The sequence below is a fragment of the Equus przewalskii genome, chromosome 30, assembly GCF_037783145.1.
Source record: "Equus przewalskii isolate Varuska chromosome 30, EquPr2, whole genome shotgun sequence".
NCBI lineage: Eukaryota > Metazoa > Chordata > Mammalia > Perissodactyla > Equidae > Equus > Equus przewalskii.
Genome location: NC_091860.1, coordinates 2,078,765 through 3,232,197, shown reverse-complemented (window position 1 = coordinate 3,232,197; position 1,153,433 = coordinate 2,078,765). Strand labels below are relative to the sequence as shown.

Genomic DNA, 1,153,433 nt, shown 5'->3' with positions numbered 1-1,153,433 from the left:
CTGTACAAAGAACTTATGCTTGGGGGATCCCCTCAGCTCACAGTGATTCTGCTTTCTCAGGGAAATGATTCTGAAGCCTAGACCTTTCTCCAGAGAAAGCAGGTATGTCCTTACGATCCGCCCTGGCCTCTTGGCTGTAAGTGCTCAGTGCCGGATTGGACAATCGGGCAACCAAAGCTAAAGCGGGTCAATCAGATTCTTCTCTGCAGAAAATCAGAATCTCAACAACACTTCCTGTGGAGTGGGAGTCCTTACAGCTGAGTAACACTGGTGGTGATCCTCTAGAGAAGAAGTTCCCATTGTCTTGTCACTGAAGCCAGTAGAGCTGCCCTTCTTTCTTTCCTTCTGAATTGTATTTGTTCAGTTCTTCCTGGAGCTCCATGCTATAGCCCATTATCCTTCCGATGAACTCCCCCTCTTGCTTAAGCTACTCAGAGGTGATTTCTATTACTTGCAACCAAAAGAGACTTAAATGATTCAGAACCGAGATGGACTGCTCTAAGAATTGGTGTAGCCAGAACTGAGTTGAAACTGGAAAGAAAAAAAATATGCAAAGGTGGGCATAGAAGGAACATTTTCGAAATACAATAGAGTAAGAAAAGCAACTCAAAGTGGACGAGAGGACCAAGTGACATATGTAAGGTAGCATAGAGACAATTGGAGGTAGACAACTGGGAACAGGAGAAACATGGGATCCATGCCAATATTTGAGAGATGGTCACAGTGATGGAGGAAGCTGGCCAGATATTTGTGTCAAATTTAAGGATAGAATTTTTTGGTCTTTTTTTGGTCTGGGGCTTTATGAAGTAACATTTCATTTCTATAGGTGGAGACCACAGCAACTTGGTGCTGTGGCTTGGCATATCAAAATATTATTGGTTTTGCTATAGGAAAGAACATTTGACAAGGAAAGTCTTGAATAGAACTCTAAATTTGGTAGACTTTGCGGGATGAGCGGCCCTGGTGGCTGTGACTGGGCAGCTGAATGCTGTCTGTGACATGGAACTGCGTGGTGCTCTGACAAGGCCCTGCATGCCAGGGCCCTGAATCTGCAGATCCTCCTGGAGATGGTAGCAGGGACTGCCCAAGGCCTGGATGGGGCAGTCATGGTCAAACCCAACACCTCTCTAGGCAGGAGAGGTTGCCTTGAGCCACACACCAGCAAAACTGGGAGAAATGACTTGATTTTTAGTTTTCTTTTAAAAGATGCAGACCAAGCATTTTGTTTGCTGTAGGTGATGGATGGGTCTCACTTGGTGTCAGGACAAGGGAGTGGCACACATGGGAACAGGAACTGAGACTTCACAGCCTATCAGGAATCCAGTTTCTTCACATCATCGGCTGCTGCTGCAGCTTTTATTTTTCTTAATTTTTTTTTGCTGAGGAAGATTAGCCCTGAGCTAACATCTGTGCCAATCTTCCTCCACTTTATATGTGGGTTGCTGCCACAGCACGGCTGATGAGTGGTATAGGTCTGCCCCTAAGATCCAAACCTGCGAACCTGGGCCACCGTAGTGGAGTGTGCTGAACTTAACTACTATGCCATGGGGCTGGCCCGTTTCAGCTTTTAGATTCAGCTCTCTAGTGCCGTCAGCTGAGAGAAGAGTATGAGGCTTTTATTATTTTACTTATTAAACCTCGTGGAAGCAGAGTTAGATATATTTCACTTAAGAAAAATCTAGTTCCAAGGCCCAATTTTTGTTAACCAAGTTAGCATATATCAGCAGCCCAAGAAACCGGAACATAGTGTGGTTCTTTTGCTATATCTGTTCCTATCACTTCTTCTATTCAATAAAGTCTCCAATATGCCCTTTGAACTTTTCCAGTAACTTTCGTAACCTAAGGAGTTGGAATACAGAAGGTAATTTTGAGAGTGATGGCTGAATGTATTCGACCAGTTGGATCTTATTCAATTAAAAGTGATACAGACTATCTCATATAGATATAGATATAGAATATTACTACATTAAAAGCATTTGAAAATGGTTAATGATTATTCTTGAAATGATGAGGCACTATTTTCCTTTCAGGGGCTTTCTACGAATACAATTTTCACTGGGGGCTAAGATTTTGCTCTATAAATGTAAGTGCTAAATAAATTGTATAATGCAAACTGCAGTCCTTCTCTAGTCTGGCCCAAAGGAATTTAATTAACAACTTTTCATTTGCACAAATTTCTACTTTTTATGTTTGTTGGAGTCAGAAGTGGAGTGCAGAAATATCCCCAGAAAGTCTATTCTCTTGGTATTTGCAGCCTGGCAGGAAGCTCTCAAAGTCTCCTCAAAGGGGGTTAGATAAGTTCCATGAAATTTCTGGTGTACTGAAGGGTATTTATCCCAACCCCAAATCTTATTTTTTAAAAACATTCATTTATTTTTAGTCACAAGTTTCACATTGGGCTCTTCCATCAAACACAGAAATGTAGCAATAATTTTGCCTAAGCCTATGAAGAAAATATTAGGCATCATATGAATCATCAGAATCAAGAATAATAATAACTCTTAAGAAACCAGTTCATCTTAATATGACACCTTCCTCCCCATCAGCTTTCCAAAAACATCCCAAGGTATTTGGAGCCTGTCTTCTTTTTTTCTTTATTATTTTTTGTGGCAAAGAAGATTGCCCCTGAGCTAACATCCATGCCAACCTTCCACCATTTTGTATGTGGGATGGCTCCACAAGTGGTGCTAGGTCCACACCTGGGATTTGAACCTACAAACCCCAGGCTGCCTAAGTAGAGTGTGTGAATCCAACCACCAAGCCACCAGGCAGGCCCCAAGCCTGTCTTTTAATACAGTTTATTTGAGAACCAAAATTTTTCTGCGTTTCCTTTGTAAGATTAATTAAAATAGACGTGTCTGTGGAAGCACAGACAAGACTAGAATTTCTTTAATATAAATGATTGTCATGACAACATTTTCTATAATGTCATTATGACATCTTGCTTTATTTTTTTAAATATTAAAAAATAAATAAGGGAAGTATGCTTTTATTGAACAAAATAAATTATATCAGCTCCATTTCTTACCACTAAGAGAAAAGAGTGATAGGCTAAAAATCTCTCGCCTCTTTCTGGTGGGACAAAGATAGCACTAAATAGAAATGACAAATCTGGCATTAATGAAACAGGATTATTAAGAATAATCAATACAGAAAATCAATAATCAATACAGAAAAAAATGCTTTCTGAAGACCAATGTTTGGCAAATCATCGTGAGCAACACAAAATAAGCACTTCTATCAACTCACGTGGGGAATGAGAGCTAAAAATATGAGGAGCATTAATTATGAAATAACGTGTCCATTCTTTCCGAAAATGGACTTCATTCTTCACATTATGACAATTGGAAAAGGCTTAGAGAAGGAAAGACGTAGACCTTCAAGTTTGAATTTTATGTGTCAAGTCAGGGAGAAATTGAAAGAACATTCAAGAAAAGCACAAGGCCCATTTAGTAGAGAATGGGTAAACCATATGGATTCACCTGCTGACTCAACGAGTATTTACATAACTGCCAGCTTCCTGCCAGCATCGAGCTAAGCATACGAAAATGAGGATAGCCCTAAGCCTCAACTAGCTCCCAGTCTAATGGTGGGAAACACACATGCACGGAAAATTACAAAGTAACGCAGAAAACACTAATATGACAGAGGCATAGCTAGGGCCTTAGGGGAGCACAGAGGAGGGGAAGAGTAAACAAGATTATGTTAGAAAGAGGGAACCACACTGCCAAGGTAATTCTGTCTTTCTGGAGTAAGGGGGCGGATTAGGAGAAATGAGACAGTTCGAATCATAAAGGGATTTGTATGTCACACTAAGGACATCAGACTTTATCTAGTAGGCTATGATGAAACACAGAAAGATTTTGGAAAAGAAAGGGTCTTGGTCACATCTCACCTTACAGAGATGGCACTGGCACAGGATGGAAGGATGTCAAGGTGGGCAGCCTTCCTCAAGGCAGGGAAACCAGCTGGGAGACTCTGAAAGCAGTCATATCTGTCCCAGGGTGTTGACGCTGGGGTTGAGCTCATTCTGGCAACCCAAGGATGGGATTGCTGCAGACAGGTACCATCAGTATTGAAAGGTTGAATAGAGGAAGTATTACACGAGCGACAGACAGTCACCCAAGGCCAACCACGGTCAAAAAATATTAAATGGAAAATTGCAGAACTAAACAATGCATATGTTTTAATTGTACACCATTCTGAGCAGTATGATGAAATCTTGTGCAGTCCTGCTTTGTCCCACCCAGGACGTAAATCATCCCTTTGTCCAGGGCTTCCGCTCTGTATACGCTACTGCCTTTTTAGTCACTTAGTGGTCGTCTGGGTTATTAGATTGTCTTGGTAATACAGTGCTTGCAGCCAAGCAACCCTTATTTTACTTAACAATGGCCCCAAAGTGCAAGAGTAGTGATGCTGGCAATTCAGATATGCCAAAGAGAAGCTGTAGAGGGTTTCCTTTAAGTGAAAAGGTAACAGCCAGCCCTGATGCTCTGGTGGTTAAAGTTTGGAGTTCTCACCACTTTGGCGGCCCAGGTTCGTTTTCCGGTCATGGAAACACACCACCTATCTGTCAGTTGCCATGATGCAGCAGTGCCTCACATAGAAGAACTGGGGCTTACAACTAGGATATGCAACTATGTACTGAGGCTTTGGGGAGGGAAAAAAAGAGAGAGAGACAGAGAGGAAGATTGGTGACAGATGTTAGCTCAGGGCGAATACTCCCCTGAAAAAAACAAAGTAAAAAGACATAAGTTCTTCACTTAATAAAGAAAGCAAAAATCATATGCTGAGGTTGCTGAGATCTATGATAACTTTTATTACAGTATATTGTTACAATTGTTGTATTTTATTATTAGTTATTATTAATTGCTTACTGTGCTTAATTTATAAATTAAACTTTATCATAGGTATGCCTGTATAGGAAATCATAGCATATAAAGGGTTTGATGCTATCCATTGTTTCAGGCATCCCCTGGGGGTCTTGGAATGCATCCCCCACGGATAAGAGGGAGCCACTGTAAAGTCAACAGTATAAAACACTATGGAGAAGCCAGGGCGGGATCCTAGAAATCACGTGGCCTCACTTCTTGGGAAGAAACAAAAACCAAGAGATGTTAAGCCACCTGCCAGCAATCACATAGCTAGTAGGAGAGATCCAAGACTAGAATGCAGACGCCCAGCTCCCTGCTCTGCTGTTTCCGCTCTGTGGTTTCCCCTCGGTTTCATTGAGCCCAGGTTTCACCAAGGGAAGAAGTGGGAGATGAGGCTTAGAAAGATAACTCAGGGCTATGCTGAAAAGATGTTAAATAGCGGGGGTTTAAACATTGTTCTGAGGAATGGGACTCATTAAAGAGTTTTGAGTAGGAGAGGCTTTATAATCAGAGGTATTTCAGGAAATTTTATGTGGTCGTTGTCAGGGGGATTGTCAGTATTTTGTTCAGATCACTCATAGATTAAGCAATTATGAAATAATTGCTCTTCCCAATAATTGTGAGTTTGGGTGAATAAAACTCATTAATTACATCAGAAATTAATAGCCAACAAATAAGTGAAATCTCAATTATAAATTAAATGATCTTAGGTCCACTGTACCACCTAAAAAATATCTAGAAATATAATGAAAAGTCCCGTGGTATATGGAAGCAGCCCAGACCTCAGGTCCAGCCCTGGTGTCGCCTGAGTATACTACAGCCCACCCATAACACTTCCATAACTCTATTAAGACCGATGATCAGTCCCATATGGAGATGCATTATCTTATGTGACTCCTTCCTTTCCCTTTTTTTTCTTTACATATACATCTGTTAGAAAAATGAATAAAAATTATTCCTGTACCTTAGGAAGAATGCCTTAGGAGAAACACCCTTCCCACCAGGCAGGCTGTCTCTGAGGGAGTCGCCATGGCAGGAGCTGGTTGCACTCAGGCCAGCTGCAGCCACTGGTGAGCTCTGTCAGGACCTGCTGAAAGGCACGAGAGCCCCAGCAACTTCGTCCTCTCTCTGCACAGAGCTTCACAGTTTTGACTTTCTCAAAAGCCTAGGTAATGGTCTGCCTCTAGGTGACGGTACACTGGTGGGTAGAAATTGACCTGACACTACCGAAACCCCAAGGTCCCATGGTCCCCAAAGCCTGATTAGGTGGTTCATTGCAAGACTAACATCAAGTGATGGAACACAGGAAAATGTCACAAATAGCGCTTGAAATTGATTTTAAGGTCACAGCAACCTGCACTCGTGACCCTGACTTTTAACCTCCTCACATCTCGCCTTCCAACTCTGCTGTTATTATGATTGTGCACACTCTGAGCAGAAAAGACGGCTCCACTTTACATGTGCCCAGGCAGCATACTACAGTGGGACGGTTGCTGGGCAACAGCAGCCAGAACAATTTGTTTGGGGAGCATTTTGAGAATGATTCCACTTGCAGGGTTGGGGTGGGTTGGTCGTGTGTCATTTTTTTCGTTTTTTTTTTTTCCTGTGGTACCTATTCCTGGATGTTGTAAATATTCATCTAAATTTTGCATATATGAAGGGAAAACGTTATTTAAATGAGTTTGGGAGCGTAATTTGCTTGGGTGCATCACTACACTCCTTTATGTTTTGCAGGCAGTCTGCTGCAGAAGGAGAAAAAGTGATTTTGTGACCATCATTGACAAAGATGACAATGCTCTGCTGGCTTCTTTCAGTTCCCTAGAACAATGGAGCAGACAAGGATGCAGCTTAGCAAAGGCATTTAGAAAATTGTTGGTAAATGGTGAGGAAACAAAAGCCCCAGCTAAGTCATCAGACACATTTCCTCTCTAATGTGGTTGCAGTTACTCTCCTGGCCTCCTCTAGCCCCCACTCAGAGAGGAAAACTTCCTCTTCCTCTCCTTTAGTGATATCAACACATTGAAATACATCACTTGGCTACACCCAGGAGAGCTGACTTTGAAAGGTAATGGGAAGACACATTTCCTTTCGAAAGGAATCTGGCAGCGTTTAAGGATTTGCAGCGCACCAATTTCAGATGAGTCAGTCGGGGAGGAATTACAAATACTCAAGAAAATCATCGGTGTCAATATTGCCCACACCCCTGAAAGATTAGAATGTACACACACCCACGCACCCCCCGGAGATGTGTTTATCTCACAATTCGCAAATGGTAAAAAGACCTTTTCTGAAATTTTTCTTAAGGATATGGGGAGCCAGCATTAAAACTGCGATTCTCCCAAATGCTTTCCCATATGCCTTAAATACTCCCATTAAAGTCAATTTCCTCAGTCCACACGCATTCTCTGTGTCTTAGTGACCAGCTCCCTACCATTCTAAAGACATCTCTTCCTGAGGCTGCTGTGTGCTCTCGTGACTCCGACTCGGTCAGGAGCCTCTGGCACCATATGGCAGAATTTGAGGCTCTGTTGCCAGCCAAACACAACAGTTGTTTGTAAGGCACAGTCAGTTATGGAGCATCTCTTCACCCTCAGGGAGATGTCTATGGATTTAAAATATGCCTCTGGGCCATCTGACAATATGGACCCCAAAGCTGCTGGGCTTCCAGTCCAAATTGTGTTCAAGTAGATATGCCATCTAAAGAGTACCGTCCGTGGTCCATAATCCCAGACCCTCAGGCTAATTTTGTAGGCTCTCTTGCACAAAGTCAGCCTTTAGCGAGAATCTGGTAAAACTCTTCTTATGTGCCCGTTTTCCTTAGGAACGTGAGTTAATTACGCAATTTCATGTTGGGATGAGACCTCTTAAATATCCAGGATTAAAACTGGAGTGGAAGGGGAAACAGGAAGGAGGGTGGAGAAGTATAGGACAAGGAATTCAAAAATGAACTCATTTTTTACCTTTCACGGTCAGAGCTGATGCTCGGTTCAACAGTAGGTTGCTCAAAAGTTTGTCTGGACACACACTTCAGGATGGCCCCGGAGCCTCACACCTTCCATGCTCCTGTCAAACAGCCTCGTTATTGAGAACCTGTCATGTGCGAGGCACTCTCATAGGTCTCACACAAGCTATTGAGAGCATAAAACGCAGACTCCTTCCTCAAGATTGCACCACGCAGGCCTTCTCTGGGCTTAGGGGGAGAGAAGGTTACCTCAGGCAGTGGTACCTGCGCTCACAGACACTGCGAGAGCACCACCCCCGCCTCCATGATGAGAAAAGTCCCTTCAGCCTGGAGAGAACATCTGACTACACCGAAAACATGCAGCCTTATTTGCTTTTGCTTTCCTCTGAAAAATGGCCTATGTCTCCTCCTTCAAAGTTTACATCCAGGAGCAATCCTCTTCTTCTGCTACACCTCTAAGCAAAGAACATATGTCACAAATGCCGCAGCCACATTTAGACGTTGTCTGCTGTTCAGCTTCACTGAGCCTGCCGCCAAGCTACCTTTTACATGGCAATTACTCATGAAATCTGAACACTCCTGCAAATTAGTGTTAGGTTGCTTTCATTTCCCAATTAACTGCCCACCTGCTATTATAAGATTCAAGTTAGTCATAGTCAGCCTTTTGGAAGAAAATAAAAAAAGTACCCAACTTCTTTATCCAGAGAATAATTAATGTGTGAAATGGTCCACCAAAGGCAACAATGAAACATGAAACTGTGAGTATATTCAAAGAAGAGCCAGACAAGGAAGAAAAAATTCCATGATACAAACATTAGACAGACAGGTGGATGGGTTTGGATAGACCATATGGCCTCCTTCTGTCTTGAAATGCACTGTGAGATTATATTTTGCAAAATCCCTTCAAGAACCAAGTTGATTTTTAAACAGTAAATTATGGCAAAGAAAATGCTTGTGACACCTTAGCTATGTCCATTATTTCAATGTCAATTTTGTATTTCTGGGGATATGTTTTCAACATTGAGCTAACACACTTGTCGTACAGTAAATGAGGTGGGAGAGGGTAAAATGGAAAGACAGGGAAGAAAAATTTAGTCTTATTTTCTTTTCTCAAGAGAAACAGATATGTACTTTCCAAACTCATAGCAGAGAAGAACTTTGGTACCCCACTGCAGCCTGTGGAAACAACCACGGTGAAACGAATCCAATGTATCGAGCTGAACGGCAGACATGAATTGCACCAGATAATGAAAAACAGTGTCATTTCTGGAAAACATTAGAGAATATTTCTCTCCCCCTCAGGAAGGCAGAGCATATGATTCCCATTCTCACGTTATGACAGAAACGCTGTGTGCACTGTATGTTGAGGCTTGCTGCCTGAAATTCCAAGAGACCATACATGATGGGGAGCTACAAACACGCTTCTTCAAGCCAGTCTAATTGACACCCTGGTTGACAAGATAACACAGTTTTGACAGCAATTCCACACTCACAGAGTTTCTCTTCGAATTTTCGAAAAGTAATTCTTGCCAACAAGTTGGGATACAAGAAATTCATAGCCTTTCAGAGGAACTTAGTCTAAGCCTTTGAAACACAACCCATCTTTGGTGACATCACACCAGCCTAGGAACAACAGTGTCACTCTAATTGGACAAAATGGTATTTCTCTGTCTCTACTCTCCTCTGACCACCCCCAGCTGCAGAATGGCCTGCCTCCTCAAATCCTACCGTTCCCTCCTAGGGGACTCTAGAGGTTATTTCCTGGGTGCCTCAGCCCTCTCAGGTACTATGTGGCACTGGACATTATCCTTTATTCTGGCTTTTTGCTGAGATGTCATCAGTTGCCACAATCCCAAAAGTTGCCAGTGCCACAGTGATGCCAGTGGGATTAATCCTTCCACCAGTGCCTGAGGGCACAGCTGCCACCATGATACTTCTGAGATGGTACCAAAGACTCTAATGGTCAACAGAAATGCATCTAACTGAAGGCACCTGCAACGTGCAGCTACAGTGCTAGAGCAGTCACAGCAAAGGCTCCTCTGCCAGGGCTGTTTCATGTCCCAAGAATAAGCTTACAGGGAGAAAGTGCCCTCCGTCTACACTGATGATGTGCTATCGTGTAGGCCGCAAGGCTGCACCTCCTGGCGTGTGTTACAGGGCTCCTGGGAAACAGTTATTACCTTTGTCATTCAACTCTTTATTGTAGCTTCCTCTTCCTAAGTCTGCTGTTTGAGCCCTTAGGGGTTTGGGTGAATGAAATTAGAGTGATAGATATGATAGTACCCTAGTTCTTCCATGGGCCTCAATACATACTTTCCTCAGGCTGAGAATCTGCCCAGGAGGATTCCTGCCTATCATGCCACCAGATGCCTAGCAGAGTCACATCAAGAGCTCATGGGACACAGTCACCCATAGGGCCAAATTGGCGCCCCATGTCACAGCTTTAAGACTTGAACAGAATAGTATTTTTATATTCCCTTGATTTCAGGTTTATATAAACCAATACCAAATCTGGAATGAGAAATTTTAGTAGGTGTTTAGATGGTCATTCTGCAAATAAAAATAGAATTCATGAATCTATAAAGTGGGATTATTTCACTCTTTTCTCTATTCTCATCTCGTGCATGACACTATGGGAGAGTACTGGGAGGTGACTCATTTCTCCCGAGCTTCAGAAAATCACATTGTCTTCAACAGAGACAAAACCAAGTAAAATAATACTAAAAATAAGAGAAAGAAAGGAGTTACTCAGATAGTCTTTTCAATCTTTTGTCTACTTTGCCCCCAAAGCTAGTTTGGACTATAGCTACATAACATCAGGCCAAACTATTGGCCAGCAAAAAATTACATCATTTAAGCAATCATTTTAGCTATATAAGGCCAAGCAATTGGTTGGACCTACTTTTTTCCCCACTAAAATGACTGATTCATAGATTTTCTTGGTTGGTTGGCATTTGATAAACACATACTAATGCAGACACCAGAAGGATGTCATTACCAACCTCGATTTTAAAATATCCTCTTTCTTTTCTAATGTATCAAATACAATAAAAATAATTTTGTAGGCACTGTGATATGTTTTCTTAGTTTGTTTAATCATGCATTCCATATGGCTCAAGAAATAGAAAGCATGTTTAGGAAGAATATGATATTCTTCTAAGTTTATAAAGAAAGTTCTTCTAAACTTATTAAAAAAAGTTCAAATCTGGGTAAAAGACAAGGCTTTTAAACTATTTCCCATTATGAAAATGCTAACAGTACAAACCTCCTTGTTTTATTTTATATCTTAGAGTTACTGAATCTACCCAAGATGATTGCAATCAATATTTGTTAGAACACCAACAGAAGAAAGCCATCTTTCAGAACTTGAAAACTGAAAAAGGGTGCTGTTGCCTCCCCCCAAAACACAACCTATAATGTTATGTATCTGGGTTCATCCTGAGGTTAGAAATCTGCCAGTTTCGGAGGGAGATAAGCAACTGCTCCAAAGTATTTACAGACTTTTCAACATTTCCTTGTATTACTTTACAAGACAAATACAATCAACTGATACACACCCAGAAAGAATATCAATGTATTGCTTTTTCAGTTTCTTGTGAATTCTAGGCCATTAAAGATGTAATTAAAACACTTCCATGCAAAGAAAGCCCAAACTGAGGCAGCTTCAATCCACAGCGGCCTGTCTCCTCAGAACCTGTAATTCCTCTGTTTAGCTCAGTGCATTAAACAACAGTTGCCTGTTATTTGGGGACCCTACTGTTCGTTGTATGTACAAAGCAGCACCTGTGTTCAACAATACCCGGTTTTACAGAACGGCAGCTCTTCCTGCACTACAAAAAGATGACAGATCAGCACTTCACCACCTTGGTGTCGTCTCAGGCTGGAGGATTCCAATGATTGTAACACAGAAAACTCACACGTTTTTATAAACTACCTCAAGAGATAACAATAATTTTAATTCTCTTGGCATTCTAACTCATGAGCCTAAAAGATAAGCTTTTAGAAAACAGAGAGAGTTGAGGATAGTACAATCCTGATAATAAAGTGTGGCAATTCCCAAAAGACTGGGAATCCTTGAGATAAGTCATCTATCAAAAAGTAGCAGCTTTATCTGGGAGGCCTGCACCAAATTTGAGTGGTCCCTAAAATTTTCCATCATTTCTGATTTACCCTGATATTTGGGCTACACTGGGTTAGGGAGCGTAGCTTAACAGTCTCTGCTAGGTGTCTGTTGAAGAACAGAGGTTGTGGTGAAGGATTTCACATAAAGAGATCCCTCTGCGTGCATCCTGATAGCATGAAGGGGTTGGAGGATGAGAAATTATACTGAAACACAAGCATTTGCGTTCATCCACTCCCCTGAAAACATTCAAAGCACCAACTAGCGCACTCTCTTCGTGCTAAAAACTGTGAAAGACACTTGAGATGGGAAGCCTTCAAATGTGCATTACAATCATGGGCTGGCACATATCCATTATTGGTTGAATCTTTCATTTCTCAGCTACTCTCTGATGCCTAAGTGTGAAAAAGTCAGTATGCCTGAATTGAATTTTTAGATTGCTTTACGTCAATACACATTTGTTTGTTTTCAAAATCAACAACAAATGCAACACTAAATACTTTCGGCTGCTCAGTTGTGCAGCCTTGCCTACTGCCTTGTGCTGAAACACGGTTCACTCTCCTGTGCACAGGCGGCTTCCAGATCAGCCAATGGTGCCTGTCGAACTCCAGTTCAATGAAGTGAATTAAATGATAAAACAAACCTGCCCTCCAGTTACTTACCATTTTCCCTATAGAAAATAAACATCGGTGTTTGTACGTGCGTGTGCGTGTGTGTGTGTGTGTGTGTAACCACAGAAAAATGTTTCCCCATAGCTCAGAAATAGATGCTGAGACGGTCATGAAGGGGGATGGATGCAAAGGCAGTGTACCCAGTTTTGTCCAGGGCTATCAGATCAAACTGGAACCCAACATTTAGGTCTGATTTTGAAGTGAAGTTGCAGTGTGTACTGTCCACAAGCTGGAGAAAGTTCTAATCCCTCTGAACAAGCAGGCATGTGGGAAAAGGCGGACTGGAGTGAATATCAGAAATTTTCTTTCCAATTAGTTCCACAAATCCTGTGGATATAGCCTACAGTTAAAAAACAACCCTACAAATATGCAAATGTAAAAAAAATCCATAACTTAATGAAGACAAAACCCGTCCTGATTTCTGGAAAGAATCTCTTCCTATCCAAACAGTGAAAGAAATACCAGCTGTTCTTCCCGAGTGAGGGAGAGATGGCGGAGAGCAGGGGCACCACCCGCCGGGGCCCCTCCCTCCCTGCTCTTGTGTCCTGGGAAAGAGATCAGGTTGAGAATCTTCAGCATATTAACTTGGAGTTTCAAGGATGTCCATTCACTCACTCACTTATCATTCATGTCGGTGTCCCAATCCAATGTACACATCAGGATAGATGCGGAGAGGGCTGATGGCCACTCTGAGTTTATTATAACCAGCGTTTCAATATATACATAGCTTACAGCTGTTAAACATACACAGGTGTTCTGGATGAAGTAATTAGCGAATGCCAAGAATTCTTAGTGATTTCTCAAGGAGCCCTCCCTCGGCCTCTGTTTTGATATTATCATGTTGTTGCTGTGCTCCTATATTTTTATCTCAGAGCAGGCAAGGTCTCTTAGGCAACGGTCCCTCTTGCTCCCGATATCGGTATCGTTTCTCCATCTGTGCCCCCGGGCGGCCGCCGCCTGGCTTAGGTTGCCCCCCCAGGGGGTCTTACCTGTCATTGGCTAACCGGCCTTCTCACCTCTGGGTCACAGTTTGTTGGCAAGCTTTTTCCAGTGATTATTAACCCTTCCTGTGTCAGGGGCAGCTACAATTCATTCAACTGTGGATTAGTTCTTTCTATATACGTCTAAGGATCCCTCCTAAGTGCCTCCAGCACCACAAATATGAGCGGGGAAAGACTGAAGAACTGGACAGCATTTTCTTAAACTGAAGTCAGGGAAAGTTACTGCCTATGCGTAGTCGAAGAGAGAAAAAGAAAGAAACTCAAAGCAGAAAGGGCACTGTATTCCGATTTCCTAGAATTCCTCTACAGCTGGAAAAAGCCGACCTGCAAGGTCGAAACCCTAATGTTTGACCATGGACTTGGTCACAGGACAAGTGGCAGGAAGGTGAGTAGTTACCTAATGTAAGTGTTTCCTGTGGCCTGGCTGTCATTGATTCCACTCTGAGACAACTTGACCTGACATAGGCTTCCTCTAAGGACACCCCACTTCTGGGACACCTAATCTTATCACACTCACACCTCCTGATTTCCCCTGTGTTCAGTATTGTGCACAAACATTTAAATTCTACGTGGAAAGACTATACAGATGTCATGTTAGATAATCTGCACTTATCAACTTTATTATTAGCTTCAATTTATGTTATAAATCTTTTACCTGACCAGGTAAGTCTCTCCACCTGGGAGGCAGATGCCTCTTTAGTCATAGGTCATCACAGTCTGAGAGAATCTGACCACCTTCTTTTCTGATATTACTTTCTCTGTGGTCTCTAGTCCTGGACCCTGAAGATACAAAACCTCCTGGTGAGACACAGGTAACTGAGAAGAGGCTGGTGTGCAAATGACGGTGGAGCAACCACCGGGGCAGGTTCAGGATGGGGAGGAGGTGGACGAGGGGCTTGGGTAGTGCATTAGTTTCCTATAACAAGTTACCAAAAACCGAGTAGCTTAAAACGACAGAACTTATTGTCTGACAGTTGGGAAGTCGGAAGTCCAAAGTCAAGGTGTCTTCAGGGTTGGTTCTTTCTGGAAGCTCTGAGGACCCATCTACTCCATGCTTGTCTCCTGGCTCCTGGTGGCTCCTGGTGGTCCCCGGCAATCTCTGGTGTCCCTTGGCTTCTAGCTGTATCACAGCAATCTCTGTCTCTGTAGCCACATGGCTTTCCTCTCTGAGTATCTCTGTATATCTTCTTCCCTTCTTATAAAGCCATCAGCCATGTTGAATTAAGGGCCAGCCCTGCTCTCCAGTATGATCTCATCTCAACTAATTACATCTGCAGAGACCCTATTTCCAAACAGGGTCACATTCAAGGTATCAGAAATAGGACTTGAATCTTTTTGGAACACACAATTCATCCCACAACAGGTAGCAGATTGTGGTAAAGGATCTCTGTGTACTAATATTAGGTATAATTTTAATATTAGTCAGAGGCTGCACAAGAGAACTGGGGAAAGACATAGGAGAGAGAGAAAAAGCGGAGAAGCTGGGACCCCTAGAAGGAGGCCACTGTGGCAGTCCCGGGAGAGGAGGTGTGATTGAAGCAGTGGACCAGCATGGGGATGCAGAGGAGAGGCTGTTCTGGCCACAGCTCCACTCCTGTTTGCCAGCTCTGCTGAAAGGACATTCCACACAGAGCCACTGTCGATGGTTTGGGTCTAACAGTCTGCTCATCTCACTTCCAAAGTATGAAGTTTGGATGTCCTCAGCTCTCCTCTCAGATATACAGTCCCACAGGATCACAAGGACACGTGGAACCTACACTTGGCTGCATGTTTATAAAATAGTAGCTAAAAAGATGCAGACTAAATAACGGGAATATTTCCAACCAATTTGACCTGTTAACAACCTTAGGGCCCCAAAAACCTCAGGGCAGAGGGGTCCTTCAGAGTCCTTCCCAAACCACGTGACCCTGATTGGGAAGAGGTGTGTTTGTGTCTCCTTAGGGCTACCCTGGGATGGAGGAAGGCACCGGAAGTGAGGAAGTCGATCCCATCTGGGAACCCTTCTGTGTGGACCTGAGAGAGCAGTTACAGCGGCTGATGGGTCCCAGTCCGGAGGCGGCCTTGGCTCTCACAGCAGGAAAGAGGAAAGGGGTCCAGGGAGGGCCTCGGCGGGGGGAGTTTCACTGGAGACTGGAGGAGCTACAGCGGGCGCAGAGGCGACGGGCTGCACACAGATCTAGCAGGGCTGAGGAGAAGGGCCCGGCGAGCGAGTGGGTGACTCACAGGAACTCCTGTCTCCTCTCTTATTGTCTGGTACCACATGCCATTCAGCATATGCTTTTCATCAATTTGCGTGGATAGAAACCACCAAAGAAAGACGTTTTTTAAATGTTAGGAAATTACCCAAGAAGGGAAAGCTTCTAGAACTTGTCAGTGGTGACTATCATTTTAACATCATGCTGGGGTTCAATTGGTGGGGACAGGGGTGACACTAACATCCTTATTTGATGTGGGGAGACCAACAGGGCCAAAGAGTGAGCCTAAGAACTGGGACACCTTACCTTTTCTATGAATAGTTTCCCATAGATTCATCCTGCTCCCTCCTGCCTCTTGCCACCAACCAGAGATGGAATCTTCCATTTGTCTCTCATCATAAAGCTCATCACTTTTTTTTTTTAAGTGTGTTAAATTTGACTCAGGTAATAGAATTCTGCAGGCTGCTGACTTGTGAGAAAAGTAAGACAGCTGTTTTCATGTGTTAAAAAGAACTTGGATCGACAGTTAACATAATCTACTGTGAACATTTTTCCCCACTGAGGGCAGATAAGTATGTTTGGTTTGAGCCGTTAAATCTCTACATTTGCACATATGCATTGATATGCAATGAGCTGCAGAGAGCTAATTGTCCACAGAATAGTGTGACAGCTCACGTTCAGTATGGACACTCTTTCCCGGAGTCAATCACTTTCAAAAAGAAAAATAAATCTTAATTTTTCCTCTCAGCCAACAAGGACAACTCCTGTGTTCTTTTGACAAGATGTGGACAGACTCCGTCCACGAGGGCTCATATTAAGACTGAGCAGAAGTCAACGCACATTTTCACCAGTGAGCGCAACTGTGACCCAGTAGTGTGGAGATCCAGAAGCTGAGGACTTCCTCCCACCAGGGGAGAAGGGGAAGCCGTCAGAATGTGAAGCAGGCCCGTCAGAGGGCTGGCAAAAGGCAGGAAATGCTGGGCGTGCTCTCTGAATTTTCAAAATGCCCAAGAAGAGGGAAAAGCCAGAAAAAATCAGCATAAGCTCAAGCTAAAATTGGGAAGATTTGTGCTCGACAAAGGGAAGAAGGTCTGTGATCAGGGATATAGCAAACCCTGGAACGGCACGCTGCAGGGGAATGGCTCACCCATTCCACCGTGTCCGTGACATCGGATCTGGAGCGCTTGCTGTCTACCTTGCTCTGGCGAGCTTTTCTTGTACCTTTTAAAATATATGTGATAAATAAATAAATACTATAATGATGTGCTAAAGTAAGGGCCAGTCTTCCTCAGCAAAAAGAGAAGGATTGGTGGCAGATGTTAGCTCAGGGCTAATCTTCCTCAAAAGAAAAAAAAAGTAAATTATAACTAACAAATGAATAAAATAGGTAAGTAAAACATAAATACTAATTATCCAAATTTTAAACCTTACAAAGAAAGCTGAAGGTTCCCTAGAGCACAGCCTCCCCAACTACACCCAATTTCAAAAATGCACAACACACTAGTCAATTTGCTCTGTACTTTTCCAGACCTTTTTCCTAAACACACACACACCCCACCAGTGTGTATGTATATCTGGTGGGTAGCATTCTATTCATATATGATAGATACTCTCCTACTATACATATTATTCTGTATTTATTCTTCATTCCAAAAGTATACATCTTGCTTATCTTCCCATGTCAGCATATATTGATGCACCTTTTGCAAGGTATTGCATAATATGGATCCAAAAAGTTTATTCCACTATTCCCTCATTGTAGATACTTAAGCTGTTTTTAGTTTTTTCTATTACAGACAAGGCTGAAAGTATCAACTTATAGCTGCCATGCGTTAGAGAACCCACTCCCTCCCACGCTTGCCAATACTTGATATTATCACTGGGCTCTGTAAGGACAAGGCAGACAGCCTCTCTGCCCTGGGTGATTTGGACATTCATTTATTGAAAGGAGAAGAACAGAAAAGAAGATCTCTCAAGGTCCACGCGACTCCTTGATCCAATGACATAAGATAAGAGGATTCTACGTGCCGTTTTAGAGAAACGTCACCTGGAATGGGCATATTTTTAGGAAATACGTTCTCACTTTGACTTGGATACACATACTCAGTAGAGGGGATAAAACTGGCTGTGGGATGAGAAGCCTCCTTCAAAATTTGTTGGTGAAGGTACCTCTTTCCAGGTTTTTTTCTTAGTACAAATCTGGGTGCCACGGGAAATATTGGTTATTTTAAGGCCTTTTCCCATGGACTCCCAATCACAGGGTGGGCTTGGCCAACTGCTAGGCTCTGAGGTTAGACAGAGATAAAGGAGACACTGGCTGTCCCTTCACGGTGTGCACAGACAGAATCCATTACCTTCCAACAAAAACCACAAAGACAGACGTGGGGGAGTCCATCTTGCTGTGGTGAAACAGCACTGTTTGGACAGTGTTCTGAGTGCAATTGTCACTGTTAAATTCCCGATTTTTTCTTACCACTGACATTGGCAAGTGCTTCACCCCCAAACACATCCTTTTCCTCATTCATGGTGCCTGATACACTGGATTCCACACTGGTCGCCATTTCAGAGCTGCTGTTTGAGGGCAGCCTGGGGAACCAACAGCTGCTGGAGCAGGGGGTCCCTCCAGCCCTGAGAATAATGTAATAATTGAAAACAGAGAGGCTACGTTTAGTCGTGACCCAGAGGAAAACAGATGTTTGCATAAAGTGACCAATGACCCTAGGTCATGGCCCTCCTTTAAACTTTAAACTAGCCTTAAGTAAGATATCCATTTTTTAAACTTTGAAAATCAAAAGAAAACCAACTACCCCTTGTTGTAAGGATGAATCACGGGCACTGACTTCATAAATGAGCATATTACCTAAAGTGGTACTCAGGTACCAATTCAATTAAAGTCACAAGTGGTAAAATCTGGATATGCTACAGACAGAGCAATTTATCTACAGATGTTCGCGTTTTGCCGAAAACAGAATAGAGCCCCTTCCATAGATGCTCTTCCTACTTTTCTAAAGATTAATTGCTTCATCTAGTAGGCATTCGTTATCCTTCTCCCCCATCCAGATAAGAAGGACAATCGAGGGGTGAGCAGTTCACTCGGATCTCCAGGGGCAGCTGGTGAACTGAATGAGAGACAGAGCTGTCTGCATAAAGGAGACATATCCAGCCAGCATCACAATGGCCACCATTGTTTCCTCTGCCCACTAGGAGCTCATTGTGGATGGATGGGCCTTCCTCCAGGGTCCATAATGAACTCTGGGCAGGTGGAGGTAAAATAAGCCTTGGAGGGAACCCACTGCTGCCAAACTCTCAGAGGCTTGTATCTGCCAACTGGGATGATACCCATCATAAATTGGAATTGCCCATTATGACGGTCCACCCTTGCCAAAGGAAACTGGCTACAAATCAGCAACTCCTGGCAGGGATAACTTTGAAAAATTGACCTAGGATCCAAACTTGGATTGAAAAATGCTCATAATCTTTGACCCTGTAATTCTTCTACTAGGCGTTATTCTAAGGAAATGATCTATTTCGCTACACACAAACACATACACAAACATAAAGATAAATAAATATAACAACATTCTTCATTGAGAGCTACATATACTAAGTAAAAATTGGAAACTCTAAGTGGCAAACAATGGAGTATTGGTATTATTAATTTTTGAATATCCATGAAGTATTAATCTGTTCAGTCTTCAAAAATCACATTTCTAAAACATAGTTAATGTTATGGTAAATACTCAAGATAAAAAAATAAGTGGAAAAAGGAGGGCGTATAATTGTATATTTAATATGATGTCAATGTAGTTACTTTGTGTCTATAGATGTGCATTTCTGCCAGCCCCCCAAAATATTTAAAGGTGGTAGGATTATGAATCATTCTATTAAAATGTTCTTTATATTCTTCAATACTTTCCATATCTTCAATGAACATATATTACAGTTAGAAATAAATATGCATTTAGAAAGATTTTAGTCATACAGATGAAGATTTGCTTTTATCACTCACTATCTCCTGAAGACATTTATACAACTCCTAACTATTATTTTAAAAAGTGAAAACCCTAATTATCTTGAACTAGCCTAAGCCTTTCATGACTCTATCTAAGGATACTTCTAGATCTATGGAATTTAAAATTTCAGTTTATTAATCCTTTAATGCTATCTTTGAAATATTTAGCAGTTTCAAATACCTCTCTCCGTAGAAAGCCAGCAGTTAACACAATCTGGTCCCCCAGGTTCAGATACTAAGGGCAGCAGTCTCCATGAGTCAGTTTTCAAATGTTTTACTTATGTCCACTTATTTGTATTTCTCACAAAAATGCCTGCAAAGCCAGCAAGAGGAACAGCTTAGAGCATGAGGAGTTGCTTTAATGTTACACAAAATTGGGGGGAATTAATCTGCAGATTTTTGTAAATGTACCCATGGACCATCGATTACATTTACAACTATTGCTTGCTGTTCAATTTAATGAATTAATACATATTTAAAAACTGCTTCTCTCATGTGCCACATTAAGTAATTAATTGATTGATTGATTAATTAATATGTAAATTCCAAGCCAACACAGAAAGAAAATGGTGAAAAAAATTCTTGTAATTTCTGAAGGAAAAAGCAAAGTTTCCAAATATATTACTCAAATGTTCTCTGGGTTTTTTCCTTCTAGTTTTTACCCCTCAGATATCAGCATTGAGTTCAATACTGTGCTCAGGAGAAAGCATCTCCTTTGTCGGGAACAAAGCGACACTGAGTAGAGGTGGGGAGGACGACAAGCGTTTCCTACAGGGTCCCAGTTCTCTTCCTCCTTCCGGTCATTGGTACCTCTGGCTCTGTTTACTTCAGGCTTCTACAGCCTTTACCATCTCTTTCCAAAATCCAAACACTAGCCAAACTCTGCTTTCAGAAAAAACGATAACAGACAAACAAAACCCTGAAACAAACTCACTTTAAGTGCAATAGAGGAGGCACAGTTAAAGTCAAGAATCAACCAATGAGGAGGAACAGTTTTGAGAAAAGCAGAGAAGAGTAGAGGGGGGTCAGGAGAGAAGGGTAGGTGAAGGCAGGTAGGCTTCCCAGGGGGACCCCAGAGAGTCGTGAAGATGGAGGTGCTTGGGCTTTGATGCCAGAGAGCCCTGGTTTGAATCCCTTGGGACCTTGGACAAATTAAACTGAGCCTCTGTTTACCCATCTGTAAAATGGGAAGATTGAGTAGGATTCTGGACCAAAGACAGGGCCTAACGCATAACTAAGTGCTGAAAATGGCTAATATCAGGGCTGGCCCCATGGCCTAGTGGTTAAGTTTTGCACGCTCCACTTCCATGGCCAGGGGTCAAGTTCCCAGGTACAAACATACAACACTCGGTGGTGGCCACGCCGTGGCAGTGTCCCACATACAAAATAGTGGAAGATTGGCACAGATATCAGCTCAGTGCGAATCTTCCTCAAGCAAAAAGAGGAAGATTGGCAACAGATGTTAGCTCAGGGCAAATCTTCCTCAGCAAAAACAAGGTTAATGTCATGATGACAGTAATTATGGTTATATTTGGAATAATAGAGGGGAAAAAGAGGACTTTTCTCCATTCCACTTTCCTGATGAAGACAGCGAATTCCAAACCCCAGGCTGCTACTATCAAAGTTATGAGAAAAATAAATATTTTTCTGTCTGCAAATAATCCTTTCTTGCCACAAGAAAACTACATCTATTTCAAAATTAAAAGCGTGCATATCCATTACTTTCTAAGGGAAAGGCCTGAAGAATAGCAATGCTCACAACAAGAACGCAGGATGAAAAAAGGGCCCAAGAAGAGTGTTGTGAATGTTTTTTTCTCTTTTGCCCAATATCTACCACTAACTCCCTTAGATTTTTGAGCACTTTGAGCCACTGCCTAATTTTCTGTTACCATTTTTTTTAAAGGCCACAGGATATGGCCTTATCTCTTCTGAACACCCCCAGCATCGCCCCGTGCCTAATTTAGGACAGTTCTCACATTCTGCCTCCACTTAGGGTCCCAGTCTTCGCAGCCCTGCTCTGGACTCCTACCCTGGCCACCTTTCCACCCCGCCCCGTGGACCAGACTGTCTCAGTCCCAAACAGCTTTGGGCCTCTGAGAATCGTCTGTACTTAGAAGGGACTTTGCTGCTCAAGGGAAGCGGATGAGAGGGAAGGGGGTGGGGCGAAGGAAATGATAAAGAGAAAGAAACTGAAGAGCGGGTACTTGACCTCTGTGCTCCCAGGCAGAGATCTAAAACTAAGCTTTCTGGTCGTTCGAGCCTGAAAAGACGACCGAGGTACTGACCACCCTAAATTTTATTTAGGCACCAGCTGACCCCAGGGCCGCTCTCTTCTTTATCAGACCCTCTGGAAGCAGAGGTGGGAGGCAGGAGGCGAGCGCGCCGGGAGATGCTGTGCTCGCCTGTCGTCTCTGCTCAAACCCGGCTCCCGGCTCCTGTCCACGAGCGGGTGCCTCGGGTTGATCCAGCGCTGGTGCCGACGCAGGACGTTTACGACGGGCTGGAGGCCTCCGGATAAAGCACCTTGTCATTTTTATTGCCTCTCTTTAAAGAAATATTTGCACAACAATTTTTATTTTATTAATAGATATATTTTTTCTTGTAGCGAGAAAGGATTATTTGCAGACCCTAAAGTGTTTATTTTTCCCATAACCTGCAAAGTATTGGCCTCGGGTTTGGAATTCGCTTTCCCTATCAGGAAAAAGGGATAGAGAGGATTCCTCAAACGTGACGGTGAAGACGAGCAGGCGGCTGCGAGCGGGCGTTTAGCACCGCCGGGCGTGCTGACGTCTTTGTCTTGCCAGAGCAGAAGGGCACATTCGGCCCTTGTGTACGTCACCCTCGGTTACGATGCTCCCCTTTGAAAGGGACCCAGGACGGCCACTCATGCTGAGAGTCGGGAAAGAATCAGAAAGACTGCAGCGGAGGAATCTCCGAAGTTGATGAAAAAAAAATAAAGCAAATCGAAAGGAATCAAAAAGCCAACCATATTACTGTTAAATTAGACTTTTAAATATGCTACTGATATGAGAGTGGTTTTAGTGCAATTGTCTCCTTAAATTTGGCAGGGAAATCATTAATGATATGATGTGAAATTTATACAGATTGTTGAATAAATGAGTGGCGCTAGGCGGACTCGGTAGTGAACCAGAAGGAAGCGGGAGACAGATGAGAGAGAACAAAACAAAAGGGGAAATCTCCTCTTTGTAGACCACTCAGAAAGTGAATCCAGTGGCTCTGGTTATTTCAAGCCTCAGTCTCTGGATTCTTGCCTACCTAAATGGCAAGTCGTTGTAAGAGCTTAAAAAAGCTTGCCAGGCCCAAAGATAGAACTTACTGTAGTATCAAGCAGCTTTTAATAGATTCAAGCTCAGGGCAGATATGAGGGTTGTATAACTCCAGGGCTTATGGCATCCACTTGGTGTCATTTGATGAGCTGCCAGCTTTCCTCTGTCATCACTGGCACCGGAGAGCACAGTCCAGATGCAGGCTGGTGTTCAGAAGGTACGACGGTTCTGCTTTAAGGGAACTTTGTGAGTGTGACTTTACAATCTTGAATCCACGTGGCTCCCAGGTGAGGCAGTTTCCTTCCTGCCTCCTGACACAGCCATGCCGATCCAGGTTTAAGGACACCACATTCTGCTTTCTCCTGCCGTCAGCCTAACAGTGGAGCGAGGGAAAGCCAGCAACCCAGACACGGACAGACGAGCCGAGCCAGCAAGCCAGAGAAACAGAAGTCTATCAGAGAAAAACATTCCTTGGAATGTGCTGTTTTTGCATATCTTCTGCTAACTGGCCATCTTCTATAGTTAAAATTCTCAATTGGGTAAACTTCTAATAATAAAGTCCTGAACCAGCCATCCTAGATCAGCTTTGCCTTATGATTACGTTGTTCAAATGTTCCCAGGTCACTCAGTCAGTTATCTACCAATTTTTTTTTTGAGCTTCCATGCGCTCAGGTCAAAACACTGTATAAAATACTACAGAGAGCACGGGAATGGATGAGATGTGGTCCCTGCCAAAAGACCACCTCACCAAACTTACGATTTATTCCCTGGCAGGAATTCCTAAAGCACTGCTCCCTCCAGTCAAAGGCCACCTGTATTATTTCCTTGGGCAATTTGAGCCTCTTACGGTCATGTCAGTCAGCGCGAGGACTGAGCCGTTACCAACCTTCTTTATCCACTCACCACCCGCTAGATGTGTTTCTCTTCCAGATCGCCAGGTCATCATTCCCAGTTCACACTCTCATGGCTTCAATGGCAGTGGCCTCCTCACGTGGCTCCAGACCTGGGGTTCCGTCAATCATCCCGCACAGCCCAGGCAGATTCATTTTGCAAAAATTCGACCGCCATCCTATCACCACCCCCTGAAGAACTCAGGGAAGCTCCCTGCTGCCTGCAAGATCAAATCTAGATCCCTCTGTGAGCATGCAGAGCAGGGACACTGATGTAAAATTAAGAGACGTGGCATAATAAACATCATTTAGCTGGTGCCGTTCCCAGCTAGGTCTGAATGTGTTAAGCGAGAATCGCATTTGAACTGGCCTCACCTGAGGTATTTGGGGGCTGCATTAATTTTTGTGAGTGGCAGCCCACCTTTGTGCATATAAATTGGGTAATTACAGTAGTAAATTGGAATTTTTGCATTTAGAATCAGCACCTGTAAATAACAGGAGGCCAGGGAGAGAAGGCCAATTGAAACTTCGGCCCTTAGTATTTGAAAGCAGCGCTTTGCAGACAGCTTGAAGACGGAGAGGTTTGAAGAGACCTCACGGGAAAAGAGTGGGAATAAAAAAGAGTACCTAACCATTTTGTTTGTACATTATTTTCTATTTAAAGATAATAGTGTGGTGCAGGAAAATTGAAACACGAAAATTATATATTTGGTTGTCTCATCTCAACTTCCAGCAGAGTAACAATTGTCACAGAATTACCATACTTGTGTTGGGCATAATTTGTTAGAAGTTGACGGCCTGAAGTCTCACATCTACCCCGAGACTGAGAAGAACGTGTCGTAGAGTGAATCAAGCTCTCTGTCTTTCTGGAAAGAGCAGAGATGGCAAATGGACTTTGTTGGGGATCAGCTTTGCCAATGAGCCATAATTTGTAAAATGCTGTTAACCGATATATAGAAATCTCTTTGCATTGATCTGGAGTAAATCGGTTAACCTCCCAAAGCCTGGTGTGTGGCCTGAGGAATTGACCATGTGAGAAATGACGCTAGCATTGTAGGAATGCTTGCAGGGCACCAGGCAGTTTACTTATGTCATTGCATCCCAACAACACTGCAGGTTAGCTGTTCTTGTCCCTGTTTTGCAGATTTAGGAAACTAAGGGAGCAAAAATAACCTGTCCACATCCCTCGGCTGGTGAGTGGTATAACTAGGACTCAAAACCAGTCAGTCTAGGTAGGTGATTCTTAACCAGAGATTCTTAACCAGAGCTTGAAGGAGGCCTCTTACCTCTTCAAACTCCTCTCCTAGGCTGGATGCCTGGGGGGTCAGGGAACAGAACAGCACAGCCACTGGGGCTGCTAGGAACGGGTTGCCTTCCTCAATGCTGTTAATGCACAAGACTAAAAGCCCTGGTCCAGCTTCAAAACTCCAGCACTGTGTCTTATAGCCGTCTGTAAGGTCTCTTCCAACAATAAAGCATTTAAAATTTTTTAAACAATGGTCGTGAAGCTTAGGTCAAGTAGGACCTTTGAACCTGGTGAATGAAGTATTTGATTTCTAATGTTATTTTCAAAACCAACATAATATTTGAACCACTCGTAGTGATGTCACAGGACTTGAGAGACAGTAGAAACGACTTCCTTGAACCAGTTTCCCCTACTGATCCTGACAGCGACGTTTGCTAAAATGTAGATTAAACCTGGCAGCTTAACAGGCTCAACTATTAACAACCTTCTCACCCCCTGCACTTGGGCTTCTACACGCGTGCACACACACACGCACGCCCAGTCCATGGCCACGAGATTTAGTTGATCAGATTATTCCTAGCCAAGTGCAGAGTCTGAAGGATCCAGGAGAGAAAGCAAGTCAGCTTTGATGGAAAATGAGATCAGAAGAGAGGCAGAGCCCGGGGCACTTCCTGAGGAGCAGTGAGGGTGGGGGCCACTGAGCAGCCAAGAATAAGGGCGGGAGAAGTGGAACCAGGGGTCCTGAGAGGCAAGAGCAGACCCCCCTTCCCAGCCTCTCCAGAGTCTGAGGAAGCCCTGGTCTCCAGCGCTGTGACGGCGCGGGTTCGGCCTTTAGGAGGTAGGCTTTGAGAACCCGTTCCTGCACAGCCAGCCTCTTTCCCGAGAAGGAGAGAGACGTGGGCACGGCAGCGCCTATGAAGGCTGTGCTGGGACGGGAGGATGCAGATGCGCTTTTGATGGCTTGTGATCCAGTTGCTCAAGAAGTTTACTCAGATGCTCTTCCAGCTCTTAAAAGCCGTCTTCCACATGTGAGTGGGGCTGAGAGTGTTTACGCAAATATCCAAGTTCTGACTTAGCCATTGTTTATCAGTGAAATCTTCATTAATGATATTGAAGAGTAAAATGTGGCCGTGACAGGGGACCTTGACCAGCTATTTACTGGAATACTAAATGCTACATATTAAACAACAAGCAGCTGCTTGTAGGCTTTGAAGTTATCTTTTATTTCAGTAGCAACACTTATGGTCTGCAGGACACACACTCCCAAGGAAAAAGAAGGGAGCCCTGGGCCAGTAAGGTGCTCCAGAGCTCAAGAAAACTCCCGGAAGAGATGCCGTAAATGCACATCATGGGTAGTCAAGTGAGACGCTGAGAGCGGTTAAAGGATGACAGTGATAGGGCCAACACTTGTTCGCTCTGAACTCTCCCAGCAACCGTACAAAGTGGGACTCGTCTCATCCCCATTATGGATGAAGACGCTGGGACACAGGAAGATGACGTCAGCTGTCCATGTCACACATGGAGTCAGAGATGGAATCGAGATTCAAACCCAGGCTGCTGGCTCTGTGTGCTTGCCCTCTTGAGGTCCGAGTGACACGCAGCCATTTGGGGCTCAGTCATCTCTCAGGAGTCTTCCAGCCCTGCTGCTCCACTGGAGTACCTCTATCCCAGTGGAGGTGGGACAGAGGAATAATAATAATAACAGTGCCAACGGCCCACATTTGTTATTGCATGCAAAATAAAGGTGTTGGAAACTTCTGGAAAATCAAATTTTTCACTTTTCTTCTACTTTTCGGCATTTTGCACAGGGCTCTTAAATGGTGGGCTTACAGATGACAGAAACCCTGTTTATCATAAATAGCCTAAATAAACAACAAAAAGGGACAAAAAAATAGACAAAAACTAACGAATAGCTAAAGATTTCTCTTCTGGAACTGAATTTTGATATATGCAAGATTTCTGTTATCTCTGGCATAATCAACAAGAGATCCCCTTCTCCTGAGAGATCTGAAATGAGAACTGAAAACATCAGCTCTCTTGGGAAAGGCTTTTCACTAGGGGTCTATTTTCCTAGACAAATGAGCCACTGTCACCTCAAAGAGGTAGTGTTGCCCTGAATGTCCCTGCCAGGCTGGCTGAGGTGGGTCAGGCAGGTAGTCACATGTTTCAGGTCTCAATACACGTTAATCCTATAGACGATGGATAGGGTATGGGGTGGAAAAGATGAAAGGAAGCTCTTGGAAGAGAGAGGCCTAAACAGTATCTGAAAACTAATTTCAAATAATAGACCTACTATCTTCCTTTTTAATCAGACAGTACTACTTTCTAAAGAGGTTTTGGGATAATGATATTGTCTTTAAATATATGTAAAGTTTACACTCAAAAATGACCATAACATTTAGTTACTGTGTTAGTGCTAAATTGAATCCAGTTTTGACAATAGCCATTACTGGCATAGTAGCCTTTCCATAAACCACTCACACTGCCCCAGGCTTCCGTGGTCTAAAGGCATCCTTTGTTCCTTTACATACTGGCACTTCGCCATCCTTTCTCTGACTCCACACTCACATGTCTGTCTGGCGATGGGCTTTCCCATTTTCTTCTTCTTGTTCTACCCTGACATGCCCTGTCCTATGGCAAGCTTTTTTTAATTGACTTGCAAATGATCTTTAAGGTGGCTCATAAAATGAGATCCTGGGGCCCTACGTGTGGCCCCCAACTCTTTTAGCTCTGTATGAACCTTTCAAGAATTTTGGAAAAAGTTGTGTGTATGTGTGCACGTGTGTACATGCACACGTGCCTGTGTGTATGCGTGTGTGTGTGAAAACTGGGTCAAGCATCTCCCAGAGACCTTGTATTCCACAGGCCCCAGCAGCCTCAGGGCATGTGTCCTAATAAGGATTTATTTTCCTTGAATACATGATCTTTCTGGCCCCTGAAAGAGGTTCTATTCCCATTTGATGCGTGTTAGAAGCTCCCTGAGATCAGATTGAGCAGGTGGTCTCCGAATACAGGTTTCGGTGCACATTATCCATATAGAAAACAAGATCAGGGCTGAGAAAACCCAGGGGTTTTTTTTTTCCTTTTTTTTTTTCCTTGAGGAAGATCAGCCCTGAGCTAACATCTGCTGCCAATCTTCCTCTTTTCGCTGAGGAAGACTTGCCCTGAGCTAACATCCGTGCCTGTCTTCCTCTACTTTACATGTGGGATGCCTACCACAGCATGGCTTGCCAAGCGGTGACGTGTCTACACCTGGGATCCAGATCGGCAAACCCTGGGCCACCTGAAGCAGAACGTTCGCACTTAACTGCTGCACCACTGGGCTAGCCCCAGAAAATCCAGTTTTTGAGATAGATGAGCAAGAGACAAGTTGTCATTCTTGTTTGACCTTGGGCAATTCACTTAACTTGTGTCTTCACCCTTTCGATAATACAGGGAAATAAGTCCTGCCCCCTTCCTACCCCATTAGAGAATTGTGTGGTCAAGGATATGATGCTTTTGGAGTTCCTCTGTATATTTGCCTTGGAAATGTAAAAATTATTGGTATTATCATGATTCAACACTTTCCAGTGGCCCTGTCTGAGATGGACATTTCTCTGGCTGACATGCAAATAATAAGGGATCCAATTTGTTGCAGCTGTTGATAAATAGAAATCCAGGAGTCATACACGAGCTGGCCTCAGGTAAACCATGGGCCCACCCCTATTTATAGTTAATAGAGCTCTGCTGAAATGTGTCAACAAGTGCAAATCTCTTATAAGCTTTCTCTCCCCTGGTTCAGTCTTGATCACATGCAATAGCAGTTCAGATTAAGAAGGTCACATTGAGCCATGTTAAGTCATAGAAGAGAAAGCCAGCCAAGTGCCGGATCCAATGGCCACACAAATCGAAAGTCACTGTCTCCCTCTGGGCAGCAATCTCTCCAGCTGCTCAAAGGTAACGCAATGAAGACTGAGCTCATCCTTCTCTCTGCTCAGCACCCACTTTCCCCACACGGGCATGTGCTCACTTTGAGGCAATTATTGGCAATTTCACTTTCTTCAGCAAATTGTCTCAATTTGGTTGTTTCGTCCTTCCTGCCACGGCCAAGCTCCTGCGTACTGACTCTGATGTGTCTTCACAGAATCTCATTTTCATCCCTGTCACTAGAGTCCAAATGCCAACATGCTGAGTATTCTTGCTGTGACAAAGACAGTATCTTTTCAGCAGTCTCTTCAGGTCTCCGTCTCCTGAGAAAACAGCTCCCTCCCCTCCCAGCCTTTTCACAATATTGCACACTAAGATCACCACCATCCCCTTTCAATCCGTTTGGACTGAACGTTTTTCGTATTAGTTCTGAGATGGCATCTTTTCTTTAAGTTCTGCTTCACCTGTTTCCTGCCCACCCGTATGTCTCTGGGCAGTCCCTTCATCAGCAGGACAAATCCTTCTGCTCCCGTGGCTGTCACCAGGCTTAATTTTAGCACTCCACAAATGAGAGTAAATCCCACTAATCAGATCAAAGCATTCATGCCTGCACGCTGGCCGGACTTGGGACGATTCTTCATGACATAGCAAACAACCTCGAAAATTTCTTCTGAGTCAGCTCAGGAGCTCTCAGCCATGCCAAATCAAAGGACAAGTTCACACGTTCAAGCATAACGATACAGGAGGATCATTTAGCCTGACAGGCAGGCTCCCGCTCTGGCTGCCACGCCAGCCGGCTGAAGGACAAGCTTCTGCAGAGATGCCTTTTTAGAGACTGGAACTTTAGGACATCCCAAACACTCCCACTCAAGCAAATGTGGCCTCTGTCACCTTTTGATAAAGAAGCCCAGCATCTCCAAAGACCAGCATGCCTGGTCCGTCCCTGCCACCTGTGACTACAGGAATTTCTTTCTCAAGTTTTTGGATTGAAAAGCAATCAACTGAATTTTTCTATAAATATTATAAATCTTACTTCTTTCTGTTTCATATATGTCCACTAAACTCTTAAGCAAAGAAATCATTCCTGCTTTGTATCATCTTTTTATTGGCCTGTTTTGCTATTGAAAAATGGTGGAGAAGACCTCTCCTTGCCTCTTCCCAATGGCATTTGGGAAAGTAATGTGTACACACAGTCAAGTCCTGTCTGTTCTCTCAGAGTATCTCTGGTATCCCAAGAATTTAAATGTTAGGGTTGTTGACAAGAGGGCTGACATTTCCCATCTGAAGGCTGGAAAGAGCTCAGTCCTGTGGAACAAGCAGGCTGATCTTGAAATAAAGTTCACTGGAGGATGATTAAGAGAAGGCCTCAGAGGCCAAGTGTTATCAGGTAACAGAGGCAACTGCAAGGCCCATATGGGCAGTCAAAAAATCAGAGAAGTTGTTTTTGTTCTTTTTTCACGTTCCCTTCCATCATGGAAAAATGTGGAGGAGGCAGTCATTTGCTCTTCTTCGTTCTATACTACCTCCTACATATTTTATTTATTATCTTCCTATTTATTAATTTTATTGCAAAAATATTCTAAATCTCCAAATTAATTACAACTTGATTAAAGTCATGTAAATGATGAAATACACAAGACTATGAGATCCAAGAAGGCAAGGACCACCAAGTTCCAGCACTTTGCACAGTGCCCGGCGCATCATAGGTACCCACTAGACATTTGTGTAATAAATGAATGAACAAAGGAATTGAAGAAATCCGCATCACAAGCTTGGGTTAGAAATTGAATGAGATGACCATTCCAAGCACAGAGTAGGTATTCAGTACTTTCTCTTTCCTTTCCCTCCACGAAATAGCCAGAGAAATCTGTCTTTATGCCAGACCACCAATAAACTTTTACAGATAGCAGGTCAAGAATGTTCGGTTCGTTACTCCACCAGTCCACCAAAAATACGCAGGTCAGCAAGCAAGGCCCAAAATGCCCATGATGAGAGTCTAAACTCAGATTACACAATCAGATGCTGCTCCACGTGTCCTTAGCTCGAAAGCCCCCTGAATACTCTCAACAATTACCTCCCTGCAGAAAGGGAGTGCTCAAGAGAAGTCCCCCTCCCTGAATAGTGAGTGGTCAAAGCTCAGCCCTGCTCAGTATCCTTTCCCGTGGCTGCCCTTGGCTGCTCTCGCTGCTTATTGTTCCAGAGGGAAGTCTGAAGAAGGAGTCCAGTTCTGGCTCCCTGGTCAGCAACAAAAGCTGAGTAAGAGAGGAATAGTGGATACTTCCAGATTTCACTACACTTTGTATTTTACCTATAAGCTGACATCTTCCTGAGATGGTTTCAGTATAACCCTTACCAAAGATACAGTGACAAACTTCGGACTCCTCAATTCTTTCCATCCCCAGAAATCTTTGAACAACTTTTTTAAATGTTCGCACACTGACCTAAAAGAAAAAAAATATGTCGAAGGGCCTATTCATTCCTCCACGGAGAAGATTTCTCATTTGGTAGGACACAGATTATCTTGCACGCACGGATATAGTCTGGCCAAAGGTAATCGTGGTTGAATGAACTTTCACATCAAACTCCTTAGAACACTTCCTACCAATCACTCATCATTTTCCTCAAATAAAATGGCACGATCAACTGTAAGTTTTATATAAGTAAATGCTCAGCAATTCATTAAAAAGTAAACGTGGAAGATCAGAATTTTTTAATGTAACCCTGGATCAGTATTTGCACTAAGGAATTAAAGAGAAATGAAACTATTATAAAACAATTTTATATTTTCCATTTAAAGTTTCATTGATGGATTGTACCTATAGTCCATATTTACATATATGTACATAATGCATTTTATATACATACATGTTAATGTTCAAAATTGAAACTTTGTTATCAAGTTCAAGTATCATTATCAACTATGGGTAATGTCCCTCTAAAAGAACCTATTCTGACTCCAACCACTATATTGCAATTCAGTTCTGGCACTAACAACCTGGAGTTAGCACAGACTCGCAAGTAAAAGGGAACAGTACACAAGACTGCCCTCACTTCAGGGGGTCAACCACAAATGGTATCCCCAGGCCACTTGTACTTTTGTCCAACTAGCTACAAATCCAGGGGGTCCCCACGACCCCCCTCAGGTTTGATAATTCACTAAAACAATTCACAGAACTCAGAAAAGCACTGTATTTACAATTATGATTTTATTATAAAGAATGCAAATCAGGACCAGGCAAACAAACAATAGCATGGGGCAAGATCTGAGAGGGTCTTGAACACAGAGCTTCCATGCCCGCTCCCTGTGTGATTTGGGGTGTCACCCTCAGCACATTGATGTGTTCACCAACCAGGAAGCTCCACTGAGCTTTAGTGTCTAGAGTTTTTATTGAGGTTTCATTGCAAAGGCATGGTTGATAACTCAGTCTCCAGCCTCCCTTCCCTCCCTGGAGGTCAGGTTGCCTCAAAACTTCAACCCTCTAATCATACAGCTGGTCTTTCTGGTGACCAGTCCTCATCCTGAGCCATTTTATTAGCATAAACTCAAGTGAGATCCAAGGGAGTCATGAATAATAAAGGTACTTGGGAAATTCCAGGGACTTTAGAAGCTTTGTGTCAGGAATCCAGGACAAAGAACAGAAAAAGTCTCTATTATACAACAAGTCCAATGACACAAAATCAAATTCAGTCAGGTAAAGCAATTCTGCACATATCCAGCTTCTTTTGGTCCAGGTACATGGTTTTCTTATGATCTGGCTTAAAACAAGTGTCAGTTTTAGAGCATCTAAAAGGATGAAATGACTTCCTTATCTTCCAAGCTGTCTTTCACAATTATTGACTCCCTCAGCTATATCTTTAAAATTTACATTATCTAATTAAGACCTCTAAAAAGCTGAATGTGAGGAGAAACCTTGCAGCCATCCCCATAATCAAGTAGTTCAAGTTAACATCACCAACAATGGGAGAACAGACACCATGTGCCTCCTTATATGATACACTAAGATGGATACAACACTATTTCTGTAGTATTACGACCCAAAATTTATGACTTAAATCTATTCATGGGGAAACATCAGATAAACATACTCTGAGGGATATTTTACAAAATAACTGGCCTATACTCTTAAAAAATGGCAAGGCCATAAAAAATAGACAGACCAAGGAAGGGTTCTAGAAAAAGGAGACTAAAGAAACATAACAACTAAATGGAATCCATTACTCTGAGTTGAATCCAGGACAGACAAAAAGTAGTCCTATAAAAGACATTTTCAGGTCAAATGATATAACCTGTATATGGACTGCGGGTCAAGTAACATTATTATCCCAATGTTATAGTTCTTAGTTTTGATAATTGCATTGTGTACAGAGATGTACACATGTAAGAGATTTCCTTGTTCTTAGCAAACATACACTGACATACTTAGGAGTCGCCATGCTGTGTCTGTACCTCACTCTCAAACGGTCCCCCTGAGGGATAGAAGGAGTGTGGCATATAATAAAGCAAATGGAATAAAATGTAAGGAATAAGTGACATTATTGGTAAAGAGTATACAGAAGTTCTTTGGACTGTACTTACGACTTTTCATTAAGCTTAAAATTATATTTAAAAAAAAAAAACTAAAAAAAGCCATTTGTGAAGAGGGAAGAAATGTGTAATATTGCCAAGAAAATACACACCGGGCCTAAAAGAAACACAGACAGAGGTGCTGTAATTTTGGTGCCTGCTCCTTGTTCTAACTTTGGAGATATTGATAAAAAGATGTTCTCATTGAGGCTGGCCCCAGGCTGTAGTGGTTAAGTTCAACACACTCCACTTTGGTGGCCTGGGTTCAGGGGTTCAGATCCTGGGCATGGATCTGCATCACTCATCAGCCATGCTGTGGCGGTGACCCGCATATAAAAGGGGGGAAGATTGGCATGGATGTTAGCTCAGGGCTAATCTTCCTCAAACAAAAAAAGAGGAAGAATGGCAACAGATGTCAGCTCAGGGCTAGTCTTCTTCAGTGAAAAAAAAAAAATGGGCCAGCCCGGTGGCACAGTGGTTAAGTGTGCATGTTCTGCTTTGGTGGCCTAGGGTTCACCAGTTTGGATCCTGGGTGTGGACACGGCACTGCTTGGCAAAGCCATGCTGTGACAGGCGTCCCACATATAAAGAAGAGGAAGATGGGCACGAATGTTGGCTCAGGGCCAGTCATCATCAGCAGAAAGAGGAGGATTGGCAGCAGATGTTAGCTCAGGGTTAATCTTCCTCAAAAAAAAAAGAAAAAGATGTTCTCATTTGTTATTTTCATTCTTAAGATTTTTTGAAACATTTTTCTCAACTTGAATCTCTGTTTTCCCCATTCTCACTGAATGAGGAAATTTCTTTTTTTTCTTTTCTTCTTTTTTTTTCTTGGCACTTAGCATGTGCAGAGTCCTGTCTTTGCACTGCAGGAAACACAACATTGAACAAAATGTGTTTCCTACTCAAGGAGCTTACAGTTTTGTAAGGTTGAAGGCTTTCTCGTATTTAACTGCTTACATGTGATAAGAACTGAAAAATTAAAAGTAATCCAAATGCTACGGAGCACACTAGTCTGAAGTCCTGCTGAGTTTTGAGATGAGAGGAATTGGTAAGGGGAGAAGAAGGCAGAAAGCCACCGCAAGGCATCTGGCACCGCCTGCCCCTGGGCAGTCCTGACAAACCCTGTGACTACCCTTTACTATAAAGGAATGTTCACATCACTTCCTCAATATTTTTTCAGAACCAGGTGTTGATGACTTAAGTTGAAAGGAAGTTTCGTTACCATTTCTTCTTCTATTTTTCCTCCTATGCCCTTATTTCCTCTCCGTCCCCCAGTGTGTTGGTGGGGCAGGTTCATGCCGAATTATTCAATCAACAGCCAATGGACAAGAATTGGAATTTAGCTTCAGCCTCTGATGAGCCTGGGCAGCACAAACCAAGGTTCAGTTTGGCCAGAATCGTAAGCAAAGATAGGCAAATCCTGGCTCAGGTAAGAGAAAAATTTGGTTAATGACCTTTTGATGGAATCGACAGGAGGCAATTCTTGACTCATTTGGTGGCAGAAATTTTCATGCACTAAAAGTGAACACCATCCGCTAGCTTTCCTTATACCAAAACAGAGACACTGGAAATGAACTGAGAAGTCAGAGACGGTCAGAATAATTCTTGATGTATAAGTTTTAATGCTACAAACATCTGATCCATAGAAAAGTGTTGCATTAGTTATACGAAGTTTAGAGAGGAGACTCCAAATGGATTCCTATAATATGTAGTTTACAAATCCCACCTAATCCCCACCCTTCCTCTCTTTTAGAAACTACGGAGAAGCTAGAAATGTCTGTGAGGTATCAACGGAGGCCTTGTTCCTCCTGTTTTAAGAGCTTGAAGGTCCAAATATTTTTCAATGGGAGATGTGACCATTAGAAATCATGACGCCTCTGTATGACTTTTCCACATCCATTGAGATAGCTTTGACCAACTGAGATAGATTACTTCAAAAAATATAAAAGAAAGAGAAGTAGCACCTTTATTTTGTCAATATGGATGAAAGGGGACTCCTTGCATTTGGTACTATCATGACACAAAAGAACAATTTCAGCTTCACTACACTGTAGTCAGATTTATGTCTGGAAAGCATTCTCCCCTCCTTTGGGCAAGAACATTTGGCATTATTAACAAAAATGCTGTGACCGACTATTTCTTGGCCAGAATTTTTTATAATATTTTTGGTCTGGTCCAAGCTACTGGGGAAAAAAAAGCAGTTTGGTTAATTTTATGTCTATAGATATAAACATTGATGTATATATAGAGAGAGAGAGAGACAGAGAAGATTTTTGCAGTTTATCTCATGAATTTTAGGCTTTACATGCACATTATTACATATTTTGCCATCCTATGCTTTGTAATTAAAAATGACAATTTCTCATGACAAATATTTGAAAATTTCAGTTTAATTCAGGGCACTTGGGAATTGTACCTTTACAACCATTCAAGAAAGACCTCAAAGTTAATACGAGCAGTGTGACTGTGTGTTTATTTGTGGTTAAGATGACCAGGAAAATTGAGGCAAGATACTAATCACACCGCTTTCAATGCCTGGCAAAATTCAGTTATACCTGCGTCAAACATTCAGGAGATTAGGCCGGCTACATCTCGGTCCAAATATGTTCTGTCTCATGGGGGACTTCCAGCAATATTCATTATCTGCTCTCTTAACTGGCTTGGGACTCCCTTTTGACTGTCCTCGCTTTTCCGTTCTCTATCTATAGCCAAATTGAAAAGGGAGATGAAGGAAGTTAAGCACACTAATCCGGTTTAGAGGCCCTACAAGCAGTGAAGGAAATCATTCAGCAGAAAATAAAGTTTTGGGGGCATACGAGAGGTGCTGGTTATATATATAAATTGAACCGGCCAAGAACTTGTGCTTCTGGGCTCACATCTTCACCTAAAGAAGATCCATGTTGATCATCAACTTCCTGCTGCCTCTGGCCTTGAAAGACATGGCTCCCATGTCTCAGTGGGTGCCCCGCTGTCCCACCCCAGCGCGGGGTCCCCTGCCTCCTCACATGAATCGTTCAATGAGCCTTGCTCATGATTCCAGACATTAGCCATTAATGTATTTTGACCATATTTCATCTCTGATATAAACCTTCTCTCTACCTCTCTTTTTGTTTTTCTCACCTCTTAATGCTTGAGCTTTTCAAGACTCTGTATAAAAAGACATTATCACCTCCAACATGGGAACTGAAAGCCTCAAATTTCTTCTTTTCCCTTTTTCGCTTCGCTTCAGCTGTCATTATTCATGTCAGTGTTGTCCTTCTCTGATCCTCATTTTCCATTTCCCTTTTTCTCATCTGCTGTGGCCTTTAACTCTATAACTAGGTTGAAGACCATGATGCGTTTAGACACAGGTTGTACAAAGAGTGATGCGTGAAGGAAAGCTCTCCTACGTAGGGTGAGAGCTTCCATTCTTCCCAATCGGCTGGCACGAGGGGGCGTCTCACTCTACCATTTTACCCAACTTGATTAATTTATTCTCAGCCCAAAACCACAGTTCGTAGACATACACTGGAAATTTTATGTTATTAGAATGAAAAAGAAAAGTTTGTGCTTTTTTTACACAGTAGTGAAAAATATAAGTGAGAATCTAATAAACCTTGAACAGAAGACATTAAAAAATGATTTCTCTAATTAGGCAAATTGGTAGTGCCTATTCCTGTTAAATAGCTCTTTGGGCTCCAACGGTAGTGGCGTTATGTGGGACAGCACCGGGGAGAAGAGCCGTCTCCCCTGCTCTAGCTCAGAGCAGCCAGAACACATTTTGTTAGAACTTGTTGTAAGTCACTGCCAAAGGGAGGAACTTTTTGGAAGTTTGTCATGGTAAATCAATGTATTTGTCATGGGCTAAAGAATGGCAGAAGAGACATGAAAACCCAATGCTGATCGCTTGGTTACAAATGACTTGCAGATGTTAAAATGTGTTTCTCAATAAGAAATAAGTCGAAATGCCAGGCTGCCTGGCGAGAAGGCGCCGAACACCTGCCTGAAAACAATGAGGATCAAAATAAGCAGCGACCACCTAGATCTTTCTGAAACTTCCTGCCTAAAGGTAACAATGGGTCCTTCCGTATTCTTTTTCACGTGAACCACAAACTCCTAGACTGAGCACACGTAAACGTGTACTTGTCATTTTTTTCTCAGCACATAGGAAATTACCCATTTTTGCAACTTTTTTGTGACATTGTGATTTCTAAGGAGCCTGGTTCTAATTCTCTCGTTTCTATACCAATTGCAGAACACTCCAGAGCAGCCGCACAGGGCCTGGCGTCAGGCTCCTGCTTGCTCTTTAAGTTCATTGTGGAGATTCAGGAGAATTTTCATAATGTGACAGATGGTATTGCGACAGATGCTCTGGTTCTCTAACCTGTTTGAGATAGAGATCTACTCAAGTTGGATCATATCGCAAAAACAGACTAAGCAAATTCCTAGGAGGCCTCTGGCCTGAGATTAAGGATCCACGGGTCACTCCTGCATAAAGCAAGTTTATTTCTCAGGTCAAGAGGCAAATACCCAATTACCATCTAGGATAATCAGACCTCACTGAGACCCAAGGTTCATATTTACAGGCAAGTTTAATGAATGGATTAGTCAAAGGATTTGCAGACTCCAGGAGCACACACAGGAGAGAAAATGGATTATGAAAGTCCACAAGGATTAATCAAACATTCTGAACTTCTTATTTTACCGCGAATGCTGTAAAGACATCATTGTGACATGGTTCAAGATACACTGCAGTTGCGCTGTGTGAATGTGTAATTTTGACTCAAAGACCAAAACAAGGAATTCTTTTTAAAATCCTTTTAAAATAAATTTAGGAAAATATCAATGTCAATAAACTATCTAGGGCAGGAGACTATGGCTAGGCATTACTGTTAAAAGACATATCATTTTTTCCCCTACAAATAATGGGAAATGGTATTTCTTGATTCACATGCATGTATTTCATGTGTGCTTTGGGAGGATTTTAATTTCCAGTAGCAATTGGTGTGGGGGCTTTTGGAGTTTGGGTTTATGTTTACTCTTGAAAGGTTTCTATTGGTTAAATGTGAGATAACTGTATTTAAAACTATTTAAAGCATATAATTAAAATAGTTTAGGGGCCGGCCCTGTGGCCAAGTGGTTAAGTTCGTGTGCTCCGCTTCAGCCGCCCAGGGTTTCCCTGGTTCGGGTCCTGGGCACGGACCTGGCACCGCTCATGAAGCCACGCTGAGACAGCGTCCCACACGGCACAACCACAAGGACCTACAACTAGAATATACAACTATGTACTGGGGGGCTGTGGGGAGAAGAAGAAGAAAAAAAATAAGATTGGCGACAGATGTTAGCTCAGGTGCCAATCTTTAAGAAAAATATAAATAGTTTAGATTTTGAGGCCAAACATTGTCAGAGTCTATTGCTTTGGCAGTTTAATTTTATGCAAAAAAAAAAAAAAAAGCCAAAAAACAATGAAATCCACTTAACAGAACACCTGGTCAAAGAATAGACTTGTAGAAAATATCATATCTGAAATCAAACAAATGTAAGTTAAAAATAACATGATAAAATAATACCTCACTACTCTTTGTATGCTTATAACAAAATACTGAATATTTACACAATACAATGATGAAACAATATAGATAACCACGTGGTCATTTTTAATTCCAGTCTCAAACACAATCATTCTTAGTAAAGCAATTTGAGGTAAAAATATAAACAGATATAACAACCATTGAAATGAAGATATTCATAAATTTATCCCTATTCTCATGTGGTGCACAATGCATAATAAAAATGAGCATGCAGAAATCAAACCAGCAACTGAAAATTTTTTAGAGATTTGCCTATTAAAATAGTCTTTATTTACATTTCCAAAGTTCAACTAATGGTAGGCTATCTGTTTTTTGTATGTAATTCCTATGGAATTTTGTAAATATCATTTACTTTTATAAATTCAAAAATTCAGAAAAGATATGGCTTATTTGGGATATTACTTAGACACAATTCTTTAAATCCCATTCTCTAATAGCTATTCATAACATTTTCTCTTTAAGATTACCCTATTTTGCATTATTTTTACATAACATAAGGCTGTAAGTTACATTTAAGACTCTAAGATAAGATTTCACCTTCTGCTTAACTATGACTATCAGACTGTACTCCAAACATTTCTCAAAATAGAATCAAAATTCTTCAGGCAGAGTCCATACATGAAAATTGGTTTTTATTTTATTACAGAAATATTTCCTGCTGTAGAACATGTAAGCAAAATCGCTGTTTTGTGTCACTCGACTCTATTCTGTTTTTAATTGTTAGTAAAAGATTCCTGAGCTGGCAGCTGTATCCAGCGGAAACTACGGGAGCCTTTTGACCAACATTTTCAGGAGTAGCGTTACTGGGAAATGTGCTGTTGGAACAGGTTTACCCTCTTAAGGAGCTGGCGTGACTCCTTCCTGAGGCGCTCCAAGAGTTCCTTTCCCAATCTTACAGCAGAGGAAGGCTTGATAAGATTTTGATACTAAAGGAATAAAGAGCAAAACAGGCTTCTCCTGTGATTACTACAATGGAAACATACGACAACTTTATTTGTATTTATTATATTTTGTTAATAAAGACTTTAAAAGCCTTTGTATACACTAATTCCCTTAGAAAAACTATGAGATTGATAAAAATTTCTACTAGGTTTTATAAATACTGAAATGAAAGTGGAGTGCCTAGCTTAGGGGCCCCACTCACATTTAGAGCAGTCCCGTGAACTAGGACCACAGCCCCAGAGACTTGTGCTAACCTAGTGGCCACATTTTCACCAAAACACACTAAGCAGAAGGAAGGGCAGCTTGAGAGCCACAAGCAAGGACTTCTCACATAATCCGTGCAATTCCTTGATGCCTGGAAGGAAGCAAATTTGCCTAGAGAAGGGGCTGGCTCTTGCAAAGCAGAAGAAAATGCCAGGGGAAATCCATAATTAGCAAACAAATCTCATTTTTTGGCTCCTAGTCCCACTCTGGGTTCGATTATGCATCCTCTTCTTGTTACTAATGACTAATCCTGCCTCCCGTGCAAGGCTCAAGCGCTGACCTCCCTCAAACCTTTTAACAGTGGTCTTTGTGGACCAAATTGTCATCATGGCTCAAGGCAACAAATTAGAAACAACAATAGCAATGCGTGTTGAATAGCCACCATGGGTCAGGGCTTCACAGGCTCTCTCACTTAAACGTCACAATAACCCTACTAAATAGGAATTATTCTCAAATGTTCCACATTAAGGCTTAGAGGTAAGGAATTTGTCCAAGGTCACATAGCTCGTAATGGCCAATCTGGGGTTTGGATTTGGTGGGTTTGATGCTCATTCTGCTTCACCATGCTGCTTAGGGATGACCTCTCAGAATACATGACAGGAGATGAGGGACACACTTTTTTATAAAGAGGTCCTCTTAATACACCTGTATATTCCCATCACACAAACGAGAACCTACCTACACGGCTGACTCTAAGGCCGAATTTCTTAAAAGTTTTGCTCAGCCTGTTGTCATATTGCTTTACCAAATCCAAGTGGAGTCTTCTAAACCACATGGGACCTAGATCACATCCTTGGATAAAAACAACTTTATAAATCACCACTAGATTAGGGTGGGAGTTCATGTTACTTGAGTGGTACAGGGGATTTATTTCATCTTGGGAATCCATTTGGCAATGCCGGGAATTGCTGACCCTGGCGTCCTCTCATTCCTCTGGCCTGGATTGGCTATGACCGGGGAAGCCACTCATGACTTTCCCCACACGCAATATAGAGAATGAGAGACTTCCCATAAGAGATGAACTCTGTCTCATTTTCTAGTTCCTTGCATTTAGTGCAGTGTATGAGCTTCTGTTCCCTTGATTGTCTATTCCGCCCCTCTGTCTCACCACAACCTTCATCTTCTGTATAGTACCTGCTGGATCTGTAATATTCGTGTGTTCATTAATTCATTCAGTGAATGTTTATGTTCTACTAAGTACTTGGCACCAAGGACACAGACAATGATGAAGACCTGGTCCTGCCCTGAGGGGTTCTTATGTCTTAGTCTGACTGTCATGGATGGTCCAGACCTGACATAGAGGACATTACCCATACATAACCAGCATGATGGGTCCATACCAGTCACAGGCATGGTTGTAGGTTTAGTTGTTGTACGAGTTGATAAAGGGTTAGTGGTTATTTCCAAAGCTGCAAAGTGCTATAGGAAGTAACATTCTCCCTGTTGCAAGAAGGGCCACTGTCTCTTAAAGAGTGTGGTTTCTTCTAAACATCTGGGCTTAAATGATTAAAGAAGTTTCTTAATCTTGATAAATTGCCCCTTGGTCCTGGATATTCTATACGTGGGTTTGATAACATCTTTTATCTGACAGTAGAGGGGCCTCTGATTCAGAATGGCTTCAGTTCACATGGTGGATGATTTTCTCTGGAAAACGAAGAAAGGTGATCTGGTTGGTTTCTTTGATGCTTTTGAACTAGATGGATGATTTTCCTGGGTCCAGTGATTCGCATGTGTGGGAGGCCGTCCTTTGTGGGAAGGAGTTTCTTTCTTCCAAGGTCTTCCCGAAATGATATTTTATCTTACAGTTCAATCTTCAACTTGAAATTCCTTGTAAATGAAGTGAATAAACCCATAGCTCTTGAACTATATGATCCTCTTGACTTCTTCAATATCAAAATTAATTCTTGAAAGATCTGTAGGATGACAATTCACATTAATTATGATCACATCTGAAATTCTTGTCTTGACCATTCACTAATCTAATTATCCCCATTTTTGTATTCAACCCAAAACAGAAGCAAGTGATATAGTAGATGTGAGGGTTTGCATAGGAGGTATTTAGACCAGATAAATAATTTTGCAATAGCATGCTTTTTTTTTTTTGCAGTAGAGTCCTATCTTCTAATAATGTTGTAAATTAATATATAAAACAGATAATAGAATTGCTCTTATTGAAATGAAGAACAGAGCTTTCTCCTATTTTGTCCCTACTTTCTTTTGCCCTGTCTACGTTCTTCCCTCATCGTTTGGGACACCTAGAAAGGAATGTGTAGACATCTAGAAGAAGAGTTTGAAAATGGCAAAACTAGACCATGTACGTCTACATTCACTTCTAGCTCTAAAATTAACATCAGCATTCCTAAGTCAGCCACAGCCTGTTACAATCATGTCTTTCCAATACTGCTATTTCAAGATATTTGGAATCTGAATTTTTGTGCAGATTATAATTACCATTCCCTTCACCACGTTAGTTATCTTTCACCATATCCTGGTGTCCTGTCCTCTGATCTGCCACACAACCAAGCCTAGAATGAGATATAATATACATTTTTCAGTTTATAGATGCTTGGCCCTCTACAGATGAAATACTTGTACGTCTTTGAAGGAGGGATCCATGTCTGCCTTCCTTACCTTTGTAGTCCCAATAGCACGCAGTAAGCGCTCAATAAATATCACTGACTGAATAAAATTAGTTTACATTAATTTATTAAAATATTAATTTTATCTAGTTCTTTTTCTAATTTGTGTCACTTTATCCTCTAGTATTTTCATCTGCAAAATAGTGTATCTCTAGTCAATGGAGGTATTGGAGAGATTAAATGTGAGGGATGCATAGCCTTGGCACAAAGTGGGCACTTAGTGAATATTTGTCAATAAGTGAAGAATGTTGCCTTTTTCACATAGGCTGAGTGTTTGAATCTACTGAATTAGTCATTTGCTTTATTATCTTAATGAGGCAGGGCTGTTTTGTCTTTTTTCACCTGAAAACCAGAATAGTCATAAAATAGTAATAAATTTGCCTTTTACGTAACTCCAACTGTTCTGAGGGTTTTTGTTGGGATACCTTTCATTGGCTGAGTTTTGCAGAGATTATAAAATAGAGTACTTTACAATGGAAATAGCTTTTCGATTTAATTCACCAATAACTCAGAAGCAGCTGCAGGCAATCTTTTTCTTATGTTCCAAAAAGAAAAAAAAAATTGGCCTCAAAAGAAGCAAGGAAAATTTTAACCCCAGAGGATAATGTTTTGGAAAGTTTCAATGGAGTGAAACTGGGGGTTACAATAGAAATTTCTTATAAACTTAACTACAGCTTACACTAGAGTGAATAACATAACGCATGTGGTGGTACTCGACTTAATTTACTCTGTAATTGTACCAAACAGGATGCAAACCAAAAGAACAGTGATGCCTTTTAAAATGAATAGCTGGTAAGAGAATATTGACAAAGGGTATTTGTCAGCGAAAAATAGAAATGGGACCTGCGTGTATCTAGCTCTTCCCTCTATTCCTTTACAAGGTATTCATTTAAAAGGAATTCACTGTTCTCTCATGCAGTTTGCTTGTCAGATGGTACAATTACAGTTATTTTGCAGAGTCAATTTTCTGTTACATAATCACATAGACTTGTGTCTAATGCAACAGAAAATTGCCTTGGTGGAATAACTTTCAGGTGTTGGTTTGACTCTAGGGGTTTCATGTTTGCTTTTTGGTCACAAAGTTTTATTTTTGTTCAGATCTTTCCCAAAAGTCTTAGTCCCAGCCCCACACAGGAGGAGCACTGTGTGTGTCTGTTAGGAGAGTGGGCCTTAGAGTGGGATAGAGCTGGTGTTGAATTCCAACTCCAACACGTACCCGTTGTTTATTTGTGGGTCCACCCCCTGTTGCCAGCACTGCTCCTTGATGAGACAAAGCTTATGCAGTGGAAGAGAACCCGCCTCTGCGAGCTCTGGTAGGGTCTCGGAAGGAAAAGGGCAAGACTGGATCTTACTGAGAATTTGAAGTCTGGTTTCAAGGTGAGTTTTCAAAGCAGGGGCTTGATTAGAATTGGGTAAGGATCACAATATGACAGTCCAGGACTTCTGAAAAGAGTGAGGTGAGTGTTTCAAGACCAAGGATTCAAAGAATTTTAGGGTTCATACTTTCCTTTGAAGAGGTGATAGGTCTTGTTGGTAAATTCCTGAAATGAACAATCCAACCATTTGCCTGGCAGGAGACTCTCTGGAAAAGTAAAGCAATGCTAATTTGACACTGTTATTAACCTCTTGGAAATGGGCGCCATGCCTCTGTAATGGTTCAGGCCACAGCACCAAGCAAACGGCGTGAGCTCAGGAGCAGCTGCGGATGGGAACGGGCTCCCCTCGCCAGCCCCAACACCCCTTATTCACAGACAGAGGGTAGAGCTGCAGCTTAGAAGATGCCACGTTCCCAAGGCCACGGTGGAGCTGGATCTGCTTGACATTTAAACAGTTTAGTCAAATTCAATCTAAAATCGAGCCCATCCAGATGTCTTTAATTGGAGAGACAATGCCTAAGCCTTCTGCCAAATGGCTTTAAGAAGCATGCCTTCAAGTCTGGCTTCCCTTCTTTCAGCCTTCTAAAATAACTGGACTTGGTTGGGGATGTTGACGTTAGCATTGTGCACAGGAGGCTCAGGTTTTCCCACTCAGCAACACACCTCACTATGGATCTCGGGAATTTCAGCAGGAGTTGAATTGACGGCCCGTTAGACTTCTTGCAAAAGATTTCCTGTCGTCGTGCATTCCCCCTGAAAGTCACATTCTTCACTGGGCTGTGGTGTGAGCAGGATGGAGTTGTTCTCCTCATTAGAATCTCAAATGTCCTGGGAGAAGAAAGGAACCATTGTGTCCAGCACACCTTGGCGCTATCTGGTCGCGGTTCTATTTATCTCTTGTGCTTTCTTTTTCTTTTTTTGAGGCCCCTTGGAATTATTCCAGTTCTTAATAGCCTACCTTTGGATGTTTTCCCAAACAAAGCATCCTTTGTGTCAACTGTCAAACACTTACATTTGACTTTGCTTTTTGGACAAATATGAAGAGGATCTTTCAAATTTTTTTAGTTCTCTTCATTACTTTAAGACAGCAATTAAGACACCAACCAGAACTCTCTTGTGCTCTACTGGAAACAAACTCATCATACTCAGCTTTCCCTATAACTGAATTACTGAAGCTTGATGTCATTTTGGTTTCCATGCAGTACAACCCCTTAAGAGCAATTTCATCATTTCTTAGGCCTGATAACCAGTCCTAGTGCCAATTCTCTAAGGTCCCTGAGATCGAATCTTACAAGGCCATAATTTCATTTTCCTTATCTGTATTATATCATTTCTTGCCACATAACTGCTCTTAACATGGTTTGTATTGTCTTTATTATATCTGTGAATAAAGTTAATAAAACTTATGCCATTTAAAATACTTGGAAGATTTTTAAATTATTTTTGCAAAATAATTTTAGCAGGCTAGAGGAGTTGACTTGACTCTTCCAAATGATACTGTAATCATGCCATTCCAGAGCATAATATTAATTCTTCACATTTTTCTCACTAATTAGTTTGTCTTGTGGTCAGTTTTGTTATTTGCCCTCTATATTCCTGCTAAATCTGAGACAGCCAACTGCTGCGTCCTTTACATGTTTTCTGTAGTGCTAACCCTCTGTAGTAGCCCTCAGAGTTGAAAATCAGTGTCTGTTTTCTTCTAGGTAACCAATTTTCATTATAATGGAAAAATAATAATTATTTTAATTGTACTATTCTTCTAATGGAAGCACCAATCAGTGGCTATGGAACTAGTCTGACCTCGGCTGCATGTTGAAATAACAGTCTTATTATTACAGGGAAGAACAGAATCTGGGCTATCATTTTAACTCAGTCTAAAAGGCAGAAAAATGTTCTACAAATTATTGTCACAGAATTGCAGAAGATTGTACTGCCTTGTGACTAGTTTCCAGGAAACCAAGATGCACTCTGTTCCTAAAGGCTTCCTCTTTAACTTTAGCTGAGCCCTCAGAGCCCCTGGGAAGAGGACAGGAACAGGGCCCCCTCCTCATACACAAGTGCCCCTGTTACCTGCCACTGTATTAGCGTTCAGGGGAGCTGATGAAGGGACCGCTTGAGGTATGGTGAATTACTTAATGAACTCTGTTATAGCGCCGGTTATAGACTCATAGTCACATGTTTCATAAATTCAATTCAGGCAATATGTTGTGATCTGAGTTTATGAGGGATAAGCTATATTGAATCTTCAAGCTAATTGTTTAAAAGTAGAATTAATGTCTTACAGGGCATTTAGTGCCTTGCAAATCAAAGCACAGCATGCCACCTGGATTTGGGATCTAATAAAAAATTCTATCCCTTTCTGCCAATACATTCAACTTCCAACAGTTTTCACATATTACAAATTAACCTTTTTTATTTCTGGAACAAATCTGTTTCAAATATTTTTAAGACTTGTCTCCTGACAGAAAGAAATTTTTCTGTGATTTCCAGGGGAATAGTAATATTCCAACTGAGTGGAAGTCTTTCTATTATATGCGAAGACCTTTCTTACCACTCTCTGAAGCGCAGAGTCAAGTGCAGACTCTCCAAATGTCACCAACACCCTGTTGATAAGAAAAAGCTGAACTCATTGCTGTGGAGGGAGAGCACCACCTCCACAGAGCTTTGTTAGCGTCTTGGGCTGGGAAGGACAAGGCTGGATTTTATCGAGATTTTTTAGCTTGGTTTGTTGGGAAGGAAAAACTTTCCTTATGCTCTTAGGTTCAGTATTGGATGTCTGAAAATTAAACCGACAAAAGACAGATTAGCAAGAGAAGAGACAGATTTTTATTCATGTAAGCATGTGGGAGTTCACAGAAAACGCTGACTCAAAAAGACATTTAGAATTTGGGGGTTATTTACTATCTTAATAGGGGACAAGGAGGGGAGAAAGGGCGCTTATGGGAAAATAAATAACTTGTAGGAAAGATAAATGGGCCATTAGGAGACTAGATGGGAGGCAGATATGATAGTTTTGTGACTGTCTGTTCAGGTGAGTTCTTATACCAGTGCCGATTTCTGATTTCTCACGTCCAGTGAGAGGAGTCAACCTTCCCTGGTCGCAAAGCTCCCAGGGAGGGGATTTATGACAGCTGAATTATTTGGGGAAGCTTTGCTTTTAGACAGATAAGGAGAGTTCAGAGAAAAAGACCCAGAAAACCTCTTCACAGTGGTAATTCTGGATCCCGTCAGGTTTAAGGTAGGTCTTTCTATGAGGGGGCAGCAGAGGGGGGTGCTTGGTTAGAGTGGAGTAACGATCACGATGTAACAGTTTAGGATGGGCAGAAACTCAGGGAAAGAGTTCAAACTTGGCGTGAGAACTATGCTTTCTGTAGAAGAGCTGATAGGTTCTACAACTGCCAACTGCCAACTGCTGCGTTCTTTACGTGTTTTCTGTAGTGCTAACCCTCTGTAGTAGCCCTCAGAGTTGAAAATCAGTGTCTGTTTTCTTCTAGGTAACCAATTTTCATTATAATGGAAAAATAATAATTATTTTAATTGTACTATTCTTCTAAAGGAAACACCAATCAGTGGCTCTGGCTCTGAAACTAGTCTGACCTCGGCTGCACGTTGAAATAACAGTCCAGCACACTGGACTTCTGCTATTTCTTCTTTTTTTTTGAGGAAGAATGGCCCTGAGCTAACATTTGTGCCCATCTCCCTCTACTTTATACGTGGGATGCCTGCCACAGCATGGCTTAATAAGCGGTATGTAGGTCTGCGCCCCGGATCTGAACTGGTGAACTCCAGGCGCCCAAGCAGAGCACAAGAACTCAACCGCTATGCCACTGGGCCAGCCCCTAGACTTCTGCTATTTCTTTGGCTTACATTACAGGTAATATATCCCTTATATCTGTCTTCCTTTGGCAAGAACTTTTCAATCAGAATTCATTGCTTTTGATAATAATTTCATTTATAATTTGAAAAGGTTGATCTTTCATCCTTTTATTCTAATTTTGAAATGTTCTGACATCCAGATCACTTGAGCTACTTTTTACACCAAACATTAATGATTTTACTGAGGTCCAACCCATAAAATATAAAATGTCTCAATGTGTGCAGTCTCTCACTGATATGAGGACTCTGCCATTTTTGGTTATACCTCCTGGGCCTGTCACATAGTAGTACCCCAGAAATATTTCAATAATTTCCACTTCATATATTTCTAAAGCCAAGAGCTTTTCCCTGTACAGCTGATGACACTTCTAGCCATATCAACATTCCGTTGAAAGAAGGCTAATAAAGGACAGTCCTTTGGAAAGAGTAAAGAAGAACAGGCTGGACATGGCTGACTCATAGGACCCAGGCCAAATTGGAAAAGAAGGAAGTTTGGTTCTATCAATCTAGATATATGTTCTTCTCCCCCGCTTTTACTTTCCCAGTGTAGGGGAGGAAGACATTTCCTCTACCCTCTCTGGGTTCTTCTGGCTGGAGAACAAATTAAATTCACTTGAGAGAGAATAGCAAGAGAAAATTAAACAAAGCTTTATAACATGTATACATGGGAGAGGCTCAGACAAGCTGAGCAATTCGCCAAAATGGCTGAAGCCCCCACCTTAAATATCATCTTCAGCTAACGACAAAGGAGGATGTTGGGGGTGGAGGGGGAGTCGATCATGGGAGATTACCACACAAGTACAGTAAACAAATGCAGATTTACGTCCTTGCCTTTGGCATTGATTAAGAGTTTCTAGAGATAAGGTCATCCCCCCTTCTTCCTGGTACAGAGAGGGAGACAACTTTACAGATGGAGATTTGCTTTACAATGTAAATGTCTCTTAACAAAGGGTAAGTAAATTCTGCTTTTCAGTTGCTTTCCTGTCTGCAGTTTATTAAAAGTAACTGACCCCAAATAATCCTCATGCCAAAGAGACGTATCTTGGGGTGACCAATTCCAGGCCCCCACACCAGCTCCTAGCTTGATCTCTGCTATCCCTTGTCTCCTCAAGATCTTTCAACATAGAGCCAGTTCAGTCTGCACTTCTCAGCTTGATTGTACCTTCTTCAAAAGCAAAGTTAATATGTTCCCAACTTCCATTACTCACGGACTTGCTCTAGGATAACAGTTATTTTGGTTAATAGGTTATTCCTCCAAGAAAACACATTCATATTGTATTGGGGGAAAAAAACATTTTTCCTCCTGTGTTTCTCCCTTACTCTCATACTATCACCACATTCACACTTCTGACACCGTGTGTGGGAGTTTTCCCCACACCGAGCAACTCTGCGGCACCAGCTGGGTGTCCTACGACTTAACTCAATTGTGATGCTCTCTGCCTGAAGACAGCTTCAGATTCCACAGCGTAAGGGCGCAGTCCCACCTTGGATGCCAGTCTCCAGTATTTAGGTCCGCAGGTTACCCACAACTTCTGTCCCGACCTCACTACCCACAATCCCCTCCTCAGGTTCTGCTGATTTACTAGAACAGCTCACAGAATTCAAGGAAACACTTAGTTACACTTACCAGTTTATTAAAGGATATGATAAAGGATACAGATGAACAGCCAGATGAAGAGATACAGAGGGCAAGGTCTGGGAGGGTCCTGAGCTCAGGGGCTTCTGTCCCTGTGGAGTTGGGGTGCACCACCCTCCTGGTATGTGGAGATGTTCGCCAACCTGGAAACTCCTTGATCCCCATACTGCTTGGGTGTTATGGAGGCTTCATCACATGGGCACGATCAATTACCAACTCCATTTCGAGCCTCTCTTCCTGCTCCCGAGAATGAGGATGGGGCTGAAAATGCCAAGCTTCTAACCATGGCTTGGACTTTCCGGTGACGAGCCCTCATCCAGGAGCCCACCCAGAGTCACCTCCTGAGATCGAAAGACACTCCTATCACCCAGGAAATTCCAAGGGATTTAGGAGCTCCATGTCAGAAACCAGAGTCAAAGGCCAAACATTAGAATAAAAGATGCTCCTAGTGCTCTTATCACTTAAGAAATTACAAGAGTTTTAGGAGCTCTGTGCCAGGCATGGGGACAGAGACCAATTTATACATATTTTCTATTATCTCACACATATAAAAACAAACACCTTCAATATCTTCCTCATAAAGGAGAGAATCTCAGACACTCTGAGACCTGAGCTGCAGCTAATGTCACTTTAAAAACAATGTGTTTCAAACAATATGCACTGCGATTAGGAAGGGGCAAGCGTGCCTAGCTCAGGAGGGGTTTATCAGGATTCTGTATAGGATTGGGATATGCGTACTTTCAAAAACTATACAATAATTTTATATTTGGGAGAAATGATTCTTGATAACAACCTGAAGAAAGCAAAGGTCGACAAGCTCTCCCTGGGGAGCGTGGACAGACGTGCCTCTCGGCAGGTGGGATGCCTCCCTCAGGGGGCTCACTGGAAACCCCACAGAGGAAGAGGGCAGCACTTTTTCTTTTCTTTTGTTTTAGCAAAATGGAGTATGGGTTACAAGAGAAATGCTCTGTAAACTACCACATGTAAATGAGGCTCCAGCAAGACGAGATGTCATGTCTGCGAACGTGTCAAGATTCTATCAGAGCACGGTAACAAAAGGTGGTAAAGAAAGCCGACTTGCAGAGGACTCTTGACTCTACCATTCTTTAGCTGTGTGATCTTGGACAAATTATTTAACCTCTCCCTGAGTCTCAGTTTTATCATCATATCCCAGGATTAATTAGTAGTCATTACCTCATAGGAAAATGCTATGAAAAAATAATGCACATAAAAAGCTAATCCCACAAAGTACCCACCAGGTGGTAGCTCTTATTATCTATATTATTATCCTGAACATCCTAAACCATCTTTTGATTTCATAACAGTTACCTAAACTGTTCCCATTCTTAAAGCAATCAGAGATCCCAAATTTGTCTGCATGTTTAAGTATTTTAGTTTGAAACTCAAGTGACATTTGCCCACACCCATTGTGAGAGAAGAGCTTCCAGTGGCCTAGACTGCCACCAAACTGGCCAAAGGAGACAAGGAAGGATCTGTGTGCCTGCAAAAGCCCTCATGGTCTTTGTAGACAAGAAACCAAGTTCGTGGAGAGAGATGACTGGGAGCCGTAGAGGAGAGAAAGATCACGGGGCAGAAACACCACCGAGGGGCAGAGAGGCCCACGTTGGAGGCTGCGGCTTGCAGGATGCGGCTCTGGATCACTTTCCAAAGCCTGATGAGAGGGAAAGATACTAAGCCAGCACACGCTTTGTCTCTCTGACTCTCAACGCCCACCCGTACTCAAAGACAGCCAACAGTCTGAGTGTTTTGGCACCCTATAGATAAAATACTCACTTTGCAATGGAGTATTCCACATCTCTATTTGGCTGTTTGACAGCATGTATTTATTTATTCATGTAAGCCCTACCTGCTTCTCCAAAGGGTTCGAGATGGTGACACCATAAAGACAGCCTTAGGTTATAAACTGCTCTAAAAACCTCCAGCACAATGCCTTACAAACACCATGTTTGAAGAGGAGGCGTTACGGGCTTATGTATACATAACATCGCTAATTGAAGTAGCAAACTAAATAATAAACAGTATATTAGGCATAAAACCAAATCCACAATTGTATCTTGAAGTACCAGCATGGAAACAATCATTTTAACAGATGAGCATATTCTTCATTATAATAAAATTAATCTGCAAAACCCATTTGCATCATTCTACACTTTTGACACCCACACTATTTCAGAAGCAAATTTCCTAAAACTGGGGTTATTACCACATCACGCTGGTTATATTTGAGCAGAACAAAAATTCAGCTGTTTTTTAAGTGAGAAAAGAAAGAACACATTTTATGCCACACCAGGACAAAGGTTTCATTGCTTTGTGTAATTTTTATATATAACACAGTCATAAAAGGAAATTATCAAACAATAAATAGCAACCACAACAGTGACAGCTACCATCTCCTGTGCACTTACTATGTGCCAGTTATTTCCAATACACGAACTGTAACGGCACTGAAAGGGGGCCCGCCACCTAGGTTGGGTTGGGGACTCAGTGTCAGATCTTCACCGCCATCATTAGATTTCATTAATAATAAATTTAAAATAAATTAGTTTACAAATTATACAAGCATTACATTCCAGCCTGTAGTCTAAGCAGCACTTTGCAAAGAATGCGTTTTCTCAGGCTATGTGTAAACATTCCCCTGAGAGTGCGTTTGTCCACAGTGGCGGCCTAACCGCCGTCCCTCAGCCTCCATCCAGGCTCCCATGTTTGGAGCTGCATGGACCGAACACTTCTCACGGCACGCCAGGCACGAGAGGACGTCTTTTGGTCTTCACCACAAGCCTCTGAGGAAGGTATTAGTGTGCTTGCCTTAGAGTGGGAGAAACTGAGGCCCAGAGAGCTCGGCCCACAAGCAGGGCAGCCAGAGTCCTGCCCGCTTGGCGCCAAAGACCGTTGCTCGCAATCACCACACCCTCCCTCCCTGTCCTGACATCCCCATCTGATCTCTCATTTTGTTATTTCCTCACATGACTTCTTATCCCCGATACCAAAAGTACGCAATGAAGTAAAACTCACCGTCAGATTTTATGATTTTCATTATTTTTCTTGTGAATAAAATAAAAACACTAAAATCAAGAGTCTGTCACTCAATTCTCTGGTGTACATTCCTTCCTGGGGGTGTGTTCACATCTGAAGGAGGCCTATCCAGTCAGTACTCAGACAACACAGGAAAGTCACCTGAGGGCCGCCACGCCGGCTTCTGGTGAGCAGCATGGAAGCCTGTCTTTCACGCACAGCCTGGGCTCCTTCTGCTTCCCAGAGAGGCTGTAAGTTAATCGAGGGGAAGGACGGTACCTCACACTGTAATTCTCCCCACAGATGTGAAAACACACAGCACAGCCCTGTGCTTGATATAGTGAGTGTATATCATTACATAATAAGTGTTCAACAAATATGAGCTGAACTGACTCTAACGTGATTAGGTCAGGGCTGCGGGAATCTGGCTCACAGCCTACCCCTCCACCGTGAGCCAGCTCAGTGTCTCACGGAGGGTGAGACGGAAGCCTCAGAGTTACGTGGATTTAAGCTCTACTGTACTTCAGAAGTCCACTGTCATAGCCAAACCCAGGGTTCTTAATAATCACACAGAAGTGCTTCAGTGCTAAAGCACCTCCTAATCTTCCTGTTATTTCTCTAGATTCCTCCATATTAATATAGTCAATCACTCAGCAAAACGTTAAGGATCTCCTAATGCTGGGCAAAGCGGGAGGGAGGGAGGATACAGAGAGGTAAACTTACTGTGCCCTCCCTCAGGGATCACACCATCTAGTGGGGAGAAAGACGAGAGAAACACCAACTGCAATCCAATGAGGAATGAACCAGGTGCCACGGGCCCACAGTGAGGGGTACCTTCCTGGGAAAGTTAGTGTGGCCCCTCCCCAACCCACTCCCAATCTGAGTCATCCCAAACATCTGTCTCCTCCCCTCTCCATCCTGTGTGCTGTTACCAAAACCAAGAGAACTGTTGCCCCCCACGCTTGGAGCACCTACATCCCCATCCACCCCCTCCCCCTTACCACTGGGCTCAGCCCCCTCAACGACAGAAAAGAATGGCCATCAGACACAAAGCCCTAAACTCCTTATGTCCCGCCAATCTGCTTGTCACAGTGTGCAGTCTGCTCTTGGGTACCTCCGTGGACCTCTGGGCTAGCCCTCTCTCCTGCCTCCTCAGGGTGCTGGCTGCGTTGATAATGCTCCATCACAGTTACTCAAGCCAGAAACCAGTCCTTCAAGATCCTTGCTTTCACAACCTCCCACTGAATCAATTACACTGTTTCGTCAAATTACTAATCTCTTTCAAGAGATTTGTCTCGAATACCTCTTGAAACTGCCCCTAATCACCACAGAATAACACAAGTAGTGGAAGTCAGATCATGTGACTTCTCTCCTTCACATATTTTGGTGACTCTACTGCTTTTTGATTGACATTCAAGTCTTGTCATCATTCAATTCCTGCCTACTTTCAAGGCTTCAAGGCTTTCAAAGCTGCGTACTTTCACGCAAGGCTTTTCATCACTTGACCCAGCCATCCTTCTCACCGGTTCCCTTCCCAAAGCTAAGTTCTAGAAACCCCAAACTACTTACAATTCCTTAGACACATCACGCTCTTTCATATCCTCAAGGTTTTATTCAAGTTTTTCGTCTGAATTACCCTAGACTCCTTCCTCCCTTTACTCTCAAGTCCCCCTGGTCACCAAGTCTCTCTAGTTCCATCTCTTAAATGTCTCTTTAATGTGGCGCTTCTATATCAGGCTAAGTCCTGTGTGCATGCAAAATTTCCCTTGAAGCACCCTCTCCTCTGGGAATCTCCCCTGGAAGCTTTCTTACAAAGGCTGCCTTTGGAGCCTCTTGTTGGTCCTTATTTCACAAGGGATATCCGTGGCCTGGTTTTCTTGCTTACATGTCAGGCAATGGGAACCTTGGCGGAAGTGGAGAGCTTTTCTGTAATCTCATCGCCTACTGTGGTGTCTGGAACATCATAACCATCTAAATTGTCGCAGCGCGGATGAGTGAGGTAGAATTAGGAGGAAGAATGGAATGGGGGTGATTTGGGTTTTCTTACTTTCTGTCCACTACTGAGTGACTTTGGGGTCCTTAGCTTCCGTTCTCATGGAAGAAGTATAAAAGGGAAACATTTACCCCGGGTCTCACCCAATGTCTCCCTGCCTCCTGTAGCAGTTGTTTGCATCCCACACTGACCACTGAAATACTACTTAATTCAAAGACGTGAATTAGGGGAGAGAGACAAACTGTATATGGTTGAGAGTATCTGTCGGCTCAGACCATATCTCTACCTTGCTTTCATTTTGTAATTCTTTTAACTCCAGTGTCTTTCTACCCTTTTCCATAAACATCAGGCCCTGTATATCAAATCATATCCTATTGCATTATCCCTTTTAGATCTTCAAACCATGTCTCCTTTTTAAATATAACTTACAGTGATATTGCCTTTACTTTTAAAATGTTTATGCTCTACTATTTACATTTGAATTAAGACAATTATGTTAGGGGGTTAAGGGACCACTTCTAAATTCAACCTACCTTTTAGGAATTGTTTCCATCATCCCCTCTTCACTCCATTGGTGAGGGAGGGACTCCCACCCTGGGGATATGGGGGTGACCAAACACACAACCCCTGACCCTGGGCCAATGAGCTCGACAGCAGTGTGCTAGTCTCGTATCCTCACAGCCGGCTACACGGGAGCACACAGGGGTTGTACTTGAAGACACAGTGAACAAGTGTGTCCTGGCGACTCTGGGAGGCAGGCTTTGTAGTATCAAGAGGGTGAGATGACCCTGGTTCCTGTGTGAGGATGTGATAGGCTTATTGAATATTTCCTTGGGCTGTCAGGGAACTGAAACTCGCTCCTCAGGGTAAGCAAGTACTGCACACGACCCCACGATCAGGAGATTGTTTGGCTATGGGCTTTATCCACAGGAGCAAAGTAGAGAGGGGAACTTGCCATTAGGCCACTTGAAGCCCTCCTGGTTTCCCCAGATAGCAAGGCACACATAATATTGGGCCTTGATTTTAGGCCTTATCACAGGAATAGACAGGTTACCTAAAGAGAAGGGGAGGTTTTCTTTTTCCTTATACCTAATAGAATATAATTATATATTCAGTGGGAAAAGAGAACTGAGACCATTGTTCATAATCAATAGGGGGCAGAATGTCTGGCCTGAAGAACTGAATCCAAGTGTGTGAAGACAGGGGCTCACTTTCCCAAAGTCTCTTGAAGCCTGCTATTATCAGGACATGTTCTTCCTGTCGCATATGGGGTTGGTGATATGATGGGCATCCCCATCGGACTGTCCCCTTCTGAGGGTAACAGGACAGCATGTGATGACCATGGCCTGATCACCCTCACATCTTCCTTACCTCCAAAAGGACTACAGGAACTTGACATGGGTGGATCCTCTGCTGGTGAAGCTAAAATGTCTAATTGTGGGTAGGTCCTAATATTACTCAGTTTGTACAGAGATGTTCCATATGCACTCAGGGAGGCATTTTTACCAAAATAACCAAAAGCAATGGAAACTTTGCAATATTTCACTCTCTCTGGTCCACATTTTTTCTCCAACTATTCTAGAATTTATTTTTCAGATATTTTACTGCCTGGAAAACACAAGGTCTTTAACATTGGGTGGAGCATCCTTGCAGACTTATTCCTTCTTCTTCTCATCTTTGATGTGCCAACTTTGCCATTGCAAGCAGAGTGTATAAATGTGAGCCAGAGGCTACTGTATCAACGAGGAGGGGGCAGCTGTTTCACTCAATCCAGCTGATTTGTGATATTACGGATGATGATAGGCATTTATTTTTCATTGAGGGAATATAGACTTTTTTTGAAAATTTGTCTTTTTCCATGGATTTTTCTTAGAGAATCTTGAAAAGACAATGTGAGGCTGCTGCTAAGCTGTGGGAACATGTAGATTATCCTACGCAAACATGTGCCATTTCCTTCCTACCATTATCTCTTGCTTCTAAAGAACAGCGATTTTTTTTCTTTGTTGTTTTTGAACGTGGTCTAAAGCGTTACCCTGCAGTAACATTCATGGCAGCCCTCAGTTGAAAGCTTATAGTAACCACTATTCTTACAGGTCATATCCTGCCATTGATTTTTACATAGAACTCCCCATTGATTTCAATAGGGAGTTTTTTCCTTAGATCGATGGCAGGATATAGCTAGTGACATTAAGCACAGATAAAAGACCCTTGAGTTAACTGTCAACAGAGCTAAAATTTAGATGTAAACTCATTTAACAAAAATTGGCTTTCAAAGGTTCATCAGCAAAGAAAGCATTTCAAAAACGCCTTTTTTCCCCTTAAGGTCAATGTAAATAAGATTTCTTACTCCCAAATCATTATTTCCTTAGATTTGTCTTTTTGCTTTTCATGTTTATCAAAATCACATTCTCATTAGTACTTCTAATAGATTTAAAGATTTTTTTTAAGAAATGGGATTTTTGCCCTCAAATCATATAATATCTAGTGGAGAGGAAAGGTAGGTGCACATATAATTCTAGTACGAAGTGGGAGAAACAGAGAGAACAGAAAAGGGAGAGAGTGTTTCAAATTTTTGGTGTTAAGAAATATGTATGTATAGCGTGTATACAGGATCTCAAGTAATGGAAGTAAAAAAAATAAAAAACGTAACCATCTAATTTTCTGATAGTATGTGACACCACACATTTATTGGTTCTTTTGCTATCACATGTATTTCAAGCCAAAAGCGGGAAATTACCAGCAGACAGAATGGGCTATTAATGGGGTAAACCTACCTCCTAGTGTTTTTGGAAAATCCCAGTTTGCACCTGATGTCCCCTAGTAATTATTAACAGTACCCCCTCACACTCTCAGAAGTGACTCTGTTTAGCCGATGAATGTCATGGCCACACTGTCAGCGATGCTGATGTCAAAATCTCTCTTAATTGTGGCAAGTCAATGAATGAATGAGAATGGAAAAGGGGATGTGCAGGATGTGGAAGTGCTGGGCTGGGTCCAGAGCCTTGGGGCCTGAGCTCTCAGTCCAAGGGTAGCCGGGTAGGGTCGTACTTTGCAGTGTGACACCCAAAGCCTGCTGCAGCAGTAGAGATGGGCACTCTGCCATGTTCCATGATCTTGGGTTCTTTTCATTCTTTTCTCACCTGTTCTTTTTTTCTTCTTGTCTCTTGCTCTTTTTTTCCCCCTTCTCTGTGTTTCCTTCCATCGCGGAGTCACCAGTTGCTGGTGGTTATTCCTTAATTCATCTGCTTTACAGACCTACACAAGAGCATCCAGAATCTCATCCTGATTATTGGAAAGCCATCCTTTCTGATCTGCCAGCTTGTCAGTCAACAAATGTTTACTGAACAACTGTTTTGTGCTGGGCAGAGGGCTAAGTATTAGAGATATGATGGTGAAAAAGTCAACAAGAGCTGTGATCATTTATATAGCTGGATTTTTACACGAGTTCACCATGCACGATAGGTACCATGTAAATGTGATTTCGAATTTGCCAACAAATTTCCAGTTCTCAGGCTGGCATGTAAGAAGCTTGGAAGTTGTCATTCCATCCTAAGAACGAGTAAAAAGCTGAACAAACTAACAAATCAACACTCTTTGTAGATCCATGAGAGATGTGAGGTCACAGGACAAAACACTGCCCCCCAAATTGGAGACAGGTGAACCCAGAGAATCACCCCAGTACTGGAGCAGAAAGCCACAAGCAGCTACCTCTGTGGGAACCAGAGCCAAGGTGGGAAAACCTGAGCTGTAATTGACTGGATTTGAATTGAATTGCTGGAGGCTCAGTGCGGACAAGACTGAGTTAAAAACTCCAGGGAGGCCCCATCATAGGCGTGCCCCCACACTTTTGTGGCATTACCTCCAGGTTCTACCAGGTTCTCCCAGTGAATATCAGAGCAAAGTCCCTGTGCTTCCAGCGTGGGGAAGGCAAACAGGAGCGATTCTGAAATGTACCAGAGTGCCCTGTTCTATTAACAAGGCCTGCCCTCAGGAGAAACTAGTTCACCTGCCCCTAATCTGCTGGGTTTTATCAGATCCTAGCTGACCTGGGGGAAGGGAAATCTCCAGGCCATCACCCTACCCCGTCTAAGTGGGGTGAGGCGGTGTCTGAGGAGCGGGTGCAAAGGTCACGGTCAGAGCCGCAGGCCCACCAGAAGACTGAGAGCTTATCCTAGGACCACAGGACACTTCCGCTCCCGACAGACCTCACCGCCACAGCACCTACTTCCAGCAGCTCCTTCTGCCCAGCACATCACGTCCAACCAGCAAGGAACAATTACAAATTTGCGGACAAACTTGTGAACGTAACCATATAAAATTGTCTTGAAGGTTTCATCAGTCTGAACAACTTAGGTTACAGCCAGTAACTGAAACATTTTGCTAATTAGTAGGGGATCATGTGGGGTTGATTCATGTATATTTGAAATTCACATTAATCTCATTCAAACATGTTTAATGAACAATCATTAAAATTTGATACAAGTAGACTTGACAAATCTGCTCCATTTTTAACAAAGGAATTCTGTGAGTAAAATAAAACACAATAGAGTAGCTTTCTTCCTTGGACATAATCATGACTGAATGACAGATTTAGAAGATTCCGTCAGCCTAATGTTTAGAAATTTTATTTTAGTTTTAGGTTGTTTCTTCATTTTTCCCCAGATTCGTACACCCAAGAAACGAGTCTCAGATTTTACCCAGGATAAGCTGCTTCTGTTGACATTCTGGAAGTGAAATCTTAAATTTGAGGAAATGGCTATGAACACAGGCAAGCTCATCGTTAATGTACTTCAGACATTTGGCTTCTAGAAACTTCAGTTAACAGAGAAGTTTATATAACTCTCGAAGTTATTTTACAGGAAACTGAATTGTCTATCTCATGGTTCTCACCATCTCTGCCCACCAATTCCCTCTTTCACTGCACCCAGCAATTAAGAAAGCACTGGATCTGGACATTCAGATGCAAGTGTGGCATTTGGAGTTAGCCTTATTTGTAAACAGCATGATTCACAAAAACCCATGTGAATAACAAAAGGAAGCAGACATTGCAGTGTGAAGCTTTAATTAATGTGAAGCTACCCAAGGATGTGCAAACTGTCAATTTCTTCCTGGCTGCATGGGACTTAGCGGCTGGTGTGTTAGCCCCGTTCAAGAATGGTTTTCAGTCTCAATAAAGCAATAATCATGCAAAAGATTGGTAGATGTGAGAAGAAGTACCAAAAATGATCACTCCCTTCTTAAGGATTACCCTCTGGGTGAAAAGTGAAGGAAACATTCTCATTTCCCCCAATTGCTTCTGAGCTGGATAAAATCATCACCCAAATTTAGAAACCCAGAGGGTGGCAATTGCTTCCCTACCGGGAATGCCTTTCTGTTCCTCTCTAAGCTCCACGCCTCCCACTGGTGTCCTGGCGGACAGCTGCCTCCCCGCCTTGCCTCCAAAGGAGACAGTCCATCCCTCTCTCCTCTTGGGCTCAGGGAAGCTCTTCAGTCATATCCAGGAGCTGTCCTGGCTTGTTTTCAGCTCTAACAGACAGGGGTTCTTAGAACATAAATTAAACAATTGTATTGTAGCTAAGCAACTGATGCATAAGGGGTTTATTGGGGTGATGGGGGTGGGGAGGGCGTAGATTTTTTACATTCTTAGAGTTATCTTTACTCAACCTTAGCTCTTTACTTTGTGTGTACATAATACACGCACACACACAACACACACTCACAAGAAATTAGAAAGGGCTGTCTAGAGTTGTGCCGTCAGCTCCCTTGGTGGTCCACAGCTCACCTATATGCATCACTTACAGCTGTGAAAGTCATCAGTGCCATCTAGCATATCTTTCTGGATTTTCTTCTAAGCACATGGTAGGATTGCAATTCCTTGCCCTCCAGGTCAGGTGTGGCCCTGCAATTTGCTCTGGCCATAAAGGGAATAGGAGCCACATGCCTGCCTTCCAGAGGGAAGCTCTACGACCAGTATGCAACTCGCCATTCTCTCCTATTTCCCTCGGCCACATTGATCAGCATTTTTTTAGCCAATGATGTTCTATCACACTGGATCCTAGAGATAGGACAATGTGGAAAAGAAAACAGACAAGTACGTGGACAGGAGATATGCCTTGTTTTTTCAAACTGAGATGTAGGGGTTGCTTGTCACTGTAGTTTAACCTAGCCACTGTGGCTGATGTACCAACCTCAAAAATCTCATGGACTTCTACGCATTCTCATGTTTACACGGCCTGTCTGGGAACAGAGTCCCAGAGACCAACTCTTTATCTATGTCCTTTCTTTGAACAACACTAATGGAAATATCTGTCAGGCTAGAGCCAGCATGGACTCCTGCTGGTTTCCACACGAGCAAAATGCTTTCCAAAAGCTGCCCAAAGCTCTTGACATCCAATCTGGGCTGTGCACCTCAGCAAAGGGAACAGATCACTGTAAACGTCCGTGCCTTTGTTCTTGAGACCAGCTCCTGCTCTTTATCCCTTTCCTACCTGAACTCACTCTCTCATAAATTCAAACAAGATAACTAGCCCATCAGACATTAATAAAGACATAGGGCCAGGCTATCCATTTTGGGAAATACACACTTAGTCATCCATTTCTCCACCTCACTACTCATCTGCCCCCACTTCCAGGAATTATTTCTGTTGAGAACAGCAGTTATTCACTCTCCATCCCCCAATCTTCCCTGGCTGAGCCATCTCTCAACTCATAATAGGGCAATCTGAAACCCTGACTGACTCGGGAAGCGGACCACCCCAGCACGTGCACGGCTGCTCTGGCGTCTCCTGCGTGCCCCTCCGCTGGGTTGCCCTGTCAGCAGCATGAGCTGTTGGCTCAGGATTCGCGCCTCTCATCAGCACACACCTAATAAGGATAGGCTCTCCAAATGCAGCTTTCTGCAAACTTCAGATTTATTAACTTAAAGAAAAAATTCAATTGATGATACCAGAACCTACTCTTTCCCACAAGCCTGAAAAAAAAGAAGCTTAAAAGGAAAAAGAATAGTGAAGCTGAAATATTCAAACATGGAATTTACATGATAATGGGGGAATCGGTTACATTTTCCACCATTCTACCCACAGATGATTACAGAGCTCAGCAAAGGCAAATCATATTTAGATTAAAAGCCTAGAAGTTCAAAAGATTGACGGAAATCTTTTGCTTATTTCCTAAACAAAGGCAACGAAAGGCGCCAGAATACACCCTTGATAACTTGTCTCTCTTTCCGACCTAAATAACTGGGTTTTTCTTCTCATGTCAAAGCCCTCTGCTGAGACAATCCGTACAGTGAATTAAATTATGTCATGTTCTTCTGAAGACATTTCTGGGTAGGGAAAGTGACACCTCCCTTCTGGTTCCCACCCCTTCTTCGTGCTTCCCTAAGACTCATGCCATCCGTCTCTTGTGTGCTGTTCACGCTGCTTGGGGACCGTCTGACACCCTTATCAGCTGTGCATTCCTTAAGGAAGAGACCACGTCTGATTTCATTGTTGTATCCTTGGCAAGCGAGCACCATGCCTGGCACCAAGCAGATACTCAATAAATACTGAACGTTCAGTGCTTTTTAATGATGCCACCTTTGAGCATCCCAGATTCTCTTCCTAGCCAGGACAGAAGTCGGGGGAGGCCCAGAGACTCCCCTGAGCAATCCTCACAGGGAGGAACAGGTCAGGAATGGGGAAGAAGCCTTGCCTCTGGCTCAGGCTTCTCTCCATTTGCAGGAAGTCAGGAGAATGGCCCATCTGCTAATCTTCTTAAAGTTCTATAATGATATTGAGGAGCTTTATTCCTTTGTCTTAAAGCTTGACTTCTATTTAAAAAATTATGCACACACTTGATTCGGCATTTGGCAGATTAGAATCTTAAATACACACACATACCACTTGTCAAAGGCTTCCAATCAGACTTTTAAAAATCCAAACTCAGTATTAGAACTGATAAGGCCCTTGTGATCTGAGCCTTAGGGCCCAGCTCTCTGAATTCGTCTTCTACCCTCTCCCCACTGTCTGCTCTTTCCACTCCAGTTCCATCCACTCCCGCTGCCCAGGTTTCTTTGGGTTCTAGGCTCACACCAGGCATATTCCAAGTCCAAGGCCTTGCAACATGACGTTTCCTCTGCCTAGCACGCTCTCCCGCTGGAACTCACTCCTTCCCCATATTCTTGTTGCTTGCTCAGAGAGGCTTCTCCAAATCACCAATCTTCTCTCATTCTTATACTCCTGATCCCTCTTCTGGTTTGTTTCCACTGACAATACTCCTGACACCAAATGTGTAGGTCTTCTCCTCACACCAACCAATTCTTCAGCTCTCTAGACACCAACTGGGAGTCCTACAATTCAACTCACTTCGGACACTAACGAGCCCAGGTTATCGTCAGGCTTCACGGGTTTTAGAGCTCAGTCCCACAAGACTGCCCTCACTTCAGATGCCAGTTTCTAGTTCTGGGTCCCCAGGTTACCCACACTTCTGTCCCACTTGTCTGCAACGGGTGGGGGAGGGTCCCACTATCCTCATCTTTTCAGGTTTGATAATTTGCTAGAATGGCTCACAGAACTCAGGAAGGCACTTTACTTACTATTTCCAGTTTATTGTAAAGGATACAACTCAGGAAGGGCCGAATTGAAGAGATGCGTAGGGCAAGTTTTGTGGGGTTGAGGGGAGTGTGGAGTTTCCACGCCCTCTCCAAACACATCACCCTCCCACCACCTCAAAGTGTTCCCAAAGTGTAGGAGTTCCCCTGGGGTTTTATTCTGTAAACACAGTCAATTAAATCACTGTCCATGGGTGATTAACTCAGTCATCTGCCCCTCTCCCCTCCCTGTTTGGGGATTGGGCTGAAATTCCAGCCCTCAAACCATACCTTGGTCTTCCCAGCAATCACCTCCCATCCTGAAGCTATCCAGGGGTGCCCAGGCCCTGGTCATCTCATTAGCATACAGGAGATACTCTTACTCTGGGAGATTCCAAAGGTTTTAGGAGCCACACCAGGAACCAGGGCCACAATTGTCTCCCCGACACTGACCCTATCTGCAATGACATCATTACTTATTTTTTTGACCTGTTACTCTGTTTATTGTCTGTCTTCCCTTACTAGAATGAAAGCTCATTAAAGGCTAGGACTCGATCTCAGGACTCAGACCTACTCAACAGACACTTGTCGGGTGAGGGAGGGCGTTGGTGAGTCAGTAAAGCCGGAGGCTGGAAGGGTAGCTGATTGCTCAGAGCCACAAGACCTGGAGATTTTGCTCTTACTTGCAGTCCCTGCCTCTAACACCAGGAGGAAAGCAGACAGGAGCTCCATCCAGGTTACTTCCTCTTTAGTCCAAGGAAACTGAGAACCGTTTTTGAATGCTGTTGTTAGCTTGCTAGGACTGCCATACCAAAGTACCACAACTTGGTGGTTTAAAACAACAGAAAGCTGTTCTCTCGTAGTTCTAGAGGCTAGAAGTCCACAATCAAGGTGTGAGTAGACCACGCCTCCTCTGAAAGCTGGTGCCAGCATCCTTGGGGTGCCTTGGCTTGTAGTTGCTTCACTCCAATCTCTGCCTCCATCTCCACGTGGCTTCTCCTCTGTGCATGTCTATGCGTCTGTTCTCTTCTTTTTAGAAGAACCCCAGTCCTTAGATTAGGGCCATGTCATAATCCAATATGACCAGTATGACCTCATCTTGATTACATTTGTAAATGTACTTATTTGCAAATAGGTCACATTCACAGGTACTGAGGTTAGGACTTTTTGAGGAAGACACTTCAACCCACAAGAGTTGATTAGGTCATTCACATGGAGCACATGGGAGCCACTTGACAAGGAAACCAGTCCTGGCTTGGTCTTGAATTCAGGCCACACTGGGTCTCCCAGGACACAGGCAAAGGATCCTCCGCACGGCATTGTTTTAGCAAGAAGCTCATCAACCTCAAACACATAGAATTTTGGCAGTAATTGCAAGTAGAGAGTGTCTCTGAAATCTTTATTGAGTGTCAGAGAAGGAGATAAACAGAATACAAAGTATTTAGAGGACAGAAAATTTTAAACATTAGCAAGGAGAGGGAACCACACTCCTGTTCTTAAGAAAGCTAGCATTTTAGGAAAGTGATGGGCTCAAATTTTTAACACAGAAGCAAGCAAGTTTAGTCCTAGCAGTAAAAATATATTTACTGAGTTCACAAATTTCTGGAGCACAAATGTGAGAAATGACCCCAGAAGCCCAGACAGCAAGTGGCTATTCTCTACGTGAAGCAGCTAAATCTGCACCCAGTAATTTCAAAACCACCAGACGGTGGCGTAAAAATTTAGTGAACAGATATTGGTTCTATATTGTACCAAATGTCCAACTGTCATGTTTTTGTTGCTTTCCTGCAGAACTTACAGTTTGACCTGGTGTCATGAAGAGTGCAGGAGAAATTAGGGACTCTGGGTGGTCCCATACGGCGACCAGGATCGTCTCCTCCAGTGAACCAGACTTTGAGGTTCTACCTTGACTTGGCTGTGAATGCAGAAGGCCGTCTCCCTTCCCTGCCCTGATGGCCATAGAAGGGTCGTGTGAGCATCACCAGGAGCACTGCTGAACTACCAGGAAAGCAGTGGATCTGCTGAAAAATTAAATTCAGCAGAGGGCATTAAGTTTGCGATTATCAAATGTGAACACATTCCACTCCCCAGCAAACTGATAGCTTGATTTGGGGCTTATGAGAAGTTACTGAGGGAGGACTTGCCGTCTATCTCTAAGATTCGTATAACCGGAAGACCTCATGAAGAGAAATGCACTTCAGTTGGCTTGGCGGTACACTCTCCAAAGATGAAATGCCCTTCCACAGGGGGCAGTGGGTGCCTAAGTTTGGAAAATATACAAGTAGAAACTGACTAGGATAGTATAAAATGAATCCCTGCAAAATTGTAGCAGATAATCTCCCAGGCTCCTTCCAACTCTAAAAATTGTGTAACTTCTAAGATTTATTTCAGCTCCAGAAGATTTCATACACAGAGATATTTCCAGTTCATCAAAAGAGAGATCAGAAAAGAACACAATAAATGATATAGAGGGAACTTAATCATGGATACAGCACACAAAATGAACAACTGATACTCCAAAGCAAGTGTCTGAGGAAATAAGAAGTTGTCTTCACAGTCAGAGGCTGATACGTCCCGACAGAACCAGGGGCATGGAGGAATTTCAGGAGCTGGCCATAGGACCACGTATCGGAGAAATCAAGTCATCCTCCCTCCAAAAGAGCCATAAGAAGCTGCGCTTCCCTCAAGAGTGTATATTTTATAGCACTGGTTCTAAAATTGAGAAGGAGGGGCTGGAGAGGGCGTGTTGGATTTAACGCAGGAGTCTTCTAATTGCGCGTGCCCATGCTTCGGAAGAGCAGGAGGGGAGGCAGTGATGGGGGGAGCATGATCAGGCAGGAGTGTGACTGAAAGATGCCTCAGGTGACTCGAACAGTCTTCCCTGTTTCAGAATCACTTTACATGAAGGGGAATAAAAAGAATTTTCATTCTTTTCCATCTACTGTTGTTAATCGTTTTTCCTCCAACGTTGGCTTCATTTTTCACATGGTCTGACTTTTCTCATGCATGGTAGGCTGTTATGGAAATCACTGTAACAATTTACTCAGTAAAACTGTCTTAGCCAAGTACAAAAGTCTTCTTTTCTCAATTTCAAGAACTATTAATTTGTAGTGATAAGAATCTTTCACATCTTGAGAATTTCAAGAAAAAAATTCAAAAATATACGATTGCCAAAAAGTGTGGTAAATTCCCTTTTGTGTTGCTTCACAAGTATGAATTTATCCCAACCAGACCTCCCATGTTTAGGGACTTTCCTCAAACCCTTAACTTTTTATGATTATGGAACGTGCTCTGGGTTCAACTCCCCTAAGTATCCACACCCTCCCACTCCATGAAAGAGACGGAACATCTGCTCCTCAGCTCTCTGGGAAAGTGTATTTAATTATTGGATGCTTTCCTTTTCAAAATGGTGCTGGCTCTGGTTTTTTTTAAGCCTCCAGAGCACAAACAAAATAAAATCATCCCTTCGATGGTTAAATCAGATAATAGCATCTGCATCAACAAAAATAACAGCTAATAGCATATAACCCTGTCTTCTATACTTGCTGAGAAGTATCCATATCTGGCATTGGTTCTCTCAGCATCCATGAAACGAGGTGAATTGACCTCAGGATATTGCTAGAAGCAAAGGTGTGCTGAAGATGGGACAGTGGGAGAGCAAAGGAGGACGACGGGATCTCGCAGACTTGAGGATTGCACAATGATCAGCTTTTGTTTCTCAATCCTAGCAGAATCTACCAGAATATTGTGTGTGTGTGTGTGTGTGTGTGTGTGACACAGAGAGAGAGAGAGAGAGAGAGAGAGAGGAGATAAATTGGAGGAGACAGGAAGCAAACCACACATGCGAGTCTTCCTCCTGAGAAAACTAATAATGCCTTCCACATTCTGGTATAAAAGACTGATAAAATGAGAAGCAGGGATTTGACTTCAGTAAATCTTTACCAAAAACAGAAAAAGTTTAAGCCTGTGTGGGCTTGGCATCATTCACACTTAAACAACCACCAAGGACCAATATTACCAGCTTTTGTAAGAATTTTTTTTGTACATTTGCAATTTTTCTAGTGTCTTAAGTCCTGTTTCTCTAAAAACAAACAAAAACTAGGCAAAAAGAGGTTTGCTTTTGTTTTAGCAAGAGCAAGAGAAGAAAAAGTTTAATTCAATTCAGCCAAATGAAAACTTTGTGAACCACTGTGAAGCCAGACAGAATCTCCGCCCTCGCGAAGTGGACATTTATTGGGGAGACATACAATTAAAGGCATTGTTGTCCAGTTTGGAGGGGAGCAGCCCGGAGCCGGAGGGCTCGGGTAGGGAAGCTTCCCAGAGAAGTGATGTCTACACATGGTTCCCACACTTGGCTGCTCTTCAGAAATTCCAGGAGAGCCTTTGAAACTACATACTCCGGGACCTCTCTCTCCAGATCTTTTGAATCAGAATCTCTGAGAGAGGACTGCAATGTTTACAATTTCCCCAGGTGAAACTGAAGCAGTAGTCTGACCCTGGGCTCTGGGAGGAGAAGAAAAATGAAGAATGTATAGGAGACTGGAGGTGAGAGAACAGATTGGAGGAAGAACTAAAGAGCAGTTGGGTGAGGCTGGGACTTAGCATGGCAAGGTTAGGGAGCTGAGAACGCTGGAGATGAGAAGCAGCCAAATCATGAAGAGCCTTGTGCATAATGTTAAGGAGGTTGGACCTCATCTCGAGGACAGTACAGTTGGATGGGTGGGAGGTGGCCTCTGGAAAGGAGCAGAGGGGGATCCTGAGGGTTGTGGGAATAAAGATGAGGCAGGCTGTTGGGGAGCCACACCAGAACCTTGTCCTTCTCCAGAGATTTTAAACAGCCAAGAACCAGTTCTGTTGCCCTGTTGCATTTTTTATCGCCCCCTCCTCTCCTTCCCTTTTACCCATATCCCCCCTGATCCACCACTGGGGAAAAGGGATGACGTGGAAGTAGACACGCTGTTTATGAGCAGCTGGCACACTCCAATTTTTCCATGTGCACAACAGAAAGGTACACAACTTCACCAAAGGAGAAAGTGAGGCAGCTCTGAATTCCCCCACACCTGTCAGGCTGCCCCGTGGGACTTCATACTCTACCTGAGGCTGCCTGAGATGCTCGTTTCAACTGACCTCACTTGTAAATAGACATTATGGTTTCCTTGAGCCCACTCTCTCTGACCATGATGCTAGGCCCACGTGCCTAAGACACACCATGTGATGACATGCATACTGTCCTCCCTGTCATATGACCACGTCCTCAGGTTGCAAATCTCCTCCCTGGCTTCACTGGAGAGTCATAATGTCGTAAGAATCGGAGAGGACACAACAGTAAGGAACCGTCAGATAACGGAGGAAAGGTGGGGTCTTTGGTTTTCCTGTTGCAGCCAGTCTCACCTGCCCTGAGGTCCGTCACTGCCAGCTCAACTAGAGAAGCTGGAAAGCCGGAACAGACGTCAGGAGAGGATTTAATAAAAACATTTAGTGGTAACAGGTCAAGAGATAGATTTTTGAAAACCACAAATTTCTCCCCAAGCCTCTGTTTAAGTGAATACATTGGCACAAATAAGAAGCGAGGTTTCCCCAAGCAGAGGAAGTAGATAAGAGAGAGAGAACCACTTCCTCCTTGATAAAGGCTGTTATCTTTACCTGTAACCGAGTATAAAATAAACTGTGCTGGGAGATGACTTAAAGACATCCCCCTTCATCCAACTGGCTTTTTTTTTTTTTTTTTTTTTTTGAGGAAGATTAGCCCTGAACTAACATCTGCTGCCAATCTTCATCTTTTTTGCTGAGGAAGATTTGCCCTGAGTTAACATCCATGCCCATCTTCCTCCGTCTTATATGTAGGACACTCACCACAGCCTAGCTTGATAAGCAGCATGTAGGGCCGTGCCAGGGATCCAAACCGGTGAACCCCCGGCTGCCAAAGCAGAGCACATGAACTTAACTGCTGTGCCACCAGACCAGGCCCCATCTAACTGGTTTTTAAACAGGACTGCTGTTGAAAGAATCACCCAGTGTAGAGAATCTCAATTTAAATGTAGCTATAGACGTTGGTCAGCAGCTCACTCCATTCACGCAGCTTCCTGCAGCTCTGTTTCTGGAGTCCCCAATCTTAATTAGCCTCCATACATTTCTGCAGGGAGAGTAGGGGAGCCAAGATGAAGAGGAGAGCAACCAAAGTATGACTGGCCCCCAAACTCTGTTTTCTACTCTGAATCTAACCCAAACAAACTATTTGAACCCCAAATTAAAAGATAGATAGTCCAGGAGTCTCAGTCTCCCCTACTCAGAAGAATTTTCTCTTAAAGGAATGTCAATATGTGGGAAAAGGTAGTCATAGGTTGAAAGATCATTATAAGGTTTAGAAATTCAATTTGGTGAAAGAAAGCTTTACTACAACAAATGACCCTGAGGAGTGTGTAGAAGTGTCTTTGCATTAGACTCCTTTTGGAAAAAAAAAAAAAATCCTTAAATGTGAATTGAGTTACTTTTCTAATGCTGTAGTTTAATTTGGTGCATGAAGCCGAGATTCAGATTAAAAGTAAAGCAACTTAAGGGGCCAGCCCGGTGGTGTAGTGGTTAAGTTCACGTGTTCCACTTTGGTGGCCCAGGGTTCACAGGTTTGGATCCCAGGAGCAGACCTAGCATCGCTCATTGAGCCATGCTGTGGCTGCATCCCACATAAAAAATGGAGGAAGATTGGGACAGATATTAGCTCAGCAACAGTCCTCCTCAAGCAAAAAGAGGAAGATTGGCAATGGATGTTAGCACAGGGCCAATCTTCCTCATTAAAAAAAAAAAGTAAAGCAATTTAAAATACAAATCTAAAAGATAAGCTCACAACTGAGCTCTCTAAAAAAGAGAAAACCTCACACAACAAAAGCATCACAATTTTGATCTATTCTTCCCAGGAGAAGGAAAGAAAAATGGAGCAAGAAACAGAAACAGAAATACAGAAGAGAGTAGGAAGCCAGAACATTCTGTCATTCACGGGCAGGTAGCTTGTCTGTGTCTCACACTTCAGCTGAACCCAAATTCTGAATGTATGAGTGAGATAGAATAATAACTCTTTCCTTGGGTGTTTGATATAGTCAAAAGCTTGCAAATATGGATTCAGAAACATCTGTCGTCCACATCCTCTGTTTATGGCTTGCCATAGGCTAAAGTCTTGGGTGGAACTAATAGCTCCAGTCGCGCAAGCTGGTGCCTCCAGGCAAGGAGGTGAGAACGCAGAAATGTCAATATAGTCATCAGAGAAACGACTCTAAGCCAGCAGCTGACACGGTTTAGTCTCATTGACTTACGAGGACTGGGCAGTTTTAAAAGTGAGTTATGAAAGTGGTTAAGGCCTTGCTTGAGGAAAACATTGGCAGGTATCGAAACCAGACTGCTTGTGGCCACTGCTAGGATTTCAGTTGACATGAGTTTGTGGTTGAGAAGTCAAGAGAGCTCCCCAGGAGCAAGAGTTCAGCCCTTCCTAGACTGGTGCCAAATCCAGTCGGGCATGAAAACCAATTTTTATAGAGTCAAAAACACCGACAGTATATAAAGTTTTATAACCTGATGTCTACAACACGATCCTTGCTGTTCAAATTTCCATCATGCTGAGAATGCAGAATGGAAAACACTGAATGCAGGGAGCAAGTCTAGACCTGCTCAGGGCCCAAGGGTGAAAAAGTTTATATGAGTAATTGCATAGGCTTTAAGCCTGAAAACTTCAATATCGAAATCAGGGCTGGTCCTATAGAGACAACCTAGAGCACTAGGAAGGCTGGACAGGGAAAAAGGCATGTGGCAATTGCCAGGTCTTCAATTCTTCAGTGCTGTGCGACCGTGCAAGGTTGTCCTGTAAAAATCGAAGGCAGGACACGCACATGTGGCTTGTCCCTCCACGCTCTCCTTAGAGAAATCATTCTAAACATCAAGGTGATAAACTTCATTGTTTAGCTCTGAAAGCAATTTAAGTCAATGTGGCTGAAATCAAAAGTTTCAGCTTCACTGCCACTCCCCAAAATAATTTACATGCTTAAGTAAATACACAGTGAGGTATTAATTCTGACTCTGCACTTAACACACACTTAGCCTTGGCACCACGCTTTACGTTTCTTTCATTCATAATTCTTCAAAATCATCCAGAGAAGCATGGCATGATATTGATGGTAATTTTATGACCTGACTTCAAAGAAGTTACATTATTTTCCTGGCTTTAACCAGCAGTACGGATGACAAAATCACAGAACCGCGTATTTCCAGTTGTCTGCATGGCAGGTCATGCCCCGTCTCCAGATGGGTGATTCTGTGACACTGAACACACTTCCTTTTGAATCAGGAGACCTGGCTTGGGGACCCTACTCCACCACCTCCTGGCCCAATGACATTAGACTAATTTACAGCTATCCATACTTTTGACTTGCCTTATTCCTATCCCTTTTACAACCACACGCCCATCAGTTCTGTTCTTAAGTTCTTTAACTTTTGCCATTCGAAGTTTTTATTGCTTTTATTAGAATCATGCTTTTATGAAACATTGAAACGCTGAAGAATACAATTTCAAGCTAGCAACCTTTGCATAAATATGGCCTGAGAAGCAGAATGCCATAGTGACTAAGCATAGTTTCTAGAGCCCACTGTGGAGTTCATAGCCTATTTATGACATCTACCAGCTGTGTAACCTTGAGCAAGCTTCTTAACCTCTCTCTGTCTGAAGTTTTATACCCACCTTGTAGCTTTCAATGAGGAAAGGTACCACTTCACACAATAATTACGTGGGAATTAAAAGCAATCTCGCACGTAAAGTTATTAAGAAGAGTACAGCGTGAGATGGTCTGTTTTTGTGAAATCAATATTTGTACATAATTTAAAAAGTAAAATGGTACCACAGAGTTTATCATGAGTATCAGGAGGCTTCTCCTCTCCTCTTCCTTTCTCTCAGTCCTGCTGCCAAGCGGCAACAGCTTTCAACTTTTTAGTTGATTCTCTTGATAGTTGCTTCCATTTTTCTAAATCCTATGATTAAATTCAGACCTGACTTATCAATTCCTTACTAAAACAGGTAAGAACTTAATTCTCTTATACCGATACACGCGCGCGCGCGCACACACACACACACACAATCTCTATCTTTCTGTTCCCCACGATCCTCCCAGAATGTTATATAACAACTTTGGTTCACACGCAATTATGGTTCCTAGCTGGACCACATGTCCTTCATATAATTCTTTTTAGTTAATAATTGCCTGAGTTTGCTTTGTTTGGTTAGCTTTCTAAGCCCCATCACTAAATCGTTCTTTGACAGCACTGGGGTGGGGGAGCCTGCTAACATGGCCCGATACATCAGGAATACTAGCATCCTTGTGCTGCACCTCTCCTCGTCTCCGTCTCCTACTCTGATCTCCTCCTGTCTGACTCCATGCACAGCTATAGTTTTGTGCCTTCATCTCACCATCAACCTGGGAATCTCAATTTTCTTTCTTTAGTACCAAGTGCGCGGTTTCCTGATCTCCTATCTTTCTCTTTTTTTATTCCTTTGTCTTACTAGAGCAATCCTTCAGGAGCTTCCATAAAAAAGATGCACGGAACGTCACTGTTTTGAGACTTTAGTATATCTTTAAAAATCCCCACTTTTATTTGCTGATTTGCCTTGATAAAGAATTCCAGGTTGGAAAACATTTCCTTCAGAATTTTAAAGGCATTGTTATATTGTTTTTCCAGCTTCCGCTGTTGTTACTAAAAAGTCTGCTGCAATTCAGTCCGTGTGTGTGTGTGTGTGTGTGTGCGCGCGCTAGTGTGTATGTATTTTTGGTTTTGTTTTGTTTGTTTGTTTTAATCCGTAGAAGATTCTGAGGTTTTCTCTTTATCCTTATTGCTCTGGAATTTCCTAACAATGAGCCTGGGGTATTTTGTTCGTTTGTTGTTTTTAAGCTATTACTTTGTATTCTCAGTGTCAAAACTCATGTCCTTCAGTTTTGAAAATTTTTCTTGAATTATATCTTTGATAATTTTCTCTCTTTCTTTCTCTCTTTCTGAAACTCTCATTAATTTCATATTTTACTTACTGGATTAAGCCTCTACTTTTCTTATTTTTCCTCCTTTTATAAGAAGAAAAGTTCTCTTAGCTTTTTCTTCTACTTTTTGAACAATTTTCAACATTATCTTTTCACCTCTGTATTAAATATCTTATTTTAACTATTTTATTTTTACGTTCCAGCAGCTGTTTCTAGTCTTCCCGTTGTACACTGTTCTTGTTTCATAAATGCAATGTCTTCCTTCTCTCTCTGAGGATCAGAATTATTGGGGCATTTGTTTTGTTTTGGTTTGGTTTAGTTTCCTTTTCCTCTTCACATTTGTTTTTTTCAAATTTTTCCCTTTTTTTTTGCCTTCCTTTTTGTTTGTTTTGCCTTTCATGTGGGAGACTCTCCTAAGGAACTGGTGATCCTTAGCTGTCACTCATCCTTAAGGCAGAGGAGCTAGAGACCTAATTCGAAGCTCCGTGTGCCTCAGTGGGGTTTCTGAGCATTGCATTAGAGTGCCAAACAGGGACCAGTCTTTCCACTGGATGATTCCAAATATCAATATCAACAGTCTTTTTTCTTGGGCCAATCAATTTCTTGAGAGAGAAATCCTCGAATCTCTGGTTCCTACCAGGGTGCTGGGGACCTCAGGGAGGGAGGGCGCTGTGGGGTAGGGAGCTGCATCTCTCAGTAAGACACATTTGTAGAATCTCCCTGCTCTCACTACTGCAACACCCCTTGACTTTAGCTGCCCTCGATGGGCTCCAATCCACATTCCCTGCTCTAGTTTCTATGGGGCTATGCCGGCCTCCTGCTCAGGCTGCAAGGACAGTCACCGTGCTGGGTGGGAGTAAGGGGAGACGGGGTTCTAATACTCTGCAAACGGAATTTCCAGCCTGCTGAGGTACCTTTTCTGACAATTCTTGAGCCTGTCCCAGATTCTATGAAAAATAATAAAAGGACTCCGTGGTGTTGTTTCTCTCTGAAGGCACATAGATTTCAGACAAATCTCTTTCCAATTCCTCTCCTCTTTCCATCTTCTGAAACTTCATTGATGCTTCTAGTCCCCTCTGCCTCCTCTCTGTCTCTTTGTCCATTGGTCTTAAACCTTTAAAGTTATTTGCTGATAGCTTTGAAGCACTTGGGATTGAATACGAGCAACCACATGTGTTCAGTTCACCATGGCATTTGATAATGTTAAATATTTTCCTATCATATTATTATTAATAAAAACAACATTATTAGCTAATATTACGATTACAATAACCATTGCTCATGCCCTCTGGTCACTATGAATATAAAGAAGTTAAAATAAGGAAGTGTTATTGGTGAAAAGTCAGAGCCCAGACGTTCTGTGTGTCTCAGCCTGGCTCTGAATAGTGCAGCAGTGGAAAATTCTTTCTCCTCCCTCTCATCTAAATTGAGCTTCCTTAGTGGCTTTCCCAAAACTTTCTGGGATCCTTTCCTCCAGTAACTTTTTAATAGGCCCCTGACTGCATTTTGACCTTGCAGTGACCCTCTGGGAGCAAGTCCTCCTCTCACAAATCCATCTTAGTATTTCCACATTTCCTTCGCTTCTTACTGTTTCCAATTGCCCTGATTGGCTTTCTCCTTGTCAGGTCATCAGCAGGTCTCAATAATTCGGCTTACAGATCACTGACCCAGCAAGGCACAATTGAACTTCAAATTAAGTCCTTTAATTGTGGCATGTGGTCCTGAGCTCCTCAGAGAAAAGCCTCTGTGTGGGGGTGAAATTATAAAGGAAATAAGAACAAACAATTGCTTCTCAGGACGTTTCCAACCATGACACAAACAAGCAGTGAAGGAAACATTGGTACATCAAAACCAGAGGGACGGGAGCCCAGAGTGCTGCAGGCAAAGCGTGGCAGCAGAGCTGAATGGAGATCAGCAGAGACCTCACATCTGTCTTGGGTTGTTCAAATGGAGAGAAGAAAGGATGACCTCTCCTCTTCTTAACTTGGAGTGGTTCAATGGCACAAACCAAAATCCTTTCTTTGCCTGGAATGTGAACTATTGGCAACTCCCCCATAGACCTTTGAATACATGGACTCAAGTTTCTGAAGAAATCTTCAATTTCCATTCCTGTTTCTTTCCATCTTTTCTCCTAAGTACTGCATAATCATCCTGCGGAGACAATTGGAATTCAGTTTGCTAAGGAGATCACTAGTCTTCTGAATGTCTCCCTTGACTTTGGGAGTCTCCAGGTTACTTATTTACATATAGACTAGAGAGACGAAGCCCTAAAAACGACTGCCATGCCCTGAAACCTCTGGTTTTATGCAGAGCTTTCAGCTCTAGAGGGAAAGGGCAGAGAAAAATGTAAGGAGATAACAAAGGGACAACACCCCCACGGCAGCAAAAGTGACTAGCCTTGAGGTGACACGTGCACAAGGATAACTGTTTGGTAACTTCGTCTCTCCCAAGAAACAATACTATAAGACCAAGCTAGGAAAAATATACAGTGAATCATGCCATATGTGAGTAAGGTTAAATAATGGAATAATTCAGGAGAAGATACTGTTGTTGGCTGAAAACCCCTGAATTGTAATTGTTTAATACAAAAGAAACACTGGCAAAATCTCAAGTTAGAAATCCCTGATTGATTCAACTCTCCATTCCCATCGTCCCTTAGCAAACCTCCCAGTACGTTGAGAAGGCTTGCCGGTGCCACAGAATATTTTGGTCTAAAAGAAGATTGTTTATCTTGGCTGCTAAAATTCCACATGTGATCCCCTACCTTCTCTTCAGTTGAAAAATACTGAATTCACAGAAGATATAAGAAAACTTGCCCTTTGGAACAAAGCAAAGCAAATACGTCTTGATTTATCAATACGTCATAGAAAGAGTGAAGACATGCATGTTCTTTAAATGTCCCCCACATCCTGTTGCCTTCCCCAACTTTACCTCCCCAAAACAGGGGTGAACAAGACGGAACTATGGGACATTATCCCAGGTTCAGACCATTCAGGATACGACCTATTTTTTTTTTTAATAAAACAGCTTCTCTTGTCCAATCACAACACTGAGTTAATTATAATCTCCACCATCAATACCCAATTGTGAATAAAGTAATAAAAATATCAGTAGTTTATCATAGAAGTGACTTTCAAATAATTCTTTCATCCACATTTTTTTCCTGGTAAATACAGGATCTTTGTCATTTCTGTAGGGACATTGAAGTGATTTATGTAAAAGAAATTTTGAGAGGTTTGATAGATTGGGGGAAACTATAGCCAATGGAACCAAAAAAGTATCAATTTGAGGGGAGGTACTTAACTAACTATCCCTCATTAAAAATGCCAATATGACTGAAGGTTCTATATCTTTCCGTAAGTGGTGATTGTAAAATAATATTTTAGAGCTCACACCACACCAGCAAAGATGCAGCTGCTGTGCTGTTTTTCTTGGCAAGCACCAGGATCCTTTGTGGGTGCTGAATAAACCTGAGCTTCGAAGCTGAGCCACTCTAGAACCAGACTGCTGGATGGTTCTCCTGAGAGTTCAAATATTTGAGTGAAAAGATATGTATAAAACTCACTTCTTGTTTGGATGCGAAGAAATATGGACACTTAACCAGGTGTGAAAACATGGCTGGGCTTCTGTAAATGTGGTGTTGGGTATCGCTGGTCTCAAGAGATGATGGGAAATGAGCCTTCCCAGGCCTCAGACTCTTGGCAGAAAAACTCAGCTGCTCAACTTGCACTAAAAAGTGTCCATCTCTACTTTGTTGACCCGGTTTCCTTGGGGCTTTCAATTACGAGCACATTCCTTCTCTCCCTCCACTGTTTTCAGGTTTAGTCCAGGTCAATAAGCACCTGAAGCTTTTTGGACAGCAAATAATAAGCTTAATCAGCCTCCCGATGAGTGAAAATGTTCTCTGAGTCTTACAGCACTTGAGCCTTTGGCATTTTCCTATTCAAGATAAGCCTAGATAATATCTGGGATCAGATGTAGTTGATGAGGTTTGAAAAGCCCAAATGCTTACTCCTTTTTTGTTTTTTAAAGAGAACTTAGCCCTATTACACTCGTAAAAGTAGACAATTAAGTACATGGTTTCCTCACCAAAAATCTTCCATTTTTAAAAAAGCGTTCTTTAGAGTCAAAATATATAAGAGTGGCAAGAAATTTCTGCAGCGAAATTAGTTGCACACGGGACGCTAAGAGGCCAAGGAAAAGAATGTTTCAACTTGGCAAACAGCTGAAAAACACAATCCTAATATCTGTAGAAGTCACTAAAGTCTGTAATTTGAGGAAAGCTGGTAGAAATTGAAGGAATAGGTTTATTGGAACAAACAATTCATAAGCAATGCATGGTGGTCCTTTCTGAAGAAGAGCATCTGTGGCTTTCTTTGGTAAATTAACTTAGTTCAAGTTACTATTAATAAACAAAAGAATACCTTAACCATTGTATTTGTACCTATTGTTGGTGAGATTAAATGCATATTGCTAGTGTTTTTTCCTATCCCTCCATATGTACAAATTAGTGGGTGGGCCCAGGCACTCGGGATGATTTTTCTCATGGATCACTTGCAGAAGGCAATCACTTCTCCCGATTACTAGGGCATCGTTCAGCGCACTGGAGTCATAGTAACTTCGAGATATATTTTACCTTTTTACTCACGTTAACGGCTAGATGAAAACACGCACACATCAAATATATTCCTCTCTAAAGAGCTGAGAGTCTTTCTAGACACAGTTTCTAAGCCCCTAGATGGAGCTAAAAGGGGAAGATCTGAGTCATCCCATTAAGGGAGGAACTTGTTTCAGTCAACCTGGCAACAAACCTCATCCGCCTAGAAGAAACCTTTTCTGCGGCACCTGCCTTGCATTGTCCTTGCCTAGTTCTTCCTTTGAACTTCTGCTGAAAGTCTTGCCAGCACGACTTCCTCCTGAGTCCATCTCCTTTGGCTACCTCTGATCTCCCAGACCCACAGTCTGCTCTGCACATGGCCGAGGCTGCTCTGGCAGTGTGCCAGAGAACAGTCACCTTGTAACTACTTTTTAAAGAAAGTGAGAGTGCACTGCCATAAGGCAGTGGTTAATTACGACAAAGTGAGAATCATCTCTGTGGCACAGTGCGGGAACCAAGGAATGACACATATCCTTCAAAATTCGCTGCCAGTGGACCTTGGAGGTAAGTGCCAAGTGAGTTTGGGTTTTAGACAAAGCTAGGGAGTGCTGACTTGAGAAATAATACAGTGTCATTAGGGCTCCACCAAATAAGAATGTTTCAATTCTAATAAATTCAACGTATTCAATAGTATGTGTTATAGAAACACAGTAGAAAAAAGATCACTTCAGACTGGAAGGTTGGGAAGAGCTGTATGAAGAAGGCAGCACTTGGGCAAGATTTCAAAGAAGAGGCAGAATGTGTACTTGTCACGGGGGGCGGGGTGGAGTGGAGAAGACGTGGGGCAGTGGGGTGAGAATGGGAGCTGGCAAAAGGAGGAGGGGGGGAGAGAAGCTGGAAAAGCAGCTTCGGGGTCCTACTTGGTGGATCTGACTTCTATGCCAAGATATGTAGACTCTTCTGTAGACAAAGGGGAGCCCTTGATAAGGTTTCTGAGCAGGAGATTGTCATAATCAGAGCGATATTCTTAGAAAGATGAATCTGACCACGCAACTGGATTGGATTAGAGCTAGGCAGGATGCAAAGCAGACAGCAGCTAAGAGGCTGGTGCAGTAATCCTCAGATGAAGTGCAGCTCTGAGTCATGGGTGACAGTGGGGCTGGAAGTTGGGGACAGATGGGAGAAACAGAAGCAAGGATGGGTCAGAGACTTGGATATGAGTTAGACTGGAGGGGTGTGGCAGGAGGGAATTACAAGGTCACTCTGAGGTTCCGAGCCCAAGTGAACCTCACCAAGGTTCTGTCACCAAGGACGGTTCTATCACCAAGGACGGCTCTATCACCAAGGATGGACATAGGGCACTTGTCTCAGATATGTTTTATTTGAGGAAACAACCAGGCATCCAATCTAGCCTTGAAGACAGAAGACTGCAGGAGAGGAAAGAGCTAAGAGCCAGAAATGGTGATGAGGTTGGGGGGGTGGGGGGGGGAGGAGTCTGCATAAGGTAGGAGCCCAAGAAATATCAATTAATTCACTGAATAAGAGCAGAGAAAGGGAGAAAAATATGAATATATGTTCATTAGCCCATTTATAGCAAAAGTTGAACTCAATGAAATTCGGATACAAATAAACGTTGAAAAGTATAAAAGACCTCAGGAAGCAGGTGCTCTAAAAATCTTAGTTAAATTGAAACCATCCCTGCCATCTAGAATTTACTTAATATAATAGGCATAACATGATGTAATTATATCATAGAGCGTAACTTGCATTAATGGACTATAGCAACCAGCCACAAAATCCAAGAATATTTTTTTAAAGTAGCGAGAGTGCTGCCCTGCTCAATAAATTAAGTAAGCAAAATGAACCTGTGGCATTCTTCTAAAGTAGTGGAATTTCTGAATCCGAGAATACAGGCACCCTGCTGCCAGAAGTAGCTCATTACACGGGATGGCCAATGGTTTGAATCTCTCATTGAGAACAATACCTCAGTCCATCAACTGTTGTGATGGGTTTTTTATTTAGGGTTTTTTTTTTCCTCCTGAAACTAGCAGCACATTATACCAGCTAAGTCAGAGACAATGGTTATTGCTCCAAGCCCTTGGCTTTTTATCTCTCATTTCTTAAGATGTTGGGTGCTAGTGGAAGCTAAGTGTTTGTACTTGTCCAAGAAACTGCCAGAGGCAGAAAAGAAATGAGGAACTGTAATAATACTAACAATTTGTATTTATACGGCATCCTTACTTGAAAGATCTGAGAATGGTTTTAGAACTATTTCATTACTCCAGTATACATGGAAAACATTATGGTATTCATGTTTCAGATTTTTTAGCTTCCTCAATAAAACTTTCTGTACTCTACCAATAAAGAGTATTATTAAGATGTCAACTCTTAAATCTGAGTCCTCTTTTCATGAATGGTTAGTTCTTTCTAAACCTCCATAGTGAATATATCATCTGAAATGATTTTCACTAAAGTTCCCTTGGCTGCAGAGCTAAGCAGGATTACTAATTTGAAGAATCATGGCCTTTCACTTTCAAAGAAAATAATTTTGCCACAAGAGTAATGGTGGAGGTTGGAGGTAGAAAGGAGGAAGTGAGAGGGGTAAGCAGAGATGGAAGCTACAGAGAGAAACCACCATATGCAAAATTTAGCCTTTCACTATAAATACATACATACACAAACAAGAAAAAGGGCATTCCAACTCTGTCAACAGAGTCCAGAAGTTTCTGAGCTACTCCTCACCTTTTCTCAAGTCGGCTGCCAAGGATGAGGTAAGATGAGTTTGAGTTAATGGAATTCATAAATCATTTGTAAAAGCCTGGGCATCTTTCAACTTTAGCATTCTTTTGTGTGGTTCTCAAACAAGTTGGCAGCTAAGGCATTTAAAATCCCTCTCAACCACTGTCCTTTCCTGATTGCCACAAACCCTCCAAGGAGGAAGGAGATGGGGGACGAAGGATTCTGCCTTCTGGGCCTACCAAATGATTTCCCCATGGGCAAATGGGACCAGAGAGATATCTGTTCCAGTTTCATAAATGGAGTTAGCAAAGGTTGGAAAGCACAGCTCAGATACCCTTCCATTTAGTCCTCAAATAGTCATGGAGAGCTAGTCCTGTGAGGGATTCGACAATAAATGAAACACAACTCCTGCCCTCAAGAGAACATGTCAAGGGAGAAACTTCCCACTTGTTGCTGCTGTTGGGGATGTCTCAGCTCAGGAAGCTGCACTCCGGGCCCCCTTGGGCTATTTGCAATCCTGCTGCTGCATCCTCTTCTCAGCCCAGGGAAAGCAACAAGCAAAAGCATGAATTATTTAGTTTGTCTTGGCCCCACTCTTTTCTCTCCTTCATGATGCTGCTTTCTGTTCCCCCTCACTGGCCATTTCAGAAACATTGTCATCTACCTCATACCTCCCTCTCCACTGTCAGGGAAGGGTCTGATGTCAGCCATTCAACAAAAACTGCCACGTATTTCTCTTATGATCAGAATATAGCAACGCATCTTTACCGAGAGAGAGTCACTCCAAAGTGAGGAGGCTGATTTTCTTGCGTGACTGTTGGAAAGTTGGGTTCTCCTCCACGTAACAGCCACCAACCCTCCCAAGCTTAACAAGAACTCAAGTCCTAGTCATACCTGCTCTTAAGGCTTTTGTCTTAGTCAGCTTGGGCGGCTATACAAATTACCAAAGACTGAGTTACTTCAACAACAAACATCTATTGCTCACAGTTCTGGAGGCTGGAAGTCCAAGATCAAGGTGCCAGCATGGGGGGGTTCCGGTGAGGACTCTCTTTCAGGTTTGCAGACAGTTGTCTTCCTGTGTATCCTCACATGGCAGGAAGCAGAAAGGGGAAGTAACTGCTCTCAAGTCTCTTCTTATAAGGATACTAATCTCATTCATGAGGGCTCCACCCTCATGGCCTAATCACCTCCCAAAGGCCCCACCTCCTAATACCCTCACATTGGGGGTTAGGATTTCAACATATGACTTTGAATGGGACACAAATGTTCAGGCCATAATAGTTTTGTCTCTGCTAAAGCTATTTCAAGCATGTGAGCAGGTGGGTGAGCTCACATTTTGGAGAGAGGTTAGGATTTTGGAGAGAGAGAGCCCTTCCTGATACCTCTGATATCATGGGACCACATGCCATTGGTCAAACTCTGAACCTGTGCTACTATCCAATATGGCAGCCAATAGCCACAGTGGCTCTTTAAATTTAAATTAATTAAAATTAAATGAAGTTAAAAACTCAGAGTCTGAATCACTTTAGCCATATTTCAAGGGTTCAGTAGCCACATGCAGTTAGTGACCACCATATTAAACAAGAAAGAGCATTTGCATCTTCACAGAAATTTCTACGGCACAGCACTGCTCTGAACCACTATTCAAACCATGGCTGAGCATTCCTTTCAGATGTTAAGTTCATGTGACAGCAATTTAATCGTTTCTATAAAAAATCGCCCACAATAAAAAATTCAAACTGTAATTCTGAAAGACAATTTGTCCTCCTACACATAAAAGGACAAGAGACAACATTTTTCATTATATACCAAAGAAAAAAGACAACAAAGACGTCCTAGATACAATAAGGACTGAACTGAAATGAGCTAGAAAACAAAAAAAGCAGCTTATCTTTTAAACAGTTTTAGTCTTTGGAGATCTATGTTAAAAGGTACTTGGTAATTATAATAATCCTCACACAATACTCTAAAATTCACATAAATATTTTAATCTTTATACTGTTCCTTTAGTGTCTAACAAAAACACATGGAAAGCCTGCAGTGTTAAAATTCAGTATATCTTGCTCAAAGTATAAGGCCAGTCAGATACAGGGCTGTGAAGCCCAGAGAGTAACGTTCAATATAAAGAAAGGTCTTGTGACAGCTATTCCTAGAGACCCTCCTGGGCCTCCAGCAGCTGGGGGACCTTGTCTTGCCTCTTAAAGCTCTGCTGGGTGCTCTCTTTCTGGTCAGCAGCGGAAACAGTGGCTTTTCCCAACCCTGGACTCTCTTGACACATTTCTTTCAGTGGGCCTTTCTGCAGCTTGCCTGCAGCCTTGCCAGTGTGGGCTGGTGAAGCTGTGAAGGTGACATGGCAGAATAGAGTTGTGAATTGCAAGCCAATGAGATTTTGAGAATGGCCAGCTTGGTGGCTGAATTTTATGAAAGAAACATAGTTTCATCTGTGAGAGCGCTCACCCCAAACCCAGTCTGGATTTATTTCCAACCTGACCCTTACTAGAATGGCAAAATACAGAAGGGCATAAAGGGGGAAGCAAAGCGTGAATTCTGTAGGACTCCTCTTCCTCTTTCCTGCTACACACACTCCAGCCTTCATCAGATTCCCAAAGCGAACTCCCCTTCCCCAGCATGGCCTACCCAGAGGGCAGCTCGTTACTCAAAGATACACAGAATCAAAGTCTCCATTTGAAGCATGAGCTAAAATACATCCCAAAGATCCTTGTTCTGCCCCACCTCCAGTCCAACATCGCACTAACTCTCCTGGTGGCCTATCATGAGACCTGAAGAGCAATCACGCATAATTGTAGCAATCACTCAACACACCCTTAGTGGGACCTATTACCTTCGTGAAGCTTCCACACAGAGCTCTCCTCTGTTAGAATGCAAAGATCTGAGAGAGGAGAATGACATACAGTCCCTGGGGCCCTAGCCACTGATGACTAACTATCTAAAGCATGTGAACAGTGTGTGTGCCGGGGGTGCTGAGGGGCACAGGATGCCATACTTGAGTGGAATGTCAATGGCGTTAGAGATGCGGAAAGGAGAGGCAGAAGGACCATGAAGGTCAATTCTGGCACAAAATTGGTTAAGTGCATGGCTTGGACCTCCTCCATTTCACCATCAAGAAGCTTCTAGGGGTTAGGTACAAGATTTTTCCTTCCTTTGTCTTCTCCTTAGTTTTGTTTATTGTTATCCCAAATATTTAAACATGTTTTTACTGAAAGAGTAACATTTAGAACATCCATTAATTCTCTAAAATTCACATATTAACACACAACTGCTATAGAAATATTTGCGTTCCTCCAAAATTCATATGTTAAAACCTACCCCCCAATGTCATAGTGTTAGGAGGTGGGGCCTCTAGAAGGTAGATTAGGGCAAGAGAGTGAAGTCCTCCTGAATGGGATTAGTGCCCTTATAAAGGGCTCTAATTTCTCCCTTGCCTAAGACTCCCTTACCCGCCTTCTATCATGTGAGGACACCAAGAAAAGACAAAGTCTGTGCACCAGGAAGCAGGCTCTCACCAGACACCAAGTCTGTCAGCCCCTTGATCTTGGACTTCCAGCCTCGAGAACTGTGAGAAACAACTTTCTGTTGTTTATAAGCTACCTGGTCTATGGTATTTTGTAATAACAGCTCAAACAGACTAAGACAATAACCCTAAAACAATGGGCCTTTCTCTTTATCAGGTTGTCCTCGTGAATATAGGTAGCTTATCATCTGTGGTACCCAATTTAAGATCCCTCTGCGGCTCTCAGGGAGAGGCATCAGGACAAAGTCGATTGGTTGGGAGTTACCCACAAGCACTTTCTTGTCTTCCAGCCTGGATGAGAATGCTGTACTGAAAAAGATAAACAGGGCTGAGCAGTCTTCAAAGCTTGCAAGGAAAGGTAGGTAGGATGGGCTACGGAGCTGCTCTGTGACTCCACCAAGATGACAGTTTTAATTGCACTTGGAGGATGAGCTAATCATGGCCAGAGAAAGTTAACACTGGAGTTGCAATGAATGACACATTTTTTTCTGGGAAACACAGCACACAGGTAACATTCTTACGCAATTCATGTGTTTCTTCAAGGGTTTGGATAAACCAAAAGAGTTCAAGAGAAAGGGGAGGGGCAGAAAAATTGTCTGTGTGCGACTATGAAGGTTGAGTAGTGAGCAGGAAGAGGAGTTCAAAAGATGCAGGCTAATGGCTCACAAAAGGCAACAAGAAGGGGGAAGAAACAATTAATTGGATCAGGCTGTTAAGATTCAAAACGGTCTGATAGAAAGACAACGTAATATCCTGATTCCTGAGTTAGGATCCCAAATCCTCCATATGACTAATAATTAAAGCCAGCTCTTGGAAATAAATTCTTTAATTTGTATATTCAAAAGGCGGAATGCAGTTAACCCTTTGCCCTTCCTCCAAACTTTCTTTTGGGGAGTAAATTCTTTAAGATCCTCAAAAAAAATGTTTGGAAGCATTCTACATAACCGTGACGAATCTGACGTCCTAATGAAAGGGCCAGGAAACAACCTTCACTTCCAAATGTTCAGCCACAGCCTACCCAATGCCCCACGTTTGCTTTTGAAGACTCGGCGGCTAGCCTCACCATGTGCCTCAGGGAGCCTTACTGACGATCCTATTGGTGTTTCTGTTTCTTTCTCCATTTCGTTACCCAACATTTATACCTGCAGGCACACGCATACATATACTAATGCCCAGGAATTTTGGCAGGAACAGGACAACTAGTTCCACCATAGCGAGGAGAGGTGAAAGACAGGCCAGGTGTTTGCATCTCAGAATGGAAGCAGCTCTCCCTCACTAGGCCTCCCGTGGGGAGAACCTTGGACTACCAGGGAAGAATGATGCTCATCTCTGTCAAAAGAGTTACCAGCACAATCATGCTGAGTGTTGAAAACTATTTAATTTTTCGTGCAGTTGTAAAACTGGATAATGGCCCCATGTCCACCTCTGAGGAGGTGAGTTATTCAGGTTTTGTGACTAAGAACAAAATAAGTGAGGAAAAGTTATTGAAGTGCATAGTATTGGCAGTTGGGAAATGAAAAGAAAACAGGCTTTTTTTGAAGGGAGATTTTACTCGCTGCTTCCAGGAATAGTCCAGGGTTCTTCTCTCTCCTTAGCAGAAAGAAAGGAAGTATAAAGTGGCCCTGATGTCAGGAAGAAACAATGGAGGATGCATCACATTGTTGGTGGGGTGGGAGAGAATAGGCCAGCTGGGAGGAAACAGCTGACTAGCATCACCAGGGACAGTCTGTGAATGAGGCTTCCACATCGAGGACAGCTGAGAGCAAAGCACTGGCAGAGCCAACACCAAAAGCATAAAGAACCCAGGGAGCAAAACATGGCATCTAGTCAGTGCTCAACATGCTTCAGAATCATCTGTTATCACACACACATGGGATAGTGGGGATGGAGGAGGGTCTCAAGCCCCAGAGATTCTGAGATAGTAGATCCAGGGTGGGACCAATCAATTTGCACAGCTAACAAACTCCCAGGTGGTGCCCATGCTGCTGGTACTGTAGCTAGACTCATTTCTGCAAGAGAGCTTGGTTAATACTCAAGAGAGGAATATTACGGGAAACTCAGTCTCCGTATTCCTTTAACAGGCAAGTTAATGGCATTTTCTATGAGTCCTCTTAGTAGAAGAGGAGTTGACTTGCCTGTAGGTGAGAAGTATTTGTCTGTTTGTCTGTCCATTGGTTTCCCCAGGAACCAGAGGAGAGGACTCACTGCTGAGTGTTGGCTCTTTGCAACAGAATCATCTCTGTCGGGAGGGCCATATTGGGAAAAGTTTGGTTCAAGTGTATACACAGCTTTTTGAACACTTCTCTGAATTAATGGAAATTATTCTTATCATTCTGCTTTTCCACGTCTTCACGTTGTCAGTCATTAAAACACAACTCAAGATATCCCAGAATATTATACCATGATTTTTTTCTGCCCTTCTTCACCAGCAGTGGGTTATATCTTGGCCTATTAAAGGTCCTTGGAGACTTCTGACCGCCTGTCAAGAGAACTGAGAATCACATTCGCTCTAGAAAGAGAACTGAGGCTGTTCAACACGCTGGCTTTGTTCAGTGTTGAACTTGGTTTGGTGGTGATGGGATCAGGCTCTCTCAAAGGGAGATTGCAGGGTTGGACGCAACACTTCCAAATGTAAAAGGCAACGACTCACAGACAGGTGTGTTCTGTTTGGCCACCTACAAAGTGTCCCCAAGTGATCTGAGTGAGACAGCCACTTTATCTATTGGCTAAAAACCCTCACTCCCACTGTAAAAGCATTTCATCACTTGTTCATTACATTTAAAACATCAAAGAGGATTTGCAAATCTGGAAAACATTTACGAAAAATTTAAATGGGGTGTCACTTTGGCAGGGTAAGTGGCATGAACCGTTTGATTTTCAACTATTTACAGATGTATCTGACTCCGGGATTAATGCATGTATTTTCCAGGAGAAATTCTGTATGCAAAGTTTTAACCAAATTTGCCTGGAAGAGGAAAGTTAGTTTAAACATTATAGTGTAGAGCTATTCTCCTGTATGTAGTGTGTGTCTCTCTCTTTGTGTGTATGAGAAAAGAGAAATATCTTTTTTCAGATTTGGATTATTTTATAGCTCTTGATATCAGAAATTCTGCATCAGAAAGTTTAAGAACTTACTGTTCTATCCTTATTTTTGTTTGGAATTCCTGAGTTCTGAAGTTGCCAAATCCTTTCTTTCCTGGTTCATATTTATGTTTGGGAACTTTCTTTAAATAACTATCTGGAAACTGGTCACATAAGACAATGCCAAAAGACAATGTGAACTGGGAACAAATTTGGCCCACTACAAGTCTAGAATTTTCTCAAATACGGTTTCTGTGCTGTAGATTCCAGTAAATGAATGATATTATGACTCAGAGCTTCAACCCTTGGGGGGAAAAAGAGAGAAAGTTCAAGTTTTAACCTAAAATATTTTGAAAGATTAAGTATTTTCTGTAATTTACATTTTAGGTATTATTTATGTCACTTCCTACTCCTAAAATGATTTGATGTGACTTACATAAGTATACAGAATACTTTTAAAAGCAAGCCAAGAAAATGAGGAAAAGGAAAATAAATTGCCGTAAGTACACTTCACTGGAAGTCTGCTATATATTAGAATCTGCATTTTCTAGCAGTCCACCCGGAAAAGGAAACACCATTTTTAAAAGACTAGGGAAAAACAATCAAGTGCTCAAAAGAAGTATAGTTAGCCCTGGTATTGGTACTAAGACCTGTGTGAAAATTTTTACGAGTCAGTTTAGAGAGAACCCTCTACAGTATTAACAGCTTTCCCACATGATATAATAATGACTTTCAAAAGACTTCAAGAGTTCTATATATCCCTCAGTGTAGGCTAAAGGCCCAACCCTAGAAGAGAGCTCAGTGAGGGCAGGCTGTGAGGACGCCAAACGACGCAGTTCACAAAGTCAGCCATACCCTCGCCTGGCTTAATCCAGGAAGAGAATTTTGTATATCTAGCAAAATGGGTGGACTGCACACCCTTCAGGCAATCTTCCCTAGATATTATCTCGAAAACAAGCGTCTGGAAAAGGTTAAGCAATGGCCCACAATCTTCCTCCTACATATCATTCGGGGCACTCTTTAAAAATGCAGTCCTCTTGCCTCCGGTCCCTTGGCCAAGTGGTTGAGTTCGCGTACTCTGCTTTGGCGGCCCAGGGTTTTGCAGGTTCGGATCCTGGGCGCGGACATGGCATCACTCGTCAGGTCATGTTGAGGTGGCGTCCCACATGCCACAACCAGAGGCACTCTCAACTAGAATATACAACTATGTACTGGGGGGCTTTGGGGAGAAGACAAAGAGAAAAAAAGATTGGCAACAGTTGTTAGTTTAGGTGCCAACCTTTAAGGAAAAAGAAAAAATGCAGTCCTCTGAACGGTATTTCTGAAATCCCAGTCTTTACTGTCTTCTCTCTGCTTCTGCTCTAGGTGAGGGGGCCAATGCACCTGGAATTATTGAACCCGAATCTCCTTCAGTCAAAATACTTTGGGAAAGCCTGGAATAGTCTGGATAGATTAAGTTTTAGATCCCTAAAGCACACCTCTGGCTTTACACGTCTTGTTCTCCTTTGCTCACTAGAATAAGTTGTGACATCTTTGGATCTCAACCTGCCTTCCCAAACGTCCTTATCCCACACAAATGCGGCATTTTCCCATCTCTTTGGCGATGTTCACGCTGTTTTCTCTGGTAGAAATATCTCTCTGATCCCACCTCAAATGAGGCCCTAATCCCACCTAGTGTTCAAGGCCTGTCAACTGTATCCCATACACCAATTAGAACAATGTCCTTCCCAAAGCTGGAGTTCAATTAATCTTGAACAAATGAGTGAATAAATGAATAAATAAATGTTCACCCTTGAATTTACTTGTGGCTCTCTTATGCAGAAAAGACATTTTTTTCATTATTTTTCATGTATTTAACTCAATCCTTTTGGGGGAAAGCAGTCTTTTGGGCCTGCTTTGGCACTCCTTAAAAACTAAAGAGGAAGGCTTTCACAGGTGACCCTTCACAGGAAGCAGAGAACCTTCCAAATGAGCCACATGTTGTATCCTCGTAAGGAGACCTTGTTTCACACCACGAGCCAGCGCATCTGTGAGGGGCAAGCCTAGTCACGACACAGGGAAATCCACAGGATAGAAATTTGCTCCAGACCTAGAGACCAGGCAGCTTGGCATAGAACAATAGCTCAGCTGGGAAAGACGCGTCGGTGTTAGGGAGCATCCTTTGCTTCTCACCTGCCTGCTATTACGGGTGCAATGACACCACAGGACACTGTGATTTATCAGAGGAAAATAGCCTGGTAATAGGAGTAGAACCAGACCTCATTAAGATGAAACAGAGTCTGATATCCTTGAGTCAGACAAAAGAGAATATGAAATTGATGTGGTCAGCAGTACTGCCAAGCTGCATTTGAAAAGAATCAGACGAAGTGGCAATTGACGGCACTTCAGGAGGAAAAGACCCACAAAGGAAACAGAAGCAGGTTGAATGCAAACCTCTGGTCCTAAATGTGTTAAAATATGACTTAGCATTCGATTCTCTTCCACAGCGAGATCATTCAGAACAAATCTATAAAAGGAACAAGGTGTACACATTTAACACGCTCTCATCAAAGCCTACAGCAAAGGGTGGTGGTAGGATTAATTTAATTACCAAACTCTCATCCTCTTGAAATAAGTGTGGGCATGTTTCTAGTGCTGAAAAGACAAAAAGTGCTTCATGAAACGACAGGGAGAACAGTGGTGACTCTTGACTTGGAGGATACTGCTGTCCCGGGTCACAGCCCTCAAAGATCCTTAACTATTAGGTAGAAGGAATGCTAGTTATCCAACATCATCTTGCTTTCTGCCACATCCCCAAACTGTAGGTAAGATGGAGGCCTTGTTTACATGCCCCTTCACTGGTGAGCCCTGCAGTCTCTAACTATGAAGAACGTTCTCTCAGATGAAATTCTGCATTCTCAAGTTGCTTCAAAGGGAAGATGGTCAACATGCTTTTGTCTGAGAAGTAAATGACAACTAGTGGCCTTTCACTCCGTGTCAGGTTGGGTATTGCTTGTTGTTTAGTTTGACTTATTGATTAACAAAAGAAAACTTGTTGATCATTTTTTTTCCAACAAAAATATCTTTACTCGTGTTTTCCATACAAATTCCCCCAAAGATACTACCCCTTGTCTCCCGAGCCGGGGACCATTTCCAACCTTCTACCTCCCAGTCTTTGATGTCCCTCCCCATCCTTTCCATGTTTCTAAAACAGCCAGAGAGCAGCCCTGGGCTAAGGAGGAAGCCTGTGGGCTCCGTGCAGCGCCGCAGGGGCCAGAGCTGTTCTGGAGACCCAGCCTCCACAGGCGGCACAAGGAAGAGGAGGCTGCACTGCTCCCTCCTGCCCACAAGGCTCTTCTGCCTTCTCCTGGTGGTTAATTACTTTTAAAGTGAGAAATTTATAGACGTGAAATAATTTGAGGCCATATTTTAAAAAGCATGAACACAGTCTACTTAATTTTAGAAATCTCAAGTTAAACACGTCTCTATGTGGTAGATATTACAGTTTTAAAAATAAATTGCTTGTTGTTGGACTATCCCTCTAGCACAGAATGTTTGTTGTGTAGAATAAATCTTTGGAGAGCATCATCTTATTGGACATTCAGCTCTACTTCAGCCAACTGTGACAGCAATAATCAAGGGTGGAGTTCTGTGCTGTGGGAAAAGCAAGAGTAAACACAAAAGTGCAATATGTTCCTTACAGACATTTGCTTTGAAACGTGACCCATAATAATTGCAAAAGAGGGAAATACTTTCCCATAATTCTCTAGAAACCTGCCTCATCTGAACAGTTGATTTAAAACTAAGAAACAATGGAGTTTTCAAATTTTAATCTTACTTCTTAAAATAAATACATTTTTCCAACAAGGCAAGGGGAAGATGTGGCTAAGGACAGAACAATGACCTGGCAATGCAAGAGTTTCAGTTCTGTCTCTGGGGGACCAGGACTCCACGAGTCAGTTACTGAAACCTTCAGATCCAGCTTTCTGACTTGCAAGGTGAGATTCCACAGCCGACTTCTCGTAGGCTGAGAAAAATTCAGGATAATAACAGTAATGAGAAGAAAGCTTTTGTTGAAAAATTCTGAACTTTGTGAATACTTCATTCAAATCACAGCATTTGCACTATTTTAAGGAACTTTCTTAAGGGATTCATCTTTCTAGCTTTGACTCTCCTGGTAAATATTTTCTAAGGAGAATTGCAACGAGCAACAGGGTTAAAAAAAGTTTTTTTCCAGATCCTAGAGAAAAAATAAATATGGTGTATGGGATGTATGGCAGGATGAGAGGAAAAGCAAGGAACCCCACACTGACCTGCTCCAGACCCCTTTGCCAACACATATCTATAAGGATATTTTACCAGTCAAGAGGAGACGGCAGAATTTACACCAAAAGAGATGCTGGGGTCAGAAAACAAGCAAGTACTACAAAAACTGACAACCCTTTAACTTTTACTGTGAAATGGGAATATTTCATTTTCTCTATGTTTAGCATACAGCAAAGACTTTTGTTAATGAGTTCTGTGTTTGTGAAGGAGTTTTTGTGTGTGATTTAGAAAAACACGTGAAAACCCAACAAATAGAAGGCCCACCATTTCACCATTAATATAATTCCCTTTCCTACTCATTTCTCACAATCATGTACTCTTGATATGTTTAATCTTTCGCAATGGTTCCCATAGCAACCTCTGGTAGTGGCAGAGCTGAAGGCTACTGGAGTCTTGAAACCCAGCCCTGCCCTGGGCAGGTTTTTTTCTTTTTTCCTGTCTCTCTCTATTTTCATTTATTTGTTTACACGAAATTGTGGGAGTCTTAGAACTCTCTTTGCATTGGCCATCAGACTCCTGTCAGAGACGAGAACATGAGACCCTTTTAGGGACAAAAGATGTGTTATTTTTGTTTTGTTTCCTTTTTGGTTTTCAAAGCAGAGGCCCTATTCATTTAAATCTGCCCTCCCGTCACCACTTACAAATTCCTTCGCGGCACTTACAAACATGAGGAGGTGCTCCAGAAGGGGGTTTTAATTGAAATTTATCCCTAAAGAGTGAAAACATCACCTCTGTTCTGCCCTCAGTCCTAGGGTGACCAGGAAAGCAAGATGCTGAAAACCCCGTGTAAAACTCCACGGGGTGACACAGGCAGGGTTTGCAATGGCAGCTTGGGGACTTTGTAATGCTTAAGAATCCAAATGGTAGGACATACTTCTCATTTCCTTCCTGCAATTTGTTTCTCTGCCCCCAGATAATACCGGCTCTGAGGAGTGGGCTCAGGGACTAGAAAATCAAATATTATTATTAATCACTGTAATTACTTTTCTTGGCCCAACTGTGGAGCTGGGAAGCAAACCAAATTCTCTTGAGCGCAGGCTTAACTAAAACATGTTATGGAGTCGCCATTACCTCATCCTTAGTCATCTCAAGCTAGAAAGAATAGTACTGCAAAAATTTTTTTCTAAAATACAGTTGAGCTTGTTTATTTATACACATTCACCTCATAAAAGACAAGGTTTAAAGTATTTCTCCCTAAAGATGGAGAAAGTCTTGTCTCTAACTCCCAAATGTCCAAAAGGCTTTGATGTAAACAAAATTAGTTTAAAGGTTGCTTACATCCATTGGTATGAGAATACGCTTCTGCTGGCCAGTCTAGGAAGATTACAGTTTCAGAGTTAATAATACTTACATGCTTTGACTGAAATTATAGCAGTTATATTTCTAATAACTTAGTGGTATATTCTCTTTTGTGAGAAATGTCCATTGTTACAAAACTCTGTAGGGTGCCATCCACAGTGAAAAAGTCATAGATCTGTATGTTTATTATGACCGTCCTCCAGCAGATGAAATTAAAGTCTTTTGATCTTAAACTAACCCAAAACAGCACATTATGACAGTTTTCTGAGAGTGGGAAATAAAGTATCCTGAGGAAAGTAAGCCTTTTTCTAATTTGCAAGGAAGCAAATACTAAATATATTAAATACATTCCATTTAAAGCCACCAATATGGGCTATAGAATATGCCAAAATATTTTGATTGAGATTTATGGTCAGATGAAACAATTGGTTATTTTGTGCTATACTCATCAACAATTAAAATGATTGTTTAAATTTTTCAACAGTGAATTTACTATCAGACAGTCAAGTTTGAGACCACAAGAAAGCAACATTTTGATCATTAATTAAAATGTCACCATGACTTAGTTTTATGCGTGGCAGGAAACCAAAGCTTTCATTTTTGTGAAATAGTTTAGAAACACTGCATTCTTGTATAATTTGGGGCACATCAGTTTACACCATCCAGTTTAGTTTCTTCACCTAAAAAAAAGTTATTACAGAATCCTTAAGGTCTCTTTGATTGTATATTTTATAAGATTATGCATATGACCCACCGACAGTTTCAGGAATGTATAATTGCATTGTAGTCAAAGAGACACAGCCTTAAAAAAAAAACATTAATCAGGCCAGCCCAGGGGCCTGGTGGTTGGGTTTGCACACTCCACTTCAGTGGCACAGAGTTCACTGGTTCAGATCCTGGGCACAGACTTGGCACCACTCATCAAGCCATGCTGTGGCAGGTGTCCCACATATAAAGTAGATGAAGATGGGCCAATCTTCCTCAGCAAAAAGAGGAGGACTGGTGGCAGATGTTAGCTCAAGGCTAATCTTCCTCAAAAGAAAAAGTTAGTATTGTGTAGGTCACGTGGCAGCATTTGAGACATTCAAATAAGTCAACTCCTATTTTCTTTTTTGAAAAACATACATTGTGGTATAATTGACACACACTAAACTGCACATAATGAAAGTGTACAATTTGGCCAGTTTCGATTTATGTATATAGCATCATCACCACAATCCAGATAATGAACATATCTGTCACCCAGATAAATTCCTCGTGTTCCTTTCTAATCCCTCCTTCCTGGCCCTTCCCCTCAACCCCACTCCAATTCCCAGGCAACCACTGATCTGCGGCATTTCACTATAGATTAGTGTGTATTTTCTAGAATTTTATATGACTATAAGTATATGCCATGAATTCTTTTTTGGTCTGGCTTCTTTCACTCAGTATAATTATTTTGAGATTCATTCGTGTTCTTGCAAATATTGGTAATGCATTCTTTTTCATTGCTAAGCAGTATTCGACTGTATGGAGATACCAGCGTTTGTTTATCCACTCACCTGTTGATAGTCATTGCGGTTGATTCCGGTTTGAGATTATTACAAATAAAGCTGCTGGGACCATTTGTGTATAAATCTTTGTCTGGACATATATGCTCATTTCTAGGAGTAGAGCGGCTGGATCATATAGTCGGCGTTATCTTTAACTTCTTAAGAAGCTGACAGATTATTTACACAGGGATTGTGTGCATGTGCATTCCCACCAGCAGAATAGGGGCGTTCCCGTGGCTCCACATCCTTGCCAACATTGGTATCATCTGGCTTTTTAATTTTAGACATTCTAATCGTATGTGGTGATATGTAATTGTGCTTTTAATCTGCATTTCTCTATGTGCAGCATTTTTCCATGGACTTATATGCTGCCATCTATGTATCTTCTTTGGTGAAATGTCTATTCAGATTTTTTACTCATTTTGGTTTTGGTTCTTTATCTTCTTACAACTGAGTTTTGAAACTTCTTTATGTATTCTTTATAACATATTTTAGTTGATGTGTGATTTGCAAATATTTTCTCCCTGTCAGGGGCTGTCTTTTCATTCTCCTTTCAGTGCTTCCGAAGTCCAGAGTACTTAAATTAATGAAATCTAATTTATCAAACTTCTTCCTTTTGTGGTTTGTGTTTTTGATGTTACAGGTAAGAAATCATTGCCTCATCAAATATCACAAGCTTTTCTCCCATGAAAATAAGAGTTTTCTTCTAGAAGTTTCATGGTTTTATGTTCCAGTCTATGATCCATTTAGAGTTAATTTTTGTGTACGGTGCAAGACGTGAACTGATGCTCATTTCCGCACATCTGGTTATCCAATTGTTCCAGTCAAGTTAGTTGGCAAGACTATCCTTTTTCCACTGAATTGCCTTTGCAACTTCGTCAAAAATTCATTGACCATATATGTCTGAGTCTGTTTATGGACACTTACTGAGATTTGTCTATTTATCCTTGCAGTTCTGTCAGATTTTGCTGCCTCTATTTTGAAGTTCTGTTATTCAATGCATTAACACTTACGATGGCTGTGTTCTATAATGAATTGACCCCGTTATCATTATGAAATGACCTTCTTTATCACTACTAATATCTTTTGCTCTGAAAACTGCTTTGTCTGATATTAATATAGTCACTGAAGCTTTCTTATGATTAGTGTCAGCATTATTTGTCTTTTTCCACACTTTTACTTTTAACCTAATTGTGTTTATAGTTAAACTGCATTTCTTGCAGGCAGCATATAGTGATTCTTGCTTTCTCTTTTTCCATCTGACAATTTCTGCCTTTTAATTGGAGTGTTAAGCCGTTGTGGTTTAATGTAATTATAGAAATGGTTGAGTTATATCTACCGTCTCACTATTTATTGTCATTTGTCCAGTCCATTTCTTGTTAAATGGTTGAATTATAGCTATCGTTTCATTATTTATTTATGCTTGCTCCATCTATTTCTTGCACCATTTTTCCTTTTTCTCTGCTTTCTTTTGGGTTCAGTATTTTAAAAATTCATTTATTTGGTTGAGAACTATCAATTGACGCCTACTCTCTGTCAAGCACTATTCTAGGCACTGGAAATACAACAGTGAGTAAAACAAACAAAATCCCTGCCTTCTGAGGCTTATCCTCTAGTTGGAGAGATAACAAGGCGACCAGCATGGTTGGAGCAGGATGTGCGAGGAGAGTGCAAGAAACTGAAGAGCTTCAGTCAAGAGTCAGATCACAAAAGGCCTTGTTGATCAAGGTGGGATCTTTGGATTTTACTCTCAGTGTGATGAGAAGCTACTGACAGGTTTTAAGCTTAAAAGTAACATGGTCTGGTTTACATTTTAAAAGAATCACTCTGGCTGCCATGTGGCCAAGCTAGAGTAGAAGCACAGAGTAAATTAGGTGGCTATTGCAGTTTTCTGAGAGAGAAAGAATGGTGATTTAGAGAAGGATGAAGCAGTTCAGATTGTAAGTGGCTGGATTCTGGCTATATTTTTAAGATAGAACTGACAGAATCTACTAAGCAATAGGATTCGGGAAAGGAAAAAGAGAAATCAGGGATGATTTATAGGTTTTTATCTGAGCAACTACACGAAAGCTGGTGCTGTTGGCTGCAGATTAGGTTTTGCTTTGGACATTAGATTTGAGATGTTTATTAGATATTCAAATAGAGAGACCAATTAGGAAGTTGGATAGGAGCCTAGAAGATGAGGGGAGAGGTCATGCTGGAGAGGAATATTTCAGAGTCAAGAGTGGGCTTGTGTAAACTTTTAAGAAAATATCTTAATTGCTATATCCCAAGGAAAGATGAATTAATTTCTTCTGATGCAAATATGGTATGTTTCCTTGCACTGCAAATTCAATGCACAGCCTATATTAGTGAAGTTTCTTTTGATCACATGCAAAAGAAATTGACTCTGGATAGCTAAAGCAAAAAAGGAAGAAATTAATTGAAAGAAATTTTTCAGTGCAGTCACAGAATTGAAGGAATATTGAAAACCATGACCCAGGAAGGGCAGCAACTAAGGCCAGACCAGAGATTTCCATGATAAGAGCTTGAGGAATTGCTGTTAATAAAACTCAGATCCAATGGCTTTAGGTCCTCTGAAGTCATTGCAATGCCCTAAAAAGCCAAAAGGACCATCTATTCCTTATCTATTACAGAAAGAGATCAACATAAACCCTTGCTATTCAAACTGTGGTCCTTGGATCAGCAGCCTTTTGGAATGCAGAATCTTAGGTCTCACCCCAGATCTAATTAATTGGAATTTGCATTATAACAGGATCACCAAGCGATTAAAATGTATGTCAGTGATGAGAAATGGCGAACGAATGATCTTCCAGCCATAAAATTCTCTGATTGTCTGAATTGGGCAGTTGTTTTCATACAGCAACTACATCATGAAAGGTTCTTTTGGATCCTTACCCAGATTAACTTTAGGATCCCACGTTTTTTATAGTATTTTTTAGTGCTTTATGTATAGTTTTCTTATTAGTTGCTCTGAGTATTACTATGTACATATAGATATATGACATATCTAGCTCATGCTCGTCTATTCATGCCAACATTTTACCACTTCCAGTGAAGTTTAGAAACCTTACTTCCAATTTAGGTCCCTTGACCTTTCCCACTTTTAAATATCATTAAGTGTTAGAGGGTGTTACATTTTTGTTTTATCATCAGATTTGATTTATAAAACCCATGAAGAGAAGGATGATCCAGTGTGTGTACAACTATTTCTGCTCAGCTCATTGTTCTTACTTCCTGATGCCCCAAAATTCCTTCTTCTGTCGTTTCCTTTCCGTTTGAAGAACCTCCTTTAGTTATTCCTTAGGGTTAGATCTGCCAGTGACAAATTCTGTTAGTTTTTCTTCATCTGAGAATGTTTTTATTTCTCCTTCATTCCTGAAGGATAGTTTCACCAGACACGGTATTCATGGTTGACAGCTCTCTTCTTTCAACTCTTGAAAAAAGCTGTGCCACTTCTTTCTGGCCTCCATGGTTTCAGGTTAGAAATCCACTATCGTTCAAATTGGAGTTTCTCTGTAGATATTGTGCTGTTTTTCTGATTGTTTTCAAGATTTTTTTCTTTGTCTTCAGTTTTTAGAAATTTAATTATGATATATCTTAATGTGGAGTTCTTTGAGTTTATCCTATTTGGACTTCACTTAGCTTCTTGAATCTGTAGGTTTACATCTTTCACCAAAATTTTAAATTTTTAGCCATTATTTCCTCAAATACCCTTTCAACCCACTCTCTTTTTCTTCTCCTTCTGTGACTCCACGGACACAAATGTTAGATCTTCTGTTATGGTTTCACAGGTCCCTGAGGTTCTAGTCATTTTTTCCAGTCTACTTTCTTCCTGTGGTTCAGAATGGATAAATTCTATTGACCTGTCCTCAACTTCACTGATTCTATTCTCTATGATATCCACTCTACCATTGAGCCCATCAGCTAGTTTTGTTTCTCTTATTGCATTATTTAGTTCTACAGTTTCCATTTGGTTCTTTATCACTTTAATGTCTTTGCTGAGGTTTTCTATTTTTTTTCTTTGTTTCAAAAGAATTTGTAATACCTTGGTGAAGAATTTTTATGATGACTGCTTTAAAAATCCTGGTTCTTGGTGTGCAGGTGCTTTTATTATATCCTGGACTTTTTGGCTTTTATGTTAGCAGACTCTGGGCCCTATTTACATCTTTTATGGTGGCAGGTTAAGCACACAGTTCCTGGGCTAATTTTGTAGGCTCTAGTTCTGATGTCAACTTAATTTTCAGAGTCATAGGGTATTTTGGCTTTTTTTTCTGCTTGTTTTCTTTGGTGCTACTGTGGCTCCCACTAGTCCCTGCTGGTACTGCTTACCAAGCTGGTACTAGATACAAAGCCAGGATATCTAGCACCTCTAGTTGGGGAGAGGGATTGTCTGTCCAGGAGGACAAGCAGACTTCCTGTACCAGGTCCTTTTTGTGGTGGGTCCCCTTTGTTAGTGCCACCCAGCCATTGAGTGTCTTTGGGAGGAGGAAGGGAATCTCATGTCTGGAGGGAGATAAGAGCGCTTCCTGGGCAAGTCGCTTGTGGCAGTGGGAGCTCCCTTTCCCTTCGTCTTTGGGGTCTTTGGTTTGGGAGGGGAGTCTCAGCCCCAGTAAGGAAGGACAACTCTTCCCCTGACCACTTATCCTTAGCACAGTTCTCAATCAACCCCCCTTGCTGGTGCTTCTGGGCTTACCTGTTGTTGCTGGCAGGACTCTCATTCAATCCAGGGGACAAATGAGCCTACCTGAAGCTGCCTTCTATTGAAGTTGGGGATCAGAAAATGCCAAGCCTGAGTCACCTTCTTCTGTTGAGTAAGGGGTTGGTAAGACACCCCGATGCTGTTTTTCCTCTAGTCCTGAGGTTCTTGATCAGATGCCCTTCCTCTTTTCACCAGAGCTCTCCTTTGATTGCCTCTTACATTATTTCCAGGGTTTATATTTGTACCTAACTGGGAGAAATGAGTCTACATCATTTTACTGAGACCAGAAGACTCTGGATTGAGTAATATTTTTAATGATCCCATTTACCTCCTGTGTTTTTTATTAGCTATAACTCTCTGTGGCATTATTTCAGTAATTTTAGGGTTTATAGCATAGTATACATCTTTACCTTATCAGAATCTACACTCAAATGATACTACACCACTTCACATATAGGATAAAGACCTTACAACAGGATACTTCCATTTCTCCCTCCCAGCCTTCATGCTGTTGTTGTCATACGTTTTATTTCTACATTTGATATATGCTCCACAATACATTGTTATTGTTTAAAGCAGCTGATTTTCTTTTCAAGAGATTTAAATAATAAGAAAAAAACCTCTTCATATTATCCATAAAGTTACCATTTTCTGGGTTCTTCATTCCTTTATGTAGATAAAGATCTCAGTGTGGAATCATTTTCTGCTTAAAAGACTTCCTTTAACATTTCGTGGAGTGTAGATGTGGTGCTAATAAATGTTTTTGGCTTTCTCTGTCTGAATATGTCTTTATGTGCCTTTATCTTTCAAAGACGATGTTTTCTCTGGTGAAGACTCTAAGTTGACAGATTTTGTCTTTAAGAACTTTAAAGATATTGCCTCATGGTGTTCTCACTTGTACTGTTTCTGGGGAGAAACTGCTTTTCTTTGTTCTTCTGCATTTAATGTGTCCTTTTTCTCTGGCTATTTTTAATACCTTCTCTATATCACTAGTTTTAAACAATTTTATTATGATGCAATTTGGTGCAGTTTTCTTCATGTTTCTTCCTTTTAAAACTTGTTGGATCTGTTTGTTTATAGTTTTCATCAAATTTAGAAATATGTTGGTCATTATTTCTTCAGTTAATTTTTCTCTTCTACCCAAATTACACCATATTAGACATCTTAAAGCTACCCCAGAGCTCACCGATGCTCTCCTTTTTTAATTTTTTTCACTCTGCTTTCTCTTTGTTTCATTTTGGATGATTTCTACTGCTATGTTTTCAAGCTCACTAATCTTTTATTATGCAATGTCTAATCTGCTGTTAACCACATCCCATGTATTTTTCACCTCAGACATTGTATGTGTCATCTCTAGAAATTTGGTTCTTTTTTAATATTTTCTATTTCTCTACTTAATACATTCAATCTTTTCTCTAGCTTTTTGATCATATTAAATATTTGACCATAAATAAATATTTGATTATATTAGTATCTTTGTCTACTAATTCTATCATCTGAGTCAGTTTTTGTTTTATCCTCATCGTGTATTGCACTTCCAACTTTTTTTGTATGCTTGGCAATTTTTTATTGGATACAAGACATTATAATTCTTTCCTTATTGGCTGCTGAATATTTCTGTATTTCTATAAATTTCCTTGCACTTTTTTTGTGGGATGTGGTCAGATTACTGGGAAACAGTTCAATTCTCTTGGGTCTGGCTTTTAAGCATTGCTAGTCAGAACCAGTGGAGCATTATGTCTAGGGGGACTTTTCCTCACTACTTAGACAATACTCTCTGAGTACTCTACTCAATGAACCATAAATTATGAGGTTTTCCACTCTGATTGCTGGGAATGGGCATTATTGTAGGCTCTAATTGAGCTCTGGGTGGTTTTTATTCTAATCCTTTAGATTAGTTCTTCCTCAGTCTTGGGTAGTTTCCTCACAGACACGCACTGATCATTATTCAGCTGAATACCTGAGGGAGACACCCAGCAGAACTCGAGAGTTCTCTGCCGTTGCAGCTCTCTCCTCTCTGGTACCCTGTCCTGTGAAATCTAACCACCTTGATCTCCCTGTGCTCCCAGCTCCCCTCTCCTTAACTCAGAGACACTACAAGGCCCCATGTGGCTCCCCTTCCCTGCAGAAGCCTGCTTCATGGCCTGGAAACTTTCTCCACGTAATAAGCTAGGTCATTCACGGTACTCACCTTATTTGTTTCCTTTGTCCCAGATGTCTCTGTCTTTCATTGCCTGGTGCCCTGATGTCCAATGTCCTGAGAACTTTTGTTTCACATATTTTTTTCTAGTCTTTTAGTTTTTCAGGTGAAAGGTATAATCTGGTCCATGTTAATTTATCTTGGCCTGAAATAGAAATTTTACTCTTATGTTTTTTATGCAGAAAAGTGACCTGGAATTAACTGGAGTAAAAGTAGGGATAATGTTTAGGAGGCTACATCCAGGTAAGGTCAGGATGGTGCAGTAAAGAAGGAGAGAAGTGGATAGATTTGAGAGATATTTAGGAGATAGACTCAACAGTCTTTGGTAACTGGTGGACCATGCAGGAAAGGCAGAGAAGGGAGAAGAAAGTGTCAACATGTGCCACTGGCTGCATGGTGACATAGGGAATTCTGGAGGATGAGGCGGTTTGGGGTAAGATAAGTTCAATCTGGGCTCTACCCAACTTGATTTTGATAGGCAGAGTGTTAATGGAGTGAGAAGTGACTTACTAAAAGGTAAGGCTAAGAGAAGAAATAGTAAGAAAGAAGGTAGATTATAAAGAATAGAAATAGAAGAAGAAAAGAATTATAGTCATGCCTTTCTATGATATTTTGTGGATCATTACTATGCTCATTTATAATGGAATTTATTTGACACTTAGAAACACAGAATTTCACTGACCAATACTGATAGCTTTTAACATGTCAATAAAAAATAAAAATGGTTTCAACTTCTGATTTTAGAATTAGGAATGTTAAAGATTTTTATTAATGAAGTAGATGTTTCATAATAAATTCCTTATAATTTGTTATTTTTACATAATTGAAAATTTTTGATTTGCACTATCAGATATTTGTGTTACACACTGTTACATCCTATCAAGAAAACACTGACCCCAAATGTAGATGCAGACTGATGTCCAGAGAGTCAAAGTACTGAGCCAGCCTGACAAAGAAAGGCACAAGAATTCCCCTCAGCACTCAGAGAAGAGAGTAGGCTTGGTTGTAGCACATCAAAGAGAAAAAAGAAGGCTTGTGGTGTAAATTGACATTTCCAAATACGTAAAAGTAATTACTTACAAGGAATTCATTATAAAATATTTACTTCATTAATAATAATAATAAAACTACCATTCCTAATTCTAAAATGTGAAGTTGAAGCCATTTTTATTTTTTATTGATATGTTAAAAGCAGACAGAATTGTTTCAGGCTGAGTCTGAACCATCTGATTATGAGCCAACATCAAAAGTGTAGACAGTTTTAGGCAGCAACGGCAAACACCTGCTGAACTCACCGTCATGTTTAATATTGCGCTGAATTTTGAGATATAAGATCACGTTTAAATACTTGTCTAACAGAACATGGTTAGGCTTAAGACATTGACCTTTATTTGTCTAAAATACACAGAACACTCTCTCCTGTCAATGAGCATAGCTATCAAATGCTCTGTGTGCAGCCACTGAACACTCTAGATTGCAAGTTGAGGCGTGGATGTTAAGTATACATTTAATCAACTGGGGAAGGTGAGAAGGAGCCTTGTTACACTGACTGATTTCAGTAGGGGCTGTAATGGGCTCTTAATTATATTTAGTGTCTGGTAAATTCATTTAGTTGCTGATTGCAAGACATAGCGACAAATATTGAGCAGTTTACCACTCTTTATAGACGATGCACATATAAAAAAAAGAAACCCATATTCTTAAACTGCATTATGGTGAGTGTAAATTGGGGGAACATCTTTGGAGGGCAATTTGGCAATAACTATCCAAATTGAAATGTGTTTATATCCCTTTTGACCAAGCAATTTGAATCTAATACTTTGTCCTATGGGTAGTTTCACATGTGTGCACAGACATATGGACAAGATAGGCATTGAAGAATGGAGGGAAATAGCAAAATATTGGAAACAGCCTAAAATGTTCATCAATAGGGAACTAGTTAGACAAATTATGGTATTTCCATTCAATGGAATAAAGGGTAACTATAAAATAATGAGACAGTACTTCTATAGACTGATGAGTAGTGTTTTCTGAGATATGTAGGTATGTGAGGAAAACAAAATACAGAACAGTGTGTAACACACTACTATTTGTATAAAGAGGGAGGCATGAGTGTAAATATTCCACATGCATAAGTGTACGTTTGTCTGAAAGGAGACGTGGGAAATGAGTAACCATGGTTGTCTCTGGAAATGAGAATGAGAAACAGGAGTCTGAGGGGCAAGAGCTGGGGAGAGGTTTACTTTTCATACATATCCTTTATACGCTTTGAATATTTTACCATGTAATATATAAACTCTTCAAAAATTAAAAATACATCAAATATTTAAAATTATATCAAACTCTATTATAAATTTTGACATGCCTTCAGGAAAAACATACTTGCTAGAAGACAGAGTAGAGGTACTGAAGAACGTACCAAATCTTGTTCAAATTACATATTTAAAGGAAATTAGAAGTTTCTGATAAAACTAATGATCTTTCAAAAGAAGTTGGAAATACAGAAACAAAAGAGTTAGCATGTTTTCGTTTCTGGGCCCATTAGCTTCAAACTCTGAGAGAAAAGTCCTGACAGCTTTCCTGAACGGAGACAAGCCCAGAAGTCACTGAGCTCCCCAGTCCCTCTTCCTTCTCTTGGGAGCTCAGACCTGGTGGTAACCCAGCACTTATCAGGCTTTTCTCAGTCAACAGGTTGGTCTCACCAAGTGGGGAAGGAAAACCAGGCAAAGGAGAAAAGAAACCACTTGAAACGAAATTGTACCTGAACAAAGGAGCATGTTAACTTGGATAAAATATTTTACTGGAATAAAAATACTAGAATAGAAATATCTTATTTGTCAAATTTCTGTGTAATGAACTATAAATATTTATCTATCAGAGATGACTTTCATTTGCATTACTTGTAAGTTTGTGGGAGAACTAGACTATAAACAAGTGTACTCAATAAATTAGGCTATGAGTGTAGCTACCCCCGAGCAGCCCTACAAAGCCCTACAAAGCCTAGAGAAAGAACAGCTTGGCCATGGTTAGCACTTCTTCGTAAATTTTGTTTGAAGGTATAAAATCTAAACTTATAGCCATTGTTTTGTGTTTATAAATAGCAGAAGCTTTGTTCACACCTCACTTTCTATCTTAAAAAGTATGATTTGAATGGTCCTGCTTCAAGACCATAATGCATCAAGGGAGTATTTTTTTAAATTAGACATAAAAAACTGGTGTTTTGTTTTCCCTTTCTGGTTAATTTTAACAATTATAAGCTGATGGGCTAAAAGGCCTGATGAGGACAGTAGCCATCAGGTAAAGAAGCAAATCACCAGTTTGAGGACATGCATCAAACATCAATTGGCCTGGTGATGAGTTGCCAGTGAGAAAAGTTGCTTCTTAGCTTAGCAACTGCCTTCATCACAGTCTAATCATATTCCACGAGTTGTCAGATGTCTTCTTGGGTGGATTCCTCTCTGGCAGAACTTAATTGACTCTGAACACAACTTACGAGAAGATTCAAAGTATATGCTCCCTAACACTCACAGGTGGCACATTTTAAAGAACTGAACTAGTGCCAAAGATAAACAGCAATTTCGATGGAAGAAACACAAGGAGATAAAAAAAGGAAAAGCAAGAGATAATGAAAATAGAGGATACAACAGAGGATAAAAAAGGTTAATTTTCTCTAGAGGAACAAACTCTTTTCCTTCCTTTCTGCCTCACAACTCCAACCAGAACAGCTCCTCTATGTACCCCAGACTCAAGTCTCACTACAGCTTACCAAATAAAAACCATTTTCTCCCACTTCTCTCTTCACTTGAATATGTCTCAGGCATTCTACCCTAATCCTGAGCAATGTTTGTCACCCCACCTTGTAGTCATTTATTGAACATCTCCATACACACGGGCTGTATGATGGGGAGCAACTCATGATTCATCATCAAGCTCACAGTTGAGTAAGTGTTTTATAGCTCTTGACTCTGAAGCTTGATCCCAACAAAGCAGAACAGACTTCAACATAATCTATCTTTACACAAAGGTCCTACCTGTTCTGCTAATCCAGCACTTAGATTAACTGCTGAACTGAAGTATCTCCTCCTACTTCAGCTATTACTATTTCTGTTCACAGATTTTCTGCAGCTCCAAACACGGGGTATCTGGTATTTGTATTGCTTCCTGTGATTCAACTAGGAAATGCTTTATCTGTGACTTGGGAGTTAGAAACGGTCTTGCAAAACTTTCTCAGCCCTACAGTTGTATAAATCTCTGACTCTATATGTTGAGTAACCAAAAGTCAGAGTGGAGCCTTAGTAAATTAATCACTCATTGATTCTACAACATATTTATTGAATGTTTACTACATGTCAGATGCTGTACAATGCCTTGAGGATAAAAGGGTGAATAAGACATAGATCCGGCATTAAAATTGCAAAGAACGTTGGACATGAGTGGTGTGTCAAATGGAAGTAAGGGATAGAGAAAGCAGGTCACATAAGTAAACAATTGACCAAAATAAGTGATTATCGCTACGGCAGAGATGTGCCTTCACTGGTGGAATAGCACAAAGGAAGAAAACCTAAGACTCTGGGTCAGAGATGATTTCTGGGAGCAGCTGGATCTTAAGAAAAGTCATGTAGGACATATGTGAGTCTTTATCAGAGAAAGGAGAGCAGAATAGGATTTAGAAACGTGTCTGCTCTAGAAAGAACAGAACAATGGGACCTGTTTGTCTACTGCTTTGCCCTAGTTCTAACAGAAGCCCTACTGCATCATGTACCATCAATGGGTGCTTGCTGAATGAATAAACACATGATGAATGGTGTGATGATTCCATACACCTGTAAGATAGAGTGAGAGAGAGAGGAATGTCAAAGGAGGAGGTTTTGTAGTAGGAAAGTCATAAAGAGACTTATACGTCTCTTGGAAAGGAGTTTATAATTTATTCTACAGGCAACAAGAAGCTATGAAGAATTATCTGCAGAAAAGGACGTAGAAACATTCATCATCAGTTTTCCATGAGTGTTAAATGCCACATGTGTCAGTGCCTACTCCTGCATCAGTCCCCAAGAGCACATGAGAGCACCTGGTTATAGCCCTTGAGCATGATTGTGTTGGCACATGACTTTTTGACGGAACCTTTCCAGAAGAAAGTTCCAAAGAATGAGGATCAGGTCAGATACTGAGTATGGACCTGTTCTTGATATAATCCTAACAACTTGGTAAGGGGAAGTGTTGTATCTGGGATTTTATCCCACCTGCAAGTCGTAAATTAGCTTATTACAGTGTCATGGATGTTCTCATGGATGATCACATTGATGTTCACAAGATTCCTGGGTCAGAGACAATAGACTTTGTTACTCATGGCACAGCAGCAGCATTAGCACTGCATGTCTTCATCAGTTCCCTTGCCTTCTAAGTCTCACGAGTATGAAGTTATGTGAACCCTGATGGATACGGTGCGCACTGCAGGTTTGTATCACAGCTGAGGAACACTGAGCTTGGAGAATCCTCTGCTTTTTTTGTGTGTGTGTGAGGAAAATTTGCTCTGAGCTAACATCTGTGCCCATCTTCCTCTACTTTGTTTGTGGGACACCTACCACAGCATGGCTGATGAGTGGAGCAGGCCCACACCCGGGATGTGAACCTGTGAACCCAGGCCATCAAAGCAGAGTGCATGGAACTTTAACCACTGGGCCACCGGGCCGGCCCCTGAGAACCCTCTGCTTTTAAACCATAAGCAAGCATGCTCTTTGTCTGGGGAGGGATGTGACCTTGTGTCTACACGTTGCCAGCTGGAGTACAACCCTGAGAAGTGGCCCAAGTAAAAATCCACCAGAGCCTTATGTCCAGCAGGGTGTTCAGGAGCACAAGGGACCCAAGAACAACAGTCTTTCTCGACAGAAGGCATATATTTGATACCTGGGGGGAAAAACTAAAACAATTTAATCAGTATTAATATGTTGGATTTTTGCTATGCCTTTCTGTATATGCAATTTCAGTATGCTCCTCTCTTCAGTGACAGGCTAAATGAGAGTCCCGGGCTAAACTCAAGGGAGCAGCACAGTCTGATGCTGTATGTGTACTTCTTGACTTAGCAGTGGTAATGGTGTGATGATATATTTATGGAGTGCCGTGCTTGCACATTACATGAATCATCTCATTTAATCTTCACAACCCCATAAGGTAAGTTCTACTGATTATCATTCTCATTTCACAGATGAGTTAAGTGAGGTAGAAAAAAGTTAAGTACTTGTCCAAGGTCACCTACATGGCAAAGCTGGCTTTTGTTTGTTTGTTTAAGATTTGCACCTGAGCTAACATCTGTTGCCAATGTTTTTCTTTCTTCTTCTTCTTCTCCCCAAAACCCCCAGTAATAGTTGTATATTCTAGTTGTGAGTACCTCTGGTTGTGCTATGTGGGATGCCGCCTCAGCATGGCCCAATGAGTGGTGCCACATCCATGCCCAGGATCGGAACCAGTGAAACCCCAGGAGCATAGCGCGTGAACTTAACCACTCAGCCATGGGGCCGGCCCCCAAAACTAGATTTTTAATGCAGATCCGACTGACTTCAGAGCCCATTCATTGTTGGAAAAAATGTTCTAAAATACCAAATTTTTATTTCAGGTCTTGTAAGTACACCTTTATGGCTTTATTAATTTAATGCATTTAATGCTCTAAAAAACTCATCCTTTTTAGGTAGCCAGGATAGTCCTGGGGATATTCAGGGGTCTACCACACAGGAATTACAAGTCAAGTTATCATGATGGAGAACTCTGGGAAGGTAAGCTGGATAGAGATTCTCAGAACGGAGAGGTGAGACCCAAAGGCAGATAAGAAAGCAACTAGGAGGGTTTTCCCTCGTCATCCTCTCAGTCTAAAAATGAAAGTTGTTAGAGGCTAAATTCAAGGACTTAATTGAGTATATCTCACAATATGATAACCCGGAACAGACTAGGCCCACCTGTGAGCAGGGTCTGACCTGAGTCTCTGGGAAGTTCACAGGTGAGAGTGGTTCGACCATTGTGAGACAGGAGGCATTCCTTAAATGACTGTCCATGGAATCACGAGGATGGGAATCAGATTAGCTATCAGTAGATGGGATTGGCCTGAACACAGGAAAGCTTGGTGCTCTAGTCTGAAGGGGTGAAGTGGGGATCTGATAAAAGGAGTTTGGGGAGCAACAGAGTGAGAAGGTGCAAAATGTACCTTGGAGGGGTTCAGAATCCCTGTGTCTGGTGTCTATCCAAGGGCAGTCTTGCAAGGGCTGAGCTGCTCTACTCCCAGTGTGGGTACCTAAAGACCAGAAATACAACACTTGGCAAAACAGGGAGACACCCAATGAACAGAGAGCCTGAGGGAGACGGACTTTTAAAAGACTGAGACTGCTTGCCAATGTTCTTAGTTTCTAAGCCCAACCCACAGATTGTCATTATACACATCTTTGTCTACTAAAAGTCTGTACTACTGTGTTTGCTTCAGAAGATGTATGAGGTGTGTGCTCCAGAGGGGCATGACAGACACTGTCCACGTACACAAGTACTTAAAGAGGTTATGCTCAGTGACAAGGATATGATTCCAACTAAAGACATCTTCTCGAGGAAAGGTAACTAAAACCAAGTTTACATGAGTACACATGTTATGGCTTAGGCGTTGAGACACATGAAGGTAGAAAAAAACATATATACATATATCTATTGATATGCAATCATGTGAAGTCTCTAGAAAGAACGTCCTCATCCTGGGCAGAGTCACCATGCTATCCTATCACTTCTTCACCACCCCACCATAGTTGTAGAACATTTCTTGTCTGGATGCTTGAGTCAATCTTCTTTAGAGTTCTCTGATTTCTTAGGCAAAAGACATTGACGATATTCAATTACTTTAGAGGTAGTATTTTAATATTACAGGGAGCAAAGCTAGAGTAAGAAGCCACACAGATCTTTGGGGAAATTTTTAGTTTCTCTTTTCTTTCTTTTCACATTTTATAACATGAGAAATAGATTAAGTTCTTAGTTTCAAATATTCAGGACCAAAATAGAAGATAAGTACCTTTCCCCACCTTTATTTTGACTCACTGCCATTAGTGGATAATACTTTAGCATTAACAATCAGTAAATAATATAAGTAACACCCTGGAAAAGTTCCTTAACGGTTGAGAGGCATCCTAATGTATGGAATGCCACATTTTTGAACAGTCTCACATATACACATCAACGAAGAAAACAATGACTGGGTACCACACCGCAGGACAGTTCAAGGGCCAACTGTACCCAGTAACACAGGCACAAGGATTTACAAGCAGGCACTGTCATCTTATTAGTAGTCATACACATTGCTGCCTACCATAGGATCTACTTAAAATACTTTATTCCAAATTCCAAATTATAATTGGTCAATTACTTATCAAGGATTAGGGGTAAAGAAACTTTGGAGGATGAAATAATGCCTGGATCGCCTGTCTCAAAATTTTACTCTATATTATTTTTAAAAAGAGAAAAATATCTTAAATTATCAAGGGGAGAAAACCCAGAAGATGTTCATGACTGTAGCTTCCAAGTCAAATCACTTAATTTGGTGTTCTGTGCTATGTTAATTTCTGTTTTCCTACAGAAGAGGAAAGCCAATTGAAGATTTAGCTGATGTTTCTTCTCCCGGTGCTGTGAGTTCTTCCCCTTGCCATTCCTCTCTGGCAAACTGATGCACACCATTACTTTCTGAGTACACTTGGAGGCAGCTGCTTCAGCAGAAGTCAGCTTTTGCTGAATTCCACAGATTTAACCAGCTATCCATTAGAGAAGACAGCTTTGGCCTGCGATTCGGGAGGTGGGCTTCTAGTCTCAGCTCCTCTACCAGCTTGCTGTGTGACCTTGAAGAAGTCATTGCTTCTCTGGAGCCTGATTCTTCAGATCTAACTGAAGGTGGTTGCACAGGAAGATGCAAGCGCTCCACGCCCCCAGCCCTGATGTCATAGTCTATGGTTATAGGAAAGAAACACAGCCAAACTGAGAATAGAGAACAAAGATAAGACACAGTGGCCTGAAAGGAAACTAGTTCAAGGTAAAAATTCAGGCCAGCAATTTGATCCAAAAAATGGCAGGTGCGTCAGGATTGCCAGGGCCTGTCTTTCAGTTTCCCAGTTGCCATCTCAGATCCTGGAAAGCCAGCATCTCCAGTCTTTTCTCCATTTTGGCATCTCTGACTCCAAATCAGCCTGGAGACCAACCAGCCGCTCATTGTGCCATTAGCAAGAGGCTCTCCGAGTCCACACTCCGTTTTCTCCCCACATTCCTTTTCTCTCGTATTGACATGTCAATGGCAGGAAGAGTGAAGGGGCTGAGACAAAAATGAAGAGCATTTATAGATATGCAGCTGCAAAACAGCGAAGGTGAAGGAGAGCTCACGTCACAAAAGAATCCAAAGCAGACAGAGTTTAGCAAAACCACGACTATGAAGCAGAAGTATAAGATGCCCCACATCTACCTGACTGGTAAATCTCAGAAAATACCAAGAGGAGAATGAGTGAGGGTGCTGTACGCAGAGAGCTGGCCCAGGCATTCCCAGGAATGATCAAATGAATTAAGAAATGAAAAAAATGCCGAAATCAAGAAGAGATGCATTATCAAATCCCAAGGGCAGAATCTCAAGTCCTGTTACTGGATTATTCAAATCCAGGCGAGTCAGGGCATCAGAAAGACATACCAGGGGGAGTATCCGTGGAGCTCAGATGACCAGCGTGCGTGAGCTAACAAGCCTTTCCTCGCTTGTCTGTTTTGGGGTGTGGATGGAAGCCGCAGCAAGGGCCCTAGGACTCCAAGAACAAGAAAACACTGGTGCAATTGTTTGAATTGATAGCAATTGGGCCTTGGTTTATGGGGATAGGGTAATAAATTGCTAGTTTGGGCAAATGGTATAGTGGGATGGGAGTGTGTTTTCCCTGCTGGTGCTCAAGTTCTTCATTGCCATAAAAGCAAACTGCTCCTTAACAATAAACAAATTTCACAGGAATATATGGATCCTTGTGGGAATTTCAGGCGGCTAAGGCGGGTGTGTTTGAGGAAGAGAGGCTTTTTATGTTTGAGATCTCCATCTAGCTAAACATAAGAATGTAACCAAATTTTTCTGACGTAAGGAGAATGTTCTGACAAAGACCACAGCTCTTCAGTCCAACTGGAGGTGGTGACAGTCTGTGGACAGAGCAGCTCAAGTCCCCTCCATTGTAAACAGCTCCTGCAAGTGCTCTGCGAAGAAAAGGATGCTGGTAGCTTCATTCTTGGTATCAAAGAACAGCGATGCACGCTGGAACTCATCCAAATGTATTCCTCTGTCTCCCAGAGGACAGTGCCTTGTGACAGAACAGCCTCTGCTTTTAGAGACGGGGAACTCTCAGGGCAATATAAAACATGTTTGCAAGTGAATTCCGCTCTGAAACTGAAGACCAAAGAAAATAGTTACCGAAGGAAAACAACACAGGCAGCAACCCGAAGCCTCAGGTCACCCCCTCCCCACTTCCCGGAATGGATTTTTCTGCTGCTTTTGTAAAACAAGTCAGTTCCTAGTTAACAAGAATTCCAGATTCATTTCCCCTGTAGGTTCTGACCAAGTTCCATCTTATGGAGTTCTTAAATTCTAACAAGCTTTTTCTACAAGAAGGGGGTGTCTTCCAGGATAAAACTGGGCCTCCTGAAACGGCTTGGATCCTGATGAAAGATTAGAAGAGACTATAACAGAATAAAGTGTCTCCCTAAAGATACCAACTTTTTGCCAAGCAATACAATCAAAAGAAATCAGATTGGCTATTTAAAGTTATCCCTGGGTTCATTAGAGCTTCACTATCCTACCTACTGCTGAGTTGATGACAGGTGGGGATTTTCCAGAAATCAGGGGATCCAATTAGCTCCAGGGGTCCACACGTCAAGTGCTTCCAGGCTAGGAATTATTGGTGACATTTCTAAACAGATTGACAGCCAAAGCTGGGACAGCCTTCCCTACACATTCGCAATGTTATTAGGAAGCAAATGTGCTACCCAACTTTTATAATCTACTATATACAAAAAGAGCTTAGCAAGACTCTTGCTGCCACATTGAGTTCCAGGCTTGGGAGCCTGGGATAGCCTTACTCCAACGGACCCCAAACAGGTCTGTGAGTATTGTCTACACTTTGCCCGTTAGGGAACATACATATCCAGACAACCAGACTGTGTAAAATTCATTCTTGTGATAAAATTATATAGTTGTTTGTTGATAATGGAGTCACTTCTAGACTCTTCTCTTCCAACACCAGTCTTGCAATAAAGGAGTCCATTTCTGATTTAAACCAGTCATTCTCAACCTATTTCCATAAAATAATAGTGCTCCATACGCTGGCCCAAAATATTCCACAAGTAAAATCCAATAATGTCAGACACAAACAATTCCTAGGAAGATGTTGGAATTAAAAATTGTCAAGGAGGTTTTCTCCCGCATATTTTTCTTCAACCCGGGTGCTTGCTCCCCAGATATCCATTAGAATACGTCTGCAGATGACAAAACGGATGAACACATAGCAAATAGGCAGAGGGAAATTCAGTAACTGCTGATCCTGCTGGTTCAACAGCTTGTTTCTTTTCCCATGTACATGCGTTCTCATGGTTGGGGTTTTCTGTCACAAACATATGAAATGCTCCCATTAAGCTTTTCAAGTTTCGTAAGAGGGAGGATGTCTCTACCCACAGCTCAACTGACTTTAAAAATATGTGTCTACCTTAACAGGAGGAAAAACAGCATATGCACACTCGATGTACTTGTCAGGATTACAACTTTTAACTCACTGCCTCTCTGCAGTGAGCAAAGCTCGCTAGAGGAAAACAAGACCGAAGGATATGTAGTCCATCCTTTTCTCAATAATCTAAAGCAGGAGGGAACTTTATCTGTAAAGAACCAGCTAGTAAATATTGTAGGCTTTGTGGGCCATATGGTCTCTGTCACAACTATGTAACTCTGCTGTCGCAGCGCAGGAGCAAGCACAGAAAATATGTGAATAAATGAGCATGATGTATTCCAATAAAATTTTATTTATGGACACTAAAATTTGAATTTTATATAATTTTCACATCATGAAATATTCTTCTTCTCTTTTTTCAACCACTTATAAATGCAGAAAAAATTCACATTTGACCCACGGGCCATAATTTGCCAACCCCGTCCCAAAGTCTAGTGCTTTGAAATGTATCCTTGACCATCAGAGAATGGAGTAACTGACTTCCTCGTTTTGGCCCTTGGATTACATTTACTGAGTTGGCTTTGCCACAGTTCCATCAAACTGTAACATCAAACATCAAAAGTGTAAGAAACAGCAGATGAACGTCACAATGGGGTCTATCATGAAGCTGCCACCAGAGCATCATACACAGCTATGTCACAATGGAGGAGATTTCTCTGGGGTCCTGATCATGGGAACGGTTGTACCCCTTCTGGGCAAGTGGTTTGTCACAAAGAATCACAACACTGATAACCTTCCATCTTTGCCTGAACTGCTGGAAAGTTCACAGCCAATTCACTCAGCTCTAGCAACCATATTGGATTGCACAGCATATATTTTGTGTAAATACATGCTGCCTTTATCTTATTTCTAACCAATTTTTCCCTTTATAATGCATTCCTCACTTTTAAAATATGTATGCATTTTGGTAATTAACCCAAGAAGGCAGGATGCAAATAAAATAATACAAATAAAATATATACGTTATACTCATATTTCTGTACTTAAAATTGTTGATAACTTGTTAATCAAAAATGATTTGACGGGGCCAGTTCTGTGGCCGAGTGGTTAAGTTCGCGCACTCCACTGCGGCAGCCCAGGGTTCGGATCCTGGGCGCGGACATGGCACCGCTCGTCAGGCCACGTTGAGGCGGCGTCCCACATCCCACAACTAGAAGGACCTGCAACTAGGATATGCAACTATGTACGGGGGGGTTTGGGGAGATAAAGCAGAAAAAAAAAATGATTTGTTATAATGTTCCCAAAAGAGAGCACCGTGACCTCCAGGTGTAGAACCAGAGAGACCAGGGTTTTCTGACTTGTCTTAGCTGAAGAATCCTCGCCTTGAAAGAAATATTTGGCAGAAGCCCAATAATGCAACAGACACAATGTAGAGTTGCTCTGAGTGAAATGAGACTAAGTGCCCAGGGCAAGCAGGTACAGGGGCCACCTGAAGGACAGTCAATGGGAGTGTCTATTAGAATCACGGATTTCTGAGCTCCACTTAGAACCTCTGGATCTTCCTCTCTCAAGCATGAGCATGAGAATCTGCATTTTTTTTCTTTTTTTAGAAGTTGGCACCTGAGCTAACATCTGTTGCCAATCTTCTCTTTTTTTCTTCTTCTTCTTCTCCCCAAAGCCCCTCAGTACCTAGTTGCGTATTCTAGTTGTAGGTCCTTCTGATTGTGCTATGTGGAACGCCGCCTCAGCATGACCTGATGAGCAGTGCCACATCTGCACTCAGGATCTGAACCTGAGAAACCCCAGACCACCGAAGCGGGGTGCTCGAACATAACCACTTGGCCATGGGGCCATGCCTGCAATATTTTAAGTTTATTTTTTATTGAGGTAACACTGGTTTATAACATTGTATAAACTTCGGGTGTAAATCATTATATTTTGATTTCTGTGTAGACTATATCATGTTTACTACCCAAAGACTAATTACCATCTGTCATGTCACCATACACATGTGCCCTTTTACTCCTTTCGCCTTTCCCCCCACCCCCCTTCCCCTCTGGTAACCACCAAACTAATCTCTATATCTATGTGTCTGTTGTTATTGTTTGAGAATCTGCATTTTAGGTGAGGTCCTTGGGGAATTCTTTGAAACACTAAAAGTCGAGCCACATCCCCCAAGCTCTCTATTAAAGACAATTTGAAAAAACACTGTTCCAGACAATAAGACCAACTAGTGGAGAATTTGGAGAGGATGGGGCTAGGGGAAGTTTGCTACCTGGGAAAGCTGGAGATTCTTGGTGTGAGAACAGAGGGCGCGTGATGATGAGCATGGCCTCTGGGACAAGTTCGTCTGGGTTCAAATCGTGAGCATTCAAGTTACCAGCCTGTAACCTTGGGCAAGTCACTTAACCTCCCTGTAAGTACCTTCTTCATAATATGTATCCCTCACTGTGAAATGAGGATGTTGATGAGCAGAGGTTTGTTGTGAAGATTTTGTGTCTATCACATTTTTAGAACAGTTCCCGATTCTTTCCCTTATTTCCGCCCCCCTCTTACCAGACGCTTGATGCCTTTCCTAACATCTCCTCCTATTTCTCCTTCTCTCCTCCCTTCCTCTTTCATTCCTATTCATCTGTTTTTCCCTCTTTGATATCAAAACACAACATCACAGAACTGGGGAGGAGAAGGGAAACTGCATCTTTGTGGCTGAAGGGGTCAGGAGCAAGTCGAAAGAACTAGAGGTGGATTGGAAGGGAGAAAATTTTTGTTACCTTGAAGGCCCAGAGGAAACCCCACAAAATCGAGTGCCATGTACTGACTAGGCTTAGCTGAAGGCACTTTCACTTCCAGAAGGGACTGGGCTAAATTCTGAGGATACCGCTCAGGCCAAGAGCAGTTTCCTGATATCCAGTTTGAGTCCAGCCATATCCTCACTGCCCCTGACAGCCCATCAGGGGCGATGCCAACATTACCAGGACGAGGGTGCATGTGCCATGTGTATTATCTTTTCATGCAAATATACATGGAGTGTGATTGGTACATTTCAATCAGAAGCCAATCATTTCCAAATGCGTTAGTCACATATAGCGCCTTAAGGAAACCAAACGTAATATTGACCTGGCAGTAGAGTATTGTGTGCATATTTTACTACATGTATGGGGGGGCAACATTGCCTTAAGGTGATGAAAATTGATTTTTGGAAGGCAAAAAATCTTAGCTATTACAATGATTTGTGGTCATACGGAGGGCCACAGTACATAAACAGATATACAGTATATCTGAGATACTAAAATTTCATGGGGAAGGTAGCAATTAGGAAAAAACATCTAAAAAGCCTTCAGGGTGGGGAGGATATTAATGAAAAAAGTTTGAGAGATGGAGTTTTAATGGGTTAACCTAATGCAAACTTGGTAGCAGAAAAAGCTCAGGATGCTCAGATAAAGCAGAAGTTAAGGCAGAGCCATTAAAATAATACTGGTGCCCGCTAAACACTCTGAGAGGGCCTCAGAGCTTCTGGAAGACATCATAAGTGGCAAGTTTTAAGATTAGCTGCAGGACAGAGTGAAATTAAATCAAAGCGTAGCAAAGTATATGCCACTGTGTTATCAGTTAGATCACAGCTGATTCTCCAAAGCCTTATTCTTGGAAACTGAGAGATCGTTTTTTAAAAGAGAGAAATCCACTCCGTATTCTTGAATTAAAAATTATGCCCCATGAATTCTAAACCGTAACAATAGTTACAATAAAATGATTGAGATGCGCACATTCATCTGATCACCCATTCTCTCTGGCCTATTTAAGCGCCCACAGGACACAAAATAATGAGGTGCGCCTTCCTCCTCTCTGCCACCTGTAAATAGGAAAGAATGTATGAAAGATTGTGATCAAGTTCTGTCGTAAATGCTCATATTTTCACAAAATGTAGATTCTTTCCAGAGAGATCAGCTTAAAACTTAGTTTATTAAAACAGGGTGAAAACCAGAAGTTTAAAAGAGGAATATTAATATTCTGTTCAAATCATCTCTTGATTTCTATTTTGAAGGGCATCATAAGACAGCTTGATTTTTATTACAGTGAAGAAAAATAAAACGACTCCTTTCCATTAATCAAAATGAACTATAAAAATAGGTTTTACTAAAAGCTAATACTGACAAGTCCAAATGGAAAGTTTGATTTTGTGAAAAGATAAGAATATCTGTAGAAATATTGCAATCAATTCTGAAAAACTTATTTTTTTTCTTCCATCGCTTTTCAGCTATTGTGATCTTCAATCTCAAATGCTTCTTGGAGTGATTTTATTCTAGCCCACAGAAGAAAATGAACTATTTAGCTCCACACTTAATGGCAAACTCCATTTCAGCATACGCATTAAGCCCAGACTCCAGCAGACCCTGATCAATACATTTGGTTGTGAGCCATGAGGCCCTTCCTGCAGCCCGAGATCCTCACTGGAGATACAGGACTGCGAGCTGTCACGGATTTATGCTCTCTCAGCAGTACACTGACAAGCGATGCCCCAGAAGCAGAGTAGAAAACCATATGAAGGCGATCAGCGGGTCCTTGGGGGAACACTGACCAGCACGGACCAAGAATCACACCTAAAAGTCAACACAACTAAGCCCCGCTGTGGCGCATGGTGCTCCGTGTGAACTCTGGACTCTCTACCTTGAGTCAAAGCTGTTCTGGGAACCTCGGGGGCCCGCTTGGACTCAGGCTGAGGTGCTGCTCCTGAGGGCTCACGGAGCTGCTAATCAGGTAGCCTGCTGTCCTTGTGTCTCTTCAGTCACCCAGACAGCTGTGATTGGAAGAGTAACCACAGCTCCATTCTCCCGAGGCAGCTGAAGGTACCCAGCAGATTACACACCTAGCAGGACACGTGGCAGTAAGAATTATCTATGGCAGAGTCCTTATCACAGGCGCCCTCCAATGTGACAATTCTGCTCGTTAAGACTCAGATTTATTTCACTAGAGAGCTATGGAACAATGCAGAAACTGTTCCTTCCCCTGAATGGCGAAGAGAATAGGCTTTACAAATAGGGTGCAATTTTCCTGGAGAATTTTAAAGCTCATTAGAAGTTTCAAGAGTAACAGTACCGGATCAACCGGATACACACCAAGCAACAGTACAGAATAAAGAGTACGAGAACAGTAGCAGTCAGCAACATTTTCACAGCCAGTCATGGATGACCCACACAGGTCCGCAGAGTGAAGGGATCTGAGTTCCTGGATTCATGCTTCTGTATCTTCTGAAGAGAGACCACAAATAGCTAAAAAAAAAAAAATCTGCATGTATGTGCAGTACTTCAGAGAGATTGGAACGGGTAAGTCGAACATCCAAAACCTTTAAATTAATGCTTGGCTGTTAAACAGAGAGAAAATAATTAAGGGGCAAAACATGTTTCTTGAAAAAGCTGACATGAAAAACCGACATCTGAGTTCAAAAGGCTCCATTTGGACAAACTTGCTCAGGGAGCACGTGAAGTGAAATGATTCCTCACTCTCTCTAATGCATCTGCCCATCAGTTGTTAATGAAAGCACAGAGAATCCATGTTTTCTCTCAGCAATTTAATACAGTATAAACTAGAAAAAAATTACTGCTTAAATCAGATAACCCATGCAAGAGTGTCCTGCACACAGTAGGCAACTGGTCAAAGTTAGCTTCCTTCCTAATATTTGATTTGTCAACTTGCTCTTCTCAGAGGATGTCCGCCTAACACAGACACAGGAGCTGTTGTACAGGAGAAAGATGACCAATAACACAACCCCCTTAGCTCTTCCAGGAGACCTGTATGTATTCCAACACAGTGGCCCAACATTGCCCTGCCAGTTTTGAAGTGAATTCTGATGAGAAACATTATTCATTTGTTGCTGTTCCAGGTAATCCATTTGAGATGCTATTTCTCAGAGTTTTTCTTTTTCTTTTCTTGTTTGGTTTTGGTTTTAATAACAACAGCTGTGCTCTGAATCAGCTTCTTTTTGTTCCTTGTAAAGTGACTGGAATCTGGGGGTTTTGGAAGATGCCTCTTCATAGCATTGATCAAAGATTCTTCTCCCTGAGAACTGGTTCACTCCCTAGTCGTACATTAATCAAACCCTCCCCTTTTTCTCAAGCGCCAAAAGTGTTTTCCTTCCCTCCTTCCAGCTCGAAGTCTGATTCCACATTAGGAAGGTTGATGAAGTGGCTCTGTCATGAGGAAGACGCAGAGGGGCTTTCATCTCAAACACCACAGATTCCATCATCCTCAGTCAGACTCATTTACTCAACCATAAGGCTGCGTCCTGTCTGCCCCCTTTGACCCTCCCTGGTGTGGGGTTGGAACCAACACCTGAGAATTGGCAGCAGCCAATCTTGCATGTTTGTGAAGCGATGACCTACAAGGGACAGCCTCCTGTGGGACATGACCCTTGAACACACATCCGGGATCCCTTTCCAAAGGACCGCTCTGTGCTTTCTTTACGGTCAGCCTCTTTGCCCTTTGTCTTCAGTGAGTCATTTTATCTTTGGAAATAAATTTTTATTGGTCATCTGTAATTCTCTTAGATTTGAAGCTCTAATTAGGAGTCATCTTGGTCATATAAAACTTTTCTGTGCCTGAGCAGCACTGGGTAGCCATTATTTCACCCCACACAGCAAATGCCTTATTATGCACCCACCGTGTGGCTTCCACATCCTATTCTCGTTGCCTGCATTTGAGCTCTTTCTGGCTTAGCCCATCTTATTCTGAGAACAGTCATTCTAATTCACAATGAATAAGTAAGTAAACAGCTAGTACGCACAAAACCAAAACATTGCACAAATCCTTTAAGAAATGAGGAGAACTCAGCTCAGAAATCTGTTGCCTAGAAACACGGTACCAACTTTGCTCTCCATTTTCCAAACCAGTTGGAAGCCTCCTGTTGGTTTGTCAGTAATCCAATGTAAAACTTTTCCCCCACTTTTTTAAAATTAGGAACAAGAGTTCGGTTTTTTAGTTTTCAAGGAGTTGACTTCAACCATCATCACTTTTTTCTGAATTTTACAGTCATGCTGGTTCCCTGTTCTCAGTAGGTCCCAATTTGTTTTCCTTTCTTGATAAAAACTACTTTTATCCTCCAATTAAGTACTATATCTAAGGACAATTTGCATATTTCTCATAAAGGACACAAGCCTCCAATAGAAGTTTAACTGATTTTAATTAATAATAATAACACCAAGCAATTAAATAGCACTTTATACTTTGCAAAGTCCTTTCATGTTCCCTAATTCATTTAATTAAAATTTTAGATGCTTATCCAAACTTCTTTGGTTTAGAACATCATGCTAAAAGGTTTTTTGAACTATGGTAAAGAGGTTTGTGGTGCTATCTTTTCTTGTTTTGCTTTAAATTAGGAGGCAGGAGCAGGCCACTAGGCTTTCGCATGGTAATTTTGGCATTTCAATACTCAGTCTGGTCAGAAATCTAGAAGAAAATCAAAATAACATCTTTCATCTGCTCCTTTTTTCCCCCTCCAAGACTGAGCTCCATTTTGCAGGTGCTGAGCGGTGGTCAGGGTTGGTTAACCAATGAAGAGCCCCACTTCTCTTTCTCCTTCCAGCCGCAGCCCCTGGGTCTTTCATGGGAAGCAGTGTCACAGAGGAGGTCCCTGTGCTCACACTTATCTTGATGCCTTTTTCTGGTTATTCAAGCTCTTTGAAATTTTCTCCGGACTGAAAGTAAAGAGACTCTGAAAAAGCATCTCCTCGTATTTTATGGCGCGACTGCTTTCATTGTCACTGTGAACCACGTCAGCTGTGCCTAATGGTTCATGAGTCTCAGTTTTAACTCTGGTCCTTTTGGGCAACTGTCACTTCACACTGGCTTCTATGTTGAATCCCAAATCATGGGCTAGTGTTAGGGGTCGCAGACTTCAAAAGCATGGTGATTTCTAGTGTTTGTTCATTCAGTCAGGGAGCAGTTTCCTAGGCAGCTGGCCTAGGTTAGGGAGGATAAATGACCAAGTTTATTGAAATCACCCATGTCTCATCTATTCAGTAAAAAATACTCTACAGAGCTGTGGTCTTTGCTTTTAGAGGCTGGAAACAAAGTCTCAGCATAACACGTTGTACAAACCACTCGGATAGTCAATGTAAAGATGGGAAAAAATTAAATTAGATCAGGGAATTTTCACTTCGAAGGACTGTGTTTAGACATCAACAAAATGTAAGAGAAACAAACGTGTCCTAAAATATCTAAATCCTTTGGCAGCTGTATTATTTGGTTTGCGTTTGAAGATATGTGAATGCGTATATTTTAAGGCTACAAATATGGAATGTAAAGAAGTAGAGAAGGATATACTTGAGTATTCATCCTGACTTCCCACAATGCTTTCACTGACCAAGCAGACCTCACTAGAAAGTATGTTTCTCTCATTCCCTTTTTATTCTTTCACACCAGAAAAAGGATTTCCCAAGACTTTTTCTCATCCTCCTCCCTCATTTTGCCCGCTGCAGGTAGCTGGTCTTGTCATCACCTCTGAGTGGTTCATCTCTTTGGAAAGCGGAGGAAGAAAGTGCCCACACATATATCGAGGGCAGGACTAGGCCACCGAGTGAACATTCTCTGGTCAGGATATAATTGGTGGGGTCCAAACCAAAATGAAACACCAGAGCCTATTTCAAAAGTTATTAAGAATTTCTAGGCAGCAACAGTGAAGCATGGAACCCAGCCCAGGGCTCTCCTCAGGTCACACACACGTGAAGATGGATTTGCCTCTGGCAGAGGAAGCCCCTCTATGATGGGGCTGGAATCTCAAGAAACACACAAACAAGGCAGCCAAGGAGAGGATCTTCAGTGAGAACAGGAGAGGAGAAAGCCATGCTGCCGCTCTCCCTCAGCTCCTGGCGTCCTCCTCTCTGTTAGTGGGAAAGGCAGTTTGGGCTGAGAAGAAAGAGGAAGAACATTGATCAGCATCAGACATTATACAGGATGGTGGTATAGGGGAGAAAGCACTGTTCCTCCGCCCTCTAGGTCCTTCTGACTGCTCCAAGAACTAAATTGACATGAGACAGAATAACAGGAGAAAAATCAAACAAAGCTTTATAGCATGTATACATGGGAGAAACCCAGGAAAACCGAGTAACTCCCCTGAATGGCCAAATACCTTAATACCTTAGTATTAACCTTAAATACCATCTTCAGCTAGAGACAAAGAGGATGCTAGGGGTAGGGGTCTGGGGCTTCAAAAGGGAGGAAGGTAATTTACATGGAGATGGAAAAGCAGATGTTTGGTAAACAAATATTTGGTGGGCCATCTTTAGATGGCGTGATGCTAGAGAGAGAACTTTGATAAAAATGGGCTTAGCAAGGATCCTCCTAGTCTACCATACCTAGTTTATATTGTACTATAGTTAGCTTATGGTGTTAGCTCCTTCCTGGAAGAGGCCACTCTATCTTAACTTCTTTTAGGCAGTTAGGGGGAAGGTCAAAGTTTCTTTCAGAGTCTTTTGTTCTTAAAAATAATCAAGGCAAAGAGATACAATTTGAGGTGGCAAATTCTGATCCCCCTCAGTTGTATTTAATACCTACTATTACCTTTAACTCCTGGAACAACATTCTGAGGAAGATATATCAATTAACAGATGAGGGAAATTTAAAGAATGTCAGCAATGTTCCCAAATTTTACAACTTAAAAGTGATAGAGATTGTATTTGACTCCTGGTCCGGCTTCTCCCAAAGCTTGCCCCCACCGTTGTCTTCTATAGGCTCAGGAAAGCCCATTCTCAGTGCTCTCTCTTAGCACAGGAGACAAACCTATTCAACAGAGTGAAAGAGGAAAACTCACGAGTGGAAAAGTATGCTGATTGAAACAGCGCCCCTTGCGCACACCTGGTCTTTGGCATTTGCCCCTCCCCAGGAGAGTGGTGTCCTCACTGTCCTCCAGTTCTCACACACCCTCATCTTGGTGATCCCAGCATGCCCTTCCAGACAACATCCCAAACCCTGACCCTTTCCCAAACTTTCTTTCCATCAAAATGTCCCTATCCCACATCCCACTCATGGAAGGGAACGTTGTCTGCCAAGTTAACTTATCGGATCAACATATTTGTGAGTCGATACATTAACTTGACCCCAAAAATGTGAATGACGTGTGAATTTCAAGTCTTTATAATAAGTGAGGTCATTGAGGTGAACTTTTTTCCTGAGGGATGGTGCTTTTCTGAACTCCTCAAATGATACCTCCTAGTCATTTTAGGCCTGTAGTTCAACAGCATTTTAATCCATATAAAACAAAATAAAAGATTTAGGCATGAATATCAGGCTTAGAGGTTAGGTAACAGGTTGTAGAAAACAATCTCAGTTACCACAGAGCTTTCTCCAGCAGCAGCGATAAAACATTTTACATTTGATCTGTAATATCCTGCATCCTGTTAGTGCTAGCCCTGCAGTGAATAAAATTACCCCTTCTGCTAAATTTCATGGTCAGTGATTCTGTGATATGGAGAAATGTCCAATATGGATTAAAATGAAATCATCAACGGCCTTACGCTGACAACCTGTGACAAACTTGAACCATCTCTCCCAAAGGAACACTCAGAACTCCAGCCACCTCACCATGGGGTCCACTGAAACAGCAGAAAGATACTTGAGGGAGCACACACATGAAAACATACACAGTGTACTCCAAACCTCAATTTCATCCTGATTGGATATAATGTACCACCTCAGAGTTCCCTGATTTTAATATTTAAATATTCATCTTTGACAAGAAAGAAGCTGTACTGTGTAACGAACCTGGTACATGCACAAAGTTTTCAAATTTGAAAAGAACACCATTTACATTTGGATCTGCAATGTGATTTTATCCTTAAATTTAGACATGGTCGTGTCTGATATTGAAGAAAATGACTTCTAACAAGACGATCAGGTCACACCATGGAGATCTCATCCAGGAGAATCTAGGAGGAGTTTCCTGATCTTACTCTTTCTGCTCATCCTCTGCAGAATTTGCCATTATTTGCCCTTTTTGAAACTCTCTTTTCCTGACTTCCATGACGCTGTACCATATGTAATTGATTTTTCCCTCTCTTAGTTTCTTTCTCCTTTGCAATTACTTTTCCTCTCCCCTGTCCTCCGAAGGTCATGGTTCCGTCCTCATCCCTTCTCTCTCTCTACCGTAGGGTGTTTCTCCTAGCTACTTGTCACAATGTCAGCTCATCTCCTTGGCTCCAAATCTTTATCTCCAATTCTAGTCTCTCTACTGACTTAAAATCCTGCATTTCCAATAATCTTGAACAGCCTCTCTTCACCATGAAGTCAAGGAACTTGAAGTAAAACTCCAAAAGTAGAATTCACTGTTTGAGGAGCTAGAATGTTCCCTATTATTGGAGATGTCTATCCTTACGTTGACCCTTCCCTTGGCATACGATGTAGAAGAGATCTGAACACAAGAAATGAGGCTGGACTAAATGAGCTTTACGTAAGTTTCCATCAACAGTGGGATTCTGCAATTTATTACTTTTTTCCCAAACCAGTTTCTCCTTGTGAAATTTTCCTTGTCACCCAGACTCTAAATCATTGGTTAAGCATTGTCCCTTATTTTCCTTTTCCTTCCATATCTAGTTAGTCGCCAAGTTCTATTGATTCCCCTACACAACTTTGTTGGGTCTCCCCACTTTCCATCCCATCGCCTCCAGGCCCACACAGCAGCAAATTACGCTGATGCAGTTGATCCTTGAGCTGAATCTGGGATGGCTCTGGAGCTAGAACCTCTGTAGCCATCTTTTTATCAGCAGGTAACAACTCTCAGAGGAGAGAGCTTGAATAAAACAAGCAAAGAGAAGGAGGAGAAAGAATGAGGAAGGAAAGCTAGGAGGAAGGTGGGCCCACAGCCTTTCCTCGGTCCCCAGTTGGCTGTTCTGTCTTCAGGGCTGGCTGCTGGGCCCTCCACTGCCTCTGGGTCTCTGGAGTCGCCCTCCCAGGTCTGTAGAGAGCGTGCTTTCATAAGTTCGCTCCCACTCCCCACTACCCTGAGAAAATCTTCAATCTCTGTCTTTCCTTCACTAACCTCAAACTTCTCACATACTTAACCAGACCCAATTTCCCATCTCACAAGAGAAAAAGAGATCAGGTTTTCATCATATTTGGGAGCCTCACATTAGACTCTACATCAGGTTCCATTTTCACTCATTATCTCATCAACTGTTTATCTGCTTCTTAGGATATTGCAACTGCCTTTCAGTCTCTTGAAATCCTTACCCAGTGTGTACACTGATGCTAGATTAATCTCCATAAAATATCGATTTGTTTGTGTTGATTTCCTACTCAGAATGCCCAGTGAATGAATTCCCTTTTCCCCTTGAATAGAGTCCGAAATCTTAAGCTGCAGCTAAAGCCCTCTGAAACGTCTTCAGCTGTTCTCCTACAGCAAAGCCTCTGCCCAGTCAGATCTCTCCCGTGGTCCCTGAGACCGTGATGTTTCACTCACTCTCACTTGCTGACCATCCATCGCTCTGAATTGAAGCCCTCCTGCTGTCTTCAGTTACCAAGATTCTATGCAATCTTAACGACCCAACCAAATACGTCTTTATTGGCTAAGCTTCTCCCCCAGTTTCAATCAGAAGTAGTCTCTTCCTCTTTGCTTGTCTTTTAAGATGGGCTATCAAGTATATGACGGTGTCTCACATCCAATGTATTATAATTACCATATTTGTGTTATAATTTTTGGACATATCTTAGCTTTTCCACTAATTCACTTCCTGGAGCTCTGACTAATATTTCTTTGTGTACATAACAGTATTAAATATAGTGTCTCACGTGCAGTAGGTATCGGAAAAGTTTTCGTTGGCTAACTAACACTAAATGAATAAATCTTCCCTAGCAGTAACTTTTGCTTATAATAGACTATTCTTTCTTAAACAGTTACAAATTTTGCTCTCTTGATATTCCTTAAGGTAGGCAAGTATTTTGGTTTCAAAAGATTTCTATACATAAAAAAATAGAGTTGAGATGTGATATTTACAATTATAATTAATATTAGTTACTATCAATGGTGAGTACACAGTTTTTCGGTTTTTTAAGCACAGTAATTAAGTAGGGTGGGTGAAAGCAAGGTTTTCCTCAGATAAATTAATTCACAATTATCTAGAATTACCAGATAGCTAAGTGTGTATACTCCTGTCCTGTCATTTCTAGTTGGAATTAGCGAGTTCCCCTGGAGCAAAATTGTTACATGACCACTAAGTTTAAAATGTCATCTTAAGGCCAAGACACACAAAAGACATAAAATATAAGTGAGACCAGACCTCCACAATCAACTCTAACAAATACACAGGTAAGATTTACACCAGTCTCAAAAGGTTTACTCCTTTTGCTCTAGCGTATAGATAAAGAGAGGTAGTTGCTAGCTGAGAAATTTCTTATCTTCTATCTCAAAAAAAATGGAAGTTTATCCACTGTGATAATATCAATTTGAAAGGTTTTATTAGATGTTACTTGTGCTCTATGAGTAAAGAACCCTCTATCTTGCATAAAAGCTGGTATAGTCAAAATACCAGATTGTCTCTATACACTTAAGACCCAAGTGACATAAAGACCAATGATGTTGCTTGGGTTTTTAGAAGGACAGTGTGGGCAATGCCATTTCCAGCAGTGGTCCGGCCAAGCCTGTACACTTCTAGCATCTATGGTACAATACCAATCACTCATCCAAACAGTTGACAACTTCCAGGCATTGTGTTAAGTTTTATAAATAAACTGAAGAAAAAGACAGGGCCCTGAAGCCGCTCTCATTCCAGGCTGAGAAATGGACATGTAAACGAGCAGTTAGCTATTTCGGTAGATGCTTAACACAGGCGTGCTCCAGGGGTGATGGAAAGATGCAAAGGAGGTAGCCCCAAACTCTGCTGGGGAAGCAGGGAGAGAGAGGTGAAGAGGGGAAGAGGTTAGAGATTGCTTCACCCGGGAGGGAGCAGAGGGGTGGGTCTTGAAAAATGAGTAGGATTTTGTCAAATGAAAGGAAGGCTGTCACAGGTAGAGTGACTAACATGTCTAAAGCATGGAGAACAAGAGAATGTTTTAATATGTCCCTTATCAATCGCCTCAAATTAAATTATTGAGTATGCAGTCATGTGTTGCATAACAATGTTTCGGTCAACACTGGACCGCATATATGACAGCACTGCCGTAAGATTAGTACCATAGAGCCTAGATGTGTAGCAGGCTATAGCGTCTAGGTTTGTGCAAATCACTCTGTGATGTTTGCACAACAGTGAAATCACCTAAGGATGCGTTTCTCAGAACTTCTCCCCATCACTAAGCAACACGTGACTGTACTCGTAACATTGAATGAATTGTATTTTAATTATGTAGATTTTAAAGTATCACAACTAGTGGTATTCCCAGGTAAAGGGATTGTTCTTTCATTTGTTTTATTTTGTGAACCAGAAAGCGCTAGCTGTTTTCTATGAAGACATAGATTCGCTACCGAAGCATGCCCACTTTGACCTGACCAGTCACTAGAATGACGTTTACTTATTTATATCCAGAGCAGTCCTAAGGTCGCTGGAGAAGAGGTGAACAGATGTCCGTGTATCCCAGAGAAGAGACATTGTGTGCGAGGTAACTGAAGGAGCTGTCAGTGGAGATGCCAGGAGACCACGCGCGCCTTACATGGCACACCCTGTCTGTGCTTGATCCTGGGAGGGGCAACCTCTGCGGCATTAGTCATTCTGAGCATGGCTGCAAGAACACACCTTGCGACAGCCTCTCAGGCAAGAAATCTGGGGGTGTATCAGTAAACTTAAAAGAGTGGTTCATTTCTTTTGACCCAATAATCCAAATTCTACACTCAAAATGTGGACTAAGATGTCAACAAAAGATTATTAATAAGGAATCCTTTATTACAACCGAACAATATAAAAATAATTAGAAGCAACCCTACGGTCCAACAGTTAGCTTATGATTATGTAAGTTATGAAACATCCATAAAATAAAGCATTATGCAGTCATTAAAAGTGGTGCTTATGAAGAGCTTGTTAAGACAGAAAACGTTCATGATATCATGCTGAATTAAGAAAAAATAAGTCCACAGTTGTGTATAAAGCATGATCTCATTTGGCCAGTGATGCTTCCTGCTGGCTTTGCTCTCTCTCCCTTCTCTCCCTCCACACCCAGGCCTTGACTGTACCTCCTTGCCGCAGGGTCTTGTCTGTGTGTCCACGACAAGTGACACACATGGAGTAAGCACTGCGTGAGTATTTTTTGATGAATAAATTAACTCTGTAAGCAATACATATGTATTCCCTCACTAAGCATTTAACATTTGGATGAATTAAAGGTACAACCCATTAAGAGGTAAGTCTGATTATTAGTTTCTCCAGCAGATAGTAGAGTTCAGAGAATGGTACAAACCAGCTGGTTTCTTTCCGTCACCACTTACAAGTCCCTACGAAGAATCCCCAGGGGCAGGGAGTGTGAGCACAAGCCACTCCTCCCTCCCTTCTCCCACCACACCCCCATGCTTCCGTTGTCATTAAACCCTTCACCATTCCCCAGCATCATCTGTCCAGTTGGGTTTTCCCATCCCAATGAAACCTTAGAGCGAAATGTTCATGGGGGAAAAAAACTTCTATTACGAAGTGACCCATCTTTTAGCGTAACTCCAGTATGTTTAGAGTCACTGTCTTATTTTTCTCAGCCTTACTAAAGATCTCTTTTGGTTGTGCAACTTTAACTTATATGGGCCATGGTACAGACGATTGAGTATGCAAAAGAAGGACGAAAAGGCTTCATTGTCATGAATGCGGATACCATGTGAAATGACTAGGAGATTTATATACTAAAACAGCAAGAATGCTTTTCTCTGGGCAGTAGCATTACAAATAATTTTCTATTGTATTTACGCATGCATTTTTTTTCCAGTTTCTACAACTGGCATATAAAATTTTTTAAAACATGTTATAGCTAGCTGACTACATTCACAAACAATTTTCAACATCTTTCTCTGTTAGTCCACAAGCATATTAAAAGAAACCATAATTTAGAGAAGAAAATTAAGTGGCAATTAAAACAAGTCCTACAGAGTGGTGTTTTCTTTGAAACCACACCAAATCTGAGTGGAATATCACATCACTTCTCTATATGCTTCCATCAGATCATACTTCCTGAATTATTTTGAAGCAACACACAATTTGTACACACTTTATCAAAAGTTTGCTTCCGAGGGGCCGGCCCGTGGCTGAGTGGTCAAATTCACACACTCCGCTTAGGGGCCCAGGGTTTTGCTGGTTCAGATCCCGAGCAGGGACATGGCACCGCTCATCAGGCCACTCTGAGGCAGCGTCCCACACAGCACAACCAGAGGCACTCACAACTAGAATATACAACTATGTACTGGGGGGCTTTGGAGAGAAGAAGAAGAAGAAGAAAAGAAGATTGACAACAGATGTTAGCACAGATGCCAATCTTTAAAAAAAAAAGTTGCTTCCTAAAGATTCCTCCCGATCTCCTTAGACTTCCTGCGACTCCAGTTCTCTGGAGCACTGAGTCTAGAAGCACCCTACAGCGCTGCTGATTACAATTCCAGGTTAGTACTTGTCAGGAGATCTGGATCTTGACACAAGGCAGAGAAACTGAAATCTCAGCCTCGTGATGAATGCGATCATTGCTATTCAGGCAAGGTTGGATCTTTACACCTTTTACTGGTCTTGCTAGGCATTGACTATCACCACTTTTGGAAAACAGAAAAACTTGGGGTGGTATTTACAAACTTGTTTACTTAATTTAATTATTTGTGTTAACAAATACAAGTCAGTTAAGTTGCAATCATGTTGCTAACTAACCATTATGAGAGAATCAACGAATAAATTCAGAAAGAGCAAATGTATATTTTGTCAGTGTATCATTCTTTAAATCTTAGCTGAAGCCATTGTACGTTGTCTGTCAGTCGCAACGGTCTTGCTCACCGTTACTCAGTTCCTCGGTTACTCCCACATCCTCAGATGGGCACTTCACCACAACACGCATGTTCTCTGACTCCCGAGTACAGGCTCATTGAGAGGGTGCACTGTATTAGAAAGTATGATTTGCCTAAAAAGGAGATCGCCATCTCACTCGTCAATTTTACATTACCATACTGTGCTTCTATTGATGTTATCACAGTGCTTTCTACAGCTACTTACCGCAACGGCAAAAATACGCAGATTGTTCTGTCATTAAGAAGAATAAATGATTTTTTGAGTGATGCAAAGAAAGGGATAACTTTTAAGATCATTTTCTCTGGCTATGGCAAGCTGTTCCTACGATTACAGTTCTGTGTTTACATGCAAACAGTCACGTACAATATCCATTGATACGGTAGAACTGCGTCGTTGCTCTTGTACTACTGAGCTGTTTAAAACATCTTGCTCTCCTGCAGATTGTTGGTTGAATGGCACATAAACAAAAGAGACTATTGACATTGTTATAAAGATGTGACTCCCTCTCAATTTTCCTTGTTCCTAAATCATTGAAAAGTGGGTGAGAAAGGATGGCCATGGTAAAACTATGAGTATAGTTGTTTTAACTGTAGGATTTGGTATATCTGTACATGTAAATATACAAAAAATAAAACCACCATAGGAAACACTTTGGAAACAAAAAAAGTAATTTCTGTGAAAAAGCATTGGACTTGGAATCAGAAAAAGGGTTTCGGGTCCCAATCTGTCACTTACTTGTGAAACTCTATGGGCGAGGGTAGCATGTTCATTTGTCAAGGGCCTGGGCTTGGTAATAAGACAGACTTTCCTTGGCTGGAAGCTCCACCACTTACATCTGTGTGAACTTCAGCAAATTACTCCCTGAGCCTCAGTTTTCATTTATAAAAGTGAGACAATAGAAGTATCCAGCTCATGAAGTTGCTATAAATATCGCATATAATAACACATGCAAAGCATTTAGCACGGTATCTGGTAGATAATAACATCCAGTAAATAATGGATAGCATTATTATTATTAAGACATTATTTCTGGGTGGAAAATTCTTCAGCACCACGAGACAATTGGATGAGACCACCTCTGAGGGTCCATCCAGGTATAATAGTCTATGAGTGAACCGCAGAATGACTATACTTTACAAGAGAATTCTGCACAAAAAATATTCAAATGCCAAAAATAGTCACTTCATTCACAAAAATATTAACCTATATTTTAGAAATCCTCTGTGAGGTAAAGAGCTGTTACTAGGGACAGCATGTGGGAATTCAGATCCCGTTTCTCAGTATTTATTTGTTCCTCTTTCCCAGCAGATTGTCAAGTTTTTGGAGGCAGAGATTATGTCTTTTTGTCTTTGGAATCCCAATTTTCAGCTCATTGAGTGACTTAAACAAATATGTAAATGAATGAATGATTTAATGATGGAACAAGTAGCCTAACATCTCTCCCTTTGTGGAGAATATAGTCAAGTGACAGCCACTTTAAAAAACCAGATGGAAGAGGTAAAGAAACCCTGGGCTCATCTCTGTAATTTTAGGATAGCCAAAAACAGCCTGACTGAGGACACACATGAGTGAAGAGAAGAATGCGAGGGAGTGAGCCACTTTGAGATCTGAGGGAAGAGCATTCCAGGCGGAGGGGAAGCAGGTGCCGAGCCTCTGATCTGGGAGTCTGATTAGTGTGTGAAAGGAGCAGGAAGAAACCTTGTGGTTGAAATGGAGGAAGCAGCAGCAGATGCAGTCAAAGAGGTAATAGGAGGTCCAGACCATGCAAGGCCCTACAGGGCCTTTCAAAAGCTTTGGCTTTTCCTTTGAGTGGAGAGAAAAGATTTTGGAGTTTGAGCAGAGCAGTGACACGAGTGGGTTTGTTGACTGCTTCGGCTGCTGTGCTGCGGGTGGTTGGGGTGGGGAGCCAGGAGAGGAACAAAGGATGTTGGGTAGGAGGCTATTGCTGCTTAGATAGAAAAGAGATAATAGTGGCTTGGACCATCACAGTAGAACTGATAAAATCTTGTCACATCCAGGGTAAATGGCAAAAGTAGAGCTGTAGGATTTTCTTACAGACACAATTTGGGATAAGAGAGAGGAGAGGAATCAAAGATGAGCAACTAGATTGAAGCGGTTTCCATTGGCTGGGATGTTAAGACTGTGGGGAAAACATGTTTGAGAGGAAATATTAAGAACTCAGTTTTTCACTCGTTTGGTTTGAGGTACATCCTAGAGATCTAAGAAGAATGCTAAACAGACAGCTAGACTTAGAGTCTGGAGTACAGGGTAGAGGGTAGAGCCAATGGTACCAAGTGGGGATGATCAGGGAATAGATGATATTTCAAGCCAGAATGGAGTGAGATTATAAAGGCAGTGTGGAGAGAGAGAGAAGAGAATGATCTGAGCACTGGCCTGGGCATACTTGAACATTTAGACGTGGGTACATAAAGAGAAACCAGCAGAAGAGTCCGAGAGGGATTGGCTAGAAAAGAATGAGGGAAACCAGGAAAGTGTGGACGATGGAAGTCAAGTCACAAAATACATCAAGGAAAAGAGTGTAAACTCTCTCATTGTGTCAAATGCTGCTTGTAGGTCAGGTAAAACATGATCAAGAATTGACCCCTGGGATTAGCACCATGGAGGCCATCGATGACCCTGCTAATGGAAGTTTTGGTGAAGTGGTATAGGCAAAGCCCGCTAGAGAGGATACAAGAGAGAATGAGCAGAGGGAAATTTGACAGAGTGTGTATGGGAAACTGTCAGTTTTTATTAAAAAGAAAAGGAGAGAAACAGAGTGGTACCAACAGGGGAAGTGGTCCCTAGAGAAGGGTTTCTTGTTTGTTTTGGTTTTTCTAAGATGAGAGAAATCATCACACATTTGTGTGTCGATGGGAGTAATTTACCAGGAAGGAAAAGAATGATGATGTAGGAGAGAGAGGAAAATTGTTAGAACAATTTCCCGGTTTGAGAGAGGATAAGACCCAGAGAACGAGTGGAGCAGTTCTCTTTGGCTGAAGATCAGCGACAGTTCCTCTGTAATCTTCAGTGAAGGGGAAGGAGAAATGGGCAAGTTCAATCATGTGGGTCTTTATTTTCATTCTCTTCTAATGATGACAATAGATTGACTCCTTTCTTAAATTCGCATATGATTACCAGGACAGCCCTGGAGTCATTATTCTAAATTGCAGATGTTACGGAAATAATTTTAATTCAACAAATAACACTTTCACCTGACTTTTCAAGAATGCACCTATTGCCTGAAGAAAATTACTCCTAGACGATATAGCTCACTTCTGGAACCAGTCATGGAACAGCGATTTTTGAAAATAGACTTTTAAATATAGATTTACTACATAGCTTATGCTCTCTTTATAACAGCAATCTGTAATAACATTTCATATCTGAGTTATCTTTCTACGTTAAGAAGCAATACTCATTAAAGTCCCTTTGGATTGCACTCCATTTTTTCAGAATGTTAATAGTCCCAATCATACGTCATTTATTTAACACTTTATCAGCTGGAGACTTGTACTGTTTATTTCACGTGTGTGTGTGATATATACGAGTGTGTGCACAAATATCAATTCATATATTATTATAATTAATTATAGAATATGGGCCACATTTGCTGATATTTCTGCATTACTGATGATAACTGAAGCAGTGACCTTAAAACAAGCAAAACCAGCAAATTTCTGGGGAAACGTCCATTGTGTATGGTCATGAAAACAGAAGTAAGAAATAAATATAAGCACAAGTCCAAGGAAAGATAAGTCTCCTGGACTACTAGAAACAAATGGTGAGCCTATATGCATTCTTCAAAGGAGAAGGCAACTTCCGAAAACTACTATCAGATCATTTTTAAAAATAGTATCTTTCTTTTAAAAATTGGGCAAAAACAGTTCCTGAGGAAGAGACTACCTGAAAATAAAATTGCTAGGACTATACAGCTTTCACTATGAACCCCACATAGAGATGTTGGCTGCCCTTGTATAGAGACAAGGAGAGGGTAAACGTAATCCTCGTTGGGAGCTGGCAGCCTTAGGCTTTCACAGGCATACCACAGCAGGTAAGACCTGTATCGACTCTTCTTTTCCATGAGGTTGGTCCTTCCCTGCACAGTAGGTCTTATCTCCCTGCTGTAGGTTTCTCAAGGGGAAGTCTTGTACCATCTTATACCATGGTATCAGGCACAAAAAAAGCCCTTGAAATATCCTCATTAAATTTAATTTTCACAGAGGAATCTTCCAGTGGTAACAAATATTTCTGTGGATTGCAATTCCTAATTATTGGAGAATGCACTTTAAAGCAAAATTGTGGCCAATGTTCTTTGTACAATAAATAAATAAACAATGAAGTGCAAATTACTAGGTGAAGCAACAGCTACTTAAAATGTACTAAAAGTGATACATTTTAGTAACATTTATTAGGCTTTCTTTGTTGGCAAAAGTACAATTCATTATGGAACAGTTGAGAAATACACAATAATACAAAGAAGAAATTTTGCATCATCATCCAAAGTCCATGTCCCAAATAAATTTGGTAACATTTTATTCTGTCATCACAATAAGCATTTTTCTATCTAGTTGGCATTTTATAGTACCTGTTTTATAACGCAGTTTGTTGTTGTTTTTGAGAGAGATTACCCCTGAGTCAACATCAGTGCCAATCTTCCTCCACCTTATATGTTGGTCGCCACCACTGCATGGCTAATGAGTGTTGTAGTTCCGCACCCGGGATCCAAACCCATGAACCCAGGATGCCAAAGCAGAGTGCACAAACTTAACCACTACACCACAGGGCCAGCCCCTATAACATAATTTTTTGACATAAGTAATAGTATAACTTGAGAGGTCTTCTATATCATTAAATAGTTTTCTAAAACATTATTTCTAATGGCTACATTGATATGCAGATATAGCATAATTTATTTTACAAATTCTCTGTCATTGGTCATTAAGGTTATTTCTGACTTTTCATTATTATAAATAATGCTGAAATAAACATTCATGTGAATAAATTGTCCAAATATAAAGCTATTTCCTTAGGTTAAATTCATCAAAGTGGAATTATTTAGTCAAAGAGTTTAAGCATTATTAAGACTTTGAATATATACTTTCAAATCGTTCTATAGGGAAACTGAGTAATTTACACTCTTCATAGATTATGAAAAAAATACTGTTTTCTCTGTAATCTGATATTAATGTTGGGATGTTTCCTCTTGCTATAAAAAAAAGAGTACTATCAATTTTGAAAAGTTTGACAGATTAAAAATATTGTTTTAATTTGCATTTCTTTGAATACTGGTGAGTTGAGCTTTTTTCAAATTTTCTGGCTGTTTATAGCTCATATTTTGGAAATTCTTATGTCTTTTGCCTTCTTATGGTTCTATTTCTATTGATGTAGTCTTCTTTTACTTTTCATTTGTATATTCATATATTTAGGATATCAGCCTTTTGCTCTCATACATTCATAATTTTGGTTTGTTTTCTCTTTAATTATATTTAAAAAGTATTTTTTGATGTACTGAATGTTTTTTAATGGTCACATTTGTTGGTTTTTAGGTAGTACATGTTTGTATCTTGGCTTCATAGCATCCTTTTTCTCTTCTTAACAGCACTTACTCCAATTCCATTTCTCCGCTCCCACTGGATACAGTCTAGCGGGGCTGGATTAGAAGCCCCGCGTCTCTGAGCCAGAGAGGAGATACGTGATAAAAATTAGGCTCATAGGAAATACCCTCTCTGAAAGTTAAATCTTTAGCTGAGGAAAAAGAAACTGGAAAAATTTAGGGTTCATCCAACTCCAGCTGAAGTACCCTGACCGCACTGTTTCCTGCTACAAAGTCGTTTCTATAACTTTGATCCCCTAGCCTCCAAAGCTACATGGTAACTCCCATTTCCTAAGCCTGCCTACTTCCAAGCATCCTCTTTGTGAGCTCCTAGTATTAATCCAATGACTATCTTTTTCCTTAAAAAAGAACCCAACAAAACATACCAAAGTTCATTTCTCACTCAAGTTCTGTGCTGGCAAGAAGTTCTGCTCCTCAAAGCCACTTAGGACTCCAGCTGACAGAACTTCAATAGTAATACATACTTCCATGATTATAGGGGCAGGGGAAATAGTAAGTTAAACCTCTCTGAAATTTTTTGCCCAGAGGTGGTACACCATTATTTCTGCTTACTTTTCATTGGTCAAAACAAGTCACATGGCCAAGCCAGATGTTACAAAGGCAGAAGGATAACCTTCCCCCAAGAAGACATAGCAAATATTGAGAAATAATATTAGAATCGACTATACTCAGTTAATCGGAGAGGTTTCCTGTTGCTTATAACCCAAGGACCCCTCATGATACAATTTTCCTTTTGGAGTTCTACATTTCACATTATGTTTGGAAAGCCCTTCCTAACACAAAAATGTTTCTTGGAATTATTCTTTAGTTTTTTTTAGTTTTTTTTTTTTTTTGAAGATTTCATTTTTTCCTTTTTCTCCCCAAAGCCCCCTGGTACATAGTTGTGCATTCTTCGTTGTGGGTCCTTCTAGTTGTGGCATGTGGGACGCTGCCTCAGCGTGGTCTGATGAGCAGTGCCATGTCCGCGCCCAGGATTCGAACCAACGAAACACTGGGCCGCCTGCAGCGGAGCGCGCGAACTTAACCACTCGGCCACGGGGCCAGCCCCTAGTTTTTTTTAGTTTTTAATCCAAATTTTCCAAATTGGTTTTCTACTTTGAAAATAAAAATAGTTCTACACATAATTATGCCAAATGCTGCATTATAGCGCAGCTTGTGAATTCACAATGCACATTGACATCATTTTTAGAATGTTTTGCAGTAAAGAAACCAGTTTAATTTAGCACTTCCCGAACTTGTGCACACCTAGAATAATTTTTTCATGTTAACCTTATTAACTGCCCACAGGTTAGTGTCCCTTTGAAAAAGTTTAGGAAAGGCTATTTTCTCTTATTTGGGATTTATGTTATTAGCCAGGAGGTAGAGTTCTACATTTGTAACCCAAACGGGTAACCAATTGTTCTAGCACCAGATCTTAAATAAATTTTCCTTTACGTAGTAGTATATTATCTTTATCAGACACCAAATTTATCTACGCTAGGGTTTGTTTCTGAGGTTTATACTCTGTTTCAATGATCTTTCTTTCAGTTCTGATACAAGCAATACATTGTTTTAAAGATTACTGCTTTATCATATTTGTTTATCTGTTGTTACAGGTCCTGCGCTACTCTTTAATATTTTTTTTCCATTCAGTATTCCACAAATCTAGAGTAGCTACTAACGTAAGGAATTGGATTGGCAAAAGATTGTACAGGTGAATAATATACAAGAGCATCTGCATACATGAGGCTTGTATTCTAACAGGATATACAACCATTAAACTGTTAATTACACAAATTACTAATTAGAATTTTGGTACATTATGTGAAGAGGGGATGTACTGAGGTCTTCTTTGAAATGCGTAATGTTGAACTTATTCTTAAAGGACAAGGAAGACATAAGCGGGGAAACAAAAAGAGAAGGAGATATTTAAGCAGACAGAATAGTAAAGACTTTGAGGTGAAAACATTCTAACATTTAGGAAACTAAAACCACCCTGCCTGGAACATGGAATGTGTCAGGGAAAGGAGCCAAGATGCCACTGGGAGGTCAGCGGGAGCTATGTGACACAGGACCCTTTATTTAACAGTAATAAGCAGCTATGAAAGGATTTAAGCAGTGGAGTTACAAGATGAGATATTCCCCTTATTATTATTGTTTAAGAAAAATAAAGACTGGAGGCTGCAGTGGGCAATATGTGAAAAGGGACACCAGTTACGAGGTGGTCCAAGAAATGAGAGTTGCCTGGATGGCAGAAGAGATGACGTGATGCGCACAAACACGGAAAACGTTTAGGAGGGAAAATCGATTGGACGTGATAATTTACGGGATTTTTCCCAGATGAGCTCAGAATCCAAAACCCATTGTGATTTGATTAGGATCAAGTTCAGTCTATAGATAGATTGTGGACAGCTGATATTTTGTGCCATAGTTATTCTCTCTAACCAGGAGCATGGTTTGCTTTTTCATTTATTCACACCTGCCTTGGTGCCCCCTCAGCAATATTTGCTCGTCATCTTCGTGTAAACCACGTATATTTCTTGCAAGGCTAACTTTTAGGAGTTGTGTTTTTGTGTTGCTGTTATAAATTAGGACCTTTTTTCCCAACGTATTTTTTACCTGATTGCCACTTTATCTCATATAGAAGAAAGCTTCCGGCTTTGGTCATCATTTTGTAACTCACTACCTAGTAATAGTATTCACCATTACATCTAATTTTGCTCCGACTGATTATCTTGGAGTTTCTACAGATAATGATGACTTAACTTCTCTTTTCCCCTGGGTCTACCTCTCTCTGCCAAACTCCTTCTCCAGCTTACCGCATTGGCAAGAAGTTCCACAGATGATAGCAAATATTCTTCCCTTATTCCTGGCTTCAAGTGAAATGTAACGTACATTCCTTTCTAAAGAACATTCCGTAGGATTCTAATATATGATTACACAAAAGAGATTCCAGTGTCAAATAAACTTGGAAAACAATCCTGAGAACAGTAAAACTGATTTCTTCACTGCGTTTGCTTTCTCAGAAGCTTTCACATGTTGGTGTTCATTTTGAATATCCAGAAATGAACCTAGTAGACAGTATTTCCAGACTTATTTGAACATACACACTCCTACTCCTTTTCTTTTCTCTTTAGTATCTTTTGGGCCTCATATTTCGTGGGACGAAAATTTGGAAAATGTTGCCGAACTACCTCACCACTATTTTTCTTTAGATCACTTTGGTTGTAAGCAACGACTACTCAAAGTAACTAGTTTTCCTAGTCTCAGTCCCAAATTCCTGGGATGGGAATCTATCAGCCCAGTTTAGGCCAGGGGCATTTACTTCACCTCCAAGCCTGGGAGAAGTCCTACACTCATGTCCCCTTGGGCCCACCGCAAGATTGAGAAGGGACAATTCTCAGTTCTCCAAATTCTGTGAAGTCAGTTCACCAGGAAAATCATCTCTGTCCTCCCACCCTGGATATATGAGGGTTACTCAAGAGATGCCTAGAAAAATCCCCAACTGATTGCCTGGTTTGTCCCTCGATAGCTCTAAGCCATTAGACTCACTTAAAAGCTAAGGACAGAGAAATTTACCCTCCTTCTTCCCCGGTGTATATGCCTCCTGTCATCCAACCATGTCAAGGGCTGGGTGAGGATTGCATAAGAGGAAATAATAAATATTAGTCTTTTTAGCGATGGCACAATTCCAGTGTAGTCCTTGTCTATATATGACAGTTTTCCAAAAATTTAACCTACTCTTCTGGAATTAAATAAAAACACATTATCATCCTTCACTTAGCATTGTATTTAAAAAAAAACAACTCACATTAAAGCAATCCATTCACAGGAAAACTGTAATGCAAGTTGAATGGATGTGTTAGGAGAAAAATACACATCTCCACCACTGCCTGATGAGGAAACCTACAGGTGAGTTGTCTGGACTGGCACCACAGTGCCTCAAAAACACAATCTTTATATACAAAGGGGTGTGGTGTTTAAGCCATTAACCATCTGCAGCAATGTTATAATAGCAGCACCAATCTCTTTTTCCTAGCAACTTCCCATGGTGAACACTCCTGCAATTACACAAATCATTTCACATCCAGAAAGCCACACAATATGAATACGTATATACTATATGAATAACTGAAGACATTGCTTGAATAAAGATATTTTTATTGCTACTCATTAAATTGCTATGTTTGAAATGTCTCAAACAAATGCTTTGGAACAGTGTTGTGCCAAACGTACCCACACAAACAGAAAGGCAACTCGGCTTAAAAAAAACAATGTGCGAACATCCACCATGGTCTGCTGGGAGACACACGGCACTCTGGGATGCCATGTGCTGCCTTTTCCATCCAAATTAACTTGGACCATTTCCCCATGAGCGTCCCCCCTCTCCCATTTCCTCCCACCATCTGATTTAGAACACATCACAAGAAACTTGAATGCTCTTTATGCTTTACCCAAGGACAGAGGACAACACAGAATGGTTATGATCAAATAGCAAGAGCGGATTTATTTTTCATCCCTGAAGCCATCAAGACTATCTTTTACCTGTTCAAATAAAGCCCCACCCAGCTGCCAGCCAGAATCAGTATCAAGTTAATTTTCAGGAGGATTACAGCCCTGGTGGCTGCCTGGAGCCCTGGGCTGGGGGTCGTAGCCTGCAGCGTGAATGCTCGTGCTGCACAAGGTCGTCAAGACATGAAGCCTGGGATATTTCTCACCTGCAACATGGTTTGGTATAACATAGCCCTGGCCCATGCGGAGAAGACGAAATGATGAAAACACATTTCACAAAGAAAGAAACTCAGATGTGAAGTTTATTTAGCTTGTCCAAGATCCCGTAGCTCCTGAGAGGTGGAAGAAAGAGTCAGGTTGAGGTCTGACAGACACTGAAGCCCCGGCTGTGCCCACTCCACCATTTGTGACCCTGAGGGCTGCTCCCAGCAAGGTTTCACTGCACATAGGAACATAGTATATTTCAATCACAAGACAATGAGACATTCAGTTCACTGAATGTCAAACTTGCAATATTTAGTACTATTTAGAAGCAGAATTTTACTTAAAAATCTTTGCCTTTTACTGGAACAAAGCATCAAAGTTTTTTTCATGACAGTAGTGGCTCCTAAGTGCCCCTGTGTGGACCACCACGACAGCCCTGTAAGGTATTTTCCCCACGTAATAAATGAAAAATCTATCTGAGGATAACCAGGACACCCCTGTGAATGCCCTGTGGCTTGGCAATATTTGCTGCAGATGAGCATCCGTGAGGATGGTGTCCTGCTCCTCCAGCTCGTGTGTGTAGCTCGCTCAGCCCCACGATGCGATCAGCGAGCCCCATGTACTGAGCACCCTCATAGGAAAGCAGGACGTTTGCGCCTCAGTTCTCACCATGTTGCCTCCCTGCCCCTGGGCCTCCAGTGCATGCCCGGACCCTTCCTTGTACTTCAAGGGAAGTTAGAGGCTCCTCTTCGGTTGCGAAAGAGAACTCAAGGATAGCTACTCCAAGCCAAGAAAACATATGGTCTAATTTCTGGGAAGAAAGAATGGAAGAAGAGAGTTCAAAGGGTGCTCAATTTATTTTTAGATGAGAAAGCTATTGAAGAGGGTAGTGAGTTGGCTAAGCTGTCTTAAAGAATAATTTTAAAAGACAGGTGCACTGGACCAGGTGTGATGTTTCCTGAAACCAGATTGCATTCAAAAAAAAAATTTTTTTAATGAAATACACATTAATGTGTCATTCCCTCGACATTGCTAAGGGTCACCATTCACCCAGTACGTCCTCTTCATCACCTGCCTCCATCCCCCACTCCCGCGGCCAGGCAGGATGAAGGAGGGGCCCACGAGACCCAGAGTGCCTCTCCCCATTGGTAGAACCCTGTCCACTCTGACCTGGTCAGTAATTTAATCATCCATCCAGAGGAACGAGCTTTCCAGCCCCTCCCATTACCAAAGCATAACAGACAAACACAAGAGCTGCGGGCGAAACCGTCGAGAATGCTGGGAGAGAAAGAGAAGCTGCAGCACCGGGCAAGAGGATAAAGAAGCCATTCCCAGGCCCTAATCGCTGACAGCCTGGGAGATGAGGAGTGCTTGGGAGAGGCAACGCCTCTCGAGAGTGTTTCTAAAGATTCGGTCCTGAAGGTGGACTTGGAGCAAGCGGAGGCAGAGGATGAGGATTCCTCCAGCTGGTTCTCAGGACGCTGCTGTATGAAGCACGTGTCCCAGGCCGAAGGCGGAACTGTGAGAGGCCCACAGAAAAACAGACCTGGTGGGCTCGACACAGCAGAAGCATGGCCTGGATTCTAACAGCCCCTGGTCTCATACCCATGCGAGGCTCAGCATTCTCACCAATCCCAACGAAGAAGAAAGTGGAAGGAATTTTTTTTTTTTTTGCCAAAATCCTGATAAATGGTGGCAGCAGGGCTGGAACACAGACCAATTCATTGTTGCATAGTGACACTTTATTAACTATACAGCTGCTGTGTAGAACCCACATTCCATTACTGGGCTAAGTCATTTGTTAATTGTTGTTGTTGCTGCTGTCTTCGTCGTCTAGAGTCACGATGACTACCTCACTGGGAGGGTTGAGTCACACAATCAAGATGCGACGGCTTCTTTGAGGAGACCAGGAGGGGAGCTTACTGATAAATAGCCCAAGCTGACTTCATGCATGCACTACACACGGCATTCGGACAACGGGAAATGTGCATTGTCAATAACTAGATTATGTGCTCACTGCATTCCTAAACACAGGCTTAGATCGTGCCCTTTCTGCCTTGGCAGTCACCCCACAAGGGCCTACAGCCCTTTCCTAGGACCATTCCCTCCCAAGCACAGCCCTTCTCACGGAGAAACCTCTCTGGGGGCAGGGACCATGGCTTGTTCATCTTTGTAGCTCATAACCTCCCCCCAGCCACTCCGCTAATTCCCAGAAGAGTGGCTTACCCATGACGGGCGCTCCATAAATATTTATCGAAGTCAGTCTGCTGCGACCTTCTTCATGCTAGCACTGTGACGTCACAGCCAGTCATCTTGAGAATAACACAACTGCTTTCCTAGGGAGGGGGCATAGTTCCAAATGACACTCGTGAGCTTTTTCTGATTACAAAAGTAATACATATTCATTATAGAAATTTGGAAAATTCAGAAAAGCATAATAAAAAGTAAAATTAATAATCCCATCATCTACAAAAGAACCACTGCTAACCTTCTGATGCCTAGCCTTCCAGGTTTCTGTCTATGCCTCTGTCCACATACAGTACAGACCTGGAATCATAGTCCTTACTACTTTTAATCTTTTTAACATAACTTATGAGCTTTATCATGCATGTCCTTAAATATTCTTGAAGAATATGATTTCTAATGGTTGCAATGTGTTCAACCATATGGATGTTTCAGTATTCCGTAATTTAACCAATTTCCTCATTGGGTATTTTGGTTGCTTTTAATTTTCCACTACTATGAATAAAGCTTCAGTGAACATTGTCATACATAAATCTTTGCGCCATTTTAATTATTTCCATACATGAAACCCCTACAAGTGGAATTGTTCAAAGATTAAAAAGCAAGACTATTTTGAAGATGAAAAATGATACGCAGGCCAGAATCTAACTTTGTCCATTTAGGGAGAGGAGGACCAGGTGACCACTTCTTGTCCTCAGGCACAACCCCTTGAATCCTGACTTTTTTGGTTCATGGACCTACTGTCTTCCACTCCATGAGAAGACTGTCTTCTGTTGAGAGTTGGTGCCACGTAATGAAAGGAGACTTGGTTCTGAAGCCACACAGGGCTCTGTTCTAATCCTGATGCCTCCATTTATTAGCCCTGTGACCTTGGCGAACGCACTGAGCTCTACTTTCTACCACTACAAAAGGAAGACAAGGGAATGAAGTGTCAACGAAGGCAAATTAACTACTTAATATTTGTTAACCCTTCGTCCTTACTCTCAGAACCCTGTTTTTCATTTGTGGAGGCATCGTCCCTGGTGAATTTATGATGAAGTCAGTTTCCCTTGCAGCCAGATGTGGCCTCATGTATTAGAGCCAACTTAAAAGATGTAGGGAACTCCTGGGAAGACTTCTTCTTTCCAGCTTTATGGATATATAATTGTCATACAACATTGCGTAAGTTTAATGTGTACAACATGATGATTTGATACATGTATATCACAAAATTATTATCACAATAAGATTACTTAACACATTCACCACATTATTTGTAGGAGTGGTGAGAATATTTAAGCTCTACTCTGTTAGCAACTTTCCATTATATGATACAATATTGTTAGCTAGTCACCACACTGCACATTACGTCCTCAGAACTTATCCATCTTATACCTGGAAGGTTGTACCTGTCCATCAACATCCCTTTCCCTCCACCCTCTACCCTGTGCCCTGGACAGCCACCGACCTGTCCTCCGGTTCTGTGCATTTGGCATCTTTAGATTCCACATAGGTGAGGTCATACAGTATCTGTCATTCTCTGTCTGACTCATTTCACTCAGCATCCATGTTGTTGCAAATGGCAGGATTTCCTTCTTTGTTATGGCTGAACAATATTCCAGTGTCTGTGCATGTGTGTGTTTGTGTGTGTGTATATACACACGTTTGTATAAATGTGGCCTATATTTTATATATATATATAAAATCAATATATATATATAAACTGTAGTTGCCATACTGTACATTATATCCTCATGACTTATTTATGTTATAACTGGAATTTTGTACCTTTTGACCACCTTCACCATTTCACCCAACCCTCACCCTCCAGATATCTCTTTGAGATAATGATTTCACTTCTTTCAGATATATATCGAGAAGTGGGATTGTTGGATCATATGGTAGTTGTGCGTTTAATTTCTTGAGGAAACTTCATACTGTTTTCTATAGTGGCTGTACCAATTTACATTCCAGGAAGACTTCTTAAAAGCAGACATAGTTGGGGGCTGGCCCCGTGGCCGAGTGGTTAAGTTTGCGCGCTCCGCTGCAGGCGGCCCAGTGTTTCGTTGGTTCGAATCCTGGGCGCGGACATGGCACCACTCATCGAGCCACGCTGAGGCAGCGTCCCACATGCCACAACTAGAAGGACTCATAACTAAGAATATACAACTATGTACCAGGAGGCTTTGGGGAGAAAAAGGAAAAAAATAAAATCTTGGGAAAAAAAAAAGCAGACATAGTTGGAGAAAACCCTTTATGAATTCCCCTCTCCTTGAGGCTTAAAACTCAGATGTGATGGCTGGAGCTCTAGCAGTCATCTTGGGATCTTAAAAATGAAGCCACACACTAAGAATATTGGAAAAGCAAAACTGATGCCTGAGTCCCTCGTGACACCATGAAGCTGCCACCTCTACCCTGGACTGACTTATTTACACTGCTTTAACTGAGAAAATAAATGCTGTTTGGTTAAGCCAGTGTTGTTTTGAGTTTTCTCTTATAGGCAGCCAAACTTAATTCTAATTGATGACAATACCTCTATTACATAGTCATTGTGAGGATAAAACAATTAGTTAATATGCCTTGCATACAGCAGGCTCTCAGTAAAAGTTAGGTCCTTTTTTATACAGCTGCATCCAGTTTTTATTCCCAGCACGTGCTAACCTTCTGCTGACCCTCTCTCCTTTCTCCCTTTCCCTCCCAGTACGAAACCACAAGAAGCGACCCTCTGATTTCCCGTTGAGCAGCTCTGCCTGCTGATCTCGGCAGTCTATCTTCTGACATCAATTTCTCCTTCTCTTACTGCTTTCTGTTTGCCTCCTTCAAGCCTGGGTTTCCACTGATTTCCTGGGATCTGGACTCACAGGCCTCTCTTAGGGATACAGAACCAATGCTTGTTTTCCAACAATTAACCCCGAAATTTACTTACTATTTCTCATCAAGACATTATCATTAATCACACATTGCTCCAAATAGCTATCATGTACCCAGACGTATTTGTGCCTGAAGTTCTAATTGACAGTTTGAATTACCTCGCAGATCAGATCTGGCAGATTTCCTGGTCAGAAGAAGGTCTTTCTTCTCCATTTGGAAAGCAGGAAAATACCCAATTTCCCCTTTGGAAGTACTGAGGCCCCATCTGCCTGTCCAGCTACCACCTTCTCCTAGTGGACTAGGAATCTGAACGTGTAACCAGGGCAGTGCCTAACTCTTGAAGTTGGAGGTAAATTAATTTAACCAGTCAATAAAGTGATTTTACCAAATTTGATCAGCTGTTCAATAAAAAGCAAAACAATGGTTTGAATCCAGAAATTGTCTTCAAATTCCTTTGCAAATGTATATGTAATCAGAAAAGGGACAAAGTTATATTTACCATAGTGTTAGTTTTAAAAGTGAAAAATTGCAAACAATTTAAAAGCAGCAAGGAACACGTAAGTCATGTTATAACCATGGACATAAAGTAGATAATAACAAGGAAAACATTCTAACATTAGGAGAAAGTGAAATACACAGACGGCATAAGCACCACGGGCCTTCTGTCCAGCCTGGTCACCGTTGCCTGCTGAGTTTTCAGTCTCTCAGAGCTTCGCGGCCCCTGCATCGCACATTTCTCTCCAGCCTAGCCCTCGTCAGTTTTCCTGGATGGCATAACACGCACCCACTAACCCGGTCCACGGTTCTTCCGTTTCTGAAATTCCGGTGAGCCTCTGATGGATCTACTTCCGCGATCACTCTGATTCTAAATAACCGGAATTCTTTCGTCTCACATAAATTAAAATAGAGTATTCCATTTATTGACCCAAATCTTCTATTGTTTTGGTTCTCTTATATTCTTTTGCCTCACACATGTACTCCAGTGCCCTGAGCACTCTACTCCCTGCCCCTGTGAGTCCTTTCTGTCCTCCCGTCTCCCTCCCCGGGCTGTCTAGCCTTCCTTCTCCAGCAATCCTTCAGTTTTCTGGCCCCTTGTCTGCCGTCCCTCCTGTCCTGTGAAACTCTAGCCCTGTGCCAACCCAAACAGCAGAGCTCTTAGATTCTACGCCCGGGCTGAGAAGCACCCTGGGAGGTGTGCCCGGTCACACAGACTGGTGTGGAGTCCTGGTCTCCGACCTCCCTTGAGCCCAGCATGCCTTGTGCTTTCCAAAATGCCCCACTGCTCCTTCTCTTGCCAAAGCCCCGCGGCTGGCGCTCTCCTTTTCCCTCCCTTGCTGGCTCAGTGAGGCGGGGTCCTTCCTCTATCTGGGGCTCGTCCTCCCTCTGCGCTTTCGAGCGCCTCTTGTCCACTCCTTAGAACGTCACTGTCAATTAATTACTCCTGACCCTTGTAGCTTCAGCCCTTTTTGTCGGCATCAAAATGACTCAGTCTCTTTCATCTCGAAAAGGATGTTTTTCATCTCAAGTCCATTCCAGCTGCCATCCATTACCTTTCCTTTCAGAGCCAAGGTACTTAAAAGAATGATCGACACTTGGCCCCAGTTTTTACCTTATTTTGCTTGTCAACATCTCAAGTCGGGCTTTTTTCCCCAAAACTATTCTTTCCAAGATTACCGAGTGACCACCTTGCTGCTAAACTCAATGGGAAAATTGAAGTTTTCATTTTATTGACTTATGTAGACATTGATATTATGTTTTTGGTTGGTTGTGTTTTTTGTCTTTTTGTTTTTGTTTTTGTTTCTTTTGGTAACAGCTTTACTGAGATAGAGGTCACATACCATACACTTCACCCATTTGAAGTGTACAATTCAGTGGCTTTGAGTATCCTCAGAGTTGTGCCACTCATCACCACAATCAATTTTAGAACATTCTCATCACCCCTAAAAGAAAGGCCTATTAACAGTCACCCCCGTTCCCTTCATCCCCCTCCTCAGCCCAGGGCACCCATTAATCCACATTCTGTCTTATAGATTTGCCTTTTATGGACATTTCACATATACAGAACAATAAATCATACAAAGTGTGCTTTTGTGACTGGCTACTTTCACTTAGCCCAATGTTTTCAAGGTTCATTCACGGTGTAGTATGGATCAGTATTTCTTCCCTTTTTATGGCCAAGTAATATTCCATTGTATGGATATACCACATTTTATTTATGCATTCATCAGTTGATGGACATTTGCATTTTTTCTACTTTTTGGCTGTTACGAACAATGCTGCTGTGAATATTTGGGCACAAGTTTTTGTGTGGACGTATGTTTTCTTTTATCTTGGGTGTACACCTAGGAGTGGAATTGCTGAGTCATATGATAACTCTATGTTCAGCCTTTTAAGGAACAGCCAGACTGTTTTCCAAAGTGGCTGCACCACTTTACGTTCCAACCAGCAGTGTTTGGCATTCCAGTTTCTCCACATCCTCACCATCACTCATGATTATCTTTTTTATTACAACCCTCCTAATGGTTGTGAAGTGGTATCTCATTGTGGGTTTTGATGTGCATTTCCCTGATAACTAATGATGCTGAGCATTTTTTTGTATATCTTTTTATTATTGAGTTGTAAGATTCTTTATGTATTCTAGATCCAAATCTCCTATCAAGTATACCATTTGCAAATTTTTTCTTCTATGCCGTGGGCTCTATTTTAACTTTTTTCATGGTGTCCTTTTAAGAATAAAAGCGTTTAATTTCGATGAAGTCCAGTTTGTTTTGGTTTTGTTGTTTGGCATCCCATCTACGAAACTACTACTTAATCCAAGGTCATGAAGCTTTCCCCTGTATTTCCTCTTTGGAGGTTCTAGCTCTTACACTGGGCCTTTAATGGATTCTGAGTTCATTTTTGCATGTGGTGAATGGTAAGGGTTGATTCCACACTCTCAGTGCTTGGAATTCTCTCCACTCTTGGTTTCAACATCAGCTTTACCCCAGTTTTCACCCTCTCTCACTTCTAATTCTTTCTGTTTCTGTAAAAAAGTGTTTCTTTCTTCACCATTGTCATTGGTGATCCAATTTTGACTCCCTTACTGGATTGTAACTTTGAGAACAGAAACTACCTTACTTGACTTTATATTCACCAAGAGCTCTGACAAAGCCTGGAGCTCTGTGGGTATTAATCCACGTTTATGTAGAAAACAAAGACGACATCAGGAGGAAGGCATGAAAGTAAAGTATAGAATGTGTGTGTATGTGTGTGTCTACATACACACAGAGACACACATATAGATTTCCCTTTCTTTCTATTTCTAGTGTTTTCTATAATAAAGATACATGGAAATAATAAGAAAACATCTGTATTTAAGGAAAAGAGGGAAAGGAACTGAAACTCTTGACAAATAAGAAGAATAAGTTACCGCACTGACAACCTCACTAGATGTGAGATCAAATGAAACCACGTAATTGAAAGCAATTTTTATTAAAAGCACTATACAAATATAAGGTAAAGCTATGAACAAACCTCAGATATTGATGCTCTCGTCATTATCTAGTAAACTCTGATCCGCTTAGGGCACCACCCGTTTGTGTGTATCTCCAGCTTCCAGCGCAATGCCCAGCATATGACACATCTAAGTTCTTCTGTTTATTCAGCTAATGTGTCTTGAATAGCTACAAAGTGCAGAAACTATGCATTGTGCTGGAGAATATAGAAACAGGAAAAGCATAATTTCTGCCATCATGGCCTACTACTATACCGTTGAAATCGGGAATAGATTTACATTGAGCAAAATTAAATCTGCTTATGTTCTTGACATGTTGTCTTTTAAAAAATTCAATTATCATGATATATTTCAAACAATTTTCAAGGAAGCTGAAGAAAAATTAAGGGAATATTAGCAAAACTATAACCTGCTTAGACATTTATAGAGTCCCTACTCCAGGTGAACTGCCCTAGAATCTGTGAGAAACCGAGAGACACGTGAGACCTGGCTCGTGCCCTGTGGAAGCACAGAGGCTAGTTGAGAGAGGAGCAGACAGACACACACACAGAAAACTTTAATCCAAGGCAGGCTAGAAGAAATGCTGTAGCGGAGCTTGGAGCAAAATGATGAGAGAGTTCAGAGAAGGGCAAGATTACAAGGAGAACATTATGTTATTTCAGGGAGGTTTCTGCTCATACCTGCCTGTTGGACAACTTAGGCTGGGACAGCTTTACAAACAGGTTCTTATATCTGTGCGCCCACAAAGCATTTCTGACTCCCTGCCACACGGATGGGGCCACGGCGGCCCTAGGAGTGACCAGTGAGTGCTGGGCTCCTGCGAATGTGCAGGGCAAGGCCTGGGTGTGGATGGGCTTTCCATCTCCTCTGGAATATATGAGGTCACCACCGCAGGGCAGGAAGAGAGGCTGAGGACCATCTCCTCCGACCTCCCACTCAGTGCGTCAGTATTCATTTGGTTTTTTAGTCCCCGAGCTTGTGTCCATGCTCAAGGACAAGTATCCTTCCGACTCCTCCCTCCAGGCGACCTTTGGATTTTTGAAGTTCCCCACACTTAAAGGAAACGTAGAAGAAATGAACATTCAATTAAATATAACTCAAACAATCTGTTTTATCAAAGCAAGTTGATCATAAATCAGGAGAATAGGTGCAATCTAAATTATAGAAATGAGACAGAAACTTGGCAACCGCCCCATCTTGGCAAGCTGTCATCCTAAGTCTACAGAAGGTCAATATGGTAATTCATTTCCTGAAATTACTTAATTCTGCTGTCTGTAACCAAACGGTTATTTATCTTCCAGTACAGAAGCATGACATATCAGGTAAAATTGATATCTGGAGATCCAAGTTTATGTTCGGGTGAGTTGTCACTATACCACAGAGCTGACTCCTTTCAGAGGAACACTTTTTAGACACTCTACAATAGGTGCAGAAGTCCTTTTACACCGCAACCTTTCCTGGAACATGGTAATTGCCTGGAGCTGGATAGATCTCTACAAAAAACTTCCCACTATGGTCAGCAGATAATGTTTGTGCTAAGGCAAGTTCCAAAAATTTGAGTGGTAAAAGTCTTTATGCTGCCAAGCCAGATTGCTGGAGGTCAATTTTAACTTCCTTCCAAATTATAGTAATTAATAACAGATTTTTTTTCCTGTCATTGACCAGACACAAATGCAGGCTTGAAAAATAGCCAGAACAGAGCTACATGATGCCCTAAAAGACAGTTTTCCTCTGTGCCACCAATATAAGCCTTATTCCAGATTTCTGGCAAAGCTTGTCTCGGTTGCCTTCCTCCAGCAAAGTGGGCCTACGCACACTATAAAAGAAACTCAGAGAATGTTCAGCAATCTGCTGGTGGAGGTGCTCGCTAAGTGAGCATCTTTCCCCTCCGTAAGCTGAAGTGTGATCATTTCTCTGTTCACCTCATTTGCATTATCGAGTGAAAAACGCACAACCCTGGACTATATTTGAAGCTCTGAATTTATTAGACCTCTACTACAAGAAGCCAGACCTGGTATGGATGTCTTCACTGCATAAATGTTAAACGAAGCAGTATAGCGTATACAATATTTGAAGACATTGATGAAATGTTTTATTTATCTAAAAATGTCCATGCATTTATTCAATAAACATTTAACAAACACTAAGAAGACAAGATAAGGACTTTGCACTTTGGTAGAAAGGGATAAACTCAACATAGAATGGAGGGCCGGGCGTGCTCTAAGAGATATGGATGGGCCCTCAGGAGAGAGAGGTTGATTCCACCTTGGGCCAGAGGATGGATGGGCCCTCAGTATATTTAACATAAAATGTTGGGGAGAGAATCTAACGGGATAACTCCACAAACATCATTCCTTCCTTACTCAGACGTGAAAGCTTTCAAATGGTGGTATCTGTACCACAGATACAAATCTGTTTTTTTCCCTAAAATTGTAAATGTGTTTGGAATAACCCAGGTGATGAGTTACACTGAAAATTCTTTTTCCCAAAATAAGAAAGGATATCTTATTTTATGCAGATGCATTACATCAGACAGACTTTCTTACTCTCTGCATAGTGCTCACCTTTCTAATGGAAGTGATACGCTGCAGGTGAGCTGATGGTATGTTCCCCTCTGCTCTTTTGAGGATGAAAACGACAGCTATACCGAGCACAAGGCATTGCCATCTGTATGCATTAAACTAAGCCAATTTAATTTTTAGGATAATGGGGCTTTCCAAGCCTTCAAAGCTAAAGGCAAGGAAGGAAAAAAAGACTAACTTAGGCTAGCTCAGATTCTGGAAGTGATTTTTCTCTCTTATGTAAACTATTTAGATAATGGAATCTGTCAATATCACTGCATTTACTCCATAAGATCCTGTTTTGTAATTGTATTTGAATACATGTTACAACAAAGGAATAATAAAACGTAAGGTGGGATGATTTGTCAGTGTTGGAGCTAAAGAGAACACACACTTCACTGAAGACTGGGCTTCTGTGTGGAGGGTTGTGAATGTCAGAACATATCAAGGGAATCGGGCAAAGTCAGCAAATCCAACATGTTGTGAATGTGGGAAGTTGTTCTGTGTTTCTTATGGAAAGACACAAGCAGAATCAATCAATCTGGGCTTTAATTAGGACATGAGTCAATCAGGAGACTAAATTCCAAGGCTAATTCTAGCACTGTCCAAAACAAAAACAAAAAAATCTCAATTAGACATTGTCTTCTGGTCCTCAGTTAAAACGGAAGCATCTGCCTAATTAGAAAAAGACATCATTCATCCAACACAAATTAGGAGACTCGCCCAAGGAGGTTGCATGCAAAATTACGTGAGGATGGGTAAGAATCTCTATAACTGCAAGAACGTGTTTCCAGAATTGGACAGCCTTTGACAAAATTCTCATTGCCTCCTGGTTGCAGGGCTGCGCGAAGGGAGTTATCCTTATCTTCAAATGAACAAATGCCAAGAATACCCCACCTCAATAGCCTCTCTCAGTAAAGCAAGAAAATGTGTAATTTTTTTTCACTGAAAACACATTTAGCTTCCTTTTTCTGTGTTGATTATATTTTCCAAATTCATTTTTATTGGATTGGTCCAGCTTAAAATTTAATTGGCTTCAGATAAGACAAAAATAAGCCTATAACAGTTGTACTAAATTTTAAAAATGGGAAATAGAAAAATAAAATAATGCAAGCACATTTATTCAAGGATGCCAGTTCCATCCAACATTCTATCCACATGTACATGGTTCAGTCCAAATTACACACCTATCACCTTAAGGTGCCCAGAAAATTGTCACTCATGTGACCATATTAAGCGACTTATCATTTGGTTTAGAGGAAGTAAGATTACTTCCATTACAACTTTGCATTTTACTAGAAGGAAAGCCAGTGCATACATCATGCATTAAGAGCATCTCACCTAAGAACGTCTATTAAGAATCCACCTGCACATATGGCCACATGAAGCGTTTGAGGAAACCGAAGTGTCAGAGCCTGCAAATAATATTCCGTGCGAAGATCCTATTTTGCTCACATGGAATTCAGTTTGCATGTGCAGGCTAAATTTTTAATGAAATATTTTACTTTTCTCTGCCAGAATATCATTCCCAGAGTATTCTTAAGAGGCAAAAAGGCGTATAACATTCAGACTCATCCATTTTTTTTCAGTTCAAGTTGCATGCATGTTAAGATCTTAGGGTTTTATATTAATAAAATGACTATGTGTGCAGTAATGCCTCTAGCTACCTACAATGGGCTGCTTCTTCATTATGAAGGATTTTTCCTCATGTGAGAGCAATGAAGGTAGTTAATGTAAATCATGGGCCCAACCTAGAAGAAGGCCCAAGAGGTGACAGGCTGTGGGAACGGCTCAATCCTCAACACAAAAGAAAATGGTGGAAAGGGTCCACCCACAAAAATCTCTCCTGTCTCTTTCCCAATCTCCCTTACAAAAGGCAGCCCCAAGCCGTCGAGATGCCTAGAAGGGGAAATATCCTCTCTGCGATGTGTCTGTGGAAGACTGTTAGAGGGCAAGAAACCACTTGCCTTTGTAGGAACCCAAGGAGAGGAATTTAGTAAAGACCAAACCTCCACGTGCCCTCCAAAGAGGAGGTGGAAAAATGCTGCACCCTTCTTTGCTCCTGATCCCCAAGCCTCTTTCATACTCTAAGTGCCTCAAATACCCTCCCCGGCATGACCTAAACTCCCCTTTCCCTAATCTAGAATGTGATTCAACCATTCCATCCTACTATCTTTACCTCTTCCAAAATTTGCCTCAACAGAATTTCTCACCGCTTTCATTGCAAAATTGCCGTTTTCTCCTTTGGTAAAAATACCATAACACCTGTGTTCTCTCCATTCTTTGTTTTGCATAATACGTTGCACATGCACACTGCACTGCATGGTGCTGAGGTGTCGATGGAGTCAATCCTGGCTGTATTCCACCTGCCCTCTCTGGTTGCTCGGCAGCACAGCCCTGGGCTACTCTTTGTCTACAGTACAGATGACCAGTGATGGGGCAAATGGGGGCATCCCACAGGTAGTGCATCCAGGGCCCAGCTTTGTGTCGTGAACAGCCCTGACCAACAGGGTCAATGGTAAAGAGCTAACCAGACTGGTTTCTTTTTAATGGTCAGTTGGTATTGATAGTAGAATGGAACGAAGGGAAGGAACGCAGATCTTAAGAGAACGTCTGATCTATCTCTATTTCTGTGACTTCAATGCCAGTTGACATCTATCCTGAGTGAGTCTGTTGCTTAAAATAGAAAATGCCTAATTAAATATATACGAACCCCTCCAATTTTCTCTCCACACTTTACCTCCTTCTCCCCTTCCCCCACATCCAGGAATCCCAACACTGTTGCTGATGATTCTAGAAACTTCTCCCCTCCCTCTACCCCTGCTCCTTCATCAATACAACTCCCTCACCAACCACAAAAGTTGGTAGAGACAGCTAAAGGCAACAGTCCTGTTCTATCTCTTGAACACAGAAAAAAATGTTGTAACTTGAGTTACAAAGCATTGGCTAGCCAAATGTATATGAGAGCAGTTGGGAAAGATATGTATGAAATATGGAGGGGAAGCAGTTTTGGGAGACTGTGTCTACGAACACAGTGGGGACCAGAACAAGTGGACACGTATTACCTTAACCAATTTCAGAAGGCAATTTAAGCAAATGAAAAAGACGGGGTAAGAACTAATGATTAAAATACGGTTCAACACAGTCTTAGGAGGCCTGCGGTAAATGGGAATGATAATCTGAGTACCATTTGGGAAACGTGATCCATGTGTGAGTGAAGATGCTTTTAAATGATGACAATTTTCACCTCGCTGAGTCTAATTGGCAGATTTTTTTTCCTGGAAATTTTATTTGTATGTTTATTTCTGGTTCCTGATATCTGATTAAGAGCAATGAATTCAACCAATCTTAAATTGTGCTAAGTAGTACTTAGCACGATGCCAGTCTGCAATTTATTATCTGGGCCATCTTTACCACACCAGTGACAGAAATGCAGCTTGCTTTGCTGTAACACTGGAGTTTAATTCATTTTGATAAAGGTTAGAGCCTGTAATGAACTCATAAAAGGAACGAAAGTTGTTTTTTTAGTAAAATAAAGGCCTTTTTATCTTTTTGAGTCAAAGAGACTCTTTTCCAAAATCTTTTAATTTGTTTCAACTCTGAAAAATTATCCCATTTCTTCCTCCTTATTGGAAGATGGTATTTTTTTTTTTTTTGGAGGAAGATTAGCCCTGAGCTAACTGCTGCCAATCCTACTCTTTTTGCTGAGGAAGACTGGCCCTGAGCTAACATCCATGCCCGTCTTTCTCTACTTTATATGTGGGACCCCTCCACAGCATGGCTTGCCAAGCAGTGCCGTGTCCGCACCCGGGATCTGAACCGGCGAACCCTGGGCCACCGAACCGGAACGTGGGAACTTAACTGCTGTGCCTCCAGGCCGGCCCCTTGAGATAGTACTTTTACTTAAAAACTGACATGGGCCCTTTATTTCTCAACCCAAGACTTTATATCCTATGTCCCAGCAAGCAGTACAGTCCACTTACGAAGGTTCTGAGGCATCTCTTCGTCTCTTTCCAGTTATAATATAACCCATTGCCAGCTCCTTCCAAACGACTCAGTGTCAGCAAAACCCATAGGCACCAGGAAGACCCCACAGATCCAAGTTCCATTCCCTACAGAATGCAAGTATTGGAATGGAAGGGAACCGATCAAAGTCGATTTGGCAATAAAATTCCCACAAAGGAAGAAAACCTATCTATTGATATTTACTTTGTGTAGAAAATATTCCTTAAAACCAATCAACAACAGAAACTTCTTGACGATGCATGCACTAAATGAAAACATCATTAGCTCTGCTCTAATTTTGTAATTATCTCAAATTTCTCAGGACAAAATTAATTTTAATTTGTGTATGTGTGTACATCTACGGTTTTCACAAAGCTCCTGCAGAAAAAACAGTGGTATGACAAGCATCATGAAGCCAAAGAATATTAGAAACTTAAAAAAAAAAAAAAGGGGAATCACTGGACTAGGCAATGTGCACACATTTTTGTGTTTATTAAACAAAGTGACCCTCTAGCCACATAACACCCAATTCTCTTATTTCTCTGGTTCTCACACAATCCCCTCATACTCAGCAGAGTGCAGCTTCAATGCGAAATAGAGCAAAACAAGATGCAGATCATTCTGGCTCTCTTTAAAGACTGCTGCGAGCACAGGACTTTAGGGTCAATGCCTGGCCAAGAGGGAGGGGTCTTGTCGGGCTCAGACATCAGGCCACAGCGGGAGGCCCCGCTGCCTCCCAGGCCACTCTTCAATCCCTCTGAAATAGAGTTATCCTGGAGAGTGACAGATTACCAGCCCTGGAGGCTACAGCCCACTGCTGCCTCCAACAGACAGCCAGGACCAGGCAGAGGTACGGAAAGACACAGCACCCAATCTGTGACCCGGAGAAGCCACTCCAGGGAAAAGGAACAGCCGAATTTCAATTGGGTCAATTTTGGTCTTTGTTTTCAAAGGTGCCCTCGGGCTACAACAGTTTTACTCATCTCTACTTTTGTGTGGGCTTTGGTGGAAAGACAAGCATGCCCATTTCCTACACACTGTCTTAAAACGACGGGCAGTTTCAGACCATCTCAGCGAACATCAGTTGAATAAATATTTGTCTGGCAGGAAACTTTTGTCTTCCCATTCCATACCATGAGAGGGGTTCACTTTAGAATGTAACCTCTTTTAAGGAATACATTATCTATTCTTGGCTCCATTTATCCTGACATAATAGAAAAGTGTTAATAAGAGTGTGTTGTCTTTCTTCACTCATGTTTTCGGGTCTCTTAAGTATGAAACGTTCTGATATCTAATACACTATAATAATGATTTATAAGGAGAACAGAATCTGGCCCCCAGGTACGGGGAGCATATACAGAATTAGTTGACTTTATCAGCCATTTGCATCTAGACTCAAGAGCTCTCCCAGATGGCCGCCCTCTCTGGTCTGGTTATCTGGCATGTTAATTTACAAACACTCTCAGCATTAGCGTTCCCCTGTTAACATCTTGCCTTCAACAAATAAGATGAAACAAGCTGGTATCTTCTAATGCTCACTGTTCTAAGGCAATGAGTGGACTTGTGTCTTGGCGAAAACTGTCTTCCAAAACACCCATCTATTATGTTAAAAATCAAAAAAATCAAATCTTTGCATCAACTATTTGCTTGAGTTCAGCTATGTGAATCGCTGAGGCCTGAAAGGCTTCATTATTGATCTATTGCATGCAACTCGGAAAGGGTCTAAACGACACAAAGACAAATTGGTAGTGTTCTTTAGAAGAAAAAGTGAAATGCTACCGACATATTTAAGACGTAAAAAATACTTCACAGAATGTCCCTTTGTATCCTGATTTCTGTCCTAATTTTCCTGAGTAAAGCTGCTTCATTGAGTGGAAGACAGAGCAGCTCGCCGCCCATTCCTCGCAGCAGGCTCACAAGCCTGGAGACAACTATCTCGTGGCTTTCAAGTGTTGAACATTTTGGTAAATAGATCACAGAGAAACCTTATTTATGCCATTTCATTGATATCTAATAGGATTTTTATATCCAATGGAGATTGATTTATTTTTTTCATAGCATGTATTAAATAGCAAAATAATGCTAAATTTTTCCTTTTTGATTTTAATAGATCCACATTTTTAAAAATGCTTGAGAATTTATTGGATTTTTGAGAAATAGATTATCAGATTATTCATTTCAGAAATATTAAGGGCCTACCACCTACTAGCTTTCCAAAAGTAAGAAGAAAAGAAGAAAAACTATACTCAGCTTCAGAGAGTTCTACTACGACAAATGGCTAAGGACTAGCCCTCTCCTTTTCCATGATCTAGTTAGCTAATGCTGGGTGCTTTTAGGAAAGAAGTCATAGAAAACGGGCACAGCCAGGGAGGATATTTGGCATTCTCCTATTAAATTGCATTGTACCTGAACTAGAAAGGAAAGAAACATCTTTGAATGAAATAAGCCACTTCCAATATGTCAGACAAACATAGTGCATTTTCTTCACACCTTTTCTTATAACAGGTTTCTTTCAAAGGTTAGGTATATTTTTACACTAGCAATTCCTTTTAAGACCAGTAAATGCTGAGTTTAAAAAAAAATCTGTAAAGTGCCTAATTCACATATGGACATTTTAGAAGGGGACGGAGTTGGTTGGACTCCGAAGACATTCAGCATTTTCTAAATGTATACCAGTTCATCACTTTCCTCCGGAGGAAGGGTGAAAGCTGGCTTGCATTTTCCCTTGCTGTAAACATCGGTGCATTCATTTTCTGAACATAAAATAATAATGATTTATAATAGCATCCCCTCCTGGTGTAGAATCTATTGGCTAGAATCATGTTACTAATGGAATTTAAGCTATTTTCACTTATTATTCATAGTAATACTCAGTTCAGCTCTAGGCAAAATTGTTAAATAGGTAAAACTTATCTTTCGTGCCTTCCCCTTCAGTAGAAATTTCCCCTGGTGGGGAAAGCTAGACCCATGTTTACTAAGGTGTTTATAGCTAATGCAGCAAAATATTCAGTATTACCTCTTCCAGGAATATTTGCACACTAATAAGGGATTTTTAACATTCCGTTAAAAAAGTGACTCTAAATTTTAGATTTCTGGTCCTAATGGCCAGCCAGAGAAGGAGTGTTTGATCCAGAAGAGCTCCGAGCTCCTTCATCGTCGACCATGCTTCTCCATCAACGTGGAGGCTGACTGTTGTAAAAACAGCAAAGCACTCAATTTTAAGCATAAATCCCCCTATTATTTATAAGTACATATTAGATTAAGTATTTCAATTCAACATCATAGAATAGTACTTTCAAAATGTTACACAACCTGATGACGAATGTAACGTTACTCTTCTCTACGCTTTTTCAAAATACAGAAAGCAAGACACTTAACACATATCGTTATTTGTTTATCTAAAGGTGACGGCCATGAACTAAGGAAGAGAAGAGAGCGTGTAGACCATAGGCGGTCTCACAGGTCTCCTTCTCTCCCTTATGTACAGAAGTCTTACTGACGAGAAAGAACAACTGAATTTCCATGGACCTCATTGCCGAGTCAACTCTCCATTTTCAGAATCCTTCCTGGAGAAAGAATAGAGTAGAATGGAACGAATTTTGGACTAAGAACCAAATTTCCAAGTTCAAGACAGGGACCGGCCACTGTGAGATCTTGAGCATATCTCATCCTCTGGGCTTTAGATTCTCATCTAGGTGGAGAACTAGATTTCAAAAATCCCTGCCAGCACTGAAAGGCTCTTGAATTTAAGAACACAATAGGAGACAAACATGAATAATAGTCCAACTGATACCCCAAGTTGGAGTGATGAAGTATGGTTTTAAATATTTGAATTACTTGAAATAATGAATGGCATTCTTATTTCCTCTTCCACATATTCACACTTGCACCTATTACAGGCTTCCAATTATGATTCATTAAGAAGGAAAAAAATCTTTCTTCCTGATTTAGTGAAAGGCTCATTTTAAATGTAATTCAGGTCAAAGTTTCCTTTTCTGTGCCGGGTGAAATTACGTAACTAACTCCAGAAATAGGATTACAGAATGGGCAAGATAATAGCATTTCCAATAATTAATGAGTCTGGTTGTCTTGGTTTTATGCAGTGAACATTTCATACAGATCTGTATTTATTCTGTTTTCTGTAGTCAAATATAGGCCAAAATGAGATAGATAGCTGAATACCAATTTTGGTCTGTGCGTCATGGTGGGGGGAAAGCCCTGCCAATAGCACTGCCTAGCCTTGTTTCCATGAATTGCTTAATAACACTTAAGTGGCTTTTGAGAAATTGGATTTTCCCCACTTCTCCTTGGGCAGGAACCAGAAACAGGAAAAGCTCTAAATACGATTAACAGAACCCTTTCCTCCAGACTATTTCCTGAAGCTGAATATGGATCACAGGCCAGACTGGTTCCTTTATTTTCATTTAACATCATCTTCAGATGAACACTTGTTAATAATAGACTACTCTTTGAGTCTCTGATTTAAGTAGTGACTATTGATTGACTAGTTAGAACTTCCGTGCTTTATGAATTGTTCTCTAGAGGTGATGAAATGAAGAAATCAATGCTCTTATTTGCGTTTATAGTCAGTCTACAGAGCGAATTGGATTTTCAAAGACCAGAGACAAAAGGATATTTTAGAATGCCATTAGTTAAGGAATAAAATTTTTAAAGGGCTAATCATATCAAGGCAAATGTTGCTCAGAATATCCCTAAATGTTCTGAAACGAGTGATTAATGGGAACAGAGTCGACTCTCAACGGCGAGATATGGTTTTCCTTAAAAAAGAAATTGTCATATTCATCATTATTCCCTTGTGACTTAACACGTGCAAAGCCAAGTCATTTGAGGCATAAGAGCACGGGCTCGGAGTCACATGGAACTGGTTTAGTCCTGGCTGTGTGGCCTCGAGCAGGTGGCTTAGTTTATCTAAATCTTAGATCCTTTTTCTATAAAATGGAGTTAACAGTAGCACTTCCTCCTGGGATTGTAAGGAGGATTAAATGAGGTCATGTATAACATGATGTCTGGCTTATGGAAAGCAATATAAGAAATGGTAGCGATCATATTACTATTACTATTATTATTTTTATTTTCATTATTACTGTATAGTCAATAGATACTCAATACATGTTGATGGAGTGAACTTTGGAAACAAGTTTTCAGAGGTCTGCCGCTCCCTGGCCCGCCCTGATGTCTCTCCCACATCCCATCGTCACCGCCACTACTCCAGCTTCAAGTATTTAGAACTTGGTAGTCCAAACCAAGACCCTGTCTCTTCCATTTGGACCTCTGGTGTGAGTTAACTGTATACATCCTTCCGACCAGATTCAACTTACTGAGCCCTTCTCCACACTTTTTCCATAAAACTGACACTTCTCAACTGGCCTCATTTCTGTAGTCCATAACCAGCGACCCCCTAGACATAAGCCCTACTTTGACATGAACCCCTTTTGTACTTCAGTCCTAATGGTGCTCAGCTTTAATCCTCTGCAGCTCACTCTGTCCAGATTGGCTAAGCCCTGGAATGCTCTTCTATATTTGACCTTCTGGCTCACAATCCTCCCTTCTGTTCCTCAAACACAGCAAGTGACAATTCCTCAGTTTTTCCACTTTCTTAACCCTAGCAATATTTGTTCACACTCCATTATCCAGATTAAGATCACACCAACACAGGGCTGGCCCCATGGCCGAGTGGTTAAGTTTGCACGCTCCGCTGCAAACGTGGCCCAGTGTTTCATTGGTTCGAATCCTGGGTGCGGACATGGCACTGCTCATTGGGCCACACTGAAGCAGCGTCCTACACACCACAACTAGAAGGACCCACAACGAAGAATATACAACTATGTACTGGGGGGCTTTGGGAATAAAAAGGAAAAAAATAAAATCTTTAAAAAAAAAAAAAAAAGATCACACCAACACTCTGAACTCCTCCGGTTTCTACAAGTCTCAATTATGACAGTCCTGTGCCTTCCTGTCCTTCCACACAGCTCTTCCTTTAGTTACACTGAACCCACTCTTCACTCAGGAACTGGTAACTAGACTCCTCCCTTTTCTTTCAGACCATCTGCCCCTTCTTTCCTCTCTTACCTTCCTCTACTTTTCCCACTCCCATCATTTCAATAAATTCCTTTGCAGAAACATCAACTCCCTTGTTCACTTGTCCTTCTATCTTCTCATGTTGTGAATTCCTAATCCTAGATGGATCCCATAACCCTGCCTTTTCTTTACTGCTGACTACTATTTCAGATCAGAGGAATCTACTGTGTGATTCCTTGAAAGTACGTCTAATTATCCTTTAGTTAGTACTCTGCTTTGCTCAGCAATGTTTTTATTCATCTTTATTTTACTTCTTATCACCTTTCCCAACATTGCTGTTCAAATCCCTTCTATTGGCCTCAAACCCTACCCTGGTCCTGACTTTCTTAGAAACGCTTAGGCCTCTACTTAACACACACACACACACACACACACACACACACACACACACAACTGTGCTCACTACGCCCAATATCCTCCATTTTCTACCACTGCTTTCTTCAATGCTTCTTATTTCTAAAGTATCTCTTCTTTACAAAACCAACTCCATCTCTCATGACCCTAACCAATCCTTTCTGCTTGTTTTTGGTTCTATCTAAATTCATTATTTCGTTTCCCTTTTCTATAATTTCTTCTCTTGTCAGACTCTATTTCCTTACTCTGCAAAATACGTTCAAATCTGGCCATTTATTTTATTTTTATTTGCACTTTAAAAAATTATTTCTTCATTTGGCTACTTTATTTATCTACCACCATCTCTACCTTCGCTTCCAACAAAATTCTTGAAAGAGTAGTCTACGTCTACCAACCACTCATTCTTCCACTCTTTCTAAAGCTCTCTATACCGACCACTCCAAAATCATCTCCTGTCTCAAAGATAATCAGTGATCACGAGTTCTCCAATTTCTAATTCCCATCCCCTTGACTTCTCTGCAGCATTTCAAAATATTTAGCCTTCCTCCATGAACCATTCTCTGCCTCTTACTCCCACAGTTATTCTTTTTTCTCCATGTTCTTCTCTGTCCACACTTAGGTGATTTATAATTTTTGACAGTCTCTCAAAATTTTATTCTTACTCCTCTTATCTCTCTTATTTCTCCCCTTTGGGCATCTTATTTACTTCCACCACATCTTTGAGGATAATTACTAAATATATGCCTCAAGCTCAGACCCTGATCATAAGGCTTATCCACACGGGTGTCCCCAAACCTCCTCATTCACGTGTCAAACAGCTTTATCCATTATCTATTTGTTTGAGAAAGCCTAGATAGTCCTTCTTTGGTGACAATAAGAAGTTCAAACCTCACACAAAAACCCTTTTCGTTGTCTCACTCCCTAACCACCATAAAAACTCCAAGTCAATCTCTTTTGCATGCTTTCTCATGCCAGTTTCAGATGTGCTTGGGAGCCACCCTGCTTCCCCCCAAAAGCCTCACTATGTGAGTAATGAACTTTCTCATACTCGGTGTGTATATATGTGTGGCATCATCAGTCTCAATATCAAAATCAAATTTTGGATGCAGGTCCATCTTGGTTCTGTAAAGTGATCACAGTGTTTACCTTATTAACTTTCTATATCTTATTATAAATGTCTAACTATTCTGCTCACCCCCAAATATTGCCTCACTAAACCCATGCAATAGTCTCCATGAGGCTCAGGTACATTGACTTCTCTCTTAGAAAATACCACTTTTCTCTATTGCCTCCCAAATAAAATTTTTGATCAACTATACAAAACCTTCCATGACTAAAACCCAACCAAAATTTCCATATTTATTTGATATTCTCCTTCGTGTACCTGAAATTCCACTAAATTGAGCCATCTACCTTCCATCAACAAGGTCTTCATTTCCTATAGTTGGCACTTTTGCTTTCAGTCTGTTCCCTTAGATTAAATTGTCTTCATCTTATTGCTTCCTGTCTAAACTTGACCTAAATGGATTACCTAGGATTTTTTTTGGTTGCAAGAGACATAAAATCCATCCCAGACTGGCAAGATAATAAAAGAGAATATATTGGCTCATGTAGTTAAAAACTTCAGGAGTAGTTCAAGCTTCAGGTGAGGTTTGATGCAGAAGTTCGTGCAACATCCTCAGGACCCAGTTTCTCTCTCTCCAAACTTTAAGTTCTGGAACAATTCCAGCCCTATGTCTTTGCAATATCAAAACCAGTGGAAAGGTAGAGATTCTTGCCCCCTATCTCCTGACAAACTCCTGCATTCACTCTGATTGGGTTATCCTAAGTGACACGTCACCCTGGAGTCAATAATAGCTAAGAGGACACAAAGTATTGAATGGCTCAGGCTTGGGTTCCATGATCCATCTGCGGAGCAAGAGGTGGAAGGCCACCCAGACCACAGTGACCAAGAGTGGGAAAAGGCTGGATTTCCCCAAGAATCTAGAGATGTTACAGGAGGAAAGGGAAATGGATGCTGGGAAGGAAAACAATTAATGTCCACCAGATGTGTCCAGATGTGTGGAGAAGAGAAGACCAAAGGAAATAAGTTTACATAACTGAAGGTTATCTTCCTTAATTATCGTTATAGTTAAAGGTATAAAACATGCCAAGTTAAACTGGAAAACGTCTAACAGGTCTGGGAAACCATTGGTCCATCTCCCCATCCAATGCTGCCAAAGCCACTGAATCTTTATTTTCCCCTTTAAAAAATGACATCATTACTATAGTTATCAATAGGATCTTTTAAACAGCTGGGTCAAGTTCTTGAGGTAAATATTTAACCACAAAGGTGTATTTTCCATTCCATCTTGCCTTATAATAATTTGAACAGAGTAACATCTTTCTAAAAGTGTGTTTAAATTGACTCATTTGACTCTTAACACACTCTAACACATTTCCTAGGCTTCATTACAAATCATCACAAACTTTGAATGACTTTTCCGCACAACTGAAAACTCTGTACACTCTATTTTTCAGATTCTCCCCTTACATTTACTAGCCTGGGAGCTAGCTATAAGCAGTGTGACCGATGAATAGACAAACCAAAATCTAGAAAAGTTAGCTTCAGTTAACAACCTCTGTTAACTTAGGTTACTGCTACAGATGCTATAGATCTTTGGAATGATATTTTTTATTCTTTATATTACTTGGAGAAGAAGAGAGAATTCTATTAATATTCTCTATTAACTATTTCGGTATTGAAAATTTCGAGAGTTTAAATGGCTAAATAAGTTCCAGGGAGGAGAGGAGAGAATGAGAACTTTGTGAGCAGTTTTGTGCTGTTACTTTTTAAAATTATTTACAAGGCTAGTCAAATATATGCTCAATGTTTTGATTTCAATCAGAAATAGAAGCTTCCTCTCATCACGACACATCGGGATTTCTTAGGGCAGTCTGCTTTACAGGATTCCATCCCATTTCAAATAATCTCATCTCACAAATAAGAGTGACAGCTTGCAGTGAAATAAAGACATTTTCTTGAGTAGAAACAGTCATTACTCCCATTTTTCATTAAAGTAACCCATTCAGTAATAAGGATCAGAGAAAATTTAAGCTATGAAATAAAATTGCCATTAAAGCAAAAATGAGCTAATGGAAGAAAATACATAAACAATATGAATATGAACACTTTTGAAAATTAAAAAACATGCAGTGATAAACATTAATAACAAATACTTTGCATTTCTAAAATACTCTATATCTAGAAACCTAAGAATTAAAGGCAAAAGAACAAATAATTAAAATGCAGAGGAAGAAAGGCAAAAGAAGATAGCGTTGTCTTTATTCTTTAGCAAAGGGAAATAGAATCCAAAAGAAAAACAAAAATTCAAGGAAGTTTTTTTTGCCTCACTCTTCACCTTTTAACATTCTCCTGAGAAATGAGTTTTCTTTGAAGATATTTTTCTCTCAGTGGGTTTTCTACACTCCATGAGCTCCTTTGGATAGTAGAATGAGATAGGCTTGGTGTGTTGGGGCCAAGGCAGTAACGTGTGTGTATTTTGGAAGGAATACACTCCTTTCTTCCTCTGCTTCACTTTTTCTCCTGCCATGGTGTTTCTGAGTGGAGGTCAAAGAGAGAATGGGAAGGCGGGAACTAAAATTCCTCCAATCCCACTACAAGTCTTCTGGAAACTTCCCTCGAGTGACCTAAATCCTTGCCAAGCTCATCTGAAAAAGGACAGGAGATCTGGAAACTACAGCACTTTTTCGTTGTGCCAAGTGGTAGCTCTATAATAACTCAGACTTTGCGTGGCATTTTCTCTGCATATGCCAAGACATACCTTTATTACTAGAATAAACTGTGGCTCTACTTTTTCCCCCACAAACAAGAAACTCTGGACAAATCTTAATCCCAGCTTAATTTAAAAAACAGGAATTTGGTTTTTAAAAAGTCTCAAAATCCTCATCAAGATTATAGAAATTTTATTCATTCTTCTGTGTATATACACCTTCTAGGCAAATATATATATATATACACACACACACAAATAGTATAGAACACAGTTCTCAGAACAAAAGCCAATGCCGTTTTGAGCACTCTGGCCACATATTGCACACACGGTCACCATCAAAGGCACATACGTGGTCTCTCTGCTTGTTCAGCCCCGCACGACAGCGCTGGTGCCAGGAGCCTGCGCCAGGCACTGCGTCAGACTGAATAGTCAGATTTCTCCCATCCAGGCAAGGGAGACTCACTACCCTGCTCTAGGCTTCAATTTCCTCACCCGTAAAATGGAGATTAAACTAGACCGTGCGGCCTGGCACCTATCAGTCCGCAGCAACTGTTGTATATTAATTACTAATTCCAGCCAGTAATTATTGAGGAAAATGGAGGGAAAAGGGGCATAGTAGTAATAAAGAGACAAGTAATAAAGAGACAAGACAATTTTTAGTTCACAACACATTTACATTTTATAATGAACAATTGATATCCTTCAGCTCAAAAGAGAATTAAATGTGACCATTCTACTGCAGGGTCAGGTAGAAGAGGATGTGAAGACAGGCACAGGTTAGGACTTGACCTTGCTTTCTTGACCTCACTATGAATTTACCCTAGATTCTCAAAAACCTATGAGTTCTCTAGACAGCAAAATAAACAGTCAACAAAATGAAAAGGCAATCTATGGAATGGGAAAAAAATTTTTGCAAATCACAAACCTGATAATGGGTTAATATCCAAAATATACAAAGAGTTCAGACAACTCAATAACAACAAAAAAAAATCTGATTTTAAAAATGGGCAGAGGAACTGAAAAAACATTTTTCCAAACAAGACATACAAACAGCCAACAGGTACGTGAAAAGATGCTCAACATCACTAAGCATCAGGGAAATACTATTCAAAACCACAATGAGATATCACCTCACACCTGTTAGAATGTCTATCATCAGAAAAACCAGACATAACAAGTGTTGGCAAGGATGTGGAGAAAAAAGAGCTCTAGTGCACTATTGGTGGAAATGCAAATTGGTGCAGCCACTATGGAAAACAATAAGGAGGTTCCTCAAAGAATTAAAAATAGAACTACTGTATGATCCAGCAATTCTACTCCTGAGTATATATCCAAAGAAAATGACAAGAAGATCTCAAAGAGATATCTGTACTCCCACATTCATTACAGCATTATTCACAATAGCTAAGATATGGAAACAACCCAAGTGTCTATCAGCAGATGAATCAATAAAGGAAATGTGATATACACAATGGACTATTATTCGGCCATAACAAAGAAGGAAAGATCGTCATTTGCAACAACAGGAAGGACCTTCAGGGCATTATGCTAAATGAAATAAGTCAGACAGAGAAAAACAAATACTCGATGATCTCAGTTATATGTGGAATCTAAAAACGCGAACCATATAGAAACAGAGGAGAATGGAGGTTACCAGGGCTGGGAGGGGAGAGGAAAGGAGAGATGTTAGTCAAAGGGTACACATTTCCAGTTATAAGATGAATGTGTTCAGGGGAGGTAATGTTCAGCATGGCGCTTAGAGTTAATAAACTGTACTTGAAAGTTGCTAAGAGAGTAGATCTTAAATGTTCTCACCACAAAAAAGAAAAGGCAATTATGTGCTGTGATGGAGGTGTTAGCTAATGCAGTGGTGGCGATCATTTTACGATATATGTGTTCTCAAATCGACGTGTTGTACACTTTAAAGTTATACAATGTTATATATCAATTATATCTTAATAAAGCTGGAAAACAACCCCTATGAGTCAGTCCCTCAGATGCCCCCAGTGCCCGGGGAAGGCTGTGTTTCGAAGCAACGTTGTCTCCTCCGGACAGGGAGGAGTGACACGATAAGAGAAACCTCACTGAGAAAACCGTGAGAATGCGTGCGCTCGACTCATCTCTCTCACACATCTATGCCACCTGGGGCATGTCACTTAATCTTTTAAGCCAGCCTCTGTAAAATGGTGATTTTAGCACAGTCTACTTCGTTGGTTGTTTCAAAGAGTGACATAAACTCTAATACTTGACAAATGGTGGGTTTAAAATAAATACTAGCTGTTATTTATTAATATTATTTCTTCTCTCCTAAATTAAAAAAGGTTAGATATTCTTAGAAAATATTTCCTCATGAGGTCAGGTCAAGGATGCTGCCCGTGGCCCCCTGCCTACCTTTCCTGTACCTACCAGAGCAGAAGCTCTATAGTAGAGTGGAGACATTAGCACGACTTTCAAATGAGAGAGATTAATTGCCTGCTCTGAATTCTGAACAAGGAGCGAGCTCCAGCTTTGGTTATAAACAAACCAGTTTTGGTTCGTTTTCATCCCCCTGGGACCCCCTCCTTCAGATCCTTTCCCTTTCTTGTTCACACAGTGACTAGGACGTCTTACTGGCTGGTAATATCTGGAGCCACCATTACTTCAAAGTGATGAGGGAGGGGCTGCAGCCAGAAGCCGTGTTATCTTAGCAGATGACTACAGTCCAGAGGCGACAGTCATTTCAAACCAGCCAGGATATGGAGAACGAGAGAACTGAAATAACGTTAGTCAGGTAGCCCGTTCCACCTTATCAGCCCCAGCAGATGCAAACAGGCACTGACGAATACCACACCAGAGGGTAGGATAAAAGTGGAACTAGACAATAACTACCTTCAGGAGATCCCAGGCTTCCAAATTCGATATGCAATTGTAATATAGATAACACGGGGAAAACAGATAATAAATACAGCTTCTAATTCAAACATGACCTTCACAGAGCTTTTCTCTTTGAAGCACAATGAAAGGCCCCAAACCTCTGAAAAAGCAGATCCAAACAATAAGCACCCCCTCATCCCCCACCCCCGGCGTGGGGCACACAGCAGCCCCTCCTTCTCAATAATGGCCTTACAGCAAGCTTTTATCACATATTTTGAAGTTCTTTATCCCATTGGGAAGATATGCTCCCTTTGCCACATTTTATCTCATTCCAAAGCTATCTTATCAATATTCACTGGGCGAGCGTGTGAGCGTTTCTAAATGACAGTACAGAACAGCGTATGATAAACGGGAACATCGCTGCCTCTCCGATCTGCGGCGAGATAAAGAGAATGTGGCCAGCCGGAAAAATCAGCTGGGCTTGGCTGAAGTGTCAGGATCATCTGTAACATGGCAGGGAATGAGGCAACGCTGAGCCCACGGACCCGCCTAAAGATGGAGGGGACCAAGCAGCACAAGATTGGAGTGGCCAAAGTTCCCCACAGAAGTGGCTTGTAACTGCCATCAAGTGGTGCCACCCATTGTCCTTGAGAGGAGACGGAGGGCCTGCATTAAACCATTCTCTTCTAAAGCCATATTTCATGGGTGCCAGAGCCAGAGAATTTTAATAGAGCTGAACTACGTGCGCGGGCCTCTTAAGGACCACACGGGCTCTTCCTGCCATGACATTGAAACAGCCTGTGTCTGTTCCTTAACAGTTTGTAAATCACATAAAGAATCCTGAGAGGACGGCTTCCCCTCCAGTGTCCTTGATGTCTCACTCGCTCCTTTTTCCTGCCCCATTTCTTTGGTTTCCATCCTGAAGTGGATCAGTTGTGACTTGTGTAGAAAGCTTTCCACAGGATGAGAGGGGTATGCGGGCAGCCTGCTTTCTCCAGCAAGCACTCAAATATTCGACTGCTTTGCTAATGCCCAACAGCGCTGTAGAATATAACTTTTAAACAAAATTATATGAATGGTTTGGTTAAGACTGTTATACAAAGGAGTTAAATCCCACTGAATATAACAAGAAACACACATTCTCATTTCTGATGTTAAGACCCAAACAGCATTCTCCAATTAATAAAATAAAATGGTGTAAACTCAATCTGTAAAAAGTAATAGGAATTTGATCCTAATAATAAATATATTAATTGATCCAAAGGCAGATGACACAATATTGTTCAGAAAAATTCCTGATCTTATCAGAGAAGTGCGTGCAACCAGGTGCAAAAGCAGCCAAAATGTTGTACTGTTATAGATGACCTGGGAGGCAGGTCAGTGACCCCAGGAGACAGCATGGTCCCTTTTGCTGGACAGAGGAGTCGCAATTCACAAGCAATTGAGTGGAAATTATTTCCTCTCTGGGGCAGTTGAACCAGCATAACAAAACCACGAATGCTGTGACTGGGTTAACTTAGTTGTTTCAAAAACAATGCTAATGATGTCAGGGTTGCAGGGTCAAACCCCATATGGGCTCATTGTCTTTGAAGAGGGGAGAAACAGTGACCAAGGCCAGCATGGCTTCAGGAGCAAAAGTCTCTGGTTGAATGGGGACCCATCACCAAGACTTCACCAAAATCCACCAGTACTTCTGGAAAAGCAGTTAAAGGACAACTTCTCTCTACCTAATGGTGCCCAATAAGTACGATCCCCGAAAGGAAGACACAGGTTCTGATAGAATCTTGTCAGGCAAAATTACAAAAGGGAACAGAGCTGATATTGTCAAAGAGATGAGATAAATGAAAGGTTGGATATCAGGGCCAGAAGCATGATTGCTTTAGGAAGGGAAGGTGGTCTCTCAAAAATAAAGATCTGATAGAACAATCACAAATGATCCCAAAGGGGAGAACAAGAAGAACAATCTAGAAGGGCCAATGTGACAGCACAAGAAGCTCCAGAAAAAAAGAGAATCTCTCACAGCTGTTCTCAGCTGTCAGTTCAACACTCACCCTAAGGAGCCTTCTCCCAACCCCCAAACCTTGCCAAAGTCTCTCCATCCCACCATTGAACTGCACCGCCACTTTGCAGGGTAAAACGGTTTTGAGAGACATAGCTCTTTCCTTTTTGACATGATGCATTTGAAGTATAAAGCACAACTGCTGTTCAACATACAAGTGGACACTTCTGAATTAACACTGAAATCTAAAGTAACGTTTACTGTATTTTTCATAGTTTTTGTTTTTGCATCACTACTAATTAAAGATTAACTACTACTTCTAAATAGGATTTTGGTGAGTCAGCTCCTGGAAAACAAATTATTTCAACAGCAGCAGCATCAAAGAGCTGACAGATAAGAATCACCACCAGTTCAGACTTCAACCCTTTTCTATAAATACGTTTAGCTCCTGCCTTCCGGCCAGGCTGCTGGATGTGCCAAAAACAACCCTCAATTCCATTTAAAAAATGAGAAGGTGGAAAGGGACAAGTTGGCTGGTCAATCATTAAAAATAGGTGGGTTGGATCCTGAGTGCTAGCATTTCCCCAACACAACACTTAGCCAGCAGAAGTCCATTCTTAAAAACAAAGCTACAACTGGTGGGGAAGTTCAAAAACTAGCAATGGATATAAGGACACAGGATTGAGGTTTTATAACTGAGCATGAGAAATCTGTTAATTATGTCTATGAAAAGTCAATTATTCAAGCCTCAATTTCCCTAAAGGATTACCACTCTCTTCAGACCTACAAATAAACTCTCTGATATTTTTCATAGCTTTCATGATCAAGATGTATGACTATGGGAAACAACACAAGCGCTTCTCTCCATCCTGGGCCGTTTAATGGTATCACCATCAGAAAAGGGCTGGGGGAACACTAGTTCCAAATTATATGGACCTGAAGGATGATGTCCTAGATAGGAAAACCAACAGAAAAGTCCAGACACGTACCCTTATAAATTGAAACTATGATCTGATGAAGATTCTTCCAATTGTTTTCATTGAGAATATATTTCTCGCTCTAACTGAGGAGAAAGTAGGAGAGAAAAGGTCAACAGCTGAAAAGGTAGTGCTGAGATGTTGGAGGATCTAAATAATCAACTTAAAAAAAAAGCCTGAGTTTAATGAGGAAAGTAAGAAATGTAATTAAGCTTTTTCTATTCTATTATAAACAGAAGAATGATTTACTCTCTCAGCATCTTATAATGACTGCCTGCTGCAGACCTCGACAGAATGAAGTCCTCCACAGAGGACTCAACCTGGGACGGCTCATTCTGTGCATATTGAACCATCTTGTCCATCAAGCCCTTCTTTTTTGTGTGAGGAAGATTGGCCCTGAGCTAACATTTGTTGCCAATCTTCCTCTTTTTTTTTTTCGCTTGAAGAAGATTGTCACTGAGCTAAGATCTGTGCCAATCTTCCTCTATTTTATGTGGGATGCTGCCACGGCATGGCTTGACAAGCAGTACTAGGTCTGTGCCAGGGATTTGGGCCTGTGAGCCCTGGGCTGCCCAAGCGGAGCATGTGAACTTAACCACCACACCACCAGGCCGGCCCCCATCAAGTCCTTCGTCTCACTGGTTGTCACATCTGCATTCTACCTCAGCATCACTCTAGTCCCTCCTGGGAATATGTGATTGTTTTCTGGATGCTCGGAGATAACAGATAAGGAGCAGACGGCTTGATTCTGGGGCTGGCACTCTGTACAATGAAGTCTCCTAATAATTTTCAAGCTTTTTCCTGACCAGCCCAGCCCAAAGTCACTGCTGCCTGCCTTCCTTCCCACAAGCTCTTATCTCTAACACTCACTTGGTTCTTACCCTAACTGGGAGAGTTTGTTGTCTGTTTATGTAAACTTATCAAGCTTTCAGGGTAGACAGTAAACTAATTGACACAGGAGCCGTTAAAATGAGATAGCGTAAGTGATTCATGTCGTATATTTCTGTAACTCCTCCAACTCCATGTAGTACAATACCTTGTATAGTAAGTAATCAATAAATGTCTGTTGATTAAATATACATACGTAAGGTGTTTTGTTAAACAGCCGAAACTTCATTACCCAACTACAAAGTCAGGGATTTAAATTAGATCATCTTTAAATCCCTTTTGAGGCTTAAAGCCTATGATTCTTATTCATTCATTTGTACTAAGGTTTATTTTTGCACAGCCTATTAGAAAAAAAGTGTGGACAAACTAATAGAGTGACAAACTCAGGGAAAATGATTGAGTGAAAGCTTTCTTTTTTTGTAATTCAGGTGCACCTATTTGGTTCAAATTGATAAGTTAATTATAAGTCCTTGTTATCCATTTTGATAACTCTGTTTCCTTTGTTGCTTTAAAACAATACAACTGTATTTCTTTAAAATGTAATCTGTGATTCTGTGTCTTAATTACTGAAATGGAATTCTCTCTGCCTAATTGGTGGCAAAGTCAGGGTTCGGTCACTGATTCATTTCCCCAAGACCTGCAACCGTTTAAAAATCTTACAAGGTGGAAAATATCCAAGCCATCCTACTGAACTGGCTATTCAAGTCACAATCTATCTTCTATCTGCCAAAGCTAATAGCTCATTCATAGCCAATTCAGCAAATATTTACTAAGAGGTTATTATATTTCAGGCAATGTACTACACACAAGATTCAAGAAAAACTATATGGTAGGTTACAATTAGGAGAGGTGGGCAGAATTATACAAGCAACTGTGACTCAATGGTCATGTGATAGAGAAGAGCGGAATGCTCTCCTGGACTCAGGAAAATTTCCCAAAAGAACAGCCATCCCAGCTGAAATATGAAGTAGTAGCATCTAGCAAGAAATTATAGTTTTGTCAAGAGAAACTTTCCAGGCAGAGGGCATATAAAACTGAGGAGGGAAGAAAGAGCATGCTATTAGAGGAATAATTTTAAGCTGAATTGGAGTACAAGGGTATAGAGTAGGGAGGGATGGAAGGAAGGCAGGAAGAAAGGATGGAAGGAAGGGAGTGAAGGAGGGAGGGAAATGAGCAGTGGCAAGATCACGCTAAGATCTTGTGAGCCATATTAAGAAGTTTGGACTTTATCTTCTGCATGATGGGAAAGCCCGTTGAAGTGTCTTAAGATACATACAAATGGTTTGAACCTGTAATGTAGAGAATAAGTGGAAGATGGTTAAGATTTGGCATAAGGAGAGCAGTTAGAGCGTAAGAAGATGGTGACCTGGACCAAGGCAGTTGCTATGGAGATAGAGAGAAGTTGTCAGGCTTAGACATTGAGGAAACATCCATAGGAGTCAGTGATTGGTTGAATACGGGGTAAGCAGGTGAGAAAGTCAAGGATGATGGCCAGTGTTCTGCCTTGGGTAACTGGGTAAATAGCATCAATCACTGAGATTGAGAACAAAGGAGGTGGTAATTCTGCGGGGGCATGAAGAGGAGTGGAGAAGGAAAAGATAAAAACTTGAGTTTTCGTAGTGTTGAGTTTGATATATTTGTGAAACATCCAACTGGAGATGTTTGATTGGCAATTGACTATGTGAGTCTGCAGATCAGACAAGAGCTCTGACCTGGATCAGACATGAGCTCTGACTTGGAGATAGCATCCGGAAGTCATTAACATATAAATGGTGGTTGAAGTCGTTGGAGGACAGAAACAGGAAATTAAGAAGCAAAGAGAACAGGGACAAAACCTAATTAACAGTAATATTTAACAGTGATTGGGGGAAGAGGAAGTCAAAAATGGGACTGAGTTTGAAGAGCGTGAGAAGAAGAAAAACTGTATGCTCTCATAAAAGTAAAGAAGGAGAATGTTTCAAGAAGGAAAAAAAGATTGAGTACCAAGTGCTGCTGACAAACGAAGATTAAAATACAGCCATTGGGTTAAGGAGAAAGAGATCATTGGAGGCCCACGTGAGAACAGTTTGGTAGAGCGGTGATTAAAAACCAATAGTAGAGCTTACCCTCCAGACCTTGCCACAGTACTAGAAAGAGCCAACCACTGTCTCTCCCACCAGTTTCCATTGGCATCTGTGTTCTGGCGTTCTACTAGATTCCTTCCTCCACCCTAGATGGAATCATTCCTGGATCGTTTTCCTCCTGCTCACATCCACTGAGCATGAGCACCCTCCAAGGTCTAGCCTCCAGACTGCTCTGCTCCACTGCCCACTCTCCTTCTCCTCGCCCCAACCCCTGTCAACAACTCCATCCTCACACCTTCATCACTTCTAGGGTCAAAGCTTATCTCCTACAGCCGCTTCCCCAAACCTCTGGTTCCCTCTGGCTCCCTCTGCCTGTCTCTCGATTTCTCTCTCTCTCTTCCTCCTCCCTCCCTCTCTGTCTCTGACAGTGACTTCTGTGCCTCATGCCAGAATCACACTGTTACATCTGTACTTTGCTTCTGTAACTTCACCGACTGAAAACATCTTAAACTCAAGGTAACCCAACTGAACTCTTCACTGGCCCCCACCTTCCCCACCTCGCAATATTCTGTTTTTCCATCTCCCCATTTCAAAACGGGGATAATTTTTCACTTCTTTTCTGGTCCCTGCATCCAATCTGTTGAGAAATCACATCTACCTTATCTCCCCAGTTTTGCTCACATCTTTCCCTGCCTTCCATTACACACCTGCCATTCTAGCTTAGGCCATTCTTACTCTTTCCCAACGCTAAAACAGAATGTCTTTTTACATTCTGCCTCTCGAACACGCTGGACATTTTGACCTGAGGTCCAGCTCCAATTACGTTTCTCCTGCCTAGAAGCTTTAATGCCTCCTCATTGACTGTTGAATTAAGCACACACTTCTGCGATGTGCCTTCAGAGCCCTCCATAACTGGACATAGATTGTCCCTGTCTCTGCTCTAAGTCCCAAGCAAACCAGACTGCTCACCCTTCAACAAATTAAACCCACATTTCTCACCTGGCTTTTGTCTATCATGTTCCCTCTCTGGAAATCCCTGCATTCCATGAGGACCATCTCCAGTGCTATGCTCGCCCACTACCAACTCCTCTCCACCGACACGCTCCCCACCCCGAAAATAATTCCTCATAGGATTGTTACTGCACGTCTCTTGTGGCACTCGCTGTTTCTATCTTAATTACAATCATTTGCGTCTTGAAATTATCACCCTCTGCTGCAATCCCGGATTCCTATAGGTCAAATCCATGTCTGCTAACCTGGAGCTTTTGGTGAACAGTAATTGTCTGTTGGCCCAGATTAATAAGATTCCATTGAACATGCGTAAGCATTTGTTAATGAGTTAATTTTTCCTTTTCTAGTGGCATCTAGAACAGAGGTCCCAAATTGGCAGCTGGAGACTGAATCTGTCCCACAGATGTACTTTGTCGAATCCACAGTTATTTTTTTAATTGAGTCAACATTTTTAAATGGAATCTTTTATGTAAAATGTCAGATTTTCAGCTTCTCTAAAAGTAGAGTGTTCTGGCAACAGTGAACCCACATTCACTTCTGACAGTAAACGACTGACACTGGGGCCTGCGTGCTCCTTTTCAATGGAGCAGGTACTCCCCACTTCAGCCCACTCTCCAGCTTCCGTACAGCCTCCCTGGTCCACCTCCACACTGATGTTACCAATACATCTCCTGTAGGCATTAGATTTTGCAGCCCTAGTCTAAAGTCCTTGCAAGGGTAGTCTGTAGAGCTTACGTCAACACATGTTCCTAACGGCTGCTAGGACTAGCCTAGGACTGCTCCTAGAATCACGTTTGAGAGGTAAATGAGTTGGATCATGGACCATGGCCTTCCAGTCCCTCCTTTCAGGGACGGCCCTCACCCTCACCTCTACCCCACAATGCCCTGGGGTTCCAGCTAGAAAACCCTTCTGTGTAGTATGCTGTGCTCCTTTCTCATCAAAATGTACCTGCCTTCTAAGGCAAGTTGGATGATTAATATGGGTTCAAATATTAACAAATTAATAATGATAGTATTTCCTGCATGGGTATAAGTATGACAAATCTGTGTCAGGAAAAATGTACTGCGTGTGTACGTATACACACACACACACACACACCATGGCAGAGGTCACAAATCCATCACAGTTCTCGTTCCAGCAGAGTCCAGATAGGTCCTCAGAAGTCATCTCAATACAGCACTTCAGGAAGCCACCACCAATGGCTTGGAGCTGGCCCTAAAGCAGGCACCTTGCAGCCTTCACATTTATCACCTCTCTGCTTGCACAGCAGGAAGGAGGGGTGGACAGAAGAGGTACCATCATTATCATTTTGGACATGAGAAAATTGATTCTGAAAAATCTGCCAGTTGTTCAACGTTAGCCAAGATAAAAGTATTTGAGATAAATTTAAAATCCTACCCTTGGCGTCAAGATCTGCTCCCCACCTGGAAGGGGAAGGAGAGGCTTGACAGCTCACCAGGAAAAGACTTAGAGGCTTTTGTTGATTTTAACTAAAAAGGAATGAAAATACCATGTGGCTCCCCAAAAGTTAATAAAAATTGGGCTTTCATATGTCAAGAGTGGCATGGGGCTGGCCTGGTGGCACAGCAGTTAAGTTCACACATTCTGCTTCAGTGGCTCAGCGTTCGCCAGTTCAGATCCCAGGTGTGGCCCTACACACCACTTGGCAAGCCATGCTGTGGCAGGCATCCCACATATAAAGTAGAGGAAGATGGGCATGGATGTTAGCTCAGGGCCAGTCTTCCTCAGCAAAAAGGGGAGGATTGGTGGCAAATGTTAGCTCACAGCTAATCTTCCTCAAAAAAAAAAAAAAAAAAAAGAGCAACAATGTCCCTGCCTTCTCTATGCTGCTTAGTGTACCTATGACACACACTGTGAACATCATGGTGGCTTCCAGTTCACAGAAATAAACATGTCTGGACCGACAGCAGGGGAGAAGAAAAGTTGAAGGGATCGAGGGTGTCTCAGCCAGAAAAGAGAAGAGGCGGCAATCACACGAAAGATAGCAGGAGGCTCACTTGCACTCAAGAAAGGAAGGACATGTAAATGAATAATGTTGCTCACGTTGTGATCCCTGGCATTGGAAACCTTCAAGGACGGTTTAGGGGAGTTTCATACACGGGGTAGAAAGAGACTCTGAGACGCCTCTTTGCCCGTGTTCTGTGCTTCCACAGAAAGGTCACTTAGCTGGGGAGTGCTGAAGCCAATTTGCTGATACTCGGCCTGGCACACTTTCCTCCGTAGTATAAGCCTTCTCAGATAATGCATTTGCATTTTAACGTCAATGCCTCAGAGCAAAGGACTGTGTAAGGTGGTGAATTTGAACAGCATGGTGTGCCGGAGCCGCTTGATTTCTGTTTCTTTCTGTTTTCTTTCTGACCCTGTACAGGGTCAGTTATCAGTAGTCTTCAGATCATGCCTCAGAGCATTGCCTTCTTGACCTACACACAAGCTCAACCTGCCATCACACCTCTGGAAAATGCCCAGGGATATTTGCCTTGCACAAGAATCCCAAAGTATCAGGGCAAATCTAGCAAATAATCTGCATGAACTGCAAATCTGGGGCTTGGTCCTGAGTTTTGTGTCAACAAATAACCCACCTTGGGAGCTCTGCTCCCCTTCATGGTGTCTGGGATTTGGAGGAGTGGAGTCCGGGGACCAGATGAGCTGTGCAGGGGGCGAGGGTGAACCAGACAGCGGCCAGCAACTGCAGAGAACGGCACTGGGGCACAGCGGGTAAGGCAGGACCTCTCCCCACGTGGACAGGCCTGGACCTGAGAGCCGCTGAGCCAGAGGGCGAGCAAAAGAGCAGGTCACCAGAAGGACCACTGTGACCGCGGAGGTTTTGCTTGTTTGTTTCACTATCATTTTTCCAGTTGGCCATTTTATTAAGAAATAATTGACATGTAACATTATATTAGTTTAAGATATACAACATAACAACTGATACATGCATCTTTTGCAAAAAGATCACCACAATAAGTTTAGATAACATCCCTCACCTCACATACTTACAAATTATTTTTCTTGTGACCAGAACTTTTAAGATTGCTCTCTCAGCAACTTTCAAATATGTAACACAGTGTTGTTAACCATAGCGGCTATGCTGTACGGTGCATCCCTGGGACTTCATCTCATAATTAGAAGTTTTTGCCTTTGACTCCTTCACCCATTTCCCCCATTCCACCTCCTACCTCTGGCAGCCAGCAATCTGTTCTGTGTTTCTATGAGGTCGGGTGTTTTAGATTTCACATCTTAGTGAGATCACGTAGTATTAGTCTTTCTCTGTCTGACTTATGTCACTTAGCATAATACCTTCAAGGTCCATCCACACTGTCACAAACGGCAAGATTTCCTTCTTTTTTATGACTGAATAAAATATTCCATTGTGTGTGTGTGTGTGTGTGCATGCACGTGCATGAGTGTGTGCATATCACATCCTCTTTATCCATGCATCTGTCAGTGGATACTTAAGTTGTTTCCAAGTTTTGGCTATAGTAAATAATGCTGCAAAGAACTTGGGGGTGCAGGTACCTCTTCAAGGTAGTGATTTCATTTCCTTCAGATATATACCCAGAAGTGGAATTGCTGGATCATATGGTAGTTTGATTTTTAATTTTTTGAGCAACCTCCACACTGTTTTCCACAGTGGCTGCACCAGTGTACATTCCCACTAACAGTGTAGGTTCCTTTTTCTCCACATCCTCACCAACACTTGCTAACTTTTGCCTTTTTGATGAGAGCGATTCTAACAGGTGTGAGGTGGTATCTCATTGTGGCTTTGATTTGCACCTCCCTGACGATTAACGACATTGAGCATCTTTTCATGTACCTGCTGTATACATTTGTATGTCTTCTTTGGAAAAAGTCTGCTCAAGTTCTCTGCCCATTTTTTAATCTGATTTTTTTTTTTGCTATTAAGTTTTTATCAGTTCTTCATATATTTTGGATATTAAACTCCTATCAGATATGCAAATTGCAAATATTTCCTCCCATTCTGTAGATTGCCTTTTCATTTTGTTAATGATTTCCTTTGCATGCAGAAGTTTTTTAGGTTAATGTAGCCCCACTTGTTTATTTTTGCTTTTGTTGACTTTGCTTTTGGTGTCAAATGCAAAAACTGGGGCTGGCCCCGTGGCCGAGTGGTTAAGTTCGCGCGCTCCGCTGCAGGCGGCCCAGTGTTTCGTTGGTTCGAATCCTGGGCGCGGACATGGCACTGCTCATCAGACCACGCTGAGGCAGCGTCCCACATGCCACAACTAGAAGGACCCACAACGAAGAATACACAACTATGTACCGGGGGGGCTTTGGGGAGAAAAAGGAAAAAATAAAATCTTTAAAAAAAAAAAAAAATGCAAAAACTGATTGCCAAGACCAATGTCAAGGAGCTCACCCCTATGATTTCTCCTAGAAGTTTTATGGTTTCAGGTCTTACATTCAGTTCTTTAATCCATTTTGAGTTCATCTTTGTATATGGTATAAGATAAAAGATTCATTCTTTTGTATGTGGCTGTCCAGTTTTCCCAGCACCATTTGTTGAAGAGACTATCCTTTCCCCACTGTATGTTCTTGGCTCCTGTGTTGTAAATTAATTGACCATAGATATGTGGGCTCATCTCCGGGCTCTCTATTGTTAAATAATCTTCTTGGTTAAATTTTTTCCCAGGGATTTTATTCTTCTTGATACTGTCGTTAATGGGATTGTTTTCTGAATTTCTCTTTCTGATAATTTCTTGTTAGCATATAGAAATGCAACTGATTTTTGTATGTTGACTTTGTATCCTTCAACTTCACTGAATTTATTAGTTCTAACAGTTTTTTGGTGGAAGTTTCAGTTTTCTATTTATAAAACCACGTCATCTGCAAACAGAGAAGTTTTACTTCTTCCTTTGCAATTTGGATGCCTATTATTTCTTTTTATTGTCTAAATGCTCTGGCCAGGACTTCCAGTACCATATCAAATAAAAATGGTGAGAGTGGGCATCCTTGTCTTGTTCCTGATCTTAGAAAAAAGTTTTCAATTTTTCGCCATTGAGTATGATATCAGTTGTGGTGTTGACACATATGGCCTTTATTATGTTGAGGTATGTTCCCTCTATACCCACTTTGTTTAGAGTTTTTATCATGAAAGGATGCTGAATTTTGTCAAATGCTTTTTATGCATCTATTAAGATTATCATATGATTTTTTCCTTCATTTTGCTAATGTGCTGTATCACAATGATTGATTTGTGAATGTTGAACCATTCTTGCATCCCTCACATAAATCCCACTCGATCGTGGTTCATGATCCTTTTAACATAACGTATTGTTGAATTCATTTTGTTAATATTCTGTTGAAGATTTTTGCGTCTATGTTCATCAGGGATATTGTCCTGTAATTTTTTTTTCTTGTAGTTTCCTTTTCTGGTTTTGGGATCAGGGTAGTGCTGGCCTCTTAAAATGAGTTTGGAAGTTGCTCCCTCCTCTTCTGTTTTTTGGAAAAGTTCGAGAAAGACTGTTATTAATTCTTTAAATGTTTGGTATCTGGTCCTGGACTTTTCTTGTTGGGAGATTTTTATTACTGATTCAACCTCCTTACTAGTAACTGATCTTTTCAGATTTTCTCTGTCTTCATGATTCTGTTTCGGTAGGGTGTATGTTTCTAGGATTTTATCCATTTCTTCCAGGTTGTCCAATTTGGGGCATATAATTGTTCATATGATCTCTTATTATCTTTTGTATTTGTGTGATGTTAGATGTAATGTCTCCTCCTTCATTCCTAATTTTGTCTATTTGAGTCATCTCTCTGTTTGCTTGGTAAGTCTTGCCAAGGTTTGTATACTTTGCGTATTTTTTCAAAATATCAGCTCTTAGTTTCATTGATCTTTTCTGTCATCTTTTTTGTCTCTCATTTATTTCCACTGTGATCTTTGTTATTTCCTTCCTTCCACTAACTTTGGGCTTTGTTTGTTCCTCTTTTTCTGATTCCTTGAGGGGTATAGTTAAGTTGTTCATTTGAGCTCTTTCTTTTTTCAAATGTAGGCATTTATTGCTATGAACTTCTCTTTAAGAACTGCTTTTGCTGTATCCCATAAGTTTTGGTTGTATTTTCATCTTCATTCGTCTCATGGTATTTTTCGATTTCTCATTTGACTCATCGGTTGTTCAGTTGCATGTTATTTAATCTCCACATATTTGTGAATTTTCCAGTTTTCTTCTTGTAATTGATTTCTAGTGTTATACCACTGTGGTCAGAAAAGATGGTTGATATGATTTTAATCTTCTTAAGTTTATTGTCTTGTTTTGTGGCCTAACAAATGATCTGCTCTGGAGAATGTTACATGTGTGCCTGAGAAGAATGTGTATTCTGATGCTGTTGGGTGGAATGTCTGTAAATGTCTATTAAGTCTACCTGGCCTAATGTGTCATTTAAGTCCAATGTTTCTTCATTGATTTTCTGCCTGGATGATCCATCCATTGTTGAAAGTGGGGTATTAAAGTCCCCTACTATTATTGTATTGCTGTCTGTTTCTCCTTTCAGGTTTGTTAATATTTGCTTTATATATTTAGGTGTTCCTGTGTTGGGTGCATAATTATTTACAAATGTTACATCCTCTTGTTGGATCAATACTTTTATCATTATTTTAATTATCCTTTTTTGTCTCGTATTACAATCTTTGTCTTAAAGGTTTTGTTTGTCTGATATAAGTATAACTAACCCTGCTTTCTTTTGTTTTCTATTTGCATGAAATATATTTTGCATCTCTTCACTTTCAGTCTGCATGTGTCCTTACATCTGAAGTGAGTCTCTTGTAGGCAGCATATAGTTGGGTCTCATTTTTTATTCATTCAGTCACTCTGTGTCTTTTGATTGGAGAATTTAGGCCATTTACATTTAAAGTAATTATTGATAGGTATGGGCTTACCATTGTCATGTTATTAATTGTTTCCTAGCTGTTTTATAATTCCTTTGTTCCTTTCTTCTTTACTTTGTCTCTTCCTTCATGATTTGATGATTTTCTGTAGTGGTGTGCTTAGATTCCTTTCTCTTTATCTTTTGTTTATCTACTGTCAGCTTTGTGGTTACCATGAGGGTTATATATAACGTCTTACATTTATAACAGTCTTTTTAAGCTGATCACAACTTAGGTTTGTACGTATACTAAAGATCTACATTTTACTCTCCCCCTCTTATATTTTATGTTTTTGATGTCACAATGTACATCTTTTTATCTTGTGTATCTATTAACAAATTATTGTAGTTATAGTATTTTTACTAATTTGTCTTTTAATCTTCATACTAGATCTATACGTGATTTACTCCCCACCGTTAAAACATTAAAGTATTCTGAATTTAACTATACGTTTACCTTTACCAGTGATATTTATACTTTTATGTGTTTTCTTGTTACTAATTTGTGTCCTTAGTTAAAGCTTGAAGAAGTCCCTTTAACTTTCCTTGTAAGGTCACTCTAGTGGTAATGAACTCTTTCAGCTTTTGTTTGTCTGGAAAACTCTTTATCTCTTCTTCAGTTATGAAGAACAGCTTTTCTGGGTAGAGTAATCTTGGTTGGTGGTTTTTTTCTTTCAGCACCTTGAATATGTTATGCCAGTCCCTTCTAGCCTACAAAATTTCTGCTGAAAAATATGCTGATAGTTTTGGGGGTTCCCTTAAAAAAATAAGTTTTCTTTTTCTCTTGCTGTTTTTAGCATCTCTTGTCTTTAACTTTTGACAATTTAATTATAATGTGCCTCAGTTTGTGTCTCTGGATTCATCTTATTTGGAACTCTCTGGGCTTCCTGGATCTGGATGCCTGCTTCTTTCCCTAGGTTAGGAAAATTTTCAGCCATTATTTCTTTGAGTAAGCTTTCTGCCCCCCTCTCTCTCTCTCTTCTCCTTCTGGGACCCCTGTAATGCAAATATTTGTCCACTTAGTGGTGTAAGTCCCTTAAGATACTTTCATTCTTTTTCATTCTTCTTTCGTTTTACTTCTCTGGTTGGATGAATTCCACTGCCCTGTCTTTGAGTTCACTGATCCTTACTTCTTGTTGAGCTAGTCTGTTATTGAAGCTTCTACTGATTTTTTTCAGTTCAGTTTCTGTATTTTTCAGCTCTGTTATTTCTGTTTGATCCTTTCGTATATTTTCTATCTTTTTGTTGAAATTTTCACTTTGTTCATGTGTTGTTCTCCTGACTGTGGTGAATATCTTTATGGCCATTATTTTGAGTTCTTTATTAGGTAAAGACCTAGCTCCATTTCACTAAGGTCTGGAGTTTTATCTTATTCTTTTGTTTGGAACATGTTCCTTTGTTTATTCACTTTCCTTGACTCTCTGTGTTGGTTTCTGTGCAGTAGATAAAATAGTCACCCCCTCCAGTCTTTTTTGTTGTTTTAGTGAGGAAGATTGGCCCTGAGCTAACATCTGTTGCCAATCTTCCTCTTTTTGCTTGAGGAAGATTGTCCCTGCAGTAACATCTGTGCCAGTCTTCCTCTATTTTATGTGGCACGCTGCTACAGTATGGCCTGATGAGTGGTGCTAGGTCCTAGCCTGGGATCCAAACCTGCGAACCCTGGGCTGCCAAAGCAGAGCACACAAACTTAACCACTACGCCACCAGGCCCACCCCACACCTTCCAGTCTTGACAGAGTGGTCTCCTGGAAGAAATGAATGTTATTGTTCAGTCTGGGCCTAGCTTTTGGTTTTTTCTCACATCTTTGCGATTGTCCGAGCTCCATTCTTCATGGATTCCAGTAGCTAAGGGTATGCCAAGACCTGTCAGTGTTCCAAAAGGGAGGATCTCAGTCAGCACCCAGATGCAGGCTGGTTAGAAACCAGACCCCCAGGCAGTGGCATGTGAAGTATGCAAACATGTCTCTTTCAAGCGAAGCCTGGGAGATGGGCAGTCTGTCTGTTCCCTCTGCACTGAGCCCTGGGGGGGGGGGGGGCGGAGGGGGGGGTGCTAGCTGCTTAAGAACTGTTTTTTTGTTTACTTCAGTCCTATGGGCCCAAGCCTCACTGACCACCAGAGCCAGAAAATCAAGGGATGTGTCTGCTGGATGGCAGCCACAAAAGCCAGGGCACTAGATGTGTGCACAAGCTCCTTTCTAAGACATACCCGCTACCAGGAGCAGACAGAGGGAGAACATGGAGATGGCTCCCTCTGTCCTCCCTGTTCTCCTAGGAGGATCACTGTTGGCCTCTAGATGCATGCTAAAATAGGAGACTGCCACTCAGGCTGCACTTTTTAAGATCTGCAAATAGGCCTTTTTCAGGGAAAGATTGGGAGATGGATGTTTCTTTCTACTCCCTCTGCAGTGACTTCTGGGAGGATAGCCATAGTAAGATCTTGCAAGCCCATTAAGAACTGTTTCTTTGTTTGCTATAGTCTAGTGGGTCTCTTGGGTACAAGCCCTGCTGGCTTTCAGAGGTAGGTGTGTTAGGGGCCCATTCTTCAGGTGGAAGTCTTATATTGGGTCCAAACACTTCACTCCTCAAAGAGAAGCTAGGAGTTGTGAGTTCCCTCCCAAATGCATGTCACTGTGCCAGGGGTGGGGTTTATGGTGAGAGTGTGTCAGCCTTTCCTACCCAATTCAATGTGGGTTTTTTCTCATTTACTCAACGTGTAGGAATCACTCAGCTGGTTTCTGGATTTCCTTCAGAGGCAATTGTTCCATGTGTGTCTATAGATTCAGTGTGTTCATGGGAGGAGGGGAGTTCATTCAGGAGCCACCTAGGTTGCCATCTTGGACCAGAACCCATGGCCAAGTTTTGGAAACCATGGTCCTGAAGTCATTTTGATACCTCAGAGGAAGAGAATTATTCTCTTAAAAACATGTCATTTGAGTTACCCTTGATAGTTGTATGCTGCCCTTGTGTTGCTTGACCCTTCCTTGCAGCCAAGGTATATGATGGTACATAGATGAGGAACCTGGGGCCTTGAAAGGATAAAAGGGCCTCAGAAATGGACTATCACTCAGCTTGCACCTACAGCCTTGCCTGACGCATCAAGTCATCAGACACTAAATAATGGACATGCCACCCAGGAAGGCCCCATAGCAATAGATACTCCATAAGAACAAGATAATTGTAGTCCAAAAAGGAGCACAACCAGGGCACTGGAGAAAGGAAGGTGCTGTGAAGTAAGGCTATCACCACATATTACAGCCTCTCTATTAACATTAGGGGTGGGGTGAGGGGTTGGTTGAGAGTACAGAGTTGTCTGAACTTAAGACATGACAGTGAGCCTGGACAGCAAGCAGATCTGACCATCATCCTTAGGCTCCAACTCCCAGAGGACTCCGAGGTGATCTGCAGACAGAGGCAAAGCTGAGTCAGCCAGGAGCTCCAGGTGTGCTTCCTGGGAGGTCAGGAGCCACGCCCACAGCAACTGTATCTCGAAGTTTAAAGGGGGCAGTAAGTAAATATGTCTGTCACGAAAAGAGAAAATGCGACAGCTCAAGGACATTTCTGCCCCACTGTAATGGAAACCATCCCTCAGATTCAGGGATCTTCTTTGCAGATTCCTAGTCCTACAATGTGTTGTCCAAGATCTCTAGATGTAAATGAGAAGAATGGCTATTATTTCTACCTTTCCAGAGCTGAGAATTAGCAAGTACATTACGGCCAGTGTACATGTACACATTCATGGGGGTCCCCATGCATACACACACACACTTACACACACACTTTTACACATTTTTACTTCCTGGCATTCTGAGCCAAAATATAGCTTGTCTATGTAGTCTGACAAGAACACAAATGTGGAAAAATGGAAACAGAATTTTCCTGTCCGTCACGATCTAGCTGATCTCACTCCAGACTACCTTCCTGGCAGAGTATAAGCCTCACCTGCTGTTAGATCTCCAGAGTGGGGAACAAAGCATGCATTCCCAGAGAGCGGGCCCTTCTCTGCTTCCTCTGTGGCCATGTCATACAAAGCACCACATGCAGGTGGCTGCTAAGTGCCTTTTAATGAGTCTAATGAGAGGCCAAGAATCATTCAATCACTGAGGAGAGGACAGGTTTTCTAGATCGTGTGCTAAGATATACTACTGAATTCCTCTAGCGCTCTAGACTAAATCCAAGGGAGAGAAAGAGTTAACGATATCCACTTTTACTTAAATAGTTAACCAGATAGCTTTGTTCAAAGGCAAACTATGACTAAAAAATAAAAAAAATTTGCTTATAAAAAATTCTAAAAATAGTGATTAATGGATATACTTAACCGGGTATTGCTTACATCCATCTCTGTCATAAGTTGCCTTGATAGCTTTTGGAGACCTTTATCTGTGTTAATTTGGAAAGAGATTATCACGAGAAGTGTGTTTCGAGACGTCACCCTTCATTTTTAGGACTGGGTGGGAGGCTGTCTAGGAGTGCAGCCTGGAGCTTAATGACGGTGCCACCTCTGCGCCACGAAGGCACAGACTACTGGAAAACGCTGCCTGCTCTTCTCTGAACAGAAAACGCCACTGTTTCTTCCAGGGCCACGTTCAGGGGCAGGATCAATGTCTATTTCTAAGAGTCAGGCTTGGGTAATATCTCAATATTAAATGCTTGATTGAGTGGGGTTCTTTCTAAACAGCCATAGTATATAATTTAAATCCCCTTTCTAGGAATACAGAGGCAGAAAAAATGATCAGGGTCCCAAACAATCCGTGCACTGTGTGAGGAAGGGATGTGAAGTCTGCTGTTAATAATGTGGCTGGATTAATTCGGCCTGACCCTACAGGCCTATAGCTCGAATGAAGCTTTGTCATAATCTGGGGAAACTGCTACTGGGTTGACAGGGAACTCAGTTTCAGAAGTTGGAAATCTCGATTTTCTTTCTGGATGTCTCCTAAAGTAAAGGAGATTTTGGTATACCACAATTCAACTTCTCTTATAAAAGTAATCTTATTGAATAAAATGTTCAATTGAGATTCATTGGCCCACTTCCAAACTATAAGGAAGTTACAGGAAACAAGATACAATCGAAAGAAAGAACTAAAAAGGAGAAGAAAAGCCAAGCAGATCTGACACTTTCCTGACGCTTGGCGTTAGCGTCCGCTTCCATTGTGCTCTGTGGCTCCGGGACGAGCTTGCAGTAGGCCTGTCCACACACGTCCGTCACTACTGACGGTCATCATGCTGCTCAATCCAAATTCCTAGGTCATAGGCCAAGGCTGGCTTTGTAGAAACAGAGACAGATGCTTTCCCTGAATGAGATGTTTAGGCAATGATGGCATTTTCAATCCAAACAGCAAATGGCTATTATACGGATCTTGATTTAATCTGGATAACCTCACAGTTATCTTTTCACCATTGGTTCACAGATTCAGGCCTGTTATAATATTTTATCAGTTACTGACCCAGTTCCCTGATGCAGAGGCACGGTCTTATATTGCTGACCACATGCAAAGGGCACCTGTGAGCACCATGACAGAGCTGTGGTTTTCATGACTTGATATATGAAAGATCCAGGACTCAAAGGGGTTAAGTGACTTACCTGGTGCCTCAGGGCAAGTAAGTTGCTGAGCTAGGATTCAAATTCAGGTCTGCAAGCTTACAAAGCTCACGCTCTTTCCACACAATACTCACTGCCTTCAACTGGTTCGCTCTGACTTGCTCTCTCTGAATGAGGAAAGAGCTGGGAAAGAGAATGGAGACACGGAAGGAGAATCGGGCAGCAGTGTATTCAGAGACCAAACAAGCCAAAAACGTTCAAGATGGCAGTTAGGAGATTCAAGTCAAGAGAAGAAATGCAAAGAGTCCAAACAAAGATTGTCAGGGGCTGCAGCAACAGGGCAGGACAGGTCATGGGGAAATAGACAATGTGTCAGCAGCCGGTGTGCTTACAAAGAAGAGCAGGGCAGGATCAGCTGAAAACTGGATGCACAGCACGAGAGAGACAGGACCCTGCTGCCGAGACAATGGACTGCCCCTAGACCAGATGCTTTTTCTCTTCTCACCTTGGTGGCACCAATCCTCAGAATTGCTGGCCTAAAGCCCTCCAGGTGAGGAAAATGGGAAACAGCTGATGGGCTGGTGCATGTGGGAACAGGGAGCAGACCCTCCTCTCTGGCAAAGGCATTCCCCTGACAGGTGGCAAGAGGAGAGCCTGTTCCCAATCAAACGGAGTTGGATGAAAATAGCGAAGATGAAAAACAAACTCTATGCCATCCCTTCAGAATCTCCACATGCCGTGGGAAGCGGCTGCTGAGCTGGACCTTGGTGGGGAGAAGGCAGCCGTCCCAGCCGAGAACTGACACATAAGTGCCTGTGGCCAGCTCCCTGCAGGCAGCAGAGTCCTGGACCCAGATGAAATCCTGACTCCTGGTAACAGTCGTGATAACAATAACAGCAGCAGCACACATGCAGAACTCCTCATCACCACACACTTGGCATACATTTCCTTATTTTATCACCCCAACGATCCTGGGGTTTTCCCATTTCCCAGGTGAGGACCCAGTGGTCCCCATGGGTTAAGTGATTCACCCACTGTGAGCAGGAGCACACATTTCTGTAGGAGCATGTCCCAAAGCCTGAACAGAATGTTGGATTCCAGAGCCTGTGTCCCTTTCCTGCAGCCTGCGAAGGTATCGGTCCCCAACCTACCCATCAGAATGAGGGTATGAGGGGGAATGGACTCGGAGTGTCGTCTGCCTGTTCACTGGGAAGGGCCCCCCCCCAACACACACACACTTCTTGTATCGAACTGTGCAGGTTTCAAAGGTATTTCCAAATATTTTCATTTTTAAAATGACCATACACATCCATTTTTCTCCCAGAAGATGCATCTTAACATGTGTTTAAATGGAAACACAATTTTTAAACAGGAGCATAAAGTAGCTTCTTCCCATCCCTCCGATGCTTGATGGATCATCAATTTGCTTGATGATCTTCTCCCAGAATTTAACTTTTTCAAAGTAGATAGCTTTTTTTACTTCAAAAGAATTATATGTCCATTTTTTTAAATTTTAGACAGTATTATTTAAATTTCCTAGATCCAATTTCCTTGATCCAATATTTTTTAATTATTCTAGCTGAACTCTATAATAGTTAAGGGACCTGAGTGAATTTCACAGAAATATTCCCAGCAAGCATATTTAATCCTCTGCTTTTAGACTAGAAATTACGGGATCTACCAGTCAAAATATGTTACCTCTACACCAGGAAAAATTTTAAAAGACATTTTCCCATACCATTAACTAAAATAGACTATTTAGCACTTTTGAGGGGCAAGAGGTAGAGAGCTCCACATGAAAAAATAAATGTGTTTCCCAAGTTGATCTGAAAGTCTGTTTTTAGTTTTAAACACAACACATCTTAGAAAATCAGTTATGGGCATTGGCTTAAGGACACACGCACGTTAGTAGTCGGATGTCCTCATCTGTAATTGTACTACCAGCAAGACCCTTCAGAGAAACTCCCAGAGACCATCGTGCCTCAAAGAGCTTGGTTTACTCAACTGCACTGTCCTTGTTCCCCAATAGGCTCTTCCTAACAAGCACAGAGGCTGAAAACAACACCGGAAAAATATCCTGAGAATGGTTCCCAACATTCTAATGGGTTACAGATGGGCTGGGAGCCTTCCTGCCATTTTTTATTGTTTGTTCGCTTCCTTTCTTCTGTCTGGAGTTTTATTGCTCGTTTTCCTTGTTAGCTTCTTGGATGCTTGAATTAACCCACTGAATCTTTCCACGCCACCGGACACGGCCCACAGCCCTTTGCCTCCAGCTGACTGAGAAGGTCCCCAGGCTTTATATGGTGTTTCCACACACACAGTCTGTAACAGAATATGCTCATATTAGGCCCAGTAAGGTGGTTGGAAAGTATATTTCTGTAAAGATATTAAACTTACTCTAACCAAAAAATTTTTCTTCAATCCCCACAGCTAAGATAATGTCCTTGGAGACCAGGGAAGCTTATCCAGATTGGCTTTATTAGGTAGAATAGCAATGAGCAAAGCTGGGGCTGCCAGAGGATTATTATGTTAGGAAAGTAAGTCAGCATGTTAATGGCTCTGCCTGTTAGCAGTGTTAACTGGTTCACAAGACTGAGAAGGATTACGACCTGACACTTGCGTATCCTTGCTGAACTTGGAATGCGACAGCTGGGATCCAACCAAAATTAACTATGTCAGACATGACTGATGTGGAAATAAAAATTGACTAAGCCAAACAACAGAAGAAAAGATGGGACTTTAGAAGTGTCCTGGATCAGGAATCAGAAGATTTGAAGTGAGTGGGCCCCAGGTCTGTAGGAGGCATCTACGTTGTGTTTGCTGCCTTCTCCCTGTTTCTTCTGGGCAATGCTCTTCCTTCCCACTCCACCAAGAGCTTCCACTGGGGCTGTCAATCACAGCGTTCACTGCATGTGACCCAAGCCAGCCCCGCCCTGCCCTAGGAATTTCTGACTTTGAACTAAGAGAAGATGGACCCCTGTGCTCTGAAATGGAATCTGGGAGCCACCAGTGGCTGTGTTTCCTGCAACATTGAAGTAGCAGGTTTGCAGAAGGAAAATTAGGATACTGACACATCAAGAACAGAAGAGACAAGAGAATCAGAAATCCAGTGACTGTCCAGCTCCAATGCCATCATTCTGATGCCTAGATCTAGCTTTGCCCTTCCCACAGTCTGGGTCGTGAGCCACTAAATTCCGCTCACACCTGAGCTTACTTGACTCAGGTTTCTCTAACTTGAAATAAAAAGTCCTGATGGACAAGAATGCTATAAATGAATCTGGCTGGGCCTCAGTGTCTTTGAAAAAACTTAAAAGCACTGTATTACTTGGGATGTGGGTTTCTCTGCTGTCAAAGGGACCTGAAATAACAGTTTTTTACTCGCAGGTAAAATTTCAAAGCTGATTTGCTGCTCTGCTCTGTGACTTTGTCAGGGGCTCCATCCTCTTCTCACCAGGGAATACCAGAGGTGCTTACCAAGGAAATTACTACACAGCCAGGGTGGGATTTTGTTGCTATTTCTGCCTGATGGGATTTGATCATTGTTAGGGACCGATGATCATTGCGTGTTTCCCATTCTTTCCTTTCCTGAATGGGAGTTGTTACTGTCATTAACCTAACCCTGCATGATCATTGAAGGCTGAGTGTAAGGAGGGAGGAGATGACTTGCTTTTACTATGTAGGGGAACCTCATCTAGATGTGACAGACATGACTGTACATCATCCAGGGAGCCTAGAAACTGTAATAAATGCTGGAGACAAGAATTTAAGGTGATTAAGATGGGTAATGATGCCTTTGTCAGGCCCTCCTTCCCCAGTTCCTCAGGGCAGCCATGTGCTTGCCTTGCTCCTGGAAGCACATCCCTGCCCAGGGTCTTTGCCTGAACCCTCTGTCTTGCCAGGAGATGAAAACCTCTCTCTCTTTGGTCTCACTGAGGTTGGGCAGAATTCAAAGTGAGCTTTCTCCCATAGAGCTGGTATTATTTAGGACATAGGCGTAGCTGCTGGGACAAAGCAAAATGAGGAGGAAAAAAATGGAGGAAGAGAGCCTGCGGCAGTCCTTGGAGCAGGACCTACCTTCATGCCTCGACACCCCCAATCTTGCCCCATTGTCCAGCAACTAAAGGGCCAGCATCTTACTCACCCCAGTCAGCAAGTCTCACCAGGATCTTGCTTCAAGACGAAGTCTAATGTCCACTCTGATTAATTAAATACTTTGAATCATCCTTGCTCGTAGGAACCAGGCTACATTTTTCCATCCCCCTGCATTCAGATGAGTTTCCACAATGGGTGTCCACTTAGTTCCCCTGCCTATATTCCTTATTCCCATTGGAACTGGAGCCCTGTCTTCAAACCCGTGTCCTGATACGCTCCCATGTTCTTGAAAATTCCCTACTTCCTCTTTGGGACTAGCTGGGTCCTGCCGTGAATGAAAGCGAACCTTCTCTGCCTGCCATCTTGACTCTGAGGGCCATGTATACCCATCATGTGACACCCACCTAACCACTCTCGAGGGAGTGGTCTGGATTGTAGTTACAGCACTGGACTCAGAAGACTTGGGTTCAGATCCTAGTTTCATCACTGACAGTAATGAAGTGGCCCTGGGGAAATTAACCTTTCTAAGCTTCAGTAGCTTCACCTTCAAAATGAAGAGTCTAATGCTTACCTCATAGTCTCATTGTTAGGAGAATTGAATGGTACGTGGTAAATAGTCATGAAACTGTAGCTGATCTGTGTGGTTATAGCTGAGCCTGCCCACCTAGCCATAGCTCTTCAGCCGTCAAGCTGCCTCTCAGGAGTCAGCCTCGATCCTTCTGGTCCTGGCTTCTGTCCCTGTTCTGCCTGATGGTGTGGCCAACCCACTACATGAGTGTGCTTAATCCCACCCAAAGCTTGATGACCTGTTCATAGTAGGCACCAAGTACGTGTTAATAGAATCCATGAATGAATGAACACGTGAATTAAATATGGTGCCGATATCCACTGCTTTCTAAATATGCACCAATTATCTCCTCAAAGCAAAGACCTGTTCCAGTTGCTGTGGGGAGTGCACAAAGTTGATAAGTATGCTGGCCTTCCACAAGGGTTCACCATCCTCTGTCCCTCAGTGGCACTGTCAGAAAGGACAAGGACAGTATGAGTCAGTTGACACATCACCTCTTCATCTCCACACTTCCAATAACATCCTAGAACTAACTTCTATGAAGAGAGCTACTGTGAAGGAAGTTCATGCTTGCTTCTGCGTTCCTGGGACTAACCCAGCTCTAACGCTTCCGTGGCCTCTGTGGTAGACACCAGTCAGTCGAAACAATCTGTGCTCCTTCTGCTGTGGGGCAGCTTCACTGCAGACACCTGTGGAGGCCTGCCCCACCACGGGCCCATCAGCAGGAGAGAAAGGAGGTCACAAGGATGTGAGTACCGCCATATGTCCCCTGCGAGGAGGGAATTTCCAGTCCCTGGCACAGAATCCAGGAGCAGCTGCTCCCATCCTGGGAACAGCGCTGGCCCCTGATAGCGATAAAACAGAAAAAATGTCAGAAGGGGGAACTTCCATATGTAACAGACTTACAAATATGCCACCTGTTCTATGAGCCAGGACAGGTCCCCACTCCATCACCTCAGAGCCTCACCCCTCAGCACAGACCTAGGGTTTATAACAAAGAAAAATGCTTATGTGGCTTTGCTCCAATGATCTCCTCCCCCTTGCCTTGGGGACCTGTACACGCAGGTGAAAACCACCTCCTTTCTCTTTGTTGTTCTCCATTCTCAAGTGTAAGTATCAAGGACCAAAATATATCTCTAGCATTTTAGAAAGGGATGGGAACAAAAATGATGTTAGAAAGGGCTGGAGTAACAAAGGAGGAGGAGGAAGCAGTTTGATGACAGAAGAGTAAAGATCAAGGTAGATGGAAGAAAGGGAAGAATTAACCCTGAAAAAAACAGTTGGTGGTTTTACATATCCAGGAACACACAGGCTGAGCACACCCTGCTCTGCTAGGCTGAGGGTTGCAAGAACCCATCCACCTGTAGACCTGCAAGAGACACAGATGATTGAACCCGGAGTTTGAGTAGCTCATGGCAGAGTCAGAAGCATTATGAAAATATATCAGTATTAAAACGATTTTCCTCTTGTTGTCCATCCTATCACATCAGTGGCTACAAGGACAAGCTGTGTCCATGGAGAGCTTCCAACACATCAGACATGTGGCTACTGAGCTGCACTCTCCCCATGGACTCCCTCTCTTCTCTTCCCTCTCTCACAACCTCCATCCACTGGATGTTGCTCCAGGCAGAGCCGATGTTCCCAAAGAAACGTGTCCAACGACATGGCCCTGGCGCTCCGGCCTAGAGGGCAGGCATAGCTGGTGAGCAGATAGGAGATTAGTTGTGGCTAAGGAATCAAGGCCTCCCTTGGGCTCTGCTCACCTTAGGTCCAGGCCTATTTCAGAATATTTCACAAGCCAAGTGAGTGATAGGATGGAAGGGACAGCCATTTATTTTGGCACTTAATTTTATGCATTTATAGATGATTAATTGTTGGTGCATAGTAGCCTTTTTCTCCACGTCACTTATATAGACTCTTTGAGAATAAGGACCGTGTCCTAGTTAGGGTGACTTGCCACACAGTGTTGAGCAGGGTGCCAGCTACGTATTCACATATAGAGAGTTTGAAGGTGGACATACAGACTTCGAGACTCTGTTTTTCAGGCTAATTCACCATCCTAACCGTCCTCTATCTACGGAAATATGACTTCCATCTGTGGCAAAGGAGCATGAAAGTTTGCCAAACTTTTCCCTGCTGCAGAGCTTCTCTCTGGCCAAAAATGACTCAATTGGGTCTTAAGCAAGACCTGGAACGTCTGTCACTTCTAGAGGCCTCACGCCAAGCGCAGGATGTAAAAGCTCTCTTCTTACTCTTGCTGCCCACTTCTTATTCTGTGGCCTATAAATCTCCTCTCCACTCTCCGACGACCTTCCTTCAGACGCACAAAGGCACTAGCTCACTTTGGGCTCAGCTTTGCCAGCAGTCACAGATTTGTGCGCCATGGTGTCTCCTCTCTTTCCCTGGAGAGCATCCCAAACTTCCTCTCACCTTGGAATATTTTGGGCACTGGAAACTGGATAGGAATGGCAAAAAGAAAGACTCAGAGTAGCTTAGCTGCCGACATTCCCTTCTCCACTTCCTTGCTATCACCGACCCTTTCCTTGGCACAGTGGAAGTAGAACAGAGGGTAATCGGGGCAATATCGAGCACAAAGAAGACTCTCTATAAATGGCTATTGAAATATTTGGCACAAAACCACAAACTATGATGGATTTTCAAGCATCACTGAAAGACTCCATTCCCTACAGAATACCTCCTAGAATCTTTTAATTAGGTTACTCTTGAACCATGTAAAAGAATACAGTAAATATCTCGTTTGTGACCTATATCCATATAGGTCAGTAACCATGAAAGAATTATTTTCCTATCATTTCAATTTAACTCAACAAATATCAATGGAGTGACTACTATATGCAACCCTCTGTGCCAGACCAGACTGAGAAGGACACAGAGTCTGCTCTCAGGGAGCACAACTCTCTTGCAAGAAGGATGGGTTTACAGTTCATAAACATGTGTTGAGACCCAAATACTGTAACACCCACTAGCATGATTCTCCCTGGAGATGAGGTTGGTGGATGGAGGAGCGTCAAGGTTGATTTAGAAAGGGATGTTTTCCTGGGCTTTTAGTGAGGGCTAAGGTTTTCCTAACTACTGAGTGTGTTAGTGATGTAGTTGGGGGTTGGGAGGTGCTTGTTGGAGCTGAGTAGAATAAAAGAGGGTAAGGAAAAACCAGAGTTCCTGCCAGAGGAAGAACACGAGCCAAGGTGTGGAAGGGTGGCGGCACACGAGCTCTTAGGGAGCAGTGGCTAATCTAACGTGCCTTCAGTGGAGGGCGTGTAGACAGTGAGGAGAGGCCAAGAGGGCTGGAAAGATGTGATGAGTCCGATTGGAAAGGGCACTGCGCCCCTTGCCGGAGAGACATCCTGGAGGCCCTTAACTGCCTTTACATTGGAAAGCACCTGATCACATCTGTGTTTTAGAAAGGCTAACCCTAGCAGAGGGATTTCTTTCACCTGTTCAGGACCTCCATGAGATTGAGTATCAATTCTCTCACCTCTGATACCAAAGTAGTGATACAAAAAATGGCACCATGACAAGGAAAATTAAGGTGCCATTTATGTGCCTATGTAAAGGGGCGTGTTTTACATTGTCCTGGCTCAGCGGAGCCTTCAGCTTGTAACCGAGCCCAGCCAAGTACAGGTGTGAGGAGTGGCCCTCTTTCACTGCCCGGCTAGGTGTCCAGAGCCACACATCTTTCTCAAAAACATTTTCAGGGACACTCTCAAGCTGGGCTTAGTCAGACTGGAAGGCGTTGATGGGGGCACAGATAGTCGCCATCGGCTGAGCAGCTGCAGGGGTGCTGGCTGTGGCTCGCCCCAGGGGAGGCTGGGCAACGTGCGCACCAGTTCCGTTCCTTTCTGCCTGGTCTCTTCTCCTCATTCTCCCTCCAGCCCCTCACTCCATCCGCCCCTTCGCTTGGAGCCTGGACACCTGTCCTTGCACAGGAGACTGAGGGAAATGGTGGATGAGGTGGGGAGCCTCACGTTTCCTCATGAGGTTCTCTCACAATCTTGCCTAGGTTGAATCCTTGCCTTTCCTGCTAAAAGAAAAAACATCCAGACAGAGATTTCTTTTTCTCTGCTTTCTACTTTCATTTCCCCTTAAAGAGCCAACAGTCACAGAATAGTCCAACAGCTTGAATGGGGGACAAGACAAAATAGGAAAAGACAAGACTGAGCGAAAGTTGTTTCATGTCTCAAAAATATTACCCTACGGCAAAGGGATTCTTTTAATGTCATTGGGTTTATTAATATATTTATTATATGCATGAAATGCAAAATTCTTGAAATTCATCAAATACTTTCCCATAGGCTTTTAAACTTCTCCAAGTCACCAGAGCACAAGTATTTATAGACCAGTAGATACCAGTAAATCCACTGAATCTTAATTAATACAGTTATATTTCCACACAGACAAAATTGCAGAGTGCTTATTACAATCGTTCAACCAGCTGGAAGTCTCCTCTCCAATGGCATCACGGCTCTGAGTAGTTGTGCATAGAAAATATTTTAGCAAATCATTTTCAAAAAAAAGGAACTCAAGATATAGAGATAATTCACTTCATCCATCACCTGTAAATCCTAATCCAGTCTAAGTATATTCATATAGCTTTTAAATAGTCTCTTTAGGCTCCTTAAGCTTTCTAATCTCTTCTTTCAAAAAAGTGCTCAGTTCTGAAAAATGTCTCTCCTGGCATAATGTCTGGTCCCGTGCATCCTGCCCTGGACTCCTGCCAACTCTGGAGGCCCCAGCACCAGAAACCCCATCCCCGACATGCCAGGTCCGTTGGTAACATCTCTGGGATGCCGTGATACGGTTCTTGCGCCATATTTCGCCTGCTAAGAAAGCGCCAGAAGATTTTATTTCTGCTCTGCTAAATGACGTGGTCCAAAATGTTTGAACAGGGTCATCCTGAGTGTGGTCTACCCAGGAAGCACCCAATGACACAAAAGCTGTTCTGTTTCAAGACGTACTCACAGCATGACAGGGTACGTTTTTTCGTCTTTAGATAGATCATGTTTAGTTGGCCCTTGGATTCTCACTCGGTCTGCAGGAAATTTCTCCAAGCGTCCACGGGAGCCACTGAAGTTGTCTGTTGTAGATTTTTGCTCCTGGCTTTAATTCTCTAGACCTAACGCACGTATGTCAGGCTGGTCATCCAATCCAGGCTTTTTTCTGGTGATCAGAAGAGAGCGGTCTGGAAAAGATCCTCTTAACTTGGGTTCCTTTCATTCTTCTTTCATTAACTGAAATTAAAGAATGCTGTATTTCTTGCTATTTTTAGTATGCTTGATTTTCATCTTACAGTGGTCTTTCCAAAATTATGTGTAAATTCTAATTCCCAGAATTTGTGACTATTACTTTATATGGGAAAAAAGACATATACTTTATAAATCACATTTGAAGACGTGATAAATTAAGGATCTTGAGAAGAGCAGTTGATCCCAGATTATCTAAGTGGGCCCTAAATGCAATCACAAAGGTCGCTGTAGGAGAGAGGTGAAAGGTCAAAAGAGAGACAAGGCCACGTGAGGAGGGAAGTGCAGCGTGGAGTGTTGCAGCCACAAGCTAAGGCCCAGGAATGCTGGCAGCCTCCAGAGGCTGGAAGTGACAAGGAACAGATTCTCCCCGGAGCTTCCAGAAGGAACCAGCCCGGCTCACACCTTGATTTTCGACTTCTGACCTCCAGAACTGTAAGAGAATAGATTTGTGCTGTTTCAAGGCATTAAACTTGTGGCAGTTCCTTACGCTGGCAACAGAGAACTAGTATGTCAATCATACAAGTGGAGACTGTGTACGGCTGTGCTCGAGTTAGCTAAGTAGCAAACTGCAGCTCTCATTTCACAGCGTAGTTTCCGTATTTCTCATTAACTCCAATTTTTGTTGTATCTTCATAAAATTTTGCTTTAACAATTCTATCAAGAATCGATGTTGACAATAGAGAGATATCTGGAGGGTGTAAAACCTACCCACTGTAGCAATCGAGGCAGACTGCTGGCAAGAAGAGAGAAGCATGCTGTCAGAGCTCTCTTCTGGAGCGGCTACCATCATGACAGCAGAGCCCTCTTCTGGGTGACCACACCACTCAGGACATCATAGGATACTGGAACTGGGGGGGGACTTAGAAGTCATTTAACAACAGACTCCCAAAGGGCCAGTGGGAGGTAGTTTGATGGAACAGGAATGTAACAGACATGTCTACATTTGAATCCTAGCTCCGCAATGACCAGCTATAAATTCTGAGCTTCTATTTCACCTGAAAATTAGAAATAATAACACTGCTAGCTTTCTCGTGTGGATGAAATCAGATTATGGAAACAAAGGCCTTAGCATGGAAGCTATTATGATTGTTGTTATTAATAACAGGAAACAACTCTCCCAAGCCCATATGGAGTGTTACTGTCAGGAGGAGGATTGTCTCCCATGTCCCTCAATGGTGCCACTGCAGACACGACACCATTTCAGGAGTACCAGGCTGCCTGGGACGCCCTTGGAGCACCTACGCACATCACTTTCTGTCAGTTTTTCTGGCCACCCACGACTGCTGCCTGGACAGCCCTCCACTCTTTGAGTCAACATTTGCACGACACCAGCTGCATGACACATGGGGGATGATTCGGGCCAGTCCAGGTGAGGGAGGCACTTGGCTGAGCCAAACAACACCCCGTACTCAAAGAAATTATATTTTCGTGTGTCTAGACAAGAACAGAAATGATGTTTATGGTGGCGCGTGAGTGGAGAGCCCTAGGAGGGACGAAGCGAGGCATCCTGAGCAGTTCACCGGCACATGAAAGGCTTCAGAATGGTTCCCCAGGGCGGCTGTGATCTACGTGACCCCAGAGACGGGCAGGCCCTCGACAGATGGCAGAGGGATGGGGAAGAGTGGAAACATCTGGGGCCTGCTTAGACAAGGGCAAGCAGTCTGCCATGGGTAGAGATTAGGAACACAGTGGGCATGCTTATATCCACTCCACTCCAAATGCAAACGCCATTCCTCGGTCAGGAGAGTTCCGCTTTATTCTCTATGGTCCAAACAGGGTACTGAGAAGGGCAGAGAGTCTAAACCGACACTTAGCCACTTCTCTTTCCCGGAGTGTAGCCAACAAGCAACATTGGAGCTGACTTTCACTGTGATGAGAGTAATAATTCAGCTGCTTCTCTTAGTTAAGCAATCGTAGAGCCGGCAGGTGCCCACTGGCATGAGGAAATCCAGAAGAGACGCTCCCGTGGCTGGAGGAAGGGATCTCCAGGAACCTCTTGGTGCAGAGGAGGCATGCCGATTTCCAGGACCTTGCTTGGAAGGCCCGAGACAGCTGACAGTCAGAGAAGTCAGCTGACATGGGCTAGGGGACTAACTGCTTTGTGACCAGCAAACTAGCCAAGGACCCCAACAGGCAGTTTACAAGAGGGAGGTGAATCTGAGCTGGTGGCCTGAGCTCAGCCAAGAGCCTGCCAGTCGGTCCCGGCAAATTAGAGGCTTAATATTCAAGACCTCTCCAGACCCACCGGCCTAGCACCACGCAGCATGCAGGAACAAACGCTTGGGAATGTGAGCATGAATGAAAGGGGCAGGAATCCGGGAGCCCAATCCATATAGGATGTGCCACTGAGGCATAATCAGGGGTCCAGGCTGGGAAGGCCACCCCCCCCGCCCCAGAGGAGAGGCATCCACCAGACAATGGAGGCCCCCTCTTCCCAGTGACAACTACTTCTTTCTGAGCACGCAGGCAGCTGTGCTGAGCACTTGGAGAGAGAAAAGAGTGTTTATCACATTAGTACCAGCTGGCCAAATAGGTCCCGCCATTTCCACAGGTGTCTGTTGTTCTGTTACAGAGTTCAGCATGCCAATATTTACATGCATACCTGTATCAGTGTCATCACTTTCACACGGTAAATTCCCAGCAAGGTCTCTGGCTGTTAAGCATGAATTTTCAGCACAGAGGGTGGCCGCCACCTAGACTCCGGAATGCTTTTTGATGAGGACATTGATGAGCAAGTACTTGTTAAACATCTTAAAAATCTGTCCTATAACAGGTTCTATGTAGGTTATATTAAATTCATAAGTAAAACCCTTGTCAATTTGTCTCATTTATATTCGATTCCAGATAAAGATCCCCTTTCTCCACAGCTTCCTGTCACACATTATTTTTTTATCAGATAATTTAACTTGGAACTGCAGTGGTGTGGAAGAAAGCAGTGACTTAAGGGAGACCGGGCTGATTTCAGTTGGTCTTCTGAAGTTCAAATCTGGGTGCAGGATGGAGCATCTGGTTACATTCGTTGGAGTCTCAAATTCACTGAGATCGATAACTACACTTTCTCACCAGCCCTCCTTATCCCCAATTTGTCCCCAACTGCACCACTTAGAGTGATCAGAGTGAAGGATGGCTTCCCGGACCCTTGGCATAAGGTCCTTGTGGGACTTCTCCCTCGAATGTCACTGTCAGAAGGAACTGCGGAGGGACTGCAGAGGGAGGCGTGACAACAGCCCCAGGCTGCTGACCTAGGGGCCCTGTCTCCCGTTTTGCTGGGGAGACACAAGGAGAGACAGCTGCTCCGGGCATGTTTGTGTATATGTAAATATCCATACACTCACTCTGAACTCAGAGCATCCTGGCCATCTGCCACAAATTCAGTGTGTGTCTCAGCCGCAGCGTCAGCATCGCTGATGGAGACAGGGTGAGCACCAGGCATCTCCAGCCTAGTCTAGACTCAAGTGTAGACAATCCCAGAGCTGAACTGCTGAGCCTTTGAGGTTTGCCCACTGCATTATTACAATAAATAGCACAATTCAAATGAAATCTTGTCTTATTGTTCCATTGTTCTAAACGGGGCAGGACAACGCCAAAGCATTATTAAGAAGACAAGGTTGAAAACGCCCACACAGGACATCCAGACACTCTTTCCCTCTCTTGTCCAAAGCTGTTGTCTGAACACAACCAATAACTCTCCCTCTCAGATCAAAATCAACAACCCAATGAAAAAGCTCCGACTTCAGATCCCAGAGACAAGAGGGAAGAGCCAAGTATAGTCCCAAATAAATCCTCTGATGCCTCCTCCTGCTCTCCTTGCCTCCCCAACCCTCCGCAGCTTCGCTGTCTTAGCCGTTCTATCTTTCACTGGATTCTCAGCACCGCTGTCTTGTTGCCATAGAATCAAAAAAGTCAAAGCTAAAAGAGACTGCGTGATTATTCCCTTCACACAAACCCCCAAGGGCAAAATGTTACCAAACTTCTCCTCTTAGATCCACAACAGACTTTCCTGCTGGGAGTTGGGCCTGAGCACAGAGAGTCACACACGATTGTCATTCACACCGGAGAAAGGCAGTGGACTCAGCAGGTGTGGGATGGCTTCGGTAACGTTGTCTCCTTCCAAAAGAGCTTTCATCCCTCTGCTCAGCTCTCATTTCCTGCTCAGGATTAGAAATGTCAAGTTCATGTATATTTCTAAGCACTCTCGTGATGTACTCTTGCTGTCACTAATATGCAAACCTCAAGCCAAGAAGCTCTCAGAGAGATGGATGGGGCAGAAGACAGGGAAGCAGGTACACCCCATGCACCTCTGTCCTGTCTGTGCCACCATGTGGCCTTGGGAGGGGGCTGTAGCTGTGGTGCACAGGCCCATGGGGCGAGCCACCAGGAAGCCAACCCTTCAAGAGATGACAATACTTCAGAGCCTCTGCCTTGTGACCCAGTTACAGGCCTTCCCCTTCCTTTCCCCAAGACCAAAAAGTGGCCCCCCCATACCATTCTTTAGGGGTCTACCTTGGCTGGCTGAAGTGATAAAATGGCCTATAAAACAGTGTTAGTAAAGTCTCAAGATTTGGTTATATGACCCATGTTGCATTTCAACACCTTCAATATCCTAACACTAGAAGTGTTGCCTGATGACAGACGTGTAGGTCAGAGAGCTAGCTAGTGCAAGAAATATTGAAGAACCCAAAATAGCAATGAAGGCAACCATCAACTGCGTGGTGGGTTCTTCTGTTTATTCTTAAACAACAGAATCAGCAATATTACATTGATTTTCCACAGGTTTTCCCAGTGCATTATTTTCCCATCACAGATGGGAATGACAAGGCTCTAGGAGGTGCATCAAATGGGTAGACAATGGGGACAAAAAAACGTCCCCAGACCTTCAGTCTATCAGTCTGGTTATATAGATATGTCACATAGCCAAGAACAAGGCCTTCCTGCTGGACAAGCCACTAAGGCAGTTTGGTCCACCGACCCTGCCTACCAACACGGAGCAGGTTTACACGCAAAAAATGGACACTATCATGAGCTGTCCAATTTCAAGCTGTAGGAGGCTCTCCACGCTAGTCTAAGAGTCAGCCCTATTAAGAATCATGATCAGACCATAGTGGTCACTTCTCCAAGTGTCTCTTCAAGGGATTCTCTAGACACACTTGACTGAGCCGGATTTAATTTAAGCACTTTGCTATCTACAGATTCTATCAGTTTAGCTTTGTGAAAATTATGACCTTAAGGACTCAGCTTCCCTCAGGAGCTCTGAGCGCTTATGCTCTCAATGTCCTGCATTTCCCCTGCTTGAGGAATGGTTCGGGTAAGTCTGCTCCTCCTCCCAGGTGATCCCTGCATTACCAGCACCTTCCTCACACCGTCAGCCTTGCTGTCTTGCCACCCAGATTTCTCTCCCTGACAAACAATGGCTTACAATGTGACGCCTAAGACCACACACCCAGCACAAACACATTCCACCCAACTCTGAGAAGCAACTTTCCTGTCTACGGAGAGAGAGGAATGAGGCAATTTGAAGGAGCCGCATCCTCTTTCTACCACGTTGTTTAAAAATCATCTTTGACATCTCTGGAGAAGGTCATTCCAGCCGAGGTCTGCTGGCCTGATTCTTTGATTCCTCGACAGTGGGGCAGAGTGGGAATTACAGGTGTGCAGAGGAGATAGGTTTTCAACCCTTTATTTTCTTGAAACTATTTCCTCTCATCGTGTGAATGGAATTTTAAAAATGATATCTAAAACACAGCAGGAAAATGATGTAAATCTAGTGCTGGGAAATTCTCCCCTCCAGGCGCCGTTCAGAAGCCAAACTCATTTGAGAGAAGTTCCTGGGCTTCGGAACAGCTGAGGGGGCGCTTGCTTTGCCTGGCCCGGTTTCATCAAGGAAAGAGAGGAGAGCGTGTGGGGAATGGGCACCAAGACCCTGAGCGCAGAGCGTGGAGCGTGAGTCAGCCCTGGAGACACCTACTGAAAACAAGCATTCAGGCTTGTCGAGATGGTACTGGAGGCGGGTGTAGGTGGATCTTGTGTTTCAGATGCTTTCAGAGTACTCTGTCGTGTCATTTGTTCCATTAAGATTTGTTCAAAAGAAAATAATCCAGGAAGCTAATGTCAACAGCTAGGAGGATTTTGTAAATACCATTCCTCCCACTTTTAGCAGCACTGCCTACATCAACACTTACCCATAAGCAGTAATGCTTTGGAAAGAAATTACGTGACAACAACAGTCAAAAGTTTCCTATTATTTCAGGAAGCTTTTATCAAACATTACTTTGATTTCTCGCTTTGGAACATAAGTAGCCATGAGCATACTTTTAAGTGGAAGCCCTGTTCTGAAATGGATGAGTAATATTGCCTTGAAACAAGAAGCTGGTGAGCAACAAAGCAGGGTGACCTGGGCCAGTGGCTTCTGTCAGAGGCTGTCCTCGCTCTAAAATAACATGTGATTCAGGCCAAGCCTGGATGCTTATATAACCCACCCAAAAGGGGTGTAAGACTCTGAACTAGCAGTAAGGGCTGGGCCAGAAGTTCCCTTAGGGATGGGATGGTTGTAGTAACACACAAAAAACAACCAGAGATGAAAATGAGGGTGAGTGAAATGGTAGTCTTTTGGGTAAGAGATTGAAAAGGACTTTTGTTTATTTCTCACCTAAAACCGAAGTGTTATAATGCTTTCCCACGGCATCAGCAGAAGGCACTGAAGGCTGTGAAAGTTTTGTTTGTTTGTTGGATTTGGGAAGCAGAGGCAAAGACAAAAACAGTAACAGGAGCAGTAGAAATACAACTGATAAACAGTGTAGCTGGGGAAGGAAACCTTTGTTCCTGATGGTCAACTAAGACAAAATGCAGAGGGTGCTCATCCACTAATACCATGGCAAGAGCATCCTAGTGTAGTGCTGGGGTTTCTTCTCATCCTAGGGCTGGGGTCAAAGCCAGCTCAAGCTTGGAGCTGATTCAAACTAACTGGGACAATCTATCCAACTAAGGAAAGGCTTGTACTCCAAATCATAGAAACCTGCTATGGTCCTTCCTATTCTTCCCCTTTCCTAAACTACCCAGTTTTAGAGCTGTTAGGTGAGCCAGAGCAAGGGATGGAGGGACATCTGCATAGAAGGGCCACCAGCAAGGGATGTCAGAGGTCTTGGAGGGCAGGGAGCTCATCCACACACTGGGACAGCAGCGGTCGTCCAGCCCAGGGGATTGGAGCCCTAGTAGGGTATAGGGGTTTCCAGATGGGGATGGCTTCGGTGCAGACTGGATACATACAGAGGGATTGATCAAATAGCAAATGTGCTAAGGATAATGGGATTCAGGCTTTTCCATGGCCTGAGAAGGGAGTTACAAATCAGGAAAAAGAGGAAACTGCAATGAACCCCATGGTATTGGATTGGAATTGGAGGCACTGATATGATTCCTAAGGGGTTTTCAAAACAGATGGATAGCTAAATAGACTTAAAGACGTAAATGTAGATATGGAAATAAATATAGAGGTAAATGTGTGTATACATACATATGTGTGCGTATATACATACATATATGTTCCCTACACACATACATATCCCATCTCTGAGAAGGCAATATGCCAAGGAAAGTGAGTCCACCTGGAACCCAGACACTGGCCTCTAAATACCCCCTCTCCACTGAAGGGAACCAGGGCTCCTTGGAGAAATGGATGAATCCACGGCTAGTGCCAGAAAAGTAATAATGTGTCGGGAACGTTGAATTACGCTAGAAAAGCAGGAAGTGTTGAAATAATCATTAGGGTCATGTCCAAGTGTTCCAGAAACCAGTGTGAAGGGGATTCTCCTGGCCAACTCTAGGACAATTAAAGCATCAAAGTAAATATTTTAGTAATGGATCATAACTCAATAAATAACAAAAAACCATGAGTCCATATTGATACGAACATGCATAAATTGTAAGTTTATAGAGCAACAAGATATTTACACAGTTTCAAATTACTCCCTTCAAAATGTTTATTAATTCCAAAGGGTAAAGGAATAAATTTAGTGTGGAGAAGACTGGCGGACACCATAATCAGGAATCTAAGTGAATCTCACCATTAATGGGACAAATTGAAGTTGTGTACCTCCTGGGAGGATGCACTGAGAAGAACCTCTGGGATTTCTGTCAAAAACACATGACCAAGGGGCCAGCCTGATGGCATAATGGCTAAGTTTGTGCACTCTGCTTCGGCAGCCTGAGGTTCACGGGTTTGGATCCCAGGTGCGGACCTACACACTGCTCATCAAGCCATGTTGTGGTGGCATCCCATATACAAAATAGAGGAAGATTGCCACAGATGTTAGCTCAGGGCGACTCTTCCTCAAGCAAAAAGAGGAAGATTGGTAATAGATGTTAGCTCAGGGTCAATCTTCCTCACCAAAAAAACAAAACAAAACAAAACCCATGACCAAAATCTAATCATGAGGATACATCAGACAAACTCAAATTGAGGGACATTTTACATTCTACTAGGCTGTAATCTTCAAAAACGTAAAAATCCTGAACATCAAGCAAAGACTGAGAAACTGTTCCAGACTGAGAGGCAAACGTGGCTTGACAACTAAACGTGACGCATGATTTTGGATTGGGTTCTTACGCTCCATAGGCCATTACTGGGACAGCTGATGAAACTGGAATGAGGTCAGAGGATCAGCTTCTAGGAATGTATCATTGTTAATCTCCTAATTTCGATGGTTGCATTGTGGTTACACAGGAGAATGTCCCTGTTTGTAGGAAATACACACTAAAGTATTCAGAAATGATGGAGCACTAGGTTGGCAACTTAATCTCAAATAGTTTCACAAAAAAAAATGTATTTGCGACTTTTCTCCAAGTTTGAGATTCTTTCAAAAGGTTTTTGAAAGAATCTTGAAGGGAAAGTAAATTCTAAAAGGATTTTGAACAAATTAATACAGCAGTGGGGCTTTTTGAATAGTGATCCTAAGCCAACAATCATAACAGAATTATCTAGGGCATTTTTCAAAATACATACACACACACACACACACACACACACACGTGCTTCTAGAGAATCATCCAAATTTAGCCGCTGACCCTAGCTGAGTGAGCTCCAGCAAGGAGATGTGGATGCTGATGCACAGAACCAACCTGTGGTTATTGGTGCCCGCTATTACACCACACGTGGAGGTTCAAAAGAAAGCTGGCTTAGAGCAGAGAAGCGTTTGCTGTCTCTCCTCCTATTGACGTGCTGCTCAGACCAGCAAATAAGGACAAGAACTCCCTTTGTAAGCTATATGGTTAGTTCTCAAAGTTTGGGTCAGAATAATAGCAGGTGCTCAATAAATGGCAGCCATGACTGTATACCAGAAATTGTTGTCCCAAATCTTTACAACAACCCAGCAAGGCACATCTCAAGGGAAATATGATTACCCCCTAAATGATAATAACCTGCCTGCCTGAGGCTCAGAGAGGCTAAGGTTCTTGCTCAAGGTCACACAGCTAAGAACGTGTTTAGTACTTTCTCTTCTTGACCCTGGATGGAGGCCAGATCATCCTCTCTCCCAGGCACCCTTCACTAAAGTTGGACAAGCCTCTTTCCCGTGGTAGAAAAGATCTAGAGGAAAAATATAGAGGGATTGCCAGTGTCTCAAGAGTCAAAAAGAAATCCTTTCTCTCATCAGAAATCCTCTGAATTGAGCAAAGTCACTTCAATGTCAAGACACATCGTCACTGTCCTAACCTGGGAAGGAGATTGAGGGTACAACTCTTCCCTTCCCTTCCCTTCCCTTTCCTTCCCTTCCCTGCTGATGGAACCACGCCGCTGCACTGGGTGGAGATCTGAGTCCTCCCTGCTTCCCAGCCTGTGAGCAGTGGGGAGAGACACTTGTCCCCACTGCCTGTGCTGGATACGCTCTACCTTCTCTCTGCCTCCCACAGTCGGCCCCAGCCACTGCCTCAGCTTCGGAGTAAACGTGCTTGGGCAGAAATTGAGGACCTCATCTTCACATGGCTTCTTGATCCAAGTCATTCTGAAGCCTCCACACACTGGGTCTTTGTACAGCGCTTGGACCATGATGAATAGCTAAATTGTTTGCAATTTTGTGAGATCGTACTTATACTTACATTAGCTCTTAGCAAATTTCCAAAGGAAAGTCCCCATAGCTGTTGTTTAAAAGAAGTCTGTAAACTGGATACAACTGGATTTCAGCCCCTATCTTCACGTCCTGATTTGATAGACAAGCGATTACCCTTAACACAAGGATTCACTCGGAAGACTCTATCAATCAAGCAGAGGAAAGAAGTCTAGGGACTTCGTAGTGTAACGTGGGCAGAAACGCAAAAGGTTGAGTGATGCAAAATGGACTCCATCTCAACAGTTTGCCCCCAGAAGTGAAGAGGCCAATCCAGTCATACATTCAACAAATATTTATGGAGAATCTGCTACATATCAAGCACTGATCTAGCCTCTGAGCCTACAGAGATGAGCATGACAAATAAAATCTCTCTCCTTGTGAAGAATCAATTGCTCAGTCACTCACTCAACAAACAGTTATTTGCTCAGACGATATTTAAAGTACTAGGCTGATATAGCCTGCTCGCTCCTGGCTCTTCCAGCCTCAGCTCCATCCAGCTACTTAGTTTTTAGGATGTGTTGGCTGCCCACAATCACCTCCTTCGGTGTATTAAAAGAAAAAAGTGGACACTCCTATCTTCCTTTCTCTCAAGCAACAACACAGGAGTCAGGAGCTGACAATCATGATTTCTTTCTCAAGGAGGAGCTTGGTGATGCCAGGCCCAGACACGGAAAACTCTGGAGAATATTTTCATGAAGAGCAGTTACAGAGGAGTTGTACACGATCATTAAGGAAAATCAGGCAGTCTCCTTCACTGTGTGTGAATATTAACATCACCTAAATGTAAAGCTTTAAATGCTCTGGAAAGCCAAGCTAAGGTTGGCCGCCCTTCTGCAGTTTGAACAGAGAGAAACCCACGACTGGCTGGTTCCCAGGACTGATTAGCTGGCCGGCCTGTATCCTGTCTGCACGCAGGAGGCCGCTCTCAATGGATTCCACTATTTTTATGGCAAATGCAAACTTCTAGAGTTGTCTAGGATTTATTTCAGGCCCTCTTTATGATGGGAAAGTAAAGCTTCCCTATTTGTACAAGCCACTGCGTGTTTACAGAGGGATTCTAAACAGGCTGCCAACTGGATAGCATGGGGCTGGCCTAGTTTTTGAAGAGAATCTTAATTAGTAACACCAGCAAAAATCCCATTTGGACCAAAATTTCATGTTCCAAAAGTTTTCATCTCAACTCCCCTAAGGCTTATGGATGACTAATTCTGGAACAGTCTAGTGAAAAGGGAGTAAGAGAATCCAACACTATGTATTTATCTCATTATATCAAAGTAAAAAACTCAGGCGACTCGAGACTCACAAGTTGGAGCATGGGAATGAGCCCATATAAACACTGTTGACCCAGGGCCATGGGTTTCCGTGAGAGGTCCTCTGTCTCAGGAAAGAGTGTACCAAGAGCCCTCGTCCACCTTCCTGACCAGGCCACAGGGTCAGTTCTCCAAACTTGGCTAGGAAAGACCACCTTCAGCTAAAACAACTCATCTGCTTTCTAGGTCAGCATTTCTCAAACATTAATGTGCGTATGAATCACCAGGGGATCTTGTTAAATTCAGATTTTGAATCAGGAGGTTCCGGGTGAGGTCTGAAAAGCTACATTCCTTAGAAGCCCCCAGATGATGCTGATGCTGCGGTCTGCAGGCCGCACTTTGAGCAGCAAGGCTCTAGGTGATGACTGAGTGTGAAAACGTGGCACCGCCTCACTCACAAGTGGCCCCCAAACAACTGAGATGGAGGGTGCAGTGCTGGAGAGCAGAGTGGTTAGACTGAGCAGCCTGGACAAAGAACGTACTCTGGGCCTGGAAGACTTAGCCCAAGTGTGGCCTCTCACAGCCTCTCATGCGAGATGTCTCCCAGCAACAAGCCACCCAATCCCCAGTGGCACTATTTCAAAGTCTTTTCCCCACGCCCACCAAGGGGTGCTCAAATCTCATGCTGCTGGAGGATGGAGAATCCCATTTGTGGCTTAGCCTTTCTATATAGAGTCTTAATTTGGGGACTTTCTTCACCAATACAAACTGGATGACCTGTCTTACTCCCCACGTGAGCTGATCTTAGAGGAAGGGACCCCATCTGTCCCCAGTTTAGCAGGGCCTGTTATCAAGAATCCTCACCTATGACTTGGGGTTGGTTCTGACATTTCCAGTATCTTTTCTGGTCCCCAAATGTCACTGACTTGCAGGTTGCTGCTTGGTCAGCCCTGCAAATGGCAGATCTGACTTTATATAGGAAGGAACTGCTCTTCAACCCCATCCCACATTCTCCATCCCATCTGACTATTGACCTAACTAAAAGATGAAGCTTTTCAAACAACTATGTCTTCTTAGAGCAAGTAAGGATTAAGATAGAGATGGTTGATTAAAATAAAAACAAAATTATTGATTTGGAGGGGAAAAAACAAGAAAAATAAATAAAACAACCATTCATTAATGTTCAATGAAAATAAAAGGTAAAACTGCTGACTGATTTTCCTTTGGGGTTCTGCTTCCATGGAGGATCATAATGCCATCTGCTTTGCATTTCTGGGACCCAAGGAGATAATCCCCGGTGTGAGGAGACAGGTTGTGCTGCTGTAAACACTTAATTGCATCATTGATTGAGATGGCACCTCTCTTGACAGTCCAGTTCTTATTAAATTCAAAAAACGTTTCCACGTGTGGGAAAGCCTGGTATGGGGAAAGAACACAGATCCAGGTTCACTGTGAAATGTTCTCAGCTATGGACCTTGTTACTCAAAGAGTGGTTTGGGGACCAGCACCACCACAATCACCTGGGGGCTTGTTCAAAAAGCAGAATCTCAAGCCCCACCCCAGACCTAGTGAATCAGAATCTGCATTTTAACAAGATCTCCATGTGATTTGCAAGTGCATTCGTCTTCGAGAAACACCACTGTAGAATTCTACCGTTTATGTAATGTAACATTTTGACAACTCTCATTTGACGCGAATTTGTTTGTTCAAGGAACCAATCCTGGAATTATAAGGAACAGCCACAGAACTTGCAATTCCAGCCCATAATCTCTAGTGTGGTAAATAAGACCCAGGTACCCCTCTTTCAGATAGATCCTTCTAAAGAAAACGAGGGTTTTATTTTAATGGGCATGAAAATTCTAAATTGTCTTTAAAAATATTGTTTAGGACAGACTGAAAATTTTCCATGAATTCTACTAGATGGACCCTAGCTGATGGATTGAACGTTACGCCACCCTGTGTTACATTTGTGGCATTATGTCCAAGTCAAAGATTCCAAGCATGGACTTTGTTCTGTGTTGTGGAGCAACAAAGGTAAGTAAACTCCCTCTTCCTCATGACTGCTTCTGGTCTTATGCTCCGTCAGTCTTTCTCTCCTGCTGACATTTCCTGAAGCACTTCTTACATTAGTTATTTCCCTGCTCTAAGTTACGAATAGAAGTGCATTCGTATTTTGAGGAATGGAAAGGTGGGTTATTTAAATTAATTATCCTGCTGAAAAAACAACCAAAAATTGCTGACTAAAATAAAGAAATGCCTTCTTAAAAATGTGATAGTATAGAAAGGAATCTGCAGCCCCGAGAAGTGAGCAGGCCCAGAAGCACTTTTTCCCTGAGAGCATTTGCCAATCCAGGCAAATATAAATTTTCCTTCATGCTAGATGTCAAATGACTCCCCACAATAATTTTCAAATGCAATGACTAGCACTCAGTCAAAGATAACCAGGCAAACAGGGAAGCAAGATACCATGAGTGAGGATCAAGAGAAGCAAGAATCATCAGAAAGAGACTTCAGATTATTGAAATTACCAGACAATAATTATCAAAATAGTGTTCATTACATTAAAAATCAGAAAACATTATCCAGAATGCAGCACAGAGAAACAAAAAGACGGGAAATACAGAAGTAAGGTTAAGAGGTGTGGAGAACAAACTAATAATATCTAATATACATTTTATTTGATATTTCAAAAGGGGAAGAGAAAGAGAAGAGGGAAGAACTAATATTAGAAGAAGTAGTAACTGAAAAGTTTCCAGAATAATGAAAGTTGTCACATTATGGATTTCAGGATTACAGTAAATTCCAAGAAGAGTAAATAAAAAGACTAACACCTCCCTACATCACAGTGAAATTGCAGAAAACTAAACACAAAGAGAACACCTAAAAACAATAAGAAAATAGAAAGAGTACAGTTAGACTGACAGCTGACTTCTCAAAAGTAACACTAAAAACTGAAAGTCAGTGGAAAATCTCTCTCACGTACTGAATAAAATTTCCATCAACGTAGAATTCTATAGCCAGTGCGACAATCTTCCAAATAAGCAGGCAAAATAAAAATGAAGAGCCTGTCACCGTTCTACCTTCATTAAAGGAAATTCTAAAGCAGTACTTCTCAAATTGTCTGTGGTAAAGCACCAGGTTTCTGACTTTGTATTTTTAAAAAATTTCAGCCTTTTCTGGACTTGGACCTTTGGTCTATACCTAGCTCAACAAGTCAAGTACACTGATTATGCACTTGGACATTGCAGCCATGTCAAATTGCTACAGAAGTTTTAGATTCCCACTTTCTGTACTTATCTTGGGGTCGACTGGTAACTAACAGTTTGCAGACTGACAGCCATTCTGTGGACCACACTTCCAACAGCACAATTTTAAAGAATGCACTTTAGGGAGAAAAAAAGTGAGCCCATATGGGTTGTCTGAGACACAAGAAAGAATAAAGAGCCAAGAAAGTGACTGATCTTGTTGAGGACACACTAGTAAGGAATCTGAATGTCAAGTTTTGCATAGGAAGAATTTTACGTTGCCTTTTAAATTAAGTGAAGCTGAGTTAGCTAGGGCGGCTCGTTAAACCAGTTTTGCCACCCAGCTTTTCCTACGTGGCAGGAAAGAGGGAATCTCATTGCAGAGAATCAGAGACAAGAAGAGACAGAATTTTCCTCCTCTTTTTGAAATCAAATACATTGTATAATGATGCACAGTCTTTTAAGGATTATTACATTTTCCTGAGGATATAGGTAATTGTGAAAAACCACTTGAGAAAATTGCCCCAGAAAAAACCTACTAAAACAAATTTAAAAATCAGCTGTATTTTCTCCCTCACATGATCACAAATAGCAAGCTAAAACAAACTGATGTACGTCATGGAGTCCTCAGGCGGAGCTCTGGTTGGGACATGGCCCCGTCAGGAACCATGTTTCTGTTTTGATTGCTTTAATAAATAATAATGTCACCATATAGAAGAAACATTTACAACCCAAGTCTAGCATTCTTCAAAATAATGAGAGCTTAAAAATAAGATTCCTGCTGCTGACAAGCGATGAGTTTACTCTACCAACTAAATCAGAAACCAGCATTCCACTGTCTCATGTCTTTTATATGAGTACCAAAAAATGTGTATTTGGATCTCATCTTTTTCTTTCCTCATCTCAACTAATTAATTTATCTCTTCTTTTTTATGCTCCTACACCACTCCTAGCTCCCTACTCCCCACTGAAAGCCATTCAATTGTGGTTAATGTGTACATCCTCTTACAAAACGTATTCTTACAAAATGCATTTGTTTTGCACACAGGTATTTTTAATACATTCAAACAGTGTTGGGTTATATGTTTTAAGAATCTGAATGGCTCCTTATTTCATGAACTAATAGAATCTCAGAAGTTAAACTGACCTTTGAAGTCAACTCTATCCTTCCTTCCAGGATGGCTCTGCCCTTCCATCGTCCATATGACTCACAGGCTGGAGGTCCAGGCAGGTTTAAACACTGAGGGACGGGACTCTCAGCCTTCCAAGGGGGCCACTTCCAGTGACTGTCAAATCTATGAGAGGTCTCTTCCTTCTCCTGGGCTAACGTGCCACCCTGAATGACCCCAACCTTATTAACTCTGCACCAGGACCCACTGCAGTACTGTGACACAGTGGACGTTTTGCCAGGTATCATTCTGCCACCTCGTTCTCCAGGCTGAGACTTAGGAATCGAGTTTTTCCAGATTTACTGTCTGACTTACGTTTATTAGCTTTGCTTCCCTCAGGTCATTCCCTTATTCAGAGATCTTCTGTGGCTTCTCTGGTTCTGCTGCACCGTAACGCCAATTTCTATCCTGGTGCCTTGCACACCCATCCCTCTTTTCATGCCTCCCCCTTGCGCACCTGCTGCTAGAATCAGGCACTTTCTCCACCTTCTTGCATGAGCACTTTGCTTGTTCCTGCCATGGCAGGTTTGTTCACACTGCTTTTTTCTCCTGACATCTTTTCCTCTCTCTCCTCCCAGACCTGGGGCAACTTTCACTTCCTCTGAGAAGTGTCAGAGACACACTCTTAGGGAGGAAAAAAGTTCGTGGTGAAAAGCAGCTGAAGAAAAAGCGTACCGTTAGAAGCAGCCTAATGTAATACATGCCCATGACTGTTCTTCATGGCAAGGCACAGATTCCGACCTGGGTTAACTGAAGCGATAAAGGAGTTTAATGAGGCCATCAAGAAGCTCACAGAACCTACAATCAAAACTAGAGAACAAAGTTTGGCAAATGGACTAGAAGTTAGTGAGGAACAAAGCAAGGTGTCACAAAATCATCTCATTGGACACGCCGTCGACAGCACCGTTCCAGGCTCCCGTGAGGCTGGAGCCCCTGGACTCCTGTCTCCATAGATATTTTTCAGCTCTCCCTTCGTCTTTGACTGACTTCTTCAAAGTTCAGAGTCCAGGCAAGAGCAGCTGATTCCCAGCGTAGGTCCTTTACCTACACCCCATTTGCCAGGAAGTAGGGAGAGGGGATAAACAGGCCCTGAAACTTTCTTATTTGGAAGTGAGGCCCTACCTCCCATTGAATCTCACACAATTGGGACTCTAGATAGCCAGGAACAAACATTCACTACAGGTAGTTAGAAAAATAACTCATCTTTCTGAAATAGGTCCACATCTCCCAGCCCAATGATGTAATACACTTTTGGAAAAGTCGTGAAAATAATGTCAATCAGGCTTCTTGGTCGTAAAGGGAAAGTTAAAGATCTAAAGCTTGTCAAAAAAATCTTAATTCCCTCAAAAGGAACTTAAAATATTATTAATATTTGGTGATTAATAAACAAGAAGTATCAGTAGCTGTGTGAGAAAAGGGACTGTGTCTCGTCTTCTCCTGTGTTTGCCGATGCCAGATCAGAGTGAAGCACACAGAAGGAGTCAGTAACGTGGAAGCCTTCCTTGCAAAGATCATTCCTTGTGTCAAGTTTACTTGTCCAGCTTCACCCACGTGAAGACCTATTGTCATTCCAGACCTCAAGTCCTCTCCAGGAGCCTAGATAGACCCACTACCTAGTCAGACCCACTTGCTGTTTCTAGTGAGGTCAAGTCTCAAGGCCATCCTTGAGCAGAGTTAAAGGTTACTTGAGGGCAGACCCAGAAATACCTCCTGCTGCTGTCCACATGTCAGGTGCTGTTAAGGTGAGAGATGCTCAGAGCTTTGGTCAAACAGCTGGGGGTAGTCCAATGAGCTGTTACTGGAGAGGTCATATAGGAGAGGACTGGGCCCTGGTCTTCCCACCACAGTGTGACAGGCTCAGGGGGGCCACGTTATCAGCTGGAAGGGTGGAGGAGGAAGGAAAGCAGACTGGCACAGGGTCCACAGGGTGCAGCCAGAGGGCACAGGTAGCCCTCCATCCAGTGGCCAGCATCAGTCTCAACAGGTGAGAAGAGTAAGATGGCACAGAGAGTGCGGGTATTTAACCTGCACCCAATCTCCCCTCTTCCTTGGTAACAGTACACCAACTGTAGTCAGCGTGGTGCTGTGCCCAGGTGACAGTCCATACTGTTCCACCACTCTTGCAGTTAGGAGCGGGCAAAGGAGACGTAAGTGGAAACCTTTGAAGGGGATCTCTGGACCTCTCCTTTCTTGTTTAGAATATACACATGATGGCTGGCATTCCTGCAGCCATCTTACGAAGCTGGAGATCTAGAATCATCCTAAAGTAAGCCAAACAGAAAGATAGAAGGAGCTCGAGTCCTCGACGACTCCGTGAAATCCCTGCAGTGGCCCGGGACCACTTACCTCCAAGCTCTTCGTTATGTGAGTGAATGAACCCTTAATTCTTTCATGCCATGTGTTTGGATCTCTCTTAGCCCAATAATCCTCACTCATACTGTGGACCAAAAAAAGCAGAGGGACAAGAGGAATTAGGAAGCCAAGCAGGGAAGCAGTTGCAAATGTCAGAGACGAAGGCAGTGAGCAGCAAGGCATCAGGCAGCGCCCTGCATGGGATACAGGGCTCTCACCCGGCTCCCAGGGAGCTGGGCCGCGAGTCATGTTGTCCAGATGGAACTTCATCTAGGAAGCTAGACGACATCCAGTTTCCAGAATTTGTATACAAACCAGAACTGAGTTCCAGGAACGAATAAAAGCACAGTTACCAGGACCAGATGTGGTCAAAAGTCAAAGTGCGTGAGTAGCAATAGGGATTCAATTCCAAGTTCTTAAACACTCCTGGTCTTTAGTCAGGACTGGTTCAGAGACCAGGGTGAGGATCAGCTTGAGGGCAGATAACAAGCAGCTTCAGCCGTGGTGAGAGGCGAGGCAAGAAGTAGAGGCTGAGGAATAGGCGAGGCCAAAGCATGGTCTTCCTCCCACCCCCCTGGGACAGTGAGGAGCCGGGTCCACACAAGGGGGTCAACCCACAACATCGCCTCCCATAGAAGGCTCCCTCAACCTCCATCCGCAGCTGATCCCTCACCTCAAGGAGGGCTGGGACAGAGGAGGGAAGCAGCAAGTTGCTGCCAAGTGCCCAGGGAGGAAGAGCCAGAGAGAGGATCCTGGGGGAAGGAGAGGATGTTGACTACGCCTGGCCCTGCTCCTGGGGGATCATGGAGGAATCTCCATCTGGGCATCTGTGTGGTCCTTGTCCTGTACTTGACTCAGCTGAGCATTTTCCCAACATGTGAATTAGGATGCTTCAGCTGCACGTAATGCTATACCCTATTAAAATGGCTTAACTGTGAAGGGCATTTATTATCTTAGCAAGAGACCTGGAGACAGTTTGTTTCAAGTTTGGTTAACTGAGCAGGGCAGTCAGTCACCAAGAACTGAGATCTGCCGTGCTCAGCTCATGGACTCTCCACCTTGGCCTTGTCTCAATGGTCCCCAAACGGCTGCCACCGTTTGCAGGATCATATGTGTATTAAAGTCTTTCTCAGATTTCCCTTGCATTTAATTGGCCAAAATTAGGTCATATGACTTGGCTGCAGGAGAGAATGCCAAAATAAATATTTGTCATTTTTTCGAGTCTTTTGTGAGAAGAGGCTTCTGTCAGCAAAGAAGGGAGTTAGAAATGGAAGTTGAGTAGACAACCAACAGTATTGCCATGGGGATAACAGACACTGCTCTAGAAAGAAGGAGCAGCTGCAATTGGAGGCCCTAGAAACTATCTAGAGGTCTAAGATATAAGAACTCACCAACATGCTTTAAAAAGGTGGGATAGAAAGAATTTGTTGTTTTCCTTTTCCTAATCTTGAAGGAATTGTCAGTCAAGGTGCATTTGCTATCATTGGCCAAGGGGTGAACATGTAGTCTTGGCACTGAGAAGTGACCTCAAGTGTTACAAGTCACTCAAAAAGCTTCCATCCATCCCCTCGCACCGCCTTCCACAAAATCACCGTAAGCAATGTGCTTTCTGTAGAACAACATTCTGACCAAATCACCCCCACCAGTCGTTTTACATAGAAATTCTAGAGCTGTCACTTACAGCAATTGAACAAATTACTTTCTCCTGATATCTGAATTTCAAACAAAGTAATAAAAATCCTGGAAATGGTTGAACCTACTGTATTCAGATTTAGGTGTCCTTTAGTACCCTACCTGGTACATGTTCTGCTGGATCCCTGGTTGTTCAAACACTTTTTTAGATATATGAGCAGCTCGATATTTTAATAAACTCCTTTTCAGATCAAGGTCAGCAGAGTTGCTGTTGCTTGCAATCAAAGAACCTTGGCTGTCACAGATGGAATACCGCCTGTGAGAGCAGAGAGGGGACAACCCCCACTTTTTAAAAACAACTCGAGTTCTATCCACTAAAAGATTTTTATAAGCCCATTTGAACTACTTTCAAGTTATTCAGGCCACATTTTTAACACTAAAATCAGCGCATGAAGGTGAGAAACAAAAAATCTACTTGAGATCTTGTACTAACCGACATCCTCAGGCTCAACCCGTGCTTGTATCCGCTTCTCAGCGAGTAGATGTGAAGGGAACCTTGCAGCCCACTGGGTCCATGTGCTAGAAAATTGCCTGGTAAACAATGCGTGACCCTCCTTCTGCCTCTGAAGTAAGGGAACACGGTAGTTGTGTGGGAGCGTTCAGAGCTGGGATGATTTTGCCCGTTTCTCTCCCCTCCCCCTAGAGATTCAGCCGAACAATGTCTCTCAGTTGTGAAAAACAAAATAGAAGGCAATTATTACTAGGAATACTAGGCTTAATCTTAGCTTTTTAAATGACACTAAAGCCCTTTCTCATTCAGGTACTGGCTCATCACTACAACAGGAACCAAGGGCACCTCTGTTAAGCAGGGCTTATGAGGTAAGGCCCGTGGTAGACAGCCAGTCCTATTGAGGTAATGATATTTCATTACCTTGCGTCAAACCAATACACCATTATAATGATCTGAGCACTAGAATAGTGGTAGATTCAAACTAATAGCCCACAAAATCTCAGCCTATAAAACAAAGCTGAGTTTGGTTGTAGGCACAGAGAGCACGCCGTGGGGCCACGGACAGACCTGGGAGGGAGTCTTGCATTTGCAATCGCATATTGATGCCTCTGCACCCTGCGAGGAAAATCTGGAAAGGCACTTGTGTATTATGACACGCCCATTGTGAGAAATGGCCTGACTGTCACTTGGGCACTGTGCTGTTCTCCCGACATCTGCATGGTATATTATCGTACTGTAGCCACTCAACCCAGTGTTCAATTAAAAGAGGGTTTCTTAGCAACCAAAACAATATTATTGTGCACCCGGGGGAAAGCATCAGATTAGCAGAAAACCCAGATTCCAAGTTCTGAATCAGGACTTCCCACCAAACACATGGCCTGTCCTTGACGTGAAGAGGTCTCTGAGGCCAATGCTGCACGCGGGGCTTTCCTCCCAGGCCACAGCACGGCTGGCACCCTGCAGCGGGTGGGTGCCAGGTGGAGCACCAGCACCAAGGCTGGAAACAAGAGCAAGGCCTGTAAGTGACTGGGTGATGGGAGGTGGTGTAGGTGGCCCAGAAGGCACCATCCCCGAAGGACCGGCAACATACTGTCACACAGCAATCTGCCAGGCACAGATCGTCCCAGCACAGTCCCAGGCCTCCTTCTACTTTCTCTGTTTCTGGATCCACCTCCCTCTTGTGCTTCTTAACACCATTTTAGTGGGTGTAACACGATGTCCTCAGAGCTCTGCTCTTTCCACAGTTTGAGTCCCTCCCCCAGGAGCTGGCAGGCGCCCTTGTCCTGAGGGAAATTTGCTGGGGCTGAGTTTGGAAACGGCTCTGTCTGGGAGGAGGCACAGAGCGGACTGGGGTTCTTCTGCACTGGGGCCTGTGGAGCTCCGGGTATGGGAGAGAGACGGAAAGGGCTCCTCATTTCCCTCCCTCCATCTGCCGTTCTAGACTCTGGGAGGCACACTAGGATCAAGGCGCTTGCTCTCAGATCCTTCCCTGAGCCCCAAGTTCGATAAAACCTTCCTCCCATGTGTTCCCAGAACAACCTGGACTTATTTTTGCTATTTCTTACTGTGGCAGCACCAACCACATCTCCGTGTATTGAAAATGCCCAGAATCTCTGCTTTGTGGAGATGAGAACTTGTCTTAGTCACAGCTTGTGCCCTCTGTGTAACACAATGCCTGGCAGGGAAAAAAAGGAGGTGAAAGAAATTCAACTCCCTCACACACAGCGCAGTGAAGCTGTGCTGCAGGGGACACGATAGTGTCCTTGCCTCTCACAGCCTGCAGCCTAGGAGAAAATGGGTTGTGGCTGAGGATGGAGGTGGGGGTTCAGGCACCCACCCTGGGTGCCAGTGATGCTGTGGCCAGGGAGGAAAGCAGCTGGAAGGGACATTCAGTGTTGTTGGCGTGTGCTTACAAGCTGGAGAAAGGAATCGAAGCCTCTAAAAGAGGGAGAAGCAGAGTGCACCCATCTTCCCTCCAGAGGAGCCTGATCGACGCGATTGCTCGGATGTTCACTCCTGACCTTTGCTGTCTCTCCCCTAGGACGCCTTTGAAACCCCACTCAAGCTGGATTAACAAATGAGGAGACTTGGCAGTCCCCTTGGCAGAGGCAGAACAGTGTAGGCGCCTCAGGCCTCTAGCTCTCTGACTCTGCTCTTCTCCCACTTGACTCCTGTCGTGTGCTGCATTGCCCTTGTCCTTGGGTGCTGCAAGATGGCTGTAATGGTTCCAGGCATCACGTCAGACATGGCGCAGGGGCTGAACTGTGTCCTCCAAAATTCATATGTTGAAGTCCTAATACCTCGTACCTCAGAATGTGACTGCATTTGGAGGTAGGGTCTTTAAAGAGGTGGTTAAGGCAAAACAAGGTCATTAGAGTTGGCCTAGTCGGTCTCATGTCCTTATAAGAAGAGAGTGGGACACAGACACTGAGGGAAGACCATGTGAAGACATGGGAGAAGACAACCGTCTGCCAGCCAGGAGACAGGTCTCAGAAGGAACCAGCCCTGCCGACACCTTATCTCGGACTTCTGGCCTCCAGACTGCGAGACAACAAGTTTCTACTGCTTATGCAACTCAGGCTGGGACTTTGTCACGGCAGTCCTAGCAAACCTACACGTGGTCACAGCCAGAAACACAAAGGGCACACTCCTTCTCCCTTGTGGTTCTGCCCCCAACAGACTTTGCTTCGTGTCTCGCTGGAATCAGGTCTCAGACCCCTTCCTGGTCAGCCTGGCAAGATGGATGGGATTGCCGTGGTCCAATGAAACTCCTCATGGAGAGGAAATAGGTATGGGGAAGGAAGCCCACACGTTCAGCGCACAGCCCCAGGAAGAATAACTCTCTGTTTCTCTGTCATTTGCCACTCAAATTCAGGCAATAGCAAGATAGGAAGACCACATATGTGGAAAATGGGCCACGAAATTCATTATTACGGCCGACTGTGTTTCTGTTAAAGTATGTAGGTCTATTTGATTTGTGTGGCAACCAACAACCATTTACCTTTGAAATCAAATCTTATTTGCAAAAAAAGATGCAGTTTCTACAAAAAAGCATCACCCAATCTTTGTCTTTTGAGGTCACGTGGCAAAATGTTCTTTGTCGTCTCTCAGGGCTGTCTGGGCGGTGGACACTGCTCACACAGACTTGATGCTCAGCTGCTGAATGGAGAGTCCTGGTTACTTTAAGAAACTTTGTTTGATGAGAAAAAGGAAAAATTGAGTGAAATTCTGGGCAATGTTTGGGAACCAGATAGAACCAACCAAAGCTAAACAACAGATTGAGACATCAGGTTTTATTCCTCAGCAGTGACTACATTCAGGCTTTGATTGGTCCCTCTGCCCAGAGGTGACTATACGCCTTCTGTGCAAAGAGGTGGGCATTTTGCAAATTTGGAGGAAGGCGTTAGATATGCCGTCCTGCCGTGCCCAATATCAGGAGTGTTGCTGGAGTTCTTCCTGCCCCAGAGCCTGCCTGCGCCGCCCGCAGCGCCTGCTGAAGGGGAGCCCGCAAGCAGCCACGTGCTAAGTAACACAGCCTCTCTCTGCAGCCACATCATATTGATTATCAGTAGATGACTGATCCATAGGCAAGCCGGTGTCTCTGCTGGTCAATGACATCTGCCTCAAAAAATACGGATGTGCTAATCAGATTCTTTGTGCGAGAAACCTGAACAGTGAAACTGAATCAAGTTAGCAGCAAGAATAGTATCTGAAAGGATGCAAAGAGAATGCTCCCAGAACAGCGGGAGCTCCATGCATGTACTGAAAGGATGAAAAGAGCTCAGAGTTCATGTTGATCACGGCCAGCTAAGTTCTAAAACAGCAGGAACTAAAAGGTACAGAGCAGGTGGACAACATGGCTGCCCCATTCCAAAGTCAGCTCCAAACACCAGACTCATATGGAAACGCTGCTGCCACTGCTCAGACTATTGGGGAATCTTCAGGGCCTTTCTTTAGGGCCGTGTGTCTTGTCTTTCCTTGATGGTGGATTTTCTTTTCTCCTAGGGTTGTGTATGGCCAAGTCTTATGCACACAGTGTGTGAATCAACCAGCTAAAGAAACTGACTGAGCCTGTCATTGGGCTTCAGTTTTCAGATCTGTGGATCAGGGTTTTGGACAAGGGTCACTGAGGTCTGTTCAAGTGCTAACATTCTGTCACCATGATTTTCACCAACACTTTCTCTTCCTCACTGTAACATGAAGAAATACAGGAAAACCTCCCAGGAGTATGTGACCCTTTTTTTTTTTTTTTGAGGAAGATTAGCCCTGAGCCAACGTCTGCCACCAATCCTCCTCTTTTTGCTGAGGAAGACTGGCCCTGAGCTCACATCCATGTCCATCTTCCTCTACTTTATATGTGGGACACCTACCACAGCATGGCTTGCCAAGCGGTGCCGTGTCTGCACCCAGGATCCAAACCAGCGAACCCCGGACTGCCAAAACGGAACACGCGAACTGAACTGCAGCGACCACCAGGCTGGCCCCGGATGTGACCCTTTAAAAGGCAGATCTTGGCAAACTTGATAAAAAACATGAAATTTAGAAATCACAGCTACTCCCGGCAATACCAGCAGACTATTTTGTCCCTTGGCCCTGCCCCAGCTCTGAGCTTCTGGTCTTGATCCGGGATGGCAGGCCGCCCTTCTCTTGTATCCTGGCTCCCTTCTAGGCAAAGAATGGATAGAGTTAGCTTCTGCAACATCTCCAACATGGACTGGGGGACCAACATACCAAATTTCAGAAGGAGACCTCACCACGGGAATGTGTGATTGCAAACAGCAACTTTCAATTTTCTGATTTCCCCTGTTAGCATATTTCCCATAAACCTAATCCCGGGAGACCTGTGGGTAAAAATGCAAAAACAAAAGTTGAACCAAAATTCCCCAGAAGAGGGAAGCCAGGGAACTGTGGAGAGAATGCCAAAGACGGTGATACGGTTGTTCTGGGCGATTGTGAAAAGAGGAAGCAGGACACTGCTCCTGCGCCGGTGCTCGCAGACTCGTGCCCAGTTAGCTGGCCAGTCAGACCACGGCATTTCTGGACAGACACGTCCAGCATTCCAGGGTTTTCTTCTTAATCTTCTTCGGTGCTGGGTGCTCCTGCTGCTCGGGTCTGAGGCTGAGGGTGGGGATTAGATATAATACCTTCCCTGATTTGGAGGCATACTGTGGAGTTCACGTCTGCTCTCTCAATCACCACATTTTCAAATCTCTATAGAAAATGTCAGGAAAAATTACGTTATAAAGGTTTCTGAAGTGAAGGCTGGGCAAGGGGAAATAGCGAGAGTCCTTTACTTGCCTGTCCGCTCCTCTGCGCCACTGGAGTACGATTATGCAGGCGGATTCAGGACAAAGCAAGGTGGGTGGCTGGCCAGCTTGAAGGGAAAATGTATGCAAGGCAGGCTTTGGGACATTATGTGAGCTGTTTTCTGTAATCCTCCTTACTGACAGACGCACACATTTGGGAAGGATTTAGCTCCTGCGAGGTAGATAGAACTGAAACCTCTCATGAGGAAAAACGATAAAGAAGCAGTGTCTGTAGTTCACCAGCTTTTCTAGGAAGAGCTGTTTCCAAAAGCACCCCACTGGGCTCCACGTCATGTGACTGCGTCGCCGCCAGTGGGCTCAGCAAGGCCTCCCAGCACCGACCGCCAAGGCTGCTCTTGTTCTAAGCATGCCCAGGCCGAGGGGAGAGGAAAGTCGGGTGACCTGTGGCCAGGCAGAGGAGGATGGGCAGGGGCTTCTGTGACTGACTGCTTAGCTCTCGGAACCTCGAATTCCTTCAGACTCAGTGGCAGACAAAAACCACCTGCTTTTTATAAAGATGTAGAACCGGGACTCCCGTCCATCGCCAGTGGGATGTAGAATGCTTACAACAACTTTGGAAACAGCTTGGCAGTTTCTGCAAAGGTTAAACACATACCTACCATAAGGTCCAGCCATTCTGCTCCTAGAGATTCACCCAGAGAAAAGAAAGCTACTTCCATGCAAGGACTTGTACGTGAATGTTCATAGCAGCTTTGGTTATAACAGCCCAAACCTGGAAACTTCCCAAATGTCCATCGACAGGTGAGTAAAGAAATGGTGGGAAATCCAGACAATGGAATAGTACCCAGCCCAAAAGAGGAATGAACCATTCACACGTTCAGTGATGTGGGTGCACCTCAAATACTTATGCTGAGTGAAAGAAGCCAGATTAAAAAAAGAGCACATACTCTGTAATCTCACTGAGACAAAATTCCAGGAACTGCAGACTAGTCTATATGACAGAGAGCGTGTCTGGTGGCCTGGGGATGGAGTGGACAGCAGGAAGGGACTCCCACGGGGCCAGAGGAGGCTTCTGGGGTGATGCATGTGCTTGTACCTTTATTGTGATGATGGTTTCACAGATGTGTGCACCTGACAAAACTTATCAGTTCTATCCTTTCAATATGTGCAGCTTACCAAGGTCAATAAACCTCTGCCCCTTCTCTCTCCCACACATACACTGTGTCAGGCCCACGCTGTGCTCCCCGTCTCTCTGTACAAACACTCAGTAGGGTGTTTTGTAAGGATTGATTGGTTTGTGTGGACTGAAGGCCAGAGCTCCGTCTTTCATATTTGTGTCCTTGGCACCTACTGTGGTACCAGGCACACAGTAAATGAGTGTTGAATGAATAAATAAAGAATTTAAAATACTCAGTCTGCCTCTTCTAAAACACTAGATACCAAAGTAGGGACAAGATATATGCTTAACATTCAATAAAGAACGGATGAATGGATAGATGGATGGATGAATAGAGGGAGGGATGCGTGGGTGGATGAATGGAGGGAGGGATGGATGGATGGGTGGAGATCCATGGGCCTGACCACACCAGAGCCTGTAGCATCTGAAGCTATATTTCTCGATGACCCAGAGTTAGCTTCAGAAATCTCCCTTTGAGCTCGTCCTGGTAGCCACGGTGCCCAAGGCCAGCAGTCCAGACGCCCTGCTTCCTCCACCTCAGGTGCCACCAGGTCCACTCCACCCCAGGATCCTGGTTGAATCCCCTTTGTAACATCAGGACTTTTTCCGGGCCTTTCCAAATCAATACTTCACCTAGAGAATATTCTACTTTGTCAGGGTGCTGAGTGGGAAAAAAATGGAATAAATTATTCCAGTCTGATGCCTTCTTTTCTTTCTAATAAACCCCAATTTCCCAAATTATAATTAAAAAGAAAATATTGGAGCACAAACAGCATTATAACATTGAATTGCTGTATTTGGTGGAGTTTCCTCTCTAAATCCACATCAATAGGCAATTTAACAATAGGAGAAATCTCAATGGGAGTTCAACAGATGAAATTAACACAGCACACAGCTCTGGACTAAAATATTTCTTTGCCCATGTAATTGCTTGCAGCCATCCTTGTGTAAAAGCCCCCATCAGATTACAGGATTTGTTGTATGTAAATTGAAGACTAAATGGTTGGTAGCACCTTTCAGCTCTGCAATGCTGGAAATGAGTTTTTTAATAGGAAATTAGATTAGTAATATTTTAGTCAACAAAAATGTGGAAAAATTCTGCATAAAGATGAGAAAATCATTCATGCAAAGAGACTTTTAGAATCAAGACTGAACAATTGTTGAAATTTGTGATGGTTATTCACGAAAGAATTTCTCTACATTTCTCCTGGGCCAGAGTCCAGGGCAGAAAAAATGATTTTCTTCATACCTTTATCACAAGATTCCGCCACAATTATTGTTCTAGATAATGATAGCATAGTCCCTTCCTGCAGAGCTCCCTACAGTTTGTGGTGATCTGGAAGTTTAAATCAGCTGCAGGGCAGGTATATATCGTAATGCATGGGCAAGGACACAGCCTAAGAACACTTGCATGTGGCCCCTGGAAGGCCGGGGTGGGGGACACGGTTGGGGGGGTGGGAGGAGGCAAGATCTTGGTGTCTGACCTCCTTGCTCCAGCAACCGACCTGCCTGGGTTCTAGCAACCAGGGCTAGGCAGGCCTTACCTGTTGTTCCTGGCCAGAATAAAGGCAATTTGATCCCCGGGTCTCTCTCATCCCAGGAAAAGTGGGCTTGGGCATCCAATTACAAGCAGGCAGTGCCAGCGGAGAGGACAGCCAGGGCAGAGAGAATGGTTCTCTAGGGCTGGTCACAGAGGCCCCAGGTGCCGTGCTGAGGAGGAGGACCAGAGGTTTCCTTTTCGGAGACAATGCTTGGAAGGAGCCCTTGAGCAGGGGCAAAGCTAGGTTTTGTGGAATATGAAACTCATACAATGAGGGGAGCTCTCTTTATGAAAAGAATAGAAAATTATGAATATCCCACTGGGCACAAGGTCTCCGAAGGGGCCTCACAACGGAGGGGCCCTGCAACTTAAGCTGAGAGAGCTGCCCTGTGAATCTGCCACTGCCCACAAGACACACAAGAGGGGGAACTGTTCATGAGCCTGCGACCCAGGGCTGGGGAGAAAATGCCACCAAGAGACGGGTTGTTTTCTTCACCAAGGTTGAGGGACAGGGACGGAGTGGGCAGAGCCGTGGCATCTGAGGCTGGTCCCACACAAGACCTGTCAGCCCTCCTCCAGCAGAGAGTGTGCTCCAGCAGCTGGCACAGGCCTGCGGAAGCTGCGACGCCCCCTCCAAGGCGGCCATTCAGAGAGCTGCCCCGAGGCAGCAGGACAACAGAGGACCGACAATCAAGGGCAGAGGAGCCTGAGAAGGGGCCTGTGTCCTCCCCTGCTCAGGCTCCTCATGCAACTCTTTAAGCGCTGTTCTTCCCTGTGTCGGAGGCTGACAGGGCTGAGAGGGAGCGAGCAGTGCCCAGTGGGGCAGCCACAGGCTAGGTGGTTTCGGCAGCCAGAGCTGCTTCACTCAGCCGGTTTCACACTGTCCTGGTTCAGTATCCAACTTTGTCGTGGTTCAGAGCATTGAGTCTACTCAGAACCACACTGCCTGGGTCTGAGTCCTGGTTCTACCTTCTCACCAGCTGTGTAACCTTAGTTTTCATGTCTGTAAAATACTATAATAGCATCTACCTCATAGGGTTATGGTGCATTGATGTACATAAAGCACTTAGAACCATGTATAATAAATATAAGCTACTATTATTGTCTGTTCCCTTTAAATAACAATTATCCAGCCTGATGGATCTCAAACATGGTGTACTTTGTCATCAACTGGTGATACTTTTTAAGTAAACCTTTTATTGAAATACAACGTTGCATATAGAAATGCACAGAAATCGTAACTGCACAGCTTAATCCATTTTCATGAAGTAACTAGCAACCAGACCAAAATGGTGTATTGCTGCATGTGACATGCTTTCATAAGTGCAGATTCTCCATGGTCTTTCCAGAACTTCTGATAATGGAGAACAGTCTTAGAATGCCCAGCCTCACTAACAAGCACCCATCGGGGACCAGGTGTGGGGAGAAAAGCACGACAAACGTATGGATTGGCACATCATTCAGACAATATTTGCTTAACAATTTAATTCAACTGAGGGGAATAACGCTTGAGATCAATGACAGGTCAGGTTTCAGCCATAGGAGAGACCACATGGGAAAAGGGCCTTATTCAACTTAGATAATGTTGCTCCATAACAAATTCCTCCCAAATAGCATCCGCTACCTCTGAGCATCCATGCAGGGATTGGGTGAGACGTGGTGGGGTCGTCTATCTCAGGGTCTCTCACAGGTGGCACTAGTGATGCCAGCTGAGGCTGCAGCGTCCTCCCAGGGCTCGGCTGGGGAGGAGTCTGCACTCCCCCGTGGCTGCTGGCAGCACTCCTCATGGGCTGGACTGACGAGGCCTCGGCCCCTGCCGCATGGGCCTCTCTACAGGGCAGCTTGTTGTATCAGAGGGAACATGCAAGGAGAGCCCCGGAGAAAGTACCACCAAGACGGAAGTCACAGGCTATGATAACCTAATCATGGAACAGACATCCCATCACTTGCTGTAATTTATTCACTAGAAACAGGTCACTAGGTGCAGCCTGCTGACGAGAGGGGCAGGTGACACACGGGAGTGACTAGCAGGAGGTGGGGATCATGGGGAGCCATCAGGCAGCAGCTTAGAGCAGGTCTCTTTCATAAGCTGAGCACTTTTTCCCTTCTAAACTGCACCTTAGGAGAAGAGAAGAGTGGGTCCTGGATGCGTGGGGGCCGCTCCAGCATGGCCTTCTCTCCCACAGCTCAGCCCTCACACTCAGCGGCGGCTGGCGTGGTGATGGACAGCGTGTGGGCTGGGCTTGGAACCCAGGCCACCAGGTGCTGCCTGTGTGTTGGGCAAGTTACTTAAGCTCTTAGGGAGCCTTCCTTTGCGATGGGAAGTCCCTGCTTCCTTGCAGGGACTGTGAGCAATAAATGAGTTGGCATCTACATAACACCTGATCAGTAACTGGCACTCTATGATTTTATTTCCCTGACCCCATGATTTAACGTATTCGTTGTCCTTCTGTTGCCTATCCTGTTCTCTTCCCTACAACTTCTCAGGGCCCCCCATCAGCTCCTGAAGCTTTCTTCTGTGGCTTCCTTCTCTGATCTCCCCTCATCTTAGAACCCACACCACTCCCCACCTACTCTACGCGTCTCCACTTTAGAGTTCAGTAACTTAGCACTTTAATGGATATGCTCTTTTATTTTTGGCTAATTGTTTTCTAATTCTTTGCTGTTGAAATGGCATCTCCTCCTAAACAGTTCACTGTTTGAAGGTAGGAGTGTGGCCAAGAGATATATATTTTTTAAATATCTGGCATAGTATTCAGCCATACTACCTTCTCAATACTTGCTGGGTTGATTTGAACTAGTTCTTATCCCTTGGTCGGAATGAAATTGATTCTAACATGTTGCCTTTCTCCACTGCTGCCAGGCACGGAGTTACGGGACTGACAAGCTGACGGGTTCTAGAATCTGGACTTGCTTTAAATTAATCAATGAGTCAAGAACACTTCAGGGAAGCCACCATGAGGAAAGTACCATGAGAGATACAAGGAAACACAAAGCATGGTCTTTGCCCCCAGGAAGCTGACAGACCAGTGAGACCAATAAGACGTGAGCATACAAAAGAATCGCCCACAATAAAAAAAAACCACACACTGAGAGGCGCTCAGTGGAGCTTGGTGTGGAGAGAAATTATGAGGCTGGAGTGGCTGGGAAGAGTTCTATAGCAAGGAGATAGAAATTGAGCTGGACTTTGAGAGGTGAGTGGATTCAGGCAGGCAGGAAAGGCTGATGGTGACGGGAGGGGCCAGGGAGTCCTTCCAGTCCAGAGTAACGCCACGGACCCAAGAATCAGATTGGAATGCAGGATGTGACCTCAAACATTTTGCCATAAACCGTGAGGATCTATGAGACTCTTGAGCTGCAGAATGACTTGATACGGTTAGCTCTGAGGAAGGCAGGTTTGGCTTCAGAGTACAGCCCGAACTGGAAACTGCAAGTGTAGCCGGGAGCGAATAGTCTAGAAAGTCAGCCCTGGTCCTGACCACCAGGGACGATGTGGGGGTCAGATTCGCTGTGCTCCTTAGGCCTCACGCATCCACCTGCACCGCTCACGCACAGCTGGATGTTACTCCTACACGCCGGCCTGTTTTCACGGAGGGGGCTCTTTCTGTTGCGAGACAAACAGAACCAAAACTACAGCAAGAAGGAGTCATTTGAGAATTCTTGCAACATCTGCGCAAGCTGGGTAATGGACAAATATTCTCTTACCTGAGACTGTGTCCTCACTGGGCTGCGGAATCAGGAAAATTAAAGAATGAACAGAGTTAATAGGTTTTTTTAGTGCATCCCCCCAGATAGTACCCAACTGTTCCCCACAGTATCGAATTAAATTACTCTAAAACACAACCAACTCCCAAGAAACCAGATAATCTTAATAATTTAAGGAACTTAAGGAGAATAATAAGCTTCAAAAACAAATTATGATTTTGAAGTTATTTAAGCAACTGCCATATAAACATGTTGGGGAATTCCCTCAGCAGCATAACAAACCTAAAAAGGAGTCAGAGTAAACATCCTGAATGCCCTCGCCTAATCCTCAGGAAGCAGCGGTGCTGTCAGTCATCCGCAGGCCTGGCAAGGTGAGCGGGCTCTTTTGGGAACAGGAGTGGTGGTCTCTGCTCATGGGGTGAGTCAAATCCATAATACCGGAAAGACTGTTGGGTCTGGGGTCCCAGCCGGGGTGCAGGAGCTCTGAGCATGAGACACACTGGAGAACAAAGCCCCCAACATTTAGTTTACATAAAAGGCTCAGCTGGGGGAGAGGGAGGGAACAGGAAAGCGGGAGCCGTGGACAGGGGCTGAAGAGCACAGTGGCTGTCTGTGTAGGATACAGTTTCCTAACATCCCTGGAACTCCCTTCTGAGCCCCATAGACAGAAGGGGGTGGCCAGGAAAAACTTAAGGAGATACTTTCACAAACGAATCAGTGAAGGATAACAGTTAACATTTGCGGGCCATTTATTATGTTCTAAGCATGGAACTAAGTAGTTGCATTATCAGTTAATCCTTTTAACACACTATGAGGTAGGTATTATTACTGTCCTCATTTCACAGATGAGGATCCTTAGGCCAGTGAGTAAGTGGTAAAGTGGGGATTCAAACCCAGGTCAGCTGACTCAAGCCCATGCCTCTTGACGCTGCACTCAACGGTGTCACAAGCAAGGCTGAGAACAATCCTACCCAGAACAGGGGAAAAGGTGAGGCAAAGAGTGAGCCCAGGGGGCATTGAGAATTCTGGAAACTGGGGCCTCAGGCACAGGCAGGAATTCACGGAGGGCACCAGCAGCAGAAGCTGTGGTTCGCTGGGCCGCAGACAGGAGCGAGACAGGCTGGAGTGAAGACCAAGGGAGAAATCAGGGTCCCAGAGACATTGGGGCTGGGAGTCTTCAACACAGACATGGCAGTGGAAGAGGCTGTGTAGGAATGGGACAGAGGGAGACAAGAGGACAGGGCACAGGACAGATCCTGGAGGAATGCCACACTCCTGAGATGAACAAAGTGATATCAAAACCAAAACTGAGAAGGAGGGGTCCGTATTCCATCAATCCAATTTTATTAGAGAGTGTCAAATTTCTTTTGGTATAACTTCCATATGAAGTCATTCACGAGGCTAGGAGTACTTGCCTTTTAAGTATTTCTACTTCAGACTCACACCAACATCTCTTTTCTTATAACTTGCTCTCTCTTGCTCCCTCTCATTGTTTATAGAAACACTACATGTTTGCTTTAAGAGCAAAAAGGAAAATTAGAAAGCTACAACAGCAAGAAGAAATTTCAATTCCTTTAAATAAAGTTTCATGCAATGCATTCACTCAACAAACATTTTTTGAGTGCCTACTATGAGAAAAAAGGAAGGAAGAGCCAGGTCAATTTCATAGTCAGTTAATTTTGCAAGGGTAACCTATCAGAAGTGATGGATGTAGTGTCCCTGGGTGCCATCTGGGGACAGCAGAAAGCCTGGAGTACATTTAGAAAGATGCAGCTGAGCTGTTTGGTTCCACCAAAGGCGAGTGGAGCTTAGGTCACCAAGGAAGGACTGGCTTGAGGGGAGGTAAATAATGCCAGAAATAAGCCTGCAACACACACTGGGATTGGACAAACCCTGAGGTTAATCAAGCGAAAAGATCAACATAGAGATTTAAGCATCAGAATCATGCCTTAGAGCTAGCCCAAGATGGAGAACACAGGGTGCACTAATGGGGTACCGAACGACTCCAACTATTTTTATGACAACAGCCCGAAGGGTCATCTGGATTTAAATGGACCTGAGTCCTGTGGCATCTGGATGAATCACTTTGTAAGGTGTTGCAGTATCTCTCTGGGAATCTCACCTGCAGATTCACCAAAATGGGATTTAACATGTCTGTCCCTAAAAATCCTAGTATTCATGGTTTTTTTCCCAGCTGATGATCTATTTTCACAGGAAAATCATAGATCTTAGCTAAGAAAAGTTCACAAAGAAAATGGGCAAGGAGAAGATTCATGACGATGGAACCAGACTAAAGAAGGATACAGCGTCTGAAAGGAAAAAAAGAACAATAACAGATCCATTAAGGTTACATTGTGGCAACAAGTGGAATGTACATTCTAGCAACAGATGCTCCTTAACGCAGAGATTTCTTTAATGTAGGTTATTAACCATGGTGACCACCTTAGGCCTTTGTTGTCCTTTGTAAGAAACTTTTAATCAGAGAGGGAGTAGCATTTCCTATCCTTCAAGGGTGATCAATACTACCACCTGTGCCAAGATGCTGTCTGCCAGAGCCAGCATTTTTGCCAGTCTCTCTAAGAACCGAAAGCAACGTTGGCACTTTTGAGCAGGACGTGAATCTTTGACGGTCTCCTAATGGCCAACATTATTAAATAGTAATAACATGGCTCTAGTCTCCTCAGCTTCTTGTCATCTCAGGAGTCAAAGGACTGCATGAGTGCCAGGCACCTGTTCCTTGTCCCATCTCTCTTCTTCTTCCAAGGATGAGCTGGAAGATGTGTATCCCAAATTCCCAGTGTGTTACATGAGTTTTCTGTGTCTCTGGCTCGCCCTCAATTTGAGCTCTAGTGAAAAATAGTCATCTTGTGGACACATTCTGGAAAAGTCATGCTTTGGGCCATAAATAATAGGAGACAGATGCTAGTGTGTCTCTCCCTTATAGAGAACAACTATATTCCACAGAAAGCATCAGTGCTCTTCTAGAGTCCAACTCTCCGTATTGGAGCTCAATCAGCAGTCAAATGAGGGCTCTTGTTTCTGGTATTTGTAACAGCTGAGCTTTTAAACAATTCTTTTTTTGATTAAACTTTAAAAGCTTTCCATACAGTCCAGTCAGAAAAGATCAGGCCAAGAGTGGTCACTGTAAGAGAACTTTCACTGGCTCTAGCTACTCTATCGATTAAGAAAAGGAGAGAATAGGAGGTAAGGCTTTTGCCTCTGAACCAACCTGAGCTTGGAAGACTTCCTGGGCTCCTCTTTATTGCACCTAGCTTTTTTTTTAAAAAGGAAAAAAATAAAACTCTCCCAAACCTCTTACACAAGCTCAATGGCAGCTAGTTTCTCTATTACCTTCTCTAGCGTAAGTCACTGGTCAATACAAACAAATTCCACTGAGCGAGAAGATTTGGAGAGTAGTCAAAATAATTCCGATCCATTATACTTACCCATAGAACATGGAATGGTTACTAGTTAGGAAAAGGTAGTTATTCCTAGGCAGGAGCCAATCTAAACATTCAAGGGTCTTAAATTGGCCATAACTTGAGGGTCAGTGAGGCAGTGTTTCAGGTACAGAGTAGGTGAGACTATCTACTCCTCCCTGTCTATGAGTAAGAAAACTCCACTTTTTGTCAAAGGTCACCCAGTTGGAGATAATATTAGAACTCAGCTTCTTTCTCTGGGGCTTCTTGTAACATATAATGGCAGTAAGATCCTTATGAAAAGGGACTTATTACAATGTGGCACTTTTGATCATTCTACATCAATGATACTTCCCACTTTGGTTATTACTCAATATTAAGTGACATATTAAAGTGTATCAGACAAAAAATCTTCACTTGTTAGAACTTCCATGATCTGTATGGCATGATTTATTGAGAAAAAATTAATCTCCTGTACACATTACATTTAAAGTTCGTTTATTGGATTGTTGAGGTATTGTTATATTGTAAAATCTAGGTATTTCAAGAAAAAAAAAGATAAAACTGAAGTCACATATGGTAAGACCATATCCCTGTGCTCTGCCACCGAGTCCCAACTATGTGCTAAGATGTGTGAACCGGGTGGGAAGGCATCCCAGGCGAGAGGGAGTGGTTTGATCAGCATCAAATCTAGCAGGTGATAGGTGGAATGCAGGTGGTTCAGGGCATCATCAGGAATGGAGAGTTAACCCAAGACGTGGGGACCATGAAGGCAAACGTCTAGGATCTTCCACTATTGTGAGTGTCGTTGACTGAGGGTCCCGGCTGCCACTCTCTGAAATCCATCCCTGTCTCTATATCAAGGCCATTCCTTCCATGAGCTTCTCCCAGCCAGCAGTGCAGCAGGGGTACTAAGGCGGACTTGTTCCAGGGCTCCTCTGAGGGGTGGCTTGGCTCGCAGACTCCCTGTGGGCCTCATCAAACTTCCTAGACCTTCTCTGTGGTCTATGGCCTTTCTTCCTTCCCCCGCTTCTTCACAGCACTTGGAATTGCTTCATGGTCTGATGGCTCTCCCAGCACTCCTCCAAATTAATCTAGCATACGTCCAATTTCACCTAGGTGTGCGCTTCTCAGAGACCTAGACTAATACACACATTATTCCACTGAGAGAGGATCATGTTGAGCCACCCAAGATCAAGTGCACAAATATCATCACTGACACCAAGTAGTCGAGATAGGTAATTCATTAAATCTCAAGATAAACCAAGCTGCCCTCCAAGAAATTCAGTTGCATTTCTTTGGGTTTCTGCAATTACTGAGACTGCGTGGCCTCCTGTCTTTTAACTCATCTTCCTGTCCGTTCTACCTGCATCTGTTGCACAGCTAATTTTCCTGAAATGTTGCTCTTATCCCATGTCTCCCTTGCTTGCTTCTCAGGATGGCTTCCCCAGACATCCTCAAGTCAATCCACTGGGGGCATGAGGGAGTCCTGGGCTCTCCTTACAACACGAGTCAAAAGTGAGGCAGGTGTCCTGGCATGAAGACCATGCCTCCTGGGCCTTCTCTCCTTCCATGAGAGTCAAGCCGGAGTCTAGGCTTAGAGTATGAAGCAGATTCCCAGACCTCTTCACTTCCATTAGTGGAGGTTAAGAGGAAATCACAGACACCGTCCCCTCCCCACTCCCTTATACTCACGGTCTTGCCACCATTATGCTCATTTTCTCTGCTTATGGCGCTCAGCACAAGAAGCCCCAGATTCCTAGAGCACCCCTCATCCCTCACACTCTGATCCCTATAAAGCTCTGCGCCTCCCCTATTTTATTCTCCATTGCTGCCATTCCCCAGTTTCAGAAATCCTCCCCTAGGCTTCAGGAATTCCCTGTCCAGATTTACAGTGCGAAGCCTCTGCATTCTCAAACTCATCTCCGAAGCCCAGCTCTCTGAGGACATGGCTTCCCCACAGCCAGTGGACATGGGAGCTGTTTGCCTCCCACACTGCTCATGGTTCTGGGCCTGGCGCTAGGGCTGGCACCTGCCTTAATCCTCATTACAGCTCCAGACCTCCTTCTCTCATCCAAACTCTCCTCGTCTTTGTATCTCATGCCATCAGACTCTATCACCCACTACAACCGACTTATTATTGATCTCATCGCATCACTCCTCCTCATTTCTCAAGGATTTCACTTTCACAAGTGTCACTCCTGTCATCATTTGTGGTGATCTCAATATTCATGATGATAACACCCTTGCTTCTCTGTTCCTTAAATGTCTATCTTTCAATGATCTTCCATGTACCTTAACTACTCCCTCCAGGACTCATCATTACCCATAACTCCAGCCCTTCCATAATCTCAGTTTCCGCATGGCTAATACCCCTGCTTTCCAGTCTTTGCATGAATGAGGCCTCTGTAAGGCTGCTATGTCCACCCTACTTGATACTGCAACTGGCCCCTTCTGCTCGTGCCTTCCCGTGTTTACTTCTTCCCAATGATGCGTCACTCTTAAGAAATTATAACATTTACTGACTGAGCTACTTGCTTGTTGTCTGTCTCCCCTACTGCCCACCCCACTCCCACAATACACACTCAAATGTAAGCTTGATGAAGCCAGGGGTTTTCATCTGGATTGTTTACTACTGTAGCCCGAGCTCCTCAAATAGTGCCTGACCCACCCAACAACCATGTGGCCACTAAATGAGTAAATGAATGCTCAAGAGCCTACAGCTCCCCACCATGGGCCCCTGGTGTCTAAACACCTCTGCTGCTGGCTCCACCCGGCCGTGTCCAGCCCAGGCCTCACGGCAGCCTCCACACAGCCACTCACACGGATTGGGAAGCCCCACTTCTGCGCATTTCATGTTGTGATTTTCTTCATGGGACGGGCTCCTCTCTCCCCTCACCCACCCAACACCACCCTTTTGTGAAGGCACAAGCCTAAGTCCCACATCCTCCCAGTCATCCTGGGTCATCTTGACCAAGGTGACCTGCCCCTGCTCTGACCTGGGACGTTCTCTACAGCACCAGTGGTCCTGCATGCCCGGGGTCTTCTATAGACACTTGCTGAGTGAACACTGTCCTCAGAAGCGACACTGCTCTAACCCCAAGCACTGAGTGAAAGGATGGACAGCAACTAAAGAGGTTAAAAAAGGCTTGCAGATAAAGGGACTGTCTTTATCTTACTGGAGACATGGATAAAGAAGTACAGTAAATACATATTCTAGGCCAAACACTCAATAATAGCTCAATATTGGGGTACTTCTTCCCTTTCTTCATACGTATACATGTATATATACGTATGTACATATACACATATGTGTACCCAGTCAGTCATGAGGTGTGCACAATTTGATATCTCACCTTCTTTCATTGAACATTATATTATGATTAAATTTCCCTGTGGGTGAAATTCATTCATAAATATTAATTTTTTTATTTCTAAGTTTTATTTATCTTTTTATGTTTTTTAAACAACTTTTTTATTGTGGTAACATTGGTTTATAACAATATAAATTTCAGGTGTACATCCTTATATTTCAGTTTCTGTGTAGATCACGTCATGTTCACCACCCAAAGACCAATTACAATCCATTGCCACACCCGTGTACCTAATCGCCCCTTTCACCCTCTTCCCTCCCCCCTTTCCCTCTGGGAACCACCAATCCAATCTCTGTCTCTATGTGTTTGTTGTTGTTTTTATCTTCTGCTTCTGAGTGAGATCATATGGTATATGACTTTCGCTGTCCGACTTATTTCACTTAGCACAATACCCTCAAGGTCCATCCATGGTGTCACAAAGAGCCAGATTTCATCATTTTTTATGGCTGAGTAGTATCCATTGTGTATATATACTGCATCTTTTTTATCCATTCATCCCCTCAATGGGCACCTAAGTTGCTTCCAAGTGTTGGCTACTGTGAATAATGCTGCAATGAACGTATGGGTGCAGAGATCTTTATTCATTTATGTTTTTATGTTCTTTGGATAAATACCCAACAGTGGAATAGCTGGATCATATAGAAGTTCTATTCTTAATTTTGGGGGGAATCTCCATACTGTTTTCCATAATGGCTACACCAGTTTACACTCCCACCAGCAGTATCTGAGTGTTCCCTTTTCTCCACATCCTCTCCAACACATTATTTCCTTTCTTGTTAATTATAGCCACTCTGACAGGCGTGAGGTGATATCTCATTGTAGTTTTGATTTGCATTTCCCTGATAATTAGTGATGTTGAACATCTTGTCATGTGCCTGTTGGCCACCTGTATATCTTCTTCGGAGAAATGTCTGTTCTTTGGCACATTTTTTAATTGGGTTGTTGGTTTTGTTGTTGTTGAGATGTATGAGTTCTTTATATTTTGGATAGTAACCCCTTATCAGATCTATGTTTTGCAAATATCTTCTCCCAATTGTTAGGTCGTCTTTTCACTTTTTTGATGGTTTCCTTTGCTGTGCAGAAGCTTTTTAGTTTGATGTAGTCCCATTTGCTTATTTTTTCTTTTGTTTCCTTTGCCCAGTCAGACATGGCACTTGAAAATATGCTGCTAAGACCAATGTCAAAGAGCATACTGCCTATATGTTCTTCTAGAAGTTTCATGGTTTCAGGTCTTACATTCAAGTCTTTAAACCATTTTGAGTTAATTTTTGTGGTGTAAAATAATGTTCTACTTTTTTTCTTTTGCATGTGGCTGTCCAGTTCTCCCAAAACCATTTATTGAAGAGACTCTCCTTTCTCCATTGTATGTTCTTGGCTCCCTTGTTGAATATTACCTGTCCGTAAACGTGTGGGTTTATTTCTGGGCTCTCAATTCTCTTCCATTGATCTGTGTGTCTGTTTTTGTGACAGTACCATGGTGTTTTGGTTACTATAGCTTTGTAGTATATTTTGAAATCAGGGACTGTGATAGCTCCAGCTTTCTTCTTTTTCCTGAGGATTCCTTTGTCTATTCGGGGTTCCATATAAATTTGTTCTATTTCTGGGAAAAATGTCGTTGGAACTTTGATAGGGATTGCATTGAATCTGCAGATTGCTTTAGGAAGTATGGACATTTTAACTATGTTTATTCTTCCAACCCAAGAGCAAAGAATATCATTCCATTTCTTTGTGTCTTCTTCAATTTCTTTCGACAACGTTTTATCGTTTTCAGTATATAGGACTTTCACCTCTTTGGTTAAGTTTATTCCTCGGTATGTTATTCTTTTTGTTGTGATTGTAAATGGGATTGTAATCTTAACTTATCCTTCTGCTACTCGTTTATTAGTGTATAGAATCACAACTGATTTTTTCTTTTGAGGAAGATTAGCCCTGAGCTAACATCTGCTGACAATCCTCCTTCATTTGCTGAGGAAGACTGCCTTGAGCTAACATCCGTGGCGATCTTCCTCTACTTTATATGTGGGATGCCTACCACAGCATGGCTTGACAAGTGGTGCATAGGTCCACACCTGGGATCTGAACCAGTGAACCCTGGGCTGCTGAGGTGGAACATGAGAACATAAGCGCTGAGCCATCAGGCCAGCCCACAACTGATTTCTGTTTGTTGATTTTGTATCCTGCAACTTTGTTGTATTCATTTATTATTTCTAAAAGTTTTTGGTAGATTCTTTAGGGTTTTCTATATATAAAAACACGCCATCTGCAAATAGTGACAGTTTCACTTCTTCCTTTCCAATTTGGATCCCGTTTATTTCTTTTTCTTGCCTGATTGCTCTGGCTAGGACTTCCAATACTATGTTAAATAAGAGTGGTGAAAGTTGGCATCCTTGTCTGGTTCCTGTTCTTAGAGGAATAACTTTCAGTTTTCCTCCATTGAGAGTGATTATTAGGTGTTGCTTTGTCATATATGGCCTTTATTATGTTGAGGTACTTTCCTTCTATACCCATTTTTTGCAGAGGTTTTTTTTTTTTTTTTATCATAAATGGATGCTGTATCTTGTTAATTGCTTTCTCTACATCTATTGAGATGATCATGTGATTTTTATTCTTCATTTTGTTAATGTAGTGTATCACATTGATTGATTCACAGATGTTGAACCATCCTTTCATCCTTGAAATAAATTCCACTTGATAATCATGTATGATCTTTTTAATGTATGGTTGTATTCAGTTTGCTAGTACTTTGTTGAAGATTTTTACATCAACATTCACTATACTGGCCTATAATTTTCTTTTTTTGTGATGTCCTTTTCTGGTTTTGGTATCAGGGTAATGTTGGCTCCATGGAATGAGTTAGGAAGCTTCCCCTCCTCTTCAATTTTTTGGGAGAGTTTGAGAAAGATAGGTATTAAGTCTTCTTTGAATATTTGGTAGAATTCACCAGAGAAACCATCTGGTCCTGGACTCATATTTTTTGGGAGGTTTTTGATTACTGTTTCGATATCTTTACTGGTCACTGGTCTTTCAAATTCTCTATTTCTTCTTGCTCCAGTTTTGGAAACTTTTATGAGTCTAAGAATCTATCCATTTCTTCTAGATTATCCAATTTGTTGACGTATAGCTTTTTGTAGTATTCTCTTATAATATTTTGTATTTCTGAGATGTCTGTTGTAATTTCTCCTCTTTCATTTCTGATTTTATTTATTTGAGATTTCTCTCTTTTTTCTTGGTGAGTCTAGCTAAAGGTTTGTCAATTTTGTTTAATGTTTGAAAGAACCAGCTCTTGGTTTCACTAATTTTTCCTATTTTTTTTGTCTCTATTTCATTTATTTCTGCTCTGATTTTTATTATTTCCTTCCTTCTCCTGATTTGAGGCTTCGTTTGTTCTTCTTTTTCCAGTTCCTTCGGTGCACTATTAGATTGCTTATTTGATATTTTTCTTGTTTGTTGAGGTAAGCCTGTATTGCTATAAACTTCCCTCTTAGAATTGCTTTTGCTGTCTCCCATAAATGTCGGAATGTCATATTTTCATTTTCATTTGTCTCCAGATATTTTTTGATTTCTCCTTTGATTTCTTCATTGACTCAATCATTATCCAGTAGCATTTTGTTTAATCTCCACATATTTGTGGCTTTTCAGGTTTTCTTCCCGTAGTTGATTTCTAGTTTCATACTGTTGTGGTTGGAAAAGATGCTTGGTATTACTTCAATCTTCTTAAACTTATTGAGAAGTTTTGTGGCCTCATATGTGGTCTATTCTGGAGAATGTTCTATATGCATTTGAAAAGAATGTGTATTCTGTGGTTTTTGGATAGAATGTTCTGTATATATCTACTAAGTCCAACTGGTCTAATGTGTCATTTAAGGCCAATGTTTCCTTATTGATCTTCTGTTTGGATGATCTATACATTGGTGTAAGTGGAGAGTTAAAGTCCCCCACTATTATTGTGTTACTATTTCTCCTTTTATGTTTGTTAATAATTGCTTTATATATTTAGGTGTTCCTATGTTGGGTGCATAGATATTTACAAGTTTATAGCCTCTTGTTGGATTGTTCCCTTTATCATTATGTAGTGCCCTTCTTTCTCTCTTGTTACAGTTTTTGTTTTAAAGTCTATTTTATCTGATATAAGTATTGTTACCCAAGCTTTCTTTTCATTGCCATTTTCATGGAGTATCTTTTTCTATCCCTTCACTTTCAGTTTGTGAGTGTCTTTAGGTCTGAAGTGTGTCTCTTGTATGCAGCATATATATATGGGTCTTGTTTTTTTTTTAATCCAATCAGCCACACTATGCCTTTTGATTGGAGCATTTAGTCCATTGACATTTAAAGTGGCAATTGATAAGAATGTCCTTATCGCCATTTTGTTACTTTTTTCTGGGTGTTTTAGTAGTTCTTCCTCTCTTGCTCTCTTCCATTGTGGTTTGATGGCTTTATTTAGTATTATGTTTGGGTACTTCCTCTTAATTTTTTGTGTATCTATGATAGGTTTCTGTTTTATGATGACTATGAGATTCAAAAATAATAACCTAGGTATATAGCAATCTATATGAAGTTGATTGTCTCTTTAGTTTGACCTCTTGCTAAAACTTCTACTCTTTTACTCCCCTCCTCCAGCATTTTATGCTTTTTATATCATATCTAACCACTTTTTTGTGCACATGTATCTGTTACCTTCTTATGATGGAAACAGAGAATTTTAGTACTTTTGTCATTTGACCTTTATCTTAGCTTCATAGGTGGCTGATCTGCTACCTTTACTGTGTATTTGCGTTTACCAGTGCTTTTTTCTTCCTGATAATTTTCTGATTCCTATTTGTGGTCTTCTCCTTTCCACTTAAATAAGTCACATTAGCATTTCTTGTAAGCCTGGTTTCTTGGTGATGAACTCCTTTAGTTTTTGCTTATCTGGGAAACACTTTAGCTCTCCTTCCATTCTGAATGATAACTTTGCTGGGTAGAGTATTCTTGGCTGTAGGATTTTTCCTTTCAGCACTTTAAATATATTGTGCCACTCCCTTCTAGTCTGTAAGGTTTCTGCTGAGAAGTCAGCTGATAGCCCTGTGGAGTTTCCTTTGTATGTAAGGTGTTGCCTTTCTCTTGTAGCTTTTAGGATTCTCTCTTTATCTTTAATTTTGGACATTTTAATTATAATGTGCCTTGGTGTGGGCCTCTTTGGGTTCATCTTGTTTTGTGCTCTCTGCTTCCTGTGTTTGGATGTCTGTTTCCTTCCATAAGTTAGGGAAGTTTTCAGCTATTATTTCTTCAAATAGATTCTCTACACTTTTGTCTCTCTCTTCTGGGACACCTATAATACAGATGTTAGTGTGCTTGATGTTGTCCCAGAGGTCCCTTAGACTGTCTTGTTCTTTCTAATTCTTTTTTCTTTTATCTGTTCAGCTTGGGTGGTTTCTTCTACTCTTTTGTCCAGCTTGCTGATCCATTCTTCTGTATCTTCTACTCTCCTATTGAGTCCCTCTAGTGAATTTTTCATTTCCAGTATTGTATTCTTCGTTTCTCATTGGTTCTTTTTTATATTTTCCAATTCTTTGTTGAAATTCTGAGTTCATTCATTCTTCTCCCAAGATCAGTGAGTATCCTTATGACTCTTTGTTTGGACTCTTTGTCAAGTAGATTGTTTATTTCCATGTTTTGTTTAGTTCTTTTTCTGGGGTTTTGTCCTGTTCTCTTACTTGGAACATATTTCTTTGTCTCCTCATTTTGCCTCTATGTGTTTATATATATGTATTAGGTAGGTCAGTTATGTCTCCTGATCGTACATAAGGTGGCCTTATGTAAGAGATCCCTTGTGAAGCCTAGCAGTGTGTTTCCCTCTTGTCACCAGTTCCAATTGTTCCAGGAGTGACCCCTGTGTGGGCTGCATGTGTCCTTCTGTTGTGGCAGGGCTGCTCTTGCAGCAGGTGCCTGGGGAGGCTAGGCTGTCCCCCTGGTCAGCTTGTTGTAATGCTCACCTGTATGTGGCTACTATGGACCCTTCAGTCACTATGTCCAGCATAGGGAGCCCCAGCACAGTTGGTTGCAAAGTCTAATAGCACATTCCTGTTGCTGTTTTTCTGTTAGTGAGTAGGCCTGCAGCGTGGCTGGTTACTAGGCTCAAGGGCATACAATTGCTGTAGGCTTCTGGCTTGCAAGGCTGTTGTCAGCTGTTTCAGGATTGCAGCTGAGTGGGGCCGGCACCAGGCACGGGAGCATCCAATTGTTTCAGGCTTTGGAAAGTGAGGCTGATCCCCTATGTGGCTGTTTGAGAAACACAAGTCTACTGCAGCTGACAAGCCCCACCACCCATAGAGCCACCCACACTGTCAACACAGTCTTGCCCCGTGTGTGCCCTGACCCACTGAAGTGGACCCAGTTACCCCACTGCAGAGGCCCCACACATTCCACTAATGCAGGCGCTCCCCTCATGCATGCCCTGCCCTACAGAGGCAGACTATTTGCCTGGCTACAGAAATTACAAGCACCCCGCCTATGCAAGCCCACAAGTTACCCGAGGTCTTCCTGTTGAGTGTGGCCCATCCCTAGGGTTGGCTTCCTGCCCTGGCTGAGCTGGATTAAATTTGCACTCTAGTGGGTGTGGCAGACCCCTAGGCTAACCAGCCAGGTGAAGAACTCCAATGGCGTCAGCCAGCATCTGTGTCAGCACACCTGTACTAGGTCACAATAATGGCTGCTGCCAGTGTCTCAGTCCCTGGTGGGGGGGGGGGGGTGCGGGTCTCACCTCTCAGCAATATGCACCCAGAGCCTATCAGGTGAGTCTCTTTTCACCAAAGGATTGTGCACCTTTCTTTCTGGTGATTTTAGTTTGCTTTCTGAAACAGGTGAATTTGTGTGTGGGCCCTGTAAGAGCAGCGTTTTTTCCCCCTTATGGCTAATAACTTTCCAGGGGGTGTTCCCATTGTAGTTAATACCCAGCAAAGCCTAGTATTATGACCCTTATTTCTGTGGTACTGAGTCCAAAAGCTGCTTCTTGTTGCAATGGTCCCCCACTCAGATCCCCCACTTCTCCAGGGAAGGCTTTGTACCTTAAGATTGCTCCTGGCTGGCCATGAGGTGCCACAGCTGGAAGGTGTCTTTTTCTCTCCAGAAAGTAATTTATGCCTTTTCCACCTCAGTGAGCACTGTCCCTTGTTGTGGGGGTTCTTTTTATCCAGTTTTCAGTTTTCTCTCAAGGGTAATTGTGCCAAGAACAGTTATAAACTTGTTGTGTCTGTGGGACTCCTCCCAGACAGGTTCAGAGTCCACCTATGCTGCCATCTTGACACTGTCCATAAACACTAATTTTAGTGACTGATAACATACAACTACATCTTATACCATAATTTACTTAGCCATTCTCTTATTTTTCATGTTTAGGTCTAATTTTTTTATAAACAAAATTTTTTTAAACTGCTTTGGGCATAAATCTCTGTCCACCTTTTGGGTTGTTTCATTCTAGAGTCTAGAAAACAAAGCCTCAATGTCATAGGGCATGAAGTTTCCAGGTTCTTGACATATTGTCAAATTCTCGTTAGGTTTTCAGAATCCATCAAGTCTCAGCTTACACGTCACCCCTCACAACCTTTCACTACGCCTCATTTTAATTATGTCCCCTCCTCTTCTGATTCTCTCACAGCAACTTTATTTTGAGAGCCCTTGTCATCATCTAACAGACTACATCTATTACTGTGTTTATTTAATTCATGTTTGCTTCTGCCTTTGGACTCTAATTTTTGTGAGAACATCAATATCTCTTTAGTTCACCATTAAATGTACAGTGACAGCACATTGGCTGGTATACATTAGCCCATGGATGAATGAATGAATGAATGAATGAATATGTCTATTGTGAAGACACAGACACACATGGCACAAAGTGGGTTTGGGAATTTTGGCTGCTGGGATGCAGGAAGTTATAGCAGCCCATCCCTAGTCAAAGAGGACCCATGATACTCCTTGGAAGACTCGTCCCCAGCATCTGAGAAGTAGGAAATGGTTAGAACCTCCCCCTCAGAGACTACAGAACTTATCTTGCTCTGCATCCCTTTTACTTCAGACCTCAGAAGAAGCCCAAGGTCTCCAGGTCACCCTTGCTATGTGTCCTGACATCCCTGAGGGGCTCTGTCCACCTGCACTGCTTCTTGCTCTAATTGATACCCGCAGCCTTCATGGAGGGCTGTTTTTCACTCACATAGTGAATATTCTGGGCCTGGAAATGGGAGAGGTGTCTCCCCCACTCCTTACTGACACTTCCTGGTCATTATTCCTTCCTTCTCCCTACTCCGCTGCAACTCGTTTGAAGCTGTTAATTAGTTATAATATGTGTTATTTCACTCTTTGGTACAGACTTCTATAGATCTTTATTCTGTGAAGATTTTAGCACATGAATTACTATCTTACAACCATATTTGTTGTTGTTGTTAATTTCAATACCCATGGGAAGAAGATCCTTCTAACATACTGGTCTCTCTGTTCCTTGCCTGCCTCACCTCCACCGATCTTGTCTTCCGTCTCATGTCAAACACCCTCTCCATGGTCACACCTATCAACATGCCCTCTACGTAAAGCATCCACTCAGTGACACCTCCAATCCCCAACTCCAACCATTCTTTGACCCCATTCCATTGGCCATCATTGTTTTGTGTTCTTCCCTGCCTCTTGCCCTTACTTTTCTCCTTATCCAGCTTTGATCATTATCATAATAATCTCTTGCTTGAAATAGTAGCCCCTGCTCTTTTTCATTTTCTATCCCCTGATCCTGCTGTACTTTCTTCATGCCAGGTTCACCCTCTGACTTATATAGGAAGTCCCCATTAGAACAAGACTGCATTAGTCACGGGTGTGTTCTCAGCATCTAGTACCGCACTTGGCATAGAGTAGGAGCCACAAATGAATAAATGGATGAAGGAATATGATAATGATTTTTCTTAAACTGACTCCACATTCTACATTGTACATTTCAGGCCATATAAAGTGGTGTCTTCTTTAAAAAATCAATATTGGCCTCTTCATGGCCTTACAATTACCTTGAACAAATCACACAAACAGGATATCCGTGATTTTCAATTAATCCAAAGGGAACACCTAAAAGGACTTAAGACAGGCAGCAGAAGATACTAGCATAGTAGATGAAGTAACCAATCAGAGATTAGAAGTCCCTGATGAGCCATCCCCTAATGAATGGAGAGAACATTTCCTGGCTTATGGGAAAGAGAGCTGGAGCCAAGGGAAGTGCTTCGTTCAGCTGGATCAGTTACTGGAAACTCGTTTCCTTAGGCCAGCCAGTTCTTCCAGACGCTGAGTCTGTGGCTGTCTAGTCTCCTCTCTAGGGGTGCGGAATCAGAGGAGAGAGGCCTGGAGCATCAGCTACCGGCTCCTGCCTCACAATCCTGCAGTCCATTTAAAGGAACAAGGAGTCGTTGCGCCCCTGCAAGCGGAGGATGGACACAATCTGCATGGAGAAGCAGCGAGCAAACCAGAGAGCTTCTCAGGAGAGGCTGGTCCTAGTGAGCTGCCCAAACTGCTCCCTGCTCTGAAGCATGCTCAGTAACTGCCAAAGTTTCTCTCTGAGATAATGTACCTGCATTTGATTAGGATCTTGAGTGTAACAACCCACTCCTTTCATTGGGAATGTCTCAGAGCTAAAAGTTTCTTTCTATGCATAATTAATATTCTATCTCCTTGAAGATAAATTTTATCTCTCCAACTCTGTAAATGGATCATTTCCCCTTGGTTATTACTACGTCGTCTCCTTACCAAAAATAAAATAACAGGAAAAGAAAAATGATACGTAAAAAAAAATCCTCACTGAAAATGATTTACATTTTTATTCCCAATGTGAAAAGCTTAACGTTTTTAATGCATGTCCAGCTTGAAACCCGCTGCAAATGTCTTACAACGTTTTGTAACAGGATTTTCCCGTCCGTGCTGAAAACAGCTGATGATTTAATGCAAATTGTCATTGTTTCACCCTCTCCCAGTGATCTTTCCTATTTTGTGTTAGCATTTAGGGGCTCTTTTGCATCTGTTTTAGAAATCCGACTGCTAGGATTGGCTTTTTGTTGCGGCCACTCTGTTCTATAGCACCCGACTTTCCTCATGTTGCAGCTCTTACTCATTTTATTATTTTTTAATTTCACTGTCTTCAGTCTCATATAACTGTCTTTTCTCAACATTAAAACCTGGCTTAGAAGTGAACGTCTTCTGGTCTAAGAGGTTTAAATAGTGAAGCAAAAGATGCAAAGTATGGAGTAGTGGTTACCAACAAGGGACCCGGGGAGGTCTGCAAAGCCACATGGAAACCTGGTTTTGTCTATTTCAATATGCATTTAAATTTAGAACACACTGGGCCTAAAGTGCAACTAAACTATTATATTCATATAATGTATATACAATATGTAATATACATATGTAATTTTCAAGTGTAGGTAAATATTATTGTGATTAATAAAATTTATTTTCAAGGCATTACTAATTTCATAACTATACATTGTATTGTGTTTCTTTTCCCAATAAATTACCATCAAGTAAGGAATCAAGGAAGGAATCAAGTAAGGAATTTTAAATTGTTAAAAACTAAAAAATTTTCTTTTGATAAAACCTTGATACCACAGAGGTAGGTGCAGTTAGGACAATGGGTTTTGTGTTCTGACTGAGCAGCTCACTAAGTGGCCAAGTCACGAAGTCTGGGGGGTCTCGGTTTCCTCACGTGTAAAATTGGACTATCATTTCTCTAACCTGCTTCACTGGGTTTGGAGACTCAAAAAGAAAAGATGAGAATGTGTGCAAATTGTAAAGGGCTACGTGAATAAATCAAGAAAAATGGGAGCCTGGGCAGCCTGCACTCTCCGGTTGCAGGTTCGGATTTTGTGGAAATGCTTGGGTGGCTTGGACCAGAGGAGGAGCTCCTTGGGCTCAGATGAGAGTCAAGCCCAGCAGTTCAAATTAAAGAAAGTTTGGAAATGGAGTTACAAGTCAGGGCATGTGCAGGACAAATTGACTTTGAGGTTTCACAAGACAAGTTCAAAGGCTTGCATTATTCCGGAATACTCCACCCCGCATTCATTGGCAAGCCCTAATCTGACCCATCTCGGGGTTGTCAGGCTAAAGTTTTCAACCATTTCATCCCAACATAAACAGCTGTGATCAGTATGTTGCCACCGACAACCAGAGCTGAATAAAAGAATCCCAGCTATGAACTGAACCCTGAAACCAGATCATTAGCCAAGGTCATGATGGGGCTAGAAATTTGTGTTGTTTTCCTTCCTGTCACTTGCCAGCAGTATATGGTACTCTTCCCCTGTCGTTTGCAGTTGGCTGGGCCCTGAGCCATGTGAGACTGTTTTTAATGGCAAAATCTTCAAAGCTGTACTTAAAATATTTGCATCATAAAATCCCACATGGAAGCCAAACTTCAGCTTCAGAAGGAGCCTTCTAGCAAGCAGCAAACTTGCCTTCAGAGACAGGGGAAGTCTCCGCCACCAGCACCAGCTTCCAGCAGTGGATCCACGAGGCTGGTGACACCCTAGGAGGAGAATCAGATCATGGTGAGACATCGCAGTGTCTGGGAACAAACTCCAAATGACTTTTCTAAGCCAACAACAGCGTGAGGTGACTCAGCAGTTAGCTGAGCAATTCAGAAAAGTGTGTTTTTCACACATGTAATTGATCCTGTGAGTGAATAAGTGCTAAGGATGGGAGATGAGTGGTTGCTCAGTCTCCCCGTGGGAGGCCTCTTGATTCTTGCATTTTTCTCCTGTATCCAGTATGAAATAGACCCATCTGGGGAATGACAGGGTCATGCACATATCACTTGTTTTAATAAATTAAAAATGAGTAAATAAAAACTGATCATTTAAATCTGAACTCAGAAAGGAAAGAAAAACCTGTGAGGAAAGGGGATTATCCTTTTTAGCAAAGGATGCTTGATCTTATAGGACCCACAATGAAATCCTTTGACAATGACCTTCCCTCCCATAGGGCTTAATCTAAAGAAACTAAGTTTATGGACATAAGGACACCTATAGATTTTTACTTTGCTGAAGGGGATCTGAGAGCTGAGGGAAAAGGAAGAGGGGAGATGAACGCTGGCTGGAAGACGATGAATTTTGGAGAGAAGAACCATCTAATGGGAAAATAAGCTCCTTCTGTGTGGGGTGCAAGGACAATCTCCCCTTGTTCCCATGAGATCTAAAGTAAAATATCAGTTACTTGTTTCAAAAAAAAAAAAAGCTTATGCTCAAAATTACAACCCTCATCCTCCACACATTAAAAAAAAGTCAATTTAATTCCACCTGGTTTGTGATCTAATCATCGCTCAGAGCAGAAGGTTGTTTTCCATTACAGCATCTCCATCACTCTCACTTTCTGACCTGAGAATGTTCTTATTAGCTGCCTTATTAAGATGATATCCTGTCTCTGAAGTAAGAAAGGAAGATTATCTCCTTACCTGACATGTCATCGTCAGAGGAATCTTTGTTAAGGAAAAAAAAAAAAAAAGCCTGTTAAATAGACATTTAAATTTACGGCACACTATGCTACCAAGGAGGACGTCCATAATGAAATATACTGAGAGGGAGCTAGTCGAACCTTAGTGACTTGCTCTTCTGTGATGAGCAAACAAAGCCAGAAACAAATTACTATCTGCGTCATCTTTGACCAGGGGCAAAAACTATGTTTTAAGGACTCATAGGATGAAATAAGGAACGCGTTAAAATAATCAAATATAGATTTACATACGCATTTTGCATGTCCTATATATACCTGTTATATGTAATATGCAAACGTGTACTTTCCAATGAAAACTTTTGGAGGAAGGGGAGCAGTCGGAAGGTGGCTGCCATTTTTGGGTAAACCGCAAGCAATGATGTGGACAGAGAAGGCTTGTGACTCCTCGTCTCTTCTTACCTCTGTCCTCGTTTTCAGACTCATTTTGGCAGACGATGAAAAGCACACTGCTGACAAAGTAGTCAGCTCTGTCGGCTTACCTTCTGCCCTTTTTCAAAAAGGGTTTGCAATAAAACCAACTGCCCCCACTCCAAGAAACAGCAGATTCATTTGGTCTACTGCCTCTGATTTGATAGACAGTATTTGACTTTCTTGGGAGAAAACCTGAGAAGCCCATGTCCCACTCTCCGTCCTGCTGGTGGGACAGTCCTGTCAATCATGGGATGATTTGACCTCTGGGCTGTCTTTGGTCTCACCAACCACAGGGAGAGGCGAGGGGTGGTGGAGCTCACATTACAGATCAAATAGATACATTATATAATAGTACTTTCATAATTTATATTTACATATAAATATTTATAATATAAAACTATGTATAGTCTTAATGGACTAAGAGTGGTGATAATGTTAACAGCGGGACTGTCTTTTCTGAGGGACAGTTGAGTCATTCCACCTCCATCGTCATTTGAGTGTGGGCCTTGGGGTTGGTGCCTGCCTCCTTCTGTGACTGGGGACTTCTCCTTTAGGGGGCAGGGCAGAGCACAGTGCTGGCGCTGACCATGCCCAGCCTGGCTCTTCCTGCGGACAGGCTCTTCCAGTGATCTCGTGAGTCCTTGAGAAGTGTTCTGGAGCCAGAGGTCAGTTCATTTAGACAAGATTGCTACATACAGCATATTCTTTCTTGTATATTGGCCCATACCTATTCCTACTTCTCTTCTCAGTGCAGCTCAAGTTGTCAGTTTTAATCTATAAGTCCCTTTGTGATCTGGGTCCCCATAACATCCAATATCACCTCTCCTGCTCTACTTCTCACTGTCAGTTGAGATAAATAACCTGCGAGTTTTGGCATTTGCAACAGGGCTTCCAGTCAGTGACAAAATTAACAAATCTGTCCATCTTCCCTTTTCTACTTTCCCACAGCTGCATGCATATAAGAACCAAAGATATGTTAGTTCCTTGGCTTGTATACAACTCTCGTTACTAATCCTGAGGTGATAGAATTTGGATTGAATGACAGGATGAGGGCCGCTATGACAACCAAGTGATGCTAGGGCGCTCCAGACGGAGGGCATTTTCAACAGGTCTTTGCAAAGCTTGCCCTTTGCGTGGGGACCACATCTAGATCTGCGCACAAAACTTACCTAGGGATTTATTGCCCTTTATGCCTTCAAGGCACTGCACAAATATTAATGAGTGTCCATCTAAGAGAAATAGCAAAGCCTTATTTTGTAATTTGGGAAATAAGAACTGGGTTAGTAAAGGAAGTGGACTAAAATTTGGACCTTTCTCTGGACTCACAAGACGCAAGCCTAGGACTCAATCAAAAGATCTGGCTTGCAGAAATGATCGAAAGGGAGCAAAGGGCAGTGATGGAAATGTTATGTAGCTTTTTCTAAAAAAAAATTCTTCTTTTATTTAGTTCCAGCATATTGGCTCCTTCAATTCAGAATTCCCCAGGCTTCTTTCGGCGGCCTGGACGTTCCAGTGGACTCATTAAGAAGGTCTTTCTCTCTTTCCTGTATCCTCTCTCATCAGGTGTTCAAATAAGCAATCAATCACCCATTTCCGCGTTTGCACAAAGATATGAGGAAGCTTTTGACTTTCTCTAAATATGAAAAAAAATCACATCTGCTAATACGCTTTTTAAAAACCCCACCTAGGAGAGTTTCCACAAGAATACTACAGACACCACAAAGAAACAGGAAGAAATATGCCTTTTATTAGAAGTCTCATATATACAGGGAAAGCTGTTTCTCACAGCTCAGGGAAGGCTGTGGGGAACAGCCACTGTCATCCAGGGTCACCGTACTTACATTGGCAACACCATTTAAACATCACCTCATATTATGAACAAATAGAACTGTTACACAGAAATGCAAAAGAGACACAGGTATGTGTATGGACACTTCACATATTTCCTAGAAACAAGTGGACACGAAAATACAATGTGCCAGTAAAAAAAAATAGGCATATCAGTACATGTCTTTTTTTTTCTTTTCTTTTTTGTTAATACATGGTATGCTGAGCTTTCATCTCAAGCTTTTTTCACGTCAGGATTTGCAGGCACTTTAGCAATGCAGCCATGGTTTACGATACATGATGTTCAGACCAACAGATGGAAACCCGGGAGCAACCGAGGTTCTTGTGACCCACACGTACATTAAAATATTGACATGAGAGCAATCTTGTTACACCGTTTTGGGACACGAAGTTGTTCTCTGTTCGATGTGTAATGGCTTTTCCCTTATTTGTCTTTTCTATTTCATGACAGAATTATTCAGTAGCATGGATGGCATCACCAGGCAGAGGGACAACACGTGGATGTCTGTTCGAACCAACTTTAAAAAGTGTAGAAAGCAGATGAGTTTTTAGAATCCCCAAATGACTGTCTGATTTATCTGTGCCCTTCCTGCCAACCTGTCAAACAAAAACTAATTAAAATAATTACTGGGATGTACTGGGCCAGAAGCTCATCCTGGGAGAATTCCTTTCGTAGCTACCACCTCCCACATCACGATACACACTGGGCTGCAGGCAGGCCCAGTCCCTCCCCCTCCAGGGTCACTCTCATCTCCCACGTTCCCTACACAGAGCTGTGGTGACTCAAGACACATGTTAAGAACATGACTAAACAAGCATAGGTATGAACACAGACTGGAACGATCAATTTCCTGGTAATGCTGAGGTATAAGGCAGTTACAAAAGGACCCCCATGATAAGCAGACAGTGTTGGAATATGGCTTAGCTTCTCTAATAGGATGAAAGAAGTTTCCTGTTACAATGAGCCGAGATGGAAAAGGGAAACCATATGATTATAAAGTACTCTAACGACTGCGCTGTGAAGTACCGTAAAGCCTCCGTTTCTGGTGTACCTCACCACTTTCATCCACCAGAGACGGAGACGTCGCCTCACATCTAAGGAAACTTAAAGAGAAAAAAGAGGGATCAACGTCCCCCTCAACTTCAAGGTAATTTGTCACCACAGTTGTAGGGGCTGAAACACAAAGCCACAACATCTCATGAGTTGGGCCAAGATTCCTGGTACTCCAGAGAGATGCAGAGCATATGAATGCCTCAAAAAGATGATTGTCAGATGTTGGGAAATCCTTCCACGAAATAGACACTTGAGACATGGCAGCAAAGACATTAAGGCCTTCCATTTCTTTGCCCATACTGCTTAAAGGCACTGATACCAACATCAGAAATATTCCATAGTACCATCGAGGTTTTAAAAAAACTCCCCAAATACAAGTCTTCATAGGAAAATGTCCTTTATTGCCTGACATGAAGCATCCACTCCTCTCCTGCTCAGGAGTAGAAAGGCCTGCCTTTCTCAGGGGTCTGGAGTCTGTTCAGCCTGGCGACCTGAGAAGGGGAGGGGGGCACATCCTGCCGGAAGGGCCCCTTGGCAGGGGCGTAATTGGGGTCCTGGACTTTCTTATATGAGTCATAGTTGGTGAGCCCCTCGGGGGGAGGGGGCTGCTTCTTCATCTGTTGCTCTTTCCGCCTCTGCTCCTGGCGAAGGAGCTCCTGGGTCTCCAGCATCACCCTGGCATTGAAGCCATGCCCGCCCAGGTAGCCGTTTCTGGAGCCCTGGTAGCTGGAGTACCGGGGGTTCTCCTTGGCGCTCTGGAAGCCTTCTCCCGGGGAGTAGCTCTGCTCCCAAGAATCCTGGGAGACAGAGCTGGCGTTCTTCCTGCTTTGTCTGGAAAGCAAAGCCCGAAGGTTAGTGTGAGGGTTGGGAGAAGGGGAGAGAGGGAGGGAAGGAGGGAAGGCGTGAGGGTGAGGTGGAAAACGCATTTCAATATTTCAACAAACACAACTCTGTTCCAGGCACTGCGATAGGGGCTGGGGGATTAAAACATGACTGTCCTCAGCCAGCTCACAATCTCAGACAAGTCAACAATAGCTAAACAGGAGAGGGAACTAATAGATTCAGTGGCTATTCAGAAATAGGGTCCTCCTCTGTGTCTGGATAGGTACCAATTGTTCTGCTTAGGGTGACAATGTCTCCTGCAATTTAGACACATTGGCAAGATGCTGGATAGGAGTATTAGAGATTTGGCAGCATCTACCCCAGCAATAATGCTCGCTTTACAATGTTACAATTCAATTCTAAACAAGCAAAACAAATATTTTACACAGCTGCCACCATCATTCCAGAGATGCTAGCTAATAGAAAGTACATGTAATGGATTACAGTATGAGTTCAGTTATGAAAGATTTAAGTCTACACTCCTTTCTGATTAAAAATGCAACAGGCAGTCCCAAAAGCCCCTGTTTCGAGCTGTACATGTCAGCAACTGACATCCCTCAGAATACACGCTCCTCAAGACTGTAGAAGCTGGAAGTCTGTGGGGCAAGCACTGTTTTCCAGTACTGTCCCCTCCCCAATGCCCAGGATGACCTGCTTCATGCACTTTTGGTCATCTCAGGATAGGAAAATAAATCAGAGTCATAAAGAAATTCCAAATTCTTATTACTTCTGCAGTAAAGTTGCACATCATTTTCAGGAAACATTATTATTTTGAAATATCTTTAATTTACTATCAAGTCTCTAAATGCTTTCATGAATTTACAATAAGATTGGCTATGATAAAGTAAAACAATTTTGCACCAGAAAGGAAAACATGCCCTAATTTTTTGCCTTGAAAATGGAAGAAAGAGAGAGAGAATTGAGTAATAAAACAAAACATATTGCTCCATTTATCAGTAAGAAAATCATTTAGTGACAGTATGCATTGCTCAGCTTTTCACATCAATGCACTCAACATGACAGAATGTTCGAAAAGACTCCTGTAGAGGGAGAACGAGATCTATGCATCTATTGGGTCTCCAACCGAAATGAAGCAATTTGCATTTTGGAACATTCAGAAGTGCCATCAATATGGTTTGGGATGAAATCTGCCCATTTCCCATATAGGCTAAAATGTAGTCAGGGATGTCTTCAACAAGGAAAATGAGTTACCGCCCGGCACCGTCTCTGCCTATGACTGCGATTAATTGAGCAGTCCACAGTACGTCTATCTGGTTCTCCTTTAAGGGGAATCAGGCCATTGGTACAAGCAGCCCTTATATTTATTGGAATTCTTATATTTAATGGAATAGTTTATTTGCCTAAAGCACTGATTATCTTCACTTAAAAAGTCATAAATTAATCTGCCCAGAGACATGAATGATGGAAAGTGCCAGCATGAAACCAGGGATTTGACATTAATCAGGAAATGTTAATTACAACAACGAACTTGTTACTAACATCACAGCAACAAGAGCAGGATTCCTTAATGGGTTAGTTATCAATTTAAAGATAACCAGAAATAGGCTGCAGAAATGTCACCTTTCTCATCCTTTGCCTACTGGGATCCGCCGACCCTCTCCACCCTCACTCCTCAACTCGATAAAGCCTGAGGCTTCGCCCTATGGCAGATAGGCACCATAAGTTGAATTTTGAATCATCCCAGGAAGACAGAGTCTTTTTATATTAAAACACATTGAGGGGCCGGCTCGGTGGCACAGTGGTTAAGTGCGCACGTTCCGCTTTGGCAGCCCGGGGTTCGCCAGTTTGGATCCAGGTGCGGACATGGCACTGCTTGCCAAGCCACGCTGTGGCAGGTGACCCACATATAAAGTAGAGAAAGATGGGCACGGATGTTAGCTCAGGGCCAGTCTTCCTCAGCAAAAAGAGGAGGATTGGCGGCAGATGTTAGCTCAGGGCTAATCTTCTTCAAAAAAACCACATTGAGAATTCACTAAAGGTTTGTTAGGGATGGAAATTATGATAAGGTAGGAGAAAGAACTTTTCATAGCTAAAATTTTCTTTAAATTAAGCAGCCTAGAGAGAAGGAAGCAGACTTCCCTGAGGTTTGAAGTAAGATACGTGGCGAAAGTACACACACATAGATGCATACACATATACACACGTACACACAGACACATAGATGCCTTCTTGGTAGGGAAGCTAGTGGTATCAATAAGCTCTTAATTAAGGAGAAGACAAGAAATGAGCAGATTGTAAAGAAACATGAGGAAGCAGTGGACAATAGGACAACTTTCCTGCACTAGAAAACTAGTCACCTCAGGACTGGGCACAGTGGGAGAGTGGCTTAGCATCAAATAGACACAGATTCAAATTCTGAGTCTGCTGCTTGCAAGCTGTGTGACCTGGGAGGGTTATGTTCTCTGGGCCCAAGTTGCATCATCTGTGAAACAAGCATGATATCTAACCTCATAGCGTTATGGGGAGAAATAAATAACACATGTAAAGTGCTTGGAAAAGTGTGGCATGGAATAAATAGTTGACCAGTGGGTGTTGAAGGAGTGGTCTGAAGGCAAAGTCACTTTGCCTTCAAAGATAGGCTCTGGGTTTGGGGGAGCATCTTTCTGACCAAGGGGGAAAAACACCTCAAAACATCAGCTCTCCTTCTTTCATCAGAAGGTTTAGGTAGAGATCAAGGAGCCAAGAAAGGCACCAAAGACTAACTAAACCCTCACCAAGCGAAGGCAGCTCCACAAACACTTCCTCAGAGACTAGAAGGAAGTTTTCAACCGTCCCATGATTGCTCGAAGGCCACAGACAATAAGAGCAGCAACAAAACATCCACCTCCTTCCACTGCATTTCATTATAACCAACACGCACGTGTGCTCAGTCCTGGAAGGAGACCGCCAGAGATTTCCGCATCCACTCCAAGCACACAGCCTGGTTTGGCAATAACTATCTCCACAACCGCACTGTCTCTGATGCGGCCAGAAGACTGTCATCACGCAGAGGGCTTACACCAAAGCCCCAGCACCCGAGGAAAGCCATTTAGTCACGAAGTGAGGAGGACACAGAAGGCAGAAGAAAAATATAAAGACCAAGGCTGACAGGTTGATAAGCAGCCTAGAAACATAACAAATGGGCCTGGCGGGGAGACCACGTCTGGGTGCAGAGACACGGCGAGGAAGTGAGACGTACCAAGCAAAGGAGGCAGACACCAACAGACGTGAAGCCAAGGGACAGGAAGAGATGAAGAGCAAATGGTGAGAGGGCAGGAAAAGAAAAAAACTTAGTAAAGGATCTTAAATAAGTTTTCTATCAGTGACTATGACCGAACATACTTCTACCCAATTTTAGAGTTGCCTTTTGGATACTAAGGAACTAATCTAGGAATTTAAAAAGGATTTAAAAAAAGAAAGTAAAAAAGAAAACTAATTTAGGAATAAAAAAAGAAAAGAAGAAACCCTAGACTGATTGAGAACTGAGAGTGGGGCCACTCAGTTCCCCTTTCCTCCTGAACTAGTGTTACCACCTGGCGAGTGTTTCTTACTGAATTTTCAAAATGTAGCTTGAATTCTACAGGTTTCCTTAATTACAGCAAGAATTCACACGGACCAGGCTCACACACATCCCTCTAATTCAAACCACCTTATCTCGTGCGGCTGACACCAAGTCCCGACCATTTGTTTCACTTCTGCTCCACTTTGCCAGTGAGCTTCTCCTGTGCGTGAAATCTTTCTGGTATCAAATGCCATACCAACTTGTTTAGACAAAACTCTGCTAACTGTCAACATCCAAAAAGCAGAAGTCAGTATCTTTGAAGAACATCCCGTGTCAGAAACTTGGACCTGACTCAAGCACGCGGTGGGCTGCTGCGAGCTCTCTCGGCCCTTTACCTTACTCCAGATTTCTGCACACAGCCTGGGGTTGAGCGGGCTGCTCTGAAAGGAATCAAGGCTGGGGCAGGGGGTGCTCTTCTAAATCTTCCTCACAGATGCGAAGATTTGCAATGAGAAACTATCCTCTAAAAGAAGAGACTGTGACGGAGACGCCTGCCAGCCCCTCTTGCCTGAACTTACACAATGCTCTCATTTCGGGATTTCTGCTTTTCTCATGTCTACACAGAATACAATGACTAATAATAAGGGAGCTACAATTATCCTAGAAGGAAAGTCTTAGTTATTTAGGGAAATGCTAAATGGCAGCAGCGGCAGCAGCTCCCTTCTCCACGCACATGGATACTTCCACCAGGTGCTGCAGAAGGGAGGGGCAGAAGGAAGGGGAGCAAGGAGGAGAGGTGGGCAGGAGGAGAGGAAAGCGAGGGTAAAAGGAGTAGTGTGGAATACTGAGCGACTGTGGACTGTGAGCAGAAGTCACTGGAAGTACCCACATCTTTCCTGGTCCTCCTCCTGATGATTGGAGCTCTAGAGTCCCTTCTCCCGCCAGGTCCCCTGTCCTTCCAGGCTCTCCCGCCACCGTCTCTCCACTTCCCTTCCTTTGCCCTCCACACTGCCCAACTCACTCCTCTTCTCATATACACTTGGTGATACTTCTCCTTCATTTCTTCTAAGTACACTCAAAGACAACTAAAATATATGAAGCCAAACAACTTGCCGATAAAACAAGACCACAGCCCCTGCACAGACAATGCCATTCACTTAGGCCATGATGTGCTATGGGTCACCCGTGTGGTTGTGGTGGCATGGCCACGCCAGCTATGTCAATTCATTCACATTATCACACTCATCTTCCCAACGGAAAGTAAGCCAAACAGGCTGGGGGAAGGGATTTTACACAGAAGAACCTTTATGTAAAATTCTTAAGGCGTTCAGCATTTGATGCATTGGATTGATTCATACCGTGGCCTTCTTCCAAAAGCTAAGGGCAGTGGGGCACGAGGGAACTTTACACCTGCGTTTGTTAACATTCCAGACTTGGGAACAAAAGCCCTCAGTAGCCATGAGCCTTATAAAACAATGGTGTAGCACACGGGCAGGTTCAGATCTGAATTCTGGCAGAATTATGTACTAGCTTGTGTGACCTTGGGGGAAGTTACTTAATTTCTCTGAGCTGTTTCCTTGCACAACGAGATTATCTCAAGGTCCCGTCCAGGCCTAAACTTCAACAACTCTTACCTGGAATGGGCTAAATAAGCGCTATGCTCCTACTTAAAAGAAAAAGAGGTTAGTCCTCAAAGAAGATCCAGCTTTATGGACTGAAAAGAACAACCAAGTGAATGAGTTACCATAATCGACAGTACCATCCTGGTACAGATTTTTATTCACTGGGCTGACTCGTGTCAAGGTGGGAAAGTCTCTCATGGTTATTATAGTGACCATTTAGCATTTAAATGTCCTTATTAAAAATGGAATCTAGATCACTTTTATATGGACCAGTCAAGTTTACACAGATAAGTATTTGCTCCCAACCTCAAAATTGTTTTGCTCAAATTGAAAAGAGTCTACTTAACCATGGTAAGTGGATTTTTTTCCACCCAAAATGTTTTTGCCACCTGGTGTTTGTCAACAAATGCCTACAAGAATTGTGATTATAGGAGTGACTGGTTTGGGGAAGTTTGGAAAGCTGAATGTTTTTAAATACTTTTATTCTTTACATGCATAGAGGAAATACTTGAATGGGAAATGACTATTATTTCAGTGTATTAGGGCTCAGTCACCTGAGCACTTTCCAGGCTCTTGGCAGAGAAGCTCCCAGCAGAAGCGCCTCCTGCGGGGAGCTCCGCAGATAAACCCTCTGGCTTGGCCATCAGCTAATGAGGTGGGCAGCCCTAGCTGCTCTGAGCTTCAGCGCTGAGCACAAGCAGAGATGGAGGACAGGAGAGAGGGCGTTTGGGACCACGGATCCCATCAAAGTGCAGGGCGTGGAGCATTCACCCTCTATCTTTCTACAGACCTCTAGGTTTACAAAGTATTTACTCTAGTTACCTTTGAGAGAAGCAAAATGAGAGTTATTTCGCCTTTCTTCAGAAGAGGAAACTGTCTTGTCCGTGGCCAAATGGAAAGGAGCAGAACCAATGCCAGAACTCAGGTCTGACCCCTAAGCCCAGTACTCATAAGTCATGTTACTTTGCTTTCGGTTAGGGAGCTTTTGGGTCAAATTGTTGGCATCTCCTGAAAAACCTTTCTTCCCAATCTCTTGCCATACAGTAAGACGCCTCGAAGCTAAGCAACAACTCCCACCGTCCATTTGCAGTTGCTCTATGACTACCGTGTGTAAGCTGGAGAAGCCAGGGCCATTTTGGAAGGGGGATTTCCTAAAGGACTGGGAAGAACGCTGAGCAAGGGTCGGCGTACCGGGGCAGAGAGCTGTACTGGCGCTGGGCCTGCTGGAAGCTCTCGCGCTCCTCCTGCCGCTGGCGCTGCATCTGGACCTCCACGGACACCGAGTGCCTGCCGCTCTGCGCCGCCGGCCTGGAGCTGGGCTGCAGAGAAAATGCCACATGTGAACGAGAAAGGAGTTACATACAGCACATAACTGGCTGACTTAATTTTCATTCTTAGAGACTGACCAGAAACATTTTGCCAATTCTGTGAATTTTTCAAAAAATCAAGGGCAATACTTTCAAGTTTCTTAGAGGAAAAAAGGCAGCTAATTGCTCTTGTGAGCCCCAAATAATCACCTGAAATTTTGATCATGGTTTTAGAACGTCTTAAAATTGAGATGTCAACTTTTCCAGTCTTCTTAACGAGGTTTGGTAAATACTGACCTTACATACCAGTTTACATCCGTTGTAACTACGGAAAATATAGGGAGGAGTCAGGCTGCTCAGAAAACTAGAAGACGTCAATGCTAAATACATAAATAAATAGAAAAGTTTTGTTACAATAATTCACAAAAGTGGGAAAGGCCATGGGTGCACGCTTGCAAGTTGGCCATGCTGGTGAATCTTTTTGGTAGGTATATATTTTAGTCTAGCAGTAGGATACAATATAGCTGATTCCTCCTTTACTAAAGGATGACAGTTAAATTTTGACCAAGATTAGCTGAAACCAGGCACGGTTAGCCATGTACAGGTCTCCTCCAATCCATGATGGCAGCCAAACGGGAACAGAAATGCTTACCAAAAGAATAAACCTGAAAGCTAATAGCTACTTGAATTGGTTAGAATACATTTTGCCTTAGTTACGAGGAAATGGCATTTTTACCTAGGTGAATTATATCCTATAGAGAAATTTCCAATCCTTCTGGCTTAAATATCCTGGTCAGCAGGTCATCTGCTGACAGCTGCCTCTCACCAAAATCAGACACTGGATGTGTACACTGCGCTGGGCAGAGCCAGCCCCTGTGGATACTTCAGCTTCTCACTGATGGTTTCCAGCTTACCTCCTAGACCTGTTCAAAACAGACAACGATGCCTCCCACTTTACAAAACACCCAACAACGGTTTATCACAGTGTCGGCGGCATGCACTAAGTAAGCCTCTTTGGTATTTGCTAACCTCTAGTCCCCTTTGTGTTACGCAACATTGTGCAATAGGCATATTCTGAGCAAAGAATGTCTGCTAAAAACAAGTTATTGATTTTCTTTTAGAGGTGAAAGCCAATGGCAGACTTTGACTCAATAATAATTTTCTAAAATAACAGAGTCTTAGCCCTCATTTGGAGAGTTGTAAGATCACATGTGGGCTTTTTACTTAAAGGGTGGCTCCTGTGGTTGCCTTTTGTGTGAACAGAAAGAAAGCATCATCTATTGTTCTTTTTCTGCCTGGCCAGCATTATCTCATTTGTTGGTAAGCAATAACAAGGCAATATACAGGACAAAAATTTCAAAGCATATGGGCATAGTCAGTGAGCATATTAAAAATATCCCGATACAAAAATAATGCGCGAGGAGATTAAGCTTTACGATACCCCAGTCTCTACTAGCGGATGTTTATAACCACACTCATTGGAACGAATGTGTGTTCAGAGACCTGCTCCACAACACCGTTCACATAACACATCAGTGGTGCCTTCAGCAAGGCAAACACTTCACTGGGTGAGTTCTGCTTATGCAAACAAAGCACCAACCAATTGTTCACCAGCTCCATTACAGGAAACAGACATTTTCTCCATTATGCTCGAGGAGGCCGGCTGAAAAGAAAACCGAGCTGTTCTGTCGTTCATGGTGGGCCCTGGGAAAATTGCGAGAAGCCACTAGACAGGCAAAGCAAGCTAGAAAATCCTACACGATTTCCTGTACGCCCTCAAAAAGAACCACATCTTCCTCTCCTCTCCTCTCAGCACCAGCTATCCACGCATGTCAAGCAGTCTTGAAAGATCTGGCATTCTGCAGCAGGATCTAGTAACCAGCTTTTTAAGCTCATGCTGTTCTATGACACACTGCTTGTGGAGCTGTGAAAAGAAAATGCAAGGTCTTGTAGAAATTTCAGGTGTATTTTTAAGTAGTTTCTCCCAGAGGCCTGAAAATTTGATTCCGACAGAGGAAAAACGAAGTCGAAGGGCTTTTGTTTCCTCCACTGTGTGTTTCCTGACACTTCACCTCAAACCTTACCAGCAGCAAGCATCTAGCTGGATCTTGATGAGTTCCAATAACGAAATTATCATCAGATGGGGTCTGAAAACTTAAAATGAGGGAACGAGTTTGGTATCAGCAAACTGACCTATTTCATAATGTTATGCTCACCAAAATGGAATAGAAACCTCAGCCTTACCATTAATATTTTACTTCATTCATCTTTTGTAGAGCTAGCAAAGGGGGGGGGGGATTATTAAAAAGAATCATCCTTAAGAGGAAACTTTACTGGGCCACGGATTTCAAGGAGGATTGCGCACATCATCAGCCCAGAGCAAAGACTAAAGAAGTTTATCCTAGCAAGTTTTATACTTGGCCTGAATCAAAAATAACCTGATTCCTGATTTCAATGAAGATCTCATAAAAATGTAAATTGTGGGAACAGTGTTACAATTGACAGTCTTGACTTTTAAATAGCGTGGATTCTATCCCTATGGCAGAAATAAAATAATGTATCTGAGGTCCTAAATTACAAAAATAAAGAAAGAAAGGAAGGAGGAGATCATTTGTAACTGCAGAAAGAAGTGCATGTTTTCAAATAAAACACCATCAACAACCACAACAACAGGGTAAGAGCTATGTAGGAAAACACACAGGTGAAACATAATTGTAGTAATTCTGGAGATTCACCAGATAACAGGCAATAGTTCTGTTTTAAGAGTGAAAATTACAAACAACCTTGGCCTTGTTTGTGATGAAATTGGTGACATGCAATGACCTTTTAAGTAAAAAAATAGCCTAGGTTGTCAAGGCCATAACAATAATAGAGGTTGTGAGAGAGAAATAAATATGTGATTATCTATTACACAACACACTGGAGCCCACAGTGTGTGAATCTCTTCGTGGCTTGTATTTAAAACCACAAGTGAAAATTATGCTCTTGCAAATGAGCTGCAAAGTTCTGGTCGTTATTCATGATTACAAAGAGATACTATTTACACTATACAAAAAATTACATAAAACTTGGGAAAGCCATACAATGTTGATATCACTTACTAGTATAAAACAAAATATTAAAAATATCTTCCATATAGTGTCTCACTAAATTAAGTCATTAAGCATTTCTCTCAATTAAATAAAATCATTTACTTTTCAAAAATAAAAATAGATAATAAAAAAACAAAAATACAAACCCCAAGCTGTTAATAGTTAATAGACTAAAGAAAGAACAAAAATAAATATACACTGTACGAAGCTTCAGCACTAATTAGAATTGGGTAAAATTGTAAGACTTTTAGAGCTTAATATAAATGTGTGTCACTTATGAAATGAAATTCATTACTGTTTTATTACTATTTACATAAAATATTCAATAATTTTAAGTCTAATTTTTCTTCATATAGATGGGAAGAGTAGCATGTAAGCGTGTGTATACTTGTATATATTAAAATATATATACACATATATGTAATATTCTCATAAATGATCATTTCAGGCAGATTTTCTACTTAAATTATGAATAATAAAAATTTTCAAATGAGTCCAAGGGCATGTTTGGAAAACAATAATAAAATGCAAAAGGTTTGTGCACTTTGGATGGAACGATGAAGATGATGAGAATGATGATGATGACTGCGACAAAAACAGAAAGAACAATGCTATCCCTTTGAGATTTAAAATCCTTATTTTAGCAATTCAAATATGCTATAATCCTGGTCTGAATTCTCTATTCTGATAAAAACAGTAATTTAAAGATTTGGTAAAGGGGAGAAATAATTTTCATGCCATTAAATCACGTGAAGAGTATAAATTGTTTACTCTGTTTAAAAGTGGCCATGGCTAATATTGGTAATTATTTTCTATAGTAGACTTATTTACAACTTTTAATCAAAACAAACTTAACTTTTGCTTATCTATTCTGCCTTCACTCTATCGTATCACAAGCTATGTTTATACAACTATCGATGGAACTCTTGTGGGTTTTGAATGTTGAAAAGCTTAATTGCTACTAATGATGTGAGTAATGGCTGAAAAGTCTGCAGAGCATAACAATTTCTCTTATAAAGTTTTTATAAATACATGTTTTAGTCTTAACACACTACTGTCTTCATCTCGTCTTTCCCAACCAGCGTTGGATCTATTTTTCCCCCATCTTAAGCAGCAGGGACATTGAAAATAAAGGGGTAGCTCTACAAAAGAAGCCAGCCCTCCAGGGTCAGGGGCTACCGGCACCTGAAGGCAGCCTCTCAAGTCTCCAGCACCCCGGGCCTCTGTGGGTGGACGGGCCAGGGGGCACGCAGGCTTTGGCAGGAGGGTGAGGTGCGGCACTGTAAGAATAGGGTGTCTCCTCTGCAGCAGTGCAGAGCCCTTTGCCATAAATAAAATGTCCCACTTTGCTGCAAGAACGGCTCTGTCCAGGTCAGTTTCCAAGGGGGTGATTTCTACCAGTTTGACTTAGAGTGACACTACTGCAAGACTGTGGACTAAGAAGGCATTTGTTGAGTCAAGGTATGAGGGAATGACAGCAGACACCTCTGAAGTCTTAAGAAAGATAGGCGCCAGCCCCGCGGCCGAGTGGTTAAGGCTCACACTCTGCTTCAGCGGACCAGGGTTTCACCGGTTGTGATCCTGGGTGCAGACTTGCACACTGCTCATCAGGCCACGCTGAGATGGTGTCCCACATAGCACAACCAGAGGCACTCACAACTAGAATACACAATATGTACTGGGGGGCTTTGAGGAGAAGAAAAAGAAGGAAAAAAAAAGAAGATTGGCAATGGTTGTTAGCTCAGGTGCCAATCTTTAAAAAAAAAAAAAGATAAAAACAAATCCAACATTTTCTCAAATTCCCCAGGTACAGGGAAGGCAATCTAGGAGTGCAGGGTGGCTGTGCAGCTCGGCTCGCCAATTAAAGCAGGAAAACTCTAAAAGGGTAAGAGGAATCATTAAAGAGTCCAAGACAGGAAAATGGAGAAAAGGACAGATTTTTTCTATTTGTTCAAAGACAGCTAGGAAGAAAGCTGGGGGAGAAGAAGATACTCACATCACAGAGGATCAATTTCTATCTGAAGGACTAAACTACTTTCAGTCACTACCAACCCGGGCTGGAAAGGATTTAGCAATATAGCTATTAAAGGCCCCATTATCCCATCTATCAATCGTCTCAGCCAGCAAGTCTCCTTGTGGGCAACACTCAGGTACCTGCAAAGTTTTAACAGCATACTGTACTTACGTCTGCAGCCTGCAATTTAATTCTTTTAAAAGCAACACTAAGTCCCGTCCATATCCGAGCTCCGTGATAACAACCCTCACACCTCAGCTATTGTTCCATTATCCTAAGAAAGATTTAAAGCTACGTGCTGCTTTATTTATGTTGCACCCGGCCCTACGTGGAGAAGAACTTGCTATTTTTTTCTTCTTCTTCTTCTCTTACTCAACTTGGGAGAGAATTCACTTCAATTACAGAGCCAAGGAAATTTTCTGGGCCTCTGCTCATCTAAAGACCTTTTGTGCCACAAATCAGCTCCCTTAGGCCCAAACATTATTTTGAACAAAAGCGCAGGAACAGGTGCATTCCATACTGCTGGAGTTTAGAGAGAACATTTTGGAAATGGATGAACCGAAAAGGGCTACTTGGATGAATTTTCTGCGGCATCTCGCTGCACGGAAAGTAACTGGCTTGGATATTTTTCTATACGATACATCTGGTGGCACTTTGTGTGTGGGCATTTCTAACAAGCACGACAGTTTCAACTAATATGGTCGAAGCTGTACACACAGCTTGAAGATGAGTTTGTGGTTCCTTAAAACTAAAATGATTACAAACCATCCCAGTGGGTGAGATCATGGTCTTATCCTTTCCAAACACAGTGACCTTTCAAGGTCAGAACACATACGGGAAAAGAAAAAAAGATTCCAAGATACTCAGAGTTCATTTTGTAAAACAGATAATAAAAACCATAGACCACACTACATTTTGAACAACTGAGCAGCTCTTCTTAAGGCAACAATGACAATTGGTATGAAAATTAATACACCAAGTAGAATTACAGTCAGTGAGTTCATTTACATGATCGGCAGAATGGAGAGTACACTGCAAGATCCCAATTGTTTGAAAATTAAAAAAATAAAATAAAAAGCAAAGAAAAGGTCAACTTCTCACCCACCATTTAGGAAATTATTCCATCCCTGAGGAAATCAGCCTGTCATCCAAATAATTCACTGCTCAGTCATTACAGGAAATGATAATACAAGCCAACTTGTCTGTCTAAAGTTGCTACGGCATTTTGATACACAATAATTTGGCTTATGACCTTCAGTAGTTGAGTTTCTAAATATATAAGATTTTCTCAAACATTTTTCCTAACATGATTGTTCACATTAAGTAGATAACATAGAAACGTATGCCAACATTTTCACCACTCCCATTAAAAAAAAAAATCTTATAAAGAAACCCAAATGGATATCAAATCATTTCCACATCTCTTAGTAAAAAACATCTAGAACTAAGAAGCAGGAAATGCTCGTTTACCCTCAAATAAACTTGGAAATCTTGCATGTGGATACAATGTCACCAACCAGAAATAAATCCACTCAATCTTAGTGCCCAAAGATATGTTTCTCTGTTTCCCAAAGTTATATATTTAAAATATATTCCAACTTCAAAGAGATGTTCTTTCAAGCCTTTCCTGACCACCCACAGTCGATCAGGGCACAGCTCCGCCGTGCTTAATACTCCACGCAGACCCCTGTCAGAAGCTGTGCAAAGTACTCCTTTCCTTTGTATCAGTGCAGACCTTTAAGGGCATTCTTTCTTTCCCATCTTTGTTCTCCAGCACCAAACACGACTAGAACGTAGTAAGCACTCAATAAATCCGATGCATTAAATAATTAATTAAAGAATACATGTTGGGAGCATGCTAGTTTGAAATCCACATTCCTGGTAAATTCAAATGGCATGACGCTGCTCCCCATGGTGCGGCCTGGAGAGTGAGAGACGTGGGGTTTTGCAGGTTGAACTCTGTGTGTGTGAGTGGTTGCTGTTTCCTCCTTCAGGCTGTCACTGTACTCATTCCTCCTTTCAATCCCTTTGTGCAAATACACATAGTTAAGGATGTTTACCGCACATCACAAAAGAATCCTTCCTTAAGAAATCTAGTGGGAATAGATAGAGTCAATTGTGCCAAACAGTATTAAGTAGATTAACATACTTCTGTCATGTTGCTACATGGGAATGACTCAATTTACTTAATCATCTAGAAAAATTAAATACGTTATTAAAAATACCGTTAATAGTAATATTGTTGCAGAGGACAATTACAGATGTTCGTAGATATTAAATCTGCTGAACCTGCGTGCTAAGTCCCAGAGTCAGACTCAGGCTAGGATTGATTTCATGAGGAGTGTTTACTCCTGGATGCTAGTCTATTGCCAACTGCCTGTACCAAGGCCCCGTCTTCCCCACCCGAACTAAGATAAAGCCCTTCCATTAGAACTGCTTCTCCCATTTGTCCTTCTCCTTTCACTCACAAAAGTAAGCTTCCACCAACTCCAATTTGATCACTAAATCCCAAGATCAAAGGCCTTTATAGTTTCTGGCTTTGTGTAGAATATGTTGCGGGTGTTGCATTTTAGGACGAAAAAGGACTTCAGGGATGATCTAAACTCTTGAGCAGTGCTTCTCAAAGTTGGATGTGTTTCAGAATGACTAGGAAGGCTTGTTAAAATACAGATTCCCAGGCGCCGGCCATAGAGGTTCAGATCTAGTAGGTCTGAGGCAGGGCCCAAGAACATGCACTTATAACAAGCTCCCAGGTGACAGGACGGTGCTGGCCTGTGGACCACACCTGGAGCTCTGCCCTACAGGAGCAGTCACCTGTGTGTTCAACCTGAGGAGCTCGCCTTACATCTGCTTTAGCTTACACACTCAGCTTCCTCTTAAATTTTCATTTTAATAAAGCATTTAATAACTGACCCTACTACATCTCCTCTAATGCTTCTGATTTACAAATAAGAGAACTGAGGCATGGAGAGCCAGGTGAGCTGGCTAGTGGGCCACTTCTGTCCCGATACCATCCTTCTTCAAACTTCCAATCTAGCACTGAAGGCTCCTACTTCATTCCCACCCTGCGCTCTCCTCCCCTACAACATAACCAACCTCCCAGTTCTACGTCAGTTGGGAAGTTTACCCTTCCCCAAATAAAACAGGATCATTTTTTCATGTCAAGCCTTTCCTGACACCATTCTCCCTCTGCCCCTACTATCCCAAAAATTTAGTGTAATTATATCCCCGACACTTTGAACTGAACTCATGAACTTTTTGAACCCTAATCACCTCTACTTGAGTAACTCACATGCATGGATGGCACGCCTTAGACCTCAACATCATCCAGCACTGTGCCACCTCCAAGATCCCAGACTCCAAAAACTGTATTGTTTTGACCACAACCTCCCAGGCTTTATAACCCCTAAACTGCTAACCCTTCTTGCATCCTCCAGGCAAACAGGGACATTCTTCCTTGAGCTGTACTTACCACCCTTCCCAGAGTGGGTGATGTGTCACCAGTATCCTCCTAGGACTGCAGAGTGCCTTCTTTGACTTTCTACCATGGCCCTATCACAGAATTAATCTAAAAAACTGTTTTTTCTGTTCCTAGTCCTCTAAGCATTGTTGGCTATGGTCACATTACCATGTTGATTGGTATACCTCAGCTAGATTTTCCTACCTCAAGGAGCCTATTTATTCATTCCTAATTGACTCTCTCTCAAATTTCCAAAGAGTTCTTCAAAATTCCCATCGTCTCAAATTCCCAAATCCACTCCAATGCCTCCCATTCCCAGAAGTGCCATCATCTTCAGGGCAAAGCACAAGGTCAGAGCACAAGTCTGGGGCTGCATTGGGTGGGCTTAGCATGCCACACTGTGGTATCCGGACTTCATCTGTGGGCATTGAGAAGCCACTCAAAGTTTTACTTCAGAAAGTTCACTGAGGTGGCTACGCGGAGGATGGACTCAAACAGGGACATAGGCAGATCAATGGAGGGATTCAACAAACACACAAAGGGGATGGGGGAAAATAAAGAATCAAGAATTACTAAACACTGCACTTTGTGTACAGTAGATACATGACAGACGTGTTGAACAAATTTATTCTGGCTCCGATTCTGAGAAAAATGTATATACAAAAATATTTACTAACTCTAAAAAAAATGCATGGTTGAGAGCAAGAATGCTTTTGCTATGTCTTGTCACAAGGCAAAGGAAATCTATTACGCAATGGACAGATGGTACAACAAGATATAAAATGAAATTAGCAATGATGAAACCCAGATGGAAATGAAGGAAAGGTCAGTATGTTAAAGGTCAAGGGAATGTGGCTCCATCTTGTCTCATTTCATAAAGGACTGAGGTCACGGCTTAGTGGCTTTTCCCGCAGGGAAATTGTGGGACTGCTCATTGCAGAAGAACCAGACACTCACCCAGGGTTGTTCAAAGCTATAGGTGCGTCTGCGATCTTCTACGTCTTCATCCTGCTTTGCTTGCTGAAATTCTTGCCGTAGACGCTGTATCCGATCATGGTTGCTAGGAGTTGATCTGTTGCTAAAAGAGGAAAGGGGCAACAATGAACGTCCTTCAGAAATACAATCTGTGAATTGCAGTTGCTAGGAAAAAAGGCTGCTTGCTGTGAAACGATGCTGTTTAAGAGGAAGTTAATTTTTAAAACAATATCTGCACATTTAAAATATGTTTTCACTTTGTTCTTATGATTAAGATTACTAAAGTTATTTCAGACAGATATTTAAGACGGTGAGCAGTATTTTTAGACATTTCTTTTATACACAGTTCTTTAAAAGCTTCATTTCCTTTCTGTAATCTGGCAAGGTGTTGGCAGCAAAATTTTGGGGAAAGGACATTGCATTAAGAGTCAGAAAGCCAGGGTCCAGTCCCAGCTCCTCCACCTTCTGAGACTAAGGCCCTTCATGCCTCTGAGCTGTGGTTTCTTTATATACACAAGCGGACATAATCATCATCTTTGCTCTAAATATCTTACTTGCAGCAATCAAGTGAGATAACACCACATAATATAGCCTCACAAATGTACAGTGTTATTTTCATGATGCCATTACATGAAGTTTCTGTTTATGAGTTATCAGAGGTCTATACACAAAATGCAACGCTCACAGCATAAATGAAAAGCATTTTAAAAATAAATTCAAGTGGTAGTTTGATTTAATCAGTTAATAATGATGTTGCCTTCTTTCATATAGCATTGAATTTTGCTTTATCTTCACAAAAAGCTTATAAGATAGGTGCAGAAGGCAGGATTTCTCTCTCTCTCTCTCTCTCTCTCTCCACACACACACACACACACACACACACACACACACACACACATCTACAGATGTAGAAACTAATCTTTGAAGAAGACAGGGGACTTGTTTGAAGTCTCCCAGCTGCCCAGTGGGGAAAGTGAGACTAGAATCCAGATTTTTCTGGCTTGTAGTCTAGCCCTCATTTCACTATGCCACGTTGTATCACTTAGTAAAATATCTATCAGACTCCAAAGCTCCTCTTTTATAAAATCATGCAAATTTTAAAAACAGTATCTGCAAGAGTAATAGAGATGACCCAAATTAAATCAATCTTAAATCTCATGCACTTTTGGTCTGTTCCATTCCCTGAGCGTGAAATTGCATCCTATCAGGAAAGCTATTCAAGCACATTAGGCATATACTGTCTCCCCAACAGAACTTCAGACTTCTTGAGGACAAGAAGCAAGTCTTATGTTTATCATATGTACCCTCCAAGCTGCTAGCAGAATGGGAAGCTGGAAGCTATTAGGAAGATCAGGTCTCCTCGTTGAAAACACGTTGCCCTGGTTACTCAGTGTGTATCTGGGTTCTTTTGGCTGCACACTCCTCTGGGTACTGTAATTTGTGAGAGGTAGCTTGGAAAGAGAAAGTCTGTCATAGTAGAGTATCTAAAATTCTCAAACTAACATATGTCTTTGTGTAATTCCACATATTTTGAAGAATTCCAAAGGCTTAAAAATCTCAAATTGAAAATGTTCATGTACAGGACTACAATATTAACATCATCCAAGAATATGGGACAGTCTTTCATCATTCAACCTACTGGGTGGGTCCCCATCACCTTTATGTTTCTATCAATCTCATTAGAGCTTCTGGAATATGTTGCCAATATATTCAATTTCATTATTTTCCCAGTCAATAAAAGCTTGTCATCCCTTCATTCTTCTCAGAAACCTTTTGAACTGATCCACCAGAGAACATTACAGGTTAATGGGTCTGTAAAATGTGCTACTTGACGGACGACAAGAGGCTTCGGTCCACATTTGGGTACAGTTTCAAAACTTCCCCTCCATACTTTTAAGCCAGGCAGGTTGTTATTCCCATGGGGTTTTCAAAATATAGAGAGAGCATCTTATATTTTTGAACACATATATTTTCAATAATGGTTTCCTAATGTAACATCCAGTCTACTTTGTGATGGTACAAGCATGAGGAGAGTCAGATTCCTAAGACAAAGAGATAGGAAAGTGAAGATTCATTTATCTCACTGCCATCTTTCCAGCTGTGACATGCTTCATAGCTTTCAATAGGAGGATTGTGGGAGGCTTGACCCACAAAGTATTTTACAAGTCTAACTAGAAATATTTCTCTATTATTTTCATGTAGCATAGACAGTTTTAATCCCATAATGATTAGGTTCATGAAGCCCAAACCACTGATGAAAACTGACCTACTATTTGTGATTAATTGAAAGTGCTGCCTCCCAAGAAGGGATGCTAACTCTGTGTCCTTAAGTGTAAATTGCGGTGACCTCAGTGTTTCCCATAGTAAAAGACAAGTTCTGGAAGTCACTGCTGCCCTTATTTCCAAATCTGAGCAGCTGGTGAGGCCACTGTTTCAGCTTGTTTTCCTCGCTCTTTCTTCTATGCTCTAGAGAAAGCTGCCCAACATGCCTAAGATGAGCAAAGCCACTCCAGGGGCTGAAGTTGGAAAACTTCATGATGGTTTCCATGATGAATGATGACTTCCAAAGACTGGAAGGATGTCAGGCATCCTTGGGGAACAACAGTTGGCAGTCTGAAGCCAGCGAAATCCTGGCTTCAAGAGATGAAACCATTGCAACTGCGCAGTTCTGCTTCTTAGGCCAGTCTATAATGGGCCGACAACTCACACTTGGCCTTCTGAAGTTCTTGGTTAGCTCTCTGGCCAAGAAAGCCAAAGGAAATTTTAAATATTCATCAGCATTAGTGGCTAATCCCTGCACACCCCAATCAACTTATACTCAGGTTCATTGACAACTTAGAGTTTCTCATAATTTTTTGTGAGGAGTATAATGAATATACCACCAAAGTTGATCAGCTGGGTGAGTAAGACACTAAAACTCTTAATGAGTCAGTAAATCATAATTTACAGAAAGGAGAGATGAGGAAGGGAATTAAAGCTATGCTTTTTGTGTAAGAAATCCACACAGACAGACATAAGATAGTTTAAGTCCCACACAAATACTTAGCCTCCCCTTACACATTGGTGTTTGTAGCCCAACTGCAACTTGCTTTTAAACATACACGCATGTATATGTATGTGTGTGCCTGCGCATGTGCGTGTGTATATATTTTTTTAAAGTACATGAAGAGGGTTGGTTTTCATTCAGTAATGATCTGGGATTTTTTCTGACCAGATTAAGAAAGAGTTCCTTGGATCACACACTAGGGAGATTCCTAACCTAGCATGCGTAACGTAACCCTGAATTATACGTAACTCAAATCTTTCCCATCCATAATTACAACAGAGACTGTACCCTCTCCTGTCAGAGGCAGACCACACAGTGTACTAAACTTTAGAACCTTCAAATTGGACGACTGCAATGTGCTTCGCCAGCAAAAGTAGCTGAAAACACCAATTCATGCTAACCACAGCAACGATCTTACATGCAGGTGTACACTGGAGCCTGTCCTGCACCTGTGCTCCGCAGGCACGCCAATCCAGCACTCCTTAGGAACAGCGAGGGAGGAAAGAAACTTTATAACACTGGTTCTCATGTATATACATCGTGTACACGAGAATCTGCATCCAGAGTGCTTGTTAAAAAATGCTGACTGACTGACACTCACCTTGAGGTATTCTGGTTCAATCAGTCTAGTGCAGGGCCCAGGAATCGGCAGGCATGAGTTCAAAAGCACTGCAGGTGCTATCTGGACAATACTTTGACAACAGTGCCTGCAGGCTTCAGAGTTGAGACAAATTCCATTGACTGCAGGGCAATTAACTAAAGAGAGGAGGAGATCCCTCTGCTCTGGAAGCACCCACATACATTCTGTGACAAATGGGAGTAATATGCTTGGTCTAGAAAGGGGGGGGACGGGGCCCTTACTCGGTTCGAGCAGATTGCTGCCCTGAAGGGATGTGGGTCTGGTGTTGCCTTTAATTATTTTTTTAAGAGACGTCAGAACTAGTTTTTCCCCCTAAATTTTAAATGTTGGCTTATTCTATTTTTTTAATCCTAGGTGAGCCAAAAAAAAAAAAAAAATATATATATATATATAGGTCTGCTGCCTGCTAGCTTACAACCTTTACTTTATAGTCTGCCATTGCTGCTTATTTTATATGTTGCTTTTCTAGGCTCTTTACTTTCCCCACACTAAGATAAGGCCAGTGGTCCCCTAGTAAAACTCCCAAGAAACAAATATTAAAAACCTGACAACCGTATATCGTTCACATGGTTTTGTCTCTCCTAAATTGTCTGCTCCTTCTGATCTGTCTAACCTGGGGTATACTGCCCTCAGGCTTGAGTCTGACCTATCTTTTCAGGCCAGCATATGCTGAAAGAGAGGAGTTTGTGATGTGACTGATTAATTCTTTATTGACTAAGAATACTTTAATATTTGCATTTTTAATTATGCCAAGGAAATTTGGAAAACTAGAACAGAGGGCACAGCTTTAAGATCCAGAATTCACTGGAAGGGAGAACAACCCCTGGTTTTCTTTTTAACAAGGAGGTGCCATCTTGGTATACACCATCCTTCCCATAGAAGGAAGAACAAAATGGAAGGGAAGAGAGAAGGTACACAGCGGGGAGGGAATGCGTCAGGGCAGGCTTTCCCCGGTGCTCCAAAGGGGAGAGGATTATAATGTCTAGTACAAGAGAAGAGAAGCCACCACAGAAGAGAAGGAGGTAAATTTGCTCATATCTTTCTTTCTGGAATACTCTCTCCTTTTCTTTCCATCTTTCCAATTCCACCAGTAAGTCAAGGAAATCAAATTTCACTTCCTTGATGCCTTTCCTAACTACCCAGCCCATGTTCATTTTTTCCTTTCAATTCCCCAAGAGTAATGTCCTCTGACCCAAATACTGTTTCACAGTATTTACAGAACTTACATGTGTATGTGTTTCTCTCTCTTAAGTTTATGCCTGCATCACAACCATTTTACATGTACATAGTTTGTATGCTGCGTCCTGTGGCAGGGTAAATTGTTCAGCAAAGATTTATGAGGGACCGACTTTAAGGTGGTCCCCGATGCCCGCCTCCTGGTACTCACACCTCTGTGAAACCCCCCACAGGGCAGGGCCTGCGACTTGCTGCTCTCCAGTGAAATGTGTCAAATGTCAAGGAATGTATATGATTGCATTTACGTGATTACATAAGAATGCAGTGTCCTTCTTGCTAGTCCATCTCTCTCCTTTCTGGCTTTAAAGAAGAAAGGTGCCACGAATCTTACAGCTGCAAAGAACAGAATGAAGCCAACAGCTCCAGGAGCAGGAAGCAGACCTTTCCTAGTGGAGCCACCAGGTGAGAAGCCAGCCTGGCTGACACCTTCATTGTACCTGGAGGAGACCCTGAGCGGAGGATTCAGCTAAGCGGTTGCCGGACTCCAGATCCACAAAAACTGATACAATAAATGTGTGTTGTTTTAAGCTGCTAAGTCTGTGATAATTTGTTATGCAGCAATAGAAAACTAATACCCATTGATGTTGGCCTTGGCCATGTGACTTGATTTGGTCAACAGGATGATAGTGGATATGATACAAAGAGTGGTCTGAAATGTGACTGCATGATGCGTCTGCTCTCTTATTGTCCATTCCAACAAAAGAAAACAAATAAACTCCCTAAACTTTCCTCCTTTAAACAGCCCCTGCCACCACTACCCCCATTCCATCACCTTAAACAATGTCAGCGGAGTCATACAAACTTGTTAAATGAAATAAAGTGGCCTAGAAGTGTATAGACCTATGCCCTGTCCACAGTTACAACCAGACAAATATTGTCTGTTGTAAAAGCATGTTGGTTAGAAGACCAGAATAAAAGAGAGGAATCATATTTTATGAATGAGTTTTTCCACTATCATTTATATGGTTAGTCACTCCACAGTTTTGATTTCTGAGAAAAAGTGAGCAAAGTAAATACTCTTGCAGAAGATGTCACTGAAAAACGGTCAGTGCCAGATCTTCGCACATGAAACCAATCGAATGAGCTTTCCACTGAACACCAGGAGATAGCCAGGAATACCCCATGGAAATCTATCCAATTGCTTAGGGTGACTCCTTTGTCAACCTCCCCATCCCTTCACCCAACATTCTCTACTCTGGCTCTGTGGCCTCTGAAAATCAGCCCTCCTGAGACCAAAGCAGCAATGTGAGTGTTTTCCTGGAGCCTGGTGAAAACAGAGCTGCCACGCAGGTCTTTCGGTAAAACTGAACTCAAGGGCTCACTCCTAGTCTCTTTCCGGCAGAGACTGGAGACCCGCTGGGGTCTGGGTCAACGCACAACACACAAGGAGACATTCCTGGTTAAAACTGGTTTTCTTTAGTTTGCCAAGGGTCCAGGACCTTACAAATGTCCTTCAAATCCCCAATTTACAAACGGATAGGTACACAGTAAAGATTTTTGTTGACCATATCAACTTATATCTTTCGCCTTTTCATTTTGTGCTATATACTTCTCAGCCCTAGCAATTTATTTTTTGGCCTAAGTACAAAATTCTATTCCAAATGTTAGTGAATTTCACACCTGCACTTGGCATCTAATTACTGGGGTGCAAAAGGGCATTATTCTTCTCCCAATTAAAAAAATACAAAAGTCACTTTCCAAATTATATCTGAGATCTTGGAATTAACGCTACTCCACCCTCAAAGCATTTTCCTGTCCATGTATTTCCATCACTCTCCTGGGTCTTCCATGCGCACGCCAGAGAAGAAAAACACAAGAGTCTGCTGACTGCCAAGTTCCCTGCTTAAGGAACACTTTCTCCTGCACCTGCCAGCGCTTCAAAGTGCTATCATCTCCCAGATCCTGGGATTCCACAGCAAGACTTCTGAAACATTATGGTCTGTATCCCAGCACACTTAGAAAGGAGAAGACCATAAGTTATAGCTTCCAGGACTCCATTCATTTATACTCAAAGATCCTGTTTTCTTGAACTCTGACTTCTCTAAGCCTTGATGATATGTATAGGTAACCACTCAACCTTCACAGGAGGTTCCTGTGTTTTAGTCTCTTATTTAAGGGAAACGATCTTTTTATCGACTTCTTTGGTAGTTACACAAATGGTAAGACTAAAGATCCAGCCCATTATGAAAACAGCCCACACTATTATTTTTCTAAACATTTTCATTGGAGAAAAATTAGACCACCTTCCCCCCTTCCTTGCCCAATTCCTAATTCTTCTTGCATCTTAGGAAGGGAAAAACTTCCAGTCCTTTCATCTGTACCAATGGCAAGTCTAAAATTCAGCTATTTCACGGATGTCACTTAAAACAGACACCAGGACTGGAGTCGGCAAAAAGTGACACTGGAAAAAACATATGTAGGGCAGACCTGTCACAGAGCTTTGGAAACAGGCAGCCAGCAATGACCACAAGCGTCTCAGATCATTAAGCAATGTCTTACTGTGATGTCATGCACGGATGTACAGAGTTGTAATCCTTTCAAAACAGACAGATTGTCAGCATGATAAAGTGGATATAAACAAGTTCTTGAACAGGGCTGGCTAAAGCATTGGGGGCAGAAATGTCACTGAACTAAAAAGGGATGATAGAACAACTAGCAGGAACTGAACACATGCAGAGACGACAGGTAAACACCATTCTTCCCACTGAGAAAGCTTCCGATACTGATTAGCCATTCCATAAAATACGCCTGGTCTTGAATCGCCAAATAGTTATAATCTACAGATGTCAGCACTGAGTTCTTAATTGCCGTACATGAATGAGCAAACTCAGGTTTCTCATTAAACCCATTACATCCCGTATGTTAAAATGGAGCACTTGTCACGTGATTTCTTCCCTGGCACTCAAATCAGAAGCATTCTTTGTGAAATCCTCGGTACAGACAGAGAAGCAGAGAGATGTTGCTAGCGGGTGTGGGGCAGGTTCCTGTCCCTAAAAGTGTGCTTACTCTTAGAGGAGAAAACCTCTAAGTGGCAACGAATTTGTTGCCTAAATTTTAATGATGGCTACCTTGTGCCTCCGTCTTTGCTTTCTTAAGACAGACTAAAGTGGTGTCACCCCTCTGTGAAAGCTTTTGCTTTTCTTAGAGGAACCTAGAGCACTTTCTCCCATTGTGCACAGGTTTGCCTCCTGTCACCTGAAGACACAAAAACTGCTAAATTAAAAAGTGAAGGAGGCAACAGACCAAAGAGCCATGGAAAAGCGAACTCTGAACTTTCAAGCATTAGAGCAACCTAGCTAAGAAGACTGGGGTTTTCTGCAGTGGCTCTACCTTGCAGGCTGGGAGATTTATGAGGAGTGGGCGAAAGGGTGGGAGGGTTAAACCAAGAAATGTATCAATTACCAAACTACAAATAAAAATAGCTCCTCTGCACAAGCTTCATTAAGTTTTATCAGCAAGTGTCTTGGGGTTTTACACTCAAACCACAGGTCATAAATTCACAGTAAATCCCCCCCATATGTTCACCAAACACCTGAATTCAATTTCTCTTCTGGTTGTGAAGGAGGAATGTGGTGCTCAAATTAATTATGCATGCAAAGTTAGTTTCTAACAAGGGCAGCCTTTTTGAGATGAAGGTATTTATAACATCTGAAATTTGGGGATAGATCTTCCTTTAATCCTAGCATTTTTAGATTAGTATATAGGTATAAATTCTCTCTTCCAAGCTTGAACAATGAAAACATAAGGTTGGTAAATATCTTGCTATAATGTTTGATATAGATAATAGATAATCCCAGACATTTGTGAGATGTAACAAATGGTCTTAATATTTACTATAAGGGTTTTAGACAAATATTTCTGTGGGTACATACAAATCACCTTGAATTACAGAGAAAATCTAAAGTGAAGTCAAATGGCTATATGTGTCCATGTGTCCATACGAAATTAGCTACTTAGCAAATATCATGTCATTTTCAGTTTATTTTCCATTTTACTCATCATCTGTAATCTGAAAAGAATTATGAGAAATTTATGCAAATCCCAAAGGCACTCACTTTCCTCAGCTGATAAAATTCATTTTCAGATTCTGACATCCATGATTTGTTGTCCATTTCACACCAATTTCAGTGTAATAAATCATAACAAATTAAAAACATACCGCTACGTTCTCTGGGTTAAAAAGGTGGTCTGCAAAGCTGTTAATACTGCATTTGCTTCTGATGTGACGAGTCACAGGGAGGGTCACCTGCCTCCATCAGAAAGACTCAGGACTGGATCTCACTCTGAGTCCCTCTGTGGCCATTCAGTAACAGGGCTATCATTTTATAAGCAGCAAATCTCAGGAATGCACCCCTTGCCCCATTTTATTACTATCATCACTCTTCCTTATTAGCCTGTCACTGGTCTCAGGCAGAAGTGAGAAAAATTTAGCTTTACTTTTTGAGGGGAATTCCTCCAGCTACAAAGAACACACACGTGCACAGACATACATAATTTCAGGACCCAACAATAAATACACAACAAAAGACATTCTATTGTGAGCCCGAGGTAGCTTTTCCTGACCAGTAAATTTCACAGAAATAATTCAACTGGGTTTCTACCCAAAAGGATTAGAAGATCTATTGCAGCCACGCCTCCAATGAGGCATTTGCTTAAAACTCATCATGAAAGTAATATTATACAGCAAGCTTTAAAAAACTATCGATACAAAACTCATCGTCAAAGTTTTTATTTCAGAAATCATAGTCTAATAAAACTTTGTAACAAATGACCTTTGAATATTGCGAGAGTGAATGTTAGAATCTAAAACTCCAGAGATGATGGGAAAATCCAGATTGAACCTCCACGGGCCACTGTGTGGGAAACGGGCAAAGAGATGCAGACAGAAATTCTTTCTCACCTCTCTCGTCTTCCTGACGCCCCGGCAGGCAACTCTGCTTAGCTTTAAACGAATAAATGACGGAGAGAAAATGCTTTGCAGGATGTCTATGAATTTAAATGCACTCTTGAAAATAAGATGTTACTGCCTGGAAGAAGCCACATATGTCATTTTTCTTTGCACAATGCAAGAAGCAGTTCTAATATGGGGTCAATGCCCAAAGTGCACTTACTTTTTGTAGATCGTGTGATTTTCCTGAACTGTCTGATAAACGACAAGGACATGTAAAGGTATTCTAATGGGTTAGAGAGCTGAAGAAAGTTTACGCATTATACTATTCATTCAATAAAACCACTGGGGATACGAAGGTTAGCCCGTTGTGACCCACAGCCTGTGCTTCAAACCAAAATATACATTTGGGTGACTGAATAAAGAGCACAAGGATTTCAATATTATAGGTGAAAGCTTGAAAACTAAAAGAGTGAAAATCAGGAATACATTATGAAAATCTGAAATAGAAAAGCAATGGAAATTGAATTACAAAACCTGATGAGTTTTGATGACAAAATAAAGCGATTATCATGTTCTTTTTCACATTAGAGAGGTTTTATCATACAAGCATAGAAACTAATTATACAAGCATTATTTTAATTCTTTAATCATGAAATGATTACATAGAATTCAAGGGTAACATTTTCTTTGTTTTTGCATTCTCTGTCTTTAATGACAGCATAATTGCAAAATACTATAGGAAACTAAGCTATTTTTTTAGGATAAAAATTTCAATGCAGTGTAGTGCTTAATACTCATGTCACAATTCTAAATTATGGCTAAATTCTGTATGGCTTTCCTGAAATGACTTAAAATAGAAAAATAATGTAACAGGAGAAATAGTGCCTGTAGGTTTCATGAGTGGCTAATGGAAATATTTTTGAGAACTAGAATAAAAGTAGAAACATACATTTATTAGTTTTCTAAAAAAATAGAACATTGGATGTACCTAAATAAAGAGTTCATATGTATTATTTTTAAACATTTGAAAGATCACTAGAATATTTTTCTTGACTGGTAATTTTTTTACTTTCATTTATGCTCTTAACTTAGGAAGGAGGACCTGGCCCCCCGCTTCTGAAAACGTCGACCATGAAAACCCTGTGAAGAGCCATGAAGCACGTCTGATCAAGCGCCGGAAGGTGGAGGATGGTGCGGAAAGGCCAGGCAGGGTTCCGCTCTGCTGTCCCAGGGTGCTAGGAATCAGAATTGACACTAACAACAAATGCTCTTAATTAATTTCAAAATTATTAGTTAATAATTTGCTAGGCTTTTCTTCTATTCATGATTTGGCCACGACCCAACTTACAAATTATTTATCTGGATAGAGAAAATAAATGAGCTAGAAACATCAATCAATTTAACTTCTCCATTCACGTTTAGCTGAATTGCTATGAGAAAACACAAAAAGTGTGACCATATTGGTTTGGAATTATTGACAGATTTTGAAAATGGCTTGCATCATTCTTTTGTAAATTACATTTTTTCAAAGTAATACATATGTATAGCTTATATTTAAAAATGTTAACTAAAAGGTTTAAAATAAAAGAATCCTCTGCTTCATCACGTCTTGTCCCTCTGACTACTTAATCCCAAGAAACACTTTTAAGGCGTTCAGCTATCTTCTCCAATATTTCTTTTTAACTCCACCTGAGATCACTCCTAACTCCTAGTTTGTGATACACTCTTGTCAACGATTCTCGCACGGCGCACTTTCTTTCATTTAGTTAGTGATTGTTAATACTGTACTCAATATTACTAAAAGTATATTATCAATATGATCCATTACATCAAACAAAAGCTAGGGATTTAACAATAATCCATATCCAACCAAATACCTCTGCTATTTAGCTACAGATTTCTGAATAATGTATTTATACCACTATCTCCTGATGCCTTCATTGTAAACATTATCTGCTGACTTCCTATGAAGGCAGATGAAGCATTGGTGCTTACACACTGCAATCGCAACTCCCACTCGCAGTTCTCATCGCTCATGTCCTCCCAATATAGTTAGAGCACATTTTAAATGATTTTTTAGTGTTTACATTATTGATGTAAATACTGCTCTGCTCACTGCTAATTCAAGTGGAGCACAATGAGTACAATTCCTTTCTTCTATGACATTCTTGGTTTTTCTCTTGCTTAGTTGTCTTAGGGCCTGTCTATAATTTTTTTCCACCCTCCATAGCCTTTAAAAAGAAACACTTTACACTTTAGAGCAGTTTTAAGTTCATAGCAAAATTGAGTGGAAGGTACAGAGATTTTCCATATATGTCCTGCCTCCACACATGCGCAGCCTCACCCATTATCATTCACCAGATGGTACATTTGTTACAATTGATGAACCTACATTGACACATCATTATTACCCCTAATCCATGGTTTGCATTAGGGTTCACTCTTGGTGTTGTCTATTCTATGGGTTTCGACAAACATATAATGACATGCATATATCACTACAATATCATACAGAGTATTTATACTACCCTAAAAATCCTCTGTGTTCTGCCTGTTCTTCCTTCCCCCACTCTCTCCCCCTGGCAACCACTGATCTTTTTACTGTCTCCACAGTCTTGCTTTTTCCAGAATATCATATAGTTGAAATCATATAGTATGTAGGATTTTCAGAGTGCCTTCTTTCACTTAGTGATGCATTTAAGTTTCCTCTGTGTCTTTTCATGGCTCGATAGCTCATTTCTTTTTAGCACTGAATAATATTCCATTGTCTGATGTATCACAGTTTATTTATCCATTCACCTACTGAAGGATGTCTTGGTTGCTTCCAGGTTTTGGCAATTATGAATAAAGCTGCTATAAACATTCTTGTGCAGGTTTTTGTGTGGACATAAGTTTTTTGACTCTTTTGAGTAAATACCAAGGAACACTATTGCTGGGTTATATGGTAAGAGTATGTTTAGTTTTGTTAGAAATTGCCAAAGTGTCTTCCAAAGTGCCTGTACCATTTTGCACTCCCACCAGCATTCCTGTTGCTCCACTTTCTCACCAGGATTTGCTGTTGTCAGTCTTCCGGATTTTGGCCATTCTAATAGGTGTGTAGTGGCATCTCATTGCTGTTTTAATTTGAATTTCCCTGATGTCATATGATGTGGAGCATCCTTTCATATGCTTATCTGCCATCTGTATGTCTTCTTTAGTGAGGTGCCTGTTAAGGTCTTTGAGGTTTAAGAGTCTTTGTATATTTTGGATAACAGTCTTTGATCTGATGTTTCTTTTGCAAATATTTTCTCCCCCTTTATAGTCTTTTTATACAAATTTCCACAAGATCAAACCTATCATAGCTTATCAGTTTCCATTTTTATCTTGCAGACCTGCAACCTCAAGCGCTCCTCCCGCTGCTCCAGTCTGCACTGCTTCTGCAGCTCTCCACAGCACAAGTCCTGGCACCTCCCTGCCTCGTCAGCCCGGGATTTGTTAGAGCACACATTCCGTAGCTTCCTAAAGGGGGATGTATTACAAGTAAAAAATGTTGTCTTCCCATGCTTAAAACACATTGATTCTGCCATCCCCACTCATGGACAGTTTGGGGAGGTATGACAGTGCAGGTTAGAAAACATTAAGCTGCAAATGTTTGGAGGTGCAGCTCCATTGTCTTCTGGCTTCCAGCGTTGCTGCTGAGAAATCTCATTACAGTCTGATTCCCAACTCTTTACTGCATACTTTTTGAAGGCTCCTCTCTTTATTTCTGGTATTCTGAAACTTCACAATGATGTTCCTTTTTTGAAATGGACTTTTCTGGGCACTAGGTGATGCTTCAATCTGGAATCCTAAGTTCTCCAGTTCTGGGGAAATTTCTTGTGTTATTTCTCTGTTAATGTCTCCATCACTCTCTCTGTTCTCTCTTTCTAAAAAGCATATTAGCTATATGCTTGACCTCCTCCTTCTCTTTCTTTCCCATTATATTGCTCTTTGTCTTATGTCTCATGTTTTATTACTTTTTGGGAAATTTCCTCAACCTTATCTACTAAGCCTTCTATTGTGTTTCATAATGCTGCTTTCATATTTACTACGTCAAAGAGTTCTTTCATATTTTCTTAAGAGTCCTTTCCAATAGCCTCCTGTTCATGTTTGGTGGTTGGAATTATCTTCTCTTATTTCATGGTGAGTATTACTTACGGTTTTTAAATATTTTCTCTTCTCTTTCCTGTATTTTCTGTTTCTTCCAAGTTCTTCTCTTAAGTTTCTGGTTGTTGTTGTTTTGGTCTCTGTCTTCCATAATTCAGGCTTTCTTCAAATGTTTGATATGCTTGCCTATCCTTTCCTATTTGCGAGTAGGCACTAAAAAGCAGATGAGTCATTGTGTGCATGGGTGGGGCTTATGAAATGCTGGACATTACTCCTGCAGGCTGGGCTGGGAGCCAATTCTTTGGCTGGGCATCCCCACATGTGAGTGTATGATAGTTCCTTCTCGGGGGCCATTCCATGTCTTCAGAGGAAAATCCACCAGTCTTTGGTCTGGGGTTCATTGACTTGGTTCTTGCCATTCTGTGGTTATTCTCTCATCATATATGGTAATAAAAAGATATACTCATTTTCATAAAAAATGGAGATAATATTTCTGCTTCTTTTTGTTGTTTTGGAATGATTTTCCAGAAAAGAGTAAGAAATATCTTTATTCCCTATGTTAAGATTGGACTTTCCAATTTGTATTATTCTTAATTCTCAATTATTTTCAGATAGAAAAAATATCTTTTCAAGAATGAAACAGGTATTTGCGTACTTACATTATTATTTTTTAAGTATATGAAAGATATGGATATAAATTTTCCAAAATAATAATAGTTGATTATAATTACAGGATAGTATCCACTATTCCCAACAAACTTTAGGGTTATTTCTTTACTTTTTTAGATTATACATATACATTTAGATTATATAGAGAGATAATATATAAATTAAATATACTATATAGATATGTTTTATATACACACTACTTTTTTAGAATATATATGTTTATATGTGTTATATGTTTTTATATATGTTATATATGTTTATATATGTGTAAATATATATTAGATGTGTATGTATAGATATATTACTTTGGAGACTAAATCTTTAAAGCATTGAATTTGTAATCTACAAAGCTGCAAATATAAGTAAATCCTATTTTTATGATTTAGCTAAGTCCTCCAAACATTTTCCCCCCAAACACATGTTCTGGTATTATACCCAAAATAGTTTTCCTTTCTTTGACATGTGATGAAATGCACAGTTTGGCTTTAGAAGTTTATTACACAGGTTTACTCCCACTGGTCGATGTGGTGATTATGATTTATAATTTTTAATCCTCTGTTTCAATATTTCCTAGCCTCCACACTTAATTCTCCTGCCAAATAGTGACCAGCTCCCATTTGGATCTCTTAAAATGATTCCACTGGTGCTCACGGAGAAGAATGTTCCCATAGTGCAGTCCTTCCACAGCTACAGCTTGCTTGGAGAATACAGTTCCAGACTCCACTGAATCTCCACCACACACCAAGCTGCTGTCATTTTCTAAGAGATATCATAGTTTTGTAGCTAGTCCATGTGAATTAATGTAAGCAAACTGAACCTGCTATAAGACCCCATATAATCATAGTGTTAGAAGAACCAGTTGATACTCTGATTACCTAAAAGTTTACCAAAAGACTTTTCTGTTTGTTTGTCTCCATCTTTGTGTTTGAAAATCCTTCTAGAAAGCACTAAAAGTCTCTTCCATCTTGGAAAGAAGGAATAATGGATATTATTTAACTTTTTAAAAAAGTTTTAAGATTCTCATGACCTTTAGTTCTCATTATTGAGTACTGTGAGTAGAAAAAAGGATGAAATTGAGCTCAATATCATTCTATTGATGACAGGATATTACCCCAAAGCCCTTTTGCTTTCTCATTGATCATTTTCTTTTGACAAACTCCCAGTAGCAGCACTGTTGTAGACATCTACCTCTTTCTCCTAAAAGTATAATTTAAAACCACATTGGCTAGCTGTGGGTTTGTGCGCTCGGTGGGCTTCTAGTTAATTGAGACTTTATTGTATCATGTTGCTTAAACATGATTTTAAAATTATACTGTAGCTGAACAAAATGAGAAAAAATCTTTCCTTCTTTGTGGGCACAGTATTCCTAGAAGAGATTCTTTTCTCTAGTTTGACTTTTTCTCTCTCAAATTCAGGTATTTTCAGATTTCTAAAAACAAATCAATAATATTGAATTCCAGACACAATTTAAAATGTGGATAAAAACACTGTGACCTTTATAAGTTGATTCATACGCAAAATTTTCACTTCTCTATGTCTAAAAAAGTTCAAAGACTTTAATTTGATACTTTACAAACTTAAATATCTTTCTTCTGAAGAAAAAAATCTAAATTTAACATGATTACAGATTTTAATAAAAATTTGTTTTTCTCAATAAACAGAATATTTGATCTTTCAATTAATAGCAAAGAGGTGGAAAACAGGTAGAGCAACCACCCAGCCAAGGTGGTACTGAGTCATGAGTAGAAAGGGCAAAGGTCACAGGAATTCAGGTGCACATTTCAAAACCAGCCTTGAAGCCTGAAGGCTCACCGAGGAGGGGTTGAGCCAGCTTCTGCCTGAGAACAGAGGAGAAAGGAATAGAGCAAAATATCTGTCAAAACTCAGCAGGATCCTTTATAAGTAGATTGTAACACTGCCCTTCCTATATTTTTATGTTCAACTGATGTCCCAGTACTAGGGTGCAGGGAAGGTAAACCAAGATCAAATAGAATTAATTATGTGTGCAGTAGCAAAAGAAGCCTAGAATGAATATAGAAAGATATTGACATAGTCATTGACAGAGACAGACATAGTCATAAATTTAGATATAAATATCAGCAATTTTCTAACAGGCATCTATAGTATACAGTTTGGGATATCTTCTTGAGTTGCAAAACAAAGATTTAGAAAATACGTATTGAAATATTACCCGTGTTTGTGGCAAACCAACAATCTGATGTGAAGCTACACGGAGACTCAGACGTCACAGGCCTCTGCAGCTCTCATTTTGTTTTGTCTTTTCTCATATGGTAATGTCTCTACAGACTGGCACTCATATTGTTTCATTTTGATATCATAATAGTGTCTCCATGGATTTTGGCTGACATTTTGTTTTGACATTATGCTACAAAAGACCTCCACTGACATTTCATTTTGTAACTGCAACAATGTTTCTATAGGTTTCTACTACATTATTTTGTTTTGACATCAAAATGTCACCTCCATGGTCTTGGCCTGACACTATCCAGAGAACTTTATGAAGAGGTATGATGTCTGTGGAATAGATGGGTAAAATGAAGAACACGATAAACTTGAGAGTGTTTTTGATAAATACAAATTCACATGATACTTAATACAAAATTTTCAAAATTGTTTCCATAGAGTCATTAGGGTTGAATACAACACGGATTCAGCTAAGGTGTTGCTTCTCCATCTTTCCAATAAAGAGAAACCCTAAAGGTACTTTTACATGTCAAAAACTTCACAGAAGTAATTCTCTACCCTTTTGTTGTCAGAATCAAGTTTTCTTTTCTTTTCTTTTTGTTAAAATTAATATAGTCTGTTTTTTTGTGTTGAAAACTGAACTAAAATGTAAAATGTATGTGTGAAGGAAACAATTATGACTGTATTTCATTGAATTTAAGAAACTGTTGATCATGACACATTTTATATATCTCTAAGAAAGAAAGAAAATGCTGCCAATTAAACTGACATTGATTGTAAGAAGTATCTTGATATCAGAGATTTTAAATTGTGAAAAAATGTGAATCTTATAATTGGTGAAAAGTGGTAGTGATATGGCATTTGGTAAAATCAATATTACCCAAAAAAGGTGATAAAAATAATTGACGACTGTTTGAGTATTTTTTCTTAAAAATCATGGGATAGGGGGGTGACCTCAGCATCATGACAGAGTGAACCGGCCCGGGACTCTCTCGCCTCCAAAATACAACAAAAAGGGACATCCACAGTCCAACTGAAGACATCATAACAACACAAAAACCTCAGAGAGACATCCAGCCACACAATGAAGGCAGAGAGGCTGGAGCCCCCCTCGGAGGAGCTGGAATGGGGTAAGAGAGAACTCTGCTCCCTCCCCTAAAGATTGCAATCATGGCCATGGGAGGACCCATGACAGCAGGAGCAGGGGAGGGGTCACACATCCGCAAGATCACCCAGGATGCCCTAGCACCCTTGCAGCCTACAGGGAAGCCCTCTAACGGAGTGAAAGCTTTTGCAGGGGGAGGGATGATCTCATCAAGCCAAGACCGCAGGAGACCAGATGGTGAGAGCTGATCAAGAAATCCCGGACTGCACACAGGAGAAAGTGCCCCTCCCCCGCCCCCTGTGGTACCATCTGGGCTGAGGGCAGAGGGCTCAGAATACGCGGCTCTCGACCCACACCCAGTGGTGAAGGCGGCAACTGCAACTGAATGATATCAGAATGAGAAAGACCCGACCTTCCAACGTCAGGCACCAAATCTCCAGACCAGAGAGAAAACAACAAGTACCCAGAACTCAGCCCTGAGGACACAGAAATATGTAAGCTAAAAGACAATGAATTCAAAATAGCTATCATCAAAAAACTCGATGAGGTAAAAGAGAATGTAGAGAAACAATTCAACGAGTTCAGGAGCTACTTCAAAAAAGAGATTGAAACTATAAAGAAGAATCAATCAGAAATATTAGAGATGAAAGACACAATGGAAGACATAAAACAAAATACAGATTCCCTGAATGCTCAAGCAGACATCATAGAGGAGAAAAGTAGCATAACCAAAGATAGACACATTGAAATGCTCCAGACAGAGGAGAGAGAACTGAGACTAAAAAGAAATGAAGAAAGTCTCCGAGAAATATCCAACTCAATGAGGAAATGCAACATAAGAATTATAGATATTTAAGAAGGAGAAGAGAAAGAGAATGGAGCAGAAAGTGTGTTCAAAGGAATAATAGCAAAGAACTTCCCAAATCTAGGGAAAGAGAGGGGAATCTGTGTGGAAGAAGCTTCCAGATCTCCTAGATTTGTCAATGTAAAAAGACCTACTTCAAGGCATATAGTAGTAAAACTGGCAAAAATGAATGATAAAGAAAGAATACTCAGGGAAGCAAGGCAGAAGAAAATAACCTACGAAGGAACCCCTATCAGGCTTTCAGCAGATTTCTCTGCAGAAACCTTACAAACTAGGAGAGAATGGGATGACATATTCAAAACTTTAAAAGACAAGAATCTTCAGCCAAGAATACTCTATCCAGCAAAAATATCCTTCAGATACGAGGGAGAAATTAGATCTTTCCCAGACAAACAAAAGCTAACGGACTTTGTAGCCACAAGACCACCCCCTACAAGAAATACTCAAGAAGGCCCTCATACCTGAAAAAAGAAAAAAAAGTGAGAAAGGGGTCACAAAACACAGAGTAAGGAGATAAATAGGTAGACAGAATCAGAATAGGATAGCAAACATTCAACTATAGCATTAGACTAAAGGGAAGGAAAACACCAAAAACAAAGACAATCTTGTCACTTTAACCACAGACTCACAACACAAGTTGGAATAAGATATGAGAAAAACAACTCAGGAGGGGAGGAGGAAAGGGACTGAATTGGTACAGACTAAGGAAATAAGAGGCCATCAGAAAAGGGACTATCTTATCCATGAGATTCTGAATACAAACCTCAAGGTAACCACTAAACAAAAAAGCAGAACAGAGACACAAAAAATAAATAAGGAACAAAGAAACACATCATAAAAAACTTCATAATTCAATGGGTAGACCAAAACACACAGGATGAGAAACAAAGGAAATGAAGGAAAACCAGAAAACGAATGATAAAATGACAGCATTAAGCCCTCAAACATCAATAATCACCCTAAATGTAAATGGATTGAGTTCTCCAATAAAAAGACAGAATGGCAGGATGGATTAAAGAACAAGACCCAACAATTTATTGCCTCCAGGAAAACATCTCAGCTCCAATGACAAACACAGGCTCAGAGTGAAGGAGTGAAAGACAATACTCCAAGCTAATGGCAAACAAAAGAAAGCAGGTGCCCCAATACTCATATCAGACAAAGTAGACTTCAAGATAAGACAGGCAAAGAGAGACAAAGAGAGGCAGTATATAATGATCAAAGGGACACTCCATCAAGAAGACATAACACTTAAAAGTATCTATGCACCCAACACAGGAGCCCCAAAGTACATAAAGCAACTATTAACAAACCTAAAAGAAGATATTAATAATAACACAATAATAGTAGAGGACCTCAACACCCCATAACACATCAATGGATAGATCATCCAGACAGAAAATCAACAAGGAAATGGTGGAATTAAATGAAAAGCTAAACCAGTTGGACTTAATAGACATATATAGAACACTCCATCCCAAAACAGCAAAACATGCATTCTTCTCATGTGCACACGGAACACTCCCAAGGATAGAACATATGTTGGGAAACAAGGCCAGCCTCTATAAATTTAAAAAAATTGAAATAATAACAAGCATCTTTTCTGATCATAAAGCTATGAAGCTAGAAATTAATTATAAGAAAAAAGCTGAGAAAGCAACAAAGATGTGGTGACTAAACAACATGCTATTGAACAACCAATGGATCACTGAAGAAATTAAAGGAGAAATAAAAAAATATCTGGAGATAAATGAAAATGATAACATACCATACCTACTCATATAGGATGCAACAAAAGCCATATTAAGAGGGAAATTCATACAGCCACAGCTTAACAAGCAACAAAAATCCCAAATAAGTAATCTCAAATTACACCTAAATGAATTAGAAAAAGAAGAACAAACGAAGCCCAAAGTCAGCAGAAGGAGAGAAATAATAAAAATCAGAGAAGGATAAATGTTACTGAAACAAAAAAGGCAGTAGAAAGGATCGATGAGACAAAGAGCTGGTTCTTTGAGAAGATAAATAAAATTGACAAACCCCTAGCCAGACTTACAAAGAAAAAAAGAGAGAAAGCTCAGATAAATAAAATCAGAAGTGAAAGAGGAGAAATAACAACAGACTCCAAAGAAACACAATGGATTATAAGAGAATACTATGAAAAATTATATGCCAACAAAATGGATAATCTAGAGGAAATGGATAAATTCTTAGACTCTTACCACCTCCCACTACAGTAAAGTTGCAGGGTACAGAATCAACTTACAAAAATCAGTTGCTTTTCTATACTCCAATAACAAACTTACAGAAAGAGAACTCAAGAATACAATTCCATTTGTAATCGCAACTAAAAGAATAAAGTACCTAGGAATAAATGTAACCAAGGAGGTGAAGGACTTATACAATGAAAACTATAAGGCATTACTGAGAGAAATTCATAATGACATAAAGAGATGGAAAGAGATTCCTTGCTCATGGATTGGAAGAATAATCACAGTTAAAATGTCCATACTACCCAGAGCAATCTACAGATTCAATGCAATCCCAATCAGAAACCCAATGACATTCTTCACAGAAACAGAGCAAAGAACCCTAAAATTCATATGGGGCAAACAAAGACCCCTAATTGCTAAGGCAATTCTGAGAAAAAAAGAACAAAGCCGGAGGCATCACAATCCCTGACTTCAAAATGTGCTACAAATCCATAGTGATCAAAATGGCATGGTATGGCTACAAAAACAGGCAAACAGATCAATGGAACAGAACTGAAAGCCCAGAAATAAAACCACACATCTGCAGACAGCTAATCTTCGACAAAGGTGCCAAGAACATACAGTGGAGATAAGATAGTCTCTTCAACAAATTGTGTTGGGAAAACTGAATAGCCACATGCAAAAGAATGAAGGCAGACCACTATCTCACGCCATACACAAAAATAAACTCAAAATGGATCCAAGACTCAAAGATATGTCCTGAAACTATAAAACTCCTGGAAGATGATATTGGTAGTACACTCTTTGAGATCAAACTAAAAAGCATCTTTTCAAATACCATGTCCTCTCAGACAAGGGAAACAAAAGAAAAAATAAACAAGTGGGAATTCATCAGACTAAAGAGCTTCTGCAAGGCAAAAGAAACTAGAATCAAAACAAAGAGACAATCTACCAATTGGGAGTAAATATTTGCAAATCATATATCTGACAAGGGGTTAATCTCTATAATATATAAGGAACTCACACAACTGAACAACAAAAAAACGAACAACCTGATCAAAAAATGGGCAGAGGAGATGAACATTTTTCCAAACAAGATATACAGATGGGCAATAAACACACGAAAAGATGTTCAACATCACTAATCATCAAGGAAATGCAAATCAAAACTACACTAAGATACCACCTTACACCTGTTAGAACGGCTATAATCACTAAGACTAAAAATAACAAATGTTGGAGAGGGTGTGGAGAGAAGGGAACCCGCATACACTGCTGGTGGGAATGCAAACTGGTGCAGCCACTATGGAAAACAGTATAGAGATTCCTCAAAAAACTAAAAATAGAACTACCATATGACCCAGCTATCCTGCTACTAGGTATTTACACAAACAATTTGAAATCAACAATCCAAAGTAACCTATGCACCCCTATGTTCATTGCAGCACTATTCACAATAGCCAAGACATGGAAACAATCCAAGTGCCCATCGACTGATGATTGGATAAAGAAGATGTAGTATATATATACAATGGAATACTACTCAGCCAGAAAAAAAGACAAATTCATCCCATTTGCAATAACATGGAAGGACCTGGAGGGAATTATGCTAAGTGAAATAAGCCAGAATGAGAAAGACAGACACTAGATGATTTCACTCATATGTGGAATATAAACAAATACATGGACAAAGGAAACAGTTCAGTGGCTACCAGGGGATGAGGGGTGGGGCGTGGGCACAGGGGGTGAAGAGGAGCACTTATGTGGTGACAGTCAAGAAATAACATACAACTGAAATCTCACATTGATGTAAACTATTATGAACCCAATAAAAAAATTTTTTTTAAAAATCATGGGATAAAAACATAAATCCTAACCTGATTTTGCAGCTTTAGGTAGAAATGGTTGGTGAATTTCCTGGGAAGGATCTGAAACAGAATTCTCCCTTTCCTGGTAGTCTCCTCTTTCTTTCAGATTTACAAATTCTCTATCAACATTTACTATTCATAATAAGACCAAGAATATTGATCCATAAAACAAAATACTTCTAGGTTATACTAGCTTAAATTCTCAGGAAAATATCTTTACAATATAATGTTATACTTTCAACTTTGGTCAAAAGTCAACATGACAAATGGTCATCATGTTAACATTTTTGTGTTTTTTGCAACTCTTTATTTGCAAACACAATTGAATTTGTTATATAATTTCTACTTTAGAAAGTATATATAAATAAAATTACTCCTAACACATAATGCAAGAGAAGATGTTTCTATAGATGATCTCATATATTTCCATTTATCACACAAACAATGGATCATAATAAGAACATTCATGAACCTTAACTTCATGTGAAAACGGTCATTTTTGGACACAATTTCCCTTTTATAAGTATGTATGTTAAAGATGACTCCTGGAGCTTAGTGCTAGTAAAAGCATTTCTCCAGCTGAACTCATACATTTCCTTTTGTCAGAGTAAGGATTTCATGTTGTCGTTTTTGCTTTGGCTACCAGGAAACTCAGAGATAAACTTAATGTCCAATTATAATTACGTCAATTGTCTAACATATATTTTATCTTTCTTGTGTTCTTTTAAACTTCATTTTAATAGCTATTTTTAAAAACTGCTTCAAATACTTTTAGGAAATCAGGTGGTCATAACTCATACGTGAATAAATTTTGTATCACTAACCACAGTTCTAGGGGGTCACAACCACTCTATTGAGTATGGAATATAAAGCCTAGAATTTCTTTTCCTATTTTGAGTAATCATTTCTTCTTACTCTTCTAACAGGAAAAGTAGTTGGCTTATGTGTATGTGAATGCTATGAAGTGAGGTATAAGAAAGCATCTAACCCAGTGCTGAGCACAGAACAGGCACTTCATAAACCCCGAACACAATGGAGGAAAATGACGTGCCGGGTGAGAAACAGAGCAGGCGTTATAAATCCCGGCCTCCAGCTCACCAGAGAAGTCAAAGTGAAGGTACAGCTTTGGTGGACATCAACATCCACACGCGTGTAATGTAAGCCACTAAGAGCGGAGGAGATTGCACTGAGAGAACATGTAGAAGGAGAAGGCTGAGTATACATGAAAAATACAACCAACACTCCTCATAGGATGTTTTTACTTTTCACGGTGGTTGTGAAACAGCAACAGCGAAGCGAAAAGGAAGACTGGGTTGCCTGTGAAGAGGGAAGCCCATGGGAATAAAAATGTGCTCTGTTTGAGACAATACGTCAAGTGCCTCGCCAGGCTCTGCTGCCCTGGGCTTACTGCAGGAATCCCTCGGAAGCGGGAACACAAACCCTCTGCGCCCTCCACGCTGGGCCTCGGGCCGTGATACCAGGGCTGCTGGCAGGTGGCATCTGCTTTGCTGGTGACAAGGAAGAGTCTCCTCGGGGACTGTTGGTCTAATTGCTTTCATGGGCACTAAAGTTTCAGTAATTGAAAGAAACCGTAAAGTACATTAGAAATTTGTTTAAATAACTATGGCAGCTACGATGTGCTGTTGTCATGATCATCCCTTCTAAGTCCGTGTCTCTAGAATGAACCTTCCCATCTCCTTGATGGTACGCTGATACCTGTTATCAGACGTGTTCTTGTCCTGTCTATAGCTTGGCCAACCCTCCTCATGAAAAGAATAAAAGAACCAGGACAGGTTGTGCCTTCTCTTGACCAAGTCTGCCGTTCACTGCGTTCTCAGCATTTCTTCGCAGAGGAACTATTTAGTTTACGCAGTTTCTAAGTCCCAATGGATATTATTATGAAAGAGATATTTTTTCAAAAAAGCTGATTGTACATCTTCAATTTATTTAAATACTCTCCCCCAAAAATAAACTCGAAAAGCTTTATTTTTCATCCTTGTAACTTAGAACCATGATTCTCTGTTGAATCTTGGAAATAATTAAAACGTTAAGTTGAAAGTTTTACCAATAATGTAAGTCTGATTAATGACAAAAAAGAGCACAAAAGAACAATGAGCTTTTGAATTTTTAAGAAAAACGCCAGGATTTATCAGTAACGATGACTGCAGTCTATGTTTGGAAGACCAAGGTGTTTGGCATTGCAGACAAGAGAGACCTTCCATTTTAAATAAAATTCTCATTCCAAAAACATGAGTGTATATATGTGCAGCTAATCTTCCAATTGAAGCTTAAGTTTGACGTGTGTGTTTGTCAGCCGTGTATACCCCTGAGGGAGGGGCTCTGAGACCCCATCCAGCCCAATCCATGAACACCCTTCAATCAAAGACACACTGTCCACATCTCACCAAGTCGTGACTGATGGTATAAAGGGCTGAAAAGCTTAAATTTAAAAAGTGCAGGCGTTCTCTACTTTCCACCACAATGCATTCCGAGAAACCACATCATAAAGTGGATCACATTTTCCCACAGGAGAAAAGTTATAATTGGAGGTTATGTTTCTGACCAACGAGTTGGCTCCAAATAATTCCATGATACAGCAACAGTGGATCACATATGCAAAGACATAACAACTCCTAACTTTATAGTAATTTTAATAGTAAAAGGAGACTGGAAGAGCTATAAAATAAGTTTAAATATAGTCCACATATTACTTATACAAGAGAACGCAAGATTCTATAGAATACATACATGTATAGTACTAAGAAATTTTTAGAAATTTGGCATGAAATGAATGAGCCAACTAAATATCGTAATACTTTTTCTTTTTCTCTTAAATGTAAAATGGCTTTAAGGAGGACTAAGACCAGGTTTTTTGAGTAGGAAGAGGTACATCTTCTAGTTAAATTCTTTAATTTTACCCTGGAGACCCAACATGCTTTTTATGTGATTTTTTCAGAGGATCTTTTTACACTTTGAAAAAATTTCCCTGTAGCTAGCAGAGACTTCCAAAAAATCATCCCATCAACTTCAGAAATACTCCAAATACTAGAGCCAGGACATCACAGATTGTTCAGTTAAGTGTTTGAGTGTGTGTTGATCTGTATCATGGCATTTAATATTTTATTCAAATGCCATTAAAAGAGAAAACCTGGCTTTTTTTTTTTAAAGATTTTATTTTATTTTCTTCCTTTTTCTCCCCAAAGCCCCCTGGTACATAGTTGTATATTCTTCGTTGTGCGTCCTTCTAGTTGTGGTATGTGGGACGCTGCCTCAGCGTGGTTTGGTGAGCAGTGCCATGTCCGCGCCCAGGATTCGAACCAACGAAACACTGGGCCGCCTGCAGCGGAGCGCGCGAACTTAACCACTCGGCCACGGGGCCAGCCCCGAGAAAACCTGGCTTTTAAAAAAGCAATACTCAATCATTTCCCAGATAATTGATAGAACTGGCATAGAACAATATGCAATCTGTACTTGGACTGCTTGTTTTCCTGTCTTCCAGTTCAGACACTGCCTGTGAGCACTGAATGGAAGGTTAAAGGCAAAGAAAAGGAAAATTTAAGTGTTAATGACACAGCATGGAATGAATGACTGACCACTCAAAATCTTATGCTGTAGACTATACTCAACCATCATAGGATCACTGCTTTCAGAATTAGAGACCATTCAAATTATAAAATAGCTTTGAGATCACTGGGACCGACCTGCTTGCTTAATTGATGAGGAAATGAGGCCCAGAGAGATGAAATGTCACGGCAAGCTTAACAATCTAAGAGACGGCAGACTTAGGACAATGCAGACATATGGATTCTTGGCCCAGGGCTACTCCAGGTGGCTCATGTTTTAAGACTCTATGGGTAAAGTCTTTCTGATGCACAAAAATTGAGGAAAACTTTCTAATCTGTGCCCTACTTGAATTAGGACATCTCACTAGCTCTCTCTCACACGTGTGTATATATAATAAACTTTCAGTTCATAATATGAATTCAAAGGAAACATGATGCCACTTTTTATTTACTCCACATGGGATCAGCCAATTGAAGTCTTTAATGTGCATTATTCCTAAAAGAATACCATACTTGAGGTATAATATACACAAAAATAAGAAGAAAACCAGCATTTGACTATTCTAATTTAAATCCTCTAAAAGTAAGTCAAATGTATGCAATTCCTTTGTCCAAGTTCTATCTTTTATTAGTAGTCAGTTTAACTCAAAGTCTTGTAGAAAAGATGAACTAAATATTAATCAAAGTCCAGAGAATTTTAAGCGTCTATTCCATTATCTTAAATGCAACTCCAGACAAACCACCGAAGCAAATCTCTTTTTTCCTCCTTTACCCTTCAACGTAAATAAGCCTTTTAGTCTTTTCCCTTATGGTGTAACTCATACCAAATGATGACACTATTTACAGTATCTGCTTGAAAAGGGCATAGCTTCTATTCCTATTTCAATTAAAGCCATTGTGCAATTATGCTTTCAAGAAACAATTAACAGAGGGAAAAAGCATTTCCTTTGCTCCAGCCTTTTTAGAGTTGGGTAGTGAGTACCCTTTCTAACCACTAGTGGCATTGAAGTAATTATTTAATGTTAAGGTTCACTTCCTCGGGTGTAAATTTTGGTTTTAGTTGACACTAAAAAGAAACATCAATTTATTAGGAGATAAAACTTGTTCTCCAGTAATGGAGCAGCTGCGTACAGAAATTTATTGCAGTTTAATGTTCTCACATATAAAGCAATTAGAGTTTTCTGACAAACAGACTTGCCACTGAAATGCCAGTGTGTATTGTGGTGGGACGGTCTGTGAGATAGGAAACTATAATGTGAGGCTTCAATGGAAAACTCTCTGCGGAAACATAAAATAATAATAGATGCTGGGCAAATGCAAGCAAAGCTCTCTCCTCAGTGAGTTTGAATGAAAAGAAATGCTGCAAATTTCATAGCTGTGGTGAATGCCCTCAGCACCCACACAGCAGCTTTCCTGGCAATGAACTCCTTTAACGATGCCTGGAACTGAGTCTGCATGGCTTCTGAGAAGGGATGGTCCAGACAATCCCAGACAGGCTTCACCTGATTTCCCTCATCAATCAGGGACAACAGGAGACAGGTAAGCAGCGAAAATTATTTCCAAGTGCTTAATGCCTAGGCCACACTTGCCTTGTAGAAAACTAAATGCAAGAGTTCATTTCTTCGGAGACAGTGCCCCCATCTTTCATACACCACCTCTCATTTTTAATACGAAAGAGAAAAAGCAGCAGAGGTGGCGGGAAAATGTGGGTTATTTATCTTTGCATCCTCCTCCTACAACACACACAAAACACCAGGCCTGCCAAGGTATCAGCTGCCTTCAGGTGTGGGTACTCATTGGTTTTGGTCAAGAATATTTTCTCCCAGTTAATATGGGAAGATTAATTGACATGTAAAATTGCTATAACATATTTCTGTAACTTGTAGCAACAATTACCATTATTTATTAAGCACCTGTTAAATGCCAGGTACGCAAATTGTTGAGAATACAAAGATGTGAAAAATGGTTCCTACACTCAACAGTCAGGTAGCATAATAACAGATAAGGTTATAAGTGATGAAGTAAATGCATACTTCTCTGTGAAAATAAAAGGAGGGGTAACCAATTCTTAAGACAAAGGTGGAGACAGGGCCAGAGGCATTTTCATGGACTCCCTGAATTTGGGATGGGCTTGGAGTGAGGAAGAGATGTCAGCCAGGCTGCGAGATCAGACTACATGGAGGTGAGGCAGGTTGAGGAAGCAGCAAGTGGTCCACGGGTCCCTCACTGGATGCTGACTGTTCCTAACAAGAGGCAGCTGAGAAGCTGATCGACCTGATGGTTCAAACACACATACGTAGCTCAGCTCCCTTCTAAAACCCGCTCTAAAATGACAACAAAGAAATAAAACATCTTAAAACCACAAGGATAAAGGGAATGACAAGACAGGAGACCACAATAAACTACAGATAAGATTTCAGACTGGAAGGCTTTCGAATGAGTCCGCGTATTGGAAAAGGCAGAAACCTAAGCAAACACCAAGGGAAGACACAGAGAGGCAGTGCCGGTTCTAGAGGACCCCAGAAAGACCTGGGAACTGAGACAGTAGGAGCTTCTGAAGACGGGTGCTGGGCCAGGGCAGAAGATTATCCTTTGAGCATTTTTGCTTCACACAGTTTCCCCTTCTCCATCCTCAGAAACCAAGAACCTTTTTTTTTTTGGTGAGGAAGATTGTCCCTGAGCTAACATCTGTTGCTCATCTTCCTCTTTTTGCTTGAGGAAGACTGATCCTGACTAACATCTGTGCCAAGCTTCCTCTATTTTGTATGTAGGACACCACCACAGCATGGCCTGACCAGCAGTGCCTAGGTCTGCACCCAGGATCCAAACCCACAAATCTTGGGCACGGAAGCAGAGCGCACAAACTTAACCACTATGCCACTGGGCTGGCCTCCCAAGAACCCTTTAAAAATATGTGTGCGTGTGTGTGTGTGTGTGTGAGTGTGTGTGTACATCTATATGTGCATGCATGTGTATGTATTTATATGCATATATTTAATTTTTTGGCTCTCATGGCAGCACCATGAGGGACAATGAAAGGAGCTCAGTGGAGAAATATGGCCACTGGTGGACACAGAGGTCCCTAGGAACTGAGCATCCATATGCTGGGAAAATCTGTGCCGACTATCATACTTAGAAGCAGGAGGCAGATGCAACACTGCCCGTTAACCATGTGTTGCTCTCCTAAAGCTGTGAAGGAAAGAGCTACTTAGCACCATCCAGAGGGGCTGCAGCTCACGCCCCTGATCTGAAGCTGCTTCCCACTCTGATAACCGTGAGACAGCACTTTGAGCACAAAGAGGGAAAAGCACGTGATCTAGAGACAATAGATAAGTATTGAAGTGAATGATTAAATTTCATATTTTTATACAGCAGCCACAAGTCCTGGATTTTGCTAGACGTCCATCATTTCAAATCTTCAAGGCCCATAAACAGACTGCTCCCGGCCAACTACACGCCCTGATTTTGAAGTTGGAACGAAATGGCAGCATGGGGTAAGGAGGTGAAAGCGACGAGCTTTGCTTCAAGTGCTCGCTCAAGAAAACTCCGAAGTGAGAGTCACCAGTCAAGGTCTTGTGTCCCCTCTAAGTCACTGGCTAGAGCACAGCCGCCAGGTCAGCTGCTTGCGTTTCTGGTGGAGCTCAGCCAGCCCCTGCTCGCCTGCTGCCATTCCCATGCTCTCCTCATTAGACCAAACCACCAGCCAGGCACTTCCTAAACTCCTTCTGTCTTTGGTTGACATGAATGGGAAGAGCAGCCTCAGCACATTTAATCTTCTTACTATAAATACCTAAGTGAAGAAAAAAATGTGGCAAGGAAGGCTCGTCCCACTCCATTTATTCCTGTTAGCATTCTTTCAGTGGAAAAAAGGAAAAAAAAGCCCAAACCCAGCTCTTGAGTATGAATGCAACATGAGAAAACCTGTGCTGAATCACGAACATGATTATTATATGAAAAGATTTGAACTGTTTTAAAATCTCATTTTATAGCTACTTATAAATCCTGTGAATGGCTGTGCATTGATCTCAGTGAACTTTACACAAGCACATGCATTATCAACAGCAGAGATTTTCACAACTGGTGGAGGCAAAGAGGGGCACGTGGCAGAAGATCTCATTTAAACAAAGCAGGGTTCCAGGGATGAAAACAGCCTCACGCTGGCAGAGGAAGACCCACGTGCGCCCAGCAGCCCTCTGTGCTCAGCTGCCTTACACCCAGGCTGCCTGGTAGGTGTCTGTTTCCTGGACTCATCTCTGTCTGGGATTAGGCAGCACGCTTTTTGAGGGGAGGGACCTTGTCATATGCATCTTTGTTTCTCTAGCCAGGCACGTAAACGCTCCATGAATTTGCTGAATGAACGAGAACCTCTGATCTATGCTTTCTAGAGATGTGTCCTCTTTTCTCCCTTTTTTTTCTTTAATTTTCTTCTACAAGTAGTTATACTCTGTGCCTGTACCTCCCAACACAGAACGTCATGAGTACATGTACAATATTTTCCCCCATAAAACCAACCAGAAAGGATTCTTTCCACTCAAATCTGCAAATATCATAAGAAAACTCTTTCCATCGCATATTTCCAAGATTTCCAAACTCGTGACTCATATTTACAGATTTGAGACCGTCATCTGCTTCCTCTCCAGGGTCCCCCACTCCTACCACACACCCAAATGAAGCACGTATTCTTCATGGTTCCGATACCCATAAAAGGGTGACACAAAACAGATGACATAGCAAGTCTAACACTATTATGAAAATCAGAATTGGAAAATTAGAATTCTACTTATTGTCTTCACTACAATTTTAACCCAGTATTATTCAGACTTTGACCACAACCTACAATAAAAAGTACATTTCACATAGTGACCAGTACAAATGTACATAAATATATAAATGAAATAGAATTACGAAATAAAACCATTTCTATTTCTAATATACTCTAGTATTTTCTATTCTACCTCTTTCTCTTTAAAAATTGCTTTGCCAACCTACTGAGATGATTCCACAACCTGACAATGGGTGGGGACCCTAGTCCAAAATCTAAAAGTTGTTCGTCTTTCATTTCACTTCAAGAGAGAAGTTTTGATATGATTCAAAGGCAAAATAGAGTCATTAAGACCCATAAGGTAGGAAATAACTTTCATAGAAGAAGCTAAAAAACATAGAATCGCCTGGAGAAATCTCTCTTAGGTTTCTTCTCTCTTTGGCATCTTCACTCCTGTGGTTTCCTTGGATAGCTTCTGTGTGTTTCAGTCTCTTTTCTCTTCCATTTCATGTTGCTCATGTGGTTAAGACTAAGCAGGAAGTAGCGTCGGGGGGGTTGTGGGGGGGGGGGGGTGGGATGCCCAGGAGAAACAGAAAAGCAGCCCCTGCTCAGGCTTGTCAGCCCAGGTCAGCCCTGGCTGAAAGGCCAGAGGAAGCCTGAGAGCTCACCTGAGATCCTGTCCCGTGGATCACAGTGCACTAATTAGGAAACCAAGTCCTAAGCCTTAGCTATAAAGAGTGTGTATGTGCCATGTGTCTCTGTGAATATCCCTCTACACCACTGGCCGACAGAACTTTCTGCCATGATGGAAATGTTCGCCAAGGGTGCCATGCAGTATGGTCCCACTAGCTACATGGGTCTATTGAGCACTTGACATGTGGCTAATTCAATGGAGGAACTGAATTTTCAATGTCATTTCGTTTTAATTATTTGAAAGTTAAAGAGCCAGATGTGGCTGTGGCTTCCATACTGTACAGTGTAACTAACCCTTGAACCTCTTAAAAATGAGGAGAGAGGTGAGGACAGAAGGCTTAGGAGTGGGGAAGAACTAAGAGATACTGAGCCTGACCAGATCGTTCCATCAGATATTTCCAAGACTGAGGACTGAATTTTGGCATTAGGCATTCTCAAATCTTGAAAGAGAAACAGAGTTGATGGAACCATACAACCACAGACTTTCGATTGTGGGATTTTGTCATCGATAATAATAAGCAATCCCTTCCTCTTAGACCTGCGGTGAAAGGTCCTGCACAAATAGTTGTACGTGCTCTGAAGGGTAGAGTAGGCAACAGTCCAGTGCATTGCAAGGTTTTGGGAAGACCGAAGTTTAGATTCTGCTCTGTCACTTACTGACTGTAAGATGTGGAACAAATTACCAACATTCTTTTTGGCCTCCACAGCTACTGATGGGCTGTTATGGGTAGCAAAGGAGTTGGTTTGGAGGAAGCACTTATGCTGTGGTTTACGGTAGATGCATTCACTAACTACAGGAGGTAGTTACTCACAAAACTCAATAGTGTGTGCACAGAGGCAGATGTGTAAATAACTCTTACTTTAGTTTAGGATAACTACTGACTAAATCACATAGGCAGAAAGAAGCCTGACTTACTTTATTCTACATCTGTGTAACTCCTAGAAAAGGGTAGGGTAATCTAAAAATTGCAGGAGATCATCTAAATAGCAAATTCCCCCAATTTACAATTGACACTATTAGTAAATTTCTAAACTTAGAATATGGGTGGCCAAAATTAGAAGGTCTCTGAGATGCCTTATCCATTAGTATATCCACAACAAAAACAGCTCACACAGCTGTTTAACTCCTTCCATATACTGGGCACTGTGCTATGCACCTATGCCTCAGACTTGTAGAAAGTGAGGACTGTTATGCCTATTCAATAGCAGAGGTGAGTGAGGAGAGAAATGGAAAGATTAAGTAACTTGCCCAAGATGCAGAGCTAGTAGGCAGCAGACCTGGGATTAAAGCTCAGAGCACACACTTTCATCACTGTACAATGTGTACGCCTCCACACGAGGAGCGGGCTCTGCATGGAGGAGAGTCAGCTTAACATATTCACTCAGGAACTTGTGTTTAAAATAAGATAGCATCTTAACAGCATCAAGGGCACAATGGTAGAAGTGAAAAATCATAGATGACTACAGAAGTTTTATAAAACAGACTAAAATATGTTAACAGTCTGAAATATAGGTGCAATCGGTTCTTTATATCTCGATAACCCAGTGAAAGAATCAATGTGCACACATGACCTAGAACCATCAAGTAATATTCAATTATCATTTGAATACATTGCTGAAGAAGGTAGGGAATCATTAAATATACTTGAAAAGAATTCCTGTCAAATACTAAAGATAATATAGGGAAAAATTTGGCTTTTTAAAAGTAGTAAACTAGGGCCGGCCCGGTGGCGCAGCAGTTAAGTTTGCATGTTCCTGCTTCTCAGCGGCCCCGGGGTTCGCCGGTTCGGATCCCAGGTGCGGACACAGCCCTGCTTGGCAAAAGCCATGCTGTGGTAGGCATCCCACGTATAAAATAGAGGAAGATGGGCATGGATGTTAGCTCAGGGCCAGTCTTCCTCAGCAAAAAGAGGAAGATTGGCAGTAGTTAGTTCAGGGCTAATCTTCCTAAAAAAAAACAAAAGCAGTAAACTTTGGTTACTTGGCAGACTCACTACATTGAACACAGGACATAGCCATGCAGAACTAACAAGGCTTCAATAAACAAAACAGATTGAGCTCAGTGTCCTCGAAGTGCTTATATTCAAAAAAGGGTACACAGCTTGGTGCCATCAGTAGGCACCAAGACAACAGCCTTTCAGAGAACTGCAGTTTTGCTGTTTAAAAAACGTGCTACAATAATGGGCAATTGAGGCATTCTGAAATTAGATCTAACAAGGTGAGTAATTGCTGCGCAAGTGACACCACATTTTACAGGCTGTGTTCTCACACTGCACAAGATGCAGAGATTGCCTTTAAAAGGTACAATCTTCTGGAATCGTTTTTTGGTGTTCAAAGCAATTGCTTTCCAATGGAAAAAGAAAGCCAGAGAACAATGGAGCATATCCCCAGACTTCCTGCCAACACGTAAACTCCGACTGTTCACAGTGTGTCGTCATTGACCAGCTGGACTAAAGGACAGTGTAGCTGTTAACTGACCACAATGCTCATGGGAAAAGGAGTGGGGGAAAGGCCTGTGGGAGCTGTTTCTAGTGCAGAGGCCCAACGGAGGGAGCCGTGGACGAAGATGCAATCATCACAGGTGAGGTTCATCTTTCGGCCAGGGCAAACCAGGGAGGACGATCATAGAAGAGAGAATTGAGTGAGCATGAATTTGCAGTCAGCGCTCAATTGAAATTCAGTGCCAGGAGGGTGAGGAATGGATTCATTCCAACATCTCGACAGCACACAGTGAGTGAAAGGCAGTATGTTAAGCCCATAGGCAATAAAAAGATGAATGGGACAAAGTCACTGGAGTAGGAAGGACAAGAGGTATATATACGTGTGTGTTCACGCACCTACTTTCACAGTGCCTGTTATGCCATGTGCTGGGCATTAAGTGATGACCAGAACAGGTATGTTTCCTATCCTTATGGAGCAACTGTGCTGCTAATAAATTTTAACTAGAGTTGTTATGTGCTAGGAAAGAGAAGAATGAGGGGTACCTGGATTGAGTTCAGTTTGCAACAGTCACCTGAAATCTGACTTCATGAAGCAAGTTGACATGATTAGTAAGGAAGCCCCACTAAAGGTTTGTCTGATATGCTAGAAGGACTCCAGGAGCAACGATGGTGCCCTCTGACGTGCATTAAAGCAATCAGCCTGGCCAGAAACTTCTGACAGAGCTGTGAGAATGCAGACCCATCCCTCCAACTCTTGAGTGAGTTGCTCACGGAGAGGCCACAACCAGAGGGGAATCTGAAACCCCGTCATTTCAGAGCAGGAACACTTCCAAAACTGGCAGGTAGAGTTCTGAGGGAATGCACAGCACATGTGGTTCTTAGTGGTCCAGCTAAGGGTCCCCATCTGCGGAGAGGCCAGAGTCCCGGACGTTCTATGGTCTGGGATGGGAAGTACCCACAGAGTGTAGGAGAGAAAATTAGATTAAAAGTAGAGTAATCCATGCTGGTGGAATCAGGTGAGACTCTTTGGGTAAGGCAGTGTGTGTGCTGGATCCTAAAAGAGACACAGAATTTGAAAAGATGAGGAAAGAGCATGAGATGAAAAGATAAGATAGGCAAGATGTTGTGGTTAGATTAACAAAAAGAATGTCAGTTTGGCTGGGACGCGGGACACCCAACTGAAGAAGAGTGGGAGATGAAACTAGGAGGACAGAGAGGCCAAATAATTTACGGGGGATCGAGAACCACTAGGAAACTTTTTCTACAAAGGGTTAAATAGCAAATATTTCAGCCTTGTGGGCCAAACAAACTATTCAACTCTGCCTTTGTAGTACAAAAGCAGCCACAGACCACGCCCACAACAAGTGGGGGAGGAAGAGTTGCTCCCTGGGCCATAGTCTGCAGACCCCTGCATTGGAGGATCTCAGAAAGCTACGGTCTGCTCAAGGTCTGCTGTGCAGGGTTCCTCAGAGAAAGGAACCAGAATCGAGGATGTTGTGGACCAAAGATCTGGAGGATAGGGGGTCCAACGAGTAACCTTAATACTCCAAGTAATGGATTCTTGTTATTTAAAGCAGAGGGTTCCAAAAATGGTAAATACCTGAGAGAAAGAGGTAACAAGGAGCAAAGTAAATAAACTGGATTATTATGCCATTTGTTACTTTACATAATTATTATTTTCTTAACATATAAAGAGTAAACATGGACCAAAAAATGGTTAATTAAAACACCACACACCTTGGTCACTTTGTGGAAGGCAAAGAACAGAAAATCAGAATATAGGCTTTGCCTAAAGCAGAGAAGAGCTTCACAGAAGGGTGGAAACACAAGAGAAAGAGCCACCACATAATAAAGAAAAGGAAGCAATGGCCATAAAAAATATTCCTTCTGTTTTTGACTAACTTGTGAGAGATTAGTGGAAAGGCTCTGTTTATCTCAGATGTAGACTTTTTCATTGAACTGTTAACATTACTACACACACTGAAGCATGATCACTTTTACTTTTTCCATGGGCAAGTGCATACAAATTCTGCATGCAACTGCTCTAATTCCTGTAATCTCAAGGAATTAACCAAAAATGAATAATTGCAGGTCATCTAATACCAGAAGAATACATTTATAACAAATATATTCTTTAATATATCTGAATATGCTAGAAAGGAATCTTCTAAAGCTTTCAACGAAGAATGGCACTTGTTGAATTATTCTCCCCAGAACATAAGACAATGTAAGACAGCAGAATAATAGTCATAAGCAGAGGTCTGAATGAACTAGAAACCAAGTACATTTTCTTTACTTTGAGAAATGAATTTTTCCATTCTCTCTCTCTCTTTTTTTTTTTTTTGCTGAGGAAGATTCACCCTGAGCTAACATCTGCTGCCAGTCTTCCTCTTTTTTGTACATAAGCCACCACCACAGCATGGCCACTAACAGATGAATGGTATAGGTCTGCACCTGGGAACCGAACCCAAGCCACCAAAGCAGAGCGTGCCAAACCTAACCACTAGGCCATCAGAGCTGGCCCTACTTTGAGAAACATTTAAGCAAATTCCAATGACTTTTGCAGACACGTTTTTCAGCCACTGCTGAAGATGACTTCTAGTTTTCCTGTGTGCAAACAATCTAAAACTGACATTTATGTAAGGAAGTTGTTATTTTTTCGAAGTTCAGACAGTATGACTTTTAGGGTCCCTCCTAGTTGGGTGGACACACACACAGTACTTTATTTTCCTAGTCCTTTGTTTGGGTCAAAAAAAAGCAAGTAGTAGCATTTCTGAAGCCAACTGACCGAATTCATCCATAGAAGGTATGAAGTCACTAACAGAAAAGTTTTCAAGAAATCACCTGGCCTGGACCCTTGACTTCAGCCAATTGAATGTAAGTTATTTAAAACAGGTAAGAGTCTTTTTTTTCCCTAAAGATTCTCTATAGCCCCTGTTAGAGCCCCACCCTACCATTTCAAGTTCTTTCTAAGCCACAGAGATGTCTCCTTTAACTTAACTCATTTCCCCTTATTTTGGCCTCTAGAAGAGTAGGGAAAAACTACTAAAACCTCATAAAACCCTTTGCATTTCTGATAATAAGAACTAGGTCACCATTCAGTTTTCTCTTTTGTAAGCTGAGTAAATCTCAACTCTTTAACTTTTACGTGGAGTCTCTCTTCCACCCCTTCAGCACTGCCCATTAAGCTTGCCGGCCCCTCTACTTTCCTCTTGATACGCAGATACCAAATCCTACTTTGGCCTTCCATTATATCTCCCATACGCCAGGACATTCTTATATTGAAATCAGGAAAGTTAGAAATGTTAAAAGGCAGACTCGTGTTTTCTGAAATCTTACTGAAGATCTGGCATTTTGCAAGGCGCCGGGTGGGGACGAACTTCGTCACGGCCCAAGGGGAAGAAATGTTCTTGTTTTTTCACGAGGAAAACTCTATCTTCCGTGACTCGAATTTGATAGCCTCCTCCACCCACCTGTCAGCACATCTCTCTCTAGCCCTGCTCATTCTGGATGAGTAGTTAGGACTTCACTGCCTGAGTTATTTCCTCTGATATCATCAATGCCTCCTTAAATTGCTGGTTGATTTATCTCAGCTTGACCTTCCTACTCAATTGACTTATAAATACCAAGTTCCATCTTTACTTTTCTTTCTTTCTTTCTTTCTTTTTTTTGAGGAAGATTAGCCCTGAGCTAACTACCGGCAGTCCTCCTGTTTTTTGCTGAGGAAGCCTGGCCCTGAGCTAACATCTGTGCCCATCTTCCTCTACTTTATAGTGGGACGCCCACTACAGCATGGCGTGCCAAGCGGTGTCATGTCCACACCCGGGATCTGAACCAGCGAACCCCGGACTGCCGAGAAACGGAACGTGCGCACTTAACTGCTGCGCCATGGAGCCAGCCCCATCATCGCTACTCTTCTATAACCAACATGGCGTGAGAGTCATTTACACCCCACTCCCTCACTTCACACTGTCTTCTCAACACCCAGTAGAGATGTTGGCTTCAGTAGCTCCCACTACATTCTCAAATGATTTTCTAGTTGCTTAAGGCAGTGAGTGGCCTCTTTTTGGTCTTCATATTTCTTGCAAAAATTGACCCTGCCAACTCTCTCCCCTTGGCTAAAACATGAATTCTCCATATTTGTTGAGGAGTACCCCAATTATTAGCCATCTTTTCTCTCTCTCTGTTTGCTGCATCCATAGGCCGGTCCAGCCCATGACATCAATAATCACTTTCATGCAGTAGAATTTCTTGCTCCAGCTCTGATCTCTCTTCTAAAAACCACATCCATTATCCTTATTGCCTGCTGGGTATCTCACTTGGATATGCTGACAATGTTTTGAACCTGTTATATACAAAAATGAAATCTTTCTCCCCAAAGTTCCCCCTTCTTTTATTATTCCGATATTGGTTAATGCTATCACTATTCTGTCTTAAAATCAGCCACTTTTTCATTTGTTACCCTATTTTCTCTCAAATTCAATGAGCTGGACTCAGAGATATGAAGTAGGAATAAGAGATTTTACTTTATTGCTGATAAAATATTAAGCTTTGAAAAACGGTGGTACTATTGGGTAAAATTAATTGGAAAGCAAAATTAAATCTAGTAATAAAGCTTGGTGTGCTCCAAAACACGGATTATGCCCTTTCTTAAGAAGTACCGATGGGTGTTAATTCTTTCCCAGAGTCACAAGATAAGATTCCATTTTGACCCCAACAGACGGAAGTACGAGAAATTTCACTTGCGTTAAAAAGAGCTCAGAAAACCTCAAGGACTCTAAGCCCATGGCTCGGACAGCCTGAGGCCCCTTCATTCCTCTAGAAGAGAGGCCACTCACAAAACATCACACAGACTCCCCTCAACACACGCACATGATACCCAACCTGGAGCTCCCCTTCAGTACTCCTTTCTTAAAAACATAAACCAAAAATAAACCTTAAAGATCTTTGTAACCTGTGTTTTTCTGCATTTCTAGTTAAGGAAGGGTGTCTGGTATAATCCAACAGCAATATTTTGCATATTCTGTCTGAAACGATGCAGTCTGTTGGGGTCACTATTTGGAAAACAAAACTATCAAGCTAATTAAGAGAGGGATTTGTGAGAAAAAATAAGTATGAGCAGTAATGATATAAGCCTGGTGCACCACCTAAGATTTATACCTGCTGCTGTGTCAGCTTGGTTTTTCTGCCGTCTTTAAATCTGCTGCTAGCAGGTCTGTGTCTGTTTGTCTGTCTGAGGCAATAACCTGCTGGGGTGGGGGGGCAGGTGAGTTTGGCTGCAGAAATCTCCCACCCACAATGGCCAATTAAACATTGTTCACTAATAATTATTCATCTTGATCTTACTTGCAAAAAGTTTGACTCTAATAAAGTATCCTTAGCCCAAAATTATACTGAACACCTCCAGGTCATTGTGAGCATCAACCACCCTTGCTCGATTCTGCCAGCATGTGCATCTTGGTGTGCGATGGGTTATAGTGCTGGCTGCACGCCGTGCGGTGCACAATTAGGCTCCCAGCAATGTCTTTTTATTAGAATAGTCTACACTAGGAACAATACTGAGTGGTTTTCATGAAAAGGTGCTCCATAAGTGACAAGACTTTTTCATTCTCCAAAAAAGTATTAAAAAAAGAAAAAAGAAAAAACTCAAGTCAACAAATCATTCCTATGGTTAGTAGTAGAAAATGGAAAATGGAAAAAAGTAATATTCAGGTAAATGGAAGGAGGAACATCTTCTGAAATGAAAAAAATTGGAAAGCACATAGAAAGCAGAACTGAGTCAAACAGAAAAATGTCTTCCTTAAGGGTAATTTTTCTGTGACGTAGTCTAAACTTATTCTACCAGCTTCAAACAGAATAGCTTGTTTACGATTGAACGTCTCCACTCTAGAAATGGAAGGTAGTTTTATGACTTATGAATTTCTAATTTGTTTTCTAATTTAATTATTTTTGTCGCTACTTATTTGTGTCCTTTGGTACAATAATGGACTCCTGGTACTAATTGAAATATCCACTGACGCTGTGTCTTGAAATCATGTCCCGCCATTAACAGAAAGGGCTGCCCTTTGGCCCTCTCTGCTCCCAGGGGGGCAAGAGTCTTATGCTGAAACATGGATCTTTTTGAGCAAACGTCATGCCACTAGTAACAGCTTGATGTGGGGTTTGTTTCCTCTTCTTTTTTCCTTAATGAAAAGGTTGAATATTTGACAGAACTGTAACATGTGAGCTCTCTTCATTTTATAGCTTTGGGATCAGTTGCTGAAATAGAGTTCTGAGATGTGTAGCTTAAATATTTTATGATAAATGCCTCCTCCAACAGAAGTGTTAATAATTTAATACATGATAGACTATACACTAAGTTTCAGAAATAGTTATTTAGTAATATTTTTGTATCTGGCATGAAAGCTGAGTAGATAATTCCCTTGTTGCATACTTTGACTTAAAATTATTTTTCTGTAAAATTATGTTAGTATAAAACATGTCAAAGGAAGCACTAATTTTAAAATGAGTTTCTGAGATTTGGGGTTTTTTCTTTAATCCAGAGAACTGAGAGCATGGTTTTGGTTTACGCCAATATGTCTTGCCAAAACTTAGTTTTGATGCTAAATATTCATGCCCACACATAGCTATTTGGTTCCATTAAGCCAAACACTTCCCAAGACGTTGGCGGAATCTCCAGGACAGGCATACGATTTGGTAAGGCATCGCGAGGTGACAGGCTCTCCCTGCACAGGGTTCGTTGGCTACGAGGTACTTACTGAAAAGAGCATCTATAATCAACAGCTGTGTCCTGATGTTTTGCCAATCTGTGCTCATAAAACATGATGTTTGCTAACATATTTCAAACACAGTTTGCTTTTGTCTTTTCAACACCAAAATTCCCACTTATGTATCTTCTTTCATCCAAGATTTTCTAAATAGTTTGAGGGCATTAATTATGCCCTACAAAATCCTTTCACAGTAATTATTGGTGGTACTGTTATCCTAATTATCTGTAATACCAACAAATCCACTTTCTCTATTGGATTGCACCATGGAAATGCACTTAATGGAACATGCTTAATGCTACCTAGAAATGTCTGCTGCTTTGTTGACAAAGAAAGAACTCTGAAATGCATGCGATAGAGTCTTCTCTGTTCTGCATCATGCTTTTCACATTAAACTTTGGTGCTGAACTTTCTCTAAAATGACTCTTCTATACACAGACTTTTCCCTATGAGAAGGAACTAAGTTTACCAGCTACATTTCTCGATCAGTTTCAGATAGACTCGGGCTAGGTATGTCAAAGAAAGGAGTAGGTGCTGAAAATTCACTATCTATACACTATGCATTGCAGGAAATACAAAGATGAGTCATGCAGTCTTTGCTTTCAAGAAGCTTACAGCTGCAGGGGAAGACCAAATGCAGAACAGGAGTAAGTTTGGTTTCCCATGGCAGTGACAAAAGGAAACCGAAAATAGCCTGGGAGAAGACACATAGGAGAGCAGGAAGTGACCAAGGAAGCTGCATATTCTGGTGATAAACTTGGAGCTGAAAGTTTGAGTTGTATTTTTACTCACAAACATAATGAGAAACTTTTGGAAACCCTAAGGAGATGATACACGATCCAAGGGATGAATAGGGAAGAGCATTTTGAGGTGGCCAGCTGTTGCCTCTCTCTACTGGGGACCGAATGGAGGAAATGGGCACTTGGGGATTTAGATTAGACAAAAATAATACATTTTCTCTTTTATGAGACTATTAAACAAATAATGGAATAGGTTACAGAGGGAAGCTGTGAAAATGTCATCTGTGGAAATCTTTAAAACTGGGACATACTTTCGAGGCCCTAAAGAAGGGAGCGAGTGAGGTATGGAGCATACTAGCTAAATGGAACCACACAGCATTCACTTCCACAACTGAGCAAAGGCTCCTGGATACGTCTGCTTGGGATCCTCTTTCTAGTCAAGTGGTCATAGTGAGCCACCATATTCTTCCACACAGCCTCCCCTGAGTCACAGGAGGCATCTGCAAGGCAGCCAGCCAAGAGGAGCCCAGACTATGTTCAGAGAAGCAAGGTTCAGCTGCTATATGACAGGAACCTACAACACTAGGTTCATTTGAAGAATTCTGAACAAACTCAGTTGGAAAGGTAGAATTTTAAGTTTGGCATCATTAAGAGATGTTTAGCTTTTAAGAGCTGGTTTAGGATACTATTTAGGTCATAGGTTTACTTACTCAACAACTCCACTGAGTGGTTAATTTGTGTTAGGTGGTAGACACACAGCCACACAAGACAGAGCCATTACCCTGGGGAAGACAGGCACATAAACAGCTAATTATACACCCGAGCAACAAATGTTGGGAGAGAGGTAAGCCCAGAATTTGCGGGATGCACGGATGGTGGACACTGACCCTAGACAGAGGGCAGAGGGAAGGCTCATGGACTGACATCGGGGGATCCTGGAAGGAAAGAGTCAGGCAGCTGATGAAAGAAGAGAAAAGCTTGCTTTCTAGAGAAAGGGCATGGCATGTTTGAAGGGATTACATGCCACAACAAAAGATGATCGTGCAAAAGCCTATGGCAGGGGGAAAACTGGCAAAACCACAATGTAGGCTGGCATTCTACTTGCCTTCTAGCGCCAAGGTTGCCTTTTAAAATATTTAAGTAAGACCTTCAGCCTTGATTAGAGCGTCTGTCATATGAATATGTATTTGCTGCTCCTTGAAATAACGTGTTAGACATGGAATTCAAATGCCTTTTTTTTTTCATCAGTGGCTACTAAGAAGTGTAATCGAGCTCAGTCCTCTTCTCTAAACAGACCCACCAAATGTATAGATGGCTAAACAGAAAACATGATTAATTTGATCATTGTTTTCTTCCACCATAAACAGTCACTCTTTATTCATGACACACACTCACATATGTATACACACGTGTTTATGCATGCTATCCATCAATCAAAATAAAAAAGGCGCCACACTGAATGTATGATTTGACAAGCTAGAACTCAGGCTTTACCAAGAGGCAAAAAGAAGCTTAATGAATTTTTTACATTCTCTGGTTAGACATCGGCTCAAACTATAACACTCCAAGTAAAGATAATCACGGTTGCTCTCTTAAGTGCATCACCCGTTGAGGCTTTCCCAGCAGCTCTGTGAGGCACTTCATCCCCTCATCCTTTGTCAGCATAGCTGAGGTTAGCTAATATTAAATACGGACAAGGTCTCTTCGGGGTCAAACACAGAAATCTCACAAAGTGATATGAATACAAGTTGTAGAAGAAAGGGAGAGACATGTTAATGTATGGTTAGTAAAAATATGGATTTTGTCTGCGCTGCCTGATTACACATGTCCCTGTTTCTTTTCAGCCCATGAGACTGTACAGTCATCGCACCCCAGCCCTGCCAAAGGCGTGCACAACAGAAGCTGTGCACACGGAGTGCGCACAGACCTGCCTCCCGCTTCAGAGGCCTGAACCCAGACCCCAGCTTCTCTGGGGTCTTTCCAATGACTCCTTCCCATTTCTCTTTTCCCCGTCTCTCTGCCCTTAGGAAGGATTTACTAAAAGACTGAGATTTTTTGGACAGGCAATTGCTATTGTAACACAACCTTCTCAAGGGTTAAGTGTAAATGAATCAGAAACATGTGGCTTAAATTTCCCACAAAATTGAATTCATATGGACTTAGATATAAAAGGGAAAATAGTGTTCTCCAAAACATGGTTTGAGTTTTGAAAAACTCCAAGTGCTGGGAAAATAGTTTAGGTATTCACTTAACTTTTAACTACGGCCAGAATCATTCATCCATTCTACTACAAAACTTCATTCAATTAAATAATGTGTCATGCTCAGGGAGAATTACATATATAGCCATTATGTATCCATCTTTACAATTTTGTAGAGTGCTCCAACAGAATCAAATAAGAATGGAATACTAAATGCTTAGTGTGAATAACTGAGAAAAGTGATTCCTACATTGCACGTGCATGTGTATTATTTGGGAATCTTGTGAAAATGTAGATTCTGATTCAGCAAGTCTCATGTGGGGCCTGACATTCTGCATTTATAACAAGCTCCCAGGTGATGCCAATGCTGCTGGTCCACAGACCACATCTGTGTAGCAAGGACTTAGAGCACCCGTGCTGAGTGTCACCGTGCACCACACAAGTCATTTTATACTATGTTACACATCTCTGAGACTCCTATTTGTTCGGTGACAAAAAAAAAAAAGTCCAAGCAAAATTACATAAATGGGAATTAAAACATCCTGCTAAAAAGATATAGATAATTGCTGTGAAATTTACATAACAATATCCACTGATTAGAAGTAATGAGTAATGTATTCATTATTACACATGAACAATGAGAAAACAAATAAGAAACAGTAAATATTCATCATTACCAGCTCTGCTACTAGGTTATATCCTACTCGAACTCGGAATGCTTTCATCAAATCTTCCAAATCACTCCAGACATCAGAGACATGGCCTGTTTTGAATCTGAGCACTTTTCTGTTTACCACATGACTAATTACTCAGGAGTCGTCTGCGCCTATTGCACGCATTAATTTTGCACAGATGGATGCCTTATTTTCACAACTAGATTTTAATCTCTGTGAGGATGTGGACTGCATCTTCTTCCTTTCCGGATACTCCAGAATCCCTCAATGTAGTTTCTTAGTTGACTATGAAATAAACTGCACATCCTGTGTCACCATACTGGCGAACCTTGGCCTATAGTTTTTCAAGGCCGTACAAATAGCACGCCCATCGCCACAATGTGAGAATTCATGCTGTCCAAGTTGTCACAAATCTAGTTCTATTTGTCAGCTGGAGGTAGGGCTTGAGGGCAGGGGACGCATGTTAGAGCTGGGTAAGGAAACAGCCGATGTCCTGAGAAAATATTCAATACTTATGCACAAGGGCTTGATGAAAAATTTGTACCTTCCTTCCGCCCCTAGTGGTTGAATGGGCCCATTTTTCATATATGCAACTTTACAGAAAACTTGTTAAGATGAAGAATGCTATCATTTTCCTCTAGGGTAAACTAAAGCAGAGAAGCAACTTACTTTTGTGTATACCACACACACAGCACCACGATGGCAAAGCTAGGAAAAGTGTTTATCAAACCCTCCAACTTCCAAACCATTATTATCACTCTTCTAGCAGGAAGACAAATATGTGACCGCCTCTCTAAGGGCAAGGTCATTCCCAGGTTCTGGAAAACCCACTCAGAGGAAGTAGCAACCCAGGCACTACCCTCCATCTTCCACGTTACAGCATGGGGCAGAGAGACACAGAAGGTTCTCTTCTCACATTAACTGAAGAAGGTCAACAGGTTGATGTGGCCCCGAGAATCCTAGCTATGGGTGTCTTTCCCTACAGTGAGTTCCTCTGCATCAGATGCCCCAAGGCCTAAAACTCCATCACCAAGGCAGTCACGGGGATTCTGCTGACGCCATCAGGCAAGGATAGGAAGCATTTCCTTCTATCAGCATGTTACACAGTTGGTCATGAAAGCGATGCTGTGTGTGCTGGTTGGCTGGGTTGACCATCAGATCTCTGTATCAAGTATATTGCCAAGCAAAATAATGCCTGCTAGGAAAATGCAGCCCAGCTTACAGATGGCCAAATGGAAATAAACTTAAGTGCTGTCTATTCCAGTAGAACTGCTCAAAATGGATTTTTCAAAAGATATGACTGTCATAAATTCATCCTTCAAGCATTAGTCAAACAGAAACTACATGCACAGCACTAGGCTAGGCTAAGTTTGGGGAGAGTGCAGATTTTTTATAATTTTTTAACCAAAGAAATGTGCAATCTAGATGGGAAGACAAGACAAACACACCTTAGCAGTTAAATAGCTTTACAGAGCCCAAGACGTTAGTGCAAGAGATGTTATGAAATGGTGTTAATTACAAGAAGGAAGAGCTTGAGCTGTGTCCTGAAGGTCAGGAATCTGTAAAGAAAGAAGAAGGGAATAGAATTCCAGATTGTAGATGTGGCAGTCATGGAACCCTGATGTTCGGGGCACAGTGAGTCAACCTGTCTGGCTGGTGCAAAAGAGACCACAGCAAGTAGAAATCTAGATTGTTGAGGAAGTAAGAAAATCATCAAATTAAAGGGCCCTGATACCATCCAGTTGATGGATGTTTTCAATGTTTCTCAGAACCCTAAGATTCTACAGAAGTGTCTCAATGTTCTCAATGACTGATATCAAGAATAAATAAATGTAATACCTTTGACCTTAAAACTAAGTTTATACTAACAAAATTGTTTTGCTCAGTTTCATAAACTGAGGTTCTATATGCAATTTTATTGACACAAAAAGAATGACACTGATAATGGAGGCTGCCTTTTTAGTTATCACGAGAAAGAAGAGCATTAGTTAATTTCAAGTATTTTATTTATAACACAAATTCACTTCAAAATTAATTTAAGATTCATCGTATTTTTAAAATAATACAAATGCTTAATTTGACACTTGGAGTTCCTCATCTCTATAATGGCAAAGCTATTACAGCATCATCATTATTAATTATATTAATCTGGCTGCATCACGTTATCTGATGAGAACTAATTAGATCGGAGCATGTACCATTATGGGATTTAACTGCACACGGTCATAAAGAATGGCGTGCTTCCCCCGATCATGTGTTCCTATATACACAAAACCCACATTAGCTTCACGGAGGGCTAAGTACCAAGCAGGGCTGGCAGATGACGGGCTTCGTCCTTGATGACTTGAAAGAAAGATATTAATTTCAATTTTGCAGCTCATTCAGAAAATTGCCTTGATAACTTGGAAAAGCCCTGTTTACGTTTTCTGCTCGTGTGTGTGTGTGTTTACAAGTGCAGGCAAGTGAACGTGCATGTGTCTGAACCAAAAGAAACCAAGCCAGTCGTAAAGGAAATTAAAAATAAACTTAAATATGCTTCCATATGCCAGTGCAGGGGCCCCAGAGACTTGATCATAAACTTGCACATTTAAATTGTCTACATGAATTTTTGATTCAAAAGTATACTATGCAATTTCACCATCACAATCACATAAAATGAAATATATTTTCACTTGGGGAAAATATTCCTCAGGCAAGCAATGGGAAATTTTCTTTAGACATTCAAGTATCAGACAATTTATAACAACTGAACATTCTGGATTTTGAGATGCCTAATAAAGCTACTACTTTCCCTTGTATTAGAAGGTAATACAGGAGATATTAAAAAAGGGAATTTAAAACAATCAATTTTATGGGATGATTGAGAATTTTAAAGTAAAATTATATTAACAATTTTCAGTGTTAAATCCCCATGTGTCAGTTCATTTAAATCTCCTTATATCGTTAAACAGAAAACAGGTGTTTGAGTTCTTATACTATATTCTTCATACTTATACTATTCTCATTGTATTAAGATAATTTTCAAGGAGTGACTTCAGTTACTGAATATCCTTCATACACTGACTGAAAACAATCCGTAAATAAATAGGCAATTCAAATATTTAACAAATATGTTTCTCTAAAACTTTATTTCCTATTTTTGGACTAATCTATTTGAAGTAATTTTAAAATAAAGCATCATTATAAAAAAGAAGGCTATCACCAGCTTCCAAAACAAGTAGGCCTTGTATGAGTGTAGACTGCTGCAGCCGCCACTTCCTTTTCTTGATTTATTAGAGCCAAGAAAATAAAAAGAGTTGAATCAATTCAATTTTAATTCCAATTAAAAAAATGTGCCTGGAAATCAAATGACAGTCACCGATCTTTAAGCCAAGAGGATACAAAAATAGGGATATTAAGTATCACTAACCTGTAATGTTATTAAGACAGAATTTCATGAGCATCAATAAAACGGGGAAAGGGCAGAAGGACGCTGGATATTAAATTCATAAAGGTGCTTGTTAGCAGAAAATCCACTTGTTTATCAAGAGACAGCCTCAATTAGCTGATTGTGGAAATGGATAATTTGTTTATTGCTTCCACTTTGAGAAAAGGTTTTCTTACGTATTTCCAACAAAATAATGGGCCCAGTGGTGTTGTGTGTTGTCTCTGGGGTAGCTCCTGACACCTGTACCAGTCACTGCAGTCCCCTCCCCCACCCCACCCCAGGATTGCCAATCACTCTCTCTAGCACCATCAGAAGCCTTGCAAGAGCCCTAGACTTCTGGGGAAAGGGACTGAGGTGTTGCAAAGGCTGGTGCAATCAGATCCAAAAATGACTACAATTAGGAAAAAAAACTTGCAAACGGGTAAGCCCTGCCATAGGGATGAGAGCCAGCCAATCGTAAAACCCTAAATGACAAAACAACTGAGGTCACTAGGCTTTGCTTGGTTACAAGACTGTCAGTGGGAAGTGATTTGCCATTGTGCACAATCAAGGTTGTTTTTCTCTTTAAAAATCCTTCCTTAGGAGGAGTGGGGTCTCTGTGTGTGTGTGTGTGTGTGTTGGTTTGGACTGGGCGATTTATTCTCACTGAAGAAACCTGTGCCACTATTTGCTTTAATTATAAATGTGTTGATTTAAAATCTAGGCTAATATATACAGGCATGTTGGAGGCAGCAAAAGGACTTGTCGTATTTAAAAAGTATATCAAATATTTAAAATTGCACTCGTGCACGGCAGGTGTTGGAGGTGGGAGCAGGGAACAATACAAGCCACGCAGCCCGCCTGACCCCGCGCCTCCTCCACCCGCCTCCTCTCCTCCCCGCGCAGCTCCTGGGCTGTTATTCTTTTTATGGGAGCATATTTGATCTAAACCTCTTTTAGAGCTGTGATTTTCATTCATGATCTGATAGAATAAGATAAAAGATAAGACGAATACCCCCAAATCAATTTGACAAGTATTTATCAACCAGATTTCAAAATATTTAAGAAAGAAAACCTCTATCTTAGACAAAATAATTTTTTAAAAAAAGTCATCCTTCATTCTTTCTGATTTGGTCTGCTCACTGGGTTGCCAGCTTTCAAGCCTGACCCTTCCTTGATATCCACTTATTGTCCCCCAACCTCAACCCACTGGGCAATTAGAACACAAGAACTGCTTTCCACCCGCCTCGTTTTAGTCGAATACGTGATCAAGGAGTTCCCTTGAAAGGGCAGGAAGCCTGCGCCAGTCTAGGGAACATCACAGCCACTTTAAAGATCCTGCGACATCCGCCCTCCCAGTTAACAGATGACAGCAGAAAGAGGGCGTGCGTGCTTCCTTGGCCCTCGCCCCTTAATCTGCCGCACGCGGTGTTTCTTTCCCATCATGGGGATTTCTAGCCTTCAGCCATGCTCATTTCTTCAAGCTTCTGATCTTATAAAGTTATTTACACAAATTACTATTACTGGTCCTGAGAAGTACCACAATAATAAAATGCAACCTAAAGTATACATATCAATGTCTACACACGTATTTTCTACTGACTTTGCTATAAAAAATAACACATAAATGAAATTTTTATGTTTGACAAAAGTGATCTAATTAGAACAATACATTTTTGGCTGCAAATCTCTGTAAACTGTACATTTATACAGACACAGGGATAAAAGATGCATTACGAATAAGCTGAGTTTTCTCTAACAAAATGAACAGCGACACCAATAAACTTTCCTCTAACATGATTACCTACAGCAAAGGTGGTTTCTTTTATTTATTAGTCCAAGTTCAGTGAATGGAAATTCTAAGATTTTAGCAGCAAAAGGGGACATTAATTTAAGTCAAGTCATGTGGGGGAACAAGTCAGCTCCATCAATAGCCCACAGCCCACTTTCCACCAGACCACAAAGACGCGGGGGACAACATTTTTTTCTTTTTAAGACAAGATAATGAATTTTAATGTCTCTGTGAGAAAAAGGAACCAATGAGAGAAAGCGAGCTTCACAAATGCTGATCATTATTGTGAGAATGTCTTCTACGGAAGAACAGTGATAAGAAAGTCAGCCTCAGGATCCTCCTTCCTAAACGGCTTCCATTGAATTATCTGCACTCACACTGTAGACTGGCCCAGGCCTGCCTCAATCTATTCATCATGAAATGCGGGACTGTGAGGCGTGGGGGCTGGGGTCCACAAAGGGATGAACATTGCCAACTCCAAAAAGGACCACTTTTTCGTAGAATCAGGGGAGAAAGCAATTTGGTGATGGATATAATAATTTTAACCTCCCATAATTTGCACAGCGGTCAGCTAGTACGGTACTTTTGTAATTTTAACAAGAACTGTGTGCATTATTATAATGGAATTACACTTAAAAAAAGATAAATGAGGGGCTGGCCCCGTGATCTAGCAGTTAAGCTCTGAATGTTCCACTTCCACAGCCTGAGTTCAGTTCCTGGGCGCAGATCAACACGACTCATTGACAGCCATGGTGTGGCGGCGACCCACATACAAAACAGAGGAAGATTGGCAAGGATTTTAGCTGAGGGCGAATCTTCTTCAAGCAAAAAGAAGAAGATTGGTAACAGATGTTAGGTCAGGGCAAATCTTCCTCAGCAAAAAAATAAAGAACAATAAATGATTTGGTTAGGATGTGACAGGAAATGAGCGTTAGTGTAAGGACTCCATGCTGGGTTCCTGAAGCCTCTGCAAGTTCACCCAGACAGCCAGGCAAACTCACCAAGACTGCCTGGAAGGTTCCCCCTCCCCCAGGAACAGAGGGAGAGAGAAAGCAAGCAATGGAAAACACCCAGAAGGGGAGAAGTGACGTGGATACCCTCCCTGTCCTCGAACACAGAAATAACATACAGGAAATTCATTCCTAGCAAGCACGCAGCGCACACAGACAGACAAAGTGTAGAGACTGTATGTCTAAATTTACTGCAGGTCACAGAGGGCCTAAATAGAGGGATCTATAAATAGCATGGGATCTGGAAGGATAGGCCTCTGGTGGAACATTTCGGCGTGTGACTGCGGCCACGTCGCAAAATACACTTGGATGCACAGCCATTCTTCAAGTGGGGAAAGCCTGCGAGTGCGGAAGGCGTGCAAAAGAGAGAATGGTTTCCATCACTGAGGTAACTTGAGAAACCTGAGTGTTTTCATGGAGGAAAAACAAAGCTTCATATAAATCAACTCAAAACGTAAACATACCACTTAAATATTAATCAAGATAATTATAGAAAAACAGTCCAGAAGATCTCAGTAACAATCCAAGATAAATAAATGTCCATCGACTAAAAAGAAACTCTCTTTGTTTACAACGTAACTTGATGTGCTTCCCATAACTCATACCAAATACCATATGCTTGGCTATATCTGTCCTAAATAAAATTATCTTTTGGCTGTTAATCTAATTCTAATCCAGAAAATCTACACAAAACACATATTCAGACTTACGAAAGGGGAGGACTAAGCCCAAGGTAGAAAACAATGAAAATAATCACAATATCCATCAAACAGACTACTTTACATTTTTAAGAGCCTATTTCTCAACTGCTTCCTTTAGGAATCTGTCAAAGAGGAGAAAAGGCACCTGGGCAGGGGAGCAGCTATGCTGAGGCCAGACTGTGGTTACAACCCCTTACTAATACAGGCCGCCAATCACTCTGACAGGTAGAGAAATGGGAGAGGTAAGTTCTCAGAATCTGCAGAGAGTAGAGTCTCTCTCGAGTGATTTGAGATGAAATTTTGTTGAGGCAGTGTGGTTAGATGGGCTCTCTAAGGAGGAGAGAGTTGAGTTCTAAATGACAAACAGTACTTGTATGTTATATGGTGATCTGAGGAAACAGAATTGCAGAAAGAAGAAATAGCAAGTGCAAAGGCCCTGGGGCAATAACAAATGTGCTTGTGGAAGAGAAGAAAAGCCTCATGAGTGAGGGGAAGAGTGTCTGGCTCAATGCTTGGTATACCACTGCATACTCAAGGACATTAGCATCCCCTCCATCTTCTGAGCTCTTTAGAGCTGGAGGAGGCTAAGTAATCCAAGATTATTACCTAGGCTCCAATATATTTTTGCTTACTAGGGAGGTAACTAACATAGGAACTTACTAGCTGTGTGACCTGGAGCCAGCTACTTCACCTCTCTGAGCCTCAATGTAAGATGAGGATAATTACTACCATCTTGATAGGATTATTGTGCTAGTATATACCTAGCACACAGTAGGTGTACAAAAATACTGCCATATAATACAAATATTCCCAGTTTTTACCAGTCTCTTTGAAGAAGGGCTTCCCTTAGTGGATTTTAACAGATCATTAACTTCTTGAGACACTTCAAGCTAAAGTGGTAAGACCAATGACAACAGCCGACCAATTATAGACACTGGCTCTGAAGTCTTAATTCGGTGGGAAGCTATGATGCAATTAATAAATGTTAATTTATAACCTAAAATTGGTTTGTATATGATTTGTTTGCATATGATTGTTCAAAAATATGAATCGTATGATGCCCGTTTTGCAAGATAAAAAACATTCATATGCTAAAACTCAGAGGGAGATTTAGATGGAGCTTGAGTCTCAAAATTTCCCCGCCAAGCCGTGTAAAGTGTGGCAGGTGAGCCACAAAATCATGAAGGATGCCTTCAAAAGGCAAAGGCCACCGAAGGAGCCCCGTCACCATAAGGCGTACTGTTTCTCCGCATGTCCAGCAGATAAAGACAAACTCTCCTACTATTGAGACGTTTTCTTTTATTTCCTCAGAAATCAGTTAACACCGGAAGTCTACTGCTCTTCACAGGTAAGGTCACCTGTGGACCCTGCTCCCGACTTCCTACTTCAGGAGGCACTGTGCTTGACCTCGACGGAAATGACGCTGCTACTTTCAGACCTCGGCCCTGAGGCTGCGTTTGAAAGCCTCAAATACAAGCACAGCTCCAAATGTTCAAATGAAGATCCCTCCAAAGGCAGGGTAAGGACAGAAGAGAAAAGTTGCACAGTTCGAAACAGGAGCCGTGTTCAGAAATTGCCCCAACTTATCACATTAAGGTCAACTAAATGTGTCAGATAAGAATTTGGTGAATTCACTTCGGCTCACGCTGCTCTCCTTCTGAGGACACACGGCTGACGAGAAGCCAGATGTTCTCAATCTGTAAAGCTTAACACCACTGCACAGCACAACCAGCGGGCAGCAGCCTGAAAGCAACGTGTGTCTTGCTGGGAGGAGGTCCAGCCCCGGCGCCTCTCATCTGTCGCACGCACCCAAAGAGCTGCCCGTTCCTAAGCCCATGCCCGTGGCGCCGTCCTCACAGACTCCGCGAGCAACAGCACAATCTCACTCTTTTTCCTAGAGCTCAAAAATACGGAAGAGAAATAATATACATTTTCTTCCCAAATACATCTCTCTCTCTACACTAGTTAACTTGAGAGTAACACAAAAATGATTTAACCCCCCCAAATGATTTAACATTTTCATCTGACATACACTACAGTGGAGAGATATGTGTGAACAAAAATACATTTCAAGAATGCATAAACCACTAATTCTTATACCTCGGAAAGAGCTAGAGTGAAGTTGGCTTTTGTACTAGTCTGTAAACGTTGTTGTGCAAGTTACTTGGCTTTTTTGAACATCTAGCACAATGGGAATCTATTATAGGAAACACTGCTGTAACCAGTTCTCATCCACGGCTTGTGGTACGGGCCGGATCAGGAACACATCTTTTCTCTCAGCACAAGCAAACTCCAGAAGTACCACCAGGAAGTAGCACTTTGTGGATCCAGCTTCAAACTACACTTCTTAAAAATAAAAAAACAAGAACTATGTTTCTTTAAAAAAAAAGCTACAATTTGAACTTTTCACAAATTCCAACAGGCCTTCTCTCTGAAAGGCCAGAATTAGTTAAATTTCACTATACGCACAAATGGGTTCTTTTATGCCACATCATTACTATCTTCTATGCATAGTGTATCTTTCTCATAAGAAATTCAAGTACATAATGTTTATTGGTAAATTACATCCAAATTACAAAAACATTCCAATGATCCTAACATCCATGTCAGACGAGCAAATCGGGGAAACGAAAACACTCACATGATACGGAGAGAATAAAGAAAACAGCACCGGGCCCCCAGACCATGAGCAGGGAATTGCTTTTCTCACATTTAAGTCCTTAGGGATAACCCCAATGTCTAACAGCGAGCAAACCACAAAACTCCATGCCTCTCAAATAAAGTAGTGATTGAGTGAATCAATGAATGAATGATCTTTGAATTGACTTTAGAAACAGCTACAGAAATACTGGTTTCCAGTGTGGTCCTCATGTCCTGGGCATAGTGAACTGAGCCCAGGTCTTTACACTGGGGGTTCAAAAGCAGCACAAGCAGGGCTTTGAAAATGAAGTGCGAAAGCAAACAGGCAAAACAGTCACAGAGCAAACTTCCCGACAGATACCTGGACTCACAGGACAGAAACTCAGTCGGTAGTGGACACACCTTCATTCATCATCACAATATCCAGGTTTATTTCCCACACAGGCTGATCAACATTCTACTTTTGCTGTTTTTTCTCATAAAAATTCCTCTCAACCCCCTCAGCTCCCAAGCCTGCAGTGTTCTCCAACTTGCACATCCATTCTGGCAAGAAGCACTGGCCCTCCTTCAAGATTAGTTACTGATGACACCCCCTGGCTCACGGCGGGTTTAGAGAATTAATTAATGTTTGCAAAGTGCTTGTAGACCCATAAGCCAAGGGGTGTTATATAAATGCAAATTATTAGCATTATTCTGTTTTCCAGTGGGGCAGACTGCCCAGAGCACTTATTCACGCCTTATAAGAAAACCAAAGTCTCCTTAACTAGGTCTTCCTCTGTTAGAGGGATGGTGGATTTCCAAGCCCTTGTCACCAATGCCTGCACATCAGCCTGTGTTCCAGGCCTTCAGAATTGTTTTCCTCTTAAGGAGCTATTTTGGGACCCTTGGTTCTTACGCTCAAAGCCTGCAAAAGAGATCAAAACCTATCATTAAAAACAAATCGCACCTCCAGAAAGGAGTTTCACATCTCACTTTCTCATCTTGGGAGGAGATAAGACAGAGGTCTTGGCTTTTTGGAAAGTTCACCGGGTCCCTTGGTGGGACTCAGGAGGCGCTGGTCGGACTGCACTTTGAGTGATTACCTTCTGCTCACCTCCAGGTCTCCTGCTGCTCCAACTGCACGTTGTATTTATCGCCACTTCCTGCCCTGGAATGCTTTGCAGTCCTCCTCTGCGCTGTTTAAACAAACGCTGTGTTTCACCTGTCAGAGCCCCATCCTCTGGAATAAGGGGAACAGGATATTCGACACCATGGCTATCACTTTTAGGATCTAAGCCCCTGGTTTATTTTCTTATGTAGATTGGGTGAGCTATTAATATACCATGTTTACACATGTAGTTTCTGCCTTCATCTCTGTTATTTTCACTTTAAACCTGGGAAAACAGTTGGGAGGTTATGTAAGCATTGCCCTGGGTCCTGATCCGCAAATATCTTGGAAACTTTAATTGGTCTTCGAGAATTCCATTTCTTTGTACTAAAGAACACTGTCTTTCATATCATGTCATTAGTATTACACAATGTTAGGAGCAAAGTTGCCATATGGCTCCTCAAACACACTTAGAAGTAAAGGAAAAGGCTTTAAATTAGTCTTCTTGTATATTAAAAACAAAAATAAAAAAGGAAAAGAAGAAATCATTTTAAGTAATTTCTTCATTTACTGGCTATTGATTGAACTATGATATGCACACAGACATGGCACATTTTTAGGATATTTTTAACTCTTACATTTCAGCTCTCAGACATTTAAGCGACTTTGGTAAGAAGAGGACAAGGCAGGCAGTGACCACCGCTCCTACTCAGGGCTCCATCTCTGAACTAGAAGAGTTATGGGGAACCATGACAGGGCCCAGAGTAGGCAGCAGTGAGGAGGAAGAATAAAACTGAAAAAGTAAAATAGCACATTACATGTTATAACACATGTATGTATATACATGTTATCTGTTATATTAGAGTTTTACCATTTAGAAAGTGCTTTAAAATATGCCTCATTTAATTCTCACAAGAACCCCAGAAGTAAAGTATCATACCCATTTTACAGCTAAGAAAACTGTGCCTCAAAGGAGTTGAGTGACCTACCTAAGATCACACAGCCAGTCAAGTGCACGCCCTGAACTTGAGCCCAGGAGCTGCCACGGATGGGAGAAGCATGAGCCCTCTCACCACTTGAGCTCAAATGATGAGCAGGGTGTGAGACAACACATGAGAGAAGACATACAGGGAGAGTGGGGCAGGAGGAATGTTCAAGTAAAGACACCCACAAGTTCTTAGAAACCCACCAGCTTCCAAAGTCAGAAAGATTTCCAAACACTGTGATTTGCATATATGAGTCGGAATATGAATTGTCCCCAAACTGTTCTGACACTCAGTCACACCTCATTGTTGTCAGGTCCCCTGGACTCCATCTGCAACTCTGAGAGACATTCTAGGAGAAGTCACCACTGAGACCATGGCTGGCCCCAGATTTTATGCCTCAGTTTCCCCCCGTTCAGCCGAGAGTGAGCTGTTCCAAGAGCTACCGTGTGGAGCAGCTGGAGGAAGAAGCAGTGGCAACCTCAGGGGCCCATGTATATCAGCCAGTCCTGTGGCCCATCAGCTTCTCCTTCCTCTTTGCTGGACATCAAGGGCCTGGCCATCTGCCTTCTCCCCGAGGCCTTCTGGGGTCAGCCCCTTCTCCCTTGCATTCTTAGTGTCTGATGTCTCAACTCTCTACTTCAACCCTTCCCAACAGGTCTGTGACTCCTGTGGGCAGAAGGAGAGCTTCATTTTCCTTGGTCATCCATGTAGTGCTAATTCCAAGCCAGACATTGCGAAAATGTCTACTGAATTAGCTCCTGAAAAACCCCAAGTCTTTTCAGAACCCACCTTTCCTCTTTCCCACTGTTTAAATGATAGCATGAACTCTGTTCAGTGCTTAAGAACATTACCTTCTGGAGACAACACTGGGCCAGCTGTTAACAATGAGTTGGAGTTTCAGTCTATTGGTATATGATGTCTTGGGCCCAAGCTTTGGGTGTCCCATGCATGCGGGTAGGGAGTGGAGGCAGTTAAAGAACTGGCCTTGACGGCTGCTGGATGCCTTCACATTTTGCCATTTAGAAATGCTGCAGTAGCAGCTAGAGGCACAGTATTGGACGAGAAGCGTAACCAAACATCTCAGCGCCGGCTGAAGGACTTCTACAATGACAATTTAGGGAACCATCCTTTAAAGTTCCCATCTGTTAGAATCATGTCTAAAGGTCTCCAGCCAAGGCCCACACATTCCTGTACCCTCCACAAGTACAACAAAAACAGATGCCTGGAGCTCCACTCGGGAACAAAGGCAGCTCATTCCTGGTGCTGATTATTCTCCTCTGCATCTCTTCTCACAGAAAAAATATCAAACCACAACATTCCTCAAGACATTGCCTGAAAGGGCAAAGCAACAAAGCCCAGGTTGGACAGCCTCAGCACAAGGAGGCCACAGAGCCTTTGACAACTGCAACGGTGTGGGGGAGGATTTGAGCTGAGCCCCGAAGATGCTTCACAGCTTAATCTCCTTTCCAGGACTTGGTCTCCCCGTGTTTTCAGGGTAAACTGAGTTACACAACATTCACTGTCAACAGTAAACTGCTTTCCACCTGAATGGAAATGAGCGATACGTTCCTTCTTTTTCCAGGGCAATGCTAACTATACCCTCCAAAGTAAAGCCACAATGCTTTGTTTTTAAGGCATTTAACTAAATCGCTTTAAATCAACTTAGTTAATCAAAGATGAGCCATGTATTATTTCTATCACGGCAACGAAAAACTTCCTGTCACCCTTGCCAGAATGGGACAGCAAGTTACTGGGTAAATACGGCCGAGAAAGGAACATGGAGCTGCAGATAATTAAAGTGCTTTAGACCACTCGCCCATTGATTTCCCTCTTGTAAAGGGAGCTCAATGGAGATGTTTGGAATAAATCATGTGTTAGAATTACCTTCTCAAGTAAGAGCTGAGAGCATATTGATTAATAATTATTTGCACTAACAGACTCCACTAAGGCAATATCATCAATTACCTTAAAAATTGGCTCAGATCAATCACAATGGAATCAGCCGAGTTTGAAGATTCATTGTCTTTTGCTTAGTATTTTTAAAGAGATCAACAGAGAGGCAGGGCTCCTGAATGGAGGCCTGAGCAAGCACTGCCGGTCTGGTTAGAAAGATTTGTGATTGCTTCTGAAGATCATATTGACCTGGGCCTTCTGACTGAGCGATGAGGCTCCCGCACTTCCACTGGTGGGGACGTCTCCATGCTAAACAAGCGCTTCCCACATATGATCCAGGATGAATGTGTACAGTCCAAGAAAGGTGCTGCTCTGTGCAACACAAACTGGCCAGAAGCAATGACCTGGGAGGCCGGTGAGTCAACAGTCTATTCACGTCCCAGCTTTACGTCCACAGATACACGCGTCTATACGCCCAAGGTTCATCCCCTGGGTAACACCCACAGAGGGAAATAAGAACAGCCAGAGATACAGTCCACCCAGTGTATTCATGCAACTGAATGCGACTCAAATAAAGCCACCGCTCCAAAAGTGTTGAAGAATTTGGGGCTTACTCAATCTTATACCTTCATCTGGCAACTCAAAAAACACGGCTAGTTTCTGGCAATGATGTCCAGTTCCAATCTCCCAACTCCCCAGAAGAAGCTCCACTCTGCTGCCACCACTGTCACTCTAAGGTACAAATGTGTCCACGCCACTCCTCCCCCTGCCCTTCCCAGCACAGCACTGAGTGACACTACAGCCCAGGGCAAAGGGCCTCCGCCTAACTCTCCAGGCCCAGGATGCTCCAAGCGTGCTCTCTGGACTCCTGGGGGTCTCCAGGATCCTTTCGAGGGGTCCCCGAGGTCAGAACTATTTTATAACAATACTAAGACATTATTTGCCTTCTTCGCTGAATTCACATTTGCACTGATGGTGCAGACAATGGGCGAGGGAGCAGGGAAAACAGCTGGGGATCTGGCGCCATTCAAGGTGGCGGCACCAAACAATACAGGCGGTCCTTGTTTTCCTCCCCTCCAAGCACTTGAGGAAAAATAAATGCTAGTTTCACTCAGTCCTACCCTTGATGAAACCGTAAACATTAATTTTAGTAAATGTGGACACTGAGTCCATACTTTTTAAATATTCTGTCATAAGAAAGCCAATTCACATAAAGCATCTGTTATAGATCCAAGAATGATGTTTGTCTCGAGGAAAAGCCCCTGTGAGATTGAGCTGCCAGCTGAACCAGCCACTGTTTTTCACAGGACCCCATCTTTACTTAAAAAGATCAGTGGGCAAAAACTTGATTCAGACTTAGGTATTGAAAAGGCATCTTCTTGAAAATGAACAAAGTGGGCCTGTCCCATTGAGGAAAACTACTGACAGGATTTGTGGCCAATGATAAAATTTGAGCTTTCAAGTGAAAATTAGAACTTTGGAAATCTTGCATCTACTACTGTGAGTTTGATAGCTTCCTAATACGTATAGATTTCTGTTCTCTTTTCTTCGTATATGATAAATGTATCATCATTTGGAAGGTCTTCATAAGTCAGTAGACCCATATTTGCCAAGTGACTACTGCACCCTGTAACTAAATCATGCATGCAAAAAAGCACTATGTGTCCCGCTATTCACAGGGTTTTCATGGCCAGTGTTTTCGGAAATGAGCGGTCAGATCCTCCTTCTTAATCTGTCAACTCCACTGAAGCCTGTCCACCATGGGTGACCCTGCTGGTATTTGAAATACTGGTGGTGGGGCTTTCAGCATCCCAGCGACATGCAGCCACCGCAGTCTGACAGGTGACAGATGAGTGGTGTGGGTCCCTGACCAGGACATGAATCTGGGCAGCAGTGGCGAGAGTGCAGGATCTTAACCACTAGACCCCCAGGGCTGGCGCACATCACAATAGCACGTAAGAAACCACCCCTTGTCAAGTCTCGGTATAGAAAACTGTTCACAATCAAGGTGGACTGTCTCGTATATACTTCAAATAAAACAACCCACTGAGCCAAACTGAACATACAAGCAGTCATGAGAATCCAGCCATCTCCTCTTAATAAGCTAAACATTCAAGAGCTTTCCAAAAATGGAAAACAATGCCAATCTTCCCATTACATTTTTTTATTTTGAAGAACAGTTATTTTATATGAAAATGTATCATTTGTAGTACCATGTAATGAGTTTATTACTGTTGACATTAAAGGAATTAATAAATACTTTTAAAATATCTCATCTTACATTTTAAATATGGTAAATATCCGTAGATATTTACCCATGTAATAAACAAAAGCTCTTTGAGAGACTCAATAATTTTAAAGAGTGTAATGAGATTCTGAGACCAAAAGCTTGAGAACCACTGTTGTAGTCTTATCCCTGGGCATCTTCTGACCCAACGCAATTCCTGCCCTCAGGAGCTCACAGCCTAACAGGGAGACAGACCAGGAAACAGCAGTTTGGAAAACTGTGCCATGAACGCTGTATCCAGAGGCCCAGAATGTGACAAGAGAGAGCACGACAAATTCCCTCCAGGAGCGAGGAGACGGAAGAACTCGCAGGAAGAGCAGTTCTGCAGGTAGACACGGAAGATGCTGGAGGGGAAGGAGCATTTCGGGCTGAGAAAGCAGCATCTGACAAGGGCATACAAGTATGAAAGACACGGCAGACTGCAGGTCCTGTAACTTAACTAGGCGGGAGCCCAGCACGTGGGGAAGAAGTGAGGGAGATGACTGCAAGGGAAGGTGGAACTCGGACCACTCCCTACAGAAACAGTGGCTGGTGGGCATCAGGAAGCCTCTAACAGGGATATGACAGAAGATTTGTGTTTTAAGAAAAAGCTGGTTTGTCAACAGTGTGGCAGAAGAAGTAAAGAGTCCTGTGGCCAGAGGCAGGGAGCGCAGCCAGGAGGCTCCTGCGCTAGGTTTGGGTACAGAATAAAGAGGGCCTGCAGTAGAGCACCGGCAATCGGGACGGAGAGGAGGGCAGATTCAGACATCACTAACCAGGGGAGACGGAGCAGACAATGAACCAGTTTGGAGGAAAGTCATTGAGCTGAACTGAGAGATGCTGACTATGTTGAACGTGGGACCTGCAGGAAAGAGATGCCAGGCGAGTGGCTGGAGGAGTTCACGGAGCCAGTCATCGGCTGAGAGGCAGTCACAGAAAGTGCCCAGGAGCCAGAGAGGGAGAAGGGGAAGGGCCCTGACGGAGGGGAGGCTTCTTCCAGTTCCATGTAGGAAAGATGCTGACCTGGGGAGGAATCACCGACAACTGTGACCCTTTGATTAAACCTACATGAACTTGTTGGATATGCAAAAACAGATGTCCCCAGCCAGAAGATCTTTCCCAGTGCACAATCCTAAAGGCGCAGTACGGTGTGTGCTTCAGCTCCTGGGTGGGGGCGAGGATGGGGGGTGGGGCAGAAGGGGAGCAAAGGACAAGAGAAGACTGGCCCGGATTCAGAAGGATTTCTGCCCCTGCTGAAAAGAGGGAACAGACCCAGCCTCCCAAATGGAGTGGGACAGTATCTGCACCGCCGTCTGATTCCCCGTCAGACACAGACGGGGAACTTCAGGTGAGGGAACCCAAGTCCAAGAGGGAGTTTTGTACATTACACGTGATCAAAACTGTTTCAATAACAATGAACAATTTTTACCTCTGAAGCCAGGAAATGGATACTCTGGGCTAAAACATGGGCTCCACTGAAACCAGAGGACTCGGTCTGAACACACAATCAGGAGACAGAGAACTCTCACCACGTAAAGTGGAACGCTTCGAAATCAAGCCTTTGGAAAACCAGCCTAAACCACTTTTCCTGCCTGCTTTTCTGTCTGCCCTTTAACTTGTTGTGTCTGGGAAGGAAAGAATACCAATCTTTATAAGATAGTTTATATCTTCTTCACACAGACCTTAAATTTTTCAATAATTTCCTTGTTGCTTTATGCTTTGCAAAAATTTCTTTCATTTATTTAAACTAAGGGCTTCTAACTGGAGATCAAATTCCTTTGCTCTTCTGTCCCCGGCAGGGCTGGAAGATGCCCGTCACTGCCCCAGAGGATCGGTGTCTGCCTGGATGGACCAGCGCGGCAGGAGGCTGCTGTTGGCATGGCCGGCGTCCTTCCTGTCTTGCACAGAAAACCTTGTAAGGATCCAGGGATGACTAGCTGGCTGTGGTCTGTGTGTTTCAAGTCTTTCTATGTGCACATTACATGAAAGTACCACGGGGGCTTCATGGGAATGGAACAGAAACCGTGGTCCCTACCCCCACCATTCCCACTCTCAGATGATTGTTCTGCCTCTCGTCTGTGCTAGAAGTAAATGCATCAAAACTAGAATGTATTTTTACGGCATTCTAACTCTCAGGCTCAACTCAATTTTAAAGTTTAACTGAGCCAGTGTGAGCTCCTAAAACTGGTTTTTGAAGCAAATGAGAACACCACAAAGGACAAGTCTTCCCTGAATTATACAAAACACCTTTTGAATTAAACAAGTAATTCTTTCCACTGAAGTATCTAATTTGAATTTAAACATTTCTTTACATGCCACCTTAATTAGATGCACGTTTCTCTCAGCATCTTAATTTTATGCATTTTACACTTCTAAGCAGCTTGCTAGTGAGGATTGCTTATTTGCATTCATTTACATACAATTTGCAAGAAATGTTGAAAAACCTAGAAGGGAGAGATTGTAAATTCATGGACTTTTTCCCTAAATAAAAATGTCAATTCTATGAGGAAACAAATAGTGCATTTTTTCCTGGCTTACCTATAGTACTTTCAAGACTACTTTTAATATTTGTACACACAAAGAGATCCATTTAACGAATACTGGAATGGGAAGATTTTCCCCTGCAAGTTAATAACAATGATGAAAAAGGCTCCAAACTTCTAACCGTCTTCTTAATAAGGACATGAAACATCCTCAAACAGATGATGCGTCCTGAAAAATATTATTTGCAAAGTGCATCTTCTCATACAATAACAACATATTTTATCAATTCTGCTCTAAAGATTCATCCGATTTAAAAACTATTTCTTTTGGCGACGGGTAGTTTATTCTCTATGACTTTCACTCCAGTTAATTGGATTTTCTCCACATCCCTCTCTTCTCTTGAGCTTGAATTTATATTCACAATAATTCCGCCATCCTTACAAGAACACCAAGTGAAGCTGGAGGACCAGTTTGGGCCACTCTTTATGTGAGAAAATGCAGTTGGTTATTTTTCAGAGATGGAGGTTGTTGATACTTCCCTGGTTTTCAATGCCTTGTATTTCTACTAACATCACAAAATACGGGGTGCTGCTCTCCCTGTGACCTTGAGCATAGGCTCAGACAAGGCTATGGGAAGAGATTTCCTGCAGCAGCCACGTCTACAAGGACTGCAGAGGGAGGAAAATGGGAGAAAACATTAAAATATAAGTGCCTTCAACATTAAAATTTTATCTCTCTAATTTCATTGGAACACGGCAGGGAGCTCCCCCACCCAAGCTGAATAAATAACCACTGCACTTCCAGAAGACTCTCCCCTCTACATATTGAGAGTAATTTTAGGTTACTGCTCTGAGCTTCACAGAAGAATGCTGCCTGTCCAAAATAAGACATATCTAAGCAAAATTAGAGTTTTCACATCATTCTAGTCGTAAAACAATATTATCTGGCAGATGGAGTTTATCCTTGAAAAATAGTTGAAAAGCTAGGCATGGAAGTTGCCTCTGCAGATGCTCAGGGAGGTGCGGGCGCCCCCATCTGGGAAAGCCCCCCACACCGCAGGCTCCAGGAGCTTCCTGTGTGGGCTCAGGTCGTCACATGACTTCTTTGCACCTCTGTCCTCCTGATGTAAAACCAAGATCTCACACAAAACGCAAAAACAGATGCTGCACTTGAGATGATCTCTCTAAAGTAAACAAATTAGGGAATTTATATGTCAACTGTGGTCTCTAGAAATCAGTAAGAACTGAGTTTCCTAAAATAATTCAAGAAATCACCATGAATATCCTGTAATATGCCAAAGCCATGTTTTTTAAAAACAAACACTTTTCTCTCTCCATTCTCAAGGCACTGTTAGGTGGATGAGGGGACATGGACTGTGTATCAAAGATGAAATGCATTGAAGTTATTACTTGTACTCCCTGAAGAGGGCCAATGGAATTGCAGCAGAAGAAAAGAGAAACATCGTTTTTATCTAACGGCTTAACAGAAATTTCCGTCTTTGTAAACTTAAATTTTACAGCAGGCGTGATTACACGTATTAGAGAAAGTAAAATTTGATGAACTTATCTATTAAACTTATCTATTAAAATGTCAACATATGCTTATTTATAACACAGATATGCTACTTTGGGCAAAGCAGAATAATTCTCAGTCCTGATTTTGTAACTTCCTAAATTGTCCTCAAATCTCTTAAGATGCGTCAAAGCAACTTCTCTATGCTAAGTTCACTGGAGAATCCAAATTATTTCATTTTACAAATAAACATGCCAAACAATGTCTCTTAAGGAGGTATATATTAATAATCAAATAGAAAAAGTTGCAAAAAAAGTTGAACATGATCCAATGTTTGTGTTCTTTTCCTTAAATTTTCATCCTATCTAATCCCAACCTTAAAATAGACAATTTTTTTACATGTCCATTTTCAGACTTAGATAAATAACAGGCTCGTCAGCGCTGACGGTGGACTTTCTTCACCACACTGAGCAGGGGTCTGCTCCTTTCTTTGTTGTCTGGCCAGTGTGTGGCCCTTAGGATGGGCATTGTGTGAATGGAATGTGTAACATGCACATTCACAGAATGCCTGCTATGAACACACACACACACACACACACACACACACACACAAAGTTGTAATGAATATTAACTGAGAGTACACAGCAACAGGCTAGGTGCTTGTCAGAGAAAAATGCTTTAAAACCGACAAATCCTAAGTATACACATTAAAAAGAAACATTTATAGACCGTTTATGTATCGGGACAGGAGACGTATTTCTCATCCTCAAGAAATTAGCTCCAGTTTAAAGGACAAGGTATATTTATATAACTAAGAATCTAAGGCATCATATGTTACGTGAAAAATGAGAAGGCACAGAAGGTGCCATAGAAGCAATAGTTTAAAATGTATTTAGAGCCTTGCAGATGGGCACAAACATCCTGAACACACTTTCAGGAGGAGGTGTGTGACGCTGGCAGACAGAACAGGAGGGGCTCTGCGTACGCACCCACATATACACCAGAATCACCCACAGACAGGCAAGCTTGCCGCTCGCCAGCTCCGAACCTTTGAGGAGCTCATCAGCCATCTCTCTAAAACTCAGTCTCCTGATCTGTTAATGTGAATGACAACAGTCACTCACAGAGTTGTCGGGAAAGTGAGACATTGTAAAAACTGACTGAATCCACATAAAGCGCTTACGCGGTACAGTGCACCGACTACGCTTTCAAGAAATATTAGCTACAATAGAACGATTTACATTAAACTTACCTCACCCCCTCTTAGCCCAATTATTCATTCTTATGTCATTTAATTTGCTTGCAGAATGACTCTTCCTGTCCCCTTAATCAGTCTTGTGGCTGGCCCTGGAGCCCCCTTGTCTATACTTTCTAGAAACAAGTGACCCAGACAGAGTTCAGTGTTGCAGCGCTCTATGGAGTTACGCAGTAAGCAATGACTACATCTCAGCTTGGTGACATAATGCTTTCTATCGAGTGTGTTGAATTATGCTAGTTCATACCCTATCAAATCTAATTAAAGGGCACCATAATTTGAGAGTCATTTTTTATCACCTTTATTCTTAATATCTCTTAATCTCCTCCTATCGTGTACTAGTTCTTGTGTGTATGACAATATTTGATACAATACAGGGATGGTCCTACCTCCCATCTTAAATTGAACAATGTGTGAAATAAACAGGCTCCCTGGGGACGCTCAGAACTCATTCTGTCACACAGATGTTCATGATAGTGGCATTTCTTGTTACTTTCGACCTGTGTTATCTTTTAAGTTACAAATACTTTGTACCCTGTCTATGCTGATTACTAATGAAGTTAAGAGGAAGATAGGAGCTAAAGCCAGTATTTGTGTGACATTCCGTGAGGTGCCTCCCTCAGCTAATGCTTTCGTTATTGATGTCACTATGCAACGGGAGCTTTGTACGTCCACCTTATGAAATGGCTGGTTGTGTCTAGAAGCAGGTAAGACATTCTACCTTATCACCTTGTGCTTTCCCATCCCCACTCACTAGATGAGAAAATACTCAGCTCCAAACTAAGTGAAATTAATTGGAACAGTGCAGTGTCTTGAAACAACATATTCTATTCTGAATTTAAAGTGTGTGCATGTGCTTGTTTTTGAGGTTCAGTTGGCTTCTGAGTATTCACAGATGGTCTTAATATTTTAATTACTGAGTCTGAGGGGCTGATTGGACTAGAACTGGAATGAAACCTTCAACCTCCTGCTTTTTGTCCCGTTGGTGCTTGGTTCAGACTGAACTCTAAGGTCGATATATTGTTTTCCTCCAAGAAAAAACACAGACCACCTGTCCTCCTACACCAACCAAATGGAAAAAAAAAATTCAGGACTCCAGGTTAGCACATCAAAGAATTTTTTAACATAAATTAACTAGTTATTTGCTTGAATTCTCCACCATAGTTTACTGTGTAACATTAGCTCCTACTACAGAAGAATGTGAATCTGTTATTATTTAATGAAAAGAATGAAAAGTGCTCTCGGACCCTGACATTCACAATACAGCTCTTAACATTAACGATGATAGCAGCAAGTTTGCAGAAGATGGTGCCGTAATTAAAATTGCGAAAAAAGTCTACAAGCCAAGAGCATGCATAATTTCTAGCTAACTTAAATTTTAAAATTTTCACTTTTTGATTATCAAAGAACCATAATAAATTCAGATAATATAGTTATATACAAAGAAGAAAATAAAAATCACTCATAATTCTGGCAATTATGATCTTAATGTTTTGGTCTTTTTTTGTATAATCAACATTCAATTAGTGACTCATTGAAAGATTTATCATATTTCAGTAAGTTCCACCTGGGTGCCAATTTTAACTAAGATTAATTTAAAATCTAGAAGAATGCCCATCTGAAATCACTGATTGACATGTGTGTACACACAAAAGGAGATGGAAGGATGGCCAGAGAAGGATGCTGGTAGGACATAAGATCATCTTTATTCGTTTCTTTACGCTTTTCTGCATTTTTGAATTTTTATAATGAACATTATTCCTTATATTATTTAAAAAATAAAAATATTCATTTTGGTGGAAAATTTTCACCGGCTGTCGTTTTGTTTTATGACAGTCAATTGCACCACAAAGGCACCCTGATATCCCTTTATAGATTACAAAATTGTCAAAAGCAGTTAATTCCTTCAAAATGTGTCATAAAATAGACAAATACAAAAGGAAGGGCGAATTGCCAGATTAAACCCCAAAACTCGAATTTATCTGGGCAGTGACGTGGCAGCTGTGCACTCATATACTGTGTGTGTCGCTCTGCTCCATGTGCAGAGGACTGTTGAAAGTCAGGACGGCCTCAGCCTGGAGATGCCACAGACACGCCACACACAGAACTGGAGAGAGGACCTTCTCCGAAGCGCTGGTGTGAGCACCAAGAGGGAACAGCAAGCGCTCGAAGTGATAATCCCCTGTGGCTGGTTAGCACAGGCAGAGGCCAGAGTTAACGAGGCCAAGGCCGTGGTTTCAAGTGGCTGACCAGGGAGCATTGCTCTGCTCTGCAGCCACTGAGGGCACCCCTAACTCAGTTTGCTGTCAGCAAAGGCCAGCCTGTGTGTTGGGGAAACCTGAACCACAATACGTATAGAATAAAGCAATCGGAGTATTAAAAATTCACCTTCCCACCAGGTGTGGAGCCACGGCACCTCCCTCTTCCTGTTGAGAATAGAGGACAAACGCTTTCTCTTCTGAGCAACTCCCCAGAGGGGAGGATCAGCAGCTGAGCCGAAAGGAAGGTGTGAGCTCTCAGTCACATCCTAGTTCCACTTGGCCTTCTCCTGCGTTCCTGAACAACAAAGACTACTCCTTAAATGGGAATAGCCATTGTGCAGCCCAACAAAAAGCAGATATTATGTTCATGAAAAATGGTCTCGTAATTCCTGGACATTATGTGTATATCCTGAATTTCGTTGAGGCAAAGAAATTATCAAGATGGCCACGAAACAGGATTGACAAGTAAAGGCCTGCTCAGAAAAAGTGGGATTTACAAAAGAACTATCTTCGAGACTAGGATCGTGTGGATCTTTGTTACAAATAGTGATGATAATTACAACTTATTGATCTCTAGTATGTGAAACAGTTTATATTCATTGTCTCACTTAATCCCCAAAACACCTCCAGGAGATAGGGAGTACCAGGACTCTTCTTTCATACAAGAATACAGCTTAGAGAGGAGAAGAGACTGGCTTGATGTCACCCAGTGCATCAAAGTCAGGAAGAGCAAGATGGCAAGAGCGTTGACTTCCAAAACCGCTTAATGACAGAAAGGTGAACCACAGATTTCCTGTGGACTGATAACTTACTTAGGGATGGCTGATATTTGCTGATTGGGAGAGGAGGTTTGAAGAACATGGTGCTGCCCTGTGGGACTTTTGCCAAAAACTAAGGGAGTTAAAACCTCACGAGAGAGAAGAAAAGCATCAGGAAATGAAAGTGTAGCAGCACCCAGGGTCTATCTGCCTATTTGCTCATCTCTGGTGGAGGAGTCTTAGTCTGTATTAGAAAAAGGAAACCGTCAACAGCCCTGTGCCCATCCATCACATGGCTGAGTACTTACTGAATTCTGATAGGGTAGCGATGGCTCATCAGTGCTGATCCAACCACCGCTTGGCTAGATGTGCAAAAAGAATGAGCGCTACCTGGGGACTGAGCATCAACAGACACCGAGTAGTGACGAGAGGAAAGGGGGGACAAAGCATTAGTTACTAGGCTTCTGGCTCTTTCCACACTAGGGCTATTGCTGCATATAGAACAAAAGCTCACACACGGACACCAGGGCTACAATAGCAGATGGTTTTCAGCTGGCTGTGTTGGTCAACACAGGCATCTAGATGAGTATGGCTGTCCCTGCAGCAGCCTTTCTATTTCATAACAGGGCAGACATCAAATAAATGCTTTGGCAGCTTCTTGGCAAACCTCCCCCTTTTCTCCCTCCAGTATTTGTGTGAGTGCCCACGTGTGCATGCAGACACTCACACACCTGCCGAATTATCTTTACAAACCATGTTCAGAGGGAGGCAGGCTGGCATGGGAAAGGCGTAGGATTTGGAGACGGAACTGGGTTCCAGTCCCGTCTCTGTCCCCATGCACTATGTGGCTACTCTAGTCTCTCATCTGTCAAAGAATACATTCACCTCCTTCGAGGGAGTTCTGAGGATGAAGTAAACCAACCCATGTTACGCGGCTGGCACTGTGGGGCACACGTACACTCAGCGAATGCTATTCACTAATATTATTGTTAGTAGCTGCTTCTCAGGAAATGCTGATAAACCATATTTTATTTCCACTGTGAGAATCTTCTTGAAAGAAAACAGTTATTCTTTCATTATTTAAAAACAGCATTTTAAAACAAAGGAAGCTCCTTATCTCAGCATAAATAAAAGTTTTAGTAAATTATTAGAAAACCAAAGAGAAACATAATTAAAATTAGAAAGAAACGAAAAGCCACTCATTTTAAGTGGACTAGGATATTTTGGAGAGAGAAACTCCAGGTGAAATAATTCTAGAAATAAAATGAATTAAAAAATGAATTTTAATATAAAGAGACTCATGTAAGTATTCCCACAATCAGGATATAGGGCTTCCATCATCCTAAAAAAACCAAAGGGGAGAAGGATGGTTCTGTTCAGCAAATGCTCAGTGAGTGCTGACTTAGGCTGAAGAGCGTGCTGGGTACTAGGAAACAAAACCGAAAGACAACATTCCACCCGAGAGCATCATTGCTATTGGAGAGCCTGCAAAATATTCTAAAGGCTTTTCAAGCATATTCATTACATATCCCTTTACAATTTTACAGACGAAAAGTGTGAAAGAGCTTACCAAGATCGAGATCCACTCTTCGGAAGAAGAAAGCATCATTTCTTGTCAAACATCCCATTGCATAAAGGAAGAATAAAACGGAGGTGCAGAGAAACTAAATGACCACACAGAGGATCCAGAACTGGGGCCAGGGCAGGTGATCCAAACTATTTCCCCAAATATCCGAAAATGCAATACAACGAACTTTCTCTTCCTTTTATTTCCAGTGACGTTTTTGCATATGGTGGCATTCCTTATATGCATTGATACAATCAAATTACACTGTAGAATCCATTCTTTTTATGAGTTTATCTCCAATTTAATAACAGAAGAAGAAAGGAAAATAGGTCTAAATATGTTTAATACGTTACTTTCCTGGCAATATTTAAGATACAATATGTGGATCTATTTCTCTTACTGTGATACACATGAAAGACAAGTGGCTTAGATCCAGAAAACAATAAAATAGTAAATCCGCTCAGTGACGATGGCCATGCTGAGCTGGCTGTAACTGAGGATGTTTGGCATTCTGAGGGCCCAGAGCTTGAATCCACTGAGGTCTGCATTTGATGACAACTGCGTGGGCATGGCTAGCAAGGCCTGCCCCACCACCCAGGCCCTGCTGCCAGTTGCAGCCCCAGTGGACACATCTCCAGTTTCTCCCTCTGCCTGTGCCAAGACATCATGACAGTTTAATTCTGAAGGTCATTTCTGGGGTGGGTATAATGCAAAAGAGAGCTCTGTTTTTCTCTGCCTCCACCAAGAGACAGGACAGCAAAACACTTTAATAAGCAGATAAGCCAAGCAACGGAAGAATGAAGGCAAAATGGACTAATTGCCAATAGCTCCTACAGAGAAATTCTCATTGTAGACACAGATCAAATGAACGACAGCTCTGAGGCTGGTAAAGCTCCCACTGACTCCTACCTTCTGCATCAACTGCAAAGCTTCTGAAGCAGGTGTTCCCAAACACAGTGAGAGAGGTCACTGCTGGCAATCCACACACGGCAGTTTTGCTGCTCTATCAATGACTGGTTTTGCTACAGTAGAAAAGATCCTCAAGTTCTGAAACATGGATGATGTGAAAACGCTTTGTTTACATGCAAGAGAAGTTTAGGAGATGTTTGATTTATTTTCAAGAATGTTCTGAATGAGTCAAAGATGCCTCTCATGTTCTGATTAAAAATCAGCGGCAGCTAGATTATAGTTAGGATATTCACAAATTAGAGGTTTCTGAATAGTGAATGTATTGACTAAGCCAGGATCTCACTTAGGAAACGAAGCCATATGGAAAGTGAAACATTTCCATATTCATCGATAGTACTGATTTCCATGATCAGAACATGAGACCCGTTCCATGAAAGTTACAAGAGGATCGGTATCAATTTTCAAATTATCTTTCTTGATGTGGACATTAGCCAGCATAAGACTTTTCCACTTACGTCGTCTATATTATGGCTTCAGACTCTGAAATGAGTAACTTCATAAACAGAACAATTGTTTGGCAAACTTTGGATTTGCTTCTCCTATATCTAATTACAAGCCCTTTAATTTTTATAATCATCTTAAAGAACTCCAATAAAACTTTCAATGACTCAAGGGAAAGGTAGTTTTAGACAGTCAGCTAAAATTAAGCAAAATGAATGTACTGGCATCACTACAACAAATGTAAAGCATAATTTGAGTCTGGGGACAATCATCTTTGAAAAAATTGGAAAACAACACTCCGTGAACCTTTGCATCATAAGTAAATTTCATCAACAGCAGCCTCTGGTGAAATCAACCAGGTGTGTTACACATTTAACAATCGAAAAAATCTTTGATCTTCTGTTTCTCAACTAAGAGACATCTGATGCTGAAGTCATTGGAACTTTTAGGTGAGAATGAGCAGGAGCTGAGATCTTTAACACCTGCTTGTTGAAGTAGCCTATTCTGACTAAATTTAGTCTGTTATATTGATATCTGAACTCGATTTTAAAATATTCCTGTACTGGCCTAAATTCTCTTAAAATGCTGCCTAGGCCAGGTGTAATGAGGAACAACTTTTCAATGGATAATAAAAAAATTAGTAAAGTATTCAAATCCTTCACAGCGTTTAAAAATTTTTTCTTGCAAAAAAGCAAACACTCTTTCAAAGCTATTCTCTTGATCAGTTTTCATGAGTAAATGCATGAACTGTAATCACTCGTGACTCTGGTGAGGTGTCAGGCACAAAGGCTAGCAGAGGGGCATGGATCTTGGAGAAGACGCCAAGTCCTAAGGCAGTGAGGGGCGAGGGCAGAAAAGAAAACACAGTGATGGAGAAGGCAAAGCCTAAGGGTGATGAAGGAAGCAGAGACCGGGTCTTGAAGACACGTAAGGACTCACCTCCTGATGCTGTTCCTTGGGGCTCTTCACTTTTCAAACCTCATCTAGAGTCCAGTAAATGCGACAGACCCCAAGGATTCTCTGGCTTGTTTCTGCCAAGGCCATCTCGACTGTGAGTAGGCAGCACACCGTGTACTCTGGATAGACACACAACCCCTGGGGCTGGCATCTGAGGGCTGCTGTCACCAAACCCCAGTGGGTCATGGCTGAGGACTGATGCTGAGGGTGGGAGGAGGGGCAGCCACCTTGTGGTCGGAGGGGTGCGAGGGAGGAATGGATGATGGAAGCCCTTGCACAGGTGAACACCTTCATGGTCAATCACATATATTATCTCCCTGGACTCTCACTTCAGTGTCATGGAAGAGAGAAGCAGCAGGGTGCGAGGGTCCAGAAGCACGCGTGAGAGGTGGCTGCTGGGTGAGAAGGAGCAAGAGCTGTGCTTGACATGATGGCACAGAGACAGCGTAAAAGAATAGCGAGCTGGCTGGTCAAGAGCTCTATCACCCCCCCCACTCCCGGTTCTTCATTCCACATCTTTAGTGCTCTGGGGTCTGACACTAGACTAAAGGTCTCAGGTGTCATCCACTAACATTCCAGCAATCCAGCCCTGTGAGTTAACAGGAAATAGGTGCCATTTGCCTTGAGTGAGTCCCCAATGCCACTTTTATGCCCCTCCTTCTGCTACTGAGATTTTTCAAGCTCCTCCTGGATCCAGGCCTTGTCCCATCTGTATGTTTCTGGAGGATGTTCTCCTGAAAACAGTCACAGAAAAACAGGGGTGTCGCCCCATAATTCAAAAGGATCAACACTGGACTCTATACAGTTTCATCAACCAACAGGCATCCAGTTGTCACCTACCCCGTGCCCAGCTCTAAGCTACCATCTGCCACAGTGTGTGCATGCCTGCAGGTCTGCTAGTCTGTGCATGTGGGGAGTTGGGGCCTGTTTACAACTTAACTGGAGAAAGGAGACTTATTAAGCTTACATAAGCAATTCGCTCCTAAATATATTCCCCCTTTATCTTATAGAGGGCCTTATGATTCATTAAGATTCAGTCTTCTGATTATCTCTCATTCAAATGGTTGTTTGTTTTGCAACTCTAGGGTAAAAAAAAGGTAATAAAATAAACAAAAATAAGCACAGCAGCAAGTGTTTTCAATAAGCAACCCTTAGACTAAGTGCTGGGAGGTGCAGCTGATCTCCCGCAAGCTACTTTAAGGTAGACAAGCGAGGACGTAGATGAAGGGAAACCCCGGCCACGGCGGTCCTGGGAGAAGCATTTCCAAAGTGGGGGACAAGAACCAGCCCCCAGTCCTCAGATGGAGTGTCGGAGGTCCGCGCAGGCTGGGGCACTGAATTGGGTTTCACTCACTCAGGACAAAGCTAGTTACATAAATAAGGGCTAGAGTCACTGAAGGGTTAAATGCAAATACCACCTTTTCTTTTACCAAGGAAAGATGATTTTCTTCCCCTTTCCACAAATCCCCAAAAGCACGCACTAATAAAAGACACACAGTAAACCTGATGGGAATTGCCAATTGATATTTATCAAAAGGGTTTCATTTTAAATTTCTCAATCCTAACTTTAAATAAAAATAACCAGTATGATTCTAGTTTCTAAGGTAATATAAATTCCCTTCAGGGTGGACATTGACTTTATTAGAAAAGTTCAAATGGCTGATTTAAAAGAAAAATGTCCTTTTTCAGAAAATAGAAATTTTATGTTAAAAGAGGAAGTGATCTAACTTTTTATAAGAGAGAAAAAAGTAATGAGCTCTCCCTGGACAAAATATGCCTGGGATTCTCATGCAAAGAACATACTTCTCCAATTTTTCAAAGCTTGAATATTCTCTAGGGTGTAAAATAACTGTGAGTACTTTTGCTAATTAATGAGCCACTGTTAGCGATAAATCAGCAGAACTGCATTTTCTAGAGATGCATAGCTATGAACATTGAGATTTACTATTTTTCTTACATGTATCCTTTAAAAAAAATTCAATCTCTGTCATGGACACAAGTCAAATCAGGAATAATGAGCCATTCTCTAAAGTGCAAATAATAGCATTCATTAAAGAAGAAGTCTTTTAGCAAAGGAAAGTAACTGACAATACAGATGATGCCTAAGTGAAGATTGCCTGCAGGTGGCCCGAATGTGGGACGTTGAACCAAATTACAGAGGTTTTGCGTGACTATTTGTTCAGTAGTTCAAGATGAGAACAGCAATATTAGTGAATTCTCATCTAACATTACTAATGATACCCCTTCTGTCTTCCATCTTCAAAATCCTCGCCAACACCACCAGGGGGACGCCAGGCTTTCAGCACGTTTTTAACAAGGCTGTTTACTAATGTATCACCCCTCATACCACAGGCTCACCTACAGCCAATTTCTTTTGAGTCTCAACTTGCACAGGGTTACGGATAACAGATAAGGCAGAAAAGAGAAGCAGCAAAGACTGCAGCAGAACGTGTCAGCATGACACGATGTTTCCCTGGTATTCCGCTCTCGGGGCAACAGTGTGGTGAGGAGGAGCTGTGTACTCAGGAATCGGACCTCTACTGACACGAGATGCTTCCACAATGGCCACGTTAGAGCTTCACACGCAAACCTCGAGAGCGGATGGCCATCAGAGCCCCAGGCTGCTCTGCAGCTGTCAGCTGGGCTCACGACATGCTTTCCAAGCTCCTTTCAGATGCTTACTGTCACAGGTTTTCATATCCTAAAAATTATAAAGGGAGTCCACATCTCTTCAAGGAATAGTGAATGTTTGAAACCTCTATAAAAAACAGACATATTAGAACCTCCCCAAGTATTTAAATATCTCGAGTTTCTTAAACCTTGAGAAATGTACTTCTCTGATACATATACACATATGTCTATACATATAGACATATGTGACTTTTTTCTTTTTGCTGAGGAAGATTTACCCTGAGCTAACATCTGTGCAAGTCTTCCTCTATTTTGTGTGTGGGCCACTGCCACAGCATGGCCACTGATGAGTGGTGTAGGTCTGTACCTGGGAGCCAAACCAGGGCCACTGAAGCAGAGCATGCCAAACTTAACCACTAGGCTACTGGAGCTGATCCAATATATATATGAATATTTTGACTGAAGGGGAAAAGTAATATTTGAGGACAATTCTAATGCAAATTAAATTTCTATATATGATATTTTGACCCTAAAAAAGGTAAAACTAAGCAAACTTTAATCCTGTCATTTAAAATTAGTTAGAAGGAAAAAAATGACTTCAGTTGTTCTTTTTACTTTGGGAACCTAAGAATCCCTGATTCCTTTAAATTCCATTTCTTGGGTCAAGAGATGAACAACATATAAATGTACTGCTTGTTTTAATGAGAAGCAAACTTCATTTCACAGGAAACACCATCTCATCGAAAGTCTAGCAGAATATTTAGTCAGAGGATCATCTGGTTATCAGGAGCCCAAAGGATTCAATATTACTTAACTTCTTTCCATATCATGCTACTAAATATTCCAGAAATGAAAGAATGGTGGAATTCACGTAGAGATGTCATCAGTGCAGGATTAGGGCTTGGGTGAGGAAGTACAGTGTTCTGAGAAAGGAGGCAGAGCTGATTCTGTTCTTTGTGAGATAACTAATAGTAAAAGTAATGTGAAATATTAACGTGCTGTGGAGGGACTTCCAGGGGAGTCAAAACTGAGCATCTATTATAGACAGGAAGAATAGTCCTTGACTCAGGCGTCTTCACCAAGAGCAGAGACCCTGGCGTCAGGCAGCCAGGGGTTCAAATGCGGTCCCACTACTCATGGGCTCTGGGGTCTTGGCTGAGTCACTTCTCGAAGTCTCTGTAAACTCTGTGTACCATGAAGTAGTTAAAAAAAAAAGCGCCCACTTCACAAGGATGCTGCGAAAATTCAGTGAGAAAGTACATGCAAGTTCTTGCAAGAGAAAGCACTTAACAAATGTTAAATGTTAGCTATCATTAGTTATCATTAACATTACTATTTTTATCATAAAGCTGTGGTAATGATAAAACTATATCAGGCAAGATGTTTATGGGCAGAAAACTAAAACAGGTACCCAGTTTATCATTCATATGTAAGCTTTATCCTCAGTTACCAAAAATCCTACCTAGCAGAGATTTACATTCATTGGATTTTAGCATGTATCTTTCTAAAAGTATCCACATATTGCAAGGATAAGAAGACATTTTAGAATTCATACCAAATTGTGAACCTCTGTCCTTGTGCGATATGTGCTCAAAGCAAGGCTAGGGCCAAGGATTTCCTATCATCTAACAGAAGAAAACATCTCACCTAACTCCTTTGTTACCATAATAAATGTACAATTGTGTCGTGTGTGTGCGCACTCATGTATTGTGCACGTGTGCACATGTTGTGCATGTGTGTGTGTGTTGTAGGTGACAGAAGAGGAACAGGAAGAATATGAGGAGTATTTGGGTTTTCTTTCTTTCCTCTGTTCAGTAAGGTTGTGGCTTACTCCCTCAGCGACATGTTAATATAACTCAGAACTGTTCCTTCAAGGGTGGATTGCTCACATGTTTGGCATGTGGATGTTAAATGAGGCACTTGATGGGACCAGCGGACACGGAAAGGATTTCTTCCAGGACACCACCTCTGCACTGAAGCCCGTGGCTCCTATAGCATCTGGAACAGCTCAAGTTGTTACAGCTCTTATATACACAACGAGGGAAGATAGACCTAGCAGTACAAAATGGAAATAATTTATCATTCTCTCTTGACAGACATAATAGATGTTAATTATCACAAACTTACTACCTGTGAAGATGCCTCAGCCGTGAAACAGGAGCAATCCCACCTTTGTGCCCTGCCTCACTGACATCACAGCCACAGCCTGGACTCGTTTCCCAGGACATGAGGTAGTCTGGGATGATCTCAACCATCTGATTCCCAAGAAAACTAGAATTCAGTCCACGATGGCCACTCACAAACAGACAATTTCTTCTTGACATAATTTTCCAGCACAAGTAAGGTATGGTAAGGGGTACGGTGCCACACCCTGCTGTAATCCCCTCCCTCCAACATGGGAAGAAGTGACAATGTAGGTCTTCCTTCATGCTGTCTCAAGGTATTTGTGAGTGTGGTCTCATTTAACTACGCCTACTTCATTGGGTCGTCATGAGGCCTGAGGATGGATACGCAGCCTTTTGGCCTGTGACTGGTGTATTATAAGAAGTGAGACATGTTCGTCCTCTTCTCTTGACCCTAAATTCTTACATTTCTGTGAGGTCAGTGTAATCACCCTCAACCAATGGATGCGGAAATGTGTCCAGGGTTCCAAGACAGGAAGTGGCTGAGTAAAGATTAAGGCCAAGTCCTCGCCCATCCGACCCTAAAGCTGGGCAGGCCCTTTCCTCTCTGCCAAATCACCTCCTACAAAGTGTGTGTTTCCTCTTTAAGATCAGAGTCGTGATAAGGGGAAATGACTGCATACTTAGAAATGCTCAGAATCTGGGGAGGGCATAAGCAGTGAGAAGGGAGGATGAAGGCAAAGCAGAAAAAGAAAGAGGTAGAAATAAGAAAAAAGAGCAAGGAGCAAAGTTCTAGTTGAAAAACTGAGTAGAGAGGTCTGTCCCTTTCGCTAAGAGCCTCATTCTCTCTCAGCACGTTAGCATCTCCACTCCTCCTTAAGCTCATGCCCCTCCCCCACTCCTGCGGTCCAGAATTTGGGGACACTGCATTTCCTGCTTTCCATCAACAGAAAAGGCCACTTTTTGGTATACCATGTAAGATGTTATTTATTTAGAATCTCTCAGTGCCCTAGACTTTCTTTCTTTTTAGCTCCCACATATTTTTGCTCCATACTTTGCTTCCGTGTATATTTCTGCCCATTCCTCCCATTCTTGTGTCTACTTATTTAAGGATGCTCAAATCACTCTCATCCTCACTGAATTTATGATGCCATCAGAAGAACCACATTGGGGAATCCAACACTCACAATTATTATTTCTCCCTCCATGCTTTTATTTCCCTATATTCCCACAACTTCACAATATGTATTTTTAAAACATCTCTATTAACTCATGTCCAAATTGGAAGTCCTGTTATCCAGCCCCATTCTGCTGGATCTTGTGGCTGTCAACACCTCCCTAAGCAGCCTCCCATCTTTCACATTGTTTGAGCCTGATCCCTGATGGCAATCTCTTCTACCCCAAATGAGTATCATTATTTTGTTTCCTGCTTTCCTTTTTCCAGCTTTGGTTCCATCGTTCAAAAGTCAGAATACTCTGCTAGGCTGTGAGGGCTACAAAGACATTCAGAAAAGGGTCTCACTTAGGCAGGCAAATAATTCCCAATGTGTAACCATAAAATGTTAAAAACGTAAGTCAGACAAGACCAAGACATGTCTTGTGTGTCCTTTAGGCCTTCTTGGAGTAGGCAGTGAAGAGAAGGTCAGCGGGAGAGTTCATGGTGGGTGCTGGGGTGAGGCTGCAGCGGTGGGATGAAAGCACTGTGTACCGCGGATGGGCCTCAGTTTACTGTAAAATTGTACAATGCCTGGATATGACCATTTAGCTAATGGGGGCAGGGAAGAGGGGAACAAGAAAGGCTATTAATGAACCAGGAGTGCGACCTGGTTAGAAAACCCTCACATTGAGGATGGCTTGGAGAGAGGAGAAACTCATGATTAAAAACCAGTTAGGAAGCTCTCACAAGAGTCCAGGAAAGACACGTATCTTCACCAACACTTCTACCAGCTCTCAGGCTCCTAAGAGTCACCAGGACATTCTTCTCGAAAGCCTTTCATCTCCAAGGTCTTTCCTCTTCTAGTCTACTCATAAAATTGTCTTAAATCAACCTAAAACTTCACTGGCTTCTCTTTGCTCTTCACACTACCTTAGGCCTTTACAAAACTCCCCTAGGTCTTCTATCAGATGGAGCCAACTTTTATTTCATCCTCACTCCCTCTATTCCACTCACACCTACAAAACCTTTTGGCCTCACTTGATTCAAGTCAATGATTAAACAAATGTTTGCTGAGGATTCTGAGTGGATGGCCTCCTGTCCAGCTTGGTTGTGTGGGGGATGTAAAGAGAGACCCTCAAAGGGTTCTCCAACCTGTGGTAGAGATAAGATGGTTACATAAACAACAGCGATGAGGACAAAGGACAAACAAGAGCCCAGGTAGCTCAAAGTACGGGAGGTGACGCAGCCAATGCTGCTCCACATTTACGACTGTTTCATTTGACGATAGCAAACCACTGACTTTTTCCTGTTATACATTTTTCAGCTTCTTTTGATTTTTTACAGCGTTAACTTTTCATGCTAATTTTTATACGTGGGCTCTTTTGATTAAGTAGAGTGCCTTAATTTATAGCTCTTCAGGGTCCACAAATTGGGTGGATGTTTGGGATTTCAGAGTCATAATGAGGTCACTGCTGTTATTGATCCAGCTATACATGCAACTCTCCTGAAGGAATTCGGTCATTGTCTCTCCCACATCACCAGTGACAAGTTAAGTTGACCACAAAGGCCTCTGCAGTTTCAAGCAAGGTGGGGTAGGGGTGTCTGTCCCGCACAGGAGAGAAGCACAGCCCACGGGTCTCCCCTGCCCTTCCTTCCGGCCACGACCACCACTATGGAAATGAGAAAACAAGGCATTGTTCATCTTGTTTGTCATATCGCGAATGCCTGAAAGTATCCTTTATGGAGGAGCCTTCAACAACTCTTTCTCAGGAAAAGTCTAATATCAGAAAGCGATATTTTGAAGGTAATTAAAAACTTTACAAAGTCAGGACTTTTCAGTAAAGGAAGACTGAGATGAGTTTGCAGCACTTCAAAGAGTCCAGGCTACTTGAAAAACCTAAAATGATCAGGCCTGGTTTTCTTTAAGGATCAGACCCAGCCAGGAAGTTCACACACTAGCTTTGCTAACGGATGTCATATTAGCGTTAACGACAACGGCCATTTTACTTCTGAGGGCCCTCTCGCCTATTGGCATTCCAGGCACCCTGCATAAATCCTGCAATAAAACCAATTAAAACCTCATTAAAAGATAAAACCTAAAACTATGCCAATAAATGCTAAATATCCTTTAAATACATTCATTTTGTATCACTCTCGGAGGGTATAAAATGGAAAAGAATGGTGTGAATGTCACAAAGCCTTACTGAGGACAGTACCAATCTCAGAAGGTCAATCTGGAAAATACAATTAAATTAGTAAAGTGCCCTGACTTGTCAAGATTCCAGGTCTGGTTTTCATCAGTACCGCATTTAAGGGATTTCCTAAGTTTTATATGAAAACTCTAATTCTATCTGTAATAAAGTTAAGAGAGATATTTCTAGATAAGCGTATATTGAGAAATACATAAAATGTCATGATAGGGAAGGTAAAACGTCACTTTCAAAAATTATCCTTTTATCCGATTCATAGCTCATAAGTCTCACCAGAAAGTATGGAATTTGCTCTGTGAACATCTCTTCTGGGAATAAGGAGTTATATTATAAGTATGAAACTTAACAACTTGTGTGAATAAAGAATTTTTGAAGAGTCCCAACTCCATGGGATATAAAACGCCTTTCTGTTACTCTCTACAGAAATGTATAAACACAGGCTCAACTTCTATGCTTTCTATAATGTTTGAAGCAAGGAGAGGTAAGAATCTTCTAAGGAAAGTTGTATTTCTGTTTACCAAAAAGAATAAACAAAGAAAGAACACAAAAATAAATTATATTCACAAGTAAATGAGTGTTTAGTAAAAAAAAAAAAAAAAGAAAGAAAGAAATGGGGGTTGGGGGGAGATGGGAGACATATTTGAAAATAATACCGGAAAGACCTGTATCCAAAACCACAAAATAATTATCATTAGATGGTGACATTTGTGTTTTTCATTGTGCTTTTCTGTATTCTCCATGCTTTTTGCACTAAAGATGTAGTATTTAGTATTTAGGGAAAAAAATGCTCTCTAAAAACATATGAGTGGGTATTAGAAATACAAAGAAGGTAACTGACTGAATCTATTAGATTGGCCTCAGAAAAAAGAAAACAAAATAGCCAAATCAAACGGCTGACATTCTTCTCTTACATTAACCGCATTCTCTCATTTGGGTACAGCTGATGGTCCAAGAGGGCTCCACATCATTCTTGATGTCCTGCCACCCAATTCAGTATCTTTATGCAAATATTTAAGAAACATGCATGAAATTGAGCAAGTGGGTTACACTGCTTTAACAATAAATATTCATAATGCTATTTGTACTACTACCTGCAGAGAATAACACCGGATGATCTCTTTGGAGATTTTATAAATGGAACACTGTCAAATTTATAAGCAACATTTTAGACAGCAAATATGTTGCTTGGGTTTTAGCGGTCTTAAACACTGCAAGCAGCTTAACCTTATCTCCCAGTGCCACTGCCTTCCAGGAGTAATTGATGCTTGGAGTCCCCAGTTTCACATAAACCAGGCCACTGTGTTATTGTATACAGCAATCTGACTGCTGGCAGAGACAGGAAACTGCACTGAACCCAGATCAATAGACATGTCAACAGTAAGCTGCTTAATCTAATTCGGCCTATCTCATCTCGGGGCACAGAGTTTGCAATTTTGCTGTTGGGTCCCTCTGGCAGGAAATGGTTTGGAAAGTTTAGTCTTAAGAAGTTTAAGTGATATGCTTATCCTTCAGACTCTTGAATGTTTATTCAGCAGAATAGCTGTTTTAAATGTTTTATACATGGCAGTAAAGTAAACAAGGTATGTCTGACTTCTCTCACACGTGAAAACTATAATGGTGATTTCCTTGACTATGGACATAGAGATTAACACTACAGCCAATTACACTTTAGAGGAAATAGCTTTGGTTCACATGTTCTGAGCTGTCGTCTTTGAACTCTATCCCCACTCCCATCCAATGGTATTCTTCTGAGAAAAAGAAACTTCATTTTAAATAAACATTTGTTTATTCTTTAATTATATTCTGGACAAGTGACTTCTTCAGTTATGAAGCCTCAAATGATTACCCTCCCAAAGCATCATTCTTCTTTCTCAGAATAGGTTGTGTGAGAAGAACTGATGGGTTGGAGAGACAGAACTATTTCTGGCATGGAAGATTAGAGTCTGAAATCATGAATTCTGGCCCTGCCTGAGACAGCAACCCTCTTGGGCTGGAGTAAGCCACCTCACTGCCATCCTGTCCCTGAGCGTTCACTCTCTCCAGGAAGGTGAGCTAGATACTACTGTCATCACTTAGAAGATAGTGAGTGCTAAGTACCTGATAACTGCCTGCAGTACTGGCGCAAGTTGTTCTTTAATTATCAAAAAAGGAAGGGCACCGATCATTTTCCACACTTGTAAAAACACTCCATTTGCACCAATTTCAATACTTTTGTGTTTGGAAAGGGCAACTCATTATCACTGTCATCCTTAAAACAACCTTTCCCAGAAGTTTAACAGGTGATGCGATCCCACCTTATGGGTGGTGAGAGTGTGGAGGATGGGAGGTGAGAGGAAGAAGGCTTGGAGGATGGGGATGAGGAAAGATAGCATGGAGGACAGAGAGGCGGGAAGAGGGCATGGAGGCGAGCATGGTGAGAGAAGGAGGACATGAAGGATGAGGATGAGGGGGGAGGACGTGGAGAATGGGGATGAAGGGAGAGGGAATGGAGGGTGGGGATGAGGAGAGGGCATGGAGAACAGAGAAGACGGAAGAGGGTACAGATAACAGGGGAGTGAGAGAAGGAGGGCATGGAGGATGGGAATAAGGAGGGAGGGTATGCAGAATGGGGAAAAGAGGGGAGGACATGGAAGACGGGGATGAGGGGAGAGGGCATGGAGGATGGGGAAGTGGGTGAGGACCTGGAGGATGGGGATGAGGAGGGACAGAATGGAAAATGGGAATGAGGAGAGAGGAGGGATGAAGGCATGGAAGATTAGGGATGAGGGGGGAGGGCATGGAGCATGGGATCTGGAGGAGGCATGGAGGACAGACAGGAGGGGGGAGGGCACGGAGGATGGGATCTGGAGGAGGCATGGAGAGGGGAGGGCATGAAGGATGGGATCTGGAGAAGGCATGGAGGACAGAGAGGAGGGGGGAGGGCATGAAGGATTAGGGATACAGAAGGAAAAGAGGAAAGGGAAAGGTAAAAAACTGATTCATTCTGTAATCAGTGGCATCTGAGAATGGCAGACCATAAGGATATTTTCAGATCAGGTCTGCTTTTGGAAATTAGTTGGGGGCTCCTCTACTTAACTTAAACTAGCCCAACATTTTCTAAGGCAAGACAGTGAGGAAGCTGGGCCAAGTATGGGCTGAATGGGGAGATCACAGAAGAGCTGACACCTCCAAGAAATTTCCAATCAAAAGAGCTGAGAGTCCAATTGAAGAAATCAGTCAACGTTGGCGCCAGTAGTAAGAGCCCTGGGAAATAAGGATTAGGGATGCTAACGGGACTTGATAACAACGCACTGAGGGCCCAGAGCATGGGAGGCCGGGCTGCAAGGGAAATTCAGGATGGAGAAGAGCCATGGGGACAATCCATGCCCCAAATTCCAGTCTTCAGGCCTTACTCCACAGCTTCTGCTAAGACACAAGGTGACGCCAGTCCATGGGTGACAACAACTCGTTAAATAATGGGCACTAATGCTACAGAGCTTTGCTTAATTGGTGGGTGCCCAAATTTCAGTATTTTAAGATGGGTATTTATTGAAATTCCAATTTACCTTCACTTTTATTAATCTAAAAGAAAATAGTGGCAAGCTAGCATTAACAATGATAAATTTTTCTGTCTTATACTAAGCACTCAGAGTAACACCAAAAATCCAGACATTAGAGTTATCAACAGCAAAAATATAAAAAAGAAACGGTCATTTTCAATGGCACCCATCACAACCTGAGTTGGTTCTTTATCCACCCAAGAGTGTGTTAGTAGGAAAATTCATGAAGTGAGTACCAAAATTCTCTTTTCATGAAGTGAGCATTAAAACACGACGGGGGTGCCGGCCCAGTGGTGCAGAGGTTAAGTGCACGTGTTCTGCTTCGGTGGCCTGGGGTTCACTGGTTCAGATCCCAGGTGCGGACATGGCACCACTTGGCATGCCGTGCTGTGGTAGGTGTCCCACGTATAAAGTGGAGGAAGATGGGCATGGATGTTAGCTCAGGGCCAGTCTTCCTCAGCAAAAAGAGGAGGATTGGCCACAGTTAGCTCAGGGCTAATCTTCCTCAGAAAAAAAAAACAAAAACAGGACAGGGGCCTGATGGCAGAAAAAGAGAAACTAATGTCACTCTGTTGGGGGAAGGGGGACACTTGCCGGGAAAGTGCTGTTCTCATTTCTAACAGATAAGGAAAGAGTCTCAAAAGTTGAACAGTTTGCTCGAGGCCACGTAGACTAGTGAGGGGCAGAGCCAGGATTTTGATTCTGAAAGCTTTCTCACAATTCCTTTAGGTTTCCCTCATACAGCCGCCCACGTTGCACACTGCATAACTGTGCCATGACTAAGTGGACACCATTTGCATAGCAGGCAGTCAATCTGTAACTATGGTGACAATTTTATGCAGGTGACAGTAAGTGTCCTGGTTTAATAAAATGCCATGGAGAGAGGAAACAATGATTCTAGAGGAAGGGGTGCCTTTTCTAACTGGTACAAAGGCGCCGTATTAGCTACACAGGCCTGACAACAGGTATATTCCATCAGGTGAGAAAGCAGAACTGGCCCAGGGGACACACGGGGAAACGTGCCCAAGTCCTCGTTCCACCTCAGACCTCTGGAGTGTTCACTCTGAAGTCGATCAACTAACACTGAAGAAGCAGTTCAAGTCATTGCAGGAGGGAGCTGCAGGGAGGGGCCCAAAGGAGCCACAGCATTCACAGGCCTAGAGAGGGAGAAAGAGCCCACTTTGAAGGTTCACCTTAAAAATCAAAATCCATTGAAGGTTTAAGAATGACTAGTTCCCCTTTTCAGTTGGGTCTGCCCATTGAAAAGCTTAAAATCAAAGTGAAAGGATCTAGTCCCCTTTCTTCTGGACTGCCAGCTCATCTCCGCCTCTCTGGTTCTCCAAGGCTCACCACACAAGGAGTCCTTGGAGGCGCATCTCTCGACTATGAGCGGACACAGGAGGAAGTCGTGTGCTATGCTTTACGAGAAACTGGGGAACAGAATGCGGACCAATGCTGTCACCAGAGATCAAAGAAGAATTCTGGGAAAAAGCTGCTTCCATTCATTATGGTACTATTCTTAATTAAAGACAAGGAAGAACCCCAAAGAAATAAGCCATTAGCTCCTTGACTTTAGCTGGAATATGCACGCCCCTAATTACGAAACAAAGAGTACCTTTATGCACCTGGTGATTTTTTATGCAATGGCGTAGTGTAATGTTCAACGGGGATTGTGTTAATAGGGCTGGTAATGAGATCTGGGTGAAAAATCTCTCTGTTAATTTAGCAGTCCCCCTGAGATGTTAAAATTCTAGTTTGCAGGTGTTTCAAAGTTCCTCGCCAAGCACGACCCCAGCCTGCCCCCTAGTTTTGACATTAGGTTTTAAATATCACCAGTAAATCTCTAGTCCATTTGCTCCCATCAAAAATCACTTCTTCTCTCTTCTTGCTTCTATGCCCACGTGAGTCTCTTTTGATTTGCCCAGTACTAACTAAAATGTTATTAAATTAATAATTTGACAGTATAATAATCCGTAAATTTTGAAAGCAAGCCTCTGCAGAGTTTCGACTCTAAGATCTTTCCCATCAAAGGCAAAGCAGCCTCGAAGAGCCAGAATCGAATTGAGTAGCTGCTGTTGCTTCTTGACCTTTCTGTTGAAGGAGTACCTCAGACCCTGTAAGTGGACTCACATAAATGACTTGCAAATTAAAAGAAACATTTTTATGAGTCACTGCAGTAGCTTGCTTTTTGGGATACAAGGTTAAAAGTGAACAGTAAACCTTTTAAGGTTATTGAAACTAAATTATTAACGCCACGGTTCACCTTCCTTTTGTCCTCTTTATGGCATTCCCCCCGATTACTCACTGCAACTCCACTCCTACAAGTTGTAAATCAAATGAAAAATCTTTAAAGCACAAAAATAGCTGATTAAAATGTTAACCACAGGGGAACCACAGAGACGACGGGGAGTGACACACCGCATATTTTTTTGTAAAATATGAAGCTTCTGATAGCTTTTGAAAAAATATGTTGTGAAAATTGTGCACTTTCATCTCCAGAAGTAAGCAAAAGGGACAGTCCCACTTTTGAAATGCATTCGCAACCTTCAAAATAATGAGTGCTTTTCTCCACTTGGATCACACCTGGGACCTCGTGCCTACAGTGCATTTTGGCTGCTCAGTTTTCTGCTCAAACCTGAACTACTGCGAAGGGAGCTGGCAGCTCCTGGCAGAGAATGGAGTCTTCTTCCAGCCCTGGGATCAGGGGATGACCGACAAAGCTCTGAAATCAGAGTACGGGGCCTGCAGTGGAGCTGAGGAATGCCAAGTTCCACCCTACCTACTTGGGGCCTCAGTTTCCTCAGTTGTAAAATGGGCTGGTGACACTTTCTTCTTAGGCACAGTTGTGAATATTATTTGCATCTCCTAGCACTTGTTCAATAAAATATTCACTGGGTAACTAATGCTTTACACGTTTCATAAAATTATGGTTCACAAAACAGTTTGAATCAGTTAACAGTATTCTGATTAACAACACATATCCAATCCTGCCTCTTGGCACTGCCACATCACATCTCGGGTACCGGGGAGGGAGCTTTTGAAGAGGAGGAAAGGACTAAGCGTGGGAGCCAGAACAGACTTTGGGCAACAGACTTCAGGACTCCAAATGATCTGCTTTCAGGGGCTTCCAGAGGTAGTGCAGTTCCCAGCATCTTCCCTTCCTCCAGTGCCCTGGGAAACATCTAGCATGAGCACAGCCAGCACCATGGGTGTGTGACCTGAGCAGCCACAGAGGGCCCCACGTGCAGAAGGGCTCTGCTGTCACTGTCGTGAAATTCTTACTAATCTAAAAAAACGGCCGGCCTGGTGGTCCAGCAGTTAAATTCACATGTTCCGCTTCTCGGCATCCCAGGGTTCGCCGGTTCGGATCCCGGGTGTGGACATGGCACCGCTTGGCAAAAGCCATGCTGTGGTAGGCATCCCATGTATAGAGTACAGGAAGATGGGCATGGATGTGAGCTCAAGGCCAGTCTTCCTCACCAAAAAGAGGGAGACTGGCAGTAGTCAGCTCGGGGCTAATCTTCCTCCAAAAAAGAAACAAAAGAATGTTTAAAAAAAAGCTAATTTACCTCTTGAGTTTGTGTTGCGTAAGTGAAGTCTGGTGGGTCAGAGCACGCGCCGGAGGAGAGGCAATGCCGGCCACATGCGCGCCCACTTAGTCCCTCACTGTCCCATTTGCATTCAACGTTCCTGATGCTCCTCGAGCATGGGACCTGGTGCACCCGCAATGCCTGGGAGTTCGGCAGAGGTGCTGACACCCAGAGGCCACTCTTCCCATTCAAACCAGAGCTTGCTTCCAACGCAGAAAGAAGACAATGGTGTTCTAAGAGATAGGAAGGACCACAGAGCCCCATCAGGGCCTTTCTCACTCTTGCTAATTCCTGTGATTAGCCAAACACACTGGAAAGGACCACACAGAGGAAAGGGAAAGAGGGCGACCGTAGTTCCTTTTCCTTTCAGTCCTTCCTTCCTCATCATAAGTCAAAGGTGGAGAGTGTGGGTAGAAAATGCACTTATCAAGAAGAGACACAGTTGAGTGAGCTTGGGGCAGCGTTTCACTACTCAGTTGACACTGCAATACGTATGCATTATGAGCTATGAAATACCAATTATGTAATTTCAGTGATTTTGCATATGGGTTAAATGCTCCTGTATTTGTGCTAAACTCTGGCACTGATCACAACAATGTGAATATACTTAGCACTACTGAGCTGTACACTTAAAAAGGGTAAGATGGCAAATTTTATGTTATGTGGTTTTTACTCAAATACAAAGACTGGCATTGCACAATATAAAGAGGAATGGTACAATTCACGCTAATAATTTAAAATTTCAATGTTTCTCTACTTAGAACATTCAATAACAAATTAAAAACATCATGACGAGTCAGAAAAGAAACTGTAGAAGAAAGGAACAAGCTTTGAATTTTCGTAGCTTTAACAGCACTTTTTTCCTGCATCTTGAACAAGGGGCCCAGCGTTTTCATTTATGTTGCACTGAGCCTCACAAGCTATGTAGCTGGCACTGACCCTGAACCAGTTAACTGAGTGCAAGTGGTGTCCTGTGTCCTTGGTGCGACCTAAGAAAGACTGAGGCTCGCCCAGGGAGGACTAGGTGCTGCCCTTCTTGCAGAAGGCTGCAGAAATCAGAGCGCAGGGCCCTCCTACCAGAGACGGCCGGCATGAGGCTCCAAATGGGGAGACCCCTTAAAGATTCAGGAACCCTCTATATACCCTGCTGCTCTGGCAATCCACGTGACGACAGAAGCGACAGCAACGGCAGCAGCTCTCTGGCGTAACCAGGAGAAGGGCACATGGAGAGAGGGAGATCCAGCTGGTGGCGGGGAGGAAGGGAGTGTGCGCCTACCTCCCTGAAGGCTATCCCAGGCCTGCGAGCACCTGCCGGGTCCAGAAAGGGCTTGCCAGAGGCCCGGCCCAGACCAGCATTTTAGCTCTGGGAAGAGAAGCCACCAGTAATGCCTTTGCCTATCTTCCACCTTTAAAGGGGGCTTTTCTGCCCTCAGGGTCCTTCGGAATCTGCTGCCTCAGTCGACTGCTCTAATGCCTCAGCTGCTCTGCTCCTTCTGGACTCTAGTCACAGCATGACAAGTCCAAGAGAGCAAAACGAAAAACCCAGCCCTCTTAAGCATTTCTTACCCTTGACAGCTCTCATTCAGGATGCCCTCTTCTCCCAGCCTCTCCGAACCCCCCAGCCTCTCCTCTCCCCTAGCTGACCAACATCCCTCTGCTGTTTGGCTGTTGAAAGACTTTTGGGGTCCACCCTGTCCGTGCCTGGAATTACTAGGGACTTTACCTAAATCATGTCACTGGGAACTCATAACTACCCTGTGTGGTGTATATTATAAGTCCCCTATTTTAGACGAGAAGCAGGTTCTAAGAGAGTAAGTGGTACATGTGACGTCGTGGAGGAAGCAAAGGGCAGAGAGGGAAATGCACCTGCACATGCAGACCACACCTTCCCATCCCCTCAAGGCCCTCCCGGGTCACGAGGAAGGAACTGGGCACACCCACAACACAGAGCGTTAACAAGAAACTGGCCTGGACTCTGCACAAATGGCACCCTCAAGAAAGACATAGAAAGGGAACAGGGAGGGAGAGAACATTCTAGATGAGAAGAAACTGAAAAAGACATTGCAACCAAATGCAATACAGAGAAGCTAATTGGATCTTGGATCAAAAGCAAACTACACCGATTGGGGGAACCTGAGTATGGATTATATATTAGATACCATTGAATCAATATCAATTTATTGGGGGTGAGTTTTAGAAAATGGACTACAGGACAAAGACCTATTTCAGGAGACTGCCTGTCTCTTTAAGGGAAGAGGGTGAATGGAACGGGAGATAAATTTGACCGTATCTGTAATTTATGATTTCTTTAATATGAAATCTAAAGCATAAAAATAATCAAAGTAAGGAGCAGTATACGAGGCACAGCAAGCAACAGAGAGATCATATGGACTTACCATAACCAAATTCACGTCAGCACAGAAATAGTTAAAAAATATTAATAATGACAGCCATTTATTAAGAACTTACTGTGCACCAGGCTTAGATCTACACACCTCCTATATATTCCTGAGTCAGCCTTTATAACCCGCCGGTGAAATGGGTGTAAACATCATTTTTACAGAACAGGAAACTGGGCTCTCAGAGATCATTAAGGTGCCCAACGACACACAGCCCCAGATTCTAACCCAGGTCTTTGCGGCTTCAAATCCCAGCCTAATCATTATTCTAAACGGCAGGTTTTAAACTAGAAGAAAGGTGATGAAATAAAGGTGGATATTAAAGAGCTTGTTCCTAAACCTTGAGAAGGTATTTGATCCCTACAGTTTGATATGGTTCAAACTCCTGAGCAGGGCAGCCTCAGGAGGGAGAAATCTCATTCAGAGAGCCTCTGAGAAATGCTAGAATCATTACTGCCCTTAGATTCCTGTCTCAGCACAACAAACCTGGAGAGATTGACTTAAAAGCTTTCATAAGACATAGTTAAGAAGATCAACATCCAAATATGTTGCTCACTGAATCCCACTTAGGTTGACAATATGGAAAGATTATTTCTCAGCTGGATTTGGGAAAATCTCACAAGATTTTACAGAGGCACACAGCGGAATTGGGGCAATATTTCTTCCTCTTTCATCAAGGTTTTAAACATATTGAAAACTCCCCTCAGGGGAAGGGCCAGGTCTCATTCAAGAGTGTGTATGCGTGTGTGTGTGTATCTTCCCCAGGGCATAGGGCACAGAGCCTAATACATACTAAATCCTCAATGAATATCTAGAGAAAGTAGCTAGAGTCTCTCTCACCTGATTATAAAGAAATATAAACAAACCCTTATTGGAGCAAACAAAATAAATTCCTAAGGCACTAGTTGCCTCACCTCATAGACCAGGCAGGGAAATTGTGTCTCAGGTGCCACAACAGGAAGTGTGCAGGACAGGAAGCTGGAAAGGGCATGCATCTGCGATCAATAGGGACAAGGAGAGCCCACAGCAGAACAGAGCACAGAATGACTGCAAATAAATAATAGAGATGGAGCTGGCCACATGTCTGCTGCCATCTGAGGGCTTCCAGGTTTTCTTAGACGCGCTGTTTCAATAGGACTGCAGCAGTTATACATCACCCTGAGTCCCATCCAATCACTGTCCCTTTATATGTGTCTATCTCAAAAAGCTACAAAGCAGCTCTGCAGAAATCTGGGGACTGTCAGCTAGAACGATTGATTCCTCTTCCTGAACAAGCGGTTCCCTGGACTATTTTCATTGTTGCTGTTGTTTCAAACGCTAGCAAGTTTTAAATTTTGAAAGAGAGAAAGAGATTCTCAAGGTTCAGAGAGGTTGACATTTACTCAAGTTCAACCAAAAATACTTTAGGTCCTACTATGTTTCAGGCACTGAGGATACGGAGAGAAGGAAGCTCTCTCCCAGCAGGCGAGACACACGTAAACACATCATGACAAGACACGGTTTTACATTCAATGGCAGACAAATGTACCAGGAGAGAGGGGAGGAGCAAGTTCTATGAGAGTGGAGAAGAGAGGACGCAGAACACTTCACAGAGAACTGAAATATCCAAGCTGGGTTCATAAGGATGAACGGAATTTTGCCAGGCTGACTCTTGTCTATTTTGACTTAATCATTGGTTAGGATATCCACATGCAAAGGAGATAATATGTTGCTGGGGGGAAGGTAAAATGGTACAGTCACTTCGAAAGAAGTGCGGCAATTTCTTTAAAAGTCAAACATAAATTTACCATACAATCCTGCAATCCCACTCCTGGATATCTTCCCAAGAGAAAGGAAATGTGTCCACACACAAATTTGTATGCAGAAGTTCATAACAGCATTATTTATAATAGCCCCACATTGGAAAAATACAAATAGACATCTACTGCTGACTGAATAAACAAAATATACTATATCCACCAATGGAATATTATGAAGTAATGAAAAGGAACTACTGATATATGCTACAATATGGATGAACCTAAAAACATTAAGCTAAGTTAAAGAAACTCAATGCAAAAGATTATATATGTTTTATAGTTCCACTTATATGAAATATGAAATGCCCAGAAAAGGCAAATCTATAAAGACAGAAAGCAGATAAGTGGTTGCCTGGAGTTGAGGGTGAGAACGGGAAATAACTGCCAGTGGGCACAAGGGATCTTTTGGGGATGATGAAAATTGGGTAAAACTAGATTATAGTGATGGCTGCACAACTCTAGATATTTACTAAAAGTGATTGAATTGTATACTTAAAACAGGTGAATCTCATGGTATGTAAATTATTCCTCAATAAAGCCATTAAATTATTGGGTAGGATGAAAACAGGAGGGAAAGATAAGGATTTTTAGGCAGCACAGTAGTTGAATAGGCTGGTGCATGATAAAAGTTTTTAAATAAATGAATAAAAAATGAAAGAATGAACCCCACGCCCCCAACTGCTGATAAATACTCTCCATCTGGTGAAACTCTTCTCACCTTCTCCTTTGTTCTCCGTGTGGACTTTGTGCCTGCAGGGTAACTGGGATAAGCTTAAATTCTCCCTCCTTTCTGCTTTTCATTTCTACCATCCCCTCATGTTGCCTGTGATTGTGCTTTCTTCCTCTTTATAGCCAAATTACCCAAGTGCCCTGGTCTCTGCTTCTCATGAAACAGATGAGATGAAGAGTCTACTAGCTGTGTTTCCTCAGCCTCAAAATCTCCAGCAACTGGCTCCCCTGGACCCTTTGGGTCAACGCCTTATCCCCTAAAACAGCCACTCCATTTCCCAGCACACGTGTAAGGGAGCTCCAAGCCCAGCCTCTCACATCAGCTACGGGACTCTCTCCACAGGACACCATTTTTACTGTTCTTGTAGATGGGCAATAAAGGAACAAACAAATGACCAAGGAATAAACGAATGGAGTGCCAATGCACCAAAGAAACCTTTCTTCCATTTCAAATGATTCATCCAATTTGCCCATTTGAAGGTCTTCGGTTACGTAACAAAAGTCCTAAGTGGGAACTCTTCATCCCCCGGCCTTTACGTACCACGTGGCTCTCGTGTTAACCCTTTTGGGACTTGGGCGGTATGAAAACACCACAGCTTTAGTCCATAGCTACGCATTTGGTCAGCTCCGAGGGGAGACAGAAAACTCAAATACATTAATGTCAAATATGAATAACCTTTCCTTGCCCAGCTCCGGGTAGGCCTCGAGCTGAGGAAACAATTTGGCCTTTTGGCTCTATTTAATATATTGAGCAACCACAAATCAAAGACTGTAACCCAGAAAGAAATACACGTAATAGAACATAAACCAACTCGGCCACAGAAACCAGGAAAGCCTCAATCTGTCAATTTCCCGAATGAGGAGAAATACACAGGGCACAGTCCAGTCCAGACCACGGCGCCGGCTGGTACCAGAAGTGCTGCACACCTGGTCCATCCTTGCCCTTTGTCTCGACCCCAGGCTGCTATATGGAGACAGGTTTCGCTCTAAATTCATGTTGGCAAAGTTAAACATTTTGTTTATATTCGTCAGAAAGCAACAGTGAAAAGACACTTCCACATAGCCGATATCTATGTGTGTCTTAGGGAAGCAGCAGCCTGGAAGCTTTCTATGCCTCGCAACTCTCTCTAGACACTGGAATGTAGACCTGGAATGGCTCTATCTCCTCCACGTTATGTTTCTTTTAGTCAACTTAATACTGGGGATGTCTTGTCCTATTTTGGCCTTTTACTTCTCAATGCACACCAGTCACCTGGAAAACAATAACCCCTTTTTGTATTCTCCCTACAATGACAACAAGGTTAGAAAGCAGAGGGGAACGTGTGCATGCAATAGCTTAAAAACAACCCACCAATCTCTAAGGTTGCTTTTCATTCTTCATTTACTCCAACTGTACCCACATGGGAAGCCTTCTCCTAGACACAAACATTTCCAAGTTTGTCAAATTAGATTTAGACATCCACATATACACACACGCACAACAAGATTTCTTGACATAAATGAAATTATAAACTCCACCCTCACAGGAAAAAAAAATATATATATATATAAATATGATGAAAATTTTTCCTTTTGACAAATGCTTTAGTGTTACAATCTTAAAAGACAAAACTTATTCATGAATTATTTGCTCTGAAGAATCAACTTTTGGTTGCTGAACTTTATTATTTCCAGAAGTCACACTAGCTGGAAATATATTAGTTACCTCTGAAGGTCATAAAATTTCAATCAATTTTAGAATGTCAGGGCTGTCTCTGGCCTATTCCAAAACTCCACATTCAAAGTGGCAGCTGTGGCTTAAAGATGATCATCTCTAGGTTCATCACTGACTTACACAATTTTCACAGGGCAGAGACGCACAGAAAACCTGTCTGAGGCACATGCGTCTTCTGGAAAGTCTCCGCCACTCTCCCTAAACAGCCGCCCATTGTTCTCTGACATGGACAGACTTTGCTTTAAATCTTCATCTTTTTTTTTCAAAGCTCTCTTGCTTGTTAATGCCCTGACCTTGGCATCTGTGCTCCAACGACAGCTAATGTGATCTGCTCCAACAATGCCGGCCATTGGCAAGGAACATAAGCACGCTCAGTGACGTCACTGAACTCATTAGGAATATATTTGACATTTTGGCCCAAGAGAACATACTTATTAAACACAACCTTAGTGAACAGCAGTGTGGCCTCTTAATAAGTAAAGTAAAACAATGAATGTTTTGTCCTGCTATAAAAATAGCACTTTGACCAAGAAATAGAATTTCTGCTCTTATCCCTCTAATTATGGTAGCAAAGCAAACTGAAAGATAACTTATGTAAGAAGAGATAATAGTCTGAAACCTTCCGTGCTATGTTAGGCATTGTAAAGAAATCTAATAAAGGTCCAAATATTAATTGATCATTTAGCAAACAGTCCCCTTTTCAATCCCGGCCCAAGAGCACAGGCAGATGTTATAGCTGCTGAGACAATATTACTCGAGGAAGTGTCTTCTACCTGTCCAACAGCAACATCTAAATTATGCTTTTGGTCCAGATGGGATATTTGGGGACTGATAAAGCTGACAAAATGTTGGCTTTCAAAGACTCCGATCAATTGCAGATTGTTCACTCCATCTATTCATTGGAGACGGCTTCCCCTGGACCTGACGCACAGGAAGGAAGTCTTGAAAAGGTTACGGTACCACTTGTGATCTTTGGCATCACAGGGCAGACCCAAAACGTTTAGGAAGTCTGCTAAGATGCTACGATGTGGGCTTCACATTGGCATTTAGGAAAGGCAAGCGTTTCATCAGAGCTTAAAAGAAATCAAGTCCCAACAACAGATTTTCTGAGACCTGCGACTAGACTTTTCATTCATTGAGCAGTATGACTGAAGAAAGCTGGTCATAAAAATCGTGAAGTAGTGGATGCTGTGCAGTGTCAACACCTGCTTGGTGCCCTTGGTTCTAATATGGACAAAGCAACTCAGAAGAGTAGATGGGAACTTTATCTCATGGCAAGTAGAAGAATAAACGCTAGGAACACTATCGGAACTCAAATACACTAGTGTCAAATCGGAATAACCTTTTTCTGCCCAGCTTTGCTTGGGGCCCTGAGCTGAGGAAACAATTTGGCCTTTACATCCCCTCAGGACTTTGTGTGTCAGAATGAAGTGCCCTTGCCTTCTGTAAAAGCCTTCGCCTTCCATCCCATCAGGCATGTAGCCAAATGTCTTCATGTGGCTAAATCCACGGTCATCATTTTGTCCACATCTTACTCCACACTCTCAGCATCATTAGATACAACTGACCCCTGCCTCCTTCTCGCCTTGGTTTCCATAGAACCACACGCTCTTGATGCTTCTACTAGGCTTCCCATCCTATGTCAGTGTCCTTTGCTCTCAGCCACTCCTGTCCTGACCTCTCAACACCGAAGATCCCCAGGGCTCAGAACTGGCCCTTCTCTCTCTCTATCCTCTCCCTAGATATCATCATCCCTTTCCATAGTTTTAAATACCATCTGAAAGTTGACGATTCTCACATTTGTATCTCAGCCTACACATCTCCTCTGACCACCATACTTACATATCCCAGTGGTTTACTTGACACCTTACACTTAACATGTTCCAAACTCAACACTTAGATTTCTCCCCATATCTGATTCTCTTGGTTTCCCTACCTCAATAAGCGGTGCCACCATACATTCAGTTGTTCAAGTCAGAAGGCTGCGAGGGCCTCTTGATTTCCTACTCACTAAAACCAGTCCATCGCAGCAGGCCCTACGCTATTGGTTCTAGCTCCAAAATCGCTCTCAAGTCTATTCCCTTTCCATCCTACCACCTAATCCGAGCTTCCACTGTTCCATCTTGAGACCAGTGCAGAAGCTTCCCGTACCTGCCACTGCCCACGGTGCTGGGTATTCATCTATTGTCTCAGCTCCAAAGCCACCCTTTTGTACTCTTCTCTGTGTTGTGGGAGATGTTTCCTGCACTTATTATCTCTAGATACTTCTCTGTCATCTTTTCCCTCTTCCCACCCCTGTGTAACCAAGCCCCTATGCTAAACTCTACCTGTTGGAATTACCTAGTGTAGTTTCTGTTTGCCGGGCTGACATACTCACCTTATCATCTATTTTCCATACAGCAGTCGTTGGGATATTTTAAAATTATAAACCAGACTATGCTCACAATCTAAAAAGAATACCATAATGGCTCCCCCATGACACCCTGAATAAAACTCGTCTTGTAAGTTTTGTCTACGTAGTTCTGATTTCCACATACCTCTCCAATTTCATCCTATACCACACTGGCTTCCTTCTAGTTTCTGGAACATGCTGAACTTCTCCCTGCCTTTTAACTCAGCTCATGTAGCTCCTTCTGCCTGGACTTCCATGTCTGACTATTTTGTGTCCTTCAGGAGTCAGCCCAAACGGCATCTTCTCAAAGAAACCTCTTTCCTCTTAAACTATTTCAGCACCCTGATTACATCCTTATCATAATTTGTAATCAAATATTTATTCATTTAAAAAAATTTTAGTTAATTCTAACTCCCAGTATATAAAAGGCAGAGACTTTGTTGAATTCACCACTGTGTACTCAGCACAATGACCAATATATAGTCAATAGACAATATATAACCAGTGAACAAATGCTTGAATGAATGAGTAAATGACCACCATTCTCACAATGTTTCTGTAAATGAATGACTGCCAAACACCACAAATAATTTAGGAATCAGAAATATCTCTATTTCTCATAAAGAAAGACCTTTCAAGGCAAATTAACAATATACATACACTTCAGAGAGAAAACCACTTAAAAATATTAATCCACTGTGGATTCTTTAGAAATACTGTTTTATGTACCCAATGATGAGCTATGTGCAAATTTTTCTTATCTATTTACCAAAGCAATTTCTCCAAGGAACTCCTTGCATCTGAAAGTAATCAAATTACTATTAATTTTTTTCAAGATTCTATAATTCAGGCTACTAATTTAGTTAGGTCTTTCTCCTACTTAATGTGAACGTATTAAGTTTTGCTGTATTTTCTGCATTCTTTTTTTTAAAAAAGTAAGACTATTCTCTTATAGAATGATAGAAACTCTTTTAATTCCATACATTGGAATGTCACAACAAGTTTCCCTGAAAATATAAAATCTGCTGTTTGGTGGGATACAGAGAAGCAGACAAGAGATCTGCAAAGTCAGCCCAGTGCTGGGCTAGGATGAAGATGACCTGGATTAGAATTGCCTCACGGGCTGGGAAGATTCTAGGCATTCTTCCAGAGTCTGCCACTTCGACTTTTTGTACAACCTCATTCAAATTGTTTGCCTTTGTCCTGTTCTCTCCTACTCACAGATATTTTTGTGACGGATATGGCATTATTTACAATTGGTCACTATTTGTGGATAATTTGCTTTTTCCCAATTCATCTATGTGTTTATAAAATGCCACATTAACTACCACTGCCATTTAGTTACTGAGTTCTAATGAGTGACATAAACAAACAAATGTGTGTGTGAACGTGACTGGCATGAAATCAAATCTTGCTGAGTTCTGACTAATGATATTCACTGGCAGTCTCATTGGTCTAAATATGAGTCAGCGATGCATATTTACAAGAGTGAAGGTTACAATAATTGCTTTTGCATTTGTATGCCTTTTAAATTTTACATAGTATTAAATGATTTTGATTTGTTCAAAGAAAATATCTGACAATATCCACTTCAATGCATGTTCCAGCTGAAATGCTTCCCAAAACAACAGTTTCCTCTAAAAGTGTCCAACCATATCAGAATATTCATACACTTTTAAAGGTGTTTATATTAATGGAGCCAGAAGATACCAAGAAAATCTTGCACAATTAAGGGGTGCCAGTAGGACAATGTCATCTGTTGGTGAAACACTAAATGCTGGAATCAGAGTTAGAAAGACCTTGGAGATTCCTCTCAGTCCAAAGGTCTACTGAAGTCCAAGGCCAGAGCCAGGGTCTGTGCCGGCTCTAAGATGAGTCATCTATGGTTTACGATCCAGGCAAGCTGAGAGAGAGAGCACTTAACGGGAAGGTCAGGGACTAAATTCCACAATGTACACAGTTGCTTGTCCAATGATACAATATCAATCAAAGAAAACCACATCAAGCAACAGATACTATAGCTATTTTCACACGGAAACATTGGAATTTACTTTTACTCCCCACTTCAGTTTCCAGAGCTGCCTGATCAGTACAGCTTTGATACCGCTTTTACTAGAGTTTTCTCACAAATGTAACAAAGAACAGGTAATTTATTTAACTATGTCAAACACAAGACTAAAAATAAAAGCATTTTCCTATAATGAGCATATGATAAATAATGAAAAGCTTTAATTATGAAAAATATCCTTTCACCTCTGGTAAAGTAGAAGCCTTCTTGTTGTTATTTTTCCTGTTTAGTATTACGCAAAATTTGTCTTGCAACTCCCACTGTCTTGCAACACTAGTTCACAGGAAGGAATGATCTAGACCCATGCTGATGCTCAAAGACCAAAAATGCTAACATATGCCAAAATCTCTGAACCAAGTTAAAATTTTCAGAAGTTTTTGTGGGATTCAAGAAGGAATAACGTGGGATAAAGATCTGCACAATTCTCCTAACACCAATCAAGCCTATTCTCCAGTAAGTCTGAATTACTTCCATCATACAAACACATATTGGCACATATCTGTGGCCCCTTTCATCAAGGAGGTACAGGGGTGGGCTGAGAATTATGATTCTTAAAGCATTTGGAAACTTTAAGAATAATTTATCTCCTGGAAAATATTATTGCCAATATTTATAATAGTTTATGTTAAAATGACATAGAATTAGATGCTCTACAAACAGAATTTTTCAATTCCTACTAAGAACAGAGAAGCTGTAACTGACAGATGCTGAGGTCAAGCCACGCCGCCTTTTACAGCTAAGACAAAACCTATTACAGCGCTCCGGACACAGGGCTGGGTTGTCAGAACGAGCATGTGTCTTTAAACTCTAACCACAGATTAGAGGCTTGCTTCCTGAGGGTTTTTGGTTTCTTTTAAACAGATGGTCCAAAGTGAGGATGAAGGAAGCTGTTTTGATCTATTGTGTAGGTACAGAATGTTATCTTGTTTTGTTTAAGCATTACACTGCCTGGAGTTAAATAATTGGGTGAAAATTCTCAGCTTTACTTTGAATCTAGAGCACATGGAGACCGAGTGTTTGATAATTTTTCTCAGTGTATTTGCATAAATGTTTACTCTCCTGCAAACATGAATATAAATACAGATATTCTTAGTGCTTATATAGTTATTTAAGGGACAGGCACACTTCTACATACATTGTTTATATATTTCTTTGAGCAGTTGTGATCACCTTTTGTAGAAATAGGAGAAATGCTGCCGTTTAACAAAGTTTAACTAAAGATAGGAGCCTATCGCCTGATTTAAGTTGCCATACAATATTTCACACAGCTTTCAAAAGGAGGAAAGTATACCTTCCTGACACCTCTTTTGATTTTACAAACTATGAACACATACATGTGAATTTAACTCTGGAGTTTGGATTTACTTAGGATCCTTTGCATATGACATTATGCTGATATACATTGCAACCTGAAATCACATTGCTAGTAAGACTCAAGTAGTACTTCTCCAAACACATAGGATTGGGAATAAAGAACAGTGTCTTTTTAAGCTTAGCATTTGAATGCATTATTTTATATGCCTCTCCTGGCTTGGCTTCACTCTAGTAAATGGTGTTTCATCAGCCCCAATGATTGGGAAGATGGTTCATGAATTTAGTTTATGAATACTGATACATTTCAACTCACAGATAGAGATGTAACACTGCATCAAAATGGAGCTAAAAGAGGAAAAAGACCACAGCAGCCAATAGGAAAATCTAGATGAACTGAGCAAAGGCACTTAATTTAATAATGAAAACCACTTCAACCTACGATGTACTCTACTGTACCTCCAGCCATTCAATTATTAAAATAAATGCATATTCAGATGTTTCCCAAAGATGCTTTCCTTTTCTTTCAGATTCAGAAGAATGCCTTTCTAATCCAATACAATTCTTTTCACTCTGCATTTCAGCAGCTGTCTTTCCTGATTTCTAATCAAAGCTGATGATAACTGGCTTTGGCAACAGACTGTAGTATCCCAAATGAGTAATTAAATCTATAAATGTGCTCACTTCTTCCTCAAAACCCAGGGTGCATTTCATAGCCTAACAGATTCAGGCTCAACAAGGCTCCCCGGGTTTTTAAATTTGGTCAGGATCTTTCATAAAGGGATGGCTGAGGTTTTGTGTTAGCATTTCTCAATAGCCAGTTCCACTTAAACAATACAAATGTCAGCGGGGCCAATTCACTCCTTCAGTCCCAAATATCTCCCACACATATGGGCTCAGGACAAAGAAGCTGGCAGCCAACAATAGGTTTGGACTAAGAAAGAGAAATATGGAAAAATAGATGATATGGCATTTGATAGGAAAACACAAGAAAATATTTTCAAAATCAGAGAAAATGCTTTTTATGTAGTGCAGGACACTTTAAATCTTCTCTCTCTGAGAAACAGTAGGCACAGGAAGAGAGGTGCGCTTTGAAGCTGACTCCTCTCTGAAAGAACATATTCTCTTCTGCCCGACCCAATCCCTTACAAGAAGGAATTTGAGTAACTCGTGAAATGGAGAAAAAGTTAATAGAGATATGGTGTCACTTAATTAAAGCCTAGATGGTGTTTTCTCTCTAAGCTCTTAGTCTGTGCATTATACGACCATGAGTAAACACAGATTTTTTACTACACATAACTTCAGAATAGAAATGTAACTTTGACTTATTTTAAAAGAGGACCAGACCTTCGTTAGAAACAGAGACGGTACTTTTAAAAATAATCCAAAGTAACAGAAACAGTTCAACATTTCTAAATTTGTTTATTTCCATGCTTAACCTAATGACAAAAAAAAAAAAAAACAACAAAAAACAAAATAAGAAAGTTTACTTTAAATAGAACAATTTTTTACTTAAGGTCCCGTGCACTCCTAAAGACGATGGCACCAACAGACAATGTCTTTAGTCTAACGCCACCCTGAGGCTGGGCCAAGGAGCCCCGAGAGGAGATGAGAAATCAGAGCATCCAGTCACACAGGAGCAGCTCCCAGGCTTGTTCTGAAACAGCTTGGTGGAAATGAGCACCAGAGATGCAACATCAGCCTTCGGCAGAAGGTGCAGTGGAAGACAGACCGAGGCCAAGGACGAGACAGGCTAAGGGAAGCGGGACAAATTCCTACTTTTAGATGGAAACTCCTGAGGCAATCTCTTTTATAAAACCAAAGTGTTTTTAATTTGAGATTTGCCTTAACTAACAACGCCCTACCATTCTTCGATAATATCATTTGAAAACAAAGAAAATGCATATTTTTAGAGTTTAAAAATGTTTTATTGATAAAATATAATTACCTATTTGGATTTGCAAGAAATAGTAGTAAGATAGATCACAGTGCAGTTTAAGTTGTTAAAAGATAGTTGGAAACGGATAAATAATATTATCTCGTTTAATTTCTTTAGACTATGTTAGGCAGGCAGTATTATTATTCCCTTTTACAGATGAGAAAAGCAGGGCTCAGGTGGTTAAGCAATTTGACCAAGAAAAGTCCATGAAAAGGAAACTCGCAGCCATTAAGAAACGCTGCTGTAAGAGCATACTCAGCACACGGAGCCGGGCGTGCGGCGGCCAGGCCAACAGCAGGCGGCTGAGGGGCAGGCAGGGCGGGACGCTGCTCAGTTCTGAATAGGCAGATAGACATGTGCACATGTGTCTAAGAATACACTCTAAAATGTTAACAATGGTTCTTTTGGGATGAGATAATCTTTTCCTTTTCTGTATTTCCTAAGTTTTATACAAAAAAGTATGACTTTAATATTAAGATAATTTTAAGGGTTAGTAAAAAGAGTCACACTATTAATGCATGTTAATTCAACGATAACAGTTGTCAGAAGCTCTCCATGATATACTATTGAAGAAGAATTTTTTAGAAGGCATGCAAGAAGGATTAAAAGCAAAATCTTTGATAAATAGCCTTTTAAAAATAGCTGCCTTGAAGCAAAGTAAGACTTGGGGCTTTAGTGAAAAAGAGGCACTTTAAAAACAGGAAACAGGAAGCAGGGTAGAAGGCTTGTTTTGCTCCTGGCGGGGACTGGCACACCGGGGAGTCAGCCGCCCCCACCCAGCGGGATTTTGTGAAGGTAGGTAAGTAGTCCCTCCCATCGGGCAGACCGAAAACTGCAGACAGAGGAAGCAGAGCAGACAGCACAGAGTATCGCCTGAGAGCACCTACCTGACAATGAAAGGGAGCCAGGGACGCCCCCCCACACACATAAAAATACATACACACACGTGCTTGCATGTGTGCATATAAAGCATACACACAAACATGCATACATACAAACATACATGTATACATACACACATTAAACAAACATCAGCTAGCACCCACTGCTTGCCAGCCGCTCTTAGGAGCTTACAGAAACACAGGTGGACAGGACAGATGGGGTCTCTGCTCTGGTAGAGCTATATTCAAGAGGGCGGAATTAGAAGCAGTAAAACGTATGAATGAACAGGGCAACATGAGATGGGGATACATGTCAACAGAGAATTAAAGCAGGGAACCAGGCTGGAGAGGCCTGGGGCTGGGGGCTGCTGCTTTAGACAGGGCATTAGGAAAAACCACTCGGAAGAGGAAACTCTGATCAGAGCCTGGATGACAGGAAGAAGCCCGTGATGTCAAGATCCAGGGCAGGGCACCCAGCAGACAAAGTGACGAGTGCAGAGGCACTGGGTGGGAATGCTCCTCTCAGCCTGGCCAAGGAGCTCCGAGGAGGCTAGTGTGGCAGGTACGGAGAGCGCCGGGAGCGGGCAGCGGGCCGGCCAGGGCGCAGGAGGCCGGGCAGGAGAGGTAGAGCCGAGTGTCCAGAGCGCACAGAGTGATGAAAAGGCGAGGCCGGATCGACAACAGGAGAAATAAAGAGAAGAACAGGACTGCAGAGAGGAAAGCAGCACTGAGTAGATGAAGGAGGCAGGAAGCAGGAAAACCGGGTGAGCCCTGGATGCAGAGGAGGGGCCACAGGTCTCCGTCATAAATGCAACGACGGGCATCAAGACGTTTACCAAGAACCTGTAACCAACTGAAAAATGACAGCAGACACAGCCTGGGGCCCCACAACCCCTTGGGCCAGGGGGAGAACAAGGATGACATGGAATTCAGAGCAAATGGACCTGGACATCGCAAACCACAGCATCTGTACCTGTCTTATCTAAATAAGAAAGGATGGTAAACGTTTCAATCACACCTGCACTGTTTACTCACAGACAAATAGCTGTGTCTGCTTAACCTAACTTGGAAGTACCTCTGGCCATAACTCTATCGTGTATATTGAATTCTTTTCAAAAAAATCTCTTCTTACTTGAAGTCCAATTAGACCCTTAGCTGGGTATTGCTTGCAACAGAAATAGCTCAATGCCGGCGTATTCCAATAACCTGCTGGCATGCTGGGTGTTCTCTTCAGAGTTGCCGTCATAGATATCTTTGAATTAACTCATTCACTCAAGATAATTCTAGAGGTCATGGAAGAGGTCAAAATAGTCAGGAATAATTATTAATAGTATGATTCAACACATAGGTAGAGCTTTATATTTTTAACTACGCTTTCATACATAGACTTTATTTTATCAGCATATTTTCCTTCTGTAAGTGGCAAATCAGGTATGATTATCCCTGTTTCACAATCAGGTGACTGGCCCAGTTAGCACTCCTACCTGAGGACAGTGGCCCACGAGCCTGCAGGCTTCCTGACTCCACGTCAGGTCTTCTTGCCGCGGTACCAAGACATCCTTAAAAGGACGGATGACGACAAGCAGGAACAGCCTGCGTCCGTGCCCCCACCCTTCCGTTCCCACTTTTGTAAAATAAGACTGTTAGATCAGGTTCCTTCCCACTCTAAAATGCTAAAAATCTATGATTCTAAATAAGCTTTTTTAACATAAAATTTAATGAAAACCAATATTTCATCACCTGCAAAAGCAACATTACAGCTGTCGAACCATCAGTACTCTCAACATTGGAAACTGAGAAATGATTACCAGTTTAAGGACCTTGTTAAAAAGTGCGCACACTGAAAATAACTTACAGAACCAATTCTCTGTTTGCAGGCACAGCGTAAGAAACAGGAAAATGTATTTGCATTTCTATCTTGTTAATTCCCGCGTTATACTGGTGTTACTAATAACATAAAATATTTAAAATTTGTGTTACACACAGAGCCAATTATAATTATCTGGTGAGAAAACAATTTTATGTGGGTATCTAAAAGTAATCGATTTTACTCATACACATTATGAAATAAATTCTGTTGCCAATTAATGTTACAGTACTTCATCTACTGATGGTCCAACTTTGAAATTCTCTCCTCCCAGCCGAACATACACTCACAGCACAATATCCAGAAAACACCAGGTAGATACAAATCATTATTATGCATACACCACACATACTAAGGACATTGCCCACTATGTCACGTTCGGGGACTCTCTCATTTCGTTTACTCCATAATTTGGCCAGAATTTTATATAGAATAAATTGCATTTAAAATTAAGTCTAAGAAGTTGTCCCAAAGTTTATAATGTGCTAAAACTGACTGCTTCTTCCAGCAACTGTGCTACTCGTTGAATTTTTAAGATCTACTTATTAGAAGGATTTATTTTATCATAATATATTTTTGTCATGAGATTTGACCACAACAAAATATATTTATACTACTACAAGCAGGCACTATGCATATATTATCTCATTTATCCCACATAACCCTACAAGATAGTGATTCTTAGTATTTATTTGTATATAGTTATTTCAATTTACAGATGAGGGAACAGAGGTATTAAGTTTCCAAAATTCACGGTGTTTAAGTTTGAGAGAAAAAAATCCCTTAAGTCACTATATAGTCCTTTGATGTGGTTGATCAGTTAAATTGATAAACGTGCTAACAAGCTTAATATTGTTTCTACTGCACCTCAACTTCAATATTGCACTGCAGTAACAGGGTGCTCCTTCAGACAATGTTTAATTACCAGAGCTTTTGCTTAGAATTCGAAACTAATTGGAATAGGACTTTGTTTAGTGTAAACAGACATCTCAAAAGGAGCTGATTAAGGGATAACATGTTTCTTATTCAGGAAACATCTAAAGGAAATCAGCAAAATGTTGTGTCTCTTTAAACACAGTGCCCAGTAGTGCCTGAATATCTGCACTGGAAGAAAACAGAGATAAGAGGAGAGAGATGGAAGGGTCGCAAAATAACAATACTCTTTGTTGGTTTCCCTCTGAAGCCTCGTCTTAAATCCAGCATCATCAGCAGAAGGATATACCATTATCACTGGCTTAAGAAATGTACCAAGAAAAAAAGACGTATATGCACCTTTATCAGCACTGAATTATAGTTCTTTGCGGGGGGTGGGGCCGGGAGTCCTAGCAAAAAAATTACAGTACAACAACAGATTTATAAAGCGATATACTCTGTTCATTGTCACCGATATGTCACTGAAAAGTTATATCTACAGTTATGCATCACTTCATGATGGGGATATGAATGTGTTAGGTGATTTTTTCGTTATGTGAACATCATAGAGTGTACTTACACACACCTACACAGTGTAACCTACTGCACACCTAGGCTATATGGTACCAATCTTATGGAACCACCGTCTATACGTGGTCTGTCCTTGACCAAAACATTGTTATGTGATGCACTTTTATAAAGTGAATGATCCTTACATGCTGAAGTCACATGCTATGTAAGGAATCTTCTTAAATATATAAAACCATTAAACAATTTTAAGCCAAGCTTTTTTCATTCATTCATCCTACATACCCACCTTTAAACTCTCCAAAAATGTACAAAAGCATTTGGAGGGCATGGCCCTTATCCTTATCTCCTTATAGGAGAAGTAACCCACTTACAGAGGGATCACAAGCACCCCTTGTAGGAGACTGCTTTCTAGCAGCAGAGTGAGTCCTAAAAACAGCTCTCAGGGAATGCCTTAATGATTTCCCTCCATCGCTAAAGAAGAACATGAGGAGAAATACAAATCGTGCAACAAGTGGAGGGAATCAGAGAGCTTGGAACCACCCTCTATAGACACTTGAGGAAGTCATTAGTAGGTATACAAACTGTTTTGAATCCAAGGAAGAGGAGAGATTCATTCCGGCTAGATGTACTAAATTTGCAGAGGAGATGGCATTTGGAGAATTGGGATTTTAATAAGAGAGATAAAGAAGTCTGTATGCATCAGTTCCATACCGATAAAAAAAAAAAGCATATGTAATGAGGACTGACGAAGGGAAAAGATCAACATATTCTGGGATGGGAAATAACCTAGAGTGACTAGAGTTTTGACGAAGACAAATACAGAGGATAAAGACTATTTTTTAAGATTGGCCCTGAGCTAACATCTGTTGCCAATCTTTTTTTTCCCTTCTTCTCCCCAAAGCCCCCCAGTACATAGCTGTATATTCCAGCTGTAGGTCCTTCTAGTTGTACTACGTGGGACACTGCCTCAGCATGGCCTGATGAGCGGTGCTAGGTCCGTGCCCAGGATCTGAACCAGTGAAACCCTGGGCTGCTGAAGTGGACCACGGGAACTTAACCACTCAGCCATGGGGCCAGCCCCCAAGACTGTCTATATTTTAAGAGAGCTCCATTTTTGGCAATGAGAGCATAAGTGGCCTAGAATTACCTTCTTTCTAAAAGCAACTGGAAAACCAGAAAAATATAGGAAACAACTATTTTCAGAAAACAGGGATGAGGAAGACTAGGACTATAATCCCTGAAAAAAGCAAACAAGCGAAGAGAGCCCTACTGTGGCCTGGGCTCCCTGTCAGGCGGTAATTCCCAGAGTGCGGTGCAGGGCAGGGGGACGAATGGCACTGCAGTCACGCAGAGCTCTGCATCTGGGCAGGCTGAGGGGATCAGAATTTGTAGGACAGATTATCTGAGAGGAGGATCTACACAGAGACAAAGCTCCAGAAACCTGGGTGGATCCTCTTCAGTCTTTGAGCACCACACTGGGCGTGAGTCAGGGAAAACTCCACAAGCTCAGACAGGAACAACTTCTGTGAAAAATTAATTCCCCAGCAGCAGGAAGAAGAGCAATTTCAGGCAGTCCTACAGTGCCAGGAATTGGGCAAGTTCTATCCAGCCACAGGAAGAGACCTTACGGAATACACTCACTGAACACGCCCCGTATTCAGTGAGGAAGTGACACGCCTTGGAAAGGGGGCCAAATCAGACCTTAGCTGGAAGGCCACTCTGGACCTGTCCTAAAGGAGACAAAAAAGCAATCTAAAAATAAGAAACAATCAGCAAGTAATTTAAGTGCCTGCCAGAAAAGCTCCAACACTCTTAAAAAATACAACAAACACAGCCTCCACATCGTAACATTCAAAATGTCTGGCAGCCAATCAAAAATTATTGGATGTAAGAAGAAGGAGGAAAATGTGATGCACAACCAGGAGAAAAATCAGTCAATAGAAACAGAGTCAGAAACAACAGTGATGATGGAATTAGAGGAAAAAGGACTTTTAAAAAGCTACTTTAAATATAGTGTATATGCTAAAGGATGCAAAGGAAAACACAAACATGAGGAGGAGAGAAATGAAATGAAAGATACAAATATTTTGATGGTACCAAGGAGGCTAGGGATGCAAAGAACACTTAAGAATTAATTGATAACATTAGAAGATGACCTAACATCATTATATCATGTCATTCCTATACACAGGAATTAATGGTATTCTGATTCAGAATGATTTGTACATTGAGCCCTTTATAAAAATGAGAAAAGCACAAAGTCATCCTATTTTAAACCGTGACTGTTTAAAAAAAATATGTTACTGCTAAGTACTACTAAACTCCCCTGTTTTACATTCTTTCAGTGTTAAAACACCATTCAAAGAAAGTAATCTGCACCTTGGGCCCACAATCAACTGATTGAGGGTAGTTTTACACCATTTTTAGGCATCTGCAACCACACTGTGTACGTTCCTTTCTAGATCATTTCACATACTGGTTGCCTACAGTTCTTTGGTGCAACGAATTTCCAGTGACTGATGAACGACAATCTGTACTTTCCCTCTTAAGATAGGTGTTTACGTCACCAAGAGCTTGGAAAATGATCAATTCGAAACGAAACATTTTGCTGACAACTTTCATGGTTCACTGGCAGAGAAGAGAAGGCTTATTAGCCTGGCACTCTAGATATGGCCTTGTCCATATGGCAAAAAACATACCAGATTTTTAAAAAGTCAATCAAACCATTCTGGTCTAGCTATTAAAATAAACAGTATGGTCAATAAAACGGGTTGTGTTATTGAAGTCCGTCTGTTATTCTCCCAAAAGACTAGGAGAGCATTACTATCAGGGACTGGATCTGCATTTCTCTTCAAGCCCCAATAGCTTCTAACACAGATCATGATGCGTGGTTACAAAGAACATATTTTCTAAATATAAAAATCAGGACACAGCTGACATATGGTCTAACAATGGGACCCAAAATTTAAAATACAGATGAATTTAACGAGGCTCACAGAGGTTAAATACCTCGCCAAACATCCAAGGAAGTGGCAGAGCCAAGATCTGAAGCTAAAGCCACATGGTCCCTGCCACCACCCGGCCACACTTGTTCATACCTATGCCACATGTAAGCCAGAGGCCGTGAAGCAGGACAGGCAGCTGGAGAAAAGCAAAAAGGCAAAGGGAAAGTCCGCTCATGAGATGTTGGACACTGTATCTCTGAACCTCTTCCCAGATCCTGAAAAGCGTCACTCGCCAAGAACAGAATTACTGAAACACAGATGCACTCACACAATGCAAGTCACACTAATTCCAACATGTAAGAATAAAGCATTTATTTTATAGAAAAAGTTACCAACAAACATTCCAAAGCTAAACCAAGTGTAAAGAGTAGTTCTGGGTAAACAAGGACTTATTATTTTTAATGCTGACTAATATCTCCTAACACATATGTGTCCTTTTAGTTCTCCATAAGGAGACATTTATATGCCTATTGGTGGTTCATTCATTTTTTTAGAGATACTTCTGGAATAGGAATCTGGGACATGAGAAAAGTCAGCACCAAGTTTTCTAGGAAACACCGAAAAGGTAATAAAGCTTATGGTGCAATAAAAATATTTACAATTCTGAACACATACATGTTTACCAAATTTTTAAGCACACAAATTATTATTTCTTAACACTGAGCAATTTTTACTCAGCATTGAAACTGCTACAGCTAATGAAGGTCAGTAATATGTACTTTATCTAAATTGTTCAACATGGCTGTAGAAGACAGACATACAGCATTTCATAATTAACCTGGAAAAAACGACAATGTCTATCTATTCATCGACTTATTTATTTTTTTTCATTGTTAGCATCAGCTTGTCAGAATCTCAGTCTGTGCTGGGTATGTTCCCATGTTTTAGATTAGTTACTTCCAAAAACCTAAGACCCATCTATGCATTTAAGGAGAAGTGCTTGGAATTTGCGGTTTTCAGAGGTTCCAATCAGACTCCGACACCCTAGATGGGCTCTCTCTGCTGTGATCGGTCACACACAGTCACCGGGCAATTTAAGAAGAGGAATGGCTCTTTTCTGTACGCGTATCGTACTAGAGTGAGAGCCTGGCTCTCGGCTTCGCTGCGTCAGAGCGGCACTCCGTAGGTGGCAGCACAGAAGTCTAGAACAGAACCACCACCTGAGGACACACAAGCACACTGCACTCTGAGGCCAAGTGCAAGTCCGCATCTAAAGCAACTGGAGAAATGTTTTGAAAATAAGGTAGATGCGCAGATAGTGATCTCATCTGCCGAGTATGCCACACACAAGATGCTTTGTTCTTTCAGATTGATGGCATAGTCTAAGAATGTGGCCCAGCTATTTACTTCCTGACTTTGCATGTGATCAGTCAGTCCTTACTCTCAGAACATATGAAACAGAAAATTTGCATGTTATTATCAGTTGTTCAAATGATGAAAGAAGTCTGCCTAAAAACATGCGTGTGCACTCACATACATGCAGCTTTCCACAGCCTAGAACTCTTAGCTTTAAGTACAGTTACATAAAAAAGTTGGATCAATTAGCAGCCCTGTGAATGTTGGAAACATCTTAACAGTGTCTCAGAGATGAAAGAGTATAATCCAGAATGAGAAAAGGAGGGGAAGGTAAATTACGTCTGCAGTCATAATGAATCAAAGCTCAGAAGGAGGTCTGAAAATCAGCGGTTTCTAATGAAATATTAAGGTAAGTGATTATTGATGAAAAATGAATAAGCCTTTTTGATTTCAGCAACCTTTAAATCACACCTCGCTAATTAAAACAACTCACACGCATTCATTTATTCCTTGATGGGTATTTAGCTATCCTTGGCTATCAGGAGACTTCATTTTGTGAGGTACGTACACAGCTGATTCCAGGTAAGTGGACAAAGTGTGCCAGAAAAAGACACATCATAAAAAAATAAATATAGCCCCTTTTCATATTTGATTTATCGTTTCTAAGATGGGAATAAAAAAGAAATCACTCAGCTATTTCCTGTTTACCATAAATAAAACATCAATAATACTCTGTACTACCAATTTATTAACATTGAAGCTTATTTTAATTAATTATCATATAATGAATACAAGGCATATATAACACTAAAATTATGCAAGTACATGGTAGCTTTTATTTAACTATATCACAGAGCTATTTCAAATGGCCTTGTTATTCCACCCCATCCTTCCAGGAGGGAAGCAGTAGCCAGGCTCTCCAAAGGCGGGACTCAGCCACAGGTTGCATCACAAGCTGCGGAAGAACCTGGCTCAGCCCCTAGGCCCGCCCCATCTCCATTCATGTCCTCCAACACCACAACCCACAACCCTTGGTCACCTTGGTCTCCTGTTTAGGAAATGAATCTGTGGCCATCCAAGCTAAATACTACACCAAATTACTGCAGATTGAGCGCTTCCTAGATAGACAATCCATCAAAGGTCCACAGCAAGGCACATTTTAGCACCAGTGTATAATGTCAAAAGCTGCAGACGTCAACTGTAGCATCAAAAAAAGCGAGGAATCTAAATAAGTTTTTACACACAAAAGATGCTAAAAAAATACAGAATCATCACAGACTCACGCAAAAACAATTTATGCAGCAAACTTTTTAGCTTCTTAGAACTCAAGAATCTAAATGATGATGATGACGGCAGTGGCATAATAATAATAGTAATTAACACTTACTGGACTTTTCCTATGTGCCAGGCAGCATTCAGAGTGCATTACATGGAGTTATCCATTTAATCCTCACAAGAAAACCAACGAGGTAAGCACTGTTATCCCCATTTCACAGACAGAAGAAGGGAGGCACAGAAGGTTAACTGGCAGAGCCAGGATGTGAACTCAGGCTGGCCCAGATCCTGTGCTAACAGTACCGAGAGCACATCCTCTCTGAGCATATCATACTGCATGCTATCGTACCACATGCTCTCTCTCAAAATGACATAAGCTCTAGGAAACCTATGAGAATTATGGATTTACATTTTATAGGAAATGTTCAGAATAGGCAAATCTATAGAAACGGAAAGTAGACTAGCTGTTGCCTAGATCTAGGAGTGGAGGTGGGGTGCCTGGAGGGGCAGTGACAGATAAGGGGGAGCAGGCTTTCTTTTTAGGATAATGAAAATGTTCTACAATTGATTGCGGTGATGGATGAGTAACTCGTGAATATACTAAAAGCCACTGAATTGTACACTTTCAATGAGTGAATTGTATAGTGTGTGAATTACGTCTCAATAAACCTGTTAAAAAAAAAAAAGAAAAGATAATTACGTAACTGTAGAGATGTTCACCAATGCCACGGTGCTAGCTAACCATACTGCAATGTATAAATGTGTCATCAACATGCTGTATGCCTTAGACACACACAAGGCTACCTGGCAATTGTCCTTCAGTTGAACAAATAAAAGTAAAAAAGTAAATTTTAAAAAAAAAAACTGAGGAGGAAGAATGAAAAAAGGAATTATGAATTTAACATATAATAAGCAAAAGGGATTTTAGCAATTAAAATGTTTGACTACATTTTGCTGACGGAAAGGTCACATGTTTTTCCTAAAGCAGGCCCTCTCTACTCAGATGCAGCTCCCACTCTGCCCCGCCCTATCCTATGCCCACAGGCTGCCTTTGCTGCGCTGAGGGGCACTGGGTTATTCCTTCACTCATTTATTGCACATATTTGAATGCCTAAGTGCTGGGCCTTGGAATAGCTATGAACAAAACAAAGATTCCTACTTTAAAACGCAATTTCATTCTAGTTGTTAGAGATGAAAGATCAACACAATCTTGAAGGTGTGACTATGTCATATCATAATGTCATTAGCACTAGTATGAAAAACAAAGCAGAGAAGGTAGTTAGGAGTGCAGAGAAGGAGAACAGGAGAGTTATGATTATAATTCATTTGTATTTTCTCAGACCAACTAACTTTAGTCTGCGGGTGGCGTGCCTGCCCCCACCCCTGCCCCAGTTGCTGCAGCGACAGAGCCAGGCCCCTTCAGAGGCAGCTGCGCTCTTTGCAGGTGAGCGCTCCTGGGGGTGTGGCATTCCGTGTAGAAGCCCCCGTCACTCACTCCTGCCCAAGGGCTGAGGCTCCTGTGATGCCCCAGAGTTTGCCTGGAGTGCCAACCAACTTGTTTTCCGCTGGCCATCTTCCTCCTCCGACGACTCCTCTTCCCACTGCGGGCAGTGAAGGGTTTCAAGCAGGAAGCCACTCAGGGAAACTCACCCTGGTGGCCATGTGCAAGCACAAAGCAGTGCCCAGAAAACGGTCAAGAGGGACATCAGTGCAGGAGAAAGGGTGCTGCTTGGCTTTACACGCCTGTCCCTGCAGTGACAGGGAGCCGGCAGGGCACTCGCATGAGTCTCCTCAGTCCCGGGTCCTCCCAGCACAGTACAGTTTATCACCAGTGCCTGCAGGCAGCATCACTGCCAATTCCACCATGACGTCTCGTCTCTCTGGGAACACAACCTCATCCCATCCCTTCGTACATATATATGTGTGGCATTGGCAGTCATGTGACTTTTAAACATTTTCAAGAATGTACTACACGTAAAAGTGGGCAAGTGATGCTCTCACGCAGTAGCTGTAAAGGAAGTCCCAGTAAACAATCAGGGCACCTCCTGCCCTTTAAAAAATCAACCAGCATCCTGCTTTCAGTTGTAAGTGGGACAGACTGTTGGACGTTATGAAGCCCTCAGTCAGCAAGGGTCACACTACACCTATATCCAGTTCACGCTGATCTAGTATAAAAGCTGGAAATCTTATGGGAAAACCAAGACATTCAAAGATATGTTGCTCTTTAAAAGAAACTGGGTAGTACATTTTGGATTCATCCATTACAAAGAGCGGTTAATGAGACTCTCACAGATGCAAATAAAATTCCTTAGAAATAATATGAGAACGAAGATGTTGACTAAATCATGACTTTATCAGATCTGCCAGTGTTTCTGAACTGGGCTAGTAAGGGAGTGTGTATGTCTAGAAGATGTTCAACAGATGTGCAACTACTAACTACTAACGTAGTTCCACTCCCCCCCACCCCCCACGCTCTGGCAAAGCCTGCAGGCCCTAGCAGTATTGCAAATCACATGTCATTCACAGTCATGAATGGCCAAAACAAGACCGTTGCATTCCTCAAATGCATAATGTCACTTTAGTATAGCATCTTTACTATACTATAGATATACTATACTATACTAAAGACATTAATATTCTTACACACCTACTTTGGAACCGATTCATAAGATCAATATGCCAAGCAGAGCTATCACTCATGGCCCCTGAATCCTGGACCCACCCATGTAGAAACCACCTGGCTGCTACCTAATTGGATCTGCAGCATCTCTTCCTGTCCAGGTTCGACCTCATTATCCTATCGACTTCAATGCCCCACCTACTTGAGGGTTCACGACACCAAGAGCCCTAGAAGCTGGGCAAGCCTTACTAGATGCAATCCCATAAAAACTTTTCAGAGAATCAAACTACCCAGAGAGAAAAGCACAACAGTTCTACCAGTGCCCTTTAGGGACAGGAGCCATTAAGAAGTTTACATAGTAAAGTGTTGACCATATTTAATATTTACTAGGAGTGTATAAATCCAGTACCTTAACTAGACTGCACTGACAGTCAAAACTAGGTCAGTTTATACATACATATATACACATCCACACATCCACACGTATATAGTACAGCTCTACCCATCAAGGGTGCAGCTCGAGTACACCACCTCTTAGAAGTCCCTCCTTCCCCAAGCTGAGTGTATCTCCTCAGCATCCTATTGAATTCTTATCGCTCTGTGTACAACATATTGTGTGTCATCTGTCACGTGACACCAAATGAGAGGAACCTGAGAAGTGAATTAGGTCTTGCTCATTCCTGTACCCCAGCCACCTTCCATCCTTCTCAGCACACAGCAGCTGCCAAATAACGGTTGCGGGGTGAAAGGACAGACACAGAGGCTGGAAGGTGAACACTACAAGAACTTTGGGCTTGTTCAAAGAATTCAAGCCCTTGAATATTTCACAAAGCTCAAACATACAGAGCAAAGGAAGGAAGGAAATGAAAGAAAAAGAGAATAATTGAAATAAGTATTTATCCTCAGCTTTAGTTTCTGTTACAAAGCAGGTGATTTTTTCTAAGTTATGCTAATGCAGCTTGCAAAACAAAAACAAAACTCTTCTGCCCCAGGATTATGATTATATAAAACTTAAGTCATTTTTCTAGGTCCTTGTCCTTTCCCCTACAGGCCACATGCTAACTTTGTGAAATTTAGAGAAAATCCTCATTGCTCAAGACACGAACTGCCATCTGCCAGAAAATCACTATAACTGTCCAGATTCACAACAACTAGTAGTTTCATGGTACTCCTTGCAGTTGGGTGTCCATAACTTGTTCAGCTAGTACCCTATGTCTCCCAGCATTCCCCAGTTCCAGCTGCACCCTTCTTATCCCCTCTCCCAACCTTCTTTAAGAATTCTACGTGGCATTAGAATTTAAAACAAACATAGAGTTAAAATTTTACTTTACTAGTTGTCTGCCTAAGTGCCTGATGCAGGTCCAAGTTATTATATAACTTTCAAACGACTAAGCAACTATTGCTTTTCGAACTTTGTACCTGGCATTAAATGACCCGTTAAGTACCAAAGCAGAGACCAGAAGAGAGAGGCAAAAGATATCTGTTATTTTGTTGTTATGAAGATTTATTTGGAGGGAATTGTTTTCAAGTCGTGATAATCAGTGAGTTCTGGAATGGCTCACTTTTCTTTTAAATCACATTTTCCTTCACAGAAGACAACAATATACTTTTATTTTTAAAATTACAGAATTACATGCAACTCTGGCAGTATTTTTCTTAGGTGAATGATACAATTATTTCAGACACCACTATTAACAACTTTTGAAAATCTATGAAGGAATTTGTCTTTTCGCTATTAAATTGCTATTGTTTCTATATAAATTTATAGTAGTAATGAGACTTTAGGAGGATTTATTTGAAGCGCATTTAGAATAATCATTTTCTATTCCAATGGTGTTGGAATCAACAAATGAGTCTCATCTAAACAAAATTTAAACTAATCTGATTTTTATCTAAATTAGAATAAAAACAATCTACAGTAAAGTTTAAAAAATAAAGGTTTACTAACCGAAACACTGTTAGCCCTTCATCTGAACTGCTGGAAGTACTTCAAAGTATAGTATCTTTGAACATATTCTCTAATTGAGACAATACTATTTCTTCTATTCAGACTGACATTACCCATCAATTCCAAGTCATAAAGGCTTAGTCAAAATTCATGCACACTCAGGAAATCCATCAGGCTCCTGAAGGTGGCACCTGCAGCCCATTTGGATAGTCTGAGCCTCTGGTACGAGCTGGGCTCAACGGCCTTGTATTCTTTGGTTTCAGGCTCAGTCTGGTTCAACCCCAGGGAAGATTAGCATCCTCTGGGGTTGAGCCAGGCAGGCCTCTCTTGGAGGTAACCAGGAATTCCAGTTAAAACAAGGGTAATAAAGAAGCACAAATGCAGGCTAAGGTTAGCTTCTTACCCAATAATATCTGTTTAACTTTTAAATTTATAGTAAATTTATTTGTAAACAATTTAAGCTGAAAGAGCCACCCGCCCACCCTGCCGCCTTGCCAAAAGGAACCACCCTGGAGACACTTATCTGGCCCCAAGGTGTTTTGTTTGAGAACAACTATTTTTGAAACTCTATATTCCTAAGGATTCTACAATATAGCTCTGTATAGTTTATTGGGTAGAACTAATAATGAAAGGCATAAACTGATATAGAAAATTCAGTTTTAAAAATATTTGAGTTTTATAGAAATGTACATATACCCCAGTATACATTCATTCATTCATTCTACAAACATTTGAGTCCCTTTTGTACAATTTGAAATGCATTTTTCAAATAACTACTACATATCAATAGAATATAAAAATTATCTAGTCATTTTCTGTTCTGTAACAATACAGAAAGTTTGAATTTTCAGGTTTCTATATACACACCTATTTTAGTGGAAGAAGCTAAGAATTTCCCAACGACTTCCTTGATTGGAAAAGACAAAAAATATCTTTTTTAATCAACCACTGCTTCTTCTTAAGCTACACAAAATCAACCAATGGGGGAACTAATGGAAGGAGAAAGAATGAAGCAACAAGTAGAGAATAATCAAATAGTTATGCACACTGAGGGCTTGGGGAGCCCAAGAAAAAGCTCTAGAACACCTGAGAAGTTAATTTAAAAGTGGATTTGGGATTCAGGTCTCAATCAAGTCTCCCAAGAAGTTGAAAATGCATCTCACAGCAGGGCTCCACATAAATCCTCATGAATTTATATGAATAGTTGATTGATATTCCATCCTTGTGCAAGAGCAAGAAAAAAAATAACACCAACCTAAGACCACTAAATACCACTAAGATTGGTACTTGAACGTATGGGTTTGGACTAGCTAAAGGACAGCAGAACCAGGCGGTTGGGTAGAAATAAAAAGATGAGTTATCATGCCAAACTGCACGCCAGCCTACACCTGGATAGTCTGAGACCTCAATGCCCCGCCCAGGATCTTGGAGCTTCTGTTAGCAAGCTAACATCAAATGAAATACCAAGCAGCTCCAGGAGATTCTGACCACAGTGTGGCCAGCTCATCATTGAAGACCCAAAAGTTCAGCATCCTGAAAGGGAAAGACATTAAAACAAAAATGAACACACTCTGCTGGAGGACTATTTGCCTGCTAACTGCCAAGGTCTAAGATAGTTTTCGTTTATCCTCATATTTCTGCAGAATATTTAGATTTCCTCTAAGGCTAAAATAAATATATAAACAAACAATCCCCATTACACATTACTTCTACAAACAAATTGTGGTTTCAGGCAATGTTAATCAACAAAAAGAATTAAACAAGAAGTCTTTAAAATTAGCCATGACCTTATTTATGGCTTCATTACTTTCCAGATTTCATTTGTTGGGTTGTTTATGTCACCTCCGCCTTTGATTTAATTGCTGCATCTCTAACTATATTAGAATAGCTTAATGAATGGTGATCACTTGTTTTTACTCACCAAAATTTAACATTTGCAGAACATATAACATCAAAGAGCCACTTAATTCACCCACGTAATAGATGTAGTTGGATTTACACTTTTAGATGGATCCTGTGTTAGGAAAGTACAATGTGAACCAAGACCACATAATCTGATATAATTAGAGACCAGGCTGAAACGGGAGGTCTCAGAGGCCCAGGGACACCATGCTGAGGACTTAGACTGTGTCTTGGAGACAATAAACAGCCACAGAATAATTTTAAGACAGCGACTGAGATGGTCAGATTTTTATTTAGGGTAGAAAATGTAAGGTGAAACAGGGATTTGAGGCGAATAAGGCCGGCGGCAGGGAGAAGAGTTAGGCGACTACTGCCAGCATCCATGGGGAGCGGCATAACAGGAGCGCGAGGACCTGGAATTTGTTACAATGTAAAACTGGTAGGCCTGTGTCACGGGCTAATGTTGGGGGAGAGAGGCTGGCTGCCAAAGAAAGGCCAATGGCTTGAGTAGATGTGTGGGTGGTGATGGCATTCTCTGAGATGAGGCCAAGGAAACTAGAAGGGGTTTGGAATGAAAAACGATGAATTCTGTTTTGGAGAGGCTGAGCTTATGAGCCTGAGGGACACAAGAAGCACGCATTCCCAGCTGGCATCAGCTCCAGGAGTTGGGGGACTTAGAGCAGAGGGCTGGGCTAGCGCAGACTATGCATGGCCCGGGCTGCAGTGTGGTTAAAACTTTAACCAAAAAGAACACGTGGGGAAGAGCAGTGGCTCAGAACTATTTCCCTAGGGAATCCAAAATTAGGGAAAAGTAGAAGGGGATCTCTAAAGAGACAGTTCAGGAATAGTCAGAAAGGAAGGAGGAAGCAAGAGACAGCAGAACCACAGAAACTAAGAGGACAGGGTTTCAGGAATGCCACAGAGTGACCCACAATGGAAAGAACTAAAGAGTTTACAGACCAGGAATCTAGGAGGCCATTAGGAAGCTAATCGCCTGGCAGCTGTGATCGATACCACAAACACTGCCTCAAGATAACAGAAGTCCATTACAGGAATGGTCAGAAGTCTGAACTGAGTGTCACTGGGCCAAAACCAAGGTGTCGGCAGGGCTGCGCTCCTTCTGCAGGCTCTAGGCCAGGATCTCTCCTTGCCTTTTCCAGCTTCTAGAAGCCACGTGCATTCCTTGACTCACAGCCCCTTCCCGTCTTCAAAGCCAGCAGTGTAGTATCTTCCAGTCTCTCCCCGGCTTGGACTCTCCTGCCTCCCTCTTTCACTGATGGAGACTCTGTGATTCCACTGGGCTCATCTGGATAATCTAGGAGAATCTCCCCATTTTAAGATCCTTAATCAGCTCTGCAACATCCTCTTTGCCACGTGAGGTGACATATTCACAGTTTCCAGGGAGTAGGGTGTAGACCTCTTTGGAGGGCTATTCGTCTGTCTACCACAGGGAGTGAATGAGATATGGGAAAGAAGATACAACAGCCTATACCAAATCCAGATTAATTTTTCAAGAAGTTTGGATTAGAAGTGAAGAGGAAAAATAGGGCAGAAAATAGCTCGAGGGTAAAAAAGGATTTTTTTTAACAGCATGATAAAGACTTTAGCATGTTTACTGTCTATGTGCAAGCACCAGGAGAGAGGCGCAGCCTAAAGGAGGGGCTGGGCGGAGAGACGGAGCAGGCTCTTGCAGGAGCGGGGCTGGGATCCGGCAGTGTTCACAGAGCTGGCAGGGAAGGAGGAGAGTGGATCCTCAGCAAGCTGTGTGAGGGAGGTAGCTGGGGGGGGGCAGATGTAGGTGGGTTGTAGGTTTGGAGATGAGAGCCATGTTGAAGGGAACAACAGAGTTTGGAACATTTGCTGAGGTGAATGGAGAAGGAACTAGCCAAGGTCAAAAATGAATACCTTAAGGGCAGTGAGATGTGGCCAGGGTAGAGCACATTAATTAGGAATGGCACCAATTTGCAAACGCACATGACAATGACATTTACTACATTTCGGAATTTACTTTCTCACATTTCAAGAAAAGCAGGGATAAATAATATCAAGTAAATGCAAGTAAATAAAGTGGTATTTGACTTTTTGAATAGCAAATACAGCTTTGTTATAGGACCAAACATTTTTAAAAGAGCACATATTTAATAACTGCATCTAAGAAAATTAGTTTTGTTCTGTCTGCCAGACTTCCTTTTGACACAACTGGATTCCATTTTAATGGGGGAAAAAACAAGTTCACAAAGGTCTTTTCTTTTAAAATCGGCATTTTCTCTTTAGTGGTAAAATGCATGCAAAAAGCATCTGATTATGGTATTTATGCTTCCATTAAGGTGTCCTCAACAAGCTGGGGGAGTCTAGCCTACTATTTTCCTGCTATTTAGATTTATAGCAGCACGGTACCTATTTGATTTCAATTATATTTGAGGACAATGCATTCTTGGTGGCAAATGATTGCGTGGTGACAGTGAGCAAATGTCCATTAGGGCTGTCTTTCTGTGAAGTTTTTAACTCGAGATTCTGGTATCTGGATATAAAAATATGAATTGCATGGTATCCTCAAGCACATAAGAAACATTATTGACCAGCATTTCATCATTTCTTTGTTAGAATTCAAACACACTAAACTTTTACATTGAAATTAATTGTATAACTTACATGAAAAGAGACTTTTTGACAAGTGTCAAGAAACAGCGGATAAAGTTTGTGAATATCACACTCGCAGGCTGACCTTTTAAATAAAATTATTCTTCAATCATAGGTGAACAATGGACATCTATGAATGCCAAGATAAAGCTATGTCCAGTATGGAAATGAGAAATTACTTCGCAGCTTCACTGTTAATAAACCTTACTTACTACATTAAGTTCTGTCGGAGTTCCAGTTTGGTTTTTCATTAGCCCAAGAATAGTGTTTTTCAAAGGGTGGATGGCCCGGTTGTATTACAGTCAACTGAGGTGCTCACTGAAAATGTGGTTCTTCATCCCCAACCACACCTACTGAGTCAGAACACCTATGAGGGGAGCTCAATAAAACCGCATTTGTGAGAAGCATCTCAGGTGCTCTGTACACATGCTAAAATCTGAAAAATCACTGTTCTAGAACATGGCTTATGATGGTCCTTAGGATCCTGAAGCCGGCCTTCCTGGCCAGCCAGGAGATAACTTGATGCAAACAGAAATGTCAAAATTTCAGACAAGGTTTGAGCAGTTCAAGCATCCACATGTCCACGGAGCATTGCAAGCTTGGAATCAGCAAGCTTTCATGAAAGTAGAACATGAAGAACTTCAAAGATTTCCATGAGAAGTACAAAATGAAAGCCTTCAAAATGTCAAAAGACAGACAGAAATTGATCGCATTCATATCCCACTGTACCCTACTCACTCTCAAAGAAGCCATTTTATGGTACCCAGAAGTGACTTTCAATCCAAGTATTTATACTGCAGAAACAATCCGGAACGCCTCATACCAAACTCACTAAGTCCTCATTTAAAGAGACACTGTTCATGACGTGATGTGATTTATGGAGAACAGCTATGTAATGAATGAAACCTATCAGCAGAGTTGCATCCCTCCTTTTATATCTACGTTAAGGATAAGGAATAAAATCTATCTTTATACTTTTCAATTTTGTTCCCTGCTTGTTTCTGTATCCAGGTAGGGATGCTGTGCTTTCCTGAGAGTAAACAGCCACTTCCTAACTAACAATAGCAACATCAAACACCTAAATAATGCTCACTACAGACCAGGCACAGTGCCAGAGTGCTGGATGTGTACCGACAGTTAGTCCTCCTCACGCTGAATGCGGTAAGTACCATTATTATCCCCATTTTACTCACAAGGAAATGAAGCATAGAGTTGCCACAGCTAATGGCACAAGAGCCCAGAACCAAACCCCGGCAGTGTGGCCCCATAGTTAATGCTTATAGTTCACTCAACTGCCTCCTACTCATAGCAGGATTGTTGGTGGAGGTAGGAGTTGCCAGGAGATAGTGGTGTGTCGGAGTTAAGACAGATATACGCCAGCAGACGTTTGATTGACAATCCATCTTTAAGGAGGGGCTTAACAGAATGAAAGGTAGAAGAGCTAACTGAGCAGCACTGGAGAAGTCTGGCCATTGCTTAATTTCACAAAACATTGTGGAAACGATCTGACCGGGAGATAGTTCTCCGATATGTAGACAATCTTGATCCAAACATGATGATTCCCTTTGGGTTTTTGTGTGCATGACTCACTATGCTCAGAATGGTGTTCGTCTCCATGAACTAGAAACCTAACGGAAGCTGACTTAAACAAGTAAGGAGCTCAGTTTTGCAGGTAATAAGGAGTAGACGGTGGGCTCGCCAGGACCGGGACACCCGCTCAAGGGCCCAGGCTGCTTCGCTCTTCCTCTTCAGGAGTGTTAGATGAATCCCATCTTGGAGCACCCATTCAAGTTCCAGGCAGAGAGAAGGGAAAATGGCAAAGGGCAAAAGATGTCAGCTCCATTTTAATCAGGAAAAAATTAGCTTTGCAGGAAGTCCCATCCTAGGTCCACTTCTGACTCATTAGTCAGAGCAATGTCACATGGTCACCTCTTACTGCAAGGGAGCCTGGGAAATTGAAATTTTTAGCTGGGCACATTGCCAACCGGAGGAAAATTGGGATTCTCTTAAGTAAGGAAGGGAGACTAGGTATCAGGTAGGCAACCAGCAGTGTCTTCCACAGTGGGGAGTGATGGGGAACCCAGAGAGCACAGTGTCAGTCTCTAAAGTATTCTAGCCAGCTGAAGCCACCACAATCAAATAGAGAACACATTCTTGCAAAGAACTGTAGGATTATGAATCACTTACAACAGCTAATTATTCGAGGTCTTTGGTTCAAAGTAGGGTAAAATATATACACCAATATTTTTGTGAGTTTAAGCCTCGTTATTCACACGAAACAGAAGGGTAGGGTCGGCTTCTCTTTAGCATCAATCCAACATGAAAAATCAAAATGCTACCAAGGACATTAATAAACAGAAGTAACAATGGCACTGTGACCAAAGCATCCAGTCAGATAATAGTTCATGTGTCAATCAAATAAACAGGTATGGAAATATTTCTAGATACAGTATGAAGCTATCTTATAAAAAGCATTTTATAAATGATATATGGAAAGTGAGAAGAGTGTCTCATTTTGACATCAAATTCACAGCATTTAATAAACTATGCCTGGCTATTTCCATGTGGGGCTATCAGATCCCCGTTTCTGACTATAAGATCAATCAAAATGATTAAGCAATAAAATTCAGGATACTGCTTTCTTATCAAATAATAAAAATCCTAGAACAGATGCAGGCTGCGCTTCAGATTGTCAACTGACTGCCTATATTCCCATGGAATCCAAAAATTCGAATGGTAAAGTTCATCAGACATCAATCACAAATTTTGGTGAGATTTAGCTAGTTGATGGGAGCTTCTTTATTGGTTATATTCTTCATACAGGAAATACTCTATGAGGACCTTCAAGTTTTATCTTTCCATTTGAATGATTATTTTTTTAAAAGTTAATATAAGCATATTGTGGATCATCTTATAAGTATGTTATTTCACCGTCTGAATTTAAGTTTACAAATATGAAGGCATCAAGGAACGCTACTTTCACTGTCTCAAGTTTAATGAGAATAGAAGCAAATTGGACTTCATGAATCCACGTGGCATACAGGTCAAAGGTTACTGGATATCTACGGAACTCTCCCTGAGAAAAGCAATGGATGAACTGAGTCAGCCCTTGGCTGGTGGGGGTAGGCAAACACACACAAACGAACCTGCCATGGAGCAGCCGCCACCATATTCATGATTTGTGCAAGAGTTTAGATTTTAAAAAAGCATTATTGGCCACATTAAATTAATGGCATTCATTTGAATGTAATGGTTTTGCTGTTTTGTTTGTATTTAATTTGTAAAGATGTTTGGTTTTATAGTTGTGTAATGGCTGTAAACAGAAGGAGTTTAGTCCTATTTTATTTTTATACATATTTAAGTAACATTATAATCAAAACAATTTAATTCTATACTGCAGTATCAAGAGATTGTCTTTGCTTTAAAAACAGTCTCTAGACTACCCAAGTCTGAGAAACACTTTTCTACAGCTTTCTCTCTGACAGGAAAAGAGGTGATGCCATTACTTCCCAGCCAAATTCATCCCTACTTACAGGTAGGTGAAGTACCCTACAACGGCAATAATTTCCAAATGTTTGGATTAGTCATATCATTGTTTAATGGACATCTTATTCTCTGCAGAAATAATAATTATAAAAAACTAAAAAGTTTCTGTGATCCTTTTTTAAAAAAGATAAATTATAATTCTCTTGAGTTGGAAGGTCTTAGAAATTCTCTAGTCTAATGACACCTTGGGGGCACTATAACGTCCCCCACAGATGGCTGTCCAGTCTGTGCTTTAGTGAGGCTGAGAGGGGCTTTTGAACACAGCGATGTCTACCATGTGATTTTGAGCAGTTCACTGCTTGGTGTGACTCGTCCCCATGACGAAAGTCTCCTTTGGAATGTTTTGCTGAGTGGGTTTTGGATGGAAATTAGTTAGGAGGCTGCGCTTCAGTGTGAGGTCAGCATGGTGCAGAGCAGAGACTGCAGCCAAAGATGCTGGAGCCCAGTAGCAGACAGGGCTCTGAGTACATAAGCCCTTTTGAAAGTTTGCAGAAATCTTCAGGAGACGGTTAGACTCTTCTAGGGCACTGGGGTTTAAAGCAACAGATTCTGGACCTCGGGACCTGGAGAGGGCCCTCTGACTCTCATCCCACACGTCAGGTGGGACGCCTGAGGTCTGTGAACAAACACTACAAGCACATCCACTACTTTTTAGATTTTCAAACTAGATGTGGAAGGTAGCAAAAATGATTAATGTTTTTATCAATGATCAGTAACATGGTAACTAACTTTCTTTTAGGTCTTCCAAAAGTTTCTAACTGGCAAAACCAGTGTTTCTGCTGTCGTTTCTCCCAAGAAAACACTTTCAATGGGACATTCATTGCCTTCAAATGCTATTTGACCTTCCATAAGCAGCTTTCACAAGCACAGAAAAACCAAGAAGTTTTTTAAGAAAATGTCACTGTCACTGATAATAGCCTTCTTTGAATCCTGACACATCTGTGTTGGTTAATAAGCACCAGGAACCTGCTTGGTGGTCATACCCAAGCTGTTGAAATAAACCATAAGCCTCCTATGTTAACCTACGTCACTCACTCATTATAGTCAACATCAAACAGATTTTCATAAAACAATAAAGAAAACCAAAAACCCGACAAAAACCAAAAAAAAGAAAAAAAAGAAAAAGGAAGAACAGAACAATAACCTGACTGGAGTTTTACCTTAAGAACTGCTTCTCCTTCTGCTACTCTTTAAAATGCTTCCTTCTGGGTTTACCTGAGGGCTACCTGTTGCACTTGCAAACCTCTATTAAAAATGGCTGGAAGTAAATAACTGAAACAGGGACTGCTTGCCAAGCGCAGCAGCCAAATCACACATGGGTGCTATGGGTGAAATAGTCACAATGCCTTTCTAGTCTCACTGAGTTCTCGATGCGCAGTACCAGGGACCAGCAGCTCCACCACGGGACCTGGAGCTTGTTAGTCCACCCCAGGCCCACTGAATCAAAATGCTCTGGAAAGGTCAGTCAGCGTGTGTCTTAAGAAGTCCCCCAGGGGATACAGATGCATGCTAAAGCTTGAGAACCGCTAGTTTTAAGTGAAACCTGCTATTTTTAATGTTCAAAACCTAGCTCCCCTATAACGCAATGATTCTAAGAAACCATTACAGGACGTGATGGGATTAGCGTATTGTTTAGCACAATAATGCGCATATGTTTCAAATAAAAAGAAACGAGTATTATTTTCTTCATGAACTAAACTTTATATGGTGTCTGAATATATAAATAGAGGGGTGGAAAAAGATCTGCTTTTAAATTGTTTCGGTTAAAATTTGAAACAAATATATAGCCATTAAAAAACACATAGCAAAAAATATATATATAGCCATATAGTCAGTTAAAATCTGCAAGAAATATGTAGCCATTAACATGGAGTCAACATTGCAGTCCTGTGTGCCATACTGATAAACACAATCAGACCTGTGGTCTGTGGCTACTAACAAGCCATCTGAAGACCAGCTATACTGTACATCTCGTTCGCTAATTCTTTCATCATATAAAATCACGTCAGCAAAAAAAAGTGGCCCTCTAAATAAATCACAATTGGGATAAATCATGTCATTCCTCATCTATTTAATCACCACAACTAGAGGCTCTCCCAGCAATAAAAGGAAATATGGCTTAAGTAGAAGAGCCATAATTTCAAGTTTGCTTTTTATTTGAGTTATAAACTAAAGGTTAGTTCTCCAGTCTGAAACCATTTTAAGAACAAGATGAAATACGTTGGAATAATTAGAAAAGCTATCAAAACCTCTGCCGCTCCTTCCATTAGGATTCGATTTGTGTAAACTCAATACTTTTAGACACAACGGCTTTTTAACAGCCATTAATAAAAGGCAGTTCTGGTTTGAGATCTGATGAGCAATCTACTCCCTTGTCAAAAACTATACAAAAGTTGATTTGGAAGCAATACCCTGATTGCTCCTGGAGCCTACCCGTCTGCAGGTGAAGGTTTGGAATTCCGCGGCTTCTTCACTTGGGCATACAAAGCATCCATCATATGTCCTTCTCTTGGGCTCTGCGGTCTGGCGCTGAGAGCCATGGAACCTTCATAGGAAGAAATTCCCCCGTACACCAGCTCATCATCACAGCCAAATGTTCGATGAAAATCTTGGATTTCAGCATAGTCACGCTCTCGAGCTTGTCGCTCTCTAAATTCTCGAGTTTTGGCTTGAATCCTGTAAAATCAGAGCAAAGTTGACACAAGAGAAACCATGCCTTTTCTAAGAACTGCATATAGAAACATTCATCAAAATATGTTATAAAATAAATACATTTTATTTCATGCAGCTATAAGATCATCGATGGTATAAATGATGCTATATTCATTTTAGATTGTCAAGATAATGTCATGGAAGCTCAAAAGTAATCATTTGAGATAGCTCTTGTTCATGACAATAAGCTATGGTCATAATTTACATCTTAAGTTAAATTGTCACTTATTAACTAGCTTTAAAAGTTCACCAGGAACAGGTAGTTTTACTCATGACTTTTTTTCAGGGAGAGAGTGATCTTTTAAAAAGTTACACACACACACACACACACACGCACATACTATATATGTATACATTTTTGTGTGGGTGCATAATGTATATATCTTACTCATTATAAATATACCATACACATTCAACATACTAGGAAGCTTAAACATGATTCTACATCATAATTCTTTATTAATGGCAAAAAAAGTTCTCAGTTTAATGATACTTTGATTTTACGTGATAACCCAGGACTGGCAAATCCTGAGATTAAGGACAAGAAGGCACGTGTCCAACCAAATTCTGAAATAAAACTCGACTGCTTCATAACAAGAAACAAATCTTAACCACTTTTTCTGAAGATATGCTTAAATATTTCCTAAGATTTTATCAAGCTACTTGGTACAAAGCCCTCTGACTGTAAGATTTCATTTATACAACATTCTCAAAAAGACAAATTATAGACGTGGTAAACAGATTAGCAATTGCTGGAGATTAGCTATGGTGGGAGCAGAGGGGTGGGTGTGATTATAGAGAACTAGCATGAGCAAGACGTCTGTGATGGAAGAGTTCTGGTTTTTGACTGGAGTGGTGGTTACAGGAGTCTGCACATGTGATAAGATGACAGAGAACTATAGACACACATGGTACCAACGTCAATTTCCTTATTTTCGTATTATATTATAGTCACGGAAGTTGTAACTGTTAGGGGAAATCGGATGAAGGATACACAAGACCTCTCTGTACCATCTTTGCAACTTCCTGTAAGTCTAAAATTATCTCAAAATAAAAAGTTGGTTCTTTTTTAAGCCAGAAAATTGTCACATAGCATTGTAAGCTAAATTTGCTTTATTTTGCTTACATCTAGCTAATCACCACCATGCCAGTCTTGTTTTCCAAATTTTGGACCTACCACATCGCATTTCTCCAGTTTCCCTTATTTCCCAGCTATAAAATAGAAGTACTTAAATTCACCCAGATCAGTGTTTCTCAACAGAGGTCTAGTTACACTCGAGAATTTTTTTTTAATTCAATCAAAAGGCTTTATTCCTTATATAAACCAACCCTTAACAAAAATAGTTAATAACATGAAAGCCACATGATGGCCCCTCCACTGAAGTCCTGGCAAGGAGACGGATACACAGGGAGGAGAGGGGGAGGCCACAGCACAGCTCAAGTGCATGGCCTGGATGGAGGATATCTGCAAGGCGAGGGTAGGGGCTGGCAGCCAGAGATGGCAGAGGGTTCCTGAGGCCCGGGATCGGGCCCCGACAGCAGAGCTAAGGCAGGGGCCCAGCTCCCCTTGGGCCCAGGTGACGTGGTGGGTGAGTTTATTGTTGTATAGGACTTCTCGCACAACTGGTTCCAGCCACATATCATCAAGCAGTGTCTCCAGCCATTGAGGCAACCAAAAGTGCTTCACATATTCCTAAAACCTCCCAAGAACATTGGAAAGTAAGAAATTTTTATCAGGAGAGTCTTAGATTCTAATAAATATAAGTCCCACAGACAGACTACTCATAAGAGACATCACAACTAAAATTCTAATGTCATATTTGGCTAAATTTATAATAATTTTTTATTATAGTCTGCTGATTTATTTAGGAGAAATTACGACAGTCAAGAATGACATTATAAAGGCTGATTACCACTAAATACTGAATATCCACAATGAAAAGTTCATACAAGCTGAGAAAATTTCATTCTTTGCACCATACTGTCTTTTTGACTCTGTATTCAGCCAGAAAAAGTACAGAGAAAGGGAAATTAACTTCTTTCTTCAACTCAATGGGATATTAATTTGAGGCTCAATTATGATAACTTATCTGACAACCCACTTTGCTAACATATTCGGTTATCATGAGACAATCATCTAATCACAGGTAATATCCAGGGTGACTGCGCATTCACATAAGTCTTGAGGTTTGGGAACCTGAAGAAATTTGGAGGGCTACAATAGAAATAAAGCCAAAAGTTCTGAATTTGGAGAGTCTCCTGAAATCAAAGGGAGTGACTTAGATTGGTCTACAAATGAGTGAACCCTATGGTATTCAAACCTCAATTCATTAAAAGTGAAAATAATCCAGCCTAATTATGTTGGGAAGTGCAGCCCCAATAAAGAAGGAAGTCATCAGAAAAAGAAAATACAGGGGCCAGCCATGTGGCCTAGTGGTTAAGTTTGGCATGCTCCACTTCGGCGCCTGGGTTCAGTTCTTGGGCACAGACCTACATCACTCATTGGTGGCCATGCTGTGGTGACAACCCACATACAAAATAGAGGAAGACTGGCAGGGAAGTTAGCTCAGGGTGAATCTTCCTCAGCAAAAAAAAAGAAAAAAAGAAAGTACAAACATTCTCTTCTCAAGGGAGGCATGAATCTAAACCTAAATAATCTCCCCAAACTTCTTGCACATCAATTTTATTATATTATTGATGAGTCTTGGATTTGAATGTTCTTTTATTCCAAATCACACAGAAACTAATATTCACTAGGGATCAATTTCTAACAAATCAATTGCTCAGGAGAAATGCTCAGCAGCATGAGGTACTATTCATAAGTTCTCAATCGCTTTCTTCTATCCAAATTTGTATATTATTACTAAATGCCACTAATCATTGAATCCAACCAACACTACAGTCACATCTATAGTACCGTCTAAAAACGCTGATTTTTTTCTAAGCTTCAAAAACATAAGAAATTATACTTTTATTCTTTATCTTGTCATCACAGATAAATTTATCCCCCAAGTTATGAAAGCTATTTGCACCCCTCTTTCCACTCTGGCGGCTCAAACCATGACGAAAACCTTAGAATAAAGCAACAGCATACCTGTGGCTGACAAAGGTGGGACTAGTGCCGCAAAAGCCTAAAGAATCTGGTTACCAGCTGAACCAATGTGCATTTTAAAGTTCATTCTAGAAAGTAATGACAATGAAGCTTGCTGTACAAATGGCCATAAATTAGATTTTAAAAGCTGGGAATGCTCTGTGGTCTTTGCGAATTTTAGTGACAATTCACAATCAAATAAACAAGACACAAATGATTTTCTTTACTATAAATTTTTATACTTGAGTGTCTTATTTATATAAAGTGAGAAAAGGCACTTTGCAACAGAACCAAAAGGTTATATTTACATGTTCTATATTTTCATTCTTTGTGGAGAAACTTATTTCAGAAAAGAAATATTTGGCTTAGGAGAGGAAATATTTTTGGTGTCCTAATAAAAATAGCATAGTTTCTTACGGAAACTTAAAAAAAAGATAGTGAATATCTTTCAGTTGAGCCCTTAATGATTCCAGATGGTCAATGCTATAAAAGGACACCCCCCTCTATTCTTTTATTGTGACCCTGAGGTCACAAATTGTCTCTAAGATGTAAGAGTCATTCGTTTGTCTGAACAGTCAGGTTGTTGTTTAGCATTTTCCATCCCATTTGTCTCAAGCCAAACCTCAGCAATGACAGAAGTAACAGATTAGCCCAAAACCTAGCAAAAGAAATACATGTCTATTGCTTTAAGCATTTCAAAAGTCCTTCCTAGTTATAAACAAGAGAACTATCCTGAGGTTTAAATGATCACAGACAGCTGTACCTACTGACATTGATGGGCAATATTATCAAGCACTATTTCCCTAGCCTTGAAATGTACAAAAAAAAATAGAAACAACAGTTAAAACTTTTTATTAAGACTTTTTAAAAAGTTGGTAAAGAATTTATCATTTTAATTTGTATGTTCAAACATAAATATTCACACCTTTCTTCTCTGTTAAAAAAAAGTCTTTTCCATTATGATAATGAAATTGCCTTGAACCTGCATAGAAAATAATACACAAAATAATGTAATATACTAAATAAAGTAATAAGGTTAATTTCTTTCCTGCTGTCACTAAATTCATGCTAACAGTCTCTCTTCAGCTTGACATCAATTAATGATTTTAATTCCAGACTCTTGTCACAGTGTTCACCACTCTCTTCTCTAATTAAAATGGATGATGCAGGATGAAGATAAAACGCACAAGACTTCTATTCTCGTAACATTTCTATTCGGTAGGATTTTTGCTTTTACAATAAATGGCTTTTAGCACTAATTGCGGTAGAGTAAGATGAAAATAACTTTTTTATGACTATGAAGCATAGTCTTTATATATCCAGAAAAGGTACAAGTCATGAAAATCACACTGAGTGACCAGGCCCTCGCAATGAAGAATCAAGGGCGTGCTTCAACTGCTCAGTTATCTCCCCAATACCTCTGCCTCCAGAGCTATGAAGCTTCCACACACGAAACGAGCAATGGTGCGTTTGTTCAAAAGACTCCCAGAAACAGAAACGGAACTTTAATGGTTTTAATTTTCTTTTAAAAAGGTTTAGGTCTGCAGAAGACAGACTACACTAATATTAATTTAACCAAAAAGATTAAGTTAATTTCAGATTGCTACATATTAGTTGTTAGCCATCTTCAAGACAATGTTTCAGATCCTGGATAAACTCTTTTGGGGAATATTTCACCCCCAAATTATTGCACTGCCATCCAGAAACCAAATTCTGGGAACAAAGTTCCCAGATCTTATCCCAATATTCTTCCCTCTCTCTAAAAACCAGTTATTACAGAAACTCATCAAATAAAATCTAAATTCATGGCAGAATGAAATTTAACCTACAAGACAACTGGAACGAATGGTTCAATTTAATAGCAGTCTGTGATCAATTGACTGAATGCTTTATTTACCCCTCAAAACACCAGCACATCTCAGACTTCAGATACACTGTGGCTCAGCTCATCAATCCTTTAGCTTACCTGCTAGGTAAATCTAACAACTGCCACCTACCCATAAGTCAGCTGCCCATGTGGTGTCCATGCTGAATTCCCAAATGAGGGACAATATTCCATGAGATTTCTTACTTTGAAAACAGTCACAATTTTAAGGGCGATTTTAATATCTTTGTAATATTTGGGTAAAGGTTGATTGAGATGAAAGCCTTCCATATTCTAAATGAGTCCTGAAAAACTATTCCTCGAACAGGAACAATGGTTTTGAAGGTACATTTCCAATTCAAAGGAAGAAGAGAAGTTGCTGAAATCCGTAATGGTACCTTAGAATAGGTGGGAGGAAAAGTTAAATTTCATCCCCTCATGCCAAAATGAGTGATACTAGTTTTAACATATGAAACGGCTAAAAGTTGCAAAAGTCATAAAAGGAAAGCATTCATGGAGATACTACTAACCACTGATACAATGACAATTTTTAAGGAAGCTAAGCAGTTAAAAGAATGTCCACGCCCCATGGGCCCTGAGTGTGGATGTAGAATTTCTCCACTTTGCTAAATATGTAAGTTCTTGGGAACTAGACCAGGACCCCAAATTACCATCTCTATAAAGTGTTCATTATTAACTAGCCCCACCCACCTCTCCCCTTCCCAAAGCTCTGCAGTCACCTATTTTCACAGTTGATTATATTGTCTTATATTAATTTTCTAATGTTAATACCTTAAAATCTTGTCTCCCTCTTAACAAAGGTAAAGGATCTTTGAAAGAGGGAACAACATCATAATAATAATAAAAAATGTTATACTATCATATTGTGTACTTAATATACTATAAAGAACACAAACTTCTCTTTTACGCTAATAAAACGCTACAATAATATTTCACTAACCAAAAACACACACACTCACTCACACACACACTCTGATATTCACTCACTCACTCACATTGCATTTGGGCTTTTTTTTTTTTTTTTTAAAGATTTTATTTTTTTCCCTTTTCTCCCCAAAGCCCTCCAGTACATAGTTGTATATTCTTCGTTGTGGGTCCTTCTAGTTGTGGCATGTGGGACGCCGCCTCTGCGTGGTCCGATGAGCAGTGCCATGTCCGCGCCCAGGATTCGAACCAACGAAACACTGGGCCACCTGCAGCGGAGCGCGCGAACTTAACCACTCGGCCACGGGGCCAGCCCCAGGGCTTTTTTTTTTTTTTTTGAGGAAGATTAGCCCTGAGCTAACTACTGCCAGTCCCCCTCCTTTTGCTGAGGAAGACTGGCCCTGAGCTAACATCGTGCCCATCTTCCTCTACTTTATATGCCTACCACAGCATGGCGTGCCAAGCAGTGCCACGTCCGCACCCGGGATCCGAACCAGTGAACCCCGGGCCGCTGAGAAGCAGAACGTGCGAACTTAACCACTGCGCCACCGGGCCGGCCCCACATGTGGGCTTTTACAAGAATCAGAGCATCTACAATTTTTTCCAGCTCAAAGAGATATGCTACAATGCCAAATACACCCAACACAGCTCTCATGAAAAACAGAACTGCATTCTCCTACTTCAGTTACAGACTGTCAGCACAATCAGCTCCAAATATATACATGCCCAAGGCTTAACCTGCCCAAGCATCAGTCTAAGTGGTGAACTTCCATAAAGCAAGTTAATAGACTCTTAAATATTTTTGTTCACCTGTACGATAAATATATTTAAAGAAATGGCTGATGAAACTAATCTCATTAACTAGAGTTGACTTTTCTGAAGGATTCAAGAGGTCAGAGAAAATATGAAAAACTCTGCTACAGGATAGAGACATATATATTTTCCATCAAAAGGTTAATTTTTAAAAGTCAAGCTTTGTTTGAATGACACTATGTGACCTAAATGCAAAGGTTATCCAGGTTATCGGGCTTATCCGGGTTCTCATGTCAGAATTCTGAGAACCTGAACACTAAGTTTTAAGCCAAATGAGTGAAAACTCTTTTTCTCTTCTTTCTTTCAGATGCACAGGGAATGACGCATCTATTATTGCTATATAGATTGCTCCTCCTGTAATTTCTCTCTTTATTCATATACTTCAAACAAGCTTTACTACTACATTATAAGACATATAATAAAACGATTAATTTCTGCATAAAGTAAACAAACATATATCAGCTGCTGAAAAGGATGTTACCAACTAAGACCACAAAAAAGTTTATCGAAATTTCAAGTAATTACTCAAAGTAGACAATGGGAACAGTTGGTAAAATCAAAAGGAGAAACACCAGTGAATGGCAACCATACGCAGAAATGCCACAAAAACTTGCAAAATGACGCACCACAAACTGGTCGTGTACCACCTACAGACACACACAGTTCAATGGCCTACTACTGAAAACACAAAGCTTTGAAGGGTGACTATCACCTTGAATAATGGAACGTTCCAAGGCATACATTTCCTTAGCAGATTTAAGAATACCCTTTGAATACTGGGAGGATTTCATAAGAAATTCATTAACTTATTCATGTACCCACTACACGCATTCAGTCCCCTTGAAAATTCTTCCAAGCATAACCTACTATGTAGGTATAGATAATAATAACATAATCGGTATCTTTTGCTGAGTAACTACAAAATGCGGCCAGTTAATATTATAAATCTCCTTTAATAGACTGAATAACATATGCGGTAGATATTATTTGATAGTGAGGGAATTTGGCCAGGTAGTACAACTAATAGTTTATCTTTCAAACCTTCTTTCCTTCTTTCTGTCCTTCTTTCTCATCCATCCATCTGTTCATATACACTTGACCTTGTTCTAGAAAACATTTACCATGATTTTCTGAGAATGTATCAAAATGCAAAACAAATCAAAATGAAAATAGATGCTAACTTTTAAAAATACGTATGTGTGGAAATACATATTTTATAGGAAAAAAAATTAGAACAGCACAGACCACCATGTTTACAGTGGCAATATTACAAATAAATTTTTGTTTTCCTATTTTAATTTTATGGGGGTTTTTTCCAAATTTTCTGTAGATTTAGAATTAGAATAAATTTAGAATTAGCCTTTAAAAGTTTTATGTTTTAAACAGGTGAGAAATGTGGGAAAGAGAAAATGGAATAGGAATAAGATTCCTAAGCACACAAAACAGAAACCATATAGTAGAGGCAGGTTACGACACTGGCTCTAAACCTGCTCATGGCCCTAGGAACTGATCGACTGATTTCTACAGCCAGTGAGATGAGTAAGGGGGTGGATATGGTTGAACCAGGAGCCAATGGTCTTTGCTTGCCATCAGTATTTCTCAAATGACTGAATTCTGAGAGATGTTAGTATTTTATGAAAAATAAAAAATGAAAGAGATGTTCTGTGAATAAATAAGTGAGGACATGATGAGTCTCTATTCTTATCTTGGTGACTCACTAGGTACTTTAACATAATTAGGGTTTTGAGAAATGATGGAGTAAAGAAACACGCATAAATTGGGTCATCCAAGTGTTTCTCAGAAATATTTGCATGTGGAACTCTTCTTCTACTGCTGAACGCTGTTTGGGAAACCCCACATCCCACTGTTTATATACCAACCATTAAGACATAAACAAGGATATCACCAGGGCAGAAACACAGTAGAAAGCCAAAACATTACTTCCGACTCTTGGTCAACAGAGAAATCCATCAGTGTGCCTCCTGATGGAAGCTAACTGGACCTGCAGTTACATAGATCACTTAATCGAAGGTGTTCTCTTTAGGGTAAGGAAAGAGCCCAATCCTTTCATATAGCGGAAATGAGCCAACAGGGGCTGTGTTCCTAGGCACGCCTGAAAGAGAAACCAGTAAAAGGCAGCAAGCGCTAAATTCACACCTCAACTCCAAATACCAATTGCTTTGCCTAGCCTCCTCGCCTCTCCCCAGTGTGGTCAACAGCATCTCTGAAAGGCTTTGGGAGCTAGGTTCTGAGCTCAGAGCTAGAGGTCACAATAGCACAACCCAGGACCGGCTGACTTCACCCTTGGTGTCATCCCCAGACTCCCCACTTCTCAAGAAGAGACCTGAGGCCAGCAGGCTCAAGTCTGTGGCAGGGCAGGGCTAGTGGAGCCAGAAGACAGACCACCGAAGCGATCTTCCTCATCCATTTCTCATGTGTGGAGACCCCACCCCCCACAATGGTAGCAAGTGGAAGGAAAGGGGGGAAAGTTAACAAGAAGTCAAGTTTAATCTCAGAAGAACCTAATTTACTTTCACTATCTAAATAGATCTTAACATGCAAGGGAAAACATTTTAAATTATACTCATTGCTCTTTCCATTTTTTGATATTTATATCTTGAGTAACACTCAGACTTCATGGATGTGTATGGACAAAAAGATTTTGGTATGTGGACACATCATAACTAATAACTAAGGAATGTCAAGTTTTCTATTTTTATATAGAATCAGCCAAAATACTTTTCAGAACTCAAATAGCTACAGTGGTAAATAATGTTATAGGAGATGCTTCACGACTAATGAGCAGGGAAGTAAACACTGTCATGAGAACATAAGCAGTGGGTTCTTTATTTTTATCTATTCCTCCAATCAAATTCTTCCCAGAGAAGTCGCAGTTTCCATTCTAAAAACGAGCCTTACCATTGCCAACAGACAGAATAGAAAGCAGGACATACAAGAGAAGGCTTGCTCTACCAAAATAACAAACATACAACACGGTCCATTATATAATTCAATAAGTCTCATGCATTCACATGCTCTATTACAAGATCCACAAGTTTAAATAAAACGTACTTGCAAAAATTGTTATTGAAATACAAAGTCAGAGTATAATAGTTTTTCTAAATTATGAAGCTAATTGATTTTTTTAATGGATCATTCACTTGTTCCTTGACCCTAAAAGATTTTTAGTCTAGGCCTCCTGTACATTGTAAATTCATTATGACCAACCTAGTTCCCAGAAGTATTGCATCATTAGAGGTACAAAAATGGAGATTAAAAGCCAAACTGAGAAGCGAACTGTTCGTTACGCAAATTAGTAATACAGTGAAACCATTATGTAAAAATTATTGTTTGGCTCGAAATATTTGACTATGCATTATAGAAGTATTTTGGAAAATGTTGAGAATTCTGCACTGAAACACAGCAGTCATTTTAAACTGCAAAGAAGGAATACTTAGAATATGAAAAGTGATACAGGATTAATGAAGCCCCTTTAGCTGGCATCAAGATAGGGGAAAGGTACAATATTTCTTTCTATTGCTCAGATTGCTCTCTAACTAAATCGCATATTCCTGTGGATAAACCTGAGTTCACCCATTTACCTGGTATAGACTCTTCCTTGAGGGACTAAAGAAAGTCCTTTAGGATAAAAAGTTATACTACTGAGCAATTAAATGGCATACCACACTCACTAAGGAACTCTGTGCACCCTGGCCTAAAAATACTGATTTAGTAATAAGTTTGGGGATCCCAAAATTGGTAAGGATTAGAGAGAATCCTAGAAAGCAAGAGAGATGGAATGATTTTTAAAAAATAAAAACTGGAGAAGAACTAGAAGACTAAACCCAGATTTTCATCATAAATTAAAAGTCCATATTTTTCCCACTTACGTTATTTTATACTCTGAAAAGCTAGAGAGAATCAGAGTAAGCATACTGCAAAGGCAGAGACATATTAGACGAACGGAAATATGTCCAAACAATCACTTTTAAAGCAAGCTGTTGTGGGATACTCTTTCTAGTTCTTTCATTTACTGATAAGACTGAAAGTGCCCGACTCTAGAATTGTGGTAAGAAGAGTAGACTTGGTCTTAAAGATGCTGGGCTATCATCCTAGTTATGGACTAGGCTAGGGTTACATTGAGCTTTATAACCTCGACCAAGGCTCAAGAAACTCACTTAAACTCCAGATTATTCAAAGCAAAACAGGCACCGTAGCTCTTGCTGTGGCAGCTCTGAAATGAAATCTGATGATACAGAGGAGCTCGCTGAGCCTGTAAACTCCAATAATGAAAGTGTGAGACGGCTCTCCCATCCTCGGGGAGCATAACCAGAACAATTCTAATCACGGTTTTCAAGCGTCTGCTTAAAGTAACTCTTCATTCATTTCATTGGTCTTTGGGTTCTTGACATGGAAAGATTCAACAATAGATAATCTTTGTACAAGAGATGGAATAAAATTTAAGTAGAAATGACACAAAATGTGAAGATAGTGAAACAGAAGGGAAAAAAGAAATAAACATCAGGTATGAAAGGAAAACAATGTAGTAAAAAACTAACAGCCCCACCAATTCTTATTTTAATCAAAATATTCTAATTGAGACGTAAAAATTCAAATAGCTTTATTTCCAGATGAGCATTTCTTAAAAGTTATGATAATATACCACATACTCATAGATGAATGAGACAGAATTTTAAATATTTCTTTGTGATTTTAAAAGTGATCATAAATTCAGTATTAACAGTTATTTATTCATCTAACATGTCCTACTATCTTCTATGCAAAGATTTTAACTAAAACCATTAAAGTTCACTTTAATACCTCAAATAAATATGAGTTTCTTCCTTTTAATCTTTCTTTACATTATATTCACCCCACAACCATCAGTATTTGGAATGACACAGAAAAAATAACCAATCGAATGCAAATTCTTTACGTTAAAAAAAAAAGTAGAAAGAAAAAAGAAGAACCTCTGTCTTGTGAGGGTTAATCAAATAACTGAAGTCTACCTCTCCTGCTCCTGCTTCATTCGTATTCTCTCCTCTTCTGACGTGAGGGAGTCCTGTATTTTTATTTTACCCGTTTTCTCAATCTTGTCATCTTTTCGATGTTTGCCAAACCTGTTGATAACAAAAAATTCTAACTTGTCAATATATACAAAATGAGTTTTCCTTCTTTTGTGATAAAGACACGTGTACTCAATGAAATGTGGGCTTCCTCAAAATGAGAGCCAAAAATGCCTCCTGCAGTTCACTAGAGTTTTGCCTGGTATTAATATTTCAATGAGCTTACTTTATTCATTTTTAATTAGAACTTTCCAGAGAAAACTCTTTTTGGAAAATGACCTCAATATCCATTTTTCTTTCGACAAAACAAAAATAAATAATAACAACAAAAACCTTGCAGTTCATTCTTATTAAACAATTAATAAATGTACAGGACTGAGTGCCGAAGACTTCAGATGCCAGAGGATAAAAATCTGCATTGAAGTTGGTTTTTCTTAGGACTAAAGAATGATAATCCAAAATCATTTATTTAATAATCTCTCCAAAACAACTACTCTTTATTTTCACTGTCAGGTTTATTGGAAACATTCATCATAGTTTAAAAACTGACAAACAAAACCATGTTTGAAAGGTTTAAAGTACAAAAGATAATTTACACTGCTATGATACTTTGAGCTTATTAAATTGAAAGCTTTAAGGCATTCTCATCAAATATTATTCCTACATCTGATGAAAAGCAGTTGCCGAATGCTTGGAAATCTATATCTGATCAAAAACAAGCACAAGACACAAACGAATAATTCAAAAATAGTCCGCAAAAACGCCTACAGATGGGTACTGAACTCCAGGCTCTCTAACAAAACACAAACATTATTCTCTTTTGGCATCCAAAATATCTGAGAAACCTCAGACTTGGTATCAGTTATTTTTCTCACTCTGTTACTTTTCTCTATAAAAGACCACGTTGCCTGGAATGTCTGGGCTACATACCCTCAAATAATATTCATCTGTAGTGATTTGGTCACCAGATGTTTCAAAAAAGAAATCTTTTACAGACAGTTACTCAACTCAGCATTCATAAATATACAAAACATATTAACCACTCCTTTCTGAGGACAAAGTAGGAATCTGGCTTATGGTGACAACCATACTGAAAAAGAGGGGGGCACAGGTGGAGGACCAACGTTGATATGAAAGACAAAAAACTGTTTCAGGTAATGGCTTGGTTGGTAGCATAGGTCATTCTTTCATTAATACGAATCTTACGTCAAATACTGGTCTACACATGAAGTGTATGTGGGAACATCTCCTGTGTTAACTAAAGTGACACTATGTTGCAAGGGGCCTTATAAATACGGAGAAAAAGCATTCTTAAATGTTCAAATAGAGAAAAGTTAAAATACCACCACCACTATTCCTTCAAAAATTATGTATATTACTAGATAGCAATCTAGACTGGCTGTAAAGTTAGCGTCTGTACAAATCTATCCTTAGAACTTAATCCTATCTGGAAATTGGAAGACCATTGCAATCGCACAAGAGAAAAAAGAAAAAAGAAGAATCCCCAAGAACATAAGTCCAGAATCTGACCACTTCTCACAAGGGATAAAATATATATGAGTCTTTTAAAACTAATGAATACAAAGCATTAAAAAGAAAAGACTTTCGTTATTTTTGTCAACATATCAATAATGCCTAAGAATTAAGCATAATGATTGACTTTATAGAATGAACGAATGAAAGAGCAAACATAAAAAACTGATACTAGGAGCCAACATCTAAAACATAATGTTCATTCCTTCTACAGAAATATTATCGATAAGGAGTTCTGGGGAGAGGAGAGTGCTAGACAATCCAGATTAACTTAAGTGTCATCAGCCCATAGACAGTATTTAAAGTCCATCTGATTTCCCATCCTGAAAATTCTGCAACACTGAGGCATCTAGAAATATAAAATGTATTCAATTCTAACTTCAAGAAAAGTATAAGTTCAAGTCTTAATATGTGTTATTTACTTATAATTTGGTACTCTTAAAGGCAAATCATTTTAACCATTTAGTTTTTCAGTTCATAAATGTCCTTCCAATGATACAAAGCTGCCATATTCATCTGTTTTGTTTGTTTTTAAAGACGGCTGTTCTGGTTGACATTCTAGGTTACATCCATTCGACCCTGTATGATATTTGAGAAAGACTACACAATGACACAAGACATGTTGTCTGTCTGTACCAAAAGGCACAGTTTAATCCTGCAGGAAGATCATATGTATCTGCCCTTTGAGTTAATAACAGGGAAAAATTGAGATCGGTTGATTTTTTCCATGTTTTAAAATAGTTTAGATATTTTCAGCCCCAAACGTAACCTTGAATTTAATTAGCTATGTTAAAATCTTTTTTAAAAAGGTCTGGGTCCTACTTTGTGAAGAAACTTTTAGTTTTATTTCTCAGTCCACCACTTTCAGCTTTTTACCTTAAGTACATGAATAAAAGGAAAAAAAAAAAAAGAGTAAACCCTGACTCACACTGAAGAGCTGCATTTTCTCTCATTCTATTTGGTATCAAAATATTATTTTCCTAGACCACTCCCTAATCTTCAGAATATACTATTTTATTATTTGTAAATATATTATCAAACTTATAATACATTTTCCTTTTTAAATTATAGATTCAAGATTAACGCATGAAACAGTAAAGAAATCCTAGATAAAACGTTGATAGGTTGGCATTCGGACATTTCTCTTTTGTTTTTTGGAAGATTAGCCCTGAGCTAACTGCTGCCAATCCTCCTCTTTTGGCTGAGGAAGACTGGCCCTGAGCTAACATCCATGCCTATCTTCCTTCACGTTATATGTGGGACACCTACCACAGCATGGCGTGCCAAGCAGTGCCATGTCCCCACCCGGGATCCGAACTGGTGAACCCCGGGCCACCGAAGCGGAACGTGCGAACTTAACTGTGGCGCCACCGGGCTGGCCCTGGACATTTCTCTTAATGTCTGCTTTAGTTAATAAATTATGTGATTACTTTAAAGCATACTAAAAATCACAGCATTTTACTTTATAATTGGGGTAAAAATGAATCCCTCTGCTGTAATTTTTTGACAGAGCGAAATAAAGACTGTAAGTAAAAAAAAGTATACCAACCCTTCCAGAACATAAAAAGAAAAGAAAGTAACTATACCCTCATCCACTCTAATTGCCCATATATTCTAGTGTCCTTCTTAGTTTAAAGTTGCTTAATTCTTCCTGAAAAGCAGGGGAGGTCACTGAAAAATTTCAGCTACCCATGTACTTGCAAAGTCAGTTTCATAGCTGAAATCAGTAATCGACCTACAAAGATAATCATTTAATGGCGAGATGCTTAAAAACTTGGAAGACATCAATTACATTTATTTTATTATCTTTTAAAAGCCACAGATGAATTTCAAATGGGTCTTCAAAGGAACAGTGCAGCTGAAAAAAATATCCAGGAAGCAAACCCATTCTCAGCAGAGAATCAGTGTGATGAGCTGCCTTCTGACTAACCCATACACATGTTCAAAAAGAAAACTCCACCACCCAGTGGGTGTGACACTGAAATAGAAAGTGGTCGCCTACCCCACCATCTTGGGAAGAGTTTACTAGTCATATCATAGTCACAACATAGAAGAATGACCTTTTTTTTGGTGAGGAAGATTGGCCCTGAGTTAACATCTGTGCCCATCTTCCTCTATTTTGTATGTGGGACACTGCCACAGCCTGGCTTGAGGGGCAGTGTGTAGCTCTGCACCCGGGATCCCAACCCGCCAACCATGGGCCACTGAAGCGGGGCACTTGAACTCAACTACCATGCCACCAGACCAGTCCCTGACCCTTTTTCCAAAATAGAGATTTAAAAAACAGCTTGAGAAAAAAATGATAAGGAAGAGAAAAGTTGCTTTAGAGGACCTGCTGCGTGGAGAGAGAAGGTACGCTGAGAAAAATGCCAACGCACCACTGGAGACTTTCCAGAAAGAAGAGCGGCTGAGCCTTGACCTCTCCGAGTAGAATTGACTGTAACATTCCTTAAACATATGGCTTTCTCCATAAAGGATGGAGCAATGCTTTCACCCCGCTCAAGTAATCTCAAGTAACCTGCTCAATGGGTCTTACTACGACGCGTTACAAATGAGCTCACTGCCGTCTGCCAGATGAGCCGTACACATCCCCACGGTAAAGAACGATGGCAAAACATGCACTTGCCAATGAACGGGGAAAGCAAAAGGCAAACAAACCAACAAAAACAAAGAATTGCAACCAAATTCTATTGTTTTCATATAGAAAGAACTGTCGCTAACAATTATTGATAAGAGAATCATGCTATTAAATTATCATTTGGAGTTTTAGTAAATTCATGTAATTCTCTCTGCAGTATAAATTACATTGAAATAGTTTACTATATTTTATACTGCTACTAAAATTAGAGATTGCTAGAAAATGACGCTAAATGCTAACACGCTGCCTCCTGCTGTAAATAAAATAAAAACATAATTGGTTTTGTAATAAAAGGGCTTTTCCTAATACCAGATTTAAAAATATGATACAGGAAGAAGTCTTAAAAATCTGCTGCCATATTTTAAAAAAGATGAACAGAATATCCAGAACCAATTACCTTGTAAGCTTTGAGGAATAATTTTTACAATAAGATTTTCTTCAAAAAAACCTCACTGAAATGTCACCTAGAAATCTGGTATTTCTCACTGCTAATTACTAAGGTCCTCATGTCTAAGGAGGGCTTTGCTACAACACTTGTCTTACTATTTATTCTAAGAAACGTGTAGGTTAAGTGATACAGCTCGGCTGAAGAAGAGAACTGAAAATGGGTCAAACTCGAACTCAGTGTCAGCTGCCGCAGCCCCGTGTCCTCCCAACGCTGACGCCCGCCCTGCGGTGGTCAGCATAACCATCTAACTCAACGCTCAGCCCTGCACGTTGCCCCTCGTTTCTACATATTCGCACCATCACAGGGTTCAATCACTCCCTTTCTCCAGGAATTCGTTATCTCTTCCTGGAATCTTCCAGTTGCTTGTGGTGGACACGTGTTTGTACAGCCACTGTGCAACCTGTCTTTGATCACCGCCTGTTGTGATAATGCTGTCATTTGCCCTAAAGATCCCTGAGACATAGCAGCTGCCCAATGAGTCAGGTTCAAGGTTCTGTACAGCAAAATCTCATACCCCGTATGGTGTCATTCCTGTGTCCCCACCCAGTTCTCTGCATGCCTCGAGAACACACTGTTTACTCAAATCAAAGCAGTATTGTGAGCTTTTAACATCATTCCTACAGTCCTTCGAGTCATAGTTTTCCTAAATGGTTTTTGATTCAAGTTTCTCTAGAAAATCTTTTTCAATGGACTCTGATACAATCTTTTCCCACATTCCTGGTGTGAGCATTGACTTCCCTCAACTGATCACGCTGGTCTCTAACATAATTATGAGCTTATTTTTGCCACAAAGCCCTAAAAGGTCACTGCTCTGAATTTTATTGGAAGGAACGAAATTCCAGCCGCATATCTTTGTAGATTGTTCTATTGCACTCTTGTCCATGTATGAAGGGATATATGTCCATGTTTCTGAAAATCAAAGTCTAGAGACTAGTAACCTCGTCCAATGTCTTTATTTGAGACACAAGGAAATTGAGGCCCAGAAGGCATGCAGAGCTGCCCAAAGTCACACTGTCAGCTAGAACAGAGTTCAGGTCACCTCATGGCTAGCTTAAGACGTCTCAGTGGATCTGAACTTGGATACGCCCAGAGAATATGAAATTCCCAGACCTATGAGGTTCTCTTTCAGTAAATCCTAAGTGAGACATATAAGTGAGCATCTGTTGAATGCTCTTTTCATGATTTAATTACATTTAACTAGAATTTATTGAGTTCTTACTATGTCCTTTCTCTCACTGATTCCCACAATCAGCATGTAAGCTGGGTCTTACCATTCTCCCGTTGGAGGGAAAGCTCAGCAAGCACAGGAGGATTTAATGATTGAACAAGTTAAAGAGCAAGTAAGCAGCAAAACCAGAATTCAGACCCAAGATGCTTTCTACCACAGCCAGTCACCTCAAAAGCCCTAGGAACCAAAGACAGTCACTCTATGCTTTTATACTGAGAACAGCTGGTTAAAACATCTTTACTGAAATAAATTTTGTGTCATCTGCAGCAATGAGGTCCCAGAGACATTGTTCCTGAATGGAACTAGCCTATGAAGGACAGGAACCTGAAGGCAAGGTCAAGAAGTGATCCCAACCATTGGAAAGGATCATAAAAACTGTCCACATACCCATACCTAGGACACCGCCAATATTTCTAAATGCAATAATACTCCAAATGTCAAAATTGTCTGTACTGACATATGCAAATACTGCCAGGCAATAGAGAAGCATGTTGAATTGCCCAAACCCAATCAGAGGGTAAAATAGCAAGAATTCACTGTATGCATTTATCTTTTATAATGATGCACTCATGGTTTCTGGCCCTATCCTTTCGCACCTCAGCTTCCATTTTACAAATGAGAAAGACAAAAAAAATAAGTCACTTCTGATATGTCCTTCCCATACAGGCTCTTACATATTTTAGTGACATTTTAAGCAGTTGCTACCATGACAGCATCCTGATTTGCTCAGCAGTAGATTGTGGCAATGCTGGGTGAATCAGGGAAGAGACGGCTGATTATGAAAAGCAGAAAGCTCCTATTTAGGCAAAAAAACATCTTGGTAATCAACAATGATGAGAAGGGAGCCTTAGGAAAGGGTACATGACAACTAGATGGTGCTTCTATAAAATGGGAGGCAGCTTCCAGTTGGTGGAGTTGAGCAGCGGTTCTCTTTAAGGGAAATTCACAAACTTGAGAATCTTTATTTGATTGTGTACAGTGTTCATCAGTGCTAGTCTGATTAGATTTAATAAACTAAATTTGCGTTGCTTGGCATACAGAGAAAAGAAGTGACTTTTTTTTTTTTAAGGAAAAAATAGCTTCTACTTAACCAAGCTAGAACAGCCTTTAGACATGCAATGGACCCTTAATGGACAACGCATCCTTCTCAGGACTCCCATCCAACGTCATTGGAAGTGCACTCCTCCCCCTGGCGTAGTTGTATCCATCAAGGATGCAACGATATGCCTAGCAACCTGACAATTCAGGAGTCCTAGAAGGATATGGAACAAGGAAATATTAAAACAACAATTAAGAAATTATACCCCACACATTATCAATTTTGACTTTACAAGAACCACTGTAAATTCCAAAGATCTAAAAACAAACAAAAAAAAAACCCCAAAAAACACAAAAGAATAAAAAGGCTGTGAGATCCAGATATAAAGACTTAAGAATGAAGCCAATACAATAATCCTTCAAAATACAAGATAAATACATAAATAACTCTGAAATAATATTTACAATCTATACTTAGAGCCATTCAAGTCAAATGATGGAAGATGAGTGGAAGTATATCTTAATTATGACGTTAAAAAGCTTTTCAGGCGCCAGCTGGTTCATAGACCACATGACATATTTTCTGTAGCAAATAAATTCCCTCTTTGTAAAAAGGGGTCAATTAGCAATGACTGTTCCATACAGGATTTTTATAGGGTGTGATATACCTTATTTTTTTCAGAACATACCCACACAGGTACTGAAACTACACTAACCCCATAATGCCCAACACGCACACGCAAATAACACGCACAGTATATTTTTTGTTTCCTCTTTCATTACATTGACTTTATAATAAATAGTATACATATTATTATACATAAAATATATATAGATACACAAACACGCACACTTAAAGTAAAAACAGCACATAATTCTGATTTTTCTAAATGCTTAATTTAGCATTGAAATCTGCCACGTCCACTTAAAATGATTTTGAGAGTGCCTGTCACACAGCTACTTCCCTGCTCCTTTCTCCACTACCATCCTCCTAATTCTTGCACTGTTCCTTTTAATGCTTTATTGTTTCATAATACAATACTACAAATTGCAAATTACATTTGGCTCAAGGAGTGATTATGAAAAATACGATCACTGCTGCCTTTGCTCGAATAACTCTGATAATAATGAGAGTGATTGAGCCCTAAGCAGTCCCAGCGATGAGAAGGGTCAATTTGAACATTTCTATTAAGCATCTTTTGTTAAACCCAACACTTTGCCAGGTCAGAGGCAAATAATCATACCTTCCATCTGGTTACCATGGTTTTCCTTTTCCTAAAGGATCAGAACAATTTAGTAAGTGGTACGGCCCCAAAGGCAGTCCCCATAAGAAACGCTAATGAGACTCAAGTCAAAAAACACATCTATTCAAAAGGGCACTTGAAAGAATAAAAAGCAAAAGGTAGAATGATATTTTATTACACACCTTTCTTCTATTAGGACAAAGAATCAGGAGTATTTAGTAACAAAGATAATCCTAACAATTTCTGTTACTATCAGCCTATCTGATACTCAAATCAGCATCCAGGTTGCAAATGCTTATGAGTTAATGCAAACAGCATACACGATTTCAGGGTATCTTTTTTGAGTTAGAAATATTCACCCTCAATTACATATGCATTGAGATTCAAATTTAACATCTTAACTACTGACAGGAGAGCCCTAGTTACAGGCACAGCTGAAACACCCTCAAGTAAGTTATCCTTATATGTTTATGGAGCAGATGAAAGTGACCAAACAAGACAGATAACATGGTCACCGAAGTCTGGGGGAGGGAGGGGGACAGACTCTCCGTGTGGCTCCTGGAAACTTTGAAAGATTAAAAGTTCCCCAAAGATCTCATTATCTGTAAAGTTAAGGTGTCAGTCAGCACTTTTTTCTGTCGATGATAGGAAACAATTTCTGTTGATTCACATTTCTTAGAGAATGCTCTCTACAGAGTAAATTAAGAAGCATAGATTTTCATTTTTTATCTTTCCGTTGATTTGCATATTCAGATCTAGCATTAAGGGGCTGACATGCTTTTTAAGGCCCAGTAGTGGGCTCTGCGGGCAAGGCGCCGAGAGCTGGAGGCCACACCTAATTTTTAGAACAGGGCAGAGCAAGCAGATCCCCAGGGAGGCAGCCGGCTCCCCAGGCCTCTATGCCAACACCCACTGTCTACCTGAGTCACACCACCCTCTTAAAGAAGAAGGGACTATAGGTCACATATTTGGTTAAAGTCAGTCTTGCAGGACACCAGGGTGCTGGCGAGTTTAACCCACACAGAAGATAATCATGTGACATCAAAGAATGGCAATGGCTCTTTTCCAGAAAAGATTCTTTACTCTTTTGTGCTGCAGTGTCACTCTACCAGGGTGCACAGCACTGCATATTCTTTATGACTCAACCGTGGTTAAGAACCAGCTGGTAACTAGGATCTGAAATTGTGGAATGGTTTCAGCGATGGAGTGACAAGAGCTTAGAACAAGGAGAGGTTCAGCATCTCATCTTGAATCAGCACGCCCTCATATGAAGGGGAACAAGAAATTCGACAAATGGCAAACCACCACATTTTTCTTATTTGACTAAACAGTTCAACAAGCGTTCACAGGCAGAACTTGTTGATTTGTGCTGAGGCCCGGAGTTCCTCTCATCCCCACTCGTTTCTGTCTCCTAAGCACTGTCACGTCTGCACAGCCTGCTGTGTGGTCTGAGGCTCCACACAAGCCAAGAGCAGAACTTCATACGAGTGTACCGTGTTTGTCCAATAAATCGTCCTGGAACCGGAGCCAATGCCACTAATATCAGTTGAAATTCCCAAGCCTCCCGGGTTACGGTTGCGTTTATAGGATATCATTATGCTGCTTTTTCTTGGCTGAAGTTTGAAACTGTCTGATCTAAACCAGTGTGTGTAATTATGGTGGATTAGCAAACCTCACTTCATGGAGGACAGTAATATATATATATATTTATGATACATATATTTTTATGCCCAATATAGAAATAACCCATACATCTTTTTTAGCAAATGCACTCAGAATATCTATCTAGAATCTGATGAAGGAATAATTATTCTAAGGGGAGAAAAGCTCATGAGATAAGAACCCAAGGTGAGCTGACAGATGTACAGCACCTTCGAATTTCAAAAGCTTTCTATACACACTTTTTCATTTAGTTCTTAAAACGAAATGTGAAGAAAGTAGAGATGAGGATGCGAGGCTGACGGGTTAAGCGCCGTGGGTGGTGGGGCTGGGCTGGGGAGAGAGGGCTTGGACCCTGAACCCTAAATGCCTTCCACTGCCGGACACTCTTCTCCCTCTTAGACTGACCTCACTTAGGTTCTTCATGTTACTTCACATGGCCACTCCACGGCAGGTGCTGCTGGTCGCCTACCCAAAATCCATTCTCCTCTTCCTCCTCAGTGCTACCCTGACTTGGTAGGGAGAGGAAATATTCCTAGTAGATAAAACTACTTGCCCCAGCCTCCTTTGAAAACAGGAACAGAAGACAGTAGAAGACAGTAGTTAAGAGCACAAACACTGGGGCTGGATTCCTGGGTCAAAGTCCAGCTTTGCCTCTTAGTATCTATGTGACGCACAGCCATGTGACTCCCTATGCTGGACAATCCACTTAACCACTTTGCACCTCAGTCTCATCTTTGATAAAATGCAACCACCCTCATAGGTTTATTTTGAGAATTAAATGAATTATACATTCACTGTGTCTTGGCACATATAAGCACTCAATAAATATTGAATTTTTTATTATCATTATTATTCCTCATTTCTGGCTCATAGAAATTGATGATGGGACTTCTGGCAAAGATCCTTAGAAAGAGGGCTGACTCCACTAGAAGTTGCCTTTTCCCCTTCCTGTTTCTTCCTCCTTAGAATTCTAAGATGGCTAGAGCTGTAACCAGGAAGTGACAGTGAGGATAGAAATACATGTTCAGACACTAATGTTCATAGTGGCATTATTCACCATAGCCAAAAGGAGGAATTAAATTAAATGTCCATTGATGGATGAATGGATAAAACAAGATATGGTATATACATACAATGGAGTATTATTCAGCCTTAAAAGGGAAGGAAATTCTGACATTTACCACAACATGGATGAACCTTGAGGACATTATGCTAAGTGGAATAAGCCAGTGACAAAAAGATAAATACTGTATGATTCCACTTACATGAAGTACCTAGAGTAGTCAAATTCTGAGAGACAGCAAGCAGAATGGTGGTTGCTAGGGATGGGGAGGGGGAAATGGGTTTAGTGTTTAAAGGGTAGAGAGTTTCAGCTCCACAAAATGAAGAGTTCTGGAGATGGATAGTGGTGATGGTTGCACAAACGTGTGAATGTACTAACGCCACTGAATAGTACACTTAAAAATGATTAAGATGGCAAATGTTATGTGTATCTTGCCAAAATTAAAAAAAATAAAGAAATACGCATTAAGGATGGCTAAATAAAAAGGAGGTAGTAACACTCCTGACACTGGGGCCACCGCACAAGCCCTGACTGCCAGTCTCCAGACTTCTTTTAAACTAGAGAAAAATAAGCCCTGTCTTCTTTAAACCACGGTTACAACCAAAACAATTTCTCACAGATTTTAAAATCATGGGGATAAGAAGGAGTGTTTCCTTTCATGTATTTGGCTTCCCAGAGAAAAGGAGAATATATTCTTTGTAACATCTTCGTAAACGATCCCATCTTTCAATACCTCAGTGGTTCAGTCTTACCAATTAGTTCCAGCAACTAATTTTCCCCTCAAGATGCTACCCTCAAAGTCAACCCACGGTGGCCAACAGCCTTCCAAGAGTTTAAGAGCAGAACTAATTGAGACAACTGAAAATAACCACCAAAAAGAAGCCCCATCTATTCAGGCCAATGCTGCCCTTCCAGCTGACAAAGACTTTCAGTAAGAAAACGGCATTCCGTGACTCAGAAATGATTTTCATTTTCTCCTCATTGTTTCCGATGCTATTTGGGTACTCTCCAGTGGGTGAGCAGAGACGGCTTCATATACTTTCTATTATTTTGGCTGTTAATAACTGTTTCTCTCTAATTAGATGGTGCCTATCAGCTGCTTGTACACAGAAAGTAGAGGACACTTCTAAAAGAAAATGTCCTTTTCCATTACTGACCAGACTAACTGGAAATAGTATGAAAATTCTCCTTTAGTGAATTACATAACTTCTACCTCACCAGAAAAAGTGTTCAAAAAAGTTTTGTCAGACTAAACAGCCATAAGTATTCTCTGAGAGTAAAAATATAGAACTTTGACAATAAAGATGTTAAGTCTCGTATGGATGAAACTATATTTAAATATGGGACCTTGCCAAAAGAGTTTCACAGGAAAAATGTTATATGAATTTTTTCTATTTGTTCACTAAAATTGAGAAGGTGGATCTAAAATCTTAGTAGTAAGCCATTTAAAGATTGTAATGGTATCTAACTAGGACCAAGAAATAGGTAACTAGGTACATTTTCTACTTTTTTAAAAACTAATACTTAGTTTACAATATTTTATTATTGAAAATATAAAAGAAACCAAAATTGTATCACAGCAGGAAATGCATATAATTCTACGCTTTTCTGAGAAATATATTTCCAGAAAAAAATCTAGTTGAATTATCTCTGAATGCAACAATGACTATAAAGTGCATAATACATAGAATGATTCATGATATTAAAAATGCATGTTAAAATAATAAAAAGGTTTTAAAAAATGGTGCATATAGGCAGAACACAGCCAGGAACCCTTCAGAAAAGGCCAACACACTCAAACAATGGGCATGCTCAATAGGGCAATTTCAATAGTCTATATAAAGCATTCATAGTTTGAATATATCCAAAACTGTATATCCCCTTGGATAGAACATAAAAGATGAAAAGTGTTGCCTTGAAAAACAAAGATATCTGCAAATGGCAGTTTATTCCACTTTTTTGAAGCCATGGGAATGGAAGCTCTCATAAGTCTCAGGAAAATAGGCCCTGGGAAAACAAAGTCTGAAAATGTATGTAAGTACAGAGTGAAGACTCCGGATTATGTGTTATAATGGTTAAATGTCACAATATTAAAAAAAAAAAAAAGGAGGGAGGGCTTTCAAAAGAAGGTAATTTTAAAGCTGGCACTTTGATGAAACAAGCTATTTAACTGACCTCATGTTTTGTAAACATGAGAGAAAATTGGAAGGAAGATACTATTATAATTTAGAGAAGCTGATGCCATCAGGGTGCACACTGCTCTGGTCATGTGCTCAGCAGAACCCCAGCCGCCAACACAGAAGAGAAAAGAGAAACAGAGAGAGGGGATGACAGACTCTCACCACTGAAGGTAAGAAGTGATCCCAAAGTCAACAAAACCCATCGATGTTTATTTTTCCTCCAAGTCATATTTTGGTAGTAATTTATGTTTTAAAAAAATTAATTCCTCATATTCTAATTTCTACAATCCTTTGAGAAAATCTGCAATTGGGATTAATATGCCACTTAAAATGTCATTTCTATTACTCGAAAATATGGAAATCTGGCACAAGTTTTTCTGTTTGTGGAGAGACTGTTGGCAAAAAAGAGCTTTGCTTCGTAAAGCAGGGATTAACATATGACATCCTAACTTGGAACAAGCATCAGCATCAGGAGATTCTGTCCATAATGGATCATACAGAAACAGTAACGTATAGCACGTAACCATGGGTGACCATTCAACATCCGTCCAGTAACATTTACTGACGTTAGTAATTCCCATGCAGCCAAGGCCAGGAGTACTTTTGACCCCTCAGCAGGAACGCTGTTGACCACATGCTTCTAATTACTAACAAAAACCCACACTCTTGCCTTGGCTTTGATGGCCATAATATTCTGGTTTTCCTCCTCTCTCTGCAGCGGCCCCTCCTTCGTCACCAACATCTCCTTCCACCACTCCACTCCCACCCTGAGCTGCCTCCAATGTGGGAAGGGTCCTCAGAACTCGGGCCTCCGCCTGCTCTCCCTCCTTGCACACACACTTCCCAGACAGCCCTCCCCGGACACGGCCATGGCTTCAAGCATCACCTCCCATGTCTCTGACTTCCAAATCTCTACATTGCCAGCCCCTTCCCTGCAGCTGCCCCCCCAGTCACCTCCCACTTGGAACATCACAGACAAGTAAAAGTCAGACGCAACATGTCACGTTTCCTCCAGACAGGATCCTCCTCCAGCGTTCTCTCGTCAGTGTGTGCCTATCCTCCCAGTTGATCAGGCCAAAATCGTGGGAATTATTTCTTACTATATGTTCTCTTTCATTTTTTGCATCTGAACAAATAACCAAGTCTCCTAGATTCCTCCTGAAAAATAGATATTGTATCTCTGTCGCCACGGTCACCACCATCTCTGGCCACGATTTTTACCACAGCTATTTTTACCAATAGAGTTCCCGGCGTTCACTCTGGTTCAGCCCTTCAGTTCACTCTACACACTGTGGTTATATAACCTTTTAATTTTCTGAAAAATGTACATTTTATCAAGCCGTTCTCTTGAATGGCCTCCTGGTGTCCTTAGGATAAGGTCCAAACTCATCCTGGGTCCCTTATAAGAGGCCTCCCTGCCCCCACACCTCCAGGCTCCCCTTCACAAACCTGGAAAATTCCCACTATCTAAACAGTATTTTTCAAATTGTGTGCTGCAACCCATTAAAGATGTAAAACTGATTTGGTGAGACTCACCTGGCATTTTTTTTAAATGAACTACAGATTAATAATAGTAACTACAGCAGCCAACGTTTCCATAGTGCATTTGTACAGGAAGGGTTCTAAAGTGCTCCATTATTTACTAAATCCTTCCAGCTTCGAAACTACCCTGTGAGGTGGGTACCATTATTATCCATACTTTACAACTGAGAAAAGTAAGCACAGAGAGCTTAAGTAACTTGCCCCAAACACAAGGCCGCCGGGATTTGGACGTCAGCCCTCACCCACTCTCCTCTGCTGCCTCTCAGCAACGTGCACCGGAGCTCGTCACACAGAGGAAGGGCAAGTATCACTTTGTGAAACGTTTGTCTGCATTATTTGTGTCCATATGTGTACAGTGGGCTGCAAAGTGGAATGTATTTCTTACTGCAGATCATAGCAAAAGAGCTTGAATTGCACTGATGCAAAATATTGCTTTTCCCCAAAAGCTCCTTCAGATAGAGACCTCATAACATCTTGTGGGTCTCAGCTTTAATGCCATCTTCAGGAGGGAGGCTGACTCGGACTCCTAGTCTGGGCTAGGCCACTTGCCGTAGGCTCCCACGACCATTCCCACAGCCCGTTTCTCAAGGGCCATGTAGCGGGACGTAACTCCTAAGGGCCTGTCTTCTCTCAGTTACAGCCACCACTAAATCCCTCACACCCAGCATCATGCCTAGCATAAAGTACCTCCAGTAAATATTTGTTGGATGTATGAATTAATGGTTTTACCTCACAATTACCAGAAGATCATATACACTCCATAACCAGACTTGAAAAAATCTACCTGCTCATCGTTAGAAACAATTTTTGCCAGGTGAGTATTTTACCAGGATTTCTTTCACCACCCAGGTGATTCTTCACGGAAGGCATGTAGAGGCATAGACCTACTGTGCTGACTCACACAACACGACTGCTGACAGGGGGAGAGGAGCAGACTTGACATGGGAGGAGAATGGAGCTGTTCCTGGAGAAGGAATCAGGGCCAGAAGCCCACGCTCAGCCCCTCACCAGGGAACCGGCCTTCCCTGCCAGAAGCACCTCTCCAGGGAACACTCTCCCTCAGGCTACACTGCACAAGCTGTAGATTTCTTTGGCTCCAGGTCCACAGCTCTCACCCGCCAATTTGCAAAGGAGCAGTGAAGGTTAATCTCTGTAGGGCGCTCATCATTAAGTGCTGAAATCGGATTGCCCATCCGGAGCTCACTGCTCATTTGTACTTACCCGAGTGTTGAGACACAACACACCAAGTCTATTTCAGGGCAATCACCTTTCCCCTGTGTGCCCACGACAACTCAGGTGTGCAGCAGATAGCGCCACGCATCAATGACTATCTCTGCGCTCTGTGTGCTAAGTGCCATCAGGCAACTGGCTGTGCTGTGCTCTAGAAGGACACCAACAGAAATGTCCCGTCCTGTCAGAGTACCTATCTACACTCGATCTAAGGTTTACTTGCTTAAAACTGTGCCAGAATCAACCAGTACTGACATAAATTAAGCAGATGCTACCATTTTCTCAATTAAAAAATGTTTTTAGCACTATATTCTAAAAGGGGACAAAATTAAAAAGGAGAGAAACCTGAAATTCTAGGAATTGAAAAGTAAACTTGAGATGTTTTCCCTAATGCCTAAAATCAGTGATAAAAGCAGGAACTAGATAAGAAGCAATTTCCCTACAAGCAGAGGTGGAAATTTACCTAGGCCAGGTTGGGGGGTCCCAGATGGACGCAATGGGCAGAGGAGGCCGAGAGGCAGGCGACCCCGAGCCTGAACAGTCTCCCAAGGGCAGGACCCTAAGAGCTGAGCCGTGTCTCTGAGGCACATGCAAGGGTCAGGCAAACTTGCTGATCTGGAGGCGCTGACAGGGTGGCGGCTAAAGTGAGAAGACGACGTGGGCGACACAGAGGATCAGTAGAGAAAGAGAAGACGGTGAACTTATTCTGAGGAAAAGAAGAATGGCCTCATGGTTATCTTAATGGGGAAAATAAAGAAGCAGGAGTGGTGGGGCAAGGTCTGAGGTACAAGAAGGTTTGTAGAAAGGGAGGGGAAAACGAGGCATAAAAACAGGAAAGGAGTCAGCATTTATAGGACTACTTGGCCATCTTGAAAGCAAAGAGCAAGAGGAAAGTCAGCCTTGTTTAATCATCCTCATCGGTGTTCCTGATACAGTATAGACGGATGTGAGGATCAGTTGTGGGGGAGGGGATGTGGCAGCTGGTAATTTTTTAACTAAAAATTAAATTAATTAAAAAAATTCCTGAGTCCTTAAGAATTATTTTGGGGACAGAAAGGACCATAGACGGAGAAAGCTGCAGAAATTAAACAGGGACAAAAAATGAAAAGTCAGGTTCAAAAGATACTAACTCCCCATTCCCAGCGAGCAACAAGGATGTGCATTTGTTCATATCACACAGCAGCAGTCCACATCACATGGTTAACTCCACAGCAACCTTGGCTCCCGGGCAGGTCTGGGGGCAGGTGAACACACCGGGAGAGGCTAAGAAAGCTCCATCGGTCCAGCAGAGTGGGGAGGGACATGGCCTTGGGGCAGACCAGTGTTCTGAACCCAGAGCTAGATTCACTGTGGCTTTGCCACATGACCACAGTGTGACCTTGGTAATTAGTTTTCCTCTCCAAACCCTTGTGTTTAGTTTCTTCACCCATAAAATGGGGCTAAAAAGAGCACCCACCTTATAGGGTTATTATGAGGATTAAATGGGTTATTAAAAATATGGTTCTTGGCAGACTGTTCCCCAGTACCAACATTCAATGAACACTAGCTGCTAGCGTAGCACTAGTGGAAGTCTGCTACATGAGGGATGCTTTTCTCCCTAGGGAAGTCATAAGGACCAGCATATTACTCAATAAAATCAGAAACGTGGGCTCAGAAGTGCTCATGGATAGCCCTCGAAGTAAGCTGGAGGAGCAGACATGGAGAAGCCTTAATGCAGAAAGTAGGGATATTCTGCAGCCAATCTGTGTTAGTTCAGTTCAGTTCAAAGTCTCTGTTTCTTCGTGTGGACAGAGAATGTAAAGTTGTTCCTTTATTTTCTTTTTTGAAAGGCTGGAATTGTTACATAACCAAAGAGAGAGAAACAGTACTTTCAATATAGAAGAAATGTAAGTTATAAGCATTATAGATTTTATGGAAGGAGAAACTAAGGAGATGAGGTCAAGGCACACCTCACTGAAGAATCAGGAAGATTCCAGCCCCAGAAGCAGGCCGGGCCCCAGGTGCTCAGCGAGCGTCCACACCAGGCTGTGGGAAGAAAGAGAAAGCTCCGGAGCGCCACCTGTGGGTGAGGCAGTCTGTGAGCCGCCAGGCGTGGCCTTCAGAGGGCAGGAGGCGTCTCCCCAGCTCGAGTCTGCAGCAGCCACTCACAAAGCCTGCGGGGAGTGAGACCAAGGCTCTGATTTCTCTTAGGGACAGAATCTTAGCCATGTGGAGCCTGACATTTTGAGGCTTAGGAAGACACTAAACAGGGCAATTTTAACATTTACTCCTTGCTTGAATCCATGACCCGTCAACTGCAAACCCCAGCCCGAAGGTTGGGGACTGCCCACCATGGAGGATTTAATTTGGAAATCATGTCATCTTTTTTGCAAGTCTGATGTAATAGGAAATACGTAAATCATTTACGGCTACTAAGAGCAGAGAAAATGGTAACTTCCACGACAAAGCAAAGAACAAGCTGTAAATCCACGGAGCGTGAAAAGGCCTGTTCTCCAGGGCCCATCCCCTCAGTCACAGGCAGACTCTGGCAGTGACGTCACCTTCCAGAAATGGGAACAAACACTAGCACTGTCCTGGTGTGATCGCCTGTCATAACTTGCAAAACTACCCCAGGTAGAAATTCCTCACATACACAGTCACTACTGACTCTAGAAATTTTTATTTATTTATTCATTCATTCAACAAACATTTATCATCTTAGTCTGGATTTCACCAGAAGCAGATCCTGAGATAAGGATTCGGGACAGCGGTTTAATGGAAGCTGCTGGAATACTGGTGGAGAAGCAGAGATGTGATAGAGGGAAGGAAAGGCAGCCTAGAAAGAGTGCTCTCAAGCCTGTTACCACGGTGGGCAAGGAGAGCTCAATCCCGCAGGCAAACTCTGGGAGCGGGGAGAAGGGACTGCAGGGCCTCTCGGCCTGTGACGTGCACGGGGGCTCGAGGGCTATTAAACTGCAGATTCCGATGTCAGTAGGTCTGGGTGGGGCCTGCGATTCTGCATTTCTGACAGGCTCCCAGGTCCTGCCACGCTCCCGGTCTGGGACCACATTTTCAGGGCTAAGGGTATAGACTTAGCCCTAAGTGTTCTACCCAAGGGCCATGGGGACTGGAGTACTTTCACACTGGCTTTCTCAGCTTGTAGGGTGAAGGCTGCTCTGAGGAGGCGTTATTCCAAGATACTTCTGGCAGTTCTCACAGAGAAGCAGGGCTTCCTTCCAAGGCTTCAGAGAGGCCTCAGGCACAGAAGCAGAGACTGGCCACTGGAAGTGGGGGGATGCACTGAAAGGACAGGGGCAAGCCAGCATCTGCTACAGGTACTGGGCACTGACTGTGCACCAGGCAGTCTGCTAGAGACACGGCAGGGAGAAAAGGGTTAGCTGCATGCCACTGTCAATTTATTATTAAGCCAAGTGAAACAGATCACACCTTAGCTGGCAGTAAGTGCAAAGCAGAAAAATAATGCCCAAAAGGGGGATAGGAGCTGTCACGGTGGGAGGGAGCACAGTGTGCAACGCTGGACAGTCCCCGTGAAAGACTGATGCTTGATAAGGATGATAAAGCTGCAAGAGTGACCCCACCGGTGGGTATCTAAGCAAAGCTTATTCCAGTTAGAAGGATGAGCAAAGACAAAGGCTCTAGCGGACCCAGCAGCTCAGGGTAGAGAGGCGAGTGCAGCCAGAGTGAAGTCAGCAAAGGAAAGAGCAGAAGGAATGGTGGGCGTGGGGGGAGGGCAGGGCGCAAATCCTGCAGGTCCAGCAGGTGACTCTAAGGATTTCGGTTTTCCTTCTGAGTGACTTGCAAGGCTACTGGGGGTTGAATAGAGGAGAGAAATAACGTGTCGTCCAGCTCTGGGGTTAAGAATACAGTGTAGGGAAGGAGGGTGGAAGCAGGGAGAGTAGGCGGAGGACTATTGCCAAAACCCAGGAGAGAAGATGTGGGTCTGAAAGGTACCAGGTTAGAGACGTGCGCTAAAAACAGATCAAATGGGCTTTTGCTTTTGTGCATTAACAAACTGAATGTGGAGTGTAAGGAAAACACAAGAGTCAAGGATTACTCCAAGGTTTTGGATCTAACCACTGAAAGCACAGAGCTGCCATTATTTGAGAAGGAGAAGACAGAGGAGCAGTTCTGGGCAAAAGATCCTGAACTGAGTGGGGAGCATGTGAAGTCTCGGATGCCTGGTTGACCTTCGTGTGAAGAAGAGAGTAGGACCTACAAATCTAGAGTTCCAAGTAGACGCCCAGGCAGGAGACGTAAATTTGGGAGTCACCTGCACACAGACTGTACTTGGAGCCCTGGGGCTCTGCTTACTAAGAACACAAAGATTCTGTGTTACTGAAAAGGGAAAAGAGAAGGGGACTAAGGACTGAGCTTGGGGCGCTCCACTCTCAGGGACGGAACAAGGCACAGAATCCGCAATGGAGTGGGCAGAGAGGAGGGAGGAGACGCTCGTAAGGGCGATCTCAAAGAAGAGCAGAAGTCAATGTGCCAAAGGCTCCTGGCAGACCAAGGCGCGGCTAACAACGCCGCAGAGAAGACTCGCCGCTGAGATGGCCATGGGTGACCTAGATGAGAGCACGCTGTGGAGCCAAGGGGCATGAAGGCTCTGTTGAAGGGAGGCGAAGAGAGAACAGGAACATGAAGACAGCAAATACCAATTTATCAAAGGGCTTGCTATGATGAACAGGAGAGAAATGAGGTAGTAGTTGGAAGGGAAGGGAAGACAGACTTTTCTCTAAAATGCAGGAAATAACAGGTAGCACAGGACAAAGGGAGTGATCTAGGAGAGAAGGCAATCACGATGAGCGGGAGAGAGGAGACAGACTTGCTGAAGCCCTGTCCCGGAATAGGCAAGAGAGGGTCAGAACAGCTTCAGTGGCTTGGCCTTAGCTTACAGCATGGGTGGCTCTTCCACCCTAAAAAAATGTAAGCAGAAAGGTTAACAAGAGACATGGTTATTTCACTCTGATATGAAATTTAATCCAATTCTAGTCTTTTGTTTCTAAATTGGCTATTATTAAACATAGGTCAGAAGAAAGCCATCCAACAGTCAATTATGTAAGAGGTCACTTCCCCAGTGAATTCTTTAAAAGACTGTTTGAAAGGATCAAACAATTACCTTTACATAATAATACGCGCTTGCTAAAACTACATTTGGGAACAACATGTACTTGATCCATTATATTTAATGTAAAAGACATACAGCCCCTAATGGTAACAAATAAAAACATTTAGAAGGAATGTTTCCACTGTATGTTGTGGTAAATGTCATTAGCTGAGACTGTCTTCTCGAAGGTTTTTCAGTGGTGTGATAGTATTTATTTACCCTGTGTGATTAGAGAGTGAATAGTCACTAGCCTTCAATTTTCACATCAATTGCAGAAAAAAAAGATTCCATTTTCTATACAGTCTAGAAGTGAAATTGACTTAGCATCTCAGAACTGTCAAAAATTTCTTTTACGAAAAGGTCTGCTTTACAGAAACTATAAAGTAGGTGTCATCCTTGACACTTGCATTCTACATGCGCCGAGGGTCTAGGGAAAAGACGTCAGACAAGGTCTCAGAAAGGCCTGGCCGTCATGCCTCGTGCCTCCTCCGGCTTGCTTCGCAGGCAGCTTCAGTGCTGTCGATGTCAGAGGTTCTCTATTCAAAACTGCTAACAAGGAAAAGAAGAATTCTCCAGGAATATGCTCTCAGCTACCCGAGAACTTGCCTTTGCTAACAGGTCAGTCTGACACTTATTTTTCTGCGTTGAAAACAGGAACCTCTGTCTCCGTTCAAATTAAAAGAAGCATATATTAAGTACTTTGGATTTACAAATTTGGAATTTATTCCAAGGAAACCTCTGAGTACACATACTTATAAAACAGAGCTCTTCTCTGTCCAGGCGACAAACAAGATTATGTAAAATCACTCTTTCCAAGTTCTTTCTTTTTCACTACGAAGTATCACTCCTGTGTTTCATGTTGATGGGCACAGTTTTCTACACATTTATTTTAACTGCATTCCCTAATCTCCAGCAGGTTTCACAGGATGCCATTTAATTTTGCCAACATGAAACTGGTCACATTAATCCACAGGGCAATTAAGCCCGAGTCATAAAAAACTACAAGCCTGCTATTCATGACATGAACACACACACTGTTACGTGTGCCTCCTTCCTACCACACAGGTGAGGGCTTTCGCTCAGCAGGGGTGGGGGCGAGCGTGGGACTATAGGCTGCTCCCAAGTCAAAGCGGACTTTAACCTTCTCATAGGCACGCAATTCCAGAATAGCCTTTATTAAATGCTTTCTTCTTCATCATCATTTATTTTTAAGTGGGATGTAATTCTAACATTCTCAGGAAACAGAGCTAACTATATACCACCTTTGTCTGACATCCTGAAGGGCTATGAAGAATGAAGAGACTGTGAATTAAGGTACCTGCACTAGCATTCAGATCTGGGATTACAGCACTTGGCCAGGCAGACTCTTTGGAGAAACAGTTTTATAAAACAATGTGTGCTCTCACTCCCTGTGGCCTCAGCAAACCTTGAGTTTACTATCTGCCTACTTTTTGCACTAGAAGAACTTGCTGTTTCAACCATCCCTGAGCACAAAATATTTATCTTCCTAACTCCCCACTTTTTGTCTAAACTGCGCAACCCATGAAGGGACTAAATTTTGCCCCAAAGTCCCTTTCAAATTGGTCCATTTGGTCATTAATTGATGGGTGACTATCCCAACCCACACACCTCACTGCTCTGGGACTGTCAACCCCCCACCTGCCTGTGTCCCCAGCCACCGTGTTACACAGCAAAACCAGCTGGTACTCTACATAATCTTGAAAGCACTGATTCTAACACATGATTGGTGTGCGCTGATGATTTCTGAATACGCCAGCAGCTAGGACTATGGTTTTCCACTATGAAAAGGGGCAAAAAAATGATAGCAAAAAACACTTCTCTGCCTTTTCAAAGCAGTAACTTAAACCCCCAAGCTTAAAAGCAAGATCAAAAAGTCCCAAATCGATTAATATGGAAGTTACTAAACCATCGAAACTGCTGATGTCGTAAACAAAATTTGTCAACAGCCACTAAGAAGTCATTAAAAGTAAATTTATTGTTTGTTTTAAAAAACAACTGTGCAATATGTGCTTCTCAAGACATTTTTGAATCTGGTTTGTTGTTCATCTCTTCTCAGGCTTCAGTTTGGCAAGGCTAAACGAGAAACACGGTACAGACACACGGTTAGTAAGGACACGTAAGGGAAGCAACAATAACTTGTGTTTGTTATTCTCTCAAAAGCCTAAATGGCATAATCCAAACTACAACAGTAAGCTTTAAAATCTGATCATGTTCATTGTGTTCTGAAAACTCTTATATTCTAAAAAGGGAAAGACAGCAGTGTATCTGATTTCAACCAAACAAGGTTTCAAACTAAATTATCTATTTCCTCTTACAGAACTGAATAAAACAATGCTGCAGGGACCCAGGTAATTGCTTTAAATGTAATTGGAGGATTCAATTTTAATGGTAACACTGCAACATCACTTTTGCTTTAGCTTTCCACAGTGATAGGCTCTCGGCTATCACATACGGACCACGGCCCAGAACAAATCTGAGACGTGCACAATAAGGTCACTTCTAAGAACCCTCCATGTTCGAGGGCATACAATTCTGTATCACTCAAACAATAGCAATTCTAATTTTTCAGGCAAAGCAATATCAAATTGCACTTACCCAGGGCTGGAAATAAGGGAATACATAATTTTAAATGCTTAAGATCTGAGGATATTGTCTTAAATAAAGGATTTTATTATCTTGTTTATTTCAATTTGGAGAATGAAATTAAGGCAAAAACATTTTGCTTAATAATGCTGTTGCTTTCCTTTAAAAAATGAACACATTTACAACATTAAACAACAGGTCTCTCTCCTTCTAAAGTAGAGACTCAGTTCCCTCTTACCCAGCAATTTCATGTAATTGCAGAACTCTCAGGAACAGTTATGGGGTTCAATCTGAATAGCCACGCGTCTGAGAACCAAACATCCGCAAAGACGTGGCATTTCAGCCCCTCCCTCTGCTTGCACTCTGCACACAGAGTGGTCACACTAACAAGTCACGGTCACCTGCTCCACGAGCACACACAGGCTTCTCAGCTACAAAGCCATTTTAATTAAGCCAAGAGGGGCTGTTTATGTGCGAAAGAAGAGGCAGCACATACAAGGGGAAATTCATGCAAACATGAAGCACTCCACATTTCCTATCTGATTCCGTACAGATTTAAACTTGTGATTTAAAACCTGCATTGAGGCAGCTTTTGCACTTCATATACTTCATAATTTATAAACAGAAGAGGGATTCATGTGACTCAATTTCTTTCCTAGAGCTATTGATCAATAATTAAATCATTTTGTAACTTCTATTCAATATGTGAAATAGAAAACCATGTCATCTGTGGATACCAACGAATGAAAATACCTGCTAAATGTGCCATGATTTCCTCTGGTACGGTTTTAAAACTACGGTCCATCTACTTGGCCCTCAAGAAATTTAACCAAAAATCACAGATAACCTATAAGACTAGAAATTGTGTGTGTGTGTGTGTGTGTGTGTGTGTGTGTGTGGCAGGGAGATGGTGGGAAGCCTGTGAGCCTGTTTTTGAAGGAAAACATTACTTACTTCTTCAAGCAACTAAAAAGAAAAAACTCATATGCCTGGAAAGCTAGACACTCACTATCTAATGTCCCTTACCCTTAGCCTTTCTGTTATCTGAACCAAAAAACAGAAACAAAACCATAACAACACACACACACAAACACACACACCCCTCTGCTTTGTACTTCAGGCCTGCGTTAGGCAAGCATGCTTGAAATTTCCTTACACATTGTTCTGAGGAATATCTAAGCATGCACACGTTTTGATTACGCTATTTAAAAGCAACGCTGTCAAGGAAGTCACATCTTATTCTCCTTAAAAGAACAAAGAGAAAGGAAGAGACCACTTTTAAAATCTTACTATTTTCCTCTATGTTACTAGAAAAAACAAAATATAAAAGAATCAGCCTGAGACTTTATTAGTCTCAAATAATACGGTAGGTACGGAAGGTAGTTAAAAAATGTTTTGAATAACCTAAGAATGCTTTAAGAGTCTTCTCAAACACTAAGGACTAATAATGGTGTGAAGGAAAGATTAAGAGCCAATAGTCAATAAAACAAAAACCTTATTTTATGTTTAATAAACTATCCTCATTTCCAAGGAGAATTTGGCAAGCTTCAACCATTTCCCACAGGACTGGAGCAGTAGTTTGTCATCAGACAGAAGACAGCCATGTTCAAGAGAACAAGATATAGCAACTCTGCATAAGATATATTTATGGGGGCTGGCCTGGTGGCACAGTAGTTAAGTGCTCACGTTCTGCTTCGGTGGCCCGGGGTGTGCTAGTTCAGATCCCGGGTGCAGACATGGTACCGCTTGGCAAGCCACGCTGTGGTAGGCGTCCCACATATAAAGTAGAGGAAGATGGGCACAGATGTTAGCTCAGGGCCAGTCTTCCTCAGCAAAAAGAGAAGGATTGGCAGCAGATGTTAGCTCAGGGCTAATCTTCCTCAAAAAAAAAAAAAGATATACTTATGTCCTCCGTGTGGTGGTGTGTTGCTTTCCTAGGAGTAAAAGCTCTCTTTTGTGGAATTCATGCACTCCCACGGTGTTAGTGCTCCCCCTACAGCTGATGTCACTGAGGGCAGAGCTGGAAAAACTGCTGTAGCAGGCCAGTGTACAGCGTCAGCATCACGCCAATACCATCAGCGGAAATAACCTCAAAGGCAGAGGTCACAGTAAAATGTAATATAATCATTAGGAAGTGACGAATTTTGAGTATTATTATCTTCGATTTTTATAGGACTTATTTAATTTTTAATAATGACTCTGTTTAACAACCAGTTGGCAAAATTTCTAGAAATTGAACAACTGGCTCTCACAAGTCAACGTGGGCTGACTCTAGCAAACCGTTGATGCCATGTACCCAGAAAAGTGTGGTCATTTGTGATGTTAATAATTACTCTTAAACACTGGGAGAACAGGAGCTTAGTTTTTAGGAAAAAACCTTCAGCTACTGCACCTAAACATAGAAGTTGATTTTCAAGAATACACAGGCTTTGGAAGTTATAAATGCATCAACTTCTTTATCACAAATCTGGCTTTCACTACAAGTTATAGGTAGTAATCTATAGAATTGGATCTAGAGAAAACATCATAGAGTGTTTTATAGGACTTTCAGCAAAAAGCGGGGTGGGTTGGGCTGCATTTCAAGGTTCCTTTGAAACAATATATATTTCTTCATGCCCCGCCCCCCACTCACCACTCCTCTGGCCTCCAAAAGAATAATTCTACCATAAGCCCTCTCTTCTTCTGGTGTCCCAAGTTCCAGCAAAAACAATTTATAACTAAAATAACGGATAATTTATAAACAAACTAGAAGTTTATTTTCCATTCTATGAGAAGAACAGAAAACTATATCTATCAGATAAATGTTAGCTAATGAACAGAAACTAAGAAGCCCTCAGCTTCAATAAGACTGCATGAGAGCCCCTGGGGGGAGACTGCGCTACAAGGCGGATGCGCAAGGCTCAGAGGAGGCTGCCTCCCATTTCATGTGTTCTAATTTAGAGAAGACCGTTGTACACATTTCTTACATTTTAATTGATGGGCAACAGTCTCATTTCTGTCCCTCATGTAGGTGCCGGTTTATGAGCTGTCAGTTTGCATACATGGAATGAAAAGCCCCATGACCAACACAGAAACTGAAATAAAGTGGCAGTTAGAGCAATTTCATCCCATAACTGTCCTTGGACATGGAGCGTGATGAAGAGAGATGATCTGACTGAAAATGCGTTCAAAAGGAGCAGTAGATAAACAAGAAAAACACTAATGCAGAACTATGAAAATCCCAAGGTCCGGAAGCATTGGAGATGGAAATCCAACCATATTTAAATTAAAGCTGATGCTGCTGACAGGCCAGGCTTTGTGTTATCTGGTCCACGCTTACTTCCTCCATGCACTTGACTTTATCAGACATCTACAGAACACATCTGTTATGTTGTATAGCCTGAAGGCTGGGCCATGAGTCCTCGACGTTGAGGCTTGACTTCTCTATAACTCCCTGAGTTATTGAGGTCAACCTCAGGATCATAAATCAAGAAATTCTATGAAAATAAAAACTCTTGTTCACATTTTGCAATTAAAAAAAGTTAAAAGGAAGGGATTCATAATGCGGGATAATAACTTTTGGAAGAGTCAAGTGGCTATGCTGTATGTTTTCCATTTTAAACTATCATCTTGATATGTTTAGGGGTTTAATTTATGGAACAATCAAGCATTCTTCATATTTAACATTAAATACCTGAATATTATAAATCACTTTAGATGAACATTTACGGGAGAGTTTCAGTGCAACTTCTGAACAACTTGTCACTTTTATTGTATAGCAATGATTTGTAAAAAATGATATGCTAAGTAATCCTAGAATATAATTTAGGGACACAAAAACAACTGTCAGGAAACAGCCCGAGACTACGTTTAATGAAATCTTTACAGACTGAAGCAATAAGTATTAAATTAATCAACACAGCTTAATTGAAGCTCTATTTGTAACATTTTTTATTAGACTTGTTATTAATGAACCTTTAAATGCTACCACTAACTTGAGCTCTACGTTAAATTTAAATAATGAACCATTGTTCACACACACAAAAGAACACACACTGCTTTAATGGTCCTTTGTCTCTTTTACCTTCACACCCAGCAGGAGAGACTGCTCCCCCTTCTTTCCACACTTATTTACATAGTTGGCAAGATAGTACCTTTAAGGCTGCTAAAATGGTCTCAAATAACTCACGTAAAATCATGAAGAAAGCAAAAACACAGGAGCTAAGACTGAAAATTAAAAAGAATTTCGGTTGACCTCAAAGATAACGTTTTCAAATCTGTGCTTTGAGTCATTTTTGTTAAGCTGACACTCAGCTGTGCTTAGGGCTGAGGGTTTGGGGTGGTGGCGACTTACCTGAACATGTCTCCCAAACCCTTGAGCATTCCCTTCTTGGCTTTCATTTTCTCCTTCTCCTTCTCTCTCTCTTTCTTCTTCTCTTTTCCAGTTTTATCCTTTCTCCTCTCAGTCTTATCACCTTTCTCTTGGTTTCCATTCATTTGTCTCTCCAGAGAGTGCGAAGGCTGGTCACTCGCTGTGGATACAGACTCTCTCCCTGATCTTGAACTTTCTTCTGTGTCTTCTTCCACTTGGAAGGAAAAAAAAAAAGATAAGAATATAGTGAACCAAAGGAGTAAATAGAAGGAGGCCAAAATATTTGTGAGGATTTTACACTCTCATATTTTCTACTACGGTAAGGCCCTGCCATCAACATGGATTGCAATATTGCTTACTGTGGAGTAGAATTAGAATGGAACATGTGATGTGGGTGTTTACTATGCACATGTGCATCCCTATGCGAAGATGATGTGCCAGCAGTAAGAGAGAAGCAGCTTCCTGTCTGGATGCTGATTCACTCATGGTAATACCCTCCTTGACACAGAGCAGGCATTGCTGGGGGTCCTCAGACAGCGCAGACCCCTAAGGGGCCTGTGTGCTATATTTGCAAAATGAAAAGAAAACAAGCAGCCCCTTCCCAAGCACCTGCTTTCCACTTGGGTAAGGATAACGTTGGGTCCACCCCGGCCCCTCGTTAATTTGTTAAACTGCATCATTTCACTAGTAAAACACCAATGTCAGCATGAGGACTTCTTTTCTCAGGCTCCCACATAGGTCCATTTGTAATTTCTGCACATAGAAGCCTGGGTCTTCACACCCTCTAACTTTTCCTTATATCGTCATTACATAAGGCCAACATCATAAGCAAATGCTACTGTATGTTCTAATCCAAAATAATTTTGCATGTCCAGCCACACAATGGCAGGTGAAAGAGGTGGATGGAGCCATGAAAATGTGTTAATCAATAAGCTCGCACTCCTCTAAACTTTGCAGATAAAAGGAATACTTGGTAATGACAATATTCTGTCCTTTGAACCAACACCTAGTGAGCATATGGTGCAAGGGAATTTCAATACCCCCAACTTCTTCTTGAAAGAAGGACAAGTAACTAGAGTAAGTTTGCACCTACCGAAAGAATTTTAAGAATTTCTATATTAAGAAAGAAACAAAACATGCATGTATTAATAGCCATTCTCATAAACCTTTTCTGAGATTGGTTGCCTAAGGTTTTCTTCCAAATATCATAAGAATTATTGGGGCTTCGGGTTACCCCTTGAATTCTAAGGTTATTTTTTTTTTCTGCGTCAACAAATAAAGTATGAATCAGCGTTTGGGAGCTTTTTCTAACACAGAACCAAACAGAAGAGTTAAGCCTCTTCCAATCTTTCACAAAGAACTGACCTCTAAATCAAGTTAATATAGCTTCAAGTGAAATTCAGTCTTGCCTCTGCACCAGCAAGGGGCACTTGCGTTAGCAATACACAGTATCAAGAGTATAATAAGACCAGCTAAGACATCTCCATATCTTAGTGTTCTGCTATAAACCCTCACGAATCTGAGAAGAGACTACCAAATGATGGTGTGAGCGCAGCCAAGTGATACAGTTTTTGAAAAAATGCCAGCTATTTAGCATAATACAAAAAAAAAGTGTAGAATTCTTTTTGTTGACACATTTGGTTAAAAACATGAGCCAATGTATTTCCCATCCCAGCAGGTCACACCCTAGGAATTGCCAAAGAATAAAAATGTCACCATGTCTAAATCCAGAAAGTACTTTGGAGGTCATTTAGACCAAAGTCTTCTATTTCTTGATGAAACAGAGGTTCGGGCCAGCCCACTCTCAGTCTGGGGCTCTTCCTACTGTTATATTCTGTACACTTGTACTTGAGCAAGACCGGCATGCATTTCTTTGATCAACTCTGTTTGTGATTGCTCAATTCCCCGCTTCACACAGCACGTATTTGGGTAATCTATCACCCAGTCACTACACAGCCTGCCCAGAAGATAATTCCAGCAGCCAGCATTGCATTTCAGAAACCTATTGTCAATCCTGTGTGGTCATTTAACACTGTGACTTGTGGTTCATATTGATGAGATCACGCAAGAAGCTGGGTCAAATGTGCACAGTGACTCTAGGATTGGCTGGCAACCACATAAATGACTTTAGAAAGGTTGGCCTGCCTCCGTACTGGGTTATCTAATTGTGAACCATTCTCGTCCTCTAAGGGACATGGTAGCTTTTAAAAATTTTGCTTCTTTTCCTCTCTGTCAATGAATATATAAATAGAAATTGTGCAGGTTTATTAGAGGAAGCCAGTTACAACTTTTAGATGGGCATTGCTAGCGCAAATCCATAGCCTTAAAATTAAGGCTGTCATTTTTTGTGGTCTACACAGAGCAGGGAAAGAATATCCTGGCCTACTAGCCCAATGGCTTGCTAATTACGCGTAGACTTTTCAAATGAGAGCTCCCCAAGAGAATATAAATATAGCTTAAGCAGGGTTGCAGTATCTTGTCTAATACCCTTCAACACCGCTATGCTCCATCTGATCGCAAACCACTGCTTCAACCCTGTGGGAAATGAGTATGGCCTTGACTTTGAGATAATCGACCAAATCCTTATAAAAGAACTCTCCCAAGTTTTCAGGAGCTAAAAAACCTAGATCTGTTGGTATATTCAAGCTAGATAAATGGATGCTAATGAATTTTCTAGAATTCCCACATGCAAGACTCTTTTTACCTATACTTCCATAGCTCTATGTACAAACTGCTACTATTGCACTTCTCATACATTGTGATTACATGTCTGTCTCCCCTTCTGTAAAATGATTGCTGGGCAGACAGCAGCTGCTCATAAATGGGAGTTTAAATGAAAGACTACTGGTAAACCTGACTCAGGATTTTATCCCAACCAAACTTTTATCCAGTCTCTGGGTATTACCATTCTTCTGGCTTCAGAACAATGCCTACTCTCCTCTAATTAAGCTTGACAAAACCAGCCACACCCAACGACCTGAAACCCAGGAATGTCCATTGTACTTGGTTGAGCTCTAGTCAGTTTCTGGTCTATTTATATGCTATTATTGTTAGTGCCATACATATCATCTAATGGATTTTACAACCCTCGACAATGTCTGAAACTATAAACAAAAAAATGAGCTCAATAAACGTAAATGACTTAGTCTTCCTCAGCAGCCATTATCATAAATCATGAATGGAACGATCAGAAGCAATTCTGCTAGTTTTCTGCCTAATAGCTTTGGCAGAAGTACAAGGGGCATATGTCTGCTCTTGGCGCAGTAACAGGGGAAAGGCAGTGCCTTCACGACTAACTATACGCTCAAGTCACGTTTGTTGCCAATTCTTTTCCTATTCACAATAATTTTCTGGTGTATGTAATACAACTTATTTTCTAAATTGGGTGAAACAGAAAATTAGTATTAAATCATTTATTAATTTTGGGTTTTATAACCTCATTTTAGAAAATCAAAAATCCTAGCTCAGTTTCCTGCCCCAAGCAAGTGGACTGTTTTAAAAAGATACTTGCACATTTGAGAATTCTTTATGTTTATTCTGAACATTCTAATCTAGATAATACATTATCACAGAAACTCTTCCGGGGGTGCACTGATTTAACTAATCCCCTTCAATGCCAACTAATTAAAAATATTTAGCAATATGTAGCTTCATATGTACAAACATAAGATGTTCTTTTAGAGTATCACATTATAGATGCTTAAAACTCTCAAACTATTTGATAAAGAAAATAAGCATCTCTCACTTTACCCTGTCCCTATGCAGAATTACTGTGGTTTTAAAAGTTTAAATAAATTAGTTAAACATGCTTAATTTTAAAATATGTATATATTCAAGGTCACTGATATACTAGTCAGATTTTTTTTTAAGTTTTAAAACCAATCTTCGTACAGTTGGTTTTATGTACCTTTATAATAAGGTACATAAAATATTTTCATTCCTTTAAACCAAGGAAATTTTAAAAGATATTAACAGTTTTTCAAATGACAGAAGTCCTGGTAATATAGTAGCAGTAAATGGCTCGATCCATTGTGTTCATACAGTAAATTACAATGCAAGAGCTAATCATAAACCTACATTTAGATAATTTACTATTTAAATGCTCCATAAATTTTACATTTTTTCTCTTTAATTTTGCTCGTCTTTACAGATTATTTGCTTTCCTTTTGCAGATAGCCCACACAAAGAAAGATGATTATCTCCTTCCAAACAAATAGAAATGTCTATTTTTGACTAACATTTCTGCCTGTTTTAACCTGTTCTATACACTGAATCTCAGCTACTTTCCCATGTGATCACCTATAAAAGACTTTCAAGTTTCTCTTTTTTAAGAAGGTATAACACGAAGCTGCTTATTTCTCTTTAATGCGGCATAGTCATTCCGCAATTAAGACATACCTAATTACCATGTTTTCAACAGATGCAAATGTAGCTCAATTAAAATTCTAGTCCATGTTACAAATTAAGCTACTCGATTCTGCAAGGTATCATATTAGGACTGGGTCACAAAGAAGTCTGGGAAAGACTGGGCACATATATGTTAATGATCATGGGGAAAATGACTTCAGGTTTCAATTCAAACTCAAAGTTCTACGACTTCCGCCATAAATAAATACTTCTACCAAGTCGCCACAAACATTTTACTCTCAAAAGCTGTCAAAAGTTGACTCTAAGCCATGTAGTCATTGGAGTCTTTTTTTTTCCATTGAGAAGAGATGCTACTGTTGATACTGCAATGATCTCTGTTGGTTGCTTATCCAAAACCTCTCTCTCTCTTTCTTCTTCCTAATGGAGCTCTGATTGTGGTCAGGAATGCAATCTAGCTCCAAGGGGCGAATTCAACATGAGGTTTACACCAACCTATGGGTACCATGCCCCTGTTGACTTATTAGTTCAGTGTTCTCAGTCCAAGAACGGCCCCATCAGCTTGAATGGATATAGTCCATGGTGAGCTTGGGGAACTGGCTCACTCCCTTCTGTCAGTTATGAACAAGACAGAAAAAGGCCTCTGAGCCCTTGCAGTCACCCTCCGGATAAGCTGAATTGTGGACAGTGCAGCAGAAGGGGCAGAAAGATGCTGGGTCTTTGATAACACTACTAGTCTGTGGAATCAATAATCCGTGAAGCTTCCCCACTCTAGAATGCAGGTATATAAAACAGTGTATTCCTTATGGTTTGAGCTGGTTTGAGTTGGACTTTCCATTAAATGCAGCTGAAAGAATGCTAATAGGTACATTGCAGCAATCGACCTTTAGAGGAGCCTCGGAGCATCCACAGTGCCCTTATCACAAACGTTAGATCCAGCAGTCATTCTAGCTAGCTTTGACGATTCGACTAGAATTAAATCTTCTCAGACTTTTTACTAGAGTTAAATGAATTGTTCAATAGGTATAAACAGAGAAATATAAAACAAAATGATAATATTACCTCTTATTCACCAATAAACAAGTACTCTCCTCTGAGGGCACAGCCCAAAGAAGCAATATTAAATATTTGTGGAGTGAATGACAGAATGATTGAACAAAAAGCCAATCATATGAAAAACTATCCTTTATTGCTCTTTATTTATAAAGAACTACCTCAATGTGAGAAACACCTAATGATAGAAACACATGTTCTTGAGTAATTTACAATTTACTTTGGAGACAAAGGATTAAACACAATAATTGTACTCAGGATGATGCAGTCTGCAGAATCTATCTTCCTAAAATAAAACTTAAAATGGGAAAGTTAAAACAAGACATTAGTAACGTAAAATTTCAGCAGCCTTAGCAAAACCACTGACCACGGCCAGCTTCCATGAGGACAGGACTCTCGGGCACGGCAAAGTCCTCTGGAGGACTTGAGAACTTTGGGGACATAAATGTTATTTTTGTTTCTTATTTTAGTTGAATAGTTTTGACTTTGAAAAAAGAAGAAAGATGTAGGAAATGAACAGCTAGTGACACAGATGGTGTCGAATAACAGGATCTGCTTCTCTGGACCCTGACTTTTAACATCAGAATGATGAGCTCTTGGCAATGGAAAACTTAGTTTTTTTGGAACACTTAAAAAAAAAATCCCATACATACAAAGCTGGCATGAAACAGGAAGAATTAAGAAGCTTTGATCCTATTTGTGGGGTGGGAATAATAAGCGATATGATGAAGAACCGAGAGTGTGATTGTGAAAGGAGAAAAGGAGATGAAAGAAGCAGGTGACATTTTTCCGTGGTACCGCAGAAGGGGTTTCAGCACCTGGAGGAAAGTTCAAATACATGATTCCTAAGACACTCTGCTCTAAAAGGAGATTTATTTCATTAAAAAAAGAAAAAAGCGGCTGGCCTGATGACACAGAGGTCAAGTGCGCATGTTGCACTTCAGCGGTCTGGGGTTCCCCGGTTCGGATCCCAGGTGCGGACATGGCGCTGCTTGGCAGCCATGCTGTGGTAGGCGTCCCACATATAAAGTAGAGGAAGATGGGCACGGATGTTAGCTCAGGGCCAGTCTTCCCCAGCAAAAAGAGGAGGATTGGCAGCAGTTAGCTCAGGGCTAATCTTCCTCAAAAAAAAAAAAAAAAAGAAAAAAGAAAAAAAACCCTCTCAGTTTATGTTGGGGTGAGGAGTGGGTGGAGAACAAAAACAATAAGATCACTCTTCCAACGAGTTTAAGACTTATTGACAAACACCATTCTTCACTTCTGCCTTACATTCAAAACTTCTCTTTAATGCAACCCTCAAAATGAAACAGGTGAAATGCTCCTGAAGATAATGGCAGCATGTCACCTCCATTACCCCTCCTCTCCCAAGAGAATGCTGCAGAACAAGCACAATGAGGGTCGCACCCTCAATTTTCTGAACCGTGCAAATTTGCTTTCGGTGTCCAATTGATTTTTACATTCAAATGATAGCCCTCAAAGGATACTGTTTCCTGTTCATGGGGACAATGCGAAGCTGAAGGTTTTCCTTTCAACAGACTAAATGGACTGGTTGTAGAATCGAAACAGAATTCATAAACCATGCTGTTGGAATTGGCACTAAAACTTTTAATCAAGGAGTGAGCTTGGTGGCAAACCCATATTTTAACAATATACCAAATATTACTTATAGTGTCAAAAAAAGAAATTCCAGGCCACTGTTCTCTTTTAAATGGAAAAACAAAAACAAAAATAATATTAAAATGTGCACATGTAATAAATACTGAGGGGCCGGCTCTGTGGCCGAGTGGTTAAGTTCGCGCGCTCTGCTGCAGCGGCCCAGGGTTCAGATCCTGGGCATGGGCATGGCACTGCTCGTCAGGCCATGTTGAGGCGCCATCCCACATCCCACAACTAGAAGGACCTGCAACTAAGATATACAACTATGTACCGGGGTGGGGGCGGTGCGGTTTGGGAGATAAAGCAGAAAGAAAAAAAAGAGATTGGCAACAGTTGTTAGCCCAGGTGCCAATCTATAAATAAATAAATAAATAAATAAATAAATAAATAAATAAATACAACGCTCTCTTTTGCTATTTTTTGAGAAATCAAAATGACTATCCCCCAAAAGCCAGTGTTCTTAACTCGCATGCCATATACTCCATTTTGGGGGATCCACAAAAACTTACTGATGTGGGTTAAAAAGATATTTTACATTAAAAAATCTCAAATATATTCTATGTAATCAATTCAGGCTTTAGGAAGTCAAGGGAAAACTAATTTGCTTGGGGAAATGTTTGCTGAAGAAGGAAGTCAAAGAGGAAGGAAAAGGGTAGTGGGAAAGTCTGGGGCCAGTGAGAAGACACACCTCACGGAGAGCGCCTGGTCTGGGCAAGAACGGGTGCAGAAGCTTAGGGACTGCGAGAACAGAAACGTGATTACAGAGCTTACTCAGCAAGTCTAGAGACAACAGGACCAGTTAGGAGATCCTAACAGTAACTTCAGATACTAAACAAGAAGGATTTGGGCTAGATTGGACAGAAGGAGTGGAATTATGAGATTTCATGGGGAAAAATTAAGAAAGCTTGGTGATAAAGTTGTTACACAGTGAGATGATGATTCTAAGTTTCTGAGCCTGGAATCGCTGATGAGAAAAGTCACATCTCCATCTTTATGTATGAGAAGCTAAGTGTGTAAATGCAGTTCCTTCCTTTGCTCTGGCACTGCCAAGCATCATTACTCACCTGGATTATTGCATTACTGTCATACACCTGATCTTCTTGCTACCAACACTGCTACTTACCATCTCATTCCCGGTAACCCATCCTCTATATCCTAGGGTCCCAACAATCATACTCGTTTACCTGAAATTCTTCAAATGCCCTTTAAGGTCCTTAGTGTAAAATGCGGATCATTTAAACAAGGCTGGGTGTGATTTGTTCTCTGCCTGCATCTTCAATCTCATTCCTCACTAACCTCTCACCTGCGCCACAACCATGAAAGAACTACAGCAGCCCAGAGATGGTCCCCACTCCATACGTTCCTTATTTTCCCTGTGCACTCAGGTGAAGCCCACTCAAGCAACAGCACTCATCTCAGACAATACCTCTTCTGGGAAGCCTTCTCCCCACATCTCTCCTTCCACTCTAATCCCACGTAGGCTGAGTGGGTACCCCACCCTTTGGTGCCATGGTAACCTGTACGCTATCATGGCCCTCAACCACACTGCTTCTCAAGTGTCAGTTTATCCCCTAACCTCTCAGCAACTTGCAGCCTACATATCAGATTTTAGGTGCCACAATTAAGGTAGTTTTAGTGTAATGGGCTTTCCCATGTGGAAGTTTAATATTCTAGAAAAGTCTAGAAAAACATTCTATGAATTGGAAGATAAGCATTCTAGGATTCAGTTCCTACGTATGATCTTGTTCAACTGTTTAAATACTTTTTCCTTCTTAAAAAAAAGGTTAAAATGAGGATTCTACAATTCAAACACTTCAGACGTGACTTTTCATCGTAGTTTTGGCTTAAGTTACTTTTCACCTAGAAAAAAAGATGTAAGGAATAGCTTTGGCTACTTCACATGCTTACACCCATACTGCATTCAGAAACTTCCTAAAATTAATCAAAGCTCCTTTTCTTAAACTACACATGACATTTAAGTATACAAATTGGCATAAAAGGATGGGTTATTCCTAGCATTTCAAAACAAATATTTTTATAGATCAACACCCAATTATCCATTAAAATAGATTAACCAAATAGGAAATCTTTTACAAAGTACTGTGATTTTGAAACCCATATCCTGAATTCTTTTACAGTAGATCTGCTGTAATCTACTGGGTTTTGCTTAAGATAAAATTAGACCTAGTTGGCATTATTTCTGCTCAAAAGTAGTTATGAAACGTGGCTAGAAGTGTGCAGAATGCTGAGTGTAGGAAATCTAAGATATCAAATGCACTATGCTATTTTGTAGCTAATTAAAAAAAAGCAAAATCTTCCCCAAGAATCGCTCTTATTAGATAATTTACTAATATAAATTTAGTTTTTTTAAATCTCAAACTGCTAATTTAAGTTATACGTACTTTAGAGTAATCTTTTTCCTTATCTCCTGATAAGAGCACTATAAAAAAGTAGGAAAGCTACTCAAAAGCAATTTGTCTCTATGTTTTTACATTTAAAATTCTAAACTGGATATATCTTAAAATCAACAAGCACAATTAACAGGACAGTATTTGATTTTGTTGTGCTTTACCTCTTCGACCCCAACAAAAAGCGGTTACTCAATTGATAGTAAGGCTTACAATTTGACAACTTTTAATTGAGAAAAATAGGACTATATATTTTTCAAAAAGAAAACAAAGCAATATTATTGCATGCATTTTCTTGGTAGCAACAGAAACTGATTTATTATGGGGGAGGTAGAAGCTTCTTGCTGAGAGCCAGGCAGGGTACGTAATTTGCATAGAAGAGGGAGCAGATTGTAGATGCCCTGACCTGTCAAACACAGGTAGGGCCTCGGAGATAATGGGTCCCAGAATACAAAGCTCCATCTTGATCCAGACAGACACACACAACACAGAGAGTCCAGATGGATTAAATGAGAGACAAAAACGCTGGCTTCTGCCATCTCTGCAGGAGGAACGTAAGTGTTACAGAAGATGACAGATACCAGATACCACATGGATCCAGCCCAGCCTTTTGGCCCCACCGTTGTGCCCATGCCATGATTTCAACACTGTGAGAAGAGGCGAGTCTGCTTGGAGTCATGAAATACAGTCACTGGGGAGGTGCTCGACCCAACTGACAAGAGCAATCAACCATGCCTGTGCCTAAGTGTCTTACTTGTAAAGAGGAAGAGGACCATGTGAGAGCAGAAAGCAGGAGACTGGAGCAGTACGGGGAACCCTCTGTCCTTACCACGTGGCCTCAGCTCTCTCCTTCACAACTTTTCAACAACAGCCCACTCTCCACCCCAATATTTCCAGAGTGCACTCTATAGGCTGTCCTGTATAACCAAAAGCTTGTCTGCTCAGACAGTGGGCCTCTTTTGAGAGCCAGGTTCCACAGAGACATGGCATTTTCATTTCAACCAGTGGCTGTAACCGAGCCCTTCCACAATACAAGAAAGCACCCTCTGTCACAGAGTCCCACAGAGCATGGACAGTGACAGGACGCTAGACACACAGCAAGAGACAGTGCCCACAAAGGCAAGGATGCAGGAGCACAGCCAGAAACAAGAATGCATCTGGGAAGCCACAGCAACAGAAAGCGTGTGGACCACGCCATGAGAATCCACAGGTCAGACTCTGAAAGCGATGGTGTTTCGGCAATGACAAGGAAAAGCTAGCTGAGCTGGCCTTCCTTCTCACGACTGGAGTCATAACACATCTTCTTGTAGCTAGGCATATGTAAAGGTGACAGTCTAATGACCACCAGCAGTAACAGCAGTCTTGACAGAATTTTTTGTTTTTTTAGAAAAATAAAGAGTTTGCTGAGGCATTGAAAATCTAATGCATGCAGGTCCATTGTGGGATACAAAGAGGAAGAGCAAAATGCTACTTCCACCCGACTTACCGCATACTAAAAGTCTCTCTCACACACCCCTTGGTGCTAGTTAAGCAGGAGCTCACCTACTGATGTAATGAATATTCATTGAATCCTATGACATGCCACGCCCTGTGCTTAGTTATACAGGAATCAAACAGACATGGTGGTGTCTTCCTTCATGGATCTTACAGAAGGGAAGAGAAGCTGGCAGCAAGGGATCAGATCAGTAGTGAACGGGTACAGAGAATCATGGAATGTTAAAACTACAAAGGACCTCAGAAATGATCTACACCGTCTAAACCACACTTTTCAAACGTTTTCCGAAAAACTGTAAACTACTCTTTTTTAAAATTAAAATTTACAAAGAACCATGATGTCGTAAAAGTGATTTAAAAACCCACAGTTGTTGAGGCAGTGGAGTGGTGACAGCAAGGTGAGGGGAGAAGCTGGTGGCCTGTGCAGAGTCCCACTTGCTCAGCCTCCCATTCGGTTCCTGACTCCCCCAAAACCCCTTCTGACAGATGTCACAATCACGATTTGAAAATTAATGACCTAGATGGCCAAATCTTCAGTTTTACAAATGAGGAAATTAAAGCTCAAGGATTTTAACGGGTTTGGCCAAAATCCCAAATTGGTTAGAAGAACGTGGACGAGGATGCAATCCATCTGAATTCCAGTTCAGTGCTCACTCCACTCTATTCGTACTTCAACCACTCAAACTGCAAAAACTTGAAATGTACAATAGGTGCCTCTCTTTTGCCATATCCAAAGTTCAGCAGACCTGTCTGAAAAAAATAATAAAATCAGGACTTTGGAAAACACGGCACTTTGTGTTGTAGGTGCACGTGTCACAGCGTCTTTGCCAGCTCTTGTCCAGAACTTTACCTTTGGTTCACAAACTGTAATTTGCCTATTCACTTGTGCTTTTTGTCTTGATGACAGCTGAATGAAAAAGTTTTAATATACTTAAATCTGTTCTTTGCGATTTAAAAAGGGAATAAGCTTATACAGAGGCAAATTTAGATGTCCACATTGGTGGAAAACTCTGGAGGCTGTCCCTATAGAGTTAAGAACATGCCTTGTATTGATATGTAATTCCATCCCCTGTTGCATTTGAAATGAGTGACATATGTGAAAAAACTCCATTTTATAAGGCAATTTAAATAATGTTTTAACTAGAACAAGAAAAAAGTTCAGAAGCATCATAAATTGTAGATGCTTAAAAAAACAAATATTGAGGGGCCAAAGTACTATATCTCTTATTAAATATGCACTAGGACAGAAAGAGGCAAGATCTGTAAGTGACAGGGCTCCCACCCTATCAGGGCTGCATGAGGAATCCTGGTTAGGATGGAAGGAACCACTGATAGAATGGGAAAAACTCAAGGAGGTTGAAAGCTCATATGACTCAGGATCTTGGAGACCAGGTTTGGCAGCAAAAATAGGAAATATGTTCTTCATCTGGCAAGAATAGGCTGCATATATTTGAAATTACTGGCTAGATGGAGTGAAAAAACTGTCCAGATTTAGACAGAGAATTGGGGGCGGGTAGCAAATCTCTCCCTAAGTTTTGCTTTGTATGTTCCATTATGGCAGAAATATTCATTTTTCACAAACACTTTATATACGACAGGCAAAAATTATATAACTCAGCTTTTAATCTCCTCAGAATGTGATTTTCATTTAAAATCCTTCTTCCCCACCAGTCTTTGTCAGCTGTGTCCACCCAAAAGTTAAATTCCAGAAGCAATCCACCCAAAAATTAAATTGCAAGTAATTTGGAATCCACTTAAATTATCTTTGGTCTCTGCTTTAACACTGGGCTGTGGGGCCTCCAAGTTTTCTTATACTGGTTAGATGGACAGAGTCACAATTGAAGTTAAAAAACTAAACTGTCTACTAGTAGTGGCAAACAACGAAAGCTAATCAACAAGTTTCACCATTAGGGCTCCTAAGCCCTTTCTCTTCTAAGTACATACACTATCAGGGTATTTTCCTTATTTTTAAATTGAATGGTTATTTTTATACCACACATGTTTAACTAAAGAGAACTTCCTGAAGCGCACATTTGTACGTATTTATAAATGTTACTTTTCTTCTCAATATACAATAGGAAACATATTGTTCATCAATACTAACCTTCGACTTTCAATAATCTTGGCTTAAAAGTTTTTGCAATTTGGAAATACACACACATACACAAACATGTCTGCTAACTGAGTTCAAGCAAAGTAAGAGTAATTCATAAAAACAAATAAAAAATGTTTTCAAAAACATAGATTATTACATATATTCATTGGAGACATCACATTATAGACACAACTACACAGGAGTAGTTTTCAAATATTTTGGTCTCAGAATGCCTTCACACTCCTAAAACTGTTAAGGACTCAAAGTAAATTTTTTATGTGGATTATATCTATCAATATTTACTGAATTAAAACAGAAAATCAAATTCAATTAAATTTGATCAATTTAATTAAGTAATTAGATTAATTAGAATATTAATTACTTTATAAACACAAATTTCATGTTAGAAATCATATTTTTACAAAAAATTAGTGTATTTTCTAAAAAAAATTAGTGAGAATGATAGCAGTGTTTTACATTTTAGCAAATTTCTTTAATACCTGGCTAAAAAGACGGATTCTTCTATCTGCTCTGCATTCAATCTATTGCAATATCACATGACATGTTGCCTCTAGAAAACCCCACTGTATACTCGTAAGAGACTGAGAGTAAAAAGATAAATAACACATTATCATTATTATGAAAACAGTTGAGACCTCACAGCTCCCTGCGAGGCGTGTGGGAACGCTCAGGGTTCCCTGCAGCACACTTGAATCGCTGCTGCTTCGTAGAGCTGTTCGTAACTGCTACTCTTGCAGACGTTATGAACTTACACGTCTCCATGCCTTCATCATCGTCGTCTACCGAAGGTTTATCGTAAGACTTGTCAATGGCAGCTCTGAAGCTTTCATTGCATCCCCTGCCCCTGATTATCCGTGGCCGGGGGCGATGGAAAGGGATATCCCCATTCAAAGTCACCTCAGCGACTGCTGTCTGCAGACTCTCTAAGGAGCTTGACTTCTTCAGACCCAGGGAGGGTCCCACATCTCTGCTGGGGGAACCTAGGAGGTTTACAAAAGCAGAAGTTAGAACTAGTGGTGAAAAGTACATACTTGAATACCTACGAATTAAGGAAAACATCAGGGACATAGAGAAATTATTCACTCAATGATGAGTTCTGGAATGTGGATGGAAACGGTATAAAAAGTAAATAAAGTAATAGTAACTAATTTTTATTTTTCCCAAATTTATATTAAATGTGGTTTATTTTCTCTATTTTCATTAGGAAAAGCCCCACATTACTAGTTTCCATTTTTAGCTCAACAGATGAAATTTTTGTGAAATCATTTGCTCCAAGTTATGTAAATAATCTAAAAGAACACAGAAGCTCATTTAATTGAAATCACTTTTCAGCAGTTAAAAATTCTTGACAACAGAAGTTAAACTTTCATATACATGAGTTGCATCATCTCTTCCTCATTGTAATGCAGGTTCCCACAACTCAGCGAGGAGAGAACATGAAAGACAAGTGTCACCAGGGCAATCAGGGCACCCTGGCTCCAGGCAGAAACCTCACTGCGCAGAATACGAACATTCTATGGAAAGAGCAATACAAAATCGGAACAGAAACAAATTACATGAGGGCTCTCTCTAGAGAGAAGGAAAGGAGGAGAAACTAAAGAGCTGAATATAAGTACTTCTGTCTCTGGGCCTGGGAGTAACACCTGCTTGAGAAACAAGTGTGAAGAGAAAGAAGACAACTTAAGAATTACCAAGAAAAATCCAGTAGGATGGCAGGGGAGAATTCAGGGAATCAAAAAGTTGCCTCTATTTCTTGAGGATCTAGGGCAGGAAGGCCTGAAATATACTCAGAGTACCGAGCTTTAGAAGGCAATAAAACGGATTTCTTTAACGAGCTAAGACAGCCTTGCCCACCACTGTCTGACCTGGCACTCAGAGGCAGACTAATGCAGCCTCCAGGTGACGGAAACCCCAGCTCTGCCTTACCACCTGGGCAGTCCAGGTTACAGAACCAGTGCTTCCCTTCTACTGCTAAAGGACAGGCACAAAAACTGGGAGGGGTGGCAGGCCTAGATAGTGTATCTCTACATGGGGACCTCAGCCCAGACGTTGATCAATAATTAAGGAGGGGCCTTGTGTTATCACCTAAAAGACATATAGTTATGACATGGGCTTTCTATGCCTCAGAGTATAAAACAGAATAAAAACTAAACTGAGAGAGTCAAAACAAGAATTACCTTTTTAAGATTCATTTACCTCTTTCACCTAATTTTCACCATGGGGTAGCAGTTTTAAGTTAGAATAAATATGTTAAAAATGTAACATAGGGAGAAAGGCAGACAGATGATTCTAATGAAGAAATAATACCCCATAAATTATTGTGCTTGGAAGAAAAAGATGATTTATTTAACTTTCTCAATGCAGGTTTGTATATATTTATTTTATGAAAAAAATTCACATGAAACATCTCTTCCAGGATGATCAATCATTTTTTCTCTCAATACTACTACAATTTTTGACAAGGTCACGTTCTAGATACCCATAAAAGTCATGTTATAGGAAGGAAAATGAATTTTGTTTTAAATAACTAAACAAAAGGTAAGAAATCAAGGAATCATAAAGAATGGGAAAAGATCATTCCTGTGCAGGGACATTTATATTTCCTAGAATTAGTAGCGGGAAGATCTTTTCCTGAATAAATCATGCCTATCAATTTTTATAACTTCCCAGCTCCATCTGGTTCTAGAAACATTTATAAGGCAAATATTCGGTGCTTTCTTGGACTCGCAAAGGACATGCATATGTACCTATGCATTATGTGTGTATATCTACCTCTGTCTCTGTCTCTAACAGAGATTTCATGTGTCCAGTAAAGATTATCATTTATGTACATTCAGCTTTTCTTTATGAAAAGTTAGCTGAGATTTGACTTAATGTACTCAGAGCACAAAAACTTTAATAATGAATTTCAGAAACAGCATGAGTATTTCTTAAAATAAATGTATATGAATATATGTATATAAATATTTATCTATGTATATATGTATATGTATTTATTAAAATACACAAACACAGGCAAATCTGGGAAGAAAAACAATGATGAAAGTATCAGTAAATAAGCAATAGATGTTTTGTAAGTGTAATTCAGAGCTTACCCATCTACTCTTTTCTCTAAATTCATAACACTGTAGTGTGACATTTTGGCAAAATGTTGATAATTATCAATGGTGAGTGTTGGGTATTTGGGAAGGCAATGAACTACTCTTTCTACATTTATGTATGGTTGAAAATTTTCATAATAAAAAGTTATGCAAAAAATCAGCATCCATAATTTGTGAATCAATAACATGCATCAGCAAACGACAGGTCAAATTTGGAAAATTTTATTGGAAGCCAGCCATGCCCACCTGGTTACCCATATTCTATGGCTGTTTCTCACTGCATCAGAATGAAGCCACTGCTACAGGACTGCGCGACCCGCAAGGGCTACAACATTCACTGTCTGGCCCTTTACAGAAACAGCTTGCTCACTCCTGATGTGTCACGTGGATATTGTACATTTAAGTATTATATTTGTTAAAGAAACTCTAACAAAGGTTTTGTTAAGAAATATATTAAGATTCTCAAATGAGGGGTACTGAGTTCCCCAACATTATAAACTTAGCATTTACTAGGAATGAATATAGAAAAAGTCTTTCTCTATGTAAACGATGAGGAAAAGATTAATTTTTATTTACACAAAAAATTAATGTCTTTTAATTCTAAAATAATATTTTAAAGCTCTTTATATAAATCTGTTAGGGCATTAGGCTACTTTGCTTATTTTTTATATTCAAGAATTAAACTGTTAGAAACCAATTCTCTTCTCATTCCTGTTCTCTCTTTTCTTTCAGAAAGTAAATTTACCCCCAAAATATCATACAAGATCTCTAAATCCAGGAACCAAGGGGGAAATCATGTCTGTTTTTCTACTCCTCCCTACTAACACCCCTCTCACCAAAAGAAAGTAGAGGATGTCTCTTGCAAGGACAAAGGGAAATGGAATTTAATTTTCATTATGAAAGGCTTATGGCCAGACATGATCTGTGCTAAAATGCCACCACGATGCTACCAAAACGCTTTGTCCTACACTGTCAAATCATGATAATCTTAACAATTCAAGTTAAGTGAAGAAAGAAAAATAACTAAATATCTGTTCACTGTCTAATACTGGAGGATAGAGAGAATCTAGTTTAGATATTTTATTCACATAGATTTAAAGTCAATTGACCAAAAAGTACTTTGGCATCTCTAATAATTTTTTGTCCCAAGTTTTTCCGATTTAATTCTGTAGGATAGAGCATACGCATTGAAAAAGAAAATGCTCTTTTGATGGGTGGGGGAAGGAAGACTGGCCCTGAGCCAATATCTGTGCCAATGTCCCTCTACTATATGTGGGTCACCACCCAGGTAGGCTTGACGAGCCGTGCTAGTCCATGCGCAGGATCCAAATCTGCGAACCACAGGTTGCCAAAGTGGAGTGCGAGAACTTAGCCACTATGCTACCAGGCCAGCCTCCAAAGGTCCTCTTTTTATCTAGGATGTAATACTTTAAAACACTATAAAAACAAGTGATTCAATTATATTATAAAATTTGCCTCTCATCATGAAAGTTGTTTTCTGTTAAAATTTGGATATCACATGACTTTTTTAAATCATAATAAATTGTTCTCCTTTTAGTAGTAGTGAGCTGGTTAAATTAAATATTCTCCTTGCTTTGCCTAATTGGCATAGCATATAAAGTCATGTTCCTTAACCCGAACAGTTCAGCATGGATTTTACAAATGTTAACTTGGAGGGCTGACTTCCTTAAAAGTACTCAATACTGGGGCCGGCCTGTGGCGCAGCGGTTAAGTTCGTGCACTGTGCTTCGGTGGCGGCCTGGGGTTCACAGGTTTGGATCCCAGGCATGGACCTACATACCACTCATCAAGTTGTGCTGGGCAGTGTCCCACATACAAAATAGAGGAAGATTGGCACAGATGTTAACTCAGGGCCAATCTTCCTCAAAGGAAAAAAAAAAGAGAAAAAGTACAGAACACTATTAACTACAAGAACTAATTACTAATTCACATGTGAACTATCAAATAATGTTTTTCTTTAGCCCTGTTTCAGAATTCCAATGAATTTTATGTTTGATAAGAGAAATAACTACTTAATAAGGGCTGAGGCTATTGTTAATTGCCTTGCACTACAGTTAACGCTATGATTTATTGGACATAATTTTTACAATCCATCTTTTACTCTACAGCATGTGACAACTCCAACCATGTCCACCTTATTCTTTACATATGTATGTGGGATACACATTTTTCAAGCAGGCTAAAACTAATTACTACTACAGGTTGAAAAGGCGAATTGAAGCTAATTAGTACTAAGTGGTGTAACTACATTGTATTGGATCTAGAATAATTAAAACACTATTCCAAACTTACAATAATAAATCCTAAATGCTCAATTGTACAAAGTGCATTCCTTTAATTATACACAAAGACTTTCCGTTGATTATTTTCGTAAAACATAAAACTACTCTCATGTAAAACCTAGTTCAATGTACACCATTGTTTCTATGGGAGGGAAAAAAACCCTTTTAAAAAGGTTCACAGAGTGAAGATAAGGAGACATGTGCATTAGACAGGCTAGTTCGATCTCAGGTAACTATGAGCCAACTCTTGCATTCGAAAAAGAACTAAGGTTTTCTGAGTGACTGATGAGAGCAATCCTGGACGCTGTTCTCCAGTGAGAAATATTCATACTTGTGCTATTATCCTTCAAATCAAAATCACCACTTTGAGAGTCATTTTGTGGATGTCAACCAAGGCGTCAAATAGAGACGACTTAAAAACTTAAGAGTCTACCAAAAGAGATCACGTTTTCAGGATTTTGACTTTTTTTTTAATTGTGACAAAACATTCCTACACAAATAGAATTAAGAAAATCTATGTTGTTTTAGCATTTTGAAGCATTAAATTATATTTCCATTTAGTATGTACTCTACTGATAAACTTCTTCTAACAGAAAATTTTCCTTTTCTTGTACAGTTTGATTTCCTGCAATGAAAACATCCCTGCAGGACTGGAATATTTACGTTTACATGCAATATGATTGGCAGCTCTATAATTAGGATAAGCTCCCTGGCCCACAGTTTCTATGGCAACAGTCTAACTGTCCATTCTTACCTGCTTTCTGGTCATCCACTGTATTGAGTTTAGTCTCGTCAGCTACTGTTAAAAGGTAAATGTATATGGTTAGCCCAGTTAGTCCCCACAGCCCAACATGCTTCAACCATTCCCAGATCTTCTCAGTTAGGTGATAATTCTTAAGTAATATTTCATGCAAATAATATGAAACATCAAGCAAACATTCATAATCAAAAAAAGGGGGAAAAGCAGTGTCTCCATGCAATATGCTGGTCGCTTCATTTCATAGACACGTGTGTTATTTATATGTTAGCATAACACAATTAGACAAGGCAATGCATCGCCAAATTTTTCTTTTATGCATATGATAAATTAATGCTTTTAGTCTTGAAGTATAAACAGCCACCAGAGAACAGCATAATTAAGTTGTAGTTGATTAACAAAGGTTTTTTAAATCATTTGATCAGTTTATAGATATAATTAATTATTTTACTTTTTATTTTGGTTTTTGGTGGATTTGGATTTAAAAAGAGACACTACCTGATTGGTGTTTGATTGAACAACTATGGTTTTTTTCCTCCTCTCATTTGCTTCCAAATACTTTCTACAGTAAATATTCTCTCAAATTATTACTTCCATGAAATTCCTTAATTATCAACATATAAGAGTTTCCATTAAATAAATTTTAAAGAATAGCAGTGAAAGGAAGATAACATGAAGTAACCAGATTCTACACATGGATTGAGATAATGATTTCTCTCCAAAACTTTTTCTTCTAGTTCAAGAATCCCACAGCCAACCAAATACTATTTCAATGCAGTTGGTTTCAAACAGCTAAAGTGTTAAGACATTTTATTTTTTCAAATAAAGATACATGAATATAGCATGATATGCACATGTGTTTGTTTCTTTTCTCATCAGAAAACATATATATTAACATATTGCACATTATGTAAACATGTCACTTATGAGAAACATGGTTATCTCAAACTCAGAGAAAAACTAATTTTTGCCAAATTGTCACATTTCACATTTATTTTCTCTATTGCTCAAAGTAAACAGACATGTGTTTGGGACCATCAATTTTAATCTGAGAGTATCTAAATCTTATTTAGATAAAGATTCATGGAGATTGTACTCACTACCTAAATCCATGCTTTTTGATTTTCGCGTTTTAACGAAATCCAATTGACTGGCATCTGAAAATTGCTTTGTGCGTTTTTCTGACATACTCTGGCGTCCAAATCCTTCTCGTTGAAAAGCAAGGACAGGATCAACATCTGGACTCAAAGAGCTGGTGGGAAGAGAAAGATAAACAAAAAAATATTTACAAAAAATAGAAGACTTACAATTTAGGAAAGTTCATATATACCTGTGTGTATGAATGTGTGTATATGTATATTCCTCAGAAATATTTAAACTAAATAATACAAATAGAGTCCATTAAAAAAAGCTGTGCCTGTTGGGATGATGGGAAAATACAACGTGAATTTACATTTAGAGTAATTCTTTCTCCATGTGAGTTCTCTCCTCCTCTCTTTTCCTCTCTCACATTCCTCACTCTATTTGACAATACATCATTATTTCTAAGTGATTATCAAAAATAAGCCGGATATCTTTTAGACATTGGAAGGATTCAATATTTGAGGAAATCTTTCAAATATTAACACAAATATTGGCAGCAGACAAGTGACTACATGAATTGTGATTGAATAGAAGTTTTAAAAAGGATATGTTCTGGTTTTCTTATACATTCTTTATCTTATGTTTGAGAAAAGAAAAAAAGAACACCTTTCTGCCATGTAGTATCATGAGGCTGTAGTTTCTCTGCACTCCTTAAGTGAGAAGAAATCAATTCAACAAATCTTTATTAGCACCTGTTTTGATTACGGTATTGTGCTGGGTACCAACGTCAAAATGATAAACAAGAAAAGATCACTGTTCTCCATGAGTTCCTAGGAGAACTCCTAAACCAGAAGGAGAAAGCAGATGCGGTGGATGCACGGAGGAGAGAATAAACAGTACCCAAGGGAGTCAGGAAAAGCATGACTAAGGCTAGATGACATTTGGTTTGGGTGACACCAACACAGTGGCTCAAGCAGAGATGATGAAGCATGTGGCAAATCATCGGTAACAGGATACAGCTGGAAGTGTCTTCCCAGAGGATGTGGCAGGGGAGACATGGAATCACTCCCATTTGTAAAAACCTGTGAATAGTTTAAAAAGCACTACCAGGCATTCCGAGCATGGTCCAGACAATGGACAGGGGTTTGCTCTGTGCTGGGCACATTGAGTAAATAAAGAGCTCTCTTTCATCAAAGCCGAGCCACCTTATCTATCAGGCCAGGTACGAGAATGTCCCTCCACAGCTAACTAAACACATTAGAACGTGAGGGGGCTGCTTCCACGACGTCAGCTGAGTTTACGACAGCCTTCCTTATGCTTCTGATGGAAGCAAGCTTCTCTAACCCTTCATGGCCTTATGAGAATTACCATCCACACTGGTAAAAGGATAGTGATGTGGTTTGTATCATCAGAAATTTAGCTGCAATTTACCACACATGAAATGATAGTTGGCTTGTAAAGAGCTGAACCAAAAAGTGTGAAAACGAGACATCAAGGAAAATGCTCTGCCATCAACTTAAGTGACCTGAAATGTTTTGGCCCAGGTGTCTTAACATGCGCAATACAGACAAGAGCCGCACCCATCTCACGAGGCCAGGGAGAGAATTCACTGACACAAGGGGAAAGCTCTTTCTAAACTGCAAACCACTATGCAAAACAAACTATGACCCAACAAAGACTTTCTATCGCAAATTACCAAAGTAACACAAATTATGACCATGGAAACACGGTCCTCAAAAACCACGCAAAGGAGAGGAACCACCCTTCTCAATTTTTCCACAAAACATGGAGCAGGGCCCCTAGGGTGAGGCAAGGCCAGTGCCTAGCGAATCTGAAGAATCGCCCACTCTCAGGGTCACGTAGGTTCAGGGTGGAAACCTGAGAGTGAGCGCCTCCTTACATTCCACACCCTGGGCGCCCAGCTTGCCTCAGCCTAGTCCTGGCCCATACTGAGAAAATAGAAGATGCACCCCACAGGGACGGGAGGTTAGCCCAAGGCAAGAATACATTTTTCTTTTTGTAAAACACTATATTATGTCCTAATAAATGTTATTTTGTGTGCATTCCACACGAAATCTTTTCATTTTTAATATATTATAATTCTTCTGCAAAACTTTAAATACATAAGATGTTCCAAGAAGAAACAGGGTCATATTTGTCTTGAAGCCTTGGGTGTCCCTTCACATATTACTGTGCTTAGATACTATGTATATATAGATAATATATATATATGTGCATATATAGCATATATAATTATAAATTGCTTAAATATATATGCTTGTAGACTATACTCACATAGCAGTATTCACATACTACTATGCTTATAATTTCCAGAGCACATACCCCTCAATGCAAAAACAGTCCTAGAAGTGAAAAATTAAAACCCATATGATGAGAATATGACCCAATTTTGCAGCATCAAACTCTAAACATATATTTTCAGTAAGAATAATTCTTTTTTTTTAAAGAATTTGTTTTTTTTTTCCTTTTTCTCCCCAAAGCCCCCCAGTACCTAGTTGTATATTCTTCGTTGTGGGTCCTTCTAGTTGTGGCATGTGGGACACTGCCTCAGCGTGGTTTGATGAGCAGTGCCGTGTCTGCGCCCAGGATTTGAACAGACGAAACACTGGGCCACCTGCAGCGGAGCGCACGAACTTAACCACTCAGCCATGGGGCCAGCCCCAAGAATAATTCTTTTAACTGTTGAAAGTTGATCACTTCAACCACCTGCACACGCTCATCAACTCTTTTTTGGGATCACAGAATACCTCAAATCCTGAACTCTGGGAAAGCACAGGTGACTGGCGAGAATGAATTTGAAGCACATATTTTAAAAGAAATTATTGGTAAAAGATTTGTCAAAGAAATGTAAATTGCTGCTGCTAATGTTACCTGAAAACCATATATTGGCATATTTTTGAAACTAATTTTATCTTCTGAAATTACATTGTCACTAAGATTAGAATCTACTGTTTTACAGTTTTTCCCCTTAAAAACATTGTTAATGTTCCCTAAATTAATTAATGATTGAAAAAAGTATATTCTATTAGTTAACAAATTGAAAGTTGAGCCATTTGACATATTTAGCCTTCTACAATTGTGCAGTGAACTGCAAACATACACAACTTAAAATGTCAAATGAGTTTGTGAGTTAATAAGAGTCTTAACGAAATATTCTTAAACCATGACATAATTAATTCTTCCCTATCAATATCCCCATTAAAGTAATTTCAGGCACAATAAACAGTCCACTGGAATATTCAACAAGTTAGAGTGCAGGACTGACAGCCGATTCTTTAAAGAATGTAACCATATCCTGACCCCCAGCGTTATTAAAATTCCAGTTATTAATCCCATCTTATTGCCCTTTTGTTTTCATAACATTTTCATCAAGGATTAGGGAGATATTGTCAGCCTGGAAAAGCTTACATTTTCTGCTGTGATTTGGAACAGCTGCTACTCTTGTTTAGATAACCCTTCATTCATATTCTTTTCCTTGCCCCCCAACCCCCGCAGCAAGATCACACAAGTCCTCACCATTTTATGAATCCCCTTAGGGAAATTAATGCCACAATCTATCCCTACTATTTATTCATTTATTTCCACCACTACAGCACTCGAGAAAGCCCCAAACAGGTCTCCTCCTATGACCACCTTCACAATTCTCATCACGGTGGAGAGTCAAAGGCTTCTGTCCCTGCGAGGAATCCTGCAGAGACTGAATCCTTACTTTCTCTGTGTTGCTTTCACTTTCAGAAAGAGAGAGAAACTGCAGCAGTGAATGTAACAGCATCTGTGGATTTCACGTGGATTTTCATTATATTTGGTCTCCTCCTCTACGCTGAACCAAAAAACTCATTCAAAGATAAGCTCACTACCACGCAGGCTTAAGCGTAGCTCTGCTTTTAAGTCTTGTGTTTTCAAGAAAACAATTAAAAAGAAAAGAAGGAGAAAACAGAGATGGACTTTCCTTGAGCCCCCAAACAGTGAGATTATTCCAAGAGAACACCTGCAGAAAGATAAATGTGTTGTATTTTTGTGTGTCCGTGTGAGGAGTGGGGAAAGAGGACTGGGCAGTGGGTTTACTTTGTTAAGATCATCACTAAAATGTTAACACGAAGAAATGCCCATCCCTGTTGACGGAAGTCTGGAGAAGAGTAGGAAATAGAAATGGTTAAGGGGTGAAGGAACAATGCCATTTAACAAATAACATTTGTTGTAACAAATAACAATGCTACAAATAACATTTAAAGATAATTTTGCTGATGTATTCATAAAACACCCCAGAGAAAGGGCAATAACGAAATTCTGGTATAACGCTCACATGGTTTGTGCTAATTATCACTACAACCTTACAAGGTCTTCCCTAGGAAAGATTTTTCTTCTGCTTATTGATGTACATAATTATTAGGCATGCAAATTACATTCAAGCGCTACACATTGGCTCAATAATAGCAAAGGCTTTCTTCTATTTTGAAAGATACAGCAGAAAAAAGACCATCAGACTGCCCCCAAAGCCATGATGTTAGAAGCAAGTACATAGCCTTTTAAATAGTATGGTTACAGCACTCTAAAAAGACCTTTACCCAGCTGCCTCCACTCCCAGACCGTAGCAACCATCAATTTGGCCGAAGTCACTGAATTGTTACAAACTCTCCCTCACCTTAGGGATCAGTTTAGAATTCACTTATTTAATAGAAAAACAATTCATCAAAGTAACACAGATGTAAAATAATAATAAAACTTGACAATTGAGTAGGGTTTTTCGGTTAGTGATAGTTTTGTTGTTGTTTTGGCTAAATTATTAACTACACACTGGAAAGGCTAAAACAATTGGGTAAGTCTATGGGGTTGAGGGGAATCTTCTATTAAAAGAGTGATAATTAAAGAGTATAAAAACCATGAAAACACACTGCTATAAAAAAATTAACTGTGCTCAGTGATAGACCATTTAAACGTAAAGTGTGAGTGCAATTAACTCATGTTTGCTACCCTGGAGCACACTCTTACCAGTCCGCAGAATCAGTGACCACAGCCTTAGCCCACGTGCCAGTCTCTGTCGTCACGAACCCCACGTCGTCATGGGAGCTGGAAGATGACTGGTCAGAGAGATGTGGAGGAAGCACTGGCAACCTGTCATCTTCTATGATGACAGTGTCATCTTGGGGCATATTCACTGTGGGGGACAGCTGGTATTTACCTGTCCAGTGAAAAAAAGAGAAAGAGAAATTCTAGACATCCATCTAAGGGTTACGTGTATTAATGTTCATACTTTACTACACTAGAAAAAGTCTAAAATTCTAAGCATCTGCTCAACCTGGGAGAACAAAAATAGAATTAAGCAAATTTATTTTTCATAAATGATTGTCAACTGGAGACCTCAAGTCTCTTCCCACCTCTCAGACTACAGCTATGTAGCTATGGGCACAGTATGCAATTTCTCTGGTTTTATGTTCCCTAAAGCCAGAGATGATCCCCAAAATGTCTTCTAACATGAAAATGCTACATGGATTCTAAGTTGTTAAAGTCCTTCGAAAAATTTTACCAGGATATTTGGAGGGAAGTCCTGCAGACTTACACTAATCATTCACCCATTCATTCATGGGGCACTTATCATGTGGCAGGTACTACAAGAAAGACCATCTCTGCCCTTAAAGAGCCCCCATCCTTGTGAAGGAGATAGACATACAAAAAGTGATAATTGGTTGGTGATGTGAGTGATGGCATTCACGAATGCTGGTAATTGCCTGGGTAGCTGAAGGCAGAGGATGCCGGGATCTTAACAAAAGTTAACATCAGAGTTGGGTTCTGAATGATGAATATGGTCTGTTCTGCTAGAAGAAATGATGACATTGATTTTAGACACTGGTAACACATTATTAAACGTATGATGGAGAAAAGCCCACGGTGCATTTGGGTGACATTTCAAAGATGAGCACGCCCAGAATCAAGGCCTAGGGGGAGATAGCAGGCATGATTATGAAGAGAAAAGATTAGTATCTGTCTCCCCAGAGGTTTTCAGGCCATGACGGGGGAGCCCGTAAATTTTGACTTATTCAATCAGGACATAGTGTTTTTGTTAAGGAAAGACCCACAACTGTCTACACTGATCAGTTTCTTTCAGGAAAATCTGCTCAGGTTCACGGATCAGCATGACAGGTGTTCATATTTGACAATCTTTCTTGAGATAAAAATTATGCCTCAAGGCCCTCAATCTTTAAGAAAAGGGCTGGAGGCCAAAGGATGCCATCTTCTTCCCCAAAATGGCTACACTTCTTCTGGCTTCCTCACAAATCTTGTGCTATACTTCTTCTGAGCAAGCACTTGTGGACAAGGCTTTGGTCCCCATGGATTCCTTGTGAGAGGCCACACTTACAGAAACATGCACACTGTCTGATGCAGGCCCACTGGCCTGCCTCTCCCACCCACGGAGGAGAACTGACACGCTCCCTGTCACCTTACAGGAGGATAGAGGGACTCTCATTTTAAGCTCAGTGTCCAAATCTATTAAGCTGGCTATCCTGGTTCCGAATAAAAAGGATTGCTGTGCCTTCCCAATACCAATACCGCCACCATTGTGCATGGGGTATACTTTCCTTTATTACATACAATTTTTTAAAATAACACAACTGCAATGATAGGGAGTTTATTAACACTGTAATATCAGTTTTAAGATCTAATTTTAAATTATTTTTAAATTCATCAGAATGTATAAATGATAATTTTTATTTTACCACTATTGTGGAAATTTGGGGATGGCATATATAGGTTTGAAAGAATTTTTAAAATATATGTTACTCCACACATTTCAACAAAGGAGCAAAAATTAAGTTGTTATAAATCTTTTCAGGACAACCCACAAAAGTAAACTTGCTAAAAGTTTCAAATGCATTTATTATTTAGCATCAACTGTTCTATTACAGAAATACTACATGCTCACTGAAACCTCTGCTCAGCATTTTATCAAGAAAATCACTATATTTTGATTTGAAATGCATCCATTTTGACAAACTGAAAACTAGTAACTTTTTATGAATGCTCACGATAAAAATGTACATCATATTTAATACTTAATCGTTTCCCTTTCCTGAATTCAAATCACTTGTTTATTCCTACTCAAGTTTTAGGATATTAGTATGGAAAGATAGAAATCTGTTCAATAAAACAGTACTCATAAATAAGGTCAGACATTCGAGCACTATTACCCCCCAAAAAACATTTCTTTCTCAGGACATGCTTTCCCCCCCCCGCCAAAAGTGTACAGAAAGACAAACCAGGGTCATCCCCAATAAGAGCTCTCCACTGACAAGTCACGTGTCACAGCGTTCAATGCCAAATCCTCGCACACACAAAATTTATTGGAAGGGAATATTATAGTGTAACGATTGGGCACTCATTTTTAAACACAAAAACAAAAACTCTTGGATTTACACAATATATTCTGAGAGACAGCCTAATAAGCAACAAGGAACACTGAATGGTTCTTCATATGACAATCCTTTTTTATAATACATTGTTTTGAGTAGAAATATTTACTTTAAGTGATCCAAAACTTTACACATAAATAGATGGCAAGAAATTTCCCTAAATAGTATGACAACAATTTAGCATTTTTCTTTCACCCAAGATCATGCAGGCTAATATTTCAAAAGATTTAAGAGTTCATATTTTCCATCAGTTTTCCACTTCTTAATATGCTTGCCAGGAATACAGTTTTGGGATCTGGCCCCAGGAATATATTGGGGGTAATGGACTATTAAATAATCAAACTACATATTATACCAAAGTCAACCTAGACAATACCCCTTAATTACGTTTACTGGTAACATGGCATGTCATAAACGTGAAACCTCCAAGGGTGACTTGAAAAGTCTTTGATCCATTTTTTGATGAATAAACTGTCCTCTTTCCCCAACTAGTTAACCAACAACTACAAACTAAGATTTAAACCAGTCAGTATCCTGTGGAGAAGTGAAACAACGACATACAGAATGATTGTTTGCTAAACATTTATTCATTGGTACATTTACACAGAAGGCAACACCATGCAAGACACTAGAAAAGGATGAAATGAGGAAAATTCTGCCAGTGATTTTGGCTCACAATAAAACATTAATGTTCTACTTTTCTGTTGAATTTCTAACAAGATGAAAGTATTCTGAACATACTCACTTTTTAAACTCACCACAAATGTATGAACATAGGAACTATTGAGATTAAATTCTGAAATGGATATAACGCGTTTTGGTTTTGCTTTAAACAGAAAAATTCTTCAGATAAAAAACCTGGAAAAAATTTAAGGCTCCATGCTCTCAAATGTCAACTTGTGATGTATTTTATGATGAGAACATGTTGGTTAAATTAGCTATGCCTATTATTATTATTGTTATTATTATTAGTTAAGACAGTCAGCAATTTGTAGAATATTTTTAAGGCTTTTAAAAGGAAGCAATCCTATGTAGGCTCCCTACAGCTTTCTTTTTGATGACTGTCCAGGATTACTCTTTTTAAAATCCACAATAGCGTAAAGTCAGCCAATACAGATAACATTTGGAGAAATCTTGCCTTTGCTCACAACTCTGGCTGACCCCAGCATAAGCCAAGATCAATCAATTGAGTAATGTGGGACCCATGACTCAGAAAAATATACATCGTCATTTTGGTTCAGAAACACAGAAACTTTGCAGCTTCAGACTTGTCACTTAATTTCTTTGGTCCTTAATTCCCCTGACCAGAAGATGAGTAGGTTGGAGTATATGATCTGTAAGTTTGTTTCAAAGGTCCACTTCTGTGATTTTTAGAGCACAGTGGTTGCCAGAATGGAATGTGGATATTTATAAATGGGTGTTAATAAAGAATAAATGTCACTAATTAACACTTACTGTGTGATCTCAGTATTCCCCAGAGAACACTATTTTTAGAAACAGGAAATAGCCAAGAACAACATGAAACAAAAATCATCACGGGATCTTGGGACTTTGTTCCTTTATCTGTTAAGCGGGAAAGTGTGGCTGATGACATCTGACATCCTTCCAACTCCAATATCTCTTGCTTTTTGGTCTATTTTTTAGAAGCTCTCTCCTGGAACGTGTTCCCACAGAAATGAATCAGAAAGCCTCAAAGCTCCCATTGGTCTGGAGTCTGACATGAGGAATATTCTATGTGAAAATTCATCCTACCTGCATAAAATTAATAATTTCTTAATGTAATCAGCTGGAATTCCAATACAAAATTATTTTTGAATCATAGCAGATCGTAAAGTAAATACTACCATCTCCATGAGTGTCTACACAGGACTTATTCCAAACACCTAGAAGATAACCATTAACCAACAAGATCTGTCTCAGAAGGTTCCATGCACCTCGATACTGTGCAAATCAGCAAATACTATTGCTATTGGGTTAGGTCAATAGAAATTCAGTGCTCTAATATTTTACATTTGGTACCTTGTTTGGTATTTCATTGCAAGCTAATATCTTTCGCAGGATTTCTAACTTTAAGTGGGAACTGACTTAAACAGTATTTGTTTCTTAGGGCCAATGATACCGGAATAGGGACTGACAAAGACAGAGGAATTCTCAAATTTGCAAAACTCTATAGATAAATCAAATTAAGCATATACATTTCTCAGGATAAAACTATATGAGATCCCTAGTTTCCAGTACAACACATAAAAAACTGTCTTAAAAAAATATCCAAATCATTCAATATCAATGTGGCCTACCATCAAAGGGTAAAGAGTCTGTCACCTCCAAGCCCAAAAGGGCATGCACAGCACATCTCAAAGCACAAAGCTAGAGGAAAGGCACTGCCCTGGGGGAAGCATCTGGAGTTTCAAAAGTCCATTACATCTCTAGCAGGAGGAAGGGAAGACAACGCAACTATAATGCAAACTTATGAGGACTAATAAAGCCAGAGCTAACAAAATCAGGGCAATAGACTACGAAGAAAACGAAGAAATTCTCAATCCATATATACAGCATTTCAAAAAGGTCACTAGGTGAATTCTGGGGGTTTTTTGTTTTTTTTTAGTTTTAGTTTTTCGCCTTCCTCTGAAGCATCAGGGATTGGAGGCAGGATGCAGGTTACAGGAGCTGGTGAACCAATGGTGTGATTCAGTATGGCAAGTCCTATGTTCCTATAATAGAGGGGAAATTACAGCATATCACTTTGTATGCACACAGATCCAGGGACACATGCACGCTCTCTCTCAAGGGGTCTGAATTTTTATCAATAAAAAAAGCATTTAACAAAGATAAGCTTTTACACCAAAACCAAGAAAGTATGGAAAATCCAAGAGCAGTGAAGCCAGGGATCATTAATAAGCAAAGATTCATGTGACAAACTATGTACAATGCCTGTCACCCAACAAGTGTACGACATCTTTAGCAACCTTCCCCTACTTTCACCTATGCCAAGCACACAGAAAGAAAGAGGTTGACAAAGCAAAACCTGAGAGCTGGCACATCTAAGTTGTATGTGTAAAATAAAAAATTGAGAATTTAGCAATTTTTCCGAACTAGAAAGCTAGAATGATTAGAAGAACAGAAAATTCTACTAGCCATGTTTCTGTATTTTTCCTATCACATCCAGTGGAAAGTTCTCTGGAGGCAGAGATTGTTTCTCACTCATTTTTCTATCTACAGTAAAGGCATATACACCAGGTCTTGCCAACAGCAGGCTTTCCATAAACCTCCAATGATGAACGAAATAAATTCTTGTTCCAATGAAGCTTCATAATGGAAACTTGAATTGTACTAAATCCGCATTAAATGTACTCAAAATGGAGTGAAATTTAGGGTTTTATTTCATATTTGAGACTTACAAAACATACCAGCCACAAAAGCGTTCTATGTCAGGTGCTATTTTAATCAGAACAACTTCTTACGTTTTAAATTTGAAAACTCTCACAAGCTAATCCCAAGATGAGCAACTCAGTAAACCCAACCACTCCCGCAGCAAAGCAAGTCTTTATTAACAAGATCTGTTAGCGGAAGCTGAGCTGCCACCAGGCAAGTGCTAATGACCTCATTACCCACTGGGGGCCATGCAGACTGGATGGTGTTGAATCCAGACAAAGGATGCAAAAAACTACTTTCAGGATTTTAAAACGCGGGATTTGAAAAAGTAGAGATGCAATTAAAATATGGTAACATCTATTAAGCACAAACCCAACAAACGTGACTCCGCCATACACAGGTATATATATGTCTACATACATTTCTTCCTCTCCCTCCAAACTGTGCTACTGCAAACGATGGTAACTTTTGAACCCTTCTTGCCATAAACCACTAAATTTGACTTTTTAAAAACACAGCTTCACTCACTATCTCAAACAACCTAAGAATATCTTGAACACTGGAAAACATTTCTACGCGATCCCTTCCTTTTTTTTTCTCTTCCCCCATGTTACACAATCTAAAACTCACTTAACAAAATCGATGTATTGATTTACTCTCTCCACATTAACACTTCCTGAATGATTGTAATGAACTTGCTCTTTTTCCTCTTGAAAACATGGGCTTCCTTTACATTAATATTACATTAACAACCTCTCAGTGAACCAGTGAAAGCATAAAAATAAGACGGGATAAACAGAGTTTTACCTGACTCACCCATTATCCTACTGAGTGCGGCATTTCTGGTGGGTGATTCATCAAGCCCCTCAATGCCACTGTAGAGGGAATGGGAAATTCTTCGTTCTCTATCGTCCAACACCGTTTCAATGGGCAGCTCAGGTCCAGAGGGGCTCCCAGGTGACTTTAGCTATGGGGAAAGGGGGAACGAGGGAAAATCAGTGCTGGAGGCCCATTAGCAGCATGAGGGAATTATAACAACTCGCCCAAGGCCTGTATCCAACTGGGTACCAAATGAACTAGAACTTTTCACCCTGTACCAAAATAATTTGTGATGACAGCTCTGCCTAATGACCAACTTTCTGGCCTCTTTACACTGTGCCTCCCACGAAGTTCTGTCAGATTTTAACCACTGGAGGAAAAATATGTATATTAAAAGCTTATTTTTTTTCAAACTTATCTTGTTGCTTAGTTTTTCAATTTGACTGTTAGCATCTGCTTAAGTCAATTTAAGTTATGGTTTAATTCAGAATTCTTTATGAGATGTTGCTCTGCACAAGGCATGCTTTATCAGGATGGAAGCTGCAACTTAGCTGTATTTTTTATGCCTATCGTATATAAATATACCTAACAATTAGCACACGTGTGTGTGTGCTGGTGTAACTACGACCTGTTCCATAAGACCTAAAGATCACTTGTCAGCTCATGTGTCTTGAACAATAGACCAAGCTTAAAGTTCTTCTGCTGGAAATTAGGAATAAGCATCCTATTCTCTTATTCTAATCCTAAGTATGAGACAGTGAGTAACTGAGAGAAGCACTTTAACAGCACACAAACAATACAGAAGTAAGGACCGATATTCTAATGAGGCAGGCAAAGATGCATATTTCATAAACATACGCAATCTACTAAATAAGCTAAGAATACTGGACAATTTCTATCGCAATGAATTAAAATAGTATGTGGCATTCTTTAAAACAGCTGTGCATTATTACTCATATTCTTCATGAAAATAATACAAATAAGGACCTATGTTAGTAAGGCCTTGAAACAAATCCACTTCAAGGAGGAACGAAGCACACTTAACTACAATCCTCCCAACGCGGGCTCTGGGGTTAACCCCATGGACGAATGTCTTGCGTGCCTGTGTGCTGGCTTGCAGCCAGAGGCACAGAGGGCTGGGGGGGGGAGGGGGGGGTGCGGCAGCACAACACAGCAGAGTGGGAGAGAAGACAGAAGATGGCACATTCCAAGAAGATGAAACCACAACTGTGGCGGTGCCACTGCCTGAACAAATTATTATTTGTTAGAAGCTATCGTCTGTTTAATATAAATGAGATATTTAATGAAGCTCCGAACTGCAGACTTATCTCCCCCAGTTTGATAAGCACTGGGGAGAGTTAATGCATTGAAGGGTCAACACAATTACAATTGGAGGCCCGTCAAACTGCAGGAGAATAATAAACTTGCAGCGCTGGCGAATTAGACTCAATAAGGTTTAAATTGTGAAATGAGGATTTGTTTTATGAGTTTTTTTAAGTTGCAGATTACAACTGACAGCTTTACTGAAACGTAAATTAAATATCCACGGTCTCTGATGTAAAAAAATTAAAGAACATTTTCTGAAAGAACACTATCCCAAACGCCAAGGTACTCTGGGGAGGAAAACACAAACAAACAACACCAAGACCCTCTACCTTTAAGAATAAGTATTTCTGAATGTTTTAGATGAGCACATACATTAAAGAAATAGAACACCTGCTATTCAAATCTCTATACACAAGACCTGCTTGCTATACGATCCTTTATTTTATCATAAGACAGACAACATGTCCGCAAGTTTGCTTAACAAATAGATTTAATGGAACCATATAACTCTGCAATTTCCTACATGATAAAATCTTTATAAAACCCCTTCAAGAAAAAAATCCCTAAATATCCCAAGAGGCTATTTTAGAATTTTACAAAGTCAAATAAAAATTCCATTAACAAATAGCACATCCAGGCTTTCTGGAGGAAAACAATAAGACGCCTGTTCAGAAAGAACCTCGCACTTGAGCGTTTTCCTGGGAGAGTCTACCCCTCCCCTACCTCGAACCATGTCCAATTTGCATCTCAAAAGACAGATTTAAATGAAGACATCAATAGCCTGCTACATAAATATTTAACAGAAGATACAATGCTTTTTAATTTCTTTTAAAAAAAATCTGATTGAGGTACACACTTTTGTTTTAAATCTTTTGATGATTTTTTTGTTGCAAGAAAATGAGTTTAAGAAAGACAAATGTGTCAGAGTGGGGCTATGGCAGCCCAGAGGAGGAGGCGCAGAGCCAGGCATGCCTGGAAGGGCAGCCCAGACTTTCTGCAACCAGGGCTGCTCCCAGGTCCTTGCGGGCTCCTTATACAGAAACTTATCAAAATTAAGCTTAATTAGAAGAAACTAAAATAAAAGAACTGCAAGTTTCACTTCACTGTTTGTTGTTTAAAGTGTAAAAACGTTCTTCAATCCAACTTCATTCAGTCCTAAGGAGGCAGCTGGGCTGACCCCCTCAGCTCTACCCCTAGGAAAACAGGAAAGCCTTTCCACCTGTTCAAGAAAAAGTGGCTCTGGGTTGCTCAAGTAACTCATATTGGTAGCAGGGTAAAGCTATACAGTCTTTTCCCAAAGTAATGTGGAAGTGCTTATCACGAGTCAAAAAATCTCTCATACTCTTTGACCAGGACATTTATTCCACTTTGTGGTCACTAGCCTAAGGAAATAATAAGTTAAGTGAATAACACAGATTTACGTGACTCAATATTTATTATAGCTCTATTTACAAAGGTATAAAAATTGGGAATTATCTCAATATCTAAAAATAATGTCAATATAGTATGCTCTTAAAAAAATATTCAAATGACCATATTGCTTTTATAACCAGAAAATAACAAATGCTATTTAATAACAAAAAACGGTATTGTCCAATGAATATGCTTTTCATTATATACTTGGCGTACTCTTCTTTTCTTAGGAAAAGTTAAAATCTTGGATTCTTTTAAAAAACTAACATGATTTCTGTGGGGTTTAGGAAAATCTCCTATTGTTGAAAGTATGCATTACTCAGTCGAATGATATCTTTCACATAAAGAAAACACATCCCACCATCTCTACTATAAACATTGAAAAGCTGGCATAGATGTGGCCCTCATTCCATTCAGCAAACTTAAAACTGAGTCCTAGTTGGTAACTGGCACGATCTTATTATTTAATATTTCAGTCTTTATGGGTTTAGACTATTTTATCCCCAATGCCTGGCATGGAGCAAGCACTGGGTGAATAAGTGGATGAATAAATTCATTTTTGAGTGAATGACTCAGATTTTCCTTAAAATCGTTTAGAGAACTTACACACACTAGGCGACGTGGACGTAGGGCTTTAAGGCGGGGGGCACAGCACAGCGCTGGAATGAAGAGCACTTTGACCTAAATTACAACTACACATTGTATAATCCAAAGAACAGGTAAACGCACAGCAACAAATAAAAGACAGGGTCAGGCTTTGGAGAGGGGAGGCCAGAGTTTCAGGGTCCAGTTTCAGGTTCTGTTTTCCTGCATTTAATTCCTTCACATTCCCATGTGGGCGACAGCAAGGATCAGAGAGATGGAGTCAGCACCGCAAGGCATTCTGCCTGCCTGTGGCAGACCCAGAATGCAACTGACTCTGTCTGAGGCCAAAGCCCATGCTTTCATTCTATGCTACCTCCCAGCACAGCCAGAAGTTAAACTGCCTTAACAACACGACCACAGGCAGTTAGACCCGCTCCCACGCACAAGAGGAACGGACACCTTGCTTCTAAATTACTTTGCCACTACCTTGGCCCTGCAGCCATTAAGCAAATCATTCGACCTCTCCGCATTTATTTCTTAATATACGAAAGGAAGAGAATCCTAAGTGATACCTTAGGCCCCTTCCAATTCTAACACGGCTTTCTAATTCTAAGAGGAAGAAACCTAGAGAGAGAACTCATTTTAATGTAGTCCTGATGATAAATCCTTAGACCTCCTCCTATGCGGCCTAAGACAAAAGCTCACCTGTTGTCACATGCTCTGTGGTACCAAGACAAGCCTTTACAGAAAGTCGCGTCTAACATAGATGTGTTGAATAATGAAACAACTGGAAGCTATGTGAAACTACAGTAATTTCTACAAATATTCACTTCCTTACACTATTTAAAATCAATATAATTCTCATATATAGGCTAGTTTCAATACTCCAGGAACAACATCCGGTGTTTACTCCCATTTCCCTCCATTCACCTTCAAAGTCCTCAGCAAAGTCTCCCTTTTGGTAAGCGATACCACTGTTTCTGACTCTTGCGTTGTGTATTCTTCCCAAGGGAAAAGAATGCTGGGACTTAAGGAATTTTCTCCAAAAAGGTCAACCCCATCTTTCAGGAGCACAAAACAAGGGGATGCCATTTCTCTCTCTCTTTTTTTTTAAAGAAACGATTATTGATTAGGAAATGCTTTTAAATTTACTTGAGTAAGAGCATTAGATACAAGAAAAGCTACGCAAATCCAGAACCACTGTCAAAAAGCATTCATTTCGTTACCTTGCCTGATGGTTTCCTTAGAACTTTAGCCTCCAATAGTAATTAAATTCTCTTTTCCTTCTAAAAACGCTAGACTTTCCAGGATTATTTTCCTTGTCATTCAGTCCGTGTTTAAGTGTCAGGCCCTGGGTTGGACACCAGTGATGGAGAGAGACAGGAGCATGGCAGGAGGCCGAGGTCCCAGCCATCTCAGAATTTACAGTTCCCAGGAAACAGAATCAAAGAGAGAAGCACGACAGTGTGATGGTGCTGAGTGAAGGTAAGTAGGTGGGACTATGGAAACACTTTAGAGAGAGAAACCAAAATCCAAAGGCTGTCTGTGCTAGGACGGGGTGGACTGGACTCATGCAAGAAACCTACAGCGGAGAGAGAGCAGCATGCGTCTGAGAAGTTGCACGTAGTGCAGAGTAGCTAGAGCAGAGACTGCACGGGAACAGGCTGCAGGGGACAGATGCCAGTTCTCACACGTCCCATTGCACCATGTGATGGAGACTGGCATCTCTCCTGGAGAGGATGCAAAGCTCCTGAAGGGGTTTCAGCAGGGAGTGACATGATCGATTTGCTTTGTAGAAATATCTGCCTGACTGCAGGGTAGAGAAGGGAGTGAGAGAGAAATCCTGATTGCAGAGAAATCCTCCGGGGAGCCACAGCAGTGAGCCTGGGGAGACGGCAGGGCCTGGAATTGGACGAGGGCAGAGTGGGGGAAAAAAGTGGGCTGAGAAGAGAGAGATTCTGCAGGCAGTGGCAACGGGGATAGCAAAGCCATCTGAGAGGCCAAGAGCGATCCCAGCTCTCTGGCTTCTCCAGCCGAAGGAGTGGTGGAGCCCTTACAGGGAGAAGGGGGAACGGGGCAGATGAAGTACCTCAAGGCGGAACTGGTTTTGCAGGAAAAAGCGTAAATAGTTTTGGGCACCTTAAGAATTAGGTGCCTGAGAGACACACCAGTGAATATCTCTATGGGCAGGTGGATAGAAGGATCTGGAACTAGAATAGAGTCCTGAGGTGGGAACAGAGTTACAGGATTCATCGTAACAGGTGGCATCTGAAGACCAGGGGCTGAAGTCCCTCAGGGAGCATGCGCAGAGTAAGAAGAACCAGCCCCGAAGAACGCCTAGAAACACGACCAACAGAATAGCAGGAAAGAGAAAGCTTCGAGGAGAGAGAAGAGCCAGAGCGGAGGAGGAGAAAAACGGAGAGAGAAAGATAGTCAGAAATGATTCAAGAATGAGCCACTGTTCAAAGACTCCTGAAAGGGCAAGTAAAGCAGACTGAGAAACACCTTCCAGAGAACGTCTCAAAGGTGCGGTGCCGTATACAGACAAATACTTGTGAAACGCACGGCAAGACGGTACCTAGCATGGAGATTTGATAAACAAATTTAAAAAAAACTAAAATAATGTACAGCACTCAGCACAAATAAGGGCAAGGAAAGATATGACAAAGTACTAAAGATTTTCTTTTGCAAATTCTCAGTTTCTCTAGTTTGAAATTAAGTAAGCAAACCCTTGATTTAAAGATGGGTTACTAAAATGTAGTTTTGAGGTACTATCAAAGACCGGACTACACAGCTAACTAACGGACCCGGAAGGAGAGAACTCAAGCACATTATTTTGGCTTGAGGTCATTCATGACAAGATGCCCTCTGCTTATATGAATATTCACTGTAACATAATTTACACATGCCCTTCCGGTAACTCAGCAAGACGTTTTTCCAGAGGTAATATATAATGTAAGAATAAGAGCAGCAAAATCATGTCTTATGCCTTATGGGAAGCTGAACCGAGCTCTTCTGTCTTCATATAATTCTTTAGTTAAACCCTGTCAGTACAAAAGGCTTCTCGCCAGTATTACAAAGAAAGCACAGCACTTATGATAAGATTTTTTTGATATAATCGTTTTATAAGCTTACTCTATCCTAAGAAAAAGTAATAACCAGCAATGTATGAAAATGATACCATAAGGAATCTTGAATATTAAAGTCTATTACTGTCTACCGCAGCTGTTCCCCCACTTAAATCATTTCATTCACATAAATTCACACGCAGAAGTGAATGGGACAGAAAGAGATTTCAGTGGGATTCCAATTTCATGTCTTTTATGCGACAACAGGGAACAGAATCAGTGCTTTTATCAAAACATTTTCAGGCTGGTTCAGGTTTGCTTCGCTACTGTTTGGAGAACAATACGGAATAATCTGAATGTGACGCAAGCACGTCTGGGTTCGGGATGCTGAACTTCAGCACATTTCTTACATTTTAAGTCCCTATAACATTCAGTGTTTTCCCCCAAAGGAAGACTTTGAGAAAGTGTTACAAATTTGAGTTTGCTTTTAAAGAGACCAAGAGTATGATATATTGTCCAGTAGAACGTAAGTTCTATGAGAGAAGGGCCCCATCTGTTTTATGCACCACCGTATCTCAGGATCTAACACATTTTCTGAATATAGTGGATGCTCACTAAAAATCTGCCAAATGAATACCGTTCTGTGAAATGTGAAGTTATTCAGTTTCTGAAAAAGATCCAATAAAGACCAATGTGTCTTGTAAACTTACTGTTGAGAATTTTTTATTGTAGGATTTTGCAGAACTTACGTTAAAAGATCAGTTAATGATTTGGCAACCAGTAAAATTATTATTCAAGAAAACCAATCCAGTAGCCTACTCTGAGGGACTAGCATTTACACTTATCTCGTAAAAGTCAATGTTTTTGTGCCCCACTGTTTTCCCCTCTGAGATTTTCAGTTACAGTTACATTGTTTTCTTGTTGTAGAAATGTTGGAGAATTATTGTTAACTCATTCTCCATTTGGAAAATAAAAACAATATTAAACAAAAATCAATGGGGGGATGGCTCCACGGCATAGTAGTTAAATTCGTGCTCAGCTTAGCTGGTCTGGGTTCACAGGTTTGGATTCCAGGTGTGGACCTACACCTCTCGTCAAGCCATGCTGTGGCAGCATCGCACAAACAAAACAGAGGAAGACTGGCACAGATGTTAGCTCAGGGCTAATCTTCCTCAAGCAAAAAAAGAGGAAAATTGGCAACAGGTGTTATCTCAGAGCAAATCTTCCTCACCAAAAAAATAAAAAATAAAAATCAATGGTCAATAACCTTTCAAGGGGCTGGCCCCATGGCCGAGTGGTTAAGTTCGCGCGCTCCGCTGCAGGCGGCCCAGTGTTTCGTTGGTTCGAATCCTGGGCGCGGACATGGCACTGCTCATCAGACCACGCTGAGGCAGCGTCCCACATGCCACAACTAGAAGGATCCACAACGAAGAATATACAACTATGTACTGGGGGCCTTTGGGGAGAAAAAGGAAAAAATAAAATCTTAAAAAAAAAAAAAAATAACCTTTCAAAAACTGGTCACCTCTAGACTGACGACCCACTGAGGTCAAGACTACCTTTTTGTTGCAAAATCTGATTATATTATAGGATTGGATGAAGGATCATCACAACCTGGAAAGCTTGCTTTACACATTTATTAAACATAGATTTTACAATTAAGAAAAACACAAACAAGTTAGATACAATTTTCAGTTTGTAAGATTTGCTAGTGATCTTCTCTTAGTTGATTTAAAAACGTGGGGATCTGAGCAGCAATAAAAGCAAAAACAACAAACTTTACGTTTTCAACAAGCTTTGCTCTGTAAATTATCAGGTCCCACCTATTTTCTACAGATGGTACATAATTTATAATAGATCTACAAAATTTGTGTTTTTTTCAGATTCCAATATTAATCATCAAATCTATATATAATTTCTTTTCAGTTTTCAAATGCCGTGCTATACAAGAAGGTATGTTTCTACTTATTTGGGAAAATAGATGATTATACTCTCCGGAGAGGACAGCCTGCCTACTCACACCTAATTACCTCCTGCAGTGGATATTTAGACGCACTATGCCCCGGCAATAGACACCACGGAGAAGGCAGGCACTTAAGGGGAAAAATGAAACCCCAGTGAAGGACAAGGGGGAGATGGGTGATGGAGGGAGCTTACACTTTTGACAACGCCACAGGAGAAACAGAGTCTCCCCTTAGTGACTTTGTAAGAGGCATCCCATTTGAAATGAACAAATGAATAAGCAATTGTTTCATTCTTTCTCCCTCCCAGGTACTACCCTGCTGAATAGAAGAGAAACTATTGGCTCTGGGCAGGAGGATTTTCAAGAAAAGATCCCAGCTAACCATGCCTTTAAGATGCCAGTGTTATGTGCTGAGTTGGCAATAGAAACATTAATGCACACTTAGGAATATTTTGATCACAAAACTAAGAAAAAGCACAAGCTGCTGACAAAACAATAAAAGTCTAGCAAGCAAAGATGATTTACAGGCTTCTGAGGTGAAGTCCCAGGACCTGCCATTCTCTGTCCAATGTTAGGACAGAAACTTAGCCTTACTACTATTTCAAATGCCAGCGCCTTTTGTCTTTTTATTTTGTATTCTTTACCTCATTGCACTTGCTTATTCGCCTTGCGACAATGAGCTGGATCATTCCTCGCTTGTTCCCTTCGGTGGACATGGACCTTCTGAGGGTTTCCATGGCGTCTTGGTTCGTCTTGCCCAACAGGGATTCGCCATTCACTGCTATCAGTTGATCATTCACCCGAAGCCTTCCATCCTGGGAAGAAAGCAGGTAAAAATAAGTGCTATTAAGTAGTCTGTTATAAAAGAAGTTGCTTTCTCTTTTGTTAAAAAAAATAAAAACAGCAAAGAAAAAGAAAAAAGGCTTTAATCCTAATGGATTATGCCCAATTGAGCACCAGCATAATAGTGTCTAAGCAGCCATTGCAGCCTCTGTCTATTTCAATCATTTATACATTTGTAAATCAAGTCATTATCATAATCTGTTTACCAAAATAGCATACTAATTCGAAGGACACAAAGTGATTACTTTCTCGCTTCCAGAGACACCCATAGAGGTTATTTACAACCCAAGACATGCGGAAGCTCAACGCTAATAGACAATCGCAGAGAAGTGCCCCTTAACCAACAGCCGGGAAATTTTCTCTAGACTGGGAAATGGGGTAACCCACCCACAGGCAGGGGACGGGGCGGGGGAAAGATTAACCTCGGCTCTATGACAGCTCTGTGCCAGAACCTAAACTAAGCCTGCATAGATTATCTTCCTTTAGCCTGAATGACTGGGTTGTAAATTTTGTGAGACAAAAAAAGGGAAGTTGAAGCTACAGATTCCGTCCCAAAATGAGAAATCACAGAGATTTCTGCTAGTTGTTTGACCATGAATGAGGTATTTGAGAAAACATTGACTAAGTGTTACAGGGCGCTAGAATTGCTACCCCAAATACGCCACATTGGCACAGGATTATTCTGAGCTGAAGGCAACTGAGAGACGGCAGACATGGAGGAGCTCTCTGTTCTCTGCCTTTCGGGCTAAACGCAGGGCTTGAAGTTCCTTTATATGAAAGTGTCCCCTCCCCTCTCCCAAACCAGGAAGGGGAGCTGCTCATCACCAGAGACGGAGAGGGCACTGAGATCAGTCTGCACAATCAACCTTACAAAATCAACTGTATTTACCTTCCCACAATTTACCACCCCGAGAAGCCCGGACTCCTTTTCCTTTGTCTAATCCCGCCACAATTCATTGCGCTTTGCTAAAAGGTATATAAGCTTCCAAGTCCAACCACTTCTGCAGGCTTTCACATCTTCTCTGTGGAGCCCCCATGTGTAAAATTTTAAATATTAACATCAATAAAATTTGTAAACTTTTTCTCCTGTTAATCTGTCTTTTGTCAGTTTAATTCACAGGCTGCAGAAACAGAATCTAAGAGGGTAAAGTTCTGCCTCCCCTACAGTGTGCACGTTTTCAATATAGGAATAAGATTGGAATTAAACACTTTTGGCAACGGACACAAGCTTGATAAAGTGGATATTTGCTTACTTTAGATGCTGCTCCTCCATTAATAATGGACTTGACAAAGATTCCCAAATCTGCGTGGTTCTCTTTTGACCGGTTACCTTTGACACTGACACCAAGACCGGCTGATCCTGAATCATTAAGTGGAACTTCAAACGTCAGAAATTCCCTGGTGCCATCAGGCGTGAGAACAATATCCTCGTCTTCTGCTTTCTAATAGGAAACAAAATTGCACAGCACATTATATTCCAATGTTTCTTTCTCACGGTTATTTTTGAAGACTGCTAATGAGCAGCTCTTTAATCATATCAGGCACAGTATTTCCACCAAAGTTCCACGACAAGATCCACGATAACTGGGCATCTGCACCCCCTCCAGATGATTCCTGGAACCAGCTGTAATATTTTTATGCAGCATTTGTTTCAATATTGAAACAAAACCAAATCAGATTGCGAGAAATATAGGAGAAAACCATAGCGGAAGGACTGAAGACATGTAGACTCCTGGAGTTTTAGACTTTTTTTTGTCAGTTTAAATATTCCAAACCACAGGAGGAAAACAGTAACAGCAGGAATCAAAATAAATAAATATAACTCATTTGCCTCTTTTTTTTCATGAGGAATCTCCACTATTATTAACAGCTTAGTGTCCATTAATGCTGTATGACTTTATTCACAAACAACAAATCCTGATGACACAAAGTCAGCAGAAAAAGGTAGTCATTTTCAGAGAGCCACTGGAGTTTTAACCTTCAATGTTGGCGAGACAAAGTGGAGATCAACAACTTCAGAGAAAACTCTCAACAAAACTGTACATAAATAATACAGCTGGTGACTACTGCTCAAGCAATATTATTTAATCCATTAGTTGTATAGGCAAGCTTTGATTTCATAATTGTAATCATCAAGTGCATAAGAAGTACACCAGAACCCAACACATTTAAGACACCCAAACTTGCCCATCTCCCTTAAAACAGCAAGGAGGAAATGAAAGCGTGAAGTATAACCTGATGAAACTCAGTGAGATGAAATATTCTGTCAGTAAAAATGCAGTAGGCCAGGAGAAGCAGCAGCCTGCCCTGAGCTCCTCTTCAGGAGTGCCCCCATGGCCAAGACCACCACTGAGATCTCTCTCTACACTGGTCATGTCCAAATAGGCAAGGCCAGAATTCTCTCTCAAACTCAGCATGTCCAAGCACATGATGGACATGTGGCACAAGCTCTTTGGATCACAAGGAAATGCGTCATCTGGTCCTACACGCTCTTCCGCCTCATTTTTTCTCAAGTTTGAAATATTTCTCCAGCATCCACCAAGTCATTCAAGCTGGAGTTACCAAATTATAATGGAAGAATGGTTAAACATATAATGGCACATAATTAGGCTGGATTACAATGCATCCTTTGAAGACTGTGCTTTTCAAGAATTTCAATTGCACACATGAAAGTGTGTACTGCAGAGCAACGGAAATGTGGGTAGACTTCAGTTTCTTTTCTTTGTATCTCAACACATTTTTAAAATTTTCTAATACCAAAATTAACATGATAAAATAATTTTAAAAGGAGTTTGGGAAATTAACACTCAATCTCAACTATCTCACTCAGATGAAATAATTTTTGGAAGTATAGCATTTATCAGTAAGAGATTTTTTTTTAGATTATAATACAAGAGATATGCTATTTTTAAATCTCCAAATCCTTTATAATGTGATTTGTAAAGTGATCTTGCTAATTTACCAACATCCAATATTAACATTTTAGGGTAGGACATTCTTTGTGCCATCGCAAAGGACAGCCTCAGAGTTATTAGGACAAGGTACGTTTTGAAAAAATAAAATAAAATCACTAACGTTAAAAACAGGAGAACTACATAAGGAAGAATACAAAATAAGAACAATTTGTAGGGGCTGGCCCCATGGCCGAGGGGTTAAGTTTGCGCACTTGCTTTGGCGACCTGGGGTTTTGCCAGTTCAGATCCTGGGAGCAGATATGGCACGCTCATCAGGCCATGCTGAGGCAGTGTCCCACATAGCAGAACTAGGACCTACAACTGGAATATACAACTATGTACTGGGGGGCTTTGGGGAGAAGAAGAAGAAGAAAAAGATTGGCACCAGATGTTAGCTCAGGTGCCAATCTTTAAACAAACAAAAGAACAACTCGTAAAGATACAGGGCAACAGCTATGCAAACTACACAAAGTAAATGCATTTCAGTATCACAGTCAAAATAAAGCCCAAGCCTATGCCTTATAAAAAACTTTCGTCTAGTTAAAACATTCCCAGAGAACAACTATAGCTCAAACAAAACCAATATATTGGAGAGAAATAAACATCAAATTACTCATATCAAAATACTGATATATCACACACTCATTATGCAAGGATAACTTTATATTCTTGTTTTGCTCTATAAACTTTTTATTTTTATCCACATGGTTCAAACAAATTAAAGAATACTCAGTAGTGAATGAATACAGCTACCTCGATAAAATTGGTTATAAAAACATAATGTATAGGTAAATTTTGATATTTGAAATACAAAACAGGACCAAAACACACCACAGTCCCTTCTACTTTAAATTCAGAAGTAACTGAAAGATAACACATACTTTGTGAATCAGTAGTTATATTCCTGAGAAGGTTGCATGTAAAAGACATGGGCACCAAAGAGAGTCCTCTGCTGGGCACACAGAGGTCTGTATGCTAGCACATTTACGTGCCTCAAATCTGGAAGGTTCTTAATTGTCACTTACTGCTTTAGATCTCCAGTTTGGCTTTTTAATGTTTACTGATTCTGACATTTCCATAACATTTTACCAAGGCTTAAAATTCTCATTTTTTCTACTTGAAAAATCAAGATAAGGAGCCGACTGAATATATGAAGAAAAATTTTAATCAAGTTGGAATCATTTCCTGACATGCCCTACCCTGAACCTGTCTTAAAGGAGACTATATTCTCCATGGGAAAGTTTCATTTATTATGAAAACTGCAGGACGGGAATAATATTCTTTTTCAGCTTTCTTATCAAGTCTTAAGTCATTATTATCATTAAAAACATTTAAGTGAGAGATTGTACTTTTCCTTTGATATTTCATTATTAATCCATTTGGCTCTTGACATAAAACTGAAATTAATGCCAGCTTTTAGAACTTAATTCTCTGGCAGCAAAATATTAAAAAATTTTTTTGCTCTTCAAAAACCACTTTAAGGATTTTATTTTTCCTTTTTCTCCCCAAAGCCCCCCAGTAGATAGTTGTATATTTTAGTTGTGCCTCCTTCTAGTTCTGCGATGTGGTACACCACCTCAGCATGGTCTAGATGCCACGTCCATGCCCAGGATCTGAACCGGCGAAACCTTGGGCAGCCAAAGCAGAGCACACGAACTTAACCACCCGGCCACAGGGCTGGCCCCTCAAAAACCATTTTAAATGCTACGTTATAGAGAACTTTTGCAAAGTCTTACTAGTATGGGGATCTCTTCATTCTGATACAAAGGAGAAGCCAATTGGCTATCATTTTGTCATTCCATCCAGATTCTATACCTTATCAACCATTTCTGGAGTCAAATTCTTTCTAGAGAAACGCAGTAAATTTTCTTTAATTTGTCCCTCCAGCCCTTTGTACGTGATCATGTCACTCAAGCACACATCAAATCTCACACGTACATGTGTGTATGTACAACCCAAGTGACTTTATCCATCAATGCAAACCATCAATTCTTCTTTGTTCATCACTCCTTTGGCATTTTTGCTTTTTAATGCCCAGAAAACAGGGCAATTTTGCTAAGCATATTAGAAGCAGGAAACCTGCTGACTGGGCAGTATGAAAGCTATTTACATTCCCCCTATATTCAGAGCAGTAGCAAAGATGCATATTTATATCCGCAGTGAGACAGAAAAATAGCCACAAGTGACCAGCACCCAGGCCCAGTTTTCCTTCTTCCCCAAACAACAGTCCCAATAGCTGTGCAGACACAGCGAGCCCCCCAGCCACTCTGAGTCTGCAGTTAATCTGCAAAATGGGTAGATCTATAAGAGAGGAAATAAAAGTTGATTATATTAAACAGCAGGAAAATAACCAAGAGAGAGTAATTTCTGAGCCCTAATACATGAAAATATTAACGAGTCCAGAAAATATTGTGAAGAGAGGAAAAAAGTATACATATCATAGGCAGTCATAAAACCATAGACGTGAGCCCAATAGCCGATTTGGAGCTCTGCAAAGAAATAAATAACTTGGCACATATTTCATCACTTGTGAAATAATAACATGTATATATATCTGATTTCTGCTAATATTTTGACCACTGGCCCCAGTTCCTGACACAGAGCTCCTAAATCCCTTGGAATGTACTGGGTAATAAGAGCATCTTTTGTTCTAATGACATTTCTCTTGGTGGTTCCTAGACAGGGTGTGATCACCAGAAAGACCAAGCTGTGGTTAGAAGCTTTGAACTTTCAGCCCCATCGCCCGTCCTCCAGGGAGGGGAGACAGGCTGGAAATGGAGTTAATAATTGATCATGCCTACATGATGAAGCCTCCATGAAAACTCCAAAAGTGTAGGGTTTGGAGAGCTTCCAGGTTGATGAACATCCACACGCTGGGAGGGTGCCACACCCCAACTCCACAAGGACAGCAGCTCCTAAGCTCGGGACCTTCCTGAGTGCTCCCTGCATATTTCTTCACCTGGCTATTCATTTGTATCCTTTCAGACATCCCTTGTAATAAATCAACAATAATAAGTAAACTGTCTTCCTGGGTTCTGTGAGTCGCTCAAATTATCGAACCCAAAAAGAGGGTAGCGGGAATCTCTAATTTGTAGCCACGTCACACAGAAGTTGTGGGTAACCTGGGGACCCACTATTTGTGATTGGCATCTCAGTGGGGACAGCCCTTAACTTGTGGGGTCTACACAACTCCAGGCAGTTAGTGTCAGAACTACTTGTGTGGAAAACTCACCCGTCTGGTGTCATGAGTGCGGTGAGAGCAGAGAAATGACAGCAGAGGGGCCTTCCTGCTCACTGCTCCACTGTAATTAATTGATTTCTCTCTCCCTCGCCCTTCTTCACAGAGTTAATATCTTTATTGCCCAAACCCTCATAAATTAATAACAAAACTCCCAATAACAAATGGGAAAGGGATGTGGATGAGCAATTCATTAAAGAAAGATGAGCGGACCAAAAAATAAGTAAAAGGTTCAATCTACTTACAACTAAAGACATGCAATCACAAAAGTTAACAAATTGCCAAAAAAAAAAGCCCAACTGTTTTAAGTAATGATATCTAAGATGTAGAAGGTGTGATGAAACAGGCACTTTCTTGCACTACTGATGAAAATTTAAAAAAGTACAATATTTATGGAAGCCAATTTGATAATGTTTATCAAAAGCCTCTACATTTTGCTTATTGCTTAACTCAAAAATACTACGTTTAGTAATATATCCTAAAAAAACTAATTGTGGTCATGAACAAGGATTTAACTGTTAGGATGTTGACAGCTTTAATTACAATAGCTAAAAAATGAAAACAACCTACATGTATGACATTAAGGAGATAATAATACCTGCACAATGGGATACCATTCAGCTATTAAAGTGAATTAAAAAACTGTAGTGAGACAGAATAACATTTATGACTCAGAGATTGGGTTTTACCCTGTGGGCTTCCATAACTTCCAGGATGTCACCCATCATCAGCTTTGATGTCCTATTTTATAAATTGCTGAATATCTGTCTTCTCCTATCAGTGAAAACTTCACAAGGAAGGGATATCTCAGTCTTTCCTTCTGTTTGGGACATGACATTTATTAGCTATATGCTATGTGTCTGGGACGGAATATATATTAGCTATATAGGTAAAGAAAAAAATCAAGAAAAAATATGCATCAAAATGATGACACTGAAGTCACATAATTGCAGGTGATATTAATTTTCTTCTCTGCTTGACTGAATTTTCTATCAATATAGTACATTACTTTTTGTAATATAAAAATCCCACTGCATACCATTTCTTTAATTCTTCTTCTTTTTTAAAAACACAGCGTGGAGGAGGAGGGAGAAGAGAATTGTCAGGGCTCGGGCTGGCAGAGGAGAGACTGACACAGGACGAGAACCTTGTGATGACTCTTACACAGCAATCACACCATGTTGCCAGACCATCACATTCTCACACCTAACCGAAGTTCTTACAGAAGGCAAAGGGAGAACACTTACTCAACAGAGAGATTAGATAATATTCAGTTATGACAAATAGTAACAAGCATTTGTTTTTAATTAAGAGGAGGATTTTTTAAAGAGAAAAGTTATCTTGGTTTATTATTTTGAATAAAAGAACAACCCTCCAGTCATACTCCAAATTTTCTTTAAGTTATATATTTTAATTTATCCCATATGTGAAATGAATGTTTATGTATGTTATTTGTACTGTTATTTTAAGGTTAATTATTCTTATTAGCAAAGTTAAAAAGTTACGTCTGGCTTTTCTGTGCTCTTTTTTAATTCAAATAGTAGACGTAAAATTTAAAGAATTTAAGAATTTTTGCTTGATGACACAAATACTGAGAAAAAAATGTTTCCTACAGTTATTAATCTATAATGGTAAGCCAGAAAAATCCTTATCCAATCAAAGAAACATCAAAAAACCCAAATTGAGGGATATTCTCAAAGTAATTTGCTTTTCAAAACTGAAAAACAAACAAACTGAAGAAATGTTCCAGATTAAAGGAAAATAAAGAGCCACAGCAATGAAATCCCATGCATGACCCCAAATTGGAAACTGGACCAGAATTTGATTCTTACGTATTCACTCATTCATTCATTCATTCATTCGTTCAGTCTGCATGCTATAAAGGACAGTAATTGAGACAATTGGTCATAAACACAGTTAAATCAATGTTAATTTCATGATTTTGATAAACAATGTGGTTACTTAAGAAATACTCTTGTTCTTAGAATACACACACTAAAATATTTACAGATAAAGGGGAACTATGTCTACAATTTATTCTCAATTCAAAAAAGTACATTTTGGCAAGAAAAGGAGGAAAAAATGGAGGGAGAGGGAGGGGAACATGGGAGAAAATTCCATATCAAATGTGGCAAAATATTAACAATTGGAAAATGTGGGTAAAGGGTATACTGGAGTTCTTCGTACTATTCTTGAAACTTTTCTGAAAGTCTGACATTTCAGAATAAAAATTAACATAGTAATTAATCCAGAATAATTTTGCTCTAAAACAGTTTTTATTTTTAAAATAGACATTATTACCAACATAATCTTTAAAATAACCTGAGCTCAATAGCAATAAAAACATCATACACTAAGTTTTAAAGATATTAATTTTATCACTATACCACAAAAGGAAGACGATAAAGAATAACTAAGATATATTTTCCAAAGGAAAACATACCAAACATTAAGAAATCCTTACCTTACCATAGTAATAGTAAGCAATTTCAAATGAATTCCTTAAAAACTGATACATTCACTGTATAAAACCATTACTATTTTTGTAAGATCATGAAAATATTGTTCTATCCCAATTTTGAAAAAAGATTGTTATACATCTCACAAGCAAACTATTAAGATCAACATAAGATGAGTGTACGATAGTATAAACCTTCAACAAAAACTCAAATTACAAAGTTTTGTACACTTTCCTCTGTGTCCTCCAGAATTAACATATATAACAGGCCTAAAGATGTGTTTGATGATGAGTTTATCCCAAAGAATTTGTACAAAGTTTTGGATGAAGATGTAATGACTCACAATTCACCCCCCCATTCGCCCTCCCTGTTAGCTTTTTCTGAAGCAACTCTTCTTTTTTCCCCACTTTACTGAGATATAATTGACATATAACATTGTGTAAGTTTAAGGTGAACATGTGTTGATTTGAAAAATAATTACCATCATAGCACAGTTTACATCTCCACCATGTCACATAATTATAATAATTTCTTTTTTGTGGTAAGAACATTTAAGATCTACTCTTAGCAACTTTCAAGTATATAATACAGTATTATTACTTATAATCACCATGCTATATATTAGATCCTCAGAACTTATTGATCTTATAACTGGAAGTTTATACTCTTTGACCAACATTTTCCCTTTGTCCTATCCCCTAGACCCCTAGTAACCACCATTCTACTCTCTGTTTCTATGAGTTTGGCTTTTTTAGATTCCATATGTAAGTGATATCATAGGATATTTGTCCTTCTCTAACTTACTTCGCTTAACACAATGCCATCAAGGTCCATCCATGTTGTTGCAAATGGCAGGATGTCCTTCTTTCTCATAGCTGGTATTCTATTGTGTGTGTGTATATATATATACACACACACAAACACACACCCCATCTCATTATCCATTTATGTTGACAGACACTTAGGTTGTTTCCATATCTTGGCTATTGTGAATAATGCTGCAATGAACATGAGAGTACAAATATCTCTTTGAGATTCTGATTTCATTTCCTTGGGATGTATACTCAGAAGTGGGATTGCTGGATCACATGGTAGTTGGATTTTCAATTGTATGAGGAACCTTCATACTGTTTTCCACAGTGGCTGCACCAATTTACATTCTCACCAATAGTGCACAAGAATTCCCTTTTCTCCACATCCTCACCAACACTTGTCTCTTGTCTCTTTGACGACAGTCATTCTAACAGGTGTGAGGTGATATCTCATCGTGGTTTTGATTTGCATGTCCCTGATGATTAGCGAAGCTGAGAACATTTTCCTGTGCCAGTTGGCCATCTGTATGTCTTCTTTGGAAAATGTCTATTCAGATGCTCTGTCCATTTTTTAATCAGATTATTTTTTTTGCTATCAAGTTGTATGAGTTCTTTACATATTTTAGATATTAACCTCTTATCAGATGTATATTTTGCAAATACGTTCTCCCATTCCAAGGCCGCCTTTTCATTTTGTAGACTGTTTCTTATACTGTGCAGAAGCTTTTATATTTAATGCAGTCCCACTTGTTCACTTTTGCTTTTGGTGTCAGATCCAAACAATCATCAGCAAGAACAGTCTGAAGGAGCTTACCCTCTATGTTTTCTTCTAGGAATTTTATGGTTTCAGGTCTTACATTCAAATCTTTAATCCATTTCGAGTTGATTTTGTGTATGGCATAAAATAGGGGTCTAGCTTCATTCTTTTGTGTGCGGCTGTCCAGCTTTCCCAACACCATTTAATGAAGAGACTATCCTTTCACCATTGTATATTCTTGGCTCCTTGTCATAAATTAATTGACCACATATGCGTGGGCTTATTTCTGGGTTCTCTATTCTGTTATTGATCTATGTGTCTGTTTTTATGCAAATACCATACTGTTTTGATTACTATAGCTTTGTAATATAGTTAGAAATCAGGAAGTGGGATGCCTCCAGCTTTGTTCTGAAGATTGCTTGGCTGTTACAGGTCTTTGTGGTTCCATGTGAATTTTAGGATTTTTTCTATTTCTATGAAAAATGACAGTGGAATTTTGACAGGGATTGCATTGAAGCTGTAGATCACTTTGAGGAGTATGGACATTTCAACAATATTAATTCTTCCAATCCATGAGCACAGGATATCTTTTCATTTATTTGTGTTTTCTTCAACTTCTTTCATCAATGTCTTATAGTTTTCAGTGTATATAGCTTTCACCGCCCTGGTTAAATTTATTCCTAAGTATTTTATTCTTTTGGATGCTATTGCACATGGGATTTTTAAAAAATTTCTTTGTTTTCTCAATTTACAGTGGGGTCAATATGGCAGCACTTACTTCATCTACTACAACCATTAGTTAAATGAACCTATTCACGATCTTGCTTATTGCCTAGCTCACTCAATTTCTAAATCAAGACTATAACCTTCTGAAGTGTGCCTATCAAGATGCCTCCTGAGCTTTAGCAACGTTTCCAAAGACTCCCTAATACATTCCTGCAATTTGCATAGGGAGAACCAACTAACTCTTTTTGGAATGCATTTTCAATTCATGACATTTAAGTGTGTATTATATCTTATCTCTATGGTCTAGGATCATCTCTAAACTATATTATTTTCTAAAGCTCTAGTTTTATCCAATAGCCCTGAATTTGTTTAACATTTATATTCTACATGGATCATACTGAAGAGTGCTTATGAGACTTACTCAGCAGGTTTGTATTAGTCCTATTTGAAGCCCAAGGAAGAAACTAGCAGCTTGGTAAGTTAAGGCCAGAGAGCCAGAAGGTAAATTCACTACTTCACTGTGATATTAATTTTATGTGTCAACTTAAAAGGAAGTTTTTGGATGAGATTAATATTTAAATTGGTGAACTTTGAATAAAAGATTGCTCTCTATTATGCGGGTGGGCCTCATCCAATCAGTTAAAGGCCTGATCAGAACAGAAAGACAGGCCTCCTCCTAAGCACGGGGGAATTCTCCAGCAGACTGACATTGGACTAGAACTCCACCATCAGCTGTCCTTGGTCTCAACCCTGCTGGCCCACGCTGCACATTTGTACTTGCTAGCCTTCACAATCAAGCAAGCCAACTCCTTATACTACATCTTGTTTTACATACAAACACACATACACACACACACACACCCTCTTGGTTCTGTTTCTCTGGAGAACCCTGACGAATACAGGCGTACACTATCTGGTCCAACCTGCACAACCACATGAGACGGCCCTATGGCAAGTGAATAAAGTTTTCAAAGGCAAAGGAGTTTGTTCAGGACATGAAGCAAGTGACCATGAGCCTTTGCTAAATAACTCAGCTTTTTGTCCAATTTTGAATAGGTAACCTAAAACTAATCTCCCACTTTCATTAATTAAAACAATATTTAGAGGATCTACAGGAAACTCACATCTCAGAAACTGAAAAGGTCTACTAGCTACTGACCCACTCATTTGCCTTAATGACCTTTTCTTATTTCTCAGACTAGACTGGTTATGGGTCATTGTGATAATCAACCAACAAATTAATGGAGCTTTAGGACATGTCTGTTCTCAAGGTGCTTACAATCACATGAAAGTTTAAATAATATCAGAGAATTTCAAGACTTGAATGAATTTAATGGCTTGCCATCAAAAGGTACGAAGAGACCCAAGAATTCAATTTTTAAAATTATTTTAAAATGAAACCTTTAACAACCCAAAATGGTATTGCATAGCAAAAGCAGAAAGAGAGGCGCAGATGTGAGAGGATGTATCTAAACATTCGAGAGAAAAAAAAACAAAACTGCTTTTTGACTTAGCTTGGAAAACACTTATCAGAAAAAATGTCCATTTGTAATCGGAAGTCAGACACACATACACATATATATTACTTCTTTTGTTAGGGTGCCTGCATTGTCATTTGCTCCAGCAGGCTATCGTAAACACACAAGGCTTGTGGACGAGGAGCGCATTGCAATGGACCTTGCAATTCTCGATGGAACACCACATTTAAAGCCAATGCTGCTGCTTGCCTTTAGTGATTGAAAAGTTCAAGGCTAATTGTCAATTTCTTTACTAGGACTGACTAAATGTTTTGAAGGAACACGCCTATCTTTACTGCTTATATCATCATTTTCCATCTCAGATAATCTTAGGCATTGACAGATACAGTTTATGTGTGAAGTCATTTGCTTTCCCAAAAAGTTCTCTGATGTTAAGATTTCAAACAACAGAGGGGTGGCTCCTCACCCGAGGATGTCATTGCAAAAGACCTCCCCGACTGAGCGTGCATCCTGCAACTGCTTCACGGCAGGGTTATGGTTATACAAAGGCTTTCAATATACATAAACAAATCTATCAGTCTATTACAACATTTTGGCTTTGTCACGCTTAGATAAGCACTCACTATCCAAAGTTAACAGGGAAATCTTCACATATTTTCTCTTAATACTTTTTTGTACATTTTTAGGTTTAATTTCATAACCAACTGGGATTTGTTTTGTGTTATGTGATGAGAAAAAGGAATCTAACTTTTTTAAGTGAATGCCCAATTGTTGTAAACACTAAATAAGCCATCCTTTACCACTAATTTGAAATGCCACCTTTAATATATGTATACACACAATGTCTGTTTCCATCATCACTAATGTGTTTCAATGATCTATTTGTCTATTCCTGTAACAATACCGCGTTAAGTATTTTAGCTTACTGTACATTTTGCCATCATTAGTCTATTAAAACAATGTAAATCAATCTTGTGCCCCAATTTATTCTTTTAGAACCAATTTGTCCAATTTCCTCTCACCTCTCAACCTACCCCCACCACACACACACACACACACACAAATACCATTTGACTTGATTGATTTGATTTGATTAGTGATCACTGACATATTGATTTTATAAATAAAATATTAAGGCTATAAATTTTCCACAACCCATGCTTATGAATGTGTAATAGTCCCAAGGTTGTTTACTGAGTTTCCTCTGATGTCTGATTTGTCATCCATTTCTATAATTATGGAATATTTAACAATAACATTTTGTTTATTAGGTTCAAAGTTGTCTGTTTATGAATGCGTAAAAGCAAATCAACTCTGTTAATTATGTTATTCAAATCCTTTATATTCTTGCTTTTTTGGCTACTGAATATAACAATTTTTGGAAAAAATGTATTAGCATCACCTACTGTGGATGTGGTTTTGTTGAATTTTCTTTCTACTTACAAAAAACAATGATATATTTTGATAGTACGTTGTTTGATGTAACAAAGATCCTGACCATTAGGATTTCCACTGGATGACAGTATGTGTCAACATAAGACACGCTCTCCTCCCGCCCATCCAGTGCATCCGCGCTAAGACGATGCTCTCAGAGAGTGAGTGGGCGTTCCTTACTTTCAGCATGTTCTGTTGCTTGCTGGATTGCCAGTCTGTATTAGGACTTGTCTTCTAAACAGGAGACAACTATTTTTGCATTTTAATCTAAGCTTTGAGCACTTCCTTTCATTAAGAGAAATTACCCCCTTTAATATGCTATAATAACTTACAATAAATAAAATACTTATAACTATAAGCTATTGTGGCAACTAATATGTTTAACCTAATTATTGACATATCGTTTTATTTTTCCTGCTTATGACACGCTTTTTCCTGCTCTTTCAGCCCTATTTTTTCTATGCCTGAATCAAGTTTTCTTTTTTATTTTTTTCACTTTGTAGCCACTTATCATACAGCATTTCACAACTCATGAAGTCCTTTACTTATATGTCAAACTACTATGCTCAACAATTTTTGGTTCCTCTAATCCTGCAGGTGTACAGAAAACTTCTCTAACGTCTCTCTCTTTTTTATCCCTGCCTGACCAAAAATAATTATGAAATAGTCTCCATTTGGGGTAGCAGCAATAAGTCACCTTAAGACCACCTCAGAATTTAATAAACCTATCTAGCATCTATCATGAGCCAGGAAAAGGGAGGACAAGAAACTTCATATTTGATTAGTAAGAAGTTAGTTCATTGATCTTTCCAACATCTCTGCATCCTGCAAAAGACAAAGCTCTTACCGTTTCTTTTGGAATCTGCATCTGGCTTGGCTCTGCATTCTAGAAGAATTGAAGAGAAACATAAATACAGACTGACCAAAGCCATCGTGAACACACAGGGACACAAAGCTTTACTTTAAAGGAATTGTTTTGGTTCTTAAAGTCCACAAAATATATAGAGGGTGATTATGTTCTGGCTGATGTATTACTCTGTCTTCCAAACCTTCACTGATGTGACCACATTGCCTTCTGTGTGTGGGGGGGTGCATTTTAAGAAATGTTTCGAGATATAGATTTCTGCTTGCTCACTCACAGTACATCATGAACGTATTATATGGAGGAAAACAAATCTCACCAAACCACTATCCTATTCATGGCACTGCTTCTAATTTTGTTTTTTAATTTTTCCACTAAATCTAAGTTATAAAGTATATTATAATTTGATAGCTAGACCAGATAATAACAGTCTGAACCACAATCTGAACCACAAGCACTATAGTATTCACAGGCTATAATTGTGATATTTTTTTCATATGTTATAGGGTTGTGTTAATTACATAGGTACTTATAAGGTTGATTTCTTAAAAAGCACATATTGATAAATGTATTTTGTCTTAGACACAGAATTTAAACACAGACATCCCAAACAGAGGAAAGGAGTTTCGTTAATTGAATTCAAAGATCATTTTAAATGCCCTCCTTTAAGTTTTCAGAATTTTATCCTTTTAAATCTTGAAAAGCAGCTGCAACGTGAATAATAGACTGACGGCCTACTGGCTCAGGCCTTAATGAAAAGCTCACAAGCAATAAATTAAACCACCAAGAAAAAAAAAGTAGGCAGCAGAAGGGAAAAACAGAAGCCTGGAAGATCAAAATTGGACAAGAAGAACCTGAATAACCTTAAGCTGGCTATATGTTGGCACTAACTCTGGGAAAGGCTGCTGAAAAGCACTCTTTAAGCTCTGGCAATCTAATAATGCCAACTATCACCCAGGCTCAGATACAGGAGGGAGAATTAAAGCTTCATCGGATCACATGTAAAGCTCAGGATTTTTTTTTAAGTGCTCATTTACAATTTAATAGAGACATCTCCACATTTAGGATCAGGTGGCATTTTAAACACAAAATTGGATAACAGTGGGGGGAAAATGGGAAACTGAATTTAAATGGAGAAATAATGCATTAAACATTTTAAAATAGAAATAAAGAAGTTTTTATAATTTGCTGAAATCTACTTAAAACACAAGTGTTCACTTTTCAACTTTATTGCAATCTGAAATTTCCACGACATCACACTAAATTTTACATCTGTGTGTAACCAAGGGATGGGATATTCCTGTGACTAAAGTTTATCTGGTTTATAATAAAAGGAAAATTTTATTAACCATGACATATCCGTACTTGAGGTATTAGCCTAAGAGAATTAGGGCTATATGAGAAATTTGGAACAGTGCCCCTAAAGCCTTGCCACTCTGGTATCTACAGATTAATTGCTGTTTAGATAAAGCTAACAGCTAGCTAAAAGAGATGCCAAATGTTCTAAAACGACCCAACTAGAATCTGTTTTGAAATATTTAAAATACCACTTGTACTCGAAGTAAAACAATTTTTTCACCACATTAAAAGATAAAGGTGATTCCTCCCATTATGCTGTTTTAACATATAAATGAAATCCAGTACTTTTTGCAGAAAAACATTCAGAACTATGTACATTTAATATACATATTTGATTCACACCAATACCCCTATTTAATAGTTAGACATACGTATAAAGAGTGAAATAGATAGTTTGCAAATAAATGCCTTTTCATTTCATATATGTCATTCCAAATAATGTGTAAGTCAGTAATTAGTGGCCTTTGGGCTTATTGTCATTTAGGTCTTTTTATTTTCAATAGTAATATTTAACTAAGGTGCTCCTTTTCACACAACAGTAAGAAAGCATGTTTATTGACTTAGCTCCATGCACTGTGAAAATCTGAAGCATGAAAATTTGTCATATGTAGTGGAGAAGATGGCAGGCTTTCAACAACAGCCTTTGAAGTGACAGTTATGAAACAATCGACGTCGCTGTACTCAATCCGTCCATCTGAAAGCCTTCAGTAATAATCATTTGCTGCCCTAGAAAACATCCCTGCCATCTGATTTAAATACCCCTACTCTCAAAATTGTGGATGTCTCTTTCTAAAGCTGAGGGAATATGAGAAAACAATGCTCGTATTAAGTTACAGCTGAAAGATACATAAAATATAGAAAGTGCTTGGAGTCTGTCTCAATAAACATTGGCCATCAGGTAGCTAGCCCAGACCCGTGGCTCATGTGCATCAGAAACCTTTCATCTGCTCTAAATGTACACACCAGTTCCCTTGGGTGGAAGGCGTCTTCTTGGCGAAAGACCAGAAGGCTCACAGTTCCTTCCATTTTGGTGCTTCTCAACAGGGAAACAACCTCCTCTTGGGATTGGCCTGCGATATCTACTCCATTTACCTAAAAGAAATAAAAAGTTTTCAGCTACAATCCTATGCAAACAGATAACACAAGGAAAGACACACATTCTGGGACTGATCATGCCTGCTGCGGAACACAACTCATTTCACGGTAAATTCTGCTATGATCTGGTAACCATAGGCTATTGTGGCTAATAAAGAAACACAGACCAGAAATCTAGAAGTAAGATAGAGAGTAGTAAATCTTTTAGTGTTCATCAATAAACCAAAAGCTCAGCCACCAGAGCACTAACAAGTAATGAGGAATAAATAAATACATCGAAAATGTCGTTAACACAAAACTGCCTGGCTTTGAACTGAGCTATCTTGATAGCCTTGTGTATCATAGGTTTTCTTCTACCAAAATAAAAAGGTGTTGCTTTTATAGGGAGTAGTAGAAACACACTAAAATATTTTGGGATAAATATTTTAACTTTCAATGAGTTATTACTGAAAATTATGAGGATACCTTTTTATCCCTGAAAGGCAAACATTAAAAAAGAATCTTTACAAAATAATAATAATATTTTTGGAAGGGTAACAATATTTTACCTCACTATTGTTCAATATTAAAAGAGAATTCTACCAGAAAAAAAAGAGATTTGAAACAACCAATTCCTAGGGAATCTCATTATTTTTATATTATAGGAAGTATAAGAACAATCAGAAAGCATTATGTATTTAACAGAAATGAGGATGGAAATTTCTTTCAAAAAGTATTCTATATTATTCTCTTTAGACAAAAATAATATTTTGTCCAAGGGAAGTAAATATATTATTTACATTACAATATCAAAATTTTCCTGTAGTTAAAATATGTTTTGGAACCTTCCTCCCTCTGCTAAAAATCATCTTAGTTAGCTCAATATACTACTATGAAGGAATTGCAGGAAATAGGTAAGTAATAACAGGTTCAAAGAAAGCAAAAAATCTGTAGATAAAAAAAATTGAGTCACTTAATATTTTTTAATGTATGCTACCAAACATCTAGGTACTCAAAAAAAACCTCTCACAGAATTATTGATACTGTATAGAGAAAAACTAGAGATACTAGAAAGTTAGGTTTAAAACATGCAAAAATAGAGTTTCAGTTTTAAGAGAAAGCGAATAGCTATGGAAAATGAAGCCTAAGTCTGAAGAAATACAGGTTGCAGGCCCTTCCCATTGCTCAACAAGAAAAACAGGAGCTTTGCGATGTGTGGAAAGTACGAAACTATGACGCAATGAAAGACAAGACTCAAAAATAAAGTGATCATCTTCTGAAAAAAAGAAAAAGCGAGCAACGCAGGGAGGGAGGAGGAGAACGCAAGTGGGGAGAAGAGGATATTTTTTTGGACTTGGAGGCGAAGAGGACTGGACTCCAGTCGCAGCTGAAACTCTCACTAAACAAAGCAAGCTCCAACTGCAGGCGCGGACCAAAACGACGAACTTCGACCCTGAGGACGAGGGCCCTTTCTGCAAACAACTCCCTAAATATAATCTGTACTCAAACCTCTCCTTTTTCAGCCTCTATCGGTGACCCTTTAAAAACTGATGTCACACAAACAAGACAAAAAGGACAGGAGTCATATTTACGAAATCTAAGCCCAAAACGTAGACGTGGAAAGAAAATCTGGAAGCTATTCCTTTGCTCCATTGCTTCACACAAAATCTTCAGGAGAGTGAGATCTGGAGAGTTCAAAACTACATATGAAACGACCAGGACAGAAATAAGGCCATGTCATAAAAATTTACTTTAAGATTAGTATTTGAATACTAGTTAACAAGCAGGAAATACAGTATCTGCTGATAAGAATACAGACCACATTTTCTGCAGAAAACACTAAGAAAAACAGCTACTAAAGGATACTTATTCTGTCTTTCTCCATTTTATTCCTATACATATAAACACTCACACAAACAGAATTCTGTACATGTATGCATGTCAAAGACAGCCTCAAAGACCAATGAACAGAAACTCATGAGATACAGTAAGGAAATTTTGCAAAACTATTTCTCTTTCTTTCTGACATTGACTTTTATGTCTGAATTCATTCTCCACGCTGCCATTTCAACATTTCCTTGTTCCTCTCATCAAGACTCACTGTTTTCACTTATTTTGTTTGTCTTTCTTCCAATTACAAAGGAGATAACATTTCTACATAACCAGACATAAATTTAAAGCCATCTAAAAATATAACCTAATAGACATTGTACTTACATAATGACAAATGTTATGTTATCTCATAAACCAAATGTCTGAGTAACTAAAAGTTCATGAGCAATCTCAATGAAAAGATATTTCTCACCAAATAACATGAAAAATATAAAAGAAGTAGTACATTGTTTTGTGATGCATACCTCTGCCAAAACATATAGTTCAATTTCATATTTTATGCAAACTTAAAAGAAGTGACCCTTGAAACTGGAACTTATCAGGAATTATGGAACTTCTGACTTCGAGAAGTCACTCACCTCTATAAGTCTATCTCCTGCCTTGAGTCTGCCATCTTGTATGGCAGCCCCTCTTGGGAGGATGTTTTTCACATAAATTGGAGCTGAGCCACCTATCGTTACATCTCGGGAAGTGATGCTGAATCCCAAGCCTTCTGTACCTAAATATACATCAGAAAAAAATAATTAAATAAAATATTGAATTTTACAGGTATATCATACATAAAGGATTTATTATTCTTTACCTCAACTTGACACTTTACAAATTTCACAATAGCCTACAATTCTTTTAATACTTTAAAATTTGTACCAGATTTTTCAAAACAGACTAAATTACAGAAGTTTAAATGGTTTATATATGAAAATTCATTAATCTAAGAAGAAATGGTAATCTACTCAAAGACACACATTAAAGTTAGTATATAAATAAGCCTGCTAAAAGTTTTTAAATTGGTTTAAATCTTTGATTATGAAAATAAATTTAATTTCTCTACATGAAAAACAAATAACTTCTGTTAAAACTCATAGTACCTCAAATATCAAGTATTATTGGGCAATAAAGGCATCCAGATCTGAAGGGTAGGAGTGGAGCAAGACGAATGTTCAAGGGAGATGGAAACGAAATAGCGAAAGGAGAAATTTTTGTAGATACAGATAACAGAACCTCTCCAATTACAATTATTCACAGCAATTTACCGACAGGATGAACCATATTATCTTTGCCTAGTTCTCTTCTAATTCACCTAAATCCTACCACGTACATTTCTCAAAAAAAAAAAAAAAGGGTAAATCACCGGGTGAAGCACCCATCTCAGATCACAGCTACGAAGTCTGAGGATCATCGTATTATGTTTAAAGTTACTGAAATTAATTAGGCATTTTTAAATTACTGTGCCGGTTGGTATAATTTAATTCTTGGTTCTTTGGCAGCTTTCTTGACAGGCACTCACATAAGCTCAGTTCAGTTTAGAGAAAGGGTTACAAGTCACTAGAAGTCAAATGAAATTAGCCAAAATGTGCCAAGAAAAAATGTGAAGATAACGACAAACTCCTGACTAACCGAAAAATTTTTTAAATACTTCAAATCATGATTAATTTCTACAAGAGTTTTTTAAAAAGTTATTTCTTAAGATATTAGGTTCTATTTCAGTTAAAATGATATTAGGACAAATACTTGCCTATTACAAGAAGAACAAAGAGATTTATAACAGTGAAATATCTATAGAAGAATACGCTAATTTGATGCAATACTCAATACAAAACTGTAATCAAAAGCACATATCTATAAGTACACAAACAAATATGGGCAAATCCAGATGAATGCAAACACGGGTTAAAGAAGAAACATAGAGGAGAAACGAAAAAAGCAATAATTATACTTGTAACAAAACCTATTGTAAATACTCTGAAGTTCACACAAAACATTCATTTACTTAAGGTCTGAAGTCACTTTAATGTGCCCGGACTGTTAATTTCTTAAGTCTTCTGTGCTGAAGACTTGAATGGCATGTTGTCTATATGAAATTTTCCTAATTATTCTGCTGGGACTTTTCCATATGTCTCTGTGCTTTCATGAAGCTCTAATGACTTGCAATAACATTTATTAAGAAAGAATGCTAAATTATTCTCCTCTTGCAATATTAATTTGTATGAACTACAAAGACTGACTGTTATGTGAACCTCAATACTATTAAAATATCAGCAATAACCCCTAAATCTGTAAGCTAAAAGTTCAGGCAATGACCTTTAAAAGAAAGATAAATAGATATCAATTTTCATTTAGCAAAGCCAACAAAACATTTTGCACTGACTGAAACAGATTACTGACCTTCTCCTCTGACTTTATTAGAAAGCTAATTTCTTCAAAAGAGCAGGGTATTTGAGAATGCCAAAAAGGCAATAAATATTAAGAAATCATAATTATGGAAGCAAGTACACAGGGGCTATTCTATTTTGTCATGTCATATGTCAGAGTTCCAAAATTATGCCAAAGAATCACCATGACGAAGGCTTCTCCTTTTACTATTTAGCTTTGGTCTCAGTTTATGAAGAAATTCTGTCATTCAAAGCATGTCAGGGCCGGCCCCGTGGCCGAGTGGTTAAGTTCCTGTGCTCCACTTCGGCAGCCCAGGGTTTCACCGGTTCGGATCATGGGCACGGACATGGCACCACTCATCAGGCCATGCTGAGGCGGCATCCCACATGCCACAACTAGAAGGACCCACAACTGAAAATACACAACTATGTACTGGGGGGGTTTCAGAGAGAAAAAGGAAAAAAAAAATCAGAAAAAAAGAAAAAAAGCATGTCAGTTCACTTTGAACTGAATTTAAAGGTTAAGACTGACATGTCCTACGTTTTTCATGCACTTCATAAAAATGTTAAATGTAACAATAATTGATAAAAATATTATTTGTTAGCTCCAATGAAAGCTTGTTCAATTCTCAATTATTATTATTAAAATATCTGTATTTAGTACTAATCAAAGACAATCAGCATTCGTCTTCACTCTTATACTAAAAATTATTTTTTATATAAAACATTTGTAAGTACTGGCAGAATGCATAGGCAGTTTCTGCCTTGTGTCAAACATTCTCACAGTTAGTAAATTAAAATCAAGATAGATCTGTGGGCCTCTATATCATGTAGATTACTCAAGGTCAGAAAAATGTTTAAAAGAAAACCACTGTTTCTATTTTCTTATACTGATTAAACAGTCTTTCTAAACTGGTTTGAGTAAAATGTAATCATATCTTTTTAAATGTTATTAAAATAAAACTATTTCATGTATTCAAAAGAAAGATTCTTTTAATGGCAAATAAAATTTCATTTCATTAAAAAAGTTCATATTATATCATAAGTTGTTAAAATATAATAATTGTGTGGAAAAAACTGTAATTAACTAAACAAATATGCCTGTTATCAGTGTAAAAGGACAAAGATATTTATAAACTAATATCTTTACAACAATAACCAGGTAAAATAGTTCACCTTTGTTGAGAGATCCCCAGCAAAATTTTATTTTTTATACAACTCTATTTGTGGTTTATGACATGGTTTTGCTTAAAACCTAGGGCCTGCATTTGAGTAGAGAAAAATGAAGGAGGAGGATCTGGTATTTTCCTCATTTAGGGAATTAACAGAGCTCACAGGGGTTTCTGCTGATATGACTCTGTATTTGTAAGGGGTTTCAAAAGAAGAGACAAGCTGTCAACTCCTGCTCATGTCAACCAAGTATTTGGAGCTTAAAAGCCAGTAACCAGAAATAAGGAATTCGTGGTTCACATAAAGTTCAATGAAAGACTATGATTTAGAAAGGAAATAGCAGTCTCTGAGTTTACAACCTTGTAAACCCTACCCCAAAATGGAAAGAAGAATGGTCTAAATGTCAGGATATGGAAAATGTTCTAGTAAGAATCTGCTGCCAGAAGCCATGTGACTTGAGGAAATCACCCAACCTCTCTTGGATTCATTTCCATCTAACTGTAGAAGTTGGTGGAGCTCATAAAAAGAGAAATATTCTTTATAATGACACCATTTTGAAAGACAGGACTTTAAAATATATCAAAAGGCTCAACTAAAATGGGTGATTAACAGGGAAAGTGTGTCTCAGTGCCTGGAGGGGACAGTGGCTGGAAATCGGAAAGTCAAGTTTGTCAGTCTGCTCTGAGTTGTGGGGAAGTGCAAAGGAGAAAACCATGCTTCCTGTACACAAGAATCCACAATCTACAGGAAGTGGGCACTTAAATAAATAAATTGTTATAACAGTATGTGATAAAGAGTCAGCAAGGCCCATTACAATTTCCATTGTCACCTTAATAAAGGGAAACAATGTTGGGGCCAGCCCAGTGGCACAGTGGTTAAGTTGACATTCTGCATCGGCAGCCCAGGGTTTGCCGGTTCAGATCCCGCTTGTGAAGCCATGCTGTGGTAGGCATCCCACATATAAAGGAGAAGAAGATGGCCATGGATGTTAGCTCAGGGCCAGTCTTCCTCAGCAAAAAGAAGAGGATTGGCAGCAGATGTTAGCTCAGGGCTAACCTTCCTCAAAAAGAAGAGAAAAGAAAAAAGAAAGGAAAGCAATGGAATACTCCAGGAAAGCAGGAGACAAGGACACAAAGGCCTAGCTTCTCTGCATTCTACCGCAAACCACGGCGAGCTTCACACAAGTCAGTCACTTCCCGTCACCAACGTGGCAGGGCTGCAGCGGAGGACCACTGAGGTCTTCCAGGGCTGTGTGCAGACATCAGGGAGAGCGACCACAACAGTCAGGTCCTCACTGTTGTCTGGGGCTGGTAATAACCTCCTGAAACCACTTTCCTTCATTGGCAAAAACTTTACCGCAGCTGTCACTACAACCTTCTTCGCATAAACTTATTTTTTAAAGCCTTATTCTCTGAACTTTTACATTTAATTTTTATGTAGCAAAATGAACCTGAAAAGCATAAAAAATAGAATTGTAAATACTTTCTTTTAAAAAAAGTCGTTATGTCAGTTCTTTCACATGATAATGGGGTAAAACCTAGGGTGCTGTGGGTTAGCTGGTTGACTTTTAAAATGATTTCCATACAACAAACACAAGCTGGGTCGTACCTTTCTTAAGCTGGATAGTAAGCCTCTTGCCTATTTTTTTGGTGTTGTACCCACTGCTGACGCTGGTACTAAATACAGTCTGTGGTGCTGGGGCCGGAGCTGAGGGCGGTTTCCCGGGAGGGTGCGTGCTGTGAGGTAGCAGGCGGGGGTGGGGGTCTGCCTGATCGGCCGGGTGGGCCGGGCGGGCCGGGCGCGGTGCTCTCTGCAGCGCCTGCAGCCCTGCGCTGTTCACACTCCTGTTGTCGGCGTACTGGCTGTCGGGGCTGAAGCGGCTGCAAGAGTAAGTGTTCTCACTTTGGGAGAGTTGTTCATACTGCTCTTTCTTTGCTGCAGGGACCACATGGAACCAAATGATGGGTGTACGCATGGCTTGGCGAAACATATGCTGTGCTCTGGGTTTGAGAAAGAGTGGAAAATTAGCAAATTAAGACTGGCAGACTAGAAGATATTATGAGCTTAATTAAGTATACTAATTAAGCAACTAGAACTGACAGACTTTGTTGAAACTAAGAAACAAAATTCTAGTAACCCATTCATCAATCAAGTTTGCAAGCTCTGATGTAAGCATAGCTGTCTCTCCAAATATAAATTTCTCATTCTCTAAATCAAAATGACAAAATTATCCACAACTACAGATAAAACATTGTGCCCTCAACTGTAAGTCCCTAAATAGTTTTAAGCACAACAGAAGCATTACAATTTCAATATTAATAGAAATTAAATACAACCGTCTCTCTACAAGATTATCTAATAGAACTTTTAAAAATCATAGAATATTTCCTTACAGGTGATCATTTGAGTTTTTGAAGAAATAAATATACTTATAAATATACTTAGAAAACTATAGAAAGCAACTATCCATTATTTATCAGCAAAATTAATTCAGTCTGTGTATGCAAAAATCTCAAGAACCCCAAGGTGTCCTCAATGACTCCAAATGTGAAGTGAGAATCATCAGCCCCAGTGCCATTCCACGACCAGCCTGAGAGGCTACCCACCTCGTGCCGACTCTTGAGCCAGGGTCTTACCCCAAGTCCTTATGATTTCTGCTCGCTCTTGTCTTGTTTTATAGTAACTGGACACCTTTTATCTTTCTAATTGAATAAGGACTTGAATCAGGATAAAGAAAATCTGAGGGGACCACAACATTGTGGTTCAAAGGATTTTTTATTTGCTTATTTGTATTCAGACATTATGTGCAACAAAGTCAGAAATGTGAGTTAAAGTATAATAAAGACTAGCAACCTGGTGAATTTTCCAAAACGTGAGAAAAGAGTAAAATTGCGAAGCCTAAATTGGGCCCATAATATTTTAAGAAGTGCTCCATCAGTCAGAGGGCTTTCTGAAATCCAGTCTAATGGTAGTAATTACCTGGAGTTTGATTAAATTTTTAAAAGCTAGATAATGGCAGAAAATACTCCTCTTCGGTGTAAAGACAGAGATTACAGACACGTTGTTTGAAGCATTTCGATCGACTGCACTCTATCAGCCTGAAACACGAAAGAATGGCCGTGCAACCAGCACACACTTACTGTTCAAATCTTCTATTTCGAAGGTCACCATCATTAATCCTGACAATGCAATCATTCTCGTGAAAAAGGTTTTCTTGTTCAGCTTTACCACCTTTCTCCAATCGTTTTACTAATAACCCCAGGGTTCTGGAACATTAAGAATGCAAATCATTACACATGTAATATTTCCACCATGCACAATGCCCTACTGCTTTAATGCTGGCATTATAATATTTACAAAGACTTCCTAATAAAGGAGTGCATTAAATCATTATTAATATATTTAGAATAACACCAACACAAAAACCACAACAGTATAAACGACGTGTAGAAATGGATCCTTCCAATAAATACAAGAACTCTTCTCTGGCTTGTCAGTATTGTGCTTCTGAAACAAACCGTATACTTCTCTCTATGCTTAAAACTGCTTCAAGCAGAGCTCGCCTGACGGTTCAGTGGATATCGCAGTGCGGAGCAGGGAAGAGCAGGTATTCGTGAACAGCTCTGGCTGTTTTCTGTGTTAAGCCAGCTGGTATGCTGCTGACGGCAACGCCTATCTTTCCATGAAAGCAAAGGTGACGGAGAAAGGTTAACCTTAGCGCATTGTGCGTGTGAGGAGGAAAACAGGAGAGAGTGCACAAGGACAAGAGTCTCCATTCTTGGCATGTGCATTTCATAGTGCCTGACATTCTGAATTTCAAAATTCATGAGGTCTCCCAAAAGTAAGTAATTAGTTGCCATTACTTCCATTTGAAGAAAAATAGGAGAATGCCAGTGACAGGCTCGAACAAAGCCGGTCACCATTCATCTCTTCCATGTGTACTCAAACCTCAGGTTTAAAGGAAAGCCTGAACAAACTTTTAGAGACCAATACAGAGGGGAAAAAAGTAAAAATGACTAGTGTACTTGGCCTAGAAAACTAACTTCTTGACTGACAGGAAGGGCATTCTACATCCCCGGGGACAGAGAGCAAACACTTTATATGGTCGCAGCGTAAGGAAGAGGAATCTCTACCTAGTTCTGATGCCATGGTTCACTAGATAGTTAGCACAAAATCTATAGCATGATCATGGGAAAATTTTTAAGAACTCATTTTTGGCTTGTCCAAAGCTGGCATTTTCTTTCATAATCCTAATATTTGGAGACAAAAAATGCCCAAATAGATACTAGAATTTAGAATCCTGCATAAATTAAAGTTGAAGATACCATAATTTCCAGTAGCCTATACAAATGTATTTTCCAATAGAATACAATTTGCAGTACCCTACATACCCTTTCTAGGAGAAAGATATCCAAATAGAAAGCTTTCTCTTCTAAACTTTTACAATAATTGTTACCTGTTCCATGGCCATTTATCTCACTCCCTGGTATTGTTACTCATACACACACCTTATCTCTACTATCACATTGGATGCTCCTGGAAGAGAGAGACAATGGGATTCGCAATACGCGCCCAAGAACTTTGCTAGTAGTAAGGTCTTGATCAATGACGACTGAATGAATGGATGACTGAGTTTAGCTGAGGTAAACAAGTCTCATATTTCTAACAAGGCTTTTTGCAAAATAGAAGACAAGCAAAACGAAATTTAGATGCAGATCCTTTCTTTCATGATGGTCTCATTTATACCAAGTATATGATTGAATTGAAATGAATTGAATTGAAGCAAAGGGCCTTTCTCGCTTGCTACTTTGCAGTTTAATCCTGTTTCTTTCATGAATGTTTTTGAGTCGTTGTTTAACTTCATTCTAATTTTTATTATTAAATATAGTAAAGAGGCATTGTGTTTTACTAGGGTCAAGTCTGTCAACTTGCAAGAATAATAAGGGGAGATAATATTTAAATTGCCTTTTGCAATTTTACCATTTGAGGATTAGCATCTACTAGAGTAAGAGTCTAAAAACCTTTGTGACTGAGGAAAATAATATTACATGGGTAATTTTTAGTTATTCACTACCATATATTGGAACTAAATAAACATAAAAATTCCCTCGGCTCAAAGGTAAGAATAAAGGACAGTGACCGAGCTGCATGAGCAACTTTACTGTCTGAGTCCGTATTCGGAAGGAAGCGATTCCATAATATGCCACACCAACAATTAAGTTATTGTTCCCAGGTCATCATGCCCACAATCTATCTCGCTACGCTTCCCAACGGTTTAAGTTTGCTTCTGTGTGCAATTGAACAAAGTGTTCTATCAGAGGAATCAAATTATTAAGATATATCTATGACTCTGTTGAATGGGACAAAGTAATTTGAGAAATCAAATTAAATCACAGTTATTGATGATACAGGAAATAGGAGAAGACCTTCGGCCACTTCACCATCACAGCTGCCATGTAAAGGAGCAGCTTGAAGGAAACAGTGACTCAGCCACTCCCAGGCTGTCATAGCTAACCACACACGTGGCGCCACACCTGCGGGGAAAAGCCACCTCCACAGACCAAGAATGCTTCATTGAAGTGTGTGCATCCAAGTCCCTGCAGCAAAACTCTGTCCTACCAAGAGTCACCCCAGTTAATTAATTAATTTTTAATCAGTGAAATCATGAGCAATTTCTCAATATGGTTACAACATTTGTGCAATCTAACTAATAATTGTGTTTCCATGTATTCTGTAATATTGTGTGTATTCTAAAATAGCCCACAGAATATCTTTAGAGTAATATATATATATATATATATATATATATATAGTTTATGTTTAATGGAAATTACTTAGCAGCTAACTAGTATTGATAATTTGTTTAAATTTATAAATTTATTCCTGACAGACTCTTTCAGTATTTATGACAGTTTAAAATAATATAACTTGGAAATCTATAATTTAATTCTATAAGTGGCATTGATACTTTTCAGATGAATAGCTCTATGGATTTATATTCATCTATATAATCATTTTTCTTTTTTAAATCTACCTTTTATTTTTTCCTAGGAATCACTCTAGAATAATAATCTAAAGTGAAAAAGCATGACATGCTTCATTTATTGAATGGCATGTCTTTATGAATAAGCCTTTATATACGGCCAAAAGCATCAGTAATCCTAACGTATAGTAAAAATGTTACAAATTATAAATAAATACACTATTGCATTTACATTAAATATAACAGAAGTTTATTAAATGATGCTTTTAGAATCCAACCATTGTTAAAATAGTCACAAAAATCTCAGAACCCTTTTTCTCAGCGCTAGAGACTGGAGAACTTTGGGGGGGGGGGGCGGGGGGGGCGGTGGCGGCGTGAAGGAAGCGCAGAAGAGGAAAAAATTCACCCTGAGTGACACGGCAAGTGATCAGGGAATCAGTGGAACAGACTGAATTACAGAGAAGTTAGTAGCCTGCTGATTTCTAAGTACTTGACCACACTATTAGAATCATTCTCTCAAAAAGAATGGATTAATTTAAAAGTAAAGTGGTACATTCTGCAAAATTATCTCATCTGCTTCACTAGGTGAAAATGATTACAAAAGGAATGGGAATGAACTATCAAAAACATTTCACTAGAAAATTGAACTGATAAGATAACAGCCAGGCTGAGGATGAAAAGTACCCTCTGAAGGGAAATCAATGGGAAGTAATAACAGATCCTTTCATCTTCTTGAAAAATGCGCGGGTGCAAGCAGATCTATTTCCATACCTCCACTTTCAATTTGTAGGCATCTCAAATAGCACGATTAAAAACAAATTTTAGCTATATATTTTGCAAATTCAACCAGCAACTAGAATTTGTTCTAAAGTAATAAAGAATTGGCTACCTATGGTGTGGTGGGTCCCGTAACAATTTTATTGAGAAAATAATTGAAGCTAATGCAGTTCAGAACATTGTGGCGTGTCAATGTGCTGGAACAGAGAATGGCTGTTCTTCTTAGCAGTTAGCACCAGAATCCTTTATTAGGGGCACCCTTTTCCATTAGAAGAAGAAACCACTTTGCAAAACGTAAAAGAGAGGAGAGAGGGAAGAGAGGAGCTGGGGTGAGCTCTGCTTGGAGGAACAGCCCAGAAGCAGAACCACCCCAGACTGGCTGCGCTGACAGACACAGGGGAAAAGATTTGGTGCATTTATCAATGTGGCAGGGCCAATTCATGAAGATACATCTGTAGGGGTTAGGGGTACATGAAACAGAACCTCCTTCACCTTCTGTACGAATCCAAGGCAAACCCTACTGAGCACATATGCCTTTGGAGCAAATGGATTTTTTCCTAGTAAATCTGAAACATCCCCAAACATACTCCTCTTCCACTGTTTCCTAGACCTTTTACAAAATTTGGGAGGGAAAATACTATGTCCACTATGTACAAATCTCACTTCTGAGTAATTTTCCTAAAATAAAAACTGTGTGAATACACATATATTTCTTTTAAGCCTTTCCTCATGGCTTTTGAACAATGTTTCTTGCCCAAAAAAGGCTGGGGGGGGGGGGCAAAGAAGAAGAATACAGTCACAGAAAGCAAGCCATGAAATGCTGCATCTTTGTACATGATTTTGGAGGCATAATTAGAAATTTAGCTGCTTAGATTATATTAAGGACTGCACCACTACATTTTTACAAGGTTCATTAGCCTAATTACACACTTAATTAAAACAAACTCAGACACACATGTTAACATTTTCACTTCTAAGTATAAATTACAACCAATGATAAAACTGAAAATTAAGTAACAAATGTTTTATTGACATCTAAATTGGCTGAGCAAGTCTGAGTTTTGGGTTGATGATGTAAACTCCCACAACTGCCACCCAGCTGTATGGAAATGATCACAGTTCATCTTAATAAAAGTTGACACAGTATAAACACCACAACCGTAGTGAAGGCAGAGTAGAATGAGCAGAATGGGATCCCATCAAGAAGACCTCTCACCTCGCCGAGTAATGACCATGAAGGGCCAGCGTTACCTACATTTGATCCCTGAGGACCACAGCCACCGTCACTGTGGACACTAGCAGAAGAGAGTTAAAGGAATTCCAAGTTAAAATAAAATCTCAATTCTTTTTTTATCTTTAATGGATGACATGAAGTAGACCAAAACAAAGTAAGTAAAAATAGAGAATTCTTCCAGATTAGGGCAGAAATGACAGGAATCATACTAATACATTTAAAGAAGCAAGATTTATCTAAATGTAAAATACAACTTTTCTCTCCAAAACAAATGCATTTATATGGTCGTTTATTAGAACAAACAAGTCTGAAGCTGAGAATGCAAAATTGAAAACTTTCAGACAAAAGGCTACAGATTCAGTAAATAAAGTTAAATTGTCTTTTTTCAAAAGCAATTAAAAGTACTCAAAGTTCAAGAGCATATTTATTCTTTTAAAAGTGATATTCAATTTTAAAAGTCTACAGTGAACTGAAATATACAACCCTCCAATTTAGCTGTTCCTAACCCCAAGCCAGTTCCACGAAATTCAAATTGGCTGTAATTCCTCATTAACATATGCACTCAACTAACGAAACAAGGGCGGACAGAGATTCTTACATTTACGATATAACAGTAAATTCTTATCTCAGATTCATGATATAAGAGACAAGTGATCATGTGCCACTACTAGATAGATTCATCAGCACCTCCACAGACAACCAGAACACCAAGCAACATGGAGGGAATTATAAGGCACAACAGGAAGACAAGTGGAAGACAAAAAATCATTCTTATTAGCTACCACCGCCAAGTACCTCGCTAAACGTATTTTACATGTATTTTATAATGACACGTATTTTCTTACTTAAGCCATACAAAGTCATAAGAGTGTTGCATCCCTCAGACGTGAAGACTGAGGCTAAGGAAAGCTAACTGGCCCAGGCCACACTTACCAAAAACACAGAGCCGGGTTCTGTCCCCAGTACCTCTGGCCTCAGAACCTGAGCTGCTCCCAACAAGCCCTCTGCCAAGAACACGAAGACTCAGCACGTGGCCAAGTCAGTGACTGAACGACACGGAGAGGCCATACAACATTCTAACTAGAGATTCTGGAAGGAAAATGGACCTTTGGTTTTGATGTGTTATGGGGAAAAAGTGATAAAGTCTAGGTTAGATGAACTAAGGGTTATAACTAACAATAACTATAACCGTATACATCTTAGTAAGAGAAGCCAAGCTCAGATTTTGACTGAATAAGTAAGTAGATGAATACGTTACTTCTCAAGACTTTCCAAAGATGTTTGCTAACTACTCCTGTTGACAGAATAAAGACTTCATAAAAGGTTTAGTTTTTGAGGAAAATTATTCAATATGTGCATCGACGATGCAGAAAACAAACATATTTCAATCATTTTCTACATTAATCTGATCACAGGAATATGTATTTTCCAATAGAATCACTTTTATTTCAACTCAAAAACCTTAAACATTATAAAATATTTTTTTAATTTTAGGTATATGATTTTTTTTAATGGTGGAATTTATGGACAGTAATGTAAGTAAGAAAAGAGTCAAGGGGAAAAAAATCATGAAAAGAAACTTTAACACAGCAATTGAAAAAGCTTGGTGTTGACCCTTCACCTGATAATATTAAATTGAAGATAAAAGGTTGAAAAAATCATTTGGGATAACAATCAGAATTAATCAGACAAATCAAATGACTGTACATCCGTAAAAAGGAAGGTGAGAAGCATTTGCCAGCAGGAGCCAGTACTGGAAAGCTAGAAACACACAGTCCCCACCCCACCACCCATTACAGACTTTAGATTTTTCCTTAAGTCTCATGATTGACAATCAGACATTGGGAAGAAGAGTTCTGTGAGTACTTATTACTAACTGGAGGACGTTAAATGAGGTTTTTTCTATTTCCCTTCTTCCAGGGGAATTCTTTAGAATTAGGGGAGTATGTTGGTGGGAACTAATATATAGTTGCAATAAAGACGCTTTCTTATCAAACAGGAAGTGGAAATGAAGTTTGGGACTCTTGCCCCCCTGATAATGTGAACAGGAAACAGGAGAAGAAATTTTAGATATGAAAAATATTAGAATGCAAACTCCATGATGGGAGGCATTCTTATTTGTTTGGTTCTCTAGAGCAGGACTGGCAATCAGGGCCCAGGAGCCACCTGTTATGTAAATAAAGCTTTATTGGGGCAGTAATGCTCATTTGGTTATATATCCTCAATGGTTGCTTTCATGCTACAATGACAGAATTGAACACTTGCACTAGAAACTTGGTGGCCCACAATGCCAAAAATACTGAATATTTGGTCCTTTACATAGAGTCTGCCAACCCTTGATAAGTGTATGCCTAGAACCAGGAAGAGCACCCAGGAGGGGGCCAGCCCCAGGCCTGAGCAGTTAAGTTCGCACACTCAACTTCACCCGGGGTTCGCCAGTTTGGACACTGGGCGCGGATCTACACGCCACTCATCAGGCCATGCTGGGGCAGCATCCCACAGAGAAGAACTAGAATGACTTACAACTAGGATGTATAACTATGTGCTGGGGCTTTGGGGAGGGAAAAAAAAAGAAGAGTTCCTAGGAGATACTAGATCTTTAGAAAACTTGCTTACTAAAATAAACATACAATCACTGTTTGAATCAGAATAGATACTGAGATAGAAAATTCCAAGGGCCACAGGTTTAAAAGAAAGAAGAACATATATAAATGGGAAATGTCCACATAGAAAAGATGTAGAAAAGCAGACTGTACTTTATGAAGAATAACATGTTTTAGCCATATTTGTTTCCATGGGGGAAAAGATTTAGAACATCTACTACAAGTCAGACTGTGGAGTCCAGGGAGAAGACTAATATTCATCCACTCACATTTCTTGAAACCCTTCAGCAATGTCTCCATGTTATTATGGAGTCTCGCGGGCCCTTCACCAGGCACCCTCTCACAATCGCTCAGTGCTCTCTTCCAACACCTTCTGTTTCAAATCAGTGACACAGTGTTTCTCACCAAATCATGCACACTTACATGCAGCATCTTCCTTTCATACAGTCTCTTCCTAGAAAAAATATCTTTCCCGAGCATCACCAGCATAGTCCTCTAGCTCCTCCAAAGGGCAGACCAAGTCCCATCGCTCCACCAAGGGTTGGCCCCACGTCCCAGTCCACAGTGCTGCTCCCTCCCAATCCCCACGGTGCACGAGCATGGAGTTCTTTGGACACACAGCATGGATCTTTTCATCTACGTGTTTCTCAATTAGACTTTAAACCCCTTAAAACCAAATATAAAACCTTATAATCTCATAAGCCCAGCCCCTATTTCAGTATACAATTTTATATCTTGCTTTTTAAATACTTAACATTGAATTACATCATAATCATATTCCTAGGCGATTAGAGACCTCAGGAAAACTCACTATCTATCAAGCCAGGATATGTCCTGATTGTTTTATTTCCAATATAGCAGGGCCATAGCTGATACGGATAGTCATGGGTTCATTCATTCCTGTACTGAGTAAGCTTTACTGAGCAATGTCTATGGGTTAGGTCCTAGAAATACAAAGACATAAAGCACGGTTTTTCTGCCAAAGGAAATGACAATTATTTGGCATAACCTTCCTGAAAGTAGCAGCATTTGTGATTTAAATAAGGAGATTATGTTTGACATTTAAATCAGGAGGAAATGAAATTATATGTGTGAAGTGAAAATTGATTTCAAGGTAATGAAACTGTGAATAAAGAGCTCTGGGTGGGGATCAGTTAACTTTGTTTTTGAACAACATACAAGATGATGACTAAAGAAAAACAGCATCGGGGGAAGATAATGCTACCATTTCTACGCATTTAATTGTCTTTGTTTCTAGGTATCTGAGGCAGGCGTTGGGGGATGAGCAGCAACACGCCTATTGTCACTGATGCCCCCAATCCAGGAACAACAGCCAGCCTACCCTAGAAACATGGCTATTTTAAATAGGCCACAAGATTCCTGTTCCAAAAACTGGATTATACCTCAGGCCACAGTTATATTTAAGTGGATTTAAAAATTTCTCTAATATTGACTTCACATTTTTCCTATTTTCCTGAATTATACTTGATATTTGAGAAGTTGTGCATTGTGTTTCTTCTCTTTACAATATATAATTCCCATTCTGCATTGTTCCTTAGACTTTGTGATTTTGAAATCTGAATCAGAATGCAATACTGACATATATGTGTCACTTTTATAAAAATAAGTATTCACTAAGTGTTATTCAATTAGTTATATCTCCAAAACTGAGAAGGCCCAAGCATGACTGGAATTATATACAAGGGAAGTTATTCTTGGAAACTTCAACTGACTCCCCATGAATATGTATTCTGGTATTCCCACTAGGTATATGTGCAATTTCTTCACAAGTTCCACTTAATTTCTGCCTTTCTGCTATACTGCACTGCTTAATTTACCCTTGCAGCCACCATGGAGTTGATGAAGCTCCCTTTATAAGCTGTCATCATATTTAAAATCATCTTCCGCAACAAGCCAGCTTCAGTTATCTAATTTAGAAATTTCTTCTCTATCAGCTCACAGAACACCTATTATGTAACTATATCAACATTTACCACATAATTATAATTATGAGATTTCTTGGCTATCACTCCATCTTGATCGCAAATCCCTGGAGAAAGATTCTGTCCTGTTCATCTTTGTTTCCTAGCACCTACTACAGGAATTACCACACGGTAAGTGTCAGGAAGGTTCTGACTGAATGAGGAGAATCCACTTGTAAGCATTTCTGAGAACAAGGGAGATGGGCCTCTCTGGATCCTGACCACCAGCATCTGTGACTCTGGGTGGCTTGCCTGCTTTTTCCCTGCCATTGTCAACCTAACTCTGAAGAACCATTACTGTCAAGTCCAACAAGAAGCTTAAAGACGCAAATCAGGTGCTGGAAAAAACATATATATTTCTGTTCTGTTTCCCAATATGAAAACTGGTGATGCCTAAAAAGGGTTTATAAAGAATCTGATTTTATTAATCTGCTTGTCCCTTATACAGGAAAGCTACACAAGAATTTCTCCATTAACTGCCAAATCAACAGAGATTAAAAATGACTCAGCTATCAAACAGCTTCTAGCTCTACACAGGGACACTAGTCTACTCGAATGTGTTCTGTATATTGAAACTAATTACCATGACAACCAGTAACTGGGGTGGATTGTGTGAAAGGCCTCTCATTGATTAATCTCTAGTAGGCTTATTTTTCTATCTTATTCTCCTTTTGCTTTAGACTTTTCATCTACTTATTTTACCCTAACATCCTTTCACACTGAGGTAGAAAATGTGTAATAAATGACAGAAAATAACTTGTTTGCAATTGAAATACTAGCTCAAAGCTGGTACCTACACAATTAAACCTCATTTGTGATGAGTTATATTCCACAGGCAGTTAAAGGCACATTAATATTGAGAAGCAATAATCCACACATTTTACCTTATCTTTTTTTTGTTCATGAAATAAATGGAAAAAAGGTTTAACTTTTGAGGTCCTTTAAAATTATATTTTTTTAAAGGAAATAAAGGCAAGAGCCATTTTGAAAACAACTAAGATTGTTTAATTGGAAGTTCTTTGAAGAAATTTCAATGCTTCCCCAGAGTTCAAAAATTTTAAAAAGGAGGAGGAGAAAAAAAGCGAAAGCAGCCAGCTCTGTGACTATAACAAGGACCGTCCCACACTCACAGGGGCGTTCACATCCTGTTACATCACACCAACAATGGAGCCCCCAACTCCAGCAGAGTTCCGGGTAAGTCAAAGACTCAGCTTCAAGACATCCCATAAAGCATGTGCTTCACCAAGCAGATGAAATCTGGACTCGCCACAGTTAGGGACATATAGCAGGAAGGCAGTACAACTGTTCAAATAATCACTTAAAAAAGGACACCGATAATTTAGTCATACACCATAACTGCTATTCCATCTGTCTTTTACAGCATGCTAGATGCTTACAGCTCCTCGGCAACAGGTACGCCATGTTCTAAGTTCTCAGTCCCCGGTCTAAGGCTACTTTGCAGCTTCCCCCAGAGTAAACGATGTTAAACTAAAAAAGTAACATGATAATAATAACAAAAGAAGAAGTTCAAATAAGGAGCCAAATAGTTCATAAATCTTTTTCACTGGGTAATCATTAGATGGGTAAATGAGAGAATGCAATTAAACTTCAACAGGTTAACCAAGTGCAGGTAAAGCTTCTGGGGAAGGATGTGGGATGTGTTTCAAGTGATGTAGATGACAGAGGCCCCCCCCAACCATTAGTTGCAAAATCAATTCATAGTATTTGAATACATCAAAACAAACAAACAATACTTCTTTCACAGAAGAAAAGCAGCAGAATAAAAGAAATTCATATAACATTTAAAGTATTTAAGAATATATGTTCTACAAAGTAATGAAGTCATATTAACAAACAGTAGAAAATTTTGACGTTTGAGTGTGCAGAGATTGAAGGCAAGGAGGCACAAGCCACATGGTGGGAAATAAATCTATAGCTTGTCTAATTTTTTTAAATTGCAAATATAATGATAAAAATCTTATAAAATTAAACTAAAACATAAAAGTGAATTTAAAATGTATCATTTCCTAAGTTATGAAGATAATTTTTATTGGATAAAGTTTTCAAGAAAATTGCTTTAAGCTCTCCCGCAAATTCAGCTGGAGTTGTGACTATAAAGACTATAAAGTCTATCACCAATTTACCGCAAAGTACAATGTTTGCATGGATGTGATGAACAATAAAATTATTAGGATAATTTAAATGCTTGACTTCTTCATCAGCCTAAGTGCTGTCTGTGATTATGATGGATACAGATGAATGAAGCAGCAGTTGCCCCCAAATGAAAATGTTTCTATTGAGCATATGCTAAATCCACACCACTCTATATCTGAGCATAAATGAACAGAAAACACTCCACATTACGAGTCAATTAAAAACCTCCAAGATACATTACCTGCCGCCTCGAGCACTGAAAGGCACTACATGGATTCCCAGAGGCCCTCCATCGTTGGAGACTTGTACGAGCTTTACCATATCACTGTGAGACAATGATGAATGAGGGAGCATGAACATGGACTGTAAACAAACCAAAACCAAAACCAAACAAAACCAAAAACCACAACAACACAGACACACAAGAAACAAGGAAGGGAACAAAACGAAAATCCCACCAGCACACACGCATATACATACACATTCTGGAACAGAAGCATGGCGATGGAAGCAACACTGAACACCACATACCTGAACGCTAGTCTGACGGCATGGAGGGAGAGCAATCATCAGAAATAACTACATCAAAAATGACCCAGAACCAGTCCTTTCGGACCACACTCTTCTGTGTGACACAGGTACACGTTTTGCCAGTCAAATCTCCAGACGTCCACTCAAAATTTTCCATCCCAATATCTGTTTCAAGGACTATGACGATTGACTGAATAAAGGTGTTGCAGCTGCAGAGCACTTTATAATTTACCAAGTGCTCCCACATATGTCACATCATTGACCTTTCCAATAACCCAAGAAGGTCAAAGTTTGCCCCTGTAGGGGCGAGTCCAGATGCGATCCAGCTATCCCTACTTCCCACGGCTCCACAACAATTCAGCGTCACCATTTCCTACACTGCTGTGAGAATACCGTAAGTGCAGGTTATGAAACTCCTTTCTCAAAACCAATAGTTATCTGCTAAAAATCTTCATAAAATTGTAATTGAACTTCAAAGTCATGAAGCTATTTATTAAGTAACATGAAGTTACTTCTATCACATAACTAAAGTACTTTACTATTAATATAATAATAGCAATTATTTTACATTTTTATTTATTAATGAAAACTAGTAATTTGGAGAATGTAAATTTTTTAAACCACTTAAAGGAGAGTTTACTTTCTTCGTAGATGTTTCCGTGTATGTGTGTATCGCATAGAAATCTAAGCAGCACTCATCTAACAATCAACATTTGGAAATAGTATTTCAATTAAATATCTAGTTTAAGCAACCTGGACAACTATAAATGATTACCAATGGATTTGATAAAGATCACAGTGTAGTTTTTAAATAATGGAAAATGCCAATTCTTCAATTGTATTTCTTAAATATAAACCTGATACTATGAATGTCCTGGTTATACAATACAAACGCTAAAGAAAATCAAAGGTAAGGATATCAAATAAAAACAAAACTGAAAATATGTGCAGAAATCTACGGTACATAACTACATACAGCAACTAAGACAAAATAAAAATTTTGCCATACTGACAAAATATTTACTAAACTAATACTATTTAAATGGATTTTAATTTTTTTTTATATTTTCATAGAATTTTGTAACATCCTATTTTAGATACCATTAATATCATTTGAACATGTATTTAATGATAGGATTGTCAATTAAGAATAATATGGTAACCTTAATAAATTTCTTTGTTTCCACAGTCTTTCTAAAAGGAATTATGACATGGCAAGTATTTCTTAGATGTAAATACTTAGAGAGTGCTGGGCACTGTATCTGCAAACATAATCCGATTCTAGCGCCGATTTAACCTCACTGAGAAAGTCCTTCGAGCCTTCCCTCAGAAGACCAAGAGAAGACAGAGTTAAGAGTTTGAATGTTAATACCTAGACCTTCCAACTTTTACCCAAAGTCGAAGAAAAAGGTCAGAATGACTGCCCATCAATGGAAGAAGTTCTGAGAAGACCTTCCATGTAGACATGTCAATACTTAAGATAATTGTAAAGTTGTGATAATCTAGGAAAGTTTTTCTTTGTCCTCTCATACTTAAAATCTTGTTCAAGGTTCCTAAACTACGACTTCTAAGTTTTCATCAAATATCTTGAAAGATTCTATTTCTTCCAAAAAATATATACTAAAACAACTAATGCTTAATGACCCAACTGGTTTTCCAAGTAAAGGATATCTACAATTTGTTTTGTAATTTAGCAAGGTTGAAGAACAAACCAAAATACTGACATACAAAGCAAGGCGAAAACAGTTACAGTGCTGTTAACATGACAAACATTTTCAATCAAATACTATTAAATTATAATATAAAATAGTATTTGCCAAGGTATGAAACTTGGGACAGGTACACGTGAATCCCCATGCTACACTTTTTACGTCAGATAATTAACTCAACAGATGAAAAATGCTCATTGGAAAACAAGCCAACGCAAGGCATATTTTTAACTAAGCACACACATTCCACATGCCATATGCTTTTGGAATACTTGCTGTTATCAGTGATGCTACATGTATATTACAAATTTAGTTAAAACCATCAGTAACTTACTCCAGAGAAAAGTTGGGTATGTTCTCCAAACCAGTGTCAGCATGTCCGACGGGTTCAACACGGCTATTGTCTTCTTCTGTCCCGTCCTCATCCTAGACACAGCACAACACAAACAGGAGGACACTCTGTGTTAGGTTTCTTTCTACAAAGTGAAGGAAACTGGGTAAAACTGGGGTCTAAGAGGCATTACGATCATGTTAACTAGGTCTTTCCTGTAGGGAGGATGACCTTTAACCATAGATGGGTATATGTATATGAAAAGCTACATTTTAAAGCAATAGTCTTTTGAGTTAGCATATCCCAGGAAGTGAACAAGAAACCACGCAGTACAGACAGAAAACACTGCAGCTTCTACTTATGGTAACTTTCTTATTTTTTTTCACTTTTTGCTGTATGTTTTAAGAATTAATTACATATTACTGCAATGCTATTTTAATAAATAAATGTATATGACTCTGGGGATGCATGTTTAAGATTTTTACTAATCCAAAAGTTGAGACCGTTATAAAGCTTAACGACTACCAAGATCTTCAAAGTTGTGTTTGTCAGTTCCCTTGTCAAAATGAGCATGCAGTACATACACCCCTAGGTTTAAATCCTTCATCCCATGAAATTGCACACACAGTTACCCTAAGCCAGTTAACAGATTATGTCGAGGCAGCTGTAAAGGCATTTAGTCTCAGCCATAAAGAACCACTTCTGTTGACTTCCAATATGAAGGACCAAGCACAGGGAAAGGCATGAACATCAACCCAGTCAACTCCCACCTTTTATTCTTCTTTTTACAAAGCAATATTTTGTAAAATGATGTGCCCCCATGTTGTAAAAGTTGAGGACGTATGCTGGTACTCCAAAAGGTGCACGTGCAACAAATGTGATGGTTCATAAAAACAAATCAAATGCCACCCAGGAATACGCCTTGCTTTATAATCTTGGCCATTATCTTTGCACCAAGGAGATCACTAACAGTTAAGTTGGCTTTTCAGGATCATTTGAATAATGATCAACATGCCTGTCTGATATCAATGGTCTTATTTACCAAATTAGAATATTCAGAAAAGACTCAGAATCTCCAAACACAGTGGCTGGAGGCTCACGTGTGCTTCGCCTTGGATCCACGGTGTCGCCTAGTAGGTACTCTGTAAATATTTTACAAGCGTAAACAAAATCATCCTTAGGAATCTCTGGGGTAATAAGTTTCCAAATACAAATAAATAAAATTTATTTAATCTATTTCTTGGAAACTTATGTATTTATGTATACTTAGTTTTATCCTTTCTACTACATAAATTTGATAACAGTGATTTTATATGTAAACTTATTAAACCACCTATATGAGAGTCCACTATTAAAGAAAAATTCTATATTTTTAATCATGTATTTGAGAGACTCATAGTAGAAATTTATATGCCGTCAATGGAGACATCAATCAACAAAATGATAAGCAAAGGTTAGAGGTTCAAGACACAGGGTCAAACAATATTTTAAATTATTGAAGCAATATTAAGGCAAGACAGAGCAGTTGGTAATGCCCAAATGACATTTCCTCTGAGAATCTACCAAAATAAGAAGCTGATCGCACTGAGGTTTTCTGTGAGTTGTAGGCAGGCTCCGTGCGCCCTCAATGGTGGTGTGCTGCATGAAGCCAAGCTACCAGAAGACTGATGCTCCTGTGTTTGAGAGGCTCTAATATGCACTTCTTAGGCATCTATCTCTTTTAAGCACCAGCACATACTACATTTCAAAGGTTAACTAGCATCTTGAATCTGCCTAAGAATGTAAACAAGAACTCCCAAAATTATGCTTTCCCATTGCGAGTGGGGAATAGGGAAGAGAGCAAAGTGATCCTTTCTAAATCAGATGGAAAACATTAAAAAAATCTTATAAGTCAAGGACATTTTGTTTCAGGATTCATTAATAATTTAAGCACCACTGAAATGCCACCACGATATATAACCAGTTGAAACACCTAAGTTGCACTATGAAACAGCCACATAAATGAAATGCCCCAAACTACAGTGATAAAACAGTAACTGATAATTTCCACATTCATTGTTCCCACAGTGGCTATTATCAGGCCCCCAAGCGCATGTAGAATATTATTTCATGCAGCTGCATATGGTGTTCAGTTTACATTGTAACATTCACTGCCCTGAGGCTCAGCTGCAATTGCTGTGGGAACCACAGCTTAGAATTTCCCAACTTCTGGATGTGTGAATATCAGCTCCTCTATTGCTTTATTTTGTTGTTCTGTACTTTTTTAAAGCTGTGACAGAACAGTTACTTTTAGCAAGAGTTATACACTGAATTCCATTATAACCATAGCAAATGAAGCTTAGTTACTATATATGTCAAATCAATAGTGAAAGCCTATAGGATTCATTTAAACTACACAGTGTTAAAAACTTTCCAGGCTAGTCAATATACTTTTTACTCTTTCCCTTCTCTCCATTTTATAGCATAGTGTCATGGTTAAGAGCTTGGGTTCGAGAGTTAAACAGATCTGGGTATGAATACGAACTCCACCATTTCCCAATTTTATATCCTTAGGCAAGTTATACATGACTTCTTTTAAAACAAGGAACAAGAAAACATCCTCTTAGGACCACTGAGAGGAATAAGATAACCCATGTCACAAGCATAGCATGATGCCTGATACACAGTAATTGTTCAATAAATGTTAGCTGTTATTGAAAAGAGAAATAAGTAATACATGACCTATAAAACAGACTTCAATAAATGCTTTAGGCTAAATTACACAACTTTTAAGAGTATATATTCATCTATTCGTATCTTGTGCCTTGTAATACGATTTAATGTAAAACATATTACCTACTCAATTAAATACAAAATATATCATCTACATTTTATAAACTTGCATCAAACTTGCTATTTGTTGTGCTTTGCTGTATAGAAAACACTTTCATTGTAAAATGCCTTTGGAATGAGAAAACAAAAAATAAACAACTAGAGGCTGTATTCAACCAAGTAAATGACAAGAGGAGGAAACACAATGGGTTATTGGTTGAGGAAAGTGATGTCAGGAACTGTGAAGGCTCTATGATTTTACCCTACCCGAAAGCTCAAGTTAGTCTGCCATAGCTTCCTGGACACTGGCAGAAGAAATGAGGCTCCTGAGTCAAGGACAAAGGACAGTTTATTACAGCAATAGCATTAGCCAGAGCATCATCTTTTTATGCACTGGTTCCTCAAGCTAACATCCTCATAAGGTGATGCAAGGGTGGCCAGAGGACACTGCACGCAAAGAAGAAAGCTGAGCTCAGGGAACCCGAACCTTTTATACAGACAGTAAGCATGCCTGCTTCTTGCTATCAAGGGAGACACTATGCCTGTCTTCCAAGGTTGTTCATATGTACATTCTTGAAAGGATAGTCCAGAAAAAAGTCCTCCATTCTCAAGATGTACAAAAATGCAAGAGAACCACAGAGAATTATCTTCCAACAACAGAAGTGTAATCTAAGTACTGCCAAATGATAGCATTTGTATAATTACTGCTAAAGTAAAACTAGGAATATCATTAACAAGTTCTCTATGACAATGTGTTCCTAACAATAACATTAAAATTCTACCAGAGGGGTCAGCCCCATGGCCGAGTGGTTAAGTTCACGCACTCCACTTTGGCGGCCCAGGGTTCGGATCCTGGGCGCGGACATGGCACCACTCATCAGGCCATGCTGAGGTGGCATCCCACATGCCACAACTAGAAGGACCCACAACTAGGGGACCTTGGGGAGAAAAAGGAAAAAAATAAAATCTTAAAATAAATAAGTAAAAACTCATTAAAAAAAACATTTCTACCAGATAAAAAAGTCATACCTTCTACATCAAGAAGAAAATTATTTTTCAGCATAGAACTCTATGCTCAACCAAACAAAAAAATCAAGCATGAAAGTTGAAAAAAATTTCCAGACATGCAAAGTCTTCACTTCCCATGGACCCCTTCACATAAAGCTATTTTTGGATGTGCTCCAGCAAAATCCAGGAAATCCAATAAAACAATGGCTAGAACTCAAGGAAAGTTCCAGAATATGGGACAGCCCAGAGAAGTGGTTTAGAGCAGCAGGATGGAGAGGTCTAGGAAGTCAATCTCCATGAGAAAAAAGAAATTAAAAATTGGGCTGATATTTTGGAACATTTGGGAAATATTTTGACTGACCTACCTGATAGAGAATGTGGGGGAAAAAATTAAGGACACATACAGAGAAAACAAAACAAATTCCAAAGAGTCAAAGCAATTAGGTTCAGGAACAACAGAAGAAAATGTGTAGGAGAAGAAATTATTCAAAGTACCTGCTTGGCTATGCAGTGAGCAATCCTTATACTGCCACACGATGTGACACTGGCTGTTGATTTAACTTAGACTTCTGATGTAAGAATACTAAGAGGACGGGAACATGGAAAGCGCAAGTGGCATAAGAGGAAAAACTCTCATCTTCCCTAACGGCAAGTCAACAGATGTCAATAACTGGTAACCAGGAAAGAGGAACATAAATATTTTATTGAGACACAGTAAAGACCAGAACCAAGATCCGCAGTAAATGAAAGTTGCTGCCTCTAGGGAGACGGACTGGGGGAAGCAGCAGGGGTACAACAGAGAGACTGCTAGTTTGTCATTGGAAGTCTTCAAGTGTTACTTATTTCATTCTGACTACATATTTGAAACACCCACCAGGGGGGAGAGGGGCTCTTTAGGTCCAACTAAATATCTACTCTCAAGACCCCAATAGGTCACCGGGGATCAGATTTACTCCAAAGGATATAGCAGGAAACCCAACTTGCCAGCAAGGCAGCATGCTGCTTTTGTCCCTGGAAGGAGTGGGTGGCACAGCTGCCCAGGAGCTCTTCTTGTGGGCCCCCATGGACAGCTCAGGGGCAGGGAGAGAGACTGGACTCAGCCGGCCGCAAGCACGACCGGGGCTTACCTGCCGCAGGGAAGCCAGCATCTCTTCTAACAACACCAGAGGCATAGCTGCTGTCAGACACTTAAACAGTTTTTAGAGTCTAGATGCAGTCTACCAATCAGAGGTCACTTTTTCCATCCAATGATAGCTATGCAATTCTTTATCAGGTTTCCAGAAAAAGGGAGCCAAAAAATAATCAGTTTAAATTCGCAGCATAAAAGGGAAAAGATTTTGTTAACCCTTTACCTATGCTATTACATTAGTAAGCAAATTTTTTAAAACGATGGAGAAGTCAGAGTAGTCAATGCAGAGAAAAGAATGAGAGAAAATGCTTGTTGATAAGCTTGGGTAAGAAGGACGAGTTTTAGACCAGGTTAGAAATTCATATTAGACAAGTGGAGATAACAGCATTATGTGAACGTATTTGTTCCCTGCTTCCGGTAAAAATTAGTAATCTTACTCTCTTCCATAATACTAATAATACAAAGGCTGACCCTCAATTGAAAAAGCCCTCAGGACCCATGGAGGATACCTTCTGAAACCCAAGCACTCACATGAACTGTGTGTTTAAGGAAACTAAGTTCGGCTAAACTCCTAATTATCTTTCTAATATCAAGAATTATCCAGTTGTATTTTTTCCCGCTTAAGTAATAACTATCTTCTCAACATTCTCAGGTTAAAAAAAAAAAGCTATCCTTAAACTTAAGTGGACGCCATCGCAAAGTAGAGGATTTTTAAGTAGAACACTTAAACATTGAATCCCGCCTGCATCACTCACCAAAGAAAACCAGATGACAAACTTTGTAACTGGCTTGTTTACAAAACAAAGACGACAGAAGCAGGCTGCCTGCTTCACAGGCTCAGGATAAAGCTCCACCCAGAGACCAACCACCGGCCTTTCTCAGTTCCAACTTGGAGTTCCAAGGAACTAGAAATTCTGAAGAGTTATTACTTGAAAGAAAAGCCAGCAATTTTAAGAAATAATTTATCATTTTAAAACATTTTATAAAATACTCAAGTTATACCTGCCTACTTAAATTTCTTGCATATCTACCTTTGATTTTTATTGTTTAGGAAGCACCAAAGGAAATAAAAGTTCTTTCTAATGGTACCCTATTAAACAGATTTACAATATTTTTCCTCAAGTGTTTTATTATTAAACTTCACAGTAAAATAATTTAATTGGTTCAACTATACTGCTACAAAAATACTCAAATAAATGGTCTTTTCATACTTTTTAGAGTATCTCCAAGATTTCCCAAACTTGAGAGACATGTTAACTATTAATGAGCTACAGTATCTCAGAGAAAACATTTATTCGGATGTTGACAGCATTAATTAAACCACTTTTGGGGGGATCACTCTTGGTGGAAAATAATTCCCAGGGAATCTGTGTCCAAGTCCCCTAAGTGTCACAGGCAAGATTCCAGAAGGCTCTTGTGTTCATGTTGCCACTACTTGATTAATTGGTCAAATCGCCAGGGAAAAGTAATTTCCCATCACATGAGGAAAACAATTGAAAACATCTGGGGGAGGAGGCCTTCGCAACTGAAAATGATAAATATATAGCAACCTTCTAAAGACACCACATCAGGAACTGTGCTATGTAATTTTACTCAATGATTATTATATTCCAGTAGAGGAAAAACATTTATGAAAAAACCCTAAGTCAAATACTTTTAAGGACAGAAAACACTAGATAATAAATAAGACCTTTTAAAATAAAAATATCTTCTTGGATTGCAGAGGGAAATTAATAGCTGCTATACTTTTAAATGCAGTGCAGTTCATTATAACATAAACTGCGCTCCATAGAACTCAGAGCTCAACACCAAATAATTCTGGATTACACGAAGAATTATTCTGTACCCATGATGCTGAATATTATATGTGACCTTCATCCCCTCGACCGGATTCCTAACATTCTCATCTCAAGCAAATACTGATCAAACGGAATGCCAAACGCCGTATTTAACACAGTCCATGAAATTTCCATTCTCACAGAAATGAAACATTTCCTGTCTTGAAACCTACACAACATGACTCCACACAACCCAAGGCAAGAGAAGAGTCTTTAAAAGAAGAACAGATGGTGCTGATCTATGAAAGCTATCTAACTACAGAGAACAACAAAAAGTGCGTATCTTTGCACCTGTTACATGCAGTGAAATCTCAAAATTAAGTTCCAAAACTATTAGTATATTATTAGGATTTGGGGGCATGGAGAAATCTTACTGGAAGATACGTAGTCTAACATCCAGTCATACACTGCAATCTCTCTCTTCACTTTCTTCTTCCATTTTTCCCGTGATCTGTGATACACACAGGAAGCCTTACACAATAATGCTAAGAATCACTCAAGTCCATAACAAACTCTAGCATCCCACCCGGCATCATCTGCCTCCCTCTTGTCCTGCCTCCTTGTGTCCCAAACAGATAACCACTCACGTATCTGTCACCACTTCAGCCATATGGAGGCCGCTTGTTTTGCACGCAGCACCCTGCACCATCCACAGTTCCCCGACCACACACCAGTGGCCACGTGCCACCCAATAGGTGACATGATTTAACCAGTCTAATCAGTCTGGTTTCAGGTGTAGCTGCTTATCAGAATAACACTCATTTGTTTTCTTTTGAACGTTCCAGAAAAAATACTCTGACTTACAGGTTGTTGAAATGTACGACTTTGTAATCTGACCAGTCTTGCCTCTCTAACAGTCACATTCTAATGCTTACTGAGGTGACATTTTGAAATGTTTTACTTTGGGGTGAAATAAGTAATACATGGGTAAGTAAACAATACTTATCTTAGTGGTATATTTAAAAATTGTCCTTTTACAAAACCATATATAACTATTTTCATTCAAAAAATCAATTTCTCCTTGGCTTAAAAATGATTTCAAAATTAACAACTGATTTATTAAGCTAGGAACTAAATTAATTTTTAAGCAAACTTATTTAAACAAGAAATAAACAAAAACTAAATTAATATTTCTTGCTAGTGATAAGCACAAATCACTTATTAAAAACTTACAAATTATAAAACGTGTAACAAAATAAAACATGGTCATTGCTAGTACATATTGAGGGCTTCTGACGGGCTAGTTACTGAAGACCCCACTTCTTTAGTCCTCAACACCGCCTCAAGTTAATCCTCCAAACAACCCTTAAACGTATTTCAATAAACAAACACAGGGAATTTTTAATGAATTTTTAGTTTGTGCGAAGTCTTTTTTCCAAACATAAAGGAGCAACATAACCACGTGACAAGTTCCCAATGATCTGAGCACAACGTAGTTTGGATAATAAAAACTGTGTTGTTGACGTGCAAAATATTCCTTAATTAGGTTTACTGAGCACTCCGCATGACATTCTATCTACAGCTATCCTGGAGCCACCAGCACGTGCGGAAGTTTAACCAAGAACTGGTGTGGGGATGAGCTCTGCCCTGCCCTGCCCTTACCCATCTCACCAAGCCCTGCTCTCTGCATCTGAATAAAGGGAACAACACCTTTATCCACCTCCTTAGCTTGCTGTGATGGACCCATGGATATTACTTACCCGAAAAGCACCTTGTATGTAAAAATAAAACTTTTAGCGAAAAGAGGAAGAACCAATTTTACTAAAATCTAGAACACACCACAAAGTGTAAATACACTCTTTCATTTAATCCTCCCAACAAGGTAGCAATTCTTATTATGAAGAAGTTAGGCCTAGAAAAAAAGAGTTTATGTTTCTCTGCAGTGGCAGAGCCAGGAATTTGAATTGCATCAAGGTCTGTGGTTCCTCAGTTTCACCATGTTTTTTTCACTCTGTTTCACTCAGAAAAGAGTAACCCAGAAATATTAAGTAATAAATACGACCCTAGCCAACTAGTTAGCACTAAGGCCAGGATCTGGGAGAAAGGAAAATATAATAAAATTTATGTTGTAAACATTAAATTCTGAACATAAAATAAATGTACTTTCACATACAGTGAGAATTACTATTAAAATATTTTTGTGCAAATTTTCATTTCAGGAGAAACATAAATAATGAACATCAGGAGATCTCACCAGTGGTTCTTTGTGGGCGGCAGGATTACAACTGATTTTTACTCCGTCTTTAGAACATTAAGTATTTTTACAATGAGCATAAAATCTTTTAGAAATAAAGGCTATTTTTATAGTTTTTTTAATGTTACAAATTACTCTTATTACATAATATCACTACATTACAATTTCTCTGAAAAGTGACTCTGCAAAGAATGGAGGGCCTGGAAAGAAAACAGGACAGTCTAGGGACATAGAAAGACTGGACTGCTCACTGACGTTGATGTAGATCATATTCAATCAGTCCCAGAAACCAAACAGAGAGATTTTTTAAAAATCCGTGTTTCGGGGTAGTATTCTGGATGGCAGAAGAGTTTAAGATGAGAGAAAGACTGGTAAAATGCCATATCAAATAAATTAGATAATTACAAGAAGTTTCAATTAAACAGAATCAAAGAAAGAATGAGATAGGAATGAGCAAGAGTCGCTTGGCAAATCCATCGCTGGGCTCTGTGGTCCACAAACCCTAACAGGGCTTTCAACAGGGACCGAGATACTTTCGCCCCTTTCCCTTCAATGATAAATACATATCTCACCATTACTAATTTTGAAGGGCTTATTAAGAAAACATTTTGCAGGCCCCAAAGTTCCACACTTCATTATTTTAAATTGTTAATAAACAAGTAAAGAGCAACACATGGGTCCTATATCAAAATCCACTCATGTAAACATATAGTAGAATTTGCACTGGTTTATTACTTTCCAATGCAATATTATAATTTCATAAATGCAATGTAGTCATTAACTTATTTGAAACCAGTAAATGCCTTCGATAAAGTAAATAGCTTTCAAAAAAGAATCTCGCTTTCACTCAATTTTCTAGCTGAATTTAACGAAGACAAAGCCAGTCGGTAGACCTCCCGGGGATCAAGAGATTGTGTTCTCTCAAATAAAATGAAAGCTAGTATATGTTTGACACAAGGTACGGGGCAATGATAATTAGCTTGAATGCTCAAATCATGGTTCAAAATTTTATAATAAATTTAGAGTAACATTAATACAACTAATTAGCTATGTATTGTTGCATTGTCCTTAATGCCAAGAAAGTGATAAAAATGCCAAACAAAAATTAAAATATTAAATAAATACTCTAAAGTATTTAATGTGTCATATTTGGTATGGCACCTTAGCCTGTTGGTTAAAAACAAGGATTCTTCCTGCAGAATGATTTTGACAAAGCGTGTAACTTCTGTGCCTCAGTTTACTCATTTGTTAACTGGGAAGAATAATGGTATCTACTGAGGATCAAATGAGTTAATTAATGTAAAATACTTGGAACACTGCCTCATAACTAAGTGATAAGGAGGCGTTCAATACTGCCTTCTACATAAATAAAAGGAAACTAAAACTTGATTTATAACGTAACATTTGGTTTTTAAAACAAGTCTGTCTTCTTTCTCACATGGAACCAAAGTGTGGTGACAGCGATCAAGTATGCCGTGCTCTCTAAGACAACACTGTCCTGGTAGGAGACGATTTCTATCTTTTCCACCTTACCTTTGGTATTTCCTTCCAGTTTTTTGAAATCATATAGGTTTTCTTTGTTTACACAGTAATAGTAATAAAGTGTAAATATTTTAATTACTGTATCATTTTATCTCAAATTTTACAGAAACCACTTCTAATGATTTAATATTTCATCAATTCATTTACCATAGCACTTTTGAAAACTCCAAGAATGATGGATTTCTAAATAAAAACATTTCAATACTTAGACTGTTTCAAATGACATGCTCATCCTAAGGTACTTAGCACCAAATTACTTTTTAAAAGGACCAAACCAACTGATGCGGTGACCAGTCTCACACTGAACTGTCCATTGCACAGCTTTTATTGTTTGTACTGGAAAGCAGTTCTCCACCAGACTCTTGCATATTTGCATATCATGAGAATAGAGAGAGCATCTCCCTCCCAGCCATCTTACTGCCCACCGTCAAAGATTCCAGTTTCCTTAAGCTCAGGGCTCCTCTCATACAACATAACCCACAGAGCCTGCAGGCCTCCTTCTGGGCCCACTGGCAACATTTCTCTGGGTCCTGGGGGTGAGGGGTATTGAACCAAATCTGCTGATGCTTGTGCTGCTTGCTGGGCTGAAAGGAATGAAATCTTTCATCTCTGACCTGGAAGTCTCATGTCTTCTGTCAACATCCACGAAACTGTGGCAGGCTGTTAGCTTGCAAATAGGATAAAATCTTAGACTGTTCTCGGCTCTTGACAGGCTGCCCCAATACCCACCTACACCCTCATACACACACATGCCTTATTTAATCTGACCAGCAAGAGGCCTTGTTGCTATTCTATTTGAATTTAAGATTACTAGTGAGTCTGTTTGTGAACTGGTCACATGTACTCTTGGTGATTTATCTATTCATCTCACTTCTATATTTATCAGGACCTTATTTTCTTCTAGGTATTTTAACAAAATCTTTATACACTGGTAATATTAATCTTAGCTGACACATAGATATTACCAATTTATGGTTCGCCTTCATTTTATGTAAAACGGAGGTGGCGATACAACAGAACAGTACTTTACAAAAGCAATTTGCCCCTTTCATTGCTTTCCTTCTGGGTTTCATAAGGACCTACACTTCACTTTCTGCCACCTTTGCTCTCACTCATGTCCCAAAAGATATCAACTATCTGCTCTAAGGTGTAACCTTTAAAAATATTTCCAACCAAAACCAGTTGGAGGAAAGAACTATTTAGCAGTGGTGATTGCTTAAAATGTCCATTTCAACACACTTATCACTAAAATTTCTTGAATCAGAGAAATGAATTAAATGCTGGGAAATCATTTCACTAGATTTAATAACCATATCATTTGCTTTTGATTACACAATTTGATCCAATTATGTCAGTACTTTTGGTTTCCTCAGGTTGTTCCCTTGGGATATAATTAAATCCAGAATTCATGATTTGCAAATGGACTAGAAAACTCCAGCTCATTTTATATGAAAGATTGTCTTATCAATATTTACTAGAAAGAGATGCTTCAGAGTAAGAGACTTACTACAATTTTTAGTATAAAATGATTGCATAAATGATATATAGGGCAAATAAAAAATATAAAACACAACAGATACTAGTTACTTCCAGTTACAAAAATAAAAGCTTTGAAATATTTATTTAGGTTATACTCAGGGATGGAAACTGGTTTACTCTTGAAGCATTTACTCCTGAAATGTTCAGATAAAAGAGGATCAACTTGTCTGCTTATTTGTTCTACAAGTAACAGACCAGGTTGAACTGGACTACCAGTAGCGGGAATCTCCTCTCCTGAAAACAGAGTTTATCAGGCAATACTTCGGTTTGGTGGAAAACAGACTGTGTAACTCAGAACAAACTAAAATAACTTTTAAAATACTGGACAGTAAGTATATTTTTTAAAAGCCACAACACCTACCCATTTAACACCAGGACTCCAGAGTGAGGACGTGTTTAATGTGTAGGAACAATGTGCCAAATCTTCAAAGACAAAGAAAAGGGAAGTACATTGAGAGCCTTTCACACTTGCCTGTAAGTCAGCTCAGCCTTTGTTATTCAGATGAGCTTTTCAAGGCCAGGGCTACCTTTTTTTTCCCTTACTGGAGAAATCTTTTGAATACCAAATACTATTTTCCATTCAAAATCCTGAATCTGTCATTAGGCAATTTCTTAAATTAGTCTCATAGCTCTTTCATCCTGATTCTTCTTTCTCTCTGTGATCCCTAATTGCCTGACTCAGGGATCTTACCAGCGGGCTGTGTTTCTCCGGCCCTGGCCGTCCCTTGGACATTAAATGTGAAACCCACTCCTCTTTGGGCCACCCTGCTTCATCTCGGTTCTCTATCGCTTTGAAAACCACCTCTACATCTGAGAACTCTTTGTACAAATGGGATTGTGGGGGGATTTTTTGTGCCTATAAATATTCTTGAGTTCAGCAAGTCCAATATTAATAAAATTTCAACTTCTCAAGAGAATCACTAAACCATGTGAAAATTTGTGACACTAGTAATGAGCTGCAAAGCTCAAAGTAGTGAATCAAACGTACTTGACCAGCTCAAAGGGACGTGCAGTTTCAGACTGCACTTCTTCTAACAGTGTAAAGAATGCCATTAAGATCCGAATTGTATTTTAAAAACAGAAGCATGTATATTGTACTCCACACGCCTAAGGAGAGTCCTAACCCAGCCCAGGTGTCTTCCCGATGGACTTAGAACTCACCATTAACAATAAAACACCCAGAAGAACACTGGGCCCTGCCTGGCTTCTCTGAAAGAACTGTTAAGTTGGAAAGGGTCAGTTTTCAATCACATCCTCAGGTCCAAATCCTGGGGTTTCTACTGAAGCAATGTCACTAAGAAAGCACCGGGAAATGTAGCCTGAGAAGATAGATTGACCCAAACATCCCCCCAAATCACAACTGTCCTGGGGCCCAGGGAGAGGAGGTGAGGGTGGGCAAGGAAAGCAGGGGGACACAGACACACGGAAACGCATCTGGGAAAACTGGGAGTTCAATCACTCGGGTTAAAGACAAAACTCGGTGCAATGAATAGACTGTCAAAGCAGTGACGTGGAGGAATGCCAACGACTCCTAGGAACTGGAGTGAAGATGGAATTCAACCGGGAGAGCACGGATAACTGCCTAACAACTGGCTCTCCAGAAAAAGGGGGAAAGACCAGATTTGGAGAGTTTGCCCACACCTGTGATACTATAGAGGAGGAAGACATTTCCTCTACCCACTGCAGGTTCTTCTGGCCTGAGAAGGAATTAAATTCACATGACACAGAATAACAGGAGAAAATTAAACAGAGCTTTATAACATGTATACATGGGAGAGGCTCAGGCAAGCTGAGCAACTCTCCAAAATGGCCGAAGCCACCACGTTAAATATCATCTTCAGCTAAAGACAAAGGAGGATGTTGGGGGTGGGGGGAGGCAGTTATAGAAGGTTACCAGACAAGTACAGTAAACAAGGGTCAGGTTATTACACAGATTTAAGTCCTTGCCTTCTGCATTGATAAGAGTTTCTAGAGATAAGGTCATCCCTCCTTCCTGGTATAGAGAGGGAGACATCTTTACAGATGGAGATTTCCTTTACAATGTAAATGTTTCTTAAAGGGTAAGTAAACTCTGCTTTCAGAGTTTCTTTCCTGTCAGCAGTTTATTAAAAGTAACCAGCCCCAAATAATCCTCATGCCAAAGAGACATACCTTGGGGTGGCCAATTCCCATCCCCCACAATACAAACACACCGCCACTGGCAGATTTCAAGCCACTGACATAACGTCACTGAACACAAACGTGGGAAGACAGATGCACCACCAGGCAGGAGCCAGTTCTGTGAATGATCACCGAAGGGGTGTTGAGCACCATTAGAAAGAAAGGAAAGAGTTCTCAGAAGACTAATAAATAAAGAAAATCAATAATATCAAGTATCAGCACTCCTTTTGACACTTAATCATACCTGGCCAGATTATTGCTGAGTTTTGTTTTATATCCTAATAGGGATACTCATATATCAGATGTTTACATCTTATTTGAACCAACTAACAAAAGAACTATCAACCAATCAATTTATAACCACCACCACCCTAACAGCAAAGAACAATTCTTATCTAAAACTGACCTTGAGAGGCTAGCCCGGTGGTGCAGCGGTTAAGGGCAGACATTCCGCTTCGGTGGCCTGGGGTTCGCCGGTTCGGATCCCAGGTGCAGACATGGCACCGGGTGGCAAGCCATGCTGTGGTAGGCATCCCACATATAAAGTAGAGGAAGATGGGCACGGATGTTAGCTCAGGGCCAGTCTTCCTCAGTAAAAAGAGGAGGATTGGCAGCAGTTAGCTCAGGGCTAATCTTCCTCAAAAAAAATTAAAAATAAAGCTGACCTTGAATTGCATAAAAGGCCCGTTAGAAAGGGGTTCAGAGACTGCAGGGCATTGCGTCACCTCTGTGACACCCAGTGAGACCAGAGACAAGTGTCCCCAGGAGGGTTCACAGGTGGGGTATGATGAGGATTTTAGGCTGGTTACTTTTAAAACTGTGGATGAGAGGCAGGCTCCGAGGACTGGAATTTTGCTTGCCCTTCTGAGAGACATTTGCGTTTGTGAAGGAAGGGGGGATGACCTTGTAGGGACCTGAAATTGGCCACCCCAGGATATGTCTCTTTGGCATCAGGATTGTTTTGGGCTGATTGCTTTCGATAAACTGGGACAGGGAAGGAGGCTCTGGGGAATGGAACTTGCCCTTGTTGGGACACATTTCATTTGTAAGGTAAATCTCTATCCGTAAAAGGTGCCTCCCTCTCTGTACCAGGAAGAAGAGGAGAGATGACCTTGTCCCTAGAAGCTCTTAATGGGGAAGGCAAGAACTTAAGTTGGTTGCTGTCTGGCAATCTCATGTAACTGGTTTAGGGTGGTGGCGTCTAACCTTTCTAACCTTTACTTAATCCGATTTGATTCTTGTCTAAAAGTCATGGGATCACCCAATGACCAGACCCCACCTGCACTGATACCATTTTAACTTTTTTTCATGTTCTTTCCTTTGTCTTGTAAAGAGATGAATCACATACCTATGCCTTAAATTTAGCCCTAACCCTCAACTCGGGGCAGCAGCAGGAGCTCTGACTGCCCGCGGGTCCTGTCCCCACGCACCAGCTCTGCCTGCCCATGGGTCTTGTCCCCATGCCAGCGGGGGCAGCAGAAGCGGCGGCAGCAGAAGCTCTGACTGCCCATGGGTCCTGTCCCCATGCTACACTATTCTCTAAATAAAAGAGCACTACTGCCAGATCTTAAGAGTCTAAGAAATCTTTCTTTCGACTCCTCGGCTCACCGATCCCGCATCAGGGTACAGAGCACAGGCGGCATTTCAGCCCATCTCTCCCCTTCAGCAGGCACCTAAAAGCAGTGGCCTTGAGCATAAAAGTGCTTTTCAGTGTTTAATAATTAACCTGTTAGGTGCATACATTTTGAACAAAGCATTTTATTTTATCTTATGGACATTTTAGTTAAACACTGAAAAGAACTGCATATGGAGCAATTATCTCAGAGGATAAAAATGGGTAGGAAGAAAGAAAACATCTATTAAGAATGGTAATAACGTTAAGCACCTTCACGAATGTGCCAGGCCCTATAAATGTGCCATTTCTAGTCCACAAACAGAGAATTGCAGCTCAGAGTGGTTAAGTAATCCACCGTTTGTCACACAGCTATCAATTCACTGAATGAAGTGCGCACAGGTAAATCTATCATACTCAATGGAGAGCTCCTTGACAGCAGGGCAGGCGGCCTGTAAAATGTGCAAACATGCACATTCCCAGCACCACAGGGGTAAATGCAAAACAGAGTTTACAAAATAGGTGTCACAGGCAGGGAAGGAGCAGAGCACCCACAAGCAGCCTCCTGTTATCTCGCAGCCAGCTGTGCTCTGAGCAGACATAGCTGGGCTGGAGGCACCGTGGACAGGGGTCCAGGAGCACAACCCCCTCCTGCGACACTTCACACATGTAGAAGCAGGGCAGGGGAGATGCTGCAGAGACCATCTTAAATAAGCAACAAGAGCTCCCTGGTGAAAACGAGGCCAGAAGAAGGCAGCCTGCAGAGACAAGAAGGCCTTCCAGGGAGCAGACTCAGCCATTCATTAAGCGTGCATAAGGCCAGGCTCTCCCCTGGCATCTTCCACTCCCAAATCTAACTCGGGTCCTGACTCGAGTGTCCTGGGAGGCACCAGGTTACTCAGGTAACAACGTAATGCAACGCAAAAATGAAAACATGGCCGGACCCTGACAGATATGAACATCAACATCCATTTCTTGCAGCTAGAATGCAGAATGTGAGACTATCAACAAATAGAAGTGGTTATAGATGAAACAGCACCTGAGTTTTGTGACCTTATATTCCTCAAATAAAGATTGTAAGGTGGGTCTGTGAAATATTTTTTACTTCATGAGCTGCAATGGTCACATTCACAAGAATGAGTTTACTTTGCCATTTTAAAGAAAATGAAAAGAACTTGGATTACATATAATTTCCTTTTTCCCAAAATTTTTATTTTGAAAAATTTCAAACCTACAGAAAATTGAATAAACACAGTCAATACACCTAAATGCACTAACTGCTAACATCTGTCTACTCTCTAATAATATGCTTTATTTTTGAACCATTGAGATTAAGTTGCCATATATATTCTTAAAGGTGACTTGACAAGAATGAATGATTTTCAAAAATAGAAAATGGAATTCAACTGTCTAGGTTAATTTGGAATTTAGAAAAATTTTTGTAAGAACTGATGGGAGCATATATCTTAATGGTTTCCTATTACCAACTGCATTGATTTCTGTGCAGCTTTTTTTTTTCCAAAAAAAAAAAAAGAGAGAGAGAGAGAAATTAAATTGCAAAAGATTAGAAATTCAGGCCCAGAGATTCCACAGGTACTTTTCAATACAGTACTAATAAAAATACCCTAGGTTTACAAAATTGCAATGTGATTTTATAAAATTTCCCATGTAGGGACATGCGCAGTGACCAATCTAGAAAGAAGAAAGTTTCATTTTCAGAGTATGTGGAAAACAGCAAAGAAAGTCCAAATCAAATTGTAAAGAATAAATATAATTTTTGTTCAGTAGAAGCACACTTATAAAAGTTTTTCTTAACTCTATAAAACTAAATCTATTTCATAATTGTACATTTTCAAAGTTTTGGATGGACTAATTCTGAAAAAAACCAATTCTACATGCTAGACGGATGAATGATAAACTTTGAGAGTTAAAGTGTAAATTTTTAGTGTCTATCATGAAACTCTTGAACATATGAAGTGCCCAGATGGGGCCTCCTACGGATTCTTCATTGTGGACATCGTCCACCTACCTAACGGGAACATGAAATAACTCCTACTCTACCAGACTTAATCTTTTGTCTCATAAATGGGAGCAAATAAATTAAAGGTCCATTTAAACACCCATGATTACTGTTCTTCAGAAAATTAATCTGTTTTAGAAATCTATGAGTCTTTCCTGAGTGACCACTTTCAAATCATGGCATTAGACATGAAGACATTTATCTGGTCGTGTTCCATTTTCAGAGGACAAGTGATTCCAACCTTGTCCCTTGAGAGTGCGTTAAACTGCTCAATAAAAGACACTATGCCTTTATAAAATCGAATATGAAAAATACATGATAATTTTTTAATATTAAATTATTAATTTAAAATTGATCATCAAGTAAATTTTAAAGCAGATGAGTGTTGAGAGAAGAATGGGAGAGAAGTAATGCAAAGAAACATCCTCGAGCAAGGGAAACCAAGCCCCAAGTTTGGCAGTGTACGCGTCTCTTCAGTAATTTTTTGGGATGTTACAGGGGGTGTCATAGGGAGTGTTTCCCCATGTTTAAGTCATCTCATAGCAGACTAAACTAGCGCTAAACTCTAGAATAAAATAGGGACGGCTCATTTCACCTCCAGGATTCTATTCCAAGTCCCCTCTGTAGAATTCATCATGGTGGCAATTTGGAAACCATCCCTCTGGCTCCCTTTCCATGACTGCATATACATGACATGTCCACATACTCTGGTATAGTTTTTATATGAAATGAAACATTACATATGCTCTGTGAAACATGTTCTTTTCACTTAACAACATGTCTTGGAAACCTTTCAATACCTTACAGATATTTTTACCTCAGTTGTTTTAACCTCTACAGAATATCCCATAGTACAAACATAATGGATATAGCCACTCTTCCATTAATGGACAACAGTAGCTTGTTTCCAGTATTCTACTCCTGCAACCATTAACACACTTGTCCATGTGCAAACATTTCTGTAGGTTGTATTCCCATCAGTAAAATTTTACAATCAAAGAACAGATATTGCCCGAATCACTTTCAGAAAGCCTTCATCAATTACATTCCAATCCACAATGCATGAGTGTGCTTACAGGGCCACATCCTTGAGAATATTTTCTATTACAAGTATTTTTAATTTTTGCTAGACTATAGCCAAAAAAATCAATATTTTCATTTGCATTCCCATGATTCCTAGTGAGGGTAGCATCCATTTATAAAATGACAATTACTCTTTCATTTTCTTTGAAAATAAGTCAAAAAAATTTTTAGAACAAAAGAGCTTCATTAAGCCAATATGCTAAAGTGAAAAGGAATTTTTATTCCTACTTGTTTTATTAAATGATGATAGCATTTAACTTTAACAACCAGTCCACGTGTGGGAGACAGATAGCCAAACAAGCGTGTATGATTGTCAAGAGAATGAAACAGATGACCACATGGCCCATGATCATGATTTCATAATTTTAAAATGAAAAACACAATTTATCTTTTAAAACAATCCCAAGAAAAAGTTTAAACTGAACTAGTATATACTAGTTCTTAATATTATCAATTTCTATGATTCATATACAGCAGAAAACCTGGTATCCATGGTTTATTTGAGACATAATTGACATAGAACATTATATGAGTTTCAGACAGATGTACATTATTCAATATTTGTATATATTGCAAAATGATCACCATAAGTCTAGTTAACATCATCACACATTGATACAAATTTTTTTTCTTGTGATGAGAACTTTTAAGATCTACTTTCTTAGTAACATTCAAATACACAATAGAGTATTATTAACAGTCACCCACATTGTGACCATTACATCCCAGGACTTATTTCTTTCATAACTGGAAATGTGCACCTTTGCACCACCTTCACCCATTTCGCCCAACCCCCACCCAGCTGTCTCTGGCACCACCAATCTGTTCTCTGTATCTACGAATTCATCTTTTTGGGAGTTTTTTTGTTTGTTTTTAGATTCCACATATAAGTGATATCATATGGTATTTGTCCTTCTCTGACTTATTTCACCCAGCATAATACCCTCAAGGTCCATCCATGTTATTGAAAATGGCAAGATTTCATCTTTTTTAATGGAGGAGTAGTATTCCATTGTATGTATATACCACATCTTCTTTATCCATTCATCCATCAATGGACACTTAGGTTGCTTCCAAGTCTTGGCCATTGTGAATAATGACCAATGAACATGCGGGTGTAGATATCTTTTCCAGTTACTATTTTCATTTCCAAGTTTTTTTTTTAAATTCATTTTATGAGCATACGAATCACTACCCCTTGGGGTAGACAGTGGGTTGAGTTTGACAAATGAGAACCTGATAAAAACGCTGAAGCCTTTCCCCAGGACTAAACTCATAAAACAAGATATCTTCCTTAGGAATTCAGGGAGCTCTCATCCATCTATCCACTTATTTATTTATTCAACAAGTGAATGCCTATGACATTCCAGGCACTGTCCTAGGAGTTTGGGACATGTGAGTGAACAAAACAGACAATATTTTTGCCCTCCTAAAACTAACGTTTTAATAGGTAGGGACAGAAAATATACAATAAATATAAGACACAAGAAAACTATATGTATGTAAAAAAGTGCAATTAAATATTCTATTGAATGAGGTAAGGGGAACTGAGAATGGAGCAGGTGGGAAAGTGGGGACGTGCCCAGGGTAACAAGTTCAAGTTGTAAATAGAGGTTAGGAAAGTCCCGGTGAGAAGGTGAGATTCCAGCAAAGATTTGAAAGACTGGGGAGAGTTAAACAAGATGTCTGGGGAGAGAGCATTCCAGGCAGAGGACCAGAGCAAAGACCCTAACAGAGCCTGCAGAGTCAAGGGACAGACCTCGCAGACTTCCCAGAACACATCCAGGGACGCCCATCCCACCCCCAGGAATCTCAGTTTACAGAGAGTCTATCTTTGTCTATGCAGTTTTAGTAAACTAGGTAATAGCATGGGTTTTAGAGCTGGAAAGACCTAGATTTGAACACAAAGTGTTTATTTACCATGAGATCCTTAGCAAGCTATATGACCTTTAAGATTCATGTTTCTCCTTCAGAAAATGGCAATAATAATGCTCAACTTGACCTCATAGGTTCTGTATAAGGAGAATGTATATAAAGAGCTTAGCACTGGGATCTCATGAACAGCATAGTGATTATATCGTATAAGAAAATTCAAAGGTGCTAAGAAACTAGGTTTTAATTGTTCTCATCACAAAAAAAGAAATGATAATTATGTGACTTGATACCGATGTTAGCTAACACTACAATGCTAACCGCACTGCAAAACGTAAATGTACTAAATCAACATTTAGTACACCTTAAACATACACAATGTTATATGTCAACTATATCTCAATAAAAAATACATTAAATAAATGAGCCCATACTTTAAAAAAACATTTAGCAGAATAAAATTCAAGAAATGGTAGCTCTTGTAATTATCATTAACCAAAAATTACCGTAACTAAATACAAAACAGAGATGCACATACACACTGACACAGACACACTAACTCTCAGGGTTAAAAAAAATAAAGCCAGTCCATGCTTTTGTTATTATTAAAATTGTTTTTATGAGAACTGGAGTATTAAGAAGTTAAGTTATATAACAATTACTCAAGTTTTCCAGACCACCTTAAAATCACAACGATGTTTTTGTAATTCACAGAATCGTTATTACAGTTCAAATATTAACAACCTGGCAAATTTATAATCACATGGGAAATTGAAAAGAAACCATAAAACTGTGGTCCAATTTTTATCTACTTATTCGTAGGAAGTCCCTAAGCAATATTATTCTAGCAAAAAGCAGCTCACCACAGATTGAAGATTAACCTTTAAATTCCCTTTTATTTTGAAGCTCATATATAGTTCTATATTTGCAAGTGTTATATACCATAAGGTATAATGATTTATACATTACCATTTTACCTAAGAGCAGAAAAACAATAGAAGAAAGAAGCTAAAATTTGATGATAAGCACTTCCATCATCGCATTACACAGAGCAATGCATGCAAAGGGTAAAAAAGAAAATCACCAGCCATGTCATGTTTTCTACCAAATAAACACAAAGAGTCCCTTAGCATAAACAGAGATTTTAATAGTCAGAATCCCTTGGGATAAGAATCAAGACCAATGTTATTTAATATATTCATAGTAATTTGTTGGAAGAAATAGACAACAAGATACATTCCAGTAACACAAAACCATTTAGGTCAGTGGAAACCAGAAAGGTCTTTGAAAGACTCCAGAAGGAACTAATCAAATATGAAGCATGATGAAATTTGGCTGATTAATGCAAGGACATCAAGGTTCTCTTAACTTTACATTTCGAGCACAGTCCTATCAAATGAGCAATGGCTTCTTCCCATTAGCAGGCAACTAGGCAACAATCCTGTCTATCATTTGAAAAAACAAAACAAAACACCTCCCTTTTGTTTCTCCTAGTATTCCAAGTTCTATACCTCCCATTTGTTCCTCAACCCCCTCGAAATCTGGTGCATGTCCCTCTGTTCTACTGAAAGTGTTTTGAGCCATTTTTAATGTCTCGATCATAGAAAATCACATCTTGATTATTAACAAGACCAATTGATTCTTCCTCCTAATATCTATCAAATTTATTCTTTCCATCTGCACTGCAACAGTCTGGGTTCAGGACATTATTTCTTATCCTCTTCTGGGCTTTCTCTTCTCAAATCCATCTTCAGTATATTTTAATAGTTAAAGAAACATGTATTTTGAACCAATGTGACAGACTTGACCCCTTTTTTCCATCATCAATATTGTCTCTGCATATTATATATTTGGATACTTTCACATTCAGGACCAAATTTAAATTCTAGTATCCATCTTGTCCACACATGAACCCTAAATCCTCAATACACCAGATTACTTACCAACAAAAATTCCCTCTACTTTCGTGTTTCTGTAACCTGGCTCTACCAGGTTACCATGTAATCCTTCGATACCCAAAGTGAATATCTATTTATCCAAAGTGTCCTACTGTTTTTGGGTAGAGTCCCTGAATATCTGGCCAACTGTCTGATCCACTGAAACGCTCACATCATACTTTTCACCCATCTCTGTTGCTTCATCACAGGCACACAGTGATTCCAGTCCTCTGCTGACCCAATGGACTAGAAGGTATCTAAGAGCAGGGGTGGAATTATTTAGGTCAATACTCAGTACCAATACCTGTATAGTCAATACTATAGAAATGTTTAACTGAACAAAAACAAAAGGGAACATTTAGTATTATATTTTCAACTATAGAAAAACTGGCTTTGGAACCAAAATTTAATCGTAAATATTCATGTTCAAAGAATGCTCCTCTTTGCAAATGTACCTCACGTTACTTTGAACGGAGGAGGCCCTCACAAGTTCCAATTAAAAGACTAGTCATAACCATGAAGGGGAGCAGAATGAGAGTGATCCCAGCCATGTAGAGGTTAGGAAGGGGCAATGGGGTGGGGTGGGGTGGGCGGTGGGGGGGGGGGCAGTTGGCAGCTGTACGGCACAGGAAGGAAGAAACACTCAAATACCCTGTATTGGCATGTGGAAGCAAGGGACAGCTGGATAGAGAGTTGGAACATACCATGGCAACCAGAGATAGCTACGAGAGAGAGCAAACAGACCAAGGCTCCTGCAAAAACATGGCTTCAGGCAGTAAAACCATCCCCCAGTGCATCTCCATGAGTGCCCCAACCTTCAAGACAGGAAGCCTGATTGAGGAAGAACGTCTCCCAACTACCCCTCATAATCTAGAATCTTTGACAGTAGAATAGATGGTTGTATGTAATTTGCTTATTATTCTATCCAACAAGGCCTTATATTTAAAGATAAGAAGCAAGTTGAGTTCCTAATGATAGAACATAACTATCAAAAGTTTATAGCAATCACCAGGACAGGGTGAGTGGCAGAGAGTAACAATAAATTTTATCTTAGGTTTTGATTAGCAGATTATGTAATTAAAATAACCAAAATTTATTGAATATTGAGCTACACGATTTTATCTAATCCTTACAAAAGTCAATGAGATAGGTTCTATTATCTACCATTTTACAAATAAGAAAATTGAAACAGGAAAGAGTCAAATCAATGTGACCAAGGTCACACAGCTAAAGGCAACAGAAATGAAACTTTTTCTGGATTGACAGCATAAAATGTTAACCACTATGGTATGATCATTAAAGCTCTGAACAACTGTATTAGGAAGAGAGGTAATTTCCCCAATTGTCCAGAGGAGAAAATGGTGGCTCAGAGATGTAAGGCTAAGAAATCTCTCAGAGAGGGAATCAAATCTAAGCCTTCTACCTGTGGGCATATGATCATGTCCTCATAGGGTGCTACACACAGCAAGAGCACCAGAACCTCTTTTACTCAATAGAATGAAAACAACATCTGAGTTGTGTGATAAAAACTGATTGGTATGTTGTGGAAAGATCATTAACTGAAATAAATGACTCAGATTTCCTCAAAATTTTATCACACTCCTTTTGTTCAAGAGAAACTTTGGAATATTAGTTTTCATTAAGTGACCATTTCAATCCTGGTTCTGCTCCTCTAAGAAACTAGAGATCGAGGAGCTCTCTCAAGATTCCAGCTCAGAAGGAGGAGCTAAGATTCAATTTTGGTCTATCTCACCAACATCCCTGGTCCAGCCACCCCATTTTCAAGCATAGTATTGTCTTAGAGTAAGCAGCCAACACACATGTGATCAGAGATTGAATTAAGGCATTAATGACACACTGCTAATTCAAAAAGTGGTGGGGGGGTCATCTCAAGCAGAAGGAACAGAATACTTATTTAAAAGGAAGGAACAGCGGCCCAATGGAGCATAGGATGTACATGTGAGATTGTGGCAGGAGACGAGGCCTGAGAAAGTTCACTTGGGATTCGGACTGCAGAGTGCAGAGGACACCAAACTGACGAGTTTAATTTTAAGTCAGAGTGCGGCATGGAGTTTCTTCATGCTTTTAAACTTGGGGGTGATGCAATGCAAGCCGTAGTTGGAAAGATCAAGCAAATAGGAATATGCGGAATTGACTAAAGAAGGAACAGATGGTAGAGGGAGTCAAATGGGACATCAGTCCATTCAAAAGGAGTACGGCTGAAATGAGAACAGGTACTATGAAAGGAGAAAGACATGTGTGCAAGAGTAAAAGTAGAAGATACGGTACACCTGGCAACAGATAAAACATGAAGGAGGAGAAGAAAGACAAATTTGAAACCATAGCAAAATTACAAGATATAAGAAAATCAGAGACAATTACAGAATTTTCTAGGTCTGGGAAACATTTGGAAATTAGCTATGCACAATTTCCCAGGGGGTGAGGTCATTCTGGCATACAGAGGCCATGGTGTGTTGCACAGGTGGATGCAGAGTCAGGTCCAGAACAAGGAGTTCAACTCATATTGCCTCCACTCGGGAGAAAGCATATAAAGATCATTCAAAGACATCTAGACAGAAGGAATCAGCTAGCTTTAGTAGGCAGGCACAAGCCTGGAGGGAAGGGAACAGAAACTAAAAGGTCCCACCACGGAAAAGCATATAAAATCCCGTCTAGAGAAATGGCCCGCACACACAGGCCGAGCAAAAGGCAGACATTTCTATAAATAATATAACGAGTGAGCTTAGATGCAGAACGTCAGAGAAGCCAAGAGGAAGCCTTCCAGAGTGCATCAGATTCAACGTGGCTGGTAAGCCCCTTACGAACAGCGGAGAAAAGCTGCACAAGAAAACACTTTCACCATCAATAAGAACTCTTCGCATATTTTAGTTACCACTTCCAATATATTTTTAAAAATAAGACCTAGGATCCATTCTTCTATTGAAATCTACAACAAAATGTATAATAAAAGTTAACTGTTAAATAATAACATACATACTAACACAACTTACCCCCAAGTCAAAACTGAAAATTTTTAAATTCAAATAGTCATTATATTGAGCCACAGAAAAAACACCAAATCATTGCCTACGTCATGTCCAATACTAGACAACTAGATTAGCAAAAAGTTTAACACACAGCTCAATGGAAAAATCTCTTTAAAATAACAAACACGTTATTTTTATTTGAATTGAAACATATTTTTCTTGGCCGACCTACAAAAATATGTTTCTAAGAGTTCAGGACATTAATGCCGAAGTCTCAGCCAAAAGTTTATGAAAGTATTACTGAATTGGGTCTGTTTATTATTAAAATACAAAGTTCTCAGGAAAATTGCTTTCCCCAGGGACTTCAAATATGCGTAAGTCCAAAAGCCTAGATTTCTGCTGATAGAATCTAACATTCCTTGCCCTCCCCTCAAACTTTCTCCAATTTAATCTAGAAGAGATCCTGAAAAGTTTAACACTCAGTGTAAGGAAAGAGATACTATCTATGGAAATAAGATACCTTTTTATCAAAATGCTTGCTATAAAAATGTTTTAAGAGAAGAACAGTTTTAGATACACAAATTACAAGCAGATGGATAGCCCCTCGCAATTACAGATGTATTCACTGAGAGTACAGTAAGCTTACATGCAAATGTTGGGAAAGAGATCTAATGCACCAGAAGTTTAGACACGGCTCCCTCAAAAACAAACAAACTCCCTGAGAAATAGCTATGGGCCACGCCCTCATTAAAAGAGAAAGACACACAACTAAAATGAACCATGGGAAGCGCTAGGATGGAAACAGAGTAAGAAACTGCTATGCACACCTTACTCGGGTTTTGGCGGAGGCAGGAGTGCGTTAAGATCCCAGGCTACAGGAGGCTGGCGTCAGGAAAAAAATCTCCTAAGAGTGGAGACCTCCAACTAGAGACCAGCAGAATAGGACTTAGAGAAGGGAAGGGTCGGCCAGCATGCTCAGGGGCCCAGAGACGCAAGGGTGAAATGAAGCTGGAGATCAGAACGAGTTCAGTAGAGCTGGCCTACCTGGGAGCGCCCGGGGAAGCAGCTGGGATCCGGTCAGCGAGGGAAGGCCAGGAAGACTCAACCATGACAAAACGCCAGCATCAAAACTAGCACTTACTGAGCGTTTCCTGTGTGTGAGCACTGTTTAAAACATTCTACATGAACTGTCTCATCTAATCCTCACAATCCTGTGAAATACGTCTTAGAAAGTTATGAAACTTGATCTGAGGCTTAGAAGCTTCAGGAATTTGCTGAACCTACACATGGTGTGAAATTCCAACCCAGGTCACTCTGACTGCTGGCAGCTGTTACCCGCTTCGCCCTCAGTGGTCCTGAGGATGGGCAAAGCCCCGAAGGGTGTTCCACAGGGTTAGTTATCACACATCGCTCTGACCTGAGTGGAGACACAGGCGACAGGGAGAATGGCTTCAACACGACTCTCCTAAGTTGACGGCAGCCTGAACTTGGGAAGGAGAAATGAGAATGGAGAGGACAGAGTGGGACTGGAGAGACGTTCAGAAAGAGAATCTCCAGGATTGGAAGGACAGAGACAAGAAACAGGAAAAATGAAGAATAACACTCAAGATATCACTGGTTGGTAAAAGACGTCGGCATCAGGCTTCTAGGCTGCATCTTCTTTAACGAAAATAGCCTCAAGGTAAAGTATTAACCTCCATATTCTTACATAAGGTTGTACTCTGAGCCACTCAAATTCTGTTTCAAATTTTATCAACCATGGTATTTATTAAATTAGAACAACTTTATCTACGTGTAAGAGAGAAAAATGGACAAATAAAGGAATCCAAAACCATGGGTCAAAGAAGGGCAAAAAACACTTAAGTGGGGATATATATCCTGTTTTTTCTAGACACTTAAATGTAATTTTAGAAGCTTCACATTTGGTCTCTATAACTAATGTAATACTTATTTATAATCTATGTGTGTGTGTGTGTGTGTGTGTGTGTGTGTGCGCGCGTGCGTCTGTAACCACTTCTGGTCTATATTTTGATGCTACAAATAAGAGAAAATATTAAGAAGGAAATCTGTGCATTTGTAGCTATCTGGGATACTTTCTTTGATAACTGCAGATGCCAACACCTTACCATCTCAACTTCTTAAACATGAGAGAGCTAGAAGTTGGGAAACGAGAATAATCTAAAACCAGTGGCTTTACAGAGTAAACAAATCCTCTGTCCAGAGACAGAGGATTCTGACCAGGCAGGACTCCTCAAACACTTACCTAAGGCAATAACGATGGAACAACGGAAGAAAGAGAAAGAATGCCCAGTCCTAAGAGGTGAGAAAAGAATAAAAGAATATAAATTGCCAGTTATCCTCCATGAAATGAGAAAGGTTATAAATGAGACTCTAACATCTGTTGGTCAAAATTCTCAAGCCCCCAAATAGACCCATTCCATAGACACACATCTTGTATCTCAACACGATGAGCTGTCTTCCACGAACCCCAGCCACCAAGGACAACACAGCATGTTTAAGTTTGGCAAGAAGACTGCAATAGCTCCTGAGAGTTTAAATCTTTTGAATAGGTTTTTACACTATTATATAATGTATAGTCTATGGCATAAGAGGAAAAATAATGTTAACAGAGAAATAAATTACAACAGCACCTCATCTCAGTACGTTAACGGAAGAAAACTATTGATTCTGCTCATAACAGAACTTATGCGCACAAATTACCATTGAGAATTGAGCATAAAACTCCTATCTTTCAAGAAGCATTTAGGGAGCCACTCATCTTAAAAAATCTTGTTCTTTTCCTGTCCCATCACTGAACTCATTTGCATTCTAGCAAATTATGCAAATAAGAACAACTACTGAATAAGTTGTCCTCAAATAGGAGATAGAAAGGGGAGCAGAGAGAAGGGGGGTGGTTCCTGAGGGGATATGATCATTCTAGTTCATAACAAAAATATGTGTCAAATATCTGAGATGTAAAATATGAAAAGAATGCACAAGTTATGTCAAAGGTGAAAAAAATCTTTCAGAAAATCTCATTTGATTTACGTGAATTTTATTTATTTTTCCCTAACAAAAATGTTGTTTAAAAATTTATTAAACTTAAACCTGCATTTATCAATTTTTTCTCCATAAGATTATTGGGGCAGTGCTCACTTTGCAGCACGTATACTAAGATTATTGGGGCAAACTTACTAATATATTGCACTCAAGAAAAAATCTAACGATCATTTTAATAAACATTTACCACTTAAAAATGGATTTTTTGCAAAGTTTGAACACTCCTCTGTACTTAGAGCTCTGCTAGTGCTCACGCAGCTCCCAGATAACTTGTGGGTTTGGAAAGGAAAAAATTAGAGACATTAAAGTTAAGTAAGAGAGAAAACATGGAGACCAGGAAGAACAGCGGGTGAGGCACGTCTGAGGGATCTACACATGAGCAAAGGTGAGAGAACAGGAGTGAACTCCAAGAGAGCAACAAGAACGCCGCCCCTCCCAAACGCTTCCCTTCTGGAGACAAAGGAGCTGTTGAACGGCCTGCGATCCCTAACAGGAGAGGAAGCCCACTTTCAGCCTGCGTGCCGGCCAACTGTGTCAACAGCCTTCTGCTTTAGAGAATGTACAAAGGCAACTATTTTAAAGGCAGCTCTCAGCAAGCCAGTTTAACAGATTTCATAGAACATCATTTTGCAAACGGAAGTAACAGAGGAAACGTGGTTTCGTGGGCAGTGCTGGTGGGGGTGTCACTTGGTCCAACATCTACTGAGGTCAGTTTGGAAACATCCATCAACGTTACACATATATATACTCTTGTATAAAGCCACAAATGTACAGTTTCCTTTTTAGGTATCTATCCAAGTAACACTCAATGCAAAATGACTTACACATAAAGGTTATTCATTGCAGTACTGTTTGCAATAGCAAAACACCATAAACAATCTACACGCCCATCACCAGGCAATGGCCTATCTATACAAAGGAAATTAAACTGTTTCAAAAATGGGCACTTTTTATGTTTCAATATGAAAAGATTTCCAAGTTACATTAAGCAAAAAAGAAAAAAAGTCAAAGCACAGAATGTGGTAGATAGTATTTATATAAAAACATGAAGAGAGAATATATTTTCATATTTGCTCATAAAAGAATGGTATTATTTGAAAGGATCCACAAGAAACTAGTAACAGTGGTTGCACAGGGGGAGGAAAGCTGGGTGACTGAAAGGCAGTAGTGGGACGAGACTATTATTTTGTACATCCATGTATAATGTTTGATTTTGGAACTATGAACATACTACTTTTTCAAAAATGAAACCATTATCTTCGCAAAATAAAAAACAAAGAAAATAATGTTATCAAATTAATCCCCATATGGTCCAATAAAGTCTACCATTTTCCAAGGCAATTGGGAAGACGCCCTAATTCTAACCTTTCATCTCATATAGATGACTAAGGACCCTGAGGATAATAAGGAATGAATAGAGACACCTACCACCATCAACTTATAAAAAATAAAATTTTTTACAGCCAGTGTGAAGTCATCTTCATATAAGAATTAATTCCTTTAACTAAACAACTTTTTGCGTAATTCCATAGGAAACAAAGGATATTAGTTCTCTCTTTGAAATAATTTCTAAAACTCAATTTTATATCAAATATCCATAGAGAAAAAGAGAAGCTTTACTCAGAGAATTGAATGAAGAAAATAATCTCAAAGAGCTACAGACAGGCATAATATGTATAGGTCATGTTATACCTATAGGTCAGAATTTATAATATCCGTATTTTATATATTGAACATGTGAGTACCAAAATTCCATTGTTCCCAAAATAAGAAAAATTCATCTCTAAAAGAAAATAAAAATTTTGCCAGCTTGGGGTCCCAGAGTAATATTATAATTCATATTCATTCTAATGAAAATAAAAATCTTGGAAGGCTCTGAAAAAAAAAAATTTAAAAACAGCTCTCAAACACATAAAATACAGGGCCAGCCCCATGGCCAAGTGGTTAATTTCATGTGCTCCGCTTCAGCAGCCCATGGTTAAGTTCATGTGCTCCGCTTCAGCAGCCCAGGGCTTCGCTGGTTTGGATCCTGGCCATGGACAGCTCATCAAGCCACGCTGAGGCGGCGTCCCACACAGCACAACCAGAAGGAAAGACAGCTAGAATATACAACTACGAACTGGGGGACTTTGGGGAGAAGAAGAGGGAAAAAAAAAAAGAAAAAGAAGATTGGCAGCAGATGTTAGCTCAGGTGCCAATCTTTAAAAAAAAAAAAGAAATACGTATTCAGGAGAGAATATGAACTATATTACTTTTAATCCAATTGCTTATAAAATATTAAATATAACAAATTGGTTCATTCATATATTGTTTTTCCAATTAAATGGAAAATTTATCTATCACTTTAGTTATAAACACAAAGAGTAATTTAATATTCTCTGATAATTAAATATTTTTAATATTTAAGTAATTCCGTATGTTTGAAGCTAATAGAATCGATGACTATGTTGGACTTCTAACAACATTATTTCAAGGGGTCTTTTTTCCTCATGTCCCACTAACGCCTCAATTAAGGAAGTCACAGCAGCTCCTATCCTCCTTGACCATTACCTCTACCAAACTGTAAACTCAGATGGCGTTCCTAGGGCCACTGGATCAACCGATGTAGAGCAGAAATCATTCGGATGCAGAGACTGCTGGAAATAGTCTGTTGGTGCTCACCTTTAACACCTGAAGCCATGTTCAATTACACGACATTCTCAGAGAAAGATCAGAAGTGATTAAATAAATTTGTGGATAAGGAAGGTTGCGCTCTCCATCACAGCATCAAGTTTTTCAAAGTAGGAACATTGTTTTACCTTGACTGATCTAAGAATGTTTTTCCCATTTCTTGGTCCTTTAGTCTGAAATCATTTTCCAGTCTTTTTGCCATACACAGAAGCTAAGTGACAAGCAATGATGCAACCAAACAGCAATGACTCAATAGTATCACTGTGTTTATAAGGTTTATATATATGTTAACATTTAACAGATTTTCTTTGATTTCCCTATAATCTGTAGCATGTAGTTCATAATTAATAAATATCACAATACCATGTCATGTGGCATTATAAAGTGGTCAATCTAGTTCACCCAACAAAGAATCCACCCATGATACACCGTATCAGAAAACGTGAGGGCATTATGGACTTTTTCCTTTTAATTCATTGAAACACTTATTCACCCAAAAATACACGAGGGGTTACTAGGAGCTACAAACAACAGTAAACAAGACAACGCCTGTGCCATTTTAGTGCATGGAAACAGATATAAACAAAGATAAATTCCAATTCATAAATGGTATAAGGAAAAGATGGTGAGAGAAGAGATCATAATGGAAGACAGCAGGTACGTCACCCTCCTTCAAACATAGTAATTGGGGGAGGTCTCCAGAGGGGAAGATACATGACCTGATACGGGAGAGATAAGAAGGAACCAAACGTGTGAATTGGGAAGGACAACAAGCCAGGCAGAGGCAACAGCGAGACAAAGGCTTGGAGGGGAGAGTGGAGTGTCAACTGAACATGTATTTGCTGATCCAGAAAGACCTAGTACAGAGAGAGACACACACACGCACATTCATGACCGGGCAGAGAGGAGCTGAAGGCAACAGGCAAGTCCTAAGACTGAGAAGAGATGGCAGGCAGACCAGAAGTGAAAAGGGCTGGCTCTGAGAGGGCGGGAAGCTTCCAGGCATGAGGAGGGGTGTCTGAGCACAAACACAGGTAGGTGTGTCACTGCGGTGGTGGGAACACAAGGACACTACTACAAAATTGCTTCTATTTTCTCAGCAGAATATGGAGTCAAGTCACACGAGGGCCAGTTAACGAATTATTTCAGAGAGCACAAGGAATTTCCTGAGGCAGGAAGGGCCTACGCTTCTCAAAGGGCTTAACTTAATTACAATAAATATCAATATTGTAATTTTATCTAACAATTTGGGAATTATTTGCAGAAAAAGAGAAAAAATGGCTCAGTATTCCAATCTTATGAAGTCTGACTTAGTAAAACTAAAAACATTTCAAAGTAATGGGTGCTTATTACAAAGAAGTGTAAATCATATGCATATGTGAAATGAAACTCCAAAGCCCGCCCAGCCCCCACACATCATCAGGTGTATGCTGTGGAACTACATGCTTATTTTAAGCATTCTAATTTCTTTATAATTTGTTCACTATTAAAGAAAGCTGATCCACAATCTCTTTTCAAACATAAGAGCAGAGAAAAAAAAGAAAACAGTGAAAGAAAAAAATGACTCATATCACTAAAATAGCAATTTTTTAGGACTATTTCAGAACCGTGTTGAAGGTAGCTGGAATAAGCCTGTGTAGGGCTGATAAAGAAAAAGTATATCTACCCAGATCGTAAAATTCCAACATTAAAAATGCCCACGTGATCCAATTTCTATAAGCAGGCTTCAGGAAACGGGCAATGAAAACAACATACTGTAGGCGGCAAATGTTAATGCAAACCCTGAACCAGCATTTTGTAAAGAATAGCAGTTCCACTGCTCACAGAATATAGAAATAAAGAAGGAATTTTCAAAAGCAAGCGACATACAGATGGGTGGGAATAAAGAGAGTTAAGAGTATAAAGCACGTATTCTTTTTGTCGTCATATTTAATCTCACAGCTCACAACAAAAAAACTTTAAGACTGCCTGCAATGAAAATATAAAAAGGCCCCCGAGGGCCATCGCTAAAAATGAAAATGTATCTTTATCCACAGTGCAAGCTCTAAACATCCAGTTCAGGCAGCTGTATTCACAGGCAAGAAAATGATCAGCCACTGACAGATTCCCCAGGAAAGTTAATCCACACACCACCAGCTTGTTCACTCACTAGAATTTCTGACTCACTGCCCTGCTGCTTGCGGGCTTTTAGCTCCATAAACCAAAGAAGCAACAAATATGGCCAGTCATAAAGGAACGGGAGGATTGACAAGCACCCCTTAAACTACTACCTCTCCAAAAGCCAGTGAGTAGCACTGTGCCTCCCTAACGCCATTCATATCACAATGGGACCCAGATGCTTAGCAATGGCCAAGCAGAAGCCCTCGTCAGATAGTCAGCATTCTTAAATGGTATCCTTAGATTTAATGGTATTAAAACCACACATGCTTGCCAAAAACAAAGGGAATATAAAAAATGGACAGACACAGAGATTAACACTAATGTCATTTTTGTGTCAGATTATGTTCTTCAGAAAAGAACCAGAGATGATTTAAAAAGATTAAATTTTATTCTAATTCTGATAAGATGCCATAGAAGCAAGAATCCAATTCTGAGAGGATGATGAGAGCATTAGAAATACACCAGGGAGGAAAATGAGCCAGCCCAGCATACCCAATGGTACTTCCAATATGTAAGGAGGAAATATTACTTGAGAAAAAAAAATAGTTCCTCAATACTAACGGGAGCTGTTGAGTGTAACCATGAAGGCTGTTCTTACCTAAAATAAAGACAGGAAGGAAAGAAGCAACTAATGAGCGCCCACCATACACCAGAGACTGGATCTGTATTTTGATACGCAACATGACTTAATCTGCACACACAAAGCCAATGTCTGCCAAACGGAGATCACTTCCCCATTTTGTACACAGTGAAGATGAAGTTTGCAGAGTTTATACAACCTAGATAAGGCCACACACCCAGTGACCTGAGGGTCAGACAAGAGGATCCATTCATTAGAAGGGCTGGTTTCCAATCCTGGCGCCCACTCCCCAGGCTCACTGGGTCTTTCTGCTGCTGAATTTCTGTAAAACACTGAGTGTCACTGTCCTCAGAAAAGACCACCCAAAGTGGCCCTGCACGTGGCTGGCAAGGCTCCCCAGGAATTAGTGTGTCCTTCACAGAAGACTGTCCACCTGGGCCCCCATGCTTCAGTCCTATCCTCACTTGATACTCCTAGTCCACATTCTTTGATAATAAAAGCAGAAAATGTGTAGGGCTTATGGAAAACAATACGTGTCACACATATATGGGGTGCTTTACTCATCATGTTTTAAAACTCGAATAATTTTAAGACATGTATTATAATAGCAGCCATCTTTTAAAACTCAAAAAATTTTAATACATATTGTAATAGGTGCCATCCTATTAACAAAGCACAAGAAAATTATCTGCTATTGGCATTAATATATCCAGGTGACATGACAATTCTCTTCAAAGGTTGTTTTGGTTTTATTTTTGGTGCTATTGTGAACATGAGAGATTTCTGCTATAAAGAAAATCTCTGGCATTTTACAACTAAAACTAAGTGTAATTTTAAAACAATCTTGATGATTTTAGTTTCTACATTTGCTGTTGTTAGAAGTAAACACAAATATGTTTGTTTCTGCACAATTCTGCAAAAGTTTGCCAATTAGGAAATAATATTAATAAATCCCCTTCCTTTTAATAGAAAGCTGTAGAATTTTAGAATCTGGAGGCAGGGGACTTTGATTATTTTTAACCCAATAATCTGAACAGTCATTTGGTTCCTCAGTGTCTATGGGCTAAAGAATTAAAGAATAAACACAACACAACACCTCCCAATTACTATTTGACAGCACCAGACCCAACCTTAAGTCCCATTAACGACAGCAGACACCACGAAGCCCCGCCTGCACCCACGTCAGAATTTCTGCAGCTCTTCCACATTTAACAGGATGACCCAGCAGACATTTCGCTGACCAGTGTGCAGCTGTTGTAATCAGATTTCTGAAGAAGCCATCTCCCAATTTGTAATTAAGAAAGTCTGATCATTTCATCTTCTGGAAACCAACTTCTTTATGTTATCTGGATGGTTCTAGGTGTCAGGGAAATGAGAAATTTGTTTCATTTAGAAAAGGCTAGGAAGCACTTGGGAAAGAACGACCTTCCCCTACGCAGGCAGATCAGAGGAAAAGCCAACTGTAATGAGACATGTGGAAGCAGGACCGACAGCTGGATCACTCCAGACAGCGTCACTTTATCACACCAAAGTACAACAGACAAAACCTAGTACCACAATTACTTACAGACTGCTTGCTCATTTTTTTTTAAACCGCCCCCATGTAAAATCTGGATATGCTCAAAAATTCTCCTTCTCTACTATGTGTTTACTCACATCCAAAATAGGCTCTAATTTTTTAAATTCCCTTTTCCCCTAGATCTTCAAAAATTTGGCTTTAATCAAATTTTAACAAAAAGTAAAAATGAAACAGTATCATGGAAACTTACTTTTTCCACAATTTGTAAATATACTCATTGTGTATCATGTGAATATTAGTTATAATGCATAAATATTTTCAAAAGTTGGGTATCAGAATAAGCAATGTTGAACTATTCTTTTCTGAGAATAAGACAAATGGTAAGCATTTATTCTCTAGCATTATTTTATTTAAATATGTTTTCGAATTAACATTCAGCTATTTTCTAATTCTAACATCTAGGATGCAACAAATACAGGCTAACGTAGAAAGAAACACTGTCCTCATATTAGCCCTCTTCATCTCAGGAAAAATAAATGATCAGAGTTCAGGAATGTTCTGCATGAAGAAGTATGAAGAAAGAGCATGATGGCTGCAGGTAGTGACAAAAGCACATAAAATAAGGGAAAAGGCACTGGCTTGCTCCTAAAACTCCTGGTTTGGAGACCGTGCGACTTGACACTGGATGGTTGGTCATGAGGCAAGGGTTCAAAGGTGAGGGGAGAGCACATTCAATGTCACACTTGAATTGTGTCATCACCAAACATCTAAGGTAGTTTTCCTCAGTTTGCCTCCTGCAATGTAACTTGCCAATTAAATGAAGTTTTTGCTTGATGGAAAGAACCCTAAAACATGGTTTTTCTCTAAAGGTCAGGGCAGTCATGCCTCCAGGACAGAGCAAAGCGGCGGCTCGAATGCTCGGCACACCTTCTTGCTATTCCAGTTAATTGGCCTCATGTCTGTTCACCAAGACATGGCGGTGAAAATGGCAGGCTACCAATTAGATTACATTTCCCCTAAGGTCCCGCTACTTTCTAGTCCTAAATTCTTCCAATCATGTATTGTAAAGTTCCTGCCTCTCCTTTTGTGGAATTTATTAGTTGCAATAAACTGTGGGGATATAAGAACAAAGTCAGCTTATGATCTATCATCTGCCAATATTAAATTACAGTCTATGCAGAGCCATGGAGGTGGTAATGGTTAAAAGCAATCCAGATTTCTTAACACATTGCCAAATATAAAAACTAAGGGTTTTGTTGCTTTTTTTGTCTCTTGGGTCTCAGAGTCAAAATTTCAGAAGTATGAAAACTTTCTCTAGGCAACACAACCACAGCTAAATAGTTTTCCAGTCCTTTTTGCTTCCGCTGAGAAATCACAGAAGGAAGTCACAAGACTGACGTAAGAAAAGGATGCTCTGTGAAAGATGCGCGGTCCTCTGCCTTCTGATATGAACATGAAGTAGGACTCACCCACAGGCTGTGCTGAGCAAGGTAAATTAGTCACTGAAAAGCAAGACCAGGCTTTCTGGAAATCACGTTGAGCTTGACTCCTAGTGCATCTTGGTACAGAGTTCCAACAGGATGCATCGCCCACCTTTGGTTATAGAAGTGAACAGTGGGCAAGGAGATCCAATATCCCCCTATGTAGGATCAATCCCACAAAAAGAGAAAGACACCTGCAGCTTCCAGAGGCCCCGCTGGCCCCACGCTCTCACACACTCTTTTGTCCTTTTCATCCCTACTGTTTATTCCCACTGGCAAAGCTGATATGGCCCTAACTGCCTTCAAAAAACAGAGATAATGAGAGACAAGCCCTGCAGCAGGAAACAGAGCCAAAACAAAAGCACTGGAGGCATACGAAATCTAGAACTCTATGACCTCCTCCGTCCAGACGGCAAACCTGAAGGAAGACGGCCATCAGCGCCACTCCGATGGTCACAAATCATCCAGGCAGAGTGGGGATTTTTTTTAACCATATAAAACATTCTTTTATCTAGGTGATGCCATCCTCTTTATTATATTTTTAATGGCAAAAAACTAAGGACAAAAAAAGCCACTGAAGAGATATCAGGCCATTAAAATCAGATGACTCATGGAGAATAGTTAAAAAGAATAAATCTACAATTAAATGTGAATAGCTGGACTAGATTTCCACTGTATCCAGTATAACCCATTGGTCCTCTTCTGCCCAAATGATTGTGCTTACTTTTAGCCAAAGTTTTAATATGGGTTATCTTTTGTTTTTGCCGTTCTTGCCCTCTTAATAAGATTTCAATCTAGGTAATTATCCTGCTGATGTGAAATCATCAAATTTACTGAACAGATCATCATTTTTTAAACTTAAACCAAGGAAGATGATGTTTTCAGGCTCAGGAATCAATTAGCTAATGTCATCTACATTAGACATCATAGACTAAGAAAGTATTTGTTTCTTAAAAACCTACTTATCATGGAACAAATACTTCCAATAATTTCAACAGAAACAAATCAAAGTTTAGTCTTTGAAAAAAAGAAGTGTTTGTGTGCCTTCTCAGTGCAATCCCTTTTACTCAAAAAGAAACTATTTTATACCAAAATCACAAAGAAAAACTATACTACTTTCTTAAAAACAGATCTACAACTGCAATAGTGAAAGTGATCTTTTTAGAGTATAATTAAATGTATCATATTTTAGAAACTCTGGGCTGCCAATTTCTTCCTCCTAATCTTGCAATAAAAATGGACATCTTTAGCATATTTAGCTAACTGTCTCTCCTTCTTGCTTTCACTGAACCCTGACTGTGTTCAAGGGGATGAGCAATTGTGTGAGCCATACCTCCACCCCCCAGCTCCGGGAGGTCAAGCTCAATTAGTCTATACCAGCGTGGGCAACTTTTATTCCCTCCAATTTGGAAATGGGCAGGCAAATCATGCAATTCTGGACAACAACGCACAAAGGGGCATCTTTTGGAGGGGAGCGGGATGAGCTTGTGGGAAAGGTTTATTTGCTTTCCAAAAGAGAGGCCAAGAAGAAAAAGGCACTGTTCCCCTTGCTCTGTGCAAGAACGTGATGGTCGCAGCTCTGGCAGGAAAGGACAATCCTGAGCACAGAGCCAAGGAGCCTCTGCAGAGCATTCCCAGAAAAGATGGAGATTCCGATCCTCAAAGTGGTCACTGAGCTGCAAACTGAATCCTGAACTTCCCTTCTCCCAGACATTTTGACAAATGAGTAAGGAATATTTCCTTATTACACAATCTAGGTTTTCTCTTATTAGCAGCCAATTTTCTTCTAACAAATATATTAAGACACACGGAGTTTTTCTGGGTACCTGGCATGATTCTCACCCTTTCACAGGAACTACCTCACCCGATAGAGCAACCGGATGAGGCAGGTTCTCTGACTATCCCCACTCGATAAATGAGGAAACTGAATTCTGGACACATTCAGCAACATGCCCAGATCTCACATATGGTAAATAGCTGGTAACCAGCTAGTCTGACTCCAGGCCCAGGCTAAACTATCAATCTTAGAAACATTTATTTCAAAGTGATCTTGAAATAACATCAATTAGTGGGAAATCTGTATTATTTTGAGAAAATTGTGTTTTTCCTAAGTAGAACTTCCAAGGTTCTTTCATTGTTTAAAATTACTTCCATCACACAATGTTTGTATGCTAACATTTACTATATGATAAAAATTAGTCCATTTGTCATATCATCAGTGGTATCAATGGCAAACTGTTCTCTTTTATTGTTTCATACTCAAACACCCCACAGACACAAAATTATTTTGGGAGGTTTACAATATAAAACAGACTCAGATGAATTAAGTAAAACGTTTAGGATTTCTTTATACTGATATCATTAATCTAAATTGAAAAACAGTTATTTCAGTATCTAGGCAACAGAATTATTAATAATTTTAGAAGTTACTGAAACAGATGAACAACGAAACATTCTCCGAGTACTCACCTAGTTTTCCATCCATGTGGACTTTCTTAAGAAAATAACTAAGTGACGAAGTAACCAAATAAGTGGGTTTTTAATATCAAAACTATTAAAACTACAAAGAAAACTCTGTCACTAACAATAAACAATTAAGACTTTTAAAAAACAACACTGGAAGAATTTGTTTTTTGTACATCAAACTTACCAGATAAAATTCTTAGTCTTCAGATGCAACAAAGGCTTCTCTGACAGTGACGGAACAAGGGAGCACACTGTCCTTCCTCCCAAGACAGGAAGCCATGTTTACACGAGTGGTAAACAATTCTAATTTCATGAGTTGTAGGTGGCTACCCTGCAGAGCGAGCTAAGCAACTCTAAAAACATAAACCTAAATAGGTCCTTGACATTTATGAAAGAAGTCCCCAAACCTGACAAAATCATCTAAACTCTGAGACAACACTATAGCATACATTTCTCTCATAAAGTGAAATCAGGTATAACAGAAAATTTTAATTTGCCTCTTCAGACCCTTTAACTTACTTCCTATCAATGAGAAGAGTCCATGGGTGGTCCTGCAAGTCTACCCATAAACTGCATTATTCACTGCCGATATCTGTGCCGCAGCAGCATAAGAGGCTCTAACGTCATGATACTTCAGAATCTACAGCAAATATTCCTAACTGCTTATGAGAAAGCTTTGATCGGGGACCACCCCAGAAATATTCCACATTTATGTTAGACAAACTCGGACACAGGGCCTGGTGGTACTTAACTAAAACGTGTTAGAATAATTTATCTTTAGTCATCATTGTGATAGAGGGAAACATCTTTGGGGTATTGGCTAGGAAGTTATACCAATGACACATGTAGAAGGATTCATTTAGGTTACCTGTTCTTGCTTCTCCAGCCACTTGTCCACCATTGGGTGACTGGCACTCAGAGATGAGCGAGCATTGTCTCTCTGAAATTGGTTAGACCAGTTACTAGTATCCCGTGGGAGGCTTCTGTAGTTTTCATCTTTCTATTCAAAAAGAAACAAAAAGTTGTCTTGTAAAAAACCAGACGTTGCAAATTAATGATGCACCTGGTTTTTCATAAGTAGCAGAAAAATGACTCTACATATTTAAAATATTTTTTTCAAGCCTATACAAAATTGCTGATTGAGGACATTTCACCCAGATCAGACCTAAGAAATGTAGTCCTATGCCTAGGAAAAGACAGTCTCATGACCGGAGCAGGGAAAGTAGCCATAGGCTTACACGCACTATAGACGAAACCATATACACCTTGCACTCCCTCCCGAATCAACCTCCCTGGGCCAAGTATATGCACCAGAAAATGAAACATATTTCTACGCAAGACTTCCACCACCTCTCAGGTACAGCATTTTCTCTTTTCTTCTTCCCAATCTTATAACGTTGTAAGCTATTTTCTATTAATCACCAAAAATGTTTAAAACAAGGAAGACTAATGAATCTACATATTATTTAGATCCTTGTAGTTTTCTGACTTTGCACAAGAGACTTGAGACTCTGGGCTCTTCTGCGACCTACTTCACGAGCTAGTTGTAAGCATTAATTCAAATAGCAAGTAAAGAAAAAAACTAGTCTATCCCAATACATGGTACATAACAGACACATTAATTGTTCACTCTAACACGCTTATGACAAGTGGAATCTTTACACAAACACCTGGTTACTTGATAAATATCTATTTAATATACACCAGAGCAGCCAAATGCTGATGGATAGTTCTTTCAAATAATAACTTATAACAACCTGCTTTGGCTTTTGGGCTGTACGACTTAACTTCAATGTTCTAAAAAGAAATGAGAAGGCTAGGATAAGGTGGGGAAGTCAAATAAATAACTAAATCTAAATATCTCTTACAAGAACAAATTTAAAATGTTAACCTCACTTGGACCCACTTATATCAGTGCCCCACTTTAAGAGAAGTACCAAAATACTCTCCTTAATAATTTTGTTAAGAGTAGTCTGGCTGTAAATATCTTACACACAATTGATACTTATCCTTCATTACTTAAACCAAATGAGCAGTGAACACAAACACAGAAAAGTGTATAGGTTTGCAGAAATCAGGATACTGATTTCTGTTTCTTATGATTTCCATAAAAGAATAAATCTTTGGAATGAATTGATGGTCTTGGACCTATGCCAATATCGTGACATATGAACATTTTTTTAATCTATAAATATTTACCAGTATAAATTTTAGCATGAAACTCTACACATTTTTTTTAGAAATTAAACTACAGAAAATAAACTTTAAAAACTCAACAGTACAATTAAACATTTGCAGCAAATACTTCCTAGCAGAAATCCTCTGTACATTTCTGGTTACTGCAGCTCAAGGAAGCCGCCACGCACCATACCCAATGTGCAAGGGAGATGCCCGTAAGACTGGGATGCTGCTGCGGGGGCAGGGATCAGGGACTGACCTCGCTCACAGGACCACGGCAAGGGTGAAATCAGCAGAGGACACAGACAAAGTCTAAGAAAAGAAGCAAGCAGACAGACAAACTAAAGCTCACTGTGTCTCAAAACGCTAAGAGCCCTCCTCAAAACCTGAGCACGATAACTCCAGAAGAAAGCAAAGCCATCTGTTTCTCACCATAGTCCATAAACTTACTGATGAGTAATTCAAATTAGTTGTAAAGGGGAGAGAAATTTAATAATGACAAAACCTTAAACGTCCACAGAGAAGAAGGATCGGAAGTGTGGAGAAGCACAAGGACAACTGTTATGTTGAGGATCTTGAGGCAACTACCGCTGGCTAGGGACCTGGCTTTTCTATTCATTTTCTACCATTTCTACCATTAGGGGTAATTATTACACTAACTCTTGACTTTGAAAATGAATAATTAAACAAAGTATTTAAAATCTACCTTGTCTTTCAGTAGGAATTGTATTTCAGAGAAACCAACAGTGTCAGTCAATGAGCAGAAGCTCGTCTTTTCAGATGAATGTCAAATAATAGAAGTAGAATAATTAATAGATTTAGAAAAGTCACCATTTTCAGCTCCTAATGAAATAATTCATTCAGGCAAAGATAATCAATGGATGCTAAAATTATTAGGTGAAAGTTGATGGCGAACTGCACGTCTGCAGAGTGACAAAATGCCACTTGCAAAGAGAAAAATCTATCTTTAACACGAAGAGACTAGATGCCACAAAATTCTCACTTCTTGGTGTCTAGAATCCAGTACGCTACTGGTACGTCCTCGTCATTCCTTTCCAATCTCCATTATTCCTCTTCCCTTAATTGGTCCTGGTTGTCTCTCTATGGACTGCTTACTAGTGTCTCCCTGGACACGCTCAGAAAGCAGACAATTTCAAACCCTCCTTCCTGATCCTTCTAGGCACAGGTCCCACCACTAACCTTTTTCCTGAATTCATGATCTAAGTTTCCAAGAGGATGTCCCAAAGTTACCTCAAAGTCAATAGACCAAAGTGAAACTCGCTTCCCCTACCAATTCTGGCAGCCTTCTAAAATGCATTCATGATCCTCTTCGCCCCTTCTCCCCACAGTTGCTAGGTCTTGTTAATCCAATGTGCCTTACCAAGATTTTACACTTCAGCTATCACCCTAGCTCAGAATCAACCTGTCTCTCATCGGAAACTATCACAGTGGCCTTCTAACTACACACTGGCTCAAGCCTTATCCACTCCAACAATGTTCTACGGCCCTTCACACAGCGATTTCTCTAAAGTGTATGTGAGATCACATCACACCTGGGACAGGTGCTGTAGGCCGATCGGAGAAAATCACCGACAACTGTGCTTGCTATGCCACGTGCCTTTCACCTTCACTCACCATCTTTGAGTCTAGACTCGAAATGACATTTCTTCCATAAAAATACCATTCCTCATCAGCCAGTTAAGTGCTATGTTCCCTAATTCTCACTAGAACTAATAACATCATGCTTTTTTTTTAACCACTATATTCTAATTTTACTTCTAATTACAGTTATAACTTGTAATTTAGTTAATTTTTTAACAGTTTTTCTTTTTTTGGTGAAGAAGATTGGCCCTGAGCTAACTAATCTGTTGCCGCTCTTCCTTTTTTTTTTTTTCTTCCCAAAGCCCCAGTACATAGTTGTATATCCTAGCTGTAGGTCATTCTAGTTCCTCTGTATGGGATGCTGCCTCAGCGTGGCCTGATGAGGGGAACGTAGTCTGTGCCCAGGATCCGAACTGATGAACCCAGGCCATCGAGGCAGAGCATGATAACTTAACCACTTGGCCACGGGGCCAGCCCTTTAGTTAATTTTTTAAATTGCTATTTCCACTCTTACAGTGAAACCTAGGCAGAAGCTCACCATCCACCTTTAAACTGAAGCTCTTAGCTCCGTGGCCTACATCAACATGGATAGCTTTTTCTTGAATATTTGTTATGTTTCCTGTTTTTACATGGTTTTAGAATCCCAAAATTTTAAAAGAACGCTTCCATAAATTGCTTAAAAAATCGACAAAGCAATGCTTTAAAAAGGTGTCAAAAAAACTTCAATGACAATGCATTTTCACTGAAATACAATGACTGTACTTTTAGATTTATACTAAAGGACATGTATCAGCGTTATATGCCTATTTTAATTTAATGTCACACCTACAGTATACAATGTCTGCAGAAAATGTGATGATTTCCAATTGCATCTCAAAAGTAGTGTGACATTTCTCCATTTACATCAATTATGCCACGTAATTCACGCAGCAGGCCCCTACAAACGAAACATATTAAGGTAAATAAGGGCTAAAGATCAAAAGATCTGTCCTTTAAAAGTCTACCCAAAAGATTCTACAACTTTATATTCTTGGAATCAAGTTTCAGTAGTTAATTGACAAGAAAAATAAAACTGATATGAACCCCTCCTAAGTTTTCTTAATTCAACATGGCTATGATAAAGTCAATAATGAATTCATATATTAATTTATTTAGTATATATGGAAATTTCAGTTACAGTAACCTTAGTCATTATCAGGTAAGTGAAGGATTTCTGAAATATATTAACAATATTAACATATACATTATTATATTTTATATTATTTTATATATTTAAATATGTAAAATATATATTTTATATATATTTTATATATTTTTATATATTAAGTAAAAAATTTAAATATATACTTTATATACTTATTTTATTTTATTTATATTATTTTATTAATACTATTCAACATATACATTATTTTGTTGACAGCATCACGCAGGTACTACCAGAATTGCAGCCATGTCCTTCCTCACACTCCTGTCTGAAGTTTGGATCCAGTGCACACAGTGATGTGCTCCTCCTACAGAGCCGTGATTCTGTATCTATGACGTGAGCGCATCAATAAACGTCGTAACCTGCAATAGATTTTCTAATTCACAGTATATGCTTGGATATTCACTGTTTCCAGCTGAAATGTATAGAGTGCATTTTATTTCCATTTTGGAAATATTTATTTCAGCGTAAACCATTTTAAAAATATGGTAGTCAACTATGTCTATGCAAGACTATCTACATTTTTCATGGATTAAACTATAGTCAACTACAAAAAAAAAAAAAAAATTTATGTTAAATGTATTGGGAAACCTTATTTCATAACCTAAAGAAGAGAAAACCAAACCAAAAAATTTTTTGCCAATTAATATTTTCGTAACAAGCTAGAGCTGTATTTATAATAAATTGGAGAATATGATTTTAAATCTATTTAATTCTATAATCAAATTAATGCCTCCACTCTGTATATTGGTAAACTTCAAAACAAAAACAGAAATATTTTTCTTTAGACTTATAAAAATCTACCAGTAGTACCAATATGCAAAATTCTGATGATTATTACATTTGCTAATAAAAAATAATTGTTACAGGAAAGCAACAACATTATCCAAAAGATTATATAAGAAAAGTACCACAAGGAATTACTCTCCTTTCTTTAATTATGACTATAACCCTCCACTTAGGAGACGGCCCCAAAGTGCCACTCAAGCTTTGTGCGGGCGGGAAACTCTCCCTCTTGCCAGAGAAAAAAAGATGTTCCTGCTGAGATCAGGGATCTTCCTTATCACCTGGATGTACTGCCACATCATCAGGTGTCAAAAAGCCACCCCGGCTGAGAAATGCATATTAATTTGCAGCTCCCTGGTAGCAGTACCCTGTTCATGGCATAAATCTCTTCCAGGGTAGAGAAAGTAACTGACCTCTCTCCCCTCCCCAAGACAATTACAATTCAATACACAGAAATCACACAGAACCCCCAATGCCTTGGGACAGAGGCTTACCCCTGGCATACTAAGCTGCAACTCCAAGGCTTTATCTCTCAGAAACAGCTACTTAGCTGATGCTCAGATTTCTTGGCAAGGATGCATCCCTACATTGCAGAAATATAGGCAGGTTTCATGAACGTTCTGGAAGTAATGGATATTTCTATGTTAGCAAAGGAATCCCAGCTACATCCCCACTTTATTTCAATGCAAAATTCCAAACATCTTTTTAAAAATCATTAGGAATTGTGCCATATTTTGAAACACTAAACACTTAATGCATATAAATTTCACTTTTGCACCCTCTAGGCATCCTACACTTTCAAACATTCCCATGTGGTTTTAAGGTTTTAAATTTACAGTATTTTTCAACTCTGCAATTGTGGTCAAAGAGAATTCCATTTTCTGCTTTATCATTTCCCCAAGAAAAGATACACATAAAAACAAAAGACACTATTTTCAAGATAGACGTCTAACCTGAAATTATGAGATTGAAGTGAAATTAGTAATTATAGCTTAGGATAATTATTTTTTTACGAAAAACTGCAAGAAGCTTGCTAAAATCATCAGTAATCATACTGTTGATTCAATGGATCAGACCCACTCCTGTCTGGGAGGCCAGAGTCTATCTTTTGTGCCTCCCGATGGCTACGCTGGTGCATGACCTTGGAAGCAACGCCAAGGCTAAAGCTTAGGAAAAGATAACAACCATAAAATGGTCTGTAAATAGGATTGTTGTCAATGTACTTTTCTGACCTTCAAATGATCCTCTAGACAATAAATGAGAATGGGGTGGGGTGGGTGAATAAATCTACTCACACACACAAAAACATAGGTTCATAGCCAACTTATGAATAAAGTCAGAAGGCTTGGCAGTCCCTAACAGTTTAAAGTAACTGCATGCCTAATAAGACATGATTTAAAATAGGGAAGCACAGGATTTTATTCCAAACACAGTATTTACCATCACTTACCCTAGGCACATGGCTATTTTGAAGTGAACTGAAAAGCATTATTTGAAATCCATGGTGACTAACATACTACACGTAATGCCTAATGCTGCTGATCACAGGTCAAGCAACTCACTCCCATATTAGCTGTAATTCCTAAGCCATATTATCACTAATTCCTCTAGCTAAATGAGCACAAATATTGGTACATGTATAAGTATTAATTTCCCTTTTGATTATTGCTTTCTTGCATATTCTTAACCATTATCAATGAGAAAGTCAGAGGAAATAAAGGAAAGAGTATACATTTATAAATTTGTTTCTACTTCTGAGCACAACTGGGACAAGACAGAGGAAATCTGAACATTCATATATTTTGTCAAAACAAAATTTGTCTATTAGTAAACTAGGTATCTATCACTAATGTGTGGTTGAATTTGCAACAAGTGACACTGATTACACTGATGTTACGCCTTTGTGAAAATTTAAAAATGAAAGGTTAAATCCAGAGATTTTGAATGCCAAAACATTTATTACAGAACCTCTTTAGCTCAAATTCATAAGTAATAAATGTTTTATTTTTAAATCTTTAATTTTCTTTTTAAACTGTGTTTAAGTTTTGAACAGGAATTGATTAAAAAAAAAAAAAACAAAGTAATTCATTCCAGCAAATTTTGTTATTAATGTACAAAATAAAATCGAGCCTGTACATCAAATTTTATTATTTTTTCCTTGTGAAACGTTAAAGATATCATGCAGAATTCTTAAAACTCATTCTGGCCTGAAAATTCTGAACTATAATTCATGTCTTTTCCAATCTTTATGACACATGCTCAATAGCTCCTAGGTCATAAAATTACATTGAAATCTGTGGGAAACTCAAGAATGCTAAATATGCCCAAAAATTCATGTTGGAACTCTCTAATATAGAAGTACAAATTTGAGAATTACAATGAATTTTGCAAATAAATTTCTCGTCACACAGCAAATCCTTCAAGCTGATATGCTGATAAAACCAGACGCATAAGATTTTAGTTTTATCTCACAACCTACTTCAGTCAGTACCTGGTTAACAGTCTTAATATCAGGTAAGAAAAATAACCCCCAGAACATGAAGCTACACCGGGCGATGAGCATACAGGGATCTGATAGGAAAAAGGATTGGCCAAATCTTTCCTAAACACACATCGACTTATAAAGGCCAGGACGTTTCCAGAGGCCATCAGAGCACAGGTCTCTCTGAGGCCGCCAGACCTGTTCGTGGAGCAGACCAGGAATCCAAGGAAGAGAGAAAGATCAGCCTCACTCAGGCTACTTGTTTGAACCCACTTCTCCAGCTGCTCCCCAGCTCCCTCAACAGTTCAGAATGCCATGAAAAACTTTAGATTCAGAATTCTAAAGCTGGAAGGAAAAAGCTAGAGAACATCCAGCTTAACCTCTCACTGTTTAAAGAAGAAACGGGTTCAGAGAACTGACTACAAATGCTCTGTGGAGATTAGGAAGATTAACCAGTTCCCATGGTTACACCCACCCACTTCAATGACCAATTTCTGAGTGATGAGATTTCCAACCTCTCCCTCATGACGTAACCAGGAACCAGAGTTCACCTGGGTAATGACAGTAATTTCTGATATCCAGCTATTCCTAACCAATGGTCCCTTCGCACAGGAAAGTAACTCCTGAGTTGTATATAAAGTAGGGCAAAGCCATCACATAACCTTGAATCATGAATTTTGTTTATATTAGAGACGGTTGATTCATTGATAAATACTACATAGTCTTAGGAATAATCATGAGTAAAATGTTTGCCTTAAAATTATTTTAAATTGCAATGATCTCTTGCCAGGTATAACTGGGATTATCTCCTTTGTCCTATAAAACATGCATAAGGGGGTGAGGAAAAGGTAGATGGGGAGGAAAGTTTAGTATTTTTTCAAATTACAAAAATGTTATCTCCATCTGGATTCTGAGGAACTGAGAAACAGAGCTAAAAGAAGGAGCAATAACAGCAGCTCCCATTTTATTTCTTGCACAGTATTTCATAAAAACCAACAGGGCCACTTAATTGTCCTATGGCCATAAGCAGTCCACAATCAGCAAATGTCAAGAATAGAGAAAATGGGACCATCATTGTTGACGTTACTCCTTCAACCGCAGGCAAGTGCGTGAGAAAAAACAAGATATAAATATTTCAGATCAGATTACATTTTGAAGAGTCTGGCTCATTTTCCAAAACTACAATAAAAAAGAAGAGCAACATTTGACTAATGCTGCTTGATTCCAAAAAACAAATTTAATTCTGAAACAATTTTAAAACATTTTAGAAGGTGCCACATAGTTCTTATTTTGAAGGCAAGAAATACCCACCCAGATTTCATTTTCATAAAACACATAACTCTCAATGTTTCTAGCTCAAAACTAAAATTATAAATAACAATAGCATTTTGCATCAGCAGCAATTTGCACAATACCAAGGGGAGGAAGGGAACAGATGCTAGGAAATGAGGGCGAGAAAGTAAAATAAGCAACTATTTTTTTTACACTTATTTTTTTAATCTGATGCAGAACATTATCAGTGAACAACCTTCATTCTAGAGGGTAAAGTAGTTGCCTAATTCCACAACATCTACAGTCTTATACATTATCTAAATGTGCTGTACAAATCTTTTACATTTACCTATCTAAATATGTTTCACCTTAATTTGAAAACAATATATATATTCAAATAAATTACTAAAATTTGAAAATCAAGATATTTGCATCATATATAACTAGTCTGCCAACGTAAATACTAACACCTCCTTCTTCCATCTTTAAGCCCGGTCATTAACTTCAATGGACCTGGTGGATTAGCAGAACAATCGGGTAATGTCTGCGAAAGTCCCTATGTACAGTCTGCACTTCAGGTTTCTTAAAGTTTTCCCCTTAATTGTGAAATTGCCTCCTCAGGTAAACCATCTTCACAGACAGAATTTCAAAAGGTTTATTTTCACTTAACATAATCCTATCCTACTTACTGTTTCTCATGAAAAAATAATGACTTTCCTGGAGAATTCCATCTCCACATGGGAAGCATTTAAAGTAAAGAAATTGATGGCTCAAACTTCTAAAGAATTAAGTCCTTTTCTCCAACCCTAACAGCAGAAAAGCACGTTCTCTGACCAAGATATTAATTTTCAAGGGAACTATTTTTGTCTCCAAACTATAACTGAAAATTACAATTTTACAAAATGTGATTCTGGGAAATTTTTGAGTAATTGCTATTGAATCCCTCCACCTAAAAAAAGGAACCTACCAATCTGAATAAAGTGTAAGCAAAACAGCTGTTGCACCAGGACGTCTCAACAAAAAGACAAAGGTGGGAGCACTCAGGCACGAGAACACAGCATGGTTAAAACTGGGAAACACTTCTCAAAGTCAGACTTGCCATGGGGAAGGGTACCAACCCTAAAGCAGTATTTAATAAAACTAGTTGAAGAACTTTTAACATAACTCATTTCCAAAGAGAAAAATGTATTTCAGGGAATGACCAGGTGTTTTAAAAGGCTCACAGAGACCTGTAGCTGAATGCTGGTTCGCATAGTGTGTGAAATGCCATCTCTGATGCTCAGCATAAAATGTAGGTGGATACAACCTACCTTGTAAAGCTAGGTTTTGAAAATCTCCTTGTTTTGGGAAAACGTTTAGATTTATAGGAAAGTTGCAAAATAGAACAGAGAGCTCCTGCATATCCCTCACCCAACTTCCTCCAATGTTAACATCTCACATAGCCTTGGTATATTTGTCAAAACTAACAAGTTAACATTGGTACAATACTACTAATTAAACTACAGAGTTATTTGCAATCCAATTGTTTTTTCACTGAAGTCCTTGTTTCGTGCAAGGATCCCAAATTGCATTTCATCATCAGCTTTCTTTAGTCTCCTCTGATCTGAGACAGTGTCTCAGTCTTTCCTGGTTTTTTATGACCATGACATCCTTGAAGAACACTGGTCATATATCTTTGCGGAATGTCCCTCAATTGTGGTTTGTCTGAAAAGTCCTCAAAATTAAACTGGAGTTAAGAGATTTGAGGAAAATTCCACTGAGGTCCCATCTCATTACACGATCTCAGGGGTTCATAACATGACCATGACTATCACTAGTGACATTAACTCTGGTCACTTGGTTAAGGCGTGTCAGTATTTTTCACATTCCATTCTCTATTCTTTGGAAACAAGTTACTAAGTGCAGCCAATCCTCAAGAACAGGGGAATCAAGCTCCACCCTCCAGAGGGGGAAGTATTACAGATATTTTTTGGAATTCTTCTGTAAGGAAATTTGTCCCTTTTCCCCCATTTATTTTTTTATTCAATCATTTATTAATATCAGTATAGTCTCATGGATATTTACTTTGGTCTTTGGGTTATAATCCAATTATATCATTATTTTACTTTGCTGTTGTTAAGCTGTTTTGAGCAAGGCACATAAAATATCAAGAAGAGGACCGAACATATAATGTCTCAATAACAATAACAGTAATATCCATCACAAAGATTAGAGAAAATAGACAAAGACAAAACTGTCCTCAAAATAGGGGAAAGAAATGGAGATCGGTTACCATAATCAGGTTATTAGTCGTGTTATTAATAAACCTACCATGTTTTTACTTAAGACTAAGATGTTAAGATATAACATAGACTTGAAGTTTCTGAAAATTATGCCACTTTTAGTAATAAATAAATGTTGACTATTCTTATATTCATATTTTAATTGCTTAACAGAAAGTGTTAGAGGAAATAAAAATAAGGTCATTATGAAATATTTCACAGTTTAAAATATTCAACTAAATGAACATTGGGAAACATCCTTGTCAACAGCATGGAATTTGAAACCGGAAAATCTAGGTTTATGTCACAACTTTATCTTTTAGCAGTTGGTTTAACTATTAGGCAAATTATTTAAACTCTCTAAGGTTCTACCTCCTTGTCAATAAAAACGGAATAGCAAGAATATTTACCCTTCAGAAAGTGCTCAGCCCAGAATGTAACGGCACCTAGAAGACATGCCCACTAACCCAAGGTTGCCGGAGCATCCAGAACATAAGCTCCAGGTGCTGCAGTCCCAGCCTCCCATCTTATATGTTCCTTTTGAATGACAGGACAGGAAGTGACTCCACCTAACTTCATGACTGAAAGTGGGAAGATTTATAAGCTAAAGTATCAAGAATTAAAAATAGACACCAGCTTAAAAAGATGAAATGAGGCCAAAATACTTTGAAGTGCATAAAGACCAGGTGAATTTTTGCTTAATATAATTTAATCAATGTCATTTCCTGGTCTTCTCCCCCAAGTCAAGAAGAACAGGAGTAACATATTCAATTCCCGCTGTACTATTCATAGCCCTGAGGGTGCTCTAGGAGGATTCTGATATTACTTTGGATTCATATTCCTGGAGTGGTTTGTGAATTCTAAAAATATCACATCCAGGCTTAAAAATTTTCTCAATAGCACCTTAGGATTTTATAACTTTGAACACAAATTATAATATTTAAAGCATGTGAAGGCAGATTATACTCCTAAATGTGGCACAGAAATAGATGAGAGTAGGTATTAACAACTCAGCCTAGGTGAGCTTGGCACCTGAGGTTGGCCTATTGTAGAAGTGATTATAATCATAACTTAATGAAAGCCCCAAAATGCGCTGCATTCAAATTAAGATCTTTTAGTGCACAAAATACAAGAACGAAATTCGTAGCTTCAGAGGCCTCTAACAGGAAATACAAATGTTGCAGCAGAACGGGCTGAGATCTGGGTCTCAGCTGGGTCTTCCAGAAAATTAAACAGAGCTATAGGTCTCTCACAGAGGAAACGTGGTTTTAAAGAACTTCTTAGCTCATCCTTGAGGTTTTAGATGGTTACTATAACTAGCTGGTAGCTATAGCTAGCTTATAAATAACCAAAAGATAGATAAATTTTTTTAAATAGCCAACTGGTCAAATGTACTAGTTTAAAAATAAAACAGTATTTTCAAATTTACCTATATGACTGTCTTATATATTAGAAAGAATAAATGAGAATAAGTAGAGACCAAGAAGCAAAAGGGTGGAGAGAGGATGAGGAAGCAAAGAAACAGGTAAACGGAGAATCTCACTTTATAGTGAGTGAGTGAATGAACGAATGAATAAGCAGCTATTTTAGTCACACGGGGCAGGATTCAATGTTACTTGCTCATGTATTGTCTGGGTATCAACTGCAAACGTTTTCTTACTCTCAATAAAACAGGGAGTAGGCATTTTCTGGAGTGTTCTTGTGTTTGAATTAGCATTGGTGACCTCATACATAACACTAGGAATTTGGTGTCTAGACCCTAAGTATTCAAAAGCACTTTGAACTAAGATTGGGGTGGGGGGAGGGGGTTGGGGGGGGGCAGGGCAAGCCCACAAGGGAACAATAGACAGAAACATTATTTTTATCGTAGCTTCTATCCAGAACAAATTTTTCCTGTTCTAGTTTTGCATTGATAAGATAGGATCTAACATTTCAACAGGTTGTTGTAATACTTTTTTAAAAACTCAAAAAAAATTAATTTTAACTGATTTTCATTTGAAAATGAAAATTTGAGCAAGCTAAGTTTGAAAAGAAGTGAAATGTCACAAAACCAAATATGGTAAATGTTCCAGATTCTATTCTGCTTTGATAGAAAAGTTAGCCTGAAAACAAGACATCTCAAAATAGCAATTATACTCCTATCTGCCATCTCTGAACGGGCAAGCATCCCTTCTCAGCTGGACTCGATTTCTCAGAAAAAGACCACGCTCTAGAATCAGCAGAGGAACTTTAATAAACACACGAATTTCTTGAAATGGGTAAATGAATCTATTGCTATGAGTGTGTTTCATCTTTTAAAAGTTCAGTGGTGGGACCAGCCCCCTGGCCGGCTGGTTAAGTTCCGGTGCTCTGGAGGCCCAGGGTTTCGCTGGTTCGGATCCTGGGCATGGATGTGGCACCGCTCATCAGGCCATGCTGAGGCGGCATCCCACATGCCACAACTAGAAGGACCCACAACTAAAAATACACAACTATGTACCGGGGAGCTTTGAGGAGAAAGAGAAAAAATAAAATCTTTAAAAGTTCAGAGGTAATTCTGATGCACAGCCAAGTGGTAAGACAGGAAGTTCTGGAACTCAGAAACAGTACTGGCTGGTTCTTTGTTTTCCTCATCCTACCCCTTATCCCCTACTTCACTCCAGCTAGGACTTCTCATAAGGCTTTATACATCATAAGTACTTTTCACTTTATTATTCACGAATTTACGGGAAACAATTAGCAATAGTTTTTGAAAAGGTCATTTCCTTGGTCAAATAAGTCTACTTGAGGAAGCTATTCTAAGGAAATAATGAGATGTCAACATAAACTGATATATAAGGATATTCTCTGCAGGGTACTTCTAAAGGTTACTTATAGAAGCAAAAAAAAAGGCAAAAGTATTAATGTCAAGCAACAAGGAAAATCACCAAATAAATAAACACCAACAAAAAAAATCAGTACCTAAAAGAACATTATGCAAGCTATCAATATTTATGAGACATAGAAAAATGTTCTCAATATAACACAAACTAAGAAAAAATGCAGGAAATTAAACTATACTTATTGGGTGAGTCCCCACTGGTAATAAGGACTGCCACTAGCTATACAGAGCTATGTTCCCCAGAACATCAAGCTGTCGATATTACTCATCTTCAAGATCCCAAACTACTGACCTGCTTCTTCATATGTTTCATTACTTTATAAATGCAGAGCAAGTCGTATTATTATCACCAACAAAAACTGTCTTAGGAACCTTAAAATATACTACAGGAAATTTTTATAAAAATAATTTCCTAAAGTTAGAAAAAGTAAGATCTTACAACTCTTTTAATGGAAAAGAAAGGGAGATGACAAAGACATAATTATGACAGCATCTCTTCCAAGAGCTTGTATGTATCAGGGGTATTGGAAAGATACCAAATATGCTAAGGAACTAAATCAAACAGAAATAATAAACCCAGGGGGTCAGAAACATTCCAAGGTCTCTCTTTAAGAAACGAAAAGAAAAAAGTTAATGATGCCAACACAGTATGTTCTCTTGTCACTTTCTTCACCTTTCCCTAATCAGGTAAGACTCTCCCTTAGAAACTAGTCTAGACATGGTTTTTATGCTACTTTGTTTTTATCTAGCTATGTTAACCGGGGGAGGGGGTAACATAACTTAGAAAAGCAAGACTCTCATTATTTAGGGGAAAGGAACAATGGCTTATAACTACTGAACAATGAAACAGCACAGAGACTTTCCCCTTGAAACTTCCTGGTAGGCTGACTCTAAGTGTCTCATGACATCGTTCTTGACGGAATGAACGGAACCCTTTCCACATACTAGTTGGCCTCTTTATTCTCAGGGACACTGACTTAACAAGGAGGACCAAAGAGGTGGCAAAACGAGTTCACACTGATCGAAATAGTCCCAAAATGAAATATTAAGCACACGTAAAACCTCAAATGAAAATACATCTTCTAGCAAGATACTTTCCATACAAAGTGTGAGCAAAATGGTCTCTAAAAGAGTTGGAAAAGGCAGTCAGTCACAAAACGCTGGCCAACAGGAATGAGAAGGTATCCCAAAGAAGTTTGGAAAAAAGCCAAGACTCCATTCTCCCCTACATCTCACCTCCAAATAAAAGTATGAAAAATTTTAAGAAATCCAGAAGCCCACGGAACCCTTGCTCTCTCCAAATTCTTATCTGCCTTACTGAGCATGAAAATCTGTCTATGTTTCCCTCTAAACTTAAGAGTGGAGCGAGACGTGAGCACGGTTTACCAGGGAAGACTCCACCTCTCGCAGCAGAGTCCCCCACAGGAGTCTGGGAGCACCCCAGGACGGGATGGCCCCGCTCAGAAACAAGAGCTTCACCTGATGGCTGACATTATTCTAAAACTGCTTGTTTTCCTTATTCAATTTGGAAGAATAGAAGCCACTTTATCTTAGTTATACAAGAATGTCAGCTTATTTTAACTATTAGAGATCAATGAATCACAAGACTTTGAACCCTTACTAATTTATTTCTGTTTTTATACAGAAAACCTACACCACTACACACTAAGGATTTATAACATTTTGAAATTGTGCAGCATTGGTAAGCTCTCAAGGACTCAACAGAAATAAATAAATTTAACACTGATCAGTAAGTATGCTTTCCTCTAAGCACCCTCTCTGAATATTGAAAACATGGGAAGTGTTTTTATAAATGAAAATAAGATAGCATTTAATCAGATATACACATATTTTTTAAAAACTCTCAGTTTTAAATACAAACAGCTTAAAGTTTAGACAGCAAGTTTAGTTAAGTTGTTATTTGAAAAGTAAAGCCAAAGAAAATTCAAAAGACAAATTCATTATACATTATACTTCATGTGTGTTGTATGTTGGATGTGTGTCATGTGTGTTGTATGATTTCATCTAGAGATACGTATGCAAATTAAGGCCTTTCCCGTGGGAAAGTGTGAGCATTTGGCTACATTAAGTATCACTCCACATAGCGAAAAAGCTTATTGAATAAGTAACCATTTTTATAACAAATAAAATTATATTAAAGTTTGTAGCACTGATGTTGATAATGTGGAAAAAAAGGAAATAGTATAATGTCCCGCAATAGGAGAATGATAAATTAGCGTATACTCTATAGTGGAATATTTTGCATTCATTAAAAATATTTTCTAATAAAATTCACACCAGGGGGAATCCCTATGATATGAAAAAAAATGTAGAAATAATCAGGACACAAATATGTAGACAAAGCATGGTTCCAACTGTGTGTGTGTGTGTGTGTGCGCGCGCGTGCGTGCACACACGTGTTCACTAACATTGTAATACTGATTGTTACTGGGTTTTGGAAGTATGAATAATTTAATTTTGTTCTACTAGTTTCCCAAGTTTTTCTACAATGATAGATACACGTTATGTCACACAAAAAGTCAGTGAGGTGGATGTGATGAACTGGCAAGGAGCATCTCAACCTCTTCCAGCAAGCCCCCTGTGCTGCAGAGGCTGGAGGCTAGAGTCCATTTCCCAACCTCCCCTGCCCAGAAGGATCTGGATGCAAACTGCATCCTGCCCATTGGAATTCCACAGCCTGAGATTTTAACGATGGCTGTGAAATAAGACATTTTCTTGAGCTGGTGCTTCTGGCGAGCAAGGCTGTGGAGATGATGGAGTCTGCTGAGGCACTTCTGGGCTCAGCTCACAGCTGACAAGAGGCAAGGTGAGCACACGTGGAGGTAGGGCTAATGTCTAGTGGGCAGACGCAGGTCAGGGGATCCCAGGTCCCTGCACTGCAGCCCCACTCCTCCCCTGGGCAGAGCAGACGTGTGGGACTGCACTGTTCCCAGTCCTCGAGGCCCAGCACACAGCCTGCTCTTCAAAGACTTTCTGAGAAACCAATTCTAAGTCTTGAGTCCTTTTATGTTCAAAATAGCCGCTACGGCTCTGTTTGCTGCGAGTGAAGCTGACGCACGCACACCAGATGCCGAATGAGTTAAAAGACCACCTCAGTTACCTCGATGACTCCTGACTCCCTATCTTCCAACTATGTGAAAATCTTTTTAAAAAGTAATGAATTTTTTTAAACTGCCAACTTGACTTGTTGGTACATTTGTGAATATCCATGTGAATTAGGTCTATTCTGAACCCAAATTAAATGTCCTGAGGCCTATTCATAAACCAGATGCTGCTTCTTTGGATGGGCCACTGCGTGATCGAGCACTCTCAAATCTCAAGCTAATCTCAATGAGAGGATGCTCGAGTATGAACTCCCATCAAATACATAAGAAACATTTCAGAAGAGGGCCCTCACTGCTAAACCCCGAAAACCAGGACCACAGTAGTAACTTTACCTGGTGGATTCCGCTCAGTTTAAACTTATGTATTTCATGTACTTTTCTCCTTACTTGAACTAGTACAAAGAATAGCTTATTGAAATGTAAAACCAAGTTAAAAGAAATATTTAAAACAGGTATTTTTACATAGATGTGAAGGATACATCAAGCAAATATCAAGCTTCATTCATTTTAATATTAAGATGTGACTAGCATACTTCCACATTTCTCAACACATACGGTGATCAATTGCTGGCTGCATTGAAAAATGTTTATTAACTCATTCGATAGATGTTTACTGAGTCTATTCTATGGAATCAGCAGTGAAAATCACAAACACAGCTTCAAGCTCGTTGGGTAAAAGGTGCAAGGTACACAGAATAGGACGATAAGGGTTCTGAAGGAATATATGACAAAGAGCCCTAACAAACAAATCGGAAAAAAGTAGACTAAAAAGGTTAAAATAAAGTTTATTTATTTAGACTAAATAAATTAGGTCAAAGAAGAAAATGTTATTAAGACTAGACAGTACACTTCCATTTTGTAGGGAGATAAAATTATCAAGTGGGTCATTAGGCTAAATGACCATGGAGTCCACTTTCTTCCTTCACAGAACATAATGCTATCGTTTCTAATGAGCCTCCCAAGCCCATAGGAATATCTGCTTACAATGTCCCTGGAAGGACTGCAAAAAGCTCCTACTGGGGCTGGACATGGAGAGAAATAAGGGGACCAGGAGACAAGTGGGAGAGGGATCTTACAGGCACACATTTCATGCCGAAAGTTTTCATTTTTAATCACACGAATATATTATCTATTCAAAATATGGATCCATAAGTAAATGTACACAACATATAGCCACAAATTGTATCGGAAAATTCAAGGGCAACATAAAATAGGAAGCTATCTGAACTTGGATGAAAAAGTCGACACACACACACCAAAGGGCCACAGTGAGGATGCCCAGAAGCACAGGGTCAACAGTCGACACTCATCATTGGCACCAAGAAGACACAGAACGGCAGTGGTTACCTTCCTGTCACAGGCTTTAGGGCTACCAGCAGTGTTTTGCTTGAGGAAGCCGGCTGTTGTCGACCAGCGTGTGGGGTTTTTCCGTGACGGCTCTTCAGAGGAAAAATTACTATCACTGAGAGAAGTTGAGAGGCCAACTAAAGCTGGGTCACTGCTTCGTCGAACGTGGAGAGGCATATCTATAAATACATAAAAGCATCATGTTTTTTAAAAAGATAACTAATGCGGGAAAACTACATGATAGGATAAAGGAAGTTAACTCCCAAAGATTAAAGAGTAGGACGACACTTTTAAGGCGACGGTGGGTCAGCATTTTAAATTAAACTTCCATCAGTTCCTTTAAAACATTTTATGGCAAAGAAATGTGGTCTGTAGGGGATGACCCACTCTGGAGTAAGACTGCCCGGGTTTGTACCTGCGCTTCACCACTTGTACCTGTGTGGCTCTGGGCAGGCTGCCTAGTCTCCTCTCCTCTAGTCCCGTCCGCCCGCAAATGGCAATAAAATAGTACTTCTTTCACAAGGTGCCATGAGGACTAGGTCAGATAAAGGGCTTAAAACAGTGCCAGACAGAGAATGTGCACTCATAGAGAGTAACGATAATAACCATGACTGCTATTATTGTCCCTGGAATTCTAAATAAAATAGCATACATGCTCTAAAATATAAATAACAAATCTAAGCCATGGAACAAATTCCATCAAACTTTATTTTTTGCTGAGGAAAATTCACCCTGAGCTAGCGTGTTGCCAATCTTCCTCTTTTTGCTGAGGAAGGTTTGCCCTGAGTTTATATCTGTGCTGACCTTCCTCTATTTTGTATGTGGGACACCTCCACAGCATGGCCACTTATGAGTGGTATAGGTCTGCATCCAGGAACCAAACCCGGGCCACTGAAGCAGAGTGCGCCAAACTTGACCACTAGGCCACAGGGCCGGCCCTCATCTAACTCTTAAACATATCTACTGGATTAAAAATACAGAATCTAAGCAGTATCTGACTAGTCTATTAAAGGATTCTATTGAATAAACATTTTTTTTGTTCAGTAAAGTACTACCAGAAAGTGTAGAGCACAATATATTACTTATCCTTAAGAAAATGGAAATCTTGAAAATAATATGCTAACACGAACGCAGTAGTATCTGGCATATACTGACATACACGATTACATGAAAGACAGTGTTTTAGCAACTGTATTTATATAAAAGAAGAGTTTGTTTGCGATTGCTATAACAAAATCAATAACACACTCAGGCTAACATTTGCATCAGTAGCACTGAGAACATCATGGCAGATACGATCAATGTTACAGCAGAGAAGAAACAGAACTACAAAACCAGAGAGAATAAAAGCACATAAATCTGTAACACTGAGAATCAGTCAAAAGCCCCACTCATCAACTGAGCAAAATAAATATAAGAGAAAAAACTTGGATTAAATTATGTTTCAAGTAATCTATTTTCAAAAACAAGGATGGAAATTAAATATTTATAAAAAGACTCTAACAAAACAACCATAATGGTGAAGGAGTAAACTCATCATTTAGTCTATGAGCCACATGTCTGGAACGTCGATGCGCTGGTCAATGGTGTGGATACATAGATCCTTGAGATGCTAAATTAAAAACAGATTATTTATAGACGTTGAAGGTTATATTTACGCCATTGTCAATCTAATGGTCTCAAAGACATTGAAGCCAATTAGAAATGATCCGAGAAGACAGAAGCATGTGACTCATAATACCACTGCGTTTAACACTTGCTTCTAGATCATGAGGATTGGATAATGGAACCTGAGCAATATTACCAGAGAAAAAATGTGCTGAACATTTAATTTAATACTGTCGGTGGCTATCTTAATTTGCTGGGAGAAACACACAGGTGAAAATTATAAAGAATAATTTCCAATTTTTAAGTTGTGACAGCCCTTACTGCTTATAATTTGCACAAAAAAATAAAAATAAAACACACCAAGAAAAAACTATATAGTCATTCTCAAAACAAGTTCACAAAAATAGATATCTAAGAATCCCTGTGTGTTAATACCACAATGCTCTTACTATAAAAAAGGTTCTGGGGCCAGCCCAGTGGCGTAGTGATAAAGTTCACAGGCTCTGCTTCAGTGGCCCAGGGTTTGCAAGTTTGGATCCCGGGCGTGGACTTACACACTGCTCATCAAGCCATGCTGTGGCAGCATCCCACATACAAAACTTAGAGGAAGATTGGCACAGGTGTTAGCTCAGGGTCAATCTTTCTCACCAAAAAAAAAAGTTCTCTTCCAATTAAGAAAATTATTCCCAGATTCATCAAAGCAAAAATGTAAGCAGAAAAACAACAAAATGGGGAGGGGAAGAATAAAATATTTCTGGGCAATTATAATACTGCTTCTTAGACACGGGTTCTGTTTCTTTCCAACTACAGGGTCATTAATTACTTAGTTATTAAGGATCTCCATAGACTTCAATTTCTCTACATATAAGTCCAAAAGAAGCACTATTACTTCACAAAAGAAGGGCTGTCAAAAACAGTGCAGAGATAATGACCGATGGTACCACCCACAATAATAAAAATAACCACAGAATACATTCAACGCCAGAATACATTCAGGGACTGTACAATTTCATTGAATTTGCTTGGACACAATAAAACATTTACTCTACTTGTTTTTGAACTTTCCCCAGAAGAAATCAATTGCATACATGATTCGGATTAGATAAATAATTAGGAGCATCATTTTCGTATGGGACATGATCATTGTGCTAAGCAGTTAGTCTGAAACAGACAAAAATAATTAGCATTTTACCTCTTTGTATCTATATCTATAAGTCTCAAAACTGTAGATGCCGGGAAAGAGAGGGCACTAGAGACTAGGGGACAGTGGGGACTGCAGACCCTGCCTGTGGTCCCTTCTGGGGAGATGCTGGGACAGGCACCAGGGCAGCATTTACATCAACTGCACTGTGAAGGAAGCCCCAGGAAACTGCTGTCAGGCAGCCCTTCCTGCGAGTGCTTCGCAGGTTGGATTCTTGTTTTCATTTCAGTGATAGCTATAAAAGACATTAACGAGAACAGAGACTGGATCTTTTACCCGTACCACCTTGTAACCAGGCACTCCCATGCCATTTCAGGCCCCATGTTTACACTTGTGTCCCCTGTCAAATTCAGGAAAGTGTCCTAGATTTGATTAGTAAGCTAATGAGGAAAGAACAACTCAATTTAAAAAGTAAACAATGTGTTCTCACCAAAAGAATGCCAAACAACACCATAATGATCTTGAAATCAAAGTTTTCTTGCACTTTGATGAGCTGAAAGAACTGAGTTACACAAGCAGCATAACTGGGTCCAAATGCAGAGACCCCTGCCCCACAGCGTCATCCACGTTCACACCACCTGCAACTGACTCAGCAACACATCGTTGGCTCTCACACTGATGCTGTAAGCTTGCATTTTTATTAGTTTAGAATTTCTTCCTTGGTTTTACGGTTGTGTGAAAATTGTAAGGCATCCTTATCCAGTTTGTACACACACACAAGTTTGAGTAACGTACTAGAACCAATTACTTAACTTGTTGGGATCTGAATCTGTTTTTTCAGGTAAGTCTCTACGTTACTCATAGTGGAGAAACATGTGACTCGCTTCACAGAAGAGAAAGCTGAGGCGTAGAGAAGGAACATGGGGAGCACAGGAACAATTTCCCTGCCAGAACTTCAGGCACCCGGCTCAGCGCTGAATCACTCACTACCCAAATCATGAAATTACTTCTATTATTCAACAATTCATTGGAAAATAAATTCCATTTCCAGCTGCTTGCAGATATAAATGTTAGTTTCAAAATTTTCTAAAAGAAAGAATTTTGTTGTTTTCCAAGTAGAATGACATACACTGAGAAATCATACAATGATATTAACTAGTAGCATCATTTGATTTTGGGGGAGTTAGAGAAACATTACGTTAACTATACACATAAATTGAAGAAACATGCATCCCAATTTCAGAAATGTTAAAATAGGAGAAGAATAAAAGGCCTTCTGGTTAAGTAAGGGAAGTACAATGTGTAAGATCGTAAAGCGTGTGCCAAAGGAGACCAGCTGAGACACACGCTTCTCACATGCCAATCTCAGGATTCTTTCACTAAAATCTAAAAATTACTAAGGATCCCAATAGCTTTTGTGTATGTGGGTTATAGCTAGGACTATATTTACACTAGAAGTGAAAATGAAAAAAATTTAAACATTTATTTATTAATTCATCTTTAAGTTAACAATACTAAACCCATTACATGTTAACATATACAAAAGAATTTTATGAAAACTCTCTTTTACAAAACAAAGCATATTTATCGGGAGAGCAGCACTGTTTTACATTTTGCTTAATAGGAAACATCTGGATTCTCACCCCTGCTTCTGCCCTGAATCAGTGGCAACATGACGAAGTATACGAAGAGAGAAGAACTCCATGAACACTTAGCTGGAAAGGGAATCATATTTTAATAATCTTTCCAGACAATCGTGGATATTCTTCTCTGACACCACACTCAAACTTGATAAATGAGTGTTTCTCAAAAGTGAGCTGCAATGTAGAATGCCAACTTTTCATTCTTACATTAAATTAAATTACATTAAATTCTATACTTTGAATGGATATTTTACCCAAGAAAAAATTTGTGACATCAGTTATTTGGAATATATTAGTTACTGGGTTACGCCACTCTTCCAAATGTTGATATATTTCCTCATATCAGAAAATCACATATGTGATATCACTACCAATTTCATCAGAAAAGTCATTAAATATTGGGAAGTGGTCATGCTCACAGTAGGATGTAAGTTTTCCAAAATCCAATTTTCACTAGAAAGCTTGAATGTTATCTCTGGCAACAAATACTGCCAGTTTTTGGCCATGTAGTGGCAGGCTCACTTCATCCCTTTTCTAGAAATTCTGCCAGACACCAAAGTCTGAATAACCACAGTTCTTCTGTCCTTCTTTCAAGTAAAAATGGTGTTCCATTAAAAAATGGCTACCTCAGCTTGCAACCCAAACCATCAGATGGTAAGTTTTGTCAAGAGATCACTGCCCTTCAATGTGTAGAAGTACCTTATGCCTGCCTCCCATTTGTCACACAAAATAATAAACTGTGCACTCAAGGGGCAGAACTTTTAAAAAGTAATCATTTTTGCTGCTTCATAAGGATAACGGATGGAAATGGCTTTTTTTTTAAACTGTCAGTGTGTTGGGTGAAGAATACATTTGGTGCCACTGTTCTGATTTGTCCAAAGGACCTGCATTTTACCCATGAGTGCCTGGACACCACTGGCGCATATGTCCACCCAGTGAGCAACACAAAATATGCTTCAGTAATACTATAAGACAAGTTTTGCCTAACAGCCTCCCTGAAATGCTCTTAGTGACTCCTGAGGACCCACAGACCGCACCTTAAGAACCGCTGGCCTAGACTTGTAATCCTGGCATGTTGGTTCTGTTCTCTGGGCCATAGTCTTCTCATCTATAAAACCAGAGCTACAGCAATGCAGTCCGAAGATCCTATTAATGCTAAAATGTGTGATTCTGCATCCGTTCATATCCTCCTGTATCAGTGATCCCCCACCAAACCTCAGCCAAACAAAACTTATAACAATTTATGAAAAATGTACAAGAAAAAATATAAAAGCATTTCAAAGCAGTATCAGCAGCATTATCAGGTGCCCCTAAACAGCTTAAAGTATTATAAGCATCACGGAAGACAAAAATACACAAGAGTTGTCGGTGATGATGCAGAAGTAGCCGCAGACGGCATGAGGTCTTTCGACAAGCTGAACCTGACTTTAAGGAAAGCGGTTACTATAAACATCTGGCCTTATCAACCAAGTGAATCATGAAACACAATCGCCTGGTTCATCTGACAGGCTTCCCACCTTTCACCGTCCTGCTAAAGCACAGCTTTGTCTTGGCCTCCGCAGAATAAACTATGAACACAGCCTTCGCCTGCATGATTGGCTACGTGTTCCTGAGGCCCATAGCCCATTTCAGCATTACTGATAATCTGATGTAATTTGTGTTCTTTGCCATAATTAGAAATAATAGGGGCTTCTCATTTAAGGTAATTAGGTCATTATTATTACAATTCCTCATCCTCAATTTTAGGAACATCGATGCATTTAAAAACATAATAACACTTTCTCTCCCTATAATCTTCTGATTTATTTAATATATAGATTTTCAAAGTATAGCCTCTGAAATATTAAAAGGAAAATTCAAAGACGAGGATCTTCAATAATTAAGCTGCTGGATGAAGCACAGAGGGACCGGAGTGATGTCACTGGGTCCCGGACGAAGGAGCAGACCGTTTGATGTGTGCATTCCTTTGAAGAGTAGATAAAACAGCAATAAACCCTCACCACAAGATTCCAGATTTTCTGTGGCACTAATGCATCGTAAACATTGACTTGCTTCTCTAGGTAAGGTGGCTTAAATAAGTGGAAAATGGCAAATCTAACCATGACTTAGAGCAAACACTAAAAGGGAAGATAGACACATTGTTAACTGTTAAATATCCTGCCTCTCCTCCTAATCAGCTTTCCCGTTGCTCCTCTTCTTTCATTCTTCTAGTGATTTCTAAATTACTTAACCACTCAAGGCAACGAATAAACCTTTTCCAAGAAGACAGGCACAAGCTGTCAAGGTATTTAATCAAATCTAAAAATAATATGCAGTTACACATGTTCTATTAGAACTTATGATGCAAACAGCATAATTACTCAATGCAAAATGAAGATTGTCTCCCCTATCTTGGGGGCAATTACACGTTTCCCAAAGACACATCTCACAGCTAGAAGAACAAAGTTATTAAAACTTGCCATGGGGATAAAAACCTGTCATCAGGATTGCAAAAACGACTTTCCAATATATGTTGCCCCTTGTTATAAAGGTATTTATCAGTATTCACTTACTGAGGTAAAATCCTTGCAAGAAATTTGGGGACAGCAAGGCAGGAAATAAGCTTTAAAAAACAGCAAATGACTCAGAGAGAAGGATATAAAATGAGTTTTATCATCCTGTTATTAACTACTTTTTGTACACAAGAAATAAAGAAAGAATAGTATAGTTGGAAGGCACCTTAGAGATAAAATGGAATAGCACACTTACAAACGAGTGCACTGAGGCCCAGACAGATAGTTCAAGGGCTGGGTCAAAGGTCACATTGCTCCTCTGTGACCCAGCTGCACCTGGACCGCCTGTTAATTGACTTCCTGTCCTGTGCAATTTGGATTTGACTACACTCCCGTCCAGGAAGAACTAAGACGTGTCAAATCTACAATATGCTCAACACTTCACAAGAGATAACAGGTGATTTCTTGGGACGGTTGAGTTTAGAGCACATTTCTGTAGATAACAGGATGTTTTCAGTGATTGCATTAAATCTTAGACACATATAATGAGGGAAAAGAAAGTCAAGGGGAAAACATCTATAAATACGCCATTTTCTAAAGTCATATAAATGTGTCCAAAGAGAAACCAAGAATTTTTCTGGGGCATGTTAAATTTGCACCTTTAGAATTCTCATTCTGAAACTGATAATATAACCACCCTGATCGAAACCCACTAAACATTCATCTGATGAGTACAAGTGAGAGTGAGGAACTCTGATAAGATCAGTGGGTTGCATCATCGTTAATATTGTGGCCACGATATGATGCTACAGTTTTTCAAAATCTTACCATGGAGGGGAAATATAAAAGGTAGCTCTCTGTATTATTTCTTACAACTGCATCTGTTTCTACAATTACTTCAATTAAAAAAAAAAAAAAAGCCCCTGCAAAGAGTTACAGAGAAAATTCTAGGTGAGAAGTCTCAATGTCAAGGCCTGCAGCAATCAAGACTTAAGGAATCTTTCCAACAGTCTCTTCCCAGTCTTCACGAAACCTGACGCTCAGCAGCTACACACATCGTGTGCGCCCTGTACACCACCTCCACAGACAGCTCCCTCCACATGCTCCAGAGTCAGACAGCTCATGCCCTACCAACATCAATAGCAAACTGGCCAGCATCTGCCCTCCCACCCAACAACATCCTTGACTGTGTGGTGCCCTATGCCCTGTGGGTCCTGCTCATAGGGCACCAACTCCTCAAATCCATTAGATCCAGTATTAGCAGTCCAGTGGCAAGCCATTGACTAATTCAGAAAGGGGTAATTCAGGAAGTTTAAAGGAAGAATTGTTTACAAATACATGAGGGAATAAGGAAAAGTAGCAAAGATGAAGTACCTGTGAGGCCTCCGCCACCCCAAGGCAAGAAGAGCTGTAGCTTTCACCACAGGGACACAGCTGCCAGCAAACCACAGCCAGGCAGGGAGGGAGCCCGGGAATGAGGCCTGTCTTTGCTCTCTTCCTACTCTCCATCGACGCCCTGCTGCTGCATCCCCCAGCCTAACCCAGGCTCAAGCCAGAGAGCACAGAGCCTGGTTGATGCATCCTGAGAGGTGAGCCCTAGCCACATGGGGCAGAGGGGCCAGTGGGCTTGGAGGAGCAAAAGGAAGCTAGCTAGCTCCGGATGCTGGCGGAACTCCTCTGCTCATTTCTCCCACTCCACTTTGTTTCTACTTCCAATAGCATCAGCCAGTTCTTTAAGTGGAGGACAAGTATTCACCGTAACTGCCAACCCTCCCTCCCTACACACACACACACACACACAAAGTAGGAACTAAAATTTCTTAAAATTGGTTAAAATACATCAGTCAGAAACAAAAAACTTCCCAACTGTTAAAGATTCAATTCAGGGTGCCCTTCCTGCCATCCCCTGAGGGAAGAAAAGAGTAGTTCAGGGGTATAAAAAACAGGCTCCAGAGGTGAAAAGCCTTTCACTTTTATCTTCCTGGCCTGAGGCACTTATGTAAATACCCAGCTGCTAATAAAAATATGCATTGGTGCCTGAATCCTATACATAAAAATGTCGTGTCCCCAAATCCTTTGCTAAGACAGCTCCAGCTCAGGGGACCGGTCAGTTCCGTGAGATCCTGGCACCAGCGCGGCCCATTAGGGGAACTGAGGCCAGCCCGGAGCGTGGGAGGGCGGGGCTGCGCAAGGCAATCTTTTCCCTTCTATCTAATTTTGGTGCCCCTTCTTTGTTTTACTACAGCAGGTAGAAGGTCTAGCTACTTCAATCAACAAAGATTTGTTGAGTATCTACTAGACACTACTAGTCTAGAGATTTTCAAAAAATCATGAATATGGGGCTAAGTTCTTTGAGCGTCATTTATTGTGGAATAATCGCTCCACGTGAATCTCACTCTAAACATTCAAAAGGGCACAAATGCTCTAACAGACCACCACCTGCCTGGTGACTGGCTCAGGACAGGTTAAAAAAAAAGATAGAAAAAGGAAGAAGGTAAAGGAAGGAAGAAGAAGAAACACAACAGGTGGGTGAAACAAACCATCTGAGCAGCTGCCTGGCACTAGAGACTTCCTTTGGGAGAACATTGTGGAAAAGGCTTTTTTGGTTTGTTTTTGTACTTTCAGAAAAATACCTTAATGAGCAATGAGGGGACTGAAGTTACGCACATGAGAATGTGAGCTGGAAAGAAACAATCAGCGAGAAAGAAAAAAACAGAAAGTGAGAGCGTGCACTTAGGAGCACGCGAGGAGGTGAGAGCTAGCTCAGCTGTTTTCCTCAAAAAATGAACAAAATATTTGAAGACGAGAAAGAACAGAAAAAAGAGGGGAAGATCTTCTATATTATTATTATTGACAGTGATTTCCCTCGCAGGCGTGTGTTGAGTAGAGTATGTGCCACTGGTCTATTTTCAGATAGCCAAGAGCCCCAACTAAGAGTCAGGGCCAGGAAGGTAGAGACTGGCTGTCTTCCTCACTGTTGGATCCTCAAGATCCAGAACAATACCCGGAACACTGAATACAGTTGTTCTCATTACCCACAGCAGGTATGTTCTCTAAACTCTCTCCACACCCTTAATTAGCAAATTCTGAAACAAGTTTAGTAATTAACTACAAGGTTAAGTGTAAGCCTCTGGTCACAATATTTTCATCAACCGATTAAAATGTAACTATGTTTTATGTGTGTTTCTGTTTAAAGATGCCTTATTTAATAGATGTCGTTGACAGATTAACATTAAACTCATGGCCAAAAGGACTGAAACTCATGCCTCAATGAAGCTTACCTGACACGTATCTCTTCACCTTACGGCACATCACAGACTTGCTGTGCTTAGGAACACACAACAGCATTTTATGTTCAGGGGTCTTTTTAAACAGCAAAAGGACCAACAAAAATGACAAAAAAATGTGAAAAACATGGCCCAAATAGACCATGAGAAGGACACTTGTTTACAATATGGGCACTGAAACAGGAGGCGAGGTGTCGCCTATTCAACCTCAACAGGGAATACGCGCATCGGCGACTCAATAATATTTGCGGGAACCCCCACAGAGACCGAGCTTCAACTGTACCTTCCTCAATAAATATTTGTTGAGTGAATAACTGACTCATAAATCTTTAAGACAGAACCACCCGTGCCTCCCCCAGGTTCCTCTCCAGATACTGTCCTCTTGCTTTTTTTTCCTTCTAAGCATCTTTTTGAAGGAGGAACTGGCTACTTGATCCTTTCTGTATTCTTTACCCCACTATTATTCAGGCTCCTCTCCACGACCTCACTAACATGGCATTTGACAAAGAGAACCATAACCCTCCCTCTCGTCCTCAGCGGGTCCTTTGGAGCTCCGCATTCTGGGAATCTCACGGTGTGCAGCACAGAGCTGGGCGCGCCCTCGTGGAGTGTGCAGTGCCGTGGAGAAGGCAGACAAATTACCCAGCCCTCTGCAGTGTGATCGTGGTGCTTCGTACAGCACACCACCAGAACACCTAGGAGGGGCATCAGCAAAGACTTCATGAGATGCGGGGCGCTCAGCCTCCCCCATTGCCCTGTGCTGCTCTCCTTCGTGTTTCTCTCTTAGAAAGCCCCTGATCAGCTCCGCATGAGCGAAGCGCTCCTTTACGGCCTGCCTGTTCCTGTCACCGGCTTTGCCCCTCCGCTAGCACACAGCTCCCAGAGAACATGGCACTTTTCATGGTCATATCCTCAGAGGGGAAGCCCCTTAACAAACATCTGCTGAACCAGCAGAGAAGTGAATGAATAAGACCTCGAAGCTGAGCGTTTCAGTTTGTCTGTTTTTGGTTTTGTTTTATGGTGGTGATGGTGGTGTCTGGCCAGTGAGATGGGGAAGAAGGAAGAGAACATGCAGGAAGAGAAAACTGCAAGGACGAAGGCCAGACATTTAAATTCTAGAGAATTAAAAGACGGCAAGAAATTCAGTACAGCTAAAGTGAGGAGTTAAAGACGGGACTGGAGGAAGAGAGAGCAAGGCAGGGAGCCCTGGATGCGCCAGCAGAGGGTCCTGTGCAGCAGAGATCCTAAGATGATTCCGTAGGTCTCACGTCATGGAAGCCTTGAAATTCTGCATGTCTGACATCCACGCTGCTGCTCTGACCACCACACTTTAAGACTCTGAGTAGCAGGTCTATGCTATGCTAAAATTTCTTTTGCTGTGCTAAAAAATTTGGACTTGATACTTCATGGACTCTCATCAGCTCAATTTATTCTTTCCCTTCAGTCTTAGCCTTTTCCATTTCATCCTCTAGAAAACATCCATAATGCCTTTCTAAGCCACAAATCACCTATCACGAGTCAGAATCCTGGTTTGGTCAGGCCACAGTACCTCAAAGTAAGTGCTGGCACCTACCCGCTGTGATCTGAGCAATACCTCTCAACCCTTATGCTCAGATCCATCTGGAACTCAGAGTAACCAGAAGGCCACACACTCCTCTGGGCCTGGCTCCTTTACTCCCCATTCCACCACCTCTTCACCACTCTCAGGTCTGCCTGCAGGGCACTACCGTGTCCAGCAAGCCTAGGAGGCCCCCAGAGCATCAGAGAAATCATGCCTTATGTTAATTTCACTGACTCCAACTGGCACTTTCTTGTCTGTCTCCCTCATTAATTTTAGAGATTCCGCCCCTAGTCCCCAGCCCAGCACAGGGCACTGAGGAAATGTTTGTTCAAGTGTAATCGTGTAAATAAAAGAGACAAATGAATGTGACTATCTATCTACCTGTAATTACAAGGGCAATCTCTTCAGCAAAGAAGAAACAATTACAGATATTGGATAGACAGAGGAGACAAAAAAAGGGGGGGAGGGGTTTACTGGGGAAAAGCTCAAAGAATTACTGCTTCACATATTGGTGATAAACTCTCTGGCCAGAAAGCCCAACACCATTTTACTACTTTCCTACTCTCACGTTTGCAGTAGTGTCCTTCATGCAGTGTTCATTCTCCTATGAGAATATCCGAGTAGGAACAAATCTAAATTAATCCTTCCATACAATTTCATATGTATATCTGCATCAAATCCCTCATATCACTCTCACTTTACCAATTTACTTCAACAATCTTATAATTAAATTTTTAAATTATCAACTTTATCTGACAAGTAAGTTGTCTTTCAGAAATTGATGCTGGTTATTGATGGCACTGAAGATATTCTCTAAATGTTCAACGACCTTCTCCTTTGACATTTGTCTTCTACTATTTTACTAAGGATTCAAGCACCTCAGTAACTGTCAGGTTAACTTTTGATAAGCATTATTCTCTCATTCCTTTACTATTACAACCTTTATTCCACAATACCATACAAAAGTATAATATTTTCCCCCCACAGGGGGCTGGTGAACACTGATTTCCTCAACCTATTTTCTGCTATTTAAGGAGCTACATTTGAAGCTCCTCTGCTTTGCTAGACTTCATACTCGTTTCACGAGCACAGTAACCATCACGGACTCCTCCACAATGGCAAGTCTTTTCTTAACTCTCAGGAGTTAAACTTCCAACAGATTCTCTACACTTCATTTTGGTCATAGATAGACTTTTCACCTTGAACTTGAATCTTCACAGTACTGAAAGCTATATAAGAATGTACCCAAAGTCATTCACTCAAGACAAATATCTATGAGTACCTACTAAGTGCTAGGCACTCTTCTAGTTGCATTCTGCTACATTCTGGTGAGAAGGGGACAACGGAAAAACAAATAAGAATAGACTATGTCATGAGGTGATCAGTGCCATGAAAAACAATGAAGCCAAGGGAAGGCTCAGAGGCTGCTGGAAATGAAGAAATGCTATTTTACACTGGGGGAGTAGGGCTGAAGCACTTCAAAAGCATTCAAACAGCTCATTATCCACTTTTCTGTCTTGAGTGTTCCAGTTTCGAATTAATTCCTTACCACAGAGCCTTGTACATACTGGCTATTAATAAAGCCATTTGGCACCAACTGGTTGCTCCAAGGCGGCAATAAGACTTCATGGTTCTGAAACATATGGCTGCGTGTCTGTTTATATTACCTTCAAAGTGCGGAGATCTTTCATAGCTAATCTAATCCACTCATTCTTCTCCTTAAGGAAAGAGTAATGTAGGAGTAAATACATCCTGATCATTTATAATAAACCAATTAAGTCTGCAATCACTAACATTTATTGAGCATTTACTATGAGTTATGCATGTGCTAAGAACCGTAATGTTTTAATTGATCAAATCCTCAGAACAAGGCTATAAAACAGGTTATATTATTATTCCCATTTTATAGGTCGGGAAACTTGGTGTTGCAGGGGTAAGATATCCTGGCTAACGTTAACCTTTCAGTGAGTGATAGAGACAAAATCCCAGCCTCAATAGTTGGGCCACAGAGAACATGCTCCTCTCCAGGAAGTGTGGAATACTGGAACACCAAGAACTTGAAGATAGGGACCTTGACTTATTGGCAACCTTCTCACCAACATCCACCATCATGGTCATCTCACAGCGGGAGAGCAGTGAACGCATATTAGCTGAGCTTACTCACACTGCACCTCAGAGACGGAAGGAAAGCAACCGTCACTTAGCCAATGACTCATCTGATGCTTGGCTCTTTGCCATCCTTCCCCACAGATAAAAAGAAAGGCCATGAAAAACAACTGAAGAATGAGGCAAACAAATGGGGCTTTGACATCATCACTGTTTATTTTATTATTAGGCTATTTGTGGGGAGTGGCACACTGAAGTGGGCAGGGGGGCTTCCTCCAGTGTGCATGAGTATGTATGTGTGCACGTGCGTGCGCGCGCACATGCGCGCGTGTAAAACCAAATGTTTAACATTTAATATCTACGTAGGGAGTAGTTCTTTGGATTAACAGAAATGTGCTGGATTGATGGTTTAATCTATATTTTCATAATATATATCACTACAATCTTGTGAAATAGGCTATATTTTCACCAAGTCTTTTCAGTCGAATACTTAGTCAATGGAGGATAATAATGCCTGGCATATACTGAGCACAAGTAAGAACTGATTCTTTCTCTCATCTACACCCCTCCTATATTTGACCTTAACAAAAGGTCAGAAATCCAGGTCAGTGCTTAAGAGCTCCCCATCCCTACCTCACACTTGTGCATACACTCTCTGAGTTTCATGAGTGATTCTAAATCTTCACTAGTCATTAAAATGATCTGGGAATATTTTGTAAAATGCTGATTTCCAGACCCCTGCTCAGAAATATTGAAAATGGGGCATAGGATAAGACTCAGGCATTATTTTTAGAAGTTTTCCAGGCCATTGTAATGTGCAGCCAAGTTTGGGAACCACGGCTCTAGACCGGAGAGCACTGCATACCAATCCTAAGAGATCTTGTTAAAAATACAGATTCTGATCAAGTTGATTAAGGGGAGGGACGGAGATGCTGCACTTCTAACAAGCCCCCAGGCGACGCCGTGGAGAGCAAGGCCCCCATCTGTGCCATCGGATACAGGAGCCACTGGCCACACTGGCTATTTAAATTCAGTCCCTCAGTTGTTCTTGCCTCATTTCAAGGACTCAACAGCTCCATGGGGCTAACGGCTATCATAGTGTGCAAACACACCCATCTCGGAAATTTTGTAAGTATTAAATAATTTTGTAGGACACTGAATTTAGCTAACAAACATATAATTAAAAATATAATTAAATAATCATTAATTTTATACTCTCAGTATCTTTTAATCACTAAGCATAAGATCTGAGGTGGCTCTACTGCTTTTTTTTTAACTTTAATTTGAAAATGTTATATAGAGCGAATGGTTTTTCAGCTTATCAGATATAGGGCAAATAACCTGCATTTTCTAAGATCTCATTGGATTCTTCATGTAAAATTTTAAAGCTTATAACTGCACATTTTGGGAATCATTATACATGTCCATGACTCCCCAAAGATGTAAACAAATATTTACAAACGAATTCTTTATTAAAGTGCTATATTTGGAACTAACCCATGGTGACAATTCAAATCCTGCCACAAATCTGTACACAAAATAGAAAATTCCAACGATAATCGATGGGAAGAATTCTCTACGACTTTAAGGAAACCAAAACAACTGCTTGGCTGCTTTTTAATTGAGGAAATAGAGCACTTTAATATAGATAAGACATTTCTAATATTTAGGAAGCACTTCTACACCCATAACTCTGACAGCCTGACAACCAAGCAAACAGAATTGAACCCAATAGTAGTTTCCTAGGCAACAAGCACAGATCCGGTCAGGGGAAGAAAACGAAAACAAGAAAAAGCGGTGCAGCATCTCCAGTAGGCTTGAGAAATACACTTTAATTGTCAAAATGTCACAAAGATAACAATATTGAAAATCATTTCATCAAAAATGATTCAAAGCAGAATGCCATTTTCATTATGGCAAACGAGGTGTGGAAAAATAGAAAAATTAGATTCCTTTCCTTTGCTCTGAATTAAGTAGGAATGGGAATCAATCTTGTTTGATTTTACAAAATTTATCTACATCAGTACAGATTTCTAATACACTTCCTTAGTTTTCTCTGCAAATACGACCATATATGGATTCAACACATTAAAGGAGAGAGTCACCAGGATGACGGGGCCGCAGAGGACAAAGTATGTGCCTGGGCATCCTCTGCCAGCAAGAGAGGCTCACACACACTTAGGTCTTAATTCAAACAGTAAACCACACATTTCGAAACACAGAGTAAAACAGCCCTGAGCTCTCTGTGTTGGAACCTGGCTTCAGCTTCCTCATCTATAGCAAGAAGGGCTGGAATTCAATCTTAAAAACCGTTCTGGCTCTAATAGCTGATGATTTTTAGAAATAACGTACAGAAAGGCTGTTTTGTCTAGAAACATTGCTTCCTAAATAAATACTACATTCTAAGCCATTTTAAAGCTTTTTCTTTATGGGACCTAAACTATGACAGTCAACCTTTAGAAAATAATATTGGAAATATCTTGCTACATGGCTATTCAAATGTCTAAATCTCATACCAGCTTTTGTACCCCTGAGGGCATTTGCTCTTATATCTATGTCAGGAACATTTACTTGGATTAACAGAAATGTGTTAGATGTCTTTAATCTATACTTTGCACACAACACGTTACTACGATCTCGTGAAATAGTCTATATTTTCACCAAAATAGTCTTTTCAGTCAAACGCTTAGTCAATTTAGGAACTTAGGTTGAATTGATCAAGTAATTCAGGCAAAACTACCAATTTAGTAGCTGCAGGCAAATAACACTGAAGTGTTTTTCTGATAATTCACCTCTCAATGATCAGCAAATTAAGGGAATGAACAGCAAAATGGGGTTTCCAAGAAAGAATATGTTCGCCACTTCTCTTATATCTCGTCTATCCAACAGCGACATTAATATATTATAATTCATTCCGCAAAGCCAATCATCTGCCCTTGGACTTCTGAGGTGCATGTCAACGCCTCCCTGGATCAGGGGCCCCCTGGAGGTGACCCAACCCTTGGGTACCTGGTTACACTTGCGTGTTTTCCTTTTGTATACATATTTTTTCTCATACAAAAAAAGCTATTATAATGCAAGATATACAAGTTATAACAGAAAAAGTAGATAATTCAAAAGCAAAGTGAATTCCATGAAATAGCACATATGTTGGTGAGTACATACTTATAAATTACTTTTAATTGACTTACCATTGTGATCCTTTTTGCTTTTTATCTTACTCTCTACTATTCAGAACATTGGACATCAATATGCTTCCACAGAAACAAGATTTTTTATCTTTCATACACGATATAAGATCATCTCAAAGAAAATTTTAACACTATGGCCATTAAGAAAAACGAGAAGAGTCCCTCCCAAAAGAATCTCATGGGTAGATGAACTGAATTATATGTACATCTGCCAGGAGACTGACAAAAGCTTGTATACGGTCAGGAAGGTTGATAAGGAAGAACACGTTAAAAGGTTGATCTCATTTCCCTTTTCATTTTAGCTGCCAGGAAGCAAACCCAAAGCTTTGTGGACCTGAATACCATGTGATACATGGTACAGATATAGATTAAATACGTAAAATTCTATTTTCCTTTGTCTTAGTTTTCAACTCCAACTACATTTTCCTTTTTCACAATTGTCTATTTTTATTTCCTAATTATCGCTTTTACTGTTATTTTAAAGATCAGCATCAATCCATGTCTACTAGATAATCAGAGCACACATATTACATTATTGGGTCTATACAGTATTAATAATATATTTATACAAAGGATAGTAAGCTTTAAAGTAACATGATATGTACAACTAGTTTATTCTAACATGTCTAGAACTTAATAGTACTCAAAAAGTATATGTTAAAGAAATTAATTAATTGGAATTTATCTATTCCAAGAACAGTGCCACACATTTCACAATAGGCCTGGGACTGAACACTGGTCTTCCTTTATGAGGGGAAAAAAAGTAATATCAAATTTCAAATTTCAAGAAGTTCCACAAGCTCGAAAGCAAATTATGGGTGAAAGTTATCAAGACCTACATGGAAGATCTTTATGAGGGATTAAATAATGATTTTGACAGACCACACTATGTTTGTATTTGCATGCATTTCTAGAAAGAGAAAACAGAAATTCCTGTTGGGCAGAAATAGTATTCAGTATCTTCATAAACTAAGCATAAGATTCATTAAGAATATACCAGCTATCAGAGGGCTGGTTCTATGTCCAAAACACATTTACTGATGAAAATATCACAAGTAAGCAATAAATAATTTTATATGACAGCAAAGTCACCAGAAAAGAGCAAACGGGAAAAGAACCCTTCCTTTATTTCCTATCAGGTTAAAATTCGGGAAGGCGGATGTGTACCGCGAGGACCACATGAAGCTGAGCGCAGAGCCAGCTACGCCAGCACACATCTGCCACACAAACGGGACGGGGGGACACACGCAAAGTCACAGCTCATCGTAACTGTGAGCGTTTCACACATCTACAGGCACAACACCTATATGTAAGCATATAAAGTTACAATTAACTGAATTATACTAAAAACAAAGATAATAAATACTGGAAACACTTCACTTCCCAATTATTTTACTACATTGTATTATTATCTATGCTCATGGTGCATCTATTCCATCCTTTATGGTGGAAATACCATATAATGGTGTGCTACCACCATCTCTTCTCAACTCTGTATTCAGTGACATGACTTTGGTAGCTTGAAATTGGCCATGAGGAGAACATTTACACTGTTGAAATAGGCAAATGCTACAAAGCTGGTCTTTTTTGGTTTTCAGAGAGGCAGTTGTTAAACATGTATCAGCATACACCGGTTGATCTAGAGAACCCTGTTCCCTGGAGTCAAATTCCCTGTTCTCCTGGAGTCACCAAAAGTACAAGGTACCATGGGACCACACAGCAAGTCCATGGAATCAGGAAAGACCTCCAAAGAAACTGTTACTTCAGCAGCATCCTGAGGGATACACTGAAGTAGCCAGGTAGGCAATGAGGACAGAGAAGAAGACCGACCAAGGGGGACAGGATGCTTAGAGTTAAGCAGGCCTGAGACCCATCCAAGAAACTCAGAGGTCCAGGGAGCTAGTTATAGAGTAGAAAGAGATGAAGTTGAAAAGACAGACACAAGGCAGTTCTTGCAAACCTTAAGAAAACATACTAAAATTTTTAACTGTGTTAAAAAAAATTGGGAAGCTACTAAACATTTTTAAGCACTGGGGTAGAAAAAAGAGATGCGTATTTTTAAACACCACCCCTGCTACACCACAGAATGGACACAAGGATTGCCAAAGAGAGGACGCAGAGAGACCAGCCAGAAGACAGGCCCAGTAGCTCCAAACTTTCCTGATAATATAGTACAATTGGCAAAAACTTTTTAAGCATGCAGCAGTATTGCATTTTCATTTATCATTTAAATGAATGCTCAACTCTACTAATATAAACATTATTAAACACATACAAGAAATGGTAAATTTAAAAATATGAGATAATAAACTAAGGATATACGCAAAGTTCTAATATTCTATTTCCACACTTCACCGATTCTGCATCCCAATTCAGAGACCACCAGTGGTGCCAGCCTTGGAAGATGCAATGTAGGATGTGAAGTCAACAGTTGATGAGGGCTGGGAGCTGGAGCCAGAAACCACCCTCAGGGATAAGTAAGCTCATGCCAAGACACACCACACTGGAAAAAACCTCCCCAAAACTCGGCAGTCCCAGCTACGACCAAATTCCCTCACACTCTGCCTACCAAAGACATCACAATGATTCGGCACATTCTAGCTAATAAATGAAAGAGAAGTAGAATATCAACACGTTCGAAACATAAAAAAATAATGGATCCAGGCAAAAATCACCAACGCTGCTAATTTACAATTTTCTGGCTACTCAATTTCACCAGAGACAAATATAAAATACTAAGCTCAATAACCGAGATGCCATTTCTTCTGCACTACTTGAACTAAAACACAAAAAACACCTTAAAACATTGGCTGCCCGTCATTATAAAAATGCCCTGGATTCCTTTGAGAAATTCCCTACAAATGCCAACACAGCAGTAGCTCTGTTTTGGCATCATACTGAAGGCCCAGAAGAACTTCCATCAATGCTTCCACACCTGCCAAGTAAGACCTCATCAAATGCACACTCAGTGACCAGAGAAACATGAGTCTTAGAGGTACCCAAAGAGCACATCAGGGTCCAGGTAAAGGGAAACTGGAATTGGCATGGAGAACCCATGTTGATCGGTGCCCTTAGAAAGATTCACCTCTCAAATAACCAAGAGTAGATTCACTGCACTTTCAGGACTCACGTGGAAAACTAAAATTAGAGCCCAGGATACTCTTCATTGTAACTTACTTTTGGGCTTAGCAAAATAAAACCAACTAACCCAAATAGCAGTCTTTGAATACCCTTCCCCATTAACAGGACAAGACTACTTAGAGAAATGACTGATTCCAGATGTGGGGCAGAAAATAAGGAAGATGGGCACGGAACACATTGTCCTGGCAGAAAGCAAGGATGCTATTATCACCACGTTAGGCAGGTCTCACTACTGCAATATGGGCAATCTGAGCAGCGATAAGAATAATAATGCAATAGATTGAAACAATAACTATGGTAATGCTCATGAGTTCTTAATGACACTTTTTTTAAAGACAGAAAAAGAAAAAAAAAAAACAGGAAGATGCTAGCCTAGAAAACTAACTCATTATTCTGAAAAGTTGTACAGAAAGTGGCAATATTAAGCATTTCGTCCGTCATTCATAAACAAATGGTACGTCAGGGATAACAAAGTAGTTGTCAAGAAAAAATTTTCTCCTTATAGAAATATTCTAGCTAATATGTGAAAGACAGAAGTAGACTATGAACACGTTCGAAACATAAAAAAATAGTGGATCTAGGCAAAAATCACCAATGCTGCTAATTCTCAAAATGAGAAATAACCAGACCTTATGCATCTCCTGATGGAACACCACACAGAGATACTGCTGCTGAAAATTAAAGCCAGAATCAAACCAAGATTATATTTACTAACTACCAGTTTATAAGAAACACAAGGGACATGAGAACATAATAGATACCACAGGGATGAATTCAGCAAAATCCAGACAGGGGCAAACCACAGGAAAAACAACTCAATTTCAATGAATAAACCACAATATGTGTATATGTGTGTGTACACGTACACACACACAAGAGGAATTTACAGACTAAAAGAGACATAGCAATCAAATGTAATGTGTGGATTGTCTTTGAATCCTGCTTTAAACAAGCCAATATAAAACCACATTTACAAAACAGAGGAATTTAAATAATATTACATAGCATTAATAAAGTGCTGTCTTTCCTTAAACAGTATGGGACGATATTTTTTAAAAGTTTTATGTTTTAGAAATACACACTGAAATATTTCCAGAAGAGATGATATGAGGTCTAAAATTTACTTCAAAATAATCCTGTCTGGGGGAGTCTGGAAGACAATAGATGAAGCAAGATTGCCATAAGTTGACCATTGCTCAAGCTGAGAAGGGGGTATGCAGTTTCATTATACTGCTCTCCTTAGTCTTGAATATGTTTGAAATTTTCTATAATTAACTTAACAAAACACAAAGGATCCTACATAGTAGAAAATTATAAAGACAAGTGAAAATATGTGATGCAATGATACTAAATAATAGACTTTTTTTCCCAATTAGGGTTAATTTATTTCTATAAAAGGGAAAGCTACCTAAAGTCATATATTTGCCGTGATTTCTACAGTATTTTCTGTACTACAGTTGAATAAATCTCTTTTGAACGGGCTGCAGTGACTTTATACAACATTCATCCAGAAGCGGATGAGTTTTACTGAAAAGATTCGCTAAGTCAAGCCTCCTAAAATAGTCTCTCTCTTCAAGTTAGATGACTTTTCAGTTGCAACATGAAATTTAACAACATGACTAGAGGGTAGAGATGTGGCCTGGACCCCATTACTCAGCTGAGCCTTAACTCTGAGAAGGTAAGGGACACAGACGACAGCGGTCTGATTGCTCCCATTTTTCAGAAAGATGAAGCACATTTGATCATAATCAAGTTACAGATATCAAGCAGCTGCATTTTACCCATACATATCTAGTAGCGCTTTTTGAAAAATAATTCAAAGAGCAATGGAGTGATACACAGTAAGTTATGGTGAAGAGATGTGAAAAATAGTCATATTATTTTGACATCCTTATAGTATATTACTAGAAGATGCTCCAAAAAGATAATATTTACCAATAAGATCAGTAGATAAGTAGACAGAAAAAAAATAAAATTTTTAAATGTGAGTAGCATAAAAAACCTAGAAGTTTGAAACCCATGGGAATTGAGAGAAAATTATAAAAAGCAGTCAGATGTAGATAAGAGACTTCACTATTTATTAACTTCCTCTGATTAATAACCCCCTCAGAAGTCTGTCTCTGTATGCGTGGCATGTGTGTGGCATGTGAGTATTTAGTTCAAGGGTTTATGAACTAAGAGTTTATGAAAGTAAATCAAAACAAAATCTAGAAAATAAAACATTTCATTTATTTAGAAACATAATATATTAATCATATAGGAAAAACTGTCCCATTAGGGGTTTTTTGGTGAGGAAGATTGGCCCTGAGTTAACATCTATTGCCAGTCTTCCTCTATTTTGTATGTGGGACACTGCCACAGTGTGGCTTGATAAGCAGTGTGTAGGCCCACGCCAGGGATCCAAACCTGCAAACCCTGGCTGCCACTGAAGTGGAACACACAAACTTAACCTCTAAGCCACTGGGCTGGCCCCCCCATTAGTTTTAAAAACAGTATTTTCATGTCATATGGTATTCTTTAATATTGCTATAGATATTTGTAATAAAAAAGCCTATATCTAAACTCAGTTTTCAGTCAATAAATACAGATAATACTCATGAATATACAAAAATAAAGGCAAGAAATTACCCCCCACACACACTCCTTTTCCAGACACTATTAGTGCACAACCGTCACAACAGTCCTGACTCTCGCATGAGAAAGGCATTACACGTGTCACATTTTCATACCAAGACGGTGAAGCATCATCTGCTACAGATGGGTACAGAGGGTCAACATCTACAACAGCCACGCTCCTGAGAGTAAAACCGTGCTCCCAGCAGCTAATCAATTTGTCTAGTTCAAAAGTGTTTCTTAATTGTTTTCTCTAAGAATAAGCTCTGTCTTTAAAGTTGGTAAGGGATAACAACCACAACTATAAAATTATCTATAGCTAAATCGAACTTCTCTTCTGAAGCAATCAAGCCTTGTACTAAGATCTTAACAAAAATGAGTTAGTATGTCTTGATAGCAAAGGAAGTGAATGAAGATGGATGACGGAACTCAAAGGCAGAGAGTGATCATTTTAGATGTGCTTTCAAGTAGATATTTTTTCTAATTAAGGATCTCAATTTTCTACGCTAATAGAATATTGCATTGACCGCTAATCAAGCAGATCCAATTGAGGATATAGACGTAGAAGGTTATTTGTGAGATTTTCATATAAATTTACAATCTTGCAGAATGTACAAAAATTGAAATACATATAAAATTGTGTTCAGTGCAAAATATTAGAAAATATTTTTTCAGTGTGGAAAAACATTCCTATTGAAGGAATGCTAGCACAGTGGCAAATAAAATTAAAAGATCAAGTATATCTGTGAACTTGGATCTGTCGAGATTTAACATCCAATAGACATGAATAGTCTTTCATCATGATGCATTATTTAGAACCTGGATTGAATTGAATAGACTGTCTACCTCTCTAAACCAACTCTGACCAAGCCCACGCTCATGCCCCTCCTCTGGACACCACCGCCAGTCTCCGGGGCTGAGAGGAGAGGGCAGCGCACTTCTTGAGTGCAAAGCATTGCGCCACCTGCTGCAGGCACACAGGATGCTGAAGATGTGATTCTTGCTTTATAAAAACTTACATGCTAGAGAGGCACATAAGTAGCTACAAAACAAAGCAGAATATAAGGACACAAAAATAGAAAAGGGTGCTATGTTTAAGAAAACTTTTAATTCTTCAAAAGACTGGTAAATGCCCAAGAATCCATTTCTTTACAATCAAAGTAAAAACAAGGTGAAGTAATTCAAAAACAGGTCTGTAGGTGAACGTGCTCATGAGGAATCATTAGAACTAGCCTTCAGTTTAAAACCTCTGTTCAAAACAGAATTATTAGAAACTTCTATTTTTTTTATTTTTTTCCCTGCTTTTTTCTCCCCAAATCCCCCCAGTACATAGTTGTATATTTTAGTTGTGGGTCCTACTAGTTGTGGCATGTAGGATGCCACCTCAACATGGCCTAATGAGCGGTACCATGTCTGTGCCCAGGATCCGAACCCTGGGCCACTGAAGCAGAGTGTGCGAACTTAACCAGTCGGCCACAGGGCTGGCCCCTAGAAACTTCTAAACTAGCTCAAGAAAGGGAAGAATTAATATGGAGGTTCAAGAATGAAAATTACATCCAACACCCACAAGTTCCATCAATTTATGTAATCATCCTAGAAGTCATTGTTCAATCCTCTATGGGAAAGTGTAGAACAATAACTAAACATCTGCTATAACTTTTAAAGCTTAGAAAACAAAGAAAATAAATCATGAGGAAGGGAAGAAGGAGAGCCTGAGCAAGAAAGAACATGTGAGAATGAAACTGCCAATGTCTTCAGTAGTCACAAGTCTTACATAATTTTTCCAATCAAAATTTCACACTTGTAGCCTAAATATCAATAATTATTATGAAAATTCTTTTTAATTATGCAGAAGAGATAAATATCAACCAAATGGCTAGTTTTATTTTTATAAATATTGCTCCACTTGGTTCACCCAAATTAAAAACGGTCTCAAAGAAATACTTCTAATGAGGTAGTCTGCCCCACTGCTCACTACCTTCCTTCCCAGCACACTTACATCAAAACGACCACCACATGCATGTTGTTGGGTCAGACGCTCATTGTCATACCCAGAGTCACCTGATCAGGGAGGACAATGCCTTCGTACATAAAGCAATGGAAGTGGTATTTTTTCGTTCTACTCTCCAAGATTAAAATATGTGTATATCGTGGGAGACAGAATAATGGCCCCCAAAGATGTCCATGCCCTCATCCCAAGAAGCTGCCCTGTTACCTTACATGGTAAAAAGTACCTTGCACATGTGATTAAGGTAAAGACTTTGACCCGAGGAGATTACCCTCGATTGTCCAAGTGAGCCCAACGTAATCTCATGAGTCCTTAAAAATGGAAGAGAAGGGCTGAAGAAAAGAGAGGGAGATGTTTATGACTGCAAAAGAAGGGTCAAAGAAATACAAGGTCGCTGGTGTTGGAGATGGAAGATGGCGCCACGAGCCAAGGAATGTAGACAGCCTGCAGAAGCTGGAAAAGGCAAGAAAACATTCTCCACTAGAGTCCCCAGATGAGACACAGCCCTGCCGACCCCAGATTTGAGCTCAGTGAAACCCACGCAGGACTCTGACTCACAGAACTGTAATGAATTTGTGTTGTTTTAAGCCACTAAGTTCGTGGTCATTTGTTAGAAAATTAAGCAAATTTCCCAGTTTTGAAGAGAAGAGGGGAGAAATCTTAGACGAGGGAAACAAATGAAGAAGGTAGACTGGTGACTTTTCAGGCTGAGACGCTGACAGCAAGACCATCGTACCCCTGCCCCACTGACTGCTACTTCCTCAGGGTGGACGCACGCTCCTCCCAGCCTCAACCACGGATCACAGACCCACACTCAGAATTCAATATGGTTTTGTTCTATGATTTCTGATTCACCAGTCACCTTGTTTCTGCCTCCCATTCCCAACTCCCTTACTCTGGTTACAAATGAATGGCTATTACCAAGTATTAGTAGATACTCATATACTACTTATGCAAACTGATCACCAGCTGGTTTTTGTTGTTCTAAGTCATAAATCTTCAGGCTGTAACATCTCTGCCAAGCAATAAAATATTCTTTTCCAACTCATTAACACAAATTCTATATTTAAAATAAATACTTCTCAAGCTAATTTAAATCACAAATTAACCAATGGATCAGCCATGGCACAAGCGGACACTTTAATAAATGTGATGACAGGTTAAGTAACCTAGTAGTACTCTGAAATGCCCTGTGGTTCTGCTTTTTCCATATTGTGCTTGGTCTCAGGCTTCCTAGATTGACTCAACTATAAATTTCCATCTTTAAACATGGCAATCACCTTTAGAAAACAACTTTTCCTGAAGTTACATGCTATCCTAGACTCCTTCCATACATAACCTCACTAAACATCAGCTATGTATACACATATATATACATACCAACGTACGCATAATATATTTTTTAACATTATTACTAGGGTACCTCTATAAAAACAAGAAAAAGACACTTTGTGGGGGTGGGCCTGGTGGCACAGTAGTTAAGTTCGCATGTTCCGCTTCAGCAGCCTGGGGTTCGCCAGTCCATGCTGTGGCAGGCGTGCCACATATAAAGTAGAGGAAGATGGGCACGGATGTTAGCTCAGGGCCAGTCTTCCTCAGCAAAAAGAGGAGGAGTGGTGGCAGATGTTAGCTCAGGGCTAATCTTCCTCAAAAAAAAAAAGACACTTTGCACTGGAAACATATGTGGTGGGAACACAACTGTAGCACAAGCAACGAGCAGCTGTGATGGCTGTCTTTACCCTTTACTCTGTAAAAGAAAAAATAACAGATCATGGCTGCTCAATACCTCCAACAGATAGAAAATGTAGGGTGCAGAAAATTTTCTACAACTTTTAGAGAGAACACAAATAGTCAGGTGTTCCATGGTGGGAATACGCAGTGTGACGTTACTTAAGAATAACAAGGTGGATGGTTTGGACTTACGAGACCAAGAGGAGACATAGTGGGTAAGACAATAGAGGCATAACACCTCCTTGGGAGTTATGAAAATTCGAGATTTATTTAAGCACTGTCAAATGCCAATATGAGGGGAGTATTTAAAGAAAGCGTCAAATCTAAGACAGGGAAAGAGCTTTACAGAAGAGAGCTCTTCGTGAGAAGGCACTATGGGTCCTCTCTCAAATGTTTCTCAAGCACACATCTGCTGACACGCATGCTCGCATTGGTGAGCCACACTATGTACACACTGCAGCCCCAGATGCCTTATTAAGGAGAAAAACTGTTTGCTGATATGTAGTCAATGGATTGATAAATAATATAAATTAATTTATAAATCAATAAATGAATTTAGTAAATACAAAATACCATAATGAATTAATACATTGATTTAGACTTGAGGGTTTTTTGGAGGTAATACTGGTTTATAACATGATATACATTTCAAGTGTACATTATATTTCGACTTCTGTATACACTACAATGTGTTCACCACCAAAAGACTAGTTTCCATCTGTCACCATACAAATGTCCCCTTATTCCTTTAAAGTTTTTTTCTTTAAAATGTGGCCCTCCCAGAGACTACTGGTTGTCTGTTCCAGGGGAAAGTTAGAAGGAATTAAAATAGGAGAGGTGCATTTACCAAGCCCCCGCACCTTTTGTGTGGCTGCAGTGGTTCTGAGACACGAAGCCCACCTCCAGCCGGGCCAGGAGCCAGACGGGAGCAAACCGCGCTGGGTACGCAAAGCCATTGCTGACCTTAAAAGCAACGGGAAAATAAACAAGCCAACAGACTCAAGAAGCAAACAAGAGATCTATGTCAAGTGCAGCAAGAAGAGAAGAAAAGATTTTATCTGCCAAGCTTTCCTGCTGACAAAATAATCCACCACATGGGTCTCTGTGACACGCGCTAATAGAAAAAGAACCCAGGTACCCGGTTAGAACAGAAGACGAAAATGGAAAACAAATCCTGTTTACAAGCTAGTCTGGTCTACTAAAACATTTTCATACAATTGTTTTCTCTACATAATACACTTCTTATTGCCATTTGGAAACAGGCTTTCATGCTTTGATTTAAATTGTACTCTCTTAATATATTCATAGCTACATTACCATGACAAATTTTCAAGTGTCACGAACTTTTTCTGCATTTGATAAGGAGAAAATATAATTGGGCAGATAAGGTATATTTCCACACAAAGGTGAGAATACAAGGCAAAGCCTCAGAGTCAAGTAAAATATATCAGCCAAAGAAGAAAGAAGTGAGGAGCAAGGAGTGGCTGGCCAGTGGGGGAATCTTTTTGGGGGAAAACGAATCTGCAAAACTAAGTTCTTCCCCAAGATTTCAGCAAGTTTTGACTGATACAGAGAGCTGTGAGCACAAGGGGTCCAGTTCCACATGGCTTGGGTCTAATTTCAAAGGGAACTTCTGGCAGAATCCGTAATTCCCCCCACCCTACACCACCACAAGTCAAGGGCGTGGAGATCCCGCAGGGTGGCACTGCGAACATGCTACAGGCCAGCTTTTTAGATGAATACGCCGTCCAGGGAGCACCTGCCAACTACAGACCAAAGTCCATCCATAGCATGGGGCCGAGAATTGCCGAAAAGTACTCCTCCGCCCAACGGACCAACACTCACCCTTACTGAGTGTAAAACACTGTCTACGTATGTGTGAAGATTTTTAAAAAGATGCAATTAAACAATGGAATTAAATAATGTAAGGAGCAAATGTTTACTCTGCTGAAAGATAAGATAACTCAGAAGTACTGATGCCAGATGGGACTGCAAAGATGACTCGACCCCCTAGTCAGGCGTTTAGAAACGCCACAAACAAACCAACCGAGAGATCCTGAGGGACAGGGAGTGTTGATACATTTTCGGCAATAACTCTGCTTGCCTTGAATATGACGATGTGAGCTATGGCTGTGCCTTAAGCACACACTATGTTAGGGTACTGCCCTGAGCCTGAGTTTTCCAATGATAAAAGGAGGGGAGATGGACCCAGAAGTTCCCTAAGGGAGTGCTACATTCTACAAAGACATGGAAAACTTTTCCGAATGTCGCTTACACAATACAATACACTGACAGCCTCAATGGGGCGAAGCCATGCACATGGCTAAATTTTCATGTGCTCAATGGAACGAAAGGAATCCTGGGCAAGGTGAGCAGATAGAAACTACAACAGTCCATTGGAAAGACCATAATGTTATCTTTGGAGTGTTCCAACAGAAAGACCACAGATGAAATGTTTCAGCCCAACGAAGCAAGTGATCACTTACATTTTATTAGTCTGTTTTAAAACCTAATATCGTTTTTATTCTGATACAGGGAAAATACATTTTGTTCATTTTTTTCCGTAAATGGAACATGCGAAAAGGCAAGTTTGAAAATAATTTTATAAGCAAAATCACTATATGTTGATTGCTGTTGATTGTTGGTTATTTAATAGGCAAAGTGACGGATAAAATACACATCTTTGTGATACAAAATATCAATGAAAAAGGAGATTTTATTTATGGTATTTAAATTTAGTCCTCTGGAACAAACAACTTGGTTCACAGACAGTGCGCCTGCTGCTGAACCACTGTCGCCTGACAGCCCATCTTATCTGCCAAATTGCTCATTAGGTTTGGCAATTTTCACCTGCGCCTCCAGTTTATCTTTCAGCAGGGAATCAACATCAGTTTGCTTTTACCATCTTTGGTGGGGAGCTTCCAGCACCCTCTTAGCAGCGCAGTCCCCACCCACCTGCAGCCCTCCAAACACACTCACGGTGTGTATACATCATTATTTTTAAAATGTCAATTCAGCTCCCAGCTTAGCTTAATTAAAGCAGAAATACAGGAGAGAGAATATGCAAAAGAAGCTGTGTATTACAATACTAAGTGGGCTGACAAATAATACTCAGTGCAAAAAAAAGAACACGTAAACAATCTGAATTTAATAAAAAATGCTCATTTCAGGGAGTAGTTCTGAATGCGGCACAGGTGACAGGAGAGCAGAGCAGAGGATTCCTCTCCCAATGGAACTGACCCATCCGCCCTTTATTCCAGATCTGAAAGGAGAGCACTCCAATCCGTAGTCAACAACAGAGGTGGCAGGGCAGCCGGAACAAAGAGGCAGCAGAGAGCACTCCTGGCTCTGTGCCTTTGCCAGCTTCCGCTGATGCTGCCAATGAGCACTCTTGACATTCAGAGGCGGATCGATACACAAAAAACACAAAAGCGATACATTGTGGGCAAAAAGCACCAAGGATATAAAACAAAATGTCTGAAACCCCATAAAACAACTTCTGATGGAATACTGTTTTTCATTTTGCAGAAGTAAAATACTCACCGCCAACCCTGTAATTAGCTAGAAAATTACAATAATTACAGCAATTTTGTATCCCATCTCCAATCCAATTAATAGATATATGACCTTGTCAACATGTAATAATCAGATTGCATCTACAACAAAACTGGGTGAGTGTTATATGCTGAATAGAACTTGCACAGTAAGAAGGTAATTATTTGAAATACTGAGAATACCATCTGCATGCCATGCTCCACTTCACAAGTTAAAAGGGTATACAATAGGAGTATTATTCCTATTTCTAATATATACTTAAATCAAATCCGGAAAATAGTATTCTAATACTAGTTAATATTAAGAAGGTTGATCACTGCAACCAAAGATCCTGGATCTCCTAGCAAGACAAAATCAATCTGTATATTCCTGGGTAAGAAAGAAATTCAGAGATTAAGAAAGGGGAGGAGGTGCTAACATCATCATACAGTCTTCCTGTGACAATTAATCACCTCTCTCTAAGTTCTAAAAGTTGGGAAGCTAGTAAATTTGAACCAATTAGTTAAATAGCACCATTGCAGAAAAATTCTGCCAGTAATCGATAAAAATTAACTGTAAAATTAACATAGCTTAGAAAAGGTTAGCAGACTTAAAAGATAGTACAAAAAATCTAATAAATCAGATACATTGTTTCTCAAAATCTTTATAACAATGCTATTGCCAGAAATTTTACCATCACTGGGGCATATGTCACTTCCAAAGGAATCTTAAACCTTCACGCTGGATTTTCCAGAGGAAACATTAAAAACATCAGAAATTTTGGGGTGAAAATGAATCCTGCCACCATTCTGAGGCCAGACTACCCCAGAATGTCTGACCTCTATAAAAAAGTCCTTGAAAAGTAAAAAAGAAAAAGAAATCAGAGGGTTAAAAAGAATCATTAGACTTGGACTCAGTCATTCGCACAGGAAATGAGTGCCCCTGAGCACATTAGATCCAAGCCTGGATTTGTGAACACTGAAAATAGAGATGGTTAAACATCTAACAGCCAGCCCTGGTGGTCTAGAGGTTAAGATTCAGCGCTTTCACCACCAAGGCCCAGGTTGGTTTCCTGGACAGGGAGCCACACCACCCATCATTTGGGCGTCATACTGTGGTGTCTGCATGTTGCTGTGATGCTGAAAGCTCTGCCACCAGTGTTTCCAACACGATCAGGGTCACCCATGGTTTCAGTGGAGTTTCCAGACTAGACAGACTAGGAAGAAGGACCTGGCCACCCACTTCCGAAAACAGTGGCCATGAAGACCCTGTGAATAGCAGCAGAGCACTGTCTGACAGAGCGCCGGAAAGTGAGAGGACGGCGCAGAAAGCCCGGGCAGCTTCCCCTCTGCTGTCCACAGGGTCAGCAGGAGTCGGAATCGACTGCACGGCACTAACGACAAAAACATACACCCCAACTTATGAGGTTAAGAAAAAATGGTTCTAATTTGACACTTCTCTGTATGAAAGTACTCCACGCCACCTACCTAAGAGGGGCAGCATATCCTATTCAAGAATACCATCCCAGTTACTTGGGTTCTGCAATTTCTAAACCTTTTTAAACATCCATCAGAAGGGGGTCTGCACTCATGAGACATCACTATCATCATCACCATTCTACAGTCTTGGGTTAATCTAGTGCTCATCACATGCCAGGCACTGTGTTGGGACTTTAAACATGACGTGGACTCTTCACAACAATCCTGAGGCAGCTCCCTGGAGATTAAGGAACAGACGCTGAGAGCGATTACCAACGTTGCCCGGGTGTTCACAGGGATGGGACATGGCCTGTGTTCCTTATGAACCATGAATACTTTACCCTCCTGTCCTAGAAACAAGTATCTGCATAGTAAGCTCATGTTAAAAGCATAAAGTAGAATATACTGTCACTCAACATCAAAAGTTGAGTTGAAAGAAAACATTTATGCAGGTTATCTGGGATATAGGGATCTTTAAATCAAAGTATGTGTATATGCCTGGAGAATGAAAGATCTTCCTAAGATCTGGCTGAAACACTGAGAATTTAAGGCATCTGATGTCAAGATCTTCACATTTCAACTGTAACATTCCCTAAAATTGCTCTATTGGCCTGAAAACAAAGGGGTCAAGGTGCTGGTTCTTCTTACCCATTTCTCCACTGTCAACAGCCCTCAGGCTGTCAACACTGTCAACACATCTGTGAGAGGAGGCCCACTGCCCAGGGCCCGCAGTGCTGCGAGGGGCCCAATGTTCTAATTTCTTTAAAAATCAGAAGAAAAAAAATGAACTTTGAAAGTTAAAGAAGATGTTTTAATTTTTTTCTCACATCATATGATAATGATACTTTTAGGGCCCATGGAAAACTATTAAATTTTGCATAAGAGAAAAAATACAATATTGAAATATTTAAAGTTACATGAAATATTATTTCAATGATATTATGGTGGGAGAGGTCCACGAAGACAAAAGGACCTAGACTTCAGGAAAGTCATAATGATACCTTGAATAGCTCTTCTTCTACTTCACAAAATAAAAAACACATTTAAAAAATTACAAAATAAAAAAATAAGCATCACCTATCCTGAATCTTACAATTGCTGTAATGTACAACCACACATACAGACTTCCAGGATGACCAGCAAAGGGACGTTTTGATATAGTGGCCTTGCTGTTGAGAAACTAAATGACTCAAAGAGTTACCATTTTGATGTATTTTCTTTGTTTCAGAAAAACATGAAAAGATGACCAATAAAAGATATTCAAGCTAAAAAATATATTAGTTTAAAATTCTGAGTTACATGAAATGGAAAAATACAATTCAGGGAGAAAAAGGAATTAAGTTAACTTTCAAAGTGTGAAAGAAGTGCCTTGTATGTGTATGTTTCCTTTACTAAGAATAATTTTAAACACATACAAAAATAGACAGAATCGTATACTGACACCCCATGTAAGCACTCAACCAGCCGTCCCCCTCGTCCCCAACCTGTAATATTTTGAAGCAAATTCCAGATATACCATTTCAACTATACATATTTCATTATGTATTACTAAAAGATAAAGGCTCTTTAGAAAATAATTTCAGTAACATTATCACCCCTAAAAGAAATAATAATTTCCTTAAAAGCAAATATCTAATCAGTGTTCAAATTGCCAATCAGCATACAAATGCTATTTTTTGTTCCCAAGTTCATTTAAAGTGGCCTTTAACAAGATCAACAGCTGGGATTGGACGTTATATCCTGTGAGCCTCCGTTAATCTGTAAGCTCCCCGTCTGTCTCTTTTTCCCCCCGTGCAACCAACCCATTGAACAGCGTGGGTCATCTGTCTTGTACAGCTTCCCACAGTCCTCACTTGGCTGACACATCCCCACGGTGCTAACCTGCTTCCCAGTGCTCTGTATGTCCTTTAAATTGGCAGGTGGATCTACACATCTGCTCAGGTTTGTGCTTAATTTCTTTCATCAGGACTACTTCATAGGAGGTGCTGTATTCTTCCAACACAATGCTTGGGTGACTCTCCTTAATTTATTATTATTATTATTTTATATTCACAGTGATTGATGATCAATACTCAGATCCATTATTTCATCTGGAGTTACAAACAGTAATATTCTATCATAACTTCTTTATTTATTAGCTGAAATACTTCTATAAAAAGAAACTTCTCTCTCATCTACTATTTGGTTACCCAGTAATACCATTCATATAGGAAATGCAGGATGGATAGCTGACTCTCTAATTCTTTTATCAGTTTTCCAAATAACAAGTTGGTTCACTAGCACCTTTTACCTTGCTAGCTTGCTTATTTATGTATTATCATTGTGAACTCATGAACGTATTGCCATTATTATCCTTATTGACGTTCCATTTGTCCCTCTTGGGCCAGTGGGAACCTCATGTTGACTGCTGGGCGCTGTTGACACAACTCTGGTAATCTTTCATAGCTTCCTTATTTTCTGATATGACAGGATGATTCAAGATCATCTCACACATTTCCTGCCCAGACCTGAACTCAGCCATTTCTCCAAGGAGCCCCAATCCATACTAATGGGAAATGCTATTCCCATAGCACAGTCTGGGTATCAGGAAGGCTCAGCTAACTAGGTTGTGATTGGTAGCAGACCCTCGGTGAACACAGACAGGATATTCCCTTCCTTCCTCCTTCCTGTGAGCATGTGTGTGTGAAATAAAACGCATCAGGATTCACTATGATATGTCCTATTGAGGACGACGGGATTTTTATTTATTCTCCTCTAAATTATATGTGTACCCCTTTTCTTCTGTGTTAAGAATCCTGAGTCCTCAATGGCACCAGGAATAACAGAATTAGAATACCGTTATAATTCCTCATTTGCTTCATCTCATAATATCCACTCAACAATCTAAGATTAACGATACCGACATTACGAACAACAGTTTTAAGAGTTCTTGTTTGTTCCGCAGTTCTTTTTTTGCCATCTCTTTTCAGTTGTACAAATTACTATGTTTTACAGTTATTTGAAATAGTTACTCTGAGATGACTATGACATCAACTGGATATATATTTATGTGTAGTTGCATGATATCTTTTAAGACAATAATTATTGTTTAATTATTAATATTAAGAATTTTATTGAAAAATTAGAATTTGTTTTATAATTATATAAAATATAATATGGTTCCAACACCAAACATACAAAACATGTGACTATAAGTCTAGTTTCTAACTCATTTCTTCCATCCTATTCGCTCCCTTCCCCATAGGTATCTATTTTTTATGGTTATCCTATTTATTTCTTTAACATAAGAAGCTTTTATATAAATAGTCTTTCACTATGTGGTCTATTTTATTCACTTTCTCATTTTTTAAAGCACATTTTTGGGTATTTAGGAAAATTTATATTTTTGTTCTAAAAAGTATATTTATACTAATATTGTTGTCTAGTACTGCCCACAATTCCCCTTTTTTGTTGTTATGGTTTATTGGTTACCATCTATGAGCAATATTATTATTAGTTAGTCATCATTTCTTTGCCCTTCAGTTTAAGGGGATTATTCAAACACTGCTCAATACACTGGGCTCAAGAAAATTTTTCTCAAGTTTCATTTTTAGCTTCTTTTAAGTAGCTGCTATTTTGACCATAAGGACAACAATTCATTAATTCAGGGTTTCTCCATCAAGGCACTACTAATGTTTTGGGCTGGATAGTTCTTTGATGTCCGGTGCCTTGCAAGATGTTTAGTAGCATCCTTTTCGACCTTAATCGGATGCTCACAGTATCCTCCCACCTTCACCAGTTATGACAACCAAAAATACCTCCAGACGCTGTCAAAAGTCCCTTGCAGGAAAATATCACCCCTACTTGAGACCCACTGATTTAACTCAATCAGAGCTCTCTCTCTGTATGAACTACAAGAAAGCTCAAGGACAAATTAGTGGGAACTTCTAAGAAAGCATAAAGAAGATCTTATGACAAGAATCCTATTAAACGCATCTAGACTTTATCTTAATATCCAAACTTAATATTCACTGTTTTATTGAGAAAAATGAAATTGTACAATCATTGCTTAACAATGGGGACACATTCTGAGAAATACGTAGTTAGGCAATTCTGTCATCGTGTGAACATAACAGAGTGACTTACACAAACCTAAGTGGTACAGCCTACTACACACCTGGGCTCTATGGTACCAATCTTATGGGACCACTGTCATATATGTAGTCCATCCTTGATCAAAACGTTACTATGTGGTACATGACTATATACTTTTCTTAGCTTCCATCAACTTTTTAAGGAACAAAGGAGATGAGTGAATTCATTCATAGGAAAACTTGGAAAACATAGGAAAGTAATCGCTTTCTCCAAGATAAAAATTAGGAGTTTACCTGAAATCCTTTATTAACCATGCCCCTAATTAGAGTTGATTATTCCTTGATTGAGCAAATCTCTATATATTGTTGGCTTCTTTATTTCCAAATCTGCAAATAAGGAAGATCACTAAACATAAACACCTTGAATGACAAGGACTAGACCTTACTAACTCAACTCTGGACTCTTATCACCTAGCACCATGCCTGGCCAGCACAGACTAACTCTTGTTTTATGTTCAAATGAGTGGTATTAATACAGTAGGAAAAATCATCTTAACAGATAGATGACTCATAAGCATGGGCAACTTATACACAGTAACCAAACCTTGTATTTAGTAGATATTTAACAAGCACTTACCCAATGCCTGCCAGGGCCATAAAATCTAAAGAACCTTAGCATATAAAATTCAAAGCAAGAAAGTGGCATTTGCATATTCTCCCCTGGTGGCTGCAAGATAACACATATGCTTCAAATATAACTTCCTTTTCTCAATAAAAACAAGGTAAAAGAAGTATTTTGAATTGAAAACAGCAGTTAAATTTTAACACACAGGGCCAGCCAAATGTGGGTGGTGGTGTTTTAGAAATGTCGTTGAGTCCAGAGAAGTCAAAAGATAAAAATTGATGGGAAGTATACCATTCAAATTCTTCTTAACATAAAGACAGGATTGACCTTTCCTCCAACACTTTTTAAATGTGCAGCTCAATTAAAGGTGCATCTTGCTTTATAAAACACACAAATAAAAAACACTACAACAATAACCCAACAAAAGCTCTGTGCTTAATTATACACATTAGGGTATAATGACTCACATAAAGGCACTATTTTCCTAACATCAAGCACCTGAATACCTGTACCATTATTTAATGAAATGAAATTTAGGCACTCCACTTTTTATACACAGCTTCTTCCAAGCAGATAATCATTTAATGGACTTAATAAGCTAGTATATAATAAAAGAAAATAACATAACCTGTGTACCACCTACATATTACCTTGTATACCACACATGTATATGCCTCACCTTTTGAAAAACATTGCCCAAAATAAATCCAACATAAGATTTTTAAAATAGCATATGCACATAGTGATCAAATGTTATTTCCACAAAATTAGTTTAAAGTATATTTGTACACAAACGAATCTAAATCTCCTGGATATAAGGAAACGTTCAACTAAAACACCTTAGAGCAGCTATTCCACTGCAATCTTCCTAGGAAACATTTTTCATTGTGCCTAGCTCTCACTTGTGATTGTTTCTTGTCCATATGATAGGAAGCAATGTTAGGAAGTGGTTAACATTGTCTGCATCCATACGTCGTCCTCTAAGACATCACTTACATATCCTATCATGCAATGTGCCTTCTCAACTCTCTACATCTCTATATGGCATACTTTCCCTGTGGTTTCTGATGGAACATCAGATTTGTTAACTGTTAATCTGATGCTCTTTCCTTCTTCCATTCATATATATCTTCAAGGTACAGTAGAAGCAGAAGTGGTTTTTGAATATCTAGAAGCAAATTTTCAAAATGCTGTATATTGTTACCAATGTAAAAAGTGAGAATAAGGATGCACTTTATAAGAATAAACTATATATTCTAAATGTCATCTAGCTATATTCTATATATTACTTTTATATATCTTAAGTATATTATTACATATTATTACCTCTCTATATATGAAGATCTATTAAAGACTATCAGTGAAATCACACAGCTAAGGTTTCCACTTGAAAACTGAAATGTTTCTAAAAGATAAATGATTTTTAACTTACAAATTTCTTGAAATGGACCTTCTTGGTCTTAACAAGCCTCTTGATTATTTGCTCTGGCATTCAAACAAAATAAATGAAAAGAAAAATTCAGGTAATTTACCTTTAACTATTATCCTTATTTACCTTTAGTGAGCAATTAGAAGTCTACCAGTCTAAAGTAAAGAAAGCCCAATCTATTAAAATGTAAAGAATCTTGCCTCTCTCTCTTGCAAAAGACATTTGCCCAGGTTCTAAACATAATCAATTTTTTGATAAAAACAGATAATGAATTCCATTCACAGGAGCATGGCTGGGTTACCAACTTGACATCCCTGCAAATTAAGATGAAACGTGCAGTCAAGAAAGAACTGTCACTTACTCGCACGGAGCACTGAAGGTGTGACCTCAATCTCACTTGCTGCTTGATAAGGCTGAAAGGCGGAAACACTGTTGGTGCCAAGCTCACTGCCAAATATCTCCGGACTCTGGGTGCCCGTGGAGCTGGCACTGGTGCCATCACCTCCATGATGCGGATCTTGCTCATCAAACACTGCCACCAGCTAGAAATGAAAGGGACATTTGCATTTATAAACAAAGGCATTGAAACTACCACCAAAAACTTACACCACATTGGATATACCTCTACAGAGGAAAGATATTGCTATTTATGCACCCCAGACGTTATATTTTAGAAAGCAAAACTTCAGAAAAATGGTCTTGCCCTCATTTTGATGCTTTACTTTTACATTTCTAAGTTGTGCATTTCATAGTCAAAATTCTATGGATGAAAAATAATAAAACGGTTTTACATCACAGAATGCTAAGAGAATGAGGGTGGATTTAAATCTTGTTGCAAAGGACATATTAAGTGGAAAAGATATATATAGCATATACACATACGCTATTTATAGTATACATAGCAAAAGGTCTAAGGTTCCCCTCAGATAGGAAGAAACAGATATTAAAAACGATACATGTATCTGCTCATTTGTGCATAAGAACTATAGGAAAGATGAAAGAAACTAATAAGACTGGGTGCCCATAGGGAGTTAGTAGGAACAGGGTTGAAAGAAAGAGAGACCAGGAATAGATAATGGACATAATGGGGCAGCAACACTTTTCTGAACGTATTTTTCTGTAGCTCTGACCCTTAGAACCTTAATAATGATTCAAATACCTAAAACAGAAATAAATAATTGAAATCCACCAAGATGGTAAGAGGGAGCAAGTGTAGGAGAATCTAAAATGGAACACAAACAAATGAAACCACCCACTGAAGGGGTGGAGGAGAAGAAAAGGACGAGCCTAAGTCGCTCTGGAGAACTGTGTTTTCATGTTTAATGTAAGGCTAAAGACAAAAAGAATTCTCACAGACATTTCAAACTCTAGTTAGTAGACCTGTTTCTCACGGCGTATGGCTTAGCAATTCTCACACTACTACACACTCACACACACACCAGAAATGAATGAAAAAAAAAGATAATTGGATGAGAGCCAATATTCTCACTGTCAGAAATAAGTTACAAACAAGAAAAGGCTAGAATAAACTCTGTAGTGTTAGATTAGAATTAGAGGGGTCAATACGAACTCATGGTTTTTATGAGTAGGCAGGTATAGGTAGGTGGGCAGACAGCCAGATCAATAGTTTGGATGGATGTTAATGCATGTGTGGTATACAAACATATATTTCCTAGCTCTGTACACTGAGAGGTCCTAGAAGCAACGACACCCCAGGACCAATGAACACAAGTGCCCAGATCTTGGTTTCTAAAACCATTCTCCATGAATGAACTGGAGCTTCCTGGAAAAATGTTTAATTCCAGGATTGGAGGCAGGGAAAATACAAGATGAGCCTGGAATACCTTGTGATGCTAAAAAGGAAGGACGGACTCAAAAGCGATGGGGGCACATCAAAGGGAATCAGATGTCAACCTGAAGGAGCCTCCGAAGGCCACGGCTGGGACAACTTGTAAACAAAACAAATAATGATAGTCTCAAAAATAAACATCTGTGAGTCCATAATGATATAAATAAATAAAAGAAGAAATAAATTAACAGTGGAGAATGGATAGCTCTTCCTTACTGTAGCAATCTAATTATGGAAGGAATGATGGAAACAGAAATCATCATTAGGCAACCTCCATGGTCATGATTGTTGCCGGAAAGATCTGTCAATGAATGCTAAAATTAATGGGTAAGAATATGATGAGAAATGGGATATCTGCAAATCGCAAGGTATCTCCCCATAAGATACTCTTTACATAAAAAGAGAAAAATCTTATCTTTGCAGTGGAGAAACTCGGCCAACACCACTTTACCAAGGTTACCATCACGAGTAATAAGACACATCGACATCATGTACCCTCCGATAAAATGCACTGAGAAGCATACAACATTACCTCTGTGGTACTCCTGCCAAAAATGTATAACTTCCATCTAATCATGAGGAAACATCAGACAAATTCAAACTGAGAGACATTCTACAAAATAATTAATACTCTTTTAAAATGTCAAGGTCACAAAAGTAGAAAAAACAAATGATGAAATTGTGTAAATTGGAGGAGACTGAAGAGAAATAAGCACTACAGGCAAGGTAAGGTCCTCGACTAGATCCCAGGCTAAAAAGAGGACATTAGTGGAACAGAGGCAACATTCGATGACGTCTGTAGATTAGTTAATAGTACTGACTCAATGTTAGTTTCCTACTTTCTATAACCATTCTAGGGTTATATCAGACGTTAACATTAGAGGTAGATGGAACATTAACATTAGAGGTAGAGCTATATGGAAACATTCTGGGCTATTTTCACACTTTTCTGAAGTATAAAATTATTTCAAAATTTAAAAACTTCATAATATGGCATTACAAAGTACCATACAATTTAAAATTGAATTTATTTCTTTTTACAACTAAACAGTGGCAGCACTTCTTTAAAAACTCAAAGAGTGATAAAGTTCCAAGGAACAACACCCATTGGTCACATACCCTGCAATCCTAAGTCTTAGCATTCCAAGGAAAGAACCGTGACTATACCCAAAATGAACCACCTCTTCTGCCTCCAAACGAAGCTGCTGCTTCCTTTTTTTTTGGGGGGGGGGGGGGGAGGAAGACTGGCCCTGAGCTAACATCTGAGCCAATCTTCCTATATTTTGTATGTGGGACACTGCTACAGCATGGATTGATGAACAGTGTGTACGTCCACACCCGGGATCCAAACTGGCGAACCCCAGCCACTGAAGCAGAGTGTGCAAACTTAACCACTACGCCACCAGGCCAGCCCCCAAATTGAGCTTTTTCAATGCCAATACTCCTATCAGTCAAAGAACAGTAAGATAAATTTGCAAACTATGAGAACTATCTCATTACAATCCTCATTTCATACATGGTTTTGTCATTTTAAACAAATGCTATTTCCATGAACGTTTACATATTATCAGTCAACTCATAAGACAAAAAAGAAAACCATCATAAGGTCATAGAGACATGTAGACAAACAGGAAGCTCAAAACCCTGCTGTGGTGTCATATATAATCAGCTGATTAAACAATCTGGCGGGAGGTTAAGTGGTAAGAAGAAATCAAAGTAGGAAGAACAGTTGGGCCACTCAACCTTATAAGAAGCAACATAAGAGGGGAAAAGAAATCCTTAGCAGTTATAAAAAATGGAAAGGTGTTTGTATGTACACACTGAGGTTTCCATATACAGTAATAAAATCGGCCTATTTATCTAACATTGACTGGCAAGTATCTCCCTATATTAGTAACACAGACATTCTAATAGAGCAGAGCATGACTATGTTTAAATAAAACTTTATTTACAAAGCAGGTGGTGGGCTGCTTGGGCCATAGTCTGAAGACCCTGCACTAGTAGGGTAACCTTGCTCATGTCTCCAGTAATATTCAATTTTAAAATCTCAATTTGGGAAATAAAACAAAGTCAAGTTACTTCTGCAATCTTGATAAGCTAACCATATCCATTTCAGGCTCTTCATCAGGATTTTGAATTTCTATACTTGATTTTAATGTTATCAGACTTCTCACAAGGTATGTGGCTTAATATGCATTTTGAAGATATTAAGTTTTGACGTTTTGGCACTTAATTGGAAGCAAATGAAATTCAAGTTTTATTATTAACTCTTCACAATGATGCGTTCTCTCAAGAATCCAGTCCTTTCTCCAAATTGAAAATGGAGATTGAAAATTACAAAGTACAAGTCTTTAAATGCCACACATGATAGAAGAACTTATACATGTACATTAGTTTCAATAATTATCTCCAGCATTTGTAGAAAACACAAGTATTATGAAATCTGGACTGTGTCATGAACAAATGCTGTTTGAATTTCAGTGGCAGAATCACAGTTGGTGATTTGCAAAATGCCAATAACATACAATTCTCCAGCTTTCTTTTAAACCAAAATCTAAGTGCCAGGTGCAGATATGAAGTAATTTTGTGTTAAATTGGGAAGGATATATAATTTTAGAAAATCTACTCTACAAGAATACATATAGTAACACAGTAGAGGAAAATGAGACCTTCACAAAAACATCACATATTAAAAATCTCTATCATGCCCTTCAAAAAATAAAGGAAATGTCTGCTTTTAAATTTGTGGAACGTGACTCAAATCCCTATTATAACAGATGGAATCTTCACTGCTGTCCGTGAAGTACATCATTTTTGAAAGTTCATTTTTCCTTTCGACAGTTATTACTTAATCTCTCTTCTGATCCATTCATCTGTCAAGTTTCCATGAGAAAAGGTAGGCTGAATTTAGGATAATACCCATAATAACTCACATAAAACTAAACTCCAGACTTGACCGCACAGTTCCCATCTACCTTAGGACAAGTCATTTTAACTCTCAGAAACATCAGAACCCTCCAACAGAAAACGTGCTACCATCAACATCACACACAAACGGGTATAAACCACTTGGACTGAGAGTGGCCCCTTGAACGGGTAAAATTTATGAGCTGAAAGCCCACAACTGCATGAAGCAAAGTAGTTAAAAAGCATAGAATTCACAATCAGGGAGACCTACGTTCAAAAACAGCTCTCATCTTACTTCTTGGATGGTTGTTGGTAAATCCACTGCCCTCTCTACCATTTCTAAACCTTACTTTCCTCATCTTGAAAAATAGGACAGCGGTTGTGGTAGGCAGAATAATCCCCATTGTTGTCCATGCCCAAACGCCCAGAACCTGGAGAGGTTAACCTTGCATGGCAAAAGGGACCTGAAGATGTGAGCCAGGTCAAGGACTCCCTATTTTAGGGAGATTATCCTGGGTTATCCAGTGGGTCCCAGATAAGCACGTGAATCTGGAAAAGTGCAGAAATTTTCATGTTGTGGTCAGAGAGATATGACAATGGTTAGAGAGGTGCTACACTGCTCGCTTTGCAGATGAAGAAAGGGAGCCAAGGATCACGGGGGCCTCCAGAAGACAAGAAAACAGATGCTCTCCTAGGGTCTCCAGAAAGGAACACAGCTCTGCCAACACCTTGATTTTAGCCCGGTGAGACCAATGTCAGACTTCTGCCCTATAGAACTGTAAGTTAATAAATTTGTGATGTTTTAAGCGACTAGTTTGTGGTAATTTCTTACAGCAGCAATAGGAAGCTAATATAGTGCCAACACCTACCCCCCTGGACTGGATGTGACAAACAAAGGGATAAGGAATATCGACTTTCTGAACACATTTCATGTCACTTTCTGAAACACACATTTACTATTTGCTATTACTAACGTGTTGTGGTGCTTGATAAATACAGACTTTGTAAATTTGAGGATCTGTTTCAAGAGTAACTGAAGACTGAGGCAAAGCTCTTCTACACACTGAAAATAAGAGAGAAGAAACAGGAAAAGGAAAGGAGAAGCATTCCACATCACGATAACCACAAAATTAAGTCCTCCACGGATCCCTATATCCTCGCCTCAGCCACTCACAGGCACACAGAGCAGCTTTCACACTTCATTTTACAGAAAAGAAAACTGAGGCTCCAAGAGGCGAATTTGTCCAGCAGTTAAACATAAGTAAGTACAGAATGAATCTGAGATTCGAACTCAAATCTATCTGACTTCAGAGGTGCTATTCTCTGCTGATCCTCCTGCCCCTGGAACATCTAATGCACCAACAGCACAGCCCACAGGAAAGCCGCAGACTCTGGTGATCTACAAGGCTGTGAATAGGATTGTGTTCTTTCTTGATTAACCAAAGGTAATAACCCACTTACCAAATTTACATTATTTTGATACCACTACCTAAAATTTTCTGAACATATTTGAGGGGACCAAGACAATTGCAAACAATTCCATGCTCTTGAGATCATCACTCAGTCTTGATCAGAAGAGCTTTTTAAAGGAATCAAAAGATCTTGTAGATTCTGTCTTCAAACAGGAAAACAGCTGGTGACTTGTCAAGTAGTCATCTAAGTGAGGTCTCGAAGGCCTGTAGGCTCAGACTCCACACACCCTCAGAAGCCGGTTTACGGCCACAGCCTGGAGCAATCTCTCTTTCTGTTTCTGCTGATTTCCTCCTGTGCAGGCTGAACATGTCCACAGCAACTTAATTACTATGAGTCTCATGAATGGCCTTCATATACGTGACATTAATATATAGAATTGTTTAACTTTGAATAAAGATATAACTCTCTAGAAACAATCACATTTTTGGCCCTGGAGAAGGTCCAAAGCATGTGGAAAAATGCTGAAGACCAGAATGAACTTCAAGATGCCTTTAAAATTCTCCTTTCACCAAAGGAACGTGAGTAGCCTCCATGAGTAAGCCAGACTCCATCGAATCATTTGGTCTATAATATCACAACAAAATCAGCAAGAAACACAAAAAAGAAAGTGCACTTGACTGCGCTTCTGGTGAGGAACTCTCTGTTTTGGCCACATTTTTCAATATTCTTCCTAACATAGTACTATAATGATGATGCTTTTGAACTCCAAAATAATGATGGCATCCTGTAACACACATCTCTGGGCAATGGCAGGGAGATTTCACAGTCAGATCTGCCTTAAAGAATAAATGCAACAGAAAGAAACTGCAGTACAAATGTGAGCACTATAGCACAGTGCAATAGCTTTCTAAAAATTAACAATAAAAATCAAGTAGTTGGAAATACATGTACTTTACGATGGAAGTGACGCCATTCCATAACATACAATTGTAAACCATCGCTAGTCCAAAAATGATATTTTCCTTCCCGTAGGTCAATCTATGAATGTCTGTAATTAGGATCACACATATTGGTATCTTCGCCACCATTTTTTTTTGGCCCTTTCACTCAAACATGTACTTTTTAAAACATGGTAAAATAGATCAAGTGTTTGGGTTCCTGAATTCCCCTTTATCCATCCCTTTTTTAGAAAAATTTCATTTACAGTTTTCTTCCACAAAGCACACTTGATAACTTGTCTGCATATACAAAAAGAAAACTAACAGACACTTGCCAGTCTAGTGGTTAAGATTCGGTGCTCTCATCCCCACGGCCCGGATTTGTTTCCCAGTCAAAGAACCGCACCATCCATCTGTGGTTGTCATACTGTGGTGGCTGCGTATTACTGTGATGCTGAAAGCTCTGACGTGCAGGTTTCAGCGGAGCTTCCAGACTAATAGAGACTAGGAAGAAGGACCTGGCCACCTACTTCCAAAAACACTGACCGTGAAAACCCTGTGAATAGCAGCAGAACATTATCTGATAGAGCACTGGAAAGTGACAGGATGGCACAAAAAGACCGGGCAGGATTCGGCTCTACTGTCCACAGGGCACTAGGAGTCAGAATCCACTTGGCAGCACTAACAACAAAACAGACACTAGCATGTTTAGAGAGATTAGCATAGTGTGTTATCTACCCATAAGAAAGACCTATCAACATAAATCTTTAATAGTGTCATTTCAAACAATATACCATGTAGAAGAGGTTCCCTTCGCTACCTGAACAACCAAGGAGACCAACACCACTGTAAGCTCCTATCTGTTGATGGTCAAAGGTCTCCCGTCCCACAAGAGCTAAAAGAATCCTTTATGAAGGGAATATTTCTTGGTCACAGATGCCTAATAAAGATATTATGCTTCATCTGGAAATCACAGTGAAATATATTCACCCACGACATTCACCAGCTTATATTTCAAAGCTGAGATTTTATTCTACTGTCCCTCAGGGTGACACACTCTATCACCCACTGCGCCTGCAAACAAATTAGATTCCCAATTTATGAGTTATGTTTAACTCACAGCCTTGAGTATGTCAACCACAAACCACAATGAAAATATGCAAATCCTATAGCCATAAGCTAGATGATCCACCCGTCAGATATAATGTAAACCCCTCTCCCTCCCATCACCAAGTGCCACTGTTCCATTTGTACCCATCCATGAGGTTACAACTGTATTACTCTACTGTTGAAGTATTAACAAAAAGCAACATTGCACAGTAAGATCGAGCAAAATAATCCTGAAATTGGCTGATCATAAATAGACAGGTTGACTCCAGATTGGAGGAGAAGTCGTTCCCCGTGATTTTATCGTGAACACACGCAGCTTTCTCTCAAAGAGATGGTGGCAAAACTGGGAAAGAACCAATAGGAACCTATCTCAGAATCAAATGTAATGATGTAATAACTAATTATTATGTAGACATGGAAAAAAAAACATCGAATCAATTTGTAAGCTTTCTGATGACTGAACTTACTTTAATGACACAGAGACGATACTAAATCCTTAGTCATTCTCTGAGCCTTACTTGCTATCATGGTTCATTAAAAGCTCATTTAAGTAGAGCTACTGTTTTACTGGACGGGTAAGCAAAACAGTAAAAGAATACATTTGGACCAATGATGTTTTATATTAGTAGTAATACAAGCTATACCGATAAAAACTAACTCACCACCGGAGAACCTCAAGCTTGCCATTGAAAACTTTACATGTTACGTATGCAAGATTAATTCTGTGCTTTACCAGCATTTTACAAATTGAGTATATTTTGTCTGATGCACAAAAAAAAAGACCCACAGTTTAGAAAGGAACTCTCAAATGCCATGAGCACACTAAAGACGAGCCACTTCTCCTAGTGGCTAAGCTAAGAACCGCAAAGAGCTAGATGTCCTTGTCCTGCAAAGCACCGTGGGACTCCACCTTGAGTCGGCCTCCACTTCCAGCTCCACAGCTGGAGATTGTAGAGGCAGCTGCTCTTCATCTCTGGGCGCCCTCCCCACCATGCCACTCTGCCAACCTCCCAACACATTTCTATCTAAAAGTAAGATGTGGAAATAGGCCAACAACAAGGTGTTTTAATCTGTAGACAATTTAGCTTGACCATCAATATGCATTACATATTGATTCAGGAAGAGCTGCATTAATTAAAGGTAAACGACAGACTCCCTCAAGAGTAACTCCTTCGAAGAAGGCCACCGTCTGAAGATTGGGGATCTAAGTTAAAAAAATAATGTTTTATTAATCAAAAGTCCAACATCATGTAGGGAATAGATAGGACATAATGAGACAAGCCAAAGCCATACACCCACACAGCCTTTCAATGCCTTACTCTAAACTGTAATTAAAAGATACACTACCGGGCCAGCCCTGTGGTGGAGCGGTTAAGTTTGCACACTCGGCGTCAGCAGTCCAGGGTTTGCTGGTTCCAATCCTGGTGCGCACCAGTTGTCAAGCCATGCTGTGACAGGCATCCCACATATAAAATGGAGGAAGATGGGCATGGATGTTAGCTCGGGGCCAGTCTTCCTCAGCAAAAAGAGGAGGATTGGCGGCGGATCTTAGCTCAGGGCTAATCTTCCTCAAAAAATACACTATCAAAACCCACAACAGCCACCATGATGTTCCTTGAGCCTTAGTAAGCAAGTACAGGTGAAGTGATACGTCCCATCTCTGCCCCATGAAGACGTGCCATTGCCCTCTTCACTCCCAAAGTCGATGTCACAGTCCTCAACTCTCCCCAATCCCTGACTCACAGAAATAAGGGCTGAGAAGCTGCCGATGTGACTACTGAGTCCAGAAACATAGCACCGTCTTTACCAGCAGGCGGGATCACTGAGTCTTAACCGGCAGGAGCTCATGGCCTGCTGTCTCACCCATCTGGGTTTCTGCCTCCATCTGGGGAGTCCAGCAAAGCAGAGTTGAGTCCCTCGGCAAGGAAAGCCCCTTTTAGTCTTTTTACCTCCTCAAGCTAGCTGGTAAGCCAGAGCCCGTTCCACTGACCTGAGAACCTTGTCTCCACATGCTCACACCACCCTCAATTCCTCCTCCCAGTGTGCAACTGGCAAGATACAAATTTTGACATGAGAGGAAAACAGAAGTCCGATTAAAGCCTCAAGTGGCAACCTTGTTCTCCCACCAACTTGTGCCACAGAGCTCTGTGTGGGAGTTTGTACCGGGTGCTTTCAGACATCGGGAAAAATCGGCCTAAGTCTTTCACCAAGTAACACCGTCTCCCAGAACTCAGACATTCACACACTTTCCTTAATCAGCCCATCACTGATGCCACTGTTGAACATACCACAAATGACTCAGCAGGAAAATTTCTTGCCAGTCAAATCTGGTAAACTCTAATATTTTATTTTTTTGGCAATCAGTAGTAGAAAACTTCCCATCCTAAAATAGTAATTTGAAGGATCACTTCCTTAGTTCTAAATTTTGCAAATTATGTTCAAAATTAAAACACAAGGAAAAAAGAAAAACTTGGCTATGGCTCCACTCAATCACTGCCAAGTAGTTAAGCAGAAAACATCTCAGCACAACGTTAGACCCCGAGAGGAGGCCACTGAGGTGAGTGAATTCTGAGCCCCAGCATTTAAAGACAAGATGATATTTCCAACTCAAAGAACGAGCCTTGTTTCCAAGGCAACTTGCCATTTGCAGAGGGGACTCACTTGGGAGTTACTAATCCTTTTAACTACTGACTTCACAATCTGAACTTGACCCCCACGGATACCTTAGCTTCACCTAAAAGCATCCTAAGAAAAAAGAGAGTTTAACTGCTGTAGAAGAAGAAAGGAATTCAGATGATTCTATTAGGGAGGGATCCAGGTGAAGAAAGTGACCTAAGAAAAGCAAGTTAGAAGATCTGGGAACTGCTCTTCACAGTGATTTACTTTCCAATGACAATGCATCAAACCCCCTACTTCTGTTCACTCGAATTTCTGAATGAAAGTTCAGTACACTGAGACAGAATAAAAAGCCACGATTCCTCGTGACAACCACAAGCCAATATGAGCAAAAGACCAAAGTTCAATAAATTTGTTTTGTAAAATATAATGCTAATGTCACATTACAAAATGCCTTTCAGTTTAATTTGCATGCAAAAAGGAAAAGTGTGATTTTCAAATATCCACCCAGAGGCACAGATGAAAAACTTCAAACATTTTCTGACTCCTTTTTGCTACACTCATTATTTCAATACCTTCTACAAAGAAGAGAGAACGGTGTCCTTGACATTAGCCTAAATTATCTTCAGTATGCAACACAATGCTGATTAAATTAGGTTCATTTTAATCAGCTGGCAGGTTTATTCAAAAAGTAAATAATAAAATTCTTTATAACTCTTCATTAGTATAACCTGTTTAGCAACGTTTTTTAAAAAAGCGAACACAGAAGAAATACCAATTGTTTGTCAATCCCTTCTCCCCCATATTTGACAGGTGAAAGAGATAACTTACAAGTTAAACAATTTCCCCCAATCCACAAATCGCTTTACTGCTGAAATTTAATGCAAATGTTTGGAATCCAGTGCCATCTAATGGATGTAGTCAAGCACAAAGAGTTTGGAAGCTTTAATTTTTAGGAAAATATACTCTGAAGCCTCTGCTTTCATCTACTTCTCATGGAAAACTTCCCGACAGGTGACCTGGAGCAGTGGAGGCAGACGCACATTTTTCCTGTCATTTGTAGTGCCCACTCATTTCATTACCATGAGGTTGCTAGTCTTGCATGGGTTCCCCAGATAGGTAAGGCTCAGAGAGGTGACTCACCAGTTGTGGGACCCTGGGCAGTTTTTTCAACATTCTGGGTCTCAGGACTGCATAGCCTTGTTATATGTGTCATCTCATTTAATTCTAACAAATTGCTCAGAATAGTTCCTGCAAATAGCAAGTACTCAATAAACGTTAGCTACTATTATTATTATTTGAAAGAGTTTCAAGAGATTGAGGTTATCAACAGAGGAAGATGAAGGGCCTTGGGATTAACTTAAGTCGTACGAACCTTATTCTGAAAACGGTGGGGCATCCTGGAATGGACACCAGTTTAATTTGCATTTATTTTGCAGAAGGTTTCAGGGAGTATGGAGAAAGGACTAGAAGAGTAAACACTTATAGCTCGTTACTCCAATAATGGAGAAGTCATGAGGGCCTAGACTAATGGAAAGGCAGTGGAGTGAAAAGACAATTAAAATGTATAATTATTAAATGCAGAACTGAGACTTACTTAAAAGGATTGGGTACATGGTGGTGGTGGTACTGTGAAGGAGGGGGATGAATCTGAGATGTCTAGGTTTGTGGCGTGGGTGGCTGGGCAGAGGGCAAGCACAAGGACAAAAAAGTTTGGGACAAAAGAAGATGCATTCAGTTTGAGGTAAAACTATCATATACCCAGCATCCAATTCCCAGTACACAACTGGAGATGGGAGTCTACGCTGAGAAGGGGAGTTCAAGGCTAAAGAAACGTCCCTGGGTGATGTGGGCATGGGGGTGGCAGCTGAAGCTATGATTTTAGTTAAGAACCACAATCTGAATGTGGAGCATCAATGGAAATCAGGACCAAAACCTGAATAAAGCTGCAACTGCAGGCTTCCCTTCCCTTCCTCCAATTCCACTTTTGAAGAAATTGAACAACAAGAGCAGGAGCAACACAACTGAGTGACACCAATGCGTAGCTATCACTTCTTACCACTACTGCGTTTAGGCCTTTTATACATTAGCTTATTTAATTCTCAAAATACAAAGAGTACTATCATATCCACTTAATACCCAGGGAAACTGAAAACCTAGAGGGTGAAGTTAATTGGCCTTGGTCTACCACTACTTCTAAGTGGCACAACTGCCCAAGTGCACTTGAAGCCATTGCTTTTGCCCAGAGTCACTGCCTGACACTGTACAGCACAGAACCTCCATCACCGCCAACAAGCAGAGGGACCGTCCAGGATGGCCACATCAAGGAGAAGGAAAGTGACAAGTTTTCACGTAAGGCAAAACCTAAAGGAGAACAGAGCTGAGAGACACAATCCACCCAAAGGGCGTCACTCCTCTGATAAACTCAGCCTTCCCTAAACATTTACAGCCAACAGAAATAACAAAGTAGTCATTTGCAATGCTACCTTTCAGTCCCAATATTCAGCTCCAGAAGGCGCTCAACAGGCTGCCATGAAATAGTAAAGACCCCCATTTCCATGAGAGACTGCTCTTCAATTTCCACATAGTGACAAGTTAACTGTTGGAGGCAACAACTGTCAGTGTTAGGAGGTATTAAAATATGGAAGCAATATAAATGCCGTGGGAGTACAGAAACAAGAAGCCAGTATAAGTAAAGTCAATGGAAAGAGGTGAATGAAACAGGAGGGAACTGAGATTAGTGCTAAAGGATAGCGGGCTTTTCAGGCTGATGAGCGGCAGAAGAAAGCTGAAAGCCTTCGGAGTCTGGGAGATACTGGTTCAAATCCAGATCCTGCCACTAACTAGCTGGGTGACACTGGGTGAGTTACTTAACCTCTCTATGCCTCAGTTTCTCTTCCTCTAGTAAGCAGAGATGATGATGATGCCAACCTTGTGAAGTTGCTATAAACCTCATGAGGTGTAAGGAGCACACACAAGCCTGTATGTGTAAATTTCAAGCAAAAGAACAGGCACGACGCCGGCACGCTCAAGAACCAGCGACAGCAGAGTGGTGGTGGCAGTGCCAGCTGACGGTGCTGTCTCTAATAGGATCATATTTTGTTCATTTTGTAGATTAATTATATTACTGGGCAAGACATTCAAATTTAAAATAATTTTAAGTTCAGCAAAAACATTATTTAGCAATGTAGAAAAACTATATATAAATAGCTGCTTTGAACACATTCCTACCTTCCTTCTCCAAAGTCTGGCGGAAGTCCAATGGCGTGAGGAGCGACAGGTGATGATGGGGAGAAAGAAGGAAGGAAGCTATAAAAGTAAAACATCTAAAAAAAGAAAAGTTTCTAACACAGAAACAAAAAATGCTAAAGGCTGGGATAAGGATCAAGGGGCCTTTCAGAGAATGCTGTCTCAGTGCGCGCCAAATCCCGAGTCTAGGGGACAAAAGGGACCAGCCACTTACTGTAACCCAAACTTAGAAGGGCTACGAGACAGTCCACGCAAAGGAATGAGTGTCTTCCAGTATCTTACGTGGCTAAGGACAGCAATAGATAGTAAAGAGAAGCAGTGTTAAACAATTTTAAAAACTAATATTCAATTTGCAATTATCTTGAAAATATATGTTTTAAAAAGCTAAATCTGAGTACAATTAAAAAAAAATGCTCAAAATTTTATTGGTATTGGTACAAAAATGTTTTCATTCAAAGATACCCAACCTGTGGACAATTACCCAAACAGTTTTTGGTAAAGGAATCAAGTCAGTGTTGTTGATAACGGTGTTTATAAAAAAGTGAGAAGGAAAGCGTGGACTATTCCCCAGACAAGAGGAGGATGACATGTTCCCAAGATAACCCATCCCAAGTTCTTCACCACTAATTCACTTTGTGGTACGACACACACGCCACTCCTCTCAATCTCTAGTTAACACCTGTTTCCACAAATCAGAGCCAACGAGGAGGACTTCAGTATAGCGTCATAATATTTAAAATATTTGATGAGTTTTCACTCCGTCTTCAAATATATAGATATATATTGAAGGTATTTAAAACACTGACTGTTATTATGTCTTCAAATCTACAACGACTTATAGCTTTACCAAACATAAGGAAATCTGGAGAAAAGCTAAGGCTGCATTAATAATCACCCCCACCATCTACAGAAGGAGGACAGAGTGTACAGTCTTTCTTTCCAGGACCAGTATGTTTCAAATACCATAAAGAGGCCAAGGACCCGAGCAGAATAAGGACTAAGCTCTTTATATCTTCAACCATTCAATTTTGTGAAGACACTATTCGAAAAACTATATGAAGACATTATAAGGAAATAAAGTCCAGAACTGTTATTTCTCCTTGATCATCACATTGCCTCGTAGAAGGTTCTGAAAACATCTCAGGATCTTTTAGCAGACAGTGTCTGTGCCAGAAAACCAACCACCACTGTGGAATCCTGAATTCTAGATTCCACCATTCTTGGTTGAACCTTTGCAGTGACACCCCTGTTCCCTCTGGGAGGGCACGGTAGTCGTACGCCATCACCCTGCTCTCCTGCGATGAGGTCAACATAGTCAATACCTTGGATAGGACATAATGCATTTAAAACATAACAGTATGAATGACCAAAGGATTGAAAGAAAAGGTGAGAGAGACAAGGATGTAGAAGAAAGTAACAATAGGACCAGAAGGGTAACAGCAGGGAACCATCTGCTGAGCAGAGGAGACACTGGGTATTCACAGATGCAAGGGCAGATCAGCCCAGACCATAACTGCTGTGGGGCCCACAGTCCTCACCAATGGCTCTATCTGCTAGAAATGTCTTAACGGCCCAGAACCTGGAAACCACTCAGACAAGACAATACTCTCACACAAAAGAGATCCCACTGACCATACGACTAAAGAAGCAGAAGAGCAAACGCAGAAAAGGTTGCTGCTGGGATATTTAACAACATTTCTTACATCTTTACTTACCAGTCTAATAGAAAGAAAAATAGAAACTCAAAACTGGGCCAAATCAGTGTTTACTGTAAACCACGAATCTGATTAGACAATTAACATCAAAATTGCCAGAAATAAAAACAAAGCATGTAAACAAACCATTAAAAGGTGTTGCTTTTTCTTTGGAAAAAGAACGTTATTTATAAATTGCTGCCACCTAAAAAACTGACCTAATTTGGTACTGTCAGACAGTGAAATACACTTAGGCAAGTGGTAAACTATGAGGGGAAAAAAGTCACTTCACAAACTGTGACATCTCATTCTAAGTGTAATGAATAAAATAGAATATTGCACAAGATTGTGAAATCTTTATATATAATAGGTTTTGCCAAGAAAGGCTGAATTAAACTTCCATATAATGTGATTAAAATATAAGTTCACTCATCAGTTTCCCCTCATAAAAAGATAATATTAATGGAAAACCCCTGAAATTAGTGATTCAGAGTTCCTGGTCTGACAGATATTCCCATTGGGGCCTTAAAAAGCGGAGTCAGAAAATCCAGGCGCCCAGCATATACGAGCACTCCGGGAAGACTGGATCATTGCCTGCTGCTCCCTAAAGTGGCTTCTTTCTGGATGCTACCATCAGCTGATGTCCCTCAGATATATACTCATTGATAAACAGGACACAACAGGTGTGCAAAGGAATGGGTAGGACTGATTAGAATCTAACTGAAGCTGTCTCAATCAAAGGCCTTGAAAGAAAAGCAGCTTTGCAAAGACACAAACGTCAATACCCCAAGCCCTTTGGGTAATGCATTTCCACTGCTGGAATTTGCTCTGTATGTTTCATTCCACTTCCTGGAGCAGGAGTTCAGGGGCTGGCCTCGAGACTTGTGGCCTCCGTAGCATCAGTGCTTGGAGGGTACACCAAACACAGGTGAAAAGAGTGGCAATAGAGGTTGTGTAGAAGAAGAATCAGATCTACCGTGGTGAAGCCCTGGGGGAGGTGGGGCCAAGAAGCTGGGCAGAAAGCACGAGGCACAGGATGAGCCCTAAAGGGTGAGGGAGTCACAGGGCAAGAGGCTTCTAGGAAGAAGAGCGAGCTCAGAAACGCAGGGGCCCTGCATCCCCTGTGGGGCAGCTATGACCCCGCACTGAGTTCGTAGTCTCTTTCATATTGAGAAAGCAAACATGCAGGTTCTTCCAGACCTGGAATAACAACCCTTGATTTGCAAACAAATAACACAGCTTCACACGCCATATCCACAACTCCAAAATCAAAGAGTTCCAGAAACAATTTGCAAGAAGCACATTTGCTGGCGAAACCTAACCTGAACTGATGCAAAATTATTTATAATATGTACTTACTCACATATTGGTGAATGGTCACATGTCTTGCTGTAGAAATATTAGTTTTGATTACAGAGTTTTGCGTCAGACGTCACAGGAAGTGTTACATATTATGATAAATCTTCCACGTTACCTTTCTAAAACTGGAAGAAATCTGGATCCTAATATCTGGCCATAGGGATTTCAGGCGAGATACTGTGGTGCTCCCGGTGACGTGCTGGAGCCGACGAGCACTGGCTCTTGAGAACTGATTGTTAAGTTTTCAGGAATTTTGCAAGCCCATTGTTAACACAGTCATCATTAAAAATTATATTATGCAAACTTAAAATTAAATAAATTAAATTAAAATCAAAGTTAATAAATACTTAAAACTCACGACCTCCTAATTACTTTATGGCATTTCACTGCTATGTATGGTCTTGAGGTTCTTTACGTCTGTTGCACTGCACGGTGGAAAACTAAACAACAGCGTATGATAGTGTGTTTCCCAACTCGACACTCAGTGATGTCACGTTGGCTTCTTGAAATAGGCCATGGTGAAGTATTTACAGCACAGAAATTGGCAAACACTACAAATCAGTGGGTTGTTAAACACTCACAGGCACATCAATACTTTAGGCTCTTTTGAAGCTATGAAGCCAAAGATGAATTCATGACTACTTTCAGGATCGTAAGAGTTTAGAAGGGGTGTTCCAGTGCTCAACAGAGAGTATAAACGACAGAATTTGGGAGGCAGAGTCCACAAAGCAGAAGCTTCAGGAACCATAGGGCCCCTTTCCCAATGTTTTGTTTGCCATCAGATGATAAGCCACGTAGACAGGCTCCTTCATGCTGGCCTTCTACCCCATTCTCAGTCCATTAAAGTAAAGGTTAAGCTCACGAGAACTAGCGCACATTAGGGCAGAGATTGCTGTCCATTTCATTCAATGCTACATCCGCAGGGCCTAGACCTTGCACGTAATACGTACAGAGTAAATATTTACTGAAAGAAAGAATGAATCCTCTAAAGCACCATGTGGTTCAATACATGCTATATTTCAAATTCCAAAAGGTAAGAAAAATTGCCAGACCATCTGCTAAACCTCTTCTCGTAAGAGAATTCATGGCGCGTGCGGAGGAGGGGTTAAGGGGGGAGTATGAGTACTCCATTATATTCATATACATAGAAGTATATAATATTTCCTTTACTTTCTGGTTTAAACAAGTTTGTTTGATTGAGTCTGAAACCTAACTATTACCTGCAATTTTATTTCTACAAAAAAATAACAAAGTTCCAAATAAATAGTTGATTTCAAAATGAAGTTTTAGAGCACAAACCCATTCCTAAAGTGGAGACATCAAGCCTAAATATATAGTCACTCAAGCTCTCATAGCCTTAATTTAAGATATAAGGAAAATTTTAAAGCCCCCCCCCCAAAAAAAAACCCCACCAGTCACAAAATTAATCAAAATATTCCATTAAGACATATTCAAAAGAATTTAGAAAATGTAGAGCAGATATTTTAGAAGACAAAGTTAATGTTTCTTTTCAAATCTGAACATGTTACAGTCATGTACCACACAACATTTCAGTCAACGACGGACTGCATATACAACGGGGGTCCCATAAGATTAGTACCGTAGGTGAAGGCTGTACCATCTAAGTTTGTGTAAGGACACTCTCAACACATTTCTCAGAACATATCCCCATCGTTAAGCAATGCAGGACTGCATTATTAGGCACTTGGAAGATACCTTATTTATTGCCTAAGAGTAACCCTCATCCTGCACATAACTGCAGCATGACTGATATTTCACACATAGTATTTGCATAAGAAACACAAATACAAAGAGAAGGGAAGGACTTCCAATGCTTAAGCACCTAACATAAATGCTTCTTTCGTGAAATGAAATCCCTCCGAGCTGTAGCATGAGACTCAAAAAGCCTTCCGCCCAAGATCCAATCTGTATTCCTAAAGGGGTAACGGAACTCTCCCTTTCTGTGACTCCTCTAGGGAGGAATTCTGAATTCCCAGGCAACCTTCAATTTGAATCTTGTACAAACCCGCTGAAGCCCAAGACAGCACCCTCCTCTCATGCTGACAACAAACCTCTGACTCCTGAATAAAGGAGCCACAAGTTTAGCCCACACCACTGACAATCTGTCCTGTGTGTCAGGGGTCAGGTCACAGGGAGGAGGGCCACCATGCAGTTCTGGCGCCTCAACTGCAGCTATTTTTCAGTCATCACTGCACATGGCATCTACAGGAAGCCCAGAGTAAATAACGTTCTTCAACCTTAGTGTGCCTCACTTTAAGAAAACCCATATAGATGAAAACAGAAAATCTCTATCCCACATATGGCTTTAGGTGAATACTAAGTGCCATAGGGACCCACTCTACCCAGGAAGATACCCCTACGATAATTTTTAAATGAAATGGTATGGAAACAACAAGATGGAGCAAAATAGAATAGAAAATATCAACGTACATTTCAAACAGTGAGGCCGTTTGGGGGGGTGGCGTGTACATTTACACATTTGCTCACTGGGCCTCCAAGTCAAATGCACTTCTTACTATAGGGCAATGGTTTCCAGTGAGGGACAGTTCCACCCCAGGGACACTGGCAATGTCTGGAGACACCTTGGTTGTCACAGCTGAGGGGGTGGCGGGGGGGGGGGTGTTGGGGGGGTTGGTGCTATTGACATCTAGCTGGTACAAGTCAGGGAAACCGCTAAACCTCCTACAATGCCCAGGACAGTCCCAGACAACAAAGAACAATCCAGCCCCAAATGTCATTAACGCCAACGCTGAGAAACCCTGTCATAGGAGACAGTCAAAAGTTTAAAGACCACCGACTCTATACTTTTCCTCCAGAACATACATGAATTTGTCTGTGCGTTGACTTAAGTGGAGCCCACTATTATTTAAAAAGTAAATGTAACAATAGCCTTGCAAAGGACACTGTTAAAACTCGGTTACGAATTTTTTTTTCCTAATTATAAAAATCATGGATGCTCACTGCAGAGAATTGTGAAACTAAGAGAGAATAAACCATTTTGTGACCAATTTATAAAAAGAAAGAGTAAGGCAGGAGAGTCTCATAATTTTCAAATCTTTTACCAGAAGGTAATAAATTCCCATGATATACACATTTTAAATAAACCTTTGATTTTCAGATTTTTTGGCTTAAACTTCACAATTTTTCACACAAGAACTTTACGGGTAAGACAACTCTCACTCATGTTGTCAGAAAATGCCAAAGTTGGATGTCAGAGTTGACTAAAAATATCCTAGGACTTAAGACGATTAGTGAGAAACAGTGAACCAGAAAGAGAAAAAGAAAGAAGAAAAAGAAAAAGCCAGGAACACACATGCAGAAACCTCCTCATTCACCATCCATGCTGCTCAAACCACAGTGCAACTTAGAGGTTTTGTAGTTCGAAACTGCTCAACTTTCCCCCTGCAACCTGCTCTCAGAGCCACCGCTGCAGAAAACCACAGACTGAGGACGAACCGAACCTCACAAGCTCTGATTTGCCTTTCAAACTGCTGAGAAAGAGAGCCCACACAACAGAACAAGAAACTGTGAAGTTCTAAGTTAAGGATTTGGTTAAAAACATTTTTTAACGTCTGATAAATTTTAGTCATTATATTTAAAAAATCCTAATTACATTTGAAAGAAAAGTGGATGTGCTTGCTGTCCCTAACGAGATCTCAGGGCATGTGAATTATTTCAGAAGCAGCAGCTAGTGTCCTAGGATGCATTCTTTCTCATCATTTGCATTAAGCAGAAATTTTTATCAGAAGGCCAATTAATAGCCAATTTAATAGCTTTGTGGAAGGAGTACTAAATTAAAGTGTGTCAACACCACACATTCAATGCCTGCCCCTGTCTTGCACTCATCAAGGAAATTACACGAGTGAAGCTTCATTCTCACAGAGGATGGCAGATCACTGGCAACCCGTGACAATAGCTGGTTGACAATTCCAGTTGTTTTAAACATCTGGTAGAAATAAGGCCACTAAAAGGAGCTTAGTCCCTGAAGATCTTTTGCAAGCAAGTAAGCTGAAAAAGAAATTAACAAATACTCACAATCTAATATTATTTAAAATTCTATATCTACTTTAAATTCTGAAAAAAAACAGGCAGGGTCCACAACAAAGGAAAACAACTTTCATTAAAATTAAGCCAACATTGTACACACAGACTTAAAAGCTCTCAAACGCCTCAAAAATCTAGATCATTCTAGTTCTAAAATAATTAGGTAATTCTAGCTTTAAATTTCTGTAATAATCCCAAACAATTAAAAGTTGACTACTTACAGAAAATGAGACCAGATGATAACAAGTTTATCCAAAAACTGATTTAAACATTATCCACGCAGGTGGTTAAAAATAAAGAGTTACATAATTTACTGGTTCAAAACAACACCGGCCCTTCTAATGCCCTAACCCAGAGGTTCTCGAAGTGCGATCCCCGGCCAGTAGCATCAGCGTCATCCGGGACCATATTAGAAATGCAGATACTCAGGCCCCATCCAGACTTATTAAATCAGAAACTCTGGGGCTGGGGCCTGGAAATCTGTGTTATCACAAACTCCCTGGGGAATTCTAATACAAACTCAAGTTTGAGAAAAATTGCCCTAAGCTTCTAGAGACAACAAGATAAGGCTAAAGGACAAGAACAAAGACTGACTAGAGTGTTTATTAAGACATGCTATGCTAAGCAAAATCCATGATTAATCTCATTGAATCCTTATAATAATTTTATAAAGTATGAACTTATTATTCTCATTTGCATTGGAGCAACTCTGGCTTATTGATATAACTAAGCCAAAATCTAAGAGGCAGTGTGAAACCAAAGCTTACTATCAACCACTATCACCTGCCCACGGGCAAGGGGTGCTTCTCTGCTTTCTGCTCTCCTCGTACTGAGTCCATCCACTCAGTAAGTACTTAAGACTTTAGGAAGTGAAGGTTTCGTCAGGATGTAACATCAGTCTTCCACCACATGGGCTCCAAAACTCAACCTGCGTAAACGCTATTCCTCTCCTCAAAAGATAGGCAAGGTGTTCATTTTAGATGGCCACTTGACTCCTCTCTCATCAGTTCAAGTCTTTACTTAATTGCCTGACTGAAGGATAATTCATATGTAGCCTACCTCATCATCTTTGCAATTTGATCACCTGTTCGTGAATCAAGGCAGTTTCCATAACTGGTTCATCTCTAACCAAAATCTCAACTTCCCCAATCTAAGATGACCCGGTGGGAGAGGCAGAGCTTAACAGGCCCTCTGGGAGCAGAGCATTGAAAGGGGCATCCCCTAGACTCACAGAAATGGGCGATGCTACAGGCCAAACACCACCACTGCCCGAAAGCCCCTGTCAACACGGATAAACATACGGACGAGACATCAGTGAGAAATCATCAATGTCGATGCTGAACAAGGAGAAATATTTATAATAGTTCCATTAATCTGAAAAACACCCTTAAATATTCACAATAGGAGATATATTAAATCACTGCACATCCATAGTATTTCAAACCTATAGTGCTTTTAAAATATATGTCCGTAGGCACGAAAAGAAGACCAAACAATATATGCTAAAGTATTAACATATTGTATTAAATATTTAATGTTGTGGAATTACAGGGAATACGTTTTCTGCTTTGCACTCTTTTGATTTTCAGTTCCTTACATTATAAGCATGTCTGTAATGTAAAAGGTGTATCTGTAATAAAATGAAATTAGAAATAAATATGATAAATAAAATATATGTTCTATATTTTAGAAGCTAGCAAATTAACATATGTTAATATTAAAGTAACGAAAAGTTGCTTTAAATTTTGAAGTTAATATTTTACATTAAGAGTTAAAATGTGGCACATTTTAATGAAACTCACTATTGTAAAACACTGAATAGATGAATACATTTTTGTACAAAGAAGAAAAAACAAGAACTTTGCAGATCATAGCAATTACCAATACCCATCTCATCAACAAGTTTCAGGGTTCCACTGGGAATAAATATATAGCTTTTATTTTCACTGGAATTAACTGAGGTGGTTTTCCTCTTCTTTCACATTGTTTTAGATACTTAATGTATTCTTTTGGCTCAACACAATGAATGAGCACATTAAAATTTAAGACCATCCTAGAAGAACCTCTGACAGCCAGATAAAACACAGTTATTACTGTCAGAACACAGATGAAATAATCTGAAAAGGCAAAGAATTCTTAGCCTGCTGTCTAGTTTTCAAACACACAAAAGCAAGAAACATTTTTAAAAATTTTAACTTACTCTAATAATTTTTATGAAATTTAGTTATTCAATATTTAATAGTAAGAACCCAGAAATTTTCCTAGTCTACAATGGCTAATAAAACTTTCAAATCTTCATGCAAGTTTTTGGAACAGGTGACAATATTGGACAGTTCATCAAAAAGTTAGGGGGACGTTCCCATTGCAGCCACTTCCCATTAGCAGGTCAATTCAACGAACATTAGCAATTTACAGTAATTTACAAGAGGAATATGTAGAAACAAGAGTACTTACTGTGCTTAATTTCTTTATTTTCACACAACCATTTAAAAATAGAACAGTGGGAGTTTCAAAGTCAGATACAGAGTATTTTTTACCACACATTTTAAGCGTAAACGACATAAATAATCAGTCAGAATTACGCCACATCATTTTTCCCCTCGGGAAGATTATAAATGTTACATATACCATGTGTATTAAATAATTATGACTGGAGATAATCACAGCACACATGAAACATATGCCTCACTGCCAAGAATCCGTCTAGAGATTTATTACATTGAGACATACAGCTTTTAAGCTCTCGAAGGAAATCAGATGTTTAGCTCTTAATATTACATAGAAACGATAATCAAGATTGGGGGAGGGGATAGTAAGGAGTTGGGTGAGTTTGCAATTAGATGGATTATTACTGCGAACTTTCTTCTCACCACATAACCTGACATCTATTGCTCAAGCGGTGATTCAAAATACTATCTAATAACGAGAGAAAAAAAATACATGTGCATACAGGAAAATCACATTGCAGGCAATGACGATGCTTAAAATGGCTAACTAGCCAGCAAATTTTGACCATGAGTTCTAGTAACTCCTGAAAAATTCTATTGTTAGTGCCATGGATTCCAGCTCTTAGCACACAGTGGACAGCAGAGCGGAACGCTGCCCCGCTTTCTGCACCATCCTCTCACCTTCCGGCCTGCATCAGACATGCTCCACTGCTATTCACAGGGTTCTCATGGCCAGTGTTTCCGCAAGTGGGTGCCCGGTCCTTCTTCCTAGTCTGCCTCAGTCTGGAAGCTCCACTGAAACCTGTCCACCATAGGTGGCCCTGACAGTATTGGAAATACTGTGGCTTAGATTTCAGCATCCCAGCAACACACAGCCACCGCAGTGTGACAACAACAGAAACCTGGGCCGTGGTGGTAAGAGCGCCGAATCTTAACACATGGACCACCAGGGCTGGATACTGAAAAATTAGCCTACATTAAACAGAAACATTTCCCATGACTTCAGAAATGTACTTTCACGAGCTCTCAAAACTAATGAGATGGTGCCAAAATTGTTACACAAAGGGGTTGGCGTCCGTGGACAGCCCAATTTCTACTGACCAAGCACACGGTCTTCCCATTTGATTTTTTAGGTTATACCAGGTAGCCAGCCTATACTTTAAAAACTTATTTGGAAGCAATAATTTTCTGTGAGTCAAAACAATCTCTTTCTCTCTTCATTTTTATATTTCATTTCCTACAGAAATTTCTTTACTATTTAAAACAGCGTGAAACTCAATATTCAAATAGCATTTAAATTTTTACCCTAAACATAGTAGGCACTCAATGAGTGTGGTTCATGAACGATCTACCTCCACACCCCAGTCTTCTAAGTAGGAAGTGCCATCCCACCCTCTGATGCCCAGACCAACAGCAAGAACCCAAGAAAGCGGCAAGGAAGAGGCAGGGAAGAGTAGCCTTTGATGGGCTTCACTTGTGCAAATACTGTGAGCAAAATGTCTGTCACCTCCTACAAGTCTTTCGTTGGTCTCCATCACATCCCAAATCCAATTTCCTGTTGATCCCTCTCAAGAGTCAGGTCAACACTCAGCAACTAGGAGAGGAATGATCTGGGCATACCAGTTCCTGGACCTTGCTTCTGCTGGGTCTAGCTAATCAGAGCACTCAAGCATCTCCACAGGACGGGCGGGAACAGGAAAACAACACCACAACCATCAGGTCACTCACATCTCAACAGCTACATTTGTGTGTGTGTGTGTGTGTGTGTGTGTGTGTGTGTGTGTGTGTGTGTGTGTGTGTGTGTGTGAAGACTGGCCCTGAGCTAACATCTGTGCCAATCTTCCTCTATTTTATGTGCGACACTGCCACAGCATGGCTTGACAAGTGGTGCTAAGTCTGCGCCTGGGATCCACACCTGCAAATCCCAGGCCACCAAAGCAGAGTGCATGAACCTAAACACTACGCCACCAGGCCAGTCCCTCAATGATTAACGGTTTTTTTTTTTTAATGTTTTAGTTGATATCCTCCAACAACAAGAGAAACTTTGATCCAATATGTTTTTTCCACACACTGAAAGTGATATCTTAAAACCCAGTATTAGGAAGTGGCTTGCAATAGCGCTGATTCCCACATGAGAAACCCTGTGAATGGGGAGCCCTGGTGGGATATGCTATGGATTTGTCTCTCAACAGAACTGTGATGGCTGCCTCCGACTTGGAGAACTTGACAACAAAGTCTTCTTTAAATAATAAACAAAGTCTACTGTCAATAATTTTCTCCTCTGAAGGTTTTAGATTTTATCATGCACCTCATTGTTTAAAGTCCAAAATAAATAAAACATTTTCTTATCCATAGATCTCTGCCTTCACTATACAGAGGCAAGAATCTCATCTGTTTTGAAACCTTATAAAATAGTTCACAATCCACACTAGAAAGTAATAGCGACAAGTGACGGGATGAGTGTTGTTGCTGTTGTCAGGTTGGTTTTCCGCATTATGTCTAAAGCTCGCCAATGCTCGCACGCCACTGATGCAGCTTTGCTTTGTCACTACATCAGTTGTCATTTTAGCAACAAAACATTTATAATATCACCTAAAATACACTGAACTCACACAACGGTTAGAGTTGCACTTGGAAGAGTTTTATTGGTATTTTTTAAATTATCATCCTACTATCCTCAAACGGGAATAAATTTCATTGAAATACTACAGTCAGAAAGTTTATTTCAAAAAGTGAAATCACTGTGTCTATCTTTCAATGGGTTACGCTCTTCCACTCACTCCTTTCATAGATGAAGCAGGCTGTGGCACTCTGAGCACCCTGTAAGAAGGTTCTAGTGACAGAGATTGGACAGCACAAATATCTGGGCCAGTCCACACTTGTGCTTCTTCTGGCTGTCCGTGCCCAGACAGGTCAACAAGGAGATAGCATCCATCATACAAAAGTACGCTCCCATCACCAAGAATCACTGTCTTCAGTCATGCTGCCAATGTTCTAATAATAAGGCGAGAACTTCGTTAACCTTCTCACATGTAAACACCTTAGAAAATTCCACAAGTTCTGTGAAATAAGTCATGGTTCATTTGTTGGTTCCTTAAGCAAACAGAGCGCCTGTCTGTGCCACGGCTGGATGCACAGACGCACAGTAAGGAAGATACTGTCCCTGCATATCACCAGATAACATGCTGACTAGACCACTGCCGAACACTCTCCATCCTTAATGTACTGGAACTCACTCCACACAGAAAAACTGAATCTTTCCTTTCTGAAAAAAATATCACAGTGCAACATAAAAGATTTCAAGGAAACCACGTAAACAGAGGGGTAAGAAAACAAGCATCCCTCCTCAGGGCTTACATATTTTACCATCTCTCCACATTTGGAAATAATTCGGATTTTCTTCCTATTCAGAAAAAAGAAATCTTTGCTTTGCTCTTTTAACTATAAGTTGAAAAATAAAACAACAGGCACACGATATTAAAAGGTTTCACTTCAAAAACAGAATGTTTTTCATTATTTAAATAATCTACCAACTTTTCACCTATCCATTATTCTTAAAGACGTGATTTCTGTACAACCCCAATCTAAAACATCCTAAGGACAGTGTATTGTATTACACAGTGTATTACATTGAGAACATAAACAAGAGTTCTACCTACACATGTCAACTTGATGCTTGAGTACTAGAGAAATTCTCTCATGTTTATCTAGCTCCCCTGATCCCCAGCTATAAAAATCCACTAGGACTGAATATCTTCTTCAAAATGTGCACAAAGAAGCAAGACTCTGACTCAATTAAAGCTGTAAAAGAAAATCCCACTTAAATTATGTAACGCACAGCACTTGGCTATAGATACTTGGTTGTGAAACTTCAATGTCACAGAAGTTTGCACGCACACACACCTCAAAGAGGGTAAGAACGAAAGGTTCATGTTCTGATGCACACAGCTGACTACTTTGGTTTTTCCAAGAAGGATGTTGAAATGACAGGAGGCGTGTCCTCCAGCATCAACAGCTCCACTCTGGGAACTCAATTATTTTTTTTTTAAACATTTTATTTTTTTCCTTTTTCTCCCCAAAGCCCCCCGGTACATAGTTGTATATTCTTCTTTGTGGGTCCTGCTAGTTGTGGCATGTGGGACACCGCCTCAGCGTGGCTTGATGAGTGGTGCCATGTCCGCGCCCAGGATTCGAACCAACGAAACACTGGGTCGCCTGCAGCGGAGCACGCGAACTTAACCACTCGGCCACGGGGCCAGCCCCAGAACTCAATTATTTTTAACTGACTAACCCTCTTGACTTAACTAAACAATCGAAATACCTTAAAAGTTACACATATCATATATAAAGTCATTTTTTAACCCACTGAGTACAGTCATTCACTCAAAGGTACACAGGTAACAGAATCTAACCGGCAGCTTCAGTGTGAAAGAGCCCGGGCGTTCTGCACCCAGCTCCAGCCCCAGGTTTTAAGAAGAGGGCTGAGCAACCTGCCTGCACTGCATCTGCACACACAGTTTACAGCCAAACACCGGGGAGGAGCACGGGGAGGGAAGGCTGAGGAAGTGGAGGCCACACTGTGGAGGAGCACGGGGAGGGAAGGCTGAGGAAGTGGAGGCCACACTGGGGAGGAGCACGGGGAGGGAAGGCTGAGGAAGTGGAGGCCACACTGGGGAGGAGCACGGGGAGGGGAGGCTGAGGAAGTGGAGGCCACACTGCGGAGGAGCACGGGGAGGGGAGGCTGAGGAAGTGGAGGCCACACTGCAGAGGAGCACGGGGAGGGAAGGCTGAGGAAGTGGAGGCCACACTGCAGAGGAGCACGGGGAGGGAAGGCTGAGGAAGTGGAGGCCACACTGCAGAGGAGCACGGGGAGGGAAGGCTGAGGAAGTGGAGGCCACACTGCAGAGGAGCACGGGGAGGGAAGGCTGAGGAAGTGGAGGCCACACTGCAGAGGAGCACGGGGAGGGAAGGCTGAGGAAGTGGAGGCCACACTGGGGAGGAGCACGGGGAGGGGAGGCTGAGGAAGTGGAGGCCACACTGCGGAGGAGCATGGGGAGGGGAGGCTGAGGAAGCGGGCGGCCGCGTCCACCTGGGCTCTGGATTGAGACCCTGAGAGCAAGCAAGAATTAACCTGGGCAGCAGAAACCATGACAGGTAAGAGGGGCAGAAAGTTCCTGAAGATAAGCACATGTTCTAGCTATGGCTTCTGCCAGAAAAGGATGAATGGCATCCGGGACACCAGCCACGAGTGGGGAGAGAAACCAAACCCGTTTGTTCCCCAAGGCCCTCCTGAGGAAGAGCTCCAGCCCCACAGGCAGAAGGACTCACAGGAGACGCCACCAGGATTACACAATGCATTTGAGACAGACGAAAATCTCCTAGAACAGTAGGGCGGCAACATAATTTTATTGTCACCCCAAAGTTTAGTTTTTTGTTTTTGCCCTGCTACAAAAAAGAACTGGTCAAGACCTGAGGTAAAAGAAAGATACCGTATAAGCATATATGTTCAAAATTGTGTTTGGGGTATTAGCATCTCTAAAAACATGTGTAATGACATTTTGGACTCAGAGTTTCACAAAATAAATCAAATTTCAAAAAAAAAAATCCACTCAAGCAAAACTATCATTTAAATTCAAGTTTAGTTTTCAGGAATCAAATATTTTAACTACTGCGTACAACTGATTTTAAGCTTTAAGGGAGCTTTAGTAAATGGACTGAGACAGCATTTAAAATGTCAAAATAACTATCATTAGAATACCACGGTAAAACCTCCTGAAGCTTTATGTCGATGCTGACTTGAAGTGACTCTGTGCCCTTAGATAAAGCAGCACTTCAAATACTCAAACGCTCCATAAAACGACACTACATAAGACAACTAAGCAACTCTACTACGTGACTGTACTTTAAAACACACACTCAGGCAGGGTGATATCCTGGTGAGAATCAGGAGAATGGCGGCAAATTACCACTAATCAACCTTTCAGTCCTTAGCAGCGGCCAGGTTCAGAGGCAGAAAATGACCAACTGTGCCAGACACACACAGCTCCTGGGTCAGAACCAGCAAGGGCATGTGTTGAAAGGGGACTCCCAAGGCTTCTCCAGTCACTGAGCCCAGAGTGGGATCCCAAAGAGCCATACAAAAAATGGCCTGGAAACTATGAGGTCCAGCCAGGGTTTGCATCCAGGGAAAATAAGGCCTTTGAACATGTCTGAACAACAACAGAATAAGTGCAAACTTGCCGTATTAGATAAATGGCAAATTCTCAGGGAAACTACAAAGAGGTAAGAAAGGATGAACGGATGAGGGCAATGGATGCTCCGTGGAACACACACAATATACCAGAACGCATGTTACTGTTATGGAACGTGCTAATGATGGCAAATTACAACAGAGGAAAATTTGGAAAGAAAAAAGGCATGAAACAGAAAGCAAGAAATACAAAAGCACACATTGATCAAATATTTGAGTTTTACAAGAAAGGCAGTTGTTTTTTTTAATTCCACTGGACCAAATGAGCTGTAACAAATAAATAAGCTCTATTTTGTTCAAAAAGAAGAGTAGGACCCTCACCATAACATTTACAATACAACAAAAGGCTCCATCAAATTCTGAAGCAGACCAGTGGCTGGCATCCCGAGGCTCTGGGAAGGTAAATATTAAAACTGCCTACTGCTGTTTTATGTATTTTACTGCTAGACTAGTGATGCATTTAACGCAGAAATGCCAGCAATTCCAGGCCAGGATACGAAAATTTACTGTGGATGTGCTTTAAGTTGATGTCGATTCCAACAGTTTACCATCCATCAGCTATTCTAGTGCCAATTAGCACCTTAAAAATCATGTGTAAATATTTGAAAAACATGTTAGCAATTAAAGGGAGGAAATATTCCACATTAAAATCAGGAAGGGACTTTAGGTTAAATGCTAAAAGGTAACTGCATTCTCAGAACATCAAGTTTCACAGCATAACACAAGATGCTACACTCACTCTAAACCAAAAATACAACATGTAAATCCTACTTAAAATTCAGTAAATGCCAATTATTATTTACGGCTTTCAAAGCTAATAGGTCCTCTAATTGAACGTAAGAGGTTTGAAAGTTTGTGCATCATTAACTTACACTCCATGTTAGTAACGAAGCGTTGACAAACGCTTTCAGTGAACCAAGAATGTGAAGAATTCTAAATAAACGTAGCTTAGGATCTTTCTTTACACTAACTTTTTAATGCTGGCCCTTTTTAAACAATAGGAAAAGTTAGAGAGTCCAGCACATGGCTTAAAGTCAAGCTTTACTCTGAAGTAATCTATAAAGGAGAATATAAATCTCTCATAATTTAAACACTTTATTTTCTAAGCAGAGTAATCCTAATAGACAACGAAAAATTTTAATATAAGCTAAAAGAAACTTAATAAAACAAGTTACCAAGTTACAATTAAGGCCAATGACAACTCAATAGGCTTTCATTAGGAATTACAATCTCACAGTATTGGGGCCATTTTTTAATTATTGAGCTTTAAAACTGGAACAAAAAGCTATTAATAGCAGGAATAGATATATTTTTATTAAAACCACACCAACTCTTCACAATGAGAAAAGCAGCCAAAAGCTCACTTATTGGGAAAAATCTAGAAAATTAATAGTAAGATATTTAGACGGCATTGAGTAAAGTATTTGAGAATCTATTAATTGGTTGAAAATGAATAGATATATACAGTCTTTAAAGAAGAGTAATTCAAATGTTAGCTTTCAAGACAAGGACTACGTGGTCTCAGTCCATTTAAACAAAATGATGCTGTCACTATTCTACTTCAAGAAAATGTTGCAAAGTTTTATTTCTATTTTAAAATTCAATTAGAAGACAAAATCTTGCATAGTGCATGTAAGGGAAAATGATTTCCTAGGACAAAATTTAAATCAGAAATAACCAAAAAATAAAAGAAAATTCCTAGGATCACAGAATAATGAACACTTCAATTTCTGCTTTAACGACCAGAAAGCCTTAAACCAAGGAGGCGGATCAAGTAACTTCCATGCCTAAATGCTTATCCTACGTTATTATTTTACTATCCTTTTTTTCTCCTAATGCCCTCAATACATTTTAGTCTTTTGTAAACATCTGTTTTCTAAGCCAGTTCGTCCTAGCTCAGGCCTCATCCCCCACTCTCTGAGAAATACCTCCGTTCATCTGCATACCTACCTACCTAGCACCCATCCAAATGGGTGGGTCCCTAGTAGACACAGGGGCTCTGCATGACTACTTTATCACTCACACCCACTGCCATCTTCATTGTCACCAGCCTGCACCATCTCCTTCCAGCCACAACCAATGAGCTGAGAGCCGGACCTTTGATCTAAACTGGACCAATTGCATTCTCTCTCCAGAGAACTTGCAAGTGGGACTGAGAGACCAAAAGAGGTTAGAACTATCATAAGGAAAATTTAGCGATGTGAGATAGACAAATTATAACATGGAAAAAGAAAGGCAAAGAAAGCTGCTCTAGGGAAGGAAGAATAAAGCAGAATTCCAGAAGAAAGCAAGAAATCAGGACTGAGCAGAGGTACTTTTGGGGTGCTAAGACCTTTTTAGTTCTTGTTCCCATTAACTTCCTATGCTAGTCGAAGTTATCAAGAACCCCTGTATTACCATTACAATTTCAGTCTTTTCTACTTAAGCCAACTGGATTTGGCTTTTGTTATGTGGAACATCAAGAAAGTCAACTGGATATACTCTAACATCCTATGTGCAACAAAGATTTAATGCACCCAACTGCACTACCACTCTTCAATGCCTTGGCTTAAGATAATGTAGATGACCGAAGTCACAGTGTTTGTTTTTTTCTGTCCACATCTGTTCCAATCATGAACTTCAAGAGTTATTAATTAACCCTCCCCAACACAGTCTTTCCCTTCCACTAGTCCCCTGTCCTTTAATGTACTAAGTTTAACACCCTAAATATCTGTAAGAGGATATTTCTGGCTCACAGATTGTCTAGACTCCACACAAAAATCTTTCTGGACACATAAATTTACCTGACTCCATCTCACCACCACGCATGGTGGTAACAAAAGGTATAACTAACTGGTTTCATTTTCTCTCCCAGCCTAGCACAGCAATGCTCATGGATCCAGTGGTTCACCCTGGAGAGAGGAATGTCAGTCACCAGACAACACTGACTCTTCCGTCTCCTTTCCTCCCTCCTTTCCAAAGGAGGTCACTGTTACTACTGGAATGAGTTTTTATCTCTGAGTGGTTTAGGAGAGAAAATAATAAGTTGGAATCTACTAAAATACTTGAAAAAGAGTGATTGTACTTTATTCAATTTTGTATCCTCGGTACGCAACACATCACATAGGATACAGCACATGCACAGAAAATAATTATCAATCAGAATAAGTAGAAAATACAAAAAGTACAATAGAATTATTAATTCCCCAGAGCTGTTTCTCAATCAAAGACGAAGACAGCTGTGGTGTTACTGGCTGTATAAAACAGGCATGGATAAAGTAAGGCCCTTCCTAAACACTTCCCTGTGGAAGATGCCAAACATTTCCCAGCTCCTACTAACTTTTGTACGTGGATTGCATAGCTCCTTCCTCAAAAATACTGAGCAAGCCATTATATCACTCACTGCAACATCCCAAATGATGTAGCACTGCCATTTCAGAGGCTCATTTATGATTTGCTATTCCAAAACCAATTTGAGTGGATGGTCTTACAAAGTTTTGGGTAGCTATAGTTCTGAATAGAAATTCTGCTTCATTGTATTAGCCAAATGGAATTATAAGCAAGAACCACATATAAAACTATCCTAATTCCCTTGATCCTTACAACAACTGATAAAATACTTATCGTTCCTACTAATTCATTTCCTCAGCGTTAAGTCATACATAATTTGAGGGGTTCTCTCTCTTTTCTGACAGTCCCCTTGACCCTGTAATACTAAATTTGCAAAAGGGTGAAACTATCCTACCGAAAAGAAAGCGTCCGTGCCTCAGCTTCGGTTACAGGATGCCCCCTCCCCTGAAAATGTGCACACCTACCTCTCATTCCCATAACATTGAACCAATGATCAATTACATAAAGGCATGCTACTTTCAAACCCACGCATTTGCTATCCCCTCTGCCTGGGACAAACTCCTCCCTTAGAATTAAAAGCCTTTTTCTTTCTTTTTCAAGGTCTTAAGTTTTCTTGAGCCACTATGCCAAAGCACTCCCTCTTTTTAATTCCTGTCCTTCTTCTGTATGTCTTTTTCACATCGTTATCATACTTTGCCTTATATTTCAGTTAATCGTGCACATGTTACAAGAGCTTGATTTGATCGATCTATTGGCAAAGTAGTATTTTCCATTGATCCAAGATAAAAAGGTTTGTAGGTTAATTGACACAGAATTGTTACGATTTTCTATAACCCACGACTCAGGTGGAAAGTCTTGGCCTCTTATTTGTAACTGCTAAGTATGTAGAATTACCCACACATTTTTAGGCAGTCATAAACTCCATCCAGTCATAAACTCTACAGAATTAGCCAGATATGCTTTTTAAGCCCAATTTTAAACTGTAAGCTTCCAGAGCTTTCACAACACTTTCTAAAGGAAAAGTGAAACCCTGAGATGTGACTCTTACACGAGTTGCACTAGTTACCAGTCAGAAGAATAGACATATATCAATGGAAGAGAAAACAAGAAGGATACCTTTTAACATCCCAGCAAATCAAGATTCCTGAAGCGAATGCCCACTTGTCAATGCCACAATTTCCCACGTAAATCATGACTCCACAGTTTAAGAGTTACTCACCCAACAGAAGATACACAATAACTGATGAAAAGGATGATTCCCAGGACAGCAGTATAATTTGACCTTACTTACTTGACGAGAATAGGAGTGACTATAACAGCAACAAAGCACTTCAGAGCTTGTACCGCTACCACTTGTCAAAGTAAAGGAGAGCACAATGGGAGGTATTTAAAACATCCTGGGAGCTGCACCGAGACTGTCCATATTAGATTGAAACAGGCATTAAAATGAGATTGTGAAGAGAGACATTTTTTTTTATTTTTACAAAATATCTTTTAAAAGTAAAGGATTTTGAAAGTTTGAATTAGAAGCTGACATAGCTCAAGTGTCTTAATTATCTGCATAATAAAAACCAGTGTTTTTATCAATGAACATACAATTTCAGAGTAATTCAAAATATTGGTCATTTTTCATTTCTCAGGAAAAATAAATTAATTTTTAAGACAAATATGAGAAACCACAGCTAACAATGATTCCTGAAGAAGGACTAAGAGGCCAAAAACAGCATTTGGGGAGACTGTTCCTTGACTTTAGAATGCTGACTTTACTATACTCTGAAGATTTTTCTCAGTAGGCTCTCTACTGGGGTATTGGCACATAGCGATATTGCTCAAACCCAGAACGACCGTTGTTCAAAACTAGGCCATCCAGAAAAAGTTAAAGATACCACAGATAAGTCTCAAAACCAGATACTTCTATACATGTTAATTTTCATTCTCATGCTTAAAGATTTTAAGATATGCTTAGGACTGGATAATGAAAAAAGGACACAGCCTATACAGACAACACCACAGAAACCAAAACTATCTACCAAATGAAAATATATTAATTTCTTTGATTTCCACGTTATGCATTTTTTAAAAATTCATCTTTTTAATTCTTAATCAGGGACAACAATATTTTGCTGTTTATGGGTACAAAACAGCCCTGTCCTGGGTATACATAAGTCTGTAACATCATTAGCTACAGTGAATTCACTTTACTAGACAGTATAGCAAAGCAGGATTAACTAAAGGTGAGCTTAATAAGAAAATGCTTTAAAAGAACATGAAGTCAATGAACATTTGAGTGTATAATTTACTCTGTCAAAATATAAATGTATGTCAGCTATGTGTGTGAATTACACAAGTCAGTCTCAACACAGCCACGTGCTCAGCAATGTGTGGAACAGTTCATAAGCAGTTCTCTAAGGGATGCACTGGAAACTTCCAAAATACCCCAGAGATCTGGTCACAGATAAGGGATAAAAAATTTTTGATAAATGCCTCTAGTATTAACAATTCCTATGTTTGAAAGTTAGTGTCAACAGATGCAAGGACTTTATTTGTAAAATTCCAGGGAGACAGAGATGTTCGAGAAAAGGGCCTGCATCCTGTGGTCTGGCTGGGGATAGAGAGTGTTAGGGAACAGCAGAGAGCAGAGCATGCCCCCCGAGCTCTTTTTAAACCCTTTTCCTTTAAGACAGTAGTGTTAAATTATGACCACATTTTCATAAGTTGCAAAAAACCAGCTAGGGGAATAAAGTGTCAGCACCTGATTTTGATCTGTTGAGGTATTCGGAACTCAGCATTTTCAGGCAAAAATAACAGAATTTTAGGTCAAATTAGTCTCTGTCATTTCCCTCTGGCCATACACTCAGGTGAGGGCTCCCTCAAACCACTATTTGGAGTAATGTTTTAAAGCAAAAAAATCTAATTTAAAAACAGGTGGCACTGCTGTTCCATGCCAAGTGTGCAACAGCTGAGCTTCCATCCTGAGCCCGGAGGAGGAGCCAGGACTATTCTGATTACGCCAAATTTCTGATGCAAATTATACCGTCTCCAACATTGGGAGCGGTGAGGTGAGAGGGATTGTAACAAGAAATCCCCTTTACCACCCCACCCCAAACACTGTGCTGCAGGAATTAAATTACTCCAGCCTTACACAGCCTTTGCCCTGGCAATTACAAAGGTGAAATGATGGGAATCTTATCTTGCTAAAGGTTTACCAATTGCTTTTCATTTTTCCTCGAATCTCAAACCAGTATTTGATTTGTCAGTTCCAATTTTCATTTATCTTTATCCAAAATGGTACTCATTGAAACCAGGTACAGGGCCCGCCCATGGCCTAGTGGTAAGTTCGGCGCGCTCCACTGCGGTGGCCTGGTTCGGTTCCCAGGGCGGACCTGCACCTCTCCTCAGTGGCCATGCCATCGTGGCAGCTTACGTACACAAAAGAGAGGAAGATGGGGAACAGCCGTTAGCTCAGGGCGAAACTTCCTCAGCAAAAAAGCCAGGCACAGTGTGGAAGCCACGTTCACACACGTTTCCACATCAGAAGTTCCAGTAATCAGTGAAGCACACACAGGACCAGCGGCTGGAGTCCATGCGTTTCTTCTCTCAGTCCACGCACCAGGGGCCTCGGACGCCCCCTCACGGCAGCGGCGGCAGCAGCCTGGCACATGGTCACTCCACAGATCCCTTCCGGTTTTCTGTCTTCCAAGTCTCTTGTCAGAAATTTTATGGAAGGTTTACCATTTTAATTCTTTTTAAGTCTATCATTTCTATAAATGTTAAAACCATTTTCTTTTTAACCAAGCAGAACATAAATAGTTTCAGCCAAATGAATCGTCATCTTCTGGAGGGAGGAGAGGCACAGGTAGAAATATGGTCTTTTTAACCTACTAAAAGTAATAATTTTCATTAAAAAAAAAACTAATCCATCTCCCTAGTTCCATGAACACCAGTTAATTCTATTTTATACTAACCATGACCCCACAATCATTCATCCTTCTAAATACAACCATATTTTGTATCACCATTCTTTCGGTCACTCAGTATATAAACTTAATAGTATATTAAGCATAGGTAGAAATGAACTCTTTCGGGGTTTTTATTTTAACACCTTGAAAATTAAGAGTTCAAAATATTTTTTAGAATGAGTTGATGGAGTCACAGGACGAAACAGAAGTACTTACACATTACCGCATAAGATATTCTGAAGCATTTCACAAATTGTACATCCAATTTATATTTAATAAAACAGTTCATTCATCAGGAAAAATTTTGCTAATATGAGAATATGGAACAGTGTGTCTTGGACACAGAATTTGTTCATATATAAAATTCATACCTGTCTTCAAAAATAACCAAGTAAATCAGTGTTACAATAAAGTAAGATTAAGAGCATCATTTAATATCCTGATGCCCAATGGGAATAAGAAATTGTATGTTATAATGGAAAGAGCCTCAACTCTGAGGATCACACATCTGTCAGCAGTTATGGTCCCATCACCTTGGACTGCTGACCTTCTCTATCCATGAAACGAAGTCAATCATTTCCACTTCAGAGGGTTCTTATGAGGAGAAATCTTATATATACAGCAATTAACTCATCCTCTGGTAGGTAGGTTATATATACCCAAATGTTAGCCTTTATATTCATATATAAATAAATGTTATCTATTAAAAAATAGAAATGATACAAGGGAAAATGTTAGTTAATATCCTTTCTACCCTCCTTCCTGAGTAACTGAACACCAATTTTTTTCAGGCATCTGTTTTTCTCTGGTTGACTGCGTGACTCCCTGTGATTTCATTTCACCTTTAGGCTTCACTTAGAAAAGGGCAAGAGCCTCAGTTCTAGCCCACGAGTCCTCAGGTCGAGCGTTCCGAGGGCTCTGGGGACAGGTCTCTAACTCACACAGCTGGACCGTGTGAGACGGAGCTGCTACAACTCTTCTGTGATTCAGAGAAGAGCTAGCCTACATGCTGAGGAAAAGGAAAAGTTGAGTCCTTGATAACATTATTGATTACATAACTAAGGAAACTTCACACCCTATTTGGGGATACGTGATTATGCGAAGTACAGATTCTCTATTGTTTGAACCTCTCAAGTGAGTTTTATATTACACACCTACAGATGGAGTAGATATTCGGGATGCTCATGTTTTGTGAGAATATGTAAACACACTTATTATCTCAGTCTATAACTGCAAGCCATTAATATGATAATTTTCACATATTTGTGGAATAAAAATAGCCAACACTGCTCAAATGTTCACTGTAATTCATTTACTTCTTATAACAAATTTACAAGGTAGGTACATCTCTTATTTCCATTTTAGAGTTAGGTCAACTGAGGCTCAGAAAAGCCAAGTAACTTGTCCAAGTACACAGAACTATTAACTTGCGGAGCCAAGACTAAGCTCAGGCAAACTGTTGCTGCAGCCCACTCTCATAACGTTAGCAATATTGCCTATCAAATGAATAGCATTAAAATAAATTTAGACCATCAGTAATATTAATTGCTGGCCAGAAACCTAAAATAATTTATTGTCCAATTATGCCCAATTATGAGAGCTAGTTTAATTACATCAAGACAATTCTTCATCTGGTCACTATTGAAGACCATATGGCCCGATAAAAGACATAATATTGAAAGATTTAATCACATTTTTCTTAACTCAATAAACAACTTGTACTTTAACACCGTTATGTTTTAGTCGTTTATTCCCAATTCTTAAAATTGGAATTTTGAATAAGTGATTTTGATGCATAGCATATCTGGGAACCTCTGCTTGGTAATTATGTATGGCATTCACTTTTCAAACATGAAAGGACAGTGGCCCTTTCTTTTAGGATCATGTGTAAACTCAACAACACTAATCGGATCACCATGTACTGAAGGGTGGGGGTAGGGAAGATTATCTGCAAAAACTGTAGGATTCAAATTATCATGATAATCGGCTTTTCATAATTTGTCTCATTTTCTAAGTGGCAAAAAAGCAAAAACAAAAAGTCATGATTCAACTGTTTTTCCATCTTATCAAAAGGAAAATACCAGTCTGGATTTTTCAATGATTAAACAGGGCCAATGAACTGATCATTGACAGTCCAACTCAACACATTCCACCAATCCTGAGGCCACCTCAAGGATAAAGCAGGGAGGGGGCTCTCCTTACTTTGTGGGGTCCAAGGCTCAGTCAACACCCCCTGTGGTGGGGTGAGGGATAACGCCCAGCCCTATCAACACCACAACATATACTGAAGCTTTCTGTTTTGCAAAAAGTTTTGAACTTTTTCTTCTCAGAGATTAACAGATACAGCTTGCGCATCCCTTTTTTTTTTTTTCCTTCTTCTTCCCAAAGGCCCCCAGTGCATAGCTGTCTATTCTAGCTGTAGGTCCTTCTGGTTGTGCTATGTGGGATGCCACCACAGCATGGCCGGATGAGCGGTGCCTAGGTCTGTGCCTTGGAGCCAAACTGGCGAACCCTGGACTGCTGAAGCAGAGCCCATGATCTTAACCACTCGGCCACAGGGCCGGCCCCAAGCTTGTGCAATCCTGCAAGTGATGTGAAAGCAACATGAAGCACCTCTGTGGGACATTTCTATACAGCTCATTAAAAGCATCTGCAAAGAGGAAAACATGCATTCTTTCAGAGGCTTAATCTTGCAGCAAAGCACAGATTTTGACTAATTCTAAACACAGACTAAAATCCTTAAAAACTAGGTCACGGTCATGACTTGGTCCTTTCTGACAGGCAAGTGCAAAGGTACTTTGTGGGGAAAACAAGGTGGAGACGCAGGGGTGTAATCAGTAATATGTATGCTAAATACATTACTCAGGAGACGCAGTGAGAACATCTGAGCAAAAGTGGTAGAGAAAGTGGTGCAAAAAGGATCACAATGCAAACTTTACCTGTGTATTACCATAAAAAAGGAAAAACTCATTTTTTAAAAATGAGTTGTGTTTTCTCTTTCCTAAATGCATTTTTGCTTTTACAATGGAAAATATCACATGAAAGTCCCACAGTAGATCACTTATAGTATTCTCTCTAGACATTAATTAAACAAACTAATGCAAGCATCTTTACAGTTGGCACCATCCACTCCCGCAGCAATCGACTAAAGCACAGGATGCCGCTCTGCTGTTAAGGCCAGTATCACTTTAAGACAAAAACACAGCTTTAAATGTTCTTATTAAAACTCTTTTTGAATGTATTACTTTAACCAGTAAAAATAAAAAATAAAAATAAAAATAAAAATAAAATAAAATAAAAATAAATAAATAAATAAATAAAAAATAAAAAACATTTCTAAAACTGTTCAGATACTTCCAGGATAAAAAAAAAAATGTATTTTAGGATAAAATTTAACTTTTATGACTATTTGTAGTCACTTCCTCTAGAAAGACTTGGAAATAAAGAGTCGCATTGACTAGTTAAGAAAGATGGCTACACAGGAAACTCAGAACTTGAAATGCAGTTCACAGCTGTCCGTATAGCGGAGCACTCAGGGAAGACCCCAGGCTAAGGAGACCGCGCTGAGCCAGGCTCAGGGCTGCCAGCAACGTGCAGGAGAGAACAGGCATTCAGCGAAGTGTGCAAGGCAACGTCCATCACACTACGGACTGACTATGTGTTCAGAAAACGCAATACTAATCTACCAAAAAAATTTACAACAATGTCAATATAAATAAGCACTCATTTCAAAAATAATGGTGAAGAACTGAGACTCTTTCAAATTAAAATATTAACGTGTGTGTGTTTGAATGTTTGGCTTGGGTGCAATGCGTATTACCAATGTTATAAAATTTTAAATCACCAAGTCATTTCTGAAATAGTTTTAAAGGTGAAGAAAACCGTATCCTTTGGCAGCATCTTCTTTTTACACTGATATCACTTAACATTAAACAACTGCTCTAGGCAGAATTTCAAACATTCAGAGGTGAAATTCATCCAAGACGCACTTCTTAAAAATCACTAATTAACACAAGTACAGAGAGATACAAACATCAGTTATGCACTTTGACAATGTAATCTAATTTAAAATTTTTCAGTGGCTTTTAAAGTAGTAATAGCATTATTCATTTAAACAGGAAGATAAAAATAGGAAGACTAGACAACAGCAGTTACAGCTGGACACTAAGCTATCAATATTTTACCAAGAAGCCTTGTACAATAGACTTGACATTAACATTTCCAGATTTATGCTCCAGCCATCTGTCCTCAGAATTGTGTGAGTGTGTCATTGTTGTAGGATCTAGCTGGCAAGCACGATTTGTTTACTACTACAAGACAGAATCAAGTTCTGTCCCCTGGAGAACTGCCGATAGGTGGGTTAGGAGGGAGGGAAACCAACTGTGTTCATTCACTTTGCCTTTCCATTCCTGGGGGCTAATCAAATACGCTTGCTCTCTCATCTCTCCCTCCCAGAGCCCATCTGGACTGGCCGTGAGCAACTCCCACGTCTGCTATCTATGGTTCCTCGTGAGCAGAGGAGTGTTAGTAACCGCCTTCAAAAACTTGCATTTCTTCCTGCTGGAACTATCACTCGCCATCAAAGTCAATCAGAATTCACCCAGCTGCAGTCAGTATTACAAACCTGATGGCGTTCTCCACCACGATAACCACACTTTCACACTCAACCACCCCTAACAGTAATGTTTCCATTAATGGGAAATGAGAGACCCTTTTAAAAGACTTTAATTCATTGTGATTTTAAAAAACCTTCGCTATGAATTAAAACCTTGTTCATTTTAAAGGAGTCTATACAATAAAAAAGAAACCCAGTCCTTCTGATAATTATACAAAAAACTTCAAATCATATTTAAAAGATTTTAAAGAAGTAAAAAATAATGAGGGGCCAGCCCGGTGGCGTAGTAGTTAAGTTCATGTGCTCTGCTTCAGCAGCCCAGGGTTCACAGGTTCGGATCCCAGGCACAGACCTAACAACGCTCAGCAAGCCATAGTGTGGCAGCATCCCACATAAAATAGAGGAAGACTGGCACAGATGTTAGCTCAGCAACAATCTTCTTCAAGCAAAAAGAGGAATATTAACAACAGATGTTAGCTCAGGGCCAATCTTCCTCACAAAAACAGAAGCAACAATAATCAAAGGAACATTTTATTTTTTTAAAACCTTAGCAATTATTTTCATAAATAACAAAACTGAGGTCTGAGAATAACACAATATGGTAATTAATAATATAATAACAGTCATGCAGCTAAGTGGTGGCAGAGTGAGGGGAGTGACTTGCTCTGTTCTTCTCAGATGCAGCAATTTGCAGTTAAAGAAGAGAGACACTGGAGTCAGGCAGACAAGAGCTAAAATCCTGCCCCAGAACTTGCTCACTGTTTGGCTTCAGGCAAATTAACCTCTCTCTGAACTTCAATTCCTTCAACTCTGAAAAGGATGCACTCAAATGTCAATTGCCCAATTCCCTTTCCTATCCTTTTTCCTAATAGTATTGAATATAAAATACTTTAAGTGACACAGACAAGTACATTTATAGCATGCTTTACTATCTCCAAATAAAAATGTTAATAAAACCATTCAAAAACAAGGAATCCTTAGTGTGATTCATAATTAATATTCAAATCTAAACTCATACCACTCTTCACACTACCTAAAAATATATGGAAAACTTTGTAAATGCCTGATAAACAATATTTTATACATAATAATCTAAAGAATAACTATATTTTCCTTCAAAAGAATCATTTGCAGCGCTCTCCCGAGTCAGCAAAGACAATAACACAACATTAGCCAAGTGCAAAATAAGAAAAACTTTATTGCATTAAGGTTTAAACATCAATATATGGAAACTGCAGAGAAATGCAAAATCCTTCTATAGAAGAACGGAGGTTTGGGGAGGAGCTGATCTTACTACTGCAAGAAAATCAACACAAGACAGTTAATTTGGTTTCGATTTTCAAATATTTTTAAATGAGAAAGAAAATGACTCACAAAATAAATCTGGAGTGCTTAAATACTGTTATAAGTGATAGTAATTTTTTTTTCTTTTTTTTTCTGAGGAAGATTAGCCCTGAGCTAACTACTGCCCGTCCTCCTCTTTTTGCTGAGGAAGACTGGCCCTGAGCTAACAACCGTGCCCATCTTCCTCTACTTTATATGTGGGACGCCTACCACAGCAGGGGGCATGCCAAGTGGTGCTATGTCCGCACCCAGGATCCAGCAAACCCCGGGCCACTGAGAGTTGGAACATGCGCACTTAACCACTGTGCCACCAGGCCGGCCCGGATAGTAATTTTTCAAAAGTCAACAACACTAAGTGCTACCAAACCTTTTAGAAAATTTATATTAGAAAAACTGATGAAACTAAGGTCCTCCACAGATGTTTGAATGAGACGAACTGACCACTGGCCAGGCACTTGCTTCCCTTCCTACTCAGACAACCAGAACCAAGAGGTGAGATTACAAATATTTTCCATATCATTATTAAAGATCTTGCTAAAATAGAAGTAGCAAAACGTGATCCCAATGCCACCAAGAGACTTTTTTACCTCCCTCTAGCAGAGACTAACAGGCTCAGACGAAATTTTCTAAAAATAGGAAAACAAAACACATGTAACTAATCTTATAATATAGAAAGAACCTTCAGTTTTGAATTGCAAATGCTGCTTACTCTCCAAGTGACAGCCAAAATATTCAAAGGTATATTGAAATTTCTCCCTGTTATTTGAGTTATTTGATAAACACGATACAGTAAACTGCTGGTTTACAAGAGCACTTAGCAACATCTTTCCTCAGTGGTGAACGTGGTGGACGAAGGACTATGCAGGGAAAACTAAGACATGAAGGACTGTTTCTGTTTCCACTCAAAACCCCAATAGCTTATTAATTCCCAGATTGCAAGGCAGGCATAGGAACTGATCCCTACAGCTAGATGAATGTGAATTACAATTAGCCCTCCCGGTGGCATCGTGGTTCAGTTTAATGTGCTCCACTTCAGTGGCCCGGGTTCAGATGCCAGGTGCAGACCTACACCCCTCATCAAGCCAGGCTGTGGCAGAGACCCACATACAAAATAGAGGAAGTCTGGCACAGATGTCAGCTCAAGGCGAAACTTCCTCAAGCAAAAAGAGGAAGATTGGCAACAGGTGTTAGCTCAGAGCCACTCTTCCTCACAAAAAAATCAAAACAAAACAAAAAAATTTGCACTCCTTTTTAGGCATTAAAATATTCAAATCTGGGATTCTCTGAAAGGTAACAACACAAAAGTAGGTTTTTAATTTTTCATCATAAGGCTCAGTGAGCAAACTGAGTTGCAAAGCTCAGCCTGCCATGTGGACCCTAGGAGTCATGGCTCACTCCTCACCAGTGTAGACTAACGTTTCAATGCTTCAGGAATCTTCTTCATGCTCTTAGAAATTACCGAAAACTCCACAGAGCTCTTGTGGATGTGGGTTATAGCTATTAACATTACCCATTTGAGAAATTAAAACTTAGAACATTTTTAAACACAGCAATAGATAAACATACATTGTCACAAGCACACTGTCAGAGCGATGACACCGCCACACATCATGCAGCTTCTAGAAAAAGGCACTGGACACACTAGAATGAAAGTGGAAACAACTTCTTAGCATTATTATGAAAATAGTTGTGACCTCAAGAACCCCTAAAAGTGTCCTGAGGTCCCCAGGTGTCCCCAGAACACACCAAGAACCACAGGATGAAAGAATCAAGTGTCTTGTGGCTCATCAGTCATAATGTCACCCTCCTGCATCAATAAATAGCAGGAGTAAAGTTGACAGAGGAAGCACCTACAGTCCCAGAAATAGCAAAGTTTTTTAAAAAGTATTTTAACTGAGCAAAAGTTTGGCAAAGATTTATATTTAGAATATTAAATTTCCTCTTCTTGAGTGGCTAGAACAATAATAATGATTAACAGAGATGACGGTATTAACAGATCGATGATGATGATGATGACGACGACGATGACAACACGAGCAACTGACATTAAACGGCACTTCAAGTAGCCAAGATTTGTTTAAGTCCTTTACGGATATAACTCATTTGGTCTTTACAACCCTGTGAGGTAGCATTAAGTGCTATAAATCACCTGCCATAAAACATAAACAGTCACAAGGCTTCCTCTTCAGCATGAGGTAGCAAAACTAGCAATAATTTTAAATGACAAAATCAAAAATCTTATATATTTGGGAAATAAAGCTAACAACGCACCAAAGAATAATAAACCAAAAGAACAGATGGAATTGAAACTTTTGTTGAAGAAAGCAATGATTGATTCAATTAAGAATGTCAACGCCCCTGGTATAATTAAGCCATCAATTCAACTTTCTGGAACAGTGGGTTGTGAATTACTCTCTCGTTCACTGTAGGTATTCACAATTGGACCAAGTGGATGTGCATCACTTGAACAAGGTTAGCTATTTAAGCAAACGACAATATATATGTATATATATATATTTAAGTTAGCTAATAGGAAAAATAATACAGGACTCCAGATTTAGTGGGAGAAAGCAAACAAATATCATTATGCCGTTATCTGGTAAGCAACTATTTGCCCATACATTACCGAAGCAATGAGAATTTCCACCAAGAAAAAACATTGCCCAAGTTGTGATAAATATGAATGTGTGGAACTAGGAATTACCAGACAAGCAACTATTAACTCAAAATGTCTTCTACCAAGTTTCTGATACCTTGAAAATATGGCTGATGCTCGACACAAGAAAAAGATTTGTTTTACAAACAAAACTAATTGAGATAGGTATTTTCCCAAGCAAGAATGTGATTTGACAAAAGCGATACACGCATACACTTTTCATAAAACGTCATCGGAAAGTGTAACTTTAAACAAGGAGTTCTTCAAGAGGAGCTGTGCCACCTCCTGCGGGGACTGGAACATCATGAGGGCATTTGTTTTCCAGTTAGGTCATGCTTGAACATTAATATTTCAGAATAACATTTTTAGTATAAGTTACTTGTATTTACCTTTTATTTTGATAGGTTACTCATTAGTTTATAATATAAAGCATCCTATAAATGCTACATTATAGATCAATATAATACATCCTATAAGAATTTAGGTACTTAATTTTTCTATCTATTATATTTATAGTTAGGTTATATTTTCTATGAATTTCATCTCAGGATATCAAAAAGAAAAGCTACAAAATATTTGTTATAAAAAGTGGATATTGGGTTTAAGGATTAAAAACTACTACTTTAAAGAATAAAAATCATATGTTCTTAATGGTCTCAACTGTGTCAAACCTTCCTAAATTCCTTCCTCAAATTCCCTCTTCCATTAATAGCTATCCCTGCTCTTCCAGGACTCTGAGCTGACCATCATCAGATCAAGACATCTGTCCATAATTCCTTGCATGTGCTCCCGGCCCATGAACACACAACACAGCAGGAGCCACTAATCAGTGCTCCTACTACAAGAGGGAGCCTGGAAATCCTCAGCATTTTCCAAGAATCAAACACAAATGCAAAATTCAAAGTCATGTGACTCCAAAATAGGGAACTACCCCAGTGAAAAGACGGTGTACTATGGCTGAAAGCTCATCGAAAATGGGCACTGAGACCTTATTCAAGCCACTTATTGTCCTCAAATGAAAAGTGAGAGAGTTAAGCCCAATTAGCTAGGAGAATTTTTTGGGCTTTATTAACTACGGCTCCATGAATAAAGTATTTATGCCAGTGCTACCTTTAGACAGGAAATCACAGAACCAAGACTTGACAGCTCCCTCTCCTCTCCTCTCAAGACAAAGACTCTCTTAAGAAAGATGGGGATAAGCCTGCAGGACTTCTGTGACCTTTGGAATAAGAAACATTCTCAAAGATTGTGGGCCACAAATGTCACAAGAGCCAAGTTCCTAGGCAGCCATTTGGAGCCATCAGCCATTCTGGTGTCACTGACGCTAATAATTTTATCCAGAACAGTTTCTACAAGTCTCTTTATACAGGAACATATTCACAAAACAAAAAAGATCACTTAAGTGTATTTTAAAAGAAACAAAGTAAAATTCTGCAAATGCACAAATTCGTAACAGATCAGATTCAACATCCCAGAATATTTATTTTATGAGATCTCATACATGCTCTCCAACAGCCTTAAACTCTTAGGATAAGTAGTAGGTTTTGTGGGGTTTTTCTCAAAATTGGCTTTAAGGTAAAACTTTTATAGGCAGAGAAATGGTTCTGGATCCCATCTTCTACTCATATACACAAAGAACACACTCTCCATGGAATCCCCTGCAATCTGAAATCCCATGCCCGACCCAAGAACATGTATCTCAAGACCCCCTCACTTAAAGAAACAGTGCTTTTCAACCCCACTGGGCTCTGGTCAAAAACCAGGCATGTGGGTCTTGCCCTGCAGGACCTGAATGAGAAGGCCTGGGATGGGCTTAGGCAGCTTTCTTTTCCACTAAATCAGAATCTGCAAAGAGCAAGCCAGGGCAGGAGCACTGCTTTCTCAAGTTCTGTAGGTGATTTTTATGTGTAGTCTTGGATAAATCAGAACCAGTTTTAAAGATGTTTGACGAGAGAGTAAAAGGTAAGGGCCCCCCCAAATCGCAACCCATTCATTTCCATGAGAGTCCTTGAGAAAACACATGACGACGACAGACACTGTGCTTTAAACACACAAACGAGCGTCGGGGCTACAGATCCAAAACCAAGGAATACTGTTTGCTTGCCTCTGGCCTCTCTTCCTCAAACCAATTCAACCCGTCCCTACCAGGAGAGGTGTTCTGCTGATTTGCTTTTCTAACTCTCTCTCATCTGCAGGGTTCCGGTTTGTTTAAGCTTTTAAGAGCTCATAAGAGCCAAATCAGAGACTCTTTAAAAGTGAATTCAAATCCAGTGAAATCACCCATAGACACACGTTGCATTCATTACCGTACATTTTAGGACAAGAAATTTTTGAAGATGACTATCTGACAAGAAGAGGTGGAAGAAACAAAAGCATTTTTTGGACCATAAGAAATTAGAGGTAAGCAGATGGCAGCTGCTTTTCATTTCACCCCACCCCACCCCCAATTTCGTGTGTCGCTCCCTGGCTATACTAATCAGAAGTCTATTGAAGGAGATGGCTGTGTGAATTTATTGGACACCAAACAAACCACTACAGAAACAGTCTCCAAAACCCAAAGATAATCCTGTAGGCTGACCAGTGTCAAGATCTGAATACCAAAATGTACGAATCCAAATTTAGACACCTCTATAATAATTCTAGTGACAGTGGAATGTGTCACTGCACAGTTTCTCTGCATCCAATGCATAAAAATGAAAGGGAATCTGGTTTTCAACATCATACTCCCACTAAAACAACTTGCAATCAATTAACGTTGTCAGCAGCAGAACTCAATTTTCTCCCCTGCGTGTGTGGAGGGGAACGTACAGAGCAGATTGATAATTCCCGTTGAGAGTGTGGCTAAGTGTTCCTAGGCAACCTTGCTCCATCATCTTCTCTGACAAAAACAAGGGAAAGACTTTGCACTGCAGGCTGATGGAGCCCTGAATACTAATGACGAGGCAAGGAGGAAGGCTTCATTACTGACTTCAAGGAGAAACACGCAGGAGCAGCTTCTAGCTGTAAATAAATTCTAATTAAAACTTAGCGTGCAGCTCACACAGCTGAACCCACGCCTGCAGATGAGGGTTCTTCAGCAGTTGTCCATTCATGTGAGCTCATTAATATACCTGGATAGTTTAGCAAATGATTCGTGTGTGTTTTCTGGAAATTACTTCAAGGAAAAACCTTCCAAACATGTCCATTTATTTGCTGTGGAATTTGTTTAATCTTCTTAGGAACATTTAGACTGACAACAGTCTTAAATTACTATCTTTGCCCAAGAGACCTTTCCAGTCACGTACACTGAACTATACGACAACTCAGAATCAAAACTGAAAACGTTTCACACAGCTGGCCATGGTGTGGACCCCTGCATGGCTCAGCAGAATGCGCCCGATTCCCCTCACCCCTTTTCCTGCTCTGCCCAAACCCACCACATTATTGCTCTTGTAGGATGAGTAGCATATGTCTCGCCTTTCCTGCCTATGAAACAGGAACAAGAAATAACTTTTTCCAGTAAAAACTCCATAGAACTACCAGAAAAATTATATATATATTTTTTTTAATTTTTAAATCAGACCTTTATGCTGTTCAGGGATCTAACTCATTTATTTAATGTGCCAATTGATACTAGAATAAGCTTTTTAAAAATGGAACACCTCCTCAGAATACTTCAAATACTATTCAGTCAAAATATCAAGGGAAATTTTTTGAAAAGTTTTAAAAGAAAAAACTGAATCATATTCTGGGCACACTGAAAATTTTCTATTTAGAAGAATTCTACAGAATTTTTTAGAAACAAGCTATAATATTAGTCCCAATATTAAGACAGTAAATCTTCATTTCTTATTTTAAAAATTCTTAAAACATGCCATTTTTCTTTTTCTTTTTTTAAGATTGGCACCTGAGCTAACAACTATTGCCAATCTTCTTTCTTTCTTTTTCTGCTTTTTTCTCCCCAAATCCCCCTAGCACATAGCTGTGTATTTTTTATTTTCAGTTGTGGGTCCTTCTAGTTGTGGCACGTGGGATGCCACCTCAGTGTGGCCTCATGAGCGGTGCCATGTCCATGCCCAGGATCCGAACCAGAGAATCCCTGTGCCGCAGGAAGCAGAGTGCGAAATTAACCACTCGGCCACAGGGCTGGCCCCCCATGCCATTTTTCTTAAATCAAATGAGAAGGTATTCCCTTGACAATGAACAATGAAATGATCAAACACCACATTTTAAAACAGCAAGAGCAGCTACATTTTGGCAAGCACTGCACTTGTCATTCCCACGCACGGCCTCATTTAACTCGCAGCTCCGAGGTGAGCTCTGTCAGCCTGTGGAACATGGGAGGAAACGGAGGCTCCAGGTGCTCACATGGCAAGTGCCTGGTGGAGCTGGGATTCAAACCCAGCTTCTGCCTACAGGGCCTGTGCCTTTACCAACTCCACTCACTGCTCTCACTTTTCAAACGCACTCAGTCTCCAAGGCAACACACATTTCCCACGTCTCTATAGTCTTAGTACGAACTGAATTACATACACTAATCAGACTGTGACGTGGAAAAAACCTTTGTTTTATGATCTTTCCGGATCAGTTCAGGCTGAATTTATACTGTTCGTGGGGAGAGGTACTGAGGTAGAGGGCAGAGGGGAGATGCGCTGCACAGATTCAATTTTGAGACATCTGCTTACTCACGAAAGCAAATCACTAAACCACTTTAGCGACATCCCTTCGAGAAACCCTGGCACCTCTAAGCATCTTCCGGAATGAGGGAGAGTGCCCCAGGCCGTGCCGGGGGCGGCCTTCCCACCACGTACCCTGGACGACCTTGGTTTCCTCACCTGTGAAACAGGTGCTCCACTTGCAAGGTTTTGTAAAGATTAAATGAAAAAAACACATGCAAAGAGGTCAGTTCACTGCCAGGCAGTAGGCACTAAATAAATAATAGCTACCATTTTCACGGAAGAAAATAACTTTAAATCTCCCAATTAAACATTCTGGATAGAATCTCAAAAAGCGCTTAAATACATTTGCTAAAAATTGTAAAGTGAGATTTCTTTTGTAAAGGTTGTATCTATTCCCCCACCCTTTTTAGTCATCCTGGCTGTTATCCTTAAAACCTATTCCAAAAACTGGGTCTCCCCCATATTTAAATTCTTGAAGCTTTATATCAGGATCAAGCCCAGACATATAGAGATTGTCACCATAACTCAAAGAGTAAACAAAGATTCCAGTCCTAGAGCCACTTTCACTTCCAGACACAGAACACAACATGCTCAGGACAGGCTCCAGAGATCCAGGACAGTGAATTCAGCTGCCAATCAAATGAAACGTACTGTTTGAATGCAAACAAAATTGAATGTTATCAAGGAGGGTGACATGATTATTCACTGGCTCATACGGTGACTCCTTCACCTCTCCTTGAATGACTTCAGTGGTCTAACACATTTATTGTTTAATTTTTTTAAAAAAATATGGATTCTAATTTCTTTTTTTTTTTTTAAGATTGGCACCTGCGCTAACATCTGTTGCCAATCTTCTTATTTTTTTCTCTTCTTCTTCCCAAATCCCTCCAGTGCATAGTTGTATATTCTAGCTGTAGGTCCTTCTGGTTGTGCTATGTGGGACGCCACCTCAGCATGGCCGGATGAGTGGCACCATGTCCTGGCCCAGGATCTGAACCTGTGAAACCCTGGGCCACAGAAGCAGTGTGTGCAAACTTAACCACTGGGCCAGCCCCCATCGTCTGATCTCTAACAGAAAATGCAGAACATGCTTAGGGCGTGAAAGTAATATTCTTCTGTTTCAGTTTCTTTTTTCTCACAAAATATAGGCATCATGTTAAAAATTAGCTTATATACTTAAGCTCATAATAAATATTCAACATCAAATATTTCTTGATTTAAATTCCTTTCAAAAACCTAATAATTTTACATTTCTTAAATATAGCATCTTTAAATATAAATTAACATTTATTTGGGATTCTTGGGGGAAAATGTTCTGGAATTTTTTTTTAGATTAAAAAAAACCGCCATTGCACTAAGTTTGAGAATTTCACAAGTGGAAGAAATACTATTTTAACTCAACCTCTAGTTTTAAATGTGGTGACACTGAGGCCTCGAAGGACACATCAATTTGCCCGATTTTACACATTGTGCTTTAACAGCAAATCTAGAACCAAAATCCAGGTCTCTGAGAAACCAGGACTTGCTCTCTCCTGGTGGACCTGATGAAAACAGATCGTGGGAAAGAACCAGACATGCAGGGACCCATACGAGGCGGAGTGGAAAGGAGGGAGTTCACTGGTTATGGGTGAGAAATAGAATTTCACAATAACGATATTATGGGCAATCCCTCAAGGACCTAAAGATTACCATTCAGCGTGCTTGACAACCGAGACACGCGTGAGCTGATTCACTGGCTAACCAGGAGGCATTCTTCGCAACACAGCAAGCTGCTTTCACATTAGCGCCACAACTAAAAGAATATAAAGAATAGAAAGCTGATATTAACTATTTAAAAATTTACACCAAGAACCAAGGAATTCCCCAGTAGAAATATAAAGACTTGCTGGAAGTTTCATTATGTGAATTTATTGGCAATTCAGTTGTCTTAAAAGTTGTGCTATAAAACATATTGTCCTTTGCTGTTCCAAATCACATTGGAAAGAAATAATAACTTTCTTAAGAGTGTTTCTGGAATTTTCTTCTATTCTCTAAAGCCAAATCTTAGACCCTTCAAGAAATAGTGAGCTGGCATTTTGCCCACTGTTCTCTAGGCAATTTTTAGTTCCATTAAATTAGAATAAGAGGGGAAAATCGCATCAAGAAGTATTCTAGCATCAAGCTGCTTGCACTTCCTCCGAAGACTTTGGAAATACTGCGGAAATTAGAAGCAGTACAGAAATCTAACGTTATGGTTACTGGTTAGAAATGACTTGTGAGGGCAAATATGCTCTCCAATATCCTCTTGTTTAAATGAACAAAGTGATTATTCTAATACATATGCACGTATACATGAAGCGTAGTCACAAAATCTTAACCATTATAAACGGATTGGTGCAGCTCACAACAAAGGAATTGAGGGCACTGAAGCAACCCCACTGCTAATCTGTTGTGTTACACACTACGCGTGACAGACACTGAGAGATGCTTACACCAGCATCCATTCTCCTCTTTCCCCTTAACAAGAAAACCCTGATTTTCAGGTGAGCAGTCATGTGCTTAAGGTGCCACAAGCTATTTTCACAATAGCCCTATAATGAGAGCATGACAAGAGCAGGAATGCTATTTGGTACTTCACAAAACCTCCTAAAAGCACACCAGGTGCCCTTCTTCTTGTCTCCTTTCTGCTGCCTGGCATATGAACCTGATGGTTGGAGCTCACAAGCAGCCACCCTGGACCATCAGGTAATATGCTAAGGCTGACACTGAAGTGAGAAGCCATCTGGGCCTCTGACACTGGGGCCATGACACATACCAGCCCTGGACTGCCGACTGCTTGACTTGTTTTACATAAGAGAGAAAGGAACTTTCAGCATGTTTAAGCCGCTGTTGTTATTTTTTTGGTGATTTGGGGTTTTATAGTGCCATACTTAACCCTAACTAATAAAGGAAAAGACTTACCAAATAGTATTTACCAAGTATTTAATAAATACAATTATGAAAAGATATAGAGATCTCAGTTTTTGTTTTAATGCTACGAAATTCAAATCAACTTTAAGCATATGCCAGTAAAACAACAAAACACTGAAAGGAAAAAACAAAGCTGTCCTCGTAAAACAGACATCCAAAGTGTCCTGTTCTCAAAAGGAGACGGTCAAGAAAGCCGCCACTCTAAGTGACAGGACTGCACACACACACGCTCCCTGCTTTTGCTGTTATCTTGTGAATGACACTGCTACTCCAATCACTCCAGGAACAGTTCCTATCATTCAGAATCCCTGCGTCTTTCCCTCTGCCTTCTTGAATTTTCCATCAGTTAATCGGTCCAGCCTTGTAAATGGAGGAAATGAAGCTCAATCAATCTGCTTTTAGACAGAGTTAAGAAACAGACATTAAAAAACACAATTAGGAAATCTTATCTTCCAGAGGTCACTGCACAGATGAAATATGAGAATATATGTGAAGCCACTTTGCAAACACTGAAGTACAATTCAAATGATCTTAGTATTGATTCTACGTTAAAATAATCAAGAAAGGAAAACAACATTTTCCCCATCGGAGGAGAACGTGCTTTGCATCTTCCTATCACTTTAGTTCTCCAAAAGTTTCTGCAAAATTGGTGCTTAAAAAAAAAAAAATCAATGTAAATTAGGGAGCAATTTTAGTTTCTTCATCTCCACCTGTTTAATTCATATCCATAATGCTACCATTTCTAGATATTTTATTTATTAGAGCCTTTGGTATACATAAAACCATAGACTACGACAAATTCTTAGTATCACTCAGGTTATAAAACCCCTGCTTGATACACAAATTTAAAGATACGAAGATGCCTGGCATGCTCTACTGATTTTCCAAGCTATTACTTCTTCTAGGTCCAAAGCAGACAGGCAATTGTTGATGTGAGACTCTAAGTCAAAGGGGCAACCCATCATTATTGCTTCAGAGACTGAAATCTTACCCTCGTCTTTGTCCTTGCAGACATAATCTCCCTTTCTGCTTCCTAAAATAAAGAGTGAACCACTGAGGCTGTCTCAGAATAATCTCATGCAAAGGTTTTTTTAATGCAGTAAAGGAGGAAAGAGCTTTGTGCTTGGAGTAAAGACCCATGGGGTTCAATTCCATTTCAACCACTTACTATCTGTAACACATTTAGTAAGACACCGCAACTTCTCTAAGTTTAAGCCTAAACCTGTGTAAAAGAGGGACACGATCTATGGTAAGGTGCATTCAGATGCCAGCGCCCAGGCCCCACTTCATTTCTTCTCAAGTAGCTGTGTTCAGCACCTTGAGGAAGAAAGCTACATGGTGGCCAACTCATCAAAAAGTCGAGTATTCAATAACTCACAGGAAAACTAATGTCATCGGCTCAATGAATTTTCACGTGTGTCTCCACAATATTATGTCTACTTTTTCTTTATTTTCTCAGCTGAGAGACACATCTTTTTTGAAAATTCCCTTTACTGCAGTAGAAATTTTTGGTCTGCCCAAACAATAATGCTATCTAGTGATAGGTGGGTAATTAAGCTGACAATATAAATAATAGTATTCTTAGATTATCACTTAATATTTTTTCACCATATGGAGTAAAAAACTTCAGGTTAATTGTACTTCAAGATCATATCTAATTCATATAATAATCAACCGTCATTTTATTACCAAGCGCCTCAGACAGTCACATGGGCACCAGGTTTTTCCCTCCCTTATCTCATGGACTTGATGATTTCTTCTCTGATACGATAGTTAGCTTTTTGCGAAATCTATTTCACCTTTTGCTGTTATGCTAAACTTGCCTGTTTGACCCTGTTGCTTCGTTCTAACACTCATAAAAACCAAAAGGTACCCCACTCACTATTATCTGTAGATTTCATTAATATACTGGTTAGCTAATTCTTTCAGATCATTAAAAAATATGTATACACATAATCCTGTGGTTCTCTTCAATTTGATATGTTTTCAATAATCATTATCTCCTTGGATAGCTTATTACACACTTACCGTTTCTTTATCCAATTCAGTTAATTTGGTATGCAAGATTTCAAAAGCACTGCTTTCTCAAAATCGTGATATTTAACATCTATAGCCTTTTTTTAATCAAGTAATTCTATAAAGCTATCAAGGAAAACAATCAGGTTTTTGTATGATGATTACTACTTTAAAGTCTTTGGTCCTATTATCTCATAGATGTTTACACATTCTTGTTAATGTTATTTCATCAGTCTATTAGGAATTGACATTAAACTAACTGGATGCTAATTTTTCTTTTAAAAACAACCTATTAAATTTCCCCTGCTAATTCTTTATTATTTCTAGTGCTAAGGCCCACCACTTTCTCTAGTATCTTTTTTTTGGCAAAACTCTCAAAGCCTGTAGACAGCACCGACTCTAGGGGAAGTGAGAGAAGACGGTCATGGCCCGTGGGTGCGATTTCAGGTTAGTGAGCCACAGACTTCCTCTCGTTCAAACTGCTCTGCCTTCACTGCTCACAGTCCTGAAGGTTTTTTTGCCTTTTGTGAAATCCCATAACATCACAGTTTACGTAATTTTTTAAGAGGTGCGAAATAGTTTGTTGTTTGCATAAAATGAGAGAGGGGTGCTTGTATTTGCTCACTTAAGCCTAAACTAACTCTAGGACAGACAGACAGACAGAAACACACACACACAGACACATACAAAATATCGAGTGCCTCCAAGGAAGGAACTGAACGGCTCAGAGACTGTGGTGTTACTTACACCTCTCGAATTTTGAGCCATGTGAATACATCTCTTATTCACAACATGCAAGTTTTCATTCCAGTCTTAGAGAATCAGAATCCTTGACAAGATGTTTATCTGAATTTTTTTAAGAAACTATCTTCCCTAAAATCCTATGATATTCAAATATCCATGAGAAGAAAATAGATTAGTAACATCAAGTAATAATTACCACTTTAATGCAGATTAGTTTTCAGCCCCAACTGAAAGATATAGAAATAGGACATCTGGAAATAAAGATATGGAAAATAAGATAGAAAGAACTGAGAATACAAGAAGTAACCCCTATGGAAACCTGATCCTTTACTTTGCAGTAATTACTTGATTAAAGGAAGTCAGCATCAAGGACTTGGAAAAGCACCAAGATGCAATTTAGCTTGAGGAGCAGGAGTGGACGTCACCCCGTGTCCGTCAGACCTCGGGTCTCTCCTTGGGCTGATCCTAAACGAAAACCACTTCCTTGGCTTCCAGAATTACATAGCTGCACAGACCCCTTAATGTAAGGGAGGGAGGGGGGAAGGAAGCAGGGAAATGAGGAGACAACTCTGAAGACGTATGACTCAGTACATGGGCATCTGTGTTTTCTGTACAGAAAAATTGACAAATCCATGTGTAAGTGTAACCCAGGCATTTTAAAATGAATTTTTGTATTATTATTATAATGATCTTCACCTTGGAAAAATGGAATGAATTTTGCTCCCAGAGTGAAATACTACCATTAAAAAGCAGGCAAGTGTTATCTCAAGGACAAAGGAGAATAATCGTCGTTTTGGCAGAGGAATTCATGTGTCATGGCCTAGATTCCTTTGAAACTTGCCAAAGGAAAGACAGGTTATATATAATAATCACTGTAGTGTTGGTGGTAATGTTCTGTTCCATACATAAAGATATTTAGAGTGGCAGGAACAAATCGTTTTATTTATACCTCCTGTATGCTAATACTTCCCTATGTTCTGAGAGGAGTTTTATGCAAATGCTATGTAAAACCATGATTAGTTAGAAGCATAAGGATTTTATCACTGACCAATAAAAGTAATCATTTTACAAATCAGTGTGAATCAGCGCCCTGAGATTATTTCCATCGGCACTCTCACATCAGCTCTGTGGGTGCGCCACTGGTACCTTCCAACAGGACTCCATGTACTCGGTTTAATGCTCTGCTGTTGTAGTCTCAAAATTCTTAACCACCTTTGAACAAGTGACTCACATTTTCATGCTGCACTGGGACTTGCAAACTGTGAGACCAGTCCTGGCCCTGCCCCTCCAGGTGTGGTCTGAGAACCAGCAGCGTCAGCGTCACCTGGAGAACACGTCAGACGCAGCACCTCAGGCTCCATGTAAGACCTGAACTGAAATCTGCGTCTTAACAAGATCCCCACAACATTAATATGCGTGTGAAAGTCTGAGAAGTGCTGCTCCACTGGAAATAATTCCACATTAAAATACAAAGCACCTTCAAAACTACCACGCTGTGCAGGATACATGACAAATGGTTCAAAAATTAAGCAACCTCTGAGGTTAGACAGTAACTGATGAAGTATTTTGTTTTAGAGAAACCAGTATAGAAAGTTTGGCTACACAGAGCTGGTCTATCTTTCCCTTAAATTCATTTAACAAGGGTTTCAAATCGCTTAAGAAACAATGTAGTACCGTTAAAGGCTGTGCCCGCCCCCACAGTCCACATGTTGAAGCCCTAAGTTCCAGTCCTTCAGATGCGGCTCTACTTAGAGAAAGGGTCTTACGGGGGTAATTCAGTTAACATAGGTGATTAGGGGGACCTTAGTCCAATATGACTACTGTCCTTATAAGAAGAGGCGATTAGGACACAGACACAGAGGGAAGGCCATGCGAAGACACAGGGAGACGACGGCCATCTGCAAGGCAAGGAGAGAGGCCTCAGAAGGAACCAGCCCTGCCAACACCTAGATCTCAGGCTTCTAGCCTCCAGAACTGCAAGCCGACAAATTTCTGTTCTACTATGAGGTCAACCAGTCTATGATACTTTGTTGTGGTCACCTTAGCAAACTAATACAACTACATTTCAGAAAGAACCAAAGCATATCAAAATACAGCTTCTTCCTCTGTCTGACAACATCCATGAACTGACTGTTTCTTGTCAACCTTCACTTCACAATTCCATTAAGAGGGAAATAGTATCAAGTGTTGCTTTTTAAAAATTCTCCAACTGGCCTGCCAGAATACCCAAATGATTCCATGTACAGGAGTAATACATATCAGTAATATACAGTATATTTTCATAATTCCTTTGGCTAAACACACTAGAATTTGCAAGAGCAAGGAATTAGGAGAATGACGTGGCAGTCATCTTACAATGGCCCAGTACTGACCTCTATTCCTGCTGCTTATAGAAAGATTGTGAACAGCACCGAAGCAGACTCATTTCATACACTTACAAAATGTATGACTATACTTATGAAATTTCATACACTTACTTTTCCATGAAAAGCCAATGGCCATTCTCACTTCGGGCTTTACTAACATGGATGTAATTATACCTTATATGAAAAATGACCTCAGCAGAAGTTCCTTCTCAAGTCTCCGTCAGTCTCATTCACTCAGATGGGCAGTGGGTAACATGAGCCAGAGGGCTTCATAGCTCATGGCAACTGGGGCTATCCATCAACCACTCTTCAGATCTAATTCAAAATTAGTGCTAAAGGAGAAACAAAGCTCAGAATGTCCACTCAAAGAGCCTTGGAAGTTGTGACAAATCAAATGTGACTTTGCATCTATCTTCTTTTCAGAACACACCAGGTGTCACCTGGGTGACTTCTCTCTTTGTCATGCCTTGGTTTCCAATTTTCCCCTTGGGGGGAAAAAAGAAAGAAAAAACACAAACATTTATTTGAAAATTGAGATACTAAATAACCCATAGTTGACATTTTCACTTATTCATAGTACAATACTGCTACTTATAATTCTAAAATTGGGGGGTGGGGCTGTGGTAGTTGGAAATCCAGATGAAGAAGAGCAAGGAAACACCAGCTTTGATTTTTCTGGTAGCCAAAGGAGAGGTCACCATCAATGGCACCGCTAAGGACCCCTGTCCAGCAAGGACCAAGATCGAACACCAGTGCTGGTTTGCAAACAGAATCATTGCTAAAATGGTTCCTAAAAGCAGAAACTGTAGACAGGAATATCCACAGAGACCAGATGTGCCCCTAAGGGCTTCTGCTATGGAAATCCCGACTCTCCTTATAAACCCTGTGTCTAGGAGTAGCTGGGTTGCGAGAAGATGGTTCAGGCAAAGTGTCCAGATGCCTGAAAAATCTCTTTCTGTCATTACTGTGGTCATTTATTAAATCTCCCACCCTTCCTCCGTCTGCTGCTGTAGCCCTAATTGACACCTGAAACTACTGCTTCTGGCCCAGAGATTGGTCTGCACTGACAGGACAGCTGCAAAACAGAGACAGGAAGGATCAGGAGAAAATAAGCCCCACACACCACTCTGTCCTAACCCAGAGGCGCCCCAGCCCCAGTCGTGAGGACAAGCTTGTCCCCAGGCTCCCTACCACACTCTATATCTTTCACCACCTCCAGTAATGGGACACCTACTTTTGAGCCTAAACCTTTTTCCAAAGAATAAATAAATCTTACTTTATTCTCTATGTGTGCCCAATGGTTCTCTACTACCTAGCATTCAGAAAGTGTCTGTAATTAATAAATGTGTTTTTTCTGGCTTTTTATTAAATATAAATGGGAGGCATAGGAGAAGGAGACACAGAAAAAGTGGCATAAATGTCTTTACTCATTCATTCATTCTCTCACCCAACCAACATTTGAGTGCCCACCATACGTCAAACACCATTCTACGCAAAGGGGATACAGCCAAAGATGCTACTCTCACGAGCTCATGCAACACTAATAAGGTGGTATCAGATAGTAAAGTAAGAATTAAAATAGGAGGATGTGATGGAGAATGACTTGTTGATCAGGAAAGAGGTCTCTGAGTGTCAAGACTGAAGACAAGCCCCAAGACCAGGAGGAGCCCATTGTTCTAAAATTGGGGGAATAGAATTCCCAGCAGGAAGACAAACAAATGCAGGGCCCTAATCTAGAAACAGACATGGTAGGCTCCAGGAGCAAACCGAAATCCCGTGTGGCTAAAGTGTAGGTGGGTAAGGTACTGACTGCTGGTGCAAGCTAAGCTGAGGGAGTTTAGGCCAGGCTAAGGAGTCTCTGAACTCTGTTACCAAGCTTAAAACCTGAACATGCCTGCTTCAGAGACAAGACGATATAATCACAATACAGTCAGGATTACAGGAAATTGTACCCTACACTACAGCGGGCCTAAGTAAGATGCAGTGGATGGTATCAGCCCCCAGAGAAGCCATAGGGTCACTGCACCAAGGGAAAGACTAGCGATGATTTGGGACATGTACGGACAAGATTTACAACATACTCCAGTAAGCGACATCATTCTACGGTTCTTCACTCCCAGATTCCAAATGTTCTCTCCCTAACCTTTAGTCCTACCTCAGACCCAACCTTTAAGAACTCCAAAGTACCCGACAAGTTAGGAGCAAACTGCTTATCCTTAATTCAAGGCTCTCCACAATACAGGCCCAATTTATTTTTCTTGATTCATAATGCACTGCTCCCACTGAAGCATTACATGCTATCTGTTCACAATACTAACAATTTGCCTGTATTCTATCACCTGCCTGTAATAGAGTGGACACAACAAACGTCACGACAACAGGAGGTAAAACCTCCTTACTTTGAATCACCTGGGACACTAATTTTCTCTCTCTGGGTCACAATTAACACAAGGATACAAGTTAGAACACAGATTGAGTAACTGACATATACAATATAATATTAGGATGCCTTCTATGCCACTAGCCTTCTATCAGCATGATCCCTAAAGCAACCAGTAGAGAACCACCTTCAAGTAGAGCCTGCTATGAAAGCTACTATGTTTTGGGAAACACACAAGCAATTTCACTCACATAATTTCCTTTAACTCTCTCCATTCAATAACATAGGTATAATAAGACATATTTTGCAAATAAAGAACTAAAGAGAGGAAACAACAAGTCCAAAGAGACACAAAAGAGGCAGTCAACAAAATCAGACCGGCCTAGGATCTTGGGATTCTGCTTCTCGCTGCTTCCCATTCCACACTCACTCAATAAATGGTTACTGAATACCTACCCTGAGCCAGACACTGCTCAGATCCTATAGATGCAAAAGAGAATAAAATGAAAGGCAAAGAGAAGCTGCATCCTATTGTAACTTTTTAAAAGAAATAGGCAGTGAGAAAGACACAAGTACATTATTAATGTGGGTTTGAGGCAAAAATGCTATGTGGTAGAAAGTAGGGGTTGAGAGATAAAAAAAAAGAGCTGTAAAGGAGGGAAACAATGGATGGGAAAACTAATGTCTACATAATAGTAGTTCACAGTATGGGCAATCAAATTAGAATAAATTCTGAACTTGCTTGAAAATAAAACATTACATATACATATATGTATGTAATGTCTACATATATACATGCATGTACACTTAAAGTTTTTTTAAATCCAAAAAATAGTTCTCAATTGAGCACTACTTTGTACCGAGAATATAAAATAAATAAAGCATACTAATAGTCACCATAGAGTTAATACACATTTTTATGACATAGAATGTGTAGCATTTGTAACACTTACTTAGACTAACTAGTGTGCGCGGACACACACACACCTTCCAGCACTGGAACCTATAAATCACTGACTACCTCAGAGCTATTAGAAAACATTAATTCAATTTCTCAAGCTAAATTACATTTCACAATTTCCATCAATGGACTTGAATAGGACCTTGAGATGATTAATGTTTTATCAGCGATTACCCAGACAGGGGAACAGAGAGCCTGCCATTTCGAATTTAGAATGTTAGTTCAGTACCATGAGGAAGTGAAGACCTGAGCCGTCATTGGCATGAGCATTATTATTTAAATTTAGTAAAAAACTTGGAAAAATTTAACTTATTTAGGAATTCATTTCTGTCATTTAAGACTCGATACTGTTTTCTTGCTAGAAGCGAAGAGACTGGAGATTTTGAGCAGTCTTAGAAAGCTCACGGCTAAAAAGGATAGACAAGTCTTATATGATCTGGGTTCCAGAAACAAATATTGGGGCATGGTTTTACAAGCTTCTGCTACTCAGCTGTTTGAAGCTAACCCATTTTTCACGGATTTACATTTATTACGGCCTACAATTATTACTTACGCCTCTTCCCAAGCACTCAGACTATAGCTTCCTCTTCCCCCTCAAAGAGAGCAAAGACAAGGTTTATTACTTTGTCAATCGTATGCCCTAAGGACAATACAGAGCACAGGGAACACCTTCTGTTAGTAGAGACCTGTTCAGAGCGCGCTATTTGAAGGACCTAGTATGTGTGCAATCAATTTGGAAAACTGTGTTTGAAATGACCCACAATTTACAGTTAATTTAATGACTATTACAATTAAACTCCTATCTCCAACTACTAGAAAGCCTTAATAAAATTGCATACAGTCATTTCTGTTACAAAAAAGTGAATTTAGATGGGCTTCTCCAAGATTTTTTCTTAACTCTGTGACCCATTTACACAAATATACATATCAATGTAGCCTGGATTAAAAAGCTCTTGAATTCTCCTCATATGTCTTTGTCAGAGACCAGAAAAACTCAAGAATGGGGAGTAAGTAATCCCAGGAGTCATAAAGATAGGATTATCTTGTCCATGAAGTCCCTTGGACAGCACTTGAGGACAGTGGAAGGACAATGGGCTTTAAAACAAATCAGATTTAAGCTTTTATCCCAATATTGGTGCTTCAGATGTGAGGCATCTTGGCAAAGTACTCTCTGAGCTCTGGATTCTTCACCATAGCACCATGGGGTCGTCTAACTCTTAAATAAGACAGCAATCTTGCAAACACCGAGGACAGAGCCAAGCAAACAGCAGACACATAGTAAAGGACTACTATCATCATTATTATTATCATAAATTTGCTTATCAAAAACACTGAACTTGAGGTTGGAGTTCTGCAGTTTAGAAATAAATGAGAACTTCTTAAGGCATAAAAATCAGAATATTCCCTAAGAATTTCGGGATGTCAGACTACAGTTTGTGAAATTCTGTCTTCATTCCTCTATTCTAGCTTTAAAGAAGTCAAATCAGCCTCTGATTAAATTTTAAACAGTCATCCTTGTGGGATGGGGGAAAAGGTAAGAGATTTACTTCTCTCTCAGCATGGCAAAGATTAATAAATGGAAAATACTAAATAGTATACTACAATAGAAATTTCTTTTGCAAACTACTGGCATAAGTGTTTACTGAGTGTTCACTCAGCATTTTAAAGGAATCCTTCAGAAATGTGAAAACAAAAGATTTTTTGTCTGCAACTAGAACTTTTAAAATCTACTACAAAGTACTACAGAATATGATCGCACTCCATAAGGCACTCTTCAAGACACGATGTCTCTAATTTGGTTAAATTTCAAGTTGATTTCACTATATTTTCTTATGTATCCTCATGTGTATGGAATGGCATTCCAAATGCCAATTACAGCAATGCTTTTTTAGTCTCACCCCTTCTAAAGTGTTTCAAGGAAGAAGGGTGTTCAGACCATAACTAGGTCACCTTTTAGGACAAAAAATAAAGTTTGTGTATGCTGGAGTGTAATAAGTTTTCCATTGAAACAGACACAAAGAAAAATTTTACTTTCCACTGTTATTTCAAATAGAAACAGCTCATTATTTCGATTAAAAAATATTCTGTTTCAGTTCATGCATTAGAATTATCTTGGTTTTCTCTGTCCTATTCTTGCTCAAATATCAAATAAATGATGAGGATAACAACTTTATTTTACCCTTACGGTGCACACCAATTCTTTCTATGAAAAACAATTTATAAGTGGCAGTAGATGCCACGTTAACCTTTAAGAACAAAATTTTGTTCCAATTAGTTCCAATTATTGCTTTTGTTCCTGAGCTCTAATGCAAGTTAAACACGACAGTCACTATGGATCAGGCGAGATCTGGCATGTCAGCGCAGATAACCTTGGGGGCATTCAGGCTTGCAAGTGATATTCATCCAACCCATTTTGCCTCTTTTTTGGAAAATGTGCTTACTTAGTTGAACATAACTGTACATGGGCTTTTGTTCTATTTTGCTGTTAGTGCCCTCAATTCTGAATCCTAGCGCCCTGTGGACAGCAGAGTGGAACTCTGTCCCATCTTTCTGCGCCATCCTCTCACCTTCTGTCGCTGTATCGGACAACGTTCTGCTGGCTATTCACAGGGTTTTCATGGCCAATGCTTTTGGAAGTCGGTGGCCAGGCCCTTCTTCCTAGTCTGTCTAGTCTGGAAGCTTTGCTGAAACGTGTCCACCATGGGTGACCCTGCTGGTATTGGAAATCCCAGCAGCAGAGCTTTCAGTATCCCAGCAACACGCAGCCACCACAGTATGACAACCACAAATGACAGACGGGTGGTGTGGTTTCCTGACCGGGGAAATGAACCCGGGCCGTGGTGGTGAGAGCGCCAAACCTTAACCATTAGACCCCCAGGGCAGGCCTTCTATGATATCTGCACAAATCCTTCTTCCAAAGCCCTGCAGAACAAGTGCACACAAGCCACAGGCGCCTAACCCCATCCTAGAGTTGGGAAGATGACAAAGGGAAGCGGGGCCTAAGGGCAGGAGTATTCCTTAAAGCAGCCATCTCAAACAGCAGCAGAGGCTTGCACTGGCGATTTTTCTATATTATCTCAATCTTAAATAAATCTAGAGAGAGATTGCCAAAGAGAGGGGGTTTAACTAGTAAAGGGATTTAACTAGCTTTACGCACACAAATAAGACACCACTCCCAGCTGTAGAGTTTAAATATAGAGAGGGGAAATTTTACACCCCTAGAGCCAAAGAAATTCCAAGGATCTGCGTTTTCAAAGAAACACTGAAAACCCCAAAAGTCTCTAGGTTCCTAACAGAATGGTCAAGGAAACCCTCCCAGGTGTTAAGCTGGAGCAAGGACTAGGTTAGTAGCTGATAGGCACTCAAGATTATACCAGAGTAAGAGCAGCTGGGAAGCATTTGGTGTTCTCAGCACCTCGAGATTTGCAGGGAGCGCAGAACGGGGCCGCACAGGCTGCTCAGAGGCAAGGTGGACCTCCTCCACTACGTTTCCATGTGTTAATAATCTTTTGGTTTTGCTTATATTTATACAATACATAACATAATATTGTTCTATATTATATAATGTTAACATAAGTTACATATTTATATGTTATATTTTTTGCTTACAATTATCCCCAAGTTTTACTGGGACAAACACCTGTTTAGAAAAACAACTTTCACTTTACCATGATTTTAAACATTGCTTCTGAGGGAAAATAGATCAAAGAAAGAATCTAATTTTCTACGTGTGGGGAAGATAAAGTGAGGTGAAGTGGGGTTAACACATGGAGAGCAGAAGAGGAGAGAACGAAGTCTCTTGGCGTGGGGACCAGGAAGAGCCCGTCTCCCCAGCACCCTGTCTCCCTTGAGGCTCGTGGTGAGCCCGGCTGGGGTCTCACCGCCTCCATGAGCAGGAAGGCTGATGGCACCTTCAGTAAGCAAGTGGGCTCAGATACTTGCTCTTCAAAGAAAATACGACTCCAGTTTTTGCCTTGAGGTGTCACCTACTATTTGTTTGGTTATGATTCCAAAGAAGTGACTTTCTGGCAGACCTTGCACCCGTCTCTATAAGAAGCTATCACCATGACCCCATGAACTCTGAAATCATTTTTTTTTTGAAACTTCAAAGGCAGTTATCTACGTTAAATATGAACTTAAGGGGCTGGCCCTGTGGCACAGCAGTTAAGTTCGAATGCTCCACTTCTGTGACCCAGGGTTCACTGGCTCGGATCGTGGGTGCGGACCTAGCACCACTCATCAAGCTATGCTGTGGCAGGCGTCCCACATAAAAAAGAGAGGAAGATGGGCATGGATGTTCACTCAGGGCTAATCTTCCTCAGCAAAACAAAGAAAGAAAAAAATGAACTTAAAGTAACAACTATTACCCATAACTGTCTGTCTACAAGAGTCAAAAAGAATCCTTAGCTAAGAACTACAGAATGTATTCTAATTATACACATATTCATATCATCATCTACTTATGGCACTGAAAAAGGGGAGAAATTCTAATATGCTCTGAAGAGTGAGAAGGAACCTCTGAAGCTCCTGCAGAAGGAAGGTGAAGCTTCATCAGTAACACCTAGTGAAAGGAGAACACAAAGATACAAGTACGGAAAACAGAAGGTACAAATGTGCAGCAATTGGAATTTTAAATATAAATAAAATACTGGAACATCAAATTGGTACCAGATGTCAGTTTGACATTAAACTTTCAGCTTCATTACAAGGAGCTGTCCACCCTGGAATGACATATTTTAGCTCAAAGGTAAAAATAAATTGAAAATTCAATTTACGTAACATTGTAAGTTTTCAGAGCACTTCCTTGCTAACAGAATGAAAAATAAATGCTTTTTAAGTGAGGGAGGAGAGAATGTCCGTAAATAAGGCTCTTTTTACAAAACCTTTATTAAACTGAACAATTATCAGGCATGCTTCAGTTTACACTAGGACTTCAGGAGTAAAGTGGGTTGTACCCCAGCACCAAATCCATTTGAAGACCATGAAAAACTAAGGCAGAGGTCACAAGCCATCGATAAGCCCTGGGCGCACCAAGAGGAAAGAGTTATGAACAGTTTCTAACACAGGGGACAATGGTACTGCCATGACGATCTAAAACATACTGCAAATCTGGACATTCCCCAGTGGGTCCTAGATTGAAAGTCCACGCCCCTCAGCACAGCTTCGAAGGAAGCTTTGGAGCGTCTGCTTCTGGCTGCTGCTGCAGTCAGGCCCGCCACCCACCTCACCCTCAAAGGTCTGGACCACACATCGACTTCGGAGCTACCAACACCAAACCGTGTCTCAGCCTCGGCCAGTGCAGACACTCCTCCCTCCGCCAGGAACGGCCCTCCCCTCTCCCTGCAGCTAAACTGACTCAGCCAACATTCAGAGGTCAGGGGAAAGCTTTCCCCATCACCATGGCCACTGCTCTCTCCCACACGCCCCCAAGCAAAACCAACCCGCACGCAACTGCAGTAAATACGCCTTTACTGTCATCAGCACTGCATTCTGAGCATGACTCCATCATAACTCTCAGCAGATGTATGGCTGGCAATTCTCACCGCTATAACGTAATCCCCTGCTAAATGCTGGAACACTGTCTGTTTCACACTATACGCCCACGGAGTACAGTGTCTGACACACGAGAGTTAAACAAATGATGGCTAACCTTCATCCAAGCCAGACCTGAGTCCACAGCTCACTCCACCATCCAAAATTCCACTTATCACTCAGTTTCTGTTACTTATTAACCTAAATATGGATATAAATCAATAAAACGTATGTTAACAGTTCACTCCCACTCATTGGCAGATTACGCCAGAACAGGCATTTATAACTAAAATCTAAACTGCCAGCATGAAACTGAAGAACCTACCCCCCACTAACTCCCAAGAGAGCCCTCAGGCTAGGAATCCTAACTGTCATCCTCAAGTGTTCGTATGAACCAAGTCGAGTTAAAATTACTCTCTGACAACAACGTTATGACCTTCTTCAAACTCATGTGAGAAACAAAGAGCCAACAACTGAAGGTGAGAGAATATTTTTGAACTCACCTGTAAACAAGCATAATACCAGGCACTTTGCAGAGATTATCTAATTTTACTTCAATAATTTTAATAACCTTATGCAGTTACTTTTCTAACTTATAGGACCAGAAATTACGATCACAGACAGTGAGGCCAACATCCAAGCTGAGGTCTACCAGGCGTCAAAGCCCATTCTCTTCCCACCGTAACACGTTCACAAAAACACATTAAAACCATGTTTAACTTCACCACAGTGTAATTAATTTTCTTTTAAAGGCGCTCCTGGAACTTCTTTAATCTGATAAATGGTATCTACAATAAAGCCTCCATTTTTAATGGTGAGAAAGTGGACACCTTCCCCAGGGTTCGTGAACAAGACAAAGTCACCGTCATCACTTGTGTTCAACATTGAGCTGAGGTCCTAGCCAGTGGAACAAGGCATGAAGAAGAGATAAAAGGCACAAGGATTGGAAAGGTAGAGCAAAACTGTTATTATTTACAGAAAACATGCAGAATGGCTAAAATGGGGAAAAAGCGTTATGAAGTCTTGGGGGAATGTGAAGAAAGGAATGGCCACATACGTATCCAGCAGTAGACATGCACCAGAATGTTCACAGCGGGTGCTGAGAACAGCAGTGGAACCAGGGGCCAGCGTGGGGTGCGGGTACGGTCTGCCCCGGGCACAGGCAGTAAGTGGTAGACTGAAGAGAACGTGAAAACAAGAATAAAAAAAACCCACTAAAAGTTAGGCTCCTTTTATTATCACCATGTACCAGCAATTTCAAACAATGTCAATGATAAAGCCTCCTCTGCAAAGAATCCTTTCATTGGTCGAAGTTCTAAATAATCGCTATGGTTGCTGTCAAGTTTTAATTTGAACTTAATTTAAAACTCAAACTAGCATATTTTTACTGTGTAACCTTTCATAAACACTGCTTCTCACACAGAGGCTAACTCAGAGAGCCCCAGGGTAGAGCTGCCCCGCCTCCACGCATGGCCACCACCACATCCACTCAGCCACTTAGGTTCGATTCGAGTCAGTTCCTAACAGTGCAGAATCATTCTAGACAGTAGATTTGAATAAAATAATGGTAGCAGCGTGGTTGCAATAAGAAAGCAATACAACTTGAGTTATTTCAGTTCTGTCATACTAGGTGGGCCCTAGATTTTTCTTTCGCGCTTAAATTTTTTCAACTGTGGGGACATCATTTGAAACTCACTAGAAGGATTCCCAAAGAAATAAAGACATTGCAATTCTTGGAATTTTGAGGAAATGGGATTTTTATGACTCTCTACCAAACTTATCTTTATGTTTAAGACTTCTCCTAACTACTTACTCATATAGAGGCTGTTGCCTTATGTGAAAGAAAATTTTCAAAATTAAAATTATAAAAAAAGAGATGTTCTCTGCTTCACTATACACAAAAATAGATTGACAAATTTGGCTATATTGTCTATTAAACATGACTATAGGGGGCTGGACGAGTGGCATAGTGGCTAAGTTCATGTGCTCCGCTTCCGTGACCCACAGTTCGTGGGTTTGGATCCCAGGTATGGACCCAAATACCACTCATCAAGCCATGCTACGGCAGCATCCCACATACAAAATAGAGGAGGACTGGCACAGATATTAGCTCAGGGGCAATCTTTCTCAAGCAAAAAGAGGAGGATTGGCAACAGATGTTAGCTCAGAGCCAATCTTCCTCACCCAAAAAAAAGAATATATGACATAAATTTTGGCAAGGTACGTGATAACAGACATCGCAATGTTCTTATTCCTTACTGTGACAGACCAATGCATACATAGGTATACACTGTTCAATTCTTGGGGAAAAAACTAAATCTAACGAAAAACTATTCATCTGTTTCTTTTTTCCTTTTTTGTATTGTAATCTTAATTTTATTTAACTGATGTGATTAAATATTAGAGATTGACTACAGGAAAATTTTGCATTTCTTCTCTTGTGGTTACTATGTGTTTCATGTCATAATTATTAATGAAAATAATTTTGTGGTATGGTAGTGCGGTGTAAGAAAATCCACGCTGTGTCAAATACATTAGGTGCACCACGGATCCGAAGAGGCCCCAGACTGCAAACAAGCCAAACGCGCATCAGCACAAGAATGGATAAAAAAGCTGAGGCATAATCATACAACAGAATACGACACAAAACGAACTACTACTACCCCCAACCACATGGACAAATCTCACAGACACAATAATGAGGAAATGAAGTCAGAAATACTGGCCATATATGCTTTCTATTAACAGAAAGAGAAACTGGGGTTCGAAAAATGTAAAATATGTAGCCAAGATTATTAGTACTTAAAAAATTGTTAGATATGGTTAAAAGCAGTTAACACATAGTAGTGCTGGGGTTTTTAAAGTTCAAAACGTTGCACCTCTTAATGTACCAGATAGTTTGGTAGAGAGAGATTAACGGAAAGGAGAAAGTACAGTCAAGTGCTGGAGCAGCCACAGGCCACGGAAACCAAGCAAAGTACCGAGGACCTGAGCGAGTACGTGAGAAAAACAAATGCTGTGCTTTGAAAATTACTCTTTGATGGCAGCTTGTCAAAGTGTCCCAGAGTGAAGCCATGGCGCCTTGGTGGGCTGCAAGTTTAAATTAGAAAGGACCACCTGCCTAGCGCTTTCCAGCTCTGGTGTTAATAAAGTTGCATCCTTGTTTCCCTTAAGAGTTCATCTTTGTCCTTGATGGCATCAGGACCTTGGCAGAGAAGACCCGACACATTCCAAGAGCCCTGGGGGTTGATACTCTTTGTCCAATGACGATATTAACTTGCCTGGCTTTAATCTGCAAAGATTGTCCCTTCTGCCTAGTTCCCTCCAAAATAATGCAAAAAGGAAGGCACAGTGAAGGAACACATTGATAAGCAGACACTCATTCAGGATGGGGCATTTCACCCTGTGTTTGGGGAAAGGGGCTCCCAAGTCAATCAGAGATCGAAACTCAGAACGGAACCTCAATTACCAAAAGCAATTAGCAAAGAGGACGGACGCTGACAATTCACTTCCTTGCCAAAGACTTCATGACTAGAAGCATGTAATAGTATGTGAGGCCACAGTACCCATCCCAGCATATCAGATCGGGAGTAGAGGAGCAGAAGAGGAAAGAAAGAGAGGAAGGAATGACAATAGGAATAATGTACCAGAAAACTTACAATACGCACATAGCAGTCATGGGGAAAAGAGAAAGGCGGGCAGATGCTAAGCTGGTTTAGGTCACTGCTCTGAGTTCAAGCAAAGACAGCAACCAAAGGGCGTGTTACACAGAGAAACCCGCCCAGCATGCCACCGCCCCTGTGCACCCAAAGCCTGGGGGCGGTGGCGACAGTTAAAGGCGTCTCTAGCCCCAGACAGTCTCAAGAACAAGAAATGCAAAAACCATATAGTTTTCAAAAAAAAGTGCTACCTTGAAATCTTCTCATCAGAGAGGCTGAGTCTCTTACTTCACAAAAAGGGCCCCAAACACAAAGGACAAATGCCCAAATGAAATGTACCTCTGAGACAGTTACGGCACTGGGGCCAGTCAGTCAAGAAATGCAAGTAATTGCTTGCTCGTCTTGCCGGTGTTCACAGGAGAAATTATACATGTACACATATGCAGGTAGGTCGAAAGGCACATGCTGGGGTGGGAGAGGGAAGGTAATGTGGCAGCACGGGCACCTGAAACAAGCAGAGTAACCAAGAGAAAGGAGGAGGAGCAAGAAAGATGCTGCGACAAGTGGAAAAACCGTGCCTGATCCAATTCCCTTCATCAAGTGAGCACGCTGGGGAGCATGATTTCCCAGGATTTCTTTTGGGGGGGTTGGTTTTTCAGGGGTCTCAGGGGGTAAAGAAGCTACATTTCCGTAAAAGTCAACAGTATCAATAGGACCATCCTAACACAGCTGGGACATGGAAGGAGTTGCCCAGATTTGTAGATAGATGTGTTATTTTTGTGGTAAAACGAAAATTTGAGAAATGTGCTTCAGCACAAATCTTAATCTTTGGGGCCAATCTAAGCTCCTCGAAAGGCAGTATCAAGGCAATTCTGCATTTTACAGATTTCAAAACTGATAGAGCTTCACCCCATCCCACCCACAAAGTAATTACTCCAGATGCATCAAAACCATAAAAATATTCCATCATTTTACAGATAAATTCACAACACATGCAATCCATATTTGCAAACAACCCTCCAGGGTACAGACAAATGGGCTAAAAACTGCAACATTTCATAGTCATATCAGAAACAATAAAGATGAGCGCCTTCCCAAGACGAGGCTCAAGTGATGGGTTTCGTGCCAACAACAGGAATTCTTAACGTGTAACAGCTAGAAGAACAGTTGAATAATTAACTCACTCCCTGGGATATTAAGAGGGAAAAGAATATGAATGGAAAATTAGCAGATTAGAAGAAAGAAACACTCTGTGCTTTACACAAATTCTAATAATTACACAAATTCAGAATGGCATTCACCGTAGGTGATATCCATTTTTATAACCCTTTTTCTGGTCCAAATGTGCTGAGAAAAGAGAGGAAAGGGAAGTTCACCTTTTGGCACCTACGGGACTTTGGCTTTGTGCGCTCGGCGCCCTGGGAGCTCATTCTGCAGCCTGCAGGAGGGCCAGGGTTAGCCGGCAAGGAAAATGCCAACTAAAGACAGAACGGACAGAGCTAAGTCAGCCCCACCCTGCCCTGCTCTTGAGCATTAGGATCCAAGAAAGCTTTGTGAGAAACATTTTGGGGGTTTACTCAGAGAGGAGGAGCAGGGCGGGCTTCACGGGTGCAACCCACCTGTGCTTTAGCACAGGGGCCCACACTTGTTTAAAGTTCTGCGTCAATGTCTTGAAATTCTCAACAATTTTTTAACAAAGTGCCCGCTTGTTCGTTTGTCCTGTGCCTCAGGAAGTATGCGGCCAGTCCTGAGTACCAGTCTGGTGCTGTTCCTAGGTGCTCACTTGTCTCACGGGCTGCTACTCAAACTCTTCCATCCACTAACGCGCTATGTAGGCTAGACTGAGGCACTGCTCACAAAGCAACAGAAAAGAGCAGCACTCACCAAAAACTGGTGGGGCATTGTGGGAACAGCACACTCTTAAAACAACTAAATCATCGTGCAGACACATTAACAGAAATCTAGCCTTAGAGACCAGCTAGGAGTATTCTCAAATAACCCAAAAGTTGTCACATATAGACTTGTGTTCATCATCAAAGGAAAAAAGCACATCTGCACAAAGAACGAATATGAGGAAATTCTAAGGAACACGTTAGGAGTTGGGTCTTTCTTGATGTTGTTGGCGGTGGCATTTTCTTTTGTTTCAGTTCGTAATCTTTATTGATTCTGAGTAAAACGAAAATGCTGAACATTGTGTATGATTAACTCTACGTTTTATAAAGTATGGTACCCAGCAAAACACTTACAAAATACCCATAGCTTTTGATTACTGAAAACATACAAGGCTTATTTATATTTTCAAATTCAACTGAGTAAGTTCTATATGTGTGTTGATAGCAAACTTGGAAATTTTCAACTCTTCGTGAAGTAAGCAGCACCCAGGGAAATACACTCATGCAATGGCAGAAATGGGTGGTTTACTTTTCTTTTTTAAAAAGACCTAGTTGCTGGAAACACTCTACTCCCTGAACAAGAGCTGAAATCGGTCTATTTTCATGATACTGGCCAAACTCAGTCCTGAAAATGGAAGAAAATCATGAATTTAGAATTAGGCAGAATAAGGACTGGTTTATTTTTACATTCAAGGCTTGCATACAGTAAAACTCTGTGGTAGCTGGGAAAATTAATTGTTCTTTCAGAGATATTCAGTGTTTACCGGTTACTTGTAAAGCACAAGGTAATACTAACGTGAATGCTTTTCATCACAATTTTGTGCCTTATAGTAGATATTTTCGAAACATAACCTTGCCCAACAGCTAAGTGAGTTTACTGCTAAATAACTGTAGTCCTCAAACTAAAAAGGAAAAGGAAATAAGCTAGTCAAAGTACAGAATTTTTCTGAAAATACAAAACATTTTACGAGAAAGCATAACCCTTATGGAGGCATTATCAAGCATTATCTCAGCAAAACTGGAAGGCAGAACAGATTGAAAAGCACACCGTCCAGAGGAGCCTAGCGTACTCATGGACTGAGGCAGGCGAGGAAAAGAAACATAAGGGAGTGATTGTAGGTTTCCTAACGCCTTTTCCAATTTAATTTCAAATTAGGCCAGGAAAATTAACTTGGCAAAGCACAAGATTAATACCATTTTCAGAATTCCTTCCTTATGAACTTCTAATAGGACAAATCAGAATAAAATTATGGAGGGTCCAGAGAAAAATCTAGATCTCGAACCAACTGCAAGAATTCCAGCAGTCCTGAGGTCCCACACACAATTTTGCATAATGAAATATGGGGAGGGAAAAGCTAAAAACTCATCAATTTATTTTATTCCATGTACACGAATTTGGAAAATAAATTTAATGTCTGACATTTAGAATAAAGTAGTTCAAATATAGTGTGTAAGCTATATATAAACATAGGTATAAGCTAGAGATATGTGTATATAATTGTATGTATAGACCCAAGTGTTCTAAAGCTATGGTTAAAATGCATTAAAAATATAAAATTTAAAAACAATTTTAACCTATAAAATTCTTTTTGAAATACACCCAAAATCCTTAAATATATACACATTCTCCCTATTAGTCAGAGAGAAATTATTCCTTAGGAAGAGGACAATCATGATTTAAAAAAAAAAAAAAAGCCTTAGACAACATAATGTTAAAAAAAGTAGTTTTCAGTTCTTTATGTACTTCTCTGAAATACAATGACAGCAGTGTGAGAGGAGTACGCCTCTAGACACACTGTCCTAACTCAGCTTCCCAGGAGCTGCATGCAACCTTGGGAAACCATGGGAAACGGATGATCAATTTCCTTATCTGGAAAACTGGGGCAACAATTCCTACCCACAAGGGTAGTAGTAAGGTTTAATGAGATAACGAAAGCAGAAAGCTTCTTAATTCCATTGTCTAGTACTCGACTCAATGAACGGAAAGTTACTGCTAACCATCACAGAAACGCAGCAAGGTGGGTACGTTCTCATTCTGGGAAAAAGAAGAGTATGAGATGCTCAGTTATTTGCCTGTGAAATGACTCAGCAATTGTGGGCTGGAGAACAGCTGAAGGAGAGATGAAAGTACCAGACCAGTCAATCAAGTAAACAATATTAATTAACTGCAAACAAAGATTACATGCAGTTAATCTTTTAAGTTAATGCTCATAATTCTCTGAGCATCTATACAAAAGCTACATCCACATAGGTGACACCCAATCAAACAAAACTACTTACAGTACAAATATTAAGAAATATGTGTACTTCAAGTTTAACACAAAATCACTTTTTTTCTTAAACGGTATGCTCAGAACCAACCCACAATTGCTTAATCAAGTATGCTAAATCATTAACATAAATTTATCTTTGGACTTTTATAAAAAAAGTTAAAACATGGTAAAGTGAACAACACACAAGGTAGCAAAAACGCTCCCGGATTACAGTGTGCGCATGCGCTGTGGGCCACCTGCATGCCTTCTGAGTCAAGTCTTAGTTTTTACCTTTCGTAGGTCTAGGCTGTGAAACACAAAGATATTTAAAACCTTATTTTCATCAGAAAGCAGTCCCAAAACATTTTTATGGCTTGAAATTTGAGCTCAACAACATCTGTGCAATTACAAAGTATATCTTGCAGGAATAATAGAGCTATATATCATACATACATACCGGTAGCACAATGTTAAAATCATTAAGTTTTATTTAATTACAATCCACTCTCTGAAATACACATGGTCCAGTTTACAATTAATCATAATTATTCAACCCCACAGCATAGCACCACACAGCATCAAGAGGATTAGCAAACGTGTGGCCTTCTTATTCTTTCTGCCTATTACAAGAACAGAATGAAAATTCAGACAATATGGCACCACAGGAAAAGGGCAAACAAATTCATTTCCTGTAGAATAAAAAAAGGTTTAAAAATAGTTTTCTGTCCAACATTCTCTGGGGATCAGCTTCCAAGTTTCCAAGTTTATGGAGGAAACCATTCTGGGTTAACGTGCAAAAACCATTTTGCATCTTTTACTAAAAGCTTTGTTAATTTTTATTTTAAATTTTCTTTTTAAAATTGCACTGTATCACAAGCTGCAGATTTATAATGTCAAGTTCCATTGGTCAGCAGAGCCTTTGATGAGCCAATTTATACAAGTTGCTAAAACTACAGCAATCTCTAAGAATATACTGCTAGGCACCCTTCTAGGAAAAGTTTACAAACAGAACAGTGAGAACAGGCACGCTGGCCCACATACACTCGTGCGTGTACGTCTGCATGCTGGACTCAAGCTTTCAAAAGCAAGTAGCTAACTTGGAGAAAGGAAAAAATGTTTTTCCTCCTTTAAAAACTGTTTCTTCCTGGAAACAGTGCTCGTGATGTTTTAAAGTCAACCAACGTAAGTTATGTGAGTCTCTGACTTATCTCCTTGTCTCCACTGCCTGGGACAGAAGGACCACTTCTCTCAGAGGAAGGGGCAGGAAGCTCTGGGAAATTGTTTCCGAACTGCTCTGAAGAAGAGCTAACAGGAGCTGAGCTCCGGAGAGTGCAAATTGGAGAATACCAAGGAGTTCTCTGACAACGAGTAGTCAGGAGACTGAGAAAAAGGGATAAAAACTATAAACAGAAAATCAGGGTGAGACCAAAAAAAGGGGGCTGTTCAAGGGTAACAAAACTAATGAAGAATGATAGCATTTCTTAACAAATTATCCAATTGTAGCCAGGTCTTTTCTTTCTTTAAGTCATATTCTAAATGGCTGACATATACTTAAAACACGTTTAATACTGGTTGATGTTTTTACGTGACATTTTCAAAGAGAAAGTTTTTTAAAGTATATTTGAGTTTGTCTATAAATAACCTAGTAATTTGGCCCACAAGACCAGAGTCAACTAATTGTTTCACAAACTGAAAGCAGAACACACACGGTTTTGTCAATATAAACTCACAAAAGGGACAGGCACCCTCCAAGAATAAAGGAGTATAGTCTCTAAAGTTTTATCTTTAAACTGTTTAACTTCTTAGTTTAGGTAAAACTGAGAGAGGTAAAATTTAAAAGAAACACGATTTAGTTTGAAATTTTAAAAAAAGGAAAACATTTTAAAGTATTAGCCATGGCCTCTCTATAAATATTGGTACTCGATTCCATTCTCTGTGCAAAAATGATATTACTGCAACAGAGGATCCTGAAAACTATATGACCTTTCTAAACCATAACCCTGGGGCTAAAAAAAAAATAAGCACAACTCCTCTATCACTTCGTCTAAAATTCAAGCTTCCTAATCTTTATTTTAAAATGTTCAGAACTTAACACACAATTATATTTGCTTATTAAGTGTTCAGTGATGTTCCACTAACAATGACCTAAAAACAAGGACGCAGAATTAAACCCATCCCCTCGCACCGTTACAGAACGCACAAATGCCCACGCTTCTAGAAATTCTTGGCTTTGTTTGAAAATTCACTGACTCCTTCAAAAGCTGAAAGGGATTCCTTTCCCCCCTTGGAAGAGCTGCTCTCAGGTCTGGGCGACATCTTGCAGAAGTGAGGCCAGCATGTGAGAGCGCGCCCATAACAAAGGACGACGCAATTAGAGCAGAACCCACGAAGGGACATCGCAGAGAAGGAAGACTAGCACTCTCGCAAATGCCAAGAATCCATTTAAAAAGAAACCGGACCCCCCAAAATAGACCCAAAATGTACTAAATGTATGTTTAAATTAGCAAATAGGTGAGTCATTTCAAAATAGATGACATTTCAAAACTTTAAATGTCTTTTTAGCCAGGATAGCTCCCTGATTATTTCCAATTGGATCTCCAAAATACTAAACTCTACGTGTCTAAGATCACTTCATTTTTCACCTCTCAAAGTTCTGTCTGGCAGATGCGTTCACTGTCTGACCCGCCTGAGCCATCCCCACTTCTCCCTCCACACTCAGTCGCAGGGTCCACGCCTCGACGCGGGGGCAATATTTGAAGGGAACCACCACACGACCCGAGCCTCCTTTCTGGTGTCACCTGCTACCACTGCCCCAGGGCCTCCTCATTGTCCGAGCACAAGTCTCCCGTGCTATAAGGCAGCTTCCCCACCCCGCACCCCCTCGCTGGAAGGTCCCCATCTCCAGACATGCTTTACAGTCTTGCTCAACCCCACCTCCTGGACTCTCCAGCTACAAAGATGACTCTGGCATCTATAATGCTTATTGGCACTCAAATATTTATTGAATGAATGAATGGTTTAAATATTCTGAATTTCACTGTACATATTTATAATTTGTTATCTGCTAAATTTCATTTTTTTAATTTTTCTTTTTCCACCACAATGAGAGTGGAAACACCCAAGCATAAGTAGACATCTCATTTCACACACTGAGGAATCTCTCCCCAGGGACCCACACATTGTTATAGAAACAGCAGATGCTCAAATATTTAATGGAGTCTCGGAATATAGATAGCATTTTAGAATCATCTGGTTTAACTACCCATTAAAAACCTTTGTGTGCCCTCTCCAACACACCACCATTCGTCCTCTCTTTGAGCTCCCTCCCTCCCCTCCCTCGCCTCAATCTTTGAGAGCTCTGACTTTAGAAGCTTTCCTGACACAGGATCCCAGCCATCTCCCTGGCACTTACAGAATCACCTTATCTTTGTTTCTCCTTATCTGATAGCAGAAGGAACTTCTAGGTTTATCCATTCATTTATTCACTCAACAAACACTTGACAAGTACCTACTCTGAACTACTATCCCTATGTCAGGCACCAGGGATATAATGAACACATACATACCACCACTCCTACCACCTCTGCAACCACCACCATGGTCCTCACTCTTATGGAATTAAAAACAAGTAGAAAGGGGCCAGCGCCGTGGCATAGTGGTTAAGTTCAGCGTGCTCCACTTTGGCGGCCCAGGTTCATGGATTCCGATCCCAGGTGTGGACCTACACACCACTCATCAGCCATGCTGGTGTGGCAACCCACACAGAAAACAGAGGAAGACTACCACAGATGCTAGCTCAGGGCTAATCTTCCTCAGCAAAATAAAAGTATAAAATGTGGACACAGTGCAGAAAATCACCCACAAAATAGATCCCCAGTTTATCAACCACTGGCACATGATATGATCTGGCCTTCCTTTGGTCATCTTGGCTTCTCCTGTTAAACGCCACCAATTTATTCCAAAAAAAGAGAGAAGAATTCAAGAAAACACAGCCTACATCCCTAACAACCAACATGTGACTCTTACTCCCTCAACAGCCCAAAGCAGCTGAACTCAGGCCCATTTGTGATCCCAGATTCCACTCCTATTTTCAGGCTTCTTTCCCAAATTCACTGTCACTGGAAAGCGAGAGTTTGGTGATGGAGAAGTTCCATCCTTCTTCCACGCACAGCCTGGACCAGGAGGGGAAGTGCTTTGCAAACAGCGTCGCTCATGGAGCCTCACACATAAACACACCAATGCCAATTATCAGTATAAATGTATCTTTTAATTCGAAACATATTATTTCTTATTAAAAGACAATCGAAGAAAACAATGAGGCTTTTTGGTGAATAAAACAGTAAATTGAAATTGGGATTGAGCATTATATCAATCTCGGAATCCAATTGTTTCTGCATTTCTATTCTGCTTACACATCATCAGCTGAAAACTCTCCCAAACAGAGGAAGGCTCACCTTCAATTTCAGGACACTCTTTAATTAAACTGATTCAAAAGCTTGAAAGAGAAGTGGGAAACTTCTGATTCGAGGAACCAGATGCACTGAACCAGCTCTCATTCCTTATGAAAACGAGAGATGAGACGCCCTCAAATCTTAGAATGGGAAAAAAGAAACAGTCCACATCACCACATAGCCACGTGTGTTCCCTTGTATCCCGCAAGTGAGTCGTCTAAACTCCCCCAGCACTTCCTGAGTGTGAGTGCTCCCCCGTACAGGAGGTGGACACGTCGACCCGAGGATGCCACGGTCTGGGCACCCTCCCCCAGCAACGCTGCCTGCAAGAGAACCTGTCCACAGGGCCGGCAGGAGAAGCCCACTCTAGTCCAAAGCTTGCACAGAGAAAGACTTCATGTGGCAGTACACACTTAGGAGCTTCCGACATTTTACGTTAGAGCTTGACATATTTGCACATTCCCAGCATTTCAAGAACACCCTTGAAAACTCCTAAAACAAAAGCCAACCCTTGATTCCCACCAGGACCTGAAATGAACAGCACCTCAACTTCACACCTCTTTACACAACCACTACACGAACTATTGATTTGAATACTAGACTTTCTAAAGAGGTGTGCATAATGTTTTCATCCTCTATAAGTTTTCGTGACAGGTAAATGCCATCACATTATATACACATTTAAATTTGTTTTAATGTCAGATTTTTCTCTTATTAAGGCTACTTCATCCTACCAAAACTGAAAAAAGATTGTGTTCCTAAACATATTTTCACTAAAAATGCACGTTGACACAATAAGCACCCAAACCATGGGGCTCAGGTTACATGACGTCCTGTGCAAGGTGAAGAATGAGCTCTCAATCAACACATGAATCTCAATCATTTATTTAATCATTATTGAATTTTCATACATTTCTTAAAATTTAGCAGAAAAACCAGATACTTCTAAAGGTGGCCATTCCTATACTTGTTTTCAATTAGAGAATTTTGCTTAACCCAAACCAAGCTCATATTACCTCGGACCACGTTCCTTGCTAAAAACAGAGAATAGAACTCCTCTAAACAGGGCAACATTACACATCTCCCAAAAACACATAATAAGAAAGACACATGTATAGAACTTAATCTAGAAAACATTCCAGGAAGAGAAATCCAAGATCATTGTTTATTCTGAAGAACTTCATTTTTTCTGATTTATACATTTTGCACAAATTTTATATAAATACCAATTTTGGATTTGCAGGCCAAAGCTGTTTTAAATTAAAACCCAAAGCCTCCAGATATTGTGAATTAACATATAAAGGGATACTAAATAAGAAAATTATGTTTAAAAGGAAATTGTCTCCTTTTTTTTGAAAATAAGAAAATTATGTTTAAAAGGAAATTGTCTTTTTTGAAATTTCTGAAAATAATTCTACATTACAACTTTCACCTAAAAAGCTAGCCATTTCAATGGTTACAAAAGGATAAGTAGAGAATATTTGTCATAAGAAGTTTCTTCCCCCTTATACAGCGGAGGGAAAAAGTCACTTCAGAGATGAAAATGAGTTTGTATCTGTAAGAAGATATTACAATAAGCCCCATTAGGCCCCATTAGGCTACATAAGAACACTGAATAAATTATGGTTGGATGAATTTACTGGATAAATTGTCGGTGGTTGTTAGTTTCTTTTACAAAAACAAGACAGATTTGGGAAGACAAGATGAGTTTGCTAGGACAAAATGCATGACAGGACAGTACCGCCTGGGTTGTAGTTTTGGTTGGTTTGGTTTTCTTTTTAGTGCCTAAGGCATATTCCACATTATTTCTTATAACCCTCCTGAAACGCTCACTGGTGAAGAGTGTGAGCTGAGGTTGGCCCCTTATTTCTGTTCTCCTGACAAAGGGAGTGCGGCGCCTTCCCTCTTCGGGCCCTGCAGCCACGCGTGAGAGGTTTCAGAGTCTGCAGATCACACGTGAAACCTCAGTGTTTCTGGCCCCCCAAGGCAGAGTAAGAAAAGTGATGAAATAGCAAAAATCTACCCCAACAAAGCTCTACAAAGACACACAAAAGCATATGGGAATATAAATTGGGCTTCAACAGCCTGAAAGTGAAAACTGATACTTTCACGCGGCTGTGTCATTAACACGTACAGCAGAAGCCACGGAACACCACCGAAGGCTGTTCCCACGTGTGAAGGAACTGCATTTCACCACCGTCTGACAACGTCTATTTATAGCAGACCTGATTTCTCCAGACACACGACTACTTATGCACATTAGATATGCATTATTTAACGGTGCTACTAAACCAAAATGGGAATTTTCCACACATCTTTTAATAGCCATCAAATTCTTTTTCCCCTAAATAATTGTTTAGTTTTAAATAACTTAAATCTTCAACTTTAATTGAAAACAAGGAATTTGAACTTAAAACCTCTGGGACAAGAACGTTTTACCATCTTAACAAAGCAAGTGGCTAAAAGGAAACTACGAGACTACATGTCCCACAATTAACCAAAGGGAGCTAGAAAGAATTTTTAACTGGGCACATCTTAGCAAAAGCATTAATCCAACCCATTCTTCACCCCCGAATCCATGCTCTCCGTCGGGTCGGGTAATCGCAGCCCCAACGCATCTCCCTCCCTGCACCACCCAACACGCCACCCGGCCGCAGGACTCACATCGCCACGTGCCCGCTGCTATTATTTGTGCGATTTCTGTCAGTGTTTTATGTCACCTCCCAAGGAGAATGCACAGTTCCTCAGTGAAAACCTGTGTTTCAGGACTGTTTGCATCTCCCACAGTAACGTTTGTGCCCCTCTTGTTTTAGGCAGGAAAACGTGGGTAAAAAGCTAAAAAGCCCTTTCTGTTGGGAAAGTAGCAGTTGGAATAAAAGCTGCGGCTTTAACATAATAAGCATGATATTTTGACCCTTGTCCCACAACTGTGAGAAAAGAAGAACTTTTTGAAAAGAAACCACAAAGAAAAGGCCCTGTGGTGACGAAGGGCAGTCTTCTCAGACAGATGCATTTCTGCTCAAAGCCACAAAATAAACAGTCTCAGTTTGTACACCCAAAGCCGAAACAGAGTGAGCCATGTCACCCCAGGGTCGGGGGAGACCTCTGAGATGTCACAGGTATGCCCAGTTGCCAACACAGCCAGCAACGCCCACAGTGGTGAGCGGGGCTGTGCCCAGAGGGAGCCCTCCCCGAGAGGCCAGCCTGGAGCGGCCCGGGAGGAGGACAGGTCTTCATCACATTCGCTCCTTGGGCCTCTGCAGATAGAAGGATGATGGTCAAGAGGCTGGAAAGCTGACACCCCGCCCCGTGCAGGCCCCTCAGGGAAGCGGGCCCCAAAAAGACCCCTGGGCTCAGCCTAGGGGCAAGGATCACCAGCCTTCAACAAACATGTGCCAACAGCTCTAAGCTCTGGGCTGCAAAGACATCTGTGAGCCAAGAAGAGTGACCTCTCATTGAGTCCACGGTCCTTGGCCGTGCTCAGCATGAAGATTCCACGATTCCACGGAGACCTGACGGTATTTCTGAATCCGGGGCGTGATTCATACGCAGGGAAATTTTACAGTTCCCATGGAGGCTCCCTGGAACTCCTAAGAGTAGGACAGGCAGGAATTACTTCTTTCACATAACAAGATTAGGCAACTGAAGATCAGCGAGGAGCTGAAATAACACGTTTACTGAGCACCAACTATGCAGCTGGCACAGTTCTTGGTGTGAGCCTGGGGCATTAGTGAAACCCAGGGCGGGGACCCTTTCCAGGTGCAGACGCACCCAGCGCTCCGGGCTCGGGGTGGTCGTGGAGACTGATTGACACGCTGGTGGCTTCGGTCTAACACCCAGGCTGACGCTCCATAGCTGGAGAAATCCAAGCTTAGTTACTCCCCTTTAATGGGACCTGAATGGGGGCTTCACTTCAAATTTGGAAAACAATGAAATTAACGAGATTCAAAGTAAGATTAAAAGTCAACTTTAGCAGAACCCTATCTTATTGTGGGGATAAGTTCTTAAGCCTAAATCAGGACAGATGACTAAGTTCCTGTCTACTCAATATTATCTTTTAAACTCTCTTCACATTGCCCAGCAGTGGAACAGACTGCTCTCGGTTTGGTTGCCCGAACACGAAGTAGCTGGCCTGTGCTGAAGGGTCATAATAAACCACTCTCTCCTCCCAAAAAAGAAGGAAGAAGACAGACATGTAAACCTTGGAATTACATTCCGGGCAGCAGGATGCTGACGCTGGGTGGCCAGGAGGAGCTGCGACCGAGAGAAGAGCAGACGCAAACCTCCAGTGAATGCTCCTTCTCAGACACGTTCACTGAGGGAATGGCAGGTGTACTGGCAACCTTATTGAAGCTGCTCTCTGTGCATGCGGCCCTTCTCTCTCCAGCTCTCTCTCTAGTCCTTTCTCTCTCTGTGTGGGGAAGTGTCTTCTCTGTCTGCCTCTCTCTGACTCTCATCCTCTCTCTCTGTGAGAAGAAAATTTGTTAGTCTCTCTTTCTTTCTAGGGAGGACAGAGGAAGGAAACAGAAACAAAGACAATATAATTGGACGTTATTCGTGATTAACTCATAACTTTACATTTTGGCGGTACACAGTCTCTGAAACTACTCACAGTACAAGCATTCTATATGTCCTGACTAAAATGTAAAATCCAGAGGAAAATTCAGACTGGTTTAGGGGCCCTAACTCATACTGGGATACAAGCATCTGAAAACTAGCCAAGGAAATGACTAAACATATGAGAAGAACAACATGGTTAGGATCCTCACATCTAACATACTTGTATGTACTGTAATTTTGGGAAAAGCTTTAAAAAACAGTCCCTTCTTTCTAACCACATCCCAAAATATGAATGACTTTAAAGTGCATATCCAAAAAGAGATGTCACAACCAACGTAATCAACACTTAAGCCCATTTATGAAGCCCACACAATCACATCCAAGACTCTGCAGGCCCAGAGAATGACATGTAGCCTTCTCTTGGCCTTACTTTTATAAGACTCCACCTTTAAAGCCAAACATCCTTTTGAATGATATTGATCTGATACCGATGTGAGGTGAGGGAGCCCAGGAGTCAAAAGAAAGATTCTTGGACTCTCAAGGTCTGGCAGTAGTGCTCTTTTATTTAGAGAATAGTGTGGAATAGCACGGGGACAGGACCCACGGGCAGTAAGTAAGTAAGATGGTATCAGTGCTTGTGGGGTCTGGTTATTGGGTGGTCCTATAACTTTAGATAAGAATCAGACCGGATTAAGTCAGGATGTCCTATGCTTCCTGGACGATGTTGGTGGTGGGCGGAGTCAGCTACGTGAGGTTACCAGACAAGCACAATAAACATGACTTAAGTCCTTGCTGTCCCCATTAAGAGTTTCTAGAGGTAAGTTCATCCCCCCTTCCTCCTGGTGCACAGAGGGAGACACCCCCACAGATGGAGACTTCCTTCACAAATGCAAATGTCTCTCAGCAAAGGGCAAGCAAATTCCACTCCTCAGAGCCTCCGTCCCATCTGCAGTTTTTAAAAGTAACCAGCCTAAAATAATCCTCATCAATACCTATCTATTAGGCATTGAATTGTCTCCCCCACAAAAGATATGGTGAAGTCCTGAACCCAAGCACCTCAGAACGCGACCTCACTTGGAGATAGGCTCTTCACAGAAGTAATTAAGCTAAAATGAGGTCATTAGGGTGGGCCCAAATCCCATAGGACTAGTGTCCTTATAAGAAGAAATTTGAACACAGAGACAGACAGACAGACACAGGCAGAACAGCACGTGAAGATGGAAGACTGGAATGATGTATCTACGAGCCAAGGAACTCCCGGGGCTACTGGAAGCCAGGAAGAGGCACGGAACAATTCTCCTCTAGAGGCTTCGGAGAGGACACAGCCCTGCTGACACCTTGATTTCATGCGTCCAGCCTCCAGAACTGTGCGACAATAGACTTCTGTTGTTTCGAGCCATCTAGTTCTTGGTCCTTTGTCACAGCACCCCTACAAAGCTAGGAGATCTTCCATAAGCATTTTGAAACAGTTTTTCAAGTTTTACGTGGGAAATGAGATCGTTGAGTTCAGGAGGAAATGAGGGGCACAAGTGGGCACACACAAGTTGCTTCAACAGTTTCTTGAAAGGTCTGAAGGTGTTTGCTCACACATTAGCCAGCTTGTGGGTGTAGCCTGCCTTTCGATCTGAAGCCAAGACAGCATTGGGGGGCAGGAATTCACAAGCTCTGCCCTCATCTGCCCAACTCTTCTGGAATTTGCACAACCAAGACGAAGGGACTAATTCTCAACGACGTGGGATGTTCATCCATGCTCCTGTGGAATATTTTCCAAAGTCTAGCAACTTATTTCCTTGTTCCTCCCCTTGCCCACTGAGAGGTACCACGCGGAGGCCTACACAGTGTTTGCACCTACCGACAGGATGGGCTAGCACATCCATCTGGACTGAATTCTGCACACGCCCTGATGCACGTCTGCTACAGGTGTATAAGCAGCACAAGCACCGGAGACCAGGAGTTTTGTTTCCATATTTAGTAAAACCTGATGGGGAAACTTTTCATAGGTTAATTTATTTAACATTCATGGAATGTCTCCTGTGATTTAGGTCAGTGCTCAGCAAACTTTTCTGGTAAAAGGTCAGGGAGTAGGTATTTCAGGCTGTGTGGGCCACGTGGCCTCTGTCGTTCCTGCTCAGCAAAGCGTACTGCTGAGGCAGGGAAAAGCAGCCGCAGGCAACACATGAGGGAGTGGGCATAGTGGGGTGTCAATATCGGGCTGGACTTGGCACGAGGGCCGTAGTTCACCAGCCCGATTTAGATGACGGGGGTACAGGGAGCCCCTACCCCCAGGAGGCTCCATCCAGCCTCAGAGATGGGCCAGCAGGCAAGGGGCTTCCACAGCCACACTACCCAGTGCTGATGGGGGTCGCCAACATGACGGAGGCGGCCATACCTGAGTCCTAAATATATAATTTCGGCAAGGGAAACAGTGAAAAATGAGGGAACAACAAAAAGAAGAAAAAAATAACAAACAGAAAAGGAAGGAAAAAATAAACAGCCAGAAAGAAAAAATTCGCTACAGATAGGAGGGGCTCAGAAGGCACTGTTCAATGTTACAGGTGACACTAATATTATTTGCCTGTATACTTCAAATATGATATTTTAAAATCCCCATGAAAAGCCAAATGACCTGCAAATGGGTAAAAGAATAGGTCTTTAGGCCCTCCCCACGAGGAGGAGAGAGGGGTGTAAGCCCTCCTTCAGTGTGGGCCCCAACAGCCAGCTAACGTGCAAAGTTATGAGGTGACAGCAACGTACTGACTGGCGCAGTGATGAAAAGTCCCTGGGCGGAACATGCACCGAGCACCGTGGACACCGATTTTAACAAGCCCGTGTGTGATTTACTGCCCCTGACTCTCGTATTAAACATTTTCAATATCTTTTAGCAGTTTGATAAAACCTGTTAAAATTAAATTCCAACCACAACGCACTCATCCACACCTTAAGAGGCAAAGGTTATACTAATGTGATCTCTCTTTATAGCCTTTGCTAAAATAAAGAAGAGGAAGTCCTTCAGTCTACATGTACAAAAGCAGAATTCCAAGAGCATTAAGGGGGATTTCCCCCTTCGTTTACACACACGTGCACACACACATGCAAACACAAACAAGTCAGGGGCAAGGAGTACAGATGTGGCAATACATTTTCCTGCTCGAAGCAGGTCCTTACTGCAACCCCAGAGAGGACATCGCCTCCAACCTGCCGGAGGAAACCCCACAGAGAGGTCGCGGCTGCACTGCCTCACGTGTACGCACGCGGACAGACCAGAATTAATACTGCATTGCATTATTTGGGACCCATTCCAAAGAGACCACCCAGTGGCCCAAAAGCTTGAGATAAACACCTCCTCTGGTTGTCACAACCTTCTTTTAAGTGACTTGTCTAAAAAAGCAAGCACCAAAATATTCAAGACCCTCAGCTTTCATTAGGAGATCTCAAGACAATTATTTGAATAATCTGTCATTTTTCTGAGGTCAAGAGTCCATAGTGCTTATTTCCGCACTAAGCAAATACAACAGACAGAGGATACTTAGATATTGAGTATATTTAGTATATGCATATTTAGAGAAATATCTAACATAAGAGACAAAATAAAATACACAAGCACATGCAGCTGTCCCCACTGTGGTCAGCTGAACTCGGCCTGTATTCCTCACATAAGCTCCCACAGCAGTTACCTAAACATACAGCCCATCAAACTGCAAGAGCGTGGGCAGGGAGGGGACAGGCACAGGAGATCTAAAATGACAGACACAGCAGTAACCATCCAGGATTTTAGAAACTAATCATGTCTCCATTCCCCATGGGCCCTGAGCTCGCTCAGCACGGACCTGGTCCCCTGAATGCCAAAACTGGGAAGACAGATTCCCCTCGGCAAACACCGCCAGGCCTTGTTTGACTTCACGGAAGTTTAAACCATGGTCACAGCCCCTGCCCACCTCTGGCGGACATGCCCAGGCCCCGCCGCAGGAAGGCACCTCCTTCGCACGTCCAGGCTCCCCACCCCCGAACGCAGGACCAGCCACGGCCCCAGGCCCATGCCTGGGCGTCTCAGCACACACCCGGCCTCTCTAAGGCTGCACTCGAGGAGCAGACACGCAGCATGATTTCTGTGAACAGAGATCATTACCTTCCAACATTCCAAATCCACAAGTTATCATAACGGGCTGAAGTGACCACTGAGGCAAAATGCCCATGTGATCAACTTTCCAAATGGACCCATTCGGCCTCTCCACGGCTGCCTCCCAACCATCAAGCCAACACATTTTCTTCTAAATTTGGTACAAAAACACAATCACATATGGCCTGAAAAGATAAAGGACATCAAGGCAAGAATACTGATTGAGGTAAGGGGGGAGGCAATGGGGCCAGTATAAAGAGAACATCCTCAAGGCCAGGAACCAGCCCTCCCCCTCAGGAGGGCACGTGGAGAGAGCTGGTCTGAGAGCCTCATTTCCGTTTCTGTACCGCTGGTGAAGGACCGGACCCCACCTCCCCACCAGCTGCCTGCTCGGTACCCGACACCTACAGCGTCACAGGAATTGCCCACATGCAGAGAAAGCAAATTCTAGCACTCTGACTTCACAAAACACAGGACTAGAAGTTGGCCTGGAATAATTGTGCACTTATATTTAGACATCAATACGAGAGACTTAAAAATTCACAATGCTGTCAGTTAAAAGCCTCCCCTATTAAGACCACAGCAACTTGCTCTTTGCTGACTTCACCTACTCCGTGTCCTGGATCTACTTCTGTCCCCACCGGTCCACACCCAGAATCCACTTCCAGAACCCACGTCTACTGGGCCATCACAGGCTTCACCTCAGTGAGCAGCCGAAGGGAGCTGCCTCCCATGAAGGCTTCAGGTCACTCAGAATGGAGGAATTAACTTTGGTTTTAAGGGAAGACACAGAAAACAAAAGTCAATAAAGCGGGGTATGAAAAGTTTGACGTAGATAATGCTGCCAACACTAGCTTCTATGGCACTTACACCAGGTAGATAAAACGTAGAAATGGTGCTTTTACAGAGAATTTAGAAATAGGTTAACTAAAAGTGTATATTTTGAAAATGAGAATATTATGCAGTCCAAAGCTAACTAGACTGATCATACATAAATACAAATCGATGGCAGCATACAGCTCTGGAAAATAAACCAGCAAGCTATAACGTCATAGAAACAGTTATAATATTTACATTAGTTCAAATATAAGGAGTCAATTATAATTTTGACTATGATTTTTTTCAAACGCATTGTTTGAGGGTCTTTTACTTCCTATTAAATCCAAATGGCAAATAGAGTCCTGTGGACAGAGACAACTCAGGGAACAAACAGCAAAGGAGGCAGGTGGAGAGCTCAGCGGATCACCCATCCTGTTGGCCAGGTAACTGGGCAGAACGCTCATCCCCGGAAGTTCTCCTGAGTTAGTGGCTCCAGTTTCGAGAGTCTGAATAAAAGATCACTACTGCGTGTCTCCACCCCAGTTCCATATTCAACTGCATTTGCACCTCTAGTTCCAGCTCCAGTTCTATGACCTGGACCTTTTCTTATTAAAAAAGTAATTGATAACACACCTACACAATCGAAAGCTCCAAAGTGTTAAGAGTGGGTGACAGTAGATGAAACTCTCCTTAAAGGAAGCAGAACTGGAAACAGGAAGTGGCATGGGGAGAATCGTGGGAATGTGTCCAAAGCATCTTGTTCTGCAACCAAAAAAATAGGGGAGTTGTAAGAAATTCTCCCCTAATTACTAAGGAGCTGTTAACGGATGAAGTCAATCTACATTTGCTGATGCAGAAACATATCCAAGATATATTGGCAGAACAGTATGTATAGCAGGAAACCATTTGTGTGTGGGGGTGTGTTTAAAATGCTCATATATGTGCAGAAATTTCTGGAAGGATGTTTTCCCTCCAGAGGAGGGTAGGAGTGTGGCATTCAGGGCATTTTTATTCATTTGCCATTGTACACAGGCTCTTTCTTTTTCCACGAGCATGTACTACTCTTATAATTAAAAAAAGAGAAAAAACACCTCAAGCTTTAAACGAACAGAAAGATTTGAGGGCAGGGCAGACACAAGGGTTTTAAGAGCTCTTCTGTTGAACAAGAAGAAACAAAACCAGGGCTTCGAGTCCCCTCACAGGCACCATGAACAACGGAAAACGAATCCCCGCCAAGAGAAACGCGGAGGCAGCTTCGTTGTTTGCAGAGCCCTAAAGCTGGTGCTCTCAAATGTGTCATGGATTGAATGAAAGCTGCAAAACGCCATCTCCAGAACCAGGAGCCTTCTCCATTTGCTGGGTGATTTCCAGTCAAGATGGAAGCTGTAGTGCTGGGAACAAAAGGTATCAACAAGCAAAAGGTGCCATCCTGAGTGTGAATGAGGGGAGGGCAGGGCTAAGACCGTAGAGGTGACGCGCGCCCAGGACGCAAAGGCACTTCAGTGTCAAGCACACAGCTTGAAGAATGGGCTCCCCCACTGCGGCCCCGAGAGTGCCTCCTAACGCAGTTCCAGGGCACGCGGACACCTTCACGGTGCTCCTGTGCAAAACACTACTCACACCAGGGGGACCAAGGCCACAGAAGGGAAGCAATTTGCTCGAACTTAAGGGTCATGGACCAAATAAAGGTTTCTCCCTCACAGGTGCCTGCACTCAACCACATTGCTTGTGCTCTGATTATATTTGCAGAAAAATGCTAAAGACATAGTATTTCAAGTTGCAGGAGCCAGACGGTATCAGTAAGTCTATTTTTGCAAAGGTCAGCTCCGGGCTACCCTTTTGGGCGAGAGGTGCTGGGCAGGACGGTTGAGGGCTTCGCCCTGGGGCCAGACAGTGGACATCTGAGTCCTGACCCCTCCTTCTCCCGACAAGGGCAATTTTCTCAACCTTTCTGTCTGTCCTGAATGACCTCAGGGGGAAACTGAGGATGACAGTGGTAAGGAGTCCCAACTTGACAGGGTTTTCAAAGGACTAAATGAGAAATAAAACACTTAGAACAGTACTGGGGACATAGTTGAGGCTCTCAATTATGCTACCTATTATTCTAAACACATTGATCAAGGATGCTAAACTGGCCATTCCTTGAGATCAGTCAGCTGGCATGGAGGAAATACTCACTGGCATTTGTTTTAATTCTTATTTCTTTCTATTAATTCAGTCGTCAAGGATGATGGCAAACAAACATGTGAGCACCACTGGGATGTACCAGATACTGTGTTGGACTTTTAAAAAGACAGTGTAACAATCCTCACACCAGCTGTGTGAGGAAACACTATTCAGAGCAGTGGACGAACTTCCTCTGGAAGGTTCTGGAACTACCCAAGGTCACAGAGGTGATGGCATACAGCAAACTGGACTCACAAGCCCAGGCCTGATGGGCACAGAGCCCACAGGTGCCCCAGCACACACCATATCCCATCGGTGGGGGTTTGGTTCTAATGATGAAAAGGATTAATTTTCTTGATTTATTGTTCTTTTTAAAAAACAAAAACAAAACTCCAGGGGCTTTCTTACTCTGCCTGAAGATAAACGTACACCTCCACACGTGTGGAAGGCCTTCCTCAGTTTGAGCCAAACCAACAACCAGCCCAAGCTCCCCAGACGTCTCTACACAACCCCTCCCTCCACTGCAACGAGACTGGGCATCTCCACACCACTTTCCCCTGTTCTGCCCCATCTCGAGGTCGCCTCCGCCATCCAGGTCCACACCGGCCCGCACACCACTCCACCCGAGCCCCACCTTCTCCATCAGGCCTGCGCCCGACACCTCCTGTCTTGCTGACCCGTCGGAGCAGTGCCACTCCTCTGACACTTATTCAACACCGGCACCTTGCCCGATCTCACCACCACATCTGTGAAGGGCGCTGAGGAGAGGCTGTGAAAGCATAAGACAAATAACCGGGCCAGTTACCGCACAAGCGCTTCTGCCAGGCGGGAGAATGAAAACTAAAACTCGGCTCACCAAGAGTCAAAGCAACAGGGATGCTGGAGATAACGTGCCACTTCCCATCAGCCCAATGTTGTCAACCAATTAGTAGAATAAAATGATTTACTTCATAATGGGCTATGTCTCTGCATTAATTTGCCTGCATGCTGGAGTGGAGGATTAGCACATAAAGCAAAGGTGGGCGAGATCGTGCCCGCGCAATGGACAGGCAGGAGGCAGGAAGGTGGGGGCAGGAGCATCAGGGCACAGTCTGTTAAACATGAAAACTAAGGAGTCTGGAGGAATTCTGTAGTAGCTCATATTATAAGAACCTATTACACAAATCTTTGCCAACCCTTATCACATTCAAAACTCTATGTTACGCAATAAGCAAGTTGAAAATAAGGCATGAAACCTAAAAGAAAGGAACTTAAAATCACGATGATAGTCTAAGACACAAGTTACAAAAATGATACAAAAACAAATCTAAAACTATAATTACACCCTATTGCAAGGATTTAATCGTTAAATGGTCCAGTTGTGTGTCTGCTTTATTTCCAGAAATCAATCAGCAAAATAAACCTGTTAGCAAGGACTCAGTCAGGTGCTATGAGCCGAGTTTCTTGCAAGATGGATAAAGCCATCCATATGCCTTTATTTGCAAGTATTTTCTATTCTTCTCAAAAACAAAGATGAAGCCAGAGGGCGAGCTTTCTCCCAACTCACTCTTCTCATTTTTATGCCTCATAAGTATTCAAGGGATAAAAAGGCTCACTATCAAAGGCCTGCCACAGATTTTGAAAGTTCTGCAAGGAGACGCCCATTAACATTATAGCTCAGCCCCATCCACAAGTGTGAGTTTTAATTACAAGTGATCGTGTGTGTCAGGCCTTGCCGTGGAGACCGGTCTCCTGGACTCTGAGAATTTCCCAGATCGTGTATGTGAATTCACTACAATGCTTTGTCACTGGGGGTTTCTGCATTCAGTAATAATGTGCTTTGTTCTCACAAGTGCCCCTCGCACCTGCCAACTGAAAAGAAAGCCATGGAGACTTTTGCTGGGCAGCATGTAATCGTGCTGCCCTCTCATGGATGCTGCCGGCTCAGCATTTCTAAAGAAGGACAGAGCAAGCCAGGAGGGAGGAAAAAAGCATGTGAAATAAGCAAGAAAGAAAAAGCCTGACCCAGATGAATATAAGGGGAAAACATCAAAACAGAAGTTAACCTAAGAAAATATACAGTGACCTCTCCTAAAAATTCAATAGTATTTTATAGGCATCAAAGAATCAAGTTTGCAGGCATGAAATATACCCAAACCTCAGCAATGTACAGACACGGCTACACATTACTTAAAATTCTTGCATACTGAAAGACTTCAGTAACAATGTATTTTTTGTATACACATTCATTGTACCCCACCACTCTTATACTATGGAAAACAATGGCAATTCCAAGTCCACAGAATATATTGTCTGTGGTAGTCTGATAGACAAAGAATACAGCAAGGTAATTTGGATACTGTGGGAAGGAAGGGAGGAGCGAAGGTGGAGAGTGGACTTCACTGGGCTGTGTGACTCTCCATTTAAAATGCAATCATTTGCCAGGATTCAGAGCTGATAAAGAAACACCTGAAATTTAAGAACAAGTGAAAATCAACAGAAAGTCATGAAGCCACCAATAAGGAATTATCATGCTTGCCTTTTTGCTACATATTAAAATCACACCAAAAATTAAATTTGTCTGCTAAATTCATAATTGGTCAGATTTCCTTTATAAAACTCAAATCAAATTCAGGAGGGAGGGGCAAAGCAGAGAATCCAGCCACATTTTAGGAGTAGTCCTCATGTTATGTTAACTTGCTAAGTAGCTACCGTAAAACGTTCAGTACCTCTAGGTGGCAGGAACAATGCTATCTTCTGAGATCCCTCACAAACGCTATTATGACACCTATAATAATTTTCATGACAACATTCTAAAATAAAATCTAACTATTTTCCCATCACACAGACCCGTTTCCTATGGAAAGTGCTGCAGACACAGGCTCCCTCAGCCACGAGCAATGATGCTCAACCACAAACTGGCAGTGACCTCTACTGGAAGGTCTGTGAATCACATCCTAAAAACAAGGAAAGTCTTGACTTGTGTTTCTGGGTAATTTGAAATAAAAATACCACAAAACAGTTCAACCCTTTAGTCTTTGAAGAGCCCCGTCAACTTGGTTTTACAAAGCACTTGAAAAGCCGGGGCTTCCAGCGGGCTCAATTTGATTTGGAAATCAGTTATAAATTGAGTTCAATCATCCACAAACATCTTTGTCTTTGTTAGTATTTGCATGACTTATAGTTCTCCCTCCAGGGAAAATAAAATTAAATTCTTTCACAATTCTTAGAAGAGAAATATGAAATATGGCTACATGAGGCTATTTCAAAGACTATTTCTTACTAGGCCTAAGGTCCTAATGCTATTAGCATAAGACGTAAAATTTTCTCTGGTTTCAAATTCATTCTGATCTATGAAATAAGATATGACTAGGCATGAAGGCAGACAGAGACGATACAAAACCTCTTCTTGAAAAGGTGCGCACAGGAAAATATAGTATATATTATGACCACCTCGCTTTTTAATATACATAGGAAAATACAAGAGAAAAAGACAGCACAGGCTTTTAAGCAAACAAGACAGAGCAGCCCCTGGAGCTCTCTCCCCACCGGCGTGGCGGAGAGCAGGGCGAGCATCGATGTCAGCTTCCCCACTCAGCAGGCGAGCCGTCTGGAGCCTCAGTTGCTCAACTGTGAAACGGGAAACAGCGGCCACCCAGCAGGGCTGTTATGAGAACCCAGGTATGTACCTCACCTAGCACATTCGGATACTCGATCAACACCAGATTTCATATGAACAGGTACATACAGAGAGCAGACAGACGACAGACCCTCCCTCCACAAAACCTTCCACGGTTCTCTCCGTTAAGAGCAGAAGTAAAGCCCACCCTGGGACTAGCATTCGCAGCCTTCCTCTTGTGCAGCTGAAGAAGAGCAAGGAGGGCCTCTGCTTCAACTAGGGCAGAGGCGGCATGAGGCAGGGAGGGCCCCGCAGAAGCTACACCGCACCCCTGCCCATCCCTGGCCCGGGAGGTTGCAGAGATTCAAAGTGCCCTCAAATGTCTTTTGGAGGATTTTAATGTTCTGTGAAGCCAGAACTTAGCATTGTACGTACCTTTAGGAAGGCATTTTTAGTGAGGATAATTTGACACAACCTATCCAAATTTTGAAAGCACGCTCCCTTTGATACAGCAGTTCCATTGCCAGTTATATATTCTGTGGGATATATTCAAACAAGTTCACTCCAGTGTTGCTTTTTATGGAAAAGAACGAGAGAATGGAAGAGGAGGAGGAGTCAGAAACTGTGATATATTAATAAACATGGAATACTTTATGATCACTTAAAAGGATAGAATGGGTCTAACGTGCTCATTGAGAGAGAGACCCAAATCACGTTAAAGTAAAAAAGGAAAATCGAAGAAGACTATACATGGTAGACTTGTCTGTATAACTAAAATTTCTGGAACAATACACCAAAAGAAGTCACTGGAGTGAAACGGGCATGGAGACGGTAAGGCACTTCTAGTTTCTTCCTTACATTCTTCTGTGATGGATGACTTCCTTATCGGGAGCACACTGCATTTTATAATTAAGAGAACTCAACATTGAATTCCTACTTGTGTTAAATACACATCCGAAGCCAAGGAGGAAACCACAGAGGCCAAAACTGCAAAGCAATTAAATCAAGCGGGCGCCCTCCCTCCCGCCAGCGCGCCAGCCCGCCAGCCCGCCAGCCCTGAGAACCAGAAGAAGCCCTAGGGAGGCTGCCGGGCGCTGCTTTGGGCCCGTCTTTGCTTCTTCGGCAGGAGCGCACCGTCCCCCTGGGACTAACTTCTGCACAGGTGCAATGTGAGAGTACCTGAGTTCCACATTCTGGTCCAATCTTTCCCTTCACAGCAGCCTCGGCCAACACGTACCACCTGACAGTCCCGGGGCCATCAGGCTCTCCTGAGAGCACCGTGACCTGCAGGCACAGGGCGTGCCCAGGGAAACAGAGGCGGAAGACACCAGCGGGGCCACTCGGAACACACCCCTGTCCCCTCCCTCCTACCCTCCCTCGCTCCAAGGGCCAGGCCTCCATGCCCACGGGCACATGGCCATGAATGGTGCTGGGCGAGCTTGGGCACAGTTCCTCACCTCTGAGTCTGTCCCCTCAGGTGTAACATGGGGCAATCACCCATGTACTGGGAGGAAACTGCTTCATGGGAACAGCCATGAAACAATACTGTGTGCATAAGGTCCTACACAAACACAAATCGTTACCTGGGCAGCACCAGGACCGTTGTGCCTGGGCCCCCTCAGCCTCGCACAAGCCGTCCCAGGTCCTCCCGGCCTCTCACATCTTGCACTGTCTGTTGTCTCCTTCCACTCCAGTATCCTCCGCCTCTCTCTCTCCACCAATCCTTCCATCGACCCCGTAAACGTGCTCAGTTGGCACCAATCTTCCTAAAAGTGTTCTTATGCTCTCCACTCCCTCCCAGAAGACACCTGCCCTGATCGTCTGCCTCCTCAGCTGCAGCCTTAGCAGCTGCTCACCTTCACAGCCAGATTCCACTCCCGAGACCTCGACTTCCTCACTTCCATCCACTCAGCACCGCCACACCGTGGGCGGCCCCTCCAGACTGTGGACGCAGCTCTCCACCGGCCCTCCATCCCCCGGCCCAGAGGCCGGTCCACAGCTCGCCCAGCCCAGGCTCTCCTGGCTCGGCTCCCGCGGCAGCTGCCCTTGGACGCCGGAGGCCCCAGGCGCAGCCGGAGACCTTCGTACCTTCACACTCCCTATGCTCTCCCGAGACAATGGCATCCACTCCTCAGTCATACTCAAGTTCATTTCCCCAGCCCAGATCTCCCCTATGAACCCCCGGTATGATTACCTGATGAGCAGAGCAATTTAAGGCCACGCAGCACATCCACTCAATGTGACCAGAATTCCCCTCGGAATCACACCCTCCTGCCCAAACCCCATCCCCTTCTCTGCTATACCAGCCAGAAACCTTGGAGCAACACCCCAGCACCCTCCTCTCTCACACCCCGCAGTGAGCTGTTCACCTGTCAACCCACCTCCTAAATCGCATCTCTCTCCAATCTGCCCACTCTTCCCTCTTCCCATCGCCAGTCAGGGCTACTCTCTTCTCGCTCTAGGATCCGCAATGGACCAGATTACCTTTCTAAAGCACACGACTAGTCCCACCCTAGTAAACCCCCCCAATGGCTTCCTATGCTCTTGTAACTGATCTAGAAACCTTAACACGCCTAGAAAGGCCTGTGACCCATCAGAGAAAACAGACTGAATCATTCTATCCAAACCAGCACCACCCAGCTCTGGCGGCTCTGGTCCCCCCACACAGTCACGTTGTCAGCACATCCCCTCCTGACACACCACATGTCCATTTCTGTAACTGTCCATCACTCACCTCCATAACATGAACATCACGGGCAGACACCGGCCTTTTTCATGGAACCTAGAATGGCCCTGGACCCCAGCAGGCCCTTAAATGTGGATGGCCCGCCACCCTCACCACCTCACCTGAGCCCTCTCCTCTGCCCCCAGCTCTGCTGGCCTTCCCACACCCAGCAGGAGGACAGACCCCCACCTGCCCTCAGCCACTTCCCCTCCCAGGCTTCCCTCCCCTCATCCTTCACCTGGTGAGTCCTGTCCATTTCTTTGGTTTAAAAGGAGCCATTTTGGGGACAGCTTCCCTGACCAGCCCCGCAGGATGAAGTCAGGTGTGCACCGACAGGCCCCCTCACTCTGACCTGGGCTCCACAGAGGGGCTCAGCTGTGCAATGGTCCCAGTGTACATTCTGTGACCCCAGGGCTGTGCATGTCCTTCACACTGGCGTGTTGTCTGGTATCCCCCCAAAGCTCATATAAAGAGCTCAAGGCAATTAGACAAGAAAAAGAAAGAAAAAGCATTTTTAGCAGAAATAGAAAAAACAATCCTATAATTCGTGTGGGACCACAAAAGACCCCAAGTAGCCAAAGAAATCTTGAGAAAGAAAAACAAAGCTGGAGGCATCAGACTTCTTGATTTCAAACTATATTATAAAGCTATACTAATCAAAACAGTATGGCATTGGCATAAAAACAGACACATAGGCCAATGGAACAGAATCGAGAATTCAGAAATAAACACTCACATATATGGTCAACCAAGATTTGACAAGGGAGCCAAGAATACTCAATGGGGAAAGGAGTCTCTTCAATAAATGGTGCTTGGAAAACTGGATATTCACATGCAAAAGAACGAAACAGACCTCTATCTTACACCACTCACAAAAATTATCCAAAAATGGATTAAAGACTTATATGTAAGAACTCCTGGAAGAAAACATAGGAAAAAAGCTCCTTGACATGGATTTTGGCAATGTTTCTTTGGATATGACACCTGAAGCACAAGCAACAAAATCAAAAATAAATGGGACTACATCAAACTAAAAAGCTTCACAGCAAAAGAAAACATCAACAAAATGAAAAGCAACCTACAGAATGAGGGAAAATGTTTGCAAACCATGTATCTGATAAATGGGTAATATCCAAAATACATAAGGAATTTACACAACATAATTACAAAAACAATCTGATGAAAAAATGCACAAAGGACCTATTGAATAGGCATTTTTCCAAAGAAGGCAAACAAATGACCAAGAGACACATGAAAAGGTGCTCCACATCACTAATCATCAGGGAAATGTAAATCAAACCACAATGAACTACCACCTCACACCTGTTAGGATGTCCATCACCAAAGAGATAATAAGAGTTGATGAAGAAGTGGAGAAAATGGAACCCTTGTGCACATGTACCGTGGAATATTATTTAGCCGTGAGAAAGAAGGAAATCATGCCATTTGCAAAAACCCGGATGAACCTTGAAGGCATTATGCTAAGTGAAACAAGTCAGACAAAGAAAGATAAATACCATATGATCTCACTTATATGTGAAATCTAAAAAAGCAGAACTTATAGAAACAGAGAGTTGACTGGCGGTTGCCAGGGGCTGGAGAACAGGGAACATGTGTGAAGAGGGTCAAAGACTACAAATTCCAGGTATAAGATGAGTAAGTTCTGAGGACCTAATGTACAGCATGGTGACTATAGTTAACAATACTCTATGGTGTGCAGTCCCTCGGCATCCACGGGGGATTGGTTCCAAGACAGCCGTGGATTCTCAAATCCACAGACGCTCAAGTCCCTTCATCAGCCCTCCACATCCATGGATCGTAAACATGGGACATGATTTGTGGATGGCTGAATCTGCAGACACGGAGGGCCAACTGTACTTGAAAGTCGCTAAGTGAGTAGATCTTAAATGTTCTCACCATAAAAAAAAAAAGTCAATTCTGTGAGGTGATGGATATGTTAACTAACCTTAGTGTGGTAACCACTACACAAAATATACATATATCAAATCATCATACTGTACCCCTTAAGCTTACACAATGTTACATGTCAATTATATCTCAATAAAGCTGGGAAAAAAGAAAGAGCTCAAGGAACATCTGTACAGTGACTGAATGAGACACTCTATGCACATTATAGTCCTATATTGTCTAAACATATAAAAGTGTCCATCACTGACAGAAATATAAAAAAGTAAAACGGGCACTAAGGCCTTCTCTAATTCTGTTACCTTTTGCTTCGACATTTATAAATGTCGTACCACTGGAATTTCCTTAATGCAGGCCTCCACATTTTAAAATAACACCATTTCTCACGTAAATCTAAAAGAGAATTATGAAACATACAAAAGTGAAACATCCCTGGCAGGGAGATACATCCGTGGGGTGTGTGGGTGCCTGTGGGAGGGCATGTTTCAGATTTTTATTCCATTTACTGCCTGTACAATTTTTTTAGGCTGCAAAACATCGCAAAGCCGTCCACAGTGACTGGATATTGAACTCTGAGACAAACAAACAAAATTCAAAACCATTTCTCTGCGCCTTTTGGGGCTTCCAGAGTCAAACCTGCCAGCTACAGATCCTAGTGCCTAAGACTTCAGCCCAGGGGAGCCATCCGCCCTGCAGCTGGAAGTTGATAAAACACGGAGAAGGACCCAAGGACACCAAGTCTTTACCCAGCTCAGTGGGAGTTTTCTAGCTTCATATTTTAAAACTGCTTCCTGGGGCCAGCCCTGCGGCCCACTGGTTAAGTTGGTGCGTTCTGCTTTGGCGGCCCAGGGATTAGCCGGTTGGGAGCCTGGGCGCGCACATGGCACCGCTATCAAGCCATGCTGAGGCGTCATCCCACATGCCACAACTAGAAGGACCCACAACTGACAATACACAACTATGTACCAGGGGGATTTGGGAGAAAGAGGAAAAATAAAATCTTTAAAAAAAAAAAAAAAAACACTGCTCCCTACAAGCAGCAGCCACAGTTTTCCGCCGGCTGGGACGGAGCGCAGCGCCACCCTCCGGCCAGCAGGCATGGCCCAGGGCAGCTGAAGAAGGGAGTCGCCTTCAAGGTTCCAGGGACGCGGGGCGCTCGCACATCACTGTGCCCACGGAACCCGGGATGCCGACGGCAGCTGACCTGGAGGACAGAGCTACAGCACGAGGATAACACTCGGCCCCTGCAGTCTGACTCCGGCCCTCGAGGAGGCCACCGAGCGGCCCACAGCGGCGCGGCCCCGAGCGGGCGGGGCTCAGCTCCCTACGGAGCTTACGAGTCCCAAGAAACTAACTTACTGAAGTGGGGTAAAACACGTATTTTAAATGAGTCAAATAAAGCCTGGAGGTTACACTACGGCTCCTCGGCTCCTCGTGGCACTGGGACACTCCCCTAGCTCTCAGCAGGGCGTCTGCCAGGCTCAGACCGGCGGGCTGCCGAGCACGGCGCTAAGGAGGAGCGAGGGCGCGGGTTCCAGGCTCCACCCCGCCCCCGAGGCCACCGAGAACGTCTGCTGGCCTGCGTTCTCACCCGGGCAGGAAGAAACCAAGTTTCCAAAAAAATAGAAATAGTGGTCTTTCAACGGGCCTGCCCTGGCTCCTGGTCTCTGGGCCTGGAGCTGGGGTTCCGAGGATCCTGTGCCAGCCCTCGCACGGCCACGTCTCCCTCCGCTTAGGGACCGCAGAGACAGGGCCGCCCGCAGGAAGCAGGTACACCCAGTTTCCCTGCCCCGCCAGCTTCCTCAGCCCCTGCAAGGGGCGGGCGACAGTGGGACCCATGCTCCCAGAGGGTCTGATGCCGAGGGGTAACGGGTCCAGCACCACCCCTGGGGCTCAGGCCCCAAACATGGCCCCACGGCTTCTGCCAGGTGGTCCAAACAGGCCCCTTATCAGTGCAGTGATGGGGCGCGGGGGGTGGTAGGTGTGGCAGCTGTCTCTCTGCCTGAGCGCAGCCTGACCCCTCCGGGCCCTGTAAATACGGTATCAATGAATGAATACAAATTCTAAGAAATTTTTTTTTTTAAATAGAAATATGGGTAAGGAGAGGTTACCAACTGATTACAGATTTTTAGAGCAACTATAAAAATGTGTCATTATATTTGACCCGTTCTAATCCTTCCCCGTACATAGTTAGATATTTTACTACTAAGAGAAAAAGGAAATTGCTTGAACTGATTAGCTCTCTGGAGAATCACAGGACAATACGGAGCCTTGATGAAAGCATACATTACAGTAACCAGACAGAACCTCCCAGAATGCTGTCACGACACAGACATGATTTTTCATGAAAGAAGCAAGTTAGAAATACTAAGAAATGTGCTTGTAATATCTAAATGCTTACAGTCAAAAGATAAATTATGTTTTCCTAAATAACTGTCACCAATAACTTTTCATTTTGTGTTGGATTAGTACAGATGAGTGACTACCATTAGCCAAAGATTTTTTTGGTAACCATAATTAAGTCCAGGTACATGAAAAACAGACTCTCATCTCTCACGAATAGTTCAGAAAATAATGTACTTTTTTATTGAAATTTTGCCCTAAAGCTTTCTCTGCTGTCCAAATAATTTCCCAACTGCATTTCAAATTAAACCCCTAAGTTTTCATCTCTCTCCCCTAGGGGGTTCTTCTGCATTACAACATATTTTAATATGTTTAAATGATAGCAACGCTATAAAGTGTTATTTCTCATTGAAAATGGTCATTAATATCACTTCATACCTCAGAGAGCATAATAGTAATTTGGCAATAAAACCAAGTATGATCATTACGGGCTAATAATCTGAGAGGAAGTCCTGCTAGGATTCTGTCTCTCATGGAATTCCTTCACACAAGCACACGCTGGTCATCACTCAGACGGGAACATTTCCCAGGTCACAGGTCTAATTCAATAACTGCGGGTTTTTTTAGGTAATTCCGGTCTCCCTCTCCAAATTTCCATACACCCCTCATGGTCCTCTTTGACACCGGAGCCATGCGCCTCCCACTTGTGTATCTATTTTTCGGAAATATGAAAGTATTTGCTTTTATTTAAGCAAAGAGCTTTATTAATTACTCCTTCACCTTGATTGCTATCAGACGCTTTGAGAGGAAGGAGCGGAGGGTGAGGTGCTTGAAATAAAGCAAGACAGCTCTCCACACGTGGAACTCTGAGTTGTCTGTACCTAACTGGAACACGCTTCGAACAGCCCATTAATTCACCCATCCTGTGAAGACCCTCACATCCTCCATTCCTATCGTGAGCAGCACACTGAGCGTAAGCCCCATGAGGGCAGGGGCTGTGTCTTCACCCACTGCTGTGGCCCAGCATGCGGAAGAGCACATCCTGAGCACTGAGTATTCACGCAGGAACAGAAGCGTGATGAATTCAATAAAGAAGCTCATTTCAAAGTGGCTGTTGGGCAAAGCTTTCGCAAAGTCAGCAGTCCTACCGACACAATTCCACCAACTTTAAGTTGTTTTGTATTCTAAGACTTAAATAGGACCAGGGCAATAAAAATGGAAACTTTAAAGACTTCTCTTCAAGCCCACAGGAACAGATCCATACTTGACAGAAAAATGAAAAAACCTGAAAAGTCCTCTTTTTTTGATGCAATCAGTGTACTAGAATGACTTGTAGCCTTAATTCCCTTGTTATTTCCCAGCTAAAATGCAGGTAAGCATCACACAGTTTCACTTTCCGTCTTTTTTTTTTTTGTTTTGAGAAAGATTAGCCCTGAGCTAACATCTGCTGCCAATCCTCCTCTCTTTGCTGAGGAAGACTGGCCCTGAGCTAACATCCATGCCCATCTTCCTTTGCTTTATATGTGGGATGCCTGCCACAGCATGGCTTGCCAAGTGGTCACTTTTTGTCTTCTAATCAATATTCGCAGCTGCTAACACCTATTTGGAGAAATTCTAGGATGTGTCAGGTTTTGAAAATATTCAATCAAGAAAGGATAAACAAATTTGGAAACCTAGCTTTGTACAGTTCGAAACTGGCAGTTGTGGGCAGGAGCATTTAAGCCCTGCTCGAGGGGCCTCAAAGAATAGGGTGCCCTGAGTCCTCGGATGTTTCATTATTCTTCTCTGTGCAGGCAGAGATGTACTGTCCTGGATAGAAACTCAATGTGAAAATCACACCAGATATACTCAGGAACATATGTGATTATAAATAGAAACACTTTCTTCATCCTAATATTGCCATGTGGCATGCACATGGGTCTGAAGACTGCATTTGATTTTAATAAAGACTAAAACTGCATGTAATGCTGTATCATCTTAAAACACACATGGGAACCCAAGATTGAAAACCTATAAAGCCAAGCCGAACTGTAACAAATGCAACAAGGGGAACTCAGCTTCAAAGAAATTCTTAAAAGGAACTCCAAAACTTCCATGAATGTTTTGCAGTTTGTTTTTAATACCAACGTATTTCATGTGAAAACAAATGCCAAGAGCTGTTGTGACTACTCCTCTTTTCATGTTGGTGACGCCGTGAGGAGTTTTCGATAAGACCAAAGAAAACCTGTGATATTGTGAGATCTGAAGAATGCCCCGCAAACCTGGAAATACACGTCCCCATAAGTCGATTCTCTTACGGGACCCGCTCTCTCATTTAACACTTCCTGGATGGGCCTCCAAGGAAAGGCCAGGATAAACTTACTATAGTCACCTAACAGATGAATCCTCCAAAAATAGGAACCCATCACCATCAGTTTTAAAGATGCCTGTGGGGCTACGCATGCTAAGCATTAAATGGACCAAGTTCAGCAGACTCCTGAACTTCCAGGATTTACAGCCTCCAACAAGCCTGATGTCTGACAGAAGACTACAAAAGTAACGTGCAAAGGCCTCGCATGAGCACTTGTGTCAGCCATGAACTGTAGAGCCCAGGAGACCAAGCGCGTCCTGTGGGCAATGAGCTCAAGAGCAGTGGGAGCCAAGCGCCTGGGCAGGGAAGGAAACCCTCAAGCTGAAATGGAATTGTTTTTTAAGTTGCTTAAATATGAGAGAAAGCCTAGCAAAAACTGTGGGTCTTCGGGGTATGCTGGTATAAACTGTCTTCACAGTCAATTCACTCATTCATGTAGGTGCTACTCAGATCAGAAAGCACAAGAGAACACTAAAATGAAAAATAAAAAGGGTAAAAATCAGTACATTTGATCACACACAAGTTGATGTACTCAACCTTATGGTGGCTAAGTAACCTCAGTCACACACCCACTGAGTGTGTGAGGAATTGTGTCTACAGAAACCATGGAACACAAATAACATGCTCCTGGTGTCACTTGCCCAAAAATTAGATTTTTGGTTCTAAATGGCAAAAATCAATATAATTGAAGAGTTCCCATGTATTTTTTTGTTGGTCTGAGTAGAGAATGACACATACTTTCTCCTAAAATCAGTGTCTTTCCCTGGCCTGCTGAGCACTAACAGCGCCTTGGTGCTCCTTTCTAAAAGGGCACGTCACCGGCTACCTTCTCTGTCCAGAGGATTCCTCTCACGAACTGCTCCACCACCCACACATAAAATGCAGCCTGCACCACGTAAAAGAAGGCTTAGCGGTCGATGGCGTCCCTAAACAGCCCTAGCACAGATGTCGGATGGAGAGGTGTCCCCGCCAAGCTCAGGAGGGGGCAGCGTCCTGATGGAGCTCGAGCCCTCCTCAGCCCTGGAGAAGGCGTCTGATATGGCTGCCACCATAAGTCCTTCTTCAGCACGTGTCCCATCTCAGAGCCTAGACACCAGATGGAACGCCTCCGACCCCCCAGATTCCGGGGCTGGCACAACACTGGGACTGCCCTCCTAGCACGGCCGTGTGAAATCACAAAGCCCATGGCTGCATCTTCCAGAGCCACATCCCTTCCATGACTAAGACCATGAACATTGCTGACGGGTCACCAAACGCAGAGCCCGGGAGGCTGACTTTCGTGAGCAATTTTATATCGTGTGCCTGTAAGAGACGGGGCTTTTAGAAAGTTTGCATCATATTAATTACCTCAGGCCCTTTTCATGCTGGGTAACAAGGATTTTTTTTCCCAGATCAAAGTGGACTGACTGGTCACTTATCTCCTGCTCACATTTTAGACTTCAGCTCAGGCTATCACCCTCCTTGCAAATGTTACAGTTCAGAGTGCAGTCATTTAATTAGTGGCTGGCCCCTAAGTAGAAGCACGTTCCACGAAGCAGACACGGCACCTCTTCGTGCTTACCCAGTACTTCCCACTGTCCGCCGCAGTGTGCCTGGTCCTCACCGCCGGCGTTTTGTTCTCTGGCTCTCACTGAGCTGCAGAGCAAGCTGGCTGTAATTTGTGTAGACACGCGCCTCTCTCTAACGTGAGGTCAAGACACGCAGGCCACCTTGCTGGTGACTAACAGCCATCAAGGAGCATGTAAGCGCACAGTCTGGGCTGATGGCTGAGAAGCGTTCACGACATCTTTGAAATCCTGTCTCCTTGGGGGATTTGAGGAAGGTCTCTTGTCACTTTCTTCCAAAGCCGAACACTAGATTCTAGAAAACTGGGCACACATCTAGTTTGAGACATTCTGCTGAATAACCACACAGAGGTGGGAACAAGATAGAGATACTAAACTCCAAGATGGCCAACATCCTTCAAGGAACAGACAGAAGTATAGACATGGAAGGATCCAGTGGACAACTGACGTGGTAACAGTATGCTGCTTGTGGGATGGATTGTGTCTCACTCATGCTTGGTGCCTCGCCAGTCTCAGGGAGCCTGTAGCTTCACTAGAAGATTCCACACAGAAAAGACAGACCGACATAAATTCCGCAGAACCAAACATGTTAATGTCCAAGGCTTACTGCAACGCATCCAGCAAATATGCAAATTCTTTAGCTGTAACCAGGAGCTCATCCATGAAGTAACAAGCTGCGTAAGTGAGTTAGACTCTGGCTTGTTACATAGAGATTTGCATTTCAAATAAAAAGTTGGAAGCTAAAGCAAAAAGAATGAAGAGCTGGGGCCGGCCTGGTGCCACAGCAGTTAAGTTCGCACGTTCCACTTTGGTGGCCCGGGGTTCACCGGTTCAGATGCCAGGTGCAGCCATGGCACCGCTTGGCAAGCCATGCTGTGGCAGCCGTCCCACATATAAAGTAGAGGAAGATGGGCATGGATGTTAGCTCAGGGCCAGTCTTCCTCAGCAAAGAGAGGAAGATTGGCAGCAGATGTTAGCTCAGGGTTAATGTTCCTCGAAAAACAAGAAAAAAAAAAGAATTAAGAGCTGGAGGAGCATTAAAACAGAAGTGCTCATTTAAAGGACAAACCTGAGAGCTCTGAAGACAGTAAGGCGCACAGTGTGCCCTCCCCCCCCAAAAAAAGGATGGATCACACATTTAAGAGAAAAACTGTGTTCGCCTAGGTCTTTTTTTTTTTTTTTTTTTTTTTTTTTGCTGAGGAAGATTCACCCTAAGCTAACATCTGTTGTCAATCTCACCTTTTTTTGGCCTGAGGAAGATTAGCCCTGAGCTAACATCCATGCCAATTTTCCTCTATTTTGTATGTGGGTCACCACCACAGCATGGCTGACCAGTGGTGTAGGTCCGCACCCAGAAACCAAACCAGGCCACTGGAGTGGAGCGTGCCAAATTTAACCACTATACCACGGGGCCAGCCCCCTAGCCTAGATCACTTTTAAGGAAGACAAACGTTTGGAGGATCTTATATAAGGATTAATAACCAGGAAAATGATATTTGGGGCTATTGCAAGCACTGCATTCTTTGGGAAGAAACAGATTATGTTCAAACATTAAAAAGGAGACAGTCTTTGGGAGTAGAACCACTTAAGCAAAAACGCCTCAATTTCAGATACTTAAATTGGAAATATCTGAGGTCCTTCTGAAGCCCTGAACGCCTCTTGGTGACGTCTTCGTCAGCGCACACAGTCCCCAAGATGTGATCCTCACCCCCACAGAGGTACGTTCATCACATTTAAGGACTGAAAACTCACACCTTTTTCATCTTTTTCCCTGTTTTTACAAACTTTCTCTCCTCTGAAAAGAAAACGCTCCCACAAAGGAACATAAAAATAGCACGTGTGGCATGAGATCACGAACAGACGTCTGAAAGGGAGAGAGGGAGGCACTCAGACCACAGAGCAGCTCTCCATAAGAACGCACACGGAGACTGAACTGACCTCGGCCGCCCCAGGGCACCGAGCAGCCCTCGGCGTGTCCACGGGCACCTGGTCTGTGGAGGAAGCTTCTGCTCTCTGTGGCACAGCGCTTAGAGATGCAATCACAGGGCAGAAAGAAATCTAGAAGAGAAACACTCGCGCTCGTGTGCACAGACACACGCACCCAATTACGGCAGAATCCTTATAAACTGCTTCACAGTAACATGGAGGCACAAGTTAACAGAACAATTCACACCTTGTCTTTATTAATTGCTCTAATATTAAACAGACAAACATTTATGAAAATATGAATGTGATGACATGGCTCTAAAAGGGATTATGTGAAGATAAACACATTTGGTGCCAGTACAATTGTGAAAAACAGTTCAGAGAAGTATCATACAGATGATGCCACTACCGGCTTCTGGGAAAGGATAGGCAAAATACAAAAAAAATGACAACAATAATAGCCAACATGTGAGGTGATATCATCTACCAAACACCATTTTCACCCTCACAACCACCCCCGTGAGACAGGTGCTATTATCATCACCATTTTACCGATGCACTGAAAGGTTAAGTAACTTGCCCAAGGTCACACAGCCAGTAAATAGGTGGGCTGAATTTGAACCCAAGCCATTTGAATCCAGACTCTGCGCTTCAGAGTCCAGGACGTGCTGCCTGCCTTTCCATGGAAAAATATCTATGACTCTCGATGGAAAAGCAAATGTTCACTGACGAAAAACCAAAACAGCTCCCTGGTTCCATCACAGCGCCTATATTGCCAAATTATACCAAATTGCCCACCGAATCCCTTCACAAAAGCTGTTTACTTCTTTGTTCTCCATTTCCCTTACCACTCACCTTTCTAGCACATGGTACCCCAAAACTCAACTCTGATGTCCGGCTTTCGAGATCTTCCACTTTATGGCTCTTCCCAGCTTTTCTCTAATGAAGACACTGCTGTTACAAGGACGCACGAGGCGTATTTCCACTCCCACGCTTGCCTTGATGCTGATGTCCAAACACGTTTCGACCCTCGCCTCTTCTTTCTAACATCACAATCTGTCCCTGATTGCTCAGGCCTGTATCCATCTCCCCTTCTACACACCAACCGCGTTGTAATGAGAACCATAAAATCAACTGCTTAAAAACGATCTTCTATTCTTTCCCATCATGAAAATAGAAGGGGGCATGACAACCACTTTTTCTGAGCCCAACACTCCACCCAACATTGTTGAGCTCAACAACTTCACACAATATTTGCAATGCACACCTGTTTTTAAGAACCAGCCATGTCCCTTATGTAAGAGACATCAAATGATTTTTCTGTGCTCTAACACGCTCACTCTGCGATCTTACCTGTGCTAACTGTTCAAAAGAAAAGTACACCTAGCTTCTTACCAAACCATTACAAACTCCTAAAGAGTGGAGTTTGAATTGTGCACATAAAGACTTCATGTGAACCTCTCTCAGAGGGCAACCTGTTTAACTTTCTCACACGGCACAGTGTTTATCTATAAATCTGTCCAGCATATGAGTTCACATCAATTTGTTTGTGTGTGTTATTTCTAAAAGATGGAAGCACAGCAGTTAAGTTCGCTTGCTCTGCTTCGGTGGCCCGGGGTTTGCCAGTTCAGACCCCAGGTGCGGACCTACGCTGTGGCAGGCATCCCACATATAAAGTAGAAGAAGATGGGCACAGATGTTAGCTCAGGGCCAGTCTTCCTCAGCAAAAAAAGGAGGATTGGTGGCAGATGTTAGCTCAGGGCTAATCTTCCTCAAAAATAAATACATAAAACAAAAAAAAAAAAGACAATAGGTACTGCCCTCGCTTGTGCTTCTCCTGATTACACAGGACCCAGGGCGAGTCATGTGCATGAAATCAGTACAAAACCTGTGAAAGAGGGTGGAAGCAGAGGAGAGCAAATAAGGAACGAGACCCTGAAGACTGTGGCCGTTGCTACTTCTTGAAGATGAGAACCGCAGCCTCTCACGGCCGTTCTACCAAGAGCCCGGGATGAGGAGACAGAGAGCGGACACAAGGGGCAGCCAGGGGTCCATCTTAAGGGTAACTAGAGAGCAGGAAATTTGGTTTAAAAACCACAACTTTAGCTTAACAGAAACTTTAAGTTCCAGTAAGACATCAGCAAGGGAATGAACAAAGCTTGAGAGCAACAAGAGAAGCAGAGAGAGAAAGCAGTCAAGAAGAGACACGGAGCTTCCCCATGCTCCTCAGAACTGAACTCAAACACCAAATGGGTTTTTTAGTGTAATCTTCAATGCGAGCTGAAAAACAAACATTTGAGAAGGGTGGCTTGAAAACAGCCCTCTCACATAGTAGTAAAAAGCCCCAAATTGTTATGACATATAAATTTGAGGCGGAAGAAAAAAGTAAAAAACAGGACTATTTTCTTTACAATTCCCTTCCCTTGTAAAACGTATTTACCACGTCATCGCCATATGCCACAAGAAATCGCAAGGCTAACAGAGAGGTTGTAAATCCAATCTCTACTCTCTACCATGAGACTTCGTTCGGCATCCCCTATTTTGGATTTTCTTTTTAACCTTCAAAATAAAACTAACCATCTGGAACACATTTCATTCCAACATTTTCTTGAGGTTCCAGATAACTGACCTTAATTCCAGGAAATGTTCTATGATAAATATATTGTCATTCAAAATTTAAATATTGCCACTAAAGATGTAATTATAGATGCTCGAGTTTTCATACTACTGAAGCACATTAATTAAAACTTGGCACAGTTGAAGGAAATCAGGGGACAAATGAAAAGGGAGATGACGTGTATTTCACAGTGAGCACAGCATAATTATTACCTCTTTTTGATGAAGATGTTCAGAAGAAGGCACGAGCACTGGGCCTGTAATCACTTTAATCATCGCTGAACACAAAAGAGCCGATCCGTCCAAACCCAAAGGGATTCGCTTATTGTTATGCTTTTAGAAAGCTCACCAGGTATTTCCAAATGCTTCCTAATGACAATAATTAAACATCTGGTATTGGTGACCTACTTGTGGCTGCTCAACTTCCTGGGATAGGCTTTTCCATTAATTACGTACATGCTGGGAACTGAGAGAATGTACGTTATGAATAATAACTCCAGACCGCGGGAGAGGGCGGACGCCACCGGGAGCAGCTCCCTGCCGTCCTGACTGCTGTCTGCAGGAAGGCCTTGTTAGCGCCCGGATCTGGGAACAGATGCTACATAAAAATTGCAAAGGCACCAAGCTAAGGCACGCATGAAGCTCGAGGTAAACATGTTTTGAGGAAAGAGCCTTTTATGAAACATTCAAAACTGAGCCCTGCGGGGGGACTAGCCCAGCTGTCCCATGTCCACATTTCCTCTGTAAGGAATTATGTTCTGACACAAACTCTGACCCTAAAGTTTTGCAAATAATGACCAGGTTCTTAGATCCCTGGCAATAGCACACACGAGAAAAGCCAGAACAAGAGCATGTACACTTTCAAGCACCATTTCATGGTTCTTTAAATTTAGGAGGGGAGAAGGTAAAGAAAGGTGGAAACTAAGACAAAGAGGTTCGTGGTACTTTGAACTCATTAAGTAATGTAAGAATTTTTTGTCCAAAAAAAGTCTATGTGGATTTCATTAAAATCAACTGATATTCATTTATCCTAATTGGATCGCACCTTTCCCAAAAGCCACACGATTCGACTAAGTAATATATCGCAGCTTCCTCCTCTTTTCTTTCAGCCTCCTTTTAACTTTTTTAGAGATCAATAAAGAAAGCGGCATCATTCCATCTTTAAAAAAAGCCTGTTTGGGCTTTATTCCCTTCGGAAAATACGTGAAAATATGTACTAGTACTAATTAATAATTAGATACTAGTTTAAATTACAATAGTACTCAAAATAAATTCACCTAAATTATTTTATTATCTAATCTGCTTAATGCTGAATAGCATTTAACGTATGCCAAGTACAGTCCGGACCCAGTGAGGAAAACCAACCACAGCAGAGAACACAAGGAATCGGGTGGAGAGCTGGCCCGCCGCAGGCGCCTCCTGGCCTCGGAGCTGGGGAACGCAGGCGGCGGCCGGGCCGAGCAGAACCAAGCCATTTGCAGAGGGTCGCGGGCGCTGTGCCGGCCTCGGAGGAGGGGTGCTGCGTGCCGGGAGGGGAGCGGGGAGCTCAGCGAAGGGCTTCCTGCAGCGGGGCCACTGCCCGCGAGGAGGGGCGGCCCCCAGGAGCTGGGAGGAGGGCCTGGGCAGAGCTAGTGCATGGTCCTCTGGGCAGGGGGGCGTGGTGAGACCTCCTGGGAGGCCTGAGGAAGCTGGTTCCGGGGCTCCCAGAAAAAAGCTGAAAGCTAGAATCAACTGCCACTTAATGGCCACGGCTGGGCCATGCTGACAGGAACAGCGAGCAAACAAGGAATCACCAGCCCACCTCGCCTCCCTCCCTCCAGGCTTGCTCTGCGCCCGATAGGCAGCGCCTGAGAAGCGGAAGGGGGCGGCAAAGCACACTTGGGCGAGTCTGAGCTGGGAAATAACGGCGCAACCCTGGAGCAGGATCGCGGTGCCTCGACCCCCTCATCCATCACATGGAGAAAACACCAGGACCCCGTCACAGCGTGGTGATCATCAAGTGTGTTCACATGTCTAAAGCGCTTATGATCGTGCCTGGCACAGCATAAATGCTAAATTTGTATATATTATTTCCAGTCTTTGTTATTTAATTTCTACAATTTTATTGATTAGCATTTACCTGAAAAATCCACTTGAATAGAAAATAATGCAATATAAGGGCACATAAAAGCATTGGCTTGGTCTACGCCCTAAGGAATCTGATCCTGAAAAGCAGATAGACAGCAAACAGCGAGGAACCTGTGCCCCATGGAAGCCTCTCCCGCCAACCACCAATGAGCCTGCGTTTCCTCCGCCAAATGAGAGCGCCAGATAAAAATGATTTCTAAGTTCCGTCTAGTATTTAAAGAATTTATAACTATAAAAACTCTTTTTAGGGGCCGCCCAGTGGCCAAGTGGTTGAGTTCACGCCCTCCGCTTTGGTGGCCCAGGGTTTCATCAGTTTGGATCCTAGGTGCAGACATGGCACCCCCAGCAAGCCACGCTGAGGCGGGTCCCACACAGCACAGCCAGAAGGACCCACAACTAGAGTATACAACTATGTATGGGGGTGCTTTGAGGAGAAGAAGGAGAAAAAAAAAAAGAGGAAGACTGGCAATGGCAACAGATGTTAGCTCAGGTGCCAATCTTTTTAAAAAAAATCTTTTTAATTTAATTTCAAATTTGAAACTAATTTCTAAGTCTTTAATTAAAGCTTATCAGTGGACAGAAGTTTGGTTGAACCACACATAATATCTGCATAAATGCCTACACTATATGTTTACTCCTCTCTAAACACGGACAATTTAAAACAATAAAATTTTAGAACATAAAGTACATTTTAAACATGGGATATTTTCAGAGGAGCTTGAACAGACGTAAATAACTAAGCACAGGGCTGCCACATCACATGGCGGTTTATGGGGGTGGCTCCCGTGGAGCTGCACAGGCGCAGGCCTGCACGGCCGTACACGGCGACCCTGAATGCACGCTGCTGAAATGCATAGCTAAACTGGGCAAAATGAAGATGTATGTGGGAATAAAGTGTATTTGTCATTTGCTCACCGACACAAATACAATGAACATATGGACAGACGATCCTCTGGGTCACACAGCACGGGTTCAGGAACCATCAAGTACGCCTTGGCTGAACTGCCACCTCCTGACCCAGTCAGTACCAGGAATTCCAGCAAGAACGCAGAGAGGCAAGGCACTCAACGCAAGCCATGCGCAGCTGTTTCCAGGATGGAAAATTATTTAAAACACAACACAGAAATATTGCATTCTATTACAATACTCTAAACCATTTTTTTTTTGTTGTATCCCAATTTGCTCTTCACAGTCTATGCTGGCACTGAAGAACTGAACCTGTTGGTCTAATGAACTGTTAACTTAAATAAACATAACTTTTTAAACATTGCATTGACAATAGGCATTCTTTCACACACTCAATTATCTACTGAAAGCTGCTTTTTACATGTGGCAGAAGGGCTGGGATTATGATTAATTGGACTGGTAGAAATAATATGAGAATTTTGTGTAACAAAGATGTTTTCATCTTTTTATATAACACAGCCCTTCAGAACACACAGACATCTCAAGTGAAAACCCTATTTTTTAACTGAAGCTATAATTACTCTATCTGAGAAACAAGGGATAAAAGGACACATTTCATGTACCCAACACGCTGACAAAGCTAACTTGTCTATAACTAACAAAGAAACAGTTTATTCTAAAATAAAACCTACTTTCAAATATCCTAGAAGAAATGTCTAAATAAAGTACCTGGGGACGTTCATGCAGTGCACCTGTGAACGGTGTTAGTGAAGCGGCCTGAAGAAGGTCTGATCGTGCTTTTTTCCCAAACCGCTGGCATTTGAGGGAAGGAAAACGTGTAGGCTAATCACGGCTTCAGGGGCCTGAAGACTCACCTGAAAGAGTGAAGTCGGAGCAGAGAAACAGGGGCAAACCTATTTTCTGTGGGCGTTAGGGACAAGAAGTAACAGCTATTAAGCCAAACTTTGCAAAGAATAAAGGGGAAAGGAAAGACGGTGGACAGGATCTATTTACTCATCTCCAGTCCAAACTGGGCCCGGATGATGCTCCGCAGGCCTTCATCCAGATGCAGTCATAGGGAGTGACAGAATCCCAGGGATGCCAGCCGGCCTCCCCATCAGAGGTGGGCTTTCCAGACAGTGCAAGGAGACAACACAGACAGACAAGCCCTTCCTAGGGGAAGCTGGGGTGCTTTGTGCAATTTGTGTTGCATAAAGCTTCCTTATCACGGAACAGTGCAGAGAGGCATATCTGCACGCTGAAAGTCCTGCTTGAAAGACCCCACACCCCTGGCAGAGGGGCAGAGGGCTCCTATGACCAGCAGGCATGTCTCAGTGCCTAAAACATGCAGGTTGCTGTGGGCAGAGAGCCCCCTCCAACACTGGGGACACACGTGTCAGGGGATGGTGTTTCTACTTCTCTAGGCTCACTTCCTTTATATGCGCTCAGACAGCTCCTGGGCTGATATCTCAGAGCAGCTGAAAGGAACTGCTGGCCCTTTCTCCTCATAATCAGTTTTTCTCATTTTCAAAAAGCTCCCTCTCTCTCCTTCCAAACACCTGATTGTAGGCAAATATTGATCTGACAAACAGGCCCAGTGAACACAGGGGACCGGCTCACTGTTTACGACCCACGAGTGCCTGAGAGGTTCCAGGCAGGTCCAATGTTTTGAAGAAGTTGTGTCATTCTTCTGTTTATCCACAAAACTTCTCACTTTCCACTTTTTTTTTCCAAAGAGAGTTCTTTTAATGTATTTAGTTATATCAATGTCTGTATCAATAGAAAATGCAATCAAAAGCTTTTTCTTAGCCAATTTGGTGGTTGCTGTAGTCCATGACTTCAGACAAGGCCATTAAGAGGTACATCCCAACCAAGTCTTTCTGTGCAAAATATCGAATACCTTTTTCTAATTCCCTTCTAAGTTCCCACCCACACTCCGACCTACTCTTCTGTAGCAGTTTATACAGAATTCGCAGGCAGTAAGGACTGCTTCATGAATAATATGAGTTTATGTGTATGAGATATAGAGATAGAGACAGAAAGAGGAGGAGAATGAGTAGACATGAACACGCCCAACAGAGAACAGGGGCACCTTCCAGGAAAGGCGTCCCACTGAGCAGGGACAACGTAAGAAAAACCATAACTGCCAGAAAAGGGGGCTTTTTTAGGTAAAAAAAAAAAAAGTGCTTGAAAAAGTTTCATGTACTTAATATAATCTGTGAAAGTTCTTAATAATAAAGATTTCGAGAATGTGTTTATCAAAATAGGTATAGCAATTCAAATAAGTTGGAAAATGATCATACTAAAAAAGTTCTCATGAACCACCTGATCTTTTTATCTCTAAAATAAAAGCCAATTCTCAAAAAAAAAAACCATTTAAGGACAGAAGGCACATTGCTGGGGCATTAATGATTTTTAAAAAAATCATTATATTCATGGATATTCATACAATACATACTAATTATGTGGCTAGTCAAGTAGCAAGAAACTGCAGCTGACTCCAGGCACTACTGCTTCCGTTATAACACAGCGCAAAGGACCCAAGAAGCTCAGTTTCTCTACGCTCCGTGTCAAGGCTCAAAAGTTAACTCAGTGCTACTATTAGACTCTAGGTGGCACTATAGGAACGACTCAACAAGACTCAATACACTATTAGATGCGTGGGATTCTCCTATTAACCATCCACTGTTCACTGAAGGGTTCCTCATTCATTGTACTTGATTCTGGGCTTGCTCACTGGGCCCGCATCCTAAAAGGCAGGAAGGGAGGAGGAGAGCACATACAGAGTATGGGGTTGGTGGCTGCAACAACTAAAGGCAGAGGTTTTGAACCAGAACTTGTCTGGACCTAATTTGAAGCCAGACCTTGATTTGCATACCAAATGCTCTACGCCGGACAAAAACATCTATTCCAGAACTTTCTGAAATATGCCACGTTTAATTATGAATAACTAGTCCCTAACAGAATTACCGACACATAGGTCAAGAAATTGGTTTAGAACTCTAAGAACAAAATCCAAACATTAAAATGAACAAATCATTTTGGGCAAACCAGCTGGTGGAAGCAATCTTTCTGTCAAAGTAATGCTGATAGGTCAGAAATAAGAATTCCATTTCTAAAGGAGGGGGATGCACCCTGAGCATCATCTCATAACATTTCCTAAAACACAACTGCCAACATCCACTGCAGCCTGGAGGCTGGTGGCGAGAGTACCAATTGTGCCTGGCTCTGCAATGGTGTTCACTACGGCTACATGAATAGCAGTACAATAATGTGATGCTACAGTGCCGTCACCTTATTGATCACTGCGCCATGAGAACACTACGCAAAAAAAGAGAGATGTTTCTGTGACAGCCTTTGGCACTGAAAAGTGCATAATCATTTAAGATGATTATGTATCTAGCCATATTTGAGAAATATTTGCAGTAAATGATTTTAAGCATTAAGAGACTCATATATGAGTGACATGGGACAACTCAGGGTACTCATCCTTCCAGTCCAGTCCAATTGGATGAGTCCAAAGATAGACAGCCAAATTCCCAGTCTGGGTGGACTTGGTCTTGGCAAAGAACACAGAATGTAAATATCAGCTACTGTGGCTAACGTTTATTCTTAAATTCCATAAGAAATACTAATTATATCATGATGATTTTGTTAAAAGTAATGCATCATCACAAGCTACATTCTCATTTGTGGAGTTTTCTGAAAACCAAAGAAAGAAGGAGAGGCAGCACATGAATGCTGCCACGTCGCTCCTTCATCCTTTAATTTCCTGGATGGACCAATGATGGATCTAGATTTTCCTCAGGTGGCCCGGAATGGTGAGGGTGGAAAGATAATGAAAGAGTAATTGCCACTTGTTCACAGATCAAAAGTAATAAAACAGCTGAGCAGCAACAAGTATTGAAGTCCTTACTTAGAACTACAAAGGAAAACAGTGAAGGCTCCAGGACAGCGCCTAGATCAACCGCGTCTCAGGTCAACTTCTCGGCCCTATCAAAAAAATCTGTTACTACCAGCATACCTCCTATGCAGAGGGCTTCCCCTTCCACTGCAGTGTTGTCTGTAACAGGGCTCTGCCGGCGCTCTCTACTTGATAGAAGCTGCTCAGCCTAAGTAATTGCTTAGCTGTCACCACACTCCCACCTCATCCTATGGAAGATGTGAACGAGAAAGTAGCTATCACAGTTCACACCCGTTTGAGTAGCCTCAAGAGAGTTCAGAATCCTAGGAGAGTTGAGAGACAGGAAGAGGAAAAACAGACAATTCTCTTCCTCCAAACCTGGCTTTACAGAATTTCATTATTGTGACTAAGGCAAGATAAATGTCCTCAGATACAGGCAGAAGAGAAGACAAAGCCGCCTTTGTAAAGTTACACTTAAATCCAATGGTAAATATTTACTTTTCACGGATAAGCAAAAGAAGAAAGTTATCTGCACAATAGGGTATTCTCAAGGCAGATACCTGGGGTATTAACTCATTTCCATTCATTCAACAAATATTGAGTGCTGCCTATGTGTCAGGCATTGTCCTAGGTGCAGAGATAGAGCAGTAAACATAGCAGATGAAAACAGGGGAGACAGAAAAGAGAAGAGAAAAAACACCTGTAACTACCAACAGAACTACACATTGTAAGAAAAGGAGGTGATAATTAGCTTGGAACTAATGCAATGGAACAGATCCTTGATGAAATGCCTGTTTTCCCATATTTTGATGACTTCAGTGTTCTAAATATCAGCATCAAAATGTGAATTTTAAAAAATATTTTATCTAACGTATCTGGACTCCTCAGATGGTCTTCAATATAGGTACAAAAACATATTCTGAAGTTATTTATTAAAAATTTGGTTTTCAATCCTATGATGAAAGTAAAATTCTACTACGAATAAAAATATATACTATATGATAAAGCTAATTATGTATCCTAATCAAAAATTATACTGAAAAGCTCTGCAAAGGTAGATAGCCATAGGATGACTTATTAACATAGGCGTGCTTTCTGTTAGAGGGGCTAAGAGGCTCTTAATTAGTAACTAGGTTAGATGCTCTGATCCTGACTTTTAAATCTGACCCAAAGGAAGGCAGCTTACCTATACTGTTAGTGCTGATAACGATCATCTTTGGCATGGGAACCTGAGTAGTTAGTGGCCAGCTCCTACCTCACTCACGGTCGCACCTGCGCATCTGCAGAGGTTCCTTCACCTGCCTCTGAACACAGCAGACACCTTTACGAAGACTAACACGTAAACACCGGCCACCAGTCACACACCGCCAGTCACACACCGCCAGTCACTCACAGGTCTCTAAGCCATCATGCCTCTATTTTCTTAAGGGAGTGAACACATGTAATATGTTCAATTGCCATTGAGTTCCATTCTCAAATCTGCCACTAATAGTTCTGTTATCTTCTGAGTCCTTGGACTTTTCCAGAGTTCAGTGTCTTCACCTGGCAATGTTCAGTGGTGTAAACTAGACTCACTTGGGGGACCTTTGAGGGAGGGAGTGGGGACCCGACTGCTGACTGGCTGCCACCAGTGGAGATTCTGATTCAGCAGGTCCGGGGCGGGGAGAGGGGGTGCTGCTGGTACATGTTTTAGAGTGTCTATAAGCATTTGGTTCAACCCATGGTTACAAATTCCTAGATTAAATGACATCTAAACTCAAATCAGGAGCCAGCCCGGTGGCGCAGCAGTTAAGTGCACACATTCCACTTCGGTGGCCTGGGGTTCGCCGGTTCGGATCCCAGGTGCAGACATGGCACTGCTTGGCAGGCCATGCTGTGGTGGCATCCCACATATAAAATGGAGCAAGATGGGCATGGATGCTAGCTCAGGGCCAGTCTTCCTCAGCAAAAAGAGGAGGATTGGCGGCAGATGTCTTCCTCAAAAAATAAAAATAAACTCAAATCAAACCTCAAAAATTCTCTGAGTCCAACCCAACAGCACTTGATCCAAGAGGAACTTTGTTACTTGTTTTGTTTATGCTTTCAACTTTGTTTTTAAGAGATAGCCAAACGCTGTGAAGGAAATGAGATTATTAGCAATCTAAAGTTTTGTATAACTGGGCCTCATAAAAAACACAAGAATGCATTTCTGTCTCCTTGTTTTTCAACTGGTTACTTAACAATACATGGGCAGCCAATAAGGTTTGCAAAATTGAGACCAGAGTAACTCTAGAGTCATGGGACAGAGGCAGGTGAGGGGCGGCTAGCTAGGCTGATGGGGGGCACCGGCCAAGGCTGCTCTTTTAGAAGCTACTGATACCATCAGTGAGAATTACGGTCTTCAAGGCAAAAGAAATGCGTGTTTAGGCTGCGTCACATACAGCCGGAGACAGCTGCTGCTGGGTTTGCCTACGTATGCTATTTCTGTTACAAAGTCATGGCTCCGATGACAGGGGAAGATGCATGACAAACAATCGGTCACTGCTTTTTGCTTCTAAGAAGTAGTTTCGGAATCAAGGAATTCATATGTATAGATAGATATTTCAATTATATAAACATGCCAATTTCAGTAAGGAAAAATAAAAATAAAATAATACACATAAGTCAACTTTAAAAGAGGATGAATTTAAAATCTACCTCCTCAAGTAATACATTTGTCTCCTCCACAATGTTCAAACAATTAAAAAAGTAAACTTTTAAAAAGTTGTTTGGTGCTTGGTATTTAAAATATAGTGGTAAAAAACTAATTTTTTTACCATATGCATCATAGAAATATGTATTTCAAACTCCATATCAAAATTAAAATCAAGAAAAATGAAATACCAAGAGGCTGATGTCACCATGTAATGCTGCAAGATAAATTTAAACATCAGAGTTAGTGGAAACTGGAAATGGCAAAACGCTTGCCAAAATATGATTATATGTATTTCCAAATCAAAGAGAATTTATTCTTTTAAGAGCTAATGTCAATTGTTCCAACCATTATAAGGATCAGCATTAACTGCACAAAAAGAATTCAGAAGCAGCATTCCTAAGGGAAAGAGAAGTAGGTCATGAATTTCAAAAACAGCATGTTTTATGGCTTTAAAGATACAACCTAAAATCAATATATCCCTGGAAAAAATCCTGAGTTTGGTCACATATGGTTTTTATTCAAAAGGGTAACCTCTCTCCCTTTTACCACTAGCACTATTATTTATGCATATTTTTTCATCTTTCTCACTCAACCTTATGACCAAGAACAAAACTGGAGACTTTTAAAGCACAAATTAACATAAATTACAGCGCACTTAGTTCACAACCCAAAAAAGGTAAACAAGAAATTTACCACCAGCTGAGTCCTCAGTCACTCTAACCAGCAACTCCATACTCCCATGTGGCATGCACAGACATCTTTTTTAATCTCCTAGAGACAGCTCCTCACTGTGAAAACATATAACTAACAATTCATAACACATTCTATATTTCCGAACTGATCAACTGCACTGTATCCACTTTGTTTTAAGACACTTTCTGTGGAAGATCTGTTGCCTTTCAAAAAATATATATTAATCCTCCAACTGCACGACCTAAGTTTTCTATTCAAGATGAGCAAGGCTTCAGGCTGGCCCTTCTGCATTTTGGTAGCCAATGCCTGTTCTAGTTAGTATCCGATGCGGTGAGACTGCTATCTGGAGTAAGGGATGTAGAGTAAGAATAGCAGGAAAGACCCTTGGCCGCGCTTGATTCTTTCTAAAAGAACGGGTTCAGCAGGCTTTTTTGAACACCTCTCAGATGATACATTCCATCACAGGAATTAATCACCTACATGCACTTCATTTCCCTTTAGTATTTAGGTATTAAATGCTCTGGATTAATCTACTCTTAAATCCAAAATGATCTCAGCCTACTTTAAACTTGGCTACCACTTCAGAACTAATCATCTTACCAAAGAAATGTCAATGGAGAACTGAGGAGTATAATTAATGTCTAGTGCCCTGCACAACATTTCCCTAAAAATAACTAAGGGGAGCCTTATTCGATCCAAATCGAAAATCTCTCAATCTGGGGGTAGTGTGTTTTTGGAAGAAAAGTTATTTGCCCTACGATAATTGGAGGGCAGCAAATACTTAAGGTTTGTATTTTTTTAACTAATATTTTGAAAACTACCATATGCACATTTTTCACCTAATTACATACGGTAAAGCTAAACTTAATATTTAAAAAATTATAAGCTACTCTTGAAAATACGAATTGTATTTAAGTTCAGGAACTTTTCACTAATTGGGGTTGCAAAAAAATCAAGAATGTACAACTTTGGCAACATAAGAGTAACAAGGAATCAAATTCTATAATATTTCAATATCTACACAGCAAAATAATGTCACAAAACTTATCAAGAACGTATTTCTCCTTTATGTCTGGGTGACATTAGTAGCCACCACTATCTTTTCTGCTATGATTCTGTAATGAAGAAAAAGACACTCTTTCAAGTTATCCACACATATAGATCAGACTTTACAACTCTAAGTTGTTCTCCCTTTAAAAAAAAAAAAAAAAAAAGGAGCCAGATTACAACCATGTATAAAATAAGAGAAAGTTATATATCCCTCACTTGTTACATCTTAAGTAGTTTTCCAACACAGCATTTAACAAGAACACGTTTTAGTGTTTTATGATAAACAACATCGTACTTCAAATTCTCCTGAACCTATCTGCATTTCCCCATTGACAAGAAGTGGTTTCGTCTAAGTGGAGAGAACAGGTGGTATAAAAATACATCTTTGTGTGTACAGAGGCAATCTCCAATTTACTACCATTCTTCTACATGTCGCTTGGAACAGAAGATGGAAAATTATAAGAAAATTCACCTTAATATGTTATCTTCACACACACACACATACATGATAGTATTACAAATTACTAGAAGGTTTAAATACTAAATCCACCCAATTTCCTTTGCTTCTTACCTAAGGATAATTATTGAGGGGGTTCAAAATAATTAGCATTAGGCCTTGCAAGATCAAGGCAGCATTATTTTGGGTTCTGTGGGTCCACTTACAAAGCAAGGCTTATTAACAAATAAACTATAAACCTGCAGATCTAACTTAAAGCTCGCAAGGTTTCTTTCTGTTGAATTAAAACAAAATCATCTAACTTTCTGGGTTAGCATCATTGTTTTTCTACCATGAAGCAACCTTGTCATAATGGACCATTCTGCTGGCCTCCATAACTAGATAGAGATTTTCTATATTATCAAGATGTAGAAGTCAGTGTATAGATACAGATACAGAGGTAAATAATCCCAACGTTGGTGTTCAAGGAAATGACTGGATTCCATGCATTGGGCCATGCACATATCCTGCTGCATGAATCTCAACCACGTACTTCAAAAACCATGTTGTGTTTCTGCTGAAGCCGATTTTTCTATCGTACACATTTTAAATTGAATCCTTTGCCTTGTAAGCCCAGCAAACCGTCCAATGCATGATATTTCAGCTTCTCTCAGCTTTTTTCCCATTTAATACAAGATCTCAACTCTCGTGGCAACTCTCAGAGGTATTATTATACTCTTGTTCTGTCATCCCTCTACCCCAAAAAAGTATACAGAACGATTTTGAAACTTACATTTTCCATGGAAACCTTTCCTCAAAGCAAAGTGATGCACAAAACTGAAATTATATGGCTGCTTAAATGTCACATGCTGGCGTCCAGCAGAGAAACAATGCTCTAAAGAGGGGCTGTGTCTTGCTTGAGGAAAAAGGTGTGTTCCTTTTTCATTGGTGTTACACACTGCCACAAACAAAATGACCCGGGAACTTTGCGGAGGAGGTCTAGCTGAGCTCTTCCCCTGCATCACCCGAGTCCCCGTGCGTCCTGCAGAAGACCACATCTCACCTTTACGATGAAAAGGTAATATCATTTCACCCGACAGCTCAGAAATTAATCATTTAAAAGCACGTTTACAAGAGCAGAGCGCCAGTTGTTATTTCTGCCACTGGAACTACGAGTAATTAGAAGTAGTTTAGGGCAGGAAGTCAGAAAGGCTCGGCAGAATTTAATTAAACAAATTGGATTTTGGCAGAGAAGTCTAGGTCAACAACCTACTTCTATAAACAAGGCCATGGAATCCTTAAGGACCACATAAGGCACTCATATATAAACTCTCAAGCATCAAATGCCAACACGCAGGCCCCCACCCCCAAGTTCAAGCTGAGTTTTAAACTTCCAGCTTCTTCAAGGGGGAAGAGCGAACATCTTGCCAACCGAATCAACACCCTTGAGAAATGAATTTCCTCCTTTATTTCTGTTATTATTGTCTGTATACTCTACATCAGTTTAATTTCTTAAAAACAGGTTTTACTCTGCGGCCTTAACTCAAACTACATTGATCTGAAGATAAACATTGTCACATTGAAATAATCCCAGATCACTGAGAATTCTTAACCCACACACATCTGTTGTGGTTGTGATTTCTGCTGGAGGAGCTATATTAGACATTCGGAATGTCTCAGACTTGGTTTCTTTCTGATGTGTCAACATTCCCCATAATAATAAGGAAAATAAGGGAAAGAAGAGGAAACTAAAACTACTCAAGATTTAGCAGATATGAGAGGACCAAAATAAGTGCAGAATTGATGAATCACACTACTTTTCAGTGTCCATGTCTATAAACCTTCGAGAGATGTTCAAAACACATATCATTCATAAACCAGCCAGATAAATATGACACACTTCAGCCGAACTGGAATTATAAGAAAGAAATAGTTCTGAAGCAGTTATTGGTGATGTTGAAAACACAGTTCTTCCCCCCAATAGGGGCATAGAAATCATGACTAATCTTAACTGAGCTCAAAAATAACCATTCTACCAAAAGACCACTGGGGGGCTCACACACCATGGCACTCATCCAAAAACAGACTGTAAGGGAAAAAAGTCACATTTCATGTGTGAGGTTAGTTTTACTTTTTACCTATTTTTGCTGTTGTTTGGTAATTGGAAAAAAGTTCCACAAATACTAACATTAAGAAAAGGACTCTCTTAATTTTTAACAGGCAATACTGTTAGAAGGTATGCTAGGTATTATTTGAACAGCCTAAACTTACATATTCAGCAAATAAACAGTAAAACAAAATATCAAGAAGCACACAGTCAGAATCTCTTCCTATCATTATATTTCCATTCAGTTTCCTCACAGTAGTTTTTAGGAAAAATAAATTTCATTCCAAACTATCCTACGGAACAATATTCCTATTAAATTACATAAATACTAATTTCCTTTTATTCTAATGTTTTGTTTATGCATAAAAGCCAACTAATCCTTTCAGTGAGATGTTTGGGTGACATGAGGATCTTCATTAAAACGTTTTAGTAGAAGGTTTCGTATCAGTGATCCATCTTCTGATACCATTACAACCACTTATACGGTGACACAGGAACTTAAACCCATGTAATAAATGAATAAACACACAAATAAATAATAAATGTCCACAAATCAAATGATGGTACAGAAAATATCAGTATTTGAAGCTATAGAAAAATGTCCAAATTAATCAAGAAACTTCTTCAAAAGAATATTAAGGAATAAACACAAAGAATATGTTACTTTCAACTCCAAAGGAAATTCAAAGGGATCAGAAATTTCTGTACCAACCTGCCTCTTGCTGATTTCTGAAGTGGTTCTTTTGAGGTTCAGTGACCTTGAAAACCTCAGCGCCTTCACCGAATCCTTCCGAGAGGCACCAGAAAAAGAGTAATACCTCTTCGCAGGCTTCCTCTTCACTCTGTCTGCCATCTCAGTCCATGAGAAAAGCAAAATCCACAGTGACTCGATTCCGAAACCGACGACAGAATAAACTGATCCCCACATAAAAAGGCCCCAAACCCAGATACAAGCCCTGTGTCTGCTCAGTCCTCTAGAAAGTGTAACAAAATGAAAATAGGTGGAAAATACGGGACAGAACCTATTCCACATAGGCACCCTCAATGGACGCCAGACTTTGCATATGGCAGGGCAATTCCAGGCTCCCCAGGGAGACCAGGGGCAGACTGCACCACAACAAATTAAAACCACCTTCACCAGTTCAACAGGCCAGGGGTAGTTCGTCAGGAGTCAGGATGAAACAGGGCGTAGCAACACACCTCGGAGTCAGCAGGGTGTGAATGAGCACACCAGGCTTTAAGGAAGTCCCTTAACTCATTCCTTGCCAAAACAGACAGCAGGCTGCAGGACAGGGTCAGGCACGACTCCCGCCTCCAAACAAGAGCCTCTCAGCAGGACTATTTTTCAAGCTCCTGGAACATTCTCTTCTTCCAGTGAATGCGAAATGCAGTGATCAAATGCTCAAATACAGACTTCTTACTCAGAAAAAGAGAGGGCAAAATATTCATAAGGAAAATGACTTAGGAGTCTGGAACACCCCTCCTCTGCCCCAGAAAGGAGAGGAAGGTGTTTGTCTGTCTCTTCGAAAGGCAACAAGAGCATCTTTCCCTTGCGTCGCTCAGTTCTGACCGAACTGAGGCTGAGTGTGAGGAGGCATCACAAAAATAAGGCTTACGAGAAAACGAGAACTCGGCTTCTAGGGAGGATGGAAGCCTATGAGTGTTCACAACACAATTAGCACTCACAATACTCTCAAAACTGCAGCCCCACAAACTCAACACGTTAGGACACTCGCAAGCCTACCCCAAGGGTATAAAGGTAGGACATCCAAGGTAGTGTTTTTTAATTTAGCTAATAACCTTAAGAGTTTACTATTTTTACAAAAGAGGCACAGTATTATTATGTTTTAAAACACACACATACTAATCATTAAAGAAACTACCTAACTGTAAAAGCTACCTAACCACACATCAGCCTGTACCAGAAAACCCCGCTGATAAACAGCACAAACACAGAAGCTAAAAGGTGGCAACACGTAACAGAGTCACACGCCGCAGCATGTATAAAATGTTATCCCTGCCCCCAGTTAAGTACCAAAATTGAGTATGCTTTTGGAAACTCTTCTAGCAATTTGACATAATAATTTTATGTCTGGTGACTAATTATAGATGAAATAAAAGAAAAATACAAGCCAATTTTTCCTTGTAATTAATTTGCATTAAATTCCACAGATTGGCAATAAAAAAACGACTCTAGCCTTTCCCCAGGGTAGTTTGAGGAGCACTGATCTACTGTGTTAACTGAAGGGAGAATATCCTTACATGAGACTGGGAGAGACGGGAAGTCAGAACTAACGCTAGGACTAGCAAACATTTCTGGAGGCTGACCGGAACACGCCTCCTAGCTCATCCAGCTTGAACATCCCCACCGATATATGGAATATCTCTCGCTTTAAAAGTACTATTTATAGTAAGAAAAAAGATAAAAGGCAAAACCAAATTATAAAACATGGAGCAAAACTGTTGTAGCTGAAAAATCTTTTGTTAGTATTTTCATCTTCCAGTTTTACAATGGATCCCAAAAGCAAGCACTCCCTGTTCCCTTCAGCATCTCGAGCTCTGCCTGGAACGGAAGAGATGCTCAGTAAACACAAGCGGGCTAAACTAAATAAAATGATGCTGCTGCAGAAATGTAACTGCAGCTTCGTTTCAGTCTCAAGTTCCTAGAACTGAGACATGTCTGCTGACAGTGCTCATTGCTGCTAATAACAGAGTGCCTGGGAGCAACAGTCATCATCTGACTGTCCCCTTGAAAGAAGCGTCCCTTACCAACTTTTTTGTAAGACAATAAGTCAAGCAACATACTTGACTTTCCAAGGCAAGGAACATCAGAATTCTGAAATACAGAGTACAGATTCTATAATTCCCTCATTCCAGGTGAATTTCTGATTTTATATTATGTGCCTTTATTATATCAAATATGCTCTTTCCTGGGTAGCAGTCAAGTGCTTGCCATCTAACATCAAACAGTTACGACATTCATAAATTTCTAGGGGCTTTCTGAATGCGATTTTCTGTACGTATTTTAGAAATAATACTACTACTGCCTCATGTCTGAGGAGTAGTCTTCCTACATTGTCTCTTTACAGTCTTTTAAATTCAGTTATTTTTCTCAAAATCTTTTTTTTTTAAGGTGAGGAAGACTGGCCCTGAGCCAACATTTGCTGCCAATCATCCTCTTTTTGCTTGAGGAAGACTGTCCCTGAGCCAGTACCTGTGCCAATCTTCCTCTATTTTGTATATAGGATGCCTCCACAGCACGGCTTGATGAGCGCTGTGTAGGTCCATCCCGAGGATCTGAACCTACAAACCCAGGGCTGCAAAAGCAGAGCGCACAAACTTAACCACTACACCACTGGACCATACCCACAAAATCTAAATTTTACGTTTCTCTCTTTTAAATGTTTTGATGCAGGAGAACTTAAAGGAGTTCCTTTTCCACATTTATACTAATTTCCTAATTAAAATTTATTAGTGTTTTCCATCACAGTCAAGGCAAGTTTTAAATCAAGGGTGTGTACTCTTGGAGGGATAAATAAAAAATTACAAGCTTAGAATGATTGCAAATTTTTGCCATGTGGAAATGCTATTTGCCATGTGCCTTTATTTATTTATTTTTTTTTTTTAAAGATTTTTTTTTTTTTTTTAAAGATTTTATTTTTTTCCTTTTTTCTCCCCAAAGCCCTCCGGTACATAGTTGTGTATTCTTCGTTGTGGGTCCTTCTAGTTGTGGCATGTGGGACGCTGCCTCAGCGTGGTTTGATGAGCAGTGCCATGTCCGCGCCCAGGATTCGAACTAATGAAACACTGGGCCGCCTGCAGCGGAGCGCGCGAACTTAACCACTCGGCCACGGGGCCAGCCCCGCCATGTGCCTTTAAATACCATCTATCCTATAGAGTGTGGTTTCCAAATCCACATCTCCAACTCTGATCTTTCCCTTAAGCTTCAGGCTTATATGTCCAATGACCTACTTGACATCTCTGCTTGGATGGCTACAAGGCATTCCAGAATCAGTTAAAGTCCCAACAGGAAGGAGACCTGACTGTCCCCAGCCCTGCACCCTTAGCCCACTCTTCTTAGTCTTCTGCATAAATGAACCTCCCACAGTAAATGGAACCTCCATATCGCCTACCCAGTTTGCTCCATGTAAAGCACTATAAGTCACCCTTAATTCCTTCTTTGCCCTGCTTCCTCGCAGCCTGAAATCCTGGAAATTCCAACTGCAAAACATCTCTCAACTCCATTCACATTTCCCCAGTTCCACTTTAGGCTCAGCCATCCTTCATCTCCTCCCTAGATGGCTGCCTTCTCACTGGCCTTTCTCCCCTCTCTCGCCCATCTATAACACATTCTTCCCAAAGCAATCTTCTAAAGCTATACATCTACTTATGTCCTTCCACAGTTTGACAGTTCGATGGCTTTCTATTGCATTTAGTATCAAATCTCAAAATTGCGTGACATGGTCTTTAATAGCCTCCCTTCCTCTCCCACCCACCCCGTCCCCTCTCCCAGTTGCTCACTGCATATCAGCAACACTAATTCCCTTTGCATCCATGAACACTTCAATCTTTCTTCCACTTCAGGTTGTTGTATGTGCTGCTCCCTCTGCCTAGGGTCCTCTGTCCCCAGCTGTTGCCAGGAGCTGTCTGACTCCTCCTCATCCAGACCATCTGTCTCCTCTCAGAGATGTCCTTCCCAATCAGCTTACAGTGCCACCCACCCCCGACCTATTCTCTATCACATACCAGCCGCACTTCTTCACAGCCTAGTTTCCTCACTACAAGGAGAGCTCTAAGATCAGAGCACTCCTCCCTCCGCACACAGCCTCAGCACCTCCAGCTGTATCTCAAATGCATTGGGAAATAAAAAGTACTTACTGAATGACTATCAGAAGGACGGACTGAATAAAAGAGTGAGTGAATCTTTAAGATGTGCTTAACCTTTGCTCAAACAAATGCTGTAAATTTAGTTTGATATATGAACAAGAGGCATCAATAAACATGAATTGTGGTAAAATTATGCATGACACTAAGCTCTTGACATTTTAATAAACAGTCATGTAAGAAGACATAGTAATCTGACAAAATTAAAATTAAATTCCGTGTACTTTACTAGCCAAACTGCTTTCTTTCTCCAACCCCAACCAATAATTGCAAGGTTACCTGGGGTCAGGCAGCAGCCCAAAGAAGTGAAAGAGATCTGTACGTTTAGGAAACATATTTGGTTCTCCCTCTTTTTAAAAATGGGGACAATATCATCTATCTTGCAGGGCTGATACAAAAGTGAGACCAAATCCTCCTACAGTGTGTCACACACAAGTCTGAATAAAAACTTAGTTATAGCAGCTTATTCTGGAATTATGGTAGGATCCAAAGAGTACAGGATCTGCCTATTTTCCTCCTTTTCCCATGAAATCCAGAAGAAACAAACATGCCACTTTCTACATGATTTCTACCTTTTATGAATCTGTGAATGAATGAATGGCATGACCTTGTTTATCATTTAAAATTACTTCTCCAAAATTACTCAGAAAATACAATGAAGAAGAAACCAACAGTCATCAACCCTCCTCCTCCTCTTTTCTCTTTTTTTGTGTGATGATAATGCTATATTATATACACAAAAACCTGAATTTCACGTTTCACTCAAGATATGAGGGAAAGGAAAACTTACGCTACACATTTTAAAAGATGCAACTTATTATATAGCAGCTTTTGGCAGCGTATATTCTGGAGCACTTGTTTGGAGGCGTGCTGTTTCTCTAGAGAACTGTTGTTGTTGACCAGGTAATATTTTAATACCACAAACAAAGCTTACTTTGCCCTCTCCCAGCTTTATTAAGATGTAACTGACATATTGTGTAAGTTAAGGTGTACAACGTGTTGATCTGATACACTGATACACTGCAGAATGATCCACACCCTAGCATTAGCTAACACCTGCATCACATCACATAATAACCATTTCTTTTTTGTGGTAAAAACATCGAAGATCTACACTCTCATCAACTTTTAAGCATATAATAGAGTATTATTAACTATAATCACTATGCTGTACATTAGAGCTCCAGAACTCATTCATCTTAAGTTTGTACCCTCTGACCAACATCTCCCCTTTCCTCCCCTTCTCCACCTGTCCCCTCCCCCCACCCCCCCCCACACCCCCCCTGCCCCCAGACCCAGGTAACCACCACTCTACTCTCTGTTTCTATGAGTTCGGCTTCTTTAGATCCCACATATAAGTGAGATCATACAGTATTTGTCTTTCTCTGCCTGACTTATTTCACCTAGTATTACGTCCTCAAGGTCACAAATAGCAGAATATCCTTTTTTATGGCTGAATAATATTCAAATATATATATATACCTCACAACTTTTTTATCCATTCATCTGCTGATGGACACTCAGGTTGTTTCCGTATCTTGGCTCTTGTGAGTAATGCTGCAATGAACAGGAGGGTGCAGCCATCTCTTTGAGACAGTGGCTTCATTTCCTTTGGATATACCTAGCAGTGGAATAGCTAGATCACAAGGTAATTCTGCTTTTAATTCTTTGAGGAACCTCCACACCGCTTTCCATAGTGGCTGCACCAATTCACATTCCCACCACCAGTGCAGTAGGGTTTCCTTTTCTCCACATCCTCACCAACACTTGTTATCTCTAGTCTTCTTGATGAGAGCCATTATAACAGGTGGGAGGTGGTATCTCACTGTGGTTTGATTTGCATTTCCCTGATGACTAGTGATGCAGAGCACCTTTTCATGTACTTCTTGGCCATCCGTATGTCTTTGGAAAAATGTCTATTCAGTTTCACTGCCTAGTTTTTAATCAGGTTGTTAGTTCTTTTGCTATTCAGGTGTAAGAGTTCCCTATATATTCTGAATATTAACCCCTTATCAGACATGATTTGCAAATATTTTCTCCCATTCTGTAGGCTGCCTTTTCATTTTGCTGATGGTTTCCTTTGCTGAGCAGAAGCTGTTTAGTTTGATACAGTCCCACTTGTTTGTTTTTGCTTTTGTTGCCTTTGCTTCTGGTATTAAATCTTTGTTTTTATTTTTCGTTTTGTTTTGTTTTTTAATGATGCAATCCCTATTGTCTCCCAGATACTAAAAATCAAAACTGGGATCTCAGCTTCCATTCTGGGCCAGACAAATACACACATTGACAGTATACTCAAATTCTCAGGATGCAGGAAACAAATCAAGTATTTCTTCTAAGAATATTACTGAGCACCCATTATGTGCCAAGCTCTCTTCAAACTGATAGAAATATAAAAATAAGCAAAAGAGAATAATTATCTATAGAAACTCATTTTCTAAAACAAATACCTAAGACAGCCTGACTTACTCATTTTTAAATCATTAGAAACTGGTATTAAAAGAATGAATAGTCAGCCTAATTCAATGGTGGCGGTGGCAGTGATGGTGACCAGCAACGACAGCAATTACCATTTACTAGGGCCTTATTTTTGCCAAGCACAATGCTACAACCTTAACACAAATTCTCAGGTTTAAACAAGTTATCAAGACCTTTTAAGGCAGGTACAATCGTTATCCTCCAATTAGAGATGGGTAAACTGAGGTTAGAAAGATTAAGTGATTTGCAGAAGCAAACACAGGCAGTGTGGCTTCTGATTCCACCAGACAAGATGCCCATCACCAAGGAAGCAACAGAGGAGCAAAGCACCACCTACGATTTATATGACAACTGAAAGAGGGAGAGACTCTGCCCCTACTTCCCGACTCACCAGGTGGCCCTGGACAGCTTTCCGAGGAAGGCTAACAACCAGCAATGCGGTGCCGGAGGCTGTCCGTAACCAAAACTCCTATTACTCACAAGGAGCCTTTCCACACCGCGCTCACGCAGGAGACGGGGGCCTCGCTCCGATGCCTTCCACTAACACCTTCACCACACACTCAGCCTCCGCCTGGCCCTGCGCTCCCCAACTCACCCCACACTGATGCACTGTGGGCAGATCAGTACCATAAATACTGCAATGTTGGGAAATAAACCCTGTGAACTAATTAATTAGCCAATTAGCGCTCTACTTGGCATTTAATTTAAATATTTTCTTCTTTATAGCCTAACTAAAATAAATCCATTTAGGGGGAAATTAATCAAGTTGTCTAGTTAGTGAAGCCTATTTATACAAATCCTTTCAATTCCAGGTTATCAAACTCTTTCAATAATTCCTTCCCTAGGCCAATTTGTACTAAAGTTTAAAAAAGATGTTTCTACTCTAAGCTATATTTAGAACTGCCAAATGCTTTCTCCTTATTGGAATTAGGCAGAAGTAGAATTATGGAGATACTAAAAAATGGAAAGTAAAAAAAACCCCTGGTTAACCACACCGCTCCCCCAGAGACAAACACTGACACTTCTCAGTCTGTCCCTTCAAACGTTTTCCAATGTCTGTAATTGTTTCTACTAAAATTAGACCACATTTTGTATGCTGTTTTAGCCTGATTTTTAACAAATTTATATCTGAGTCACGAATTTATCTGCACTTCAGTTCCAAATATCCAATTGCCTAACTGATACCACTAAAGTCAAGGCTGAACCCTCCTCCAGCCTGTCCCACCTCTGGCCAGCTGCAGCGCCGCCTGCCTGATGAACGGCCCGCCGCCAGGTCCACCTACCAAATCCCTCCCAACTCCACCTCCTCCCCACCATCTCTACCTGGTCCAACCTCCCTCAGGCTCACACCTGCTACGACAAAACCTGCAGCTGGCCCCCTGCAGGCCCTCTGCCCCCCCACCAACACCCTGCGGCCGGGGCATGTTCTCACACGTAAACCTCATCACCCAAAACCCCTGGATTTTCACTTAGATGGCCTTGAGATTCAGCTCGATGTTTTTTTTTTTTTTCAGGCAAGTCTTGCTTCACCCAGAGCCTGGTCAGGGCACTTTGTGACATCTTTCCTAGGGCCACTTCTTTTCTTCATAACCATCATTTGTTAGTAATTCCACATTTAAGTTCTCTGATTGTTGAATTCTAACTCTCACAAGAGACCCAAAGTCCTGAGACAGCAGGAACCAATCGTCCTTACGTCCAACGTTGAATAACAGCACTGAGCACAGTGCCTGGCTCAGTGACGCGTGCTCAGCAAGCTGGTTAAGTTAGCCAAAACTGCGACGAAAAGTCTATCTTTCAAACGAATTTACTACATGTGCTGGCTTCTAAACTACTATTATTATTATTTTCTTTTTTGAGGAAGCTCAGCCCTGAGCTAACATCTGCCAATCCTCCTCTTTTTCCTGAGGAAGACTGGCCCTGAGCTAACATCCATGCCCATCTTCCTCTATTTATACATGGGACGCCTACCACAGCACAGCTTGCCAAGTGGTGCAGTGTCTGCACCCAGGATCCGAACCAGCGAACCCTGGGCCACCGAGGTAGAACACGCGCACTTAACCGCTGTGCCACCAGGCCGGCCCCAAAACTACTATTATTATTCAGCCACCCTGGTTTAAAAACATTCATTTAACCATTACTCAGGAAGGGGAGGGGCACTCAGCTTTGGTTCAACACTGAGCCTTTAAATCATCTGACCCATCTCAGCCTCATATATTCATCCGAAGACAGTGGGGCAGGTACTTATGCAGAAACAACTTGTTCCTCTTGATTAAGACAACAGAAAATATTTTTCACCAGTATTTCATTGTAATGTTTTCCTGTAAATAGAGAGGTTTTATGGTGGGGTGTGCTTTGAAAAAGTACTGCTTCTTTAAAATGTACCTTTCCCCCAAGACTGAGAGTTGAAGATGTCTATGTTGAAAGCATGGTCCCCTTTGGGGCGGGCGGTGGCGCAGCGGGTAAGTGCGCACGTTCTGCTTTGGCGGCCAGGGTTGGCCAGTTCGGATCCAGGGTGCGCACATGGCACTGCTTGGCACACCATGTTGTGGTAGGTGTCCCACATATAAAGTAGAGGAAGATGGGCACGGATGTTAGCTCAGGGCCAGTCTTCCTCAGCAAAAAGAGGAGGATTGGCAGCAGTTAGCTCAAGGCTAACCTTCCTCAACAAAAAAAGAAAAAAGAAAGCAAGCATGGTCCCCGAGGCTGCACCCACTCCACCTAAAGGAAGGCAAGGAACAGAGATTCTATCACTAATCTACCTGAGGAGTAAAAACCAATGGCTAGTCACTGTGAAACACCTAAGCAGACAATTTAATTCATTATAACTCATGGAAATGAAGCCAGAATTTGCCCAAAGGAAAAAACTCAGTGTAAACTGTTTTCACGAAAACATCCTAAGGGGTTTTACAACCTAATGCACATGATTTCTGCAATCATTTTAAATTTGGAAAACATAAGTATATGATGCCACGCCCAAGAGAAACTATATACATCTCTGTGAGCTCCATTCTGCATCCCAGCCCTTTTTTGCATGTAAAAACTTTAACTTAAATTAATTTCATTTGTTTAGCAATAACTAAAATAATCTATTTGAAAGGAGAACACCTTATTTCAGTCATCACTGCTTTTCACTAACACGTAATTTACTTGAATTTCTAAGTGTGAACTACAACAGTTACACATTTAGTATCAGAGGTCTTCCCTCATTCAACGTTTGTTTTGTTTTTACAGCTTGATAGATCTAAGGAAGATATGATACATAATGTTAACAAATCAGTATCCTTGACAATAACTTACAAAATGGGTCCGGGTGCATCAGTTTCTACGGCTCTTTTCTCTCTTTCACAACATACCCTAGGTGGCTTTAAGATACTTTGTACTTCAGGGTTAAAGGAAATTGGGCATCTTTAAAAATTCAATCTACCGAAGGCATCTCTTTATTAAATTTCAGTCCACATTAATAAGAACACCCTTAAAAAAATAAAACAGCCTCATATTCTGTATACGGACCAAGTCCTCAACAAGAAATTAGCTCAAAAAAAAAAAAGGATAAAAGGAAGTTAGGCCAGGAACTCCTCACCCACCGCTACCCCTGAGACATGGACATTCTAAAAATAACTGACCCCAGGCTGCAATTTAGTGTTTTATTCTTGAGGATAAAGGAATTTAAATCTCAAAACTTTCTCATATCAGGCACATACAGGCCCATGCATTAAATAAGGAAAAAACAGAGCATTTAAAGAAATTAAAATTAGACTTACATCAATTATAAGCTGTTAATTCTCACTGTAATTTAAGCAGCAATTCATTCCTTAACAAACCAGGGTTTACTACTGTTTTATAAACCCATTTCGATATCGCCAAAAAATTCACTTTAGTCATTCTTATTCCAGATACAAAAAACATGTTCTGCCTTCTCATCTACAAATTGTACAGACTGACCATCTCCAGCATAAAAACAGAGTGCTTCTCTCCATATTATCAACCACTAGGACACAGAATCTATAGCACCTTTGTTACAGTGTATACATACCTATGTTTTCCAAACATACTCAGGATATGCTAAGACCATCAGTTTGCTGGACACTGATTATTTTTTCATGACTTGATGTCAAGACACGTAAAATAATGATTTACACATAGGTGATAAAAAGTAACATCTAAAAAAGTAGAAAATTGTGAACTTTTTAAATTAAAGCATGTTCCTTACCTGAAAGTTCTGCTATGTGTGTATTCAAAAGAAAAATATTACCACACATTCAGAAAATACTAATATAAAATAACTGACAGGGCAGTAATAGCATAAGAGGCACAAAAACCACATCAGTTTATAAGTTAGAAGCTATCACAGAGGGAATGATGAAAATGTGTGATAAATGTCTCTGTGCTAGCTTTAACCCAACACGCACAAATTATTGCTAGTCCATAATTCCAATCTTAAGTTTCTTTTTCTCGACCTTCTTCTAACTGAGGACACTGGCCAGGCTGTCCCCCAGAGCATCTTGGGCTCTCTCCAGCAAGCAGCAGCCAACAGGTCCCGAGTCCTTTGCAATGCCTGGACTCCCGTGCCTGGACCCAGTCCAAAGGTACAAACTCTTCAAAGAGTTTAAATTGCCATTGCACGCAACCCTTCCACCACCAAGGGCAAGAAACAGATAGTGGAAGATATTTCACAAGGTCACCACCAAAACAGAACAAACATGACATCATTCTTGGTCAAAACGAAATTACATCCAAGTATGACAAAGGAAATATTGATGCCACATCTTAAATCATCTCCAGCACCAAAGATATGAAGAAGCAGACAACGACGTGCGTAAGCAAAGACTTCCTTCTTGCCGATCACCCCCAAGAGCGCCCTTCCCCCAGCTCTCAGTTCCTGGTCAGCTTTGCTGACCCCCTTGTCCACGCCCTCACAGTCAGTCTCAAGTGACCGGCACGCAGGAGGGAGGCGAAGCCAAATATTTTTATTTGGATCTATTTGGAAGTTTCTAAATCTACTGTAGCACACGGAGGGAAGGACAGGGGTGACCCAGACCTACTGAGAAGAACTCGGGGAAGGTTCAGTGGAATAATAAACAACAAATAAAGAAGACCAAACTAGAAAGAAATTCAGACAAAACACAGCTCGGTGCTTTGGAAAGCTCACACAGACAAATGCATTACAGCTGTCCTAAATGATGCTGAGATAACAAAAACCATTTCAGTTTTTCATAATTTGGTAAAATGTGAATTGAGAAAACTGAGAATTAGACACTAAGAATAAATAAAACACCATGACAGCCTGTGCACTCTGATTCTCTCTTCACTCACTAGAAAGCAACAATGTAGAGAAGAGACAGACAGAACTGGACATGTTTTTATGCCAAAAGTAGACCTAGAATATTCTGCATCTTAGAAAATCAAATCTACTCCAAGAAGCCAAGACAACCCACACTCCTATCACTTTGAACAAATCTGGGGAAATCCTGGTCGTTGGAATTGTACAGGCACTAAAAGGAAACTTTTTCAGGGCTGTGCATTGAACTCTAACAATTAAAGGATAACGAGCAAAATTATGGTTAATTATGTACTTCAACTTTCCTTTGCTATCATTTAAATTATTGACTCTTAATCCTAAATTCCCTCTATAAAAAAATAATTTTTCATAGTTTTACATAGTCACAATGAGCAGGTGTAAAATTTGCACTTTTGGGGGGCTAGCCCAGTGGCACAGCGGTTAGATTCACGCACTCTGCTTCGGCAGCCCGGGGTTCACTGGTTCAGATCCCAGGTGCAGACCAACATACCGTTTGTCAAGCTATGCTGCTGTGGCAGGTGTCCCACATATAGGGTGAAGGAAGATGGGCACAGATGTTGGCTCAAGGCCACTCTTCCTCAGCAAAAAGAGGAGGATTGGCAGCAGAAGATAGCTCAGGGCTAATCTTAAAAAAAAAAAAAATTGCACTTTTGAGAGAATTTTCCCCAGTATAGAGACTGATGGCAAGGCCATTAAAGCCACGGTTTCAGAGTTCAGTGAGCCTAAATGCCACCTGGAGGATTACAAAATGCAGATGCCCAGGCCTGGCTCCCAGAGACCCTATTCCCCAGGCTAGATACCTGGGCTTTAAACTTGAGCCCAAGAGATTTTCATAAAACAGGACATTTCTTAAAGGAATTTTATTGTTTGGGAGAGCTGTAATGCTTTTGTTTTAACCTAAAAGCAAAACAGGTGTCAAGATCTTTACTCAGAGTAGCTGCCAAAAATAGTTGAAAACACTCCAGGATGATTAAATTGGAATCAAATTTCAGAGCCATGGAAAAGAGCCACACAGCTGGCTGCACACAAGCTCTCCGCTGGAATAATGCACCCAACACCCGTGCACGTGGATGCTGCGACTCTGCGTGATCCGGTCTATGTCTTAGTTACCACTTAAAGTGGTCCTTTAACCCAGAAAGCTCGTTCAAAAAGTTTTTAATCAGACATATATACATACTTAGGTATTTCTGAAATACTGAAATAATGATGTAAAAGCTCTTTCAGGGGCTGACCCATGGCACAGTGGTTTAGTCAGGTGCACTCCGCTTCAGCAGCCCAGTCCACAGGTTCGGATCCAGGGCATGGACCTACACACTGCTCATCAAGCCACTCTCTGGTGGCATCCTAAATACAAAATAGAGCAAGATGGGCACAGATGTTAGCTCAGGGACAATCTTCGTCAAGACAAAAAAGAGGAAGATTAGCAACAGATGTTAGCTCAGGGCCAATCTTCCTCACCAAGAAAAAAAAAAGCTGTCTCGGTCTGTGGTACACTGTATTCTCTGGCATTTTTCTATTTGGAAACTGAATTTAATCTGCATGATATAAAACTATCTAAACACTTATCTCATTTATTAATATTTAAAACACTTTCTCAGGTGAAAGGATTTTTTAACTTGTACGGGAAATATAATAAAAGATTCTAGAAGATGTAGATTCATCATTATCAAATTTTCACAAGAGTACAAAATCTAAAACATGATTTATTAAGTAACCTATGATTTTAATATGCAACTATTTGAGATCATACAGTTTGCCTTCTCCTTGGCTTTTCTGTATGATGTCACAGTTAATTGTGTTGAAAGAAGAGTGCATTATTTTTAGTTGTTGAGTAACAAATTATCCCACAGATCTAAACAAGACCATCAGCCACCCCAACTGATCTTTACAGAACACTGAATACAACAATTGCAGAACACACACTACTTTCCATACACAAGGAACATCCACAAAAATGCCACTTACTGGGCCATAAAGTAAGTCTCAGCACCTTTCAAAAGATTTATTTTAATCGTACTGCTGAACACCTACATGTCAGTATTGTACCTACTCAAAACGTGACTGACTGGAGCGTACATGTCAACTGGGGGTGAAAGGCGGAAGCCGAGACAGAGCCATCCGCATTCAGGGACCGCAGGGCACTGCTGCGCGGCGCTGCAGGTGAACGAGCCCGTCTAGCTCCGCGTTCTCAGCAGCACTGTGTACAGCCCATCAGTCCCACTCACTCAGCAACCCAAAGTTCACAACAGGTCCTTCCACGCAGACCCCACACGAGGCATAGCTCAGCGGCAGCCTTATAAACTATGAAAGGCACAAAGTCAAAATATAAAGGAGGAGGTAGCAACTGGAGGGAGACCCAAGTCTGTACAGTATCAGAAAGCAGCCCCGGGAGCCCATCACTGCTGCTCAGTGCGCAGAGACCAACGGTGAGAGCACACAGCCGCCAGCTCAGCTTCCTGCACAGTGACCTAAGTGCCAGAACGAGTACAAAAACACAGTGCAGAAAGTGGTAACATGAAATGCTACCCGCCTGTGTTGGCACAGCTAAGGTTAAAGGACATGGAAAGATACTTATAATCAACTAAAGAAAAAAAGCAGGCTACTATTCAATCCTTTTTATTTAAAAGAGAAAGTGGGGGCCACCCAGTGGTGCAGTGCTGAAGCTTGTGCGCCCCACTTCAGTAGCCCAGGGTCTGCAGGTTGGGATCCCTGGTGTAGACCTACCACTGCTCATCAAGCCACGCTGTGGCAGCACCTCACATAAAACGGAGGAAGATGGGCACAGACGTGAGCTCAGCAACAATCTTCCTCAAGCAAAAAAAGGAAAATTGGCAGCAAATGTTAGCTCAGGGCCAATCTTCCTGACAAAAAACATAAAAGAAAAGGTGTGTGTCTATATCTGAAGAAAAGAGTCAGGATGCAAAGCCCACTCAAATACCAGCAGTGACAGCTCCGGGCGGCAGTGGCGTCACAGGTGATTACTTCCTTCGTTATATGTTTCTTTTTCCTCACAAGGAGCTATCGCATTTTTATAGAAGAAACAATAACCAAAATAAAAAAAAAAGAAAAGAAAACAAGGAAGAATAAGGGAGAAGAGGAAAATATTGAAAGATCAATACAACATTAGGTCATCTGTTTCTAATATGATGGCTGGGAAAGGGCACCTGTTTAAATTCTTCATAAATCGCTGTCGTTGTTCAAGCCTTGGAGCTGAAGTGCACAATACACTAAGTCTCTAGATGGTGCTCTTCACATGGACGACAGGAAAAGGATTGAGAACCACCCTACTCCTGGCTCACTGAACAGCCCAAAAGGAGCAATGGCACCAAGAGAAATAGCAGCAGATCATAAATGAGCACAAAGTTCCACAGTTTGGGCACAATGTGTCCCTGGACCACAGCAGCTACATGAGACAAATCCCACCACGGCAGGTGCTAGTCAATCAAATATCTCTGAATTTACACAACATGTCATACCTTACAATTTTCGTTTTCCTTAATATTTCAAGAAAACATATAAGACATCCACCAAGTCTGAGCACTGTGCTAATTGTCAGAACCGTAGGAGTGAATGCTCCCCAGCACACAGCCGAGCGGACTGGAGGATGAGGCAAAGAGACAGTGATGAGACTGCTCCCCAGGAGGACCAGGGTGAGCCCTGGACCACTTTACCGTCTTCCAACCCCATGATGCAACCTGGCTGGCTTAACAGGGCCTGTGCTATCACACAGCTGTGATAACACAATTGTATACAAGGCTGTGAGCCCTTGTGTAATTTCATTACAAGTTGAACACAAGAGAGGGTGTGGCCAAAGGCTGCTCAAGCCTCATCACCTCATCACAATAAAGAATTTGCTGACTTCTCTATGCAGAGCCAAACATTCTGTCACAAATTCTTCAAATGTGCAAGTTACTCCTCCTCCTCCTCATTCCCTCATGGAGTACGCACCAAGGGTGGGTGCAAGCTAACACTGAGGGCCTGTGCTGTGCGCCGCCACGCTCTCGGCACCAAAATCATAGCCTCCACTGAAGACAGCGCTGCAGTAGGAAAGCCACACCAAGGGGAACACCGAGGGCAGGTAGCTTCCTGAGAGCCACACACAGGGAGGATGCTGGGATGCACTCACTCGTTTTGTAGCCAGGCAGTGCACTGCACAGGCCAGCTGTTGTGATGGGCCAGCACTGGGATCAAAATTCAGAGACCTTGTATGTCACACACTGAACATACAAGGTGATCATAATGACAGATCTGAGTTGTCAAGAAAGATGTTACGTTTGGTTAACTTAATAAGGGGAGAAAAATGGCATGGAAAGCTTTTAAAGGTATTGCCATTTAAAAAGTTGCAATTTTAAAATTCCAAAACTTAGCTTTCTATCCCAGGTATCAAGAAAATCATTATACCCTGAGGTTCAGAAAAGTAAAGGCCCTGAGTGAGTGGCCCAAACATTCTTTAAAATGTGTGTATCTATAACAGGAAGGAAAATACTCCCCCCACCCTCTCCCTCCCCAGTCTTCACAAAATGCACTCAGAGCAGCTTGCCCTGGACTTGAACTCACCCTGTCTTTATCATCTGCTACGTCACAGAGGATGTCGTCCAGGTCTAATATTCCTCCATCTCCATGTTCCAGTCGATGCACCTGTATCCAGTAGTTTGGATCCTGTACGAAAGAAGAGAAGCATCGACAACAGCAAGTTAGCATCACCAAAAGGGAATGCAACAATTTAAATTGGGATAACTTCCGACCCATAAAAAAGAATCGACTGCATCAACAATATTGCAATTGATTAAAAATTCAAGCAGCTCCCTCTCTGTGCTGTAGAGTCAATGTTCCTCTTCCTCTATGATGGAGTCAGTACTGCATACTTTCCTTTGGCCCAGATGCTGATGTGCTATTGTGAGAGGAACTGCAGAAGCCAGCAAAACTCTCTGTGCAAGAAATACTGATGTCTCTAAAGTACACCGGGTGTCCTACTGTCCAATATGAAATCTCTATTAATCCTCTCGGGCCAATTCATAGACATATTCTAAGAAGCAAGCAACATATACTGGATGTCTGAAAAACTCATGTCACAGCCTATCTGAACAAAACAAGGCTGCAGGCCCTGGTGGCTCAAAGTAACCCCTACAAACAGGTCCACATATCCTGCCACAGAATAATGTTGACAAGACCACAAGCAAACAAAGCAAGCCCAGAACAAGCGTGTGGCCTATTATTGTAAAGACAAAGTTACATACACTTGTATATATGCATATAAAAATGTCTCAAAAAATACACATCCAAATTTGCAGTGGTTCTCTCTGGGGAGTAGGGGTGGGGGAGAAGGAAGACAAAGGACTTCATTTTAAATCTTACACACTTCTATACAGGGTGTGTGCGTACGCGCACATGCACATCCGTGTATATATACACACATATCCACACATACACACATAGACACACTGTAACATAAAACTGTTTTTAAATTACTTGAAGAGAGAACATAGTTGTTTTCAAACTTCTACAATCATTCTCATTTGTATACTCAAATAAAAACTCACTAAATTGTATCTTTTGCCATTAGCTACTGAATTATCCACAACATAGAATTACTAATAAAAAGTTCAATTCAAGTTAACACTCCCTTTTTCCAATCTAAACAGTGATGGGTTTGGTACAGTTCTTTCTTAAAGGAAAGGCTAGGAAGGAGGAGGCCAAAGGTTAATGAGAGCTAGGACACAGATTCCTGGACCCTAGCCTGACCTCCTGACCCAGGCCTTCCCAGGCAGGCCAGGAGTCCATAGCTGCGAAGCTCTCCAGGGGCGGGGCTAGGAACCCACACCTGAGAAGCTCTCTAAGAGACTCTCCATCAGAGCCACGCCTAAGAGTCACTCAAATGGAACAGGCACAAAAACACACTTTTTAACCAGCACAGAAAACAGCTCAGACCCCAATTCTCTAAGTTATTAACATTACCAGAACAACTACTATGCAAATAACCTACAGTCGCTCAGCATCCTCATCCACCTGGACTTCTTTAAAAGCAGATTCAGTACTCAAATCAATGTTCCTCCAGAACACGGAGAGTAAGTTTGTAAAACACACATACACTCTCTCTTTGGCATCCCCTTCATTCACGGGGCCTCGCTCTGCATGATTCCCTGATTGCATCATCCAGAGAATCCTTAGGAAGCCTGCAGCTGTGATTCCAGCAATGCTCCAGATTTTGCCACGTTCTAGATTTTCTGAGCCATGAAAGAACAAAGTCCCGAAATAAACTCTACTCCTTCAGTTCCGTACCAAATTGTATTAACTCTCCAAGGGAAATCAGGAATAATTAATCTCCTGGGGCTGAATCAAGAAAAGGTATCCGCTAACCAGCATCCCCGAGGCACGTGGAATAGCTCCATCCTGCCCTCCGCTTCCCCCCAAGCAAGCTGTAGGCTGACCTCACCAACTTAAGTATCAACTTTCATTTCTAGAACACTTTTATAGACACAGAAGCAGACCGACCTCTAAAATGCGGCTTATAATAAACTGTTTTTTAAGCTTCCTGATCCTCCTCACTCTCCCATATGAGATCATAACCTATAGGCTTTATATAATATTTGGAGCTACGCCTTTGAAATAAAGTCCCTCCTAAAGATCTCCTCAACCTCTTAACTCTATACTTCAGAACCTGCTCTGTTCCAGCCTTTCTCCCGCCACTTCCCCTTTCACAGCCTGTACTAAGCCCTGCGTAACTGTGCTCCCTCCCCACCATGCCCAGTGCCCCCCAGGCCTGGAGCCCACCTTACCCTCCAGGCTCACCCTTCCCATCAAGCTCCTCCACCACTGTCTTCTGCAAGCTTCTCCTGACCAGAACACCCCCAAGACAGGTTAAAGCTCTATCTCCAGCCTCACTGTTAATGTTCCTGAAAACCACAATAGTATGGAAAATAGGACCCAGATGTCAACTTTGAGCCTTTAAAAGCTGTTAATATTTTATTTTTACACACACTAAAATAATAGTACAGAACTTTCTGTTGACCCTACTTTACCCTCTGGTTACTACACCAATTCTCTGATTCTCTTTACAGCAAAATTTTTTAAAGATTTGTTGTTTCAGATTCTTCTCCCATAACTTCATTCCGTCAGGCTTCTTCCCCCATGACACTCCAAAAATGTCCATCAAGGTCCCAACAGCCTCCATGTTGCTTAATGTAATGGTCCATTCTCAAGACTCATCTTCCTTGGTCTATCAGCAGAATTTGATACCGCTGAGCACTCCCCCCTCCCTGAAATACTCTATAAATTTGGCTCATACTTGTTCAACCATCGGATCAAGGCTTGTCCGATTCTGAGATTCAGTTGTTGACTCTTGCTTCAAAGGGGTCCTGATTCAACGGTCAGCTTTGCCAAGTAGCCATGACAACACCACATCGGAGCATTTATCAGGCTGGCGATTATGAAATGCCACGCCATCATACAAGCTGAATGGAAACGAGTATTTGGAGAGAAGGAGCAGAGAAGGCAATCACCACTAACCCCAGCGGAGCACACTGCACTGAACAAATCCGACCTGAGCTGGGCACATGAAAACGACCTCCTCCCACAAGAGTGTAAAAACCAGGCAGGATATTTTTGCCACTGAGAAGTACAACTCCTGAGAATAGTAGTCTCTCAGGAGATTTTAACTGGCAGCTTTTATCAACACAAGTGTCTCTCAATAAACAGAGGACTTGCTGCGTTCTCAAGGGAATAGTCAAGAACCCGTCAGGGAAATCTGTTTTCTAAAAAAAGTTAGAACATACTTGTTGACTCCACTTTGTGGTAGTTTACACTAGAAAGTCTGAAATAATAATAGTGGAAATCATGGCCGTCCTGGCTATAGAAACTTAGAAATATAAATGAACAAAAAGTTGTAATAAGCCACTTTTTAAAATGCCAATAAACACTAATTCCACAATAAGTATACCAGTCATTGGGTTAAAAAGCAAACGTGACACACAACACTCAATAAAAAAAAATAAAAGGGTGTTTCTCACTTAGGATGTGTACATTTAAAATAACCAAAGATTTGAACACTAACAATAATCTGATGTTATGACAACCAAAAATCCATCACATGTGAGGCAAGAAAGTAAGTTCATCCATCAAGTGGCTGGAGACAGGGCTACTGGAAGCCCATGTCCCGGCCAGCCGAGGCTCCCAAGGATGGCTCCCAGCCAGAGAAGAGATCTGGAGACAAACCCACACGAGAAAGCACTGCTTCTCACCCAGACTAAGAACAGAGATGGGACCTGGCCTGATGCTGAAGGAAAAGAGGTGGAGGGAACATTTCTAAGACCAGCTGAGAATGACGGCACAGGCGATTTGATAAGATGCCAGTTGCAAGGAAGGCTGATGCCCACTCTATTCCAGGATGCAGTAAGAGAAACAGTAAAGTCTTAATGAAAGACTGACTCCTAGCCCACCTTCAAGAGACCTCTCATACCCCATAAAGAGCACCACGACATTATGCAACAAGATAATGAGCTTTTGTGAGTTGTGACCTCTGTAATACACAGCCCATGCATATTTTATGCCCACGCAAGTTTCAAGAAAAGTATCTGCAATGAGAAACAGTGCCCTGCGCTTGCACCCAGGGCTACAGCAATGGTCTCTATTCCATCAAATTTTCAAATGAGAATATATGTGTAAACGTAAGACTAGAAAAAGAGAACTGAAAATCCATGTCAATCAAAACGTTGAGTATTTACTATATGCAAAGCACTGAATGAGGGCAAAGCAACAATCACTGCCCACTGTGAGAAATTAAAATTTATCAGAGAATTCATAAACACATTTTTAAAAAGAGGTGGACCATGTGTCATAAGAAAAATAGACATAAAACTGCTTTATGAGCTCAGAGGAGGAAAAGATTACTTTCACTTGGAAAGATTCAGGAAAGGTTCATGACGAGGAGACTGCGTAAACTGGAGGAAGGCAGGCCTTGGAGAATGTTTGGAGCAGAAGGAAGGGTATGAACAGGCACGGCGGAGCGGCAGAGTTTATTCAGAAAACTGTGAACACGAAAGTGGCTGGAGGACAAAAACAGAAGGGTAAACTCATATCAAACAGACACACGTTTATTCTGCCTCCCTCCTGAAAGCCCACTGAAACTAGAATAAATGCTTTTTTTTCAAGCTATATTCCCACAAAGACAAAGAGAACAGTGAGAACCGAGAGCAACATGATTTCCAGAAGCTGGGAAGCAGATGGACTGATGGTAACACATGTAGCAGAACTGAGAGGTGAACCCCAAGCTGACTGTGGGGAAACCAGGAAGCAGCAGGGCTTCCTCTGGAGAGCTTAGGAGCCTCTGGAATTAGAGGGAACCCAGTACTTCGGAACAGAGGAATGAAGTTGGGAGGAAAAATAGCAGGATTGGCTGAACGTCTGTTTACTCAGAAGTCATGGCCCACTTTCCCTCCTGACTCCACACAGCACATATGTGCCCCAGTGGTTCTCTGGCAGCTTCCTCTCCAGAGAGGGTAAGACAGGAGTCTGAACTGGGGAATCGAGGCAGAGCAACTGCAGAGGTTCTTAAAATGGGGGAAGATAAACGAGCATTTAGGTACCGCATGCTGAGAAATCCAGCTCTCTGCTTCCACTTGCTCCCAGAGTGCTGGCAGCTGGGCTTCTGCCACCCAGGCAAGAGGCTAGAGACCTTTCCCTGGGCTTGACCACCTGAGGAGAAAAGGCCAGAGGAATCTGGTCTACAGGCGAGCCTTTCGTGCAGCTCATAGTTTTGAGCCCTTGTCTGCACCCTGCGCTCTCTGTTACTGTTAGCATCCCTCGAATCAGAGCCAATAACTAAACCACAAACTCCGACCAAAGCAAACAGAAAACACAACTTGAGAGAAACAGAGGCTGTATAAAAAGAAGATGCTGTCAAAAATCCATCACTGATACCCAGAGAGAGTTCAGAGATGATGGTACATCCAGGTGGCAGAGGAAGATGAGAAGGGAGGGAAAGAGAAAGGGGAAAAACAGAGGAAAACAAACAAAGAGCTCTTAGAAGGTACAAATAGTAAAGTGAAAACCCAATAGAGAAGCTGAAGAAATCTCCCCAGAAGTTAAAGAAAAAAGACAACGATAGAAGATAAAAGAGAAAGAGTAATAAAATAGAAGACCAGTCAAGTAGCTGAATAATATGAGTCCTGGGAAAAGAGAACTGGGAAAACTGACAAACTATTTCAACTTAATTCCCCAGAATGATATGTGTTTCCACATTGAAAAGGGCCATAGAGAACCCAACAAAATTATGAAAACAGACACACACTAAGGCACATCAGACCACAGAAGACAAACAGAAGACTGAAAAAAAGAACTTCCAGAAAGCAGAACACAAGTTACCACAAGGAAGGGATAAGGAATCAGAAGGGGTTTGAATTCTCAAGAGCAACACTGGAATCCGGATAACAGAAAACTGACTTCAAAATTCCTAAGAGAAATGGTCCCCAACTTAAAATTCTATACCTCACCCAACTATCAGGAAAATGTGAAGGTAGAAAAAAGATCTTTTTAGAACTGCAATGTCTCCAAAAAATTACCCTCTCTGCAGCTTTCTCAAGGAAGTGCTGGAAAGTGTGTTCCAACAAGACAAGGAAATAAACCATGAATGAGGATGGCATGAAAAATAGGGGACATTACACAGAAGAGAACTCTCAGGATGATGGTGAGGTTGATCCCAGGATGTCAGCTCTGCTCCAGGTGTGGAAGGAAGGTGACCAGTCCAGACTGGAACAGGCCAGAAGCTCCAAATGAGATGCCTTCAAGAAGCCGCAGAAATAGTATCCAACATAACTAAACACACCAAGATGCTACTGTAACAGCTGGCAGAGCTGGGGTGGAGCAGGCTGTCAATTCGCAGAAGATCACACCAAGTGCTACTGTAACAACTGGCAGAGCTGGGGTGGAGCAGGCTGTCAATTCACAGAAGATCACACCAAGATGCTACTGTAACAACCAGCAGAGCTGGGGTGGAACAGGCTGTCAATTCGCAGAAGATCAACCAAAGGAAAAATCGTCATTCATTCCACAGAAAACACAAAAGTTGTGAAGGAAAGAAAAAGTAATCCAGGTATCTTTCGTACATGGTTCTGCTGTGAGCAGCTTTTAATAATGAAAATAATGTGAACGTGGAATATTTAAACAAAATTATAACTACTTTTTGGGGACAGAGGTCTAAAAAGTGTGTGGTGTGTGACAGAGAGAGAAACTCAAGCAGTGGCTGTGAGAGAGTGGGGGCAAAGTACACACGGGGCAGCGATATAGGATCAAATCTTCCATGTTAGGTCAAAAAATGACGACAAACAAAACAAAACATAATAAGAAATAATATAAGTAATTTACTCAGAAATATGGAGGTAAATATCAAAAGAATCGGGCTCAAGAGCTGGCAAGGTAACCTCTCCGGGAGCAGGTGCTGCCCTTGTTCATAGCATCCTTATTGTATTACCTCACTACGCACACACATGATGCTGAGAAACAAAAAGACGAGAAACAGTTTGAAAAGTTTCTGAAAATAATAGGCATGGCACAGAGCTTAAAGTCTAGCATCCATCAATCCTATTAGCCAAGGATAATTATGTTGCCAAGACAAATGAGGTCACTGTAAATCACATAACCAATGGGAAACATTTCATTTTTAAAGTCAATAGAAGCGCACAATTAACAGAAATTATGCCTCAGTCTAGATTCTCTTGGGAAATAGCTCTCCAATTTACTTAAAACATTTTTAAAATATATTCTAAAGTTCTTTTTTAAAAAAATGAATCACTAGTTTTTCAAGAAAGACGCAATACGTGCAATTTTGACTTTACCCTCTTTAATCAGTTCCATTTCAAAATTGCCTATCTTTTAGTCTAAATTAAAACCATAGGACCCATTTCCAATCTTGTTGCAGTAACACTATTGAACATTAAACAGATTTTTTGTGTTGCCTTCTCAATAAAGGCAGAAAACATAGATGTCAGAAATCACAGCTGATGTTCAAAATAAAATAGCCACCTCTATCACCATGGGGGACTGACTAATATTTAATGGTAAGTGAACTCCTCTGCCCCCCACTTTTCCATCCCTGGCCACACCCGACAGCCACACCACCACCTCACCATCACAACATAGCACAGAGCAAACCACAAACCCGCCGCCTCCCTGAAAGAGTGGACGGCTTCACGTAACACGTCAATCGAAAAAGAAAAAGCCAGCATGAAACCAAAGGTGAAGTCCAACCTCAAGGAAATAAGTTTCTGCATTTGGTTTAATCAGAACTAGCACATAATCTCTCACAGGGTCACACGTGAGCCTACTGGCCCATTACTGCCCTCTACCTCTGACGTCACTTTTGTGACCACGGAGAGGTCACGTTATCACACAGCTGGCTTGGGACAGAGCCAAAGCAAGAATGGGAACTATAGTCACCACCAGTTATATTTGCTTTAGGTTTTACAATTTTAGAAATGCAGTCACGTGCATTATCTAATGTGGTGGGAGGGTTTATAATCCCTATTTTCAGATGAGAAAACAGACTCAGAGAGCATTAACTGCTGACAAGCAGTCACAACTAACAAATGTGGTCAGCCAGGTCTCCACCCTGGGTCTGCCGAGTCATTTCCCAGCCCTTTCTCAAACCCAGACGGATGGTCCTCTTCTCACTACAGCCCCTCCTCCCAGTCTCTTTACAGTTTGCAAGATAGAGAGGTACGTAAAATATTTTTTTAATAAAAAGGTTTTGACTGTTAAAAAACATCGCTTGAAAAACCACTCGCCTAAATCTTACATGTTCTAATCTTATCCATGATTTAAAGCAGTGGTTCTCAAAGTGTGATTTCACCCCAGCATCAGCAGCACCTGAGAATCAGTCAGAAATTCTAACGCCCGGGCTCCACTCTGCTCCTGCTGAATCCAAACCTCTGAAGGCAGGCCCAGCAGCTTGTGTTTCAACAAGCCGTCCGCGTGATCCTGAGGCTCAAGGATCACCGAAGCTCGAGAACTCAAAGCCTGTGATTTAGAATGGGCGAGGGAGGGTGCTGAAATACTTTGCATTTCTTCCACGTATTATTATGTATTATGTCTGAGCTCATCAATTCATGAGCTTAATGCTTTCACCCACACACCTTAAATCAAACACATGCTAGTTACTACATCTTAAAAATGGTTACCATGAACACACACACATATATTTATCTCCCGAGATAACCATATAGGTAAATTTCAGTGTTGACTGTCAGTTACAGTCTCTTTCTCAGAGCTGTTTCAAATCTAAACTCTGTGCAGAGGGTTGCAAAACCCACATCTCTAGACCAGAGCCCTCGCAACACTCCAGGCTCAAACACCCATTTGTCACTGCACATCCCACTGGGAGCTGGCCAAGCCCCCAAGGAGCTTGCTTTAAAAGCTTGCCAAGAAAGGACATCCATGTGGGAATAACTGATGATAGGACAATGTTTTCATCAAGTCCTATTTTGATTCCAATTTATTAAGCTTATATGCCTTATCTTCCCCAAAGACAAACTTCTTGAGTTTGAAGTTTGAAGACAAACTTCCTGTCTTCATTCCTACTGGCAGCGCCATCCTCCTGTGATGTACACTAATCAAGTCCTAAACTCAACTACTTCTTTAGCATGAACACAAGGAATAGAGAACCAAGTTGAATGACCCCACACGGAAGCAATCAGACAAATGTGGAAGGTGACACTTTGAACAACACAACTGTATTGATCTCTTTTTTAAAAAGTCCATGTCGTTTGATACGTAAGTGCAAGGTTTGATCCTAGAGTGGATCCCCATCTGGAGAGAAAAAATGTGGAAAGGACAGCACCAGGACAAGTGAAGCAATCTGTCGTATTAGGTGACAGAATTGTATAACTGAGAAATTTCTTGAATGTGATCATTGGACAGAGGTTATATTAAAAAAAAAATCTTGTTTTTAGAGGATGAATGCAGAAATACTTCTGGTTAAGATGTGTCATAGTATCTGTAGTTTAATCTCAAATGGCTCAGCACAAAAAAAGAAATTAGTATTACTACTTATGTGTATACAGAGACAGGAAGAAAGCAAATGCAGCGAAATGTTAAAAATTGGTGAATCTAAATAAAGGGTTCAATTTACTATTCTGTGATTTTAGAAATTTTTCAAGAGAAAAATGTTAAAAGACTGTCATTTTTTAAAAATCCAACAACAGAAGACTCTTCTAGATCAAAGAGACTAAGGAGGCATACCAAATTCAAACTGCAAGTCTTGATTGAATCCTTGTTGAGGTAAAAAAAATTTAAAAATTAAAATTAAGAATCACTGTAAAAGACATCTTGGCAACAGTCCAGGGAAGATTAAATATGGACTTGATGTTAGACGGCACTAGAGAATTATTCTTAGTTTTCCAGGTATGATGACAGTTTTGTGGCTATGTCAGGGAGCATCCTTATTCTTAGGCAGAGTGCACTGAAGTGTTTAGACGGTGTCAGGCTGTCTCCTACTTTTTTTTTTTTTTTTTTTGAGGAAGACTAGCCCTGAGCTAACTACTGCCAGTCCTCCTCTTTTTTGCTGAGGAAGACTAGCCCTGAGCTAACATCCGTGCCCATCTTCCTCTACTTTATACATGGGATGCCTACCACAGCAAGACGTGCCAAGCGGTGCCATGTCCACACTCTGGAATCCGAAACGGTGAGCCCCAGGCCGCCGAGAAGCGGAACGTGCGAACTTAACGGCGGTGCCATCGGGTCAGCCCTCCTACTTACTTTAAAATACCATATTATATATATATGAATGAATATCTACCATTCAGAGAGCAACCAGGAAAATACAGATCATCCCAAGTATTTTAAACAGAGGGAAATTAACGTACAGAATTGCTTACAAAGATGTAAGGGTTGCTACTCCAGACCATGATAGAGGCGGGGCAGGGACAACCCACAGATGAGCAGTAGCAGGAAGCCACGCCCCTGCCCCTGCTGAGGAATAGAGAGGCAGCCCCAGAGCCCAGGGCAGGAGTGCTGTGGCAGCAGTTGCACCCACGGAGGCCTTCAGGGCAGGAACTGGAATGTGGAGAGAGACAGCACTGGCAGAGACACAGCCCACAGCAGAGACGAAGCAGGGACCTACTTCAGGGCTATGTCATCGTGGGCCTCCCCTCTCCTACCTACCTCCCACCCACCAAATCCAACCACAGGTCAACTGACACAGCTGTAGTTTGCAGGACTCTCTCAACCACTGTTGGAGTTTTTCATAGCAAATTGGGAAAACAGATTAATTTAAACAAGTCTAGTGACCCCAGGTTCATGAGAGTACGCAAAGCCAGCATTCTCAGATGCTGCTCCTGAGTTCTTGTCACACACATTTTGATGGGCGGGGGCCACGTGTGGGGAGGTGGAATTTGGTCCCATGAATCAAAATGCTTAAAACTGAACATACACATTGACCCAGGAATTTAAAATGTGCACATACAAGGTCAAGATGTATATACTAAATCAGATGTTTTAATAAACAATAATACAGAACAGGAAACATCCAACACAAGCAAGTGGTTGAGACGTCCAATCAGGGAAGCACTACACAGCAATTTAAAGGATGTGCACAGAATACTACATAAGGTACCACCTCATCTTTAGCTGAAGACACTGCTACCTATAGGCTCAGACAAGAGGCAAGAACTGTTAGACACAATGACAGTCCTTGTCTATATTTTCTGATTTTCCATAACAAACACATATGTATGATTTTTAAATTTTATCATCTTAAATAACTAGTGAATTCATTTCTTCCTTCTCCTTCCCTTCACCTCTGTCCTCAACAATGTAATTACCTTCTACTCATCTCACTGCCTCTAGACTCCTATTTCTCAGTCCTGTCCTGCATCTTGCTACCGTACCTATCTTCACAAAATACCATTTCATCATGTCACCATCCTGTGACATGAGTCATTTTCAGTGACTCACTACATTCTAAAGGTCAACATCCAACATCCTTGGTGAAGCACACAACCCTCTTCCTAAGGGTGCCTTCCCTGGCTTTCCATGGCTCCCATCACAGTCCTTCGGTCCTCCAGGCAGGCCTCAGCGTTGCCTTACCGTATCTGGGTCGTCAACCGTTCTATTCACTGATAAACCCCAAGGACCCAGAATTGGGCCTGAGACAGAAGAGACACTCAATAGATATGGGTTCGATGAATTAATTAATCCCAATGTTTTCGTTCCTTCTCTTCCACACATCTGGAACACATTCCTCCCTACAGCTCCAACTACCCAGATTGTATATACCTTTCCAAACCTAGATCAAAAACCACTTCCTTTGTAAAATGTACTTCAATCCCAAAGTATTTAGCTAGACCACATATTTATCACGTAATAGCCTATTTCCTTGTATACGTGTGCTGTTTTGTTATCCCCAAAGGCAGGGACCATCTTTTGCTTTTTTTTAGCATAGAACAAAGAACAAAGCACCATGTTGTAGAAATAATGTGTAAAAAAAATAAATGAAAATAACCACCCTATTGGATAAAAGAAAAAAATTAAGCAAGAGTTTCTCAGAGACTATAATCAACAAACACAGACTTGTACTCTCCAAACTGCCAAAAGAAATGCCGCGGACGTGCTGGGCCGTGTCAGGATCAACGCCCCTCATCCACCCTTTATCCTCTGACTCCCAGAGCTGGTGCGGGGACCACTGTGTGATTATTCTAGCTGACATTCCAGGCAAGGTCTTAGAGGTGGGCAACGAAGACATCAGATACCGTTGCCTTGCAATGAAAAGGAACCCAAATTCCAGTACAGACACCTTCATTCTCACCCCCAGACGTGAGTCCCCAGCATCGCTGGCCTAGAATGCCAGGCAGAAGCGAGTTTAAGCCTAGACAGACCTGCCTATAACCCAGGAAAAGGAGGGCAGGACAAAAGCTCACTGGCCGCCCAAGCCTCCCCACTCTTGCCCTGGTGAAGGCAAGAACATGCAAGGGGGTGGGGGTGGGTGGTACTGTGACTTGAGGAGCCAGTAGACAGCAAACTAAAGGAAGGGAAAATATATGCAGTATATCAGGCCTCGGTCCCTAAAAGACGATATGGACCTACAAGATATTCTGCTCCAGAGCTCAAAGTCTCTACTTACAAGCTCTGCCACCACGAGCACCGTGAAAGCAGACACCTGGCACTGTGCTCTCCTCCTGATCCATCCCACTCCTTCACTCTTACTCCACAAAGGGCCATCGGTGGGCACCAACTGCCAGCCACTCACATCTACATGTGGCTGTTTTCACAATGATCACCTTTTACTTTTTTTTAGCATAGAACAAAGAACAAAGCACCATGTTGTAGAAATAATGTGTAAAAAAATAAATGAAAATAACAAAAGGTGAATGTTTTCAGCTCCATCTGTCGCTGAGAGGACTAAGGAACAGGAAATTTAACCTGTCTGAGATCATCACACGTGTAATTAACGTTGAAGAGGAAAGAGACTTTCAGCTCAGATATCACTCCGGCTTCTAAACTCGTGCTATGCCGTTTTTTGACACATTGCCTCTTGCAGGGGGATCAAACATGTCTGTCAAGGGGACAAATTTGGAAGAGAAAAATTGATCAATATAAAGTTCTTTTTTTAATTTAATTTTTTTTGCTTGGAATGCAAAAAAAGAATAATGAAAATATATCACCCATCAATATTAACTTCCGCCACCAGTATTAACCCATATAATACCTAACTTCAGTATGAGGAAGTAATGCTTTATTCCATGGTACCCATCAAAGAAATACAGATTTAAGAAGCGTTTCATTCCAGTCATGCACCGGGCAGTGCTGGATTCAAAGCTGTAGGAAAAACAATCAGTGAAGGTTAAAGTAGGAACTCAGACGACTCAGGGCGGAGGGCCACCTGGGGCCTCGGCAGCCCGCAGCTCACGTGCTGTCCAGACAGTAACTACTCTTGTGTGAGATCTCTTAAAGCTGACTAAAACGTTGAATGTTTTCCTAGTATTTACGAAAGAAATAAGCACCTAAGAGACTCCTGAGGTTACTTATCCAGCCCAACCAAAGAAGCACCAACCCTTCATATTCACTCTCCAACTAGCAAACAAGAGAGGCCGGCTCAGACCGAAAGGAGTTTCTCTGACCTGGAAAGAAAACCTCACGGAAACATGATAAGCTCTAAAAAGCTCAGAATTCTGGAACAAACCAACAGACACTTGACCCCACAGCTGCTCTCCCACTCCCCCTCATATCACTTAATCCAAAATCATCTCCCAGTTTTTCTTCAAGAAATTATCTGCAATTGCTTAAAAACACATGATTAACTCCCTACACCTGGCAATACTAAACACGACTGGCTCAGGACTACGCCTAACCCAACACAGACGGGGAGCCCGTGAGGAAAGAGCGGATTCTGACAGAGAGCTCGCACCTACCTCCGATTTCCTCCTGGGAAGCCTGGGCACACACTTCCCCAGCTGGACCCCCTGGCCCCTACACTCAAATCCAGAACACTCTGCGCTGCGGGGGGTCCGGCTCAGAGTTCCACAGCACCACAACATCACAAGTGCGGCCCCAAGGCGGTGGACACCAGACAGCTGTGCTTCGAGTGTGGCTCAGACCACAGCCACTCGGGAGGGTGGAGGGGCCAGTTCCCAAGGTCTCCTCACGACTGCGGATGCCAGAGGTGGGGCTCCCTTCTCCTCCCAGACACTCCTACCATCAGCCAAGGGAGGATCTATGATGGTATCTTCAAAAGGTTTGCCAAAGACCAAACAGCGCTCCTGAGTCCTAGCACCACGGCCATCTCTGCAGGCAAGGAACATGCACCAGCTTTTAGGAAAGACTTTCAGCAGGGAAGGGAGCAACACAGACAGGGAGGTAAAGGGCATATACACGCACGTTCACAGACCCCAAGATAAGAGCTAGTCAGCCCATGGGATCCCCTTGTCGCTCGAATTTGTTACCACTTGTACGTACCCTCCCAGAAAGCCAGCCTCATCTCTTCACTTTGGAAATCCTACCCAAATCTAAATTCCCGGGTAGCGTCGAGCTCTTCATAACATCAGTCTTCAATCCCACTTTATCTTTTGCCCTATTTCTCCACAGCACTTAATAACGTCTTGAAGATATCCATATTCTACAATTTACCACCCTAATGAGTCTGTGGACATTCTTCATTGATTCAAATATTTAATGGAGCACCTATGACCTGGCAGGCACTGAACTAGACACAAGGGTTACGGCTGTAAACGGGCCCTACCCTCCCCAAATCTCGTGTCTAACACACAAAACCATGGGGACAGGCCCTACACCCCAAACATCCAATGGTCTATGTCATTGGTTATCTCAAGCCAAAGATCAATTTGTATTCCTTTACTAACCTTTTTGTTTGGCACTTAGATTTTTCCTGAAAATCCCTAATGTGACTCCAGACTCTCTCTGGGCCCATCTGTCCAATTTCAAATACATTCAAACTGGGGGAAATTTTAAAATAAAGACTCCAAGACACCTTATGAAATATATATAAAGGAGATTATATATGTTAATGCCATATGATTTCTTAATTCTTAAATATATGGTTAATTCTCTGTCCCTATCAAGTTTTCCCTTACAAGGGACTTGTGCCTTCAATTTATTCCCTCTAAGAAATTATGGTCCATGGTATCTCAGAAAAAAACCATTAAGCAGCACAATCTAAGCACTAAGAAAAGCCAACACATACAAATACAACCAGTCTCTCCTACTACTATTCTGTAGCATACTTAAAAGTAAAGTTTCTGATAAAAATCATGTGCAGAAGCAAAGAAACAAATTAGCTCTATGGGAACTCATGCAAAACATAATTACACAACTAGTAATTAAAGTGTGAAATGGGCTACCTCAAACAGCAATAAAACTTGTAACTATAAACTTATCAGACGGGTGTGGGGACACGACAAAACAGGAGCAAAGCGAGTCTGTGAAGCTTTAAAGATGCACAGATACAGTAAATGCAACAAGAAACCAGAGCTTTCATGACAAAGGCATCTAGTGGGTACACATCCTGTCTATCAGTAACCACAAAAAAGGGCAATTCAATGGCTCTATGGGCTAAGCGGCCTGACACTGCATAAGTCACTTCCTCTTTGTGGGCAGCCACGGCCTGCTGTGTAACGATGCGGGGACTGGATGACCTCAGAGGCGCGTACACCGCCCAACCAGTCCTTGATGCTGCACCCACTCCAGGGAGCTTTCCTTTCCTAAGTGGAAATAAGACAACCATTCCCACGACCACCATAATTTGAGCTTGAAAACTCAATACAAAATTAAAACTACCTAACCTTCCTTGCAACATTCTCTGTGAAACACATGTTTATACACATGTGTCCTCGCAGTAGCAGAGTTCTAAGCTCTGTAGATACCCTCCACCTGGAACAGCTTTCCAAACAAGTCTGGTGATGGCGTCAGAACCATCTCTTTGCCACACACAGGAGAAAAGCACACTGCACGAAGAAAAGCCGCAGCCTCACCCAGACTACCGGAAGATTCCTGCCGGCAGGAATAGTCAAGGACATGGAAGAACACCCACAGGGAGGCTCCTAACGAATAAAAGCATTTCTACACTTATTACACACTAACAACAACTGGAGGTAACAGGACAGCGTGTTACATACTCCCAGGCAATGAAGAACTTAACACTCAGTCTGAAGGTAATTGCATTTTGGAATAGGATAAGGCCCCCGTTCTCTGAAACTTTAAAGTCAGTCAATTCTGGGAGGAAAGCCATGGGTACCTGCAAAGTTCACTAACAATACCCAATTATCAAAATTAAATGCCAACCAGTGGTAGAGGAATTATAAAAATTCAGAGAACACTGAGGACAAAGAACACTTCATGAAGGAATTATTTCATTCCATCAAGGGACATCTTAGGACAGAGGTGAGGGGGCCAACACACACATGGCGTGTCTGAACACCAGGGAATGAAGCCTGGACAGGGCACACACCGCAGCCCTTGTCTGACTGTATTCACTTGCATTCCCCAGGACCGTGATACACCGAGCTGTGCCGGCCACATGTGAGATCCCTGCTGGGGCAGGGCCACCACAGACACTCAGACCTCTGCGAAAATCATTGGGCTCAACCCTAACCTGAAGGTCATCTCAATGTCACATTTGTTCTAAACAACTATAAAAACAAGGTAATATGTCACCAGCAGAAGCGGCAAAAGAGAACCCACGATTTGAGATTTGGAGAGAAAAAGGCATTTCAAAGACCCCAAATCATTTTTAAAATTCTAAAATTTAAGGATTATGTGATTATCCTGGAGCTACATTCTCCCCTCATCCCTCCTTTTTTTTAAGTTATAGCCTTTCTGGATAAAACTCTCATTCCTCAAATTTGTTTAACAGTTCCTTAAATATGCCCTCATATTTAGGTATTGCAGCAGCTCTGTTTATCAAAAGACTAAAATACACGGCAGGTCAACAAGACTAGACAGGGGAAACAGAAAACTCGTCTGACAGCTGAGGCCAGACGTGTTCACGTGAGTGCAAGAGGAGCAACGCCCACCTCCTCAGTTAGACCTGCTCAGCATCTCACATCGCCACAGCCCTCCTGCCTCATCTTCTACACTAGGACACGTCAAGCCAACTTGAGATGCGGACAAAGAATTTAACTTCAAGACTTTCATCCTTCATATCACAGCTGAGTAATGAACATAGCATATACGATGTAATTAGCACATCCACTTACGTGTAATATAATAGTAAAAGGCCTTTCTTACTGAAAATCAATGATGCCGAACGAGAGGGAAAGCCCAAATGGTCTAGTGAGTATGTTTTGAGGCAAAGCCCCCAGTTTCGTCCCCTAGGGGCCTTTCACCAATTAGGACAAAATTATAATCATCTGACATTCCTGCAAAAACTTGTCTCTATTTTGTATGTACCCACAAACATCAAAATTGGCAACAAAATTCCAGCTCTTGGTGCAAGTTGTGTTAGGAAACAATTTCTTCCTCAGGTAAATAAATATAAGGTGGATTACCGACCCTCGTTTTTCTTTCTTACTTTTGAAAGAAAAATAGCCTTGGGAATTATGCCATTTTGTACCGTGTCAAGAATTCTTCTCAACTCACCTAAAATAAAACTTAAAGATATACAAGTATATACCACTAAAGTCATAAAGGTGTTCTATATTATTTAATAAAGCAAAATCATAATTTAAAATAACTTGTCTTTAAAGATTGTCACTCTCATTTAACGAGAAGCCACAACGTTATGAAGTAAAAGAAAACACTTTTCAGACTAACTAAAGGGCATTTGATAAAACCTTGTGCTGCATAATACCAGAAAGGCAATATAACTATCTTGAGAGGTGATTATTCTAAATCTGCACCGAATATTCAAAGTGCCCTTGAAAAATTTTACCTAAAGGAATACACTCTTGAAGCAAAATTGACTTGGTTATACATAAATCTTAAGAAATATCACACTCTTTACAAAGACCAATGGCAACCAAAAGAACTCAATTCCAGAGCTGAGGAGATTGCATTCCAAAGATAACAGAATTCTGATCTTCACAGTGAGGAATTTCTTTCCTCTATCTGCACGCTGTCTTTGAAAAGAGTCAAACAATTGTGGAAAGAATAGAGTGTAAAGCAAACCACGTGAAAAGAAGAAAAATACCGGAGGCTAACCGCGCAGGAATGCTTAAGCGCTGCCCCGGACCTGCCAGGAGAGCAGCGTGAGGACCGGGAAGGAACCTGACTCCCTCCAGCCCCATCGCAGCTGCTGGGCAGCCCCACACCCCTGAGCTGGACGGAGAAGAGGAGTCTGTGAGGGGAGAGCTCCGGGCGAGTGCCAGGTGCACAGAGGCGACAGGCTAAGCGCCCAGGGAGCCCAGCTACTCGCAGGGTCAGCAGGGGGGGCAAGGCTTCACGGCTCCACATCTCCAGTCACAGACACTGCTGGACAGGCATCTCCCAGAGTTGTCAGAGTCCAGGCTTTCACCGACCAGGACAAAACTACAGAAGAAAGGAAGAGATCTGCTCAGTCGGTTGATTCAGAATCTGCGGAAGACACACAGAAAGCATTAGGTGTGACTGCTAATCTGAGTTATAGGAAAAGCACGTATATTTGGGTTACACCGATACCTTCAATTAAGCATATACTAAGTTGCAATTATATAAACTCTAACACTAGAAAGCACTGGCTCTATTATTTTCTAAAGAGGAATAAGTAAGACTTCACCCCCACCATCCTGCCCTGCACTCCTGCACTTTCCCCTGGACGTCACCTACACACAAAACACATTATAATTTACCTCCTCTACGTTTTAACAGTGAACTGGCCTGATGCTTTCACACAGGGTCACCGTAAGCTACAATCACAGGAAACATCCACGGAGGCATCGTGACCAGTCAGGACTGAAGAACAGGCCTGGCTACGTAATCCCAGGGTACGCAGACTCGAGGTTACCGAAGCACGCTAACTTGGACTCCACGCTCAGTGTGGGGCTGCCGCCTGTGGGCCCCCCTCCCGCCTCCTGTCAGGACACAGTGGGCCTCACGCTCGCCGCACAGGTCTTCTTGCCCATGTTCCAAACGCTGTGTAAGGCCTCAATCTCAAACACGTTTGCCTCTGCCTTGGGGATATCACAGCACATTTTTAAAATCCCCTTCCAAAACAGAGAATCGTCTTCACAGAGCACGGCTGAGAGCAGGGTGTCCATTCAATACTCCCACTTGCCAAACACACATACTGAGCTGAAGGGGTGGAAGATGCCCTTAATTCCCATGAATCCAACAAAACCTTAAGAGGAAAAGTCATCAATGACAGCTAAAACACACACACTCAGCCAAGTCATTATGCCTGTTAGGACTTTCTGGGGGGCTTTTCCCCCTTAAAGGAACATGGTGCCTGACTCCTCAAATTTTAAAGTCAGTGTCTGTCACAGATAAGATGATAAGCTTCTTTCAGCTCCGAATACTTTTAAACACTCTTTTTAAACCAAAATGTATTAGGTATCAATCAGATCGTAACAATTAATCTCAGCTTTATTATGTCAGAAAACTTTTAAACTTCCCATTTTTCACAGCCAGTTCCCTACTTGGGGAAAAAACCCAACCACCTCATCAATTTTACATTATGCTGGTACACTGTGTTTTGAAATACACTCGAGCATTGATCACAGTGATGCAGCACAGGCACTGATGGCCCTGGGCTCAGCAACTCTGCAGGGACGCGAGGCGCAGCCAGCGAGGCCCCTCCTCAGGGGCTGTGGCAGCTCCAGGACACGCGACGCGCCCCCACAGCTGGAAGTCAGGCTGGGACTTCCTTTGACTCTCAAGCTCCAGTTCCTACTTCTGCACTTACACGGTGATGGGCCTGTGACTACTACTGAAACCCAAAGCTGCCAGCAGAGAGCACTCTGCGAGCACAGAGCCTCCTACTCTCGGGAGACGGAAACAGTTCTTCCTTCCATCAAGGCAAAAAGGCATTCTTAATTGAGACTCACATTTGGCACAGGGACAGTTTAATCAGAAGCTAGAATAAGCTTATGTGTTCATGGGAAAATAAACAGGCAATTTGAGGATGCTGCAAAACTAATCCTATATTGTTTAAAATACTTTTCCATACAAAACACTTTCTAAGGGGAAAAAAATACTCAATACAGTGCAGTTGAAAGCTGCATCATGATCATGGCTGTCACTGTGCATTTAAAAAGGCCCTCCAAATCAAGCCCATTCTTAGACACTTCTATGAGCACCCATTCTCTTGCAATGGTGGAGAAGGCACGGTTGTTTATTTAACTTCAGTTCTCTTACATGACTAGCTTTTTTCAAAAGCTCATACATTTCTACATTTGCTAATAAAGTATTTCTAAATGCATTGGTAAGTTTCTAAAGTTGTTAGTAAAAAATTAAATTATATATAATTGCTCTGTTCTTCATCTCAATAAAATATTTAAAATAATTTGATTATCATCACAGTAAGCACAGCACATAGAACCACAGGAAATTCTACAGTGAAAATATTTATATTAGTTAAATTACCACAAATCAGAAAACTGACCAGACCGTGAGATATTTTTGTTTTTTCCTTTACTGCTACGCTGTATTATTGATCCTTAAAACAAAGCACCAAAGGGTAGGAGGCAGGGCTGGGGAAGAGCTCTGGGGCTAAGCCAGCCTCGCTGTGGCACATTGCAATGGCAGCAGAGGTTTCCAGGAGAACTCCTGCACGCAACAGTCTACTGAGCCCCACAATCCAGGGGACAGAGACGTGCCAGGCAGCAAATGCCCAAGCAGTAGAAATGCCAACATGTTTAAAACCAGCTCCATAAGCTGTATGGCTTCTGCTAACCATAAACAGGAAGGAAGCGTTAGCTCATCGAGCACAAGCAATAGAGCCCACAAGTTAGGAATGAAGGCCCTGGACCTTGCTGGAACAAATTACTTACCCTCTCTCTGCCTCAGTTTCCTCATCTGAGAAATGTGCGTAACAAGAGCACCCAACTCAGAGTAGTTAAAAGGATTAAATGCGTCTAAACCTTTAAAGGAGTTAAAATGGCTCAAGGCATTTCATCATTACTAAGTATTAGTCACCATTATTATTAGCCAGGATTTTCAAAAAAGCCGCTTCGTTAACTGCATAGACTAGTATTGTACACTGTCAAATGCACCCTCCTAGGGGCCAAATATCCAGCGTCTCGATGCCTCACAAGCGAGCACGAGTGCACACCAGCGGCTTTCAGTCCTGACTCTATCAGACACCTGGGTCGCTGGCCGCCGCCCCAACCCAGACCAACGATCTAGAAACCAAGGTGATGATAGTGTGCAACCAGCCCGGGAGCTCCACCGCCTGGCGCCAGCACTGTAGCTGAGTGACAAGGCGCTTTGCGAATGGGCAAATTCTCTAGTGCACCTACAGCTAGTTGCTTCCTACAGGCTGATTTTACTGCTTGAGTACACTCACAGTCAAAAAAAAACAATCCTTTGTTCTCAGCCATGGAACAGCTAAATGCAGCATCTAAGCATAAACTTCCCTCGACTGAGATTTGGTCCAAGTTCTTCTCGGCTTTAAGGGTCAACATAGGTAATCAATTAGCACCTCACGGATTTTTGCCTCAATTTAACCCTCAAAAATCAACCACCTCTGAGCCAGATGCAGCCTAACTTCCTAAAGCTTTTATCCTAAAGATCTCAGTCATAACTATTTTCATACTGAGGGGCTACTGGTTTCCTAAAACAGAAGCTTTTCTCTCTTCTTTGCGTAGGGAAGGCCAGCATTGCGTCTTTACACTCTCCTCCCTGAGCACAGACTAGGCGGGGCTTCTCCAGCCACAGGGCGTCTCAGAGCCCTCAGGGGTGGGCAGCTTTCCACGAGTGTCTGTGGACTGGGAATCAAGCCCAGGCCCTGTGCTGCCCATAGCCAGCCGCGTGAGCTCTGCACCTCACAGCTCTGGCCATTTCCCCATCGGTAATAACGAAGGGGCAGTACGAGATCTAAGGGCTCCGCCACCCTTAACCGACAACTATCCCCTGAGCCCACAAGAACCAGACCATCCATTCCCACTTCACACAGCGCGGTGGCTAGTCCAGCCTTCTCGGAAGTCAAGTTTACGATACTTCATGCAAGAGTCCCAGGCTCGCATGCCTACAGGAACCGAGACCAAATGACAGGCGCACGATGGGTGGGTCCTGCAGACTGGAGAGCAAAGCCACATCTGAGGAGCAGCCGCTCCCGGCCGCAGGGGTGTCCGCTCCATCCCCCTTGGAGGCCGGCGGGGAAAGCTGCAGGTTCTGACGTTTCACGTGGCATCTTCTCATTTGCTCGGCTGGCCCTGAGCAACGTTATCAAAGCACTGCCTTCGGACCCGCCTCCCTCTGCAGGCAGGGCGAGCCCCCCAGGCCCCTGGCTTTGTCCTTCCGGACAGCTGAGGCTGAAAACACAGGGACCCACCGCCTCCACTCTGTCAAGAGGTCGGAATCACTTAACTGAAGCAAGGCTGAACACGGCAACAAGGGACATTGCTGTGTTGCTTTTTATTTTTTATTGAGTTAATGATAGGTTACAATCTTGTGACATTTCAGTTGTACATTAATGTTTGTCATTCATGTTGTAGGTGCACCATTTTACCCTTTGTGCCCACCCCCCACCCCACCTTTCCCCTGGTAGCCACTAATCTGTTCTCTTTGTCCACATTTTTAAATTCCTCATATGAGTGGAGTCATACAGAGATTATCCTTCTCTAACTGGCTTATTTCACTTAACATAATTCCCTCAAGGTCCATCCATGTTGTTGCAAATGGGATGATTTTGTTCTGTTTTACAGCTGAGTAGTATTCCATTGTATATATATACCACAACTTCTTTATCCATTCGTCTGTTGATGGGCACTTAGGCTGCTTCCACGTCTTGGCTATTGTAAATAATGCTGCAATGAACATTGGGGTGCATAGGACTTTTGGGATTGCTGACTTCAGGCTCTTTGGATAGATACCCAGTAGTGGAATGGCTGGATCGTATGGTAGTTCTATTTTTAATTTTTTGAGGAATCTCCATACTGTTTTCCATAGTGGCTGCACCAGTTTGCATTCCCACCAGCAGTGTATGAGGGTTCCATTCTCTCCACAACCTCTCCAACATTTGTTACTATTAGTTTTAGATATTTTTGTCATTCTAACGGGTGTAAGGTGATATCTTAGTGTAGTTTTGATTTGCATTTCCCTGATGATCAGCGAGGATGAGCATCTTTTCATGTGCCTATTGGCCATCCGTATATCTTCTTTGGAGAAATGTCTGTTCAGAGACATTGCTGTGTTGCTTTTTTTAACCAAAAACCACTCAAGTTTATAAACATGATGATTTATGGGTACTCTGAAGCCTTTTAGATTTTTTCTTTCCCTGGTCTCTCTTTCTCCATTCCTGATCGCACACACTGCTGCCAGAATAAAATTCTTCCAGCCTGTTGTTAAACACTCTCTCATTTGACAATTAAAAGTGGGTTTCCCTATGGCATATGACAAAAGCATTCAACCTCGCCCCCCACGCACATGCCCTCCTCGCATCCCTCCAGCCTGCTCACTACCACTTCCCCCCACTTCCCCCCACAGCCCCCCACAGCCCGAGGTCACCTGACATCTAACAAGTGAAGTTCGACCTTAGCTCGGAGACAACACAAGACCCCCGCGATGCATTCAGGATCAAAGACCAAATTTCTTCCGTCTATTTTATTAGATTCTAGGCATTCTGAGGTCTACTGGGTGTATGATGGATCCGTAAGTGAGAAACATGCAGAGTAAAAGGCCTTCATTCTCCATTTCCTCAGTCTAGTTAAGAACTTATCATAACTAATAAAACAGTTTTTAGAAAAAGCTCTCCAACTTCAGCTCTCAAATACTTGACAAGATTATATAGTGCTTCAAATACATACAAATACCCTCTGCAAACCTGCGCCTTAAAGCAAAGCAAATACCATTTCTAGCAGACCTTGACGTTGAATAAGTGTCATTTCTGAACAATTTCACAGATCAGAAAAATAGTCACCTTAGTAACCAGCTAGTCCCCAATCTTAAATATTTCCACAGGCTCTAACGACATAGGTCACTTCAGAATAAAAGCAGCAAAATCCTCTGCAATCTGGAAACATAAGCTAAAAGGTGAGTGAGAAAAGAAGGGGAAATAGGCGCCTGAAGCTGCCTCTCCGCTCTGAAATGGTTCGCTTCTGTTTGTTCCAACGTACAACCAGTTCACAGGACACAGGCTCAGAGTTGCCTAGTTTTAAGTGCTCCAAATCAGACGATGTCATTGCAGGCTACCGTAAAATGTTACTGACCAGCAGAATATAACCATTTCTATACTCTTCTTTCTCATCACCTAGAAGCAGCAATCAGAGATTCCAAATTTTCAGGAGGTACACTAATGTTTAAAATTAATGTAATATTCTGGGTTTTCCAATTAGGCAAAATTATCAAATGATCCTCACGTAAACCCTTAAGATGCTGAAAGTAGCCAGCTTCTTTGAAGACACAATGCTGGACGAAAAACCTCTTGTGAGAATTTCAAGTATTCTACACGTAAAATGGAAGCTAAACATCTTTTCACATAGAAGGGTCTGCTACACTACGCTAATCTGACAGGTGCAGGCATAAAAACGTTCCCACTTAATTAAAAACACACTAAGGAAGTTACACACAACAAATTCGCTTCATCCTGCAATGAACAGCCTCCTGGAGGAGGCGCAAAGTAATCTGACAGCAGCCCAAGCAGACCATGTGCTTCACTCCTGCCTGTTGTGGACTCCTCTGTGATCCATCCCCAGGGAGAGATTAAATTTAAAAGGATAGGGGAAGAAGGAAAGATCCTTCCGATAAAAACCAGCCAACATGCTCGCTTGTCTCTTTTGTCAAAACCAGGGGCTTTTCACTATGTGTGCTGGAGAATTCTAACAGGTTTTATAGCCTGAATCAGAACCAAAGAGCAATTCATAAAGAATTTTGGTGTGTTTCTTAAAATGTTCAATAAAATAATTTCTCAGGACTATCTCCTGACCTAAGGTAGTTGTTATCACTCACGGAGCATCATGTAACATGCAGAAACACCATGGTGTATCTTAGGAAATGCGAGCTACTTCTGACACCTGTACCAGTTCTAACCTATTAGCTCATCTTTTAAAATCGTGCCCTTCTGGACAAATAAATGTACAGATGCAGGAATGCAGACTGTTGAAAGGGAGAACTGAGCCTGGAAAATGCACTGAACCACATCAAGAGACAACGAAAGTTTAAGTTACCAAGGTTTCCAAAAAATATAGTAAATATCCCAAAACTTTCAACTAGTTAATAAATTAATGATTGGTTGAAATCAAATTTTCACCAAAGTGCTTCTTTTGCCCTTTATTCACCCTAATGTGTGCTGAACAATATATTAGTACTATTAGTATTGAGGTAATTGTTAATTTTTGGTGGCAGTTGTGATCTGTCACGATTTTAAAACTATCATAATCCAGCACAAGGAAAGTGCCTTTTTAAAAAATGCAGTGTCTAGGGATTGGTGAAATTCAGTTGGGTCAATATTCCAAGAAAATAAATTTTGATTTTTTAAGATTTTATTTTTCTTTTTTCTCCCAAAGCCCCCGGGTACATAGTTGTGTATTTTTAGTTGTGGGTCCTTCAAGTTGTGGCATGTGGGACGCTGCCTCAGCATGGCTTGACAAGCGGTGCCATGTCTGTGCCCAGGATCCGAACCGGCGAAATCCTGGGCCACCAAAGCGGAGGGCAAGAACTTAACCACTATAGTAAATTTTAATTTACGCTCCAAATGGCTGTATTTTATTTATTTATTTATTTATTTACTTGGTTTTTGAGGAAGATTGGCCCTGAGCTAACATCCACCCCCAATCCTCCTCTTTTTCCTGAGGAAGATTGGCCCTGAAAAAACATCCATGCCCATCTTACTCTACTTTATATGTGGGGTGCCTACCACAGCATGTCTTGATGAGCGATGCCTAGGTCCGTGCCCAGGATCCGAACCAGTGAACCCCAGGCTGCAGAAGCGGAGAGCACGAACCTAACCGCTATGCCACTAGGCCAGCCCCTGTATTTATTTGACAGAATCCTTTGCTGGTCTAAGTTCCATAACAAAAGCTGATGGTTAATTTTTGTCCCGATTATCTCAGAGTATTTTATTCTACCTGCCTCATTCCAGCTACAAAATTCTAAGTTAAGACAGAAAGGGCTCAAGACATCAAATTTCAGTATTTATTTTAGTAGGGAAATGCATAGTGGGTAAATTGTCATTTCACAACAGTCTGAGTTCATCCACCTATGAAATTACCATCCTTAGAATACGTCTACATATTACATAAAAGACTTCCTGGGGCTGGCCTGGTGGCATAGTGGTTAAGTTTGCGCTATCCACTTCAGCAGCCCAGGGTTCACAGGGTCAGATCCCAGGCGCAGACCTACACCGCTCATCAAGCCATGCTGTGGGCGGCATCCCATATACAAAATAGAGGAGGACTGGAACAGATGTTAGCTCAGGGACAATCTTCCTCACCAAAGAATACAAAACAAAACCAAAAAAGACCTCCTGCTGCAAAATGCAATTCCAGTAGGACAAATCACATTTCCAGCATTTTTTTTAGTCACCCAAAGAATATGAGTGAATTTGCAATTTGAGGAAGGAACCAATTAAGCAATCTTCCTTCTACAGACTACAATTGTTTCCTGTTTCATTTTTACAGCTTTGCAGTCAATCATGCATGGGAAGGAACTCCCAGAGCCCCTCCCACATAAAATACACCAGCAAAGTCACTGTGAACACAACAGCCTGCACCCCTCCCACACCTCGGCTTGGAGAAGGACGCCACCTTGATCTCAATGCAATTTGCCTTCCCTTTTCTGGCTGGAATAAGCAGCAAAAAGGCTTTCAAGTGCACCTAGAACATTCACCCAGATAACCATATGCTGAGTCATAAAACAAGTCTCAATAAATTTCAAAGGACTGAAATTATACAGTGCATGTTCCCTAGCCACAGAATTAAATTATAAATCAATAATAAAGATATTTGGAAAATCTCCAAATGTTTGGATATTTGAAAACTAAAGAACATACTTCTAAATAACCCATGGGTAAAAGAACTCACAAGGGAAATTAGAAATATTTTGAACGGAATAATAACAACTCAACATATCACAATTTGTAGATTGCAGCTAAAGCTTAATGGAGAATTTATAGCTCCAAAAGCTTATATTAAAGAAAAAATGTTTAAAAATAATTATCTACATTTCTGCCTTACGAAGCTTGAAAAAAAAGATAAGCAAATTAAACCACAGTAAGAAGAAACAAACAGGCAATAATAAAGCTAAGTGAGAAATTAATGAAATAGAATATGGACAAATAATAGACTATCAAGCAAACACGAACGTACACATGATTAAGCCATCATTATAAACATCTCTAGAATATACTTTGAGCTATTTCTTTAAACTATTTTCTCTCTGCTTTATCACGGCCTTCTGATTTGGGAAAATGTCAAATATAAAATTATGACCCATCTTCCTCTTTTAGGAACTCTTTCATGAGGCAGGTCTGAGTTTTTAGTTGTATGCAAAGAAAATGTATTCTGGTGTGAGATCCTCAGTCGCCTTATGAATTTCACTCAACTCTTACTTGGAGAGTCGTTCTTTGACACTCATCTTTTACCTTAGTCCTTCACGCTAAGTGCTGACACTGACAGCTGGAAAAGGCACACTGACAGCTCTAGTGCTGAGGGGGGGCAGGGGCTAAGTGGGTAGCACATCCCCTGAACTACGGTTCCAAGTTTGTCTGAAAGCAAATCTAAAACCTACAGCTATGTGTTCTATATAATTAACACTCTTCGTAAAACAACACTTCTGAGGCCATAAAGAAATATAAAATCATTATTTGCCATTAAAATCACTGAACTTTAAGCGAACGCAAAGACTTTGGAGGTCACCACTAACAACTGAGACAAGCTAAGGCTCAAGGCACACAGCACTCGGGCAGCCAAGCCTAAGAACTCCCGTCCCCGAACGCCTAGACCAGTATTTTCTTCAGCATGACACATATGTTTTGCCCAAATCTTTATTTTTAAGTTAAACCACGGGGAAAGTAAATACTGTAATGAATTTGCAAATAGTGACAAGAGAGGAGCAAAGAAGGAAGCCGACTAAATTCAACGAGATAAGTATAATGGGAAATAATCCCAACGCTCGTTTTTCTCAGCTTCTCAGAATTGACAGGTTAAGCATAGAGGGAAGGGAAAGAATTTTGCAAGACTAAATATCAAAAAGAATAGCTATTTGCAAAATTAATCACAGCTATTAAGCTTTCCTTGAAAAACAGACAGCAGGGTATTCTCCCTGATTCTGAAAGACCCCAAAGAGCTACCAGAGGAACACGACATCACCTAGCGCCACAGACACGAGCTCGTGAAACGCTACTCCACACGGTCACCAGGAACAGCAACAAACGGACAGTCAAGCCTGCAATGTAGTTCATACTTTATCTTCTCAAGAAGATGTAAAAGCAGGAAATGGAGGACCTTCTATGGTGGAAGGTCTGAAGTAAACTGCACAACCCCTCCCCCTGCCCCAGTACCACATGTCTTTTCTTTCGGAGTATCTTGAGTGTGTCTTTAAAATGCATATAAACTTACAACTTACTCCAGAATATCTGTATTTGTCTTAACCAAATGATAGCTGAGCCCTCAGACAAACGGACAACCATCCCTGGCAAACCCACACCTCCTCAGGCCAGCATTCACACCCAGCGCGAGGCACACGGACGGTGAGGGTGAGTATAAACAGCACAAGTGCCCTAGACAGACCCATCCCGCCTTTCAGCACCAGGTAGCCAAGGGGCTCCAAGGAGGAGTGTCTCTTCCTACTTCCCACCCATTCTTGGGATGTTCCTCTCTCCTGCCCTCCGGAGGAAATGAGGTGACACTGCAAGAGAGGAGTCACCAGAATCAAACAACAAAACATCAAGTTTCTTGGGACCGGCCTGGTGGCGTAGAAGTTAGGTTCACGTGCTCCACCTTGTGGCTCGGGATTCAGAGGTTTGGACCCCAGGCAGAGACCTAGCAGTGCTCATCAAGCCATGCTGTGGCGGCATCCCACATACAAACGAGAGGAAGATTGGGAACAGATGTTAGCTCAGGGCCAATTTTCCTCACCAAAGGAAAAAAACCCATAAAGTTTCCCAAGAAAAGCACAGGTGCTGAACCATACATCTCTACCAGCTGCAAACACAGAAGTCTCACTGTTACAATGAAACATTTGCTTCCTTCTTACTTAGACTTTATACCTAAGTTCAAAGATAACACTGTTAGTCATGCCCCAAAGCATGACTAACCAAGTCATTGCTAACCAGTCATTTCCTGCTTGCATCTGGAAGCTGAACTTCCTCAGCATCACTGCCGGCAGCTATTAATATGGAAAATCCCGTTACAATCACTTTTCAAAGGGTTGTTACTTGTTAAGACAAAACTTAAGGAGAAAAAAAGACATGTTCTTTACTACTAGCTGTCTAACATCTTAATGCAAACATATTTCCATGCTGTCACTAAGAAGTATCCAGCTAGAAAGAAACAACAACCAGCGACAAGCATAGCGTTTTTATAAGCCACCTGTTCTGGTAAGCAGATTCTAATGTAATATAATCATCTTTCTCAAAATCTCTAATATCAAGCTAACTACAGTCCACAAATAGAGTAAATTGTGCTTCTGTAAAGGGAAAATCAAAGCTGTTTCCCCTCTATTTCCCATGACAAAATAAACCCCATAAATAGCAAAACCATCACTTATTCAGGAAAAAAAGTATAAACAGCATGTAAGCAAACCACGTGTTTTTAAAAGTCATGAAGATTGAAGTGCAAAATAAAATATTTACTAATCTCCTAATCCATGATTTAGAAAGTTATTTATTTCTCAGGTTCAAAAAATAATTTCTTTAAAAAACTTCTGTCATAATGCAATGCATCAGTAATATCCAACCCAAATAAGCATGCACAGGACATTATATCAACAAACGCCTTCACAAAAGCACTTGGAAGAGACACTTTTGCACTTACAGATCAGTCGAACTCCCATCAGTGAAGATCTGCCCTGACTAAGAAATACACGGACAATTTAAAAGTAAAACAAACAAAACACAAAAACTTCAGATGCTGTGTGAAAACCAGTGGCTCCCCTCCTTGGGAGGCAGCGGTGACGCAGGGAAGAATTTAGAATACTACCTCACTCAATGCAAAATCAATCCCAGATTAATTCAAGATTAGATGCTAACTGTTGTGTTTTATCATTTTTCAAGTATTAGATTTAAAAATATAGAAATATTTTTGCAATTTGAAGCAAGTAAGGCCTTCCTAAGCAAGCCAGAAAGTTAAAAATTTCTAGACTGAGAGCGGGACCAAGATGGCAGAGTGAGAGGTCTTCTTTGTCTCTCCCCCGTCGAATCTACAATAATTGGACATTCACTGATTAATAAAGGATATCCAGATAGCATCTCAAGACGCCTAAAAGTCTCGTGCTACTACACATTGGAAGGCGGATGGACTTCCCCCCAGGAGGAGGTGGAAATAGGTGAAAACTCTCCGACCCCCGACCCCCGCACAGCCTAGTTCCTGCAGGAGGCTCTCTTCCAGCGGACTCTTCCATAGCATCGCCACACACCAAGGGCAGGAGTGTGCACTCACCAGCAGAGCGACGGTGGAAACAGGTGACAACACCCCTACCCAAGCCCCCCGCAATCACACCTAAGCCATGGGGGAATTCCCCAGGGTCCCGCACCCACTGGCAGGGAAGGCCTCTGCTCACCATTAGCAGGGAGGCCCTTCCCAGAAGCCAGAACAAAGAGAAGCTCCTGGCGGGCCCGGCACGGCAGCAGACCGCAAGCTGCCGCTGAGCTCATGGTCTCCGGCGCATAGCTCGGTGCAGGGGGCACCCGGACTTCCCGTGGACACGCTTAGGGACTGGGTGGAGCTCCAACACCCAGCTCTGCGGCCCGGGGGGTCACTCCAGGGTCCTGCACCGCCCCCCCAGCAGGGAGGGCCTCTGCTCGCCATTGGCAGGGAGGCCCTCCCCAGCATTCGGAACACCGGGAAGCTCCCTAGAGCAGAATTCCCCATGAGGCAGCAGCTTACAAGCCACCGCCAGGCCCATGGACTCTGGCCGTGTCCCAGACGAGGCAAGGGGCTCCCAGAGATCCCGTGAGAGTGAAGTGGGGCAGAGTAGAGCTCTGGTGAAATGGCTACGTAGCCCAGGGGGGAACTCCAGGTTCTTACAGCAGCCTCAGTGAAAGCCTCTGCACAGCACTAGTGGAGAGGTCCCAACTGGCAATCGCAAGGCGGGAAGGCCCTGAGGCAAAAGCAGCATAGCTAGGTGATCTAACGACAGACTGCAGAAGATACACATAGCTCTGCTGGGACCTATAGTGGACAAGTGTGATCTTGTGGGCTCTGTTAGGGACAAATCGGTGATTATAGGTGATCCTGCTCCTGGCTGACGGGAAAGCCCACAACACCGCTGCAGACCACAAGGAGGGTGTGCATCTAGGTGGGCTGCAGCAGTAGGCACCAGGAGCCTGAGGCCCCCTTGCGATTGCCCCCACAACTGACGAGGGACCCCCCCACAGGACCACTGTAACTACGAGGAGGGGTACAGGCCCAGTCAGTAACAGCTGACAGGGTTCCTGGTTGGGGCAGTCTAAACAGCTGCCCCCCCACACACACACAGTCGCAACAAGTGGAAGCAGCGACTAAACTCTATCTCTATGCGGAGGCACAAATCCACGCCATCAAGCAGTATGAAAAAATATATTAAATCTCCAGAACAGAAGGAAAATGATAAGCACCCAGAAAACAATCCCAAAGACAATGAAATCTATAACCTAAATGATGATGATTTCAAAACTGCCATTATGAAAAAGCTCAATGACCTAAAGGAGAATTCAGACAGACAACTCAATGAGTTCAGGAGCTATGTCACAAAAGAGCTTGACACTATAAAGAAGAACCAATTAGAAAGACTGGAGATGAAGAACACAGTGGAGGAGATTAAGAAAAATCTGGACTCTCTGAATACCAGGGTCGATAATATGGAGGACAGAATAGCAATTTGGAGGATAGGAATATAGAAATGCTGCAGGCAGAGGAGAAGAGAGAACTAAGACTAAAAAGAAATGAAGAAACTCTCCGAGAATTATCCGACTCAATTAGGAGATGCAACATAAGGATTATAGGTATACCAGAGGGAGAAGAGAAGGAGAAGGGGGCAGAAGGCCTGTTCAAAGAAATAATAGCTGAGAACTTTCCAAACTTGGGAAGAGAGATGGAACTTCATGTGACAGAAGCCAACAGATCTCCAAACTTTATTAACACAAGAAGACCAACCCCAAGACATATAGTAGTGAAACTAGCAAAAGTCAACGACAATGAGAAAATACTAAGGGCAGCCAGGCAGAAGAAAATAACTTACAAAGGAAACCCCATAAGGCTATCAGCAGATTTCTCAGGAGAGACCTTACAGGCTAGAAGACATTGGAATGAAATATTCAAAACTCTGAAGGACAAAAACCTGCAGCCAAGAATACTCTACCCAGTGAAAATATCCTTCAAATACGATGGAGAAATAAAAACTTTCCAAGACAAACAAAACTTAAGGGAGTTCATCACCACAAAACCTCCTCTTCAAGAAATGCTCAGGAAGAAACTCATTCCTGAAAAATCAAAAAAAGGAAAGGGGTTACAAAATCCAGAACAAAGGAGATAAGCAGAAGGACAATAACACAAAGTAACAGCTCTCCATCAGGACAAAATGCAAAAGAACCAGAAAACAAGTGATAAAATGGCAACAGTAGGCCCTCACGTTTCAATAATCACACTAAATATGAATGGATTGAACTCTCCAATCAAAAGGCACAGAGTGGCAGGATGGATCAAAGAAAAAGATCCAACAATATGCTGCCTCCAGGAAACACACCTCAGCCCCAAAGACAAACACAGACTCAGAGTGAAGGGATGGAAGACAATACTACAAGCCAATAATGAACAAAAGAAAGCAGGTGTTGCCATACTTATATCAGACAAAGTAGACTTCAAAGCAAAACAGATAAAGAAAGACAAAGAGGGGCAGTATATAATGATAAAAGGGACGTTGCACCAAGATGACATAACAGTTACAAATATATATGTACGTAACACAGGAGTACCAAAATTCGTAAAGAAACTGTTAACAAAACTAAAAGGAGACATCAACAGCAATACAATAATAGTAGGGGACACTCAACACCCCATTAACACCAATGGACAGAGCATCCAGACAGAAAATCAACAAGGAAATTATAGAATTAAACGAAAAATTAGATCAGATGGACCTAATAGATATATATAGGACACTTCATCCAAAAACAGCAGGTTACACATTCTCCTCAAGCGCGCATGGAACATTCTCAAGGATAGACCATATCTTGGGAAACAAAGCAAGCATCAATAAGTTCAAGAGGGTTGAAATAATATCAAGCATCTTTTCTGATCACAATGCTATGAAACTAGAAATCAACTACAAGAATAAAGCTGGGAAAGGGCCAAAAATGTGGAGACTAAACAATATGCTACTGAACAAACAATGGATTATTGAAGAAATTACAGAAGAAATCAAATATTATCTGGAGACAAATGAAAATGAAAACACACCATACCAAATTATTTGGGACACACCAAAGGCAGTCCTAAGAGGGAAATTCATTGCAATACAGGCTCACCTCAATAAGCAAGAAAAATCTTACATAAACAACCTCAAATAACACCTAACAGAATTAGAAAAAGAAGAAGAAACAAAGCCCACAGTCAGTAGAAGGAGGGAAATAATAAGAATTAGAGCAGAAATAAATGATATTGAAACAAAAAAGACCGTAGAAAGGATCAATGAAACAAAGAGTTGGTTCTTCGAAAAAATTAACAAAATCGACAAACCCTTAGCCAGACTCACTAAAAAAAAGAAAGAGAGAAGTCTCAAATAAATAAAATTAGAAACAAGAGAGGAGAAATCACAACAGATACCAAAGAAATACAAAGGATCATAAGAGAATACTATGAAAAACTATATGCCAACAAATTGAACAACCTAGAAGAAATGGATAAATTCCTAGATTCATACAACCTACCCAAACTGAATCAGGAAGAAACAGAGAATCTGAATAGACCAATCACAAGTAAAGAAATAGAAACAGTAATCAAAAACCTCCCCAAAAATAAGAGTCCAGGACCAGACAGCTTCTCTGGAGAATTCTACCAAACATTCAAAGAAGATTTAATACCTATTCTTCTCAAACTGTTCTGGAAAATAGAGGAAGATGGAGCACTCCCTAACACATTCTATGAAGCCAACATCACCCTGATCCCCAAACCTGACAAGGACAACACAAAGAAGGAAAACTACAGGCCCATATCACTGATGAACATAGAGGCAAAAATCCTCAACAAAATTTTGGCAAACCGAATACAGCAATACATCAAAAAGATTATACACCATGATCAAGTGGGATTTATACCAGGGACACAGGAATGGTTCAACATCCACAAGTCAATCAACGTGATTCACTACATTAACAAAACGAGAAACAAAAACCACATGATCATCTCAATAGATGCAGAGAAAGCATTCAACAAGATCCAACATCCATTTATGATAAAAACCCTCAATAAAATAGGTATAGAAGGAAAGTACCTCAACATAATAAAGGCCATATATGACAAACCCACAGCCAACAACATACTCAATGGACAAAAACTGAAACCCATCCCTCTCAGAACAGGAACAAGACAAGGGTGCCCACTCTCACCACTTTTATTCAACATGGTACTGGAGGTGTTGGCCAGAGCAATTCAGCAGGAAAAAGAAATAAAAGGAATCCAAATAGGCAACGAAGAAGTAAAACTCTCACTGTCTGCAGACGACATGATCTTATATATAGAAAACCCCAAAGAATCCATAGGAAAACTATTAGAAACAATCAACAGCTACAGCAAAGTTGCAGGGTATAAAATCAACATACATATATCAGTAGCATTTCTATATGCTAACAATGAACTAACAGAAAAAGATCTCAAGAACTCAATCCCATTCACGATCACAACAAAAAGAATAAAATACCTTGGGATAAATTTAACCAAGGAAGTGAAAGATCTATACAACGAAAACTACAAGACTTTCTTGAAAGAAATCGACGCCGACATAAAGAGATGGAAAGACATTCCATGCACATGGATTGGAAGAATAAACATAGTTAAAATGTCCATTCTACCTAAAGCAATATACAGATTCAACGCTATCCCAATCAGAATTCCAATGTCATTCTTTACAGAAATTGAACAAAGAATCCAAAAAATTATATGGGGCAACAAAAGACCCCGAATTGCTAAAGCAACACTGAGAAAGAAGAACAAAGCTGGAAGCATCAGAATCCCTGACTTCAAAACATACTACAAAGCCACAGTAATCAAAACAGCATGGTACTGGTACAACAACAGATGCACAGAACCATGGAACAGAACTGAAAGCCCAGAAATAAAACCACACATCTATGGACAGCTAATCTTTGACAAAGGAGCTGAGGGCCTACAATGGAGGAAAGAAAGTCTCTTCAACAAATGGTGCTGGGAAAACTGGACAGCCACATGCAAAAGAATGAAAATCAACCATTCTTTTTCACCATTTACTAAAATAAACTCCAAATGGATCAAAGACCTAAAGATTAGGCCTGAAACAATAAGTCTTCTAGAAGAGAATATCGGCAGCACACTCTTTGACATCATCTTCAAAAGAATCTTTTCAGACACCATAACCCCTCACATGAGGGAAACAATAGAAAGAATAAACAAATGGGACTTCATCAGGCTAAAGAGCTTCTTCAAGGCAAGGGAAAACAGGATTGAAACAAAAAAACAGCCCACTAATTGGGAAAAAAATATTCACAAGTTATTTATCCGACAAAGGGGTAATCTCCATAATATACAAAGAACTCACACAACTCAACAATAAAAAATCAAACAACCCAATTAAAAAATGGGCAGGGGACATGAACAGACATTTCTCCAAAGAAGATATAGGGATGGCCAATAGACACATGAAAAGATGCTCATCATCACTAATCATCAGGGAAATGCAAATCAAAACTACACTAAGATATCACCTTACACCTGTTAGAATGGCAAAAATATCCAAAACCAAGAGTGACAAATGTTGGAGAGGCTGTGGAGAAAAGGGTACCCTCATACACTGTGGGTGGGAATGCAAACTGGTGCATCCACTATGGAAAACAGTATGGAGATTCCTCAAAAAGTTAAGAACAGAAATACCTTATGACCCAGCCATCCCACTACTGGGTATCTATCCTAAGAACTTGAAATCAGCAATTCCAGAAGTTCCATGCATCCCTATCTTCATTGCAGCATTATTCACAATAGCCAAGTCATGGAACCAACCTAAGTGCCCAGCAACTGATGATCAGATAAAGAAGTTGTGGTATATATATATACTATGGAATACTACTCAGCCATGAAAAAGGACAAAGTCGTCCCATTCACAACAACACGGATAGACCTCGAGAGTATTATGCTGAGTGAAATAAGCCAGACAGAGAAAGACGAACTCTGTATGACTCCACTCATAGGTGGTAGTTAACATATGGACAAAGAGAACTGATTGGTGGTTGCCAGGGGAAAGGGGGGTGGGGGGAGGGCATTAGGGGTGAAGTGGTGTACCTACAACATGACTAATAATAATGTACAACTGTAATTTCACAAGGATGTTAACTTTTATAACCTTAATAAAATAAATAAATAAATAAATAAAAATTTCTAGAGAATGGTATACACCATTAAAAAAAGTTAAATGACAGAGAAAAGACAAAATATATTTTCAATATGTATCACAAAATTACTATTATAAAGGGCTAAGAAAATGACCCAAAAGAAAAATGGATAAACAAATAGGAAATTCTGAGCAAAAGATATAAAAGATATAAGACGACAGTGGACTTACCAGCACTGAGGGAAATTAAAATAATGATGATATACCAATGTCTGACTAACAAATTGACAAAAAAATTGGATAACAGTATTACAAGAGGTAGGAAGCATAAATTACCTTTTTAATGTAATCCATCAATATCTAAATAAAACATAAGATGTGCATTTCCTTTCCTCCAAGTAACTCATTCACATTCTATAAGAACAAGTCCCACACACAAAATAGATCAGTAAAGATGCTGTAGCAGTAGTTACAACAGTATTACAACAGAATATTGGAAGAAATATTCATCATTATCATTGAAGGAATGGTTACATAAGTTACGATACCTCCATACTAGGAGATGTTGTGGGATACGTAGTGACGATTACAAGACTTTGCACGAGATGAGACCTGAAATCCAGACTCAGTCTAGCGTCGAACCCCAATGTAAGAAACCACAATTTAAATGCTCTGCCCTCCCTCCCACTCCGCCCTTCCTCCTCAAATGATGTGCTGCAACTCAACCAATGTGCCTGCCAGCCCCCAAATGTGGTTATGCTTCAAGCACTCCATCTCTGACTTCAGCGATGCCTATCAAAATGCTATCTAACCGGACCAAGGAGGCTTCAAAGATTCTGCCTAGTAAAGCACACGTATGCAATTATTTACTAGGATTCTCATTGCATCCATTATAACAGAAAAAAATTGAAACAATCAATCCACTTTATTTCTTTATTCATTCCATTTATTCAGTACTCTTTGCCTGTAATCATTTCAGCAAGGCAATATATGCAGTATAATACCATTTTTTAAAGAAACATTTTATATACGGTATACACTTCATTTGTGTAATAAACATTTTTCTTGGAGTGATAAAACTATAGATTTTTTTCTTCATGTGTGTTTTTTCCAAATATTTTGCACAAACAATTAGAACTTTTAAAGTCATACCCAAAATTGAATAATTTTGAGAGGAGGACAGTCCTAAAAAAATAAATAACCCAAGAGTTGTTTTCATCTTCTTTTCCTTTCTTCCTTAAAAAAATGCTTTTTTCAAAGGAAATGCAATATTTGCAACTGAATAAACATTCTTTTTTTGACCCATCAATGAAAAGTTTCCTTTTCTTTTGCCTAAAATTGAAAACAGAACAAGACAAAAAAAGCTGGTGCTGACGGTGTGATCTAAGTTTCACACTAAATTCTTCAACAATATTAAACGCTTGAACAAAACTTCATTGTTAAGCTAGGCACTTTGAATTTCATTTACTTATTCGAGCTTTCCCTTGACCACGGGGAGGCTGGGAGCCACAGAATGTGCTCCACGGCTCCAGGGCCTGGACCATTACTGCACTGTTATTACAAAGAAACGCCCGAGGCCAGTGTTTCCACACTGTAGAAGATACTGTTTTTACGTCAAAACCCTGCACTACACACACACGAAAAAAAAGTTCTACTGGATAGTCTTACTACATGTGCACTCAAATTATTTTCGACTCTCTTTTTCAATGCTAGTTTTATCCACTAATGAAACATACCTACTTTGAAACATTTTTCTCCCACTATTGCATCATGAAACTACTCAAACAGAAAGCTGAAAGGATGATACCATGAACACCCAGGTATCCACGGCCTGGACTCCACAATTAACAGCTTGCCACATTTCCTTTATCACAAATCTACCCAGCTATCCTCCCTCTAGCCACCCATGATTCTGTCTCACTTTGTGATGCATTTCAGAGCCAGGCGCAGACATGAGAACACGCTCCCCCAGTCACCTCACCAGAATCTCATTAACTAGAGATCAATATTTGACCCACTTTTATTCAGTCAAGTTTCCTTTCTTTTAGCAAGACCATAACAGGAGTTAAAATTTTACACAGAATGGCAGTCCTAGGCCCATAACAGAAAGAATGCCCCCTCCATGGGGAAAACCAAACAGGCTGCAGCCCCGAGAGATCTCAGCCAGCCACGCGCACTGAGGCGGCTCCCCAGAGGCCAGCTCAGCCCGGCCTCCCATCCAGACACACAGAGCTGCTGGCAAACCGTCGATCAGCCCTCCGGCCCGTGACCACGCGCATCAGGAATAAGCCACTCCCATGACACGCGAATAACCTCTGATACTGTAATTGCCTGTGCATTTCTCATCGTCTCACTTTACCGCCTTCTAAAATGTAGGAACCATTCTCTACAGCATTTAGGAAGTATAAAGCATTGTTTTAATTCAAATACGTGGTATAAGGCCTAACATTAAGGCCCAATATTACGTGCTGCCTGGACATCTGGAAAACCAGAAGGGTCTCAAATGGCCTAACAGCAAGGTCCCCTCGTGACTCTGACCCCTTGGACAAGGCCCCCCACCCCCAAACATCCCCTTACCCTGGGGACCAGGCACAGTTCCTGCTTCTCCCCAAGAAGCAGGTTTCAGTTCTACGCGACCCCACGGAATCATTCAAACCAACCAATCGTACAGTCATGTGGGAGCCACAGGTCAACCCACCCTCTTGACACTACAAGGCCTGCCCCCGCAAAGTCCCTGCTTGTCCCCTCTGTTCCCGAGCAGAAGCCCAACTAGGATGTGGTGCTCTCCTCCCCAGGCTGTGAGGATGTAATATATGGTCATACGTCATCAACCGCTGTCAAGCTCATCCGCCCTGTGTCAGGTGGCCTGTGTTTGCTCACCCCCATGACCCTAGGGCAGGAATCCTTTGCTCACCAACAGAAAGAAGAGGTGATCAAAACAAAATATTCATTTGTAATTAATGTATACACGACAAGTGAAGAAAGAAAAACAGATGACCATTGTGATGCAACAAAATAAAATTTTCAAACTTACAAAATAGCAAATTAGGCGGGTATAATAATAAGTATAGAATTTTAGCCTTTACAAAAACAAAAAATATACTCCTGCTATCTGAAAGTGAACAGGCCCAATGCAGCTCTCTGAAGTCCCTCCAAACTGCCCTTCCTGGGACCGCCGTGTCTCGGGACAGACACCGCCATCCACACAGCAGGACTGTCAGCCAACGGCAGGAGATTGGGGCCTGTGTTCCCTCATCGCTGCCACAGCCCCAGGACCCAGAAGGGGGCTGAGCATAGAGTGCGTGCTTCATGAATGTTTGCGGAATAAAGGAAGGAATAGAAAAATGGTTTCCTCTGACAGGAAGTTCATGTTTCCTGCACCTTTATAACGTGTTTGATTAAACTCGATTTAGAGCCGATTTTTCTCATTCACGGACAGAGAACAGAAACGAAATAGAAACAGATTGCTTAAATAAGTAATTCTGCATATTGTCTGTATTCCATAAAAAGTGACAACTACAGAAAAGAAAGTTTAAGAATTATTTTGAATTTTTGCAAACAGGTTACTTTGGACATTCCAGAAGACTGACAGCAGCAGGTCTCCCGTCTCGCTCCCCTTGTACTGCTGAGCCTCCACAAGCCCAACTGAGAATACGGAGATCAGGGTCCAATCACAGGGGGACGGCCCCGTGGCGCAGCAGTTAAGTGCACACGTTCCGCTTCTCGGTGGCCCAGGGTTTGCAGGTTCGGATCCCAGGTGCAGACATGGCACCGCTTGGCACGCCATGCTGTGGTAGGCGTCCCACATATAAAGTAGAGGAAGACAGGCACAGATGTTAGCTCAGGGCCAGTCTTCCTCAGCAAAAAGAGGAGGCAGATGTTAGCTCAGGGCTAATCTTCCTCAAAAAAAAAAAAAAGATCCAGTCACAAGACCATGAACGGCCAGAAACAGAGAGAGAAGTAGGGGTGCCTGGCCTTGATCTGGCCCCAAGAACGCATTCTACAGTGTGTTTATTTAGGCAGTTGAGCTAACAGCTGTGAGGTCAAAGGTATCTCACTCCTGCAATTTGCTCCTCACTTTTTAACAGAAGCCAAAGCTTATTCTGTGATTTTGTGGTCAGGCAAGGATTTCCTATTTCTGCGCTCCCAACAGTCAAAAGCGGAAAGCTCTTCTCAAGGTACTTAGTTGTACTCTGCCTTCAAGAACAGGTGAAGTCAGGCAGTCACCCTTGGCCCCACCAGGGACTGAGAAAGACATCTGCCACAAACACTGCTGAGCAGCCCTCACCCCGAGGCCACAGGTGAAAGTCACATCCGCTTCCTCAACAAGCTTATATTTGGGGAGGCAAAAGCACAGCAGGGCAGCCTGATACACATCCAGGAAAACAGGAACCTAAGAACCCGCCGCGCCCTGGCCAGGAAGCCTGGGACCGACCACAGCATGGTGCTCAGAACGGCGAGGGCATCAGAGCACCTCGAGCACAGCAGGCACCTGGGCAAAGGGCCAGGAGGAAGGTAAGACCAGATTCAGACATGGTGCTGAAGAGGCTGAGACTCCAAACTTTACCCTAGTGGCTAGGAGTGCTACCACAAGCAAGGTACTCGAATTTTTTTTTTTTTTTTTTTTTTTGTGAGGAAGATTGGCCCTGGGCTAACATCTGTTGCAAATCCTCCTCTTTCTGCATGAGGAAGATCGTTGCTGAGCTAATATCTGTGCCAATCTTCCTCTATTTTGTATGTGGGATGCCACCACAGTGTGGCTTGATGAGCAGTGTGTAGGTCCGCACCTGGGATCCGAACCTGCGAACACCTGGGCTGCCGAAGCAGAGCACGTGAACTTAACCACTACACTACTGGGCCAGCCCCCTTTTTTATTCTTTTTAATGCCAGTTTTAACCCACTAGGAAACACAACCTCTCCTCCCCTGCTTCCCACACTTCTGGGATAACTATCCTACATGATACTCACATCTATAATTTTAAGGAAAATACTTTTATTAGATAGCTGGAGGGAACAATCAGGCTTTTGCAAGTACCACGGGTCCTGGGAAAGCAGGTCTGGCTCCCTCTGGTTACACCAGTAGAGTCCCATCTTTAATCAGCTCCACAGCACATCACACCTGCTATGTATTCACAACCTCATTAAGATGGAAGGAGGCCCTATTGCAACTCCATACAAAGTATCGCTGATTTCATCTGTAAGCACACAGTGTTAGAGAACACAGTACGTGCTATAAAACATCAAACCAGAACGAGTACAAATGTAGGTGTTGGGTGAGGGGTTGTGACTGATGTATCTGAAATGCTTCCAAAGGGAAGGAAGCTCGCAGCTAAGAGAAGGCAGCCCGCTCTCTGCCACCCTCCAACCAAACTTCCCGTCGCTGAAATGTGCCTAAGTTTTTATGAAAATATAGCTGCCAGCTAAATGTAACGTGGTACCCTGGAGTGGATTCTGGACTAGAAAGAGGACATTAATGTGAAAACTGAATAAAGTCTGGAGTTTAGTTAAGGAACAGACTGTTGTTGAAATGCAGTTACCAAATACTGGACCAAGGGCTGTTCAAGAAAAGAGGAAGCGATCAACCACCTCAAGTATTGCTGGGCGATCTCGTAGGAGAAGTGGCCACTGGCCTTACAGCAGCGAAGAGGCTGAAATCCCACAGGTGCTGGGAGAGACGGGAACTGCGCTGGGAGCCAGGAAAGGCTGCTGATGCTCTGTACCAGAACTCCAGCTACCGTGACAACCCCTCCTCTTGTGAGTCGACCCCTGGACACTGCCCTACACACATCACCTTCCACTGCTACCAATCTCCACGGCTAACCTGAGTGGTATTCCAGAATGTTCCAGAGTGAATCAGATCATGACAGCTCTTCCTGAACTTAGGAATGCATCCTAAACTATTACTCATACTAGCACCACGATGTTTAATAAAGTGAGAGCAGGGGATAGAAGGTCTCCATTGCATTGTTCTCTTAAATCCTAAATGAAGCACATATTCTACTCACAGAGCGTCTATGCATTAATACAGAATATTTTCAGGACCCGCATTGGGAAATATTCTCTATCTTCTTCCAGAGAAGCTGGGAAATGGTAAGTCACAGGGAGAGTGGAACAAGACCTCAGCAGGGACAAATGGTAAGCAAGGGAAGAAGTGGGGTACTGACAAGTGTGGGGCTCACAGTGACAGCGCACAGGCTTGTGGAGAAGCAAATGAGAGGGAGGAGAGAGGTCAGATGACTTCAGCTAAAGAGAGAGAAAACACAAAGACGGCAGCCGCTGAGAGACAGCCCTACTTCCACCCCAAGAGGAGAAATGACGGAAATGTGAAAGCTCTGCAGGAGGAAGGGGGGGTTCCCACTGCCACGGCCTCTTCGAGGACTACTCCAGTGCACGTCAGGGCTGGAGGCAGACGCATCCTATCAGAAAGGGCTCCGAGCTGCTGACTGGCAGGAGCTGACTCCATGAGCTCTGCCAGATCCTGAGAGAGCAGTTACCCAGGGAGACACAGATGCTCTGAATGCCAAATGATAAATCTATCAGTGGACCTGGTCTCCCCGTAAACAAATGGACCACTAGGATTCAGCTTCTTTCATGACCCAAGGATCTTAAAGTCACCGGCCTTTTGAATCAGTGGCAGTGGCACTAGACAACTTCCCTTGTCAATCACCTTTGCCAGTCATAAAATGGAGATTTATCATTTCCTGACAGGACTGTAAAAAGCGTGTTCAGAGCTGAATTGTTCTCTTGGCTCCTGCTCCCATCTCTCACCGCCCACTGCTTCCACCTATCATCTCCCCAGCTCTCCTCCGCTTTCTCGTCAATCTTTCCTGAAGCTTCTAAATGCCCCCCCACCAGCCCCTGGGATAGCGTAAGAACAGCAAATTCTGTTCCCTCTCCTCCTGCTGATTCAAAGAGTGACTCTTCCTTCTGAACAACAAAAAGAGACTTATCTTTTGAGATGTAGACTTTGCAGAATAAGAAAATTAATTAAGTCTCCCAAGTCTAATTACAAACAGTGGTTTAGAACTTTTCAAATGCGAAACTCCACTTTGTAGTCTGTTGATGTAGAAACATCACTACATCGACAATCTGGGGGGCACGTGACATTGGAGATGTCTCAGATCGCTGACTCGAGTTCAACTTTTCACAGGATACATAGAAGTATAAATGCAAAGAATTTACCTATACACACTTTTTTTCCCAAAGATGAATATTAAGCCTTAAGGAAACCAACCTACCTGCAGATGGACAGACCAACAGGATAATGAACTGCTCAATACCACATCTCCAAACACAACGCAGCATCAAACCGAGAAACACGGTCACTGCCTATGGAAAAGTCTACTGCTATATTTTTATAGGGCAATTATTTATTTTTATTTTAGAAGAAAACCTCTGATGAACAAGGAGAACAGCTAATTCCCATGTGTGCTTTTTGGACACCAAAAATTCTAATAGTTTCGAATGGCCCTAAACGTTCCTCCAAATCTCTGGGAAGTGACAGCCCCTGTGTGCATGAGCACAACCATCTGCAGATGGACCGGAGACCAAACAGAAACCCGGCTGTCAGCACAGAAGCTCTTCCCAAGCTGGTCAGTGCCATCGTGGTACTCATTACCTGGGGCTGAAGGGTTCTGGGATCATACCATCCCTTCCCATACGTGAAATCAGCATGCTACCCATTTCACTGACAATCTCCTGCAGCTTCATGGAAGTCAATGAAGTACATACAACACAGGGAAACTGATGAAAGTTGACTAAAACACGCCAATCCAAAAAACAATGACTAGTTTTGGTTTGTAAACTCACAGGTCAATGCCTAAGATTTTGAGAACATCAGAAATATAAAACCTTAGGGCCCGGCCCGTGTCCGAGTGGTTAAAGTTCCACACCGCTCCACTTCGGCAGTCTGGGTTCACAGGTTCGGATTCTGGGCGCAGATCTACTCTCCACTCACCAGCCATGCTGTGGCAGTGTCCCGCATACAGAAAAACAAAGGAGGATTGGCACAGATGTTAGGTCAGAGCTAATCTTCCTCACACAAAAAAAAGAGGAAGAATGGCAATGGATGTTAACTCAGGGCGAATGTTCCTCAGCAAAAAAAATAATTTCTAAAAAATAAAAGTTTACAAAATGTATTAAAACCCATCACAGTAAGGCAAATTCCTAACAAGCAGGTTCAGTGACAATGCTCAGTAAGAATAAAGCATGTCCATCACACCACCCAGCACAGGAGTTGCCTTTTCCGTTTACAAGGTGCTTTTACTTCTGTCGTCTCAACCTCCCTCTAACAACCCTGGGCTCATGAAAAGGCACATGACAGCCCCATTTCGCTGATGGGGAGGGTACGGAACCAAGGGACTAACTGGGCCTGCTGCCAGACCAGAGCTCCTGATGCCCAGGTCTGGGCATGGCTGCCTCTGAACAGCACTGCCCCCCACCTCACAGATCCTACAGCCCAAGTTCTTTCCTTCTTCTCAGTCTCTTTGTCTTTATAATGTCCTGGTAGGTTAGGAGTGCAACTGTGTCATCAGATCAAGGGTCGTTACTTTGACCTAAAACCACGGAGAAGCCCAGAGATGATCGACTGGCCCGCCTCCCCCAGACCAGTGCGAGCAGTCTGTCCAACCACCTTCGCGCTGGGAGTGGGCAGAGCGGGGGACCACCCAGGCTTCCAACCGCGTTGTCACTGGGGAGCGTCTGGCGAGAAGAGAGTGCATTCCTTCCATCCTTTTGTATTGTTTGCAATTTTTTAAAAGACGTATTATTTTTTAAAACCTATTTTTTGAAAGAAGAAAGGAAACAATACAGGCAGGCCTCCCCGTGTCCCTAGTGAAGACTCAATCAGCGACAGGGAATAGCGAGCTGCAGCCACCAGAGACCACGGACCGCCTGTTCCTAGTATGTTTCTTCACCGAAAGGACAAGCTCTGGAGTCGCCAGTGGTCCTAGGCTGCAAATCACGCTCGGCCATTTCCTAAGAGGGCTGAAGTGAATTTCTCCTTGTGTGAAAGGAAGACAAGACCTAATTCAGTGAGTTATAAATTCACAAGTGGAAGGTCGGGGAGAACGCATCAGACTTCGTAGACAATGCAATTAAATCCTATCATCATCATTTTCTCATTATTATTTTTCCATAGTATCTTTCTCCCAACCAGAAAACCCCCAGGAATTGTAGGTTCCATGACCACGTGTGCATAGAAAGGACCAGAGGCCTGGCAAAATCCCACACCAGCCATGGTGCCCATCTGCTGCTGTCTTCACCGTGTGGGCAGTGTCTAAGGAACCGACACACACAACTCGTCCACAGCTTTAGTCTCCTGTCCGCACTGCTGACAACCAGTGACCCAATACCACTTTGCCATCCTGGTAGATAAAGTAGTGGCACAACTTCAGACCTGATGAATATACAACTGAACGTAGGCTAAATCTATCCTAACAGGACCCCAGCTTAATCGGCACCTGCACACAGACGGCCACACCTCACACCTGCCTTTCAAAAGGGATTGGAATCCATACTAAATTTCAGATCCTGAAATCTCCTGCCAATTACTGCGGAGCACAGAACCACAAAGGCAAGTCGCCAAATTCTCCCCTACCTGAAACTTCCTTTCTCTGGGCCACACAGACATCCTAACCAGCCTTAACAGATCCTACAGACACCACTGACTGGTGAATGAGTATCTGAAATTGAAGTGACTTGTTCCATTTAACGTGAAGATCCAACCTGCAGAGCAGCTGTCACAAATCAATGCCAAGGCCGGAGGAGGGAAGAGGAAAACAGAGCTGGCTGGAGAGCAAGCCCGTAAGCCACGTGACGAGCCCATGATTACTTTGGCCCTGCTCGGGCCGGCAGGCCGCCCGCTGCAGCCCGCTCCCTGCCATGTATAGCAGTGCCAGGCACCTGGCACAGACAGCCTCAGCGCTCAGGCCACCCGTAAAACTGCTCTGAGTAAAAGCATGTCTCTGCTAGTCAAAGAGATGCCCAGACGCTCCGAGCCTGTGCAAGCAGCTAACAGCCAGGCCTGGGCCCTTCCAGATGACTGACGGCAGTGGCGGCGGCCTGAGCTGCCCAGTCAGCCAGCATCAGCCTCCCACCTCCATCCATCTCGCTCGCGTCGAAGGGCTCTCCACGGTGTCACTCGGAGACAGTCATAAACAGCACAACCATTTCATTTTATAGTTAACAGGCAACAAGCCACACAGCTGTTTCTCCTAACATTACCCATGTTGGGGGAGATTTGCATTATCCATGTGAGTCTTGAAATACTTACCATGAGAAATCCTAGTTTAAAATCCCACATTTACCAGTAAGAGGAATTCAGTGGCCAGGATGTTACGTTCACCATCTCAAAAGTAATAAAAATTTTTTAAAGTTAATCCAATACTTGGCTGTTTATATTTATCTTCCAGGATTAAAGACTAAAACGCTTCTTCTCCCGCCACCCAGGGGAGAGACTGGCGCCCTCCCGCAGCCTGCCCCTAGCCCTGTCGTGATGTCAGGCTTCACGGCTGCTCTTGCCCAGCCACTAAGTCGCATAAACAGGCATCTGTTTACCAGCGTATCATTGGAATCTCATTTAAGCCTCCAAATTACTTGGCTTTGATAACTACTTCTCATGACAAAGACAGAGAATTACAGTCTTTACACGGCAATGATCGGAGCTGGGCCAGGACTGAGCTAAGAGGTCCCCGCCTCGGAGACAAAATGTAAGGGGGTGCCAAAATCTCAGCACTCGTGATAAATATTTTAAGGCAATATCTGGAAAAATCAAAATTAATGCCAAAAATCCATGATAAACAAAATGTCAAAATTTTAACTAAAGAGAGGCTCATTGAGGGTCCTGTCTGATAAGAGGGGAGTTTAGCAAATTTCTCTCCAAGTGTTCCTCATAATCACAGGCCACACTGCTCGCCCAGCGGTCATGAGGGCCAGTCTTCACTTCGACCTTCTGCTGCGGGCCGCCTCACCTCCAGATGCTCCGACTGGAGAGTCAGCTGGGAGAAGTGGAGCTGAGAAGGACCCCTTTTGTCGTCCCAGGCATCCAGCCTCTGTCCTGAGCCCAGAAAAGTAACACCAATAACCAAGAGACCAACCTTGTCATTGTCCACACGAGTAAAACGAGACTCAAAGAGGTAAATTTCAGAAACGAATACACACACTCTGGGCCCATCAGTTGTTAGTGGAAAGGCCTCTGAGTTCCACACAGGGCTGCAGGTGCACCTGCCAACCCTGAGATGATTGTGCCAGCCAAGGGGGCTTGTCATCATGGATACACCTTCTATTTCCGCATCTTAAAAACATTTTAATAAGTAATTGTGTATTATTAGTCTTTAAATTTTTCTATGTAAAGACTCCCCTCATTTGTCCTGTCAGGGTCATTACTCTTCAAAAAATAAAAACTAGAGCAGTAAGAAAAATAATACTCTCTAATATGATAGAATTTCTAACAGAATTCTCTGCCCTGATCCAGAAGAAATAGCATTGGGAATTCATACAGGCAACTTTTTAAAATTTAACTTTTTTCAAACATATCTAATATTTAACATACTAGAAGTTATGTTTAATACTCATTCCATATTATACTTTCAGTTCAAAAACTAGAGAACTAAAGTTTCACATCTTTTTGAAAAGCAGATTACCGTTTTGCAACATGTTAGCAAATATGCCTAATAATTTGCAAATGTCAGGTATTTATCAGAAAAACCCACTAATGTTCTTTTTATCCCAACATGACCATAAGGTGACCAATACATTTTTCTTCAAGTACCAAAGTTTCTCCCTTTTTGTTTCCCATTATAAGAAGCTAATATAGGGGCTGGCCCGGTGGTGCAGTAGTTAAGTTCACACGTTCTGCTTCAGCGGCCTGGAATTCACCAGTTCAGATCCTGGGTGCAGACCTACACACTGTTTATCAAACCATGCTGTGGCAGGTGTCCCACATATAAAGTAGAGGAAGATGGGCACGGATGTTAGCTCAGGGCCAGTCTTCTTCAGCAAAAAGAGGAGGATTGGCAGCAGATGCTAGCTCAGGGCTAATCTTCCTCAAAAACAAAAAAAGCAGCAACTATAAAATGCTTTACTTGGTTTTTTTGAAAATCACTTGGAGTTAGCAATTGATATTTTACAAAGATTTGCAAGTTCCAAAGCAAAAGTCTTTGCTAAAGTTGTTTTTTATAGCATAGGCTGAGTGACCATGTGTGGTCTATTATTCCTCTAATAAGCTCCCAGAAATGTTACCTTTAGCACACAGCATCTCATTTGGATGGACAGGTAATAGAACCTTGAATTCTCAGACTAGTGAGAAACCTCAGGCTCCCTGGGTGTTAGAGGCCCCTGTACAAAATATGCTCCCTGATAAGTGAGCACCACCTTAGAGTCCAGAGGCCAGACTTTCTGCATCACAGCCAGGATGTCCAGAGTCAGACGTTCCGGGTTCCTATCCTGCCTCTCTCACCTACGGGCTCGGAGAGACTGTGCAAGTTACTCAACCTCACCAGGCTTCATCCAGAGGGGGATAACACCATCTACATCACAGAATCGGTGCAAGGACTTAACCAAATAATGCATGTGAAACCCCTAGACTGTGATATAACTGGACAATGAAACCGGTGTCCGTCCCACCACAGCCTGCCAAAGTCTCTTCATTAAGGGTACTTCTCTAAGCAGTTCTGTGCTAAAAACTGACACAGAAATGAGACACACGCACGGGCGCGGGAGCATTTGATAAGCACTAAAAGATTAAGGATTATGAAAACACACTGTACCCAATCAATACACTTCATGGTAAAACATACAATTCCTTTAATAGTTTCTTCTGACACAGAAGGAACACTGCAGTGGGCTTCTCCCCTCCTCGCACGGATGAAGTGACCCGACACGTAACTGCCAACGGTGAACTCAGTGGCCTTGTGATGTGCAAAGGGCACAGCACAGGAGGCTCGGGGAATGACTCCACTATGTAAAATAATTTAATACTATTTTCAAAGTGTTGACAACATAATTTATTTTTAAAACCATGGAAGTCAAACGTCTCAAATTTTGGTTTCTAAGAATCACAGTAAATATGCCCATAAGTAACCCAAAATTCTGGCCAGCTTCATATAAACTAGAGAAAAACAATTACAAACATCTGTAATAAATAAAAACTGCTAACTTCATTGATTTAACTATTAAAAAGATGAAACTTCATGAAAGAAACTCAGAAGAACAGCTATCCACATACCCAATTTCCTTTCTATGTTAAGTTTCTAGGTTTCTAGGAATCTCCTCTGAGAAACAGGAATTTATTTACTTCTATTAATCAGGCAACGTGAAATTAACTTACAAAACATTAATACATTTCTGTGATGTTTCTACTAAAAGGGAACCATACATCTCCTAGCTGGGCCCAGGCAGACACTCAGGCTCCCGCTGTGCACACCTGAGGGGCTGGAGGGCAAGCCCCGGGCTCTGGCCCATGCACTGTGCGGTTGAGACCTTCCTTTTCGTAGAACCCAAATATCTTCAACTAAAAAGACTGTGCTTCTCACTCTTGCATTCACTAATATCACAAGGCCAGAAATCTGCTTATCAGAAATCAATGTTTTCTCTCACTTATATTCTCTGACTAGTTTGCTGTTTTTTCCCCTTAGCTTTAAAAATCAAGAAAGGGCACCAGGGAGTATCACTGAGCCGTGATCCCAAAGCAGCTCCAGGCACTGGGCGAGACCGTGGCTGCAGAAAGCAGAGAGGACTCCAGAGAGAGGCATATCTCTGGGGAAGATTAAGGTACTGGTCACTTTCCACCTGGACATTCTTTTTCAGGATCTCCCACTAGTCCAAACTTTGCAGAGGTTTATATTTTTATAAGAGAGGCCATTTCTAAATGCCTTCTCCTTTACAAAAATTAAAGCAAAATATTAGGGGCTATGAATGCAAAGTCAAATCTTCCTAGTAGTAATTTCTACTGCCACTTCTACATTGCTCCACTGAAAGTAAAAATGTTCGTGTCACAACCACTCTTTGATAAGATCCTCACCGAGCCCAGGGGCTTCCACGATACCCAGCCAAACCCCCCAAACTGAGTCCAGAGAGGTGATATTATGGTCGAGAGTATGGGCTTCAGACAGGTAGTGGTGGCTCTTCTCCTCTGAACACCTTCCCCCAAACCCAAAGCAAGTATTTTCATCATATGTTCATCATACTGGGCTCCCTCGCAAGACCTTTTCATCGAGGCTTCCCCAACTACCGAGGACTGAGCGACCACACGTGAAAGATGTTGACCCATGTTCACAGCATAGAGGGCAAGAGAACAAGTTACAAAAACAGCTTTTCCAGGACAGTTCTGAGGCAGATGCTGCCGTTGGCTGCCTCAACATCTATTCCCCATCCCTTCACCCTGCGGTCTTCGCCTAAGGCGGCGGGGAAAAGCTAAAACCTCACACTGGCTGTTCCAGGACCCCCTGCAGCTGGTGTGGCCACACGAGCAGCTCTCTAACCAATGAGCCCTGCACCAGCCTCGCTGGAAGAGCAGGGATGGAGCGCAGGAATGGATGTAGGGTACCACCTCCACAATCCTCTCTCCTGTCCTGCGCATCATGAAAAATGGTGGGACAAGGTGCCCAAGCCAGCTAGCCACACAAAGGCCGTGATCCACGTCTCAGCCACCGGCAGCTCTCCACACGGCACTGGCTAGAAAGCTCCCTCCCGGTCCTCGCTCCTCCGCGAATACCCCTCACCTCCCCAGAACCACCTCCCTGACCCTGTCTGCGACAGTTCACCTGTATCACCTCTTCCATCTTTAAGGAGCAGCCTCTCCTTCACCAACTCCACCAGCTAAAAACTAGCTCACCTCCTCCACGACACTGGCCAGCCACCATAATGAGCAGTGGTGCCTTTCACCCATCAACACACACTCGAGCACTGTGCCGCACTGGGCACCGCTGCAGGGGACACCACAGTGACGCCGCGCCAGGCACCGCTGCAGGGGATGCCACAGTGACACCGGGCACCGCTGTAGGGGACGCCACAGTGACACTGGGCCAGGCACCGCTGCAGGGGACGCCACAGTGACACGGGCCACGCTGCCTTTTCTAAAGTCCTAAGACAATCTGTGGGTCTGTGACACACTGAGACCATTCAGGCTTCTCCGGCCCTAATCACCAAGAATGTCCCCTTCATTTACCCTTTCACAGACATTTACAGAGGACCCCTATGTCGCAAGCACTTCATGAAAAGAGGTTATCTTTCTTGTCTTCATAGCATCTGTCAGACGTAACACTGGGCCCAACGCACAGCTGGTTATGGAACCCTAACTGAATGCCCGGGTGCACAGAGCAGGGCGCAGCCCACCAACCCGGACTGACATTAGTCATCCACTGAATTTTTCCATTATTTATTCCTCAAACTCCAGTCCTATTCTCTTACCTCCACCCATGTACTTCTGTTTTCCATTTATTTTCTTTTTATGTGTTTCCAAAATTATAAGTATTATAGTCACATGTTTTCATGGTGATATCCTTCTCCCAGAACATTACCATGCAGTCCAGCAGAGAGTTAGCTGGACGCTTGTTAACACCATTATTATCTAATGTGATTCTGGAAGTGCCAGCCAGTGCACCTGAATAGAGAAGTAAATATTTGCTACAAATACAGCTAAGAGGCAAACTTCTCATTATTTGCATATGATAAAATTGCATACCTGGAAAGCCCAGGAAAGTAACTTGAATTATTATAAAACTAAGATAATTCATGAAGGTTATAAAAATTAACTTTCTAAAATAATTGCTTTTCTATATATAAACTATCACCAGTTTAAAAATATGAGAAAAAGTTGACAACAGCAATCAAAAGGGTGAAGTACCTAGGAAACACTTGATAAATGTATTCAACTGACATGATGTTCAGAACTTTAAAACTCTAAAAAGTGACAGAAGAGGCTGACCTGGTGGCACAGTGGTTAAGTTTAAGTACTCTGTTTCAGCGGCCCAGGTTCACGGGTTCAGATCCTGGGCACGGACCTACACACCACTCATCAAGCCATGCTGTGTGGTGTCCCACATACAAAGTAGAGGAAGATTGGCACAGATGTCAGGGCCAATCTTCCACACCAAAAAAAAAAGAAGAAGAAGAAGAAAAGTGACAGAAAAGAAGACTTAAGCAAAAGGAAAGTTACATATCTTCTTGGATATAATTTTTTTTCTTGGTTAGTTAGAATCAACTATTTTAACGATCTCAATTCCCCCTGAAATACTTTATAAATTACAACACATTCCCAATTAAAAGACTACCAGGATTTCTATTTGTTTTGTTTTGTTTTGTGGAATGGGTCAGCTTTGGTAAAATAAGTCTAAAGTTATAATCTTGAAAAATAAACACTGAAAATTCAGAAAGATTATGAAAACCAAAAAGCAATGTAGAGATGCCCTGTCAGAATTAGACTGAGGAGAGAAAAAGAGAAACAAAATAAACAGAATAGAGAATACAGAAATAGAGTCAGATATATTGTAATTTATGGAAGATTCGACAATTCAAGCAAAAGCAGAAAGGAGTGATTATTAAAAGAAAAATGGCCTAGCAATTCTAGTTCTAGAAAGCTATAGACAGACTTGTAGTATTACGAAAATTGGGACTGCATCCTCTTTCTCTCTCAGTCTCTCTCTCTCTCTAACTCGCTCTCACTCCACACACACACTCCTACCTAAAAGCCTGCAGCACTGGAATGCACGCAGAAGACACAAGTGACATGTCTGCATTTGGAGGAGGGGAACGCGAGGCAGGGGGCCTCCAAGTACTGGCTAATTTGTCTAATTTATACACTTTCTTACGTCAGTTTGGATTATTCTCAGTAGTGACATAAGAATCATTTTTCTTTTCTTATTTATCCTCTTTTGTACTGTAAATGGGGAGTGGCAGGCACAGAGAAGCACAGGCTTTGCCATCAGACAAAACCAGGCTCAAAACGCATCACTTTCACGCACCGTTGACATAATCTTGGGGAAACTGCTTATCTTCCACCAGCAACTTCATCTCCCAAATGAGGAGGATACAATCATTGAGTTAAGTATTAAATGCATTAAGTATTGAATGCAAAAACAAAAAATACTCAGCCTAGTAACTGGCACATAATTACCTAGTAAATTGAAATAAATTACCTAATGAATACTTGCTGCGCTGATCATGACTATGGTTCAAAAAAGAAATACCACCTTGAATTTGCATAATACTGTACATACGCTAATTTGTTATTCTAATACTTTTCCCCGTAAACTGAATTTCAGTCACATTTTCTTAGAAAATAACTATTTTTGTAGGAGATTTGTCTGTGGGACAGGAAAAAACCCAGTTTCTAGGGTGGCTGTACACTGTAATGTACTAGTGGGCACAAGCTAACCAGGAGAAAACAACTCACCTGCTGCCCACAGTCAAAAGTGTAGGATGAAGGCGTCTCTTTTCATCCTAAATTCAAAGCTTAACAGGACGACTTGAAAATACTGGTTCAAGTCAGCACGTCAGGCAGACAGCATTCCCAGTTTGAAAGTAAGCACAGACCACTGCATATCTAACAGAAGTCAGCCTTGGAGCCGGCTCCGTGGCCGAGTGGTTAAGTTCGCGCGCTCCACTGCGGCGGTCCAGGGTTCAGATCCTGGGTGCGGACATGGCACGGCTCATCAGGCCATGTTGAGGTGCCGTCCCAATCCCACAACTAGCAGGACCTGCAACTAAGATATACAACTGTGTACAGGAGGGGTTTGGGGAGATAAAGCAGGGAAAAAAAAAAAAGATTGGCAACAGTTGTTAGCCCAGGTGCCAATCTTTAAAAAAAAAAAAGTCAGCCCTTTATATTATTTATGTGGTCAGTTTTTAAGAAAAGTCATTTAAATATCCCTGAAACCAGCAAAAGCTAATAAAGTCTTGCAACAATACATGTATCTAAAGCTACATCAGAGCTCACTGATCGGAAGACCAGTCACGGCATTTTAGAGGGTTTTCCGTAATCATCAAGTGTAATCACTTACATCAAACACTTACTGTCTCTCAGTTCTATGGAATCTCTCCACAAAATATTCAAACAAAATGCAAGCGCCAGATCCTGCATATGGACTTACAGCAGACACCTGCCCTTAATCGGAAGGGGGTGCTGTTATCCGGCCCACAGCTAAAACTAGAACGCCTGGTATTCGGAAACTGCCAGAAGACCGTGCTGTGCCCTGGGGTGAGTCTCTCCACCTGCAGGGCCAGGGGGCTGTCTGAGAACACCTCAGCCAAAAGCTTGTGTTTTCGAGGAAGCCTATCCTTCCTATACCAAAATATTAACAGCCAGCGGCCTCAAAGTCAGAATGGGAATTCTTTCTTCTTCTACCACTCTCTTTCTTTCCAAGTGTTCCGTCGTGAGATGTTTTAGAACGGAAGAAAACAGGCAGGGCAGCAGGTCAACCTCCTCCTTGAGGCACCCGGGCGCCTCAGCCTGTTGCTGCCTGCCACCCCAAAGATACATCCTCAGGACTAGTCCTCGTAGAAGCCCACTCGGCTTGGACGTGTGTACAAACAAAGCCTGTCCTCCTCACACACGCCCCACTGAGGAGCGGAGCTGGGTGACACACTGGCCACGGCCCAGGGGCACTTGGACTGACAAACGGAAAAACAAACCAAGAGCAGAGGACAACGCCAAGGCTTGCCTAGCCGAGCTCCAGGCAAGCCTCGAAGAACAGCGCACTGGTGCCAACCGTGAACCCACTGGGGGCCACATCTGACTGAGCACACCGTGAATTCTACCTTCACTATCCTCCTATGTAAGACCAGATCGCCGCAAATGAAGGCTTGGAATGCAGTCATTTAAAATGCCAAAGGCACAGACCAATGTTTCTAAGACCTTAAAACATGGAATGGTAAGGAACAATTATAGAAAGCAACTCACGCTCTGGTTAAATAATACAATTTTATATTTTACTGCTGCCTTTCAAAATACTGACTGGGATAAAAGTAAATATTTAGCTATTTACAATAACTGTAACAGGATACCAGTCAGAGCATGATGAATGTTTAGCAGAGGATGGAAAGCAAAGTTTTAAACCAAGACTGAAAGGTTTTTAATTCTCACTAATTTGGTAGTAAGTTTTCTTCTCCTCCCCTCTCCCTTAAATCCTAACCCACTTGAATCAAGTATATACACCATAAAAATGCAAGCTCTATGGAATATGGTTAAAGCGATCTTCTAAAGGATGTGGATTTCCTTGAATGGGCTACAAAATCCTCCACTCATCCATGTGATCTGGGCTGAATTACGTGGTGGAACGCTTCACCAAAAACAAGATTATTCAGCCCCCCCTCCTCAATGCCCCAGCATGTTCTCCACGGCTAGTGCCTCAGTCTAGCTCCTGGGGTCCTGAGAGCACATCCTCCCAGCAGCCCATCCCCACAGGGCACGGCAGAGGCCCGTGAACTCTGGGCGTTTAAAGTCCAAGAGGACATTTAATTCACATCCTCCTCTCTCTAGACCAGCAGATCCAGCCATGGGGAGAGGGAGAGAATCACAGACAGGAGAGTGTGCTGTGGGAAAACGGGGCCACAAAAGGGACCTCAGAGCATGCAGGGGAAGGGACAGGAGCAGGGAGAAACACAAGGGAGAAAAAACAAGCAAGATGAAACAGGAGCAGGTATTTCTAGCCTAGGATACGTTAGAAATACCTGAAAATGAGAGTGCTTCTTAGGCTTACAGTATGTTGACAAGAATGGTCATGCTTATAAAGAAAACCCGCAAAAGTGGCTTCTCTTGGGTAACACAGTGTAAGTGGTTTTTACGATATTGTGGAAAAAGTTAAAAATAGTTGTCATAGGTCAGACAGCATATAGATTGTTTTTTATTTTACTGGATAATCGACTTATTGAGAAATATACCAGCATCTGTTCACAGTGCCAATAAAAATCTCTTCCAAGTCATAACGGCTATTTCTACAAGCTGTGCCTTAGGGAACAACTTCTATCTTGTTCCTCTCCTCCCAAAATTAGTCAAGTTCCTTGAAAGCAAGTAATATAGTTTATATCTAACTATCTTCTATACATCCACAATGCTACACATGACAGACTCAAATACCTCACTGGCAATAAACAATATTTCGTTGCAATGAATCTGTCCTTTTCACATCACATATACACTTGCTAAAAGTCAACGATTTCAAAATCAGGCATTTTCTTTTTCCATCTATAAATTCTATAAATTTCTAGGCTTCTGTAAATTCTAGAGTTCTCTGAACAAATTAGACAGATTAAACTGAAACCATGCCAACTTCCAAAACCCATTTCAGGCTGCATTAGATTACAGACAATCCCCAACTGAAACTACACACACAAACATCTCACCACAAATAATTGTCATAGAAATAACCTCTCCCCTCTTAACAAATGGCATTTAAGAGGAGCTAATACAGGCAGAGACACTTCCGTAAAGCCACAGATGTCACCAGTGATGAGAACATGGGTTGGGTTTTGAGCAGACACCGACACCTTTGACTGCAAAGATGCAGGACCACATGCGGGAAATCCCTCAAGCCTATGAACGAATTAAGAATTTCAATCAAGGTAGTTTTGTCGTTTTTCCAAGGTCCTTAACACAAGTGTAGAGGGCCAAAGAGAGAAGTTTTCAGAGGCGAAGGAGGGACTGACAGCTTCAATAAGAACTGTCGGGCCCAGCAGCAGCTCCGGGTGCAAGTGCACACCTGATGCAGGGAAGCCGCCCTGCGCGAGGCTCCCATGGCAACCCAGGAGGCCATGGTCAGGCAGTCTGTGCTCTGTGCTGCTGTGACCCACAACAGCATCTCTGATGACAACAGATAATGGACACCGGCCTGAGGTCAGCGTCTGCAACCACTTCTTGGCAGTTTTCTAATCAAATGATTCCCAAGAATAGTCTCTCCTCAAGGATGTAGATACTCAAAGAATTGGCATTAAAACAAGAACTGAGATAGGGATGGGAAAAAGAAAACATCCCATCCTAAACATGTACAGCATGCTTTTTCTCTTTCCCTTTCTGTCCTGATCAACTACTTACGAAACTGAAAAAATGATGACAAATCACCTGGATCAAATAGCCACTAATCTCAAGACTCAAGATAGGCTGCGTCGACCGGCCTCACAGAGAACAGTGAGAACTGCACTCACTGGCCATCCAGCCCTAGTCCTGAGGATGGGAGCATCCCCAGGACCAAGCAGGGGTCAAGGTCAGTCCTCGTGGGCTCAGAGGGGAGTACTGAACTCACAGTAAGGAGCTAAGACGTCAGCAACCGCAGCAGAGGGCCGGGTCCGAATCCGGACTGACAGCCCTGTAGCGGCACGGCACTGCGCACACTACTCCATCCACTCCCCTGCCCTGTTCGCCTTTTTAAAGACAATTTCTGTCCTTTTGAACCAATAAAATGTTTACAATGCAAAGCTCCTACTTTCTGGAGAAGGTCAGGCTGGAAAGATAGATGAGAACACTTCTAATAGAGTCTCACCTATTGCCTCTTCCTCTTGAAACTGTATCCTTCTACTTGCCTTTCTGCATGAATCTTAGTTTCAAGTTATAGACTCAAGTCACAAAAAGGTACTGCCATTCTCCCACACAGAGGCTTCCATACAAGATGACTGACATAATTCCTCAAATATTTGTGAAAGAAAATTTCTCTTTGATCCCTTTGGTATATACAGTTTTTATCCAAAGCCCTTTCCAACGTCTGTGATGCCATTCTGAATTCTTTACTTTGAACCTCCACTTACACTAAAACTTTCTCACTTCTAAAATATGTATTCCCAGGAAATCTGCATGATAGAGTCAAATATAGTCATCATGACTGAACTGGATAGCTAGTTAGTCGTAACTTAAAAACTAAAGTTTGCATTCTCATCTAACACGGTATCTGGTTAGTGAAATTCCCAAAAGCAGAGAGCTCCGACATGGCACACCCTGCCCTCCGTCCACCCGCCTCCTTGGCCACTCCCTGAGACTGTGAAATCATCTCCGAGAAGACAGGATGCCCTGAAGCCACTACAAACTCCCCTCGGACAAACTCAGACCACGCCTACGACGCTGGTCCTCAGTGAACCTCGTAGGGGACACCTTTTTCTGACAACTGCTGTAACATACCAAATAAACGAGACCTCCTTGTGCCCTTGCTCTGGAAGAACTCCATAGTCGGTACTTCGCTGTGCTGTTTTAAAATCCTCTCTTTTAGACAAAGCTGTCTTTTCAGACATGAAATTTAATTCCTAAACCAACCGCCTTACTGGCAACTCAGTTATGAACCCAGCTGTGATCCTTACTCCTTCAGCGCATCCGTTCCTCACCCTTTTGTAAGCACGCAGTGTTCCTCTGTTGTCCCATATCTCCCTAAACTTTGAAATGCTAGAAAAATGCTACAGTTATCTCCATGGGCCACTTTAACAAAACCTCACACTCTCAGGGCTAGGCACTGACAAGGGAAAAGCTCAGCGCAGAAATGTCAGCTGAATGAAGACAGAGGGTCAAAATCACACCAACTGTCTTGGAGTAGCCACCAATTCTCATGCGCTGGCTGGATGCATCTCACACGTTCAGAGAACCTTCCACAAGCCTCCTCCAGAAAAGTGCTGTTCTCATTTCACAGGTCAAGAAACTCAGGGTCAGAGGGGTTAAGTAACTTTGCCAAGTGATACAGCTCCAAAGTGCAGAGCATCGTCCCGAAGCCTCTCCACCACACAGCACCGCATCTCACACCGCCTCGCAGGAGAGCAGCTTTCAAACAAAGGGCACTGGGGAGCCAGGGAATCGCAAGACAGTCACTGTTCCACCTGCAATTTCCTTTTCCTCCATCATGCCATGCTTGCTACAGAGCTACACCTAACAATGAATCACTTTCTGGTTGGGGCAATCAAGTACTACGGACCTTCAACTTACAGACAGTGTCACATGTAGGTATGTTCTCAACCTGGGAGCGCTGAGCTGGGATTAGTTTCACTGTTACTCATTCACAGAAGAAAAAAATCCCTAAGAACAGCTCCTACCTAAAATGCCAGGAATAGAGTCCACGCCCCGCCCCCTGGAAGGGCACACCTTGAAGCTCCCTGAGGTTAAGTCAGTGATGGGTAAGAAGGAGGGCTTAACCCCGCTGGAAATCCCCCATTGTACAAACTGCAGTGGGCGTGACCGAAACAGCTAAAGGGAGTCATGATACAAGGTCAGGTCAGACAGAACAGGTTATGCAAACAAAGGATAAACTAAGGGCGATTTTTGATACCCAGTGCTGCCCAGGAAGAGCCAAAAGGGAAAATGGGAAAGATAAGAAAAACTACGGAACCAGAGGCTCTGAAGATAAATGAAAACGAAATAAATGAAGAAGAGAAAATGCCTTGCTACTGCTTCCACTAATCAAAACTCAATACGGAGAATAGAAATAACTTGACGGGCACTGGATATTAAAGACTTAGCTATTCTTTTTTAATTAAAAAAACAAATATATATATATATATATATATATATATATATACATATATATATATATATATATATATAACTGCATAGAAAAGTACAGCATAGGCTTGGCAAAGGGTTTTATTCAAACTAAATCTCTAAATTTAGGACCTAAATGGTCCTATCACCTTCGAAGAAAAACTATGTATAAATTTAATCAATAAATATGAAGCATCTACTAGATACAATGTACTCTTCAGAACTGTTTCACAAGTGGCCCTGCTTAAGGAGAATATCACACCATTGGTAGAACCATCCAGATTATTTCCATGAGCAACTGTCATCTATTTAGCACCTAGCAAAAGGCAAAAATAAACCGGAACTTTCTGCCTCAAACATTTCATTTAAGGATGATACACTTAGAAATCAAACGTGCCCATTTTAAAGCAAGTGAAAAGAGGGCAAAGAAAAATTATCAGCATAAAAAAAGAATCAAGAGAGTCGGTTTAGAGCAGCTAATTCAACACTCCTCAAGACGAAGGCAAATTCTCCTGTGCAAGCAACACATTATGCACACAGATTCCAGCCAGCATAATAAAGCTGAGGAAAAACGAACATTAAAGGGGATTACCGAACAAAGGCTCACCCACACTGGCAATCACAAGTCACTTTATTTCACATATGAAATAAAAGAGAGTCCTACGGCAGTGTCGTGACATAGCAAGAAGCTCTAACACACTGCTAAGCCCTGTGCTTTCCCACCACTTTAAAGATCAGCTTAGAACATCTACGAATTTAAAAAATACCTCACTTTCTTTGGAGTGACATTCCTTTATTCATTTTTGCAAACATAACTCTACCCTTCAAAATCTTTCCCAGTGCATGGGGGATACAGTTTCAACAAGGTCACTCTAATTCCGAGCTTTGGCAAACTCTGTTATATCAGTGAACTTTTTAATGTGGTAGGCAGCCTCTAAAATGCCCAATGCTTTCCGTCTCTTGGTTTTCATGCCCCTCTGTAATCCCCACCCCCATCGACTTCTAATGAACAGAATAGAGCAGCAGTGATGGACTGTCACTCCCAAATGAGGTTATAATAAAAGCACGTGGCTTCTGTTTCGGGGGCTCCCTGGCTCTCTCTCAGATGGTGGTGAGGTGAGGAACTGAGGCCTCCTGCCAACAGCCACATGAGTGAGCTTGAAAGCAGCTGCCCCAGCCCCACTTGCACCTTCAGATGACTGCAGCCTCAGAAGAGGGGCAGCCAGAGTCTCCCAGCCAGGCCACACCCGGAGTCCGGGCCCAAAGAATCCACAAGTGTCTGGTTTTGTAAGCCATTAAGTTTTTGGATAATTTTATACTGCAATAGATAAGTTATATAAATTAGATAATTAATACATTTATCTTCATATATGAGCCTGTCACAGAAGATATGACATTATTTGGGCATAAGGCTCAATTAACCTCTAAAAAATAAAGGCACAAATGTATTCAAGAATCTAGCCTTATTGAAAACAAAAGGAATCCCAATTTAGATTTATGATTTTTCAAACATAAAAAAAAAATGTGACACATATATTCTGGTATCTAGGATAGTTTAAAACTAAACAATTTTGGGCCGGCCCCATGACATAGTGGTTAAGTTCAGCGCACCCCACTTCAGCAGCCCGGGTTCACAGGTTCAGATCTCTGGCATGGACCTACACCATTCATCAGCCATGCTGTGGTGGCAACACACATATAAAGTGGAGGAGGACTGGCACAGATATTAGGTCAGGGCTAATCTTCCTCAGCAAAAAGAAAAAAAAAAAAAGACCAATTGGGATTATTTTTCTACTCTAAAAAATTATCAGTGAAACATTTTAGAAATAGAGCCAAACTATAAGACCCCTAGGAGATTTCCAGTGGCAAATAATGGCACATTTCACCTACAAATTCACATAAAATGATTCCAGGGGGCTGGCCCCGTGGCCAAGTGGTTAAGTTCACCCACTCTGCTTTGGTGGCCCAGGGTTTCACCGGTTCAAATCCTGGGTGCAGACGTAGCACTGCTCATCAAGCCATGCCGAGGTGCCATCCCACATGCCACAACTAGAAGGTCCTACAACTAAAAATACACAACTATGTACTGGGGGGCTTTGGGAGAAAAAAGAAAAATAAAATCTTTAAAAAAAAATGATTCCAGCATTCCTCCCATGACATTTGAATAAGTAGATTTCCCTAGAGAACCAATGTTATGCAAAGACAAATGTCTTCCTCCTATGATATCTTTGTAGTATTTTATGCTGTCATGCATTGTTCTTCTCCAAAAAACAAAAAAGGACTATTGCTCTCTATTTAAGAAAAGAATGAGTCCTAAAGGAAAAATGTGCTGCCACCAATAGAATTATGTATGTCATGATAAATGAACTCAGGAGGAAGATGTCTCAAGGATGGGGTGTGAAAAAGTGTTTCACACATATAGGCAACTTTATATACACTGCTTGAGAACCCATGAAATTCATTCACATAACATACACACGTGTACACACACCCAAAAAAGAATTCAACTTGACTTAACATAGCTATTTTGACGTCTCAGTTTATACCCACACTTGTAATGAAATTGAAACAAGTTCATCTTTAAAAAAGAAAATCATGAAAATAGAAACCTCTACTTCTGCTTCCCAGTCTGAAAGTGGTCCATCCAGCTCAGCCCAAGATCCAGACCCCAAAGCCCAAATCACTGGGCAACCTATTTTACTAAGCATTTTACTTCTTAAAATTTTCTTTCTATATGATGCTAAATACTTGAAAAAAACTCTTATGTTCCACAAAATACCTCTGATACATTAGAGATTGGGTAGGGAAAACAATTTTGTGGATGACGAAGAAAGCCTAACTCTCACGCCGAAACCGCCAGGCTCCGCACGCCCGGGCAACCAGGAGCCCTTCTGGATCGCTCGCTTTACCAGCTGGCACACCTGCCAGCTACCACTCAAAGCACTCAACCCGTTCCTTTGCAAAAACAAGGTTATACTATATTTTTAAGAATAAGAAACATTGTATATCAGACTATCAATATCATCACACTCCTTCAAACCAGCACTCCGTGCACTGAGAATGTTCTCTCCAACACGGACACTAAGGACAGATTCCTTCCTGAGCAGTCACGTCCGTCTCCCTATCTTAGTAGTCCTTGAAGGGGTAGTACCACTCCCCGGCAGGCATTTTGGAAACTCTTGTCACAGTGGTCGGGAACACGGCTGGCATTCAGTGGCAGCAGTCAGGGAATGCTAGACATCTCAACATGTGGACAGCCTCCCAGAAGGAAGAAATGGCCTTCAGTTTCTGAGGGTCCCACCAGACACTCAGATAAGGAACAAACTGTTCATAAATTTCTGAGCCTTGAGCTTAAATCTCTTTTACATATAAACACAAAGTATTTTTGCCCAGTTTGAATAGTGCTCAATATTTGAGGAATGCAGTTACCATGTGAATTGGGGAACAACCCCCTGGAACTTTCTAAGAGCCGGTCACTGTCTTGGAAGAGCCTGTCATGACTGGAGCAATGCTGTCTGTGATCTGAGCAGCCAATGCCACACACCTTCATCAGTCATCAACAGGTCATCGCATTCCCGTGACCACCGGGGAAAGCTGGGTGAAGGATACAAGGCGCTACTATTAGTGCAACTCCCTGTGTAAATAAATCTCTATTCATTTCAAGGTCAAAAGAAAAAGAGAGACCTTAAGTCACACAGGTTGAGATCCACCACTCTGAACTCATCAGCCTCAAGATAAGAAGTCTGTCACTCCACCCTCCCCTTCACCAGAGCCAAGCAAATTTCATCTCGTTTACAGCCCATTTCTAAGCCCTCTCCCACAAAAGAGGAAATGAAAACCTCAAGCTGTGGCTAACCAAGGGCTACCGAGGTGCTCAGGAGATGAGACAAATGTGCTAGAACCCACATCACCTGGCTCCCAATTCAACGCTTTTGCCAGAACCCAGATTATGTGCTTCTCTGCCATCATATTTACTGTGCAGAACTACTCCCAAACTCTAGTTCTCAGGAAGAACTTTCTTTTCAAAATTTAAATGAATTCCACTAACTTCATCCCCTTCTAGCCACGTATTTATAAGATCAAAAGATGTCAATAAAGTAATCTCACTGGATTTTCACTTTCAGTTCATGTGGCCATCACCAATAGGCTGTGCTTTCCCAATAGGCTGTGCTTCCCAACCCACTTCACTCCACTGCAGACAAAGAAAATGGAATCCGTACAACACACTGAGGCTACTCGTGTCTCGTCTCCCTAGGGACTGAGGGGCAGCACCATCTGGTACTCTATCTGGGAAGCTCGGGGCTACCCTAGGCATTGACCATATATCATTGCAGGTTTAGAATTCTCAAGAAACCCAATTGAAATTTCTTTATCAATAGGGGTCTGTCTGCAAGACCTTCAGGAGAATGAGCAATCTAGGGTTCCTCTGAAACTTTCAGAGGAATATCATCAAAATCTGGGTTGCTCAGAAAAATACAAGATCTCCTAATTATACAATCGCTTGCCACGTTTCAGCCAGCCCATCTCCTCGAGCCACTGAATGCAATCTCCATGAGCAAAAACGGGTGATTGGAAAATATAGTTTAAAATAAAAATTTTGTAAGAGTCCTTATCTTTGAGTGATACATACAGAAGAATTTACAGAATAATACAAAACTCTCTGCAGGGGAAGTGGGGACAGAAGTAGTTATAGATAAAACTAGGTCGGCCGTGTGTTGATAGCTGGTGAAGCTGAGTGATGGGGACCTGAGGGCTCTCTACTTACTTCTGTTTGAAAATCTCCACAATGAAAAGAAAAGTTACCGTGTGCGTGCGCGCGCACTCACACTCACACACACACACACACACACACACACACACACACCCGATAGCCTGCAGTGTGCAGCACATGAAGAGGTGAATGCTGGGAACTGCTGCTGGAAAGTGAAGGCAAGTGGAGCTGGGGCAGGCTCTCCTTCTCGATGCTGGCTCTGCACCGCATTGTTCTGAGACAGGACACTTCTAGACGAGCACCGTGCTGTCTCGTGTTTTTTATTAGCCCAGCGCACAGCACTCAAACAAGTGCTATCAGATAAAAGTGCATTTATCTTCATCAGTAGACCGCATTGTCACTAATGCATTTCACGTTCCAATCAGGTGGGGAATTTGGGGAGGTGGGGTCAGGCCTGTCATTCTTAGTACCACCCATAGCATGAAAAACATATTTGCCGCTTACTAGACTTTCCCATCTGCCCCCGTGTTTGGTAGTATACAGACCAAAAGTAGTACATGGCATTGAGAAAAGACACATATCTGCCCCGAAAAAAGACAGTTCAACTTCAACACACTGGTTGTCTAATACTCTTATTCAACATCTCTATCCTCAAAGAATATAAAATTTGAAGGTGAAAGCTCAGACCTAAACAAGACGTCCACAAACGTACCTGTCACACTAAAACAGTGCGTGGACATTACACACACCCGGGAAGGAGCTGGCCTGACCAGCTCTTGACAAGGAGAAACAGCCGACCAGGCCGACCGCGCACAGGCCTCAGCAGGGCACTTCTCCCAGCACCTGGTCCACGGGCAGCAAGAGCTCTTATTTCTCAGATGATGAGGATGATGATGAGGCATTAATGATCTTAATCACAGAGCTAGCATTTCTGTAATGATTATGAGCCAGGAAGCACCCTCAGCCCTTCTCATCTATAAACTCATATAATCCTCACTCAATCCTCAAAGTAAGTACTATGATTACACGCCCTCCCCCACCCCTTTTACAGACGCAGAAACCAAAGCACGGCAACGGAAAGTCATTTGCCTAAAGGTGACAGTGGTCTTAAGGGGCAGAGCTGAGTTTCAAACCCAGGCAGCTGACCTACAGTCTGTGCTGATACCAGCACTCAACAGATCATCTGAATAAGCAAACTGTATTTAATTGAAATTATTCTTTTTTAGTTCAACAGTTCGTGTTAACGGCGTATTTACTAATGAATCGCCGCTTACCTAGTCAGTCAAGACATCGTACTTGCATTGGAGTAAGCAAGTGGATCACCCGAACTGAATTATGTTCCATTAGCCCTATTTTATCAGACTTCTTTGTAAGGATCTATGTAGCTGCGTAGCGGCGGGAAATCACCCACAGCTGAAACCCGCAGGTCAGAGGCGGGCATTTGCCAAGGGAAACACTTCAAGGTACAAGAGCAGATTAAAACGCTCTGATTCAACACAGACATCTGTTCTGCCATAAGCGACCATCTGCTTCATATCCCAGACAGTAAAACATTTCAATAGGAAGTGTCAAATCTGACTCCTAATCAGGAAACAATTATCTACATTTGCTACCAGCCCCAAAGCTGATTCGAAACTCCTGGGGCAAAGGTAATGGAAAAACCACAGTGCAGGGACACGTTCTAATGAGAGCAGACACCGGCCAGGATTCCTGCCAGCTGGAATATTCTAAGTACTTAATTGACCAAAAAAAATATACAACTTAAGATGTAAGATGAGAGATGCTGAGAAAATTTTCAGAGGGAAAAGAGGAGTTTAGGAAACGAAGACCTTCGAGTGAAGAGTCAGTGGCCCTTCAGCTGGTGAGCACAGGGCACAGGGCACAGGGCCAGGACCGGGGCGGCCGAGGCTCCCCGAACGGAGGGGAGGAGACCCTGCATACACGCTTACAAGGCATTTCTAAGATAACGGAAGGCGTTCAGGGGTTCAAAGAGTGAGCACTAGGGCCAGGCAGGATGTCGGGAAAAGTTTTGCAGAGGAGATAAGCAAAAAGCTGAGTTGGGTCCTAAAGACCCAACATTTCCTCCAACGGGGACTGTGTGAAAGGAGGAATTCCAGGAAAAGGAGGCCCCCAGACGAGCGCACCAGGGACCATGGAGTGGCACGCGGGATTCAGAGCAATGTAATCAGGAAGATGGTCCAAGAAAGTAGCTTGGGGCAAAGTGAAGATGGGGTGAACATCCACACTGTTTCCACAGGCAAGAGAAAGCCTCTGGAGTTCATGCAATGAACATACATTTAGCACCGATTATGGGCCAGATCCTGGGTATTCAGCACGAACGAGAAAAACCAAGTGCTTGTTATAACAGAGCTTGGATTCTGGGGGGACAAAGAGAATTAAAGATGTAAGATAATTTCAGTTGGTGAGAAGGGCACTGAGAAAAATAACAGGATGACGAGATAGAGAGGGGCAGGTGGCGTGTTACCTCAGCCAGCACAGCAGCTGGTTAATGCCGTATCTTGTTCCTCAGAAAGCAGTGGTCGGGGCACAGGGAAGCGAGGAAGATCACAGCTCTGGAGGTATCAGGGGCACAGACTGGCCCTCGCCCAGTGCTCCAGAACACCAGTGCAGCCCGAGAAGCCTCAACAGACTCTGTCGTTCTAATTCAACCTCATTAACTGAGCTTCAGTCATGACTTCTTGTTGATACAAGTAGACGAGGCGTCTTGAAAAGTGGCACCCAGCTCTCTCTGGGGTTTTGGTTGACAAACAGTTCTGATCCTATCACTGCTGCAGTCCAAAACACTGCTGGACACGAGCTCAGCTTGGGTCACCCCCTCAGTCAAGCTTCAGGAAGCAGAGGGCAACAGGAGGTGGGTTTTTTGTTTTCTTGCTGAGGAAGATTCACCCTGAGCCAATCTTCCTTTATTTTTATGTGGGTTGCTGCCACAGCATGGCCACCAACAAGTGGTGTAGGTCCACGCCCAGGATCCAAACCCAGGCGGCCAAAGCAGAATGCACCGAACCTACACTAGGCCAGGGGGCTGGCCTCAGGAGACTTTTTTTTAATTACAATTTTTTCAAACAAATTTAGCATAATTTCAAAGATTTTATCCTTAAATAGAAAAAGGAGGAATGAAGCATGTACTTTCATACAACGTTGCTATGCTGGTGGGACTATGAAATTACAGTCTCCCTAAAAAGAAACATGGCAATATATATCAAGTTTGTTCCCTTTAACTCAATAGTTCTTTTGGAATCTAAAGATAATATTGGATATTTAGATATGTATTTACATGTAAACAATTCAGTGAAGGGTTATTTATAAAAACAAATCTCTAAGAAGAAAAGTTATATGAACACTATATCCATACAAAGAAATATGTAAGGCATTATGAACATTTGAAATAACATAAATACAAGAAAACATTAATGTGTGCAAAAGCAAGACATGATCATGCTTAGTGTGACCTCCAAATTCATAAGACTATGAGAAAAAAAGCTGCAAATAAAAAAATGTGGTGAGATTCCAATCTCTGAGAAGCATGAATTTTTTTTAAAAAACACACACGCAAAATTTTTCTTCTCTGGAATTCTTTATCACTTAGTCTCCTATGTTACCAGTTCGATCACTCAACGGGACTTAAGTGCTCCAAGGATCTTCTAAGGTCCAACTTGTCCATAGACAGCCCTAGAATGGTCACCCTGAGAATGTCACAAAGGAATGGAAAAGAGAAAGGAACCTGACTTGGCCCGGTCCACTTTTATTCTCTGAACACTGGGTGGTGGAGCCAGGCAAATGGCTTGGTCCCTGGCTCCCAGCCCTGGCTGGAGCCCCACACACATGCCACTACCTGCTGAGCATAAACAAGGTGTGGCTCCACCCTGGGCACGGTGACAGAGCTCTGATGGGCGTGATCCCCTTAGGTATAAACAGGTAAATAGCCAGTTCCCAGCACTGAACTCTAGCTCACCACCAACCTCAGTGCAGTCTTCACAGCTCAACACACCTGAGAATACGCATGCTCACCACCTCCCCTTCTAAGGCTTCTGTCAATAAACTGCCTTGACTTCCACCTCCCGCCAAAGCTGAATGAATTCCATCATCCCACCCTAACTCAACCTCAAATTGATGTCACTGTCAACAAACCTCTCTCCATGTAACCAAGCTGGCCCACCTTCTGTTCTGAGTCATGCTCTGCAGCCATCTGATAGGTGCAGAGAGCACCATGGAACCTCAGGACTTCTGTGTGCTCAAATGCTCCATGCTGGTGGACTTCCAATAACACTGCATACACAGCCACAGCTCTTAGACGCCACCCTGACCAAATCTGTCACCCCTTACTGACCAGCCCTACAACCAAGTTCTCATTTAAAATACTGCCTTCAACGGGCTTAACTGAAAGTCTCTGAAAATTGAACAGCAGATTTAGCATCACCAAAGCATGTAATCAGCCCTGCATCCCCCCACTCCGCCTCCCCCCACTCATGTCCACAGCCTCCACTCTGTACCAGCCAACCTTCTTTCACTGGCAAACGAGAACTGGGTCCACTTTGCCCACCCTCCAAAATTTCACCAACAACTTTTCAGGTAGACCCTGCCTCAACCATGGCCACACTCTTGTAATTATTATGGGTTCTGCATTTGATATCCTGCTGCCATTTCAATGAAAGCCCTTGAGGTCCAGGACATGACCAACCTTTATTGTGCCCTCAAACACTTCATACAGCACTGCGTACTCTGTGAGAGCTTTGAAATAATCTATCTGAAGGCTTTTCACAAGTGTTAAGGTATGAAAACAAACAGGTCACCAGTGCCCTTTCCATAGTCCTCTGCCATTTTCTGGGTGGCGTGGGCTAGTTACTTCGCCTCTCCAAGCCTCATGTTTCTAATCCATAAAATGGGGGAGGAAGTGAGACAAAGTATCTGCTTCCCTCATGGGGCAGGTGGTTGCATACATTACAGCAAATACAATACAGTCGAGCATCACTAACAACAGGGACACATTCTGAGAAACGAGTCATCAGGTGATTTCCTCGTTGTGCGAACATCATAGAGTGACTTACACAGACCTAGATGGTGCAGCCTACTACACACCTAGGCTCTATGGTACTAATCTCATGGGACCACCATCTGATATGCTGTATGTCAGTGACCCAAACATCATTATGCAATGCACGACTGTAGTTTTCATTTTACTCTCAAAAGCCTGCAACAACTTCACTGTAGACATAGACTAGTTCATCCGCTTATTTGACATCTGTTGAGCACGTACCACTGGAGTACAAGACGGAGAGGAGCTTTTCTCTCAAGGAGTTTATGGTTTGACAGTGATACACATGGGCAAAAACACACATAACAGCATGTGGCAGCATAGCAACCTGGAAATGCTACAGGATCACTAAAACTAATGGGGCTGTGTGAGGCTGGGCTGGGGAGAAAAGAGTAAGTGTGTGTCTAAAGAGAGACAGGGAGGAAAGGGGCATCTGGAAGGGTGTGTTAGGTCAAAAAAGGCTTCTTAATCAAACAGTGATGGAGATGAACTGGGGAAAACAGCAATAACCGAACACAGAATTGATAAATTATTTCAATTCTATAAGAATTATACAAATGAACCGGGCTCAATTTTTCTCAGTTCTCTCCTTTTAAAAATAGAACAATACTTTCAGCACCTTACATACCAAGAAAAATCAACAAAAAATGCTCCAACTAACTCAAAGATCTTTGTTTTAAAAATAGGTTAAACATCAGCATGACCATTAACCCCGACAGACTGATTACTGAGAATTTTAAAGAATTACATTAGACAAAAACATTTAGTATAAATTTTTCCCTTGGATAAAATCCTACTCAGTGTTCTTCAGTTACACACTTTTATCAACTTTCTCTCTCTCACACACACCCCATAACCATTCCATACTTACGAGAATGATAGTTTCCTTTAACGTGCCTTCTAATTAACTTGGTAGATGCTAGCTTTAGAGTCACAATTACTGCCAATTATTCTCCAAGTGCACCAGTCTTGCTCCAGTATGTCCTCTGCCTAGACTGACATCTATGTGAGTCTGAAATCGATTGTGAGCCTTAAGTGCCTCTCTTCCTAAACCTCCAGCTGCTGAGTCTTTGAGGTTCCTTTCCTAAGTGACATTAATTCAGAATTGAGGGGGGATCCCCTGCTCTAATCCATCCTTACCACCAAAGCCAGTTTTATCTTATCAAAATACAGCCCCAATCACTTAATTCCCTTGCTCAGAAACTTTCAATAGCTTCCAATTACTTCCTATGTTAAGTAGCAGCTGATGGTCCCATGTTCAAGATCATCTATTACATGATGCCAGTCATTTTCCAGTCTTATCTTCCACCTGCAGCTACATTATCCAGCAAAACATTTCTTGCTCCTCAAACACAAGCCATCCTTCATCTCTGGGGTCCCCATGCTGTCCCAGCCAACATGCCCACATCTCTGTTCTTCTGTTAAGATCTACCCAATGCCTTCTTCCTCCCAAGTCTGTCCTGATTATCATGAACGAATGATCCTCTCTCATGCTTTTGAACTGCGAGAGCACTTTTCTACCTCTGATTTAAAGCGTTTCTTTTTGCCTGGCATCCAAAGTATTCCTGAACTAATATTCCACCTCTAGCCCTTGGTGAGCGCATACACTCCTTGAAGACAGAGCTTCACACCTGACTCATCCCATCAGCCCAACTAAACACCCTGCACGTGATGGGTCATCTGGATTTGACGACGTTTCTCTCACTCAACTTTTCATTACAGAGGCCCTGAGTGTCAGGAGAACAGTCAGTAGGCACAAGGCAGCCATGGACGTTTCTGAGCAGGTGAACCATGGGACTGGAGCTGCATTCTAAGAGGATCGAGGTGCCTACCAAAGTGGAAAGCACTAGACTCAGCTGCTTACCAGCGGTGTAACTCTGGACCCCACCCCCACCCCCTACCACCACCACAGGAACCTAATCTAGAATTTGCTTTGCAAGTAAATTAAGAGGGGGAATAAACTGGATCTCAAGTCCAGCTCCAATCTCCTGGAGGCGACTGCTTGCGATGACTGGGGTCACATGGAGACTCCAGGCAGAGAATATGTGGCCCGTTCTCAGCATCACCACAGATCCAGAAAGCGGAGTAGCTACCTGAGGCCATGGGTCTGCCGTCCCTGGAGCCTATAACAGCACTGGATTTGGGGAGGTCTTGCAATACTCTTCTGGGTACTCAAAACCCTAAAAATCTACGAGGTCATTCCAAAATGAAGGTGAATTGCTTCTGGGAGACAGGGAAGGAGAGGGCAGGAGGGAGGAAGGAAAGAAAAGCAAAAAAGGAGGAAGGAAGTGAGGCAGAGCTGGTATTAAAACTTGTCATTTTAAAATGGCCTCTGAAAGCAAGTGCAGACAAGCACTGTGGGTGCTGAGGCCATGCACCACGCAGTCTGCACACGCAGGCAGACGGCGCGGCCCTGGCCCATCCCAGCTGTTTGACTCAACGCGGCTGAGCCACCTCCTGAGAACAACAATAAGCGTACTCACCCGACAGGATAGCCGTGAGATTAAAGCGGCCCCGTGTGTCACACCACGCCTGACACACAGGGAGTGTGCAATTCATGTTTGCTGCTGCTATTAGCACCATTATCAACCATTACCATGTATTTCTGTCCACATGACACATGACATGACACATGCACATGAGTGCAAAACAATTTTTTAAAACAAACAATACTCACACAAATCTGAGAAAGAAAAATAACACTGGCCAGTCCTACCCAGGTAGGACTTCCAACACTGGCTGGCTTTCCTTTGGTGTCTGGTTTTCACGCCAGCCCAGGAAGTTTTCACTACCTCTTTTCAATTTTGTGGGCTATCTTATGAAGCAACAGGTGCTTAGGCAAAGACACACACATGTCCAGGCTGGTATATGTAAAAGAACCAATCTGAAAGAAGTGAACATCCTGTGCTTTTAGGTAGAAATAAAGGAGTTTTTCCACCTGGTGAGCTCAGATTTTGTTTAATGGAGCTCCACAGAAATACAGCAAATTAAAATGTCACTATTTCCTAACAGCTCACAGGATAAGCCAACGAAGGTCGGTCACACCTGGCAACACCCTCAGGTCAGCCCTGGGCAGCGGTAAGAAGCCACAGGCCCGTTCACAGAGAGGAATGCCAAGTTCTTCAGCCTGGAAGGCAGGAAGGACTGCCTACATTCACCCCAACATGCAGAGCGCAAGATGCGCCTGTAAGAGTCCCTGCTCTTCCAACAGCTCCAGAATGCCTCGGTCAGCCACACGGCAGAAACATGAACGCCCGCCTCCGCTCACACTGGAGAATAACGCCTGCACAAAACAGACACCCAGGCCGCTGAACCGAACAAATAAACCGAGTGACTATAGTTGGATATAAACAGGATCGGAAGATAAAAATAGACTTTCCACAGTGCATATTATCAGGTTTGAAGCCCATCCTCTCAAGGCAGCTGATCTCTGAACTCTCCGTGTTGGGGAAACTTTCCCACGTTTGCCACTGAAGCAGTGGCTGAAGCAGGCAGCAGGCAGCCCGGTCCATCAGCAGCTGTCTGTGCCAACAGAGCTGGGTATAAGGAACATCTTCACCACATCAAATGAGTGACATCTACATGGATACAGAGTTTTGTTGTTGCCACTAAGGGGGGATGATACTTAAAACTTGAACCAGTATGCTAAAATAGCCAGGACAAAGTAACTACAATAGATGTTTGAACAAAGGAAATTACACTAAAATTGGCAAAGACATTCAATTATATTAAAAATACCAATGGAAGATAATCCAAGTGATTATATTATGAGAACTTCAACATGCTTGATTTCATGTTCAGAAATGGATCTATAGGGCCAGCCCCGTGGCCAAGTGGTTAAGTTCGCGTGCTCCACTTCGGTGACCTGGGATTTCGGCAGTTCGGATCCCGGGCATGGACATGGCACGGCTCCTCAGGCCACACTGAGGCAGCCTCCCACATAGCACAACCTGAGGCACTCACAACTAGAATACACAACTATGTACTGGGGGGCTTTGGGGAGAAGAAGAAGAAAAGAAGAAAAAGAAGATGGCAACAGATGTTAGCTCAAGTGCCAATCTGAAAAAAAAGAAATGGATCTACAACGCCATATATCAAGGACATAGTTCAAGTTTCAACACACACATCCTTAAGAATTCGTACTACAATAAAAAGCAGAAATCAACTGATTTAATAAGGTCAGCATTTTTAAAGTCGACTACCACCACATAAGATATATATAAAGTACCTTAAATGTTAGCAATAAAACAATAAACAGAGTAAATTTTTCCAAAATGCGCGGTAACTCTGAAAATAGATGCTGAAAACTGGACTAATTTAATGCTTTCTTAACCTGTTTTTAAAATTGATTTCTCTATATTTCCCTTTATCTAAAATGCCTATTTATAGATACTTCTCTAAAAGAGATATAATCAGGAGCCAACCTCCCAAAGAGAGAAAAACTTCATTCTCTACCCATGATTACCTTCTTAAGCAGCTAAAATAAATTAGCTTCAAATCCTTTGGCACCAAGATATGATAGATATACACTGATGTTTAAAATTTTATATAAACTTTAAAATCAGTTATTTATTAAAATTTAGGATATCTTATTTCACTGTGCTATCATAATTCAAAATAAAAGGCAGCCATTTTATTTGAAACTATTAAAATAAACCCTAATTTTTCTTGGGTCTACTCTGAATTGCATCTTGACGAAAGTCATTTAGAAACACACCGTATTTTGCAGCCGCTATTCAGCGATACAGATTTCTTCAACATTAGAAAGTATCACTATTCAAATGTCAAGTTTATTTTAATAGGTAAAACTTTCTCTAAATATTAATATTTTACATTGCAAGCTCAAGGTAGAGGAGTATTCTTTTTGACGTTTCAACAATATGGGAAGCACGCTGCAAACAAAATCTGTTTTCCCAGCAATACTGAAATAACACTAAAAACGTGGAGCGATGAAGTTCCTTCCCACCATCAAAAAATTAATTTTCAAAGTCTGTAATTCAAGCAGAAGCGCACTTCCTGCCGGGCCTTGCTCTGTCTGATGATTAAAGTCCAGTATGGTCAGTGTCACTGGGAGTCTGCGTGAAACGAGATGGTTAGCCCCACCCCAGACCTGCTGGATCAGAACCCACATTTTCACAAGATCCCCAGTGTGCAAGTTAAAGTCTGAGAAGCACTGCTCTAGAATAGTCTGGCCCTAAAACAACAAAACTTTAGGGGCCCGCCCGTGACACAGTGGTTAAGTTCGGCGCACTCTGCTTCAGCGGCCTGGGTTCATGGGATCAGATCCCAGGCGCAGACCTATACCACTCGTCAGCCATGCTGTGGTGGCATCCCACATACAAAATAGAGGAAGACTGGCACAGATATTAGCTCAGGATGAATCCTCCTCAGCAAAAAAAAAAAAGAAACAGAACTTTGAATGAACTATCAACAACAACAAAAAAACCCGGCAAACTCATAAAACCAGGCCTCTCACACAAAGCAGGGACAAAAGCCCAACAGTCTTACCATAATATCCAATTGAGAAAATGTGCACACCAAAAATAAGGATTTATGAGGCCTGAAATTATCCTTGGACTTCAAGCCGGGGCTGTCTGCAGAAAATAAGACATGTGATTACACAAAAGTGGATAATCATAACACTTTCAAGTTTAAGGGAACTTGCAGGTTAACTCTGTAGTTTACAGGTAAGAAAACTGACATACAAGGTTACAAAAATGATTGCTGACCTGCAATTGAGTTATTGCTGAATAATTCTTTATCCCCGTCTCTCAGCCTCAACTCTACATGGCATCTTTGCCTCCTCCCTCTCACCTCGGATCAAAAGCAGCATCCAGGTCTCCTGCGTTAGCCCTTTCACTTCCCGCTGGCATCGCCATTCACATTTAGATGCTCATGGCTTCACAACCTAATATACCAACATTCACCCTAGGTCTTCTGCCTCCTGCCTCTCCACAATCCATCCTACAGGTCCCTGCCAGCACAGTCTCCCGAAAATAGCATCACAAATCTCATCCATTCAAACCTTCACTGGATCCTCATGTCTAAGAGAATAAGTCAGCATGTGAGATCTGCCACACTGTCTTTCCTACCCTACCCTCCATGACTGCCAACAAACACCCTCTGGGCCACTGATCTAACTACTGCAGTTCACTATCCCTTGCACATTTCAAGTTGCTCAGACTTGTGTCGTGACCTGGAACTTCTTACTCAAATAATGCCTAATCTTCAAGGCCAAGTCCCACTTCTTCCCTGGAGCCAAACCTAAAGGGCTCTGTGTCTTCAAAAACCCTGAGAGAACTCATGGCCACTGACATTCACTTCTTCTTCTCTTGCATTGTTAGAGAGCAGCCGTAAGTTCCATCAGGGTAATGACTATATTTCGAATCCTTTTCAAATGACAGACCCAGTAGGGGATCAACAAATACACTGGGGAGTAAGTAATGACTGGTTAAGCCTGCGACAAAAGGAATTTTTTTCTGAATTGGTACCAAAACCCACCCAACTCAAGTAAAGATTGGTAAACTGTTTCGTTTCTGGAAGCAGGGAGAGGAAAAAAGATTCTTCGTTGAGATTTTTTTAATATCATGTTATAGTTATAAAGGTAGTACAATATTGTGATTTATAAGAAATATACATATTTGGTCTTTATTCATAGATCTTGGGTCATCAGCTCCCAAGATCCTTGGAATTTCCTGACAATGGGAGCATCTTTTGTTATAATATTTGGTCTCTTGTTCTCAGTTCCGGAAACGTTTCAGGGCCATAAAGGTGAGATGGGTGTCTTCTTCGGTGAGGGCTGGTTGCCAGGAGAACCAAGCTTGTGACCAGGGGACTGGAGCCGCCAGTCTCACCCCCTGATTTCCAGGGAGGGAAAGGGTTGAGGCTTGCGGTTGAATCCACCACCAACGGCCAGTGACTTCGTCAATCCCGACTGCATAACGCAGCTTCCATCAGTAACCAAAGAGGACAACTCTCGGGCCCCTTCTTCAGAGATCCTCCGTGACAGGGAACCGGAATGCCTCCACGTGCCACGGTGCTGGGCCCCAAGCTCCACAGGGACAGAAGCTTCTTTGTTTGGGACCTCGCCCTATGTATCTCTTCATCTGGCTGTTGATTCATATCCTTTAGTACCCTTTGTAATAAATCAGTAATCTAGTGAGTAAACAGGTTTTCCTGAGTTCTGTGAGCCATTCTAGCAAATTAATTGAACCCGAGGAGGGGGTCGTGGGAACCTCTGATTTATAGCAAGTGGGTCAGAAGTACAGGTAACAACCTGGGATTGAGACTGGCGTCTGAAGTGGCGGGCGGTCTTGTGGGACTGAGCCGTTCACCTGTGGAATCGATCTCCAGGCAGACGGTGTCAGAACTGAGTTGAATTCTCAGACGCCCTGTTGGCATCAAGACTTGCGTGTTGGTGTGGGGAAGCCTCCACACACAGCACACGTTGGAGTTGGGTCCAGAAACCCATTGCAGGTAGTGTCCCCCTCACTAAGTTCTAAAATTTAGGTCTTATGCCAATCATTAAATTCTAAAAGCAGAGATTGATCTTTACTCTAAAATACGCAAGTGCTTGGCCACCACGTACCTCTCAGCACCTTGCAAAGCGCCTGGTTCCTACTAAGAGCTGACAAGTACCTGCTGAATCAACAGATGGGGGTCCCTTTGTTTTCATTCAGCATGCAGAGACTCCAGTAAGTAAGCAGGCCAAATAAAAAGGAAGAGCTGAAGAGACTCGGGAAAGAATCTCCTCCACTTCTCCTTAGCTCCCCCTTCATTTCTTTTCCTCATCTCCCAAAAAGCAAATTTCATGCAATGATGAAGTTCTTTAGTAAATGTAAATTTAAATGAAAAAAAGTCACTAAACTGAATGACCACTCTGCCTGCTGACTCAAGTAACCCTAAAATACACACAACAAACACACACGCAGAAAATGCACTACTAAGGGTTCACACACCGGTTTCTCACTAAAGAAAAAACAACAGCTTTAGAGAACATTCATGCATTTTTATCAAAATAACATTTTTTCTTTAAATCAATTTTAAGTTTCTTACAGAACAACTAGGAAAATACGTACAAATAAAAAACATAACTGGGAGGTCACTAACGTGTGGAGTAGATATGCCTCTTTATTGTCTAAGATCCACCTGCAATGCACAAATAAGCATTCATGCAAATTTGAACCTTCTTCCAAAAATAAATGATCTTAGCTATTTGGATATCCTTGAGAGATTCATACTATAGAAAAATGCAGTAAACACTTTACAATTCCCTAAAAGCATGAGTCATTAATGTCAATTACAAATCTGTTTTCACATGTTGATATCAACTGACAATATCAAAGATAGGACAGTACCTTTGCAAACAAAGTAAGTAAAAGTGATCCAAAGCCTTAAAATGAGTAAGAGTCAAAATATTTGATGATTCAAAATTTACTGTAAAATACTTAAGAAAAAAATCCATTTCTACATGGTTCCACAGCTTGTATTCTCAATAGAGCGAGCAAGGCTGTAACATATACCTTTGCAAATACAGACACACTCAGCAGATGGAACCTGTGCTTCAAAATATGGCCTTCACATGTTAATTTAACTATCAAAATTACTTCTCATGCATACCAAGACATCTAGGAAAGCTGTATCCATTTCCACAGCAAATGAACTGCTGGCAGAAGCAGGCCACACATCAAAGGAAGCTGACACATTCCCTTGCATTCAAAATAAAGCCTTCCCAGCATCTCATTTTCACCCTACCATAGCCTTATCTAATTCTTTAATTTTCTCTTTACCGTGATAAAGATTTTAATTATAAGTATATATATATATATAAAAAATACATCTGTAAACTCTCCACCCCTCAACAAATAACATTTGGGTATTAACTTAGTTACAGCATGCTTAACATTGTGCTAATTAGAGTGCATGTTTAATTTCGTATTTTCCACTTAACCTAGCATAACCTTTTTTTCACTTTGCTGCATAATCTTTATATCCATTTAATGGCTACATATTACTTCTTCTAATGGATAAACTTGGCTTACCTAATGATTTTCCCGCTGGACCTCTGAAGTTATTTTGATGATTTCAGAATTTAAATAGTGCTGGCTGAACATCCTCAGCCATCGTTTCAATTTCCTAGGGATGAACACTATCCCAAAGGACAATATTCAAGGACTGAATGAAAGGGTAGGGCCATTTTTGTAGATCTTGATAATCTTGCCAAATTGCTTTTCAAAGGCGATGTACACTTTTGCACAATGTCACCAGTAATGTCTAAATGCACCAGGTCGCTATGATTTTGCAGCACTGGGTACATTATGCATTTGTTTTGCCAATAGGATAAAAAATAATATTTTAATGTAAGTCTTTGAATATTAGGTTTATTCAGCATTTTTCCACGGCTTTTTACTGGTTAATTCCCTCCTTTATGAATTGCCCATTTGGGTCCTTTGGCCAAGCAATCATGGAGCTCTTAATGATCTTCTCATTAATTTGATGGAGTCAAAGTGCCCCATAAGTGCCTTGAATTTTCAATTAGAAGCTTTCATATTAGAAGAAGAATAGAGACTTAATTCCATCACTGATCAACTGGACGAATGTTCAGAAATAAACAACATCACTGCTCTCAGGGACTCCTGCGTCTGGGAAATAAAGTGTCCTTCCCTTTAAACCGGCGCCTCTCCGATTCGTTCAACACAGCCCACACTTCTCAACCACCACGACTTTCCAGTAGAGAACAAACTCAATGAGAATGTCACTGTACAAATCGAGGGTGAAAATATACATCTATTTCGAAAGAGGATCATGGATGATGCATATTTGAACAGGAAAAATACCTGGCTTAAAGTCTCATTATTAGAACATTTTAACTGCAAAATATGTTGATAATAAAGTGCATCACTACAGCCTATAGGTTTGGCCAAAGATGCACAACGAACGGCATGGAGTCAGCTTTATGCAAGGCCTGACGTCTACATCAGGGCTACAGTTAAGACAAAATTATCCTTGAAAATTACCTAAACAGACCACAGTACGGCTCACGTGGTGTTCTGAGGACTGCACTCTCTCACAAGGCCCAGTGCTGCCAGCTTCCCTGTAATGTTGGAAGGGAGTGCCATTTCTTTGGCTGAATACCAGAAGAAATGGATCTGGCTAGTATTTAAGGGAATGTTGCATGAGAAAAAATATATGGCTAATTATTTTTAAGCGAACACTTATAGTTGAATTAGTGTAAGTTAAATGCACATAACAATGCCACTGTAAATTGATAATGATGAAGCCAGATGAACTAATTTATAATTTAAAAGCAAAACAATAGCAGCAATTGAAAACCACAACCAACTCAAGACCACATTGATCCCATGCTGGTAAAACGAGCTTCTCCAATTTTACCTGAAATAAAACTACCTGCACGTACACACCCATCTTTGTTTTGCAACCTTGCCAAGTGCCAGGGGACACTCTAACTTTAGGATACTGAACCCAAATCTCACACTAACTTTTCATTTACAGATAGCAAATCGCAGTAACTCTAAAAATTTTACTTAGTTTTTAAAAAACGAAAGTATATGAAATGTAAGAACTCATAAGAGGATTTGCATCAACATTTAAGGCTCATCAGTAATTATGCTTTGAAAATCACTGCTTTGAAGACAACTACCAACCAGATAAAGGAAACCCATTTTGAGGAAAAAGAGGAATTTTTAAAACTCCAAAATCTCTGTATTCTGGAGACTTGTACAACAAAGAAGTAGCATAGTACCTAGCAGTTCCAGGTTATGTGACAGAGGAGCTGCTCAAAATACAGCAGCACCCTGGCCTCTAGGTGCCACTAGACCAAGACTGACCAGCAAAAAGAACAAATTTCTTTACAGGACCAAGACTGGACAGGCAAACGGAACAGAAGGCTGCCAATTAAAGCTACCCTTTGCTCAAAAAATTTATTACAAGAAGAAAAGTTGTATGTCCTTGCTGGAGCATAAAGAAATTTGAGTGCAAATAAGATGGAAGGAAAAATAGAGAAAGCATTGCCATGAGAGTTTGCCACTTACTGTCCAGAAAAAACAAAGATAATGTAGGTAACTTTCTCTTTTTTTGAGGAAGATTAGCCCTGAGTTAACATCTGCCACCAATCCTCCTCTTTTTGCTGAGGAAGACTGGCCCTGAGCTAACATCCATGCCCATCTTCCTCTACTTTATATGTGGGACGCCTGCCACAGCATGGCTTGACAAGTGGTGTGTAGGTCCACACCTGGGATCCAAACCAACGAACCCCGGGCCACCGAAGTGGAACGTGTGAAGTTAACTGCTGCACCACCGGGCTGGCCCCTTCCTTATTTTTTAACCACAAATTTGCACAGAATCACGATGTAAGGGGAAACCTCTGGGTATCCCTCCAGAATTTGAATAGCATGTCATAAGAACTCTTGACCAGCCTCTGAAGAAGCAGTAAGAAAAGCTCTCATCCTCAATTTCGTTGTTTTTAATTATTAACACTTTGTTCTTCAACAAAATTAATATAGGCTCATTGGAGAAACTTTGGGAAACTATGAAGAAAACTAAACTCATCCATAATTCTGATCAAAAAAGAACTCATGAGACAAGTAGTCAAGAACCCTGGAGGAAAGTGAAAATACAGTTTAGAAATAACTAATAACAAGACCAGGGAATAATAAGACAGCAGACACCATCTCTAGAGTCTACAGAACTAATTTTCAGAAGCCCAAGAAAAAATATATTACACACCTAAAAGAGATTACTGCTTTTCCAGCACAGAAGACACTAAAACATGACAATCTGAGAAAGCTAAGACAGCATCAGCCTAGGCAATTAATCTAACTGGGGAGTTCGGTTTTTAAAACAATATATCTCAAAATGGGAGGGGCAGGCACACGGCCAAGGAGGAAACAAACGTGTGGTTTGAACCACAAAGAACTTCGTCGGGAAGATGAACCCCAGAATTAGCTGAATTGCAGGAACAATGTTTTTTAGTAAGTAGAGGAGGAAAGTAAGGTTCTAAGCTATATTTGGAGCAAGGGAGAGATAAGCCATAGTGTGGAGAATGTGGGCTACCATTAACCAATCGTTTTTTTTTTTTTTTTTGGTCTTTTATAACAGAAAAACAGCTTCAAGCTAGAAAATGAACAACAGTGAGCAGAAAATTAGAAATCTCTCTTTCCCTCCAAAAAGAAAACAACAAAGGAGAAAATTTCCAAGGTGTTTTCAGTAATCTTGTGTAACTTCCCCACTTCAGAAGTTTGGAAGACTCCTCACTCCTCAGGGAAGCAAGGACACCTTCCTGTGCTGGACGCTGAGCCCCTCCTTCCAGCCACCCCCCACATCGGTCCCTCCCAGCCTGGTGGCCTCACCCAAATCCACCTCCAATGTCACCTTCCCTGGACAGGGTCTCACTCGCCAGCAGCCTGGGAGAGTTAAGGCCTCCCCTGCGTCCCCATGACACATGGCGCAAGTGTCTCCATCTTCCCCCTCTGCTGCCATGGTTTCGCACTCCACTGGGGGCTGTGAGCGGGCGTCTTCACGTGGCCAGCACCAGGAACACAGTAGGAGATGCTCATTTGTTAATTAATCAACTAATGACTGACTCCCTGAGGAATGATCATGAGACTGGAAGAGTGATCCAAAAATTAAGATGAGCACTGCTGCCTGCCCCAAGGATGTGAGAGACTCGGCCGGGCTGCCCACACGCGCGGCTTTGAGTCAGAGCTTTATTTAGTCCAACACCCGTCAGCGGTAAGTAGTGCCATGCCTTTTTTTTTTTTTTTTTTTTTTCCTTTTTCTCCCCAAAGCCCCCCGGTACATAGTTGTGTATTCTTCGTTGTGGGTCCTTCTAGTTGTGGCATGTGGGACGCTGCCTCAGCGTCGTTTGATGAGCAGTGCTATGTCCGCGCCCAGGATTCGAACTAACGAAAACACTGGGCCGCCTGCAGCGGAGCGCACGAACTTAACCACTCGGCCACGGGGCCAGCCCCAGTAGTGCCATGCCTTTTAAAAAAGAAAAAACAACAACTCAGTGGCTGAGTGACCTGTCTGAGGTCCCACAGGTAAGAAATGGTTCCAAACCCATTCCAACTGCCTCCAAAGCTTATTCCTTCTCCATCTTATCAAGCTAGGGGAGGGGATGGCAAGAGGGAGGGGAGGAGGAGAAGCAGGTTCCAGTGATCTCTGATCATTCAGCAAAGAGCAAGGGACACTGTCACCCACCCTGGGGTCACTAGAGCTGAGTTCATGAAATTAGCCCCTTCTCTTTCATAATATTGGTTGCCAAATATCAGCAAAGTATTTTCCACAATTTCCCATGTTATTATTTCTATTTTAGGTGGTGAAACTGTGACGGATGATAAACATCCTTGGGTGTTCAACCTAGCCAAAACCATACTCAAAACAAAAACTACCAACTTTTCAACAAGATCAAAGTACTTTTCACTACTGAACCCAGACCTGAAAAAAAACCTCACTAAACTCAAAGCTAACGTGTGTGTGGCTCTGGACAATACATTTCAGCTTGCAGGGTCTCAAGACGTTCACCTGTGAACGGGCAGGGGCGCTAAGGAGGGAGATCAGGCAATCTCTAGGTCTGACTCTCAGTCTGTTTAATTATAAACCCCCTGGGCCAAGGACAGACCTAAGACAGAAGCTGTTCAAATCCACGTGTCCGGCGAGTAGTCAGCAATATCACTGAGCTGCCCCAATCTCCTCTTGGGTTCTTAGCTTCAAGAACGGGGTATTGTAACGGAAGAGGAAGAGACTCGGAACGTGTTGCTAAATGGCAAGTATCATGAACTGGCAAGGGCAAAAACGAAGCAAAAAGCAGGTGGCGGAGCATTTTCCAACAAGAACTATGAACCCTTGGACCTGGCTGTTCTGCAGGGTGCTGAGCGCATTACCACAGACATTATCCTCTAGCAAACATGGGGAAGAAAACACGTCCACGCTGTTCACAGGTCGACATGTTCAAAAGCAACCCCTTCAGTTCCTTACTCCTCTAAATTCTACTTCATGAATTCTGTGGGGAATTGTATGTATGCTAAACTGATGGAAGTGAAAAATCCTATCTTTAATGAAGAGCTTGCTGTTTAAAAGACCTAGTGTGATTTTTCTTCTTAGTGTGTTTTTAAAAATGCATCTCCATGGGGGCCCAGCCAAGTGGCCAAGTGGTTAATGTTCCACATGCTCCACTTCAGCAGCCCAGTTTTGTAGGTTTGGATCCCAGGCATAGACCTACTCCACTCACCGGCCACACTGTGGAGGTGTCCTACATACAAAAAAATTGAGGAAGACTGGCACAGATGTTAGCTCTGGGGTAATATTCCTCAAGCACAAAAAAAAACAAAAAAGGAGGAGGATTGGCAACGGATGTTAGTTCAGGGTGAATCTTCCTCAGCAAAAGAAAAAAGCATCTCCATGTCAACTATCAAGTTTCCTTAAAGTGAAGGAACCAGCATTTCTATTCACAAAGGATAGTCAAACAGGAGCTAATTGACAAATAAAACTGTCAGATTCTGACTTGGAAAAACCTAGCATCCTCCAGCATACACAGTACATTTAATCAATCAGCATTAATATGTATAAAATTACAGTCACCATCCAAATAACAGAAAGCAACTATGTAGATTCTGAATTTTCCACAAGGAACCCACTGGATTCACTACTTCGGTGAAGTGGGGTGCCAACAGTGCAAGCAATGGGAGACACCCTTCTGCTGTACCATTTCAATCGCATATCATCTAAAACTGCAAATACTATCGAGATGAGATCCATGCACGAAAAAATCCAACATGGCTCTTACACTTGGCACTTTCAGGAAGATGTGCCCATTTCACAGGCAAATTCCTCAGTGGTTTTCTTGGGTCCCTGTCTTCTTTGGATCCCTTCTAGCTGAGGATCCAGATGCTTAGAAATGAAGAATGACATTACTGCCATTAAGTGACATGTGAAATCAACATTATCCATCACACTCTCCTTATTCTCTTGCCTCCATCATCTTCTTTCCACAGAAGATGCCTTACACTGGCTGAAATCCCCATGGGAACACTGCAATGTTTATTTTGATTCTGCATCTTTTAAATGAATGGTTTTAAAGTTGCTGATACATACTTTATAAAATATTTATTTTACCCTTGACCTAACCTAACCTCAAAAACCAATCACCAAATACCTTCCTGATTTTCCACTTCTCCCCCCAGACCTGCATGCTTTCCAACAATGGAGGTGCAGGTACAACTTGCTAGGCGCTTTGAGTGTCCTCTGTGAGTCCAAGTACTGGTCTATGAGAGAACTCTTGGGCATTTAGCTCGATGGCTCTCTCAAAACATCTTTGGAATGATGTAGACCATTAAAAAACAATTTACTTAATAAGGTGCATAAGTACTTCCCTTGCACTATTAATAAATTTTTATGGCAATTTTTTCTGGGGATAAACATCTAATTATTATAAACCTGTAATCAGAAAGACGTCACTTTAGTACTGTCCTGAGAAGTCACTTCTCGGAGGTCATCAACAATCACAATAGGAGGAAATCCTGCTTTGTTGTTGAAACTCTACTGGGACTCATTAATAAAATCATTGCTAAGTAGAAGTTTCGTCTTCCTTGGTCTCGAGCCTATTTCATCCCCAGGGACAACAGTACGCCCCCTTCTTTTCTCCTGCCACAGTTTTTACAGAAGCTGTATTTTTTTAAAGAAAAAAAGGAGGAGAGCTGCAATTCAAAATTGCTGTTATTTTTCTGTTCTGTTCTTCTGGGTAAAACACGGCTTCCAAACCAACAAAGAACCGTAATCAGCGCCGATGCGAGACACAATATACGGTAATAAGGAAATACTGGAAGCCAACACTCGCGATGCCACACATAAAAAGGAGCTGAAACTCGATGGTAAAGCCAAATTGCAAGATATTATTTCCCACAGCTGCCAGGGGAAACATAACAGCAACTTGGGATTTCCTATATTTGAAGGGATGTATTTCCGCTTACTTCGTCCTCTTCTTGAACCTGGGGCAGATCACTCTCCCGTGCCAGGCTTCTCAGCTCCAGCTCAGGATCCGACTACAGCTCTGCACCTTTGGGGACTTGGGGCCCTCCCCCACCCCACTGCCGGGCCCCAGGGGTGCAGAGGCTCACACGAGCATAAATCCAGGGATCCGGATGACCCCAGGCACATCTGACAGCCTGCACAGCTGCAGCTGTTGCTGGTCACTAGGAGAGACACTGTGCAGCAGGCAGCTGTGGCGTCACTCCCCGGGACCAGGACGCAGTCCTCGGTGAGCCGAGCTGCTGTGCTGGGGAACTGGTATTTCCTGTCTGCTCTTCAGTCACTCCCCATCCTTTTTTATTGGTTTCTGCTGGTTTCCACATTTGGAAAAAAGAGGAGAATAAAGAGGCCCACCAGATTTCAGCATTCTTTCACAGCCAATGCTTGATTCACAAGGAAAATTAACCAGCGAAAACCTATAAAACCAAGAGTCTGGTGGTGTTTTTCGGAAAAGGTTAGTATGGTTCTGCAGTAGAATGTTCACACACAGTCGGATCTGCATCTCTAAATATCAGGCCTTTTCCTGCAAGACATTTAACTTCGATTATCTGTTCTTGAATAAACAAGGGCTTCTAATAGGAAAAGTCAGGGGAAGGAAGCTGAACAGAAGTTATCCATTTCAGTTATACAGTGCTCAGCACTATGCAGACTATACAGAGTGTGAAAGATACAAAATGATCACCCTGACCTCGAGTTCACAGCTGTGGGGTAAAAAAGCCAGCGCCTGAACCAGTGAGAGAACACTGAGCTGCCCACACCAGATAGTCCAGAACTGAATCGTACAGTCCGGGCAATCACGAGAGAGCAGTGGGGATGTTTTTGAACTTGCCATAAAAACAAAACTGTGTAATTAATGGAATTTTCTCTTCGCAGTGCTCAAGCAGTGTGAGAGGTGAAGCCTAAACCCAGCGTCCCTGAGAAGCATGAGTGCATGGCTCTAATTTTTAGGTGTTTGTAAGGCGTAAAGAGAACAGAGGAAGAGAACGCACCTTCAATCAACTGTCACAGGTAATTTTCCTTCAAATACCACCCTATATTCTGGAGCCAAGTGCATCATAGCAAAAGAAGTGACCAACAAACTACAGAGAGCTGAGGGAAGGACAGGGTAACCCAGACGCATTTCACTCAAGCCCTGTGACAGCGGTGTTCTCACTGAAGGTGCTGAGGAGTTCCGGGGGTTGGGGGGGTGCAGTGGCAGCTCCCGGCCTCCTGCCTGAGAGCTGGAGCGAAGCTGCAGAAAGCTGCCTGTGGAATCTGGAAAGAGGACCACACACCCTCCCAGGGAGCCCGATGTGCTCAGTCAACCCTGGGGCACAGAGAAAAGTCTTCAGTGAGGAGCTCTCCGTCTTTCACAATCCCAAAATGTTAAGATTAGCTCTACATCTACTCTTTTTAAATAACTGCAATTCTCACAACGACATCGACACATTTTAAAAGCTGACCGCTCCACTTCTGGCCGATCAGAAGACCTGCAATACTAGGAATTATTTACCCTGCACATAAAATGCCCTTTACCCAACAATTTACAAAGGGTAATTTATTTGCCCCCATATGCCAGCTTTTTTCCAAGGACTTAAAGTGAGTGTTTCAATCTTACTTAGTTTAAAACATTTGTAAGAATACCACCTTTGTCAGTGTGCTAAAACAAGATTTGTTTGAATCAAGTTAAATTTATTTTAATCCAAGGGACAACAGGTAAAAGCATTAATTTTTGGAGTATGATAAATTGAATGATATAACCCCCATCCAGAAATTTTTGTTTCTAAATACTCTCTCAAAAGTATACTTATTTGAACTTTCAAGTATTTCTGACTTACTTCAATTTTTATTTGGAATAATTGCCTCAGGGTGTACATTATCATTTAAGACTATAATAAATCCTCTAGCACATTTAACAAAAAAGCAAGAGATGATAGCTTTTTATCACAAAAACATAACCCACCACATTACAAAAACTTTAGAAAGAAAAAAAGGGGAAACCACCATAGTCCATCACTCTAAAACAGAGTATTATTGGTTTAGTATGTTTCCAAATCATTTAATGCATTTGGAAGCATATTATATACAAAATGTGCATCTTTTAAATTGTTTTTGAAACTGCTACAGTTTTTATAACCACCATTCTAATATTTAAGGCAACTATTCCAGAAAGTTAATAGTAGTGTTAGTCATACAAAATAAATAGCAAAATATAAAAAATTAAAGAAAGGAAACTCTGAAACTTTGAAAAGTTGGTGCCAGAAATCTAATCACCAACTAAGTTTTTCAGTTTCACCTTAGAACTGCTGGAAATGGCTAAAGTGGATACTGAAATTTTTTTAAATTAATTTAAAGGAACACATTAAACTGTTTCACACTAGACAGAGTTCTAAGGTCTCTTAAGAGGAAAATAACTGCTAGTCCTTCACAGGAACGCTATTAACCTTTCAATCCAGACAGAAGCTATCTAGGATGCTGGGGTACATTCTTACTTAAACACACAAAGGAGGAATGATTTTATCCTTTTAAAAATGAATAGTTTTCCAAATATCAAATGACCTCAATCTCCAAAAACTTGCACAAGTATCCATAGTTAGGCTTCTGAAACCCCAGAAATCTAAATCCATGATTTCAATCGTTTTCTCCTTATTTCCTTAAATTTGCACCTTGAAATCCATACTCTTGTGAAAGCTCAGGCTAATCCAAATGACTCTTCCTGTCAACCGTTCTGTGTTCTGGCCACAGCTTTGACCCATACTCATTGACTAAGAGTGGCCAGGTGATGGCACAGATTCAAGCTGGACTAGCCCAAGCAGACAGACAACATCCCACTGGATGCTAACATAGAGGTTTCCAGCAGCATGGGCCTTATAAGGAAAATGGCAAGTAGGTTATCAGGGATGGTATAAGTCCTCTGACATTCTGAAAGGCATTGTAAACACCACTGCCACCTGGGAGGACTGAGCAACAATTAATGAATGGCAACTGGAAGTAACTACAGGCAGAGGCATCTCATTACGTCTGGGGATTAGAGAGGAATGGAGGGCGCCTGCCAGTGTGTAGCAGGGAACAGCATATGAGATCCACACACTCATCCAATTAGTGTTCCCATTTCAATAACACGCTCTAAAGATCCACTTAAAGTTTATCCATTTCTGACACTCACTGTTTACTTTAGACATTTTAAAAACTTAAAACTGAGTTTTAGGATCCTATGTAAATTTCTTTTCCAAAATGTACACATAGATTTGTTTTTAGAAGTCCAAAAATGTCATGCAGACTTCACAGAAAAAGCAAGTAATACACATCATTATTTTAGGTAGATCAAACACCAAACACTGGTATACACAGCTGCAAAGCTTTCAGAAAGGTCTCTAAAACAACTAGTCTAAAAATTAGCACCCCATCCAGCTCAGAGTCAAGCAACAGAAAAACTAGTAGGTCTTTCACATTTTTTCTCAATCCTTGGAGACTGAACAAAAATCCCTTTAAATCTATTACGCACCTCAAGAATACAAAGATAAGAGCCAGTTCAGATGAACAGTGCTAAACAAGTACAGATTAATGCAACCACAATAGTGAACAAGGACACATTCTTCGAATATAATAATGAGGGAAACATGACACACTCAAAAGAGAAGGAGGACAAAATAATCATGATTCCAAAAGAGTGCAGTCTTAACAGAAACAAAGCGTCAGTCAGATAATCAGATGAAGCTGTCCACCTCAGCGAGAAGTCAAGTAGGAATTGTCCAGGAAACCGCTGAGAGTAGATGAACTTTACAACTGGTCTTAATAAGGTGTGAGAGCCTTTAGGCAGCTGGATGAACCATGTTGCTGATACTTCGCATTTCCGTATCTCATTAAAGATGGAAGGAACCCTTGAAGACCAAAGAGGCAAAGGAAATGTTGTCTTAAAGTGGAGAAAAGATCAACCTCACGTCATAATCCAGTCCAACTAGCAGAAAAGCTGTGAAAACTGTCACCCGGCATCCAAAGCACAGAGCAAAGGGGCACCTGAGGTGCACTGACAAAGGACCGAGGGCCAGACTCACCCAAGGTCTTGCGAGGCACGGGGGGCCATGTGGACGGACGGGAAATCATCTAGACACTAGAAACCCTTTGAATTCCACTCCACATAACATTCTCCGGAAAAAAAGGCAGCGAGGCAGGAAGCGACTGCCCACGCCAGCCAGATGCACACTGGGGCAACTTTTCTGGAAAACAAATTGGCAAAATGCATAAACTGAGAGCCTTAAAAATGTTTATGACTTCCTACCCAATAATTATACATCTAATTTAAATAAACAATCCAAACTATGGACCAAATTTTATGCACTAAGTTTATTTTAATATCTTTAAATGGTGAAAAATAGAGAAGGGAATTTCCAGTAATAGGCAAATAGTTAGACAAATATGTATATATCCGTAAAATGGAATACTATGCAGGCTTTAAATTTATTATGACAATTTTTGAAAGACACAGGAAAACGCAAATATATTAAGTAAAATAAGTAGAAATAACTATATATGCATCATGATTTCAACTACTTGAAAAGTCTTATTTACATTCACACAAACATACTGAAAGAAATACTCAAATTTTAGATTGCCTGGGTGGCAAGATTAGGGGTAACTTATCTTCTCTAAAATTATTCATACATTCCAAATTTCCTATAATAAGTATGCATTTATTTTATTGTAAACAATTAATGTGTAACATATTTCAAGAAAATATTCAGTGTGCTCACCCAAACCAGTGTTTCAGCGGAAGAATCCTGTGCTCCCAGATGCTGAATCACGAACTACAAAGAGATTCATCTGCAAGAGCAGATTGTCTGAAACACTGTGCAGCTCTGAGGTGGGAGAAAACTTGTCATATTCCCGATTAATTATTGATGAATCTGGAAATTGCCTCATTTATTAAAGACTTATGTGCTTCCAAAAGCAACAGCAATACACTCCACAGCCTGTAATCTGGTGTGAGCAAGCAATTTCTAGGCTGCAATAGGATTACTTGTGGTATTCTCGTTCCAATGACAAAATCCAATAAAATAAATTGTAGAGTGTATTTGTTTAAATAAAACACACTTGCACATTGTCTTCCATTCCTTTGCCAGCACTAATTTACCAATCAGTCAGATCCCCAAGGAGGCATGCACAGCAATGATTCTGCTGTACAAACAAGGGGGAAAAAACATGTTACAATTATTTTAGCAGCAATAGCACAGAGCACCCGTACAAGATTAGCTGAAAGTGAGAGAGAATGGAAACCCAGAAGCTTTGCCCACCCCCACAAGAAGGCTAGCAAACTCTTCACTGCCTTGAGGTAAGCACCCCCATGGGCACACTCACCTCCCTCGCAGACAGCCCTGCTGAAGAACCAGCACTCACGCAATGCAGCAGTTGTCAGCAAATGAGAAGTTGGAATACCAGGCAAGGGGAAAAAAGAGTGAGCATCCTCTTTGAAAGGAAGCAGGAAATATCAAGCAATAGCTGAGTTAACTTAAAAACATGAAAAGTTCTATTGCAAATTTTTCTCTAAATATTCCACCAATGTATCCCAATACAAACGGATTTTTTAGAGATTTACTGAGCCATACAACAACTGACTGCATTTCTTTAACCCATGGAATTATAAAAGAGAATCACCTAACATTTGAAAGACACCAAAAGACAGCCTATGACTGTAAAATAAGCCGGATCCTTTCATCAGCAAACTCAAACAGTCCACTAACAACCGCTCCTTCCACCCCAGCCTCCCACGGGCACACACACATGGATGTGCACACATGCAGATGTGGTGCACACAGACACACACACACACGGACACGCACACACTGATCCCACACACGCAGACAGGCGCCACATAGATGCACACACTTTGGTTGATAATTTGAGAGCATCACAAAATATAAAATAATTCCACTGGGAGAAATAAAGACAAGCAAATGCCTAACTCTATTCTAAAATTTTTCTTCCTCTGTTCAGTCGCGCAATACAAAATACAATTTTCTCCTATGAGGACATTATAAGAAATGCTCTGGCCAGACAAACACTATCATTTTCTAATGTTCTATGCCACTCTGAGCGAGAGGCACAGAAATCTGTACCTGTCACCACAAAGCAGCAGCTAAACAGGAGGCCACCAGCCCATTCAGACCAACCTAAGCTCAGTCTGTGGGACCCTGACGGTCACCAGCGGAAGCAGCCCCCCTGAGTCTCCCGGACCCGAGCCCCCCTTGATGCTCTGCTGGGCTGCTGGCACCGCCAGACCAAGGCTTGCAAACCTCTGGAGACAGCGGGGCTGCCACCAGCCTGGGCCGAAGCCCGCGGCACAGAGACAGTGCAGGGCCAGCCTGCTCGCTGCAGGCGGCGCTCAGTGCGCAGCCACACCGGGCCAGCCTTTCCTCCGGAAGCCGTGGGCTAAGCCAACGCTGTGCTCTGATTTAAAGGTCAAGTTCTTCAAAAGAACAGCCTCAGCCTTCTTGGGAAGAGACCAGAATGGGGGACATATGCTGAGGCGGGAAAGCGAGAGCAGGTCAGCATAGCTCGACACCATTCAGTGAGCACCTGCTCGGGGAGCCCAAAGGGCGACATCACTTAGTCTGACTCTAAGATGCCATCCTTGGGCTCCATGTGGCTTCTTCCCATGCCTCCTGCTTTGACAGCCTGCTCTGACTTTCCCCGAACCTCTCCAGACACTCCCGGGGACGAGGGACCAGGGTGTGGAAGGCACTGGCACTCATGGGCTCTGCCTGGACGTCTTGCTTGCCCATCCGCAAGAGTAAGGAGATCGGCGAGGACCTAGCAGAGTCCAGAGGTCCTGCCAACCCTTAGAAGGAAAGGTGACTCAAATACCCAGCTCAGGACACCAGTTCACTGTCCTCACTCAATTCAAAATGCTTTCATTAAAATGGCTGCGGCTGCCCTTGTTCTCTCATTATCAGTGTCTCACAAACTCCACTCCTCAGAGTACAGCTAATGCAAAAAACCACCCCTTCATATGTATTCAGGATTAATCACAGAAGACAGAGACAACTCTGGGCTCCACACAGGCAGAGGGGCAGCTCCTGACCACCCGCAGCAGGAGTCGCGGTCGCCCTGCGGTCTCCGGGCCCTGTGTTTCCAAAAGGAAACATCTCACCCTCTTTTATCCACTTTCTGGACAAGTCATCCACCGCCTGGAACTTGCACACCCACCGTAATCCTACAGTGACACGGAGCCCAGTACAGCCAGAGTCAGGCCACCGCTGTCAGCAGCATGAGGCGGGGGACGCGGCGCGTTTTCCGTGGAGATGGGCGACCAGAGTGAGCACCACACTAAAGAAGGCACATTTAAGAGATCCTTCTGGATGGCATCAGCTTAGTGTCTCTTCAAAGTTCATCCACTTTTAATTATTTACAAGTAACAAAACATGAAATAACACGGTAAAACTATTGGGGGAACTTTCTTTCAAAAAGGACCTGTTTGCAGCCTGGTTCTTTACATCCCTTCAACTCGACGTATCTGCTCTTGAATCTCCCTGGGTCCTTGCGGGCTGTGCCAGGGCTGTGGCAGAGACAGCCAGCCTGGCTGGGCAATGGCACATGTGCCAAGGCGGAGAGAAAGCCTTGATTGCCACAGTTGTGGGGCAGGGGGCCCTCTTAAGCTTTCGGAGCAAAAAAGCAGCAGGGCAGAGGAAAGAACAGAAGAACCCAGGTGAGAGGGAAAACAAGGGAAAGAGAATTCCAGGCCAGGGGCAAGATGTCAACATGTGTGGAGCGAAGGGAACAGGGTGACTCGGCACAACTTTGCGGAAACGTGGGCGTCAGTTCTGTCACGACAGGGCAGAGTGAAGAGGGGAATGGGAGACAAAGGGAAAGCGTAGGCTGGGGTCCATTTCCAGGTGGACACATTTAAATTAGACTTGGAAAGCAGGCAGAACCCACAGACTTCTCCATCCTACAAGTGTTGTGATGAAAGCTGTCCCTGGGACGTGGACTCTGCTAGAAATGCAAAGCGTGGGTCATTTCACTGGGGGTGGGGGTAGTAGAAATCCATGAACAGGTGATACTCATAATGAAGTGCAGCTGGAGAGCTGTTTATTCCCAAAGCCTGATACCTATCAATTACATGTAAAGTATCTCATTTTAAGCAAAACTCAATGAATGTAAGCAACACCACATTTGGAGGATTACAGTGGAGTTGCATCTTACTCAAGGACTAGGCTCTAAACGGCAGGGGTAAAGTAAACATAACATATGGTAACTATCCTTAAAAACTCCATTTAATTACCCATAAGCACAAGGAGATGCTCCCAGGATGGGGGGTGGGGAGGACAACTAAGGAATGGATACCACACAGGGGACAAGGGTTTCTCACCCACAATGTGACCCTCAGTCCACACTACACTCTAAGGGGGTGGCCATGTAACTACCTTTACCTTTATGCTTCCCACTGCCTGTCTCTTTGCTGAGCACGTAAAATGTAAACCATTAAAATGAAACATCCCTCTGATGTAATGCTCAAGCTTCCACCCAAAACAAAGCACATTACAGAAGTAACTCACTCTTCTTTAAACATGACACTTCTTTGGCAAAAGGTATACAGTTTAAAATATTACCAGATGTACAAAAGTCGATCTCCACCCTTTTCCAGAATCATATCTAAGAAAGAAAATCCATCCTCCAGGTCTAATTAGTGTGTGGATCACTAAAGTAGCTGCCTCCTGAACACTGCTCATTAGCAGACTGATGAAATTCCTTTATTTCCTCATCTGCATACGAACTTGGGGAGTACTACGGCTTATTTACCTGACAGGACATTCCAATAAAGGAATCATGAGTGGCGCGACCACTTTGTACCTCTTGAAGAAGATGCCACATAAACCTAAGGTGTTATTAGCATTATCTCTGTCTACCGTCCAGCCTGGGAAAGCTGTCTGATCTTCAGACTCATGAATTATGAAGACAAACTACTTCCGAGGTTTGTCAGCTTCGAAAGTTCAGGATAGACATTTTGTTACCCATGCCCAGCTGAAGAAAAGGACAATTTTAAAACATGACACAAAACAATAAAGACTGTTTAATGTTACATGCAATACACACACACACACACACACGCACACATACCGATGGCAGGATACAGATGGCCACAAGTTATCTGACGCTCATCACATTGAGAAGTGGAGTTGATGTCCCCTCCCCCAGAATCTGGGCTTCTTAGTGACTGGTTTGGCATGTAGAAGACGAGGATGATGATGCTGTGCTGGCTTCCAGGCCTAGGTCTTAAGAGAGCGACAGCTTCGTCTTCCTGACTCCTGGGACACTCTCTCTGGGAGCCCTGAGCCACAGCGTGAGGAGTCTAACTCCCCGGGTCCTCCAGGTTGCAGACAGGAGGTGCAGGGGCTCTGGGCAGCAGTCCAGCCAACCTCAAGCTTCCAGTCACCCCCCAAGCACCAGACATGTGAATGGAACCAGCTAGGACCCTCCAACCAGGTCTCCTGCCTGCTAAATATCCCTGAGTGACCCCACATGAAGCAGAATCACAGAGCTGGGCCCAGCCCAAATCCTGGCCCACAAACTCACCAAAGATAAGTAAACAGCTGTCGTTTAAACCATGAAGTGTTAGGTGATTCGCTATGCAGCGATATAGAAACCTATGCTAATTTTCTAACAACATTTTTACTAATCAACTTATGGTCAAGTGCTATTTGAAACTGCTGAATAGGATAAAAAAATCTTACATGGGCATTGCTATCAGACACATTATGCCTTCAACTAAAGAACTGTCTAACAAGTCTATAAAATCCAGTCCTACTACGTTTTCATAGCTGCAGTGTATTTGAAGGCAATGTTTCAAGCATCATTACCAAGAACTGCACTTTGCAGCTCTCACAGCACCCTGAGGAGGTTAATCACGCCACAAACACCGCGAGCACTGTGCTGGGGTCTGGGCTTGCTGAGCATGCACAGCATGGTGGAAGAGCGGGCAGGGGGATCTGGAACGGCCTCCCAGAGTGGCCGGCGAGCCCGGCCTGATGGTGCGAGCTGTCCAGATGAAGGCTGGCAAATTCTGTGTGAAAAATGGCAGCTTGGTCATCTGCCCTCTTGTCCCTACTTCTAGTAACATATAAAACACAGAAAAACGTAGGATATAAGGAGCCGTGTTGGCAGGAAAAACAAAAATCACAATGCCATGTTGAAGATAGTAAAACTAACCCCTGGACAAGCCACTCCTGACCCACGTTCGGTTCCGGAGGCCTTAGGTCCAGCACATATCTGCCTGCATCGGCCAAGACCCTGGGCCCTCTGGAGTGGGGGCGGGAACTGTTCAACAGGACTCTTCTAAGAAGGGGAGCATTAAAGTGTGTAAAAGGAATCTCATGCTGGCCTTGTGAAAGTGTGTTCCCTCACATTATTGTTCCTCCAACACAGGGACGCACAGCTACAAACAGGCTTGAAAAGAAACTCTCGCGAAAGCATTGAATCCACTGCTCACAAGCCCTCTTCCTTGTTTTTTACCTCAAACCAAAACTCTCAGTTGCCCTGTTTCTATATATCACAAGCACCCAGAGGACAACTGCTCACACCATAACTCGCTATTTTACTCAACCTGACCTTTCCTTCCACCCCTCTCACTCCTAGCCCCCCGTGCTATCTTTTTACTGCCCCTCCTGGACCCTTTAACTCATTTCTGTTAGTAGGTGGTTAGTAAACTCAGACTAGACATCATGAAGAGGTAACAGCTAAAACCTAAGGAATACCTAATACAGGTGGTGTCAACTGTTTCCACAAACGAAACTCAAAATTAACAGGTAGGAGAATTGAGTGACTTCAAAAGTCAGAAATGAACATGTATAGACTGACCCATTGTCACATAAGTGACCAGCCCTTAAGCACCCTGGCTGATCTCCCAACTTGTGTTCTGGAAATTTCCATGCACAGCTGCCAAGCTGAGAAGCATGATGTGTTACACCATATAACACAACAATCCCAAAGGGTCTGGAGTTTCTTCTAGACCAGCGGTTCTCCACTTTGGCTGCACAGAGAACCACCTGAGGAGCTTTGTAGGAAAACCAACACCCAACTCCAGCCCAGAGGGCTGTTTCCTCTGGTCTGTGTGGCGCCCAGGTATCAGTTTTTTAAAACCTTTCAGGTATTCCGACTTGCATCCAGGGTTGAAAGCCACTGCTCTGGTACCATCGGGGGAGCTGGTTAAAATGCAGATTCTGAAACAGAGTCTGGGATGGGGTTCCTGACTCTGTATATCTAACGAGCTTCTGAGCGATGCCGGTCCTGCTGGTCCACGCATCACACCAGAGCAGCAAGGGCCTTCGACAGCTAATCAAGCCCCCTTGGCCCTCACCAACCTGGGCACCCCAAAGGTGCACTTCTTCCCTGAATCCATGAGCCATTCAAGCAAATCCAAGTCAGAGAAGAACACGTGTTCTCCTCTAGGCGCTCTCTACACTTTCTCATGGAACAGCAGCATCGTGGCGCAAGGCCACATCGGTTTGTCACCGTGCAGCAATTCACAGCACAGGCTCTGCAGTCAGGGAGGTCTACCTAAGGAGGCCGAGCCATGCATCAGACGTGCAACCTTCTGCCACTTCCTCATCCTCTTCAGCCCAAGTGTGCTCCCTGTAAACTCGGGACTGCCTCAACACCACCACTCCACGGAATTACTGTAAACACACAAAGCCCTGAGCCGGGCACTCAGGGCCTGAAATGCCAAATACTGCATGAGTGCTAACCCTTGATAACAATGGTATTCCTTCTATTTGCTCATCCCATTGCTTCCTGGTTCTCCTCCTACCTCTCTGAGACTCCTCAACAAACTGGAACTGAGAAAACATGACAGGTATCCTGGTTAAACGTACTTTCTCAACAACTCCCCAACCTGACAGGCAGATAAATAACGTCTCTGATGCAGCGCATCTTGTGTGAGAGCTTTCAATTAGCAGTCCTGACCTACAAAGCTTAATGGCACCAAAAGCAAAGACTGAGCTGAAAATACCACTCCCCTGAATCTTGAAAGAAAGAGGCCTCCCTCCTCATGGGTGGGAAAACAGCCCAGGACCCAAGAGCTTGAGCTTCAGACTAAAATCCCGCCCCCTCCACCCATCAAAACAGACTAAGGGGGCCGGCCCCGTGGCGGAGTGGTTGGGTTCGCACGCTCCGCTCCGCTGCAGGCAGCCCAGTGTTTCGTTGGTTCAAATCCTGGGCGTGAACGTGGCGCTGCTCGTCGGGCCATGCTGAGGCAGCGTCCCACGTGCCACAACTGGAATGACCCGCAGCGAAGAGTGTACAGCTATGTACCGGGGGGCTTTGGGGAGAAAAAGGAAAAAAATAAAATCTTCAAAAAAAAAAAAACAGACTAAGATCTGTCTAAAACACCCCCAGGGAAGAGAGCAGAACTGAAATGTTCTCACCAAAAAAAACGTCACCATGTGGGGTGACAGATGTGTGAACTCGGTGGGGGAAAGCTCTTCACAATGCACATGTATCTTCACACAGTACTCTCTAGACAGCTTACTATTTTATTTGTCCTTTATACCTCAATAAAGCTAGGGGAGAAGAAACTCCCCCACAGTCATTTCTCTGGCCCTTTGCCAAATGCTGGGGTATTCTGGAAAGTTTTTGAAAGCACCTTTCACCACTTTCATTAGCAAAGGACAAAAACACAGGAAGTTGTAAGGGGAAGAGATATATATATAAATCCAGTCTCCCATGCTGCTCTCTTTCTCATGTCCTGTATGAAACAAAAGCTTTGGGTTTCAAATGGACTCATGGGAAACAACATTTACAAACAAATATGCAAGAGATCAAAGTCAAAACATCAACATTGCACAACCAGATAAGCAACTTCCCTAAACATACACGGAAAGAGGGAGGAAGCGTTATTTTCATTAATAAGATGTTTAAGGTCTTCAAAGAGAGGAAATAAGCTATCAATATTGTGGTGTGGAAAAGACAGGAGGATGTGATCCCCAGGAATATGAAGCCAGTGCTTGTCGATCACTCGGCAAGTCTGACATAACAACACTGCCGTGCCCAGAGCCTGAGCAAGCCTTCAAGACACCACTCCCCACTTAGGAGCATAAATAGGTCAACTCCTAGGCGAAGTCTTAAGGTGACTGGCATTGGATGCCTTTAGCCGAGCTAAAGTATTAAAGTTGCATCAATCTGTCAACCCTTATTGACTACCTACCTCAGCAAAAGATATTCTGTGCTCATTTATTGCTGATTTAGCTGCCCAAAATCACCATCTCAGGATCCAGAGAAGAGTAAAGAAGTGTTATGGGCACATGAATTATAGAGGCCTATATAATAAAGGATTAGAAAGGTCACAAAAATGTCAGCTTTCCCATTTTACTTTATAACTCATATTATCTCTTTGAGCTCCAGGGTATTTTCAGAACTACTACTAGTTACTAAATGCTGAAGGTTTTTAAAACATCTGTGCATTTCATAAATAGCAACAGTATTCACAGTTTCTAGTTTTATTCTTTCAAAGTTTCAAAATATTTTTTACTGGAAAATATATAACCAGTATCTTTTAAAATATTGTAAATAAAGCACAGAAATTTTACATAATTTACTTTGATCTATCTGTACCTCATTCGAACTGCACGGGATGTGGGAATGGCAGCTGCAATTATTTTAGAAAGTAACAAGGACTAATAGTAAAAAAACAAGTCACACAGCTGAGACAGTTGGGCAAACACAATTCTCCTTGGTCTGTAAAAGAATCAGCTTTAACTTCTGGGTGACCAGAACATTCTTTTTCCTCTATTTACAAAAGATTTACTAGTAAACATTAATACTGGAATTTCTATAGTATTTTATTTTTTTAAGAGAGGAGATTCTTTTTTTTTTTTGGTTTAAAGCATCATTTTTTTTTTTTTTTTGAAGATTGGCCTTGAGCTAACATCTGTTGCCAAACTTCCTCTTTTTTTTTCCTCCCCAAAGCCCCCCAGCACATAGTTGTGTATCCTACTTGTAGGTTATTCCAGCTCTTCTTTGTGGGATGCCACTTCAGCATGGCGCAATGAGCGGTGTTAGGTCTGCGCCCACTATCTGAACCAGTGAACCCCGGGCCACCGAAGCTGAGCACGCAAACTTAACCACTTGGCCATGGGGCCAGCCCCTCTATAGTATTTTAGAAGAAAAAAGTGACCCTTTAATAAGTAATCTTGAAAAATGACACTTGGTATCATAAATCAAATAAAAATCAAGTTGACTTTATGAATTAGCCATTAAAATTGTGCCTAATCTTTGTTTAAAACGTGAAGAGAAAGAAAAAGATCTAACATTGACTGAACCTATCATATGACATGAGCATTTTCTACATTAAATCACTTAGTCTTCATCAATGCCAACTAAAGATTGCATTCCCAAATCACAGATGGGAAAACTGAGTTCACAGAGCTTGTGGGACTTGCCAAAGTTCAAAACTACTGGAGGCAAAATCCAAAACCTGGAAAAGCTCTTCCATTATGGACTGCTTTGGAGCATCTAAATCAATGTCCTTGGGATTTTATTTCTTAAATTGCAGAAGAATGTTTCCATGATTTTTTAAGGGAGAACAGTATTACTACGCATTCAATTTCCCACATCCCGTGCAGTTCCAATGAGGATGAGAAGAAACAATTTAGAAGAGTTTATTCAAGTGAGTCTTAATCACTGGCAACCATTCCCAGCAAAAACGAAAGAACAGCACAGCTAACATCCACTCCATTTCACTTCCTGCAATGCATTCCATTCTCTCTTCACACCCGAAGAGCAACCCCAGGAAGGAGGTGGCACCAGAAGCCAAGGATGCTGGACTCTCAGAGGTTACGCTTCTTTCTCTCAGACACACCAATGATGGAGTCTGCTCTTCTGGATCCTGGTCCAGAACATGTCACTCTGGTGTGCCTGCCTCCCAAGAGAAAAAAAACATCCACCACCAAACTTTCCACCTTCAGCCTACCGTGTTTTTGCAACATCCTTGTTTAAGAAGTGGGTCATAAAATACAAATCATAAAGCTGACCCCACCATAGAAAATTCACGGTTTTATTAGTTTTCCCGGTTTCCTTGAAAAAAATATTCCTGATAGTATGTGCCTTCATAATTTAAAATACACTCATTTCCTATTCCTCAGACAATACAAACGCTGATCTACCACCATCTTCCACACGTGGTTGTTTCAATAGTTATTAAGCCAAATGATGCGCTTCACTTATAGATCCTCCTGATTTGTGCGAAAGGTTTTTTCCAGATCTCTAACAAAGCGGTAAAAGTACCAGACCCTACACACACAGCTTGAACTGATTTGGTGATCAGTCACATCCTGTGCGGTGGGGCATCAGGAACCAACATCCTGTGCCTTTTACCTTCCTCTTCTGCAGGGGCGACAGGCTGCAATAGGAGAAATCTCAGTTTAGAGTACTACCCTGCTGGGCAGGGACCTGGCTATTATTCACACCAGACTTTGTATAACTTATAATTCTGAAACCCCGTGTACATCTTAAATGCCTTTGTGGGGTAAGAAAGTGTATTCCCTGGTAAACTGCTTACTTCTTAATTCTGGATTTAATACTAGATTTAGAAAAGAAAACACAGACATTAAAAAATTTCCAGTTTTTATTGTATACTTACAAGAAATAGAACAAAAAACCCATTCTCATATCAACTACCTACCCAAAAATGGCACTTTCCTCTTTGTGTTTTTAATCTGTTAATACAACATATTTTTAATATTTAGCAATTTTAGGTTTTTGAGACATAGGGAGTTTTTTCTGAAGTGTTAGAGAAGGAAACATTGATTTTTATTGCAGAATATCTCAAAGAAGCCTATTCAGAAATACAAACCCTGTAACATAGATTAGTTTTCTAATCGAAAGGGATATGATGCAAACACTAAGAACAAGAAAAACCCATACACCAGAAAAAATAACTCTGAGTTCCAAAAAATTGTCTTACCATGTCAGAATATGAAAGAACATCAAAAGTGGAAGAAATAATATTGATCTGTCATCTCTAAAACCACTTAAATCTTATACCACCATAAAAATACCAATTTCATGAAGAGATGTGTATGTATACGTCTACACATATCATACATTTAGTATCACGTAGTATCACATATTTAATTATACTTCACAAAGGGAACAGTGTTATTAACTCACTTGGGAGCATGTAATTTATCTTAAAAGATACTTATCTTGAGACGGGAAGGAATTCTGAAGGACACTCCAGGCACATCTCAGCAGCACGTGTTTGACCTGGGGGATAGGCCCCATCATTTCAAAGAAAGGGAGGCAGGATATTCTCACAGGAGGGTGGGTGGAGCAAGAGATTCTGTACCCGTCTGCTCCTCTGAAGAGGCACCGGACATCACTCATGCTGCACAGTCCCACGAGCACCATAACCAACCCGGCAGAGCAGGAGTGTCTTGTAGCTCAGCAGACTGACAGCAAGTGCTCAGCCGGGAATGTGTGAACACGGGAGGATGACAATGGGAAACCTAAGGCTCACAGAATTTGTGAGACTGGCCAAAGCTCAAAAATACTGAGGAACAAACCCCAAAACTGGAAAAGCTCTTCCATTACGGACATCTTTGGGGCATCCTAATCAACTTTCATTCAGCAAAGGCAGCTAGTGAGCTGGGCGGGAAGGATTCGCCGGCTGAGGGAGAACAGGTGAGCAGCTGAGGAGCCTCTAAGAGGGCAGGGGATGACTAGGAGAGGCCAAGGGACTCGGAGGCCCAGGAGTCAAGAGCTTACTAGAGAGCAACGGGATAGAGCAGGCAGGCCGAGAAAGCGGGGTTTACACACCAGGTGGAAAACTACTAAAAACAGTTTTCACTTCAGGTTTCTGAGCATCTCTGATACAGAAATGCATGTTTAATGGGACTTTCAGAACAATAAAATGGAGCTTTGTTCATAGTGGCTTGTGTGGTCTATTTTTTTAGCATCTTTGTTGAGATATAACCATATACCATAAAATTCACCCACTTAAAGTGTATAATTCAATAACTTTTAGTATATTCAGAGTCATACAACCATCACCACTACCTAAATTTAGAACATTTCATCACCTCCAAAATAAACCCTATAGCCATTAGCAGTCACTCTCCATTCCCCTGACCCCCCAGCCTGGGCAGCCACTACTCTACTTTCTGTAGCTACAGATTTGCCTATTCTGGTCATTTCACATACATGGAAACATACAATATGTGGGCTTTCATGACTGGCTTTCTTCACGATGCATAATGTTTCAAGGTTCATCTGGGTTGTGGTGTCTATCAGTACTTCATCTCTTTTTATAGCTGAATAATATTCTAATAGATGGATATACCATATTTTGTCCAATTGATGGACATTTGGGTTGTCTCCATTTGTGAGTATTGAATGATGGTGCTATGAACATTCATGTACATGCTTTTTGTGTACACACATGTTTTCACTTCTTTTTATTTTATAGTCTATTTTTAAGAAAAAATAAATAATTGACATTTCAAGTCATTTGCATATGGAGCTTGAAATTTTATTTCTGGGTTCCAATATCAGTTGATGGAGGGAAAAAGAATAAGCGAAAGAAATATTTAATGGCATAAACCACCTAAAGGTAGCAATCCGGACACAAGAAGACACAGAGCTAGGAAGGAAAGTCATTTTTACAGAAGCCTTCCGAGTGGAAAAAGTTTTAAATAGAATAAAATAATGGCTAAAAGAGAAAAATAATTACCTTTCTACTATGTTCACTGAATTCTCCATTTCTTTTCATAAAGATTTGTTTTTCTAGTTTCCATGTGAAACAGAAAAGATATTGAAAACAGGGAAAATTTTCCCTGCTCTCCTGCATTGACCTTGGTCCCAGATAGGACTGTTAGGTGAGTCGCCACACAGGAGGAGAGCACACCGTGTGGCCTAACCTGCCATTCACCCTGGGAAAGATGACCTGTGGAAAGCCCCTGGACCAATGTCACATATTTCTGTCCATCCTTGGAAAACTGCAGAGGGCTCTGATCACCCGTTGCATGTGTGTCACCACCAACCTGCGTGCAGCTCTGCAGAACCTCCCAGGACAGAGGGAGGGCTGTTGGGGTTAGCGGGACGAGCCGGACTCGAAGTGTTACCCCCTGACCAGCTCACCCGCGTCCACTAAGAGCCAAGCAGCACTTCACATCAGCCAGACTCCCTCTGTGAATCGCAGATCCTAAACATTTCTGTTTACTCCTGGCACTTTCCTGAGGATCCCAAGTGACAGAGTTAGAGGCGCCAGACCAAGCACAGGTGTGTTTCCGGCCAAATTCCCACGCTGCCCTGGCCACCTGCCTTGAACCAGGCCCAATGCAAACCCCGGGACTATCCTCTGCTTGGTCTGAAAAACAGACTGAGCTCCTTCAAAACAGCTGACACAAAAGAATAACTTCCAGGGACTCCAAATCACACTAAATCTTAGTTTCAGTTACAATCTCTTTGTGCCAAGATGCCAAACACAGGAATCCTTGAAGTCCTTAAAATGAGCAAGTGCTGGTAATAGTCTTCTAAGTAAAAGTGGACTTTTTGTGTAAGAGTATGTGGATGTATTTATTCTCTACTTTGAAATTACTCAACCTCCAAGACTACCATGTGGCAGATATGGGCTACACGAGTAAGACTGAGGGAGGGCCATCATGCTCAAGCATTTCTCCTGGAGGGAGAAGGGGCACAGTCGGTCCCGTAGACAAACACACTGAAGCATCCAGAGTAAAGCACATTCACCCAGGTCAGTACAGGAGTGGCGGGAAGTCCCGAGAGAAGCACGAAGCGGGAGGCCCTCAAACAGCCTGGGGATGCAGGGCCAGCCTCCCACCGATGGTTGTGTAAGGTGAGGCTCAATGGACAAGCAGAAGTGGAGGAAACATGCGTCCCAGGCAGAAGAAACAGAAAAGGCCAGAGCAAAGACAGGAAAGTGCAAGCAAGTCCAAGTGGGTGGAGTCACGGGTGGGACAGTCTGGAGGCGGGAGGGGTCCTGCAAGGGACAGGCCTGCTGAGGAGCAGGGCTGGGGCTCTGGGAGCAGTGGGGGCAGGGGGACTTATGCAGAAAAGCACAATGAGATTTCTATCTTAGAACGAGCAGCCTTTCAAACACGTTTTGTCTCCTGTTCCTTTTTGGGAGGGAAAATAGAAAATGCTAATGAAATAAAATTTATTTCATTTCACTATTTTTATGCTGGCCTCTATTGTCATTCAAGCTCTGCAACAATATAACTATTTTCCTAAAAGTTTCGATTAAAAACTTGTAAATGTGTAACAACATGCAGTTACACATCTATTCACAGAAAAATCTCACACCAATCACAAGATTTTTCATTAAAACCATGATTTATATGATTTTGGTAATCAACAGTCCTCCTCTCCCCACACATGGAAGGTACATTTTCAAAAGTGAATGTCCATAAACTCAAGTTGTTATGTCTTTTTAAATAACAAGTTGCTATTAAATAACTCTAAGGCTTCCACGCTTGCGGGACAGAAGTGGTGGCCCAAAAACCAGAGGCCCAGATCATCAACCCAGAAAAGAGCCGACAGCAGCCGCTTACACGCCCTGCCTCACACACGCGTGCACACGATTTGCCCTTCCAACTGCGGTGCTGCTTAGGCCAATATTAACACTTTTGCCTATTCTTTAACTAAATCACACGCTGCCTCCTGAAGCTAAGAGCAAGAACCAAACATGAGTAGAAGGAGACTTGGTTAAGTTTCCCTGCAAGCGAAACTGTTTGGAGAATAAAACCTATGAGTGATTCTGACCCAGCACTGATGAGTTCACATCATCGTCCTGTCCAGTCCTACTCACGCTAACCCTGCAAGGGAGTCGCCCCTCCAGAGATGAGGAAAATGAGTGTCTGTAGGGTCGGTTTGCCCAAACAAACAAGCAAACAAACCAAGGTATCCAAACCCAACCCCAAGCTCATCCTCCCCCAGAGAGGGCCACTGGGGCAGCAGCGAGGTGAGAGGGTCCAGCAACAGCCCTCCCGAACATTCTCCTTCAGCCCCTTCTTCCTCTTTCCATTACTCAGCAACCGGCAGATTCCTTTAGACGGAAGGCGGATCCCATCCAAACAGCTGTTCCAGACACCCTCCCAGAGGACCGCTTGTCCTGTTGCTGCCCTGCCCAAAGAGCCCCGTCCTGCCCATACATCAAGTTGCACGAAGTCCAAGAATCCTGCCCTGGCCTGCAGAGTCCTCTTCAGCTTGATCCTAACCCACCATCTGACAGGAGCGCTCTGCAGGAGCCAAACCAGCCCTGGATGCCTGAGTTGACACTGTTCCCCTCCCCAGGACGCCCTCCTCCCACTTCTCAGGAGGGCAGCAGGCACTCTCCAGATTCACACGCCAGGACCCCACTGCAGACACACAGAACCAGAACACCTCGGCCAGGCAGGTGCTTTGTGAGGACACTCACTACCCAGTTAGAGAGCACTGCCCTAAATCAAGGCCAGCCTTCCCACTCACTAAGCCCAATACAAACCCTAGTGACTAAATAGGACCGCCTACCCCCATGCCACAATAACCCCTCACATCTCTGGAATCCAGGAGCAATCACTGTCTGTACCATCCTGCTGCCAATTAATGCTACCACCTACTGTTATAGTTTTATATACTCATCCTGTCTCCTAGGTTATATTCTTCTTGAGTGCAAGAATTTAGTCTTATATTTCTCCAGAGACCACGACATTTTGTACACAGCAGCCCTTCAAAGAACATCACTTTTTTAAAAACAAGCATGGAGATTTTCTCATCTTTCTCCTAACCAGAGTTTGGATACACCGCAGGAAAAACAGGAAGCCTCAGGGCCAGCCTTGATTCACTCAAAATTAAGGAGTGGCCAGGAAAAAAATGAAAAAACCTCAGAAACCAAGGGCACCAAACTAAAAAGTCATTGCAGTTAGTGCTCTGCACCCTGCGTCCATCAGGAATGGCGGATGAGTCAGGCCGCAGGCAGAAGAGCAACAGACACACACACAGGCGGGCAGTCCTCCGACCGCAAGCACCCGAGAAACGTGCATGTAACCCGGTTCTCCATGTCCATGCAAGCACCCTCCTCAGAGGGTCTGCGCCAGCATGTGTGGATGGGACGAACAGCCAGGACATTTTCACTCATCCGTGATCGTACAAAGAAAACATTTTTTCATTAGAGGAAAAAAATGCTATGACTAAGTGTAAGCCTTTAGCTATCTGCTTATTGAGGACATTTCTGGTATTAAGTCACGTCACTCCGCTGTCCAGAAAAATTGATTTAACCTGAAAACAGCTCAAATATCACGTCAAAAACTTAGCCTCACCACACCACAAAATGCTTACTGCAAAGAAAACCTTAGTGTCTTGGGGTCTTTCTTTCTCTTTTCCTTTCTTTTTTTATTTTTTGAATTAATTGGTTTTTATACAAAGCCATAAACATGATCTTCCCACATTTTTCCCCACCAGATGGGAGCTTGTCATGCCACACGTCACCTAGCAACCTGCACGCCACTCCACAGCTACCCAGCTACCCAATTCTTCACGCAAAATTTATCTTGTTCCATTAAACAATAAGGGATAAAAAAATAAAAGAACAGAAGTTACAAGTGTTAATATGTGTTTGCTTCATAATTATTTTAAAGAGGGTGGGAGAAATGGAGAGAAAGTCTAAAGTTTCATCTTTACCAATACCTAACAATTTAAGAGGAAAAATTACAAGTGGACCTAGAAGATACTCAGGCTCTTGCAACATTTGAGAGTCACCAGTCTTGAGGTCCAATGATGCGTCTTTGCACATTGCACAGCCCATCTTAAAATTCACCCCCTGAACTTCCAGTTGAACTTAAAAAACATTTAATCAATTTCGGAACCCCATGAATCATGCCTGACTTCTCCCTCTCATTTGTATCCAATTCCAATGCTACTACCACTCTCTGAGAATTACCATCCCCCACTTCCTTCTCCACCTGGTAACCTCATACTTACCTTTCAGATCTCAGCTCACACGCCCCTTCTCTTTGGGGTGCCTTCTCAGACTCTCTTAAGAAAACTGCACTCCCTTTTCTGTGCTCCCAGGTCAGTGTGAAACCACCACCCCTAATATTTAAAAATAAGGTCCAGATCTATCACCAAGACTCTTAACTCCACCCATCCAACATCTCAGAAGCATCCTCTTCTCCTCACTGCGCCACAACATGCCAGTCCCCTCAGAGGACCATGGAGCCTCGTTCCTAGACTCTTACATTCCAATTTCCACAAAGCAGCCAGACAGAGGGTCCCCTAGATGTCCAGCACCCAGAAGAATGCTTTGGACATAGTAAATGATTAAGAATTTCTGTAGAACGAATGAGTGACAGTCAATCACACAACCACATTTGAATCTCCAAAACAGGCTATCCAACCAATGTCCATTGTGTGTGCATAATGAAATGTGACTAATTTTAAGCAGGTAAAATTAGTAAAACGAAAGAAAATGTCCATCACCTCTCCCGATTCAGTAATCTAGGCACACTGCAGAGTCTATATTACTGTATTTCTCTTTCCTCTCCCGACTTGTTTTGTTGGTTTCCAGAGTACATGTGCAACCTGCTTAGTGCTTTAGAACGTTCAGATCATAAACTGTCATTCACAAACAATTCTTTAAAATGCTAAATGTAAGCGTAGAGGGTTTTTCCTCCTCCTTGTCAGCGTTGCAAGATAAAGAGGTGCCCAATTTCCATTAATTTTATTTGATTTTCAATGAGTTCAACCAACTGTAAGAAACATTTTAGAGCTGTTACATAAAGTCAACATCTTCCATCCTTGTGTCAGGTTCCTTAAAGTCCCCCTGATCATCTTAAAAGGCCAGATTTATGCTATTTTTTCTCAATATATACTAAAAACAAAACAATAGTGTAAGGAGGTTTTTCTTAATTTCAGAGAGACTTGGAGGCCACCAGAGCACTCTGTCTACACTCAGTCAGGCTGACAAAGCCGCGGTCCCCCTCAGCTGCTGCCCCAAAGCCCGCAGGGGCCAGGCCGCTCCACGGTCAGGAATGGGAAACTAACACGTGAACGTGCTTTCCACCAAACGGTACTCCACCGCAAAGGAAATATCCTCAGGTGCTCCAGAGAAACTTCGGAGGCGTGGGCTGTTGTCAAACACAGACACAGCCGATAAAACAATTTAACAAAGTGGCTTTTCACTTCTGACACATTGTAGAGGAATGCAGTTAAGTGGAGACAATGTTATCACTCCACGAATTAAAAGGGACTCAACCCCGAGATCAGGCTCTGGCTCGGCAGCCCCGGCACCATATGGAACTAGTTCAAGATAGGTGAACGCCGAGGTCCCCGCCGGAAAACTTGAATGCAGTGACTGATTCCAGGGCTGTGCTTTGTGAAGGAGTCCCGCACCGGAGCCTCCTGGTCACCGCGATTCTGCGCGCAACGGCGGCTCGCGAGCCAGGGGGAGGGTGGCCCTGGGGGCTGCCTTCCCGACCGCGGGCCGCCGACTGTGGCCGACCCGGCAGCCCCGCAGCGTGCGGGCCGCCCCTGTCCGCGGACGGCAGGCAGGAAAGGGCTCTCGCTTCGCCCCTCTCCCCGCCCGGGCGCAGTGATTGCAAGGAGCAGAAACGCGGCCACTCTCCGTCGTGTGTGCAATACTTAAACTCTTCTCCTACCAAAAAAGTTCCCTCTCCCAGCCTTCGCCCGCGGGGCCTGGGAGCGGGCCGAGGCCTGGGGCTGGATTTCAACGGCCGGCAGCGGGCGGCCCGGGGACAGGCGTCCGGCAGGCTGCGCCCGGCGCGCGGGGCTCGGCTCCGCTCTCGGGCAGCTCCGGGGGCGCCTGCAGCCGGCGCAGCCCCGAGGGAGAGGCGGCCGCGACCGGCCCGGAGGGGGCCTGGGGGGCCGCGCTCTGCCCGCCGGCCCGGCCCGCGCGGGGCACTTTGCGGCCCGCAGCCCGGGGCGGGGGGCGCCCGCGAGGCCCGGCCGGGCCGCCGCACTTTCCCTTTCCCCGCCTCCCCTCCGGCTCCCTCCTCCCCCTTCCAGGAAGCGCCATATTGATCCCGGCGCCTTCCCTCCTCTCCTCCTCTTCCTCCTCCCCCGCCTCCCCCTCCCGCCCCCGCGCGCCCCCGGCCCCTCACCTTGGCGATGGCCTTCCGGTAGCGGGTCACCGCTTGCTGGATGAGGCTGAAAACTTTCATGTGGCCGTCTCCGCACGGCACGACCACCCGGGTCCTCCCGAAGCACACGGTCACTTTCATGCCGCCGCCGCCGCGGGCCGGCCCGCGCCCCTCGCTGACCGCGGCCGGAGCGGCCCCGGGCCGGGGCGCTGGGTGCTGGGCGCGGCGCGGCCGCTGCGCGGGCGCGGGCGGCTAGGGGCGCGGGCAGGCGGCGGCGCCGGGGGGCCGCTCGGCTCGCATGCCCGGCCCGGCCGCCCTCGCCTCGCCCGGGGCTCGCCTCGCCTCTCCCCGCCGCGGCGCCCGCAGCCTCCGGCCACCTGTTCGGCGTCTCGGCGCGCTCGGCGGCGGCGGCCCGGGGCTGTGTGGCGCTCGCGCTCGCTCGGGGCCGCTGGGGGAGGGGACGGCGGCGAGGGGAGGGCGGAGGAGGAGCAGGGCCGGGCACCAACAGCGCGCACATGCGGCAGGGGGAGGCGCGGCCCGCTCCCGCGCGGGGCGGAGCGCACGGCGGCGCACCCGGCCCGCCGCCGCCCTCCCGGGGCGCGGGACCCCTAGCCGCCCGGCCCGCCTGCCCTCCCCCGGGCGCCGCCCCCGCTCCGGGCCTCGGCCCCGCGCGCCCCCGCGCGCTGCAGGGCTGCGCTCGCCCCGCCGAGCCCCTCCTCGGGGACGCCGCTTCACGCCCCCCGGGGTCTCTCTGGAGCTCCCCCCCTTTCTTTGTCACTTTTCATCCCCCTCCTCGGGCTGGAGGGTTTCGGCTGAAATCGCTTTTAGAGCAGGCAGTTTACTCCCAGCACGGCCGACCAAAAGCGCCGAGACATTGAGAGGAGCGGGCGCCACGGCCCCCAGGAGGACAGGGACCGGGCTGGGTCGGGGTGTGCCAGCCGGGGCTTCTCCTCCCGCGGTGGCTCGCGCCGCGGACGCCTCCCCCGGCCCGCGGCTTGGCAGGGATTTTGCACTGGCTCGCTCGCCAGGCTGCAAGGCTAGGCAGAGGTGGTTATGCTCTAAAAGCAAAAATTAACCGTCTGCTCTGGGCAGAGGTCGGGGGAGCTTTGACTCGACCAGGTCTTTCTCCTGAGGCCACTATTTACCTTGAAGTTTCCTGTGGCCCCGTGGTGACCCACCCGGTTTAATATGTAGAACTTAAACCTTAGCAATCCAGTTAATTTTATTTCTTAAAGATTCTGCAACACAAGCAATCCTAACGCAAACTTATGAACAATATACTCAGAGTATATTGTTCAGAGTATATCAGCCTTGGGGAAAAGCAGTGCAAGAGGACCCCCCCATTCACCCAGGGACTGAACCCGGGAAAAGAAAGCAACTCTGAGTCACATGCGTGCGGGATGTGAGACGTTTTAAAAGACCGTGCACCAAGTCAAGAAAAGTAACTGAAGCTCGTCTGTGTCTTCGCTGTGAGCTGTGCTTCCTTCATAACTGTATGTTATTGTGCTTATAGAATGGCAAAGGGTAGCAAAGATTCATTGGCCCACGTCTGTCCCAAACGACAGTAAATTCGTTTTTGCTAGTTGTTTCTAGGATCTGAAAGCAATTAACAGTTCCCCGGAGCTCAAGGAGAATGTTAGCATTTAGAGCAGGAAGAGCTGGTGACCATGCATCGGCCCCACTCTCCCCCTTTTGAAATAAGGAGACAGGACAAGGACATGCATCTGCCTTCCAGAATCTCTGCACTGCCCACTGCCCCACACTGCCCCAGGCTTAGTGCAATTCGTCACACAAAGCATTGTACTTCCTCTCATCTACAGCCCTTGACCAACACACTCAGTCACCCGTCCTTGCAAACCAGTCAATAAACAGGCACTGTGTGTCAGCATTCCTGTCTTGCCCCAGGATACTGACCAGTGTTGAAGTCACTTCTGAGGCCATGCAGAAAGCTTGAGGCAGACCCAGAAATAAAGTCCAGGTTTCCTTCCGCACATTCATGGGAAAGGCTGGTTGTGTTCTTCTATCTGACTGCAACATCAAAATGTTCAACATTTCTACCCAGTAATTAACTTTGGGATAACTATGACGACAACTCTTGCTGAGGTTTTCTTGATTCTTGTATTAATACTTAGATCCACAACAATTACTGATACTTATCAATGTTGTTTCTGTGTTAATGCATTGGGGAGGGTGGAGTTACTAGTTTAGAGTGAGGCTTCTCAAAATAATTCTGACTGAAGGGCATGTTCAGGAGCAACCAGAGTACATCAGACGCTGCACAGACCTAAGTTCAGAAGCTGACTCTGCCGTTTACTAGCGCCTTAGACATGGCGCTCAGTCTCTCTCCAGCCTCAGCTTTATCAGCTGAAAAAGTGGGGCTGATGCTCTCCATCTCATAAATTATGAGGATTGAGTAAAATAATGTATTAAAACACTTAGTCTGGGCTGCCATATGGGACTCCAGTAAGCATAATGCAGGTGAGAGGTAAAAAAGTCCAGGACAGGACAGCAAATGATGATGCTGGAGGGGGAGGAAGCACAGGGCTAGAAGGAGCCCAAGGCTCAGAGAAAGACCGGACTGGTGATACAACTAGTCAGTGAGAGACTCTCAGGCCTGTACTCAATTCACTTTAATTTGATTCCATATGCAGTTCAAGAAGACCTTCCACGTAGAAAGCACTGGCTAAATATTACAGAATTATAAAAGGGAGTAAGAAAGAGACAATGTAGAGGTTAGAATAAGACAGCCCCTCCAATAACTGAAGCTCGAGACATTAAATATTAAGTGCCAGCAAGTGTTTGTGGCAATACTGGGGAGTGAGGCCTGCCTTCATGAAAGAGGCAGCATCAGAGGATATGGGTACCACTTTATTTACATCAACTCCTTCCAATATTCAATAGTTAATACAGGTTTAGGCAATTTTTTAAAAAATATGATCCATAGGATTCATAATTATAATGTCTGCTCAACTGACTAAAAGCCTTAAAGCTTTGTTTAAATCGACCTCATTTCTCTGGATACAGTGATTCCCTTTATAGTAATAATTGATTTAAAAAAAAACTAATGCTGTGTAAATTTTAGATGCCACTTTGGTGACTTCAAACAAATTCATAAAATTTCATCACAAATAATGAATCTACCTTCACTAATCACCTAACATCTACCCCTAGAGTTGCATATGGGCCAGGAGACCTTCACATTTGTAAAGTGTCCATCATGGTCTGATTGCTTCCTGCCTCCGGTGAGCATGAGAGCAAACCCAGGCCCAATGAAAATCAAAATCATCCACGTCAAGAGTCAAATGTTGCATAAATACTTCCTTAAATTCTGCATATTTCAGGTAAAAAATGATGACCCTTATCTTACTTGAACTTGTCTTCTACAGTTGATCAATTCCATTGATTTTGAAAAAACCCAGAGAATTCTGAAAATCAGTTAGGATCTGCCTGAGCCTTATGCTTATCTGCAAAGGGGCAAGGGTGACCACGTGGACTATAATTTCAACTCTATCCAGCAGCATTCATACACACCCTGAAATAAATACACACCCCACATGTGTAGGAATGGTGTTGTATTACCCAGCATCTTACCCTTAGAAAGTTAATGATGAAGAATAAAGACATTTAAAGGAGTTTTTAAAATTCAGTCATACTTTGAAAATTGAAGTTATCTTCATGATATTTCACACATATATTGAGTCTCTACTGGTAAATATTATACTTAGGATCACATTGACAATCTTGTATGCCTAGCCTCACACAAGCTCAGGCTAATAGGAGAATTGGATCAGTATTCACCACAGAACTATCGTCTACCTAGTTTATACCAGGCACTGCACTGCAGGCTGGGTTTGGAAGTTCCTCCCTCAAGAAGGGGGTGGAAAGACAGCGTCTTGACACTGATGTGAACCATATAATCACATAGCTGTGTTTAGGATAAAATGCGCAGATCGAGGCACTAACTGCACTGAGGCTAGCAGAGTTTCCCTGTTGTGCAACATTATACGTAAGTCTAAAAACAGTGGTTTTTCTGATGAAGCATGAGCTCATATGAATTGTATGAGTGAGAGTAATAGCCAACAAAAGAAAAGGAAAAAAACAAGAAAGGGAAGGATTAAGAGGAGGAGTCTTAATGAGCCCTCGACCTGCTGAAGGCAGTCATTGGACATGAAAAGGACAGGAAGGGACTTGGTTCCAAACAGAAGCAAAGTGTACAGGACAGGGTGGCCCTGCCAGACTTCCCCAGGCCATCTCCTTGCCCCTTGCCTCCAATGCTGTGTCTTCACCCTAGATGCTAAGGTAATCCAATGGCTCCTGACTCACCAGCTCGGAATTAAGGGATGGCATGGTAGTATTTACTTTTTTGCCCTAACCATACGAATCCAAGTCCTCACCTTCCAAATATCCCAGGGTCACCCTCAACCAGGCCACCAGGTACAGTCACCCAAGTGTCCACTACGTTCTTGCTCTACTGTTCCAGTCCCCAGATCCTACTGGAAGACAGATCAGCACTGACCTGCTGAGGGAAGCCATTTGGAAAAAGCTGGAGTCCAGGCTAAGATCACCACTTCTAGACACCCCCAGTGTCACCCAACCTCAGAGTGACAGAAAAGGTCTGGGTTCCTTATAGAAAACACCCACCTGCCATTCTTTTGACCCTCATGTGATCCACCACTAGAGTCCAGGTCCCAATCATATGCCTCTCTCCTTCCCAGGCTCCAAAGCCAAAGAACAAGAGAGCTTGTTGACAAACGTCAGGGCACGGAGCAGGGTGGAGGCTGGCACAGCTGGTGGTATTAAAACTCAACTCTGTTGAAGACAACTCTGCAGGAGGGTCAAGTAGAGTGGTCTAAGCCGCTTACCTCCTGATGGTCCAGCTTGATCCAAGGCAGGATTCAGAGCATCCAGCGGTATGGAGAGGTGGTTCCCCGTGAAGCTTTATAAATGCCAGTTCTTTCAGAATCCTTGAGGACAAAGGTCAAGGTCAAGTTCTCTGGCAAGACCTGAAGTGTTGACCTTCTAAGTTGCTCGGGAAGCCAGAAGTATGAGCAATGAGACTATTGCTGGTTGTGGATTTCAGAGTCTGACTCAGGATTCTCTGCTGAGTGGAAGATTGTTCTGTCTTCTCTTCAAGGTGGGCATGATTCTACTAGGAACATGAAATACTGAAAGTCTTCCCTTTTTTTTCACTCTAAAACCTTTGAGAAAATGAGGAGAGAATGAGAGCAGGTCAAGGGAGTGATTTCAAGCGTTTCTAAGAAGTGGAAGTCCCCTCGTGTGGAGGACACAACATTTGATGATTGGAAGGGAAAGGATGAAATGAGCTCACATGCAGCCTCATGCCAATGCTCAGAGAGACCTCAGCTCTCAAGGACTTCTGGAAAGGGGTATGAACCAGCTTTTAAAGACTGTCTAACAAATGTGGCTAAGCAGTTTCATTCAGTAAAAAGAAAAAGAATGCATTGAGGTTGACAATTGGAACAATGATCTTTTTCTTGACCCTGTCAAGATTAAATGGTTGAAATTCTCAAATCCTGAATCAATGAGGATGAGTCAAGGAAAATCTCTAACTGGAGCCACTGTGGTGGAATTAAACAAACTGTGCAGGACCTTCTCAGAGCACCTCCAGGGCAGGGGGACTCCCTGAGTTACCAGCCTCAGATGCTCCCAGTGCCCCACCACGTCCCCCCCCCCATCCCTGCCCATCTGAAGGAGGGAAGTCCTCTTCCCCCAGAGCCAGACCTGCTCATGTCAGAAGGGGGTGAGTGGGGCGAGGCTACATTCCCACGAAGCCCAACGCCCAGGCCCCGGCCTTCCATGGGATAATTCAGGTGTGCTGGACCAGTGCACGTCCAGCCTCCTGACCCTCTGTCCTGATTTCAGTGGCTGACTCATCCTTCTCTTTTCTATTAAGCTACTCTGCTAAGCTAGGAGTTCAATTTCCAAGCTCGCTCTGGTGCTTTGGAATTTCATCTGCTCACTGTCTAAGCAGACACCACAAGCTTGTTCCAGCCAGGGAGGTCTTCTTGGGTGAGCACTGTGCAGTGGCTCCCCAGTCCAGGACCCAGAACCCACGGAAGCAAGAAATCTTTGTGCTGACAAAGCAACAGCAGGTCTGGCTGCCTCCTCTGGCCCTTCTCTCAAATGGGTCCTCACTTCTCTGCTCAGAGCCCTGCAGTGCTCTCCATCTCATCCAGAGACAAACGACAGTCCTCGCAACAATTGACATGCGCCTCCGTGGTTCACCTCCACCCTCCGTCCTTTTCCACTACTCTCCCTTGTTCACTCTGCCCAGGAGCCCTGGTGTCCCTGCTGACCCTTCACCACGCTGAGCAGGCTCCTCCTCGGGGCCTTTGCACTTGCTGTTCTCTCAGTCTAGAATGCTTTTGCCCCCAGTATCTACTTGGCTCCCCCCCTCACTTCCCTCAATCCTCTGCCCAATGTCATTTTTGCATTTCCTGACCACCTAACACAGAATGACAAGCGCTTTCCCTCTCTGTCCTCCTTGCTTTATTTTTCTCCATAGCACTTATCACCATCTGACACATCATACAGTTACTTATTCATTCAACAGTTGCCTGTTTCTTCCAAAAGAATGTAAGCCCTGTGAGAGCAGAGACCACTTCTGTTTTGTTTACCCCTATGTCTTCAGTATCTGCAATAGTGCTCAGGCCACAACACGTGCTCAACACAGATTCGTAAATAAATCTCAATCGCAGTGACCAGCAAGACACCTGTCGCTTAGGGGAAAACATTTCACCTAGCGGAGCTGGGGCATCGTCTTCACTTCAGAGCGCACCTTGTGAGGGAGGTGTCATTACGATTCCTACATTGTTATTATTTTTAAAAGGGTAAATGCCAACTGTGTACCCGGCAGACACACCTATGACAAGTGGTCCCCCCCTCTCCCTGATAAAGGAGGCATATTCTCATGAAAGCACTGCTGTTTGTTTGGCCCACAGGCCAAATCTGACCCGACATCTGCTTTTCTGTGGGCTGTGACCTAAGAATGGTTTTTACATTTTTAAATGGTTGCGGAAAAAATCAAAACAAGAATAATATTTTGTAACTTGTGAAAAGTACATGAAATTCAAACTTCAGTGTCCATAAATACAGATTTATTAGAACTCAGGCATGCTCACTCATTCCATATTATCTATGGCTGTTTTTGTGCTCCATCAGCAGAGGTGAGAAATTACAACAGAGACCATATGGTCCACAAAATCTAAAATATTTATTATCTGGTTATTTACAGAAGAAGTGTGCTGACCATGGTTTAAAACAATATATGGTGAGTAGAATCTGAGACGCAACATAGAATAGAAAGAATATTTTGCTGGAAGCAAGAAATATGGCTTATTCCACAGTTGCCTCTCATTCTCCTGGGATCTTGACAAGCCAATCTCTCAGAGGTTCCATTTCCTTACCTATTGTGGCAGATACACCCCAAAGCAACCCCTAGTGAATTACCCCATAGTGTGATCCTTCTCCTTGCATGTGAACAGAACCTGTACCTTGTTTCTAATCAATGGAATATGGCACTATGATGGGATGCCACTCCTGTAATTATGCTCCCTCAAGTAAGACTCCATCCTGGCACACTAGAGCGAGACACCCCTGCTGACCCTGAAGAAACAAACTGCCATGTTGTGAACAGCCTGTGGAGAGGGCCCTGTGGCAGGGTGCTGTGGCTGCCCGCAGAGCCAGAGGACAACCAGCTGCAGCAGGTGAGAAGCCGGGCTTCCATCATGTAGCACCAGGAAGTGAATTCTGCCAACAACGAACGAGCTTGGAAAGTTTCTTCCCTCATCTAACCTCCAGATGAGAACGCAGCCCTGCTAACACCTTGACAGCAGCATGGGAGAGCCAGAGCAGAGGGCCCAGCTCAGCCGTGCCTGGACCTCTGACCCACAGAAACGGAGATCATAAATGTATGTGTGTTTAGGCCACTAAGTTTGTGGCATTTTGTCACATAACAATAGGAAACTAATCCATCTATACAATGAAGTCTTTGAATTATATTTTAAAATGCCTTGAAATTCTAAGGTTCCCCTTAAAACAGTGTGGCCTGATGGTGAGAATCACCCAGGATGCTTATTAATATAGCCCCATGGCTTTCCCTTCGAGACTCTGATTCAGCAGGTGTGGGGTGGGCCCGAAATCTGTGTTTCTATCCAGCTGCCTGGGTGATTCTTCTCACCAGTGATGTTTAGAAGCATTGGCTTTGTTGTCATAAAAATGAAAAGAGGAAAAGTCCCCATGGGCTGAACTGGTCAGAACTGAGGTGACCCAGGCCTCGGAGAATGGAGAACGATGGGAGACGTTTCTGTGGCAAACATACCCCAGTGCTCTTGCCCTCCCATGCCAGGCCACACGCTGTCTCCTCTGACTAGAACACTCTTCTCCAATTAAGAATTCCTGCTCATTCCCTAACATCACCTCCTCTGCAAAGCTGTCATCAAAACCCCCCAGCAAAGACACTCCTCCCACTTCTGGGCGCCCATTATATTTTGCATACAACTCTATCATTCATTCAACTCACGTTTGTTGAGTGTCCACTATGTCCAGGCCCTGTTCTAGCCCTAGGGATACAGCCATGAACAAAATGAGTGCAAATTCCTCCCCTTACTCAGCTTATTCTACTATCTCAGGCTATACTCTTACAATGAGTGTGAGGTTGCAGCAGTGGTTCTCAAAGTGTGGCCCCTGGACCAGCGACATCGGCATCCCCCAGGAACGTGTTAGAAATGCAGACTTTGAGGTCCCACGCCAGACCGACTGGATGGGAAGCTCCGAAGCAGCCGCCGGCCGGCCGCGTTCTAAGAAGGCCTCCTCGTGGCCTGACGCACGCCGAGTCTGACACGCGCTGGTTAACACGTGCATCTCCCAGGCACACCCAGGACTCCCGGGGTTATAATTTCCTAATAACCATTGGCCTCAACAAACTGGCGCAGCAAAGGGTCCTCATTCATGTGTTGAATAAATTATGTAAGGAATCATCGAACTGGGGTTCTCTTTAGGGGGCTGTGGGGCCTAGAGTACTGGAGAACGAGAGCAAAATGAATTACACGCCCCACTCTAATTTTATGTAACAGGAATCAATGTTGAGAGAACATTTGATACAGAGCAAAGTGTCTCGAAACCTTCAGCACCAGCACTGACTGCAGCCTGAGAGGCGGCTGGGGGAAGCGGGAAGTTCAGACCTCCTTGCTCTGAACACGCTAGAGATTGTTACGATGTGTGTGTATGTGTGCAGTGCGTGTGCATGGGTATGTATATGTGTGCACGTGCCTGTGTGCGTGTCTGTGCACTAATGTGTGCGCAACCTCCCCCTGCTGCCAGGGTCTCTGCTCAGCCCAGCAATCATGTGGAGCCAAGAACAATGCCTTTCTTCCCTGGTGCAGAGGGTGGTTCCAGGTCCCTCGGCGGGGCAGGGAGTCCACTGAGTGAGAGCAGGAGGCAGGACCACACGAGCCTTTTTGGGAAGCAGTAAGAACCAGACAGGCCTTGTGGAAGTGGAGGATTCTTGGAAGTGAGTGGCTGGAGGTGAAGGGGAAATGAATGTTGGGCAGATAACGGTGGGCCTTTCGTGCTAAAATTTCCCTTTTATTCAGCAGTCGGCGAACAATCTTTGAAGGTCTGGAATAAAGCGGGAAGGTGAAAATGTCTGGTGTGGAAAGGAGATGGATCAGCTGCGATTGCCTCTCTGCCTCTCCAGCCAGGCAGAATGGTACCAAGTGGCGATTCCAGGAGGTACTGCGCCCCTGCCCCCACCCCACCCCACGCAGCGAGGATTCGGGATAGCACCCCCACCCTGAATGGAGAGCCCCTCACCCCCCCCCACACCACAGGACTGCACACCATCTGCTGCGCTCCCTGGCAGACCACTCGCACTTACTGCCTCTGGGCGGGCCCACAGTGTCTCCACTGTGCCGCTGCAGCTCGCCCCTCCCACCCTAGCTGGGAAACCCTGATGCTCTCCAAGCCCCGGGGAGAGCCCTGAGCTTACTCACCCGCCTCACTAACCACAACTGGAGACCAGGTCAGCCAAGCTTTCTCCCAAGTCCCTCTGAAACTTCCCTGTGGGCCTAAAGCTGCCCAGAGTCAGAAACGCGTGGGATGTGCAGGCTGTGGCCCCGAAGCCGGCTCGTTTCCCCAGTGTCTGTACCTCACCGGTCCAGGAAGATGCTCATGCTCCCTCTCCTCTCCCTGCACTCTCTCAGCACAACTGGACCATAGTCCAGAGCCCTGGAGACTCCACAGAGATCTCCCCCCCTCCTGACATCCCACATCCCTTTTCTCACTTCTGCACAACTGAGTTTCACATGCTCCAAAAGTGTCCTTGCAGATCTTTGAGTTTTTTGCAAAAAAATTTATTCATTCACTTATTCAACTTTTATTGGGAAATTAGTACTTTTTCCAAGCACTATGCTAAATAATGGTGATAAAAAGAGATGTAATCTCTTCCCTCAAGGATGTCCTCTTCTTGGGAGCGAGGGGCTGGAGAGTGATGTAAACAGGCCATTATAACACGCCGTGCAGTGTACCATCGGAACACAAAGGCTAGAAACCTCTGTGGTCAGACGAAGCTTCCAGAAAAGGGTAATTTAAAAAATGGATGATTGGCAACGAGCTGCTTAGAAAATTACATGTCTGAACCAAGTGGGGAGGATCCAATCCATGGAAATGGGCTATGGACAGACCTGTGAGTTCCTCTAGGAGACAATCAAAAAGACTTAAGGGGCTGGACTGGTGGCGCAGCAGTTAAGTGCACATGTTCTGCTTCCTGGGGGCCCGGGTTCACGGTTCGGATCCTGGATGTGGACATGGCACCACATGGTAAGCCATGCTGTGGCAGGCGTCCCCCATACAAAGTGGAGGAAGATGGGCATGGATGTTAGCTCAGGGCCATTCTTCCTCAGCAAAAAGAGGAGGATTGGCAGATGTTAGCTCAGGGCTAATCTTCCTCGAAAAAAAAAAGACTTAAAAATGACCAAGTATGGAATAAAATGAGAAGGAGAAATCAAAGAAAAATGAAGTTAGGACTGTGATACTGGAAAAACAATTGGGTCATCAACAGGTATGGAACTCAGCAAGAATATCAGTTGGAAGGTGAGGAGAAAGGTGAGGTGTTAAGCATATAGAGATCGCATGTTTAGAGAGGGAAGTGGAATATTGTTCGGAACAGTACTGTCAATGCAGGCTGCGTTAATGTGGCTTTATCATGTCAGGGCCAGTAGGGCTCCAAGTGCGGTCCATTGGGAGTGGGCGAGCGAATACCTCCTGACAACAAAACGTCCTTGCTGTCCAGCAGTGGGTGTTGTGAAATAGGAAGAATATGGGACTCATGGCCAGAAGACAAACTCGAGCCTTCTCTTCACCAGCAAGTATTGTCAGCTAAGCAAAGTAACCAACAATTATGACACTCTGTTTCTACATCTGCACACTGTGAATAATTCAAAACCTAACTCCAGAGTTGCTGTAACAATCAAATGAGATCATTAAAGTGAAAATGTTTTGTAAAATGTAACGCATTCTACAAATGTTAGCAACAATGATTATTTCATTTTTCAGCTTGCTCTCTTTCTAGCCAATAATATTTTACACGTGGTGTTGATTTTTCCCCTTATATTTTGGATGGGCACATTTATCATCATAGCTTTTCTGATTACAAAAGTAACCATGCTCTGTTTACATAATTCAAACATAATGGAAGTAGATAAGAGAAAAAATGAACAACTCCCACGTCCCCGCCCCTCAGAGATAACCAAAGTGATGCATCCTCCTTCTGACATCCTACCTTGTTTACGAGAAACTAGTCTCTCCAAAGCACAATAAAGGAGTGTCATAGAAACCCCCACTGTATTTTTGTTTCCCTCTACCCCTTTAAAGTTTATTCAGTAGGGAGGTTTTCCCCTACCACTGGCTGAAAACTTGGCAGTCTCCTCAATTTTCTTCCTCAGTTTTTAGATAGCAGACTGTTACGCAATTGCAAAATACAGCATTGAATCAGAAAGTAGGTATCCAGTCCAAGGTTTTATTCATCAATTCAGACTTCGTTAAAGGAGAGACTTTTCCTCTCCTGAAGGTAGTGGGGTCTGGTTTTCTTTCTCTTTTCCCCTCTTCCCCACTTGCTCACTTGGCAGAGTCAAGGGGTTGGGGAAGTGAGGTGAGAGGACAGACAGACCTCCTTCCTTGGCTGCTGACTGCTGCTCTCTGGGCCACAAATGCTGAGGGTCATACCCCTCTCCAGGCTGTTTCTGAGGCATCTTGGAGGTCCCCTGCTAGGCCCTCAGCCTGGGTGATGCCTCTCCTTTACTGACTAAAGCCCATTTCAACCCTCAGCTCTCTGAGGACCCACTCCTCACTCCGATTCTCACTGATGGAGTTCACTGGCCCTCCCCAGCACTCCTTTTGGACTTAAAATGGACCTTAGGTCCTGCATGCTGGCTCTGTCTCCCTTGTGGCCCAGGATCTGTGAGAACAGTCATGCCCATGGATAGACGGGAGCACAGTTACTTCTCAAACACAGCCCTCCACTCTCTCTGCCCTGTCACAAGCCCCTTTTGCTTTCTGAGGCATGAATCAGGCACCAATCCCTGGTGTCTCTCAACTCCAAGAAACACAAACCAAGCTCTCTAATTGTCGGTAGGAGCCTATCCTCTCGGGGCTTCAGATACAGGACCTCGCACTTCCCAGCTCCTGGCCCGGGGTAGCAGAACTCTTCAAAGAAATTTCCTCACAAAACCCTCTATCTCCACTTTGTTATATTCAAGAAATCCTCTGGGTCAGAGGATTCAAGGGTCCCAGAGCCAGTTTTCAAGATTTCCTTTAAAGATTCCTCCAGGGTAACCTGTGTCACCCTTCATGTGCTGTCTGGTATCTAACATACCTTGTCAATTTCACTGAAACTTCAATTTTAACATCAGGTTCCATGAATTAATATGTATATAAATATAAATATTTTAACAAAATATTATATTATGGACACAGTTTTGCAAATTTTTTTCACTTAATGTATCTTGGACATCTTTACATGTCGGTACAAATAGATCCACCTAATTAACATAGATTCTTATAGTCTAGACAAGCAGAAAACCTGTAGATGTGAAGGAATCCCATTGTGGCTTAAGACAATGCTCCTGGAACAGAATGGTCGTGTAACCTGGCTTTCGGCCTTGGCAGAGCCATGGAGACACGGCTTCGGGCTGGGCTGGGCTGGGCCGCAGAGGTTCGGTGGGTGGGGAGTGGTGGACTGCAGGTGGTAGAGAGGGAGATGGGATGCAGCATGACGGCACTCCCTGCAGGGCTGTAATTAGAGTTGCTGCTCCAGAGCTACACCCTGGGCTGTGGGGCGCACCGGGAATTTAAATTATGGGATGGGGACTAAAGGTGCAATCCTCCTACCTTTTCTCAGAGCCTAAATCCATCCCATCATAGTTTAATGGTCCAAATGCCTCTTGGAAAAGCACTTTTATCCTCCAGGATCTTCCAGGCTCCCTTTCTCTCCTCCTCAGTGACTGTGGCTGGGAGAAAGAAGTGGTTACGAAACCTTAGTAACTAGGGTTAGCGTTGAAGCAGGAGGGAAACTGTTATTCCAGGAAATATGGAACATAAGAGACCTGAATGGGGTGAAGTGGGAAAGGAAGCAAGAGCAAAGACTTTAAATCATGCTAACTCTTTCCTCTTTTCTCCACTCCCTCCACCCCACTACTTCAAATAGGGATGGGCAAACGTTTCTATCTTAGCTCCAAAGATACACAGCTTAGGGAAGCAAGAAAACAGGCCATTAATGAACCATCGTAACATCTCTTCCTGCTACATGTTCACGTCCCTGTCGCCATGCAGCTCGTCAGGGTCCTAAGTCAAGATTGTCTGAGGTAACATCCGGTGCAGATGTACACAGAATGGAACTGCAATCTCATGAAATAGGTGGTTTTCATGGAAACGATTTTGGAGATCAGCTCTCAGCACAGGTAGAGCTGTCACCCAGGGAGGATCTGCCAGTGTCAGACTGTTACAAACTAAACAATCTGCAAAGGTGATGCCCGACAGATGCTTCAGCAAAGAACTATTCAAATATCAAAGGATGAAGAAGGGCCCCTGGGAGAGCTGATAAAGCTACGGGGTATTTTCATGAAAACGATTGTTTTTATGGTCAGCCTGTAAAATCAGCCGCGAGGCATCAGCAGCCATGAGGCTGCCGTATTGTGCAGCTGTGCCAGGAAAGTTCACCCCTCCCCAAATAAATAACTCGCGCATTCTTGGTTTATTCTAAGACTAAATTCATATTGCAATATGATATAACCTAAATCTTCTTCATATAAGTTTGAAAAATTTAAATTTTTCACTTTAGTTTCATTTTTTCCAGATAAATCACAAACACTTTAAAAAAATGAATTAGTACGACATTTTGTTCCCCATTGGAAGCGGATCCCATTTAAGTAGCTTTTTATGCTCAGATAATGAGGGCCTCTTACATGGCGTACGTGCGCAATGAATAGCGTATTTTCAAAGTTTAGCAATTGATCATTCCCCAGATTGATGTTAGAAATGGAAGGAAGGCTTTTTCAATCATGGATACAATCCAATAAAGTTCTCTTTCCCTGGAGCTTCATGACCTAGATAGGAGGAAACAGAGTCTGAGCTTTCCATGAACACTTTCCATCAACCAGGCGGCAGTTCCACTATTGAACGTCTTTTCTGCATACCAAGCTCTTAGAGAATTATAAAGGAAATACAAACCAGTAAAAAACTAAATTCTTCCTCTCAAGCAGATTGTAATGTAAACATACACATTTATTTATGAACTCCAAATAAAAGAGCCTTTAGAAAATATAAATAGCCTTAAACACAGCTTGTTAGAACTTGTCCTGAACACATCATACTTATTCCCACAGGACTTTTTGTTTTCAGGGAATGGCTGGTGTGTGAAAATAGCACTTGCTTTAGGAGTGGTAACCATTTTAGTCATGGGCGAGATAATAATTTCAAGTAATAAAAAATGAAGCAGCTTTCTAAACAGAACAGTGTGACAGGTTCCCAGTTTTGTCACAATAATCATACACGGCGTTCTGTGGCAGGAACCCAGGGCCTGCAGGGTTTGGGGGAAGCACAGGATGGAGGGGCGTGGGGGAGAGGGGCTTGCCAGCCTGAGTCTAAGTGTCACTGAGCAATTGAAACACTGGCATCAACCAGTCTGGATATGGACCCTAGATCTGCCACCTATTCATCATCAGCAGATGCAACTCTCTGAGCCTCAGCTTGCTCATTTGTAAAACTTTGTAAAAAAAATAATAAATTTCGGGGGGGCCAGCCCAGTGGCACAGCAGTTAAGTTTGCGTGCTCTACTTCGGTGGCCCAGGGTTCACCTCTTCAGATCTGAGTACGGACCTACGCACCGCTTGTCAAGCCATGCTGTAGCAGGCGTCCCACATATAAAGTAGAGGAAGATGGGCACGCATGTTAGCTCAGTTCCAGTCTTCCTCAGCAAAAAGAGGAAGATTGGCTGCAGATGTCAGCTCAAGGCTAATCTTCCTCAAAGAAAAAAATAAATAATAATCATAAATTTTTAGTCTAGGTATTGTTGGAGTGATAAAATAAATAAAGCACAGAGTATCTGACTTACAGAAAGTGCATAATAAAAGTAGTTATCTCATTGTCATTATCATTATTATTAATATTATTTTATAATTTGGAGTTAGGGAATAACTGATTTTTTCAAAATAAATTTTTAGCAACACTTTTGTTGACAATAACTCAAATTCTGTTTTTTATCTCCTCTTGTCTCAAGAACTTTGGTTCCCAAATTTTTCATCATGAGTACTTCCCTCTCTATTAAATCATTCCTATTAGCATATAAACAAGTTCCAGAATCTCATTTCTTGAACAAAAAACAAAAGCCCCACCAGCTTCCTTTGTCCCTGCACCTCCCTCCAGAAAGTGCCCCCATTTCTCTGCTACTCTTTCAAACAAGACCTTGTGAAGGTCCCCTTTGGTATTGCCGACCTTACTCTCACCTCCCATTTTCTCATAAATCTGAAATCCCGTTCCTGTCTCCACAGTCCCACTGAAATCCCCCTTGTCAAGGTCACACACAACTTCCTTGTTTCCACATCCAGTGATCTTTTCTTACTTGGCTCTTCGGTAACACTTCAAATCCTCCTTCCTCCTGAAGCATCTCTTCTCTTGGCTTCCATGACATCGGTTACTTTGATCTTTCTCCTGCCTTTCTGGCTGCTCCTTTTCTGTCACCTTGGCTGGACATCTCTAATGTGAAGATCACTAAAATTTGGAGTACCACAAAGGTCAGCCTCGGCATCTTCTTCATCTCTCCTGGCTCCCCAGGCAATCCCATTCAGTCCCATGGGCTTAAACAGCATCCATGACCTTGACACTGAAAGAGAGACAGATGGATGTGTAGACAGAAGGATGGGCATAGTTACCCAGGTCCCACCTTTTCTCTGATTCCCAGACTCCTGTTTCTATCTGTTCACAAGACATTGCCTCTTGGATGCAGAAAAGGCATCTGAAATTTAAAAAGAACTCTAGATACCCCACCCCACCATCACCCCCGAAACATTGCTCTCCTAGGCTGGTTCTCAGTAAACGGCCCCAGCATGCAGCCAGTTGCTCAAGCCACAAACCTGAAAATCACCCTGCGTCCTCCTTTCCCTCACCCTCACGGTTTATGGACTCCACTCGCAAAGCTCACCCTGAATCTGCCCAGTTCTCACCAGATCCTTGGCAAGCGCTACCTTCTGGGGCCTGGATTCCTGCAGCCTCATAGTTGGGCTCCTTGTTTTCTCCCTTCCCCTCACCATCCCACCCCCATCTATTCTCCATGCAGGAGCCAGATGATCTTTTTAAAAATACGAGTCAGATCGTGCCGCTCCTCTTTTTAAAACCCTTAAGTGACTTTCCACCACATCTGGAATAAAAACCTCATTTGATCTTATGTCACGATCCGCTCACCATGACGGGACGTCACCTGCCCTCCGCCTGCCCACACTTAACTCCCTGGCGCCTGCTACACCCGAGCCACACTGGCCTCCCTTCTGTTCCTGTGTTCTTGCATGGGCCTCTGCACTTTCTATTCCCTCCTTCTGGAATGCTCTTCCTTACGATTTCCATGTGTCTGCATCTTGTCATCAGGGTGCAGCTCCAATGCCAGCTCCTCAGATGGGGCATCCCAGAGCACTCAGTCTAAAGGAGCCCCCACTACTGTCTATCCCATAACCTACATCAAGTATTTCATTGCACACTCACGGTACCATCTGGTATTTTCCCGTTCGTTGTCTCCTCTCACAAGAATGAGGGCCTCACAGGAGAGTCTTGTTCACTCTCCCCAGTGCCCAGCGCAGACAGGCATTCAGCAAGCCTTTGCTGAGTGAAGATGGCGTGGACCCGGCGGCGGTCAAACATCTGAGGGAGGACACGCTCTTCCCACACGATCGTCTGCAGCGATTCAAGCTCGTACTTTCTTTTGGGAAATGGAATGGGGGCATTAGTGGTGATGTTCGCTTTTCATTTTAAGGGAAAACTCACTAAAAAGGCAAAGCGATTTCAGTATCCGATGTCCCCCTCCCTCCTCTCCTCAGAAGTTATGCAATATTTTAAGGCAAAATTAAATAAAATGCATACCCCAGGGTTGTACTTGGGTGATGCTCGCTACACCGTCCCGTCCCCGTTCCGCGCTGCACCCACGAGCCCCGCGAGCGCCCTCGGTGCGCCCGGCGCCCGCGCGCGGAGAAGGCGAAGATTCGGGGCCGCCGCAGGGAGCCACGTCCAGGACGAGGAGGGACACGGGGACAGAGGCTGCCGGCCGACAGTGCTCCTGTGACGCTAGAGCAGGCGCAGTGTGACCCCAAGTCCCGGGGGGCGTCGCCCTCGGTGAAGAAGGGGCGGCCCGGAGGGAGGCGGCGCGGCGAGGCCCCCGCGGCGGGGCTGGGGCGGCAGGTGGCGAGGGGCGCCAGGCCCCGCCGGGCGGAGCGGGCCGCGCGGCCGGGGCTTCAACAGCAGACACTGATGTCCTCGCTGCTCCGGCGGCCAGAGTCCGACAGCCAGGCGTGGGCAGGGCTGGGTTCCCCCGGGGCCTCTCTCCTCGGTTTGCACGGGGCCGTCTCCTCCCTGTCACACCATATGGTCTTCTCTGTGTGTCTGTGTCCTCATCTCCTCTTCTTAAGGAGACACCCCTCACACTGGACCAGGGCTCCTCCGCCCCGCAGCGACCTCATTTAACTTAGTTACGTCTGTAAAGACTCTGTCTCCAAACACAGTCACGTTGACGTCCTGGAGGTTAGAGCTTAGACATACTAATTTTGGGCGAACACCATTCAGCCCATAACACTCGGAAACAGAGAAGGAAATATTATTATAAAGACCCAGAACATCACACGACAAGGACGCAGCTGAACCTCTGGAAAGTCTCTGTCTCCCTCCCTCTCTCATTCTGCCATCTCTGCTTCTCTCTCTTTTATGTAATGGTATACGTACAGTTAAAGAATAATTATTTAAAGAAATTGTTTAAAGAAACAATTTGTTTCTAGGTAACCCCTTCTTAACTCCTCCTCTTTCCTGAATTTCACGTCAAATACCCACTGTTTCCCTTTGTTTTACCCAGTAAATACACATCCCTAAGCAAGATATTCATTCTCGCCTATTTTATACTTTATAGAAATGAAATTGTATAGTGTATAGAGTAGGACATGCTTTTTGCAATGAACGTTCTGAGATTCAAGTGCATCAATGCAGGATCGTGCCGGTGACACACGTCACCATCATATGACTATGCTACCATCTGTCCATCCTAGTCGTTGCAGCCGTTTGTGCTGCTTTCAGTATTCTGCTGTTAGGAACAAGGCCGCTACGGATTTCTTGTATAAGTCTTCTAGTGCACATGTGCTAGAAATTCTCTAGGATATATTTCTTAGGAGTAGAGTTTCTAGGTCATAGGTTCTGTACATGTTGACTTTACTAGTCACTGTGAAATTATTTTCCAGAGTAGAAATTTCCACTTCCCCACATTCTCTCCAACACTTAGTATTGTTAGACTTTTTAGTTTTTTGGTGGGTGTGAAATAGTATCTCATTGGTGGTTTTAATTTTCCTTGCCTTGATTACCAGATGAGATTGTGCACCTTTTCATACATTTATGGGTCAATTACATTTCCTTTTCTGTGAAGTATTTTTTAATGCCTTTGCCCATTTTTTATTTCCTGTTGGATTGTCATTTTCCTATTGATTTAAGTAATTTATATATTTTGTATTTTTATCCTTTGTCGATGATATATATTGCAAATATCTTCTCCCAGTTTGTGACTTCCTTTTTCACTCTTCTAAGTTGTCTTTAAATGAGCAACCATTTTATTTTTAATGTAGTTGAATTTATCATTATTTTCCTCTGTAGTTTGTGCTTTTTGCAGTTGATTTTAAAAATCTATACTTACTCTAAGTTCACAAGTAAGTTCTCATATTTGTCTTCTAAATTTTTCAGTTTTGCCTTTTGATTTTAAGTTTTTAATTTATCTAGAATAGAGTTTTAATGTGCAAGGGATCAATCTAACTTGATTTTTTTCTGTATGGATAGCCAGTTGGTTCAATAGCACTTATTGAATCGTCCATCCTTTTTCACTGATCTGCAGTGCCTGCCCAGTCATAAATAGAGTTTGCATGTTTGTATTAGTCTGTTCCTGGGTTTTCTGTTCTCTTTATTTGGTCCATCTGACCCTGTGCCAATAGCCACGGTCTTTATTACCATGGCTTATATCATAAGTCTATAGCAAACCAAGACTCCTCTTCAGGAGTCTCTTGCCAATTCTTTGCCCTTTGCTCTTCTTCATGCATTTTAAGATCAGTTCATAAGTTCCCAGGCAGAGAAGGATGGGGCAAACACTTGGGGACGTTGGTTTAAAATGAATTGATCCATATAGGAACAATTGATCTTGAGTCTTTCCTTCTATGAACACAATACAGCCTTCCATTTATTTAGCCCTTCTTTAAGATCAATCCACAAAGTTGTAAAATGTTTTCATAAAGAGCTTGCTCATTCTGGAAGATTTCTCTCTTGTTCCTTAACACTTTTGCTGCTACTGTAAATCATATCTAACTACCTTTGCTAGTGTATAAAAATGCAATTGGCATTTGTGTGTTGATTTTGTATTCAGCAACCTATCCAAACTCTTCTATTGATTTTCATAATTTTTCTATAGATTCTTTTGGGTTTTCTATGTAGACAATCATATCATCAATAAATAATGTCCTTTTTCTTCCTTTCTAATATTCATGTGGGGGACATAGATGAAAAATATTTGGAGTTGTAGTCAGAAAGCCTTGAGATTTGTTAGGTTAAAGGGTAAGAGAAAGGGAAGAATCAGAGATATTCCCCACCCGGATGGTGGCGGATGGTGGCCCTACCTGAAGGGCACAAAAGGACAAATACCTTGAATTAAATAACTAGTAAGACACACAGGTTGGTAAATTAAATTTGGTTTAACTTGTATAGAATTATTAATCTGTGTAGAATGGAATCATGTCCTTAGTTTCACCACCACCAGCTTTTTTTTTTTTAAGATTTTATTTTTCCTTTTTCTCTCCAAAGCCCCCTGGTACATAGTTGTATATTTTTAGCTTGTGGGTCCTTCTAGTTGTGGCATGTGGGATGCCGCCTCAGCATGGCCTGATGAGTGGTGCCACGTCAGCACCCAGGATCCGAACCTGCGAAACCCAGGGCCACCGCAGCGGAGCTCGTGAACTTAACCACTCGGCCACAGGGCAGCCCCAGCACCACCAGCTTTTATAAATGATATTGATGGTGTCATCACTCTATAGTATATGATTACAAGGTACAATATCTATAAAACATAACCAGGTAGATTCATTTTCCCTGGAGTTTTGGAAAGTAAATGTTATCACCACATTACCCATGGGTCTCCTTTTGAAACCCTGCTAAATCACTTCAGTCAGTTTAAAAATTGTGAATTACGGTGTTGTAATGTATTCACTATTGAGGTTACACATATTTGGAGGTATTTAATTTTCGATCATCAAAAACCCTCCCGTCCCAAGAAAAGCTGAAAGATCGATTGGGGCCAAGAGGAGGGGATCAATCTTAGGTCAGTGAAGATGTGCTGTTGGGAAAGGGGACCGCCACTGGGAGGACTCTGGGACATGGAAGGAAGAGATCTTAGCAGATGTTTGGAAGTGTTCCTCAGAGCAGGCCATGATTCGTTGAGTTAATTGGGGAAATGCAGAAGAGGAACATGGTCTTTTCCCCTAAAAATTAAAGATGTAGAGATCTGGATTAGAAAATTTGAGGTCTATATGCACTTAAATATCCTTAGACCCAATCAAAGGAACATAAAATAAATCAAAGTCGAAAATCTAATGTTTTAACAAGAAAACTTGACAGGACCAAAACTTATGAAAACTATCTGGTAAGAAAACATGTTTGTTTTTGGGTTTTTTCCCAAAGTGTCTACATTTACAAAGGAAGGCTCTTTTACAGTTGCAAAAAGAAAACTGCTGAAGAGCTTCCTCTTAAACTTAGACACAAATATTCAACCAGGATTCATAATCAGTGATTGAAAAATTAAAGTAGGAAATGAACTGTTTTCTCCTGGGAGAGGGCCTTCTGAATTGGTACCTAGGCTGGTAATGGCTTTGGGATGTGACAATTTCACGGTGTGCTCTTCCACGCCTTCAAGTAAGATTGCAGAGTTTACATTTGCATTGTCTGAGAAGCCTAGTCAAAAGGCTTTGGTTTTCTACTAATATAATTCAGTAATGAATTAGCAAAGATATATTTCTGAATTACCTGAGAGGTTGTACAAGATGATTATTAAGTTCTCTTAAGAGTCTATGGCTCTAAGATTATGAGCTTTTTGTGACGAATTGGTGTAACTTACAAATGTGATTACTAATAAAGGGCTCAGGTTAATGCTATATCCTCTCTCACTTTCAGGTGCCACTGGATTATAGCCAGAAGACCCAAGAAATATAAAGAAGACGGCCACTCACTCAGCCAAGTCTTATTACCTGCTCTTACCAGCCTCTTCTAAATACAGTCGGAATGAGCAATCTGTGGGGATGATGAGAGCTGGAGTACAATTTTCATCAACTGGGAGGGCAGGGTTAGAAGAGGACAGGCAATGGGAGGGAGAAGGTGGAGGAGGGAGCTTTCCACATAGGGAGCTTTAACGTCACAAATTACTCCTGGGTTCAAAATCACACAAAGAATTCCTTAAGCAAACTCAACAGAATACAGCGGTCAAACAGAAGCTGTGCTTGATGTTGCTTTGCCTGAATAAGTGAACTTAAATGTATCCAATCTATAAGGAGTGTCTTGAAAAAAATCACAGGTCAGCACAGGCTGCATTTGCAGTTAACATGTTTTTCTCTCTCTCTTTACTATTAGGCCTGTACTTTTCTAAACACAGTGTCATTTACATCTATCTGATTGTATCAAAGAGATAAAATTGTCCTGAAGAAATTAGCAAGACTATATAAAAATTAAGGATTAAAAAGTTAGATTTATAATTTTATGACCTGGGTAATTTTGCCTCACATCACTTACTTCTTAAAAACAATTTTTTATACTGCACCACAGAGCAAACTTGAGTATAAATACATTTTTATTTAAAAAATCATAATATATTGGCTCTTAAAAGAAAATATAAATTTAAGATTCTCCTTAAGGTAATATTTCCATTCCCCGGTCTTAATTTTTTTCTATCTCTAAACTAGTTCAAGACCTTTGGCATCAGGAATAAGAATATTGAATAACATATGCTTTAAAAAGAGCAAAATAAAGGTTTCCTTTTGCTTGTAAAGGAGGGTTTGGTATAAAATGGTTTGACCCGTTAGAAAAGCATTATAGGAAATTAAATGTAGGGAAACTGAGGAAAAACTAAAAGTGAAGACCAGCCGCCCGGAGCAGCCCGTTCTGGACTCAGATGCCTGGGTTTGACGCTGCCTTCGCCGCTCAGCACCCGGGACCTCGGACGAGCTAGTTACCTTCTCCGGGACTCAGTCGGCTCATCCGTAAAGTGGAAATAATAATAAAGGCCCAGCTCGTGGGTCGTGAGGAAGATTCGATGAATCAGTAAGGCAGCTGGAGCCTTGTCTGCCGAAGGTCACCCCCCCACGCCCGTCGTCCCCGAGCGTTAGGCGCTGTTCTGGGTGCTGTCCGCGCAGCAGCGGACGGACAGACACGGGGCCCTGCTCCCCGGGCGGACGTTCACGCCGGCACTGACACTCTGATGCGTTTTGAAGGCAGAGAGCTCAGTAAATGTTAGCCATTATTATTACTACTAGGAAAAGGATTATGAAATGCATGAAAGTCATGTAAAGAGATTTGTACTGACTGAGTTCATGGTGCTGTTCCCACGGTGCCCTGGCCGCTCGGGCCGGCGAAGGCGCGCGCACCCCGCTCTCCCGGCCCCGCGCCCCCCGCCCCGGGCCCCTGCCCTGCCGGTCCCCACCCCGCCCCGGGCCCCTCCCCCGCCGGTCCCCACCAACCCCCGCCCCGGGCTCCTCCCCCGCCGGTCCCCCCCCAACCCCCGCCCCGGGCCCCTCTCCCGCCGGTCCCCCCCCCCCGCCCCGGGCCCCTCCCACGCCGGTCCCCCCACCCCGCCCCGGGCCCCTCCCCCGCCGGTCACCCCCCCCCAGCCCCGGCCCCTCCCCCGCCGGTCAACCCCCGCCCCGGGCCCCTCCCCCGCCGGTCCCCCCCCCCGCCCCCGCCCCCGCCCCGGGCGCCGCCCCCGCGCCCGCCGGGTCCCCGGGCTCTTCCCTCCGTTACCGCAGCTTAGAATCCAGGCTCTTCACTGTGTTTTTGTGTTTGGTTGTTTTTCTGCTGCTTCCTGGATTTCTGTCAGCAATCCAGGTTTACAAATGGCTTGGCTGCGGTTTGTATTTGCCGTCTTCCTTTGAAACTGTGATTCACAGTGTACACCCTTTAACCAGAATCCTCTCAGCCCGCGAGGCTGCAAAGCTTGTTGTAAAAACAAACGGCGGAGCAGGCCGTCTGCCCCGGGCTTGCGCAGCGCGCTCACATGGTCGAGTGTAATGGACGGAACACATTCAAGATCTCCATTTTTTAAATTAGCCAAGGTGTTTTTAGATGCTGATCAGATGGGGACGTCACTTCGCCCCTCCAGGGGTCCCGGGACAAATCCTGTCAGCTGAGAAACAAATGTCAATTTAAAGAAGGGGAGGGGAACGTGTGGACCGGCTCCAAAGCTGCCTCGGAATCTGCGCAGGGTGCGTTTGAATCAGGCTTTTCAGTTCCACAAGCAGAGTGATGAGCTCAGTAAGCTTCTACATCCTTGGTTCATAAACTTTCAACTCAGGACGGAATTGAGGACATCTCTTCTGGTCCCAATCGCTGACGTGTGCGAAGGGACAGTGAGAGCATGTAACACTCACCGCCCCCCCATCCTGTCTTGGGGGTTACGTAAGATAAGGCATGGAAACACCTGGAGCCACACCTGGGGCAGATTAAATGCTCAACAAGTGTTGGCTGTCACTCTTACTACTTCGTGCCGGATCTGTGCTAAGTGCACTCGCCTGAGGGGGAACTAGGTTACAAGAGCAAAGCACTGTGTCCCCCAGCCTGTCCCCCCGCAGAGCTGTGAGGAGCGGCCTAGCCTCTGGTAGATTATTCCCCTGCGCCTCAGAGAGCCCCAGGGGTGTCACCAGTATGTCTGAGGACTGAACCCTCTTGGCTGCTACAAAGGAGACGTCGTTTTCCTCTGTCTGCCCCTGAAGCCGTCTCCATGACTCCTAACTCTCCAAACACCCAGACAGGCGCCACACAACCTCCTGCTCCTCCCCGGGCCCCAGGCCTCCAGCACTCCTGGGGCCACCAGCGTGTTCACCCTGCCCCCCGTCCAGGGGTCCCACGGGGACCAGCGTGCAGCAGGCCTCTCAGCTGCACCACCTGCTCCACTCAGGGCTCCAGCCCAGGTCCCGGGGAAGCAGGGCTGTGCATCACCAGCTCACATCCCACCCTGTCTGGGGCCCTTTCTCTCACCCACTGTCTTCCCGCCGATGAGTTATTTGCCTGGGGTTCCTCAGTCACTCATGCAAATAGGCCCCAGTGGATCTGCCCAACCTGTCGCCCCAAAGCCAGGATCAGTTCAGTCTTTCAAACTGGCATTACATCTCCATATTCTGGGAAGGCAGCAAACACACACTGTGGTGAAGAGCAAGGTGGACATGGTCCCAGGTCCAGCTCGGCCACTTACAGTTGTGTAAACATGGGCAGCTGCTATGCCTTTCTGCGCCTCAGTCCCCCTCTCTCCAGTGGGGGTCATTGTGCCCCCCTCACAGGGCTGCAGTAGGTCCTGACTGCACTGCCCCAGGTAGAGGGCTTTGCCCAGTGCCGGGAGCACAGTTAGCTCCCAGTGCTGCTGCTTGAAGCGGTTCCCACCTCCACACCCGGGTCCTGCGACCAACAGGACGACGCCCAGCAGACATCCCCCAACATCACCCTCAGCAAAACCGTTCCTCCTTCCTCACCTGCATCCAACACCACAAGATCCTGCCACTTTTAGCCCTGAAACAGCTCCAGAGTCTATCTATCCCTCCTTTCCACTATCATCGTCTTCCTGCAGACCTCAGCAGGGTCCCCGGAGCACTGCAACAGCATCCTCACTAAACACGAATTCCTGTCTCGACCCTTTTTCTTCCTAAACATTCTCCCCAGTGCAGAGTTGTAAAGACAGTCTACCAGTTTGCCCTTGCCTGCAGGGACAGGTGAAGCTCAGCATCTTCGGAAGACACAAAAGGTGCTTCGCAATCCCCAAACCTCTTGGCCTCCAGGTACTGCCCCAGGCTTTGGGCTCTCCTGCAGACAGCCTGCGCTGGCTCCCCAGCCCCTCTGGCTGTGCAGAGTTTATACATGGCCCCTTACTCAGCTTCTGGGGCCTGACCCTTGGTGGCCCCTCTTGGAAATGAGGTAGCGGCCCACCTCTGGGTCTCGGCACCAACGTTCTGGGTAGTCACTGCTCTCCTCCACTGCTCAGCCCTGAGGAGTGTGGCTTAGGGGGTGGACCAGCAGAGAGAGAGGGAGTACCATGCTCTGGCCACCCCAAACTCCTCACCCATCTGCTCAATAATCCAGGTTCTTTGCTGACTCATGACCCTTTGCACCGGCTGTGCCATCTTTCTGGAATGGCCTTCTCTCCTGTTTCATCTCGGCAGACTCCTATTCATCCTACAGGAAGTGATACCAGCTGCTCAGCGAAGCCGCTCCAGATCTGGCTTACAGCTCACATCCCCATACTTTGGTGTTCATACAGCTTCTCTTCTAGCTAACTTTAAGTTCCTCAGAATTGATTATGTCTTGTGCATCATTTGACATCCAACTCTCGGCAAACGACATAGCAAGGTCTTGATAAATATTTAATGAATAGACAGAATAAAAGCTGGAGGGTTTTTTTTTTCCTTTTCCTTATGGATAAGTCGCAGTTCCGAGACCTAGTATTCCGGGAAAGTAGAACATAGTTCTTTTCCAAAGGGCAGATTCCCAGGGATTTGAGACAATTTCCCAGATAAATCTCACACTGGTAACCTGAACTATCCGAAAGTTTCCTTAGTTCTCTCTTTGGCTTTGTGTGTGGGGACCAAGTCCTTGAACACCTGTCAGGAAGGGCCAGCTACATCAGGGCCCTGGAAGGCCATTGGATGACAGGAATCTCGACCCCTGGGCCGACTGAATAGAATGCAAATGTTCGTGATATTTTAGAGCTTTAGCAACGTAAACTGAGGCCTTGAAAACAAATCTCGGGGGAAATGCAGAGTAACTTCGGGCTGTTCTTCAACAGAGCACGGTAAGACAGTGCCGGGCAGGCCGGTTAAACCTCGTGGCAAATGAACACTGGAACAGGTCACACTTTCACATTGAGCGCACTTGATGTTTACTATGACACAAGCATTGGGATGAGTGCTTTGTATGCGTTAACTCAACCCACTCAACGACCGTGACAGGTGACAGAAGTTCCATTATCAACCCCACCTACAGATGAGCAAACTGAGCAACTGGCACAGGATTCGATCCTAGTGTGATCCCATTGCCCCAGCTCTTATCCTTATATCAAAAAAAGTGGAAAGCCTTTTGAGAACTACACTTACAATCAGCCTTAATATTGTCTACCACAGCATTGCGTTTTTTAAAGGAAAATCCCCGGTAGTGTGAGATCTTCAACCCTCGAGTCTGTGGAGCCCACAAACTGACAAGGCTGGTACCCACCCCCCCCGCCGCCCCCCCCACACACACAGGGAGGCGGGGAGTGCAGGCACAAGGTGGCCTAGGACTGAGGGTGTCCTGCCATACCGGGAACAACACAGCCCTGTTTGTCAGCAAGGCAGAGTGGAAGAAGGAAAGCCCAGGCAGCATTTCTGGATTTGTCTGGGGACCACTCTGAGCGGACCACTTCCTGCTTCATGACGGAGGCTGGGGGCAGACAGGACACCAGAGTGCCCACTGTCCAAATCTTATGAAGTTCGCTTCCTGATTCGCTCTCTATTCAGTTCCCCTGGGGGAGCCTTTCTACCTGCTTCTTCAGTTCGCACCTACTGACCTTCACAAAAAACAAGAACACATAACCTAAAAAAGAGATCCAGTCTCGCAGACCCAGGTTTGGGCTTTCCCCACCGTCTCCCCGTCCGTTGCGGAAGGAGTCCTCCCAAGAAGAGAACCGGGCTGCAGAGTCTCACTGGAGAGAATGAAGACATTGAACGTGAGCGGCCTCTGCAGTCAGACAGGGGCTAAAGATGCTACCGGGCACAGAAACTGAAATAATAGCAATATCGACATCCAGATCTTCCGGTTTATTGTCAATGACATGCGTTTATCTCTACCTCAATAGTGTGTGTTTAAGGTTCTAGAAAGTCCAATTTTCCCGTTGGATAAAAAACAAATAGGACATAAATGCATGAAAGAGTTCAGAAGCAGACTGCTTATCATATTTTCAAAATAAAAAGTACTTCACTTGACTTGGTTTGGAGGACAAATTTGACTCTTGGAGCCGCGTCTAAACCAGCTCCCTTCTCCCGGGTGTGGCAGGCCCTGCCTTCTGTACTCACATGTCCTGAGAGGCCTCAGCATGCTCCCTGAAATCCAAGCCACGCGGTGTCAACACACCCCTCCTGGGTAAATATTTGCTCCAGAGAAAACATCTCAAATGCCTGTACAACCCATTTCTAGCAGGCGGCAAGATGAAAAGGAGAACTAATGTGTGTATTGAAAGATTTCTTGTAAGAGCCCCATGGCTCGCTGTGCGGCCTTCATCACAACACACTTAATGGCTCCGCTCTCTCTCCCTCCAGGCCGCCTCCCGCCCGCTCGTAATGAAAAGCATTCAAGGTCTTTAGCTCTGTTGGCAAGGAGAATTAAGTTGCTATTTGCCACCTGGTGTTGTCTTACTTAACATGTTTCCAAATTGCTCTTAAATCTCCCTGTGGAAATTGTGAGTATAAATACTAGAAAGAAGGAGAGGAAATAAGAAGAGAGAAAAAAGAAAAGCAGGCAAATTTGCACACTTCATGTTAGCTTTCTTTTTCCTAGGCTCCAGTCTGTTTTTCGCTCTCTCACCCTTCGTCTTCTGTTTGTCTCATTCATCTTCTCTGCACATTCATCTTTTTTGCCTCCTTTTCATTCTCCAGAATTTTAGTCAAAGGGAAAATATGTGTCAGATGTCTAAGATATTTAGAATTCAGATTTTGCTCAAAATGGAATGGTCTGAATGTTTTGAATTGAATTTGGTCCCAGAAGCTCTGACATCCTGCCCATTCTAACTCTATTTTTAAGTTTTCAGGGTTCCTTTTCATTCACTTATTCAGCAAACATTTGTTGGGAATCTAAAAATGGCTTGCCTTGCTCTGTGCCTGCTTCCTTTTCCACTTTTTTCTGACTATTTTCTTTTTTAGCTCAATTATCAACTAATAGTAAGTAACTAATAGTAAGTAGAGTAAAATAATAAAATTAAAGAACTCCATCAACTGAACAAAAGCCCGTTCTTTGCAACCGTAAGACACTCTTCCCTCTGCAGCATTCAGTAATAAAATGAGGAATTATAAGTAGGAAAAAGTTCTGTAAGAAAAATTATAAGTGCATTTCTACTGAAATGAGTTCTTTTTAAGCGATAGGACTGAGTGATCCTCAACAACCATTTAACGTGAGGTTTTCGTTCTAAATGGGGCTTCTCTTCACTCTCAGAGACCCTTTGGAAGCTGCATTTCATTCATTATAATGGCGACTTCCTGAACCGTAAATAAGAAAAAAGGAAAAAATCTGTTGACAAACCAATAACCATTGTGGAGTCTTTTAGGGCCCCGTAGAGAATTTATAATCAACCCACAGTTGAACACAAAGCATAACCAGCTGCCACACCTCACCCACAGATTGCCTGGCCATGGGCGTGGCCCAGCCTTGGTCCGACTGCATGCAGGTAGACCGTCGTTTCCAAACGAAGAGCTAGAGAGACTTGGGGTGGAAGGAGCCCCTCTGACGTGTGTGAGCTCATCCTGTTAAAGAGATGTCTAAGATATTTAGAATTCAGAGTTTATTCATCTCAGAGGGGAAGGTCTGAGTTAGTCGGGAATTGCAGGCACACAGACCAAGCGTCTTTTCTGTACTTCTTTCTAGAGGGCAAATCGGTGTCCCTCCAACCAAAGATGAGTGGGAGCGGAGTCCTGAGTCTTGTCGCTGTGAAACACCAGAGGAAAGGCTTGGGCTTGAGAAACTAATAGCTGCTCGGGGGCATCTGAGGATTATGGCAAGGAGCAGGGAAATGTTAAAGAGGTAATTAACGTCTGTATTCTAAATAGCAGCAAGTACAGGTTAGAACACATGGGTTCAGAAACCATAAAAATAGCCTGGGATAGTCTGTAGGTGGAAGAAAGAGCTTAATACCTGTGAGTGACAGGATCCTGTAGTACATAGTTCATTAGCATTTTTTTCTCTTAGCACTTTTTTTGTTTTTTGAGGAAAATTAGCCCTGAGCTAACATCTGCCGCCAATTCTCCTCTTTTTGGTGAGGAAGACTGGCACTGAGCTAACATCCATGCCCATCTTCCTCTACTTTATATGTGGGACGCCTACCACAGCATGGCTTGCCACGCGGTGCCGTGTCTGCAACCGGGATCCGAACCAGCGAACCCCGGGCCGCCGAAGCAGAACGTGTACACTTAACTGCTGTGCCACTGGGCAGGCCCTTAGCACTTGTTTTGACTGCGTGGTTTGGGCATTAATAAGAAGGAGTCTCATGTATTGTTACCTAAATGAATAATTTCTTTGGAAAAAAAGTACTTGTAAATGTAATGAGTGGCATATATTTGCATCTCTGTTGTCTACATCAGGAAGTAAATCTAATCTGTCAGGAACCATCAATAAAGCAGTGGCAGGTACCTGTTCAAAGGTCATATGGTATATTTAATATCTTGTAGGAATCTTGTGCTATGTGAAGTCCTTCACTGTGAAAATCTCATCTTCCATAAATGTGCTTGGTAAAATTTACAGAACAGGGATATATTCATATATGAGTCCATTCAAAACGTGTCAGAAAAAGTCTCATGCGGTTAAAGCCACAGTGATGGAAAACCTGGTAAAAGCAGTTGCTTTCAAAAGGTTAAATTCTGAACGGCAAAGCAGTTGCTGATTTTGTAGATCTTGAAAAAAACTAAATGTTCTCTTCTTCAGAAGCGCCTAGAATTTTGAAGAGCTGGGAACAGAGGAAGGGCAGAGCGCTGGGAGCAGAGCTCCAATCCAGGCCTAGTCTTGCTTTTCTGCTTAATAAAAGGACTCCACATGGGGATTCTGTGTTTGCAGTAAGATATATTGACATAAAGAAATCTTCATTACGGTTCAAGACTGTTATCCAGGTGCCTTTAATCCTCATTTCCAGTTAAATGTTTCAAGTTGGTTATTTTTCTGTATAAACGTCTTGTCCCAAATGCTTTCCCTCACCATATTTTTTTTTTAAAGATTTTATTTTTTCCTTTTTCTCCCCAATGTCCCCCGGTACATAGTTGTATATTCTTCGTTGTGGGTCCTTCTAGTTGTGGCATGTGAGACGCTGCCTCAGCGTGGTTTGATGAGCAGTGCCGTGTCTGCACCCAGGATTCGAACCAACGAAACACTGGGCCACCTGCAGCGGAGCGCACGGACTTAACCACTCGGCCACGGGGCCAGCCCCACCCTCACCATATTTTTAATTTACAGACAATAAAATTTATAAAGACAATTAATGATAAGACATGGATTGAGAAATTTGAAAACTAGGAGATTTTTGTCTAGAAAATTCCCTAGGATTATAGTAGATAAGGTACAATTAAGATAAAGCAGGTTCCCAAACCATATATTGCCACCTATGAGGATTCGACCCATTTTTTAACCTGCTAAAACACTTGACAATGTACAGACACTGTTTTATTTCTACCTTTGGTTATTCCACAGGCTGTGAAATTTGGTTTGCAATGTGATCATGGTAGAAAAAGGCAGATGTTAGTTTGGTATTTGATAGAAAAAAATTTCAACAGTAATTAGCAGGCAGTAGTTCTTTACCAAGTAATAATGAACATTTTTATAAAGTTTGAAAAATTGAAACTGACAATGTTGAAAAATTACCGTAATTCAGGAAAGAGTAAAAGAAGGAGTATGGTGTTAATCACCCCTGATGCCACTGTCCCTCTTTGTAGTTTGCACAGAGCCTTCTCAAGGAGGCGATGCTATTTCTCGAAGCGTGAACAGGCTGAAAGCAAGACAGGAAGACAGTCTCGCAGCTGGGGCAGCGTCGGCAGAGGCACAGCATCAGGAAAGACGCTGGCTTTCAGGAGAGGGGTTCCAGGCACAGGGGCACGAGATCTCTGCATCTCGGCCAGGGCACTGGTCTCCCGGGCCTACAGCAGCCTTGGGAGAGGAAGGAACGACATTCTATCATGAGAGAAGAAACGGAGCTTCAGAGGCTGGGTGTGACTGGGCCCAGGTGAAAAGTGCTCAGGCAACGAAGCGGACTGGAGCATGGCACGAGTGTGGGCCCCTCCAACACCCGGCCTCACACGGTGGGTTGTGGGTGACCGTCTTTTCTGTGATGTGGTTTGTTTTGCCTTAAGCAAAAATAATGATAAAAGAATATGAGGAGTATAAAGAAAAACTGAAAAGGAAAAAGGTTTCCTGCGGTTTTTCCTGGCCCAAACCTCTAAAAACCATCACAGGTTCTATGGCAGCTGGACCGCATGCATCACTTTAGACTCTCTTGGGAAAATGGAATGTGGGCTCAGTTTGCTTAGGTTCAGAAAACGAGTGATGTTTAATCTGGATTTTCTAAATGTCCTGATTGTGTTCAAGGAACGTGCTGAGATGAAATGTGAATATCAGAAAGTTGACAAACTCAGTGACATGTGACAGTTTAATAACTGTAGAATTACCGCTCTCACTCAGGATAAGGGGTGGCTGCACAGCCATGTATCTACACCTGCACACCTCTTATTCTGTGTTTGAGTATTTTTTTTTTAAAGATTTTGTTTTTTTCCTTTTTCTCCCCAAAGCCCCCTGGTACATAGTTGTATATTCTTCGTTGTGGGTCCTTCTAGTTGTGGCATGTGGGACACTACCTCAGCTTGGTTTGATGAGCAGTGCCATGTCTGTGCCCAGGATTCGAACCAACGAAACACTGGGCCGCCTGCAGCGGAGCGCATGAACTTAACCACTCGGCCACGGGGCCAGCCCCCAGTTTCTAAGTATTGAAAAAGTAAGAGCATGAAGCACAACAACGTATAACGCACGCAGTGCAGGAAACAGAGACACAAGCCACACTGCGCTTGCTGTCAGGAAGGGAAAGAGCACTCCTCTTGTTAAGCACAGAAAGGAAAGCGGCCGAATAGCACTGATGGGGAGTGGTGAGCGCTGGACCAATCACTGTGGAAGTTGAAAGCCTGAGAACCAAGTGCCAGGCGGGGGCCTGGGGGCTGTGGTCCTGGGGGCCCCGCGTGGATGGATAACACCACACAGCTTCCAGCTCCGCTCTCCATCACAGTGTCACGTAAACCCCAGCGAATGTAGCAGATGGCACAATTTAGGTGACATTCTATGGTCAATGACGTTTAAAACTACCATTTTCAAATCTGACCAACTGTAACAAGTTGAACTTTTGGAGAAAACATGAAGAGTATTTTTCTTGGATTTCAAGTCAAAGCACATGCGTTGATAATGTTAATGACATGTGGATGACAGGGGAGCCAGAGGCAGAGTGGGGCAGTGGAAAGAGCATTACTGGGGAGACGGGAATCCTGCCCAGGCCATCAGGAAAGGGCAGGCACCCCAGAGGTGTCCGGTCTATGGACTCCAGGAGGAGCGCTATGAGGTGGTTTAGGAGAAGTTGACAACGGAAACAGATGCGCGGAATTTGGGATGAAACATCAGAGGAAAGGATCGACAAGGAGCACTAGCCTCCTGGGTCCTCTAAGATGAAAAGGAATTATTTAAGCTAACTGATGCCATACTGATGAAGTCATATTTCCAGGATAGATCACCAGCAATTTTTCAACAGGGGTAAAGGGCCATTCTTCACATATTTCCAGAATTCAACCACTTCCCACCACTTCTGCTGCCTCTCACCTGGATGCATCTCACCTGCGTGCATCCTTGCCTCCTTCACACTAAGGTGATATAAATCATGCAAGAAGGCACGCCAGCCTCCAGTGCCTGCTGGCTGACGATCACCTCTGCTTTACGCTACTGCCAGCAGAGGAGCCGGAGGGATCCTCTTACGACGTCTGTCTGTCTGTCTGTGCCATTCCTCTCACCAGAAGCCTCCCATCGCTGCCCAACAGAGTCTTGGCGGCAGTCCCAAGGCCTAGATCACATCTCTTACTACTCCCTTCCTCATTCTGTTCCCTCACTCATTCTCAGACCTGACTCATTCCCCAGGACCTTTGCACTTACCATTCCCACTTCCAGGATCGTTGCTTTGCAGGATACTAGAACTGCCCCCTACTTCCTTCAAGTCTTTACAAAAATGCCACCTTCTCAGAGAGCCCTTGCACGCCATCCCGGGCTAATGTTGAAAGCTCTGCAGTCAGATCCTCACCCTGCTCCCCTGCTTTGTTCTCCTCCCTGGTTCTTGTTTGTAAAGCTGTATGCTTTGCTGCATTACCCCAGTGCCACAGTGCTTGGCACATTGTGGGTGCTCCACACATATTTGTTGAATGAATAAATGATTGAATGAGTGCACGAATAATGGTGAGTAAAGGAAAAATGTTCCTAAAACCTACACAGTCATGCTCCCGAGATTAGAAGAGGGAGAGGATGACAGGAGTAAAACTGAGCCAAAGGAACGTACATATTTATAAGTGGAACAGACTGAACAGAGGAATCACATCAACAAAGATGAGGGTAATGCTTACTTAGAAAAGCCAGGCATTTTCCAAAAGCAAATAATGTTTCCTAAAGGAATTATAATATGGTAAAGTAGAATAATAAAAATACATTTGTTTTGCTAAAAGTCCATATTAAAAAGGCTAAAATAATGTAAAACAAATTCGGGGGGAAACTGAGTCTTCTGAGCACAGACAGGCGCAGATAAGCAGCAATGGTCCTACTTGGCCAGTCCCTGGAGGACAGGACAGGCTCGCTGGGAAGGCCAGGCCGGGCCAGTGTTTATATAGACAGCCTCAGGCAAAATTGGGAAATCATAATAAGAGCCTTTAAATAGCAATTTATAGTCTAAAGAGAACTTCTTCGTATGCAGTATTTCTTTTGATCCTCAAAGAAACTCTGCAAAGTCTGGAGGTTCGAAAAACTGACTTTCAGAGCAAAGGCTTGACTCAGGTCAGCAGACGTCCTCACCACCGCCCTGCGCCTGCAGCCTGGCCCCTGCCCCTGCTCTGCGCTTTACCAGGACCCCCACTCTCTCCCCACGGAAGGCCCGCCTTTCCCCTGAGCATCCAGAGCTCTGGGCTTCCGCTCCCCTCCTCTGCCCCAGCTGACACTAAGTCATTCCAGCTACCATTTATTGGGCCCCTTCTCCCACTTCCAGGCCATCTACATAGGACTCCATGTCATCCTCCCAACAGCTGAGGCCCGAGGGTACTATTTTTATCACCATTTGACAGATGAGGACAGTGTGGTTCAGAGATGTTATGTAACTCGTTCAGGGTCACTCAGCCAGTAAGTGGCATGATAAGAGACCCTGCCTGGCCTCGCTCTGCCTGGGCCACACGAGAACTTTTGTGTCCCGCTAAAATTTACCTGTCTTCGTTCTTTCTACAAAGATTTATTGAGCACCTGCTACTGTTCTAGGCACTGTGGATACAGGAGAGAATAGAGCAGATGATGTTCCTGCCCTCACGGAGCTTGTGTTCTAATGGGGAGGGGGAGAGATTAACCAGACAAAACGACGCAACAGGCGATGAGAACGCTAAGCGGAAAAGCAGAGCCTGATGCCGGGAGAGCGCAGACCGCGCGGTCCCAGAAGGGCTCGAAGGAGGGCCACCCGGAGCCGGCGCCTGGGCCCTCTCGCGCTTCGACCTCGAATGACCCCAACACCCTCCACATTCTCTTGGAAGTCTCACTTGTTAACCTCGTCAGATTTGAAGGTGTTGTCAATGTGCTTGGTCCGCTCAGGTAGAAACTGCACTGGGCGACGCCTGCCCAGCCAGGGCCTGGGTCCGAGGACCTGCCACGCGGCCGCCCAAGGACACGCGCTCGGGGCTCGCCAGGCAGTGTTCGCCAAACCCACGAAGGCCTCCGGTCATAGGGATCTGGAGCCCCTTTGGAATCACTTGGCAGAGAAAGGGGTTCTCAGAAGTGCCTCCAAGGAAGAGACTGGCGCGGGCACATCCCAGGATTGTTGGAGCCTGGAAAGTCCCCCTCTTTGCGCCCGCCGTGGGATGGCAGCTGGTACCTAGCCCCGGCCTGAATTACAGGTCAGGAAGAAGTAAGTGTTAGCCTGGGAACAAGGTCTATTGTCAGAGAAGAACCAGAGCAGGACACAGCAAGGACACCGTCGGAGACGGAATTAGACTGAGCACTAAGCACTTTCTGGCCGTTCTGGTCTGGCCAAGTGCTTGTGCAGTATCACCAGCTGGGAGACAGTGGGGACCTGGTGCTGGGGTTCCCACTCCGGCTGGAAGCAGGGAGACCCGGGGTCCCAGTTTGCCTAGAGGGAGGTGTTCCCAGGACACCGGACTGAAATTGGAAAATTCCCTGCCAACCAAGCCGGGCGGTCCCCGCGGGGAAGGCGGACCCAAGGTCTGCACAGAGCCTGGTTTATGGAGGAGCCCGGGAGATGTCTGTCAAACAACCAAGGTCTGGGGTTCTAGGGCCTTCGGCCTCTTGTAATCAGTGAATAAAAGTGTGTGTGGAGGGGAAGCTTGTCTTGAGGATTATTTAGTGATAAGTAATAGAGCCCATCCAAACTAGTTCAAATAAATGGAGATCATGGGAAGCTTACAAAGGACCCGCACAAACCCAAAGTGGAAGAGCAGGCAGGTCTTGGAGGGCTGGGACGGAGTGGGAAGCTATCTGGAAGTAAGGCAAGAGGCTCTCCCCTCCCCTCCCCGCCCCTCCCCTCTCCCCCTTTCCCCTCCCCTCCCCCTCCCTCTCTCCTCCCCCTTTCCCCTTCCCACTCTCCCTCTCTCCTCCCTCTCCCCTCCCCCCTCCCTCCCCCTCCTGCTTCCCACTTTCCCTCCTTCCTTCTCTCCTTTTCCTTCTTCCTCCCCTCCCCCTTCCCTCTCCTTTGCTTTTCTCTGTGCATCTGCTCTTTTGTCCCTTCACCATTCACACTATTCTTCTGGAATAGGGCTCATCATGGCCACACCCCAAAAAAATCTCAGCCCTAAAATTAGTGTGACCTGACAGCTTTGCTCATCACAGCAAATTGGCTCAGGCTCTCAATTCTACATTCCTGAGAAGCAGCAGCTGACTGGCTGTTTAACCCCTGCTGCAGGGGGACAGGATGGGGCGCAGGCTGGGCTACCTTCCAGGACTGCGAAGTTTCTTCAGATCTGAGACAGTAGTTACCTGGGTGGGAAGGAAAGGGATGGTACACAGGTGGCTCCACCTACTTGAGTTTTGGTTTATTTCTTAACTCTGCGGTAGGTTTCCTGGTGTTTGTTATATTATTTCTTATACCATTTTGAATGTCTGAAATCTTTCTTAAAAGTTTCAAAATAAAAAGAAGGGGCACTTCTTTAAAAAGAAGAAAATGTATAAAACTGCATGTATGTAGACATGTTCCTCTCTCCCGACGATCAGCTTTTAATAAGATGATTAGACAATTTTATGTCAATCTTGTGGTTCTCCAACTCTTGTCCTAGTTTACTGCTAGACATGGTTTTGTTCAGGAACTGGTGACTTATTCATTCATTCAGCAAACGTTGATTGCATGCCCACCACCTGACAGGAGTGGCGAGCAGTCTGGGGTTTACAGCAAAAGCAGAGGACTTGAGGCTTAAACAGGGAGAAAGACACGCAACCCAGAAACACTTCGTAGGATGGAATTCTGGTTGTTTTTTTTTAATCTGAGATGAGCTTCTATTTTAAAGTTTCCCACAGTTTCTACCTGTGAAAACCCTCAATTATTCGGGAGCAAATTGTCCTTGTATTGGGAAGACTCGCCTGCGTGCCCCTTCTCTGTCATGGGAGGGCGAGTGGCACCCATTAGCCCGGGGCCAGGAGGTGAAAAGGCAGCGGCCGTGTGCGCCTGACCAAAGCTGCTCTTCCTAATTCCTCTAGGGAGCGGGGAGGTGGGCCGACTGGGATGGGGCCAAGGAGCTTCCTGGGACAGAAGGAGGGAGACCTTGCCGGTGGGGGCAGTGTCTTAGAATCTGTAAGATCCAGATGGCCTAAGAGATCTGTGGGCAGAGGGAATATCAAGGTGCCGAAAGGGGCCCATAGTGAGGGTGGGGTGTCTTAGGTCCCTGCAGGAGCAGACTCTGAGAGGAGCAAAGATTCACTGTAAGCGGTTCCCCAGGAGGCATCCCAGGGGAGAAGGGAAGGGTGTGGGGAAGCAGGACTGACAAGGAAAGGGAGGATGTTCCCCGAGGAGGGAGCCGAGGGGGAGTGCTTCAGCCTGACCCCACAGTGGTCCCTGGAGTGTAAGCCGTCTACGCTCTGAGGGGAGGGGTTCCTAATGGATCTGAGCAGACCCTGTCTTCAATGTCACAAAGGGATGGTGTGCGCTGGTGAGCAGGGCACAGTGCTGTGGGGGTGGGGTTAGGAGGTTGGGGTCTGGGAGATAACCTTGGCCCAGCCTGGGCTAAGCCGCGTGTCGCCCTGGACACGACCGCCCTGACACAGTGAGCCCCACGGTGTGAGCTCTGGACAAACAAAGGTGGACCAGGGGCAGGGGACACTGACCTGTCACAGTGCGCAGAGCCAGTTTTTAACACGGAAGCAATAGCAGTTAAAAAAATAAAAACCAGAGGGAACTACTGAATCATCGGAGGCCCCAGCCCTTCCATGCGAAGGTGTTTGGAAGCAGGACTGGCCCTTCGAGGTGAGCAAGTCCTTGCTGTTCAATTGCAAGTCCAATTGCAGGAAGGGGTGAGCTTCCGGAAACCTGGCAGGTGGAAACTAGAGCCAGTTCCGACTTGAAGAATAAAGTGTTGTGACTTAATTTTCACCCCAAGCTGGTGGAGCAGGTCATACCAGTTACATACAGAAAAAGGAAAATCATTTTAAATTGTGCTAAGTGCTATGGCTGTAAAACACAGGCTTAAATGAGAGAGAACAAGAAGAAGCTGTGGTTGGATTTGGAGAAGAGGGGGTCAGAGAAGCCTCTCTAAAAATGTGGTATTTCAGCAAAACCTGAAGAACCAATGGTGTGGGGTAGGGGTCGGAGCCTGGGGAGAGCCTTCCATGTAATGAAAATAGAATGTGCAAAGGTCCTGAGGCAGGCAGCCATTTGATGCATCGGATGACTATGGCTCTGGAAGAGTAAGTGAGGAGAAAATGGCTCCAATGAGACTGAAAAGGATGTCAGAGGCCAGGTCGTGCAGAGCCCTATGAACTGCATCAAGTTTTGTTGTTTTTTTCCCCAAGGGTCTTGAAGATCCATTGAAGGAATTATAGCAGAGAGCTGACCTAATAAAACCTACCTTAAAAAAATTGCTCAGACTGTTGTGTGGAGAATGGACTGGGCCAGACAAGAATGGAAGCAGTAGTGGATAAGGCTATCATTCTGTGATCAGTTTCCTGGGGTTCAAGACCCAGGTCTGCCGCCCACTAACTGTATGGCGATGGGTGTGATACTTTACTTCTCTATGCCTTGGTTTTATCAACTCCAAAATGCAAATAAAAATAGTACCCATTTCACTGGGTTGTTATGAGGATTGAAAGACACATTTTATACGCATTTTCACCCATAGTAAACACCTAATAAACGTTGTCCAGTGTGTGGTCGATTATCAGTGGGAGGAGAAGGCTGTTGGAGTTGTAGGAGACCAATAACAACAACCTCATCTCTCCCCTCTACGTTTGGAACCAATTGCAATATGACACAGAAGATGACAGATGGGCATCTGTTACATTTCCCTGATACCTACCATGTGCCAGGCACTATGAGCAAAAGCAGAGCCTGGGTGAGGGGGAGGCGTGGGGACAGAAACAAATAGAGGTTGAAATCAGTGCTTCAGAAGGTAGCTCTGATGATTGATAATGAGAAAATGTGGCTTAGATCCGCGTCAGATCGACCTCCTGCTGTTTCCTCTAGTGGGGCACAGACTCATCTAATCACAGAGGGGAAAACCACAACGCTTCCCTCCCCTGGCGCTTCCAGCTGGAGCGTCCCCTAAGGCTCACCACACAGCAGAGAACACTGGCCCTGGGCATCTTCCTTACACCAGCTGTAATGAAACGCACCCATTTAAAGCGTGCAGGTAGGTGAGTTTTGACAAATTTATACGTCTGTGTGTCCACCACCATCACAATCAGGATACAGAGTATCTCCATTACTCCAAATGTTTCCTCCTGCCCCTTTGTGGACCGCCCTCCGGCCCCCCCCCCCCACCCACAGCAACTACAGATTAATTTTGCCTTTTCTATAATTTCTTATAAATGTAATCATACGGTATGTACTCTTTACGTCTTGCTGCTTTTGCACAGCGTATTTTCGAGATTCCTCCGTGTTGTGTGTATCGGTAGTTTTTACGCTCTGTTGCTGAGCAGTACTCCGTTGTATGGCTATACCGCAATTTGTGTATCCGTTTACCAGTTGGTAGATATTGGAGTGGTTTCCAGTTTTGGGCTATTAGGAATAAAGCTGCTGGGACTATTCATGCAAAGTCTCTATGGTCAGACGTTTCTAATTTTCTTGGGCAAATACCTAGGACTGGCATTGCTGGGTCATGTGATAAGCATATTGTGAGCTTCCTAAGAATTGCTGAACTGTTTCCAAAGTGGCTGCACCGTGTTTCACACCTCCACGGGCCGGGTGTGACAGTGCCTGCGTCTCCACAGCCTCGGCGACGTTTGATTTGGTCACTTCTTTTAAGTTAAGCCATTCTGGTGGGAGTGTAGAGGTATTTCACTGTGGTTTAATTTACATTTCTCTGATGACTAATGACATTGAGCATCTTTTCATGTATTTGTTGACCATTTGTGTGTCTTTTTTGTGAAGTGTCAGTTCAAATCTTTTGCCTACTTTAAAATTAGGAGTTTTTTTCCTTGTCATTATTCAGTTGTAACATTCCTTTATATACTCTGGATACTTGCTCTTTGTCAGATCTATGAGTTGCAAACATTTTCTCCTCTCTGTGGGTTGCTATTCCATTTTCTAATAATGTCTGTCAAGGAACAGAGGTTTTGAATGTTGATGAAGTACATTTCTCAATGCCTTTCTTTTGTGGTTTGTGCTTTTTTCCTGCCTAAGGAATCTGCCTACTCCAACTAAGCAGAGATTTCTTCTAGACGTTTGGAAGCGTTAGCTTTTATATATAGGTCTATGATGGATTTCAAGTTAATTTTTGTGTATAGTGGTAGTTGAGTAAGAGTTGAGGTTCTTTTCTCCCAATGGATATCCAGTTATTCCAGCACCATATGTGGAAAAGGCTACCCATTCCACGTTGAATTAGATTGGCACCTTTGTCAAAAATCAATTAACCCTACACGGGTGGCTCTGCTTCTGGACTCGACTGCGTGGACTTATATGTCACCTTTATGCCGACACAGCATTGCTTTGCTTGTCTTATGGTTAGTGTGAAATGAGGTAGTAAAACTCCTTCAGCTTATTCTTCTTTTTCACATTGTTTTGCGGATTCTCACTCTTTTATATTTTTATGAAATGTCAGAATCAGCCTGTCAATTTATATTTTAAAAAGCACTTATTGGGATTTTTTTATTGGGATTACATTGAACCTATAGATTAGTTTGAGGAGAGCAGACATCTTACCAAAACTGAGCTTTCTGAACTCATGGCTTATTGCTCCGTTTATTGAAGTCTTTTTTCTCAGCGATGTTTTGTCATTTTCAGTGTACAAATCTTGCACATCTTTTGTCAGATTTATTTTCAAGTGTCAAATATTTTCCATGCTCTTATAAATGGCATTTTTATTTCAATTTCTAGTTGTTTGTGGCTGGTATTGAGAAGTAAAGTAGAATTTCTGCATCTCGATCTTGCATACCGCAAGCTCGGGGGCAGGCCTCTCTTCAGTGTGTGCACGCCGTTACACGCACAGTCAACTAGGAATGTATTTGGTTAAAAGTTCAGAAAATCTTGCTGTAGTGACCTAAACATATAGTAGGTGATTGCTGTTAAGGAGCAATGGTTTCAAGGGGAGTCTGTTAGCCTGCTCCTCATGGCTGCAGGATGGCTGTCTCCGTGACAATCCTCACACCCTTGTCAAAGCAAGGAGAGAGAAGGAGGCAACAGGCACACTGGTTCCCTTTTATCAGCAAAGCAAGGTCTTTCTTCTTTTAGTTCTCAACTGGAGGTGATTTTATTCCTAGGAGACATCTGACAATGTCTGGAGACATTAGCAATTGTCACCACTAAGGGAGCGCTATTGACATCTAGGTGGTAGGGGCCAGGGATGCTGCCAAACGTCCTACAATGCACAGGCCAGTCTCCCACAACAAAAAATTATCTAGTCCAAATGTCAAAAGTGCCAAGGTTGAGAAACCCTGCTCTAAACCTCCCATGCAGACTTTGACTTAGGTGCCACCGGGCAGAACAGGGAGTCTGGTTGCCACTAGCTTCAGGGAGACTGGAGTGGTAGGAAACATTGATTGTAATGATTAGATTAGATCTCTGATGCCCTGTATCTTGGGGCTGAGCATATTGGTTTCCCCACAAAAACAGCTCTGTTAGCAAGGAAGGAGGGCAGAATGAACACTGAGTAAGCAAATCGCAGGGTCTGCCACAGGTGTGTAACAAAGAAGACAGCTTCCCAGTGTCACCAGGGCCCCAGATGAAGAGCATTTTCCTTTTTTTTTTGTCAGTTCTCTATTCCTAGGCTTCAGAATTACCAGCACAGGGAGGGGTATATGAAATTTCTATGTAATATTCTATATTTCTTGAGGGAATATGATAAATACTCCTTCCAATAATTTTTTTTAAGCCTTGAAGTACATTGCTAATATCTTGGGCACAAAATAAGACCTTATATTGTACTTTGAAAACCTTAATTAAATATACCACATGATAGGCTAGTAAGGGCAGGTGAACTAGCTGTTATAAAGATAAAGAAATCAAGAGATGAGGTAGTGTGCTACTGGCCATACGTACCGTAGTCAAGATGAGAACTATATGCCTGTGCTTCACAGGCAGCCAGTGGGCTCCCTGTAAATTCTATAGACCCTGTACCAATCGGATTAATCAAAAACGAGAATTTGTTACTTCCTATTTCTGGAAGACTGGGATACAGCTAGCAGCAGACCAGTGTGAGTCCAGATGCTCAAACGATGTTATTAGGTTCATCTCTATCTCTCGGCTCTGTTTCTGCTCACCTGTCTGGTGGCTGCTAGCAAACCCGGCCTCACCTCCTTTTTGGAGAAAGAGAATGTATCTACCGAGTGCTGGCAGGAAACAAGCAGCAGACTCGAAACTAGGTGAGGTGAGGATAATTTAACTAAGGGGCTATTTACAATGGTGAGTGCAGGTTTTAAGGAAACCAGCAAGAGCTTCTGCAGGACCTTGGTGCCACAAACCACAAGGAGCTGTTATCATTCCCAGGCCTGAGGAGGTAGCGGAAGGAAGCAGCTACGGGGCACTGGAGTGAGGAGCTGTGTGGAGAGGGCTTTCTGACAGGATCTGTGGCATTGGGTAGAGAGCATTGGCAAACCCATGCAGCCTGGCCTCTACCCTCCCTCTCACTCATCTCCTGGCATTGTCCCCACTGGTTCCAGCTAGTGGGAAGCTGAAAGACAGAGACTCCAGGTGACCACAGGGCAAGAATGTGTCTGCAGAGGCAAAAGAAGACACCAGCACAGAGGGGTGTTTTCTCCTCAGATCTATTATTAATCACAGAACAGAAACTTGATTAGCCTTGCCTGAGTCTCACGTCTATCTCTGTGTCAGGTGGAGAAGGACATCGCGATTGACCAGCTCCACAGTGAGAGAGGAGATTTCCCTAAGAAAGGAGTGCTTTCAGACAAACAGCATTGTCACACCACACTTAAAACCACAACCTCAACAAAAGCAAACGTAAAGTCCATTGCTTGAGTGGGATAGAGAAATCTCCCAGAACTTTCTTATTTCTATAACTTTGTTTCTTTGTACATTTGTTTCTTTTTGTTAATTGTGTCACCCCATAATAAAAGCAGTAGAGACTCAAATGTTTAAGGATCTGCCCAGCCAATCTGTCAATCATTTGTGAGGCAGAATAAAGACATTTTTTGACGTGTGAAGCCTCAAAAAATTTTATCTTCTATGCACTCCTTCTCAGGAATATCTTAAAAGATACACCTCACCCAAATGTGGAAGTAAACCAAAAGAGAGGAAGACGTGGGATGCAGGAAACAGGAAGTCTAACATAGAAGGAGGAGAAAGGCATTCCTAGGAGAAAGCAGAAGGGATGTCACGGCATGATACTGTACAGACAGCAGCTGGGAGAGAGAAGAACTGAAGGTGGAGGGTTTCAGAAGACACATCCTCAAAGGGGAAAAAAACCAAACATAAAGCCAACAGATTACTTAATGATTCTGAATGAGTGGAGAGATTTATTGTGCTATCAAGATAGTTAGAAGGTGAACTAATGTTTGGCAAATGCAAAACGAAGAGAACGAAAACTCAAATGTACAAACAAAAAAATCCTAGTCAATTATTATCTTTAGGGGCAAAATAACACAAGAAACAAAATAGATTCATAGAATAACCAGTGGCTCTGTTATGAACAATAATATATACGATCATAGAATATAAATAATTAAGATGAATTTAACAAAAATCGTGATTTAGCCCTACTGATAAGATGGAGGTAGGTGGGAAGTGATACACGTGGGGAGGAAAACAACTAAATGGTTTTCTTCCACTTCCAACCAGTGTGTTGAATGAGCTGGCATGGAGACGTTTCATTTTTATCAAACCACTGTCCTTTTTTCAAACTCACTCTATTTGAAGTATGTTCCCCTATCCAAGGGAACAATATCATACAGATCTCACAGCCACTTTCAGGTAATAGCACGACGTCTCTTTTTTGGATATTAAAAGTCTAACCATGTCCATTCTGTCATCAAAACCACAATCTACGCTCTGCTTCTGGGTATATGGACCAGAACACAAGCAGACAAACCCCCTGCTCCCCTCGCAGAAAACAACTATAGTTTTGTTACAAAAATCAATGACCAAGTACTAGAGAGTAAACAGAAGCTGACAAACTCTGGTGGGGAGGGCACAGCTGCTGGGGAAAGGTGAGCTCGGGAACCATACAAGTAAATTCCCACCTCTGGGGCTTTTTACTGTTGGCTAAGTGCAGTCCATGCAGCGTGCACAGCAGCAGTGGTGGCAAATGTGGAAAAACCCACAGGTTTTCCGGCTGGGGAAACAAGAAAAACAAAGCCAGTAACCCCGAAATGTGAAGCCAGGAAACTATGAACGCTGAAGAGAGTGAGAAGATCCTGGAAGGGAGAAATTCAGAGGTGGAATGCTCAGACTCTGTCTGTCCATATCATTGACAGACCCCTGAACCACACATATGAGAAACAGGCTTAAAACAGCTCAGCTAAGGAAATAAGATCTTAACTGAAACCATAGCTACCATCTGAAAATGGAGTTTTCATTTGAAATTTTCCTGCTAACACTTAGGGGAAAACCCTGATTGGAGAAAAAGAACAGAATCTAGAATCTCCAAAACATAACATTCACAATGTCTACGATCAATCCAAAATTACCTGTCATATGAAGAATCAAGAAAATGGAACTCATTCTCAAGAGAAAAGAAAGTCAATTAAGTCATATTTTAACATGAACCCAAGTTGAAAGTCACAGACAGGATTTTAAAGTGGATATCATAGCTATTGTCAATAAAGTAAAAGAAACATGCTTTTAATGAATGAAAATCTTGGCAGACAAACAGGAAATCTCATCAGAGATATAGAAACAATTTTTTAAAAACTTAATGGAAACTCTAGAACAAAAAAGATAATTTCTGAAATAAAAACTTTACAGGATAGACTTAGCTGAATAGACGTAACAGAGGAAAGACTAAATGAAATGCAAGATAGATCAATAAAAATTAGCCAAAATGAAGAACACAGAGAAAACAAATTGTCAAAAAATTTGAGCAGAAACTCAAGGACCAGTTAAATGATATAAAATGGTCCAATATTTGTATAATTGGAATTATAGAAGAAGAAGAGAGAGAGAATGTGCAGAAAAAAATATTTGAGGAAATAAAAGCAAAAATTTTCTTAGATTTGATTAAACACAGAACTTTGCAGATACAAGATGATAAACACCAAGCAGAATAAACACAAAGAAGCCCATGAGTTACATCCAAGTCAAACTGCTGAAAACCGAAAAGAAAGAGTGTTTTGAAAGCAGCAAGAGAAAAACAATATATTACACTTAGGGAACAGCAACCCCACGCACCACTGACTTGTCATCAGAAAACATGGAGGCCAGGAGAAACTGGAAGAACATCTTTAAAGTGCTGAAAGACAAAATCGCCAACCCAGAATCCTACACTCAGTGAAAATATCCTTTAAGAATGAAGGTGAAATAAAGACTTTTCTGATAAAATAAAACCAACGGAGGCTATCAACATCAGACGTACACTATAAGAAATGCTAAAAGAAGTCTTTTAGGCTGAAGGGAAATGAAATGAAACTTTGATCCTCAAAACAGAAGGAAAAGCATTGGAAATGTTAAATACTGCAAATACTGGGGTACACACAAAAGTTCTTATTCCAAAATCAGACAAAAACATCACAAGAAAAGAGAATACAGATTAATATCCTTCATAAATATAGACACAAATCTTCTTAACAAAATATTCACAAATTGAATCCAACAATACATAAAAGGATACTACGTTATGCCCAAGAGGGGTTTATCAGGGGAGTTCAAGTTTGGTTAACATACAAAAATTAATCAATGTAATTATTCATTTTAATAGAACAGAGGATAAAACCATGTAATAATTTCAATAGATGCAGAAAAAACGTTTGACTAAATTGAACACCAACTAATGATTTAAAAAAATAAGAAATCAAAACTCTCAGCAAACTAGAAATAGAAAGGAACTTGCCTTGAGGCCATCCCTGTGGCCGAGTGGTTAAGTCTGTGTGCTCTGCTTCAGTGGCCCAGGGTTTCCCTGGTTCAGATCCTGGGCGCAGACCTAGCACCACTCATCAGGCCATGCTGAGGCAGTGTCCCACATAGCACAACCAGAAGGACCTACGACTAGAATATAAATCTATGTACTGGGGGGCTTTGGAGAGAAGAAGAAGAAAAAAAGATTGGCAACAGATGTTAGCTCAGGGCCAATCTTAAAAAAAAAAGAAAGGAACTTGCTTCAACCTAATTAAGCACATCTGTGGCAAACCTACAACTAATATTACACTCAACGGTGAAAAGCTTAATACTCTCTACCCAAGATCAGGAAGAAGGCAAGGCTGTTAATTTTCACCACTTCTTCATGGTATGGAGATCCCAGCCAGTGCAATAAGGCACAAAAAAGAAAAGGCATAGGGGTTAAAAAGAAAAAACTCTAAAAAAAATCTATAAAATGTTTCAACTTGATGAGTAAGTGAATTTATCAAGGCTCCAAGATTCAAAGTCAATTTTCAAATATCAATTATATTACTATTAGTTGGCAATAAATAATTGGAACATGAAACCTTTATAAATATAAAATAACATCAATCTATGAAACTATAAAATAACTTTAAAAACTACTTAAGACCTACATAAAAGGAGAGACATGCCATGTCCATATATGGGAAAACTCAGTATTGTTGAAATGTCATTTCTCCCTAAATTGATCTATGGTTTAAATGCCCTTACATTTAGAATCTTAGTATATTTTTTTGAAGAAATCAACAAGATGATTTAAAAATTTATTTGGAAATGCAGAGGATAAGAACAGCTAAAACAATTTTGAAAAAGAACAAAGTTAGAGACCTTACACTGTTCAAAGGTAGCACTTCCTGATTTCTCCCTGTTCTGGTACAGAACCAGCCTCCTGAGCGACAGAAACTGACATGCTAGAAAGATAGAGAACGTCTGCTCTTACCCCTCAGAGACATCTGCTCTTCGCATGTTGTGGGTATCAAACTGGACGCGTTTGTCTCCTGCAGATAGAGCCATCTGCTCCTACTCAAGGGTAATGACGCTTCTTACCCCCTCTGAAGCTGGATGCTTGCATTCTAGACAGGGACCCTCCCCTCCTCCCCCAAATAAGGAAAAGATAAGCTCTGTCTCTTTCTTGCACTCCCTCTAAGGAGGAAAAGAGGGATGCTATTCCTGCTATATAAGTCACTACCGCCACTATTACTGCTGTGAGTGAATAAAGGGGTGATTTCTGACTCAGAGTCTTGGTGCTTCTGCCATTTATCTATCTATCTATCTATCAACTCTATCAATCTAAAACTTTGCAGGTAGGGTAAGATTTCAGATTCACAGTTTCTGACTTAACACCACGTGATTTGAAGACTTGGCATAGAGCTAAGTAATCAAGACAGTGCGGTATTGCGGTAAGGACAGACATGTAGACAAATGACCTCGTACATATGTAGTCACCATCATTTTTTATTTTTTCTAATTGATAGAGTTCACTTTTTTAAAGGTAGTTTTAGGTCTACAAAAATTGACTGTAAAGCACGGAGCGTTTCCACAAGCTCCTTTTCCCCCACCACACAGTTTCCCTTATTGTTTACGTCTTGTATTAGTTCGTAAATTTGTTACAATTGGTGAACTAGTATTGATACATTATTATTAACTAAGCTTTGTGCTGTTTGTATTAGGGTTCACTCTTTGTGTTCCACATTTTATGAGTTTTGACAAATGTATGATATGTGTACATTTCATAATAATACAGAATAGTCTTATTGCCCTAAAAATTCCCTGTGCTCCAACTGTTCCTTCCTCCCTCCCTTCCCCCAGGCAGCCACCAATCTTTTACTGTCTCCACAGCAGTGCCTTTTCCAGGATGTCATTTAATTGGAATCACATAGTATGTAGCCTTTTTAGATTGGTTTCTTTCACTTAGTAACATGCATTTAGGTTTCCTGACTTTTCGCAGCTTGATAGCTCATTTCTTTTTAGCACTCAATTGTCTGGATGTACCACAGTTTAATTACCCATTCACCCACTGAAGGATATCTTGGTTGCTTCCAAGTTTTGACAACCATAAATAAACAAGCCATAAACATGCATGTTCAGGTTTTTGTGTGGACATGTTTTTCTACTCCTTTGGGTAAATCTCAAGGGGCACGATTGCCAGATCATATAGTAAGAGTATGTCTAGTTGTGTAAGAAACTGCCAAACTGTCTTCTGAAGTGGCTGCCCCATTTTGCATTCCCCACAGGAAAGAATGAGAGTTCCTGTTGCTCTACATCCTTGCCAGCATTTGGTGTCATCGGTGTTCTGGATTTTGGCCATTTTAGTAGATGTGTAGTGATATCTCATTGTGGTCTTGCAATGACCTATGATGTTGAGTGTCTTTTCATATGCCTACTTGCCATCTGTATATCTTTTTTGGTGAGGTGTCTGTTCAGGTCTTTTGCCCCTTGTTAAATTGGGTTGCATGTTTTCTTACCATTGGATTTAAGAGTTTGTGTATTTTGGATGCTGCTCCTTCATCGGATATGTGTTGTGTAAATATCTTCTCCCAGAGTGTGGGTTCTTTTTATTCTCTTAATAGTCTTTCTCAAAGCAGAAAATTTTAATTTTCGTGAGGCCCAACTTATCGATTTTTTCTTTATGTATTGTGTTTTTGGTGTTGTATCTAAAAAGTCATGACCACACACAAGGTCATCTACATTTTCTCCTATGTTATCTTGTAGGAGATTTACAGTTTCATATTTTACATTTAGGTTTATGATCCATTTTGACTTAATTTTTGTGAGGGGTGTAAGGTCTCCATGTGGAGGGCTGGATTTGGGTATTGTCCTTCCCCAATTTGGTTAGACTCTGGCAAAATAATTTCATTGAGGGAAAGCTTTGTTCAGAACAGAATGCTCCGGGCATATCCCAAAATGGTAATCCTCCCACACACACACCCTCCCCCGGTCCCTCCAGGCCCCTGCCTCTGTGGGAAGTCCCAGGGGGTTTATCTCTGATCTTCACTGTGAGAATTTGGTAGGGCTCCTAGAGATAAAATTTGTGTATGTGTGTCCCATCCAAGACTGGGCCCTGGAGTTTTTAAACTCTCAAACTTGTCCTCCTTGGGTGTCCAGTGATTTATCAACCACATTTCAAATTTTCCTACCTGGATACTGGCTCCAGTGGCAATTTCTGCTGCTGGGCTCCTGCTCCAGTAAAGCGTGATTCTCTGTATCCATCTGTCAGTCTCTTCAATTTGGGAGGCAGCAGTTTGCCTTGTGACTTCAGTTTTCTGATGGATCTAGGAAGAGCTGTTGATTTTCAGTTTGTCCAGCCTTTTTCTTGTTGTCAGGACAGGAGTGGCAACTTCCAAACTCCTTACATACCAGCCTGGGTCAGCTTATCTTTGACAGAGATGATAAGGTAATTCAATGTGGAATGGATAATATTTTCAACAAATGGTTCTGAAATAATTGTCCATCTATGGCGGTGGTGGGGAGGGGGGTTTCCTCCACCCTTATCTCACACCATCCATGAAAATTTGCTTGAAATGGACCACAGACCTAAGTCAAGCTGAGGTTTCAAACTGAGGCCCCCCGAAGGATATCTTTAATGTCTGGAGGCATTTTTGACCTTCACATCAGGGAAGCCGCCATTGGCATCTAGTAGGTAGGGACCAGCTATGCAGCTAACCATCCTAGGGTGCACAGGACAGTGTTCCAGAACAAAGAGTTATCTAGCCCAAAAGGTCAGCAGTTCCAACATTGAGAAACTCTGACTAAAACTAAAGCCTAACCAAAGCCTGACTTGATCTTGACTAAAATCCTGACTAAAACTGTTAAATATCTGAAAGGAAATCTTTGTAAAATTGAGGTAGGCAAAGATTTCTTAAATAGTACACAAAATGCATGAATTATACAAGAAAAAAATGATAAAAAGGGACTTTAAGAGTAAAACCTTCCTTTCCAAAGACTTAGTTAAGAAAACTAAAATGCAAGGTTACAGACTGGGGTACATTTTTTGCGAAGTATCCATCCAACAAAGAGGTTGTGCCCAGTGTGCATAAAGTACTCTTCAACTCAACATTAAGAAGAAAAGAGACTCAATTTTAAAAGAATGGTCAAAGTAGGGGCTGGCCCCGTGGCCGAGTGGTTAAGTTCGCGCACTCCGCTGCAGGAGGCCCAGAATTTCGTTGGTTCGAGTCCTGGGCACGGACATGGCACTGCTCATCAAACCATGCTGAGGCAGCGTCCCACATACCACAGCTAGAAGGACCCACAACGAAGAATATACAACTATGTACCGGGGGGGGCTTTGGGGAGAAAAAGGAAAAAATAAAATCTTAAAAAAAAAAAAAAAAAAAGAATGGTTAAAGTAGATCCACAGATAGTGAATAAGCATGTGAAAAGATGCTGAACATCGCCAGTTACCACAGAAATGAAAGTTAAAACCTCAATGAAATATCGCAAAATTGTTATGGGTTGAATTGTGTTCCTCCCAAAAATGTGGGGAAGTCCTAACACCTGATGCTTCAGAATGTGACCTTATTTGGAAACAGGGTTGTTGCAGGTGTAATCAGTTAAGGCAAGGTCCTACTGAAGCAGGACAGACCGCTGATCCATTACGACTGGTGTCTATATAGGAGAAGAGATATAGAGACACAGACACAGAGGGGAGACGGCTGTGTAAGGATGGGGGCAGAGACTGGAGTTATGCTACCACAAGCCAAGGGAGTCCTGAGATTACCAGAAGCTGGAAGAGACAAGGAAAGATCCTTTCCTAGAGATTTCAGAGAGAGCATGGCCTTGCCAACACCTTGATTTCATATTTATAGCCTCCAGAACTGTGAGAGAATCAATTTCTATTGTTCAAGCCAACCACATTGTGGTACTTTGTTATAGTGGCCCTAGGAAACTCACACAGCTACATACCTACTAGAGTGACTGAAGTTACAAAGTCTGATGGTACCAAGTATTGGTGAGGATGCGGAGCAACTGGAGCTCTCATAGTTTGCTAGTAAAAGTGCAAAATGGTAGAACCACTTTGGAAAACAGTAAGGCAGTATGTTATAAAAACTAAGCCCATATTTCTGTAAGAACCAGCAATTCTACTCCTAGGTATTTACCCAGGAAAGGTGAAAACATATATCCACATAAAGAAGGGGACATGAGTATCTGGAATAGCATTATTCACAATAGCCAAATGTTCATCAAATAGTGAATGGATAAACAAATAATGGTATCTTATTATTATGGAATGCTACTTAGGAATAAAAAGGAATGAAACCTTAATACGTGCAACAACTTTGGTGAATCTCAAAAACGTGTTGTTTAGTACAAGAAGTCAAGTACAAATGCTTATGGATGTGTGGGGCCTGCTCCATTTATATGAACTTAGAGAAAAGGCAAAGCTGCAGTGACAGCAGAGATGGGTGGCTCCTGGGGCCAGCGGCGGGAGGAGGGGATCATCACAAAGAGGAAGGAGGAATCTTTTGAGGAGGAGGGAATCATTTTATATCTTGATTGTGATTATGATTATAAGATTGCATACAAGTACCAAAATTCACCAAACTGTATACTTACAATGGGTATTTTTGCATGTAAATAATACTTTAAAAATCTCTAAAGAAAAAAAAATTAAATACAACCCTGCAATATAAATCCCATCAAAATCTTTCTTTCCTACCCCACACCTGGGCCTGATTTGACCTGTGAACCCTGCGTTGATGGTGGGGGCAATGGTTTCTTTCCTATTTCTCTCTTTCCTGCTCCCACTCACCATGCTGCCCAGGGCTCCTCCAGGACTGGGGTCAGCTGGGAAAGGAAAAGCTTTTCTTGACTCTTGAATTTGTAATCTGGTACTGGTGCAGATTAGAGCTGGCCATGCAAACTTTACTGATCAATTACGATCTCCTTTTCTGAGTTCTCAAATATATTGGTGTTCTCCCATATTGACTTGCTTGTGGGAATCACCATCCCAGGTGGGTCCACTACTGGGAAGGATCCTTAAGATGTGTCTCTCACCAAGGTGCCTTTAGCAGTGCCTACTTATGCTCATAGAGAACATAAAACTTTAGCCAAACTCTGGAAATGCAACTTGCTGTCACCATTCTTTATGAATTTTGACACAAGGGTGGAATCCCTGAGAAAGAAAATCAAAACAACAGGAAGGGATGAATAGTTAGAGAAAAACTCAAAAAAAACCTTCCTGAAATAAAAAAGGATTTGAATCTTTACGATGAAATGGCATACAATGAGCCACAGAAATTTGACCAAGAACAGTTATCCTAGATCAATATCCTAGAAAAGCTATTGAACTTTTAACGAAATGAAAGCCTCCTGTGGGTAGCCTGGCAAAAAAAATCCAAGTCACTTCTAAGGGGGAAACACAAATCAGGCTGACTGTGGATTTTTCCACAGCAATATTTCAGCCGTTAGACTATAGAACAACACCAACAAGACATCTAAGGAAAGAAAGGAACAGTAACGTTATATGCAGCCTACCTGTCCTCAGAGCGTGAGCCCAGAAATGCAGTTCTGACTGTGAAAAGCCCCAGAGTATATAATTCCCTTGAGCCATCCTTGATGAAGGTACAACGTTAGCCAAGTACAAGGCGACCAGGGAAGCTAGGGCAGTCAGCTTTCTGAATATATGGAATTGCAGAACCAAGACTCAGACAAACGTCGGGGCTGAGGTGACAGAGTAGGCTGCAAATGTTATATGCTTGATGACGCAGAAATGTTATCACCAACGCAAATTGAGAGGGAAGTGGAGAAATAGGTGGTACACAGAATAAGATCTCTGAATATGTCACTTCGTCCATAGGAACCAGTAAGTCAAGGGATACCACTTCAGGCTTTGCTGGCCCTTGGCCTGTGTGCTCTCAGATTCAGTCCTTGCCCTTTTGCTACTCAGGTTAATATCACAGGAGGGTTGATCCCAGCGTGTTGTGGTTCTCAGGCTGCTGTGCCTGCTGGCTCAGCCAGGAGAAGGCACTAGCGGAAGGCTGGAGGATGGGAGGAGAGAAGCATTGGGTAACATCTCCAGCAGCAGTGACATCGCCTCTGGGGCTCAGCCTCCCACCAGACAGCATCCTCTTGGGTAGCAGCTACCTCCAGGCAACTCTGGTCCCCAAACTCAGTAACACCGCCTCCTCTTATCCACTTATGGGGAAATAGCAGCTTTTCGCTGTTACTAATCTCTGGGTTTCTTTCAGAGTCCCGTTAGGCTTCTTGGCATTTCTACCACCTGTACAGCCATTTCCTTGAGTTGAAGTCAGTCTCTTTTAAAGTTTTTAGCGTGGTTTCTGTTTTCCTAGACCCTGAATGACATAAGAGCTGACAGCTCAAGTAATAAAACTATGTACTTATTAAAAGAGCAAAGATTACTGGTAATAACATTGTACTATTGTCCAAAATCAGGTGGTAGAAGAATGGAGAGGAAGAGAAAACACTAAGTTACCATTGCTTCTAGTGGGGGACTAATAGATACTTTCTGAATAAATAGAGGGTTAAAGGAATTATATAAAGTTATCATTAAAATAGTATCTACTAGAAAATATACTCACTTCCTAAATGTCAGAAAGGCTACATATAAGAAACAAAGCAAAGGCAAACAAATAGACAAACAGAATTATGTTGACTTAAAAAGAAACTCTAAAAGTAAATCACAACATAAAACAATATAACAGAACTAAGACTAATCATATTTTATTCACATCAACAATATAAATGGAGTTAGTGCTCTAAGAGAAAAATGTCTTCGGATTAAATTATAAAGCAAAACATAATTCTATATATGTGGGAAACAATTTAAAAAAACCAGAATATTGAAAATAAAAGGGTGAGTAGAGATAGATGAGGGGAAACTACACCAAAAGAAAGCAGGGGTCATGGTTTTTTGGATAACTTGAATTCAGGCCAAAAAAGTGATTGAGCAAAACCAATAAAGTCGCCTTATAATGCTGAAGGGTGTGATTCACAGCGAAGATACAACAGTAATAAATAGCTATGCACCAAATGACAAAGCAATAGTGCCCATACATTTGAAATTACAGGAGATAAAAGGAGAAGTAAACAGAAACACGCTGGTTTCATTCCTGTCTATGCAGTTTATGAGGAGTCAAGTGGATAAAATAAATTAATAATGTAGAACTCATATAACATATGTGCGTCACATTAATATATGTGTCAAACTCTCTTCTCATAGAAAGTGTTCTTATTTTCAAGAATATTGAAGAAGGGAACATTCAGGAAAATTGACCACATGATTAGACCACAAGGAAAACCTCAATTCCAAAAAGCAGAAATAGCATAGCAACATTCTCTGATACTGTGCAATAAAGCTATAAATCAATTTGAAAATCAGACAACAAAAATTCCCTTCCACCGGAAAATTTTAAAAATTTATCCTAAATGAATTTTAATTTTTTAAAAAGCCCTCAACTCTTGCATAAAAAATAATATAAACCTAAATCACAGAACTCCTATAAAATCACAATAAGAAAAATAATAAAATTCCTACATATTAGAATCTATGACATACTGCTAAAGCAGTACTCAGGGAAAATTCATAGCTTTAAATCCATAAATAAGGAAGAAAAAGGTAAACAAATGAATCAAGTATCTAGCTTAGAAAAAGAAAAACAATAAACTGAAAGAACGTAGAAAGAAGAAATTAATAAAAGAGAAAGCAGAACTTTAAAATTTATTGAGTTAGAAAACAGAAAAAAAGAGTTAAGTAAATAAGCTCCATCTTGGGGGAGAAAACAGAAAAATAGACATAGTACCAGCTAACCTATAAAGAAAAAAGCAGAAATGCAAATATACAAAATAGGAAACAATTAAAAAACCACAAAAATATATTAAATTAAAATAATCATGAGGAACTACTTAATTTCGTGAAGGTATATTTGAAAACTTAGATAAAACATATAATTTTCTTAAAAAATATAATCTGGCAAAATTGACCCCCAGAGGAGAAAGAAAATCAAAACAGACTGATTTTCATAAAGAAAAAGTGAAAGTTGTCCGAGTTCCCTCAAAAATACCCAATTGGTTTTACAAGGAAATTCTACCAAATCTTTAAAAGGAGGTAGTATTCTGCTTAAATTGTTCCAAAGCTTAGAAAAGAAGGAAATTATTTTATGAAGTATAACATTGATTTTGAAACCTGAGATTGCATACTCGAACAGAGAAAATTACAAATTGAGCTCATTTATTAATGCAAAAATCATAAGAAACAACTTTTTCAAAAAAATTAAATATACGAAATATTTGGGGGTGATTTTGTGGTCACTGTTTAGGAAATGCAACCTGACACGAGACTCCAGTTCTGGACCGGTTATCTTCAGTGGACCCCGGGTGTTGGGTTTGGACACTCGTGATGGCCGTGCTCCTCTCCTGATGCCTGAGCCAATGCTGGGCCCCTAATGAAGCTCTCAGGAAGCATGTTCCCTTGTAGCCCCATTTCTTGCCAGGCAGCACAAGGCCCTTCGCTGCCCCTACTTCCTCTCCTCAGACAGTTCCAAACAGTTCCAGCACCTTCTGTCAAAACTGGGTGATTCCTGGCTCTCATTACGAGGTCCCTCCTCTGACAGGCTGCCTACTCAGACAAACTAAATTTCTGCAATGGGTAATTATGACATCCTGTAATACCCTTCAGGGTAACATATCTGTGTTTTAATTGTGTATTTCCTTGACTTTAAGGTCAAATAAATGAGTCACTCATCTGAGGCCCTGTGACCTGTTAAGAAGAAGGACACTTGGGGGCTGATAAGCATCTCGTGTCTCTCCTACTGGACGGCCAGCGATTTTCTGCAGCGTTAGTGGGCAGCGGAGCCTGTCAGCCCTGGGCTGGGCATCCTTGTTGTCTCTGGCATTTCCACCACAGGTTGGTTGGGGGTGGTTGTAAAGTCAGCATATTCCTAGGAGCACCTCATCTAAATCGTGACAGCCAGGTTCTCAGGACGCACCTGACTATCCAGTATTTCAGGGATTTCTCCCCTTCTCGGCTGTACCTGATTGATTAGTACATGCTTGTGAGCCCAGGTCTCCATGCCAGGAATTGCTGGCTAGCTCCCAGCCCTCTCTCCGCCCTGTGCCTGAACCAAGCGTATCCCACGGGATCCCAAGGGACCCAGCAGTCACACCCCGCCATCACTCCCGTTTAGAAGAGGCCTCCGCAGCAGTTCTCCGGTTTCAGGCTGGACTGGCTCCTGGCTGGGTCGGATCCAGCTGCAGGGAAGAGCTGTCACCCGGAGCCCCAGCCCTCTGCCAGGCTTGGGTGTGGCAGGGGTCAGTGTTCGAACACTCACCACCAAAGGATGTTCGGATTCGCCAGTTGGTTGGTTTTGAGTTATTCTGTTCATCTTCCCTCTCCTGGGGGCTGTGGGCTCTAATCATGCAGCACACAGGCAAAGAGTCACAGGAGAGAAGGATGTGGTTTCAGAGGGAATTTTCAGGGAGAGAAAATTTCAGGTTTATAGACAGAAACAGGGTAGAAAGCAAAGAATTGGGAGATTTTCAGCCTTGTGTTATAAAGAACTGACTGGCACCTCTTCTCAGATCTCAGCTGCACCAGGATTAGAGGAGAGAAGATGCTCTCTCCCTCACTGCAGCTGGGACACGGAAGGAGAGCCAGTGTGCAGAGGGCAAGCTCAGACTTGCTTGGGCCTTTCCTCTGATGAGGCTGGCACATTACAGCAGCTCTGCCACTTTGGGTAGAAGAAAGAAGGCATGCAAATTAGAAAAAACAGGAGATCGTCATATAGGATCAATTTTCAAAACCTAGGCGAGCCATGAACTGGAGTCATAATCCAGTCAGAACAGCTGAGGCTGTGGCATGAGGCAAATTCCTTGTTAAAAGAACAGGAGAGTTGCTCTATGCTTACACTTTGATATGTGTCAGAAGCCCCTTTGTCTTCATCTCACCAGCATAAGGAAATGTTCACCTGAGAATAAGCCATTAGAACAGATATGGCTAAAACTGATTTCATTCCACTGCAACATCCCAAGTCCAATGCACAAACATAGGGGACTACCTGGTTTAGGATAAACCTAGGCCCAGTGAGACACAGTGATGAAGAGGATAGACATCCTTAGCCGGTGCTGGGGCTCCACACTCTCATGGTCATGGGAGCCTGACTGTGACACTGGAGTAGAGCGAAACTTCCAGACCGTACCTGGGTCAGGGCGCATAATGTCGAAGAGGAGGAAGCTGCTGTCAGACAGACAACACAGCAAGCCTCGTGGGCCAGAGGGAGCCCTCCAAGGCAGACCTCACATCCCCAGGAGTGAACCAGAGGCCTCGGCACGTCATTGTGAGGCTTGTGAAATAACAGGGAGGGAGGTGCTCATGCTGTCTGTGGAAGGGGGGCAGTTGAAGTCTATCGAAACCATCTCGACAAGAAGGGAAAGGCTTCCAAAGCAATGAGAGAAACATCACCCAATGTAACACATGCTGCTGCCTGGCTGCTGCCACCCTTCCCTGTTTCTTCTTTGCCAAGAGAGCCCAAATTTTGTCATGGTGTCCACACATCTCCTCTGTGACTCCTGGGTAAACCTCATTGTTTGAAGCCAATTCTAATGGTTCCATTTCCCTTGGCAGTGATTTATCTAGAGATATCCCTGTACCCATTTTTGGGCACATGTCATATAAGAGGAATTCTTCCATGGCTGGGGAGCGAATTCTAAGAAACATTGTCTTGTTTATAAAAGAGTCATGAGTGAAGGAACAATCATTTTTCTTCTACCCGTGTTGCCATATCTGGATGTCGGGCCTGGACTCACAGCCATTGTCTTAGAAACATGAGGTGAAGTAGCCAGAGTTCCCGCTGAGGCTGGAAGAGTGGAAAGATGGAAAGAATGGGGACCCCTGCCGACAGCGTTGAGCCTCTGAATTAACCAACCCCAAAGCCACTCTCCTCGAGACCTCTTGTTACTTGAATAATAGATTCTCTAACTATTTCAGACAGTTAAGTTGGGGTTTTCTGTTACTTGTATCCAAAATCATCCTAAATTGATACACAAGGAAAGAAAGAAGGAAGGAAAGAAGGAGGGAAGGAGCGGGTTCCTGAGAAGAAATGCTTGCCCCACCTGTGTGGGTAACAGTCCAGACTATGCAGGTAAATGTTTCAGCCCAGTAACATGGGAAACGGGAACCTGGTGCCCACCTCACCAAATTTGTGTACCTCTCTCGGAGTTACATCTCCTACAGGAACTAGTGTGAACTAACACGAGTAAAATTAATATCGTCTCAGAAGATTTTGCTTCTCCATGAACCAATATCTGTTCACTGGCCAAATAGTCAGCACACAGCCCGTGGAGCAATATCAGAGGAGATCAAGAATAATCCTCTCTGAAAAAAATGTCAGAAGGCTCCAACCCATTTCCCGGGAAGAATCAAAGAACTCTGAGGTTCTCAGTATTCTCATAGCTCATTGAACGCTATCTTTCTATTTCTCAGAAGATTCTGACACCCAGAGAGGGAAACGGTGTTAAAATCTCACAGGCCCAGAGAAATGGAAGGGACTTTGAAAGTCACCTCGATTGGAGGAGTCCACAAGGCCACCTCTCCTGGAACCAGAGCCCAGGTCTCCTGCCTGCCGATTTGGTGCTCTCGCTCATCTTCTTCATGGAAAATAACAAATAAACAAACGAACAAAGCAAATCTTCAGCAAAAAGACACTTTTGTAGGCCTCCCTGCCTGTCTTTTGGACATACTCAGGCCTATGTAGTTTGAGCCAAAGTCATTAGTCACACGTATTGGATATGAATTGCGTTTGCTAACTCCAGTCCTTGAGAAATGGAAGGAAACACTTCCTGGTTGGAGTCCCCCTCCTCTGCCATCATCATGCACACTCTCTGTTCTGTCCCTCCAGAGCCTAGACTCTGGCAGCCCCGAATGCTAAGCGTCTGAAACTCTAAAGCAGGGCTCTTAAACTCAGACTTTGGGGGTCTGATGAAGCCTATGGACCCCTTCTAAGAAAACGTTTTTAAAGATTTTATTTTTCCTTTTTCTCCCCAAAGCCCCCCAATACATAGTTGTATATTCTTGGTTTTGAGTCCTCCTAGTTGCGGCATGTGGGATGCCGCCTCAGCGTGGCTTGATGAGTGGTGCCATGTCCGTGCCCAGGATTCGAACTGGCGAAACCCTGGGCTGCCGCAGCAGAGTGCACGAACTTAACCACTCAGCCACAGCACCAGCCCCAGATAATGTTTTCAAGTACAAAAACAAAATGCATAAGATTACAAAAAATAAGCCAAATACATGGAAATATATTTATCAAAATATTTCAGTTGTTACATAATGCTTCTTTTTTAATCCGTTAAATAATCAGATCTAACAACAGATCTAATGAGTACAAGTTCCAGTGAGTGTAAATAATAATGAGAGATACTCATGACTACTGTCTTGTGAAATGAAACCTCTGGGATCTCGATGGTCATGAAGTCATAAATATTGCCATTCCCATTGTGGTTTGTTGCAACCTTCATAATTGAAGGAAATATTAAATTTCAGTTAGAGGCTATCAAAAATAAAGATGTGATATGTCTGCCATTAAACTTCATCCACAGATCCCCCACCCAAAGCATTCCATGCACCCCAGATTTAAGAAATTAAAAGACTTTCCTCTGCCTTTGTTGTATCATCTTTGCCCAAAGCCATGCATGTGGCTGATCGAATAGGAAAAGGCCTAAGAGATAAAAGGAAATTCCAGAAACAAAATTTTGTCCTGTCACAGCTGGGAGACTAACGTGTCCAGCTCAGCAGGATGCTGAGCAGCCACCTCGTTGCCCCGGAGCAGACGAGCCCTGCCTCTGGCTTCTGCCGCCAGCACTGGTTTCCTCTGCGAGATCCACAGAGTAAGTCTTCCGGTTAAACATGATGAATTAGCCACGTGTATTTATCTCTTTTCTCTTCAGCATAAAAAAAATACAGAAAACCACAGGGATTTACATATTTGGGTAGAGGAGACATTAGAGGATGAAGATGTGAGCACGCTTTTGAGAGCTAATGGAGGAGTGGTAGCTAATTGAGTAGAGCGAAAGAAAACGAACCTGATCAAAGGTTTGATCTTCAAAGGGGATACTTAAGGGAGCTTACTGTCTTTCCACAGCCCCCGAAAGGCTCAGAACCCGAGGACAAGGAGGTGGGAAGCAGAATTTGCTCCCCGACCCCCAGCAATCAGATGCCTGTCCCATTCCCACCCACGCGCTGTCCTCACCACCCAAATGTTGGGACACCAGAAGTCCGCTCTTTGAAAGAGATGATTAGAGAGAAAGCAGGGCTGGGCCTTGGGTTTGAACACAGGAATATTAAATAAAATTCTCAAATTGACTCCCTTCTTTCCAGATCTGCTTCAGAATACCACAGAATGCCCTCTGGCCCCCTGGAAAGGCAGGCAAGAGATGGCAGGATTCCTTTCCTAATACCGATGTGCTGACGTGGGGGGTATCTCCAACGAAAAAGCCACCTCGTCATCCAACAGGGCAGCTCCTGAGCTGACCGGCTCCACCAGCAGACAGAACGTCCAAGGCACTTTTTGAGCACCTCACTCTTAAATATGAACGGACAGGCAAGGAACGTGGTAGCATCTGAGAAAGTCTCCAATGCGAGTTTTGTAAGGACTCAAATTCACCTCCCATACATTCTTTCTCAAGAAGGAAGGATTTTCTCCTCCAAATCGATTTCTTTCCAAATAAATAAGAAGAAAAACAACATGCAACCCAGGACATGTGATTCAACGTAAGAGAGTAGTAAGCAGTAACAGTAATCTCTCTGATAGCAGCTTTGTCCAGGCCAGTACAGACTGGAATAGGAGAGTAAAGGGCTCTGGAAGGGAGATTTCTGAGGCTGTTGGAGTGGCAAGGTCAGGATGAATGGAATTGATAGTTCGTATCTGACCGTTTGGAAAACAATACTGAAATGTTTGTAATATCTTAGATGAAGCTTGTGGATCAAATTAAGGTTAAACTTATAAAAAAGCATTTTAAAAAGGCAAAAAGGTGATTATTTATTCCCGGAAAAGGGGAAAGGTTGTGTAAGAAAGGAAACACAATTATAGCACACTATCTGGCTGGGCAGCGAACAGTCTTTAAAAGGTCCTAACAATGCTGACTTGCACTAAGACAGCCCTGTCTTCAGATGCACCCACACGGAGGAGGAGTGGAGGGCGCTATGGTACAGTGAAACACTCAGCTGCTAGAACCAGAAGTCAGTGGAAAACGTCGAAACTTGATGAATTAAAACATGTTGAGAAATATGAAAACAAATACTAGAAGAAAGAGCTAGAAGAAGCTGAAGTGTTTACCCCTGGGGAGCAGGTGACAGGGGCTCCTTACTGGAGACACATAAAATAGTGGGCTGGCTGTGCCAGAGTGGAGTGTGGCGTCTGTGAGTAAGGCTCAGTAGGCACGAGTGAGGAGGCCTGAATAGAAACGACGGCTGACCTCTGGCTCCGAGGAGGAAGGGGGTGTCAGGTGCAGGTGCACAGTCCAGGAGGCCGGTCTCAGTAGATCCTTGTGGGGCGAGGAGTCTGGTCTTGAGTGAGTATTGGCTGGAAGAGGACTTCATGCCTAGTTTGAGCCAACAGACTACTCAGAAAATCAGTTCTCCCCATCTATTTCTTGAACACCATTGACTCCTAAGAAAGAAACTTACATTTTGTCCTAAATTTATAAAACCTATCATATAGGAAAGAGGAAGTTAAAGCCACGGTCAACAAAATCCAACAATCCTGAAACAATACGTATTTGGCCTTGGAATCTCCTTTTTATTGCTGTAATGATCTGCTTTTTAAAATGTGTTTGCATTTCCTGAGGATGCAGATGACTGGGGAAGAGAAGGGTGGATCAGAATTTACATTTCCTGTTCCCCCAGAGAGTACATGAAAAAAAAGTAGCTCATGCGAGGATTTGGAAATATTTGTTCCTGGAAAACTGCCACGTGCCAGAGGAGTGGTACTTCTCTTCATTGTTGAGGTCGGCGCTGTTTCGCATGATTAGGTTGTCGTCTCTTCTCTGGGGTGGCATCCTCTGAGTGCTTGCTGGCTGTCCTTGGAAACACGAAGCCACGTGAGAGTAAAAATAGCAGCAACCATTTGTGTTACTTACGTTATTTGTCATATCGGAATGATCGTACAAGTTAGATGTTCATCTCTTCAGTTCACATATGAACAGACTGCAGATCAGACAAACCCAGCGACTCTCGCAAATTCACCGAGGTGACCCGTGCCACAGCCTGAGGACCTACCTCTTCTGTGAGCCTGGCCAGATAGTCAGGTGGAGAGGAAACTGCCCGTTAACAAAACTGAAAACAGGCTTGTTTGTTTTTCTTTTAGCATCAGGAAAGAGAAATAACCAGAACTTTCCGCATTAATTTCCAAATCTGTCCCCTGAGTGGGTTTGTACAAACACCAGGGCCTGAAATAGATCTTCTGTTAAATAGCAACACCATGATGGGTGGGAGTGGGGGAACCCTGGCCTCATAAAATAGTACTATTTCTGTCCCACGAACTTTATATATATCACGTCATCTCCACAAGGTAGGCATTATGATGTTCATTGCACAAATAAGGAAATGAGAAAGTTAATTAATGTCCCTAAGGTCACAGAGCTGTGAGTAACTGGACGGATTTGAAGCCACGTCTGCATGAGTCCAAGGGTCGGGCTATTCCATCAAGATCAGTGTGCCTGTGCACGTGTGTATTTTCCAGTGTTATGACTTGAGAAACGTTCTTGTATCGAGTCACAACATAGTCTCCTATGACAGTAAGAGAACAGTAAACAAAGTAGGGTGACAAGGCAAGAGAGAAAATTCTCGGCATCAAGTCTCAGGCTCAACATGGGCAGTTCCACCGCCTGCCGCCACCCACCGTGGGGCAGCCCAGCAACCAGGGCTGGTCACACAGATGCTGTGAGGCTGAGCCCGGAGCTCCAGCCAGGCTCCTCCCCAGACGCCCAGCGGGGAGACGGCCGCCCCCACCCCTGCTTGCACAGCTAACTTTGTAAAATGTGAATCAGAGTTTCAGACGAAGCTCTACAAAGCCAGGGCCACTCAGAGACTGCAAATCACTAACGGGTGACCTTTTGGTTAGAATACTGTCACCTTCCTGCCAATGATAAAAATGAGAAGTCAGAGAGCGGGTGATTTTATTACCACACATGGAAAAACAGCCAACTGATCATTCATGTTTGTCAGGTCTATGGGACACGGATTTTGAAATCTGGCAAAATGACCATATTTTTATAGCTAAAGGCGGCCTTGGCTATTAGAGGTAAATTCTTGTGTGTCTGAATTTTATTCCTTTAAAAATAGAGTGTGTACATCTACGTTGATTGCATATCAGGGCACGGGGATTTTCTTTTAAACTTTATTAAAATATACTACAGGCCATTCTAACAAATTTTATTGCTAAAATTTCATCAAAGCCTAAAGCATTTCTGTATTTGTTCCAATTCTATGATCATATATAACAAATTACAGAATTGCAGCTAAAAGGAGATATACATGTATGTGTGTATATACATATATATAAGCTATAATTTGTCGTTTTGTGGATAATGACTGGGACTTTACAGTGCATATTTTTATTGTCAGCCTTAGAGTGTGGTTATCATAAGATTTCTATTTTAAGAGTACTTATTAGCGTGGTCAAACACTCCTAAAATGTCAATTGTGAAAAACCTTTGAAATTAATCTCCTGAGCTTGACTAGGAGGAAACTCAATTTAGCAATTAGTTTGATCAAATTGTCTTTTACTGGATAAGAAAAGTTTATAATAAATAACATTCTTCTGTATAATTATTCTTTGCCAGGCACAGTAAACACAAAAACCAAAAGCCATGCATTGGCTGAGTCAGCTCCAAGGCCACGAATGGCAGCTAAAAATAGCTCGGACTTACAAAGAAATTCAGATCCTCTATGTCCACGTTAGACCCAAAGACAAAGAGAAACATTGCAATTTCAAGAACACTAATGGAGTTCTATTTTCTCCGCGCTGTTCAATGTAAATATTTGCTAGCTCCTTTGTCGTAGGCAAGCTCAGAGGAAAAAAGCGGACCATATGAGCTAATTCAGCCAGAAACCAGCGGGCCCCTGACACTTGTTTTTGTTCGGTTGCACGTGGCCCCGAGCCGCAGAAGGCTGCGGAGTGGCTTGGGCCTGCCACAAATGAACTCTTTCCCCCCGTGACTTTTTAGTCCTGAGACCGAGCGTTCGGGCGCCCCTCTGGGTTTAATCATGCAAACGTGAGTCTCTCTGAGTTGGATCTCTTGGGTGACGAGGTTTTCTAGACTAAGCCAGCTGCAGCAGAGCCCCTTCCTCAAATGCATGAGGCACAAAAGCCTTCCTCAGAGGGCCGCATTGCAGGGACCTCCGCAAAGAACAGGGACTGACACTCAATCTACCCACTAGTCAGTCAATCAATCAGTCAGTCAATCAATCAGGCAATCACTCAGTCAGTCTGCGTTTACTAAGCATCTGCCAATCGCCAACACTTGCTCTCTAAATATCATCTCTGGAGATAGAAGACGAGTGAGCAGAAAGGAGGATCCACAGCGTCACCATGAAACCAAAAACAGTGTTTGCTGACTTAGTGACAACAGCCGAATCGGAAAATAGCACACAACAGTGAAATGTGAGGAAGACATTCAGAATCAGTGAACAGGGGTCGAGAGCTCTCCCTCCACACAGGGCAAAGCAGGGAGGCCCTCCTGGCCCCGTCAGCCCCGGCAGCTGCCAGGCCTCTCCAGCTCTCCTCTCAACACTGGAGCCGCAAGCCCCACACTCCAGGCCTGCCCCCAGCCAGAAGGCACTGCGGGAGCTCTGCCCTGTGCCTCAGAGCAGGGGGACCCACAGGATATCTGTATTTGAGCCCTGGCAAAGAGACAGCACACCCTGAGCGTCCAGGAAAGGCAACAGTTGAGAAGACTATCTTGGTGTGTCAGCTTCAAAAGTTTCATTCCAATGTCCAACTCGGGCTGTTTGGCTGACATTTGATTAGCTCCTCAGACTGAACTCAGGGGGACAGTGTTCGTGCGTTGTCATCGCTAACCACAGCCCAGAAATCTGGACCTTCAGCTTCTCATTAGCGCAATCTCATCCCCCACAGCTGACCTCCCGGCCTCATACGTGAGGGACTGGTTGTGGGGTGATTAGGAAGAGTGAAAGGGACAACTCATCTCCCTTGTTGATTAAAACTCTCATCTAATAGTTCCATCTTAATGTATTTTCAAATCAGCTTCCATACGTCCAGGATACTCTAGCGTAATAAAGAAATACACATGGAAAACATTATGGGGCCTCTTAAAAGATCAATTTTATTTATCATTTTGAATATGATCAAGTAGTTCAATGATAACCATTTCCTTGAGCGTCTCTTAAGTCGACTCATAGAGAAAATAATGTAATATCTAGAGAAACAGTACTAAAATTTTCAGGAAAGTCACCCTAATGATGTCTACTTGCCTCTTTATGCCTGAAACTGAAACTGTTTCGCTTTTCCTCTTAGAGAATATTTAAGAAAAGTCTCCTAATAGAGTCTTCTTGCCCTGCCTGCTGTGAACGCTTTGAGACGCAAATGAGTCTCTGTACCCAGAAGAAGACAAATCTCACAGACAAAAAGTACTTTTTGAAGAAGTCAAAAGATAATGAGTTATTTGTACAGATTCTTTTCCATTCCAAAAATTAGTTATTCACGGAAACAGGATATAAATGGTTCTTAGGGAACACTGCACATGCAGCAAGGAAAGCTGTCCAGTAAAATGTGGACAGTAATGGGAGCAAAAGTTGATCCCCAAGTAATTTACATCTAACATGATTGTAAAACCAGAAAAAAACCTTTAGAATTTTTAGGGTGCTCTTTTGATCTGCTCTAAGCAAAAAGCAAAGGTGGGTCCTAGATGGTGAGTTTATTTCTCCATCAATGTTTGACCACCTCACAAGTGGAGAAGGACCTGGAAGAAGTACCCTTTAAAGAAAAAAGATATCCGGAAGATGATAAAGTGAGTTATCCTCTGCCATAGTTGAATACCAGGCTTCCTACACAGATGATGCAAGAGGTTTTACTCAGCAGCCTTATTATGTAATATGCTCTCAGGTTCTTGAAGACAGAACTGAAAATTTCAGCTTAGGAGCCCGTAGCCAGCTCTTCCCTCGTGTAGTCCAGCTGGAACAGAAGTAGCCTTTGATGGCGTGAGAGGAACTACCAGGAAACCACCTTATCTACACAGCAAGAGGCTGTTTCAATTTTCACTCAAATCTGAGTTCTTTTAAGCTTGGCCCAGTTCCACTCAGGCCCTGCAACTGTTAGTCAAAATCAATTTGTTGAGCAGACTTATATGTTCTGAGTTTCAATACTGTAATATAAAAAAGAAAACAAGGACAGAGTGAGTATTTCAGCCCACAGCATCTGAGTTTATTAGTTCCACGTCAGATCTGTCTAAAGATTGCCTCTGAGTGGCACGGTGTTGATGTTTCTGCATGTGTTTAATTTTGTGATTTCACTAACAGCTTGGATTTTTTCGAAGCGTTTCTGACTCACATGTGGTTGCCTGACATGCACCCACACACCATTTGCTCACAAATATGTCAAAGATCTAACACATCACGAGCCTTGGCCTGAAAAACTTGGGCCTAGATTACCAGGAAGCTATTCTGGCCACTCTATTATCTAGAATCTTCCTCACCTCTCCATGTTTCAATATCGTGTGTTAACATGGAATTCTCCCTCATTAACATGCAAATAGGTTTGGCAAGCTGTTATGTTTGTGCTGCGAACTCCGAGTTAAAGTTAGGCTTTGTCTTTCTGAGTGCTGAGCTTACACCCAGACGGACTGAAAGGGAGGATTAGTCCAAAGCCTCTTGGCCCTTCAAAGACAGTCTTTTTCTTTTGAATAGACTTTATTTTTTTTTTAAAGATTTTATTTATTTATTTATTTTTCCTTTTTCTCCCCAAAGCCCCCCAGTACATAGTTGTATACTCTTTGTTGTGGGTCCCTCCAGTTGCGGCATGTGGGACGCTGCCTCAGTGTGGTTTGATGAGCAGTGCCATGTCTGCGCCCAGGATTTGAACTAACGAAACACTGGGCTGCCTGCAGCGGAGCGCGTGAACTTAACCACTCGGCCACGGGGCCAGCCCCCAACAATAGACTTTATTTTTTTAGAGCAGTTTTATGTTCACAGCAAAATTAAGTGGAAAGTACAGAGACGTCCCGTTTACATCTCCCCCACTATCCACATCCTGCACCACAGTGGTACATTTGTCACAACTGCTGAACCAACATTGAGACATCACTATCAGCCAAAGCCCATAGTTTCCCTTTGGGTTCACTCTCAGCATTCGACATTCTTTGGGTTTGACAAGTGTATATGGATAGATGTCTACCACTGCAGCATCGTGCAGAGTAGTTTCACTGCCCCAAAAATCCTCTGTGCGCCACTATTCACCCCTCTCCCCCGACTGCCGCCCCCACCCGGGCAACTACTGATCGTTTCATGTCTCCATAGTTTTGCCTTTTCCAGAGTGTCATATAGTAGAATCATACAATACAGCCTTTTCACGTTGGCTTCTTCCATTTAGTAATATGCATTTAAGTTTTCTCGATGTCTTTTCATTTCTTTTTAGCACTGAATAATATTCCATTGTCTGGTTGTACCACAGTTTATTTATCCATTCACCTACTGAAGGACATCTTGGTTGCTTGCAAGTTTTGGCAATTATGAATAAAACTGCTACTAACATCCGAGTACAGGTTTTTGTGTGGATATAGTTTTCAATTCATTTGGATAAATATCAAGGAACACAATTGCTGGATTGTATGATAAGAGTTTGTTTAGTTTCATAGGAAACGGCCAAACTATCTTCCACGGTGGCTGCACCATTTTGTGTTCCCACCAGCAGGGAGTGAGCGTTCCTGTTGTTCTACATCCTTGTTAACACTTGGTGTTGTCAGTGTTTTGGATTTTAGCCACTCTAATAGATGTGTAGTAGGACCTTGTTGTTGTATTGAGTTGCAATTCCCTAACAGACGTATGATGTTGAGCACCTTTTCATATGCTTATTTTCTTCTATATATGTTCTTTGCTGAGGTGTCTGTTCAGGCCTTTTGCCCATTTTTTAATAATACACTCTTGAAATCCAGTTCTTATCCTAATAGATTATAGATACCAAAGAGAAGCAAGGCCCCGGGAGGTTATGTGTGTGGACTCTTGATTCCCAGATCTGCCCCTTTCCAGCCATGTGAATCTGGGCAAGTTACCTAGCCACTCTGTGCCTCCATTTTCCTTATCTGTAAAATGGGAATAATAATAATAGCATCTGCCTTGGAGGGTTATTAAGAGAGTTTTGCACATCAATACGTGTCAGCTACTGAGAACAGTGCTGGGCACATGGTACGCACTCAGCCTTCAGCCTGCCTTCCAAACAGACAAAGGAAGACATAACCGCCTGAGGTCTGCTCCGTTACCAACATACTGTCAAGATCAGCCAGCAGCAAATGCCTCCCAGTTATTAAGAGCATCCTTCTGCTTTGCAAATTTTAACCATCACACCAAAGTTCTGAGGTAGGCATTATTATGTGTGCTGGGTAACCGAGGGGGACCAGTGAGCCCACAGGGACCGCCAGGAAGGCAGCCACAGGGTTGGAACTCAGGCCTATCCAGCTCCTGAGTCTGGGTTCCTCATCACTGCTAAGCTCCCTTAGGCTACTAATGAAAAGAATTTTCTGTTTCTTTCAAACTGACATCTGCTAGGAGAGCTGTATGAGATTGCTGCTGTTTGATCCTTTTTCCCTACCTTTTGTCTGGTTCACCCTACTAGGGAAAAGCTACGCATGCAGATTGTGACCCACGAAGGGTCTGGAGAGAGATGGGTGTGGAGTCCTCCCCAGAGGAGGAAGGCTTGCTCAGGACGCAGGCGGGGCCGCGTGGTGAGTGGCTAACCCCCGGGAAGGACGCGGAGAGCGGGACCCCCGGGAAGGCCGGCGCTGCCCCTCCCGGCTTTGTCAAGGCAGCCCCCGCGGGCGCCCCGCTGGCAACGGCAGCCAGCGAGGGCGGGGCCCAGCCCTGCGGCCCTGGGGAAACAAATTTCTTTACTATCTAAAAACTATGATTACCGCGCTTTCCGAACTGACTCTGAGAGCAAGAACCATCTTATTAGATGTCCTATAAATAGTATTTGGCGCCTTGTGAAAGCTTAATAGATATTTTAGAATTAGAAGAAAAGTCACAATAAGTCTCTTGTCTCTGGAAACAAAAGCGCTCTCTGGCTCTTGCTGTCCGGCTCCCCCGCGCTGACGGCCCCTGCAAACGCCCCGCGCCTCGGGCCCACCCCTGCAGCCAGCTGATGTCTGGCGTCTCCTCCTCTGTTCTCCAGGGAGTGATGGTCCCACCATCTTACCAAAGACAGTCAATGTAATTCCAACGTGGGTAAGGATAACGGGACGCCCTGCAAAACTAGTATGTAATTTCGACAACGTCGTTTCAATCCTGTCATCAGAAAAACAGGGGCTCCTATTTTTTGTTGAACCTCCCAGCGGGCTGCTGGGTCAAGACAAATAAATCAAGCATCGTTTCTGCCCTGGGGGGCTTCAGACTCCCGGGCAGACTTGGACCGACATGCAGGGGCAGTCAGAGAAGAGTGTGCCGTCACTCCTGAGCATTAAACTGTGTGCACAGACGACCCATTCCGAGCTCAGGAGACCTCTCCCAGAGGAGCGGACTGCAGCTGGAACTCGGGGAGAGCAGGATCTGGAAGGTGGCCGGAGAACGGCGACGAAGATGACGTGAGGACCGGTGTGGAGGGAGGAGGGAGATGAGCCGGGAGAGAAGGGTTTTGTCCCGCAGGAGTCGGGTGTGAGGGAGCAGAGGGACACCCCGACAGGCACGCATGTCGCAGGGAGCCTGGAGTCCTCCAGGCCTGAAGGCCGCCCGCGTTGGTACTGCACGTTCGCATGGCCCGCCTTATTCGGCCTCACAACCTCCATCTGGGCTGGGCGTGGTCCCGTTGCAGGCGAGGACACCGAGCGCGGGACTCGTCCACAATCGCACAGCGTGCAGGAGGCAGAGCCTGGACATAAACCCACGTCCGAACCCCACACTCTTCGCCCCAAGACCCACGGCTTGGAGTGCAAACAGACGTTTCCGCCGGTGCCTTCCCCAGGTGTCGGGTAACAATAACAAAAGCACGGGTTCATCTCACCCAATATTCTTGTGAAATGATCACAGGTCTGGGGCATAGACGGGACTTAAGCATTAGAGATTTTCTCTTTTCACAGAGCTAGTACTAAATTATGGGCGAGTGACATTAAAAACATAATGTTCTGACAGATGACCGCTACTACAGGAAGCTGTCCCGGTACTTGGTGGCCCTCATGGAGAGGCCGTCGGGGCGAGGCGGTCACCACTGGGAGAAGTGGAATGGAACGTCTGCAAGGACACGCTGATTCTTGGAGGAAGGACGCTTGCCGCTCCCTGCGTTCCGGGCGTGAGCCAGGCTTCAATGAGCAGAGGTTTGATGGGAGCCACGGAAGCATATTAACCTTGTGACCGTAGGACTTGCTCAGACGTGGGTTATTTCTCCTGCCCCTGTGGGCGACTGGCTTCATCCCTTAATACCCAATGTGAAATGAAATATGTAAAACAGTAACCAAATCACTGACACCAGATGTGATGCCAAATGCTCAGAATTACCCAAACAGCTGAATCAGGGCCACCGTCCACAATTTCCAGCTTCCGGCCCTGGAAAATGACCCCGTGGGGGTCTGCTGGGGCTGCGGCTGCAGCTGTCACCTGGCAGCGCAGCCCAGGGAGCCCTGCCTCTGAGCCTGCCAGCGCGGTGACCCTCAGAGGCCCCCTTCTCAGCTGCTTGCCTCTTGTGTAATCAGCTGTTCTTCAGGGTTTACCACCTCCTGGTGGGACCTCACAGCTGCTCCAGGAAAGAGCCCCCCTTACACTGTCTTCTCATTCCACTTCCCCAGGAAGTCAGATCCACCCACTGATTATTACATAATCAGTCATATCAAGATACTAATGAATTTAAGAGGCAAAGAAGTTCCCTTAGATGTCCCTAAATGCCCACTGCTCAGAAATACAGCTGTGTCTTCCGTGCATCCTCCTGCATCAGCCATCAGCACTGAAAATATGATGGAGTAAGAGTTTGTTTTGCTCAGCACAGCTGCGGCTCTGTGACACACATCAAAGGAGGTGCAATTCCACCCAAATCTCCCAGCTCACAGCAAGTGGCATTTGAGGGAGTTTGATGGAACGGTCTGAGTTAAGTCCTTGTATTTAATGAGATTCACTCTTTATTTGTCCCCACTCACTGTGAGACGCTTTTGCATTTAACAGAATTATAACGCCATAACACTCCATTTTAATCACAGCCAATGGCAGCTGACGCCCCAATTCACACCACCAACTTTTTGTTAGTGATATGCAATTCACACATATTTATTCCCTACTCAAAGATGGGAGCTAGGTAGTCAATTGGCTTGTGCTTGTCTCACTCATGCACAAGGAAGGCAGGAACCAGGGCCCAGTTTTCATGATCCGTTATCTTTTGCTACTTGCCAGGTCCTGAGAGCCCCACAGTCTCGTCAAACCCCGCTGACACTCGTGGAGTCTGATTTTCTGAGTGTGGTCCTAATGCTTTGCATGACCAGTCTCCTTAGACCCGCATCAGAAGCCCTGCAGAATTAAACCAGACCACTGCAGGATACGTATAGGTAGGAAGAACATGAAGGAAATTCATTTATTCATTTGTTCACTCAATGAACAAATTCAGATAATAAACAATAAAGAAGCGAATGTGTAGAATGTCTGAAGGAAGAATCAGGGAGAGAAATAAATTTGGATGAGGCGATAGAGAAGGTTGACTGAGGGTAGAGTTTGCTGCTTTGCATTGTTTGGTCAATGCCTGAGGACAGGATGGCACGGAGGAGCGGCCTGAAGGAGAAGGAGAAACGTGGGGTGAGTCATGCTGATAGCTGGAGGAAGCACGGTCGGGGCAAAAGGACAATCACAAAGGTGTGAAGACAGGACATGCGTGGCATATATGGGAAAGAGCAGAGGGGCCACGGTGGTTGGAGTTGCTTGAGGAAAGGGGAGAGACAGGAGATGAGGCCAAAGAGAGAGCAGGGCCAATAACTGGATTGTAGCCGGTGTGAGGGTGTGGCTAGTGCTTGGGCTGCATGAGAAACCAGTAGCATTTAAACGGAGGGGCAGCATGCTGTGGTCACGTTTAACAGGCTCCCTCTGCTGCTGCTTTGCAAATAGACTACTGGGGGCAAGGCGGAAGCTGGTAGACCAGGGAGCAGGCGTATTGGTCCCCTAGGGCTGCCGTCGCAAAATACTGCAGACTGGGTGGCTTAAATGATGGAAACTTATTTTCTCACAGCTCTGTAAGCTAGAAGTCTAAGATCAAGGTGTTGGCAAGTTTGGTTTCTCCTGAGGCCTCTCTCATTGGCTTGTAGACAGTTGCCTTCTTGCTGTGTCCTCACATAGCCTTTCTTCCATGTGTCTTTTCTCTTCTTGTAAGGACACCAGTCATATTGGATTAGGATCCAATGCTTATGAACTCATTGAACCTTCTCTTTAAAGGTCCTGTCTCGGGGGGGCCCCGTGGCCAAGTGGTTAAGTTCGTGCATTCCACTATAGCACCTGGGGTTTCACTGGTTCGGATCCTGGGTGTGGACATGGCACTGCTCATCAGGCCACGCTGAGGCGGCGTCCCACATGCCACAACTAGAAGGACCCACAACTAAAATATACAACTATGTACTGGGGGGACTTGGGGAGAAAAAGCAGGAAAAAAGAAAAGGGCACTGTCTCCAAATACAAGCACGTGGGAGGTAGGATTTCAACATATAAATTTTGGGAATATACTTTTCAGTCCATAATAGGAATTGACTGAAATAATCCCAACAAACCATGATCATGCTTAGACCATGGTCAGACCAGTGGAGACAGTGAGAAGAAGCTGGATTTGGGCTGTTTTTCTGAAGGCTGAATTAGATGGAACCATGTTTGTACCAGTTTCCATGAGCATCGAGAATGAGTTGAAGGAAGAAAGTAAGTCATAAACACTGGAAAGAGGCTAGAGCAAGGGGCAGGGTTATGTTTCTCTTTGATCTCCCTTGGTTTTTAGCTTCTTAGAATAAGACTGTCGTTTTTGGAATTTAAAAGTATAATTAAAAAAGAAAGAAAGAAAGAAAGAAAGACATTTTGTTAGCTTTTTATTGAACTATAACATACTTTCTTCAGTGGAGTGCACCAATCTTAAATGTACAGCTCAATGAATTCTTACAAATGTAAACACTCGTGTAACAACCACCAAGATCAAGGTATAGAACATTTGAGGGGCTGGCCCGGTGGCACAGTGGCTAAGTTCGCTTGCTGTGCTTCGGCAGCCCAGGGTCCGCGGTTCAGATCCCAGGTGTAGGCCTAAGCACCGCTTATCAAGCCTTGCTGTGGTAGGCATCCCACATATAAAATAGAGGAAGATGGGCATGGATGTTAGATCAGGGCCAGTCTTCCTCAGCAAAAAAAAGAGGAGGATTGATGGCGAATGTTAGCTCAGGGCTAATCTTCTTCCAAAAAAACAAAAGGGATATAGAACATTTCTGGTAAACCAGGAGATTCCCACATGCTCTCCCCGATCAATAACTCCCCAAAGGTTACCACTGTCCTAACTCTAACTCCACAAGATTAGTTTTGTCTATTCTTGAACTTCATATAAATGAAATCAAAAGGTATGTATTTTTTTATGTTTTACTTCTTTCACTCAAGATTATGTGTTTAAGATTCATCCACGTTGTGCATACAACTGAAGTTCATTCACTTCATGGCTGGGTTAATATTCCATTGCATAAATACACCACAATTCACTTATCTATTCTACTCCTGATGGAGATTTGAGTTGTTTTCACTTTTTAACCAATATAAATATAGATATAGTCGCAATAAACATTTCTTCTTTTTAATAGTTATATTTTTGTTTTGTTTGGGTTTTTTCCTGCCCTTTTTTTTTAATCTCCCCAAATCCCCCGGTACATAGTTGTATATTATAGTTGTGGGTCCTTCTAGTTGTGACATGTGGGACGCTGCCTCATCGTGGCCTCACGAGTGGTGCCATGTCTGCACCCAAGATCCGAACCGGGGAAACCCTGGGCCACTGAAGCAGAGCATGCAAACTTAACTACTTGGCCATGGGGCTGGCCCCAACAATAAACATTTCTTTTGTTGGGCATATGAGCTCATTAGGAACAGCATTTCTTCTCAGCAAATAAGAGCTAGTTCTCCTGCTCTCTCAGTTAAAATTAGCCCTGTTACCTTTTTCTATGCAAGATCTTGTTATAAATAAAAACAAACACTTTAGGACACCTCAGGCATGATCAAACCCAGTGGTGCACTGGAGTTGGTTCATCCCTGCTCAGGACACCCCACTGTTAAGTTTTCAGGAATTTTGCAAACTGATTGCTAAACACAGACATTAAAAGTTAATTCATATAAATTTCAATTAATTCCAAAAATTCAAGAGAAGGAGACATTTCCAAATTCCTTGTGGCCAGCATTACCCTGATATGAAAGTCAAACACACAACAAAAAAAGAAAACTACAGATCAATATCCCTGATGAATATAGATAAGAAAATCCTCAACAAAAAACTAGTAAACAGAAGTCAACCACACATTAAAAGAATTATACACCACAACAAAGTGGAATTTATCCCTGGAATGCAAGGATGGTTCAACGTGTGAAAATCAATTAATGTGATACACCACATTAATAGAATGGAGGAGGGGGGAAATGTGATCATCTAAATTGATGCAAAACAAGGCTTTGACAAAGTGCAACATCCTTCTATGAGAAAAACACTCAATAAAAGGAAAGTATGTTAACATAATGAAGGCCATTTATGAAAACACCAAGGCAAATATCATACTTAATGGTGAAAGACTGAAAGCTTTTCCTGTAAGATCAGGACCAAGACACAGATGCCCACTTTCACTACTTCTATTTAACACAGTGATGGAAGTCATAGCCAGAACAATTAGGTGAGAAAAAGAAATAAAAGCACCCAAATCGGAAACAAAGAAGCAAAATTATCTCTGTTCACAGACAATATGATCTCAGATATAGAAAACCCTAAAGACTCCACACATGCACAAAAAATGTTAGAACTAATAAATTCAACAAAGTTGCAGTATACAAAGTCACAAAACACTGAAACACAAAATTGGTTGTGTTTCTAAACAAATGAATAATCCATAAAAGAAATTAAGAAAACAGCTCGATTTCCAATAGCATCAAAAAGAATAAAACACTTAAGAATAAATTAACCTAAGGAGGTGAAACATTTGTACACTGAAAACTACAAAATGTTGCTGAAATAAATTTAAAAAGATGCAAATGAATGGGAAGACGTCCTTTATTCATGAATTGGAAAGCTTAATATTGTTAGGATGGCAATATCATCCAAAGTAATCTATGGATTTAATGCAATCTTTATCAAAATCCCAATGACATTTTTTGCAGAAATAGAAAAATCCATCCTAGAATTCAAACTCAAGGAATCCTGAATAACCAAACCAATCTTGATAAAGAAAAACAAAGTTGTAGGTCTCACACTTCCTGATTTCAAGTTTATTACAAAGCTACAGAAATTAAAACAGTGTGGTCCTGGCATAAAGACAGACATGCAGACCAATGGAATAAAATAAAGAGCCCAGAATTAAACCCTTGCATATGTGACCCATTGAGTTTTTATAAGGACAGTCTTTTCATCAAATGCTGTTGGGAAAAATGGATATCCACATGCAAAAGAATAAAATTGGGTGCTTAACTTACACCATATACAAAAGTTAACGGATCAAAGACTTTAACCCAAGACCTAAAACTATAAAATTCTAAGAAGAAAAAATAGGGGGAAACACTTCATGACAATGGTTTTGGCAATGATTTCTTGGATATGACCCCAAAAGCATAGACAACAAAAGTAAAAACAGGTAAATTAGGCTACACCACAGGATAGAATCAACAGAGTAAAAAGGCCATCTATGGAATGGGAGAAAGTATTTGAAAATCATATATCTGATATGAGGTTAATATCCAGAATATATAAAGAACTCCTAAAACTCAACAAAAACAACAACAAGAAACCAAATAATCTAATTCAAAAGTGGGCAAAAGATTTGAATAGACATTTCTCCAAGGAAGATACACAAATGGTCAAAAAGCACGTGAAAAGATGTTCAACATCACTAATGATTAGGGAAATGCAAATCAAAATCACAATGAGATCTCACCTCACACCCGTTGGGATGGCTACTATCCAAAAAACAGAAAACAATAGTGTTGGTGAGGATGTGGAGAAATTAGAACTCTTTTGCAACTTTTTGTGGGAATGTAAAATGGGTTGGCCACTATGGAAAATAGTATGATAGTTCCTCAGAAAATTAAAACTATAATTACTGGATATGTATGATCCAGCAACTCCACTTGTGAGTGCATATCCAAAAGAATTGAATGCAGAATCTTGAGGAGGTACTCTATGCCCATGTTCATAGCAGTAGTATTTACAGTAGCCAAAAGTGGGAGCAACTCAAATGTCCATCCACGGATTAATGGGTGAACAAAATGTGGTATATACTTACAATGGCATATTATTCAGCCTTAAAAAGGGAAGAAATTCTGACACATGCTACAACATGGATGAGCCTTGAGGACATTATGCAAAGTGACATAAGCCAGTCACAAAAAGACAAACACTGTATGATTCCACTTATGTGAGGTCTCTAGAGTTGCCAGACTCACAGAGACAGAAGGTGGAGTGGTGGTCGTCAGGAGCTGGAAGGAGAACCTGCGAGTGCTGTTTAATGGATAGGGTTTCAGTTTTGCAAGATGAAAAAGTTCTGGAGATTGGTTACACAACAACGTCAATATACTTAACACTAATGAACTATGCACTTAAAAATGGTTTAGATGATAAATTTTATGTGTATTTTCCACAATTTTAAAAATTCAATTAAAGTATATTAAAAACAAAGGTAACAATCATTCAAAATTCATCACTTCCTAATTATTTTACTGTATTTGATTATTGTCCATGCTCTCAGGGCTGTTTACATTTCCTGTATTCATTTGGTGGAGATCAGACATAAGGTTCCCGCTGTGCATCTCTCCTCAACTTCTGTTCAGCGAGCTCACTTGCTAGCTTGACATCAGCCATGGTGGGAGCATTTACGTCTCCAAAATTGGCAAATACCACAAATCGGGGCTTGATTTGAATGTTGTTTTCTTGATTGTCTAGAGCTAGGAAAGTAACAGAAAAAAATTGGTACATTGTCAAAAGCACAGAAAATATTTTTCAGTTTTCAAAAACAATTATCCAATTCAGCAGGTAAGTCGCTCATGTCATTGATAAACGAATGAGTGAAGTTCCGACATACATCTTCACTGTTTCACTTTCATCTTACTTGTTAACTTAAAGGAAAATATCAACCAGTATTCGTGATGGACTCACACGTTCATTAATCCTATGAACACAGGTTCATAGGATTGCCTATGAACACAACAGTTTGACAAAAATCATTGAAGCAGTTCTGTGAGAATTAATTACCTATATGGACTTGACAGTAAAAATTGTAGATATTGTTAAAATCATAGATTTCATTATTATTGGTAAGTCGTTACCTCCTTCAGTATATACAGTATCCAGGATATCCAGTTTATCTCTCTATAGTACTCATCCGTTCCGGTTTATCCCTCTATAGTACTCATCCCTTCCAGTTTATCCCTCTATCGTACTCATCCCTTCCAGTTTATCCCTCTATCGTACTCATCCCTTCCAGTTTATCCCTCTATCGTACTCATCCCTTCCAGTTTGACCCTCTATAGTACTCATCCCTTCCAGTCTGTCTCTCTATAGTACTCATTGCTTCCAGTCCGTCTCTCTATAGTACTCATCCCTTCCAGTCTGTCTCTCTATAGTACTCATCCCTTCCAGTTTGACCCTCTATAGTACTCATCCCTTCCAGTTTATCTCTCTATAGTACTCATCCCTTCCAGTTTGTCTCTCTATAGTACTCATTGCTTCCAGTCCGTCTCTCTATAGTACTCATTGCTTCCAGTCCGTCTCTCTATAGTACTCATTGCTTCCAGTCCGTCTCTCTATAGTACTCATTGCTTCCAGTCCGTCTCTCGATAGTACTCATTGCTTCTAGTCCGTCTCTCTATAGTACTCATCCCTTCCAGTCCGTCTCTCTATAGTACTCATCCGTTCCAGTCTGTCTCTCTATAGTACTCATCCCTTCCAGTTTGACCCTCTATAGTACTCATCCCTTCCAGTTTATCCCTCTATAGTACTCACCCCTTCCAGTTTATCCCTCTATAGTACTCATCCCTTCCAGTTTGTCTCTCTATAGTACTCACCCCTTCCAGTTTATCCCTCCGTAGTGCTTATCTCTTCCAGTTTGCTCTATTTGTCTATTGCCTGTCTTCTCCCTAAAATGTAAACTCCAGCAGGGCAGAAACATTCTCTCTTTTGTTCACAGCTATATCCCCAGGGCCTGGAAAGTACCTGGCACTCGGCAAATAGACACTCAGTCAACAGGCACTCAATCCTGATCGTCCCATGAACAAATCAAACCTCAAGTTCATGAACTTGAGTGCCCCACCCCCCACAACCAAGCAAGTACCCTGTTGGTGTACAAATGCCTGTGTCCTTTCCTGTCTGGACACCGTGCACACGCTGATGAGAGTGAGGACCAGCTTTCTAGGAACTACCCAGGAGGGGTCTGTCCAGGCCTGGCAAGCCCAGGTGGGGGCCGCTGGAGAAAGACACTGAGCTAGGCAGGCTCAGAAGCATCATTCTGCATGGGAAGAGCCTCATCACAGAGGCCACTTTCATTGTGAAACTCCTTTTTAAATGATTTTTGAAGAAAGAATACTGGAATTTTAAAAAATCAATCATCGTCTTTTGGGCATCATATATCAAAGCCAAGACTCTTCCCTGTTTTCTGTATGTGGTTTCAGATCAGCAGATCAAGATCATTATTGTCATTTAAGAAAGTGCCATTGGCAAAAGAGCCATCATATCTTTTTTCTTGCTATTGACCCCACTGAGCACACACCCTGCTGGTGTGCAAATGCCAAATGTTATTCACCCTGTTTATTTCTACACATGACAGAATCCAACTGCTAGACAAAATGACAATGAGCAGCTTTTGAAAATATGATGGGCACCACATAATTAAACTTTATATATAAAAATTCTGAAGGAAATAAAGATGTTGAATTTCTCAATTTCTTTATAGGAGATTAAATGGAAAACCAACATCTTATTACAGTAGCTGAAAACAGCCCATGGGTTTTATTAGGCAAAGAGTCATAAAGCCCTTGAACTTGAGCCAAGGCAATTGAACACAAGCCACCTCTGTTTATCTGCCTTCAGTATGCAGAGTTTATTTCCTTCAAGCTGAAGAATACTAGGATGGAGATGACACTTTTAACAGCAAACAGATGAGCAGCTGGATCCTACTCAAACTGGACTAGAACCAATAGAATCTTTTAAACAGTGAATTACATACAGTAACAACCGCCTTTCTAGGAATTTGCCAGTCCCGTGTTTTAGATTTTAGAGGCCCCAGGCAAAATGAAGCAAGACAATTATCCTTAGGGAGATACAACCCCACCCTGAGGTCTTTCTGGGTGTCTTCTCTCCCAACATTCTTTTTGCCTCCCTGTTTGAGCACTTTACACAGGAACGTAAATGCCTAAGTCTTCCCCATTCCCCATCTGTAAGTGGGTGTTCCTGCTTCTCCAGGTGACAGCTGGTGACTGTGATCTCTGAATCTGGAGTAGCAAAAATTGCATGCTTAATATTACCCACCTGTGGCCACACACGGGTGTTTTTAAGGCACCTGCTCCTGAGATACTAAGAAACCCCAGAGAAAGACCTTTAATGATGGAAGTCCCCACACTTGATAGGGTGTGGGTCAGGATTGGGGGCAGGTGGAATTGGGCTCCTCTTGAAGCTGGGCCGCTGCCTCCTGGAGTAGTGTTGAATAGAAGGGCAGCTCTCTGATGAAGCTGGAAGGCTACAGAGGGGCGGCGGGGCTGGAGAAGGAAGAGAGGGTGCTTGCTTTTCAGTTTTCTCCTGGGATTCATTTGGAACAGTCTAACCAGCCAACAAGGCATTTGCTATTCCAGTAGCTCCTCAAGCAGACCAGACGGAGATGAAGCTGCCCCTTCTAAATACTTGATCAGCCATTACTGGGTGGGAAGTAGACAACTAGATAGCCTGGTCTGCAAGGACTGTAATTTCACCCAGACGCATCCTTTGAGCAGTTTCCAAGTTCAGTAGCTTTGCAGCCTCCCCCTTTTAAATGCACGCATTGTGGCCAAAGTTGTGGTAGCTCTGCTTTTCACAATTCTGATCAATAGGCTGAACAATGGATCGGTCCTGCTGGCCTGTGGATTTCTAAGATGTGGATTTTTAACATGTGCATGGTGTGAAGGGGGTTCAGCCTTGACTAAGCACAGCCATTTTTCAGCTGCATATACATAAGGCAACAGAGACAGGATTTGGCCGTTTTCCCACCTTGGCCCAAACAGACACTGCCCAGGCAGTGGTTGTCTAAGTTATGAGCAGTCTGCAGCAGCAAGATGAATTCTAACGTCCAGTGAAGTTCATGGCCTACTGTCCCTGGACTCGTCCTTCCTTTGGCCCCTGCTACAGTCCCAGTGCCAGTGACACACACTAGAACTTTCATACACCTTTCACAATGCTTGGAAACAGGGCATAATGACTCACCCACCCTAAGAACATCCAACAGAAAGGAAGAGCGGACACTCTCCTTGTTTCACAAGGGAGGAGACTGAGGCAGGCCGGGAGCACAGTAGTGGTGATGACAATGATGACCAACAGGGAAACTCCCACAATGGCTCCCAGAGAGGTGACCGCCATCCTCAGGTTGCCTAGGTAAACAGGTTCCACTCCTCTCCCAAATACCTTGGGGCCTTCTCGGGCCTCTGCTCCCAGCCACCCTCCTGAGCATAGAAATCTTATTTATTTACCCATTTTTGAGGCCCTTATTAGCTGTCTTATTCTTCGTGTCCCTAGACACTGTCTTTTGTTCTTCAGCTACTGCTCTGAAGATTCAGGCCAGCACCAGCTACTAGGACCCAGTCCAGGCCAAAGCCCTGGGCCCTGATAACTTGCTAAGAAGAAAACAATCACAGTAGAAATGGATAAAATTATGGGTTTCCTGATTTGTGGTCCTGAAGTCATGATTTTGCTTAACCACCTTAAAACGAAAGGGAAAAATCTCTCAGAGTTGGACTTTGCAGAGAAGTTTGACCATCAGTGAAATGGGCCCATTACTTCTAAGAATGTGAGTATCCTCCTTTTGGTGACATTGGCCTTTCCTCTCCAGCTCTGAGCTCCCCATTTAGCCAGTGCCATATCTTCCATTCAGTTTTAGTCTAATTTTCATTGATCGTATTAGTTTAAATAAATGATGTAAGTCTTTGTAAACCTAGGCTGGTACAGCAGTCTATGTGATGTTGACATTCGTATACACGGAAGCACTCAGCACCAAAGGTGGGGAGTAAAAGGCAAGGACATCCTTAAAAGATTTGTCATCAGGAGGCACAAAAGTCAGTTATAATGAGCCAAGTAGTTTTTTCTTTTTTTGATGCTCCCTATGGGAATTTTTTTTACTGAAAACTGGAGAACTATAAGAAGTAATTTAGCTACAAAAAGAAACCTAAAGAAGACAAGAAAGACCTTACAGGTAGGTAATCTTGGTTTAAACTTGTAGCTCATAATAACCTGGTGAGTGTGCTTTCCATTTTGCATGTATCTGGATTAAAAAGGGTGATTGTGGGGCTGGCCTGGGCATAGTGGTTAAGTTCTCACACTCTGCTTTGGTGGCCCAGGTTTGTGCGTTTGGATCCCAGGCGTGGACCTATAGCACTCATCAGCCATGCTGTGGCAGTGACCTACATACAAATAGAGGAAGATTGGCACAGATGTTAGCTCAGGGCAGATCTTCCTCAGGGAAAAAACAAAAAGAGCAATTGAGACAAGAGACCCACCATTTGGAGGGAAGTGTGAACTGTAATTTTGGGGGCATGTGTAATGTGTGATCTGAAATAGAGGCCCATCACACATTGGTGCAGCTATTCTAGCCAAACTGACTTTAGAGTGCTGTGTCACTTATTCAGACAAACAAGCTTATTCCTAGATCTTTAGAGTGAAGCAGAAGTCACATTAGGAACCTTTTATTCACTCATCATTCAGCAAAACTTTGCGTCCCTCTTATGTACTAGGATATAGCAGTGAACAAGAGCATGAACGAAGCACACAGAGTCATGAGGGAAGCAGACACTAAACAAAAGTCACATAAATAAGTATGCAATTGAAAAATGTGATAAGAGCTATCAAGAAAAGTAAAAGTTGCTCCAGCGGCCCTGCTCTGTGGTCCAGGGGGAAAATCCACAGTCCCACAGCAGCCACAGGGAAAGCCTCTACTTGGTATTAGCAGAGAGGCCCCACCCAGCATTCAGAACCCTGGGAGGCTCTGGAACAGGAGGATCCCGGGTGGTGCAGCAGCCCGCCAGCTGCCTCTGACTCATGGGCTCTGGCAGAGTCCCAGAGGGGGTACGGGACACCCAGTGAGCCCATGGGAGTGGGTGGGGACAAGTTGGAGCCCCAGCAGCTCTGCTCCATGACCTAAGGGGAAAATCCACAGTCCTACAGCAGCCGCGGGGAAAACCTCTACTTGGCATTAGTGGAGAGGCCCTGCCTGGCAATCACAAGGCTGGAAGGCCCTGAGGAAGAATTAGCACAGCTGGGTGAGCTAACCACAGACTGCAGTAGATACCCATAGCTCTGCTGCAGCCCATAGTGGACAAGTGAGGTCTTGCGGGCCCTGACAGTGACAGAGCTGTGAGTCTAGGTGATCCTGCTCCTGGGCACTGTGAAAGCCCATAACACCTCTGCAGATCCCAAGGAGGGAGCACGTCTATGTGGTCTGCGACAGTAGGCACCAGTAACCTGAGGCCCCCTTGCGATTGTCCCCACAGCTGATGAGAGATGCCACAGGACCACTGTGACTACAAGGAGGGGCCTGGGTCCGGTCAGCAACAGCTGACAGGGTTCCTGGTCGGTGCAGATTAAGGAGCTGCTCCCCTACACACACTCCAGTAGAAGCAAGTGGAAGCAGTAACTAAACTCTATCTCTATGCGGAGATGCAAATCCACGCCATTAAGTAGTATGAAAAAATATATTAAATCTCCAGAACAGAAGGAAAATGAGAAGTACCCAGAAAACAATCCCAAAGACAATGAAATCTATAACCTAAATGACAATGAATTCAAAACAGCCACAATTAAAAAACTCAATAAGTTAAAAGAGAATACAGATAGACAACTCAATGAGTTCAGGAACTATGTCACAAAAGAGCTTGATACTATCGGGAAGAACCAATCAGGAATATTGGAGATGAAGAACACAATGGAGGAGATTAAGAAAAATCTGGACTCTCTGAACAGTAGAGTCGATAATATGGAGGACAGAATTAGCAATTTGGAGGATAGGAATATACAAATGCTGCAGATAGAGGAGGAGAGAGAACTAAGACTAAAAAGAAATGAAGAAACTCTCCAAGAATTATCTGACTCAATTAGGAAATGCAACATAAGGATTATAGGTATCCCAGGGGGAGAAGAGAAGGAGAAGGGGGCAGAAATCCTGTTCAAAGAAATAATGGCTGAGAACTTTCCAAACCTGGGGAGAGAGGTGAAACTCCATGTGACAGAAGCCAATAGATCTCCAAACTTTATCAATGTAAAAAGACCAACCCCAAGGCATATAGTAGTGAAGCTTGCAAAAGTCAATGACAAAGAGAAAATACTAAGGGCAGCAAGGCAGAAGAAAATAACCTACAAAGGAACCCCCATAAGGCTGTCAGCAGACTTCTCAGCAGATACCTTACAGGCTAGAAGAGAGTGGAATGATATATTCAAAACTCTGAAGGACAAAAACTTGCAGCCAAGAATACTCTATCCAGCGAAAATATCCTTCAAATATGATGGAGAAATAAAAACTTTCCCAGATAAACAAAAGTTAAGGGAGTTCATTGCCACAAGACCTCCCCTACAAGAAATGCTCAGGAAGACCCTCATACCTGAAAAATTAAAAAAAAAAAGAAAGGGGTTACAAAACCAAGAGCAAAGGAGATAAGTAGAAGACAAAAACAGAAAGTAGCAGCTCTCCATCAGAACAGGTTAGCAAAAGTTAAGTATAACATTAAAGATAACAGGAAGGGAAACACCAAGAATAAATATAATCTTGTCATTTTAACCACAAACTCACAACACAAGAAGGAAGAGAAAAAAAAATCTGACAATAACAACCTAGAAGGGGAAGAGGACAGGGATGAAACACTTTAATCTAAGAAAATAAGAGGCTATCAGAAAATGGACTATCTCATCTATGAGATGTTTTATACAAACCACTTGGTAACCACTAAACAAATAACAAGAATAAAGACACAAATTACAAATAAGAAGAAAGCCAATACAGAAATCTACCTACCTGATTTAGCAGTCCAAAAATCATGGGATGAGAAACAAAGGAAATGCAGGAGAACCAGAAAACGAGCAATAAAATGACAGCGGTAGGCCCCCACATTTCAATAATCACTCTAAATGTAAATGGATTGAACTCTCCAATCAAAAGACACAGACTGGCACGATGGATTAAAGACCAAGACCCAACAATATGCTGCCTCCAGGAAACACACCTCAGCCCCAAAGACAAACACAGACTCAGAGTGAAGGGATGGAAGACAATGCTCCAAGCTAACAATGAACATAAGAAAGCAGGCGTCACCATACTTATATCAGACAAAGTAGACTTCAAAGCAAAACAGATAAAGAAAGACAAAGAGGGGCAGTTTATAATGATAAAAGGGACACTCCACCAAGATGACATAACACTTATAAATATATATGCACCCCACACAGGAGCACCAAAATTTGTAAAGCAACTCTTAACAAAACTAAAAGGAGACATCAATAACAATACAATAATAGTAGGGGACCTCAACACTCCATTAACACCAATGGATAGATCATCCAGACAGAAAGTCAACAAGGAAATTATAGAATTAAAGGAAAAATTAGACCAGATGGACTTAATAGGTATATATAGAACACTCCATCCAAAAACATCAGGTTACACATTCTTCTCAAGTGTGCATGGAACATTCTCAATGATAGACCATATCTTGGGAAACAAAGCAAGCCTCAATAAATTCAAGAGGGTTGAAATAATATCAAGCATCTTTTCTAATCATAATGCTATGAAACTAGAAATCAACTACAAGAATAAAGCTGGGAAAGGGGCAAAAATGTGGAGACTAAACAACATGCTACTGAACAAACAAAGGATTATTGAAGAAATCAAATATTATCTGAAGACAAACAAAAATGAAAACATGCCATACCAACTGATTTGGGACGCAGCAAAAGCGCTCCTAAGAGGGAAATTCATTGCAATACAGGCTCACCTCAATATACAAGAAAAATCTCAGATAAGCAATCTCAAACAACACCTAACAGAATTAGAAAAAGAACAAACAAAGCCCAAAGTCAGTAGAAGGAGGGAAACAATAAAAATTAGAGCAGAGATAAATGATATAGACACAAAAAAGACAGTACAAAGGATCAATGAAACAAAGAGTTGGTTCTTCGAAAAAAATAAACAAAATTGACAAACGCTTAGCCAGACTCACTAGGAAAAAAAGAGAGAAGGCTCAAATAAATAAAATTAGAAATGAGAGAGGAGAAATCACAACAGATACCACAGAAATACAAAGGATCATAAGAGAATACTACGAAAAACTATATGCCAACAAACTGGACAACCTAAAAGAAATGGATAAATTCTTAGACTCTTATAACCTCCCAAAACTGAAGCAGGAAGAAATAGAGAATCTGAATAGACCAATCACAAGTAAAGAAATAGAAACAGTAATCAAAAACCTCCCTGGGGCTGGCCGCATGGCCGAGTGGTTAAGTTCGCGCGCTCCGCTACAGGCGGCCCAGTGTTTAGTTGGTTCGAATCCTGGGCGCGGACATGGCACTGCTCATCAAGCCACACTGAGGCAGCATCCCACATGCCACAACTAAAAGGACCCACAACAAAGAATATACAACTATGTACCAGGGGGCCTTGGGGAGAAAAAGGAAAAAAATAAAATCTTTAAAAAAAAAAAACAACTCCCCAAAAATAAAAGTCCAGGACCAGATGGCTTCTCTGGAGAATTCTACCAAACATTCAAAGAAGATTTAATACCTCTCCTTCTCAAACTATTCCAGAAAATTGAGGAAGATGGAGCACTTCCTAACACATTCTATGAAGCCAACGTCACCCTGATCCCAAATCCTGACAAGGACAACACAAAGAAGGAAAACTACAGGCCAATATCACTGATGAACATAGATGCAAAAATCCTCAACAAAATTTTGGCAAACTGAATACAGCAATATATTAAAAAGATTATACACCATGATCAAGTGGGATTTATACCAGGGACACAGGGGTGGTTCACCATCCACAAGTCAATCAATGTGATACACTATGATAACAAAATGAGAAACAAAAACCACGTGATCATCTCAATAGATGCAGAGAAAGCATTTGACAAGATCCAACATCCATTTATGATAAAAACTCTCAATAAAATAGGTATAGAAGGAAAGTACCTCAACATAATAAAGGCCATATATGACAAACCCACAGCCAACATCTCTGTGAAAGCCTTGTCTAACCCCAGCCCTGTCATTACTCGATGTGTGACATCCTGGCGAGGGGGATGGAACCTGATCAAAGTGCCACGGTGCTGGGCTGTAAGCTGTGACAGGTGCTCTGCTCACCAAGGCCACAGCCTCCCGGCCTTGACTGTTACTTCCCCTCACCCACAGCTGTCAGCTGTGAAACTCGGTCATTCCATTTTCAGTGTGTCTCTCGAATAGGTTCCCCTTTCCCCAGCACCCGTTATCTTCTGTGCCAAGGTAACGTGAGCCCTTGGGGGGCCTCCAGGCCTCTCGTCTCTCCGCGGGCAATCGTGCGCCCTGCTCGAAAGCTCAGCTCTAACCCTGGCACCAGCGCTCCAATTTAGGGCACACCTCACGGGGCTAAATGTCTTTCTTTGCAAAAGTGGTAAGATAAAATTTTATAGAAATCCTGAGTCCTAGAGACTCACAATTTTCAACTAAAATACACTGAATTATCTGTTACTAACAGGGAAGGAAGCTGGCAATGCTTTACTTTGTTTAAAAAAAAAATCCACCTAGCCTATCAGGAAAAGTACATCCCCAAGAATCCTGACTTTTTATAGACATCAAGTGGTCAAGTGGAAAATGGGATCTTACAAGAAAGTGTTGGAATATCTTTCTAGGAAAGAGAGAGAGATTCTAGAGTATATTCTTGAAACCTTGAGAAGAAAATCTAAATTTATTTCCATCTCACTAACTTCTTTTTCTTTAAGCAAAACGACTAGATCCTTGCCTTTGCACTGTATGTCTGTTTCTGATTCTGCCTTTCCTTAACACCAGTGTTGAAAGTGGGCCCAGAGCAAATGCAGACGGTTCTGTGATTGAGGCTTCTGATGGCCGTTTGTCCTTCATTACAAGTGACCAGCTGCCTGTAAAAGGCTCTCAGGAAAGAAGCCAGAGGCCCTGACGGCCGCCCAGCACGTGCAGGAGGCAAGGCAGCTACTGAGGCCAAAGCTGCGAGCGCACCCCAGCTATCTGGATTAGCCGCAAATTAAACATTCTGGTGGGTAGAGCAGTCTTCTCGTAACAAAATATATAAGGAGGAGCAAACATTTTAATAAAATATTTGGGTGAGCAGGCCAATTTCTATTACTAGGAAACTGGCCCTCAAACTTCCCAAATGCTGTCAGCCGGGAGAGGGCCGCTCCATGTCCCAGCACCCTGGGCCAGGCATGGCCGCGCGGCGCTAATGACATTGCGGTCTCTGGAGCCACTGTCAATGACTTAGCCCCATGCTGCTGTTCATTTTCAGGGCTTTTGAAATACACTCCGAATTTTACAGAAAATAGACCAGGCTCCAGACGATGAGTGATACCCACGGGGTATCCATTCCTAATGGCCTCCCTGATGCTCTGGGGCTTGTCCTGGACAATGCATTAAGCACGACTTATTACAACATCATTCGTGCCCTGGAGTCTTCTTTAAAACATAATTCAAGAGATCTTTTATCATCTAATTTAAATCGTTATTTATTTAGGTAATAAACACTTCATTAAGAGGTAGGTATTAGAGCAAGTAGCAATAACAATGCCATCAAGAAATATAAAAACACTTCTCCAGTGTCCTGAGCTGACACATGCTTACTCAGGGGCCTGAGTGACCGTGACCCTGTGCGTGAGGAATACTGGGTATAACCGGTGAGAGGGGCTGTCAGAATATGCTACGATTTAGTAATTGCTTCTCTCCTTGTAAAAAAATGTTTAAATGAGATACTTTAAAAGGTTGTGTTACACATGTCTTTGTATCCGTGTGTGTGTGGATAGATGACGATAGATAGATAGATATTGGATAGATGGATAAATAGATAGATGATAGATGAAAGATAGAATAGATGAAAGTAAATCTGATTTTTAAAAAAGTATTCTCTTACTTACTGTCTTGTTCTTGTTTAACATAACAAACAGAGTGAGGAAATTTTTCTTTGAAAGAAAAATGTAAATTTTATATCTATATGAAGGAACAAAAAGTTTTATTTATTGTGGACAAGATTTTTTTAAAAAAATATACTTCTATGAACAGTGGTTCCCCCTGGGAATGTGTATGAGGAGGAAGTTTCATGTTTTCTTTATACGTTTCTTTAAACATTTCTATCATATAGTTTCCTTTTGTCTGAAGCATATATTTGAAAAGGGCATCATATATTTTGAAATGAAAATGATATTTTGAAAATCATATTGTATATTTCTCTTCTAAATTGTGGTCATATAATATAGCAGTGCAAGACAGAAAACGTGAAGAGAACTGAGAGCAAACAGAGAAAATATAAAGTAAAAATGAGGCTGATAATGGGTCATTTGAGCAACTTTAGAGAACAATTTTTCAAGCATCCTAAAACAGTTTGGAAATATTCAGCTGCTAACTGTCCTTAACAATTATTTAGAGTCAATTTCTATAGAACTACTTCCGGGATACTTTAGTTTTAGTCATTTTGTGTGGATGTCTAAAAAAATATATACCTCATCTTGTTCTTTTGCTTAATTGAACTGAAAAGTAAGATTGGTGCGTGCCGAATTCTGAACTCGTTGAGCCACAGTCTAAATTGTTCAGGAGGATATGGGACTAGAGCTGTGGAGCCATGTTGCCTTCTGGGGTTTGGGAATAAAGCCAACACGGCTTCAGCCTTTGCTGATGTCATTTGAGACTATGAATCAACTCAGAGTGGATATTTCCAGCATTTAAGTCAATTGCCACCATTCCCCTTCTTTATGTGCTTAAATAAACAAACAGTTCAATTATCCCATAGCCAAAAAGAAATGCCTTGAATTGCTGACTGTCAACTGAGCAGTTGCATATGATTTTGTAACACATTATGGTGTTCCTTGTCAAGTTAAAAGGTACAGACATCCTCCACACACTGCCGCTTCCCTCCTCTCAGGAACAGCCCTGTGGTGCTGTCTCGCTCTCACTCTGAGTGAATCATTTCTAACTACGTCTAGCTCTCAGCTCATTCGATCACCCTACTCTGTTTCTTCCTGGACATAGGCAAGGAGCTTGAGGATCAGAAGGTCACTTCCTGTTGCTGATGTCCTAGGGCCACGAGGAAAAAAATGGTAAATACTTGACACTCAAGTCACCCCTACCCGTGCCTAGAGCAGATATTATGAATAAATGGCAACTTTCCTCTCCATTGAACCTAGAAATTCTTAATTTAGTGCTCCAAGAAGGCATTATCAGCTAATCACAGGGAACATGGAAAAGAAAACTTACTGTCTGCCCTTCACTTGATTTAGATTCCCCCTGCATGGTGCCCCTGATACTCAGTCCCCAGCCGAGTGCCTTATGCTTTGCGGCTGGACCTAAGGCCTTGACTGTGTAACCCACTTTACCTACCAGCTTCAACCATCCATTTCTCAAGAGGAGTTTTCTGGGCTTGACTTCTGGAATGTGCCAGCTCCCTTCCCTCACTGGCCCTGGGAAATCTTGTTCTCATGTTGCCCTACCCATCAGAGGAGCCACGTTTTTAGGACTGCATGGTGTAAAGGCAATGAGGATTTGCTGAGTCTATATACATTCCAGCCTCATACTGGTGTGCCTCCTTTACTGGAAGCCAGCGCGGGAAAGGACACTTCATAAGCTCCTTTCAAGATGAGCTGGTGTTCTAGATGAGATTTGGGCTCTGCACACGCGTGAGACTTGAATTTAGGACGGAATTACTTGGGGGTAGAGGCAGGGCAAAGCCTTCCAACTTGCTGGTGTGCACGGGAGCCCCGCCAGGGTGATTCCGGCGCCAGCCACTCCAGGGGAGGCCCCCAAGTCCTGCAGGGAGCTGCCTGATACGGCAGGACCAATGACTCCCTGGCCCCCACTGCTGGAGCGTGGCCTTGGGAGCTGGAAGCTCAGCATAGCGTCTGCTTCTTCTGTCCTCCCAATGCTTCTTTCAGCCACCTAAGACCCTGTCTGTCACAGATCCCTTTCTGCTCGAACCACAGTTGAGCATGATGGACGCAGGACACAGTTGTGCGACGTTTCCCCGTCATCTTCCTGTTGGTTCTTCCATCTGATCTGGCTCCACTCTCAGCAATCATTGGGCTACAAAGAGTGAAAATGCTAGGCCACCCAGACAGTCTGGTTACCATAGATAAGAAAGGAAATATGTTAAGTTTTCAGCAGCCGTTAGTGGGAAGATATGTTCAATAGAGGAGAACCGGAAGGCTATTTAAATAACTTATTTTCTTGCTGTGAAGAATTAATTGTTTCTTTTTAAAATGGGAGAAGTTATTTGCAGCATAGGGAGAAAATTATAATGATAATCATAACCTTAAAGATCTATAGGCATACCTTCTATACTCGCTGATTATTTATGTTGAGAAATTTTTTTCCACTGTGTACCTACCAAAATATGACCACCACTACTCACAAAACCTTACACAGAACAGGCTAATAAACACACTATCAGTATTTTAAAAAGATTGTCCTCAGGGGTTTCAGAGACAATGTTCTTAACTTCATAAGAAAACTTCAGCATAGTAAATATCCATGGGTAGGAAGGCAGCGCTGTGGATGAGTGTAGTGAGGAGAGAGAGATTTTTCTCTTAATAAAAATGAAAAGAGGATAGAAAGGGGGCGAAAGGAGCAACTTCACAGTGGAGAAACCTGGTCAACACTATCGCACACCAGATGCCCACGGTTGGTACCAGCGGTGGTCGTCCCCGCCGATAGTGTGTGCCCTTGGTGTGATGTGATGGGGATGGCGCTTTCCTTCCCTCCCCTACGCCCAGAACCCAACTTTAGTCATGAGAACAGCATCGGACAAATGCCAGAGAGGGGCATGCTACAAAACACTGACCAACACTCCTCAAAACGGTCAAGGTCAAGAAAAACAGGGAAAGTCTGAGAAACTGTCACAGCCAAGAGGAGCCTGAGGAGGCAGGACGGCTACTATAATATGGTATTCTGATGGGATTCTGGAACAGAAAAAAGGTGTTGGTTTAAAAATAAGGGAATCTGAATGAAAGGTGGACTTTAGTTAATAATGATGTATAAATATTAGTTTGTCGTTTGTGACAAATGTACCATACTAATATAATATATTAATAATAGAGGAAACGGCATAGGGTATACAGGATTCTATGCACTATCCTTGCAATGCTTCTGTAAATCTAAAACTTTATAAATAAAAAGTTTGTTGAGGAAAAAAAGAGGTTTACAGCTGTTGTCATAAAAGGAAACTTACCAAAAAGGTGAGAATAACCCAGTGTCTGGATGTCCAAACTCTGAGCTACTGGCTATTATGTTTCGTTTAATTGTTACAACAGAAGCAAGCTTGGAGATGCTTGGAAAGTTTCCTAGGAGCGTTTCAGTGAGGTTGTAAAAGCAGAAATGGAACTTTAAACATCAAATGAGTTAAAAAGCAAAAGAGTAATTTCATTGCTCGTTAATTAGGAATGTACAACTTACTTAGTGCTGATGGTACATTTCAGTGTACTTTTTGTCTCCATTAATACCTATCAATAATGTTCCTTTACTCAATTTTTGTCACTAGGCTTTAAATGGAAATGTGTGTATACACACACACAATAATTTTAAAGGATGAGATAGCTATGTTTTCTCTGGTATCATTTCTGTTTACGAACTCAATAGCAACTAGCGGGATCATATAAGGGTTTGCTTACTTACGACATCTTTGAAAAATTTGGCTAAGAAATTGAATCCTAACACCAAAATGAGGCACATGCAGGTATTTTGCGTCCTCATGTGGCATCAGTACACACATTTTGAGATCCCCATCTTATTAGATCATCATAAAATACCAGAAGTTTTAACATCTCAATCTCGCTCCAACTTACTAGGCTTACATTGACTGAGATTAAAATGCATGTCTTAATTTATTTTATTTTATTTAATCGAGGTCACGGTAGTTTATAACATTGTGAAGTTTCAGTTGTACATTATTTGTCAGTCACCATATATATGTGCCCCTTTACCCCTTATGTTGCACCCCTGACCCCCCTTCCCCTCTGGTAACCACTAATCTGTTCACTTCGCCCATCAGTTTATCTTCCACATATGAGTGAAATCACGTGGTGTTTGTCTTTCTCTGTCTCGCTTATTTTGCTTAACATACTACCCTCAAGGTCCATCCACGTTGCTGCAAATGGGATGATTTTGAAAGACACATATCTTTAAATGCTTAGAATATTGCATGTCAAGAAATTGAAAAGTAGGATATTATTTTTAGCCCACCTGGGAAAGGTAAAATATCTAGAAACATAAAAATTCCTGGGGCCGGCTCAGTGGCGTAGTGGTTGAGTTCGCACACTCCACTTCGGTGGCCTGGGGTTCGGATCCCGGGTGCAGACCTAGCACCACTTGTCAGGCCATGCTGTGGCAGCGTCCCGCATATTAAGTAGGGGAAGATTGGCACAGACATTAGCTCAGCAACAATCTTCCTCAAGCAAAAAGAGGAAGACTGACAACAGATGTTAGTTCAGGGCCAATCTTCCTCACACACAAAAAAAAAAAAAAAAAAGGAAAGAAAAATTCCAGTCAGCAAAAGCAGAATGGGAGAGAGTTGGAATTCTTTCCAGAAACTCTAGTTGAAAAAATGCATTTGAAGCCAAGATCAGTCTGCAGCTGTTGGCCCAATCTTGCCTGAAATCGGATCAACTAGACTAAAGAACAGGGAAATCTGCTTGGAACAGGAGAGCAAGTAGGCAAAGAGAAGGAGCAGCCATTTACTTACTCTCTCTGTGTGGCACAGCCTGCTGGGCACGTTAAGGTCACTGTCTCACGAGGAATTAAGTAGGAACCCTTTATACTGTAGGAAATAGGCTCACGGAGTTTAAGGTGACAGGAGCCAGCAGCTCATGAGGGTCAAAGCCAAGAATCGAAGCTGCATCCATTGGGGTCCACAGTCTCTGACCTGGAGCATTCCTGCTTAGCTGGTGTTCACTCGGCTGTGGCCTGAGTGTGGGCGCTCGAGAACCACTGTTCCACGAGATGGATTTTGGCATCTTCTTAAAAAGTACTTTTCCTATCAAAGCCTTTGAGAAATCTTTTCATTTTTATTTTGTTTTTGCTGCTTATGCAGAATGATGTCAACAGGCACCAGCAGCTAAACAGAAGACTGCCTTCCCATCTCTGCCAGCTCTCCTTTCCTAGAACTCCTGCTCGTGAGCCTAGAGTGGGCCTTCTGGTGTCCTGACTGTGGGGGAGCTGTGGAGTCCTCCTCCCTGATTTTTATTGCAAGGTAGCAAGGAACACACAGTCGGTAATTACCTCAATTGGACAATGTCTATGTGCCTTGCAAACCTGGGCTCAAGCCATGTAGGTACGTGCAGGATGAAGAGTCTTTACCCGACGGGATCTGCCACTGCCTGCACAGCTCGTGCCCTGCCGAGCCGATGGCTGGAAGATAACCAGACGAGCCACATGCCAGAGTTTTGTTTGGTGATCACACATGGACACAGCCCTCGAGACTCAGAACCTGAAGATCTGAAGAGGCCTGGACATTTGCATATCAAACACTGTATATTTGTTTTAAACATTGGCATAAATCTACAGAGAGAGCACAGCGCATTTCGTTGTGTTTCTAGAGGAGAACGTGGATGTTAAGCCTGACTGTGTAGAATGAACAGGACCCCGACAGAAGCCGAGAGCGGAGGAGAGCCGTGGAGTGAAGGGTTGTTTTCCGTGAGGTCCTTCTGTGCTGCTGGAATTTTTTAACCAGGTGCATGAATTATTGTGATAAATTTAAGTAATATATTAAAGACATGAAACAAATCATTTATATCCACCCAGAGTCCCACAGCAAGGGACAGGAAGCGACCTGGGCCTTCGGAGTCTGGCGACTATATTTCAAGACTTCCTGTGGATGTGAAGTGCTTCCTGCTCCTGGAAGACAGATGCCAGATAAACATGCACTGCATTTTTCTCTTACTCTTTCTCATTTAAGGTTGAAGTCACCAGTCACTGAACAACCTGCTTCAGAAAATTTAAAGGAATGCAAACAGATGTCCATGAAGGAAGCGTGTTTGAAGGGGTGAACTGGGGTCGGTGGGCCTCTTAGTCCAGGGCGGGCAGGAGCCGAGCTCAGAGCCGGCCTCTCCAGATCGAACTCCGTGGGGATGTCGGGGCTCCCCACACCAGTGCATCCAACTTTCCGGCCTTGGAGGAAGGATGCTGGGTTAGTTCCCGCGGGCAGGCCCAGACTGGAGAACGGAGGACGCCTCTCGCCACAGGTCAGGCAGCCCTTGGCTCCTTCTGCCTCTTTGTCAGAAAGAGTATTTTTTGTGACTTTATAAAACTCTAAATCTGTTTTGTAGAAGGCTTTCCTGGAGGGAGGATTCTGAAGAAAAAATGTCAGTGGTCTCTGCGGGAGATGTCAGAACATGGTGTTCTGGGAACAGTTCTTGCTGCAGCATGGGCTGTCCCTTCCTCTGGGGTCAGTGGGGGTGGCAGAACGATGAGGGAGCCAGGCATCCTGGGGACGTGCTCTCAGTAGGCCCGGTGGGTGCTGAGAGGTGCCCGGAACCACCGCTTTCCTGGGTAATTTTCCTTTTTTGCTACAGGTAGGTCCCAAGGACACTGCTGGGAACCCACATATTGTTTCTCCAAGGGCTGTTCCAACCCCAGAAGAATGGAAACTGCCCATGTTCCTGAGGAATCCTTTCCAGGGACCAGGTGGAAGGTAAAGAGACTGGGTTTTTTCAAATGAACGAAGTGCCCTGACTAATTTGTCTTTAAAAGCATCCTTTAGGGGCTGGCCCGGTGGCGCAGCGGTTAAGTTCCCACGTTCCGCTTCTCGGCGGCCTGAGGTTCGCTGGTTCAGATCCCGGGTGAGGACATGGCACCACTTGGCAGCCATGCTGTGGTAGGCGTCCCACATATAAAGTAGAGGAAGATGGGCACGAGTGTTAGCTCAGAGCCAGGCTTCCTCAGCAAAAAGAGGAGGACTGGCAGTAGTTAGCTGAGGGCTAATCTTCCTCAAAAAACAAAACAAAGCAAAAAATAAATAAAATAAAAGCATCCTTTAATACTCCCCATCTTTATTTTTAAAAAGTGCTGCTGTAATGTTATTTTTCCCTAAGGTTTATAAACACGGCATTCCAGATGTTTCTTTTCCTTGTAGGACTTTGCCTACCATGGAGAGCACACTGCCTTGAGGCGACCCTGTGCTCCAGTGCCTGGATTCAGCCGGCTGGTAAATCTTTAGAAAGCAAAAACCTTTAGAGAGTAAAAACCTTTATGTGAAGATAGTTATGAAAATCAATGTTAAAGACTGCTTTATTTCAAAAGGTTGAGCTTTCTGGAAAAAATGTAAACACGTAGACATTCATTCATCCATTTATTCAACAAATATTTTTGGAGTGCTACTCTGTGGCAGGCCCATTCTCAGTCATAGTAACGAACAACACAGAAGACAATTCCGACCCCCTGGAAGCTGCATTCTCATATTCAGAAGACAGCAAACAAGCAAGCCAGCAAAGCACATACAATGTTAGATGGTGACAGTGCTGTGGAGAAAATAAAGCAGAAAGCGGGAGAGGGAGTATGTTGGGGTGGGGTGGGCTGCAGCTCCAAGTAGGGTGGTCAGGGAAGGCCTTGCTGAGCCAAGGCTTGGAAGGACACAGGCAGGCGCAAATCCACGTGAGGAACACGTGGAAACCCAGAGTCACGAGAGTGAGGGAAGATGAAGTCGGAATAGTGATGGGGGAGGTGGTACTCTGGCAGAAGAGGGGAACATAGACATCGTTTCGGGCCTGTGGGCCATTTTTAAAGATGGTGGCTTTTCTCTGAGCAAAATGAGAAGCCAATCGAAGGTGTTCTAGCACAGAAGCGACACAATCTGTTTTAGCATTAAAAGCGTTGCTCTGGCTGCTGTTTTGAGAATTGACTGGGGTGGGGGTGGGACAAGCCAAAGGAGGGACATCAGCTAAGAGATTATTGCAACAATCCAGCAGCCTGAATCATGTTGGTGGTAAGTGGTAGGTAAAGGCTGGATGTATTTTGAAGATAGACTCCACAGGATTTGCTGACAGATTGAATGCAGGAAGTAAAAGAAAGAAAGGACCAAGGATGATGCTAAGTTTATGGGGTCTGAGAGACTGCATTAGTCTGTTGGGCTCCCATAGCAAAATACCATAAACTGGGTGGCTTAAATAGCAGAATTATTTCCCACAGTTCTGGAGGCTGGGAAGTCCAAGACGAAGGTGCCAGCAGGCTTGGTTTCCAGTGAGGGCTCTTTTCCTGGCTTGCAGACTGCTGCCTTCTCACTGTGTCCTCACATGGTGGAGAGAGATCTCTGGTGTCTCTTCTTTCATGAGGAAACCAGTTCTATCAGATCAAGGCTCCACCCTTAGGACCTCATTTAACCTTGATCACCTTCTTAAAGCGCCATCTCCAATACAGTCACATGGGGGGTTCTGGCTTCAACCTGGGAATTTGAGGGGGCAGCACAACTTAGTCCAAAGCAGCAACTGGAAGGATGGAGCTATTTACTGAAATGAGAAGTTGTGTGAGTAGCGAGTTTGGGGGGAAAGAGCAAGAGTTTAAGGCTTGAGATGCTGTTCAATTGGGCAGTTGGTTATAAAGTGTGGAATTAAGGGGGCAGTTCTTGGCTGGAGGTATAAAACTGGGAGACATCACCCTATTGGTGGCCAGGAGACTAGATGAGGTCACTAGACGTGAGGAAGACCAAAAGTAGCCCTGAGCACCCCAATGGGCAGTTTGGGGGTGAGGAAGAACAGCATAGGAAACTCAAAAGGAGCAGCCAGGACGTAGAAGGAAAGCCCAGGGAGTGTGGTGTCCCCAAAGCCAATGGAAAACAAGTGTGTAATGAAGAGGAAGTGATGGACCATGTCAAGATCTAGAGACAGGTCAAGAAAGAGAGGGCCAAGAGTTGAGTGTCAGATGCAGCTCCACGAAGGTCACTGGGGACCTCGACAATGGTGGTCTTCATAGGGCCAAGCCTGGCTGAAGCAGGCTCAAGGGGGAAGGGTAGGAAGCACAGTGCAGATGGCGAATACGGCAACTCTTCCCTGGAGTGTGCTGTGAACGGAGGAGAGAAACGACGCAGTCACCGAAGGGGCTGGTGGGCCAAAGAGGGATTCTTTTCTGGGGAAACATTTTCCATTGCATTTATATGTCAAAGAGATGGAGGAATGATGATGAAAACTTAACGATTTTTCGTTCTCTCACTAGCAGATTACTGATTAACCTTCCCTTCTTGATTCAGAGAGAGAAGCTGTTCAATCCTTTCACTGCAATACCTGGGCTTGTTCGAAACTGAGCTTTGCAAGTGAAGCCTCTGTCCTGGCTACAACTTTTCTCTCGTGTCCTGCCACTCCTTCTGAGTGATGGCTAACCTCCACAGAGTGCTACCTGCCAGCCTCTACAGCCATTAACTGGTTTAATCCTCAGAACAACTCTATGAGAATGGTAATATGATTGTCCTTAGATTACGAGGGCAGAAGCTGAGAACAGAGCCTTTAAGTAATCGTCTAAGTTTGCACAGAAGAAGCCAAGACTCAGCCCAAGAAAGAAGTTTCTGATGCTCATGGTCTTAATCTTTACTGACTCAGGGAGAGGAAACAGCCTTTATTTTTCAGAGGGAGGAGTCCCTTTTCTCTCCAAGTGCTATTGGCTTCTCACCGCTCTTTCCCAGCCCCCTCCACCCACGTCAGAGTATTTTGTCTCCCAACTGTATCTCAACATCAGTGTAATGTGCCTTTATGCCTGTAGTCCATTAAGATATGTGCTTATTTCTTATCCTTTTTTGGGAAAGAGGCCAAAATCACACCCGTCTGAGCCCCTTCCATTGAACTCTCTTGCCTGGGCTATGTGAAATGAGTAAAACTGAATTTAGTTTTTCCCTTAGGATCCAGTAACATTTACATCTTGCTTCTGATATAAAATACTCAGTTATAAAAATTTCACTAAATGCTAGAAAATGTTTTCTTTTAAGGGCCAGTCTTTCCTTCAGGGAAAAGCATTTGCAAACACTACAGCAGACAACCTGAGGGAAGCTTACTACGTGACTGACGCCAGAGTCGCTCATAGCCAGGCACAAACCTGGCCCTGAACACAGGCTGGCTGTGCCTCCTCAAGGAGCCCTTTTCTTCCCCACCTAGGGCACTTGTTCGACACCGCCACTGAAGACCAGGGCACAGCTACAGGTGTTGTCAGTCAGCATCTAGGAAAACAGGATTCCAGGAGAAGATGGAGCCTGCTGGCAGTGTAACCCGTACTGTACTGTCTTGGACTTGATTGCTTCTCCTCCACCGTTACCCCTACCTTTTTCTGGTTTGCAATGCTGTTCTCTTTCTCTCTCAGGTGTCCCAGCTGACAAATCATGAAATGCTTGTAGGTGTTGATTCAGACACCACTCAGCCCTCTCCAGTGGGCAAGGTTTCATTCATCATCCTGTTCTGTCTTGTTGGGTACCAGAATCGTGGTGGGAGCAGCATGAAGAGCCGCGGGGACAAACAAATATCCAGCACAAGGTGGCCATGGACCACCCTCCTCAGAACGCCCGGGATGATTCCTGGTTCTGTCCCTGGACGGGGAAAGGGTGAGAATCTCAATCCTAGAAAGCTCCCTGGCTGATTCTGATGAACACAGAAGACTGCGGACCAGTAATCTAGGATCCGCCCAATGAGAAGAAGAGATGGGCTGGCCCTCCTAGGATTCTCCCTTCTCTGGGAGCAGTTGAAAAGAAAGAAAGGGAATTCCAGGAGGTGAGAAGGAAAGGGAAACGGGGAGACACCTAGGTCTTCAGGGTCATGTCCCACCCCCCCAAATCTGTGGTGGGCGCAGTGCAAGCGTGTATGAGTGTGTGCACTTTCACATTGCTGTCATGTACAGCAAAGAGCGCATTTTTAATCTTACAGCATAAAAAGTTTAGAAATCATCTGGTCCAAGTAGTTATCTTGAGTCTTTCATGGAACGAGGTACAGAGTAAGCAAATAACAACATTTAATCTGGCTCATTTCTCCACCGTTTAACAGATGAGGACTCTGAGGCCGGGAAGGCTACCTCGCTTGCTCAGGCCAAGCCAGCTAGTGAATCCAGGCTCCTGTCCTCAGAGCTTTATCTGATGTCCCAACCCCAAGTAAACTCGACAGGGAGCTGGCACGTTGGTTCTTCAGGGGCTCAGAAGCTGCATGTGGCTGGGGTCACTCCAGAGCCAGGTGACCTGCACATTGAGCTCACTGAGGGGGACTCTGTGTTATAGATATGGTTTTATATATATATATACATATATGGTTATGTATATAGATCTCTACAGTTTTATGTATGTATGTATATATATAATTTAAATGTTTTTTATAGATATGGTGGTATACGCATATGGTGGTATATATGTCATGCATGTATATGTATCATTTAGGTGGTTTTTAATAGATAGGGTGGTATATACATATGGTATCACATATGTATATATATAATTTAGATGGGGTTTTGTAGATATGGTGGTATATGCGTATGGTTTTATGTATGTATATACATAATTTAGAGAGAGAGAGAGGGAACTATTTATCTACAGTCTATCATTACATTATTTCAAGTGCTTTGCCTATATTTTCTCAATTTTCACCCAAGCTCTGCAAAGTTTTGTCATTTCCATTTCACACAGGAGGGAGGGGAAGCTCAGAGGTTAAGTAACAAGGTCAAGATCGCACATTAATGAGTAGAGAAGCTGAGAACGGAAGCTGGGTTTCTCTCATTCCAAGCCTACGCTGGTTCCATATGGGACCCTGGCTCCCTAAATCCAGATTCACCCCAGACTGGATCTGGGCATGGCCGTGTGTTCATTTCTGTGGGAGGCACACAGAACGACGTTACTTGTTTTAACCAGTCATCAGTATCTCACCAGTGGGAGAACTCGCCTGGAAATGCAAGTCAAGATAAAAAAGTTACTTACTGAAGAAAAGACAGAACAAAGGGAATCCGATATCCTTAAAGGATACACTTATGAGTTGACAGCCTGGTAAACGGCCGCCTCCGTTGTGGGGATGGCCTGTCCCTGCAGGCTGGAGGACTTGTGTCAGCCTGCTGGAGCAACCGCTCTGACGCATCGCTGGAGTTGCCCGGCAAACTCTTATCCTGCCTCCTGCTCCTGTGTGACCACATCTGCATAGCTGTGATCCAGTCTCGCTCGCCCGGGTACGTTGTAAACATGTCACAACTCACGCTCATTGGTTACGTTTTAGGCTGCCTACTTCTTCATGGAATCTAGGCAGCCTCCTTGCACATCTTACAGCAGGAAGCCCCGTCTCTGGGAAACGGTGAGCTTTCTGAATCTCATTTACAGTAAATGCGTGCAAGTAAATCTCAACAACTTTGGGCCTTGCCCAGCTGGTTCCCACAGCCAATGGGAAATCTAATTTCCTTCCGTCTCTAGTAGCCACCGTTTACTACTGACAGCCATTGTTTTTTGTCACTTATGATGGCGCTTGCTCACATTAAACCAAACGGTATAAAAGGCATTTTGTGAAAAGAAGCTATCCTCCCGCCAGGACCTCCTGACCTCTGATCCCCAGCTGACTCTGCCCAGAGGCAACTCTCCACTGTTGGTGCATATTCACATTTAGCTTTTTAAATTAAAAGTAACAATGTGTGCTTCAAAAAGTGATGATGTGTATCTAGATTACTATAGACATTTAACAAATGTTAATTCCTTCCTCATCTCCGCCCTCACACTGCCTCTATCAGCCAGCTCTTGGCCTCTACACTGTGGGTGAAACCTCTGTCAACCTGGAGAGCAAAAGCTCAGACCCATCTGGCTCCCTGAGAGCAGACACGGCAAAGACTTTGTATAGGAGGGAGCTGAAGTAATGGGTGAAATTGTGGTTTTGGATTAAGTTAGGATATTAGGATCTAGAGCTGCATTGTCTAATACGATAGTTACTTGCATGAGTGGCTACTAAGATTATTAAAAATTTAATGCATTTCAGTTCCTCCATTCCATTAGGCTCATTTCAAGTGTTCGTCTCAGACAGAGCAGATCTAGAGCATTCCATCACTGCAGAAGGTTCTGTTAGACAGCACTGTTCTGGCTGGCCAGCAGCCTTGTCTTTACCACTGTCTCCCGTGGAGATGGCTCAGGAGCCATTCTGAGCTTCTTACAACCTTCTGATTCTCCACGACTCGCTTCACCTCCAGGTGCCACAGCACCATTTCCTCTGCCTAGATCGTTCCATCCACTCCTACTCCACATCTTTTGCCTAATTAACTCCAGTAAAGTCTCAATTTAGGAGTTATTTCCTCAAAGAAAGCATCCTTAAACTCCAACAGTCTACATTACAGCTGCTCTTCTGGTTGTCCCCAGAGAACCCTCTGCCATGTACTCCCCCCTCCACACACACAGCATCATGTCGCTATGTATTATTATCTGCTTGTTTGTATCTCTCGTTTATCCATTCAGTCAATCATTTATTGAGCACTTACTTTACACAGTGCCGGGCACTGTTCGAGGCACTGGGGATTCACTGGCAAATAAGTCAGGCATGGCCCTTGTCTCACAGAGCAAGAGTACGGTGAGAGGCAGGGGCCACAGCAGTCTTGTTCACATTGATTCTAATCTAGGTGCCTGGCACATAGAGGTGCTCAGTACGTATCTGTTGAAAGTATGAACAGAAACCTCTTCACGGATGGGCTGTTATGACTCTCCCATCTGGATGGGGCTAGGGCATAGATAATGTGCAGTCAAATGAAGCCGTCGAACCCTGTGGTTACTAGATTGAGTTGAATAGTGATCCCCAAATTCATGTCCACCTAGAACCTCAGAATGTGACCTTATTTGGAAATACGGTCTTTGCAGATGAAATTAGTTAAGAAGACAGACCCTAAATCCAATGACTGATGTCCTTATAAGAAGAGGAGAAGACTCACACAAAAGACCATATGAAGGTGGAGGCAGAGACTTGGAGTGATGCAGCTGCAAGCCTAGGAAGGCCAAGGATTTCCCAGAGCAATCAGGAGCTGGAGGCAAAAAAGGACCCTCCCTCAGAGCCTTCAGAGAGTGCAGGGCCCTGCCCACACCTTGACTTTGGACTTCCAGCTACAGGCCCGCCAGCAATAAATTCTGTTGTTTTAAGCCGCTGAGTTTGCGACAATTTGTTATGGCAACCCAAGGAAACTAATGCAGCCATCAGATAGACTCTCACAGTTGCATACTATGGAATGATATGCACTTGTTAAAAAGAATGAAGCGGATTGAATACACTGCCAGGAACACTCTCCTGATACGGTATTTGTGTTTTGAATATGTGAGATATAGTCCTGTCTACACAAGAAAAAAATACCACATGTGCTTTTGATGGGTATTGTGTGTGCTCACACTTAATGGATAGGAAAACTTCCAGACAGAGGCAGCAAACTTTCAACCGTGCTTACCTGTGGAAAGTGGAGAGCAGAGGATACAAAAGGGGGGTTCCACTATTTACTCCAAATACTTCGGCATTATTTTGATTTTTTTCTTTTTTAACAATAAACTTGTATTACTTTCGTGATTTGTTTAAACCATAAAAACAATGAAAAGCATTTTGATGAGTGGAAGGTTGCAACTCATCTCGCCAGTACAGCAGCTCATTCCCAACGGGCCTGTGTCTGTCTCACCCCCTCTATTGGTCCGGAACGTGCTAAGGGAAAAAAGCTTGGAACCGCTGATGGGGCGCGTTTCTCCTTTTGTTTGAACTAGTTAGCTTATCCCTGTGTGCCAGGGGAACGAACAGGACAAACACAAGATGGCTAGAGCACATCGTCCTCTCTGCAGTCGCTCTGCAAGGAAGCCCCTCCAGAGCTGACCGGCAGCACCTAGCAGAGTCAAGACCTGAGCGGGCCCTGGAGCCACCGGCCGGCCAGGTACCGCGTGCGACCTCGCTCAGCCCGGCCCAGGCTCCGCCCAGGGCTCGCCCTTCCCAGTCCAGGCCCCGCCCCGCCCTGGGCCCCGCCCCGCCCTGGGCCCCGCCCCACACTGGCCCTGCCCCGCCGGGTCTAGGCCTGGTCCAGCTCTGGGAGCCCGGGGAACAGCAGGCTTTGTCTCCGCGCTATTGTTGGCAGCGCACTTGGGGTCCACCCACGATTCCAATCCCGACGCTCGAGGCCTGCTGAGACTGTAGTCCCTGGCAGGCGTCGAGGTGCAACTCGCCTTCCGAACGACTTCAGCGAAGAGGGAAAGAATTGCTCCCACCAAGGCGTGGGTGTCGATTTTAAAGCTTTCAGTAACACGGAGTCCTGCATTTCGCTGTCCCTTACGCGTCCAGAGGATGCCTGGCCCGCAGCAGCACCCTTAGGAGATCATCTAAATGCCAGATGGGACAAGGATCTGATGACAAATGACATCCGGCCCTCATGGTCACCCAGCTGTGGCTCATTGAACCCTGGCAGCCCTGGATCTCTCAGCCTTTGACTTGGTGGGCGGTGGGAAGCAGGAAGAGGACTTCCACCCCATGAAGCTGAGAGCAGGCCTGGGGGGAGCGGAGGGCCGGACCCGCGGCCTGCGCTGCTGCGCAGCGACTTCTGAGGAGAGGCTGCGCCCTGTGCACCCTGGGGAGACAGCGGCGTTTAAGGGAGCCCCAGTGGAGATGCTCATCAGGGACCCTAAACGCGAGCACGGAGAAGCAACAGGAAGATCGTTCCTCCTCTTAGGGAAGGAGTTGTACTGTGGACGAGTCCGCACTTGAGAAACCACAGGCGTACAGAGACGCAAACAGGGTTACCCTCCTTCCTGCGTGCACTTCCGGTCTCTGTCCTTTCCTGAGTCCAGAGGGGAGAAGGTCGCGCTCTGTGCGCTACGACCACAGAGCTCAGGGAAATGCTCTCCTCACCCTCGGCTTCCTAAGCTCAGGGTCTGAGTAGCTGCAGGCTTCCAGGCCCAAAGCTGTTCCCTTCCTCGTTCGCGGAGGAGTCGATTGTGTGCGCCCTGTGGGAAAGCTGCGAGCCCCATCAGTGCTCTGCAGGAAGGCTGAAGGCGGCACCCGTCCCAGAGTCGGGGTCAGCCGGTGCCTTAACTTCCCAGCGAATCGTTTGGAAAGATCGGGGGAAATCCTTCAAGCAAAGGCTGGTGTGCTCATCTTTGTCACGAGGTGATTTTTAAAAATGTGAACAGAGCTTTTGCTGTTTCACTGGTATGTGATTGCTGTTCTAGAGCTTTCATTCTCTTGAACCGAGCCTCACTTGAGAGCGGGAGGGCACACGCGAAGGTTGGCGGAGGCGGCCAGCCGTCGGTCCGCTCCGGCTGCCTCCCGCCCTCTCCGTCTTCGGCATTCGTACTCTTCCCCCTTCCTGACCTGAGCGGACACTGACATTCCACCGTGAAGTGTGTCTGAAGGAAGACCGTAGTACATCCAATCACACAGACTGTGCGTGAACGTCAGACACGTCGTCGATGAGCTCCTGCTGTCAGGTGCGTTTTTGTGCTTCCATCTTTAATTCATTCTTCAGTGTATTTCCACACTGTTTCTCACCCTTCAGGTTTTAGCTAACAAAGTGAACAATCGAGAAGTTCTTCTCCCTGTTGGGCATCATCACAGACTTCAGTAACCGTGCCTCTGCCCCCAGTTCACCTCGTCGCGGACCATGCCACCAGAAGGAAGACATTCAGGGGCAAGTCCGCCCTGCTTGGATCCTTCAAACTGCACAAGACTGCAGGTGTGAGCCACCCACGAGCCCAGCCTGCTGGCCAACCTGGAAAAGCACGCACGCCAGAATAAACTGCCCGGGTTAGACAAATGTTTAATTTATCATCACACTGAAATTGTTTTTAAGATTTAAAAGCTGGGGATGGTGATGATTAAAGGTGCTAAAAAGGAAAACAAACAGAAAAACCTGACAGGCACTCCATAAATGTGTCTGTAAGAGAGCTGGCTCACCTAAGAGGAGACTGAAGCCCTGGTCCTTTCCCAGGAAAGATGTGACTGATGAGATGTGATAGATGAGATGAGTGCAGGGAGGGGTGGGCCAAGAGCCCCCGCTGGCCCTCTCCAGCACAGCCATATGTTGCTCCATCAGGTAGACCGAGGCACCACACAGATGCCTCCAACAAATATTTACCCGGGGCCAACTATAGGCCAGGAACTGCTCTGGAGTTTGGGATTCACCAGTGAACAGAACAAAGACCCCTGCCTTCAAGGAACGTATGTTCCAGTGAGGGGAGAAAACAAACAGTAATTGCAATAGGCAAGTTCTCTTTGCTATTCTATATGCTAAAGGTGGTGAAGGCTATGGAAGGAGAAGGAGGAGAGTGAAACAAGGGCGATCTGGCACTGTGCTGGGAAGAGGGAACAGGGTGGTTTGCCAGCTTAAATGGGAACCTTCGGAACAGAGCTCACTGAGAGGTGAGACTTAGGCAAACACTTGAAGGAGTTGAAGGAACTAGCCAAATGAATATCCAGGAAAAGGGCATCCCTCACCGAGGGAACAGCGAGAGCAAAGGCCTGGAGGCAAGCGTGTGCCTGGAAGATTTGAGGATGGAGGTCACTGTGGCTGGAGCAGAGTGGAGGAGGGGAGTGTGCAGAGCACACGGAGAGAGAGGCAAGGAGGTCCAGTGTGGAGGCCAGCTCTGAACACTGTCAGGACTTTGCTCTTACTCTGAGTGAGGAAGGGCAAGTGGGCTCAGAGCAGGACAGTGACATGATCTGACTCTTGTCCCACAAGGGACACTCTGGCTGCTGTGTGGAAAGAAACTGGAGGAGGGCCAGGACAGGGGCAGGTGGACCTGAGTGGAGGAAAATGCATGAATCCAGTGCCTCACTCCAGGATAGCAGGGGAAAAGGAGAGGAGTTATAAGATTCTGAATCTATTCCGAAGGTTGAGTCAAAAGTGCTTCCTGGTAGATTTAGATGTGGACTGTGAGAAAGAGAGGAATCAAGAATGATTCCAAGGGTTTTGACCTGAGCAAGTGGAAATATGGAGTTGGCATTGTAGGGGAGGAAGACAATTCCTCTACCCTCTAGGTCCTCCTGGTTCGTCTAAGAATTATATCAACATGAGACAGAATAACAGGAGAAAGTCAAACAAAGCTTTTATGACATGTATACATGGGAGAAACCCAGAAAAACTGAGTAACTCACCAAAATGGCCAAAGCCACTGCCTTAAATATCATCTTCTGCTAAAGACAAAGGAGGGTGTGGGGGGTAGTGATTTGGGACTTCAGAGGGGAGGGAAGCAATTCACAGAAAGATGGAAAAGCAAGTGTTTGGTAGACAGAACTTTGCAAAGAATGGGCTTAGCAAGGACCCTCACAGTCTATAGATATCCAGAGTTATCTGTGGTGATGCCCTGTCCTGGAGACAAGCCTTTTGTCTTAAATTCTTTTAGGCAGTTAGGGGGATGGTCAAAGTTTCTTTCAGGGTCTTTTGTTCTTGAAAATAACCAAGGCAAAGAGGTACATTTTAGGATGGTCAATTCTGATCCCCCACAGCATCCATTTAGGTTAACTATAATGTCAGAAATTATTCATGTAGCATTGTCTATATTCTTTAAAAACAAAAGGATGCAAGCCTCCTAAAGATACTTATAACCTGAATTTGCCTGAATCATCATAAGATAGTGTACAGTCCTGCATCACTTAATGATGAGGATGTGCTCTGAGGAATGCATCGTTAGGCGATTCCGTCATTGTGTGAACATCACAGAGCGCACTTACACAGACCTAAGTGCTACAGCCTGCTACACACCTGGGCTCTATGGTACTAATCTTACGGGACCACCATCACATATGTGGTCCCTCGTTGATCAAAATGTCACTATGCAGTGTGTGACTGTACACAGTATGAGCCAGCATCACATGCGTGTAGCAAACTGCCAGGACTGAGGTAGAAAAATTGAAATCTGGAGACTGTACCTGACTCATAAAAGTGTATACTGAGAATATGTGAGCCACGACTTTTGATGAAGTTGTCTCTAGAAATTCCCTTTCACTCAAACCCAGTCATGGAAGCTAATAAATGAGCAGGAAATAAAACATTACATTAAGAACATTCTCCGGTGTTTAAAGCTAAACATGAACAGTGATGATTATCAGCATCTTTTAATCTGATTTTTAAAATGTATCTCATTTCTCAAATGAAAAGAGACATTTGCTTTTTACAATAACTGTAGAAAATGAAGTAGACTCCAGATTCCAGATTTTCCCTTTCGTAATTGTCTGTCAGTGTGAATGCAGAATGACAGTAATTTTCTATAATGTATATTGTGCCCTGGGGAATGACAGTTCTTCTTTATTCAGATTTAACTACACTTGGTAAAAATATTGAAATAAGTTAAAAGCATGTAGCCAGATATGGTCCATGTAATAAAGAAAGTAAAAGAAATAAAGATATTTCTGAAATGTGCTTTTCTATCCTAAAAATTTTCTCATTTTCTTTTTTCAGAGTAAAATATAAAGTAATACAACGAGTCGCTGAATTGATAAAGTGAATCTTGATGAACTTACACAGCTTCAGCTGTGGCTCACAAAAATGCAAATAAACTATGCCGAATTCTAGGAGCTTAAATGGGTTTATGTGTTGGTTACCCATGGTGATGTCATTGTCAAAATTATTAATTTGCCTAATTATTTTCACCTATGGATTGGAAAATTGCATTCAATACAATCATACATAGTACGTGTGAATGTCATACATGTTACGTGAACACGTAACCATAGTCACATGAACTATGGATATTACATGCATTTTCATGTTTTCAACTTTAATTCACTCTTTAAACATTCATATACCCTTTGGACTAGATTTCTGGAGACAAACACCCAAGCCCTTGGTGATTATTTCTCTCACTAACTTCTCTAGCTGGTCTTCCCAGCCTTGTGAGCCATTCCTCTGCCCTTGGCCATTTGCTCAGTCAGTTGTTCCTCTCATGGAGGGGCCCCTGAGCTGTCCTGTCCACATCAAAACCACAAGTGGAATGCCCACCTCAGCCCCTCAAGCAGGAGTGAAGAATGTGGGCTGGAGCTGAGCAGGGCAGAGCCAGAGGCAAGAGGAGGGGCGGCAGCTTTGCTCGGTTCAGCAGAAGCCCTTCCGGAGCCTCTCCAAGTTGTGTCTCCATTACAAATATTGTTTTGCCTTGTATTTCTTTTCTTTAAAACCAAGTTTGCTCTCCATTCTCCAATTTCCGTGGTATTACTTTAAAATAAATATCAACCTATTATGGATGCGGGTGCCCCACGGGAGCAGACGCTTGTCTCTCTGAGCACAGCTCAGATCTGGGAATTACTGTCCCCAAAGGCAGCACGCCCGGCTGGTGGGGCTGTGGGCTTTGGAGTAAACAGACCCAGATTTCAGTCTGGGCCTGGCGGCTCATGAGCGCCATCACTGCCTGGACCTCACATTTCCTCATCTGCAAAATAGGAAAAAAGACACCCACCCCTCTCTGTGGCAAGGCTTACTAGGGTACTGAGGTATTCGCCAACACACCACCCGTGTCCTCAGTGGCAGATTATTGCCTCACACTCTCGATTGTAGGACTGAATGACTGATGCTTGCTCAAGTGCTTTGTAAACTGTAAAGTCCTGTAGGAACTTTATATTAGTAACTTATTTGGACTGCTGGAAGCACTTGCAATGGAAGAACCTAGAAAAGGTAAATTGTTCTCTCAACCCCCAAGTGCCTCGTTCCTTCCAGGAAACCACTCCCCAAAGCAGGATGTCAACCAGGGCTGGGGGCTGGGGCAACCTTCCTAACTGATGCCCTGGGGCTCAGAGCCCTGATCTAGAAAAATGGCAGCAGTCACTGTGACTAAGTCCAAGGAGTGTGGAGGGCTCTGCACGCCTTGAGTGAAGACCAGAGCAGCTGCTCTGGAGAGCTGACCTGCTGAGCCGGCCTCTGGTCCCATGCAGTGACTCAAGTGCCACCCACTGTCTCCTCTGGGGCTCCAGAGAGGGGTCCTCACCCCTAGCCCTCCGTGGGACCCCCGGGGAACAATGTAGAGAGGAGACACATAAGGACAAACGACCACAGAGAAAATAGCATTAATAGCCACAGTCCTTGACAAAGACATTAATTATATGAGGCTTGATGACTTCCTGTTCCCATTGTGAAACAAAGAATGGTAATCATCCAAATTTACACTGTTGGCCAGGGAAAGTACTAGAATGGGCTCCTTCCTCTGGACCTAGCCAGCTGCTCATGCAGCTGGCCCAGTGGGAAAGCCAGCCAGGAGCTGCCTCCTCTTCCTTCTCTGTGACAATGACCCCATGCCCCTCAGGGCCCTGGCTGCCTTGCCCAAACAATGCTACTGTGGTCCAGGCCTGTGCCGCCAGCCTCTTTCCAACATGACGTCCATCAGCTGTTGACAAACTGAAATTTCACGAATGAGCTACTACACAGCAATAGCTTTGCCCCAAAGGAAGGGTGCATCTCTCTTTCTACCCCTAGAGCAGTGTTCAGGCTAGAACAGTCATCTTTTGTATTAACTTACACTTTCAGTCACTAACCCAGCAACCAGAATGTGCTCTCGAAGCCACAAAGTTACCCAAATATGAAGTGGTATTTTGATTGCTGTGGCCAGCCTGTTGGAATTGGACCGATGAGTTTCGTCTGCTGGATTTCACAATCTCTTTTCCCTCTACAAGTGAGTGCTTTTAGAGAGCACAAGGTGTAAGCTTATTTTAAAGTGCAGGGACTTAAAATCATTTTATTTTTAGAATTTCACAATCACCCTGGGAATAAAGACACCTGGGGGTGTCCTAAAACCGGGGCTGGGAATCATTGACTTAACCATTTGGAAAGGAGCGTAAACAGGGCTGATATCCAGGCAGGCTTGAAAATCTAGTTTGAATTTTTTTTCACAACTCTTGATCTGTAAGCTAGCCACCGTTGTCAATCTTGTGTTGTTTTTTGCTTTGGGGACGTGGGCAAGGAAGGGGTAGGTAGGAATAAAGGGGAAATGGACACAGGAGATTCGATACACATAGTTCTCCCCTTTAGTCAGGGCCTCTGGGAACACGGTTTTTGCAGTCCATTGTCAGCTTGACAAGGAGGACCGTGCTTCCTCCTTCTCCAGGGAGCCCCTAGAGGTACCCAGGGGTGCAATGTTTCTTTATTGGTTTAACCCTCAGAACGGTGATTGCCCAACTCCCCAGGGAAAAGCCTGAGCCTGCAATCTAGCTATGGTAAGTAATCAACCCAACAAAGTGTGCGGAAGCCAGGGAACAAGGCACATGTCCATTATACCCAGGTCTCAGAGCAGTAAGCTGCTTTTTAGCTCTTTCTCTCTTGAAAAAAATCTCTTTTGACTCCAAGTATGGGTCACCCTGGGCACTCCTTGGTCTGTCCTCATTCTTGCAAGCTTTCCTTCTCCTCAGTCCTGCCTGACTTTCCAGGGCAGCATTGTGAGGGGCGAGGTCACAGGCTCCCCTAGCCTCATTCCCTGGACGGTGGACCCGGGAGCTGACATCTCTCCAGAGCCTCTCTGGCTGTGTGGGTTCAGTGAGTCCAGGCCTGCCTGATGAAACCCCAAGATCTGGTCTCCGGGTCCCTGGCCACACCAGGGTACCCACTCCACTTTGGGTCCAAGGCATTCTGGGCAGAGAAACACTCTTCCAATCTCCACCACCTTTTTCTTACTTCAGAAAGTGTTGTTTATAATTTGCAACAACTTTTTCACTATGGAAACAGTTCCCAACAATGTTCCATCTGTTTCCAGAAGTGCATTTCAACAGAAAAAACACATTTATCAGTGACAAACTTGCCGATAATACAATTTACGAATAAAAGTAACTATGTTAGGTGATGAATGTTAACTAAACTTATTGTGATCATTTTGCAATATATACATACATCAAATCACTATGTTGTGCACCTAAAACGAATACAATGTTATATATCTATAATTGTATCTCAATGAAACCTAGGGGGAAATCCTTAATTAAATGTGAGGTTGCCCTGGAAAGCCCGGCCGGGTCCGGCAGGTTCCATTGAAAGCATCCCTGCAGCCCCTCCTGGCTGCCCATCTGTTCCACAGTCTGCACTCCAGCTGGCGTGGAAGAGACCTCGGGCTGCCAGGGCCGGTTACCTCCTTCATGTGCGTTTTCGTAGGTAACACAGCACCAGGCTGATGCTGTCTCTTAGAGCTTTCTGTGATGACGGGCTTTTCTTCCCACCCCACTTCTGTTTGTTTGCACTGCAGGGCTCGCCCCATCTCAGAGGTCCTCACAGCATTGTGTTTGGCAGGAACTTTAGGATGAGGCTGGTTATATTTTTGTTTAGCTCCAACTGCTCTAAATATGCACCTTAGCGTGCGCGACGTCTTCCTTCCTCCACAGACACCTGTCCCTGGCAGGACTCTCAGTCAGCTATCTGACTGAAGACACCTGTGATTTCAGATGACAACTTTTAGGATAAGCAAGTTTCCAATGTTGGCTCAGGTCTGGATCTTAGGGGGCCTGAGGATGGGAGAGGCTGGGAGAAGGAGCTGTAACAAGATCCCCAGGGAAGAAGGCATGGTTTTCCCGCCGCCTTTCTTTCCTAAGCGAAGACATCGCTCAGTGCCTATCCTTCACTTAACTATAGCCAGCAAGATGCTTACTCTGCATCCCTTAACATGAAGGAGTAACAAAAAAACCAAACCTCCAAATAATTTTCCACCTACCCCGTGTGAAAATGCCAACTCATCCTATTAAACGAAAGTATTTGACAATGCTAGAAGTTGGTTCTATTTAAAGACAACAAAGCTCTCTTGTTTTTTATTTGCATCAAAGTAATATGTATACTTGGCTTCAAAAAAGAAAATTCATTTGAACAGTTCCACACCAGGTAAACCCACCTTCCCAACAGAGCATTTAAACTTCGACGTTCCCAGCACCCTTCAGGGACAGGTGACGAGGGCTCTGCCTGTCACCTGGACCTTTCACACCTTTGACTTGGAACTGAGCTCATGGGGAAGGAGGCAAGATGTGGGGCCTGCATTTTGTGGGCACAGGGTGTGACCTGCCGCTGACAGCTGGGGTGGTGGGCATCTGAGTGGCAGCCCCTGGTCATGGTAGAGGCCATGGCTGCCTCAGTGGCCAAGTTAGCAGTCCAGTCCTGGTAGCCACTGTGGAAATACAGCCTAGAGTCTCCCGCTTCAGACATCCCCGGGATTCCTGGAGCCATAGCTATTCCTTAATAAACTCCTGTCTTATGAAAAATGCTAGAGTGGATTCAGTTGTCTCCACTAAGAGCCCTGACAATAAAGGATTATGGGTTTATAAAGAAAAACAGCAGCCCCACCCTAAGCCCGGCTCCCAATGGCAACACTGGGAACCATTTTAGCTGATGCTTCTGCTACATGTTAATTTTAGATCCAATGTTTTCACAGGATTTTGTGAACTTAACATAACAATCTACTCCTATTTTCCCTCTTTCATTCTCCAAATATATTTATACATGAATGGTCCTTCTTATATTAACTGCAAATATTTACTGTTGAGTTAAGCAATGTACTTTATGTCTTTATGTTTCCCTTTTCATATAAGCTTTTATTTCTAATTGTTTTTCAGTTGTTTAGTATTCTAAGCAAAAAAAAAAGATCTGTTGCTCCTGTTTCCAAATGTGCCAGCAATGTGTACCCAGGATGAGAATGTTTATGCAATTTGCCCAAGATGTCAACGGTAAAATGTGCAATGAGGACACCGTTCCAGTGTTCTGAAGTGGCCTGCCATCTTTCATCTATGCATACTTATATGTGTAATACACCAAAAAGTCATAAGGTAAGCAGTAATACTCATGAGACAAATGTAGAACTGGATTTGTTCAAACAAAATGATGGCAGCTAAGCTAACACTGCAGGCTCTCAACATTCATTGATTTATAGCGGTAGTTTCAACTACTCTCCAGAGATTAGACAAGTCAGTGACACGGAATAATGTGGTTTTGCTGAGCCTCCATTTCTTTTATTTTCTTTTAGGCTTCAAATATTTATTTTTATTGATTTATTGATTGATTTTAATATTTTATTGCTTCTTCAAAATTACCAGGGAAATAAATTGGCACTGGATCAAAGTCAAATAACATATGAGCAAATGAAGTAAAAGGTGTGTTTCCTTAACCCCACCACCTTCCCCACCTTCCCCACAAAAGAGCGTGGTGCTTCCTCCCAGACTTCCCTGAGGGGGAGGTGTGCGCGTGGCTATGGGGACTTGAGCCCGGCTGTGAGAGGAGACTGAGTTCAAGGCCTTGCTTTGCCACTGAGTGACCTTGGGCAGGTTCGTTGGGCTCTGGGTTCTGACCATCCCACCTCCAGCACGTGGGTGACTGCAATGTCTTCCTCAGAGGGTCATCTGAGTGCATCTCACACATCAGACACCCAGATCTTTGGGACTCCCAGGAACCCTGCCATGCTGGGCACCCAGCAGTGGAAACAGTGTATTTTTTTTCAAAGATTTTATTTTTTTTCCTTTTTCTCCTCAAAGCCCCCGGTACATAGTTGTATATTCTTAGTTGTGGGTCCTTCTAGTTGTGGCATGTGGGACGCCGCCTCAGCGTGGCTCGATGAGTGGTGCCATGTCCGTGCCGAGGTTTGGAACCGACGCAACACTGGGCCGCCCGCAGCGGAGTGCGCGAATTTCATCACTCGGCCACGGGGCCGGCCCGGAAACAGTGTATTTTTATCATTCCAACTCTCTTGAAGAGAGTATAACCTTTAGTTTATGTATATATCATACTCAATTTTTTAAAAAAGACTAGTAGCTTTGTAGAAAATAGCCCTAAAAAAGCCAAATGCTATGTGTCAGCGGTGGAAGTAAAAAAAAAAATTAAGAAAGTGATAACTCTTAACCAGAAAAATCAAACTTTTCGGTAAACTAAGTGGAATTTTAACTTTGATGTTGCCTTGGAGCAAGAACGTGAAGCAGTTCCTGCACACTCAGCTGGATGAACAGGAAAATAGCGGTTTGTGGAACTCTTCTCAGCAAAAGCTCTGAGTGGTACAAAAACTGAGCACGTGAGAAGCGTTACCGAAACTTAGAACTCTAATTAACCTGCAGGGTGAGGATAGTCAGAAACCGTGCGAAACCAGATGGAAATAGGAATCGCAACGGACACTTTCTCAGACAAAATTCGTATGGGCTTCGGAAAGTCTCCAAAAATCTCTCTTGAAGATGCTCTTCTGGTGACTGATAAATTGCCGGGGAGGGAGGGACCTGTTGCGAGGCTGGGCCCAGGTCAGAGGCGGGTCCCGCGCTGCAGGCGGCTGCGCCCCCGCCCCGGGCCGCCCGGAGCCTGGTTCCTCCCCTATTTCTGTGCTTTTTCTCCGAAAAGGATACGACAAACTCGTTCACACTCCTGTGCGTGACAAGACTGTCACCAGCTCTCTAGCAAAGCCTAAACTGCGGTCACAATGACAAAGGCCTACAGAAATCCGGGGTTTTGTGTAAAGTTTTCTGATTTTTATTTACCAGCAACCGATCAATTTTTGTTAAAATCCACGGACATGGGCAGCATCGGGCCCACGGGACACAGGGAGACACAGGGAGGGAGGCCTGGAGCGACACGTCTCCAAGCCGAGGAGCAGCAAAGACGGCCGCGGACGCCGGGAGGGTCCTGCGGGCGCGGCTGGCCGAGCCTGGGGCAGGACTGCAGCCCCCGGAGCCGCGACCGTGGGTTCGCGGCGCTCCGTCGCAGCAGCCCCGCAAGCCGCGGCGGATTTGGCATTCGTGTCCTCTGGCTGCGAGCAGAGCGGAGCGTGGTGCAGGCCGCGTCTCCGGAGGGGCGTCCTGGCCGCGAGTAGCAGGGGCCGCACCCGGCCGCGGGTCACCGAGCGCCTGGGCTCCGGAGCCAGCAGGGCCTCTGGCGTCATGAGTGGCTCATAAGTGACTTTGAATCCCGTTTTGTCAGACGACACAGCTCTCTCTGAGGACGCCGGCCCACCTCCCTCGGGGGTTCCCAGCCGGGCGCCGGGGACGGACCCGCGCGGCCCTCGTCTACACCGCCCCCGGACGCCGGGGTCCGGCCGACAGCGCGGGCTTAGCGGGCAGCGGGCCTCGGACTGGTGCTGTTTGACCGCCTTCCCCTTGAGCTGGCTCCCGACGGGGAGGCAGCAGGTGGACCCGTCTTAAAGGACAGGACGAGTCTGGTGACAGCCCGAGTCGAGGGCTCCCAGGGCTGCCCGGATCAGGTGGAGCGGTCCTTAGAGCAGACGCGGAAGACAGCCCGCGGCCACGCGGGCCGGGTGGGAGGAGAGGGCGCAGCCCGGAGCTGCAGGGGACAAAGCAGGCCTGCTGGGGCCTTGCCCTTCTCGGTTCTTATCTTGTGGCCCAGAGGTGGACGGCTGGCTTAAAGAAAGAGGACCAGGCCAGCTCCTCTGTGGAGCTGACAGGCTCCTCCGGCGACCGTCACAGGCAGGGCTGCCAGATACAACACAGGACACCAGTCAAACCTGAATTTCAGATCGACAGTGAGTAATTTTTAGTATAAGTATGCAGATACTACATGGAGCATACTAGACTAAAACAATGAATAATTTTTAATGTCACTATGATCCGAATATTGCATAGGACATACTTACACTAAAAAAGTATTTATTTGCTTATCTGGAATTTTTATTTAATTGGGTGTCCTGCATTTTTATTTGCCAGAGCTGGCTGGCAGTCCTATCCCAGGCAACAGAGAAGGTCCCACCTTCAGCATCACACTCCTCATCAGCTCTCAATAAAGACCCCCACGAAGGAGGAAAGATCCACAGGGCTGCAGAGAGAAGCAGGAATGTGGGAACAGGCAGAAACGTGGTAAAGTAAGCTCCCTCTCCTGCCTCAAACAGCTTGAAGGTCATGGTGATGACAGCCCTTTAGAAACTCAACGCAAACGGTCCTTTTCTCCAGACCACATCCTGGTAAGTCGCAGGAGATTTCGCCCTCCTTTATGATCTCTACCCAAAGCCACCATCTTGACTGGGGCTCCCCATGCCAGGAACAGGGTTTGGGACCAGGCCCAGAGCAGCTTTTCCCAGACCTATTATAAGGAAGCGGTCATGAAACAAAATGAGTCTGCTATGGGTGAAAACTGGAGTGCTGACCCCAAATATTTCCAAGCGTGGAGCGAGCTGGCAAGCTGAGAGGCGAGGAGACGAAAGGCCGTTTGGCTGCGTTGCGATGCCCAGATCCTCGAAGGACGGCCTTTCCCTCACGCCAGCAGCTGTGTTCCAACAGGCAGGGAGCCAAGCGAGGCAATGCCAGGGGGATGTGTTGGCGGACACAGAGTTTGGCCTTGATGACTTCATTTGGGGGAGAGAAGGGGTGAGAAGGAGGGAGGGCTAGGGGGGTCGGGTGGCCAGTCCTCACCGTGGAGTGGCACCTCCAAGTGTCCCCATGTCACCCGCGCTCCTACATCATTCACTCCTGGGAACAGCCCTGTGAAGTCGCGACCGTTCTCTGCATTTTACACCTGGGGAAAGTGGGTTTCCTAAGTTATCCAGTGGGTTAAAATTCAAGCTCAGCTCTTTTTAATTACACTTTATTTTTTACATGAGTAATACATTCACAAGGTTCAAAATCCAAAACCTGCTTAGGTGAAAATTCTGCCTCCTCAGGCCCCAGCCTCCTGGCTCCCCTCCAACGAGGTGATTGATGTTGTCCATTTATTATATGTCCTTCCAGAGAGATTTTATAAATATGTGGTTTTCTGCTTTTCCCTTTTTAGCTGGATGATGGTTTCCTATACACCCTATTCTGCTATTCTGACTGAAACCAAGCTCTTTCAGTCTTGGCCTGGTGCTCTGTCTCTCTTAAAAAAAAAAAAGAAAAAAGAAAAAGAAAGAAGAAAGGAAAGAATGTATTTTCCCCATTACGAAATAGAGTAAATTTACTAAATTAAAGAAAAATGAAAAGAATAAATATCATCTCTTGTCTACGCCCTAGAGGCCACTGCTGGTGACCTTTGGGTGTTTCACTCCAGGCTTTTCACATAGCTCTTGCTTGTAAACAACTTTGTATACAACTTTGTCTTCCTACTGCACGGCACGCACCATCTCGGACAGAATTAGGGACAAAACGACAGTGGCAAGAAGAAGAGAAGAAGAAACAGGAGCAAGCAATTTGTCCCGAGGGCGTGGGGGCAGTGCAGGCCAGAAGTCAGTTAGTCAGGAGAGGAAGTGAACGTTTATTCATCCTTTTGAGGACTGCTTTTTTTTGAGCCCCAAGTACCTGCTCTGTGGGAACACAGATCCTATAATAAAACTGAAAGCAGGGGAAAATAAATCCACAGATCATGTCAACACTGTGGGATAAGTGCTAAAACCACAGGAAGCCTGGGAGCAGAAGAAGCCAGAGGATGGGGTAGGAGTCAGAGCCGGCTCTCTGGGAGAAGGACGCCCAAGCTGAACCTTGACCTACTGACCTGTAGAGTCAAGCCAGGTGATGAGTGGAGGGGGCATTCCCGTTGAGAAGGGGACCGCAGAATTAGAGATGGTTCAATGTGGTGGCAGGGATGGCAAGAGGCAGGAAGGGACAGCTGGGGACCGCAGAATTAGAGATGGTTCAGTGTGGTGGCAGGGATGGCAAGAGGCAGGAAGGGACAGGTGTGTAATGTGAAAGGAATTTTGGCTTTATCCGGAGGGACACAGGAAGCTCTTGAAAGTCTCAAAGCGGGACGCTGACCCAACCGGACTGCACTTTGATGAAGACCAAGCCTGCAGCTGAGGAGGAGCGAGGTGAGGAGTGCAGCACAGTGGAGGGGAGCCCGAGGACCGGAAGGCGAGTGAGGGCACTGCTGCGTAAATCCAGGTGGGAGAAGACAGCGGCACGAACAAAGGCCATGGGTGACCCTAGGGAGGAGAGACTGGGGTGGACTCTGAAGGGTTATGGGCGTAGATTTGGTGACTGACTGGGGATAAGAATGGTCCCCAGATTGAGACTTGGGCATTTCTTGACTCAAAATTCTTCTCTGGCTCCCCTTTTTCTACAAAACTTTCAGCTCTTGAGCTTGGCATCAAGACTCTCAATGACATCGTTCCAACTTTCTTTTCTAATCTTCCTCTCTCTCTCTCTCTTTCTCTCTCAACTTGTACTTGAGCCATGGTGGTATGCTGGCGATTCCCCAGGCATGCCCTCCCTTTGTCCAGTGTCCTCCTCCAGCCATCTTCCCATCCCATCCTTCAAGCCCCGCTCAAGGCACCTCCTCCAGGAAGCCTTCCCAGGCCCGCCCTTCCCTTCTTCATTCTGCTCTTTTGGAACTAAGCTCCTCCCCTTGGCTCCAGTAGAACTTTGCTTCTCCGTCTGCTGAAACACTCACCACATTCTACATTTTACTTTTTGTAGAAGTGTCTTCTTTTCACTGCAAAGTTAAAGGCTCCTTGAAGGCAGAGACCACAACTGTCTGGGAAGTACAAGGAATGTTTGTTGAATTGAAATGAGCACTCCCTGGGGAGACTAAGAAGGTTTGTGAAATAAAGGAGAATCAGGCAGACATAGGGGCTTCAGCTGGGTAAATAGAGTCTAACCTGTGGGAAGACCCTGATGGAAGGAAGGACCGGCAAGAGTGAAATTAAGGGTAAGGCTGTGGCCTGGAGCCCAGGATAGAGGCTGATGCCCTGGGTTTAGGCTCCCTCCTTCTGTCAAGACGCAGAGACTCACAGATGCTGCTAGACTCTGAGTAGAGCAGGGCTGGGGGCCGAGGCCCTTGGGGTGCTTGGAGTCAGCCCCCAACCCCATGAATTAGAGAATGAAGATGGTTTCAGGAAATGCTCTGCGGTCATTAGACACCCCTAGCACTCCCTCCTTGGAAAAGAACATGCTTCCTTCCCTGACTCTCCCTGAGCCCTTACTGGCAACTTTTACAACTTGTAGGAGCCTGCAGTGACCACAGCCAGCCTGTCACTGCCAGGGAGCTCCCATAATTCAGCCTCAAAGCAAGTCTTTCTAGCCAAGCATGTCTCTTTCAAAACTGGGGTGGAGAGTGAGGGAAAGGAAGAGAACCCCAGTCAGGAAGTGTCCCGAGGACATTCGTGGCCTGAGCAGAGGCCCAGTGTGCTGGGTGCCCCCTTACGTGCAGGTCCTCAGAGACCAGGGTGTATCTTTGTTCACCCCATGTTGCACCTTCCGATTGGAGAAATGAAGGACCAAATAGGAGAAAAGAGAAGCTCCCCAAGATCTTCCCTAAAATCCAGGAGGAGAAGGCGGGTGCCGCATTCTTAAGAGTAAATGCGTTCCAGATCTGGAGACTAAATGTGGTCCCAGGCACTCCGCGCCAGGAGGTCTGAGGAGCTGTAGACCAACTGCAGGATTTGGGAAGCTCCCATGCATGTCACTCAGCCATCTCCACAGCATCCCTGGCGGGAGCCCCTCACTCTGTGTGGTGCATTGGACTGTGAGAAGGAAGAAGCGGAGTGGAAAGGAGCAGAGTGGTCAGTGGAAAAGTCGAGAGAAAGGAGCAAAGAGCAGGAAGAGATGCTTCAATGCAGTTTAAAGTTGCTCCATAGTAGAGAAGAGGAATTAAGACCACCGAAAGAGGTACTAATTCTTTAGTCATTCATTTATTCACTCACTCACACATTTAGTGAGGGCCAGGCATTGGAGGAGACAGACAATGCCCTTAAGGAGTTTACCATCAACTGTGTGGAGATGGAGAGACCCACAGAACTGTGATACAAACGCCATCATAAAGGCAGAGAAAGGGCACGGCAGGATTTCTGGTGAAGAGCTTGTAACGTGGATTGAGAAGATTGGGGAAGATGGCGTCGCGGTTGAGCTTTGAAGAACGAGCAGGATTCTGCTCTGAAGAGGCTGAGAGGGCAGTATTAGAGATCGGGCAAGGAGGCTGGTAAGAGGCCATAGCAACAGTCTGTGAAGAGATTACAACTCAAAGGCGGTAAGAATAGAGGCAAGGTGACAGAGACCTTAGGAAACCTTCAGCCTCTTCTGAACCAAACCATCTGAGCAAGACTCAAGAGACAGCTATTGCTGAAGGTAGAACCTGAGGAGAAAGAAATGGGCCCCCAGGGTCAGAGGAGGGGGTTTCTGTAGTGCCCACTGTAGGAATGTCCTGCAGCTAACACATCACACACATCAAGTGGTGGCTGCTTAGACCCATGGACTCTCTCATCCTCCCCCGGAGTTTCAGTGCAGGTGGCAGTGAGGGGAGTGTCCTTCTTCATTAACCAGCTGCCTCTCAGGCGTCCAATATTCTGGCCCCTCTCAGACTTGGAGAAAGGACAGGGCAGGGGCTGAAATGCACCTGCGCTCTGCGCCCTGGGAATCCTGCCCCACAGCAGTCCTCAACCATCCTTCCTAAGGCCATGTTAATACCAGCCGGGCTGGGGCCGTATTGTCCCAATTGCCTAATTTACAGGTGAGGAACCTGACGCTCTGAATCTGCTCAAGGCCTCACAGGAGGTAGAAGTCAGTTCCAAACTCAGGATAGAAGCTGATGTCACAGTTGATGCTCTTTCTGCTTGTTCTACACCTTCTCACCAGACCCAGGAGGCGACAGGACAAGAGGAAGGGCAGGAACCCTGCTTCATTCCATTCTCAGGTCTGCCACACTCTCTGGTGACCTTGTGCAAATTACTCACCTTTTCCAAACTTCAGTTTACTCACCTGTAAAAAAAGGGATAAGGATAACCACTTCAAAGGGTTGTTTTTGAGAATTAAATTATTCTTTAAATACAGGGAAAAAGTACGGAAAGCCTATCACAGACCCCGGCACATAGCAGACCCACCGTTAGATTCAGCTTGCTCTGCTTCGCCTGTCTGTTTCAGAGCTTCTCAGCGCCTCCTCTGAGAGAGAGGATGCAGGAAGGAGGGTGGGGAGAATGTGTCCCTTTTCATCCATGCCCTAGCACTCTGGGCAGGATGTCAAGAGGGGCCGGGCCCAGAGATCAGTGAATCGTGGAATGCTGGGGTAGAATTCACTCATATGCAAGAGATGGGACCCCAGAAAAGAGTAAGATCATTGCTAAGTGTCACCTTGCCAGTCAAGGCAGAGGTGGGACCATGCATCAATCAGACAACTGTGGTCTCTGAACTCTCCCATGTGACCTGGCCCTCTGAGGCCCTGGCCATGCGAGATGGTCCAGACAGATGAGGTAGCTGCCCTGAAGGAGCTGACACGTCAGCAGGGAGACTAACAGTAAGCGGATAGCTACTGTGATAAGAAACCCTGGGAAAGAAGGGGGCTACCATCAAGAAGCTGAGTTGAAGATTCAGAAATGAGAAGGGATCCAGAGCACAGGAGAAACGGAAAAGGAACATCCTCTTTATTGCAAGAAAGAAAAGGAGTGGGGATGCGGAACAGACAGGACTGCAGGTTTGGGGCCTGGGAACTGAGGGCACCTCCATCTGAGGGCCTCTTTGACTGTTCTCTAGCTCAGCGTAGGCTCCTGTTACTTTGGTTGTCACTTGAGCCCATTTCCATGTTGCTGCATATGGTTATAGTTTATTATCATTGCTCTCAATGAGTACAATTGTCATTGCATTCCTTACATGAATATACCACCATTTATCCATTCTGTTGGTGGACATTTGGGTTCTTCCCAGTCTTGGGCTATTTCAAACAATGCTGCTCTGTACATTCAGATTCATCTCTTCTAATTCCTATGAGTGTATTTTGGCGGGGGGTGGTGTTATGTATCTAGGAGGAGAATCGCTGGGTCACAGGATATGTGTATTTTCAATTTAGGAGACAGAGCCTATTTTCCAAAGTGATCGTTCCAATTTGCTCCCACCAGTGATGCATGTAATTTTGAGTTGCTTCACATCCTGGAAGAGTCCGTTTCTAAATCTTAGCCATCCAGGTGAGTGGGTAGAGGTACATCATTGTGATTTTAGTTTTCATTTCCCTAATTGCTAATGAGGTCGAGCACCGTTTCATATGTTTACTGATCATCTGAATTTCTGCTTTTGTAAAGGTCGATCTCTTGGCAATTTTTCTGTTGAGCTGTCTGTCCTATTCTTGTTGCTTTGCAGCACTTCTTCCAACCTCTGGCTGTAAGCCCCTTTGTCAGTTACATGGGTTGCGCGGATCTTTTCCCAGTCTCTAGCTGGCCTTTTCTACTCTCCTCATGGTGTCTTTTCATGAACAGAAGTTCTTAATTTTAATGTAGGCAAATGCATCAATCTTTTTAAAAATATAGTGTTAGTGCAAGATCATGAAGATCTTCTTCAATATTGTGTTCTAAAAGCTTTGTTGTTTTGCCTTTCACATAGGTCTGCAGTCTCTCCGAGGTTGCCTTTTATGCACAGTGTGAGGTAAGAGTCGAGTTTCATTTTTTCCTTATGAATGACCAGTTGTTCCGGGACCATTTGTTTAAAAGTGCATCTTTTCCCATTGCTTCGCAGTGACACTTCATCAATGTCAATGTTCATGTATTCCAGGGTCTGTTTCTGGGTTCTCTATTCTGTTCCAAAACTGCATTGACTTAATGTTTTATAATTTTATACTAAGTCTTGATACTTGGAAAAACAAGCCTTTCCATTTTGCCTTTCTTCAAGGGAGAGTCTCGATTGTTGTTGGCCCTTTGTATTTCCGTATAAATTTAAAAATTAGATTGTCAAAAAATATCTATTGAGATGGGATCACATTGAATCTATACATCAATTGAGTTTAGATCTGATAACTTTATAATACTGAGTCTCCCAATTCATAAACAGCATATCTCTCCATTTACCTCTTTTTAGTTTTTCTCGACAATATTTTATAGGTTTCTGTATAGAGAACTTACACATATTTTGTAAGATTTCCTTTTAGGTAGTTTATCATTTTTATATCATTGTAAGTGGTATCCTTTTAAAATTTATTTTTTCAACCTATTGTAGTTAAATTTTTATATACTGATGTTGTATTCAGCAACTTATCAGTTCTAATAATTTAGCTGTAAATTCTCTTAGATTTTCTAAGTACATATAATGTTGTCTTCAAACAATTAAACTTTTCCCTTTCCTTCCAATTCTTATGCTTCTGGTTTCCTTTTCTTGATTTAACACACTGGGCAAGAAGTGTCACACGGAAGTGGTGAGAAGAGGCATCTTCATCTTGGTCCTGACATCAAAGGGAAAGATTTCAACTCTTTACCATTAAGTCATTGGTTTTCATGAAGATTTTCTAGGTTTGAGTATGAATTTATTTTTTATTCACAACAAACCCCTGTTGGGATTTGTTGGTCTTCTGAAAACTGTAGCTTGATGTCTCTTGTTCATTTTGGATATTATCCAGCCAAGCCTCCTCAAATATGGCTTCTGCTCCATTTCTTCTTTATTTATGAGACTCCAGTTAAACCAATATTTAGTCCATCACTAGAACCTGCTACAATGATGGAAATGTTATTTATTAGTGCTGGGACTACTGGACATTTGTGTTGTATATGCAAATGTCTGTTGAGCATTTGAAATGTGGCTAGTGTGATAGAGGAAATGAATTTTTAAATTTTGCTTAATTGTAATTCACTTAAATTTAAGTAGTCACATGTGCCTAGTGGCTCCCACATTGGACAGTGCAGATTTAGAATCTTCCAACTCTATCTTAAATGTCTCTTACCCTTGCCTCTGCGTATTTCATCCTTCTGATCTATCTTACAGTTCCCTAATTCTCTCTTCAGTTGTGTCTAATTTACTGTTAAACTCATCTATTGAGTTCTTAACTTTGGTTATTTTATTTTTCCAATTATAAAATTTTCTCTCATTTCATGTGCTGGTTATCGATCTATTGCCTCTCAGCTTCAAAATCACCCTTTTAGACTGCTCTTTGAAAATGGATCTTGTCCCTTTAAGTATTTTTTCCCATCCCTGCTGACCTGGAAGCTTTCTCAGTAGAGAGTGGTGTAGAAACCCTGCAGAGAAAGGGTTTTGCTTCCTGGCTCCAGTGTATCAGGCTAAGCAGACTCCTGCAGAGCACAAGGCTTTTCCAGTGCCAGGCTGCTGCAGTGCCTGCAGCTTCCCCAGCACCCAGCTCCAGCAGTGCACTCGGTACTCCCTGTCCTGGCAGTTTTGTAGTAAAGCATCTCTAGTGAGACCCTTCATGGTGAACAGCTTTCCCCAGCCTTCTAAAGGGCAGATTTCCGGCAAATTTCAGAGGGCATATTTACAGCAAGTTCCACCAGTGCAACACCACAGAGATTTCTGTCATCCAGTGAGCCACAGCTGGCCACGGCCGCTCGAGAAGGTCAGAATCCCAGCCTGTGGTGAGAGAGGACTCTCCCTTGGGTGCTGTGTGCCGGCCCTTCATGATTGCTCCTTTCTCTGCTGTTTCTACAGGATTTGGAGTTCTCTTCACTTCTTACTTGCCAATCCCTCATTACTCTAATCCTTTATTACAGTAAATAATTCTGTATATTAAACTTTCCCTTGTTTAAATTACTGTGTGGTTTCTGTCTGCTCTTTGGACCCAGACAGATACAATTCTTTTTCAAATACGCAACATCACTTTTTGTAGTATAGTTCCTCGCTGAACTTTTAGAGTTTGGCTTTCATCTCCATGAACTTAACAGGCGTAGTTATTTCACAGTTCGTGCCTAGCAATTGCACCTTCTGGCGTATCTGTGAGTTTATTCCTAGTGTCTGTTGTTTGTGCTGGTTCCCATTTATTTGCCTCAATGCTCACGTGGTTGGTTATATTTGATTTTGTGTTGATCATTAGTTGCAGTTTTACAATTATTTGTAGAAATAAGTAGGATGTCACTTTCCTCCAGAGATGTCTTTCTGAGGTTTTTGCTGGGGTCTTAGGACACTAACAATCCAAATTTACGTCAGTGTAGTGACAGCTAAGGTCTCATGGACAATCCAGGGGAGTGGAAAGCAGGCTGCAGCTGAGGCCATGGTGGCTGCAGATTTGCTGCTGCTCCCCAGATGCATCCCCGGAAGCCCCCAGCGCCACGAGGCCTCACTGCAGGCCAACCCGCGAGTCCAGTGTTCTCCTCCTGGCCCTGGAAGGCTGTCACAGTGCTGCACAGCCACACAGCCACCTCTTCCAGGGAAGCAAATGCCCTCTAGGCAAAAGCAGTCTGAAATGCTGGACTTAATTCTCTGTTTCCTGTCTCACCTTAGAGCTTATCCTTATAAGTTTTCACTATCTTGTTAGTTATTTGATGCTTCTAGGAAGACTTTTGAACGTGTTATTCAACTTTGTGGTTAGCTTCAGCAAGAGGATTGGGGTATTAGGCAGTTCACCTCGGATCTCATAGTAGAAAAGAGTCATCATTTCCTCTTTCCTGAAAACAAAGTCTCGATTATATACTGTGGACCATCTAGAGGCTTAGTTCACACTTTGGAGCCTTGTTTCCTCCAGGAAGCTATCTTTGAACACCCACTCCACCTCCCATAACACCTGTGCGTATTTAGTTATCTATTTAACCCTGTCTAGACGGTGAGCTACTTGAGGGCAAGAACTCTCCATATTTATTATTCATATTATTGGTGTCTATCATAGTGCCCTGCACATAGGAGACATTTAGTAACTGCTACATGAGTGAAGGAATGATTAATAAAGGCTTTACTCTGATTTCTTAAATGTTTGACATTTCCTCCAAAAAGCTGATCTTATCTTTGGGAGCAGGAGTTCAATCTCTCCTCCAAGGACTGAATCGTAAAGAAGAAGTAAGAAACATGCTCAGGCCCGCTGTAAACGCCTGTCTTTCTTCCTCTTTCTCACAGAGCTAATCTCTGCTTCACTGAGAGCTTTTCCTTCCAGGTATTCAAGTTTTAGCAAGTCAGGAGGCAAATGATTAGACAGTAACTTGGTGTCAAAAAGAAGTTGGCCTGGGATCACAAAATAGAGTTTTTAAAAACCACAGACAGATAATTAATTTACTTTAAAATGCTGTAATTTTCTTTAAAGTGTTTCTGCAAAAATAATATGTGTGTGAGAGAGTGTGTGCATGTGGGTGTGTGTGTTCGTTTAGTATGCGGTTAAGCAGGAGTTAATTTCTTTAATCAGAAACTTGCTCCACAAGAATGGTCAGCTTACATTTAACCTAAAAGCCACACAGCACAGTCAGCTACTACAAAGGCTTCACTGCATATATTTATACACACACACACACACACACACACACATCTTGATCAATAGAAGAATCTTTTTACTAGAGAAATGAATGTCACATAGGTTTTCATTTCTAAAATTAGTGGCTTGCTAAACAGTATGATGGATGTCAGAAATGGACTCTTTCCTCACAGAGAAAACACCAAGTCCAGCTAGTTTTACAGACAAATCTACCTATCTGAGGAACAGATCATTCTAATTTTATAAAGACCTTTCTAGAGAATAAAGAAAAAAAGATTACTTCCTAACTCATTTTATGAGGCGAGTGTAACTTTGAGTAAAATACGTAGTAGGAATAGTAACTTTTAAAATCAGAAAGAAGACAAAGATGCCCACTTTTACCATGTCCATTCAACATGTCCCAGACAACACAATAAGACAAGAAAAAGAAATTCAAGTCAAAAGCACTGAAAGGGAAGAAATAAAATTGCAATATTGTATGATGATATGATTATCTTCGTAGAAAACTGCAAGGACTCTACAAACAAATTACTAGATATGAAAAGGAGAGAGAGTTTGGCAAGATGATATAAATGACAGTTGCCTTCTATTCACTAGCAACAACCAACTAGAAAATTTCATTTTTAAAAAGATACCATTTAATAGTAACAAAAACTTTAATGAACCTAGAAATAAATCTAATAAAAGATATGCCAGCCCTATACATAGAAAATTGTGTAACTTTATTGAAAAACATTAAACAAGATCCAAATAGAAAGAATGACATTATATGTTTATGGGATGGAAGGTTTAACCTAAAAGTCTCAAAATTCACATAATGATCTATAGATTTAATGCAACACCAATCAAAATTCACAGCAGAAATTATGTGTTTGTTTTTGTGAAATATGACAAATGTATGAGGAAGAGGAAATGTATATTGTAAAATGTATAAAGAAGAGCAAAGAATATGCAAGACTGTTTTGAGAAAGAAGACTAAGGAGAAGAGATTTGTTCTGCCAGACACAAAGATTTATGATAAAGCTAATTAAGACAATTATGTTATTGGCATAGAGACAAAGTGACCACTGGCATGCAACAGAGAGCTCAGAAACAGAACTATACGTATGAGGAACATTAATATATGACCAAGGTGACAAGGCAAATTCTTGGGAGAAAAAAAGCTGTTCAGTGATGTAAAATTGATTATCCAGATGGAAAAAAAATCAACATGGATCCATACCATAAAAATAAATCCTGACTAGATTGAGAACATGAATGTCAAAAGAAAAAATTTAACTTTCAGAAGAAAACATAAGTGACTTCATATACCCTCAGAATAAGGAATAATTTTAAAGTAAGACCTAATCTACAAAATACTTGACCAGTACGCCTCAAAACCATCAGGGCATGAAAAGCAAAGAAAGATTGAGAAACTGTCCTAGACCAGAGACTAAGGAGACATGACAACTAGAGCATTGTGGCTTCCTGCATGAGACCCTGGAACAGGAGAAAGGCATTAATGGGAAAACTGGCAAAATCCACAGAAAGTCTGGAGTGTAGTTGATAGGAATATACCAACGCTGGTTTCTTAGTTTTGACGATGCACCATGGTGATGTAAGATAATGTCAGAGACCATGGAAACCGGTGAGAGGTACACAGGAAGTCTGTGTTACCGTCCTTGCAGCTCTTCTGAAAATCTAAAATTATCCCAAAGAAAATCTTTATTTTATAAATAAGTCAGGGGGCCGGCCCCATGGCCAAGTGGTTAAGTTCACGTACTCTGCTTCGGTGGCCCGGGGTTTCACCGATTCGGATCCTGGGCACCGACATGGCACCGCTCATCAAGCCATGCTGAGGTGGCGTCCCACATGCCACAACTAGAAGGACCCACAGCTAAAAATATACAACTATGTACCAGGGGGCTTTGGGGAGGAAAAGGAAAAATAAAATCTTGAAAAAAAAATAAAATAAAATGTCAGACCCAAGAATCTCTAATGATAAAATATTGAAAAACTTGGCTGCTCTAAAATTAATAACTTCTTTCATCAAAAATGCCTTATACCCATTGATAATGTCAAAAACTAATGTATTGTTAAAAACTGGGTATCTGGGGATACATTATTATTATATTTTCAACTTTTATATGTTTGAAATTTTCCATAATAGAAAGTAAAAAATAAAAAACACACAACTTAAAAAACAAACAAAAAAAGATACCCTAAAAGAAAATGAAAAGACAAAATACAAACTGGAAGAAGGTATTTGCAGCATACTTGACTGACACAAGATTACTACCAAATACACATAAAGATCTCCTAAAAACCAGTAAGTAAGAAAACACAACCCCATAGAAAATAGGCAAAGTGCACGAACAGGCATTTCAGAGAAAAGGAAATACGTGGGAGCCAATCATGACTGAGGCAGTGCCGTCCCTGGTGTGTGCCAGGGGAAGCAGTCTGAACTCTTGGCGGGGAGTTTCCTTGTCAAAATGATTTCCCTAGTCTTGGCTTCTAAAACAGGTCACTGAACTGAGAACATCTCCCAGCAATATTAAAATACAAAAATCTGTTCAAGATGGGAAATTTGAGTGACAGCTCCCTGGGCCGGGCCTTCTGGAAGGTGTTGGCCCTGCCAGCAGAGGCTGTGCTCCCGGGTGACAGTGACCTGTGATCCAGGAGACAGTCCTGACGGTGGCAGTGTCAGCAGCCAGCAAAGCTTGTCTAGTTTCATGTGCTGCCAGTACGCTGCGGCCTGCTGCCCAAGAGCATGCTGACGTGGGCTCTCCTGCTGTCCACTGCTCGCTTGGGTGCTTGTTTCCACCTGAAAACTGGGGCCAGATGACACCAGATTTCTCAATAGGAGGATGGTCCAAGGATGACTAAACTGACCGCAGGGTCCCTCCAGCCCACGATTTGGGCCTGTGAGATCTCTTGGACCATATGTAAGGGAGATGTGTTCAACTTGCTGTTGAAAAGCCACCTCAAGTCAAATTATTTTCTAAAATTACATCAATGTCCATCCTGGCTCTGCCAGTCGTATATTCCACATGTCAGAGAGGTGCCCGCATGGTGATTCGGAATCAGTTTTAGATCCCTTGACTTGGCTCGTTGTCCACATCTGTGTCTTGCAGTAACTCCACTGGGGCATGTCAGATTCGACTTTACCCATGGTCTTCTCTTTGTTCTTTTAAAAATATAACTAGAATTCTCTAAGCCAACATGAGAATTTGAGTCCCAGTGCAAGGATTAGGAAAAAAAGGTCAGATCTTTTCCTTGTTTAATTGACTGGTTCCAGGGCTGGAGCTCAGAAAGTACAAATGAGCCTGGAACATCTTGTTGTCCCAGAAAGTAAGGAAGTGCTCCCAAAAAATGATGGGAGCACATCAAAAGACACAGAGAGCAGTTTGGAGGGAGTCATGCTGGCCAAATCTGGGGCAATTTGAGCATCCAAATAGATGATAGCAATGGATTATCATCCTTCGAATACACTAGGAAACCACAAATCCATACTGATAAAAGGAAGAAAATTGGTGAAAATTTGGTGAGGAACAAGATATCTACATAGTTTCAAAACACCTCACCGTGCCATTTAATCCCAAAGGGAAAGGAGTGAGCTTGCAGTGGAGGAGTCTGGGAGGTACCGCTTATCTCAGTCGGCTCAGGCTGCTGTAAGAAAATACCATAAACTGGGTGGCTCATAAACAACAGAAATTTATTTGCCATGATTCTGGAAGCTGGAAGTCCAAGATCAAGGTGCGAGCAAGGCAGGTTCTGACGAGGACCCTCTTCTGGGTTGCAGGCTGCTGACTTCTCATTGCACCCTCACACGACAGGGAGCAGCGAGAATCAAGCTCTCGTGACTCTTATAAGGGCCCTAATCCCATTCATGAGGGCTCCACCTTCCTGACCTCACCTAATCCCAGTCACCTCCCAAAGCCCCCACCTCCTAACGCCATCACATTGGGAGGTAGGGTTCAACACAGGAATTTGGGGGGACACAAACATTCAATGCACAACACCACCTTAAATAGAAGATCAAAGGTGGCACCACCTGTAACGAGACAAAGCAAAACCGTGTGCCACCTGATGGGGCGCCGTGAGGGGAGCACAGCGTCTCCTGTGCAATATTCCTGCCGAAGATACATAATAACCAAAGATGCATCAAGTGATGAAGCCACGTCAGGCAAACCCAGATTGAAAAACAGTCTACAAAATAACCGGCCTAATAATCTTCAAAAGTGTCAAGGTCTTAAAAGTCATGGAAAGACTAAGAAACTATTTCAAATTGAAAGAGACTAAGAAGACATGACAGCTGAACACCCTATGAGATCTTGACCTGGATCCTTTTGTTATAAAGGATATTACCAGAGCAATGCGTCCTTCTTAAACAGGGTTGGAGGATTGGGCAGTAGTGAAGTATAATGTTAGTTTCCTGATTTTGAGGGTTTTATTGTGGTCGTCTAGGGAAATGTCCTCATCTGCAGAAAACACATGCTAATGTCATTAGAGGCTGTGGGCATCAGGTCAGGAACGTACTCTCAAATTACTCAGAAAAGAATAGTTTTTTAGCACAATACAGCTTTTCTGTAAATTTGAGATTGCTTCAAATAAATGAAAAAAAAAAAAGGAAAAGAGAGCCAGATCCTAATTCTCTATACCACTGTGAAGTGGGATGAGGGATGAAAAGGAAAGCAACGTCCACAAATCATGCTGACTGTATCAAACATATCATTTGCAATTACTGTGTCTTGCCTCACATTTTGAGCAAAATCCTGAAGAGTTAACTACAGGGACCATTGAGGGCCATTTCCTGTGTTTATCCTTGTTCATCTTCCAGTAATTCCATGAGGAGTAAAGCCAAAGAGGGAAGGGCTCCAGAGCATCCACAGACGAGAGGGGAGGAAGAACAGTTCCTGACCCCGGGACCTGACCCGGGAGGTGTGGTGACAAGTCCTCCCTGTGGCAAGGGTCAGAGGTCACTGTGCTTGGACTGACGCAACTCCAGGGTGGGGAGGGGTTTCTAAGCCCGAGTGCTGGCGTGGCTGATGGCTCTGCCCACACACAGCTGTCCACATGCATGGCTATTCCCCGCACATTCTGGTAGCTCCGTCCATCTAGAAGAGCATGGGAGTTACAGACAACCGTTCACTGACTAGCGGGGAAGAGAGGGAGCACGAAGAATCGCCAGCTGAGAGACCAGCACCATCTCTCCTCCTTAATCAGCTGCCTTTCCAAACTAAGGTGGGAGGGCTGAGTGGGAGTAACAGACACTGACCAGCTAGGAGAACTGACGCTGGGCAGGAGAGTCCATCAGCTTCAGGCCCACCTCACACACTAGCCCGTCATGGTGGAACTCATTCCTTGAAAGCCCCCATACTCAGAGGGGGCACTGAGTAGTTCTCAGTGCCCAGCCGCTCTGGGAACCTTACCTGGCGGTGCACTTTGTTTTCTTCTCTGTCTAAAGGGAAGAAGATGTGAGAAGAGCTGTTTTCAGGCTCTTTTGTTGTTGTTAGTGCCTTCTGGTCAATTCTGACTCCTAGCACCCTGTGGACAGGCGAGCGGAACCCTGCCTGGTCTTTTTGCACCATCCTCTCACCTTATGGTGCTGTATCAGACGTGCTCCACTCTATTTCTAGGGTTTTCACGGCCAATGTTTCTGGAAGTGGGTGGCCAGCTCCTTCTTCCTGGCCTGTCTTAGTCTGGAAGCTCCACTGAAACCTGTCCACCATGGGTGACCCTGCTGGCATTGAAAATACCAACAGCACAGCTTTCAGCATCCCAGCAACATGCAGCCACCACAGTGTGACACCCACAGATGGGTGGTGTGGGTCCCTGACTGAAAATGAACCGGGGCTGTGGGGATGACAGCACTGAATCTTAACCACTAGACCACCAGAGCTGGCTTTTCAGACTCCTGGATCCCTGAAAATACAGGCTGCACCAAATACTGTCTTTAAGGTCAGTTTCATCCTCACTGGAAACAACTGCACAAACTAGTCTGGTGTCACCAGCCCTAAGACCATGGTCCCCTTGTCCCCCTTAGAAATCAGGCCTCATACCTTTACTTAATCCAAATTTTTAATCATTTTCATGCATTGTGAAAGCTTATTGCTAGAACAAATAAACTGAGCAGATATGTTATGCGTTAGGCCGGAGTCTGAATTTCCACCCTGCATCCAGAGTCATTACCTGCAAGGAATCCAGCCCTGGTGGTGGTCACTTGCTCCTGCTGACGCCGGAATGTATGCCTGCTCTTTCGGTTGATGACTTCCATGCAGTTTCAAAGGGAGAGCCAGCACACAGAGATGCTTGTAGCAAGCAAGGGCAGAATTGTTTCGGTCCAGGACGGCAAAGCTAAAGTGTCACAAGCTATTAAACCAAGCTTCTGGTAAAACTTGAAATCTTAACTCATTCCAAAGGAAGCAACCAAATATAGTGGGAAGAACTTTAGAGTCAAATAGACTTCAGTTTTGATCTTGGTTTTGCCTGTGTGATCCTGACCAAGTTAACTTAATTCTGCTGAATCTCAATTTCTTCACGTCTAAAGTGAGTTTAATAACGCCTACTCTCTGAGTTTTGCTGTGATAATTAAGAGGAAGCTGTCAACAAGGCCTAGAAGCCATGACACCTAAGTAGTTCCCAGGCCTTGATTTCTAAACGCTGTTTCCACTGAAAGGAACCAGGGCTGCTTGGAGAAATGGCTGATTTCAGGGCTGGAGTGGGCAAAGCACGGGTCCGCTTGGATCATCTTGTTGAGTGTGGGCATGCCAAAAGGACACAGGAGCCAGCTGGGGGCTCTCCCACTGGCCAGGTCCTGGACAATTTGAGCATCAACGTAAATAATGATGTAACAGGTTATAATCCACGGAACAAAACAAAACTCCCTGAGTCCATTCTGATATAAATCAACAAGTAAGTGGTGAGGAGGGGAAACTTACTCATGGTGGAGTGCCGATTACAAATGTGGAAGGAATGACAGGCTAGAAAAGCACCATTTGCCATCATCGTAGCAGCAGTTGATTCAGATAAGAATCATCAGTGGGTATTATATACTTTCCAATTGCTGTTGTAACAAATTACCACAAATTCAGTGGCTTAAAATAACACAAAATGTATTATCGTACAGTTCTGGAGGCCAGCGGTCCAGGACAGGCCAGCAGGCTGCTCTCCTTCTGGAGCCCGTGGGAGAATCTGTTTCCTTGCTTTCTCCAGTTTCTAGAGACCACCACATTCCTTGGCCTCAGCCTCACCTCCCTCCACCCTCTGCTTCCACTGTCGCATCTCCTCCCACTCTGACCTCCTGCCCACCTCTTCCAAGGGCCCTAGGGCTTCTACTGGGCCCATCTCAGGAGCATCAACTTAATCACCAAGGTCGCTTTGCTCATGTGAGGCACAGATTCATAGGTTCCAGGGGTTAGGACGTCTTGGGGAGCCATCATTTAGCCAACCACACAGGCTGAAACTGGGGGATGGAAGTTTGACGAGTAACAGGGTGTTTGACGTAGATTTAAAGTACATCCCCACAAATTACTTCTCATTTACAAAGGGAAAAACAATCAGCCCATAGAGGAGAAGCCTGGCAAAGGCCACCTGCATCTGAATCTCGTCGTAAGGAAACATCCAACAAGCCCAGCTGAGAAGGTCAGCGTCCTACATCGAGGACCGACGAGAGCACACCTGGGGTTGAACGCGGGTGCTGTATTCCCGAGCGCATTGAGGGGGAGCACACACCTTGGGAACGTGGGCTCTCTGTCAGAGGGCGTTAGGAAGGACTGACAGGTGTTGGGCCCTGACAGCGTGGAGGAGGAGGGTTTAAGGGGCAGGGCTTTGCTCTGGGTTGGATACTGTCAAGAAGCACGGGTAAGTTAGGCTTGGGCATCTTCATAAATCTTCTCTGGAAGGAGGGCTGGCTAAAGCTGGGATTGGTGAGGCAGCAGTCACTTGTGTTAGCCAGAGGGGGCGTGTTTGGTGTTTTGTGGTTTCGGCAATGGCCATGTTTTGTCTGTGTTCAGACATGATTATAGGTGGGTGTTGTTTTTGTCGTGAGCCAGCATGGTCACAGAGCAGCCTTGTGTGCTGTAGGTGTTCTGTGAGATTGGTGAGCTCCAAGAGAACACCAAGACCTTCCTGTGGACGCCAGGCCGGCTCAGAGCAACGCCGGGCCCAATGGCGAGCAGCCCGCCAGGGCCCCGACGGCCGGGGCTGCTTTTCTCCTTCTCAGAGATATTCTACAAAACTGGCTCCTGCTCTCAGTAAGATCTTGAGAGACAAAGAAATACTGAGAAACGTTTCCAGATTAAGATAGACTAAAGAGAGATGATACTGCACAGTTCAGGTTTTTATTCTGGATGAGAAAAATGTGAAATTTGAATGTGGATTGTTATTAGATAGTGGTAATGTTGAGCTTTCTGCTTCAGACTGTTGTGCTGTGGTTATATAAGAGAGTTCCCTTGTTTTTAGGAAATACACACTGAAGGATTTAGGGACAAAAAGGTGTGATGTCAGCAACTTATTCTCTTTTTTTTGCAGAGGAAGATTTGCCCTAAGCTAACATCTGCCAATTTTCCTCCTTTTCCCTTCCTTTCCCCCGCTCAAAGCCCCAGTACAGTTGTAAGTTGTGTATAGTTGTAAGTCCTTCTGGTTATTCTGTGTGAGCCGCTGCCACAGCATGGCCACTGGCAGGTGAGTGGTGGTGTAGTTCCGTGCCGAGGAACTGAACCCAGCCGCCAAAGCAGAGGGCGCTGAACTTTAACCGCTAGGCCATCAGGGCTGGCTCTCAGCAGCTTATTCTTAATCAGTTCAGGAATAAAAATGTTTGCATAGAGTAAATAATAAACCAAACTGAGCAAAGGTAAACAATTGGTGCATGTGAGGGAGAGGTGTAACAGGACTCTTTGTACTATGCTTACAACATTTTTCATGTTTGAAATTTTTTTTAAAAAATGAAAATTCATCCAAAAAAAGGGTAAGCCCTAAACAAATGATGGTTTTTCTTCATTTCTTTCCATCAAAAGGGAGCAACAATACAGCTCAGCAGTTAGAGCCCCAGAGCTCTGACTTCTCTGGAATGTGGAGGCTTTGGGGGCCCTGCTCTCTCTACTGGGCACACGGAAACAACAGAGTGGGACCTGCCACCAAGCTTCTGTGTCGCTCTGCTGCCCCTGAGCTTGGTGGCTTCAGCCAGAAGTGGGACTTTATCACTGCAGTGTGAGGGGTCACTTGGACCAAGTCCCCTTTCTACAAACATGACAAACGAAAATCAGTGTTCAGTACAGTTGGTACCAGCTTCACAGGGTTGTGAGAACAAAGTGAGAGGATGTTTGCAGAAGTGTTTTGAAAAGAATGAAGAACCATAAAAGTGTAAAATATTAGCAATAATAGACACAGATTTTTTGTTTTGATTTTGGTTTTAGCTCCAATGAATCTGGTATAATTATGTTCAAGTAGTTTTCTTTCATTCTATTCCTATTTTATTTAGAGTTTTTTTAAAAAAATAAATGCTGATTATTATCAAACGACTCTTCTGCATCTGTTGGCATGGTCATAGATAAGGATTTTATTCTTTGGTTTGTGATGGAAATATATCAATAGATTTCCTGATATTGAATCAATCTTTCATTTCTGTCGTTTTTTGAAATGCTGCTTGATTCAATTTGCTAATATTTTATTTAGAAGTTTTTTTTAATTTAGAAGTTTTTGCATCTGTATTCATAAGTAAGATTGATTTATAATTTTCTTATTTGATTTGTCTATCAGGCTTTGCTATAAATTATGCAGGATTCATAAATGAATGGATGAACTATTTTTTATGGCCTGGAATAGTTTAAATAACATTAGAATGAACTGTTCTTTAAAGATTAGCTAGAACTCAACTGTGAAATCATCTGTTACTGGCAGATTTTCAATCAACCCTCCAATTTTTTCTACGGTGATTGTTCTATTATTTGTGCATCAATTTTCCCATTTTGTCAAAGAATTATTTTAATGTCTATGTAGGCATGGCTACTTCTCCTTTCTCCTCTCTCAACTTGTACTCATGAGAGTTTCTCCATCGTGAGTTATTCAAATGGCTCTAGGATTTATTTGTAAAAATATTTTGGTTTTCTTTTTCGCTGATTGCAGCATTAGTGTTTTTAAAAACATTTTATTGAGCCCATAATAGTTTATAACTGTGAAATTTCAGTTGTACATTATTATTTGTCAGTCACCATATAAATGTGCCCCTTCACCTCTTGTGCCCAACCCCCAACCCCCTTCCTCTCTGGTCACACTAAACTGTCCTCTTTGACCATGTCTTAGTTCATCTTCCACACGTGAGTGAAATCATACAGTGTTTGTCTTTCTCTGTCTGGCTTGTTTTGCTTAGCATACTACCCTCAAGGTCCATCCATGTTGTTGCAAATGGGATGATTTTGTCTTTTTTTGTGGCTGAGTCATATTCCATTGTGTATATACACCACAACTTCTTTATCCATTCATCAGTCGATGGGCACTTGGGTTGCTTCCACATCTTGCCTATTGTGAATAATGCTGCAATGGACATGGGGGTGCATAAATCCCTTTGGATAATTGATTTCAAGTTCTTTGGATAAATACCCAGTAGTGGGATAGCTGGGTCATATGGCATTTCTGTTTTTAATATTTTGAGAAATCTCCATACTGTTTTCCATAGTGGCTGCACCAGTCTGCATTCCCACCAGCGGAGTGTGAGGGTTCCTTTTTTTCCACATCCTCTCTAACGTTTGTTATTTTCTATCTTGGTGATTATAGCCATTCTAATGGGTGTAAGGTGATATCTCATTGTAGTTTTGATTTGCATTTCCCTGATGATTAGTGATGTTGAACATCTTTTCATGTGCCTATTGGCCACCTGTATATCTTCTTTGGAAAAATGTCTGTTCATATCCTCTGCCCATTTTTTGATGACATTGTTTTTTTGTTACTGAGTTATGTGAGTTCTTTATATATTTTGGAGATAAACCCCTTGGACATATGATTTGCAAATATTTTCTCGCAGTTGGCAGGTTGTCTTCTTGTTCTGTTCCTGGTTTCCTTTGCCATGCAGAGGCTGTTTAGTCTGATGAAGTCCCAATTGTTTATTTTTTCTTTTGTTTCCCTTGTCTGAGTAGACATGGTATTGGAAAAATCCTTCTAAGACCGATGTCAAAGAGTGTACTGCCTATATTTTCTTCTAGGAGTTTTATGATTTCAGGTCTTACCTTCAAGTGTTTGATCCATTTTGAGTTAATTTTTGTGTATGGCAAAAGATAATAGTCTACATTCATTCGTTTGCATGTGGCTGTCTGGTTTTCCCAACACCATTTAATGAAGAAACTCCTTCTCCATTATGTATTCTTAGCTCCTTTGTCGAAAATTAGCTGTCTGTAAATGTGTGGTTTTATGTCTGGGCTTTAAGTTCTGTTCCATTGATCTGTGTGTCTGTTTTTGTGCCAGTACCATGCTGTTTAGATTACAGTAGTTTTGAAGTATACTTTGAAGTCAGGGATTGTGATGCCTCCAGCTGTGTTCTTTTTTCTCAGTATTGCTTTAGCAATTCAGTGTCTTTTGTTGCCCCATAGGAATTTTAGAATTCTTTGTTCTCTTTTCATGAAGTGTGCCATTGGGATTCTGATTGGAATTGCATTGAATCTGTAGATTGCTTTAGACAGTATGGATATTTTAACTATATTTATTCTTCCAATCCATGTGCATGGAATATCTTTCCATTTCTTTATGTCATCATCGATTTCTTTCAATAATGTCTTGTAGTTTTCATTGTATAGGTCTTTCACCTCCTTGGTTAAAGTTATTCCTAGATATTTTATTCTTTTGGTTGCAGTTGTAAATGGAATTGTATTCTTGAGTGCTCTTTCTGTTAGTTCGTTATTAGAATATAGAAATGCAACTGAGTTTTGTAAGTTGATTTTGTACCCTGCAATTTTGCTATAGTTGTTGATTACTTCTAATAGTTTTCTGATGGATTCTTTAGGATTTTCTATATGTAAGATCATGTCATCTGCCAACAGTGAGAGTTTCCATTCTTCATTGCCTATTTGGATTCCTTTCATTTCTTTTTCTTACCGATTGCCCTGGCCAAAACCTCCAGTACCATGTTGAATAAGAGTGGTGAGAGTGGGCATCCTTGTCTTGTTCCTGTTCTCAGAGGGATGGCTTTCAGTTTTTCCTGTTAAGTATGATGTTGGCTGTGGGTTTGTCATATATGGCCTTTATTATGTTGAGGTACTTTCCTTCTATACCTATTTTACTGAGGGTTTTTATCATAAATGGATCTTGTCAAATGCTTTCTCTGCATCTATTGAGATGATCATGTGATTTTTATTCCTCATTTTGTTAATGTGGTGTATCACATTGATTGATTTGTGGATGTTGAACCATCCCTGTGTCCCTGGTATAAATCCCACTTGATCATGGTGTATGATCTTTTTAATGTATTGCTGTATTCGGGTTGCCAATATTTTGTTGAGGATTCTAGCATCTATGTTCATCAGCAATATTGGCTTGTAATTTTCCTTCTTTGCATTGTCCTTGTCTGGCTTTGGGATCAAGGTGATGTTGGCTTCATAAAATGTGTTAGGAAGTGTTCCTTTCTTCAACTTTTCAGAATAGTTTGAGAAGGGTATGTATTAAATCTTCTTTGAATGTTTGGTAGAATTCTCCAGAGAAGCCATCTGGTCCTGGACTTTTATTTTTGGGGAGTTTTTTGATTACTGTTTCAATCTCTTTACTTCTGATTGGTCTATTCTGATTCTCTTTTTCTTCTTGATTCAGTTTTGGGAAGTTGTATGAGTCTAAGAATTTATCCGTTTCTTCTAGATTGTTCAATTTGTTAGCATATTGTTTTTCATGGTATTCTCTTATAATCCTTTGTAGCTCTGTGGTATCCATTGTAATTTCTCCTCTTTTATTTCTAATTTTATTTATTTGAGCCTTCTCTCTTTTTTTCTTAGTGAGTCTGGCAAAGGTTTGTCAATTTTGTTCTATCTTCTCAAAGAACCAGCTCTTTCTTTCATTGATCCTTTCTACAGATTTTTACATTTCAGTTTCATTTATTTCTGCTCTAATTTTTATTATTTCCCTCCTTCTGCTGACCTTGGGCTTTATTTGTTCTTCTTTTTCTAATTGTGTTAGGTGTAGTTTAAGATTGCTCATTTGAGATTTTTCTTGTTTGTTAAGGTGGGCCTGTATTGCTGTGAATTTCCCGCTTAGGACTGCTTTCGCTGCATCCCATATGAGTTGGTATGGTGTACTTTCATTTTCATTTGTCCTGGATATTTTTTGATTTCTCCTTTAATTTCTTCAATGTTCCATTGGTTGTTCAGTAGCATGTTGCTTAGTCTCCACATATTTGTCACTTTCTCAGCTTTTTTCTTGTAGTTGATTTCTAGTTTCATAGCATTATGGTTGGAAAAGATGCTTTATATGATTTCAATCTTCTTGAATTTATTGAGGCTTACTTGATTTCCTAACATATAGTCTATCCTTGAGAATGTTCCATGTGCACTTGAGAAGAATGTATATTCTGCTGTTTTTAGATGGAGTGTTCTATAAATATCTATTATGTTTGTCTGGTCTAGTTATTGGTTTAAATCCACTATTTCCTTGTTGACTTTCTGCCTGGATGATCTGTCCATTGATGTAAGTGGGGCATTAAGATGCCCTATCATTATTATGTTGCTGTTAATATCTCCTTTTAAGTTTGTTAATAGTTGCTTTACGTACTTTGGTGCTCCTGTGTTGGGTGCGTAGATATTTGTAAGTGTTATGTCTTCTTGGTGGAGTGTCCCTTTTATCATTACATACTGCCCCTCTTTGTCTCTCATTGCCTATTTTATCTTGAAATCTTCTTTGTCTGATATAAGTATGGCAATATCTGCTTTATTTTGTTTCCTATCAGCTTGGGGTATCATCTTCCACCCCTTCACTCTGAGCCTGTTTTTGTCTTTAAAGCTGTGATGTGTTTCCTGGAGGCAGCATATTGTTGGGTCTTGTTCTTTAATCCGTCCTGCCACTCTGTGTCTTTTGATTGGAGAATTCAATCCATTTACATTTAGAGTGATTATTTATATATGAGGGCTTAATGCTGCCCTTTTATTACTCATTTTCCAGTTGTTCTGTGTTTCACTTGTTTCTTGTCCCATGTATTTTGGACTGCCAATTCAGTTTGGTAGTTCTCTATGATGGTTTTCTCAGTTTTCTCTTTATTTATCATTTGTGTCTCTGTTCTGATTATTTGTTTAGTGGTTACCATGAGGTTTGTATAAAAAATCTCATAGATGGAGATGGTCCATTTTCTGATAGCCTCTTATTTCCTTATTCTATCCCTTTCTTCTTCCCTAAGTTGTTTTTGTCACAGCTTATTCCATTTTGTAACGTGAGTTTGTGGTTAAAATGAAGTGATTATTGTTATTCTTGATGTTTTCCTTCCCTTTATCTTTAATGTTATAATTAAGTGTTTGCTAACCTGTTCTGATAGAGAGCTGTAATTTTCTTATTTTGTCTGCCTATTTATCTCCTTGCTCAAGGCTTTGTAAACCCTTTCTTTTTTTTCAGGTATGATGGCCTTCTTGATCATTTCTTGTGTGGAGGGTGTCTTGTGGCAATGAACTCCCTCAGTTTTTGTTTTTCTGGGAAAGTTTTATTTCTCCATCATATCTGAAGGCTGTTTTTGCTGGATAGAGAATTCTTGGCTGAAAGTTTCTTTCAGAATTTGCATATATCATTTCACTCTCTCTTAGCCTTTAAGGTTTCTGCTGAGAAATCCACTGAAAGTCTGATAGGGGTTCCTTTGTAAGTTATTTTCTTCTGCCTTACTACCTTAATATTTTTCTTTGTTATTGACTTTTGCCAGTTTTACTACTATATGCCTTTGAGAAGGTCTTTTTACACTGATACAATTAGGAGCTCTATTAGCTGCTTTTACTTGTATTTCCAGCTCCTCCCCCAGGTTTGGGAAGTTCCCCGCTATTATTTCTTTGAACATGCTTTCTGCTGCATTCTCTCTCTCTTCTCCCTCTTGAATACCTAAAATCTTTATGTTGCATTTCCTAATTGAGTTGGCTATTTGTCGGAGAATTTCTTCATTTCTTTTTAGTCTTAGTTCTCTCTCTTCATCCATCTGAAGCATTTCTATATTTCTGCCCTCCAGACAGCTGATTCTCTCCTCCATAATATTAGGTCTGTTATTCAAAGAGTCTAGATTTTTCTTTATCTCAACCATTGTGTTTTTCATCTCCAACATTTCTGGTTGGTTTTTCTTTATAATTTCAACCTGTTTTGTGAAGAATTCTCTGTTTACTAATTTTGCTCCTGATTTAATTGAACTATCTATATTTCTTGTAACTCACTGAGGTGTTTTTTTTTTTTTTTTTTTAAAGATTTTATTGTTTTCCTTTTTCTCCCCAAAGCACCCCGGTACATAGTTGTATAGTCTTCACTGTGGGTCCTTCTGGTTGTGGCATGTGGGACGCTGCCTCAGCGTGGTTTGATGAGCAGTGCCATGTCCGCGCCCAGGATTCGAACCGATGAAACACTGGGCTGCCTGCAGCGGAGTGCACGAACTTAACCACTCGGCCACGGGGCCAGCCCCTTTTTTTTTTTTTTAAAGATTTTATTGCACTGAGGTTTTTTTATGACACATGTTTTGAAGTCTCTGTCATTTATATTATAAATTTCTGTGCCTTCAGGATTGATTTCTGGGTGCTTGTCATTTTCCTTCTGGTCTGGAGTATTAATATATTTCTTCATACTGTTTGATGGCGTGTATTTGTACCTTTGCATAGTGATAGTATCTGGTCACAGATTCCACCTGCTGCCACTAGGGGGCAGGTCAGCAGCTGTATATTCTGAGCCCACTGTGATCCCTGGTGTCTGTACCCATCCTTAGAATCTATTCTGATAGGGCCTGTCTGTGATCGCCAACTAGCTAGCTCACTCACAGCTGCTGCTTTTCTAACGTATGCATGGGTGCTCTGGTGGGGGTCCCTTGCTCTAGCTGACCCGCTGAGCTGGAGTATCAGGCAGGGGGAGGGGCACTTTCTTTGTGTGTGATCCTGGGGGTGTTCCCTCTCTGCCCTCACTCTCTGCTCTCCTGGGGTACTGGCTTGATGAAGACACCCCGCAATAGCTTAGCCATCTCTGTGTGCAGCTTTTCCATGGGCTATGAGTGATTATGTTCCCACAGAGAGCCACCCCTCACCCCTCTTTTCTCAGAGCTGTGCATGGTCGTGCACCCTGGGTTGCTGCTGCTTGGGAGCAAGAGGAGATCCATTTACCTCCTTCCACTGCCTCCCAGGGGCATCCAGCATCCCTACCTTCAGACGTATGGCTGTGTGGGTCTCTCAGATATCTCTTGTGCTGTGTGAATGTCCTCTATTAGTTTATGAATGTCCTTTTCATTGTATCTTAGGGGGGAGAGTCTAAGGGTAGAGCTCACTCCATCATGATGCTCATGTCACTCTCCCTCAACGTTAATGTTTTTAATTCCTTTTTTGTACTTTCTTTTAATTTATTGTTCTTTTTTAATTTTTAAAAATGAATTCTGTGTTTTATATCTTTGGTTTTTATTCTTTAACATTGAAGACATTTAATGTTATAATTTTTCTTCAGAATGTAACTTTATCTCCTTTATATTTTGAAACAAAGTGTTCTAGAATCTGTAATTCTTATTTTTATTTCTTTTTTGATCCAAAGGTTATTTTGGAGGATATCTTTCTTTCTTTCTTTTTAAATTTACATTTGGTAAAATTCAATCTTTTTCATGTGCATTTATATACATTTTGGCAGATGTCATCTAACGACCACCACAATGGAGATACCGAATGTTCCATCAGACACTCCCCTGGCCCCAGGTAATTTCTTTGTGTTGCCATTTGTAGTCAAACCCTCCACTAAGTCTTAACCCCTGGCAATCACTGTTCTGTTCTCCATCCGTATAGTTTTGCCTTTCCAGAATATCATATAATGGAATCATATAGTGTCTAGCCTTTGAGTCTGGTTTCTTTCATTTAACATAATGTGTTGGAGGTTCACCAACATGCGCGTGTATCAATAGTTCCTTTCTTGTTATTGATAACTAGTACTCCAGGGTCTGGATGTACCAGTTTGTTTATCCATTCAGCAGTTGATAGACATTTGGGTTGCTTCCAGGTTTTGGCGATTATTAATAAAGCTGCTAGAAATATTCCCATAGAGGTTTGTGTGTGAACACAGTATTCATTTCACTTAGGTAAACACCCAGAAGTGGGATTGTTGGGTCATATGGTAAGTGTATGTTTAACTTTATAAGAAACTGCCAAGCAGTTTTCTACAGTATCTGTACCATGTTGCATTCCCACCAGCAATATACAAGAGTTCCAGTAGCTCCACATCCTCACTGGCGCCTCATAATAGTAGATCATTATGGTGGAGAATGTTTCTTAATTTTCAAGTTTTAAAGATTATTTTGGTCATCTTTGTATTATCTCCTTTTATTGTCTATTATCTATCTAATTGAATTGCTGTGATTAAATAATATAGCCAGTAAAATCTCTACTTTTTTAAATTAAGGCTTTCTCTGTCACTGGTCTTTTTCATATATATTTAACTTTTTATTGAGATATATTTTACAAACCATAAAATTCATCATTTTAAAGTATATAATTAATGGTTCAACTTACAATTTTTTGACTTTATGATGGTGCAGAATCAATCCAAAATCAGTAGAAACTGTCCTTGGAATTTTGAATTGGGATCTCCTCCTGGGCCATCGCTCTGTGGTCTGGTCCTCCCCCGTGATGCTGGACAGTGGCAGTGAGCACAACTCCCTGTCAGCCCCGTGATCATGAGGGTGAACAACCGACACACTGACAACCATTCTGTACCCATCCAACCATTCTGTTTGTCGCTTTCAGTACACTATTTAGTAAATCCCATAAGATACGCAACACTTTATTATAAAATACGCTTCATGTTGGATGATTTTCCCCAACCGTAAGCTAATGTAAGTGTTCTGAGTATGTTCACGTTAGACTAGGCTAAGCTGTGATGCTCAGTAGGTGAGGTGTATTAAGTGCATTTTTGACATGATATCTTCAGCTTACAATGGGTTTATCAGGATGTAACCCCATCGTAAGTCAAGAAAGATCTGTATGTTCACTTTGTTGTACATCTACTGCCCCTGTGAAGATTTTTATCACTCCAAAAGGAAACTCCATACCCATTAGTGGTCACTCCACATTCCTCCCCCTCCCCAGCTTAGGGCACCATTTATCTACTTTCCGTCTCTATGGTTATGCCCTTTCTGGACATGTCGCGTAAACTGAATCATACACTGTGTGGTCTTTTGTGACTGTCTTCTCTCACTCAGCTAATGTTTTCAAGGTTCCTCCAGGTTCTATGTAGCATGTGTCAGGATTTCATTCCTTTTTGTGACTGAATATTATTTCATTGTATGGATATACTTCACTTTATTTATCCATTCTTCAGTTGATAGATATTTAGGTTGTTGCCCCTTTTCTTGGTAGTATGAATAATGCTGCTATGAATATTTGTGTACAAGTTTTTCCATGAACATAAGTTTTCAGTTCTCTTGGGTATATACTCAGGAGGGAACTGCTGGATCATACTGTAATTCTATTTTTAAATTCTTGAAGAATTGACAGATTTTCCAGAGCAGCTGCACCATTTTACATTCCCACCAGCAAAGGGTTCCCATTTCTCCACACCTTCACTGATGCTTGTTATTATAGCCATCCTAGCAAGTATGAAGTGGTATCTCATTGTAGTTTTGATTTGCATTTCTCTAATGACTGATGATATTGAGCATCTTTTTCATGCACTTATTGGCCATTCATATATCTTCTTTGGAGAAATGTCTGTTCAAATACTTTGCCCAGTTTTTAATTGGGCTAATAGTCTTTTTATTTTTGAGTTGTAAGAGTTCTTTATATATTCTGGATAGTAGGCCCTTATCAGATATATGATTTATAAATGTTTTTCTCCATTCTGTGGCTTAACTTTTCACTTTCTTGATAGTGTCCTTTGACATACAAAAGTTTTAAAATTTGATGAAATCCAATTTATCTATTTTTTTCTTTGGTTATGGTTACACTTTTGGTGTCCTATCTAAAAAACTATTGCCTAACCCAAGGACATAAAGATTTGTCCCTATGTTTTCTTCTGAGATTTTTATACTCTTAGTTCTTATATTTAGGTCTTTGATCCATTTTGAGTTAACTTTGTAAATGAAGTGAAGTAGGGATCCACATTCATTCTTTTGTATGTGGATATCCAGTTGTCCTAACACCATTTGTTGAGAAGACTATTATTTCTCCATTGAATGATCTTGGCACTCATGTCAAAACAATCGACCATAAAATGGAAGGGTTTATTTCTGGACTCTCAAGTCTATTCTATTGATCTATATGTCTGTCCTTATTCCAGCACCACACTGTCTTAATTACTGTAGGTTTGTAGAACAGCTTAAAATCAGGAAGTATGAGTCACCCAACTTTGTTCTTTTTCAAGATTGTTTTGGTTATTCTGGATCCATATGAATTTAAGGACTGGCTTTTCCACTTCTGAAAAAAAAGAGGCTGTTGAAATTTTGATAGGGATTGTGTTGAGTCTGCAGATTGCTTTGCAGAGTATTGCCATCATAAAAATATTGTCTTCCAATCCATGAACATGAGATGCCTTTCCATTTATTTAGGTATTCTTTTCTTATTTTCACCAATGTAGTTTTCAAAGTACAAATCTTTCACTCCTTGGTTAAATTGTATTATTTTTGATGTTATTGTAAGTGGAATTGTTTTCTTAATTTCATTTTGTAATCGATCTTTTTTAAACCACAGGCATACTCTCACTCCAAAACACACACACACATAGACACACTCTATTTGTCGAATGCAGAGTTCTCTCTCTATAAAACTGCATATCAGGGGGCTGGCCCCGTGGCCGAGTGGTTAAGTTTGCGCACTCCGCTGCAGGCGGCCCAGTGTTTCGTTGGTTCGAATCCTGGGCGCAGACATGGCACTGCTCATCAAGCCATGCTGAGGCGGCGTCCCACATGCCACAACTAGAAGGACCCACAACGAAATATACAACTATGTACCGGGGGGCTTTGGGGAGAAAAAGGAGAAAAATAAAATCTTTAAAAAACAAAAACAAAAACAAAAAAAACTGCATATCAGGCATCATGGTGGAGTGAGATGTTCCCTTTGTCTCTCTCCTCTAAATTACAACCAGTAGGACGTCCGTTAACCAACAATGGACTCTGTGCACTGCACACCAGAAGGCCTGAGAGCCACATATCTGTAAAACTATCTATTAAACTATATTCACGAATTATCTTGTTCAATTTCTCTGTTTTTACTTGCCTTTTTATCTAATAGATTGGCAATTCTGAGAGAGAGACATTAAAATCTCCTATTATAATTGGCACCATGTTGATAATCTTGTGATAAGCTGGGTGATGAAAACATGGAAGTCATTACACTATTCTTTCCTCTTTTATGTATGTTCATAAATTTCCGTAAAAAGAAGTTTATTTCCTAAACCTCCAACTACACTCACATTTTACTACATTCTCTGCATTTCTAATCATTTTTGCTTTATGTGTTCAGCTGCTGTAGCATTCGGTGGATAGAGATTTATACCAGTTACATCTTTTTCATAAAGTCTGCCTTTATTACAAGGTTCCTTTCTATATTGTTTTGTATTTTAACCTTAAACACTATTTTGTCTAAGGTTAATATTGCCACTTCTGTTTTTTCCCCCTTGTATTTACCTGGATCACTTTGCCTTTTTCTTTATTTTCATCCTATATTTACTGGTCTGTTTTGAGTGTGCTTCTTATAAACAACATACAGGTTATGAGTTCTGTCTTTTATAATAACAGGGAATGCAGCCTATTCCCGTTTAGTGTAACAGAGGTGACAGAGCACGTGATTTTAATCCTTTCGTACTACTTTGTTTACCACGTATGTGATATTGTTGTTTCCTCTTTCTATTTCCTTGAGTTTGCCCATGTGATCACATTTTCCTTTCTCATCTCTCCTTTCCTTCTTGTTAATTGGGAGATCTGCAGGCAAGTTACTTTCCAGCTGGAAAGATGAATGCTAATGGGCCACTTGAGGACGTCTGGGTACTAACTCTGTGTCCAGCTCTGGCTCCAAAGACGAGGCCTTGATGGCTTCAAATTTGGCTAGAGAACCACGAGATCGTCATGTTTGTATTCATTCCTGAAATAAAAGTATTAGGGTTGTTTGTGTATATTCTTCCTGAACAGAACTGCAAGTCCTAAAAATAAAGTGCTGTGAAGCATCCTAGAATTAAGCCTCTCAGATCAAGCAGGATTCTAGCTGCACTGAAACGCACATCTTCTCTGGTTCTGCGTGGTTTCTTCAATTTGTTAAGTTTCTGTATCCTTGACCAAGGAAATGGAGAATTTCCAGTGTGGGATTTGGGGCGGGGGGAGGGGTGGAGTGAGGATGGGGCAGTTGCGTCCTTCTGTCATTCCTCAGCTGACCTGAGAGATGCAAAGTCCTACTGTAATTTTCTACTCCACGGGTGGTTATCATCCTACACCTAGTACATATCAACTATTTCTCTACTACTAGATGTAAAAACAAAAACAAAATCATAGTACATTTATCTTTCCGGAAATTTTGTTATTCACATGTAAGGTCTTCTGAATCTAACTTTCTAGTATTGTATCTGTTCCTTCAGTATTTTCATCTGTTTATAATTTTGCTCTACGCTTTGAGATTTCTTTTCGCTGAATCTTCTGTGCCACTAATTCAGATCTCAACCATCCTCTGTTTCAATGCATCAATTGAAATTTAAAATACAAAAGTCATGTTTCTTATTTCCACAAAGTACTTTTATGCAGTAATTGAGTCTCTTTGATTTTACCCTGTAGTACTTTTTTGTTCACGTGGCTGAATGTCTCCGGTGACTCTCGCTTTTCCACAGAGGAGCTACTTTCCTTGCTCACTCATGGCCCTATTTACTCCTGGGGTCCAGACCTACTAAGGGGATACTTTTACACTCTCATGAGTAGCGAAAGATCCACAACTGGCTGCCCTGTGGCCGGTGCTCTGGCAGCTGGCAGGTTGACAGGGGACCAGGAAGCTCTGCTGCCCCTGCTCTCCTCAGCTGCAAGACTAGCCCTCTGCAGTCTCAGGCCTAGGGGACCACTGCCTGGGGGATGGGCAAGTGCACAGATTTTCTCCAGCCCAGCTCTCTCTAGATGCAGAGCTCTGGTCATGGCCCGGGGCTCCCCACTGCTGGTCCCACTCCCATCCTGCCCAGAGGAGCATGGTCCTGGGCCTTTCCCCTTGGGCATGGCAGACGGCCTCCCAGCTTCACCTGCCTGCTGACATCAGCTTCTGCTGCATCTAAAAGGGTGCTGGTGGTTGAAAGGGGTGAGGAAAGAAAGCCTGCCATCATCCCATTGGTGTAATCTAGGTACCAGCAACCAAGACGACGTCCAAGAAGGGACTTATTCTTTGGCTGCAGAGAGAAGAGAGAAATATTTAGAGCAGTATTTATTATTGGTGCCTGTGGAGACTGAGTCTATGGGCAAGCAAACATTATTTACCAAACACTTAAAATAGTATGTCAGGCCTATTGCTAGGTACTTCAGATAAGTTCTCTCACTTAATCCTCACAACAACTGTGTAGTTATTGTTCATTGAGAGATATTGTTATTGAGAGAGAGCTATTAAGGCTCCCGGAATTATTCAACATCTTCAGAATGTCAGAAGTTCACCCTTGAGCAATGGACAGAAGAGCAGCCTTCCTGACAAGCTGGGCTGCACAGCTTTAATCCTGCAGCCTGCACGCACACACACACACACACACACACACACCCCAGTTGCCATGACGTGACAAAATGCTGCCACCCTAGTTAGGGGGACAAAACTTCATGCCTCAAAAGAGTAAAAACTCAGCCCAGTATTTGAATGTGTAAGTCACTGAAAAAGACTGCTTCCATTTTCCAGAACTTAAACCAGCAGAGGGAGACAGATCCCCAGCAGAGCACGGTGGAAAACGTTTTCCAATTTCCTGCGTCCTCCCGGTGTCCCTGCCTTCTCCACGGTCTCCTGGGCTGATCTTCCCGCTTCCAGAGCCCTTCCTACTGTCTCCCTCCAACCGAAGCTTAGATTCGTGAGCTGACTCCTTCGGGCACACAGGGTTGCTTGCTGGCTCATCTGGCGGAAGAGAGGAGGCCTTCTGAACGCAAGCCCTCCCGGGAAACCGGTTCGCACGTAACAAGGAACTTGGATGCTGAAACCCAGAGTCTTGAAGAGAGAATTGTAGACACTGAGGCAGAGGAGATGTTTGGAAGGGGCTTTCGGTCTGAGACTTTTCCAGATCCCTCAGCTCACAGCGGCACAGAGGCCTGCACCCTGCTTCCGTTCTGAGAGCGCGTTCCCGCTTCCCATGCAACCTCAGCAACCTCAGCCTGTGTCTGGGAAGAAGCTGCCCTCGGCCTCGTCCTTCCAGAAAACAGCAGGCTGTTTTGTTGTTTGGTTGTCTCTCACACGTCCAGTTCCTCCAGAGCTTCCGGACCCCTTTTCCTTGGCTCCCGAAGGGAGCACCTGGAATGTTCACACTCTATCTGGGAGAACCGCGCTGTCTCCTCGGGCATTTCTGCTGCACAGGAGAGAAAAAGCTATTTCATTTAAGCCAAAAACTTAAGTAGGGACTGGATTCAAAAACAAGCCTTTCTCAAAAAAAAAAAAACACCTCCTCCTTTGCCTGTGGTCACTAGAGGCAAGTCATGAGCCTCTTTTGCAGATAGCGCTTGAATTATTGGTCTGGTTCTAACAACTGGCACTTTCCAGCAGGACGTTAGGGAGTGAAGTGTGTGCACCATGATAGAAGACGGTTTGGAAGCCACCCTAGACGAGGAGGGCTGAGCCTGCAGGAAGGAAGTTGTGAAGGGTCACCGCCCAGCACGGGACTGCACTTATTCTCTGTCACTCCAGAGAGCCAAGCGAGAACCAGCAGCTGGTCTTGGGCATGCGGCATAAGGGAAGATGGTGGGGAAGTGGTCCGTGGAGAAGTGGTGCAGCCAGGGGAAACTAGTGCAGCTGGAGTCTGACTCCAGCAAGGGCTTCTTAGCACCCAAAGCCCGGCCTGAGAGAATGTGGTAAACAGGATGATTCGGGCAGCCACTGGCATCGAGTGATCCAACCCAATGGGTGGGCAAAGCAGCAAGGGATGCTAGGCAGCATTTCAGAAGTCTTTCCTCAAGGGACCATAACAGCTAACGTAGGGAGTGTGGGGGCAGGATGCAACAGGATGAAGGTATGGCCCCAGTACCTAATCACCACCCGAGTTTTGGACAAGGCCCCAGTCACAGGAGGAAGCTGGGGAACTGCACAGAAACTAAGTGAGCAGATCCTTGGTTAAAGCCAACCCCCACGGACTTGGCTAGTGGAATGGGCTGGGGAGGGAGGGAGGAGAAGCATAAGGAGTGCTCTGGTTCGAGGTCACTTCATGGGGCCCAGGATGCACCAGGCCCATGGTGTGCTGGCCGTGGAGGGGTCTGGCAGTGCATGTGGGCCCGTGAATGAGACGTAGTGTGTGGAGTTGAGGAAGAGACAACAAAGCGGGGCTGATGGAGAGGCTACCTGAGGAGATTCCGGTGATGAAGGATCAGGAAAGCTCGTGCAGAGACCAGTGCCCTGCTGGGAGGGGAGCTTTCAGTGTGAGAGGGTTAACCGCTTGGCCTTTAAGGCCCAAGCCAGCTCTAATGCACTGATCCTACGGGGCCCGTGAGACACAAGGCCTGGGAACCACCCTCTCCAGGTGCTCCCTGTCTATACTCAACTGTCCGTCCTCCTCCTTGTTTGGAATCGAGTGTTTCAAGAACAGGTTCCCTTGGCAATCTAGTTAGAATGTTGTCAGGCCAGCTTGTACTCCACCCCAGCATCTCGCAGTCTCTCCAAACTGGGGTCTCTTGGCCTCCCTTGTGGGTGCAGCCCTGTCGCAGCCTCCAGGCTCCGCTCTGCGGCAGCAGGTGCACAGAACAGCAGAGCTTGTTCGGGCTCGTCTGGTGTCCGCTTCTGATGTGTGAACTTGCTCCTGTTTCTGAGACTTGCGGACTCCGCTGGGGTTAACTGGGGATTTGCCTTGCTTCTCATACTCGGATCTGTTATGGAAACCCTGGGCCTTGGCTTGCACATCCCAGGCTCGGTAGCTGGGCCCTGATATCTGCTGACTCCTTTTCCTGATGGCAGCTTCTGCTTGTCCAAACTGCTGAGCGTCCCGTGCCTCCAGTCATCCTGATAGGCTTACCTGCAGCCTACTCCTCAGTACATATATGCTGTTCTGCTGTTCTAGCATCATTGTCGCTGGTGCACCCATCTCCCAGGTTCTGACTGTGTCCCGAAAGTAGAGCCAGCATGTGGGCTGTGAGAGAAAGAGATGAGCAAAGAAAAATTCCAAGGTTTTTGGCTTGGAAAACCGGAAGGAAGGAGTTGCCGACCGAGATGGGCAAGGCTGTAAGTAGAACACGTGTGGGGGACTAGCAGTTCAGTTTTGACTCGCTAAGTCAGAGATGTCCATTAGCCATCCTGGGATGGAGCCTGAGTTGGCCACTGGACATATTCCTCTGGAGTGTGGGGGAGAGGCCTGGACTGGATGTTGTTGTTTTGGACATTGTTGGCACATAGATGGCATTTAAGACATTGCGCTGGGTGAGATCACCAATGGGTTGACATAGATACAAAAAAGAAAAAGTCCGAGACATTCCTGCATTAAAAGATTGGGAAGAAGAGGAGGAACCAACAAAGAAGACCGCTTACTGGAAACTGCCTGCTTTTTCCAGCAAATAATTAGTAACCATGACCATAGATGACCACAGATGTGCGTTAGGACCTGAGCAGTTTTTCTCTTTGTGTGTTTGTTTATAGCGTGCCTCACTTTACACACAGACAAGACGGCACATACTCACCATCAGCAAAGGTCCTTTTCAATATTTCCTACCGCAGACGGGGGTTGGCTCCACGGCTCCCTCATTTTCTCTCGTGTGGGGTTGGCGGTGTGCGTCGGCGGTAAGACGCCGCGGAGGCAGAAGCAGAGACTGTCCCGGGAGCGGTGCGGTGCATAGCGTCACATCGGATGGAATACGCGGTTTAAGAAGAATCTTCCCTCTGCAAACACGCTCGCCGATCACACCTGCGGGGGGCCTGGCTTTCTGTGGTTCACATATTCTTCATCCGGTAAGTGGTGATTTTGCAGGAACTATTTTCTCTCTCTCTTTTTAAGGGAAAATTGGAAAAATTTTTGTGTTCACTTTTATACCAAAGTGTAATCTCCTAATTAAAATATAAAATATGTAAAATTATAAAAAGCCCACAAAAAATTTTAAGCACACCCATTTAAAAACACTTATAAAGGGAGCTGTTTTAGTTTTCCAGGAGTGTCATAGCAAAATACCATAAACTTGATGGCTTAAAACAACAAAACTTACTCCCTCGCAGTTCGGGAGGCTGGAAGTCCATGGCCAAGGCGTGGGCAGGGCCGCTTTCCCCTCAAGGCTCTAGAGCAGGGCCCTTCCCTGCCTCTTCCCGGTTGCTGGTGGTCGCTGGCAATCCCTGGTTCCCTTGGCTTGTTGGGGCGTCACTCCGATCTCCGCCTCTGCCTTCCTGTGGCCATCCGTCCCATATGTCTGTGTGCAAATTCCCATTTTCTTTTGAGGACACCACACATTGTATCAGGGCCCACTCTAACCCAGTGTGACCTCATCTTAACTCGATGACATCTGCAAAAACCCGATTTCCAAATAAAGTCACATTCACAGATTCTGGGTGGACATGAATTTTGGAGGGACACTACCCAAGCCACTGCCGTAACTAAGAGCAAACCTCGATCAATATGTAACTGAATACAAGGTATTAGATAGTTCTCATAAATATGCACACACACCCCCTGCAAAACAAAGACGTTAACACAGTAAACACTTAGGGCAGGAAAGAACTTACCCTAATTCTGAGTTCACGTCACACCTCACTGTTTCTCAGGTGGACTTTCTGAAACCTAATACTGTGTTCCGCTATGTCCCATGAGATCCCTCGGTTGGCCACATACTTGTCCTTTTATGGGTCATCCCTGGTGGGTTTGATAGTCTATCAGGGATGAAAACGAATTAGCTGGCTGTTTGGTTCTTCCCTTCCTTTCTCTCTGCTTCCCAGAGAATCCCAGATCAGGTGCTTCCAGGACTTCCAAATGGTCTCAGAGCTTTCGGATCATCAGACTGAATTTAAGTTACTGGGTCAGCAGTGAGCCTGACTGACCTCTCTAGAGCTAAGGTTGGCCTCCTAAAGGTGCAGCCTGCTGGAGGATGCAATCTGGCTCCCTCTGTTTAGCCAGGGGCGATGCCAGTGTAGAGGAGAGCAGAGATGGGGGTGGGGGTGTTAGGCTGCAGACCCCTCTTCTACTCTGAATGCTCCCCTCCCTGCTTCATGGAGCCACGGAGAGGATGGCCCAACCTAGGTCAAGCACGTAGTTCACAGGTGAAGAGGGCATGCCCCTTCCTGATTTCTTTTTACACCACATATTTCCAATTTTCCATTTACCAAGTGGCTGGAGATCCTCATCTTTCTTGGCTGCCAACATGAGATGGTTATTTTAAAATGTGCAATCTAAACAAGGCGTCTCAGATAGTAACTTCACAGCGCAGCACTGATCTGAATTTAGTCACTTCAGCAGCATATACACTAAAATGCTAAAACAGCTTTTTGGTTTTTTTCTACTCAGCATTCAACTTTTCCTTTAACGTGAGAGTACTTCTGCTGCATCAGTGACCTCCTTGGGCCAAATGTTAAGTACAGTTTATGCTAAGCCAGTTTATTTCTGCTAAAAGTAGACCTCTGCTTATCATGTCTGTCCTTTCTTCCCTCGAAGACAGACAAACGAATAAAGCCAGTCACCTCGAGAAGCTGATGCTCTCGGCACAGGGCTGAGTGCTATGCTAGGAACAGTTCCATCTGCTAAATGCCTACACAGGGCTGGTAGTAAAAATCACAGCAAATTTCCATCTTTTCCTGCAACACCCAAGTCCTTCCAAGGAAACTCCCCATCCGGCCACATGAGATAAAATTAGAAACCTGCTAACTTTGCTGCCTCCCCAGGACTGCTAACTTCAACAGAGGCTGCATTTCTTCAATTACGGAACTATAAACAGTAAGCTAATAACAACGGAGAAGAGGAAAACAACAATAAAGAAACAGAAACTAACAAAACCCTTCTGTATTCATGTTCTTTTCCACAAGTTGGTTCCCAAAGCTTCCTTCCTTTTGCTGAAAAATGGTATCATTAAAGTTATCAAGAGAATGCAAAATGCCAATATATTTCTCCCTTAGGGGCAGGGCTTAATCTGTGGTTGTCAAAGATTTGTGAACATAAGAAATAATCATATGGCGGTTTTGCTTTTGGCTCAATTACCCTCCTTCTATAAATGTGTCCTTACCTCAAAGTGGGTGACAAAGGCCACCCACTGAAGTACAGGAAGACAAATCATAGACTGTGTGGAAATGACTCAAGATTCTCATCCATTTTCCTTCTTGTGTTTGTGATTTAAATACATTTACTATATTCATATGGTAGTAAATATTTGTTACCGTCTAATCACATCTAACCTGGACATTGTTAATTCATGAGCTGAAGAGTCAGGGTAATAAGAATGGATCAAAAAGCCTCTATGGATTGTTTTCCAAGATCCAGGTTCAGAGCACCTATGCAGCAGCTTCAGACCTGTATAACCAACTGCCTGTTCCATTGGGTTATCTCAAAGCACATCAAATGCAAGGCGTCTATAACCAAGCCAAATATCTTCCTTCTCCATCCTCATCCTCTTCCAGGGTTCCCCTAACTCACTGAATGGCATTAGTTGTGAAAGCCAGAAATCTAGGTGTCATCTTTGACTCAACCCTTTCCTCACTCACCCAATCCATTATCAAGTCATGTCAATTTTATCTACTCCATCCCTCTGGAGATTACCACTGCCACTACCAGAATGGCTCACTGTCTGCTGAGGTCTCCTGTCTATACACACCATCCATCATTAGCCCTCTAGAGTCCACTCTTCACACTAATACAGCCTGTCCATTTTCCACTAAACTTCGCAAATATTATCATGAAATACTTCACAAACACCAAAGAAAAAAACAAATAAATATGTACACTGTAAAGCAAAAGAAATATTCATGAAACCACCATCCAAATTAAAACATTACAATCATCAAATCTTTTTTTCATGCAAAAGTGATTCCCTTGCTTCAAGTTCACATAATTCAGTCACATAGGTGTTTCAATTCTTAGGTTCTGGCTGCTCCTTCTTACTTCAGAATCTTTGCTGTTGCTCTGGTTTAAAATATGCTCTCCCACCTTCATTTTCTGCCCTTTGAACGTCTCTTCTGCAACCCTCCTGAGTACCCGGATTTTCCTTCAAAGCTCTTTCATTTGAAATGACATATTTATGACAGATTGTTACAAGTCTAAAAGCTCCATGTGGGCACAGACTGTATCTTTTTTGCTTCTCAGTGCAGCAGTCATACCCACATAATACCCTGGCACCAGTGAGTGTTTGTTAGATGATCAAAGTCAGGTGACTTGCCTGAGTTATGGATGGATGGCAGGGGAAGGAGAAAGCTTAGAACTTCCTAGGTAGTGCAGCCACTGCATATGAAACGGTTCTCCCCATCAGTGAGTCCCACCTTTAATGGATTCTAGCCTATGAGGTTGTATGTCTCCTGGAAGGATTGCCTCATGTGATTACCTCAGCCTTAGATATGCTCCATGGACATATGAAGCTTCAGTCCGTGAGCCTTTCCATGGTGTCTCCACTCATTTAGCTACGGCTTATGTACAAGTGCCCTTAGGACTAGTATTTTAAAAGTTCACATCTTTACTTTGATCTTGCTCAGTCACGAACCTGTCCTAGCAACATCAGCATCATAGCGGAGTGAGGTTTCCCAGTAATCTCTCCCCTCCACTATACCATGAAAAAGACATCCATACTCCAACAGAGGACATCCAAACGCAACACAAAAGACATCAGAGAGACCCATGCAGCCATATGACGGAGGGTGGAGAGGCTGGAGCCCCCCTCAGAGGAGGTGGAACAGGGCAAGAGAAAACTTTGTTCCCTCCCCAAAGACTGCAATCAGGGACCCTGGGAGACCTCCAAGAGGGAATGGGGGAGGGGTCATTCACTCACAGCAACATCAAGGATCCCCAGGGCCCTTGCAGCCTAGAGGGAAGCCCTCTATCAGGGCAAAAGCTTTGGAGGGGGGTGATTTTATCAAGCCAACACCCCAGCAGAGCAGACAGTGAGATCACAGGGAGAAAACCCAGAGAGCATGCAGAAGAAAACGCCCCTCCACAACATGCCCAGCCCAGCTCCACTGCCTGGGATCTTCGCAGACCGCAGAGGGCTCAGAATACATGGCTCTCGACCCTTATCCAGTTGCAATAGGCAGTAACTGTGACCAAATACCACCTGGATGCAAAAAATCAGAGCCACGCCCTCTAGCAATACCAAACATTATATTAAATCTTCAAACCAGAGAGAAAACAAGCACCCAGAACTCAGTCCTGAGGACAGAGAACTATCTAATCTAAATGACAAAGAATTCAAAATAGTTATCAAAAAACTCAACGAGGTAAAAGAGAATGTACAGAAACAATTCAACGAGTTTAGGAGCTACTTCACAAAGGACATTGAAACTATAACGAAGAATCAATCAGATGAAAGACACAATGGAAGAAATAAAACAAAATATGGATTCCCTGAATGCTCAAGCAGACATCATAGAGGAGCGTATCAGCACAATTGAAGACAGACATGTTGAAATGCTCCAGATAGAGGAGGAGAGAAAACTAAGACTAAAAAGAAATGAAGAAACTCTCCGAGAAATATCTGACTCAATTAGGAAATGCTACATAAGAATTATAGGTATTCAAGAGGGAGAAGAGAAGGAGAATGGAGCAGAAGCTTGTTCAAAGAAATAATAGCAGTACTTCCCAAATCTAGGGAAGGAGATGGAAACCCATGTGGAAGAAGCTACCAGATCTCCTAAATATGCCAATGTAAAAAGACATACTGCAAGGCAGATAGTAGTGAAACTGACAAAAGTGAATGACAAAGAAAGAATACTAATTGCAGCAAGGAGAAGAAAATAACCTACAAAGGAACCCCTATCAGGCTGTCAGCGAATTCCCCTGCAGAAACCTTACAGGCTAGGAGAGACTGGAAGGACACATTCAAATCTTGGAAGGATAAAAACTGTCAGCCAGGAATACTCTATCCAGTGAAAATACCCTTCAGATATGATGGAGAAATAAAAACGATCCCAGACAAACAAGAGCTAAGGGAGTTCATAGCTATGAGACACCCCTTTCCCCCAAGAAATCCTCAAGAAGGCCCTCATTCCTGAAAAAAACAAGGGAGAAAGGGGTTACAAAGCACGTAGTAAGGAGATAAACAGGTAGACAGAATCAGAGCAGGAGAGCAAATACTCAAGTATTGCATTAAAGACAAAGGGAAGGAAAACACCAAAAACAAAGATAACCTTGTCATTTTAACCACGAACTCACAACACAAGATGGAATAAGATGTGAGAAACACAACTTAGGAGCAGAAGAGGAAAGGGACTGAATCAGTTTAGTCTAAGGAAATAAGAAGCCATCAGAAAAGGGCCTATCTTTTCCATGAGATTCTGAAGACAAACCTCATGGTAACCACTAAACAAAAAAGCAGAACAGAGACACAAAGAATAAATAAGGAGAAAATAAAGAAACCCAACATAAAATACTACATAACTCAATTGGTAGATGAAAATACACAGGATGAGAAAGAAAGGAAATGCAGCAGAACTGAAAAGCGAGTGATAAAATGGCAGCATAAAGCCCTTAAACATCAATAGACCCCAAACATAAATGGATTGAATTCTCCAATAAAAAGACACAGAGTGGTGAGACGGATTAAAGAAGAAGACCCAACAATCTGCTGCCTCCAGGAAACACATCTCAGCTTCAATGACCAACACAGGCTCAGAGTGAAGGGGTGGAAGACGATACTCCAAGCTAATGGCAAACAAAAGAAAGCAGGTGTGGCAATACTTATACCAGACCAAGTACACTTCAAGATAAGACAGCTAAAGAGAGACAAAGAAGGGCAGTATATAATGATCAAAGGAACATTCCATCAGGAAGACATAACACTTAGAAATATCTATGCACCCAACAGAGGAGCACTGAAGTTCATAAAGCAGCTATTAACAAACCTAAAAGAAGATATTAATAATAACACAATAACAGTAGAGGACCTCAACACTCCAGTCACATCAATGGATAGATCATCCAGACAGAAAATCAACAAGGAAACAGCGGAATTAAATGAAAAGCTAGAACAGCTGGACTTAATAGACATATATAGAACACAACATCCAAAAAGAGCAGAACACACATTATTCTCAAGGGCGCATGGAACATTCTCAAGGATAGACCAAATGATGGGAAACAAGGCAAGCCTCAAAAAATTTAAAAAGATTGAAATAATAACAAGCATCTTCTCTGATCACAATGCTATAAAGATAGAAATTAATAACAAGAAAAAAGCTGAAAAGGGACAAAGATGTGGAGACTAAACAACATGCTACTGAACAACCAATGGATCACTGAAGAAATTAAAGGAGATGTCAAAAAACATGTGGAGACAAATGAAAATGAAAACATACCATCCCAACTCATATAAGATGCAGCAAAAGCCGTATTAAGAGGGAAATTCATCGAAATACAGGCCCACCTTAACAAACAAGAAAAACCCCAAATAAGCAATCTCAAACTACACTTAAATCAGTTAGAAAAAGAAGAACAAACAAAGCCCAAAGTCAGCAGGAGAGAAATAAGATAAAGCAGAACAGAAATAAATGCTATTGAAACAAAAAGGCAGTAGAAAGTATCAATGAAACAAAGCCCTTAGCCAGACTTACAAAAAAACAGAGAAAGCTCAGATAAAATTAGAAATGAAAGAGGAGAAATAACAATGGATACCACAGAAATACAACAGATTATAAGAGAATAGTACGAAAAACTATATGCCAACAAAATGGACAATCTAGAGGAAATGCATAAATTTTTAGACTCTTACAACCTCCCAAAGCTGAATCAACAAGAAACAGATAATCTGAACAGACCAATCACAAGGAAAGAGATTGAAATAGTAATCAAAAGCTTCCCAAAGAATAAAAGCCCAGGACCAGATGGCTTCCCTGGGGAATTCTACCAAACTCTCAGAGCGGATTTAATATCTATCCTTCTCAAGCTATTTCAAAAAATTAGGAAAGATGGGATGCTTCATAACACACTCTATGATGCCAACGTCACTCTGATACCAAAGCCTGACAAGGACAACATAAAAAGGAAAACTACAAGCCAATATTGCTGATGAACATAGATGCAAAAATCCTCAACAAAATATTGGCAACCCAAATTCAGCAATACATCAAAAAGATCATACATCATGATCAAGTGGGATTTACACCAGGGACACAGGGATGGCTCAACATCTGCAAATCAATCAATGTGATACACCACACTAACAAAATGAGGAAGAAAAACCACATGATCATCTCAGTAGATGCAGAGAAAGCATTTGACAAGATACAACAACCATTTATGATAAAAACTCTTAACAAAATGGGGATAGAAGGAAATTACCTCAACATAATAAAGGCCATATATGACAAATCCACAGCTAACATCATACTCAACGGGCAAAAACTGAACGCCATCCCTCTGAGAACAGGAACAAGACAAGGATGCCCATGGGGCCAGGCCCATGGCTGAGTGGTTAAGTTCGCACGCTCCGCTACGGTGACCCAGGGTTTCGCTGGTTTGGATCCTAAGCGTGGACATGGCACCACTCATCAGGCCATGCTGAGGCGGCATCCCACATGCCACAACTAGAAGGACCCACAACTAAAATATATACAACTATGTACTGGGGGGATTTGGGGAGAAAAAGCAGAAAGGAAAAAAAAAAAAAGAGATTGGCAACACTTCTTAGCTCAGGTGCCAATTTTAAAGAAAAAAAAAAAAAAAGACAAAGATGCCCACTGTCGGAGGTGAAGGACTTATACAATGAAAAGTATAAGACATTATTGAAAGAAATAGATACTGGCATAAAGAGATGGAAAGATATTCCATGTACATGGATTGGAAGAATAAACATAGTTAAAATATCTATACTACCCAAAACAATCTACAGATTCAATGCAATCCCAATCAGAATCCCAATGACATTCTTCACGGAAATAGAAGAATCCAAAAATTCATTTGGGGCAACCAAAGACCCTGAATTCCTAAGAAATGCTGAGAAAAAAGAACAAAGCTGGAGGCATCACAATCTCTGACTTCAAAATGCACTACAAAGCCATAGTGATCAAAACCGCATGGTACTGGTACAAAGACAGACACAGAGATCAATGGAACAGAACTGAAAGCCCGGAAATAAAACCGCACATCTCCAGACAGCTAATCCTCGACAAAGGTGCAAGAAGATACAATGGAGAAAAGATAGTCTCTTCGATAAATGGTGTTTGGAAAACTGGAGAGCCACACGCAAAAGAATGAAAGTAGACCATTATCTCACACCATACACAAAAATAAACTCAAAATGGATCAAAGACTTGAAGATATGTCCTGAAACCATAAAACTCCTGGAAGATAATACAGGTGGTACAATCTTTGACACCAAACTTAAAACGATCTTTTCAAATACCATGTCTTCTCAGACAAGGGAAACAAAAGAAAAAATAAACAAGCGGGACTTCATCAGATTAAAGAGCTTCTACAAGGCGAAAGAAATGAAGATCAAAACAAAAAGACTTGGGGCCGGCACCATGGCCGAGTGGTTAAGTTCGCGCGCTCCACTGTGGCGGCCCAGGGTTCAGATCCTGGGCGTGGACATGGCACTGCTCGTGAGGTCACGTTGAGGCGGCGTCCCACATGCCACAACTAAAAGGACCCACAACTAAGATATACAACTATGTACAGGGGGTTTGGGGAGATAAAGCAGAAAAAAAAAGCCTACCCACCAACTGGGAGAAAATATTTGCAAATCATAAGGGGTTAATCTCCATAATATATAAGCAGCTCACACAACTAAAGAACAAAAAAACAAATAGCCTGATCAAAAAATGGGCAGAGGATATGAACACATGTTTTTCCAAAGAAAACAGACAGATGGCCAATAAACACATTAAAAGATGTTCAACATCACTAATCATAAGGAAAATGCAAATCAAAACTACACTGAGATACCACCTTACGCTTGTTAGAATGGCTATAATCACTAAGACTAAAAATAACAAATGTTGGAAAGGATTTGGAGAAAAGGGAACCCTCAGACACTGCTGGTGGGAATGCAAACTGCTGCAGCCACTATGGAAAACAGTACAGAGATTCCTCAAAAAACTAAGAATAGAACCACCTTATGACCCAGCTATCCTGCTACTGGGTATCTACCCAAACAACTTGAAATCAACAATCCAAAGTAACACATGCACCCCATGTTCATTGCAGCACTATTCACAATAGCCAAGACATGGAAGCAATCCACGTGCCCATCAACTGAAGATTGGAAAAAGAAGATGTGGTATATGTACACAATGGAATACTACTCAGCCATAAGAAAACAAAAAATCATCCCATTTGCAACAACATGGAAGGACCTGGAGGGAATTATGCTAAGCGAAATAAGCCAGACTGAGAAAGACAAACACCAGATGATTTCACTCATATGTGGAATATAAACAAACACATGGACAAAGTAAACAGCTCAGTGGTTACCAGGGGAAGAGAGCACTTACGTGGTGACAGACAAGAAATAATGTACAACTGAAATTTCACAATGATGTAAACTATTATGAACTCAAATAAAAAAAATTGTACTAGGAACCAAAAATTGAGAGCTTAATAAATTATTCATTGCAACTACTATATAGCTAAAAGAATTTTAACTGGTTTGCATTAAGTATACACACTTGAAATAAATGTTCTATAGCTGTACATGTGAATGTAAAATATTAAATTCACAAGGACCCTTTGCCATGAATCAGCTGTGACCCAAGTCAATCATGTATATTTACATCTTAAATAAGTATCTTAAGAAACTAAAATATGCAATGTTTATTATCACAAGTTCACTAGAAACAAATTTTTATTCTGAAAAGTCAGGAAAACTATACGTCTAAAATGAAGTTATTTCTACCTTACAGGCTACACTACATTTATAGAGTGTATGTTAGGTCCATACTTTGACTGGGGTTTAAATTCAGGGTCTGCAGCTTCCGGCAGTCCTCGAAAACACTCTTCATGTAGTTTCCTCCTCTATGAAGGAGGGACACAGCCCATTCAACATGACTGTCTCAATGTCAAAAATAACGCGTGGAAGTAGCTGTCAGTCTGCACTCAGTAAAGGTTAAAAAAATTAACATACATTTGATAGCACTGTAGCATACACAGGTTGTAAAATCCTATAAAAACAGTAAGATATAAATAAAGTAAAACACAAACCCCAGAGTGTCTCTTCTTTCATTTATGTTAAATCAAACTGCCATAAGATATTGGACTAAAGCATGGAATAAATCTGCACCTTCAGTAGCAATTAAAATATGTGGTTTCAAAGGGAAGGGACGGCGTGTTGACAAGAGCTGCATGTTGTCTGGCTGTAAAATATATCACTGACTCACAGGTTAACTATGTCAGTACCATAATAATCTTTTTAAACTTGTGCAAGTTTTGGTCACACTGTTTTTGTTTTCTAAGATAAAGTGCAGAGAACCCCTTCCTCTCCTTTCCTCTTGCAGCTCTGAGCCTTTCTGCCCACAAGCGTGAAGTGCTGTACAGCAGGGCTGCCCGCTGAGTGCGGGGCCGCAAGCTGGGGTTTCTGCAGGCACGGTTTCGCCCGCCTGGCCTAACTTCCCGAGATGGCAGCTCTTCCCTCCACTCTCCTCTGCAGAAGGTGGGGCTGAAACCCATCCCAGCACTGCTCCCTGTGGGACAGGGACTGGCTTATAGGCAGCTGGCCGCTCTTTCTCACGCACAAGCATATCTTAATATGCTTCCTTTCAGGTAAGACGGGAAAAAGGTGTGAAGAAGACTCTTATCAATCATTTCTGTAGACCTCAGCACAAGTATTTTTCAATATATTTTCTTGACAATTAGATACCAGGATAAGACTTAATTTAACATTTATAAATACTTAAGAAAAAAGGAATCAATTTGGAAAACTTTATCAACAAGTTATCAAAACAAAGATTTGTTTTTTGACAGTGAATGTACAATATGATATGCCATTATTTCCTCTCTAGGAATAAAAAGAAAATGAGAAATACAGTAATAAGTAAATATAAGCTCAGTAGATTTTTTCAACACTTGAGACATGAGTTAGAAAAAGTGCAATTGAACAAACCAATTGTAAAAGCCATTTTTGCAACAATAAGAGAAATCTGAATATGGACCACATATTAGATGGTATTAAGTAATTATTGTTTATATGTTAGGTGTAATAATGTCATTGAGGTTGCTTTTTCTTTAAAAAGGTTTTATCTGTTAGAGACACAAACTGACGTATTGTAAGTGAAATGATTTATGTGGGATATGCTTTAAAATATTCCAGCTTAAAAAAAAATTGTGCGCATGAGTGTGTTGTAGTGCAGGGATGGGGGGGGGGTGGCGCAGATAAATATGGTAACAGACCAAAGTATTCTAATACTGCTGTTGATATATATAATAAACAAAATAATGGAATTTCACGTCTCTCTCTGAGTGGCACCTGGTGTAATGCACTATACAGATAAAAAAGGTATTTCAGTTATGCATTGCCAAGCACACTTGTGACTTCTGAGAGTGAATCTAGTGTTGCAATTTTAGGGCGTAATGGTAACAGGTAGGTAGGAGTATGGAAGGAATACACTGGAATCACCGGATCTCCTACAACTCAGAGAAAGGCAGAAGAGATGCAACAGAGCTGGGATATTGGACTATATTAATGTATTATGAGAACAAAAGCAATGTCTTGGTTTTGAAGGCAAAGCTCTTTCTATACGGGGCTTGAGGTCACCACATACTCTCTTCATATGTCGTTTCTGTGGTGTAGCACAGCACCAGAAACTCTTGATGGAATTAAATCCTCAGCATTTAAAACTCATATCCACCGCAGTTCTAACGTATAAAAACAAAACATTCTTTACGCTGAGTGCCTTTTTATGCATTCAAGAACACTAAGCTAGACATTTTCTATGTAGGATTTAAGCAGGAGTACAAGTGAATTAAACCATTCAGAGAAAAATGCAACGAAAGCTGCATTAGTTTTGATGACCCATGAACATTGATACATATTATTTTGTGTGATACTTCATCCACATAAAAAAGGCATTCTACTTCTTTATTTTTTTATTTGACAAGCAGCAATATCATGTTTGTCATTTTAATGTAGATACAATTATTAGGTTATCTGTCATATTACAATATTTAAGTTTTTTATTTTATGTCCTTTAAGATACATTAAAAAAAAAAACACATCAACTGCAAACGTGAAGGGGAGAAAAAGCATGGTACCCAACCAGATTTCCACATTTCAGCAATACTTCACTCATTCTTTTAATAAAGTTTTAAGAAATGTCAGAATGACATGAGCTTGAAATATCTCTAGGCATTTTCTCGGACGCTCATGACGTGGCACTGGTGATGTTGTAAACAGCAGAAAAACAGGGGCTGCCAAATGACCAAATTATGGAGGCACAGGCCTGCTTTTTCCCACAGGAACACACCAAATGGTGACGGCAATGACCTCACACCCACACTGGAGGAGAGCGACATCACGCTACGTAGCTGTATTCATCTGCTGACGCTTGGCTGCGTTCAATGTACTGTTTGTCTATGAGAACTTCAATACACTTCTTAATCATGCTGATGCTAGGATTAAACCTAGCTCTTGACTGGCTAATCACCTGTGTAAGAGAGACACAGATGTCAAATTACTGCTAATCAATCAGTTATAATTACTCTTAACCATCAGCTATAAAGGGCCTCAAATTTACTGAGGTTTCATCAAACAGACCTAATCCTATAGGAAAAATATACTTAAAATAATTATGAAACTATAGTAATTAAACTGAATAAAAACATCCTAAATGGATGGGCTTGATCTATCAAGTGAGTGCCGCGAACAACATCAAACTTTTTAAACTCAGAGGACAGTGCACAAGGAGAAAGGAGGCATGAGATCAATTTCAACGTGACGACCAAAAATGCTTGTATGCAAATAAAAGCCCCAACGTTCATGTTGTGAAGGAATTAAAATGCAGAATACTGATATATACTAAAACAAACTATAAACTAATTAGTCTATCTAAATACTCACACATACCCTGCAGTTCCATTTAACGTCTATTCAACATCCAGCTCTTGGCTGAAGTAACACTTTCTCAAGAAAGCTTTCCCCAACATCCCCTTAGTCAAGACCTTTATATACATTGTCATAGTACTTTATATCCTTTTTAAGTGCATGTTAATCCAATTTTATATTTACCTGCATATTATTTCAATAATATATTTCTTCCCTATTAGACTGTGAGCTCCAAAAGGGCAGGAACCATATCTGTGTTGCTCTGCATTACACCCCCGGTGACTAGCACAGCACTCTATCACATGGTGACACTCACATACTCATGGAACAAATGTATATTTGATGTGGTCAAGTTCCTTCAATAACTGGACAGAAGAGTCAATAAACTGGTGAGGTTTAGATCTCTAAATTCAAGCCAAAGCAAACCTGAATTTAATACTGAAATTACGAGTACTGTTCTCATTAAGCAATGAAGCATTTCTTTATGCTGCTTGGGAATCATATTAGTTCTATATTGTCTTTACAAACAAATCTTCCTAATTCATACATTGGTCACATCCTCTCCCCCGGGAAGTCTTGAGGACTTGTCCTCCTTTACCTCTTGAATGAGGGCGTTATGCCGAAGTACTTTCCGTGCTTTCATGATACGAACTATAGCAGCTTGCAGATACATTTTCCGGTCCTCATCTACAGCACTTCTAGTCTGTTCCATTTCCTGTTTTACAAGGAAAAAAAAAAAGCAAATGAGACATTGTCATTGAACTTATTTTTAAATCATTTTTTCAGTGAGTTTACATAAATTTCCAATCAATATTGAGTATCAAATTATACAGTTATAACGTGCCCAATATCACATAGCCATTACCAAAAGAATATCTACAGTGAGCTATATATAATTTCTTGGGCTAAATTTGGAAGGCTATTTTAAAAAAATTAACACTATTATAAACTGTACTCAATGTAAATAGGCAATGAAGTAGAACTTAAACGACACAGAGCAATGATTTCAAGACTGCTGCCCTGTCAGTGAGTACCGACTCTATACCACAATGCTTTTTGATGCTTCAGTAACTGGCTGCAAGTGCACACTGGTTCAGGGTTCAAGGGGAAAAGTTGTAAAGAGTTCCATTTGGATCAAGCAGAGAAGCCAGGAAAGATGGGCCAGAAATGGCCAATCTCCGTGGAGCTCAAGGAAACACAGTAGAAGCAAGGCACTGAAGCAGGCACATTAATAGGGATCTCAGAACCGCTTTCAAAGGATAAAATACAATCCACACATTACAAATTATTTTTCATTAGCCTAGAGGAAAATGGGATCCTGAATATTTTAGGGTTCAAATTTAATAGCAATTAATCACCGTTTATGTCCCCATGGGGGAGTAAGTTCCTGAAGAGGACCTGGCATCTTATACACCCTCACATCCTGCCCTGAGCCCAAGGACAGGGCAACTCACAGAGGCAATGAGGAAATTTAACTGATACGAACAGGCTATCCCAGACCAACTGGATAACCACTGCTGAGTTACAGGGCAGCAGCAGCTCACCACACAAATGGCTCACCTGGTAGTCTGGAGCCTGCTCCAGAACCCCCAGATCACAATTCGTGTTTCAATAAGATCCCCAGGTGGCTCACTTGCACATGAGAGTTGGAGAAGCAATCTCAACAACTTTTCTTTGAAAGAAATATGTTGTAAAACTTTCCCTTATTTTACAAGTGAAAAATATAAGAGATTATAGTAGTATTCAAGGCAGGAATTTTTGGAAAGAATGCAAAGCATCGCCACACACTTTAATACAGTTTAAGAGCACATGTGACTAAGCTATACCACTTTTTCCTTCGATGCCCACTACACTGCTATTTTTAAAATCTGAAATACCAGCAGAGACTCTGTTTCTAAGGTTGGTCAACACAAAGAATAAACCAGAAAAGAAGTATCATATCATAATTTTGATGTGCAACGTTTTGCATTATCTCAATTTTACTACTTGTAAAATGTCCAATGCTTAAATATTTCCCAAAGAAATGATATTAAAAAGCACTTACCTGTGGTGTGTCTTTCTGCATTGACGTAGTAATCTTAAATTTTGTTCTTTTACTGCTGAAGTTCATATTTAATGAAAATGAAGATTCCGCATCGATGTCTTCCTACAATTAAAAATAATTCATTTACATTTATAAAAAATTATTAAACAGTTGCTGCAAATAAGGTCATGAAATTAAATAACGACCAAGCAAAAAAGACTAAACTCTCATAATCTTTTACATTACAAATATTATTTAAGAGTAAAATAATTGTCTTCTGTCAAACCAAAAAAAAAGCAGTAACAATTCTTTTCTAATATTACACTTGATAGAATTTTAATCAGTTTAGATTTAGAAATGAGCTATTTTCTGGCCCAACTATTATATATATTACCTTTGCCTAAGACAGAAGAGTCAAGCTCACTGGCTTAAACAGAATTTAACATTTTAATTTTTATGAAACACCAACGTTCATAATTTTTCCATCACCCCAATTTGAGAAACCGAACAACCTAATGTTTCTCAAAATGCCGCAATTACAAAATGCCAATTAAAAATAACCAACTAGAGAAACAAGCTGTTTCCAGGGCACACGAGGACCATCTCTCCGTGACCCGGGGTGATTCTGACAGAGCTCATCCTCCAAGTCATGTTTTATTCACTCTGCCAGAAGCAAGTGGTCTTTTCTCAAGTAAAAGCTGTTAAGCCAATTTTTAGAATTACAACTTCTCTATCAGGCTTATGAAAGCCACTCATATCATGCAGTGGAATTTCTCCATTCACAGGATCAAGAAGCACTTGGCAGATGGACTCATTCTCAATAATAACATAAGAAATTCTGCTAAGGAACTGGCAGATTCATAATTAAAATTTAATGTGCAAACAACCTATATTTTGTGCATTTCTGGGCAGCAAAAACATGTTTTAGAAAATTTTTTAAGCATTTAGTGAAGTTTAAAATTTTTAACTCAAATTTTTAATCATAATTAATTGCCTCAATTAAACCTTAATATTAAGAATTTAATATTTTGTTAAGATTCTGAAAGTCAGAAAAATTAATCATTTCTCAAAATTAAGAAAAGCCTGATTTGAATTTCAGAATAAAATGCCATTTAGAGCTGTTCAATTATAGGCTAACAAATATTACCATAATCTTAGAGATGTCAGCAAAATGAATTGATGAGAGAAATAAGCTGTAGGCTACTAACCAAAATAAAAATGAAATATTTACAAGACTTTTTTCTTATAGGCACAATAATTTGAAGCAGGAGATTTAACCCACATCCGTTGCTTTTTTAACCATTTAAATATCCAAGATACCCTCTAACAACAACAAAAACTTACTACTAGAAAAATAAGTTGTAAAGAAAAAAGGAATCTAGTATTGGCTTGCTATTCTCACGACAGACATTAAAAATATATGGTGGTTAGCTGAGTCCTGAAGTTAAGGGACATGAGAGTGGGAGCATTTGGGATGGAGTGATACATGTCAAATATGTGTACAAAGAGATATCAATAGGCTGTCATTTCCTATTGTAGGACCATGTAATTAAATATTAACATGAAAAATACTCAGACAGATTTGTGAGAAGCTGCAGTTTTCAAACCTCAGTTAACCAGAATCTTCCCAGTGGCAGAATTTATACTTTTCAGTAAACTGTCATAGTACAGGACAAAGAAAATCAAACTAGAAAGGGCACGCAGGCACCAACTTATATAGCCATCTCTGTGACTCCTCCAGCTCACAGCTGTAAGGAGTCTGGAGTAATGTAGCTCATTTAAGCACTTTCCAAAGTACGAAGGTCATTAACAACTATAACCTTACTTTTAAAACTGCAAACATCCCATGAAAAAGCTTTATGTTTATAATACTTAAATTTCTTGAAATATTACCGCATACCTTTTCTGAATCATGGTTAATCATTTTCACATCAAGTAATGATTTGATTGTTTTCGTCAGTTCCTTCTCATTCATCTGAGTGCTGTCTTGAAGCTCTTTATAGCTGACAGTCTCACTGTTGTTAAAGGCAAGAAGAACTGCCATTTGGTATGTTGTAACCATGGCTACATATGGTTTGCCCAGATAGTTCATTTTAACTTCTCCTACAATTAAAACAAAATAGTGATAATAAAGTGATCAAAGAAACATTTCAAAATTACTTGAGTAATAATTATTTTGCATATTTTTCTCTTCAAAGAGAGAACCAAGGACTTATTAAATCGTTGTAAAGCCATTTCTGCTAGCAATGTAATTAGGGGAGGGATATCAGTTTTGAGTACGTAGTATGAATTATAGTCAGGCTATCATAATTTTGCCAGTAGGTATGAACAATGTCATTAAATATTAATAGGAAGGCTAAGACTTGGGCAGAAAAAAAAAAGAGGACGTGGGGCTAGGAGGAGAAACGGACAGACAGACAAAGGGGAGAGAATGACAGCTTGTAAGTAGCAACTGCCTCATACGCTGTGTACATCTGGTCTACCCCAGGTAAGGTTCAAGCCTACAGGGAGGTCTGCAAGCACAGAGAAGATGCTTCTGCGGCTCCACCTAAACTGTCATTTCGCCAAAATTTAACAATGCTATTTTGTCTCATAAATAACATTTTTCTACCCAGTAATTTTCTAGAGGCAAATACAAACGGGAGGAGAGACAAACAGGCAGATCCATTATTTTGTTGAAATGGTTGATAGAACAAAAATGTTCTAAACTCTACACTACCCTGAGAGCTACAAAAGATACAGCAGGTTTAGGCATACTACAGTGCTGCAACGTCCCAGGGAGACAGCACACTGAAAAGCTTGTCACAAACAGTATGACAAACAAGCATGCACTCTGTTACACACACAAAAGTTAACGCAAGTCAAAGAGCAGTTTCCTAAAGCATACAATTGTGGTTTAGTGACTGTATTTTCTCTCTCTCTCTCTCTCTCACACACAGGCTGCATTATTTGACTGTTAATGGATTTATAAACCAAACCAGCATGAGATTTGGTTTTAGAGCTCTCTACTGTAACTCAAGGAAACTGTATTTCACATGAACTCACTGCAGAGGCTGCATTCTCCCTGTTAGTAGTAATTAGTAACTCTGATCAAGATTTTGTGCTTCTTGTCTTTATTCATTATGTAACAAAGATTTTAAAGGATATAAGTCAATTCTCCAACTTATCAATACCACACATGCCTAATCTAACTTTCATTATGCCTCAACTTATTTCAGAAAAAACTGATATTCAGAAATATTCTTCAAAATTATCTGAATAAGAACACCTAGAGAAAAAATTCTCTCTGAATTTTTGTGAAAAGAGGCTTAATATATTAATTAGAATATCCAATTCATGCAAAGTAAAAAATTATCATTAGGAGTGTCCTACTAACATAACAATTAGTATAAAGAGTATTTTAAAGATTTTCATTTCAACATTTAAGTTTCGGAAATGTGATAAGAAGCAAAACATCACATAAATTGCATATATTGTTTGTGCACAGACTGCTTAATCATATGCTAGAAACAAGTATGAAACAATGCATCAAGCCCCTGGAAGATTAAGTAGGACCATCAGCCAACATGTCCCTGATGCTGTAAGATACTGCCATGGGTTTGGAAACAGAATGAGTTTTCTGTGACACAAAACAGTCTTTCACTACCACCAGAATTCAAGGAGCATTAGGAGACAATGCAAGTAAGGGGTCAAGGTATCATTTACTTATTATCAAGTTCATTCTACAACCCTTAAAAAGAAGAAAACTAGTTAGTTTTGTATTATGCCTTTTTTGTAGTTGTTGCTATTTTTCAATAAATTGTTGGGATCAGGGGCACATGGACCTCTTCCCTTTTTGTTCAGCACCATGCTCTTATTAGTCAGCCCACAGCTGAAATAAACGGAGAAAGAGGGACATGTGGGGCAGGGAGGGAAACTCCAAATTTGGATGGTTTATTTAACTACTGCCATGTGAAATGACAAAAGAGGTCATTTACCCTGCAGAATAGGTTGGCAAACTCTACGAAACTCCAAACTACAAAACATTCTGATACATAGATACTTTAAAAAATAAGCCAACCATAATTCAAGTGGTATTTACAATTACAGGAAATAAAGAGTGGGCAGAACTCTCCCAAGAGTTTCATCCAAGTTACTCCCCCGTGACCTGTCGGCTCCCTAGCCTCTAAGGGAAAGCTCTTCTTTACAGAAGAATGTCAGCTAGTAAATGTTGCATGATTAACAGAATATTATTAATTTGCAAACAGTGATGAAATAACTGATTCAAGCCACAATCACCAGTGGAATGCTAAAACCATTAGGTAAGGTTGTTCCTGGAAAAAGGTATTCCTATGGGACCTAAGTATCACCCCTCAGGTCACGTGCGAATTGAAAAAGGGAAAGAGTATCTTTCCAACAGAGATAGCTGTTGGTCAGCACCTTACCCAGGTGACCAAGTATAGTATCTCCAACAGTGGGACAATCTGACATTACATGCCTTATGATGTAATGCAACATGAAGGACACAGGACCACCTAAGAAGTATTCTTGCCAACAATATTGAATCTAAATATAATCAAACTTTTAGATCTAATTTCTACTTTACAGAAAGTACAGGGAATAGAAAACAAATAAAATACCTCCCAAGCAAATAATCTGATAAATCCAGAACACTCGCTGTTCTCTAAGACAACTGCCCTGGTCTTTTCCAAACAGTACTTGGAGCGGGCTTAAAGCGGGAGGAGCGGCGGGGAAAGGATGTGGGAGATACAATAACCAAGTACAATTAGTGACATTTGATTGCTTTAAAAACAGGCATTAAAGTCTCTTGAGGGATAATCAGGGAAATCTGAACAGAGACTGCACATTAGATATTAAAACCCCTCACAATGTTAGCTGTTGAAGTATTGAAATCAATAACGAGAAAACTTCAGTCAATGACAAAGAATCACGACCTTTTAGGGTATGTGCAACATTCTGGTGTGACTTTCATTTTGGCAAATTTGCCAGATTTCATTTTGGCAAATAATACTAACACATATAATGATTTACAGCTCACTAAATGTTAATGCGATCTAATCATATGAATTATTTATGCATCGTCTACGTTTCTATGTGGATGATGTGTCTCTCTTGGGTTCATCATTTATCACTTCTCTCTCAGCAACTGACCTGGGATTCCTATAACTTCTTGTGAGGCCACAAATAAAACTCATTTATATCCAGACAGTGTAACAGTGTCCAGGTTCTGCATTTGCCTCTCTTCATCAAGTTGTTCTCTCAGAATAATTCTATCCAATGTCCTAATCATAAATCCAATGGAATTTCCCTCTTTCTCTCATTCAGTTTCTCTGTCATATCTGATACAGAAGATTGCTTACTTCTTAAAATTCTTACTCTCTTGGTGATAAGCTCTCAACATCTTCTTTGCCTATCTTAGCTAAGTCCTATTCCTTCTTGAAAACCGAGTTCAGAAGCTATTTACTGAGAACCCTTTCCTCACCTGCAGCTGTTTGCTACCACTGACCTATGGGATGCTGCAATACCATGGGCTTGCCTCTCTATCAGAACACCCCAAACACTGTACTACAATTATTTACTTGTCTGTCCTCCTACTAGATGTGAGCTTTTTGAGGGCTGAGGCTCTGTATTTTATCTGTATGTGGCATACAGGAGTACTCGGAACACAGAAGATGTTCTCTGAGTTGATAAATGAATTTTACAAAGATAAAAGATGAGTAAACAGGTTCAGAGAAGTTAAGTAACTTGCTCAAGGTTTACAGCTAGAGGCTAATATCCCTACATCTTCTGATTCTAAATTCCTCCAAAGACCACTTTATCCCCTATCTCCAACCACTTGTGGGCTCTGGATGACAATACAAAAATACCTGGGAATGTGGAAATGAACTAGGAAGGACTAATTTTGACAATATGTATAAGCACGAGTGACAGGTGTTCTCAAAAAACAGAACTGAGTGATCAGTCCAGGATCAGAGCCAACATTCTAAAGAAGTCCTGGAGCTTTGTGACAAATGTGGGGATTCCAGAACAAGGACCTTAAAGGTGGGTAGTGTTTGAGAACCTCTTGTTAAGTGAATAAATGAGAAACAAAACCAAAATAAAACTTTGCACAACACTTTCACTGACAGATGACAGATATCTTCGGTGCCTTCAGTGATTCAAAACAAGAAATGAATTTACAACATTAACATCTCTTTCCCAAAGGAAGAAACTATTTGGCTTTAATTAAGATACATACACACAACACTAAAACAAACCAAAACAAACAAGAATTCCAAAAATCTGGTTATTATAGATCAGCTTGGGAATTTAATACAGTTCAAAAACAGAAAAAGAAAGTTGTTCTCTTTCCTATTTAGGTGTTATTGGTAACAGTTTTCATGTCAAATTCCAATGGCAAAAGCTATATACAGTTTTTTCTTTTTTCCTATATAAAACTAGTTGCTGAACACCAAAAAAGTGAGCCCTTCACTAAAATTACTTCAGGAGACAGGATGATTATTGCTGAAACACTGAGAATAACCAAGAGAGCTTTAAATTCACCAAGATCGATAGTCAGGGGAAGTAAATTAAATTCAAGAACATTATGATATATCAGTTTTTTTGTTATCCAAAGGCTGGTCCAGCAATGTTTTCTTCTTAAAATCAATCATATTAACTAAATGAAAACAGAAAACATTCACAAAAGATGTAAAATTAAAGGCCAACTACTAAGTGACTACTTACTAAAAATACCAATAAACATCTCTTTATTTCACAAACTACTGAAAAAATTAAAATGCCCAGCTTGTTCAATAAAGATAAATTTGTATAAATATGTATTACTATGTACTAATTACTATGTACTAATATGTATTATTAACATAATGAAATCTCGTATTCCAAATGTAAATTAAATAAATGGCATTTAAGAGAAATTACTCAGATGCAATTTCTCTTACGTGAGTGAATACAAAGAATTTCCTAATAAGGGTTATGGCAGCTGATCAGATTTCCTTGCACCATTTCTAAGAGAGACAAACATACACAGCCTTCCCCTTCTTGTAGAGAAAGCAGATTCAATGCACTTCTCAAAGCACAGCTTCAGCAAAAGTAGAGCAAATCTGAGCGCCTGCTTTCGCTAACATCTTCAGGCAACTCAGAGCAACACACACAGTCTAGAACCATCCAGCTCCTGAATGACAAATCCTATTGTCAAATGAGTGGACCTCACTGTTCCAGAAAGAAGCAAACGAAATTATTAGATTCTGATTAAACTTTTCTAAAATTGGAAACTACTGGAAATTAAGACATTCTAGAAAAAGGATTTACTATTGAGTTTACTATAGTACCATAAATAAAAATCAAATGGTTAGGTCTCCTTCTAACGCTATAACAGTTAATGAAATTTCTAAAGAGATCTGGCATATTTAGAGAAAATAAAGTTTTCAGGAGTATCAGACTCATCAAGTCTGGATTTCTAAATAAAATTTCTAATATCTATAAAAAGTAGTTTGTTATATAAATGTAATAAACCATTATAAAATTCAGAAATTTTCTTAATAAGCAGTAATAATACAAGCACTATAATTAAACTATCATTAGAAAAAACTTATAATTAGGCTACAGGAAATTTCTAAATTATTAACATAAGCATATCAGGTAAATTTCATTAAACTAGATATAATTTAATGCATTTTACCTGTACAGAGGTAATGTAACCATGTAAGTTTCCTCCCACTGAAATGCTGACTGTAAAATAATTCAAACTGTAAAAAAGAAAAAATATCAAATTATTTTCAGCTACTATAACACAACTTACTTGGCTATTACTATACTAAAAAAGTAAAAAAAAAGTTCATGTTAGAAAAGACACTATAGCTCATCTGGTATACCTACTCATGTTACAGATGAGAACACACACCCATGTGCATCCCTGACCAAGAGCACACAAATATTAGCCCAGCTCTTTTCACTTACAACCTCGTCCAGAGTTCTCGCTTCTAAACCACGACCCTGTAAATGTGACTTTTTGTATAAATTCAGAAATGACACAGTCAGTGATTGATTATCATTTTTGAATATCGATTTGGATTTTATAAATACTAATTACTGATCCAAAACACCATCATATAAATTTCAATATGAAAATACAAATCATACTTTTATTTCTAATCTATTTGCCAACATATACCCTTGCCGAAGTGATGGGCTGACTAGTACTTTTGTGGTTACCCATACGGTGACATCCACAATCTAACTTCCACCTGAAGTCAAACACTCATACAAGCAAAGCTTCAGAGTACTTGTCTTTGTATCTGCTTTTGTTGATAATATTGCAAAAAATTAAATTTAACATTCTATTAACGTAGCTTTGAAATTTTAAAAACTCCTTCCTTGGATTGAATGTTAATTGTAGGACATCAGTCCAAAAAATACAGAGCTCTTTTAAAGAGTTAGTACACATATATAGTGAAAAAAATGACACTAAAATGTAAAAAAGGTAAAAACTCAACTTCATTATAAAACTGAAAAATAACCAAATACATCATGTCACAATTCAGAACTGTGGACACATTTTTAGCATGATGTGCCATACGTAATATACTTAAAGCTTTTATTTGTATACCAAACTTTAAATAAGCCATCAGCAACCTGTGCCCCATCAGCAGCACGACGCCCACTCCCTGCAACACAAGCCTACAGCCGCCAGCCCAAGAGAGTCACTGAACGCCTTCAGGGGTGTGTTCCAAGTCTGCCTAGTCCTGGGAAGCTGAAGCTTGTTGAGCAAGTTTCCCTCCAAAGGTGCAGGACTGTTCTCTATGAGCAAATCCACCAACCCCTTTGTATGATAAATGGGAAATTACTGGCACCTGCAATACTTAATATATTTCTGCCTGGTTCTAATCCAAAGAGAAAATCAAAATATGTCATAAAAGGAGCCCAGAAGTATGTTTTGACAAATTAATAATCTCTAGGGGTGTCAATAAAGTTCAATTACTATTATAGCACTCAATTTAATTATGAAACATTTACAATGAATTTGTGGACAAAAGCAAAATAACACATTTTTGAAGCTAAGAAAACCAAATTTTAAAATGCTCTTCATAAATTACTTAAACGCAAAACTAGCTTTAGGATGCAGAGTCAGCCCTCGGTATCTGCAGGGATTGGTTCCAGGACCCACCTGCAAATATCAAAATCTGAAAGATGCTCAAGTCCCTTATGGGAAACGGTGTAGTATTTGCATATAACCTATGCACATCCTCCCATACACATTAAATCATCTCCAGATTACTTATAATACCTAATACAATGCAAATGCTGTGTAAATAGTTGTTATAGTGTATTTTTAAGGAAATAATGACAAAGAAAAAATGTCTGTACATGTTCAGTACAGACCCAACTAGTGCAGGTGTTTCGATCTGCAGTTCGTTGAACCTGCGGATGGGGGAGCCGTGGACATGGAGGGCTGACTGTACATTCCAAGCTGTGAAGGCACACGTTTACCTCTTTATACTCCTGGCATCTAGTGCTATCAGTCAAGTTTTACTGATGATTATAGTGACGTGTCAAAAGAAAACATTCCTTTATCCTTAAATTTAAACTCTGGTTATAAAGACTCTCATATCTATAGCTAGTCAAGAACAGAAGATTAAGTTCTAAATGGGAATATTATAAATTCAACTGGTATTAAAAGACAAAAGTTGTAAAACTTGCTTAATTATATCATTAAATAATTGTGTTATTAGAGTTTATTAGTAAGAAATATATCTTGACTAAACTTCCTATTTTAAAGTAAATAATAGGCTAAAGAACAGCATCTTTCAATTACCATCTGACGCCGTTAATTAGAACTCAAAGGGCCTTAAAAAGTAATGTCTCATATTCAATGAGTTTATTCACTTCTAAGAGAGAGCTGCATCAATATATACTACTTTACATTTCTTTAGTGATATTCCGGATTGTGGACCAGGTATAAAGTAAGTATAACAATTAAGATTTATTGATCTAACATGCAAAATACTTTGAGTTGAAGCTTAATTTCTATAGTTTTAAAAGATACATAAGTGTAAAATGGAAGTAATTTGTGATAAACAGCTCTATTTAAGATTAAGATGTAAAATATATAAACGTTACCAAGGCAAGATGAATTAAATTTACATGTGAAAAATGTACACTATTAAGTACACAGATGGATTTTCATTCCTATGTAATTGAAAACTTGGATTTACTAGAAAAAAATATAAGGACAAACTCCCTCTACTGGTAATTGGAGAAAATTCAAATGGAGAGAACTGTATTCTTGCAATCATATTTTTAGTCAGAAAGAAATCTGCTTTCTGTTTGTAAATGAGGAAACTGAAACCTGATGAAGGTCATACATTAATAAAGTTTAAGGGGTTTACAAGCTATTATTGGGTCCAGTCTGGCCTGGTGGTGCAGTGGTTAAGTTCGTACACTCCACTTCAGTGGCCCAGGGTTCATGGGTTCAGATCCTGGGTGCAGACCCAGCACTGCTCGTTAAGCCATGCTATGGCAGCGTCCCACATAAAATAGAGGAAGATGGGCACAGACATTAGCTCAGTGACAATCTTCCTCAAGCAAAAAGAGGAAGATCGGCAACAGATGTTAGCTCAGGGCCAGTCTTACACACACACACACACACACACACACACACACACACAAAAACTACCATTGGAAAATAATTATTTCAAAGGGAGAGAGAAGAACAATATAAAGTTAGAAGGAAACTTTATTTCTGCCAGTCCCCACTCTCTGCCTTAATTTTGACCAGAAAAGCAGCCTCTTAAGAAATAAGTTTTAAGACTGTCAAAGGTGAAGGGTCAGTTTTCTTTCTCTTGCCTGGTCACAAATATATCAAAATGCTTTACCTGGCTACCCTGTCCCCTGCTTCTAGTTTGCACTGATCCTTTTTAAAAATCCATAAAAACATGAACTCACACTCTGCCTATTCAAATAAATGTTCTTCTTTACATAGTTTCTAAGATGTTTTGTGCTATCACGCCTTTTCAAAGAAGATGCAAAAAGTCCAAAATTAGACTCCTATTCTGAAAGTCTACCTTATGCCTGGTAGCTTGAAGGCTACCCGGCTGTTTAGACTACTCTAACTCTGGCATTATCACTATTACTATAACTAGTACCTCTTCTACTATTAGCTACCACTCATTGAGCACTTACTATATACCAGACTAAGCACTTTACTCTATCTCACTTCATCTTCCCAACATTCTGAGGAAGTACTATTACCAGTTAACAGGATATTGGAAAGTTATTTGCCCGAAGTCACAGAGCATAGCAAATGGCAGAATAGACATTTGAAACTAGGAATTATGATTCCAGAACCTACACTGTGTTATTTATAACCGTTATTTTGAAAGAAATAAAAATAATATATTTACTTGAAAAAATGATTCAAACTACCCACTGTGAACATCTCTAGGAAATAGTATAATGAAAGACCATTTTCATCTTAAACTTCATAAATGTATGCACAACTCACTGGTTCACAACCTCAAGTCACTGACCAAATAAGGGACTATTCAAACATAATGATGATTTCTCTCTAAAAAAAAATGCTACATTCAATGTTCATTCAAGAAATGTTCATTCAAGAAATAAGAAGCCTCTTTTGCTGAGTTAAAAAATCAAAAAGGGTCAGTTTCAAGAGAAATGAAAATATGTCCACTTGAAAACCTGTACATGAATGTTCACAGCAGCATCACTCATATACCAAAAAGGTGGAACCACCCAAATGTCCATCAACTGATGAATGGATAAATAAAATGTAGTACATCCATACAACGGAATATTATTTGGCAACAAAAAGGAATAAACTACAGATATATGCTACAACATGATGAACTGTGACATTATGCTGAGTGAGTGAAGTCAGTCACTAATGATTATGATGCTGCATGAGATGTCCAGAATAGGCAAATCTATAGAGAAAGAAAGCAGACTGCCTAGGCTGAGGTGGGGGAAGGAGGAAGGAAGGGAAAATGACTGACTACTAATGGGTAGGGGGTTTCTTGTGGGGTAATTGTGGGATAATAAAAATGTTCTAAAATTAATTGTGGTGATGGTTGCACGACTGTGTGAGTACAGTAAGAATCACTGAAACTGTACACTGTAAACGAGTGCACTCTATGGTGCCATGGTTTGAAAGTCCGTGCGCCTCGAAACTCACGGTTGAAGTCCCAAGGCCCCATGTGAGGGTATCAGGAGGTGGGACCTTTGGCAGGTGCTTAGATTACAAGGGTGGAGCCCCTCCCGAACCGGATCAGTGCTACAGTAAAAGACCCCACAGAGCTCCCTGGCTCCTTCCACCATCTGAGGATGTGAAAGTCTACACCCCTAAGAGGGCCCTCACCCAACCATACTGGCACCCTGATCTCAGATATACAGACTCCAGATCTGTGAGAAATCAACTTCTGTTGTTTATAAGTCACGCAGTCTGTGGTATTGTGTGACAGCAGCCTGAAGGGACTAAGACACAGGATCTGTGACTCTATCGCCATAAAGGTGTTGAAAACACAGTCCCTAAAGTCTCTTGAAAAGCTTTTTGGGTCATACTCTAAGGTTTCTATTTAGTCACACTTTAAAGCAACTTTTACTTGAATTTTCCAACTTCGATCCATTTTTTTCTAGAATATTTCACATTCCACATATATTTACCTAAATTATAGCCCAGGAATAAAAATAAGTATTACAATAAAGGATAACAAGGTATAAAAATGGCTCAAAATTCACAGCTGGGCTGGTGGCATAGCAGTTAAGTTCGGACACTCCACTTCAGCAGCCTGGGGTTCACAGGTCTGGATCCCAGGCGTGGACCTACACACTGCTCACCAAGCCATGCTGTGGCGGCATCCCACATACAAAACAGAGGAAGACTGGTGCAGATGTTAGCTCAGGGACAATCTTCCTCACCAAACAAAACAAAACAAAACAAAAAGGCTAAAAATTCAAAGGAAAAATTAGAAAATGATTGTTTCAACTACTAGGTTCTAAACTTTCTTCTAACATCAAAATTTTTGTAATTTAAAACTGCTTAACAGCAAATATTAAGATTTACTAAGAATAAGAGATGCTTTGATATATAACCGTATGACATCCTTAGCATTTTAGTTTTAATATTAGGAACTACAATAATTTACATTCTTCCTACAAAGCAGACCAACTATACTTTTTAATTATTGAATGTGAATATATTTTTATATCACATAAGCCCTTGAGACTTTGGAAAAATATTTAAAATGATACAATATAAAGACAATTATTAAAATTCCTTAGGTCTTCTAACATATTCCTGCAAATTTACCATCTGTACACTTTTTTCCAACTCCTGGGGAATAGCAAATGTAGATGAAGGAGCCTGAGTAAGAGGCCACGCTCCAGCCTAGAAGGAAAAGAGTAAAATAAAAAAGTTAAACAGATAAACATCTAACTTGAAAGTAAATATTAACAAAATGATTTAAGCAACTAAAGCACCTTTTTTCCTTCCTCAACATGTTGATAAAATGCATCAGCATTACTGTTGTGGCACATTCATTCCAAATCAATATAACACGTAGCTTTAGAAGCTATAATCCACTAATTGAAAGAAATGTAATCAGGCATCCATTTATTAATTCTTTGTAGGAGAGCATTTGAAATGATTAGTAAACGCCCAAAATAAAACAGATATTCATACCTGCAGAACATATATTTGAAAACTAATTCCCAAATCTATTACTGTGTCTTGATTTTTGATAAAATTGTTGAACTTATTATTGAGATCAGCACTGACACTCATATCTGTATACATCCGATGTAGCTTGCTGGTAAACTCATAGCCACAAGCTTGCTGTAAAAAAAACGTTTTAAAAAACATAAAATTAAAAAATATATATAATGATTAAAAAGAATGTGTTGTTATTGCCAGGTCTATGGTCAAAGTTCCTATTTGCATGCTCATACGAAAGGCCTGTATTATTCATAACCCAAAGCAGCTACTCAAAACCTTTCAAAAACTCCTTCCTTTCTAAATGTAGATTAAATAAGTAAACGAAAACACAAATTTATGCAACAATAAATTTCCCTTTAAAACAAAAACTTTTTTATAAATCCACATATCTTATTTCAACATACAAAATGCTCCATTACCTTCCGTTCAGATACCTCATAAGGTTTACAGACAGTATCAAATGCACACAAAAGATAACTGGGAACAGTAGATCCAGTAGTCAATTTTAATAAGGAGGATACTTAGGCATATTTTTAATGCCATCTACTGAGTAATGAATAACTGTCATCACCAGGTCAGAAAATTGGGATCTCTAATGTTGGGATATAAAAAGCTTTGTGTAAAATTTCCTTTAAAAATTAAAAGTTATTTTTTGGTATATTTAAAAAGGACCATATATTATAGTCAAAGTCTACTATATACAGGAAAATTATCAACTACTGAATAACTCAGGATAAATATGAATCAGCTACTACTTACAGCATCAGTGTGTAAGCTAAAAAGTTGTAAAAATGAACTGAAAAATCCAACTGCACTCCAAAACTTGTACTCAAAGGAATATTTTAGGTGTATTCATTAAGTAATACAAGTCTTTTGTACCATTAACACTACTTATCTTGAGGATGATTCTATATCAATACATTGAGAAAGATTTTGTCCTTTTGCATATCCCACCATATGAATATACCGTTACACATTTAACCAGTCACCTTTTGATGCATTATTTCTTGTTACTACATAAAATGCTGCAAGGAACATCTTTATGTGCTAGTAGCATAATTTCTAGGACACTATCAGATCAAAGGCTTACATTACCTTTAATTTATTGATCATAGCTTCTTCAGAATCCATAGACATAGACAACCCGTGAATTAAACGTTTTGCCAGCATCCTTGCGTAGAACTATATTAAAAAAATTTTTTTAAGATTACTTCCTTTCTGGTGATTTAAAGTTCAAAAAGAAATCAAAGCTGACTAAAACACAAAAAAACTTCTCTATTCACAATTTACCTTTTGAAAAACATCCTTATCATCGATATACTTGAAGACAGTAATGAAGCTTGTGAGCTTGTCTTCTACTTCATTCTCAGTCATCCCCTTCGCCGATTTCTTTAGTAAGTTGTCACAGTACTTAGCAAGCTCAAATAGAAATTGATAGTAAATTTTATAAAAGTCCATTCTGCACAAATCATGCCTCAAAGGAGGCAAAGTGGCAACAATACAAAGTAAGATCAATGGACAGGGTCTTTGCCATCCTACAGCTTATGTTTAAAAAATCATGGACATGTACTAAAGAACTTAAAATATATGTCATAAGGTAAATAAAAAACTATAAACAAGTCGAAAATCTAATCAATACATAGTGACCAATAAAGCAACTGATATAAGTAACATAAGTTTCAAAAGAACACCTAGGTGAGATTTGAGAGGTTCTGTAATTTTTTTTCCTTTTTTTTTTGAGGACGATTAGCCCTGAGCTAATATCTGCTGCCAATCTTCCTCTTTTTGCTGAGGAAGACTGGCTCTGAGCTAACATCCATGCCCATCTTCCTCTACTTTATACATGGGATGCCACCACAGCATGGCTAGATAAACAGTGCATAGGCCTGCACCCTGCATCCAAACCAAAGAACCCCAGGCCGCTGAAGTGGGGCACATAAATTTAACTGCTACACCACCAGGCCAGCCCCAAGAGGTTCCATCATTTTTGACATTAAACAAGCACTTTTTAAAAATCTTACAGCAATCTTTTAAGCAAGTTTCCTTTAAAGGTTATCAAAAATTTATCATCAAATTCTCTTTAGATTTCAGATAAACCAAAATCTCCATGAGAAGTAATGCAAATTATTTCAAAGCAGACATACTTTAAAACCTAAACTTTGTAAAATGGAATACTTTTTCCTTCAGTTACTTCCTTCAGCTATGGCCTATTGCATTTCTTAAACAAATGCTAAATTACACATAAAGTAGATAATCATTTTTATTGTTAATAAATTTTATCTATTTTTCTGAAAAGTGCTACAAAAACAAATTAATTTGACATTCTCCTCAGTTTTCATTTTCCAGTACTGATTTTTCATGAGATTACTTTTGAGCAACCATCAAACTTACCAATTCAGGTGCTTTGCAAACCGACTTGGGTTCTCTGTAGTTTACAACTGACGTAAGGGCCTAAATAAAACACAGGCCAGTAATTAGGCACCAGCGACAGGGCAGAAGCACAGCGGGCTCAGTATACGCTATAGTCTGTGCGTCCGAATATTACTCCCCCACAACACATGGTATCTCGGCCACAGCTCGTTAATGTTGTTTCACGTTAACACAGGGTAAGTTCCTCTCTGTCCCTCATGATAACTACATAACACGCATATATCCTGTTCCTACTGAAAGATAGTCTCAGTAACTAATTATTGCTATTTGAACACAGATAAAATAAGACTACATTTTAAAAAATCTTACAACAACCATGGAAGCAAATTTCCTTTAAAGTATACCAAAATTCCAAAGTTTGTAAAATACAGCACTTATCTTTCTTTCTAATGTTATTCAATATAGTAACCTAAGTATTATATTCAAAGGAAAAATCAGTACTAAAGAATATTAAAATTATACATGTATTTTTCAGAAGATACTAGTTTATTAACAATTTCCCTTACAGAGCATATTCATGAGAAATTCAATTCCCATATAACTGAAGCAATCAATTTAACCATTCAGCTATTAATTCAAAAGTTAAGTTATTTCTCTTTTGACTTTCACATTTATATTAGTTAGTTAAGGTTAATCTCCATGTCTAGATCAGAAGTCACATAATTAGAAGCCCTAATTCTGAAACTGCCTGAAGGATAATGATTAAATAAAGAGAATTATACACATAGATATCATACACGTATTAAAAAGTTACCTTATCCAACGCACTCATAAAGTGCTGATCACCATTCAGAACAGTGTTGATAAGTTGAACAAACTTGCCATGTACTTCCAAAACTGATTCCACAAATAGTGTTGGCATCTAAAAATATGAAATACAAAGTACAAAACCACATTTTAAGAAGTTTAAGGATAAAATGAGGCTTTAGTAAGAGTTGTTGAATTAAGAGTCAAGTTTTCCACAAAAAATTCACGTTACACACACACACCCTCAAAAATGTTTTTAGAAAAGAAGACCTGAAAGATCTAGAACTTTGTTGAGATCAGCTTGCCGTTCAGCAGCAGACACACAGGACTGCAGTTCCTCTGCCAGAAGCAGCACCACATACACGCTTCTCCCTGGTGCTGGAGCACCGCATCTTCAGGGTGACAGAGAGTCTCTCAACTACCAGGCCGATCACTTTCATAGAAGATTGCGTAAACAAAAACTGCCTGCCACGCCACTGAAGGCTGAGAGAGAGTTAAAAAGCCAGTATTTGTGAATAAAGACCCCTGGAGCTAAGCAGTACAACTTCCCACATCTCAGAGGGAAGAAATACCTAGCAGTACAAAAGAGGTTTCACTCAATGGAGATAACTATGAAGTTAGTATCTTAACTAAATCAGCTAAAATCATTTGAGTGTACTAGAGATGCATTCTCTTATATTTCCATCTCTCAGTTCTTGACACCAAACTCTATGCCTCTATGTTCAATGTCATGCAACACCCTAAATCTATAAAATGAATAATCAAACTAACATACCTAATTAATAATACACACTAGTAAACCTGAATAATATAAACTAATAGTATTACAAAAATGGAAACTTATGCATCACTGTGGCAGGACATAAAATTTGTCTTCGGCAAATAATTCTACAAGTAAGGTGATCAGCATCTAATAAATACTCCTGAAAAATAATATCTATACACAAATTACTGCACTGTATATGCAAATAGCTCTACTTAGGAAAGAGAAGTCACACTTCCTGTCATGTCTATCTTATTCGTCCACCATCACTAGTAACAACAAGGAAGGCGGTCCAACAAGATATGATGATAGGAACATACTTTGATAGAAAAGATACTTTGTTGTAAACAGTCATTTGATTGGCAGGGAACTCTTGAGAAAGATGGGTAGTAGGGACTTGAGGGTCACTGTTGGGTATTTTGGGTGGCATGCATATATTTAGGAAAGATTGTGTTAATCTAAATTTGCTTCCTGGGCTACCGAATTCAGAGCATGTAGAAAGAAAGCAAATTCTGAGTTGTCTATAACATCACTGATTAACACCATTACCACTACAACTAAGTATCAATGCCAGTTACATAGAAACACAGTTATCTGGAAACTACGAACATATTTTTCTGTGAGAAGTTAATTAACAATTATTGAATGAACACATCAGTGTGGCTAAGAGGAAGCCTATCTTCTTCAATGATTTCCTAAGAATTTGATAATTCCAAAAGGAATCCAATGAACTCTAGATTTAAAACATTTTCATAAAGATGTTTCATTTGTTGGCATGGTAGGACTTTTCTTTGACCATTTAAAACAGTAAAGTCAAAAGAAAAACTCCACGATAATCTGATTAAGAGAAGAATCGTCCAGTTCCTCAGACAACTCACATTTTCCTGAGTAAGATTACTGGTGGCTCGAAGGCCCTCGTCGTGGATATGGCTTTGCAGCTCCTGAATCATATGAGGTAAACCAGTGGACACAGCGCGCAGTAAGACATACATGTTTGCCATGTCTGAGGGGAAGAAGAAATCTGATTACTAAATTTCCAAGTAAGTCAAAAATTATTTTTAATGTATGAGGTAAAGATGGTTCAAAAGGCAGAATTACAAGAGTATGCAAAGAAAATCCCCCAAACCCGTCCCACCACGCCGTCGTCCTCCCCACAGGAGAGGAGTACTGTGGAGGCTTAATCTTTACAAAGATGCTTCATGCACATTCCAGCAAATACACACATTCTTCCTTCTGCCCCCTTTCTACAAACAGTGCAGCATACTTTATGTATTATTTGCAACTGCAGAACACATCATTTTATCTTGGAGATCTTTTTATACCAGCACAAAAAGTGTTTTCTCCTATTTTACAACTGCATGGCACTCCACTATATGGCTATGTTACAATTACTTAACAAGTGATGGGAATTTGGTTGTTTCCAATCTCTTGATATTACAATATTACAATTAATAATCCTGTATGTGGGCAAGAATGTCTATAGTATAAATCCCTACAAGTAAGACTGATGTGTCAAAGCTTAACCTTGTAGACAGATCCTTCTAAACAGAGCTCCCAACAGCAGGAGCTCCCTTGCCAACATGTTATCAAATGTTTTGATCTTTGCCACTGAGAGATGAAAACGATGTCTCAGTGTAGTAGTTTTCATTTTAAACTTTTTATTGAAGTATAACACACATACAGAAAAGTGTACAAAGCCAAAGTGTGCATCTCAATGAATTATCACAAGTGAACACAGACACCCACATAATCACCACCCAGGGTAAGAAACAAACATTAGATAGGTCCCTTCACATCTCTTCCCAATCACTACTCCTCTTGCTTTTTTTTTTTTTTTTGCTCAGGAAGATTAGCCCTGAGCTAACATCTGTGTGCCAATCTTCCTCCACTTTATACACAGGTCGCCACCACAGCATGGCTGACAAGTGCTGTAGGTCTGCACCCAGGATCTGAACCTGCGAAGCCAGGTCATCATGGCTGAGCGCGCTGAACTTAACCACTATGCCACAGGGCCAGCCACTTCTCTTGTTCTTATGCAAAGGTAATCATTCTTTTGACTACTAAACCACAGATTAGTTTTGCCTGTTTTGTACTGTTTATAAAAATAGAGTCATACAATTCTTTCATGTTTGTTTCTTTTGTTCAACATGTTTATAAGGTTCATCTACGTATGTAGGTATGTACGTATATATGTATGTAGCTGTAATTTGTTCATTTTCACTCCTCTATAACATTCCATTGTATGAATATACTGTACTTGATCCATTCTACAGCTATTGGATATTTGAATTGTTTCCAGTTTGGGGCTATTTAACAAATAATTCTACTATGAACATTCTTTTTTTTTTCTTTCTCGTTTATCTCCCCAAATCCCCCCCGTACATAGTCGTATATCTTAGTTGCAGGTCCTTCTAGTTGTGGCATAGGGGACGCCACCTCACCGTGGCCTGACGAGCAGTGCCATGTCCACGTCCAGGATCTGAACCAGTGAAACCCTGGGCCGCCGCAGCGCAGCGCGCGAACTTAACCACTCGGCCACGGGGCCAGCCCCAACTATGAACATTCTTGTACACAACTTTTTGCACATATGCGCATGCCTTTTGGGGGAGGGGTTATATATATCTGGGAGAGAAATGGCTAGATCATAAGATGTGCATATATTCAGCTTATGACAACGTCAGTTTTTCAAAGTGGTCGCATCAGCTTACACTCTCAGCCCAGTGTATAAAAATCCCCACCACTCCACTTGCTTCTCAGCACTCACTATTCTCAGTCTTTTTACTTTTATATCAGAACATGAATATTAATATCTTAGTATGGTTTTAATTTACATTTCCCTACGTTAATAAGATTGAGTGCCTTTTTTTGTTTAGTGATGATCTGGATAGCCTCTACTCTGCAGTGCTGTTCTAATTTCATGACCATTTTACATTTTAGACACACACCTTTTTCAGTCACTGCAAATGTATTACCCTATGCCTGTCTTTTGATGCTCTTTTGATGATCCAACGGTCTTAATGGTCTTTTAATGATCCAAAGATTTTATTTTAATGCAATCCACTTGATCAATCTTTCCTTTGCGGTTAGTACTTTTTGTGTCTTACTTAAAGTATCTTTCCCTACCTCAAGGCCACGAAGTTATTCTCCTCCATTATCTTCTAGAAGTGTTACTGCTTCACATTTAGATCAAAAGCCTACAACGAATTGACAGATTTTGTATATGGTGTCTGAGGGTAAAGATCAAATTTCACGTTTTTTCCAAGTGAATATGCAGTAACTCAGCCCTCTGTGTTGAAAATACTCTTTCACTCACTGCTCTACAGTGCCGCCTTGGTCTTAAATCAACTGTCTACACATGCATGGGTTACTTCTAGGCTCTATTTTATTCCACTGGTCTATTTGTCCATCCTTGCACCGATGCCTCACTGTCTTAATCACTGTGGTTTACATCATGCTATCCCGCAAAGTCTCCCCATCGTGGTAATTCAGACCTCTTAGTCTAAAAGTAAAACTTTCAGAACTAAACAAAAGTCTTCAGCTTTGAGTAGGTTACCCTAGATCCATAAATCAATGCTTCTTTCAATAATGTTTAGCTTTCTGTGTAGGTCTGGCACATATCTTGTTACATTTATTCCCTGCTATTTGAAAATTCTTAATGCTATTTTCTCTTTTTCTAAAAAATTCCATTTTTTCACTGCTTATTGCTAGCATCTCATTGTAGTTTTATTTTATATTTCCCCTATTTTGAGCAAGATTGAGCATCTCCATATATTTAAAATCTATTTATATTTCCTTTTCACATTCTTTGTCATTTTTCTTACTGCTTATTAGAAGCTCTTCATGTATGAAGGAATTAGCCCCTGTGATATATAAAAATGTGCAAACATTTTCCCAGTTTTTCTTTTGACTTTAGAATACACTTTGAAGATAGTTTTCCAAAAGTCTTTTAAAATAGGTTAATAATCTGTAAAAAGGTATATCATATATTTCAGAGACTATTACTAAAATATGCTTAAATCTAAGGTAGCTTGAAGATGACTAAAAAGTGGGTTTAGAATTTAATTTCTGTTCACATTTACGTTTCGTGTCACTTACCGTTTTTCTTCTCTTGTCGGATGATATTGTGGCATTCTGCATGTAAGAACTGTAAGTGGTCTGCCACCATTCGTTGTTGACATTCATGAATCACTTTAGTATATGAACTTGGGTTCAAGTATTTTCGACATCGAATTTCTTCATCTTTTAATCTACCTAGAACCTTTAGAAATACATACATACAGTCATGAACTACTATGAAAAAAGCCCCTGTAATATCAGTAAGTAACTTAGGTAGCCTAATTTTAATGGCTCATTGAAACATAGACGGGTAATAAATAAGGATTACATAACCAATTTAAACCCACATTCCATAAACCAGTTCAAATTTTCCTTTAAGCTCCTAGCTATTATCTGCATTCCACCACAGTCTTATGAATAAGGACTAAAGTTAAGTGGTCTGCATTTTGTCTTCATTTATCAACTGTGATCACCCTATTATATAGACAATCTAACATGCAACAGGAAAAGTGGCTAAACATTATTAAAAACTAGAACAAGTGGTCACTTTATGAATATTTAATTATCAAACTAAAAAAAATTTACAACTAGATCAAGTAGATTAATTTAATTATTTTATGTTGGTTCCTCTTCTTATAAAACGTAAAGGTAAACAGTATGTACATGATAGTTAACTATCACATTAAAGATTTCATTAAAATTTTTGAAAGTCAAAATATATTTAGTCAGAGTCAATATGTCTATCAAGACCTTTATTAAAGCTTATCCTGTAGAAAAAGCACGGAGCTACAAACAATACACTCATAAACATTAATAAGAACCATCTAATAAAAATAATAGCCTGAGAATTTGGCCAATTCCCACTTCAAAACAAAACTACATTAGCAATGAAAATCATGCTAACACAGCACACAGACACACAAATGTTTAGACTATGAAAACATTCTTTAATGTGAAGCTATGTAACTAGTTTCTGAACTTAACTGGTCCCAGGGAACTATGTACATTTAAGCCTTTGAGGAGCACAGCTGAGTTTGCCTGGGCATGAGAAGGGGATGTCGGGAGGGGAAGTGACACTCATTCATGGATACCTCTCAGACATCTTTGGATGACAATGAGGGTCAAGGCTAAGGAGAGACTCCCAGTCCTATCTTTCCTGCTGTGCCACCCTATGGAGCCAGGAGTTCAGAGCAAAGTCACAGAAACCAGAGGTGGGCAAGAAGGTCTCGAGACTAAATGGTGTTCACCATGTATTTCATCAACTTAAGGAGTCATTTTGGTCAACAAGTTTGTCCTTTAAAATAAAAATAGTCCTTAAAAGGATTATGCCATACTATAAATGGCTTTAATCTGTTTATGGATTAACCAAATGTGACAGGAATTAGAGTGTGGGCCTGAGGGAGCTGAGGGAAGATGAGACAAGGAAAAAAATAAGACAATGACAACTGGGGCGGTGGGGGGCTGGGGTGCATATCAAGAGAAAGATAGACAAGATTGGAGTGTCTCAATGCAGGGCTTCAAATACCTATAACACCACTTGTAGCTGGGGGAAAAGGCCAAAACTAGAGGAAAGATTCTGAAAGGAAAGTAAGAAGGCTACATTAGTTAGTCTGCTAATTAAATGAATTACTCTTATAAACACTATTTTCCAAACATAATTTCCAGTGACCCTCTTTTTAACTGTTTGAGATAGAATTTACATACCGTATAATTCATCCATTTAAAGTATACGATTTAATGGGTTTTGTATATTACATTACTAGTGTTTTTTAAATTGTGGTAAAATATACATAACATAAAATTTGCCATTTTAATCATTTTTAAGTGAATAATTCAGTGGCATTAATCACATTCACAATGTTGTGCAACTGTGTATTTCCACAACTTTTTCATCATACCAAACAAAAACTCTGCAACCATTTAGCAATAACTTTCCGCTCTCTCCTCCCAATAATTTCTAATCCACTATATGGTTCTAATCTATTATATGGTGCATCTAAGCAGAACTATACAATATGTTTGCCTACGGCCTCTTTTGAGAGCCAGATATAATGAGGAGTATATGCATCACTGATACTCTGTGTGCACTTTCCAGGACTGGATCTAGAACCTTTAATAAGAGTCTGAGACGCAAAAAGGGCTAAGAGCTAAGAACCAGGGACTTAGCATGACTTGAACTTAATAGACGAAGAGTGTCCCAGATGACTTACTCAAGGTCCCAGAGCTAATTAGTGACAACAGCAGAAAGGGCATTAAACAAGTCAGACTTCTAGACCTGGGCTTTGTGGAGTATTTAACAGTGTGTCAGTAAGTTTTCTTGACCAATGTTCTAGGGGAGGCCATAGTACACCTATTCCACTTACAATGTTTTATCTTGCTTGGCTAAACAAACTAACAAAAATCATCCTATAATAAAACACTTGAAATCCAACACTGCAGATGAAAAAATCTGGTTAAAATTTCTAGTATATCTTGTATGATGACTGAATTTCTACTATGACTATTCTTTTACTGAGAAAATATACATGGAATTTTAAATACGGCAATCAATGCATGTTGGTTTAATAATTAAATCAAAATTTTCTGTGGAAGTTTTTCTCAGACTTCTAAAAACTTAGACCAGACAAGTGACCTAAGTACTACAATTATTATAGTTTTCCTTTCATTTTAAAGGAATGAAGACAAAAACCCAAACACCTAGCTTTTACACTTATCCCAATCCCTATCTAATGAGCACAAAATACAGTTAATGATTCTGCCAGGAATGTGAATGCAGTCAGCCCTTGGTACTCCCAGGGCACTGGGTCCAGGACCCCAGTAGATACTAAAATCCACAGATGCTCAAGTCTCATATAAAGCGGCACGGTATTTGCATGTAACCTATGCACATCCTCCCCTATACTTTAAATCATCTCTAGATTACCTATAACACCTAATACAATGTAAATGCCATGTAAATAGTTGTCATACTGTATTGTTTAGGAAATAATGACAAAAAAAGCCTGTACATGTTCAATACAGACTCAACTACTCTAGGCCTGCGGGTGGCTGAATCTGTGGGTGCGGAATCTGCAGATCCGGAGGGCCAACTACATATATCAATTTTAAAGACAAGCAATGAAGTAATCAAGAATATCAGAAAGCATCAACCATGATGAAAATTGGAATAGCACTTTTCTCATGGAAAATGCTATACCAAGAACAATGATTTATCAATAGGTGTTGTACATTAACTATAACTCAGAGTAATGATCAAACGAACAGAAACTTTTTCCAACAAAAACATACATTAACTAAGAAAACGGATGTGAAATAAAACCATGCCTGATATATAACAGATGATGCATTTAACATAATTTGTTTTCTCTCTTACCTTTTCCATATACTGTGAACAGTTTGATTCTTGTAATAAATTTGAAGCTTCTTGTTTGTAATACTCTCCTGTTTCAGTCAGAAAGGGAGACTCAAAGATTTCCTGATAAAACTAAATAAATCAATTAAAATCATATTTAAAAAATTAGAACAAGTAATTTAAGAAATTAAAGGTCTGATTATTTATGTTTTTAAAGGAGGCTTTTTACCTTTAAGGGGAATTTTTTCTTATACTGTTCAACATGAACAAAGGAGTTAATAACCCCATGGATTACTTTCTGGTTTGGGTCTTCTCCACCACGATCACTAGAACAAGGTATAACACAAAATATTCTTGAGAATATACATTATCTATGAAAATATGCCAATGTATGCCAAAATTTGCTGCTTAATCTACTGGTCTAAATAAATTATAAAGCATTTTAAAGGTCAATGTATGCATGATGCTTAAAAATAATTTTTATATATCACAGCATAATGTACACACTACATGCCATTTCAATAAATAAAAGCTTTGGTTGTAAAATTAAAGATAGTACGTTGATACTAAGATGATACTTCTTTCATTTCAGATATGAGCCCATCAGTTCAAGGCTTTTAATAGTGGTTAAGAATATTTGAATTTCACTTGCCACAAACTGCATTATTAGAGGATCTGGTTTGAGAAATTGTCTTTGACCCACTCCAGGTATGCCTGTAGAATGTGATGGTATGCACTCCTGAATGGTACACTCTGTATAACGTATCGCTCACTGAAATGACTAACACCTGTTGTTCTCTCTCTAAGAGATTGCTAGAGCTGCTGAGTGGCTTTCCATTCAAGCACAAAAGTATTTATTTATAAATTTAGTGAGATGTGTTTTGGTATTTCTATATTCCTTTACAATCATCTCAATTATTCATCTGACATTTGGTAAGTTCCTACTTACGCACGACTGTGATGCAAGTCTTAATCACGATAAGAAATGGAGGTGAATATTAGCCTTTCTAATTACAGAAATAGGAAAATGAAATAGAAAAAGCAGTTTGTCTAAAGCCACAGGGAAGCACGCCGGCCCTATGCTGGGAGCTTCTGCCTCCTGGACTAAGACTCGAATCAAACCATGACGCAGTCAGAGACTTACCTTCCTACTGGCTACTTCCACCTCACTTTAACATAGCTTTTTCTTTGAATTAATAATTATTTTTACACAGAGAGCACAGAAAATTATTATCATCATTCTCTAATAAAAGCTTCTTGCTCTTTCCTGCAGGATGCAGAGATTTCCTAATGTTTAAGAGAAGTCTTGAGGCCCTTACCTTTCTACATTGACGCCCCTCCCAGCCTCTGCATCCCTCTAACCCCTGCATCCTTCCTTCAATTATCTGCAGATTCTGGGGAAAGGCTTTGTACATGAGTTAACATGGCTACAGCAATTCTTCAGTCACAGAATCTTAGATACAAAGTCCACATTTTGATGTCACTAATGAGAACAATGAGTTCACACAAGGTCACACTCAGCGAGCTCGTTCCCTCTGCTCACCTTCCAATAGTTCCTTGTTAAGCCCAAATTCAATCTGGTGAAATAATGATCTAACCTATCTTATCTATTTGGAACACATCACTTTTTTTCTTTTTAATTTTGCCTAGGACAAAATGAAAATCAATCAAGAATGAAGAATACCTGAATATTTGGGAAATCAGGTTGCCTAAAATTCTTTTCATGACCAAATCCTATTGTCCCTGCTCAGCTCCAGAAAAACTTTCTCTCTTGCTATTCTCAGGCCTCTTGCCGTTTGTTTCTGATTCCAAAAGGCCCAGATAAGCTAGAAACAAGTAAAGTACTGCCTAGAAAAAACACTGATATTCCTAGTACTTAATAACTAAGTTGTCCTCCCTATAAGAATCACATCTGAACTCAAAAACTCTTACGCACAATGATTCAATCTTTAAGATCACATATTTTTATACCTGCACAAAAAGTACTACACAAAATCATTATAAATGTACTGCATTTCTATTAGGCTGACAGATAAGGAAGATAAACTGTGAAACGATGCTAAGTTAGTAATACACAAAAGCAATGCCTAGATTGGTCATCTTAAACTCTGGTCTCCTCTAAGAACAGTGGTCCCAAGAGAGGAGCCCTGAGAAAAGAATATGCAGAACTTTTAGAAATATGGCTTATTATTTGATCTTTAGAGGACTGTGTGGAAAATGCCTACAACAATCATAGTGAAATTACCAAGATAATAAAAGCACTCAGCTGGGACGATGGAAACTAAAAGGAATAGTTCAGCACAGCCCTCAAGACTAGGACTTTGGCATCAGACCGCCTGGGCTTGAGTTCTGGCTGCATGAATATGTTGTCACCTTGGCACATGCTTAACTTCTTAGTACTCAGAGGTTTCCTCTTCTGTAAGGTGGGGATAATAAAAGTACCTACACTTCATGAGGATGTGGTAAAATTAACCATAATCCAAGAAGGCACGTGGCACAGTGCCTGGTACGTAAGTAAACAATCAGCAAACATTAGCTAGTATTTTAAGTACTAATAGGAGCAAAACGGAAGCATTTTCAATATATTAGAGAGGAGAATAAAGCTAGGAGACAAAAAAAGCACTGACTATGATTTTAAAATCAAGGCTTTTAAAGCCAACTAATTGAGCATTTAACTCAGGTAGCAGACCAGGTTTGTGATGGTCATTAGAAGTTAGGCTGGAACTCTCAAAAGTCCTGGTACTGATGTGTGACTGATGTGCAGTGGAACCTTCACTTCCCTCCTATGTTTAAAATGAGAATAGAGTTCTAGTAACCGAAATGCAGCCTCCTGCTCCCACTCTAGATCTGAGAAATGACAGGAAGGGTACTTTTTAATACTTAAATGTTGGCAATAGCCCTTGGTCTTGTAGCAGTTGAAAAAAGATGGAAAGAAGACTAGATAGTGTAGAAAAATAAACCTATGGACCAAAATGCACAAGAGAAAGAACTGCTACAAGGAGAGGGCGGGATGAGAGTGGAGGGAGACAGGCAAGAAGTGGCATACACTGAAAGCTGGATGGCTCACAAAGGTTGATAAAACCAGCTAAGTTATCAGAACAAGCCGCCTCTGAAGCCAGGCAACAAGCAGCAGTTGTGTGCGTGTCCCCACTGGAGCAGTATGAGGGGTGCCTGAGAGGAGGTGGCGCCCCAGGAGGAAGGGTAACCTCTGTACCCAGAAGACTGAAGCAGCACTCACCTGAGAGCGCCTCCTTGGCATCCCCATTCTCACCTGAGAAAGGCACTGGGAAATCAAGGAAACGTGTCACCCTCAGATTGGCAAGATTTGATAACATCAAGTATCGGTGAGTGGTAGAGAAACAGGTCTTCTCAGACCCTGCTTGTGGAATAACAGGTACTTCAGAGGGCAAATGGGCAACACTCTAAACGCACACAGTCTGTGACTCCAAACAAGCATCTGCACATGTGCACAACAGAAGCAAGAGCTGCATTAGTGGAAAAACTGGAAACAACCTAATATACATCACGAGGAGAAGAGCTTAATAAAATGGGGTAGAATCATACAAAATGTTATGTAGCAGTTTAAAAAGAATGAAGTAGATCTCTATGTACTAACATAGAAAAACTAGCAAGATATGTAACTGAATTTAAAAAAAAGTTAAGTATCAATATCATTGAGTTTCAAAAGTTAGAAAAATCACATTAAAAAGAAAACAAAACAATATTCTGTATTGTATTTATTTCTGTACATAGACATAATTCATAGGAAAAGGTTTGGAAAAACAGTCAACCAAATGATAACAGGAATTACCTCTGTGAAGAGGAACACTGAAGAAAGGATCTGGAATATTCAGAGTTTTCCTAGAATGTCTTTATGTATCATTTAGAACTAAGTTTTTCACTGAGTAGCTGATTACCAGGTCTGGTAAAGAAAATGCACAAGATAAGTCTGGGAGCTCCTGACATAGTAGACAGCACGAAAGTTATCAAGGAGACTAGGATCATATCAAAAAGGCTCTGGCCCCATATAACCAAAGAGAAGCAATTTACATTTTAATAAAATCAGACAACAAATAGAAACAAAACAAATATATTTAAGTCTATAAATTCATCATGACATATGGTAAAAAGCTAATTGGTCACTTTCTGAGGATGACAGCAAACCAATTCATTATCTTGACAAGTGGGTAAAGAAAAGGAAAGAAACAAGCAGTTATTTTGCCTTTCCTATATGAACTTTACCACTGGGTAAACGATTAGCAGATGAGGGAAACATGTCTTCATAAAATTATTTCAGAAAATAAATGAAAACAAAATGGCAGAATTAAAGTGATGCAGTTTTACAAATTTCAACAAACTAAAAGACGTCAGTATTCAGCATCAGTGGTTGCTTACATCAAAAAAAGAGTGAAAGAACAATTATGAAAGAACAAAAGAGCTGGTTTTGCCAGAGGTAACCAACTTGAGTCTAAGTCCTAGGACTGCCAATTTGCAGGAAATACAGACAAAGGGCCATATCTAGCTGTGCCTCATGCAGTGACTGGCAAATCCAGACACTGGAATTCCCATTCCTACAGCATTTACAATTAAGCAAAAGGAGCCTGGTCCCAGTCTGTATCTGAAGAGCAGAGGATGCGTGGTCTTTAGGCCAAGAGCTCTTCCTTTGCTCCCCTTACATCACTCCGCGTTGCTGTCTTGTTTTTCTATCTGTGTCCTGTAAGGCCTTCTTTTTGTCCTTCCTGCAGGGATCCCCTGGTTCCACCCAATTAGAACTTTTTCCAAAAGTCATGAAAACCTGAATACGGTTGACTGAGCATTTCAGCATTCTTGATCTGTCACTCAGTGGGACATTTAGATTTCACACAACAAAGATCCTTCTTTAGCCTGACCGATAACTTTACTTCTTTAAAGGTGAGATGGCCCTCAGTATTCTGAAATCTTCACAGAAGGCTGACACATGACCTGGGGATTGGGGAATCTTTATGACCTTATATTTCTCTTACAATAAGAAAAAGAAGGACAATTCTACGTGTGATTATATACAACAACTCCTGGAGATGCAGGTGGTGGTATAGCATACAATGTACCTTCACACAGCCAAAGTTACATCAGGAAGTGCCGTTTTCTCTAAAGGGACTCACCAAATTAATGCATCTACTGATGGGTCTAAGACTACGCAGCCAAAGAGTGAGAAAGTATATTACTTTGGTAAAAAAAAGAAAAATAATAATTACAAAATTAAATGAGGTAGGGATTATCTAACCCAAATTGTAGGAAAAGAGCTATCTTACTAGGATCAGATAACCACCTGTGTGGTGGAGGCAAGCATTTCAGTGAAGGACAAGTGCCCAGAAGCCCAGGGCTAAGCAGATGGAAACAGCGGCTGGCACACGGTTTTCCAGCAGCAGGGTCTCATACATGTTGACTCTCTCAGGGCAAACAATGTGCTAAGTGCTAATTGCATTTAAGAACTAGGAAAGATACATGTCTTTTCTTTTAGCAACAAATGGCCATTATGATAAAAATAACCTCTCAGACTACCTAAATAATTCTGGCACTAAGCGAGACCAACCAAGCAGGAGCAAAACCAGGTCTATCTACTAGGGATTGATGGCCTGTCGTCAGTCTCTGCTCTGAAGCCTTTCCACTGCATAATCTTCTTTCTCCTTCCTTTCAGCTTTTTCAGTCTACTTTTCCTAGTGCTCTAGGCAATTTATTAGTCTCTTGTCACAGAATATTTCTATATAATATCATGCTTTATTGTCATCCTACTTATGATATTTGCTTTCTTAAATTTAAATCTAATTAGACCTCCTATAAAACTCTACATTGGAAATCAGAAATTGAGAGCTGAAACGGGCCTCCAAAGATCAGCTGCTCCAACCTCCCTATCTGTCAGTGAAGGGACCCAAAGAGGCAATGTACTCAGGCAACGGAGTATGTTAAGAAGACGAGAATCCCGATTTCCAGTCTATCTGTGGTTCATACAAATGATTCAGAGAGGGTTGCTTAAAATTTTAAAAGAGGTGGAAGTCAGGAATCAAGACCTAAGGAATGAAGAAAGAATAAGAAAGACTATAAAGGCTGAGGATCATTTTTCTGAATATTTTCAATATTCTATGGATACTGTGTCAAGTTTGCGATCAGTCCCAGGAAAGTAAAATAGCATAACGTCCAAGGATGAAAAAAACTTGATCTACCAAAAGGCAGTTTCAACCTGACAAATATACTGCAAATTGGAAGAATAACAGATACACTTAATCACATCCATTAGCAAGAGTCCAACGGTTGAGTTGAGCTGACAAGGTTTGCGTAAGCATGTGTCTAAAGAAGAGCACCTTCCCCAGTTGGGCTGCCTGCAGGGAGTCACTATGGAGAGTTTTCACTTGGACAGAGCAAATTCTACTGAGCGCTTATTATGGCATCACGCTTCGAGCACTCTGGTTAATGTAGGAAGCACCTCATTTCTTCTTAACAGCAGCAATATAAGATGGGTATGGTTAACACTCTCATTTAGATTTACTATAGGGACAAAACGCTTTTAGCATCAAATGGAAAACAGTTGGCAGGCAAATCACAGAAGTGTGTAAAGATGTTCCCTGAGGAACAAATTACTCCACTCTGGCATTTGAAACCTCGTAATTTTCAATCCGTTTTAAGCTTACTTTACTTCTTATCCCTAATTGTTCTCTTTAAAAAAATAAATCTCATCACCTGGAGCAGGAAGTACGGGCAGAGTTATTCACCTACTGTTTCCTACGGTTATTCCTAAACGTTAAAAAAAATCATTAATCGGTCTCTAACACAGCTCTACAATATGTCAAGTAAATTACGAATTCATTTCATTTAACTGAGATCACCACATAGAAAACAATTTTTAAATATCAGAAATTGTATTCGCTGTAAAAGAAAGGTATGGCGTCGCATTAGAAACCCTGTCTCAACCCCCACACTGTGCAACCCTATCTCAACACCATGAATGAATATGTCAGCTTACAGCAAAAAATACTTTGGTTAAAGGTTTTTAAGCCTGCCCCTACCTAAGGAGTCTGCACCCATTCCAGCCCAATCTAAAAACACTCTTGTCTCCCAGAAGGAAAAAAATAAATAAGAGCAGAATAGTGAAACAGAAAAGAAAGATAAAATAGGGAAGATCAACTAAGACCAAAGCCGGTCCTTTGAAAAAAAATTCAAGGAAATACACAAACCTCTAAAAGTGATCAAGAAAAAAAGATGCAAATAAGCAATATTATGAATGAAAACATTATTCCAGATGGGGATTAAAAAGGAAACAATATATTAACCAAGTGATTAATATTAAGATCCCAAGTGAGAAGTCACGTTGATATCCTTTACTCCTGAAATTCTATGAAGAGAAGGGCACATTACCATGTGGTATTCTTCCCTCAAAATCCATTACCTCAGTCTAATCACGAGAAAACACCAAACTAAAACTAACAGACGTTCTACAAAATGCCTGACCACTACTCTTTAAAAAAAGTGTGAAGGTCATGAAAGACAAGGAAAGACCAAAAATTCTCACAGAGTGAAGGAGACCACAGAGACATGACAGCTAAATGCATTGTGGTGACTTAGACTGGACAGAAAAAACTGGGGAAATGCAAATAAAGTCTGTACCTTAGCTAACAGTATTGTACCAATGTTCATAAATACACCATGGGTTGTAAGATGGTAACATTAGGGAGTAAGGTGAAGGGTGTACAGGAACTCTCTATACTAGCTTTGCAAATCTTCTGTAAATCTAAAATTACTTCAACTCAGAAGTTTTTTTTAAGGAGAATACTGTCAACACCTGCTTTCCAATTCTGAAAAGATAATTCACAACTGATGTAAGAAGAAATACAAGTTTGACTAGTCTTAAGACTACTGAAAAAACTTCAGCAGCGTTAAAAATCTGATTAAAAAAAAATTCTTAAAAATAAACCCTAGACCCAGAACACTTTGCAGGGAGTTTTACTAAATACTCAGAAATTGATCATCCAAATTTTATTCAAACTCTTCTACGAAAAAGAAAAAGAGGGGAAATACCCTAATTCATCCTTAAAGGATGAGCCTGATACCAAACCCAGACAAAGACAACATGAGAAAAAATAATTACAGGCCCATTCCACTCATGGATATAGATGCAAAATTCTAAATAAAATATTAGCAAATCAAATTCAACAAAGTAGAGAAATTATAATAGACAACAACCAACTGGGTTCTATCCCAGTTATGCAAGGGATAGTTTAATATTAGAAAATCCATAAATGTAATTCACCACATAAACAGATTAATTAAAAAACCCCATATGATCACTCAACAGAAATGGAAAAGTCATTTTATAAGATTCAAACGAATTCAACTTAACTTCATCATTCTGATAAAGAATATCTATTAAAAAACTAGAGGAAGCATCATCTTAAATGAGGAAATGTTACACATGTAACCTTTAAAAGCAGGAATGAGACAAGGATGCTCACTATTCATCACTTCTCTTCAACACTGCTTTGGAGGTTCTAGCACACACACAGAAAAGGAGAAAACAAAACTATCATTATTTACAGATTATGACAATTTACACAGAAAACCCAAATATGCACAAATTGTTAGAAATGACAGAATTTAACAAGATGGCTGAATATAAGATCTATATACAAGAGTCAGTTGTATTTCTACAAACTAGCACAAAACAAACAGAACAGGTAATTATATAAAACAAACTTTCTGTAACAGAATCAAAGACTACCAAGTATCTTGAAATAAATCTAACAAGAAGCACGCAGGACCTTTAAAGATAAATTTATAAAAACTTATTAGGAGATATTAAAGAAGACATAAGAAATAGATACATTATGTTTGTGGATAGGAAGATTTAATACAGTGAAGACGTAAATTATCTCCAAACTAATTCATAGATTCAATTCAATTTCAATCCCACAGAATAATGTTTTAAAGGCAACTAGGTGATTATAACACATATATGAAAGTGCACAGGGTCAAACAGCAAGAACACATCTGGCTTATGGAGGGCAAACGTGTCTCACCAGATATCAAGACTTATTAAGCTATAATAATAAACACAGTGAAGTGCTGGCACAAAGAGAGACAAACTGACAAATGGAACAGAGAAGAGCCCTGAAAGGGAACCACACTTATAGGAAACTTTGATATCTGTATGACGTCAGAACAGTGGGGAAAATAGGAAGAGTTAAAAAAAAAATGGAGCTGTGAAGTCACAAATATTTTTTCCATTTGTCACTTAACTTTGCCTTTGTTTACGATGTTCACGTGGAAACAGAAAGAGGATGCTTAAGTCATGACTACCTTGCTGCTGAGTTATAACTTCAGAATGAATAAAAACTTTACCAAGTATTTTTATGTAGAGAGGCTCCACAGTTCCATCATCTTCCCACAGAAACAGAAAGATTCCCCCAAAAAGGATGAAAGCCACTGTATTTAAATAAACAAATATTAAGGTACAACCAAATTATTATCAGTAGTTATTTATGAGGAGAGAAAAGGAAATCTTATGTAAAAGGAAGAAAAGAAAACAAGCATATTCACATTTTACATGCTGTTTAACCTTTTAAAAATATTTTTTAGTTTTGAAATAATTATAGACTCAGAGAAAGCTGCAAAAATAATCTAGAGTAGCTCTCTGTACCCTTCACCTGCTCTTCTCCAATGCAAACATCTTACGTAACCACGGTACAATATTGAAAGCAAGATATCACTCAGATTTCACCAGTTTTTACACACAATCGCTTGTGTATGCTTGTGCGTGTGTGTAGCCCCATGCAATTTTATCACACGTCTAGATTCACGGCACAACCACCACATTCAAGATATAGAACTGTTTTAACACCATAAAGGCATTCCCTCATACTACCATTTTATAGTCTCACACCAACCACTAATCTCTTCTAACTTTTAAGAAAATATTTTTAAGTATTCTGAATACTTATGTAATAAAGAAATCCAGAGGATGAAAGGAGATATGCCAATAATAGCTTTACAGAATAAGTGGAGAGAAAATTATTCAGTGCAGAACAATACTCACAAGTGGTGGTCTGGAGTGGATGCACAAACATCACCTAGGAGCTTTATAAAAACAGAGGTTACTACTCTCCCTAGAATGTAATTCAGCAGCTATAGGTGAACACCCAGATATCTATGCTTTCAAAAAGCTCCCCAAATGTATGTACATACGTATGCGTGCGTGATATTATATATATGTATGTATGCAGATATAAACGTATGTACTTGCACATATATGTGCATACATACAATCTTAAATGCACACAGAATTTCTATTAGAAAATACTTGAAATCCTCAATAGTGCTTTCCTTTAAAATAACAACACTGCAGGTACTGGGGAAAAGTAAAAGGTCTTTTACTTTTTTCTTTTTAACCTTCTGCACATTTTTAATTTTCTACAATCAGCATATATTACTTTTATAATATTTTTGAAGAAAGATAACACTTTTAAACATTCCCCTTATAAGCTTGATTTTCACTGGCAACATCTGAGAAATCACTAGTACAAAGTAATGCTCTTTAGACACTTGTAGAGAATATCTAGAAATCTAGGAATGACTGTAGGGAAAGGGAATTGTGAGTAAGTTTACAGGAACTCAAATTTGTAATACACTTTGCTAGATCCAAGACGACTTTAGTTTGTAAGTCTGGCGGAGCTCTTTCCACAAAGAAGTTGTAGGTATACACAATAAAATATTTCTCTGTTAGCAGCAATGGCAGTGAGATACAACTTGAGCAAATTATTTTTAAGAATACATGATATATAGGTAAGACCATAGATTAAAAGACCAAAATGACCTACGTTCTAATTCTCATCCTGCCATGTACCAGTTAAGTGACATGAGTCATTTCATTACCCTCTCAAGTCTCATTTTCCCCACTTGTAAAATGAGCCTATAATCACATTCGCCATCATACGCTGTTCTAAGGATCAGACCAGATGAGAAGTGGGGAGTGTCTACCACCGTCACTCGTCCACGTAATGGAAGTTACATCTGGCCACAGCAGCCTCAACGGCAACGGGTAAACAGACGTTAAAGCAATGCAGGAGGAAGACCCAAACTGGAAGTTTAAAGGCGTGGAGTCTCCTTCCTTAGCTATATCAAGTTCAAACGTCGTGGCCCCCTCTTGAACTTTAATTTACTTATAAATAAAACTTGCCCTGCCTCCTTAAGATCAAATAAAGAAATAGGGTGAAAACACTAGAATACTCAAAGTATTACAAAACTAAAATGTATTCATCATTAAGCTAAAGTATTGGAGTTAGGAGTGGAAGAAATATTCTGTGGATAAAAAAGATAGGCATAATGGATTGAGAGTTAGAAAAACTCAGATCTGAAGCCCTGGAATTAAGAAGATGGAGCCTGGGAGCCAGCCCTGACGGCACAGTGGTTAAACTTTGGCACACTCTGGTCGGTGTCCAGGTTTGGCCCAGTTGTGGACCACACCACTTGCCTGTCAGTAGCCACGCTGTAGAGGCAACTCACACAGAAGAACTAGAAGGACCAGAATATATAAGTAGGTACTGGGGCTTTGGAGAAGGGAAAAAAAAGAAGAGTGGCAACAGACGTTAGCTCAGGGCGAATCTCTCCCAGCAAAAAGAAAAGGCTTTCAAAAAACAATGATGTAGGCTGGAGTCAAACTAGCCCTGTTAAAGCACCACCATGGAGTGCTTTGTTTGTAAAATGGTAAACGTACGACCCTGCTCAAGTGGGATAACACATGTAAAGCTTTTAGAACACTGTTTGGCACATAGTTTCTATAATTAGTTTGTATCACTATTACTAAGCTTTAGTTTCCTTAGCTGTAAAAATGTGGGATAATATCTGCCTAATGGAACAGACATGAAAAATAAATGAGATATTACTAAAGCATGTAAAAGAACATTTAATAGAAGCTGATTATAACAACACCAAGACGAGTTGGCCTAATATCTCTGACCAGATATCTGTCTCTTCCAGAATTAATATACTATAGCTTTATTATTTTTCTTATACAGTTAGATTTTCTTTAACTTTCGATCAAATTCATTCTTGACAAGCTAAATCACACAACAAAAATATACTAGGTTGGGAGAAAATTATATTAAAAGAGACATTTCATAAAGTATACTTAGAAAATTGTGACAATATTTTCACTTTACTTTTAATGGAAAATAGCTGAATACCAACTCAAGAAAAAATATTTCTTAGCAAATTATATTAGAACCTATAAATTCTGTTGGGAGTGTTCCTTTAGTTAATCACAGTTTAGCAGAGAAGAGAGGAAGGGAAAAAATCATTCCACCCTACTGCCTCACTATTGCCATTTCTCTCAGGGTCTTTGTAAACAATGGAGTCATTAAAAGGGTGAGTGACAGTGATGTCAGCATCACAGCGGAATGACCTTTCCGGGTAATCTCACCCCTCCAACATACAACAAAAAAGACATCCATACTCCAACAGAGGACATCCAGACACAACACAAAAAACGTCAGAGAGACCCATGAAGCCATATGCTAGAGGGCAGAGAGGTTGGAGGCCCCCTCAGAGGAGGTGGAACAGGGTAAGAGAAAAATTTGTTGCCCCCCCAACCCAAAGACTGTGATCAGGGACCCCAGGAGGCCTGCAAGAGGGAATGGGGGAGGGGTCGTTTGTTCACAGGAACATCAAGGATTCCCAGGGTCCTTGCAGCCTTGAGGGAAGCGCTCTATCAGGGCAAAAGCTTTGGAGGGGGTGACTTTATCAAGCCAACACCACAGCAGAGCAGACAGCGAGATCACAGGGAGAAAACCCAGAGAGCATGCAGAAGAAAGTGCCCCTCCACAACACGCCCAGCCCAGCGCCATTGCCTGGGATCTTGGCAGACTGCAGAGGGCTCTTGATCCACACCAAGTGGCGATAGGCAGTAACTGTGACCAAATACCACCAGGATGCAAAAAACAGAGTCACGCCCTCTAGAAATACCAAACATTATATTAAATCTCCAAACCAGAGAGAAAACAAGCACCCAGAACTCAGTCCTGAGGACAGAGACTATCTAATCTAAATGACAAAGAAGTCAAAGTAGCTATCATCAAAAAACTCAACGAGGTAAAAGAGAATGTACAGAAACAACTCAACGAGTTCAGGAGCTACTTCACAAAAGACATTGAAACTATAACGAAGAATCAATCAGAAATATTAGAGATGAAAGACACAATGGAAGAAATAAAACAAAATATGGATTCCCTGAATGCTCAAGCAGACATCATAGAGGAGTGTATCAGCACAATTGAAGACAGACATGTTGAAATGCTCCAGATAGAGGAGGAGAGAAAACTAAGACTAAAAAGAAATGAAGAAACTCTCCGAGAAATATCTGACTCAGTTAGGAAATGCTACATAAGAATTATAGGTATTCAAGAGGGAGAAGAGAAGGAGAATGGAGCAGAAGCTTGTCCAAAGAAATAATAGCAGTACTTCCCAAATCTAGGGAAGGAGATGGAAACCCATGTGGAAGAAGCTACCAGATCTCCTAAATACGCCAATGTAAAAAGACATACTGCAAGGCATATAGTAGCGAAACTGGCAAAAGTGAATAACAAAGAAAGAATTCTAATTGCAGTAAGGCAGAAGAAAATAACCTAGAAAGGAACCCCTATCAGGCTGTCAGCGAATTTCTCTGCAGAAACCTGGCAGGCTAGGAGAGACTGGAAGGACATATTCAAATCTTTGAAGGAAAAACTTTCAGCCAAGAACACTCTTTCCAGGAAAAATATCTTTCAGATATGACGGAGAAATAAAACTTTCCCAGACAAACATAAGCCAAGGGAGTTCGTAGCCACAAGACCCTCTCTACAAAGAATCCTCAAGAAGGCCTCATACCTGAAAGAAAAACAGGGAGAAAGGGGTTACAAAGCATGCAGTAGGAGATAAACAGGCAGAGAGAATCAGAACAGGACAGCAAATACTCAAATATTGCATTAAAGACAAAGGGAAGGAAAACACCAAAAACAAAGATAACCTTGTCATTTTAACCACGAACTCACAACACAAGATGGAATAAGATGTGAGAAACACAACTTAGGAGCAGAAGAGGAAAGGGACTGAATCAGTTTAGTCTAAGGAAATAAGAAGCCATCAGAAAAGGGCCTATCTTTTCCATGAGATTCTGAAGACAAACCTCATGGTAACCACTAAACAAAAAAGCAGAACAGAGACACAAAGAATAAATAAGGAGAAAATAAAGAAACCCAACATAAAATACTATATAACTCAATTGGTAGATGAAAATACACAGGATGAGAAAGAAAGGAAATGCAGCAGAACTGAAAAGCGAGTGATAAAATGGCAGCATAAAGCCCTTAAATATCAATAGACCCTAAACATAAATGGATTGAATTCTCCAATAAAAAGACACAGAGTGGTGAGACGGATTAAAGAAGAAGCCCCAACAATCTGCTGCCTACAGGAAACACATCTCAGCTCCAACGACCAACACAGGCTCAGAGTGAAGGGGTGGAAGACGATACTCCAAGCTAACGGCAAACAAAAGAAAGCAGGTGTGGCAATACTTATATCAGACCAAGTATAATTCAAGATAAGACAGCTAAAGAGAGACAAACAGGGGCAGTATATAATGATCCAAGGGACACTCCACCAAGAAGACATAACACTTATAAATATCTGTGCACCCAACAGAGGAGTATCAAAGTACGTAAAGCAACTATTAACAAACCTAAAAGAAGATATTAACAATAACACAATAACAGTAGGGGACCTCAACACTCCAGTCACATCAATGGATAGATCATCCAGACAGAAAATCAACAAAGAAACAGTGCAATAAAATAAAAAGCTAGACCAGTTGGACTTAATAGACATATATAGAACATAACATCCAAAAACAGCAGAACACACATTATTCTCAAGGGTGCGTGGAACATTCTCAAGGATAGACCAAATGATGGGAAACAAGGCAAGCCTCAATAAATTTAAGAAGACTGAAATAATAACAAGCATCTTCTCTGATCACAATGCTATAAAGATAGAAATTAATAACAAGAAAAAAGCTGAGAAGGGACAAAGACGTGGAAACTAAAGAACATGCTATTGAACAACCAATGGATCACTGAAGAAATTAAAGGAGAAATCAAAAAATATCTGGAGACAAATGAAAATGAAAACATACCATACCAACTCATATAGGATGCAGCAAAAGCTGTATTAAGAGGGAAATTCATCGAAATACAAGCCGAAATTCACCAAAATACAGGCCCACCTTAACAAACAAGAAAAATCCCAAATAAGCAATCTCAAACTACATCTAACTGAATTAGAAAAAGAAGAACAAACAAAGCCCAAAGTTAGCAGAAGGAGAGAAATAATAAAAATCAGAGCAGAAATAAACGCTAAATGAAACAAAAAAGGCAGTAGAAAGGATCAATGAAACAAAGAGCTGGTTCTTTCAGAAGATAAATAAAATGGGCAAACCCCTAGCCAGACTTACAAAGACAAAAAGAGAGAAAGCTCACATAAATAAAATTAGAAATGAAAAAGGAGAAATAACAACAGATAACACAGAAATACAATGGATTATAAGAGAATACTATGAAAAACTACATGCCAACAAAATGGACAGTCTAGAAGAAATGGATAAATTCTTAGACTCTTACAACCTTGCAAAGCTGAATCAAGAAGAAACAGATAATCCGAATAGACAAATCACAAGAGATTTAAACAGTAATCAAAAGCATCTCAAAGAATAAAAGCCCAGGACCAGATGGTTTCCCTGGGGAATTCTACCAAACTTTCAGAGAGGATTTAATATCTATCCTTCTCAAGCTATTCAAAAAAATTAGGAAGGATGGAACACTTCCTAACACATTCTACGAGGCCAATGTCCCTCTGATACCAGAGCCTGACAAGGACAACACAAAAAAAGGAGAACTACAGGCCAATACTGCTGATGAACATAGACGTAAAAATCCTCAATAAAATACTGGCAACTCAAACACAGCAGTACATCAAAAGGATCATACACCATGATCAAATGGGATTCATACTAGGGACACAGGAATGGTTCAACATTCACAAATCAATCAACGTGATACACCACACTAACAAAATGAGGAATAAAATCCACATGACCATCTCAATAGATGCAGAGAAAGCATTTGACAAGATCCAACAGCCATTTATGATAAAAACTCTTAACAAAATGGGGATACAAGGAAACTACCTCAACATAATAAAGGCCATATATGACAAACCCACAGCCAACATCATACTCAATGGGTAAAAACCGAATGCCATCCCCCTGAGAACAGGAATAAGACAAGTATGCCCACTCTCACCACTCTTATTTAATACAGTACTGGAGGTTTTGGTCAGGACAATTAGGCAAGAGAAAGGAATAAAAGGAATCCAAATAGGGAGTGAAGAAGTGAAACTCTCGTTGTTTGCAGAAGACATGTTCTTAAACATAGAAAACCCTAAAGAATCCATGGGAAAACTATCGGAAGTAATTAACATCTACAGTAAAGTTGCAGAGAACAAAATCAACTTACAAAAATCAGTTGCATTTCTGTACTCCAATAACAAACTTACAGAAAGAGAACTCAGGAATACAATTCCATTTACAATCGCAACAAAAAGAATAAAGTACCTAGGAATTTAACTAAGGAGGTGAAGGACTTATACAATGAAAATGATAGGACACTAGTGAAATAAATAGATAGTGACATAAAGACATGCAAAGAGATTCCATGCACATGGATTGGAAGAATTAACATGGTTAAAATGTCCATATTACCCAAAGCAATCTACAGAGTCAATGCAATCCCAATCACATTCTTCATGGAAACAGAACAAAGAATCCTAAAATTCATATGGGGCAACCAAAGACCCTGCACTGCTAAAGCAATTCTGAGAAAAAAGAACAAAGCTGGAGGCATCACAATCCCTGACTTCAAAATGCACTACAAAGCCATAGTGATCAAAACAGCATGGTACCAGTACAAAGATAGACACACACATCAATGGAACAGAACTGAAAGCCCAGAAATAAAACCACACATCTCCGGACAGCTAATCCTCGACAAAGGTGCAAGAACATACAATGGAGAAAAGACAGTCTCTTCAACAAACGGTGTTTGGAAAACTGGACAGCCACTTGCAAAAGAATGAAAGTAGAACATTATCTCACACCATACACAAAAATAAACTGAAAATGGATCAAAGACTTGAAGATATGTCCTGAAACCATAAAACTCCTGGAAGATAATATAGGTAGTATACTCTTTGACATGGAACTTAAAACGATCTTTTCAAATACCATGTCTTCTCAGACAAAGTAAACAAAAGAAAAAATAAACAAGCGGGACTTCATCAGATTAAAGAGCTTCTTCAAGGCAAAAGAAACGAGGATCAAAACAAAAAGACTACCCACCAACAGGGGGAAAATATTTGCAAATCATGTATCCAATAAGGGGTTAATCTCCATAACATATAAGGAGCTCACACAACTGAACAACAAAGAAACAAACAGCCCAATCAAAAAATGGGCAGAGGATATGAACAGACATGTTTCCAAAGAAGATAGACAGATGGCCAATAAACACATGAAATGATGTTCAACATAACTAATCATCAGGGAAATGCAAATCAAAATTACACTAAGATACCACTTACACCTGTCAAATTGGCTACAATCACTAAGACTAAAAATAACAAAGGTTGGAGAGGATGCGGAGAAAAGGGAACCCTCATACACTGCTGGTGGGAATGCAAACTGCTGCAGCCACTATGGAAAATAGTACAGAGATTCCTCAAAAAACTAAGAATAGGAACTACCATATGACCCAGGTATCCTGCTACTGGGTATCTACCCAAACAACTTGAAATCAACAATCCAAAGTAACACACGCACCCCATGTTCATTGCAGCACTGTTTACAATAGCCAAGACATGGAAGCAATCCAACTGCCCATCAACTGAAGATTGGAAAAAGAAGATGTGGTATATGTACACAATGGAATACTACTCAGCCATAAGAAAACAAAAAATCATCCCATTTGCAACAACATGGATTGACCTAGAGGGAATTATGCTGAGCGAAATAAGCCAGAGTGAGAAAGACAAACACCAGATGATTTCACTCATATGTGGAATAGAAACAAACACATGGACAAAGGAAACAGCTCAGTGGTTACCAAGGGAAGGGGAGTCGGGGGTGGGCACAGGGGGTGAAGGAGAGCACTTACGTGGTGACAGACAAGAAATAATGTACAACTGAAATTTCACAATGATGTAAACTACTATGAACTCAAATTAAAAAAAAGGGTGAGTGACCATTTGTTAAAATCAAGTTACTAATTGATACCTTCTACTTTCTATTTGGTATTAACATTAAATTTTAAAAGACTTTCTTATCCTCTTGTGTGGCTCGTCTTTTTTTTTTTAATCCCTCATTTCCTACTAGGAATCCCATAGTAAGAACAATGATTTCCTTTTTATTTTTCCTCACATAAAAAACTCCGTATTTGGGTCTTCTTAAAGAAAGCAGATTCAGATGGAGTGGCCATTATCACACTGCAATTCACTGGTCTAGGTAATTCCTACCAAATCAGTTCTGGCAATCTGAAATTTATTACACACACATCTGTGTGACTGATTCTTAGCACTTTTGATTTCTCAAAGCTTAAGTCTAGTAAGAATCTTTTAGGCTTAAGCTGACTCAAGGATGTTCTATTGTGGATGCCACAGGAAAACTTCCTTTGTCCCAAACTCTGTTTACACAGCTCCTAGGTAAAGAATCAACCACTGTGGGCCATGAGTAGAGTGGGAAACCATTTTCCCATAAATTTATCTCACAATAATAGGCAAGTTATTGCTTTAACACTGGGGCCAACTAACTAGAAGAATCGGTTTCTTGAATAGGTTGTCCTCATCAGGATTGAAACTGAGAGAATGCACTCGAACAACTCAGCAATGCCTGGAAGGTCTAAAAGATTTCAGGACTGAAGAACAAGTCACTTCCATCAGGGACTTATTTATTTACCAAGAATATTTAGGCTGTAAATAAAGACCAAAGACTTGTCAAAAAAAAAAAAAGATTATAAAGCAATTTTGAAATATGGCATTAAGATGGAAAATGAGGCTTGTTACAGGAAGACAAGGCTATGTCCAGTCAATAGACATGCTACTATACACTATTTTAAACCACTGCAAATAGCAAACTAGAACTGACTCCAGAAGACAACGTCAGTACTCACTTTTTAATCTCTCGGAGCAGCATTCTGATAAGGATGGTCTGAAGTGGCTCAACCATCAATTTCCTCCACATATCCAAAGCTAGCTGCCAGGAAAAATAAAAATCATCAAGGCTGAATTACTTAGGATTTGTTTTTAACATTTGTTGAAGACTTTCAAAAAGAAACACCCATCAAAATAAGTGTTTATAACCAATACTTCAAAATTCAAATGAAAACTGAATATACATAAGGAAAGTAAATTTCTAATTAAAAATGACAATGACCATCATATCAGACTTGTACAAAGACCAGAATTAAGGTTTTATCATTAATTAAAAGTCTTACAGAAATAATTATTTCGTAAAATCAATTATAAAATCAATTATAGACACCAAGCTTACAATAGAAACAAAGGAGTTATGTTAAATAAAATAATATGATTTGGCTGTCAGCTGATGTTTTTAAATTATAAAACCTCTCGTACAAACATAAAAGGAGAAGTCAATTTAAAGAATAATAAAATAAAACACCCCTGTATTCACCACCCAGTTTGAGAAATACCTCACCATTACAATTGCCCCAAATGTCCTCCTTCTTTCCCCTCAAAACTTATCTCTATCCTGAATTCTTTTTTTTTAAAGATTTTTACTTTTTCTTCTTCTCCCCAAAGTCCCCCGGTACATAGTTGTGTATTTTTAGTTGTGGGTCCTTCCAGTTGTGGCATGTGGGATGCCGCCTCAGCACGGTTTGATGAGCGGTGCCACGTCCGCATCCGGGATTCAAACCAGTGAAACTCTGGGCCGCTGAAGCAGAGTGCGCAAACTTAACCACTCGGTCATGGGGCCGGACCCCTCTATCCTGAATTTTGTGTTAAATCTTTCCCTTGCTTATAATTCTACCAAACGTGTAAATACTCCCCATATAATATCTTTGAAGTTCCTTGATAACAAAATCACAGTGTATACTCCTCTATGAATGATTTGTAAATTTTCACTTGGTTGTTGAAATCCATCCAAACTGAAAGATACGGCTATAGTTCCATCGCTGACGTTGCTATAGAGAACCCTATTGTATGAATACACTATGATTTATTTTTCCTTTCTAAGGCTGACAACATGTTTGTGACTCCAGTTTTTTGCTGCTGAGATAAATGCTGCTGTTCTTGTATTTATCTTCTGGTGAACATAAGCGAGATTCCCTGATACATACCTATGAGTGGAGACACTGGGCTATAGGGTTAGGCACACATGCAACTTTGCTAAAAAAAAGCCAAACACAGCCCGAGGTTTATGGGTTCAGATCCTGGGGGCAGACCTACACACTGCTCATCAAAAACCATGCTGCAGTGGCATCCCACATAAAAAATAGAGGAAGATCAGCACAGATGCTAGCTCAGGGCCAATCTTCCTCACCAAAAAATTTAAAAACAAAAAAATAAAGACAAATGGTTTTCCAATTTATACTCGTACAAGCAACAGATGAGAGTTCCCATTAGTCAACATCCTTGACAAGAACTGGTCTCGTCAGGCTTTAGTCAAGCATTGCCAAACTACTGGATGTAAAATGGTATTTTCTTGTTATTTTAACTGGCATTTTCTTGAGTGAGGCTGGCTGGCATCTTTTTATGTTTATTGTGCATCTCAGTTTTTTTTCCATGAAATGCTCATTCGTCTCTTTTGTCCATTTTTCCATTAATGTTTGTCTTGTTCTTAATGAAATCTAGGAGTCCTTCACATATTGTAGAAATTAATCCCTTAACAGTTTTACATATTGCAGTTTGTCATAATTTGTGACTTGACTCGGAGTTTCTTTACGGTGATTTTTTAGTAAAAATGTATTATATTTTAATGTTCTCGAATGTATCAATCTTCTCCTTTGTCATTTGTATTTTGCGTCTTTTAAGAACTGCTTCCCTACGCTAAGGTCACAGGGCTACGTGTGCTTCTGTACCGCCTCCCAGAAATTGTCAAGTTTTGCCTTTCATACTTAAGCCTTGGAAGTCCCATATATTCTTCCTATACAGGTACAAGTTACTCCAGGATCAGAGACTGATTGCTCCTCTGCTGCCAACTGAACTGCATTCACACAGCATAAGTCTGTTTTCAGCCTCCCTATTCTGTTTCCCTGGTGTAACTTTATTCTGACCCACTGGTAATTCCACTTCAAATAAGTAAAAGCATCTGTCTTCCCACAAGGAACAGCCTGCAAGTTTTGCCTTCTTTTCTTTCTTTTAAAACAGCATGAATAAGGAAAAAAAGAAGGTAATACATAAAAACATGGGTGACGTGGTGGGAGCTGCGGTGGGAGGGCAAACTGGTAAAGCCTTTCGAAAGGCAAGTTAGCAGGGCTATTAAATTCAGGATGTGCTTTGACCCAGAAGATCCACTCCAGGTACCCACTCTATAAAAATTTCTGCTTATCTGCAAAGAAATATACACCTAAATGTCACTACCTGAGTGTAAGATTTCTGTCTACTTTATCATGACTGTATCCTAGCATACAGAACAGCGCCTGGCAGACAGAGGGCTTCAAAATACATTTAATAAAGGAAAAACGATGTTCACTGAGTACTGTCTGTAATAACAAAAACTGAAAACTAAGGGCAATGGTTTAATAGATTATTAACAAATTATTGTTATATCCCTAGTACAGAATATAAAGCTCTCACAAAAAATAAACTTATGTGAAAAGAACTCCTAGACACGTTCACAAAAAAAAATGCAAGAAATACAAGTTGCAGGACTTTATGTATGGTATGATACCATTAATGCCTTAAAAATGATGTGTGTATGCATATTTATATGCAAATGCAGCTAAAATTCAGGAAAGATATAAACCAAACTGTTTACAGTGATCTCCTCTGCAAGAGGAGTGGGCCTGATGGTGTTGGTGATAAGGGATGATTATTAAGTAAAACATTCACTTATAATCCTACTAACTAAAGCAACTATTGTTAAGACTCTGGTATTTCCCACTGATCTGTTCCTTTATATCCTTTTACCCATACAGGTTTTTTCCTATTAAACGTATAATATTGTGCCTAAGTTTTTTCACAAACCATTTTCCCCTTTGTTAAAGTTCCTATGAACTATTTTCTACTATTAATTTACCCTTTTGCCTAACTTTGTAACAAAATCACACTGTACATATTCTCCTATGTACGATCTTTATTGTTGGATATTGGAAATTTAGATTGTTCGCCCATTTGTCACTCTAAATAACAATGATTGCAAAGAATATTTTCAAGCATTTTAACTACTTTTCCATATTTATTATTTTCACAGTACAGATTACTAAACATGGGATTACCTGATCAACAGGCATTGAACATTTTAAAGTTTAATGAAGACACAGACAAATTTCTTTCTAAAAGGATTATTCTGATTTAAATTTCTACTAATGCTGCATCCTAGCTGTTTATTTCCTTCCTTAACACTCAGCACAATCTAACAGTAACTTCTTGACTTACTCAGCACCTGCTTCCGCAAGAGGACATGGACTGTCTGTCTGTTCACCACTGTATCTTCAATGTGTGGCTACTCGATAAATATGTGTTACATGAATAAGCAAACAGTACTCTATAGTATTTCTTTCACCATCAGTATATGCATTATACATTATAATTTTCCACATTTAAATTTGCAGTATATCTCAAGAATTTGTGTGAATTATTTGAACTACACACTTCATTGTTTTACTCTGAACTTCTTTAATTACATTTCAAAGTTAAAATAAATTTGCTATATCCATAAATTAGTATTTCTCTCTTTTAGGCTCTCCTAAGTCCATGCCCTTTGCACTTTTTAACTAGAGTCTCAACATTTTCTAAATACTTTTTATGAGCTTTTGCACATAGCAGAACTATTTAATTATTAAAATAATATTCATCACATCTTTTCTGTTCTCATCTATGTGAAGATTCTTAGGAAATCATTAGAGTATTTTATTTATCTAACTTTTAGGATGTTTTAAATCTTGACAAATTTAAGATGGTCAACTCAGTGTCCTTAAAAAAAGAACTGTGAATCAAATTACCTCCACGTACGAAAGCATTCTTACGTTTGCCCGTCATTAAAGAACGCCCTACCTCTCCTATTTCCATCAGTGGCTCATTCATATCCACACCGCCGTAGCCATACTGAAGGTCAGCTTCTGTCAACTTATTCTTCTTAATGAACTGGGTGTTGAGATACCTGAAAAACAAATGTGGTATCATGGGACACTATGTCGAAATCAGCAGGAAAACAAATGACTTGCGACTTTAGAACAATTGTAGGGTTATAAATCAACTACAGAATAGTTCAGTATTACATTCAAAAGAAACTAATTATGTAGAAATTAGAAATATAGTAAAACAGATAAGAGTTATCTTTTATCAACTCTTTCTGCAAGGCTCTAAGAGAGAGAGTAACACCTCTAGAGCAGCAAAAACCTCATTATCCCAGTCTCAAATGAAAAGCCTCGAAGATTTTGCTCTAAAAATCCCAATACTCTCATAGCTCAACAGCTCCTATCCAAGGTCAGACCTTCTACAATCTGATTTGTTCATTCCCAGATTTTTCTTGGTAAGTCAAGATATGTTCACTTTGCAAATAATTAAACAAAAAATGGTTAAAAGAGCAAAGTCAAGTCAGTTCTTTAACTTATATTTTACCACCAGGAAAAGATGTAAAATAAAGATTTTCATTTTTAAACAACAAAAAGAGATCACAATCAGGAGGTGAGAAAAGAGATAGACATTACAGACAGTAACATGTATGGGCAAAACTAACATCTCAAATCACTTTGTCTACCAGAGGAAAACAGTTTTGTAAAGAAAACGTTTCAACATATTCTAAGACTAACTGTGGCGGACTCTAAGAGTTACTCAGATGAATATAGAGTTCTAAAATTAAATAAAATGTGTAGAAAGGGCCTGTAATATTCAAGTACTCACCTCTCACCATTCCAGATTTCACTATAATCCCTTTAATGCTCACCACCTAAAACTACCCATTTGAAAGGCTCTGTCAATGTGTAAACAGCTATTGATAATACAAGTATTTAGGCAACAACCACAAAATCTCTACATTAAAACACATACTTTCTTATGTTCACTGCATCAAATGAAAGGTCCACTTAACATTTACAGACAAAGTGAAGGCAAAAATAACAAAATTTCAACTTCATAACTCTACCGACAATTACAGGGGATGAATAAAAATATAATTCCTGGAATTAACTTCAAAGTGGCATAGCCACAACCATTTACACAAGTTCACGTCCACGTTCACTAACTTCAAGCCTCAAGACTCCAAGGCTTACAACCTTGGTGCTCCATTTGACATTTTAGTCTCCTCTGCCTACAGGCTACAAAGTCCTATTGTTTTCCTTCAAATGGCACTTAACCTTTCCTTTCAATCTCACTGTAACCACATCATTTCATGCTGGGTTTCCAACCAGCCTTCCAGCTGAGGAAATGGGAACAGAATGGAGAGACAGAAGTGAAAGCTGGAGAGGGAATGAAGAGAATCTGAATAGAATCTATTTCACCTGCAATACATCTGGGAGAGAGCCTGAAATTTCATTAGAGAGACTTTAATCTCTGGCCTCTGTCATTCAGGTCTCAGCTCAAACACACCTCTCTCAGGCCTGACGTCAACTGACCCCAGCGCAAACTAACCTTAACTTCCTACATCCAAGAAGGAACTGTCTAATACACAACTATTTTATTTTCTCCCCAGTACTTGCTACTATGAGAAACAATCCTATTCTTTGGTTTATTTGGTTTGTATGTTGTCTCCCATCTAGAACATAAGGTTTACAAAGCAAGGACATTGTCTCGTAGACAGCATCCAGAAGAGTGGTGGGCAAATATGAAATCCTCAAAAAACACTTCTTCGATGAATTACTGAATAAATAAAAGGATCACATTCCAGATAGCAGGGATAGCAAAAGCTAATATTAGAATACAAACTTGGGAAAAGCATCCTGGAGGCAAATCATAAAAGCCATGAATGCCAAGAAATAAAAGTAATTACTAACATTTATGGAGCTCATATCACATGTCAGACATAGCCCTAAGCATTTTAAATGGCTGAATACTAAAAGGTAGATAGATGTGGTACTATTATGATCCTCATTTGACATGTAGGAAAATTGCAGCTTAGACAGCTTAAAGAACTTGCCAAAGGTCAATCTGCTAGTAAGTGGCAGAGCTGGCAGAGAAACTCAGGAGTTCGCCCACTCTCATTCGACAAGCATTGACTGAGTGTGCACTTTATGCAGGTACTATGCAAGGCAGTGGGACAGAAAGATGAAAAACCAAAGGGTGGTCTCTGCTCACACAGAGCTTACACATCTGGCAGAATATACAAACACAAATAAACGTAGTATTTCAACAATGACATGTGCTCCCTGTGTAGAGGCAACTTAATTTTCATATCTTTACCACTTATATGGGTCTCCTACATGGGTCCTTTGCTCTAAATCAGTTCCTTTTTCGGTCAGTGGCATCATGGCCCTCCCAGGAATCCCACCTGAAACACTAGAATCATTTACCTCATCCTTCCATTTTACTTCCTTTAATCAGGTGGTCTTCACGTCCACCTAAACTATTCACCACCTCCTCCCATTACTTCCAGTACCATTTATTTCCTCTCTGCCTGGATCATGTGCAACACTCTCATGAGTGGTTTCTATTTCCTGTTTCGTGATATCTCCAATTCATCTAAAAATTCTGCTTTCGGATGTCACTTTCCTATTCAGAATCCTACACTAGCTCCCTTATACCCAGAGAGTAAGTGTAAACTTCTTCGCACAGTGGCGTGTTAACTCTGAAGAAGCTGCTGCTAGATCTGCAGAGGTCTGGATGCCCTAATCCATTCCAAAGATCTGTATCCGTATTCCTGGGCCACACAAGGTTTTAGCGGAGCTTTATTTACCTGTACCTGGTAGGACAAGTCACTATTCCCTTTCCCTCAGGGAATAAAATTTAAACAAACTTACATTAACTGTATCTCTTTCCAGATTTCTACTCTTGATAGTTTAAGCTTGATAAACAAGCTTTTAAAATAATTTAAAGATATAATTTAAACTGTAAACAGTGAAATTTTTCATTTTGATATGGATATCATTCTTAATTTCTAAGTCACTGTAGTATTTTACAACCAAATTTATTAATCCCATGGCGTAGTGGCTAAGTAGCGCTCTGTTTTGGTGGCCCAGGATTTGCAGGTTTGGATCTCGGGCACACATGTAGCACTGCTTGTCAAGTCACATGCTGTGGTGGCATGCCACATATAATAGAGGAAGATTGGCACAGATGTTAGCTCAGCAACAAACTTCCTCAAGCAAAAAAAAAAAGAGGAAGATTTGCAACATATGTTAGCTTAGAGCCAATGTTCCTCACAAAAAATAAATAAAATTTAAAAAAGACATGCTCTAGGTAACCATAAAAGAAAATAGCTTCCAATAACTTAAAACAGTTTATTCTGTACCACACGGGCAATACATGATTATTCTGCTCAGGCAGAATGCAGTAGTACAAGTTCTTATAATTTATTCTATCAACAAAGTGGTTAACAGTATCCTTTGCTTTTTTGGAGTATTAGCAGTAACACAATCAATAATAGTATTTGACAAGAACTCATAGCCTAAGGTAATTTGTTTTCCTGTTTTTTTCCCCTTTTTATTGGGGTAACATTGGCTTAGAACATTATATAGAGTTCAGGTGTACATCATTATAATTCGGCTTCCGTATCGACTACATTGTGTTCACCACCAAAAGTCTAGTTGCTATCCGTTAACATACAAATGATCCCCATGCCCTTTTTGCCCTCCCCCCGCTCTCCTTCCCCTCTGGTAAGCACCAATCTGTTCTCTGTATCTATGTGTTTGTCTGTTGTTTTTTTAATCTTCCATACCAGTGAAATCATACAGTATCTGTCTTTCTCCGTCTGACTTATTTCACTTAGCATAATACCTTCAAGGCCCATCCAAGTTGTTGAAAATCGCAAGACTTCATCTTTTTTTTCTGGCTGAGTAGTATTCCATTGTATACATATATACCACATCTTCTTTATCCATTCACCCATTGATGGGCACTTGGGTTGCTTCCACGTCTTGACTATTGTAAACAATGCTGCAGTGAACACAGGGATGTATAGATCTTTTCAAATTAGTGTTTTCATTTTCTTTGGATAAGTACCCAGAAGTGGAATAGCTGGATCATATGGTGGTTTGTCAAAGAGCATACTGCCTATGTTTTCTTCTAGGAGATTTATGGTTTCAGGTCTTATATTCAAGTCTTTAATCCATTGTGAGTTAACTTTTGTATGTGGTGTAAGGTAACGATCTCCTTTCATTCTTCTGCATGTGGCTGTCCAGTTGTCCTAGCACCATTTATTGAAGAGACTTTCCTTTCTCCATTGTATGTTCTTGACTCCTTTGTCAAAAGTCAGCTGTCCATAGACATGTGGGCTTATATCTGGGTTCTTGATTCTATCCGGTTGATCTGCGTGTGTGCTTTTGTGCCAGTACCATGCTGTTTTCCTTATTATGGCTTTGATTTCAACTTTGAAATTAGGGAGTGTTATATACCTCCAGCTTTGTTTTTTTCTTAGGATTGCTTTGGCTATTTGGGGCCATTTGCTGTTCCATACAAATTTAGGATTCTTTGTTCTATATCTGTGAAAAATGTCATTCAGATTTTGATAGGGATTGCATTGAATCTGTAGATTGCTTCAGGTAATGTGGGCATTGTAACTATGTTAATTCTTCCAATCCATGAGCAAGGAGTATCTTTCCATTTCTTTGTCTCTTGTTGATTTCTTTCAACAATTTCTTATAGTTTTCAGAGTACAGTTCTTTCATCTGCTTGGCTAGATTTATTCCTAGGCATTTTATTCTTTTTGTTGCAATTGTAAATGGGATTGTTTTCTTGATTTCTCTTTCTGCTAGCTCACTGTTAGTGTATAGAAATGTAACTGATTTTTGTATATTGATTTCATATCCTGCAATGTTACTGTATTCATTTATTATTTCTAAAAGTTTTTTGGTAGATTCTCAGGGTTTTCTACATAGAATCACGTCATCCACAAATAGTAACAGTTTTACTTTATCTTTTCCAATTTGGGTGCCTTTTATTTCTTTTTCTTGCCTAATTTCTCTGGATAGGACTTCCAATACTATGTTGAATAAGAGTGACAAGAGTGGGCATCCCTGTCTTGTTCCTGTTCTTAGAGGGACAGCTTTGAGCTCTTCACCATTGAGCATGATGTTAGCTGTGGGTTTGTCATATACGGCCTTCATTATATTGAGATACTTTCCTTCTATACCCATTTTATTGAGAGTTTTTATCATAAATGGATGTTGAATCTTATCAAACACATCTATTGGGAAAATATGAATTTTATTCTTCATTTTGAATCATCCTTACATCCCTGGAATAAATCCCACTTGACTGTGGTGTATGATTCCTTTAATGTATTGTTGTAGTTTGTTAATATTTTGTTGAGGATTTTCACATCTATGTTCATCAGTGATATTGTCCTGTAATGTTCTTTTTTGTGTTGTCTTTGTCTGGTTTTGGTATCAGGGTAATGTTGGCCTCATAAAATGAGCTGGGAAGGTTCCCCTCCTCTTCAATATTCTGGAAGAGTTTGGGAAGGATAAGTATTAAGTCTTCTTTGACTCTTTGAGAGAATCCACCAGAGAAGCCCTCTGGTCCTGGACTTTTGTTTTTTGGGAGGTTTTTGATTACTGTTTCAATCTCCTTACTAGTGATCGGTCTAATTAGATTCTCTATTTCTTCTTGATTCAGTTTTGGAAGGTTGTATGATTCTCAGAATTTATCCATTTGTTATAGGTTATCCAGTTTGTTAGCATATAGCTTTGCACAGTAGTCTCATAATCCTTTCTATTTCTGTGGTATTTGTTCTAACTTCTCCACTTCTGTTTCTGCTTTTGAGACTTCTCCCCTTTTTTCTTAGTGAGTCTAGCTAAAAGTTTGTCAATTTTATTTACCTTTTCAAAGAACCAGCTTTTAGTTTCATTGATCTTTCCTGTTGTCTTTTTTTAGTCTCTCATTTATTTCTGCTCTGATTTTTATTATTTCCTTCCTTCTACCGACTTTGAGCTTCACTTGCTCTTCTTTTTCCATGATGATGACATCACTCTCAGCATAAGGGAACCCCGAAGCCTCTAAGAAATCAGGTATTTCAATCTATTTTAGAAAATTCCGTTACAAGAACTGTTCTCATGCTAAAACCTACTAGATTTCAAGAGTTGTTAGTTCTCAAGTTAATCCCTTAAGTACTCCACTTCAAGGACCAGCAGAGTCTAAACAGATGTTTAGACTGGGAAAGGTGGGGGAGAAGTGTCATTATTCTTCTTTACAATTAAAATCCTTAAGTCACCTATGCTAATGCATGTCCATCTTATAAATCAGAGTTAAGAAGAGGCTGGAAATTACTTTATAAGAAAAATATTGAAGAACACCTTTAAAACCAAAATGACTTTTTCCTTTACCTTTCTTCACATAGATTTCCTTATAGACTATGCTAACAACATGAGCTAGTCTAGATGACCTGACTACCCAGCAAGTGAAGACTATTAAGCAGTTTTCATCTAATTACTGACAACTATATCCTCTATTAAAAGGATCTCACCACCCGTTCTACCAATATAATTAAATAAATAACGATCAGTCACATGATACTAACACCCCTGAGGTCAAACAAAACACTCTGTAGGTGAATCCCATGAGCCATCAGTTCTCAGTCTTTGCTACAGACAGCAGAAAGTTACTAAATGATTTTAGACAGTAACCAAATTTGAGCATTAGAAAAGATAATATGAGAGGTTTCCTAAATAGAATAAATTAGAAATCAAAGGCTGGGAGACTGGTTACAGGGCCTTTGTCATAATAGTTCAGGTGAGAAATCATAAAAAACTTGAACTATAATAGCAATGCAAAGGAAATAATGAATTTAAGAGATAGTTGGAGGATTCGACCAATAGGGATCAGGTAGAGAGGATAACCCTAAGTGATGCATAACTAAGACTTCTGGCAGGAATGTCTGGGTATACCAGTGTGGGCGTAAAAGATAACAAGGTCAGTTCTGAACATCTGCAGTAGCATGATGTACCCATGAAACATCCTGCAGTATAGGCAGGTAAATGAAAATACTCCTCTGAAGCTTAGACCACCTGGTATAAACATATATTTTGGTGGTTATCAATATATAGGTTGTAGCTAAATCCAGGGGTAAGTGAGACCATCCTAGAAAGAACATGTAGTGCGAGAAAAGGGATGAGAATAGAATCTACATAAGTGACTAAAAGAGTCTGTCTAGAATGAAACCAAGGTAGAATGAAGAAATTAAATAGATTTAATCAGACTGACCTGCGTTTAAATTCTGCCCTTGTGATTTAACTGAGTGACACTGAGCAAAGTCATTTAATTTCTCTGACCCTTAGTTTCCTCAGCTATAAAAATGGAGATACCAACTACCTCATATGGTTTTGTACATACACACACACACGTGCATATATCATATATATTGCAACATTTAATAAAAGCTTATTAATATACTAATTTAATAGTATTAATTTAAATAGTACCAAATTAATCAATTTCAGTAAAGAGATACAGAAGAACCAAGAGAATTATATCCTAGAAAACTAAGAAAGAATAGAAAAACAACTTAAATCACTACTGAAATGTCTCAGCTGAGAGGGTTCCCACTGCAGGGCACACAGTCTAAACACTCTCTCTTGTCGTCCACGGACCAAGGGCCCAAGCTCCTCAGCAATGGCAAAGGCATGCAGACACTCTCACTCCTATCCTTCATATTCCCCCATCTCTCCCCCAGAGTTTAGGGAATTCTTAGAGTTCTATTTAACGACTATCTCACTTTGCTGGATGAGGGAAAAAACCATCAACGGTAGGATGTTTAGGGTATGGTTTTATAAAAGCCCAAGCCACAGTAAACCTTGTGCTTGTCAGCAATTGCTGGTTTCTGGTTTTATTACATGCTCCTCTTCTAAGAAGAAATAAAAGCTACTGGTCACTTAGAAGTAAGCTCCAGTTTCTACCATAGGCTACTCACAGCGCGTAAACTCCAGTGCTGTTAGGAAAACCTAAGGGAACATGAACCAGTGAAGCAAAGAAGGACAAAGACGCCAAGAGAACCAAGCCTTGGCCTCCACCGGGTATTCCTGCGACACACGGTGTGACTGTGCAGACAACGCTCTGAGACCCAGCTGCACTCCTGACTCTCCCCAATGAGAAAAGGAGGCGAGGGTCCACACGTGGCCCCAGCCACAATGCACAGGGCAAAACTGTCACTGCATCCACCACAGCCCACACCCCTTCAAGAGCAGACATCCTAGGTCCCAGGGTGAAAGGCCCAGGTGCTGATGTCATTATTCCTTCTTTATCTACTATTCTTCGATAACCAGGTGTCTGCCTTATGTACCTACATGCTTATTTCCATTGTGTACATGGATGGGTTACAGAGGATCAGCCCAGAGTGCCACGGGAACACATAGGAGTGGCAGTTACCACAAAAGATCTAAGCAGGAGACTGGGGAGACGAGGGGAGAGGGAAGTTCAGAGAGGAGAATGTGGAAAACACACCAAAATTAGTCACTCAGAGAAAAGAAGAAAAGCGATCCAGACAGACAGAACAGCGTGAGGAAAGGCAGGAAGCTGCGAAATACCGTGGGGCATTACCACACTGGTGGAAATTAAATGTGCTTAGAGGAGAGGGTAGGAGAACTTCCAGAGGAAACTGCCCAGTCCTTTGCCTAACAGTGCTTCCATGAAACATGAAACACTGAATCCTAGAGCAAATAAGAGCACACTGCAAGGGGACGTGGGAGTAGATTTACTCGGCCAAGCTTCACCCAAACTGAAGTTCCTCCTGGATCTCTGCTGAGATTTAACGTGTCCTGTATAAACCCACACAACCTCAAGAAACAGCTGTGCCATTAAACAGTTTCACTTTTCACAGAATAACTTTCCACACACTGCCTGCTCCCAGATACTCACATGACCCAGATGACACATCTTTCCCCAGAGCACAGAAAAGTCTACAGAGCAGGAAATGCTTTAGTTCTCTGCATTTCAACAGGTCACAGGTACTTTAAAAAGAAGCTCCTTCAACTATAAACACAGGCAATACTGTTGGACTGTCAGGAGTGGGAAAGCACACTTACCTACACAAGCAGCCCATGCGGTCTGTGAGGGTCAGGAGTGGGAAAGCACACTTACCTACACAAGCAGCCCATGCGGTCTGTGAGGGTCAGGAGTGGGAAAGCACACTTACCTACACAAGCAGCCCATGCGGTCTGTGAGGGTCAGGAGTGGGAAAGCACACTCACCTACACAAGCAGCCCATGCGGTCTGTGAGGGTCAGGAGTGGGAAAGCACACTCACCTACACAAGCAGCCCATGCGGTCCGTGAGGGTCAGGAGTGGGAAAGCACACTTACCTACACAAGCAGCCCATGCGGTCCGTGAGGGTCAGGAGTGGGAAAGCACACTCACCTACACAAGCAGCCCATGCGGTCTGTGAGGGTCAGGAGTGGGAAAGCACACTCACCTACACAAGCAGCCCATGCGGTCCGTGAGGGTCAGGAGTGGGAAAGCACATCACCTATACAAGCAGCCCATGCGGTCTGTGAGGGTCAGGAGTGGGAAAGCACACTTACCTACACAAGCAGCCCATGCGGTCTGTGAGGGTCAGGAGTGGGAAAGCACACTTACCTATACAAGCTGTCCATGTAATCTGCTCCCTTGCTATACTCCTCCCAGTACCTATGATACATGACAAGTACTTGCTCTTCAGACTCCAGGACTCTCTAGATGAAGAGAAAAAATATTTTTACTTAGAAAGCACTAACCATTTGCATTTGTAACCTATGAAATTTATCAAAACAATGTTCTAAAATAACATAATTCAAGCATTATAAACTACATTTACAAATGGCATTCTAATTTAACTACCTGTAGTAACAATGGAACAACCAGAAAAACATGTGTCTTACATTTGAAAGTCAAGCATCCATACTAGAGAATAAATTGTTTCATTCTCTAAGATAAAAGGACAAATGTAATGGTTTGATGTTGTCTTTGGGCTAGGATATTACATGAGGCTCAGGTTAAAACGGAACATAACTCTATCGCCATGCATCTGTGTTCCCTCAAATCCATCACTTACGATCGGCTCGCTAGTTATGTATCATCACTCCACATACTCACTTTTGTGCGTAAACCTATTTATGAAAATTGACACCTTTTCCACATTCCAAAAATAGGCTATTTTATATTTACTTAATAGTGACCTATTATTTTTGAAAAATGAAAATCAAACTGAAATCTGAGGTCTAATTTTTACAAAGTTATCTTTAAAGGAAATGTAGTCTAACAGTAAAAATACACTGGAATGATATTCAGATCTCAGGTTCTCTTACCTCTACCCTTAAGCAAGTTATAACTTTAATTTTCATCTAATTAATTCTCTAATGAAATGCCATGCTTTTAAACTCAGAATTTTTCAATTAAGGCTCAGAACAATAGAAATAATCTGCAAATAGTACTTCTTGGCCTATAATATTGGTAAATAAGTTAAAAATAGCAACTAGTATTAATAATGCTGGGGAAAAGAGCATCCTTACAAACTGCTGCCACTGGTTGGACAGAATATAAATCCGAGAACAATCTGTTACTATATGTCCAAAACAATAAAAAATGTTCACGACCTATGACTCAGTAATTCCCCGTCTAGGAATTTATCTTATAAAAAAACTTGGTTACAGGGCCGGCTCCTGTGGCGCAGTGGTTAAGTGCGCACATTCCGCTTTGGCGGCCCGAGGTTCACCGGTTCGGACCCCGGGTACAGACATGCCACTGCTTAGCAAGCCACGCTGTGGCAGGCATCCCACATATAAAGTAGAGGAAGATGGGCACGGATGTTAGCTCAGGGCCAGTCTTCCTCAGCAAAAAGAGAAGGATTGGCAGCAGTTGACTCAGGGCTAACCTTCCTCAAAGAAAACCAAACAAACTTGGTTACACAAAAATAATTTAGCTATGAGGATGTTCAGAGAACATTGTTTATAATAACAAATTACAGACAGTGCAAATAACCTATATGCCCAGCAATACGGGAATATTTAGACAAATCCTTGGATCTCTATACAATGAAAAATTTTACAATTATTGCCAGGATTACAAAAGTCTATGTAAGGACAAAGAAAGAGACTTACATATTATTAAACGCAAAAGCAGATTATAAAGTGCATAATGTGACTCCATTTTATAATAAAAAATGGAAGGCTACACAAGCAAAAATATTCCAAAGACCAAATTACATATATTTTAATATATACCAAAATAGACATATTCATATATATGTATAAAAAATATTAAGAGTCGTTAATTCTGGAGGTACATTATGGATGATGCTGATTTTCTTCTTTTTGTTTATTTCTAAGTTCTAAATTATCTATAATGGTAACACAATACTTGAGTAATTTAAAAAACTCCCTCCCCCAATCAAATCAAATTTTCTTCTCACAGGTGAGACTCCTTCGATTCTGTTGGCTATATTAACAATTTACCTTGTCATCTACACATCAGCCAACTTCTCTTTTGTCATTGGATCTGAGAGAATATATGGTGTACAATTATATAAGTACTCTAAACTTTCATAAAACTACTTCACAATTTCATTTTAAACCACACAATTATATCAATGTTAACTTCTTGGTTTTAATCATTGTACCACTGTTATGCAAGGCATGAACAGTAAGAAGCTGGGTAAAAAGTAAATGAGAACACTGTATTATTTTTGCAACTTTCCTATAGGTCTAAAATTATTTCAAAATAAAAAGTTAAAAAATCACAAAAGCTATGCTAAAAATATTAAAGTGTAAAATTTATAAATGCTTTACACAGCTGTCAATTATGGTATAATCAAAGCTCACTAGCTCACCAGAGCAGAAGTTCAACTTTAACTTAACAAATTAAACATTTTAAGACCAATTTAAAGTACTTGTGATCCAAACCGCTTTCGTGAGCTGACAAAGGCATATACCAGCTCACTAAAGTGTATCTGCCATGCACGATAAAAGGGAGAGCATGTCCCTCCAGCATTTCAGGGGAAACGTCACACGATCGACTGCTCTACTTACGGCTTACTACCATTTTACAAAGGATCTATCCATAAGGTGAGTTAAATGAGTTGTCCATGGTCACAGATAATAAAAGGTAGAGGCCAGTGTCTAGCCCAGACAATGACTGATCTCATCCAGTTCCTGACAAGACCGGCAGTCCAAAATAAGGCAGAAGTGCTGTCTATAGACAAATACTGCAAAATTCATTCACTGTTCACACACAGACCAAGTCTGTGATGTTGCCCTCACAGGTGTGGCATACTAACCAAAATAAGTGGTCACGGGGGCTGTTTCTATCGTGCTTTTTAATTTACCCCTTCCTTGTCTAATTTTAGGTTTTTCTAAGACTTTATACAGGATATGAAGAGGAAGCTAAAAGGTTGAAATAAACGATAGAGATTTACCAAGAAGTGGGAAGCACCAGTACGAGAAATGCTGATTCTACAAGCACCATCCAGAGGACACAGGAGCACATTTTAAAGCTGAACTAACCTTGATCTGAAACGCTGTTCTTCTACTTACTAGTAGTACAATCTTGAGCAGCGAAACTGATCTCCCCTGGAGAACCTAACAACACAGTGCTTGACTCACACATCTTAAATATACATAATTAGAAAAATGCTATTAGGAAACACAACAAATAACCCCAACTGGACATAGGCTGTGCAATGAAAAACAATGGACTAGTCAAACAACTATGCAGCTGCAAATACATTTCCATCACGGACTTATCATTCCTTACCTTGTGCAAATGCCGTACGTGATTTTCCAAAAAAATCTTAGTTTCTGTATAAAGTCTTTCTCCAAGGGGTTCAGGATAGGCCACACATAAAGCATAGATATCTCTAGTTAAACTGTTAAGGTTTTCATATTCACTGGACATATTGCTTTAAAACAAAAGAGATGTAATTCAAGTTTGGTGTTAAAAAATGAAAAATGAGGGGCTGGCCCCGTTGCCTAGTGGTTAAGTTGGGCATGCTCCACTTTGGCAGGCTCCACTTTAGCAGCCCAGGTTTGGTTCCCAAGGGTGAACCTACATCATACATCAGGCACCACGCTGTGGCACCATCCCACATACAAAATAGGAAGATTGGCACAGATGTCAGCTCAGGGTGAATCTTCCTCAGCAAAAAAATAAAAATAAAAATGAAAAATCATTATTTCATTCTTATCAGTTTAGGATTATATAGATACAGATACAAAATAAAGGATAAAATATATTACTATGCTTACTTTAAAAAGCACTATACAATTCATTCGTTTATTTAATCAACAAATACTTACTGAGAATATTTGATGGCACTGTAAGAAAAATGCTTCCTCTCAGAAAGGTTAAAATTCAGAGGGGGATTCTGGGAAATCAAGTTACCCAGAAACCTACAAGATAAGATTTATGTAAGAATGGACATAAGCATAAGAGCAACAAAGGGCTATGGACTATCACAAGAGGCAGACATCTCAAGCAATTCTGAGAAACAAAAGTTACAAAAATCACTCATTTGATACATTTTCCCACATCACAGTATTCATCAGAATATTCTAGGATCTACGTACTGTCCTTCAACATTCATTCTATTAGAAGAATTAGAGTATGAATAGTAACATCAATTAATCAATCAAGTTTTGGAACACCAATTCAGTACCTTGCTAGGTATCACAAATGGTAGAAATGCTGTAGCAGAGAGCTCTTAATCAGGAGTCAGAGGAAATGGGATCTGACTGAGACTGGACATTTACTAGCCCTTGATCTTACTGAAGTCTCTTAACCTCTCTGCACTGCCATTTCCTCACCTCTAAGAGAAGGACAGTAAACCCTCTCCTGACATCTCCACAGAATGCCTGTCAGACTCAAACAAGCTGATGTATGTTAAAGTACTCCATAAAGTGCATCACTGACTAAATGTGGAAGATAAAGCACACAGGAAGCAACCTGAGACCAGCCTAATTAGAGACGCAGACAAAAACTGACAATAAGGTTGATTATCTGGGATGGCGTCAAGTACCTATATTTAACATAAGGATCAGGAAATATTACAAAACGAAAATCTGTGCTTAAAAATATATACAGGTAGGATGCAGGTTCATCTTCCTCTGTATCCCCATAAAATTTCATATCTTCTTCTACAGAACTTATTTTTATGCAACAGAAATTATTTCTATCTCTGTCATCCTCTCTAGCCTGTTCTTAAACGTCCCTATATTCCCAGCCCACAGGCACCGTTCCTGACACCTAACAGGCACTCATTAAACAGCTGGTCATGGAAGAGAGGCAGGGACTCAATCTCACGTGCCCTGTCTAGTGGCCTAGCATCAGCACTCTGGGAAGAGCAGCAAGCAGCCCTCTCCACATGAGGCCACTGTCTGGGAGACTTCGGTCAGACATTCCCACGTTCCTTCTAAATCCTTTTGTTATTTACTTTCAATTATAATTAGTACTAATAAAATATTTTCATGTATATATGTCTATTTCTTCAATATGCTAGTGTATTAAATATAAACAAAAAATTTTCTTTATAGTTAAAAAACAAACATGGTGAAGCCAAAATATCATCCATATTGTGTAATATTACTGTGCCAGGTTTTTTGTAGGAAAAAACACAATAAAAAACAAACTATTACAATTATTTTAAATCAACTTAGATATAATAAAGAACCTTTATAAACTAGAAGATTATCTAAGTAAAATGGTATATAAGAACTATTTATGAACAATAATATATCAAAATATTAACCTATATTACAAAGAAAGTAGAAATCTGAATATACACCACCTAAGAAAGAAGAATTTAGAAATTTATCTGGACACAAATTCTATAGTGAATTGATAATGGTTTGGTGGAGGGCAGAGGGAGCCTTAAGGCATTAATAGAGAAGAAAGGTGCTTCAAAATAATGGATTATATGAGCTCCTGGATCCCACTTGGAGCCCACCCAGGTTTCAGCTATAAATTCCTTTTAAAAAAGTTCTAGTTCACTACATAATTTAAGCCTCTAAGAGTTTTGTCTGTTTTCCCACAGAGACTTACATTCAATCGCACTCATCACAAATGTACCCTAGCAAAATCAGACATAAGAGGGCAGTCAGGACTGAAGATGGTGGAAGTCAGGATGGTGGTAACTGCAGTAACTGAGGGGACAAGGGGTGCTTCTGGGATGCTAGGAGTGTTCTATTTACTGGACACATGGGTATGTGCACTTTGTGAAAATCCGTCTGTACATTCACGAGTCAGTATGTACATTATACTTAAATTTTATTTTTTAAAAAAGACTAAATGGAGGAGCCAGCTCCGTGGCATAGTGGTTAAGTTCAGCGTGCTCCATTCTGGCAGCCTGGGTTCATGGGTTTGGATCCTGGGTGCAGATCTAGACCACTTGTCAGCCATGCTGTGGTGGCAACCCACATATAAAGTGGAGGAAGATTGGCAGAGATGTTACCTCAGGGCTAATCTCCCTCAGCAAAAAAAAAAGAGGGAGATTGGCAACAGATGTTAGCTCAGGGCTAATCTTCCTCAGCAAAAGAAAAGACTAAACTAAGCTAGGATCTACATCAACGATCCTTTTTAGCAAAGGTGTGATGTATTTAACATCTTTAAGTTATGAATACCATCCTCCACAATTTTCATCCAACATGATGATGATATTTGCTCCACTTATTTTTTTCTTTAAGCCATACACACACTTATTTCTAGAATACACAACTTGACAGCAAAAAATTTAAATGATTCAATACCATAAATTCAGCATGATATGCTAATTATGTGCCCAAATGTTTTACATTACCAAAATCAGCATCTCAATATATCCACTGCACATACATGTAAACTAAATTGACTAGAAGGATTCACAGCACAGGACTGACCCTCTTCCTGCTTGGGGAACAAGGATCTGTGTTCGGGAGGCAATACAGGGAGATTTTCCCATTTCGTTCCACGCACAAGATTTATATACTGTCTTCCTCAGTGAGAACGGACTCATGTATTTTTTTTAATGGAGTCCACCTCAATGAATTTTTTAAATTAATATTTTAACTCACCATAGTTTGGGGTCTCAGTTAACCACTGTATATTTCATTCAACTGCCTAAAAGGTATTCCTAAATATGTCCTCTTTCTCTAACCTATTCAAATATCCAACCACCCTGGAAATGTTTAGGCCTTAGGAAGAGCAGCCAAGAAGAGCATTTTTCAAGATACTTTAAAAGACAGTAAATGGGAAATAACTGGAGATCAGATTTAGATTTTAAACACACTCTTTCCCAAATTCATCTTTTCCTTAAGTTACTCTTTAGGGAGCTGAAATAGAAAAATTCCCCTACTTATAAACTTTCCTCTTAAAAATTCTCAAAGGCAGAAACAAAACTCTTCCAGAGCAAAAGCTATGAATTATGTTACGACCAAAAGACAATGTTGGTCAGCAGCAAAATTATTTATTTTAGTTTATTTTCTCTATTAAAAGGCATTTCCTATACATGGGCTTAATTTTGAGTTTTAACACTATTAACTCTATTGTGTAGTGGTTCAAAAACAATGAGTTTTGCAATGGGAATAAAAGCAAAGATTATCTTAAAATTGAGAACAGTAAGACAATGACCAAAAAGGAATTTATGAACAATAAAAAACCAAAACAATAAAGAATAAAGATTTTTATTGAAATTTCCAAAGATCAAGAGGAAAATGCAACATGTAAAAAAATGAATCTATGAAATCTACTTGATGATTTCATAGATTCATTTTTTTACATGTTGCATTTTCCAGTAGTAAATAAGGATAAAAAATGATTAAAGGAAAAACTTTCAAGTGTATAGCAGAAAATGCACATCAACATCAAATATTCATCTGATTTAATTTGGAATAGAGTGAAACTGTTGCTGATGTACCAACCAGAGACGACTATAGATAAAACCTTTCTCAATCTGCACAATCTAAGAAAGAACGATGGGTTCTAAGTATAGATGCCAAGGTCACTAAGAAGTTCTCCTTCTATCACTTGTGAAGATCGTCAAGAATGGAGATCACTTGCCTCAACATTTTTCAATGTAGTAAAAATTAGTTTAGATTTGAAAAAGACGCCTGACAGAATATACATTAGAAATGAGGAGAGGAATATGCCTGGTTTTCAAGCCTGGTTTTCCTCGGCTGGAAAGAAATATATTCAGGGGAGGCAATCTTAAATCTCCCCTCCCTTAACCACGTTGGACTTATATGTGACCATTTGGAATCTAACTTGTACTTAAGTAGGAGAGCTTCCATATTACACTGCTGGGGCTTGGGAACTGTCCTAACAGCTACCAAAAGGCAGAAAACCATGAATAAAAGTAAATCAAAACAACCAAAGAACTCCAACCCAAATAGTAAATGTAGATCCCCAGTTGGCCTCTGTCTTGCCATAGGAAAGCCTCTGATATACATACATAAAGGGTGAATTCCAAACCTCCCTACAGACTGCATCAAAGCTGTCATAAAACTTTTGTTATGAAGCATCATTATTATAGTGGTAGGCAGAATTCTGAAAATGGCCTCCCAAGATTTCCCACCCTAATACCTGCGACTGCGAATATAAGATATTGAACCCAGGTTACTTTAATAGCAAAAGGGACTTTCCAGCTGCAACTATGATTACTAATCAGTTGACCCTAAAATAGGGAGATTATCCTGAGCTTTACTGGTGAGCCTAATCTAACTGCATGAGCCCTTTAAAAGCAGATCCCCCAGTCCCTGTCCCCTTGGCTACCTGCAGAAGAGGAAGTCTGAGTCAAAGCACAGAAAGACTTGACTTGCTGTTAGCTTTGAAGACAGAGGGGAGTCACATGCAAAACTGGAGAGAGTGATCACCAGTCACTGAGAGCAACTCTTAGCTCACAGTCAACAAGGAAATAGGGACCTCAGTCCTACAACTGCAAGGAACTGAATTCTGGCAATTAACAGGAATGAGCTTAGAAGAGGACCCTGAGCTCTAGATGAGAATGTAGCCAGCCAATTCTTTGATTTCAGCCTTGTGAGATCCTGAGCACAGAACCCAGCCACATCATAGGCTTCTAACCAACAGAACTTTAAGATGATAAAAGGGTGTTTCTTTAAGCCACTAAATTTGTGGTAATTGGTTATGCAGCAAAAGAAAATGCTGATATTTTCTATTTACATTACCTAACAACCAAAATGCCTTGCATACATACCTGGACCCAGTACATTTATGAGGAATGAGTGTTAAAAGCTCCACTCTCAAGACAATAAGAGAACTAGCCAAATATTGTTATTTGTTTCATCTGTGCAGAATGACATTTAGTTGACAGTAGCTATTCATTCACCAGATATTTGCTAGGTATCTATACGTACCAGGAGCTGGGAATATAGCAGTGAACAAAAAGACAGGAATCCCTGCCCTTATGGGGCTTATATTTAATTAAAATGTTTGCGGACAGGGGTTCAGTAAGTTTATAGTTACACCCGTTAAATACTTCAATTGGCAGATCAATACCAACTTCAAGAGTATGGAAGACTTTGGCATTTTTGCTCAAGCATTCTATCCTACAATATCAGTAAGTCATCTTACCACCTTTGGGTCACAATATTCTCACCTATAAAATGGAACTAATAACACATACTTTACGAGGTCATTCGTAACAAATTATGCACACACCCATATATATGTTGAAAGAAAAAATTATGACACAAAAGAATGTACAGTATGATTCCATTTACATAAAGTTCAAAACACCGAAGGAATTAACCAGTATTGTTTAGAGTTGTACACACATGCAGTTATACTATTTTTAGAAAAACAAGGCAACAACAGGTGTAAAAGCCAGGACAGTAGTGATGTCCAAGGGAAAGGAGCGAGTCTGTGACCTAGAGGGACATGTGGTAGGGGCTGGTGGATGCTGGCCGCGTTCTAGTTCTTAGCCTGTGTGGTGATTGTGCAGGAGTTTGCTTTGCAATTATTTGTTCAACTCTACACACACATCTCAGGAATTTTCCAAGTATGTATTATACTTCACAAACCCCCAAAAATGCCTTATAAAAGATCAAGTACTAATACATACGGTGGTACACAATTCTGGGGGGGTTTTTCTCATTTTCAAAATATTAAAGTTTTATGGCCTCTAAAATTTCTACCCAAGATATCCGAGAGTCAGAAGTCAACCTTATATTTTTGGGCAAAGTAACAAGGAAAAGAAGAGAATTTTACTTTAGACATTAGCAACAGAGCCCTTTATTTTCCAAAATAAAATTTAAAGTGAAAGATTCCATTCTTAAGTTTACTGTTTTTGCAGGTGTTTTTTATTTTAAGGGTAGGAGGAGAAAATTCACGATCAGGTCAAGAATAACTGGACCACATTAGATGGATCAAATAATAAACATCTTAGACATAATAGAGACTTAAGGGGCACTTTCCAGGGAAGTCAGCTGATTCAAAACCATTTACAAACCAACCAGTTTAACTGTATATTCTGCACAACAATAAAGAACATACTTAATTATTCTTATCTTTTTCTTTACCTTATGCTCATTTTCCCTTTTCTTGTAATCTTCTATAACCATCTCCTACTCTTCTCTCTCTGCTCATTATTTTAGTTAAAATAGCCTTAAAACTACCTAAGTACTTGCCGAGCCCAACTTCAGTAACACACAAGTAGCCCTGATCACTACTTAAATTTTTATCAAGATTTCTACCCAAAAACAATCCATGATGATCCACAGAAAAATTAAAGAAAGAAATTCAATAAGAAGTTCTTCAAAGGCAGAATCCATGTCAATTATCCTCTAGATATACTGGAAAGTACAGGGAATCAGATGTTAGAAATTTTGTATTCAAGTCTGTGCTCCCTGGATGATCCCGGGCAAGTTCCTTTACCTCTTAGCATTAGTTTCCTCATCTGTTACATAAAGACAATTGTATGTGCCCTACTGATCCTGATAGGTTTGTTTAAGGTACCAAATAACAGAAAAAATGAAAAAGATCTTTGCAAACTATGAAGCCTTCCAGATACATTACCATCGTTTTATGTATCTTCAGTGCCTAGAACACAGATAGCCTAACAAATGTTTCTTACTGACAACTGCAATCATAATGAATTAAATGGTTTCCTCTTGGTCTAAAAGAACTTCACTGTTCTTGCATCAACATTCAGCTTAATATTAACTGAGTTAGGCATTAAGAATAAAGTGAATCACTGTCTTACGAAATCCAAGATTTTCTAAAGAAAGCACACCACACATAATGAGGGCAGTCATCCTTTAGCCCCAGAAGATTGCTAGAGAGGGCAGTACAGAGCTCAAGAGAACTCTGAACCTCCACATTCATTCTGGACAGTATCTTCACATCTCCTCTTCCCTTTGCGGGAAAAGAATCTCTGGTTCCTACAGAGTCCATCTCATCCCCAAGGCCTCCTTCAGGGCCCTGGGCCACTGCCATGCCATTTAGACCCAGAGACCCAGGCCTCAACCCTACCCCTTTCCTCCCCCCCCGGATATGACATGTGGTATTTCCTGTAGTCAAAGACCGAGGCGGTTAAGGAGTCTGCCAGTATAGGGGTTCGAATATGCATACGCTGTCCCCATGGCCACACAGCCTTGGCCCCTGGCAGATAGTGGGCAGAGTTGGTGAGACTTTGCCCCAGCTACCTGTGGCTGAGGGTTCCTAGAGACCCCTGTAACCTCCCAAATACTAAAAAGCTAAAGTATTTTAATACTTTGGTTTTTTCCTTGGTGCCAGAGTTTATATCCTGGGTACTGGAACTGCACTGTGTTTTATGTATATGTGTAAAGTATACACATAAATATATACGTACTTTATATATATACACACATAACATAATGTATGTGTGTCTGTGGGGGGGGGGGTGCACCTTTTTCTTTTAAGAGATTGCTGTCTTGTAGGAATGCAGGACACCAGGTTTCATATTGTCCTAGGGAAATCACAGATGTGTATTTTCACACAAAACTCCTAATTCACAAAGGCAGACAATCCAATTAAAAAACACGTCTCCACCTCACAGTCAGTGAAGCTGCCATTCACTCTACCTAGAATGTTCTTCCCCAGGGATCTGTATGACACGATCCCTCACTTTGTACCCATCTCTGCTTGAACATCAGCATCCTCTGAGAGGCCTTCCTGCCCAGCTGGCTACAAGAGCCGCGTACATCTGTACTCCATTCTCCATGCCCACCCCTTATCTGCCCTGTGATTAGAAGCACTGGCATTACATTATTTTATATCTGTTTATTGTCTGTTTTCTTTAGTAGAATGAAGGGAAAGTCGTTTTTTTTGTTCACAACTGTATTCCCAAAACCCAAAGTAGTACCTGACACACACTAAGTGCACGATAACTATTTGTTGAGGGAAAGGTTATCAAACATTGCTGACTGCCACATACAGTGACAAACTTGGACATATAAACAATAATATGTTTGAAAATAGTCACTCTGGAATGTCCTTCCATTTATATAAGCTTAAACCTATTCTCACTTTTCAACAAGTTTATCAATTTTAGAACATTTATCAATGTTTACTGATACAGTTATCAACACAATTATCATTGTCAGTTTAAGAACATTTATCAATGCCACTAAAAGGATACGAGAAGCGATCGTTCCATGTTGCTCTTTCAACGTATTCCAACATGACAACAGCTTTGATTGTCGTTAAAAGTTTGTTCCATGTTTCATCAAAATCTACTACTCTTGGTTTCAAAGACATTGTGCAAGTTTAGTGCTGAAATCTGTTAATTAAAAAACAATAGTAACATTAGCATGAATTCTATAAGATTGATTATTTGGAGGCTGGCCCAGTGGCACAGCGGTTAAGTTTGTGCACTCCACTTCAGCAGCCAGGGGTCTGCCTATTCGAATCCAGGGGCAGACCTACACACCATTTATCAAGCCATGCTGTGGCAGGCGTCCCACAAAGTAGAGGAAGATGGGCATGGATGTTAGCTCACAGCCAACCTTCCTCAAAAAAAAAAAAAGATCGGTTATTTGTTTTTAAGGTACTACATAATTGAATAGCATGACAGACCCAAGGGGAGAGAACAGAACCTGGCACATAGTAAGAACACAATAAACATTGCTACTGTCTTCTCATAACTATCCAAATAAATCCATAGAATATTTACATCCATTACAAACTCTAGGAAATGTAAAGCTTTTCGTACAAATTATATATAATCAATGGTGTTGTTCCAAAGATTTAGAAGCCTCATTTAACGTGCTGAGGGAAAGAAGCTATGACTCAGGTAGCCAAAAGCCAGGTCCTATCACGAGAAATATGCAAGAGACACTTAATAAAAAGGTTCTGGCCCCAAAACCTTGTGGTTTGCTATCCTTAAACTGGGGAATGAGGTAGTAAGGGAATATGAGAAGACACAAGAAAATGAAAGGATTTATCTTCCTGGAGCATCAGTTTAGGTAAAAGATTATGGAGAAAATTTATATTTGTATTACAACAAACAATAAAATTAAAATTAAATTAAAACAAAAGATGAATTGTAGGGTAGAATGCAAAATGCACATAAACTTTTAAGATTAAGAAGATTAAAGATTTCAGGGGCTGGCCCAGTGGCGCAGCTGTTAAGTTCGCACATTCTGCTTCAGCGGCCCGGGGTTTGCCGGTTTGGATCCTGGGTGTGGACCTACACACCGCTAGTCAAGCCATGTTGTGGCAGGTGTCCCACATATAAAGTAGAGGAAGATGGGCACGGATGTTAGCTCAGTGCTAATCTTCCTCAAAAAAAGAAAGAAAGAAAGATCAGGTTGCAGCAGAGACCTTAGGGCTCCTTCTTCAGATTCTCAGGGCACCCAGTCCCGCTCCTCTAATGAGAAGCATGGAAGCCCCAGCTCAGGCGAACCTCACCAGCCTAGTAGTGAGCCAAAAGACTCCTTCTGCCTAGCAGAGAAGTTGTATTCTAGGAGTTAGCTGGTTTCTGGAACAGAAGGGGCCCAAGGTTAGAGAAACTCGGTTCAAGCTATATTTCAAATCCTTCTCAATACCACATCAGAAGAACAGAATTAAGAGAAACCTTTTACAGTTAGAAGCACAAGGGAACCCTTTTCTGGCACATGTTTTAACATCCTCCCCAAAGTTTTCCCTTATTCTTGGGACTGCGAAGCCCCAAGCCAGTCTGGAGCCAAGGCCTGCACAAGGAGCAAACACCCTTTCTCTGTCTCCCACTGGGGGAAAAAAGGGAGGAAACAACAGGGAGGAGGCAGAGAAAGAGAAAAGGGGACAAGGCGCCCCCAGCCCCACTGGAGGTGGCCCTAGGCCCTTCTTATATTCTGTCCTGGAAGAAAAGAACTCAAGAGGAGCCCAGGAATAGACCAAGGAAGAGAAAGAAAAGGAATCAGAGAGAAGCCAAACAAATATCCAAGAGGGTTTGCCACATTGAATCAGCACTCTTTCCTCAACACACCAGAGACTCCACCCCCAGACCTTAAACTTTCTGGACTGACTAGAATGGGCCAGCAGCAATTTCTCCATGAGAGAGACAGAGAGAGAGAGAGAGAGAGAGAGAGAGAGAGACAGAGACAGAGAGAGAGAGAGAGAGAGAGAAGGAGGGAGGGAGGGAGGGAGGGAGGGAGGGAGGGAGAGAGAGAGAGAGGGAGAGAGAGTGTGTGTTTGTGTGTGTGTGCGCTCGCGTGAGCAAGCGTGTGCGTGTGAAGGGTGGGGGTGGGGGGTGGGGGGAACCTAACACTCTAGCTTTGAATTGGGGAATTAACCTTAACTCCTTTTCACGCTTATTCACCACATTCTATCCAACTGTGTTACTGAATATTTCTGGGATCCATCCACTCCTGTGTAAACCTAGAAATGCTGTGCGATTAGGCCCTTCAACAGTTCTAATTTGTATTAATCTTACTTTCACCAAAGAAACAATAATAACTGTTAATATTTATATAGTACCTACTACGAGCCAAGCACAATTCTAAGTGATCTATATAAACTCCTTTAATTTTCCCAACAATCTGATTAGGTAGGTCCTAATTCTAGATAAGAAAACTGAGTCACAGGGTAATTAAGAAACTTGCTTAAGGTCACAGAGCTATTTAATGGTGGTGCACTGGAGCCCACGCTCTCAACCACTGTATACAACTATACGGCCTCACTAATATTTTTAGTGAACACTTAAATACTTGCCAGGCACTGTCCTAGGCTCTGAGGATACAGTGGTCAATAAACAAAGTTCTTGACCTTCAAGAGGGTTAGAATCTCAGATCTGGCACTCAAAGACAAAAACAACTTACCTAAACCAAAAAGTTGACCATGTCACTCTCAAAGCTGTTTGATGTTTCCCACTACACACAGCATTCAGTTTGGCTCATCTGCAACACGGCACACCAAGCGTCCATGATTTGACCTTAGACTAAAGCACACTCCAGCTTTCTCTTCTCATGGGATGCCCGTCCTTGACATCACAATCCAGTAACTTCTCTGTGTTTAGAGGTCACTGAACACAATAGGCTGACTCATACACCTGCCTTTACCCTTACTGTTTTCCCGACCTGCAATTCTTCTCTTTTCCTTCCTCCCCTTTCTTCCGTTCCCCTAACTCCTACTGACATTACAGCCTTGGCCCAGTACATCTGCTTTTTTAAGAAAATTTCCTGGGCCCACTTTAGCTAGGAAGGTGCCCCATCTTATGTATTACATGAGAACTCCATGCTTAACCTCTATCAGAGCATTTAACCATCCTGAACTGTGAGTAGCTGAGTGCTTCCTGTAGGAACTATTTTGTAACTCTATACCAAGAAGCTGGCAATGTTTCCGTCACGTTAGTTTCTTCCTCTTATGAAGATGAGATAATTATACGCATTGCTTATAAATTATTTTAATGGTTACAGAGACTGCCTTTTAGCTTTATTCCAGTTTTTACAGAATCAGATCGACACTGATTTCTCTGCTGAGACCAACAGATTTATGGCAGAATAGGTAAACATGCAATGATAATCCATGCTTAGACGGAGGGCAGACACAGAAGCCGAGGTGAGAAGCACCAGCCCAGTGAAACACTAACAAATCAACAGCAGAAAGCATGCTGACATCATCTGTTAAGTTCCGCTTGCCCAACAGAAAGCTCATGTGACTAAAAAACTTAAGCTCCCTCATTTTACTCAAACTGTTTAAATGATAATTTATTCATGGAGAATTTACGTAAGCATGTGAAAGAGAGAGGGCAAAGAAAGAAACAGGACCATAACCACTGCACTCTTCTTTACCTCCCCAGCTGAGACAACTGATAAAAACACATATGAGTCTTGTTCTTCATTCCTCTGCCCTACTAGGGACCACAATGTGTCCTATAGCTGATGTCCTGCCAGGACCACTTCCATCCCCATTCAGTTAGATTATGTCCCCTGAGTACCTGTAAGTTCAAATCCCACATTACTACAACCTCCTCTAGCTTTCTTCTGAGTTTCATTCGTGCAATGTCAGAGTTTTTAACACTTAAGCACAAAAGTACTGTGCCTAAGGCCTATAAAAGTTATGGGCCCTAAAAACAAATTATAGGTTCCAAATACAAAAAATAATAATAAATTGCAAAATAAAAATTCATACTCGATTACATTTCCAGATAATTATAATATCTGTAAAGTTTTCATTACATTTGAAAATGATTTGCAGATTAGATTTTCTCACAGTACTATTACTAAACACGTATGATTGTCAATAATAGTAAATTAAATAAATACAAAAGTGATTTATATAAACACACAGTTGCCATATGACCCAGCAATTCCACTCCTAGGTATATATGCAAGAGAAAACACAGCCACACAAAAACTTGAACACAAATGTTCACAAACAAAATGCAGTATATCCATACAATGGGTTATTATTCCACAATACAAGGGAATGAAGTCCCGAAAGATGCTACCATATAGATGAATCTTGAAAACATACTAAGCATATGAAGTTGGTCACAAAAGACCACATATTGTATAATTCCATTTACATGAAATATCCAGAATAGGCAAATCTGTAGAGACAGAGTATTTTAGTGGTTCTTAGGGCTAGGGGACTTGGGGGGAAATGGGAAGTGACTGCTAATTAGGAGATGAAAATGTACTAAATTGATTGTCATGAAGGTTGCGCAACCCTGTGAATGTACTAAAGACCAGTGACTTGTACACTTCAAGAGGGCACACTGAATGGCATGTGAAGTACATCTCAACAAAGCTGTCACACATTTAAAAAGTGAAATAATCCCATTAAAAGTTTTAAAGCAATTTAATGTGGAGAAGAGGGGAGAACAGGCACATTTACATGGCTGCAAATTCTGACATCTCAGTCTCCCTCTCACTTCCATGCTCTAGGCACCAGCTCCCATCACCAGAGGCAACAGGCATTATGTGTGTCTGGGGGTATTCCACACATATATATGGCTTGTTATTCCCTCTTTTTATATAAATGACTTACAGGTAGGGTCTTTTTTCATCTGTTTCACATAAATGGTATTATATTACTAACTTAACACTACATTCATTTAACAGTGTATTTGGGAAAGCATTCCATATTAACACATAAGGATTTGTTCAATCTTAACAGCATTTCATTGTTTGGCTGTATCTGAATTCATTCTACTATGTTAGATATGATATGTGATGAGTTCTCCAAAACTAAAGTACCTACTTTAATATCAATAATTTTAAGTTAAATGGTTTTTTTAAATGGATTAGTAAGGTATTTTTACACTGACATTAACAAAGATTTCTTCTAAAGGTTTTGATAACACAATTTAAGTTACAATTGCTATAAATACTTATTGATAACAGAAGGAAATTGCAATATTATCTTTAACTGACATTTATTAAATGTCTTCTGTATGCCTTCCACATTATACATACTATATATACAAGTAGTACTAACCCTCATTCTGCAAACCAGAGAAGTCCAGACTGTAGAAAACTACTGGATAATCAGATTTCTTTAATAAACTATGCACACACATAAGAGAGATAGAGGAGAAAAAGAGAGAGGAAGAGAGAGATACAGAGCAGGAATTGAACTAAAATAGACTAAAAAGGCACATTAATCTACCACAGTGTGATTGACCTTATTTGGATCTAGATATAAGCTCTTTTTACAAATGATATTTATGATACCCCTGGAAATTTGAACACTTATGGGATATTTGATAACCTTAAAGAATTAATTTTTATAATTTCTATAATAATTATAAAATGAGAGATTTTAAAAATGAGAGTCCCTATCTGTTAGAGACACATTCCAAAATATTTATGGATGTAATGAAATGCTATCTGACATTTGCTTTAAAATTAAACAGCTTACTTCTGAATTGATAATTGTTGAGAATGAGTGACAAGCACATGAGAGTTTATTATACTATCCATTTTTGGTATATGTTTGCAATTTTCCACAGTAAAAGTGTAAAAAAATATCCTCTCCATCATCATCATTAATAGTTTCATAAATATGGGAGGAATGGACATAAAGAAAATCAGAAAGCTTAAAAAAGAAAAAAAATAGTATTAATTTAAGAGATCTAACATTCAATTAATATGCATTCTAGAAAATTAGAATGAGAGGTAATTTATCAAAGAAAACAAAATCCCAGAACCGAAGAACATAAGTTCTCCAATAAAAAGGACCTAGTCAATACCCAGAATATTTGATTTCAAAAATAAATAAAAAGACACCTCTTTTTGACTTATCAAAACACTGGGAATAAAGAAAAGATTCCAAAAGCTTCCAGAAAAGAAAAACAGGTCACAACAGACTATAAATTGAAAAATCTTCAGATTTATCAATAGCAACACTGGAAGCTGGAAGGTAATATAAAGCAATGCCTTCAAAATTCTCAAGGAAAATGACCAATCACCTAGAATTCTCTATGAAGAGTGGTATCATATAATTTATTTCCCATATAGCCTTTTTACTCAGGAATCTACTAGAAGATGTCCTATATCAAGAAGGAATGGAACAAACCAAGAAAGACCTAGGATCCCAGAAACAGAGAGATCTAATCCAGGAGAGAGGAAAAGGAATTTTTCAGAACAGCAGCTCTGCAGATTTTAAAAACCTGTGCAGGGGCTGGGCCCGTGGCCAAGTGGTTAAGATTGCATGCTCTGCTTTGGCGGCACAGGGCTCCGTCAGTTCGAATTCTGGGGGCGGACATGGCACTGCTCATCAAGCCATGCTGAGGCGACATCCCACATGCCACAACTAGAAGGACCCCCAACTAAAAATACACAACTATGTACCAGGGGGCTTTGGGAGAAAAAGGAAAAATAAAATCTTTAAAAAAAAAAAACCCCTGTGCAGACACACAAGGAGAAAGGGCTCCAGGAGAGTTATCTCCAAGAAAAGGGGACACCGGCTGGGGGAGGAACGAATACGTTGTCTCAGGGGTCAACAAACACTTCCTATAAAGGACTGGATGGTAAATATTTTAGGCTTTGAGAGCCATTCAGTCTCTGTAACTACTCAATTCTGCTGCTGTAGCACAAAAGCAGCCAGAGATAATAAGTAAATGAATAGGTATGATTGTGTTCCTATAAAATAAAACTTTACTTACAAAAAACAAGGCTAAGGAAGGATTTGGCCCCTGGATCATATTTCACCTAAACCACTCTTACCACACCCCTCCCAACTCCTCAATGCTTGATATGTTTAGCTATTGAAAGGAACTGGCAGCTCTGGTGGAGAATATGAGAATAATTTAGGAAGGTTACATTAAAAACTAAGCAAAGATTTCCTCACTAGCATACAAAACACCTGAATCATAAGGAAAAAAATTGATAAAAAACTGGACTTTATCAAAATTAAAAACTTCTGGTCTTTGAATAACACTAATAATAAAATGATAAATATAGTACAAATAGTGAATTAATCACACAACATTAGTGTGAAGATTAAAAGAAAAAAATAGTAAAAACAACTATATAATAATGAGGGGATACACAAGACAAAAAGATGTAAATTGTGACATCAAAAACATAAAACATGGGAGTAAATATGTAGAGCTTCAGAATGCGTTCAAACTTAAGTTCTTATCAACCTAAAACACAATGTTATAAGTTGTTATATATAAGCCTCATGGTAAGTGCAAAGCAAAATCCTATAGTAGATACACAAAAGATAAAGAGAAAGGAATCTAAGCATACCACTCAAGAAAATCTTCAAACCACGAAGGAAGAGAGCAAGAGAAGAAATGAACAGAGAGGAACTATAAAACAGCCAGAGAACAATTAACAAAATGTCAATAAGCACATATCTATCAATAATTACTTTAAATGTAAATGGACTAAATTCTCCAATCAAAAGACATGGAGTGGTTGAATGGATAAAAAAACAAGATCATCTATATGCTGCCAATAAGAGATTCATCTCATATGTAAGGACACAGACAGACTGAAAGTAAAAGGATACAAAAAGATATTCTATGCAAATGGAAACTAAAAAAAAGCTGGGTTAGCTATACTTATATCAGACAAAATAAGCTTTAAAACAAAGACTGTAATAAAAGATAAAAAAGAGCATTACATAATGATAAAAGGATCAATCCCACAAGAGGGTATCATATTTGTAAATATCTGTGCACCCACCATAGGAGCACCTAAATACATAAAGCAAATAGAACTAAAGGGAGAAATAGACAGCAATACAATAACAGTAGCAGACTTTAACACCCCACGGACAGATCATCCAGACAGAAAATCAATAAGTAAACACTGGCCTTAAATGACATGTTAGACCAGATGGACATACCAGATGTTTACAAAACACTCCATCCAAAAGCAAGAGAACACACATTCTTCTCAAGTGCACATGGAACATTCTCCAAGACAGATCATATGACAGGCCACAAGTTTTAATAAATTTAAGAAAACTGAAATCATATCAAGCATCTTTTCCAACTACAATAGTATGAAACTAGAAATCAATTACAAGAAGAAAACTGGAAAATTCACAAATATGTGGAGATTAAACAACATGCTACTGAACAACCAATGATCAAAGAAGAAATCAAAGAGAAATAAAAAAATACCTTGAGACAAATGAAAATGGAAATGCAACATATCAAGACTTACGGGATACAGCAAAAGCAGTTCCAAGAGGGAGGTTCATAGAAATAAATGCCTACAATGAAAAACAAAAAAAAGGTATCTCAAACAAACACCCCAACATTATACCTCAGGGAACTACAAAAAGAACAAACAAAGCCCAAATTTAATAGGAAGAAGGAAATAACAAAGATCAGAGAAGAAATAAATGAAATAGAGACTAGAAAGAGAATAGAAAAGATTAATGAGATGAAGAGCTGTTTCTTTGCAAAGATAAACAAAATGACAAAGCTTTCACTAGACTCAACAAGAAAAAGAGAGGACTCAAATAAAATCAGAAATGAAAGAGGAGACGTTACAACTGATACCACAGAAATACAAAGGATCATAAGAGACTACTATAAACAATTATATACCACCACATTTGACAACCTAGAACAAATGGTTAAATTCCTAGAAACATACAATCCATCAAAACTGAATCAAGAAGAAACAGAAAATCTGAACAGACCGATTAATGGTTAGGAGATCAAATCAGTAAACAAAAACCTCCCAAAAAACAAAAGTCCAGGACCAGACAGCTTCACTGGTAAATTCTGCCAAAGATCCAAAAAATAACACCAATCCTTCTCAAACTCTTTCAAAAAACAGAAGAGGAGGGAATACTCCTAAACTCATTTTACAAGGCCAGCATTACTTTGATACCAAAATGAAACAAGGATGCTACAAGAAAAGAAAATTACAGGTCAACATCCCAATGAACTCAGATGCAAAACAATCTTCAATAAAATATTAGCAAACTGAATTCAACAATACATTAAAAGGATCATACACCAGGATCAAGGGGGATTTATTCCAGGGATGCAGGGATGGTTCAACATCCACAAATCAATCAATGCGATACACATTAACAAAATGAAGGATTAAAATCATATGATCATCTCAATAAGTGCAGAAAACGCATTTGACAAAATTCAACATCCATTTATGATAAAGACTCTCAACAAATTGGGTATAGAGGAAATGTACCCCACATAATAAAGGCCACATATGACAAGTCCACAGCTAATATCATACTCAAGGATGAAACAATGAAAGCTTTTCCTCAAAGATTAGGAATAAGACAAGAACACTTCTCCTGCCACTTTTATTCAACATAATATTGGAAGTCCTAGCCAGAGCATTTAGGGAAAAAAGAAGCAATAAAAGGCATCCAAATTGGAAAGGAAGAAGTAAAACCATCACTATTTGCAGATGACAGGATATTAGAGAGAGAGAAAACACCAAAGACCCCACCAAAAATCTGTTAAAACTAATAAATGAATTCAATAAAGTTGCAGGATACAAAATCAATATACAGAAATCTATTACATTTCTATCCGTTAATAACGAACTATCAGAAAAAGAAACTAGGAGAACAATTCCATTTCTAACTGTATCAAAAAGAACAAGATACCTAGAAATAAATTTAACCAATGAGGACAAAGACCTGTACACTGCAAACTATACAACATTAATGAAAAAAACTGAAGACGAGACAAATAAAAGGAAAGCTATTCCATGCTCATGGTTTGGAAGAATTAATATTGTTAAAACGTCCATACTACCCAAAGCAATCTACAGATTCAATACAATACCTATCAAAATTCCAATGGCATTTTCCACAGAAACAGAAAAAAATGATGCTAAAATTTGTATGGAACAAAACAAAAAACCTAACTGATAGATACAGAGAACAGATTGGTGGTTGCCAGAGGTGGGTAGTGTGCGAAATAGGTGAAGAGTGTCCAAAGGTACAAATTTCCAGTTATAAAATAAGTTATGGGGATGTAATGTACAGCATGGTGACTATAGTTAATAAGAGAGACTAAATCTCACAAGTTCTCAACACGAGAAAAACATTTCGTAACTATGTATGGTGATGGATGCTAACTAGACTTATTGTGGTGACCATTTTGCAATATAAACTGTAAAAATATCAAATAATTATGTTGTATACCTGAAACTAGTATGTTATATGTTAAATACACCTCAAAAATAGAGAAAAGAAAATGTGAAGACAAGCTGCAGCTCGGGAGAAAATACTTGTAAAATATATATCTGAATTAGGACACACACCGTACATATAAAGGATTATATAAAGAACTCTCAAAGCTCACTAAGAAAGAAAACATACAACTCAATTAACAAATGGCCAAAAGACCCAAACAGACAGTTCAGAAATACTGATGGCAAATAAGCTCGTAAAAAGATGCTCAACATCATTAGTCATTAGATATTAAAACCTCAACAAGATACCACTGCATACTTATTAAAATGGCTCAAAAAATCTGACAGTATCAAGCACTGATGAGAACAAGGAGCAACTGAAACTCTCATTTGCTGCAGGTGGAAATTTAAAACGAAATAACCACTTAGGCAGTTCTTATTAAACATACACTTTCCATGTAACTCAGCAATCCCATTTCTGGGTTTTTATACACGAGAAATGAAGACACATAATTACAAAAAACCTAAACACAAATTTTTAGAGCAACTTTATTCATAACTGCCCAAAAGTGGAAACCCAAATGTCCAACAACTGGTGAATGGAAAAAAAATGTGCTGCATTCAAACAACGATATACTATTCGGCAACAAAATGGAACAAATTACTGATGCATGTCCAACAACGGATGATTCTCAAAAGCGTTGTGCTAAGGGAAAGGAGAGAGACTCATTAGGCTACATATTGCATGATTCAATTTATACGACATTCTGGAGAAGGCAGAAATATAGGGACATACATCAGATCACTGGTTGTCAAAGAAGCAATAGGAAACTTTTGGGTGATAAAATATTCTATATCTTAATTGTAGTGGTGGTTATACGACCATATAAATGTGTCTAAGTTCAAACAACTGTGTATCTTTCACAGGGTGAATTTTACTATGCGTAAGTTAAACCTCAATAAACCTGACCCTTCAAACCAACTTGTCCATCCTTTTCCAGTATCCCACATCTCAGTAAACGATACTGTCATCCACCTTGCTCCTCAAGCTGGAAACTTCATTAATCATTCTTGATTTCTCTCCCACTCTCCTCTACAAATCAATGCAACCAATCAGGAAGTCCTGTCAACGCTGTGTTCTAACTACATCTCGAATCCATCCACTTCCTCCCATTCCCACTGACATCACCCTAAGCCAAACCACCACCTCTTAACCGGCCACTGCCACCGCCTCCTGAATGACCTGCCCGTAGCCTCTTTTGACCCCTGGATACATTCCACATACCCTGGCCAACCTAAGCTTTTCAAGATGCAGGTGTGATTATATCACACCCTCTGCTTAAAATTCTTCAAAGACTATAACTTATAATCACTAGTATGTATCAAATATTTTATTGTTTAAGGAAAAATATAACTCTGTGCTTTTTTAATTTATCACTCTGACAGCTTTCCCATTAACGTGAGTAAATATTTTACTAATATTCTGACCACAAAGATTTTAAAATCAGTTACCAGTTCTAAGAGAAGAGCTAGCTAACCTCAGGTAACAAATGAGAATAAAGCATCAATCAGGAAAATCAAGTTAATAAGCTGTCTAGATTTCTAACAGAAATGTTCTAAAATCACTCTTGCTTTTCAAGTTTTTCCCCTCACTACACACACTTCACTCCTCAGAAAACTGAAAGCTGACCTATCAATAACCTTCTTTCCTTTCTCCTGAGAATCTTAACTTTCCAATGAGTTTCAGGTTTCTGAGGTTGAGAGAGACCATCAAAACAACATGGTACTGCCCCAAAGTATGACGTGTTAACACAGCCTGACAAAATTCCTACCCAAAAAGACATTTTAAAAAACAAAGTTAGGGGCCGGCCCCGTGGCCGAGTGGTTAAGTTCACGTGCTCTGCTGCGGCAGCCGAGGATTTCGCCGGTTGAGATCCTGGGCACGGACATGGCACCATACATCAGGCCATGCTGAGGCGGCGTTCCACATGCCACAACTGGAGGGACCCACACCTAAAAATATACAACTATGTACCAGGAGGCTTTGGGGAGAAAAAGGAAAAATAAAATCTTTAAAAAAAGAAAGTTACTAGTAATCGCAGAAATAAAAAAGATATAACTTTGCCACGGTCAGCTGGATTTCAACTTGGAGTGATACTGTTCTTCCCTTCAACACTTTTCATACAAAGAAATGATTTGGATCGTTACACTTCAACAGGTAAAGCAGTTAGAGAATCTCAAAACATTCCATATGAAGTAAAGAACTGAAGTTGGTACACAATTAAATATTTTATTTGAAGTATAAACTATTTTAGTAAAATGTATACCATGTTTAACATACTGATGAGTTTGACTACAGCTTAACTCCTGATACATGTTTTGGTGTACTACATTTCAGTTGCCTTCCAAAAGTATAATTATCAAAAATGCAAATGGCTAAACATTTAAAATTGTGATTCTCTTTTTAGTAAAAAACAAAACAAAACAAAATACTGATGCTAAGTTTTTATTTCAGAAGTGATCATTACTGGCAATAAAAATTTAGCCATTCCAAAATTACCAATAAATAAAATACTGGACCTAAATTAACTTCAGATAAGTCAATATACCATAATTTCTAAACTGACATTCAGGGGGCCAGCCTGGCGGCATAGTGGTTCAGTTTGCACATTACACTTTGGCAGCCCAGGTTCACAGTTTCAGATCCAGGTGCGACCTAGCACTGATCATCAAGCCATGCTGTGGCAGTGTCCAACATAGAAAATAGAGGAAGACTGGAACAGATGTTAGCTCAGGGACAGTTTTCCTCAAGCAAAAAGAGGAAGATTGGCAACAGACGTTAGCTCAGGGCCAATCTTCCTCACCAAAAATAAAAATAAAATAACATTCAGTGGACTTAGAGCAGGTTATATTCTAAATACACAAAATAAGGAAAATGTTTAAGACCCAATAAACAGCATTATTAACTTTGCAATATTTTCCATTTCCAAAACTGCTTCTGGTGCACACTGACCAAAAATGCTACCATGATTTTACATGAAAATAATCTCCAAGAATGCATCTAAACGCTTTCATCTACCGTATCAACGAGTGAGCCATTAGCTAAAGTCAAGAGGTATCTTTGTTATCTGGAGGCTCAGGGTACAGTGCTATTTGTTGTAGTAAGATTTGACCCACCGAGCTCCAAATACTCCACAAATGTCACTTTCATCATATGACTTCCCTAGATAAGAATTTCTCGTACATATAGTATGTTTTAGAGAGGAAAAAAAGGGAGGAAGTTGGTGGAAAAAACAGTAAAGAGAAATACAGTAGTCTGTCATCAGTCCCAGCTGGCAAACCGTGTAGCACAGGAAGAAAATCTTAAAGTCTCAAAAAAAAGGGAGGGGGAAAGTGGAAAGTAGGGAGTGTATTTCCACTACAATAAGGAAGTTACAGAAGGCATTTGCTTCTAAAATAAGCCCACTTGGCCAGAATTAAAGACCCTTCTCTCCTCGGTGATCTTTAGATTCTCCCACAAGTCTGTACAGACTGTACTCCAAGTTTTTACATTGCTTTCATCAGCCTAAAGTTTAATGTCTTCATTTGCTTTCTTTTTTTCTTTTTTTAATAATGTAGGGAAGGAATTTAAGACATCAACTAGCCTTAAAAACAAATATTCTCATATGTATCTCAGATGAACCAGAGAACCTGAATTTGTCCGAGTCCCCAGGAGTGGGCAAGCCCACTCCAGCATGCATGCTAGACAAAGCTGCGAGCAATCAGCCTCTTCACAAATAATCCAAACAGGAAGAACACACTTTTTTCTAGGCCTGGTCTTCAACTCAAACGCTAAAAAGGGTTACTCCAAGCACCCTCTCTCTGCACTAGCCAATGACTTCCAGTATTTATTATCCCATTCTTTGGAGAGCTAAACTAAATAAAATAATCTAAAAACCCTGGATTTAAACCTTTTCTCACAAATATAAGGCTGAGATGCTAAGATCAGTGACAACTTCCTTTGCTCTGTCTGAGTCTCTGTCTTTCTTTTCGTCATGGGGTTACATCACTTTTATGGAGGAGGGAGATGTCACTCCAACCAGTTTCCAGTGGTTTTGTTAACTGACTGTGATAAAGTCCAGAGTCCCTACCTCACCTTCCAATTCTTATCAACTTTATTACTATTTTTCAACTGGTCCTTTGTGCCAGACAAAGTAATCTATTCGCCAACTTCTATAAAATACACTAATTTCCACCCATGTCCTGGCACTACTACAGAAGACACAGAGGTGGCAGAATAAAAAAAGACGATACGTATCAGCTTTGCTGACCAACTCCTGTTTAAAATCCCAAAGACAGTTTTCAGTATGAACAACACAACCTCTTACAATGCCATTCTTTCACTTAAGTGTCCCTTAAGGTAAAGAATAAAGGCAACCCAACATAGCAAGTTATAAAAATAAATGTGACATAATGACACGCATTTTCCCATGGGAGGGACACCGAGCAGGATGTACTCTGCCCTTTCTTTACCATCATCATAACAACGTCTAATCACAGAACTGTGAATAATAACAATAATAGGAGCAAGCCTTTATCAACTGCATATATTCCAGAAACCATGCCAAACACATTATATACATTATCTCATTAATTCCTCAGAATAACCCTAAGACGGCAACTATTATGCTCCCTGCTTTAAAGATGAAGAGACTGACATTTAGAAAATTAAGGTAAAATACACATAGCTATTAATTAGCAACCCTGGAATTTGAACTGGGATCTGTGTGGCTTGAAGGAAGCTCTCATCCACTGCCTCTACTGCCTTTCTACTATTTGCCATTGTGGAAACTAGAATTGGCCCAGAGCAAATGGATGGATGACAGTGCAGCCCACAGGAAGAAAGCAAGTCCCACGCAAAACTCTGAGTGTCTTAGGCAGGCTGAGGAAGCTTCTGCTGATGGCAAAACATAAAAAAAAGAAAAAGAAAAAAAACTTTTCAAAAAGGAAAAGGTTGTGAACCAAGAAACTAACACTCTAAATTGGCTCTGTCAGTGACAATGTGATCCTAGGCTAGTTGCTGTTTCATTCTTCCCACTTGCACAACATAAAAATAGTATAAAAGACAATATTTATGAATATATTTCAAGTGTGCTGGACAATGCTAAGATGATGAAGCATTATTTTCTACTCTTTTCTGTAATTTTACTTTTCCATCCAGGCTTTTGAATCTAATGAAGACTAAAACTTTACTGTTGCCTTCACTCCTTCTCATACTTTATTACCATATTACCTATTGAAAAGGCTTTCTTTCATTCCACTTTTCTCACAAGTGGTTCGTTTTAATGTTTATCTGTTTCAGATAGGAAAATAGGTAACCCCTTTCATCACAGTGCCATACCATTTCCTTCATCCTAGATTATCTTCTAACTGCTCTTTTTTTTAGCCCTCTAAAAATTAACTTCCAAGCTAGCCAAAGTGTGGAGCTATTTATCCATAAGTGCCAACATAAAGCCACCTACTGATAAGCCAAGCAAAAGCACTGTCCTTATTGGCACTATATACAAAAATTAACTCAAAACGGATCAAAATTTATATTTAAGAGCTAAAATTATAAAACTCTTAGAAGAAAACACGCGCAAAAAGCTTTCTGACATTGAATTTACTAACGATTTCTTGGATGTGACACCAAAAGTGCAGGCAACAAAAGAAAACATCGATAAACTGGTCTCCATCAAAATCAAAAACTTTCACACAACAAAGGACACCACCAACAGAGTGAAAAGACAGTCCACAGAATGAGAGGAAATATTTGCAAATCATTTATCTGATAAGAGATTAATATCCAGAGTATATAAAGAACTACACCTCAACAACAACAAAAAGCCCAATTTGAAAATGGACAAAGGACTTGAACAGACAATTCTCCAAAGAGATACAAATGGCCAATAAGCACATGAAAAGATGCACAACATCACAAACCATTAGGGAAATGTAAAACCAAACCACAACGAGATACCACTCCACACCCAGTAAGATGGCTATCCTAAAAACAAACAAACAAAAAATGGAAAATAACTAACGTTGGCAAGGATGTGGAGAAATTGGAACCCTTGTGTGTTGCTGGCAGGAATGTAAAATGGTGCAACCACTATGGAAAACAGTTTAGTGGTTCTTGAAAAGCTAAATACAGTTCATCATGAGTCCAACAACTGCACTCATAGGTATATACACAAAGGAGTTGAAAGCAGGGATGTACATTCTTGGGCTCCAACGTACATTGCAGCATTATTCAAAACAGCCAAAAGGTAGAAACAACTCAAGTGCCCATCAACACAAGAATGGATAAGTAAAACGTGGTATATAAATGAAATACTATTCAGTCATAAAAAGGAATAAAGTTTTGATACAGGCTACAACATGGATGAACCTTGAAGAAAGTACGCCAAGTCAAATAAGTCAGACACACAATGACAAATACTGTACAATCCTACTTATATGAGGTACCTACTACAGGCAAATTCATAAAGACAAAAATAGATTAGAGGTTACTAGGTACTAGCAGGAGGGGGAGTTTGAGTTAACTTTTGTATATAGTGCCAATAAGGAGAGTATCTTTTGCTTGGATTATCAGTAAATGGCTTTATGGTGGCACTTACGGATAGACAGCTTAATGCTTGCAGTTTCTACTTGCAGTAATGAATAAGTTTTAGAACTAGATAGTAGCAGTGATTGTGACGACATTAAGAGTGCAATGAATGCCAGTGAATCATACATTCAAAAATGGTTAAAATGGCAGATTTTAGGTTACATATATTTTACCACAATTTAAAAAATACAAAAAAAGAAAAAAAGCACTGTCCCTATTCTAAGGACTTAAAATCCAGATGACATGGACAACAAAGTTCTGATGCAACAGAAAGTATCTGAATCTCAGTGCAAAGCGCTCTCTAAAGAACTTTAAATGGATGCTTACTGATCAAAACAATACTTGGAACTATGAAGACAAAACGTCATTATTTTTGGTTGAGACAGACTTTTACCAAATAAGAGAGAAATATTTTGAGAGCAAGCTTAAAATTCTTTTTTTTTAATTGCTTTTTCTTCCCAAATCCCCCCAGTACATAGTTGTATACTTTAGTTGTGGGTCCTTCTAGCTGTGGCATGTGGGACGCTGCCTCAAGATGGCCTGATGAGTGGTGCCATGTCCGTGCCCAGGATCAGAACTGGTGAAACCCTGGGCCACCAAAGTGGAGCGTGCGAACTTAACCACTCGGTCACGGGGCCGGCCCCTAAAACTCTTCTTAAGGATCAGGACTACTTGGGGATATTTTTCTTGTCATGTCATTCACTATTCTGGTAACTTCATACCACTTCCATGATTATTATGACTATTAGAAAAGTATGCTCCATTTCTGTTAGAAAATAGCAGTTATAACTAGAGGGGAATGGCTAGCATAAACTCTACAGTGTTGGACTGAAATCAGAATTATCAGTATAAACTTGTGGTTAACACACACACACAGATGTTACATATGCAGGGACTAGTATACATACATATATTTCTAGCTTTGTCCACTGAGAAGGCCTGGGAGCAATGACACCCCAGTAGCAATGAGCACACGTAGCATCCAGATCTTGGTTTCTAAATACCAGTCTCCAATAGAAGGAACCAGAGCTCCTTGGAGAAGTGATCGATTCCAGGGCTGCAGTAGGGAAGATACAAGATGAGCCTGGAACCTCTTATGGTGCCAGAAAATAGAAAGAGCTTTCCTCCAGACATGAGGATGGGGGCATGTGGAAAAGACAAAGAGCCGACCTGACGGCAATAGCAGAACAACCTGAACAACAAAATAAACAATAGTATTAGACCATAAACCACAGAATAAAACAAGTTCTATGACAATACTGATAATAAACAAATTACTAAATAAATAAGGAGAAGGGACGGGTCTTCCCCAAAGAAGAATCTCAACTAATAAATGTAGAAGGAAATGAGAAAAATATAAAATCACCATCAGGCAAACACCACTATTGGAACTGTTACAGGCAAGATCTACCAAAGAATGCTGAAATAAGTGGGCAAAAGTTTGAGCAGAACAGGGCATCTGCAGTTTCAAAGAACTTCCCCAAGATATCTAGTACAACAAAGAGAAAAACAGTAACCTTCAAGCGTAGAAATTTGACAGACACGACCTTAACCACATGAGGATTAACATCATCTCAAATGGGATATACTGACATCCTATATCTTGCGATATGATGCTCTGAGTAGGACTCAATACTCACTGAGCAGGACTCAGCATCACTTCTCCAGTATTTTTGCATAAAATGCATAATCTCAATCTAATCATGAGAAAATATCAGACGAACCCAAAATGAAAAACAATCTACAAAATAACTGACCACACTCATCACAAAGGTGAAGGTCATGAAAGATTAGAAAAGACTCTCACAGATCAGAAGAGACTAGGGAGACACAACAACTAAACGCAATGTCTGATCCTGAATTGAATCCTGAAACAGAAAAAGGATATTAGCAGAAAAACTGGTGAGATTCAAATAAGGTCTGTAGCTTAGTTAACAGATTTTTCCGATGTTAATTTCTTGGTTTTGATCACCGCGTTTAGTTACGTAAGTTGTTAACATTACGGAGAGCTTGGTGAAGAGTACACCTGAGTTCTCTGTACCATTCTTGCAACTTCTTCGTATGTCTAAAATTATTTCAAAATAAAGAAAAAAACTGTTTTAAGTATCCTGTACTTTCTCTCCTTCAACTCAATTAAAACAAAGTTGAGAAATTCAAGAAATACACAGGGTAGGGGGCCGGCCTGGTGGCACAGAGGTTAAGTTTGGACGTCCCGCTTCTCAGTGGCCCGGGGTTCACTGGTTCGGATCCCGGGTGTGGACACGGGACCGCTTGGCAAAAGCCATGCTGTGGTGAGCGTCCCACATATAAAGTAGAGGAAGATGGGCATGGATGTTAGCTCAGGGCAGTCTTCCTCAGCAAAAAGAGGAGGATTGGCAGTAGTTAGCTCAGGGCTAATCTTCCTCAAAAAAAAAAGAAGAAGAAGAAATACACGGTAAATCCAACATTTCATTATTTGAAAAATAACCTACATTAGAACAAGACCTAAGTCATTGAGTTAATAGATACTTATCTACTATAGTCCAGACTTCTACCAGGTGCTAGACATGTTGCCTTCAAGAAGCTTACAGCTGGTGAGAGAAATAAAAATAATAAACTGTCAACCCGACTGATGAAAAAAATCTCACACACACAATCAGGTCATAATCCAATGATTAAATAATAACAGTACCATCATTTATAATGTTGAAGTGTATAAATGAAAATCCTTTGGATAACTAAAATCTTCAAATAGGATCTTAACACCCATAGATTTACAGAGTTTAAGTAAGCTTAACACACTCACTACACATACTTCACATGGTAGCATCATACGTCGAAATTAGTGTCTAACACTTCAAAAAGTACTCAAATATCTTCTATCAAAGATTATATTTCCTCAACCTAGAATCTAGCTGCTTACTTTAATCTCAGGGAAAAAAAGAATAAAGTAGAGGTGACAATAACAAAAATGACCACAAAAATCAAACTGAACTAAATGGTTCTTAAATCAAGAACAATCTCAGAAAAAAACAAGTAGATCAATTTATACAGAAAGCATCTGGCTAAAGACAGCAAAGTGAAAAATCACAACGTCAACCAACATGGAAAGCACTCTAAATTCAGTAGAGAACACAATGTCTGGATTTCTAATTCTTCAAAATAATAAAGCTTAAAGTACCTTAGAGAAAACAGTCCATCTCCCCTCCTCCAGGGGACTCAGATACAACTGCACCCCAACAGTTGTTGCAGATGATCTTAACACTACTCATTGTTTCAAAACTTCTAAGAATCAAAGGAATTGCACTGTTCTAGTGTCTCCAACAGGCCTTTCCAAATACAAAGGCTAACACAGGATGAATCTAGATATTCTAGATAGTAACAAGGATTATACTAATATCTGCAATGTAATAGACACATTACTGTTAAGATTCAAACCCAGGCAAACAGCCAGATGATTCTGAACAGATATTTTGATTATTAACTGATTACTGAGAGACAATTCAGTCATATATCTCAAGTATGAATAACTTGTTATAAATCTCATGATAACATTCTAAATTTCTGCTTGTTTTTCCAAGGTTTAACATTACCCAGTCAAAAGCCTTCAAAATGTTAAGATGCAAGGGCTGATTCTGTCATCAATTTACTTGAATTCAACTGATAGTACAGACATGAAACCACTGCTTTCAATAACGATCGAACACTTTTCCAGCATATAAGGAGAACAGACAGGTAAGAAAGGTGGAACACAAAAGAAACACTGCAAACTTCCGTAAAAAGTCTCATGAAAAGTCACAACTGTTTTAACAACTCCACATCTCCAGGTCCCAAACTCAAAGAGGGGAAGGAGCAAGTCAGAACAGGCTGCAGAGCCCAGGGTTTTCTCCTCATCTTTCTACATTCTTTCTTTAGGTGATCTACGCTGGTTCCTAACTTTTAAATACTCTTTAATACTCTAAAAAACACAAGGTGTCAAAGCAAGTCAACTATGCTATCACTTTTGCAGAGTGGGGAAAATATATACATATTTGCTGATGTGTGCACAAAACATATCTTTGGAAGGATATGTAAGAAACTTCTAACACTGACTGGCTCCAACGAAAACTGGGTAACGGCGGGCAAGAAACGGGAGATTTTCATTCTATACCCCATCAAACACTTTAAATTTTGAATCATGTGAATGTAATTTTTATTCAAAATATAATTATAATCAACCAACAGACAAACGAAGACTCCCCATCTCTATCTTTCTCTTCTCACTAGAATTTAAGTCCCATGAAGGCAAAGACTGTCTATTTTTTTCACCACTATATCCCCACTGCCTGGTCCATGGTTGGTGCTTGAAAAATGCTTGTTGAATGAATGAGTGACTCCTTAACCTCTCCCCTAAATTCCAGACTTGCATATCTAATTGCCCACTTCTCACCTCCACCTGGGCATCTAATAGGTCCTACTTAACATGTCCAATCCAATCCCATCCCCATATAACAACTCGCTTCCCTCACTTCTTCCCCATCTCAACACATGGCATCGCCATCCTCCAGTTGAAGCCCAAACCCCAGGAGTCACCCCGTCCCAACCAACTGCACCCTCATCCAAATCACAAGTTCAATAAATACCTTTAACTCCAAACATATCTCAAAATCTGTTTTACTGATTCCAGTCACTACTCTACTCAATCAGCCACAGCCTTCTCACTGGTCTTTCTGCTTCTTTTCTCCTCTTATCCAATCTCCCCCACAGTCAGATTGGAAGTCACACCATATCACTCCCAGCTTTACAAAAACTCCAATAGCTTTTCCATGTACTTCAAGAATAAAAGTCAGAGGCCAGCCCCGTGGCCAAGTGGTTAAGTTAGTGCACTCCTCTGAGGTGGCCCAGGGCTTTGCTGGTTCGGATCCCGGGCACAGACATGACACTGCTCATCAGGCCGTGCTGAGGCAGCGACCCATAGGGCACAACGAGAGGCACTCACAACTAGAATATACAACTATGTACTGAGGGGACTTCGGGCAGAAGAAAGGGGAAAAAAAAAAAGATTGGCAACAGTTGTCAGCTCAGGTGCCAATCTTTAAAGAAAATAAATAAATACAAGTCAAACTCCTTTGGACAGGAGACCTCAGGTGATCTGGCCCCTGGCTACAACCTACCCCCTTAGCTCTCACCAGGGTGCAACTTCACGAGCTCCTCTCCATTTGCTAAATCCAAGCTTGATACCAACTCTGGGCAGATCCATCTGCTATTCCCTCAGACAGGAACAGTCCTCTGTCAGCCTTCAGAAGGAAGGCTAAGTCCTCCTCACTTTTCAGATATCAGGTCAAAGGTCACCTCAGGCAGGTCTTTCCTGACCACAGCATCTTAAGCAGTCTTCTCCCACTCTCTACCATAACTCCCTATTTGAGTTCCTTCACAGCACTTATGATTCTCTGAAGACACGTTTATTTCCTATTTATTGTTGTCTCTCCCTCCCCCACCAGAATCAAAGCTCCAGGGGGGGCAGAAATTTCATGAGTCTTGTATACCGCTGTATCCCTAAATGCGTACAACGATGCTTGGCCTAGGAGCCAGGTGCTTAATAAATATTCAACCGATAGATAAGGCAAAACTGACTTTAAAGAAGACTCACAATTTAATTTAGTGACAGACAGGTGAGGGTAAAAGACATGGATAAACTATCTCCACATTTATAAAACACCAAAAATCATCACAGGGCAGAGAGTGAAGTAAGAGTATTCAAGACGCATGTGAACATTCAAACACACAGATAAGGAATTTTTCACACACTATGTGCACACACACTGTAGAAATGTTCCCCCAACTTATAAACAGCATCTGAAAAAAAAGGAGTATCTCAAAACACTGGGCACATCTGTCATTTCACCTCTGACTCTTTTGGAAGGGTCTTCCAAACACTGTATTTGGGCAAAAGAGGCAAAGTATAAGCAATTTGTTCAATTGTCTGTCTTGGAAAGGAATGTGATATTTTAAAGAGGCGGGAACAGTCTTTTGAATGTTTTTAAATGTCTATTGCATAGTCAGTAGTCAATCAGAACGAAGTGATTATTTTCCACATTTTACTATGAATGTAGGTCTGGGACAAGTCTAGTTCAAAGATTTTTATACCGTAAAATCAGAGTCTACAGCGAATGTTAACAATTTATATCTCATTATCTTCAAAATTTAAACTCCCAAGATACTGCCCTTCTACTGATAATAGTGATCCAGAGGGGAAAGAAGACTTAGCAACAACAACAGCCTGCAATTCACAGATGTTTTATTTACATGCACGTATTCGTGGGGTGGTAGGGGATGGTCCAGACTCCCCAGTGTATAACTAAGTCCTCTAAAGAGAGCCTGAGGCTCTTATTTCACAGACCCTTAAGGTAGAGATGGATCTAGCATGCCCTTAGGATACCGCTCCCCTTGGCTATCAATCTTCGCTGTCTGCGGAAACAAAAGTGAAAATACTCGTGGGAAGGACGTACGAGACTGATGGCCCCCACCCGCAAACACACAGAGTTGTGGATCCATGTGAGCCCGTAAATAAGCAGAGGAGTGCACGCACTCTCGCCTCCCTCGTTCGGAGGAAAATGGGGCCGAAGGAGGGGCGGCCAAGGCCGGGCTGGGAGGCCCGGGATCCGTCCAGGGGGCGTCCGGGCTTCGGAGCCAGCGCTCCGGGGAGCCGGGCTCACTCGCACGACACCGTCTTCCCGGCCGCCCCCTCCACCCCTCGCCCTCCCCCCGCTCGCCCCCAACTCCTTCCCTCCGCCCCGTGCCCGCCACCCAGGAGCCGGGAAGGGAAGTTTCCCGGCGCCCGCAGCCCGGCCCCCGACCCTCGGCGGGGTTACCTGCTGCAGAAGCGGGACAAGGGGCAGGGGACAGGGGAGGGGGCGGCCCGAAGGCGTGGAGGACGAGGCCCCGGCGAGGAGGGTGGGCGGCGGCGGCGGCGGCGGCTGTCAGCTGGCGTCCTTTGCTCACAGCGCTGCCATTACTGTGGGCCGAGGCCGCCTCCCCGCCGGCCACGGCCATCGGGCCCGGAGCGCGGGGGGGCCCAGTCGGCTCCGCGCCGACTCACCTGCCGCCGCTCCCGGCTGGGCCGCGCCAGTGCGGGCCACGGGCTGGCCACGGCGCCGCGAGACGGCCGTCCCCCGGGGCGCCCGGCGCCGCCGCACCCGCTCCGAGCTTCCTTCCGCGGCCCCCAGCCCCGCGGAGCAGTGGTAGAGTCCGTGTACGGCAAGCGCAGGGAGCCCTGCTTAGTGCGATCGCGAACGGCCGCGGAAATCCGTCCCGAGGGCCGCCGTGCGGGGCGCATTGTGAACCGGCGAGCCGGGGCGCCCGGCTCCGGAGGCAGCGCCCGCCGAGTCTGGGGGCTCCTAGGAACAAGGTGTCGGAAAGGTGTTTTCAACAAAAGGGTTTTCCTTTGAGCTGTTTCAGACCTATGTGAATATTCTGGGGCACACGGTCTCCTTGCCACACACTTCCATGGGCTTTTCAAATGATCAAAAAGATACCAGCCAAACTGCTTTTCCTTCTGATAGACTTCTTTCCTTCTGGGTTTTTAATCTATAGACAAGTTCTGAGACATAAATGTATTTCCAATAAAGGAATTCTCTTCAGTCTTGCCCTCTAATTCCCCAGCACCAGCTCCACCAACTCCCTCCCACCGCCAGCACCATCACATCAGTCTAACGGGTTTTCCTCCCTTTCAGTTTCAAACGGTCACGTTGACAAAAATGTAGATTTACCCATCACCTCCTCATATACACGGGATCGCAAGGGAACAAAAGCCTGATTTTATTCCTTATTTGTCTTTCATATCCACAAGATCTCAGTGGTCGGAGAATTGTTCATTTGTAGGTTTTGAGCAAAATTTTGCCTTCCAACCCTCCTCCTTCACGCTATTTGTCCCAATCCTTCAAGGCCCACTTAAAATCCTGTCTCCTGACGTGACAAATTCCACCAGTCTTTCTCCTGTTATCTGCTTCTCATGGCACTTGAAGTCTATATGCTTTATTTTAATAGAGTTATTATATGCTAAATTCAGTTCAATGGTTTGTTTCCATTATGATCTTTTTTTTCTCACATATTCCCCATCTTTTAATCCAGCAATTCTCAAAGTGTGGTCCCCACATGTCTAGAAATCTCCAAGACCTTTTCAGGGGTCCTAAGGTTAAAAACAATCTTCATAACAATACAAGGTGTTCTTTGTCTTTTTTATTGGGTTCCATTTGTGCTTGTGGTGGAAAGCAATAGCAGTGCTGCTGACATTGCCTTAGCAGGCAACAAGAGGGTGGCGCAAAACTGCCCCAGTGGCCAATGGATCGCAGTATTGTTTGCTGCCACACACTCCCGTTTTTTTAGAAAATTGACTTGGGAATATCCTGATGAAGCAGTAAATAGTGTTAATTATATAAATTTCAACCATGAGTGCACGCCTTACTAATAGTCTGTGTGAAGAAATGGGAAGTATACACTTAGGCTGCATACCAAAGTAGGATGGTTGTCTTGAAGAAAAGCATTTGTATAGCTGAGCTGTGAGCTGAACTAGCTGCTTTTTTCAAGGAACACCATTTTTCCTTGAAAGAACGACAGACAAACTAATGCTACTCTGACTTGGTAATTGGCAAATATTTCTCCAAAATGAATAAAGTGAGCCTAACGCTTCAAGCAAAACAGCTGACTGTTTTCAATGATAAAGTTTAGCTTTCAAGTGAAATTTGGAAAACTTGTGTTCACCACCATAACCTTGATAGCTTGAAGACCTTTCTGATGAGACTGTAGTGCTATTAATGAATGCGACTTTTTGATACTGTACGTTGAGATATGTCAACATACAGAAGACCTACATGACACGATAAACCAATATTTTCTAAATGACCAATATTACCAGGATATTACAAAATCACACATGGATAAAAGATCCATACAAAATGCAAGAGAGACTAATTGGTAGATAGATGTGTGTGTGCGTGTGTGATCACGACTCCCAAGCAGGCTCATTCTTTGAGGCCGAAGGGGCCTCCAGAAAGAGGGCAGACTCAAGAGGCATGATACTTCCCAACACGGACTAGAGAACAACTGGCAGCCTTGAAGGAACACCGTGAAGAAACACCATGAAGACGAGATTACTCATTTTATAAAGCATTCTATAAAGGAGGTTGAGCATCTGCAGAAAGAAATCGAGCGGCACAAGCAGAGGATCAAGACTCTAAAAGAGGGGGGCTGGCCCCGTGGCCGAGTGGTTAAGTTCGCATGCTCCACTGCAGGCGGCCCAGTGTTTTGTTGGTTCGAATCCTGGGTGTGGACATGGCACTGCTCATCAAACCACGCTGAGGCGGCGTCCCACATGCCGCAACTAGAAGGACCCACAACGAAGAATATACAACTATGTACTGGGGGGCTTTGGGGAGAAAAGGGAATAAAATAAAAAATCTTTAAAAAGTGAATTTAAAAAAAAAGAAAAGACTGTAAAAGATCATGATGATGATGAAGTGCTCACATTTCCCCATGGAATGGCTACGTATCATTGCCCACTTCTATGTAGACATGGTTCTGGTTTAATTGATATCTATCTGTGTGCTGCCAACAGATTATAATAAATAGTCATGAGTGAAAAAATAATATTAGCTTGGACCAAGTGGGTTCTAAGCGCTGAAGTATGCTCGCCTTCAATGTTGGAAATAAGAACTACACAAGACTATGCAAACAGATTTCTAAAATAGCATATTTAGGTATGGAAAGGTTAAGAGCCTTAGCTGGGTATCAATGCCTTTTCCAATAAATTAGAATACTTGAGTCAAGTAAGACAAAAAAAGAAGACCCTTATTTACCTTATGGTTTACTCAGCTAGATCGTTGTGGGAAAACAAATAAGACCTAATATACTAAGAATTGTACAATAGTTTAATATTTAATAAAGCATGCTGTAAAACAGAAGAGTCATGTTATCACACTAACCTAAAAAAATTAGTTACCAACCTCTTGCTTTCAGAAAGATGTCTTTTCTAGTGAAAAAAGAGAGAGAAAGCAAAGTGAAACATTCACAATACATAGTCTTAGAAATCAGCATATGTGTAAATTTGATGAGTCTTTTAACCTATACTATTTTTTTTGAGGGAAATTAGCCCTGAGCTAACATCTGCCACGAATCTTCCTCTTTTTGCTGAGGAAGACTGGCCCTGAGCTAACATCCTTGCCCATCTTCCTCTACTGTATATGTAGGATGCCTGCCACAGCATGGCTTGACAAGCGGTATGCAGGTCTGCACCGGGGATCCAAACCAGAGAACCCTGGGCCGCCAAAGCAAAACATGCAAACTTAACTGCTACACCACGGGCTGGCCCCTAATCTGTACTATTTGTAACAAGTTACTCACTTGTAGCTTAGTTCCTGGTCACATTTCCCCATGACTGTTTAGGAAGGTAGGAAAGACTGGAGGCATGACCTCCTTGCACTGATAACACTTGATTATCTGTTTTTATTTTAAATTATCAAACAGTAAAATTCATTGGAGGAGGAGTGTATGGTTCTATCAGTTCTATCACATATATAGATCTGTGTCGTCACCATCACAATCAGGATTCAGAAGAGTTCCGTCACCCCCAACAAGCTCTCTCATCCTCTTTCTTTACATCTCTTTGTTTTCTCTTGATGTCATCATGGTTCTCACCCATATGCTTTCTCATTTAAGTTTTTCTCCCTTCTTCCCAGTCATTTCAGACCAATTAACTCTAGAAAAGAACAAGAGAAAGGACAATGCCTATATCTGTGGGTGGGTACCTAGTAGTGAGAAGAAAGAGGAAGAGGAAACAGGAGAATAGGGCTTCGGGGTATTGGGAAAGCAGGAAACGGATTCAGAACATGGAGTTTCTAGTCTTCCTTCTGCACAAGTCTCATAACCTTCCAAGGAGCCTTGGGTTGCTCATCAATGAAAGTAAGGGATTGGAGACCTTAAACACGCATAACAGAAACAGCACGTGAAAGTCGACACTCCTAAAGAAATATCATAAAATGATTATTTTGGCAATTTTAACAGTTAACGTATAATTTTATTGTAAATCAGATGCTATCTTATATAGATTCTATTTTAAAAAATAGAAAGCACAAATTGTGTAAAAACTTTGAGAAAAAAAGTGGAAAATTGCAATATTATGTCTACTAGCCTAAGGCTTTTTATTAATTAAGACAAAATTATTTTTCACCTTTAGTGGTAGGACACTTAAGTCCAGCTTGCAGAAGAATACTAGAGTAGAAGTGTCCTAAATTTACTTCTAGATTCCACATGTTACAAATCTATGAACAGGCTTTACCTATCTGTGCTGGGAAAGAATATATAAAACATAAAGGTGACAATTGATATTTGCAAAGAAAACAATTTAATCTACAGCATTTGATCTTAGAATAAATATATTTCAAATATTTTGAAGTATATTAGAAGTTTATACATTATGAACAAGTTTTATGTTTTAAGAAGAGAACTACAAACAAAAATCCATTATTTTGTGATCCAAAATCCATTATTTATTTGTTTAATTTGTCTTACGAGGTTAAAAAAAGTAAGGATATTTATACATTTAAATAGTCCCCTTTATTAGAAAACTCCCTAAATTGGAAACTAGTCCAGAGCAGTCAAGTCTGCTTCAAGATGCATATTTACTTCTGAGAGTGTTAATTTGGTTCCAAGAATAAGGTCAGAAAACAGTGCAATTACAGTAAGATTTGATAGTTTTGGACATGCCCTCCTTTAATGGGCTGATACTTTTGTCGATGAAAATAATCCATAACCAATCTATAAATGAAAATTGGGGTGAGTTTATTCTGAGCTGAAATCTGAGGACCATGGCCCGGGGACTTTCATCCCGAAGGAAGAAAGGGCACCAAAGAAGTGAGGTGTGCAGAGTGGTTATATACCCCCATTCAGGAAGTTTCACATATGTTTGAAATGTCCCTCCCACAATAGCCACAAGATTGCCCTGTCAGCACAGCACTTGATGGACACAGCAGGTAGTGGGTCTGCTCTCTCGGAGGGCGCAGCAGGAGGCAAGTCTATTGTCTTGAGCTGGGTGGTCACAGGTGAGCACAGCAATCAGTTTCTAGCCTAAGGAAAGATGCTTAATCCTCAAAGAAATGCCAACGTTGGGAGGGGGAGGGAAGTTGCACCTTTATCTCAAGGGCCTTTGCTCTTGCCGTAGGGAATATCTAAAGCAGATATACAATGCATGCTCAACGGCCACTGTCAGGCCCTTTTGGAAAGACAAGGTCAGGCCGAATTAGGTTTACACAAAATGGCTTCCTCATATACCCCAATATATCCTATTACTTGCCATTTTTATTTGTCACTTTCCAATGTTATCTCCTTCTACCCACCCAATCTATCCTGTTACTACACGAAACTTCTTACTATTTCTAGACAAATTAGGTCCTTTAAAGACGCTTCGCCTTTGTGTACACTGTCCGTCTATCGAGAATATCTTTACTCTTCTCTACAAGTGAAAGTCCTATTCTTCCTACCAGACTCTATTCTCCAGACCTCTTGCCACTACCATCAAGACAAACTGGTATTGATATTCCCAGTTCCACATGAACACCTGCCCTCTCATACTGCAACTTATCTATTCACATATAGGTCTCCCTTACTATATGTCAAGAACTGCGAAGGGTCTGAGAATTCACACTACTTGCAAGCAGACAAGTTGTCACAGTTTCATAGATGCTGGCAGAAGACGCAAAACTCATGGGTCAGAGACAAGGTTTTTGTTACTTACAGCACAGCAAAAAACGTGAGCTTCATCTTCATACTGGTTTCCCTTGCCTCCCCTCCCCCACAAGTGTCACCTGGAGCAGCCCAAGTGACTGTTGAGCACAAAGTGGGTTTGTGTTATAGCTAAGGAACCCCCAACTCAGAAATCTCAACTTGGGGTCCGGCTCAGTAGCTCAGCACTTAAGTGCACATGTTCTGCTTCTTGGTGGCCTGGGGTTCGCCGGTTCAGATCCCGGGTGTGGACATGGCACCGCTTGGCAAGCCATGCTGTGGTGGGCATCCCACATATAAAGTAGAGGAAGATGGGCACGGATGTTAGCTCAGGGCCAGTCTTCCTCAGCAAAAAGAGGAGGATTGGCAGCAGTTAGCTCAGGGCTAATCTTCCTCAAAAAAAAAAAAAGTGAAAACAAAAGAAATCTCAACTTGCAGAAAGACTGCCTTATGAAGGAGTTTGGCGTTTGAGGAAGTGCAAGAGGACTAATGTGGCTGGAGTGGAGGGTACACATAAGACAGTGAGAATGACCAGGCTGGAAAATGAGGCAGGAGTCAGAGCACAGCCTCCTTAGAACTATTGTCTAGGGATTATAAGGTCCTCAGGAAAAGCTCGCTAACCAGATTCACATGAGGCCCATTTCCAACCAGAAAATCAATTTAAGCATTGATTCCAAAGCTTACTTCTGAAATCGAGAACATTAGCTTGCTCAGTAAGAAAACAGAACTGAGAGATGACGTATCTACCACATAAATATGCATAACTATGTGGCCCAGCAATTTCCCACCCATCCAAATCATTCGTTCATGCAATTAACATTTCTTGAGTGTCCAGTCAGATATATTTCAGCCTTCTTATATAGTCCCTAGTGTTTTGAACATAGCAGTTTATCAATAGCTTTCAATCTAGTGTTGACAGATAATTCCCCATGGGTCTCTCATATTCCTGTACATCTTGCAGACAGAAGCACTGACCTCTTTTGTTCCAGACTATGTTTTCAAGGATGTTGTCAAAGGACAAGCATACTTTGTCCAGGACAATTTATACTGCCTCTTCTCCAAGCTAACTCCTACCCATCCTTCAAGATTCAGCTGAAAAGCTTCTTGTTCAGGGAAGCCAACCTGCCCCTTAGACTTGATTGGCGTCCTGTTTCATGTCTCGTAACTTTTTGTACTTTCCCTTCATAACTCTTATCACAAGCGTAGTCAAGTAATTCTTTGCATGATTGTTTATATAATGTCTGTCTCCTGCTCTTGATTATAAATTCTGGCTGGGCAGGGACCATATATATCTCGTACCACTTTATCCCTGGACCTGCTACAGTGCTTGAGACATAGTAAATCCTAAAAGATAATTGTTGAAGCAATGAATGAGGAGCAATATTGAAGCTGACTTGACTATCACCACCACCTCTAACTACCCTATAAAATGTGAATCTGCCTCTGAGATAAGAGGGTGGCATCAGTGTCACCACACACTCATAGCTTATGACTAGCAGTCATCACTAAGCATACTCTTTCCTGTTGAGACCTAAGACTAATCTCGAGTCCTTCTCAACACAATGGGAGTGTCCAGGAAGCCACAGTTGACCAGAGTTAGTTGAAATCCATTTACTATTTCTTGATGTATTTGTTTTGGTGATTGATTGCCTATGCTTGGGTGATTGATTCCATTATAAATTCAATTCAACAAAAATGTATGAGTCACTGTAGAGAATAAACTACCTAATAATACATCGTCACTGTCTGTATCAGTCAGGACTCTTTCAACTGCAAGCGGCAGAAACAAGTTTAAGCACAAAAGAAATGTATTGGTTCATGTAACCGTGAAGTCCAGAGGGCCAGGTGGCACAGCTGGATCCCCGAAAGCAGTACTTTTTGAATGTTAATGTCCACACAAATCATTTGAGATCTTCTTACAATGCAAATTTTGCTTCGTAGATCTGAGAGGGGCCTGACATTCTGCATTTCTAACAAGCTCCTCACTGATGTTGATGATTCTCATCCAGGACCACACTTTGAGTAGCAAGCTTCTCAAGTAAAGATGCAGGGCAACCATGGTGCATGGAGTATACTGCTCTAAGGAGTTTCCAATCCAGTTACTTTTATTAATGTGTATAGGCAGCATATAGGTTGATAAAATGAATTAGGCAGAATACACTCTGCATTTTCCTCTCCACTAATACATTTCAAATCTACACTGGTTATAGTATTCCAAGGTATTCGAGTTGGTCTTCTCATTTATAGGATGCTGTGGGGCACATGAAAGGGGCATCTAACCCAGTCTTAGACACGAGAGATGTTAGTTCATCCAGCACCATCCCAACTCTCTTCTCCTTTGCCTGCCTCTCCATAGAGCAAACACTTCCTTGCAGCTCAAATGGCCTTGTGACATGTTTCTGGCCAATTAGGAAGTAGGCAAAATTCCCAGGGGAAAATGATCTTTCCTGAGTAAAAAAACCGCAAAATCTCATAAGAAGGTTATTGTCCTTTACCCTTTATCCCTTGTCTTTTTCTTCCTACCTGAACTTGGGTACAGTGCCTTCAGAGGCAGCAGCCACAAAGGGACCACAAGGACAAAAGCCACACTCTACGGATAGTATAGCAAAAAGAGAGAAGAATCCTAGGGGCCGGCCCAGTGGCACAACGGTTGAGTGCACACGTTCCGCTTCTCAGCTGCCTGGGGTTTGCTGGTTCGGATCCCAGGTGTGGACATGACACCGCTTGGCAAAAGCCATGCTGTGGTAGGCGTCCCACATATAGAGTAGAGGAAGATGGGCATGGATGTTAGCTCAGGGCAGTCTTCCTCAGCCAAAAGAGGAGGATTGGCAGTAGTTAGCTCAGGGCTCATCTTCCTCAAAAAAAAAAAAAAGAAGAATCCTGGGTCCTTGTAAATATCGCTGAGCCACTACAGACCCCTGCATTTGTTATTTAGTGAGACAAATAAACCCATTAGATGTTCAAGTCACTGTTGGTTTTATTTTACTCCCAGCCCAATGCATTTCTAACCAATACAAAAACCTTCCTTATGGAAAGATGTGTAACCTGAAACACAAAACCTAAATAGGCAGTATCCAGGCCAAGGGAGAACCTGTTATTTGTGTTTAAATTCAGATTCAATTTATAAAACTTGAATTAAAAGCCAAGTTTGTCATAAACGTTTAAGCTCAATTTACAAATCTTAATTTGGTTACAAATCAAGTACACTTTGTATGAAAATTTAAAAAATGTGTCTTCACTTCTTGCTATTAATGCTCAATTAGTTTATAATTTTGACAGATTAAATTTCTATAAAGCCTTCCCAAACGTATACAAGCTTTATTAAGTAATTTCCACCAAACTTTTTAAATCACAATCACAAATTCAATGTATCAAAATTGTTCAAGCATTTCACAGTTTAAACAAAGCAATGATAACCTTACAGCAATAATGACAAATCTTCCTTAGGACGTAAGCAGTATTACAAACCTCTGTCTCACACAGGTTACAAACGTACCAGTTTACTAAATCAGACTCTTTTAACTCACATTCTCCTAAATATTTCATATTAAAACTATATTCTGTCAGTCTCAAACACTTTAAAATATAAGAATAACATAGACAAGTTATGCAATTACTACAAAACTTATTCCTAAAACAAACAAGAGAGTATTAACACTATAGGTTTAATTTCCTTTTTCTGCATTTCTATATTTATTTCTACCTCTTCCCAGGGCTTCAATTTCACTTTCTCAGCTTAGGAGAACAGAAATGACCTTGGACTCACTGAGATCAGCCCATCTAAGATTCAGAACTGTGTGGAGGTGGGTGAGAGTCAGAGGCTCCTGACCAGGACGTTGGTCCAGGATGCTACTTCCAGGGTGATTTGAATTTATTTTGCAGTAACACACTGAGCCTTTCTTGTTGACAGATCTATCTGCTTTGGGAATAAGGGATCCCGAGTCCTTGACTTTCAGTTAGGATCTAGAATAAGTTTGGATTTTGCGTAAGTTTTATGTGTCCTCTGGGTGTACCTTAAGTTCCAACCTCACCTGTTTTTTACTTCACTTTACTATACAATTTCATATGGCCTGATTAGGATAGATTGGATTAGCATTTCTTATCTAAATTACAGCAAGTATCTTTATTGTCTGATTTACACTGAAGGGGCATTGTGGCTCCTTTATATGTTCTCTGGAGGTCTCCCCAACCACCATTTTCCAGCCATTCTATTGATATTCCCCCTCTTATTGATGAGCTACACTATTACTAATCAAATGTTGTTAGGATCTTTAAAGTAAAAATTAACAGAATGATTTGTATTGTTCATCTGTAATAAGCACAAAGCAGCAAAACTAACACGAAAACAATACAAATCAGGTGAATAACAAGATTTAATGTTAACATGTCCTAATAGAGCCACTTATTTGAGTGGGAATTTACAACTACTCTTTTGGTACATTGTTCTTTTTTTGAGAGGATTTTATTTATTATTTATTCATTTAATTTATTTTTCTAGCTTTATTGATATATAACATTGTGTAGAGTAATGGATGCAATGTGATGATTTGGTACATGTATATATTGTGTAACGTGATAAACAAATGGCAAGCAATAGGATGTATTGGAGTACATGAGGAAGCCATTTGATGGAAACCTAATTCGGCCTGACGTTGTTTTTCCAAAAGGGCCTGGCATGGCCACTGAGTGTGCATTGTATATCTGCTTTAAGCATTTGCTGTGTCCCAAAGACAAGAACAAATGCCCTTAAGATAAAGGTGCAACTTCCCCCACACTGGCATTTCCTTAAGAATAAGTACTTTTCCCTAGGCTAGGAACTGATTGCTGTGCCCACCCTGTGACAACCCAGCCGACAGAGCAGTCTCGTGACTACTGTAAAAGGGACATTTCAATCATGTGATACATCTTCTTTGACGGTATAAAACCACTCTGTACATCCCAGTTCTTTGGTGACCTTCCTTCCTTGGGGAAGGAAGTCCCCAGGCTAAGCTCGTCCTCAGATCTGGCTCATAATAAACTCATCCCAATTTTCACTTATAGATTTGTTATGGATTATTTTTGTTGACAAATGTTTAGCACAATGAGGTTAGTTAACACATTCTTTACTTAACACAATTACCGTTTTGTTGTTGTTATTATGGTGAGAACATTGAAGCTCTACTCTCGCAGCCACTTTCAAGTATACAATGCAGTACGGTTAATAGAGTCACCATGCTGCACCCCGTGACTCCAGAACTTATTCATCTTATACGGGAAAGTTTGCCCCCTTTGACCAACATCTCCCCACTTCCCCAACCCTTCAACCATCGTTCTACTCTCTGTTTCTACGAGTTCAATGTTTTCGGATTCTACGTATAAGTGAGATCATACAGTATTTGTCTTTCTCTCTCTGAGCTTATTTCACCTAGCATAAAGCTCTCAGGGTCCATCCATGTTGCCACAAACGGCAGGATTTCCTTCTTTCTCATGGATAGATGATATTCCATTGTATATTTGTACCATATTTTCTTGATCCGTTCATCACTGATAGACACATGTTATTTCCATGTCTTGGGTATTGTGAATAATGCTGTAAAGAATGTGGGGGTGCAGATATCTCTTTAGATAGTGATTTCATTTCCTTCAGACATATAACCAGAGCTGGGATCGCTGGATCATATGGTAGTTCTACTTTGCATTTTTTGAGGAAACTCCATACTGTTTTCCATAGTGGCTGCACCAACTTACATTCTTATCAACAGTGCACCAGGGTTCCCTTTCCTCAACATCCTTGCCAGCATTTGCTATCTCTTCTCTTTTTGATAACAGCCATTCTAACAAGTGTGAGGTGATATCTCATTGTGGTTTTGACTTGCATTTCCCTGACGATTAGTGATGTTGAGCACCTCTTCATGTACTAATTGGCCATTTGTATGTCTTCTTTGGGAAAAATATCTATTCAAGTCCTCTGACCATTTTTTAATCAGACTGTTTGCTTTGCTGAGTTGTAGAAGTTCTTTATATATTTTGAATATTAACCTCTTATTTTTTCTTTTTTTTAAAGATTGGCACCTGGGGGCTGGCCCCGTGGCCGAGTGGTTAAGTTCACGCACTCCGCTGCAGGCGGCCCAGTGTTTTGTTGGTTCGAATCCTGGGCGCGGACATGGCACTGCTCATCAAGCCACGCTGAGGCAGCGTCCCACATGCCACAACTAGAAGGACCCACAACGAAGAATATACAACTATGTACCGGGGGGCTTTGGGGAGAAAAAGGAAAAAATAAAATCTTTAAAAAAAAAAAAAAAAAAAAAAGATTGGCACCTGAACTAAAATCTGTTGCCAATCTTCTTTTCTTCTTCTTTTCTTCTTCTCTTTCTCCTTCTCCTCCCCAAAACCCCCCAGTACATAGTTGTATATTCTAGTTGTGAGTGCCTCTGGTTGTGCTATGTGGGACACTGCCTCAGCATGGCCTGATGAGCAGCACCATGTCCATGCCCAGGATCCGAACTGGTGAAACTCTGGACCACCAAAGCAGAGCATGTGAATTTAACCACTAGGCCACCGGGCTGGCTCCTAACCTCTTATTTTTTGTTTTTCTTTTGGGTTTTTTTGCTGGGAAAGATTTGCCCTGAGCTAACATCAGTTGCCAATTGTCCTCTCTTTTTTTTTTCCCCTAAGCCCCAGTAGTTATATATTCTAGTTGTAAATCCTTCCAGTTCTTCAATGTCAGCTGCTACCATAGCATGGCTACTGACAAACAAGTACTGTGGTTCCGTGGCTGGAAACCAAACCTGGGCCACTACAGTGGAGCATGCAGAACTTTAACCACTAGGCCATCAGGGCTGGCTCTGAATATTAACCTCTTATCAAATAAACGGTTTACAAATGTTTTCTTCCATTCCATAGGTTGTCTATTCATTCTGTTGATTGTTTCTTTCCCTGTGCAGAAGCTATTTCATTTGATGTAGTCCCACTTGTTTATTTTCACTTTTATTGCTTGTCCTTTTGCTGTGATATTCAAAAAAATCATTGCTAAGATTGATGTCAGGAGCTTACCACGTAGGTTTTCTCCTCAAGTTTTATGGTTTGGGGTCTTATGTTTAAGTCCTGTCAACACAAATAACCAATACAATTCTTTAGATAGGAGAGATTAGGTGAGTTTTACTTGAGCCACGCTGACAATTATAACTGGGGAGGCAGTCTCCATAGAGGAAGAAAGCCCTCCAGAGAAGCATGATTTTCAGTACAGTTTTATACCTTTTTTGAAAAAAGAGCATATGTCAACCATGCCTAGATACGTATTCATCAAAGTTTCAAAGAGCTCTTCAGTGGTACATTAGCAGGTCAACATGACCCTGATGTCTGGGGAAGAAAACTTATCTTCAAAGGAGTACCATCACTGGTGAAACTGGTGTCGTAGGAAAGGAAGCATGCATCCTTATCTTCAAGGAATGCATTCTTTCACTTTGAGATAATGTTTAATGCATTCTTTAGCGGTTAAAGCAGATGTACAAAGTATGTTTGATAGTCCATAAATCAGGCTTCTTTTGTTCAAGCTGAGTCAGTTTAAACCAGAATAGCTACCCCATATACATCAATATGTGGAAATTTCTTGTCAGTCCTTAATCCATTTTGAGTTAATTATTTTTTTTTTTGAGGAAGATTAGCCCTGAGCTAACTTCTGCTACCAATCCTCCTCTTTTTGCTGAGGAAGACTGGCCCTGAGCTAACATCCGTGCCCATCTTCCTCTACATTATATGTAGGACACCTACCACAGCATGGCATGCCAAGCGGTGCCATGTCCACACCCGGGATCTGAACCAGCGAACCCTGGGCTGCCAAAGTGCAACGTGCACACTTAACCATTGTGCCACCAGACTGGCCCCTTGAGTTAATTTTTGAGTGATGTAAGATTGGGGTCCACTTTCATTCTTTTGCAGGTAGATATCCAGTTTCCCCAACACCATTTATTGAAGAGACTATCTTTTCTTCATTGAGTATTCTTGGCCTCCTTATCAAATATTAATTGACCGTATATGCATGAGTGTATTTCTGGGCACTTGATTCTGTTCCATTGGTCTATGTGTCTGCTTTTATGCCAGTACCCTGGTGTTTTGATTCCTAAAGCTTTGTAACATGGTTTGAAATCAGGAAGAGTGATGCCTCCAGCTTTTTCTTTCTCAAGAATGCTTTGGCTATTCGGGATCTTTTATGGTTCCATGTGCCTTTTAGGATTGTTTTTTCTGTTTCTGTGAAAAATACCATTGGAACGTTAATAGAGATTTCACTGAATCTAGAGATGGCTTTGTGTAGTATGGAAATTTCTATAATACTAACTCTTCTGATCCATGAACATGGGATATCTTTCCATTTATGTGTTTTCAATTTCTTTCATCAGTGTCTTAGTTTACAGTATATAGATCTTTCCTTCATTGGTTAAATTTATTATTCTTAAGTATTTTATTATTTTTGGTGTTATTGTAAAAGAAATGGTTTCTTTTTTCTTTTTCTGGTAGTTCATTGTTAATGTATATAAATGCAACTGATTTTTGCCCATTGATTTTGTATCCTGAAACTTGACTGAATTAGTTTATTATTTCTATCTGTTTTTTGGTGAAGTCTTCAGGATTTTATATATATATATATATATACACAAGATCATATCATCAGCTAAGAGAGACAATTTTACTTCTTCCTTTCTGATTTGCATGCCTTTTACTTCTTTTTCTTGCCTAATTGCTCTAACTAGGACTTTCAGTACTATGTTGAAAAGGATTGGTGAGAGTGGGCACTCTTGTCTTGTTCTGGACCTTGGAGGAAAAGCTTTCAACTTTTCACCACTGAGTATCATGTTAGCTATGGGCTTGTCATATATGGCCTTTCTTATGTTGAGGTATGTTCCTTCTATACTCAATTTGTCAAGAGTTTTTCATCATGAAAGGATGTTGAATTTTGTCAAATGCTTTTTCTGCTTCTATTGAGATGATCATAGGGGTTTTGTCTTTCATTCTACTAATGTGGTGTATCACATTTATTGATTTGCATTTGTTGAACCATCCTTGCCTCCCCAGAATAAATCCCGTTTGATTATGGTGTATGATCCTTTTACTGTGCTGTTGAATTTTGCTTGTTAGTATTTTGTTGATCGTTTTTGCATCCATCTTCATTAGGGAAATTGTCTTGTAATTATAATTTCATTGTCTGGCTTTGGTATCAAGGTGATGTTGGCCTCATAAAATGGTTTGCAAATCTTCCTTTCCTTCAATTTTTTGGAAGAGTTTGAGAAGAATTGATGTTAATTCTTTAAATATTTGACAGAATTCACCAGTGAAGCCATCTGGTCTTAGGGTTTTCTTTTTTGGGAGGATTTTTTTGTTTTTTTCTGTTCATTCTTTTTTCTTTTTTATTGTGGTCATAATAGTTTATAACACTGTGAAATTTCAGTTGTACATTATTATTTGTCAGACACCATATAAATGTGCCCCATCACCCCTTGTGCCCACCCCCCACCCCTTTCTCCCTGGTAACCACTAAACTGTTCTGTTTGTTTGCAAGTTGTTTATCTTCCACAGATGAGTGAAATCATATGGTGTTTGTCTTTGTCTGGCTTATTTCACTTAATGTGAGCATTTTGATTACTAAAGCAATCTCCTTATTTGTTATTGGTCTGCTCAGATTTTCTATTTCTTCATGATTCAGTCTTGGTAGGTTCATGTTTCTAGGAATTTATCCATTTTTTTTCTTTTTTTAAAATTGTTTTAGCTATTCTTTTTTTTTTTTTTTTTAAAGTTTGGCATCTGAGCTAACAACTGTTGCCAATCTTCTTTTTTTTTCGTTTTTTCTCCCCAAATCCCCCCAGTATATAGTTGTAAATTTTTTCAGTTGTGGGTCCTTCTAGTTGTGGCATGTGGGATGCTGCCTCAACATGGCCTGATGAGTGGTGCCATGTCTGCACCCAGGATCCAAACCAGTGAAACCCTGGGCCACCGAAGTGGAGCGTGTGAGCTTAACCACTCGGCTACGGGGCCATCCCCTATCCATTTCTTCTAAGTTATCAAGTTTGTTGGCATATAATTGTTCAAAGTAGTCTCTTATAATCCTTTATAATTCTGTAGTATCACTTGTAATGTCTCCACTTTCACTTATAATTTTATTTATTTGACTCCTTTCTCTTTTTTTCTGGTAATTCTAGCTAAAGCCTTGTCAATTTTGTTTATCTTTTTAAAAAACCACCTCTTAGTTTCATTGATATTTTCTATTGTGTTTATATCCTCTATTTCATCTATTTTTTTCTCTGATCTTTGTTATCTCCTTCCTTTTGCTAACTTTTGGCTTAGTTTGTTCTTTCTCTAGTTCCTTGAGATGTAAAGTAAAGTTGTTTATTTCAGGTCTTTCTTTTTTCTTAATATAGGCATTTATCATTATAATTTTCCCTCTTAGCATGCTTTTGCTGCATCCCATAAATTTTGGGATGATGTGCTTCCATTTTCACTTTTTTCAAGATTTTTATTTCTTTTTTGTTTTATTCTTTGACTCGTTGGTTGTACAGGAGAGTGTTGTTTAATTTCCACATATCTGTGAATTTTCCACCTTTCCTCCTGTCATGATATCTAATTTCATATCATTGTGGTTAGAAAAGATACTTGGCATGATTTCATTCTTCTTAAATTTGCTGAAACTTATTCTGTAACCTAACAAATGATCTATCCTGGTGAATGTTCCATATGTGCTTGAGAAGAATGTGTATTCTGCTGCTGTTGAATGGAATGTTCCATAGGCATCTGTTAGGTCTATTTGGTCTAAAGCATAGTTCAAGTCCAATGCTTCCTTATTAGTTTTCTGTCCTGATGGTCCAGCCATCGTTGAAAGTGGGATACTGAAGTCTTCTATTATTGTATTGTTGTCTATTAATCCATTTAGATCTGCTAGTATTCATTTAATATATTTAAATGCTCTGATGTTTGATGCATATATATTTATAATTGTTATACCCTCTAGATGAATTGATCCCTTTATCATTATATAATGACCTTTTTTGTCTCTTGTTACCATTTTTGGCTTAAAGTCTATTTTGTCTGATGTAAGTATAGCTATCCCTCTTCTCTTTTGGATTCCATTTGTGTCAAATATCTCTTCCATCCTATCACTTTCAGCCTTTGTGTGTCCTTGAAGCCGAAGTGAGTCTCTTGTAGGCAGCATTTTGTTGAGTCTTTTTTTAAAATTTTTACTTATTTTTTTTCTTTAGGAAGATTAGCCCTGAGCTAACTACTGCCAATCCTCCTCTTTTTTTTGCTGAGGAAGACTGGCCCTGAGCTAACATCCATGCCCATCATCCTCTACTTTATACATGGGACGCCTGCCACAGCATGACTTTTGCCAAGCCGTACCATGTGCGCACCCAGGATCCGAACCAGTGAACCCCGGGCCGCTGAGAAGCATAACGTGCAAACTTAACTGCTGCACCACTGGGCCAGCCCCAGATGGGTCTTTTTTTTAATCCATTCAGCCACTCTATGCCTTTTAATTGGAGAATTTAATCCACTTACATTTAAAGTAATTATTAATAAGTAAGAATTATTGCTATCTTGTAATTGTTTTCTGGCTGTTTGGTAGTTCCTTCCTCCCTCGCTTGCTGTCTTCTTTTGTGAACTGATGATTTTCCACAGTGGTACACTTTGATTCCTTTCTCTTTATCTTGTGTGTATCTACTATAAGTTGTTTTGTGGTTACCCCGAGCGTGGATTTAAACATCTTATAGCTATCCAGTCATAACTCAGAGATATTGCCCTGGTTCCAGGCCACTGCAATAAAGTGAATATGGCAATAAAGCAAGTCACATGAATTTTTTTGTTTCCTAGTGCATATAAAAGTTATGTTTACACTATACCATAGTCTATTAAGTGTGCAATAGTGTTATGTCTAAAAAAACAATGTACATATCTTAATTTTAAAATATTTTTTGCTAAAAAATGCTAATCATCGTCTGAGCCTTTAGTGAGCTGTAATCTTTTTGCGGGGGGAGGGTCTTGTAAAAAATGCAATGTCTGTGAAGCACAATAAAGAAAGCACAATACAATGAGGTACACCCTTAACAGTCAGTTTTAAGCTGATAACGACCTAACTTCAATCGCATACAACATCACTACACTTTTACTATCCCACCTGACATCTGATGTTTTTGATGTCACAATTTACATCTTTTTATGTTGTATATCTATTAACAAATTGTTGTTTCCATAGCTATTTTAAATGCTTTTGTCCTTTAACCTTTATACTAGAATTAAAAGGTTAACACATGACCATATTACATTATTAGAGTATTCTGAATCTGACTATATTCTTATCTTCACGAGTGTGTTGTACATTTTCATATGTCTTAATGTTACCATTAGTGTCCTTTAGTTTCAGCCTGAAGAACTCATTTCAGCATTTCTTCTAAGGCAGATCTAGGGGTGACAAACTCTCTCAGCTTTTGTTGGTTTGAGAAGTCTTTATCTCACCTTCATTTCTGCAGGACACCTTGCTGTGTAAAGTATTCTTGGTTGGCAGTTTTTTTCTTTCAGTATTTTGAATAAATCATGCCATTCTCTCCTGGTCTTAGCTGCATCCTTTTGAACTCCATGTCTACTCAGGTGAGAGAAACTAAAAATAAACAAATGTGCCTACATCAGACTAAAAAACTTCTGCAAGGCAAAGGAAACCATAAACAAAATGAAAAGACAACTCACCAACTGGGAGAGAATATTTGTAAATCATATATCTGACAAGGGTTAATTTCCAAAATATATAAAGAACTCAAACAACTCAACAACAAAAAACTAAACAACCCAATCAAAAAATGGGCAGAGGATCTGAACAGACTTTTTCTTTTTCTTTTCTTTTTTTTTTTTTTTTGAGGAAGATTAGCCCTGAGCTAACTGCTGCCAATCCTCCTCTTTTTGCTGAGAAAGACTGGCCCTGAGCTAATATCAATGCCCATCTTCCTCTACTTGATATATGGGACGCCTACCACAGCATGGCTTTTGCCAAGTGGTGCCATGTCTGCACTCGGGATCCGAACTGGCAAACTTGGGGCTACCAAGAAGTGGAACGTGTGCACTTAACTGCTGCGTCACCGGGCAGGCCCCACAGACTTCTACCAAAGAAGATATACAGATGGCCAAAAGACACATAAAAAGATATTCAACATCACTAATTATTAGGGAAATGCAAATCAAAACTACAATGAGATATCACCTTACACCTGTCAGAATGGCTATAATTAACAAGACAGAAAATAACAAATGTCAGAGAGGATATGGAGAAAAGGGAACCCTCATACACTGCTAGAGGGAATGCAAACTGTTGCAGACACTATGGGAAACAGTATGAAGATTTCTCAAAAAATTAAAAATAAAAATACCACATGATCCAGGTATCCCACTACTGGGTATTTATCCAAAGAACATGAAATCAACAATTCAAAGAGATTTATGCACCCCTATGTTCATTGCAGCATTATTCACAATAGCCAAGATGTGGAAGCAACCCAAGTGCCCAACAACTGGTGAATGGCTAAAGAAGTGGTATATATATACAATGGAATACCACTCAGCCTCAAAAAAAAGACAAAATTGGCCCATTTGCAACAACATGGATGGACCTTGAGGGTATTATTTTAAACGAAATAAGCCAGACAGAGAAAGACAAACACCATCTGACTTCACTCATATGTGGAAGATAAACAAACACATGAAAATAAAGAATGGATTAGTGGTTACCAGAGGGGAAGGGGGTAGAGGGGTGAGCAAAGGGGGTAAAAGGGATGCATACGCATGGTGCCAGAGAAAAACTGGGTTATATATGGGTGGTGAGCATGATGCAGTCTATACGGAAACTGATATATAATAACGTACATCTGAAATTACACAGTTATAAACCAATATGACCTCAATAAAATGAAATTTTAAAAAATCCTCGTATATCTCATTATGAGATGAATTTCCTATAAATTTTATTTTATATGTTTAGGAATCATTTTTTAAAATCCATAATATATTTGTTATTTTGATCAATTGTGTATTATTGACAGTTATGATAATTCAGATGGAATTTTTTAATACTCAGAACTATATGGTTACAGGAAACGAAACATTTTACATTTCTATTTATAAATATACTTTTGTTAGAGATATGTATATGATATAATGATCAATAAAAGACTTTCAATCATATAATCTGTATTAAGTAAAGAATGTGGAGAGGAGGTAAATGGAATGAAAATATGAATTCAAGGAATAAAAGGAACTACGTAAAATTTCTGACTGTTAAGAAGACCTCTTTCATATGGTTTTAAAGTAAATGTATGTATCAGAATGCCATGATATTTAAATTCAGCTACATACATTTAAAAGAGTGACATATACCTTCACTTCAAAATTTCAATATTTACAAATTGCCATAAATTATCTTCTTTGCAGCTATTTAAACTTTTTTTTAAAAAGATTTTATTTTTTCCTTTTTCTCCCCAAAGCCCCCTGGTACACAGTTGTATATTCTTCGTTGTGGGTCGCTCTAGTTGTGGCATGTGGGACGCCACCTCAGCGTGGCTTGATGAGCAGTGCCATGTCCACGCCCAGGATTCGAACCAACGAAACACTGGGCCGCCTGGAGTGGAGCGTGTGAGCTTAACCACTCGGCCACGGGGCCAGCCCCTATTTAAACTTTTTAAATAAACAATTTCAGACGTCAGTCTAAAAATAAATAAATAAATGTGATACATCAGATTAACAGAATAAAATATAAAAATCATATGATCATCTAAATAAATACAGAAAAAGCATTTGAGAAAATTTAACATCCTTTCATGATAATAACTCTCAACAAATTACATACAGAAGGAATATACATTAACATAGTAAAGACCAATTGTGACAAACCCACAGCTAGTATCACTCTCACTGGTACAAAGCTGAAAGCTTTCTCTCTAAAGATCAAGAACAAGACAACATTCCTGTTACTTCTATTCAACAAAGTACTGGAAGTCCTAGGCCTGGCAATTAGACAAATATATCCAAATTGGAAACAAAGAAGTTAAATTGTCTTTGTTTGTAGATGAAGTGATCTATATATAGAAAATCCTAAAGACTCCACCAAAAAATTGATAGAACTAATAAGCAAATTCAGTAAAGTTTCAGGATACAAAGTCAACATACAAACATCAATTGTGTTGTTATACATTAACAGTAAACTATCTGAAAAAGATATTAAGAAAACAATCCTATTTACACTATCATCAAAAACAATAAAATACTTAGGAATAAATTCAACCAGTGAGGTGAAATATCTGTACACTGAAATGTATAAAACATTGATAAAAGAAACTGAAGAAGATACACATAAATGGAAAGATGTTCCATGTTCATGGACTGGAAAGTTAACATTGTTAAAATGTCCATTGTACCCAAAGAGATCTACAGATTCAAACAATTCCTACCAGAATCCCAATGGCATTGTCACAGAAATAGAAAAGACAATCCTAAAATCTATGTGGAACCATTAAAGACTCCAAATAGCCAAAGAAATCTGGAGAAAGAACAAAGTTGGAGGCATCTTAATTCCTGATTTCTAACTATTTTACAAAGCTATGGTAATCAAAACAGTATGTGACTGGCATAAAAACAGATACAGAAACTAAAGGAACAGCACAGAGAGCCCAGAAATAAACCCGTGCACATACAGTCAACTTAATCTTCAGCAAGGACACCAGGAATACAAAATGGGGAAAGGATAGTCTCTTCAGTAAGTGGTATCCACATGCAAAAGAATGAATTGGATTTATATCTTACACCTACACAAAAATCAATTGAAAATAGATTAAAGACTTTAAACATAAGACCTGAAACATAAAAATTCTAGAAGAAAACATAGGGGAAAAAAATCCCTGACGTTGGTCTTGGCAATGATTTTTTAGATATTACACCAAAAGCACATGCAGCAAAAACAAAAATAAACAAGTGAGATTACATCAAACTAAAAAGCTTCTGCAAAGAAAACAATCAATAAAATGAAAAGGCAATTTATGGAATGGGAGAAAATATTTGCAAACCAAATATCTGATAAGGGGTTAATATGCAAAATATATAAGGAACTTGTACAACTCAATAGCAAAAAAGCGAACAATCTGATTTAAAAATGGGCAGAGGAGTTAAATAGACATTTTTCCAAAGAAGACATATAAGTGGCCAACAAATACATGAAAAGTTTCTCAACATACTAATCATCAGGGAAACGCAAATCAAAACCACAATGAGACATCACCTCACACCTGTTCGGATGCCCATTATCAAAAAATAAGAAAATAACAAGTGTCGGCAAGGATGTGGAGGAAAGAAAACCCTGGTACACTGTTGGTGGGAATGTAAATTAGAATAGCAACTATGGAAAATATATGGAGGTTCCTCAAAAAATTAACAATAAACTTTCATATGATCTCAAAATCCCACTTCTAGATATTTATCCAAATGAATTGAAATTAGAATTGGGAAGAGATACCTGCACTCTCAAGTTCATTACAGCATTATTCACAATAGTCAAGATATGGAAACAACCTACATGTCCATCAATGGATGAATGAATGAAGAAAATGTTTAATATGCACATGATGGAATATTATTTAGCCTCGAAGAGGAAAGAAATCCTGCCTGCCATTTTCGACACCAGGGATGGACCTGGGGGACAATATGCTAAGTGAAATAAATCAGACAGAGAAAGACAGACACCGTATCTCACTTACATGTGGAATCTGAAATAGTCAAATTCATAGAAGCAGAATGTAGAATGATGGTTTCCCAGGTCTGAGGAGGAGGGAAATTGGGAGGTGAAGATCAAAGGGTACGTAGTTTCATTATGTTAGAGAAAAAAGTTCTGGATATCTGCTGTACAACATAGTTCCTTTAGCTAACAATACTGTATTGTATGCTTAAAATTTGCTAAGAGGGTGGAAGTTATGTTAAGTGTTCTTAAAACCATCATCATCATTATCACAAAAAGAGAGGAAGGAAACTGGGAAGTAATGGATATGTCTATGACCTTGGTGGTAATGGTTTCACGGGTGGATACTTAACCCCAAATTCATCAAGTTGTGTATATTAAACATGTTCAGCTTTTCATATCAATCATATCTCAATGAAGTGGTTTAAAAAAATAAAGGAAGGGAGCTGGCCCTGTGGCATACTGGTTAAGCTTAGCATGCTCTGCTCTGGCAGCCCAGGTTCACAGGTTCAGATCCAAGGCGTGAACCTACACCACTCGTCAGCCATGCTGTGGTGGCGACTCACATACAAAATAGAGGAAGACTGACACAGATGTTAGCTCACCCCTATTCTTCCATAAGCAAAAAAAGAGGAAGATTGGCAACAGATGTTAGCTCAGAGTGAATCTTCCTCAGCAAAAAAAAAAAAAAAAAAAGAAAGAAAGAAGGAAAGAAAGAAAGAAAATGGTGCTACAGTACAAAACAGTTTTTGATATGGTGATCCTATATGAGAAGCATGATTTTGCCTTTTTTTCTTAATCATCTTTTAACAAAGGAATTGAACTAAACTTAATTTAGCATATAGTTAAACGTAGAACTTTATACACACTGGATGTCCATAAACTATTTACAAAAATTGTTTTTACTTAACAAAGAAATATTTAGAATGTTTTTAAAAAGCAGAGTTTTAGAAAAACTTAAGGTCATATTCTCTGATCACAATCCTCCCAAAATGATTTTCATTCTAAAACTTGTTTAAATTTATTTTCACCAAAACTACTAGAATTGTAATCCCTTCCTCAAACTGTAATTATACTTACCCCTTTAGTTTATATTTTTATAAGTGTCATCATTTTATTAATGAATTAATAATGCTTAGGTTTCTAGGTTGTTGATGGTGGTCCTGGTGCCATTCATGGAGTTAGAGGATATGAGTAACATCCATACCTCATTATCTCAGCTCTGGGTACCTGAGTATGCTCAACACAGGGGCAGATGTACTTATACCACCATGCTAATAAAGAGATTCTTTGGGGTATTGTTGGGCTATACGTACATGGAAGAACCCGGCATTGGCAGAGAAAAGAATGCCTTGCCCGTAAGCTTAGCAGTCAGCCAAAACTCCAACCCCACAGTTCCTAGGTACTTGAGCAGTATCTCACACAGCAATCTGTCACTCTCAGGTTTAGACACCTTCTGGGTTTAGGAGCCTTTCTTAGTCCACATTTTCCTGACATGGAGGGTGTCTCTCATTTTAAGTATTCTTCTGTAGCTGCCTGTGTCTATTAACTCCAGCCCACACCCCCTTTTACTCTTTCCTTCTAAATCTCTGTTTTCTTTCATTTCCCTGATAAAATTCCTTATCACTCTCTAGGAAATCAAACTCAAATCACTAGCACATGAAAAAAATGTATTTTCATTCCACCCAGAAAAATGTCTTCTTCCAACTTTACTGCATTCTTATTCCAAAAATGGGCTGAAGAACTCCCAAAGCAGGGAAGGAAAATAAAAAGCCATGCGAATTGTTTTCAAAGTTAAACTTCCACATCCTGCGACAAAGAACAAAGAAATATGAGTTAATGTACAAATTATGAGTTCATGTTGTTTTGTTTAGCAACTCAGTTTTGTTCCTGCAACCCTGTGAGGTAGGCAGGACATATTATTATGCCATTTTACAAATGAGAAAATTGACGTCCAGGGATCCTAAGAGACTTCCTTTCATCAGAGACCAGAAACTTGGTCTCGAGAATACTAATCCAGAGTTTTAAATTCTCTGTTTCACCACCTTTAAAAGCCCATTGCTGGGTCACTATTTCAACAGCAAGAAGAGCACTTGGGGACTACTTAGTTGAGAATATAATTTGGCCTTTTTTTTCTTTACTAGAGAGGTACCAAGCGATCAAGAGACATTCATTCGCCTGGCCTCCCTTCAATAGCAGCTTATAACTAGGGGACAGTGGGACAGCCTATGGCTATAGAACCAGTTGCTTTCAGCATGGAACCAACTGGTGTAAATGGAAATCGAACTTTAACCTCATAAGTACCAATGTCTAGCCACACATGAGAAAATATTTTAATATCATCAGAGTAACTTAATCAAAGTCGCTGATTTGATTTTTAGAGTCAATAATTATCCTTACTTTTCTGAAAGTTAGAACGAAGATTTAAGTGACTGAAGTGTC

The 1,153,433-nt window shown here is 41.3% G+C and overlaps 2 protein-coding genes and 4 long non-coding RNA genes across 66 annotated transcripts; 2 read left to right on the top strand and 4 right to left on the bottom strand.

Annotated features, from left to right (window-relative positions):
• Nucleotides 1–251,449: 251,449 nt before the first annotated feature.
• Nucleotides 251,450–865,832, bottom strand: PARD3 (par-3 family cell polarity regulator). 50 transcript variants are annotated; one of them, XM_070601649.1, is made up of 25 exons: nt 865,588–865,830; nt 755,525–755,626; nt 614,402–614,582; nt 576,380–576,558; nt 558,131–558,262; nt 517,598–517,689; nt 515,265–515,348; nt 503,431–503,556; nt 501,899–502,290; nt 497,327–497,466; nt 494,745–494,873; nt 492,408–492,446; nt 478,956–479,144; nt 477,504–477,674; nt 468,493–468,652; nt 461,897–462,086; nt 456,904–457,055; nt 455,801–455,845; nt 450,395–450,622; nt 436,533–436,764; nt 408,626–408,736; nt 396,625–396,867; nt 269,463–269,583; nt 259,824–259,951; nt 251,450–253,457 (listed from the first exon to the last, which is right to left on the bottom strand). In XM_070601649.1, exons 1-25 carry the CDS (start codon nt 865,705–865,707, stop codon nt 253,061–253,063), a joined length of 4,083 nt encoding a protein of 1,360 aa, XP_070457750.1. In that variant the 5' UTR covers nt 865,708–865,830; the 3' UTR covers nt 251,450–253,060. The 50 variants fall into 50 exon arrangements, with proteins under 50 accessions (XP_070457750.1, XP_070457768.1, XP_070457751.1 ...); XM_070601667.1 differs by having other exon boundaries at nt 456,994–457,055; nt 468,502–468,652; XM_070601650.1 differs by having other exon boundaries at nt 468,502–468,652; nt 865,588–865,829.
• Nucleotides 681,811–682,171, top strand: LOC139080538 (uncharacterized). The gene is made up of 2 exons (XR_011535114.1): nt 681,811–681,926; nt 682,047–682,171. It is a non-coding gene; the product is annotated as an uncharacterized lncRNA (long non-coding RNA).
• Nucleotides 865,833–875,946: 10,114 nt separating the features above from the next.
• Nucleotides 875,947–888,978, bottom strand: LOC139080435 (uncharacterized). Of its 3 annotated transcripts, XR_011534947.1 has the most exons (5): nt 883,210–888,978; nt 881,702–883,048; nt 880,047–880,187; nt 878,974–879,092; nt 875,947–878,875 (listed from the first exon to the last, which is right to left on the bottom strand). It is a non-coding gene; the product is annotated as an uncharacterized lncRNA (long non-coding RNA). The 3 variants fall into 3 exon arrangements; XR_011534945.1 differs by having other exon boundaries at nt 875,947–879,092; XR_011534946.1 differs by lacking the exons at nt 875,947–878,875; nt 878,974–879,092; nt 880,047–880,187 and having other exon boundaries at nt 880,341–883,048.
• A 92,899-nt stretch (nt 888,979–981,877) lies between these two features.
• LOC103567939 (uncharacterized) lies at nt 981,878–1,018,700 on the top strand. 5 transcript variants are annotated; one of them, XR_011535111.1, is made up of 9 exons: nt 981,878–982,438; nt 982,620–982,873; nt 984,244–984,392; nt 984,602–984,761; nt 985,296–985,414; nt 988,654–988,768; nt 989,181–989,222; nt 1,009,753–1,009,817; nt 1,015,953–1,018,700. It is a non-coding gene; the product is annotated as an uncharacterized lncRNA (long non-coding RNA). The 5 variants fall into 5 exon arrangements; XR_011535112.1 differs by lacking the exon at nt 984,244–984,392; XR_011535113.1 differs by lacking the exon at nt 985,296–985,414.
• A 12,709-nt stretch (nt 1,018,701–1,031,409) lies between these two features.
• Nucleotides 1,031,410–1,128,762, bottom strand: CUL2 (cullin 2). 6 transcript variants are annotated; one of them, XM_070601638.1, is made up of 22 exons: nt 1,128,585–1,128,683; nt 1,112,938–1,112,986; nt 1,104,471–1,104,611; nt 1,095,638–1,095,740; nt 1,092,488–1,092,582; nt 1,082,823–1,082,928; nt 1,078,757–1,078,839; nt 1,059,709–1,059,805; nt 1,059,501–1,059,611; nt 1,056,167–1,056,329; nt 1,052,950–1,053,074; nt 1,051,316–1,051,423; nt 1,050,523–1,050,582; nt 1,049,422–1,049,550; nt 1,049,227–1,049,313; nt 1,048,099–1,048,251; nt 1,047,727–1,047,804; nt 1,042,084–1,042,150; nt 1,036,303–1,036,505; nt 1,034,424–1,034,525; nt 1,032,978–1,033,094; nt 1,031,410–1,031,981 (listed from the first exon to the last, which is right to left on the bottom strand). In XM_070601638.1, exons 3-22 carry the CDS (start codon nt 1,104,587–1,104,589, stop codon nt 1,031,850–1,031,852), a joined length of 2,238 nt encoding a protein of 745 aa, XP_070457739.1. In that variant the 5' UTR covers nt 1,104,590–1,104,611; nt 1,112,938–1,112,986; nt 1,128,585–1,128,683; the 3' UTR covers nt 1,031,410–1,031,849. The 6 variants fall into 6 exon arrangements, with proteins under 6 accessions (XP_070457739.1, XP_070457737.1, XP_070457738.1 ...); XM_070601636.1 differs by lacking the exon at nt 1,128,585–1,128,683 and adding an exon at nt 1,128,358–1,128,552; XM_070601637.1 differs by lacking the exons at nt 1,112,938–1,112,986; nt 1,128,585–1,128,683 and adding exons at nt 1,122,436–1,122,584; nt 1,128,358–1,128,536.
• A 3,382-nt stretch (nt 1,128,763–1,132,144) lies between these two features.
• Nucleotides 1,132,145–1,152,800, bottom strand: LOC139080536 (uncharacterized). The gene is made up of 3 exons (XR_011535107.1): nt 1,152,308–1,152,800; nt 1,146,740–1,146,881; nt 1,132,145–1,132,238 (listed from the first exon to the last, which is right to left on the bottom strand). It is a non-coding gene; the product is annotated as an uncharacterized lncRNA (long non-coding RNA).
• Nucleotides 1,152,801–1,153,433: the final 633 nt, after the last annotated feature.

What these genes read in the sequence shown, in the direction of transcription:
- PARD3 (XM_008527219.2), bottom strand. Translation starts at nt 739,342, where the DNA reads ATGTGGAATAGGTTCTGTCCCGTATTTTCCACCTATTTTCATTTTGTT. An exon ending in CGAAATAGAAGATTTGAACA is followed by an intron (nt 502,291 to 503,430) that starts GTAAGTGTGTGC and finishes TCTCAAACCCAG; the next exon opens with AGCACAGCATATGTTTCGCC. An exon ending in ATAGCTTTGAACAACCCTGG is followed by an intron (nt 259,952 to 269,462) that starts GTGAGTGTCTGG and finishes TTTTCTCTGCAG; the next exon opens with CCCAGCTCCAGGCCGGCGGC.
- CUL2 (XM_070601635.1), bottom strand. Translation starts at nt 1,104,589, where the DNA reads ATGTCTTTGAAACCAAGAGTAGTAGATTTTGATGAAACATGGAACAAA. An exon ending in AGAAAAAATTCCCCTTAAAG is followed by an intron (nt 1,059,612 to 1,059,708) that starts GTAAAAAGCCTC and finishes TGATTTATTTAG; the next exon opens with TTTTATCAGGAAATCTTTGA. An exon ending in GTAATCTTACTCAGGAAAAT is followed by an intron (nt 1,051,424 to 1,052,949) that starts GTGAGTTGTCTG and finishes TCATATTTTTAG; the next exon opens with ATGCCAACACTATTTGTGGA.